The sequence below is a fragment of the Ursus arctos genome, unplaced genomic scaffold (assembly GCF_023065955.2).
Source record: "Ursus arctos isolate Adak ecotype North America unplaced genomic scaffold, UrsArc2.0 scaffold_9, whole genome shotgun sequence".
Classification (NCBI taxonomy): domain Eukaryota; kingdom Metazoa; phylum Chordata; class Mammalia; order Carnivora; family Ursidae; genus Ursus; species Ursus arctos.
The window spans coordinates 12,703,976-13,857,408 of NW_026623111.1; the positions used below are offsets into that span (position 1 = coordinate 12,703,976).

Sequence of the window (1,153,433 nt, forward strand, 5' to 3'; positions counted from 1 at the left end):
TCCTAGTTTATATGACTTTTGTGCCTTTTTCTTGCCTTATTGCACTGGCTATAATTTTCAGTCTGATATTGAATATAAGTGCCCCTTCCTCATTTTAGGGAGAAAGCATACACTCTTTTGTCACTAATAATGTTACCAGTAGTTTTTCTGTAGGTGCTTATTATCAGGAAATTATTATTATTGAGGAAGTTCTGTCTTTGTTGAAAGATTTTGCCTTGAGTGGATGCTAAATTTTGTCAAATGATTTTTCTGTATCAATTGATATAATTATGTTTTTTTCTTCTATAGAGGGTTAATCAGTAGACTACTGCATTCATCAGGGTTCTCCAGAGAAATAGAACCAAAATAATAAATACATGTATTTATTATAAGGAACTAGCTCATGTGAGAAGCTGGCAAGTCCCTAATCTCAGAGCCAATGCCCCAGTTTGAGTCTGAAGGCTGGCAGGCTGCTGTAGAACCCGGAAAAACCGATGTTCCTGATCAAAGCTGATCAGGCAGAAGAATTCTCAGTCACGGGAGGTTTAACCTTTTGTTTTTTCAGCCCTTCAAATAATTGGATGAGGCCGACTCACAACTCACAGAATGGATGGTAACCTCCTTACTTATTCTACTGATTCAAATGCTAATTTTATCCAAAAACACCTTCACAGAAATATCTAGAATAATGTTTGACCAAATATCTGGGCATCCTGTGGCTCAATCAAGTTGACACATGAAATTAACCATCATAACTACAGTAATTGATTTTTGAATATTGAAACAGCTTTACATTCTCAGGATAAACCCTATTTGGTCATGGATTCCACTGTCTAATATTTTTGTTGAAGATTTTTGTGATAGGTTCATGAGAAATACTAGTCTGTAGTTTTCTTTTCTTTTCTGGTTTTAATATGAGGGTAATGGTAGCCTTGTAAAACTAGTTGGAAATTATTCCCTCATCTTTTGTTTTCTGGAAGAGATTATGTAAAATTGGTGTTATTTATTCTATAAATGTTTGGTGGATCTTGCCAGCAAAACTATAAAATGCCTGGATATTTCATTTCAGAAGATGTTTAACTATGAATTCAATTTCTGTAATAGTTACAAGGCTATTCAGATTAGTTATTTCAATTAGGATGAATTTCAGTAGTGTGTGGTTTTCAAAGAATTGATCCATTTTATTTAAATTATCAAATGTATATGTATGGAGTTGTTTGTGGTTGTAATGTCTACAGAGTCTGTAATGGTATCCTATCTTTCATTTCTAATAATGGTAATTTATGTCTTTCTCCCCCCTCGTCCTCTCTCTTTCTGTCACGCTTGCTAGAGAGGTCTCAACTTGGTTGAGTCAGTTCTGGCGTAATTTTCTCTACGGCTTTCTGCCTTCTTTTTTCTATTTTCATCTTTGGATTTCAATGATTTCTGCTTTTATCTTTACAATTTCCTTCCTTCTGCTTGGTTTGTGTTAATTCTGCTCCTTTTTCTAGTTTCTTAAGGTGGAAACTTAGACTGTTGACCTAAGACTTTTTAACATAAGCATTGAATGCTCTAAAGTTCCCTCTCAGTACTGCTTCTCAGCAACCCAGAAATTTTGATATGTTGTGTTTTTATTTTTATTCAGTTCAATATATTTTATAACTCCTTTAAAACTTCCTCTTTGATCCATGGTGTTCAGATATTTTCCCATTACCTTTTAATTACATAAAATTCCAAGAATGTACTATGAATGATTTAAATTCTTTTACCTCTTATAATCTATTTTGAGGAATATTCCATGTACAATTGGAAAGAAGGGTGTTGTTGTTAGATGAAGTATTTTATAAATATCAGTTAGATCCAGTTGTTTTCATATGGTGTTCAGTCCTACATACTTGAAAATTTTTCTCTCTACTTACTTTATCAATGGCAGACAAAGGAGTTTTTAAGTCTCTAATTATAATTATAGAAGTATCTATTTTTCCTTTCAGCTCTGATGATTGCTGCTTTGTATATTGTAAAGCTCTACTCTTTAGTCATACGTATTTAGGGTTTTTATAACTTCTCAGAAAATTGGCACTTTTATCAATATATAGTCCTTCTTTATCCCTGGTAATTTTCTTTACTCTGAAGTCTACTTTGTCTGATATAAATATAGCCACTCCAGTTTTCTTTTGATAGTGTTTTCCATGGTATATATATTTCCATCTTTATACTCTTAGCATACCTATATAATTGTACCAAAGTGAGTTTCTTGTAGACCTCAAACAGTTAAATATTGCTTTTGAATCCATGCTGACAGTCTCTGTATTTTAGTTGGAGTGTTTAGACCATTTATAATTAATATAAGTATTTATATGTTTGGATTTAATATTTCCAATTTAATTATTTGTTTTCTGTTTGTTTCCTCAATTTTTCTTTTTCTCTATTTCCCACTTCCTACCTGCTTTTAGATTATATAAACATTTTTTAGTACTCTATCTTAATTTATCTAATGTGTTTTCAAATACCTCTTTGTATATTTTTAATGGTTTCTGTAGGGATTACAATATCCATACTTAACTTTGAACAGTTTACTTAAAATCAATATTTTATCATTTCAGGTGGAATGTAGGAACTTCATTATCATATAAATCCTTTCACCTTCTCCTTCTTAGAATGCTGTTGACTTATTTTTATATGTCCTTCCATGGAATATCCCATCAGACAGTATTATAATTTTTGCTTTAAATCAACAAACATTTCAAATAACCCAACAGGAGAAGGACAGTCTATAATATTTACCCAGTTATTTCCCATTTCTGTTCTCTTTCTTTTATTCCTAATGTTCCAAATTTCCTTTTGCTATCATTTGCTATCCTTCTGTCTATAGAAATTACCTTTAGCAATTCTTTTAGAGCAGGTCTACTGGGAATGACTTCTCTTAGGTATCCTTTATCCAAGCATGTTTTTATTTCATCTTAATTGCTGATGGATATTTTTACTGAATATAGAATTTCCTTTTTACTTCAGCATTTAAAAATATTGTGTCCTTTCCTTTTGAACTCCATGGTTTTCAGTGAGAAATCTGTTGCCATTTGAGTCATTGTTCCCTTCTAGGTAATGCATCAGTTTTCTCCAGCTGCTTTCATTTTTTTTTTTCTGTTTTTAGTTTATATCAATTTTTTCATAATGCACCCACGCATAGATTTCTTTGGGTTTATCCTGTTTTTGGTTTCCTACACTTTTTAAAAATATAGATTTGTTTCTTTTGTCAACTTTGGGGCATTTTTAGTCATATTGTTTCAAATATTTTATCAGCACTGCACTTCCTTTTCTTCTTGAACTCTAAAAACACAAATCTTAGACTTTCTGATATTGTCTACCTATACTGTTCAGATTGGATGATTTCTATTGATCTATCTTCAAGTTCATTGACTTTCTCTCTGTCATATTCATTCCACTATGAATCCTTCCAGTTAATTTTTAATTTTTATTTTTGTACTTCTCTTTTGTACTATTCTTTTTACAGTTCTAAATTTTCATTTGTTCTTCTTTTTACCTTATGCTTTTCTCTGAGACTTCTATCCTTCTATTCATTTTAACAATGTTTGCCTTCATTCTTGAAACATTTTTACAACAGCTGCATTAAAGTTTTGTTAGATAATTCCAACATCTGTATAACCACAATGTAGAGGTCTTTTGATTGTTCTGTCCTATGAAAATTATCATTATAATTTTTTTTTCTTTTTTTGGTATCCTGAGGAATTTCAGATTGGGTAGATACCTAGAAGTGAAATATGCATTAAAAACACAATTTGAAAACAAATCTTTTTCTTTCAAAATTAATATATGCTCATTATAAAAGAAATGTTTTTAAAAACTAATAAACAAAGGGGAAAAAATCTCCTATCACCTAACTAACTAGAGGTGATGATATTCCTCTGTTTATATATAACCTCTGTCTCTCTCAGAATGCTTCTGAAGTTTAATTTTCATGTAATTTGATTTTCTAAGGTCGAATTTACTCTTTACTTCCTCAAATACAGATTTTAATTCTCTGATTGCTGTAATGGCTTCCTTTTAATCATCCTTTTCCTCACTTAGATCCCTCCTCACTTCATTTTGTTGCCTTTGCATCTTATCCCTTTGACTTTTGAATTTATACTGTCACATTATGTCTTATTCTATTAGTTTTCATGTTAGTTTTTCTTCTCCCATAGAGACCATGTTCTTCTGATATTATTGAGGTTTCAAAAAAAAAATTCCTAAAACATTCTTTTGGATCCAGTGGTATTTTCAAACAACTGTGCTTCCTCTGAGTTTTGAGTGCTATTTAGTTTATAATAATTTTCATAGGCCCTGTGTTGTTTTCACTTTACACTTTTTCTTCACCCAAATCATAATGGATTTTCTGGAATTGGTGCTTTTGGATTTCCTGATGGAGCACATTGAATAGTATATAGCTCCTAAGCTATTCCCAGCATCTATTAGACCTTCATAAACATAGATATATAGATTGATTATTAGATTTGGGGGCGGTGAGGGCTATACCAGTTAAGGTGCTTTGGTTGCAAATAATACAAAGCCTAACTTAAACTAAGTTAAACAATAATTGGAAATTTCAAAGATGGGGCAGGTTTCAGATGAAGTAGGATCACAGCTCTAGACCCATTTTCTGCCTTTCTCTCCAGCACTTCCACCCCTCTGTATCCACTTTGTCTTCAGCTGGATTTTGTTTGTGGCTTTGAAAGTTTTATACATTTCACTATACCAAAAAGCTCTGAGGTTTGTTTTTTGTTTTTTTTCTCAAAACTATAAAACTTGAGTCCCAGGCTGCACTCATTTTGGATCAACTTAAGTTATATACTCATGTCCTAGGCTACTAGGGGTTGTCATGAGAATCTCCCAGATTTCATCCTTCACGTGGTGTTAAGTGGGCTCTGCAGCCCACCAAATCTACATACATAATGAGAAATATCCCTAATGTGGAAGAGAGGTTGGACATTGAATATCACCTCCCTTCTCTCCCACTATGCTCACTACAAGGAAGTTATTCACACCTCAACCTCCAGTACTCTGAGTCAATGAAATACATGTTCATAATCTCTGAGAATGCACTAGTGGATTATAATTCGTCAGGCAAGTTTCATGTCATATGTCCTGAATATGACTCTAATTGTTTTCCTTGATCCAACTCAATCAATCTTATAGCTGGTGAAAAACCCATCCCAGACTCTAACAAGAAAACATCTGTTAGGGTCCATTTCAATTTTGTTCTGAACTTTTCAGAAGCTGAGTTAAATACTAGCCATTTCAACAGTAGATGTTTAAATGTCACAAAATGTTATTTTATATCCAGCTATTTTATTTATCTGTTTAGTTAATTATTCCATAAGTAATTTGAGAAACACATTCAATAATATAATTTCAAAGTATCTACCATGAATGTGAGTTAGCTCCAAAAAGCCAAGACTGTGTAATACAAACCAAAAGAATGACCAGATCAGTTACTTTTACTGTTGTTGGTGGTAATTTAATTTTCTCTAATTTAGCCTCAAATTTTGCTCTGAGCTTCCCAGCAGCCAAAGGAAAAATGGCAACATAGTCAGTCACACCATTCTCAAATGTGACAGTATACTAGTCTTCTAAAAGAATTAAATCTCTTTGTGGCACTAAATGTTAAATGAGTATATAGGGAATTCTGAACACTGTAGTAAAACGTCTTCCTTGTACACATTTCTATAGGAAATTCAATTGTAAGATCCTTGTAACTGTTTTTTATGGTGTATTTTAAATACACTGAAATAATTGAAAAACTATGATTAAAAGAAATTCTATGGAGACTCTGCAAGGGGCCAAATAAAACGTTGCAAGTATGTGGCAGTCTTATGATTTAATTTGATCCTAAGACAAAGTTTTAAGTATCTTGATAAATGCTTAGACTGTAAATCCTTCAAATAATCTGTTTATTTCTTCACTCGTGCTTTTGATAGTGTTTCATAGGCTTTCATTCAATTCTTTCGACAACCTGAGATAATGTTCGTGTTCCCACTAAATTACATTTGAGGAAGTGGAAGCTCAGAGGAGTGAAATGCTTTGTTGAAGGTCAGCCAGTAAATGACTTGGAAGGAACTCAAACACAGGTGTTCTGATTCCAGATTAACAAAGTGCATTTGTTAAGTACCTGTTGTGTGCTAGGCAGTGCTCTTGGGGCTGGGAATAGATAGTTGAATAAAATGTAATCCCTGTTCTCAGAGAGCTGGTGGGAAAAACAGATAAAGACATAATTTCAATAACTTAGCCAATACTCTGTGCTTTCACTGTACTGGTGCAATACCAGTAGTTGTGGAGTAGGCAGTTTGGGAATATAAGATTATTGGAGAAGAATAAACATTTCTGGTCTCTTCCAGATCATGTTCTATATTATATGACACAATTTTAGATAAAAATGCTGCAAGTGTTGAGAGAAACACAGATAAAAAAGACTGGAGAAACAATCACTTCATGGAGTTGCTGAGCCTCTTTTGGAATAATAAAAAGGAAGAGAGAAAGATATTCCATTTATTCCCGGGATTATAACAATTATTCTCGGCCATACTGTGGAACAGCATTTGGTGACAAAATGTGGTTCTGATGAAGAAAATCTCAAAAGCAGGTGGGAATATCTTGGCCCAGATATTTGGAATCCATGTTGGTGCTGGTGGTGATTTTACGTAAAATGACAAAGTCGTGGGTGCCTTACCCTGGAAATGGTTCAGTGGAGACTAGATGACTGCAAGAAAATCCAGGAAGTTTGACCTAGCATCAGTTGTTTTTACTCATGGTTTGTAAATAACAAAATCATTTTTCAAATCAAATTTCACGTGAAACTGAATGTAGGTACACCTTGAAGATATTGCAGGTTTGGTTCCAGACCACCACAATAAAGCAAGACAAATGAATGTTTTGCTTTCCCAGTGCGTATAAAGGTTATGTTTACACCATACGGTAGTTTACTGGTGTGCAACAGCATTATGTCTAAGAAACCGGGGTACACACCTTAATTTAAAAATCCTTTATTGCTATAAAATGGTAGCTGTCATTTAAGCTTTCAGCGACTCTATCTTTTTGCTGGTGGAGGGTCTTGCCTTGATGTCGATGGCTACTGACTGATCAGCATGGTGGTTGCTGAAGTTTGGGGGGGGGGGTGCGGGTTGTGGCAATTTCTTAAAATAAGACAACAATGAAGTTTGCCACACCAATGGACTCTTTCTTTCATGAACAATTTTTCTGTAGCGTGGGTTGCTACTTGATAGCATTTTACCCACAGTAGAACTTCCTTCAAAATCGGAGTCAATTCTCCCAAACCCTGTCATTGCTTTACCAACTAAGTTTATGTGATAGTTCACATTCTTTGTTGTCATTTCAACAATCTCCCCAGCATCTTCGCCAGGAATAGATTCCACGTCAAGAAACACCTCCTCTGCTCAACCATAAGAAGGAACTGCTCATCCATTACAACTTTACCATGAGATGGAGCAATTCAAATATAATACTAATGTAAGAGCTTGAAATATTGAGGGAATTACAAAAATGTGATACAGAGACATGAAGTGAGCAAACGATTTTGGGAAAAAATGGCACCAGTAGACTTGCTTGATGCAGGGTTGCCCTAAAACTTTAATTTGTAAAAAAAAAAAAAAAAAAAAAAAAGGATCTGCAAAGCACAAGAAAGCAAAGCCCAATGAAATGAGGTATGCCTGCATATAAAACAGATCAAAGTGGAACAACTGTGGTTGACTAAATCCAGGGTGGGGTACAGGAGGCCCACCCACACTGTCTCTAGGACCTCCTCGCTGACTATGCCTCCAGGTGATCACTGAAGTAGATTTGAAAACTGGTCCTGTCAATTCTAAGCATCGCTGCTCCTTGAACTCTACAAAATAAGAGACAGCGGTTGGTTTATCTCGGATGGCCACGGAACAGCATGCCGTTAGCAGGACTTTCGGGAAGTACTAATAATCTACATTTTTTGTTCTTTCCTAGTTGGTCACCTCAGTGGTCCAAGTGCAGACAAGGCAGACAGACTCCGAGAGCTAGGATTAAAAAGAAAATAAAAAACAGCTCACAGTAATGACCCCTCCCAAGAAAAGACCCAGCAATCTTCCAGCTACAGTAGCAGTAATCCCAAACCCACTACAGCATCTAATTGAAATATTGATTCTTCCGTTAGGTCTCTAACTTAAAATTCCAGAGCAGAGAGCTCCCCACCACACAGACACCCCCTTCACAGAATCACATCACAGAGCACATAGAGTTTTCTTAACATTAAGCTTCCCCAGGCTTTCATTTCAATTAGTCATAAAAAAAGATCAAGAAGGAAAGTATTGTCGGAAAGATTCCAGTCAGTGTTTTATTGCCTGAAACAGTTCTCAGGATTAACCATTTCATATCAGAAAGGGAATACTGCAGAAAGGGCAGTGCTTTCTTCTTACAGAGAGGAAGCTATGGATAAAGCAAAGAATACAAAATCTACTTTCTTCTAAGTGTCTTATTCAACATGTTTTCATTAAACGATCTCAATTATGGCATTAAACTTTTTCTGAACAAGCATGCAATATATGCCAAAAAATTATCACAAATCCAACTTTTGCTGTCCTTATATTTCCATTTAGGTTCTAAGAGCAACAAAATCCCTTGACATTATTATCTCCTCCAAATACTAATTATGTCACTACAACTGTGTATCTGCTAATCTTCCAGAAATAATGTGAGAATTACAGGGATGCAACAGGAATAGAATGGAATTAGAAACATATTTTGTGAATTTGTCAAAACTACCAGCTTTCTAAGAGTGGTAAAGTGCACATCTAAAAAATTCTTCATAAAAGGACAAATTCCCACAATGAAGATAAATGAAGACCCTTAATACTACACTTGGGGCCCAGAACACTAGCTGGAGCAAGGCCGGCATGCTGTGGGTTCTTTTATTCTTACAAGAAACTTAGTTCATGGTACCTAGGATTTTCATCTCAGAGCACCAGCTTCAACTCCAGATAAAGACCCGTTTTTAGGGGCGCCTGGGTGGCTCAGCCATTAAGTGTCTGCCTTCAGCTCAGGTCATGATCCCAGGGTCCTGGGATCAGGCCCCACATCGAGCCCCACATCGAGCCGCATCGGGCTCCCTGCTTGGCAGGAAGCCTGCTTCTCCCTCTCACACTCCCCTCACTTATGTTCCCTCTCACTCTCTCTCTCTGTCAAATAAATAAATAAAATCTTAAAAAAAAAAAAAAAAAAGCCCTGTTTTTAATCCTGCTTAATGGGCCTGGTTCCCAGGAGAATAACAATGAAGGTGAAACCTCTCCAGCGAGGAGGAGAATACACTCGCTCTGGGGATGGGGATGTAATCCTTCCCTCTGAAGGAAGGAAAATGTTTACTATAGCACAGGGTCTGCTACCTCTTCAGTCTCAGACGTTCTGAAATGTATGAACGACAGTATCACACTCTGCTCATCTGGGCTAAAAACAAGAGAATCATAAGCTGTTGTGCCTAAAGTTACTTTTACCATTAACTCCTTCAGCCCTATTTTGCAGACGTACAAACCGAGGCCCAAAAAGTTCAAGAAAGGTACATTCGTGGTCACAAAGGGCATAGGTATCTGTACTTCTTTCCCAGATGACAAAATCCTACATTGTCTTCAAAATCAAGTCTTAGGGGTGTCTCAGGGCATCTCCTTCCCCCCACCCTGGGCCACCGCAGGGTGCAGACACACATCCCCTCTTTCTGGACACCAGCTGCAGGCTCTGTCTGTATCAGGGGTTGCAGTGTGGTCCATGCAGATGTCTCCACACTACTCTCAGCTTTTTCAGCCATGCTCAAAGACCTTCTCTATCCCACCTGACCTCTTTGCTGTACAGCACCACTGAACTGCCCACACGTGAGGGTGTGCTTGCATGTGCACACACACACTCACACTCAGGCAGGCACACATGTGCACACACGCCATGCTGGTTCACCCACGTGTGACCTTAGTTTTGTGGTCTGCCTTGGCTAGATTCTTCTTCCCATCCATCTGACTGGTTCCATTCCATGCCATTGTTACCTCCCCCTTCTGCTCCCCTTCCTTCCACGCTCCACACCAGGCTTGGGTTAGGAACCCCTACTCTCAGATGTCATGTTCCCAGGTATCTGTTATCTCTGCACTAAACTCAGACACATGACCTAAAACCCTTATATGGGTTTTCTAGATTCAGCTGGACCTGGTTTCTCCCAATCATTTAACCAATGAACATGGAACATACAGGCATCATGTGAAAACTATGCCTGTTAACTTATAAATGTCAACACAAATAGGTGGCACGTAGTTAGGAGTGTTCAAGACAACCTTTGTTCACTTCTAGGCATCAATTACTGTATCTCTTTTTAACTTAGTGACTTATTTTGAATACAGTACACCTGTGCTCTTTCTGATCTTCTCATAGGAAAACAGAAACTTGACATAATTCTGCTTCTATCTTTTAAAACCTAATGTTAGTTATGGACAACTATGTGTTTTTCCCTAAGGAGTTCTACCACTGGACTCACAAAATGTTGTATCTGAGAACAAACACAATTCTTAATTGTGTTTGCAATGAAATATATGAATAAATAAATGGAACACATTAATATTGTATTAATAGCTATGAGTGCCTTCTAGAATAGTGTGTGCTATGCCAAGTGCAGCTGGTTGTATTATAAGTATCTTTTTATATGTCTGTTTCCCATACTTGATTCCAGGCTAATTGTCTGATTCAGATTGTGTGGCCAGAGCCCAGCATAGTATCTGGCACATGATAAAAACTCAATACTTCTGGAATGAAACACTTATGTAGTCCTAAACTCTCTGTGAAACCTCGGCTAAGTGCATACTTCCCCATGAACTACTTTTCCTTATGTTTCTTACCAAAAGTCAGTCTACACTTAAATTCAGTACACAATATATTGCCAAAAAAGTTTGTCCCCTATAATTTTGTCTCATTACCTACATCTGCCTTCTAATACCAAAACAGAATACCCCTAACCTCTCTTCCAGATGTTTGAAGACTGTGATTACTCTGCTGTATCTGCATGTCTCTGGGCTAATATTTCCCTGTTCTTCAATGATTTTCAGACACTATCATTAGGGCTTAACTCTTGTAAGCACACTCTGCAGGTGGCCAATCTCCCACTTAAGTTGTGCCCCCCAGGACTGCACACAGCATTGCCTGGAATGTCTGGCCAGACCACAGTTCAGGGAGGTTGTCACCTCCTTTGATTTTGATGACATATCTCTCTTAATGAGGTCCAAGTGTATCAGCTTTTTTTTTTTTTAAAGATTTTATTTATCTATCCGACAGAGATAGAGACAGCCAGCGAGAGAGGGAACACAAGCAGGGGGAGTGGGAGAGGAAGAAGCAGGCTCATAGCGGAAGAGCCTGATGTGGGGCTCGATCCCACAATGCTGGGATCACGCCCTGAGCCGAAGGCAGACGCTTAACCGCTGTGCCACCCAGGCGCCCCCCAAGTGTATCAGCTTTTTAAATCGCAACCAAACGGTTATCATGATACCTCCATAGCCACCCTTTCCCAATATCCTATCTGAAGAAGAGATGCTCCTCCCACTATTAAAATCAATCCCTCCCCCTTGAACTTTTAACCCTAGCTCATTCTGCCTTTCCAAGAATTTTACACCATCACCTACAATCCCTCTTACTTTCTATGCAAACTTTTCCTGCCTAAAGTCCCTTCCCAGTAGCCCAGTAGCTTTAAACATTCTCAGTCTCTCATCTCCCTCTCTCTCTCTCTCTCTCTCACACACACATCTTCAACATTGTGTTTCCACCCTCATCACTTCTCCCAAATTTCCTTACCAAGGTCACATATGACTTTCATTTTACTAAATCCAAGAGACAATATTAGCCTTCCATTTTGAATTCTTTGCTTCATTTGACTGTTGATTATTTGACAACTGTTTCTTAAAATACTTTATTTCCTTAAACTCCATGATGTTTATCTTTCTGGCTTTCCTTCCAGTTCCCTTTGTGGCTCCTGTTTCTCAACTCATCCTTCAAATGTCTGTGTCCCCTCAGCCTTACCTTCAGCCTCTTATCACCTCTCCCTAGAAAATGGCATCATCTTCCATTATTTTAACCACCCTCTAAAATCTGATGTCTCCCAAATTCTATCTCCATTCCAGATCTTTCTCCTAAGCCACAGACTAAAAAAAAAAAGAGTATGCCCTCCACTCATGATTCGCACAGGGACATTTCTTGAGTCCCTCCAACTCAACATCAGCAAACTCAACTCAACTGTCTCTACTATTGTCTCCTCCTCTTGTCCTTCATTCTGTAAAAGCCAGGATCAGCCATCCCGTGTTCTCCAAGAGGCCTACAGGTGAGATGGGACATAGACAAATATAACTTGGTGAACAGGCCCAAGTCAGGTATAACAAGGCAATGGTTTTATTTTTGCTCTATCACTGAAATCAACCACTGCTGCTTAGGCCTCCCTTCTTTGCCCTTCCTCAGAGCACATTTTGTGCACCCTAAACACCTCCTGCACCATTTTCACTTACAAGAACAATCACACTGAGCTCTTCGGTGACTCACTTTTAAGTCTTTTTTTAAATCACAACTTCAGGGGTGGCTGGGTAGCGCAGTGGTTAAGCATCTGCCTTCGGCTCAGGGCGTGATCCCAGCATTCTGGGTTCGAGCCCCACATCAGGCTCCTCCGCTATGAGCCTGCTTCTTCCTCTCCCACTCCCCCTGCTTGTGTTCCCTCTCTCACTGGCTGTCTCTCTGTGTCAAATAAATAAATAAAATCTTTAAAAAAAAAATAAATAAATCACAACTTCAATATCTCACCCAATTTAAATCTCTTCCCCCACTCCCCACCACTTCTCCCTAACTGGCTGAAGGTCAGGCCTGACCCATGGGTATGTCAAGGTAGGGAGACAGTGTGGTCTTCTCTCTCTACTTGCCTCTGTGGCTTCTATGTTTCACCCCCTTCATCTGGGAGAAGTGCTTTTAAGCCAGAGTGTCTATGGACTGTTAACAAAGCTCACTGGGCCTCAATTTCCTCACAGAAAGTGAGACAGTTGCAGGAAATAAGCTTGAGGTGCCCTTCTATATCTAATATTGCAAGATTCTCAGATTTCCTTTCTCTGAGACAAATACCAATTCATTAGTCCATAAGGCCTTGATAATTCTGCAATTCCTAAATGTCTTATCTCCAAGCTCATAAGAAAACCATGATCTATTAGGCATGTTTTTAAGGAAGACCAAAACATGAAGAGGCCGTGGCGCCAGCCCTGGATTTCCAAATAGTAACATCAGCGAACTGCCTTGTTAACATTCTCATCTCTTACACCATTGCTGAGGCTAGTGGAGCATTTTTCATTCCATGTCACAAGTGGATCACATATATTTCTCTGAAATCATGATCATACTTCAGGAAGGTAGGTTTGCAGCTTTACAATGTTCTTGGCAGTAATTGCTTCCTTTACCCCTGAAATGGTGACCCATGGTCTCATTGAAACATGGTTTTTTATTTTTCAAATTGCTTGACTGTCATGTAATAGTTTGGCTGTTTTGAAACCACCCTTAATCTTATAATATATTTATGCTGTGGGATTTCAAATACGAGAGTGATGTCGTTGATCAAGCTTTTGTCGGTAGTGGTACGGTTTCAAGTAAGACTCTTGATAACTAAGTGTTTTCTCTAATACCTTAAATCTCAATCTCCTGTGTGAAAACATATTTCATTCAAGGTAACAGCAATCACAAATTATAAATTTGTGTCTGCATGTGTATGAGAAAGACTTATTTTAAAAGTAATTTTACTGGAAATAATGCATGTCCACAATTTAAAAGGGCAAATAGTGGTCCTTTACTACGCCACCCTTATTTATAAAATCAAAACTTTCAATGGTAACATTTTTCTAGTCTTTTAGCTATTTCTTCTGGTATCTGATTCAATGTTTCTAAATAACATCCTTATAGCACACATGCTTGGTGTTCAAATTCAGACATTATCTTTTGGTTTTTGAGTTAGGATATAGGCTTGGATACTGTGACAGAAACTAAAATGGCAGTGCCTTAAAATAGAAGCTTATTTTTCTCTTATAAATGGCAGAGCATCAAGTTAAAAAGACCCTTATTCACCTGATCCAAGATGACTTGTCACCATGACCACATTTCATCCAATGGGACCAAGGAGAAGGTGGTGGGAAGAACATGATCCTTCCCCTTAAGGGCACAACCTAGAAAATGTACATATCAATCCCATTTATATTGCGCCGTCCAGAATTTGATGCCATGGCTCTCACAAAGGAGGCTGGAAACTCTGGGCTTTAGGCAGCCAGCCTATCAGCTTAAATTTTCTTACTATGGAAGAAAAGAACATATATCGGTAGGCAACTATCAGTTTCTCCCATGATTTTCTATTTTGCAGGAAGGGTAGTTTACCCTTGTAAAATACACACATGCACATCGACACATGTGTTCCATCCTCAACGTCCCAACATAACTGTTATATCACAATTTTGGCTAAATCAGTATTTGCTGTTTATGAAATATTATTTACAACTGAATTATATAATAATTTCCTCTCTGGCACGTCAGAAAATGAGATATCTCAGCAATATCTCTACTTGTATTGGTTAACTATTTTCTCAATATGACTCGATTGCCTTGAAGATAATCATGAATTCCATGGATCTGCAGGCTCAACTCATAGCATCGCTATTCATAATAGAAAAAACTGGGAAAATACCAATCAGCAAAGGAATGGATGAACAACTGTGGTATTCTTTACTCAACTGAATAGTATAGAGCAGCGAACAGGGATGGAATGCAGCTACATACAACAACAATGTGTTTTCTTGGAAATAATAAGGTTGAATTTTTTTTCAAAAAGCAAGTCTCAGAAGAAAGTTTAACATTCTTAAATAGCTCACATTTAACAAAATGTTTTTAACAAATTTAGCTTATTTTTAAAGTTTTCTATTGTTATTGCAACTACAGATTTTAAAAAAGACAGTTACATAATAAACACAAAATTCAAAATAGTGGTTCCCTCTGAGAAGGGAATGAGGGGGATGAAATAAAGGAGAAGCACTGATTTATGGTTAACGCTTAAATCAAACGTTCGGGGGTAGGGTTGTGGTCTTCATCATATTATTCTGGTTTATAGCTTGCATATATTATATGTATCAAATATTTTAAATAGTTTACAAAAAGACAAAGGCAAGATAGAAATAAAATAAGAGAAAATAATAGCAAGTAAGGTTGGAGGCAGGTTACCAGAATTAAGGTGTTTCTAGGATCTTTGTAATGTTCAGGACAAGTTTGATTCATTTTGGGCTCTAAGCTAGATAAGCATGTTAAAATACTATGGGTAACAATTAAGAATAAAAGAAACAAGGTGAAGGACTTACAAACCAGAAATCAGGAAAGAAAAAAAAAACCATAAAAATAGCAGAAGATAAAGAATATCAAGTAAGAAGTAGAAATTCAACTAAATACATCAGCAACCACAGTGTGTATAAGTGACTATATTTGCCAATTAAAAGATAAATACCGTTAGGTAAATATAAAAACAACAACAAAAACTAGCTGAATGCTGGGTATGAGCACAGCTAAAATAGAAGAACACGGGTTCAAAGTTAAAGGATAGAAAACCATACTCCAGGGGCGCCTGGGTGGCACAGCGGTTAAGCGTCTGCCTTCGGCTCAGGGCGTGATCCCGGCGTTATGGGATCGAGCCCCACATCAGGCTCCTCTGCTATGAGCCTGCTTCTTCCTCTCCCACTCCCCCTGCTTGTGTTCCCTCTCTCGCTGGCTGTCTCTATCTCTGTCAAATAAATAAATAAAATCTTTAAAAAAAAAAAAAAAGAAAACCATACTCCAGGAATATATTAAATGAAAAAAGTTGCTTTCATGATATCGGGGGGGGGGGGGGGGAATAGACTTTAAGGCCATAAACATTACAGTTAAAGAAGAGCACTACCTCATAGCGATGCTTTAGTTTACCTCAAAAAACATAGTAACTATCAACGACTATGACCTAATAATATGGCCTCAAAGTATACCAACAGAAAATAATCTATGATACAGGTCGAATCTGCCTCCATCTAACCTCCAGAAAAACATCCTTTCAATCCTAGACCTATATACCTGAGCTCCACCTCCTGCTGCCCTCCTCTCCATTTCCCGGCTTCACGCACCACGGACCCCCTTGCTCTGCTCTTTTTCAGGCTCAGGCTACAGATGCTCACGCATCCAGCTTCCGGCTTCCGGTGGATCGGCCAATGCGAATGCATTTCTCTCTTTCTCTACCAAACGTCATTTCCATGGGAACAGCAGCCTCTGCACCCTGGTCCAGATCCCACCTGCTGATCCTGCCCACGGTTCCAGTCATCTAGCCTGCTATTGCCAGTCTCTAAATTTTTCCTGTCTCTTCTTCAGCTTTTCAGCTCTTCTACCACGAGGGTAACCAAGTACGTGCATACAATTTCTCTTGTTTCAATACTCAGAGTGGTTCACTGTTTTCATAGTTGGCCTTGTCATTAGTATTCTATTGTATTCATTGCAAATTGCCTCAGGTTAAGTGGATTAAAACAACACAGATTTATTATCTCATGGTTGTATGAATGAGAAGTCCAGTGAGCTTGGCTGGTTTCTCTGCTCTGAGACTCACAAGGCTGAAATCCAGTGTCAGTAGGGCTGCATTCTTTTCTTTTTTTTCCAGCTTTATTGAGATATAATTAACATATAACACTGTGTAAGTTAGGGTACACAACGTGATGATCTGACATATGTATATACTGTGAAAATGATTACCACAAAAGGGTTAGTTGACACATCCATCACTTCACATAATTACAGTTTTTCTGTAGTGAGAATGTACGATTTCCTCTCCCAGCAACTTTCAAGTATACAGTACAATATGTTAATTATAGACATCACAATATATATCAGATCCCCAGAACTTATTCATCTTATAACTGGAAGTTTGTGCCCTTTGACCAACATCTTCCCATTTCTCCTTCCCACCCACCTCCAATCCCAGTGCCTGGCAAACCACCACTCTACTCGCTGTTTCTATGGGTTTAGCTTTTTTTTTTTTTCTTTAAGATTCCACATATAAGTGAGATCATGGAGTAATTCTCTTTCTCTGTCTGATTTGTTTCACTTAGCACAATGCCCTCAAGGTCCATACATGTTGCTGTGCAATATTCAGATATATATATCACATTTTCTGTATCTCTTCACCTGTTGATGGGCACTTAGATTGTTTCCATGTATTGACTATCGTGAATAATGCTGAAATAATCATTGGCATACAGGTATCTCTTTGAGGTTGTGATTTCATGTCTTTCAAATATATACCCAGAAGTGGGATTGCTGGGTCCCATGGTAGCTTTATTTTTAATTTTTTGAGGAATTTCCATACTGTTTTCCACAGCGGTTATACCAATATACATTCCCACTAACAGTGCATGAGGGTTGCCTTTTCTCCACATCCTTGAGAACACTTGGTATCCCGATTTTCTATAATACCTATTCTAGCAGGTGCGAGGAGATATTTTATTGCCGTTTTGATTTGCATTTCCCTAATGATTAGTGACGTTGATCATCTTTTCATGTACCTGTTGGTCATTTGTAGATCTTCTTTGGGAAAATGTCTATCTGGGTCCTCTCCCCATAAATTGGATTGTTTGTTTTACCTCAGATTATTTGGTTTTTGCCATTGAATTGGCCTAGCTTGGATTTCCAGTATTATATTGAACAGGAATGGTGAGAATGAGCACTCACTCACTCTTGTCTTATTCCTGATTCTAAAGGAAAAGGTTTCAGCTTTCTACCATTGAGAATGATATTAGCTGTAGATTGTCCTTATAAGGGCTTTATTACGTTGAGGTATTTTACTTTTATACTCAATTTGTTGAGAGCTTTTATCATATAATGGTGCTGAGTTTTGTCAAATGCTTCATCTGCGTCTATTGAAAAGATCTTATGGTTTTTATCCTTCATCCTATTAATGTGTGTATCACGTCAATTGATTTGCATATGTTGAACCATCCCTGCCTATGATGCAAGGGATGAATCCCGCTGTTGTGGTGTATGGTCCTTTTAATGCATTCTTGAACTCAGTTTGCTGGTATTGTGCTAAGAATTTTTGCATCTGTATTCATCAAAAACATTAGCCTGTTGTTTTCTTTTCTTGTAGTGTCCTTATCTGACTTTGGGATTAGAGTGAGCTGGCCTTGTAAAATTAGTTTGGAAGTGTTCCTTCCTCTTCAATTTTTTGGAAGTGTTTGAGAAGGGTTGGCATTAATTCTTCTTTAAATTGTTGGTGGAATTCACCAGTGAAACCATCTGGTCCTGGGCTTTTCTTTGTTGGAAGGGTTTTGATTACTGCTTTAATCTCCTCTAGAAGCGCGGATCAGTTCCCCTGAGTGAATTGGACTGGTCCCTGACCATAGCAGAAGGGGCTAGAGTTAAGTTTAGGGCCTTTTCAGGGCCATCAGGGGCACAGACCAGTGCCAGAAGGCCTGCCCATGGACTGCAGCTGTAAGGGGGCTGGAGTCAAGTATAGGGCCCCCTCAGGACCTCTGGGAGTGTCTGGGAGATAGGAGTGTCTCCTGCAGGGTCCCTCCCTGTCCCAGGAAGACTATTCATGAACTATGACTGGGATGTGTGGGGCCCCAGTTATAGGGCCCTTTCAGAATTTATAGCCTGGCTGAGTTTAGCATGCTTACCTCTAGGAGTTCCTGGACTGTGACCAAGAGGGGCTGGAACTGGCTTAGGGGTCATGGCAGAGTCCACGGAGGACTGTATGTCTGTCACCCAACACATGGGTAAGCATGACTTCTCCCTTGGTAAATGGTGCTGGTGATAGAACCAAGCCAAATGGGGCTGCAGCCGAGTCCTCGGGGCACTGGAGCTATTTCTGGGTCTATAGCCCACATCACAGTCAGTGAGTTAGCCACCTGGGAGCAGGCCTACCCTCCCAAAGTGGCTCTCCTCAGGCTTGCACTGTACCAGGTTTTCACAGCCTCTTACCTGGATCCCAATGCTCCCACAAAGGCACTTTTGTCCATGGATGGAAGCCAAATTACTCTTATTATGGGACAGATGCCTGTAAGGGATGTCTCATTTGGTCCTCTTGCTGACCTGCATTCCTGTCTGGAGGCGAAGGGGGAATCCATGTCTGATGACATTCAGGTTCTTGGCAGAATTTCGTTTCATGCACTTGTACAACTGAGGTTTCCATTTCCTGGCTGGCTATCATCCAGGGGCTGCTCTCAACTTCTAGAGGCTGCTGCATTCCTTGGCTCATGGCCCCCCCTTCCATCTTTAAAGCCGACAACAGTGGGTTTGGTCCTCATCAAGTTGGCCTTTCCTATCTCTTCTTCCCCCTCATGTTTTGCCAGTTCTCTCTCACAGACTGTTTTGCCTTGCTCCTTAGATAATAAAGGCCCATGTGACTATATTTGGGCCACCTGAGTAATCCAGAACAATCTTTTGATTGTTCAGCTGATTAGCAACCTTCATTTCAACTACAAAGTTCCTTTTGCCATGTGCCACAACAGAGTCACAGGCCAATTACCAGGCAATAATGATCACGGTTTCCACCTAGGTAAGACTGGCTTGACTCCTAAGGGGTGATTCCTGACATGACCGGGTGCAAAAGGGAAAGTTACTCTGAAGGAGTGGGCTCAGGCCTTGCACTCTTCCCCCAGCCCTCTGGAGACCCCAGGGTAGTGGTTCAAGGCCTTCCAAAAATTCAGCACAATGGTTCACTTGACTGGTTAGGACTTCATGCCTCTTTCTTTCTCTCCCCTGCATTTTACGGGTAGGAAGTAAAGTCTCCGAGAAACAAGTCATTGCTCAAGGTCACAAACTCAGTTCATGGCAGTACAATGGAAAAATCTGATACTAATTAATTCATTTATCCACTCAATAACTCTTGCTAAGCCCCTATCTGGCTAAGCGAACCAGGGAAACACACATGAAATAAACCTTGTCCATCTACCTCTCAGATTTTTGTCTGTTTTCCTACAATAAAATGCAGTAAACATGTTTACATGCTTGATGCTGGTTCAGTAAAGTTTCCCACACATTTTTACATAGAAGTTTGATTTTCTCTAAGAACATCTGCTTCAGCTCAAAGGCAGCTGTCAGGGTGATAGGACCTGATTCAAACCCAAGCTGTGTGTCCTTGGGGAATTCCCTTAGTAAGAGTATTTACCTGCTAGAGCTGCTGTGAGCAGGGTTGGGTTGTACCCACAAGCCACTGGGAACTAACATATTGCAGGTGCTTAGTAAGTGATAGTTATGATCGGTATCACTATCATTCAACCTCCTTGATTAATTAACCAGAGAGTTAAGCAAATCTCAGGAACGTAATCTTCCAAAATGTACTAAGCTTGCAAATCTCTTCAAGATTCAGTTTAAAGGGTCAATCTCTTAAATTTGCTGATGTGGCTGGTCTCCCCAGGGAGATCTTGGACAAACCAAAGGATGACACAAAAAACCTGAAGCCAGGTGAGACCCCGAGAGACATCTAAACAAAGGTCAAGAAGCCAGACCTGAGATAGATTGGCAACTTCTTGTCCAGAGCCACAGCCCCAGAGGAAGCAGCAAACTCAGTCTGTTGAAAGAAGCAGTGTGAAGAGAAAACCATGACAGATGGAGAAGAAAATAGCTCTTATGAACATTGCCCATTATCCTGTGATGCAGCACCCACCACTGGAGTTTGGTGTCCCATGTTAAGACCTGGCAGGCCTCCATGTTGAAGGAGGCCATTGAGGTACCCGCCCCTTGGGAAGAAGCCAAGAGCAGCAGGAGGAGATCTGGGAAGGAAAGATTCCAACCTGACCCAGAACAACACAGAGCCAAGACCAGGCCTGAGCAGGAGTGGTAAATTGTCTGACAGTGAGAAGCCTGGACCCCCAAAAGAGGGCTGTGTCCTTACCCACCTCAGAAAGGTTCTTTTGGTTTTGCTAGAAACAGAGACCCTGTTAACCTATCTCAAAAAATAAAACATTTATTGTCAGATGTACATTCAACAAAAGAGACTAGATCACAGAAGAAGCCAGTTTGTTGTCTCAAATTCAAGGCATCGCCAATGCTAGGATTTTGCCATTTGTTCTTTCCTTCTGTTTATACCTTCTTGTTCCTCTTCTCTGACAAACTCGTTTGCTTTCTCTATTTTCTGAATGACATTCCAAAAGGAGAAAATCTGGCTAGTGTTACTAATCACCATTGCCCTCAGTTTTCAGGTCAGTCTTCATTATGTCTCAATGGCCAGCCTATGAATTGGCTGCCCTCAAGTCCAACAATTTACTACCAATATAGTAAGCAGCAACTCTTTATTCAAGGAACTATGTAGGAGTCACTTGTTGTGGATGGGACTGACACCCTTCGAAGGTGGTGGTGAATAACAAGCACCATGGTGAACATGTCTAGCGAACGTCCATGTGACAAACAATAATTGAAAGACTATAATGTGTTAGTACCTACTAAGCCCTGGACTCCCAAAAAGTTCCCATTTCTGTCCCTCAGGGTTCAATCTGTGGCAGCATCTACAAGGACAGAGATCCGCCTAGCGTATTACAGGGACTTGATATCTTGGCCTTATGCATGACGAGAAGGGAACTGAAGGAGGAAGTAAATAGCTCCATGGCTGCCTGTGGGAGTTTGAAGTTCACATGCAACTTTGCCAATAACAAGATACAACAGAGTATGCTCAGAGCAGTGGGGCTGAGTGAGCTGTGAAGGAAAGATGGTTTCTATTCAGTCTGGAAGCTGATAACTTTTCCCACCTGTGCTAGTCTTACCTTGGTACCTATCCATCACTTGTATATCTGAAGGTTCATCTTTCTCAAATCCTTTACCCAAACTTAAGATATATGTGACAATATTCATCTGCAAGAGGGAAAATCATAATGAAATTAAAGCTCAAATTCTGCTCTGCACACAGCTGTGCTATTAATTTTGGCATTTCGGCTTTATTCATGAACCACTTAACACCCCGCACAGCAGGATGTTTAGGGTGACTATAATGAAATTCATATAAAGAAAACAATTTAAATATCAGTCTAATTCATATAGATTAATTTTTTTCAAGTATAATTTAGGTTTTTTAAAATTTTCATTATGGAGTTATTATTTTTTTTTTTTTGGTAAAAGAAATTTTCCTCTCACTTTTCCCTAGCTGTACAGGAAAATAGATAAGATATGGTCATCTGGAGCTTCCATTGCCATCAATGGAAAATTCTAGAAGCTATTATTTAATGAACTAGTTCCAAGTGAATGGGTTATGGAATGTAAAGAGTTTAAATCTGAATTAGGAACATGAGTGAGGAAAACATGACCCTACCATGTTGAGCATGTTAGTGTTAGGTTGAGGTCGGCATGTCATTTGTGACCCTACTGAAGAAAGGATATGAGGAAAAAGGAACTAGCATTCATTTTTATCTATTATGTGCCAGGCACTGCACATGGTATTTAAATACATTATTTTTTAGAGGTTATGTTTATTTTTTTTTTTAAAGATTTTATTTATTTGTCAGAGAGAGAGTGCACAAGCTGGGGGAGTGGAAGGCAGAGGGAGAAGCAGGCTCCCTGCTGAGCAAGAAGCCTGATGTTGGGACTCAATCCCAGGCTCATGGGATCATGACCTGAGCTGAAGGCAGGTGCTTAACCGACTGAGCCACCCAGGCACCCCTTGAGGTTATGTTTAAAGCTAACCTCTATGTTGCCTCACTTATCCTATCAAGCATAATAATAGTATTGGCATCATAGAATGGTAAGGTAACGTGGCCAAACTGTGGTTAGATGTTCATCTTTGGTTTAATCAACTGTGGATAGGAATAGGTAGATATGGCAGAAACCCATTGGTAGAGACGCCACCATATGCATAGGGAGTGAAATGAAGCCATTTCTAGAGGAAAGAGAATTGTGGTGAACTCACAACTCTGAAAGTTGCCTTCTAGAGTGAATCTGGACATGGCTCTCTAGTCCTTTGTTACCTCCTCTGTAAAATTGGGGTAATAATAGGAACTTCTTCTTAGGATCACTGTGAGGATGAAGTGAGAAATATAAAATATTTTAGATAATGATTATGTATAACCAACTCTTTCCAGCCACACTTTAACCAGCTAATTCTTGCACTTCTTTCAGGTTCCATCTGAGCCACCACTTCTTTGAAAAATCTCTCTTAACTCCCAAACTCTAGATTACTTTCCCCAATAGGTGTGTTCCCATTTGAGCCTTGTCATTACGCAACATGGTGTTTATCACACTCTACCGTAATTGTTTGTTCAATTATCCACCTCTAGGATAAGTATCTGAGCACCTGGGCAAGGAATAAGTCTTGCACACTATTTTTTCCCCAGCTCCCAGAATAGTACTTAGTTGACACTATGAACTTAAAAAATATTTGTTTAATAAGTTGAACTCTAAGCATCATTATCTCACCAACTTGTTATTGTCATTTCATAAATGAGGAAACTGAATCTTGAAAAAGTTAGGTAACTTACTCTAGTTTACCCCTTGGGTAAATGGGAGGGAGCAGGATTTGTACCCAGGGCTCATGAGTCCAAAGACCATGCTCTTCCCACTATGTCATGATGCCTCATTAGGCCAACATCTGCTGAGCATTTCTTTCTATGTGCTGGGCTAACACTGTATATTTCCATTTTATCTCGTTTGGACTCTACAATAATCTTTTGATGCAGGTGTATCAGTTTGCCGTGTGGAAAAACTGTGCCTTGTAAAGTTACATGCCCAAGGTCATGTGGCACAACTAAGATCCAGTCTTCTCTACCCAGAGAAACCATCTGTGATCATGAGTCAGGTATCCAGCAAGCCCCAACAGCCAGACCAGCAAACCCCAACAGTCAGATCCAACATGAAAGATCACCAGGCCTAAATGGGTCAAACTTCTCCTGAAATGTTCTGACAGGCTTTGCTGAGCTCTGGATTTTGCCTTGCTTTCCTGTCTCCCAGCAGCAGCACTGTGCTGTTCTGGTGATCTATTTTTAGACCACCTGAACTATGCTTCAGTATAGTTCACATGTGTCTGCTGCAAAGTATTGTGGGAGAAATTCCTGTTTCAATGACCAGGGAAAATTCAGGGGGCAAAAGAAAACAAAATAACTGAAAAAAATATATACTGCTCAGGTTGTTTGAAATCTGTTTATAGATGCATTTTTCTCTTTCTTCTTTTTAACATTTCTATCTAGTAACCAAATATTTATTAAAACACTTGGCAAAGGGAATACCTTTTTAAAAGAATATTCTTTAGGTGATATGCTATTTTGTAAGCATTGCACAAGCTTCCTTCCAACCCTCTTCTTTTCACGGTTAAAGGAAAGGAAGATTCAGCTCCATAGTTTGAAAAACAATAAAGAGCTAGGAAGCATTTCCTCTGCAGTCGGTTCCTAGTACCCCAGCTGTCTTCTCTTCAGCTACTAAGGTGCAACTGGAAGTTGTAAAACACTTATCCCCAAACAACAATAACCATACTAATGTACATCAAAAAACATCGCTGGTTAAGAATGAAATAGTCAGACTCCTGGGTGGCTCAGTCAGTCAAGCATCCAACTCTTGCTTTTGGCTCAGGTCATGATCTTGAGGTTGTGGGATCCAGCCCTGCATCTGGCTCGGTGCTCAGGGCCTAGTCTGCTTCAGGTTCTGTCTCCCTCTCCCTCTTCCCTTCCTCCTGCTCATGCTCTCTCTCTCTCTGTCAAATTAATAAATAAAATCTTAAAAAAAAAAAAAAAAGGAATGAAATAGCGACTCCAGCTCATCAATGTTGATCTGGTATGAAAGGCAAACCTAGGAGCGCCTGGGTGGCACAGCGGTTAAGCGTCTGCCTTCGGCTCAGGGCGTGATCCTGGCGTTATGGGATCGAGCCCCACATCAGGCTCCTCCGCTATGAGCCTGCTTCTTCCTCTCCCACTCCCCCTGCTTGTGTTCCCTCTCTCGCTGGATGTCTCTATCTCTGTCAAATAAATAAATAAAATCTTTAAAAAAAAAAAAAAAAAGAAAGGCAAACCTAGAACTAAATCATCATTTCTCTGGCATCATAAAGAATAAAATAAACAAAGAACCACCAAATTCTGCCTTCAAATTGTCCCTCAAGAAGAAAAGACGACCAAGATATACACCAAACTCTTAGAATGCCATCACTCACCAACAGCAACGCAGAGGAAAGGATTCTAAAATACGGTCAAGGAGACCTGATGTCTTGGTCAGTTCAGACTGCTATGACAAATACCACAGACTGGGGGGCTTAAACAGCAGACACGGATTTCTCACAGTTCTGGAAGTTGGAAATGTGAGATCAGGGTGCCAGCATGGGCAGGTTCTGGCAAGAGTTCTCTCCCTGGTTTGCAGACAGCCATCTTTCTCACAAGGCATACAGAGTAATCGTGTCCCTCCTAGCTCTTCTTATAAGGACACTAATCTCATTCATGAGGGCTCCACCATCATGACCTAATTAACTCCCAAAGGCCCCCGCTTCCAAATACTATCCTACTGGGATATTGTGTGAACTGTGGAGGGACACAAGAATTCAGTTTATACCAGCCGGTTCTAGAACCATCTTGGATGCCAGCTTGCTCTGTCACATCCCTCTCTGTGGGCCACAATCTCCTCACCTGCAGATGACCTCTTTCTTCTCTTAGGGAATGTTGAAGCTTAAATGCCAAGGGAAGATGGCCAGCAGTAGGAACAGAAGTGTGAATCCTGAGGAAGAAAGGGCAAGGGCTTCTCAATGCATGCAGGGGGAGTCTCCAGGGCAAATGGGACTTAAAATGAGTGGAAAATCACTCCCCTGGGAAGGAGGACCAACATGTGAGTAGCACACCTACAAAGAGCAAAGTACCGGTCTGGAAGGAGAGCACCAGGAAGTGGTAAAAGTCTGGAAAGGAGGTTCAAAAAGACCAAGAGTGTCCGGAAGAGAGATCAGGGAAAATCAAAGAACCCCTTGGCTCCCTCCCATAATTCATCCTCTACAAGGCTGCACATACATTTTTTTTACCACCCAATAAGACTATATCACTTCCCTACGCAGAATCTTTCAATGACCACCTATTGGCCTCAATATTAAAATAAAACAAAACAAAACAAAAAAACCTACTACACTTCTTACACACAATTTTTTAAATTATTATGTTATGTTAGTCACCATACAGTACTTCATTAGTTTTTGATGTAGTGTTCCATGATTCATTATTTGCATATAATACCCAGTGCTCATTGCAATACGTGCTCTCCTTGATACCCATCACTGGGCTAACCCATCCTCCCACCCCCATCCCCTTTGAAACCCTCAGTTTGCTTCCCAGAGTCCATAGTCTCTCATGGTTCATTTCCCCCTCTGATTTCCCCTCTTCATTTTTCCCTTTCTTCTCCTGATGCCCTCCACGCTATTCCTTATGTTCCATATATGAGTGAAACCATATGATAATTGTCTTTCTCTGATTGATTTATTTCACTTAGCATAATCCCCTCCAGTTCCATCCATATCAAAGCAAATGGTGGATATTCATCCTTTCTGATGGCTGAGTAATATTCCATTGTATATATGAACCACATCTTCTTTATCCATTCGTCTGTTGAAGGGCATCTCAGCTCCTTCCACAGTTTGGCTATTGTGGCCATTGCTGCTATGAACATTGGAGAACATGTGCCCCTTCTTTTCACTACATCTGTATCTTTGGGGTAAATACCCAATAGTGCAATTGCTGGATTATAGGGTAGCTCTATTTTTAACTTTTTGAGGAACCTCCACACTGTTTCCCAAAGTGGCTGTACCAACTTGCATTCCCACTAACAGTGTAAGAGGGTTCCCCTTTCTCCACATCCTCTCCTATATTTGTTGTTTCCTGTCTTGTTAATTTTTGCCATTCTAACTCGTATAAGGTGGTATCTCAATGTGGTTTTGATTTGAATTTCCCTGATGGCTGATGATGTTGAACATTTTTTCATGCGTCTGTTAGCCATACATATGTCTTCTTTAGAGAAGTTTCTGTTCATGTCTTCCGCCAATTTTTTGACTTGATTACACATAATTTTTTATGCTCTATTTCAAAATTCAATAATCTCTGAAATCCAAAGTTTTTCCTACGTATTTGGCAGTGAAAGTTGATCTAAACTAACATAAGGCTCTTTACAGTCTTTCTTTCTTGGGTGTGACTCTTCAGTCTCAGAAATACTAATGGGATTGTCACAGGGTGCTGCCTCAGGCCCTGCTGGGAGATATACGATACACACACTACAATTACTGTGTTATATCCTTAAATCTGAAAAATTCTAACTCTAAAACACATCTGGCCCCAAGATTTCTGGATCACAGGTGTGAATTTGTGTTTCCTTATCAAGATAAACATAGTCCCCAGTGGCTAAGGACTTGCCATCCTCACCCTCTACAACCTCACACCCCTCTATCTCCACCACGCTGTATTCCAGACATTTTGAGTCCCCCTCATTACCCTGTGCTACAGTTTTGCACCCCACTATGGCTTTACATGAACTTTCCCCATGGCACAGAGGATCTCTAACTCACCTCTTCGTCTAAAAAATACTCTCCACTTTGCAAAGCCCATTCCAAAGGCTCCTTCTTCTGCAAAGCCATCCCCAGCCTGCCCTAGTCCCTGTCCTCTCCTGTGTTCTGGACAGACTTAGCAACTAGCTCTTCTGTGTACTTAACCATATGCATGTTGTAGCGTGGACCACGTTGATCATGACCATCAGTTTATAGGTCCAATGTTCCTCCGCTGGTCTGTAGTCTGCTAAAGGGTAGGACTGCCCTTCTAATCTCTGACTGAGCACCTGGCAGAGCTCCTGGCACTAGGAAATGCCTGGTGATTTGAGGTAAGCACTCAGTAAAGAGCAATCCACCAGTCTACCATGCCATGGAAAGATGCATCAAGGTCATTCTGATGCAGGACAAATAAGGAGATTGAGAGGCAAAGACACAGATCTCTAACTTCCTTCCCAGAGCACAGGACTCCTCATTCTCCCAGCATGTACTCTGGTCCTGCCCCATCTGCCTCTCCGTCCACACCATCTGCAGCAACTCCAGGACACACTCTCCCCAGAGCTGCAGAGGGGGCACTTTCCCTCTCCATGCCCTCCCAAGTAAGGACAAAGGCCAAGTTGTCCTTCTGCCAAGGAGGCTGTGTATGCAAATGAAACCGTTCCTCAGGAGCCAGGATAGAAAATATTCAACTACATTTGTGGCCACAGTTCTGAGATTCAAATATCGATGTGGTAAGCAATAATCACCAGAATAACAATGATACTGGCCTAGAGCATCAATGCTTGCAACGAACTTTCACTTATATTTTCTCATTTGAATAAATGCTCATAATAACCCTGTATAATAGATACTGTAATTGTGCCCAATTAATAGATGAGGAAATGAAGGCTCAGGAAGAATAAGCATTAACAGTAAATACACAAAAGTTAATTGAAAAGAAGCTGGGGTTAAAAAGCTGGGGTGAACTGTATGGTGACTAACATAATATAATTTTAAAAATTAAAAAAAAAAAGCTGGGGTAGATTTATGGGGGAAAGCATTCAAATTTGAAGGAGAGAGTATTGGCCAAAACCATAGGCAAAAAACAACAACAAAAAAAGTACTTAAATCTTAAATGTCAGAAAATACTGCCATACTGATGGCAGGAAAGGGAAGTAAATAGTTCTACGCATAGAAGGATCTAGACCTTCGATTCTAAGAAAGAGAAAATGGGGGCACCTGGCTGGCTTGTTTGCTATAGTATCCAGCTTTTGATCTCAGGGTCGTGGGTTCAAGCCCCACATTGGGTGTGGAGCCTTCTTAAAAATAAGAAGAAGCAGAAGAAAGAGAAAATGGTATAACTGCATTAGAACTGGCATTAGGAAAAAAAAAAAAAGAAAAGAAAAGCTGTTGAGGGCTCCCGGCACCACAGAGCTAATGCTGATGAGACTTATGATTTCCTTTAGATTAAAGCAATATATCACTACTACAGAAAATACAGAAAAACCAGAAAAACATTGGAAAAAAAAAGACATTCTTTAAAACCAGTCTGAATTCTCATCATACAAAATCAGCCCTCTCAGTTGTTTACAATACAAATTTTTATTTTAAGGAATTTTTTTAAACACGTGGATGTTATCTGTTAACTTTCCTCTTATCGGTGAATGCGAGTGGCTATTTTACTACACCCTAGTCAACATTAGATATTTATACTTCATTTTAAATACCAGATAATTTGATGGGGAAACTTTAAAAGGGGAAAATAAGCCCTCACTATTGTTTTCATTTGCATTTATTCGGTTAGTCATGGAAGTTAAAAAAAAAAAATCTTTGCTGTCATTTACCAATATACTTCATATTTGCGTTTTGCCTATTTCTATCCTTTCTCCATGTATTTCCTGGGGTCCCGGTATTTGTGTTATTCACTCTATATGAGTTTTATATTTATTAAAAGAAGTTATCCTTTGTCAAACTTCCTACAACATCATCTCTAGTTTTGTTGATTGCTTTTTAATCTTGGTGATTTTTTTTGATGTATAAAAGTTTTAGATTTTTATGTAGTCAGATCTATCAATCACATCCTTAGTGATTTATTCCATCAATTCTAAGCTTAGGAAACTCTCCCCCTCAGGAGGTTTGATAAATATTCACATCTATTTTCTTCCAGATTTTCTAACAGTTAAGGTTTTTAAATATTTAACTCTTTAATAATCCATCTGGAATTTATTTTGATGTTCCTAGTGAGGTACGAAATGTTCGAAATTCTTCTAAAAAATAATAAAGCACTTAATGCCTCACATGTTCAGCCGATATTAGCATAAACCTTGAAGGCCAAGTAGTACCAGCTTCAAAGGCTGCAAATTTCTTAATAGAGTTTAGGATTTCCCCCCTTAATAGCACAGCGTACAAAATACACACACTTGCCAGTCATTGCTCCAAGTGAGTTTATCAGCAAGCTGCACACCCAACATATGGTCTCTTTTTCATTATTAAGAAAAGTAAGTAATAAATAGGAACTGGGGCTCCCACCAATCATTAGCAAATCCTCCAAAGAAAATTAAGCACATATTGGAGTCTTGTCCCCAGTGGACTTGTGCAATCTCTCTGACTGAATCATTTCACCAAAGAAAACTTTCCTTCCTTCCAATCACAGCCTCTTGTTAAAAGTTCACGATGACTCATTCCAAAGAGCACATGCAGAAGAAAGCAGAATACACGCGTTTGATTTCTCTCCACGCTGGGGAAACATTCCTGCCTCTCCCTGCCTTCCAGCCCAAAGGCAGCCACGTCTGGAGCTGCACTGAAAAAGATTTGTGGCTTATTGTCCTGATGGATGTCAGAGTAATGGAATGGCTCTGTACTTTGTCCTGGAAAGGCAGGCCAACAAGGCATTGTGCTATTGACGGCTCGTATTATAATGGAGAAATATTAGGGGGATATTTCAATAGCCACCCCGAGGAGAAGCAGTGGCTATAAGCATGCCATAGACTGCTTCCAAGGAGAGTAAAAGGGACATAAAAAAAAGGGGGCGGGGCACGGGTGGAAATGTTCAGGGAGAAAAAAGTCCACTCAGAGAATACATGTTAATGCAAAGCCCATTTGCTAGCCTGATTCTCTAGAGAAGAGCAGTAAGGATTCCTGGTATGTGAACTCCACAATTACAGCATTATTAATTTATGCAGCTCTGTAGACCCCACATGAGACTTCATGGTAATTAAGTTACAGATAAAGTCAGGTTAGTTTCCCTCTGAATATAAACAGTTGTGTTCTGTTTTACACACACACACACACACACACACACACACACACGGAAAAACAAGTGGATTTTTTTTTTTTATAATTTTTTTTTAAAGATTTTATTTATTTATTTAACACAGATAGAGACAGCCAGCGAGAGAGGGAACACAAGCAGGGGGAGTGGGAGAGGAAGAAGCAGACTCACAGTGGAGGAGCCTGATGTGGGGCTCGATCCCAGAACGCTGAGATCACGCCCTGAGCCGAAGGCAGACGCTTAACCGCTGTGCCACCCAGGCGCCCCAACAAGTGGATTTTTAACCAAAGAATAGTATCTGGTAAACATATATTTGATGGTGAACCTGTCAGTAATACAAGGTCTTTAAAAAAAAAAAAAAAAAGACCACCTAGCACCAGATTTAGCAGAGCAGTAGAATGATGGAGAGTTAGCCAGTAAACGACTCCATGACAGAAGTGAGTAGGTAGGTTGGAGGCAAGTGGCTTGATGAGTCCCCCCTATGAGACCTGCATTAACAATGTGTAAAGGCTTGAGCAGACACTAGAGACAAGGATAAAATACATGATCATGGTCACCTGGAATGATCAGAAAAGGATTAAACCAAGACATAACCCTTAAAAAGTGGCATACACTGAACCTAGCAACTTTACTTCTAGGAATTCATTCTAAGTACATAATCATTGTGATGGCTAAATTTTTGGGTGTCAACTTGACTGGACCACAGGGTGCCCAGATATTTGGTGAAACATTATCTCTGGGTGTGTCTGTGAGGGTGCTTCTGGATGAGATTAACATTTGAATTAGTAGACTAAGTAAAGTAGACTGCTCTCCCCAGTGTGGGTGGGCCTTATCCAATCAGTTGAAAGCCTGGATAGAATTAAAGGCTAAGTAAGAAAGAATTCTTTCTCTTTGTCTGACTGTCTTTGAGCTGGGACATCAGTCTCCACCTGCCTTCAGACTAGAACACCTTTGGTTCTCTTGGTTCTCAGGCCTTTAGACTCAGACTGGAACTATATCATTTTCTCTCCTAGGTCTCAGCTTGCTACCTGCAGATCATGGACTTCCCAGCCTCCATAATCACATGAGAAAATTTCTTAAAAACAATACATGTATATCTCCTGTTGGTTCTGTTTCTCTAGAGAACCAAGACTAATACAATCATGGATGTGAGCAGAGATTTTGCTACAAAGATGTTCATCACAGTATTGTTTATAATAGCAAAAATTTGCAATTGACCCACCTTTTCACTAGACATTTTACTGTGAACAAGTCTCCATTCTATAGTTATATCTGTGGACTCTTATCTTATATGTCTACCAGTCTTCCATTGACTAATAATATATCATAATTAGTTCAATCAATATATGAAAGGATTTTAAAATGTTGTTACATAAGCCCTTCATTATGTTCACTAAATTGAAAAGAGTGTACTAAACAGACATCATAAATATTGTCTGTTTCAGTTTTATTTTCTGCTTACTGAATCTCTCAGGAGTATCCTCTCCAGCAGTTCCAACAAAACTCATAACCTTGTTTTATTACCAATAAAATGTCTACTCACAAGGCTTTTTTATTGTATCTAGACTGTCACTTAAAAGACCTAATTTTATGCCAGATTCTCTAATTCATGTAGCTCACATATCAGATACATGTGCAAAGTACATTTCTCAAGGTTGTAAAAAATATATATGAAAGTAAAATCATGTAGACTATATTGGTACACCTCAAGAAAATGTAAAGACACTGTCAGTTAATTACCTACTGCCTCATAACAAATTACCCTAAAATTTAGTGACTTGATGCAACAAACATTTATTATCTCATAATTTCTGTGGGTCAGGAATCAACCATGGTTCAGCAAGTTCCTCTGGCTCTGATCTTTTACAAGGCTGCAATCAAGGTGTGGACCAGGTCGGTATTTATCTCAAAACTCAAGTGAGAGATCAATCCATTTTTAACCTCATTCAAGTGGTTGTTGACAAGAGTCAGGTCCTTGTTAGTTGTTGCGCTGAGACCTCCTTTAGTCCTTGTTTGACTTCTAGAGTGCAGCTCATGGCAAGGCAGCTGGTTTTACCAGAATGAGAAAGTGGGCATGAGAGCAAGTACACATAAGACAGAAGTCACAGTTCTTCGTAGGTAGTGTTGCCATATTAGCAAATAAAAATATGTGACACCCAAAGCATTTATGGCTGTAAATGTGTACATTAGACTAGAGGAATGATCTCAGAACTAGAAGAAGAACAAACTAAATCCAAAGCTAGTAGAAGGAAAAAAATAATAAGGATTAGAGCAGAAATCAATGGAGTAGAGAATAGAAAAACAAAAGAGAAGTCAACAGAACCAATAGTTGGTTCTTTAAAAAGATTAACAAAACTGACAAAACTTTAGCTACATTAACTAAGAAAAATAGAGGGGAGACTCAAATCAGAAATGAAAGAGGGGACCTTTCAACCAATTTTATGGAAATAAAAAATTATAAGAGGATACCACGAACAATTGTGTACCAAAATTTTGATAACCCCGATGAAATGGACAAAATCATAGAAACACACAACCTACCAGACTGAATCATGAATAGAAAATCTGAACTAGTAAGGAAATTGAATTAGTAACCAAATACCTTCCAACAAAGAAAAGCCGAGGACCAGATGGCTTCACTGGTGAATTCTAGCCAAATATTTAAGAAAAATTAACACCAATCCTCCTCAATCTCTCCCAAAAAAAAAACTGAAGAAGAGGGAACGCTGCCAAACTCACTCTGTAAGGCCAACGTTACCCCAATACCAAAGCCAAAGATAATACAAGAAGAAAAAAAAAACTATAGACCCATATCCCTGATGAATATTAATGTAAAAGTGCTCAACAAAATACTAGCAAATATAATTCTATAGGCATGCAAAGGATTATACACCATGGCCAAATGGGATTTATTCCTGGAATGCAAGAATGGTTCAATGTATGAAAATCAATAAATGTAATACACCACATTAACAGTAAAAGGGAAAGGAAAAAAAAACACATCACCATCTCAACTGATGCAGAAAAAGCATTTTACAAAATTCAACACCCTTTCATGATAAAAAAGAAAAAGCACTCGATAAACTAGGCACAGAAAGAAACTACCTCAACATTATAAAAGCCACATATTAAAACCCACAGCTAACATCATACTCAGTGGTAAAAACTTGTCCTCTAAAATCAGGAACAAGATAGGGAAGACCATTTTGCCACATCTATTCGACATATTACTGGAAGTGCTAGGCAGCACTGTTAAGCAAGAAAAATGAATAAAAGTCATGCAGATTGGAAAGGAAGAAGTAAAATAGCCTCTGTTTACAGACGACATGGTCTTATACGTGGAAAATCCTAAAGATCCCACCAAAAATTGCTGGATACAAAGTCAACACACAAAAACCAGTTGTGTTTCTATCCATTAACAATGGACAATCTGGAAAGGAAATTAAGAAAACAAACCCATTTACAATAGCATCAAAAAGAATAAAATTCCTAGGAATAGAATTAACCAATAGATCATCCAGTTAAAATTTAATTTCAGATAAACAATGAATAATTTTTAGCTTAAGTGTGTCCCAAATATTGCATGGGAAATACTTAGACTAAAAAATTATTCAACATTTATCTGAAATTTCAAATTTCTTCATAAGAGGGAAATTGTATAAAACCCTATTTTCATGTATAATTAAGAATAAATTATTAGTAACTATGAGTTATTTATGGGTTACAAAAGCTTGTTTTTTATAAACTAGAAATGGCAACAGTTTTGGGTGTTATACGCAACTAATGAATTATCGAGCCTTACATCGGAAACCGGGGATGTACTGTATGGTGACTAACATAATATAATAAAAAATCATTAAAAAAAAAAAAAAGAAATGGCAACAGTTTTAACGTACTGAAAACTTGAATTTATTACTCTACCGTGCCATCTGGGCACAAAACTTACAAGCTCTTTCAGAGAACTTTCTTTCTCTGAAAGAACTTATGTAAATAATTGAAATTCCTGTAATTTGAAAGGACCAACTGTCTTCATCCATGGCATATCAGCATTGTCTTAAATTGGTTATGGCTTTCAGTTCTTACTATCACTGACAGTTAAAATGATGTATTACTGTAAGTTTAGAAATTCGAATATAGTTTGTTAAGGACTCTGGTAAACCCCAGATTGTAGAGCAATACACATATCTCAAATATATTCGAGGACAGATGGGGATAGGGGAATTGAATGAAGGTGATCAAAAGGTACAAACTTCCAGCTACAAGACAAGTAAGTATGGGGAATTAAACGCACAACATGATGACTATAGTTAACACAGCCGTATGGCGTATTTGAAGGTTGCTAAGAGAGCAAATCCTAAAAGTTCTCATCACAAGAAAAAAGACATGTTTTCCTTTTTTAAAAAATCTATATGAGGTGACGGATGTTAACTAAGCCTATCGTGGTAATCATTTCATGATATATGGAAGTCAAGTCATTATGCTGTACACCTTAAACTTATAAAATGCCATATGTCAATTACATCTCAATAAAACTGAAAGGGGGAAAAATAACACTCTAGGATTCTAGCTTCCAGGAACTAAAAGTTGGCACATAGTAAATGCTCAAATATTTGCTGATGTGTTGAATAAAGGTACTAAGTATTTTATGCATATTTTCACATTCAGTCAAATACCATTTGTAAGTAAGCATGCTGGGCTTTAGAAGGGTAGGTTCTGTGCCCACAGTGACACACTAGGACTGCAGCCCCCAAGTCTCCAATGCCAGAGACCGAGCTAGCTCTTCACCACATACTACCGGTATCATGAGAGCAAATGCTAAAGCCAATGGCTATGTAATCCCACACTCACTCTTCTGTTAGTATTTATTCCTAGAGTGTAATCTCTGTTGTCATCGATTTATTTTTTTATTAAAAAGTAGGATTAAATGGGGTGTGAGGGTTTCTTAGTCTCCCTAATAAGACTATGCTGCATAAGAACCATTCATTTAGTGGTCCAAGTGCCTTTGTGTATCTTGGAATCATTTTGCCATTCCATAAGTAGGTTTGTATTAAATATTTGTTATATGTTGGCATTGTGCTAGTAGCTGAGGAAGAGGACCAGAAATGTGATCTTCAACTGGGGTGACCATATATCTGGGTTTCTGGGGACAGTCTGTATTACACTTATTACCCCAGTATAGTTGTTTACAGCACCATTCATTTCATTATCTCAATAGAGTTCTGGTTTGGATGATAAATTATATGGTCACCTCACCTGTGGTGGAACTTCAAGAAGCTTTCAAACTCACTGGTAAGAGAAGAAATGTAAACTTGAAAAAAAAATTCACTAATCCCTTTCTCTCTACAGTAGGTAGCTTCTAGAATGGCTCCCAATGATCTCTGTCTCTTGGTACTTGGCCCTTGGTAGGTCCTTGGTAATCTCCTTCCTTAGAGTATCGCTGGACCTAGTGACTTTCTTCTCCCCAAAACGGAATTCAGCAGAAGTTATAAAAATTGAAGAAAATATGGTTTTTAGGGATCACTTAACAGCCAATTAGGCCAATCATTTCACCTCACCATAGAGACATCAATGCAAACAACAGAATCAAGAATATAAACGATTCCCAGGCTTATGTGGAAGCATGGCAAATGTGCAGTTTGTGACTGCAAATCAGCAAAAATGTATTAATTTTCTATTGCTGCTGCAACAAATTACCACAAATTTAGTGGCTTGAAAGAACACAAATTTATCACCTTATAGTTCTGGAGGTCAGAAGTCTGGCATGGTTAGTTTATAGACTCTACTACAATCAAGGTACTAGCAGGACCACACTTCCATTCTCATGATTCCAGGGGATGACCCATTTGCATGATTTCCAGCTTCTAAAGACCACCTGCATTCCTTTGGCCCATGGCCCCTTTCTCCACCTTCAAAGACAGCAATGGCCAATTGCATCCTTCCCACAATGCATCACTCTGACCTCTTTTGTCTCCCTCTTCCACTTTTAAGGATCTGATTACATTGGATCCACCCAGATAACCCAGGATAGTCTCTCTATCTTAAGGTCAGCTGATTAGCAAAATCAGTTCCAACCAACACTTTAATTCCCCTTTGTCTTATAACCTAGCATATCTTCAGATTCTGGGGATTATAACTGGAACATTTGGGAGGGGGGCATTATTCTACCTACCACAAATGTGTTTTCCAAAGTACATTTGAGGGAAAATCAGTTCAGTGAGATGGTACATGACGAAAGGGTTCAGGGGGAAATATGTTTGGGAAATGCTACATATTATAACTCAGTCTAGAAACAACACAAGGAAGTTTTACAATGAAGAAACCTGGCCAACTAACTGGAATATGCAACCCATTTTTTTCCTCATAGTAACTGATAACACCCAAGTGTGTTCCACAGGATGTTATGTCTGTGAACCAGTATGGGACTTCTGAATTCTGGCTTCTGCTTGCCACTCTCTCACTATGTGATCCTGATCCAGCCCCACCACTCCCTCGACTAAAGGAGGGGAGGGCATGGCTCAGATGTTATCTGCTCTGCTATTCTATGTTTCCTGAAATGACCAAAAAGTTTCTTTCCAAAGCTGAGATTCTAGGAACCACTTCAGCAAGTATCTATTGAGCATCACTCTGCCGGTAGGATCTGGATTCAGTTCTGGGAACAAAATAATAGAAAAATGAGGCCCTCATCTCAAGGAGGGAGACGGGCATAAAAACAAAAGTCTATATAGATCTTCTTTGATTTACAATGGGGTTACATCCTGATAAACTTAATGTAAGTTGAAAAAATCTTAAGTCAAAAATGCATTTACTACACCTGACCTACTGAACATCATAGCTTATCCAGACTTAAACGTGCTCAGAACACTTACATTAGCCTATAGTTGGGCAAAAGCATCTAACACAAAGCCTCTTTGAGAACAAAGTATCGAATATCTCATGTAATTTATTTAAAACTGTACAGAAAGTGAAAAACAGAATGGTTGTATGGATACAGAAGGGTTATCAGTGTATGAGCTGTTGACCCGCATGACTGTGCGGCTGACCGGGAGCCTGAGCTTGCTACCACTGCCCAGCATCACAAAAGAGTATGTCTTGCATGTCACCAGCCCAGGAAAAAATAAAATTCAAAATCTGAAGCATGGTTTCTACTGGGTATTGCTTTCACACCATCATAAAGTCAAAAAATTAGAAGTCAGGGGGTGCCTGGGTGGCTCATTCATTGGGCATCGGCCTTTGGCTTGGGTCATGATCTGGATCCTGGAATCAAGCCCCACATCGGGCTCCCCGCTCAGTGGGGAGACTGCTTCTCCATCTCCCTCTGCCTGCTGCTCCCCCTGCTTGTGCTCTCTCTCTCCTTCTCTGTCAAATAAATCTTAAAAAAAATTATAAGTCAGATCATGGTAAGTCGGGGAGCATCTGCAACATGCCTGACAGGTGCCCCAACAGAGGTAAATAGCATAGAAGAATCATGGAAAATGGGTGGTAAATTCCACTGGAGATGGTGGGAGGTGATGGAATTTGCATTTAAAGGACAGGGAGGGTTCACCTGGTGTGGGAAGAAGGCATGAGAGATTCTAAATGAGAGAGTTATTATCTTATTCTCTTAATTCAGAAAGTATATTTGCAATGTGTTTTCAGTTGATTCATTTGGATCATTCAAGCCAAATGACTGAACTCAGATCCATAAGAAATGATGCTTTTCCATAATTAACATTTACTGGTCAATTTCTGCCTGACCATATCACAGAGGGCACTACTTCCTGACATCATCAAGGCCCTTTGGGAAACATATGTAGAAAGAATTGTCCCATTCCAGGAACAGCCTAGCCTTTCTTTGGCACTAAGGAAATAACAGATGTGATTTATTCAGGCTAAAAAATTTACTCTAAATTACAGACCTTCCTTTGCATGTCTTAAGGGCTTTTTCATGTTTATTTTCAACAAGGGTGTATTATGTTTTCTCTGAGCCTTTTTGTCAATAGCGTGACAAAGAGAGCATGAGTGTTTCTAAATTACCTTTGCCTCTTGCACGACTAGAAGAAAAAGTCATGCAGGTTGGTATCTGTGCATTAACAAGAATATGGGAGTACATTTATCGCTTTAATTTGGACACATTCTTTTTTAACAGTTCCATTTACAGTTGTGGGATTTTAATGGCAGGCCACCCATGTTTGGTTGTTATTGCCATTGTTTCTAAGTGCAGTGGAAAGGAATCAAAAGGGCAATAAGAAAATGTGTTCTTGTATAGAAAACTCAGAAAAATAAATAAACCAATGAACATAACAATGGGAACACTTACCCAAAGAGTTAGACCTCAAAAGAAGACCTCATATATCTCCATGGAGATGGGGATAAAAATAAAACATGAGGGAGCTAACGATTCTCAAACTGCTGCTTTGCGCCAAGTGTTGTGTTAGACACTTTCTTTATTTCATCCCCAAGGCAATTCTTTGCAGTAGGGCTAACTCCAGTAAATCTATATCCCTAGCAAGATTATCACACAAGTCTGTAAATGCAAATAGGCTCAAACCAACATTAGGGCATGTAACATAAACCTTGCAGGCCCTCAGCATCCTTTCTACGGGATCTCTAGGATGCTGGAGTGCTTCGCCTAAGCTTGCAGTCACCCTTCTCAAGCTCTGGACACTCACTCTTTGAGTCCTGTTGCCCATGAAAACCCTTGAAGTTGGCACCTCACCTCAGCTCCCCTCTACTGGCTCTTTCTGGGACAAAACTAGTATTTCTAGCAAGGATCTCACCCTGTGGGGCTCCCAAAGTCATCAACTCTTAACATTGGAGAAAAAAAAAAAAAAAAAGGTTTGTTTTCTGTTTTCCTCACTATACCATGGCCATTCTAAGCTCCCTGCAGAGCACGGGGGAAGGTCCAGGGAGGCCCATGCCCTGTGTGTCTCACTTTGACTCTTGGGCACTTAGGTGAACCTTCAGAGCCACGATGCAAACATCCCCTTCAGCTCCTGACCACCGCCACCTCCACATTAGACACAGCCTTGAGGCTAAATTTAAAGACCCAACATCTGACACAGACCCCTTATAAACTTCACTTCTCCCTCTCCGCCTCAGGCATCCGTAAAACCCTTTGCTCTCGTTCGCCTTGGGCCAAAATCCCTCCTGCCAAGTGATTGCTAGCATGACAGGCCCATGAATTCCTCAGATACACAAAGATATCTCTGAGTTCCAACTTTTGCTCCCATGGGATTCCAGCTACAGACAAATGAAGCAGTGGAGCTTTAAAAAGGCTAATAAATTGACCCGGTGATAAAGGTTGGAACTGGAACCCCAGATTTGCCTAACTCCAAGCCACATCATCTCAAAGAAACCACTAAATACTGCTTATGTGACCCCCTCTAAAAGACTCTTTAGTTTCATCAAAGTTTTTTTTTTTTACTTCTGGCTGTCGGGGTACGTCTCAAGATTTAATCTAGGCTTTCCATTTAAGATTCGGAGGTCTGAAGCCCAGATAATTCAGGAATAGTTGTTCTCACTGATTTCTTGCCTGCACATCGTCAATTAAGGGGAGGCATCCGCTGAATTGATGTCCTCCATATGCCCTGTTTTAGAGAAGTTTTCATCTTCCACCCTAGTTGTTTCACGGAAGCTCTGAAAGGTTAGAATTCACATCATCATGGACCACAGACTCAAGCCTTGGTTGTTTATAAATTTTCCCATCTTTTGGAGCTTTGGGGCAGAGGGTAGCAAGATGCTTGTAACTCACAAGGAGAAGACAAAAAGACAGCCCCTGGCTAACAGCCAAGATGGCAGAAACAAGTTGATTTAGTTTGTGTCTCCTAAGAATGTTGCTAACACATCTGCAATTGATATGTCAGAAGTTAACTGTTCAACTTGGAGAAGAAAGTTGTTCTGGGGAAGACAATTCTTTATCTTCTACATGAGCCACGATGACAATGTATACTTTTGAGATATTCTAGAGGCACTGCATTGCCTGTTTCCTAGTGAGTTTCTTTGGTTTTCAAGAGAAAAATGAAAATTTTCCAATTTTATGAACTAGGATTGCCTTTATTTCCTTGGAAGTCACAGCTTTATTGAAAAGGGACTCCTGAACCCAGTAATCCTGAGAAACAGTCTTCTCAAATCCAAATTAAGGCCAATTAAGTTAAAACCTGGCATAAGACTTAATGCAAGAAGCTAAAGAGCCCAACCTGGGGGATCTAGACCATGCTTTTGTCAAGATGAGCTCTCAGAAAACTTCTTCATAGAAGGATGTCGACTAATGGTTAAAAAGGAAATACAGAATTGGAAAATCATCATTTGTCATCTGCTAATGAAATAGTTGGTAAGGGCAAGGATTATCAATGATACTAAGACACATAGATGAAAGATTGATGGGGAATTAGCTATGGACCTGATGACAAAGTTTCACTCACAGCCTATCCACTGGTCACAAAGGGAAAGTAACTTTACAGGGGTAGGACCGAGCTGGCACCACTCCACTTGTCTCCTGAGGTGATTAAGTATGCAAGACACGGCATCATCTATGATGTGTTCTTGCCAATATGTTTACCTTGGGTCTACTCAATATTTAGATCTAAGTCTCAGTTTATGCAGGAGGTAGAGCGGAACAAGAAAGCTAACACCATGAGGAAGCAATCAGACAATTCAGAAAAAGAAACTTTCAACAGGACAATTAGCCCCAGTTTCTTGAAACTCTTCCACAAGTCAATGTCAGGGGGAAAAAATAGAGGGAGACTGCACTAGATTTAAAAAGATTTAAGAAACATAAAAAACAGATATGATGTAGGGACGTCGATGGGATCCTCTTTTAAACAAAGGGAAATTAGGGAAATCTGGGCATGAACTGGCTATTTGATGATTTGAAAAAATTACTATTAATTGTAATAGGTGTGAAAATTCTATGTCTTTTATGCAGGAAAATGACCTTTACTTTTTAGAGATGTACGCTGAAGTATTTGTGGTTGAAATGATATTATATCTGTAACTTGCTTTAAATTTCAGCACAACCATATACATACAACCAGTGTTGTGGGTATATGTGGAAAATGTAAGCAATTGTTAGATCTACATAATGGGTATGTGAGCACTCATTATACTCCTCTCTACTGTTTGACATTTGTCAAAAGTTTTTTGTTTTTGTTTTTGTTTTTTAAAATAAGCTTTATGATCAAGGTGGGGTTTGAACTCAGGATCCTGCAATCAAGAGTTGCTTGCTTTATCCGCTGAGCCAGCCTGTTTTTAGAAGTAGGAGCACTCAGAAGGGCTTTGGGCTCTGGAAGAGGGGGCACTAGAGTTCTGATGAGACTCTCCACCTGTGGTTGCTTTGAAAGTTCCATGCACACATGCTCGAAGGTAGAGGAGGGACGGTAGAGTATCCTCCAAACTGAGAAGGCACTTTGAGACCGGAAAACAAAGCAGGTGACTCCATATCATTTATAGAGTTTTATTTAAGGTAACTTACAGATGGAGGGATGGGGCAGGTGACCATCCAACTGTTCTCCACCAAGTCAGGAACTTAGTCCACAGATTTTATAGAGCAAGGGGACATGCAGAAGTCATTATGGTGAGGTGAGGTCAGAGGGTTTAACATTTAACAGACCTCATGGTACCATCTGTGCAAAAGAGCCGGGGGTGGAGGGTGGGGGGGGGTGGGGGGGGTGGAGAAGAAATGATGTTATCTCTACTAGTTATCTAAACAACTTCAGGGAAGATCAGAACAAACATTCCTGCATTCCCGTCAGGGCACACACTGCTTCCCCGGGGGCCTGGACCAAGGGAGGTTATTGCTGTGGTATGAAGATGGAAGGCCAAAGATGGAGTCAGTGTTGCCAGTTCTGCTACATCAGGGAATCTTGGAATCTTGCTGCTCTGAGAGCCTCCAATACCAAGCAAGCCCATCTCCCACTCATTTTACAGAGAAGAAAATGAACTCCAGAGAGACAAAGTGACTTTCCCAAATCACACAGCTAACAGATGGGTGATCTAGGAACAAAAATCAGATTTCCTGACACCTCCTCCAGCCCCATTTCCACTGTACCCTGCACTCAACAGCCCTGCAGCCTCTGAGCTTTGGGCCAAGGCAGGGAGCCGGGCCAGACTTCTAGAAGCGCTGCTCTCAGTCTCAACTAGACTCAAGGGCTCAAGGCAGGGCTGGGGTGCAAGCCCTTGCTGAGATAGCATGTGACAGCGTGAAAGGAAGCACACAGCGTGTAGGAGCGCACACCCACCGGATGCGGAAGGACAGCTCTGAAGGCTCCCCTGGGATTTCTTTTTCCTAATGAGCGAGAGAAACGTGGCAGGCTCGGAGGTCAGACGGAGCGAAATTCAGCCCCCTCCCAGGACTCTCACTTAACTTCCCCATCGCCAGCTTCTTCATCTGTAAAATGGAAACAGTAATACAAAGAGTGACCTGGGAAAAGAAACTGCCTGCCACAGGGGATGGCACATAGTAGATGTTAAATAAATGCCGCATCTGTCTCCTTGCCTTTCCCTTAACCAAATGAAGATGAGCAGTATACACTGAAAAAACGATGGCAGAGTGTGGTGTCCTGCTGCGGAAATCTTCTCACATTTTCTTTGCCTAGAGAAACATTTGGATATCAAAATATGGACCTCATATTAGCTCAGGAAACCAAAAAAAAAAAAAAAAAAAAAGGAAAAAAGATCTTCATTCTGTGGCTGCAATAAAGGTTTCCTTCTCTAGCGATAATCAACTCTGCATAATTAAAATCGCTCAGACTGCTGAACTAATTTTCAGACGGAGGTTTCTTCCTGTAGCAACACTTACGAGCAAAGTTTCTACTGTGAATGAATTTAATCGTGAGTCTAATTACAATTTTAATGAATATCTCCAGCCCTGCATGTAAACTTGCTCTCCAAGGCTTTGCTATCTGTGAGGGTATTTTAAGGTCTTTTCATTTTTAATATAAAGGAATGTGTTGGCAAAATGAACGAGTAGTAAAGAAATATTGTTTCTGGTTTAGTTTGGTTTTGTTTTGATGATCAAGTGAGAAAATGTAAAATGTCTGCTGTTTTAAAGAGACTTTTCAGCTTGGGTATTTCACCTTTAGTCTTTGTGTGAAGTGTTCTCTTTTCTTACGGATGGAGAGAGCACTTTGCAACACTTGACTTCCGTTTGCGATTTGGCATGTATTATCTCGTTTCATGAACGTCCAGAAAATTAGAGTTCCAGCTTACCTTGGAGCTTCATCCATTCTGGAAATTCAAGGACATTTTATAAAGAAGTAGAATAGAGGAGGGAATGTAAAAAAAAAAAAAAAAATTCCTTTCTTAAAAATATATTGAAAAAGATATAAAACAGCGAAACTAAGTCACTCAAGTCATCAAAGATGCCTTTCTAAGAAAAAAATGAATAAACAAACAAAACTCCACTTGATTAAAGTCAGTAGTTTTTAAAATAGGGCAAAACTGGAAACCACGCAATGTCCAACAACAGACAATCGGTGAAATAAATCATCATGTGTTCAAAGACGATTTAGGAACATGATATTTTTCTTAACTTTTATTTTTATTACACAAACAAGACATATTCATTTAAGAAAAAATCATCGACTATAGGGAATTTAAAAGATGTTTTTAAATGGCACTGGTGATATCACGACCTAGAATTAAGTATTGGTAAGACAGATATTTATGTGATTAACAATTTATATATACACATAACGTAATACACACACACATATACACACATGCATAGGTACATACATACTACACAAAAATGGTTTCATACCACGTTTACTGCTCTGTAACTTGCTTTTATCATTTACTAGCACACCGTAAACAACTTTCCATGTCAATAATTACATTTAGGCAACATCAAAACAGACTGCAAGGGGCGCCTGGGTAGCGCAGTCATTAGGCGTCTGCCTTCGGCTCAGGGCATGAACCCGGTGTTCCGGGATCGAGCCCCACATCGGGCTCCTCTGCTATGAGCCTGCTTCTTCCTCTCCCACTCCCCCTGCTTGTGTTCCCTTTCTTGCTGTCTATCTCTGTCAAATAAATAAATTAAAAATCTTAAAAAAAAAAACAAAAAACAGACTGCAAGAGCAGAGCCACAAGCCCACCCCAGGCCCTCCAGACCACTGGATTGTATTTCCGTTCCTATCCCTTCTCAAGGCCAAGTGGTTTGGAGCCTGTCGCTTACCCTGTTGCCCCCTCTGCCTAGAAGCCCCTTCCCTTGCCCTTTTGTCTTCATCCCTTAGGCTGGTAGAATGCCCCTCCTTTTGTGTGGCCATTGAACTGGGGCCTTACCTCTGGTAGAATCTTGTCTGGTCAGCTCAGGATTCTTGAATTCATGAGACAACTAGCCCAGGACCCTGGAGGGAGGAATGGAACAGAGACAGTCAGGAAAGAAAAGAAGGAACTGACCTTCATGGTAACTAGAAAGTCCAGGTGCTGGTGTTTTCGCCTGCCTTATCTTTTCATTTTCCCACCGAGTCTATGAGTTTCTATGAACAACTCTGTTCTTATCACTGTGGAAACCAAGTGAAGGTGACACCACCAGGAATAAACCCAAATCACTCTGTAACCCCACTCCAGCTGTAAGCCCGCAGGGAGAGCACTGTCATTTGCAACACGGACCGCCAGCCCCCGACACCACCGGGAACTCCACCCCTGGAGCCCCCAGATCCCTCACAGCATGGACTCTTTGGAAGCCCACCTTTTGGGCACCACTAGCTTCTAACTGACAGGCAGTCTGCAGATAGATTTTTGCTCACATGAATATACCAAAGCTATCAGGGATTCTGGAAAAGAGACTTCCGGTTTCTACCTTAGAAGGAATGGACTCTACCGAGTGGAATTCCCCGACAGAGGAAGGGTGTTCAAAGGTGCTGTACGCACAGAAAGAGTAGCTAATGCCTACCATTGCAGGAAAATTCGTAAACAGACCATCTTCCAGAAAAGACTGCTTTGTGTATTTTCAAGGCAAGTGTTAATTCTAAGTTACAAGTGAAGACAGGTGAACCCCGAAAAGTTTAGGGTCTCTGAACTGCCTAAGCCCTTGAGATTTGGGGGAGCTTTACTCTAGAAAAGCAAGGCTTTTAACTCTAAGCTCTAACCACCTCTCCTGTGGACTTGCGTACCTAAATCCTGCCCACTAGCTTCTCTGTTTAACAGGATTGTGTGCTGCTGACAGAAATAGTCTTTTCCAATTCCTCCCACTCCTTCCTCCTTGTGTTTATCTTGACCCTGACTTTCCCTCACCACTCCCCAAGCAGCCACATGCAAGGGATCATTCTAGAACATGAGTGAAGAGTGCAGGCCACTCTAAAGTATGGAGAGGACATGGGAAGTTCCTTCCTAGAAATATCTGTCCTTCCATGACCCTAAAAAGGCACAAGAATGGAAAAGTAGCTGGGGATTCAAACCCCGGTCTAGCTGGGTTCATGCCGTAGTATGAGGGGAAAAAACCAGAACCGAAATGAGCATGCACAATGGCAAAAACACTTTCAAAAAGGAACTTCCATTTTATTAAATTAGTTTCTTAAAACCATAAATTCTAGGAAGAAGCCAGCAAGTTGTTTCTGGATGAGATTTTGATTCTTTTAAGGGTGAACGTGAGCACAATAAAATGGAGAAAAGAATAAATTAAGCTTTCCAAATCTAGGAAGCCTGGGGAAAGCAAACAACACAGCAAAAATGCAGCATGATTAGACTCCAGTCAACAATGTAGAAAATTTAGATGGGATTAAAAAATATATATCAAGAGAAAAAGTACCAAACATCCCTAATGTCACAAATTTCCAAGTGACCAAAATCCTTTTTTTTTTATGTATAATTTTAAAAAGTCCACAACTGTCACATACATGGACAATAAGAGAAGCCCAGCTGGGGGCTTCAGCTCAGCCGTGGCTAAAAAGAGGCAAGGGGCTTCATGGAGAAACTGAACGCAGACCAATCAAAAGGTCCAGATGGCACAAATTCTTAGGTCTTAAAAAAAATAGATAATAAAGTTACTGAATCGTTGCCATCTTTATAAGTCAAATTGCGGCACAGTCCCTAAACGCCTTTTATCTGAAGGGTTTTGTTTTGTTTTTCTTCTCCAGTCTTTTAATACAGGTTGAGGAAAATTCTTCCCGAATGAGATATAGTCCTTGCCAATAACAAGCATCCATCCGAGATCCAAATCCAGAAAAATTATACAACTTAACATGCAGTCAGGGTAAAGCTTCGAAAAGTGATAATGAGATTCCTCCAAGTTGGACCCGCTTCCAGGTTCTCGGGGAAGACTGCTTTACCAGGCCGTGCGTCGTTGGCTCACATGGAGAACTATACACAGGACAACATTGGCTGCAAAGAACCGGGCTTGGTGTCAGGACATCTGGGGTCAGTCCTCTCTCCCCGTCATGAGCGGGGTGACCTTGGGTGAGTAAATTAACCTCTGAGTCTTGTCACCCTGAACTATGAAACCCAGAAAATAAGGCCTATTGCGCCACTCACATGGAATTTAAGAGTTATAAAATGCCATCAAAACATAAGCTAATGTTATCATTTTTGACTGTTACTATTCTGAGAAAAATCCTAAGATTCTGGAAGCAATGAAAATGAGCTTTCACCCATGCCAGGCAATCTAAAACTTATGCTGGAGAAAATGTTTTGAAATTATAAAAGATAATACTGATTACATTGATGGTAAATTTCAGACATCATAGTGGGGAAAACTATCATTATTTGTTGCGTGCCTGACCCTACGCTTAGAGCTTTACGTAAACCTGAGGTTTCATCCAATGAAGTGGCGTGTGTCCCAGCCCCATCCTTGCAAACTCTGAGACTGAGCTGCATATCCAAGATCTCATCAGTGGGTGGGTGGAAGAGCTAGGGCCCAGCCCAGGAGGTCTGAATCCAGAAACTGCCCTTTTCAGGGACACCAGGCCCTGGCATGAAAGACAGAAAGATAAACAATGCCGACAGAAGACGGTGACAAGAGAAGCCCTTGTATCGATCATGGAAATGGAAAGTCAGTTAAAACAGAGAATCAGAAAAATGCTACATGTAAACTTTAAGTATTTTACTCTAACTTAAAATACGTAAATATGAGTTCATTTAATAAAATCAATATTTGAAAGTTGCTTAGAAAAAGAAACACAGCTTTTGAAACATATTTTTGAAGCATGGATGTTTTTTATATGTCATAACTAGTTGACTACTGATTCAATACAACAAAGTGCACATGGGGCCACTTTGGCCACTGAATGATGAGAAGATCTAGCCTCTAGATTTGATATCACATGTCCTTTTCCCTGTCTTCTTCATTTGTTTTTTGATTTGTCTGTGTCTGTCATAGCCTGAAGGTCTTCTTTCCTGATGCTAAGTTTATACTGCAATAAATAGGAATCATTAGTTCACTGTTATATATCATCTCTCTGTAAATCACTGGAACGGCCAATTTGTCTGGGATCGGTTACTAAACCATGTTCTTAATTATTCTCTTGTAGTTCAGAATTTTTCCAATATTGTCAACCTCAGGCAACATTTTTCTCTTCTCTGAGATTTAGTAAATGTTGAACTGGGAATTTCACTCTCCACTAAATGCTACATCGAAAAAAAAAAAAAGAAAAGAAAAAATCTCCTTTAATGTTAACAATTTTTAATGATTATATGTAACCTCTAGTCTTGCCTCTTATTTCTTTTAAAATGAAACTCCAATATTATTTTTTAAAACATTTTATAGGCCCTTGATCCGTAAGTTGGAACAAAGAAATGCACTCTGTTGTAACAACCTGGCATTTATTTAAATCACTTCCTTTACTATATTCATAACCAAAACATGAAGCAGCATTATTTTATACCATAAGCCTCCAAAGATTTGCCAGTAATACAAGGCAAGAGAAATTTTACCACAATTAGAAAATTCATATTACATGTACACACATCCCACACTCACACATACGCACATAAAACAGTTCCGTGAAATGCCTTTACAACATACAATGCACACGGATATTTTCTATTCTGCTTTATTCTATTTCATTTCTTTTTAAATCTTTTTCCCACTAAATTTTATGACCCCCTCCAAGGAATCAAGACCCACAATTTAGAAAACATTGATAAAGAAAGAATAAGCTTTCCAGATGTGTATTCCCTTCAAGTGTTTCCTCACAGAATGTATAAATTCATGGGGAAAAAAATCAATTTATAGAGTAATTCGGGGCCTCTCCACGCCGATTTTTGTGAAGAGTACTTATCTCAAAAAGCAAACAATTTATATCTCTTAAATCTTGGAGATTTTTACTTTTGCCAATAACAACAAGTCAGAACTTGGCATTCCAGTAGCATGGCCACAGGCAGCTGCTGAGAATCTTTGCTTGGATTTTGTGTATACTGGTAGCACTTGCTTCACTTTTTCCACCAGGGTTTCTGGAAAACACCTTAGCATTTAGAACTGTTTCAACTCTAGTGGAGAGTTATTCCCTAAGAAAATTTTCCCTATTGATGAGTGATTTGAAACCCTCCATACATTTTCAAGCAGCAGATCCGTAGGTAATTTGTGCCGTCCAGGGCCCAATGGCTGGGGAGCATGGCTTCTTCCTATGTAAACGTCATTCATCAATTGCTGTAAAGATTTTGGTGCAGTCAATCTTTTGGTGTAGGACCAAGGCCTTTCTGTAATTATTGGTCCACGAATTGGCATTCTGTGTCTTCTTTCTTGCATAAGCCACACCTATAATATATCAACTCTGAGCCTTACTTTTGTTTTTTTCAAAGTAGAACAAAAATTTAAACACACTTGGAACACCATGTGATTATAGAACTCTTCTAGATGCTACGGTGCTCCCCCAAAATTTTTTTTAAGATTTGTCTTATTTCTTAGTAATCTCCACACCCAACGTGGGGCTCGAACCCACAGCCCCTAGATCCAGAGTCGCATACTCTACTGACTGAGCCAGCCAGGCGCCACCCCCTGTCCAAACTTTTACAGTTATCTTACCACATCTCATTCGACTCTAGCTTCTTCTTAAGCAGCATCCTCTAAAATCTAAATTATTCAACTAGATTTTCATAGAAACAATCCTCTTTATTTTCACATCCATAATGCATTGGTTTATGGAACATTTAGTCACATTATATAATTATAATAACAAGTGAATATTGTGTATACACAATTGGAGAAAATATAACCGACTCTTGATAAGCATACAATTCGGATGGAAGCATTAGTGCACACAGACTACAGCAAGAGGTCTACTGGCAATGAGCATTCAGGGCATGGTTTACAGAAGAAAAGGAAAGCATTGGGCAATCCAAGAGTAGGTAAAGGGGATGTGGGTTAAGAGAGCTTCTCTGTCCCACAGTAGAGGTAGGAACAAAGCTCTATGGGAAGAGGTCAAGAAGGTCCCAAGACAAGAATTAAAGTGTTGCCACTTGACTTAGGAGATGCAAGCCCAGGGGGTAAGGGCTACGGAGGAAGGGGGAATGAAATAAAAAGATACTGAACAGCGCAATGCAATAGAAGGGCTACCACTTCACAATTTGCAAGAGACATAGCTGGCAACTCAAGAAGTATGTTTACTCACCACACAAGACTTCTCTGGAAAGTTCACAGAGAAACCACACCTCTGACCACCCCACGAAAGGGCAAAAGGAGTTGAAATTTATTGACTGTGGTCCTCTCTCTAATCGTTGGCTTCCGCTAGTGGAGCGTCTCCCTGCAGTGAGTTGATTCCTCTGTAGTTCAGGCGCACCGTCCTGTCCCTCAGCATCTAATCAAGGTCCTGGATCCCATATGCAAACAGTTGGACTTTTCAGTCTCAGCCTCAAAAGTCTAAAAGGGAGGGGCTCAGCATGTGATGCATGAAGGTAATGCAAGTTCAGAGCTTCAGTTCAGGTTCCAACCAGCTCAGGGATCTCATCAGAATGCCAGCAAAGGAGGGAATGACATTATCCAGAAAGTGTGCAGCTGCATGGGAAAGAAGGGGGTACTCGAGAGAGTCTGAGGAGGCACACAAGGTTCCTGCCCAACACAGAAAGCTTGACAGAGAAAGCTTTGCATTTTAAAAGACAGAGAATCAGGGTAAGGACATTCCAGGAAGAAGGAATGGTGCATTTTCAAAGACCCAATGGGAGGAAATAGTGTGACTTTTTTAATGGACTGCAAACAGTAACATGTGGCTGGCATATGGGGGCGTGCCAGAGTATGAGAGCAGAGAAAACTCAGCATGTTGGATGATGGCAGCCCCACCACACTACTGATTTACAAACAATGTACAATCAACGGAAACCCCCTACATCGTTATCTTTCCCCACATCCAGACCCAACGAGCACCCAGGCATCCTGAGTCCTAGTTCTCATCCACATGCCCACTAGCGAATATCCTCCCCATGAGAGCAGCACTCAGGGAAAAGATGGAATACAGATAAGGCTTAGAGAAAATAAAACTGTTCGTTTCTCCCAAATAATGCAGCCTACATATTTCACAGAATTAATGTTGACAGAATCCACAGAGTTTAGGGAAAAGCAAGAGCCAGAGCTCACATGATTTCTTCCAGCCATTTCAGAGCTCGCAATTTCTCTGCCATTGGTAACCTACCGTGGAGAATTCATTTCATGCCTGTCTACTCTAGTAAAACCTTGGAATGAATTGAATTGTTACAAAAAGGTGAAAATTAGGAATGCCAAGAGTCATTTGATGCAGCTAATTAGCAGTCATCATCTCTGCAGTTTTGCACGTGCTCCTGACTTTCTTTACCTGTAATCTTAGTTTCTGAAGTTGTGTCTGATCAAAGAATTGTGAGAAACCCCTTTGCCTATTGTCAAGGAAAAGGTCTTATTTCTTTACACTGGAGCATTAGAGAAAAATATTCACTTTTAAGTGATCTTGTGTTATTGGAATTATTTTGATCAAACTAAAAACCTGTAAGCTAGAATTTAGTTCAACTACATGCCAAGATAAGGGATGGAGAAATGAAAGAAATGGACCTGCCCTTCCAGTGGTTTCCACTGCATTTAGATTAATGTTCCTCTATTTTACTACATTAAAAAAAAAGTTGGGGGGGAAAAAGTCCAAGTTCCTTGTGTGGGTTGGCAAGGAGGGGATGACGTTATCCAGAATTCTGGATTTCCTGATTTCTGACCTTGCCTCTGTGTATGTTCCCATCACTCAACACACTGCCTTAGTGGCCAGCTCTCATTTCTTCGAACACATCATACCTGCTCCCACCTCTGGGCCTCTGCATTTGCTGTCCCCACTGCCTAGAATGCTCTCTTCCCTTCTCCCCAACCCCCCAGCTCTTTACAAAACTTGGTTCCTTCATGACAGTCATCTATCAGCTTGAAAGTCACCTTCTCAACAAGTCCTTCCCCGACCCACATGTGTCAGTTAGGATATTTTCATCAACAAGTAACAAAGAAGACCCAGGAGAAATAGTGAAAACAAAGCTTTGGTAACTCATACAACAAGTAGCACAAGGGAAGGACTGTTCTGAGGTTGGGTAAGTCAGTGGCATTGGGACTTCATCAAAGACCAAGTCCTTTCTGGCTTTCCACTCTGCACCTTCAGCAGGCCAGCTATGCTCGCATCAGGGTCACAGATTCCATATATCATGAGGACAAGATGGTGTTCAGTGAACAAGATAGACATTTCTTTTCATGCAGTTCTTTTTTTTTTTTTTTAAGATTTTATTTATTGGGGCACCTGGGTGGCTAAGTGGATGAACTGTCTGCCTTCAGCTCAGTCATGATCCCAGAGTCCTGGGATCGAGTTCTGCATCAAGCTCCCTGCTCCTCAGGGAGTCTGCTTCTCCCTCCTCCTCTGCCTTCTGCTCCCCCTGCTTGTGCACTCTCTCTCTCTCTCTCTGTCAAATAAATAAATAATAATAATAAAAAGACTTTTTTTCTGAGAGAAAGAGAGCACATGTGCAGAGGGAGAAGCAGACGCCCCACTAAGCAGGGAACCTGATGCTGGACTCGATCCCAGGACTCTGGGATCATGACCTGAGCTGAAGGCAGATGCTTAACAGACTAAGCCACCCAGGTGCCCTTTCCATGCAGTTCTTATCAGCAAGAAAACTTCTATCAGAGGTCCCCAAATAGCCAACTCTCTGACCCCACTGGCCAGGGCCTAGCTTTACTCAAACTAATCACCGGCATAAAGGGAGAGACAACTACAATTGATATTGGGAGGGGTCTGGGAAAAGATGGTATTCCTAAGATGACCAGAGGCTAAGCGCCCAGAGAAATTCAAAGTTGTGCCCTCAAGTACAAGGAGTGAGGCAGGTTGGAGCAGGAATGGCTCCAATGAAAAGACAATCAGCAGTGACTACAACATCCAATCTCACACAGCCCCAGGCACACACTCTTTAACACAACTGACCTTTCACGTCTGTATAGAGCTGAGTTTAACCTCCTTTTTCTCTTGTTCACTGACTCGTTTGTTGTCTGATGCACCCATGCGAAGGTAAGCTCCAGGAGGGCAAGGACCTTGGCCATTGTCTCACCAGGCTATTCCTGGGACCAGAAAAGTGCCTGACACTTAGTGGCACATAGAGAATATTTTTGAATGAATGTATGCATGAATGTCCACATACATGTCCGTTCTACCTTTGTACCCTTTGTGGTACTTTGATATTCAACTTCACAAGCAGGAAAATCTACCAAGACTAAAGCACTTCAATAACTATAACCTCGAGAGACAACCACTAAGCTCATAGAACCCATCTTTCCTGATTTCAATAAACCTTCACAGGAACTCAAAACAGAATGTAACGCTTTTCTCCCAAATTTTGCACCTTCTCCCATGATGATACCACTCCCCGTCCAGAAGCCCAAGGAAGAATATGGAGTGTCTTCCCCATTCTTCTTTCTCCCTTACCCACCCCCACATCCAACAGTCAAGCCCTGAAGAACTTGGAAAATCCATCCCCTCCTCTCAATTCTCACTGTCACTGTTTTAGTTGGGTCGTGTTGAATAAACTCTAATATCCTTGCCAACTCAACTTTCTATGATACTTTGACTCCCATTTCCTTATTTTCCAAGGCTCAGCATTAAAACACAACTATCAGAGAAGGATTGAGTTCATTATTATTTTGAATTACCATAATATCAGGAACATACATTTCTGCTTTTTCTGTTCTCACTAAGGTTACATTTGAGAGGACAAGGAGGAAGAAAAGACAGTTTAAGCTGTTATTTTAAATGGCCATTTCTTAGCAGTGGAAGAAAAGCTAGAATATAACTCAGGGTTTTTAGCTGGATACTCAGCCAATTGTGCAGAGTCCAATCCTGTAAAAAATCCATCAATATATAAAATAATGAAACAAAGATAGTCCAACATCTTTTATGATTTTGGGATGTTAGCCATGGAGAACTTTTTGCTTTCAAACACATATCGTAATTATTGAGATGATGTTAAAGAAAATTTATGGACAAATGTGATACCGGCTTCGGTCTCCCAATCAGAAAATTCCATCTATCCTCCAAATTCCCAGAACACTTGATATGGCACATTCATTCTCATCCTCTCTAGTACGTGTTAAATGATTTCTGACTTTATTATATCTCTTCTACTCACCTATGAGCTCATTGAAAACAAAGTCTAAGTGTATTAGGGAGTCTTAACTCGGGGTCACATACACAAAACGATCATTCTCTTTTCCAATCACTGCTTTTAGCCATACTCTCTTGAAACCCTCTCTTCCATCCCTTGATGGCACTTGGGTAGAATACATAACTTCGTGCTTACTTTTAGTAATTAAAAGTCCTTTCTATTTTAAAACTTCAATTTCATCTCAGATACAAAGTTATCCTCCTCTGTCTTGTGGGCTGGACATGTGGTTTGAGAGAATTTGAGGGTGAGGGTGTTCAGTCTAATTTTTCACTTCCTTCCTTTTTTCCCCTCAAGACAGGCTCTTAGCTCTCCAATTGTTGGAAATAGAGAAGGAATGGGGAGAACAGGGAAGGGACAAAATTTTCCTTACTCAACTAAATTGTTTGAATCGTCTCATTATATTTACTGCTTTCAACCACAGATGCCCTTTATATGGTGGGCATATATGTGTTGACTCCCTTGAGTGGCTCCCTCCAGGGCCCTGTGAAGTCTCCCCTTCTGTGAAACACAGATCTTTTCCACAGGAAACTGGGATTGCCTCACAGGTCCCCCACTCAGCTCCCACTGGTGTTGCAGTCTCCCCACCAGTAAACAGCCTGAGGTGAACAGCGCCAGCTAATTGTGCAGCATCCTCTCCACCTCCAGGAAAATCACAACTTGGGGCATGTCAAATGATGAGAACACTGATTGCCTGGCTTCCAGCCTTTCCTAAGCTCTGCCAACTCGGTCCCACTCTTTTTTCTTCTACTCAGGAGTCAGACCCACTACCTAAGAACAGGTATATTTAAGGACCAAGATGACCATCACCACTTCTTGTGGCTGACCCCAATCTTACAAGGGAGGTGTTTATCACTTGACTTTGAGGGGGAAGACGTGGGGTATCACTTCTCACTTAAACACTCTCCATCAACACAACTCATAGGTTCTCTCCCTTCTTCCTCCCCATCCTCTCCTTTATAACCTCAATGAGGAACCAAAGAGTGGTTTTGGTGAGGTCTGTCTTGCCACCTGTGAGGGATGCTAGCAGCTCTCTTAAGGTAGAGGAAACCACTGCCTCTGCGCTCTCTACTCTGGACTCTAGGTGGCTCTTCTGTAGCCGCAGGAAGAAATCCTGTGCCACATCCTCTCCCACGTGTAAGTCTTCTACTGCTACATAACAGATTGCCACAAACTCTGTAGCATAAAACAGCATCCATCCACCATCTCATAGTTTCCATGGGTCAAGAGTCCCAGCACAGTTTATCTTGGACCTCCACTCAGACTCTCAGAAGGCTACAATCATGGACAACATGTGATACCGCCTTTGGTCTCCCAATAAGAAAATTCCATCTATCCTCCAAATTCCCAGAACACTTGATATGGTACATTCATTCTCATGCTCTCTAGTAGCTCCATTTGTATCTGGAGGCTTGACTGGTGAAGAATCTCCTTGCAAACCTACTCAGGTTGTCACCAAAATTCATTTCTGTGAGAGTATATGACTCGGGTCCATGTTTTCTTGCTCTCTGTCATCCAGGCGCCAGTCTCAGCTTCTGGAGGCCACCCTCATGAGGTTCCTTGCCACACGGACTCTCTACAGACCCTCCCACAAACTGCAGATTACTTCTTCAAAACCAGCAGAATTATCTCTCACTCCAGTCTGCTCAGAGTTTTATATAACATAACACAATGATGGGAGTGACTCCCACATCACCTTTACCATATTCTGTTGTCTGAAGAAGTCACAGGTGCCACCCACACTCTGAGGGAGGGGATATACAAGGGTATGGTTCACTGGGGGCCACCTTAGGGCATGTCCACTGCACACAGGTTTCCCTCCTTCTTTCAGAATGTAGATGATATATGCAAATCACACCATGCTGAGTGAGATAAAAATGATTAAGGCAAACCCTTGTCCTCAGGAAGGTCAGATACAAGTGGAAAAGATAGTCCCATGAATGCCTAAATTGTAGCTTGTAATAAATGCCTGCATATAGTTATGTACAAAGCACCAGCCAGAGCCAGGAGCCCTAATTTTACAGAAAGAAGATGGGAAAAGTTCATGGAGGCGGTGCTGTTTGCATAGGCTTTTGAAAGAGGCGGGGGAAGAGGAGGAGGGCCCACAAGGTTTAGCACAGAGCTTTTTACCTGTATCAGGCATTCACCAAATGTGTGTTGAATAAAAAGCTAACAAATGTGAACAAAGAACTCATTTTCCAAATGAACAGAGTAAAGACTTAGGGAAACACCTGACATCACAGCAATTCCAACATAAAATTTATGTAGGATTGGTGTTGAATGTCTAACTGGCCACATACTGCAAAAGCCTTAAGAACTTGGAAGCCTTCAGAAGTCAGTTTCCTCATTTTATGCCTGTGAAGCAGCATAGGTGAACAGAGAGTACAGAGCAGAGGAATATAGTCTCAGATCAAATGACAGGTAAGTGGAAGGATGAGCTCAGGGCAAGGGGCTGGCAGAACACCTGTCAAAAAAAGGAAGAAGACAGAGCTGTCCAGGGCTGCAGCTAGACAGGTGGTTCTAGACCAGTGAAATGCAGGTGGTCATCCACTTCCAAAAGTTGTATTTTCAGACAATCTGCATGTTCATACAGCACATGCCAACACCATAACTGCCTTTGACCTACCCAAGAAAGACTTTCCTCCATGAGCTGACAAATGAACACTTCGAACTATTTAATAGTAATATTTGCCAAACTCTTTTCTGACAGTGTCACCACCTTAGGCTGTACAGTAGTGTTTAATGCATAAATATGAATACAATATTGCAAAGATCTTTAAAGAGTTTCTGGGGAGCCCACAGAGGGGTCTTTGAGATCCTGTGTTCCTCTCCCGTTTCCGGTTGGGACTGCTCCATTTCTTTGTGCTTTACAGACTGGGATCCGGGAAGACCTTATTTCAAAAGAATCCCATTGTTTGTTTGCTTGTTTTTTCCCAAAACCACTGCCTTATTATATTTTGTCCTTTTTTTTTTTTTTTTAGATTTTATTTATTTATTAGACAGAGATAGAGACAGCCAGCGAGAGAGGGAACACAAGCAGGGGGAGTGGGAGAGGAAGAAGCAGGCTCATAGCGGAGGAGCCTGATGTGGGACTCGATCCCATAACGCCGGGATCACGCCCTGAGCCGAAGGCAGACGCTTAACCGCTGTGCCACCCAGGCGCCCCTATATTTTGTCCTTTTTTAAATAAAAATAGGAAATTGGAAAAATGTCTTGACCCAAGTGATAGAAAACATAAGTCTCATAAACATATTACAATCAAAATTAAGACGGAAATCTTGAAGCATACTCAAAGCAGCAGAACTTCATTTCAATTCAATGTTTAATGAACATAGCATGGGCCAACCAGACATGTGATTAATTGTGAAGGGAAAGAAGTGAAAGATTAACGTACAAAATATCATTAATAATGTAATGTTGAAGATGGTGACTAAAACTGAAGATGTAATTAGGGATTTTATGGTATTTCAAGCTCTCTGGAATGGGACTCTCACCATGACATGAATGTCTGTATCTTTCACACATTCGAGGTTAGCACATACATGTTTTTAGCAATGTGTACGTATGTACAAACCAGAAGACTATCTGCAAAACCAGAAGTGTTTTCATTAAATAAAATCAGGAATTAATGGCTGCCTCCAAGCAATGCATCTTGAATATATTATTCTCAGCACCTACAATATACAACATATTCTTTCCTTTGGTTTTAGGTTTACTTTCAATATCCATCTCATAAATTTTAGTTTCAAACCAAATCTTCTTTCTTTTATTTCAATTCAGGTCTTTGCTTTCACTAAGAATTCTAATTGTTTTAACAAATCAAGAAAAAAAGCTTGAGAAAATCATGGCAAATACTTCTAACACTGGTCTTGCTTTCCTTTCCTGCGTGCTTCATTTCAAATTATTCAAAATTTAGAGAATTTCTGATCACCACAATAAGAAGCCAATAACAAGTCCTTGCTATGATGAAATAAATCTAATGGAGATCCACTTTGCCTTGGCAGTGACAAAAAAAAAAATATTAAGACGAGTAGAATCACGGTGCAGAGGCATGATCTGCCCCTTCAAACATTATGAGAAGGAGAAATTTAAGAAGCCTTAATGGGCAAATACTTTGATGGGCAGCAACTGAAAAACCTACTTTTCCAGATTTCCACTATCTTCCTAGCTACTGCCTTGCATTTCTTTGTTTTCTGAGTCCTTTCAACAAATAGCCTGTCTCTCTGGAAATATTCAGCTATACAACAAGCATAAAACACCTATAATGGGCATTACACCATCCTAGGTGCTACGGACGATTCAGAGTTGAGCTTACCTGAGAGTCTGTTGTGTAGCAGGGGAGCTAATTCATGTTATCTAACAAAATACAAAAATATACAAATGCTTAAAGAGAGGAAAAGATGAGGTTTTTTGGAGAAGGTAGCATTTGAGCTGGTTTTGAAATATTGGTAAGATTTAGACTTGCAAAGATGAAGGCATCCCTAGAAAGGGAACTCATGAATAAACATGCCAAAATGATAAAGTACAAAATAGTTCAGAAAATGAAATCCAGAACTTGGGTTTTGCAAACTGAAAGACTCAGTTTCAAATCCTAGCTGATTAAGCCAGTTCAAACACCTTCTTGGAAGGCACAAAGGACTCTTCTCCGGGATGTGGAAATGTGATGTTGAGATGCAGACATTACTTGGGTACGTTGAGGCACATTATCTCCCACACTGCCCCATTCTTTCCTTCCCACCTTGTGCTATGTTTATGCTTCGTTACTCAGACACATAAAGCCACCTGCCCAAGAGCAACCATGTTTCAGAGCGTGGATTCAGACTGACATCTCTTATCATTTCAAAGCCTCCACTTAGCCAAGATCAAGCTGCCCACATCTCCTTGCCTCCCCCACTAGAATCTGTCTCCTCTAGTTTTAACCATCCTGGAAGCCCAGCATACACACATCCCACCCACACCTTGCTAGGCAACCAGCAGCACTGGAAAAAAAAAAGAAGCAGCACGAGCTTATTTCCACCAATTGACCTTTGTTCTTATTACTTCTTGGCACCATTTTAAGTCACAAACAAATAAGTGGCCACCATATGCATTGCCTAGGTCTAAACTTCTTACATGTGTCAATTCATAACAATGTGGAAAATGCCAACTGAACAGAAGATTCAATATCCTGGGCCCAGTAAACTAAGAAAAGGAAAAAGATTTTAAATATCACAATGACCCACTTTACTATGATACATCAAGATATATTCAACCTCCATTTGGGCAATATCTTCCCAGCCATGGCGGGGAAGAGAAAGTTAACACCCTCTTGCCAGTGAGTAGTGAGCTACTCCATAGTGAAAGAAGTCATCCTTCTAAGAGTATGTGTGAAGCGATGAAGGCAGTTCTTCCCAGGAGTCGTTAACATGGCATCTTAGCTCAGGCTGCTGTAATAAATTACCAGACTGGCTGGCTTAAACAACAAACATTTATTTCTCACAGCTGTAGAGATCGGGAAGTCTAAGATCAGGGAGCTGGCAGATTCAGTGTCTGATGACAGCCCGCTCCCTGGTTTGCAGATGGCCATATTCTCAAGTAGCCTCACACAGCAGAAAGCAGAGAGAGGCCACACTCTCATCAATGAAGACACCACTCTCACGATCTAGTACATTCCAAAGACCCCACCTCTTAATACTATCACATTGAGAGTTAGGATTTGGACCTGTGAATTTGGAGGGGACAAACACATTCAGTCTATAACATGTGGTCTTTACAATCACTCTATAATGAAGGTTGTTTTCATCTTGCTTACATGTGAGGACTCTCAGCTCAAAGATGTTAAGTAATATGCCTAAAGTTGTATCACAAATTAGTCTCCAAACAAGAAGCAGAAATTCAAACTTGGCTCTGTTGGCTGTAACTTCTAACCTCTTGTCCCTGTACAGACATATGTCCCAGCGCCAGTCTTTCAGAATCCACCCCACCGTGACTCCCCATCTGACCTCTCCTTTCTAAACTCTGCTCTTGTTCTACCCTAAACTCTCCATTTCACCAAGATTTGAGTACTCACAACTGCTAAGTACTGTTCCGAATGATTTACAAGCACACCGCCACTTAATTTTCCCAACAGCCTGATGAAGTAGGCAGAGCCGGTCCTCATAATGGCCATTCTGATCATGAATTGCATCCGTCGTGATTGGTCAGTGCCATGCCAGCCAGTTGCTAAATACTTTTATCACTCCTGGAATACACAGGAGTGTATTCATTATGCCTGCCTATTAGATGGGAAAAGTGAAGCTGAGTAAGTAAGGTGACACAGCCAAGGTTCCATGCTTGGGAAGTGGTACCAGCAAGATTCAAACCCAGGACATTTTGGTGGGAGAGCCCATCCCCACACCTCACTCCACACTTCTCTAAGGCCTCTGCCAATTCCAAAGGGGCCTGGAATCAAATAGCTCATCTGCCTGTCATTTACCAACTCTGTGCACTCAGATGAACAGGTAGCCTCTGTGAGCTCTTATCTCCTTATCTGTAAAATGGGGCTACGACATCCAATTCAAATACTTGTCATGAGGTCTACGTCTAAACAACTATGGTCATGAGCATGGCTGACTTGTGGCAGCCACTGAATTATTATTAACATTGCTGTCCTTATTACTTGTTATTGTTGTTTTTAAAAAGTCCCCCCTTCAAAAGTCATTTAAGATTCTTTACAACTTATTTACATTATTGTTCCTCAAACTTAGTGTGTCTTCCTGGACCCCCATCAACAATCACATAAATAGGAAATGTGTTTCCATTCCCCATGCTCCTGATCATGCTAGTCTCAGTCTGCCTTTCTCATTTCTCCACCTATGGAAAAAATTTCTAATAAATGTCCAGCTCAGTGTCAATGGCACCTTTCAAAAGAAGCCTTCTCCAATCCTTCCACCAGAATTAATCATCTTAAATTACCAGTGCACATTGCCCTTACTTCTAGTGAACAATTTCTTCTTTCTTTTTTTCTCATTTACTATTCATTCATTCATTCACCCCCCTAAGGGCTAGAACCTCTTCCACTCATGTCTGCATCTCCCACAGTATCTGACTGAATACATAAAAGAGAGAAAAGGAAGAGAGGTGGTGAGCAGAGAAGAGATGGTCCAGAGATGAGTACAATGGAGGATAAGATGGGACAGACACTGGGTGGAGCCAAGGGAGGACTTCTGATTGACCAGGGCTGTGTGTCACCAATATCCTGGGTATCGTGCATCAGAATAAATTTTCTGGGCTCTAGTAGGACCCTAATTAGGTGGTTGATTTTAATCAAGTCAGTTTACCTCTCTGGGCCTCTATGTCCTTGCTCGTAAAATGAAATAAATGCACTAAGCCTCAAGGGACTCTTCCAACACTCAATTCCATGCATCCATGCCCCACCTCCAGATACACTGCCATCACCCCTAAGCTTGCAATGATTACACTGTGATGTCACTGCCTGACTCCTCCATGCAAGTCTGAGCTCCTGCAAGACATGTACCATGCAATGGATCTTGTTAGCCACTGTTTCCCGTGCATTCAGTGCCAGACCCGGCATTATTTTGCTGAATGAATGAATAAATGAATGACCCGAAGGAATAAAGAGATCCAAAAACCCCAGAGCAGAAATCCAGGCCCAGGCAGATGGTGTGGCAATGACTTATGGCTTCTGGTGACAGAATTGGGTGCAAACAGGCTGCCCCATATGTCCCAGTTTGCTGGGACAGTTCCAGTTTTTGCCTGTTGTCCCAATGAAAGTGTTACAGCATCCCCTTTCTCCTTACAAGTGTTCCCATTGGATGATAAATTCAATGGTCACCCAGGAATGAGGGAACCCAGTGTTCTTGGTACTGACCATGCACCAGTTGCCTCAATCAGCCATTCTCCATGCATGTTCTTTGTCAACCTACCTCAGAACCCCTAAAAAAAAAATTGAGGCTCAGAAAATTTATGTAAATTGCTGAAAACCTCAAAGCCACTAATAAGGAGAAACTAGACCCACATCCTGGACTGTCTGGATCCAAAGTCTGTACTTTCTTCACTGCCATGCGGTTGGATCATGGGGAAGAGCAGAAAATGGGAAAGGTAATGGTTCTCTTGACTCAGGATGACATTTCTCCTGACTTTTGCCTCTTTTGTTACATTCCCTCTATTCCTAATTTCTTTGCTGGGTCCTGTCCAGGATGGCCACAGTTTCAGTTTTGGTGGTATGGGCACATCTCACCTCTTTCCATCACTCTTTTTCTGTACCTCCCAAGATGAAGGCTGTAAAAGAGAACTGTGCTCTATAACTCAGAGAGAAGAAGCCACAAAGTTCTTGAGTGAACACATGGCAGGAGTCGATCTTCACGGTGCAAGGGAGGATGTGTGCAGAGCAAGCAGACTCAGAGGCAGCACAGCACTGGGGTTTCTCCCCAGACACAGCTGCAAAGAGAAGGATGTGGGTTTTGTGAGTCTGTCTGTCTGGGTTTGAGTCCTGATTAGCCAGTTCTGCCTTTTTGATGTTGGGCTGCTTAGGTAGCCACTCACAGGTTCGATTTCTTCATCTGTAATGACCCATTGCTGCTGGTTGTCACAAGAAGACCTGTTCTCACCAGCAACTGGTAGATAGGGACAGTGCAGTTAGAGCTTAGGGTCTTAGGGCTCTGCCCGTCTGTGAACTAGATTCCCCAGGCAAATAAATCCTCTGTCCTCTCCCTAGCCTCCAATGTGTCCTCCAACTAGAATCCGAGGACTCTTGAATCTCCCTCCCTCCAATATCTCCACCATCTCTCCCAGCAATCCTCTCACTCCGAGTTCATGGCAACGGCCTTCTGCTTTGCCCTTCTCCCTTCCCTCCACCAATTTATTCTCCACTCTGATTCCAGATGGATTTCTTTTAAAGTGCAAATCTATTCATATCACTTGCCTACTTAAAATTCTCCTGTCGTTTCCTCTTGCCCTCAGAAGCAGTTCAAACTCCTTGGAGAGAATTACACGGCCAGGGTGCCCTCACCCCATCATTTCCTGCTCTCTAGCCAGAGTGAAAGTCTCTTGGTTCCATTAAGGGGCCACACTCACTCCTGCCTCCGGTTCTTGTGATGCTTTTCTCTGTTCCTGGAATGTTCTTTTCCCCTGCCCATCCTCCACCCCACTCATTCACTCACTCCTCTGGTTAACTCTTTCAGGCCATTTAAATCTTAGTCTGGGGGTGCCTGGGTGGCGCAGTCGTTAAGCATCTGCCTTTGGCTTAGGGCGTGATCCCGGCGTTATGGGATCGAGCCCCACATCAGTTTCCTCCGCTATGAGACTGCTTCCTCCTCTCCCACTCCCCCTGTTTGTGTTCCCTCTCTCACTGGCTGTCTCTATCTCTGTCAAATAAATTTTAAAAAAATCTTTAAAAAAAAAATCTTAGCCTGAACTCCACTTTGAAGATAAGCCTGTTCTCACCTCACATGCCAACCAAGGTCACCCTATTACATATCTCAAAGCCCCTCGTAAAATTCAGGCCACTTTGAATGACTCATTCAGGGGCTCTCTTCACCTCCAGACTGAACCCCCGTGGAAGAGGGGACCATATCTGACTTGCATCCTGCTGCATCCCTGCACAATGGGGAATCAGAGGCAAGGCAGAAATCCCATTTATTCAGCCACATACTCATTCATTCATTCTTCAATTCTTTCCATTGTGGTAGAGTGGGCATTTCTCTCCTCTTTCCATCACCTTCTCTCTGCTACTGTCTATAAGAAAGGACTGTGCCCTGTAACACAGAGAGAAGAAAGGCTCACAGACTTTTTGAGAGTATCAGCCAGCAGGAGTTGACCCTCACAATGTAAGAGGTTAAATGTCTTTGAGGCCCTGAAGTCAGACCTTGGTGAGGGCCTCTCTGTCTTTTCCCTTCCTCTAAAAGCAGCATGTGAAACCCTCACTCTGCCACATGCCCCTTCCCAGCAGTGCAACCATGTGGAGCAGGGAATGGCACAAATTTAAGGCAAGATACTAGGAGAAGGCAGAAGCTTTAAGAATGGGGCAAAAGGATGAAGATGGCCAAGGGCTCATGTAGGACCAAAGAGGGGAAAAGGAAGAAGTTCTGGGTGGGCCCTAAGAGACCCCAGCTAAATCACCCGGCTAGAAGTGGACCAGAGAAACCACCAGAACCTCTACCACCCTGTGGATCCTGGATAGTTTGGAACATATGTATTGCTTAGGCCTGCGATAGAAGACAGATTAAATGTTTGCCAAAATTCCCTGTATGTGCTTGTAAATGGCCGATCACGTTGTGTGTAGTCTTCCTTGGCAAACACTAGTGGCCATCTACCACAATCCATGTATTCCTTCTTTAGTAGGAATAGAATTTAAGTTGGGGTAATGTAGACTATGCGTACACTTCCCAGGCTCCTGTACAGCTAGCTGTGCATGCTCAGTGTACAACCAGGTTTAGACCAATGGGATGTAAATGGTAATGACATGTGGAACTTCTGCACCATCACCAAGCCACTGGCTCTGAAAAGCTTCTATTTCCTTCCCCATGAACAGCATCATAGAGGGACCATGCAAATGAGTACAAAGTTATAAGGAATGCACAGCAAGAACATGAAAGAAAGGAACATGGGTCCATGAATGGCCCCATGAAGCAGAGCAGCTCACCAGCCTCAATTGCTCGCCTCAACGATGTTTTGTGAGAGTACAATAAACTCATCTTCCTTAAGTCATGGTATTTACAGTGTCTTGGTTACAGCAGGTTAGCCATCATCCTAATTAACACAGTTTGGGTTTGTTGGTTTGGCTTTTTCCCATGTTAAATATGTAGAGCTGGGTTTTCAATGATTGGAAATGTGAAACACCAAGAAACTTCCTTTGTTTGTTTTTTCTTAATACCATATAGCAATTCTAACACTGCTCCCTTGGGACTCACTTAACCAGGTGAAGCCACACATGTTTAATATCACACACATTGAATTTAAATGCATTTTGAAGCTTCCACAAAAATATATGCAAACCTTATATCTATGTATCTGTTATACCGCAGTTGATATGCAAATGACATTCAAGGTTCAGCCCAATTCTGCCTCCTCCAAGAAGTCTTCCCTGAACTCTCCCTACAGCACTAACAGTCTATCTTTGCTCAACCCTGCCATGCCATCAGTCTTCCTAAGTGTCATCTACTTGCCCAGAGTGGCATCTGTATATGACTTCTCTCCTCTGTCAGGTCGTAAACTACTGCATCTTTACTTTGCCTCTTTACTCATTGACTTATTGCGGACCTATTATGTGCCAGGTACCGTGCTAGGTGCTAAGGTCAGAACAATAAGTGACACACATGCCTATCCTCAGAGTCTGGTGGAGGGAGAAAGACACAGTTCAGAAACGACAATATAGAGGAAAGTGCTACTACAGTGACATGAACAAAGTAGTTTGAGGACAGAGAAGACAAGGAACAACTAAGCCCTAGGGAGATTCGGAAGTCTTCATGGAAAAGGGGGTTATGTAAATAGTTATATCCCATCCGCACATCCCTCACATTTTTTTGTATATCAACCAGTAAAAATCATAAAATAACATCAACACATTACTTTTATGTATATTATTCCATTTGATCCACACAGCTCTGAAAGATGGGTGTTAACACTGTTCTATTCTTATAGATGGAAAAATTGAGCCTCATAAAGGTTGGCCCTCTCAGGGTCACTAAGTGAGTGAATGGATTTAAGTGAAAGTCTTCGGATCAAAAGTATATATGAGTTTTCCACCCCTACCCCTCTTGCCTAGCTCTTGGGAATTGGCCATTCATTTCAATGGTTTCTCTGGCTTTGATTTGTCATCTCCCTGAAATGCTGCCTTCCACCTCTATCTCTAAGTTCCATACAGTATGGTTTCAGAAGAGAGATGCCTTATATCCCCCCAGTGATGGACCTAAGTACCCCACAATATCAGAGCCCTGGAGCCTAGTTATCTGAGAGAAGGAATCAGACAATGTATTTTAAAAACTAGTGACTCCACCAATTAAATTGTTATGGATTTAAATTTCCCACTACAATTGTCCCAAAGTCTATCCTATTAGAACAATGAAAACATTATTAAAAGTGGTGTTAAATATGCAAGAACCAACAATACATATAAACCAAGAATGGATTGATCCAAAGAAGGCCAAATACATTCCAAGGACAGCATATTTACCTAGTTTCAAAAAGCGAAGAGTCATCTATCATTCAGAACAAATAAGCAAGGATATAATCCTTAACCCTGTTAACAGGGCAGAGGGAGGGGGAGGGAAGCTCAAGCTAAGATGACATGGGATAGTTCACTAGTTTAAAAAAAACGGTTGAAGCATGTTGCAAAATTGAGATTAACCATTTAATTACAAATATGTTAAAAATAAAAATTTGTGCATAAAAATAAATATTTCTCAGAGTTTACCAAAGTATTGACAGTGACTATAATTTGATAATGGTCATTGTTCTCTATTCCCTGAAGCTTTAATGTGCACGTACTATTTTTACCAAGAGAGAGAGGGTGGGGGAGACCAAAAAAGAGAGGGAGGTATTTAAGTATCCTAAGCAACATTAAAGAGGAAAGGATAGAACAAGAAACATATAAGCCATATAAAGACCAGAAGAATGTGCTCAGAAAACAAGTCCTTACTCTCTCTGCTGAGATTAAGGCTGTCTGGTGAATCCTATGGAGCCCCTCTCAGAATAATGTTCTTCCATATATAGAAGAGATGCATAAGCTTATAAAAGAAGCACATTATATTGAAATACAGTTAACCAAACATTAAAAAACACAAATTTGAGATTAAGTAATACATGTGCTTCTTTACTGGTGTCTGGGATAATAAATGGTGGGCTGAATAAGAAGTAAGTGATAGTAAATAAGTATAATGAATAATAATCATAAATAAGTATAAATGATATTTCAGGATACCCACCACGATTGTAACAGAATATGAAAGTATTTCTAAAGACGATGTCACTGGTGTTGCTGATAGTACTGTGCTGTGTTATTCACATCCATCACTAAAAGACATCCTAAAAATCAGTTAGCAATAAACGAAAATAATGGTGCAGTCCTTTTCCATCCATGCTCATGAACTAAGGTTGGAACCTCTGTTTCAGAAATGCTATAGAAAGACCATATTTCAGGATAATGCCATTTTAGCTAGACAGGAGAACTAACATTCGTTAAGTGCCTACTATGTACCATAGACTATAATATAAAACATGTTCATTATAAACCCACTTTTTCCTTTACCCTCCCCAGAGGACATTGAGAGTGATAATAGGATAAGGCTGGGAAAAGAGTCTCCTCTGTTGAATTGGGGCAATATTTAATAACATTAAATAACAGCCAAACAGCCATCCTCTGTCAAGGTTAAATTTGACTAAGCGACTCACTCCTAAATGGCTATGGTTGACCACCATAAGAATCCAAAGTTGCGAAGAAGAATTCCAAGTGCCCCCACCGAACCCACGGTGGGAAGGACAGCAAGGCTGCTGTAGAGAATGGGGAGGGAGGGAGGGAGGGAGGTAGCTGGTGCCCTTAAATTCTGAGAAGTCGGTGGGGAACCCCTGACCTCTCACTGTTACATTCTCCTGGAGATGCTCTGGGTGGAAAAGAAAGATCCCAAATTCACCAGATGTTACTGAGCATTGACCTTCCACCCAGCAATGATCCACCAAGGAGTATGGGATTTCGTCTCTGTCCCCAGGGAGCTCTACTGTGCTGCAGAAAGTCATACATACAACAGGCTTTACAACGAACTTGGGCTGAGGCTCTGTGGGTAGATTCTGGATTCTGTTCTTTGGGCCTCTTCCCTAGGGCATTTTAAGATATTTACTGTATGGTGACTAACATAATATAATAAAAATCATTTAAAAATAAAAAAAATAAAAAATAGTAAAAAAAATATATTTAAATAAGAGACCATCTTGTGAAATGTCTTCAATCTAAAAGCAAATGTTTAAATTGGAGATCAGAGAAAACGAGAGGCCCAAGAAACTTAATCAAACATGCAAATTCAATTTAAATATAGTAAAGAAAGCGACTTGGTTATGGAGGGTCATGCGGACAAATGGAGTCCAGTTGTCTAGCTAATTGCTTTATTTACTTACTTATTTATACGGCCATCTTGATGCAAGACAGGCCTTACCTAAGAATCTGTGTATCTGTAGGTGAATCTAGCCCAGGAAATGGCAAAGAGTAGGGAGCTCAATAAATATTTGCTGAATCCAAATTGATTTTCCTAAGAGCCAACGCCTCTCCTCCTTACCCAGCTGTAATGTATCCTGCAAGTTTTTTAAGCTCCCTGCACAGGCAGGCTTAGCCTGAGGCTACAGAGAGAACAAGGTCAAGGTTAATTAGGAACAGCCAAAATTCCCATAATGACAGGATTCAGGACTTCTAAGGACAAGTCCTCAGAGTTCATGTACTCCAAAGCTCCTATTTCAAGGAAGAGGGAACAGGAGCCTTGGGGGACACCCAAGGACTTGTCCATTGGCTTGGAGTGGGGGTGGGGGATTTAATCAGTGAAGACGTCCAGATTTCCCTGGATGTTTGAGTTCCATTTTATTTTTTTTATTATTATTTCTACTTTTTTACAGATTTATTTATTTATTTGAGAAAGAATGTGTGCACACAGAGGGAGAGGGAGAAGCAGGCTCCCTGCTGATCAGGGAGCCCAACGTGGAGCTGGATCTCAGGACCCTGGGATCATGACCTGAGCCGAAGGCAGACACTTAACCAACTGAGCCACGCAGGCACCCTTGAGTTCCATTTTAAAGTGTGGAATAGTAACCAGAATTTTTGGATAAGAGCAAATCAGGAAACTGCCCTGCAACAGCAGCTACTTCGGGTCCACCGTGAGCTCTTCCTCCCAGTTCTGCACGCCCTTCTCCCACTGGTTTGGCCGCAAAAGAGCACACAGGCAGTGACAGTAATAATCACTTGGGCAATTGGCAGTAAGTTTCCCCCTAGAAGGGGCTGGGACACGAGCTGCAGATCCTGTCCAGCCAAGATTCCTAGTAGATCAATAGCATTGTTAGTAGGAGTCCCCTGAAGGAAGCTGCCCACCGCAATGCTGGCATTTCATGTCCCAGATGGTCCCCTGCACTTCTACAGAAGTTAGATCCGGAGGCCGAAAGGCCAGGGTAAGAGAGAGGCCCGCCCCGCCCCGCCCGGGCAGGAGGGAGGGTGAGACGAAGGCGCCAGCTCTGTCTGTGGGAGTGGCTAGCAGCCTCCAGGCCATGCACAGCCTCTCAGGGCTGTAAGCCACAGAAGAGTCAGACCCTGCCTCCAACAGGACCTCTGCAGACCTCAGCTCTGACCCTACAACAATAGCTACCACGTACAGCAGTCCCCCCTTATCCGAAGGGCATGTGTTCTAGGATCCGAGGGATGCCTGAAATCCTGGATAGTATCAGCCCCTACATATACGATGTTTTTTCCTCTGCATACACACCTATGGTAATGTTTAATTTATAATAAGGAACAGTAAGAGATTAATAATAACTAATAATAAAATAGAACAATGATAACAATATACTGTAATAAAACTTATATGAATGTGGTCTCTGTCTCAAAATACCATATTGTACCTTAGTCAGCCTTCTCCTTCTCCTTCTCCTTCTTCTTCTTCTTGTGATGACATGAGATGACAAAATTCCCACGTGAGGAGATGAAGCGAGGTGAATGACGTAGGCACCATGATGTGGCGTTAGGCAAGTTCCCAGGCCTGGCTCCAGTGAGTGGGAATGTGGGCAGGACCCAGCAGTCGGGTTTTAACCAGCGTGGGCTAGACGCTGCCCTAGCCGGTGGAGACACCCATTAGGACACTGCTACACTGGCCCCAGAGAATGCTGAAGGGACCCGAAAGTGGGCGCTGGTGCTCCCTGTGACAGAAGGCTGTGAGCAGCATTAAGAGGCCAGAGGAGTAAGTCATGGTGACACAGGGAGCGAGCGCACAGGAGGCACAAGGAAACTCCCAGGCTCCTCAGCTGGTGGGAATGAAGTGCTGCTAGCTGAGAGAGAAAACACGGGAGGGGAAGTTCGGGAGGAGAAGCAGGCTTGTGGGCGGGGCCTCCTCATTCCTTCCTTCCTTCCCTCCCCCCAGCTCCCCAGGCCCTTGTGCAGTTTCACCCCTGGGCAGTTCAACGTGACCGTGGGGAGCCCAAAGATAGGGCCAAGAGTCCAGGTCTGTAGTCATCCCAGGAGGGTGGCAGTCAGTGGACCCCAGGAGACAGATCAACATTTGGGAATCACCAGGAGTGTGATGGTTATAAGACCAAGCTCTGGGGCCGCCTGCCTGGACTCCCGGTTTCCATGCCGTGTTTCCCAGCCCTGTGACTGCGGGAAGACTGCATGGCCTCCATTGCCTCATCTGTAAAATGGGGGTGGCAAGAACACATGTTTTAGGATTGCTGTGAGGACAAAAGGAGTAAGTAAAGGCAAAGCTTTTAGAACAGTTCCCACGTGGTGGTATTAGCATCAATTATTAGCTGCTATTAACATCATTATTATCACTTTTATTAACTCCAAATGCGGAGAGATTTGAAGGGATTGGTCAGGTCCTCTGAGATGGGAGGATTAATGGACTCCTTCACTCATTCTACTTCTGCAGTGTGAACTCCGGCCCTGACTTCTGGGGCTCTGCGCTGCCCTCGTCCTTCCAGCCTACACCTCTTCCTTCCCTGCCCCCCATCACCCACCCATCACCATCTTCTCAGCTGCACCCAGCGGCAACCACATAAGAGGTCAGGACATACTCGGTGGGTGGCTGGGCTTGAAGACAAATCTCTGGGAGGAGAAAAAAGATCTTTAATCCATATACTTGTGGATCACCTGCTAGGCGTGAGAGCCTGGGAGGCACAGTCTCTGGCCTCCAGGAGCCTACTGGCTGGAGGTGAAAGGCGGTGGCCTACATGCACCCTATTAGCACGGAGTGAGAAGAGCCAGGAGTGGGGTATAGAGAACAACAAGAGGCTCAAAGGAGAAAGCTTTATCTCTGACTAGAACCCTCCCCCTCAACCCACTTAACAATTTGTGTTCTCACTCTGGAATTATCAAAGCATAAGAAATCTGCTATTGGAAAAGGAACTGCCAAGATAGCACAGACTCCTTTTTTAAAAAATGTCCCATCTTTTCTAATCTGGGTTTCTGAAGCAGGGCCCCTGGCAGGAGGGGAAAAAAGCACAATCCCAGCACTGACAGGCCGTTCTCCTAGAGCATGACGGGAAACGGAAAATAGCCCACAAACAAAGCAACATGGGGCAGAACCATAGCGGATGCCTCCAACGGCTTGGACTGATTGCACTCCTGGTTTCAACCGTGATCAGTTGGATAGATGGATGGACGAAAATGGAATCCCAGAATGGGTTCGGGGAACTAAATAGAAAGAGAAAAACCCAGAGGCACAGACAGAACTCCCCCAGCGACACAGAGGTTGTGGGGAGAGGAGGAGAAACAGCGAGAGGAAGAGAAAAAAGACCCCAAATGGGAAAACTGCCAAGGAGGAAGGGCCTAGGAGAGTGACGAATGATGGAGAGAGCTCATAACTTCCTTTTCAGCTGGTCTGAGGGAGAGAGAAATTGGATCACGAAAATTGGTAGGAGAAGCTAGGAGAAGGGCGGGGAGAAGACAGTGTGTCTGATGACCCAGCCTTAGGCTTGGAATTAGATGATGATTCTCCCCAACAGGGCGCTGAGGTGAGTGACCCTCTGATTAGGAAAGGGTGTGTTCTATCGTCCCTGCAGGGCAAAGGCTTTATTTTTTTTTTTTTTTCCTTTTTCCAACCCAGAAAAAGGATCCCCTCTCCCCACAGGACCCATTTGCTGAGACCTACCTGGGCAAATCAGAGTCTTCAATAGCATCTCATACCAGCACAGGCTCTTTGGGGGAGGAGAAATAATGAAACACCTTATTGTTGAAACAAATATCAAAGTGCAAAAGGACTGCCAGCCAGAAAAATGGAGGGAAGTCGCTTCCTTCTGCAACCAATCCACACTCAAAGTCTTTTCCAAATTGGGTGCTTTTTTGACGTTGGGTTTTTGTAGGGTTGTTTTTTTGTTGTTTGTTTTTTAGTGTGTGTTTTTTGTTTGTTTGTTTGTTTTTGTCTTTTTTGTTTCTGTTTAGAGTTTAATGTATAAGTTGGTTGTTGCATTTTAGGAGAAACATATGCTTCTATCATTAATATAGAGTGGCTAGTGATTATGTCCCCAGGACATCCAAAGGGACTCCCCTTCCTCATTCCATTCATCTTAAAAGATAAAGCTTATTTTTTTTTATTTAGAAAGTAATAAATACACACTGTAGGGGAAAAAAAAGAAAAAAAGGAACTAACCCTAGTCCCACAACTTACAGAAAAGTACTTAGATCTTATTATAATTCTTCCCAGTCCTTTTGTCCCTGTATACATACTCTTCCATTTTTAAATATCTTTCCTGAAAAATTACTCATAGTACAGCTACTTGGAATTCTTTTTAAAAGGATATAGTGGATGTATTCTTGGTTGCCCAATGTCTGTGTTGCCTTCCTTTGGTAAGTGTGCCCATACCATTTTTGGGGTATTATTTTTCCATTGACTATACCTGATGGGAATGTCACTTGGAATGTCTGCAATCCCCCAACCATGAGGGGGGGAATCTGACCCAAGTTAGGCCGAGCAGATGCTGCCTTGCTGAAATTTGAACCTTGAATAAAGTGACCAAAGGAATGCAAATGCAAATGGTTGAAACACATGCATCCCAGGGCAATTTCCAAATAAGACTGTTTTGTTATTCTTGCCATTTCTACACCCAACCCCCTCCAAAAATTCCTTCATTCCTGATCCTGCTTCTCCAAACTGCTAGTCAATTCTATAAATCCCCCATGCCCTTACAGCAAATCTCCTTGCTGCTTCAGGCAAGAAGAGTCCACTTCTGTTGTCTGCGACCAGAGTCCTCTATGAAAATGTGCCCAAAAGGAGCACAGGAACCAGGATACAACAAGGAAAAATCTGCCAACTGCTTTGCTACCACTTAACAAGCATTGTCATCCTCCCGGGATAGCACATTGCTGCTACCCAGGTTCCTTTGATTTAGTCACAGAACCAATCTCTTACGCCAGGATGCTGGTAGAGTAGACTGGTTGCCCTAAAGCCCTTGATTTTTCACACCTATGTGTAAACATGCTCCCAGCAATGTGACACTTTAGCACGTCCTTAGGACGAGGAGTTTATTTCCCCAGGCTTGAATCTAGGCTGGCCTTGAGATTTACTTTGGCCAACGAAATGCAGCAGAAATGCAGATGTGCCCATTCTGGGCCCCAAGGCCTTGGGTGCTTTTACTCACTGTCTTAAATCTCAGCCTGCTCTCCAGGAACAAGGCTAGGTTCTTGTCTTCTCTGCTCTAGAGAACTACAGGAACCAGACAAGCCATATCCTGATGCCATGCTAGACCAAACAAGCCCTGGCTAAGCTTCCTGTGACTGCAGACCCAAGAAGTGAGTCCAGCCAAGATCAACCAAGCCCAAGCCCCTCCCATAGCCACTGGCCTACCCAGGTGACCTGCAGACTTGTGAGCAAAGTAAACGCAATATAACTATGTTTTAAAAGAGAAAATAGAGAGATAGCAAGAGTTGCTGTATTATATGAACAAAATAATAAGGGAATATGCTATGAAAAATATCATTTCATTATTTGTAGAACAAAATACCCTCCATTGAAACTCTCCCAGAAATGCCATTAAAAAAAAAAAAAAAGGATCATCCTAACTAATATCTCAATTGATTTAACAGTGTTGATAAGAACATGAGTCCAGAGAGACTGATTTAAATCCTCATTCTGGGGGCACCTGGGTGGCTCAGTCACTTAAGCGTCCAACTCTTGGTTTTGGCTCAGGTCATGATCTCAGGGTCGTGAGACAAAGCCCCACATCAGGCTCATACTCAGCATGGAGTCGGCTTCAGATTCTCTCCCTCTCCCTCCCCACTCTGCCTCTGCCCTTCCCCCTGCTCTCTCTCTCTCTCTCAAATAAATATATAAAAATACTTTTTAAAAATAAAATTAAATAAATAAACCCTCGTTCTGCCACATACTAGCCAGGTGACACGGAGCAAGTGTGCACAGCTTCCTCTACTAGAAAAAGTGAAAATAATAGGACCAGCCTCGAGGGTTGGACCACATGTAAAGGGTTTGAACAGAAATCACTTAGTATAACGTTAGCCATTATAAATATTATTCTTCTGTGACAGTTTGCTGTTCAGAGTCAGGAAGCTTGAAAAAAATCAGTCTTTTATTTCTTTCACTCAGTTTGATTATCTTTGCATTCTAGTGGGAATAGTAGATTTTACTTAATGTATTACTGATACAGTTGGGCTTGACTCTACATATTCTACTTACTTCTTTTCTATTTCTTTTGAATTCTTGCCTCCTTTTTTGATATATTAATAAGTACTCAATTTCCTTCTTTATTAAATATGTTTATATATATACAATTTATAATATATCCTTTAAGTATATATAATTTGCATACTTAATTTATAATATATATCTTATGCATATAATTTATAATATATATAGCACCATTCTTTCAGTGGTTACTCTAAAAGCTATTTAAAGTCTAACTAAATGAACATTTCACCAGTGCACAATGCCAGGACGTAGACCCCTTTGACTTTGATTTCTGTCCCCCGCCCCCCCCCCCCACCTTACGTTCAGTTGCTCTGGGTAATGTTATCCTCCTCCAGTGGGGATTCATGTTGGCTTCTGTCAGGAACCTAGGCTGAAAATCCAACCAGAGATTCTCAGAGATTCAGCAGGGTTTCAGTCTTGAGGGCTGGTTTATCTCCAGTTCTTCACTCCTAGTAAGGGCTCCTTACTGGGACTTCCCAACCTCAACATTATTGCCATTTTAGACCAGATCATTCTTTGTTGTGGGAGCTGTTGTGCATTCTACCCTGTAGAAGCTAATAGCATTCTCACAGTTGTGACAACCTGAAATGTCTCCAGACATCATCTAGTGTCCCCTGAAGGAGCATAAGTGCCCCCATTGAGAACCATTGTCCTAGGATGTAGCCCTACAGGATCCCCACCAAGAGCCCCCAGCCTCTGAGACTGTCAAAGCCCACTCGCTTCTCTGCTCCTTTGTTGTCCCTTCAGGAGGAGGGAGGAAGCTGCTCTCAACAGGGAGCTCACCTCTCCTGGCCCTCCTCTCACAGCGCTTGGACCTACAGGTTCTCCCTTGCTGTGAGCTTCTCCAGGATCTTCTTACAGGTATTTGTTTGCTTTTCTAGTACTCAGCCCAAACATCAGACCGAAATGACCTAGTTCATCATTGTAGAATTGAAGAATTACAATCAATTGGAAGCAAAATCTTAAATAATTTCAGTCGACTATAGATACACAGAACTGAATGTTTTCTGCGAAGTTCTTTAGTACAGGGTACAAAGAAGGAACATAATACTAATGATAATAGACCTGTTCTTAGAGGAGTTTGGGGCTGGATAATTCTTTGCTGTGGGGCATAGTCCTGTGCATTATGGGATGGTCAGCAGCACCCCCGGCCTCTGGTACAAACAATAGCAGTACCTGTCCTTAGAAGAGTTTACTCTCTGATTAGTATAACAGCACATGCACATTTCAAAAGCTAAAATAAAAAGATTTCAGTTGAGCTACAAAGTACATACACACCTCCTTCCCCAAAAAAGCATGTAGTAGAAACCTGGGGAAGGAGATGTTTATTACAAACTCGATTCAATCCCCTCCTTTTTACCAGCCATGCGACCTTAGCCAAGTCAAAGTTCAGGGTCTTCTACAGAATGAGGCTGTGGGATTAGATGATCCATCACCACAGTCACTTCCAGCCCTGACAGATGAGAAGTCTATTAGATATCAGGTTTGTGACCATTCAGAACACCAAATACAGCCAAAGGGATGTAGCATTTTTATGAGAAATCAGTCATATCTGACTGATCAATTCCCATTTCAAATGAGGTTCCTAATTGAGAAAGTAGAGGAAACTCATCAGACCTGGACTTTCTGGTTTTCAGATACATCTGAAAAGATACATCAAATTGTCCTTCTGGAGAAATGTGGCCTGGTGAAGGCACAGCTTGGACAGTTTGTAACTAAGTGATTGCCAAGACCCGAAGAGTTCTGATTGGCATGTGGCTGGAGGTCTCCAAAAGCAGTTTCTGATGTTGTAACCCCAGGCAACAGCAGCCTCTTCAGGCCCGTTGCTGCTCTATATCAAGGATTTGGAGGACAATCAAGAAAGCATTTCGCCAAGTGTACGGGTGTTTCAAAGACGGAATTCACGGATAAGGTGAACTCAAAATCAGGTTCTTCTTACTCCTTCGACGGCTACCTTCCTCTTACAGATGAAGCATCTCTGCAGTTTTCTTCTTCCTTCTTGTCTGCCTCTGAGTCAGTTCACCCTAACGCCTGCGTCATTGCCCACACCACCTGGACCCTCTGACCTACAGATCTCCACTCTGCATTTACTCCTCAGTGTCCCTAACACAAGACAATTGTGTGGAGCAGATTTTTACTGAAGTTTTGGGAGTAGTAGAGGGTATTTGGAGCATAGAGCAGAAAACAACTTCAAATTAAAAATCAGGTACCAAACCCTGGAAATATATTTTCCTTTCCAGGCCACAGAGAATGCCTTCTGGCTTTGTGGCTCCTCCCTGTGCTTCAGCAGCCTACAGAGTCACTCAGTTTCCTCCACTGCCCCTATGTGAGGTTCCTGGGCCTCTGACAACTTCTTGTCTTGTCTGCAATTAGATATTCAAAATTCTGCTTTATTTTACCATACAAGTGTATTCTGGTGTCTACTGATCTCATCCTTACCCATCCAATCCATGCCTGGGGTGGGCAGGAAGTGGTAGGAGGGGCTTGCCTTCTTCAACTGAAGGGCCTACTAAGGCATTTTCCTTTTTACCCAAGAGATAAATTTTGCCTTTAACATATGGTAGAATTTAGAAGTTCTTCTCTGACACCGGGATTCTATGATTCCATGGTTTTACTTGATTTTTCTTCAAAGGACTAAATGCTTAGGGAACAATGAACACTAGCCACCCCCACAGTCAAGGACGGGAGGGTTAAGGTTCATAGGTTGTGTGGATCAGAGGTTCCTAGAATACAATGACAGCTGTCACGCATTTGCAAATCTCCTTTCTTTGTGCATTTGTACAAACCCGAATGTACGCTCATCCCCATTCAATAAACAGAAGCTTAAAATCCAGTAGAAGCATGAAGCAGTGACAGAGGATGAAAGGGAGTAAAAATGATTTGGAGGAAAAAAAAATACAAGCACTGATCTACAGCCCAAGGAAATGAAATGTCCACGCCAGAAAAAGGAGTGGACTAAATGAGATTCAGGATTTGTGTCCCAAAATACCACGCTCTCCTTTCCCTCCCTGTTTGGTGCTGGTGGGGAGCGGCGGGCTGCCAGCAGATATTTGCATGCTCTAAGTGTTCCGTTAGGAAAGTGGGAGATATCAAGACAGATGGCTCTAGTAAGTGTGGGCGAGTCTGACGTCAAGTTTATGAGCCAAATGGCGTTTTCCGAGTTCCCCCTCTCCAAATCCCATCCATAACAGACCCACTAACTCAAGCCATGCCCCGCCTTTGAAGCCTCCTCTGTGCCCCTCACCAGAGTCAGCTTTCTTTCCTCTAATAATAATAAATGACTCTTGGAGGTTAAGCACGGGCTGCTGGGTAAGGCACTGTGACTTCAAAAATTTAGCTCTATGAAGGCCACCAAGGGGCCTCTCTGTAGCTCACTGGCCCAGAGTTCCTCCACTTACTCAATGGGCACTTATCAATACCTACTATGTGCCAGGCACTGTGTTTGTACTAGGGAAACCAGCATCGTTCTAGAGAAGAAAGATAATAAATACATAAATAACATTGAGGAGTCTGGCTCCTGGTTTAAAAAGTAAGTGTGATTTTTGAGGACCAACCACAGGTAATTCCAAAGGCCCTGGCAGACCTCACAGAGGAAAGCTGACTTCCCCACACCTGCCTGGGGGCAGCCAGCACAGTGCAGCCTCTGAAGGGAGATGCAGTCAAGGACTCCAGCCCCTCTGGCCACACTCTTTGTATACTTGCTTTCCTAGCCAAGGGCTTTCATTCCTAGGTCTCTTTATGCAAGGTCTTCAGGAACCTCTGCCAGGAGTGGGGTAGGGGAGAAAAGCTTGAAGACCAGTTTTTCCACTCTGACTGAGTACCCAGTAGTTTACCACTCCTCAACCTCCCACTCCCCCTCCCCCCTCCCCCTCACTCTTCTCCCTCCCCCTCCTCTTCTCCCTCCACCAGCATCCATAAAACTGCAGGAACCTTTTGTTAAGGGCTCTCTCAAGGACAGACAACCCCCACCCCAGTGCCGATCCACATGACCCTCCACCAGGAGGCCATTCCATAGGGGCAAATGGGATAAGGGGAGGCAGCACTGGTTCTGGCTTAGCGTCTTGCAGACGCCATCGCTAAGGCTTCCCTGTTGCTTTCATTTTGGTTCCTTGATGCTTTAATCAGCTACTCCTATACCTGGCAGCTCAGCACTCTCTCCTTAAGCTGGGCTCCTGACAAAAATAAATAAATAAAATAATTACATAGAACATAGTAAAATATCAGGTGGAATTTAGGGTGTTTTCTCAAAGCTCCAAACTGAGAACAATAGGTGATAAAGAAAGCCCACTCCACTCTCCCAGCAAATTCTAATGAAGGTATAAAGGTATAGACCCGCCATTTGGGATTGTCTAAGAGGCAGCTAAAACCAGTCTTTGGTCCTGTGACCCACAGTCCACCTGTTTTCTCCAAACTGCCTATATGAGGGAAACCTAAAGATTAAGGAGTAGAGCTGCAGGTAGGCGGTAAGGGGGTTCCCTGGTCCCCAGTGTTGCCATGGCACCAGAGCAGAGCACGATGACAGAGTTTTACAGGCGCTCTTAAGTATCCCAGTGCACAGAAACCAGAGAAAAAGTGTCAGAGGAGAAGCTGGCTGCCTTGAGAATGGACTGGACTTCTGGAATGCCATAGGCCTAATGCTTCCGGTGGGCAGAGTGGGCCAAGTGGTCTTGAGAGGACTGTCCAGTGGAGTGCCGCCAACCTAGCAGACAGAGGTGGTGTGAGGTAAAGCACTGAGAAGAAACCAAAGGGCCAGGGATTTCCAGAAGGGGAACCAGAGAGCACCCCCCCCCCCAACAGGGTGAGAATGGCAAGAAGGAGACAACCGGTGGGGGTCTGTCCCAAGAAAGAAACAGCAGGTGCTTATCTACCTTGACAGAAGACACTTGACCATCATTGAAGAACTGCCAATAGCACCAGCTACCTATAAAGGTTTTCTTGTGCCTCTCATTCCACTCTCAGTCTGACTGAAAAGCCGGTGAGGAGTAGGTAGAAGAAGGGAAAAAATGGAAGATCAGACCACAAACCACTATTTCTTGTGGCCTCTGTGCACTGGGATACTGGTCAACAGGACCTTAAGTCAATCTTGAGCCTAAAAGCATGGAAAACATCTTAAACTGGAAAAGACACTGAAGTTTTGACGTCATATTGGACTGGACTATTTCATACCCCAAAACTAGATGATCTTAATACGTAAAATTTACCATAAAAGCCATGGGATTTGCTTGTAATATCACCCTTGGCAAATCCTTCCCAAGCAGGTTTGAAGCTGTGGTAGGTGAAATATAAAGTTATTTCTTCATCTTATCTTACCAAATATAGCGTGTTCCAAAGCCAGTTAGAGAAGCAAAAAAAAGAAACTGAGAGAGACAAACAGGGATGAAATCTGCTTTAGAAATTGCCACCTGGGAAGGCTGAGAAGGCAATGGGTGGCAAGAGTAGACATCTCTGTGAAGAGGGGGAGAGATCATCCCAGGCCAAGGGAAGGTGATGTGCAAAAGGCAAAAGAAAGCACGCTGTGGAACTAAGAGATCAGGAGCAGGGTGGAGCCTAGAGCTGATGTTGGAGTCATTCTACGTGAGATGACATGGTCCACCTGTAGAGTTTGTCTCAACTCCCAAAGCATATTCCAAGGTACATGTTAAGATCACGTTTGGTGCTATTTGAAGAATAGATCGAGAGCAGAAGTGAAAGCACAGGCCTGTTAGAAAGACGTAATGTACTTCTTAGAAAAGGCCCAATAAATTCTCAGTGGTTGATTTTCTCAAGTTCACAGACTCTGGAAAATCAGAAAAGACTGGTATCCATGGGTACTTCATGTGTGACCAAAGCAAGCTATTGGAATTTAACAGCAAAAACAAGAACAGAACAAAGAAGACAACATTCTCATAAAGAACTGGCATGCACGGTGAGGGCTATGTAACATGTTCCATCCGTACACATCCACATAGTTCCTCCCTTACCCACCAGGAATCTCAGAGCTTAATTTCATGTTCCAGTAACAATAATTCTCTTACCTCTTCTCCCTTTCTATACATACAGTTTCTGATCCCTTCTTTGAGTGTGCAAATGCACTCTCTTCTCTCTTCCAATCTCTTCTTTCAGTGTGAGAATGCACTTTTTGGTTCTTCATGAACCATCTCAAATTTAATTTAAGGATTTTTTGCACAACCTGTCAGAAAGAAAAGAATGAGATTTTTTCTTTTAACAGTTTAGAAAACAGGCCAAAAAAATATACTGCCAATTATCAAAAAGTGTTTTGATTCTTTTTTCTCACCAATAGTTACGCTGCGCAATCCACCTCGGGCCTGACCCTTTAGGACAGCCAACCTACACAGAGCGAGTGCCAGGCCATGAGGATAAGCAGCAACCAGCTGCCTCCTGGTTGAGGCCATTTCTCTGGAAGCCCCATCCACTCTCACACATTCCCCCCTAACTGAAATAGCAACTATGCATCGAGTGCTTGTTCTCCACCAGGCACCCTGCTAAGCACTTTACATCTATCGTAATAATCCATCATCCAGCAAAAACTCCTTAAGATAAGAACTATTACTATATATCCTTATTTTATAGCTAAAGAAACTGAAGCATGGAAACATTCAGTAACATATCCAAGGTCAACCAAATGTCAGCGGTGTCATCAATGTTTCCACTCTAAATCAATCAGCCTCTGGTGCTAAATTTTTAGGTTTGAGACCCTCACCTTGACTCCCTCTACACCCTCACCCCCTGCCCACCAGATGGAATGTTTGTCTTTGTCCTCTCTAGTTCATGGGCCTTGTCTGTCCGCCTCAAGCATTAGCGTGGCCCTTTGCCTCACACCCACCATTGTCTCCCATGGGAGATCTCAAGCCTGACTCAAGCCCTAAAGCACCACTGTTTCCAAGTAGGAGCTAATGGGATCATGACAGATGGTGGTGTGCTGGTGTGCTAGATCAGCTTACAAATGTTTATGGGAACAGGTCGTGTGCTGTACTTCTCTATTATGCATTTAATGACATCGTGTTGCTAGCTGGAAATAGCCACAATGGGAGTATTTACACCACAGAAATTGGCAAACACCACAAATCAGGGCTTTGCTGAAGGGACAGCCACATTTACCAGTACCCCACTTGGGATAGACAATAGGGATAATAACAAAACCATCTCTTAGTCTTTTCTTCATAGCCCTTAAAATACAAATCATTCTTAATTTCCAGGACCCCACCAAAAGAAGTTCAGCTGAAATTATACATGTAGAAGCCAGTTCTCCTTGCCCAGAATGCAAATGTCCTTCCTCAACCTGCGCTGCTTTCCTTGCTACATGAAGAGAAACAGGCTAGGAAACTTTTTCATGCTTTCCTACATTCTGTCGAGCTTGCAGTCTTGCTTAAAGGAGGGAGCCAATCTCAGGTGCCGAACATCAAATTGCTTATTGGAACAGCTGCTGCTTTCAGCTGAGTAAGCAGGACGTTCGAGGGTAGTGCTTTCTGGCTCTGATGCCTCAGCCAGTTAAAAATTAGTGTTAGGGATAGAAAATAAGAAACAAAAGAACCATCCAGTGGTTTGACAGGACCCATAGCCAGAAGCTTTCTTTACACTTTTAAACACAGTTTAGGGTGAAGGAAAGGATGTGAACACTGACTTAAGAAAGACCTGCATCTGAGCCTTGTCTCCTCCACTTGCTACATGTTCTGGCGAGACAAACAGGGTAGAAGAGAAGGAAAAGGTGTAATAAATATAAGGGAGCAATCTCAGGTCCAAAGACTCCACCAAGACAAGAACTAAGTAATGATTTTAGTACAACACTCACTCACATGTATATTCAATATTCACTGGGCACCTACTATGTGTTGTGGGATATACTAGATATAGTTGTGACCAATAGAGACACAGCGCCTGCCTTCATGGAGCTTGCAATCGAGTGGCGAATAAAAACATTAAACATGTAGTACAAAAAGGTGTGATGTTTCTTTGTTATGATAAAGAAAGTAAATGAGCCATGGGAACGTAACAGGGAGGAATTGCAGCTAACCTACCCCAGGGACCAGAAAATAAAGTCCTGCTCATAGAGTGAAAAACCAAACTAGCAAGAACCCAGAACAGATAGGTTGACAGCATGACTGGAACTCATCATTCTTGCAAGGGTCTTGTGAGTGCACTGGAGCGGGCCAGACACTATGGGTTTGGAAGTCAGAGATCTGGGTTCAAATCTGATTCTATTACTGACAACACGAGCAAGTTACTTAACCTCAGTGAGCTCGGTACCTCCATCGCGTATAGGGACAGTAATGCTTACCTTCCAGGCTTACTATTTGAATTAAATTAGTGTGGGGAATAGGACTCAGCATGGTGCATGGCCTATGGCAGGTGTTCAAGAAATGATAGCTATATATAAAGATTAATCAATGAGAATTGTATTTTAAAAAATAAGGATCTCTTAAACGGCACACACAGGCCACTTGGTGAGTAAGTGCCAAAATATCTATCAGCAAAAGGATTTAATGAGGCTTAGCAGTCCTGTCCTGTGCGGTAACTTGAGAGTGTGCACAGCAAGAGGCTTCAAAAGTGCTTGCATTAAACACACCCAGAGTAGTCAGCATCTGTTTTCAGCAGCAGCGGGAACATGTACTATCCTTTCCAACCTACCTTGTCTTGTTTTACCCAAAATGTAGTTTCCACCTGCAGTGACTCTATTCCTGGATTTTCCCAGGTGAGTTTCCATTTCACTCTTTCCAATAAATAGCAATCGGATAAATGGGATTTCATTTGTTTACCTTTGCAAACCTTTCTTTTAAGCAAATTCATGAATCAGGAAAAAAAAATCCATTGTTTAATGATGTGTGCCAACTTGATATTAGGGGAAAATATGGCCATTATAGAGACTTCAGTAAACCTGAAAATTTGAGTTACAACAGATCAAATTGATTGCTACCAATAGCTTCCTCAAAATACACTGCCTTGTTTTTCATTTCTCAGGTGATGTATGTACATTTTTAAAGCCTGCAATACTTTTATTTGCTGTATATGTGGTGGGGACGATAGGCTGCAATGTGTTGTCTCCTTTGAACCTTTGCTCACCTTTAACATAAATTATCAAAGAAGGCAACAAAATGCAAGTTGATTGGTCTCCCCACTTTAATTTAGTAAGACAGGTCATAATGGCTTTGTTCCTTGGCCACACATGCCGGGGAGCTGTTTTCACATATTAATGTGACATGACTTAGAGGGTCATAATAACTATGACAAGATAAAGGGAATTAGTTAAAACTTAATTAAAACCACGTGGATAACAAGTAGAACACTGTGTGTTTAGTGACATGAATTCTTTGTTCCTGGGTTGGCAAAAAAAGGAAGAAGATGCTTTGCAGCAGGCACAAGGGCTCCCAGTCAATAAAGAGCGCTTCACTCTGGTCTGAAATGATCAGATCAAAATCAGAATCAAAAGGAAATGAAATTGGTAATTCTGATACCTGTCATCACCCTTCCGGCCACCCAGGACAGAGTAAGAGGACAAGAGTGGAATTCCCATCAACTCAGAGATTGGAAGCACTAAGTCAGTGGTTACGACACGTAAAGGTGCTTATTAAAAAGTTGATTCTGGGATCTAATCCCAAGCATTCTGATTTGATGAGTCTGGCGTGGCAAACCTGAAATGTTCATTTTTAGCTAGCATATTTTTGTGTTAAAGTCATTTCTAATAAAAACATATTTGGTTACAATAGACAATGTGGCAAGATACTTTGAGATTACGTAAATACTTGCCCTTCGTTAAACTTTTACCTCATGGTTTTATAGCCTCCATGTGGGTGAGCCTTGCCTAAAACCATGATCATTATCATGGTTGCAAATGGTGGTTTTCTAACTTCTGCATTTTTATCAGTTGGCGTTTATTATTTCTTTCTTCTATATCTACAAGTTGGGATATATTATTTCTTCCTTGTTCCTTTCTACATTTATTCATTGGGATTTGACTATAAGGAAGAGTTTTCCCATTAATTCTCGATACTGACTTTGTTCAGGAGGTGACTAATTCATTACAGTCATTGACTTTTAATATTTTGTCCCACATTTGATGGAGGTAGCCCTCCAAGCTGGCTCCTGAAACCCTTTAAGCATGTCCTTACTTTCTGGGCAACAAGATATTCCAGGCACATCTGGACCTTCCCTGTCCAGCCTTAGAATCAGACATTTCTCTAAAGAGCCTTCATTCCTCTTAGTGAGGGACGGTACCTGGAAATAAACTGCCGCATTAAGAAAGACCCAGCATCACTGCTGTGGCATTCCTGCCAAAAATGCATATTCTAAATCGAATCATGAGGAAACGTCAGACAAACTAAAATTGATGGGAGTTCCACCAAACAAGAGGCCTGTGCTCTTCAAAAATGTCAGTGCCCAGAAAAGCAGAAAAAGGCTGAAGAAATATAGCACCTGAAAGCAGACTAAAGAGACACGGAAACCTAATGTGATGCACGAACTGTGCAGATCTTGATCAGAATCTTTAAAAATGCCACATGAAGAATTTTCGGGACAACAGGTAAAATTAGAAATAAGACTGTAGATCAATAACAAATAATATTGTACTAATACTAAGTTTTCTGATTTTGAGAAAGAGAATGATAAAATAAGTGTTGTAATACTGCATGTGGTGAAGGATATACAGAAATTTCTGTACTATTCTTGAAACTTTTTTGCCTGTTTAAATTTATTTGCAAATATAAAGTTTAAAAAAGTGGCAATGTGGCATTAAAACAAGTTTCCTAAGGTGTGCTACTGGTCCATGTATGAACGATGATTTACTCAAGCAGACGAAGTTTTAGGTAACTATGTATCTATTTTAAATATGTTTTAAAAATATATGTAATAAGCATATCTAACCTACAATTCCACAGATATTAGTACTTAGTTGAGGCTAAGTTTAAAGGAGTTGATTTAAAGAAAAATATTCAGTAACTAACATACCACGCAGCTCTGGCAAAAATTGTGAATATTGAATACAAATGTTTGAAGTTTGCGAAAAAATGAGTCTATTGAAACAAGTACCTAAATCAGGATCCCAGTGTTTGTCTAGACATGGCTTCATACTTAATGTCTCAACCAAATCTTGTTTTTGTCTATAAAATGGGGATAAGAATATTTGTTCACACTGTTGTCTGTGATGTTACAGAAGAACTATAGCACAGGGAATTTATTCCTTAAGGAAGAACACTGAATACCAACAGAGCTAACCTGAGAATGCCCTTCCCTCCTCAATCACGACACTCCCAGTACACTCACCAGCCAGCCAGCCAACATGGGAATGTCCCTCCTCCTGGCCTCCTCCTTCTTCCCATACAGGCCTTTTCATCCTCCTTATCGCTTGCCACAAGTGGAGGGGCAGAACATGAAATTCAAACCCCTAAGCATAGCCGTTTTGACAATCACAGTCATAATTAGGTCTTGTCCACCTGACTTTCTTCATCTCAGTCTCTCTTCCCAGTTTCTGGAATAATCCTGAGCCCTCTGGACCTTTGAGCACATGAGGTATGGTGTTTTGAGGCAATCATCATGATATAAATGCTTATCTTTACTTTTGGATTTCAATAAGCTCTCTGTTATGTCTAGGTGTGTACAAAATATTTTAAAAGGTAAAGATAATATTTCATTTGCTGTTCATCAATATTTGGGAACATAGAAGAATCAGTGTAGAAAGGTACAATGTGGGTCAGAAAAAACTAGAATATGAATCCTGCCTGCTCTACTTTCCAACCTTGAATGTTAAACAAGTTCCTTAACCTTTCCAAGCATCTGTTTCTTCAGCCCAAAACTGGAGTAGCAAAACCTTCTTCATCAGTTAGCTGTTCGAATTAAACATGATAATGATGTAGGGTTGTGATTTTCAAACTTAAATGTGTATGCAACTTACCTTGGGATTCTTGTTAAAGTGCAGCTTCTGATTCAGTAGGTCCAGGGCAGGGCCTGAGATGCAGCATTTCTAAAAAGCTCCCCGGTGATGCTGCTGCTGCCTGTCCATGGACCACACCCAAGAATAGCAAGGGCTTAGGACACTGAGGAGAAAGCCAACCCAAAGCACATTCCATGCAAGTTTATTTTCTCTCTCTCCTATATGCCACCACTTACTCATTTTCTAAAGAAGTTGTTAAGAAGAGCCAATCAAAAGAGGACCAAAAAATAGTCTAAGAAATTCACAGCTTTCCACTAGAGGTTGATTAGGGTCAAAAGAAGATATATTTAAACCTAATTAAGATAAAGGATTCCTCGTTAGGCTGAAAGAAACTCTAAGAGTAAAAGCTCTGAGGACTCATTGACTTCTGTCAGATTCCTGTCAGAAAATGTTCCTTCAAGGAAGCACACTGACAGCCTTCAAGAGTGATAGTCCTGACTGTAATTCTGAAGGCATTTTTAATATGATAAAACTCAGGAAATCACAGTACCTTATACTGGCACAAAAACAGACATATAGATCAATGAAACAGAATAGAGAACCCAGAAATGGACCCTCAACTCTATGGTCAACTAATCTTCAACAAAGCAAGAAAGAATATCTGATGGAGAAAGGACAGTATCTTCAACAAATGGTGTTGGGAAAATTGGACAGCCACATGTAGAAGAACGAAAATGAACCATTTTCTTACATCATACACAAAGATAAACTCAAAATGGATGAAAGACCTAAACGTGAGATAGGTAGGAATCCATCAGAATCCTAGAGGAGAACACAGGCAGCAACCTCTTTGACCTCAACCGCAGTAACTTCTTGCTAGACACATCTCCGAAGGCAAGGGAAACAAAAGCAAAAATGAATTATTGGGACTTCATCAAAATAAAAATTTCTGCACAGCAAAGGAAACAGTCAACAAAACTAAAAGGCAGTCTATGGAATGGGAGAAGACATTTGCAAATGACATTATCAGATAAAGGGCTAGTATACAAGATCTATAAAGAACTTATCAAATGCAACACCCAAAAAACAAATAATCCAGTCAAGAAATGGGCAGAAGACACAAACAGACATTTCTCCAAAGACATACAAATGCCCAACAGACACATGAAAAAATGTTCACCATCACTCAGCATCAGGGACATACAAATCAAAACCACAATGAGATACCACCACACGCCAGTCAGAATGGCTAAAATTAATAAGTCAGTAAACGACAAATTTTGGCAAGGACACAGAGAAAGGTGAACCCTCTTACACTGTTGGTGGAAATGCAAGCTGGTAGAGCCACTATGGAAAACAGTATGGAGGTTCCTGAAGAAGTTAAAAATAGAGCTACCCTACAGCCCAGAAATTGCACTACTGGGTATTTACCCCAAAGATACAAATATATTGATCCAAAGGGTCACCTGCACCCCAATGTTTATAGCAGCAATCTCCACAATAGCCAAACTGTGGAAAGAGCCAAGATGTCCATCAATGGATGAATGGATAAAGAAGATGTGATATATATATAAAATGTAATATTACTCAGCCATCAGAAAGGATGAATACTTACCATTTACATCGATTTGGGTGGAACTAGAGAGTGTTATGCTAAGCGAAATAAGTCAATCAGAGAAAGACAATTATCATATGGTTTCACTCATATTCAGAATATAAGAAACAGCACAGAGGATCATAGGGGAAGGTAGAGAAAACTGAATGGGAAGTCATCAAAGAGGGAGAAAAGCCACAAGAGATTCTTAACTATAGGAAACAAACTGAGGGTTGCTGGAGGAGAGGCGGGTGGGGGGATGGGATAATTGGGTGGTGGGCATTAAGTGATGAGCACTGGGTGTTATATGCAACTGATGAATTATTTAACTCTACATCTGAAACTAACTAACTATATGTTGACTAATTTAATTTAAATTTAAAAAAAACAAAAAATAATAATACCTTATACTGATCAATTGTTTCAAACTTCACAAACTCTTTTGGTTATATTAATACATCCCAGTCCTCACTTCTTAATAATCTTTCATTGAATTGGAGGCTATGCACTCCTTCAGCATAGGAGCCATGCCGTCTTCATATTTATTTCCCCAACATTTGGCAAAGGTCTGACATCTAGCAGGCATTTGACAAATACTTATTAGAAAAGAGCTTTACCCCTGGTCTTCAAATACATAATATTGTGTTTTATAATATTGTCACTATAAGTGCCCTTCAATTATATGATACAGTACTATTTTATGTATCCCTAAAGAAAAAAAAAAAATGCTACCATTTAAACTTTGTGTGCCACTGATAGGAAGATACCTCCCAATTTCAGAAATGTTAAAATGTGGGGGGAATGAGCACCTCAGAATCGAGAAACTGCAGTAGTTTTGCATTCCTATGGAGTAGCCCACACAGCACAGACAGAAAATTATCAATAGGAAAACATTAGGGTTGCTGAAGATAACCTGAGGGAAGAGGGGGAAGACATATAGGGACAGGGAGATATTTCTTTATAACAGAGAACGTATCACAGATTCCGTAACTTGGGGGCAGGCAGGAATCTTTCTCAGATCGTAATCAAGTTGGCAGCCATCTTTCCTCAAGAAAAGCATTGGTGGACTCCTGGCTTTACAGTAAAAAGCACAGATCAAGTGAATGGCAGAACCCATAAGACAGTGTTCAAAGGCTGCCATATTGTGATTTATAAGAAAAATATACATGTGGTCATTCAGATGACCAAAATACATTTCTCATAGATATTTAGTCTTTTCCACAGTTCCACAGACTCACAGCTCCCTTGGAATGGAAACCCTTGGAATTTCCTAAGGGTTAAGAGTGATAAATGTGTCTCTTGTTATGTTAATAGGGTAACTTTTAAACCCCACCCTGGTTTCCAGGGAAGCCAACCATGAGATTAGAGGGTTGGAACTTTCAGTCCTACCCCCCACCCCTCACCTCCTGAACTCTGCTGGAGAGGGCCCTGACGCTGAATCAATCGCCAATGGTCACTGATTGGTGAGTATGTAATGAAGCTTCCACTAAAAACCCAAGAAGACAGGTTCAAAGAGCTTCCAGGTTGGTGAACACATGGAGATGTGGGAAGAGTGTCATACTCAGAGAGGTCATAGAAGCTCCACACCCTTTCCCCATTCCCTGCCTTATGCATCCCTTCCAATTAGCTATTACTGCATTACATCCTCCTATAATAAACCAGTAATTTAGTAAGTAAAATGTTTCTCTGAGTTCTGCGAGCTGCTCTAGCAAATTAATTGAACCTGATAGAGGGTATTGGGAACTTCTGATGTAGAGCCAGTTGGCAGAAGTAGAGTTAACAACCTGGGCTTGCAACTAGTGTCTGAAGTCCAAAAAGGAGGTCATGGGAATCTTCAATCTGTAGCAGGTTGATCAGAAGCACAGGAAAGAACCTGGGCTTGCAATTGGCACCTGAAGTTGGTGGGAGCCAGGGGCAGTCTTATAGGACTGAACCCTTAACCTGTGGAATCTGATGCTATCTCTGGATAGATAGTATCAGAACTGAATTGATTTGTAGGACACCCTGTTGGCGTCCAAGAAATGCTTGGTATTGTGTGGGAAGGCCCCCTATGCACATACACATGTGGCAGTTGGGTCCAGGAACTTAATTCAGAGGTGACTGGCCCTTTAACAGAAAGCATCCTGTAGAAGGAGAAGAAAGAGGAGGAGGAAGTTGAGGAGGAGAAGAAGAAGGGCAAAACGGGAAGGGAAGGGATGTCATTATTGTCTCATCACACAAATCTGTGTAGTAGCTATCAGAGGAACCCAGAACTACAGAATTCCAAGCAAGTGAGGATGCTTGGAGCCATCGCAGGGAAGAGATGAAGAATTCTCCAGCAATGGAATAAAAACCTTGATTCAAAGCAGACTCCTTTCTGCTATGGGTCAAGGAACCATTTCTTGTGTGGTCAAAGAAGGCTCTCTCAGCAGGTGATCATGTTGAATGCCAGATTCTAGGGCCCAGGAGGACAAATGAAATTCAAATGACCCCAGAATGAGGTTCTGCCTACCTGGGGGAGTGCCATGTTGCCATAACTCAGAGTAACGGCAACACCCCACACCACTCTGCACATGCCTTTGTTTGAGTTGAAACGACATTTGTTGAGGCTCCCTCTCAAGTAATGACCTTGGGCAACTTGCACTGTGCTTCAGTTTCCTCATCTATAAAATAGCGAGAGTAACAATACTCACCTCACCTTGATGTGAGGAACAAGTTAATTCATGAGAAGATTTGGAACAGTGCCTGGCATAAGACAATCACTGGATAAATAAATGTCAGTTATTTTTACTATTATTGTCTGACATATAATTGCTCATAGACTGACACAATGACATGACTTAATGCTGGGTTAGTGACCATGCAACAGGTTTCACAGGCCGCCAGGGCTCCCGAATTCTTAACGATAACAACAGCAGCAACAAAGCTGGACTTGCACGAGCAACAGAGAAATTTAAAAAGCCACAACTGTTAGAAAGAGTCCAACTGCAGAAACCCAGGAGCATGGCCTTCCAAGAACCATGACCATGCCACTTCTCGTGAAGGAACCTTGCAGCTGTAACAGCTCAGAGAGCAAGCTGGTGGTGGCCCGACCCACGCCGCTGCAGCTCCATGTCTCCTTTTGGAATGCAGATCATGTGCTGTGTAATCTGTCTTGTGCACAGAAACATTAACCTCTGGAATCAAATGTGTCTGTTAATAAACCAACACGCCGCTCACACCCATCAGCCCCCTCGCAGCGTGCCCCCTCCTGAGCCCCACTGCAGGCTCATCTCATTTGTCAGCTGGTTCAACTGCTTAGGCATGACATAATTTGGAAATGTGAAAGATCCCAAATTATCTTATCCTGAGGTGACAAATCAAGTACAGTGCCCACAAGCCCAGACAGTTTACATGCCAAATAAACAAACGCCACAGAAGTGAGAGTTTCAATCTCCTAACAGTTTAGGAAAAACAAGTTTATTTCTTATCTGAAAGATTAATGAACCAGGCTGGAACCTCACCTCTAATAGTGGCTGAACAGAAATTAGGTGCTGTTTTTAATCTATTCTGCAGTAACATAATAATGTCATGTCACAAAAGTTCATAAAGAAAGGGTCTACACTTATCTTTGGAATTATTTAAAGTACCCACGGACTAGGCATTAATGTAAAATTTTTACGTTTTCCTCAGATACACTGCTGTTTTTTTTTTCTAAATTAGGTGTAGACAAACGAATAAAATATCCTCTTACTATAGACTTTGTTTTCCTCCTATAGACACAACTATAAAGAATATATACCTATATAGCATATTACTGGTATATTTTAAAAAGCTATTGATACTGTATTTCTTTCTGACACTTTGCTGAATGTATTTGTTTTTAGATTTATTTCTTCCACTTGATCCACCCTGCTTCTAGGTCTATGCTGGGACACAAACCCTTGAAAAGCTGGACGAGGGAGAGCAGGAGATGGCAGAAGGGGAGAGAGCACAGAGGACTTGGCTGCCTTTAGGACGGATAACCACCAGAGCAGACGGAATGCTTTTGGAGGCTCAATCACAAAGTACAGTACCTTTTCTATCTTAAAATTCTATCAAAAATAGTTGTATATTTAATGGTTAAAATAATCATACCCAGTGCACTTTTTTCCACATGGAATGTATAATGTGTTTTTCCTTATAACTGCATGTTTCATCAACAAGATTCTACATAAGTACAAGGAAGAGACCCATCCTGAGGAAAAATCAATTTTATTAGGGAAGCAAGGGACCATAATGTATACAGAAGAGGCAAAGGCAACATTTCCCACTAAATCTCCAACTGGGGGGGTAGGCTAGAAACTTGGGCCATGGGGGCGCCTGGGTGGCGCAGTTGTTAAGCATCTGCCTTCGGCTCAGGGCGTGATCCCGGCATTATGGGATCGAGCCCCACATCAGGCTTCTCCGCTAGGAGCCTGCTTCTTCCTCTCCCACTCCCCCTGCTTGTGTTCCCTCTCGCTGGCTGTCTGTCTCTGTCAAATAAATAAAATCTTTAAAAAAAAAAAAAAAAAAAAAAGAAACTTGGGCCATGAATACACTACTGATTTGGGCAATAGAATTTGGATACAAGTTCAAATTGGATCGTCCATATTATATTCATGTGTAAACTGATTTGAAAGGAAAATTATAATGAACCAATGCTGAAGGTCAGCCATTAGTGTAGGTGATGAACTGTTCTCACTTAACAGCCCAAGAAATTCTAAACTAGGCACATCTAGTGAAATAATGTGAAATAATCTTTTAGCGTGTGTGTGTCTGTGTGTGTTTCAACTGAGATATTGTTCAATGTCTAAATTATACAAGCCATGCATTGTCAATGCTTGGTAAACATGGAGATATGTTATATGTAAACTGAGCTTTTTATTAAGAGGTAGATGATCAAATAACTACAGAACACCTTCATTTAAGAGAGAAGTAAAAAACTAGGGGGGAAAGAAGAGCCCCAAACACATTATTTCCTCTTTGTGACCACCTTACTTCTTATACCAAAGAAACTTACAACAAGTGCATGGAAACTGCACACCAGAGATTTCTGACTGCCACCTAAAACCTGTCATTCTGGGTGTATAGCTAGCTGGAACACTGTAGTCAAGACTTTCTCAGTCTTGTGTTTGTTGGTGGGGGACACAAGTCCGATTCTGCTTCTGAAAGCAGAGAAAAGCCCCGAAATCTGCCCAGTGACTAGAAAAACCTAAGAGAAATCCACAGAGTGGGCATCTTTCTTTCTTGTCACCAATGAGATCAAACCAAAAGAGTATCTTAACCCCTCACCAATAAGGACAATAAGGAATTGTATTTAAGACCTACATAAAGGCATTGGGATAAGTGCCTTCCTAAAAGAATAAGACATCACGCAGCTTAATGGGGAAGAAAGATCTGGAAGCAAGTAATTAAGTATACTGGGTGTTATACTCAGATAAATGAAAAGCGGTATGTGACATGAAAAAGGGATCCAAACCCCTATATGAAAGTCAAGGAAGCCTCCATGAAGAGGTGTCATTTGACTTGGGTTATAAATGACCAGAAGGAACTGTTCAGTTGGAGAGACAGGGAAAGGTTGTTCTGGCATAAAAAAACAGCATCATGAAGGCGCTGAGATTTTCAAGTGCAGAATGTGCATTCCACGTCTTTGAACAGCAAGCTGAATGGGAACGCAAATAAAAGATGAAACTAGAGGGCATCTGGGTGGCTCAGTAGGTTAAGTGTTTGCCTTTGGCTCAGGTAATGATCCAGGGTCCTGGGGTCGAGTCCCATGTCAGGCTCCCTGCTCAGGAGGAAGTCTGCTTCTCCCTCTACCCCCCCCCCCCTGTGATCTCTGTCTCTCTCTCTCAAATAAATAAATAAAATCTTTAAAAAGAAAAAAAAGACAAAACCAGAAAAGTAGAAGAAGACAGGTTCCCAAGGTCTTATATACCACTGAGTTATGGAGTTATCCTGGGGATGAAGTGGAAAGCCAGTAGAAAATTTAAATAAGGGGAGCAATAAAATGAGATTGGCTTGCTAGGGGCTATGTAGAAGATAAGAGAAAGGGGAAAACATTTACTGAAGCTTTGTAATTTTCTAAGTAGGAGATGATGCTGGCCTGATTTAAAATATTAACAGCAGGAAGAAACAGGAGTAAATCAGAAAGACATTTCAGAATTAGAATTGTAGGACATATTGGCCAATTAAATAGGAGAAATAAAGGAGGAGAAGGAAATAGATGATGTCAAGATTTTAATCTTGAATGGTTGGGTGGAAATTGACATCATTAATCAAGAAGAATCAGGTTTGGACAGATTGAGTTTGAGATGCCAAAGGGAAGTCAAACATTGATGCCCAGTACAGAGTGAGAAATATCAACCTGGTTAGAAAATTTTATTTGTAGTGGGTTCTTATAACTTACTTAATTCCTGAAATGTTTAGAAAGCTTGACAAGTATTCAGAGAAAGTAAAAAACATAACCCATGTCCTCTTAGAGCTTCTATTTCTAGAACAAGTGCAACAAAGAGAAAACAGTGTCAAATGTGGTAAATATCAACCCATCTATATCAATATTCACTTTAAATATGAATGGTCTAAATACACCAATTAAAAGACAGAGATTACAAGAGTAGATTTTTAAAAAACACACACACAACTTTATGTTGTTTACAAGAAATCTACTTTAAATATAAAGACACAGACAGGTTGAGAGTAAAAGGGTGCAGAAAGATATACCATGCTAATGTTAATTAAAAGAAAACTATCATAGTTAATTTCAGACAAAAATGTCCCCATACATTGCCAAAAGTATCCTAAGGTAAAATCACCTTTGGCTTAAACCACCATCATCTCCTGCCAGACCACCCTCAATAACTCCTTAATGGGTTCCATTACATTTACTCTTGGCCTCTAACAGTCCATTCTATACTGCAGCCAGAATGATCTTTTAAAACCCAAATCTCATGTCACTCTGCTGCTTAAAATGTTCAATGACTTCCCCTTATTTTTAGGGTGAAATTCCAAAGTCCAAATTTGTTAGCACAACCCCTGACCCCAGCATTCATTCCAGATGCCTTTCACATCATCCTTGCTTTGCTCTCTTATCCTTCAGCCTCATTAACCCTTTCTGTTCTTCAAACTCAGCCTGTTTCTTACCACCCCAAGGACTTCTCACATGTTGTTCCCTCTGCCTGGAACTGTCCCACCACTACTTCCTGTCCACTTGCATAGGTAACAGCGCTTCAGATATGACCTCCAAAATATACTTCTTCCAAATCAGTTCCAGTTTCCCTTCTGCAATTTCCCAGCACCCAGTATAGCTACCTTATAACACTTGTCACAACTGTACCTCATTAGCAAATGTGAAAATATCTGTTTATCTGTCCTTCCTATTAGATTGTAACAGAGATTTTGTGTCCTCTGTTTACCCCACTCTATTTCCAGTGCCTACCACAGCTTCCAAGTCATAACAGGCCCTTAGTAAATACTTAGTGAATGAATAAATGATTGAATAAATGAATGAATGAATGAATGAATGAAAAATACATTTGTAAATATAATTTTTAGAACAGTGTAATAGTCAATATAGGTTATGATTATAATTTATCCAGTCATTTTCTTATTTGTGGTCATTTAGATTATTTTCAAATGTTCACTATTATGGTAAAAGTAGAGAGAGACATATAAAAATGAAATAAAATATTATTCAAACATCTGGAGTAAAATTTCTCTTAGGAGAGAAACTTTCTTTGGAGAAAATCCCTGATGAAGAATTTGGAGATCTGTAACTGTGTGGGGTGACTGATGTTAACTAGGCTTATTGTGGTGATCATTTTACAATATATACAAATATTGAATCATTATGTTGTACACCTAAAACCAAGATAATGTTATATGTCAATTATACCTCAATAAATTTTTTAAAGTTTAGGGTACATTGATATTCTAGGAAGTATATGGTAAATGGTCCCCAAAACTTCAAAGGGGAGTTAACTGCTCGTATGAAACAGGGAGATGAATTTTTTCATTGTTCTAGAAAGAGTAAAAGCGAGAGAATGGAGGAGCAATGATTTCATGGTGGGTATTGACTGTGGCCATAGACCATGAGGTGGTGTTCAAACAAACCCTAGAGAACAGAACATAGTTTGCAGTCTACCTGTCCCCATGAATCTTGGCTTTTAGGTAGTGTTTTTGTTGAGGATTTTTCCCCAGAACTAAGAAAAGGCTTGGATTTCATGTCTCAATTGACATGTAATAAAAGAAGCTGTGTGAAAAGCAGCAGGAAGCAGGAGGCAGACAGTCAGAAAATCTCCCAGTTTTACCCTGATTTCCAAGGAGCAAGGTCAAGAAGAAGCCTGCTAACATCTGGGTTGGAAAAAAAAAATACAAGAAAAAAACACAACAACCTGAAAACAAATCTTTGGCATTCTCTCTCTCTCTCTCTCTCTCTCTCTATATATATATATACACACACACACACACACACACACACAAGATTGTCTCTTTCAGAATAAATTTCCAAAACTAGAATACTAGATAAAAGGTTAAACACACATTTAAGGTGAAATTATTACTAGCCATTTATATTCCCATTTTTTCAGTAGAAAATTCTAAAGAATAAAGCAGCAGCCTCCTTAGAAATGGTCGTCTTGGGTTACAAATTCCAATTCCCTCCAGTTAAAAGTCATCTCTCTTACATTCTTTAAAACTACACGCACCATAAGTCCTTAATAAATGACTATGGAATTAAATTACTAGCACTCTGGTGCTTAAAACAAGCTATTTTTATATGGACTTTTTCCCCCTGTATTTCTAAGAAGGCTGCAATATGTCTTGATTTTTTAGATCATAAGTCCCCCATCCCCTGACTTATAAATATCTCAAGCCTTCAAAATCATGTTGTGTATTTTACAAGAATCTTGGTTGTGTGAAATTTCCAATTCTGTTAAAATCTTGTTTTTTAAAGGATCTTAACATACCTACTCTTAACTAGCATAATAAATTCACATGATTAACTAAATCTTTCTGAAATTCAAGTAAGATTTTGCTTGTGTTTAGTTTTTTAAAATGTATAATTGTTTTGAGCCTATACTTTTTTTAAATCTACTTTGATCTTCCTTTTTACTACACGTTATTAAAAATCTAGCCAATATCAAAATTAACCGTATGATTGACAAAAGCAAAAAAAGAAAAAAAGATTAGAATAATAATTTCAGAATTTGTCGAGGACCTATTTTTTTGACTCTGTTGACCTAAGTTAGAAAAAGAAATATGCACCTCTAAGACAAAAAAGAAAAAAGAAAAAAAACCTGGAATAACCCACTAAGTAGCCCTTTCATCCTTCATTTATATTTTATTAATACTTCAAAAGGTTTTTTATCAGAATTATTCTCTTTCTGCAATTGATCACTTGGCCTAATACATTTGTGGTTGGGTTAGAATCTGGCCATATAATATTTTCAAGGGCACAACAATGCCACCTTTACAAAGATATCCTACTGTTATAGCCTCACAAAGATTCATGTACAAGAAGGTTTATTGGGGTATTGTTTGTAATATCAAAAGGCAAGAAACCATGTAACATTAGGGGGATAGTTAAATAAATTGCAGCCAATAAAAAAAAAGAACGAGATATAACTATGAGTACCAATAAACAATTAATTCTAAGATACATTTTAAGTGAATAAAGCAAACTGCAAAACAGTGTATATACTGTGTGTTTGTACATTTAGTATATTTCTACTGAGCTATTCATAATAACAAGAAAGCCATAATAATTTCTGCTTCTGGAGAAGGCAGGTGGGACATGGCTTTGAGATGGAAAAAAAAACTTCTTCATTAAAATGTTTTCATTTTTTATCATGAGCATATATTAGTTTTTAGTGAAAAGTAGACAATAAAATGGCGGGGAGGAGGAACTTTGGGGCTATATTTCATGAAAACAATCAAAATCCTCTAAATTTTGATTAAAGAGAATCAATCCAAATTGCAGATTAGCTGCTAATTTATCTCTGACTCTCTCAGCAGCATTTTGACCTCTCACCAGATATTACTAAGAGTCTCAACCACATGCCAAACAGTCATTTACTCAGTCACTCGTTCACTGAATCGTTCCACCCATGCTAACTAGGCTTGCGCTCTTCCAGGCCATTCCAGGATGTAGGAGCCCAGCAGTAAGCAAGAACAAAGATGGGTTTTGACCTCATTGAACTCATGGTCTGGCAGGAAACACCAACCTTCAAAGTAACTGGAGAAATGTGGATAAGCGCTGGAGGAGCTCTTGGAGGGGCTTACATCAGTCTAGGCATTGGGGAAGACCCGTAAGGAGGGGACGTTTAAGCTGATACCTTTAAGATATGCAGTAGTTAACCAGGTGACCAGGGAGAGAATGGCTATTCGAAGAAGAAATGGGCAGATGGTCTCTAGGGAAACACAACTCAGGGACAAGCAAGACCTCTGCTTGTGGAGACTGAAAGACATCTAGAGCAACTGAAATATTAAAGGAAAGGACCAGGAGCAGTGAGGCTGCAGAGACCATGAGGGAGCAGGTTTTGGGGCCTTGGGACCTTACTCTGATGACAAAGAAAACCATAGCAATTAAGTGTGTATTCGTTTCCCAGGGCTGTCATAAACAATTACAAATCTGGTGGCTTAAGAAAACAGAAATGTATTCTCATAGTTCTGGAGACCACAAGTCTAAAACCCAGATGTCCACAAGGCCAAGCTTCCTCGGAACGCTCCAAAGGAGGATCCTTCCAGGCCTCTTCCTAACTTCCAGTGGTTGCCAGTAGCCTTTGGTGTTTCTTGGCTTGTGAACAGGTCACTTCAATCTCTGCTTCCGTCATCACATGGCATTCTCTTCTTTGTGTCTCTGTGTGTCTATGTCCCTGTGTCCAAATGTCCATGTCCCTCTTCTTGTAAGGACACTGGTCATATTGGATTTAGGGTTCACCCTGATCCAGAATGACTTTATCTTAACTTGATCACATCTGCAAAGACCCTATTTTCAAATTAGGGTCACATTCACAGATTCCACATGGACATGAATTTGGGAAGGATACAATTCAACCCAGAGCAGCAAGGAAATGATAAAACTCTGATTTACATTTTAAGAAAACTATCCTGAAGGGATTAGGGCAAAGGATAGGGAGGGAGCAAGACTGGGAAGACAGATTAATTTCATATAACTCTTCATTATTTTGAAAGGCCTACGGCATGTCAGACATTGAGCTAAGAGCTGTTTCCATGCTCTCTCATTCAGTCCTCACACAGCCCTGTAAAGAAAGTCAGAGAGGTGCCTTTACCTGTCCGTGGTCACACAGCAGAGCTTCAGCCCCAGATCTTGTAGACTCTGGAACGCATAAGCTTTCCATCACCCCAGGCTCAAAGCTGAACACAAAATGAAGGCAATGGGAAGACTTTGACATGGATTTCCAGGAGGAAGAAACTGTTGCCCACTAACACAGTTCTATTTGCAAGCACACTTCATATTCCTTATGCAAAGCCAGGGCAAAAGGTGAAGAGCTAACATGTCCTGAAGAGCACTCGCGTTGTAACGCAAAAGAATCTGACGGTTCCAATCACGCAGCGCCGTGTCCAGTGATTCAGCACTGGGTCAGAAATGCTCTTTTAAGAAAAGACCTAAGTAAAATCCGTGCTTCACAAACATGAGACCATATTAAAATAAGCCTGCTTTTTATAAGATGAAGAAACTTGAAGCCATTATCTGAAAACTCAGAGGACAGAAATGAATTCAGAGGAAAAAGAGGTTAATTGGTGGGAATTGTTCAGACTGATAGCTGATATTGATCAGAAACACTGACGGCTGGATCCTCCCCCTCTTCGTCGCTTTGCCTCCATAGTCCACAATTTTAAAGGTGGATTGAAATTTTAAGAGACCATGAAGACCAGTGTTATTCTCCCTTGAGCTCAGTATTCTTTGGGGGTGGGGGGAGGCAGAGACAGGGGAGGGGGGATGAGTATTCTGGGTTTAGGTTACAGCTTTCATCACCTATCACAATTTTGTAATCTCAAAATCTGACCAGAGCACCGAACTTTCAATTTTCTCATTTTGTTCCATGTCTTTTCCTTGCAATATTAAAAGAGAGAGGAGGGAGGGAGTGGGGAGGGGGGAAAGAAAGGAAAAAACTGAAAGAAGAAAGTAAATATGAATTCCAAAAGGGAGAAGAAAACAATGGTCCAATGGATTATTCTGAGATTTATTATTGGTTTAAAAAAATAAACATAAAAACTTTAAATCAAGCTGATTTTTAAAAAATTGGCTCCTAAAAATAAAGAATCAATGTGTTTAAAAGCAATTAATAAGCAATTTTTATCTAGGAAGTGAGCGATTTTTGAGCAGAGAGGGAAAAAAGGCTCCAGGCTTTGCCTCATCTCCTAGAAGCATCCCATATTCTTAGATGTGACGTTGCCTTGGTAACCACAACTTGGTGACCTCGTTATTTCAACCTAATCCTGCTTTGAAATTATAGTTGCTCCACCCTTTTGCCTGGCTAGCCTGATAACATAATCATTGTAAATGAGGATGGGAAAAAAACAGCAGGATACAGTCCCTCCGGTGACACAGGACCAGTCTCACCTTATCATGGAAATAGACGAACAATTAAACGGCATGAATCTAAAACCCTAAAAGTGGATTTTCTTATTTTTTATGTGGCTTGTTATGCTTATTTTCAAAACCTACTGGTCGATTCAATGGAGCAGGGTATCTTGATATTACTATATGAAAATGGAAATTTCCTATTTGTGTTAAAAGAAAAAATTAAGGAGAGCTAAACTGTCAAAGGTGAAGTTCTTAATTATGCATTTGTTTTGCCCAACAGCCAAGTAGAAATAGGAATCAGAATATAATTTTTTAACAAATAGCATGGCAGCACCCAGGTTTGTTTGCCCAGCCTAACTTCCTATGGCTAAAGCCCCACAACTCAGCTGGCCTCTTGAATTTAAATTCCTTTCATAACGAAGGGGACCTTAGGAGACTACATTGCTTAAATTCTGAATACAGCAAGTGTAAATATAGTTTAAAGGAAATGTAATTAACTCATTTGTTTCAATTTGGGCGCTTTGAGATCTCTGTTGGCTAGGAAGGGAAGGTAAATTCCATTCTCTTTCTCACTCATTTCTCCTCCTTTTTTTTCTGCATTCCAAAATGGCTTGGGTACAGGAGCCCTGGGTTCAGATCTCAATAAAAGATTTATGCTGCACCCAGTTCATATGCTGAGTCTGGGGAGCTGTGTGACCCTGTGTCTTCGGCTCCTGAGTGCCCCTAAACTTCCCCTCCAGGAGAACCTGCCTGAGTGCCCCCTACTTGACTGTTGTCTTTCCCAAGAGATCCCCATGATGGCACTTGGGGGAGTGAGGAGAATTGTGTGACGTGAATATTGCACACCCCCAAAATTCTCTTGGTGGCAATGATCCCACTTCCTCGGCCTCTCCACTTTGTGTTTCCCAAAGAATAACACTTTGATGCTGGTGGATGTGCTGTTGGTCTCACTGTTGGGTGTCAGTGATGGCTCACAGGTGAGGGGCAAGCTGCCAGTCGGGGCCATTAACCAGACAGAAGCCTGGACTGCATCTGGGGATGCCCAGGGCATAGTGCTTTCCATGTTGGTATCCCTCCTCTCTGCAAAAAGACAGCCACCGCGATCACTTATTTCTTATAACTATCAACCTTATTGTGATATTTTAACACTGCAAGGAAAGTTGTAGTTTCTTGAAGAAAGTACACCACATAAATTTAAGTTCTACTGTCAGAATGATATTATCAAATCTCTTTAGAGAAATCAGTTGGAAGGGTCTGCATTTGACTTAAAAGTATATCTTTTTTTTTTTCTGAGACATGGTCAAAAATGGCATTTTATAAAGTGTTGAGTTCAAATTATACTTCGTGGGACCCCTGGAAGCCCACTCTCTTCTTGCTCACTCTAGCCAAAAGGAGTAAAAACAATAACATCTAACATTTAGGAAGTTCTCACACTATCATTAGCCCCATTTTACAGAGGAGAGGCAGAGACACAGACAGCTCAGTGGTTGTAACCGAAAGCCAGCAGGATAAGAGGCAGAGCTGAGTGCAGGGCCCTTAGCTACTCTGCTGTCAGTCCCCATGGAACCTAACTGTGGAACCAGAACCAAGGAATGCACTCCATGGGTAGACCCACCAAAACTCCCTAAGAAGAATTTTCTAAATAGTTCAGGTTGTCCAAAGACAGAATAGATAACAACAAAAAGGAACACAACAACGAAGGAAACACAAAATATAAAATCGAGGACCAAACATCCTTGGCTTCCCAGAACAGATCTGAGTATAAATATTGCATCCTTCTGCCCTCTAAGTATTCACAGATGGGGTACTTTTGGCCTGGTTGGGTGGGTGGGAAATTCTTAAAATGATGGAGAAAGAAAGATGGAAAGTCACTGGCCAATCAAGCATCTGTGTAGGGATGAGAAAAGAGGAGGAATAAAATTATAAGAATCAAGGTCAGGTGGGGGTAAGGGTCTGATAATAGACAAGTTTTAGGTCTAGACTGAGAATTGAGAGAAATCAGCCAGTTACCATGAGGGTCTAGGATGATAGCCCCTGAAAAAGTAGATAGAAAGGGGGGAGCACTTGGGTGGCTCAGTCAGTTAAGCATCTGACTCTTGATCTCAACTCAGGTCTTGAATCTCAGGCTCATGAGTTCAAGCCCCACATTGGGCCCCACGCTGGGCATGGAGCCTACTTAAAAAATAACGCACAGATCATGAGATAAATGTAAAGAGTTATGATTGCATAATTAGCTGGGAGTGTGGCAGTCTCCCAAATAAGGGAAGCCATGCCAGTAGATGAAACAACACTACCAGACCTATCCAAGCCAGAAAGAAACAAGGATGAAAAGGATGACAGCAGTGGCTGGGGTGGAGAAGGGAATCTGAGAAAAGAAGGTACAGCATTGGCAGCACGTGGACAATAAGTGTCCTGGTTCATTTCTCACAGCTCTTCCTTCCACTCTGCACCCAGCAGACTTGTAAATAACCAAATCACCACGCCTGTCTCACATCTCCTTCCCTCTACCTGGAAATCCCTTCATCTCCCCCATCAATCCTTTCTTCCCTCCTCCTTCAGATTAGCTATCTCCCATTTGTGCTTTGGGTCTCTTCTCAATTGTTACTTCCTGCAGAAACCCTTTCTGGACTCCCCCCATCCCACACACTAAGTCTTTTTTTCCTTTTCTTCTCCAAATATCCTGTCCTTTCTCTACTTCTATACTGTCTATTCTATACTGTCATTGTCCTTGCCCTGTCTTCCCTACCACTACCATCATGCCATAAACTTATAAACCCTGTAAGGGCAAGAACCATTATATTTATACAGTGCCTGGCATACTTAATAGACACCCAATAAATTCATTCATTCATTTATTTACTCAACAAGTATTTAGTGAATATACATTCAATGGCAGACAGTGGAGTAGAACAGTCAACAAGACAGATAAGTTCCTCACCTTCATTCTTGGAGGAGGAAAGATTTTTTTTTTTAATCAAATAAACAAAAACAAACAAGATGCTTACAGACTATAAATGGTATGAAAAATTAATAGGATGATATCATAGAAGAGAAAAATCTGTTTATCCCACTTCTTTGGGGGGTTTTTTTGGTTTTTAAAATTTTTTTTTAGGTTTTTTATTTTTTTATTTGACAGAGAGAGAGAGAGAAAGCACAATCGGGGGAGACGGTGAGGGAGAAGCAGGCTCCCCATTGGGTAGGGAACCCAATGCAGGGCTCGATTCCAGAACCCTGAATCATGACCTGAGCAGAGGGCAGATGTTTGACTGAGCCATCCAGGTGCCCCACTCTCACCTCTTTGGATCCTTGGAAAATCTGTCATCTGCAACCTGAAGCCATATTCCTTCTTTTATGGGGCATTCACTGAGGGCTCACCGGTCCATGGGACATTCACTGAGGGCTCACTAGGCATCAGACACAGAGGTCCTCAGGGAGCTTTCAGGCCAGTGAGGGGCACTGACAAGTAAACCAGGGATTCCAGTCTCAGTTACCAGGGCAGTAATATTTACATGGGATCATGGTATAATGGAGGGTAAGTACACTGAAGATTGGGGAAAAGTCCTCTGGGTCTGGAAGGGCTTCTGGTGAAGGTGGTGGCATTGAGCCTGGTGATTCAGAGCACTGAGATTTCTGGGACCAAACTGTCTGTATTCGAATCCCACCCCTCCAACTCCCGCCGCTCACTAGCTGCATGACTTGAATGAGTTACTTAATTTCTCTGTGCCTCAGTTTCCTCATCTGTAAAATGAGGGTAATGACAATACCTTACAGGATCGTTGTGAGAATGAAATCAGTTAGTATACATAAACTATTAAGAACAGGGTGAGCACATGTGTTGACATCTATTACCATTTTTCAGGATGTGAGAGTTAGCTCAATGAAGAAGGAGAGGTAGAGAAAGCATTCCAGGAAGAATGAAAGGAAGAAGGGCAAAGGACTCTGAGATGCCAAGTCAGTCGATCAACAGGCTCTGCCTCTGTCCCTGAGTGATCGTGAGGGAGAATTCATTGTCCCTAACGCGGCCCGATGGGTTAAGGACAGACCCAGGAGAAATAGATGAAGTGGTCTCTATCCTCTAAGACATTATATTCAACAAGACTAAACACGTAAGCAAAAAATTAAGAAGGATCCAAGATAACATATAACTAGTACTGAACTAGGTGGCCAGACCCCAGTGATCCTAACAAGAAAAATATCAACCATAGTATCTTGGTGTTTATGATATTCCAGGTGCTGGGCTAACACTTCACAAGCTTTTCCTGCTCAAGTTCAGCTTACAAACAGACGTTACATGACAAAACCTCCAGGAGGTTTCAGAGAAGGAAGAGATGGACCAAAAGGCCTCATGAGGACAACAAAGCTTGAACTAGGCATTGAACGAAGGAAAGGGTATGAGTAGAGAGATGGGGGAATTAGGAACTAGGTCAGGACAGTCTGACTGAAATATAATAGGAGCCACAAATACAAGCCACACGCATAATTTTTAATTTTCTAACAACCACATCTTTTTTAAAAGATTTATTTATTTACTTACTTATTTGAGAGAGAGTGGGGGGGGGGGGACAGAGGGAGAGAATCTTCAGGCAGACTCCCCACTGAGCACGGAATCCAACTCAGGACTTGATCTCACCATCCTGAGATCATGACCTGAGCCAAAACCAAGAGTCTGACACTTAACCGACTGAGCCACCCAGGTACCCCCAGCCACATCTTTTACAAGTAAAAAGAAACAGGTGAAATTATATTTAAAAAGTATTTATTTAACATTTATTTAAATTATTATTGCAACATGTAATCAGTATAAGAAATTATTGAGATATTTTAAATTCTCTGTTCTTAGAAAGTCTTTGAGGGGCATGTGGGTGGCTCAGTCGGTTAAGCGTCTGCCTTCAGCTCAGGTCATGATCCCAGGGTCCTGGGATCAAGTCCTGCATCAGGCTCCCAGGACGCCTGATTCTCCCTCTCCCTCTGCTGCTCCCCTGCTTGTGCTCCCTAGCTCTCTCTGTCAAATAAATAAAATCTTTTAAAAAAGAAAAAGGTCTTTGAAATCTGATGTGTATTTTACACTCACAGTGCTTATCATTTGCAAGTAACCATATTTCACATGTTTGGGAGCCACACGTGGCTGATGGCTACCCTCGTGGACAGCACAGTCAAGAGTGGAAAAAGAACTGGCATGGACTGAAGTCTCACCAGACCTCAGTTACTCTTTATATTATATTATTTAGCTTTCACCACCACCCTCTTGGGAAACGCTATCCTTCTCCCCATTTCACAGATGAGGACACTGAGACTATAAGAGATTAAGTCAACAGCTCAATGAACAGGTTGACCTAGGATTTAAACCTAGATCCGACCAACTTCAAGCTTGGGCATATTCCTCACCCTGGAACTGGCTTTAGCAAATGCCCCTGGGGGCTTTGTGCTATGAAGCAAGATGATGCCTGAGCAAGGAGAAACTACCAGATCCTGGGATCTACTTCCTCCCCCACCCCCAAAGCCCACACAGCACTGGTGCACGTCCCGGATCTGGAAAGCAAGCAAGGAAGCAAACAAACCAACCTTTCCCTTTCCTGTTAAGGAGCACTTGACGCTCCCAAGCAGCAAAGCCACAAGAGGGTATGCGGGAGGCAAGGAAGGGCACCTGTGGTACATAAATATTTAACTTTTGTTGCAGGGAAGTGCAGGCTGAGGAAACACTTGGCTGCTTCTCAGCCAGGGGAGCAGGGCTCCCTTACACCCTTTGCGGGCTCCACTTTGTCGTCAATTACTTTTCTAAAACTATTAAGAGAGGGAAGGGGGAGAGTATAAACAGAATTAACCGTAATTTATGATCCGAAAAGAGATAGCAGGAGTTCAAAATCTGTCTCCATTAGGATACTTTCCCGGCGCTCCCCTGGACCCCCAAGCCACAGGATCCTGTAGGAAAAGGATGTTTATACAGCATTCCTGGCAGGAGACAGCGTTTCCTTGAGCCCAGAGGGCAAGGTTCAGCCAACTTTCCACAGAGGGGTCTGGCTTGTGTGGAGCCTGCTGCCAGGACCCAGTCCTGGGTGTGGGCAGACACTGAGCTTTTTAGATTTTTGTTTTATTTCATTTATTTCTTTTTCAGTGGTCCCTGCCTGATTTCTCCAAGGACCTCCAAGCCCGCTCCTCCCCCACCTCAACCATCAGCAAAGCCCACCGGGAGACTTGCCAAAGGAGACACTCATCAGTTCTTCGGTGAGAATGTTTCCCTGCTTCTGCCTTTGATAAATCTAGAATTTTCGAGACAAAGGTTTACTCCATCATCGAAGGCATGGCTTATGCCAGGCAGTTTCACTTTGTAGGACTAACTTTTCAAGTCAAGGAATTACAAAGCCTCTATATGTAGCAGCTTGAATTATTGCCCAAAAGGAGAGCCAGCAGAGCTCCAGAATTTGTTTCTTCCTTTTCTTTGTCTTTTCTTTTGGGGCGGACATCGGGATGTTGTGGCCCAGTGGGGCATACCGTCTCTGGCACGTGCTTGTGGGCCACTTGGTATTAATGATGCAATCAAGTCTTCAGGTGAATTTTGGAGCTAACGGGAGAGACAAAAAGAAAATTTCGTAAACCAGCCCCAGAATCTGTTAGTGGAAGCTCCACACAGTGTAGGCCTTAACCAGCCAGTCCCTTAGATCGCTGGCGACCCCAAGTGGCCAACTTAAAATAACAGTTTTTTTGGGTTTTGTTGGTTTGGTGTGTTTTCTGCCCCCCTGCAGAAAAGAAACATACTTCAAGGTTTTTTTCACCCCAAATCCTTGTACAGTTTTTAAAAACTTCAGGGCTGGAAGGATCATTAATGTCACCTGGCCTAACCATCTCATTTTACAGAAAGCAAAGATCCAGAGAGGTAAAGAGGGATTCCGAAAGTCCCACAGCATGCTAGGGTCAAGCGAGGAAGGGTCAATGCGAGCAGATTTTAGTTCCTTAATGGGAAAAGAAAAATTTTCCCCAAGTGACAAAAGAAATATTGTTATTACAGAAAAATCACTGTAATGAGGCTGCCTTGTTCTAACACATCCAAAGTTCCCTTATTAGGTACACTCTGCTTTTTTCCTCTTCTATGCCTAGACTGATAGGGGTGCATTCAGTTGAATCACGGCAAGTGTGAGGCCAACATGGGAGAGAAAGGGGATGCTGACATTTGGCAAATGTGGGTTAGATGCTTATTCCCAAAGCCTGGGCCTTGAGTTTGGTTCCCACCCACATACACACTGAAAGTGGACATTATCTCTCTCATTTTAGAAATGAGAAAACCAAAGCTCGGGGAAATTAACTTGCCCAACATCAGTCAGCTACTAAGTTGCAAAAGCAACTCTCTTCATCACTTTATCTAGGTGTGCCTCAATTTATCCATCTATCAAATGGGATGAAAACATCTGCCTGTAGAATCAGAAAATGTTGATATTAGAAAAGATCCATAGAGGAGGCTGCTTTCGAACAAAATGAACCTCTGCTATAGAAAACTGATAAAAATGTCTATGAGGAAGTTAACCAAAGAGAAAGTGGGTGCTGTTGTAAGGAATACCAGGAAATCGCATTCTCCTTAAAACAAAAACTAGAATTTCCAAGGTTTCGCTCTGGGTTAAATTTCTATTCTCCCATGTGACGCCTTTCCCTGGAGGTGTCTCAGTCTCCTCCTGCCATCAGGAAACTGAACCCCTGGCAGTACACTGCCCTCCTCTTGGCAACTCTGTCCCCAGGCATGGACAGAATTCCCTTTGCTATCAGCTCTGAGCACCATGGAGACGGTCTGGAATTTCCCCAGTGCTGTTCTTAAAATTACTGCCGAAGAATAGAAGGTAAAGTAACACAGAGAGTGGGAGAAGCCTAAAATCAGTCTGATTTACAGAACATGAAATTCTGATCCAAATCTTAACCACAGGGAGTTCTCTCTAGAGCTACCAAATCCTGCTCTGTTCCGGGAAGGGTCTCAGTTTTAAAACACTCCATGTAAATTGTTCCAACCCTTCACAAAAGCAATGTGGCAACATGCTTCAAGGTCTGGGAAAGATTCCTACCCTTTGGCCTAGGAATTCCCCTTCTAGCAATCCACCTGAATGAAATAATGAAACCGTGCTGGCAGTAAGGTGTACACAAAGGTGATCATCACCAACTTACATTCAATTACCAAAAAAAAAAAAAAAGGAAGCGAATTATACAACAATAGAGTTTATGATGTAACCAGAAGATGGAAGATTACGTAACCATTAAAAAATGTTTTCAAAGCATTTTTAATGACACTAAATGAAAAAGCATTTTAAAAGGCGCTAAGTGAAAAAAGCAGAGTGCAAAACAGGTGCGTCTTATGTGATCAAATATTTAAAACCAAAATAAGAGAAATGTGAGTGTATAAAGAAAAAAATAAGAAGAAATGTTCGCCCACCAGAATGTTCACAGTAATTATGACTAAGTGGTGAGATTAATGTTGATTTCTACTTATATTTTGCTTTAGTTTTACAGTGAGGCTGAATTAATGTATAATCTGAAAATAAAATACATATTCTTTTAAGATACTGATGCTGCAGCCTAAAAAGCTGATGTATTTTCTCAGACCACACCCTCCTTTCTTCTACTCTGTCCCCATCTTGCTCCTCCATCTTGGTGCCTTCTCCTCCCACCTCACCTCTGCCCTCTTTTCTTTTTTTTTTTTTTTAGTTCTTTATTTAAATTCAATTTAGTTAAAATATATTTTATTATTAGTTAGCAGGGTAGAGTTCGGTGATTCATCAGTTGCACATAACACCCAATGCTCATCACATCATGTGCCCTACTTAATGCCCATCACCCAGTTACCCCAGGCCCCTCATCCCCCTCCCCTCCAGCAACCCTCAGTTTGTTTCCTATAGTTAAGAGTCTCTTATGGTTTATCTCCCTCTCTGTTTTTGTCTTATTTTATTTTTCCTTCCCTTCCCCTATGTTCATCTGTTTTGTTTCTTAAATTCCACATATGAGTGAAATCATATGGTGTTTGTCTTTCTCCGACTTACTTTGCTTAGCATAAGACTCTCTAGTTCCATCCACATTGTTGCAAATGGCAAGATTTGGTTCTTTTTGGTGGCTGAGCGATATTCCATTGTATATACATACATAAAAATTCAAGATAGATGAAAGACCTCAATGTGAGACAGGAATCCATCAAAATCCTAAAGGAGAACACAGACAGCAACCTCTTTGACCTCAGCCACAGCGACTTCTTGCTAGACTGGTCCCTAAAGGCAAGAGAAACCTCTGCCCTCCTTTGTGCTTGTCCGTCTGAGATCCACATTCAATGACCCAGCCAATGATTAACCCTTCAAGGGGTCCCTCAGAGTCACATTTGTCAAGATGTTAGTGCCCCTTCTCAATTCCTTACCATTAAAGAGAGCAACCCAGTGAAACCCACACTCCCTGCTCATCTTAGAATGCTTTTTTCCTTCTTCCTAGTTGAAAGGCAGGGTCCGTGTAAATTTGGAATTGATTCAACTGATATTTATTGAGTGTCCGCTATATGCCAGGCCCTATTCTAATAGGATACAAGAGACAAGGTCCCAACTCTCAAGGGGCTGGACAGATAATAAATAATCATACAAACAAGAAGACTGTCAGCCCTGATAATACCATGCTAGGAGTGCGCGGGCAGCTTCCCGACATGGTTATTCTTCAGAGCTGTCAAAGACATGGGGCAATATCCAGGAGGCATTTTGATGCCAAGATGTTTGGAAAAACCCAACCTCTCCAGGGTTCGTGCATGGCTGGTGAAGGTTAGAATTGGCCAAGAACTCTCAGGAAGACAGGAGCAGGCGACAAGGAAAGGCAAATGTGTGCACACAGGGCAGTGCCAGCTGACTCCCACTTCCCAGTAATAATCCCTCCTTCCCCTGGCAAGGGATGTGGCTTAGGAGAGAGAGACCAGAAGAGGACTGCGAAGGGACTTTCAAGACTTCGATGTCCCTGCCAAAAAGAAGGCTCCTACTGGTGGGCTGTAGGTCACGTGTTGCTATGATTCTCATGGGCCTTGTTGCTGCTTACCAAAAGAATAATAAAAGCTTTAAAATCACCAGTAGCCATAATGGCTTCTCCTTCTTGAGACTCATCAGTGAATACCTCAGACTCTGAGGTCCTGGGAACACATCACATGTACGACAGACTTAGGAAACCTGAAAGAGGGTACAATGAGAATCCAAAGAGGAGACAGAACCTCAAACTCATTTCTGCTTTCCCAACACCTCCCTGCAACACACACACACACACACACACACACACTCATACTCATACCCATCCCCCTTCCCAGATCATGTATGATGTCCCATGAGCATCCATTCAGAACATTTTCCAACCTTTCTGCAACTTACATAACATTTCTTTTTCTGGACATAAATAGGGATTTCAACTGGGATGAAAGCTGCTGCTCGATCTTCGGAAAACTCATCAAGCACCAAACAAGAGTGGGAAATGGTTTGAAGTTGATTGTAACAGAGTGAGGCAGGACCTTCTGTGCTGAGGAGTCACTGTTTGAACAGGGATCAGATGAGCTGAGATTGTTGTTGGAGAAGGTGAGGGAGCAGACAGACACAAATCAAGGACACGACACACACCCCTGGCTCTCAGGCCCACAGAAAAGTTTTAGAGAAAATTCAAGAAAATGAAAATGAAACTAGCCCCAAACATATCCCAGATGTCCACTTCCAACTCCCAAGAAACAGGAAGGCAAAATAGAATAAAGCATCTTCCAGCTTTCCTAAAAATATTTAAAGTGAAAATGAGCCCCTTGCAATATGTCGCCCACTAATCTGGCCTCCAGAATTTACTTTCTCTCGTTTTTTTAAAACCAAATAGCAAATTGGCGCTTTAGCATATGCTGCCTTGTTCTCTAAATGTGTGAGCCTGCGCCTTGTTTCTCCAACCATATTAATGGGGCTCAGGGGCCAAAGCCGTAGCTGGTGCTCACACGGAGTCCATGGCTGCTAACAGGTGTTCAATACATATTGATTGATTGAAACATAAACCTTACTTATTGATTGACTGCAACATAAACCTTAAACATATGATCTACCGATACAGATCAACTGTTAATAAAACGCACACAAGCCACCCGATTATATAGAGAAAGGGTTTATAAAGCTATTGCCATCATAATAACAGTAAATAAACACCTCTTTACAGTTTACAAAGCACTTTCCTAAACTTTCTCTCTTAACTTCCATAACGGTCATGTGAATTAAGTATGGAGGTTAATCCTCCAGTCCCAACACCTTTCTGAGAATATAACCAGATGGACTAATTACTCAGTTCATAAAAGAATCTGCCCACTCTAACCCCAGGAATCCCGGATCGAGCTGTGCTAGCAGAAACAAACAGCCCTGAGCTCTCCTTGCACGGCCCCGAAAAGATACAGAGTCTGAACAATAGCAACTCTGAACAGCAAAGTGAATTCATCTGCGAAGAGAAACTACAGACTTTATTTTTCACATTCCTCCCACTATTAAATCATCTTTCGTTTGTGGGATGTTTTTGTTTTATTTTGTGTTTTTAATGTAATTTTTGAATAGCTTAACCCCCTGTCCCACAAATATCTGGCACTAAAAATGAAACAAAACAAAAACTGAAATGAGCTAGGGAAAGAAACACTAGAAAAAATAGTTCCTGCATCAACCCCTTCCAGCTCAACTTACTTTATTTTGACAACTAATCCAGTTTGTACCAAGAAACTCATTAATAAACCTGTTCTTACGATGTTTCTAGACCAATTTTTCAATTTTAAAGGCTTTGAAAAGTGAGTTCAGGATTGTACAATCCTCCAAATTTTTCGGACTTTTCATGTTATAAACTCTATAATTTAAAGTACATCAGTATAGGAAGTGTAATGGCTGTGTGTGTGTGTGTGTGTGTGTGTGTGTGTGTGTGTCTAAATTAGTTTCAATCTACCCCACAGGGTAGGTTAGTTAACATTTGAAGAACCCTTATCAGAAATATACACCCCAGGAGTGTTAATTAACATTTGAAAGATCCTAATTAGAAGTCCCAACTCCAGAAACTCCATGACAATCACTTCAAATACCAAATTCTTAATCTAAAATACAGAGGTCATTCATTTAACATTAAGGAATATTTGAGAAATAATTTCTCACTGTTGAAATAAACAGTGTTTAAACATGCAGATTGGCTCAAAATCCCACACAGGTATCTCCACTACAGCATTAACAGAGAAGAAAAATGTGAGGAACCCAACAGTACTTCAGTGGGATACCCTGGCTCGGTCCCATTATAATACTACACTGCATTACTTGACAGAGAATTCTATTCCCTGAACCAACCGAAAAGCTGGCTAATCCTACCAGCAGTTGGAATATTGCTCCATCTGCCTGCAGTAAGCCTTTCTTGCACCGTGCTTTTAAGAGTGTCAGAGTAGAGAGCTAGAGCCTCGCCAAGATTTCAAGATAAGACTATGACTGCAGTGGTCCTGCTTCTCCTAAGTGTTCACACAGGCAGCAGGATTCAGTGAAACTTCATGGCAACATATCCCCTGGTAGGTAGCAAGGTCATGGGGGAGGGGACCATGGCTCTCACCTACCTATGATTCTTGGAGGCAACCAATATCCAGCAAAACAACATGACAACCCTGACCAGCCAAACTGACTTAGGACAGTTTGCAACAGATCAGCTTGAACTAATACTATCTGGAATTATAGGGAGTAGAATAATATTATGCTTCTCTACTGCATTGTAGAACATAAGGGAAGGCATTTCATCCTCTCTTCTTTTTTGGGGAAGCTTTGGGGAGGCCATTAGCCGCCCTCTCTCTCTCTCTCTCTCTCTCACACACACACACACACACACACACCATACACCATGCAGGTCTCAAGACTCAGACTCAGGCCTAAGCTCTCTTCTCCAATCCATCTTTCACCAGGTGAAGCAAGATGGGTGCCTGGGAGCTTCCATGGGCACCCCTTAATAAAACAGTTCTATGTTCATCATTGGCTGTTGATTGCTATGTGTATATCTGCTGGTCAGAAACTCGGAGAAGAGGGGACATGTGTGGCACCCTGAACCCCTACCAGAATACTCTGCACCTATCAAAATCATTTTTTCTAACAATATTTGGTAACATGGTAAAATACTTAAAACATAATTATAAGTGAAAAAAGCTTGGTACTCAAGAAGATATGTAGTATGGTTTCAGTTTTGTTTTATATAGAGAAAGAAAACATCCCCCAAATGCGTTATCTGCTTATCTCAGAGATGACACCACTGAAGATTTCTATTTTTAATCTTTATACTTTCAAACTGCTTTACAATGAACAAAAACATTTATATCCAGTTAAAAAAATGTTGCTGTAACAAATTAAATATTTGCTTCTAACAGGGCAGGCTCAGTACCGATGATGTTCAACAGGAACAGAATGCAAGCCACATATGAAATTTTAAAATTTTCTAGCAGCCATATTTTAAAAACATAAAGGAAAAGGTGAGATTAATTTTAATAATACATTTTATTTAACCCATTGTACCAAAATATCATCATTTGAATGTGAACTCGATATAAAACAGTATTCATGAGATATTTTATAGTCTCTCTTTTGTACTAAGTCTTCAAACAAAATGTAGGCTGTATTTTACACTTACAGCACTAGCCTGATTTCAGACTGGCCACATTTTAAGGCCTCAATAGTCATACACGACTAGTGGCTCCTGAAATGGACAGCACAGCTCTGTATGCCAGCAACAGAAAAGTCAACATCAAAAACGCAATACCAGGAGAATAGAGGTCTCCCCCAGTGTGCTTTAGACCTTGACGTTCTCATGTAGTATAGTTTAAAGTTGGGATTGTAAAGGCCCCTATTTAGAAAGTGAATATTCACCCTTTATTCATCTACTGCTCGCTGAGCCATCATCCTTGGTCAGGCACTCGGCCAGAGATGATGAGGTGAAGGAAAGGGAGTCTGGCCCTCTGGCAGCCCACTGTCCCCTGGGAGACACTGACCGTAAATAGACTGTTACAATGGCACGCTGTAGGTGTAATGATTACGCATCCTCTGTGGTGACTAACTCATAGATGATGACAATGGCATTGACAGAGCACAGCTTCCTGTAGGAGGGGACAGTTGAGCTGGTCCTCAAGATGAATGGAGATACTTGGCAAAGATAGTAGAATGGGCAGCAGGCACATATGTGCAAAGGGGCAGGCCTCTCTCCCAGGACAGGGTGAGGTCAGAGGTGCCTGCCTCCCAGGCTGTATCAGAAGAAGCACAGGGAATTGAGAGTAGAAAGAGGGCAGAGGTCATGGGGTGGAGCACACACGAAAGAGATAGAAGTAGATTCATGTCTGGAAAGACCACTTTGGTTGCTCTGTGGAGGGGGGACTGAAGCCAAAGAGCAGCTGGCAGTGTGATGATCGGTTAGGAGGAGAAAGCCACACCCATGGGAGAGCTGGACCACACAGTGGCAGTAGGGAATGGATACAAGTGAACAGAGATAAAATCCACAAAACTTAGCAAGCAACGGGAGGTGGAGTGTGAGGAAGATGGAGAAGGTTCTAGTAAAGATTAGCTCCTACTGTCCAACTTTGGCTCAGTGGGTGGACAGTCATGACTGTAAACAATGGCAGCCATGCTGTTTGCATATGGAAGCCTGCATCATCACTGGAGATCAGCAACGCCAGCCTCCACACTGATCCAACCCGAGGATGAAGCTTGAGCTTGAATTTCTCTCCCTAACCATCCCAGCTGCCATGAGGGGCCATCCTCAGGCCCTTGCCTTGACGTGGAGATCTTCTGGGGCCTCACCCACCTCACCAGACCCTGCCCTGGTCCTCTGTCCTGACAAAACCACAAGGGCCCATCTGCTTCTTGAAGCTTCTCTCCTACCAGGAGAGGGGGCATCTTCTCCAGGTACTCCTCTTAAATATCTGTTTTTTCAAATTTAATGTCAGATTGATTAGAAAAAGTAACTTTAGCAATACCAAAACTTCATATTTTCCTTCTGATGCCAAAAACATATTTCCAGCAAATATAATCTCTGTACTAAGTATAAATGTCCAGCATATGCCAAAAAATATTAGTAATGTTATCCACATTTTTAGAGCACTCTGTAGTTTCCAAGGCACTTTATAGGGAAACTTATAAAGTTTCCCATTTGCTCTCAAAACAATGTCTCCAGCCCTGCTCGTGACATGCCAGGCTCTTCTGAACTGACCCTGTCCCTCCCTCATTGTCCCCTCCTACCACCCCCACCTCAGACCCTGTTTTCCACTCAGACCCGCAGCTCCTGGACTGTGTCATGTTCTGTCTCTCACCTCTATTTGCACCTCTGAACATGCTGGACCTTCTACCTGGAAAGCCTTCTCCCACCTCCTTCACCTTGCTCATCTCTTTTCTGCCTGCGCTTCCTCCAGAAACACTTTGAAGCCCATCCCAGCCCCACCCCACACTGAGATAGGTGCCCCTTTCCTTGGGCTCCCTTAGCAACTTGTACACACCTTCCCCTTGGCCCTGCCACACTCGATTCGGGGGGCCTGCCTGCATCCCTCCCTGATGTCTACCCATTAGATTGTGAGCAACATCTGGGCACCTCCTGTGTCTTATTCATCCTTTTTCAATCCTTGCCCAGAGTCTAGCACACGTACTGAATGGCTGAACAGTATCTTATTCTTACTCTTGGTAACTCAAGTGTAGTGGGTTAAATAGTGGTCCCAGAAAGATATGTCCAAGTGCTCTAACCCTTCTATCTGTGAATGTGACTTTATTTGGAAAGGGATCTTTGCAGATGTCATTAAGGATCTCTAGATATACGCATCCTGGATTTGGGTGAACCCTAAAGACAATGGTGTCTTCATGAGAAGAGGAGAGGACTCACAGAGATATGCAGACAGGAGAGGCCACGTGGGGACAAAGCAGAGATTGGAGTCTTGTGTCTAAAAGCCAAGGAACACTAAAGGTGGCTGGGAGCTCCCAAAAGGTAGGAAGAGACAAGGAGGGATCCTCCCCCAGACCCTTCAGAGGGAGCAGAGCCAATGTTTTGATTTCGTACTTAATGGCATCCAGAACTGTGAAAGAATTAACTTCTGTTGTGTTAAGCTACCACATTTGTGATAATTAGTTACAGCAGCACTAGAAAACTAATACAAGGGATTACTGTGACATGGGCTATGAACAAATGTATGATGACTATATGCTTGAGCAAAAAAAAAAAAAAAAAATTGCCTGCTTCAATTTTGGAAATTCCCGTAAATGTCTAATGGGCTTCAGTGTCTCCACACCCCCACCCCAAGCTGGGTGCGCCATCTGTGAAGCTAAAGCAATAAGCAGAAATAAGCCAGAAATAAGCAAGTTTGTTTTCTTGACTTCACTGCCCTGTTTCTCCCACGTTCCTTCTACTCTGTTACAGCCCACTCCCCGCAGTGGAGGGCAGTGGACTCTGTGACCTTGCGTAGCCCTCGCGCAGCCCTCGCGCCTGTGACAGCCCTTCCCCGCAGTCTTCAGTCACTGGCTCTGCTTCCCAACACCAGATTCTGTGGGTCCTGCTGGCCACACGCCTCTCCCAGGGCGAGCTGCTGCGAGTGCCAAACTCATGCCATCCCAGCCTGGACTTTGCCTCTCTCTCGGGAAAGTGCTCCACACAGCGAGGACTTCAGAACACAGGATCTGTGCATGTGTCATGAGCAAACACATTTCCCACATCTTCTCTGCACAATCAATACACTGATAATGGTGGTAATTCCTAATTTAGAGCAGCGTTAATTCAAGAAGGAGGATCTTTGCGTGTCTACCTACAACATCTTTTCAGGTTCAAAATCATACATGTGATCTTTTAGGGATGCTGTTGGTCTTCGAGGCATATTCTAATTTCTGAATAAATATAAAGGTGTGCTAGCCTCCACAAAGTTATCTTTTGTATATATGGTTTGAAAAAGTCAGTATCTAATCCCACTGTAATTTATTTGCTAATTGTACACAGGTAGGTAATATTCCTACTCTTTAACTCAGCCGATCCCCCAAACACCCCTCCCCAAAAGGATAGATATAAACAATGAGTGAAGTCCCAGCAAATGAAGAATTCCACATTCCTGGATCACTGCAGGAGCTCTTCATCACTAGGAATGTGTCTATGTGAAAATAAAGTGCACTCCAAGAAGCAATATTAATAGTTCTCCCCATGATGCAGGAAAGGCACTGTTGAGAACCCCAGGGTTTATTTTTACAATTTTGACACAATTCAGTAATTTTCCAGAAGGTCAGAGGGCATAAAGCAGATGGTTGGTTTCCTCTGATTCGCAACAGTAATGTCCTTCCTGGCCAGTCCCTGCGCCTGGTTCAGGGTCCTGTTATCTTCCCTCCTGCTGTTTCTGAAGTCTCCTGCCCGGCTGTCCCTCCTGCCCCTTCCCACAGCCTCCCAGTCCATCTACCCGAGATACAAGAGCATCTTCCCAAAGTTTGTATTTAAACATGTCATGACCTGTTGAAAACGTTCCTCTCACCACCGCCTCGGGGATTAAAATCTGAACTGCCTGGTAGGGTATCCAAGGGTCTCCCTGACCCCCACCCTCAGCCACCCACGCTCACCCTTCCTCTGATAGCAGATGCATCTGAGCTCAAACCACACCAAAGTCATTTGAATTTCCAGATCATCTCTCTCAATGCCAATTTACAGCATTGAATAAATTAAGGGATTTCTTTGTTGTTTGTCAGGCATGTCGTGCTCTATTTCATTTACTTTGGAACACTTCAGATTTGTTTATAATTTAAACTATTTATTTACCTTCATTTGTTTTATGCTTATTGATTTTTAAATTCTGAAAAGACCAAAAAATAATAAGCTCTCAACAGTGGGCAAAAGCGTTAATAGTAACAATGAAAACAGGTGTGCTAACGATATTGTGTTTGTGTCCTAGAGTGTCCCTGTTCTCAGGAGACCCATGCCCAAATATTAGGCTAAGTTGTCCCAGTGTCCACAACTTTTTCCCAAATGATTCAGTGAAAGAAAAAAAAAATGTGAACATAAGGGGGTGAACATTTTTTTAAATAAAAAGTTGGAGAGAGTGGGGAAGAGGGTTGAATGTTAAGGACACTCCTCACTGGACAAATGGATCCTGTAGGAGCTGGCTTCGGGAGAGGTGGCCGCTGCTTATAGGCCTTTTCAGGTCCCTGCCTTGTCCCTGCACCTAGTTTTTCCTTCCCTGTGGATCCACCACTTTCTCTGGGCGCTCCTCAGAGCAGCTCTTGCAAGCCAAGTTCACACGCGCGTGTTCCTGCAGACCCACAACAAAGAATCAGGCTTTCACAGCCAAGAATGCTGGCAGCCCTGAAATGAGAGAAGGTGTGGAAATGAAAAGCTAGAGTGAAGCCCGAGTGAGGGGATTCTACAGGCACCTCACCTCAGACCATCGGCTCTCCTGCTTTGTGTCACACCATCTTCACCTCTGTCACACCCCCAAATAACATCTTTTCTCAATTGTCGAACCTCAACACATCATAATTCAAAATGCTTTCCATCTGAAATAGGCCTTTGTAAAGCGTTTCCAAATTCTATGATGTCTTCTTATTGTATAACCTATTGATGTGTATACCACCTTCCACGCCTTCAAAACCGAGATCTGCCTTCAAACTCCCAAACTTTTTTTTCTTTTTTAACATAAGGCTTGGAAACTGGACCATAATCTGGATTCTTATTAAACTCTTCTCTTTCCCACCCTCCAACTCTGTTCATCTAGGGAAGGCAGAGAGGAATGGAAACCACAGCCTTTGCAGGCACAGTGGTCTATGTGTTGGTGGGAGAGGAAAAATAATTTCCCCTCTACCCTTCCAGGTTCTTGGCTGAGGCCCCCCTGTAATAAAAGCCAGATTAACAGGAGAAATACAAACAGAAATTTAATAACATACATACTTCCTGTATACATGGGAGAGATCCAGGAAAACTGAGTAACTGGAGCAGCCCAAGCCACCACCTTAAATACCATCTGTAGCTAAACACAAACTGGGGAGCCAGTTATGAGAGGTTACCACGAAAAGCACAGCAAACATCCTTGCCTTCTCTGCCGATAAATGTTTCTAGAGATTTGGTCATCCTTCTCTTCCTGGTACAGAGAGAAAGATACCTTTAAAGATGGAGATTTTTCCTATAAATGTAGATGTATCTCACAAAAGAATAACTTCTCAGTTTTCAGAGCTTCTCCCATATCCACTATTTCTTAAAAATAATCATCCTAAAATAATCCTTATGCCAAAAAGGGTATTTGGGGGTAACGAATCCTGATTCCTTTCATGACCTTTGTAAGTATCCATCACCTGTCAAAACTTCAGATTCCTCAGTTTCAATTAAGTAACATCAACTCTATCAATCTCAAAAGACTGTCCTGACTCTCCAGGGACTTAATAAATGCTCACTCCCCTGCCGAGAATGTATCAGTAGATACTCAAAAGATACCAGTTCCCAGGGCTCCTGGATGGCTCAGTCAGTTACGTGTCTGACTCTTATTCTCAGCTCAGGTTTTGATCTTGGGGTTGTAAGTTTGAGTCCCACATTGGGTTCCAAGCTGCACATGGAGCCTACTTAAAATAAATAAATAAATAAGAAACCAGTTTCCTTCCCAATTCTAACAATAATAAGAGTTGGTATTTACTGAGCACTTACTAAGCTTTAGATGTAGTAACTCATTAGTCCTCACAGTAACCTCATGAAATAGGTTTTATTTTACAGAGGAAACTTGGAGGGAGGCGGGGAGGAAATTGCTCAAAGTAGCAAAGCCAGACACCTAAAACCTACAGGATGGAGAAACAGCTGAGGTGACTTCATTGCAACAGAAGAACTGTCAGCAATTACACTAAAATTACGTTCGGGGGGTGGGGAGATGGGCAAAATGGGTGAAGGGGAATAGGGAGATTATGGAATGAATAAGTCATAGGGATAAAAGGCACAGCATAGGGAATATAATCAGTGGTACTGTAATAGCGTGTGTAACAGATGGTAGCTACACTTGAGGTGAGCACAGGACAGCATATAGACTTGCGGCCTCACTGTGTTGTGTACGTGAGACTAATATAACATAGGGTGCCAACTATACTTCAATTTTTTTTAAATGATGTATCTGAGGTGCCTGGGTGGCTCAGTCAGTTAAGCACCTGACTCTTGATTTTGGCTCAGGTCTTGATCTGAGAGTTGTGAGTTTAAGCCCCGCATTGGGCTCCATGCTGAGCATGGAGCCTACATAAAATTTAAATAAATAAATAAATAAATAAATAAATAAATAAACAAACAAGCAAACAAGTAAATAAATAAAATGTAGTATATATACAATGGACTATTACTCAGCCATAATAAAGAATGAAATCTGGTGGTTGCCAGAGGAAAGAGGGGTGGGAGGATGGGCTAAGTAGGGGAAGGAAATTAAAAGGTATAAACTTCCAGCTATAAAAGAAATAAGACACAAGGATACAATACACAGCACATTTAATTGCATTTAACAACTTTATATAATGACAGATGATAACTAGTGTCGACACAAAATGAACAGACCTTTTAGAATCTCTAAAAGTAAGTGAAGTTTTATTCAAACCCAAGATAGGACAGGGGCTCAGGAAACATACTCTTCACAGGAAAGAAAGTACTGAAGGAGAATGAACAGTTTTTACAGGATTACATACTTTTTTAAACCTCGTGAAAGCTCAAAAGATTATAGATTAGCATGTACGCAGAAAGCATAAGTTTAATGTCAGGGAATGCAGGGAGTAGGAGCATTGATCGATATCTTAAGGACAAGATGGTCTTCCTTTAGGTTACTCATTTACAAAGCGAATGTACAATGTATGCTTGGTGAGCCATAAATGAGGCTTTTGCTTTAAACAAAGTTAATGTACAGTCACGCTGACTTAGAACGAAATCTAAAATGCCTTCCCCTATATCTCAGGCTTTTAGAGAATTTTTTCTGTCATCATTAGATTTATTGTGGTGATCATTTTGTAATATATATAAATGTTGAATCGCTATGTTGTATACTTGAAACCAATATAATATTGTTTGTCAGGGCGCCTGGGTGGCACAGGCAGTTAAGCGGCTACCTTTGGCTCAGGTCATGATCTCAGGGGTCCTGGGATCGAGCCCTGTGTCCGGCTCCCTGCTCAGCGGCCCTCCCCTCATTTGTGCTCTGTCTCTCTGTGAAAGGTAAAATAATAAAGTTCTCAAATAAATAAATAAATATATACATTTCAAAAGGTTCAAAAGAGGTACCATGAGGTCAGAGAAGTAACAACAGAGGAGAGGTCCAAATCTCTGGGCTCCTGTCCTGACTCCATTAACTACCAGTCTTGTGACCGTGATAGAAAATCCTCCAAAGACCCACAGTGAGGTAGAAGACCACTGTGGTTTCCCTTCTCCTAGGCACGGAGGGACTTGCTAGACAGGTACTATTGATCTTGAAAGCAGGGAATGCCAAGGTCTTTGTGTCCCCTCCTAAAAGAAAGGCCACACATCTGCAGTGAGAGAGGAAAGCAAATAACATCTATGAATTTCCTGGCTAAAAAGCCCCTTTGTTTAGAAATCTGGCCTGCTTACCTATATCCTTAGAAAAGCAAAATGTAAGTTCCAATCAGATGTCAACATGGGCTCACAATTTATGATCCTAGGGAAAATTTTTAAAGGCAGCTGTGTATCCCCTACACTTGTGGAGCCAGTCCCTCCAAGGCCTTCGCTCCAGGTTTCTGATGTTCCTCTCCCCAGTCACGATCCTCCACCCCTGCACTGAGCAGCACTGGGGCTCAGAAACATTTGACATGGGAAGATTACGACCCACCCCCAGCAAGAGGTAATAACTGAATATTACAGCCTAGAATTGTATGCATAAAGCTCTTTGCCTTGCTTCTGTCTCCTGGCAATCAAAAGAATTAATCAGGCTCTAACGCAGAGAAGAGAGATTTGCACGAGGTTTGGCAGGCCCTGGAATACAGATTTTAACTGAGTTGAGTCCCTTAAGTTCATCAAAACTTGAGTTTCTTATCCAAAAACATGACAATAATAAAATCTATCTTGACTACTTCAAGGGCCTGTGTGAAGATTAAACTTAGAAAACAACTCAGCATCATGATTAAGAGTTCAGGTTCATGAGCCAGACTGGGTTCAAACCCCATCTCTGTCACCTACTAGGTATGTGACCTTATTTGAAACAAGGCAAAGCAAAGATCCTATGTCAGAAGGTTTTGGTGAAGGGGCGCCTGGGTGGTTCAGTTGTTAAGCATCTGCCTTCAGCTCAGGGCCTGATCCCAGGGTCCTGGGATTGAGCCCTGCATCAGGCTCCCTGCTCCACTGGGAAGCCTGCTTCTTCCTCTCCCACTGCCCCTGCTTGTGTTCCCTCTCTCAGTGGCTGTCTAAAATCTTAAAAAAAAAAAAAAAAAAAAGAAGAAGTTTCTGGTGAAGACTAAGTTGGTTAATATATATAGAGCATTCGGAATGGTGTTCGCCATATAGTTAGCGCTTATGGAGGTGGTAGTTATTATCATGTGAAAGCACTGGAAAAGCCAAAGCCGTCGTCCAAAGACACTGGTACGCTGTGGAATGAACCTTAACCATAAGCTTTATGTTAATTTTCTAAAAACAAGGGCCTGGAAATTTACTTTCAGCGCACTTCAAAATACCACCTGCCCAAGTTCCTACGTCAGAACCATGGCTGTTCCCTGCTTTTGTCACCCCAAAGCATCAGAAAGGGCTACCACTTCCTAAGGATGGAGGTGACTGAAACCATGGGTTATAATGGAACGGCATTTTCCCTCATATGAAGCACTGGACGAGCATTAACCCTTCAACGGTCACAACCAATTCACAGACCATCATTCTCTATCACCCCCTCTTAAGGGGGAACATAAAAAATGTCTAGCTCCTAAAAAAACACATGCCGGTGATTTAAAAAAAATTTTTTTTCGCTATTTCTGAAAAAAAAATCACTGCAAAATTCACTCCCAAGCTCTCATTGAATCAGTTCCTGGAACTCAATGTCTAATCAATCTATAAATTGTGACCTGCATCAACAAGTCAATGACTTACATTTCAAAACCCATGAAGAGACACAAGCCATATGCATGTGATAGTGTGGTAGGGGAGATACTGGTTAGCACCAGTGCCTGGTGATCAGCCGACCACATACGATGACCGCACCTGTAGGTCATTTCAATTTTACCACGTAGCACATGACCTACGGCACACGTAGTGGTGCTCCATAAACGTGTGTTAGATTTGGTGTTTCACTGTATGTGGAAGTGAGGGTCCTGTTAGTTCCAGGATGTGCCCAAAATTATAACAAGGCTCCTACATGACACATACAGAACTCACACACCTGCATCTCTAGATTCAGGGCTTGTGTTTGTAATGCTATCGCATAAGTATATAAAATGCAGAAGCAACACAGAGCTGGAATTTGTTTAGCTTAGAAGGTCACCTCCACCCCTACCTAAAAGATCTTGCCATACGTATTTGCACTCTGATCAAAGTTTGGCAATATACCAGAAAGCTGGAAATTGGCCACCAGCAGGCCAGCTGAGACCACTGTCTCAATAAGGAGATTTGTCAAGAAAGGGAGAAGGCAAGTGGGTTCCAGGGAGAATAATGCAGTAGGATGTAAGCTTGTAAGGGCTCCTCCTCCTCACCGTCTCAAAATCCTCCCTTAACCCATGGCTTCCTCTAGATGCTAACGGAGTTTCTTTTCCTTCCTTCAGCTCCAAGCAGTTATACTGACTCTTCATTCCGTCTCCTCGCACTCGATGCAACCTACTTTCCCCAGCCCCAGTCAGGAGCTTGTCCTCTCTCATACAAAAGAGTTGTGCCCTTCATTTACAAACAACATTAGTATGACAGAATATAACCATTTTCCTCCCCTTTTGTTGTTTCAATCAAATCATTAATTCGTATTCATTATAAGATGACTGGGAAAAATAGATAAGAAAAATTAAGATGATTAAGCTTCTAAATCACCCAGAATTCCACAACGAAGAGATAACTACTGTTAACATTTTCATGTTTATCCTTCCAGACACTTCCCAGCACACCAACACATCCATCCATATATATTTTTAGACAACAATACCATAAGTATTTTAAAACCTGGTTGGTTTTTTACTCAACAGGATATGCACAACTTTTCAGGCTAACAGATAAACACACATAAATATCATCATGACTTTGGCACAAACTTATTTAATCAATATTCTCCATTACTAAATGTTTACATGGTTGCTAAATTTTTGGTATCTCAGCAACACTTTATACAAACATTCTTGAAAGCATATCTTTGGGCACCTGCCTTATTATTTCTTCGGGATAAACGCTGATGAGTATCTGATGATCTCATTTATTGCTGAGCCTTTTAATAGCTTGATTTTCAGGATAAATTTTTATTTTTAGAATAAATTTCAAATGCATTAACTGAGCCTGTTCTTGGTCCTTTCTGCCTTCCCCGGCTTCCATTCCCCACATAAACCATTGGAACTTTCTGTTGCTTTTTGCCCCTCTGTGCCTTTCTTCCACTGAATTTATCTTTTCTTCTTTCTCCAGCTTCAAAATTTAGCTTCCATATCACCTTCCTCTAGAAGTCTTCCATCACCCTGATCTTTCCCCAGTACAATTAAAATTATACTACTACCACTAATGATAATAATTATTATAATCACATTCATGGAGCACTTACTTTCTGCCAGGCAATATTCTTAAACGTATTACATAGATATGTCATCTCATCCTTTCAACCAATCTATGAGGCAGCTACTAATATCTCATTTTTACAGATAAATAAATGGAGACTTAGACACTTAGATCAGTTATGATTTCTGAATCCATGAGTACTTACACAAAATACATATACTTAACTAAACTAAATAAACTTTAAATAAATATATGTGTATGCATGAAGTCTAACTAAAGGTATAACTTCTGCTATCTGTTCTGATGAATAAATTATTTTTCAAAAACACTTAAAACTGATGTCATTACCCAGAGGAAAGAACTATAAGATGCGATTAAAGAGAACCCTGCAATTTAAGGTGAAGCTATTTGGATAAAAAAAAAATTAGAAATGAAGGTGAATTCTGAGTATTCTAGATTAAAACTCAGGCCCCAGAATCTAGTAAACACTTCAATTGCCTTTACAATCAATAAGAATTGGGAAAAATCCAACCTCCGTGTGCCATTTTAGTTTAAGCATCATGCCATTTCAGCAAGTAGTTAACATCCTATAATAAAAATCAATGTTATTACTTTATTTTATCCAGTTAGTCAAAAGGAAAATTGGAATCCCTACTCATAAGAAAACAAAACCAAAACCAACACCGCATTATAGTTGTTAAGCATTTATATAAGCACATTACATTTCGAAAGCATTCGACAAGTAATTAGTCGAACCTAGAATTAGATTTGTTTTTATTGTCAGAATGTGGACGTTAACCGACTACTGAAAAAGCTATTCAACTATTAATCCTTGACCCAAAAAAAAAAAATTGTTAATTGTTTCAACTGCAATACAATTAAAAACAACTTTTTTCTTTCCAATCAGCTAACGAGGCCTGCATGATTTTCGCTACTTCACTTAGTTCCTAACAAAGGTAAAATAATAAACACTCAGAGAAGAGGTTGGCCAGGTTTGTCAGATGGAGGAGGAGTCCCGAGTGGTGGGACTCTGTGCCAGGTGCTGGGAGAAGACGAGATGGGCAGAGTCAACCTCCCCAGAACAGCTATTTTTCCAATGATGTGAGGAGAGGAACATTACAGTTATTCTAAAACAAGCACAGTTACACTAGGAATCAAACAAAATTGCATGATTCTTTGAAATAAAAAACTGTTATCTACTGAAATGCCTTCCTTTTTCCTTTATAAACTTGTATGCTTTTGAATTTCGCACCATTTTCATGTGTTACTTCTTAGAAAAATGAACACGGCAAAATGATTTAGAAAAACCAAAATAACTGTTTTGGGCACTCCTGACTTTGTGGAGAATTCCCATCTGCTACACATGTGCACAGTTACAAAGATTCTCTTTGTCCAAATATGTGTATTAATCTCTTCTCTCTATCTTCCAATAATTGTCATACTTCCAAAAAGTTTCCACAGTGGCACCTGGGTGGCTCAGTGGGTTGAGCATGTGGCCCTTGACTTCCGCTCAGGTCATGATCTCAGTCCCGGGATGAGCCCGGAATCGGGCTCTCTACTCTGTGGGGAGTCTGCTTGAGGATTCTCTCTCTCCCTCTACCTCTGCCCCTTCCCCCCACCCCTTGCTCACTCTCTCTCAAATAAATAAATGAATCTTTAAAAAAAAAAAAGTTTCCACAAAGAAACCCTAATAGCCAAAATAAGTAAAGACTTGTCTTCTCTCTCTCTCCCACTCCTCCACTCCAAACTCATGACCCAGAGGGGCCACTGGAGACATTAAAAATTTTTTAGGCCTCGTGGATTTTTTTAATTAATTTAACTTTTAAAATTTAATTAAAATTTTATTTATAAATTTTATTAAAATGAATATGTATTTAGCTTTTTTCACAATTTTAATACTATTTGAATAGATAAGAATTAAAAATTTGAAAGGAATGAAAATTTTCCCTTCCACCTCAGTCCTGAATTACGGTTTCTCTCCCTGAAGGCAACAACCAGTGTTACTGAGCTCCTGTGCATCCCGCCAGAGGCCTCCTTATCTCTGACTCTACCCCCATCACACTGGGCTGGAGAGAATTTTAATGTAGTCCTGTTAAAGGATAAATTTTTTAAAAGGTACAATCATGACTTACATACAAATATAAAATGAACATGGGTTGAAAATTTTATATGAACTATTAAATAATAAGAGAACCAAGAAGGTGTTAGAAGAGTTCAAAGAAACACACCTGTGTAGGCAGGTAAGAAATGCTAAAGTGAATTTGCAAATGGGCACAAAATGGATCTGTCCATATAGCAATAAGCAATTGCATCCCACCAGACATGACTAATTTCTATTTCTATAGAAAATAATCCTTTTCTAGCATCAGTTTCCTGCAACTTACAAAGTTGTAAAATAGGTCAGAGACAATGAAAGATGGAGATAAGCAGAAAGGATGTGTTTAGAGGCAACACTCAGTCATCTTTGCCCATTTTGGTCTTTCACAACTTTTCCTGGCAGTCACTTAGGTGGGACCCTTACCCCTTCTGCTACACTCTACTCACCCCTGAGATATGTGAAGGTGCCAAGATCTGTCTCACAACAGAAGATTCAGGAAGACTCCTCCAGTCTTTGGTCTACACTAGTCACTGCTGATCTCTTCAATGCCTTTGTCATGGTTCTATGAGGGGAAGGACCCTCCCTTGCTTCCCTGACGCTTTATTTTGGGTTTTCCAGAAGCAGGCTCTGAGATAAGGACTTGAGAGCAGGGAGTTTATTCAGGAGGTGCAGATACCACTGGTAGGGCAGGGAGGAAGTGAGGCAGGGAAGGAAAGACAGCAATTAAATGACTGGACAACTGCAGCTTAATCCTATGGGGAAATTATGGAAAACACTGCAAAATACACTCTTCAAAGTTATCCTAAGTGGTGAGGGAGCTGAGAAAGTTATACTTCAGTTCACTGGAATCATTGGAAGAGGGCTCCTCCTGGAGGTGTTAATTCCCTGGCACTTTTGGCTTACTCTGATAGAGAGAAGAGCAGACTTCCAAGACTTTAGAGGAACACCTATGGCAAAGAGATGTACATACTGGAGTTGGAAGTCCACATAAACACAACAAAGGGATGGGGTCTAGAGATGTGAGGAGAGCACCAAGAGCATCTGTTTCACATGCCAGGTTTGGAAGTGAGACTCTTGGCTGGACCTGGAAGCTCTGCAACCTATAGCCTAACATTTGTTGCCCCTCACGGCCTCCTTCCTTTGGGCTCCTGCCCCCTCCAAGGACCGTGAAGACATGGGTCCTTACTGTTAACAAAACCACCAACCCCTGACCCTTTCTAGTCCTGGTCTACTACTTTCCTCTTAGAGATTTGGCCTCTCTTCTCCCAAAGGCACTCACTTCTCTCCCTAATTCCTGGTGAGATCACAGAAAACCCAACCAAAATAACATGCTTCCTTCAATCAACTTCGAGGCACATTTCCCTGGAAGCAAGAGAAAGTGAAGTCTCAATTACCTTCTTGAAACAGAAAGAGAAAACAAGGAGAGCAAAACATAAGCTCACGTCTCAAACTATATCCTGCCATGTAAGCACTCTGCTCCAAGCTGTTCAACAAAGAAATAGTAAAAGTGGGGCATCCTCTTTCAGTCTACTGTGGTCTGATGGTTTCTGCTAAAGAGCAGTCTTCCTACTTACTTCCAGAATGCCTCAGAGAATAGCAGAATGAGAATTCAGCTAAGCTGAGGGCTACTCTAGTCTCAGTGGTAACCCACTCCCAAGTGTTTGGAGGGTAAGTCATTGCTCAGGTTATCCTTTCTTTCCCATTCTTAAGGCAGAACTCTAGGGCATATTTCTCCTTAACCCAGGTCTGGGACGTGGCAGTTATAGTTCCTATCTTCTCTGCACATTTCATCATCTCATTAGCTTCAAGTTATTTTACTCTTCTGTAGTCTACGATGAGAAAGGAAAGTAACCATTTTTTTTTAGAGCCTAGAAAACATCAGCAGCTTCCCCCACATTATCTCCCTTAAAACTCACTACAATCCTTCCTTGTGGAAGAATTTTAAGATGAGAACATTAAGGTCCAGAGAGGTTAAGAACTTTTCCTAAGTTCACAGAGCTGCAGTTGAAACTAAAGTTCAAGTCTATTCCATCTGACATTTTCCACTATACCATGATAGGTATTTCTTTATTAAATCCTAATTGGCTTTTATATCTTTCAAAGCCGAAAGTGTATGTGAGTGTGAAAACAATAGCATTTTCCCTCAAATTTTTTCAAATCCTAGAAGGAAGTGTTGGAGCTCTTTCAATTATGGTGGTGACAAATAAAAAATAAAGCTGAAGAAAATTCATTACATCACTTAGTGGATATCAAAGTCAATATCTCATGCTCCAGGTAACAAAGCTTTGCCAAGTAGTTCACATTTTAACTTAACAATCTTGGTAAGAACAGAGGCTCCAATGACTCATCAAGCAGCACAATGTTTCCTTCCTACACAATATTTCATCTTTTTCTTTTTATGCTCATGGGCAGGAATGGCTGTAGTGAAAGGGACACCTTGCTGACAGACCTACATGATGACGAGCAGTGTGACCCCAAACTAACCACTCATTCATTCAGCACATGCTTACTGAGCACCTACTAAATACTAGACTCTGTTGGGCAACTGGTTCTGACCTACAGAAACTAAGAGATAATAAACGTGTGTTGCCCTAAGCAAGTTTGCAGGTATTTGTTACACAGCAGTAGGGGACTAATACAAAGCACAAGAACAGGTGCTCCAAGAGAGCCCTGGGGGAGAGCACTTGAGACTCAGTGGTGACAGTAGGCCTCTCTGAAGAATCACATGGGAGAAGAGACCTGAAGGATAAGTGGAAACCAGACAGCAATAGTGGGGAATAGAATTACAATGGTTGACTAGGATGTTATTACCACCAGTATTTTATGAATAAAGTACTACCACCAAATGGCACATAATGGCCAAAAAAATAAAAATAGGCATTTCCTGTCCATAGATTCTACTTCTTTTAATCCTCTTTTCTCTGGCGGGTCCTCCCTTTCTCTGGCCAGGCCTCCCTAGGCCTTCCATGCAGGCAGGGGGAAGAGGCTGAGTGAGTCCTCTTACTAAACATTTTGCAGATACATTTGTTTCTCTGTTGCAAATCACTGTGGCATTACGGGCTGGCTGTCTTATCAGCAAATAGCAAATAATTGCACACTTAGCTCTGGCAGCCCTCCTTTTTGATTCAGTTCACTCCCACCTACCTAATTAAAATGCACCTCCCAGTGGCAGGGATTGTGACATAACCCTCTTTATGTTCCAATACCATGCCAAGTACTAAAATGGCTGTGTCATCCCCACCCTTCCTCCCCTCACCCCACACACACACCAATGTCTTATGGACCAATTCCTAAACACCCTCCAAATCCAGCTCTGAAGTCACAGACCCTGTGAAATTATCTTTCCCCTCCCCAATTGCCGGAATTAATAATCTTTCTTTTGTGCACCTTGAACTTATCATTGCACTGATCAGACTGTATTATGATTTATACATTGGTATTGTCTGCTTAACTAGTTGTTTATTGAGCTCTAACAGCATTATAAAAGCCTACTGTGTGCCAGAAGCTGGAAATACAGTAATGAATCCAACACAGCCCCTGCCTGGAGGGGAGGCAGGATGTAAACAAGGGGTTTGAACATAATATGGTAAATGTGCAGATCCGTATGTGTCCCTTTCAATCTGAAAAGGCAGTAGCTGAGTTCCTGGCCTCCTGGAGAATCTAGAAAGACTTCCTAGAGAAGCATCAGCGATCTGAACGGGAAAGAGTTAGTGCTATGGACTGAATTATCCCCACACACACGCGTGCAAATTCATATGTTGAAGCCCTAACCCCCCCGCCCCCGGCAAAGTGACAGTATTTTGGGATGGGGATTTGGGGTCATTAGGATTACATGAGGTAATGAGGGTGGGGCCTTACAGTGGGATTAGTACCCTTATAGAAAGAGACACCAGAAAGCTTGCTCATTCTCTCTCCCCACCATATGAGGATTCGGTGAGAAGGAGGCTGTCTGAAAACCAGGAAGAGAGTCTTTACCAGAAACCAACTATGCCAACATCCTGATCTTGGACTTTCCAGCCTCTAGAACTGTGAAAGATAAAGTTCTATAATTTAAGCCACCTGTCTATGTCATTTTGTTATGCACCCTGAGCAGACTAAGAAAGACAGACAAAGAAAGATAGGCCTTGGCATTTCTGTCAAAGGCACCAGCTTTAAGAAAGGCATGGAGTCATGAATCAATACAGAGTATGAGGGAAGCTATTAGAACTACAAGTGACACACGTACAAAATTGAAATAAGCAAAAAGTATGGCCCAGGTGGTGAGGAAGTAAATGCCCAACTGACAGGAACCCCCTTTCTGTGAGAAATGTCCACTACCCACAGGATTAAGCTCCCAGCAGCCATGCTTCTATCACATGATGCCCCTGGGCATAGTTGATTGGAGTATGGTGCCCATGTGACCAAAGCTGCACCAGTCAGATTCTCCCGGTAAATCTGGAATTGGTATAAGAATCCACCGGTAAGTCCAGACTGTTCCTTGAATAAAGATGAGAATGTAAAAGCTATGTGGCAGCCATGCACAGACAGAATCATAAAGAGCTGCCCTTGGGATGAAAAGAATAATGCAAATGGGCCTAGCAAAGAATCAGTTGGGAAAAAAGAGATGTCTGGAGTCCATGGAAGTTCTTTTCCAATTCTTGAAATACCCCAGAATCCTTCTGATAAATTCCCTCTTTTCCTTATTTGTTCAAGCTTTTTTGCCTTGGTTTCTGCCACTTGGGACCAAAAATGTTGGTGTGTCCCAGGTCTCTGTCCAAGGCCCTTCTTCTCTTATTCATCTTCTCTTTCTGCTTAAATGATCATCACCTAGTCCCCAGATAAAAATACCATTTCTGTTCTCCTAAGCCCCAAATTCGTCTTCTCTCAGATATCCAACCGTTTACTTCACATCTTCGTTTAAATTGGCTAAAGATACCTCAAACACATCATGTCCAACAGAATTCTTTGATTCTGCCTTGTCTCCTAAAACTTTTTACTCTCTAGTCTTCTCCATTTCTAAAAATGACACCAGTATCGACCATTTCTCAAAAGCCACATGCTTGGAATTATCCTTGTTTTTCTTTTCCTTCAGTTCCTTCATCCATTACATCAACAAGTCCTGTCAACTCCATTTACGAAAGATATATCAAATCTATCCGTGCCTCTCCACCTCCACCACCCTAAATCCAAGCCATCAAAATCTCTTACTGTTCTACCTAGGTTATCTCTCCCTGCTGCCATGCTTCCTGACCTCTCCCTTGCCCCTACTCCAGCCAACATATACATGCAACTATTATCCTCAGTGCTGCCAGAATAATCCTTCCAGAACACGGTGTAGGTTATGCCATTCACCCACTTAAACCTTACAATGGCTTCCCATTGCATTTAGGAAAAAAGTACCTTAGTCTGTAAGTCCTTACATGATCTGGCCCCTGCCTACCTGTCTGAATTTTCTCACATTACTCGCCTCCTTGCTTACTAAGCTTCAGAAACTGGTTTCTGTTGATTTCTTTATTTTTTTTTCCCTTTAAACATATCTAGCTATTTCCCATCTCAGGCTTGTTACTTCTAAAAGTCCAACTGCATCCACTTTCTCCTCCTCATCATTCAGTGGTTGGTTTAAATGGCACCTTCCCTGAAAGGATGTCCTGGTCACATCAGTAAAACTGGACTGATATTAACTATCTCACATACTGCTCTATTTCTTTGAAGCACTTACAGCAATATGAAAAAATCTAGTGTATTTGTTGTTTGCCTATTTATTACCTGAATTCTCCCACTAGTAAAGTAAACACTTATGTCCATCTTGTTCACTCTAGTGTAGTGTCAAGCCCAATTTCTGGCAAATAGCAAACACACAATAAATATCTGTTGAATAAACAGATAAAACCAAGGACAATGCTGAAGAGTTTTAAAGGGACATGAAACATCTTACACGTTTCATCTACATCAATAACAGTGTGGAGGATGGGTTTAAAATACGGAGAGCCAATGTTTTATTCACCTTTGAATGCCCAATGTCTAGCATGGGACAATCTGGTGTACAATTATTTAATAAGATCCCCAAGCAACCTTATTTTATCAAAAATCTCATTAAAACACACTTGTTTTGTTGTGTTCGGTTAGGAGGTGGAGAGTTAGAGATATATAGTAACAAAGGTGTTTATCCTAGATGAATCTCATTAATAAAATCATAATTTTAGTTGTACATGCATTTTATTAAGGCAAAAATAATCAATTTTTCAAAATGAACAAAAAGAAATCTAAACATTACCTGCATTCAGCAGATATTTGTAGAGATTCTGATGATAACCCTTGAATTCTAGAGTTTGAGTTGGAAGATTTAAAGATGACCTAGTTCAGTCATCTCAAAAAACAAATGTGGGAACAAGCCTAGAGAAAGGAAGTGTTCAAGATCAGAATCCGAGCTCCAACCCAAACTTCTGACCCTCCCTCCTGGGCACCATCCATTCTCCCTCCATGAGTTGGGAAGGTGATGCTAAGGGCAGAGTTGGCAACATCGTGACCCAATGCAACTCGTGTCAAAGTTGACAAAAAGTCATTGAGCTATTTGAATCTAAAAAGTGAGGCTCTCAAGGGGTGCCTGGGTGGCTTGGTCGGTTAAATGTCTGACTTCAGCTCAGGTCATGATCTCGGGGTCCTGAGATCAAGCCTCAGGTCGGGCTCCCTGCTCAGTGGAACATCTGCTTATCCCTATCCCTTTCCTTTTGTCCCTCACCCTGCCTATGCTCTCTCTCAAATAAATAAATAAAATCTAAAAAAATAAAATAAATTAATAAATAGAAAGTGAGCTCTGCCTTTTATGATTTGGTTATAAAAAGATTTCTCTTAATCTCTATAGAAGAGGGTATTTCCCAGAAAGAAAAGGGAAGCCACGTCTTGCTTCCCATTGGCAGAGCCCAGTTTGAGCTCTTTTATAGTCCATGACCAGATGTGCATTTAGAGAAACCATCTGTTCCACTTGGGACACAAAATAAACCTCATTAAAAGGAACTCTCACCCCCAAATCCTTCTCCGAATGGGAAAGGAAATAATCAAGTGAACCATAAAACAGAAGTTGAAGAGATAGATAGGTAATTAGATAGATAACGCAACAGAAATTGCAATAGACATAGGTGTTTGATAAAGTTGGCAGATGAGACAGGTGTTAAGATTGCAATTCCATGTATTTCAATTAAAAAATCCTCAGTAACTGAAGCTTTGGGGAAAGTTTTGCAGTTTGGAACCTTTTGCCCACAGTCAAATTCACTCCACAGACATATACATATATATATATATATATATATATATATATATATACACACACACACACATACACACACACATATATGTATATAGTTGTATATATTTGCCTTTTGACTTCACATTCTAGCTCCTCTTCCTATTATTGCTTAAAGTTTGTACCCTTTATTGAAATAAAAATTCACCTTGTTTTTAGCTACATTTATTCAAGGAAATAAACACCAGAGAAGCTATCTTTGCTATATCTTGGAAAACTGCCTCGGGAAAATTTTCATCATACCAGCACCCTGCTTAGAGCTTTAAAATGGATTCCCCTATTTCAATCTTGTTTTTATGCTGATTGACTGGAGTGTGGTTTGAATAACTGATTACTCACCGCATGGAAAGTTCTTTTGATACCTGATGAAATTGATCAAGCCATAAATCCAAATCCAAGAATGTCAGCCAAATTTAGCTTTCTGCTTAAAATCCTATGTCCTACAAACATATCTTAGTGTTAACAACAGCCCTGAATCAGGAAGGATTGCAATATTAAAACTATTTTACTGGAGAATTACAAGATTTCTATTCTACTGTTTTGGTTGTTTGTAAATAACCACCCATTCTTTCAATAAACATTTACTGGCACCCATTATGTGTTGGACCTTGGGCTAATGCTGAGGACATCAAAATGATCCATTGCCACTATGACAGTTCCTGTCTCCAGAACGCTTCAACTAGTGCAGGGGTTGGTGTAATAGCTAGACCCTAAGGTGATGCCTCCTGTGATTCCCACTTTCGGATATTCATGACTTTGTATAATCTCCCGCCCCAGAGCAGGCAAGACCTGTTACTTGCTTCTAATCAATACAATAGGCAAAGGTTAATAAGGGTGTCACAGTCTATGATTAGGTTACGTTGTGTAAGACTCCTTCTGGCTGGTTTGCTGAAGTACAGAGTCATGTTCAGGAAGCCCACATAGCAAGGAACTGCAGCTGATTGTCAGCAAAAAGTAGGGGACCCCAGTCCCATAGGAAATAAATCACAGCCTGGCCAACATCTTGATTGTAGCCTTTTAAGACTTTTGAGCAGAGAACCCAGCTAAGTTGTGCCTGACCTCCTGACCTACAGAAACTGAAATAATAAATGTGTGTTCTTTTCAGCAGCTACGTTTCTAGTGATTTGTTACACAGCACTAGAAAATTAGCACAGCAAACTAGAGCCTATAGGCCAAATCTGTTCTAGGCCTGGTTTTTATGCCCTACAAAAGGAGAATGATTTTTACATTTTTAAGTGGTTTTTAAAAAATCAAAAAGATATTTTGTGACATATGAATTCTATGAAATTCAAATTTCAGTGTCCAGAATTAAGTTTTATTGGAAAATATTCACACCCATTCATTTATGTATTCTCTAGGGCTTATGCACTACAATGGCACAGTTGAGTAGACCAGATAAACCAAAAGGCTATAAAATATTTTACTATCTCTCCCTTTTCAGAAAAAAAAAAAATGTGTTGGACCTTGATCTAGTGAAAGGAGTAGATATTTAAACAGATAGATTACAAGCCCACTTGGAAAAAGCTCAGAAAAGGCATGGGAGCTGGGTCCTAATGTTGAGTAAGAGTTTTCCAGATGGAAAGTGGAGGAAGGATACCACAGAGGAGGGATCAAACAAGGAAAAATCATGGAGATATGAAAGGGTTCAGTGGTTGGGAAATGATGAGAAACTCCCAAAAGCCTGGAGTCCTGCCCACCATTCTATAACTCCACAGATTTCTGAAGCCCAGGTTGAGTGCCATCAGATCCGACATCAAACTTTGGGGAAATTATTGCACATAATAAGAGCCGCCATTTAATCCATATCTCTAAACTGTTATTGTAGTTTGCCTAGGGCTCTTGGCCAAATCATGTCACACATGCTCCTGCCCAAATAAGTTTGGTGATACAACTGCATCTCTGCTTCCAAATGCCATAAAATCCACAAATTATTACTTTCCAAATTGGAAAGCATTAATATTGTACTGCCGTTGGTGTTCTTCTCTACAGTTCAGTTGTTACAAATCTCAGTCTGTTACTGAGTTACTTAAAAGATCGTTTCACCTCGTATTCTCGAGTGTTCCACTCCTATCTTCTCCGATACTCGTGTCAGTTCATTTGGACGTTCCACTGAAGTCTGAAAAAAGCCACAAAGGCAGAGCTGCCATCCGGGAAAGATCAGTTAGCTGGCTCCAAGAGACCTCACAGCATGAGCGTGTCAGGGTCTGGCCTTCAGCTTCTCAATGAGAAGCTCCTCGTTAATGCTCTATTCCTGCATGATCAATATCGTCATTATTATTGCCACCATGACACTCTCAGGTTTTTATCAAGGGGTAGAGTGTTATATGCCTCCAAACCGCTGTGTGTTCTGGGACTGTGCATTACAATTTTTCTGTCTCCTTTGTCTTCTTGGGGTGTGTGGGGAGAGGGGCACCTCTCCCTTCCAATGACTGCCTTCTAGTACCATCCACACTATCCACTTCCAAACTGCTGAGAACTTAAAGAGACAACATAGGTCTTTAAATTGTATGTAAAACAATCTATAGACAAAGAGTGAGGGCCTAAATTGTTCTCCAATCACTTAAATTACATGAATTTACTATATTTAATCTGTGTCCCCTCTTTGGCTGCTCACAAGTCTTTTGTCCTACTGCCTGGTCATCAATTGCTTTCCAAATAGCTAAGTTCAATACACATTAGAAATTACCACTCTGCTCTTGAAACACTCAGGGACAACAGACAGTACATGCCAAGGGAAAACAAAACTCTATCGTGCAAATTATTTATATTCACCCAGCACATATCTGTTCACAGATCAATCTATCTACATTACATGTTGTCAGAATTTCTAATCCATGTCCTTTAACTTAGACCTAAGTTTGAGGAATTCAGCAAACTGATGAAACCAATCAGTGGCCCCATCCTGCTAGGACTTTGTGACATTTCCAGAAACTCAACAGGTACTCAGCAAACCACAGAACAAAATCATGGCTGCCTAGATACCAGAATGTCCTCAGACAGTACTCTCCCCCTTCCCACCCCTTCTTCCCCTGGGCCCAACACTGTTAAACTGCCCTGGTTCAGGAGATAGGAACTAACAACATCTCATTAATTAGTTTAAAAATATAGATGGTAGGACAGAAAGGGGGCAGAGAATTCTGTTCACACAAATACAGAAATAGTGATCAACTGTCCTGATGAGCCTGGAACTGGCGGGGGGGGGGGGGGGTTCCCAAGGTATGGGAATTTTAATGCTAAATCAGGGACAGATTCAGGCAAACTACGATAAGTTGACTCCATATATTATATCAATTGTGGCCATAATTTTTTTAGAATGTATAACTGAACTGAAAAGAAAAAAGAACATGATCTTCTAGCAAAAGTAGAAAAGAGAAACGTGCTTTAAGAGGCTCCTGGCGATTCCACTAATTGGAAAAGATTGTCAGTGATACCAGTTACTGCTGTCAGTTTCTGCTGAACCTCATAGGTCCCCTCCCCTGAATTTCCTCCTTAAGCCCACACCTTGCTCATTCTAGAATACAGATCTCCCTTGCCAGTGGTGTCTACAATTGAAAATACTTCAGCCTGGGTGGCTCAGTCAGTTGAGTGTCCGACTCTTGACTTCCGCTCAGGTCATGATCTCAGGGTTGTGAGATCAAGCCCCACATCGGTGTCCAAGCTGGGTGTGGACCTGCTTAAGAGTCTCTCTCCCTCTCCCTCTGCCACTACCCCCACTCTCATGCACTCTCTCTCAAATAAACAAACAAACAAACAAACGAATGAATGAATAAAATCCCTCAGCATAGAAAATGTGGCTCAAGGCATGCGTTCAGCGAGGATGCACCCTAGGAGCATGCTAACAGGAAGCTCACACTCCAGAGGAGGCCCCTATATCAGCACTTCTGTTATCCCTATCTCAGTTAACACCAGATGCTTTGATAATTAACGTAATGAAGGTCAGAAATGAGCTATCACTAGGGAAATTAGTGGTTGGTTAATTAACACCATGGATATTAGAAATGGACTCTCACTGGAGAAATTTATGGTATTCAAGGCGATACATGAGTTGCCTATTTGAGAGACACTCCCAACCATATGACTCTGCTGAGGCTGCCATAACAAAGTACCACAAACTACAGCTCTAGATGCTAGACATCAGCAGTCAAGGCATTGGCAGAGTTGTGCTCCCTCTAAAGTCCACAGAGAAGAACACTTCCTTACTTCTTCCCAGCTTCTAGCAGTTCCTCACCACCCTCAGCGTTCCTTGGCTTGTCGCTGCATCACTGTAGATTCTGCTCCCACCTTTACCCATCCTTCTCTGTTGTGTCTCACTATCTTCAGGGGCCTTCTTATGAGGACACCAGTCACTGGGGGGACACCAGTCCACTCTAATCCAGTATGACCTCAGATAACTACATCTGTAAAGGCATATTTCCAAATAAGGTCATGTTCTGAAGAGACATGAGTTTGGGGGGATACCATTCAATCCAGTGCACTAACCATGCCTGACTAGGGTATAAGACCCTAATAAACCGCTACTTTTAGAAATGGTAGAGACCTAGGGGCGCCTGGGTGGCACAGCGGTTAAGCGTCTGCCTTCGGCTCAGGACATGATCCCTGCGTTATGGGATCGAGCCCCACGTCAGGCTCCTCCACGGTGAGCCTGCTTCTTCCTCTTCCACTCCCCCTGCTTGTGTTCCCTCTCTCGCTGGCTGTCTCTATCTCTTTCAAATAAATAAACAAAATCTTTAAAAAAAAAAAAAAAAAGAAAAGAAATGGTAGAGACCTGATTCCTAACAGTGTCCAGCCATTGGGTTAGAAGATTTTTGGTTACCTGATAATAACCAGAGGGCAATAGAATTTACCTCTGGAATACTGTTGGGTCATCATCACATGAACCTTTCATCAAAGTGAAGGTCATCACTGAGGGCTTCAGAAAGTTGGGAGTTCATGAGACTTTCAGAACATTTGAATGCATTGTCTTGCCTGCTAGATAATATATGATTGGCGAATAAATATTTCTAAGTGTGTCAGAATGTGGCCTAACATTTTCTTTCATTATAAGCTGGCAATGAGAATGTAAGAGAATAGTGAGCATATCCTCACACACACCAACATTTTGTTTTAACCAAAGGAACCAAGGAGTTGGGCATGACCAATACACTTTAACTTTACAACCCCTCTTCTCGTTCCCTGCACAGCCAAACTTCAAGAAAGAGTACTTTCTCTTACCTGAAGTTCTATCATTTCCATTCACTCCTCAACCCACTGAAATTTGGCTTCTGCCACCAACAAATTAGTGCCTTCCTAATGGTCTCCCATGTTTTTTTGAATTGCCAAACTCAATAGCTGCTTTTCAATCCTTCTCTTAGGAATTGTCAGCAACATTTGAGCATTCAGTTCTTCAGGCAACCCTCTCTTCCCTCAGCTTCCATGACACTCCTTCCCCTAACCCTCCCTATCCTCAGAATATTGCCCCTTGGTCTCTTTCAAGGATTCTTCTCCTTCTATCTGCCCCTTTATTGCATGTATTTCTGATATTCTAAGAAATCAGCAGCAGGTCTAGAATATTACATTCTGTTTTCATTTCTACACATTCTCCCTGGATGAGCTAATATGCTCTTCTGGCTTTCATCCACTAGTCTAAGTTGCTGACTGCAAAACCATGTTTCCTAAGATACAGATTTGCATACCCAGGCCTGATGGATGACTCTGCCTGGTAGCTCAAACCCGCTTGTTTAAATCGATGTCATTGCTTCTGGCCAATCTGTTCTTACTATTGGGTTGACCTCAGGTAATGGCTGCACCAGACAAGGCAGAAACTTGACCAATCCCTCTCCTTTCCCACTCACATCCATTCACTAAATCCTCAAACTTCTCTCTTCTCTCCCACCGCAAAGGCTCTAGTCCAGACATTCTCTAGTTTTCTCTGTGCTACTGGAAGAATCCAACCTCCTGCCTCAAGCCTTAGCCTCTTCATATCTACCCTTCACAGAGATTGTCTAACACAAAACATGCCATTCACTCACTTAAGACCCTGTGATAACCTACCTTCCTTTCTAAAAGCAGGACTCCTCAACCCCAGGACTACTGACATTCGGAATCAGAGAATTCTTTGTTGCGGCCAGCTGTCCTTACTGAAGGATGTTCAGCTACATCCCTGTGCTACCAGATGCCATTAGCACCTCCTGAATTAAAAGAATCACAATTGTCTCCAGACATTGCCAAATTTGCCAGATCTCCAGAAATCATCTCCTAGAGGGGTGCAAAATCACCTCCACTTAAGAAGCACTAACCTAGAGAACAAAGCCAAAAGTCCCTAATGCAACAAAAATGGCACTTTATCAGCTGGTCCCTGGCTACTAGCCACCCTATGTCTTCTCTCTTCCTGTGGGGTACTGATGCCCATGAAAATCTTCATAATTATACCTAAAATATAGCAACATAATTATGCTGCATATGTCTGTGTTTCTCATGAATCATGAGCTCCTTGAGAATTGGGGAACCTCAGTTACTCTACTGTATATTCGAAGTGCATAACAAGTGTAATATGGCAATCAGTAGGTATTTCGTGTTTGCTGGATAAATGAACAAATGAATTGAAGAGGACTTAGAAACAAAAACAACTTTGGCTTTTGTGTCTATTACCCCATCTCTGATGGAGTACAGCCACATACTCTCCTCTTCAAATCTTGAACACTTAATCATTATTCTTCATTTTATGATGTACACCTTATTTTCCTAGTTAGAATGGTCTTCAAAACAAAGATCTTGGAGGGGAACCTGGGTGGCTCAGTTGGTTAAGCATCCGACTCTTGATCTCAGCTCATGTCTTGATCTCAGGGTCGGGTGTGGAGCGTACACACACACACATACACACACACAGATCTTGGAATTAAGCTTGTCTTTTAAATCGCATCTCCCCTGGGGCACATGGGTAGCTCGGTCGGTTAAGCATCGGATTTTTTATTTCAGCTCAGGTCATGATCTCAGGGTCATGAGATCAAGCCTCATGTGGGCTGGGCATGGAGCCCACTTGAGATTCTCTCTCTCTTTCTCCCTCTGCCCCTCCCCACCCCCCACTCACATGTACTCTCTTTCTGTCTAAAAAAAAAAAAAAAAAGCTTTCAATCTCATATCCCCTAAGACAATGCTGGGCTTATAATGTAGCTTAGCAAAGACTTCAAGAAACACATGGACTCTCATGGGGTGCCTGGGTGGCTCAGCCATTAAGCATCTGCCTTCGGCTCAGGTCATGATCCCAGGGTCCTGGGATCAAGCCCCACATCTGGTCCTCTGCTTGGCAGGAAGCCAGCTTCTCCCTCTCCCACTCCCCTTGCTTGTGTTCCCTCTCTCGCTGTCTCTCTCTGTCAAATAAATAAAAATAAAATCTTAAAGAAAAGAAAAGAAAAAAGAAACACATGGACTCTCTATAAAAACTTCACCCATGGAACACAAGCCTGGGTAGGGTGATAATCAAACGCACCAATTCCAGAGTCCAACAATCCAAATTCCAATTCAGGTCTTTTCCACTTCTTGCTAGCTCTCTAACTCAGTACCATTCATTTAACATATCTAAGTTTGTGTTTCATCCTGGGGCTACATTAAGATAGTGCTTCCCTCAGTCATTCAAAAAAAATTAATTTTCTGTTACATGCCAGGCACTGGAGCTACAATTAAAATCAAACCAAGCCTGCTTCTCTCATTTGAGCTTATATTTTAACAGATAGAGATTGACAATAAGTATGCAACAGATTAAGAATATAATTCTGGATAATGGTAAGTGCTGCAAAAAATATATATACTAGGGCACTGGGATATCATGACAGGTAGGTGGTATAATCTTAGATTAAATTATCAATAAAAGTTTTATTGAGGGAGATTAAATTTAATCTCCTAAATTACAGAAAATTGTTGTGAAGATAAAATGAAATAAACGCATGTATATTGATGAGTAGTGAATATTCATAAATATTGCAAATAGTCTCTGAAGATTTGCTGTTGCTATTACAGGGAATGCCCACTAGAGGGAACTACCATGCGTTGCTCTCGCTGTGTGCCCGGCACAGGGCTCATCTTACATGTAATTTTCATTTATCTTCCCAACAGAAACTACCTTGAAGAATAGATATTATTGGCTCCATTTTCCAAGACTGAGGCTCAGAGAGCAACCGGCCCTGGGGTCACGCACCTGGTAAGTGCTGGAGCCATGCAGGTCTGTCTAACATCAAACCTGTGCTTTTTCAGTTAAACCACGCTGACTCTTCCTCCATGCTGACTTCCCTCAAAGACAAAGAGAGAAGAGCACAGCAGTGGAAGATCAATAAGTAGGAGGGGGAAGGAGAAAGATCCATATGAAGTTCGGGGTTCACAATTTGGAGTCAAAAGCACCGGCAAGCCACGAAATGAGCAAGCCTCTCACATCAAGGGGAAATTCTTCAGAACTGTTTTCAGAGCCGGTCCCGCTTTCCGCCCAATGCAGGGGCTTCAGGCCTCGAGATCCCATGAAATCAAAGCTCAAAGCGACACTTCATAGCTGTGGAACAGAACTGTCAGAAACACTTCCTCAAGGCCCCCTCCCGGCAGAAGTCGGTGGAAACTTCACTCTGACAACCCAACAGAAGATTTTATTTTCCGTAAACAGCACCCTGGGTTTATTCTCCCTGTCATAGAAAGGCTGTGCCCAGAGAAACAGGTAAAGGGTCCCACAATCTTCTCTGTCAGGAATTGGATTGTAGCGATGCACCTAGAAGTCAGTCAGTTGTCCTATCTTACAGCATCCATAGAACAGAGTGTGGGGCAAGAAATCCTGACTGAAAACGGGAGAAGAATAGAAGGTGAACTCTGCTCTGAAGATAAATGAACAACTTGTGTAGCAAGGACAGCCGTCCGCACCGTGGAGACAAGGAAAGCGGGGGGGGGGGGGGGGGGGGGGGGGGGACGGGACACAGACACTCCCAAAGGATTCATTCAATCCCACCAAACATTCATTAATATTGTGTCAGGCGAAGTAGGAAGACACGTGCCCGCATTACTGTTCATACCTTTCATTTTCTTAACTCTATTCGCATTTTGGCCAAGAGTAGACATCATTACACCATCTCTATTGTACAAAGGCATTCAGCATTTTTCAAATTTAAATGGACAGTGGAGGGCTGGTGAGGGTGTACCTGCTCTCCGAGGAGGAGTGGGTGGTAGGAAGCCTGATTTCCAGCATTTGCCAGGTCCCCGGGTGTAACTATTTCCAGCATGACCAGTTTCCAGCGACCACTGTGATATCACCAAAACCAGGCGCTGGGAAGAAATGCCACGAACCAGTGTGAGCCAGCTCCAAGAGTCACCGAAAAAAAGTTTCCTAGTGAAGATCTTCTTGTGAGGGAGTACAACTTAGTCCACAAATTCCAAATTAAAAAGGCAGCATGGTATAATAGAAAAAGCACAAAAGGAAATTTAGGATCCCTGCGGTCTGGGCTTGGCTCTGCTCTGATGGCCTGTGTGATTTGGGGTTGGTCGCTGTGCCACTCCGAGCCCACGTGTCTCAGGTCTGAAAGGCGGGATTCGCACCACATCACTACTTCGGCGTCATGGCTGCACACTGGATTCACTAGGGATTTTCTTTTTTTAACTACAGTTGCCTGGGCTCCACCTCCTGGAGACCATGATTCTGAGGTTTGGAGAGGGCGGGAGGGATCTTCCTTTTGTGGCGGCGGTGGCGGTGGCGGCGGCGGCGGCGGCGGTGGTGGTTGTGTGTTTTTCAACGTTGTTGTTGTTGTGTGTTTTTCAACGCCATACCTCTGCATGTTTAGCTAAGGCTGGGGAAGTCCTGGGCTGCTCGGTCTTTCAGGCCCGGCCTGGGCTACAGACCCGTATTTGCAGCCTCATCGAGTGAGGCAGACGGACAGAAGGTGACCCCCAAAGCCCCCGGTCGCCCGGTGTCCATGCCCGCATATCATCTGCTCCTGCGGACGACGGCAGGACCCGTGACTCGCTCCTCACCAGCAGCACACGGCAGAAGCGGTGGGTTTCCCTCCCACTGTGGTGTTAGGTTCTGTAAGGCTTCACCTTGCCCGTGGACTTGCTCCAGACTCTCGGGCTCGGCTGCTCCTGACGAAGTAAGCTGCCGCGTGAGCCTACGGCGGGGCCGCGCGGGGAAGAACGGCGGCAGACATCTTGGAGCCGGAAGCAGCCCCCCCCCCCCACCCACACTTCCCGCCAAAATCGGACGTTCTCAGTCCGGCGGTCGCAAAGAAATGAATTCTGCCACCAAAAGGAGCGAATCTGGAGGCAGAGTCTTCTCCACTCGAGCCTCCGGAAGAGCTGCAGCCCGGCTGACTCCGCCACTGCAGCTCCAGGAAACCCTAAAGGGGAGACGCCAGGGAAGCCGTGCCCGGGCTCCCGATCCGGAGACCCTGCGGTAAGAATCGTGTTGTTTAAACGGCCGAGTTTGTGGTGATTTATGAGCAGCCCAAAAAATGCATGTTCCGAAACACTAGAACCTCAGTCAGGCCAAGGGGCTCAGGCGTGTGAGGACACCTGAGTCACACCTGCCTTCTCCAGCTCACTCCAGAGCTGAGCAGCATGGCTCACACTCGTAAAAAAATGTATTTTCCTCTTTTTTTTTTTTTTGAGCCCTTAGTGTTAAATTCTATTAAGCTAAATGTGCAGATAATATAACCTCATTGTAAAATTATACTACACTTTGTAGTTTATAGAATTTATTTCTTAATCTTTACCATGTCCCTATGTAGCGTTTTTTTGTGGTATTAGTTTTCTTTTGCTGACTAACAAATTACCACAGATTTAGAGGCTTAAAAACACACAGATTCACAAGAGCCAAGAGGGGGAAGGACCCCAAGTGTCTATCAAGAGATGAACGAATAAATAAAATGTGATCTATATAGATATATAGATACACACACACACACACACACACACACACACACACAGGAATATTATTCAGCCTTAAAAAGGAAGGAAATTCTGTCACCTGCTACAATAAGAGTGAACTGTGAGAACATTATGCTAAGTGAAATAAGTCAGTCACAGAACAACAAATAGTGTATGATTCTATTTTTATGCAAATTCATGGGATCTGGAAGCAGAATAGTGATTGCCAGAGCTGGGGGGTAGGGTGGGGGGAGAAGATGGGAAGGTGCTGTTTAATGGGTAGTTTTGTTTTGCAAGATAAAATTGTTCTGGAGATTGGTTGCCCAACAATGTGAATATACTTAACACTACTGAACTTAAAAATGATCAAAATGGTAAGTTTATATTATGTGTTTTTTTCCACAATTAAAAATTTTTTTTAACCAATTACTTTAAAAAAAAAAAAAAAAGCCCAAAACACCACATTTATTGTCTCTCAGTTTACATGGATCTGGAGTCCAGGCACAGCTCAGCTGTCTTCCTCTGGGGATCTCACAGGGTGGCACTCGAGAGGTCACAACTGCATTTTCATCTGGAGGCCTGACTAGGGAAGAAGCCCCTTGCAAGTTTATTCAGGTTGTTGGCAGCATTCATTTCCTTGCGGCTACATGACCGAGAGCCCTGTTTTCTTGCAATCTGTCAGCTAAGGCTGCTCGCAGCTCCTAGAGCCTGCTCGAAGTTCCTTGCCACGGGGCCCTCAGTCTCAGTCTGTCCTGGCTGCTGGAACGAACTACCCTAGTCTGGGTGACTTAACCAAGAAACACTTATTGCTCAAGTTCTGCAGGCAAGGAAGTCCAAGATCAAGGCACCAGCAGATTTGGTGTCTGGTAAGAGCCCACTTCCTGGTCATAGATGGCCAACTCTTCGTGTTCTCCTTACGTCCTCACAGGTAGAAAGGACGAGGGAGCTCTCTGGGGTGTCTCGTATAAGGGCACTAATCCCATTCGTGCTCCACCCTCATGATCCTATTGACTCCCAAGGTCCCCACCTCCAAATACCATCACACTGAGGGTTAGGGTTCACTGTGTGAATGTAGCAGAAACACACACACTCACACACTCTCCATAGGATCTCTCATTACAAAGCGGTTTATCTCTTCAAAGCAGGTAAGGGTAGTCTCTCTTTTCAGCCTCCTAACAGTCTTATACAATGTAACCGAATCAGGGGGGTGACATCTTATCCCCTTTGCCATATTCTGTTGGCATGAAGCAAATCACAGGGTCCTCCCACATTCAAACTGTGGGATTGTACAAGGTTGTGACTCATTGGGAGTCACCTTGGGTGTGTCTGCCACAACTGTTGACCCCTGTTACTGAGAAAACTGAAAGCTTTGCAAGGTTATATGACCTACCCAAGGTCATCCATTCAGCAGCCGCCTGAACCGCAACCTCTAGCTACAGACTTTTGAATGCAGTTTCCAGGCTTCATTCACTCCTCCTGCTAAGGAGCTAAAAGGCATTCAGTGGGGGGCGCCTGGGTGGCACAGCGGTTAAGCGTCTGCCTTTGGCTCAGGGCGTGATCCCAGCGTTCTGGGATCGAGCCCTACATCAGGCTCTTCTGCTATGAGCCTGCTTCTTCCTCCCACTCCCCCTGCTTGTGTTCCCTCTCTCGCTGGCTGTCTCTATCTCTGTCGAATAAATAAATAAAATCTTTAAAAAAAAAAAAAAGGCATTCAGTGGAACAGGGTGGAGGCAGCCAATCTCCTCTCACTAGTGGCAGCCAAGACGCCCAAACATTAAGAAATAGCCCAAACATTAAGAAAGAGCTCTCAAGTCTCATCAGGAAATTGACCAGATTATGTGGCTTCTTTGTTTCTTTGCATTACACGCCCCCCCCCCTTCAGTGTCAACAATCAGAATTTCAGGAGCCTGTTCTGAAGTCCAATCAACAATCTTGTTTGTGAAATACTTTGAAAAACGTAAATCACCAAAGAAAAAGATTATCACTTTTAAAAGACTGCATGTTTAGCCAAACTCTGCATCCTGACTTGTTAAAAATCCTGTCTCTTAACAGTAAGATTTAGATTGTATCAGAGAATCTTAGAGCACAGCTAGAAAGAAGTGCTAACTACTGGCTCAGCCTCAGAGAAAGAAAAGCTTCCTGCAAAGTAAATGCAGGTGAAGACATCTACAAAATAAAATTACCAAGGGAAGATGAAAACAAATTAGTGAAGTCAGTTTAGAATTTATTTTTTTTATTTACACTCTACACTCGTTTTATAACCTAAACCTTATATAAATGTTTCCATCTTCCAAACCTACCCAAGATCACCTCCTAGGATTCTTCTCTGCTGGACAAGGCACAAAGTGCCTCTCCTTGTGGTCGTCATAATAGTCAGTGGTAGAAAAAGTAAATCTGTTAATCACACTGGTAAAACTAGGAACCTGCGTATATTGTTCTCCATATTTATTCCCAACTTAATAATGATTGCAGGGCATTTGAAAGTCATGAATATCTCAGCTAACTTTAAAGATGGGACATTCTTCCAAATATATGCTTCCCGATAGAACGTCTGAAAAACAGATATGCAAGAGGAAACTGAAGGCCCCTTCCTTTAGTGTTAAAAAAAGAAGGAGAAGGAGAAGAAATCAAATAACACATCCTGGGGAAAAATATCACCAAGGAGAAGCATGTGCCTTTGTTTCTAAATTAAATACAAGATCCTTACCTCTCAAGTTCATTTCCTCTTCAGAACTACTGAAACTTGCTGTTGTGGCTAGAAATTCACTCTAATGAAATCAAGATCAAGAAGCAAATGGCTCCAAGTGATGAGGTTTTGGGATATGGTGAGGTGAGGTCTGGAGCCAACGACCAAGAAGGAATTCTGGAGACTTCTTTGGTGCAAAAAGGTGGTTTATTAAAGCTCGGGGACAGGACCTGTGGGCAGAAAGAGTTGCTGCACCAGGGTTGGGAGGGGTGGCTGATTATATACTATGGGGTTGGGGGAGGTAAGGAAAAAGGGAGGTTGAGAAAGTACTTTTCATATCTTAAAGAAGACTCACAGGGTACCAGAGGCCTTGCTATTGTCAAGTTAAGGTTGTTTTTCTTCTAGCAAGGCATTAACATGAAGGTAGTTGGGAACTTCCTGGAGGAACATCACACATCCCACCCAGGATGGGGGCGTGGGGGAGGTTGCAGGGTATACACTCATGCTTTGTCTTCAGCTAGCCTTCTGCTCCCTCATCACAAGATGGATGCAATATAAACATTACAGTTTCTTCAGCTACAAAGGCCAGTGTTGGGAGTAGGTCCTAGGTTGCTGGTCCTTTCTCATGTGGGTATCTCCACAGTCATTACTGGAAAACAAGCTGCTTTCTTTACAGCTTTCATCAAGTGGCAGATTCAGTTTGCCTTCGTCTCCTGTTAGCGTCACTGCCATAGTAAGAAGGGGGAGTTCTAGTCCTTATCCTCACACCAAACTACCAAGGGGCACAGCTGTGTTGGGCGCAGGAGCTGCCACTGGTCATGAGAAGGACTTACAGAGTGGAGTTAAGTTGGGCTGATTATGGAGGCAAACTGCTTGGGTTCGAATCCCACTTGGTTGCTCTAAGATTTCAGGCACCTGAATTAACCACTCTATTCCTCAGTTTTCCTATCTGAGAGGCGGGATGACAGTAATACTCGCTTTATGGGTTGTTGGGAACACTGGGTGGCATGATTTACAAAAGGACTCAGAACAATGTTTGATGCTCTGTAAACATATATTATCATGATTCTTTTTCTACCACATGAAAGAGGCTAAATGCTTGTTGATTGACCAACTAACAATATAAGTGACAGTAAATTATTAAGTTAAAGAACTCAGATATTTGGGACACCTGGCTAGCTCAGTCAGTAGGACATGCAACTCTTGATCTCGGGGTTGTGATTTCAAACCTGACTTTGGGTGTAGAGATTACTTAAAAAAATAAAATATGAAAAAAAAAAAAAACACTAGGATCTTCAGACGTGATCCCTACTTACATGTCCAACCTACCTCATCTCCCCACCCCCTTCTCAAGTCTATGCTCCACCCTTGCTGAGTCTCTTTCAGTGTTATAAACTCTCATGTTCTCCTGACCTTTGACCTTTGCACGCACTGTGTTTCTGCTTGGAACACTGACACCCACACTCCCAACATGGCTTAGTTGCCACCTCCAGGAAGCCTTTCCTGACCCAAGTCTCAATACAGTGACCTTCTCTATGCTCCTGTGCACTCGGAGCCGATGCGTCACATCATTTCCCATTCTGTATTGTAGTGATGTATTTGTTTGCTGCTCCCACTATCAAGAAAGATTCTTTTTTTTTTTTTTAAGATTTTATTTATTTATTTGACAGAGATAGAGACAGTCAGCGAGAGAGGGAACACAAGCACGGGGAGTGGGAGAGGAAGAAGCAGGCTCATAGCAGAGGAGCCTGATGTGGGGCTCGATCCCATCACGCCGGGATCACGCCCTGAGCCGAAGGCAGGCGTTTAACCGCTGTGCCACCCAGGCGCCCCAAGAAAGATTCTTAAAAAGAAAGGCTGTGCCATATTCACTGGCTTCCCTCTACTTGGCAAAAGAACTGGTATATGGTAGGTGTTCAATATGCACATGCCTTTGTTGAATGAATGAATATATGAACAAACAAAGTGCTTACTGATACTTGCTATTTGCAAGGGTCACTACTATGGGCTAAACTGGAAAACCTGATTTTAAAAAATGTGCAGTCCAATTAGAAAGATAAATTCTAAGTAGTTCAAAAGTTAAATAATTAAAAAAAGATTCAAATACATAGGTGCATAATTACAGAAAAATTGAAACCCTCTTGCACATATCACTAACCATGATGTCAGGGTGGTAAGCTAATTCTCAAATAGCACTAGAAATATTACAGAGAACAAAACCTTCAGCATATGTCCAGAAATTGTCATATTTCATTGATGGTAAGACACACATTTCCCCAAATTTTAACATTTCAAATTTAAGACGCATCTTGTAAGTTATGGCATGTCATAGGTTAAACAGAAGCATCTTTCTTAGCAGTACATAAAACAGTGGCGCAAACCCACAGGTGTTCTGGGTTTGATGAAATGAGATAAAAGAATCAAGGAAAACTAATTATTGTGTACGCACTTCTTCCTTGGAGGAAATATTAGAAAATTTAAGAGATAGATGTTTGAGGACTTTGCTAATCATTTATGTAGCAAGTAATTAAAAATAAAAGGTTGTAGAGGTCCTAAAAGGTATCTCCTGCCTCTCAAATGCCCAAGAGTGCCCGAGGAAGTATGAGTGTAGGGACCTTATCTTGGCAGCCTATAAGGATATAACTCTCAAGATTTAGGGGTACGGTCTGCAATAGCTGCATCTAATCATTCCGTATAACTCTTCACTATCGTTTTTATGTTCTAAATGCAGATAATCTTGTACCTATTCCACCCTGTTTTATGAATTTTATGAAAAATAAAACATAATTCAGCTATCTTACAAAGCCCTTTATAACTAACTCCTTCCTCTGCCCGGCGATCATTCATTGTGTGTGGTCATATTTTGAAAGGTGATAAACAATTTATTAGTTCCATTAAAGACACCTCCTTATGAAATGAGAGTGTTCCTTAAAGTGACATGGGCCCAGCTAGAATCACACTTTCTTTTATGAGTGACATGGAAGTTGAAGATTTATAAGACTCATCAGTATATTACAATGTCTTATTGGCTATTATAATGTTAATTTAGTTGATTTCTTAACTGATTTCATGCTTACCAGGAATTTCGCATTATAGTCACACTAACTTTTTAAATGACCTCCTTGTAATACCATGTCAGATAGGGGAAAACAGATTTTTGCCAGAGATTCCTTTTTTTTAAAATTCCAAAATAGAGATTTTTTTCTGGTAACCTACCATATCTCTTTGCCTCTTTCTCTTTCTTTGTCTCTCTCTCTCACACACACACACAGAGCAAAGCTTTCCTGTCAAAATAAAACTATCTTATTTTGATATATAAACGTATCACATAATTTGTATCTTTAATCAACACATCTAATTTGGCTAATGCACATGGGGTGATTAGGTGTCTATGTGCTAATAACAGTGTCTGAGTGCTAATAGCTGGGAAAGGCTAAATGCCCCAAGAACAGTCTTGGATTAACTATGAGCATATGCGTCTTGGCTTTCCTAGAACTGTTTGGTTTCACCTTCATTTAACCTTGATATTTATAAACCAAATCTAAAGGTTTGACAAATAGGGACCCAACTTAAACACAAAGCAGAATGCCAGAAATCCTGCACATATTCCCCTGAAAGGAAATGAGAATCTGAATGAGACCCTCTTCTTTTACCACCTTGTACTTTGACCTCATCCAGTAAAAATGATTCAGGAATCAAGTAATCTATTATTAAAAAGAACAAAATAAAAATATGTATTTGAGAAGTACTTAATTACCTGTGAAACTATTTGATAGTGTCACATTTACCAAGTGTTCTGAGGAACATTATCCAGCATAACTCTGGGAGAACATGGAATTCTGTTTTAAAATAAATTGGGAATCATTGACTATAGTATGCTCCTACCCACCTGAGTTTCACATTATGGATCTCCATGTTAAAGGCTCAGAAAACTCTTACAGCAAAGAAACCTTTTAAATGTTGGTAACTCTTTGTTGCCTGAATTTATTTGACCACAGAACTTTTTTTTGAGCAACAACATTTTGGGAATATTGGTTAAATGAAAAAACAACCAGAAGAAAGATCAGGAGACATAAAGCCCAAGGTTAGCCCTCTTTTTTTTTTTTTTATATTTTACTTATTTATTTGACAGAGAGACAGGCAGCGAGAGAGGGAGCACAAGATAGGGAGTGAGAGAGGGAGAAGCAGGCTTCCCGCTGAGCTGGGAGCCAGATGCAGGGCTCGATCCCAGAACACTGAGATCATGACCTGAGCTGAAGGCAGCCACGTAATGACTGAGCCACCCAGGCGCTCCAAGGTTAGCCCTCTTTTAGGTAACCATACACAGGTTAGAATGAGTCATTTCTGTCTTGTTCATGCCTTTAGAAAATGAAAAGGTTGGGTTAGATGAGCTCTGAGGTCTCTTCAGTTCACAAGTTAAATCACCTTGAGAAAATCTAATGAAAATGAAGATGAGAGGCTGAAGAAAATACTGGACGTCACCTAAAGAACTGGGATAAACAAGGGGAGAATAATGACCAAGTATGCAAAAGGGCATGAAGACTTGGGCAATTCATCTCCAAGAAAGACTTTACCAAGAAACTTGGGAGCAAATCCAGATCCTTGTCAACAGAAGTCCAGGTGAGACCCAAGAAGACAACACCTTGCAAAAGCAAATAGACTGATGAATTGATAAAGAAGATGTGGTGTACATATACAATGGAATATTACCCAGCCATAAAAAAAGTTGAAATCTTACCATTTGTGAAACATGGATGGAGCTAAAGAGTATCATGCTAAGTGAAATAAGTCAGTCAGAAAAAGACAAATACCATATGATTTCACTCATATGTGGAATTTAAGAAACAAAACAAAGGAGCAAAGGGAAAAAAGAGAGAGAGGCAAACCAAGAAAGAGACTCTTAACTGTGAGAACAAACTGATTGTTACCAGAGGGGAGGTGTGTTGGGGGATGGATTACATATGTGAAGGAGATTAAGGAGCGCGCTTGTGATGAGCACCAGGTGTTGTATGGAAGTGTTGAATCACTATATTGTACACCTGAAACTAATATTACACTGTGTGTTAACTAACTGAAATTTAAATCAAAACTTCAAAAAAAATCAAGTAGACAAGCAAAAGACAGAAACAAAAACTGACCCGGAGGATACATGGAGAGTCAAACATATGTGGGACAAAATGAGGTCCACAAAATTGTTCAAGGTGAGGAGCTCAAGAGTGAGACTGAGAATAGAGATGTGGTAAAATACCACCCTTTATATATGGTGTGCAATGTTCTGGAAGCAGGAAGAGTCTGGACCAAAGAAACCCCTATAGACAGGACAAAAATTAAAATTATAGGTCACCTTTTTGGCAATATGCAGTTGGTTCTTTGAAGCTTTTAATAAATTTTGAATGAACTTTGTCTTGCAACTCAGTAAACAAAAGAAAATAATATGATTGAATAAGACCAAAGTTTTCCTGTCTGGAAGCCCTGTGCTGATAAGTCTTGCAAAGGTCATGAAAGGTGTTCAAGTCACCCCTCTGTTGAAAGAAAGACTGCTTTCTAGGGATGCTGGCCAAGAGGCCATTGCCTGGGGTTGAAGTCACAGGGATACAGGCAGGGCAAGGGGTTAGCGCTGATGAGGGAAAGGCAAAAATATAAATGCTCAGACCAGAAGAACAGAGGCAGAATAGAAGTTCAGGTTGCAGAGCCAAGACAAAGCAAGCGGGACCAGACAGCCCTGATGTTCTGGGATTGTGCACCAATCATTAAAAAAATTGGACACAAAGTTTATATCTGCCCTATATGCAAATTATGTATGTATAGAACTATACTAATAAGTTATATACTTTACGAAATATGCAGAAAGAGCAGAAAATATAAACCAATGAGAAAAAAGTAAATATAAAGCTTCTTATACTACAAAACTCTTAGAGTGAAAGCACTCCACTTTAGAGACCACTGATAGACCAAATGAGAGCAAAGAAACATGAAACACAAGCAAGACAAGAATCAGCCAAAGAGATGGCTGTAGACAGCGGTGAGAAGCTCATATTTGAGGGGCTGTAGTGCACAGATTCATCAGGCTGGTTTAAAGAGTTAGAAAAAAAGAAAAACAATAGAGATCTGAAAGCCCTTTTCAGAAATTCAAGACTTAAAATGTAAAATATACCTGTACCTGTGATAAGGCCACCACAACTGGAAAACCATAATCATTTTTTAAAATTTTGCCTAGAATTTTATCAGCTCAGTATAGTCCCATCTGCTTGCTAACAGATAGCATTACATTGGTTTATGCCTTGAATTAACAAGTGGGGGAAGAGGTTATCTTTTATCTAATAAGAGCCCCACAAGGCAGAACTTTAATAGGTAAATTTGCAGAAAAGTTCTTAGAAGTAAAATGGTTAGAATTACTGGACTAGAGTATCTCTGACTCCATGATTTGAGCCAACATGACAATTCTCCTTCACCAAGACTGTTCTTCAAACTGGAAAACCTAGAACAGGCCATCCAATAGGACTTTCTCCAGTAATAGAAATCGTCAGTATCTATACTGTCCTACGTGGTTGCCCCAGCCACATGTGAATACTGAGCATTCTAAAGGTGGCTAGTGCGACTGACAACTGAATTTTTTTAATTTAAATTCAATTAGCCAACATACAGTACATCATTAGTTTCAGATGTAGTGTTCAATAATTTATCAGTTGCATATAACACCCAGTGCTCATCACATCACGAGAAACTGAATTTTTAATTTTAATCTTAATAATTTAATTTTAAATAGTCACATGTGGCTAGTGGCTACTGTATCAGATAGTGCAGTTCTAGAATAAAAAACTCAAACAAATATAGAGCAATCAGCTACTAGTGGCAATCAACACAGTTTATGAAGATTGGGCAGTCTTGCTAAAATCCCATAATATAATTTGTCAAGTAGATTTTGAATTCAACAAACCACAAAATCAAAGGCTGCAATTTAATAGGCTTTAAGTATAAGATATTAAACTGTAACCAAAACAAAGAAAACCCACAGATACAAGAGGGTCGATGACCTGTGAAAAAATACAAAGAGAATAAAAGCCCACAGAGACCACAACGGACAACAAATGGAATGAATCGGAAGCATGTCTAGAATGAAGATTATAGGGGCTGAGCTGAGAGATAAGGACAGAAAAGTGCTAGGGAGCAATCCTTCCTCTAGACTTGGCTTGCATTTTTGGCCTCCACATCTAAGGAGGGATGAGAAGGAATTGGAGAAAGTCCAAGGAAGAACAAAATGATTCAGCTGTTGAATCACAGAATTACAATGGGGAAATATTGGAGGTATTGTGGCTTTTTAATCCAGAGAAATAGAATTTGAGGGTAACAATATCTGCCTTCAGGTACCAGAAGAGGCACAATAAGTAGCATTTGCCAGATGGTCCCCATGCACACGGAGGAGGAAATGGCACTTAATAGATAGTAAGGAAGATATTTCATTTAGCCGGAAGGAAGACTTGTCTAGTCAGAGGTAATAGCTTAATGCGGAAGTGGTTTCATTTAATCAAACAGAGATGTTGAGTATCAGGACCTGCAAGGACTGAGCCCAAAGTATAAGCAAGAGAAGAACCCTGAGCTCCAGGAGCTTCCCTGTCGGGAAGCTCCAGAGTCGGGAAAGGACTACACTGCCTCACACCCAGCCACTGAACACTGGGATAAGCTTGTTAAGAGGAGGGCTGTTGATTCTGCATTCACACCTCCCACCCCCCTACAAAGGGAGCTGTTCACACAAGCCACCAGAAGGAAACAAAGCACAGCATTATTAATAGAAGTGAAAGCAACCTCGCCTGATACCTAGCGTTCAGGTAGATGCTGGATTGGAATATATGGAAAGGCTCAAGGTCCAAAAAAGCCATTGATGCCTTGCCCTGAATCTACGATGGCAGCGTCTGTGGGGCAAAGCGTCCCTAATTTGTCCTCTCAGGTGCGAGGAACAAAGCATCACCAAAAGAGGAGGCAGGCCTTGTGTGGGTAAGCTTGCCACCTGGAAACAGGATGCAAGAAGTGAGCAGTGCCCACAAGGGATCCTGCAGCTAATGAGTCCAGACGGGGGGTAACCACATGGTGGCTAATGTAATTTGCCGGGACAGTCCTGGGAAAATTGGACATAGGGTCACCCTCCTGGTAAGGCACCGCACTCTTACTACTTAAACATTCATTTTGTCCAATCAAGGCTGAGGCTCTGTCCAATCAGAGAGCAGCTCCTCTGTCGGGGAGAATGAGTGAAGGTTCCTGCTGCATCTATTGCAATTATATCACAGATATAATCAAGCACTAACAAGAAATCAGAGAAAGGAGTATAATGAAGGGCAATTGCATATTATGCAACATTGAATTAATTTGAAAGTATGTGATATAAAAATATTAATAAAGTCCCAATTTATGCACAAAATCAAAATTATGCAATTTCCAAATCACTGTCTAATTCATCAGGAATTGTTTATTTTCAATGCTGTTATGCCAAGTGAATTGTAGACAGTGTTTACACTATTACCACTTGAGCTGGTAAACAGAAATACCCACCATCACAAATAGTTCTGTCAGCTCTGTGAGAAAATTAATTATGTTAATTTTGAATTATGTAAATTCATCAAAAATCTATCCCTCATATAAACTGTCACCTCTGTGGATGAGAGCAGGGGAAAGACATTTCAGGAAGAAATAAAAATTATTTTCAAATACATAGAGGCAAGAGAGAATCAAAAGATGGGAAGGAAAGCAGAAAGGAAGAGGGTTTGAAATATTCAAGAAACACTGGGAAGTGGGGAAGGGGAAAAGAATGCTAAAAAAATTAGTTGTGAGCCTATGATTCCCAAAAGCAGTCTTCATTTCAATATCAGGACATGTGGAGTTTTCACAAACCCACAGTGAAATGAGAAAAACATGGATGTTTTCTATAAAGCAAAATACATAAAGTATTAATTTGATTTTTTTCAAATTGTCCTTTTTATAAGACCATGTCCTCCTTAATTTCTTGGCATTAAAATAACCTGTTATGAAGTGATGGCAATGGGACATGACAGGTGTCAGGTAGGGTTGTTGGTTTTTTATGTCCTTATTTAACAAAATAAAATTTAACAACCCTACATAGGCCCACAATGTATTTTTCAGAGATATTCCTGCTTCATAAAATACAAGAGACCAGGAACCACAGCCCTGTGGTAAGAAGTTTAAATAATTGAACAGGGTAAGCAGATTAAGCACATTGAGAATAATTCAAGATGTTGATTTTTAAATATGTTTAAATATATATCGATAATTAAAAGAAACTACTAGAAGAATGCAAGTAGCATGCATGTATTCCAAACAACTAGTGAGAAAAAAATGTAGCAAAAAGCATTATAAATTCAACAAAGGGAAAGAAGAAAAAGGAAACTAAGAAAACAGAATATGATAGCAAGCATAAAACCAAATGTGACACATATTATAACATAAAATTGATCATCTGTACAAGCAAAACACTATAGGGAAGTTCAATGACAAATTATAAACAGAGAGAAACTGCAATATATATAACAAAGAGACAATAATTAAACAATTATTTTAATTCATTAATTAGTAAGCAAACAAATTTTTAAATGATAAATGTACCAATAGGGAAAAAAGGCAACATCTACAGACAGGTAATTCATAGAAGAAATAAATGCCAATGAATATACTGAATATGCTTTACAATCAGGAAAATAAAAAGCAAAGAGATGAGTTTACTCTACCAGTTAGGGGACTCGGTACTGAATTAGTATTAGTCTATGTGACAGATGATGATGATGATGATGTGACATAGGAAGAGTGAGGTCTGTGAATATTTGGTACGAGAGTTTTAGAGAGAGGGAAAGCAAAGATGCAAACAGGAAGGTGAAAGATTCAAGAATGGTTTAGGTATAGATGAATGAATGGAAATTCCATCATTGGCTCAGATGAGGGATAGAGGATGAATGTCAGATTTGGTTTCAGAAGGGCTAACAAGTTCTAGAGGAGGATGCCTTTCTGGAGCAGAGGCTCTAGCAGTTAGGAGGTGGGAGGTGGAAGCACTAGGTTTCAAGTACCAACTCTTTTCCCCCTACCTGTGTGACCTGGGGCACTTGAGTATCTCTGAGTCCCAGTGTCTTCATCTACAAAACAGGGTTGCCAAAACCTGCCTACCCAGGTTTTCTGTGACTTTCAAGTGAGATAATGAACAGAAAAAAATACATTATTGGCTACTAAATACATGCACACGTACACGCCCATATACACATACACACACACACAAAATAGAATTTAAGAAGCCCTCAGTGCTTTAGTAAGAGAATTCAGCCTCATGGAGACAAAGTATTTCAATAATATCAATCCTTCCTGTACTTTGTTAACATTTGGTCTTCTTTGATGAGAGTCAGCAGTTAGAGCACAATGACGAGAAATCAAAATGGCTTTATAGATTCAAGTTTTTAACAAAATCCACATTTTCATAGTTTTTTTAAAAATTGGCTTAGATTGTCCTTCTGAAATCAATATGTTGCATTTACAGAGACATTTTAGGAAAAAAGAACAGTGGCTTTTTTAGGATCAATAGTAAATGACTCAATTCCTACCAGGCAGTGAGCACATCCAGGTTAACTCTCGGGAGTTAGGGAAGTCATCCTCAAAATCCACTCTTGCCCAAGCTTCACTCAGTCCTTGAGGCCCAACTTCCTCACTGCCTTCAAGGGTAGTCTTTAAGAGAGTATACTTTTTTAAGGGTGTCAGGCAGAATTGGGTCCAGGCTCCAATTCCACAATGTTGTAGCATTGAGAGCTAGAGCAAGTCACTCAGTCTCTTTAAAGCCTTATAAACTGGGTGTAACAAAATATCACAGCATCATATTGTTTGTGCTTGGAATTTTTTTTTTAAATACATGTATCTTAGGTCAGATTTCCCATCTAAGATTCTAAGATGAAGATTGTACACAGGAAGTTTTTCAGAGAATGCTATGTAAAGTCAACACCTGTGGGGTAGTAAAGGATGCAGGATTGGACAGGGGGCTATGTTGCAGCAAGATGCAGTCACAAAAGAGGCCTCAGCCAACCCTGCAGGGAGCTCTAGAGCTGGGATTGTCCTTCATAGTTGTCTGGAATTGAGGCATAGGCTTGGTCCTTTGTACCTCTTATCTACTAGTCATTGGATGCAAACTGCCCCCAGGAAAGAAAAAAACTACACGAGGCAAAGCTGTTTAGCTGAGGACAATTCCTATGAACCAGTAGCTATCCACACTGACCAACAGCTGGAGGAATGAGTGCCTTAGTCCTGAAGAGGGATCTGCCCAGCAAAAGGCAGCATCCACTGTAACACATGAAAGAAGTCCGCTCATCTGACTATAACACCAGAAAAGTAATCACCTTCTCTACTATTTGCTGCCACTTCCCAATGTCTAGACTATTCCCAGCATATAGCCTGTGCTTAATAAATGTTGGTTGAATGTAGAGAAGATGCATAATAAGTGTTAGCTCTATTATGATGAGCTACTATTATTATGAAGCCCTCCCCCTCCTTCCTATACCCTTATTACTTTGGTCCTATTGTTCCTATTCTTCTATCTCATTCTACCTTTCTTCTCCCCCCCCCCCACTTTTTATTTAGTTATAAATATCCCAAATTATTTCACAAAACATAAGGTAATTTCTGAATTTTATCTTCTCAGGGAGTATCTATCACTCCTCAGCTTAAAGATAGAAGGGGTAAGAGTCGTAAGAGTACTATGGGCAGGAAGAAACCAGATGTACAAACTCATCCTTCAAGGGAGGAGAAGGGACAATGGCTGCATTGGTGCAAGAGGCCTTGGAGATGAAAACTTTGGCCAAAACTGAAAGCATTTTCGCAGGGAATGATTCCCTGTCCTGCCCTCACCAACACTCAGGAAGTAAGTCCCCCGTTATACGCCACAGCAGCTGACTCAGTCACTCACAGATTTACTTGTTCACCATTGGGTCTTTGGGTCTCCCACGAGAATACATGTCACATGAGGCCTGGGGCCACGTGATGCCATGTGTGGGACCAAGACTAAGCCAGTGTGCATGAATATGTGTGCAGCAGTTAATTACACAGGCATCCTTTCTAGTCAGCCAGGCTGGTCCTGCAGGCTCCCATCCATACCATAGTAGTTTGGTCAGTAATTTTGAAAATCACCTTTCTTTCACATTCAGGGCTTAGGACAGTTCCTGAGAAGTCATAGTCGCTTGTTACAGGCTGAATTATACCCCCCAAAATTCACATGTTGAAATCCTAACCCCCAGTACCTCAGAATGTGACTGTATTTGGAGATAAAGAGATGATTAAAATGAGGCTGTTAAGATGGGCTCTATCCAATCTGGCTCGTGTCCTTACAAGAAGAAGGAATTTAGACACCAGGAATGATCCTCTGCAAGCCAGGAAGAAGAAAGCAAACCTGATGACACTTTGATCTTTTAAGTCACCCAGTCTGTGGTATTCTGTTATGACAGCCTGAGCAAAGGCTGTCATAACAGAATACCACAGACTGGGTGACTTAAATTTATTTTAGCAAACTAAAATTTATTAAGCAAACTAATACAGTGCTTAACAAATATTTGTGGATTGATATATTGTTTACTTAGAAAAGGTAAAGGGAAAAATTGATTATTTCACATACAATTCAATAAATATTTACCAAGTGCTGCCACATGCCAGGCCCTGAGCTAGGTATTAGGTAACAAAAATGAATAAAATGTGGCCCCATGACCTCAGTGAATTGACAGCAATTGCCCAAAAGGAGTAAATGGGAAATGGGAAATTGCTGCGACCCAGAGTAAGAGGGAGCTGTTATCCAAGGGGAAGGCTCAGTCATGTCAAGAATCCCAGGAGCCTGGGCAGCATAGTGCTGGAAGGGGCATAATGACACAGATGACACATCATCCCTATGGCCATGGATGTGGATTGGAGACCACTAGGGGCAAATAGAACGTGGTCTGGTTCAAATCTGTCTATTTGGACCACTCCATCCTTGGGGTCCCAATGATCAATCGTCCTGGGGATGATGAGAAAATTAGACCAAAAACAGTTCATACAGCATAACTTCTGGTAGGAATGCAAACTTGTGCAGCCACTGTGGAAAACAGTATGGAGGTTCTTCAAAAAATCAAAGATAGAATTACCATTTGATCCAGTAATTCCACTATGGGGTATTTACCCAAAGGAAATGAAAACACTAACTTGAAAAGATATATACACCTCTATGTTTATTGTAGCATTATTTACAATAGTCAAGATATGAAAGCAACCCAAGTGTCCATCCATAGAAAAATGGATATAGAAGACGTAATACACACACACACACACACACACACACACACACACTGGAATATTACTCAGCCATAAAAAATAATGAGATCTTGCATTTGCAACATCACGGATGGACATAGAGGGCATTGTGGTAAGTGAAATAAGTCAGACAGGGAAAGACAAATACCATATGATATCACTCATATGTGGAATTCAAGAAACAAAACAAATGAACAAAGAAAAAAGAGATAAAAATAGACTCTTAAAAACAGAATCAACTGATGGTTAGCAGAGGAGAGGTGAGTAGGGGGATAGGTGAAATAGGTGAAGGAGATGAAAAGCATTGAGTGATGTCCAGAATTGATGAATCACTATATTGTACACCTGAGACTAATATAACACTGTATGCTAATGATAATTCAATTTAAAAAAGAAAAAGAAAAGGCCATACCGCATAGAAACACTGCTACAAAAGATTGAGCAAATTGAGCACAGCATCTGTTTGACAATGAAGAAGCATAGGCAACAAATCCAGTTGCCTTGGTAACAAGTCCTCCTCCCCAGTCTATGATGTTATTATTAAAAAAAAAAAAAAAGCCACAGGCAAAGCAGGGAAACCGAATATAAAGGCAACATTTGGCTTAATTAGCTCCACCTTATGGAAAGTGTCTTAGAAAAAATCTGGGAGTGGGTGTGCAGGGGCAAAGTGGGGATTGTGAAGAGATAAGCTTTATTATAAATAACAGGAATTATGTCTAATCCCATGAGTTTGAGAACTTCTTAGGTTCTGCAATGCCTCTTCCATTGACAAGGGTGCAGTGAGGGTAAATAATTGAAATGTCGGTGAGCTCAGCGCCCTTCATCTGCTTTACTCCAGTGTCACCACCACAAGAAGGAAAACTACGGAACCAGAGACAGGAGAACGTCTGCCCTCACTGGATGTTTGAAAGTTGGCTTGAATTACTAACTTGATTAAATTGATTAAACTCCCACCCCCTCGCACCCATCCAGAAGAGCTGAACCCATCGAAAGAATTTAGGGTATAGCTAAGAAAAAAATCCTTACTTCTCCTTGCTTAGAGAACACATTTCCCAGATTTCACTAGAACCAAGAGACTCTCACTAGCTCCCATCTCCAATCTTAAATAATTCTCTCTGCTCTGATAAAATGATTCTCATAGTTAGGATTCAACCCTTTGAGAGCATAGCATTCCCCTGCAATTTTTTAAATAAAAAGTAAAACCAGAACAAGTGACAGTTTATATGTTTCCCTCAAACATTTTTCTGATCAGATCTCCCTTTCTCTTTTCAGCCTATCACCAGAATGACTTCTTCCTTATACCTTAATCCAATGTTGCTGTTATAAAATAAATGAATGGGCACAGGCCAGGCTCTTGAACATGTCAAGAAACAATGATAGAGTTCAGCAGGAAATAGCTCACAGAAAAATTTTATAAGCCACAAATGTGATATTTTATCCTTCAATGTAGTCCGCCTCCCTTCATACCTCCCATGCTTCCAGTCCTCCCCCAGACACCTCCCTTTCCCACAGACACTCTGTTGCTCATTAATCCAGCAGAAGAGTTGAACTTTTCAAATTTTATTTTACACTTCTACCATTCCAGCTAAAAATCTCCCTACCTCTCCCTTCCCTGAAGCCAAGAAAACTTCAAAAAACAGTCATGTATGGGAATACTCCATTACAAAAAAAGGAACACTTAATGCAAACATATCATTTGAAAGGGTTTGCAGGGGGATCCGCAAAAGGCCAAATCACCACAAAACCACAGAAAGGTCAAGTTCTAAAACAGTTGTATTTCACTGACTTCAGTGAAAGCTGAATGCATGCTAATTAAATTACCAAACACTTAATACTTGTAATGAGTTTATGGAAAGAGGCCCATCGTTCCATCTTAGCATTCAGCTATAAGAAAGTTTTTTGTTTAATCCAGCTTTACCAATCCCATAGATTTGGCACATGAAAAACCCTTTTAGAAAAATGGTTAGCTACGTCTTCAAGACAAGCATTATGGTATGATACTGAGAGTATAGGCTTTGAAGTCAAACAGATCTGTGTTCAAGTTTCCTGGCTGGTCATTTACTCACTTTATGACCTAGTATAAGTTGATTAACCACTCAGACACAGATGCCTCACTGCCAAGTGGGAATAAGAATATCTAATTTGCAGTGTTGTTGTGGAGTTAAATGAGATTTAACTTCTAAAGTGCCTACCATAGCACTGGGCAGAGAAGACTTGGATAAATGTTAGGAAAGATGGTCATACTAATGACAACGAGGACCACTATGATGATGGTGGTGATGATGCTGATGATAGTGAGGATAAGGATGCTTTTAGAAGAGGACAAAGACCCAAGGAAACAAAGGCAAAAATGAACTATTGGGACTTCATCAAGATAAAAAGTTTTTGCACAGCGAAGGAAACAGTCGACAAAACCAAAAGACAACTGACATAATGGGAGAGGATATTTGCAAATAACATATGAGATAAAGGGCTAGTATCCAAAATCTATAAAGAAACTTAATCAAGCCCAACAGCCAAAGAACAAATAATCCAATCAAGAAATGGGCAGAAGACATGAACAGACATTTCTCCAAAGAAGACATACAAATGCCCCAACAGACACATGAAAAAATGCTCAACATCACTCGCACCAGGGAAGTACAAATCAAAACCACAATGAGATACCATCTCACACCAGTCAGAATGGCTAAAATGAGCAAGTCAGGAAACAACAAATGTTGGCGAGGATGTGGAGAAAAGGGAGCCCTCTTACACTGTTGGAGGGCATGGAAGCTGGTGCAGCCACTCTGGAAGACCATATGGAGTTTCCTCAGAAAGTTGAAAATAGATCTGCCTTACAACCCAACAATTGCACTACTGGGTATTTACCTCAAAGATACAAATGTAGTGATTCAAAGGGGTACCTGCACCCCAATGTTTTTAGCACAATAGCCAAACTATGAAAAGAGCCGAGATGTCCATCAACAGATGAATGGATAGGGGCGCCTGGGTGGCACAGCAGTTAAGCGTCTGCCTTCGGCTCAGGGCGTGATCCTGGCGTTCTGGGATCGAGCCCCACATCAGGCTCCTCCGCTATGAGCCTGCTTCTTCCTCTCCCACTCCCCCTGCTTGTGTTCCCTCTCTCGCTGGCTGTCTCTATCTCTGTCGAATAAATAAATAAAATCTTTAAAAAAAAAAACAGATGAATGGATAAAGAAGATGTGGTATATATATATAATGGAATATTACTCAGCCATCAAAAATGATATCTTGCCATTTGCAACGACATGGATGGAACTAGAGGGTATTATGCTAAGCCAAATAAGTCAATCAGAGGAAGACAATTATATGATCTCACTGATATGTGGAATTTAAGAAACAAAACAGAGGATCATAGGGGGAAGAGAGGAAAAAAATAAGATGAAACCAGAGAGGGAGACAAACCATAAGAGACTCTTAATCATAGGAAACAAACTGGGGGTTGCTGGAGGGGAGGGAGGTGGGGGGATGGGGTAACTGGGTGATGAGCATTAAGGAGGGTACATGATGTAATGAGCACTGAGTGTTATATAAGACCGATGAATCACTGACCTCCACCTCTGAAACCAACAATCATTATATGTTAATTAATTGAATTTAAATTTAAAAATATATAAATAGAAAAAAAGACCTGGAAGAAAAGGACCAAGATCAGCTACTATTCATTTGCAGAGTTCCACTGAATAGGTTCCTCAAATCGGAGAGTTAAAAAGGACTAAGCAAGTTCCACACAGCCACCAATTCTGAGTCAGAATCAGGACAGGACAGAAGACCAGAGGGAGAGTTTGATGCACATGGTCACATACACAGACAGGTGAGAACTTCACCTCTGACAAATCGGTCTTCTCAAGGCCATGCCCCCCAGTGCAATGCAGTCATGAATCAAAGGATGGATCATGGGATCACTCCATAGACCTGTCTACACACAAGGCAGGCTTCACAGTCCTGGAATCCCTGAAGCTTACTGGGATCTGAAACTACCAGCAATTTCTCAGCTGCTAGAGACAAGGAAATCTACCTCAATATGATATTGTAAAAATGGATCTCTGCCACCTGATTCGTATTTGTGTTAACAATTGGAAGCAGGAATAGGGGCACTTTTTAAATATAAGATTTAGTGGAAGTTGAGGGGGATGGAAAACTAAGGGTGAGCTTTGCTACAAAGAGGAGGAAGGGGTAATAAATGCCCCCAGGTGGGAATGCCCTAGCCCTATTCCCAGAAACATTGAGGCAGCAACTCAAGGCAGAAACATTGAGGCAGCAACTCAAGGCAGAAAAATGACGATAACTGTATTGCTCAGACAGTGACAGCATACATAAATCTGGTGCATTAAGCCCTGCCTGTGGATTCGCTTTCCAATCTCATTTCAGCAGCATCCTTTCTCGGAGCTAGAATCCCTTCTTTCTGCCTAGAGACTCCAGGTAAATTCTGCTGCTGCAAAAGGCAATTATTACCAGACTTTGACTTGCTTTGATTGTTTCTTGTTTAGGCAGTAGCAAGTCCCACAGTTTTTTCATTTCCCCCTGGTGAATTACCAGCCACAAGGAAGGAAAGGGGCTGACGGTGTTTGGGTCAGGGTGTTTCTGTTTCAAGTGGCTGTTGTCTGTGATTTTCTCCCTGTTCCTTCCCAGACAAGTCACACTTGAACTTGGGCTTATGTAATAAGCCTCACTGCTCAAGCAACTTCCAAGTTACTAAGCTGGCTTCCTCAGTCAAGCCGGCTTTAAGACTTCATTGGGAGATCATGCTGGTGTAGATGTGTGTCTAGAAAAAAAGCATTCAAAATTCATCATGCTGAAGGAAAAGATTGGGCTGTGTCCAGGAAAAGCTCAGTTTCATGGTGCAGATGCTGGAGAGATAGGAAGGAATTTTAAAGTCACATGCTTTTGAAATACAAAGACAACTTGTCAACATTCCTTTCAGTGGCAAATTTCACACCTCAGAGTGAATTTGAAACTTCCGAATCTAGTAGCAATCAAAGCATTAGCATATAAGATTCTATATTTGAAGGGTCTCAGTGTTCCCAAGTTAAGTCTTAGCAGTTAAAATATATGTATATAATTTAATTATCAGTTACATATAAATAACATCTATAATATAAATATATATTATATTTTGCATATATTCAGGGATAACTTCCCCACTCAGAGGAACACTCTGAACATTACCATCTTCTGAAATTCTGTGTTAAGACCCAGGACCAAAAACAACCTATTGGTAGGGAAGGTGTGCGTGTTGAGGGAGGGGGTCAAATAGAGAAGAAGCATGGGAGTAGGTCCTTTCTTCCCCACCCCACCATCTGCCCCTCTCAAAGTCCCAGTGCAACTCACTGACATCTCACAAGGGTATGATAACACTCAGAAACTTGAGAGGACATGAAATAGAATAAGTGAATCCAAAAGGATAAATTGTGTAATATGTCACAACTGCATTTATTCTGAGATGGTGTCCATATCATAATTTCTTCAAGATTAAGACCAAAATAACACATAAACCAAGAGCACCAAGTCACAGAGAGATCTACCTCCAGGAGAATGGCTCTCATCCCAAATGCCCCAAGACTTTCTCAAAAAGACACCTTTGCCAACAACCTCACAGCCTAAGAAACATGGGTAGTAGACTCTTTATTCTCCACTGCTTAAGTCTCTACAAAGGGGAGAGAATGTCCACAGTCCCCTGCTGTACTAGTTAGTGTTCGGGGTTCTCCCGAGAAACAAAACCAATAGGATATATATACTTATTCTTTAACTAAATATATTCATATGTATTTATATATATAAATACATAGAAGTATGCATATCCATCTAGTGTGTATATATATATATATATATATATTATCTAGTATATATATATTATCTAGTATATATAATCTAGAAAGAGATTTAAGGAATTGGCTCACATGATTATGGAGGTTGGTAAGTTCCACACTCTGCCTCCTGCAAGCCAGAGATCCAGAAAACCAGTTGTATAGCTTGAAGGCTTGAACCTCAAGGGTCAATGGTGTAGATTCTAGTCTGGATCTGAAGACCTGAGAACCAAGAGTGTCAAGGATAGGAAGAGATTAATGTCCCAGCCCAACCGTCAGGCAGAGAGTGAATTCAAACCTCCTCTACTTTCTTGCTCAATTCAGGCCCTCAGCAGATTGAAGGAGGCCCACTTACATGGGGAGGACCATCTCCTTCACTCAGTTCATGGATTCAAAGGCTCATCTCTTCTGAAAACATCCTCACAGACACACCCAGATATAATGTCACCAGTCAAAGCGTCCAGTCATGTTGACACATAAAAGTAACCATCACTCATGCCCAAAGTGGAAATGGGAAGAAGAGTACTTCTAGCTTCCCTCTCTTCCCTGTCAGGCCCCAGGGACAAGGAGGACAACTCATCTGAGTGGAGACTTTGGGGAGTGGGGGAAGCCCTGAGCGGATCTGCTCAGGCCTGCAAGGAGGCTGCTTGTGAGAGCCAATCTTGACACTCCCATTCTCTGCTCACCCACACTGGTGGGTTTCTAGGCTGCTCTTCCCTGCATACCAGAGGCCAGCTGCTGTGGCAGCTACGGGAGGGTCACTCAGTTCAAGGAGTGCTGGCATGTCCTCAGGACCACACATCCAGTCCAATCTGTGGTCTCCTCAAACCAGTCCAACTTTACCAGAAATATAGCAGGAGGGTTTACCATCTTTCTTTCTTTTTTTCCCTCACCCTTTTTTTCATTGATGTAAAATATACATAACATAAAATTTACTCTTTTAACCATTTTTAAGCACACGTTTCAGTAGAATTAAGTATTTTCTCATGTTTGGGCAAACATCACTACCATCCATCCCCAGAAATTTTTTACCTTCCCACACTGAAACACTATACCTATTAAACACTAACTCCTCATTCCCCAGCCCCTAGCCCCTGGCAGCCACTATTCTACTTTCTGGCCCTATGAATTTAACTGCTTTTAATTCTTTTGTGTATATACCCAGAAGTGGAATTGCTATTCCCACTTTTCTGATGTCTGCATCCATCTCTCACATGGTCTTGATCTCAGTCCTGGAGAAAATTATTATTTATGACTACAAATCTCCAACAGTCAGGGCTTCATTGTCCATTTCTGGAACCCAAATTTCTGGGGGTAGGGAGTGCTGAAACCCCAACCGTGTTCCTTCCCCAAGATATGTGCCAGGTGGGCATGCATCCACCTGGAGGAAGAGACTTTTCTTAAATTGTCTTGTGATACTGTAATCTATAATAAGAAATATACATTTGGTCTTCATCTTATTACCAAAACAGAGCTCCTAGAACCCTGGAAATTTCCTAAGTGTTGAGAGCTATAAAGGTGTCTGTCATTATGTCAGTGAGGTGACTTTTGGACCCCAGCTAATGATGACGGCTGGCTGCCAGAGGAGTCAGCCATGTGATTGGAGGGTTGGAACTTTCAGTACCCCCCCACACCAATCTCCAGGAAGGAGAGGGGGCTGGAGGTTGAATTCATTGCCAATGGCCAATGATTTAATACATCATGCCCATGTAATGATGGCTTCATAAAGACCCAAGAGGATGAAGTTCAGGAAGCTTCTGGGTTGGTTGAACAGGTGGAGATTCAGAGAGAATGGAGCACCTGGAGAGGTTCTGAAAGCTTCTTGCCTTTCCCCCATACCTTACTCTACTCATCTCTTCTACCTGGCTATTCCTGAGTTATATCCTTTAAAATAAACTGGTAATCTAATAAGTGAAATATTTCTCTGAGTTATGTGAGCCACTGTAGCAAAATAATTGAACCCAAGGATGGGGAAACTCCCATCTATAGCTGGTCTGTCGGAAGCACAGGTGACCACCTAGACTTGCAATTGATATCTGAAAGGGACTGGGGGGTGGGTCAGTCTTGTAGAATTAAGCCTTTAACTTGTGGGATCTGACACCATCTCTAAGTGGATAGCATCAGAATTGAGTTGAATTGTAGGCCACCCAGAGGGTGTCAGAGAATTGCTTGGTAGTCTGGAAAAAAAAAAAAAAACTCACCAATTGGAATTGGTATCAGAATCCCACTCCCAGAGATGCCCTGGTTGCTGCTCTTCCCATAGGACTCTTGTCCATCCATGTTTCTAATGCACATCTGGGTCCCCATCATGTTTACTCTCAATGACTCCTACCCCTTGCTCCAGGGTCTCTTTGGAATAATTCTGTTTCTTCCTGACTTTCTCAGCCCTCGTACCTTCCAAGGGCCTCCACGGTCATTTATGCACAGACAAATGAAACACACCTTCTCAGACAAGATCTTCCACTCCAACTGACATTACCCAGCAAGCCATCCAATCTGTCTTTGAGAAAAATGCTGAACTTTTGCAAACCATATGAAAATCCAGTGCTAAAATCGCAACAGTAGGGAATACAACATTCCACAGTAACTATTATCGCTTAAAACTCTTTTAAATATTGAAAGTACCATTCTCTCGTACAGCTGAAAGTCCTTTCAGGTGCCAACACATATGCCTGACATCAAAGGCAGCAAGCATCCTTATTGATCTACATTTTCCAGGAGGGAAGCCAGGAGCTTCTTCTGTGGCTCTGTTCAGCTTAGTGACTTTGCCAGTATTACGAAGCACTTCAAAAGAATTACATACAAAACATGAAGATGAAGAATAGGCAAAAATAGTTTTCCTACAGGGATATCAGCAGTGTATTCATTTTTTATTATTGCTATAACAAATTACCATAAACTTTATCACTTAAGCAATACAAATTTGTTGTCTTGCAGCTCTGGAGTTCAGAAGTCCAACAGGGGCCTCACTGGGCTAAAATCAGGGTGTAGGTAGGGCTGTGTTTCTCTCTGGAGGTTCCAGGGAAGAATGTGTGTTCTTACCTTTCCAGCTTCTAGAGGCTTCTACATGTGTTGGTTGAGGGCATCTTTCTCCACCGTCGAAGCCAGCAACATTGTGATTCTCAGACCATTCTTCCACAACCACGTTTCCTCTCCCTCATATTAGGACTCTTTGGATGACATTGGGCCCACCCAGATAATTAGGAAAATTTCCCTATTTTAAGGTCAAGTGACTAGTAACCCTAATTCCATCTATAACCTTCATTTCCCTTTACATGTAACCTCACATATTCACAGGTTCCTGGAATTAGGGCATGGACATCTTTGGGGGACCGTTATTCTGCCTTTCAAAGGCATGTTGCATAAAACAGTATAACAGTCCAGATACAAGCCAGAAATGATATGCTAATTTTTTAAAATATCTTTGTTTATTTATTTGAGAGAGCAAGAAAGGGAAAGAGCATGAACAGGGAAGGGCAAAGGGAGAAGGAGAAGCAGACCCCACGCTGAGCAGGGAGTCCAACCTGGGGCTCTGTCCCAGAACCCTGAGATCATGGTCTGAGCTGAAGGCAAATGCTTAACCATCTGAGCCACCCAGGTACCCTGAAGATGCTAATTTTTATGTGGAATCTTTTGCTTCTTAAATATTAGCAGCTAAATCACATTTAACCCAAAATAAATGTTGTTCACATCAAACTCCTTTGCAGGCCACATTCAACTGTGGGCTTTAGTTTGCAACTTCTGCTTTATTATGGGACACTGATTCCTAATTTTTTTTCACCACCAAAAGCCCTAATTTGATATCTCCTACTTAGACGTCAGGTTTTGACAGATCCAAATTAATAAATAAATGCTGTTTATTAAGTAAATATTCATTTTCCAGAGTTTTATTAAACAAAAACAAGGATTAACATCTATCCTCTGCATGAACAGCATCAAATTATTAATAATAAAAGTCAGTGTGAATTGAGCACTTAGTAACCACCATGTGCTATGCTAAGTGCTTTCTCTCCATTGACTCATAATTCTTTGAGATCAGGACTCTCATTGCTCCCATTTTATTAATGAGAAAGTCAAAGCACAAAGAGCTGTGTCCTCAAAATCACACCGTGAGTGGCAAAACCATGATTAAAACCTAGGTCGGATTGTGGGAGCCATATTTTTAACCATTATGTTATTCTGCTAATATATTCCTAACAAAAGAAAATAATGTTATGGTTTCATGTGTCCGTGCCACCTAATGGTGGACAACCATGGATATGAGTTTCTTTGAGGTTTTGGGAATAATATGATTTTGTGCCTCTTTTGCTTCCTTTGGCAACCCCAGAGGACCATGCAGGAGTAGGGTTTGAAATAATTCAAACAATAGAGAGGTGACACACAGACCCCCTTCTATCAGATGAAGAAGTTGCCAAGATAATCTGAGAAATTATCACTTCAAAGCAACAAAAAAATGTGTAATTAATTGGACATCATACACAGGAGACTCCAACCATGCAAAAAAGGCTTAAAAATGAATCATATTTCCTGAAAGGCTTTCCAAATACTTTGGATTTCAGATTTGAACAACTGCTAAAGAAGTCTGACTTTCTGGCAGCTCAGCTACCCCTTCACCAGCCTGCAGCAGTTCTGGATGTCTCCTAGACACCACTGCACCTGGAGCAGGTGCACCTCATCAATCTTAAGAGTTATGCAATACACACTATGATTGAAAATGTGGTACAATACTGTGTGTCAAACACAAACACAGTCATTAATCACCCTCAGCCTCCCCAGGCCAATGCAGCCTGGTCCAGATGTTCCACTTTCTGAATGCAGAGCTGTGGAACTAAAACAATGGTCAGTTACTCAGATGTGTCTCTGGGAGCCATGTTCAAGGCTTACAGCCTAACTGCAGAGCCAAGCCTGAAGACAAGTGGGAGGGAAGGAAACACGAAGAGAGAGGGAAGGAAGGAAGAATGAAAGGATGGAAGGAAGGAAGGAAGGAAGGAAGGAAGGGCAGAAGCAAGTATCCTACTCCAGAAATTCAGTGGAGTTCTAGTGTACCTCATATCCAGGTTTCTTCTTTCAGACATAGAATGATTATACTTCCTTACCTTCTTTGTAGGTTAGGTGGTGTCATGTGACAAGCATGCATTGAAATGTTTATTTGCTAGTGAGCCCTCTCTGTGTTCCCTTCCCCTGCTGAGATGATCATACAGAAATCAGAGGCCTAGTGATGAGATGCAGTGGCCACCATATTGATGCTTTGTCCTAGAGAATTATCCAGAAGCTCAATGGACTTGAGCAAGCAAGAAACAAACCTTGATTTCTTGAGCCACTGAGAAATAGGAGTGTTTTATAATGCAGTATCACTTATCTTAAATGACTAATATAGGAAATTAAAGGCAAAGCTTGCCAGAGCCAAACTACAAGAGAATTTTTTAATATTTATAAAGCAAATTTGTACAATGGTTACGACCTAATCAGGACTCAATAAATACTTACTGAACATTGTATGAAAGTTTTTCTCAACTACTAATTAGTAATACCTCATCTCTTATGCAAAATATGAGGACAGTGAAGCTGACATTCAGAAAGAAGTTAAACCCAAAAAAAGAAGATCCCTGGCTTCAGTGGTCCCAAGCCTTACTTCTTCCTTTTCATCTACCCAAGAAAATGAAATTTCCTTTTACCTAAACTAGTCTCAGTAGAATTTCTGTCACTTGCAATCAAGAATCCTATCTAATCCAAAAGACAACCCCCTTGAGAAAAACTCAATTCATGAATTTGACAAATTTTTTTGAGCACCCACTATGGGCAGTTATATTTTCCATTATCTCTAGTAAAATTTCAAACACAGAATAGATGAGGGAAAAATGTAATGGATGCAAAAATTGCTCATAATATTTATCACTTAGAGGGGCTACTGAGACACTCATATTTTCTTTTGGAAACTAGATCTTGAAAGTAAAACCTGCTAAGCAAGAATGCAAAGCCTAAACATAGACATGTGGCCTACAGTCTTCCCACATATCTAGTCTGCCAGTTTAAGTAACCCCCACCTCCCAATCACACCCCACATACACAGATTTCAACATCTTTTGCAACAGAATGTTCATCTCATATGTTCCCCATGAGGATAGATTTTTCACCAAGCGCACTTGGGAATGTAGGATAAACCGGGGGTGATATTCTAAATATTTAACAACTTGACCTACATGGGCATGGAGCAATCAGAACAGAGGCTATCAATCGCTCTACATTATAACATAAGCCTCAGGGCAGAGTAAGTAATAAAAAAAAAAAACCTAGTATTCTGGATTCCAGAGGAAGGTCAGGATTGGGGGACTGGGGATTAAGAGAACCCCAATAGGTTGACAATGACAGGCCAGCAAAGAGACTACTAGCTGTGTCTTAACATGTCCATCACTCATTTAGCTGTCAATTGTGAGCAGGGACAGATGATCAAAGCCCCCACAACACCTTCTTTTCATAGGTTTCTGATCATACACTTCAAGTTAATCTATTGCTTCATTAGATGTGACCTTTCCTTCCATTGGAGTATAGCCAAGGCCCTCTGCCTTCAGTGCCTTCCTATCTCCTTCAGGTCACCATCCACAAGTATTCCAAACGCAATTAAAGACCATGCATGTTGTAATTTCTGTGTTTCGAAGAATCAGAATCCAATAATCCAAAAGACTGCTCTAAACCAATTTAAATCTTTACTCAGATTCTTGAGGAAATGGCCAAGAAGAACAGTACACAGAAAATATTTTAACTGTACTTTGAGTAGAGTTTTCTCACAGTCAGTTTGTCTCCTCAGGCCATCTCTCTCCCTCCCCCAGCAGCAGGCTCCAGAAAAACTCTCCCTCTGACAGTGAATCCTAAAAACTCTCTTCTCTACCACTAAACATCACCCAACTCTCCCCACTAGGATTTAGCCCAAGGAGCTATTCTTTTCTCTGCCCAGAGTTTGTCAGTCATCACAGAGTCTCAGAAAACTTTCTTCTCTACTCTCTCTCCCCTCACATTGCTCTTTTGTTCCCACCACACCACACCATTAACCTCCAAGCAAGTGGCAGTTATGGTGGGAGGGCTGCTTCATCCCACCAGGAGAACCAGGGGTTTCCTACCACCCAACTCACTCACAGCCTACAGAAGGAAACTCATGAAGCCCCTGCCTTTTACAATAGAAATTCTAATGGAGACTCTGATGAGTGGAATGTTCCATCTGCTTGTACGTGTCTCCAGTTCAGGCCAGTTTGCATTGTTTTCCTAGTATTTCTCATCCCCAGTCCTTGGAGATGCATTGCTTTTGACCCCTGAGAAACTCTTAGTTCCCACCAGGAGGCCTCCTCCTCACAACACTGGCCAGTATTAGCTATGTGGCTTTTAGCTAAGTCATGCTCCCTGCTGAGTTGGAAGGATATCCTCAAGGTACCAGATTAATTTTCTTCTTTTTCATTCTCATCTGAGGTTCAAAAGAACAAAATACCTCAGAACAGTATGCTATGTCTTGCCTGGTTTAAGGAACCCTGACCTAGGAATTGGAAACGTAATTTCTGGCCCCATACTCACCAATCACAAGCTGGGTGACTCTGAACCCATTATTTCCTTTCTCAGGACCTCAGTTTGAGGGTGTTAAACTAGATAGAGGGTTTCTCAGTAGAAGGAGGAGAGAAGTTTAAGCATAAACTTTTTTTCATTTTTATTTACTGGGATTGATCATATGATTGATTGTACTTGTATAAAAAATCTAGCACTAAAAAAGTTTGAAAAACACTGACCTAGATAATATCTCCAAGGTCTTTCCAGCTCTAATAGTCCAATAGTCTATGATTTTCTTCTCTGACCTCCCTTTATAGAGGAAGTCTGCAATGAGCAATTTTTTATTTCTCAAATCAATCAGAAAATGGCAAGCAGTTACAATTGAACATCCTTAAGCACTCTAATTGGGTGATGTCTTAGGGAAAAATCATTACCCTAGATCATGGGTTAAATAATGGATGCCATTTCCTCTCCATCAGTGCTCATCTCCCTGCTCAACAGCTCCAGAGGTGGCTGTTATTGAGTGGCCTTGATCCTCTGAGTTCCGACAAAACCACAGGTACCACCCAGAGGACCAATGGCTTGCAATATGGCCACAAAATAATAATGGGAGAATAAAATTTTTCTCATTGGAGAGTAAAATTCTGTAGGCTGCCTGTGAATCAGGAACAGACAGTGACTAAAGGAGGAAGCAGCAGGATGGAAGGGGACATAATGTAAAGGAGATTTAGATACCTCCTTCCTCCATTCTTCCACCCATCACTGACATTCCCATTCTCCACTCCTTCTGCTTTCTTCAACTGAACCGCATTGTCTCCCACTGCCAGCTAAGACATTAGGAAACAACCAAAATTCAGAAAATATTTGTGTTTCTTTTATAATAAAATTATAAAAGTAAAAATAGATAAGCATCCTGAAGGCTGAAAAATAAAGCAATTCTTAAGATAAATTTGCTCATCTTTTAAATTATGCTTATAAAGAGTTTGAAGTAATATGGGATACTTTACACTATATACAAAAGTTGACTCAAAAATGGATCAAAGAGCTAAATGAAAGAGCTAAAACTACGAAACTCTTAGAAGAAAACAGGGCAAAACTCACAGCACTGGATTTGGCAATGATTTATTAGATATGACACCAAAAACATAGAAAACAAAAGTAAAAATAGATAAATAAGACTTTAAGAAAATTAAAAACTTTTTTGCATCGAAGAACACTATCAGCAGGATGAATAAGCAATCCATGAGTAGGAGAAAATATTTATAAATCATAAATCTGATAAGGGATTTATATTCAGAAAATAAAAAGAGCTCCTATAACTCAACAACAACAACAAAAATTTTTAATGGGCAAAGAACTTGACATTTCTCCAAAGACAATGTACAAATGTCCAATAACACATGAAAAGACGTTCAACACCACCAATCACTAGGGAAATGAAATTAATGTAAAAATGAGACATCAGGGGTGCCCGGGTGGCGCAGTCGTTAAGCGTCTGCCTTTGGCTCAGGGCGTGATCCCGGCGTTCTGGGATCGAGCCCCACATTGGGCTCCTCTGCTAGGAGCCTGCTTCTTCCTCTCCCACTCCCCCTGCTTGTGTTCCCTCTCTCGCTGGCTGTCTCTGTCAAATAAATAAATAAAATCTTTAAAAAAAAAATGAGACATCAGCATTATTCACAATAACCAAAAGGTGAAGCAATCCAAACATTTATTCATAGATGAATGGATAAAAAAAAGTGTGAGATAGATAGATAATAGATGTAAATATGAATATAGAGAGACACTATGTGTGTGTATATATATCACCTTGCTGCATCCACTGAGAGTGTATGGGAACAGCAATATCCCAATACCAATGAAAACACCTAGTGTCTAGATCCAGGTTTCTAAATATCATTTTCCAGTAAAAGGAAAGTGGCTGGTTCCAGGACTGGAGAAAGAAAAGCACAAGATGTATCTGGAACACCTCATTGTTCCAAAAAGTAAGGAAATGATCCAGTAATAATGGGAACATGTCAAAGGACACAGGAGCCAGCTTGAAGGGATGCCATTGGCCAAATCTGGGAAAATGTGAGCACCCAAAGAAAAATTATCATAATAGATTTACACTCATTAAATAAAATAGGAAACCATGAGTCCATCTGATATAAAGAGAACTAGAGAGTGTAGTTTGGTGAGGAATGAAATATTTACATAGTTCAAAATACCGCCCCATCAAATGCTTGTTAATTATAGAAGGAAAAGGAGTGATGTTATTGTGGAGAAGGTTGGCAGACAATGCATTAATCAAGTGGTCAAAATGAGCATCATCAGCTATGGGACAAATTGAAATCATGTGCCACTTGCTAGGGTGGAATGCAACATAAATAACATCACTTTTCTGATACTTCCGCCAAAAAAACTAAAACTTGAATCCAACCATAAGGAAATATCATCAAATCCCAAACTGAGGGCTATCATGTAAAACAAGTAGCCTTCAGTCTTCAAAAGTATAAAGACCATGAAAATCAAGAAAAGACTGAAGAGCTGGGCTCTCAGACTGACAACTTATAGTCAAGGCATGATTCTGAACCGCTAGATTTATTTGTATTGGCAAAACTTGAGTGGAATCTGAGGATTAATATACATTAATATTAGTATCTTGCCTCTAGCTATTGTACTGTGGCTCTATGAGAAAATGTCCTTATTTGTGGGAAATAAACAGTAAAGTATTTGGAGGTGATAGAGCCTCAGAGGCAACTTTCTCTCAAATGGTTTGGGGGAGAAATTTTATTTTGTTGTTCTCGCAGCATTTCTGTAAGTTTGGCACTTTTCAATATTAAAATTGTTTCCAAAAATAATATTGGATAATTCATGATACATTCAATGGAAAAAGCAGGACATAAAACTATGCATATTTGAAGAGTTAAGCTTTCTTCAAAAATGTATATGCACAGAAAAAAAGTCGTGAAACGAGGAAGTACACCCAAGTTATAGTAGTTGACTATAATTTAAGTAGCATAATGGTTTTCTTTATATTTTTTCAAATTTTCTATTAGAAGCATGCATTTCTTATAAGTAATGTTTTTCTTTTGTAGAATTTAATATTCTTCTTTCTCTTTGATGTTCTGGCTTTCCTATGGTAAGGCTATGAATTCATTTGTTTTGTTTAGTTTTAAGATTTTATTTATTCATTTATTTGTGACAGAGAAAGAGAGGGAGGGAGGGAGGAGCAGAGGGAGAGGGACAAATACTCTCCGTGCTGAGCCCAGAGCCTGACGTGGCTCAATCCCACACCATGAGATCAAAACCTGAGCCAAAATCAAGAGTCAGACACTTAACCAACTGAGCCACCCAGGTGCCCCTGAATTCATTTGTTTTTATTTATACATTAAAAACATTGCGGATTTCATTAATGATGCCTTATAGCTTTCTTCAAAACTGAAAAATTCTCCACCATTTCACCTTGTGGCCATTTCTTTTCTCCATTATATCCTGTTTCATTTTCTGATGCTTTCATTGGAAACTTTTTAATCCTTTAATCTGTCTTCCTTTTCTTATAATCTGTCTCACATTTGTGCTCCATTTTGGCTCGCTTACTTAGCTCTGTCATCTACTTCATCAGTTCTTTCTTTAACTATTTCTAGTCTACCATTTAATGATTTTCTTTTTTCATTTCAATGGCTGCAGTGTTTGTTCCTGGAATTCCTGTTTGGTTCTTCCTCAAAACCACCTGATGTTTTGCCATGATCCCATTTTTACCTAATGGTTTTTACCTCTTCCTGATCTCTTTGAACATTATAAATTTACTTCTTTGAAAGTCTTTCTTATATTTTTTTATTATCTACTGTTACTAGGATATAAATTTTACCATTCCTTGTATCCTTAGTTCACTTGTAATTTTTGAGTGTGAAGCCATTTGCAGCAGAAGTTGGATTTCATCGGAGCATCCTGTCCTTCCCAGGCTCAGGCTGCTTCCCCAAACAGGAGCTTCTCCCCACATATACCTGGCCTTGGGGAATCAGCCACTGCCTGGATCCCTGCTCTACACTCCTAGAGGGACCCCTCCACCATGGTTCCAACACTGAACACTGCATAGGCCACATGTAGCATTACCATGACCTGTGATCAACATATCTGAAGCCCTCAGCTGCCCCTGTCTGGATGCTGCAGCAGAACACAGGCTCACAGTCAGTGGTGGGGCTCATCCCTCTCCCTGCCACAAGAGAGCACTTTTACCTTCTCTTTGACTCTAGGGTGCTGAGTTTTGCCAACTTGCCTGGTTTAATGCCTTATACTGCCTAACAATGTGTTTTGTGTGGCAGAAGAGCTAGAGCTAGGTGTGGTCCCTTCCCACTCTGCCCAAGCCTCTGCAGCAAGCCCCTCCACCCACTCCTGCATCAGGCATGACACTCATGGCTGCTGTTGTCTGGCTGCAGTCACCCATCTGAGCAAGATTCTCCATCCCGTGCACTGGGCCTCAGTCCACCCACATTTTCTTCTCTTGGCTCCAGCTCACTTGAAGTCACAGACTTAGTGTTGCAGGCTCAACACTTGATATACTTTGTCTCATACAATGTTCACAGTTCTAGGACGTAGATTTTGTTATATGCATTTTAAAGATAGGAAACTAAGACTCAGAGAGGTAAAGTCACTCAAGATCACACAGCCCAAGAGTGTCAAAGTCAAGTAAGTCGGGCCAATGACTTTGAGTCCAGTGTTCTCTTGGCCCACATGGTCTTCTCCTTTGGACCATGAGCCAAGCACATCTCCCTCTCTAGAAATTGGGAAGTGCATCTCTAGCTTTCTTTCAAACTGCTCTGCTGAACCTTTCAATAATTATCTTCTCAAATTTCTTAGTATCAGCCACCAGGGGTACACAATCTTTATTAAATTAGCAAATGGCCAACTGAATAAAAGCTACATTAAAGTGGTTCATAATGGACTTTGTACTTTCCCTAATGAAGTTCATGTGTCCCTTCCTGAAGAAAGCTTGTATCAGGGTAAGAGGTGGTAGGACTCTTGTTTTTCCCAGGAAGGACAACTTAATACAATAAAATCTCAGGCCTGTCAGCGAGTTTATCTGAGAGCTACTTCCTGGAAGGATTTTTTAAAGTTCCATTTACATTAAGACAATGACCACCCTATTTCTCAAGACCACTTCCTATTGTAACTGACCAGGGAGCAAGAGCTATATTCCAACAGGAAGAAATCAGAATGAATTTGGCTGATGCTTGATCTTCCACCTTTACACTTTCCCTTGGGGGGAGAAAAAAAACATGAAGCTGCTTTTTCAATTCCACGATTGCCAAGTTGAATATGTGCACTGTCATCTTAGCCTCATGCATATTAACTACGAATCCAGGAAGAGACATCTCAGATCTTGGATTCCCACCACCTTCCTGGCATAAACTTAAACCCTTTTATATTGAGTATTATTATTTGGAGGCTAAAACCATCTCATACATTAAAAAAATAAAATAAAATCCCCATTATCACAGATACTTCTCACTGAAATTCCTAACTTCACTGCAGTTCTTACTCCTTAGACTTGAATAAACACAAAGATTATTTTTCCAACCCTACTTCCATCTTTGTCCTTTTAATAAGGTCAGGACTGGTCCATGTGTGGCTGGAAGTCACCCGTCAACGGTCCTGCTCACTGGAGCCACGCAGAATCACCCACAGGGCCTCAATATGTACTAGCTCTCTCTTGCCTTTAATCCCTCCCACTGCTACTCCTGCCTAAAGTAAGACTTTCCACCTCTCCCAATTTTAATTCACTAACTTGTACTCACACTATAAATTTCAACTCCAAGGAGGCTTTCCAAAGCCTCTCTCCTGCTCCCAACTGGTTAAAGTGTGTCCCATCAGCACATGTGCTATCCTCCCTGGTGGTACCAGTAGGACATAGTAGGTCCACAGCATCTAGAATGGTTCCACAAATACAAATTTCTTTCTCTCATATTCTCTTGTTGTAAAAGTGGCCTTGGGTAACTGATTCTTGAGGCGAGTCATAAGTGGAGTTAACAAGTCATGGGAAGGAGGTGAATCTTTCATGCAGTCTAAAGAACATTTATAGAGCACTTGCTGGGTGCTAATGCTTAATGTAGTATCTTATTAAATCTGCAAACAACACCAGGAGGTAGGTGTCGTCATGGCCTGTAAGCACGGGGAACCAAGGGTCACCAAGGCTAGGAACCTACCCCTCAACCTGTCAGTGGCAGAAGTGGGTTCAAGCCCAGGTCTAACTTCAGAGTTCACACACACTCCTTGCCTTTGACCTCTCCTACATTTCCATTAGTCCAGAGAGTTCCTACTTTGCAGTCACCACGAAGACATTTGCAGAGACTCCCCTACACATTCAGAATGAGTTTGTTATATTATCAAAGATACTCAGTTCTGCTAGAGAAAATCAGAAACACAAACAAGAAGGATAAATGAAACTAAGTATAGAAGCAAATAGCTTGTGAGACATGGGCAGAATTCATTAGCTGTGTTAGGTATACATAAATAAGTTGGTTATGCATGCAAACATGTGAGCATAGATGAAGTAAGTAGAGCATGTGTGTGCTGAACATAGAAAGAGATGAAAGACCAGGAGACATCAAATATTCTTGACTCTCTAAATATACATGAAGCACCTTTGGTTCCAAATAGTCACAATACATTCTTTATACATGAGGCACTCAACATTTATGAGGTCTTAAATCAGACACCCATTGGTGACTCCCATTCTGGCCCATGCAAGTCTTTTGCAAAATGAAATCTGTAGCTGCTCATCAGGGTAATTGGTGATTACAATTATGGGCCAGGCATAATTGCCGCAGCATCTCCAATAGAGCAAGTACACTGTTGGCTCCAGGCGCATTTCATTTGTCAAGGTCCTTCTTCAACCTCAGCTCTGCTCTTCATAACCTCTCCAATCAGCAGGGAGATCTGAGGGAGCAGAGATGGGACAGAGGAGCTCTGCATAAGCTGGGATCCAGGCAGTATAGTCTGTTTCCCCTGTGCATACTCTTTCCTAAGTGCATCAGCTACCCACCCCATTCCTCTTGCTTTGCACTATATGCTTGAAATTTCTACACTAAACCACGTGACTCAAGCATCTTAACTTAGTCATCAAGCCTTTCTGTTACAAGAGCTTTGTGATAGCCTCCCTTACAGTTAGCATTGTATCAAGATAATTTCCCATGGGACACCTTTGGGCAATCCTTTTCTCCACAAAGCATGCCCTTGACGCCATGGTATAAGAAAGCAAGCAATGGATTTGGAGTCAGGCTCCTGGATTTCAGCATTGCCTCAGCCACTATCCACTGCTTTAAGGTTTCATTCTCTCCAAATTTGTCAAACGAGAATGGCAATCCTTCTCACACAAGGTTGCTGTTAAGATTAAATAATGGCATTCGTAAAAATATTTTGCAAAATCCTGTAAGCTGTATGACTTTTTCTGTGACATTCAGATAAAATATGCTTCTTATTTTATATAAGCATTGATGGGAATCCTAATCCCAGTCTCCAGGTTGCAAGCTTACCCTCACTTGAACATATGAGGGTCCCAGGGCTTTAGGAGAAAAGTTGGAGAGGTGCCCCAGGTTCTCCATCCGTGGTGGAGGCCCCTGAGATGCTCACTCTTTAGGTGAACAGGTGTAACAGGAGGTGGAGCCCTCTACTGGCTATAGCATTCACTCCCTCGATCCCAGACTCAAGTCTTGGACCTTTGCCAAGCCTGCATCAAGGCTGTGTTTTAGGGTGTCCAGTACCCAGGTGTTCATGCAATCCATCTGTTAGAGGTCCTGCCACCTGTGTGCTATTTGGGGGATGGGATATAAAACTTTACCTCTCCACCCCCCAGATCCAACTCTCCCTGGAGGGAAATCCTCATTTCCCCTTGGATACCTTGAACACCACCCTCCCCCTCAGTAGCCCCAGCTCCACTATCTGGTGTTGGAAGTCAAGGTGCCACAACTCTCCTTTGGGAGAGGGCACAAAACTGAATTGGGGGAGTCACAGGGCAGCATGGTGACTGACAGCTGAGGGAGGGTTCCTGTCCTGCCTCTGCTGCTGTATGGCCTTAGGCAAGCTCTCTGTGACTCAATATCAGTAAAATGGGTGTAGTAATAGAACGCCCCTTACAAGACTGTTAGGAGAATTGGACAGATTAAAAAATGCTTGGAATCGGGCAAGGGAGGATGAACAGGCAGAGAACAGAAGATTTTTAGGTCTATAAAAAAACTGGTACCATAATGATGGATACAAATCATTACACATTTGCCTAAATCCACCCATAGAACGAACAACACCGAACATGAACCCTGCTCCAAATCATGGGCTTGGGGTGATTATGATGTGTCAATGCAGGTTCATCAGTTTTAACAGAAGTACCATTCTGGTGGAGGCTGTTGATAATGGAGGAGGCTGTGAGGGGTAGGGGAGGCTATGGGGGGAAATGGATGCAGGGAGTATATGGAAACTCTCCGTACCTTCACCTCAACTTTGCTGTAAACCTAGAACTCCCCTTAAAAAATAGTCTTAATAAAAAAAATTTTTTTAATTAAAAAAAGCCTGAAACAATGGCCAGCATAAAGTATGCATTCAGAGCTAGCCATTTATTATTATTATTATTATTAACCTTTCTATACTGAAAGAAAACAAAATAGGCTATAAAACACAATTCAGGTCTTTTTTCTTTTTTAAGGCATAATTTACGTACAATAAAATGCCCAAACCTTAATTGTACTAGGGGACCCTCAGGCCCAAGGCAGTCATGTCCATCTCCCCAGAAAGTTCCCTCATATCCTTTTTCCAGGCAATAACTCCCCCGCCCGGATAACACTATTCTGACTTTATCCGCATAGATTAGTTTTGCCTGTTCTTGAATTCAATGTGTCATTTCTAAACCACGTAATCCTGCCGTGCCCTAAGGGGCTTCCCAGAGGCTAGAGCTCCTGCAATCACACGTGGTCCCACTGGATGTGCTCAGGGCAGCGGCGGGGGAGAGCGGGGCGGGGGCTTCTCGGGCGGCCTCCTCCCCAGACCTCCGGCTCCTGGCTCAGCCCAGCATGGCACGAACAGGCGCAGAAGCCGCAGCAGAGTTGAGCGGCTGTGGCCGAGAAAGAGATGACAGCTCGAACCCCGGGCGTGATCAATAATTGACGCAGAGAACATGACTCCAAGGGCGGCGGAGCAGCGGCATGTGGACTTGGCCCCAGCGCCCAGCATCAGACCTCACAGCCTCAGGCAGCGACCCAAGCAGGGCTGTTCATCATTTCAACGCATTGCACGTGCACGTTGTTCCATCTCCCAAATAAATTAATTATGGAGACTTTAAAGGATTTTTCAGAGGGAATCTCATTACTAGCTGCACATTTTGCCTTCCCAATCAATAGCCTTTTCATTTTTACGTAGCAAGTGAGAGAGCAAAGGGGGTTTTAAAAAAGAAGAACTTCTTCTATTTTTCATTTCATCAACTCCAGGCTTGGCATTTAATGAGTGCTCTGAAACATTCTTAAACTCCCAATCCCCACTATGTGACCCTGGGCAAATTAATTAACCTCTCTGAGCCTCGCCTTTAAAATACCTTCGCTTTTCCCATCACCCTGAAAGTCTATCACCCTTGTTTTCAATAGAAACTCCTATTCATTCCACAAAGCCCTCCTGCACTCATAATGGGCAATCATCTGGCATGGTGATAAACAGACCATGCTTTAGAGTCAGATAGTCCTAGATTCAAATGCTACTCCAGCACTTACTAGCTAGGATGTCTGAGGGCAAGGGGCTTAAGCCTCAGCCTCCTCATTGGTAAAATGGCATCACTATTCATAACACCCAGGTAGTTATGTGGTATAGTGAGAGGATGCATATAAAACCACTTAGCACAGGGCTGGGCCCATAATATGTGTGCAATACCTGTTGGCTATCATTACTATGCATTTATTTATTTATTCCACAGTTACCTGTGGAAAGTCTACTCTGTGGCGACCACTGTGTTTAGACAAAACCTCCCATAAGCTACTGCCGCTCTCTGAACAACATCTCTTGAGTCTGCATTACCTCCCATGTGTGTCCCACTGTATATTCTACTTGGTGGGTCAGCGGACTATCTCCCTCTGTAAGTGCAGAGTCTTAGAAGGCAGGGACCAGTCTCATTTGGCTTTGCATCCGCAGAGCCTGGCATGGTGTGTGGAACACAGGAGGTATGCAAACATTGGTCGAACTGTTGACATTTAAAGCCCCATAATAGAGACAGGTACAAGGTCCAACGAGCACTGAGGGGAAGGTGCCATCTGAGCCAAATCTTGGAGGATGAGCTGGGTTTAGTCAAGATTAAGGAGGGGGACTGTATGGCCTCAGAGTTTCCTGGAGATGTTGCCACTGTCCCCGTGTGAGGGGCCAGCTGGAGGCTCCTGGCTTTCAATGCCTGGGAGAGCAAGGCTGCAGAACAGACCTCCGGAGCACTGGTGCTGGCGTCATGGTGCCAGGAGGTCCCCTGGCAGCAGACATTCCATGAGCCTCTGCACTAGGCCAAGGGTTGGAGGTGGAGGTGGGCACCAGATCCTGGAGGGCCATGGGATAGGCTAAGGAGCAATGCAGTTATCTTATCAGGGGAAGTGTTCCTAGAGGTTTCTAAGAAGGGAGATAGGCTCAGACTTACATGTTAAAGTGGATTGCTAAGGAAGACAGGAGAATATGGCATGTAGGGAGGTGTTGAGGCTGGGGGAAGAAGTATGAAAGTGGCCCACCTATGATTCTGCTCATTGTCGTATCCTCCAAGGTCTGGGAGATGCTGAATAAATATTTACTGAGTGAACAAAGAAGATATATTGAAGAACCTAGAGATAACTTCAGGGGTGACAATGTGGGTGAGAGACACGGTAAGAACCTAGACCAGTGCTGTCTAAGAGAACTTCCTATGATGATGAAAATGACTCATATCTGATCTGTAATGTGGTAGCCACTAGCCACTTGTGGCTGCTGAGGTCTAACAATATAACTAGTGCCATCCGAGGACCTAAATTTAATTGTAATTGATTTAAATGTAAGTGGTCACATACGTCTATCATAGTGCAGACCCTTACTAAGATTGAGAGAGCATAGAGGGAGAGGAAGTATCCTCCCGGGGGATCTCTTGTTTTGAAATATCTAAATTCCCAGGCTGTACATAAGTAAAATTCCTTTTTATATACTTTTATTCATTAGAATGTCAGTATGGGTTTCTGATCAGCATGGTGCAATTCCAAATAAAAATTGGATATTCCAGGCAATGAGTGATAATAATAATTACCACTTATTGAGTGACTGTTGTATGCCAGAAGGGCAGTAGAGGGTGGTATTTGAGGACAGAGATCTGGAGCCAGATGGCCTGGGTTTGAAAGCTGGCCCTGACAATACAAATTTTGTTTCCTTCTCTGTAAAATGACGGTATCTATTTCATGAGATTATTACAAAAATTAAATTGGTGATACTTATAAAAAGCCTGTCCCATAAGTGCCTAATACACATCAGCTATTTATGTGTGTTTTACATACATTATCTCATTAATCCCTCAATAAGTCTGCAAAGTAGGTGTTTGACAGATGTAGAAACATGGTCAATTAGAATAATTATAAATAAAATATAGAGTCACACTGATAGTGAACACTAGAGCCAGGAATCAATCCCAGGTTTATCTAAATCCAAAGCCCTGAACTAAAACAAGCATAACACATGTGAAATAACTGTTTTCTTGGACATCAAGCAGCACAGAACAGTGCTCCATGAGAAAGGGAAACAAATACCCTTTGGGGAGAGTTTCCAGGCTGCAGAGCAGGAAGGGGAAAGATAGGAGAAGCCTGGCAGTATCTCTGAGCTCATCGGATGAATTTGGGAGTCCTGAAAGGCCAAGTGAGTCAGAATTTGCAGGACAGGGGCTCCTGGGTAGCGCAGTCGTTAAGCGTCTGCCTTCGGCTCAGGGCGTGATCCCGGCGTTCCGGGATCGAGTCCCACATCGGGCTCCTCGGCTAGGAGCCTGCTTCTTCCTCTCCCACTCCCCCTGCTTGTGTTCCCTCTCTCGCTGGCTGTCTCTCTGTCACATAAATAAAATAAAATAAAATAAAATAAAATAAAATAAAATAAAATAAAATAAAATAAAATAAAATAAAATAAAATAAAAGAATTTGCAGGACAGAGTAGCGGAAAGGAGATAGCTCTATACACACAAAGGGAGAAACAGAGAGGAGAGAAAAACATAAAGACAGAGACAGAAAGAGAGCTGTGACGATCTCCCTATGAAATCTTCAGCTGAGTCCTGATGCTTTGGGAGAAACTACATGAGACAGGGCTGTGTGCAGGGAGAATGCTCTAAAGGATCAGAGGCATCATCACCAGGGCTCAGAAAAGGCCAAAAATAGCTCATTTCCACCACCTTGCAATTCATGGGGCATCGGCTAGAGTAGTCAGAAGGGTGCTGCCTCAGTAGTAAGGCCAAAAGCCTCCTCTAGTCCTGCTTAATAAAGCCAAAAGTAAACTTTGAAAGGATCAAACTACATCCCAGAGCAAATATCAAGAATGGTTATAAGAATACAGAAATACTCAGCACCTAAAAAGGTAAAATTCACAATGTCTGGCATTAAATCAAAAATTATCAGGCATTGGGGCACCTGGGTGGCACAGTAGATTAAGCATCTGACTTTTGATTTTGTCTCAGGTCACAATCTCAGGGTCATGAGATCAAGCCCTGCATCAGGCTCTACGCTGAGCATGGAGCCTACTTGAGATTCTCTCTCTCCTCTCTCTGCCCTCCCCCATGCTCTCTCTCTCTTCTCTCCCCCCCAATATATAGATATAGATAGATATAGATATAGATATAGATATAGATATAGATATAGATATAGATAGTCAGGCATGAATGGATCATAGACCTAAATGTAAAATGCAAAACTATAAAACTCCTAGAAGATAACACAGGAGAAAACCTAGATGACCTTGGGTATGAATATTTCTTTTTAGATATAACACAAAAGACACAATCCATGAAAGAAATAATTTAATAAACTGGAATTCATTAAAACTAAAAATTTCTGGTCTGTGAAAGACAATATCAACAGAATTAGAAGACAAACTGCAGACAGAGAAAATATTTACAAAATATACATCTGATAAAGGACTATTATCCCAAATATGCAAAGAACTCATAAAATTCAACAATTAGAAAACAAACAACACAATTAAAAAATGGGCCAAAGACCTTGACAGACACTTCACCAAAGAAGACATATAGATGACAAGTAAGCATATGAAAGAATGCTCCACATCATACGTCAAAAGGGAAATGCAAGTTAAAAACAACGAGATACCACTACACGCCTAAAATGGCCAATATCTGGAACACTGACAGTACCAAATAATAGCGAGGATGTGGATTAGCAGGAACTCTCATTGCTGGTGGGAATGCAAAATGGCGCAGCCACTTCGAAAGACAGCTTGGCATACTCTTACCTATGATCCAGCAGTCACACTCCATGATATTTACCCAAGCGTGTTGAAAACATGTCTACACAAAAACCTACACACAAATGTTCATAGCAGTTTTATTCATAATTGCCAAAGCTTGGAAATAACCAAGATATCCTTCAACAGGTGAATGGATAGATACACTGCAGGACATCCAGACAATGGGATATTATTCAGCACTTAAAAGAAATAAGCTATTTAGCCATGACAAGACATGGAGGATCTTAAATGCATATTATTAAGCAAAAGAAGCTGATCTGAGAGGGCTGCATCCTGTTTGGGTCCAACTATATGACATGCTGGGCAAGACTCAACTATGGAAACAATAAAAAAGATCAGTGGTTGCTGGGGCCGAAGGAGATAAACAGGCCGAGCACAGAGGATTTTCAGGGCAGTGAAAATACTCTTTACGATATTATAATCATGCATATATATCATTATACATTTGTCCAGACCCATAGAATATAGAAAATAAGGCGTGAACTCTACGGTAAACCATGGACTTCCCCATAGACTACCATACTCTATGCCATCAAATGCATTGATGATATAGCAGTTGTTTTTTAAGAGTGCTGTGCTTTTGTCTCTGGGGGTATTCTTCCAAACCACTAGCACCCATTCTGCAAGCTTTGGTGTTTAGTCTTTTACCAAAAAGTTGATGGAAGATTTTCAAATAGCAACCAGAACTTCTGTTGACTCTTTGAATGCTCCTAGAGTAACAACCAAGTCCACAGCTTTATGGGCAATGACAACTACATCTCAGCATCCGTTAGGCTGAGATCCACTGTGATATTCCATTGACTGTGGGACGTGTCCTAACTTTGGAAAAGTTAAAATATGAAAAAGTGTTCTCAGAGCCAGTAAAATATAATATGTTTCAAGCACTTTTATTCCTCAATCAATATTTATTAAACTCCTGTGAGGTAAGAGACACTAGGTTAGGTGCTGAATTACAGCAAAAATTAAATTATAGAACATCCCCAAAGTCAAGAAGCTACAGTCTCTATTAACTCCCACAACAACCCTGCAAAGTTGGCATGGATCTACTTATGTTACTGGTAAGGAAACTAGTGGTGGAGTTTCAATAACAAACGAGGTCTTTCTTACTCCTAAATCTATATGCATTCCACTAAAAAATTAAAATAACATAATCTAAAACTGACCTGAGCAGAGATTTAGGCATTTCTGCATAAAGGTTTTACCAATTCTTTTAAAAAGAGACTGAAATAAATATCAAAGCTCACTGTATCATACTTTGAAAGCATATAAATTTATGCCTACACTGGCTGTATTCAGTTCTTGTTCTAGAGCGTGGAAATAGACATTCTGAACTAAACCATTTTACAGTCACTAAAGGACATCTTAGATGCTACTAAGATGGAAAAGATATTTGTAATAGCTACAGCAAGGCATAAAAATTAAGAGTGCAGATTCTAATGCTAGCTTGCCTGGGTCCAAATTATCACTATACCACTTACCAGGTGTGTGACCTTCGGCAGGTTTTTATCTTCATACCTCAGTTTTTTCTTCCATAAAGCGGAGTGATGATGATTATCCCCCCACCAAGTTGTAGTGAAAGTTAAATGAGTTAATATGTATAAAGCATTCAGAACAATATATTGCATATAGTCAGCATTGTATAAGCATTAGCCAAAATTATTCTACTTAGGGTAGTGCATTATTATACCTAGGTTGGTATATCATACCTGGATCGGTATAATGTTACACCTAAATTGGTACTACCCAAATCCTGGTGTTCAGAAAGAGTGATTGGATAAATCAGTAAGTGAATGAAGGGATGTGGCTTTCCCCAGGGGCAGCACATCACCCCAGCCCCTGTTAGACATAGACTCCGTCCACCCCCGAGCATGCACATCAGAAGGCGAGTTCTTGAACCATCCCTGAGCTCTAAAGAGAATTCAGAAATCATCCTGTCTCACACATAAGATCCAGTTCAGACTTTAAGGTAGTGTTTATAGAAGTTCACCTCTGAGCTCACCTAACCTTGAGTGAATATTTTAAACATTATTTTCTATCGTGCTTCAGAAGATTTCTTTAAATAGTATCAGAGGAATAACTTTCAATTAATACTGAACAAGTAGAATGGAATTGCTTCAGATCAATACCCATTTTTTTCCTCCTTACTTCATAATTAATGGAGTGACGACTTTGCTTTGGCCACTATAGCTTACTATGGCAGGGGGTGGGGGGCCCCTGGGGGTGGGAGTGGGAGAAGCTGGTGAAATCTACTACTTGTATAGTAAGTACTTTAGTCTCTTCTCCTCTTTCCTGAGGGCTTGTTTGCAAGCTTCTGCCTCTGCTCCAATTTTTACTCATGCTGCTGAGAACAATGATTTAAGCATTTTGAGGTTGTTTTACAGTGAACTGACACGTGTGCTTTTTGCAGCTTTTAGAAATGTTGAAAGAAGAAACCTCTTGGCTACTGTCAGGGACCTCAAGGAAACTATGCTCGTTGGCACTGCCCTGAGCAGCTGGCAAACAGGGGGCCACGAGGATGGAATGTTATGCCTTGAAAGAGGAGAGGAGAATGGAAAATGAACTTCAGTACTGGCGCATGAGAAATACAGCCAGAAAGTCTGAGTCCTGATCTGGTACTTGGGTATAGAGTAGTCCCCACTTTATCCACGGGGTATGCCCGAAACTTCATGTAGTATCAACCCCCACATAGACTCTGTTGTTTTCCTGTACAGGCAAATGATAAAGTTGAATTTATAAATTAGGCACAGTTAGAGATTAACAATAATAATAAAATAAAAACAATTTTAACAACATAAGAAAAGTCATGTGAATGTTGCCCCTCTCTCTCAAAAACTGTATTGTACTGAACTCACCCATCTTCTCATGATGATGTGAGATGACAAAATGCCCAAGTGATGAGATGAGGTGAATGACGTAGGCATGTGACATAGCATTAGGCTACTATTGACCTTCTGACAAGATGTCAGGAGGGTCATCTACTTCTGGACTGTGGTTGACCACGCGTAACAGAAACCAGGGAAAGTAAAACCTCAGATAAGGGGAGGCTATGTACACAGTCAGACTGGTCTACTACCATTCATTCCCTGTTTATTCCCTTTGGAGAATCCCTCATCTCTGACACTCAGCTTGGAGATTTCCACTGGGGCTGACCACTCCCATCCCTAGAATGACCACATAATTTATCCTTCAAACTGTGGCACTTCTTAAAGTAAAAGGGTTTTTTTAATTGCAATTATATAATTTTGGAAATATGTATTTACTGACCTACAAGTTGGTTTTATTAGATTGGTGGACACCTATAAAATAATTCTATTCAAAAATGTTTTCAAAAGAAAATTTTTTTGCGTACTTAGGTGGCTCAGTCATTTAAGCACCTGCCTTCAGCTCTGGTTATGATCCCAGGGTCCCGGGATCAAGTCCTGCGTGGGACTGAGCAGGGAGCCTGCTTCTCCCTCCGCCTGACGCTCCCCCTGCTTGTACTCGTGCATGCACCCTCTCTCTCTGTCAAATAAATAAATAAACTCTTTAAAAAATAGTAAATTTTTTCTTTAAAAAAAATTCCTGACCATTACAGCAAAATGGAAGAAAATTTCTTTATATTGATTTCTGAACATTAAAAATAACAAGCAGAATAATTTTTCTTCATACATCAAGTACTTCAGTTTCTTAACCATACCTGTCTCTAGTACAATGTCAAAGGTATCTTCTAAAGAACTAATGGTCTTACAATTTAAATGTTCTCATAAAGTTCTGCTGTTTTTCCAAATTGCATTTTATATTCAATAAATTTGAAATTGTTGAAAGCTTCTATCAACTCTTATCTATAGATTCAAACATTTCTAATATCTGATTATTAGTATGCAGCTAAAAAAAGCAAGCAGGGTTTTTTTAAAATCCAACTTTAGCTTAATCACAAGAAATGTTTAGAAAATGTGTTTGTATAAAAATTGTATAAAATTTGACAGGAAAAGCTCTACTTGATTTTTTTAAAGATTTTTTTATTTATTTAACAGAGAGAGAGCACAAGCAGGGGGAGAGGCAGGCAGAGGGAGAGGGAGAAGCAGGTTCCCCTCGGAGCAGGGGGCCCCATGCCGGTGGAGGGGGGCTCCAGCCCAGGAGCCTGGGATCATGTCTTGAGCTGAATGCAGATGCTTAACCAACTGAGCCATCCAGGTGCCCCAAATTAATTAGTAGAATAGCACAGCTTATTTGGATGCAACCAATTCTAAGCACAATTTAGCTCCATATATTTCACAGTTCAGTAAAACTTTTGTTTTACTTTGACATTGTGTTGCACCAAAAATTGTATTTGTATTATGTTAAAAGTAATTTCATCTTCAATAGTAAACTTTTTAACTCAATTTACAGCAATATTCACAATACTATTATATTATTATTATTATTATTATTATTATTATTACAATGTTTCACCTTCAATAGAATGAATTTCCAGATTTATTTTGTTTCAATAGTTCAGTGAAGAATTCAAACCATTACAGAAATTAACTCATTTTCTTTCTTTTTTTTTTTAAAGATATATTTATTGGAGCGCCTGCCTAGCTCAGTCAGTTAAGCCACCGACTCTTGATTTCCGCTCGGGTGGTGATCTCCTGGTCGTTGGATCAAGCCTGGGTCGGGCTGGTGCTTGGTGAGGAGTCTGCTCAAGATTCTCTTTCCCTCTCCCTCTCTCTCCCCCTCTGCCCCTCCCCCTGCGTGCACTCTCTCTTTCTAAAATAAATACACAGAATCTAAGATTCTAAAATAAATGTAAGGTATAAAAAGCAGGTCTTTTCTAAAAATTTCAGCAAAATATCTGGAGTTGACTCTCATTGGTTCAGCAAAGGTCTTGGATTCAACTTTGAACCAATCACTGTTGCCAGGAGGTTGCTCTGCTCTGATAGGCAGGCTAGAAGATCTGCCCACTGCTATGGTAACCATATGTTCTGAATTGTATGAGGCAGCCCAAGTTTGTGCCTGCTGTCTTTGCTAAGTGGCTTAGCATTTACCCTTGTTTCTTCATTTTTAATAAAATATTATTGATAATGAATTAAAATAAACAGAAATGGGTTTTGTAGACCTGCACTTTGTACTCCAATTTTTACCATGGACTCCTATAATTAAGCGAGAGAATCTAAGATTCTGTGTATTTATTTTAGAAAGAATTTTGTTTGTTTGTTTTAGAGAGAAAGAGCTTGTGCATGCTCAAGTGGGGGGGAGGAGCAGAGGGCAAGGGAGAGAATCTTCAAGCAGGCCCTCCCAGCTGAACGTGGAGTCTGACATAGGGCTCAATCCCACAACCCACCAGATCATGACCTGAGCTCAAACCAAGAGTTAGTGGCTTAACCAACTGAGCCCCACCCCCCACCCCCGCATGCCCCAGAAATTAACTAATTTTTTATTTGAAGCATCTCAGTATGTGGATATAAAGTTAGCACCATTTAACTGTTTTTAAAGTTCTTAATGGAGTCAAAACATTAACAGTTATTATATTACTTTTTATATTTCACAAGAAAACTTGGTATAGAAAATGAGTAAAATTAGGGGCGCCTGGGTAGCTCAGTCGTTAAGCGTCTGCCTTTGGCTCAGGGCGTGATCCCGATGTTCCCGGATCGAGTCCCACATCGGGCTCCTCCGCTGGGAGCCTGCTTCTTCCTCTCCCACTCCCCTGCTGTGTTCCCTCTCTCGCTGGCTGTCTCTCTGTCACATAAATAAATAAAATCTTTTTAAAAAATGAGTAAAATTAATCTAAATGAACACTCAATCTGAATGGAGAGTTATGCTTCAGAGAATGACACTCAAAAGCACCTACTTTCACCATGCACATTAATTCATCATTATTAGCCATGATCTTCTTAAAACAACTGCCAACATTTGAAGTAGGTTCTGATACTCCAGTAGATTTGTGCCCCCCATAGTGGATGATAAATGTCAACAAATATCTTGTACAAGTTAATCTTCATCATCAACTCTCTTGAGAAATGGAAATCCATTCCCTAATTTTTCATTAAATTTTCCCTTTTTTAACTTATTGCTGTCAAAATAACATAAATATCATTGCAAAACAGAAAAGTATTACCTAGCAGTCAAAGAAATGGCTGCAAATTTCACCACACAGTAATAGACAAAACCACCATAGCCAGGGAATGCAGATTACTCTCTGTGCCAAACACACATTTCCTCCACATACTTCACATACATCTTACCTATAGATTCCACATTTCCTGTTGATCCCACCAGCTGGATGCCTAGCATAAGCCACAGTCACTTCTGTGACCAGTAAGGACAGCACCCCAACACCACCCATAACCTAAAGAGTTAGAAAGTCTTAGCTGCTCCTCTCTAACCATCCAGCTTGCTGTCCTTAAAGGGGAAGTGTTAGTTATTTCATGTCAGAAAAGAGTCAGGACAAGAGAGTCATCATGACTGGGTGACATTTAGGTTTAACCATAGGCTAAAATCAAGTCTGTTCACTACGTATGCTTCTCTCACTCAATTATAGGAGTCCATGGTAAAAATTGGAGTACAAAGTGCAGGTCTACAAAACCCATTTCTATTTATTTTAATTCATTATTAATAATATTTTATTAAAAATGAAGAAACCAGGGTAAATGCTAAGCCACTTAGCAAAGACAGCAGGCACAAACTTGGGCTGCCTCATACAATTCAGAACATATGGTTACCATAGCAGTGGGCAGATCTTCTAGCCTGCCTATCAGAGCAGAGCAACCTCCTGGCAACAGTGATTGGTTCAAAGTTGAATCCAAGACCTTTGCTGAACCAATGAGAGTCAACTCCAGATATTTTGCTGAAATTTTTAGAAAAGACCTGCTTCCTTTCCACTAGGGGTTGCTAAGTCAGACCTGTTAGTAGTCGTCTTGTCACCACATAGGAAGAACCTGAGAATGAAACCAACATGGAGAGAGGCAGAGCCAATTGATTCCTAGGACATCAGTTGAGCATCAGGATCTAGCTATGCCCTAAATGGATCATACTTGGACCCTGCTTTCATAAAGATCATTATATACTTAGGAAAAAAGTCAAACCAAGAAGCCATTCACAATTTGAATAAGTTGATAATTTTGAACTAAAGGTAATCAGCTATTTTATTATAAACTACTAATGCAGAGGCACCTAGGTGACTCAGTCAGTTAAGTGTCCAACTCTTGATTTTGGCTCAGGTCTTGATCGCAGTGTTGTGAGATCGAGCCCCATGTTGGGCTTCTCACTGGGAGGTGGAGCCTGCTTAAGATTCTCTTTCTTCCTCTCCCTCTGACCTCCCCCCTCTAAAAAAAAAAATACTAATGCAGATAATGTGTTTAGCAGCATAAGAGATCACCATGGATGGCAGCAATCAGAAAAGGCTGCATGGAGAAGATAAAACCTGAACCAGACTTTGAAAAGTGAGAAACCAGAGGAGGGAAGAGGAGAGAGCAGCATGAGCAAGGTTCAAGGCAAGAATGAAAACAGCATTTGGTAAGTCACCTGACAATTCACACGGTGCCTTTCATAGAGCAGTTACAACTCAAGGCCCATCTTAAAAGCTTGAACAGTTCAAAGGGCCAAAGAGATAATCAGTTGGTCAACAAATATCAAATATTTATCTAGCACCAAGTAAGCTCAGGCAACTATCCTGGATGCTGCGCAGAAAAGCAAAACAGAATGAGACAGTATCCTTAGATTTCAAGGCAGTTAAAGGATAATCAGTAGGATTTGTAGATGTGAAAAATTCATACAAGATCACATAATGCCTTTCTACATCCAAACATAAACAGGGCACTTCTGTAAGGAGTGCAGCTTACTCATTCTGCCCACTTGAAATCTTGAATACAAATGACAGGTCAACACAATTCCCATCCTTTTCTTTAAACGTCCTGGCATGGCTCTTTTTCAATATATACATTTTGAAGAACAGTGGAGTAGTTGAGCAAAATTAAACTCAACTATGAAATTTTAACTACATGTAACCTACTATATAGTTTTCTTGAGTTTATTTCATGGAGAGCCAAATGACCAAAATACAAAGATTTAACTATGGTACAATTCTGATTTTAACTACAATTCTCATTAGGGAACTACTAAATCTAAAAGAAAGAAATGTTCCTGTCCTGGTCCAACTCTTTGTGTTTCTTGTTCAACATTTTTCAAGAACCCTCCTTTAATCCCCATGTTTATTCATATGTAAGGCTACATTGGAAGGATGGCTTCCATGTACTACATTTTCACTGGCTAATTGAGAGGAGTTTTCTGCTTCCCCATCTGCCATTGCTCACAGGTTTTATCATCTATATTTCTAGGCTGGAGCTATTCTTACCCCTACTTTATACCAGGTAGATTCATACAGTAGTGAAACTAAAGGAAGTTCATATTTGTCCAATTATACTCTGCAAAATTTCCTAATGCAGCAGCCTCTTTCTCCGAGATGTGATATCAAAGAGTTGGTCAATAATGGGTTTTGGTTTAAAAAACTTGTTTTCTAAACTGTTATCAAAAGTCTTCCACCATTTTGGAGGTAAAAAAACAAATCTATTATTGCTTACCGGGTTATGCTATCAAACATTCCCCACCATCTTCAAGTGTGAGAGCTTTGCTTTCTAGCAATTTATTTTTCATTTATCAAGGTGATATTGGCACTTCCAATAATAAGCACTACTTAAATAGTACAAACAATAAATGACATGGAAGTCTACCCAAAAGAATCTTATTTCCAAGATAGCCTGCCATTTATTTACTCATTTATCCACTCAGAGAATATTTATTGCTAATCCATCACATGCCACACATCAAGTTAGGCAGGGTGATGAGCAAGATAGACACAATTTCTACCATCATAGAGCTTGTAGTTTAGGTGAAAACACATATAGGAAATACACAGAGAGGTCATTACAAAGTGCGGTAAGTTCTGTGCAGAAAAGGTACAAAGAACGACTGGCATGGGGACTAGGATTTAATGTAGATTTAGAGGGAAGGGAGGATTTGAGGGCTATAGGCAATAATCAAGATTTATCATGATCAAAGGAGTCTGAACTAAAATAATGGGTTATCTGAATATTGGGGCCTTGCAAGAGGGACACAAATAACCAAAGATAATTATGATGAATTTTGGCGCCAGCAGGTGGTGACCTTTAGCAAGTCATGAAACTATGGTGTCATGGACAGAGCCCTCCCAGAACCTAACGGCTCATCCAACTTTCTGACACAAGTTTGTTATTCACCTCCTGTTCAGATTCACTCTACCAGTGGAGTACTCCAAACTGTGGTGGTGGCAAATCTCATTTGTTGTTTCAGTAACTGCCTTTGGCTAAACAAATAGTCCCATCCAGGGTCCCTGTCAACTAGCACAGTTGTGAACGATAATAAGGGAAGTCTTATAACACAAAGAAATGGAAAGACATTCCATGATCATCTATTGGAAGAACAAATATTGTTAAATGTCTATACTACCTGAAGCAATCTACACATTTAATGCAATCCCTCCAAAAATACCAACAGCGTTTTTCACAGAGCAAAAACAAACAATCCTAAAATGTGTATGCAACCACAAAGACCCCAAATATCCAAAGCAATCTTGAAAAAGAAATACAAAACTGGAGGTATCACAAGTCTAGATTTCAAATCATATTACAAAGCTGTAGTAATCAAAACAGTATGACACTGGCCCAAAAATTGACACATAGGTCAATGGAACAGAATAGAAAGCCCAGAAATAAACCCACAATTATATGGCCAATTAACCTCCAACAAAGGAGGAAAAAATATACAGTGGGAAAAAGACAGTCTCTTCAACAAATGGTGCTGGGAAAACTGGACAGCTACATGCAAAAGAATGAAACTGGACCACTTTCTTACACTATACACAAAAATAAACTTGAAATAGATTAAGACCTCAGTGTGAGAAATGAAACCATTAAAATCCTAGAAGAGAGCACAGGCAGTAGTTTCTCTGACATTGGCCATAGCAACATTTTTCTAGATATGTCCCCTGAGGCAAGGGAAATAAAAGCAAAAATAAACTATTGGGACTACATCAAAATAAAAAGCCTCTTCACAGCAAAGGAAACAATCAACAAAACTAAAAGACAACCTATAGAACAGGAGAAGATACTTGCAGATGACATATCTGATAAAGGGTTAGTATCAAAATATATAAAAAAAAAACTTATACACCTCAATATCCAAAAAGCAAATAATCCAATTAAAAATGGGCAGAAGACATGAAAAAACATTTCTCCAAAGAAGACACACAGATGGCCAACAGACACATGAAAAGATGCTCAAGATTACTCATCATCTCAGGGTGACACAAATCAAAACTATAACCTCACATCTGTCAGAATGGCTAAAATCAAAAAACACAAGAAAAAAACAAGTGTTGGCAAGGATATGGAGAAAAAGGAACCCTCATGCACTGTTGCTGGGGATGCAAACTGGTACAGCCACTGTGGAAAACAGTATGGAGCTTCCCCAAAAAGTTAAAAATAAACCACCCTATGATCCAGTAATCTCACTACTGGGTATTTCTCCAAAAAACACAAAAACAGTAATTCAAAGGGATACATGTACCCCCTATATTTATTGAAGCATTATTTACAACAGCCACATTATGGAAGCAGCCCAAGTGTCTATCAATACATGAATGGATAAAGAAGATATATATATAATATTCCATTATAATATATAATTATAATTCCATTGTAATATAATATTCCATTATATAATATAATTATAATTCCATTGTAATATAATATTCCATTATATAATATAATTGTAATTCCATTATAATATTCCATTGTATATATATAATTTCATTATATATAATATATATTATATATTGTTTTTATTATCCATATATGCAATGGAATATTACTCAGCCATAAAAGAATGAAATCTTGCCATTTGCAACAATAGGGATGGAGCTACAGAGTATAATGCTAAGTGGAATAAGCCAGTCAGAGAAAGAGAAATACCACATGATTTCACTCATATGTGAAATTTAAGAAACAAAACAAAGGGAAAAAAGAGAGAGAGAGAGAGACAAACCAAGAAACAGACTCTTAACTACAGAGAACAGACTGATGGTGACCATAGGGGAGGTGGGTGGGTGGGGTGGGGTGAAATAGATGAAGGGGATTAACAGTACACTTTTCATGTTGAGCACTGAGTAATGTATACAATTGTTGAGTCACTATATTGTACACCTGAAACTAATGGAACACTGTATGTTAGCTATACCAGAATTAAAATTAAAAACTTAATGAAAAGAAAAAAATCAGGGAAGTCTTAGAGTGAGCCTCAGTTGGTCAGTTACTGAATAATGACCCCAGTATTCTTTCACTTGTTGAGCCTGGGGGAAAGAACTGGTCCCAGCTGGCATTTTCTCAGCCCAGGACCAGCAAAATGTGAAGCAGTGAGGGGGAAATGAGCAACCAAGCCATAATTCTAAAATATCCTCTCTGTAGCCTGACTCTCAATTACACCAAATGCAGTATTTCTTCACTGCAGAATTTCTCCATGTCTTTATTATGCCTTTATTTATTGTGAATCTCCAGGAAAGGAGCATATTATGAAATATCTTCTACTTTTCTATGACTACTGTGATAAATTGTACAACTGTTTGCCACAGAGCCAGGTCCCCTAGCTGAAGGAAGAATATACGTCTCCATGCTGATGAACTCAAGTGTGGCCATATGGCTTGCCATGGCCAATGAAATGAGGGTGGAAGTGATACGTATCACTTCCTGTAGCCACGTCTGGATGAATTCCTTAACAGCCAGCTCATGGCTCCTCCTGTGTCTTCCCTCTACCATAATAATCATCAATATTCCAGAAGCAGGCTGCTCCCATCCTGGGTCCTGGAGTGAAGATGACATAAAACAAACCTTTAATCATTCTATCTGGACATGAAATATGAGCAAGAAATAATAAGCCCTTATGGTTTATCTTCCCGAAGATCTGTAGTCATTTGTTATCACAGTATAACTATCCTAGTGGTCCTCGAAGTGTGGTCTTCCATTCCTGTAGATCCTCAGAGCCTTTCAGGGCATCCAGGAAGTCAAAATTATCTTCATAATGATACTAATTGCTTGCCTTTTCAGCATGCTGACATTTACATTAATGCTGGAAAAGTAATGGTGGGTAAAACTGCTGGTCCTTACCACAATTCGAAGCAGTAACACCAAACTGTATTAGAAGTCATTATATTCTTCAACCCATGCACTAGTCATTTTTTAAAAATGCAAGTTTCATTTCATCACCTAATAGAAGAGAAACAAAGGACTAATTTCATTAAATCTCCGCCTTGAACACATCTTTTTTTTTAAGATTCTTATTTATTTATTTGAGAGAGAGAGAGCACAAGCAGACAGAGGGTCAGAGGAAGAGGGAAAAACAGACTCACTGCTGAGCGGAGAGCCCGACATGAGGCTCCATCCCAGGACCCTGGAATCATGACCTGAGCTGAAAGCAGATGCTTAACCAACTGAGCCACCCAGGCACACCGAACACACATCTTAATATTCTTTGTAACGAAATGGAAAGTAGGCACTAATGCAGCATCCCCAAATACTGTGGTTTGTCTCTAGGAAACACACTTGTAATTGTCTGAGTTGCAAGCTGAATTCGCCCCTTTTTCATTTAAAAAAAATTTTAATTGGAAAGGATGACTGACAAACAAATTATGGTTATTTAGACTTTGTTATTTGGCAAACATCTTCTTGCTGATGATCAACTTTGGTTTTCAGTCGAATATTAGAATTGTATTAAACTTTACCTATCACTATGAGCCTGGCAGATTCTAATACTTAGAGATATTTTTCTGATGACATCACTGGTGATATTGATGAATATGGTTTTTTGATATTGTATAGACTCTTAGATCAATGGATTTTAGTCTATAGCCATACCACCCTGAACGTGCCCAATCTCATCTGATCTCGGAAGCTAAGCAGGGTCGGGCCTGGTTAGTACTTGGATGGGAGATCAATGGATTTTAATTTCAGATTCTACATTGCAACTAACCTCTTGAAAACTACCATTTGTTGGGTTCAGGTGTGGCATCAAAGAAGACCGTCCACGATCATCTATAAAGGCTGCTTAACTACTCCTCCCTTTCCAACTCTATACCTGTGAGAAGCCAGGTTTTCTTCATAAATTTCAAGCTAAACAATAAATCACAACAGATTGCAGAAGCAGATATAACAATCCAGCTGTCTTCATTAAGGCAGACATGAAAGACTTTGCAGAAATGGAAAACAACACTACTCCTCTCACCAATACTTTTCTTTTCAGAGAGAGGTTTTTTTTCAATGTGATTTAACAATTAATGGGTTTATCATTCTAAAGGAATTAATAAATAAATGTGTTTAAATTTTGTCAGATTTATTTGTAATATGGTGATATCATTAGATATAACCTACATGAACAGAAGCTCTTTTTTTTTTTCTTAAAGATTTTATTTACTTATTCGACAGAGATAGAGACAGCCAGTGAGAGAGGGAACACAAGCAGGGGGAGTGGGAGAGGAAGAAGCAGGCTCATAGCAGAGGAGCCTGATGTGGGGCTCGATCCCAGAACGCTGGGATCACGCCCTGAGCCGAAGGCAGACGCTTAACCGCTGTGCCACCCAGGCGCCCCTGAACAGAAGCTCTTTGGGGTCTTCAATAATGTTAAGAATATAAAGGGGTCCTGAAAATATGTGTTTGAGGACCAATGCTATCCTGTCACAGCCATGAACACAGAAGCCACGCGGAAACTTGAACAGGGCTAACGCTCTAACTGTAAAGAATGTGTCAGTGTAACAACAGAATAACTATAAAGATGTAATAAAGAGAATTCGAAACAACGCCCTAGAGCCAAGGAATAGTTTCCAGGGAAGGATAAAATCCTGCAAGAGAGGGCCCTACTCCGTCCCCAAGGTTGGAATTCAGAGGAAAAGTTTGGCTGCAGCCCACTGGATGGCCAAGAAGTCTGTTGAGCTAGAGGTGGTCTGCAGTCTGCAGGTAAGCAGGAAACATCTGTCCAGAACACAGAGGGCTGGGCAGCAAAGTTGACCAGGCAGCACAAAGCCTGAGGGCACAGTGTCCACATCAGGGGGGCTGCGTGAGGTGGTCACCAGGCTGGGCAGGGCCTGTGAGCTTGCTGAGGAACTGCGCACTCTGGGCATGCAGCTAGAGCTGACTGCAGTTGACAAAGATGCTTTTAGAAGCAAAAAGAGGGGCGCCTGGATGGCTCAGTTGGTTAAGCATCTGCCTTCAGCTCAGGTCATGATCCCAGGGTCCCGGGATAGAGCCCCACACTGGGCTCCCTGCAGGGAGCCTTTTCCCTCTGCCTCTGCCTCTCCCCCTGCTTGTGCTTACTCTCTCCTTCTCGCTCTCTCTATTTATTTATAAATAAATAAAATCTTAAAAAAAAAAAAAGAAGAAGCAGCAAGAAGAGAGGAACACAGGAGTCTGGAACCTGAAGAGCTCCCCCTTCTTCCTGCAGGGTCTCTCCAGTGCCCTCTACTGACAAAGTTCAATACCATGTTCTCTATAAAGAAATGCTTAGCGCTCCAGGACGGAGCTGGTAATGAAAGGTGAATTTGGGGCTGGGAGGTAATAAATTGGTAGCTAGCACACTGACTGAAAACACACCACATATGCCTTTTTAAAAAAAATATGACTTCTATTTAAATTTCAAAAATGATGTTCTGTAAACCACAGGTTAAGAAACACTGGTCTTTTTTTTTTTTAATGATTTTTTATTATATTATGTTAGTCACCATACAGTACATCCCCAGTTTCCGATGTAAGGCTCGATGATTCATTAGTTGTGTATAACACCCAGTGCACCATGCAATACGTGCCCTCCTTACTACCCATCACCGGTCTATCCCATTCCCCCACCCACCTCCCCTCTGAAGTCCTCAGTTTGAAACACTGGTCTTTTTATATGATGGAAGATTTGTTCTGAGTCTCCTACCCTCCTCTTCTGTATTCTTTGTTGTCACATTCCAAAATCTGCATGTCAACAACCACATCTGGAATACAGGCTCTGCTTAGGAAGGTTGCCAAGGGCCAAGAACTGGGTGTATGTATGTGTGGGTTAATTTCTGTAACAAGATTTTTTTAGAGCAGGAAGCAAAAAAGATTTGATGAATCATTAATAAGGGCAATTTAGCAAAATATATCAACAAGTTCTTGCATTCAGTGACAATATTATGACTATTTTCCCATTAGCCCAGATCTCTGGTTGTCTGGGCTTTGAAAATGCCCAAGTTACACATCTCCTGAACTACAGTTTCCACAGTTTTAGAAATAAAATCCTGAAGGGTAGAGATACGACCACTGGCTGTTTTTCACAAGAAACCGTTTCACAGGAAACCGTCAAGGTCTTTCTTATCCTTCAAATACAAGCTCAAACACATAGTCTTCCCAGGCTCCCCAAGTCAGAGCGAACCTCTCTGAAGCCTGCCTTTTGCTGTTCTGTTTATGCCTCTACTGAAACACTTCCCCAGGCTAACTTTTTCTGGAGTGCGTTATGTCTGCCTCTTTCTCTCCCACTAGACTGGGAGCTCCTAGAGGGGAGGGAGAATGTCTCATCATCTTTGCATCCCAGAGCCAAACACACGGTTTGATGTGTAAGCCCCCTATCCCTACATGTTGACCCAAATTTGTTCACTACAAGTGAAGGAAGAATGAGAGCTTGTAGTCTCACGATTTCCATCCCCAGCTTGCAAAGGAGCTCAACCACAGACAGGCACTTAGCTGCTCTCTGCTGCGAGCAATCTTCAAGGCATTTTGAAAACAACTAGTCTTCAGAGGGATTCTTTTGAGATAGGCAGAGAATATGGAATTTATTTGAGAATTTCAGAATGCAGAAAGTTTACAGGCTATTTCAACCCCCCCAAAAAATAATCAGGTGTTGTTTTATACAGTAATTCTGTTGCAACTTATCTTGATTCATCACTTCCCTTCCTCTCACCTCCCACCTCAAGCCTTGTTCCTCCATCATGTAAGACAGGAGTATTTGTCTGGTGGAATCTTAAGATATTTTGTTGGTAGCATGGAATGCTCCCCATTTCAAAGCTCCTTAAAGAGACTCTATTGGTCAGAATCAACTAGATTATGAGACAGTGACAAATAGTCCGTGAATTTCGGTGTCTTAATGCCATAATAGTTTATTTCCCACTTTTGCAAAGCTCACTGTGGGGCAGTGGACTCCAGGGCAACTGTGACCAGTGCAGTAACTCAGTGATGTAGGTGCGAGACGCCTCACTTGGTGCCTCTGACATCTCAAGACAAAGTGAAGAAGAGAGCATGTGGAGATCTCATATCTGCATGCCCTATGCTTTGGCTCAGAAGTGACCCATATTGCATTAGCCACAACCCTCTGGCTAAAGCCAGACATGCAGGCCCCGCAACAGGCAAGGGGGCTGGGAAGTGTAGTCTTCTGTGGACCCAGGAAGAAGAGGAAAACCAGATATCAGGGAGCTTTGGTGATGTCTACTTCCAAGGTCTTCCTAAGGACTTTGTAAGTTAAAAATAGGCAAATGTCCTTCCCATCAAGCCCATTCCCCTCATAAAGCAGTACCGAGACCCTCTGCGTGCGTCTGACAGAGGGAAGGCAGATGAGAAGAGGCAGCTCGCTTCTCCCGCCCCTGCTTCCTGTCCTAAAAAGACTCACCAAGGAAGACTAAGGCAGGAAAGGTCTTCTCGGCATCCCATGAAGCAGAACATTCACCTGCAGAGAGTGGAAGGAAGAAATACATACTCCCTACTTTCTCATCTACAATCTTATTTGCCTGAGGGCATGTTTATGTCATAGGGCTGTTCTGCCAGGGTTAACTAGGAAAGAAACAAAACAGTTAAGCAAATCATTGGCCATTCCATGGCATCCAGCCTTAAAGAGTTCCATATGAGGAAAGTAAGCATGAGTAAAGTTTGAAAGGTTTTAACCTTCTTTCCAACTTCAACAACTAATTTTATTTTAATGTTATACCCCATTTTGATTATTAATAACATACCTCAACACCTCCAACAAATATTCATTGAATACTTACAATATACCCGACTGCAGAAAATGGGGACCCAAGTATTTTTTGGACAATTATGATCCAAGTTTCAAGCTATATGCACTTTACAAATAAATTATTTTATCCTTTTCATTACCTTTCGAGGTTATCATGATGGCCCCCATTTACAGCCAAATAAACTGAAGTTCAAAGAGTTAGGTACAATGTTCAAGGTCATGGCTAGTAATAGGGAGAAAGTGGGGATCACAACCCACATCCATCTGGTTCATGATAAGAAAGTCCCACACGTTGACTCCAAACCAATTAGAACTTAGAAGTTATTGACTTACAGCCTTTCTTAGACTTTGTATTGCTTGAAAAGTATAATCAAGAGATCACTCATTCATTGAAGTAACTACAGCTCTATTTGAGTAAGTTGAAATTTGAAAGAATGCTAATCATCTCTTTTGTGTACTATTCATTATGCCATGATGATCTTTCTAATGCATCAGTTTCTCTTTCTTTCTAATAAATCATTGAGCAGAATGCAGTTCTATAACATAGTCCACAGATGCACTCCTATCCCAGGATTAAAGAAGATAATGCTCATTTATCACAGTGCCCACAGCAGTTTAGAGAGATCAGCTGTTATCTTGTCTGGTGAAGTTGGAGAACATTGGATCCTCATTTCATACAATAAGTGAAAAACTGAAAAAAACTAAAACGTTAATTTTCCGATAGAAGTGTGAATGTCATAAACCTAATAGAAATGAGGTGGAGATAAAGATCATTATATGTGTCCAAAGTACATATATAATGATCTTTAGCTTCAAACAGGTATCATGAGGCTTAACACGATCAAGTGTGTGTTTAATTATGAAAGAACAAAAACAAAAACAAATTTAGAAGCATCCTGACATGTTGGAAATGTATTGGCAAAATTGCAACTAAAAGGCAAGATGTGAATAGAGGTTTTATATTTTTAAGCTCTTTGAGAACACTCCACTTTATACTAAATGAGCCTGTTTAGACTTTCTTACGTTTGATTTTACACACATTTTCAGGAGCCATTATACCCAAAATTAGGTTAATGCCAGTGTGTATTTTTTTTTTATGTCATGTTAGTCCTCATACAGTACATCATTAGTTTTTGATGTAGTGTTCCATGATTCACTGTTTGCGTGTAACACCCAGTGCTCCATGTAATATGTGCCCTGCTTAATATCTGTCACCGGGCTAGCCCATCCCCCACCCCCCTCCCCTCTGAAACCCTCACTTTGTTTCCCGGAGTCGATAGTCTCTCACGGTTCTTCTCCCCCTCTGATTTCCCCCCTTTCATTTTTCCCTTCCTTCTCCTCCTGTCCTCTGTGCTATTCCTTATGTTCCACATATGAGTGAAATCATATGATAGTTGTCTTTCTCTGCTTGACGTATTTCATTTAGCATAATCCCCTCCAGTCCCATCCATGTCGATGCAAATGGTGGGTATTCATCCTTTCTGATGGCTGAGTAATATTCCATTGCATAGATGGACCACATCTTCTTTATCCATTCATCTGTTGAAGGGCATCTCAGCTCCTTCCACAGTTTGGCTATTGTGGACATTGCTGCTATGAGCATTGGGGTGCATGTGCCCCTACTTTTCACTACATCTGTATATTTGGGGTAAATACCGTAGTGCAATTGCTGGATCATAGGATAGCTCTGTTCAACATCATTAGCCATCAGGGAAATCCAAATCAAAACCACATTGAGATACCACCTTACACCAGTTAGAATGGCAAAAATGGACAAGACAGGAAATAACAAATGTTGGAGAGGACATGGAGAAAGGGAAACCCTCTTACACTGTTGGTGGGAATGCAAGCTGGTACAGCCACTTTGGAAAACAGTGTGGAGATTCCTCAAAAAGTTAAAAATAGAGCCAGTGTGTGTTGTTGTTGTTTTACACAATGGGTCTACTTTGTTCATTGTAGCTTCAGCATCCAAAGCAGTGCGTGGCACACAGTAGGTTCTCGGGAGGTATTTAATGAACAAAAAATGACATGATCCACATAGGAGAATATGTGGCAGTGGGGAAAAAATATTTCAAAAGCTGGAGCTGAATGAGAGCTGCCTTTTCTTGGATAAACATTGATGAGACTTTTATTTCTGGCAGGATGGCAGAGCAGGTATTTTAGACACATGTCCAGTGAAAAACCATCAAAATACTAAATGAAATTTTTTTAAAAAAAATCTTTTAAATGCATCACTAAGTAAGCCAGTACAGATGTCAGGAACATGCAGGGGCAAAAACAAACAAGACAAAAGCAGGAGCTAACTGCTTTCAGACTTTCACCCTGACGTTTTCTGCTCTACCTTGAAGGCCTTAAGCTTGCTGAGTGGTGGACAGAGGGTGAGGGAGGAAGGAATCAGAGTCAAAACCAAGAATCTGCTGAGGCCGCCAACTCTTATTTTGACCTCCTTCTAAGGTTGACTTCCAATTCTGTTGGTTCTACCTACATACACTCCAAAGGGCTATAACCCACTTATAAAAGGGAACTGGAAATTAATTTGTTGTTTAGAAGGGGAGTATGTGGAAAGGGATGGGAAAAGGTGAGTAGACGGATTTGGAATGACAAGCAGGCTCTCTGATCCATCTTTCCATTGGGCAAGGAAGCCTCCCTGCTTTCAGACGTTTCATCCAGAACACCTCCGAAGTCCCAGTTCACGTAAGGCTGTTCCCCATTCAGTCCTTTATTTAGTTCAAGGAGGAGAAAGTTCAGCAGTGCCTTCATTTTAAATCAACAGCTAAGCTTTCTTTACCATATTAACATTTCTGTTACTTAACCATAAATATGGAAAATGGCTCCCTGCTCAGGATTCTCTCTGCTTTACGGAAATCTGCTGCCCTTGATTTGGGTGTGAATGGCACACTGCTTGGAGGGGCCACTAACATGGCGGTGAGCGGTCATGAGGACACCACACGTGGGTTTGTCACATGTTCAGGGCATGTTTGACAGCTCAGCCCCAAGCCTGGCAGACAGTTAATCATAGAATTGAGGCAATTACATCTCTTTATCATCAAACTTAGTATGTCATTGATGCCTCCCAGGGACAAGGGGTGCAATTAAAGTTTCTGCCCAAATCATCAACTTGCTATAAACAACAGAGGAAGAAATTGATATGAGAATGGGTTTTAGGAAGGAAAAACAAAGGAGAGGAAATATATTTTCAAGAGGCACCAGGAAAAAGCAGAGCATTCAGTTCAATTAGATTCTACAGATGCTGAGCATCTCCTATGTGTAGGGCACAGGGTGAGGCCTGGGTAAATACATACGTACATATATACATACATACGTACATACGTACATACCGCATAACATCTGGATGCACATACTCCATTCTAGTGCTATAATCAGTGTTTCTGAAAACCTACCTCATTTTTTTCGTAACTTTTCTTATTGAACCATAGCCTACCTACAGAAAAGCTCGTAAGAGTGCCACTCAATCAATCTGCACAAGGTGAATATATCTAAGTAACCACTACCCGGATGAAGAAATAGGAGGTTACCAAAATTCATTGCCGCCTTGATTGTTCTCTGATGTCTTCAACTGGCTGTCTTTGTTATTTTTCCAACCTGTAAATTCCTGTCCTTGGAAGGGTTAGTCTGTTACCCGCTAGCTTGTCTCTCATCCTTAAGCAGAGAGTCACAGAGACTACTGAGTTCTCATAGCACCCTGTGAGGTGGCAATATTATCCTAACTGTCAAGTTTAGGATATTGAGGTTCAGAGACACATACTTTGTCCAAGAAGACCTGCTGGTACATAGCAGAGCTAAGGTTTAGACTCCAGGATTGATTCCAGAGCTCATGCACTTAATGGTGATACTACTAACATGATACTACATTGCTTTTCTAATATGACACAACCTGGCAAGTGAGGAACTTATGGTCTTTAAGACTTACTAGTATATGTAAATTTTGGTACCAGCCCATTTATATATTGAAAATGTATTTTATATAGATGAATTATATCACATATTATCTCGTTTAACCATTATAGTAGTATATTCTCATTTAAGCATTGTGACAACCCTGTGAGGTAGAAATTAGTCTCCATATGTTGCAGATGTTAAACAACTTTCCTAAGCACGTAGCTGCTAAGTAACCTGACTCCAGAGCACTGGCTCTTCCCATTCATCTGTCAAGACCACCTAACACTCACCCACACGACCCACGTCATCGGTGGATGTTTGCGGGATAAACGAGCAAATGCTGTCAACACTCACTTATGAGTTAAAGCTGAAAGTAAAAGAAGATAATACTGTTGTCCTGAGATCATTCCCAAACACGGAATGACGTTTAACCAGATGTGCTCAGAGTCAACCCCAGTGAGAAAAGAAAAAGGGACCTTGATCAAGTTGCTCTCTCACTCATTATCGTTGTCTAGGATGGGTGTGAACTATTTCTCTTTACATAACCCTCTTTATGCTAGTCCAATTGAAGTTATTCTACAATCCAAGAAGGGAGGCATTAGGAGAAAGGAAACCAGCAGGTTGCTGAGGGCTAGTTATGTGTATGCAGGGAACTATCTAGAACTAAGTAGACCTTTTCATATAGTCCATCATTTCATCCTCATATGAACGAGTGGGGTACGTGTCAATGCTCCCATTTCACAGATGAGGAAATGGAGACTCACAGGGGTGAGGTAATGTGTCCAAGTTCACATGGATAGAAACTCAAAGATCTGGCACTTGGATTCTGCCACCCACCCTACAGTCGCATTCAATTGTAAGTCTTCTCACTCTTCTAAAATCTAAGAGCCTCAGAGGCAGTAGCTGTCCTGTATTACCAGGGCACTACACACACTGCTGACAGGAGGACTGAGCCAGTAATTAGTAAGTAAATCTCTGATGTCCAATGCTGCCATTATGTCGCCTCCCTAAGATCTGTATCTACGCGAAACTCTGACTCGTGTTTCCTCCCTATCCTAAGACAACACTTAATTAGTTTGTCCTCTTGATAAGTACATGTTCTCTTAAAACTCAGAGTTCTCTTTCATATTTTATCCTTCTGCCCCTGGGGAAAGGCACTCCTATCCCTGCTCAGATAGCCAGTTTAGGGAAATTGTCAACAGGAAGAGAGAACAGCTTGTCCATTGAACTGTCAACCAGGAACACGAGTTATATTTGGAGTTTACTGCACAGGAAAACGTCCAGCCCATTTACAAAGCATCAGTAGAAGCTCAAAGAAAACCAGATACAACATAATCCTTTCCTTGTGCTAAATGACACCCTCATTTACACCCTTACTATATTCATTCTCTTTGTTTCAACCTTAACTAAAGTCAAGGAAGGCTTCTCGGGCAGTGTCATTCACATGTATTAGACAGCCCTCGAATGACAAAATGCTTTCATTCCATCTGCTGATAAAAGTCCATTTGACACCAACGCTAAGCTGTTATTTTTCAAATAACAATGGCAACATTTAATTAGAATTTAACCTATCTGCTTGCTTTCACTTAACAATGTACAGTACAAGGGTGGTACCCTGACTAAGGGAAAGATTGGCATCCAGTGTAAAGGCTGCATTTTAAAAAAAAGCTGCACACTAGTGGTGTCTAATTATGCATAACACTCTGCCATTAATTGCTAGTATTTCAAGTAGCTTAAAGGGTCAGCTGGTCTTTACTCCGTCCTATTATGATGGCAGGTTAGGTTAAGTCTTTGTCGGACTATCACAATTGCTTTGTAAAGATTACTTCTGTAGAGACAACAAAAGCCTTCCCAAATTATTGGACATACCTCTTAATCCCATTTTAACTAAAAAGATAATATAGGAAAGCATCATCATGCTAGCACATAGTAGGTATTTAGGAAATAGTAGCTATTAGCATAATAAATATTTCATAAATATTTTCCATTGGACCATAGTCCTGAGCTGTATATTGATCTGGGAAGTATTCTTTCCCTGCATAGAACTCCTGTGATGCAACACCTATGACGTTCATGCCACACACATTCGCAGAGAACCTTCTTTGTGCCAGGAGCACATTCCCTTAAATAATGATTCCCAAGGAAATGCTGTGTACTGTATCTCCTTGGAGATTCCCACCGTACACATTAGAGGCTCTGAGACTTTCGGCAAGGAATACATAAATGACAGACAAAAGGAAAATGATAGATGATAGATGGATAGATAGATAGATAGATAGATAGATAGATGATAGATAGATAGATGATAGATGATAGATAGATAGATAGATAGATAATAGATAGATAGATAGATAGATAGATAGATAGATAGATAGACAGATAGATATTCAATATTTTCCTTACTTGTGGAACCCTTTTTTTCACGGACACTTATTACCATCCTGAGACAATGGTGTTCCACTGGGAGCCTGCTTCTTCCTCTCCCACTCCCCCTGCTTGTGTTCCCTCTCTCACTGGCTGTCTCTATCTCTGTCAAAGAAATAAATAAATAAAATCTTTTTAAAAATAAATAAATACATAAAATAAAAATATGTATATCAGCATCGTGTTCTTCAGGCGTCCCTCAGCCCCATGCCTCCTCACCAAGGCCAAGCATCACCTTTCCCTCAGATTCTTCTCTTGCTCTTATGTGGAACAAATCAGCTCTGCCCAGACCCGACTCCCAGATTTCACTCCAGGTCTACCTGCTCTCTGAGGCCTTTCTGGTGACACACTTGTCCTCATTAACAGGCAATTAACATTTCCTCTACCTAGCCCTCCAACTACACAAATCCCTAAGGAAGCTGGTGTCACATCCAGAAACATCCTGTAAGGAGGCAGCTGGGGTGTAAGACAGTATTTCCCAATTTTCAATCATTTAAACAAGACCTTCATGATTTTCACCATACATTCAGACCAGGTCTACTACCTGATAGTAAACCCCTCTCCCCCCAGAGATGTTCATGTCCTAATCTGCAGAACTTATGAGTTTGTTACTTTACTTGGCAAAGCGGATTTTGCAGATGTGATTAAATTAAGGATCTTGAAATGGGGAAATTGTCCTACAGCATCCAGGCGGGCCCCGTGTAATGGTAGGAGGGAGGCAAGAGGGTCTGAGTCAGAAGAAGGAGGTGTGAAGCTAGAAGCGGAAGAAGGAGAAGGCCTTGAGCCAAGGAAGGCACCTCTAGAATCCGGAAAAGGCAAGGAAACAAATCACACTCGTCACAAAAACCAGTTTGAAATGGATCACAGACCTAAATGTAAAATGTAAAACGATAGATCTCTGGAAGATAACACAAGACCACAGAGGAGGACCTCGTGCCTGTTTAGATGCATCAGGACAGATCCTTGCAAGTAACAACTGATAACGCGGACTCCAGAGCAGGCTTTTCCCTACAGCCTCCTGCTGACACCGTGACTTTAGGACTTCTGACCTCCACAACTATAAGATAATAAATGTGGGTTATTTTAAGCCACTGTCTTTGTGGAAATGTGTTACAGCAACAACAGGAAACTAATACTTTATGTAATGCTTTCTTTATGTATTTTTTAAAGACTTTATTTTTTAGAGCAGTTTTACGTATACTATATAATTGAGAGGAAGATACAGAGATTTGCTATATGCCCCCTGCCCCCACACATGCTTAATCTTCCCCATTATTGACATCACTCACCGGAATGGTACATTTCTCACCAAGGATGAGCCTCCAGTGACACATCGTAATTCAATGACACATCATAATCACCCAAAGTTTACCTTAGGGTTCACTCTTGCTGTTCTAGATTCTATGGGTTTGGACAAATGTCTAACGACATATATCCATGATCATAATATCAGAGTATTTTCACTGCCCTAAAAATTCTCTGGCTTTGCCTGTTCATCTCTTCTCTCCCCCTCCCTCCAGCAACCACTGATCTTTTTACTGTCTCCATAGTTTTGTCATTTTTAGAATGTCACATAGTTGGAATCATACAGTGTGGAGCCCTCTCAGATTGGCTTCTTTTACTTTGTGATGTGGATTTAAGACCCTCCATGCCTTCCGATGACATGATAACTCATTACTTTTTAATGCTGAATCGTATTCCACTGTCTGGATGGACCACAGTATATCCATTCCCCTGCAGAAGGACCTCTTGGTTACTTCATGATCTGGCAACTATGAACAAAGATGCTATGAACATCCATGTGCAGGTTTTTGTGTAGGCATAAGTTTTCAAGTCTTCGGTAAATACCAAGATATATGAATGCTGGGTCATATGGTAAGAGTATATTTAGTTCTGTTGAAACTGCCAAACTGTCTTCCAAAGTGGCTGCACCATTTTGCATTTCCACCAGCAATGAATGAGCGTTCCTGTTGCTCCACAGCCTCACCAGCATTTAGTGTTGTCAGAGCTCCAGTTTGGGGCCATTCTAAGAGGTATACAGGGTATCTCATCATTGTTTTAGTTTGCAATTCCCTGATGACCTGTGATATGGAGCATCTTTTCATATGCTTATTTGCCATTTGTATATATTCTTTGATTACATGTCTGTTGAAATCTTTGGCCCATTTTTTAATTGAGTTGTTTGTTCTCTTACTGTTGAGTTTTAAGAGTTCTTTGTATATTTTGGATAACAGTTCTTTATCAATTGCATCTTTTGCCAATATTTTCTCCCATTCTGCTGCTTTTCTTCCAATTCACTTGATATTGTTATTCCCAGAGCAGAAGTTTTTTAATTTTCATGAAGTCCTAGCTTATCAATTATTTAAGGATCATGCCTTTGGTGTTATATCTAAAAAGGCATCACTGTACCCAAGGTTTTCTAGGTTTTCTCTTATGCTATATTCTAAAAATTTAAGTTTCGCATTTTACATTTTAGGTCTGTGATCCATTTTGAGTTAATTTTGTGAAGGGTGGAAGGCCTGTGTCAAAATGAGATTTTTTTTGCACGTGGATGTCTTGTTGTTCCAGCACCATTTGTTAAAAAGACTATCTTTGCTTCATTGTATTGCCTTTGCTCCTTTATCAAAGATCTGTTGACTATATTTATGTGGGTCTATTTTGGGCTCTCTACTCTGTTCCATTGGTCTATTTGTCTATTCTTTCACCAACACCACACTGTATGGATTACTTTAGCTTTATAGTAAGTCTTGAAGTCAGGTAGCATCAATCCTCCAACTTCATTGTTCTCTTTCAGTACTGTTGGCTATTCTGATATATTCTTTATGTCATGTTTAAATCTATCCATTTTTTACTTACTAATTTAGCCTCATTCTAACAATGGTGTCCATGGAATCAATGGCTTTGAAGGGCTTATTAGGGATCTTCGAATACACAGCAAAATAAATACATGATCATTAAGTGAAAAACACTTAACCTGTGTCTCATCCCACCCTCATCTCCCTTTACACCTACCCCAATGGAACAGCACATATGCAATTTGGAAAACAATATACGGAGCATATTGATAAAAAGAACAAGATAAAAAGATAAAAAGAACAGAATTCCACACTTGGCTCTCCCACTGATTGGCCTTAGACTGGTCACTTCAATACCCCTAGTCTTCAGTCTCCCCTCTGTACAAGGGGTGCAGTGGAACCTGAATGTTTTGGACGCCAGCCCTGTACGGGCCCCTAAGAGTATCAAGGACAGTCTCTGGCTGAACAAGGGATCACAGACCACTTGGATTAGTGAAAGACTCCCATTCCGCGATCCCTACCTCAGCTCCTCTTCCCTGAGCCCTCCAGCCTCTGCAGAGTCAGAAAGCTGAAGTTTAGAACAACTACCACCCCTGTTCCCCATTTCCCTTCTTTGCTTGGAGCATCTATGCACCAAGCTTAGTTGACATCAAAGAGAAAAGCTAGTTAACATCTCCCCCATCCCCACAATGGTCACTCTGAATCAGACTCACACAGAGATGGTGATAAAACAACCAGTCCAGTGTGGTTTAATGGCAGGATTGGTGGAGCGGAAGTCCAAAATCTGGTTTAGATTATGGCCCTAGGACCTGCCAGGGGTATGATCATCACCTCTCTGAGATTCAAGTGATCGTTTGTAAATACGGGAAATCCTATCTACCTCAAAGTATTCGTATGAAGATTCAACGAAATAGCATATGCTTGATCTGTCAGCACCAAGCCTGACACACACGTGCGTTCAGTAAATGTTAGGGGTGAATCGGAATCAATAGCCATTTCCTATGTAGAGGTGATGGAACCTTTACAGGGACTCCGGACAAACTTGTTGGTGTGTGTGTGTGCACGCTATTATCTGTTTGTATATGGACTGGGCTTCAAGATGTTGCAAGTGTGGTGTTGTAGGAAGACTCTACCACTTTTTCAACCTGACTCTCCACTTCAGTGAAGAGGGTAACAAAAGGAGTGCAGGGGAGAGAGTGGGAGGGAAGGAGAGAGGAAGGCCGGGAGAAAAAAGCAGAAGGAACAGCAGCAAGTCTCCGGTGCTGGAGGTTACTTATCGATTTTAGATCTACTCCAAGAGCTGAGCAGAGGCCCCACGAGGAAAAGAAAATTGAACCAGTTTCACGCGAAGGTTTTCTCGCTTTCTCATCTGTGACCAACGCCTGCCCCCTCGTGGATATTTTCCGAACTGCTTGTATTTTCTAAAAGGCAAAGAAACCTGGAAAGGCTCACAATGAGAAAATGTTTCTAAGCCTTTGGAGGTTCTCCGTTGTCCGCAAGATAAAAAAAAAAAAAACACCAGGCGAAGATCCCTAATGATCCAGACCTAACAACCAAGATAACCTCCACTCCGCGGAGTCCTCGCCGCCACTTTATGCTCCAAGAACAAGCTTCCGCAGTTCCCCAGTAATAGTGATGGTAAGAAGCCAATGTGGGAATCAGACCAGAGTTCAAATCCTAACTTCTTTTCTCCCTAGCTGTGTGTCTGCGCAAGTCACCTGACCTCTCTACACTTGTTCCTCATCTGTAAAATCAGGGTAATAATCGCACCTGCCTCCTAGAATTACTGTAGAGTTAAATGAGCTAAAGCATGGAGGGTATCTTACAAATGTAATTCACCCCAATACCCTTTAGCTGCTATTTGCAAACTTATCATATTCTTTCTACCTCTGAGCCATTCATTGAACAAGCATTTATTATGAACTAAATGGGTCACAAAATAAGGCAGTCTTTAGAGATCTTATAGTCACCTGGAAGAGAAAAATTGACAAATAATTATCTTACTTTTAATTTGGCAAAGGCAGCGGTAGACTTAAAGATAGTTTGAGTTCCCCCAAAAAGCAAACCTAAGATAAGGGATTGTAGGCATTCATTTATTTGGGGAAGTGGTCCTAGGGAACAGGGATGGAGGTCTGGGGGCTTGGGAAGAGAGAGCCAGGCAGAAAAGAAAGCCAGTATACGATGCTTTATCAAGCTGGATTGTGTGGGGCAATTGGGGCTTGATCCTACTGGGACTCTCGAAGGAGCCGCAAGGAATGTGCCTCATGTTGACAGCCTGAAGGACAGAAGAGAAGACATTTGTCCACCAGCTCCTGTGCCCTGGTGCTCAGAGTTACCCCTTAGGGTGTGAACTCCGCCCTCCTGGGGTTGTGCACATGCAAATGCCTGGCACAGTTCTGCAGGCAGCCTGAGCCTCACGGTCAGGTAAACCCCGGGGGCAGAAAGCGAAATAGCAGGATACGTGAGGGAAGCACGGTCAGCTTGAACCTGCTCAAAGCTGGCGGCCCCAGCAAGAGCTGGAATTAAATGCAGCAGACAAGTTGCAAGGCTGGGCATAAGAGGAGTCCAGCGATGGCACAGAGAACCACAGGAGGGGAAGAGGGGCACCTAACACAGCACCAAGCCCTCGTGAAGGGGATTAGTGCTCTTATAAAAGAGATTCCAGAGAGCTCCCAGCCCCTCCCGGGGCGGGGGGGGGGGGGGGTACAATGAGAAGTCTTTCATTCAGAAATGGGCTCTCCCCCAGTCCTGCTGGCTCCCTGATCTTGGACTTCCAGCCTCCAGAACAAATTTCTGTTGTTTATAAGCTGCCCAGGTTGTGGCACTTTATTAAAGCAGCCCAAGCGAAGACAGGGATGGATACTGAGCTCTGATGTGCCACGTTCAAGTCACCACGTTCAAGTGCAGAGGATCAAGACGTTCCCTGGAACCGGAGTCTGGTTGGTGAAGCTTGAACATTGGAGTGTGGAGATAGAGCAGACTGTTGAAAGGACATGGTGTGTCAGTGTTTCTGGTGATGCCCATGGGCGAAGAACAGGATAGGTACCAAGTTCCCAAGCAGAGTGTTAGATCATTCGTGCAGGGCCCATCAGGATACTGGGAAGCCGTTACCAGGGTCCTTGAACACCCACCTCCAGCCTGTGACGGAGGGAAGATGTAAAAGGAGAGACAATGTCTTGGAGGAGCTTTGGAGGGCTGTGATGTTTCTCCTTTCCTTTCACTCACAGAGAAAAGAGAGAGGAGGCGAAAGCTCATGTTTTTCTGCAAGCCAGATGTGGGCGATGTGGGAAGGAACCAATCTCAAGCCATCTTGAAAGGGTCACTGCCCACGAGAATGGCCTGGAAGGACAAAGTGACCAGTACAGAAGGGAAACCTGGAAGCCTAGGGGCCAAAGATTACACCTGCCAGAGGAGAAAACTATGATCAGGTCTGCTGGTCAGAGGTTGTAATCAGAGGACCCCAGCAGGGATGCACCCAACAAAAGAACCAGTATTGAAAACTCTGCCATTCCCACACAGCACCTGTGGCTGAATATACCTGAGCCAGTCGAGCACACCTTTCCTGTCCCGTACTCTTCCTGGAAGCAACATCCCAGCACCCTTGGAAGTGGATGCACCAGCCCGATCAAGCCTTCAGATAAATGTAGCCCCCGGTGACATCTGACAGTAATCTCATGGGACACCCTGAGCCAGAGCCCCCAGTTAGCCAGCCCCAAATTCCTGACCCACAGAAACTGTGCAAGATAATAAGTACTGTTCTTTTAAGGCACTAAGTTTGAGGGTGATTTGTTATACAATAGACAAGTAAGACATGGCCCCATCCCACAACTACTGATTCAGAACTGGGGAGGGTTTCAGGAATCCATGTTTAATAAGCTCCCTAGATGATCCTTTTGCTGACTAACTGAAGTTAGAGAAGGAAGAGAACTAAGCAGCATCTCTGGGAGCACTGACGTTCATCCACGAATTGTACAGTCCTGAAGGCCACACAGGCAAATAAACACACCAAATGGCTGTTTTTCTTTTTTGGTTCTTATTTTTACTGAGATACAATTGACAAATAACATTGTGTTACTTTAAAGCGGACATATTGACCTGATACATTTATATGTTGTAATAGGATTACCGCCATCTTTACTAACATCTCTATCACATCACATAATTAGTGTGTGTGTGTGTGTGTGTGTGGTGTGAGAACATTGATGATCGACTCTTAGCAACGTTGAAGTACATAATATAGCATTGTTGACTATAATCATTATTACTGTGCATTAGATCTTCAGAACTTATTCATCTAGTTGCAAGTTGTTCAGTCGTAACTGTGGGATCTGCGTTTGTGGAAAGTGGTCTGGGGCATCAATTTTTAACAGTCACTGAAATGTGCCAGAATAGCTTGTAGCTAAATGAGCCCACAGCACCGCCAAGTGGACATTTTTAAAACTCCTCTCATCTGTGTTTTCTTTTTCTGCACCTGCAGTCACAGATCACGGTGGGCTGAAATGCTGATTCAGATTACGTTTATTTCTCTGCTGTGTCCCAGCCATTGACTGACTACCTAAACCACATGCCCTTTCATGGGCCTCCCGAGAAGTCTGATTTGGAAGATCAGATAGAAAAATCATGAAGACAGAATAAACACTACAAAAAAGTGATGTGGCAAAAGTATTTTCAAAATGTTGGGTCTGCTGCTGCTCATGGAAATAAATTAGTTCAAAAAAAGAAAGAAAAGCATTTTCCATGAAATTTTTATTAACCAGAAACCTCTTTCTCCACAACAGTTATTTTTCATATCCATTCAAAGAAGTGTCAAACTATTAGCCCTGTTGGTGGCCCACACATCCCGGCGACATTTGTCTGAGCCTTTTGGAGGAAGAAAAGAACGGTTAGACCACTGTAGGAACAGGTGAAAGAAAGTGTGTTAGACTGGAGCACGAGCGAGGGGTAAAAAGAATCCAAGATCAAGTTTACAGATTCCGATGTCCATCCTGTTTCCCGAAAACCGGAGGCACAGAGCCCACCCCTAAGTGTTGCCTCTCATGAAACGAAAGAGACCACAGCAGAGCTGAGAGCCTGCAGCCCAGTCATCCTTCCTTGGCCCAAAGCACCTGCCTTCCTGCGTTGTTCTGGCTGCCATTTTGTACCTTGTGACAAGACTAGGGAAGAGAAGAGCCAGAGGAGCTTGGCAGGTAAGGATTCTGACACCAGTTACATGTGGGTGCTTTCCCCCCACCTGTCAACTCTCTGACACCCACTGGGTGTCCTACGATTCAACTCAATTCTGACAGTCTCTACTGCGAGATAGCATCCATCCCACAAGGTAAGGGCTCCGTTCCACAACGCTACCCACTGCCACTGCCAGTAACAAGTCCAAGTTGTCCCCTGTGCTTCTTGACCAACCAGCTATAGATTGGGAGCTCCCAAGACTTTCTTTTTAGGTTCAATTAATTTGCTAGAGGGGCTCACAGAACTCAAAGGAACATTTTACTTACTGGTTTACTCTAAAAGAATATAACTCAGGACCAGCATAAGGCAAGGTCTGGGGGAAGGGGAGCAGAGCTTGCAGGCCCTCTTGGAGGACACCACCCTCCCCCCACCTCCACATGTCCTCCGACCCAGAAGCTCTCCAAACCCCATCCTTTTGAGTTTTATGGAGGATTCAACACATAGGTACGATTGATTAAATCATTGGTCACCTGCCGTTGATTCAACCTCCAGACCCCTCCCTGCTCCGGAGTTAGGGAGGTGGGGCTAAAATTCCGACCCTCCAATCACCCCGTGGGTTCTCCTGGCAACCGCTCCCGTCAGGTGTGGTCCAAAAGTCACTTCAAACAAAACACACCTCTCTGGCTCTTATCACTTTAAAAATTCCAAGGGTTTTAGGAGCTCTGTGCCAGAAAAGGGGACCAAGACCAAATATGGATTTCTATAATAAGTCGTGATATCACAGCAGGGAATCAAAGCTCCCAAGCCATTAAGGCAGACACCCACAGGGGGTCTCAGTCTAGGGAGGGCTGTGATTGCCTCCCCTGTTCCAGGGCACTCTTCACATTCAACAAATATATGGCCCTTCCAGACACCGTGCTATGTGCTGGAGACATGAAGGTGAGTTCAAACAACAAACAAGAAGGGCGCCTGGGGGACTCAGTCGGTTAAGAGCCCAACTGTTGATTTTGGCTCAGGTCACAATCTCAGGGTCGTGAGATTGAGCGGACAGTCTGCTTGAGATTCTCTCTCTCTTCCTCTACCCCTCCCCCTGCTCACATGTGCTCTCTCTCCTCCTCCCTCTAAAATAAATAAATCAATCTTTAAAAATAAAAGAAAAAAGAAGGAAAAGAAAACCCAAGCAAACACTGCTGTTCTTGTCTCATGGAGTTTAAAGGCTGATAGGGGACAGACATTCATCACAATCACACAAACAAGGGTAAAACCGCAATTCTGGAAAGGACTATGAAAACTGGTAATGTGGAATTCGACCCAGTAGGGGTGCCAGGAAAGGCTCTCTTGGTAGGGATGCTGTGGAATGAGGAGGAAATAACAGGCCCTTGGGGCCGTGGGAAGATTCATGCAAAGACCCTAAGGAGCAGGAAGCCTGGGGCGCCTGGGTGGCTCAGTCGGTTACGAGGCTGCCTTCAGCTCTGGTCGTGATTTCAGGGTCCTGGGAATGAGTCCCTCGTTGGGCTCCCTGCTCAGTGGGGAATCAGCTTCTCCCTCTCCTTCTGCCCCTCCCCACCCCGCTCTTGCTCTCTCTCTCTCATATAAATAAAGAAAATCTAAAAAAAAAAAAAAAAAAAAAAGAGCAGGCAGCCCTCTGAAACCACGTTTCTTCTTTAGCTAAGAATTAGATGGAACTCAGTGAAGAGTTTAAGATGAGCTTTACTTTTTATATATAGAATTTAACTCTCTATCTTTTTGTAGGGCAAATAATGCTGTATAAAATCTCGTCACTGGGGCACCTGGCTGGTTCTGTCAGTAGAACATATGACTCTTGATCTGGGGGTCGTGAGTTCAAGCCCCACAATGGGTGTAGAGCTTACTTTAAAAATCTTATCACTTTTCAGGGGCGCCTGGGTGCCTCCGTCGTTAAGCGTTTGCCTTCGGCTCAGGACGTGATCCTGGCGTTCTGGTCGGCCCCACGTCAGGTTCCTCTGCTGGGAGCCTGCTTCTCCCTCTCCCACTCCCCCTGCTTCTGTTCCTTCTCTCGCTGGCTGTCTCTCTCTCTCTGTCAAATAAATAAAAATCTTTAAAAAAAAAATCTTATCACTTTTCAGGAAGTGAGGACCACAAAGACAAGGCAAAGGCGGGGGGGGGGGGGGGGGAGAAAAGGGAAGCGGGGAGAAAGCCAGGGATCCTGGGGGGGGGGGGGGAGTACATCATGCTCCATCCACTCCCAGCCTTTTTCCATCACCCGGGCTTTGGATGAGCTTCTTTGTTTACCTGGATCAGTGATTAGTGGTGACCTTTTAGGTCAGTGATTAAACCTCCTGGAGCAACCCCCCCCCCCCCCCCCCCCCCCCCGGCCCAAGTGATACCAGGAGGGCAAAACTCCCGAAAGGCTGGTGGAGAGCTCAGAGTGTGGAGCCGCCCTCCCAAGTGGGAACCCCAGCTCGACTACTCAGAGCTGTGTGTGGGGCAAGCAGCTGTTTCTCTCCGTGCCTCAGTTTTCTCATCTGTAAAATGGAAAAATGATAATGACTACTAGGGTTATTCTGAGGCTGAAACAGATGAAGTGAGGAATTGGCGTGGTGCCCGGCATGTAGTAGGCGCCCTCTGTTGTCAGCATCCCCGCAGGTGCAGGAGGAAAGAGGAGAGGCTGGCAGTCCAGGAACCAGCACTCACAGCTGCTGCTGTGTGACCCGTACTCGGCGAGCTCGCTCGCTCGCCCAACTGAACAGTGTGGGACGCAGTGTTTACCTAGTAAACAGTCTGCCTTTTGTCTGTCATCGCCCGGCAGGCAAGATGGACAGCAAACAAATGAGGACAAATTATTAACTAACTGATAACAAGAGGGAACAGCCACCCTCCCCTGGCAGAGGCAGAGTCCAGGCACCGAGATTCATCTCCTTTGTATAAACTTAAGGCACCACCCACAACCCAGAGACCCTCCCCGCTGCTCTTCTGCTGTCTTTCCTTCCAGTTTTTCCCACCTCCTTGTATACAGTATTTTACCGAATCTAAAACACTATTGGTTTGAAGTGACACCATTACTTTATGGGCACTAAGAACACCACCAATTAAGCTATGACACCTCGTCAGTTGTCAGACGCCACTGGTTTCAGCCCCAGTGAAATATACAAACATACAAAGTGTCTTCACATCAACAAAATACAGCACAATGTGTTTAACTGGGGTCACATGATACTATATAACAACAGACACCATGCATCCTGCCTTCTGCTTAGTATTATACCATAAAAAATTTCTCATATCACTAAGCATTGTCTTATTAATAAGGGCAATAATAATAAATTACATCTGTTATTAGCACAACTAACTGATGCTAATTCTCCGGCTTGTTTGTGGGCTGGTGTAGCACGGTGGCCGCGGGCACACATTGTAGTGTGAGTCCCTGTTCAAATCCTGGCTCTCACTGCTTCCTCTGTGACTGTGGGCAATGGTCCTCCCTCTGCTCACACTTCTAACTGTAAAAGGGGCATCAAAGCAGGAGTTTTTCATTGGAGTCGTAAAGATTGGTGAATGCTTGTTAAGCAGTGCCTACACAGTATAGAAAGTGCTCGATAAATGCTAGCGGGGGTGATTATTTGACAACACTCTGTTGTCGGTCTTTTGAGTTGTTTCGGAGATATCAGTAATTAATACTGCAGGAATTAACAGGTTTGTTATAATTTTTGTCTTGTTTCTGATTATTTCACAGCACTTAAAATATGAGATTACTAGGTCAAATGGTATAAAGTTTTAAGAGTAATGATAGAGATCATCAAATTATTCTCCAAAAAGTTCTCTTTGGCTCTCCTACTAGCAGGGTCCAACAAGACACATGTCACCACGTGCATTAAAAGTCATTGCATGTCTGTTAACTACTATTACTGCTATCTCATTGTTTCAGTTTGCATTTCTTAGATAACCAGTGAGGTGGAATATTTTAATTTTTCGCATATCCAGATTTCCAGTCCAAATTACTTTATCCAAAGATAAAATAATTTGCAAAAATTTAATATGAAATTTGATCTGAAAATAGAACAAACATGTATCCGGGAAACTGAGACAGAGGCCAATCCCTAGGATTGGAGTAATCCCTAGGATACAGAGAGGCTCTCTCACTGTTAAGAACATTCTATGGGGTGCCTGGGTGGCTCAGTCGTTAAGCATCTGCCTTCGGCTCAGGGAGTGATCCTGGGGTCCTGGGATCGGCCCCACATCGGGCTCCCTGCTGGGAGCCTGCTTCTTCCTCTCCCACTCTCCCTGCTTGTGTTCCCTCTCTCGCTGGCTGTATCTCTCTCTGTCAAATAAATAAATAAATAAGCTCTTTTAAAAAAAAAAAAAAGAAAAGAAAAAAGAAAGAAAGAAAGCCACGAAGGTAATTTAAAAAAAAAAAGAACATTCTAGAAGCACATCAGGTTTCTACCCACAATTCCCTGCATGCAGACTGGTCCAAAGCCCCAAGATAGCAGAAGCCTCTGGCTGATGGGATTCTCTTACTATTCATATGCTTCCTTTGGCCTCCATGGAGGTTTTCCCCCTTTCTTTCCCCCAAAATTGCCAAATGATATTTATTTTAAATCCAAGTGATACAATGTCAGGGTGAAAATTGACCTATGGGAAAAAATCTGGACTCCACTCCAATTTTCTCCCGTGGGCTGAGACCCAAAAGCAGAACCTTCTGAACCCTGTTTCCAGACCTCCTAGAGGCTCAGAGCGGCGCTTTGGATGGCAGTGCGTGCCTTCAGTTTCCCTGGTCACGTGGTTTCAACCTTTACCTGTTCTAGGGTTTTTCAACGGCCGTGGCTTCAGAATCCTTGTAGTCGCAACACCATGCTGTCCAGGTCCTGCACTGAGCAGGGACATGCCACAGAACGTGGTCGCACTGGGAGGGCCTCTCCCAGACTGGCCCAGCCCCCACATGTCCAGAAGGGTCAGGGTGACATTGCTACCACCTTCCCAGAGAAGTGGAAATTGTGAACTCGAGAACCAGTGGCTTTGGGGGCAAATTAAAGATGCTCAAGTCAAAATGTACTCTTTCCCAGGGCAGGCCCACCGTTTTCCCCTGAAGTACGATAATCCAGAAAATAATAATCATGTATTATCTCATTGACTATCCACAGCTGCTCCTTAAGGCAGATCTCATCATTCCCGTTTACAGATGAAGAAACTGCATCAATGAGAACCAGCCAGCAAACAGAAACTACTCAAACAGGGCGGACTTAATAAAGGGAATGGATACAGGAGATAGAAAAATCGAGTCCAAATAGAGGATGGTGAGGTACCCCAAGAATGAGCAACAGGGGAAAGTCACTGCCATGGGGCACCTGGTGGCTCAGTCGGTTAAGCATCTGCCTTCGGCTTAGGTCCTGATCCCAGGGTCCTGGGATCCAGCCCCCAAGTGGGGCTCTCTGCTCAGCGGGGAGTCTGCCTCTCCCTCTTCCTCTCCATCTGCCTTTCCCTGCTGCTCATGTTGTCTCTTGCTCTCTCTCACTCTCAAATAAACACATAAAATCTTCAAAGAAAAAGAGAAAGCAGAAGGAGGAGGAGGAGGAGGGAAAGCCACTGCCACCCCCAAGGCTGAGAATCAAAGAAAGAGCCCCCAGTGGGCTGGCCTGCCAGGAGCCGGCTCCACAGAGGGAAGGGCTGGGGCGATGAAGGAGACACAGCCATGGCCAAAGATGCCATTGCTCCCCCCGCCCCCCCAAAGATGCCACCTGACACAGGGAAGAGAGCAACAGGGATACTGTGGTTTCTCCCCTCCTCTGCCCTCCAGCTGCCACCAGGGCCCCCCACTCCTCCCCACTGCCAAAACCTACAGGAGACTGGCTAGCAAGGGAGTCTGGGAAATGTAGCTCTCTGCAGTACAGAGCAGGACAAAGAAAGGCAAGGACTGGATCTTAGAAAAGAGGCCAGTGGACCCCCCCTCCCTCAGTTGCTCCTGGTCCCACCACTACTACGTGGCAGGGCCACGTATGAAAACAAGGTGCACTAGAGTCCACCACCCTGCAAGCCTGAGAGAAGCAAAGGGGAGATGAGAGATGGACGGACTGACAGATGGCAGAAATAAGGTGGTTTAAGAACTTTAGCTTTTTGGCCTGGCTCAGTGGGTTGAATATCTGACTCTTGATCTCAGCTCAGGTCATGAGATCAGGGTCATGAGATCGAGCCCCGAGTTGGGCTCCTCACTCAGTGGGGAGTCTGCTTGAAGATTCTCTCCCTCTCCCTCTGCCCCTTTCCCCCACTCGTGCTCTCTCTCTCTCAAATAAATAAATAAATCTTTAAAAAGGAAAGAAAGAAAGAAAGAAAGAAAGAAAGAAAGAAAGAAAGAAAGAAAGAAAGAAAGGGAGAGAGAGAGAAAGGGAAAGAACAAACGTTGGCTTCAAGAGGGAGAAATTACAGTCTGACTTCCCCACCCAGAGTGTCATATAAGCAACTAGGTAGAGAGCTGTGGGTACAAGGCTCCATCACTTACAAGGAGCGTGCAGATGCGTGAATTTCTCCAAGCCTGTCTTTCGTTCACTCTTTCAACATTCCCTGAACAGTGAGGATGCAAAATGGAAAATGATGCTTTAAGGGTTAAGGAGAACTGAACCTTCATTCCTCCTCTCCTCTAAGTTCCTCACCAATCAAGAACAGACGAAAGGAGACCAAGGGCAGAGGGTGTTATAAATCAGTTCTCAGGGCTGAAGGAACGAGGGCAGGTCATGCCCAAAGCCCATGCAGTGGCCCAGCCACTGCTCATATGGTCCAGCGTCTTGATGCCACTCTCCCTCATCCTCCTCCTGTGACAAGGAGCAAACGAGAACCTCAAGAGAAGAACGGATGTGTTCCCACAGAAATTACTCCTGTCTTGGAGGATGAAGGTGGGGACCCTTTAAGGCTACCTGAGGAAGAGGAGCCAAGAAGGTGTGTGAAGCACCAGGCACAGAGCAGATGGTCCATGTGTGGCACTTGCTTTCAGCAGCACGGGCTGGGCGCATGACGTCCATGCGCAAACTCAATCAACAGTTAGTATGTCCCACCCCATCCATATACCGAGCAATCCCATAGGCTTTGGTGCAAATCCTGGCTCCCCTCTACATGCTTTCTCTCTATGTGGTTGGGGAAATTACTCTCTCGTGACCCTCAGATTCCTTACAAGTAAAATGGCACTCTCACCTACCTCACTGGGGGACTTAGCTGAGATTCCCAAAATGTGGTGCCCAGAAGCAGAAGCTTATGTGCTGACTGGACAGCACTACAGTTAAAAAGTGTGTGTTTCACAGGATACCCCCGATGAAGTGAAAAACCACCCACAGAATGGGAGGAAATGTTCACAGATCATGTATCTGATAAGGGACTTGTACTAGAATATGTAAAGAACTATCAGAACTCAATAATAAAAACGAAAACACAATATAAGAGCAGGCAAAGGATCTGAGCAGACATTTCACCAAAGATATGCAAATGGCTAAATGGAATCAGCCTACCCTGCTGGTGGGAATGTCAGTGGTGCAGCTGCTTTGGAAAACAAGCAATTCCTAAGACAGGTAACTATAGAGTCACCATATGATACCCAGCAATTTTATACGTAGGCATGTACCAGAGAGAAGCAAAAACATGTATTCACACAAAGAGTTGTACACAAATATTCATAGCAGCATAATTCCCAAAAGCTAAAAAGTGGAAACAACTCAAATGTCTATCAGCTGATGAATGGATAAATAAAACGTGGCGCATCCATACAACGGGAAATTATTTGGTAATAGGCAATGAAGTCCTGACGCATGCTCCAACGTGGATCAACGCTGCCAACGTGCTAGGTGAACAGAAGCCTGTCACGGAAGACCACGTACCGTACGACTTCATTTATATGAAATGTCCAGAAAAAAATAATCGATAGGGGCAGAGAGTATATTAGTGGTGATCTAAGCCCGTGGGAGATGGAGGGTTTGCGGGTGACAGCTAAGGGGTGTGGATTTTCTTTTTGGCATAATAAAAATGTTCTGGAGTTGATCGTGGTGATGTTGTGCAACTGGATGAATATACTAAAACCCATTCAGTTGTAGACTTTAAATGGGTGAATTGTATGGTATGTGAATGATATCTCAGTAAATCTGTAGATAGATAGATAGATAGATAGATAGATAGATAGATAGATAGATAGATAGATAGATAGATGATAGATAGATAAAAAATCCCATAATAATGGGAGCTCTCAAAAGAAAAAAGTTTATGTGCTAACACTTTTTTGGGGGGTCAATGCAATCTCAGGAATGAAGAGGAAAAGGAGCAAGGCAGGAAAAGAAAAAGAACAAGGGTGCCTGGGTGGCTCAGTTGGTTAAGCATCTGCCTTTGGCTCAGGTCATGATCCTGGGGTCCTGGGATCGAGTCTGCATCGGGCTCCCTGTTCAGTGAGGAATCTGTTTCTCCCTCTCCCTCTGTTCCTCCCCCCTGCTCGTGATCTCTCTCTTGCACTCTCTCACTCTCTCTCTCAAATAAATAAATAAAATATTTTTAAAAAAGAAAAAGAACAAATTCTAGGCAATGCATTCGTGGACTGATCGCAGCTTGGTAACAAGGGCTGCTGGTTGCTTGGTCCTGCAAGATGATGTCGGAGAGCCTGAATGAATTACTGCATCTCAGAAGTCCATCTGAGGGAGCAAGAGGCTCCCTCCAGGCTCCTCCCCACTCCAACGGGATGGCAAATTGTCCCCTTCAGAGTAACCACCGGGAACCCCAGCCCCTGTCAGTTAACCATACTATACAGCTTCTGGGTGTAGGTCACATTCTAGCTGAAAGTTCCCAAGAAAAAGCCACATCTATGTATTGGAACAGACTGCAATGGGCTCCTTCCCAGTGCTCCAGCTCTGACTACTACCAGAAGCTGTGTACACCTTGGGAATATACCAGCTGCCCTCCAAGCTGCTGAGAGCCCATCTGGAGACAGCAGAAGCTTTAGTCAGGAGCACGGCAGGAAATGAACACACAGGATGAGCGCTCCTCGGCAAGCTCAGGTTAAGGAAACCTGAAAATTCAGGAAGCCAGGCTGCAAATTTTATATCAGATATCAGATATATCAGCTCCCTGGGAAAGGATGTCAGCAATAGAGTGGATCTCTGAGAACAAAGCAGACCCAAATCCTGCTAGATTTTTCCAGATTCTGTTCAGGAACAAAGTTGAGAAGACTCCAACAAAATATGTACACGGAGTTACAGCTGCCTGCACCCCAATTCCTCTCCTCCCTGCTCTCTTGTCCCCGCAGCTCTCCTGAAACTGCCCAGCAACATTATCAGTGGCTGTCTGCAGTGGAGTCCTTCCTCCTACCTGACTTCTCAGTGGTGCTTGACAGCACAATTCATTCCCTCCTTCTCAATATGCTTTCTTCACTTTATTCCCAGGGATGCCACATTCATAATTTTCCTCCTACCTTGTTGGTTGTTCCTTCTCAGTGCGCCTGGTTGATTTCCTCTTCTTCCCAATCTCTCGGTTTTACAGTGCTCGGTCCTTGGTCGTCTTCTCTTCTCTGCACGCATTTAATCCATCACTAGCATCTGAGTTCAAACTAGCACAGACTGAGTGACTTATAAACAACAGCAATGTATTTCTCACAATTGTGGAGGCTGGAAGCCTGAGATCAGGCTGCCAGTGTGTTCAGGTTTTGGTGAGAGCCCACTTCTGAGTACAGAATGCTGCCTTCTCGTTGTCTCCTCACACTGCGGCAAGCAGAGCAGAGAAGCAACCTCTTTCACGATTCTCATAAGGGCACTAATGATGCAGGCTCCACTCTGATGACCTCGTCCCATCCTGTCTTCCAAAGGCCCCACCTCCTAACATCATCACATGGGGGGGGGTGAGTCTCAACATGAATTTGGGGGGGACACAAATATCCAGTCCATAACAGCCAGTTACCAGTGTATTGCCTCTCTATTCCAAAGTCACATCTCATTGCCTATTCTGCTAGAATGGAGATGCACCTTGCAAGCATTACTCCTGCACAGTTGACATGATGTTACGTTTGCCAGTAGAGAGTGCTGGAGGTACACTGCAAGAGGAAGGGGCTTCTCTTCCTGGCTCTGGTTCATTTCTGTATTGCTCCTGCCTCATGACTACCATGTGCCTGCAGGGGACCTCCAGCAACACTCCCACAGATGGCTTCTCATTGAGTTTCAGCAGCTCCCAATGGCAGAATCCCCAGTGAATCTCAAAGATGCCCCAGTGGGGGTGCTTCCCAGCCTCAGTCTCCTTATACCTTGGCAGGGCGTTTCCTGCTTCCCTACTGATCATAGGCCAGCACTGGCCCAGGACACGCACCAAACGTCTATGCCATTCAGTGAGCTGCAACCAAACCTTCTCCCAAGAGGTCCAGATGCCAGCCTTGGGGAGGGGTCTGCCTTTCAAATTCGTCCCCCCTTGAGAACTCCTCCCCTAGTCCAACGTTCAGTTTTCTTTAGCCCTTTATACTTCATCCTTTGGTCTTCAATCATCCTTTACCTTAAACTTGCCCTGTTCACATCACTATACGGTTCTTAGCTCCTAGATCGTGACCAACACATTCCCTTGGTCTCATCCATCTAATTTCACCGCTTCAAATGCCAAGTCTTTGCCCACAACCTCTGGATCTCCCTTTCTCTATCTCTTGAACTCCAGACTCAAAATGCATCTGCCACTGACTATCCACACCGGGATATTAATAGAGCAAACCTGTTTGTCCAAACTACACTTCTGATGCCCCCAGCACAGCTTCTCCTACCCATAGCCTTCTGCAGCACCTTTATAAACTACCCAATCGTCCCTTCTGCTCATGTCAAAGACCTTGGGAGTCATCAGTGACTCCTCTCTCTCTCACCCTCACATTAAATCAGCCTATTGACTCAACCTTTAAGATACATGCTCTTATGTAACTTTCTTCTCACCACACCCATCACTCCCTCCCTTGCTACTCTGTCATCTCCTGCCTGGATTCCTGCGATCAGCCTCAGGACCAGCCTCAACACAACCGTCAAGGCAATCTTCAAATGTATCTTGTCACTCCTTCACTCAAAATCCCAGCAATGGCTGCCAAAGGTCAAAGGCAAAGTCTTAAAATGGAGCACCCTACATTTGCCATTTTCAAACTGTCCACCGAGGCACCCAGGACAGCACTGTGCATTCACAGGGCCAGCACAGGAGGGCTTCCTCTCCCGAGGTTAACACGGCAGTATCTGTCAGACTGGACTACTGAGCTGTGAGGATCTAACTACTTATAAATCCACTGTTCAGTATTTCCTTTGATGTAAGGCGTCATGAAAAATTACCAAGACACTAAGGGCACCACGAACCGAGAAGGTTTGGGAACCTGTGCTCCACACGATCATGTCTCCGTCTCATCTACAGCTGCCCCTCTCTCCCCCACACTCCACTCCACCACTGAGGCCACCTCAGCCATGCCTGGCACACTCCTGCCTGGGGACCTTTGTACCGCCTACTTCCTTCACCTAAGAAGTGAGAAACACACCTAAAGGAGTGGATAACCTCTACACGTCCTTTAGGATCTGCTCAAATGTCACCTCCCAACATGAGGTCCTCACTGTCTGCCTTAGTCAGCTCTGGCAGCCACAACAGAATACCACCGAGGGGGTGGCCTAACCAACAGTTTACCTTCTAAAGGCTTGAAGTCCAAGATCAAGGTGCCAGCCGATTAGGATTCCGCTCAGGGACTCTTCCTGGCTTGCAGACGGCCACCTTCTTGCTGTATCGACTGTAGGGGCGCAGGGCAGGCTGCCCCAAGATTGGCCACTTCGGCATAAAGATTATTTTGAGTTAAAAGTAATTAAAACCCAACGGATTCAGGAAAAGCTCTCTGCCCCCCCTACAATTGCCTAAATTTACTTTGGAAAGAAGAGCCTATAACAGACATTCCCCTTCACCTAAGGAACTTAACTGCATAAAAGGGCAACCTTGTTTTCCCAAACATCTCCTCTCATCTCCTGCTGATGAGCTCCTCTTTGTATCCCCAGGCCCTACCCCTCCCCTTAGCTCATGTACACTCCCCGTTGCCTCGCTGTCTCTGGAATTTGCTGCCTGTGTGGATTCTCTGTATTTACGCCCCTTAAATTTGATTTTCTCCTGTTAAATCTGTCTCATCTCAATGTGATTATAAGTCCAGCCAGAAGGACCGTAGGACAGGGGAAGGTCGTCATCCTCAGCACTTCAAATGGCCTTTCCTCAAAGCAGATGCAGCGAGACAGAGCTCTCTGGTGTCTCTCCTCATAAGGACACTGATCATACGGGATCTGGACTCCCCCACCTTATGATCTCATTCCACCTTAATTACTTCTTTAGAGGCCATCTCCAATTACAGCCGCTTGGGGGTTTGGGCTTCACACAGGAATTTTGGGGAGGACACACATTCAGTCCATACCACCACCACCACCCCGAAACTGCAAGCCCCTCCCATCCCAACACTCCTTTACCCCCCACCCCCACCTTGCTCTTTTTTCCCACAGGCTCTACCTTTTTCACATACTCTACACCTAGTCAGTTGCTGGTACAGTTTAATGCATAGAATGAAACTCTGTGAGGGCTGAGGTCTTTGCCCTACTTCGGGCACCTGTTTGTCACAGATCAGAGCCTATGGCATAGGAGGCACTCAAAAATTACTTGTCGAATGATCGGCTAAAGCAGGAGAGAAAACATTCCCTCTTCCTCACCCCCTTGCTCCTTCTATTCTCTTTGCACATCAACAAGGAAAGAAAAAGAAACGTGCCTAAATAATCAGTCATAAGGTCTGGTTGCCAAGTGGAATGAAATCAGCTCTCTGAAAGTAATTATAGTGCTGGAGAGTCACTTCACTTATGGATGGGACTGTTTCCCCACCTGAAGAACGGAAGCTGCCCGTCTCAGGTTTCAGCAGAACGGACATACACGCCGTGTGCACCACAACCGAACACCGAAGACTGGGTGACCTGTCAACAGAAATGGACTCCTCCCAGTTCTGGAGGCTGGAAACCTGAGACCAGGGTGCTGACATGGTCGGGTAAGGGCCCTCTTCAGGGTCACAGCCTCGGATCTCAGTGCTGGAAGGGCCAGGGATCTCACAGGAGCGGCTTTTATAAGGGTGCTTATCCTATACGTAACTGGGGGGGGGGGGGGGCCAAAGGCCCACCTCCTGATACCAACACACTGGGCATGAGGAATTCAACATGAGTTTGGGAGTGAGACGGGGAGGACACAAACATTCCGACCATAGCACTGGGGGACTTCGAACACATCAGTCCCACCTTCCTGAGCCCCCACCTTCTTTCCTGTACAACTTGGGTACCATCACCTTGAAGCTGTCAGGGAACAAGAGGTCCTTCGCGATGGACTAAGAATCAAATGGACATGAGACAGATTACCAGAGTGTCAAGTTTAATAATACACGTATGGGGAACCCACACGGACATGGAAATTCCAGACAGGCCACATGAGGTGCATAAGTCACCCTGAACTAAGGAGCAGGGGTCGGGGTCTGGGCTTTTGGTGGGAAGGCGCGGAATTCACAGGCAACAGAAGACCAGGTGTTTGGTCATTAGATGTTTGCCCTGTCATACCGATGGGTCATCCAGATGAAATTTATCCTTATTCTCGAAAGACGCCCCCCCCCCCCACTTTAGATTCTTCTATGTGTTAAGGGAGGGGCAAAAGTTTTCTAGAGGATTCTCGGGGTGGCCTGCCCTTGGCCCCTACAAATACAGTGTCAAGGATCAGAGAAGTCGCCTCAAACAGTTAAATGCAGAATTGCCAAGTGGCCAAGCAACCCCGCTCTACCCAAGAGGACGGAGAACAGGTACCACGTGACTGCTCACAGCAGCACTAGTCACAGCAGCCGAAAGGCAGAAACCGTCCACGCATCTATGATCGCACGAGCGGATAAACGAACTACGGTGTACACAATGAAATACCGTTCAGCCACAAAAGGAACCAAGTCGGATCACCTGCTCCTTCGTGGGCGAGCCTGGAAAGCATGCCGAGTGAGAAGCCAGGCACGAAGGCTGCACGTTGCAGGTCCCACTCACACGAAATATCCAGGTCACGTCACAGAGATTGGAAGCAGACGCGCGGTTGCCAGGCCTGGAGCCATGGGGAACGAGGAGTAACTACTCAGTGGGGATGCGGTTTAATCTGGGGCGATGAGCGCATTTCGGAACTAGACAGCGGTGGTGGTTTAAGAATACTTAATTTTGTTATTTGAATTTTACCTCAATAATAACTGTTTTAAAGAATCAAAAAGGGGACGCCCGGGTGGCTCAGTCGGTGAAGCATCTGCCGTCAGCTCAGGCTGTAATCCCAGGGTCCTGGGATCGAGTCCCACGTTGGGCTCCCTGCTCAGTGGGGACCCTGCTTCTCCCTCTCCCTCTGCCTGCCGATCCCCCTGCTTGTGCTCTCTCTCTCTCTCTTTCTGTCAAATAAATAAATAAAAATCTTCGCCTCGGGCTTTGAGTCCGCCCCCTTCCCCTGACTGCAGTGCAATCATCTGTGAGGGTATTTAAGATGCGGCTGATTAAAGAAGACCACACAAGTGCAGTGCATTTATTAGGAAGATAAACTCCAAATGATCACAAGAAGTGCTGCTGCGCTTCTGGCAACTGCACAGGAAAAAGGTGTCTTAACAGAGTCCACGGGATTTTGCTTACACCACAAAAGGAGTTTTAAGGCAGGTCAATTCGAGGCGGCAGAAACGACGTCCGTGACATCAACATCCCATTCAATAATAACTCGGGCCCCCAACACACCCCCAGTATCAACAAATCTCTGAACGAGTCAGGTCAACAGCCACTGTCAGGGACCGAGAATCCGAGTCTCGGATACAATTCGAGATGTATCATTCGAGATGATACAAGAGGGGCCCATCCAATACCCCGTCCTAAACTTTCGTAGCTAACACAGACTGACGGTGCCATCTGCGGGCCTCTGCCCTCATACATCTCCGTTTCCCATAAAGTTTTTACACCATCCGAGGAGAACAAATGCACATGAAGAGAGAGGGAAAACAGGACTCACTATCTCGTACCACAAACAGGATTACAGAAAACACAGGGCTGGACACGGCCACACTGAGATAAAGGACTCTTCTGCCAGGTCCCGAACAGGCACTGAGATGAAGCTTAAAAATATGCCGGGGTAAGCTCCGTCTTTCCCTCCGTGGTTACTACCTGGATTAGGCTCCCTGAGCTCGGTCGGTTTTTCCCTGTGATCCAGTCATGGAAGGTTCTAGAACAAAGAAGATCAGCTTTACGTTTTTAAAGCAAAAATCTGGACACATGCTTCTATTCACATCAGTGGCTTGGAGGAAGAGGACAGCAGCAGCAGCTATGAATAAGCCACAGGGACACACACCCAGGGCCCCAGCGAGCTCAGTACTCATTTGAATTTGCGAGGGGCAGGATTCGGCGAGATTTTAACTTTAGTGTTTGTATTTTTCTTCACTGTTGGAATCCTTTATAACATAGTGTGATTTTAAGTGACTAAAAAAAGACTTTAATTAGTTAATTCTAAGAGATAAACATGTGTACAATACTTTATACTTTGCTCTATTACTTTCCTAGAAATTTTAAAAAAAAGAAACTCATTTTTTTCTTTTGTTTTTTTAAGTAAACATAAATGGAACACCCAGAGCAATGGAAAAAGATACTATAAAACAGACCTTACAATAAAATATGTCAAATGCAGCAATGGGAAGCATTAATCACACTGTGTGTGGAGGGAGGGAACCCTGCTTGGGGGACTTGGGAAGACCTCCTTTAAGAAGATAGAAATTAAAAAGGACACAGCAAATTCACGAGGTATAACAAGTGGCTGATAATTTTTCGAACAAAACATTTACATTTGAGTACATGGTCCCCCCGGACACTCCACCAGCTAGGACTCTGTGCCTTCTTTAATGGGGAAGCACGCAGGAGATCCTGGGATACTCTTCAGGGCCAATCGGGAACCTGCTAGACCAGAGCTGATGTTTAACTATCAAGTCATTTGAGGGCCTACTCTTGACAGCTGAACAAGCCGAGAGCAGTTATTACATGGGTCCAAAGACCAAAGCACTGCTGAAACCCCCTGACTACCATCCACGACCCCTCTCTGGGGCCGGGCAGGGCTTGGGGAAGGTTCTGAAGGAGACCGGTGGAGGTTGGAGCTATCGGGGCGCCTGTGTTACTTAGGCATGTTTCAAACTGTCTTACTTCATCTTCCTCAGCGGTCTGCAGATGAGAGAGAACACCAAGCTCCAGGCATTCGAAGCACATTTTATGCCAATCTGCCATGTGAGTTTTCAAATCCCACAAATGGTGTCATGATTTCTGGAACAAAGGATGGCTATCCCAGCCACCCTCTGTGATCTATGGCTTGGCCCTAATGCAGACACGTGACCCCAGATGTTCCATCTAGAACCTAGGTCATAGATGTTGTTGGGAAGTATTGGCTTTTAAAAAGGAACTTAAGGGGCACCTGGGTGACTCAGTCATTAAGCGTCTGCCTTCGGCTCAGGGCGTGATCCCAGAGTCCTGGGATCAAGGCCCACATCAGGCTCCTCTGCTGGGAGCCTGCTCCTTCCCCTCCCACTTCCCCTGCTTGTGTTCCCTCTCTCACTGGCTGTCTCTCTCTCTGTCAAATAAATAAATAAAATCTGTAAAAATATATATATAAATAAATAAATTAATAATAAAAAGGAACTTAAATGCAAAACCCAATTCAAGCCATGGGAGGCAGAAAGATCTGCGGGCCTCGTTGAGACCACGGGCTCTGCAGCCATAGTCCCTGGCTCCAATCTCGGCTCTGCTACGTGATCTCAGGCACATTCCTTAGCACCCCTGCCTTCATGCCTCCAAGTCCCCAAACCTTAAATAAAGATGACAGGACCTCCCCCACTGACTCGCTATGAACATTAATTAATAGTAAGTATTTAAAATGGTGCCTGGCACATAACGAGGGCTACCTAAAACTAGTTCCAAAGATCAAATAAAAGTCCCTAGTATCTCTCGATTTAATTAAGATGAGATGTAACCTCAGGCCAGAAGCACATCCCAAACTTGGCACACGCTGGTGCTGGGGGGAACGATCAGCCCCAGCTTGGTGAGGGCAGGAACTGCACCTTATTCATGTCCCTGTCCCAGGGCCCAGCACAGCTCCTGGCCCACAGTGGGTGCTCGGGGAGTACATGCTTACCACACAGAAAGCTCTGGGACTTGAGATCTAGCCACACGCAACAGAGTGAGAAAGCTCACTCTCTCTGGGTGATCTTCAAATGCCACCCATATTCTCAAAAAGGTGAGTGGGATTTCGGAAACAAAGGACACTTTCTGTAGGTCTGTGGCTCGGTGCTATTTCAGACACGGGGCCCAGGATGTGCCCCTAGATCAGCATTTACCCCCACACTGCTGCTCCTTCTTAGCAAAGACGACGATGTTAACAGGAGCGGAGGTTTACTGAGCACTTCCTGCGAGGGTCAGACATTGTGCCAAGCCAAGCGCGTCCACATGTAATCCCCCTAACAATGATTAAGGACCCCATTATACAGATAGGGAAACCGAGGCTTGGAGCAGTCAGACAACACGCTCAGGCTGGTCAGCTGCAGATTCAGACATCAGCACTATCAAGCCCTCCTAAGATTCACACTGATGTGCGACACCCCCTCGGGGGCCTGGTGACCTCACAGAGCCACCGTCCTGGTGAGCTGCGAGAACACGGCTTGTCCCCTGGTCTGTAAAAGGTGGACAACTGAGGCAGGCAGCTGCCAATATTATGACATCATGTCAATACTCACTCGACCAGGAACTCCAAGGGCGTCCAAGAACTGAAGTCGGCCTCGGGCATGGATTTCCTGTTCATCGGGGTATCCAGGGTCACCCTGCGGGACACAGACACAGGCTTGTCATGGGTACCTGCCTGCTCTCAGAATTACAGCCGCCCCGTCCTCCTTGGCTGGGAAAATGCACCAAGAGCCTCGGGCTCCAGGGGTGGCCACGCTAACACGGGAAGCTCCCATGAGGACAATCAGAGGGAAGCCGGGGAGCCCTCCGCACTTACAGACATCACGTCCGAGCCTAACTCAGGGAGGAGCTTCGTGACCCACCCGTCAGCAGACAGGAACAAAATGAAAGAGCCTTTTTAAAAACACAGTCCTGCCTTTACTTAAATTCAGTCTTTATCAAGTAAACTGCTTTGCTGTTTACATCTTTATTCACTCCCTGAAATGAAGCAGACTCATCTCTCAGGATTTTCTAAGGGTGATAATAATACTCCTTTAAATATGGGGGAGTCTCATCCTTCGTTTTTGCGGCTGTTTTCTATAAAACCTCATGATTTTCGGCAAGAGAATATGGAATTCAGATAGGTATGATTCTCCCAAGAACATTCAGGCCTCGGGAATCATTCAAAACAGCTCAGGGAGCAGGTCACAGGCTCATAGAAGCTCACAAACGACAGGGAACCGGAAATCCCAGGACCCTCGCAGTCCCGACGTCCACTTTATAGAGCTGCAGGCAAGAGGCAAGCCAGCTGACCTTCCTCCTGGTCACGAACAGGAACATCTCCCAGTTTCCCATAATCTCCCTCAGACCCCGTCCCCCCACCACACACAAATACACCCACATAAACACTAAATACAGTCTCTCTTCCACTGGCTTTATAATGACTTGAAAGAACTACACATATTGAAATAAAATGTGTAGGCTACATTTAATTTGGAGGGGCAGAGGGACAGACAGAGGGAAGGAAAAAAAAACAGAAAGAGGCAAGACAGACCCAGCCATCAGCCAATCAACAATTCTGGACAGCCCGGGGATACTCCCGACAGCTGAAGAAGCACCCTCAGGGCCTCGGGAGAATTCTAGAAGCCAAGATGACAGCACACACAAGTCCCTGGTGGAAAGCTACTCAAATGTTCACGGTAGGCCGTGGGGCAGACGAGGTGGGTAGGGAACGGGAAGCCCCCACCACTTACGGGAGCACGGCGATGGCTGCAGAGCCGGACGGCATGCCGCTGTTCTTCTTGGCGAGGCTCTGGCAGAGCTGATGAACGGCGCCCTTGGCCATGCCATAGCCGATCATCCCTGGGGAAGGGGGAGAGACAGTTCAGTGCCCAGTGGCCGCCACAAGTGTGCCCAGAGACCTCCACGGCAGCCTGGGAGGAAGAGAAGGACGGACACCTGGAGAAAGAGAGGGAAAGGGACCTGATATTCAGGTGCACCTGTTATTCACCCCGCAGTTCACATTTACCATGAAAACCATGAGGTCGATCTTACTTCTACCACTGAGCAAACCAAGGTGCAGATGCGTAACGTGCCCAGGCTCACACACAGACTTGCGCCAAGGTTAAAGGCCAGGCGAGAGCTGCACCTAAACCCTCAGATCAATAAATGCGTGCGGGCGAGATGGCGCAGTCATCTGGAGGGCAGGCTGCCCAAGTTCAAATCTCAGCTCTTCCGCTCACCACTAAAGAAATCCCAGCCAAGTTTTCAAAACCTTTCTAATCCTGTTACCCCAGCTGGAAAACGGGGAGGGAGTACTTAACTGTGGGTTCAGCACAGGATAGGCGCTCAATAAATGTTTCCCACTGAATTAACAGAAGTAATGTGCCCCACTTGTTGTTTATAAAGTATGGCAGCTGAACAATTTTCACGCAAGGATACACACCACCTATTAATCTTCCTTTCCTCCTGCCAGTCCGTGAATGTTTGCTGACTGAAGCAAGGCATGCTGTTTACTAGGACAGGTTTCCATTTGTCCCACGGACAGGTGGCAGGAACCCAGTCTCTCTCCTCCACAGCACCCAGCTGTGTATCCTCCCTAACCAACAACAAAGAAGCAAGGTTAGCTGCTGTAAACACCTCTCGTCTGGCAGAAAACCACCGTTTCTTCTGGAGATCAGCAGCCTCCTTAGAAAACCCCAGCACGCATGCTGTTCATGGCGTAACAGCTGAGAAGGCATCGAAGGCCCAGGGGAGGTGGGATCGCTGCCCAGCTGAGGAACCAATCACTAAACTCTCCAACAGCAACCTTGAATTGCAAAAGAGGGTCAAGGTCTCAAAGAGTTATTTAGAAGCACAAGATTTCACTATCTCTGGCTTCTCTGTCTCGTCGGGGGAAGGAAGCCAACACTGATATGAAGATCTAACAAACTCTGCGTGATTAAAATTAAGCAGCACACGAATCTTATGCACGCAGCCCCAGGCCCCAGCAGACATCCGGGGCCCCCGCCTCATTCCACTCAAACAACACGATGAAGAAAGAAACAAGCAACCAGCAACAAGCTACCAGGAACCCTAATGGCTTAATTCTACAGGATTCTACACAATGTGGGGAAGGGGATCATTTGCAAGATGCAAAAAAATGCATTCATGGAGAAGATAAATACTTTCCTCCCAATTATTAAAATGACCAGTGCAGTCCCTAAAGACTGATTTCCACGGATGCCTCAGTGGTTAACAAGTGATCACCTTCCTTCCAATATTTTATCCACCAGGAGACGGTCTACAAATACAAACGTGGACACGGGAGAGTGGGGTTTTCTGAGTACTTTTCCAAGAGAAAACTCCAGTTCTGAACAATCTCTCTTGTGCTTGAAGGACCACTAAGCCTGTTCGTCATTTACTTTGTATTATACACAGATTTCCCCGGATTACTCTGGGATCTGAACCACAGTTAAAAGACTTCATGACTCAAATAAATTTAACAACATCTAATTAAAAACTTAAAGATGAACAAGCTTATTAATATAAGAAGCCGAAATAGCTGGGCTTTTAAAGTCTATCTGGAATAAATAATAAAAGTTCACACTGACTACTGACTCTATAGTATCTTTCTAAGCCATTTACATCCATTATGATATTTCCAAGTCAAAACCACCATATGGAAAAGGTGCTGTTATTTATCCCCATTTCATAGATGACGAAACTGAGGCTCAGAGAGGTTAAGTAACTTACCAAACATCACACAGTAAGGGGCCAAACCACAACAGAAAACCAACCAGTGTAGTTCCAGAACCTGCAGTCTTGACCAGTATCCAAAACTATAAATAAAAAAGATATTTAAAAACCAAAGTAAAGAGTCTGTTTTGTCCTTCAGAAAAATCCGTTTTTCAGTCGCAGGGTTTTCTTTTTTAAATGTCAAGCTATTTACTCATTTCTCTACTCACTTTCTAGTGCTTCTGTTCTATGTCACCTTTAATAAAAATCAGATCTCAACCGAACGAACATCTAACATTTACACAGCGGTAATTACTGCAAGAGCCATGGACTTATCAGATCATATGCTCCGAGACATCTAATAAGAAAACGAGGGGCAAGAAAGTGTTAATTTGTGAGGGCCTCACACTTCAGTGACTTACATTAAAATTGAAAAAGGTGCTCGAGGTCTCTACCACTTAGTAAAAAGCCCCCACCCCCCCCAAAAAAAAACCCTCCCTTCCTTTTTTTTAAGAGAAGAGCTTACTTAGGTAGCAGAGGTAGACACTTTCTGCCTCCCTGTGCTGTCCCCCAACCCCACTTAAATTTCATCAGCCTTATCCCAAAGGGAGTGTGACGGGTTGAACTGTACCCCAAAACTCATGTGTTGGGGCCCTAACCTGCGGTACGTCAGAATGTGATGGTATTTGGAGACAAGGTCTTTAAAGGGGTCATTTAGTTAAAATGAGGTCTTTGGGCCCTAATGCAATCTGACTGGCGTCCTTACAAGAAGAGGGGATCAGGACACAGACACACAAAGGGAAGACCACGAGAGGACACAGAGCAGACGCCATCGCGAGCCAAGGAGAGAGGCCTCAGAAGACGCCAACCCTGCCTGCACCTCCGTCTCAGACCTCCCGGCCCCCAAGAACGGTGAGAAAGTAAGTGTCTGTGCTTAAGCCCCCGAGGCCACGGTCCGTTGTCATGGCAGCCCCAGGAAACAGAGAGGGAGCAAAACTGCCAAGGAAAACACGCATCTGTGCGATGCAGGAGAACAAACACGCCGTTCAGAAATGATCAGGGTTTTGGTTTAAAGTAAATTTGCAGCTCACGGATGACATCACGACCAGTTACTTCACATAAGTTCCAGTCTGCGTCCCTGTAAATGAAAAAGGTGAGAACCACCCACCGCAGGATTAAATGAGAAAATACGCAAAAGGGGAAGAGTGGCTCTAAGAGGGCTCGGCAGGCGCTGTATACACGTCCGTGAAAGAAACTACAGCAGAACTGGTCAAAGATATCAAATAATCTGTTCAAAGCCCCTCGGCTCCCGTGAAGAATCCAGAAGAATCTTTCTCGTACCCTACAGCCCCCACTGTTTCCAGAGGCTGAGCTGCTTCTCAGGGACACACGGACGCCGTGCGGTGACGGCAAAACTTGTTTATTAACTGATTAACACCTAGCTCGGCACCACTCATTCCCTGGGCGGATCCCAGATGAAGGAAGCGCGTGGGAGCGCCAGGCGACAGGACGGCCAGACGACAGGACGGCCAGGCGACAGGACGGCCAGACGACAGGACGGCCAGATTACACCACCAGCGCGAAGACAATGCACACAGAAGGGTCCAGAGTCCTGCCCCTACAAAGATCCAGGCCTCAAGGACGCGAACTCCACCCAGCTGTAAAGCATCTCGGAGGCTAAAGGGCTCCCAGGACTCCCCTGCCCCTCAGGGAGGCGCCCGGCAGCCCAGGGGGCCAGGATGAGCGCTCCCATTTTACAGACTGGGAAATGAAGGCTTACCCGGGGTCCCCTCCAGGGCGGCCTTGGCACCAGCCAAGGTCAGGAGGCCTCCGTCCTTGAGGTGCTTGGTGGCCAGGTGGCTGGAGATGGTCGATGTCCACATGCTTTGCTTCCACATCAGGTCACAGTTTTTAAAGAGAGCTGAGCGGAGAAAGAACAACGCGTGAGCTCAGCGTTCGCAGGGAAGACCCTGAAAGGCGAGCTCCACTCATGGCGTCCGGTGAGGAAGCCCTGACGGCCATTCCTGCCTTCCCAGTCTCCTGGCGACAAGGTCCAGTCCAAACAGCCCAGGACCCGTGGGCAGAGAGACTCGGGGTCGAATCCAGACCACGTGCTTACCCGAGTCTCCGCTTCCTCACCTGGGAACACATAGGCCGGACTGGCTCTGACTCAAAAATTGTTCTACTTACGAAGGGCCTGAGGCTTGGAATAAGAACCAGTATGTCTAAGTCAGGTTTTACCTGGGATAAAAATCTGAGGGACTAGTCCTGCACGGGCATAAAGAGGGATTCTAGAGAGCTCCATTTTCTATGCCGGAAAGCTTAACGTCAGCTTTAAAGACTCTTGAAAAGAAAGCTGATACAACCGCCATCTCATGCTTATTTTCACCCTCTGGCCTTGCCTGAGACGTGGTGAGGCGTAAGTGCTAACGTCTATCACATCACCGGCTGGGCAAGACGCCCACAATCCAGACAGAAAGCCTTCCTGACACAGGAGGACAGGCCTTCAGGAGGTGACAGCCGAGGTACGGTGTTTCCCGGCTACAAAGGACTAGATTCAAAAAAAAAAAAAAAGTATCAATTCTTGTTCCCAAAACACACAAAAGGCCATCGGGGTGTTTTGCCAAACTGAACACCCCACAAAATACCAATTTTACATGTAACTGATTTCACAGAAAATCAATTCCTTCTTACATACCTTTGACTGATCAACATCGAAGGAATGACAGCATTTAAAAACCATGGACTCAGGCAGAGATTATCAATGGAGGTTTAAAACCATTAGGTTTGGGGAATCTGAGACCCTCAAGGTGCTTAGAAATAGGACATTCACACACAACGCCCACGTAGCATCCCACAGATCACTTACTAACTGCGAACAGAAAAATGTTACCTTCACAATGGAAGTCTGTCACCGTCACCTGACCCGAGCACCCAGCTGGGCATCACCGTGGATGGGCACGGTGATCTGACACCGTAAGTATCCCGTGAGGTCACATGAGGCACACAACACTCAGGAAGAACACTCACCTCAAAATATTTAACCTGAATCCAAGGGAGTCTCTCGATCTGAATTCTAGCTCACAGGAAACACCACAGACAAGGGAACAAGGTACATGGCACCATAAAGAAATGGACAAATTCAGTATGTAGGACATTTTACGGGAAAAGTGCCCTGAACTCACCAAGTCCACCACAGGAAAAAAAAAAAAAATTAGAATAAGAGACTAAAAATAGCAACAAAACGCAATGCACAAACCCTGACTGGAATATTTAGGTGGAAAAAAAAGAAAAACGATGATACAAGATTTGGAATAAATTGGGGAATCTGAATACAGCCTATTATTAATCTTATAGAATTATTATTAATTTTCTTAGGAATGGTAATAGTATTATGAGAATGTGGGAGAATGAGTTTACTCCCTGAAGATACATGCCCAAGGACAGCAAAACGTCAACCTACTTTCAAAGGGTTAACAAAAAAAAAACACACGCAGAATACACACCCACCGGAAAGCAAGAGAGCACAAGTCCGGCAAATGTTAATGACTAAATCTAGACAGAGGGCACGGGGTATTCAAGGAACTGTTCTTTCAACTTCTCTGTATGCTTGAAAATTTTCATAAGAAGCTGAAAAACGTACTCAGCTTTATTTTTTTTTTAAGTCACCACTTTTTTTTTAAAAGATTTTATTTATGTATTTATTTGAGAGCGAGAGAAATCAAAAAAGAGCGTGTGTGGAAGGGGAGGGGCAGAGGGAGAGGGAGAAGCAGACTCCCTGCTGAACAGGGACCCTGAGATCATGACCAGAGCCTAAGGCAGGCAGGCACCCAACCAACTGAGCCACTGAGGTGCCCCCGTACTCAGCTTTAATACACACTCAGTGTTGAGCCCTTCTGACTTTCAGAAGGATCTCTCCATTTCTCACACATCTCCCAGTTCCCAGTAAGAGGCCCTGAAAGATCAGGTGGAAACAACGCTGATTTCATTCTGCTTCTATTCCAAACTTCAAACGCAACGTCCCTCTCCCCTAACCCCCGTCAGGGAAGTGTTTCCTTCATCTGTCACATGGGAGGTCAATCCCTACCTCACAGAGCTACTGCAAAGATTCTGGGAGAAATACAGAAACCATCTGGCCTGGGACATAGGATGGACCCAATCCGTCCCGCTGGACAAAGAGCAGAGTGCAATGAATGATTAACCCAGAAAAGGACTCACACTTGGATTTGGCATTGCCCCCAGCCCAGCCTCCAGCCACACAGAGGATCGCGTCCACCTTCTCTTCACCCAAGAGCTTTCCGACCTCAGCAGTCACCTTAAACAAAAGGGACAAAAAAGTGCATCAACAGTCAGATAAACCCAAACAGGTCAATGTCTTTACAGTCACCTCTGTTTATTTTTCACTTCGTTTTGAAGTCAGTTAACAGCACCTGGCAATTAACCCTTTGAAAAATTAGATACAGGACCAATCTACAATAAGCATTTTGGATATTGAGGCCCAACTACATTTCAATGTGATTTTTATAAAGCAATCTAGAGTCTTCTTTGGAACATCCTGAAGGGTTGGGACATAAGCATGCCTGGAATAAAACAATTAGTAAAGAAAAGCAGGAGAAGGCTTTAAAAAATTCACCGAGAGCTTCAATGCCCACAGCTAACTTCCTACTGTATTTCTTTCTAGACTTTCTTCATGCATCACGGAATCATAATCTGAGATAATCAATTATTTTCCCCCCTTAATACAAAAACCCCTTTAACTGCAACTCCAAATCAAAATGCCAGTGAGAAATTATATCTTTAAAAAGAGCAATAAAGGGGCGCCTGGGTGGCACAGCGGTTAAGCGTCTGCCTTCGGCTCAGGGCGTGATCCCGGCGTTATGGGATCGAGCCCCACATCAGGCTCCTCTGCTATGAGCCTGCTTCTTCCTCTCCCACTCCCACACTGTGTTCCCTCTCTCGCTGGCTGACTCTGTCTCTGTCAAATAAATAAATAAATAATCTTTAAAAAAATAAAAAATAAAAAAAAATAAAAAGAGCAATAAAAAAATCATCAACTATTCTTCAATTAAAAAAATATATAGTCAATGGCAAAATGTCGGTAAATACCAAGTACATGGTGTTCATTTATCTCTTCTGTTTGAAATGTTTAAAGTATTGAAAATACATACATGTCTTTTTGTTACAATTTATTAAAACAAAAATCTGACAAGAAGGCAATTCTGGCCATCAACCACTGCCCTTTCACACTTTTCCAAAGTGACCGAGATGACTTAACCCAAGACCGTCTATCTTTGACAGCAGCAACATTCCGGTCCCCCACCTCTTTCCGCAACAATTTCCGAGGCCTCTAATCACTCCTCCAAGAGAACACTTGGGCAATGGAAACCAATCTTTCCTCTCCCTATGCCCATACCTACATTTTCCTCTTTAAGAAATTCCTGAATTTCCCTTGACCTCTACTCATGAGTATCTCACCTAATCCTGCCTACGTTTGTCGACCTTCCACCTGTTACCCTGGTCGCCAGGCTGCCCCCACCCCTCATTCTTAAACCAAGTCCTGTTACCAAGAGCCCAGATCCCAGCTGCCGGAAGCTGGATATCTCCCAATGTCCATGTGTTTGCACAGCCCTGTCTGTGTTCTACTCTTCAGGGAAGCACGGAGCCCGAGGAACAACAATGCACCTGTTTGACTTGTTTTTACAACATCTGTGCATTTTTAAATTCTACCCCCTTCAATTTTGCTCTCTGCCCAATAGTTTTCTACAGACTTAATGCTTTTCAGGGCACCTGGTGGCTCAGTCGGTTAAGCCTCCGACTCTTGATTTTGGCTCAAGTCATGATCTCAGGGTCATAAGATCAAGCCCCATGTAAGATTCTCTCTCTCCCGCTCCCTTTGTCCCATCTCCCCACCGCAAACATGCTCTCTCTCCCCCCAAAAAAATAAAAATAAAAAATAAAAAAGATTTCATGTCTTTCTCACATCTTATCTCCTCACTGTCTCTAGTGAAGTTCCTGCCTTGGGGTCAATTTTACACAAATTAGGATTGAATTTTTTCTTCTGAAGCCTTAAAAACAAAAATTGGATGTCATGCTGTTTGTCCAGAAATTCTTAATTGGGTGAGTGGGTGGGTTAGGGAGGGTTAAAGGTTTTAAAGTCTGAGCTTGAAATAACTAAGGCATCTCTCCATCTTTGTCTTAAAATGCACTGTTGAGTCTCGGATGGGGACAATTTCAAAAATGCACATGATATCAGAAACCTGCAATTAACAGGAATAGACAAGACAGTGAACACAGACAGAAACACTGATTACAGAGAACCACAGCAGAAGAGCTGCCGATACCCAAGCCCACGTGCTTCCTTGCATTTAGTTTACCTACTATTACTTTGTTCACACGGAGCTAAGTTGCTGAGGCAACTTAGCACGTAGTCAAGAATGCAAAAATCAAACCCTCACTGCCCAGGTTCAAATCCCAACTACGCCACCTCCTGCTGGTTTGACCTAGAGCAAATACCAGAGCCTTTCTCTGCTTCAAATTCCCCATTTCTAAAAGAGATCAATCAGAAACTTTGTTTTGGGAGTGTTACAGAGATAAGCAAGTTAAAGAGAATAAAGCACTTAGACCAGTGCCTGACAACATAACAATACCTAGTTGGGTTTTATTATTAACCCTATTAAGGCCAATAGGTAACCATCAGGTACAGGAAATGTTAGGATCCTGTCAAGAAAAGTAAGAACCACAACAATCTATATTCTGGAATAAGTCAGCTGGCTTTTTATAGTCTAACTTCTGTCAAACTGATGCCTTAGAAAGAGCAAATAAGCAGCTCAGTTTGGGTTTGTTTTGGTGTTTTTTTTTTAAATGTTTAGACTTATTCAGGTATACATTTAGAGAAATGGACTGGAAGGAAATACTAGAAAACATTACACTGTGGGACTAAACATGATCCCCTTCTTTTTGCTTTACTTAATTTTCTTCATCATACATGTATCACTTTTTTTTTAAGATTTTATTTACTTATTTGACAGAGAGAGAGAGAATACAAGCAGAGGGGGCAGAACGCAGAGGGAGAGTGAGAAGCAGGCTCCCCGCTGAGCAGGGGCTTGAGCCCAGGACCCAAGACCTGAGCCATAGGCAGACACTTAACTGACTGAGCCACCCAGGCGCCCCCATGTTTCACTTTTTAAAATTTAAAATATTTGTTATAAAATACAGCTAAGGACCATCAAACATCAGACCCCCAACAGCATTCAGATTACCAGGGAAAGCATAACCAAACAAAGAACAGACCTTGAGCTTATTAATAAGTCTCTTCTGGTTTTTTTTTTCTTTTAAAGATTTTTTTTTTATTTTAGAGAGAAAGGGAATCCTCAAGTAGACTCCCTGCTGAACACGGAGCCTGATGTGGGCTTGATCCCAGGACCCTGAGATCATGACCTGAGCCGAAATTAAGAGTCTGACGCTCAACCAACGAAGACACCCAGGAGCCCCAGTAAGTCTCTTATTAGAAAATCCATGCTCCCTACGAGATGTCCTGCAACAGATGACTGGATTAAGAAGTTGTGGTCCATATATACAATGGAATATTACTCAGCAATCAGAAAGAATGAGTTCTCAACATTTGCTACAACATGGACGGCACTGGAGGAGATAATGCTTAGTGAAATAAGTCAAGCAGAGAAAGACAACTATCATATGATTTCTCTCATCTATGGAACATAAGAACTAGAATGATCAGTAGGGGAAGAAAGGGATAAAGAAAGGGGGGGTAATCAGAAGGGGGAATGAAACATGAGAGACTATGGACTATGAGAAACAAACTGAGGGCTACAGAGGGGAGGGGGGTGGGGGAATGGGATAGACCGGTGATGGGTAGTAAGGAGGGCACATATTGCATGGTGCACTGGGTGTTATACACAACTAATGAATCATCGAGCCTTACATTGAAAACCGGGGATGTACTGTATGGTGACTAACATAATATAATAAAAAATCATTATTAATAAAAAAAAAAAAAAAAAAAAAAAAAAAAAAAAAAAAAGAAAATCCATGCTCCCTAATCCATCACCAACTAGCCTGTCGGCCATGTCACTTAAGTGTCTTCCAAGCTACAAAATGGATCTATCCGCACCTGCCCGCCTGCCTCATTGAGCGCTTGGAAAAATATGGCACACCACACGAAGAACGGATGTGGAGATCTCCTTGGGAATGTGGCCTGCACTGCCAGCATGAGAACCACAGACAGCACAGTCCCCCAAGCAGCTTGTGGGGACGGCTCTTCCAGAAAGATCGGCCCACTTAGGAGCATCTCTGATATTTACACCAAGACGGCCATCAGCTTGCTGACAGTGCTTCCTTCCGGGCAGCAACACGATCATGGGGAGAAACAGGTATTTCACAGTTTACTTACCCATTTGTTTGACTTCTGGCTTTACATAAGCATATCATTTTATAATTACAAATAACCTGTTTTGTTAGTATTCATGCTTTGAACTGGAGAGCCCCACTTGTTAGAATGTATCCTAAATAATCAGAGATGGAGATAAAGATGGTCACCAGAGGATTCTCGATAATGGTAAAAAAGAAAAACTGCCAAACACTTACGTGGCCAGGAAGTGGAAACTAAGGAAATTAAAAATCACACGCTGACAGAGAAGAGTTTTTTTTAAGTGGTCTGAGAAGTATTTAAATGAAGTGTTAAGTTAAAAAAAAACTGACCAACATAAAATACAAAATTATCTCAACTTATAAAACTAAGAACATATCGTCTGCATAGGAAAGACAAGAAAATGGGCCAAAACGTGAACAGTGAGCTAACTACAAATGGATTACGAGTAATTTATCCTCTTTGCATTTTTTGTTTTGTTTTTACGTTTTCCAAATTTCCCTCAATGAGCACAAATGGCTTTCATAAATAGAGAATACTAGTTGAAACACATAACCTGTGGAAACCCCCCCCCCCCCACCTACCCAGGGTCTCCCTACCACAGTGCTTGGGGAGGTGGGGGGCCTTTTCTGGAATTACCTGGTCAGCCTGCTCCGTAAACGAGTTTGTCATTTTAACCACGACACTGGCACTGGCCTCTTCATTCTCCACCACATCGATGCTGGCAACCCACTGGCATGAAGAGAAAACAGCTTTGGTCAAGAGACAGTAAATTGTAATTCCATTAAAGATCCACACCCAGAAATGGGGGCAGTGGAGACAGATAAGAGGCTTAAAAAAAAAACCCGCTAGAGAAAAGATCTCACTCCTTACAGGGACATCTGGCTTCGTTCAGCCTACCCGTTATTAACGAGCCCCAGTCCAGCCCATCTGCCTCCAAACACCTCACCTTCCTCCTCCATCTCACCTCTGAAGCCAAACCCTGCACTACCAGAGACTCCTACACCAGGGGTCTGCAAAAGTCTTGATCTGTCAAAGGCCAAATATTTGGCTGGCCATGTGGTCTCTGTTGCAAGACTCAGATCTGCTATTTTGACCCCAGGGCAGCCACCGACAAAACAGATAAATGAATAGGCATGGCTATGTTCCAATAAAACTTCAGGCACTAGAACTCCAGAAATGTGAATTTCATGTAATTTTCACATGTCACAAAATAGTATTCTTCTTTTGATTTTTTTCCCAACCATTTAAAACCAGGAAACCATTCTTAGATCTTGGCCTGTACAAAAGCAGATGGCCGGCCAGATTCCGCCTTTGGAGGGCTAGAGTTTTCAGACCCCTGCCCTCGAGCACAGAGGGATGGCTCTGGGTCCTCCTGCCGCAAAATAGAGCCTTTCTCATGCGAGTTAACAATTAACAGGGTTAGTGTGAAAATTAACTGCAAAAGCTCCTAGCACGGTGACACGCAGTTCTGTTCTTTCTCATAAAGTTCCGGGGCCCCAAGGTCTGCAGGCCCCAGAGATAAATATCTCCACCACAAACTTTGAAGAACACAGCATCCATTCAAGAACGCTCACTACTTCTATGTCGGGAGCCCCGGGGGATACAGACACAAAGAAAAGGTTGTATCCCAGCCCCTCCCAGAGCTCCTAGAAATGAAGAGGTAGGGCGGGGGTGCCAAGGGCTCCGCCCCCGAGGGGAACCCACAGGGCTCACCTCTGGAACCCATGCATACCAACAGAATCCACTATATTCAAGTTTGGAAAAGCACTCCCTACATGTTCCCACTCTCAGGCCCGCAGACCCTGGACGATGACTCAAAACACAGTCTTCCCAAGTTCAGAGTAGGAAGACGGTGGTGTGTGCAGAATCCCTTATTAGTCCTATAGCAGGTTCTGAACCAGAAGGAAACCCTGCGACCCTCTCTCCCTGGTTCCCGGGCACCCTGACCCAGGCTGCTGCAGCTACTAACTAAACCCCCAGGCGAAGCTCCCCCGAGCTACGAGCCACCTCACATTATGTGCAAGTGACAGCTGCAGCTGAGAAGACACAGGGCGGAGTCTCCACCAGGAATGCGCTGAGCCCTGCCTGGTGGCTGGGATCAGGGTCTCTGGCCATAGGTCAGCTCCACTCCTACTTGTCCCCTACAGGGAGCAATACCTGATTATGCAAAGTAGTGGAAATAGTCTTTGCAAAACGAAGAACCCACCAACATTTGCGGGACTGAGTCTTCAAAATACCAGGTCCAAGGCTGGCTATAGGAACGGGGTAATTATAGTAATACTAGTAGCTAACTCTTAAACAGCTTTTACCACGAGTCAGGTACGTTACAACCACACCAATGATCTCATTCAATCCGCACAATCCCCTAAGAGGTAAATACTAATATAATCCCCATTTTACAGATGAGGAAACTGAGGTTCGAGGGTGTTAAGCAATAAGTTCACGATTATAGAACTAGTAACCCGCGCCAGGCAGTCAAATTCCGGAGCCTCCTTCTCATTGTCTCTCGCTGTACCCTCAAGCCCGCTCCTCTTCATTCCCCTCTGGAATTCTCTCCGGAGCCATACTCGACTTTCTGGGCCTGGCGGAGACCGAGCAAGGAGCCCCATCCCCCACCTCCTTGCAGAGCAAAGGCCCGACACCTAGGGCGCGGTGTGAGCACGCAGTCGTAGCCAGAACAGTAGACCTGTGAATGCACGTGCAAGCGCTCATGTCTGGGGGTGCACAGGGGGCCCGGCTTTATCGCGTCTGCCCTCCTGGGCTGCACCCGTAGGGCCCCTCTGCTCCCCAATCACCAGCGTACCCGCCCGCCCCAGCCGGCGAGACCCGGGCCAATTACCCAGTTGCGGGCCCGGAACGCCTGCACGCATCGGGAGCCCAGCGCGCCCCTGCCGCCGTACACCAGCACCCGGCGCGCCTCGCCCGCTGCCGCCGCCATCCTGCTGCTCCCGCCCGGCTCCCGAAGCCCCGAATGACCGGAGCCCGAACGCGGCGCCCCGGATCGCCCGGCCCCGCCCCGCCCCGGCCGGCCCACCCACCCGGCCAAGAGGGACCGCGCGGCCGCTGATCCCGCGCGGGGCCCGCTGCTGCCGCCTAGCGCACGGCCGCTCTGGGCGACACCGACACCCTGCACGCGCACCAGCAGAGCCCAGCGGCCCGCCGGCCTGTAGGAGCGCGGCGCCTGGGGCGTGCAGGGCGCGGGGCTAAGGGTGCGGAGGGTGGAGAGCGGGTGCGCGCTCACGACGCTGAATCCATTGCGGAGACAGCGCAAATTACGTATATATTGTACCTTTAAATACGCGTGCAGGCTCTAAAGCTCGACTGCCTGGCTTCCCTGTGTATTAGCTGTGTGGCCCTAAGCAGCTTGCTGAACTGCTCTATGTCTCAGCCTCCTCTCAGTAAAATGGGAATACTAATGGTCTGTCCTCCTAGGGTTTTGGAACGGATTTTAAAAAATAATACTAGAGTACTTAGGGCAGTGTGTGGGTAGGAGTAGGAGCTCAATAAATGCCGATTGAGCATTGCTAATATTAGTACTTTTGCCGCTACTTCTATTAGGATCATTGCACTTCTTAGAGATTATGAGTTTACAAGAAAGAAAATGCCAGGCTTTGTTAGTGGGGGCAGTTGGTACCATTTGGTGGGGCTCAACTGTGGACCTTTAACATTCTGGACAAATGGGGTCTTACGCACAGTCACTGAGGTCCAAAAACAGTGTGATAGGACTTACATCTTAAACTGTGTCTCCACCAGACCGAAGGCCTGTTGGGCCATATGTAGTCATATTTTTTAGAACTCTTGTAATAATTTTCCTGGATTTTTGTTTGTTTGTTTGTTTGTTTTAAAAGCATTAATTTGTGAAGTGTTAAACACCTAAAACATGGTATACTACAATTTTTGTGTCACTGTGTTGGCAATATTATACATGTCTGTGTCACCGTCCACCCATATGCCGTGCGTCCTACATACAGCAGACACACAGATGTTTGCTCAATACACTTGTGCCAGATAAGGCACACAAAAATAGGTTGTTAGAGAACACAATGCCACCCACAACACAATTTATTATCAGAGGCGTCATTACCAGGACCAGAACTGCTAGAAGACTAGATGAGGAAGTTAACACCATTTATTTGGGGCCCTCTCTATGTTTTAATCTGCATGTGCTATTTCATTTTACTTTGTACAACAATCCCATAACAGATTAGGAAACTGAGGCACGAGAGTCTCAAGCCCTTGCCCGGAGGAGTAGGAATTTGAACACAGGTCTTCAGTAGAGTTCTACTTAACCACACTTCCATTCAGCATTGCAAGAACTTGTTGGGAATCACTTGTTTCCCATATTTTTCTAAAATAATCGTTCTAAAAATAATTGCTTAATCCCTCAAACACCAGTATTTGACATAGGTCCATCATCTGACGTATAAATACAATGCAAAGGTATTGCACAGGTCCAAAGCATGCTTAACATTACTATAAGAATAAATAACATTACTGGTCATTTATTAACATGCCAACCCCTCTTCTTAGCCTTTTGTATGTATTCATTACCAGAAAAACATTTGCTGTTTCAGGGTCGCTGTGAAGAAGATAAGCTGTTGTCATTCAAAGACCTGAACTCCAGCCCCAGCCCTGATATCCAGTTTTCTCATGAGAGGGGTCATTAGGCTAGAACATCTTCGCCTCCCACAACGGCTTGCGGCAGCATCGGGGGGAGCAAGCATACGGTCAAAGCCTTTTGTACGAGGGAAAGCTCTACACAAGCTTCAGAAACCCTCTTGCTTATTTTCATTGTGGAGACACCACAGAAGTGACTCCCGCGGTAGGGAAGGAAACTGACAATCCCATGTCCCTCTGGCCCCTCGCTGCTCTCCAAGTGAGGTTTCTGGAACTCCTGTCATTTAACAATGCAAACTCTTGAACCCCCCTCCAGACCTCTGTGACCAAATAAACATTTTACTAGCCAAATGTGACTCCCCAAAACTATTGAGAGTGGCTGTTGCCAGTCTCACATTATGTCACGTTGGCATTCAGTAATAGACTAAAAATCAAAATTGAAAAGCCACGGTATAAGATAGAAAGTAGGGAATATTTCATTCCTAGTGTCTACAGATTAAAAGAAAAAAAAAGACAGATTTTCAGTATTCGGAGAAGTAAAGCCCCTGAGAAGCTGTATTTGCTAACACTTTAGAAAAACACTCTTCTTTCCCACTTCAGATGACACAAGGTTGGGGGTGAGGGGGAGGGTGCTGTTGGAGGACAGGAGTGTGAGTGTTGGGGTCCAGGCTGCCCCAGTCCAGCCACAAACTGACTGCCCAGGGCAGATTCACCCAGTGATAAATCCAAACATCATATAGCCTTGTTTACACATTTCAGTTAAAAGCCTTGAGAACAGAGGTCATCCCAAGGTATTAATAACAGTTCTGGAGATTCTGACAGCAGTGACATTTTACAGAAAGAAATGCCCAGGCACGCAGCCAGGAGCTCGACATTTGACGCCATGCACTGTGGACGGCATTCAAGGGCTAATCATTGCATGCTCAGTTTCCTTCTATTGCACGCATTTTTTGAGAATTGTTAGTGTCTCTTTATAGTCAGGTCTACCTAGTTTTACCTGCTAATAACTTCCTGGCCATCAAGAGGTCCAGGCCAGGGTTATTTAAATACCTGAAAGGAACAATTAAACCCTCTGCTGAAACAGTAGTCTAGGGGGAGATATAGGGTTACTCTCTTCAGTAACACACTCCTCTACACTTGAGTCAGGTGAAGCCGATCTCTGTAGAAACTTCCGGACATACTTGTAGTAAACACAGGCTGTGGAGACAGGCACTGAGGGAGGACCAGGAGATGCACTGGAAACCCTGAAATGCTGTGTTTGCAAGAGCTGACCCTGGAGCAGGGGATTGCTGAGTGTCCAGAGAATGTCAGCGACCCTCGCTGCTGCTGGGACACCTGCGGGATGACCTGCACCCACTAGAATGCCTGGATGGTTCAAAAAGGCGTGGTATGGGCTGGCGTCTTTACTCAGCTTCTCCTCCTTTATCCTGATCGTCGTTGCCGTGGCAGCGCCCCACTGGCTGAGTGGGAAAATCCTTTGTCAGACTGGAGTGGACCTGGTCAACGCCACGGATCCAGAGCTGGTCAAGTTCATTGGGGATATTTACTACGGGCTCTTCCAAGGATGTAAAGTGCGACAGTGTGGGCTCGGGGGCCGCCAGTCCCAATTCAAGAGTGAGTATATTCGGGGCATGCAAGTTGCCATAGAACACTTTTTTTTTTTTAATTTATAAAGATGCTTATGTCTAACTGGAATTTGACTTCTGCCTCAATCTAAGGCATGACGACATTCTTGTTCAGCACCAAGAACTTTTTTTTTCCTGCAGAGGCTTATAGAAACATTAAAAAACAGGGATCTGTATACTTCCGTAGTTTACCTCTATTAGAAATAACTATTAAAATATTGAGTGCTTTCAGGTATCAGATATTCTGCTAAATGCTTTACATGGCTTCTCTCTTTTAAGCCTTATAAAAAATTTATGGAGAAGGAATTCTTTTTTTTTTAAGATTTTATTCATTCATTTGATAGAGAGACAGCGAGAGAGGGAACAGAAGCAAGGGGAGTGTGAGAAGGAGAAGCAGGATTCCCGCCGAGCAGGGAGCCCCATACAGCTCGATGCTGGGCTCGATTCCAGAACCCTGGGATCATGACCTGAGCCGAAGACAGACGCTTAACAGCTGAGCCACCCAGGCGCCCCTATGGAGAAGGAATTCTTAACGTTCCCGTTTTGCAGAGGACTACACTGAGACTTGGAGAGTTCTATAACTTGCCTGAGGTTCCCCAGCCAGGAAATAGCAGAGCCAGACTTCAAACCCATGGCACGTGACTGGGACATTCCCAGCCAGCCCAGCATGCTTCCAATTCGGCTTATATAAAAGCTCCATCATCTGAGAACAGGCAAAGGGGCTGTGTGCCTGGGCTCTGGAATCAGACTACTTGGGTTGAAAGCCCAAGATGGTCTATCCCTGGAGGGGAGCCCCGGGGCAAGGCATTGGCCGCTCTCCATGAATGTGAGCAGGCATGGCTGACATCCAGTCTCACACCAGAGCTGCTCTGGGTGTAAACAGACCAGAAATCCAAGGCCAGCTTTATGAAGGGTCTTCTGGGAATTAAAAACAAAGCAAAGAAGTCAATATTCTGCAAGCCTTTAGAATCAACTAGATCACTCATGAGAACAGTGTCCTGCGCAACCATACTTCATCAACAAAATGCAATGCAAAGGGATAAGGAATTTTACTCATTTGAGTTCTATATTTCAGAGGTGCAGTTTTTAGAATCCTGCCCAGGGTTAAGTATCTTATTAAATGCATAAAGACAGAAAGCTAAACCCATTGACAAATATAATAATATGAACTGGCATCACTTATATATATAAAAGAAATACATATTTGTTACGGATATTCAGGGGGAAAAAATCTCTGGGAATATTTATATTTACCCAGCAATTAAATTAGACCAGGGATATTGGAAAAATCGCTCTATTAAGAATATTACACACACACAAACACACATAAACACACACACACACACACACACAACCAGAAAACACACATACATAAAGAACTACAGCAACTATACACACTAGGAGATTATGAATTGGGTCTGTTTGCTATAAAAGACGTCACTTGGTGAGACAATTGGTGGAACTTGAATGGGGTGTCAGGATTAACTGGCAGTCATGTACCAGCATGAACTCAATGATTTTGATACTGTGCTCTGTAAGGCAATCTCTTTTTGAATGAACCAGACCCTAAAGTACTCAAGGATGCAGGGACAATTTACCTGCAAATGGTTCAGGAGAAAAAAACAAATGCGTTTGAAGGCCCGATTTTTAAGTAGTCATCATTAATTGAAATGAAAGAACCTCGTGAAGGAAGTTCCAAAGCTTGAACAAGAGAGTGACGATTAAGAGCAGCACGGTTCCAGAGACTTTAATGAGTAAGACAGTGCTCAGGAAACACAATAAAAATAGCCCCTGGTAATTAGATAGCATGATGTGTCATGTTACTATGGTAACTGCCTTCTTCCATATAGATAATTTATCTGTTATGTTTATTATTTATTATCTGTCTCCACCCCTTTAGGATGTAGTGCCATGAGGGCAAGGATCTTGTTTTATTCATTGATGATCTCAAGCCCCCAGAAGAGTGCTTCAAAAAACTGGCACTCAGTAACAATGAAGTACTTTCGAATTCATTTGCTCTGAATGTTCCCACGCAAGACACTAAACTTGGGACCTATGCTACACTAGTCCTCCCCAACCCTGCCGGTTAGGACAAAACTAAGGTGCAGAGAGGTTAAGCAACTTGCCGAAGGTCGCAGAGCCCTGAATGCTGGAGACAGACCCCAACCCAAGTCAGCCTGACCCCAAAGTTCCTACTTTCCACCATGTTGCTCCTTCTGGAATTTGTGACTGGCAACTTTCCCAAAGCCAGGATTCCCCCTAGTGGTCCTTACTGTTCTTCTGGAGTTCAGCAAAAGGTAACGGGGAGGTGGTGGATGAACGCAGGGATTCTCAGGAGTGGGAGGACCCAGGATGGATAGATCCCACTAGAAATGAGTGGTTACCCCAACAAACAGAGGGTGTGTTAGTTCCCTGGAGCTGCCGTAACAAAATGCTACCACTTTGTGGTAAAACCGGGTGATGAAACCGAGTGATTAAATCCGGTGATTTAAACAATGGGAATGTATTCTCATAGTTCTGGAGGCTAGAACTCAGAAACCAGCTTGTTGACAGAGCCACACTCCCTCTGGAAGCTATGGGAGAAGGAGCCCTCCTAGCCTCTTCCAGTCCCCGGTAGACCTGGTAGTTCTTGGCTTGTGGCCGTGTCATCCAGTCTCCACAGAGCATCCTCCCCGTGTCTCTTCATGTGGTCTTTCCTCTGCATGTTTCTTTGTCCAGATTTCCCCTTTTATCAGGACACCAATCACATTGGATTAGGGCCCATCTTAACAACCTCATAACTTGATTAGCTCTTAAAGACCCTATTTCCAAGTACCGAATGCTGGAGATTGGGACTTCAACCCCTCTTTTCTTGTGGGGGATGGCAGAGAGGGCACATTTCAACTGATAATAGAGGGTGTAAGGTGGCAGTTGGTAGGTCTAGCGTAATTTAGGACTCCCCAAGCACAAACACTGGTTCTGGAAAGGGAGCTGAAGCAGACAGCAGCTTTGCAGTAGAAGGGCTACTGAGGAGAACAGACAAAGACTGAGCCCTTCCACAGCAGGGCCAATTAACGCCCTGCCATCCCAGCTCACAGAAATGTAAACCCGTCAGAAGCCAGAGCAAAGGAGCACTTTCTGTTTGCCCACTGGAGGAACTCTACAGATGTCCCTTTCCCTTTTCTTCTGTCCGGGAGGGATGCCCCACAGCCCCCAGGGGGCTCATCTAACCGGGGCTGCTCTCTGAAGCATCAGAACCATATGAGAATCATAAAGGGTGTTTTAACATCAGCTCTGGGTAGGGCAATGTTCAAGAGGGTTTAGTTCCCCGCTGCCCTGGGGTGTCCCAGGGGAGGGTATATAAACTTCCATATTCCAAGCTTCCACAGTGAATTGGGTGTGATTCACTCTGAAAACTTTCACTGGAGCTGAGCCAGGCTGTGTCGGCTGGTTTTGCAACCGCTGCAGGTCAGGGACAGACTTGCGTCTATCACAATGTTCTCTCACCCAGGGCTAAAAGTTTGAAAAAAAAAAAAAAAAACCTAAGGGACACTAAGAAAGGAGAGAAGCAATGGTTAAAGAGAAGCCTTGCAAAGAAAAATCCCTTGGAAGAAGCTCAGGGTAAAGTTTCTGATGCCGACCAGATAACCACATGGAGATAAATACAAATGGAAATACAGAACTGGAAAGAAAGTTAGGCTAGAACTAGGATGTAAATGTGGTGTGTCAGGAAGCTTCTCAATGGAAAGGATTTTGAAGGGAGAAGGACCAAAGTTCAAGTTCTCAAGCTTGGGGGCCACCAACCTTCTGTGACCACAGGGAGGCACATGAGCCAGCAAAGAGCCTGAGGGGAAAGGGGTTCAGGGGACCGAGGGGAACCAGGAAAGCTTTGAGTCCTGGCTCCCCAGGGGGAACAAGGAGGGGCTGATCATGACATCAAAGGATGAAGCAGGGAGTTCGAACTCACTAAGTGGACCCTGATTTGACCAGGAGGTGCTCAGTAGAAACCCTGGAGTAGCTGCAGAAGAAGGGGTACGCTTGGGCATTCTTTAGCTTCCGTCATTTTTAATTCTTCAGAGTAATTACTGAAAACAGTCATCAAAACTCCATATATCATATAGTATCTAGGACTATAATCTTATAGAGAATTCAGTCACCTTGCCCAAAGTTAAGGGACTTAATGTCCAAGCCTATGCAGAAATGGGTTTAAGAAAATTTATTGTATATTCTTGTCACAAGCATTAAACGAAATGGTGATGTAAAGGGTTTGGCTCTTGACATGACTGTGCTCAGTATACGTTGGTTACCCTCAGTTCATATGCAGCTATTGCTACCCCATTATACTGATAAAAAAACTAAGGCTCTGCGGAGTCACGTGACTTCTCCTAAGTCAGAAAGTAACAACAGAACAGCAACAGCCACCATTTTGAGAAGTCAGTCTTTCCCAGGCAATATCTGCCATACCATATCATTTACTCTTCATGGCTGCTGTGTGGTGGCCAATATAGAGAAAACAGATACAAATTAATATCTCACTAAATTATCCTGCCACATTAATATGGAAAATCAATATTCTAATAGAGTACGGTGTACATGAGAAGTAAGTGTCCATCATACATGGGAAAAAATGACTACCTTGCCAAGTCACTATGAGGGCTCCAAGGTGATGCTCCTAGCTTCCTGTCAGTGCTTATTAAGTGTTATTATTATTCCCATGCACTTCCCTTGATCCACTCAAAAATCTGGTAAGATGGGTCGGGGAGGCAGGGTGTAGAGGATCCTATTTTATACTTGTGGCAAATGAGCAAAACTGGGATTTGAACCCAGATCTTTGGATGCCAGGTCTAGGCTTCACTCTGCTACGTGCTTCTACACTCTTCACAGATGTACCTGAAACTTCTACCTCTCTGATTTAATGAAGGCAACTCTCTGACCAGATTAAAGCTTTTCAATCGGCCTCTCTGGCTGACTCTCTTGCCAACCTCCTCTGCTAAAGAGACACCGTCTGGGGCTTGTGTGCAACTAGCTCACACCAGATCCCAGGCCTTCGAAGTCGGTGCAACTGAAGTCGCAGCTGGGGCACATTCCGATTTTGCTTCCACGGCAAGAAAGAGAGGATTATTGGCCAACTGAGAAATGGCAAATCTGGGGTCCATGAATTCACCTCAAGAAGTCTCCTGCTTTTTGAAAACCTGCCTAGCCCTCTCTGCTCAATTAAAGCCTCTGGGGTAAGCAGGCCTGGACTCTATGAATTTGAGCCCAGCTCTGATACTGAAATATTGGCTGTGTCTTCTCTTCCCAGTCTTCCCACACCTGGTGAAGGAACTCAATGCAGGCCTCCACGTGACAATTCTGCTGCTCCTCTTCTTGGCCTTGGCCCTGGCTCTGGTCAGCATGGGCTTTGCCATTCTCAACATGATCCAGGTTCCATATAGGGCAGTCAACGGCCCTGGGGGCATCTGCCTATGGAATGTCCTAGCAGGTAAGGAAGGCCCCCAGGGAGAGAAATCCGTGTCCACTGCCACCACCAGACTGAGCTCCAAGTAGGTAGGTAGAAGCCGGGTGGGAATTAAAATGTCCACCTCAGCCTTCACTTCCCTAATCGATAACCTTCCTCATGGGCATGAATGTCCTCTTTACTGAAAGTTGCAGAATCTCTGTCTCCGTAAAGAGCCAAATTGGTGGCGTGCGCGAGTGGCCGAGGACTTAGAGCAAAGAGGAGAGGTGGGGGTAAGAGGAGAAGGGAGAAGAGAGCTGGGGGTAGAGGGGGGCACTGTGGGAGGAGGGGGAAGAGGTAGAACGACACCCGTGAGTGTGGGAGGGAGCCTTCCAAATGACAGGAGACGACCTGGCCTCTTTTACAGCCTCTTTTCATTTAAATCTCAACACCTCCTTATGAGGCAGTATCATTAGACCCTATTTACAGTTGAAGATCCTGAAGCTCAGAGAAGTTGAAAGCCTTACCCAAGGTCACACAGCAAAAAGGAGCAGAGGTGGAATTCCAACCAACGTACAACTGAGTCTAAGCCCTTTGTCTTTTCTTTAATCATGGTATCATGTATCATCATCGTGACCTATTTTCCAAGACAAAAACCAAAAGTGTGTGTTGACTGGGAGTATACTGATACACAAAAATTAATTCATATTTAGTTATGCACTTAAAAAGCCTTATGTAACAAAAATAGCAAAATTCCCAGAAACGAGGCTGTTTCAGAAAACCTCGGCCACATGGTCAAGGATCATGATGGCCGTAACCCACCACCACCTTTGCCTCATACAGGGTGACCATGAAATATAAAGCAGTGTTGTTTTCGCACGTACTGTGATGTAATGCCGGTAAAGCACTTACTATGCATTTGCCTGCGTTTGCAGACCGTGACCGTCCTATAGAATTACTTGTATAAATGGCTCACCCCATCGGTACTGCAGGGTCTGGTTTCCATGCACATGAATCCTCACAGTGGCTGGAATGTAAAAAGGGCTCAGTCCTACGATTAAATAAACACTCCGTCAAGTTACTACCTTAGAGAGAGGCCGCTCTGAAGCGCTACTGATAAGAATATTTTTAAAAGGGGTGCCTGGGTGGCACAGCGGTTAAGCGTCTGCCTTCGGCTCAGGGCGTGATCCCGGTGATCCGGGATCGAGCCCCACATCAGGCTCTTCTGCTATGAGCCTGCTTCTTCCTCTCCCACTCCCCCTGCTTGTGTTCCCTCTCTCGCTGGCTGTCTCTATCTCTGTTGAATAAATAAATAAAATCTTAAAAAAAAAAAAAAGAATATTTTTAAAAGGCAGGTCAACAAAACTTAAGTGTTAAAAGGCATAAAAATATGAATATTTTTTAAAGATTTATTTATTTTAGGGGCGCCTGGGTGGCGCAGTCCTTAAACGTCTGCCTTCGGCTCGGGGCATGATCCCGGCGTTAAGGGATCGAGCCCCACATCAGGCTCCTCCGCTAGGAGCCTGCTTCTTCCTCTCCCACTCCCCCTGCTTGTGTTCCCTTTCTCGCTGGCTGTCTCTCTCTCTGTCGAATAAATAAATAAAATCTTTAAAAAAAAAAGATTTATTTATTTTAGAGAGAGAGAGAGAGCGTGAGCAGTGGGAGGGGCAGAGAGAGATAGAGGGAGTGAGAGAGAGGGAGAGAAGCAGACCTCCCTCTGAGCGTGCAGTTTGAGGTGGGTCTTGATCCCATGACCTGGAGATCACCACCTGAGCCAACTGAGCCACACTTGCGCCCCCAAAATATGAATATTTTTTAATTAAACAAATCCAAATAGGGATTTATGCTAAGGAAATAACTGGAAAAGAGGACAAAGATGTATATAAAAAGCTGTTCACGGTAGCACTTTATAATAGAAATATTTAAATGCAACCTAGATATCCAGAAATAAAGTCATACTCAATTAAATTTAATTAAATTAGTTAGGTGTGTTGCTTGAAGAACATATTATGCACCAGTTTAAAGTGGTGCTATAGGGGCGCCTGGGTGGCGCAGTGGTTAAGCAACTGCCTTCGGCTCAGGGTGTGATCCCAGCGTTCTGGGTTCGAGCCCCACATCAGGCTCCTCCACTAAGAGTCTGCTTCTTCCCCTCCCACTCCCCCTGCTTGTGTTCCCTCTCTCGCTGGCTGTCTCTCTCTGTCAAATAAATAAATAAATAAAAATCTTAAAAAATAAAAAAATTAAATAAAGTGGTGCTATAACAGAATATTTAACAATGCAGAAAAATATTCAAGTAAAGGGAAAAAAAACAAGCATAAAACAGTAAGAGCTTCAGAATACAGTTTTGTTAAAAAGAAAGAAATGTAAAGAAATACATTAAAATGTTCAAAGTATTTATATCCAGCTTTTAGGATATAAGTGAATTTGTATTTTCATCTTTGTGACTTTCTCTGGTGTCCAAATTTTCTTTAACAAAGACATAATAATCTAAGCAAAAAGCATGATAAATGTGGGATTTTTTTAATATTAATTAAAACCAAGCAGTAGAAAAGTAGAAAGGAAGAGAGAGAACCCCCCAGAACGTGAGGGCTGGAAGCAACAGGTAGGGAAGTGTGTGAAGTTTGGAACCCTTCCAGGTTCCCCTGTCTACTTCCTCTCCTCCTTCTCTCACCTCCCCTTCTTACCCTTAGTGTGGAAAGGGGATAATTAAAGAAGAGAGAACAGTCCAGCCCTGGGTTGGACCCCAGTCTGCACAGCGAGTTCTTAATCTTCCCACAGAGCCTGCCGGGGCTCCATCCAAACCCTGAGATATGTAGAGACTGAACGGGGTACCCCGTGTTGGGTAAGGGAACGCAGTTGATCTGAGATGAAGCCTACTCTCTCTGCCCCACACCTCTCCCCCTTCACGGTGTGGGTTATCCGGGGGTTTTAAAAGCACATTAAAAGGTGTGTCACCCCGGGGCGCCTGGCTGGCTCCGTCGGTAGAGCGCATGACTCTTAACCTTGGAGTCTTGAGGGAGAGCCCCACCTTGGGGGTGGAGTTAACTTAAGAAAAAAAAAAATTGTGTCACCCTAAGAATTTTTCAACCCAAAGCAAGTTTGTCGCCTGTGTCACAGAAGTGCCAGCTCACAGACGGCCAGTACACCTGTACCAAGGAGCGCTGAATGAGGGTGACGTTTTGGGTTGCAGGTGGAGTCGTGGCATTGGCCATCACCAGCTTCATGGCTGCGGTCAAGTTTCACAACCTCACCGAGCGCATCGCCAACTTCCAGGAGAGGCTCTTCCGCTTCGTGGTGGTGGAGGAACGGTACGAAGAGTCCTTTTGGATCTGTGTGGCCAGTGCCTCGGCCCACGCTGCGAACTTGGTCGTCGTGGCAATCAGTCAAATTCCGCTCCCGGAGGTTAAGACCAAAATCGAGGAGGCCACGGTCACGGCTGAGGATATCCTGTATTGATGGCCCTCTGTGGCTCACACCCTCTCCTGAGTCAGTTCTGCAGTGTGAACGGAGACCTCATTTCGTCGAGGCTTTGCAGTCCAGAGCGCCTGTGTTCTGGAAGGTAAGAAGAAGGGCAGGGAGGAAGGGCAGTGCCTGGACCAGAAAAGAAAGCTTTCCTGAACTCCTGACATCTCTGCCCTTCTTCTCACTGACCTTGAAGTTAGAGACTCTGCTACTTGCCAGCTATGTGGACACTGGACAATTCACTTAATGTCTGCCTCTCACTTTCCTCATCTGTAAAATGGGGGTAATAAGAGCTCGCAAGCTTGTAATGAGGTTTAAATTGGCAATATTGTCGCCAACCTTTGAATCAATATATATATATCTGTGATTAGAACGTTCTCCAAATATAAGGTAATGAACACTCCAATGAATGCCTATTGACCCCTGCTCTGTTCCACACAATATTGGGGGGGGGGGAGTAAAGACGCATATGGTAACGCCCCTGTCCTCCAGAAACACTTAATCCTCCCACATGACAGGCATCAGATAGCAACAATAACACTAACAATGAAAATAACTGCCTTTCTTTTTTCTTTAGTGGTTACTACATACTGGACACTGTTCTAGGAGTCCTACATATATTGGGTCCTCACTATAAATTCAGATTGTGGGTACTACTTTATTTCCATTTTATAGATGAAGAAACTAACGTATCCAGAGATTGGGTAACTTGCTGAGGTCAAGAATTCAGTTGAGGAAGTCTGGAACCAAAGTTTATGCTTGTAACCCCTTTGCTAATCTGCTGTTTGATGGTCAAGCAGTTGGAATGCGATGTGATAAATGCTGTGACAGTACATGCGTGAAGGGCTGAGGGAAGGAATTAAGTCTCCTGCATGGGATGTGGTATTAAAGAAAGTATCACAGACTTGACATTTGATCAGAACTGCGAAAGTTGAGTAGACTTTTTCCAGTGGGGAAGGAAGCAGGTTTGGAAAAGGGCATTTCAGGATGAGTCAGCAATGAGGAGGAGACACAAGGTATGGAATTACAAAGAGGGTCTGGAAGCATGTGAATACCCAGGGGGATTAGAACGTTGTTCTAATTCACCAGTTAGATAAACCCAGTTGCTTTGTGTTGGGTTTCCCTTAAGCGGTACTATGATGGTTAATTACATGTGCTAACCTGGCTAGGCCACTGTACCCAGATATTTCGTCAAACGCTATTCTAGAAGTTTTTGTGAAGGTATTTTTTTAATGGGATTAACATTTCAATCAGTAGACTTTGAGTAAGAGAGATTGCCCTCCTTGGGGTGCCTGGGTGGCACAGCGGTTAAGCGTCTGCCTTCGGCTCAGGGTGTGATCCCGGCGTTATGGGATCAAGCCCCACATCAGGCTCTTCCACTGTGAGCCTGCTTCCTCCTCTCCCACTCCCCCTGCTGTGTTCCCTCTCTCGCTGGCTGTCTCTATCTCTGTCGAATAAATAAATAAAATCTTTAAAAAAAAAAAAAAGAGAGAGATTGCCCTCCAGCATGTGGGTGGGCCTCACCCAATCAGTTGAAAGACTTAGGAAAAAGACTGACCTCCCTCAAGGGATTGGGAATTCTGCCAGCAAGCTGCCACTGGACTCAAACTGCAACTCTTCCTTGGATCTCCAGCCTGCTAGCCCAGCCTGCAGATTTTGGACTTGTCAGCCTGCACAGTCATGTGAGCCAGTTAAAAAAAAAAAATTATCTTTCCTTCTGCCTGTCTCTCTCTCTCTTTGCACACACATGCACGCGCACACACACACACACACACGCACACACACACACGTCCTATTGATTCTTTGTCTGGAGAATACTTACTCATGTAGGTACAAAACTCCATAAATTCACTTACCTACAATGCCAGCTGGGGTGAACCCTTTCTTAAGTCTCCTGTCTTTGTGCCAAGTAAAAAAGTGGTCTCATCTCTTAAATTAGGTCCATCTAAAATGACACCCGATTTGGACTTACTCTACCTTTGCTTATGGCTGAGCTCCTGGAGGTTTCCATGGCATCTTTTCTGTTCTAATTACTTGTGATTCCCTGCCTGGGCCCATCTATCTCTTCCAGCCCTCTATCCCCATCCCACACATAGCCTCAGGACTGTTGAGAAGACTGATGTGACTCATCAAATATGCAGATGGCACAGGGCCGGAAGGGAGAGTTAAAGTGAAAAGAGATGGTTCCAAGAGATAGTGACAGAGTGCAGTGCTGCGTTGGACACGAGTGTAAATGTCAATGCCCTACCAAGCTTACCATCAAGTCCTGCTGAGAGTTGGAAAGTCAATCATATGGAAGACTGGCAACAGTTTACTATATGATAAATGTCCATTTATTCACTCCATGAGTATTGAAATGGATCCAGGGGCTGGGAGTAGAGCAGAGAACAGACAGACAAAAGTCCCTGCCCTCCAGGGATTTCCTTCTCTGAGCGCCTGGGGCTGATTGACACCGGACAGCGTGTGACGTGCCTGCTAACAATGTCAGCCCGGCCGCAGCCTTCAACTTGATCACTGTGTCAGGAGTGTGCAGACTGCCTCACAGGGGCCGAGCAAATTCACTTTTGCTGCTGCTAGTGGAATGACCTCATCAAGATGCCAACCTTGACCGAGATGGGTGTGTTCCGAGGAGTCCAAGCGCAGGCTTTTGTGAATTTTCCCAGCAACTGAGTCCAGAGCTTTCAAAGGTTTCAGAAGCATCTGTAGCACCTTAAAAGTTTCAAACTGTGACCCATCAGGTAGTAGCTATAATATTATCAGAGATAATCAGGTTCAGTCTGAAAAGCATCTCTCAGGGCTATTGCCAAAGAGATTCCTATATGGAATTTAGCAAGTTTGGCTGAGGGAAAGAAGGGGAAGTATATCTGGGTTACACAGTTTGCACGCATGACCACTCAAACGTATAGAGAAAATGGAGCTCCTTTATTTGGACAACAGTTCATCTGGTCATTTTATGAGTAAAGAGAAAATAATAATAAATGCCCAGTCCTGTTTAAATTTAACCCAACCTGATCATTTATGCCATCACTCCAGGTAATAATATTCCTGATGTCTCAGTCCGCTTGGGCTGTGAAAACAAATTCCCATTGACTGGCTTAAACGACAGACATGTATTTCTCACAGTTCTGGAGGCTGGAATCGGTTCCGGAGGCTGGAATCGACGATCGAGGTGCGGGCAGATTGAGTGGCTGGAGAGAACCAGCCTGGCTTGCAGACGGCCAGCTTCTCGTCGCAGCCTCACGTGGCAGAGACAGCCAGAGCGTGCTCTCCTGTCCCTTCGTACAAAGGCACTAATCTCATTCACCAGGGCTCCACCATCATGGCCTAAACCACCCAAAGTCCCCACCTCTTAATTGCATCATCTTGGGGGATAGGATTTCAACTTATGGATTTGGGGAGAACACAAACACTCAGGCCATAAAACAGGATTTTCATCAATGACAACATACCAATAAAGTATACGATTAATCAAAGACTTTTGGATGGCGAGAACGCTTCCATGTCAACTCAGAACAGGGTTATATTACAAATACTCTTCTCTCTCTTTCAAGAAAAATATAACACTCTCTGAAAATTGAATTAAACAATTCTTTACACTTCCAAAGAATGTGACGAAAATGCTTGCTCTTCCACTGAAAAAAAGAAACTTTTCTAAATCGTAAGGTTGCTGTGCAGTGTTGATGACCGGTGAGAACGAATGCATGGTTTAGGGAACGTTTCCAACGTAATCCAAAATGACAATGGTATTAGTCTCCCACTGCTGCTGAGGCAACTTGCCACGAACTTGGTGGTTGAAAACAACACGCATTTGCTATCTTAAGAGTTTCGGAGGCCAGGAGTCCACAGTGGGCCTTCCTCGGGAAAGTAAAGTTGTCTGCAAGGCAGTGTTCCTTCTGGAGGCTCTACGGGAGAGTGTGTTTTCCTGCTTTCCCACCTTCTAGATGCTGCCTGCATTCCTTGGCTCGTGGCTCTTTCCAGCAATGATGTTCCTCCAACCTCTGCTTTCATCACACAGGTGACAATTCTGATGACTGTGACCCTCATATCTCCCTCTTAGAAGGATCCTTGCAACTCCATTGGGCCCACCCAGCTAACCCAGGACATCTTTGGGGGACATTTTTCTGCCTACCAGAGCAATGTTACCCGAATCCAGAGTTTCTTGGTCTAACAATATTCCTGAAAAAATAAATAAATAAATAAGACTTAGATATAAAACAAATGAGCAAAATGTTGTGTTATTATCAGTCAACACCACTAGATTGGCATCATAATTTAGAAAATCCTTGCTGAAAGTGGAGACCTCACCTACATCACCCACATGGAGTTCAAATACTTATACAATATGTGGGGTACATCTTTGGAAATCATAGAGAGGCAGAAGGAGACTAGGTAAAGCACAGGGAATCTCAAAAGTGAACCATGATCTCAGGATATGATGCTGGAGAAGGACACAGCCCCTCAGAGAAGTTCCTGTGCCCATTTTATTTTTTTTTAAGGTTTTATTTATTTATTTGAGAGAGAGAGAGAGAGATCATAAGCAGGGGGAGGGGCAGAGGGGGAGGGAGAAGCAAATTCCCCACTGAGCAGGGAGCTTGGTCCCAGGACTCTGGGATCATGACCTGAGCTGAAGGCAGAAGCTTAACCTTAACCGACTGAGCCACCCAGGCGCCCTCCTGTGCCCATTTTAGATCAATTTCTATGTGTGAAACGTTTCTTCTCCTCCTTCCTCCCTTCTCCCTCCTCCTCCTGCTGCTCCTCCTCCTCCCGCCCCCCATCCTAAACCTCCTTCTCCTTTTCGTTTTGATTGTTAAACTAAATGGAGCTTCATAAGAAGCCCATGTAATTAGGACACATGTAAAATTCTTGCCAAATAAATTAGGTTTCATGCTCTCCTTTGCTCCTATAATCGCATTTTCTTTTCTACCACAATGTCAACAATTAGTCAGCAAATAAGAGTCCGCACTTGACATAATACCGTTTGATCCCTACTGAGCATTTGGCCCGTGCCAGGCTTTGTGCTGAGTACTGAACGTGCATTATCTCATTTTATCCTCACCAGAACCCTGAGAAGTACTCTAATTACCAGTTTTGAAAGTGGAAATCTAGTTTTCTCATTTGTAAAACAACCAGCTTGCATAAGATAATCTCTAATTTTCCTTCCCTCTCTAAAATGTGGTTTTTAAAGCGAAATAATATGTTCAAATTTATCGCAAATGGAGCACCTACTACGTATCAGGCCCTAAGCTCAGCATTTTCATTTGGGCTATTTGGTAATGTGCGAGGGAGAGGCCACATGTATACACTAAAAATTCAACATTTGCAGGATTCCAACCACCAGTTCAACTACATTTTGAATATATACGCATTTCTGTGATTTTCGTAGGTCAAGTTCTCAGCTAAATAAAACAAACATATAGAGGGCATATGATTATTTGTTTTATTGTTTTTTGTTTTGGAAAAATAATAAGCAACAATGACAAACAACTTTGCAACAACAGTGATTTTTCTTTTACCACTTGGGGAAGAATCAATAGGATGTCATGCATTTTCTTTTTCTTTTGTAGCAATTCCCTGAACCCTAAAGATGTTGAAAGGTAGGACAGAAAGTGTCCATTCTATGGAAAAGGAGATGCTGATGTGAGGCCAGTGGACGTTCTTGGTACTGCTCAAGAGAACAGTGAGCCAGTCCGCAGGGAAACCCTGTTGTCCTGCTGACGGTCACCCTGGGCGGCCCCGGCTGGAGCAGCCCACGTGAGAGGCAGCTCGCTATACACCCACTATTCAGTAGTTATGTTGCCAGGGTGATTTCTGTCTCCAGAGCGAATTATTCAAAGTTTTACCTTGGTTTTGAAAAGCATGTCCCTTGTGATGAGCGGCCAGTAGAGACATTTTAAAAGCCCAACTTTAGGAGCACCTGGTTGGCTCAGTCAGGAGAGCCTGGGACTCTTGATCGCCTGTTGTGAGTTTGAGCCCCACGTTGGGTATAGAAATTACTAAAATAAATAAAGAAATATCCAACTTTAGGGGTTCTACTGGAATAGATTCTTACAGTGGAAAAAAATCCTGGAAAATTCATGAGTTGATCACTTTTTCGTGTTTTGTAAAGGTGCCTTTTTTTCTTTAAGACTCTCATCTAGAAGGCTTTATCCCTGTCAGTCATCACTATAGCAAATATTAACAAGTTACTTAGAACTTATAAAATTATGCCCAAAACACTATTTTGTAGCTGAGAAAGCAGAGTGGGAATGCATTACTTTTTCAAGTTTTCTTTATGTATCAAGTTTCATACCAGTCAGTGTAAGTTACAATACTACCATGTTAAGTTATACATTCAGAGAATCAGTTCTTTTTTTTTATTTATTTGAGAGACAGGGAAAGAAAGAGGGAGAAAACAGAGGGAGAGTGAGAGAGAGAAGCAGACGCCCCACTGAGAAGAGAGCCCAACGTGGGGCTTGATCCCAAGACCCTGAGATCATGACCTGAGCCAAAGGCAAATACTTAACCAACTGAGCCACCCCGACACTACTCCGTTCTTTAAATTGAAGTTTGGCTTACAGATCTTATTATTCTATTTATAAGGCTAGCAAATCTTAATGGTCACTTTCAAAGGGCTTTCGATTCCTTGGTCCCATTTACAAGTGTAGTTAAACAAACATCTTGAAACAACCTGTATACATTTATCCAGTTGCTTTTCTAAGTGCTCTAATTAACTGACGAAATTTAATAATTCTCCTAATGAATTAAATTTAAAATACTGTGAACCTTAGTTCTTGCAAATGTTCTAACACTGCATATAAATGGAATATGATTCCAAATCAACTGGAATTGCCAGGCTGACCTGTTTCGTGTAGACCACCTCCCCTTGGATGATTATCACCAATACCTAAAATAGCAAATACACACAGATTTTAAACTGAAAACTACCAATACTTCGATTTTTGTTTCTTTTAGTTATTTTTACACTTAATTTGAAATCTTATCAGAGCAGGATGCTTACTCACTGAGGAAATAATTATACCATCTCTCAAATTTTCAGGAATTGCTCTCCCATATATTTCGGGAATTAACTCTCAGAAGGCTTGAGGTCACATTATGATCTTCAGTCTTGCCTCAAATACCACCTCCTAAATGATTTACCCAATTCAATACAGCAAGCTGTCTCCCACCTCCCCAGTATTGCTCATCTTCCCTACCCTGCTCTAAGTGTTTTTTTACTTAATTTTAACATCCTACATAATTGGTCTGTGTACTATGTTTGTGTTTATTGTCTGTGTTCTCCCTTGAGAATGTCATCTCCATTAGGACAGAGATCTTTCTCAATTTTTGCTTATTGGTTTATCTCAAGCACCCAGAACTGTTCCTAAATTACATAGAAAACAAAGCTTTTATATACACACAAAAAACTTAAAACACACAAATAAAAAATTTAAAGTGTCCCCTTTCCTCCCCCAACCCCACTTCCAAAGGTAACCATTTCTACATCTCTGTACCTTCTCCTATACTCTTTCATAAGTCTACGTCCACTTTTTTTCTTACACAATGGATTATTGGTAAACATATTGTTTTGTAATTTGGAACACATAGTTCTTTTTTTTTTTAAGATTTTATTTATTTATTTGACAGAGATAGAGACAGGCAGTGAGAGAAGGAACACAATCAGGGGGAGTGGGAGAGGAAGAAGCAGGCTCCTAGCGGAGAAGCCCGATGTGGGGCTCAATCCCAGAACACTGGGATCATGCCCTGAGCCGAAGGCAGACGCTTAACAACTGCGCTACCCAGGTGCCCCTGGAACACATAGTTCTAATCAAGTCACCTTCTTCTGGAAAAAAATGTTGGACAATATAACTCTTCTTTTTATAAAGAGAAAAATCATATATGACAAAAAAGGACAAAGAAGTCGCTTACTTTTTAGATCAATCATTTGGTCCGCAGGAATTCGGGAAGGGGAGAGGTACACATAAGTAGTACTCAATAAAGTTTCTTGGGAAAGTGACTGGAGCCGAGGTAAATGTGTTTCACCCTGGCTGAGAGGATGGATGCAAAGAGAGACACGAGCGAGCAGGGCATCCAGGACAGACGGACTGGGTGTGTTCTGTGGACAGTGAGCAGATGGGCCAGACAGAGCAGAAAGACTGTATATTGGCAGATACGTTTATGATATTTGCCATCTTGCAGAAAATATATCCTACATGCCAGGTACTGTGCTAAGCATTTGATGAGGTTTGTCTGTGTTATCACATTTAGTTCCCAAGACAATTTTTTAGCATTTAATTTTGACATGATTTTAGACTTACAGAAATTTGCAAGTGTAGTACAAGGAATCCCTCCATATCCTTTACCTGGATTCTCTACGTGTTAACATTTTACCCCATTTGCTTTATCATATTCTCTCTCTCTCCTCTCTTCATCTCTTTCTTGTGTGTGTGTGCACGCATGGGCAAGTGTATGCATGTGTGCACACGTGGGTGTGTGCAGATGCGTGCATACTGTGTGCGCACACGTGTGTGTGCATATGTGTGCAGGTGCATGCATGTGGGTGTGCACTGTGTGTGTGCACTGTGTGTGTGCATTCTGTGTGTGCATGTGTGCAGGTGCGTGCCTATGGGTGTGTACTATGTGTGCACATACGTGTATGCATGTGTGTGCAGGCGTGTGTATGCATAAACTTCGCTGAAGCATTTGAGAGCAAGTTGCAGACATCTTACCACTTACCTCTAAATACTTTAGTGTGTATTTCCTTTAAAAATATTTTTTAAAAGAATTGTCTTTTATAACCACAGTGCAGTGATCAAAATCAGGAAATTAACACTGACAGAGTTCTGTTATCTCACCTATAGATCTTATTACAATTTTGCTAACAGTCCCCCTTATGTCCTTTGTAGTTTGTTTTTTGCTTTTTGTGTTTTTTTTAAGATTTATTTATTTGAGAGAGAGAGAGTGCGCAGAGGGAGGGGGAGAGGGAGAGAGAGAATCCTCAAGCAGACTCCCCACTGAGCACAGAGCCTGACATGGGGCTTGATCCCAGGTCTCTGAGATCACGACCTGAGCTGAAATCAAGAGGCAGATGCTTAACCGACAGAACCACTCAGGCAGCCCCACAGTTTTGTTTTCTTTTTAAGACGATGCAGGGTTCAAGTTGCATCTAGTATCACATCTCTTTAGTCTCCTTTAAACTGGAACAATCCCTCAGTCCTTTTTGTCTTTTATGACCTTGACTTATTTTGAACACAGGACATTTGTTTCATAGATTCTCCCTCGGTTTGGGTCTCCTTAGATTTACCTGTGCATTCTCAGCAGGAATGACCTCTGACATGATGTGGGACCATTGTCACTACATCCTACAGGAGGCACTTGATATTTTTTGTCCTATTACTGGTGGCATTAACTTTGATCACTTGGAGAGTGGTATTATCAGATTTCTCCACTGTGGTTACTCTCTTTCCCATTCAAATTAGTCAGTATTTTCTTGAGAGATATTTCAAGACTATGGAAACAGCTTATTTCCCATTAAATTCTCACCCACTAGTTTCAGCATCTGTTGATGTTTCCTGCCTAAATCAATTGTTAGTATGATAGTTACCAAATGGTTCTTTTCCTAATTCCATTATTCTTTCTACATGTATTAGTTGGCATTTTACTGTAAGAAAGAATCTATATTTTCATTCATATATTTTATCGGTATGGACTCACAGATTCCTATTTTACTCTATGGTTTATTATCCATTCCTATTTCATTATTTATTTTGATGCTCAAATCGTTCCAAATGTGACCAGTGAGAGTGCCTTCTAGTAGCTCCTTTTTGACGTGTCCACACTCCTCTGAGTACTTCTTTACCTCTGGCACAGCAAGTCTCATTTGGGATTAGGGACCACTGCTCACCCATGCTGGAGGACCAACTAGTATGAGAACTGTCCTTGCCCACCTCCTCCTTGACAAAGCAACAGAGGAAAGAGAGGAGACGGTATCCACAGACCGTGCGGCATCCGCTAGAAAACCGAACACCACGTCATTGTCATTAGGTGCTTAATTGTCAAGTACTCGGTGAACAACTCATTGAACTTAACTTTGGTTTTGAAGTTTATCAGAAACATCTTCTCTGGGATTTTCTTTTAATAAAAATTATCATTGGTGAATGGGAAGCATCCTTGCCAGATTTTCACTGTGAGTGACCATAAATTGTGCAGTTTGTGGAAAAGCTAATGTAATGAATTACATCATGCTGTAATAAGACAATTTAAAAAAGAAATCTTTCATCCCAAAACCCCAACATTTTTAACACTTTCTTTGAGGATTAATTTATACATCATGAACTGGGTCATATAAAGATACAACTCAAAAAAATTAATAAATAAAGTATATGACTCAATGGTTTTCAGAATGTTTACAGAATTGTGCAAACATCACCACAACTTTAGAACATTTTTGTGGCCCCAAAAGGAGACCGTGTACCCCAGCATTCTTCTCCCTCTCTTCCAAGCCCACTGTCGGCAACCACTAAGGTACTTCCTGTCTTACAGGTTTGCTTATTCTGGATATTTCTTATAAATGGATTTACACAACATGGGGTTTTTGTGACTGGGCTTTTCCACTTAGTCTGTTTTCAAGGTTCATTCCCGTCGTCGCGTCATGTCCCAACACGAACTTTTGTACGCCATCATTGTGTCTCTCGTCCCAAATAGAGTACAGCATGTACTTATTGTCCTTCCCCTTTCTTCACAGAAAAATATCAAGCCTATTTTTTTATTTCCACATAGTTTTGTTCTTTATAAGTTTAATGGCTCTGTCAGTATCGAATCTCATGACATCCCACTGCAGTGGAAATTTCCAGGTCTGAGATTTCAGGCAATCCCATCAGATCCCATATCCCTTACTCATACCATCATTAAAGATGAATCTGTTTACGAAATTTGAGCCAAAGGATAGCATGTAACAATGACCATTCTAATACTCAATTGTTCCCTCTGCAGCTAAATGGAGGTTTTATCCTAGGGAACCTGTGACACCATCTCAAGGGCTGACTAGCCACACCAGTGACATCCTCTTCTGAGCTTCTCCCCAGCAGACGTGGAAGTCACTGCCATTGTTCCTCAACTAAGGGCCATTGTGACAAAATGCAAAAAATAAGCTTTCCGGAACATCTTCATTATAACATTAACACTTCTTTCTCATGCCTGTTTATAAACAAATGGACTTCTGGGTTTTTTTTTTTTTTTACTTTTTATTAGGGAAATTTTTGAATCTATTTTAAAGCAGAGAGACTACTATAATGCAGTCCCCTTTCCCAGCTTCAACAATGTCAACCCATGGCTAATCTTGTTTCATCTGTACCTTCACCTCCAGTCTCCCATCTCCAACGACAAAAGCTTCGCACTAAAAATATTTTCCAATATTTACTTGGAACGCCCCTGCGCTGTCCTCCCATTGATATGATTATTTTAACTTAATTTTCAATAGGTATTTTGGGATAATTGCTACGTGTCCAGCACTGGGTCCTGAGGATACAAAGATGAATGGGACATTGTTTGGGCAGTTTACAGACCAGGAAGGAAAAACACAAACATCCCATTTGATTATGACATGGGGTTGGGGGCTGGACAAAGTTGGTTCCTGACACAGCTTCCCACAGGCAGTGGTAGGATTTGGAAGTAAAATCATTGATAGTAATCACATGCTGGCACGAGGGTAAAGTTTCCAATAGAGCTGCTGGTATGGAAGATACCACATGATATTATTTTGGACAGGGTTGACCTTTGTGATGAGCTTGGGGTTGTGCAAATGTGAAAACAGGGCCACCTCTCTGACTGAACCCTTGAACAGATGTGTTGGCACAATTCACAACCTAGAAAACCCAGAGCACTGGAAGTCAGTGTGATTGCCCTTCTGTTTCTCCTTTGCCACAAATCTCCCAAAGCAAAGAGACATGGGGCCCACGATCAGCTGGAATGGGGATAGCGACAGGGTAGGTAAAAGGAAATGTAAATGAATGTCTCCATAAATTATCAGCCTCACAGGTATGAGCCGAAGTTCAAATGTATATAATACAAAAATAACTAGACAGCCAGCCATAAATGGGAAGAAAATCGTTTGTCTGCGGAAGACCATGAAGCAGCTTCCCTTCCCATGGGCTCACACTGGCCGCCTCGTCTGGGGCAGGTGACATCTTCCAAAGTGCAGGGGACAGCTTGTTTCTAATGTCAGAGCCGGATCATCATTTCCTTGACAAATTGTTCCAACAGTGAGTGATCTTGTTCTTCCCGTGTTCAGTCCCTCATAACGCCCCAAGATGCACTCCAACACACAGGTCGTTCTGGGAACCAGAGCTGTGGCTGCCCGTAGGAACTAGAAAAGGTTCCCATTTGCTTGCTATCAGTTTTGAAGAATGGGAAAAGGTAGGCTGGTGAAGAAAAAGGTCGTGGAATGAGGGTGTAGATATAAACACAGGCACCGAGGCATGAAACAGCATGGCCCTGTCACATGGCATCGGTGGGGGTCAAGTGCAGGACAAGAACCATGAAGAGAAGGATGCAGGTGCAAAAGGTGGGGCTGGTGCCCAGAGCTCTTCCTACAGCCTGTGAAAGGACATGGGCTTGATCAGAGGATTAGAAGCAGGGGAGAGGCACGATCAGACACCATCAGACTCGTGTATTAGAAAGATCCCTGTAGATAGTAAATTGGAGCAGAATATACAGGTGGAAACAGATTGCAAAGTGAAGGGCAGAAGGAGGCAGCCATCAACCAGTTCAGAAAGATAAAAGAGTGGTTATGAACTAAATTGCAGCACCCCCAAATTTCTTATATTGAAAGTCCTGATCCCCAGGACCTCAGAATATAACTGTATATGAAGATTGACCTTTAAAGCGGTAATTAAGTTAAAATGAGGTCATTAGGGTGGGCCCTAATCCAATATGCCTGGTGTATCTCCTTATAAGAAGAGGAGATTAGGACATATATTAGGATCCTGTGAAGACTCAGGGAGAAGACAGCCAAGCCAAGGGGAGAGGCCTCAGAAAGAAATCAACTCTATGACACCTTGACCTCAGAACTTCTAGAACCTTGAGAAACAAACTTCTGATGTTTGAGCCCCCCCAGGCTGTGGTACTTTGTTATGGTAGCTGTAGGGGAGTAATACTGGGGAGTAACAGGATGTGAAGGAGGGTTAGGAAAACCAACAAGACTTGTTGGTTGCAAGTGGGGACAGAGGAAGGAGGAGGATTCTGGAGGCCTCCCAGATTTCTCATTTGATGGGGTTGCTGATGGCGATAGCATTAACTGTCACAGGAATCCAGGAGAAGGGGCGGTTTGGGATGAGTTACATCTTAGGATGTCCCTGTGGGTGGGACATCCAGATAACACACAACCCAACTGAACATTGAATCTGGAGCATTTCACAAACACCAGGACAGCTATGATTCTTGTCCCATTTCTGGAACTGTTTTTGCTGTGTGTTCTTCCCTCAACCAGAAAAAAAAAAAAAAAAAAAAAAAGACAAGATAATAATACCTTCCCTGTCTACCTTGCAGAGTTTCTGAGGGATCAGATAAAAGTAATATACTATATGCAAACACCCCTTGGGAATGGTTTAAAAGCAGTTTTTTAAAGAAAAATTTATAATTACATCTACTTTCTCCAGGACACTAAAGGATGATTTTAAAACTGGACTGAGCTCATTGAGATTCTTTTTTTTTTTTTTTTTTTTTAATTTGTGAGAGAGAGCACAAGCAGGGGGAGCCACAGAGGGAGAAGCAGACTCCCTGCTGAGCAGGGAACCCTATGTGGGGCTCCATCCCAGGACCCTGAGATCGTGACCTGAGCCGAAGGCAGATGCTTAACTGACTGAGCCACCCAGGCACCCCTCGTTGAGGTCCTTTAGAGGAATCTGACTCGAAATGACAGACTGTTTTCTAGGCATGAACCCTTTACCAAATCCTGGATCTGGTAGTAAGCTGTGTCCAGATCCCTTTGGTTTGGTTTGTTTTGTTCTGTAACTGACGGCTATAACCAGAGGGTGGCACTTTGCGTTATTACATGCATTTCTGTACGATTTCTTTGCAGTGGGAGTATTGTAAATCAGAGATAAGTTGTTTCACTTGAAACAGTGAGTCAAAAGAAGTTAGAGAAGCAATGAGCTTCGCCTGCCTGTAGATATTGTTGTTTTGTTAAAATCCTGGGCTGTTTTAGCCTTGATATTATGTGATATTGTCACAAAAGCATAGGTTGTCATAATCATAGAGCAACTGACGATGTGCAAAAACGTATAAACTGTGATTCTGAAGTTAAACTAATTTTAAAAACTGAAATGGCATGACCACCTTTCACCACCAGGGGGAAGCAATCCACAGGCAATAAACATTGTGTTCTGGGGTGTGGTTGTGAGGGGGACAGGGGATGTTGACTGGGTCTTCCAACTCAGATTCATTCTATGATTCTAGTAGGCTACATTTCAATTTCAAGTTACAATCAAAGAAGGAAAGCCCTTTTTATATTTTACATATACCACTGCTGGCTAAGTAGAATGGGCATCATTTCTGAGGGGGTGGGGGTGTTGTGTGACAGAAGGGGACAGAAACTGTTAGAACTTTAGAGGTCTATCATCTTACCAGTAATCTGTAGTCGTAGCCATAAAAGTATGCTTCTTTAGTCTTCTGAGGGAACAGGGCCCTAAAAATAAAAATATTTGGTTAACTGATAACTCACCAAAGATAAAAGAGTAGATAGGGCAACCATGACAAGTCACTGGATCAATTTTTTATTCATAAAGATTTACTCTTTAAAAGTTATTATCATTGTAATAATACGTGGGAAGAAAATTTGGAAAACCCCAAATTAGGGGAAAGAAGGTAAAAATTAAACCACTATTGATATTTTTATTTATTTTCTTAAGTGGCTATTTTCCTAAGATAGTGTATTTAATCAAGTCGATATCTTAAATCTTTTCTGGAATAAAGAAAGCAGGATAAATTAGATAGATAGATGATAGATAGATAGATAGATAGATAGATGATTGATAGATAGAAACCATCTCAATAGTTTCCAAACCTGGATGATGGTCAAAATTACCTGGTGAGCTTTTAAAAACTGGTTCAGAATCTATTGTGGGAGAGGGAAGAGAGGAGGTGAGTGTGTGTGCACGTGTGTGTGTGTGTGTGTGTGTGTGTGTCCTTTGAGTTCCCCAGCTGATAGCTGAGAGTTGACATTTGAGAATTACTGATACACTCAAGTTTGTGGGTGGGGCCACAGAAAATATACAGTGTCTGAATGATTAAGGACTTAAATTTAGTTAGCCCAAATTGTGGAGACCAAATTGGAATTAAACAACTTTTTTTTAAAGATTTTATTTATTCGTTTGACACATAGAGAGAGAGATAGTGAGAGAGAGAGCACAAGCAGGGGGAGCTGCAGGCAGAGGGAGAAGCAGGCTCTCCACTGAGCAAAGTGCCCAATGCGGGGCTCGATCCCAGGACCCCAAGATCATGCCAAGAGCTGAAGGCAGATGCTTAACTGCTTAACCGACTGAGCCACCCAGGCACTCCTGGAATTAAACAACTTAAAAAAAAAATGAAACCTTTGAAATATGAAGACTATGGAAGACATATACCTGACATATTGACAACTCCAATAATACATTTTTTAAAAGTCATTGCTATTTTATTAGAGAAAGGAGTTTATTTAAAATTTCAACTACTGAGAATGGTTTGTCTCTGGAAAGTATATAGAGATGGTCCAACTGCTGGAGAAGGGCACGAGAGTTACCATCCACTAAAGACCTTCATGGTAAAAAAACAAATCAAGCACCCTACAACATTCCTCAGGACCGTTGCTCACATTATAAGGGAGATTATTCTCCAAGAAGAAAAAGTTCAGGGAATTTTTTTTAAAAGATTTTATTTTTTTAAGTAATCTCTGTACCCAACATGGGACTTGAACGTACAACCCCAAGATCAAGAGTCACATGCTCTATGGACTGAGCCAGGCAGGTGCCCCGATTCAGGGAATTATTGGAGGAAAATCCCAGACCTGACCAAGATGAGATTAAGAGATAACAATTAGTCTTCTCTACTCTTAGCTTATGGATGTAGATGGATGCAAGGAAGTTCTTTAAAAGGCACATGATTGAGGGTAGATGCTTGTAGACCCAGCTCTTAGAAACTAGCAGGACTGGACCCCTCGCTAGGCAGGCTGGATGACTGGGGAGGTGCAGGAAGGCCAGTTGCCTCAGGTGAGACTCCTACCCAAAAGGGGTGATTAGGACCAGGAACCAGAATGTGTCTGAGGAACGGAAAGCTCAATGGGTCTGAATGCTGAGGCAAAACTGGAAAATAAAGAGAACAACCACCATGGGATCCAGACACCACCGAGCCATTGAAGGCTTGGGAGATGTTCAACAGCAGTCACCATCATTGTCAACGGTTCAGGATGTGGCTGGGGGCAGGCAGGACAGAAGTTCAAATTTGTTTTTCCAGAGAAAGAACTAGCTGGTTTACAAGACCAGAATCAGGCATGAAAGGGAGGGGAGCTTCATGATGCATCAGCCACCAACACACATTCGTGTCAGGAGCTGGGGGAGCAAAGTCCGGTCTGCGTTGCTTGGGATGATGGGTCTTGACCTGCCTCCACCAGCTGTCCAGTTCCGGTGAACTGGGACCACAGAGTCTCAGCAACAGCTCTCTGCAGACCAGAAATAAGACGGTGCGTCTTAACCCAGCGAGGCTGCTACTCAATGTGGTCCGTGGACCTGCCTCAGCAGCTTCACCAGAGAATTTGTTAGAAACGCAGCATCTCAGGTCTCACCCCGGAACCACTGAATCACAAACTGCATTTTTTTACAGGACCCCAAGGCAATTCTATGTACTTGAGGTTAGGTCTTCTGGTAGTGGTCCGTGAACAGCCTCAAGAATGACCAAAGCAGGCTTGTTAGTTCGTGAGCTCAGAAGAAACTTCTGCCTGAGGGTTCACACGTAAGTGCAGAATTACCCCAATCTAGAGGCTGATCCGAACACTCCCTAGATGTAAGAAGAGTGTCCATCTCTCTCTCTGTTCTTAAGATTTTTTGTTTATTTATTTTTGAGAGAGAGAGAGAGCACACAAGCGGGGGGAGGGGCAGAGGGAGAATCAGACTCCCTGATGAGCAGACAGCCAGACGTGGGACTCAATCCCAGGACCCTGGGACCCTGACCTGAGCCGAAGGCGGTCGCTTAACCAACTGAGCCACCCAGGTGCCCAAGAGTATCCATCTCTTAAACAGAAAGCTCAAGATACAGGAAATTAGTTATACGTTTATTCATTGGTAGAATTGATAAGGATGAAATAAACCTATTTTCCTGAGTAATTCACTTCTCAGAGGCAGAGCAGAACTTCCTCTTAGCTCTAGGGAATGGTTGATTGCAACATGTGGCGTGTTCACCCTCTCCAGACGCCCGTCCACACACTTCACATAGTCATCCTGCCCGAATGTAATCTGTAGATTCAACTGGCCCCCACTTTTCACAAACTGTATTCTACCACCATTGCTGGGCATGGATTTTCTAATTCTAGAAGCAGATTCTGTGGCACTCAGAAGTATACCTTTCTGCAGTTCTTAAATTTCAGACTCACCTAGAAAGATTATTTTAAATGCAAACTTTCCAACTCACCGTCCCAGAGATTTGATTCAGAGGGTCTAGGGTGAGATCTAGAACTCTGCATTCTTAACAAGCAGCTCTGGGGAGACTTACCCACATGGGCCACCACCACACTTTGATAAACGTGGGTCTGCTTGTTAACGATCGCTTCTGGCTTACACAGGCCACTTCCCAGGGAGTGAAGAGGGATTAATGAGAACAGCCAGAGAGGTGCTGGCTTTACAAGCGTTTCTGTTACACCAGTGATGCCAGTGAAATCCTGCTGACCTATGGCAGAACTTGGAGAAAATTGCTTGGTGAATCACTGCCAAGGAAAATGCTTCCCTGGCAGGGGTGCCTTGAACTTGAGTCCCCGCCCCCGGAAAGAACAGTGGCTCACAAGACCACCTGTATTAAATAGGGAAAGGATGAGACTTCAGGTAGGGAAACAATAGGGACCCCAACTAGGTTCTGAGGTATTTCAGGTATGCCGCCACTGAGAACAAAGACGAAGATCAGGAAGGAAAATCAGAATACTCTGTCCCAACTGCCAGGGTTACAGTGTTTTTCAAATAATTACATTGTGACCACAGAAAATAAAAAATGATCACAGAAAATGACCAGGCCTCAAAGGAGAAGTTAACCATTAAAAATGTTATCATAAATCCTTGCTCAACCAAAGATGTCCTAAGAGTTGTAAGGCCACAAGTTTCTTGCTCTATTCTAAATAAAAGAACGCCAATGAAAAGCCCTCATTGGCAACCCTGGTGGGACCCTTCTCTCTCTTGAGAGCTTTTTCCGTATCCCTGCTTAATAAAAACTCTATCGCTTTACTCGCTCTCCTTTGCCCGGGAGATTCATTCTTGGATTCTGTGAGACAAAAACCTTGCTCTCCTGCTTCCATATGGAAATGATGAAGTTGAGAAAAGCATTTCCTTTCAGATAAACATCTATACAAGTGCAAACTCCTAACAAGATTAAGGGCAAGCCTAAAATGTTCTCCAGGAATTCTGTATATATCTGTAAAACTGTTGAATATAATACTAGTAAAAGAAGTGAATTGCACGATTATGCAACTGACGCTGTGACCTTGTTTAAGGGTATCATAAAGGTGTCAAAATTATAGGGTGAAGGAGAATACAGGCAAGATCATTGCAGGTATTTGGTGGTGAGGCCAGAATGCCTCTCAGTTACTATGGAAGGGGTGGGTCACCTTTGCTGGCGTCACCTCCCACGGGGTGTGCACACACGGTTGCTGTGTAAGATGAAATGTGATGTACAGCGAGTCCCTCGCATTACCAACGCGTGCTCTGATGAGGGGCGTACACGAAATACCAAATCCTCTGCGTCAAGCTTTCACCTCTTTGAAAACGTAGAGAACCCATAATTGTTAACTTTCATCGTGCTCTTTTAATGTGCAAAACTCTACTCAAAGTGCTTTATCTGTGTCAGTTAATTCTCCCGGCGAGCCCAGGAGGTGGGCATACTATTATTCACCCTTACAATAAGGAAAGGGAGACAGGGAAGCACGCTGTGAGGAGCTACAGACAGTCTGACTCCAGAGTCCAGTTTTACTGCATCGCCTGTCAGTAATTGATGGGTGGTATTTATTTATTCTGGCTACTAATCCTTTGCTGATTACATGGATCACAAATCACTTTTCCCAAGCTATGGTTTGCCTTTTCACTGTCTTAATGTCTTTTGTTGGACAGAAGTTCTTCATTTTCATGTAACTGAATTTATCAAACTTCCTTTATTGTTAGTGCTTTTTGTACCCTGTATGAGAAATCTTTGCCTACCCCAAGTTCATCTAAATAGTCTCCTATGTTATCTTACGCAGATTTTATTGTTTGACCTTTCACATTTGCTTGGAAATTATTTTTGTGTTTGTTGTGCCGTAAGGGTCAAAACTCCCTTTTTCCCCAGACACATACCCACTAGGCCATGCTTCATTCATTGAGTTCAAAGGGCTTCTTCATTTATGTAAAAGACTGTTGTTTCTCCACTGCTCTGTATTACCACTTTTAGAACAAATCCAGTGTTCATACAAGAATGCTAATTCATTTTTAAATATCAGTTTGGCATAACTCGTGCATAAGCCACATTATATTGGGATACTTTTTATTTTATTTTATTTTTTCCTTAAGTAGTCACCACACCCAACATGGAGCCCAACCAGGGCTCAAACTTATGACCCCAGTCAAGACCTGAGCTGAGATCAAGAGTCAGACACTTAACCAACTGAGCTACCCAGGCACCCGATTGGGATACTTTTTAAAATATTAGGAAATTTTACAAGAAATCTGATCATAATACTCTGATCCCACACATAACTGGACTTCTGCCCCGGGTGGTGAGGGTGAAAGCCCACGCATGTCCCGTGGCAGCTGTCTTCTATTCCAGAGCCTCCCAAAGGGGTGTGCGAAGAACACTGTTCTCTGGACAGGTGAGGGGAGGGCTTAGAAATACATGTGGAGGGCGAAACATTAAATCCTTCACCACATAAATTCATTTGTTCAAGCCACAGAGTGTGGCCAGTTTTCTTTTTCACCCTAGGATTTTTTCTAAACTTTTAAGGAGCTCATACCTGGGATGTAGCATTAAGAAGCAGCATCTCCCAACTGTATGTGACCTCAAAACCCTTTGATCTCGGAGCACTTGGCTCTCAGCGTGGCCTTCATTCTCTATTTACTAGTGAGAAGAGAAGACATTAAGCCATTAAGTTCCTGCCATCAAACCTATGAAGCCACCTATGTCTGACCTCACTCTTTCCTTCCTCCTCCAGTTACTAGCACGTTCTCTTCAGTCAAGGGATGTCCCTTTCTTCCAGTCCAGGGCTGCCCCTTTTGCTTCCTTAGGACTCTGCTCCCCACGCCCCCCTTGCATTATCCCTCTTTCTGGTGATTGGCTCCTCCCCTACAACACATAAACATGCTTGACATCACCCACCTTAAAAAAAACAAAAACAAAACAAAACCATGAGGGTGCTTGAACGGAAATAGGTGATTTAAATAGAGTGTCAGATAAGGCCTCACTGAGAAGCAATATTTGAGCAAAGACCTTAAGGAAGCAAAGGGGTGAGTTTGGCAGAAATCTGGGAGCATCACCTCTGACAGATCAAACAGCAATTGCAAAGGCCCTGTGGCAGGAGCCTCCCTGGCTTTTTCAAGAAACAGTGAGGAGGTTAAGTGTGATGGGAATAGAGGGAGTCATAGGAGACAAGGCCCAGGAGATAACTGGTTGGAGGTGGAGGAGACCAGATCGCTTGTCGGATACTGTTAAGTCTGAAAGTGAGTGATTGGGAAGACCTCACTGAGTTTTGAGCACAGGAGTGACATGAGCTAACCTACATTTTTACAGAATCTACTGAGGATAGAATATACCTTTGCAATTGCTCTTGCCAAGGTAAACTGTAACCTCCACATTACATAATCTGTTGGACTCTTCGCAGTCCTTATTCCTGCTGACTCACCTTTCCCCAGTATTTGAGCTTGTTAACCACTCTTGTCCTCTAATCAGTATCTTTACCTGCTACCTCTGGGGCCACTCCTTCTCTGTCGCTTCCTCTTCCAGTTTCCTAAATATTAGACTTCCTCGAGATTATGCATATGGACCTCATATTATCTAAGTACAAATACTCTGCTTGGGCATTCTTATCCTCTCCCCTGGTTTCAGCTATATGTCGATGTTTGCAAAATTGGTATCATTAGCCAGGATGACTCACCCGAGCTCCAGACCCGTGCATCCACTGCCTAGTGCATATTTCCACTTGGATGTCTCCAACTTCACACTCAACTTGGGTAAAATGGAACTGTTTTTCCTACTGCCTCTTTGCTTAACCCCGTCCCCCAGGACTGTTTCTCCTCCTGAGTCCTCTTTCTCAGTTGAAAGCAGGATATCCATATTGCTGCCTAAGCTAGAAATCTGAGTCACCTTTATATCTTCACAGTCCCTCACTCTTCAAATCCAGTCCCTCACCACGTCATCTTGATTCTACCTTAAGTGTGTGATAATTCTCTAGGTCTCTCCTTTGCTCCAGCCACCGTGCAGTACAAGCCACATCAGCTCTCTCCGGCGTACGATTCTTCAGCCACTGAACCCTGTTTACCTGTACAGCTCCATTTTCCCTCGCTGTCTACGCTGCAGCCACACCGACCTCTCAATTCTTTGGAAGACCACCCACACACTCATGCCTATTCACAAGCCCTTCACCCACCTCCTCTCTCTTCACCTCTATCAGTCCTACCCATTGTACAGGTTAATTTGTTAATTTTTCTGGGAGAACTTTCCTGACCTACAAATCAGGTGAGAGCCTCTTACTCTTTCCTCTTGTATTTTCCCTATCACAGCCCTCACTCATCACATACCCTTGGCATCACATACCCTTGTTTAGTGGTCTTTCTTCCTTCCTGCACGACGTGCTGAGTGAAGGCAGATTGTGTCTTTTATTTATGCTACCTCATTACCTGCCATACTGTAAGCTCTGAAAATGATTGTTAAGAGAATGAATGAAGTAAATAGGTAGATGCTGGGGTTCGTGTAACTCAGGACACTCTTGACTCTCTTATTCACTGCTATACTTCCCAGCACCTAGAACAGTGCCTCGCACAAACTAGGCATTCAATAAATATTTGCTGAATAAATGAATGAACACACACAGCAAAATTCCATTCCAGTGGTCTGAGGAGTAGTAAATTATGCAGTCTGTGTTATGGCTCTATTAAGAACTATCCTCTTGGGGCGCCTGGGTGGCAAAGCGGTTAAGCGTCTGCCTTCGGCTCAGGGCGTGATCCCAGCATTGTGGGATCGAGCCCCACATCAGGCTCCTCTGCTGTGACCCTGTTTCTTCCTCTCCCACTCCCCCTGCTTGTGTTCCCTCTCTCACTGGCTGTCTCTATCTCTGTCAAATAAATAAATAAAATCTTTAAAAAAAAAAAAAAAAGAACTATCCTCTTAATCCTTAAATGACAGAGACATCACAAGACCAAATTACACAGCCATGAAGAAAATGCACACAGAAACATGAAATGGTATCTCAATAAATCTTTATGCATTATATTCATGCTCCCCCACATAAATGCCTCTTCCCCAACTTCATAGAAGGCTAGGCTTTCTCTGTAAAGGGATTGAATCAGAGGTGCTCCAGATTTGGGGGCCCCAGATCCAGCAGGGGGATGCATGTAGTTGAAAATAGGGAAATTAAGTGAAAATCTATAGACTGAATTATGTAAGTCAAGACACGTTCCTCCTGGCATGCTCCAAAAATCTAGCCATCAGGCTATTAAAGGACAGACAGGAAATTGAAGGATCCTTTTTGAGGAAAAGGAGCAACCCAAGAGAAAAGGCTTGTCGATTTTGACATTCATGGATGTCCCAATGAAATGACTGGGTCTTACCTAATCACCCTTGAGTGACAGCAGCTAATTATCAAAGAGGTTCCACTTAGCCTTTCGGTGCCTCACTTTTATATATTATTAGACAGCCAAAGATCACCAGGCATTTGAGGAAACCTACCCACATCAAAGAGATTAAAACAAGTAAGATAGTTCTCAGAGGAAACAGACAATTCACAGTAGAAGAAACTTGAGAGAAAGCATCATTAATGGCTATAGAAAAATAGTAGTAAATATTGCGTCAGTGAGAAAAGAAAGAGCTCTTGGAAATTAAAATTTCTGATAGCAGAAATAAGAAATTTAAGAGCAAAATCCAAAGAGATGGGAAATAAGATCAATGTTAAAAAATCCATGTTAAGTTAATGTTCAGCCTCTATTTGTTCTTAATATAATTGATTCTTAATATGTAGTAGCTATCATCACTTCATTCAAAAGGTAAATTTGTCAGGGGCACCTGGGTGGCTCAGGCAGTTAAGCATCTGACTTCAGCTCAGATCATGGTCTCAGGGTCCTGGGACTGAGGCCCACGACAGGATCCCCTCTCAGTGGGAAGTCTGCTTGTCCTTCTCCCTCTTCCTCTGCCCCTCCTCCTGCTCGTGCTCTCTCTCTCTCTCTCAAATAAATAAATAAAATCTTTTTTAAGAAAAGGGGGGGTGGGGAGGGGGGTGCCTGGGTGGCTCAGTTGGTTAAGCCTCCAACTCTTGGTTTCGACTCAGGTCATGATCTCATGGGTTGTGGGATTGAGCCCCAGGTCAGGCTCCTCACTCGGTGGAGAGTCTGTGTGAAAGATTCTCCCTCTCTGCCCCTCCCCCTGCTCTCTCTCTCAAAATAAATAAATAAATCTTTTTCAAAAAAGATAAATTTGTCAGTTACCTTTGCACATGAGATTCCTTCGAACTGGAATGTGTCTTCCAGGAGTATTTCATTAAAATGTAAATTTCAAAGTCTCACATGTATTATTTTAGAACATTAATCTTAGGTGTGTACACAACAATGAAATTGCTCAGCATTTACAATATGCTTTGTTCGAGTTGCATTGATTCAAACAACATTAACAACCTAGTGTACAAGCTTGCAGCCCGAAATGCTTCTCTGGGTCTCTGTTTTTCTTGTGAAGGCTCCCATGTCAACATTAATAAATGAAATTTGTATGCTTTTCTCCTGTTAATCTGCTATGTCAGTTTAATTTTCAGTTCCAGCCGGATACCCTAAAAGGGTAAAGGAGAAATTTTACCTCTTCTACAATGTTGAAGAACATAGACAAAGAGCAGCTGATGTAACAAGGGCATCAAGAAAGATTTCCTATGGGAAACGGGCAGACACTGTTGCCTAAACAACATCCAGTTTCCCTTTCATTGTTGAGTTTTAGAGCCCAGATTTTCACCCTGGGTAGCAGCCCTTCTTACAGATAGGGATGGCCAGTGGGTTGTAAGGAGAAGTGCTTGAGCAGAGCTTTCAAAGCATTTTGGAAAGGAAATGACTCAGCTGTGGGGCAGGGGCAGGGTTGGGGGCTTTGTCTTTACCCTTCCTCCTGTCTGGAAGGCAGAGATAATGGCTGACTTTCCTGCAGCCAGATGACCTTGAGGATACAGACTCTCCATTAACGAGTGGGAGAGGACCTCTCTGGTGTAGTCTTTCACCCCCACTTGACCACGTAAGAATGGGGCTTGCACCTGGAACACTTTCTTTATCTTAGAGATAAAGAACCCACACAGCCTGGCCTGGACTCATCACCTTGTATGGGGATATCTTTCCCTGTTTCAGGCTCAGTGTATGTTCCTTTGTCCTTCTGAAGCATGTGTGTCAATCCATGGCCCATAGGCCTGCCCCCAGCTTCAGTATTCCAGACTCCACGGAGGAAGGGGAGGGGTCCTGGTCCTGAGGCAACAGAGGGGTGCTAGTAGGCCAGTTGCCCTGCATTGGCTCTCAGGGAAACCCAGGGGCCATGGGGGACGGACCCCCACTACTGCAGCTGACCTTGCTGTTTCTTCTCTATGTGAGTAAAGCTTTGCTCCCTCCAGCGCTTGACTGCATTGCATTTTTCTTTGACAACCCTGAGACCAAGATGGGGTGGGCAGAAGAAGTGCTTGGACTCCTCCGGGTATTAGGCAACACATGTCATTTGCTTAACACTAAATATGGTAGAGCAGAAAGACAGAAGAAATTTGAGCCTCTGGTAATTTTAGGCAGCCGCTGTACCAGCCTTTGTCTTCACTCACATGAGAAGGTAAGTCTCTAATATGTTTAAGCCTCTGTTTAAGAATTTCTTTAAAACTGCACACAAAGCTACGTAATAGTGAGGATTATGGGTGCCCGAAACCACAGATAGTCCTGAACTCTATAGACCTACCCCCTATGATGAAGTTTAATTTATAAAAAATCATCCACGGTAAGAGATGAACAACAGTAAGTCCTAATAAAATAGGACAGTGATAACAATATACTGTAATAAAAGTTATGTGACTGCGGTCTCTCTCTCACAGTATCTTCTCGTGCTGTACTCACCCTTCTTTTTCTGGTGATGATGTGAGGTGATAACGTGCTTGCAGGACAAGATGAAGTGCAGGGAATGACGTAGGCGTCGTGACAGAGTGTTAGGTGAGACGTTCCGTCAGAGGATCCAGTCACGATCACCTACTTCCAGGCCGTCTTTTGACAGAGGGAAACTGAAACCACAGAAAGCGAAACTGCAGAGAAGGGGGACCACTGTACAGGGCTGTGTGGGCCTCTCAGGTTTGCTGGCTTCCCAGCACCTCTGACACCCTCCTCCTCTGGTTAGGGAATGTCCCCTCTTGGGAGTCCCACCTCCTTAGGGAGCAGCCAGAAGCTTCGCTTTCCCAGCAGGTGGCCTGACTCTGCGGTGGTGCCCTCAGCAGATTTCAATTCAGAGGAGAGCAACCTGAGCTGGGAGGCCGCTGTGGGATCAGAATTGTTGGGAGGTTTGAAACAAAGGGAAGACGGATGTAGCTCGTGCCACGTCTTCCTGCTTCCTGCTACCTTGAGCCGGGAGAGGACGCCTATCCCCCCAAGCAACCGGGAAGGAAGGGTAAGCAGAGAGCAAGAACACCGAGGCACCACGAAGCAGCTGAACTAACATTGGGAAAACCTATCGCTGGACTTGCTATTATATGAGAAAAACAAACTGCTGTTTGTTTAGGCCTCTGAAGTCAAATATTCCGCTGCTTGCCAATGAAATTGTTCCTAACTTAGGGCAAAATTACAAACCAGCCGTGCTAGGTGTTGTCATGGAGATGTGAATGCAGGGCCTCTTCCTTGACAACTATGACGAAACGTTCTCTGTCCTTGTGCTCCTTAATCTCGGGAGCATTTGAAGCTCTTGAGCTCTCTGTCAGTAGGCAACCTCCCCCCTTCCTTGGCTTTGGTGCCATTGCACCATTAATGTTACAAAGCTGAGCATGGTGCCCAACGCCAGAGCCACATACAGGGGTTACAGCCAGGAGGCTCTCAGCACACAAATCTCTAATATAAGGGATTTTACCAACTTGATGGGTGTGTGATCTGTGTGGTCGCATAGGTCCCCACACTTACTAGGGCCCAACACTTGGCTTAATGACCTGCTCTCACCATCCTGTAATTCTTGATCATTTTGAAGAAGGGGCCCCACATTTTCATGCCAGGCTGGGCTCTGAAAATTATGTAGCCAGGCCTGGTAAAAGACGCTAACATACTAATGAACCAAATCAGAAATATGGTGTCAACATCCTCAAATTCCTCCCACTTTGATTCTCATACATTTAGTGCAATATAAATTGATGACTTCCTGCTTTCGTGCATAATACTTCAAATGAAAATCAAACACTCCTCACAATGCTACTCTTCTCTGTGAATTTATTTTTTGTAATACAAATGTGTAAGGTTTAAAAAATGTTTTTATTGAAGGACAATTAACATACAATGTTATATTAGTTTAGATGTGTATGGTTTTTTTTTAAAGATTTTGTTTTTGTAAAGTAATCTCTACACCCAGTGTGGGGGTAGAACCCACAACCCTGAAATCAAGAGTCACATACTCTACTTACTGAGCTGGCCAGGCACCCCTAAATGTGCATTTTAAGGAGCAGTGGCAGACCACGTCCCCCTCCTTCAGACCAGCCCATTTGATGTTTTCTCTGTCTACAGTCACCCTCAAAGGAAACCAGATAATGCTGTGGCATCATGATTTGTGTTATTATCTAAATTCTGAACTTCCAGCAAGCCCCCACAAGAATTTGTCCAGTCTGGAAAAGAAAAAAGAAAAACCAAAGTAAGCATGAGAACCAATAAGAAGTGGGAAACATTTCAGCTTACCGGGATGGCAGAACTGAAATACCTACAGCAAGGCTTTGTAATGTTATCTGTGTGTATTGGTTAGAATTCAATCACAGCTGTTGTAAGAAAGGACAAAATCACAGTAGTCTAAACAAAGTAACAGCCAGAATATTAGCAGTCCAGGAATGATTCACTGGCGTCATTGTTGGTGACCAGCTTCCTGTGTCTTGTGGTTTACGCTCCGCCCACTAAGGCTGGGTTCCAGGGACAGAGAAGGGGAGAGGAGGAGGAAGGCTCTCTTCCCTTTTACAGAAATCTTAAGGCTTTTTTCAAGGAGCTACTCTCTATTTTCCTCCTGCCCCATTGTTTGCTACATTTTATTCTCTGGGCTGGTTCTTCTTTGTTCCAACATCTTTGTGTTGAAGGCCCTTAGAGCTCAGTCCTTGACACTTTGCTTCCCGCCGCACCCACCCCCCTTTCCTGGACTGATGGCTTCAGGTACCATCTTCATGCAAATGACTCTCAAATGTATATCTCCAACCCAGAACTTTCTTCTGAACTCCAGACTCATATATCAAGCTACTTCCCCCACATCTCCATTTGGATGTCTAGTGGACGTCTTACACCCCTGACCACCTCCTGCAACCCTGCTGCACCTACAGCCTTCCTAGTTGATGGCATCCCAGTTCCCATCCTCACTGACGGCAACTTCTTCCTTACAGTTGCTCAGACCAAAAACTGGAGTCATCTTTGACTCCTTTTTCTCACACCCAACCTCTAGTTCATGAAGAAGTTCTGATGGTCCCATTTTATTTATCTATTTTTTCAAAAGATTTTATTTATTTATTTGTCAGGGAGAGAGAGAGCACAAGCAGGGGGAGCAGCAGGCAGAGGGAGAAGCAGGGAGCCCCACATGGGACTCGATTCTGGGACTCTGGGATCATGACCTGAGCTGAAGGCAGACGCTTAACAGACTGAGCCACCCAGGCGTCTCTCCACTTTAAAAATATACCCAGAACCTGACAATTTCTCAACACCTCCACTCCAGCACCCTAGCCTGAGCCACCATCAACTCTGATTTACATTTTTTAAAAGTGGCTTAAAACTAAAATATTTATTATGCTCACAGATCCCGTGAGGTAATAATGTGGACAGGGTCAAGGGGGGATGGTTCGCCTCTGCTCCTTGATGTCTTAGCAAGAAGACTCAAAGGCTGTGGCTGGAGTCGTGTGAACCCCAGTTCTCACACATCTGGAGCTTGATTCTGGCCGCTGCCTCCGGGACTGAAGTTCCTCTCCTCTTGGCTATTCCTCATGGGCTACGGGCTATGTTGGACTTCTCAGCAGGGAAGCAGTATTCGAGCAGCCAACAATCAGTTCTTTCCACTCCCTAGATGTTTAGCCTTCACAGATTATTCACTGGACATCTCTCTTCTCCGTGTTTCATCATTAATGTTTATAGTATTGAGTATTTATGGTTTATAGAACACAGTTTTCATCTTGCAAGGATTTCAGCTTTGGAGTATCCTTCACCCAAGTTTCAAATGTCTGGCTGACTTCATCCTGAGGAGGAGTGAGGAGAAGGAGCACTCTCTCCTGAGAAGTGAATCAATGGCATATGTCATCTAGAAGCTAGATTGCAGGCTTGTTATAAAAGGACAAATCTCAGGAACAGCCAGGTGAAAGAGATGCATGGGGCAAGGTATGTGGGAAGGGGTATGGAGCTCCCAGACCCTCTCATAGTAAGCACGTCACTCTCCCACGTGTTCACCAACCCAGTGCTCCGACCCTGACCTACATTATCATGTCTATAAACAGGATTTGCTTTGCTCAAGGATTTACAGAGTTGTGAAAGGAGTTCCTTGGGATCTGAATCAGATACCCTCAGGCGCCTCCTCACAGTCTCTCTGGACCATGCTTAGGTTTCTAGGGAAGCAGAACTTCCCCTACCTACGTTGCTCCATCTTTTTGTACCCTTCATGCCAATCTCTATCAATCGTACTAAAGAAGAGCTTTTACTTCTCCCAGTTCCTTCAAAGTACTTAACGAGTCCATGTGAACTCCCACATCAATTATAAACGCTTCCAGCCTTTCAAGATCCTCTTTAATCCAGCATCACTCTCTTTTATAACCACCTTTTATTCCAGGCAGGCCTGATCCCCATACGCCAAGCCAAGCCAAGCCAACACCCTACCTCACACTCCTCCATGTTTTCATGTCCTCCTCAATCATATACATCCTTCTCATTCCACTGGCTCATTTCAACCTTCCTCTTTGGGTTTTGCATTTACAATCTAAAGACCACAAGTGAGACCTATCCTGTTCTTCAATTACCAAAGCTATATCCACTAGACCTTGATCATGCTTTCATTCAAACATTATATGAACACCTTACGTATGTGCCAGCCACCATCTACACTCTGGATCTAGGCATTGAAAATCAAGAGACAAAAGCCTTGGGGGAAACATACAACGAACCTACAGGTAATTAGTCCTTCGAGACAAGCTGCTATGGGAGCAAAGGAAGTGCACCTAACCCCCACCTGGAATGTTAACGAAGTTTCCTGGATGTCATGCCATCAGACAAAGCTTTAGTCAAGCCAAGAAGGGGGCAGAAGGAACTGGAGCATAGGCACATATCACTCAATGAACTACTGTCTATTTTTATTTCTTACAATCATGATGTATCTTGCTTCTACTACATAATAAAGTCCTTGAGGCCAGGGACACTTAAAACCTGTGGTACCGCAGTTTCTAACAAAGAATTTAGTGAACACCTTGTAAACTTAAGGTTTGATTGATGGCTAAGTCTCACATCCCAAAGTGGTCAATAATACTATTTGGTAAGGACAAAAGAGTTACTTGGGTGCTATGAAATTTATTTCTCCCTTACCCCACTAAGTATATGAAAATGTAAATGTTGTGGTCCTTGAAACACACCGCAGTTGGTGTATCCCCACCACCACCCTGTGCCCTAAGCTAAAATCAAAGATTCAGCTAAAATTAGGATCAGACACTGACGAAACATTAAGGATAGCTTCCCTCACGCCTTCCTCCTTGTGCTTCTCAATGTTCTCAGAGTTACTTTCAACCATGTATTTTTTAAAAAAGATTTTATTTATTCATTTTTAGAGACAGAGAGCCTGAGAAATGGAAGGGGCAGAGAGGGAGGAAGAAGGACAGTGCAGAACCAAGGTGGTGGGGCCAACCCCTTCACCCAAAATCAAGACCAGAGCTGCAATCCAGAGTAGGATACTTAACCGACTGAGCCACCCAGGCGCCCCCAACCACGCATTTTTTTTACGATAAAAACTTTTTAACATTTTAAAAAAAGATTTTATTTATTTATTTGACAGAGATAGACAGCCAGCAAGAGAGGGAACATAAGCAGGGGGAGTGGGAGAGGAAGAAGCAGGCTCACAGCAGAGGAGCCTGATGAGGGACTCGATCCCATAACCCGGGATCACGCCCTGAGCCGAAGGCAGACGCTTAACAACTGTGCCACCCAGGCACCCTTAAACATTTTTTTAAAAAGCAAAATTGTGTTAAAATATTGAGCACTATTCACAAAGCTCCTATTTTTCCAAAACAATAATTGGGCTGTCTTACTTTATTACACCCCTGGACCAGATGAAAGTTCAAAAAAGTTCCAAAAAAGGATATGAATAAAAATAACTCGATAGGAGAGTCTTTACTACTTGGTTAGGCCTTTACAGGAAAACCCCACGTGCCCTACTTCCCCTGGGGTCCCCGAGTCCCACCTCCATCTCCGCCCCTCGTAGTAGACGTAACCGAGACTCCGCCCCTCCTAGCGCGCCTTTCTGAGAGCCCGCCTCTTCGCTCCAGCACGCACAGGCACACGCACGCTGGCACGCCTCTGCACCTCCTCCATGTCCTCACGACCATCCCAGCACCGCCCAGTGTGCGGGCTCGTGCCTTCCCGCTCCGCCCCTGACTTCTGCCCCGCCCCCTGGCGTGCGCACGCTCGGTCCCGCCCAAGCTTGTCCGCGGGCAAGCAGGTCCGCACCCAAAAGCCACGCCCCTGTTGACCTCCCGCCACGCCCCTGGCAGCCTCCCGCCACGCCCCCGATGCCCGCTCGGCGCTCTCCCTGGACCTTTGCCCCGCCCCCTGAGCGCGCGCACGCTGCCCCCGAAAGCCCCACCCCGGGGCAGGCGCCCGTCCCCCCGAAACGCCACGTGCTCTCTGGAGGGCGGCGCTGGGGCCGAGCCGGGAAGATGTTCTTGCTGCCCCTTCCGGCTGCCGGGCGAGTCGTCGTCCGACGTCTGGGCGTGAAGCGTTTCTGGGCACGGGGTCTCGCCGCCGCAGACATGACGAAGGTGAGATGCCGTCACGGGAGTCCCGCTCTGGGCGACCAGAGCTTCGGGGCGGGTCGAGACCGTGGTGTCCCAGCTTCTGCACCAAGTTGCAAAACCCGGCTCAAAAGTTCCCTGGCTTTGCCGAGCTGGGCTTTGGCAGGGGCAGGTGGCGTTGGGCTCCCCATCCCCCGAGCTGTTTGCCGAAGGTGTCCATTCTTCCATCTTTTGCTTGGCGAGTGCTAGGTTCCGAACTCCGGCAGAGAGGGTGATAGCTGTGGCCTGAGCTCGCACTCTGTGCCGTGTCCCGAGCCCTTGTTTTGTTAGTCCGCGCTGTGCCCCAGGAAAGGACAGTGCCGATGGTGTTGCCATCGTAGCTAGGACGGAGCCCGCGTTTGGTGAGGTGCAGCGTCCTCTAATGTCCCAGAGGCGGCGGATCTCGGGCTCCACTCCCCCACCCATCCCCCCCTGAAGTGGAAGGCCAGGACAACAGGTCCTCCGGGACTAAATTAATTGCCTGAAAGAGTTTCTAGAGGAAAAATAGCGTCTCTCTGGGGAAAAGGGCTTTGCATGGGGACCCATATCGTCGTGAAATTAAAAGGAGAGCGTCTTGCAGGAGAAAAGCCTTTTCCATCTAATTGAGCTCAAAAAAATTACGAAGGTCACTATTGGGATGTGGAGGATCTGGAAAGGGCACTGGTTCGGTGGAAGGAGCACAAGCTTGGGAATCATACTTAAGGACCAGAAAAAAATGGCCCTGGCAAGGAATATTCTAGATAGGGCTTGAGTTCAGGCCTCCAGTTGTAACACGGGTGGCAGAGGAACCAGATGCCTTGTCCTGTGTTCTTTCCAGTACTGTACAACATCCTTCCCAGGTGACAGCTGGTCCTGTGTCCTCAGTTCCCCACTTGGTTCCACTGAATTCTGGGCAGTGGGCAGTCTCAGGAAAATTAGAATCTGGAAAAATTACAAGGAAGCGTATTTTTTAAAATTTTTTTGATGAAGAAGATAAAGGACGCTCCAAGTACCAGTATGATTTTGTGGGAAAGATGTAGGATTGTCAGAGGTAGTAATTGGCATTCTTGCTCAGTTCTGTTGCACATGGGCTGGTAGGTCAGACCAGGTTTCTGTCTCTTGGTCTGTGGGAATGAGAGTACATGTTCTTTCCAACTCACAGAGTTGCTGTAAGGCAGAAATCATTTTAAAGTCAAAAATTGCCATGCAAAGACAAATAGTGGTTCCCAGGTTTACTTCCTTCCTTCAGTTGTTTGAGGCGTGACAGGGTAAGCTGCTAGGTGCTGGGCACAGGGCTCGGCTCCTGCCCCTGCTGCCTCTCTGTGAGGATGCATCCTTCTTCTTTCAGCCTATGTCTTGCCAGAGTGTGTCTTTATATTGCCAAGTGCAGCCATTGGCTTTACTGTGGTAGCGTCCCACATTACCTGAAGATTGTGGGTAAGGTAAAACTTCCCTCTACTCTGCTGGATTCTGTGGCTGGACCTGGGAATTAAACGGATATATGACAGGTTAACAGGGAAAAGTGTACAAAATTTATTTGGTATTTTTACATGTACATGAGAATCTTCGAAAGGAGAATGAAGACCCGTAAACCTTGAGGCCTAACAGCTCATGTACCTTTTTAAACAGAGAACGAGCAATTGTGGGGATGTGAACAAGACAGAGGGGGTTGGGCTGGGGCAGGAAATTGTGTGACAGTGACTGGGAAGTATATGGGGGGGGAATCAGTGGAAGATAAGGGTTATTTTACTAGGTTTGTTTGTGTGGGTCCATTTTGGTGCTGACTCCCAGTCTCTGGGGATAAGAATGTTCTCTTCTTAGTACGGGGAGAACACCTTTCTTACAGGAAATTTTTTGCCCTGCTTTTAGGTAGAAAGTGGGATGTCAGCCCTTCTGCACTTGCTGTTTCTCATGTGCCTTTAGCTCAAAATAATCAATGTGTCCGAGTGGCATATTTTGGGGTGGCATGTTCCGAATCCCTTTGAGGTCTAATTTGGTTAAAAACGGATTTGTTTTCTTAAAACATCTTTCTGCCCTTCTTTATTTGGAAGTAAAGGAAACCCTTTATGTTATGAAAGCCCTTTCTTGGGAGGGACCGTGAAGACACAGGGCAGGTCGTACCTGCAGTCTTGCTTTGGCAGGAATTTGAAACATTTAGGCAGGATGTGAGTGTAGGTGACTGCCCAGCACCTGCTTTTTTTTTTTTTTTTTTTTTTTTTTTTTGGTTTTGTCCTTGAGGGGAACACAGTTTGGGTGGAATTGTTTGCTTCTTCTGGAACGTGGGGAACTCTGAGTTCCCCAGGGGATCTATTCTAATTATTCACATTTTTCTTTTCACTTGTTCTTTCTCAGGGTCTTGTTTTAGGAATCTATACCAAAGACAAAGAAGATGATGTGCCACAGTTCACGAGTGCAGGAGAGAATTTCGATAAATTGGTATCTGGAAAATTGAGAGAAATTTTGAACATGTAAGTATTCACCTATGGGTTCCAGTTTTTAAAATGCCCTGAAACTGAAAGAGAATTTCTTTTTATGCTTTACTGTTAGTAGATAAAAATGAATGGAAGTAAGTTGGCCAGTGTCTTCTCAGTGGAAGTGAAAGTATTTGCCCCTGGAATGCACTTTGGCACTTTTCCTTTCGGTAGGGGTGAGTCTACAATTCTGGGAAGTCAGGCCACTTCAAATCAGAAACATATTGTGAGAGACTGACCCAGAAAGATCTGGAAAGTACCAGATTTCCTCAGCCTACCCTCATCCTGCCCGCCTGCCTTCCCACCAGCCTGTCTGCCTCCTCTAATGTCCCTTCATTTATGGGGGACAGCCTGTCCCTGGACTAGTTCAAAACAGCTTATGGGTGCAGCTCCTTTCTTGGTGTGCCTTGAGTTTCAAAGTCTCAAAATCACCTGAGGGTATAGTTAGACTGCAGATTCTAATTCAGCGGATCTGGGTGGGGCCTGCGCTTGGGAGCCCTCAGATTAGCTATGATTTAGAGGTGGTGCAGAAACATGGGAGTTTCCATCTCCTTCTGAGCTGCAGGCCACGTTTGGCAGAAAGAGATGTGTCAGCATAAAGCCACTGCAAGTACATATTATTTGAATTATAGATAACCTGTTGGAACGTAGTATAATAATTATGTAATTGTCTAATCCCAGGGTAATAGAATTTGCATCCCTTCTCAATTCCCAGTCCTTCACCTAGACTGCCTTCTCAAGTGCTGTGATTAATTCATTAATCCGAAATCCACTGTTAGAGTACAGGACAGCCTGGCCTTCCTGACAGATAACTATCAGCTGCGGCACCAGGCCATCCAGTCCTCTGGCTATAATTATTCTTTGCCACCTGCTTTGTTTGGAACTTGCCCAATATCCCATCTGTACAGAACCCCCCCTCCCCACGCACCCCCAACAGCCTCCGGGCTGAACGCTGCAGTCAGGTCGGCCCTTACGGAAGATGGGAGAGTCGAGGCAGCCTTCATCCAGTGCTCAGCACCCTGTCTGTAGCCACACATCACCCAGCCAAGGCGTTGCTCTCTGTAGTTGTTTTCAAATAAATATGTACTAAATCCAGTGTGGGAGTTTGCTAAATGATTTTTGAGTTAGACTTAGAAGTGCTGCATCTGAAAAATCGGGCGTGAGAGAATTCTGTATCTTGATAAACGCAGCAAATTCACAGAAGCAGCAAAGTATTGTAATAATGCGAAAGGTGTGTATATGTCACTTGCCAAAGGAGCAGAGACAACTAATTTAGTTTTTAAAACAAATACTTCCTCTCGTTTTAGATCTGGACCTCCTCTGAAGGCAGGCAAAACCCGAACCTTTTATGGTCTACATGAGGTATGAGATGAAGCTGAGCTTTATTTGCAGAGCCTCAGTGAGCCCCCCTCCTGAGTGCCAAGTACTATGGCCGCACAGTGGGGCAGAAAATTTTGTATCTGATTGTATGTATGCTTCTATCCCTGTGTTAAGCCATACGTACTACTTATGGTTGTAAAGAGGTAATTCACTGGTAAGAAGCACTGTATCGCAGGCTGTAGGCTTTCTTTGTTCAGTTTCCAGAGTTGTGGCACAGGCTTCCATAGAATTATTTACAAGATTATCTTCACTCTACCTTTTAAACACACAAGTGATACAATTTTACTAAGATACAGGGTAAAACAAAACAACCAAATTTCACGGTGAGGTTCCTGTGCGGAGGTGAAGGTAATTGTGTGGGAACTCACGAACCCTTCCCCTCTGCAAATGGATGTTTCAAAGACCTGAAGTGGTCGATTTTGTGCATGTGCTGAACAGGACTTCCCCAGCGTGGTGGTGGTTGGCCTCGGCAGAAAGGCAGCTGGAGTCGATGACCAGGAGAACTGGCACGAAGGCAAAGAAAACATCAGAGCCGCTATTGCAGGTGATTGGACTTTTGAAATTTAAGGTTGATGGGGAGTCTTGAGGATGTCCTGTTTAAGACTGTCTCTTTCCGATCGCTTGGTCCTCGTAACCATCACCACGCCCCACCACGTTCACAGAGAAAAGACTCATCTGAGCAAATGCTCAGTTTCCCTTACACGGTATGCCTGGCCATACGTGGGTACAGAAGGCTAGCTTCTGGAATTTTAGTTTTGATATTGCCATAGCTTGTGTTTGGGGGTTTCACGACCATTTACTTGTTCCCTCATGCAGTGTTGACCTTAGAGCTTTATTTTACCAGAAAGTTATGGTGGGTTTTTTCCTTTTTGTAAGACAAACCGGGTGTGGCCTGGCTTTTAAATGATGTGGGATCCTCTTACTTACAATTAGAGAAAATGGATGCAAAGTGTGGGGTGCTTGTTTCATAATAGTTACCGAAGGTAGGAGTCTGTCCCCTTTTGTCACGTGCGTGGTTTACAAGTTGAGGTAGGTGCTACTGAGTCCCTGCTGAGCGGCAGAGTGAGGCCTTTACCACAGAGACTGCGGTCAAAGATGCTCTGAGAGACCTTGCTGAGGCGGTGATAATTAGCTTGCTTGATCTTCGGCCCTGTGGATATCGTCTCTGCTTGTTAAATCCACTTTCAAAGGTCATGTTGAGTGTTTCGTTCGTAACTTTTATTTGGGACTTTTTGCTGACCTGATCTTCATAAAACGCTGTGTTACCAATGGACTTTACTCAGTTCTTTGGATGTAATTTCAGTGTCATCATTCCTCTGCCATTTTTAATCTTGCAAGCTCTTGGTGACTGGAAAGCTTCGTCAGGAAATTCTCGTGTTTCAGAAGTCATAGAGTAAAGCCGTGACTTCTGAGGGCTCACTCCACCAGGAGCTGGGCCAGCCCTTTTATCTGTGAGTCTGTCCTCCCACTACCTGTCGGGCGTGGACACATCCTCACTTTGCAGAAGGAGGCTCAGAAAGGTCAAGTGTCAGCTGGGATTTGGACCCCAGACCTCTTGTTTTCTCAGTCCACAGCCATGCCTCTGCCTTCCACTACTGGGTTGCCTCTGACTGACTCCATTTTTTTGGTTTTTCTCTGTCCTTTTGAAGCGGGGTGCAGGCAGGTTCAAGACCTGGAAATCTCTTCCGTGGAGGTGGACCCCTGTGGAGATGCGCAGGCGGCTGCGGAAGGAGCGGTGCTCGGTCTCTATGAGTATGATGACCTAAAGCAGAAGAAGAAGGTCATCGTATCGGCGAAGCTCCATGGAAGGTGATGGAACAAAACCAAGATCGGAGTTGCGTTTCCTGACGTTCAGATAGTGGGGCCTCTGGATATGAGCTGCCCGCTTCTCAGTGTGGGCATGCCACACTGTCTGGGACCTCCCCCATCACCTCAGCCGTTTTACAAGTGTGGTAACTGTCCCCACGTCTTGCTCCTGGCTTTCACCAGGTGCATGTTTCAGCCCATGGCTTCCTAGGCCCCTTCGTGCTTGCTGGTTTCTAGGAAGCCAAACCACGTTGGATCTCTGAAGAAGAGGGAATGAGGTGACAGACAGGTCCCAGCAAGTGTTGATACAAATAATATCCATTTAGCCAGTATGTGCTGGCAGTGTTAAATGCCGGGATACACAGATAAAGGGCTGCGGTCCTTGCCCTCGGTCTAGTGGGGACAGTCATTTTTCAGCCAGCTTACTGAGTACCTACTGCATGGCACCCTATCTCTCCTGGGTTCTAGGAGATGAAGCCGCTGCCGTCAGGGGTAGACCAAGGTGAGACCTTCAGGAGATGGTGCTGTGAGGACAGCCCCGGGCTTGGCAGCTATGAGGGAGTGGTTTGGAATGAGAGCTCAGTGACCAGTCAGCCTGGCTTTGAGTCCTGGCTGCCTCACTTGCTGGCTGAGTACCCTCAGCGAAGTGACCAGAATCTCTGTTTCACTTCCTTCATTTGTTCAGTAGAGCTGTCATGCCAATGTCCTAGGGCTTTTATGGTGATCAACAGACACCGTCAAGTGCGTGGCACATGGCACATCCCCCATCTCTGTGCCACGTGTATTAGTTCCTGTTGTGCATAAGAAGAGCCGAGATCATGACACACATGACAGTATCTTTTCTTTTAAAGCTGCTCCTTGCCCTTTGGTGCACTTGGCGTTCAGAGCCCTGACCCGGGCAAAAAGAAGGCAGAAAGGCCTTCACTTTCATATCAGGACTGTTGCAGTGTGCCCGCTCCACAGCGAGCACCTGGGGCTGCATCATTCCTGCTGCACACGGGCCTTTGGAAAGATGGAAACCTCTTCCATCGGTTTGTGTGTGAGAGTTAGGGCTTCAGAGACCCATCAGCCCACCTCTTTTTCATGCACGTGAAATGTGAAGTGCTTCCCTCCTCTAACTCGGCTCAGCCAGGGCCTTGTTTTCTAGCTCTTTGTGCCTGCTGCCCTGGGTCAGGGCAGAGAATGATCCAGGTCCCATGTGTCCATTTTGCACTTGGGGTCTTCCCCCTTTTTATAGGGTAAGAGCCCTTCTAGCTGCAACACAGTATCTTGAGAGGTTGTCTGACAGTGACCTTGTGTTTTCTTTCACCAGTGGGGACCAGGAGGCCTGGCAGAAGGGCGTCCTCTTTGCTTCTGGGCAGAACTTGGCACGCCACTTGATGGAGACTCCAGCCAATGAGATGACGCCAACCAAATTTGCCAGAATTATTGAGAAGAATCTCCGAAGTGCTAGTGGTAAAACAGAAGTCCACATCAGGTAATGCAGGCTCGTGTCACAGACTCAGGGTTTTACGGGCAGGAGCCTTGGAGATCCTAAACGTCCAGCGCCCTCAGGAGACAAGATGACGCACTGGCAGCCGCAGACAAGCTGGGACAAGGGCTCAATTTGAGGTTCTTGTCATGCCTTTGAGCAGCACCCTGACTTTACGCTACATAACTGTGTGTTCGTAACAGTTTTCTTGAAATACAATTCACATAGCATACAATGTAAATACCATGTAAAGTGGGTCGTTTTTAGATTTTTACTATATTCCAGAGTTGTGCTACCATTACCTTAATAAATTTTAGAATAGTTTCATTACCCCAAAGAGAACCTTGTCCCCATTAGCAGGCACTCTTCATTTCTGTCTCGTCACCTCCGCCCCCCCCCCCCCCCGCCATCAGTTGGTGGACATTGGGTTGTTTCTCCCTTTTGGATACCATGAGTAATGAGGCTGTGAGTGTTAGTGTGTATGTTTTGGGTCTGTACCTAGGAGTCGAATTGTTGGATCAAATGGTAACTTTGTTTTATTTGTTGAAGAATTTGTATATTATGTTTCCTTTGGGTGAGCTCTGTCTTTTCTTTTTTTGACAAAAGTAAAGAGCACAGTATCCCTAAGTTGGTATGAAATGAGAATCTGTGCCTTGTGGATTCCCAGATTCGGTACCAGAGCTGGTGTTCCCGGGCAGGCCTGAGTGCTCGTCAGCAGCTGGGCTGCGAGACGTAAATGCCCGCCCCTCGAGTTCCTTTATCTTCCTACAATCTCCCCATAACCCTTTAAGCAAACCAGGTCTGAGCATTGGGGGATTTAGGACTAAAATGAATCAACAGGTATTTGCTTTACTTAAATAATTCTTTACTTCCAATGTTGTATCTCAAGGGAGCTTGCACTTAAAAGACTTCTTCAGTGCTTAATTGTGACTACAGTTCACATTTCTCAGGAAAATCCCTGTGGTCTAGACAGAGTGAATAAAAAGGTGTAACCTATAGAAAACATAGGGCTTAGAGCTTGATGACATTTTTGGAATGGCTGGCATGTATTTAATCTGTGGTAAGCTTTAGTATCTATAAAGGTATCTTGGCAAAGACTATTTCTTGTTTTATTTGAGGAGACACCAGAGCTACGTTGTGTCAACAAAGAGTGGCTGTGGGGTCACACACCCATGAGGGTGCCTCCTGTGCGTGCCTGGGAATTTGGCATACAAAGGTCCAGGGTGGTGGTCTTTGCCCTCAAAGAAGCGAGGAGCTTATAGGCAGGAATAGGCAGGGAGAAGGCGTACGCAGAGGAGCCTAGTCGAGGAGGGTTCTGGAAGAGCCAGAAAGGCTTGCCAATGAAAATGGTGCCTAAGCAGAGTCTAGAAGATGGCATAGAAGTTAGCAGATGGAGAGAGAGTGGGCAGGGCATTTCAGGTGCAGAAGCGCATGTGCGGTGGCTCCTTGGGAAACTTCCAGGGCTTGTGAGCCAGCCACGGGAAGGTTCAGCCAGAGATGAGGCGGGTCAGGCAGGCAGGGTTTAACCCATTAAACTGAGACAGCCGCACCAAACCTGCTGTAGTGTAGATGGCTAGAAGTCAGAGAACTACAGACGGGACTTCGAGAAGGTCAGGGTTTTCATAAAGCATCAAGTACTGAGTTTGTGGTTAAAAATATCCACATTATACAGTCTTGCTGCTTTTGAAGTGGTGTTTTCATTGTCATCCCTTCTGTTTTTATGTTCTTTTTCCTCTGAAGTCTGGTGGCCATCTCCCCATGGCAAAACCTGAGTTTAATAGTTACAACGAACGGATAGACAAGTGTAGGAGGAGCACTCCTTGGATGAGGTTTTTTCTGCTTTCCCTCTTGGAATGTAGGATTTCTCTCCTGGCCTAGTTGCTGTGGCCAGAATTCAAGACAAAGACCTTTGTAACCCTCACCTGCCAGGAATAGCGATATGGCGTCTGTTTTCTGGTTGGCATTACAGACTGTTCCCATTGGATCACCCCCTGGCGATGCCGTGTTTGTTAAGTAATTACTGGTTTTCCCGCTTCAGGCAGACATCTCAGACTGCAGCTGAAACTGTGAGAAATTGTGTGACAACATTGAAAAGGTCAAATTCCAGCAATTCTAAAAAAGCAAAGAATTGTGATACTTTAGTCCAGTCATTGGAGAGTAGCTTTGTCGGGGTTTTTGTTTTCTTTGTTTTTTGTTTTTATTGGTTGGTTTTTGGGTCATTTTTAGAAATACAAAACATAAAGCACTGCACCCCATAACTGCTTTTAAGCATTCTTTATGGTCTCTTTATCTTACGTGAAAACTTCAGGTAGAGATCAGTAGATTAGGGGGAACAAGTCAAGTAATAAGTACTTCCTGACTCTGTCCTGTTCCCTGATGTTGTGTTGTGCACTGTGGGTGAATTCTCTTAGTAATTCTGGAGCTCGTCTTTTCACAGACGTATCATCATTGACCTTTTTTTTTTTTTTTTTAAGATTTTATTTATTTATTAGAGGGATTTAGCAAGAGAGAGCTCGAGCAGGGGGGAACAGGAGAAGCAGGCTCCCCACTGAGCTGGGAGCAAGATGCGGGGTTGATCCCAGGACCCTGGGATCATGACCTGAGCTGAAGGCAGACGCTTAACCGACTGAGCCACCCAGGCACCCTGACCTCGTTTTATAGATGAGGAAACAGGCTCAGAATCAAGTGGCCTAAGAATATACAGAGAGCAAGTAGGATGTGATAATTGAAGCATTAACACATGTACACGTTTTAAGAGTTTGACACACGGGTAAGTATTTTCTAAGTTATTTTGAAATAGAGATAACCAGCCATATTGACTTTTCTCCTTTTCTGCTCTGTAGACCCAAATCTTGGATTGAGGAACAGGAAATGGGATCATTCCTAAGTGTGGCCAAAGGATCTGAGGAGCCTCCAGTCTTCTTGGAAATTCACTACAGAGGCAGCCCCAATGCAAGCGAGGCACCCCTGGTGTTCGTTGGGAAGGGAATTACCTTTGACAGGTACCTCTTCACACCTGTGCTTTGTAGTTTGGTGAATGCTTTGTGTGTACTCGTATCGTTTCTGTAAAGTTTGCTTCAGAAGCGTGGTGTTTGGTCCAATCTTATATGATAACTTTAAATGTATTAAGCTGCCATTATAAGCTGCTCATTGTGTGTCAGAGACTCCGCTAGGCATCTGACATGTGTTGTCCTTGATCTTACTCCTAGGAGTTAGGCAGACCTTCTACAGGTCAGGAAAGCATGGCTTGGAGAGGTGAAGTAATTTGCTTAGAGCCCCGTAACTCACACGCAGGGTTGGAAGTCAAACTCAGGTTCTGTCTTTAAAATGACCTGAGATCTTCCCACTGTACACTTTGATTTTCCTGGGTGGGTATTAAGGCTCCCTCGTGAGGATAACGGGGATGCAGCTGTTTGGATCATGCCATCGCCCCTTTGCTTGCTTCCAATTACTTTCTTTAGCTGACCAGCCCAGCTCGCGTTAATCTTATTAAACCGTAAGTATTCCTTAGACTTGGGAACTGTCTGGCTATTTCACGCAAGGAGAAGCTGAGGTGGAGGAGATGGTGTAGGTTCATATTTCCCGTGGGAGGCATTGGCTGCTAATTAAGCATGTGGGTTAAGAAGGATTACTTGGCCAAAAACTAGGGTAGATAAAACACATGAGATTTTTGTTCTGTTTTTTTTTTTTTTTTTTAACTACAGGACTTCTCAGGGCATGGAACATAGCATTTTCTAGGCTTCCTTTTGGAGGGAATTTATTTCTCATGGGACTCATGGAAACTACTTCAGAAAATGGTCCTATAGAGCCTTAAAATCTGGGTGTCTCCAGTACCTGTGCGCACCCATTCAGATGCTGTCTGAAATGTGAATGAGTGCAGCCCCCACAGGAATGCTTCCAGGTGCCGTGAGACCCAGCCCGGGCAGAGCTGGCCGCCAGTGGGGTCCTCCTTATGTTAGCCTCCTCTCTCTTCCGCCCAGAGGTCCACCTTCTCTCCTTTGAAGCCTCGGTCTCCAAACAGTCATTCTGTAGCCCATCACTAAAAGGTTCAGACTCACATTATCCACAATATGCATATTGATTTTTAAGTTACATCCGTATGCTATCATAGACATAAGACTTTAGTGTCTATCGTAAAGCACGACAGCAAATAAAAATTAGAGAGTGAAAGTTATGCTGTTTTTAAATGTCTTGCTAATTGTGATGATTTTATACCGTCTTGGGCTAAAATCTCAATGCAGCATTAATGCTCAGTGTGAAGTTTATGGTTAATTTAAATCCGTACTTGAATTTGTGCTATGAGAATATTTTATCAAGGAAGCCTGACTTTGTTTTTGGGTTTAGAGAAAGCTTCCTCAAAGGAGTGACAGGTTCAGCTAAAAATGGGAATGGTATGGTATGCAGAGCAGGGCGTAGGGCAGGGAAGAGCTTGGTAGAGGCTGCAAGGTGGGAAGGACGAGGGAACTCCTGGCGCTGACAGACGGGAGAGGCTGCCGCAGAGCGTGGCAGGGAAGGAAGCCCTTAGCGGCTGGGGAGGTGGGTGGTTCTGGGCCCAGTTGCATTTTGGACTTTACTCTAAGAATAATTTGAAGTAGCTGAAGGGTGTCTAGCCAAGGAAAGTCTCTGTTTTCTTCTCTGAGTATTACAGTTTTAGCATTTAAGGCTGTGATCCATTTTGAATTTTGGTGCTTGCTGTGGAAAGCATTTTTTTTTCTTTCCATATAGATGTGTATTTGTTGCAAAACTGTTTGTTTAAAAGACTATCCTTTCTCCACTGAACTACCTTGCACCATTGTTAATCAGTTGGCCACATTATTGTGGGTCTAAGTCTGGCCTCTTTGTCTTTCCCCCAGGGCCTTGCGACCAAGTGTCTAACGAGTACAGCCTTGTCTTGACGTGTAGTGATGAGTCCTCCCGCTTTGCTCTTCTTTTTCACAATTACTTTAACTGTGTTCTTTGCATTTACGTATCAATTTTAGAATCCACTTACGATTTTTTACACACACACACAAAGCCTACCATCATGTTTGTTGAGGTAGATATTTTTTATTTTGGTAAAAACAGTAGTTGTGTGAGGACTGAAATGAAGGGGGTAAGACTGATACAGGGGGACCTGAGTTTGTAGGAGCCATGGCAGGCACCCCATGACTTGGTGGTGGCCTCACCAGGATGGATGCAGTAGAAAAGAAATGGGTGGATTTGAGAAAGATCTAAAAGGTGAGCAGTGCTTGTCGGTTACTTTGAACTGTAGTCCTCACTGGAGAGTGAGGAAGATGTGAGCAAACAGAACGACCTCATGTACTGGTGTCTTCCCCGCCCCCCACCCCTCCATGGGGTTCTCTCTGGACTTCTTGAACCTGGAGTGTGTTTCTTTTCTTATTCTGAGCCAGTAGATCGTCTTTAATTCTGGGTGTAATTGACAGCCATCTAATTATCAGGTGCTTCCGAGGCGAGTGCAAATTAGGACTTAATCTCTAAGGACAGCAGACCTCTGCAGGGAATAGTCTCCGGAGTCGCTGGGGCAGGTCAGCAGCGGGTCTCAAGAGAGAACTCACAGTCAGAGCCCCGCAGCCCAGCCGGTGAAGCAAGTGGCTGCTGGACTGTTGCAGACGGGAAGCAGAAAAGTCACTAGGTAGTTACAGAAGTCTGTTCAGGAGAAGTAGTTTGGGTTTTTGCTAACTGAAACCCTTCTTAGCACTCATGTTTGAGTGCTGTCTTTAAGGCTTTGGGTGATCGTCTTTTGTTCTTTCATTTTTTTAAAGAGGTTATTTGAGAGTGTTAGAGCACAAGCTGGGGGCGGGGTGGGGCGGGGTGTGGGAGAGAGAGAAGCAGGCTCCCCGTCCAGCAGGGAGTCCGAAGTGGGGCTCGATCCCAGGACCCTGAGATCATGACCGAGCCAAAGGCAGATGCTAAACCAACTGAGCCACCCAGGCGCCCCTGCGCGAGCATCTTTCTTGTGCCTCTCTGCCTGATTCAGGTTGTATTTTGCCATCAGCAGGATGAATCACACCTTAGGGATGTCGGAGGGAATTGTTGTCTGTCCGTCCCTTCACTTGAGAGGCATCCTCCTAGTCTTCTGAGCTTGTTGGCTTTCCTTCCTCAACAGTTTGTGACTCTCAGGTTTAATAAGTTGATCGATTCATAAAATTTGCTGAAAAGACAAATCTATGTGGGTGTCAGGAGTTAATGAGCAAATACAGAGATGGGATTTGAGCAGCACAGATTGCATGATGTAATAACGTTTCCACTGACACCGCTTACGTTTAATTCGAAAAGAAATAAAATGAGCTAAGACACCCATTTGTATTTTTATAAAGTTTGCAGTATCATCTTAAAATGTTGAAATCACTCAGATTCTCAATTCAGAAATCTGAATTTAATTTGCCAGGTACACAGTGCCTCCGTGTGTATGTTCTTTCTTAAGAAAGTGATGTGGGCCCTCTTTGCTGCCGCTGATGTTGCACGCTGTCCTTTTCTCCCACAGCGGTGGCATCTCCATCAAGCCCTCTGCAAATATGGACCTCATGAGGGCTGACATGGGAGGAGCAGCCACGATCTGTTCGGCCATCGTGTCTGCTGCCAAGCTGAACCTGCCCATTAACATCATAGGTGAGGGGGCAGAGGGGGGTGTCCCGGAGAGTGCTGGAATCCAGTCAGGCGGCAGAACAGACAGCAGACATGGTTTCCTCTAACCTGAAAAGGTCAAGAAATGGTTTTCATCAGGTAGAAGCTCTTTAGCTAAGTGTTGTCTTGTCTGAACTGATTGAGTTCAATGTGTTTTGCAGTCACGGGCTGTAGCTAGAATTGATTTTTTGTACTTCTGCAAAAAGCATTTAGCAGTCAGGGGCACATAATGCCAAGTTTGTGATTTACTCCAGTGACAAATGCTCAGTAAAAAGGGCCCTGCCGGCACAGTTAGTGATTGTCTCACAGGGGTCGTGGCTGATTACGTGGCAGGATATACAGAAAATGCGTGAGACAGAGAAAGGGTTCAGTCCACAGCAGCTCTCTGTGGAGTTCCAGATGCCAGACACACTGCTGGGAGTTTGCCATGTTTCAGAGGCGTGTGGGGATGGGGGGAGGCTTCGGTTAATGACTTCCCCAGTGTCACGTCCGTTGTGGTCTACCAAGGGAAGGCGTACTTGGACTCCAGGTCTGTCTCACATGCACCCTCCCCCGTCCCCGCCAATATCCTAGTCCTGTTTTGCGGAACTTTAAAAAGTAAGTTGCAGACATGACGTGTCACTCCCTAATGCTTCAGCATGTGTCTGTCTCCTAAGAACAAGGACATACTGTGTAATGACCATACCAGTATCACTCCCAGGGATGATACAGTCACCTAATTCAGATTTCCCAGTTGTCTACAAAAATGTTCATTTTTTATATGCACACACACACACACACACACTTACTTGTTTTTATTTTTGAGACCTAAGAGCCAGTTAAGGATCACACATTGCATGTGGTTGCCACGTCTCTAATTTTTTTTAATCCAGAACCTTTTTCCTGCCCTTTTTTTTTTTCCTTTCATGATATTGGCTGTTTTGAAGAGTTCAGGCTTGTCTTGTGATGGTCCACAGTTTGGATTTATTTGGTTGTTTCTTCATGATAGAATCAGGTTAGACTCCTTGGTTAGAACACTGCCTGAGTGATTGCACTTCCTGTGGCTGGTGCACACGATGTCAGCTGGGTCCTTGGTGATGCTAAATTTGGTCACTTGGTTAAGATGGTGTCTGGGGTATACTTCCGATGGCCCACCAGTGGCCTTGGTTGTGGGTGGTGAATGTGGACTCAGCACATTCCACTTTCCTTCATATATGCTTTTCCAATAGGTTTGGCCCCTCTTTGTGAAAATATGCCCAGCGGTAGGGCCAACAAGCCTGGGGATGTCGTCAAAGCCAAGAACGGGAAGACCATACAGGTGTGTGAATGCCACACATAGCCCTGCCCATTCTGGTGATTCTAGAGGAACCCCCAGTGGCCACAGAAGCATGCCTTGAATGGAAGCAGAGCCTGGGCTCCATTCAGGGGAGGGCGGTGTCTTCATTGCAAGTAGTTTTCCATATAAAATCGGAAGTATTTCTTTATGGGAATTGTAGAAGTATTTCCCCTATCTTACTGTTCCTCCTGTAAGCCATACACACACAGGTGACCACAGATCTGCCACAGGCCCTGCAGAGCACGGCGAAACAGGAAGAGCGTGTGCTGTTTTCTAGAGATAGACCCTGGGCCGTGATTAACGTCTTCCGTTTCGTGCTGAGGTGGAGCACACCGTCCTGAGTCGTGGGCTCTGCCCTCCCGGGGATGTGGCTGCAGGTCCCCCGCTGGGGCACCCGCACATGTGCACACACTGCATGTTATGCCTGGCCGCTGTTTAAAAGAAGGGACTCTTGATCTCAGCCCAGGTCTTGATCTCAGGGTCGTGAGTTTAAGCCCCACAGTGGGCTCCATGCTGGGTGTAGAGCCTACTTTAAAAAACCTTATAAAGTTGTTGAAGTTGCAAGAGTTCTCCTGTCTGGAGAGCCAGCCTGCCACTTCACTGCAGCCTTCCGAAGCTCTTCAGCTTCTTTGTTCTCAGAAATCTTGAAATTTTCCTTTTTCCTGTTAGATACTTGGTACAGTGGGCCAGACAATTTCTATTTGTTTCTGCTTCCAAAGTCATGAGCATGTGGTCATCAGCTCTGGTACAGGGATTATTAAATTATATTTGCTCTTCCGATTAAATACGTTCCTAATTGAAGTATAAGTCTGTTTGTGGTGCTCTGACAAATGTCGCACTAGCTTTTCTCACTTTTACGTTGAACAGTGCTGTAGCTCGTTTTGATAATCTTGACTTGTGTTCTTACCGCAGCTTTTTGGACCCTTCTCTTTGCAGGTTGATAACACCGATGCCGAGGGGAGGCTTATACTGGCTGATGCACTTTGTTACGCCCACACCTTTAACCCAAAGGTCATCATCAACGCGGCCACCCTCACAGGTCACACAGCCCGCTTTTCCTGTCTTTGTTTGAAGGAAGCCGTATTTGTTGGCGTAGGGTGCACATTAACTCCAGGCATGATTGTGCTGAAAGTTGGCTCCCTGCACTGCATTCAGATATCTTTCACCAGGGGAATTTTTCTTCAGCTGTATACTGTTTTAAACATTAGGTTTGTTGTTTTAAAACATTCCAGGCTGTAACTCTAAAAAAAGAAATAACAAGCAATTACATCAGCCCCTCCAGAGTCACCCCTGCAAATGACACTAAGAGGTGTTTTGTGGTATGATTGCTGTTTGAATCAGATCTGAAAATCTTAGTGATAGATCCCCAAATCAGGAGCTGTTTGTATTAATCACAACGTATCTGATGCTAGCTGAGTTTTCTGAACTCTTTGTACTTAATGTTATAAAGAAACAAAAACATTGTGAGGGGTGGGAAGGTCCTCATTTAAGAGGCGGTGCGGCGCAGGGTCCAGGCTGACTCACTGTCTCCCACTGAGCCACTTACAGCCCTTCAGCCTTGGGCAAGTTATCTGACCCCCCCGGGGCATCAGACCTGGGACATGTGTGTTACCCTGGCAGAGTGGTGGAGTTTGGGAGGAGTTTTTAGGAGGCCTCTTTAACTCAGCCCCTGCGTATGGCAGTCATTGGCTGAAGGAAGGCTAGAAGCCCACTGGTTTGTAGAGTCATGGACTCATTCCCAGAGGGATGACAACAGGCATTGCTTTGCTGCAAAAGGCAAACATAGTCTTTTGTCCCAATAGTTCTCTTCCAGGGATTCATTCTGTTTCTGTCTCTGCCTCTTTTAAGATTAAAATTTGGGTTTTTTTTTTTATCCTTTGGTTTTAATTCCTCCTCTGTTCCTGTGAGCCTTTATTTTGGCAGAAATCAGTTCATGTTTTCCTTTTTATGTGGCCCTGACAAGAGTGCGTAGATTTGCTGGGAGTCCTTTTTTAAGCCAGCGTTACAGTACTTTTGTGCTCGTCTACCTCCCTGTTGGATTTAGCAAACGTGAGTGGAGGCTGGGGGTGCTGAGGCCAGTGTTCGGGGGGCAGTGGTGAGGTGGGTGGTAAATGAGGAATCCTAGCCCTGGCCCTCCTCTGTTTTTGTTTCTGTTTTTTCCCTCCTGTCTGAGGGTGGGAGAGTTGGCCCCCGGAAACGAAGAGCAAGCTGCTGGGTGAGCCTTTACACTGCCCAGCTGTTGGCCTGGCTGAAGTTCCCCACACACTCACTGAGTCCCTTCTGAGCTCTAATCGCTGTGATCAGAAGGGAGGATAAGAAACCCTTTCCAGCCCCGGGTTCATGGTGGGAGGAAGTCCACAGATAGAGGACCTGATTCTAAAACTTGTCTTGCATCTTGGTAGCATGTGACTTTGGAGAAGGCCAAAGGGTCTCGTCTGTAAAAAGGGTATGGTAGCGTCTCACTTACAGGAGGGGTTTCTGTGCAGATGAAATGAGATGATAAAGGTTGATGTCCCGGGCCTGGCAGACAGTAAACCAGTGTTACTATCCTTGAAAAGGCAGGCCTGTAACAGACTGTAGGAGCCGTGGTGTGTTCAGGGGATGGCCATTCAGTCGTGCTGCCTGTTTTCATTTTCTTCGTGCGTGGTTGTGATTTAGGATGGAACAAGAGTGGTGACGTCAGCACCTTCCTTGGAGCTTTGGTGTTTCCGTGAGACTATGACAATCAGGTAACTTGATCAGTTAGGACCTTTGGCTCCCAATGGGCCTTGGAAAAGAATGCGGAAAGTAGGCCTCTGCTATTGGTAATTCTGAAATTGGTGATGGTAGCAGTTCTGTCACTGTATGTAGAAAGTAGAGCATTTTCTCAAGAATGTAATGAAATCAGCTGTAGAGCCTTGATCTCCATTGGGATCTTACAAAATAGTTACATCTGTCATTTCTTATTGCTTTAGTAGAGGAGATCACATTCTTACTTGAGGATCGGGCATCTCGCTGAGAACTGCTGCTTGAGCTGGGATCTGAAGGAGGAAGCAGCACTGGGTGGAGGAGGGAAGGAAGAGCATCCCAGCGGAGGGCACCCTTCACTTTGGGGCATGTGGGGGTAACGGTGAATGGGACTGGGAAGAGCACGGTGCGGCTGGGGTGGGCGCACAAGGCCAACATTCTAGGAGGCACCAGACCCCCAGCTTGGCCTTGATGTGTTACTGGGGTTTGTCCCGATCCAAGTGCAGCAGGAAGCTATGGGGACGATAAGATCATGTTTGTGCCTTGAAAGGGCCCATGCTGGCAGTGTGCGGAATGCCTTGGAGAAGGGCCCGAGGTGACTGGCAGGCCAGCGAGGCCAGTGAGCAGTGTGCTTGTTGACTCTTGGAGATGCGTAAGTGTGTGTGTTACGGATGAATGTTACAGTGTCTGCAGGTGGCTTCAAAATGCTCTGTTGGGCAGGGGGTGTGGATGAAACAGGTTTGCCCAGGAGTGGGTAATTGTTGATTCGGTTAACAGGTATCTATGCATTTATCTTGCTGTTCTCTTTGTGTATATTTGGAAATTCCCAGAAGTTTATGTTGTTGCTGTTGTTGTTGTTGTTTTTAAAGATTTTATTTATTTATTCGACAGAGAGACAGCCAGCGAGAGAGGGAACACAAGCAGGGGGAGTGGGAGAGGAAGAAGCAGGCTCATAGTGGAGGAGCCTGATGTGGGGCTCGATCCTATAACGCTGGGATCACGTCCTGAGCCGAAGCCAGACGCATAACTGCTGTGCCACCCAGGCGCCCCTGTTGTTGTTTTTTAAGACAACATTACTGCAGTCCAGTTTGAGGGGATGATGGTAGTGGTGGGGAGACGTGGGTAGGCTCGAGAGAGAATTGGGAGGTAGAGAGTAACAAAACTTGAGGAACAAATGAGCAAACGGACCCGAGGTGTCCCGATGTCACGCAGAATCCCAGGGTTTTACAGATGGGTCACTACTTGTTATTTTAAATTGTCAACTGTTCGAAATCCTTTATGATTAACTATTATTGTAATTTCCTCGTGATGTTTTGGGGAAAATGTACAGTCCGGTGCCCTCATGACACAGAGGAATGGGTTTCTGAAGTGCTACTCCCTTCCCTGGAGAGTCCACGTAATTGTGGCATGTGCGTGGCCTCTGGGTTAACCAAGATAAACAAAATGAAACGACAGCTCTAAGCTGTATTTCTTAAATCAGAGATGTGTGCAAATATTTACCCACAAACATAACAAGTCTAGGGGTCACTCATTGGGTGTCCTACAACCAGTAATCCCAACTGCGAAGAAATGGAAGGACGTGGGAAGTTTTGTTTATTATAAAAAAAAAGAAGTCTGCGAAACAGTGTATATAATTGTATTTTCAAGGATTCATTTTCTTGGGGAAGATGCTAACAAGCAGTCCATGCAAAGCCACCACGCAAAGGCACAGGTAGGGATTAAGGAGCAACCTGGACATGCCTTGTATCATAGGGAGCACGTCCCACCTTGTGAAAACTATCAAATTTCCCTCATCTCCTGTGGCGTCTCCTCTGATGTTCCAGGAGTGTCCCAGTACTGGATGCTAGCGGGGTTTGCGTTTCCCTTTGGCTGAATACTGAGCTCCTGTGTGCCAGGCAGTGTGCTAGGCCCTAAGCACATACTTAGGAATCAGACATGATCCCTGCCCGAGCTTGCAGCCAGGGCCAGGTGAGTAACACATGAAACTGCTGGGAGCTGGTATTAGAACCAGAGAAGGTGGCACTGAGCTGTAGCACCTAATTGTGGTTGGTGCTCAGGAACGTGTGCCCACAAAGAACCTGGAAATCTGGATTTTTAACTTGATTTTTAAAAATATATTAGTGTAGGGGCACCTGGGTGACTCAGTTGGTTAGGTATCTACCTTTGGCTCAGGGTCCTGAGATCGAGCCCCGCCTCGGGCTCCCTGCTCAGCGGAGAGTCTGCTTCTCCCTCTCCCCCTCCCCCCTGCTTGTGCTCTCTCTCATGTGCACGCAAACGTGCTCTCTCTCTCTCTCAAATAAATAAATAAAATATTTAAAAAATATGTATTACTATAAAAAGAGAAGTCAACCAATGGATGCACCTTTGTTGGAGAAGGAAATGCAGATGAAACAAATATGTATGATAAAATAATAATACTTTTTTCCAAAAAAAAGAAAAAGGGGCAGAGAATCTTAATAGCAGATACTTAGAGATGTGATTAAAAATATTGAGGAATTAGAGGGGCGCCTGGGTAGCGCAGTCGTTAAGCGTCTGCCTTCGGCTCAGGCATGATCCCAGAGTCCTGGGATCGAGCCCCACATCAGGCTCCTCTGCTGGGAGCCTGCTCCTTCCTCTCCCACTCCCCCTGCTTGTGTTCCCTCTCTCACTGGCTGTCTCTCTGTCAAATAAATAAATAAAATCTGTAAAAAAAAAAATATTGAGGAATTAGAGATGCCTAATGTCCCACAGAAAGTAAATTATGATCTATTGTACCCAGTGGACTTTTAAAATCATTAAAACTACTTTCTGATGTTTGTTTCTAAAAGAGGAATAAATGTTTAAAGCATAAGAGGAAGAACACATACTTGGACATGAACAGTATGGTCTTAATTATGTTTTTTAAAAGTTTAGAAAAAATTTCAAAGGTGATATATTAAAAACATGTAATGGTTATGCTGATGATGAGATCGTTCATGATATTTGGTATTGTTTCCTTTTTTACATTTTCCTTAATAATTGAAGTTGAATTCTAGTTGAGAAACTAGGAAGATACTAAATATATACAGTAAGGATTTCCGAAGCTTCTCTAGTTTTGTAAATGAAGCAGATATTAAACTCAAATTACAGGCTGAAGTTTTGGTTTGAGCAGCAGAGAAACCCATAGTGCCTGGATAGACTGAACGCTGACCTGAGGGCTTGTGTCTTACAGGTGCCATGGACATAGCCTTGGGGTCCGGTGCCACTGGAGTCTTCACCAATTCATCCTGGCTGTGGAACAAACTATTTGAGGTAGGAATAACAGGTAGAGAGTAAAATGACATGATTAAATTTTTCTAGCTAGAATAGCATTTTTTACTGTTTTATTATCCCTGTGTTAAAGTGATTTTTATGTTGTAGATTTGCCTTTGGTTTGAAAATACAGTACACTCTATTCCATGTGCTTTGGGTTCTCTGTAAATGTTCCAAAATGGTAGCTATGATACCATATTTCTCCTCTCTTCCTGTGGCCTCAGAATGATGTGAAAGTGCCTCACAAAACCATGGCCATCGTGCAGACTCCCTGAGGTAGAAAACGTTATGAGAACAGCTTTGACAAGGAAGGGATGACCTTTAGTGAATGCTTGTTGTGAGTAAGTAGGGCTTGTCCTGAGCCATTCGTGGGCGGTGATAAGGACGTCCTCCGACTGCTGTGCTCTGTGCCTCCTGCACACCCGTGTTCGTAGCCAGCCTGCTTCTTGCAAACAGCAGTCTCTCATCACTCCCTCCCCCATGCCTTCGCCCACTGCCTGCGCTCTCCTTAGCCCACCCCACTCAGCCTTACCTAGCCTGGCTGGAGGCAGCCTGCAACCCCAGCCTCTTGGAGACACCCCACTCTTGGTAGCTGTGATCATCTCTCTAGTTCCCTTCTTCACTGACTTCTGTTTTGGCCTCCTTCGCCAGTTTATTCCTTCGTCTGCCCCTTTGGTGGGTGTTCAGTCCTAGACCACATTCTCTTCTTTTCCCCTGTCTTCACGGGGAAGCCCAGTGGCTTCAGCTAGCACCTCTCTGCCATGTGCTCCTGTCTCTCTCCTGAGCTCCGGACCCCGTGTATCTGCTTGGTAATGAGACAGCTCCCTCTGGTACCTCCCTCTTTCAACAAGTAGTGAATAGGAACCTACTATGTGCCAGTGGGAGACAAATCCAAAATGTCCTTGAATACATCCTTGATGTTGGTTTACGGTCCTAAATTTACCCTTGCTGCCCAGCCCTTGTAGGAGTCAGCTCAGTCATCACTGTGCAGGCTGGGCAGGGGGGACTCTGGCCTGTCATGAACTCAGTATCCCTCTTTACTAAGCACCCACAGTGCTGTTGTTTTGATTGTTTTAAATTTAAGCTTTTTTTAAAAAAAAAATCAAAGTTCTGTGTGCATAAACATTTAAATACCAGTCAGCAGTCTACAACAGTCTACAGTCTTGTTTTCCTAGAGGCAACTGCTTTCAACCCTGGAGCTGATTCAGCTGCTGTTTACCCATGTCTCCAAATAACAGCTTCTGTTGCTGCTTCCTGACTTTTCACTTTGGGGTCTTCTCTCTGACCACAGTGGTGGTGTTTTTTTTTTTTTTTAAGATTTTATTTATTTGACAGAGAGAGACACAGCGAGAGAGGGAACACAAGCAGGGGGAGTGGGAGAGGGATAAGCAGTCTATCCGCTGAGCGAGGAGCCCGATGCGGGGCTCAATCCCAGGACCGTGGGATCATGACCTGAGCCAAAGGCAGACGCTTAACGACTGAGCCACCCAGGCGCCCCTGACCACAGCGTATTCAAACAGTCTGTGTATCTGTTTCTCCTACCAGCCTCTGGGCCTTCTGATGGCTCGGATAATAAATTTCTTTATAGCCCCAACACCTGGTGGTGCTCTGTCGAGATTCAGGAAATGATGAATGTGAATGAGTGTGTATATGATTATGTGAGTGAATAAGGTCACCTTGTGTTGGGCTCTGGTCTTCGGTGGTGCAGTTTCAGACATGTATGCCTTAGTACACCGAGGTGACAAGCATCACAAAGGCTGTTTCCCCATAATCAGTCCCATAAAGTCGATGTACTGCCAGATACCAGCTTATTGTAAATTGAGATCTGTAAGAATTGATGATTTTGGCAAATGCCCTACACATTTGTAGGATATTTTATAACATTCCTCGTTTCTTTTATCATTCTTAAGTAAATCTTTTCATTAACTGAAATGATTCTGGACCTGGTTGAATAGTTTTCTGTTTTAGAGGAGCAGGTCAAAACAGTCTTTCTTTCCAGTATTGAATACATCAGTGCTCTGAATTTAACCAGACCTACTTCATGCAGTCTTCCAACTATTGTACCTGTTTCTTCTTTAGGCCAGCATTGAAACCGGGGACCGTGTCTGGAGGATGCCTCTCTTTGAACATTATACAAGACAAGTTGTAGATTGCCAACTTGCTGATGTTAATAACATTGGAAAATATAGGTATGTAAAAGGAGCTATAAAAGTACATTTTTACGGGGCGCCTGGGTGGCACAGCGGTTAAGCGTCTGCCTTCGGCTCAGGGCGTGATCCCGGCGTGATGGGATCGAGCCCCACATCAGCCTCCTCCACTATGCGCCTGCTTCTTCCTCTCCCACTCCCCCTGCTTGTGTTCCCTCTCTCACTGGCTGTCTCTATCTCTGTTGAATAAATAAATAAAATCTTAAAAAAAAAAAAAAAGTACATTTTTACAATCACTGGTTACCAAAATGACCACTTTAAATCTTATGCCCTTTCACAGGAAGTGTAGCCAATTTCCTTTTGATACTGTGCTCATAGGCACTAATTTTGAACGTCTTTAATTTTCAAGGTATTTTACATCTCGTGCTCAAAATTTTGCATGTTTTCACAGCTAAAAGTCATATTAAACAAATTGTAGGGGAAAGAGATGAAAAAATAGGTGAATTCATTACCATGGGGAAGAAGAATCTAGAATTTATCCTTTATTGCTTAAAGCTATGTCTGAAAATAAATATTCTGAAAGTGGTTTTTGGGTTACATTCTTAATCTCATAAACTTGACTTTTGCTCTCTGGTCACGGAAGCTGCTTAGCGAGAAGAGGGTCTTAATGAAATGTTGAGTGCACGTTTACATGGGGTTAAAAAGTGATTTTTGTCGTCCTCTTCAGGTCTGCAGGAGCATGCACAGCTGCAGCGTTCCTGAAAGAATTTGTGACTCATCCTAAGTGGGCACATCTAGATATAGCAGGTGTGATGACCAACAAAGATGAGATTCCCTATCTGCGGAAGGGCATGACTGGGAGGCCCACAAGGACCCTGATAGAGTTCTTGCTTCAGTTCAGTCAAAACAATGCTTAGTTCAGATCCTCTAAAAATCTCACATTCTATCTTAAATGGGCAGTTGAGCCTCAAAATATTTTTGAATGAATGGATGAAAATCTTTCAAAGGAAACAAAGAGTGGTGTTTAAAAATGTAGAACAAAAGAAAATTTGGTTGCCTTGATTGGGTCATTTTATGTAGAGATTTGTAAAGGTAAAGCTAATCTCTTGCTTGGCAAAGATTTTTAAGATATTCTATAAATGAGTAAATGTTTAAAAACTACCTAATTAATTTTCAGAGTATATGTTTTTAATTGAGGAACAAAGTTGTCTTTTAGATTTGTGATGCGAGGAATAAATTAAAGGCTACTATGCAATTGTCAGAAATAATAAATCAACTTTTTGTGCTTCCTGGAGTGGCTCTGGTGTTCTGTATTACTGCATACTCAGTGACCGTTACAGCAGCTTGTCTCTTCTGGCTGTGTTACGTGAACTAAGTAAGATGGTACAGTATTTTCTCAGTGTTAATCATTTTAGGGCACTCAGTGATGAGTTTATCAGTTGGTGAGGTAGGTGCTATTATCCCCATGTTACAGATGAAGAAAATAGGTACCAGAGAGAGGATTCAGAACATGTTAACAATGTCACCAAGCTTCTAAATGGAAGAGCAGAGATTTAAACAGGAGGGGGCCTGCCTGCAGAGCCGGCTTCTTAATTTTTTTTTTTTTTTAAAGATTTTATTTATTTATTCGACAGAGAATGAGACAGCCAGCGAGAGAGGGAACACAGTCAGGGGGAGTGGGAGAGGAAGAAGCAGGCTTATAGCGGAGGAGCCTGATGTGGGGCTCGATCCCATAACGCCGGGATCACGCCCTGAGCCGAAGGCAGACGCCCAACCGCTGTGCCACCTGGGCGCGTCTGGCTTCTTAATTGTTAACACTGTAATGCTATCTGTCCGTTCAGTGACTTGAATGGATGTGGAATATATTGAGTTAAGAAACAAGACCAATAAGAGACTGTTCATGGGTCAAGTATTTGCTTACCACCTGGGACTACAACCAATCAACAAAATTCTACTTATGCAGATTTAGGACAAAGCTCCCCTCTTTTTTTCTTTTGTATCTAGGTGAACAAATTACCCATGAATTGGATCTATACTTTTTTTCTTTTTTTAGGACTGAACATTTGACAAGAAACCTGCTTATTGGAGTTATTTTTAATATTTTATTAAAATGTTTATTTTAGTGAGTGTGCAGGGGGGAGGGGCAGAGAGATGGAGAGAGAATCTCAATCTCAAGCAGACGCCTTTGCTGAGCACGGACCGACACAGGGCTCGATCTCCCAACCCTGAGATCACGACCTGAGATGAAATCAAGAGTTGCACATGTAACTGACGAAGCCACCCAGGCGCCCCTATTTTTAATATTTTAAAAATTTGACATGTAAGAGGATGTTATGTGTCTCAAGTGGTTTATAGAGAGGGAATGGGTATGGGCATGCACATTTGTGTTATTTGTTGGAATTAAAGAAAATTAGGCAGGAATAGTGAGTAAACAGCTTCTTCTGGGTATCCATGTCCAGAAGCTCCTTTGTCAGGGAAAATGAAGAGGTGGAACCACTGGCCTGTGAAGGGAAACTAGAATTAGATTTCTTCCCAGTGACTCAGAAGGCAAAGCAGGGATTTGACAGAAAGCTTTCTATCAAAGGCTTTTTATAAATAGAGGAACAACAGAACTCTGTGTTTACCAGAGTGTGGGATCCAAAAGGCATAACCTAGCCCTGGATTCATGTGCTTATCTAATCTGAGATGAAATTTAGTTGTCATTGCAGGTACATTTGGCTGCCAGGTATTACACAAACCTTTGACTCATCCCAACCATGCTCAGAGGCAGGGAACATTACCATATCTACCCGTGAGGATGGTCCTGGCATGGCTATGGTCCAAAGCACCATATCCAAAACAGTAGTGGTTTAGAATACGATAGTGTTAAGAGGTAGCTGAAGTAGAGAATCCAAAACTGAAGCAGCCCCATGGTCATCGGAAATCCAGGCCAGGAATTGTGTACCACCACCGCCTCAAGGTTCTCTTGCAATTCAGATGGCCATTGGGGTTGAAGACTACAGGAGGGTGAGAAGCGTTAGTCTTCTACTTTCAGAAACAAGTAAAATGATTCCAACTCTTCTTTTTTTTTTTAATAAAATATATTAAAATATTGATGCTAACATTAACTGGCTTATTTTTAAATATATTTTTTAAATTCTCAGTTTTAATATGTAGATATTTTACCTATTCCAAGTTTTAATTGAATAAATACCGACACAACCCATACATGTTTGTAGTACAAAAATGTTTGTAGTACTCAATAATATTTTAGGAGTGTAAAGCGGTCCTAAGACCCAAAACAGTTTGAGAACTTGAGTCCACTAGTTCCCTTATGCCGTTATATTTCTGTTCAACAATTATGCCTGGCAGTTTTGGGTGTTAAGAATACAGGTGAACAGGGGCGCCTGGGTGGCACAGCGGTTGGGCGTCTGCCTTCAGCTCAGGGCGTGATCCCGGCGTTGTGGGATCGAGCCCCACATCAGGCTCCTCCCCTATGACCCTGTTCCTTCCTCTCCCACTCCCCCTGCTTGTGTTCCCTCTCTCACTGGCTGTCTCTATCTCTGTCGAATAAATAAATAAAACCTTTAAAAAAAAAAAAAAGAATACAGGTGAACAAGGCAGGCCCTGATCTCATGGAGCTTGCATTTCTGTTGGTGCATGTGTGTCAGGTGACTTTGTCAAAGACAAATGAACAAGGTAATTTCAGGTAATACTTAGGTGCTGTAAAGAAAATTAAACAAGGTGAGGTGGCTGGGAGTGTGGGGCTAATTTAATTTACATTCATGCGGCAAAGATGAGTTTTGATCTGAGACCTGATGAGCAAAGGGGAGCCTCTGCTTTTTCTGGCTACTTCTGCCTTGCCTCCCTCACTCCAGCCCTACTGGCCTTTCTGTGGTTCCTTAAATATGCCAGGCGGGTTCCTTCTTCAAAGGCCCCCTTGTCTCGAAAACTTCGTAATGGTTACGTTTTCATTCCAGTCACTTTAGTGCAGATCTCTTTGAGAGGACTTCAACTACCCATCTCAAATCCATCACTAGCCATCTCCTTATTGGCTTTCATTTTTCTTCTTAGCACTTATCTCTACATGATATTGCTATATATATTTGGGTTTGTCTCTCTCCCACAAAAACAACACGGAAGGCTCAGTAAATGTGCTGGATAACTGCAAAATTAAATATAATGGGAAAAGAAACCCTAGCTTCTGAAAAGATAAATAAATGCTAAAAGGAAGTTACTGAAAGGCAGTATAGCGGCTTTAATGCAACCATAAATATCTAAGGTGAACAGTTCCAGGCACACAGACACGGAGCTTTAACATTAGTGTTTTTGTTACCCGCCTCTCCGCACAGAGAACTTAGCGGTTACTCTGCCAGTTTGTTCCTGTTACATCCACAGTGACTAGATTAGTCACTGGTGCACAATAAGTGCTCAGTAACAGTGGAATGAATGGGTGCCTCCCTCCTTCTACCAACGGCCAACCGGAGCCTGAAGAGAGAAAGGTTTGGCTACCAGTAACTCCAAACCTCAAGGGCAAAGGCGGGAGTAACACAGGAGTATCCCGACTCCCGGGGAAGGGCTAGCGCTACCATAGTGACTGATTCTCCACTCCCCACAACAGCGTCAAATCCTGTCAAAGCCTTTAATTCTTTTTTTTTTTTTTTAAGATTTTATTTATTGGACAGAGAGAGACACAGCGAGAGAGAGAAAACCAGCAGGAGGAGTGGGAGAGGGATAAGGAGGCTTCCCGCTGAGCAGGGAGCCCGAGGGGGGGCGATCCCAGGACCCTGGGATCATAACCTGAGCCGAAGGCAGACGCTTAACGACTGAGCCACCCAGGCGCCCCAAGCCTTTATTTCTTAAGTTAGGAAAATAAAAAGAAAAGCCTGGCCGCGGGGCAGAAAAGGAAAAAGCAAGGATATCAAATCCCCAGTTTCCCCAAAGCCTAATGGACGCCTGCAGCGGCAGGCAATATCACATGACTAGGCGTGTCACGTGAGCCTCGTGCGCCAGCTTCTGCGCAGGCGCCAACGGAACCTTGCGCGCTAATCCAGAAATGGCGGCTCCGCTGGGAGGTATGTTCTCCGGGCAGCCTCCTGGACACCCTGGGGACTCCAGGGGCCAAGCTTCGCTTCTTCAGGCCGCGCCAGGCCCTCCGAGAACTTCTAACAGTACATTGGTGGACGAATTGGAGTCATCTTTTGAGGTAAGATGAGATTGGGGCGCCTGTGTTCCCAGCCTCCCTTCTTTCTTGAAAGGTAAATTGCGCCTGGGCGGTTGTCTCTTTCAGCGATGCCCGCATCAGGCTTACAAATAGGGGAAGAGGCTCAGAGAGCGTAAGTCACCTGCTTTAATCTCCACGTGGTCGCGGGAATTCTGCTCAGGTCTGATGGCGGAGACGTGAACCTTATGTTTCCGGAAGCTGGTGGACTTGAAGTTTGCCCATCTCCAGCTTCGGAACCCTTCTAGGTTCCTAGTCGGTTGTTCCCGTCCCACCTTTTTTTTGGGCGCATCGCTGAGCTCTCTTCCCCGCATTCCTGCGTGTTTAATACTGGTTCATCTACGACGGGTAACGTCACACTGCTAAGTCCTGTATCCTTTCTGCTGGGCTCCACCCTTAGATGGCCCCAAACAAATGGACTCTTGGAGATGAGATGAAATGAACTTATGTGAAATTTGCTGTGTGAAACTTAGTACTAGGAGAGGGGGAAGAAGGAAAACTGGGAGTTAGGGAGGGAGCGAGGGAGGCGGGAATGACCCCAGACTCTTGAGTTCTACCCAAGAAGTTAACCCCTCTCTCAAGGAAAATGGGGAGTGGTGGTAGACAAAGGAGAGGTGAAAATAGGTGCTTAAAAATTAAAAAAAAAAAAAAAGTGCTTTCAGTGGTCTCTAGAGTGGAAGATGAGCCATTATTGTGTGGAAATAAAATAGCTTTTAATTGCAGCCACCTTTTCCACATTTTAAGTCCTAGTCGTGTGAGTTTTATACTGTGTGTAATAGCAGAGTAGAGCATGAATATAATTTGTAAATGAATGTGTTATTGGGGCTGCATGGGAAAAATGCTTTTACTGGGGGATGTACATTCAAAAACTTGGAGATAACTGATTTAAAGGACATCGAAATTTATCTGGGAGGAGGATGAGACGCCTTTGCAGTGGTGCAAAGCCATAAAGGAGAAGGTTTGGTAAGCTTTAGAGCAGCATTTAGCATTGAGGTGAGGTAGCTGTCAGTCATGAGTGCTTGCTGAAACTGGCTCTGTAGAAGTCTTGGCCAGAGCCAACACCAGCACCCTAATGGTTAAAACCCGTTAGTGGCTACCTGTCACTCTTGAGATAAAGCCAAAAGGTTTACTGTGGTGTTCCTGGCTCTGTATATTCAACTCTCTGCTCCATTGCAATTTCCTCTTAATCTGCCTACAGAAGACTTTTTCCTGCATGTGCTGTTTGTTTTCTCTCTGGGTTTCCAGGTCCCCCTCCCCCAACTTGTGCATCCCTTCCTCAGTGGATCCGCCCCTGGTGCCTTTTGTAGGACTTATCACTAAACCAGGCAGGCCCGTGAAGTCAGAGGCCATCTCTCCCTCATTCCCCCATCAGTGCTAATACAGTGGTAGCAGACAGCAAGTGCTTGATGAGTATTTGTCAAATAGTGAAGGAGCCTGTTGTGTGTCAGTCCCTGTCTTCAGTGCTAAGAGTACAGAGAAAACAGTCCTTGCCCTGAAGGAATTCATGACAGTGGGGGTAGAAGAAACAGATAAATAGCAGTCATTTGCTGTGTTTGTGGGATCACTGCTCTGGTAGAAAAAAACCCAGGGAACTCTGGCAGCACACATGGGCCTGGCTGCCAAAGGCACTTCCCAGAGAATGTGAAACCTGAAAGGGTGTTTGGATAAAATCAGGTGAAAAGGAGAGAGAGTTGCTACCTGGCCCTCCCTCTGCTGCTTCATGATCACCCATCTAGTCTTCTCAGGACTCAGCTCAAAGGCCACATTTTAATTTCCCTGTAGTCTGTGTGGGCCTCTATTCCAGAGCCTCCAGTGGCCCGTGGCACCTGCTTGCCCACTTTTCATTTCATATTCTGTTTCAAGGGTGCTGTCCCTTGAGGTCTCCAGCTTTCTCATTCTAGTTGTTCAGTAAATGCTCTTTAATGGAATGAGTTTATTGAGATCATGCCCTCTTTTTGTGGGAGGGAACCTTGGGGACCATCCTTTCTTTTTATGGATGGAGAAACTGGGGCTCAGAGGAGAAATTACCTGCCCAAAGCCAAACCCTTAGTTTGTGCAAATGAGAACTAGGACTTTTGGGCCTCCCTACTGCCCAGTCAAAGGTTCCATCCTGTGCATACTTCTAAAAAAGCATATTCTTTTTATAGGCCACCACACATTCTATTCTCCATACAACTGCCCAACTATCTATAAAGACCTGTGTGTATAATTTCCTTTTTTTTTTTTTTAAGGGGTAAGAGGGAACTGAAATTCCTGAGCTCAGATTTCCTTTCACCAGGTCTGGTGGCCCTGCTGGCTGTGAGGGAGCAGCTCCACGGTTTGCCTGGTTGGTCTGGGTGGGATGTTTTCCAGTACCCACAAATTCCATAGAGCAGGTATGCCCTACTCGTATCCTAGATCCAGCAGGAGTCATTTTTCCAAGTAATACACAGAATGGGCAATTTGTTTTTCTGATTTTCTGATTTCTTGAGTTGTTACAAGGATTCCCCAGGAGGCGTCCTGTGATTTTTCGTTATAAATCAGATGGGGGGAAACTGCTGGCAGCAGGATTTGTTGCTTCCCAAAGGGCCCTCACATCTGGTTGATGGCCTAAATTTGGACCCGCATATGCCTACCTCACACCAAGTGTAGTTTGTTTATTGCTGGTGGGGCTCTGCTTTCCTGAGGTTTGAGGCTTTCTTTCTGACCACTGCTCCCCTCTCCAGCTCCCATCCTATTCTCTTGCTGACCCCACTGCCCTCTGATAGGCCTTCTTTGTGTGTTTCCTGGCAGTTTCCTGTGCGCAGAACTCCATGGCTGAATCACATATTCATCTAGATCGTGTCCCTTTAGAGAAATTGTCTCTTTGGGATTTGTTTATCCATGTGACAGCAAGCTCGTTCTCTTAGGTTGTCCTGTCAGTCATTAACGCATAGTGAGCACCCAGTCAGTGCCAAGCAGTCTTCCTGCACTAGGAGTGTAGTGAACAAGACATGTAAAATTCCCGCCTGGTGGTAGGAAGCAACTAATAATGGACTAAAAGGATGGGACGATGTCAGGTAACTGTGTGAAAAACAGTAAAGCTGGGCTTGAGGATAGTGAGCAGGAGAGGCGCGTTTCAAGATTAGTGACAGATGGCCTCTCTGAGGAGGTGATGATTTACCTGAGTCCGGATACGGTGATAATATAGTTCATGTAAGCATCGGAGGGGATGTAAGTGGGGCTGGAACAGGGCCGCAGGCTCTGGTGTGGAATGGGACCTTGGGGTAAGGGGTGAGTGGCAGGAGTGGGGACCAGGTGGCTGTGCTCGCAGATACCAGCAGCCTCATTTGCAGACTCTCCCTCCGAGGGTCTGATGGACTCAGTGTACCAAGTTTCTTCATTAGCAGGGGGATAACTTGTCAGCTGATGTGCAAACCCAGACTCTATCAACTCCTTGAATGACTTCACGAGAAGTTATTTCTTATTCTTTTGATTTTTGACATGTGAATGACATTTTTTTTCTTACATGTTTGGATCACACAGGCTTGCTTTGCTTCTCTTGTGAGTCAGGACTATGTCAATGGTACGGATCAGGAAGAGATTAGAACTGGTAAGAATTTACTCTTTGTAGACTATGTTCTTGCTTTCAGCAAGATTCCTAATTGCTGATTTTACACTCCATGTGTTTCAGTTCTATTTGTATCCTAAGAGAACTTTTCCTGGGAGTAAGATTTATGCAGTCATTTCTATATACTGCTGGTTCATTGTTCAGTTTATTAATTAACATGTCACTCGTAATGAGCCACTTAAAATGAGCTTTCCATTTTGGTATAGGACAGTGATAACCAACAATGCTGCTTTTTGCAAAAAAATAAGTTTTGATTATTTTTGAAGGTGTTACAGAGAAAAGTCTCTTGTACTTCCCCAGCTTCACCCAGGTTCTTTCTGCAGAGGCAACCAGTGTTTCTGATTTTTTTTTGTACTGTGTTTTACATGTTACATTTTAACTGGAAGTCATGATGCTAATTGCTAGATCTCTGGATTGTCTCTCTTCAGAAGAACTTGTGTGTTGAACTGAGGTATCATTCACCTCATAAAAGCACAAATTACATGGTATTTAATGTTGGTTAATACATGGGGGTTGGGAGTCACTATCATTGCTGTGACCAAAATTAAAATTCCAGATTACATCTATGGGGAGGTGCTGTTTTGATATTTCGACTGTTCATTTATGAGGGAGGTAATATGTGTCTAGTGTTCTTCTTAATATTTTGGTCTTTTTTTTTTATAAGGTGTTGATCAGTGTATCCAGAAATTTCTGGATATTGCGAGACAGACGGAATGTTTTTTCCTACAAAAAAGATTGCAGTTATCTGTCCAGAAACCAGAGCAAGTTATCAAAGAGGTATGAACTCATATTTCTCCTCAACTTTTAAGAAGAGCACATGTTGTCATGATTCCATCTGTGCTATAAATGAGATACATCCTTTTCCCATGAGTTACAGTAGGGCTTTATAGATTGAATACAAATGTTGCTAGTTGTCAGTGTTGATGACAAGCTTGGCAGGTAGTGGAGCCAGAGGGTGGAGGGGGGAAAGATGGGCTTCAAACAGAGCAGTTTCATTTGCTGGCTTTCATGGAAGACTTCTTACAGGAAACGTTCTGTTGCTTGAAAAAGGTGGAGAAGCCATTAATGTAGATGACAAACTCATTTTGGACAGAAAATGTGAGCTGTGTGTATCCCCGGCTGCTTTAGACACAGGAAGGGCTCAAGTTTTGTTCAAGGAATCAAAAATTAAATGTTCTGTCCAGGTTGCTTGAGACTCGGGATTTCATTTATCTCAGTTCTTTAAAAACGGGGGCATTTGGAAATGTGTTGAGGTTGCCACGATGACTGGGAAGCTTTACTGGTATTTCGTGTGTTGGGCCAAAGCCTGCCGCGTGCATTGTGGAAGGGAGAAGAATCCTCTTGCCCAAGAGGCCTGTGATGCCCCTAATGAGAAACACTAAATTGAAATGATTGTTTTTGGTACTTTTTTGAAGTAACTAGTCCCCATTAATTGAAAACATTCTTTTTATTCATTTATATCCGCTGTTGAGGACGTGAAGGGTAAGATGATAGCTTTACAGTTTATCCTGTCATCATTTCCTGATTTGAACACTTGAATAAGAACATAGGTGTGTTCAAGGCTGGGCCTTAATAAAGAATTATAATGCTGGTATTCATTTAAAAAGCACTTGAATATGAGATTGTAACACTTCATCCTGAACTGATAGAGCAGTGGTTTTGGACTCTTTTTAAAACAGTTATTAGCATATGTTTCAGATTCTCAGTGTTTTAGATTCTCAGCAGTAGACTTTGGACGGAGGTACTGGGTGCCTGGGCACCAGGATGGGAAAGAGACTGATTTTCTTCGGCTGCCCTTTGGTACTTGGGAATATTGGAACATCTGTATTACTTATTAAAAGAAAATGAAAAATAAAAACTCCCAGTGTTAGGCATCTTCCATTGGAGGAGCTGCTGTGGGTCGTTCGGATGGTGGAGCCAAGCCGGGTAATGGGCGTACGATGGTTTAATTGATTCTCCTGTTTTGAATTTACTTCTTAGAGTCTTACCAAGTCAGGAGCTCTTTCCCCTTTTCTTGAGCTTGCTCTTCGTTGTCTTTGTTTGTAGGATGTCTCAGAGCTGAGGAATGAATTACAGCGGAAAGACGCTCTGGTCCAGAAGCACTTGACAAAACTGAGGCATTGGCAGCAGGTGCTGGAAGACATCAACGTGCAGCACAAAAAGCCAGCGGAAATACCTCAGGGCTCCTTGGCCTACCTCGAGCAGGCCTCTGCTAACATCCCTGCACCAATGAAGCAGACCTGAGTCAGAGCTTGTCTGGAGGTGATCTGGTGTGTGCATCTGCCTAAACGCGGATTTGACAGATATCACTTCTTGTGGACGTGACATTTTGGAAGAACTCTTTGCCAAAGAATGAGATGATTTTTGTTGATGATCTCACCTAAATTTTTCCCCTTATTTTTTATGTGTTATTTCTTGAGTACTTTATAAAATGCCTATATATTTTGGTAAATCAAGTAAGTTTTCCTGTCTTTAACAAAGTTTAGACTGGTGGTCTGATGCCACCTACAGATTTCCTTTTGAAAATCTGTTTCTTTTTTCTGTTTGTATTTTTTTGTTTATGACTTAATCTCTGTGTGTTTCCAGTTTTAGATTAGCTTGCATGATTTGATCTGAGAGGATGAGGATTTTGGTTGTAGGCTTTTTATGACAGTTATCCCTCAGTGGTAATGCAGAAAAATAGGTAAATTTGCATGTTTCAAGACTTTAAATTACCTCAAGAAGAGGAATCTAATACAGTGATGTTTGTGATGCATCCAGAGCTCTTAGAATGAGGATATTTTGTAAATAGGTTGAAAGGATTATAATATCCTAAGTTAGTGTGGTAATAGTATAGTGGTACGTTGATGTTGACTTTTATTTGGGCTAAGTTTATATTTCGTGTGGTGCTTTTTCACTTTTTGGAGTGGAGGTGTGTAGGAGGAGCAGTGATAGGCTCAATTTTGTTATGTTCTGCAGTGATGAATCTGTGAGGAAGGGCACAGACCTTGTTTTCCGCATGACACTTGAGGTGTGTGTGCAGGGTGAGGAGTTAAAGCTTGCTGTGATCGTCGCTTTTCATTTTGAGTTTTGTCTGCTTGTGTCGTTTTTGTTTCTGGTTTTTTGTAGCAGAATTTTCCACTAAGGATGGTTCTTGCTTATGAGTGACGTTGATTCCAAGGGACTGGTGCCTCTGGGTGGGGAGTGGGCTGCAGGATGACCCTCAGCGAACTCCTCGTCCTCAACAGGCACGGGAGCCTCAGCATTTGGGAAGGCATTTGACTCTTGTTGGTTACACGGGCCAACAAGATTCTCTGTTGAGCTGCCCTTGAGAAGTTCAGAAGGGCATTGCATGTGGTGCTCCCTAGGTGAGATTTTCCTTTCTCTGTTGTTTACAGTCTCTTACCAGATTACATCTCCTGACCCCAAACAAATGCTCGATTGTTTCCTGAACAGGCAGTACTTCTGCAACCAGTGTCCTGACGTATTGTCTCCTTCAGCCTTGAAGGCTCCTCCCTCCATAACACTGACACCCATCATTCATGGTTGTTTGACCTGGATGCCACCTGGCCCCCTGAAGCCTCTATACCCCCTCTCCATTGCACCCCAAGGACACAGGACTTCTTCTGTCTTTGCCAGCCTTGCTTCATTCTCCCTGGGGGGGTTAGTGATTTGTTTGTTTGTTTTGTTTTGTTTTAGAAGATTTTATTTATTTGAGAGTGAAAGCAGGAGAGATCACAGAGCTCTGGAGAGGGAGAAGCAGACTCGCCACTGAGCGGAGAGCCCGATGTGGGGCTTAATCCCATGACCCTGGGATCATGACTTGAGCCGAAAGCAGTCGCTTAACTGGCTGAGCCACCCAGGTGCCCCGGAGTTAGTGATTTGTATCTGTCTCTGTGCCCCTCGTGAGAAATAGACATTGTTCCCCTCTGAATGTACAGTGACCATTTACTATTTATCTTTTATGTATAATACTTATTACTCATTCTTGTTTGTGTGTATGTGTGTGGGGTACTCAGCCTGGGGCCAAGCCCTCAGTGTAGATTAAACAGAGCTTTTAAAAGTTGTTTTTACTTACATTATACGACTTCAAGGTTGTTAACTTGGCCACCTCATACCAAGTAGAAGCTCTGGTTGGCAGCTTTAGATTTCTTGATTAAAAACCTAGATAAACGAGTTACATTTTAGGCAGTCTTTCAGTAATAGAGGTTCTTACTGAAAAAATTGGGAACTATTCTACTTGGTGCTCAGTGAAAAGATTTTGAATTCATGTAAGTACCAATTATTGCCATTTCTTTATTCAAGAACTTCCTGTCAAATAAATAGCAGTTTTTCAATCTTACCTGTTTGTAATTATCTTTTTGCTTTTAATGACCTCTTAATTGTTGATGAACATAGAAAACCCTGTGAGCTGCTGTCTTCTTCAGTGAGAAAATAAGAAACCAATCAGTAAGGGATTTCCCTTACTTTTCCACTCCCAGAATGACACACCTACCCACCTCTTCAGGATATCCTTTTTTTCCTTGCTGTTCCATCTCCTGAAGTGCCTACCCTGTATAAGACCAGCTTTTCCACCACTGTCCGGGGTCCCAGGCTAGCAGTTGCCTTCTTTAGGGCTTAATGCCTGGGTGTTGTCCGTCCCCCGCATTGCCTGTCTGCTGGATCATTCTCCAGCTCACAGAGTTCTTCGTCTCCCATCTTCAGCATTTCCCTCGGCGCTTGAGCTGCTGCCCCATCTTCCTGTCCCTCGATCACAGTCTCCAGTGTGTCTCCTCCAGGCTGCCCCCCTACACTACCATCGCTGTGCCGTGATGCTTACTAGCCACTTTGCTGTTGCTAGATTGAATGGGTACTTCATCTTCTTTACTTGAATTCATTCTCTTTGATTCATCTTTCCTTTCCTTTTCTACCCCGCTTCTCCATGTTGACATTTCTGAGTGTTTGGTCCTGGGCCCCTGGAGGCCACGGTGGAGTGCTGCTCGGTTCTCCCTTCAAGAGGGTCGCTGTGAGGGGAGTACAGTTACCAGAGCCCCGCCTTCGGGGCTCTGCTGCAGGGCTCCCAGAGATCCCCAGTTAATATCTTGTAATTCTGATTGTGTCGTGGGATATAGCTCCTGGAGGACCTGACAAGTGTGTTAGTGGACATGGTCTGAGAGAGCAGGCAGTAGGATGGGGTCGGGAGCCAGCTCATGTGCTGTCCAACTGACAAGAGAGACCCGTCGTGGTACAGTCACCAATGGCCAAGTTCCTGAAGATTCCACCGGTGGTGCCTCAAGGAAACCTCCCACATGGCCAGCGCAAGGATCAAACACTGGAGGGTAAGAGGGAACACTGTGGACAAGAGCAGTGGGGTTGGCTGGTTATCGCCTCGCTGTCTTACTCCCCCTGGAGGAATAAGGACAAACTACCGTACTTAGCGAACCGTCAGCAGCCACCCTGAGTTCCTGGGGCATCTTTGACGCAGACAGTCAAGCTAGTAGGAGGTAGCAGATCAAAAATAACATCGCCCGGGCGGCTCGGTCAGTTCAGAGGCTGACTCTTGATTTTGGCTCAGGTCATGATTTCAGGGTCTTGAGGTTGAGCCCCGTGTCAGGCTCCACACTCCGCGGGGAGCCTGCTGGAGATTGTCTCTCTCCCCTTCCCCCTGCTCACGTGTGCGTGCTCTCAATATTCAAAAGAAGAAGAAGAATATTGCACCCTCTGGGTGATGGTGATTAGTGCTACCCTAAGAAATGCAAAGGATGCAGGGAGAGTGGTCCCTAACACAGCTCCATTTAATTTCCCAGCCTCACCCTTGCAGAATCCAGATGGATCCTGGAGAGTGAGTATAGAGACCACGTAACCGCGAGCGCAACTGCTGTGTTGGGTGTTACGTCGTCGATGCTAGAGCAACTAATGAGGGCTCGGACACGCTAGCAGCCGTTGCTCGGGCGAGTTCGTTCTTTTCCACACTAATTAGGAAACACTTGACAGCAATCTGCCTTTCCAGTTTCGCTCCAGCAGTGTTAGCCCTTCCTCCTGTCATAATAGGGCCTTCCAAGATTTATCACCACATCTTGCTGTTTCTCCCTCCTGACTCAATCCTGGACCAGTTCATTTCTCTTCATCTCCACCAGTCTCCCCAAACCATCACCGTCACATCTGGACCTCTTGCTCTTGAGAGATTGATGGAATCGGATTATGTACACAAAAACCGGAAGAATGTTTTATCTTTCAAATTGAGTTTCTTTGTCAGTATTATCTAGGGTATGGAGAGGTAGGATTTTAGTCCCTGTTGGTGAATGTGTAAACTTGATAGAAACTTTCTGGATGATAATCTCATTAGTCAGAAAGCTTAAGCATGTATCCTTTGATGCTTTACTTCGCTCTACTCAAGGAATATGTCAAGAAATGGTAGAAGCATGCACGGATTTAGTTAAGAAAGATGTAATCATTGCAGGGTAGAATCTAGAAATTTAACCATCTTTCACTTACCTGCACCAAGAAAGAAATCAAACAGACGTAGAGTCTCTAAAATTCTGTCCCTGCAGCTGGTGTCCTGCTGAGTTAAAGGACAGTCGTACAAAGTGCAGCCTACTTTGCTAGTCATCAGGAGTTGCAGTGTTGGAAAAAGGTTTCGATAAACAGAACTATCTGGACATAGTTTTTAAAACACAAAATGCAAGCATAATCCTATAATGCTCACCTTATCTTGCAGGAAACAAGATAACTATTAAAAAATGTGATACTGGGGCCCCTGGGTGGCTCAGTCGGTTAAGCATCTGCCTTCACTCAGGTCATGAACTGGGTCCTGGGATCAAATCCTGAATTGGACTCCTTGCTCTGCAGGGAGACTGCTTCTTCCTTTCCCTCTGCGCCCCCCCCCCCCCCCGCCACTTGTGGTCTCTCAAGCTCTCTCAAATAAATAAATCTTTTTTAAAAAATGTAATGCTGAAAATAACATGGCATGTTACATCTCTGGAACAAGTATTGTCATTTAAGAAATTATAGGGCCATGTGTTTTGATTAGATAGTGATTTTACCTTTAAATTGTGAGTTGTAATTGCATTTCTCTCAAAATGACATATGGAAGCAGCTGCTTTTTATTTGAAGATGATCTAATTGAGGTTAATGTGAACTTCCTATTTCCAAGCTCCGTCTTCATCTAATTTCACCTTTGTTTGGGAAAACAATACAAGTCACAGCCATTTTTATTGCCCAGTTGTTTAAAGTTTTATTCAAAGAGCAAAGGTTTGACAGTGCATAGAATAAACAACTGTTTATGGCCACCTGTGGGGCCAGCACCAAAGGACTGAGAACATATTTTGCCCAGATCGTATTGAGTCTTGTCAAATTGCACTGCTCTGTCAGAAGGTCAGACAATTCCGTGCGGACTGACAGGTCAGCACCATGAATGGCCAGTCCCGATTCCCTTTAATGTACTGAGCATCCATGCGGGGGAGGGGGGGGCAATGCACCATGAGGCAAAGGGCCCAAGCCCAAAGACCACGGGTTCAGTAGATCTTTGACTTCATAGAATACTCTAGAAACCTTGACAAGTGACCAAATTGAAACTACAGTCATTGAAACTGAGATGTATGATGGGGCAAGGCTCAGTTATTCACGGAAGAATTCTGGCAGTGGTTAGTTCCAATTCATGATTGGTGTCATTACCCATAATATTTTGCTTAATTCTTGCAAAGCCCCTTTTGAGGTAGGTGTTATCCCCTCTATAGTCTACTTCAGGTCCTGGAGCTATGAAGTCAAAGCATGCAATCCAGGTATGCCAGGGTCTCCTGTAGTCCACTCCTAGTTTTGCCTCATTTTGTTTTTTTAATTGGCTTTCATGAATATTTTGAACTTTGTTTTATTCTTCTTCCTACTGAGGTTGAATGTGCATTTTGGAATTACGTCATTTACATAGAAATATTTTTCAAGTGGAGATGACTAGCATTCTAAGGAAAAATGAAACCACTTTTAGAGTAGACCATGGAAATCACAAAGCCTGATGTTCCATAAAGTGGAATGAAATCTTCTGGGTACTAGAAATACAGTGTGAAGGTTATCAGCAACATTAATAACATTTTCCTATGGGTGCTTTTGATAACACTGGTTTTTTTGTTTGTTTGTTTTGAGGAGGGGGTTTGTGGTTTTGTTTCGGTTCTTTGGGTTTTTTTTTACCTTAATGGCAAAAAAAAATTTTTTTTTTAGGACTGGTGTCACAATGAAATAGTATGAAATGTTAATGCCAAAATTTGTTTTGGCTATTATATATAAATCATATCACAAGCAAGTTTATTTGGTTGATTGGCTGGTTACTTCATTCCTTCAGTCAGATGCTTTAAAAGAAATGTTTTTCAAATGTCCTCTTTGTAATGGATCCCAAGAATCAGTTTAGAAAGAAAAATACTTGGTAAACCATTCCTGGTGGGCAGAGCCCTGTTTCTGCTGGACTTCTTTGGGTTGGGCTGTTTCACCATCTTGTGTCCTAAAAACAAGCCAACAAACAAAAAGTTTTCTTAGATGGTTTTGAAAATTATTCAGCAAACAACTTAATACCCCACTATCTTTCAGGGAAAGAAAGCTGCTTCTTTACTCTTGGAAAGACAGTACCATGTAACTGGCCAACATTCATAGCTGGAAACAAGTTGTGAAAGATGGGGGATGGGGCGAGAACATCGAATTCCCATTTGGAAAACGAGGTCTCCGGTTTTACTTAAGACTAATGAGGCATACCATGTAACTTTATTTCAGGCACAAATAAACAATAAACCTCATAAAGTTAAGGAATGAAATAGTTACTTATCACAGCCTTACAATGTCTGGTTTCTTTAAAAGCAATCTAATGTGTTCTAGCATCTCAATAAGATGGTGGAATTAGCCTAATAAATTGAGAAGAGGAAACAGTAAGCAGGAAAGTACGACGTACACCTGCCTGAATCGTCTCTGTCTGCAGGTGGGAAACTTGACACACAGGTGTGTGCTTCTGAGATGAAGCCAGAGTCAGGAGCTGGCTCTGGCCGTGAGAGAGGGCTGTGCTCAGGGCTCCCGGCCTCAGTTTCCACAGCTGTGAAACAAAAGGCTGGTTTGGTGACCGCCAGGGATCCGTCCAGCTCAACATTCATAAAGGACTGTGCCTCCCCGTTTGTCCCAATTGCCACAGGGATGCGGGCCTTTGGAAAAGGAACATTTTAGAAGGAGCCCTTTCTGAAATGTAAAATTCATAGCCCACAATATAAAATTTTGCCTCTGAGTGGAAGACTGCATAGGAGGGGGAACTAAGAAAAGGAAAACTCACATTCCTGAAAGAGAAACATGTTGCAAGGGTTCCTGGGAAAGGAAGATGGTATCTGAGATCATGCATGAGCTACCAAACCCACAAATTAAGAGGTCTTACAGCTTCAAGATGACCCAATAAGTCTTGAGAAATAATCGTAATAATCATAGTGGAAATCTACGGAATGCTTCTGGACCAGGTCCTGTGCTAAGCATGTCCCACGGATTCATTCCTTTAGTTCTGCGTCAGTCTGATGAGGGAGATGCTATACTGTATTCATTTTAGAGGTGAGGAAATGGGGACCCAGAGAGGTCAAGTACTCTGCCCAAGGCCACCTAGCTGAGAACAAGAAGGACCAGAATTTGAATCCAGACCTCAGGGACGGATGATGAGAGTTACCCACAGTGACAAGGCCGGCTAAGTGACTGCGTGTTCCTTATCTAATCATCCACGGAAAAAGTCTTTTTGGACTTTAGTACCAAGAATAGTACCGCTTCTAAAGAATGACATACTTCCTTCCTCTTACACGACCTTCCCATTTGGCTGGATTGTAATTTGTGCAAGGCAGGGTTTTGCTATTCTTTTTATCTGCCCATATGCTGGGTATCTAAGGTGCCAGAAAGAAATCCAAATTCCCCTCCCATCGATGGAAAATGGAAATCACAGCTTCCTCCCCCACCTTGTGGCAGTTTTCACATCTAGAGACTGCGTGGGTTTGTAAGGCTGGCCACAGCTGGGGCTTGGGTCCAAGCTGGGTGATTTAGTTATTGGAGGGGCGTTGATCCTGGAGCTCAGGTCGCCACTCAGAAAGTTCTTTGCGTAAGAGGCGAGGTTTGGCACACTGACCACTCGGCTGGGCACTTCCTCCATCTTCTTTTTCTGTTTGTATTAAAAGGAAGGCTGTTAGCGCCACCCCAAAGACGCCCACCCAGCCAAAACTATATGGGAGAGGAGGCGATAATTTTATTTATATGCTTACATGCTATTTTTTAAAGCATTTTTTTTCCTCCAGTCTACTTTATGTTTTAAAAAGCACATAGGTTTACAATTTTTTATCTAAAACTTCTGGGGATAGATGTGTTTTGTAATTCAAAAAAATTTTTTTAGACTTAGAAAGGCCATCCAGAACCCCCAGCACAAGCTGGGCCCATTGTCCTCACATGCGTTAGTATTTCTGAAGTGAAACGGACCTTGTTGCACTGAGAGGCATACATAAAAATTATAAATGAGCTCACATCAGTTCAGGTTAGGTTAGGTGTACTGTCCTTCGAACTATTAAAATTTTTTTAGCGCTTTTAGGATTTTGTGACAGCAGATGAGAGATTTGGATGTGAATATTTTCATTATAACAAATTCCAAAAATACATACAGGGATAAAAAGTTAGGAAGTGGAAGGTTCCTGCTCTTTACTCTCCTTCCTGTCACCCAGATATAACCATTATTAATAGTGACATGTTTGCTTATAGGAAATTTGAAGAATATAAAAACCCACAAAAATTGTAAGTACACATAATCTGCCTAGCCAGATATAAATACTGTTTGTTACTAATTTGAGCGATTTCCTGTGAGTCTTGTTTTCAGGGGATATCCCTCTGAATGTATGCCAGCCCACTGACAATGAAGCTGCAGTTGCCTCTAGGAAAACGAAACCAGCAGAACTGTGTAATGCTTGACACCAGGAAACCACTTTACCTTCATGGAAGGGGTCAAATATCCTGGGTGAGGATTGAAAGAGAAGGACCGGTTCCGATGGGACATGGCGCTGGGGAAGGCTGCATAGTGAAATCTTCTCTCCTCCTGGAAAAACAATGCAACTGAGTCTACATGGGTCTAACCGTACAGCGTTGAGTTTGACCTGAAGGAAGATGGCTGTGTGAGGGCAGATCACAGCGCGAAGGAAAGCCCGGGGGGGGGGGTATCAGTGGGGGTCAAGCTGCCGTCCACTGAAGCTTTGAGGAAGCGCCTTTACTCCTGTGGTCTTGGAGTCCCCAGCTTCTCTTGTGTAGGAAATTGCAAGCTTACTTGAAGCCCCTCAGGGAAGTTAGAGATCCAGGTACTCTGATATCTGAAAAGTCTACCGCAGAACATCAATAATTAAGACAAAGAAAGAAAACCCCAGGTACCATCACTATATGGCCAACCTTGTTTATGTGTGCCCTTGTCTACTTTTCTCTTACCTGCTGTATTATTTTTAAAGCAAATCCCAGTCATTGTATAATTTCATCTGTAAAAACATCAATATGTATCTCTAAGAGATAAGGGCTCTTAAAAAAAAAAAACCCTAATCACAATACTTCTGTCACATTTAGCAAACAAGCTATTCCTTAGTGTCTAACGTTCAGTTGGTGGTGAAATTTTCCTGATTGTCTCATCAGTGTACTGACATGAAACTGGCTGGGGCAGGGATGAGAATAGGAGTGAGAGCTGAGAGGCATGGCTGTATTTGTGGGAGGACCTGAGGCCACCGTAAAACTGGATTTTACTTGGAAAGATGGGAGGCCATGGGAGGTGCCGAACAGAGCTGTGCTGTCATCTGACATATTTTTCTAAGATGGCTCTGGTTCATGTGAGGTTGGCAAGTGGGCAAGGTTCAAGTGAGCGGGGAGACCAGTGGTTCTCCACTGTGTGTGAGAGGGGCTTGGACTAAAGTGGTGGAGGCAGAGACGTGGTGGGGGCAGGTGGCTGGACTGCCCATGTGGCTAACTAGCCCTCCCATGGTGGGCTACACTGCCAGGAGTGAGTCGAGACCCACTGTCTCCAGGGCTGAATGTAAGCCAGGAGAAGCAGTCCCGGCCAGTTCAGCTGGGGGATACAGACAGCTTTCAACCAGACCAGTGAGCGCGGGGAGGCTGGGTTAATGCCCAAAGCAATGGATGAAGGATCGGGAGACACGGATGTGAGGTGGGTGGACTGCGAGAACGGGCAGGAGTGGATGAAGGGAGGGGCGTTGCAAAGAAACGGCCTCAGGCTTTGGTGGCTGTCGGATACAGAACCAGAGGGAGAAAACTACTCTAAGGAGTCCGGGGGTGGCTTGCTAACTGCAGAGCAGGTCGTCATCTTTGCAAAAGGAAGATCAATAAACAATAATTGGCTTGACTGATTTACTAAAATTCGAACAGAAGGCAAGCCATGCTAGATTTCCCCAATTCTGTAGGTTAAAAAAAAAATAGTAACTAATCAACATCGGGTAGATGCTGTGGGACTTGAGTGCTTTTTTTGCCTCTATGTTCCTGTATTAATTTTTTTAGTGAGTATGTGTTTTTGTGTTTTGTTTCGTTTTTAGATAATAGACAAAAGGAATCAAAGATCTTTTGGAGGTGGTTTTAGGGTTATCAGGATTAAAATTGTAGGTACCCAGAGCAGTGCCAGGTGCAAAGTCAATGGCCCTCGGGAAGGAACTCTAGGGCCCCCTGGTGGCCCTGACAGCCTCACCATGAGCTGCTTGATGATCTCCTCTCTCTCCTTCAGGCGGGTCTGCAGACGGCCGATGAGCTGAACGTCCTCTGGCCGGGACACCCCCTTCCCGGGCTTCTCTCCGGAATCTTTCAGTCTGTTTGGAGCAGGCATGCAGTTAATCTCCTTACCGTCATTACCCAACAACAAGCAGGTGGATGTGGTGGGAACGCTGCTATGAGCTTAGCCTGGCTAGCTAAACTCTGTTCACGAAAGGGGAAACCGAGGCCCTGGGACCTTACCAGGGGCCACCCACTGAGTTGGCTGCAGAGCTCCTGGTGGAGTCCAGGACCCCAACTCCCAGTCTGACCTTTGCCACTTTCCCCGAGGCTGCGGGGCCAAGGAACCAAAGGCCTGTGTGTGATACACACGCTCTCCTCAGTGAAGCGTCAAGAACCAGGGTTGTCACTGGCAAAGGCCTTGGCAGAAAAATGTCCCCCCCCCCCACCTCTGCCGCCGCAACCACCGCCGCCGCCACCGCGGTTAGGCTAATGCCGACGTGGCTCTGGCGCCATCTGCTGGCCGATACGGAGCGCAGCATGCGCGGTTCTCAGGCCGAGCAGCGGGGCAGCTGGTATTCCCAGCCCTGTCAACATGAAGCTGGAGAAAAATAACTCTCCGCATGGTGGGGGGAGGGTTAGGGCTGCACGTGACCTATGGACCGTAGCTGATAAGAGGCCAGGACTTTGGGATGAGATGACTTGCTATCTAATCCCTACTGTCCCTTTTTCTAGTTATGTGACTTTGGCCATAGTCTTTCCCTGTGACCTTCGGTTCCCTCTTCTTTAAAATGGGCCTGAAACCGGGTGGTTGTGAGGATTCAGTGAGATAATGGGAGCCTGGCATGTGGTAAGTGTCCATTAGATGGTGGCCCATAAAACCTTCCACTCTGGATTTTGGATGATTTGCTTTGTATTGGAGACAGTGGAGAACATTTTTTAAAGAGTCAGACAGGTGACACTTAGATTCACTCAGTGCTGCTTGACCTTAGGCAAGTGGCTTCACCTGTCGCCTTCTAAATGGTCTCCCTGCTGCTAATTCTGAACCACCCCCACCCCCGTCTCTTCTCTCAGCAGCCAGACTGACCCCGTTAAAAGATAAATCAGACTATGTCACTCCTGCTCAAAGCCTTTCAGTGGCTTCCCAGTGCGCGGTGAACACATCCAAACTCCTTCCTGTTTAGTGCAGGGTCTCTTTCATCCCTCCCAGCTACCCCACCAACCTCAGTTCCTACCACTCCCCCTCTCACTTATTCCTGGCTGTTCAGTCATGTGACGCAGGCCCCAGGGCCATTGCACTTGCTGCTGTCTCTGCTGGGAATGCTCTTCCTCCAGATGGCTCTCTCATTCCTCCACCAGCTTGTGCTTAAGTGTTACCTCCCTAGCGAGGCCTTCCTGGCCCACCCTTGCCACTCCCTAGACACAGATCCTGTTTTTCTTCTAGCACTTTCACGACCTGCTATGAAGTCAAACATTTATTTGCTTCTCTCTTGTCTGAATCCCCATCTAGAATTTGTGAGCTCTGAGAGCATAGTTTTTGTTTAGTTCCCATCTGTAACTCCAGAGCCTAAAACAGGGCAGGGCATACAGTAGGCTGTTAATAAACATCTGTTGAACAAATCAGTGAATGCATGCAAACATGCATGAGGCCCCTCGGTTCCTTTATCTGTCCGGGGGAGGAACAGTTTCCACCCTGAAGGACTGCTGTGAAGATTCAGTGACATGAGGCATGTGAGAAGGGGGCCAATGTTCATTTAAAAAGTAGCCTTAATCCTTCTGATTTCTTCCCAGTGTGAAGGTCAAACCAAGCTCACATTGTGCTCATTCCTCACAGATTCCCAGTGCCCGGCACACAGAGAATGCAGGCTCACACAGGGATGGGTGACCAACTCTCCCCATGTGCCCAGGACTGAGGTGCTTCTTGGAACTTGGGACGTGTAGTTTCAGAACTGGGAGAGTCCCAGGTACACTGGGATGAGCCAGTTACCCTAATTAAATGCACATCGACTAGCCCCTCCTAACCTGGGGCCCCAGGCCTCACTTACTCAGTTTCCAGGGCAGCCAGTCGGGCCTGGAGCCGGGCTTGAGCACTGCTGAAATCTGCCACCATGGCCTGCATCTCCTTCCGGTGTTCCTGGCGTAGCTTCTCCACCTCCCGGGCCTGGGGGCCTTGCTGATCCTCCTCCAGCAGCCTGCGGGTGGGTGGAAGCTCAGCTGGGCTTGCCCGGGGCCCTGGGACTGAACCTCGTGGGCCCTGGGGATTCTCTACCCTCTGCTGGGCGGCTGGGGGAATGGTTATACGATTGTGAGGTCAGGACACTGGGAAGAAGACCTGAGCTCTCTGAGTTGTGGGGTCCAGGATAAACCCTGCTTGTGGGACCCCTTCTCAGCACCTCCTACCCCAGCACTCCATTTGTAGTTATAAGCTTTCCAGCAAAGGGGTAAAAGAGCTGTGAATTGAGGGCTAATAATGAGCTATCCAGCTTGGATTAGGTAATAACAGTAACCACCTCTGTTTACCAAGGGCTTCCTCCAGGCGAGGGCTGGTGCAAAATCTTGCTAACATTTCCTGCATTCCACGACGGCCCTGAGAGCTCGTGGTCTTACCTCTACTCGCAGACGCAGACGATGGCGCGTGTTGGAGGAGTTCGCTGACTCCAGGAGCGCCCACAGCTAGTTAAAGAGCACCCAGCACTGTTGGAACAATTCCATCGCCCTGTCTCCCCAAGGCTGGTTTTGAAGATGCTTTTGGTATGGTTAGGCCTGATTCCATATATTCCTTGATTTGTAGGGAAACAGGGTTCCCTCTTCTATTCCGGGGGAAATCCCCTGCAGTGTGGAGACTAGAGCACTAGTACTTTTCATGCATCTGCAGTAACACCAGCGAAGTGCTAGCATTACGGAGTCTTTCCTTTGGGGAGATGGCGGGGGGATGGGGGGCTGTTAGATCTCAGAGGCTCACTGAGCAGCCGTGGAGGGAGTGAGGGCGGGCGGGGCGCTCGGCGGCCCGGAGACCCACCTGCGCTGATCGCGGAGCTGCAGCGCCTCCTGCTGGTGCTGTTCCACCTCGGCCCGCAGCCGCTGCACAGCGTCCTTGAGCTGAGAGTTCTCCTCCCGGAGGCCGCACGCCTCGCTCGGACCCGGCTCCGCGGCGCCCTTCGGGGAGCCGGCCTGGCCCGGGCCGCCCCCATCCTGGGGAGGAAGGACCCAGGAGAGGTGTTTTCAGGGGGCGCCAAGGCGGAAGAGGCGCAGAGGGCCCCAGACGTGCCGCGCAAAGCCGGGGACCGGTGCTCCGGCCAGCCTCCTGCTCCGGATTCAGGAGTCACGGCCGGGCTCCAGGTTTTCCCGCTTTGAGAGCGGCCACATCCGGCCCTCGCGAAGCTGGACAACGTCGGCGAGCCAAGAACATGGCTTAAATCATAACCGGCCAAACACTCCGCCCGTTTTTCAGGCTTCCTTGCCTTCTCTCTAACCGGAGTGCCCTCCCCACCTGAACAGCACTGCTTCGGGGAAGAAGCGATCCGCTTTCTCTTCTCTGCCATCACCGAATCCGAATCCGAATCCCGGCCGCGCTCCTCTGTGTAATGCTGGTTTCCCCCACTAGCCTGGGAGCTGTTCCGCGAAGGCACCAATTCCCCTCCAGTTTTCCAGTCCTGTGGCACCTGGCGCAGTGGCTGGCATCCAGTAGGTGCCAAATAAATGCTTGCTACATGAAATGACGCATGAACGCCAGTGGTTCAGCTAGAAATTCCATCTATGTCCAAATTAAATGGGGTGTTAACCCCTGCTTGGTGAATGCCGCGGTTTTCAAGGCCACTCAAACATGCCTGAAGGTTTCTGCATTTGCTCATTCCACACGAGGACTGAGCAGCTTGGCACATCTGCGGCCCACGCCTTACACCTCGTGCTTCCTGCCCTGGGGCTGGCATGTGCGTGACACCCATGGGCACATGGGCGCCTGGCACTCAGATACGTATAGCCTGGGAGAGCTTGGGTAAGGTCCTGCAGGGCCACCCTTGACTAATGGGAGAGCCTGATGAATTAATGCATCCCCGTCTTTCTTGAGAGGACAAAGAGAATTATTTCACAGCCCTCCTTGGAAGATCCCAACAGGTGGGATACCACTTACCTGCAGTGGGGGCCAAGGTAAAGATGCATCCTTATATTGAGGACCCTTCCCTCCCCTCTTCTGTCCTGCTGCCTGGGGCGGTTCCTCCTTGCTAATACCCCCACATTTCCTCTCTGTGTGGGTTTTCCTCTGAGATCTTGCTGTTCCTCCCAGAGTTCGGGGCTTCCCTCCAATGAGGTGAAGGTGAGGGCAGGCACCTGGTGGCCAGAGGGAGGAAGGCATCCCAAGCAGGGAGTGGACATACGCGAAGGCCCAGGAGCAGGACGCAGGGCCCACGTTTAGAGCAGAGGGGGGTATGGTTGAAGGTACAAAGTGCAGCCTCCCCTTTCATGGCCGGGCACCTGGAGGTCGTTCTGATAGCAGGAGGGGGTCACTGAAGCCTTTATACAGATGCACACCTGACACCATATGGTACAAGGTGGGCTGTGGGGGAGAGAGTCTGGGCTGGTAGGAGGTCACTGCACTCCTGGCCAGGTGGCAATGTGGCTGTACAAGGAAGGGGCTGAGGGGCCGAGTCTGACTAGGAAGTCCAAGGAGAGCTGTTATTGAACCTCGGTGACAAAAAGGCAGCTCCCACTGATGGGAACAGGGAGGTCTAGGCAGGGAGCCTGTCTGGGGAGGCGTTCTGAGGCACTCTCTGCAGAGAAAACCCTGACTGGCTGATTCTAGGGCCCATCTGGCAATGATGCTCTGACATGCTGTTGTATTTAAATTTAAAATAACACGCAGCACTTAAAACTTGTTTTTTGCTTTTCAAAATGGGAGCCTACAGGCCCATCCAATATCCCCAGGACTGTGGAAGAAGGGTCTTCCCCGTTTCAGAAGGGAATCATGGGCACCTGGGGCCCCTCTTTTATGACTTTCTCCCTGCAGCCTTGAGGCTGCTCCAAGAGGCATGTGGTGTGGGCAGAATGGGGGCGCTGACCTCCGCGGTGACAGCGTGGTCCTCACTGTCCCCTGGACACTGGGCAACCGCCTGCCGCCTGCCCAAGCTGCTCAGAGTCCTTAGCTCCGTCCGCAGTGCTTCCAGGTCCTTCTGGTGCTCCGAGCAGGCCGCTCGCTGCTCCGACAGCTCCTGCCTGAGGGACTCTGGAGAGGGAAGAGCTATTTTCAAAGACAAGATCATTTTCAAGTGCTAGTAAATTTGATACTTTACTTTTCTGTTAGAGACTTTTTGAGACTCCATTTTAATTATTGCAAATTATTTTTTAAACATTGTTCCAATAATTCCGTAAGCCATGAGATACCCCGTAGAGGCCTTAGTACAGAGCAAGTGCTCAACATATATTTGTAAAATAAGCAAGTGATGTTTAGAGTGGAAATTAATGATATTGTAGAAGTGTATCCTTTGCAAGAGATTTCCCATAAACTTACTAAGCTTCTCTGAAAGTTACAGTATATTAAACACAGCAAAGCTTAATTATTCTGATGATATGTTGAAAAATTTACTTGGTTATCTTTCCTCCCCACTAGGGTTTTAATTAGTGATTTCTATAGCCTATTTTCTTTAAAAAGTCCAAACCCAACTCAATGTTTTGAAATCTTTTATCACAAAAATATGTGCAATAAAACCCTTTAGCAAAGCATAATTAGAGTGGGTTCATTTATTACCCTTCTCTCTTCTGTCATACATTCCCTTCCCTCCTCTTCTCCCTCCCTCCCTCCCTCCCTCCCTCCCTCCCTCCCCCCATCCGTCTGTCCATCCACTCCACCTCTCTACACACTCACCTGCCCATCCATCCATCCATCCACCCATCCATCTCATCCATCCATCCATCCATCCACCCATCCATCCATCCATCCATCCACACATCCATACCTGCCCCTCCACCCTTCTACCCACCCACCTATCCATCCAGCATGGCCCCCACTCCAGTGGATCAGGTAATCTCATGGACACTCCCTGCCTGTCACACACTAACCTACACTGCAGGTCAAGCGTGTCTCACACGGACAGTGGAATCACAGTAATTGGGACCGGGAATGTCTAATTGAATTGCTCCCCCCCCAATACAACCCACAGAGCCAACAACTTGCTATCATCATTACAGAGTTCACAGAGCCCCTTCTTCCTGGGACTGTGTTGAGAATCCCAGCATGTACCCAGGCTCTCTCCTGCATCTTTTGTCCAGGAGAGGACCAGGCTTCTGTGGGATCAGAGGAGCCAGGGAAGTGGCAGTAGGGACAGCTGCTCTTGGGTGCTGGAGTCACCAAGGCTGTTCAGTGTGACCTGAATCTTGTCTTGTATGAGACATAGCACAGCCTGGGTTTTATGTTGTGTAATCCGTCTTCTTTAGATGATGCCAACTTTAGCATTTCCCACCTGGAAACTGGGGAATCCATGGGACTCCTTCAGTCTCTCCTGCCTGCTCCCCATGTCACTTCCTCCAGAAATGGGCAGAGCCGATGTGCTGACTAGCTGACGTGCTGACGTACAGTCTGCAGGACATGCTGTCTAATGAAAGCACAACCAAGCAGCAGGTCGATCGTACTCACTCACAGAGGTAAAGAAAATGCTCTTTCCCAAAATTCTCTTAAGAAGAACCCCATCTGGGTTTGGGAAAAAATATTTAATAAGGCCAACATGGTCTTTAATGCCAGGCATGAAATAAGGAGAGGCATTTTTCTTGCTCTTAAGAGTGAGACGGAAGAGGAGAATAAAGGAGAAAATGAGGGAAAGGATGATCTACAAAAACAGGAAGAGGCTTCTAGGGTCAACCAAGCAATGCGGGACTAGTCAGTAATGGTAAGAGTGAACATCTACATAGCATTTGCTGCACCGCGTGGATGCTGTTAGTGTTCCCATTTTACAGATGAGCAAGTGAGGCACAGAGCAATTAATAACTTGCCCAAAATCAGGCAACTTGTGAATGTTGGAGCTGGACTTCAAGCCCAAACAATTTGGCTCTGGAGATCTTTGCTGCTTCTGGTAGCTTCCAGAATGCTCTGTATGACTGGTTTTGGATATCTGAAGAGGGGGTGAGTCTCTGCTGAGAATGACGTGGGAGCAGGCAAAGGAAGCCGAGGAAAGTGCAGGAGCCTGGAGGCGTAAGTCCCCCAGATTTGCCGAAATCTTCAGAATGGAAACGAGAGGTTGAGGCAATGCCATGAACATCTCCCGAAGCCTCAGAGATCTGGCTTATATTTAATAATGATGATAACATAGATGTCTCCGCTTTTTGGAAGTTCGCCTTACACCGCTTTGCTCTTAAAAAAGACCTACATTAGAACCTATTTTCCCTAACCTAGGGAAATCCGAAGACTTTCATTTCTACGTAAAAAGGCGAAAAGGGGAAACAGCGTTCTTGGCTGCCTTTGCAGCGAGCGGTCCAGAGGCAGCGCGCACCCCGGCCGCGAGAGTGCGCCCCCTAGCGCCTTCCCGGGGAATCACACCCAGCCTCTCCGGGCGCCGCGCCAGAGCCCTGCGCTGGGTCCCTGAGCATCTGGGCTTCATCTCCAGCTGCTGTGTGCATCCGCTCGCCAGATGTGGCCTGTGGCATCAGGAAAGCCTGAGAGACGTGACTTTTGGGTCTGGGGACAATCAAAAGTGCTTCATTTAAGTTAATGGTAGTCGCTTCTTCGCTTTTCGCCATTTTGCCTTAGGAAATGTTTCATAGGACCCCCTGCTTTCGGATAGCTGAAGCCCTGTGCTACAGTCTACAGTCACCAGGCCTGTCACATGCTAGGCACTTTCCGTTTACTACCTCTTCACATCCACACACCGCCCCGAGGAGGTAGGGACAATGGTGACTCCATTTTCTAGGAAAGGAAACTGAGACTGACAGTGACCCCCCATCGCCACCCCAGGTCTCCCAGCTAGTCCGTGGCAGAGCCAGGATAGTCACCCCGGCCTGTGTGCCTCCAGACCCGTGGGCCGCATCTCGCCCCTGCTCTCCACGTGTGGGCCCTGCCGGGTAGCTAGGCCCTCCCAGGGGCGGCTGGCTGTATACCTAACAGGAGAGCCTGCCGAGCCTGCAGCCTCTCGAGCTCCCCCTGGAGCTCCTGCCGGGCCTTTTCTTCCAAGGCCTGGAGCTCCAGCCGGTGTGCCTGGTGCTGGATCTGGAGGCTGTGGCTGGATTCCTTCTTCAAGCGCTCTTCTGTGGCCTGTGGGTGAAAGTGGGAGAAAGTGGGCACAGAGGGGAGACCTGTCACCTCTGCCAAGTTCCTCCTTTGCACCAGGGCCCACTGAACACTCACCACTCCTCGGTGGAGGGCTTATCAGGCTACTAAGAATGACCTGATTCAAAAAAAAAAAAAAAAAAATGACCTGAGATGATGGTGATGGCTTGGCCACAGCAGCCATTTTGTACCATGTGAACCTAACCCCAATCCATAGCTGATTGGACACGTGTTCCAAGCTGAGCCAGTCATTGGGAATTTGGTGTTAGGAGGCCAGGGAGAAAGAGAGCAAGAAAGAGACAGACAGACAGACACTAACTGGTCGGCTCCAGTTTTAACACACTCAGGAGGAGTGAGGTGACCATCTTACGCCTGCCCCAGGGCCGGAGAGGTGGAGAAAGCTGTCGGTGAGGAGCAGAGCAGGAACAACAGAAGGAGGGGTCCTTTCAGCTTTTTTCAGTCTCTGGTCTAGTCTGGTCCTCAAAACTGGCTGTGTCTCTGCCCTTAGGTTCATTTATTATACTTTTCTTACTTCATTTATGATTATTTCATTTAGTCATTCTTTTATGCAACACTCATTTATTGAAGGTCTCTTATATATCAAACACCCAAAGTGGGTTCTATGAGCAGCTGTGTAAACTTTAATAGAAATCTCTTCACTGCCTAAGCCAGCTCAAGTTGGTTTCTGGGGGTCGAAACAATAATGGTCCCCAAGATGTCCGTGTGGGAATCCGTGGGACCTGTGACTATGTTACTTTCCATGGTAAAAGGAGTTTTGCAGGTATGAATAAGTTAAGGATCCTGAAATGGGGAGATTATCCCAAATTATCTGAGCAGGCTCACTGTAGTCACAGAAGTCCTTATAAGAGGGAGGCAGGGCAGCCAGTGGGAGGAGAGGTGCGGTGGAGGGGGGGAGGAAAGGGAGGGTGCTAGGGGAGAGGGTGAGGAAGAGAGAGGGATATCCGAAGCTGTTCCATGCTACACTGTTGGCTACGATGACGCAGGAAAGGGCCAGGAGCCAAGGAACGCAGGCAGCCTCTAGCAGCCGGAAAAGGCAAGAAAACAGATCCATTCCTTGCTCTTTTAGAAGGAGCACAGTCCTGCCAACACCGTGACTTCAGGACTTCTGACTTCCGGAACCGTCGGGTAATAAATCTGTGATGCGTCCAGCCACTGAGTTTGTGATATGTTGTTGCGGCAGCATTAGGAAACTAATACAGTTTCTGGGGGGCTTTGCAACAGAGAGTTCCAGTTAAGACCCAGCCCCTCTTGGGCGCCTGGGTGGCTCAGTGGGTTAAGTGTCTGACTCTTGATTTCTGCTCAGGTCATGATCTCAGGGTTGTGAGATCAAACCCCACATCAGGCTCAGTGCTCAGTGTGTAGGATTCTGCTTAGGATTCTCTCTCTCCCTCTCCCCCTCTCTCTCTGGACCTCCCCCCCCCCCCAGTGTGCATGCACACTCTCTCTCTCAATGAAATAAAATAAAGAAGTAATAAAAATAAATTAAAGAGACACAAGCCCATCTTTTAGATGAGGAAATTGAGGCTGGGGGAGATGAACTCATTTTCCCAAGGTCACGCGGGAAAGAGGCAGGAAGCATCATCTCTCTCCCTCTTTTTACCAGCCAGCTGCAGGGATGTGAGCTGACTGAAGACAGGCCCAACCAAGCCCTCTCCACTCCCTGTGCAGCCTCCAGGAACAATGAGAAATAGGGTTTCCCCAAAGGCAAGAGGCTGCAGTTGGAGAGCACTGAGCCCCCCCCTCCCGAGCCCCAGGGAGCTAGCTGAGTGCAGTGGCACCTTTAGATGCTTCCTTGCACCTTTGGCTCTGCTGCTCCCTAAAACGGGAACCCGTTTTACTCCTCCCATGGGAAACCCAGTCAAACGGCGCCGGGTTTATTTAATAAGAGAAGTCTCCTACTTTTCAGACTCTCCAATATTTCCTCCTCTCGTATTTGCTGCAAGGCTCGGAGAGCTCCAGCTGGTGACATTTTATCCCAAGGGAAATGGGAATGCAGAGGTCCGAGTTAAGGTTTTGCAGAAGAGGATGCCAAACTCGCTCACTCCGTGACCCCGCCCTTCTGTCCCCGGGAACAGCGCGGGGTTCAGATCAGCACTGGCTGCTTTCTCGCTCAGCAGCCCCTAGCAGTGAGGACTATGCAAAGTTGAGCACCCAGGGTTTACATCAGACCAGACACGCATCCCTGGTGAATCGCTCCAGTAAACCTATGGAGGTTTACTCTGCTTTTGTTGTGGTTGTTTTAAAGCCCCCTAAAAAGCCCGTGTTCACCCTGTCTCTCTTCAAAGGTAATGACACCAATTACAACGGAGGCGTGTGTGTGTGTGGGGAGGGTTCCTGACACCAACAAGCACTGCTTGGACACCAGTGGAGTGTCCTGCAATTCAACTCAATCCTGAGCTGTTGTGAATTACAAGCCAAATTGGAAAAAGATTGAAGAGAATAAAAGAAGAAAGAGAACTCACATTTTTTGAATATCTGCTAAACACCAAATAGTCCACATGCATTATTTAATTTATTTTTTCACTTTTTTAAAGCTTATTGTATATTTTGATCAGGGCACTGCATGCATATGGTATAAAGGGCTGAATAGTATTAAAAGAAAGGAAAACCAGCACTTCGGAGCCCCACTTTTTCCTCTCTCTGCACTCTGTTTTCTGGAGGCAGCCACTGACAACGCTTCTGGTTGTTTCTTCTGGTGTTTGCCACCATTAAGAGGCTAGAATTTCTGTTCTGCTCTGTCTCGGTTATTTTCGAGATTAAGAATTGTCTTCTCATCTGGGTAGATGAGGATTTTAGGTCTCATACACTCTCTCCCTTCCATTCCTCATATATAGTACATATAGTTCACTCCTGAGCAAAAGTGATTAACGCTTACCCGCACAACTTTTTGTTTTTCCTTGCATTAATAACTTGCTGCATTTAAAAAAAATTTTGCTTAGCTTTCTTTGACTATTTGGCCAAGTCTTCCTACAACATCTAAAAGCTTTGTAAAACATCTGTGTGTGTGTGTGTGTGTGTGTGTGTGTGTGTTAAACACTTTCAGCGCAACTTTCCACATGGACAAATGGATCAGAGACTGCAGCAGCTCTCTTTCCCCTTGAGCTGCTCTTCCGAGACCTCAGTCCTCCCGCTCCAGCCCGGACTGAGCTGTTGTCTCGGCCAGCGGCATAGCTGGGCTCCCTCCTTTCCCTTCTTTTCCTACCCTGGGTTCCTCTATCCTAGATCCCTTCTATTTCCGCATCCTTGGCTTGCTCCCTTGTTCAGGTGGCGCACTCTTCAAGGAACTTCCTAAGGAACAGGGCATGGAGGACGTACCAGTCTGGTCCAATAGGAGGCAGAGCCACACAGTAATTTAAGTAGGAGCTCAATACAAAAAATCACTGAGCTATGACAGGAGAGTAACTCTAGAGATGCAAAGAGAACTCCAGGGTGTCCTGAGGCTGGGAGAGAGTACCCAAGACGAGGACAACTTGGAAGGGGTGAGCCCTTCCCCAGCTTGGGATCCAGACCTTGTCGGAGAAGGTATGGTGGTAGCTCCCTGATGGAGATGATCACTGGGCTGGCCAGACCAGCGTTGGCCCACAGTTACTGGTCGAGCAGGAACAACCCTCCACAGTACAGATGAGCCACAGGTGGGAGATGCTCAGGGGGGATGGGGGCGCCCAGGTGGGTGTAGGGGCCAGAGCAGACGACAGACGACGGTATTTGTCTCAGGAGTCTTGCAGAAAACAAATCCCTGGGTTGCAGGCAACAGTGGCCAATGGGCAGGACGCCGGGGAGAGTCAGGGTGAGCCCTGCGGGTCACAGGAAGGCAGTCACTGGGCCTGGGCCTGGGTTGTGGGGTCACTGTGAGGTTACTGGGGCAGAGGAACACCAGATGTCTTCACACAGCCATGTCACTGTTCAACCGCGCAACTGAAGCCAGAGACAAAGCAAAAACACAACCACCTGAACGAGAAGCCTCTTTCCTCCTACAAGGTGCCTCCAGCGCCCTCTACTGACGAAGCTTAACATTGTGCTCCCCGCGAAGGAGAAATGCTTCAGGAAATGGGGGGCATTACTGCGGGGCAGGCACCGAAGAATGAACTAGGAGGTGAAAAGCAGTAAATTGATAACAGAGGCAAATTTCCTAATATTTCCTATGCCGGTCTATATGTGTATTCAATTCTTACACCGGTGAATAGTTTTAATGGAATTTCTCAGAATTGTGCACTGGGTTCTGGCACCCTGTGTTGCTGCCCCTGAGATGTCACATGACATTCTGATTCAAGTACTTTGTGTCTGGAACCACTTTTCCTCATTGGGAGCTTTTGGAATTCCTTCTGTTTCCCTGGTGTCCTGAAATTTCAAGATGAGCCTTGGTAGGGGTCTTTCAAAAACACCCCCCCTCCATTATCTCTTTCCGGAACTCCCAGTTGTTAGATACGAGCCCCCCAGGTGTGTCTCTACACTTCTTGTTCCTTCTTTCCCACCACCCATTTCACTGTCTTCCTATTTTTGTTTTCTGGAAGGTTTCTTCATTTTTTATATTTCAACACATTTCCTAATTTTTAGAATTTCTACAATCGTATTTTTTATCTAAAGAGCTCTTCCTTACTCTAATTGCCCTTCCTTTACAAATAGCATGCTGTTCTTTCACAGATGCAAATATCATCTTTTAATTCTGAGGTCATCAATCCTCATTGAAGCTTTTTTCTTTTTCTGCTGACTGCATTAGCCATTTCTTCTGACTCTGTTCTTTCTCCCTCGGTTATCTTGGATGCCAACTTCCATGTTAGAGGTTTCCCTAAGAAGTTTAGTAATCTTTTGCTGTGCTTTCATATTGAAGATGGAGCACTGAGGGGTACTTGGAAGAGGGCCCATTGGGTGGTGGGCGCCTCTGGAGGGTGACCAGATGGCCAACCAGCAATCTTACTGGAAACCCAAAAATGTGAGAATCTATAGGTCTTTTCTCTAGGATGGTTTTTTTCCCCAGACAAAGTTCTCTAGTCTCCTACGTAGGGGGTCTAAGTCTGGCCGCTTGCCTTCTGGAACTGAGCAGGAGAATGCACTTCTGGGGACGGCATGGAGGTGGCAGTGGTTCATCGAATAGCTCAGTACACGGATTTTCACCTGAACCTGTTCTCAGACCCAAGCTTCATCCCAGCCTCTGTGAATCATGTTTCCTAATTCAGAGTCTCTCTGGCTCAGTTTACCCATCAATCTCCCCCCACCATCTCTTGTCTTTAAATAAGGGAGAGCTAATTGCTTGCCTGTGCTGGCTGAGCTGAGAATCTGAAATTCTAGGTCAGTCATATTTCTCATCTCACTCTTGCCTCCGTGACAACAGCTACCTCTAATTCCTGAGCCTTTCTGAGCTCTGGGGTGGAATCAGCTTGCTTCTCATCCTTCTCTCTCTGCAGGCACTTTGGTTCGAGCTTCTCTGCTCTGCAAGGCCACATACTATTTCCCCATTTCTGTCCTGTCCTCATGCATTGTGGCTCAAGGGCACAGACGCCTCCTGCTTTCTCTGGAGTAGAAGTATGCTTCTGCTTTGTGTTTTCCTTATTGTTTCCTGGCTGTTTTCTAATAGGAAAGGATTCAAAAGCCTTTATTCCACCACCTTAAAGCCAGAAATCCATTTTCCCCCCATTTATTCGTGGACATCTCAAAGAGGCGGGTATCAATATCCCCAGTATACAGAAGGGGAAATTAAACTTGAGGCTGTAATTCAGTGAGACCCTTTTCTAAGCAGCTATCCTGAGCTAGGAGAAGATTAGGGTCTGAGCAAACACAGATGGTTCTTGGCCCCAAGCAGGTTCACGGGTAGATCTGATCTATAAGGAAGTCATTAGTTACAGTGTGAAGACGGCCATGACCGAGCAAGACAGTGTGTTGTCTGTGACAGTCGTACTGGGAGCCCCAGCTCCTGAGAGAGCAGGAGTGAAGGCCTTCTGGGAAAGTAGAAGGTAGGAGTTGGATGAAATGTGTTCCTGGTGGATTGCACATTGTCATGCACCTGACCACCTCATCCCAGCTTTCCCAGCTGCCCTGTTTTTATCTCCCAGCCGAGTCTGACGCCCCAGCATGCACCACGCACAACATTGCCCAACTCACAAAGAGCGTTGTTCTTACGTTATCAAGGTCACATGCAAATAGGGAGAAGCAGTACTAGAAGCCCAACAGAGCTAAGCACGAATCCTTCCATGGCCACTTACGAGCTGTGTGACCCTGAGCAAGTTACTGAATCTCTCTGAGCCTTTTCCTCCTTGGACAAAGGGAATGTGATAATAATGACCCCGTACAATTCACGCGGGGATTAGAGATCATGTACCAGAGGCACCCCGTCTAGCGCAGGACAGGCACTTGCATGACAAGGGCTCAGTAAACAGTGGGCTTCATAATTCTCCCCCTTACCTTGAGCTCTTGATTTTTGGCCTTCTCTAGCGCGCGCAGGGCTCGCTGATGGGAGGCCTCGAGCTGGGCTTTCATGGCCTGGTTCTGCTGAATGGTCTCCTGCAGCTCGTGCCGCAGCTTCTCCCTTTCATGGTCTGAGAGTTGCTTGAGCTCCTGCAGGTCCTCCCGGTAGCTGCTGGCGCAGTGCTCCAGAGCCTGCTGCATCTGCGAGACCTGGCCCACCGCATCCTGCCCTCAGGCTGCGCCCTCTCCCCTCCCCCTTCCCTTCCTGGGGGGTTTGCAAAGAAGTGCTCCGAACATCTCCTCCACCCAGCCTCCTCTATCTGTGGGAACTCTGAGGGGGAGGGCTGTAACCTTGAGAAACCTGGGGATGGCCCGTCTTCTGGGGGCTTCTCAGCTAGAGCCACAAACGCCCGGTGAGAGGGGCAGGTGGGCTGGGATGCAAGCCATCCAAGACACAGTGAAGAGGGGACCACTAAAGCCTTCCCTGACAACCCCATTGAGCATTACACCCACTCCCCATCACCCGGTCTCTCTATCCTTTTGACCTTGTTCTGTTTTTTCTTTTTCCTGAAATCCGATCATCCTCTAATATACTATGGGCTTTACTTATTTCTTACATCTAGTATTTCGGATCTGTTCCCACTTCCTCTGCTATAATATAATATAAGCACTGCAATGCAGGGCTTTGGTTTGGTTTGTTCATTGATGTATCCCAAGCGTCTAGAAGGTTCCTGGCTCATAGGAGGTGCTCATGGGCCACAGGAGGTACTGAGTAAATGAATGAATACATAGAACTAAGAATCCCACCTTGCGCTGACCTGGAATGCCTTCCCCAGCCTGGACACGAATCAGGCTCTGTATGTATTTCCAACGTTGTCTGGAAGGAGGAGGAGGAGGAGGAGGCAGGTCCCACCCAGCACAAGGGCACCTCCCCACCACGCTGTCTTACCTGGGCTTGCAGTCTGGCCTTCTGGCTTTGCCACTCCTCCTGGAGACGCTGGATTTCGGGCGTCTTCTCCTCCAGCAGAGAGTTCAGTGGAGGCTGCAGGCCGCCTCCCTCCTTGAGGGGCACTTCCATCCTTTGAAGATAAAGAGGCCAAAATCACAAAAGATCCGGGGCCGGCAGTGACAGCACCGTCTCAGGCTGAGAGAAGGGAGCTCCCATGGCAGGGAGTAGTGGGGTGAGGAGTATCTTCCTTGGATTTAAGAAAGTGACCTGACATACAGCTCTAAGTATTGCTTTACTTGGGATACAAGCAGGATTCAGCTGGAGCCCAGCAGTTTTAGTGGGTGCATAATAAAAGATGATTGGCTGTTAGAATGACTGAGAGCTTGGAGTTACTTATGGGGGACTCTGAAAACGAGGCCTCCCTGGTCTAATTTCACAACTCTTCCTGCAGATGAAAAAAATGAAATAATAATGCTTTACTTGAATACAGTACTTGACACTTTTCAAAGCAGGCTCGTGCCTTTGACTCCTGTCCCAGGTATACACAGGAGGACGCACACAGGCTTTTACGTACAGGGCACGAACGAGAAGATGCTGGTTTAAAGCTGCAGTAGTTTCTTGTTCCAGGACAGATGCTCATGGATGGCTTTGGAGGAGACCTTCCCTTACCTAATGCTGAACTTTCGAACCAGCTGAGAAACTCAAATAGAACTGGCTGAGATGGGGATTTTAAGTATTTCTCCTGTGTAGCGATGTAAAAGGACACCGCGCAGTAGGCATCTCTGCAGAGACTGCTGGAATGTCAGTGGTGTTTTCTTCCCCCAGCAAGGACATCAGGCCAAGGACCAGAGGTTAGGGTGTGAGGGCCCTGATCATTGCCCTGCAATGAGAAGGGGGACTCTGGCCTGGCAGAGGTGGGGAGGCCCAACAACACGGGCACAGGCTGGGAGGTTAAGGAAGAGACAGAAAGCGGGAACCCCTGAAAGGGAGGACAGGAGGCCAGGAGCAGCACAGCAGCGTGGCTCAGAGCACGAGCTAGAACCAGATTCCTCCAGGTCAAATCCAGCCCCACTGCTTACTAGTTATGTGACCTTGGGTGAGGGATTTAAACTGTCTTGGCCTGGGTCTCCTCATCTGTAACATGGGATTAATAATGGTAGCTTTGACATGGATTGTTGTGAGGATTAATAGAGTAAATATCTGAAAAATGCTTTAAGCCGTGTCTGGCACATAGTAAGAATTCTATAAGAACTAATCGAACACTTAGCAAAGAGAGAAGGTTGCTTTCTCTGCATTCTGTTTCTTTTAGGTAATCCTCAAGCTTTCAAGGACGTGCTAAACATCTTTAAGGAGAAACAAACAGATCCCTCCTGGGTCTGAGACAAACCAAGCATTAGGAGACTGTCAGGGGTGATGGACAGAGATGCGGCCTCCAGCAAGGGTGAGAAGCCACACTGGTGGGTCGGTGTGTGGATCAGGTAAGCTCGCCCTGATGACCCCTGGGGAGGAGGCTGGACTTCCTCCTGGGGCTCAGCTATTATATTTGCAAGGATCTATTGATATAAAATTTATATATAGTGAAATGCACAGATCTTAAGCCTACAATTCAATGAGTTTTGACAAATACATACAACTAGAACATCAACACCCCATTCAAAATATAGAACATTTTTGGGGCACCTGGGTGGCTCAGTTCCTTAAGGGTCTGCTTTTGGCTCAGGTCAGGGTCTCAGGGTCCTGGGATCGAGCCCCACATGGGGCTCCATGCTCAGTGGGGAGTCTGCTTCTCCCTCTCCCTCTGCCTGCCACTCCCCCAGCTCCTGCACACATGCACTTTCTCTCTTAAATAAATAAAATCTTTTAAAAATAATTGAACATTTTCGTTTCCCCAGAACTCCCCCTGCACCCTCTTGCCAATGCCCACCCACAGGCAGCCAGTGTCTGGATTTCCATACCCACAAATTACTTTTGCCTGATCCTCAGCTTTACACACACACAGAATCATACAGTACGCAGTCTTCTGTGTCTGGTTCCTTCGCTCCATGCAATGTCTTCAGGATGGATCCACGTGGTTGGGTATGTCAGTGGGTCCTACTTAGTGAGGCTGAGTAGTATTTCATGACATGAACACACCACAATTTGTTTACCCATTTTCCTACTAAGAGACACATTGAGTTGTTTACATTTCTGGGCTATTATGACTCAAGCTGCTAGAAATATCCCCGTACAAGGGTTTTTGTGGATCTATGTTTCCATTTCTTTTGCTTAAATACCTAGGACGGGAATTGTTGGTAGGTGTGTATGCTTAACTTTTTTTTTTTAAGATTTTATTTATTTATTTATTTATTTATTTATTTATTTAAAAGATTTTATTTATTTATTTGACAGAGAGAGAGACAGCCACAAGAGAGGGAACAAAAGCAGGGGGAGTGCGAGAGGAAGAAGCAGGCTCCCAGCAGAGCAGGGGGCCCAATGAGGGGCTGGATCCCAGGACTCCAGGATCACGCCCTGAGCTGAAGGCAGACGTTTAACGACTGAGCCACCCAGGCGCTCCAAGATTTATTTATTTATTAGAAAGAGAGAGAGAGGCAGATTAAGAGCACATGGACTGGGGGGGAGGGGCAGAGAGAGAAGGAGAGAGAAACTCAAGCTGACTCCACACTGAGCGAGGAGCCCAGCACAGGGCTCAATCTTGTGACGATGAGATCACATCCTGAGCCAGAACCAAGAGTCAGACACACAGCTGACTGTGCCACCCAGGTGCCCCAATGTATGCTTAACTTCTTACAAAGCCATCAAATGGTTTTCTGAGGTGGTCGCACCATGTTACGCCCCCAGCAGCGGTGTACAAGAGTTTCAGTTGCTCCACATCATTGCCAACATTTTGTGTCGTTAGGACTTTTAATACAGCCATTCTGGGGGGCGCGAAGTGGTATCTCACTGTAATGTTAAGTTGCATTTCCCTGTTGACTCTGCTGGGAAGTGCATATTCATGTCCTTATGTGCCATTCATTCTTTTTTTGTGAGTGTGTTTAAGCATTCAGCCCATTTAAAACTATATTTGTCTTTTCTATTATTGGTTTATAGCAATTCTTTATATACCCTGGATACAGACTGGATAACTTCTCCCAGGCTGTGACTTGTCTATTCATTTTAATAGTATTTTTTTAATGAGCAGAAGTTTTAATTTTGATGAAGACCAATTTATCAACTTTTTTCTTGGATAATTAGTGCTTTCATGTCCTAAAAAATTACTGCTTACCTCCAAACTGAAAAGAAGTCCTCCTATGCTTTATAGTTTTACATTATATATTTAGAGTTAATGGTTGTACATGGGGTGAAGTAAGGGTCAAAGTTAATTTTTTTTCCGTATGTTTATCCAGTTCCAACACCATTTGTTGAAAAACTTTTCCTATCCCCATGGATTTGCCTTGGCACTCTTAACAAAAATGAATCTAACATCCCTGCATAGGTCTATTTCTGGACACTCCATTATTTTTCATTGGTCGATTTCTCTATTTGTACAACGATACCACACAGTCTGTATTATTCCAGCTTCATAATGTCTTGAAATCAGGTAGCCTGGGTCCTCCAACTTTGCTCTTCAAGGTTCTTTTTTTCTTTTTCTAGGTCCTTTGCTTTTCCACATCTATATTCAAAACAGCTTATTTCTTTCTACAAATAAGGCTGTTAGGATTGTGTTTTGGATTCAACTGAATCCATAGTTCAATTTAGAGTAGATTGACATCTTAACAACATTGAGTATTTCAATCATGATCATTCTGTCTGTAAGTGAAGACATTTGTACTCTTCTTTTCTCTTTGTAGCTCTTTTTCTTGCTTTATAGGACAGGTCAGGACAGTGTTAAGTAGTGAGAGCAGAATGTTTGCCTTGTTCCCAGTCTTAGGAGGCAAGTGTTCAACATTTCACCAGTAAGTATGTTTGCTGTAGTTTATTATAAATTATCTTTTTCAGGTTGAAGAACTTCCCTTCTATTCATGGACTGCAGACTTTTTATCATGAAAGGGTGTTAACTTTTGTCAAATGCTTTTCTGCATCTACTGATGTGATTATTTACTTTTTCCCTTTATTTTTTAATGTGGTGAATTCACATGAATGCTACTCACATGTTAAACCGACCACACATTCCTGGAGAAATCCTACTTGATCATGATGTATTATCCTTTTTATATATCCTTTGATTTGATTTTCAAATATTTTGTGCAGGATTTTGCATCCATGAAGAATGTTCGTTTGTAATTTTCTTTTCTTTTAAATGTCTTCATTAGATTTTAGTATGAGTTATGCTGATCTCATAAAACAAATTGAGGGGGATTCTACACTCTTTTTTCTGAAAGAGCATGTGTAAGATTACTATTATTTCTCCTTTAAAATAGTTGATAAGGGGCGCCTGGGTGACTCAGTCGGTTAAGCATCCAACTCCTGATTTCAGCTCAGGTCATGATCTTAAGGTCCTGGGATGGAGCCCCACATCAGGCTCTGCACTCAGCAGGGAGTCTGCTCGGGATTCTCTCTCTCTTCCTTTGCTTCTACCCCTGCTATGCTTTCTCTCTCTCTCTCTCAAATAAATAAATCTTCGAAATAAAATATAATAAAATAGTTGATAAAATTCACTGATGACATCAACTGGGACTGGAGTTCTCCTTTAGAGAATTTTTTTTTTAAAGATTTTATTTATTTTTTTAACAGAGACAGCCAGTGAGAGAGGGAACACAAGCAGGGGAAGTGGGAGAGGAAGAAGCAGGCTCCCAGCGGAGGAGCCCGATGTGGGGCTCAATCCCAGGACCCCAGGATCACGCCCTGAGCCGAAGGCAGATGCCTAACGACTGCGCCACCCAGGCGCCCCTAGAGAATGTTTTAATTAAACATTCAATTTGTCGTAGTTATAGAGTTATTTATGTTTTCCGTTTCTTCTAGTGCCATATTTGGTAAGTTGTGTTTTTCAAGGAATTTTCTTTCTGGCGAAGTCATTGATAAAAAGTTTGTTCACAGAATTGACTTATTATCCCTTTAATATCTATAGAATCTATAGGGATGTCCCTCTTTCATTCCTCTTTCTTGTTTTCCCTAATCATTCCTACTGTGAGTACATAACTTTCTAGAACTAATTTTTTATTTTCTTTATTTTTTTCTTTTAGCCTATTTTCTATGTCATGGAGTTCTGTTCTTACCTTTCCTTCCAATTTCTTCAGATTTAATTTCCTTATCCTTTTCTAATTTCTTAAGATGAAAACTTAGATAATTGATGTTAGAGCTTTCTTTTTAAAATAGAACTATTTAAAGCTCTGAATTGCCTTCATTAGTTAGCTCCCCCAAATTCTGACATGTCCTATTATCATTGACTTTGAAATAGTTTCTTATTTCCACTGTGATTTTATTTTTTGTCCCACAGATTATTTAGGAATATTCTTTAAAGTTCCAAATGTCTGAGGATTTTCTCAATGGCTTATTATTCTGGATATCATTCCTTTTTTTTTTTTAATTTTATTTATTTGAGAGAGAGAGATAGCACAAGCAGGGAGGAGGGGCAGAGGGGGAGGCAGAAGCAGGCTCCCAGCTGAGCAGGAAGCCTGACATGGGGCTGGATCCCAGGCCCCTGAGATCATGACCTGAGCCGAAGGCAGACACTTACATGACTAAGCCACCCAGGAGCCACTTATCCTGGATTTCTAACTTAATTCTTTTGTGGTAGACAGAGTACATTTCAGAGAATATTCCAATCCTTGAAATTTATCAAGATTTATTTTGTGGCTCTGCATTGGTGAATGCTCTATGTGCCTTGAAAGATCTGTTCTGCATGTCCCACACATTGTCTACAAATGTCAGCGAGATTAAGTTAGCTGATAGGGTAACTCAACTCTTCTGTATCCTCACTGCTATTAGGTTAGTTGTCCAAATCTCAGAGAAAGGTGTCACGATCTCCAGCTGTGACTGTGGATTTCTCCCTTTCGTTCTTTGTTTGCTTCACTATTTTTAAAGCTCTGTCATGAGGTCAGACACATTTAAGGATTGTTGTCTTCCAGATGAACTGACCCCTTTGCCATTAGGACATATCCCCTTTCATCCCTCCTAATTTTCCTTGCTCTGAAGCCTACTCGGACATAAATTCAGCCCCATTAGCTTCCTTCCGCTCACTGTTTGCTTGCCATAGTTCACCCTTTTCTCTTCAGACCTGTCTCTGCCTGTATCCGTTTACAAGGGCTGCTGTAACGAAACAGCACAGGATGGGTGGCTTAAAAAACAGAAATTTATTTTCTCACAATTCTGGAGGCTAGAAGTCCAAGATCAAGGTGTCAGATTTGTTTATTTTCTGACGCTTCTCTTCTTCTGAGGCTTACAGATGGACACCGTCATGTTGTGTCCTTACGCGGTCATTCCTCTGTCTCTGTTGTCTGTGTGCTGGTCTCTTCGTATAAGGACATCAGTGACATCAGTCATGTTGCATTAAGGCTGCCCTAATCACCCCCATTTTAATTTAATTACCTCTTTAAAGGCACTATCTCGGAATATGTCACATTCTGAGCTCCTGGGGCTTAGGGCCTCCACATATGAGTTTGGGGGAGGGGATACAATTTTGCTCATAATAATGTCTTTATATTTAAATGTCTCTCTTGTGGACAGCATATAGCAATGCCTTCCCTTTTTATCCTCTCTGACAATCTCTTTCTTTTAGATGGTATGTTTGGTTCATGAACATTGTAATTATTACAATGGTTGGACTTAAATCTAAGTCTTGCCATTTGCTTTCTACGTGCCCAATCCTTTTCCTTACTGTTTGCCTTTTCTTCCTCCTTTCTGCCTTCCTACCTGGCAAATACTTTTCAGCATTCCATTTTAGTTCCTTTACTGAATTTTTTTTTAGTTCTTTGTATTAACATTCAATGTTGCTCTATGGATTATAATTTGTATCCTTAACTTATCACAACATATTAGAGTTAATAAGGTAACTCTTGATGTAAAATGTAAGTCCCTTACAACAATATGATTCTATTAATCTTATCACTGTCCTAGCAGCCTGAATGTCCATCCACAGATGAATGGATAAAGAAAATGTGGTGTATATATATATGATGTGAAAATCTTGCCGTTTGTGACAACATGGAAAGAACTGAGAGTATTATGCTAAGTGGAATAAGTCAGACAGAGAAAGACAAATACCATATGATTTCATGTATATGTGGAATCTAAAAAACAAAGCAAATGAACAAACAAACAATTGTTTTAAAAAACAGAAACAGACCCATAAATAAAGAGGACAAACTGATGGTGCCAGAGGGGAGGGGGTAGAGAGATGGGTAAAACAGGAGCAGGGGAGGGGGAGGTACGGGCTTCCAGTTATGGAATGAATAAGTCACGGGGTTGAAAGGTACAGCACAGGGAATATAATCAATGGTATTGTAATAGTGTTGAGAGCAAACAAAAAAAAAAAAGAAGAAAGAAAAAAATCCTATCCCTGTCCTTTGTGCTAAGTCATATATTATCAATAACATGCAATTTTAATCTCATAATAAAATGTTAATGATATCATTATAATTATTCTTCTTAAGCAGTTGGATGTGTTTTAAAGAAATTAAAAGAAGGTAAAACAATGGTCTTCTATATTGACGTATACGTTTACCATTTCTGATGCTCTCCGTTTTCTCCTATAGAGCCAAGTTTAAATCTGATATAACTTCCTTTTAGCTTAAATAAATTCCATTAGCACTTATCATAGTGTAGGTTGGTTGGTGAAAAATTCCCTTAGCTTTTATGTACTGGAAAATGTTTTTATTTCACTCTTGTTTTTGAAAGATATTTTCACTGGATTTAGAATTTGGAGTTGACAGGGTATTTTTTTGCCTTTTAGGACTTTAATGATATTGTTTGGGTGCTTTTTGGAAAACAGAAAGTCAATGAGGCTGGAAAGTCAAGAAGAAGTTAATTATCATTAGTACTCATGAGAATTCAAGTGTTCCTTGTATTTGTAATTTGTCTTTTTTAAAAGCTGGCTGCTTTTAAGACTTTGGGTGTATCTTTTATTTTCAGCAGTTTTTCTTTGATGTATCTAGGGATTTCTAGGATGTGTCTATGATGCTGTCTTTGGATTTATGTTGTTGGGAGTTCACTGAGCTCCCTGAATGTGTAAGTTGATGTTCCTCGTCAAGTTGGGAGAATATTCAGCCATTATTTCTTCAAATATTTTTTCCTGTTCCATTTTCTTGTTCTTCTTCCTCCTGGGCTCCAACTATATGCACGTTAGACCATTTGATTTTGTCCCATAGGTCACTAAGGATCTTCCATTAAATTTTTTTCCCTTCATTCTCTGGATAAGACAGTTTCTGATAATCTGTCTTCAAGTGATTAATTTTTCTTCCATGGTCTCCAGTTTGCTATTATACACACCAGTGAGATTTTCATTTTGAATATTGTACTTTACAGTTTCAGAATTTCCCTTTGTTTCAAGGTTTTCATTTCTCTGCTGAGTTCCCTATATGTTCACCAATTATAACTGTCTCTCCTTCATGTTTTGAACATAGCTCTTATCATTGTTCCAAAGTCCTTGTCTGCTAATTCCAACATCGAGGTCATTTCAGGGTTTGTTTCTATTGGCTGATATTCTTTCTTGATTACAGGTCATATTTTTTCTGCTTCTTTGCATTCTCATAATGTTTTTATTGTATGATGGATATTGTGATAATATAACAGAGGTGGATAATAGAGAGTCTAGATTATGTTTTCCTTTCAAAAGTGTTGATTTTTGTTCTGCCAGGCAGTTAAACTACTGAAGGCCTTTTCAGATCCTTTTGGGTTTGAATTCGTCTTTTGTTAGAGGAGGTGAATTTCAATATTGTTTTCTGTTCTAGGGTATGGCCCTTGGCCTACAGGTTGTGTTTCTTACCCCTGAAGTATGACCTCCATGAGGTCTCCACTGAAGGCCTGTATTGTCTGGAGAGATTTTTCTATCCTGGGTGAGCTGGGACTGACCATCTCCCAGCACGGCACACCCTCTGGGATTTTCCATTCACTCAGCACCACAGCAGCCACACACATCAAGCCCCATGGAGCATTACCTTGTATGCTCTCTCAAGCCCTTGGCCAAGGACCTATGGCAAATCCTCTTACAGATTTCTGTCCTTCCTCCCCTCACAGAGGACCAGCCACCTTAGCAGCCCCGAGGTCTGGTGTCTGCTTTCTCAGCTCAGCTTGACTTTACCTGCTTTGCTGTGGCTGGCAACTCCCCCCAGGCAGAAAAGTGTGGGTGATCGTGGGATTTGAGTCATGCTTCCCTTTGCAAGAACACTGTCTTTCTCTGCATATTGTCCCATTACTCAAGAGTGCATTCCTAGGTTCTGTCCAGTTTTATAGCTATTTACAGAAAGAGGAACTCAAGCCAGACTGGAAACTCATGGCTGGAAGGGTAAGTTTCAGTTCTTATTACTATTAAAGGATCAGGTGACCCTGGAAAGGTACAAGACCTGTGGCTCTCCATTTTGCACAGAACAGCTGCCCTAACTTGAGATGTAGCTAAAACTGTGATTCTGGCATCAGAGACACTCATCCAATCCTACCATCTACTAGCAGTGTAACCTTGGGTAAATTACTTGACCTCCCTGTTCTGTTTTCCTCATCTTTAAAGCAAGGCACTTCAATAATAGTATCTGCATAATGAAGATTAAATGGGCTAATCATTTTAATGTGCTTATCACGCTTCAGCATTCAATGAATACTTGTTATTATATTCGTACCGTCGTTACTCCCTGGAACACCACTAATGGGATTTCCCTCTCTGACCCCGTTCTACTGTCTCAAATTTCCTCAGCTCCTCCTAAGGAGCCAGTTTCATCTTGCCACCCATCACTAAGTAAGCTGATGTCCTAATGTCCTCCATCCCTGCCCATTAAAGCTGATCCTAACCTGCTCTTTTGAAGTTGACCTTAAGCCCATGGAAAAGCCATCTCCCTTTTTAGAGCCACCGTGCCAAGAAGTCCAGTGTCCTGACCAGCGTTCCCCATGAGGCTAACTACTAAATATGCAACCCTGCACCCAAAGAGCCACTGCATTCGTTCTGTTCCGCAACTCCTGACCTGAGAGCTCAGGCAACATTTCTATTCCTTCCTTGTCACTGCTTAGCTCTTCTGTTCACCAAAACTCCTGTGGAAGTGACCTCCAGAACCCCTCCTTTTTTGCTTCTATAGTTGAGGACAACCCCTTACCAATATAGCCACCATGGAAGAAAAAAACAAGGCTGTTGTGATCACCACCTACCACTGGTCTGCCCAGCATCCTCTCCCTGGGAAAGCCTTTCCTCTTTCCATGTGATTCTTTTTAGTCCACAGAGTTCAGGGGCAGCCCATTCTGCCCTCATCGTCAGATGGGCCCAGGGGAGGATGTGTCACAAATGCTGGCCAGTCGGAGCACTCCATCTTTGTGGCAGGAGTGATTAGCTCAGGGATTGACATGTGACCCAAGCTGAGTGCCTTAAAGACCTCTGAAATTTCTGTCATAATTTCAGGAAAAAGATTCTCTCTTTCCCTCTAGAATTGTGAGTTATAAGCAAGACAAGGTTTGTAGCTGTCAGTGGTAAGGATTTAACCTATAGACCTGACTCCAGAGTCTGTCCTCCTTCACTGCTGTTCTTATGTGCCTCATAGATCCCAAGGCAAAATCTGGAGGATTTGGCGGAAGTATTAGTAGCTGAGAATTCACTGGGCTGTAGGCTGTGGTCTGGTTTAGGGGTTTACACTCTGCTTCCCCAAGGTTATGATCTGAATGTTTATGACCCCTCCCCCAACTCATATGTTGAAACCTGTTGTTCAATGGATTGGTATTAGGAGACAGGGCTTTGGGGAGGTGATTAGGTCATGAGGGTGGAGCCTTCATGGTGAGATTAGTGCCCTTATAAGGAGAGACGTGAAAGAGACCTCTCCTCTACCACCCTCTCTCTTCCCCACCCCTAACCCCTATTGTCATGTGAGGACACAGGAAGAACATGGTCATCTGTAAGCGAGGAGCAGAGTTCTCACTGGGAACTGAGTGGACCAGCACCTTGACCTTGGACTTCCCAGTCTCCAGAACTAAGAGAAACAAATTTCTGTTGTTTAGGCCACACAATCTGTGGTGTTTTGTTACAGCAGCCCAAGCTGACCATAAGACATGTGGACAGCGTATTCTTCTCTGTCCATTGATAATTTCAGTCATGTGACTTGCTTTGGCCAGTGGAATATGACTAGAAATGAGAAGATGCAGTTCTGAGCGTAGGCTTTAAGAGGCACTGCATAGCTTCATCAGCTCTTTTGAGATTCTTCTCTTTACCATGGCAACGACATGCTCTAGATAGGGACTAATACTTCAGTCTTGGTCCCAGAGTGAGCAAGCATGTGGACGAGACTTGAACTTTACCCCAGTCTGGGGCAAAAATTAACACCCAACCCTCAGGCAGGAGCCAAGAATACAGGTAGCTGACCTAGGAATTAAAAATCACTGATTTTGGGGAATGTTTGTTATAGCAGCAAAAGCTGACTGACATAGGTGACAGAGACGGGGGATCCCCCATCAGTGACAAAGCCCCCCCATCTCCCCTAGTTAAAGAAAACTTGGAAGAACAAGAAGAGATTTGGGGCCAGTCCAGGTCTGAGTTTTGGGCAGGATTACTAACCTCTTAGAGTTTCAGGTTCTTAATCTATAAAATGGCCTCTCTAGGATGGTGTAGCAATGGAATAAGATAACTTGTGTTAAGCCCATAGCTGTACTGAGAATATACAAGACACAACTGTTCTCTTCCTAAGTGTGATGCAAGGGGCAGTGATAAACACTTGAGGAATGCATGAATGAATGAGTCCTTCCAGATCTGAGTCCTCATTCACTGGAGCACTTGCAAGCCTGCATGTCCTCCTGTACCTTTCTTCTTCGTCACTGCTGGTTCCTTCTTCGGTTGCTAACTTATCCTGATACTCGTCTCCTCTGGGCAGGTTCTCAGGTTTATTCAGCTTCAAGCATGGATCCTAAGGCAAAAACAGTTGCAAAGTGAGACTGAGTACACTTCCCTGATTCAACCCAGGCTTATCAAACCAGAGAGCAGAGGAGAAAGAGCCCCCATCGATCCCCAACTGGTGCACAGTCCACAGGCCTGGCGTGATGAGGCCCCAGGATGATTCAGGGCCTAGTACAGTGCCTGGCTTAGCAGCAGCAGCCCTTATCCCCATATCCTGCCTTCCAGTTGTCCAACCACTTCACACAGCTGGTGAAACTCAAGCACGGAGAGAGTAAGTAACCTGTCCAGGGTCTCACCATCAGTGAGTGGTGGAAATGGGACATGCAATCAGGTGGTCTGACCCTGGGGCTGCTATGGGGATCAGAGAACACCACCAGCAACAGCTACTGGTCCATGTGAACAATCGCTATTATTACGATGCCCATTTTAAGGTGGCAGCCTGTGACATCTCATGACATAGGATCAGAGAACATGGAACTTTTTGAATGACCATACGTGTTGAGAAAGGGGGTGTGGTGGGAGAATATGGAAACCATAAGTGAACACTGAGGCCTAGGAATTTTCTATGAATTGAATTTGTTCATGTTATCATTCTCCCCTTCCCACAGAGGTAAAAGGTGAAAAAGATGTTCTTCTTTTGATTTGTCTACTTGTTACATAACCACTGTCTGTGGAACACACTATAATAAGACAAGCTAGGAACAGATGTCTTTATTGGCAAATCTCATTAAATAATGATAAATGGCAGCCTGGAGTTTCCACTAACTAGTCACATGGCCTTGACCCAGTCTCTTCCCTTTCCTGGCCCAGAACTTCTTCAACTGTAAAACGGAGGGGTTGGTTACATCTGTGGTTTTCAACTTGTGCTCCAGAGACCTTGGGACATGTCCCTGGGGCCCGCAGAGTTCAGAAGGGGCAGAGCTGAGGCTGGAGGCTGGGGCGTGGGTCTCCCATTCCCTCTCAACCTGGCATGAAATTGCTTTGGTTGCCCTTCCTGGTACTATAGTGTCTATTAAAGGTCGCCAATGTCTATTAAAGGACCAGTGATCATCTCCGTATTGCCAAATTCAATGGTCACTCCTTGGGCTTCAGCTAACTGAGCCTCCCCACAGGACTGGAAATATCTGGCCACTCCCTCCTGCATACAATCCTCTCTCTTGGGTTTCCTGCTCCCTTGCCAGCTGCTCCTTCTTAGTCTCTTGTGCTCAAGCCACCTGCTCCTTTGCACCTTAGTCTTTGGACTTCTCTCACTCACTCCCCGTTTTTCTCTCACTAGCATCTCATCTAGTTCCATGAATACTGACCACAAACAAATCAGATCTGCTTCCAAGCCTTACCCTAACATCTGGACTTGAACATCCAATTGTCCTCCAAAATATCACTTGGATGCTTAATAAGCTTCTCAAACTGCAACATGTCCAGATCTGAATTCCTGGTCTCACCCTCTCAAACAGCAAGCACGCACCTGGCCCAGGGCCTTTGCACTGGCTGTTCCACTGCCTGCAACGCTCTTCACTGTAATATTTGCATGCCTTGCTTCACTCACCACAACCAAGAGACGTTCCCTGACTTAAATCCTGAGCTCTGGTGCCAGACACCTAAGTTTAAATTCCAATTCTTCTTATCAAGGATGTAACTTTGGGAAAGTTATGTTGTCATGGATTAAATAAACCAATAAATATAAAGTCTTTGAACTACTATTAGCTCCACACTGAATACTCAAATTACTATTGCCCAGAATTACTATTCTCTGATCACTCTCCCTAAAATACCACCCCCTCTCACTTTCTCCCACCTTGCTCTATGTCTTCCTCAAAATACAGATCATGGCCTAATGTCAATTACTTGTCTATTTTTTTACTCTGTTTCCCTCACTGGAAGGTAAGCTGCATGCGGCAGGGATTCTGCTCTGTTCCCCGCTGTTTCCCTGGCTCCTAGAAGCAGGGTGTGATACATGGAGAACACTCAGGAAACAACACATGAACAAACCCAAACAAGTCTCTCAGAGAGCAGGAGGGCCCTTTGCTCCCACACTCGCCCCACGTTCCCACTATATCCCATGGCCCAGAGTTTGGGTGTTTCCCAGCTCTGCTCGAGAGCCCTTTGTGCCTTGATGATTCTTAAGCTGCAAGTTCTGTTTGAATCATTTGTGTTGCCTCTAAACATGGCAGATACCATGTGATGCTGGAGCCCTTGCTTCCAGAGACTCAGGGTGGAGACCACACTCAGAAAGTCACTGCCCATCTCTGCCTAGGAGGGCCCGTGGAAGGGCACCTGGAGGAGATGGCCCATCAGAGAGTAAGGGTTCCCTCTGCCTCCCATACCCCTCCTACAAGAGCCCTTGTCTTTCCTTCTAGTGTGATGTGCCCTGGGTCAACGAGCTAAGCCAGAACTGCCTTTTCCAGGCTTCCCTGCCCTGCATAGTTCTGGACCACGTGACTTTGTGTAAGATCTGGAAGATGGGTGTGCCTTTTCCGTTCATGCCTGGATGCTTGCTGCAGGACAGCACGTGCTGTGGCAGCCCATGCACATCGTCGCCCATCTGCTGGCTCACCTGGTTGGCCTGGTCTGCCTGGGGCTCTGGGCTCCCGCATCTCCCGCCAGACCCTCCATAGGCTTCTCCATTTCCCGGGCCCAGGGGATGTTTAGCTCTATGATGAAGGATGCTGGATTCTCCTACAGGTCACCAAAGTCCTCCCAGCTGGAGGCTCATCGACTTCAGAAACCAATACCATTCAGCCTCATGGGCTACATTGGTCCTTGGTCTTCCCCATTCTGCATCCGTCCTTCTTTCCTTCTGACTGCCCGCCCAGCTGTAGGCCCACTTTAAGCCTGACACTGGACGTGGATGCAATAGTTGAATATAGAGTGTTTATCTGGCTCCCACAATGATGCCATGTTTTCCAAAAATGAATCCCGTATTCTCTATCATTTCTGGTAGTCTGTTTCTCTGATCCAGTGCTATCTCCTGCACCCTTTAATCTCGAGAACCTACTTATCCTTCAAAGCCCTACCCAACTGCCACTTCCTCCAGGAAGCCTTCGCAAGCTCTTCTGTTGCAATTATACTCTCTGCTCTTGAAGGTCCCATAACAATTGTTTTTTCGTTTTTTTGTTTTGCTACTGTAATTTGCTCACAAATATTTTTGGGCATACACTATATACCGGGTGCTGTTCCAGAGACCCAGCAATCAATAAAACAGATGAAAGTGTTTTCTGCCTTGTATTAGTTATAGGAGTAATCTCTTTCTCCCTTCCTGGAAGGTAAAAATAATCCCAGATATAGTTTTTAAAATGTTATAAATCCTCCAGCCAGTAACTGAGAACACGCTGCATGGTCATTTTCCTTTGCCCGAATCCTTCTTCTTTAGTGTGTGTAGCTGGGTACTAAAATCCAGCCGGCTGACATGCTATTCATTGCAGGGCCCAGTGAGTTCAGTTCATTGCTGTGCACTTTCAAAAACGATGTCATTGACCAGCTTGCAATCTCCGCGTGGACCGTAAGCTAAAAAGCCCACCTTTGCCTCCCACATTCAGGTATTTGGGGCATTCCAAGTATCTTGGATAACTCCCGATTCCTATAAAGGCCAGAAGCAAACATCGCAGTCTAAGCACCACAGCTTTGTGAGACACCTGGTATGAATACGTGTTCTGGATAATCCAGGGAAAATTGCACAGAGAAGGAGGAACAACAGCAATGACTCAGAATAGCATAATACTACAGCATAAATACATACAGAATTATTAACATTAATCCATCCAGGTTTCTAAAGGAAAATCAGAGGTTATAAAGAAGTACTGTTAAATAGAAAGCACAAAATATATTGGCAAAAGCAATCCTGAGGGTATCAGTAATCATGATAAACATGAACTGGCTAAGTTCACCATGTTATCTATCCTGATAAAAGGAATCATTCACTGAAACTCTCTAATAATGAATCTGTAGGCATCTAACAATAAAGCCTGAAAACTAGGCAAAGTGTTCGGTACTGTAACGAGAAATGGGCAAATTTACAACTAGAACGGGAGAATTTAATAACCACCTCTCAGAACTGATATATTAAGTAAACAAAATGAGTTGGGATGTAGAAGATTTGAACAACAAGATTAATAAGCTAAACCTAATAACTAAAAAAAGAAATACTAATCAGTGCTAACATTTATATGGTGCTAAGTGTTGCCAGGCCCTCAATTCTATGAGATGGGCAGTATCATCCCATTTTAAAGATGACAAAACTGAGGCAGGAGAGGACACACAAGTTCCCCAAGATCACACAATGAATATATCACAAAGCTAGAATTCAAACATACAGTCGACCCCTGCACAGCACAAATTTGAACTGTGAGGGTCCACTTATCTGTGGATTTTTTTTCTCAGTAAATACAGTACAGTATTATAAATGTATTTTCTCTTCCTCATGATTTTCTTAATAACGTTTTCTTTTCTCTAGCTTACTTTAAAATATGCATTAATTGACTGTTTATGTTATTGGTAAAGCTTCTTGGTCAGAGTATGGGTCATTAGTAGTTAAGTTTTTGGAGAGTCAAAAGTTACATGTGGATTTTTAATTATGCAGGGAGTTGGTGCCCCTAACGCTAGCATTGTCCAAGGGTCAATTATATACTTAAATGACAAACTGAGAATATAGGTTTTTTTCTATCACATAGGGAACATTTAAAAATGATCCCACTGGGTGGCTCAGTCACTTAAGCGTTTGTTTTCGGCTGAGGTCATGATCTCGGGGTCCTGGGATCGAGCCCCGCATCGGGCTCCCCACTCAGCAGGGAGTCTGCTTGTCCCTCTCCCTCTGCTCCTCCCCACTCCCTGCTTGTGCTCACACGCTCTCTCAAATAAAAAAAAAAAATCTAAAAAAAAAATGACCCCACAGAAATCTACAAGCATCTTACCACAGTTCCAAGTGTTGACATTCTGCAGACCATGTGATCTGATGACAATGCAATAAAATTAGGAAAGCAACAAGAATGTAGTTTCAAAAAAGTCAACTCTGGGATAAAGCTAACGACATACACTTAGAAGGAAACTTATAGCCTTCACTGTATTTATTAGAAAACATTTCAGAAGTTAGAAAAAGTATAACAGAATAAACCCCAAGTAAGCAGAAGAAATAGGTACAAAAGACAAAATTAATGACATAGAAAAGAAGAGATCCGAGCAATGCATCGGAAAGCTGGCTTTTTGAAAAGACACATGAAGCCTGATCAAGGAAAAGAGGAGAAGAAACTTAAAGCAATATGAATAATGGACAAATAGCTCACAAAAGTTATTACAGAGATGAAAAAGAATTTCCAATGTACTCTGAGCCACTCTGAGGACCGTGAAGGGAAATGCGCAGGATCTAATTTCTGGGCCACCTTATCAACAACTCATATATTTAAAGGCATCCTGGGCAGGAGTCCAGAAACAGGAGAGGAGGGAAGATGCTATAAAAAGCTGATGATGCACCGGGATGACTACACTGGCTCCCAGCTGCATCCATTTTTCTATTTCCATATATTGACTGATGGATGCCTAGGACTCTGTAAGGTCGGCAGGAAAGACACTGCCATCCTTGTGTTACAGATGATGATGTGAGATCAGAGAGTAGTCCAGTGACTTGCCTCAGGTCACATGGCCACTGGAGGGTGGCATGAGGACTGGACCCCTGGATTGTCCCGCTGCCTGCCCCGTGATTCCATGTGACCCCAATGGTACTCGCTACCGCCATGTTGGCAAGATCGCCAGCTGCCAGCATCAGGACTTAACTGGGTGTGAGTTCAAACCATGTTGTACAAATGTGCTGTGAGAAATATCTGTGAAACAGACATTTAAGATCAACCTGATAGATAAAGGTTGTTTTCCTAATCAACAGGGAGGTGAACTCAGCAATCCTTTCTGTCTATTTACTTTTTTTCCATCTTCCAGGACCAGAGACAGGGGCATTCTTTCTAAAAAGAGGGTGAATCCTCCTCTCCCTCCACAAGTAATTGGAGAAGGAGCCCAGTGTTCTTCTAAATCGTCCTCCAGCCAAGACTAATCTTTGAAGGTGTTCCTAATCTGACCTTTGACTACTAGGACTCAAAATGGTACCCTTAATGAATTCCACTCATTCAATTGTCGTGTCATGGTTCAGTTGTGCACAAGATGGTGCTAAACATCTGCCACATACAGGTATGTCAGGTGCTGGAAGGGCAGAGATAAAGAACACATAGTTCTTGATTTCAGCACACTTATGGTTCAGCGGGGGGACAAACATATAAGTGTCAAAAATATTTCCCTCCTCTCTCCCTCTACCTGTGTCCCTGGCATTTGAGGTCAAAGTACATCATTCAAGAGGCCCTAGGGTGCCATCAGAATGTTTCACTAATGGACATGACCATGGAGATCAACAGTTGGCTGAACGAGTTCTTTCAAGCTCACTGATACTCATGTCAATGGCGCGCTCTCCCCTGACCTTCAAATGGAACACACTGACCAGCTGCCCTTTCCTGGTTATCTGCTTGGGATCTCAGTGAGCTCCTCCCAGGAATGACCCTGAGCCACTTCTGGTGTATTCAGAGTTATCCGCCCCTGATTTACACTCTTGGTTTCCCCATCAGGCATTTTGCTCTGGTTTCGGCCAGCACTCTCAGTCCAGGGCCAAAGTGGCCTGGGCATAAAGTGTGCACAGAAAAATAAAGAGTTCTGCTTCCTCCTCCAACCGTCTACCACCAAAGCCTCCTCCCAGCTCCTCCCAAGCAAAGAGTTGGCTGGTTATTTTAAACCTGCGATCACATTAGGTCTTCATCTTTCATCTCCCAGGCAGTTAACTTCTTCTGGATCGTTTCTATTTTAAAGGAACACCTACACCCAGGAAATCTCCTGGAAGGGAATATTCAAAGTCATGCTCAAGTTCAGTTGACAATCTTTCAAAGGTAGCATTATGTATGTCTTAAAATAGAACACCTAATGCAATGGGGTTTTGCTGAAATGATTACAGGGGATTGTAATAGATACTATAAAGTCACCTTACATTTATAGACTCTTGAACAGTTTTGAAAAGTTCCTTCATTTGAGTTCTTCCGTTCATTACCACAAGTCTCTGGGTGTAGAGCCAAGTAGGGATTATTGCCCTCATTTTACTAAAGAGAAGCAGTATTGGGTCATGGTTTGGAGTGGGGGCCTCAGTTTCCCTACCTATAAAGTGAGGATGATAATGACACTTGTCTATCAGGGTTGTCGTGGGGCTGCATAAAGTACTATGTTCTTTTTTTTCCTTCTTTTTTTAAATATTTTTTTTATTATATTATGTTAGTCACCATACAGTACATCCCTAGTTTTTGATGTAAAGTTCCATGATTCATTACTTGCGTATAACACTCAGTGCACCAGGCAATATGTGCCCTCCTTAATACCCATCACCAGCCTATCCCATTCCCCCAACCCCCTCCCCTCTGAAGCCCTCAGTTTGTTTCCCAGAGTCCATAGTCTCTCGTGGTTCATTCCCCCTTCTGCTTCCCCCCCCCTTTCTTCTTCCCTTTCTTCTCCTACCGATCTTCCTACTATTAGTTCTTGGCACACAGTCAAGGCCTGGTCTGTGTCTGCTACTCACAGTAATGAGGAAACCGATCTCAGGTTTTTGGACTTGCCTAAGGTCCCCCAAACAGGTCTGGGAGAAATCTGGGGTGGAATCCATGTCCTAACCCTCAGACCGGAGCTGTTGCCTGCCCTATGCTGTCTTCCCAGGTTCAGCAAATCTCAGCTCGATTCTCAGCCAAGAATCTCTCCACAGAGTAAATCTTCAGGGCAGCCTGCCTTGCTCCAGGTCAGAGAGAACCAGACCCCTCTACTCACACCACACAGAGGGTTCCCTGCAGTCGTTCGAGGGCTTAGTGGTTGTTTGTCTGCCCACCCCCAGGACAGCTGACACCCTGGGATTCCTATGATCCACTGGGTAGGCCACATGGTGACAGCTGCCCAGTGAACCGCGCAGGGCCCCCTGTGAGCAGGGGACAATTCCCAGGCCTGGGAGAGCTTCAGTGTGCCCCTCATCCCCCTTCCTACAGGCCTTGGGTATTTCACCTTGAGACCTTTCCCTTGCTCCTTCCCCCTGCCCAGTCCCTTTCTGGGGAAGTCATCTTCAACTTTCAGTGTCCAGACAGATGGCAGCAGAAGTCACTCCTCTGTGGAACCTTCCTGGACTCCCCTGGGCAGAAACCTGCCTCTCTCATTTTGGCTGCAAAGAATCTTCCTGCCATTATTACAGTATTTATCATACTAGGTTATTATTTAAGTTAATACTTATTTCCCCCTCCTAGAAATGGAACTCTCCAAGGGCCAAGACTGGTCCTTACTGACCCCAGCATCCAGCCCCCATGCCCTGCATAGACGCCACGCATAAATATTTGGTGAGGCAAAAAGACTTGAATAATTATGATCACCAATGATTCTTCTTTTTCTTCTGGAAGGGTACAGGCATGAGAATCTGTGGAGGGGCGCCTGGGTGGCACAGCGGTTAAGCGTCTGCCTTCGGCTCAGGGCGTGATCCCGGCGTTATGGGATCGGGCCCCACATCAGGCTCCTCCGCTATGAGCCTGCTTCTTCCTCTCCCACCCCTCCTGCTTGTGTTCCCTCTCTCGCTGGCTGTCTCTATCTCTGTCAAATAAATAAATAAAATCTTTAAAAAAAAAAAAAGAATCTGTGGAAACTTCACTCCTTTTCTGCCTCAGCTCACTGTGACCCAGGCACCAGAGGAGTCTTTCAGAAAAAAAGTTTTCCTTCAGAATTACCAAGACTGACGTGGCTTTCTGAAAACTAATGAATAAAACTATGTATCTAAGAGAATCAAAGAGACTTGACATGAGAGATCAAGACAAAAGGTTCGGCAAAGTCCCAGCTGTGCCGGGGACAGAGCCACACCCAGGCTTGGCAACCCTCTGTCTGTATGTTCTGGGAGTGGAGTGAAGACAGCTCGGCTCTCACTTGACGTTATTATTTATATCTCTCTTGACTCACTGCAGTGCTTTGGCAGAAGAACCAATGGCCTAAACCAAAACTCCCGAGTCTTGAACACACTTGAATTTTATGGCCCCTTGTAGGCCGGTCCCTGTGGAGTGCCTGCTCTGGCCGCACTGCAGGGGGCGGCTCACACAGCCTCTCCACCAGCCTGAGAAATTCTCTAGGACTTTGTATCTCTGGCCTGGGCCAAGCTTTGACTTGCTTGGCTCGTGTATAGTCGGCCTGCCAAAAATATTTGAACTAAATTCCAAATTTTCTCTGGTGGGTTACATTCCGCAAGTTTTATAATGCACTGCGTTGGCCAGGTTGTGGCAGACAGACACTCACACGTGCGGCCGTTGGGAGTGTGCGCTGGGACATCATCGGAGGAAGGCAATGTGGCGTAACTATCAAAGTTAGAGACACACATGCCACTGGACCCAGAAAATTCTACGATCACAAGTTAGCACCCACCGAGCATTCGTCCGTGCTGGGTACTTTCCGACACTGTACGTATATTAGGCTTCACATTTAGGCCTCACAAAAGCCCCTGAGGTAGATGGTATCATTGCCCCAATTTTACAGATGAGGAAGCTCAAGCGAAGAGACTAAATCATTTGTCCAAGATTGTCGGGCCAGTGAGAGCTCAGGCGTCTGGTGCAGGGGGAGCTTGCCTCACCACCGTCTACACTATCTCCCTCTACAGAGCTATCCACCGAAGCAGTATCCGTAATGGAGAAAACCAACCCAAGTATCTCTCATAAGGGCAAGTTTACATATATTACAGTTTTTCTTTACAAGGGGACACTGGGCAGTTGTTCTTGAAAACAAATGAGGTGTAAGTAAGTGTTCTGATGTGTTGCAATCTCCAAGCTATGAAAATTTAAGATAGAAAAAGTAGATTAGAGCACAGGCCAGTATGCTACCATTTGGAGAAAAAAAATATATTCATAATTATGCCTGCATATGCACGGTCTATAGCTCTGAGCAGATACACAAGAAGAGAGAAAATAAAACGAAACCACACAGGGAACTAGGGATCGGGGATGCTTTTCACTGTATGCCTTTATATACCTTCTAAATTCTGTGCCACGTATATGGATTAAGTATTTGAAAAGAAAACAGTTGAAGAGAACAAACCATACCTGCAAAGCACATAATAGTTGCCTGATAGAAAACACAGCCCCAGATATTTAATCCTATTACTAAATGTCCACATAGTTTTCAAGCCGTTGGTTTACGAATGCTTCTCTCCTCCAGCGTCTAGCTCAGAGCTGGCCCAACATAGGTATTCCACAAATGACCGCGGAATGAATAAATAACGGGCATGTAGAGTTGAATCAAATGGAACTAATGTTCCCTGAGGTTCCATGTGCAATTCACGCACACCCTAGGAGGGGTGTGTACCGCTCTCTAGAAACCGGGCTCATGAGGGACAATGTTCTAGACCAAGGAGCGTGGGAGGAGAGCCAAGTTTCATGGTGAAAGGATGCGTGGCCCCAGATCAGGAAGGACCAGTCCCATCAAGGAAGGTGCATCTGCTCTGTTAGCCTTCTCCTGCAGGCTTATGTGGGTGCAAAGAGGGCTGCTCAAGGATTCTCCCCCAGTCTGTGTGTCAGAGGGAGAAACAAGGGCATCCTGGCTACCCTCCTCCACCCAAGACAGAGCTGAGGTCTGTTTTATCTGGGAGGCATCCTGGGCATGTGCTAATACTCTCACAAGGAGAGTGGGGGCTCAGAGCCACAGACCCAGCAGTTCTGTCCTGTCCTGGCTGCTTAAATGCCTGTGACCGTGGGCAAGTCACCCAACCTCTCTGTGCCTCAGTTTCCTCCTTTGTAAAATGAGTGCATTTCACGGTTGTTGGAAGACTCCAAAGAAGTTGGGACCTTGCTCTAGAGCTGACTGGGTCCCATACAAATGTTCATTGTCATTCACATCGATATCCACCAGATTTTTAGCTCATTTTTACCCTGGTGAATATGTGGTTAAGTAGGGGCCATCCCAGTGGGGGGGGGGACTATGGGGGTGGCTGGCAGGACCAGGGCTCAAGCTCTGGAAGTCTGGGGTTGAGGGAGAGAAACTGCAGTTCCTGTCGACACTCGGGCACATGGACATGGTGAATAAGAGACGGGTGAGGATGAAGCAATGAGATTCAGACTCACTTGTGTTTTCCCACCTGGAGTATGAAGTGGACTGAAAACCTGGGACAGGAGCAAAGTAAAATCTTACAGTGGTGGGCTTTTGCTGGTTCCAACTGTGAAGATTAATAGGGAAGCTGAACCAAGAGGGTCACTGAAGCCAGGACACTCAAACGCCAACTTCACGGGAATTATTTATGTGTTTGATATCATGCAGCAAATATTAAATGTGTGCTCATGTTCTGCATTAAATTGTGGCCCTGGGAAGAGATACCGACGTCCTAGCCCCAGTACCTATTCATGTCACCTGATTTGTATAGAAGATTTGTGGATGTAATTAGTTAAGATGAGGTCATACTGGATGACGGTGGACCCTAACCAAGAATCCTGGTGTCCTTACAAGAAAGCCATGTGAAGACCCAGAGGCACAGACACACAGGGAAGAGGGCCCCGGGAGGACAGAGCCAGAGCTTGAAGTGATGCACCCACAAGCCACAGAATGCCACAGATTGTCAGCAGCCTTCAGAAGCTGGTAGACAGACCCGCAGGAGAGTCTCCCTCACAGCCACCGGAAGGAACCAACCCTGCTCACACCCTGATTTGGGATGTCTAGCCTCCAAAACTGTGAGGCCACACGTTTCTGTGGTTTAAGCCGCCAAGGGTGTGGTGATTCATTATGGCGGCCCTAGGAAAATAAAAGGGCTGATCGTGAGTGGACAGAGGACATGCAGGAACCAGCGTCTGCCCTGGAGCAGGGTCCCTAAAAGGGCAGCCCCCCGGGGAAGGGCTAGCAGGAGAGTAACTGATGTCTCGGCTGCAGAGGGAGGTGGCCAGGGGGCGTTATTACTGTGCTTCCTGCTGGGCAGAACCGAAGGCCGACTCGAGGCCAGCACCCTCTTATCTGCCAGGCAAGCTGCTCTCGGAGACGAGAGAAGATTTCATCTGACAAGCCTTGTTCTTTTTCAAACCACGCAGATAATTACTCAGAACTCTATTTTCTTCATGGTTTTTGCAAATGGATTTTGCGGTGATTTTTTTTCAGATATTTTGGCAGCTCTGAGGGGGGAGATAAAAGAGCCCATTAACGCCAGCGTGTGTCATCAGGGACGATGAGGTGCTGCGAGAAGGGAAATATCTTTAATTAAATCAGAAAAAACCCAAGGTTACCTGGGTCTCTAAAATGCTGCGGTGCTGGCCGTCCAATTCCTGGGGACTTTCTTTGCCTCTTCCGGTAGGTACCTTATTCTGTTGGATAAATTCTTCCAGTCTTAAAACCTAAAATAGAAGAAAAGAAACACTTGGTAATGAAATGGAGTCCCATCTCCTGATGGGGTCATTAATCTGGGAAACCATTCCCCCGGGTCAGTTGGTTCTGGGGACAGTGCCCCATTAAACGGCTTCTAAATGTGTTTCTGGAAAGGCCATTTCTAATTGCCTGGTTGCTTCATCTTCCTGGAAAAGATGAGCCTGGCAGGTGTGTAGTACTCTATACTTCCCTTTAGAGGAAGTGGGGGCTGTGGGGTGGTTTTCCTTGGCTTTCATACCATTCCTACAAGATCACCCTATTTCTTTTTTTTTAATAATAATTTTTTATTATGTTATGTTAGTCACCATACAGTACATCCCTAGTTTTTGATGTACTGTTCCATGATTCATGTTTGCGTATAAAACACCCAGTTCTCCGTGCAATATGTGCCCTCCTTAATTCCCATCACCAGCCTAACCCAACCCCCAACCCCCTCCCCTCTGAAGCCCTCAGTTTGTTTCCCAGAGTCCATAGTCTCTCGTGGTTCATTCCCCCCTCTGTTTACCCCCCACCCCTTTATTCTTCCCTTCCTTCTCCTACCGATCTCCCTGCTATTTCTTATGTTCCATAAATGAGTGAAACCATATGATAATTGTCCTTCTCTGCTTGACTTATTTCACTTAGCATAATCTCTTCCAGTCCCGTCCATGTTGCTGCAAATGTTGTGTAATCGTTCTTTCTGATGGCTGAGTAATATTCCGTTGTATATATGGACCACATCTTCTTAATCCATTCGTTTGTTGAAGGGCATCTTGGCTCCTTCCACAATTTAGCTATTGTGGACAATGCTGCTATGAACATTGGGGTGTATATGGCCCTTCTCTTCACTACGTCTGTATCTTTGGGGTAAATACCCAGTAGTGCAATAGATGAAAGACCTCGATGTGAGACAGGAATCCAACAAAATCATAGAGGAGAACATAGGCTGTAACTTCTTTGACATCGGCCACAGCAACTTTTTTCATGACACATCTCCAAATGCGAGAGAAACAAAAGAAAAAATGAACTTATGGGACTTCATCAAGATAAAAATGCTTCTGCACAGCCAAGGAAACAGTCAAAAAAACTAAGAGGCAGCCCATGGAATGGGAGAAGATATTTGCAAATGACACTACAGATAAAAGACTAGTATCCAAGATCTACAAAGAACTTCTCAAACTCAATACACGAGAAACAAATAATCAAATAAAAAAATGGGCAGAAGATATGAACAGACACTTTTCCAATGAAGACATACAAATGGCTAACAGACACATGGAAAAATGTTCAAAATCATTAGCCATCAGGGAAATTCAAATCAAAACCACAGTGAGATACCACCTTACGCCAGTTGGAATGGACAAGGCAAGAGACAACAAATGTTGGAGAGGATGTAGAGAAAGGGGATCCCTCCTACACTGTTGGTGGGAATGCAAGTTGGTACAGCCACTTTAGAAAACAGTGTGGAGGTCCCTTAAAAAGTTAAAAATAGAGCTACCCTATGATCCAGCAATTGCACCCTATTTCTTTTTTTTTTAAAGTTAGTCGATAAAGAAAAGGAACAATATTTAAGAGTTATACCAAAGAAAGAGTGGCTAGAAGGTCTATGAAAGTGTATAGCCCTCATTATGACGACGATGATTAGCCAACTAATTGTAGAGTATCCATTAAACAGACTGGCTTCTCTGCTCTAGACTTTGAGAAGAACAAGGCAAATAACCATAAAGAAAATGCAGAAGTTGCTAACAAATCTTTGTAGGAAACCTAACCCTCCTCAGGCTCCACGCCAGGTATGAGGAGATAAGGAAGAGGGACAGAGAGAGAGCAAGATGGTAAGAGAAGAAAATACAGCCCGTGCTTTTCAGAGGCTGTCATCTTACAGAGGAGGCAGCAGGGAGATGGTTATAATCACAGCAACATTCAGAAGACAAAATAATAATAATATCATTAATGATGTGTTTGCTCTGTGCCAGGCACAGACCTAAGCATTTGGCAGTATAAACTTTTTTAATCCTCATAACAACTACTACAAGACACATACTACTGCAGAGAATTTACAGCAAAAAACTCTGCCCAGGGGAGTCCAGGGCACCTTTAGGGGCACTGAAGGATGAATAGGAGTCCATCAGTGGTGAGGGTGAGAAAGGACATTCCAGGCGGCAGGAATAGCAGGTGCAATGACAGAGGGAAGGTAGGATGTGTGTGAGGACCGGAGGAAAGTTCCATGTTGGGGACCCGGCAGGAGTGGCTGAGAGTTCCATGTAGGAGTGGCTGAGAGGAAAGAGAGTCCTGAGGAGTAGTGGTGGTAGGTTGGGCAAAGCCCCAATTATGAAACACACGGAAATTAAAGATTTGGGGGAAGAAGGAGGGGGACCTTGAGCAGATTTGGGTTTTAGAAGGCTAGTCTGGAATTCGCTGGCCCAGGGAGAATGTGGAGGCAGGGAGATACAGGCCAAGGCTCTTGCCAGTCTCTAGGCAACATCCCAGAAGATGAAGATTATGAAACTCTTTATACTACATCTTGCTAAGACTTACGAACTATTCAAATGGAGCCCTACACAGTTGTTTATGTAACATCTGCAAGAGGCAAAGAAAAAGACAGTCTAGACAAGCCATCCTGGGGGTCTGATAAGGGGAGAGGACGGGACTGAGAGCCTTTGCGTGTTAGAACCTACAGGACTTGACAACTGATTGGTTGTGCTGATGGGGCAGGGCGGGGACTCCAGGTCAGGATGGAGGAGGTCAGGGCTGACTTTTCCATTTCTAGCTTTGGTAAGCGGGTGAACAGATGGTGTGGAAGAAATGGAGGGTGAGGGGCGCCTGGGTGGCACAGGGGTTAAGCGCCTGCCTTCGGCTCAGGGCGTGATCCCAGCGTTATGGGATCGAGCCCCACATCAGGCTCCTCTGCTGGGAGCCTGCTCTTCCTCTCCCACTCCCCCTGCTTGTGTTCCCTCTCTCTCTGGCTGTCCCTATCTCTGTCAAATAAATAAATAAAATCTTAAAAAAAAAAAAAGAAATGGAGGGTGAAGAGCAGGCCTGGGGTGCTTTGTCAGATCCAGATCAGCCTCTGGGTCAGGCCAGCCGTCTGCAGATACTCCGGTCCTGAATGATCCTCAGTCATCAAAGATGCGACATACCATGGTAGACGGAGTATTAGCATAGTGGTTAAGAGTGGGGTTTTCAGAGCCATATTACCTGGGTTTGAATCCCAGACCCACTAGTCACTACCTGTGTGACTTTGAGGAAGTGATTTACCTTTTCCGTGCCTCAGTTTACTCATCTGTAAACCGAGGATCACCATAGTACCCACCTTGTACGATGGTAGGGAGGACTAAAAGTTACTCTATGTAAACTGCTTAGATAGCACCTTAACTAAAGTAAGCACGCAGCAAAATTCACCCCTGTTGTTTTTAGAGAGGGGGTTCTCAGGGGCATTTAGAGAAATAGTCAGCGGGGAGCCCCCAGGCTCCCATGTCAGAAGCATGACTGGGCTGGTCCCACGCACATATGTGAAGCGTCCCTAAGCTCTGCAGAACAACTACTCCAGGTCCAATGTGAAACCTGGCAGTACAACTCAACAGGGAGGGAGAGAGGAAGGAGAAAGCAATGGGCATCCTCACTGTGCTTCCACCTTGGGCTGAGGTGGAATAGAAGCTTCTGGAACAGAGACTTTCCACCAGGACTGCTCTTCCAGAGCCCCTGATATAGCAAGTGCAAGGCATGGCATGCTCACCTTGTAGAAAAATGATAACTTGTGACATAGAAAAAAAGGTTGGAGAAAACCATAACGTGTACAACCATCACTCAGCCAAGAGATAACATATCACAAATACAGCTGCAGCCCCTGACCTTCTCCCTGATCCATCGCCCTCTCTCCTTTCTAGAAATAACCCCCGGCTCAGATTTCCTGTCATTCTCAGGCGTGTCTCCAGACTGAACTCCACTATGTATTTCTAAACAATCAATACTGTTTTGCACACGGCTTCTAGATTCTTTAAAGCTCCCTCAGGAGGTTGCTGTGCTCAGCCAGGGCTGAGGAACGAATTTCATGAACTCCTGAGGGAAGGGAGGACTCAGGGCTCATTTGGAAGGTGTGAGAGATGGCAGGGGAAGCAAGGAAACCCCTTTACATTTTGGGGGTTCTAATTAGGCTCAAGAATGAAGCCTGTTTCCAGTCCCTCCCACAAGTTCCCCCCATAAGATGGCCAACAGGTCTTTGACCTTGGTCTCTGGGTGGTCAGGACAGGTGGACCCACAGAGCAAACTGTGATGCTCAGCTGGTCTACAGGCATTCTCCACTCCCTTCTCCCTTGCCTGCCTCCTCCGTGCCTCCCCAGGCTGGCCTCGTGACACAGATATTACCGATGGGAGGAGGAGTCAGTGGGAGCCCTCTCTGAAGGCTTGTGGTTTTCTGATGAAATGGGCAGGCCTGGTCCTCACCTCCCCCCGCTCCCCCTCTGCTGTTTCGTGGTGTAAATTTGGACCTAACAACACAGTGGTGACAGTCATTTTCCAAGCCTGAGGGAATCTGAGCTGACTTCTCCCTTAGATGCTGCAGGCACAGGGCCTAGGGCCCACGATATTTTCAGGGACCATGACAATGTTTGAATTTCTTTTAAAGCCAGAAGGTAAAAATACAGCTTGGCTCTATGAATCTTTATACCAATGTAGTCATAAAATATAATTTTTGATATATTTTTTTCAATAGAGGAAGGAGCCCATGAACGCAAAAGCGCCTAATACCCAGGAAAGTGAGGACACAGCCCAGGAGGAGGAGAGACTGTGGGAATCTCAGATACACCAGGCCTGATGTCATTTAGCCACAGGATCGACCCCAGCAGCCTACTGCCTCCTTTTATGTGAGACATTAAGAGCCTCTTTGTAAAGCCTCCATAAATCAGGCTCTCTGTTACTCGCACCTAAATTTATGTCCCACAAGACGGATTTCTTGCCAGGCAAAGTCCTTTCTTTTCTTCCAAGGATGCTGAGCATATGGAAGTCAGGCCTGTTTTCTGTGATTCCTGACATCTTACTTAACCAAGACTCCCACCCAGACCCATCACTCCCAAGCACTGCATTAATTCGGGATTTACCTCAAGCAGAGAATTCTGGAGCTTCACATTTAGGGCTGCTTTCTCTTCTTCCAGCTGCTTGATTTCATTTTCTGACTTCTTCTTCACTTCCTCCAACTGTGTTTCTACTTCCTAAATGATGATTAGAAGAGTTATTCACAAAAGGCATGAATGCATGGACAGGACATGTATAGCTTCACACCTTGCCTTATCCCAAAGGGGTTCAAAGAAACTTACAATAAAAATAAAAAAAATAAGCCAAATAATTAAATACAAAATTAATCTACAGAAATCCATTGCATTTCTATATATTAATAATGAACCAGCAGTAAGAGATATTAAGAAAACAATCCCATTTACAATTGCACCAAAAAGAATAAAATATCTAGGAACAAACTTTACCAAGGAGATGAAAGACCTGCGCTCTGAAAACTATAAAACATTGAGGAAAGAAATTGAAGAAAACACAAACAAACGGAAAGATAGTCCATGCTCATGGATTGGGAGAACAAATATCTTTAAAATGTCCATACTACCCAAAGCAATCTACACATTTAATGCAACCCCTATCAAAATACCAACAGCATTTTTCACAGAACTAAAAATCCTAAAATTTGTATAGAACCATGAAAGACCCCAAAATAGGCGAAGTAATCTTGATAAGGAAGAATAAAACTGGAAGTATCACAATCTCACATTTCGAGATTTACTAAAAAGCTGTAGTACTCAAAACAGTATGGTACTGCCACAAAAATAGACACATAGGTCAATGGAACAGAATAGAAAGCCCAGAAATAAGAAATGTTTATTTGCCTCCTTGATGGAGGCAAGAACATGAGATGGGAAAAATACAGTCTTTTTAGCAATGGTGTCGGGAAAACAGGACAGCTACATGCAAAAGATGAGACTGGACCACTTTCTTACGCCATACACAAAAATAAACTCAAAATGGATTAAAGAACTAAATGTGACACCTGAAACCATAAACATCGTAGAAAAGAACACAGGCAGTAATTTCTCTGACATCAACCATAGCAATGTTTTTCTAGATATGTCTCCTGAAGCGAGGGAAACAAAAGCAAAAATAAACTACTGGGAATACATCAAAATCAAAAGCTTCTACACAGCAAAGGAAAAAATCAACAAAACTAAAAGATAACCTACTGAATGGGAGAAGATACTTGCAAATGACATATCTGATAAAGGATTAGTCTTCAAAATATATAAAGAATATAGAACTCGGGGTGCCTGGCTGGTTCAGTCAGCAGAGCAACTCTTAATCTTAGGGTTGTAGGTTCGAGCCCCACATTGAGTGTACAGATTACTTAAAAATAAAATCTTAAAAAAAACGTACAACATCCAGAAAACAAATAATCCGTTTTAAAATGAGAAGAAGACTTGAACAGACATTTCTCCAAAGAAGACATCCGGATGACCAATAGACACATGAAAAGATGCTCAACATCACTCAGCATCAGGGAAATGCAAATCAAAACCCAATGAGATGTCACCTCACACCTGTTAAAAGGGCTAAAATTAAAAACACAAGAAACAAGTGTTGGCAAGGATGTGGAGAAAAATGAACCCTTTGCACTGTTGGTGAGAATGCGAACTGGTGCAGCCACGGTGGAAAACAGTATGGAGATCCTTAAAAAATTAAAAGTAGAATTACATATGATCTAGTAATTCAACTATTAGGTATTTACCCAAAGAATACAAAAACACCAATTTAAAGAGATACTTGCACCCCTATGTTTATTGCAACATTATTTAAAATAGCCAAATTAAGGGAAGCAGCCCATGTGTCCATTGACCGATAAATGGATAAAGAAGATGTGGTGTATATATGGACACACACACACTGGAATATTACTCAACCATAAAAAAGAATGAAATCTTGTCATTTGCAGCAATATGGATGGGTCTAGAGAATATAATGTCAAGTGAAATAAGTCAGAGATAGAAAGACAAATACCATATGATTTCACTCATATGTGGAATTTAAGAAACAGAACAAACATACAGAGAAAAAGAGGAGACAAACCAAAAAAACAGACTCTTAACTATAGAGAACAAACAGATGGTTACCAGAGGGGAGGTGGGCGGGGGATGGGTGAAATAAGTGATGGGTATTAAAGAGTACCCTTATGTGAGCACTGAGTAATGTAGAGAATTGCTGCATCACTATATTGTACACCTGAAACTAATAAAACACTGTATGTTAATTATACTGGAATTGAAAAAAATTTTTAATGATTGATTAATTAATTTTAAAAAATCCCTGGAATGAATAAATCCAGAGTCAGCAGCATTTTATATAAACCATTACTTCATTCCTGGCACTGGTTTACTTCTAAATCTCAGCTTTCAATGTTACTTAAGGAAATAACTGCACAGTTATTAAATTCTACTTCAAGTTAACAAAAAAGGAAGCCTACAACACTCATAAAATATTAGAAGAAAACACAAATTAGCAATAAACAATGGGATGCCTGGGTGACTTGATCGGTTGGGCAGCTGACTCGGCTTTGGCTCAGGTTATGATCTCAGGGTCATGAGATGGAGCCCCATTTGGGGCTCCACGCTCCGTGCGGATGTGCGGAGTCTGCTTGGGATTCTCTCCCTCTCCCTCTGCCCCTCCCCCCATGTGTACGTGCGCGCTCTCTCTCTCTCTTTAAAATACATAAATAAAATCTTTGAGGAAAAAAAGAAATACACAAGAAGTTCAAAAATAAACAAATCTTAAAATTATACCCCAAATCTGATATATATTGGAGGAGGGACATGGTAGACATCTGGGTTTAAGTTTTATAGTGTCAAGTGAGAAAAGAGAATGCTCGTTACTGACCCAATCCTCAGTGTTCCATAAGTCAAAAAGCCAAGTACATTCTCAGATGCAGGGAAATACTAAATTCAGAGCAAAATTTTCCTCTGGTCTTCTCAACGGCTTCCATACTTTAGTCAAAATGATGGGGCCCACGGGACTGCTTCCTCCACGGTTCCCCACCACAGCCTCACCACAGAAGATCCAGAGAGAGGAAATATTCTGGGGACCATGTGAATGGAGCAGCCTTTTAGCTGTGTGATGTTGAGCACGTTTTCTACCCTCTCTGTGACTCATGTGTTCCTTCCAAGCCTAGCGCAGTTCTGGCTGGGGGAGGGATGGATAAATAAGTAAGTACTACTATTATTTGATAGATGCCTACCATTGCCAATCTCGCTTATCTCGGGGAAAATCTTGTAAGTATCTAGAGGAGTGGATGAAATATCCTATTCCTCTTAGCTGGCCTTTATATGTAGATAACAGCTTATTCATTCGACAAATACTTACTGAGACCTACCGCGTGCCAAGCACTGTTCTCAGAGCTGGGGATAAGAACAGACCAAATAGGGGCGCCTGGGTGGCACAGCGGTTAAGCGTCTGCCTCCGGCTCAGGGCGTGATCCCAGCGTTACGGGATCGAGCCCCACGTCAGGCTCCTCCGCTATGAGCCTGCTTCTTCCTCTCCCACTCCCCCTGCTTGTGTTCCCTCTCTCGCTGGCTGTCTCTATCTCTGTCAAATAAATAAATAAAATCTTTAAAAACAAACAAACAAACAAACAAACAAACAAAAAGAACAGACCAAATATCTATCTGCTCGCTAGGAGCTCACACTGGCATAAAAGAGGCAGCCAAGTCAATAGGCACAACTCAGTAGATGCTATGTTGAATGGTAACAAGTGCCGAGGACAAATAACAGAACAGGGAAGGGGGCTATGGAGGGTCGACGGGGTTGGGTTCAGTTCACATAGTTCGGCCAGAGAAATCCTTGGAAGAAAGCGACTCAGGAGTAAAGGCCTGTGTGAAGTAAGGAGGCTATCCAGTGAGATGTCTCGGTGTGAGTACTCCTGGACCTGCACAGGCCCTGGCATGTTCTAAGGACAGAGAGGAGGCCTCTGTGGCTGAAGTGGAGTGACTGAGGGAGAAGGATGTGGGAGATGGGGTTAGAGGACATGGGGGAGACCACAGGAAGCCTCAGACATGGTGGTAAAGACGGTTAAGATGAAGGCCAATTAACAGCTGGAAAGTGGAGTGACATGATTCAGCTATAACGAGGTCACTCAGCTTCTGTCTTAAGGATAGACTGAAGGGGGGATGCGGCAGGCCAGTGAGGAGCCTGCGGCAGTAACCTAGGTGGGAGCCAAAGGGGGCTGGACCAAGACAGCAGCATGGCTGGCGACAGGTGCAGAACCACAAATGTTTTCTCAGTGTACACTGCGAGGGCCTGCTGTCAAGGACAACACCAAGGTTTCTAACCTGAGCAGGGGAGAATGGTACTGCCATTAACACAGATGAGGAAGATAGAAGAAGCAGGTTGTGGCATGTAGGAGGAGCTCACTGGGGAAATGTTGAGTTTGAGACCGCTGTTAGATGTCCCGTGTGCAGGTGGACACATGGGTCTGGAAATCAGGGGAGAGTTCTGGATTGCCGGTATGCATTTGGGAGTCATCGGCATACAGAAGTATTAAGCTATGTGCTTGGATGAAAAAAGCTAGAGAATATAAAGGAAAATGGGAGAGATTCAAGAACAGAGAACCCTGGGACACGCCCGCAGTTGCTGTGAAGTTGAGGTTATAGTGTCTGAGCGTTATCTGGAGCTCGGTTCTCCTGTGCTGCCAATTGATCACGGACCTTTATGCTCTCATTGCGAGCAGATGGACATAGTAATAGCAGCTGACGCTTACCGTTTACTGAGTCCTTTCCACAAACACTCACTTGATCCTTAAGAAAACCCAATCACTTTGGTACTATTGTTGAAGTTCCTTATATAATAAAGAAATGAAGCTTAAAGAGGTTAAATGACTTGCCCCAGGTCATGCAGCCAGGAGGTGGGGAATCAAGATTTGAACTCAGGAAGGCTGCCTGCTTGGCTGCACTTCTTCCCTGCCATCCTAAGGGAAATGTGGCATCCAGTACAAGCCCCTGACTGAAAGGTCTTCCCACCTCTGAGACAGCAAAGCTGAGGGATGTCCTGTGGGCAGGCCCCCGATGCTCCCCAAAGCGGGGTGAAGGAGCTGGAAGTCCAGTCTTCAGGAACTGGAGGCTTGCTCTGTTTCTAAGGAATGACATGCTCTTGAGATGATATATGGGAATGTGGGGGGCATGGCTTGTGTGATGGGGTTAAATGGAAACCTGTTATTTATTCATTCAACCAACCAATATTAACTGAATATCTATTATATGCCAAGTATTGAAGGGGCTAAGGATACAGTCACTGTGTGCTGGTAAATGTTAAGCAACTGGCTTCCAATCAGTCAATCAATCAATCAATCAAATTGATTTGTAGCATTTGTTGATTTCCATAATATAAGTACTCCTACTGTGGCCGATTTCAAGTTACTACCATGATGTCACTGAACAGAGCGCTGGGAAAAGATGTGACAACTGCTTCTCAGGAGTCAGCACAAGTTGGCTCTGACACACCACTGGATGTAATAGTGCACGGGGCTCCCCAGTGGGGAGAACAAGTAGGAACTAGGTGATTACAGTGAAATGTAGTGAGAGCTATGCTAAGGTAGCATCAGTAAAAACTAGGCAAAGTGAGACAGGTGAATTTGGGCGTTGGGTGGGAGTGATCCCCCTCAAGGGAGAGCTAGGCATTAAGGCCAAGAAGGGAAAGGATATGGAACGAATGATGACCTAAAAGGCTGGAGGTTAGAACTGAACAGGGAAGTGGTGCAAGGTGAGGCAAGAGAGGCAAACAGAAGTCCCACCATGCAGGGTCTTAAAAACCACACGAAGGAATTTGAATTGCACCGAGAAGATGATAGGGGGCCTTTAGAGAATTTGAAACCTAGGTTGAGTTTTCAGAAGATCCCCCTGGGATGGAGACTGTATTCAAGGAAGTGGGGAGAGGGGACACAGGGAGACCAGTAAGGAGATCATCGCAAGGTCCAGTGAAATGCTGGGTGACTGGACCAGTATCCTGCCACCGAGGACAGAGGGAACTGGACATATTCCAGGGCCATCAAAGAAGTGGACAAATGGGTTTGATGACTGATGGAACATGATGTGCGAAGAAGTCATGTCTGACTGCCGGGTTTCTGACTTGAGCATCTAAAGAGATATTGCTACTGATCACCTGGAGGACACCTGTACACTTTCTGTGGGGCCAAGTTCAGGTCAGGCCAGTGGCCCTGGGGTCAGTCACTAAGAAAAAGGCGGGATGCAATTAGACTGTCAAGTCACATGAGGTGGACACTTAGCATGGGTATCGTCTCTTCAGTAAATCGGTGATCCCTTCTGCAAGCCTTGGTGTTTGGGGAGTTCATTTGCTAAAAACGATATATAAATTATCCATTTGCCCCAAGAACCATCAGAAACAAAGCAAAATTCTGATCTTTTATCTCATTGATTAGCTTCTTCGTCACTGAAGCTTTTGTTGAATAAAAGTTTTGTTAAACATTCATCCCGGTAAAGAGACTCACTAACTCTGCCAAAGCGTGCTCACTGTCACGACAGTGTAGACGCCTGGGAGAAAGATTCCTAGCAGAAAGCAATGGCTACTCCTAATTTTACACAGTCTAGCTTCCCAGGGTCCTTGTAATCAATCACAGCTTCAGCTGTTGCCTTGACAAATGGACCTAAAGTGAAAAAAAAAGTCCCCACAGATGGAAATAGCTGACTTCATTAGTAATTTTTGGCATCAGGAAGCTTCATTTTAGGTGCAGAATAATGTAGTTTTCTGTCAGAAGACGAACAGCTCTGGGTCGCCTCGAGAGCACAGATTGGGAGGAAAGCATGCCTATATCCAGCTCAGTCCGAAGTGACCCCGAGGATTTCAACAGGAAACTTTAGCATTCTTTGAGCTAGGCAAAGAGAAAAAAACACAACTACAAGGATATGAACATGAGGGAAAAGGAGACTAGTGCTTTCAAATCTAAAAACTGGGTATTTACCCCAAAGATACAGACATAGTGAAGAGAAGGACCATATGCACCCCAATGTTCACAGCTGCATTGTCCACAATAGCTAAATCGTGGAAGGAGCCGAGATGCCCTTCAACAGATGACTGGATTAAGAAGATGTGGTCCATATATACAATGGAATATTACTCAGCTATCAGAAAGAACGAGTTCTCAACATTTGCTGCAACATGGACGGCACTGGAGGAGATAATGCTAAGTGAAATATGTCAAGCAGAGAAAGACAATTATCATGTGGTTTCTCTCATCTATGGAACATAAGAACTAGGAAGATCGGTAGGAGAAGAAAGGGATAAAGAAGGGGGGTAATCAGAAGGGGGAATGAAGCATGAGAGACTATAGACTCTGAGAAACAAACTGAGGGCTTCAGAGGGGAGGGGGGTGGGGGAATGGGATAGGCTGGTGATGGATAGTAAGGAGGGCACGTATTGTATGGTGCACTGGGTGTTATACGCAAGTAATGAATCATGGAACTTTACATCAAAAACCAGGGATGTACTGTATGGTGACTAACATAATATAATAAAAAAATATTATTATAAAAAAATAAATAAAATAAAATAAAATAAAAATTGCAGCATCCCATTCCATACCTGGCATGGGATTCCATGGGGCATTAATTACAGAAGTCACAGAGCACATCCAGAAACTGTTCTTCTGAACTCTCATGGGACTCAGGGGAAAGGCTTTATTGCATCCACTTCACATGGAAGAGATCTCACGAGGTAAAAGTAGACTCACACCCACCTTCTGCTACCTTGTCTAGATTGCCCACAATTACAGGTAATTTTTAAAAAAGACACGTGGAGTTTGAGGCCCATGTTGGGTAGAGACATTACTTAAATAAATAAACTGAAAAAAAGAAGAAAAAAAAAGACACCTGAAGGAGCCACAGTGATGGGAACACCAAATGAGCAACTACAGAAAATTACCACAGATTTCAACTGATGCTTTGAAGGAAAACACATTGTTGTGCCTTGGTGGCTCAGTGGGCTAAGCACTGGGACTTTTGTTTTCAGTTCAGGTCATGATCTCATGATCCTGAGATCGAGCCCCCAGTTGGGTTCCACGCTCAGTGAGGAGTCTCTCAAGATTCTCTCTCTTCCTCTCCCTCTGCCCCTCCCCCACTTGCACACTCACGCTCTCTTCCTAAAGTAAATAAATACAATCAATCTTTAAAAAAATAAAGGAGGGACACCTGGGTGGTGCAGTCGTTAAGCGTCTGCCTTTGGCTCAGGGTGTGATCCCGGCGTTCTGGGATCGAGCCCCACATCAGGCTTCTGCGCTAGGAGCCTGCTTCTTCCTCTCCCACTCCCCTGCCTGTGTTCCCTCTCTTGCTGGCTGTCTCTGTCAAATAAATACATAAAAAATCTTTAAAAAAAATAAAGGTAAACAAGATATGTTAACTTTTTTTCAAGAAGAAAAATTACCATTTGAAGTGCATTTATAGTAAAGTTCACAGTGCAGCTGAAAGAGCCAACCAGTACAAAACCTAAACCATCCCTCAGAGCCACCGTGAGCAATCACGGAAACACCAGTATTAATCAACACACGGGGCATTTGGCCCCAGGAAGGGTCACATTGCAGTAGTAGGGCTGGAGTGGTGCTAGAGTAAACACGACTCTAAACCCATCCTGACAGAGCTTAAAACTAAGTCAGGAAAAATGGTAAATTTTATGTAATGCACACTTTACCACAATGAAAAAAAAAACAAGTCTGGAAATGAGGCAGCTGATTCAGAAGTAGTTTAACTGCTTGGCTTGCCAAAACAAAATTCAGCACTTGTAAAAAGACGATTTAAAAAAATCCACACTTTCAACAAGTTAACATTCTTCATGTCCAGCGTCCAATCAAAAATTACTAATGGAGGCTGCAGGGGTCCGAAATGCAAATGCTGGGAGGTGGGGGAGTCGCACACAGAATCAGCAAGAGGGTCATGAGGGCATCAAAAGGCCACCTCACCCCACCAGCCCTGCTGCCCTTTGTTGTTGTTGTTGTTGTTGTTTTAAGATTTTATTTATTTATTTGACAGAGATAGAGACAGCCAGCGAGAGAGGGAACACAAGCAGGGGGAGTGGGAGGGGAAGAAGCAGGCTCATAGTGGAGGAGCCTGACGTGGGACTCGATCCCGAAACTCCGGGATTACGCCCTGAGCCGAAGGCAGACGCTTAATGACTGCGCCACCCAGGCGCCCCCCTGCTGCCCTTTGATTTAAGTTTGGAGCAAGTCCAACATCAATGCTAACCATCCTGGTAACATCCATGCCAACCATCCCAGTAAGCCCATCCCTACTGATTTCCACCAGCATACACCAAATTTCTCAAATGTGCTCAACACACAGAAGCAGACATTTCCTGAGGACTCCCCACTCCCACCCAGAGTTTTGGTCACTACAAAGTTCTCATCCATCCTTAGGAATAAATAGAGCAAACAACATGTTTTTAGTTGTCATGTGCCCTCATCGCTTTCTGCAGGGAAGAATGCCGTGATGATGTGACTTTCCACACAGTTTGTCCTCTAATTTCCCAGTCGTGTCCGGCCAGGCTGAGCAGCTGTGGTTCCGGCCAGGCTTTGGTTTGCTCCTTTTGGTGTGGGCACATAGCTGGGGCTGCACTTGCTAGCCACACTTCTGTAGACCCACCACCCGCTGACACACCAGGTTTAAGAAGATCCGGAGTCCCTTAACATAACACCCCAAATAGCCAAGATATAATGAGTATAGTCGTCATACCGAGGACCAGGAAAATGTCATCTTGAATAAGTTTGACAATCTAAAGACCCCCCAATACCGAGATGACACAGGTTTGGGGATTTCCTGATGAATCTTAAAGCAGCCGTCATACAAATGCTTCAACAAGCAATCATAAACATGCTTAAAACAAAAGAAAAATAGTCTCAGCAAAAAAACAGAAGATACATTGAAATTGAAAATTAAGGAAAAAATACAATAACTGAAATTTTTAAAACACGGTAAATAAGCCCAATCCAGCAGAATGGAGCGGGATCTAGAGGAGAGTCATAAACTTGAAGACACAACAACAGAAATTACCTCATCTGAATAATAGAGATAAAATGACTGAAAAAAAAAGGAAAGGAAAAAAGAACAGAACCTGTGAAAATGGTGCAAAAGCTCTAACATTTGTGTGATTGGAATCCAAGGATGAGAAAAGAAAAAAAGTGGGAGTTAAAAAGTATTTCAAGAAAAAATGGATGATAATCTCCAAAATTTGGCAAAAGATGTAAACCTGAAGATTCAAGAAACTGAGCAAAAACCCGACAGGATAAACCTAAAGAAATCCACACACATACTACAGATTAAATTGTGTCCTCCCCAAATTCACATGTGGCCGTCCTAAACCCCCATGAATTTGGAGGTGGGGCCTCTGCAGGTAATTAAGTTGAGAGTAGGTTGTGAGGGTGGGACCTTCATGATGGGGTTAAGATCCTTATAAAAGACACCAGAGAACTCTTACCCTCCCTCCATGCACATGCACAAAGGAGAGGTCATGTGAGCACACCGTGAGAAGCTATCTGGAAGCTAGGAAGAGGGCCCTCCATGGAACCTGACCACACCGGCAGCCTGATGGTGGACCTCCAGCCACCAGAACTGTGAGAAAATTCATTTCTGTTGTTTAAACCCACAGGGCTTGGTGAGTTCTTAGACATGGCACTAAAAGCATGATCCATAAAACACCTGACAAACTGGATTTTATCAAATGTAAAAACTTTGGGGTGCCTGGTGGCACAGTCGGTTAAGTGTCCGACTCTTGGTTTCTGCTCAGGTCATAATCTCAGGGTTGTGGGATCGGGCTCTGTGCTCAGCATGGAGTCTATTTGAGATTCTCTCTCTTCCTCTCCCTTTGCCCTCTCCCCCCATAATAAATACATAACACTTTTTTAAAAAAAGTAAAAACTTTTGCCCTACTAAAAATCCTGCTAGGAGAATGAAAAGAGAAGCTACAGAAGAGGAGACCATATTTGCAAACCACACATCTGACAAAAGTGTGTATCTAGAATATATAAAGATCTCTCAAAACTCAACAGGAAATGGGTAGTGAGGAGGGCACGTGCTGCATGGTGCACTGGGTGTTATACGCAACTAATGAAGCATCGAGCTTTACATCGGAAACCAGGGATGTACTGTATGGTGACTAACATAATATAATAAAAAAACATTAAAAAAAAACTCAACAGGAAAAAAACGAACTAAGTAGAAAAGGGGCAAAAGACATGAACAGACATTTCACCAAAAAGAGTATACAGATGGCAAATAAGTACATGAAAAAATATTCAACATCACTAGCCATTAGGGAAATGCAAATGAAAACCTTTATATCACTACCTACTGGCTGGTTAAAATGAATGGTGAAAACATCAAATGCTGGAAAGAATGTGGATCTCTCATACATTATGGGAATGTAAATGGTACAGTTGCCCTAGTAAGACAGCTTGATAGGTTCTTCAAAAGCTAAACATAAACCCTACAACCCAGCAGTCATGCTCCTGGATGTTTATTCCAGAGAATGAAGAATTTAGTTCACACAAAACACTGTGCACAAATGTTCACTGCAGGTTTATATATCTAATAGCCTTAAGACAGGAAACGACCAAAATGTCCCCCAAAGGCGAAAGGGTGAACAAACTATAATATGTCCATAATATGGAATCCAACTCAGCAATAAAGAAAGGACTATTGATACACAAAACTTGGATGGATCTCAGGGGCATTATGCTGAGCGAAAACAAAAAAACCAACCACTCTCAAAACGTCACAGCTGTAGGATTTCACTCATGTAACATCCTCAAAAGAACAAAACTCTCAAGATGTGGAACAGATCGGCAGTGGCCACAGGCAGGAATTATGGAGGCAAAGGTGGGTGCATGAGGGAGATATTTGTGCTGACAGAGCAGTTCTGCACCTGGCCTGTGCTACTGCTCACGTGAATGGACACAATACAACGATAGAACCAGACACGCACATCATGCCCATGTCAGTTTCCTGGTGTTAACATTGTTCTGCAGTGATGTAAGATGTTACCTCTGGGGTAAAATGGGCGACAGGTGCCTTTATGAAGGGACCTTTCTGTACTACCTGCAGCTTCCCGTGGATCTATAAATCTATCTATCTATCTATCTATCTATCTATCTATCTATCTATCTATCCTAATGCCATACCTGTCAACATGTCCCAAAATAGCTCCCTAAAGCTAGCTTTCCCACCCGGGGTTCTCTGGAGCTCAAGGCTCCCCTGTGGGCCCAGTGGCGCCACCCTGTGGGTGCCAGGCAGTGGTGGAGGAGGAAGGAGGGGTCTAGTGCTGGGCTGTGGCTGGGCAGGTGCTGGGCAGAGAAGGACAGGGGTGGGGCAGAGGCAGCACCCACAGCGCCCTCCTCTCAGAGCTGATGCCCTGCTTTCAGGAAGGAAAAGGCCAGGATAGTGAATCCTCCCATCCTCCTGCCCTCCCATCGTCCTCAGGACTCCATCTGTCCCCTTGATCCTGCAGATCTCCTCCCCAACCTGCCATCTCCTGTCTCCCACCTGAGTTGTCTGCATTTTACAGAGGAAGGAACTAGGGACTCAGAAGGGGTGAGCAGCGGCAGATCACACCCCAAAGTCATGTCCTAGCCCCTTCATCTCCAGGAAGCTGCTATGTCTGGGAACCTGGCGGGGGGCAGGCAGGTGAGCTGGGTCTGAGCAGCTGAGCAGTGGACGTTCTCAGTGCTGGATCATGGAAGCAATCCACTTGCCTCTCAGGTCCCAGTTACCTGAACTCTACCACCCTCCCCACTGGCTCCTACAACCAGCAACTCTCAAAATGGCTCAGACACCACCCATCTTAGAAGCACAAGCTTGCCTCTCTCTCATCCAAATCCCCGTCAAATTCACCACCAACCACCCCCCCCCCCCGCCCCGGCCGCTGCAGCTTCTTCACGACTCTGCTTAGTTTACCCCTGGTTGCTAGGAACACATTTACTTGAACACCCCCCGGGGGCCACAACTTCAGGCTCTCCACCTCCACCTTGGCTGGAGCTGCAGGTGGGTCCCAGCTCACTGGGATCCATACCTCCCTTGAGCTCCCACCCCACTGCCTCTGGAACTGGAGGGGCCCAGCCTGGAACCTGGGTTTCCTCCTCCCTCCCCACACCCCAGCATCCAATTTGTACCAATTCTCAGCTCTGCCTCTCGGAAGGGGCCACTTCCCTCTGGGTCCACAGACACCCTCCAGTTTCCCAGGTGCGTGTGCTTCCACCTGTCTCCGGTTTTGCCTTCTTACCTCCATCCAGCCCCAAAGCTAGAGCAGCCAGAGCGAATCCCACGTCTCTCCCCGCAATCCTGCAGCGCTTCCTTGGCTCAGAGCACACGGCCCACCATCCGGTCCCCTCTCTAGCCTCTACCTACCGCCCTCACCCCACACCACCTCCCCCAGAGACAGGGAATGGTCCCCCCCCCCCCGGCCTTCTCCACCCTGGTCTTCCCCTCCCATGTGCTCTTTGAAGCCTGCTTCCAGTGGGAGCCTAAGCTGAGAAGCACCTGCTGCTGTGGCTGGAGTTTGCAGCCGTGACATCAGGGTCCAAATCCAAGTTTTGCCACAAACTGGCTGTGAGACCTTGGACCAGAGATGGTCTCTGCAGAATTACCTGTGCGAGGACTTCTCTTTGACTATCTGAATGGCACCCACCTCAGCGGCTGGCTTTGAGATCTAGGGGAGTCAACGTGTGTGAAAGTGTTTGCCAGGGACGGGCGGGCTGCGCTCGGGGTCAGCTGTCCATGGAGAGCTGTGGCGACCCCCACCCACCATCTGCAGAATACAGCGACTCACGAGGCATGGTGGTGCCGGCAATTCCAGCATGTGCACTGCAATCACCTAGGGTTATTTGTTTTAAATTCACTATTTTTAAATGATTACTTTAAATTATCTAAAGTTCCTAGAAATCCTGAAATTCATGTTACCTCCCACTCCAGGACGTGCCCCCCAATTCACCCCAGCTTCTTTTCTATGCCCTCCTGGGTGGGCATGGGTGGAGGCAGCACCGTTTCCACGGGCCAACGCTTCCAGGAAGCCAAGTGTGTTGCTGACAAAGCTCTCCAGTTCAAAGATGTCGGCCTGCCTCCCACCCCACTGCTTAGCGTGTTCTCGTAAGGTCTCCACTCCCTCTGCAGGCGGGAGGACCTGTCGTGAGCCTGGAGAAGCCTGGAGGAGCTCCGCCAATGACTCCTCCACGCTGGCCTGGGTCCCCTCTGGAACTTGCTCTCAGCCTCCTTTGCATGTCAGGCCGTGTCCAGGGAGGCCTGGCTCTCAGGCAACACGTTCTTTAATTCTTGTGACACCCAGTGACAAAGCAGATTTCTCAATCTTTGGTTTTCTTCTTCACACGTTAAGAGCAAATCTTTTAGCTCAGACACCTTCTGAAAGAAAGAGTTATTCCTTTCCCTCCTTGTAGTAAAAGCTTCTTTCAGAAATTCTGACCTTCTGTCGAACGCTGCCAGAGATGTATCGATGCGTTTCATTTCCAGGGCCAGCTCTCCCAGCTTCTATCTCATTTAAGGCATGGTGGCTTTTGCTCCCTCCAAAGAGACCTCTCCAAAAGATGAAGGCTCCCCAGATGGTGTGCCACCAGGATATCAGGCTGGAGTTGGTTCCAGGCCAGAGGGCTGAGGACCATGGCCCACCAGCATGACCACAGAGTGACCTAATGTGGGAACTGCAGGTTTTTTTTTTTTAAATAATAATTTATTATGTTATGTTAGTCACCATACAGTATATCCTTGGTTTCTGATGTAGTGTTCCATGATTCATTATGCAGTTCTGAGTGGTTCCAAGCACTGGTCAGGGCGTGGCATTCACCCACAACTTTGTGACACATGGGATCCAGCCTCCAACAGGGCAAGGAACCTCTACCTTCAGAGATAGCCTCCGTCCTGGCTCCTCCCCTGGAAGACAGATGTCCCAGGGACTCATTTTCCCTGCACTAAGCTCTTGGTCAGCCAGGCATCCAAGGGAATCTGGCCCTATGTGGAGCTGGGTGGAATTCCTGGCCTGTCAAGTGTCTGGTAGACTCTTTCACCTTTTGCTGAGCCAGGGTGGCAGGGCTCCCAGTTGGCCAGGTGTCCAGGGGACTCTTTTGCCCTGTGGTGAGCTGGGTCAGAGGCCTCCTGCTTGGAGGGTTTGTGTTCAGTTGGCCATCCAGGAGACTTGCTTATCTAGTGCTGAGTGGGGTTGGAGAATTCCCTGGGTGTCTCTCGGCCTCATTTGCCCTTCAGAAGATGACCTTGTTGAGCCAAGTCAAAGGTCTCCCAGTCACTTGGGCATACAGGGACTCATTGCCCTGAACTAAGCCTGGTTATAGGGCTCACAGTAGGAAGGCTCCCAAACGACGGTGTCTGGGAGACTCACTTTGCCCTATGCTGAACTGTGTCAGTGGGCTCGCAGTTGTCTGGGTGGCCAGGGGACTCATTTGCGCTTTGCTGACTAGTAGGAGAGCTTCCGGTGTATCCGGGGAACTTGTCCGCCCTGTGCTGAGCTGGGTGGGACGGCTTCCAGCTGGAGGGCTCCTGGTCGGTCAGATGTCTGGGGAATTCATTTGCCCCATTCTAAATGGGATCAGAGTATTCCTGGTCCAAGAGCCGTCTGGGGACTCTTCGCCCTGTGCTGAGTTGGTTCAGAGAATTCCCCATTGGCCAGGGTGGAAGGGACTCAATCGCCTTGTGCTGATCCGGGTCGGAAGGCTTATGGTTGGCTGAATGAATGTCTGGGGGATTAGTTCCCCCTGTGCTGATTAGGGTCAGAGGGCTCCTGATTGGCCCAGCTAGAAGGCATGATTGCCTTATGCTCTGCTGAGTTGGAGGGCTCCTGGCTGGCTCAGTGTTCAGGCAACTCGTTTTCACCATGCTGAGCTGGGTCAGAGGGCCCGTGGTATAAGGGTCACCATGTGATTAGCTGGGTCACAGCACTCCTGGTTGGCCTAGTAGCTAGTGGACTCAATTGTCTAGTTGCCCTGTGCTCTGCTGGGTTGAAGGTTCCCAGTTGGAGGGTACCTAGTTGGCCTAGTGTCCAGGCAACTTGTTTATCCTATGCTGAGCTGGATCAGAGAACTTGTGGTACAAGGGCGCCCAGTGTGCCCACTGTCTTGGGGACTCCTTGGCCTTATGCTGATTGCTTCAGAGAACGCCCCATCAGCCAGGGGTCCAAGGGACTTGGTTGCCTAGTGCTGATCTGGGTCAGTAGAATCCTGGTCAGAGAGCTCTTAGTTGTTCCACCTGGAAGATTCGATTGCCCTGTGCTCTGCTGAGGTGGAGGGCTCCCAGTTGGCCCAGTGTCCAGGCAACTTGTTTGCCCCATGCAGAGCAGGGTCAGAGGGCTTGTGGTATGTGGGTGCCCAGTGGGCCCATTGTCCTGGGGACTGGTTAGCCCTCTGCTGAGTTGGTCTGGAGAATTTCCCAATGGTTGGGGGTCCAGGGGACTTGGTGGCCTTGTGCTGATCTGGGTCAGAAAGCTTGTGGTTGGCTGGAGGTTGGGGGGATTAGTTCATCTTGTGATGAGCTGGGTCAGAGGGCTCCTGGTTGGTCTGGTGTCTGGTGGACTCAACGGCCTTGTGCTCTGCTGAGCTGGAGGGATCCTAGTTGGCCCAGTGTTCAGGCAACTCATTTGCCCCATGCTGAGCTGGGTCAGAGGACCTGTGTTATAAGGACACCTAGCTGGTTCACTATCCTGAGGATTTATTGTCCTATGCTGAGATGGTTTGGAGAATTCCCCATCATCTGGAGGTCAAGGGCACTTGTTTGCCTAGTGATGATCTGGGTCAGTAGGCTTCTGGTTGAAGGTCTCTTGGTTGGCCCAGCTGGAAGACTTGATTGCCTTGTGCTCTGTTGAAGTGGAGGGCTCCCAGTTGGTCCAGTGTCCAGGCAACTTTTTTGCACCATGCTGAGCTGGGTCAGAAGGCTTTTTGTATGAGGACACCCAGTGGGCTCACTGTCCTGGGAACTCATTAGTCCTATGCTGAGTTGGTTCAGAGAATTCCCCATTGGCCAGGGGTCCAGAGAACTGGCTTGCCTTGAGCTGACGTAGGTCAAAGGGCTTGCCATCAGCCAGGTGTTGAGGGAATTAGTTTGCTCTGTGCTGAACTGGGTTGGTGGGCTCCTGGTGGGCCCAGTGTCTGGAGGAGTCCATTGCCCTATGCTAAGTTGGTTCAGAGAATTCCCCATTGGCCAAGGGTCTGGAGTACTGGTTTGCCTTGTGCTGATCTGGGTCAGAAAACTGTGACTGGGGACTTGCCTTGTGGCTGATCAGGGTCAGTTAGCTCCTGGTCAAAGGGCTCCTGGTTGGCCCAGCTGGAAGACTTGATTGCCCTGTACTCTGCTGAGGTGGAGAGCTCCCAGTTGGCCCAGTGTCCAGGCAACATTTTTGCTCCTGGTGAGCTGGGTCAGAAGGCTTTTGGTATGAGGGTGCCCAATGAGCACACTGTCCTGAGGACTGGGTAGCCCTATGCTGAGTTGGTTTAGAGAATTCCCCACCGGCCAGGTGTTCAGGGGACTTGGTGGCCTTGGACTCATCATCATCAAAGGGCTTGGCATCAGCCAGGAGTCCAGGGAATTAGTTTGCCTTGTGCTGAACTGGTTTGGTGAGCTCCTGGTGGGCGCAGGGTCTGGGGGACTCCACAGCCCTGTGCTAAGTTGGTTCAGAGAATTCCCTATTGGCCCGTGGTCTGGGGGAGTGACTGGTGCAGCTTGTACTGATGTGGCTCAGAAAGCCTGTAGTCAAATGGATGTCCAGGGGATTAGTTCATCCTGTGATGAGTTAGGTCACCAGGCTCCTGGTTGGCCTGGTGTCTGGTGGACTCAATTGCCCTGGGTTCTCCTGGGTTGAGGGCTCCAATGTTGGAAGACTCCTGGTGGGCCCAGCGTCTAGGCAACTTGTTTACCCCATTGTGAGCTGGGGCAGAGGGCTTGTGGCAGAAGGCAGCCTAGTGGGTCCACTGTCTTGGGGACTTGTTAGCCCTCTGCTGAGTTGGTTTGGAGAACTCCCCATCGCCTGGAGGTCCAGGGGACTTGGTTGCCTGTGATGATCTGGATCAGTGGGCTCCTGGTCGAAGGGCTCTTGGTTAGCCCAGCTGGAAGACTCAATTGTCCTGTGCTCTGTTGATTTGGAGGGCTCCTGGTCAGCCTAGCATCCTGGAGACTTATTGGCCCCATGCTGAGTTGGGTCAGAGATGTCCCCATCAGCTATATTTCTGGGACAGTCTCTCACCCTTCACTGTGGGGTTGATGTGCTCCCACTTCGTCATGTGTCTAGAGGGTTAGTTTCTCCTATGCCGATCCTGGACACAAGGCTCCAGCTCAGCGGGATGTCCAGGGGTCCTGTGCTGAGCCAGGTTATGACCCCAGAGGACTAGAGGGCCTCTGCCTGCCTGGGTAGGGGTCCGTTGAACTGTGATTCTCAGATCCCCCCCACCTTTCTGCCAAATGAAACCAAGTAACTGGGTGGTCTGGCCAGCCCTGCAGCGAGGCCTGTGTCCAGGTGGTGCTGAGTGCTGGCAGACGGACTCATGGGACCCCAGAGGGGCGGAAAGGTAGAAGCGAACATGAAGTGAAGAGTGTGGGCAAGAAGCTGGGGCAGGACCAGTCAGGGAGAAGTTGCCAGTAGCAGGAACCGAGAACCCTGAAGAGTACCCCAGTCGTAGCTGCCACGATGGAGGAGACCTTGCTCCCTCCAGCGGTGCCTTAGGCGGGTGCTGGGCTTTTCTAAAAGCCAAGGTTCATCCCAAGGCCTCCTGAGGGCACCACTGCGCCTCAGCCAACCACCAGGGGGCGCTCAGCTTGGTCTTGCTCATGTGGCCAATCACCAGGCAACTCAGCGGGCCAATCACCAGGTGCTTCTCCCTGTGCCCCCCTGACGTCATCACCTGGACTCCATGTTTTTAAAGGAAACTACGTTAACTTGTTTTGAGAAGAAACGTTACTATTTGAAACGTATTCATAATAAAGTTTGTGGTGCAGCAGCAAGAGTCAATGAGTACAAAGTCAAAAGTGTCACTCAGAGTCACCATTAGCAATCATAATAACACCAATATTAATCAATACGTGGGGCATTAGACCCCATGAAGGCTCACACTTCCGTAGTAAAGCTAAAGTGGCACCAGAGCAAACGCTACCCTAAACTCGGCCTAACAAAGTTTTTAAAAGTCTAGAAAATAGTACCTTTTAACAATAAAAGACGGTGATTCACAAGTAATTTAACTGCTTGCCAAAACAAAATTCAGCACTCAAAAAAGGGTGATAACAAAATGCAGTCATTAAACAAGTTAACACTCTTAATGTCCAACATCCAATAAAACATTACTAAATGCCCAAAGAAGCAGGGAAATGGGACTCATAACCAGGAGAAGATGCAACCATAGGGAAAAAACCCAAATGACAGATGAGAATGCTAAAAGAGCAATTATAAACATGCCCAAGAATTTAAAGGAAAACAAATATGATGAGGAGAAAAAGGGAGACTGTAAAGGAGGAACAAATGGAATTTCAGAAAGGAAAAAATAAACCAAATAGGTTTTAAAAAATTGTATGATGCCCAAGAAGAAAAAAGATGAATGAACTTGAAGATATAGCAACAGAAACTTTCCAAACTGAAGCACAGAGAGACAAGGGGACCAAATATAAATGACCAGGGTTTCAGTGACTTGTAGGACAATATCAGAAGGAAGGAGGTCGGAAAAGAAAATGGCCTTAAAATTTCCAAACTGGAAAAAACTATAAACCCACAGATCCAGTACATTCAATGAACCCCAAGCAGAAGAACATGCACACAAAACAATCATACTTGGCATACCACATCAAGGTGCGGAAACCAGCGACAAAGAGAAACTCTCAAAAGCAGTCAGAAAACAAAAGACTTGTTATATACAGGAGGAATAAAAGGGGCTGCCAAGTTTTCATTAGAAGAAAATGCAAACCAAAAAATGTTGAATGAGATCTTTAATGTTTTGAAAGAAAAAAAAAAACCCTGTAAACTTTGTATTCTATATCTAGCAAAAATAAAGGCAAAATAAAAACATTTTCTGATATATAAAAACAGAATTTGCTGCGAGGGGACTTACACCACAAGAAATGTGAAACGGAGTTCTTCAGGCCAAAGCAACAAAGATTGTAGAAATGGTAGAAATGGGAAATGGGAAAGGACAACTAAAAGATTATAATTTAAAAATATAAATTATATAAGAAATGTTTTTTCCCTAAAAAATAATTGGCTTTTTAAGGAAATATAAGAGCCATACACTTCTGAGTTTGTAACGTGTAAAGTAAAACGTATGACAACTACACAAAGGTCAGGAAGGGATAAATGGAAATGTATTGTTGCAAGGTTTGTACGGTGAAGTAATACATACATGTGAAGTAAAGTAGTATTTGGTGGCGGTGATAAATTAAAGACACATGTTCTAAATCCTAGAGCAACCACAAGAGCACCCCTCCAGGAAAAAAAAAAAAACCTAGTAAGTCATTAGTAAAGATAAAAAAGGAATACAAGAAATAAATTCAATGAATCAAAAATAAAACAGAACAGATGTGACAAAGAGAAAAACAGCAAGATAGGAGACTTAGTGATAATTACACTCAACGTAAATGGTCTAAAGGGCCCTCAAAAGAAAAGGGGGGGAAGTATAACCCCCCCAAAGCAGGAGGGAAACACAATTTATTTCTCTGTGATTCATTTCCCAAATGGACTCATGCCCCCTGATTAAAGAGAAATGGGGTTTCTATAGTCAGAGTCAGGCTTGGCTAACAGGTTACCAGGGCAACCTGTCGCTCTGGGAGAGCTGCTGTTCCTCCCGCTGACTGTGGCTCTGGATAGAAAGAGCGTTCAGCTGTTTGTCTGAGGATTGGGTTGTGTGACCCCTCGCAGCTCCTCGGAGGAAAATGCTTTCCACATAGCTGCTTCCTGCCCCGCGCAGGGGTGGGAACCATGGGCTCTGGACTCAGGCTATCAGGTTTCAATACTGCCTCAAGCACTCACGGTCTGTGTGGGTTGATACATAGCATCTTTGAGCCTCCATTTTCTTATCTCTAAAATATGAACACCCCTTGGGGCACCTGGGTGGCTCAGTCGGTTGAATGTCTACCTTTGGCTCCAGTCAGCATCTCAGGGTCCTGGGATTGAGCCCCTCATAGGGCTCCCTGCTCAGCAGGGAGTCTGCTTCTCCCTCTCCTTCTGCCCCTCCCCCTGCCTTGGGTGCTAGCTCTCTTTCAAATAAATAAATAAAATATTTAACAAATTTTTAAAAATAAAATAATATAGGAATACCCGTTTTATAATCTTGTTGGGAAGATGCATTGTGTTCCTAAGAATAAAGTGATTTACAAAGTATAGTGAGCACACAAAAAAATGAAAAATTAAAAAAAATATACAGTAGGCACTCACCAATATTAACACACATGCTGTCACCCAGGGCACACGGTAACTAATCATAGCCACTGTTTACTAAACTTTTACTACATGCTGTGCACTGAACTAAGAGTTTTTATATAACACCATAAGGAATCCACACAACAAGCCCTCAAAGTATTTATCCTTATTTTAGGAATCATGTTTCAGAGAGGTTAAGTGACCTATCCACGGTCATACAGCTAGGGACGTGTCACGACTTCGGAGACCACGACCAGTGTGGGTCTTTCGTGGGTTCGTTCATTTACCCAACACAGACATTTATCGAGTCCCTACTCCTCCACACCACCGCACGGCACGGCATTGCTCAGCGCTAACGTATGGTCTTTCCGCAAAGAGCCAAAGCTGATGAGGCGGGCTCTCGCGTGTGAAAGAGGCTATGTGCACAACATTATTGAGTTACACTTCATTCTCTCCCTAAAACATCACAAAAGTGATTTGCTTTTCCCAGCAGACATGAAGAGATGAGGCTTTGCATTCCTTCTTTGGTGGGAAGTCGGAACAGTACCCAGGGGCCGGGAATCTTCGCCCCCATCGGCAAGCTACTGATGACTGACCTGCGTCTACCTTCTAGGCTCCAGGCACGTACTACGCTTTGTTTTTCCACGCAGATGGCCTCATTTAATCCTCGCAGCTACTCTGGGAGGTGCTATTACCATCATCTGCTTTATAACTGAGGAACCTAAAGTGCAAGATTTCCCTCTGAGGGGCCGCGCTCCGGAACTCAGCGGGCTCACAAAGCTGCCCGGTGGCCGCGCTGGGGTTTGGGTCCAGGCGGTCGGCTGGGCCTGAGCGCTTGCTTCGCGTTCTCTCTCTCTGTTTTTGCTGAGGAGACTTGGATGTCCTCAATTAAATGCTCAGAGAATACAGTTCTACCTGATGTCAACGGCTCTAGGCCCTGCCTGCTCACAGCCTTAGGGGTGTCCCTGTCTCCTTCACAAGACCCTCGACTCCCTGGGTCAGACAGAGAACCGGGATGCGTACACAGCAGGAGCTCAGTAAGTGTCTGAGGGAGGGAAGAAGAAATACAAGAGAAAAGGACGGAGGCAGAGGAGAGGAGAAAGACTCTGAACCGAGTCTGTGGAAGCGGACCCCACCTTCTGCAGCTTCCTCCTCTCGGTCTCCACCGACGAGCGCACGGACTTGATTTCTAGGGTGTGCTTCTTCACTAAGTCTTCCAGTCGCTTCACTAGCTGGTCCTTGAGATGCTTCTTCTCCTCTTCGGTCTGGTGTTTGATTTTACGAATGTCTTCTTCATATTGTTGCTTCATATATTCCGTCTCAATACTGCCCTCTTTCTTGGTCTATAAACAAGAGAAAGGGCCTTGTAAACCTGCCCGCGTGGGGTGAGGAGCACGGAATCACCGTTTCTCTTTCGTACAACGTTTACAACATTTACACACTGATTTTACCGCACGGAGCGCAAGGGGCCATAAAGTTCATAAGACTGTAGATCTGATATTCGTAAGAGCCTTCACTTGATCTACCATCTGCAAAAGGCTCTTTGGAATCGTGGACCTACGGTCACGGGATCGGGTATTCCAGCCCACTCTAGCGGTGTCTAAAGAATTCTGTTTGTTGTGATTGGTGGAACAGATAGTGGGACTCCTATGCAAGTTTCCAGTTTCCCAGGAGCCAACGATAGACATTGGGAGAATTCTGCTATATTCGTAGTCTCCTAATTTCAAATGGCAGGAAGTTAGAGGAACTTCACACCCGTACAACCACCCCTAAAACCATGGGTGGTTTCAAGTGGCTCTGTCGTAGTTGGGGATTGGCCTCTACCCGATGCTCATTCCAGCAAAGCCTCCTGTGACTTCTCCATTCCCAGGGCTGGGTCAGACAGTACCTGTCCCTCTGGGCCTCCTTTGGTGCACAGACACTCCTTGGGAACGTTTGGGTCCTGCTGAGGATGGAGACTGCGGCCTTCCAGGTCATTCGCCTTCCCCAGGTCTTCATTCTCTGAAACTAGCTCCGTCTTCCTGTCATCTGCAAGCATAAGTTTCAACATCATTTAAAATGCCCTTGACCTTGGCCTTGTGTTCAAGGTCTTCTGCAGTCAGGTACCCATTTTGTTATTTGACTATTCTGCCCCCCACTCCCATGTGGACTTCCTGCTCTGTGGCCTTTTGGGCCTCAAACACGGTCAAAATGGTGACTATCGTCTTTGCTCAAGCAGCGTCTTGAGTTCAAACGGTTGTTCTGTTCTAGCTTCTTAAACTAGTCATCGTCAAAGTTTTTTAATTGTGATTTCCATACGTTGAAAAAAACATTGAGCACATTCCTGGATACGTATATATATGTGTGTGTGTGTGTGTGTGTGTGTGTGTGTGTGTGTGTATGTGTATGTATATATATATATTTGAAAGATATAAATGTAAAAGACAAAAAAATAAATATAACTAGAAATGCTCATTGTTTTCTTCCCATATTCTCAGGAGGTATCCCTGCCCCACTTTTGAAAACACTGCACTAAAGTCTCCACGCACTTCTGGTTCCAACTCAAACCTGTCCCCTTCACACCTTTCCGGCCCATGGTGACTTCTTTCCAGGACACTTCATTCCCCTGATGCCTGGGCCACCGCATGATACCAAAGCATGCTCCGGGCTGTAAAGTCACTGTCCCATAAGCTCCCTGGGGGCAGAGCCCATGTTTTCTGTCTTTGTTATATCTCCTAGTGTCAAACTGACCACACTGTAGGTATTCACAGACTTCCTGATGAAGGAATCTCCTCCTTCAGAGGAAGGCCCTCTGGGGTCAGATATTAGGAGATATACACCTGTTCTATCACTGACCCATGGCCTTGAGCTGGCCACTTACCCTTCCTCAACCTCGTTTCTTCATCTGGACCATCGGAGACACTGACCACGCCCACTCACAGAACTATTGGGACGACCCAGTGACATCGCCGTGTGACATGATGGGAAAAACGTGAAGTGTTGCTTCGGCGCGGAGGAGAAGCCGGTCCTGAGCAGTTCAGGCATGCGGTGGGCCTGGTGAGGAAGTTTCTGGGGGCCAAGGGGTCCCTCTGCATCATGCCTTTTGGCTCTAGGCACTGTGACAGCTCCAGGTGGCAACTCACCCGGGCCCTGCCTGGGTGGAGCTCGCCCACCAGGGGTCAGATGAAACAGCCCGCCCCTCGCTCTGCTCGCTCAACAGTCTCATGGCTGCAAGCAGCACCAGCCAACCTGACAGCTGCCCTTCTTTCCGGAAAAACACCCAAACTGTCGCAGCGCCTCTCACCGCTTTTTGGCGTCACGTGACGCTCCTGCAGCATCAGCCTGTCTTTGGCAACAGCCAGCTTCTCCCCAAGTTTTTTTGCAGTGCTCTTCAGCTCTGAGTTCTCCTGCCGAGCCTCCTTGAGCTGCACGTCCAGGTCCTAAACAGACAGAAAGGGTCTCATTGCTCTGGGGACTGCTCGCTGTCTCAGAGACACACAATGTGCACAGAACAGGAGTCAGATCTGGAAGGTGGGTCAGTGCACAGCAGTCGCTCTTGTCTCTGGAATTCAGGGGCTCACATTCATCCAATCCCTACTCATCCTGATGGGCCGCGTGCCTTTACGCACGTTATTTAACCTTTCTGTCGTGAGGATTCAATGAGATAAAGTGTCTGGGACAGAAAAAAGTGTTCAAGGATTACTAAGAATAGTGGCTGCTGCAGCTTTTAGAGATGGGGCTCTGTGAGTGTGTGGGGTTTGTCAGTGGTCTAGCTCGCCATGAAAGCCAAGTCCCTAGGATTTCAGGACAGGCACGTTGCTAGGAAAGAGCAGTGCTTTAGAATGAGGCTGGCCTGACTTAAGAAACTTATAAGCTGTGTGGCTAGTGAGGTAAGTCTTTAAGCCTCTCAATTTCTAGAGAGAAATTATCTGTGACCTATAAGTGTCTAAGCTCTCTGAGGTCAGGGACCCAGTCCAGCTCACCATGTGTCTCCTACCCGTAGCTCCAGGTCTGGCACATAGGAGGAATTCCATAAACATTTGCTGATGGAATGTAATTGAACTCAAGGGAAAGAAGAGGAGTCACTTAGGTAGAAGTCAAGGGCTTTGCACAGTGCCCGACACATAGTAGGTGTTAAAATTAGGGACCGTGTTTACGATCCCCTTGGAAAGCTATCAAGAGACCCTGTTTTACCTGCGTCCTTTCCTTCAGCTTCTGGGCATACTTCTTCAGGTCACTTATCTTGCGGCCTCTGTGCTCCAGATCCCCTTCCAGCTTCCTGACCTGGGCCTGCAGGGCCGACTCCTGGACCTGGAAGTTCTTGCGGAGGTCCGTCTCCTTCTCCTGCCACTGCCACAGGGCCTCGCTCACCGACTGCTGCATGGCCTGCCGGATGGCCTCGGTGTCCCGCTCATAGGTGGCCTGCAGCTCCTCGGCCTTGCGGGCGTAGTCCTTGCTCAGCTGCTGGTTTTCCACGCGCAGCCGCTCCACCTCCAGCAGGACCTCCCGCATCTCGTGGCCGTGGCCTGGCTCTCCCTTGGGGTCTGGGCCCTCCTGGGAAAGCCGGCCCCACTGGGGCGCCTCGTGGCTCGTCAGGTGCCGGAGCCTCTTCTCATAGTCCGCCTTGAGCTCCAGCATCTCCTTGGAGAGGCTGAGGACGCGCTCGGCGTGCTCGGCCTCCACCCTCAGCTCCCTCTCCTTGGTTTCCAGCCTGCACGTGGCCAACTGCGCCAGGGCCTCCTGTGTCAGCCTCTTCTGCAGCTCCAGCGCGCTCTCCAGGGCCCGAATGCGCTGGAGCAGGGCCTCCTCCTCTGCGTGGCCCTCTTCCTGCAGGAGTCTGGCCTTGGCCTCTGCCACGGCATTCTGGAGCTCCTCCTGGTGGGCCTCGCGCAGCGCCTCCATGCTGGCCTCCGCTTCATCCTGGCGGGTGTTGAGGGCGTAGATCACCTGCAGAAGAACCCACAGAACCCGGTTAGTGGGAGGAGTGTGAGCGTCTGCGGGGAACGTGACCGGAGATGCTTCTTCTCCGTGGCAGTGACTGAGGCAGATCCCCACCGGCAGCCCCTGAGAAGGGGATGGGTGTGGAAGGAATTTATTAGGAACGGTCCCCAGGAGAAACCTTCGAGGAAGCAGGGAAGTGGCGTGGTGGAAGCAAAGTGAGGGAGTGAGGACACATAAAGGCCACAGAGGGGCTCCGTGGTGGAGCTCCCTAGGGGGCTTGGGAGTGCCATGGGAAGCCAACAAAGGGCTTACAACTCCAATTTGTGGAAAAAGAGGAAAAAGAACACTTCAGGACACAAAAACACACAACCCCCTCAAAAAAAAAAAAACCCAACAAAACATCAGAAAATAGAATTCAGCAACATATGAAAAAGATTATATGCCATGACCAAGTGGGATTTATCCCAGGAATGTAAAGTTGATTTAACATCTAAAAATCAGTTCATGGAATATACCATATGAACAGAATAAAAGACAAAGAGCACACGATTGTGTCAACAGACACAGGAAAAACATCTGATAAAATACAACTTCTTTGTGATAACAATACTCAGCAACCCAGAAATGTATCCATGGTGTAAGACTGTTTCTCCGTAACTTCAGGAACAAGATAGGGGACACTTTGTTACTGCAGAGAAGAGAATGCAGGAAGGCGGGAGTGTGGTGGGGCCCAGGACCCCCCTGAACAACAGGTAGATGTTTACTGAAAGGGAAAAACTGTAGGTAGGACAGGCGTGGGGAAGAGTCTGCTCTGTCTTGTGAAAACTCTCCCCACATACACACCCTTGAATTAACACAAAGATCAGAGGTAGCGGAGACGGTATCACGCTGTGGGTGGGCACACAATGTCTGAGGGCACTTTTGCATATGCATATTTACTCATGGTGTCTCACAATTAAAAGTCCCCAAATAATCCCCAGCAAGGGTTGCTGCAATTGCTCTGCTTGGCTGAGATCCGGTGACAAGGTTCCTGGCTTTTCACGAGTGCCAGACTCACCTCCCTTTCCCCCGACACCCTTGCCCAGAAGGTTATTCCAAGGATAGTGTGTGCACAAACAAGAAAGTATATTGTGTTCTGTTATATTTCATATCATATTATATTCCTCACCCTCTTTTAATACGCATATACATTCATCTAGACCGTGACTTTTTTTTACTTAGCAGATCTTAGAGGTTATGTAATTCTGTACATAAAGAGATGCCTCATTTTTATTTTTGGCTGCTTCCTATGCCATTGGATAGATGTGCTATAATTTATTTTTCTGCTCCTTACTGATAGACATTGAGTTGTTTCTCCATGGAAGATTATTGATATTTTTTTAATTTCACTGCTATGAAGCAAACATTTTTTTCTTTTTCCATTCCTGCCAGTGAACTTGAGGTCTGCTCTTTGCTTATGAATGAAATTCCAGAGCTTGGCCTTAAAAAAACTCAAGTCTTCATGGTTAATACAGAATCCTAATGAAGAGATGGAAGAGAGTGTCCTCTCCCTGTGGAAGGAGAAAGAGATGCCGTTTTGTGTCATAAAACTAACTCAAAGAATTTTGAGAACGTTCAAAAGCACTACACTTGTCTTCCAGTGCAACATGGAGATGTATGTGAGTGATCACGGCTGTGAACTCCTGGAGCGACTCCACTGGACATCCCGCCTACTTTCAAGAGATCTCTTCTTTTTCTACCCTCTCTACTTCTGCACTCTTGCAAGTTTGCTCTCTGAGCTTGACCTCTCTTTCTTCTCCTGGTCCAATAGTCTGTTTTCACATTAACTCCACCCATCCCCCTGCCCTTTTTAACCTGGACCCTATGGCCAATCATCTCAACTACCTTCTTACTGACATCCTCAAACCCACTGCCCATCTCATCTTTAGCCTCACATCTTTGGTACTCAAAACAGCAGATCAACCCAACCACCTCAACTCTTGTCAAATACTCCCAGCTGGTCCTTTAGATTCCCAACCTCTGAATCACTATATTATATACCTGAAACTAATACAACACTGTATGTAACTAACTGGAATTAAAATAAAAACTTAAAAAAGAGAAAGAAAGAAACTTGATCAGTTGGATTTGAGGCCATTTGGAACATTAAAGAAGAACTTGTTAGACTGAAAAAAAGATGCCTAACTTCATACGTGCTCTCCACGCTGATACTTTAATCAACATGTCTCATAGTCATTCCCTATTCCTTTTCCCCATAGGGACTATTTCAATTCTCTACCACATTTCATAGTTCACATCTCCAGTTCTTGGCCCATTCCCCCCACCCCCCACCCCCACAGTGTTGTCTCTTGCTTTTTGGAGGAGGAACAGTTAAGAGCTTGGGCTCCAGGGCTAGCCAACCTGGGTTGGAGTTCCAGCTTCACTGCCTCCTAGCTGCTGACCTTGGGCAGGTATTCAACCTCTCCAGAGCTCAGTTCCCTAACAGCAAAATGGCATTAACAGCAGCATCAACCTCCTAGGGTTATCCTGAGAGCTACATGAGACAACGCGCAGAAACACCAGATACCCACTAACTGCATAATTAATGTACCTGCCACCCAGAGAAAAAAGGCTTGGATTATTAATCACGAGCTGGGAAAAAGCCAGAGTATTTGGCAGGATTTAGTGCAGCGTTGGGGCCGGCACAGACTAGTGCAGTTAAGGAGAGCGTGGAGGGCAGGGAAGGGGAGGTGATGGACGGGTGCCATTCTTCCCCAAAGCTACTGGTGAAGGGAGGAGGAACAGAGCAGGCAGATGGGCAAATAGGATCAAAGCAAGTGGGCAGGGGCGCTAGAGAAAGGCAGATGAGAAGAATTTAAAAGAAAGGAAAAGATGCAACGTAAATGTTTTATTTGGAACCCCTGGAAAAAAGTAGAAGGAATTTCTCCTCCTGTATAAAGTGTCCTTCAGCTCCCTACAGACAATAGAAACATAGCCCATTCATCTTTCTCCCAGTGTGCTTTGTACCATTGATTGTTATGGTCCTTTCGTGTCCCATTATAGACACTCAGGGGCTGGATATTGAAGTCACATGTGAGCTTCATCAGAGTAGGGACCTCAGGGCCCCCCTGCAGGGCCCTCTCTATATTATGTAGTCCAAGCACCTAGTACAATGCCTGGCCAGATTCAAATTCTCAGGGAGTTCACTGGTAAATAGAAGGAGGACTTTGTAAGGGGAGGTGAGAGATTGAAAGAATAGGATTTGGGAAGAGAGTCGTGCCGGAGGAGAGGCCCTGAAGTGGGAACAGGCAGGAAGTAGACAAAGATAACAATGAAAAGACGAGGCTTGGAGTCTCCACTGTTGAGTGCAGACCCTGTTTGTCGTTCGATGTATGGATCCAGATGTTATTTCCTAGCTGTCTGGGCTTGCACGTGCTGTCTTGCTGGGGCTCAGTTCCCTCATTTGTACAAGGGGGAGAAAAAGTTCCTGCCTTATAGGTGACTGAAGGATTAAATGAGATATCGCTGGAAGGCGTGCTGCGTAGTGCCTGGTTCACAGTAAGTGATGTAGGAAAGATGTTGGGGTTTGTGGCTGACGGCCAAGAAAGAATTCTTGAGACGTCTTTGGTGCAAAAAAAGGGGTTTTATTAAAGCACGGGGACAGGACCCGTGGGCAGAAAGAGCTGCACTGGGGTCATGAGGCATGGCCAATTACACATTTTCAAGTTGGGAGGGGGTTAGGGATGGTAAAGGTCTCTAAGGAATTTTGGAAGCAAGGTTTCCAGAATCTTGAGGGGGCTAGCTATTGCTAGGAAGAGGTCATTTATTACTATCTAAGAAAACCCTAGTCATGAGACCCTTCAGATTTATATCAGTGGGTCATATGCTTGGGGGATGATTGCCAACATGTATCTTGGGGGGGGGAGTAGAGATAAAGGAAGTTTCCGAAGGAATATTTATATGTTAAAGTAGCCTTACAGGATCCTGGGGGTTGGGCTGAGATTGTCTTTTGCCCTTAGCAAAGTATTCACATTGAGGCAGCTGAATCCCTAGAGGAAGGTCACTCTGTCTCAGGGACTTGTCAATGGACTGTAGATAGCATGGAAATTTCATTTTTCTTTTGCCTTTGTTTCCCACATCAGTGAGCACCTGACGAGACCCAGCTGTTCCTATCGTGGTTGTCCAGAGGGCACTTAAAGCCAGACAGAGGTCTCGATGGCAATGGCATTTCTCTTAAGGAAGGCAACATGGTAGGAGCAATGGAGCTGGCTGGGTCCTCTGGACTGAGAGGGATCTAGACTTACCCTCCTCGCAGCAGAGATTGCTGGTGTGCCCAGTATCTGGTTCTCTCCTTCATCCTTAAAAACAGAAGCCCCAATTTTTCTCATGGGCACTCTGCCACATTTCTCAGCCTCCCTTCCAGCTCTGAGCAGCCATGGGACCAAGTCCTGCCCTGCTGGATAGAAGTAGACTTGTTGCTCCTTTCTTCCAGGATGAGTCCCCTCTATGCCTGAGCAGTCCTCTTGGACCACACAGTGGACACCGGGGGCTAAGGCTGGCAGTACCGTGAGCTAAGAGCAGCCGGGGTCTCTGATGCCAAGCAAGGCCATGCCAGCCCTGGACTGATTCCAACTGGACTGCCTTTGGGTTTTCTGTCACTCTCAGACAAACCTGATTTGGTTCGAGGTATATACATGAGATATATATATGTGTATATATATATATACTTTCTGACTCTGATCTTTTAGAATTGCTCAAGTTCTTTAACTTCTCGGAGCCTCAGTCTCTTGCCTGTAAAATAGACCCCCCTTTTTTTTTCTCTAATAGGATTACACATCTGAGGCATCTAGCACATAGCAGGTACTCATTCAGTGCTCCTTCCTCCTTTCTTCCCATGCTCTGCCCTCAGAAAGAAACACCCCGCCCCCCTTTTTTGGACGCACAGTCCTCTCCTCCTGCCCTCTAGGTCTACGACTGTTGAGGAGAACCGGTGCAGACCCACCCTTCCCCAGGGTCTGGCGCCTTGCTTTCTTTCACTCACCACTTACTCTACTGAAACATCGGAAGGACTGGCCTGAGCCTCCTTGTAAATCCACGTCCTCGGTAGGAGGCTGATTTCAGAATCCATCAAGGGACATGAATAATTCAGCAGCCAAGAGAAATACTGAGCCAGTCTGTAAGTCTCCCAGGGGTTTTAGAAACCCACTGCTCGTGGTTTCAGCAGAGGGCCTGGAGGGTCTTAGAGGTCTCAGAGGTTGAGAACGGTAGGTTTAACAAAGTTATAATGGATGTGTTGCGTGCATGAGATCTTGAGGAAAGTTTCCCATCGAGTCTGACAGTGGAAGTCAGAAGTGAAATAGAAAAGGAAGAAAAGAAAGAATATTTATTGAGTACCCAGAGTGTAAGCTTCACTGGGCCAGGTAATTGATATAGGACTTTTCAATTAATCTTCTAACGATTCTACAAAGTGAACACTCTCATGCTTAGCCCTATTTTGCAGATGAGGAAACTGACACTGGCTGGCCTAACTCCACATGTAGGGGTGACATAGCATGGTGCTGGCAAGGAGGCTTTACTGGGCCTACCGGGCTGAGTTCTTACCTAGCTCCGCCTCTTTCTAGCTGTGTGACCTCAGGTATGTGACTGATTCTCAGCCATCATCTATGACACGGAGAAAGCAGTGCCTCCCTTGTAGACTTGCTTGGATGTTCAAATGACACAATGAACCCAAAATCCTAGAAGCCTTCTTAGCACACAGGAAACACTCAAGAAATGCTGTCTGTTATTATTTTTACTATTATTGATATTGTGGCCAAAAGTCATTGAGCTAAAACGTGAGGGTGCTGAGATTTAAACCCAAATCCTTCTGGATCCCAAGTTAAAAGAAATAGAACCATAACCATGGTTAGAAAAGAGCTGGAACAGTCTCCTTTTGAGATTTTTTGCAGCATTTCGTACATTTGCAGAATTTACCAGGCATGGTGCTGAGCACTGGAAAAACAGAAGAAATAAAATCATTCTGCTTAGGAGCTTATATCAGATATGGTCGATTGTATTATTTGTCCATTTTTTCCCCCCGTCCCTCTCCTTCCTGGTCCTGGCCCTCCCAGTCTGTGGACCTCGTTTACTTTTTCTTCCCTGTTGGGCTTGGTTTATAACTTGCTTTGGTGAATGGGATTTGAGTGGACTTGTTGCAAACAGAGGCTTGAAATGTGTTTGTGTTCCGGCTTCCCCTCTTGTGCCTCCACCCTCTGCCACTAGAAAAGTAGATGCGGGGTAGCCACAGTTCCCAGAATGAGAGACACGTGGAGCAGTCCGGACCTCAACTCAAAGCCTGGTGCTCTCCTGGCTCAGCCAAGCTCAGCACAGAGCCCTTGAACAGCAGCCAAACTGAGCATGAAATATATCACTGTTGTTGTAGGCCACGGAGATTTTAGGGTCGTTTATAACACGGCGTTATTGCCAGAAAACACAAAGAGAGAGAGACAAGTGAGCCAACTAGTACATTTAGGTGTATCTGAGGTGCTTTGCTAGCAGTCTGCAGGGGTGCAGGGAAAAGCACCACGGGCAAGGGTCACACTGTTCCAGTAACTCTCGCCCTTCCTTCTGGCACCATCCTTAATGGGTCACCCCTATCAACGCATAAACGTGCTATGATTTTTTATCGTTAACAAAAATACTTCTTAATCTCAGTCCCCCATTTTTCTGTACCCTTTTATAAAGATTTCTTAGGTGCTTTGTTTATACCTCTTGTCACTAATTCCCCACATCCTCTTCTCTCTTGAACCCTCTCCTGACCAACCCACCAAAACAACTCAGCACCATTTTGCTAATGATCTCCATGTTGCTAAAACAATAGCCAACTCTTAGTCTCCAACTGTTCCATTTTTCAGCAGCTTTTGACATAAGAAATCACATCCTCCTCCTCAGAACAGTCTTCATTTGGATTCCAGAATACATCACCCTCCTCCTGACCACTGGCCACTCCTCACCAGGCTAGTTCCTCCTTATCTCTCATCCTTCAAGTAGAAGTTCCCCAGAACTTAAGCCTCAGACTGTTTCTGTTTCTCTTCTCTACAAACATTCCCTGGGGATCTTATCCAACCTCATGACTTTATACACGCTTATTTGCTAATGATTCCCACATTTGTATGTCCAGGCTGGACCCATCAGCTGAACCGTAGACTCATGTGTCCCATTGCCTACCAATATCTCCACCTGGATATCTAACATACATCTCAAATTTAATTCTGGATTTTCTCCTCAAAACCTGTCTTCCCACAATATTCTCCATCTCACTTCATGCAATATTCTCCAACTCCCTTCTTCCAGTTGCTTAGGTCAAATTTTGGAGTTGACCAAAAAGCGCATGAAAAGGCATTCAACACAGCATCACTAATCATTAGGGAAATGCAAATCAAAACTACAATAAGATAGTGGTTATTCTTAAAAAAAAAAAACCAAACAGAAAACAAGTGTTGATGAGATGTAAGGGATTGGAACCATTGCGCATGGCTGGTGGGAACATAAATTGGTGCAGCCATCGTGGAAAACAGTAGGATGGTTCCTCAAAAAATTAAACATAGAATTGCCAGTTGATCCAGCAATTACACTTTTGGAATTTCAATTCCAAAAGAATTGAAAGCCGGCACTTGAACAGGTATTTGTAACCATAATCATAGCATTAGTCACAATAGCCAAAAGATGGAGACACCCAAGTGCTCATCAATGGATGAATGGATAAACAAAATGTCGTATATACATACAAAGAAATATTATTCAGACTTAAAAAGAAACAAATTCTGACACACGCCACAACTTGGATGAACCTTGAAGGCATTATGCTAAGTGAAATAAGCCAGTCACGAATGGACAAATATTATGTGATTCCTTATATGAAGAACTTAGAGTAGTCAAATTCCCAGAGACAAAAAGTAGCATGGTGGTTGTAGGGGCTGAGGGGAGGTGTAGGAATGGGGAGTTATTGTTTAAAAGGAATAGCGTTTTAAGTGGCAACCCATGTAATGGGAGAAGATATTGCAAATAACATTACAGATAATGGGCTGGTATCCAAGATTTATAAGGAACTTATCAAATTCAACACCCAAAAAACAAATAATCCAGTCAAGAAATAAGCAGAAGATGTGAACAGACACTTCTCCAAAGAAGACATACAAATGGCCAACAGACACATGAAAAAATGTTCAACATCACTACCCATCAGGGAAATACAAATCAAAACCACAATGAGATACCACCTTACACCAGTTAGAATGTAAAAAATTACCAAGACAGTAAACAACAGATGTTGGTGAGGATGTGGAGAAAGGGGATCTCTCTTACACTGTTGGTGGGAATGCAAGCTGGTGCAGCCACTTTGGAAAACAGTGTGGAGGTTCCTCAAAAAGTTAAAAATAGAGCTAACCTACAACCCAGCAATTGCACTACTGGGTATTTACCCCAAAGGTAGAGATGTAGTGAAAAGAAGGGGAACCTGCACCCCAATGTTCATAGCAGCAATGTCCACAATAGCTAAACTGTGGAAAGAGCCCAGATGTCCTTCAACAGATGAATGGATAAAGAAGACACGGTCCATATATACAATGGAATATTACTCAGCCATCAGAAATGGTGAATACCCAACATTCACATCAACATGGATGGAACTGGAGGGGATTATGCTAAGTGAAGTAAGTCAAGCAGAGAAACACAATTATCATATGGTTTCACTCATATGCGGAACATAAAGAATAGCATGGAGGACCACTGGGGAAGGGAGGGAAACCTGAATGAGAAGAAATCAGAGAGGGAGACAAACCATGAGAGACTCTGGACTCTGGGAAATAAACTGAGGGTTACAGAAGGGAGGGGGGTGGAAGGTTGGGGTAACCGGGTAATGGGTATTAAGAAGGGCACATGTTGTGATGAGCCCTGGGTGTTATACACAACTAATGAATCGCTGAACACTACATCAAAAATAAAAATAAAAATAAAGGGTATAGAATTTCAGTTTAGGAAGACGAAACAGTGCTAGAGATAGATAGTGGTGACGGTTGCACAATTGTGAATGTACTTAAATGCCACTGAACTGTACATTTAAAAATGATAAGTTTTATGTTACTTATAATTTGCTGCAATAAAAAAATTGTTAAAAAATTTTTGGAGTCATTTCCTGGTTCAAATATGTCTCTCACAACCCACATTCACTCCCTCAGCTAATCCTAAATGTGTTGTTCACTTCTCACCACCTCATCCTCCTCTTGGCCTGAGTCATCAGCACCTCCCACATGGAGCACGACAATGGCCTCCCAACCCTGGCTTCCACCTTCCCTGTACAGTCTGCTAAAAGTCAGCCAAATCATGTCCCTCCACTGCTCAAAACCTTCCCTTGGCTTTCCAACAAACACTCAGGAAAGGTCAGGGCCTTACAATGGCCCAAAGGGGATTACAAAACCTTGCTCCCCATGACCATTCTGAGCTCACCTCATCCTCTTTCTGGATCAGCCCACTTCCCCTGCGCTGAAATCTTTGTCATGCCTCAGTCATCCCAAGCACACTCTCTCCATATCTCTGCATATATTGTTGCCTTTCTGGGGTTAGCATTCTCCCATTTGACATCTAGATGGCTTTGGGTTTCTGCTCCTATGCCACCTTATCAGAGATACCTGCCCTGATTATTCCAAATTCATGCCTGTATCTTTCCCTGCTTTATTTTTCTCTATGTCATCTTCATCTGATATATTATATGTGTAACATGTTATTTTTTTATTTGCTTATTTGTCTCCCTCTCTAGAAAATGAACTGTATGCAGGGATTTTTGTCTGTCAAGTCCACTACTAGATTCCAGAACAGTGCCAGACATGTGCAAAGGACTTTGTAAATACTAGTTGAATGAATGACATCTCTCTTCATCCTAGCAGAAAGGCATCAGAGTGCAGAGGATACTTGAGTTGGGTTTAAAGAGATGAGTGGTTGTCAGGTGGTCAGAAAGGGAGGAAAACACAGGTAGGGCGAGTGCCAGGAACAGGAGGTAGCAAGAAGGCGTGACACAGAGTGGACTGGGAAGGGACAGGCAAGGGGAGCCCTCCTGGGGAGGGGCATTAGCAGAAAGGGGCAGACAGTGTGACAGGCTGCCAGACACGCAGGCAGGGCTTGGACCCTCAGGGGTCCAGCATCCATGTTAAGGACTTGAGATTGTCCTGTTTGCATAGTGCGTGGTGATCACACAGATTCCCATGGGGCTTGTCCCAGAAAGCCTGGTGTGTAGGTAGTGGGGTGGGGGATCGGGGGGTACCAGGATCTGCATTTTCCACATTCATTTGCTGAGTCCTGAGACTCTGAAAGCAGGTGTGTGCACACTTCGGAGAACCACAGTGTCTGTGTCCCCTGCAGGAAGGTTTTCGCACAGGATTCTGCCTTTGGAGTACCGGGAATAAAACTCTCTGTAACGGTTAATTTGATGTGTCAACTTGATCAGGCCGTGGAGCGCCAGATATTTGATTAAACATGATTCTCCATGTGTCCGTGAGAGTGTTTCCAAATGAGATTCATATTTGAACCTGCAGACTGAGTAAAGCAGATCGCCCTCCCCAGCGTGGGTGGGCCTAGCCAATCCACTAGAGGACCAAATAGAGCACAAGGGTGGGGGGGGGTATTTACTCGGGCTGCTTGAGGTGCAATCAGGCTTCTGCCCTTGGACTGGGCTTCACACCATTGCTTCTCCTGCTTCTCAGGCCTGCGAACTTAGGACTGAAATTTACAGCACCAGCTCTCATGGGTCTCCAGCTTGCAGATGGGAGATCAGGGGACTTCTCAGCTTCCATAATCACGGAAGCCAATTCCTTCTAGGAAATCATTCATATATATGTTGGTTCTGTTTCTCTGGAGAACCCTGACTAATATACTCTCCATTTCATAAGTTTGGGGACCACGGCCCTGGATGGAGAGGGGAGTCCTCTTGAGAGCAGGGAGAGGACTGCAGGAGGCCAGAGACCAAGCTGGGGGTGGGGGTGGGGAGGTCACAAAAGCTGGAATTAGAGCTGGGGAGGGAAAGAAGTACTGGGAATAATGGCAGGCCCAGTGACTCTCTACGTGTGGAGTGGGGAAGGGGGAAAAGAGTCCAGAGATTTCTCCAGCTTGCATGACTAAGGGAGTGTCCACACCACCCCACCTCAGAAGCACAGCATCCTGGGAGGCCAGAACACGGAAAGTCTATGGTAGCTGTTCTTGACTCAAATGTCTGCACAGACAGAGGAGCTCCAACTTCCCAGCACCAAGTCAGAATAGAGAACTAGCTAGATCTTTAGAAGGAAGACCTGAATTTGGGTGCGGAAATGTCCAGGAAGAGCAGAGGTCATGTAGCTGCTGCCCCTTCCTTTGTAGAAACAGGATGGTGTAGGTCCCAAATAAGGTTGGGCTCCTGCAGACACATGGGCTTGGGATGGATTTCTAGAAGGAGCCCTTGCTGCTAATTAAAATTTCACTATTACCCATCAGAGAGCCATTGCTAGGAGCCTAGCTGCCCATGGCTGGGCTGTGAGGCTTAGGCTTCTGAATAATTGAAGTCCACTGTCTCCCAAACCAATTTAGACCAGACTTAACTGAAAGGTGAGGGCTTCCCTCTGAAGGCTCTTATTTAGAGTCCCCCCTCTTCCTGACTCAGGCCGGCCCTCACACAGACATGGGCCTGCCTGCCTTCCAGGGAGCTACACTGGCTGCAGAAGATGTGGAACCTGGAAAGGGACCACCTTGTCTTGCAAATCTCGAATGACTTACTTGCAGCTTTTTGGAAAGCAAAGACTAGGGATAGCTCCTTTAGTTAGCCAAGCTGGTCGGTGGATACCCATCCGTGTTAGTGATACTTCTTTGGGGGATAAAACCAATACAAAGAAATCTTAGTATTGCCCACAGGAAATATTGTAACAGACAAATAAGCCAAATTGGGGCATCAACATCTATAACAATGGATACAAATATAATTGTGTGAACCCAACTCAAAAGCAGAAATAGCAGCTCTTCAAGGTTACTTGTTTTGATTACGATTTTATAAATTTAAATTCTGAAAGCAGGCTTTGTGTGTAGGTCTAATAGACATGCATATCCATTTGCTCCATACAAACGATGTAACAACGAATGCTAGTGTTATTTTTACATAGCACTTTCCAGTTCACAAAGCAACTTTCAAAGGTAAACCCCACAGCATGGAAAATAAATACACTGAATGCCCATTCTACATGAATTTTTATTTTCTCCACTGTTCTCTGGGGGGAAAAATTTCTTTAAGCATTTTCCAATCCATTTATTGTACCTTCTGCATAATCCTCAGCAAATGGCATGTTTCAAGCTAAATGTTCTTGTCCAAATAACACCTTAACAAAACCCAAAGATTCATTTATGATACTCGGGTCACCTTTGCAAATTGTCTTCCCAGCCACGGCTGAGATTCTGCACTCTGACCACATGTGGCCTCGAGTGCCGAAGCGGGGAGTTCTGCCAGATACTCTGTTTGACTCTCAGTTGGGGTGATAGATAGACATTGCTCAGTTACTCTGCACACAAGAAATGGAGAAGCCACACCGGCTCCAGCTCACAGGCCAGACCATCTTTTGTCTCTGGTTTGTGCTATCAGAGAAAATGCCCACCATGGCAGGAGCCTCAAAAAGTACAAGTAGATTAAATTGAAATTAAAAATACAATATTGAAGATGCAAGATGGTGTTTTATTTTTTTAAGATTTATTTATTTATTTTAGAGAGAGAGAGAGAGAGGAAATGAGTGAGGTGGGGGCAGAGGGAGAAGGAGAGAAAGAATCCTCAAGCAGACTCCATACTGAGCAGAGAGCCCAATGCAGGGCTTGATCCCAGGACCCTGAGATCATGACCTGAGCTGAAGGCAGATGCTTAACTGGCTGAGCCACCCAGGCACCCTGCGAGATGGTGTTTTAAAATCACACACACACATCAACAAAGAAAAGGGTCAAGAATATACCAAAACATGACCAGGGTTATTTCTGGATGATAAAAAATGCAGGGTGATCCATTTTTCTCCTTTTTTGTTTTTCGTTTGTTTTTTTGCATTCCCCAATTTTTTCTATGATAAGTGTGTACTTCAAATATAATCAGAAAAGAAATCTAGTTGTTTTTCTTTTATTTTAAGGTAGGCTAGACCATCAAACTGTTCCGCATCAGTTATCCACAAGTGTCTGGGCCTGAGACACAAGGCCTGGAAGGAGAAACCGACCTGACAAGGAAGAAACCAAGTCCTGAGGCCTCCTCCCAAGGGATCTGGCTTTAACCATGCTGTCTCCAGTGGCTGGTCTATTTTGGTCTGAATGGCCCAATGATTAATGTGTTGTCTTTTCAATTTAGGTTGCTGGTTCCACAGAGGAGACGAGTTTAAGAGAGCTTGTTGCTGCTGTGGGTGTAATGAGGTGTGAAAAGCTTTTCGATCCAGGAGACAGGGAGCCACAGGTCATAGACAAATAATGGATGCCATGTTCGGTGTAGCCCCTCTCTGCTTTCAGAGCTGAGCTCTTGAGGTCAACCTCGCATAAATCTTTCCTGGAAACGAATGTAACAACAGCAAGAGCATTTGGCTTTTATAAACTTGAGGGCAAACGTGCTCTCTGTACTGCCTCTACATTTCTGGAATAATCTCCCCCAAACCACTCTCCCCTTTAACCCTTGCTCACCAGAATGTTCTCTCTAAATCGAAGGGCTGACCACATGACAATTCTACTTAATAATCTTCAGGGGTCCTTTATCACTCACAGTAGTGGCTCTCAACCTTTTCCTGTCCCAGTGTCCCTTGGGGTTTGGACATGGTCTATGGGGATTCATCACTGTAGAGCCTGCTGGCTTTGTAAGGACAGCCATGACTTCTTCACCTTTGTGTCAGATGCCCAGCCCTGGTCCAAGCAACTGCAGGCACACGGTAGGTCCTCAGTGAGAGGCTGCTGAAGTGAGCTAGCAGGGACTGTCACACAGCACTGTGTCCTTACCACCTAGCAGAACCCCTTGCCCAGAATTCGACAGAAGGTAAATGAATGAATGAGTGAGTGATGGAAAAGTGAATGGAGAACTCCATGTGACAGAGAGGGAACACCATTCAGATGTGATATATGCCAAGTGAAATTATGCACAGCTGCCTGGGAAGAGAGGCATGCAATTATTATCTTCATGTCACTGGTGAAAAAAATGCAATTTTATTTATCCAGGTAACAAAGTCAGAAAATAGTAGAGGGGCGCCTGGGTGGCTCAGCCAGTTAAGCATTGGATTCTCGGTTTCGGCTTAGGTCATGATCCCGGGGTCTTGAGATGGAGCCTGTGATGGGCTCTGTGCTCAGTTGGGAGTCTGCTGGAGGTTCTTTCCCCTTCCCTCCCTCTTCCCCTCTACTCCTCTCCCTGCTCACTCTCTCTCTCAAATAAAAAAAAATAGTACAAATGATTCTTCAGTAAACATTTAGTGAGAACCTAATTATGTGTCACACTCTGAATCCAGCACTCTTCTCACTCAGTTCAAATCTCACAGCTGTCTGTGGGGTTACAAATACTCTTAATAGAACATTCTGTAGGCGAGCATCTGGGAGGTTGCCGGGGTGGGTTCTGATAATAAAATTAAGTATAAAATCGTCTCTATTTTCACTGATGGTGACAGTCTTCCTTCTCTTGGCCAAGTTCCCCAATCCAATCTTAAAAAGTCTGTCAGCATTAGAGGGCAGAAAATGTACTTATTACATGGTCCTGAAAGTCCAGTCTTTGTTTTTAAAAGAGAAAGAAATGTCCAGGGGTTATGGAATAATGCATACCCAGCATGTTTTGGTCTGATCCTTCTTGTCCAGTAAAAATATGTGAAACTCCCACTTAAAATCTTTGTTTTATGGGGTGTCTGGGTGGCTTAGACGGTTGAGTGTCTGACTCTTGATTTCTGCTCAAGTCATGATCTCAAGGTTGTGAGATCAAGCCCCGTGTTGGCCTTCCCCACTGAGCATGTAGCGTGATTGAGATTTTCTCTCTCCCTCACCCTCTGCACCCCTCCCAGCACCCACATGCACTCTCTTTTTCCCTCTAAAATAAATAAATAAAATATTTTAAAAACAATAAAATAAAATATTTATGTTTTAGCAACCAAATCCTAGAAATGTGCAGATATAACAATCAGGGCTCTTCTGGATACAAAAACAGAAACCCAAATACACTAGGTTGGGAAAAAGACAATTTATTGGGTCATGTACCTGAAAAGCCCAGAGCCAGGCTGGCTTCAGGTACAGATAGACCGAGGCTTTCAAATGTCATATTGACTCTACCTCTTTCCATCTCATAGTTTTGCTTTTCTTTGAGTTGGCTTTATCCTTCGGGAGGTTCTTAGCAAAGCACCATATAGGTAGCTTCAAGATTACATTTTACCAACTTAGCATGCCCCTAGAAAGACAGCACCTCTTGGTCAACCATTTCAACAAAAGTCTCAAGGTGGACTCTATTCACCTGAGCAGAGTCATGGTTTCTAACACTAATTCCTATGGCCCATGGGATAGACTACACCGATCAGCTAAGCTCAGGTCATGTGGGATCCAGGAAAATGGGGTTGACCTGCCTCAACCACATGGACTAGAGCCTGCAGTGGGGTGTGCCGTGCCAGAGAGAACAGACATCCACTACAGCTGATATTCCTCACCCTTCCAAGAAAACCTGATGCAGTTCACGGAGCAACAACTTCAGAGCTGGAGGAGACAGAAAAGATTAGGACTTGGTCTCTACTCTCAGAGAGGAAACCAGAAACACACGTGCACACACGCAGAAGAGGATGCAAACATCCAAGCAGAAGGAAGGCACAGGCCCAAGACCGTGTGAGGTGATGAAGGAAGCACAGGGCCAGCTGACAAGAGACCCGAGCTCCAAGGACTCATTCTGCCCCTTTCAAGAACTGTGACCTAAGGCAAGTTCTTCCATTTCTCTAAGAAAACTATTTCCTCTCCTAGGAAAATGGTCAAACTGAACTGATATTTCCCAAAGGGATGGAAATGATCTCGGGGTCATGGGATTGAGCCCTGAGTCAGGCACCGAGCTCAGCGTGTAGTCTACTTGGGATTCTCTCTCTCCCTCTGCCTCTGCCCCTCCCCAGCTCTCTCTCTCTCTCTCTCAAAATAGATAAAATCTTTAAATAAAATAAAATAAAATAAAATACAAAAACTGTCTGAACCAATTAACCGTGTAGCTTTTCTATAACCAATATTGTGTTTGATAAAATGGGAAAGTTTTAAGTTAAAAGTTGGTAACTTCCTTAATCTCTGCCATGGGCATTTCTTTTTCCATCATCAAAAAGCAAATGTAAGGATGACAACTATGAAAAAAGGGGGCACCTGGGTGGCTCAGTTGGTTAAGCGTCTGACTCTTGATTTTGGCTCAGGTCATGATCTCAGGGTCATGAGATCAAGCACACAGCAGGCTCCACGCTCAGTGGGGAGTCTGCTTGAGATTCTCTCTCTCTCCCTCTTCCCTTCTCCTCCCTAAAATCAATAAATAAAGCTTAAAATAAAAAAATAAAACTAAATAAATGGAAAAATAGCAGAGAGGCTGTTTCCCCCATGCCAGTGCCTTAGAAAGTTAAAAGTGAGGTCTTGCCTTTTACTGAGTCTCCACCGGCTATCTTATGTACAGATTAGGAAGCAAGGCTCAGAGAGTTTAAGCAATTTTGCCAGTAACCTCCATCTCATTAGGGCAGAAATGAATCTAGAGCTTGTCCCCTGATTTTCAGTCCAATGTTACTTTTTTTTCTAAATTGAGTCTTCAGATAAAATTGAAAAGGTTACCGTCAAATTTCTATGTTGTGCCAGATAAACACAGGCCCTTGAAATGATACCTGGGTGTGACATTGCTCACATGCTGAATAGAGGTTCAAAAGGAGTGAACAAATGCCAAAAAGAAAGGCGACTATATTCACAGAATTTTAAGATCGTAAGCAAGATATCACCCACCGGGTCTATCTTCCTTACTTCATAAGTAAGGCAAGCACGGCCCCCCGAGTCTACTGATCTCTACACAGTCACACAGCTTATGTAGAAGAGTCACGACTGGCTTTATCTCTTGATCTTCAGTGTTCCTTCCACTGAACCTTAAAGTCCCTCATGAGAAGGATAAAAGGCCTCAGAACACCCTAAAGTTGGAGCCCATGGGACTCTCTGGAGACCCAATTTCTATCTCTTGGCCATCCCCTATGCAACCTGTTACTCTCTGATCTAGCCAGCTGCAATTCAGTAATCTGCATATATAGAACGGCTTCCCTTCATCAAGCACCGTGCTAGGGGTGAAGGGATGCAAAGATACAGAAGCCAGGGTCCTTGCCATGGGAGCCTACAATTGAGCAACCAATACGTAAACAATTTGCCATGAAATGGTACGAAATGACATAGTGGCTGCATACAGAGTGGTGGCCACTTTCTCTGTTTTCCCAGGAAACATAATATCCCATGCACCATCTGTTGAGACTCTCTGGCAGAGGGGTGAGTGGGTACCCTCAGCTGGGCTGATGTTAGAACCCCATCCCTCTGACCAAAGTGTGGCACAGGATGGCCATATGATCCAAGCAAGGGCAAGCAGGGTCATTCCTGGGATTTTATCCATTGAGGTGGTTGGGTCTGAGGGTTGGAAGGATGTGAATCACGAGTGACCTGTGCCCTTGTTCTCCATCCCATGGAAAAAGCCAATCAGTAAAAAAGAATGACTGCCACCCAGACCAGTATGGAGATGTGAGTGGGAGAAAAGTTAAGGACATGTGTCTAACAGCAACTAATTCCTAGGTCCTTGGATGTCCGTCTTCCTCCTCTTTCTCATCACCAGAATTGACATTTTTGGTGCTTAATTTTATGTCAGAAATGGTGTCTTATAAGTACCTATAGGTACTTGACATCATCTCATTTAATAATGATGACAGTAGTTTTAATAAAATCATGAAGGTAATACATATTCTTTTACAGAAGAGTACTAAGGAACAAAGAGGACAAATAATTTGCCATGGGTCACACAGCTAGTGAGAGAAGTGGGCCATTGTCTGGCTTCAAGATCTTAGTTCTTTCTGCTGCTACAGAAAAGCCTGAGGCCACAAGGTACTGTTCTCTGAATTAAGGCAGGCAGCCTGCATTTCTTGCATAGAACTAGGATTCAAGTATCCACACTATGTGACACCACCAAGCCCGCCCCAGGCTGGATGGACTCTGAGGTTGGTTTCTTCTCTGTGCTGATTTTTGGTAAGTCTCTTCCCTAATTTGATTTCCCTCCCTCCCTCTACCACCATGGGTGGAAGTCCTCCCACCAGGCAGAGAAGTCTCCAGACCTGTGCCCCAGGGCAGCTGCCTCAGGGTCCACATCAGATTCTCCCTCTCCAGTTCCCACCCCTGTCCAGAGCAGACCACCATTTCCAACACCCACACAACATCTCCACGGGTATTCAATAGGCTGTCTTTAATAGAGCATTTATTATGTACCAGGCACTGTTCTAGGTTCTTGGGACACATCCGTGGGCACAATATACAGAGATTACTACCCTCATGGAGTTGAATTCTAGTGGCGGGATGGCAGGGGTGGGGTGGGGTGGTGGTGGCAAGGAGGCAGACGATAAACAATAGATAAAGTAGGGGCACCTGGTTGGCTCAGTGAGGGGAGCGTGAGACTCTTGCTCTCAGAGTTGTGGGTTTGGTCCCCATGTTGGGTGCAGAGATTACTTAAAAATACAATCTTTTTAAAGAAAACCCAATAGATTGAATTTAAATAAAGAATTTTAAAAAACTAAAATAAAGTAAAATAGTTAAAAAACCCAATAAGTATACCAAATGAGTTCATTATGGCACATTGGAAGGTGGTAAACGCAGAACACGGAAAGGGAGATCAAGGGGAGATCAGGAGTATGGAGAGAGAGGGTGAGACAAGACGGCTCAGTCGGCCTCACTGAGAGATTCAGGCAAAGATGAGAAGCCAGGCAGGCATCTGCATGAAGATCTCTAGGCCAGGGCAAGGGGCCTGAGGCCAGTGGAGCTGGAATGGAGTGAGCCAGGGGACAGTAACAGGAATAAAGTCAGGGAGGTCAGGGGGAACCTGAGTGGTACAGTCAAGGACGCCCGCTTTCACCCAGAGATGACAACTACTGGTGGGTTTGAGCAGAAGGGTGGCCATGATCTGATTTGGGCGGGGGGGGCTCATTCTGGCTACTGGGTTGAGCATAAACCACAGGGGAGCAGGGTGGAAGCCGGGAGACAATTGGGAGGAGACAGTCTAGGGGAGAGTAATGCAGGCCTCGCTACATAACGCGTCCCTTAGTGAAATCACCCTCTTCTCCCAGCTACCCCCCACCTGCTCCTTGATACCATGATGCAGTCACCCAAGGAGGAATTCAGACGTCCTCTTTGGCTCTTTGCTTCTCTGCCCAGGACACATCCACTCTATTACTGAAGACTGAAGAGGCTGATGCAAGGAAGCCCTCAATTCCATCCTTCCTCTTTCTATTCCTCCTCCTTGCCCTGCCCTCAGGCGCCCCTCGTCCCTGCCAAGCCTCCCCATGTGCAGCTCCATCCCTCCCTTCCAGCTGTCCTCCACACCACACAGCGAGTCACCGGCCCCCGGCACTGCCCCTGGGGCCCCCCACTGCCCACCGGATCAAATGATGTTCCTCAGCACAGCAGTCAAGGCTCCACACAACCCACTATCAAACCCTGCCACCTCCCCCTCAGACCCCAGCTGCTGGGGCACTGCGTTACACACTGCTCCCTAAACATGCCACACACCTTCAGACCTCCCGCTTTTGCTCACACCTCTCCCACTGTCTGGAAGGCCTTTCTTGCCATTCTCTCCCTGGTGAGACCCTCCTCAACACGAAGTTCCGGATGTGATGTCACCTGCCTTCCAAAAGCTCCTCCAGTGCCATTGCGAGGAATTCATTCATTCATTCATCCGAGAAATATCTCCTGAGTCCCTAGGCAATCAGCTGGCCACCCTGAGTTACTCTCTCCTAAACCAAGGACAGTTCTCTTCTGGTATGAAGACAGGAAAAAAGATGTGGGTCCTTTTATTTACATTGCTTTCTTTTCTTACAGAGGTCAGAGGCGAATGGATTACTCCCTTCTGTGCACCCCCGCGGGATCTGTCCATGCCCCTTGGGAGCCCCTATCGCAGCACATCACGTTCTGCGGCTGAGGCTCCTTGTGTTGGAAGAGGGAGTCTCATGCATGTAGTCTTTGCACCCCTGCTCGGCCACATACCAACGGGCCTTGGCCTGGAACACTTCCTTACCTAGAGATGAAGAGCCCACGCAGCCTGTGCCAGGCTTATCGGTTTGTGTGGAAACTTCTTTCCCTGTTTCAGGCTCAATATGTGCTCCTTTGCTCTGCTTAAGTGTGTGCATCACTGGCCCTAGGCACACTCGCAGATTTCAGAGTTTTAGACACCACAAGGGAAGAGGGACCCTTCCATAGCTGTACAATTTCCCTGTGTCAGCTGCTGGGCATTCACTAGCCACGAGGGACCCGTGCACATGACTGCATATCTCCCTCTCCATGTGAGTGAAGCATCATTCCATCCAGTGTGTTTTCCTTGGCAACTCTGATACCAAGATGCAGTGGACACTGTGTTTGGACTTCTATTCGAGGTGGCTAGCTTCATGGCGATCTTTGCTACCCTCACGTAGTTGGAGTCTTTCTTTGGCACTGGTAACCAGGGCACAGTGTTCTGCCCGACAATTTGCCTGTCTCAAGAATCTTATTTTTTAGCTGGTATCCTGCTAATAACTCCATTTTCCAGACCCTTCTATAGATGGCTGTGACCATGTGGCTAAGTTTTACTTAGCTGAATGAATGAATTGTTAGCAAGAGTATTATGAGGACTTCCAGAGAGCCTCCTTAAATGGGAGGGGATGCACCCATGGTCACCCCTCTCCTTCCAGCAGTGTGGAGAGGGGCTGCCCCAGATGGAGCTCTAACAGTCACCTTGAACCATGAGGTGATGTTGAGGATGGCATGGCAGAGCAGAAAGATATACAAGGCTGGCTCCCTACAGCGTGACTCTTCCATCCCAACCTGTGACTGTACCTCTGGTCCTCATTTATATAAGAGAGGAATAAACTTCTCATTTGTTTGGGTTTTTCTGTTATATGTAGCTGAACGAAGTAATACAAAGTCCATCTGTCTTGCTCACATTTGTATTTCCTGCACCTTGCACAGTGTCTGGCCCAAAAGAGGAGCTCATGAGAAATATCTGATGAATCATAAACAAATGGGCATGTATTAAATGGCCCACACCGCAAAGATAATATAAAAGGAATACTGTGCATACATATGTAAAACCTGCAAAGATATTTATAGTTCAGGGAATATATTGGGGATAGCCAGGGATTTTTCACTGTAGCTGTTAAGACCCAATTGAGTGCTGTTTGCATTCTTCACTTCTTGAAATAACACATAATCTTGCTTTTGGAAGAGTCCACTGACAGGCTGGCCTCATTGTTTGGGTCATGATAGGCAGACAAGGAAGAGTGGCAGCTGCCCAGCTGGAAGCTGGCTGGGAGAGATGAGTGTTTTCATGATTATACTTATTTAATATTTATAAAAGATAACTGTCCTCTGGATCCAACCTCCAGGCTACCAGGTAATTTGTATCATAAAGCCTCATGGGGGGTTATGTTTTATATCACGTATTTCTTTTTCCATCAAAGTAGTCTTCACTTTTGGCTCCACGTGTAAAGCAAACTACAAAACCATATGGTCCCCTGTTCTAGATTTTTGTAGCTGGAGGGAATAAAAAGCCAACTCATGATTTTTCTTTAAAAAAAAACAACCTACTACCAATTTCTTTGAAGGAAAAAGATATTACCATTAGAAAGTGAAGTATATCTCTCTTTATGCATATATTCCCCCTTTGTTCAATTGTTTAGCAAATGTTTTATTGAGGGCTCACTATATGCCAGGGCGTGGTTGTCAGTATTGGGTGTACAGCACACATGAAACATACCCAAACACTTGTGTGCACAAAGCCAACATTTTAGTGAGAGAGTCAGACAATAAATGTTAAATAAGTAAAATAAACAGATTATTAGTAATAACTGCTAAAGAAAAGCATAAAGCAAGGAAGGTACATGTGGGGATTGTAGTTAAAATTCTACAGAGGGTGGTAAAAGAAGTCTCCCCTGAGAAAGTAGCATTTGAGGGAAGATGTGATGAAAGGAAAGAACAATGCAGTGTCTAAGGGAAGAGCATTCCTGCAAGAGGTGCAAGGTTGTGTGTGGCAGACGATCAGCAGGAGGCTGGTGTGGCTGGAGCAGAGCGAGCTACAGAGAATGCACAGCAGGTTAGAGGTGCTGGGACCAGGTCATGGAGGTCTCAGGGGTCATCAAAGAAGCTGGGATTTTACCCCCTGTGAGATGAGGGTTTTGAGCACGGTGACATGATCTGATGTACATTTTATGATGATTACCTTGGCTCCTGTGTGGAGAACAGTGGAAGCAGGATTAGCCAGGATTTGTTTCTCTTCGGGGTCTCCAGAAACTGTCTCTCACCAGCCGTTCTACCCTCTTCATTCCTTCAGTGATCTTCTTCCCTGGGCCACTTTAGAATCACGAGCAATTCTGGGCTCCCTCTGTCCCCATCGAAATGTATTTTTGGATTCTTTAATCGTGCTAGATAGTCAACAACATATGCCATTGTGGCAAATTCAAACTCAAGAAGAGCAGAGTGAAGAACAAAATTTGGTAGAGTCTTCACAGGATAGTTAAAGTGAGCCTATAATCTCCCCAATGTTTAGTCCAGACTTTTTCAGGTCTAAGTAAAACTAATTCAATTGTACTCATTTTCTATTTTTTATACATTACCACAAATTTAACCACTTAATATAAGGTTTATTTGTCAGAAGTCCAGGTATGGAGTGGCTGGGTTCTTGCTTAGGGTCTCAAGGGCTGAATCAAGGTGTTGGCCAGCTGAGTTCCTATCTGGAGGCACTGGAGAGAAATTTGTTTCCAGGCTAATTCAGGTTGTTGGCATAATTCAGCTCCTACGGTTGTAGGACTGTCATCAGGGACTGCTCTCAGATCCCAGAAGCCACCTGCAGTCCTGAATACATGGCCCCTCCATCTCCCTCACTGAATTCTTCTTACACTTCCGATCTCTCTGATTTCTCTCTAATCTCAGACTTAGCGCTAAGGGCTCATGTGATTAGGTCAGGTCCACCTGGATAATCTCCCTACTTTAAGGTCAGTTTCTTTGGGACATTAATTATAATCCCTTCACAGCAAAACCTAGATTAGTGATTGACTACATAACTGGGAGACGGTGTGTATACCAGGGGCTGGGAATTTGGGGCCATCTTAGAATTCTGCTTACTAAACCAAGTAAAAGGGGACACACTGATCCATGTGTCTGGGAAAGATTTCCCAGAGAGGGAGATCCACTGCTGTGGGAGCCAGGCAGGGCCTCAGGGACTGACACTAGGACCCAGTGCACCCTGACTCATTCATACTCTCTCTCCATTCATCTCTTAACTCTGCTGGCTTCTGCTTATCTTTCTTCTGCAGAGTTGCTTTCCCCATATAACAAAAAAGACAGCCATCAACTGCTCTAGTTCCTGCTCTCACAATTCTGCTATTCAAACAGAAAGGGAATTTCTTTCTCTTAACGTTTGATTACCAATTCAGAGAAGGATCCTTCTGCCTAGGTCATGTGCTATGGCTGGAATGGGAAATGGAGCTCCAAGACTGGGATGCTTTCAGAGCCATTTGGAAAGGAAGAGGAGTTCTCCAAAGGGGGGAAATGGATGGTACTCTGGATAGACAAACAGACCCACTGTGACCCTAGTCAGCTGTCAGCCTCACTCTTTCCCCCAAAGACTTTAAATCTCCTCTGTATCTCTCCCTTGCCTTCTCTTTACGGACTAGACTTACCTTCACTACCTCTCAGGGGATTGAGATCTAGTTCCAGTATCCACAAGATCAAGTTCAAACCTACACCAGTTGAGGGTGTGGGATGGGGTTAGACAGTGAAGGAATAATGCCATATAGAATAATCTAGAAAGAATTCTGGACTAAAATATCCCACCAGAAAGGAGAATTACACACCAATATCCCTGATGAACATGGATGCAAAAATTATCACCAAAATGCTAGCCAATAGGATCCAACAGAACATGAAGAGGATTATTCACCATGACCAAGTGGGACTTATTTCTGGGCTGCAAGGGTAGCTCAACATGCACAAATCAATCAACATGATACACTACATTAATAAAAGAAATGCCAAGAGCCATATGATCCTCTCCATAGATGCAGAAAAAGCATTTGACAAAGTACAGCATCTTTTCTTGATTAAAACTCTCCACAGTGTAGGGACAGAGAGAACATACTTCAATATCATAAAAGCCATATATGAAAAGCCCACAGTGAATATCATTCTCAATGGGGAAAAACTGAGAGCTTTTCCCCTAAGATCAGAAACACAACTGGCAAGCCGACTCTCACCACTGTCGTTCAGTGTAGTGCTAGAAGTCCTAGCCTCAGCAACCAGACAACAAAAATAAAAGGCAACCAAATTGGCAAAGAAGTAGTCAAACTCTCACTCTTCGCAGATGACGTGACACTCTATGTGGGAAACCCAAAATACTGCACCCCAAAATTACTAGAACTCATACAGGAATTCAGCAAAGTGGCAGGATATAAAATCAATGCACAGAAATCAGTTGCATTTCTGTACACTAACAATGAGACAGAAGAAAGAGAAATTAAGGAGTCAATCCCATTTACAATTGCACCAAAACCCATAAGATATGTAGGAATAAACCTAACCAAAGAGGCAAAGGATCTGTACTCTGAAAACTGTAGAACGCTCATGAAAGAAATTGAGGAAGACACAAAGAAATGGAAAAATGTTCCATGCTCATGGATTGGAAGAACAAATATTGTTAAAATGTCTATGCTACCTAGAGCAATCTATACATTCAATGCAATCCCTATCAAAATACCATCAACATTTTCCACAGAGCTGGAACAAATAATCCTAAAATTTGTATGGAACCAGAAAAGACTCCAAATAGCCAAAGAAATGTTGAAAAAGAAACCAAACCTTGTGGAATCACAATCCCAGACTTCAAGCTCTACTACAAACTGTGGTCATCAAGACAGCATGGTATGGCACAAAAACAGACACAGAGATCAATGGAACAGAATAGAGAGCCCAGAATTAGACCTTCAACTCTATGGTCAACTAATCTTCAACAAAGCAGGAAAGAATATCCAATGGAAAAAAAGATAGTCTCTTCAACAAATGGTGTTGAGATAACTGGAAAGTCACACGCAGAAGAGTGAAACTGGACCGTTTTCTTACTCCATACACAGAAATAGACTCAAAATAGATGAAAGACCTAAACGTGAGACAGGAATCCATCAAAATCTTAAGAGGAGAACACAGGCAGCAACCTCTTTGACCTTGGCCACAGCAACTTCTTGCAAGACATGTCTCCAAAGGCAAGGGAAACAAAGGCAAAAATGAACTATTAGGCCAGTACCATGCTGTCTTTGTGACCACAGCTTTGTAGTATAGCTTGAAATTCAGCAACGTGATGCCCCCAGCTTTGTTTTTCCTTTTCAACAGTTCCTTGGTGATTCGGGGCCTTTTCTGGTTCCCCACAAATTTAAGGGCTATTTGTTCCAGTTCTTTGAAAAATGTCATTGGTATTTTGATTGGGATGGCATTGAAAGTGTAGATTGTTCTGGGTAGCATAGACATTTTAACTGTGTTTATTCTTCCGATCCATAAGCATGGAATATTTTTCCATCTTTTAGTCTTCTTCAATGTCTTTCAAGAGTGATTTATAGTTTCTAGAATATAGATCCTTTATGTCTCTGGTTATGTTAATTCCAGGATAACAGATTTTTGGTGCTATTGTAAATGGAATGGATTCCCTAATATCTCTTTCTTCAGTCTCATTGTTCGTGTATAGAAATGCAACTGATTTCTGAGCATTGATTTTGTATCCCGCCACATTACTGAATTGCTCTGTAAGTTCTAGTAATTTGGGGGTGGAGTCTTTTGGGTTTTCCATATAGAGTATCATGTCATCTGTGAAGAGAGACAGTTTGACTTCTTTGCCGATTTGGATACCTTTTATCATGGTACTGGCACAAAAACAGACACACAGACCAATGGAACAGAATAAAGAATCCAGAAATGGACCCTCGGCTCCTTGGGCAACTAATCTTTGACAAAGCAGGAAAAAACGTCCAGTGGGGAAAAAGACAGTCTCTTCAATAAATGGTGCTGGGAAAATTGGACAGCTACATGCAAAAGAATGAAACTTGACCAATCTCTCACACCATACACAAAGATAAACTCCAAATGGATGAAAGACCTCGATGTGAGACAGGAATCCATCAACATCACAGAGGAGAACATAGGCAGCAACCTCTTTGACAACGGCCACAGCAACTTTTTTCATGACACATCTCCAAAGGCAAGAGAAACAAAGAAAAAAATGAACTTGTGGGACTTCATCAAGATAAAAAGCTTCTGCACAGCCAAGGAAACAGTCAAAAAAAAAACTGAGAGGCAGCCCACGGAATGGGAGAATATATTTGCAAAAGACACTACAGATAAAAGACTGGTATCCAAGATCTACAAAGAAATTCTCAAACTCAATACACGAGAAACAAATAATCAAATTAAAAAATGGGCAGAAGATATGAACAGACACTTTTCCAACGAAGACATACAAATGGCTAACAGACACATGAAAAAACGTTCAAAATCATTAGCCATCAGGGAAATTCAAATCAAAACCACATCAAGATACCACCTTACGCCAGTTAGAATGGCAAAAATTGACAAGGCAGGAAACAACAAATGTTGGAGAGGATGTGGAGAAAGGGGATCCCTCTTACACTGTTGGTGGGAATACAAGTTGGTACAGCCACTTTGGAAAACAGTGTGGAGGTCCCTTAAAAAGTTAAAAATTGAACTACCCTATGATCCAGCAATTGCACTACTGGGTATTTACAACAAAGATACAGACGTAGTGAAGAGAAGGGCCACATGCACCCCAATGTTCACAGTAGCATTGTCCACAATAGCTAAATCGTGGAAGGAGCCGAGATGCCCTTCAACAGATGACTGGATTAAGAAGATGTGGTCCATATATACAATGGAATATTACTCAGCCATCAGAAAGAACAATTACCCAACGTTTGCAGCAACATGGACAGGACTGGAGGAGATTATGCTAAGTGAAATAAGTCAAGCAGAGAAAGACAATTATCATATGGTTTCTCTCATCTATGGAACATAAGAAATAGTGGGAAGATCTGTAGGAGAAGGAAGGGAAAAGTGAAGGGGGGGTTAAACAGAAGGGGGAATGAACCATGAGAGACTATGGACTCTGGGAAACAAACTGAGGGCTTCAGAGGGGAGGGGGGTGGGGGATTGGGATAGACCGGTGATAGGTATTAAGGAGGGCACATATTGCATGGTGCACTGGGTGTTATATGCAAGTAATGAATCATGGAACACTACATCAAAAACTAAGGATATACTGTATGGTGACTAACATAACATAATAAAAAAATTATTTTAAAAAAATGAACTATTAGGATTCATCAAGATAAAAAGCTTTTGCACACCAAACGAAATAGTCAATCAAACAAAAAGACAACTGACAGAATGGGAGAAGATATTTGCAAATGTCTTGTCAGATAAAGGGCTAGTATCCAAAATCTATAAAAAAACGTATCAAACTCAACACTCAAAGAACAAATAATCCAATCAAGAAATGGGCAGAAGACATGAACAGACTTTTCTCCAAAAAAGACATACAAATGGCCAACAAACACAGGAAGAAATGCTCAACATCATTCGGCATCAGGGAAATACAAATCAAAACCACAGTGAGATACCACCACACACTGGTCAGAATGGCTAAAATTAACTCGGGAAACAAGAGATGTTGGCAGGGATGTGGAGAAAGGGGAACCTTCTTACACTGTTAGTGGGAATGGAAACTGGTAGAGCTACTCTGGAAAACAGCATGGAAGTTCCTCAAAAAGTTGAAAATTGAGCTACCCTATGACCCAGCAATTGCACTACTAGGTATTTACCTCAAAGATACAAATGTAGTGATACGAAGTGGCACCTGCACCCCAATGCTTATAGCAGCAATGTCCACAATAGCATTGTGCAATTATGATCATGGTGTGTATTCAATTTCATTTCCTCACTTTTTTATTTACCATAAGTGTTTTTTTCTTCATAAACATAAGTGTATTTTTCCTTCATAAACATCATGCTTACTGTGGGCATAAAATTCCATCATAAATACCTCAATCCTATTTCATTGCTATATACACCTATATTTGTAAGTTTAAGTTATTTCCAACATTTGCTTATAAATAATGGTGCTTAGAATAAAGATTTGCAATAAAGCTTCTTTCATAGTTTGGATATTTCCCTTAGGAGAATTTTTAGAAGGGGAATCCAAGGATGAGAGAGCAAGATTTTAAGAGTAATCGTATGTATCATCAAACTGCTTTTGAGAACAGTGGGACCATTTAGCACGGCCACTGGTCTCCTTCACCACACCCCCACCATTGTTAGGTGTTTCCTCTTCTTTAATCTTAATAAGGTTGTTGGCAAAAATTGTTGATATGCTTCCCATGGTCCTGTTTCAATCCCGTGACCCTTGATTCCCAGAAATGCCTGTCAGACATTACAAACCAGTATCAGAGATATGTAAAAAAGGAGCTGCAACATTTTACAAATGTTCATTAAAGAAGTTTTATACTTTCAATTCATCATGCTTCGGATTTTCCTACAGATGGGTTTCTCATTCTTGGCACTATTGGCATTTTGGGCTGGATAAGTCTTTGTCGTGGGGATTGCCCTGGGCACTGTAGGATGTTAAGCGGCATCTCTGGCCTTGCCCCACAAGACGCCAGTCATTCCCCCTTTCCCCCAACACCACTGTGACAACCAAAAATGACTCCGGGCATTACTGCATGTCCCCTGGTGGGAAATAGCCCCTAACTGAGAAGCCAATGTCTCCCAGGTAGAAAATGGCCTCTAATGGAAAAATACATGGCTCTGTTAGCTCAGGTTTCCATTCCAATATTAGACTTTTATTCTTTAGTATCTTAGACCTGATAGTATCTCAGACCTGCCTGACTAACACCCTTTCTTGGCCTGTCCCTTGCCAACAGAACTCCAATTTCATTCAGCTGTTCCCCTCGCATGGACTCAGGGGGTGGATTAGGACTAATTATACCTTGTCTCAGCCATGTCTTGCAGTCCTGTATCTCTTATCAGTGATTGGTTCTGGTTTGGGTCAGAGGTTCCTCACGCCCTGCCTGGTCCCAGGAATGTATGTTCTGCCCACTGTTCCAACACTTGGAGCCATTTTCAAGGCCGCAGACTTGAGAGAGTAACGTGTTGTTGGGACTGTCTGAACTGAACAGGTGACTGAAACCGTTTAGGGCCTCTACATAAACTTTTTAAGATTCTGGCAGTAGGTACGAAGACTTCCTCATCTGACAGCCACCCACGACAAGCCTCATAGGTAAGCTTCCTTGCTTAGTACACCTGTCACCAACCAACAGAGGGGAGGTCCGCCTCTTTCTTCAGTCCTACCTGTCCTCCACACACAGGGCAGCTTTGATTGTCACCCCAGGAACTCCGAGGTTCCAAACCCACATTAAGGGAGGAAATGTTCTATATATAGCAACAGCAAACACACACACACACACACACACACACACACAATGCACACAGAGGAACACATTTAAGAACTATGTAGAATTTAGATCTGAAAATTTTAAAGCTGTGAGACATAAAAGAGTAAATGAGAAGACCTCTGGATTTGAATAGGAACACTTAATATCATAATATGTAAATTCTAATGTGCAAGCACAATGCAATCCCTGTGCAAACATCAACAGGATTTTTTTTCTATTCACGTAGAAAAATAAATACGTGAGTAATGCAGGGACTATTTTAGAAATCAAGTGCAAGAAGAGTTGACTATCATATCAGATATCAAAACTTATTATAAAGTTATAATAATTAAATTAAATAACATGGTTCTAGACATGAAATAGATGATTAGAACAGAAGAGAGAGTCCTGATTGCTAAATTCATGGTAAAGAGGGCATTTCAAATCCGTGGGGGAATGGCTGAATCATTCAATAGATGGTACAGGGCAATTGGTTAAGCATTTGAAGAAGAATAAAGTTGGATCCCCACTTCACCCTTGGTATCAAAATTAATTCCAGATAGAGTAAAAACTCAGGCGTGAAGAATAAGACCATATGAATATTAGAAGAAACTGTGGATTAATTTATATTTACTTTATATATTACATAATATTAATTTACAACGTCAGAGAAAAGTAAAGGCCTTTCTAAGCTCCTACTTACCTACTGTATTTTCCTTCTGCGGCTGTAACAAATTACCACAAACTTCGTGGCCTACGATGACACAAATTTATTATCTCACAATTTGGGCGGTCAGAAGACCTACAATCAAGGCATCAGCAGGGCTGCACTCCTTCGGGAGGCTCTCTCCAGTTTCTAGAGTCCACCTGCGTTCCTTGGCTCCTGGCCCCTTCCTGCATCACTCCCATCTCTGCTTCTGTCACCTCAGCTCCTGCTCTGCCTCTTACTCTTCTGCCTCCCTCGTGGGACCCCTATGATTACACTGGGTTGTTTGAGGAAAACAACTCCTCTCAAGCTCTTTAACAATCACATCTGCAAAGTCCCTTTTGCCACGCAAAGGAATATCTACTCAGGTCTTGAGGATTAGGACATTGACATGTTGGTCAGTAGGGGGAATTATTCTGTCTATCCCAACTACCCAACAGCTGTTCCTTCCTTCTTCCTTAACAGGACCCCAATTATATTCACATGGCCACTGCTCCCCAGTGCAGTCTGGGTGACTCAGGGAAAGCAGACCACACACCCAGCTCCACTGCAGCAATGGGTCTTGACTGGTCCTCTAGTGATGGTTATTGATCCAGAATGGTCATGGGATCTAATCCATTGGTCCAATTAAGAAAGTGGGAAACTAATATTCCACAGTAGATAAAGAGGTTTCACTCTCTCACTGAATAAGAACAAGGCAAGTCACTGCTAGCAGCTGTCTTAGGATAAGAAGGGAGGCCAACCTCAGGATGGAGTCCACACTACAGATGTCAGAGCAGGGACAGAAAGGACCCCAGGTCCTGATGATATTATTGAGCATTGCGATCAACCTACCCCAAATTCTTCCCTACTTTTGGATTTTCTGTTAAAGAAGAAAATACATTTTCTACTTCTTTAAACCATATTTGGGTAGCTTTTCTGTTAATTGCCCTAATAGTGTTCTAACTGATACACAATCAGAACACAAAAACCCAGAAGCCGTTAAGAAGAATACAGATAGGGGTATCTGGGTGGCTCAGTCAGTTAAGCATCTGCCTTCAGCTCAGGTCCTGATCTCAGGGTCCTGGGAGGGAGCCTGTGTTGGGCTCTGTGCTCAGCAGGGAGTCTGCTTCTCCCTCTCCATCTGCTCCTCCCCCTGCCCATGCTCTCTCTCTCAAACAAATGAAATCTTAAGAATAAATAATAAATAAATAAACAAACAAAATAAAATACAAGGATATGGATATATTCCACTACATTTTAAATTCCGTAAAGTTTAAACTTCTATGTGGGAAAATTACAAAAATGTCAAAAGACAATAATAAATAGAAAAATGTTTTCAACAAATATGACCAAAAAACAATTACCCGATTTAACAAAAGCTTGTATAAATCTTAAGGATGTGGAACCCGACAGAAGCATGGACAAGGGACTCACATAGTTTAAAGAAAAATAAATGCAAATCAATGAATGCTCAAACTCGCCCAGAATCTTTAAAAGGATAATCTAAACCAGTAGATTACTTCTTAAATTTGATGTCATCTGAGCAGAGGAAAAAGTTTCGGGAGGCTGTTGGTACAGGCGGGGGAAAGAGGCCTCTCCTACCTGTGGATGACAGTCTACATATCAACACAACCTTTGGGGGGGGGCGCCCTGGCAACATCTCCCACAGTTTTCAATGAATCTGCCCTTTGATTCAGCATTTCAGGTGGCTACATCTTGACCCACGATGTAGGTCAAGAATGGTTACTACAGTATCATCTGGAAGGAAAGAAAAAAACACCAACAACAAAGAAAACAACAAGGATGCCCAGGGAGAACCAGATGATAAATTATGGACATTCTGCAGCTGTTAAGTAGGCTGAGCTGGAACTCTACGTGCGGAATGGAAGAGTCTCCAAAATGCGTTAGTATGTCTGGTATAATGGAATAATATTAATGTAATTTTTAAACAGTAATAGCAGTTTACATAGTATGAGCCTTTGTATAAGACTTTAGAAAAACTAGATATGCATAAAAAATATGTATACATTTATAGACACTTACATACATAGCTAAATAATATGGTAGTATAGGTATAAATTTTGTTTTCACAGAAGAAAACACAAGAAACTCCTAATAGATTCATGAGCAGAACTCGTTTTTCATTTTCTACCTCTGTGCATTGTATAAATTGCCTTCCCTTGCATATTTTTTAAAATGGCTCACATTAGTTATCTGAATTGTGGAATAATTTGACATTTTTATTTTTTTATGTATCTGTGCATTCAAGAAAACAAATAAAAGTTATTTTGACAGTTAATTGGCTGGAGAGCCATCTGGATGGTTGGCCTGAAAGCAGACTATGCAGCAGGGTATTCAAGGCCCATTACAATCTGGCCACAGCTTCCCTCTGAGTTTATTCATCTGTTCATTAATTCAGCAAATATTTGCTGAAGACTCACTAGATTTCTTGTTCTGCACGAGAGGCTCATCTCTTCAATGATCACAAGCCACGGACCCTGCCCGCTAGTTGCTCATGGGCTCTTGCACCAATAAGTAGCTACAGTGGGATGTACCGTGCATGACACTGTCATGGGGGAGAGGGCTGTGTGTGGAAGTTCCCAAGGTGGGAGGGGCCTGCTCCGGGAAGGGGGGATTCACAAAGGCTTCACAAAGCCACTTGCGCGTGACCTTGCGAAGTTTTAAGGTAGAAAGGACATTCCAAGCTGAGGGAACATGAGGAGAGGTGGAAGAGAATGGTGTATTTGCAAATCTTTAAGTCATCTGGCATGTCCTGTGCATGGGGCGGGGCCAGGAAGTACTCAGAAGATGAGGCTGGAAAGGCAAAAAAAGGCAGATGACCGATGACCTTATTTATTCTAATGGAAATGGGGAGCCAATGAGGGATATGATGCAGCAGCATCTATGACCCCTGTGTGTTTCAGAGAGGTCAGCAATGACGATAGATTCTAGTCCCATGGTGGCTACAGGAGAGTTTGTAGAAACTGTAATTAATAGTATGGACTGGGTTTGAACTCTCGTTCTCCTACTTCCTAGCTGTGTACTTTGGGGAAAATTATTTAGCATCTCTGTGCCTCAGTTTTCTCAGAGTGAATGTCTAATAATTCCCAAAGGTCTAGGTATCCAACTTCCTCCAGGACACAGACGCCCTGGTACACTACCTCACGGTTCCCCTTGGGGAGAGTTGGAAGACTCAGTACCTAGGGTGTCAGTACCATGAGTTCTTTCTTAAGGGGACCTGATCTCCCTACATTCAAGGGGCTCTGGGCCTAGGGACTGACTCAGGTCTGTAACAGGACAAGGAGCCACGACTCTCAAACAGCTTGATGTAACTTGGGCCTCTGTTCATGAGACCTACAGATAATAAAATCATCAAGGTTGAATTAAAAACCCTTTACACCTCAATTTGAACTAAAAGTACCAATATGAACTCATGATACAATTATATTTAGAAAAATGCGTATTTTATATATCTGCATAGGAAGACCTAGATTCGGTGAAAGACCTAGCTGCAATGAGCACCCTCAGGGTATCGACTGCAGTCTCTAAATGCCATGTCCTACTAAGAAGAAACAAGGGTTGAAATATGTGTGAAATACGTGTAAGTTGTTCAACAATGTCCATCCTCAAATCTGTAACTCAAACCCTGACCTCTCTCTTAAAGGACCAGTAAAAATATCCAGCTGCCTCCCTGTCATCTTGACTTGGATGTTTCATGGGACCTCCAAACTCAACATGACATAAACAAAACTAAAGACCCCCCACCCCAACTAAATCTGCCTTGCTACTAATTAGCTGTGTGAGCTCAGAGAAGCCTCTTAGCCTGTCTAGTCTCCAGTGTGTGAACTGAGCCAGTGACTAAATTATGTCTAGGTCATTTCCAGCTGAAGGAATGTGCAGGACTAAAACTTGTCTCCAGGGATGCCTGGGTGGCTCAGTGGGTTAAGTGTCGGCCTTTGGCTCAGGTCAAGATCTCAGGGTCCTGGGATGGAGCCCTGCGCATGGGGCTCCCTGCTCAGTGGGGAGTTTGCTTCTGCTTCTCCCTCCGCCTCTGCCCCTTCCCTTCTGCTTGTGCTCTCTCTCTCTCTCAAATAAATAAGTAACATCAATCCTACAACCCTGAGATCATGACCTGAGCCGAAATCAAGAGTCAGGCGCTTAACCAACTGAACCACCCAGGAGCTCCAAAATAAGCCACTTTAAAAAGAACTTAGCCTATGTATTAGCCTGTGTAGCCTGCAGTATATTTGGCTGAAATTTCAAATAACCCATAATTACTTTCACTGATGGCTCATGCATCCTGGACCCAACCAGCCCAGTAGCTAACTGCCTGCCTCCCTGTAGCGATAGCCAAGGACCTGTCTTTGTTGTGAAGATAATTTAGATGACTGGTTTTTCTCAGGCCAGGCTTTTGTATCTGTTTCAGAAATGTGACAGGTGCAATTTTTTCCAAGGTAAGAGGAAGAGATGGTTTTGACCTCTAGTGACGCATCTGTGGAAGGGTGACTTGTCATTTTTATTGCATAAGTGAGGGTGCTCCCATAGGAAAGCGAAAGGGGCGATAAATAAGATTCTTGGAGGCTGTTAAATGGCACTTGGCAGGAGGGAGGCCTGAGCGACAACCGCATGCTGCTCAGGGACCACCACACGCCTCCCCTTTCTATGGCACTCGGCACCAGCACGTGGATCGTGGTGTTTGACCTCCCTGTCTCTCTGTTCGGATTGTTCACCTGATTTAAGGCGTTAAAAAGCAGAGTAAGGTTAAGAACAATTGGACTAAAAGATAATTGGGAAAAGGTGGAGAAAAGGTGGGTCCGCCTCTTGAGGCCAACTCAGAACTTCCCCCAGGCAGAAAAGATAGCACATCCGAAACTCGGTTTGTCTTTTCTCAGAGGCAGTTATAAGTCTGACATCAGCTGGAGCCTCCTAGCCTGTCCCTGAGAGTCAAAGGACATGTGACTTGAACCCCCATTCAACGTACAGTGGGAATCTCAGCCCCAGCCACCTTTGGGGCTTTTGGGGCACTGGCTTCTGTTTCTCCTGGTCCCTTCTAGCTCCCATCCCTGCTGCCACTGGACTCATTCCCTCTAGGGATTAACTAGTGGCCCTGGTGTGCTGTCCTGTTTCTGCAGACATTGCCAAGTGGCGGACACCGCCCAGACACTTTTGCTCTCCCAAGAACGACCTCTACGGGGGTCGGGGTGGCAGACTTGCCTGCAACGTTGGGAGAGGTGTTACGTTGGAGAGCATCAGAGCTCAGCAAGCAGCTACAAGCTGGTATCAGGCATCTAGGTTCTTAAAGTTAACTCGAGAAAATCTTCAGCCACTTGCTGTTGTGTTTTTAATCTACTTGCTATGTCATTTAGTTGCCATCCGTATACATCAAGGTAGGTACTGCTTCTAATATTTGTCAGCTGAAGAATCGAAGGAATCTGTTAGGTAACTTTCTAAAGCTCCGGACGGTTCATGACATACAAGTGATGTGAATCCCGGCGTGGCTGACTAGGGGTCTTTCCCTCCATCCCATTGCGGCCTCCCAAACAGCTCAGGATTTCATAACATGCCTGTTTGTAAAGAATGCATATATACATTCTCACCTGAGTCTAGCAACAGTTCAATGAAGGAAAATGCCCATTTTAGATGAGGAACTGAAGCTCTAGAGAGGTGAAAATCCAAGGTCAACCAGATATTCAAATCAACAAAACCATTCCAGCCTGCCCCTGCTCTCCACAAATAAATACATGAACAAGACACAGGGAATGCATTTCACGTTGTCAGGTAGTGCTAGTTGTGTGTGAATTGTCCTTTTATTGTCCAGAGCACTTAGAGTCTGAAAAGACCTCTGGGAAAATGGGAAACCTAATCCCTAGGTCCCCCTTGGAAACTCTGGTTTACCAGCAAGAACCACCACCACACTGCCGCATATCTGCACAGAAGTCTGCTGGACTTCCTGGAAGAAATGTCTTTTCTCCAGGGGACTCTGTGACTTCCTATTGAGTCCTAAGATAGTGAACTGAAGGCTCTTCAAAGTCCAAAGTTTGCTTGAGCCCTGAGTGAACAAAGACCTCCCACTAAGTCATTGATTTCCAACAGAGGTTGATTGGAACCACCCTCCCACCCCCCCCCCCCAAGGATACAGGGCAACTTCTGGAGACATCTTTAGTTGTCTGGGGGAGGGCTACTTGTATCTAGTAAGTAGAGGCCAGTGATGGTGCTAAACATTTTACAATGCACACAACGGCTTCTCAAAACAAAGCATTATTTGGCTTTGACTGTCAGTAGGGCCCAGGAGGAGCCACCCTGCTCTAAGCCTAATGCCTGGGCTCCAGCCTGGGCCCTGGTTGACTGATAGCACAAAGCAAGCTCACGGCGGCAGCCCTCATAGTTCTTTGACCTAAAAACCTCAGAAACATGTACTTGCTCCCTCATAGAAGGGACCGTAAGGAAGCTGAAAACATGAAAAAGCCTTCTGGGCCCTGTCTAGGGTGGCTGAACGCCAGAGGGGAGGGATGTCTCCCCACCTTCAGGAGAGCGAGCTGGGCAAGTGTCAGGAACATTGGTGGGGTGGACTGAGGCAGCTGAGGAGCTCCTCTTCCCACGGAAAGCAGATGGAAAAGGCAACCAGAAGAAGCAGCGAAGAGGCACAGGGTTCTCCCTGCAGCAACCCTGAGGCGCACAGGGGCAGTGGGTGCTGTGCCTATTAGATCCTTGAGACAAGGAGTCCTTCGGGAAATTCACAGGGGTGATCCAGGCAGTGGCAAAGCTGGAGCCAGACCCAAGTCTTCCGATGATGTTAGGGACTGAATTGTGTCCCCTCCCAGATCCATATGTTGAAACCTAACCCAGAGTATGACTGTATTTGGAGAGAGGGCCTGTAGGGAGGTAATTAAAGTTAAATGAGGTCATAAGGGCAGGGGCCCTAATCCAATAGGACTAGAGTCCTTATGAGAAAAGGAAGAGACACCACAGATCTCTCTCTCCACATGGGCACAGAGGAAAGCAATGTAGACAGCAAGACGAGGTTGTCTACAAGCCAGGAAGAGACCTCTCACCAGAAACCAACCTTGCTGGCACCTTGAACTTGAACTTCCAGCCTCCAGAACCATGAGCTAATACATTTCTGTTTTCTGTTTAAAACCATTCTGTGAAAGCCATACAGTCTGTGGTATTTTGCTATGGCAGCCTGAGCTGACTAACGCAGATGCCAATGCCTGGCTCCCTGCATCAGGCTCTCCCCCCCGTGGCCCATCATTCCAATGACAGCCAGGTCACCAATGGCCATTTACAATGGCTTCTTTTTCAGGACTCGACCATCTTCCATCTTTGCACCACTTGCCACCAGTCAACACTCCCTCTTGAAGGCCTCATCTCCCAGATGAAACACCAGCTTCACCTGTGTCTCCCAATACCTCTCTCAAAGATTTCTCAGGCTCCCTTTCATAGGGTAGCAATTGCGAAGGTTCTGTTTTTGACAGCCCTTTGTTCTAACTGTACAAATTCTCCCTGGGAAAGCTGCCAAAAGACCTATTTCCACAAGGACTTTTAACAATCTCCATCCCAATGAACGGAAGGACCCAGCACAGAACCAGCTTATGCTAAATATTTACTGAGTGAAAGAGTAAACGAACAAATAAACAAACTATCCCCTATAAGTGGTAATTCCTAGTTTAGCCCTTTTTTCTGAGCTCCAGCCCTGCTGTCTGAAGGGCTGCCCACAGCTGCATGACAAACTCCCCCAAACTCAATGACTTACAACAAGAAGCATTTTTCCATATGTAGGCTGACCATGGTTGAGCTGACCTAGGCTGGGCTTGGCTAGAATGGATCTGTTCTACGTTTCAGATTTTGAATCATCTGGGTTTGGCTCCACGTGATGAGAGCTGGATTCAGGTCTGGGAGCAGACTATAGGGACAGTGGCCACTCAGCACACGGTTTTCTCATATCAGCTCTTCTCTGAAGATAGCATCTCATGGATGTGACTATGAACCACTTTTCATGGAACTGATACTAGGACCCACCAAAGGGGACAGAGGTCAGTAAATGAGTTACTGATCAGCTTTTGTTTTCCTGAGGCCTGGTTTGGATTGCATTCGCTCATACACGCATACACACACACACATAACCCTATACCCAGTTCTAATCTCCCCACTCATATTTATTTAGGCTGTCGCCAGATAATTTGATAGGCTTCCTTAGGACAAATGGGCCCTGCTCCAGGAGGCTGAGGACAGGAATAGCAAGTCTGGACAGGCATACTTTGGCAGCACAAAGAGGAAAAGCTTTGCTAGATGAATGTCAGCCGTATTGCTGGCTCTTGCCTGCTGTATTAATTTCTCCTTTAAAAGAAAGCTGACCCATTTTTTCCAGCCCACAGCCCTAATGGACTCGTATTCAGAGGCCATCCTTCTCCCACATAAAGAGCTGTATTGTGTTTAATGATAAGCCTTTTAATGGAATTTGCTATTTCTGGGTCTCTGGGAAAATGCCATTAATGAGCTTGCGAGTGCAAGGAAAAGCAGATGCTCTGGGGGCAGACTTCTCAAGGGCGGACTACCCTGGCAAGACAACAAACAAAAACCCAGAACATAGGTTCTTTCTCACTGTCTTGGCACTGGTTTGGCCTCACTAAAACAGCGATCTAGACCAACTCTGTCTTCAAAATGTCAAGGTATCACCCTTAGCCACCTCCACGCTACCCACCCACCAACATCCTATCTGTAGGCCCCTGAGTCTGATGTCACCCACAAATTCTTCTGTCGTCCTCATCATAACAACATCGTCAGCAGAGTGCAAAATTAGACCAAGACCCATGGGTCAACCAGGGGGACTAATATCTGTCACTCCTTCAAAACCTGTAATTGGTCAAAGCCCGTTTAAGAGACTGAGCACAACATGAGGACGACAGACGTAAGAAAGAGGCAGTCCACTCTAGCCTGGAAGGTGGCAGTTTTAATAATAGCAAAGGGAACTTTCATTTGAGGCTGGTCTTGGGTGACTGCAAGACAAACGGACCCCCACACCCACCCTCCAAATTGTAAAGGTTTACAGAGGCCCTAACTGGGTTCAGTCATGGACATGATGTCAGTTTTTTCAACACGACATCGCCATCTCAAGGCTGTGTCCTTGGGGCAGCCTCTGGGAGTGGTAAAGGCAAACAGAACCCACATTTTGAGGATAGGAGAGGGGGTGAGGAGTCTCCAAGAGCTTGAGTCCAGTTCACAAGTCTGCTGGTGGTCATGTCTTTTTGATGATGGTCCCCAACAGTGCAAAACTTCTCTTGGGGGGGGGATCTTCCATCTTGGCATCCCTTGGTACTTCCTGGGATGTGCTGGCACCTCTTACACTTAGGGAGCTTTGCTGGCACACACACCCTTTAATACGTCTCCTGCTGGCACTCCCTGCGTCCCGGCACTCATGGAGGGGCTAAAGATATATTAAAAGGGTATAAGAGGAGGTCCTGGTCCTCAAGAGTTTAACACTTCAAAGTAATCCAACTCATATTACTGACTATTTTTTTTAAAGAATTTGTTTATTTATTTGACACACACAGAGAGAGAGCACAAGTAGGGGGAGCAGCAGACGGAGGGAGAGGAAAAAGCAGGCTCCCCACCAAGTGGGGAGTCCAACATGGGGCTCGATCCCAGGACCCTGGGATCATGACCTGAGTTGAAGGTAGAGGCTTAACAACTGAGCCATCCAGTCGCCCCATTCCTGAGTACTACTGAGAGCAGGGCACTTTGCTAGAAGCAGTTGAAATTTCAAAAATGAGGAAGACAGAATAGAGAGAATCCAGGTTACCTTTAAGTCTTGCTCAACCTGAGGTCTGCAGTATCACCTGAGCTGGTTTACTTTTAATTTTTTTTAAGTTTGTATGTATTTATTTGAGAGAGAGAAGTGGAAGAGCACAAGCAGGGGGAGTGGCAGAGGGAGGGGAAAAGCAGACTCCCCGCTGAGCAGGGAGCCTGAGGCAGGGTTCAATCCCAGGATCATGACCTGAGCGGAAGGCAGAGGTTCACAGACTGACCCACACAGGCGTCCCACCTGAGCTGGTTTAAGATGAGATACCACCTCACACGGTCAGAAAGGCTAAAATTAACAATTCAGGAAATGACAGATGTTGGCGAGGATGCAGAGATAGGGGAACCATCTTACACAGCTGGGGGGAATACAAACTGGCGCAACCACGCTGGAAAACAGTATGGAGGTTCCTAAAAAGTTAACTATAGAGCTGCCCTAGGACGCAGCAATTGCACTGTTAGGTATTTATCCAAAGGGGACAAACATGATTTGAAGGCACACCTGCACCCCAGTGTTTATAGCAGCAATGCCACAATAGCCAAAATATAGAAACAGCCCAGATGTCCATCGACAGATGAATGGATAAAGAAGATGCAGTATATATATACAATGGAATATTACTCAGCCACCAAAAAAATGAAGACTTGCCATTTGCAACAACGTGGATGGAACTAGAGGTACTATGCTAAGTGCAATAAGTAGCCAGAGAAAGACAAACATCATGAGTTCACTCATATGCAGAATTTAAGAAACAAAACAGAGGAGCACAGGGGAAGGGAAGGAAAAATAAAATAAGATAAAAACAGAGAGGGAGACACACCATAAGAGACTCTTAACTACAGGAAACAACCAGGGTTGCTGGAGGGGAGGGGGGTGGAGGGATGGGGTAAGTGGGTGATGGGCATTAAGGAGGGCACTTGAAATAATGAGCACTGGGTGTTGTATGCAACTGATGAATTACTAAATTCTACTTCTGAAACTAATAATACACTATATGTTAGTTAAATTGAATTTAAATAAAAAATTAAAAATAAAATGCATATTCTCAGGCTTCACTGTGGACTGGCTGAATGCGAAATGCTGCCAGTGGACCTTGTCATTCATGTTTAATACTAACATTTGAGGAGCGTAGGCCTAAAGAGCTTCTAGAGAAGTGCAGGAAATGAGACAAACACACCATGTCTCTGCTACCAGACAGGGCAAGCCCAGGGCCTGGCCATGGACCAGGACCAATCACCTGGACCAGACGCCATATGGTTTCAGCATCAGGCTGAAGTCAGACACCTGTGGAGTTTTAAAAATGCACCGTTGCCTGAGCTTCACCCAAAAGCTTTCATTTGCTGGTTTGAATTTTTGTTAAAAGACACTGACAGTTATCAGAGGAGAGAAGCTCAGCAGGTGTCGAAGCAGCCGTCAGTAATGGTGAAGAGGGGTTGGTAAAAAGCCAGTGTATTTGCTTCCCGTGGCTGCCATACCAAGTCACCATAGACTCGTGTAGAACAACAGAACTTTATGGGGTGCCTGGGTGGCTCAGTCAGCTAAGCCTCCAACTCTTGGTTTCGGCTCAGGTCGTGATCTCATGGGTTATGGGATCGAGTCCCAGCTTTGGGGCTCCCCACTCAGTGGGGGGAGTCTGCTTGCGATTCTCTCCTCTGTCCCTCCCCCTACTCTTTCTCAAATGAATGAATAAATCTTTTAAAAAACAGGAAGAGGGAGGGAGTTAAGATGGCGGAGGAGTAGGGGACCCCTTTTTCAGCCGGTCCCCTGAGTCGAGCTGGATAGGTACCAGACCAGCCTAAATAACCACGGAATCAGCCTGAGACGCAGGAAGATGCATCTGGATCTCTACAAATGAACATCTCCAGCGCTGAGTATTGAGATAAATAAATAAATAAAATCTTTAAAGAAGAAGCCCATATCCCTAAGGTCCCTATAAAACAAGGGGCACGGCCTGGGACCCAGTCAATAATTTGGGCTCTGGACAACCCCGCAACCTCTCCTCATCAGAATGACAAGAAGGAGAAGCCCCCCCCCCCAACAAAGAAAAGACAGTGAGTCTGTGGCCTCTGCCACAGAAATAATGGATATGGATGTAACCAAATTATCAGAAATGGAATTCAGAGTAACGATGGTCAAAATGATGAGCAGAATTGAAAAAAGTATTAACGAAAAGGTTACCGAGAATATAGAATCCCTAAGGACAGAAATGAGAGCAAATTTGACAGAAATTAAAAATTCTATGAGCCAAATGCAGGCAAAACTAGAGGCTCTGATGGCCAGGGTCACCGAAGCAGAGGAAAGGGTTAGTGAATTGGAGGATGGGTTAATAGAGGAAAAAATGAAAATAGAAGATGGTCTTAAAAAAATCCAAGCCCACGAATGTAGGTTACGGGAGATTACTGACTCAATGAAACAATCCAATGTTAGAATCATCGGCATCCCCGAGGGGGTGGAGAAAAACAGAGGTCTAGAAGAGATATTTGAACAAATTGTAGCTGAAAACTTCCCTAATCGAGCGAGGGAAACAAACATTCGTGTCCAAGAGGCAACCCTCCCAAGCTCAACCACGACAAACCTACGCCACGTCACGTCATAGTGCATTTCGCAAATATTAGATCCAAGGATACAGTACTGAAAGCGGCCAGGGCAAAGAAATTTCTCACGTACCAAGGCAAAGGCATCAGAATTACGTCAGACCTGTCTACACAGACCTGGAATGAGAGAAAGGGTTGGGGGAGCATATTTAAAGCTCTTTCAGAGAAAAACATGCAGCCAAGGATCCTTTATCCAGCAAGGCTGTCATTCAGAATTGATGGAGAAATAAAGACATTCCAGAATCGCCAGTCACTAACCAATTTCGTAACCATGAAACCAGCCCTACAGGAGATATTACAGGGGGTTCTATAAAAGTAAAAAAGCCCCAAGAGTGATACAGAACAGAAAGTCACAGCCAATACAAACAAAGACTTTACTGGCAACATGGTATCATTAAAAGCATATCTCTCAGTACTCAGTCTTAATATTAATGGCTTAAATTCTCCCATAAACGCCACAGGGTTGCAGATTGGATAAAAAGAAATGACCCATCCATTTGCTGTCTACAAGAGACTCATTTCGAACCCAAAGATGCATTCAGACTGAGAGTAAGGGGATGGAGTACCATCTTTCACGCAAATGGACCTCAAAAGAAAGCTGGGGTAGCAATTCTCATATCAGATACATTGGATTTTAAACTACAGACTATAGTTAGAGACGCAGAAGGGCACTATATTATTCTTAAAGGAAGTATTCAACGAGTGGATATGACAATTATAAACATATATGCCCCCAACAGGGGAGCAGCAAGATACACAAGCCAACTCTTAACCAGAATAAAGAGACATATAAATAAAAATACATTAATAGTAGGGGACCTCAACACTCCACCATCAGAAATAGACAGAACACCCTGGCAAAAACTAAGCAAAGAATCAAAGGCTTTGAATGCCATACTTGACGAGTTGGACCTCATAGATATATATAGAACACTACACCCCAGAACCAAAGAATACTCATTCTATTCTAATGCCCATGGAACATTTTCAAGAATAGACCATGTTCTGGGACACAAAACAGGTCTCAACCGATACCAAAAGATTGAAATTATCCCCTGCATATTCTCAGACCACAACGCTCTGAAATTGGAACTCAACCACAAGGAAAAATTTGGAAGAAACTCAAACACTTGGAGACTAAGAACCATCCTGCTCAGGAATGACTCAATAAACCAGGAAATCAAAAATCAAATTAAACAATTTATGGAGACCAATGAAAATGAAAATACAACAGTCCAAAACCTATGGGATACTGCAAAGGCAGTCCTAAGGGGGAAATACATAACCATCCAAGCCTTACTCAAAAGAATAGAAAAATCTAAAATGCAGTTTTTATATTCTCACCTCAAGAAGCTGGAACAGCAACAGAGGGACAGGCCTAATCCACACACGAGGAAGCAGTTGACCAAAATTAGAGCTGAAATCAATCAAGCAGAAACCAGAAGTACAGTAGAGCAGATCAACAGGACTAGAAGCTGGTTCTTTGAGAGAATCAATAAAATTGACAGACCACTGGCAAGACTTATCCAAAAGAAAAGAGAAAGGACCCAGATTATTAAAATTATGAATGAAAAAGGAGAGGTCATGACGAACACCATTGAAATTGGAAGGATTATTAGAAGTTTTTATCAACAGCTATATGCCAATAAACTAAGCAATCTGGAAGAGATGGAATCCTTCCTGGAAACCTATAAACTACCAAGATTGAAACAGGAAGAAATTGATTTCTTAAACAGGCCAATTAATTATGAAGAAATTGAGTCAGTGATAAACAACCTTCCAAATAACAAAACTCCAGGCCCGGACGGTTTTCCTGGGGAATTCTACCAAACATTCAAAGAAGAAATAATACCTATTCTCCTAAAGCTATTTCAAAAAATAGAAACAGAAGGAAAGCTACCAAGCTCATTCTATGAGGCCAAGATTACCTTGATCCCCAAACCAGGCAAAGACTCCCTCAAAAAGGAGAATTACAGACCGATTTCCCTAATGAATATGGACGCCAAAATCCTCAACAAGATACTTGCTAATAGAATCCAACAGTTCATTAAAAGGATTATCCATCACGATCAAGTGGGATTCATACCTGGGATGCAAGCGTGGTTCAATATTCGCAAATCAATCAGCGTGATACATCATATCAACAAGAAAAGACTCAGGAACCATATGATCCTCTCAATCGATGCCGAAAAAGCATTTGACAAAATACAGCATCCTTTCCTGATTAAAACCCTTCAGAGTGTAGGAATAGAAGGTACATTTCTCAATCTCATAAAAGCCGTCTATGAAAAGCCTACTGCAAATATTATTCTCAATGGGGAAAAGCTGGAAGCCTTTCCCTTAAGATCAGGAACACGACAAGGATGCCCACTCTCGCCACTATTATTCAACATAGTACTAGAAGTCCTTGCAACAGCAATCAGACGACAAAAAGGGATCAAAGGTATTCAAATTGGCAAAGAAGAAGTCAAAATGTCTCTCTTTGCAGATGACATGATACTCTATATGGAAAACCCAAAAGAAGCCACTCCCAAACTATTAGAAGTTATAGAGCAATTCAGTAACGTGGCGGGATACAAAATCAATGCTCAGAAATCAGTTGCATTTCTGTACACGAATAACGAGACTGAAGAAAGAGAAATTAGGGAATCCATCCCATTCACAATAGCACCAAAAACCATACGTTACCTTGGAATTAACTTAACCAGAGATGTAAAGGACCTATATTCTAGAAACTATAAATCACTCTTGAAAGACACTGAGGAAGACATAAAAAGATGGAAAGATATTCTATGCTCATGGATCGGAAGAATTAACATAGTTAAAATGTCCATGCTACCCAGAGCAATCTACACTTTCAATGCTATCCCGATCAAAATACCGAGGACATTTTTCAAAGAACTGGAACAAATAGTCCTTAAATTTGTATGGAACCAGAAAAGGCCCCGAATCTCCAAGGAACTGTTGAAAAGGAAAAACAAAGATGGGGGCATCACAATGCCGGATTTCGAGCTGTACTACAAAGCTGTGATCACAAAGACAGCATGGTACTGGCACAAAAACAGACACATAGACCAATGGAACAGAATAGAGAGCCCAGAAATGGACCCTCGGCTCTTTGGGCAACTAATATTTGATAAAGCAGGAAAAAACATCCGGTGGGAAAAAGACAGTCTCTTCAATAAATGGTGCTGGGAAAATTGGACAGCTACATGCAAAAGAATGAAACTTGACCACTATCTCACACCATACACAAAAATAAACTTCAAATGGATGAAAGACCTCGATGTGAGACAGGAATCCATCAAAATTCTAGAGGAGAACATAGGCAGCAACCTCTACGACATCGGCCAAAGCAACCTTTTTCATGATACATCCCCAAAGGCAAGAGAAACAAAAGATAAAATGAATTTATGGGACTTCATCAAGATTAAAAGTTTCTGCACAGCCAAGGAAATAGTCAGAAAAACTAAGAGGCAGCCCACGGAATGGGAGAATATATTTGCAAATGACACTACAGATAAAGGACTGGTATCCAAGATCTACAAAGAACTTCTCAAACTCAATACACGAGAAACAAATAAACAAATAAAAAAATGGGCAGAAGATATGAACAGACACTTTTCCAATGAAGACATACAAATGGCTAACAGACACATGAAAAAAATGTTCAAAATCATTAGCCATCAAGGAAATTCAAATCAAAACCACACTGAGATACCACCTTACGCCAGTTAGAATGGCAAAAATAGACAAGGCAAGAAACAACAATTGTTGGAGAGGACGTGGAGAAAGGGGATCCCTCCTACATTGTTGGTGGGAATGCAAGTTGGTACAGCCACTCTGGAAAACAGTGTGGAGGTCCTTAAAAAGTTAAAAATTGAGCTACCCTATGATCCAGCCATTGCACTACTGGGTGTTTACCCCAAAGAGACAGACGTAGTAAAGAGAAGGGCCATATGCACCCCAATGTTCATAGCAGCAATGTCCACAATAGCTAAATCGTGGAAGGAGCCAAGATGCCCTTCAACAGATGACTGGATTAAGAAGTTGTGGTCCATATATACAATGGAATATTACTCAGCTATCAGAAAGAACGAGTTCTCAACATTTGCTACAACATGGACGGCACTGGAGGAGATAATGCTAAGTGAAATAAGTCAAGCAGAGAAAGACAACTATCATATGATTTCTCTCATCTATGGAACATAAGAACTAGGATGATCAGTAGGGGAAGAAAGGGATAAAGAAAGGGGGGGTAATCAGAAGGGGGAATGAAACATGAGAGACTATGGAGTATGAGAAACAACCTGAGGGCCTCAGAGGGGAGGGGGGTGGGGGAATGGGATAGGCCGGTGATGGGTAGTAAGGAGGGCACGTATTGCATGGTGCACTGGGTGTTATACACAACTAATGAATCATCGAGCCTTATATCGGAAACCGGGGATGTACTGTATGGTGACTAACATAATAAAATAAAAAATCATTATAAAAAAAACTAATAATAATAAAACCATTCTGCCAAAATAAAAATAAAAATAAAAATAAAATAAAAAACAGCAAGAGAACTTTATTCTCTCACAGGCTGGAGGTCAGAAGTTCAAAGTCAAGGTGCCTGCAGGCCTCACTCCCTCCTGAAGCTCATGGGGCGAATCATCTATCCTTGGCCTCTTCCAGCTTCTGGTGGCTCCACTGGTCCAAGCTCTGCCTCCGTCTTCACATGGCCTTCACCTCTTCACCTCTCATCTTGAGATGCTTAACTCAACCTGCAAAGACCCCTTTTCCTAATGAGGTACAATTCACAGGTTCCAGAGATTTGATATCTATCAGGGGACCATTTTTGTGTGTGTCTATCACAGCTACAAACTAGAGAAGACAGCGTCTGCCAGGTACACAATTAGCACGAAGCAGTCAAACACTGAGTGGCAGTCTCTTGGGCCTGCTTTTTAACCAAATGAGAGCCTGGAGTTCAAGGGGCAAAGTTATTATGGTAGCTGTTCAGGGTTCAGCAGGCAGGGGCATTGCTTTTCAGGAAGATTTTACCACCATTCTGCTTCAAAGGACTGAGGAAAAATCTATTGAGGATGATGACATCAATGATTTGCAAGTAGGTGTCTGCTCCCTGTTCTGAAGGTTCTGCAGCTAAGAAAAAGGTGCTCTCAGGAGACCAGGGACAAGACAGGCAGAACCACTGGTGTGCCACTGGTTCTACTGGATCCCTGAGCTCTGAGAAAGTTGCTTCTTTCTCTGATGCCTTCAGCAACCTATGAGCGTTTTCTAGTTGCGTCCCCTTACTCTGAAGGATCAGAATAGGTCCATTCAAACAGGTCCATTAAGCAGTCAGAATGTGAACTAACCACCTGGGCCTCTGATTATGTCACTGTAGTTTAAAAGTAATTGCAGCTGCTCCCCTCCCCACTCTTATCTGCAGGGGATACATCCCGAGACCCCCAGATAGTACCGAACCCACATGTATGTACTGTATGTTTTTTCTCTACATACATACCTATGATAATGCTTAATTTATAAATTAGGCATAGTAAGAGATTAACAGCAAGAACTACTAATAAAATAGAACAATTTTAGTGCTATAGTGTAATGAAAGTTATGTGAATGTGGTCTCTCTCTCTCAGAATATCTTACTGTACTCACCCTTCTTCTTGTGATGATGTGAGCTGATCAAGTCTGTGTGAGGAAATGAAGTGAGGGAATGAGGTAGGCATTGTGACGTACATATCTCAATACATCAGGAGATCGTACGCATTGTGACGTACATATCCCAATACATCAGGAGATCGTACGCATTGTGACGTACATATCCCAATACATCAGGAGATCGTCTGCTTCTGGACCATAGTGGACCCCAGGTAACTGAAACCGTGGAGAAAGGGGGACTACTGTACACCATTGTCTCTGCAGCTATGAGTGTTGTTCCCATGGAAATGTTCCAGTATTCGGAATATAGTGGGAAGAGAGTTGTAATAAACACCTTTAAAAATGGCAAGCTCTGGGAGGTGCCTGGGTAGTTCAGTCAGTCAAGCTTCTGATGATTTTGGCTCAAGTCGTGATCTCAAGTTCGTGAGGTACAGGAGAGAACAAAGTGGACGGAAATCCTTGCCCTCAAGGAACTTCCTCTGGGGAGAAGAGAAAGCAATAAACAGCGAGAAGGAAAAATGATGATAGCAGATGGAGCTGAGGGGACCTCGGAGACGGGCCAGGCACTAGCATCGACCAGGTGGACAGGGTGGCCCGGTCTGAAGAGATATCTTAGCAGATGGTCAGCCAAGCCAGGATCAGGCAGAAGAAACCACAGAACCACGACGCTGAGCGCACAAGCTGGGCACATCTGAAGGCCCCAAAGAAGGCTGGTGTGGGCTAGGAGGTGATGCTGAGACATGGACACGGCCAGCTCAGGTGACCACGACAGAGAAACCACTGGTGGGTTTTAAACAGAAGAACGACACGTTCTGGTTTATCTTTTCAAAGCTCATTCTTGCCCCCTTGTGAGGCGGCAAGGGTGCCACTAGGCCCCTCAGGAGGTCCCCCAGCAGGGGCTGGGGCTGAGGGAGAGATGGAAATGGGGAACAGAGCTGGGCTGATTCGTTATTTGTTTACAGGGTGAAGTCACCAGGACTTGCTTCAGAACTGCATTCAAGCAGGAGGAAGACAGGGTTCAGTTTGTTTGGTTTGGTTTGATTTTGTCTGTTTGTTTTAATTTAGCGGCTTTATCAAGATACGACTTTTACACCATACAATTTGCCCAGTTAAAGTATAAGTCAGCGGCTTTAAGTACGTTCACAGTCATGTAACCATCACTGCAACTGACTTTAGAATATTTTCTTTACCCTAAAGAAGAAATCCTGCATCCCTTAGCCACTACCTGCCCTTCACCTTGTACTCTGTACCATATTGCATTTATCCATTGTGCAGTTGATGACATTTAGCTAATTTCCATTTGGGGGTCATTATGAATAATGCTGCTCTGAAAACCGTATACGAGTTTTTTTTTTGTTTTTTGTTTTTTTGGTTTTTTTTAAAGATTTTATTTTATTTATTTGACAGAGATAGAGACAGCCAGCGAGAGAGGGAACACAAGCAGGGGGAGTGGGAGAGGAAGAAGCAGGCTCCCAGCGGAGGAGCCTGACATGGGGCTCGATCCCAGAACGCCGGGATCACGCCCTGAGCGGAAGGCAGACGCTTAACGACTGCGCCACCCAGGCACCCCTGAAAACCGTATATGAGTTTTTGTGTGGGTGTATGTTTTAATCTCTCTTGAGGACTCTGGAATTGCTGGTTCATATGATAACTCCGTTTAGCGGAGGAACTGCCAGACTGTTTTCCAGAGCGGCTGCCATGTTGTGTGTTCCCACCAACAGTGTGTGAGGGTGTGATTCAGTGTTAAGGCCACTCGGGCTGCTGTGTGGAAGAAGGGGTGATGCAGACATCAGAATGCTCATGCCAAAGTGAAAGTAGGGTTCAAAGACATCCAACTGAAGGTGTACCTCATACTGTTTTATGGCAAAAAGATTTTTGTGAGGCAGCCATCTCTACACCACAAATCACATCATTAAATGGAAAGATTCCAACGGAGAGAACTTGTTGAAACATATCTGCAGTTTTCCAATCTCGAATCCTAAAGCAAACTGGTATGGAACGGCTTGAACATCTGTCCCCAAACAAGCTCCGACAAGCAGGAGGGTATTTTCAGAGAAGCTGCAGGAGTCAGTGGGTGCAATAAAACTTCCACACCTTGAAGCCATGAAAACACAGGGCTCAAGTGGCAGCCTGTTCCCAAGGGCTCCTGTGCTAACAGGCATCACTCCTACTGCCCTGGGACACTGCCTCTCCAACCCGGAGAAGGGCTGGCTTTGTTCCCACTGCTGGTTTTGACAACTGGGCAAGAGTCCTGTCCTTCTGCTGTTCTTCCAGTTCAGAAAGGGAAGGGAATCCGGTATCTACCAAGCTCACGATATGACCAGCCCTGGGTGAGACGCTCCGTGTTAAGTTAGTGAAACCTCTTCTGTCAAATCACCAAGGAAGAAAGACCTATTTTTTTGTGATCAGAGATGAGGAAAGTTGTCCCCTTTGAATTGGAAGGTCAGAAAAGGCCTCTCTAAAGAGATGGTCTTTTAGCTGATACCAGCCATGTAAGGATCGGGAGGAAGAACATTCCAAGGTAAACTCTAAAATCATTCATTAGCTCTCCAGGTGTCTTCATGTTTATTCTCATTTAATTTTCATTTATATTTACCAGTATAAATAAGAGTAAAAAGTATCCCTCTAGAAATAATTCAAGTTTAAATTGATTGAAAAGATAACTTTGAGTTGAAATTAGAATTGTTTTGGGGCACCTGGTTGACTCAGTCAGTTCAGCTCAGGTCCTGATACCGGGGTCCTGAGATGGAGCCCCATGTCTGGCACCTTGCTCAGCAGGGAGTTTGCTTCTCCCTCTCCCTCTAACCCTCCTCCCCGCTCACACTCTCTCTCTCCAATGAATAAATAAAAAATATTTTTTAAAAAAGAAATTATAATTGTTTTTCCTTAATCTTTCTGATTATACTCAGGACTTATTCCCACAATATCACCCACTCTATCCCTACCGATATCCACTATTTCCCCCACACATCACTATCACTGTCTCTGCTAACATGTCTTAGTAGACGTTGGACCAGAGGGAGGTCATGTAAAAATTGATGGCATGGCAGACAGAGTAGAATGTGTGCTTCTATGCGCAGATCACTCCATGAGGAAAAGGGGAGGATGAGGAAAAGAGCTCTGCCCAATCCCCCTGCTCTCAGCCTCACAAATTGGACAAACCTTTCTCCTTCCATGGGAAAAAGTAGTAAATATGATTGGGAGAGGTTATGGAAACATAAGGATGACCAGGCAAGAAATATCACCCCCCCACACACACACCCAACACTGGGTTCTGGATGTCCTGGTTCTGTCAATACGTACTAATGTAACATTGGGCAAGAATGCTGGCCCTCTCCTGGGTCTTGGATTTTTCCTCTTTCCATTAGAGATGGTGCTTCCCTCCTTGCTATGCAGAACTGCTGTGCACACAAAGGATGAGTAAGCATGTCAAAGCCTTTGCAAAGAACACAAACACTATAAAGAAGAATGAAATCTTGCCATTTGCAACAACACAGATGGATCTAGAGGGTACAATGCTAAGTGAAATAAGACAGAGAAAGACAAATACCCTATGATTTCACTCATATGCAGAATCTAAGAAACAAAACAAATGAACAAACAAACAATACAGAAAGACTCATAAATACAGAGAACAAACTGGTAGTTGCTAGAGAGGAAGAGAGTTGGGGAGATGGGTGAAAGAGGTGAAGGAGATTAAGAGGTACGAACTTCCAGTTATAAAATAGACAAGTCAACGGGAGCCTGGGTGGTGCAGTCGGTTAAGAGCCTGACTCTTGGTTCCGGCTCAGGTTGTGATCTCAGGGTCGTGACATCGAGCCCCACGTCAGGCTCCTCGTTCAGTGGGGACTCTGTTTGAGATTCTCTCCCTCTGATCCTCTTCCCTCCACCATTCTCTCTCTCTCTGTCTCTCTGTCTCTCTCTCAAATAAATTAAATCTTAAAATAGATAAATCAAGGGGATGAAAGTATAGCATAGGGAATGTAGTCTTCTAATAATGTATCATGCAGTGATTACTGTTTTGAGCTTTGTGCCATGTATGGAACTGCTGAATCACTATGTTGTACACCTGATACTAATACAATACTGTGTCTCAACTATACTTAATAAAATCAATCAATCAATAAATAAATAATAAAAAGGGAGTGAGGAACTAATATAAAGCTTTAAAGATCAAAAAGAAAAGATTACAAATCCAAAAAAATCATAAAGTATTACTAATATGTGGGAGTTGCCTTGATTGCAAGGTCTTCCAAGAGATTGGCCCAGATCCTTTCTGAAGGGTGACTGAGAGGGCCCTGTCAGATTATTCTACTCCTTACACTTTTAGCTTGGCAGCTTCTGGCACCTGACAGGACAGCTCTTTGGATCCTGGGCACTTTTCCTCTGATCAGGAGATGAGATGGAGTGCCACGTGGACGCGGTTACCACGCTTGTGGTCCCAGTTCCTGAGAGTCAGCCTTCAGTTCGAGAGATGCCTCATGGAGAGGGAAAGCACACGTTCCCATTCACTTTCTTGTTCTAACATAAAGCTTGTATTTGGGACAAGACATTCTATCTCTCCTTGAAAGTTGGAACTGGGGAATCCCTGGGTGAGAGGGATGCTAAGCCTTCTGGGTATGAGGATGCGGAGAGCTCTGCCAAAAAAAGAATCAGCTGGAGATTCCTGGGACAGGGCAAACAGCAGAGGCTGGCCTGACAGGCCCAGGGTTAGGGCTGCGTGAACCTGCCTGATGCTTTCAAGACCAAAAGCTTCCCGAAGGCTTTAGTGGGGAAGGATTTGGAATCTCTGATGGCCCAAATGACTCCTCTGTGCCCACTTTACTGTGTAAATCTTCAAGTGCTCTGAAAAAGTCTTTTTCTTTCTTTCTTTCTTTCTTTCTTTCTTTCTTTCTTTCTTTCTTTCTTTCTTTCTTTCCTTTCTTCCTTCCTTCCTTCCTTCCTTCCTTCCTTCCTTCCTTCCTTCCTTCCTTTTATAGATTTTATTTATTTATTTGACAGACAGAGACAGCCAGCGAGAGAGGGAACACAAGCAGGGGGAGTGGGAGAGGGAGAAGCAGGCTCCCTGCAGAGCAGGGAGCCTGATGCGGGGCTCGATCCCAGGACTCTGGGATCACGCCCTGAGCGGAAGGCAGACGCTTAACAACTGAGCCATCCAGGCACCCCTGAAAAAGTGTTTCTTGACCCTGAGCAGACATCAAGAGTTCTTGGGGGGCTCTGAGGAAACAGCAATGCCTGTCACCTCTCTCTCCTCTCCTTCACAGATGGGGCCTGGGTCCTTGTATGCTTTGTGTTTATTTTTAATTTTTTATTTGGAAACGATTTCAAGCTTAGGAAAACACTTCCAGGAAAAGAACAGGACAAAGAACATCCCCATGCCCTTCACTGAGACTCGTCTGTGCCTCACATTTGTCTTATTTGTTCCATCATTTGCTCTCTTTCTGAATTTTATTTATTTTTAAATTATTTATAAAAATAAAGTGCTTTGAGAGTAAGACATCATACTTATGTCCTTAAAAGAAGACTTATTTTGGGGTGCCTGGATAGTGCAGCTAAGTGCCCAACTCTTGATTTCGGCTCAGGTCACGATCTCAGGGTTGTGGGCTCTGTGCTCAGGGAGGTGTCTGCTTGAGATTCTCTCCCTCTCCCTCTGCCCAACCCACACCACCACCACCCCCCCTCCGCACATGCATGTGCACGCACTCTCTCTCTCAAATGATAAATAAATCTTTTTTTTAAAAAAACTAAGACCTATTTCAATGTTCATTACTTCAGAATAAGGACATGTTGCATAGCCACATAGTATATTTTCAATTCCAGCAAACTTAACATTGACATACACGCTTTTAATTTCTCTACCATCGTATTCCAGTTTGTCAATAGACTTGACTGTCTCCTTGCAGCATTTTTCGCTCCAGTAGAGATTCCAGTCTAGGACCCTTCTTGTTACTGTCTCACTGGTGTATTTTTAACAGCTCCCCAGGTGATGTTAATGTGCACCCTGGACTCTGAACCATCGTGTGAATGCATATTTACTACCCTAACACATACTGAGTGTCTACCAGGTGCAAAGTATTGTGAATAAATTAGAGTTTATGATTTTTAAGGGACACACTATATACAAATCAACTATGATATCAGATGGATAAATATCATGAAATAAATGTTAACCAAATCTGTGGGAGGAAACTTGAAATTTAACAAGCTTACTGAGAGTTTACCATGTGCCAGGCATTGTACAAATTTCTGGAAAAACAGATGTAAGAAAAAAATAATGAATGCATAATTAATAATTAATTAATACATGGTTAATTTCAAAAGTGAGGTTTTCCAAAGGCTTTTCTTGGGGGAAGTGAGACTTAATAGATAAGTAGGACTCAACTTTTAGAGACGGAGACATTTCAGGTGAGTAAACATCCAGAGAAAAATGAAGGGAAGTGAGTGAACCATGGAGTGAGCAAAGAAATGTATTCCACTGTAACTCGAGAACTGGGAGCATGGGGTTGGATTGGGTTTTCCTGGAAAAGTAGGCTGAACAATGTAAGATGATACAGTCACTTTGGAAAACAGTTTGGCAGTTTCTTCAGAAGTTAAAGATAAATATATCATACAATCCAGGGGTGCCTGGGTGGCTCAGTGGGTTAAGCACCTGCCTTCGGCTCAGGTCATGATCCCAGGGTCTGGGATGGAGCTCTGTGTCAGGCTCTCTGCTCAGCGGGGAGTCTGCTTCTCCCTCTGCCCCCAAGAGGGCACGTTTTCTCTCTCTCAAATAAATAAAATCTTTTAAAAAAATAACATTCAATCCAACAATTCAATTCTGTGATGAAAATGTATGTCCACACAAAGACTTGCATAGGAATGTAATGTTTGTAGCAACATTATTTATGATAGCTCCAAAGTGGAAATGACCCAAATGTCTGCCACAGGAGGGCATCTCCATCAATGGGATACTACTGAGCAATGAGAAGGAATGAATGACTGACATATGCTACAACATGTATGAACCTCAGAAACATTCTGCTAAGATTTAGCAACTAAATGAAAAGCACCAGATGGAAATACCATATATCGTATCATTTCATTGAGTTGAAGGGTCTGGAAAAGATAGATTTATAGAGACAGAAACTAGATTAATTGTCGCCTGGTGTTGAGGTGGGAATGCAGACTGGTGACAAATGGGTACTTAGGAAAGGTTTCTTTGGGGTGATGGAAATGTCCTAAAACTGGATTATGGTTATAGTGTAATAACTCTGAACATTTACTAAAAAATGCTGAATCATACACTAAAATAGATGAATTTTATAATATGTAAATTGTACTTCAATAAAATTATAAAAATTAAGTTATTAAAATCAGAAAGGAGATAAATCTTAGAAATGAAAAATATAATTAGTGAAATTCTAAAACTTAATTGACTTAAGACTTAAGGCGGAGAAAAGCTCTGGACTGGACAACTTATGCAGAGGACTGGCAAACAGAAGGATTGGATTAAGGAATTCACCAGGATGCAATACAGAGGCAAAAAAAAATTTTTTTTTAATCACATTTCAGGATATAGAGATGAAGAGCCTTCCTCACTGACCTAATGGCAGTTCCAGAAAAGAGAATCAGTCCTCAACAAAAGTACCCTAACATCTAGAGAGTTCTGGAGAAACTGCTGAACACCAAAATAAAACAAACACAAATCTTAAATTCTATCAAGAGAAAGGCAGACTGACCAGAAAGGAATGAAACTTAGTCTGGCAGGGGAATTTTTACCAACAACAACCAGTGCCAGAAAACAATGGAGTACCTTCATCACTGTGCTTTGGGAAAATAACTGTTCGCTAGAATTTTATATCAAAATAAATTATCACCCAACACTGAGGGCAAAATAACAACAGTTTCACATATACAAAGAATTCCCTCCCCCACCGAGATCCCAACAGAAAAGATTACTAAGAAATGAACTTCAGCTAGAAGAAAAGTGAACCCAAAGAGGAGGCTTTGCATTCAAGAAAAAAGAGTGAGAGGTGGTGAAATGTCAGTGAATTTAATTAATGCTTGATTATAAAAATGATTTTTAAATTTAAAAAAGTCAAATACTCTAGACAACAATGGCAAGATGGGAAAGGAGAGGGCTGTTAAATGGGTAAAGTATAAAAAAATCTTTTGCAGGAATGGGGTGCCTGGGTGGCTCAGAGGATTGAGTGTCCAACCCTTGATCTTGTATCAGGTCATGATCTCAGGGTCTTGATCTCAGAGTCCCGAGATCAAGCCCCAGGTGGAGCCCCAGGCTCAGTGGGGAGTCTGCTTGAGTCTCTCCCTCCACCCCTCCACCCTCCCCTGCTTGCTCTCTCTCTCTCTCTACAATAAGTAAATAAATCTTAAAAGAAAATCTTTTGCAGGAAGAAAGAACTACACGATGACTTTGTTAGAAAAAAATATAGTCAAGTCCATATGTTGAAAAATAAAAGACAATTCCGAGAAGAATAGAAATAAAGCCTAACACCCTCAAACCAGCAGTGGAAAATGAGGGAATATAGATCATTTTACTAATCCAACAGAAGGTAGGGATGGAGAAAAAGGAAGAATGAAAAAGGATGGCGTGTGAAAAACATAAAACATGATGGAGGAATAAGCCTAAATATATTAGTAATCACAATCAACGCACAGCGATTAAATTCACCTGTCAGAAATACAACTAAAATAAAACTTATAGAAAGATACACTCTAAAGAGATGGAAAATATGTGACACATAAACATTAGCCAAAAGAAAGGTAGCATATCGATATCAATATTAAAATGTCTAATTGAAGCAATTAGCATAAAACTGTAAAGAGAGACACTACATAATAAGAATCCATTATGATTTCTAATGCAGAATATCCTTTGAGAAACACTGCCTACTGTGCACTAGGGATCATGCTGCTGTCTCCACTGCTGTTATCTTCAGTGCTTGGCACGTAATAGGTGTGCCATAAATACTACCCAGCGGAATGCTTACCACATTGTATTGAAATGATCTGTTCATGTGTTTGTTATACACAGGGGTAGGGACTGTGTCTTAGTCAGTTTTATGCCATCAATATTCAGCACAGCACCTGGTACACAGTAGGCCCTCCATAAATTCAAACTGAATTCAAGGTTCATCTCTTCCATAAAATCTCCCCTAACTGTTCCTGCCCATAATCTTACCCTTAGTTTCCACTTCTATAGAACTCATAGTTTGAAATACCCAACTTAGCAATTGATTATATAGTAGTGTCTTTGAGTTTTCTTTCCATATTTCAAACCTTATGTCTCCAAAAACATTTTAGGTTCCTTAAAGATAGAGATGTCTTATACTGTGCCTAGCACCTTGAATCAATATTTTTTAGAGGTTGATGTCACATTTAGATAAATGTAGACTAGATCAGTGGTGCCAGCCACACATGCCAAGGCCTCAAGGGGTATCTCCATTCCCTTTTTTTCTATCCTTGACTAAACAGATCACTGTTTGGAGACAGGCTCATATGCAAAGAATGTGGGGAAGTTGATGGGAGGGGCAGGAGAAGGCAGCTAGCGTCCAATTCCAAGTCTCTGTGCTCTCTCTTCCTTCTGGCAAAATAGAGAGGAAAATGCCTGTGAACCTACAAAGAAATGGGTGTGGGGAGGTGGGAGGAAGATAGGGAAGAGAGCATGTCCCTATACTACTGGACAGAATCTAGACCTGACCCTTCCACTAGCAGGCATGATATCAGGAGTTTCTTAGGAGATCAAAAGGAAACCCCAAGGCAAACAGCTATATTCTCCCACTGGGACCTTGTAGGAGAGGGATTTTGTTTCCATCTACACACAAGGCACAGGGGGGAACCTACAACAAGAACTCCTAATAAGGAAGCTGCAGAGGGCTAACCAAGGGCAGGGTGGCATCTTCTTGGTGGTCTTCATGGGGTCCTGGAGAGGTTCAATCCCATCCCTGGGAGGAAGTAGGGAGATGGTCTGGCTGACCTCCCAAGGTCTTTTGTAATCCAATAATTAATGTGGGAATCGTGCTCGTCCCCATTTATGCTCTTACGCACATCTGCACCCAGTTTGATAGTAAGTCCCCTGGGCTGCCTTCCAGGTTTAGTCCGGTGCCAGGCAAGCTGCTGGCACTCAACAAATGGCTCAAATATTTGTTGAAGGAAGGAATAAATTAATCAAGTGTTTAAATAGAGCCCACATGACCTCCCCAGCTGTAAAGTACAGCGATGAATAAAATCACAACATTCCAGACACGATCATTTGAGCAGAGCTGGCAAAGGAAAACGCGCGCGCGCACTCCCCCACACACTCACACCAGCACTAATTCAACTAGGTTTCCCACCTTGGGAGCACAGACCACCTGCTCAGCACGCAGTCGGTAGGAGTTTCCCTGGCAAGGATCCTCTCTCTCCAGAGAGGTGTTTCCAGAAGGTCAAGTTACCAAGATTTAGGACCGCTTCTCTTACCGGTTGGCCTCCCACACAAAGTTTCTGCCCGGATTTAGCCTGGGCCTCCCCTGGGCGGGTCTGCCCTCCCCCAACCTGGGGCCCCCAGGGCGCGCAGCTCGCCGGCCCGCAGCGCCTCACCTTACCTTGGTGAGCTGGGCGATCTTCTTGCACATTTTCACGTGCATCTCGGGATCCCAGTCCATTCTCCAGTCGGCGCCACCGCGGTCATCAGCTTTGGAGCCCTGGCAAGTCCCGGACGCGTGAATTTTGCTGTTGAGGACAGAAGCCATGGCTATAACGCGTCCAACACTCAAGGGTTCTCGCTGCCCGCGGTGTGCACGTGCGTGCGCGCGCGGGCGTGTGAGCTTTCTCCGGAGCGGTGGCACTGCAGTCCCGCCGCCCGCACCGCCGCGCGGCGCCTGCCGCCCCGAGGTGTTGGCCTTTCGGCCGTCCGCAAGCCCACCCTCCCTGCTCCGGCCCTCGCTCGCTGGCTCGTCCGCTTTGCGGGCACCCGCGCCCTGCCGCGAGACGCCGAGGAGCCGCACGTGCCGCTCGCGACCCGCGCGCCGCTCTCCCGCCGGTGCGGGTTTCGCCTGCAACAGTGGCGCTTCCGCGACTAGGAGCCGCCGGCCTTGGAGAGGTTTGCGCTGGCCCCGCGCCGCGCTCTTGGACACGTGGGTGGCTCCCGGCTCCGGACTCAGCAGCGACTGCCCCCGCCCGTGGTGGGCATCCCAAGCCAAGGAAGAATTAGAGCCGGCCTCAGCCTCGGGCCGCCGGGGCGCACGGTCTGGGAAGGGGACCTTGGCAATGTTCTCCGGGGCGAACGGGTAGCGAGGGACAGGGCACCTTGACCAGCACACTCAGCCGGAGGCTCAGGAGCCTCGGAGCTCGGCGCTGAAGGCAGAGATGGGGGGCGGGAGGTCTTGAGAGGGAAAGGGAGGTAAGAGCAAATCGCGGGGACGCGACGAGGTACCGGGACCCAGGCTCACAATGTGGGCCCCAGTCGGGGCTGCGGGTAGCAGCCCCCCTTCCCCCATCTTGGGGAGGAGCCCGGACGTTGCGGGAGGATTGCCAGAGATCACCGAACAAAGGGAAGGAGCCAAAGGGGCGGCCGAGGAGCTGGTGACAGATATCTGGGACGCGAAAGAGCGGAACGCGTAGTACCAGAAGCAGTAGGAGCGCAGAGGAAAAGTCATCAGAGGGGTAGAAAGGATGGTAGCAGGTGTGGGAAGGAGGAGGCAAAGAGAAATGGAGTAGTTGACTAACAGATGGAGCTGAGAGTCTCAGTAAACCGAGCTCAACGAAAGGGAAGTGACTCATCCATAGCTACACTCTTGGCCACTGGCCAAACAGAGCCAGAATCCTGTCATCAGGGTGACGAGCTTGTGCCTTTTTAGTTTGCTGGTTGAGTGGAGGAGTTAGCGACCAAATTTCTTTGTGGCTTGCTTTCTCTGGGTTCAAACAGTGGGCTTTGGGGAAAGTGACAAGACCCTGATCAGATTGTCCTAAGGCGTGAACCATAGAATCGACATAACAAGCAATTTTCATGCTTAAGATACTTCATTTTACGGACTGCTTTATATCAAGAGTTTTAGTCACCTTGATAAAGCAGGCAAGCTCCGAAGGGTTTCAGAAACCACAATCCCATCCCTCTACGCTGCAGGTAACAATACCCTTTTTTATAGATAAGAAAATAGACCCAGAACATTTGTACCAAGCCAGGCAATTGCAAGTAGCCCAGTTGTGTCTGAAACCAAGATATTCCCATTCCAAATTTCTTATTCTAGCCCCATTATACTACTCTGGGTAGGAACAGCCAAGCTGGGTTTTTGGTTCGTAGTACATCATCTTAGGTTCCCTCTCCTAGACAACATCACAGTTTCCTGCCCTCAGGATCTCTGCCAGGAGGTTGATATCGATTCTTGGCCCTATGCTAGACTCCCTGGTTCAAAATACTTGGGAGTTGAGAGTCCAAGAACCCACATTTTAAACAAGCTCCCTTTCGAGTAGTTTCTGCAGGGTCTTATTACACATTAAATTTTATAGGAATTCACTGTGTAAACTAGAGGGAAATTAGCCTTTTTAGTCCAAAACTTTACCAAAAGTTGTTCACCATTTTGAGAAAATCACATCATCAATGGCCACGTGGCTTATGCTATTTGGTTGCCAATACAACACACTTGTATTGTATTTGACACATTCGTGGTGAGTCTACCCAGATGTGTAAGCCTCTGAATACTACATTATGTCATAAGGTTAATCATATCAGATCATTTATATATTGAAATACACATTTAATTATAATTACTTTTCTTTATCTTACTTTCAAGATATATACTGATTCTTAAAAATGTGTGTACTCATATAAAAAATTATCTCTGTATTTCAGTATAGTAACATGAACATTATTTTTAAAAAGGTGACATCGGGTCTGAATAGGATTGAGAATCACTTCTGTAGATGATGATATACACACTAAAGTTTGGTAAGACTGCGATCTAATCCCAAGTTTTACTTATTTAAATATGATCTTATTAGGTCTAAGGGCCAAAATATTTTCCAGCGGGATATCTTATACTTTCAACTTTTTAATGGAAGCCTCGGAAAACCCCAGATTCCCTTATCAGGCTTTGTCGGACCACAACTGCTAAGTCAGGAAGATATTATAAGCTGACCTGTCTTGGAAAGAGTTCTCTGCAGCTGCTGAGATTTCCTAGCACTATGATTAGCAGGTCTTTTCACACTATCAGGAATGAAATAGAGGGCAGAAGGGAATTAAGCACTGTATCAAATATGGGGTGTGTGTGGGGGGAGCATTTATTACACCACTAATATGGTCTTAGCATTGTGCTATGCTCTTTGCACACGTTCTTACTTCCTCTAAGGTACTTATTATCATTGTCGTTCTATAGACTAGGAAATTGAAGCTAAGGGAGGCTAAGCACCTGATTTTATACAGCTAGTAATGGATCTGACTTTGAAGGCTATTCTTCCCAGAGCACGATGCGGGTAACCTGAAATTCTTAAAAGCCATAATTGATGTGTTCTTTCTGTAGATTATAAAAATGTAAGCCTCTTACAGCATTCCTCTCCTAAAAAACTCACCTGTAACAAGACAAAATACAAGAAGCAAGCAAAAAATTACCCCCAATCCTACATGTAGAGAAAACTACCATTAATATTTTAGAGAAGATTCTTTTAGACATCCTATTTGTACAGATCTAGAAGTTGTTATGTACATAAATGCATTTTTAAAACTGTAAATGGAATGTTGTACGTCGTGTTTTTGAACCCTAGTCACTCAATATAAAATAGACATCTTTTCCCTCTTTGGTCAATAAAGATATACATTCCCATTTTAAACAACCAGTATCCCATTATATACAAAATAACATATTTATCCTATCCCCTGTTAAAATTTTTTTTTTATATTTTAAGCAAAATGTTTCATATGTTTGCTATGCGTATTTTCTGTCTTTTGGGGGGGGCAGTGAGAAAGAGAGAGAATCTTAAGCAGACTCCATACTCAGCGCGAAGCCCAACGCCAGGGCCTGAGCTGAAACCAAGAGTCAGACCCTCAACCAACTGAGCCACCCAGGTGCCAGAGAATATTCTTTTCTGTTCTAAAGGACAGAAAAAACACAAGGGACATATGAAACTCATGTGTTAAGTGTAATGGGAAAACAAATAGCTTATGAGATAGAATTGTTAAGATGTGTTAAGTACAGAAAACATACTGTAAGACATGATAAAGCTAGAATGGAATATATGTAGAAAGGATGGAACAGACAAGAGTATTACTAACGGAAAATAATGGAAAGGTCACATTGTAAGTTAAGATGATACCACCTTCGGGCCAATAGCTACATTATCCCCCCAAATGCTGTTCGTTGTTGACACGTATCCTGGCTCCATGTATGTTCAGCCCCAGAAAAACATAAAAAGCATGGCTCTCAGCAGACCTCTAACCAGGCATACTTGCCCTGCATATTCCTGATAGAAGCATGTATTGGCTTTAGGCACCCCTCTATCTCTGAGCCCCCTTTCCAATTTCAGCTGTGGTCCTCATAACCGCACTGTCAGAAATGAAGGTCGATGCAGCAGACAGGATATACACACTGCGTAACACAGGATTCGGGTAATATGATCCTCCCAGCTCCCTGGCACCTTATCTTAAATGTCTTAAGCGTCACTATTTATTGAAAAGTGATTCATTAAACCATGTGCTTTTGAGCGTCTTAATTTGGGCTGTGGAGTTTCCTGACCATGACATAGGGGATAGCCTGTCTGATAGTATATTTGGATGTTACCACTGCACGGAGATAACTTCCTACATGACATCATACGTGAATCTTTGCACACATGTGCAAGTATTTCCATAGGAATAAATCCTAATAAACCAGTTTCAGTAAGTCAGCAAATTTTTAAATGTTAATGATATATTTTGTTATACCATTCTCTTGAAGTTATTCCAATTTACACGCTCATTAATAGGACACAAAAATGCATGTTTTCCCATACCCTTGCCAAAACCAGCAGCTACTGATCTTCAAATACCTTCCATTTTAATAGGTGAAGAGTGTCTCCCCTTACGCACCATTTGTGTGAATATTAGTAGGGCTGTTGGAACACCTTTCCAGAAACTGATCAGTTGTTGGAATTAAACCTTTTTTTTTTTTCATTGTTTTCTCCAGGCTGTCTTCCTAGTGTTGAAATAACTTTCTAGGCCCAAGACAGAGTGCTTACAGTGCCACATCAGCAACCTGAAACTTCAGATTTCTTTGGTGTCCTTGTTAATGCTTTGCCTGACCAGAAACATAGCATATCCAGTCAGCCAATCCTCAAATGCCAAGCCAATTCTGGGCTCTGTACTTATTCCCTCTTCCTCCTCACTCCAAACAAGGTTGACCATGTGGCCCCAGCCAATCAGATATTTTCTATTTTTCTTTTCCTTGTTTAAAAAAAAAAAAAAAGATTTATTTATTTATTTGAGAGAGAGGGTGCATGGGGGAAGGGGCAGAGGGAGAGAGAGAGAGAATCTTAGGCAGACTCAGCACTGAGCTCACGCCAGGCTCCATCCCTGAGATCACAACCTAAGCCAAAACCAAGAATCAGTCACTTAACTGACTGTGCCACCCAGGTGCCCCCCTTCTTGTTCTTTATTCTTTATCCTTATAAAAGCTTCTTGCCTTCTACCCCTTTTGTAGTCTCTGAACAGAGACACTGTCCACTTCATGAAGTATTGAAGTTTTGTATTATCTAATTGTCTTTAATAATTTTCAACACATATTACAAGATCTTTCCTTGTAGGGGCTTTTAGCACTGGGCCTATGAGATATATTGCAAATATTTCACCCAGTTAATGATTTATTTTAGCTTTCTTATGCTTGTAAAAGGAGATTTCCAAGGTAAAGCAAGCAAGCTTAGCTACGAGAGTCTCTTTTTAAAATAGGGTTGGGAGGGGGCACCTGGGTGGCTCAGTCTGTTACACAACCTACTTTTTTTTTTTTTTTTTTTTTAGATTTTATTTATTTGACAGAGAGAGAGAGCATGCGCGCACAAGCCAGGGGAGCAGCAGGCAGAGGGAGAGGGAGAAGTAGGCTCCCCGCTGAGCAGGGGGATCATGACCTGAGCCAAAGACATATGCTTAACCGACTGAATCACCCTGGCGCCCCACATCTGACTCTTGATTTTGGCTCAGGTCATGATCTCAGGGTCATGAGACCGAGCCCCAAGTTGGGCTCCACGCTGCGCGTGGAACCTGTTGAAGATTCTCTCTCTCCCTCTCCCTTTGCCCCTCCCCCCTGCTAAAGCGTGCACTCTATCTCAAAATAAAAATAAAAATAAAAATAGGGTTGGGAAGCCACAGGGTAGGAGGAATTTATGCATGTCCTTGACTTAGAAACTGTGACCTTTTCAGCTAGCTGCAAGCCCTCAGCCTGGACTTGACTTCCTCCTCACCATGACACCTGATTCATCTGCACTCTTCACTTCCAAAGGAGTCAGTGTGTTTAGCAAATTTCAATCCCTCCTTTTCATATTAACCCAACCAATCCCAGTTACCCTAATTCCAATCCCTCTTCTGCATAGAGGACCTTAATGGGAACTACACACACAGCTTTTTGCCTATATAACTCTGCTCTCTGTCTTCCTTGGAACACAATTCAGGTTTCTATCTGAATCTGTGTCTCCCAAATTGCAATTCTAATTGCCCAGATAACCATCTGTTTGTTTAAATCTTCAGTGAATTCTTTTCTTGGTTGACATGCTCTATAAATATTTTCAACTTTTATGTAGGCAAATCTATCGATCTTTTCTATCGTATGTTCTGAGTTTTGCATCATGCTTAGAAAGGCTTTTCCCATCTATTAGTTTCTCCTAGCACTTCTGGGTTTTATTTCTTTCTCTCTTTCTTTCTGGTTACAAATTTGATCTAGCTGGGAGTTATGTTGATATATGGAGTGCGGTTGGAATACAAACCTGTTTTTCCAGATGGCTAGGCATTTGTCTCAACAGCTATTGAATAATTTATCTTTACCACACTGATAACCTAAGAGCTGCCTTAGGTGATCTCTTTAGTAGAAATTTACTAATCTTTTAGCCTTTGCTTAGTCAGAGGTTTTTTTTTTTCCTCATCAGGTAAGTAGCATGGGTAACTTGATTGTCATTACTACTAATATACTTCTACTCATCAAAAACCAAGATCACATTCTTGACTGTTTATTTCACTTAACCTCTTTACATAGAAGGCAATTTTCCCTACTCTGCCTTATTCCTACTGTTACAAAGAAAACCACAGCCTCAAAATGCCATCACTTAGGTCAAGTCACCAAACCAGGGTTAAATGTCTAATGTTAATTGCGGCTTCAAGCTTCCCCACAAATGTCTTAACTGGTCAGTCAGGATTTTCCGGTAAGAACTAATAAGGTAATCTGTCACAGAGGAAGATGAGGTAATCTGCATGAAGACACCCCCTGCCAATGCCCCCAAAGGGAAAGTGACCTTGCCTGGAAGAACCCTTTCTTTCTTTTGCTGATAACTTCCTTGCCTCACCCTCCTTCCTGTAAAAACCTTCCACGTTGTACTACAACTCCTTGGACCTCCCCTCTACTTACTTGGCAGGATACTGCCCGACTCACGAATTGCTTAATAAAGCCAATCAGACCTTCAAATTACTTGGTTCATTTTTTTTTTAACACTACTCATCTTTCAGACTAGTCTGCAAATTCCTAAAATATGTGCTCAAGGCTCTGCATTTCTGGGTAGCACCTGTATCATATTTTTAAAAGCTGAAGTTCTCCGTCAAAGATCCCCCCCTTTTTGAGGGAAGAACGCAAGACATGAGCACAGAGCTTAAATTGGCATTATGCTTTTATTGTAACCCTCACACACATGAACTAGTACCAGCGTTTCATTAAAGGTAGTTAAGAGGCTGTTTTCAGGCAACAAGCTTGAGCAATGGACATCTGAGTCAGGCAAAAGGACCCACAGCGACCACCAAGCTGAATGCAGACAGGCTCCTTCAAGGACCCACCTTGAAATAGCCATAGGCCCTAACTGACCAATTACAACCGGGCACAGTTACCAAAAAAGGGAAATTTCCCTACGTTCCCATGCTGCCTCACTCTGCCCTTACAACTGTAGCCCCTCACCACCGCCTTGTGGCACACAGCCTATGATTTGCTGTCCTGCCTGCTGCCCCCTTGCAGTGCATTCAATAAGCTTTTATCTCTTTTGTTCTGCCTCAGGTGTATTCTTTCAAAGGCCCCCCCCTCTATCCGATTGGGAGGTCCCACAGGTAGCCGGGATCAGGTCTTCCATCTCCTCTCCACAGGAGGATGATAAAGACAAAACCCCTTGTCACAAAATGACAACACTTGCACTGAGATTACAGTATCTCAACATAACACCATGGGACATGACATGTTGGACTAAAATGGCTTGTGACAATATTAGAGACGGATCATATTGTTGCAGGGTTATGGAGCACAAGGGTCAAGAAAGAATTCTTGAGACATTGTAATGTGCAATTTAGTAAGTTTATTTAAGTAAGTAGCATGGGGACTGGACCCCTGGGCAAAAGAGCTACACTTATGCTGTATGAAGCTGGTGGTTATAGGCCTAGTGCTCAAGGGGGGATGTGCAGGGACTGTTAGATTTTAAATGACTTCTTCAAATTTCTACTCGTAAAACTACTTTTGAAAGATTTCTCTGGTGCTTACCATTCAGCTCAATAGCAACTATTGGTGAGATATACAGGCGGTCATGAGACCCTTTAAGAATGTAGCGACCAGCACCTGTTTGATCCTGATCAGATTATACAGGCTATAGGTCAGCCTTCTGGGCTCAAAGTGGACATTTTTCTGCGTCTATTTCTCACCAATATTAATATTAATATGAACACCAGGAGTTCTACATGGTTCTGGAAACAGCTTGTGGGAAATGAGTCTAGGAACTCTAGCATTGGTAGTCTTTTTTTTCATCTTCCTACCTTAAAATTGTGTTACTGGTAACAAAGGTGTGAAACACAGGGATAAAAGAAGACTTGAGTACAGGAGCTAAGAGCTGTTCTGGCAAAGTAGTCTTTTCAATACCCGAAACAGTTAACAACCAAGTTGTAAAGTGCATCTAACTTTGCCTTAGGGAAAACAGGTTGGAAGTGACTCTGACAGTGCAACACTGTTACCTTTATGGTCTTTTCCTGGAGTTCAGAGAGGATTAAACAATAGAACTCTCCCAAAAAAAGAATGGAACTGATGCTTTCTTTTTATTCTCTTGATTACACAGCAGTAGAATGCAAGTGTTTTTTACTGAGTTAAGTATTGGTAATATGGCTGACCTACTATGGTTGAATATTTCAATGTAGCCATTTTTCAATTCCCTGTTTGGAACTGATCACTTTGCCTCTGCAATATAAACCCAAGTACTGTCCAGAGTATTTACATGGATTTAGAACTTACTTTTTCTTTTTTTTTCAAGTAAGCTCTACGCCCCATTGGGGCTTGAACTCAGGATCCTGATGTCAACAGTTGCATGGTCTATTGACTGAGTCAGCCAGGCCCCCCTAGAGGAAGAACTTCTTAAATTCTGGTTAACATAGAAATTATCATGAACTTGATGAAAATGAGCATTTCAGACTCCCCATATCAGAAATCTTGAATTAGGAGGTATGAATAAGGCATTTAAACCACCATTTCAGGGATGCTGTTCTGAATGCTACCAGGACCCACTCTGAAAATTGCTTTAATGGCTCTAACAAACCTTGTCAGTTCCCTCTTGCTTTATGTCCTTCTTGTCCTCTCTCCTATTTCAGTCCTGTCAGCTGTCAGGTTTTAGCTCAGATCACACTTCTGAGGCAGTCCTGACCTGACTATTCCAGCCAGAGATGCTCTCTCTGAGCTCCCATGGCAATCAGTATACAAGGGACATCTCCAAACTCTGACCAAGCAATCCGTCAGCAGGAACTTTTTGAGCATGCGTTCCCAATAATGTACTTCTTAACCTACGAATCAGTATTGTACTGTACTGATATTTTACATACACTATAAAATATACACAGAAGTTAACAGATGAATTAAAGAAAACAGGGGTGCCTGGGTGGCTCAGTCGGTTAAGCATCTGCCTTCGGATCAGGTCATATGGGATTGAGTCCCACCCACATCTGGATCCTTGCTAAGCAGGGAGCCTGCTTCTCCCTCTGCCTGATGCTTCCCCTGCTTGTGCTCTCTTTCTCTCTGATAGATAAATAAATAAGTAAATAAATAAATAAAATCTTCAAAAAAAAACCCCCAAGTGTATGCACGTGAAAAATCATAAAGTACGCTCAAGATTATTTTTTGTATTTTACTGTAGGTAGGTTATCCCTTACTTAAAAAAAAAAAAAGGCAGATAGACAAATTGACCGGGCATGGTTTACTCAATAGATTTGATTAAAGAGAAAACACATATCACCACACATAATCATTTGCAATTAAATAAAATTTTATTTGATTATATAATAATAATATAAACAAATTATGGGGAAAATCCTCAATCAAAACTCAGAAAAAAAACCCTAAAGCATTATATGGGAATATATTATGGAGCTGTCACTGGATTTAACTATCTCTTGATAGCAAAAACAGTCTGGAAGATGGGAAACTGTATGAAATTTCAAAATGTTATTTTTAAACTGGGTAATTCCTTATGCTTTTGAATCAACAGAGGCTAAAATTTAAATGAAAATGCTGTTGACAATACTGCCATAGACTATGCATCATTTCTGCAAATAAGAAAATTTTGAGATGTGCCTGAGCAAGGGACAAAGCTCCTTTTACAAAAAGAGTTATAATTTTTTTCCCTGACAAAGCCTTCTGCGCACACGTCCTACTGGAGCATCCAACGCAACTGTAGAGAATGGCACCTGAAGAAGCGATCTAATCACTGACATGACTATAATCTTACTATATTTTTAATGTCAAACTTCTAAAATCTGACTACTAAAATTATAATAAACTAACTAATGAAATGGAATAAAATTGAAATAAAATGTGAGATTTATAGTCCATCATCCAAAAATGTGTATTTCGTGTACTTCTAAATTGCCTCATTTTAACATTAACCTAGTATCGCATGTACTTATCCTTTTGGTTTTCCCTAATGTTTCAACATGTCTCACTCCTTTCCGCATTTTCCATGTACTCACTTTGTTCCCAGTTTCCTAGAGACCTACTTCCTGAGACCCCCATCCTACTTACTTGACATGGTAGCCATCCCAGCACTTTCCTTCATTGCATTTCTTCGTGAGGTCTTCTGTTTTCAGGATCCCAAGCCTTCTTATTTAGATTTACTCCTTTGTTTTGATGAAGCACTTACTCCAGGAGCCTCCTAAGAAAGGGTACATGGTAAGATGAAATTTTGAGACTATGCAAGTCTAAACTTAATTTTAGCCCCATACTTGGATTGTTGGGGTACAGAATTCTATATTGGAAATAATTTTTCCTCTTATATTTGAAGGCCTTGCTTTCATAGTCTTTCTTCAACCCGTGTTGCTACCAAGAAATCTAAATACCAGGGGCACCTGGGTGGCTCAGTCAATTAATCACCTTCGGCTGCCTTCCGCTCAGGTCATGATCCCAGGGTTCTGGGATTGGGCCCTGCATGGTGCTCCCTGCTCAGTGGGGGAGTCTGCTTCTCCCTCTGCCTCTCCCCCTGCTTGTGCCCTCTCTCAAATAAATAAATAAAATCTTAAAAAAAAAAAGAAATCTAAATACCATTGTGAAAACATTTTTTTAAAAAAGATTTGAGAGACAGTGAGTGAGCAGGGGGAGGAGCAGAGGAAGAGGGAGAGAGAGAATCCTTAAGCAGACTCCCCACTGAGCCCAGAGCCCAGAGTGGGGCTTGATCCCAGGACCTTGAGATCATGACCTGAGCTAAAATCCAGAGTTGGATGCTTATCCAATCGAGCCACCCAGGCACCTGGTGAAGGTATCTTTTATGTAACTCTCGTTTCATCCCCTTTGGAAATTTTTAGGATCTTCTGTAATCCTGGAACCCTGGAATATCATGATATGCTTTTCTGTGTTTAATTCATTGTGCTGGGCACTCAGTGGATCCTTTTCACTCATGTGACTCATGTCCTACGTTTGGGGGAAATGTTCTTTAATTTTGTTATGTCTTTTCACTTCCTTTCTCTGTTCTCATTTTGGAGCTCTTACTAATCAGATGTATCCCATTCTGATCTCCTAATTTTCTTTTTTGTTCTTTCCTATTTTCCATCTCTTTTTGTCCTACTTACTGGAATTTCTTCAGCTTCTCTTCCAACACAACTACTGAATGTTTAATTCAAGCTCCATTTTTCCAATATTTTTATTTTCTGATGGTTCACTTTTTCTAGCATCCCGTTCTTACTCTGTGGATGCAGTATACGCTCCTGTTTCTGACAGTATGATAGCTTCTTTGCGGAGTTTTATGTTCCTTGCATTATTTCCAGGTTTTTGTTCATTTTGGTTCTTTTGTTTTGGTCTTCATGTTTCACTGAAGTTATCCTCAAATGTCTATTGATCCTTGGCTATCAGTTTATCATGATTATAAGAGATTGGAAGCCATGTACAAGTGGGCAGGCCTGTGGACTCTGGGTTTCATTGTAAAAAATAATCCAGTGGCAAGTTGTTTTTATATTTGTTCATCTCTCTGGGTGGGGTGGGGTGGGGTGGGGTGGGCAGGGCTGGGTAGATTCTATAGCTGGGTGGGGAAGGGGACTGAAGGCTCATGTTCAGAATACTGACATTCTCTCTATCTCCTGTTTTCAGTTTAACACCTCACTACCACCACTACTCTCCCCCAAGTCCCAGTTCTAATCTGTTTGGTTCAATTCACCCAGAGAATAAGCCTCCCGTCTTTGGCTAGAAAGAGAGATAAGTAATCTGCTTCAAATCTTTGCTGGGGGGGAGGGGTTCTGGAGGGAAAAGATAAGCATTCCAAATGTATGGATCTTTTCTGTAATGCAGAATGGTTGCCAGAACTGTGCTACCTATCAAGGTGTTTTTTTTTTTTTTTTTTTTTTTTTTTTTAAAGTAATACTTAATCTTTCCCTTCGTGGTAAAGCAAAGTGAGAAATTAACTGCTACCGCTTAAGATTTAGCAGTTAACCCAAACGGAACACAGACAACCACAAACCTGAACTACCTGTTATTGTGACAGCATTTTTAAAAATGTGTCTGTAAACGTTTTAATGGTTATGTGATTATTTTAGCCAAATAAAATGTGTCTTCTATAAAATTCTCATACCAGCAATTGGCCTTCCCTTCCACCTCACACCTCTAATCTTGGGTCAGCTATGTGTTGGCCTCCCCCTCCCTCCACCCGCATCAAGTACTTGGAAGTAAGTAAGCAACACATAATGGGAAGAACCAGACTGCGCTCCATGAACAACTCCATGACTACAACCCAATTGATCAATGCTACTAACACATTTATAGGACAGACAGATTTAAAAAAATTGATTAAATGTGAATTTCACATAAATAATAATTTTTTTTTCTGGTACATTTCCTTGTTTATCAGAAATCCAAATTTATTTGGGCATCCTCTATTTTTATTTGCTAAATCAGTAACCCGACACATTTAAAGAAACAGTGTGTAGAAAACATAAGACCAACATAAACAAGCTGAGTTGCAAGAGAGAAAGTGGCATCTGGACCAAAGCATTCAAGTCACTGGGAGTCTACATTACTACGAGGCAGGTAGCTAGGGATCGACACCATATAACTCACTTTGTGATAAATTCCCATGGAATGCATTGGTTGGGGCCAATATTAATGCTTGCAATTATATAGAATTTAGTTCTCTACGTGTTGGCCCCTTGTGTCACCAGAGCTGTGCCCCTGTACAGAATCAAGTCTTTCTGGTTGTTCAGGGTGCAATCAGAAGCCAATCATTGGGACTTCTTTCATGAAAACTGGCCATACCCTTGGGCCGTTCCAAATGTTTGGGTGCCTCCCAAAGGAAGTTGTCCCTTCCAGACTATTGCCTAGTTAAAACATTGTAAAACACCAGCTGATACATTGAAGTGTCAGGTCCCACACTTGACACTATGGATGATGGAATGTCAGTGCCAAATAAGCGTAAGTTTGGCAGTTAACCCAAAGGTAAACTTCCCTAAAGTAAGAATGAGCGCCTGAATTTACAACCTGCAACACTGATTCTGACACTGTTTCATCTGGTTTCTGCTGAAATCTAATTTGATACCACACCAACTTGGTTTCTGTGTATACTAGGAACTTAATTTTAATCTTGTCAGGCTGACCAGGACTCCGAGTCTCCTAAATGATTACAAATCATGTCCTACTCCAGGGAATAGGGCACCAATTCCCAAATGATCCCAGGAATTTTCATATGTGTCCAGGTCATCTATGTCTTCCCAAATAAACTGCCCAAACTCCAGTCAATTTATGATCCAACCCTAAACTGTCACTAGCATTTTGAACTGATTCCATGCTTTTTGGAAGCAGCATCTCTGGGATTCTCTGCCTGCTGTATTAAATTATTTTTAAAATCAGGCTTTCCTTTCCCTCATCTCACTGAAAAGAGCTGGTCACAGTTCTCAGAGCAAACAGGAGCTGGGTAGCCAGCAATTGTCAGGTCATTATGGTACCTTCATCCTTTCCATTTTCTTGGTCTCATGTCCAAAACTGTCATATAATCCCACTGTTGCCACCAATTGAAAGGAAGCATTTAGAGGATTGTATACAGTGATCAGACTCAACCATGTAACTGGTAACTAAACTTTGTTTGAAATTGGCAAAGATACGCCAGAGATTTTCTTTTTGATAACAGCAAGTTGACATAGGAGAAATACCTGGTGGTTGGTGTCAGCTAGGACAGCTCCCTCAATTTCCTGCAGTCCAGTGGATATTGCTCATTGGTGGACTCATATGCCAGGAGATTGCACAGACTTGTATCACGAAATCTGATAAGTTATCCAAACTTTCTTGGCTTTTCTATGTACCCCAGTCATATGAGCAAAACACTCCTGGCCCTGATCTTTACGTGCCATTGCCCCGTGAACTTACCAAGTACAACTTATATCTGTGTATAAAAAACCTCTTTATCTGTTCCCTTAGCTGACTACCCCTTTTGGGGTTTCATTGTTGGAGTATGCCCTCCATGTGACTTTCCACTACACTTGGGATGGTTGCACATTTACAAATATTTAAGGGTCTGTATAAGAATTAGGCTTATTTAATGTGACCCTAGAGGCAAAAATAGCATCAATGGCCAAAAGCTTTGGGGTAATTTATATTGGTTCAATATATTTTATTTTATTATTTTAAAAAAGATTTTATTTATTTGAGAGAGAGACAGAGAGAGCACAAGCAGGGGGAGGTGCAGAGGGAGAGGGACAAGCAGACACCCAGCTGAGCATGGAGCCGAATGGCTTGATCGCAGGACTCTGAGATCATGACCCGAGGCGAAGTCAGATGCTTAACCAACTCAGCAACCCAGGCACCCCAGTTCAAAAGATTTTAAAAACTGATTTCTTACGTACAGTATCTTATTTAATTTTGTACTCCCAGTGTCTAGATTATAGTAGGCACTCCATACTGTTATTAGACAAATGACTAAATTTCTAATGAGACATTTAAAAGTAATGAGCTGCTCCAAAAGCATTAAATTCTCTAATACTGAAGCCAAGAGTAGAAACTAATTTATTAAGAGACAGAAGAGAGAATTTATGTATCAGTAAGAAAATAACCCAAGTGATTTCTAAATTCCCTAACAGCTTTAATAATCTACTCTAATATCAGAACATTATTTTCATCATAGAGAAATTTTTTTAAATGGATACTTGTGATAGGAGCCCCAGCAGGATAATCCCCAAAAGGCGACTTTAATCTGTCCTGCATCAGACATGTATCAATTTTTTCCTTCTCTTAGGAAAGCTGATGGGTTTAAAAGACATGATTATAGTCTTCTGTGCTCAAAGTATCTGGACTGCTTCAACAAAAGTCATAAATATTTCTAGGAAAACATAATAAATTGGTCATTTCTCCTAATTCCTTGTAGGTAGAGTGTGAAAGTGGTAAATCCACCCCTAACCCCACAACCATGGACAAAAAGAAGTGAAGGCTTAAGGCTTTTTCAGATATCTATCATTTGTGTAACCTGTAATTACTTAACATATACAAACAAATGGGTTCAAATCCGGGTCTTGACTGATTATCTGACATTTTCTTTTACAGTATGTTTCATTTTCTAGAGCTGCCAAGTCACCTCCCTTCAGAGACCCTATATTGTATGCATGTATGTATGTATCTATCTATCCATCTATATCTGTTGACTCTATTCAGCACTTAGCGAATGTTGACTATGCCTTAAGCAAAGCAAGATCTATTTCATTTGTTGAGAACAAATGACCATACTCTGTTCAGCATGTACAAAGCTGTTGGTTTATTCAGCTGCAGAGCTGGGGAAAGGCTTCCTTTCAGAGTGAATAGCAAAAATGCTTCAGCAGCAAGGCACTTTTATATACACACACAGAAAAAGGAACATATTATGGTTACATAATCATCAATATATTGTAATTTTCAGACCTCCCTACCTCTTCCCACCTCCCCCCTTAAAAAAAAAAAAAGGAAACAAGTTCTTATAACATTTTAAAAACCCAATTTCACAGAACATCTACATAGGAACAGTTTCTGATACATTCAGTTACACTAACAGTATGATATGGTTTCAGTTCAGTAATTTTCCATTAACAAGTATCTTTTCTACCTACTACAGGTCCCTCTTGTTTCCTTAAGACATGACAACTGAGGCTCAGCAGAAATACTCATTGGATTATAAACATTTTCCTCTCTCCTTAAAGTTGCTACGCATGTATAGAATTTGTGATTCCAATAATGCTTCCATTTTTTTGATGCCACATCATACACGGAGAATAGGAAAAAGTAAAAGTAAAACGAAAGGATATAGGATCTAACTTTAACAATCTATTTTCTGATTCCTTTTAGATGCCCAGTCAACCAGGATCACACACACAGGTTTCACTCTATTGTAGGTGTGTGAAAAGACTTACTGGTCCCATGCATCTTCTTTTATGTATGATTTCTATGTTGTGACTCATTTAAACAAATGCAGCAAGATTATTTACAAGGATACATACTCTTCCTTGTTGAGTTAGAAGAAAATCAGAAGCTAATCTGTGTAGAAAAACAATGATCCTAAAAACTCCAGCTTCTGATTGTATTAGGCTGAAATTTTCTGTAGTGGAAAGTCCTTTAAAGTTAGAAGTGTTCCTGAAAAGTTTGCAATGGATGTAAACAGTGCATAACGTACTGCTGAGAACATTATACAGATGAAATATTTTAATTCACTAGCAGTTAATATTGAAAGCATAAATGCTCTAAATCCTTTCCCATTGGTCTTTTAAAATGTGATCTGCTCTTGACTAAAGTCTGAATGCCAAGATGCAGGAAATCTATTAACCCCGCAGAACAGGTGTCTGTTTAACCCCTAGTTACAATTTTTAGGCCAATGTAACTAGAGACAGCCCGGTGGGAGCCTATGATATAAAGGCTTATACTGTAATTGGAGGTATTGTAATAGTCTTGACGTAGTGCAGCCTAGGTTTGAAACTGCACTCCCTCCCCCCAAAATAGGAACCCTAAAGGGTGCCAAATACAGGCCTATCTGTATAAAAGCTGGGAAATAAATCCATAGCCCCACCATTTTCTTTTGCCTAGGGAATTCAAATTAATGCAACTATCTCATAGAAATTAATGTTAGAAAAGAGTATGCTCAGAGAGGTGTTATTGGGAGTAGCTAAGTTCCCACTTTCTCCACTGGCTTTTCTGAAGGTTAGGTAACAAAAGGGGTAGGGGCCTACTACTTCTTCCTTCCCATTAACAATGAGATACCTGGTTAAGAGTCCATTCAGAAAGGCAGAATAAATTGGGGGGAAGAACTGAGTGTGGACAATAGTCAACTTAACTTTTGTAATATGATCCCTTTTGTCTAAGTTTCTACTGAAGTTTTCATTTTATCCACAGGGTCTGTCAAAGGGCATGCTCACCATGCATTTTCTGTAGCTGAGTTATGGGACTACTATACTTGGTAGTACTTAATGGCTTGTTAGGACAGGGCATGGTTTGGTTGAGAAGGCACTAGTTTCTCAACTGTGGTGTGTGTGACTTTGTACTTCCTTCTCAATCAGCAATACGAGATATCAGAACAAGTGGTGGGTCTTTAGAGTGATGCAGTTAGAAGTTTGTTCACTGCCTTTTGGAAGTCAGTGTAGGAGTAAGTAGTGTTGATGGGTTCAGTGCGGGTTGTTTCCTTAACCGTTTTAGTTAACCAGCCACAGCAACAACCAGAAACACATGAATTAGGGATCTGTTTTAGGTATTCAGGTATGGGAGTGGCTCTACTCAATGTTCGGCTTAGCTGTCTGGTGGCAAACTGCAGTGCTCCGTTTAGAGTGGCATGATCTCTAGAAAGCCGACTGGCATTTGTAAGGGGCTTTTGAAAAGGTGGGACTCCACAAGAAGCCAGAGGAGGCCATTCAGGAATTGGTTCCAGTTTGGGTACACAATGGGAGCAATGGGAGAGTCTTAGACCTATCTCTCGAAGTATGTGGACTGGTGTGCTTGGATCCAAGAGTTTAGCGTGATATAACCAGGAATTAGGATGTAAAGGTTTCCAAGTTGTCGAATATTTTAAAAGGCACTTAACCTGCCAGGCCAGACTCTCAAGAGGTGTGAGGTTGGGCACCACAAGGTCTTCTCCTTCAGAGGAATCCCACTCTTGCCCAGAACTCTCATTTAGGTAGTTAGCGTTTTCTTCTTCCTCACTTTCTGATTCTGATAAGGGGTCAGGAGAGGGATTTCTGGGACCCATTAGATTAGGACAGAAGAAGAAGGTAACAATCTAAGCCAGCAAAACACTGACTAAAACTAGCAAATAGAAACAAAAGACAAAAAATCCTTCAACAAGATTAATTTGTCAGTCCATTACACACACACAGTATGATTCTGGCTCATATCACTGCACAGTTCTTCAAGATTAGGTTGTATATTCTTCACTTACAAAGAAGACATCTCAGTTCTCAGGACCAGTTCAGTGTGTAAAAGTGTTAAGTCACTTACCGGTGGTACAGGTCAGAGTCTCTCCTTCAAATCCTGGCTACCCAAGAAGAGAAGGGGTCCTCATCTAGGCAAGCTGATTTTCTTAGCGTGTTCTCAACTGGTCGTGATATTCTGAAGAGATACTTTGTGTATTCTCTTTTGTTGGCAGGGATATTATATCTACTTGGTAATGAAAAGAAACAATGATTGCCTTTTTTGTCCACTGGTGGTACAAATTTTGTGCAGGGAGATGGTGGGATGAGTTGTCAGGGTCATCTGGTGTACACGGATCCGAAGTTTTCCATAGGTGGTGCAAATGCCCTTGGAAACTGGTGACTTAGTTGTTGAACTATCTGGAAAGGTAGCTTTAACCTGTGAATGAGAAGACTAGAGAAATGATATTAAAGCCTGAAAGCAATGGGTAACATTATTGTCCATCTAACTTTCTAGAGTATCTAAGAACACAGATGGCGAACATGAACACTTACTGGGCTTTTCAAACATCTCTATCTCATAGTCTTAGGCAGATTTTTCTATTAGGAATGACTCCTGGGATCATTCTAATCATTTATTGGTACATATCTGGGTTAGTTTATTTTTTAGTATACTGTTCTAGCCCAGAAAATTACCTCTGCAAGAGCAGTTCCCTTATGCCCCAAACTCCAGATAGAGAGCTGTAAAAGGTTTTTTTTTTTTTTCCCTTTAGATGTGCTTGCTGGGATTTAGTTTTAGAGCTACTTAGGACTCTTGTTTAAGGCTGTGGTCATATAACCATACTCCATAGATATAAGAGAAAATGGCAGGTGTAAATCTTCTTTTTTTTCCCCCAGGTGTAATTCTTAATATAGTAGAAATAACAATGAGTGTAAACAGGTTAACTCACAGTTAAAAGACAGACACTCTGATTGGATTAAAAAAAACCAAAACAAGATTCAATAATATGCAACTAACAGAAGATACTTCAAAGCAAAAAGACACAGAAAGGCAAAAAATAAAAGAATGACAAGAGAGGTATCAGGCAACTGTGGACCAAAATAAAGCTGAGATACAATCTTAATACCCAACAAAAAAGATTTCAAGTCAAAACATATAAGGGACAAAGATGGACAATAATACCAGTAAAGGGAACAGAATAAAATTATATAGTACTCATTATAAACATTTAAGATTCTGAAAGCACATCCTCAAAATTTCTCAAGTAACAATGGACAGAATTATATAAGCAGGAGATACAAGAAGCCTGAAAAGAGTTAAAATATTAATACACTTTAGGTATTATATCAGTAATCAGAACTCTATTTGAGATATTTGAGAGTGCACATACACACACACGAAAATAGATCATGTATTAGGTTATAAAGTATAACTAGATTCTAAAGGGTCTATTTCATTCAGACTAAATTCTCTGACCAAAATGCAATAAAAGTAAATATTATAGGTTAGTTAAAAGTAATCCTATGTTGGGAAGCTAAGTAACTCATGGGTTAAAATGGAAATTATAAAGGATATGAAATACTAAAACTGAATAATATAAACCATACAGGACAAAATTTGTGGGACATGGGTAACACGTATCTAAAAGAAAATTATAGCTTTAAATACACTGATGAGGAAAAGAAGAAGTTTAAATATCTTCAAGTTAAGCATTCAATTCAAAATGATGGAAAAGAGCAACAGCAAAATAAGCAGGAAGGAAATAAAGGCAGAAATGAAATAGCATATGAGAATAATAGAGAAGACTGATAAAACTAAAAGATGGTTTTTTGAAAATACGAAAAAGAAAAAAACAAACTAGTGAAACTTATCAAGAGATTTAAAAACACAAAAAGAGATTAAAAATAAAAAACAACAGGACGCCTGGGTGGCTAAATTGATTAAGCCTCTGTCTTTGGCTTAGGTCATGATTCCAGGGTTCTGGGATCAAGTCCCGCATTGGGCTCCTTGCTCAGTGGGGAGCCTGCTTCTCCCTCTGCCTGCTGGTCCCCTCTGCTTGTACTCTCTCTCTCTGACAAATAAATAAATAAATAAATCTTAAAACAAAAAACAAAACAAAACAAAAAACCATGACGAATATACACTAATATGAAAATCTAGATGAAATGGCTGAATTCTGGAAGAAAATACTAAAACTCATATAGGAAGAAGTAGATAACCTGAATAGAACAAACCAGTAAGTGTTAAAGAAAATGCAAAGGCACCAACCTCCTTATAAAAGCACCAGGCCCATATGGTTTTGTAAGTGAGTTCCACTAAACTTCCAAGGAAATTAACACCTATTTAAGTTGTTTCAGAAAAAAGAAAAAAAGCATATAAACTGACAAACTCCTTTTATGAGAATAATAAAATACGAATTCCAAACCTAAAGATGAACCAAATAAAAAAAGTACAGGCTCATTTCACCTGCAAAAATTCCAAATATTACTTAACAAAATCTAATAATAGATTAAAGAAAAAAAAGAATATGCTATCACATAGCGCTTATCGCAGGGAAAGGACGAAGACCTCAACTTCAAAAAATTTATAAATATGTCACCATAAGAAAATAAAGCCAAAAAAAAAGATTATTTAATCAACTGTGTATATTTAACCTTTCTTAGTTCCTTCAAAAACAAAACAAAATACCCTTACCAAACTAGGAAGAAAAGTTACCCTCTCAACCTGGTAAAGATTATCGCCAAAAGTTTTCAGCAAATATAACCTAAATGAGAAATTTTAGATAAATTCCCTCTAAAAATAAAGTCATGTAAGGATAACCATGATGCCTGATATTGTCTGATACGGTACCAAAAATCCTAATCAATGTTATAAAAATAAGAATAATATAAAAAAAGAATAAATGACAGGTGTAAGAACTGGAAGAAAAGAGATGCAACAATTTAAATGATATGGTCATCTAATTAAAAAAAAAACTAACATATAAACAATTAGAGCTAATAAAAGAGCTCAACAAAGTTTCTGGATTTGAGATTAATCTACGGATATTCATTAATTATTATATAGTATATACCACTCTCTATTCTAGGAATTGCAAATGTTAACTCATTTAAAATTCTCCTAACAACCCTATAAGACAAGTACTTTTATTCCCTCATTTTAAACATGAGGTTTAAGCTACCTGCCCAAGGCCATACCTCTACTAAGTGACAGGATGTGGATTTGAACTGAGGAACTTTTAACTTCTACTCAAGTAATACTAACTAAAAGAATATATTACATATATGTCCTTCACAGTGAGAAAAAAAAAAAAAACCAACATCAAACTATTCAAGGACCTAGGAACTACTTAATAATATATAAGACTTCTATGAAAAATGTAAAATTCTAATAATGGACATAGAAGATGATTTAAAAAACTTGGATGGAACAAATAAATATTATAAAAATTTTCTCCAAATTGATTTATACAATCCCAATATGAAAAGAATACAATTCCACATGCAGCCAAACCAATTATTTAAACAGAAGAGTGAAAGGGGTTCTTGGCCTACAAGATATTAACACATATTACAAAGTCACAGAAATTAAAGTAGGGTAGAGTTAGTGTATTGGAACAGAGTCCAATTGAAAAGAACAAAACTTAGAAACACAGCCATACGAAGTTCTGGAATGTAGTACAGAATGAAGTTAGCACATAGATCAAGGGGGAATGAAAGTATTTAGTACATAATATTGGTAAAGCCCGCTCATTACATGAAGAAAAACCAAACTGTATGTATACCTATACAATGCTACATACAAAGGAGGACTCATGTTGGATGAAAGACCTAAGTGAGAATGGTAAACTATGAAATTAAAAGAATATAATACACGAATATAGAGTATCACTGTGACTCGGGGCCAGGGAGACTTTTATTTTTATTATTATCTGAATATTTTACTTGTTTATTTTAGAGATAGGGAGAGAGAGAAAGAGAGAGCGTGAGTGTGGGGGGAGGGGAGCAGAGGGCGAGGGACAAGTAGACTCCACACTGAGGAGTTCAATGTGAGGCTTGATTCCATGACCCTGGGATCATGACCTGAGCTGAAATCAAGAGTTGGATGCCCAAGTGACTGAGCCACCCAGACACCCTGCAGGGAGACTTTGAAATGAAAAAAACATAAAGCACAAGACCAAAAAATCAATCACATCAAAATTAATTATTTCTGGATTAAACTAAAGATATCAAGAACTAAGTTAACTACAAATCCACAACAAAAAGAGAGCAACCTCAATAAAGAAAGGGCAAAGGGCAAAATATCCAATTTACAGAAGAGAAAATCAAGAGGCCATTAGCCATATGATGAGTAAAGAGTTATCACACTATTCTATTTGGTAAAAATTAGAAAGCTGGAGACAATGTCAAGTGCTAGTGAGGAGACAAAGGAACAAGACCTGTAGGAAACAGTACCACTGATGATATTACAGTCTGGGGTAATTTCTCTGAAGAGAAATCTGGCTGCACCATTTAGCCAAGCTATTTGCACATCTCATGATCCAGCAATTCTACTCTTGTGTATATATACAGTAAAGAAATTCTCCGTAAGACCAACATGTACTCTGAAGCTTCATCTTTGATGGTAAGGAATTAGAAGCATTCTAGGTTTCCATCACTGGAGGAGTGGATAAGCAAAATGTGGTAAAAGCACACTAGAAGTACACATAGCAACACGGATGTACTGAAGGCAGAACTCTAAATGAAAAAAGCAAAAACCAAAATATCAACATCCCACGTATGCCATTCTATAGGAGTGATTTTCAAAATGAGTTAGTAAACATCTCTAGTTTCAAATACACACTGAGTTGTGCTAATAACATCATATGGTATGGCTTCAGGTCGATATTCCTCTGAAGAACATTTCTCTGGCTTCTACACATTCTTTTTACTTAATTCTGTTCCCCAAAATGTCTGGCATATATTATGGCTGAGTAAGTCTTTTGAAAGAAAATGAGAGAATGACAAAGTTCTGCTGTAAGCGATACAAGCATGTTCTATCTTTATCCTATGAAGACAAAAATGCCCAAATTATGTTCAGGTGATTGGATAATATGTTGCACAAAGAGAAATTAAAATTTTTTAAAGGCAGGATCAATATTGCTACACTTTTTACTAGATTCCATCTGCAAGATTATTATTGGGCTATTCTTGTTATTGTGTTACTCAAAGCATTCTTTAGAAGGCCCACTCTCCTTTTTTAGCAGAAATAAGATAAAGTCTCTTTGGGGGCATATGTAAATTCTAGAGTGAACCCATCGCTGTTACTTTTACATTACATTCCATGTGTATAATTTTCCCACATCAAAATGGAATTAACCACATCTATTCCATTTACTCCTATGTATAATTTATCTTTAAAGAATGATTTTACCATAATTTCAGAACTACACAGCCTAACCTTACAAAATCTTCAGTTTTGTTATTTCTTCAACTAAACTAAGTTTACCAAGGACAGGAAGAAATTTATTCCCATAGTTGGTATCACCTGTTCTTTTTTCCCCATAAAACTCAGTAAAACTCAAGAAACAGGTAAACTTTAAAGCAGTGAGACTATGATGTTAAAGCTTAATATAGCATCTTTTTTTTTCTTACCAGCTTTATTGAGGTATGATTGACAAGTTGTATATATTTAACATGTACAATGTGATGTTTTGAGATATGTATATACTGTGAAAGGACTACTGCAAACAAGCCATTAATACATCCATCAGCCCAGCTATCATTTTCTTGTGTGTGGTGAGAACACTTGAGATCTACTCTCAGCAAATTTCAGGTATACATACATTATTACTAACTATAGTCACCAGGCTGTACATTAGGTCTCCAGAATTTATAACTCCAAGTTTGCACTTTGTCCAACATCTCCCTATTTCCTCCATCCCCCAAGCCACTGAAAACTTCCATTCTACTCTTTGTTACTATGAGTTTGACTTTTTCAGATTCCACATAGAGGTAGGATTATACAGTATTTGCCTTTCTGTGTCTGGCTTATTTCACTTAGAATATCCTCTAGGCTGACCCATGTTGTAGCAAATAGCAGGATTTCCTTCCTTTTTAAGACTAAAGAGTATTCCATTATATATAAGTCACATCTTCTTTATCCGTTCATCCATTGATGCGCACTTATGTTGATTCCATATCTTGGCTACTGTGACTAATACTGCAATAAACACGGGCGTGCAGATACATCTTTTGAGTTCGTGACTTCATTTCCTTTGGATATATACTTAGAAATAGGATTGCTGGATGACATTGGTATTTCTCTTCTTAATTTTTTGAGGAAACACCAGACTGTTTTCTATATAATGGCTATATCAATTTACATTCCCACCAACAAGTATAAGGGTTCTCTTTCTTCCACATTCTAACACTCGTCATCTTTTCATTTTTTGATAATAGTCATCCTAACAGGTGTGAGGTAGTATCTCATTGAGGTTTTGATCTGCATTTCTCTGATGATTAGTGATGTTGAGCACTTCTTCATATACTTGTTGGCTGTATGTCTTCTGAGCAAAAATGTCTATTCAGGTCTTTTGCTCATTTTTTAATTGGATTTTTGCTTTTTTGCTATTGATTTGTAGGAGTTTCTTATATATTTTGGATATTAACCCCTTATGGGAAATACAGTTTGCAAATCTTTTCTCCCATTCCAAAGGTTGCCTTTTCATTTTGTAATCCATCTTTTATTTTTCAGACTATAATGTTCAAAAAATACTAAACAAAAACATGTTATTAAATCCTAAAAAAAGCTAATCAAAATAGTTAGGCTGACCTCTGGTGGCCAGATGCCTCATCCTTCAGTAACTGATAAAATGATACAAAGTCATCTTTCCTTTGTGGAAAGATCACCAAATAAAGTACAGTAAAGGAAATAATATTGTTAGAAACTTCACAGTCAGAGGATCAAAGGTAGCAGGGACCCAAGGCATAAAAAGAGCTGAGCAATTAAAGGCCACAAAATAAGAAAAATGTCTCCAAATGTTAGTTTGTTCTAATTTTTAGTTTGCCAATTTTACATGAAAAACAAATGGCATATACAGTGGTTCTCAAGGTAAGAACAGTTTCACACTATCCAATAAAGTAGTCACTGGCCCCACATGTCTATGGAGCACCCAAAATGTGACTAGTGTAAAATAACAACGAATTCGAAAGACTTAGTAGGGAAAAAAGAGAATGTAAATCATTTCATTAATAATTTGTTGATTACATGTTGAAATAATAATATTTTGGATATACTTGGTTAATAAATTAATGACCTTTCTAGCTTTCTTTCTCCACAGCTTTCCAGGCATTCTACATTTAGCTATAGTGAGATTATGTTAGCTGTATATTCCATGAATTCTTGGGCCTGTGCTTTTGCTCCACCTGATTAACCTAAAATACTCATCCTTTGCCTTTTCAGAATTAGACCTCCTGATAATTTTGAAATTATAGGCAACCCAAATGCTACCATATTCATTACTTTAACTAGCATTTGAATACTAAGCATTGTACGTATAATATGAAGAGAATGGATGAATAAATTATCAAATATTCATAGAACAGAATGTTCCGTCTGTGCCTCAGTTTCCTCATCTTAAAAGGAGCTAGAAGTTACTTTATCGGGGTTGTCTGTAAGAAGTAAAGTGCTTAGAACAGTGTCTGGTAAATAAGGGTCAATAAAGTGTAAGTTGTTATTACGAAAGTATCCATATGAATAAACCTCAAAAAAAATACTAACTGAAAAAAAAGCAAGTTGCAAAGGATTATTTTGTTTGCAAATGATGATTAATATAACGTTAGAACATGAAAACAATACAGTATATTTATTCAGAGACTTATTCATATGTCATTAATACATAAAACAGTGGAGTTCGGAAAAGCTATTAATGCTAGAGACAAGGTAATTAAATAAAGGTATACATGCGGCTTTGTAATCCCCTATTTCTTTAGCTGGCTGTGAGTACAGAGATGTTCGTTTTTGTCTGAGATAATTCCATTTTTTTTTAAGTTTAAAGACCTAGTTCCTGCTCGACGGCCCTCCAAATTTCTTAATCTTTACCACTACCCTGAACACCATCCCTTTTCTCCTTTGTTGAATACATTGTCGTTATGTATCTCTGTAAACTAGGCCTCGAAAGCTGGTGCATCTAGAATAGGTTGGGTCTAAATTAAATCATGCCTCTCTTCGCAGCTCTTCCCAGACTGCCTCCCTCTCGCAGACCCTCCACCAACCGAAGTCCTAAGGTTTAAAAGGACGGAAGCCCACTTCCATCAGGAGACCTAGTAACGCCCCCCTCGTCAGCTCGGGAGCTTCTGCTTTCTCGGTGGAAGCAGGGCCGCTGCCCAGCCCCCAGCACGTCCTCTTTCCCTTCTCGACGGATCTCCAAACGAATCCCTACGCCTGGCCCCTGCTCCCCTATTTAGCCGGAGCAGGAATTGTTCCCCTCAGCAGATTCCCTGTTCTCACCCATGGAGGATCCTTTCTTCTTTCTCGCCCCACGTCCAGGGGCACGACCCGGCTAGGCCTAGCACCACCAGCTGTAACCGGACAGTAGCATCGACGTCCTGCAAGCGACCAATAACCACTTCCGGGCGAGTCAACGCCCCCCCCCCCTTACAAACGCCGCTTCCCACTCAGAAAATCGCGGCTTAGCTCCTAAGCGCATGCGCCCAAGCTACCGTAATTGAGGTAGGTGGACCCATCTCTTCCCGCTCTCGCGGCAGTCTCGCGGTATTTCCTTCTCCCGCGGGAGTTATTTGAATGCTCTGGCGGTAACTCCACCCTGGATGCTCAGCTGTCGGCTGACCGGAACCTGAGGTGACTTTGTACACGACCTGTGGTCCGTGGGCCCCCTGCAGCCCGGAGCGGACCAGGCTCGTCCCGGCCGGGTCCCGGCACCATGGGGGCGGAGAAGAAGTTGCTGCCGATCAAGGAGGCCTTTCAGCTGGCGCAGCAGCCGCACCAGAACCAGGCGAAGCTGGTGGTGGCGCTGAGCCGCACCTATCGCACGGTAAGCCCGGCCCCGGGCCTCGGCCGCCGCCCCTCGCCCTTCCCGGACCAGCGACCCCCAGGGGCCTCGCGTGGCCCTCCGGACTCCAACGTTCTGAACCTTCCCGGCCCAGTTCGGAGAGGTCTGGAGACCTGAGCGAGGTCGCACGGGCACCCCCTCTCCCCAGCGGCTTCCGGCTCGGACCGTTAATTCTTTGTGAATTTGGAAAGCAACGTTTACGAGCACCCGGGCGACCTGGCGCCAAGTGTTGGGCGGCTAAGTGGATCCTGAACGGGGTGGTTCAGCGGTTGTTGTCCCTCAGGTCACCGTCCACAACAGGAACGCCAAATTAGTTGCAGTTAAACTGAATCGAATCAGCAAGTAACAAAATAACCATTAGGACCCGGCTTTTCCTATTTATGTAAATACTGTTTTGAATGGTGCCGTGAGAAGAATAGGACAATGAGTTTCAGGAAAATAAATTATCTTGAGGTCCAAGAAAAACTGTAAGTCAATATAATCGTGCTTAAGGATATGAGGTAGGATGTGAACGTTATATCAAAAGGAAATTGCTGTGTAAGGGTAGGGGTAAATGTCGTAAAATATGAAAGCCATTGTTGATTTTGGGTTGTTTACGAAGAAGCATATTTTTACTAAACTGGCACCAAGGCATATTGAGAATTCAAGGGTATTAAAGTCAAAGGAATCCTTTCACTGTCAATATTCACATTTGTTTTCTTCCTTGGAGAAGTACCTTTTTCTGGAGAGAAATTTGTGCAATTTTTTTTCCTTTGATAGTTTGAAAACTCACCTGAGAGTTTACTAAATAATGATTTTAGTTTGAGTTATGACTAGGGCTTTCAGTAGTCTTAGGGTACTGTTGGGAAAAAGGGATTATATCAGTGCAGTTTGTGAAGGGTTTCTCTTTTTCAGATGGATGTTAAAACAGTTTTTCATGAGGAGTTTGTTCATTACCTTAAATATGCTATGGTGGTCTATAAACGTGAACCAGCCCTGGAGAGAGTAATAGACTTTGCAGCCAAGTTTGTTACTTCATTTCACCAATCGGATGTAGAAGACGATGAGGAAGAGGAAGATGGTGGCATTTTAAATTATTTGTTTACCTTTCTTTTAAAGGTATGAAAACTGGAACTTTGGGGGGGAGTATTGCAGAAAATTTTGCTATCTTAAAAGGGCCATGGGAGTTTGTATGTTTTAGAGAATGCAATGTGTAGTGGCTGAGAAAATGTCTGTGAATGAGTCTGCCTTTTGTAGGAAATATTAGAACTGTCATTAAGATTTAAAAATGGACTTAAAATAACTGCAGCATTAAGTTTTTAATGACCTCTCAGCCAGTTCTCACATCATTTTAGGTGAGTTGTCTATTTTAGAAGTAAAGTAAGAATTCCTACAAAGAGAAGTATATGCTCTTGTAATTTAGCTTATACTTTGGACTGTGTGTAATTGTGAGACTTTTAGTATGCATATGGATCAAGGTAGCATTGTAGTTTCTCTGCGAGTAATGAATTACTTTTGTAACTTCCTGAATTCTAAACAGAATTCAAATGGTATGTGATTGTAAATAAATTTTGATTTGTTCCCGTTTCAGTCTCATGAAGCAAACAGCAATGCAGTTAGATTTAGAGTGTGCCAGCTTATAAACAAGCTCTTGGGAAGTATGCCAGAAAATGCCCAGATTGATGATGACTTGTTTGATAAAATTAATGAAGCCATGCTTATTAGACTGAAAGATAAAATTCCAAATGTGAGAATACAGGCAGTTCTGGCTCTTTCACGACTTCAGGATCCCAAAGATGATGAATGTCCAGTGGTTAATGGTATGTGTAGCTTCCTAAATTCTTTTTCGGTTTCCTTGACTTCGTTAAATTCTCAGTAGAGAGGTTTTTTGTTTTCCACCCCCCAATGTAGAATAGTGTGTGTGTGTGTGTGTGTGTGTGTGTGTGTATATATATATGTATATGATTTTTAAAAATACCCAAGTAGCCACCACCCAACTTAAAAAAAATAGAGCATCATCAGTGTCTTTGAAGCCTGCCTTACATCCCAGCACACTCTCCCTCAGAGTTAATGATTATCCTGAATTTTGGGTTAATTAGTCTCTTGTCTTTCTGCTTAAACAATAGCCACATGTGTGTATCTCTAAAAAGTTTTGCCTATCATTTTGTATGCTTTATGAGTCATATTTTTCTGTACTTCCTAATACTAATTGTAATATTCTTCCATGTTGATATATTTACTGTCTTACAGCATTCTTTTGATGAATTGTAATACAGTTAGTTATTTCTAATAATGACAGACCTTCTGGTTTCCAGTTATTTTGCTCTGAAAAGATAGTGTTGTTGCTGTGAACTTCCTTATGGCTTCTGGTGCACAGGTTAAAGAGTTTTTCTGGGGTATATACCTAGGATGGACTTGCTAGGATATGTGCACATTCAGCTTTATTAAATAAGGTACAAGTATTCTACAAAACAGTTTACCAACTGATACTCCCAGTAACAGTACATAAAAACATTCATTGATCCATATTCTCTCCAGTGTTAGATATTGTCAGATTTTAAAATTTTTGTTTATCTGCTTGTGTGTAGGATATATATTCATTTTATGCATCTTTTCATATATTTAACAGTCAATTGTATTTCTTCTATATAATGCCTATTAATGTGCTCTCATTTTTCTGTTGGTTTGTCTTATTGATTTACTGGAGTTCTATATTCTGGAAAGAAATTTTGGAGTTATGTGAATTGTAGATCTTTTTCAACTTTAGATGGCTCTTTGTTTCGCCCTCTTTGGGATGTCTTCTGATAGACAGAAATTAATCAATCTCTGCCTTTATGACTTGCACTTTTTTTCTTTTCTTTTCTTTTCTTTCTTTTTTTCTTTTTCTTTTTTTTTTGATTTGCACTTTCTTTTACTTAAAAACTTTTTCTCTACCTCTCGTCTCGTGAAGATAGTCATATTCCACTTTTCCATATATGCCTAGCTACATTTTGGGCACATTTTCATTTTTCTCTTTGTCCCGGTTACTAGCTTTATAATCAGTTTTGAAAACTGACGATAGTTAATATTTTCTGGTATTAAATGACACACATAATAATATTGTATAAAATAAATGTTTAATAGTCAACACGTACTTAATTATAAAGCTGGGGGAAATTTGAGAAGTAAAGGTGAATAAATATTTAAATACAGGAAATGGATTTTGTTTCAGGGAGTAAAACAAGAAGTTATTTCCTTTTTTAGGACTCATTAAAAATAAAAATAATGAGCCCTTTATAAAACCTTATTACTTTAAACTACCTGCTAGACTTTCTTTTAGATCTTGATGAGTCGCAAAGACATAATCTTAATGTTGGGTTTTCCATGATCTCTAGGGCTCTTTGTTTTTAGCTTTAGCCTTTGTGCCTAGTCTATTAACAAATTTCTTATTCTATTTTTTAAGGGAAGTTGGCAGAAAAAGATCTTCCGCTTAAATTAAATGTATAAGGCTAAAAAATGATTATCTTTATCATTTTAAAGATATTGTTAAATATAAAAATGTGGGCTATCTTATGACTGTGGTTAAATAAATAATATTTCTTTAGTGTACTAAAATATATTGCTCTATTTTTAGCTTATGCTACTTTGATTGAAAATGATTCAAATTCAGAAGTTAGGCGGGCAGTGTTATCATGTATTGCACCATCAGCAAAGACTTTGCCACAAATTGTAGGGCGCACCAAGGATGTGAAAGAGGCTGTAAGAAAGCTGGCTTATCAGGTAAATAAGCCTAATAACTTGTGTAGACATATTCTTAAAATACTTTTGAAAAATATTTGGTATATAATAATGATTTCTTCAACTTCTGTGGATTTTAATGAGATTTTTATGGATGGAGACTATAGATGATTTAGGCAGACTCTTATCACGTTAAATGTGTTACCAGATATTAATTTGTTTTGGAAATTCTGGGTTATTTTCTTAGACGAAGGAGATATTACTAGTTATGAAATATATAGACTATGTTGAGTTTAATGTCCAACTTATTACTATCTCTTTAAGGTTTTAGCTGAAAAGGTTCATATGAGAGCTATGTCCATTGCTCAGAGAGTAATGCTCCTTCAACAAGGTCTTAATGACAGATCAGGTAAGATAGACTCCTGTATATACAAAACATCAGTAGGTTTTGGTTTAGTAGACTTAGAAGATTTAGAAAACATGTGTCCTTAATTATGTCAAGTAAGCCTGTCATTGACACAACCTGTCAAAATTTAGCTTGGTACATCATGTAGAAAACATTTCAAAGGGTTAAAGATCCTGGTAGTTAAAGGAGCAGTGTTTGTTTTACTTTTCCAAGAATAAAGTTTGTTCAGTGATACACGCTTGTATGAGTCACTACTGCAAATAGCAATCGTGTATTAGATGAAGTCAGGCATCAGGTGAAATAATCGCTATCATAGTGTCAGGACTAACACTGAAGCCCAGTGAACCCCAGGGAGAAGGAATGCAGATATTTTTTGTAGGCTGTGATAGTGGTTGTGTATTTGGTTTGGGCCTTTTCCATTTTTATTAGAAGTAAGCAGCATAGTGATTTTTGCATTATATTGTACCTTTATTTTTTCTTCAGTATTTTTCTTTGTTCTTCATCTCTTCTCATTTATTATAAATACTGATTTTATGTTAACACTGATCTGGTAAAAGGTAATTAATACAGACAAAATATAGGAAATGGAAGCTAGAGGGAGCCTCTGTTCACTTATATTTCAAATGACTTAACAGATGCTGTTAAACAAGCAGTGCAGAAGCATCTTCTCCAAGGCTGGTTACGTTTCACTGAAGGAAATATATTAGAGTTGCTTCATCGGTTAGATGTGGAAAATTCTTCTGAAGTGGCAGTCTCTGTTCTCCATGCCTTATTTTCAGTGACTCCTCTTAATGAACTGGCAGAAATCTGTAAAAATAATGATGGCAGGTATATATTCATTACTTGAAATGTGATACTCATGAACTTCTGCAATTAAAATTAGTCCTTTTCTAGTCCTTTTCTGATTGTTTCAGATTGTTTCAATAGCTTTTATCTACCTCACCTGTGTTTTCTTTACTCTGGTGAATGTCTTTTCTCTTTATCCCCCTTGTGTAAGAACTCACTACCTTATCATAGATTACTTTAGCTGCATTCTTTTTTCCCATTTTGTTACTTTGATTTTTGTATTACTCACCATGGGAAGTCCAACAGCATGCTTCCCTGTTGTATGCTTGCTTATTTGATTCTTTTTTTTTTTCTTTTGCACTAAATATTTTCATTTGTGTGTGGGTGGATAAGTTACTGACTTTGCAATTAAAAGGATGCTGGCTATAAATCAGGTCTGCTTTTTATTCCCATTTTTATACTCCATTCAAATTTTTAACTTTAAGATTATTCTTTCTCTTATTCTCTCCCTTTTAAATGAAGGAAACTGATTCCGATGGAAACGTTAACTCCTGAAAATGCTTTGTATTGGCGTGTCCTTTGTGAATATGTGAAATCCAAAGGAGATGAAGGTGAAGAAATTTTGGAGCAGATTTTGCCAGAGCCCATAGTATATGCAGAGTATTTACTAAGGTAAAATTTTTTCTTTTTGTTTGGATTGTACTTTTGTTCCTGTATGTGTCAAGCCTCTAGCCCCCTCCCTCAAAGTCATGCTTGATTAGGGGTCAGTTAAAAACTTTTTTTTTTGGCTAGGCAGGGATAAATAGGAATTGAGTCTGAAGAATATTCTGTGCTGGACAGTACACTGAAAGAGTAAAAAATATATTTAGGGACATTCCTTAAAACAGTTAGGATTTGATTATGAACATTTCTCCATAAAGTTGGTAATGATGATGTGTTACTCTTTGAAATAGGTTGGCAAATGTTTTCTGAGGGTCAGAAAGTAATTGCTTTAGTCTGTAGATCTGTGTTGTAATGACACTTCTGCTGTGCGGGTCCAAAAGCAGCCACAGAATATGTGATGAATGATTGTAACTGTTTTCCAAAAAAACTTCTTTCAACTTTTATGGACACTAAAATTTTAATTTCATATAATTTTCATCTGTATATATTTTCAAATGTATTTGTGTATACATCCATGTATAAACAAGCTTCCATTTAAAAATGTAAAACTCTTAGCTTGCAAGCTGTATGAAAACAAGCAGCAGGCTGTATCTGGTGCATGGGCCATACTTTTCCAACTAACAATGTGAACCTTTGTGGTTAGTTTAATATTAATTAAAACTATCACTATTTGGCTTTTTGTTTTTTAAAAAGTTTTTTCAAAATATACCTTTTTCTTCATTTATTTCTTCTCATTTCACTTTAAAATTACCAAGTAAAACATGAATGCAATTCTTGTCAAAATTCAAATAAGGAAATATGTAGAAGAAAAATGTAGAAAATTTCTTTCATCTCCTAATTCCTCAATCACATTTATCTTAGTTAACAATGCATACAATTAGTTAACAATTTGGGATATACACTTTCGGATCTCTTTCTCTGCATTTACATACACATATATTAAAATACATAATTTTTTTTAAACATAGCACATTATACATATTTTTGGTTTTTTTCCCCAACTACTTCTGTGATCATTATATGTTGGTGCATATAAATTTATCACACTCTTAACAACATGTCATCCCATAGTATGATGGCAATACTTAATTTACTTCTCTGTTAACGGATGTTTCTCGTGATTTCAGTTTTCACTGATAAAGTTGTGTTAAACCATACATTTTATGTACGTTTGGGACTTTGTGGGTTGATTCCCAGGAGTGGAATTGTGGGCCAAAGGTTATATATATTTTGATAGATTTTGGTGTGTAGATTTTTAACTTTATGCTTTTGTTGCATTTTTTAAAAAGCTTCTTCCATATAACATGAATTATAGGCCTGAATTCTCTTTGTATGGAATGTAGTATTCTGCTTTTGCTTATAATAATTCCATGTAAGTTAGGAGGCAAAACTATAAATGCATTTCAATTTGTATGCAAAATATTGAATCAAGGATAAATATCTTAAATGTGAGCCAAAGTGGAAACTTACAGCCGGAGTTCATAGTAACATCATAAAAAATATGTGTGAATCTCAATAGTAATTATTTCAGACTTCAGTATTTAATTAGAGTATTCGTCTAATGCTGTTTGGGCCGTGTTGCAGTATGTCCAAAACGAATAAGTTTGATGCAATGTTTAATCATATGAATTAATATAAAAGTAATAAATGCTTACAGAAAATAAAGAAAATATGAGGAAATAAATATTTAAATAACAGAAGGAGAGCCTTTCCTCAAGGATTGCTTCACAGATTAACTCTTAGTTACTGAAATCAACAGATAAGGAGCTTGATTGCTCTGGCTCTGAGAAGTCAGGGATTCTTACATTTCCTCTGTCACTTAATCTGTGAGTTTTGAAATAGGTAACTTCTTTTCACTTACAAAGAAGAAAACTTTTAAAATTGTATTTTAATTATTATTGAAAGAATACTTTAGAAGTAGAGTGGTTTTCTTTTTGGAGCAACATCACTAGATAGGATTAGCTTATTCAGGTACAGAAACAAAATTAAATGGAAAAATTACTTCCTGATAATCTCAGAGATATATTTTCAGACATTTTGTAGCAAAAAGAGGTAGTAACTCAGAATTCTGATATGAAACAATTTCCTGTTAACTGAGGTATTCACATAAAGAAAGAAATCAAGGATATTAAATTAAGCTTGTCAAATTTGAGAAAGAAAAAGAGACACCAACACAATTTTTAGAAAGTGACCTTAAGTATAAATTCTTGGAGAGAGCTTTAGAAAAAAGCTTTCTTATTCTTGAGTGGTCTCTTCCTTGTAATGAATGTGTTTAAAAATGGTTAAAAAGATGATTTCATGGTAATTAAAATTGGTGGGTCCATTTTAAGTTGTATTTATGCAGTTTAAGATTTGTAATCTATTAATGAAACAACTACTCTTTGAATTTATTTTAAAAAATACCCTCAGTCTTGATGCTATGCATTGTGCTAAAGCTGGAGTGGAAAAGTACTCAAAGGGGAGGGAAGGATTCAAAGATCAGTGAAGGTTTTTTAGCCTGTCAGAAACCAGTAACTCTACTAAGCTAATGATTTTGATAATTATTAGTTTCTTTCCTTTAGTTTTCTACTAGAACCCAAAGAGTGCTGATACCATGGAAAGTCCTAATCTCATGGCCAGATTTGTGAGCTTTTATTTACTCTTGATTATCATTTTAAAGATGAGTCAGTTTACTCATCATACATAATTCTGCAGTTTTTATAACTTGAGTTTTGTTGACATTTAAAAAATGACATTTTTCATCAGGATTGTTGTTTTCATATTACTTTCAGCCTAAAGCCACCTAGTTGTCTAAGCTTAAACTCCTAATTATGCCTTTAAGTAGCTTTTTTTTGTTCACACAAAAAGGGAGACCTTTTGGTAGGCTGTTGAATTTTATCTAGGTGAAGTTGAAAAAGTCTTTAATTTGGGCAGTGACAGAATAAAAGGGTAGTTGATGGTGCTTGTTTAGGAATACTTACACTAAAATAAGAACAATACAGATAATAGTAGGGCCCTAAGCAAGCACAATACAAATTCATGAAGCTCTATTTTTCTGGTTTTTTAAAAGGTCATTGTATTCATGGATTACTTGCATAATTAGTATTAATTATTACTATTCTTTTAAGCAAAAGAATAATGGTCAGTTAGGGATGATGAGTGAAGACTAGCTCTTTACGAAAAATTGAGTTTTTGTTAAAGGGATCCAGGACTCTAATCGAGAATACTGGTGACATTGAAGTAATGTTATCAGTTTGAGAGACATAAATATGTGCCTTTTTGAAAATTTCCCATAAGAAATTTGAATCTTTAATGAGTATATTTTCCAAGTTCTTTTTGATTCAAGCCCGTAAGTTTGTTTGCAAAAGTTCATAACAATAACATAGAATTTATTCTTTAGGCCAAGTTAGTATTAATGTGGTATAAACATCAAGTATTTGAAGTTACATGAACTGAAAAGACCCTTTTCTGACCTCATTGGGAGCTGTTTAATGTTTTGTTTTTTTTTAACAGATTTTACATTTTATTTATTCTGCTTGTTTTAGTTATATTCAGAGTATCCCAGTTGTTATAGATGAAAAGAAAAATGATTTTTCCTATATTGAAAATTTGATGTCAAAAGAGTTTATAGGTCAACAGTTAATTCTAATTATCAAGTCTTTGGATACAAGTGAAGAAGGAGGAAGGTATGTCTAAATATTAACACTTGTCCTAATTTGCTCTTCTAATTAGCTGTATTGAAATATAGTCTTGTTACAGTATGATTAAATATATTTAACCTAGTTCTCTGAAGTGCAATAAAGAGTTTTCTTTTTCCTCTTATACGTGTAATATCTAACAGGAAATACACCTTTTCTCTCTCTCTCTGTATATACATACATTATGTGTATGTGTATATATGTATGTGTGTATATATACACACACACACACACACACACACACACACACATATATTTAACTCTTGAGCAACATAGGGGGAGGGGGTAAGTGTACTGATCTCCTATACCCCCTCTGTGGAGTCAGAAATCCACATATAACTTTTGACCTCTCAAAAACCTAGTTATTAATAATAGCGTATTGACTAAAAGACTTGCCAGTAAGCATAAACATAAAAATTGACATAAACAGTTAATTAACATGTATTTTCTATATTGTATGTATTATATACCATGTTCTTAAAATAAAGTAAGCTAGAGAAAAAATGTTATTAAAATCATAAGGAGAGAAAGTACTATATTGTACTTCTGGAATTGTACTGTACTATATTTACGGGCAAAAATATTCATATACGTGGACCTGTGCAGTTTGTATCCATTTTGTTCATGTATGTGGAAATACATTCAATTTTTTCAGAATAAATCAATAAAATTGCAGGTTTTGCTTAAAAATCTCTGTTACAGAGAGGGCTAGTAATGCTATGTAAAGATTCGATTCACTTCTGGTGTTTTGTCATTTCCTCATGTTGATTTATGACAGATTGTAGGGTCATTTATAAAAATTATCTTTTTGCAGAACATGAATTTTGGCCTACTCTGTATGTATTTTTTTGTACCTGTAGTGATAAAAAAAGAACTGAGACAAATTAAGTCTGCAAAATAAATGAAATGTTAGTGATAAAATGTATTTCTACTGTCATGTTCAAATGAAAATAGTTCTTTTTAAATGCAGGAAAGGACTACTGGCTATTTTACAGGAGATTCTTACTCTACCCACAACCCCGGTACCCCTGCTTTCTTTTCTTGTTGAGAGATTGCTCTGCATCATTATAGATGATAACAAGAGAACACAAATTGTAAGTAATTTTCTTAACTGTTGATAAAGGTTAAAAGGTTTTGGTCAATGATATTGAGGATTGTCTTGTTTTCTTTTCAGTTTTTTTTTGCTTTATTTATCTTTAATTGCTTTTTGTTTTAGTCTTGTCTATTAGGTTTTTAGACTTCTTAAAACTAAATCTCTCTCCCACACACACATTTGAAAAATCACCTTCTCTTCCTATCATTCTGTTGAGTCAGTTTGAAATTGGACAAGTTAGGGACGAGGGGACACCTGTTTCTTGGTGACTAGAGTGTTTGAGAGCTGGCTCAAGTTAGATATACTTAAGTTCATATCCCTTCTGCTACTTTCTGGCTTTGTGACTTTGAGCAAGTTATTTAATTTAGCTTTTTTACTTGTCTGCAAAATGAGAATAACAATAAGACCTACCTTGTTCAATGAAATATTGTTCATCAAGTGCTTGTACAGAAATGAATGTGTTATCTATTATAATACTATTTCCAATTATTATTTGTTCTGGGGTAGCCAAAAAGACAGACCTGTATCAGTGTTTTTCATAGATTCATACAATCTCTGAGTTGCAAGTTAATTCAGGGGTTGTCTTTTCCAACCCCTCCTTATACATAAATACACATAAATCCTTTCTACAACATACAACATTCCCAGTCAGTGGTTATCCATCATTTGCTTAAGTACCAACTCTTGTGTCCCAGTGGCTCTGAAAGGAAAGTCTTTAGTTATGCTGTCATTATTTATGTATTGTATACGCAAAGGAAAAATAAAAGAGTATTCTGTTTTTCTATATTTCACTCCCATGGAGCTAAACAAGGGAGGGAGTTGAGGATTGTAGTCAGAGAATTTTAGTTTTTGATGTCTAAGATGAGATACTATATTCATTTTTCTTTGTTTTTCAAGCATTATATGAGAGAATTTATCTTCAACATCTATGTGCCTGTTTACCTTCTCATAACCTTAGAGTTTTTAGTCAGATATATTGTTTGGTCATTTTTTTCCCCAAAATTGTCTACCAAGTAGAATGTGTGCTGTTTTTACTTGTGTATTTTGCTCTATTTTTAAAGAGACTGTGGATACTATTTGAAGTTCTGTCTAGCAGTTCGATTTCATTTTATGATACAGAACATATTTAGAGCTTGTACTCTGAATTATAACTTATCAGGTTACAGAAATTATCTCAGAGATTCGGGCGCCCATTGTTACTGTTGGTGCTGATGATCCAGCTGATAGAAGAAAAAAAGAACTCAAGGTAAATTTCTTCTAAATTAAATAAGTGCTTGAGTATAATGTAGCTGTGCAAGTCTTTTATTTCTTCTTGCTGTACCTTTTCAAAATTGTCTTCACAGAGGCAAATTATTGGTTAACTGTTAAACTATAAGAGTATCTAAAATGTTACCAGATTATGCAGTCTGAAAGATTTGTCCTTATTTGGATCAGGAAGACTGACTTTTTTTGTATATGCCTGACTCTGCTTAACTTCTGGGTTGTCGTGATGTTAAATATTATTCTTTAGTTTGCTATGGATGTTCATAATAATAGTTTTTGTTAAAGCAATTTGTATCTTTCCTTAGATGGCAGAAATAAAAGTTAAACTTATTGAGGCAAAAGAAGCTTTGGAAAATTGCATTAACTTACAGGATTTTAATAAAGCATCAGAACTAAAAGAAGAAATAAAAGCATTAGAAGATGCCAAAATAAACCTATTGAAAGAGACAGAGCAACTTGAAATCAAAGAAGTCCATATAGAGAAGGTATAGATAACTTAATCATATTAAATTTCAGCTGTTATTAATCATCTCAGCTATACTTTATTTTCTTTCTTAACTCAGAGAGCTGCCAGAATATATTTACTTTGGAGGGCTTTTTAGCAGTATCATGAATTAACATGAAAATATTTTTTTTCTTTTGTTCCTTTTTATTTTAGACTTTGAAAGAGTTCAATTAGCTTTAATTATTATAACTAGGACTTTATTTGCTCCCAGGTCATGCGAATCTCTGTAGTCTATAGTCTTTCTTCCTTGCTAAGGAAACTTACCTTCTAGTGTTTTCTTTCTCTGTGTGTGTGTGTGTGTGTGTGTGTGTGAGAGAGAGAGAGAGAGAGAGGGAGAGAGAGGGAGAGAGTGTTTTGAATGCTTTAGAAGAGGAAAATGCATCCATTTATCTATCTTTTTCTTTGTGGAAGACTCCTGACCTTTCTGAGCTAGGAAAAGAATTTCTATGGTAACTATACCATTATACATGTAATTTTTAAAGCTTAACTACACTTTTGTTTTTAGAAAAAGCTAAGTAGGTTTTGTTATTTTAAATGAAATACTAAGTATTTTATCTAGTAACACTTAAAGCTGTGTTTCAGCAGTGATTTTTTTTAAAACTTCACTGTGTTTGATAAACTTGTCATATTTTAACATGAGATAGAATGATCAGTTACTATAATATTTGATGTTAACTTTCAGGAGGTCTTTAGAATTTTGCCTTTTGTAGTAAACATTATTTTACTTCAAGTTTAGCAAGTACTGATTGGGGTACGCTCATAAGGAGAATACTGAATAGGGAAGAGTTGACTATACAGGAGCATTTTGTAAGTTGTGCTATGTCCTTGCACTCTTTAGCCGTAGTAGACATCCCTGCTCCAACACTCCATTTTGAGTATGCCTAAATTTTATTTTCATGGCTAGTATCTTATTTTGTTTGACAAAGTCTGTGGACCATTATAGGTTCTTAAATTTGAGGAGCAGATTTGAAGTGAAAAATGAAAATATAAACTAAAAAACAATATAAACTGCAGGTCTGAATTGGGAAAATATGAACAGATATGATCTATCGTGATTCATATCATCTGTTTAACTTGACTTCCTTTGATCTTTTGTGTGTTCATTTGTCCTATTTAAGGGTTATAAATGTATTATAGTATAATTATAGCATGGCATAATAAATGGTATAGGCAGGGAAGTTATAGGGGTTTTATGGAGAGGCATCTAATTCAGGTAAGGTGTTGTTGGCTTCCCCAGGGGAAGAAATGTTTTCACTTGACATTTGAGTAAAAATAATAATGTAAGCCAACATTTACAGGATGCTTTTTCTGTGGTAGTCACTGCTTCATGCACTTCACAAGTGTTTGATTCTCACTATAACCTTATGGGGTAGTGCTATTTTCCTTTTATAGAGGAAAAGTTACTTGGCCAAAGTCACACAGATAGTTAACTGTAGAGGCAGGATTCAAATCCATGCAAGTCAGTGGCTGGTGGCTTTAGATTTGTGTGTTTAATGCACTCTGTTGTCTCTCCCTGATGAATTGTTAAAGGAATACAGGCAGATGGAAAGGCATGTGTGAAGGCCCAGAAGTTAAAGAGTACTTGCTGTGTTTGAAAACTTCAGGTCCACATGACTAGAGAACTGAGGGGGGAGAGGTAAAAGATAAATCTAGTGAGAAAAATTAAGGGCCAAGTCTTGTAAGGCCTTGTATAAGCAAAATTGAAAACTTTCTGCCTTGGCCAAGGGTCATGGTGAACCACTAAAGATTTTAAATGGTAGGATGAGATTTATATCTTCATCAGAAAAGCGGTTGCATCATGATAAGAGCCTTGGCAGGCATAGTAGTTGAAGACCGTTATATTAATGTAGGCTTGATATGATTTCAGCCTGAATAAGGTAATGATGGTGGATGTGGAAAGAATTGATGGATTTGAGAAATATTTAGGAATTAGTAACAGGGAGAAGAGTGAATCAAGAATGTATCATAGGTCTTTTGGTTTGGACATTTGGGTAGATGGCAGTGTTATTTATGGAGATAGCACAAGAAGAGGAGGGATTGGGGTAATGATGAATTGGTTCTCTTTGGACATTTGAGTTTGAGAAGCCTGTGGAACATACAAGAGGAAAGGTAGCAATTGTGTATATGAATCTGAAATTTAGGAAATAGCTGGGTCAACTCATGGATGCTAAATGGAGTTGGATGATTGGATAAGATTGTTCAGGGAGTGTGTATAGAGACAATATGCCTTAGACAAAATCCTGAAAATCTAACATTTAAGGGATGGTCAGAAGATACTCTTACTAATGCAGAATATTTTGTGTTTCATTTTAGAATGATGTTGAAACTCTACAGAAGTGTCTTATTTTGTGCTATGAACTGTTGAAGCAGATGTCTACTTCAGCCGGTATAGGTGCAACCATGAATGGCATCATTGAATCTTTGGTATGTTTGTGGCCTTTGGGACTTTATATTTTAGCCCACTCCTTCCTCATTTCATAAATAATATGTTCCTTGGCCTTCCAAAGAAGAAAAAGATGACCATCTTAAACATCTGATAAATATAAGTGGTAAAAAAAATTATATAGTGGCTACTTCATACTGTGAAGATTAAATTAAGATAATGTTTATAAAAGACCTGGTATATAAGTTATAATTACTCCTTTAAGAAGTATGAAAAAATTATGCTAGAAAGAGATGTAGAATATCTTCATTCTTTGAATAGTAAGAGGATATACTGAAACACATCAGGAATATTTAAATACTGGAATCTTGCTATATAGAAAGACTATGAGACTGTTACATTGTGAGCCCCGTGAAAGGAATTTTTTTTCCTATATATTTAAAGGACTTTATACTTAAGTTGCTCGCTCTTCGAAGGTAATTTCCATATTATTGAGCATAATAATACTGCAAGACTGTAGTAAAACAACATTGTCTGATAGCAGTATAATGCAAACCACATGTAACTTTACATTTTCTGTAGCCACATTTAAAAATTAAAAAGAAACAGGTGAAATTAATTTTAATATATTTAACCCAATATCCCCAAAATGTTTTAATGGCATCATTTACTCAATATTAAACTATTGAGATATTTTACATTTAGTTCTTCATACTAAGTCTTTTGCTTTTTTTTTAAAGTGGGGATTGCTTGAATTCATGACCCTGAGATCAAGACCTGAGCTGAAATCAAGATTCGGACACTTAAGCAACTGAGCCACCCAGGCACCCCCATACTAAGTCTTAATAGCACATCTCAGTCTGGTGTAGTTACATTTCAAGTGTTCAGTAGCCACATATGCTCAGTGGCTACAGTATCACTTAGCGCATCTCTAGGGCATTGTTTTTACCAGTGCTACTTATCCAAAGCAAATTTTGAATGTATCCAGGCTCTTCGAGGATTTTCCCCCAATTGTTTTTACTTGGGATTAATGAAAAACAGCCAATGAATATAATCTAAAATTAAGTTCCTTGGGTTGCCTTGAGTTTCTAAAGTCAGTAAAGAAGATCAATTATTGTTTACGACAATGTAGATCTTCTGATTAAAAGAAGATTTTACTAAACCATTAGAATTTAGCTTAATATTATTAGTGAAGCAAATGTCTTCAGTGAAAAGTAGTACTTTTAAAGTTCTTTTTGCATACTTTATGTCTGGTCCTATTGCAAGAGAATGGTAAACTATCATATAAGTACACCATTGAAGTAGTAAATATGAAGACTGTATACATGTTGGAAAAGATATACAATTTCAAGTGAAGAAAGAACACAAAATTGAATGGTCATAATGATTTTAAGTATACAAAAACAATTTATGTCTAAAGATTGAAAGAAACTAGAAGGATGTAAATGAGTAGTCTATTTAGATAGAGGAGTTATAATATTTTAATGAAGTTACCATTTTTAAATAAAAATCATAAGTTACTAATTGAGCAAGATTTATTGAACATTTACTATATACTAAATGCCGGTGATAGAGTATACATGGTATACAAAACATATATAGACTGCCTTTGTGGATCTTCTGGTCAAGTGAGAGGGACATCAATCAAATAAACAAGTATAAGGTTATGCCATTGATAATTTTTTTTTTTTTAAGATTTTATTTGTTTATTTGACAGAAAAACAGCCAGCGAGAGAGGGAACACGGAGTGGGAGAGGAAGAAGCAGGCTCCCAGCAGAGCAGGGAGCCCAATGCGGGGCTCAATCCCAGGACTCTGGGATCACGCCCTGAGCCGAAGGCAGACGCTTAATGACTGAGCCACCCAGGTGCCCCTATGCCATTGATAATTGCTATGAAGAAGAGCTATGTGGTCATATGTGAACTTATAATAGTAGGATTTGCTCTGTTCAGGGAAGATGACCTTGATCTGATTTTTGAATAGATACGAACTATGTGAAAAAGGAAAGGAAGACTATTCTAGGTTTGCTTTCTCCAGTACAGTTGCAATCAGCCACATGTGACTACTAAAAACCTGTGTCTAGGGGCACCTGGGTGGCTCAGTCGGTTAAGGCTCTGCCTTCCGTTCAGGTTATGATCTCAGGGTCCTGGGATCGAGTCCCACATTGGGCTCTCTGCTCAGCAGGGAGTCTGCTTCTCAGTCTCCCTCTGTGCTCTCTCTCTCTGTCTCTCAAATAAATAAATCTTTAAAAAAAAAAACCAAAACAAAAACCTGTAGCTATTAACAGTTAGTCCAAACTGAGAAGTGCCATTAAGGGTCAAAATACATTGGGTTTTGAAGACTTAGTACAAACAACACAATGTAGATTATCTCGATTTTCTTAATATTGATTACATATTGTAATGTTAATATTTTGGTTGTATTGGTGTAATAAAATGTATTAAAATTAGCTTCACATGTTTCTTTTTAATGTGCATATTAGAAAATTTTAAATGACTTCTGACTCACATTTTATTTCTCTTGAATAGCACTGAATGGAAGGCATCAAAATCAGACCATTGTATAAGCAAAGAGCAAGGGGTAGCATAGTATGAGATGATACTAAGAAGGACTACACAATGAGATCTAGGTCATGTAAGGGAGTTTTATCTTTGTTCTGTGAGCAATGGGAAGCCATTGAGTCGCTTTTAACAGGTAGAAGGGGAGGTGTCTCATGATCAGACTATTTCACTCTGGCTACTTTCTTCTGTTTTAGCAATTTAATATTTACTTTTTTTTTTTTAACTGAAAAGTGAGTTAGACGATATGGATAAGAAGTAGATTGATGATATCATACAGAAATTATCTTTTTGACCATGTTTTTAATATACTATTATATAATATACTGTTGTCCTGGTCAAAATGATTTTAATTAAATTTATTGAATTTAGATTCTTCCTGGAATAGTAAGTGTTCATCCTGTAATAAGAAATCTGGCTGTTTTATGCTTGGGATGCTGTGGACTACAGAATCAGGATTTTGCAAGTAAACACTTCATATTACTCTTGCAGGTAGGATTTCTCCCATGACAAAATCTTGGTTGTATTTCCTGAAATAAGTACTCAGAATCTGTGGTGATAATGTGAGTGCTCTAAATTTAATTTATTCCAGGGTTTATTAAGGATGATGACTATTATGGATGACTTTTAGGGACTGGATGATTTTTATCTTTTGATTTCTTATTAAAGTAGAAAAAAAGATGAAATGCCAATTATTTAAGGTATTTTAAAAAATTAAACATATAACATATTTTATGCCCACATTTTTCCAGGCTTAAAAAATAATAAGATAGGTAATGAAAGAAACCAAGATAAAAGTTACTGTCCTAATGGAGCTTACATTTTAGAAGGGGAAACACACAATGAAAAATAAACAGTATGTAGCATGTCAGATTGAAAAGAGCAAAGAAGGGGAGTAAGGAGTGGAAATAGGGAGAAGGATCTGTTTCGCAGAGAAAGGCCTCACTAATAAGTTGAAATCTGGACCAATACCAGAGGAAGGTAGGAAAATGAACTATGTAGATATCTGGGTAAGATGTTTCTGAGGAGAGGGAAGACAGGGGAAGGGGCTCTGAAGTAGGACTTTGTTTCACATGTTCAAAGAACAGGGTAACTATGGCTAGGCAGATTGAGCGAAGAGGAGAATAGTAGGAGAAAGGATTTGCAGGCAACAGGATGTCCGTATCTTCTAGGGACTTAACAGACTTTACAGTGAATGAAATGGGAAAAAACTGGAAGATTTTGAGTAGAGGATTATTATGATCTGACTGAGGTATAGGTATAGTGATGTAGACCAGGGGTTGGCAAACCTTCTCTGTAAAAGGTTAGAGAGTAAATATTTTTGACTTTGCAGGCTGTATGGTGTGTCTTGAGTACTATTCTGTGGTGCAAGTGTGAAAACAGCCGTGACAATATATAAATGAATTAGTGTGGCTGTAGTTTAGTAAAAATTTATTTATGGACACTAAAATTTGAATTTCCTACAATTTTCACATGTAATGAATTTATTTTTTTTAACCATTTAAGGATGTGTAACTCTTCTTAACTTGAAGGCTGTGCAAAAACAGGCAGCAGACTGGATTTGCCCCTTTGCCATAGTTTGCAGGTCCCTAATATTAACTGTAGGGGTACAAGTATGGAAGCAGAGATACTTATAAGGAAGGTATGCAATAATCCAGGAAAGAGATGATGATGGCTTGGACCAATATTCAAGTGGTTTTTGGGGTTGTGAGAAGGGGTGGTAATCTAAGTTTGGAAGATGGCATCTTTAGAATTTGATGATGAATCTGATGTGAAATGTGAGAGAAAGAAATTGAAGATAGCTAAGAATTGTAGCAGAAATAATTAGAAAGACAGACTTGCCCTTTCCTGTGATGAGGAAAACAGAGGAATAGGTTGTATGGCAGGTGGATAAGATAAAGAGTTCAATTTTGGGCATGGTAAGTTTGAAGTCTGAGTTCCAAGTGGATATATCAATTAGGCATTTGTATGTGAGTTTCGAGATAGGAGGGAGGCGCAAGCTGGAGAGATGAATCTAAGTCTTTATTTATTTATTTTTTTTAAAGATTTTATTTATTTATTCGACAGAGAGAGACAGCCAGCGAGAGAGGGAACACAAGCAGGGGGAGTGGGAGAGGAAGAAGCAGGCTCATAGCGGAAGAGCCTGATGTGGGACTCGATCCCGTAATGCCGGGATCACGCCCTGAGCCGAAGGCAGACGATTAACCGCTGTGCCACCCAGGCGCCCCGAATCTAAGTCTTTATAATAGTACCCAGTGCTTAGAGACTGGATGTTACATGAAGGGTGAGTGTAGATTGAGTAGAGATCTTGACTTGTAGTTTTCCTAGGGCTTAGGCCACATTTAAAGGAAGGGGAGATAAAGAAGAACCAGTAAAGACTCAGTTGAAGTAGACAATAAGGGGAGAGTGTGATGTCATTCCTAGAAGGCAAGTGAAGATGAAATTTTACAGGGGCTAGCATCACCCAACTGTGAAATGCTGGTGACAAGTTGATAAGGATTTATAATTGACCATTTGGGGCAAAAAAGAAGTGTTTGGTGACTTTCATGAGAATAGCTTATGTGGAGGGCAAAGCTTTATTGGAGTGAGCTGAAGAGAGAATTATGAGAGAGGAATTGGGAGATAGCCAGTGTTGACTACTCTTTCAAGATTTTATTTTTGTTAGGAGAAATAGAAATGGGGAGGTAGCAAGAGAAGGGTTTGGAATAAAAAGAAGAGCTTTTTGGTTTTGTTTTAATTTTTTTTTTAAGATGGAGAAGATTACACCATGTTTATAATAAATACTAAGGGCAATGGCCCTGTTGAAAGGGAACAATTGATAATATAGGAAGAGAAGTCACTTGCTAGAGTGCTATTGAATAGACAAGAAGGATGGTATCTAGTGCACCAGTGGAATGTATTTGACCTTTTAACTCCTTTGGACATCTGTCTTTAACATTTAGGCCTGGCTTAACTTCAAAAATATACCTCCCTCCACTTCCCCATATGAAAAGACAATGTTGACTCATGTAGCATCTGCTGTTGCCAAATGTAATGATATAAAAAAGCTGCAAGGAATTTTAGTGCAGATTGCTTGCCAGCAGGTAAATGGGTGTGCTTTGTGTGCTCAATTTGAAAATAACATGTGACAACACTCGTTATCATTTTCATGAAAAGATTATTTTAAAAGACTGAACTCTGGGGTGCCTGGGTGGCTCAGTTGGTTAAGCATCCGACTCTTTATTTCAGCTCAGGTCATGATCTCTCAGGGTCCTGAGCTCTGCCAGTGCTGGGCTCTGCGGGAGTCTGCTAGAGATTCTCTCTCTCCTGCTGCCCTGTGCCCTGCTCTTGCATGCTCACCATCTCTCTCTGTCTCAAATAAATAAATCTTAAAAAAAAAAAAAAAAAAGAAGATGACTGAACTCAGTCAATAGTAGAATATTCCCTCAGCATGAAACCCTTATCTTGGAGCATCTTTTAATGTTGCAATCACATTACCAAGAAAAAGAAAGCATACAATTAGAACTTGGAGAAGTCCTATGTTCTGGAAATGGTCAAACTGCTCGTGGCTTGTATCAGAGGAAGAAAATTAAAATCATACTTATGTCAAAAGATAGTCATAAGGAATTTCAGGGTTTTGTTTAATTTCCTTTTTTGGAGCATTTGGCATCTCATCAATTTATTTACTGTGAAATGATGAAATTCCTGTTGATGCTTTGTTTATATTTATCATGCTATGCTGCTGTTGTCACAGAAAAATTTCTGTTATTGTTTGATCCTTTTGGTAACTTGAAAGGTCAGCATTATCTCTAAAATAATGTGAAAGTTCCTTTCTCAAAGAAACTGAAAGAAAAATTTTGGTACTTTGTCCAGAATCATTTATAGTACTTGGCCCTACATCTGGTTTTGCTCCAAGATGTAGAGTGAATCTGCATGTGTTAATAGCGTCATCCTTTTTCAGTCCGTTGGCATCAGTGATTCTGTTAGGAAGTCTTGTTTACTATTGTGAAATTTTTTGGCTTAATAAAATCCTATATTTTCAAAGAGGTTTTGCTAAGAAATTAGTGTATAGTAAGCTCTCTACTTCCGTTTCCTGGCTCCCTAGAAGATGCGTCTTGAAGTGATAGATTGATCTCTGGTCATTACTTTTAAGTGGAAGAAAAATCTTATTAGAACATTAGATAGTGAAGAATTCATTTATGTCTAGCTTAAGTAGCATTTTTTTGGCTCTAAAAATGGGATAAAACATTCATTAGGATGTTCTATGTACCATTAAGAATGCTGCTGAAAAATTTTGAGTTGTAGTCAGGTTGGAACTCAAATAGAGGAGATTAAAGGTAGGGAGTTACATAAAATTTCTAGTATTGCAGCAATGGAAATACCACAGAACTTTTCTAAAAGAAAATTAAGTTCACTTAACCTCTAAAGATGAAAGGTGGATTTTGATCCTTTTAATTTTTGCTGGCCATAACATCAGTGATAAATGCTGTGGTCATTTCAGCCAGAAGAAATGCAGTGTGATTGTAATGCTTGAGGGTGTCCTGGAGCATTCTTAAGTGTTTAACACTAACTCATGCTCCACTCGACAGAGCTTATAAGAGCCTTGATACTGTTTGTTTTTGTATTTGTATCCTCTGTCGTGGAAAGGAAATGTCAAAATCAAGCAGGTGTGAAAGATAAATGATGTGTCTTGTCAAGACCATTCCACAATTTTACCCTGTTCCAAATCAAACCAGTCAATAGAAAAGCAGCCTTGTCATGGAATTAAAGTGTTAAAGTATTGAAGTTTGCCCCCCGCCTTTTTTGTAATATAAACAACTGAGATCTCTAAACTTTTTTAAGGACTAGCTATTAATATTTGCCTGAAAAAAATAGCTAGATATAATTTTTTTTTTTTTTTAAGTAAGCTCCATGCCCAATGTGAGCCCAGTGGTGCGGAGCTCAAACTCATGACCATGAGATCAAGAGTTGGATACTGACTGAGCCACCTAGGTGCCCCTAGATATTTTTTTGTAAGTTAAAAATGTTGTTTGTGAATATCAGGTTCAAATGCAGTAAAATAGTTGTATGTAAAATTTTGCCTTTTTTTTTTTTTTTTGGTATGTTACTCTGTAGTGGGGTTTTAAGCTCTTCTCATAGCCTTAAAAGGATTCACGATCAAAAGAAGTTAACCACTGAATAAATTCAGTTGTTCATAAAGTTACCTTGAGGGCTATCATTAGAAGATTTTAGATTAAGGGAAAACAACTATCTTTTGGGAGAGTAAGAAATCAGTTCTTTTTGAAATCAAATTTTAGTAATAAAAATTGATTTAAGACGTATACACACTTGTTAGAAAGGTGGGAGAGAGAAAGCCTTCCTTCCTTCTTGGCACCATGCCCAACATGGGGCTCAAACTCACAACCTCAAGATCAGGAGTTACATGCTCTACTGACTGAGCCGGTCGGGCACCCCAGAAATTATTTCATTTTAAAGTCTTGTTTAGATAAATACAGTATTGAGAGCCATTGCTAACCAGTAAGGGACTGAGAAGGACAAGGAAAACCAAGTTGCTGAAAGAGTGGCATGTTTAGAAGTCTTAGAGAACTGTCTTGACATTGCATTTGGCTTTGGCAAATTTGCAGGTCTTACCATAATAGATATGTTTTGAAATTTCTTTCAAAGGTTTGAGCTATTTTTCTCAATTCACTAACTTGACCAACTTGTGATTTTTATTCATTCTGAAGGCTAAGCCATATAGGCAAATAATGGATCAATGTCCAAAATGTAAGTGCATTAAAGAATATAATAAAGCCCTTCATAATAAAAATATTCAGCTCTATTTTTTTTATGGCTTTGAAATTTGGTATATAGGAATTCAGTGTTCTTAACCTAGGACAGACTCATACAAACTGCTGGTTTCATGATTTACCTCCTTTTATGAAGGAGTCCAGTTCATTGAGAACTGAATTTACTTTTAATGAAATTTGAATTTATTGAACTAATAAAGTTTTATCTTTAGTGAAGCTTGCTAACCTGCAAGAGTACTGATATTCTAATGAATGCTTTTTATTGGTTAGAATGTAATGTTTTTGTCTTAATAGATGGCTGAAACAATTACAGTGTAATTGAACATTTTTTCTAGATCTTAAAACAAATCATATCTCTTATATTCGTTCTTTTTCAAATAAAAGGAACAAATAATATAATTCAGCCTGATTCTAGTTCTAGGAATTTTTTTGTACTGAAGGTGAACTTTTTCTGAATGAAAAAGAAGTCTAAATGTTATGGTACAAATAAATAAAAATAATAATGTTAAAACAGAAATTTTGATTTTTGGAAAATAAAGTTTCATGTGGACTTGACTGTTGGAATTAGACTAAGAAAATAAGGTACATGTTAATTTTATGCAGCATAGACAAAAGTTTACTGAATTTACTTGTTTTGGCGGGGGATGTTTCAATTTAGGTTTTGCAAATTGATGATGTGACAATAAAAATTAGTGCTTTAAAGGCAATCTTTGACCAACTGATGACGTTTGGGATTGAGCCATTTAAAACTAAAAAAATCAAAGCCCTTCAAAGTGAAGATGCAGAGATAAATACTGATGGAGACCAAGAGTTCAAAGAAGCTGAAGAAGAGACTGCTACAGCCAAGAATGTCCTGAAACTCCTTTCTGATTTCTTAGATAGTGAGGTAAGAAATAATCACAGTCTTGTTATTATGAAATTTCTTTTTATTGTGTATGTTTATGCTCTTTATTTTTTTTAGGCTGAAGCTTAAATTTGACCAACAAGTTCCACTTTCATTCCTAATATACCTTGTTTCTCACTGTCAGATTGTATGTGCAGAGAAATGAAGTATAAAAATGACTATTAGAGAGGGTTCTTTTGTTTTTGTTTTTATCTTTTCCCATGTCTTTTTGATTTATGACTTAAAGTTTTTCCCCAGGAGTCTTAAGAAATAATTTAAAATAATTTTACATTGGGTTGGTGAAAGGTCTGAGATAGGGTATGGTATTAGATGTTTTTTCCTTAAGGTACTCTTGAACTACATTTGTATAGCGTATATAAACAATTAAGCAAAAAATTGTTATATTTTTTTTATTGAGGTGAAATTGATATGAACAGTTTTAAAGCAAACGGTTGATTGGCATTTAGTACCTTTACAATGTAATGCAATTGCCACCTCTGTCTAATTTTTAGAACATTTTCATTATCCCAAAAGGAAGAACTGTATCCTTTGAGCAGTTGCTCCTTATTTCCTCTCCTGCCTGGTCCTTAAAGTCACCAATATGCCTTTTGTCTCTATGAATTTAACTATTCTGGATGTTTCATATAAATGGAATCATGTACTATGTGACTTCGTGTCTGCTTTCTTTCACTTAGCTTCTTTTCTTTCTTTCTTTTTTTTGATATATTTGTTTATTTATTTGCTTTATCTGTAAGTCCCATGGGGGAAGGGACTATGCTTGCATGTTTTTGGGTTTTTTTTCGTGGTGTTGTTTTTTTTTTTTAAATAGTCGAGGTATAGTACATCATCAGTTTTTGATATAATGTACAGTGCTTCATTAGTTGAATATAACACCCAGCCCTCATTATATCACACGCCTCCTTTAATTCCCATCACCCTGTTATCCCATCCCCCCATCCACCTCCCTTTCTGCAACCCTCACTTTGTTTCCTAGAGTCAAGAGTCTCATATGGTTTGTCTCCCTCAATGATTTCTTCCCATTCAGTTTTCCCTCACTTCCCCTATTGTCCTCTGCATTATTCCTTATGTCCCACATATAAGTGAAACCATATCATAATTGTGTTTCTCTGATTGACTTATTTCACTTAGCATAATACCCTCCAGTTCCATCCATGCTGATGTAAATATAGATATTCATCCTTTCTGATGGCTGTGAGTAATATTTCATTGTATATATGAACCACATCTTCTTTACCCATTCATCTGTTGAAGGACATCTCAGCTCCTTCCACAGTTTGGCTATTGTGGACATATCTGCTATAAACACTGGGGTGCAGGTGCCCCTTCTTTTCACTACATCTTTATCTTTGGGGTAAATACCCAATAGTGCAGGTGCTGGGTTGTAGGGTAGCTCTATTTTTAACGTCCTGAGGAATCACCATACTGTTTTCAGGAGCGACTATACCAGCTTGCATTCCCACCAGTCGTGTAAGAGGGTTCCTCTTTCTCTGCATCCTCACCAACATTTGTTGTTTCTAGTCTTGTTAATTTTTGCCATTCTGACTGGTGTAAGGTGGTATCTCATTGTGGTGTTGTTTTTTATTTCCCTGATGGCAAGTGATGTGGAGCATTTTTTCATGTGTCTGTTGTCCATTTGTATGTCTTCTTTGGAGGAGAAGTGTCTGTTCATGTCTTCCGCTTATTTCTTGACTGGATTATTTGTTTTTTGGGTGTTGAGTTTGATAAGTTCTTTGTAGATCTTGGATACCAGCCCTTAATCTATAATGTCATTTGCAAATATCTTCTCCCATTCCGCCTTTTAGTTTTATTGATTGTTTCCTTTGCTGTGCAGAAGCTTTTTAGCCCAACAGTTCATTTTTACTTTTGTTTCCCTTGCCTTTAGAGCTGTGTCTTGGAAAAAGTTGGCTTTGTCCAAGGTCGAACAGGTTGCTGCCTGTGTTCTCCTCTAGGATTTTGAGGGATTCCTGGCTCACATTTAGATCTTTCATCCATTTTGAGTTTATCTTTGTGTATGGTGTAAGAGAACGGTCCAGTCTCATTCTGTTGCATTTGACCAGTTTTCCCAGCACCATTTATTGAAGAGACTGTCTTTTTTCCATTGGATACTTTTCCCTGATTTGTCAAAGATTAGTTGACCATAGCGTTGAGGGTCCGTTTCTGGGCTCTCTATTCTGTTGCATTGATCTATGTGTCTGTTTTTGTGCCATACCATGCTGTCTTGATGATCACAGCTTTGTAATAGAGCTTGAAGTCAGGCAGTGTGATGCCCCTAGCTTTGGTTTTCTTTTTCAACATTCCCCTGACGATTCGGGGTCTTTTCTGATTCCATAGAAATTTTAGGATATTTTTCCAGCTCTGTGGAAAATATTGGTGGTGTTTTGATAGGGATTGCATTGAATGTATAGATTGCTCTGGGCAGCATAGACATTTTAACAGTGTTTATTCTTCCAATCCATGAACATGGAATGTTTTTCCATCTCTTTGTGTCTTCCTCAATATCTTTCATAAATGTTCTGTAGTTTCTAGACTACAGATCCTTTGCCTCTTTGGTTAGGTTTATTCCTAGATATCTAGTGGCTTTCGGTGCAGTTGTGAACAGGATCGATTCCTTAATTTCTCTTTCTTCTGTCCCATTGTTAGTGTATAGAAATGCATCTGATTTCTGTGCATTGATTTTGTATCCTGCCATGTTGCTGAATTGCTGTATGAGTTCTAACAATTTTGGGGTGGAGTCTTGGATTTTCCACATAAAGTATCATGTCATCTGCGAAGAGAGTTTGACTACTTCTTTGCTGATTCGGATGCCTTTTATTTCTTTTTGTTGTCTGATTGCTGAGGCTAGGACTTCTAGCACTGTGTTGAGCAATAGTGGTGAGAGTGGGCATCCTTCTTGTGTTCCCGACCTTAAGGGAAAAGCTCTCAGTTTTTCTCCATTGAGAATGATATTCGCTGTGGCACTTAGCTTGTTTCCAAGGCTCATTCATGTTGTAGCTTGTATCAGTACTACATTCCTTCTTTTGGCAGAATGCTCTCTCATTTTATGTATATATCACAATTTGCTTAGCCATTCGTCCATTGAAAAATATTTGGGCTGTTTTCATCTTTTAGCTGTTTGGGTATAGTCCTGTTATGAACATGCATGGACATTATTTGTTTTCTATTCTTTGGGGTATATACCTAGGAGGGGCTTACTGGGACATACAGTAATCTTTTTTTTTTCCTAATGATTCACCGCCAATCTAGTTAATTAACACATCCCAACAATTCACATATTTATTTACTTATTTTAGTGAGAACATTTAAATTCTACTCTCCTAGCAAAGTTAATTATACAATATCAACTATAGTCACTGTGTTTTACATTAAGTCTCCAGAATTTATTTTTATTTTATTTTTTAAGAACTCGTAACTGAAATTTTGTACCTTTTACCAATGTCTCTGTATTTCTCCCCATCCCCCAGTCCTGGCAGCTACTTTTCTACTCCCATTTCTATGAGTTTGACCTTTTTTTTTTTTTTTTTTTTAATTTAAGATTCTACGTTTAAAGTGATACATACAGTATTTGTCTTTGTCTGGCTCTTTCACTTAGCAAAATGTCCTGAAGGCCTATCCATGTTGTAGATGGTAGGATTTCCTTTTCTTATCTCCAAGTATATTCTGTTGTATATATTTGTATATGTACCATATCTTCTTCTCCATTCCCCCACTGATGGGCATTTAGGTTGTTTCCATGTCTTGGCTATTATAAATAATGCTGCAGTGAACATGGGAGTGCGGATATCTCTTCGAGATTCTGTTTTCATTTCGTTTGGGTGTATATCCTGAAGTGAGATTGTTCTGTCATATGGTAATTCTATTTTTAACTTTTTTTTTTTTTTTTTAAGATTTATCCATTCATTTTAGAGAGAGAGTATGTGAGAGCAGGGGAAGGGGCAGAGGGAATGGGAAAGAACCTTAAGCAGACTCCAAGCCGAGCGTGGAGCTGGATGTGGGGTTTGATCCCAGGACCCCGAGATCATGACCTGAGCGGAAGTCGGATGCTCAACCATCTGGGCCACTCAGGCACTCCTGTTTTTAATTTTTTGAGGAACCTCCATATTGTTTTCCACAGTAGCTGCACCAGTTTACATTCCCACCAGCAGTGCACAAGGCTTCCCTTTTCTCCACATCCTCACCAATACTTAGCTCTTGTTTTGTTGTTGAAAGTCATTCAAACAATGTGAGGTGATAATGCATTGTGGTTTTGATTTGCATTTCCATGATGATTAGTGATGCTGAGCACTTTTTCATGTGCCTGTTGTCCGTTTCTGTTTTTGGAAAAATATCATTTTAATTCTTCTGCCCATTTTTTTTAAAGTTGTAATATTAGTTTCAGGTGTACAATATGGTGATTCAACACTCCCATACAACACCTGGTGCTCATCACAGCAAGTGCACTCCTTAATCCCCATCACCTTTTTAACCCATCCTCCACTCATCCCCCTTCTGGTAACCATCAGTTTGTTCTGTATAGTTAAGAATCTATTTCTTGGTTTGCCTCTCTTGCTTTTTTCCCTTTGCTCATTTGTTTTGTTTCTTAAATTCCACGTATGAGTGAAATCATATAACGTTTGTCTTTCTCTGACTTATTTCACTTAGCATAATACTCTAGATTTATCCATGTCTTTGCAAATGGCAAGATTTCATTCTTTTGATGGCTGAGTAGTATTCCAGTGTGTGTGTGTGTGTGTACACACACCACCTCGTCTTTATTCATTCATCAGTTGATGGACACTTGGACTGTTTCTGTAATTTGGCTATTGTAGATAATGCTGCTATAAACATTGGGGTGCATGTATCCCTTTGAATTAGTATTTTTGTATTGTTTGGAATTTTATTATTCTTTGGATAAATACCTAGTAGTGCAATTGCTGGACTGTAAGGTAGTTCTATTTTTAACTTTTTGAGGAACTCCATACTGTTTTCTAGCGTGGCTGTACCAGTTTGCATTCCCACCCATAGGGCAAGATGGTTCCCCTTTCTCCATATCCTTGCCAACACCTATTGTTTCTTGTGTTATTGATCTTTTAAATTTATTTTATTTATTTATTTGACAGAGATAGAGACAGCCAGCGAGAGAGGGAACACAAGCAGGGGGAGTGGGAGAGGAAGAAGCAGGCTTATAGCGGAGGAGCCTGATGTGGGGTCTCGATCCGATAATGCCAGAATCACGCCCTGAGCCGAAGGCAGACGCTTAACCGCTGTGCCACCCAGGCGCCCCTCTTGTGTTATTGATTTTAACCATTCTGACAGTTGTGAGGTGCTTTCTCATTGCAGTTTTGATTTGTATTTTAATTGGATTGTTTGGGTTTTTTTGCTATTGAGTTATATGAGTTCCTTATATATTTGGAATATTAACCTGTTATTAAATATATAATTTGCAAATTTTTTTTGCAATATGTAGGCTGCCTTTTCATTTTGTTGATGGTTTCCCTGGCTGTGCAGAGCTGTTCCGTTTGATGTAGTCCCACTTATTTTTCTGATGTTGACATTGTTTTTGGTAGCAAATCCAAAAAATCACCAAGGCCTGTTTTCTTCTAGGAGTTTTATGGTTTCATATGATAATTTCTTTAACTTCTTTGAGGACCTGTCAAACTGTTTTCCACAGCAGTCAAACCATTTTACATTTTTACCAACATTATACAAGGGTTTCAGTTTTCCAAGTTTCATATCAATGCTTGTTATTTTCCATTAAAATTTTTTTTTAGGGGTGCCTGGGTGGCTCAGGTGGTTAAGCGTCTGCCTTTGGCTCTGGTCATGATCCCAGGGTGCTGAGATTGAGCCCTCCCAAGCAGGGAGCCCGCTTCTCCCTCTCCCTCTGCTGTTCCCCCTGCTTGTGCTCTCTCACTCTCTCTGTCAAATAAATAAATAAAATCTTTAAAAAAAAATTTTTTTTAACCATTTTAGTAGATTGAAAAGATACCTCCAGTGGTTTTGAATTATATTTCCCTAATGACTAATGATGAGTATCTTTATGTGCTTGTTGCCTATTTGTATGTCTTATTTGGAGAAATGTCTTTTCAAATCCTTTTTCCATTTTAAAATTGGGTTGTCCTTTTGGAGTTCTTCATATATTTTGAGTAATAGAGCCTTATCAAGTATATGATATGCAAATATTTTGTCCTATAGGTTGTCTTTTCTTAAGAATGTCCTTCGATATCTAAAACATTTGTAATTTTGATAAAGACTAAGTTGTGTTTTTTACCCTTTTATTGCTTGTGCGTCTTTTGGTGTCCTATCTAAGAATATATTGCCCATCCAAGTCATGGAGATTTGTCTCTGTGTTTTCTTCTAAGAGTTTGACTTTTAGCTTTTTATATTTAAGCCTTTGATGAATTTTCAGATAATATTTCCACATGGTGTGAGGTAGAGGTCTAACTTCATTGTTTTGCTTGTGGACATCCAGTTTGTCTTAGCACCATTAATTGAAGATACGATTCTTTTCCCACTGAATTGTTTTGGCACTTTTGTTGAGAATCAGCTGACCCTACTTGTGTGAGTTTATTTCTGGACTCTCAATTATATTACATTATCTGTGTCAGTCCTTATGGCAGTACCAGACTGTTTTAAGTGGTGTAACTTCATAATAGTTTTTAAAGTGGGGAGTTTTAAAAAGTTTTTAATTTGGGAAGTTGAGTTCTCCAACTTTGTTCTTTATTTTCAATATTGTTTGGCTACTTGGGGTCTTTTGCAATTCTTCATGAATTGGAGGATTGGTTTTTCCATTTCTGCAAAAAAGTCCATTAGAATTTTGATAGGGGTTGCATTTGAATGTGTAGATCACACTGAGTAATAGTTGGCATCTTAATAATGTTAAATCTTCCAATCCATAAACTTGGATGCCTTTCCATTTATTTAGGTCATCTTTAATTTCTTTCAAAAGTGTTTTGTTTTCAGGGTATAAATCTTTGATTTTCTTGGTTAAATTTATTCTTATGTATTTGGATGCTATTATAAATAGAATTGTTTTCTTAATTTCCTTTTTGGGTGGTTGGTTCACTGATTTTGTATAGAAACTCAGTTGGGTTTTCTGTGTGTGTATTTGATTTGATATTCAACCTTGCTACATTCACTTATTAATTCTTGTAATTTATGTGTGTGAAGTTTTGGTATTTTCTCTACATAGAATCATGTCATCTGTGAAGAGACATTGTTTCAATTCTTCCTTTCCAATTTGTGTGTCTTTTATTTCTTTTTCTGTTTTATTTTCTTTTTCCTACATAATTGCTCTAACTGGAACTTCCAGTACACTGTTGAGGAGCAATGGTTAAAACAAGCATCGTTGTTTTGTCTCTAATCTTAAGGGGAAATTTTTCAGTCTTTAACTATAGAGTATGATGTAGGTTCTTTATAAATGACTTTCTCATTTTGAGAAAGTTTCCTTCTATTCTTCTCTAGGTTTTTTTTCTTTGTTTTGGCTTTGTTTTGCTTTTGTCATGAAATCACGTTTAATTTGTCAAATGCTTTTTCTACATCAATGAGATGCTCATATGGGTTTTTGTTCCTTTGTTTTATTGATGTACGTTACTTTGATTTTCTTCTGTTGAATCACTCTTGCAATCTTGGGATAAGTTCTACTTGGTTATGGTGTAGATGGTGTATAACCTTTTTATGTGTTGTTGGATTTGATTTGCTACCATTTTCTTGAAGATTTTTATGTCTGTATTCATAAGGGAAATTGGGCTGTTGTTGTCTTGCACGTCTTTGTCTGCCTTTGCTATCAGGATAATACTGACTTCATACACTGAGTTAGGAATTGTTTGTTCCTCTTCCGTTTATTGGAAGACTTTGAGAAGATTGCTCTGAATTCTTTTACTGCTTGGTGGGGATTTACCAGTAAAGACATCTGGGGTTGGACTTTTCACTTGGGGAGGTTTCTGATTACTTATTCAATTGGAGTATAATTAGAGGTCTATTTGGATTTTTTATTTTTTACTGAGTCAGTTTTGGTAATTTGTCTTTCTAGGAAATTGTCCATTTTATCTAAGTTATTTAATTTTTTGGTGGTCAGTTCATAGTATTTTCTTACAATTCTTTCTATTACTGTAAGGTCAGTTGTAACGTTCCTGCTTTCAGTTCTGATTTCAGTTGTTTGCATCTTCTTTCTTTTATCTTTGTCATTCTAGCTGAAAGTTTGTCAGTTGTGTTCATATTTTCAAAGAACCAACTTTTGGCTTCATTGATTTTTTTCTCTTTTTCTATCTCTGTTTTGTTTCTCTTCTCTAATCTTTAGTATTTTTTTTCTCCTTCCTTCTTTAGGTTTAGTTTGTTCTTTTTTTAGTTCCTTAAAGTATAAAGTTAGGTTATTGAGGTTTTTAAAAAAATTCCAGCGTAATTAAATGTACACTGTTATATTCGTTTCAGTTGTACAATATAGTGATTCAGCAGTTCTGCGCATTATTCAGTGCTTATTATGATAAGTGTACTTGTAATTCCTTTCACCTATTTTACCCAACCCTTCCTCTCCCCTCTTTTTCTCTGGTAACCATGAGTTTGTTCTCTATATTTAAGAGTCTCTTTTTTGGTTTGTGTCTTTTTTCATTGTTCATTTGTTTTGTTTTTTAAATTTCACATATGAATAAAATCATATGGTGTTTGTCTTTCTCTGATTGACTTATTTCTTTTTTCCTTTTTTTTGAATGTGGGGCTTGAACTCACGACCATGAGATCAAGACCTGAGCCAAGTTCAAGAGTCGGACACTTAACTGACTGAGCCACCCAGGCACCCCACTGATTGACTTATTTCATTTAGCATTGTACCCTCTTGATCCATCCATGTTGTTTAAATGGCAAGATTTCATTCTCTCTCTCTCTTTTTTGTTTTTGGCTGAGTAATATTCCATTGTATATAGATACATATACATCTTCTTTATGCATTCATCTGTTGATGGACATTAGCGTTTCTGTATTTTGGCTATTGTAAATAATACTGCAGTAAACATGTGTATATATCTTTTTGGAATTGATGTTTTTATATTCTTTGGGTAAATACCCAGTAGTGGAATTACTGGATCATATGATAATTCTATTTTTAATTTTTTGAGGGACCTGCATACCATTTTCCGAAGTGGCTGTACCAGTTTGCATTCCCACCAACAGCGCATGAATGTTCCTTTTCTCCACATCCTTGCCAAACTTGTTGTCTCTTGGGTTTTTGATTTTAGCCATTCTTACAGGTGTGAGATGATACCATTGAGGTTTTGATTTGCATTTTCCTGTTGATAAGTGATGTCGAGCATCTTTTCATGTGTCTGTTGGCCATCTGTATGTCTTCCTTGGAGAAATGTCTGTTCATATCTTCTGACCATATTTTAATTGGATTATTTTTTGGTGTTGAGTTGTATGAGTTCTTTATATATTTTGAATACTAATTCTTTATCAAATATGTCATTTGCAAATATCTTCTCCCATTCAGTAGGTTATCTTTTAGTTTTGTTGATTATTTCCTTTGCTGTGCAGTAGCTTTTTGTTTTAATGTAATACCAGTAGTTTGTTTATTTTTGCTTTTGTTTCCCTAGCCTCAGGAGGCATATCTAGGAAAGTGTTGCTACTGCTGATATCAAAGAAATTATTGCCTGTGTTCTCTTCTAGGATGTTTATGGTTTCAGGTCTCACATTTAAGTTTTCATTTAGCATTAGCATTTTGAGTTTATTTTTGTGAATGGTATAAGAAAATGGTCCAGTTTCATTGTTTTGCATGTAGCTGTTTAGTTTTCCCAAAGCCACTTGTTGAAGAGACTTGTCTTTTTCACATTTGTATATTTTTGCCTCCTTTCTTGAAGATTAGTTCGCCATATAATTGTGTGTTTATTTCTGGGCTCTCTATTCTGTTCTTTTGATGTTTGTATCTATTTTTTGTGCCAGTGCCTTACTGTTTAAATTACTACAGCTTTGTAGTATATCTGGAAATCTGGGATTGTGAAGCCTCCAGTCTTTTTCAAGATTACTTTGGCTATTTGGGGTCTTTTGTGGCTCCATACAAATTTTAGGGTTATTCTAGTTTTGTGAAAAATGCTATTGATATTTTGATAGGGATTGCATTAAATGTGTAGATTGCTTTGGGTAGTATGGACATTTTAACAATATTATTCTCCCAATCCATGAACATGGAATATCTTTCTATTTGTTTCATCTTCGGTTTCTTTTATCAATGTTTTATAGTTTTCAGAGTACAGGTCTTTCACCTTCTGGTTAGTTTATTCCTAGGTATTTTATGCTTTTTGGTGCAGTTGTAAATGGGATTGTTTTCTTAATTTCTCTTTCTGTTACTTCATTATTTGTGTACGTAGAAATGCAAAGTATTTCTATATATTGATTTTGTATCTGACCTTCGTGAATTCATTTATCAGTTCTAGTAATGTGTTGGTGGAGTCTTTAGGGTTTTCTCTATAGGATATCGTGTCATCTGTAAATAGTAAATTTTACTTCTCCCTTACTGATTCAGATGCCTTTTATTTCTTTTTGTTGTTTGGTTGCTGTGGCTAGGACTTCCAGAACTATGTTGAGTAAAAGTAGTCAAAGTGGATATCTTTGTCTTGTTCCTGATCTTATGGGAAGAGCTCTCAGTTTTTTATTGACTATGATGTTAGCTGTGGGTTTTTCATGTATGGCCTTTAGTATGTTGAGGTATATTCCCTCTAAACCTACTTTGTTGAGGGTTTTTATTATAAATGGATGTTGTACTTGTCATATGCTTTTTCTACATCTATTGAAATGATCATATGGTTTTTATCCTTTGTCTTATTGATGTGATGTATCACATTGATTTGCAAATATTGAACCACCCTTGCAACCCAGGAATAAATAAATCCCACTATAGAGAAAACTCTAAAGACTCCACCAAAACATTACTAGAACTGATAAATAAATAAAATCATGGTGAATGATTTTTTTTTAATTTTTAGAAATAAAAAAATTTTTTAATGTACTGTTTCTGTTTGCTAATATTTTGTTGAGGAATTTTGCATCTACATTCATTAGATATATTGGGGTGTAGTTCTCTTATTTTGTAATGTCTTTTTGTGGTTTTGGTATCAGGTGATGCTGGCCTTAGAATGAATTTGGAAGCTTTTCTTCCTCTTCTATTTTTTGGAATAGTTTGAGAAAAATAAGTAATAACTTTTCTTTAAATGTTTGGGAAAATTCACCTGTGAGGCCTAGTGGCAAGTGGCCCTGAACTTCTGTTTGTTGGGGAATTTTTTTTTGTTATTGACGCAATTTCATTGCTGGTAATTGGACCATTCACATTTTCTATTTATTCCTGATTCAGTTTTGGGAGGTTACATATATCTAGGAATGTATCCATTTCTTCTTGGTTGTCCAATTTGTTGGCATATAATGTTTCATAACATTTGCTTATAATCTTTTGTATTTCTGTGATGTTGGTTGTTATTTTTCTTCTCTCATTTCCGATTTTGAGTCCTCCTTTTATTCTTTTCTTTTTCTTTCTTTCTTTTTTTTTTCCTGATGAATCTTGCTAAAGTTTGTCAATTTTGTTGGTCTTTTCAAAGAACAAGTTCCTGGCTTCATTTATCTGTTCTGTTAGTTTTTTTGGTTTTTATTTCATTTATTTTTGCTCTGATTTTTGTTATTTTCTTCCTTCTACTGGTCTTGGGTTTTGTGTATTCTTCTTTTTCTAGCACCTTTATGTGTAAGTTCAGGTTGTTTGAGATTTTTCTTCCTTCCTGAGGTAGGCCTGTATTGTGATAAACTTCCCTCTTAGAAGAGCTTTTGGTGCATGCCAAAGATTTTTTTTCCTTTTTATGTCTCTCCATTTTACTTTTTGATATGTTTGATTTCTTGGTTGCCTCCTTAATTGTTCAGTAGTATATTATTTAACCTCGATGTATTTGTGTTCTTTCCAGATTTTTTCTTGTGGTTGATTTCTAGTTTCATAGCATTGTGGTTGGAAAAGATGCATGGTATGATTTCAGTCCTTTTATTGAGATTTGTTTTGTTAGCTAACATGTGATCTATTCTTGAGAATGTTCCATATGCCCTTGAAAACAATGTATATTCTGCTGTCTTGGGATGGAATGTTCTGAATATATCTATTAGATCCATCTCATTTAATGCATCATTGAAAGTCATTGTTTCCTTGCTTATTTTCTATTTGGATGATGTATCGATTTCTATAAGTGGGGTGTTGAAAGTCCCCTACTATAATTTGGGGGGAATAAATCTTTACAGTTGTTATATCTTCTTGTTGGATTGTTCCCTTTTGATTATGTATTGTCCTTTGTCTCTAGTTACAGACTTTGTTTTAAAGTCTGTTTTGTCTGATATGTTTCTATCCCAGCTTTCTTTTCACTTCCATTTGCAGATAAGTGTTTTTCTATCCCTCACTTTCAATTTGCATGTGTCCTTAGGTCTGAAAAGAGTCTGTTGTAGGCAGCATTTTTTTTTAAATCCGTTCTGTCACTATATGTCTTTTGACTGGAGCATTTAGTCCATTTACATTCAAAGTAATTATTGATAGGTAGGTACTTCTGTATGCTCTTCTGTTACTAGTTTTGTGATTGTTTTTGTAGTTCTTCTCTGTTCCTTTCTTGGTCTCTTCGTTCATGGTTTGCTGGCTTTCTTTAGTGATATACATGGATTCCTTTCTCTACTCTTTGCTTGTCTATTACTGATATTTGATTTGTGGTTACCATCAGGTTTACATATAACCTGCTATATATGGATATAGCAGTTTATATTGTTGATGGTTGCTTAAGCTTGAACCATTTTAAAAGAACTAAATTTCTGCTCCTCTCTCCCCACATTTTAGATATTTGGTGTTATACTTTTCTTTTCCTTTTGTGAATTCCTTGACTGATTTTTATAGGTATACTTAATTTTACTCCTTTTGTGCTTCCTAGTTTTCTTACTCCTGCTTATGATGTTTCTTTTCCACTAAAAGAATCCCCTGTAACATTTCTCATAAGGCTGGTTTATGATGATGAATTCCTTTAATTTCTGTTTTTCTGAAAAACTTTTTGTCTCTCCTATTGTGAGTGATAGTCTTGCTGGATAGAATATTCTTGGTTGCAGGTTTTTTCTTTCAGCACTTTGAGTATATCATGCCACTCCTTTCTGAGCTGCAAAATTTCTGCTGAAAATCAGCTGATATTCTTATGGGGTTTCTCTTGTATGTAACCGTCTTCTTTTTCTGCTTTTAAAATTATCTCTTTATCACTACTTTTTGCCAATTTTTAAAAGATTTTATTTATTTATTTATTTATTTATTTTAGAGAGCATGTGAGTGGGGGAGGGGCAGAGGGAGAGGCAGAGAATCTCAAGCAGACTCCACGCTGAGTGCGGAGCTCAATGCAGGGCTTGATTCCATGACCCTGAGATCATGATTTGAGCTAAAAGCCAAGAGCTGGGCACTCAGCCAACTGAGCCACCCAGGCGCCCCACTACTTTTTTGCCAATTTAGTTACTGTGTTTTGGTGTGGACCTCCTTGGGTTGATTTTGCTGGGGGCTCTCTGTGCCTCCTGGGTCTGGATTTCTGTTTCCTTCTCCATTTCTGGACAGTTTTCAGCTGTTATTTCTTCAAATGAATTTTCTTTCCTCTTTTCTCTCTCTTCTCCTTCTGGGATCCCTATAATGCAAATGTTATTATGCTTGATGGTGTCACTGAGTTCCCTTAATCTATTCTCATTTTTTATTATTTTTTCTTTTGTTTGGCTTGATTGCTTTCCATTACTCTGTCCTCCAGTTGACCGATCTGTTCTGCTTCCTCCAATCTACTGTTTATTCCCTCTAGTGTATTTTTAATTTCAGTTACTGAGTTCTTCATTTCTGATTGGTTCTTTATTTTTCTGTCCCTTTGTTGTGGGTCTCACTGAGATCCTCCACTCTTTTCTCAAGTCCAGTGAGTATCTTAGTGACCATTACTTTAAATTATCTATCAGGCATATTACTTATTTCCTTTTCATTTAGCTCTCTTGCTTGTGATTTTGTCTTGTTCTTTAATTTGGGACATATTCCTCTGTCTCATTTTGTCTAACACTGTGTCTGTTTCTCTGTTTTAGGAATCTCAGCTTTGTCTTCTGCTCTTGAAAGTAGTGGCCATATGAAGAAGAGTTCCTATAGTGTCCTGCAGTACAGTGTCCCCTGTTCACCAGAACCTGGTGCTTCAGGGCTATCTCCTATGTGTGTTACACACCCTTCTGTTGTGGCTGAGCCACATTTGCCTTCAATCCAGTCATCTGCAATGGTTCCCTTTGCTTGTTGGCAAGTGTTAGTCCCTGTATTTTTAGTGGGCCGGTCTGGGGCCACTTTAGGTTTGATTAGGTCAGACAGGGTGTTTGTCAGAGATGTAGTCACAATGAACTGAAAGGTATTGTCCCCTGGGAAGCTTTCATTGGTAGGCAGGGCAGGCAGTCAGATTAGATGTCTGCCTTTACTCCACTGCTTTAGCTGCTTTGGAGAATTCCTGCTGTGGGTGGGTTGGAGGGAGCAGGTCTGGAGAATTCAGAAGTGGGGTGTGCTGTTAGCAAGGTAGGTGGGAAGTGTTCGTTTCCTGGTTCCTTCAAGTGTTGGGTTTCTTTTTTTTTTTTTTACGATTTTATTTATTTATTTGACAGAGAGAGACAGCCAGCGCGAGAGGGAACACAAGCAGGGGGAGTGGGAGAGGAAGAAGCAGGCTCTTAGTGGAGGAGCCTGATGTGGGGCTCGAACCCAGAACGCTGGGATCACGCCCTGAGCCGAAGGCAGATGCTTAACCGCTGCGCTACCCAGGCGCCCCAAGTGTTGGGTTTCTGAGCTGGGGGCCAGAGGAGGGAAATGGCACCTGTCAGTTCTTTTGTTCTTGGAGAAGTCTCCTTAAGATCCCTGTCCCTCTAGTACACATTTTGAGATTAGCAAATAAATCTCCAGGACTTTTTCAAACTACTGCTTCTCTGCTTACTTCTATGCTTAGTATCTTAGTGGGGTTGTTCGTTATGCTGTCTCCTTAAGGGCGTGGGGGACTGAGTTTCCTATCTCCATTTGTCTCTCCCAGAGCCCAGTTGGCTGATTTTTTAAAAGTTCTAGGTGTTAAGCCCTACTGATTATAAGAACTCACAGTGTTAAGCCTCTCTGGTTTTCAAAGCCATATGTTGTGGGGGTTCGTCTTTCCAGTGCAGATCTCTGGTGCCTGGGGCCCCTGGGGTGGGGTCTGCTTCTCTCCTCTGTCCAGTGGCTGCTGTGTCCCTCCTGTGGACAGTCCCATGGGTCAGTTTGGTTCCTGACTATGTCTCCACCTTTCCTGCTCTTTTCGATGTGGCCTTTTCTCTACATTTAGCTGTGGAGAGTCTGTTCTTCCAGTCTTTGGGTCGTTTTTTGGGTTATTTACACTGCTGTGGGTGTTATCTAGGTATATCCTTGGGAGGAAGTGAGCTTAGTATACTCCTACTCCACCACCTTCCTGGAAGTCCAAGATTTTTTTTTTTTTTTTAATGTAGGCATTTACTGCTATAAATTGCCCTGTGAACACTGCTTATGTTGCACTTCATAAGTTTTGTTTTTTTGTATTTTTCATTTTAGTTCATTTCTAAGTGTTTTCTAAATTTCCTTTTTATGTCTTCTTTGACTCATTGATGTGTAAAAAGTATATTGTTTACACATATTTGTGAATTTTACAGTCTTCTTCCGGTATTGCTTTCTAGGTATGTTTTCTTGTGGTTTGAGAAGATATTTTGAAGTTTTCATTCTTTTAAAATTTATTTTGAGTTGTTTTTGGCTTAACATAGTGTCTATCCAGATGTGAGGATATTCCATGTGCTCTTGAGAAGAAAGTGTATTCTTTGGTGAGGAAGAGTGGACTACATGTTTGGTGGGTCTGGATGGTCTATAATATTATTCAAGTCCTTATTGTTGTTTCCTTATTGATCTGCCTGGGTGTTCTGTCCATTACAGAAAGCTCTTCAATTATTACTGTTGAGCTCTTTCTTTCTGTGTTTCTGCCAGTGCTTATTTATGTATTTTGAGGCTCTGTTTTATCTATACTTTTAATTATATTTTGATGAATTAACCTTTTTAATATCAGTATTTATTGTTCTATGTCTCTTTTAACAGGTTTTGACTTATCACATTTTGGTTGCAAAATTGTGGTAATCAGTCCTTCCTTATCAGTGATTTAAGTGTAAATAAACTCACCAGTCAAAAGGCAGATGTTGGTTTTTTGAGTTAATATTCAAGTGATATACTCATTTCCTGTTGGGAATTACCCAGTGCTGTGGGCTTGCTGACATTGCATTGGTAGACAATGTACAGTAAAACTGTCTGACAAGCGCTTTTTTTTTTTTTTTAATAGTACTCATACCTTAATTGCTTTCTGGCTATACTAGATTCTGTGATTTTGACTTTATTTTTGTCATCACCACTAAACAAAATCTGACTTACTTCACTGCCCTCTGGGTCTTAATAAGAATTTTTTTCACATGCTTTAAGATTTGCAATTCTGTTTCATTTCAAATTCCTGACATTCAGCTTCAGAAGGAGCACTATTGCTCTCAGGAAAGTATGTCACAGTTAAACATCTTAAAAAGATGGGGAGCATGCGGCCTTTGGAGTTGTCGACTTGTACATTTGTGTTCTGGTTGCATTTGTATGAATCTTCAATAAGGTGTTTACTGTCTCTGGCTTCTTTCCTCCTCTGTAAAATGGGGATAACGATGCCTATTCACTGGATGGTTCTTTAATTAAGTCAACAAATATTTGAAGGCAAATTATGTGCCAGTCAGTATATGTTCTTGAGAGGACAGTGCTGAGTGGAACGGAGTTGCTGCCCTCGTGGCTGTGGTGAGCCCTAAATGAGTTAGTGTGTGGGAAGCACACACTAGTGCCCTAGCACTTACTCATCTTATTGGCCTCTAGATCTTTATTTTTGGGTTTTGGAAAATTTTTTGAAATAGTTTTTGTATTTGTTCATTCCATTGTTTTTACTTATGTCTCTCTATTTTAGACTTGTTTTACATTTGTAGATTATAACCTGCAAAGGTAATTTCCCTAAAATCTCATTTTTTTCTTTTCTTCTCCACCATTTCAAAAACCTTAAGTGTTTCCATATCCTGCCTCACTACAGTTGAATTTTTTTGCCTGATTTTCAGGATCTCTGTAATGTGATCACTGAGCAAATTTACTGTTCATCAGTAATTATAAATAATAACTGATATTTGTTGAGGATTTACTATGTGGATAGCACTCTTAAAAAAAGATTTTATTTATTTATTTGAGAGAGAGCAAAAGAGTGGGGGAGGAGCAGAGGAAGAGGGACATGCAGACTCCCTGCTGAGCTCGGATCCTGAGATCATAACTTGAGCTGAAATCAAGAGTCAGACGCTTAACCGACTGAGCCACCCAGGCACCCCTATATGGATAGCATTGTAAGAGTTTTATTTGTAGTATTTCTTTATCTTTGTAACTGTAATTTTTATTATCCTTTTAATTTTAATATGAAAAAAGTGGGGTACATGGGGCGTCTGGGTGGCTCAGTCAGTTGAGCGTCCAACCTTGATTTTGGCTTAGGTCATGATCTCAGGGTCATGGGATCAAGCCCTTATGTGGGGGTGCTGCTCTTAGCAGGGAGTCTGCTTGAGATTCTCTCCCAGTGCCCCTTTCCCCACTCAAATGTGCTCCCTCTCTAAAATAAAAATGTAAATCTTTAAAAAAATTGGGGTACCAAGCTCATATGCACAGGATCATGCAGCTAGGAAGTGTCAGAGGCTTGACTTTAATAATTCAGTCTCAATAACTAGTATTTTTATACCTGTCTTTTATGCCTATACCTCCATATGAATATCACCATACCTTCTTTTCCATTTTCTTCTCTAAGGTTTGCTTTTGGTTACTCTTTCTAGGAATTCCTTTTTCCACTTGTACACCTTCTATTCCCATTTCCCCTTTATTCGTACACATTGTCACTCCCACCTCGGGAGCTTCTGTTTATAGGTCATCTTTCTCTGATGGCGGGGATCATTACTGGGTGTTTTCTATATCTTATCTCATGAGAAGCACGTAATACATTACCGTTTTGACTTTTGGTTTCACAATATTTAAAAGGCCTTTTGGCTCTTCTAAAAGTTTTTAAGGGAATTGAAGTTTTCTTAGCTAGACTAATAATTTGTCATATAACCTTAACCTAAAATCTTTTTATGTGTCTTTAACAAAGTCATAGTATGAGTGATTTTTTTTTGATAGTTCATAGAAAAAAATTGTAGGACAGCCTACATTGTAAGGCTTAAAAAGGAAATACAAATTTTAAAAAATTTAATGAAAGTCATTTTTATTAGGTGTCTGAACTCAGGACAGGAGCTGCAGAAGGACTAGCCAAGCTGATGTTCTCAGGGCTCTTGGTCAGCAGCAGGATTCTTTCTCGTCTTATCTTGTTGTGGTACAACCCTGTGACTGAAGAGGATGTTCGACTTCGACATTGCCTAGGCGTGTTCTTCCCCATGTTTGCTTATGCGAGCAGGTATTTAGTTATACTGACAAATCAGAATCTGACTTGAAGTTAAATTCAGGCTCCCCATGAGTCATATCTATAAATATAATTTTGTTATTGTTCTTTTTTTTCAGTGGTTAGTAATGCAAACTTACCTAGATTTTATTTACCTGAATTATTTGTCTCTTTCCTAGATGAAAGTATACTGCATCTTGATGGGGTAAATTTTATACATGTTTTTTTGAGAATCATATGCCTTTTCTTTGCTCACATACTTTTCAAATTGTTTTTCAATAGGACTAATCAGGAATGTTTTGAAGAAGCCTTTCTTCCAACTCTGCAAACGCTGGCCAGTGCTCCTGCATCTTCTCCTTTAGCTGAAGTAGATATCACTAATGTTGCTGAGTTACTTGTAGATTTGACAAGACCAAGTGGATTAAATCCTAAGGCCAAGAACTCACAAGATTATCAGGTGGGTGAGTATGTTAGCTTATGGATGGTGAGGATGACGACTGGCATATAGATCACTGTTGTTTTTGATAGAAAAATCCTTTCCATAGGGTCTTAGAAGTAGAGACAGACCACGGTTTATCTTGAGATTTCTGGTCTATATGGTGGCACATAACACAAAGGAAGAAAAAGATCTTTTGGGAAATGTGGTGATAATCATATAAAGATAGAAGTAATTTGCTACTGAAATTCAGAACTTGCCAAAAATTCATCACTCTCACTACCCCCTCCCGACCTAGTGCTGGCTATTAAATATTCTGAAAAATGTCCTATGTTTATTCAGGACTCATTGAGTCTTCAAATGTTGGCTTATCTGCTATGTTTCTGATACAAGGAAGGAGAATTCGAAGAATGAAGGTCACCTCAAGTTCATTTTTGTTTTTAATTCAAAGAAGATAAGTTAATCGCAAACTGTCCCATAAATTAAACTTAAGCTAGGTTTTGAATTCTTTAATATCATTTAATCAAACTTGTTACCATATTGAAAATTAATGTGTTATTAATGATTTCAGATGCCAGCTAATTAAGTTGAAAGTATAGCTTTTTAATATTAATTGATATTTAATGACTGCATACTCCATTCAAGTCGTTATGTTACACGTTATTGGAAAGAAGATTACAAAGGATATTAAGACAAAGTATAGTAAGGGTAGGTGATAGAGCTACTAAGTGCTTTAGGACTTAAGAAGAGGCAGGGTTCATGCGGTAGGGGTGATGAGTACAGAATTACTAGTAAAATTCAGTTCGGTCTTATTGGGATTTGGACAGTGGTTTGGGTAGAGAAAAAAACTTTAGGTAAGAGTGATTAAATGTAGCTGGTTGTCCAAGTCATGCAGGGGGACTGTGGAAGAATTATTCTGGCTAAGGAGCCAGAATGGCCCTGTTGAGGGCAGAACATTGAGATAGGGAATTTGGAGTTGGCAGTATTTGCCGTAACGATGTAGGATGTATATTGAAAGGCTTAATGGGATTAGGAAGATCAATTTGGTGGTCAGTATGGTTATATGAGGTGAACCGGTGAGAGGAGTAGAGAGAGAATATTAAGAGAGCAGTTGGAAATCTATATAACTAAGAGAGAAAAACTTGTAGAAGAAGGATAACAGCAATAGAAAGTAGAAAGAAAATAGTAGACGGTGACATGAAAAAAAATACGGGTGTTAAGGACATGAAGAAAGAACTTAGAGAGGCCAGGAAGATGGAGTCCAATCAAGATCACTCTTGATCTTTTTTGGGTTTGGGTTACAGAAGACTTCAGAGAAGCTCTTGACATCTTTTAATTGCAGAGTTTTCTCATGATCGACATCCTGGAGGAGTGAGGGAAGTAGGTTGGGGCGGAGGAGGAGCTTGAGCTGTCGTGCCTTCTTAAAGCCCCAGCTCATCCCACAGGAAGTTCCAGAACTGGGATAGTCCTTTGAGTTGTCCAGACGGAGGCAAGGTTGGGCTGTTGTATCTGCATATCTTTCAGCCTTTGAATGTGGACTAAGAATGTGGCAGGTCCCCCTGTCTTCAGCCCGGATCAGTTCTGCACCTGAGAACTTTTAGCCACCAGAACTCAAGAGTGGCTGGAGGATGGACGCTTCATTCGTGAAGGGGGCGGGTCTGCACCCTGTACCACAGGATCCTCTATAGGAAAGGGAGTTCAGTTTGGAAGGAATATGTTAAATTTAGTTTTAGACATTTTGCATTTGAGATTATGGCAAGATAATTAGTTGGAAATGTGTTAGATGTGTAGGAACTATATTATGAGACCATTTCCAGTTTACAAAGCTTTTTTCTCTTGATTTTTCTAGGCCTTATCAGTTCATGACAATTTGGCTATAAAAATTTGCAATGAGATCTTAACATGTCCGTGTTCACCAGAAATTCGGGTCTATACAAAAGCCCTGGGGTCTTTAGAACTCAGTAGCAATCTTGCTCAAGATCTTCTGGTTCTGTTGGATGAAATTCTGGAGGTAAAGTACTTTCTAATTACTCTGTGGATAAATTACTGTGTACAAATTTTTTATTAAAGTAGAATTTACGTGCTTGTATTAAATTATACATATGTTGGCAAATTGTGTCTGCTCATTTGAAGTACATATTTCCTTCATAAATTTAATGGAATTTTTTAAAATGTTTTTAAACAACTTGATATCTATATATAGCTTTTTTGAAAGGAGATTATGAAAATGCTGCATTAAAAATCGTCAATGGTGTTTTCTGTTACAGCAAGTAAAAGACAGGACATGTCTGAGAGGTCTGGAGAAAATCAAGATTCAGTTAGAAAAAGGAAATGAAGAGTATGATGACCAGGCGGTAGCGGCACAGCACGCCGACAGCACTGTGACGGCTTCTCAGACTCAAGATGGTAATAACACGCTAACCGGAGTGTTTGTAAGATTCTGTCCTTTTCATCTTAAAGCGGCACATTTTTTCCTCCTCTAACATGTGGTTGGATTTCAGAAATGAAAGAAAAATGTTTCTAACTAATTCTCTTGGAAAGTGTATTACTGATAAGTGTTTATTCTACTTTCATAGTTTCTTTTATGTGTACATTTTTCACTACATGACCATATATACTGTCTGAGGTTTCTTCTGCTTTCCAGTATTCACATTTTTTGGAACACTGATTTATGATAATTTTCAATAGCTGCTAATGGTACTGGTTGTCATTTCTGTTTTATGAAAAGTTGACTTGGAAAGACCATTTAAAATATTTAATGAAGCTTTTTAAAATTTACATTGTTGTATTATTTCCTTTAACAGAAAAAGGTAAAGAAGCTTATAAAACTCCTCTCAGGGATGTAAAAGCAACTCGAGCACCAAAATCCACTCAGCAAAAGACTAACAGAGGTAGTGTATGGATCTTTATAATAAACCTTTCCAATTTTGTTTTCCAATGAAATACTCACTTTGCAAGTTTGTCGATAAAGATTTTTAAATGTCTCAGGTATCCTTTATTTTCAGTTCTTTCAGCTGATACTAGGCTTTGCTTTGTGTCTGAAAGATTCTAATACCAGTGTTGCTCTAAGTGCTTTTGATTAAAAGAGATATGATGCAATGTATCATATTGCAAAGGACTATTTGGGTTAAATTAAGATTTTTCTCAGATGATCAATGATGATTTTATATTATCAATTGGTTGTATTCTGTCCTTTATATGATTAAGCACTTTTGAAAACATTTTATCCCTGTAGTACTTGTCTGAGCTTCTGTTTTCCTTTTTCCCATTTTATTTCATAATTTCTCAACATCATTTATTTCCCAAGGGGTATCCAACAATAGGGGATTTGTTGGAATAAAGTAAATGTTGACTATTAGGGGATCACTTGGAAAAAAATCTGAAATTCAACATCTTTTTAATGTTTTATTATTATTACAAAAGCAGTTCATGCTTATTACAGAAGAATCAGAAAATACATGCAAGCAAACTAATATAAAGAACGCTAATCATCCCACCCACAAGCCAACCATTATTTTAATTCTTAAAAAACAATTTTGAGGCCCTTTTCCTATGCAGATTTAAGTTTTTTCTAAATGGAATCTGGCCATAATATTTTTGTAGCCAATCACTTATTTGCATGCTTATTGTTGGGTATTGTTCCAAATTAGTCCCATATTGTTGGATGTTTTCTTGGGGCTAGCTGCATTATAAGCAAATATGTAAGGTTTTGGAGAAAAACAGTACGTCTTACATGAATAAAAAATAGGGTATATAAGTTTTAACCAAATGTTCATACTGACCAGTTGGGTCAGATTCTTATCATAAATGAGGAGCATCACGGGCTAAACTTTGTCTTCTTAACCTTGGAAGTTTCTAACAAGTAGAATTTTTGCAACCTTCAGCATATTGTTAGAAGGTCTAGTTTTTATACTGAAAAATGTTTTATAACATATTTGAATTGGCCATGTATACGTTTGAATGTTTTATAAGAAGCCATTACCTTACTGATTAAAGTTCTCTCTCTCCCAGGCCTGCTGATGGGCTTACCCCACTTTTCTCCCCTTAATTTTCATTAGTTTCTCCGTAGGTCATGTGCTATAGCCATAATAGAAGTACTTCTCTTTGCATAGCAGGTTTTTCACATTCTTTCTCCCAAATATATTTAACTAAAATATCCCTCCTTATAATTTGATTTCCATATTTTCCTTCGCCTTTTATCCAAGCTTACAAAAGAAATGGATAAATGGCTGGAAACTAGGAGGAAATGTGTTGCAGAGGGAAAATGAAGGATTTGGGTAGCCCAGAAAATAGAAACGCTAAGCAATTGAGAATAAATTTTGATAATGAATTATATACCGTCTTGAAGGACAGAGAAAAGCGACAGCTTCAGCTAGGATCAACAGGAGACGTCAGACTGCGGAGGTTGACTCTGAAAGGTATGCCATGCACATCTAGAAATGGATGTCTTTTTTTTTTTTTTTTTTTTTTTTTTTCAGTCTAGGAGTAGAAAAGAAATGGTAGTTTGCTTCCACTGTGAAAGAGAGAAACTCAATATGTAATCAGATACTCAGTGAAAACTGTAAATGGCAAGGTCTTGGATATATATAGTCTAGAATTCCATTATCAAGAGCATTTGACCTCCCATGGCTTGTGTGCTTTTCCTACTGGGACGGCCCTGGGATGGTCATCTTTAATATGTTCTTTCAGCTTATATTTCATGTATGCTTCTAACTACATGATTGTGTGTACGACTCCTCCAATCTTGAATTAGCAAACTCTTAGGATTTAGAATTGGGTTCTTGACATTTATAAGGAGGATTAACCTATCGTTGTAAATTGTATACACTTGTGGCATAGTGTTTATTTTTAGATTCTACCAATTAAGCCACTGTTGAAAGCTGAAAGTTTGTAGTTGCCTTGCGTTCATCTATTGGTAAAATTGTATTGTGTGTATTTTCAGTATATAACTAGGTTAAGTTTTGACTAAATTTAAAATATTTTTGGGAAACTTCCTGTTTACAGAGTGTTTTAAGAATTTATTGCTTAAATTAAGAGAACTTAAAATGTTTTTTCACTTTGTGTTATCCTCCAAAATTCTTTTGGGCAATTGTTCCTATTCAATCACTTCATTACAAAATTTTGTTGTTTTTCCTTATCATACCAGGTTCCATATAGAAATAAAAAGCAATTAGCTAGGTTTCCATGATTTACTTGGCAGGATAACCAGTTAGCTTTTTTGGTTTTAGTTTTAAACTTAGTAAAATCAGGATATCAATTACACACTGATAAAATGACAGAAACAAAAAGTTTTATTGATAAACTTGTTTTAAAGCTTGTATTTAAATTGGTGTATTTTCAACATCTATTTAGTGATCCTGAAATTCCAGAGCCAGAATCAGAAATGAAGATGAGATTGCCAAGACGAGCCAAAACAGCAGCACTAGAAAAAAGCAAACTTGACTTTGCACAGTTTCTCAATGAAGATACAAGTTAGAAGAGATGATGGAGGTGAAGTTCTTTTAACCATGTTCTTTAAAATTATGTTCAGTTCTCCGCTTTAATAAAGTTACCCTTGTATCAAAATTAGAAAATGCCTGATGTCTTGTAGGATTTTGTGCTGTGTGACTCCACATTACTTTGGCCTGTACTGAGACATTAGGACAGCGCCTGTCCGTGAGCCCCACAGAAGCCTGTGGCGGTCCCGTGGGTGTAACCAGCATCTAAGGTGGGCCTAGGAACCTGCTTCGTAAATCAGCTTCTCAGGTGATGCGTATGAACTTTCACATTTAGTATCACATCATTCTGGACAGCTTCTCAGTGTAACTAACAGCTTGCATTTGAGAAGCTTATGATTTAGATGGGGCACATCCAACATAGATGAAAACACTTTGGAACACATTTAAAAAGGGACATCTCAGGGCAAATGAAGTACCACAAACTGGCTAGAAAGGAGCTTACCTCCAGGGAAGAGGACTGCTACAATGAATCCAAAGTTCCCAGCATCTAAGTTGAACAGTTATTTTGATAATTTTGTGATTTCTATACTAAAAACATTTTGGTAATGCTACCTGAATGGATCATTTCTCTTCTTACAATATTTGCATATAAGAGGCCTAGTTTGCTTATGTTTCTGATGGTGTTTCTTGGGTTAGGAGATGTTCACATATACATATATTTATTTTTTAATTTTTTTAAGTAATCTCTACACCCAACATGGGGCTCGAACTCATGCCCCAAGATCTCTCTACTGACTGAGCAGGCCAGGCACCCCCCACTTATACATATTAATTATGGAGTTGCTTCCTACATTTTTTGGCATAACAAAATAAGTATTGTGGATAATAAAAGACAATTCTAGTGGGAAAAGCGTAACAGGAAGTCCTTTATATACTAGTTTATGAGCACTGTTTCTTCACTGTCGATTTCATTTTTCTTCCCAAATTGGCACTTGGCTCACTTGTGGAACAGAGTATGAACTCTGTCCTCTTTATTATCCAGAATAGAAGTGTCCTAACGTTGGATCTGTTTTAGTAATTGTGCTTTTTAAGGTTTATTTAAGCCATTTATTTAAGGTGATGTTCTAAGATAGAGCTAAATTAAGATCATTGTGCTTTTTAGAACCAAATTGCTATATTACATACATATATGTGCTTTATAAAACTCAGAAATATAAAAGGAGTCTGAAAGTTACAAAGTAAGGATGCTTACTAAGCCAAAGGAAAAGGCAGATGTGGTGGTATAAAACAATAACAAATAGATGATTGTTTTTCATTCTGTTGGCTCGGTGTCTTCCTGTGCTTCAAATTCCTTATGTAAGTCTTATTTTGTTAAATCCCTGTCACTTTAAAAATAATTTTTTGGGGTGAGGGAGAGGGAGAAATAGGACTTAAAGTGTACACAGAATGTGCTCTAAGGAAAAGTGTTTAGAAACACCATAGACTAAATCCCATTTACCCCACAGCCAGGCTATCCAAAGGGAAGGAGCCGTGCTCTTATGTACTTCCCATGGACCACCATACCAAAGCTTTTTTTTCTCTGGCATGGGAGAAATAAACTTAAGCACCAAACCTTTAGTATTCTTACTATTCAAGTTTTAGACACAATCACGTAGCCATTGCTGAAGCTATGCTTTTGCACTATTAAAGGTAAGGAATATTATCCTGATTTTAAAAGACATTTTACACTTAAATGGCTAAAATACAATAAAATCAATAGATATAAATCCATTTACCATTTTTCATTCAAAACTGGTAACTTACACCAAACAGTATTCTTGTCTGCTGGAGGCACAGCTTTGCTGAAGAGTAAACATGCAATTGTGCCATTGATCTTAGAGCCCACAGATTTTATAGGTTTAAAAGTACAGAGAAAGAACTGATCAGCTCAAATTCTATGAATGAAAACATGCTACTTGGTGATAAACTATGAATCAATTTTTCTATACATATATAACTTTGAAAGAGATATACTTCTAAGAGATACCTTTGCCTTTTACCAGTTTGCTTCGAGGTAGTTGGTATCCACCTATTATACAGCTGTTCATGGGTCAGGTCATCACAAATCTTTACAATACTAGCCTTCTAAATCACATAATGCAGTATATATTAAAATTTTATGCACAGAAATAAAACCGGGGACAATTACGTATTTAAACTTAGGGCATAAAAAATTCACAAAATACCATTAAAAAGAGAAACATCAAAATCGATTTGTACTGCAAAATTCCACAACCGTCCGGTGTAAAACGTAAAAAAACATACAAAGAATATAATCAAAATGATTAATGCTAATGATTTAATATAAAGACATCACAGGACTAGAAATATTTCAAGATCAATTGATAAATGCAGAAAGAATACTGATGTACAAAATAAGGATAGTGCAAGAAGAACTGCAATCTATTTCTCTTCACTTTTGAGATTTTGGTTATGAACTGTACAGCTCGCTAGAGATGCTGCTGTCAAATTCAGATTCCATTCAATGGGACGATTAAGGCACATCTTAATGGGGCTCAAAGGGCAACTCGCTGTATTCCCATCGGACAAATTCAATTTCTCATCAGTTTTCATTTGTAGCATGCTGGAAAAAAAAAAGTGTAAAGCATTTTAGTTTTACTTTCACTTCAAGGAAATTATCAACATTGTAAAAGAAAATTGAGTCATTTTTGTTTCGACCTCAACGGAGTATATAGGGCATTTTCTTACCCTGCAAGTACACGAGTTTTGTTCTGTTTCTTAGCCCCAGCCCCCTTCCTGAATACATCACATATAGCCAAGTACTTAAGACGTCACCCAGATAGCACTGGACAAGACCGCTGTGTATGTATATGGATTCCATCTGTATACTCATGACATTTAACCTACTGAACTTGGCAGGATTCAACCCCTCTCATTTGTCCTTTAACTTACCAGGATCAGAGCCGCTTTGAGACAAGAAGGAATTAACCTTTGTTTGAAAGTCTACCATGTCCTAGGCACATTCGCATGTATTATCTCATTTAAATTTCATAACAAGCAAGGCTGGTATACTTACCCTCATGATAAACAATAAAAGTGAGTCTCAGACTCAAATACAAATATGTCTGAAGTTATACAGTCACCCAACAAATTGGAATATGGTCCTCCCTCTCTCCCTTATGCTTGTCTACTGGCTCTTTGATGAGAATCTTTAGAAACATGGAAACGAGAGTCCAAAGGGTAGCTAGTCCACATGTAATGGACATGTAGTCCCGAATCTTAAATAATATTCATGATAGTCCATGTTTTCAGATGTAAATCCTTATGTTTATAAACTAATAGCTTGCTATACAGTAGCTCATTTGATGCTTAACTGATTAGTTTGGTTGGACTATATCATTCCTAAACTTTCTCCAACCACACATCTAGGATTCTTTCTATTAGTGAAGAGGAAACAGCTGAGTATTTAAGTGACTTGTTACAAGTGGCAGCCTCCTCCAGACCTCAGTAGCATTTTCCTGATCTTTCCTTGCAACCTCAAAAAGGGATTCATTTTCCATTCAATAAACCAGAGAGATTTAACCTGTTACAGCATATTTCAATGGCTATCATGTTGCCACTGAATTCTCCCCAGGCAAATGGGCCCAGTTCCATTGAATGACATAGTTTCAGCTTCACAGATATGAAACAAAAATGACAAACTACAAGTAGCTTAAAAGGTTACTCATCAAAACTAGAAAATCATTTAAAAAGACAAAAAACAGAGGTGAATAAATAAGAATATGCTTAAAGTAAATCATGGCCTGATAAATGACAAAGAGGTCCAAAATACAATATTCTCATTCATATCAGAAATCTTAACTGATTTTTGAAAACATTTTCATTGGTTACTATTAGACTGATGGCCTCATGCGCCTCCAGATTTTTTGTTTTTCAAGTTAGCAAAGCTCAGATAAAGCAGTAATGTTTTTCCTTCCAAGGACTGCTAGCCTTTGTATTTGTGTTATTTGTATGTATACCCCTTTGAGAAACTAAGGCAAGCTATAAAAACACAAATGTATTTATTAAGATGGCTTGGTAGAGAAGTATATCAAGTGTCAATGCCAAAAGAAGATGATGGCATGAAACAACGAATAGTGATAAAAACAATTTTTGCTAAAAAACCTAAAAGACCCCAATTTTTGCTGTTTGATTGACAAAGGTATATTCATCAGAGAAGAATACTTTATTCTTTTTAAGACCTTTAAAGACATTAAAGTTACTTGTCTAGAGAGTGTACTCCAAATTAGAGTACATAAACTCCAGGAGTGCACAAAACTATACACACGCATGGGAAGAAAATTTCAGTTTTAACAGAACTGTATGTTAGTACTAATACACAGACTGAATTAATTCATAAATATACACTTAAAACTCAGTGTGCAAAGTGTGGGCCTGCGGATCTATAGAATACTAAGAGGAGAAGAATACAGCTATCTTCAAGTGCTAGAAACAGGCATTAGAGCTAGAAGGGACCTTTCTAGACACTACCCAACCACCCTTTAAGATGGGGAAACTAAGGTATAGGAAAATAGAAAAATTACTCTTTTTCAGAGTGTTCTAACCAGAGGTACGTGGACTAATATAAGAACCTGCATCTCTAAGTAATAGATTAATCTAGTAATAATCAAAGCACTTTTCCATTTTCTGTACCACATTATTTAACACTGAATCCCCACTATTCTAGCACCAGTGAGGGACGAAGACGTGTACACAGTGCATGCTTTCAAAGAATTTGCAATCTAGAAGAATTTTTTTTTAACAAATAATCCTTTATATTTGGAAGTTCAAAATTTGACTAGTTAGGTTTAATGTCAGGAATTAGTGGTACAGTCCATACACATTTGTGCCAAGTGAAATATTAATAAATATTCCTCAACTTCTTTTTTAAAGTAACCTCTACACCCATTTTGGGGCTTGAACTCATGATCACAAGATGAAGAGTCCCATGCTTTACTCACAGAGCCAGCCAGCTGCCCCCTCACATTTTCTTGATGTACTTTTTAAACGTTTTGTTTTGTTATGCTTAAAAAATTAAAGTTGAATACTCTTGTGTCTATATATCCAACTGTATCTATAGGGTTGATGTCTAGGAGTAGGATAAACTGAGTCACACAGCACTTTTAAAACTTTGATAGATAGGGGCGCCTGGGTAGCGCAGTCGTTAAGTGTCTGCCTTCGGCTCAGGGCGTGATCCCGGCGTTGTGGGATCGAGCCCTACATCGGGCTCCTCCGCTGGAAGCCTGCTTCTTCCTCTCCCACTCCCCCTGCTTGTGTTCCCTCTCTCGCTGGCTGTCTCTGTCAAATAAATAAATAAAATCTTAAAAAAAAAAAAGACTTTGATAGATATTACCAAAATATCCTTTGTAGACTATGTAGTATTTCACGCTCTTGCCAACAATGTATGAAAATGTCTTTCTTTCCTCATTTTCTTACCAAAATTGTATAATAAAACTTATGGATCTTTGAAAAAAAATGATAGGTTAAAAAATGGTATGTCATTGTTTAATTTAATTGTTTAATTTGATCATTTGCTCTGCTATAGACTGAACCGTGTACCTTCCTGTTTTATATGTTGAAGCCCTAACCCCCTATATCAAGAGATATAGGGCCTTCAGGAGGTAACTAAGGTAAAATAAGGTTACAGCGTGGAGTCCTAATCTGATGGGCTTGTTGTCCTCATAAGAGGACAAGAAGACACCAGAGAATGGGAAGGTAGCCATTTGCAAACCAGCAATAGAGACCCCACCAGAAACTGAACCCTCCAGCCCTTGATCTTGGACTTTTCAGCCTCTAGAACTGTGAGAAAACAAATCTCTGTCATTAAGTCATGCAGTCTACAGTATTTTGTGATGGCAGCCTGAGAAGAGTAAACCTCTTTCTTGAAACTCACTTTTTTTGGCTTTTGAGACAAAAGACAATACTGGCTTTCTTCTTCCTCTTCCCTTTACTCCAAATCCTCCTCCTCCTGGATGGCTTGGAATTTCTCAAGGCTAAGTCCGGCTTCCTTTTCTCTTCTTCTATAATCTTTCTTTAGGGGTTCTCATCCATACTCTGTTTCAGTTATCAATGATATCTCAGACATCTCAAATCCTCCCACTGCTCACACATTACTTCTTCAGAAAGGATTTCCCTGAGTACTCAACCTAAAGTAACTACCACTAAAAACTCTTTAGATCATCTAATTTCATTAACACAGAATTTACAATTGCTATGTTTTTCCTCCCTCCCATTAAAATACAAACTTGATAGAGAGTACAACATATTGGTCTTTTCAACATATTATTTCCAACACCCTGCATATAGAAACTGGATAAATATCTGCCAAAGGAATAAATCTAGGACTTCTTCTGGCCATGATGAAGTAACAGGAACCAGATTTACCCTCTCACTTTAAACAACTTAAAAAATAGACAAAAATATATGAACTATATATAGTAGGCTCCACATCCAGCATGGAGCCCAATGTGGGGCTTGAACTCATGACCCTGAGATCAAGACCTGAACTGAAATTGACAGTCAGATCCTCAACCGACTGAGGCACCCACACACCCCTGAAATATTTTTAAGACAATGTATGAAAGAAAGTATAGGATGACAGTGATCCCTGAAAGAAGGGAACAAAGGAAGGAAGTCATAAAAATTGCCCTGGTTTACTGGCTGAAGAGTTTCCAGGGTGCAGTATAGTGACAGGGACCCAAAGGAGCTTGGAAATCTTCCTGAGATAGGAGGACAGTTTGTTGGTGAGGGAGACCAAAGCAACCAGAATCTGGGGCAGGGCACAGGAGACAGAGCTGCACAGACACAGAGAGCTCTAGAGATCTGCATTGGTTTCCCTCGAATCTGTACATAAATACTAATCAGTGCATGCATGTTTCCCAAGGCTGTGAAAAAGACCACTGAAAAGGACCAGGCAGAAAATTGCTAGAGGCCATATAGGACTGGATATAATTTGTGTTCCCACCAGCAAGAATGGAAAGACCCTTTAACACATATGACATTAAATAATTATTGGTAGTGCCTCACTGGTGGGGTAAAATTAGCCCTACGGTAAGATTTCTCATCCTCAGCACTACTGACATTTGGGGCTAAGTGATTCTTTATTGTGGGGAGCTTATCATGCACCGTAGACTGTTTAACAGCATCCCTGGCCTCTACCCACTAAGTGTGACAATCCAAAATGTCTCTATACATCATCAAATATCCTCTGCAGGACATCCCCAATTGAGAACCACTGTCCTAGACTAAAGGCTGTTCAAACTCTGCCTATCAATGCCCAAAAGCAAGATTTGAAACAATAAAAAGTTTTCTTAATACGTTAATAGTGTCTCAGAACAGAGCCACAAAACATTGAAGGCATCACAAAAACAAGCAAAACAAAAAAACCCCAGCATACAAGGTAAAATTGACAATGTCTAGCATCCAATCCAAAATTACCAGGCATGCAAAAAACAGGAAAATATGATCCAAAATGAGGAGAAAAATCAATCGATAGGAACTGATAAATAACACAAATTGTAAAATTAGCACACAAGGATGTTAATGCAGGTACATTCAGGAAGCTGAGGAAAGCATGAGAAGAGCATGAGGAAGAGAAATATAGTAGATACAAAAACACAAAATTTATTTATTTTTAAAAAGGTTTTATGTATTTATTTGAGAGAGAGAGAGAGAGCATGAGCAGAGGGGAGAGGGAGAAGCAGACTCCCTGCTGAGCAGGGAGACCAACGTGGGGCTTGATCCCAGGACCCTGGGATCATGTCCTGAGCCAAAGGCAGACGCTTAACTGACTGAGCCACCCAAGCGCCTCAGAAGACTAAATTTAAATCTGTGGAGATGAAAATATAATTTCTGAAGTGAAAATATCCTGGCTGTTACTAACAGCAGATTAGACAATCCAAAGAAAAGGTTATCAAACTTAAAAACATAGAAATAGCATAATCCAAAATGAAACAGAGAAAACTTCTATAACATTTATAGAAGCAAAATGACAATAATACCACAAAGGCTTGGAGGGAGGAAATGCAAATGTACTGTAAAGTTCTTAGACTATACATGAAGTGGTGCAACATTATCTGAAGGTAGTTTCTGGTAAGTTAATGATATATAGGGTAAACCTGACAGCAAGTACTTCTTAAAAAAACAATTAGGAGATTAAATAGAAAAATAAAATACACTTAGCTTATCCAAAAGGCAGGAAAAGAGAAAAAAGGATGCAAATGATAGATGGGACAAATAGAAAATAGAAAGTTGGATGGCTATTATCAAAAAGATAAGAAATAACAAGTGTTGGTGAAGATGTGGAGAAAAGGCGAAACTTGTGTACTATTGGAATATAAATTGGCACACCCACTATAGAAAATAGTATGGCTGTTCCTCAAAAAATTAAAAACAGAACTACCATATGATCCAGCAATCCCACTTCTGGATATTTATCCAAAAAATGAAAACAGTAACTTGAAAAGATATATGCACCCTCCACCATGTTCACTGCAGCATTACTTACAATAACCAAGATATGGAAGCAACTTAAGTGGCTATCAATAGATGAATGGATAAAGAGAATCTCTCTCTCTGTCACACACACACACACACACACACACACACACACACACACACACACACACAGCTATAAAAAGGAAATCTTGCCATTTGCAATAACATGAATGGACCTTGAGGGCATTATGCTAAGTGAAATAAATCAGAGAAAGACAAATACCAGATGATCTCACTTACACGTGGAATCTAAAAATAACAAAAACCAACCAAGCTCACCGATACGGAAAGCAGATTGGTGGATGGCAGAGGTGGGGACAAGATGGGTGAAGTGGATCAACAGGTACAAACTTCTAGTTATAAAATAAAGAAGTCATGAGAATGTAATGTACAGCACAGTGGCTGACTATAATTAGTAACACTGTATTACACATTTGAAGGTTGCTAAAAGAATAGATATTAAAAGTTTTCAACACAAGAAAAAAGAATCTATGGTGACAAATGTTAACTAGACTTACTGTGGTGATCACGTCACAATACATACAAACACCAAATCATTATGTCATACATCTGAAACTAAGATGTTATATGTCAATTATACCTCAATTAAAAAAAAAAAAACCAACAAAGATGGTTGACTGAAACTCAACCACATCAAGTCACATGAAATGAAAATGGTCTTATATTAAAAGGCAGAGACTGTCAGATTGGGTGAGAAAGCAAGCCTCAACTGTATGCTGCCTAAAAGAAACTCACTTCAAATACAGAAACATATAGGTTAAGAATGAAAATGTGGGAAAAGATATACCATGCTAAAACTAGTGAAAAGTAGGCTGGAATGACTACAGTACTATCAGACAAAAAAAGATTTCAGACCAAAGAATATTTCCAGAGTTTATAAAGAGGTTCATTTCATATGATAAAGGAGTCGATTCATCAAAAGTACATAAAAATTCTAAAAGTATATGCACCTAATCAAAGAGCTTCAAAATACATGAAACAAAACCTGATACAACTGAAAGGATAAATAGGAAAATCTAGAATCAAAGTTGCAGATTTCAAAACCTCTCTCTCAAGGATAAATAGAATAAGCAGACTGAAACTCAAGAAGGATGTAAAAGAGTTGAATAGCACTATCTATCAACTTGCTTAACTGACAACACTCCACCCGACAGCAGCAGACCACACATTATTTTCAAGAACACGGAGAACATTCATTAAAGTAGATCTGGATAGACTCTGGACCATAAAAAAAAATCTCAATAAATTCTAAAGAACTAAAATCACATAAAGTATATTCTATAACCATAACAGAATTAAATTAGAAGTCAGTAACGGGTATCTGGAAAATCCTCAAAATTTGGAAACTGACCAATATATCTCTAAGTAATCCATGGGTTAAACAAGAAATCACAAAGAAAATATGAAAATATTTCCAATTTAATGAGAATGAAAACACAGTTGAGCAAAATTTGTGGGACGTGGCTAAAGTAGTGTTCAGAGGGAAGTTTATAACATAATGATCATTTTAGTAAGGAATTAATCTTCTTTCCACTACAACCCTCTACACTCCATACCAACAGTTCTCAAAGTGTGGTCCTTGGGTGAGCAACATAAGCATCACTTAGGCCCCACTCTATAACCTATTGAAACAGAAAGTGCTTGGAGCCCAACCATCTCTTTTTAAATAAGCCCTCCTGGTGATTCTGTAAAACATTGTTTTAAAGCAGTACGGTTCTCATTTGGACCATCATAATGGTCTACACCTTCACTTTTGCACTCTACCATTCATTTTCCACAAGGCAGTCAGAAAGATCCTTTAGGAAGGAGAATCTGATGACGTCACATATCTTTCCCATCCAATCTCTAAGAGCAATAGGAAGCCACTGAAAGTACATAAACATGGCTTGTGGGAACCTACATGGTCTATCCTTCATTTACTTCTCAATCCTCACACCTGATACCACGCTCCTCCTTTCTCTTTTGACTCAAGACACACCAGTAGTCATTGTCTTACCTGCAAAGAATACCATGCTGCAGTTTTCCCCATGCAAGTCTTTCTTTCTGGTCAGTCCTCCCCTCCCAATTCTTTACTTGGCCTAGTTAATTCTTACTCTTCACAGCTCAGTTCAATGGCCATTTCCTTAGAGAAGTCTTCCCCATTTCTCCGACTTGATAAAATCTCCCTAGAAGGAATTCTTATAATACCACCTACTAATTAAGAACTTGTAAGATATGCGTAATTATTTACCCAGTGTCTGCCTCTCTTCATAAACTTGAACCACGAGGTCAGAACAATACCTGGTTTTGTCCCCCATCATATCCTGTATGTCTAGCATATTGCCTGGCACATAGGAGACTTTTTTTTTTTTAAGAACACATTAATGCGGGTCTATCTAGCTTTCTGTTTCTATGTACAGAAACAAAGTAGCAAACAAATGAGTTGTCTAGGTTGCCTGGAATTGGAATGGGAGTGGGGTAGGAAAAACAAGCCAAGGTCTTATTAAAATTAAACAAAAACAACCTAGAAAAAACCTGGCAGGATGAAGTCATTCAGACACCTACTCTGTCCTTTTTTTTGCCCCCTGGTAATTAAACAATAGGTGAATTCAATAGACTTAACAGAATGCTCAGCTCCAGTGCAAACTGTTTTACTGCCCAGGAAAAATGCGGGGAGAGGGGAAGGGTAGCCAGGAGAGCTGAACAAGAATTGTGAATCTCTAAGTGAAGAAATTGAGAAGAACAAAAGAGTAAGAAAAGGGGAAAAGAGAACACTTGAGGAAGGCACTTAAGATGTAAGGCGCTGAAATCAATCTTTCTAACAGGTGGTAGCTACTGGTGAAGGAAGAGAAGAAGGGGGTGACCTTTGGACTTACCTCAGATAGACAAAGCGGGTCTGGAGGCTGTGGGGAGAGAATAAAGATTTACAAAACAGAATAAAACTGCCACTCATGGCTCCCCCAGCACCACTCTGCTGGATAAAGATAGAGATAAGACAAAAAAACTACAAGTCAAAAATATATTGTATTGTGTGGGAAGAAGGAGAGGATGGGGTGTTGGGAATAAACTGGATATAACAACTTTAATCTATTGAAAAAAAAACCTCTATGACTTTCTAGCCACATACCAAAATTCTACTGATATAAACAGGTCAGCAAACTTTTTTCCACAAAGGGCCAGGTAGTAAGTATTTTAAGCTTTGTGGGCTTTATGCAATTACTCAATTCAGCTTCCTTGGCACAAACAGCAATAGCCAATACATAAGTGAATGAATGTAGAGTGTTACAGTAAAACTTTACTTACAAACATGCCATGGGCCAGGTGCCCCAATTTAGAGAGTTAATTTTATGTTTGAAAACAGTTCTGTACTCCATATCCACTAGTATGGAGAATCAACCAAATTATCTTTCTTCGAATTATATTGTGCTGCTGAAATAAAAACAATTTGACATTTTTTTAATAAGTTCCCTGAGTTCCTCAGTGACCCTAATGTCTAACACAAAGCCTAGTAGATCAAAAGAAAAAGTATCCAATTTGCTGAATAAATTGGATGGTTTTCCATGAAAGATGTGGGGCAATTAGTGAAGTAGAGTACTGTGAAAAACTCAGTAATGGTTGACAAAGAAATAGGATATAAAATATCCAAGAAAAATTCTAAGAAAAAAACATCCGGATGGGAGATTATCAAAGTAGCTCTTCTATATTTTAATAAAGCATTAGAGCAAGAGTTAGAAATGCTTCAAAACCTAAAACTCTTCTCCTCACTCAGTTCCTGCGAAAGTTATATGCTGATAGGGAAGAAACTCAATTATAAATAGAACAGATTTTTATTCAAAATTCCTGATTTCATTAGAATACTTCAAATAACCAAAAGTTCTAACAGTTTCACTTGTGGCACTGTCAATTAGCAAAGTGGTAATATGAAGTCCAAACAAAAAAGAATATGCCAATGAGTTTTTTCATTTTGACATTAAAATATCTATCTTCACTTCATCCAATTCTGACCAAACTAAGATGGTGGGTTAATTAAGACTTGAAGAGATACTGATGTCATATGAAATTAAGACTCGACAAGACAGTGATCTCATATGTTTTCCTAAATTCATAAGATATTTTCTCATGGTTTGTAATATCTATAGTAAAGCTACCTGAATTGACTGCTACCACCACACCTCCTTTCTTAACATGAAATGAAAATCTAGTATACAAAAATGAAATTTTCAAAACAGACTCATCAGAATGTGATCATCTTTAGCTTATAGGTATTTACCACAGTGTTCTTTTAATGGTGAATGTTAATAAAGCACTTAAAACTTAATTTTGATTACTCTAATTTATATTCAAGAACAAATCTAGTATATAAATCAACACATGTTTTTACAGTCATTGCATTCTTTCTGGGAATATCACAGTAAATACAAAGAAACCCTAGCAGGAAACTATACAGAGCAGTATTTTCCAATTATGTTCCCCAAACTGTGGGACATAAAAAGCTGTGATATAAAGTTTGAAGAAGGCTGTTTAACATGTTAATGGGGCTCTGTGATTCAACAGGCACAGGACTGAGCATTTCCCAAAGTTATTAGACCACAGAACCCTTTGCACACAGAACATCTTGAAGGACTAGTGCTTCTTGGACTGTATGTCTGGAATGCTTATATAGCGAAGTAGATTAAGGTGACAATGAGTCATATAGAAATGTTTTTCCATCAAAATGAAATTTAGAAAATCATCTACTCTATGCTTAATAGTTCTTCCATTAAATGATAATTATGCAGCTGAATAATAGCACATGAAGAAATGCTAACTCTAAATTTTATTTAAAAATGTTTAAGCATATTCTGTGCCAAGGTCTGCCTCAACCATACAAATTTAAAAGGACATTTTGAGTTAGGATGCAAAAAATGTGGTAAACCATTCATGAGCAGGACCAGAGGAGGATGCATGGTTGCTTTCAGTTTCAGGTAGTTAAAGGAGTATACTACCAATTAAAAATCACCTATCAGTTACATACCTGTGTGAAAACCAGAATTCAGAATGGAAAAATTGTATTCAGTCATTTTTGAGGATAGATGACAAAACAGGAGAAGCTGACAAACTGAACTTTTTTCAGTCATCTCAGAATCTAATTCAAAGTAAGGAAGGGAAGAATGAAGGAGGGGTAATCAGAAGGGGGAATGAACCATGAGAGACTATGGACTCTGGGAAACAAACTGAGGGCTTCAGAGGGGAGGGGGGTGCGGGCCTGGGATAGGCCGGTGATGGGTATTAAGGAGGGCACGTATCGCACAGTTCACTGGGTGTTATACGCAAATAATGAATCATGGAACATTACATCAAAAACTGGGGATGTACTGTATGGTGACTAATATAACAAAATAAAAATTATTAAAAAAATAAAATGAAAAGAAGAAAGAAAGAAAAAAGTATCAATTTGAATTCTGAATTTTTATGGCAAAATTTAATGTTTTAGGATGAGTACAATGAGTATACCAACCTCAAGTCCACATTAGTTATTCTAGTTTTAAAACTTCCTTAGATGTGTCCAAAGTAAGCTTATTTACGTCCAGATATTTATCAGTTAAGAAAGGCACACATTCACTTCGGTAACTCAAAAGACACTGATAGTCAAAAGTTCTATATCATCATTTTCAATAGTCACTCCATTTTAGGCCATTATCACCTCAAAAATCATCTCTTGCAGCTAACCTTTCACACACATCATTTTGTCCTTCCCATCAAAAATCTATACTGTGTGCTATTATTAGAAAAGATTCTCTAAAATTACACTTTATTTAGTTTCTCACCATTTATGGAATGAATCCTTGGCCTGATCTCTTTGTCCTTCCGTGATTCCCATTTGGTGAACCCAATTAATTCAATTAAAGCTAAAGGCCCACCTTTACCAAGCTTACATTCTGGCGGCTGAGATAAAAATCACAAAACTGTTCAACCCTGTTATTTCTTGAGATGGTATTTCAAACGTTATCTACATTGCAAAATACCCACCATATTACTCTTAAATTACCTCTGGATTCATAGAAAATATATCTAATACCCTCAATATTCTGCCTGTGAATTTGTAAAATGACGTGCATTCCCATATATTGTTCCCACTATTCTCGTGTTTTAAGAAAGAAGTGATTCTTTCTGGCTGAAACCATCCAATGATGGCCCATAACGTCCAATACTCAACTCTGGGGCTTCACTCAATTTCCACTGCTTGCCATCTTGTTTGTACCTTCAACCTTTCATTCTCTACTGGCTTCTTCTCACTGACATCTAAATTTTTTTTTAAAAACCTGTCTTCATTAGGGCTCCCTCTCACTATCTCCCTATCTCCTCTCCAGTCAGAACCATTTAGTCTTCCGTGCTAATTTTCTTCATTTCCTCTTCCTGCATTAACTCAATCATAAGATTCCTGGCTGCGTTGCCCTACTCAAACTACTCTCTCCAAAATCATTACAATAACCTTTTGTGCTATCTTCAGCGGGAACATTGCAAGGCTTAATTAACTTCTTTTCAACAGTTTACACCATTGTTTTATCCCTTCTTAAAACACATTTCCTTTCTACCACACTCTCCTGGCTTCCTCTTACTTCCTGACTACTCTATCAGTCTCCTTATGTGCACTTTTTTTTTTTTTTTAAGATTTTATTTATTTATTTGAGAGAGAGAGAGCACACTCAAGTTGGGAGGGCAGAGGCAGAGGGAGAGAATCTCAAGCAGACTCCCTGTTGAGCATGGAGACTGATGCAGGGCTCCATCTCGCGACCCTGAGATCATGAACTGAGTCAAAATCAAGAGTTGGACACCTAACCACCTATGCCACCTGTGCGCCCCTGCACACATCTTCCCCCCCCCAATATCTTTGGGGTTCTGAGATCCTAGGCTCTTCCCATTTTACACTGAGCAATCCATTCCACTCTCATGGTTTCAATTATTATGGACTCCAAAATCTTTATCTCTAGCTCAGACCTCTTTTCCAAGCAACAAACCCATATGAAGCAAAGCTGACCTCTTAACAAGACAGGTTTAAACTGCATGGATCCACTTACATGCAGATTTTTCCCCATAAATATACATACAGTACTGTAAATGTATTTTCTCTTCCTTATGATTTTCTTAATAAAATTTTCTTTAGCTTACTTTATTTTAAGCATACTGTACATAATACATAGAACAGAAAATATGTGTTAATTGACTATTCACGTTATCGGTAAGGCTTCCGGTCAACAGGTTATTGGTAGTTAAGTTTTTGCGGAGTCAAAAGTTATATGTAGATTTTTTAATGCACAGGAGGTTAGCACCCCTAACCTCTGCATTGTCCAAGGGTCAACTGTGACTTCTTTGTAAACATCTTTTCTTGGATATCCCATTCAAACTCCTTATGTCTAAAACTACACACTCTGAATGTTCTCTTATATCTCAGTGAATGTTACTACCATCTATCACTTAGATATTCAAGCTCAAACCTGGACATTACCCTTTATTCCTCTACTCTCTAAGATATACCTGATTCTATCTCATAGACCTCAGTCAGATATATCTGTTCTTCTCCATTACCTCCACTATTAGGGATCCAAACATATTTTTCATTAACTGATGCTGGCCTCACAATTTGGGCTATGCTTCCCTCAGTACCTTTATCTTTTGCCATTTTTCTCTCCACCCCCTGCCTCTTTCTTAATTCTTCTTTTATGCCTCAGCTATATGAATTAAATAATTCAGTGTTCTATAAGCCTGTTCTGTCACCCAAATTTTCCACATGCTGTTTGCTCCGCCTGAAATATTTCTCCCCTGACTTCTAAAACTTTGGCAGCCTTCAAATCTCAGCTTAGATGTGAGTATGTAAGAATCCTTGCCTAATTTTCCAAACCTGGGTTCAATTTTCCTCCTAGGTGGTTCTACAAGCTACCTCTCTCCCCAATCATAGCACTCTCCTTTCTATTGGAATTGCCTATTCACTGTCTCCTATAAAATGATAAGCTCCGTAAGAACACAAACCATGACTTTAGCCATTCTATCCCCTTAATTAATATAATAATATCTCACTTAAAACATAAAATATACTCTATTAAATATATACATGACGCAGGTCTTGTTTTCTTGGATAGAAAGGGAACTTTCCGAACTTTCTACAGTATCTAAGAGCATATTGTAGGCATTCATTAAATATATACTGAATTAAGAATAGAATTGCATTTCTTTTTCCCTTTCCATGTCTACAGTTGATACCCAGCAGTACAAATGTAGTGAAGTTTAACTTTTAAAACTATGTATTAAACTATATCTAGACAGTTAATCTTGAAATGTACAAAAACAAGATGTTTATGGCAGAGGAAAAACTCTTCATCAATAGAAATATTCCCTAATTCTTTACATACATTGCCCTATGAATTTTTCTAGAAAAGTCCTTGTTAAAATCTCTCTCAAATCTCCAGTCACTAATTATTCTATGACGAAGAAAAACACATATAAAACTAATAATGAATTTTAGTGTCATTTTCAAAAAGGCATTAAGAAGTATGGAATACCAAGAATAATGAGAAAAAAAAATAACACCTTAAGAAACATTTTAAAATCAGATAAATATAACAAATGCTGCTATAAATACAACTTTGTAAAAATAATGTCTTTGATTAAAAAAAAGAATGTTAAATAAAGAAGGAAAGTTATCAGTAAAAGATAAATAAAACTTTAAGCAGAACAGGAAATAGTACTAGTAATTTTAAAAACGAGAAAAGGTGAAAAACAACTCTGATACTAAATTTTTAAAAAATATCACAAAAGGATTTTGAGATTAATTTGAAAAAGTAATAATGAGGCAACTTCCATCTTATTTTTCCAAGGTGATCTCCTATTTAGTGAGTAAAGAATCATATTAATATAAATTTTCTATTCATACCTTAGGAAGATACAATGGTTAAGAAGCTAGAAGGACAAAATACGGTTCTGTTGTAAACTACCTTTGGTAAACTCTAACAGCATGAAATGAGAATGGTATAAAGAATTAAAAATGAAACACTGTACTTTATACACCATTCATGACAGTCTTTTAAAAATATGTGTTTATATGTTTAGGTGAATTATAATTTTTTTTTTTAAATCACTCAGGCTTCTTCCCTCTTTTTTCCTGACATGCTATTTGTTATGTTATTTTTAGTTTTCCTAAGGACAAGAAACAAAGGACATTATTTTTAGATTTGATTCATCTTTCATAATGGAGGCTCTAATTTGACCAATATTAAAGCTTTAATCATCATGTTACAAAGTTAACATTTTTAATTAATGCATGTTAAATATTACTGAAATAGGTATCTTAAAGTTACTTAATTGAATGTTGGGGGCCATTATAATCATTTATCCTATTAAAACTTGAGTTTAATTATTGATATTAATATTTTAATAGAAGACTTAATAGTTGTTTTTTAGCTTTTAAAAAAGTTTTAAAAAGGTAACAAAAATAAAGCCAAGCCATCAAGACCTCCATAAGCCCCTAAAATATACAAGGTAACAATGCAACCATACAATAAAATATCCTTAAATTTACAAATGTAACCTGGCACTCTCTCATGTCTGGGAAGTAAACAAATAAGTACCACCATACTTCTACAAATCCTCAATTGTCTAGCACCTGTCAATAAGCTGAGATGGAACTGGCTACTTTGGCAACTACAGTGTTCAAATCCTATTTTGATAGGGTCTAAGGGTAACAGTCTCCCTAAGGCACCAAGGTCAGGCCAGCATAACTGAGTAAAGCACATAATTACTTATTAAGTAATTTCAGTTTACATTCTACATTTAGCATTACCTTAACATTACCTATGTATGACTTTCTCCCTTGCTACACTACAGATTAGTTCTGGAAAGAAACCCTCATTTTTGTATCTGTGGAATCTAGTCAACGTCTTGCCTGAAAAAAAACCTATTCAACAAGTTCGCTTATTTACTGAAGAAAATACCTTGTTCCTTAACACTATTTAAATAAGCAGAGTCTTAAAATGGTTCCCAAAGCAGTACCAGAGGGCATAACAATTTGACGGTGAATGTGAAGACTGATATACGAGAATTATATATGTTACAGCCTTCATCAATTTAGCAATGAGACAGTCTTTACTTCTTTCCACATGGTCTCAAGCTATTAATTCATCAAGACAATGAATACATATTATCCTGTAGTGTAGCAGTTAATTTTTAGATAGCTCCTTGGGCATATTTACCATTCAAACTGTTTTCAATATTTTATATTTGATCAAATACAAAAACAGATACTATAACTTGGACATTAACGATATATGTTTAGGAGCTTTCTATGTCTCTACTAAATATATTTTAATTTGCTTAAAATCCTGGACACATTAAGATGTAGGGAAGTGAATGGGTACATTTAGTAGAACCTAATTTCATGAGTTTCATACTAGGTGCCAAGAAATTAGGTTGTCCAAATATTTTGGAAATAAATCGAAACTAAATGAGCTGTTCCTTTTCTACCCATTATCTCATACTTTACTCAAGGCACCTACAATGAAACTTTAAAATTAAGTAGAGAAAAACTTACCTAGTTGGGATTTTGAATAATAGTTTGCCATTTGTCCACTGTTGCAAGACTGTCGTTTATGTCTTTTTGTTGACATTTCTGTGGTCTTCCATGGTGGTCTTTTTCTTTTGTTCAATTTGCTAAGAACGTCAGAACTATCAGGATTCTTGTCATAGTTAACACATTTATTTAATTTACTATTGTCAAGTTGGCTGGGAAATTTATCGGTTGAAGGACTATTTGTTTTAGCATTTTCTATTTCTTTAGATTGCTTTTTAAAAGAATTTTGCCTAGCAGAATGGGATCTTAAGGTAAAGCGCTTTGATTCTTCTCTATGAGCCTGATGATTACTTCCACTGTCAACAGATTCAGGAGAGTAAATGATTGTATTTAGCTTAAAAGTACTTCTGTGTTCAAGATAGTTGATCTTCCTCAAAAATATTCTACAATCTTTTAAGGTTTTTGACCTCCAATTATTTGGACATACATTTCCTAGTCTTGGTCCCTTTTCAAAATCTTTTTGGCTGTAATTTGTTCCATTCTCCTTTGCTTGTGACTTAAAATTGTTCTCTAAACTAGCATGTGTTTTCAAGTCAGACATTGCCACCTTCTGTTGCAAAGAGTCATCCCTGATTTCAGGTGGCAAAATAAACTGATTATTTATTGTGTTTTTTCCTTGGAGTGGGATGTCAGCATTTGTTCCCCCCTCAGTCTTATTTAAAAATTGGTTTTGGCAGAAAAATCTCAAGTTCCTCCTTTTAGAGATCCAATCAATTGTTCCATGGTTGTGCAGCTTTCCCTCTCTTTTCCACCTTTCATGTTGCAACCTCTTAAACTCAGTTCTTTTTAATCTAGCTAATGTTAAATTACTTTTCACATTTAACAGTGGAGAGCTAACCATTTTATGCAGTATGTGCAACTTCCCTGCTGATTTTGAAGGAGAAGATAGTGCAAATTTTTTAAAGTGCTTTCTGAAGGGGCTGGTATTAAAATTAGAATATTTGGTCCCTAATTTAATTCCTCTGGTATTTATTACTTCCAAAGGGTTTCGAGCATTTGCTTTTCTAACTAGTGAAAGAGACTGTGTTTCTGTTGTTTGCATAAACCAGATACAGAGTTCATTCAAATCATACTTTTTCCGAAAAAGCATTTTTACGGGTGAAACTTCAAGTTCTAAAAGACAGGTTTCCAAAGGGTTTGCTATTTTGAAATTATCATTTTCAATGCGTTCTCTTTTTTTATGAACACAATTTCCAGCTTCATCTCCACTCACTTGCACCCAAGCATTTGTTATTTGCTCAAATCTATTGTTTAATTCCTCTAATAAGGAATCGTTTGAAGTAGAAGCAGCCCACCACCTAAGCAAAGGGTTTGATGAAATTATAGGGTCCAAGGATACTTCAGAAATGGGTATTAATTTATCTTCCAAACACATTTTTGCATTTCTTGAATTTCTAGTTGCTGGGGTACCTTTCGAAGCTATTTTTATCCTTGACTGCCTATGTTTTTCCTTCTGACTTTTACCTTTCTGCAAATGGAGTTTATATGATTTACGGAGCAGAGCATTTCTATAAATAAGTGAGCTAGAAGATGCTAATGGATGTAAGAAATGGAGAGATGGTTTTCTATCCCTAATAGAATGTCTCAAAGGTATAGTAGCAACCATACTTTTTGATCCATTCTTAAATATGTCAGCTTCAGGGTGCTTTGTAGTCATCTTATTGCATTGGTGATCATACTTTTCTTCAGCCAGATTTTTTTCTATTATATGTTCTTGTTCTAAAGGAGGTAAGCAGCTGCTAATACTTACTTCTCTCTCCTGAGGTGAAACTCTATTAATAGTCACAGATATGCCAGAGATTTTCACTTTTGCAGGTCTACCAGGCTTCCTAATTATTGCAAAAGGCTTCTGATTTGGTCGAATAATGTTCTTGGAAGGTTGAGGTATCACAGACTTGTTCTTGATAGGCCTAACATATTCAAAGCCAGACCCCAAGATCTCACTTTCAGTAGTCAAACTTGAAACAGCACTTCTTTCACCTGAGTCAATTTTGTATTGTCTAATATTTCTGAGACTGTTACATTCAGTTGGAAAATCAGCAACATCATTGCTGAAAGACATAACATTGCTTATGTTTACAGTTCCTTCAGAAACATGCCTTCTAGTTCTTCTTGACCTTCCATAAATAACAGTTACAGTAATACTCTTTTTACAAATACCTTCTTTTACTTCTGATATGAAAGATTCTGGACTTTTCTTTCCAGCGCTAGAAGACTCATTTTGGCAAATGGTGATGTCTCTTTGATCAGTTTTAGATTTTGGTGGTCTTCCAATTGGCCGTTTAATTTGTTTCACAACCTGGGGACCTATTTTTTTAGGTCTACCTGGTTTTCGTTTAAAAGATGAATCAATACCATTGCTTGGATTTTCCTTAGGTTCGCCTTGTGGCTTATCACTATTCATATCATCTATAAACATTGCAGGGGATTCTTTAGTTTCTTTTGCACAATTAAATTTGTTTAGTTCTCCCTGTAGAATGTCACTATCATTAAGATTAGAACTATAATTTTCAAAGTTAGCATTTGGGACATCCTTATTTGTTTCTGTTTTTTTTTCAATTACATGATGAGTTGGACACTTTTCAGAAGGAAGATCAATATTTGACTTGGAAGTACCAACTGAAGTTAAAGTATATTTGACTCCTTCACTGCTTTTAACCTCAGATAAAAACATGAGTTTGATAGGACTAGAATAGCTGGAAAAAGAAGAGCTTTCAATGGCTTCAAATTTTGTTGGCACACTTTGAATACTGGAAATCAAGCTACTCGTATCTAAGATAGATGACTTTTCCAGATTATCAAGTCTTTTGCTATTCAAATCTATTGCAGGAATATGATTGCTTTTGATATTGCTGGCTGCTACCACAGATTTTGATAAACTCTGCTCTTTGCATGTCATTCTGCTTACAGTAAGAGTCATATTTCTACCTGAAGTTTGATCTTTACCATTAATTTCTATCAATTTCTTGGATGCCTTGCATCCTTCAGCTAATGAGTGATTATTCCAAGACTTTTTGGCCATATTTATCGTGTCTTCCAAACGCTCCACAACCACTTGTAAATTAGAATTCATTGCAATTTTGTTTAGATCTATATTGTGTGAGCTTTCAATTTGAATATTTTTCACTGGATCTTTTTTTTTTGTAGATTCAGAAACTTTTTTGGCCTTAGGGGATTTTTTGAAGACATAATTATTTGTTACATATACAGAATACCACCCTGGGGGCACAATATTTCGTTTAGTTCTGCTCAAAAGTCCAGGAACACCACTTTTCAAAGGAGTTTGAGTATTCTCTAGCTTTGGATTCTCCTTGCAATTTTGCAAAAGTTTTTTTCCAGCTGCAGATTTCTCCTGTGATTTTCTCATGCTCATTTTCCCAGGGGAAGTTGTTTTAAAGCTGTCTGAAAATGCATCAAAAGCCAAGTTAGTTTCCAAACTATGAAGAGGTAGTTGCACTGACTGAAATGCACAATCTGGCGAAAATGATGTTTCTGCATGATTATTATCTTGCAAGCTTTCAGAATTTTGTAAAGACCCTTGGCAATGATAGAATTCTTCTTTGTCCGTGGAAAGTTTTATCTCATCATTGCGTGTCAACTTCCTTGAATTTTTTTCAGTGTATTTTTTTCTTACAAAATTTTCATCAAGACTAGCAAGTTCTCTTTTTATTTGTAAAGACTGCCTTCTAAACATGGGTGAATCAGGAGAGTTGTGCATTGAAAATAAGGTTTCTTGACGCTTTCGAAATCTTGTCTGAATAATTTTATTTTCTACCTTTTTATCATGTTGACTCAGCAATTCCATGAAACTGTAATCACTGGCCTTGGCATTATGCAAGAGTGAGGATATTAAATCTCTCAATTTTAAATCACTATCTGTATTACAATCACTGCTAGATAATTTTATAAGGTTTGTCACATCTGTAGTTTCTATTGATTTTAATTTTTCATTAATACGATCCATTAAATCTTGAAAAATTACAGTAGTTTCACCTTTTTCATGATTTGTGGTACAATTATTGTTGTCTTCCAGGAGCAAATAATCAGAGTTACTGGATTTTTTAGTTTTATGTATTTTACCTTCAGGATCACCCTTGTCACTGTTTATTTCTGCTGGTATGAGAGATGGAGGCTGATTAATGTTTATTTCAAGTCTGTTATTTTCTAAGGCTGAAAGCTCTGAGATGACATCTTTCAATTTTTCAAATCCTTCAGTCTGTACAGGTGATAATGGTGGAGGTGACGGACTTCGAGATCTACAAACATCCTTAAGACTGACTGAAACATCACATACTTCCCTTGATGAAAGAGGAGCATGAGAGGTTGATTTTGTAGAGTGAATGTTTGGTAACAGTCCAGAACAGCACCTGTGAGAATTATAACTGTTTGCAATTCCTCTATTCACTACTGTCTTAATGTGTTCAATAGTTACAGTTTGGCAAGATAAACAATGTAAATCTTTAATACAGGCTGGCAGAGGCACAAAACCAGGGCTTTGTCTTTCATTTTGTAAACACCCTCTTTCTGCCAGCCTATATTCACAACTACAGCATAGACCATGTAAATCATCTTCAATTAGGGGCTTTTGAGATTCTGAAGACACAGTATATGATGTGTTACAATAGCAAAGAGAAGCAGCATTCTGCTCTTGGACTAGAAATTTCAACATGGCCAAAACTTGTTGCTGGTGATGTATGCACAAAGATTCCAAAACTTTGCTTAATGCTGATTTTCCTTTTTCCATTTTAGTAGCTTCCTCTGATTTTGCATCAACAGTTGAACTAAAAATAAAAATCAAACAAAAAATGAATTACAGCAAAAATACCAGTATTATAAGGAGTTATAATTTTAACAGAGTTTGAACAAAAGAAATTTTGGTATTGCTGGACTCCTAACTCCTATAGAGCTGCAATAATGACATCTTGATTATTGTTCAGCAAAAATATAATGAAGCACTGATAATCAATTTCCTATGGCAAGTATAATAGTCAAAGGAAAGCCCTAGTTTTGTGATATGAAACCTGATTATAGATATGATTATATTTATAGATTGCTAATGTTTAGTGCTTTGGATGTATTAAGAATATTTAATGGAAAGTGCTTCAGAAGGAGTTACATTTTTGAAAATAGACATTTTATAAGTTATTTTGATAATTATCCATATTAGTGCAAATAAGAAAAGTAAGATGTAGGAGATCTTATCTTTATTTAAAATATTTTTTCAAGGTAGTGAAAATAAAAATTATTAATAAAAGAAAGCTTTGCATATTCACAAGGAAAATTAAGGAATTTAGATTTCATATAAATAACAGAATATCTTTTCTAAGATTAAGCTGTAGGCATTTTAACCTAATAATAAAAAATTTAAGCTATTTAAAAATAAAATCTATTTTTAATTGATTTTAAATACTAATGTAATTACATGAAGACTAAAGGCATTACTTACCTAATTATTTAATTTCAAATGCTGGAAAATGTCCCACTGAAGAAACTAATATACATCTAATTTTAACTAACACCCAGGATTACTTAGCAACCAAGGCAGAAGTCTACAAAAAAATTTTTTTAATCCAATACCAGCAGCAAGAAGAATAAAATATATTAAAAGAATTCTGTTTCAGAAAAGTATCTATTTAAATTAAACAGATCACCAAACTCTGTACATGAAAATAGCCTCCCATTCATGATTTCTTATATTTGCTATTATTGTTAGTAGTTTCTGGTTTGTAGAAATTTTATTTAGGGTTGGAATTGGGATATAATTATGAATTGCTATAGAAGATTGCATTTTGTTTAAAGGATTATTATATTCATGTATATTAAAAAGTAAAGGATTTTTATTTTAAATTGAAAAGTGAAATTAATTTTTATTTTGCTCCCTAAAACTGGCTTAACCTGTTTCACAGATAAGTATGCAATATTTCATCTACATTTTTAAAATATGTTATTTGAGTATCAAAAACACTAATGCAAATTCTGAACATTAGATCAAAAATTTTCTAGAAAAATGATAACTTTACTACATTCAACCAATATTTCACCAAAACTAATATGTGATTTGCCAAAAAGCAGTTATCAAAGTGAGAAAAGATATGAAATTCACAGTAAAATGTTTTAAATCCACAGACATGACCCCAATATCTTTTCCATTCTGAAAAAAAAAATTTTTTTTTTGGTAAATTTTATCATAATTGGGAAGTAAATGATGGAACTGATTTCCAAGATTCACTCTTAGATAATTCAAAAAATATATGGAGAACAGAGACATGAGGAAATGTTAATCATCAAACATGAAGATATACGTGATATTATACTCTTTTCCAGCAAAGTAAAAATTATAATTTTCACATAAGCAAAAGAAAACCCAGAGTTCTGATAGATGCACTTCAAAGTTTCTTTAAAGTTATGTTATGGCCTAGTAAACATATCTGTGATTAAATAAAGAGAGCTTTTGTTTCTTAGAAAAACTCATTGCACCGTATTTTAAAGATTAATTTGCATTCTAAGTTTCTAAAATGCTTAAATGCTTTTTTTCTGTTAGCAAAGTCAAAAAGAAAACAGAAATAATTAAAACTAATGATTAATGTTAACTATTCTGAAAACCACCGCAAGATTTTTACATTTGTCTTCTGAGATTTCAAGGAGGTCTTTACTTTAACAAAGTTTCTTTTCAGTTAATTACTTTTTTCCCCCATTTTATTACTTTTAATAATGGAACTTCCAAAATACCACAGTGGTCAATAATTTCCATGTAATGGTATATGAAGCATAGCTTCATAAAGTTACTAATTGGATATTCAGTATTAGATCATATCTAATACACACATATCAGATATTAGCTAACTAAATTCTCAAATTATAAAATTCCGTAATGTTTATTTGGCTCCAAATTTTTTTTTTCATATTTCTTGCACGTTAGAGTCTCAAGGAAAAACCTAATATCAGTAAGTAATAGTTGAATACACGCAAGTCTCCAATCTAGATTTTATTCTCAAGTGATTATGTAAAGGTTCTATAATTATATCTTTAATAGCTCCCTTGTTTTAATGTTAAATTTCTTTCTAACCTTTTCCAGTTCGATTTATAAACCAAACATCCTGCCTATTTTTTATATGTTACTATTGGTTGCTCATTACAAGTTTGAAATAGTTCTCTGGAGAAGTCAATTTTTCATATTAGTATAAATAAAACTCATTCCTACAGTGAATCAAAAGTCAGTGTAGTCAGTTTTTTCTTTTCTTTTCTTTTCTTTTCATTTACTGAATGAGTAAATCAATCACACACCAACAGTGTTGTAAATTTAAGTGCAAAAGCATTGAAGTGCTTTACTACAAATTACAACCTAGAAACACGTTAACTGAACAATTAAAATTCATACAATCAGATTTAGATATATAACAACACAAAGTAGGAACAGAATTACAGTACATTTACAACACAAGACAGATACATGAATTCATTAGAAAATATTGTAATAAATAATTCATGAATTATAGTGCAATTGATTTATGCATAAATATAACTAATTGCCTAACAATCAGTTTATATTAACAAAATCTGTCAAAATCAAGGCAGCCACAGAGTTTTACTAAATTACTGCGACAATGGAAATACTGCAATTAAAAAACAAATACAAGTATTTGTACTGTAAACAACTAAAAAAATCAGTCTCACTAAAGTTAGTATACAATTTAATATAAAATTGTCATTAGCTACCAGAAATGGTTTAAACAACTTTACTGAGCAGTAGTTTTCTAAAAACAGAGGCACTGTTTTTCCTTTTCCTTTTTTTTTTTTTTAAATATAAAATACTTGAGGAACATTCAAATAAGTAGAAAGCATATAAGGGTTGCTTTCACCTTCATTAAAAGTCTGCTGAAACTGGATTTTTCAGAAAACTGTCAATTAATAAGTAGTAACTGGTAACTAAATTTATAAAGTACTTTGAAAGTTTAACATAAAGAACATCTTAACAGAATCACTGGGGAGAAGGGGAACCCATAAATTTCCCTGCCTTTCCTAGTTTGTATAATCAAAAGTTAACTCAATAATTAGAAACATTTTGTTTCTTTTAAAAGTTACGGGTTGATCATTACCTATAAACTATCAAAAAATATTTAATTTACTATTTCTGACCAAAAATAAATAATACAAATACTAAATGCTGCAAATTAACTATAATATTACCTATAAAACTACTGATCACTGTGAAGTCAATAGCAAAATGATCCCTGATTTTATGAATCCTGTAAAGTTTTTGGTCAGGTCATCTTTTAAATGATATAAAAGTGTTCTGTAAGTATCCCTTTACTATAAACTTCTCAATCAATTTATTAATGTAAATATAGTGTGAGGAATAAAAAAGCTCAATATAAATATTATGTAATGCATTCAGGCCCCCAAATTTTTGCAAGTAAAATTCTGTATAAAGAGGTCAATAAAATTGCGTTGAAACATTTACTTTATTTTTTAAATTTGTTTTTCAATGGGGGAGGAGGGGAAATATATTAAATAATCCAAGTTCTGGCCCTCACAAAATATGGCTTAATTCTTTAAAAAGAAAGATGACCCTGACATCTGCTGTTTTGCAATCTATTATGTATACTTACTGGGGGAAAAAAAAAGAGCAAGAGGATTCATACCCTAGTATGCAGGTAACGTTAAGCTGAAGAGGGTTCAGTATCGATCTAAGAGACCAAATAACTACCTGATTGTGTAGCTTCCCACTCTTCAGTTTTTTTAAACATATGTAAGCAGTTTTTAAATGTAATAGCTGAAAATCTCATTAGTATTACATGTATATGTGATTATTAGATACACACAAACACAAGTGTAAAAACACAAGTATTTGACAAGGTGCACTTATTTTTTAAATTCAGCTTTAAGTATTCCTTTTGGACTCATGAAAATTGGCTTAGAAAAATGATCAGAACCTGAATTTTAACAGAGAAAAGGGGCACTCGGAGAATTCTGAATATACGAAGCAAATCCCCATTCTTTATATGGAGGCACATGCTTTATAACATTTTACCACTAAAACTGCATACTCCATAAATCCAACATGGATACTCTGAACCACATTTTAAAACTGCTATATAAAAATTACTGGTCTCTCTTATGAGTCTAGTAAAAGTTAAAATGCACTGCCCAGCTTCTAACTACCCAATTAGTAGAGAGTTTACATTACTGAAAGTTCAAAACAGCTTCAGTGTTAAATATCTGTAAATCTATTCAAGACCCTGAACAAACTGCAAATTTGGTTATTAGCAAAATGATAATGTATCGCCCACCAAAATGAAATCTGTAATTCATTTTGATAAACTGAAAATGTTTTGAAATGTCACAGCAGCAAATATATTAAAGTTACACTGAGGTTTTTCAATAGTAGGAGTGTGTCACAATCCTTAAAATTTAAAGTAGTCATAACATCAACTAACCAGCACATTTAAACCAAAATTATCATTCTCAAGCTTTTTCTGTGCACATTATAAACATGCTCTAAGTTGCATTCCAACTTTCTTTTCTAACCTTACACATTAGCTTATTTTTCAAATGAAAAACAAAATTAAATTATTTTAATAATTAAATTTAAATTACTTTTTGTTCTTAGTATTCCATCTTATATTAAAGGATTCTATAGCTGCTGGGGTTAACTATGTGTCAGTTTTTTTAAAAAGTATATACCTTATAAACCCCAACTTCCTGTAAATCAACTATTAAATGATAAATATTAAATTTCATTATACATATCATTTAAGGTTTTCTTTTCTATTCCTGGTGGATGCACTTGAGTGCATTTCATATTTCATAGAATACACTGTAGTGTACTAATACTGTATATATTAATTTTTCTTAGTATGGAGATAGCCGTCTATTTAAACTTTGATTGGTTGTTTGACATACTTACAATAGCTGTAAGTGTAGTATGTAAAAATGTTTACAAACTATTAATATCATATTTCCATTATAAGATGGTTCAACTGAATGGCTGGAGTGGTCTTTCACCGATAAAAATGTTTCACTTGACAATTACTTGTTTTCCCACAACGCTTTATGCTATTGACTACTAAAGAAAACCTGAATCTTTCACCTATTTATACAAGGATTAAATACAAACTATCAGAATTAAGTAAGCAACTATATAATTCTGTCCACAGTGAAAACCCTGAATAAAACTTTTTTTTCAAAAGGCATGTAAGTGGTTTTTGAACTGTAAAATTTCATGTCTCCTGTCAGAGTGAGCATCTGTAATTCCCACATGTGTGTATATAGACACACAAATACACACCTGTGCACATACACACACACACACGCAAACACACACACACACACGCACATACACACATACAAACATTTTCCTAACAAGTAATCTACACAGGCTTGCTGTTTTTGCAGCTGCCAGTCCCTGAATCTGTCATATTATATAACCCAGTGTCTGGTAATCGGAGTTTCTTCTTCGGAGGAGTCTTCAGTGTTCCAGATCTTTCTTTTACCTTGTATTCTAAAGTGCTGTGAGGTACCCCATAAATTCCTTGTGCTTTGGAAACACTCATTTTTCCGCTCATTACCATTGCAATAGCCTCTTCCATTATTTCATGATCATACTGGCGATAACGGCCACGTTTTTTCCTGGGCTGCTTGTTATCTTTTCGATCCAATCCATCTTCAGTATTTTCAGAGGTTCCATCAACTGTTCCATTTTTAGAATTAAGACACAAAGGAGAGAGGTCCCCATGTAGAAAATAAGAGTCAACACTTGAGTGAGTTACAGGCCCAGAACATTCTATTTTGTTCTGTTTAGGGAGTATATTTTTCAGTTTTTGGAGAGCTGATCCTTCTAGGACTGGAGAGGTTTTGGAAACTTGATACATAACATCCAGCAGACCAGGACCATCAGGTTGTGGTTTTGAAACAGAACTTACTCGAAGCTGAGGAATTTTTAACTGTACAGTAGGATGTGAAGTTTCATATTGTAGGCTTTCATTTTTTTCTTTAAATTGAGTAACCATTTTCTGTAGAGTTAACTGATGGAGGTAACTGGAAGCTGTTGGGAATTTTAATTCTGAGGTTTCAAGTAGATTGAGTTTACTTTTTTCTGTGCGCTCTGCTTGAGCTCTTGCCCACAAGGCTACTTTTTGCAGGACTGCACAAGTTTCTTTACTGTCTTTATATGAGTAACTATCATTGAAATCTCGAGTTTTGTTTTTAAAAGATGCAGGCTTCCCTGCTGGTAAGGCTTCTAAGTGGAGAAGTAAAGTTTTTTGAGGTATGCCATAAAGTATGCCTGCTTTATTTATGTCCAGTGCTCCAGACTGAATGTCTTTCAAAGCTTTTGAGAGCAAACCATCTGCAAACTCAGCACTTCTTTCCACATAGTCCTCTCTGTTTCTGTGTAGTCTCCTGGATGGATGGAATGAAACGATGGTAAACTGATGCATGAGAGACTCTCACACAGCTATGGAAGGGGAGGGTCCACTCCTTTATTATACTCCTTGCTTAGGTAACATCACTGCTTATGACTCTTTTTAAGTCTGTGAGATGTAGTAGTTACTCCTTATCAAAGCAAACGCTACAGTCCTGGTAGGACAATGTGTCAATCATACGGTGGCCTCAACGGGCAGACCTTCCAAGAACATAAAATCCTAACTCAGTATTTGTAAAAATATTCTCATGATGTTGCTATTCCTCTGACAGATGCTTGCAGAGCAACACTTATAATTTTTATTTGTACAATCAGAGTTCCATTATAAAAAATACCCAAATCCTAAAGGAGTTTTTGTTAGTAGAAACGTGACGTTACCGCTAAACAAGTAATAAAAGAGTCAACCCCTTTAAAGGAAATTTGTAGCAGCAAGAATATTTCCAAACACAAACATCCCATATTTCCACAAGACTAATTTTTCTCTAGACAAAAACTTAAAATTTGAAACAAGTAGATAAGTTATATTGGGTAAAATAATTTGATACTATAAATGTTATTTCTATTTCAAATATATCATTGTAATTTTCAGTTTCTCAAACAGAAGCTAACTATAACTTATGACTCAAAAGCTATTACAGTCTTGGTTGAAACAAATTACACTCTATATCTAAGATTTAAATTTGACAAAAAAGCTTCCTATACAGTTTGTTAATGGGAAGATGCAAAAGTTACTAAATAAAAATCCAAAAATCCAACAGAACAGCATTTCACTGCTAATTATTTAATTAATTTAATGAGAACTTTCAAAGCATGAAAAGACTTTCTGTGGTGCTTACTAGATATATATTATTATATATACTATATAAAGTTTGCCACCACACCTAAAGCACAGTGAAAAAATGTAAACACTATAAGCTAGCTGTAAGAATTAGTAAGTATGGTACTTTTAAAATTTGTTGATTGTTTAAAAAAAATAGTGAAATCACATATTTTCCTTAAAATTGCCTCCTGAATATTGAATTTTAAATTTTCTTTACTCGTCCTGCTTCTTAGTTTGTAGCCTATGATTAAGTTGGTAGTTCATTTTAGTAACATGAACTAAAGTTTGGTGATTGTTCTGATAACTTTTCTTTAACAGAAAGAATAAAAAAGAAAGAAAGGACAAATGAAAGGTATGAGAGACACACACTTATGAGTGACAAAAATTCTGGAGGAAAGCTATATGTCAATCTACTCAAAGTAGTATTAAGAGTTCTCTGTAGAGATAATTTTATATTAATATTAAATTATATTTCCTAGATATTGCTTACCCAGCCATTGAATTTTCAGAAGAAGGATCACATATGGATGACTCTTCAGATTTTATGCTGGTTTTCTTTGTAGAGAGATCTAACACTCCATCCCCTATAATTTTTGCAAGAGAAAAAACTTTATATTTGTGACAGATAGGTAATCCTTACATTTTAACATTTCATATTTTGCTGATCTACTAATTCATGACCTAAAAATTAACACTTATATTTGATATGTGGCCATTACCAACTCATCTTGTGGTTTTAGGAACAGGACATGACTGGGAAGGCACTACATAGGAAAAAAGAACAGAGAAGGAGCTGGCGTTGCCAAATGATATGAAGAAACAAACAGGCTATGATATAAAATCTGTTTAAAAATCAACCTTTGGTCACTTTTCCCATTGTTCTGCTGTAAACAGCCTTTTTTCTAATCAAGGCGGCCCAGATGATGCTTCAAGAAAGTAGGAATGATGTAAGTTGTACAAAACAGAGACCACAGAAAAAAATGATGATGAATAGAGAACAATAATTAGCATTTACTAGGACTAGCAATATGTGGAATATATGCCTTAGGTAAACTGTGACTCTATATATAATCAATGTATTTTTTAGAAATCAGTGTAAAATTTTACTATTTTAGATAACTGAAATGTATAACAGTTGAATCACTGCTTACGTAATATATTGAGTTTAGATCTGTGATTGGATGAAGACATAACCTATAACAATATAACATTTTAGGAAAAATAGCCTGTTAGAAAGCAACTGCCTAAGTACTTATTAAAATGTAGTTGTTTTTATTATTATTATAACATTGAATTTACATAAATAAAACCAACAATTCAGACATGTTAATCTGACAAACGTAAGGATCGAAAGAGTAAAAATAAACTATGAATTTAAAACACAGCACTAAATAATACTGAGACTATTTCTTCACTTATAGCTTAAAAATTAAAAATTTAAGTTATAAAGAATCATTATAAGAAAATACATATTTAAAAATATACTTAAAAATTCAAGTCGGTTTAAAAAAATTCAACTGGGTTTTATTGTTACCATATAAATTTACCTAACACTTAGGTGGTCTGGCAAGATACAAAGACAGAAAAATAAAACATGTCACTCATAACCTGCTATGTAAGTCAGTAATTTTATTGAGTGCCTACTATGCGCAAAGCACTATTTTAGGAATTTGGAAGCAGCAATAACAAAGGCATAAATAGTACCTATTGTCACGGTGCCAACCGTGACCAACCAAATACATTATCGGGGGAAAGCTTCCATAAGGAACAGTTTGTGCAAAGGCTGTGATACAGAATCATTTCCGAAATGTCTGAGGAATAGCAAAGAGGCCAGGGTGACTGGAAGCCAGGCTGAGTGAAATGAGATCAGATATGTACAAAGGCAGATCACATTAGGCCTTGTTGGTCATGGTAAGAAATTTGAATTTTATTTTGAGAGAGAGAGGAAACCACTGGAGGATTCTGAGCATAAGACTGACACAATTTTAATTTGTGCTTTTAAAGGATCAATGTGCTGTAGGGAGAATGGACTGCAAGGGCTAGTGGCGGAGTAGAGAAACCTGTTGGGAAAACGCTATGGTATTTCTCAACTTGGGGCTTTCACACTTCTTTAGTTTCCCCTGTTAGAGGACTCCTAATCTTTTCCTTCTATCCCCACACTCATCCTAATTCTCACCAAATCCTATCATCATCCAATCATTCAGGCCACAACTTGAATTTGGTTGATTGTCACTATTCTAGGTTCCTATACCTGCAACACTTACCCATATTACCTAGCTTTTAGCATGCTATATTCTAGTTGCTTACATACTTACCAGCATTAGCCATGCAGACCATAAACTATGTGAAGACAAAGCCCATGTCTATTTTATTCACCCACGTATCCCCACTGCCTAGAATAGTGCCCAGCATACAATAAGCGTTCTGTAAATATTTGAATAGAATTTTGAAGAAAGAGAAGACTGGATAGGTAAACAAAGCATGTGGTACACAGTGTCTTGAAAAATTGTTAAATGAAGCATCTTGCCCCAGGTTATCTGTCCTGCTCAATTTTTTATGCTTTGTCTCCAGCTCAACTCAATCTTTATACTTCCCATGTATCTAACCACCTCAACCTTCATACTTCCCATGTATCTAACCACTTGCAGTTCCTCAAGCATGCTATATGGTATCAGGTCTCTCAAATTGCAGTACATGGTTCCCTCTGCCTAGAACGCTCTACCTTTTCAACTTGTCAAACTCCTACTCATCTTTAAAGATCAATATGCCCCAGGTAGAAGCTGATTACTGTTTCCCTTGTGTCGACACTTATAACACTTATGACATTGTCTTGCAATTATATATAATATATATAATATATACATGTATATATAATTGATTACATAATATATATGATTACATATCAATATATAATTGATTATATAACACATAAAATGATTACATATATATACATGTATATATATCTATATATGCATATATATGTATATATTTATATATTTATCCCACAAGACTGAATTCCTCAGGTCAGGGATCTTACTTATTTGTATTTCATAAATACTAGAGCTCTGTAACCTACTAAAAGAAGAAAGAATTGAATGTTGTCTTCTCTTTTACTATCTCATTTCTCTCCCTCAGCAATTAAAATTTTATTATTTTATTATTTCAAGATCACCTTCTTCAAAAAATCATTACTATCTAATCCATATTCAGATTTACCACTGAATTCACCAGTTTTGATTCTGCTCATGTTTTATGTAGTATGTAGCACATAAAACACACTCCATAAATCTGTTATTCCCAGCCAATGTTACAAAATGAATTAATGAAATTTCTCCAATTCTAAACTTTTAGACTTCTGATATAGTCAATTTAAAGTTAATTACTTCATAGACCAGAAATAAGAAAAGGAGGTACTGGGAACTCTTCTCTCTCCTTTACATTAACTATGCAAATTAGGCTATAGCTCCCTAGCTAGGGCAATACAGGCATTCTTGTCTTTTTTGGGCCATATCTAGACACATGGCCCTGGTTAGGGATAATCTGAATCTGAAGGATGAACTAGACCTAAGTCCTGTTCCATCTTTAAGAGAGCTACCCAAATCAGGCTTATACTCCTGATTCCTCTTCTTTTGGAACTCAACACAGTGACCAAGGTGAGAGATGCTTTAATTTTTTTTCCCCATAGCCTTGTCTCCATACTTAGGCTACCTATGTTAAAAGTTTTACTCTGCAAGTAACACATTATAGTCTGTTATCTAGTGAAAACAAAATATACTCCTTCAACATATCTCTGCCACACAGTAAAATTATGTAATCAATGAGCATTTATGTACTGAATACAAGATACATAAATATGTAACTAAAGAACTTTTAGAGAAATTTCAGTTATTGTAGAAAATTCACTTTTTGTTAGCAGTGCTTTGACTTATACTAAAGTATTTTGCTGCTATCATTACTCCTTTATACATCATAAAAGCTATAGCTCAAGAGCTAGAAAAATCACAGAGTTATCTCTAGGATTGTCCAAATTAGAAAAGCAAAAAGAGTAACAGAAGGGGAGAGGTAGCTTGGGAAGAAGGACTGAGAAAAAGAAAGATCAGGAATGGGGATAAAGGGCATTTTCTTGTTCCTGCTGCTGATTTAGATCTAGCTGAAGTGATTAAATCTATAAGTATCACTCCTTCACAATGGAGACAGCACATGATAACTAGACTGTTTTGTGTGTATATATTTCCAAAGTACTAATGATTAACTTGAAACTAAGAAACTAAGCACTTTTTCAAAAAGATTTTATTTATTCACCTGAGAGAGAAAGAGAGAGAGAGTACAAGCTGGGGGGTGTGGGATTGGCAGAGGGAGAGAGAGAAGCAAGCTCCCCGCTGCAGGGAGGCTGACATGGGGCTCGATCCCACCAGGATCCAGGGATCATGACCTGAGCTGAAGGCAGATGCTTAACCGAGATACTTAGGCACCTCTTTTTTAAAGATTTTATTCATTTACTTGATGGGGGGGGGGGGGCAGAAGGAGAGGGAGACGCAGTCTCCCACTGAATATGGAGCCCAACATGGGGCTTGATCCCCAGACCCTGAGATCATGACCTAAGCCAAAGGCAGACACTTAACGAACTGAGCCACCCAGGCACCCCAAAAACTAAGCACTTATTATGCTCTAGGGCAATATAAAGTAAGTAGAAGACAAGGACTGAAATTTATTTACCATTCAACTATTGGTAGGTACCAAGGTTATTTTTGTTTTACACTTTTTTTTTTTTAAGATTTTAAAAATTTATTTGACAGAGATAGAGACAGCCAGCGAGAGAGGGAACACAAGCAAGGGGAGTGGGAGAGGAAGAAGCAGGCTCCCAGCAGAGGAGCCTGAGGTGGGTCTCGATCCCAGAACGCCAGGATCATGCCCTGAGCCGAAGGCAGATGCTTAACGACTGAGCCACCCAGGCACCCCCTGTTTTACACTATTACAAGCAATACTGAAATGAAAATCCTTCTAAATGCTTTCTTGTGTTCATGTATAAGAATTTTTCTAAGATATACACCTAGAAGTGTAAGTGCTGGACTTTACATTTTGGAATTTAGTAGATACCACCAAATTTCTTTCCCACATCCTCGATGACATTTGGTGTTGTTAGATATTTTTAATTTTTGCTAATCTGTTAAGAAAAGCAAGTTGTAGGAATAAATTAACAAGAGTGCATTTAATATGTATTAATGTGAATTTTTAAAGCACACAAAACTATTTGACTTATAAATGCATAAATTGGCATTATCAGAGGTTGCTTCCAAGACTAAACAAAGGGATGTGTTAGTTCCTTAAGAAGCACATCAGAAGCAAACATGATCAAATAACACATTTATTAGTTCTGGGCGACAGGAACATGATTATTAAGCAGTATATTTCTATATATTTGAAAATTACCTAATAATAAATACAAATTATTACCATTTACTGATTCTAGTCTGGGTCTTAACACTACAATTACTTATTTTTCATCAAACACTAATAATGCAAAATGTATAGAATTAAAGAGAGGCAAGTGGAATCTTTCAGCAAGGTCAGGTAATTGTATATATTACACTACCAGATATAACTTTTAAAATGGACTGCTCCTTGAAAAACTGAAACCATGAACAAACTGGGCAATTTCTTGATATCAATACTGTACTGGGTCAATTTTTTTTAGAATTCACCTTCTGTTGAAAAATCAAGATTTGAATTTTCATTTATAAATTGTTTCCAGTTCCATATTTTCATGCAAATTCCCGATCAAGGATCTATTCAAAGCAGACAAGTACGACTGTCATAATACAGGATTGTTTTTCTCCCCTCCGAGCGTACCATTCTTTCTTAACTCTCATCTTATTGCCTTTGTCCATTCTTCAAAGTTATGTTCTGTGTTCTCTTGGCCTGGCAAGTTAATTTCTACACATCCTTCAGGATCATTCATCCCCTCAAATGTTTTCCGAATTTCCCTCCCACACCCTTTATATTCTTTTATACTGTATTTATGATGTGTTATTATAATTTACTTAGTTTAGCACCTCAAGTTTAGTAGGGGAGTTAGTAACTATTTTTAGAATCTATTTAAGGTTTATATGTAATTAAACATAATTACAGGGCTGATTTTCTCACAAGACTCCCTCCCTAAGCCAGGGCCTGAAAGGAACAGTACCTCAGTAAAAACTTATTCACTGACTCATCAGTGACTTGCTCAATTTTGTCACAACAGTCAGCATTGCATACAATAGACTCTGACTAACAAAATAGTCATGCAATCAATTAACTTTGTTCAGCTAGTCAGAAAACGATAACACAGTCGAAAGGTTGATATCTATACGGGAGAGAGGGTTAGCTTCACATAGAGAAACTCCACTTAAGTTTAAAGAGCCTAAGAATGGTTTTAATCAATTTCTATATTTTTTAGGTTCTAATAATCATACAGATTTTTCTTCAGAAATTGTTGTCAAGATTGATGATCATTAATCACTTAATTATGAACATTAACTATATTAAAAACATATTTATTAACTTCTCACAATACTATTGGTCTTCAACTGCTGCACGAGACAAATCATGAAGCTCAGTCCATATAGGACTATGAATATGAGATAAAAGGTCTTTGAAACCACCTTATCTCTCAACAGTATTAAATCTGTAAATATTAATAAGATTCAGTACATGAAGGCAAGTAAATTTTAATGAGAGGAGAAAATATCACATAAATTTTGTGTTATCTAGAAGGGGGAGAATATTCCAAATTAAATTTCACAGAAATGGCAATTACTAGCAATAAAACTTTCATCAAAATCACTATTTAACATTTAATAATGTTTGATACAAACTGCAAACTAATGTGACAGTTTTAATAAATACCTTAATGCTATTTCTACCTTACATCTCTGATCACTTCTTATCTCCTTATATGGGTTTTGTACTTTTTTAAAAAAAAGCTTTATTTATGAGAGAGAGTGAGCAAGAGTACGGGCGCGGGTGGGGGGGGGCAGAGGAAGAGGGAGAGTGAGAATCCCAAGCAGACTCTGTGCTGAGTGTGAAGCCCCATGTGGGGCTTTATCCCACAACCCAAGACCATGACCTGAAGCCAAAACTAAAGGTCGGATGTTCAACTGACTGCACTACCCAGGCACCCCGGGTCTTGTCTTTCCTTTAGCCCCTCCATGTATCGTCCTAGTCGGCCTCTAGCTCTTTCTAGTCTTTTCTTAATCTCCAGAAGATTCCTATGATTTAAATTATTAATTCATTTATATTCAACTGGTATCTAGAATATATTAGTAACTCACAAAAACTTAAATATCTAAAACTAATATTTTTCTATAGTGCACACGTGTGCGAAACACTACACTAAGAGCATTACATGTCTTAATCCATTTAGTGCTTACACAACCCAATACAGAAATAGGTTTCACTAATGCAAATTTTAATGACAAAACTGAAAGTGAAAGAGAGGTTAATTATCCTGCCCATGGTCACACAGTTGTTAAGTAGTGAAAATGCAATTCAAACTCAGGCAACCATGTTCCAGAGTCTGCATTTAACTACAATTCTAATCGGTGATGTTCTGAAAGACAAATTACAATGATGGTAATGGATTAATAAACTTGGCATGGTCAAACATTACTAGTTCAGGAACACAACCCTTTTGGAAACATTACAGCAATATGTCATCAAAAATCTTAAAAATGTTCACACTTTTCTAGGTATCTATTTTAAGAAAATACTTAACATGGAAACATTTTCATGTACAAAGATATACCAAAGATTTCAATATTACTGATCAATACAATTTTTTACAACCCTAAATATTTAAAAATTTAAAAAATGGTTATATAAATTGCGGTAGTTTCATTTGCTTGAGAATTAGGTCTAATATATCCATTAATTAATGAAACAGTGAACACTGCAACTGCTATTACAGTGTTTTTAAAAGGCAGAATATAAACTTGAATAGAGATATAGACAACTAACCACATAGAAAGCCAAAAAAATAAATATAGAATAAAACCTGAAAGTAAATATACCACATGACAACAATGCTGATCTTTGATGAGGATCCCAGTAGTTAAAATATGTGTGTGGGCACATACCTGCATACATATACTAAAACTTATTAACACAAACTTGTTAACAAAACTTATTAACACAATAATACCAAAGCATAAAAGCATCCCCCTGGGTTTACCCAAATTTTATTTTTAAATTGTTTTTATTGTTACTGGTTTAACAAACGAGTTGAAGTTTCAGAGTCATGGGGGAATAACCAATAAAATATCAGAGTAGTACATCAATTAAGGTTTGTTTTTTTTTTTTTAAGATTTTACTTATTCGACAGAGAGAGACCGTGAGAGAGAGTACACAAGCAGGAGGACTGTGAGAGGGAGGAGCAGGCTTCCTGCTGAGCAGGGAGCCTGAGCTTGGGGCTCAATCCCAGAATGCTGGGATCATGACCCGAGGCAAAGGCAGAGGCTTACAGACTGAGCAACCCAGGCGCCCTCACCAATTAAGTTTTAACATTGGTTTTTCCTTGCCTTATTTGCCTCCCTTGACAAGCAAGCATGTTTTTAAAAAGTAAAGTTACAGCCTTCCTGATGTTTTTTTTAGTGTGTGTGTGTGTGTGTGTGTGTGTGTGTGTGTATAAAAATAGCTGAAACCCACAGAATTCATTCATCTACTATTTATTAATAAAAGACAATAGAGTGCTTAGTGAATTTACGATGTAAAAAAATAACTAAGCACTTCCACCAAATACCATTTCAGAATTTCATTGCAGTTTTTTCTTTCTTCAGTTATTCCTACAAGTACTGACTTGAAACAAAATTTCAAAAGGCTTCAAGTCCATACTTAAAAAATTTATGTTTTAAAAAACGTTTTGTTGAAATATGACATTCATAATAAAAATGCACACAAGTATAGTTTAATGAGTTTTCACAAACTAAACAGTCCTATGTAAACAAGCACTTAGATTACCACCATCAACCAAGAGATACCCCCCATCTTATCTCCCTCTGATCATTCACTCACTCCCACCCCCACTATCTTGACTTCTAACAGCTTTATGCATGTGCATCCTGACGCAGCAATTTTACTTCTAGGAATACATCCTAAAGCAAAAATTAAGATTAAGCGTAAGTCTTAGCTCAAGCATGTTTACTTACATATCTAAAGACAGAATTAAATATGTGATACTTCCACAAAATACTATTCAACTAAGTGAATGATTCTGTAGAAAAATATTTAGTAACATAAGGATGTTCAAAAATATTATTTTAATAAACACAAGTTGCAGAGGCTTAAATAACGTATGATTTGTGGGAGTGAGCTCTGGGAAGACAGAGAGTATGTGTGTATATGTATTTTTTCCCAGAAAATGATTCAGAAGGATTGAAAACTTAACAGGAGCAGTTACCACTAAGTAGGTAAGTAAGGATAATTTTTATTTTCTTCATTTTCTAGTTTTTCTATAATACACAGCTTTTATAGTTCATTTATTCAATTAATACTTATTGAATGGATACAATATGCCAGTCATTTTTTTAGGCACACAGGAAACAGTAAGGGAACAAGACAGAAAATGTTCCTGCTTTCATGGAACTTACATTCAAGAGGGGAGGACAAAGAAAAGATGAACAAATCAATAAAAAAACTTCCCAAGGTGATAAGACTTACAATGAAAAAAACCCCACAGTAACAGGACACAGTGGCAGGTGGAAAGTGGTTAATATGTTGGAATAAATTATCAGGCAAAGCCTCTGAGAAGGTGATCTGCTTTTTAAAGAAATAAATTTTAAGATAAAATTCAAACATACAAAAATGTAGAATGATTCTCCCTTATATCCTCTCTTCAGCTACAACAATTACCTAGATTTTTGCTATACTTGTTCCATTTATCCCTATTTACTTAAGTATTTTAAAGCTAATTCCAGATGTTACATTATTTCTGTGTCATGAATCTTTAAAACATATAAACATTTTCATACATAATTATACCAATTCCTTGCTATCATCTAACACCTGGTACTGAAATTTCCTCTAGTGAGTCTTCATGACACTGACCTTTTTTTCCTTTTTTTTTAAGTTGATTTAAGTAATCTCTACAGCCAACAATGGGGCTCAAACTCACAACCCTGAGATCAAAAGTCACATGCTCTCCCAACTGAGCCAGCCAGGTGCCCCAACACTGACTTTCTGAAGAAGCTAGGTCATCGGTACTACTAGAGAACATTTTACATTATGGTTTGTTCTGTCTCCTGTGGTGTCATTTCCTTTGTTCTATTTCCCAATAATTCTGATAAACTTGTAATTAACTCTAAAGCAAATGGTTCTCAAACTTTTGGATCTCATAATTTCTTTTCACTCAAAATACACTGTGAGGGGCACCTGAGTGCCTCAGTCTGTTAAGTCGCTGCCTTTCAGCCCAGGTCATGATCCCACGGTCCTGGGATTGAGCCCTGCATTGGGTTCCTTGCTCAGTGGGAGCCTGCTACTCCCTCTCCCTCTGCTTGCCACTCCCCCTGCTTGTTCTCTGTCAAATAAATAAATAAATAAAATCTTAAAAAAAAAAATACTGTGAACTTCAAAGAGCTTTTGTTTAGGTGAGTTTCATCCAGTTATATTTACCATATTATATATAAATTAAACTAATAAGTTTAAAAATATTCCTAATTGATAATAATAACTGTATAAATGTTAATGTTTTTAAAATACATTTTAATGAAAAATAACATTTTCAAAGTAAAACAGTGAGATTTTTAAATAATTTTGCAAATGTATGGTGACTAACATAATAAAAAATATTATAATAAACTCAAAAAATAATTTTGCAAATCTCTAATGCTTAGCTTAATAGAAGATAGGCAGAGTGTCATATGTGCTTCTGTATTCAATATATTTAGGTGTACTAGCAGTCTCTGGCAGACTTAATTACACACTTATGAGAGAATGAGAATGAAAAGGACAAATAACATGTTATTATTAGTTTTGACCTGGGGTATCCCCTGAAAAAGTTTCAGGGGCTCCAAGAACTTCCTGAACCATATTTGAGAACCACTGGCCTGAAGAACTGCTTAGATTCATATTCAATGTTTTTTGGCAAGAATACTTCAAAAGTGATGCAACATATCACAAGGCACATAAAGTCTAATCTCAATGATGCTCAAGTGATCAGTGTGTTCCAATGGTGATAATTTGCACCCTCCATTGTACAGTTTCCCAAACAACCTTTCCTCTACTAGTTTTATCTTCTGATGATGATGTTTGATTCAATTATCTTATTAGGAGTTGCAAAATAGTACTATTTTTAGTCTACTAGTTTTTAGTCTATTAGTTTTTAATCTATTATGTTTTCTATATTTGCTAGCTGAAATCTTTAAGAAACTTTTTTTAAAGATTTTATTTATTTATTTGTTTTATTTATTTATTTTATTTATTTGAGAGAGAGAGGGGGAACAGCAGGGGGAACAGCAGAGGCAGAGGAAGAAGCAGACTCCTCACTGAGCAGGTAGCCCAAGGCCTGGCTCAATCCCAGGACCCTGGGATCATGACATGAGCCAAAGTCAGATGCTTAGCTTAATCCACTGAGCCACCCAGGTGCCCCTTTAACACTCTTTCTTAAATGATGGCTATTTGGTCCTGAATACAATTTAAGGGGGGGCGGGGGGAGAAAGAGAGAGAGAGAGAAAGAAAGAAAGAAAGAGAAAGAGAAGGAAAAAAGAAAAAAGAAAAGAAAAGAAAAGATGAATGCTTAACTTTTCCCTTTAATTGCTCATTTGCACACTATGGTACACTATGTATCCCCAGTGTGGACTAAAGACTGTAAGGGGCACTTCTGTTTTTTCATTATTATAAAGGAATGGATTTTAAAACATTCAGCATGCTTCAGTTGCAACTGCTCGTTTTGATGCTCAAATGTTCTCATATTGTCCAATGGGGAACTCTTAACATTGGCTTCTGTATTCTGTTGACAAATTAGTCTTTGGAGTTTCCTTGCTTGCTGGCACAAGATGTTCTAGGCTCATTTTGTATACTTTCAGATTCACACCAGGATTGCAAGGAGGCCAGCTTTCTTTTAAAGGAAAATAATGTTTAGAGATCATAATCTGGGTGTAGGTTCAATTGAGCTGTCAATGCTTTTAGGGTACTTCAGTAGTCAGACTAGGAAATGCATATTTTTGAAAATAAAAGAAAATCATGAATTTGCACTGACATTTCCAATCCACACATAATATTACAGGGTTTTTACTTCTTTGATTTTACTCCTCTGTTTCTTCTCTTACTCTGGAAATCTTGGTTCCCTAACAATGTTACATAATTACATATTTATCATCTAGATTCAAAAGAACAAACAATGGCAATATTATTACTAATATTACCAAAAGATTTCTTTGAAGCACTCTCTGTCTTTAAAATATATTCTACTAAGAATGTACAGTCAAAATACTGGCTAAAGTTACCTGACATAATTCTTTCCTCAGTGTCACTATGTTACTAAAATAATGCAGCCAGGTTTGTTTGTTACATTCTTTCTCAAATTTTAGGGATTGCTTTATTTAAAAAATGTACATTCTTTGGAATATATAGAATATTTACATAAAACTATATAACAAAGTCCATTCACAGCACTTTCATCCTGTGTCCTCTGCCTCATCTACTTCATCCCCTTATAGGTAACCATGCTTTTAGTTTTTATCCTTCCTGCTTTTTTGCAAATGAGAATATATTTCCAACCCTTTGCTATTATAAATAGTGTCCTCAATGAATAACATATATATGTTCTATATATAAAACAGAGAAGTGGGCAGGGACAAGATCTTAGCAAAGCCATACAAGTCACAGAAATAAATTTAAATTTTATTCTTCATGTAACAGAAAACTAAGAGGAGGGGCGCCTGGGTGGCACAGCGGTTAAGCGTCTGCCTTCGGCTCAGGGCATGATCCCGGCGTTACGGGATCGAGCCCCACATCAGGCTCTCCGCTAGGAGTCTGCTTCTTCCTCTCCCACTCCCCCTGCTTGTGTTCCCTCTCTCGCTGGCTGTCTCTATCTCTGTTGAATAAATAAATAAAATCTTAAAAAAAAAAAAAAGAAAGAAAACTAAGAGGAAGATTTTAAATACAGAAGTAATGTAAGCTTTACTTTTATTCAATCTGATCACAGGAACACAATTTTGGCAAACTGATAACTTCAAAGTTATATTAAGATACATATTTTGAAACTTATCTCTTTAGAGGGAAAACAGATGAAAAAATTACAAAGGAAACTAAAATCTGAAGTATTGCCACTTAAAAAACCATGTGGCGCTACAGGGGCCAATTTTCTATCAAACTATAACAAAATTTCAGGAAAAACATGGGTATAAAGGAAGTTAATCTTTTCTTTCTGCTTCTTTTCTTTGTCTCCCTCTCCCCCCTTCTCTTCCTCTCCTTCTTTCTTTCTTTTTATGCTTCATATAGCTAGTTAGGTTAGTCAAGTGTTGGTTTGTTTTCATGGCAACATTTAAGGAATATCTGACTGTAAAGTGCATGGCTATTTGTTTGTGATATTCTTTACAAGACAGAAAAATGAAAAATCCAGTTCATACATTCTGTGACAATACTTCTTGACACTTTATAATCTGACTTTATAGAAAAAACTTTGAATAATCTTCTGATTTTTAAGTAACTGAGGCGATTTTCACATAGTTCCTCAAACATAACTGATCTGTTCCTGCCTTTTTTGCTTTCTGATATTTTTGATTTTGTATTTGATATTTCTTCTGCCTGGAATGCCTTGCCCTCAGATCTTCATGTGGAGGACTTCTCATTATTCAAGCCTCTGCTCAAACTCATTTCCTCAGGGAGACTTTCCTGACCACCTTACCCAAAATAATCCTCCCAGCCACTCTTGATATCTTGCTTATTGATTCTTTTATAAAATTAGGGGCATGCAGACAGGTATATTTCAAAAATGTTACAAATAATTCTGGAAATGAAAAGTGTAGTAACAAATTCGAAATTCAAGATACAGGTTAAAGAGTAATCAGAACAGCTCAGGAGAGAATTAGTGAATTTGGAGATCATTCTAAATACAGTAATCAAGATGCAACAAAAGGAGACAAAGAGGTAGAAGATATAAAAGAGAAGATAAGTAATCTAGAGGATAGAATGAGAGGATCCAAAATATGTCTCAGTAGATTCCGACAGGCAATAAAGTGAGAGTTACATTTGAAAAGATAATGGCTAAAAAAATTCACTTGATGAACATTTGTCCTAAGTTATAGAAACCATATGTTTACCAATCAGAATAAATAAAATAAATCTATACCCAAACATATCCAAGACAACCTACAGAACCCATAAACAAAACACACATAGAGAAAGAGAAAGAGAGTTGCTGAAAGTACAGAGTATGGAGATAACCTATAAAGGAAAGCCTATTAGTTGCAGTTATAGCAACAATGAAAGCCAGGACACTCTCAGAGTAGCAGTATTGACAAAAAAATAATTGTCATCTTAAACTTGTGTACCCAGAAAAATTATGTTTTAAGAACATACATTAAAAAAAAAAAAAAAGAACACGAAACTGAAAAAAACCTGGGAATCTGCTTAATAGAATTAAGAGAATTCCGTTTATTAAAAGAATTTCTGTTTTCAGAGGAAAATGTGAGATACAGGAAGGAATGGTCATATATGTAAATCTAAGCAAAAACTGATGATATGAAACAGTTACAATGCATTTTTAATTGTAGTGTCATAAAAAGAGAACTAAAACACTGATAAAATAGCTCTATGTGTCAGGATAGGTGGCAACTTAAAACTCTCTAAGTTCTTTATATTAACCGTTCTGCTAATTACATACTTAAAAATTTCTAGTGTAACCACTAACAGAACAGCAATGAAGTATATAACTTAAAAATCAGCAAAGGAAAAAAAAAGTGAAATAAAGGGAAAAACACAACCTAAAAGAAAATAAAGGACGGGAAAAAGCTTAACAGAAAGCACAAAATAAGATAATGGAAACAAATAATTAGAACGGTGGTAAGTGCTACAAAAGAACACATAATGCTATGAGAAAATATAAGAGACCCAAACTAAATTTTGGTGGGAAATTAATAGAATGTGCACACACACACACACACACACACACACACGTGTGTGTGTGTACATGCAATTTAGGAGGTGTGAGGGAGGTTTTCTTAGAGAAGTGATGTTTAAAAGACCTGAAAAAAAGTAGAATATGTTTTATTTAGAATAAACTGGTAGCTTCTACAGAGAGGCACTAGCATGTGTGAATGTTCCGAGGCCAGAGTGTATGACATATTAAAGAAAATGAGAGAAAGCCAGAATGAGGACCAAAATGAAAGAGAGACACAAGATGAGACTGTAGACAGGAGCTGGATTTTGGGAAGTTCAGGATTTTAGATTTTATCCTAAGGACAATGAGAAGCCCTTAAAAGGTTTTAAAGCAGCTGAGTGGTATGCCTCAATTTGGAAATTTTAAAGTACCACCTGTTTCTTCTATGCCTAGAGTCAAGAGAATATTAGATTGAAAGCGACATGGATAACCTAAGATATATTATGTTTTATTCTTCAGGTTTAATAAAATATGGTATCATCTTAAACACAGAACATAACATTTTCTTCCATGTCTTTAGCCTTGGAAAACAAAAGCTTAGGACTGAAAAACAAGATGGATAATTTTATTGCCTTCATTAGCGGACACAGAAATACCTTTTGGACTGAACTATAAAAACTGTTCAGTATTTTCCTAATAGAATAACACCAGACTCCATTTATAAACAGCATAAACATAACATCATAAAACCATAATGACTCTCTTAATTAGTTTCACATCTCAGCTGACAACTTCACCTACCTTAATCTTAGCCAAGAAACTAGACTAGTAGTGACAGTAGTAGCAGCAAAGGATACTTAATAAACATATCACTGAAAGTCATGTAAGTTATTCAATGCGGTCTCCCAAATGCTCACTTGAAGCCTAGTTGATATTATCAATTATGTATTATCACATACATAATTTTTTTTTAAAGTCTTACCCAAACTAGGAGCTGTGATTTCCAAATGTTAGACTACTGGTAGCAGTGTGTAGTAGTAATTTCTGAAAAAAATTTTTTTTACTTATCTGTTGTCAATTAGCTTGAGGGAAAATAATTCTAAAATGTCAAGATATTACAAGGCAGTGCAATAACTAATGTTCATCATGACACTTAATGTTCCATATGTTGTTTAAGAAAGTATTAAGGTATTTTCCAATTAAAATGATTAAAATAAAAAATTTCATTGCTAAAAAGTCATAAACCCAATGATCAAGTCTCAATTCTCATTTTAGTTGTCAGTAGCATTTGAAAACAATGAAGATTTTTAATCCAATAAATCCAACATGTTACATATCATACATGTACTGGGAATACAAAAATGAAGAGACAGGTTGCTGCTTCCAAAGGTATATTATAGTGGAAAGACCAACATGGAAACAATTGCAATGCAGTAAGAAATTTACTATAAAGAAAGCTTCTACGAGAATACCACTGGACCTCATGGCAGAAATCTACACCAATAAGGCCAATGACATGCTTTTTCATCTCTGCCCACATTTGATCTTATTTTGTATAGGACTGGTAAGTTCTTCAAGACTATCACAATAATGATAAAATCTGTAAAGTTGCAAATTTCTTCCTGTACTTTAGAATATAGGAGAAGTTTTTAGTTTGGTCCCAGATTAAGACTGAAATTTAAAAAAGATGATATGCAAATGTTATTTCTACCTGTTTTTTAACTTAGTGTGCCAGGGCAAAAAAAGAATCACTGGTACAAGCAATGCATGACTTACTTCCTCCCAGTTTCTGAGGTTCAGAATATTTATACAAATCTGTAGAAATGAAAGTGCACAAAGAAATATCTCTAATATTTCAAACACCTGGTTAGAAAGTACAATGGAGAAGTAAATGGCAATGTTCCCCTCTGGGTAACCACATCTTAAGCCAGTCTAGAGTTTGTAGAAGAGAGGGAAAGGAAAATGAGGAATATGGAAACTGACTTATGAGGAACAATTTGAAAAGGTGAAAGATTTGCATGGAAAACAGAAGTTTAGAGAGACGTAATAGTTTCAATAAATATTTACAGCACTAGTAGGAGTAAATTTTCTCATATTGTTGCAGACGGGAAAAATCCCCTTAGAGATTAGCATGGAAAAGAAAAGTCTTAGAGTTAGAATAATTTCTAGAAATATTTACAGTATTCTTAAGCAAAATACTGTTGCAGATAGAAAAAAATATAAAACAAAGGGTGGATATTTCAGAGATATGAACTGAATTATCAGAGCTATCAAAAATTTTTTGCAAGTACTTATTATCAATCAGCGGTTGAATTACCATCTCTTATATGAGAGAATAAAAGAACCTTATATTGGGGCAGAGGCTGGGTAAGATATTCTTTTGAGTATCTTTTTCTTTGCTTATATGGCTAGTTCTGTTCTGACAAGTGTTTTTGCCTATTTTCCTACATACTGGTGTTTTTCTCATTCACTGTAGTTTTGTTCTGTTAGTTGAATGGGTTGCCAGTTACATCAGTTATAAATACTGTCTCCATTTGAGGCTTGAATTTTCACTCTGTTCATAATAAATTTTATAATAGTTAAGTTTATTTAATACAGCCAAATTTACAAAATTGATGGATTGTTATTCTTCCATCTTAAGAAAGTCTTCCTTATTTTGAGTTCATTAGGATTTAATCCTGTATCTTCTTTTAGCTTTTCTTTTCACATTTAGCCCTTTAACCCACTGGAATTACTTTTGTGAGTAGTGTGAGGTAGGAATCATCCTTTTTTTTTTTTTGGTCCTACACGGGTAACCAGTTGCCCTGGAACCATTTATTCAATAGGCCATCCTCCCCAGTGATTTATAATGACATCTCTGTCTTGTACCAGATTCCACTAATGTCTGGAGAGTTTCCAGATTGCTAATCTGTTCTACTGATTTGCATATGCCAATAGCACCATGTTTTAACTGTATTGCATTAAGTAACTCTTGATATGTTTTAGAGGGACTACCTCAATCACCTTTACTTAGTTATGCATAGCTCTTTAAGTATTGCCCATAAATTTTAGGATTGGCAAGTCATTTTTCACAATAAACCCAATGAGAATTTAACTGGAATGACACAATCTATAAGCATATTAAGGATGAAATGCCATCTTTTAGAGTCCGTCCATCCTTTTAAAATATAATCATTTATTTTGGGAGTCTTATTTTGCATCTTCCAATAGTATTATGTTATCCATAATACATAAACAGTTTATTAGTTTCATTCTTCGGTGTTTGGTGCTTTTCCTGCTTTTGCTGCTTTAGTAAGCGAGATTTTTTAAAAACTGGATTGTCTAACTGGGTGGTTGCTGATTTGCAGTAATACATACTGATCGTGTGAGCAGTACCTTTTCTGAACATTTTATCAGTTCTAAAAGTTTACCCTTTCTTTCATGCTTTCTATATACACAACCATATTGTTTGTAAGCAACCACAATTTTGTTCATTCCTTCCTTATATTTATTATTGTTTATTTTCATACTTCTATTTTTTTTCTTACCATGTTGCTTAAGTCAGGACCTCTTATGGTCTGAAAAATGTTGAAAATTGGTGATCGTGTGCATTGTTGTCTTGTCCATTACTTTACATCATTAGGATATGATATTTTTGGTAGTGGCAGTGCACATTTACTCTTAATTTGATAAACATTTTTTATTATAAATGTGTCAGCTTTTGTATAATTTTTCTGTGTCTATTAGGATGATATGTTTCTTTTCTTTTCTTTTCTTCTTTTTCTTTCTTTTTTTTTTTTTTTTTGGTAATGTGGAAAACCATAGAGGTTTTTCAAATGTGGAATCATCTGTGCCTCGCTGTCATTATTTATTATGTTTTTATACTTCACTGTATTCAATTTGCTAATATTTATTTAGGATTTTTGTACCTATGTCTGTAAGTAAGACTGGTTTGCAACTTATCCTTCTTTTGCTACTTTTGTCTGTGTTTGGTATAAAGCTTATACCAATATTTCTCTTTTTCTATTCTTTAAAATAGTCTGTAAAAGACAGAAAGTATCTGTTGCTTTAAGGTTATATGAAGTTTACCTACAAAACCATCTGATTGATAATTTAAAGATTTATAAGTTAGACAACCCATAAATTATTCACATTATTTATGGTTAGATTAGCCATTAGATTTATGGATTACATTATCTAATTTGAAAAAAGTAACTCACAGAATGAACAATAGGCTTAAATGAGTACTGTTAAGACATTATAAAGTGAGAATACTATGAAAAATGTAAGACTAGCAAATAAAGGCAGAACACCACTACTGCTGGTATAAGCACTTTATTGATTGTATGTAAGAACAGTTAAATCAGGCCAAAAATTTTAATTTTTTTTAAAAGATTTTATTTTTTTGAGAGAGAGAGTGTGAGCACCAGTGGGGGGAGGGGCAGAGGAGGAAGGACAAACGGACTTCCTGCTGAGCAGTGAGCCCTACTCTGGGGCTTGATCCCAGGATCCTGAGATCATGACCTGAGCTGAAGTCAGATGCTTAACTGACTAAGCCACCCAGGCGCCCCCCCCCCCCGCCAAATTTTAATTCTTAAGAAACCCATCTGAAATATGGATTTAAATCTTCTATCATTACTGATAAAATTCTCTCAAAGTCTATACTGTGTAATAACATACTGGCAGTGAAGTAATGATTAGCAAGACATTTAAAAATTGTTTATAACATCTCTATTTCAACCTTAAAATTTTTAATTTATGAAAAGATTAGTACAGATATTGGTGTGTATACATGCACACACAAATGCATCAAAGGATATGCTCCATTTTTTTTTTAAGATTTCATATGCAAGTATGCAAACTTAGAGCCTACCAATCTATACCACAACAGAATGGCTTTATTAAAAAAAATCTAATCTTATTACTCTCTGCTTGAGGCAATCTAGTAGCTTTCTGTGGCCCTAAGAAAGTCAAAATCTGTAATATTTCCTGTGTAACTTTCTCATAATCTGGTCTCTATTTCTTTGGCTTAATCTTTAACATTCTCTCCTTTGCTCTCTACACTCCAAGCCACACTAGACAAATTGATTCCTATAATCATATAAGATATGAAGTATTCCACCAAAATCATTAAGAAGACTATTTAAGGCATAGATTTATATCCGCTAACATTACTCTTTTCAAACTTCGGATGAAAAGGATGTTCACATACATATCTGTGTACTTTGCCAAGAATGTCACAGTAATTTAAATAATTTACATTACTTGTTGTCTATATATACTTGGATTTGTCTTATCACTTAAGTTTATAAAATCGCAGAATATAAGGATTGGAAATTTACTTTTAAAATGTCATTTATTCCAACCAATCATCTGATGCTTTTGAATACCTCTAATGATAAGACAACCACTTACCACTTAGAGAAATGTCTGACCCTTAGAAATATTCTTTTGCATATGGACCTGAAATCTGTTTCCATCTAATTTCTAGATCCTAATTCTACTTACCGGGCTATTCAAAGAAAGTTCTGCTCTACTTTAATGTAATGGCCACACAAATATTTACAGATCACTATAAGGTTACTGCTAGGACTTCTGTGGTAGTAAGGAAAAGGAAGTACAGAGTGTGGAGACTAGTATTTGACTATCATTTATGAGCTCGTTACTTCACATTTAATTTTCACGTTGCTCTAATGAGTTTGCTATTATTATTAATGCCAAATAACAAGAGGAAACTTAAAGCTCCGATAGGTAAAATTACTTGTTCAAGTTATTAAGTAGCAGAGTGGTCAACCATATGTCTGTCAGATACCAAAACCTATATTTTAGTCTCATTAGAACACTGAACTGCCTTTGAGAAAGAGCTCTAAGAGGTTATGAATCATGGAAAAGCAAAAAAAAAAAAAAAGCCAAAAAAAAGCAAAATTCTAAAAATCCTATGCTTTCTACTTTCCAAAATTCTATGCGTTGATATATTTTTTCCTCAAACCTTATATCATAGTCATCTTTGACATTTCTGTCTTATAAACTGTCTAGTTATTATCTTAATATTTCTCAGATCTTTCTACATAAGTAAACTCCCACGACCTAAAATTAGAGAAGCAAAGAGAAAATCATTTCCATATTTCATCCCCTCTCATTTTAATCTGTTTTATACAATGAAAAGACTATCTTCTTTAAACATTGACTAGATACTCTTCTTTAGAGCCCAAACACACACTGCCTTCTGTGGTCAAATCCAAATGATATTTTCCTGGCTTTAAGGACTGACAACACTACCCCTAACCTGTGTTAACAAAAGATATCTGTTCTCTCTTCTCCAGGCAAACACTTATTTGGCATCCTCCACAAGCACTTAAAAGGCCCTTCCTTCCTTTCCTCTGTGAATCATGGTTCTTCTTCAGTTAACTATTAGATAAGTCCAACATAGCCTTCATCATTCAGATGTCTTATGAAAAATGTATTTCTATATACTTAATTTCAAGATTATATTTATCACACATATTAACTTTTCTTTTTCCTTAGTTACATCATAAATAACTGAAGAAAAATCATCTATTTTTTAATTTTTCACCTAAGTGTAAAAACTGAATAGCAAGTGCTTAGTGTTCTCAGCTATACATTTTAAAAATAATTTATACATCTCTTTATTTGTATTCTTTGCTTTTAAGCTGCTTGTTAAGATTCTCTCACCATACATTTTATTGTGAAAAGAGACCAAGAGCAACTCTAATTTCCTCTTTCATAAACAAAGTCAAATACAAAATTTAGCACTTCTTTCTAGTTCATATCACATAGGTTAATTGCAAGTAATATTACTTCTAAAATAAATTTCTTTATAAATGTAAGGTTTTATGTATATAATACTAAAACATAAAATTACGAATTACACACACACACACGCACACACACATACACACACACACACACACACACAAAATCTTACCTTGCTGAGTATTTTGTTCTTGCATTCGATTCACAGTGAGGTCTAAGGGGCCTTCCTGTTCTTCCTGAAGGGAGTTTTCTGCTTGATTCATTTGGATACTTTTACATATTAGACTTGGTCCAATTGAACCATTTCTATTTTCTTGAATTTTACCACTTTTTGAAATATACTCAATTGCAAACTGACGTATCATCTTTTTCATTAATTCCTGAGCAACTAAGGGAATGTTAGGATCACAGTTCTGAGGAAGATCTAGGGAAGAAATAAATACGATAGGCATTAAAAAAGAGAAATGGAAAATACCAATACTTACACTTATTTTTATTAAAAATTAATGGTTTCAGAAGTCTTCAGCTCAGTCCACAATTGCTAATGGTTTCTAGGACTTAGCAATAGAAATCTTGCGATTTAATTAGTATTGTATCAACCCAAATTTGGCATATTTAATCATTTCTTAAAAACAGACATTTTCCAGGGCACCTGGATTTCTCAGTCAGTTGAGCATCCCACTCTTGACTTTGGCTCAGGTCATGATCTCAGGGTCGTGAGATGAATCCCCAAGAAGGACTCCCTGCTAAACATGGAGTCCGCTTGAGATTCTCCCTTTCCCTCCCCTTCTGACCCTCCAACTACACGTGCCTGTGTTCTCACAAACAAACAAACAAATAAATAAATAAATAAATAAGATCCTCCTCCAACAACAAAGCCAAACATTTTCAGTCCCAAACTAAAATACAGATGAAGAATTAGAAGTGGAACAGCTTATTTTTAGGGTTTTAATCCAAATGTATTCTACTAGATATTAAAACACTTAGAATGTGAATATAAATTGTAACTAAGCAATTTGTAACTTAATATACAAAGCAAGTGCATGCATTAACTGTTAAAACATCTAGACTCTTATAACTATTTGTTACCATTAAATTGTTCAATTCTGTTAAATGTGTATTCCATATGTAACCCAAATGTCATCATCAAAGATTTTCTTTCCTCAACTTATATTGAGAAATTTCAATCATGAAGAAAAAATAAAGAACTATACAGTGATACAGGCAGCCTCTACCAAAATTCAAAATTGTTAGTATTCTTCCCCCTTCACTTTTAAAGCATTTTATTTGCAGAACCACTGAAAACATAGTGTAGAATTATGACATTTCACTCCTAAATATTTCAGCATGCATCTACTAAGACTCTCCTTTAGAAACAAAAATACCATTGTTGAGGGTCTTAATCAATCCTTGACCCCAAAACATGCTGATCAGCTACAACTATAATGAAGGTCAGTGGTGATACATACTTTTGCTTGAAATTTGTACAAGAGATAAAACAACTGAATGATTTTATATAAGAGGTGTAGAATAAGGACAACTTGTAAACATAGTATACAATAGTGATAAAGAGATTTGATATTGAGGAAGGTGGGTGGTGGTGGCTTTTTTACACACACTCCTGGCCTCACTCCAATCCTTTTATTTACTCTGCTCCTTCAGAGGCAGAACTATTGGTATATAGGGAAGGATAAATATGCAGATGTGATTAGGCTTCATACCTCTTCCTCTCAGAAGTGAACTTAGAGATACTAATTCTTTGCTCCTTAAATACCTCAATTCTTACCCAGGCAGATCCGTCTTATGTAAATATGTCTACTCTGATCCAGGGCTGTCTGAGACTGAAGGAGTAAGTCTCCTTAGTTTTGTGGTTCAACATAAGCTGGAGCACATGTCTAAGAAATCTGAAGGCAAGTTCCCCAACTAACATCTACAGTAACAGATACATGACTCTAAAATGCAAGATGGTTTGAAAACATAATATTTGGAAGTGAGGAGAGGCAACAAACTACTTCTACCATGACCACCACCAAATTTGGTAGCAAAACGTGATCTGGGCTGAAATGAATCTATTTATGGTCTTGCAGAAATATCAATACGTTTGGATCACAGGGTGTTGTTTTGGAGATGTTACAAAATAAACATCCTCATATTACGTCTTTCAAAACAAAAAAAAATTGAATTCTGAAAAAACATCTGAGAGAAGAAACTGTAGGCCAGAAAAATGTAACATTTTAGCCTTCACATTTATTATTCCTTTAGAACCCAGTAGGGAAGAAAGGCACTATTGTTTTTATGTATTGGAAAAAAAAGGACTGAGCTATAAGTTGTAATCTTAGCCATTCTTATGAATTTAGGGTAGTTACATATCCCTTCTAGGTTTTAGTTTCTCTGTTCACAAAAATGCAAATAACAGAACCTTCGAAATCATAATAGGGCCTGTTCACAGGATATTTTAAGGTTATGTAGATTGTAGATAAAATACTGAGTTCCTGTACTTGGCATTTTAACAGTCTAGTAAGCATTAGCAATTAAGATATAGACTGAGCAGTTATATTTTATTTAAGTCACAAAATGTCAAATAAGTAAAAATATTAACTAGGTTAATATAAAATTATTAGCTAACTGGGAAAATACAAAGGACCTAACTTCTAAGTACATTTGATACTTTTTGGTCCAGAATCGATAGTATTAGCACATGTACCCTAAATGACGTGGCTTACAAAAACAAGAAATTCCCATGTTGTACATAAAAACTCCCAATTTATATCATTTCTTGATTATTACCTCCAGGCATCTTTGAAGGCTTCTGTGAACATTCTTCTCCATCTTTTTCCAAGCCTAATTTTGCTTTGTGTTATGTGTTAAAAGGAGATACTGGATTTACTTCTAGGTATTTTGTTTAACTGTGTTAAAATTTATTCAGTAATGTCACCTTATAAATTCAAAATAACTGAATTTACCAAAAAATAACAGAAACATGTTTGGATTCATATCATCTGACTGGGGCTATAACTTTAGGGTTGGGCTTAGAGCTAAGTTTAAAGCAGAATACACTGTGCTACTCTATTTTTTTTTTTTTTTCATGTACTCAGTTTTTGGCCCTTTATATTGGGGACTAAGTATATATGTTTAATTAATTACAAAAAAGAGAGAGAGACAAAGAAAATGCTGATTAGCTAGTGAGCCTTCTAGATTATGTGTACAAGCTGTCATAGCTATAAAAAAGCAAATAAGTTAACGGGGATCCAGACCAGGAATTGTAATTTTTCTAAAGGTCAGGCAAGTAATAAATATTTGGCTAGAAGAGAGAATGTTGCCCCATGGAAATAGTATCTACTGCCCCCAAGAAGATAGAAATAACTTGTTTTTTGCCCTATCTCTTAAATTTTTCAAACCTAACCAATTCAAAAGTTTAACAAGCTTTTTGTAATAGCCTGTTTCAAGAGAGTCCTCAATGATTCCAACCTTCTGGCTTCATTCTGTTGTGTAGTCCCTTCCATGATACACTGGTGGTGGCATAGGTGATTAATAGCATACTAAATAAGTCTGTCACTTCCAAGATCAAGTTACAGAAAAATGTGGTTTCTATCTTGGATACTCTTGAATGTTAGTGTTTGCTGTCACCTCCCTCCTCCAACTCCTATTCTGTCCTTCAATCTCACTCTCTTATCACTCACTCTGGAGGAGGCCATACTGTTAGAAGCTCTACGGGGAGGCTCACCTGGAGAGGAACTGAAGTCTCCTACACAACCAGTGCATGAACTTGAAAGAAGATATTCCAGGTCAATGAAATCTCAGATGACTGTAATCCTAGCTGACCCCCTGATGGCAGCCAAACATCCAGCTATGCTACTCTGAGATTCCCAGCTCAGAGAAAATATGAGATAATAAATGTTTGTTTTAAACTGCTAAATTTTGGGGATAATTTGCCAAATAGTAATAATAAATAATAAAGATTTTGATAAATGTTAGTGGGATGTTGCTGTAATAAAAATTTAAAACGTAAGTTTGGCTTTAGAACCAGGCAATGGGCTTCTGACAGAATTAACATTGTAAGCCAAAAAGTACCTTGAAGAAGTTGTTAATAGGAGTTTCATGGTTTTTGATAAGGTGTGTAGGGTAAGGATTTGTAGGACAATGAGGTAAATGTTACTGGAAAGTAGAGGAAAGAATTATTTTGTAGTGGCAGAAAGTTTTTTTATTTTAAAGATTTTATTATTTATTTGACAGAGAGAGAGACAGCCAGCGAGAGAAGGAACACAAGCAGGGGGAGTGGGAGAGGAAAAAGCAGGCTCCCAGTGGAGGAGCCTGATGTGGGGCTCGATCCCAGAACACCAGGATCATGCCCTGAGCTCAAGGCAGATGCTTAACAACTGAGCCACCCAGGCACCCCTGTAGTGGCAGAAAGTTTCATAACACTATTGTTTGCAGTAACTTGGAAAGTATAAAATGTGCCTAAATAAATGTGATCTATCTAGGGAAATTTTTTTTAAAGATTTTGACAGAGAGAGAGACATCGAGAGAGGGAACACAAGCAAGGGGAGTGTGAGAGGGAGAAGCAGGATTCCTGCTGAGCAGGGAGCCCAATGGGGGGCTCGATCCCAGGACTTTGGGATCATGACCTGAGCCGAAGGCAGATGCTTAACAGCTGAGCCACCCAGGCACCCCATCTAGGGAAATTTCTAAGCAAAGCAAAGTGCCCTCTGGTTTCTTCTTGCTAATTACAGTAACATACAAGAAGGGAGATAGACTAAAGGAAGAATTGTTAAACAAAAACCAGGTCTTGATTATTTTGAAAATTTTCAACTACACAGATAACAAATGAGGCTAAAATTAAGAAAGCTTGCGCTAAGACCAAATCAGGGGAACAGCCAGGAAAACAGCTTCCAAAAAATGATGTTTTTTCTCCAGATTTGACTCTCTTAATAATGTTGTGGGACTCATATGGATTTTCAATTTTAATTTTTTTTGTGTGGGGGGTGTCATTCCTTTAAACAAAAGAACTCTGGAGTTAGCCAAATCTTTCCAGGAAGTGTCTATTCAAGAATATTGGCTAAATCTCAGTAAGAATAGTAAGCTGTATACTGTTTTAAATTGCTTTATTCCCATCCTCTCTCCCTACTTTTGAGGAAGCCTGTCCCAAGGCAAAGGCTAACAATGTTATGGTTCTAGATATCCCTGTCCAATCATTAGCTGACCACTAAGTTAACAAAGAAGAGATGTTAATAGCCACATAACATAAAGAATACTGACTTTACAGAATTAGATCAGAAAAGTCATTAAACAAACAACACATAGCAACAACAAAACCTGAGGTGGGGGATAATCTGATTTCTACCAGTGTCACACTGTATTATTTAAAATATCCAGGTTTTAAACAAAACATTATAAGAAATGCAACAACAAACAAACAAACCAAACCAAACCAAAACAAAACAAAACAAAAAAACAAGAAAGAATGGCCCATACACAGGAAGGAAAAGTCAACAGAAAATGTCTCTGAGGAAACCCAGAGATTAAACTTACTAGATAAAAACTTTTAATCAGACATTTTAAATATGTTCAAAGACCTAAAGGAAATCATGTATAAAGGACTAAAAGGAAGTATCAGGAGAATATCTCAGCAAATAAAAAATAAAGTTTTTTAAAAGAACCAGCTAGAAATTCTAGAGTGGAAAGTACACTAATTAAAATGCAAAATTCACTAGGATGGATACAACAACAGATTTGAACTGGCAGAAAAAAGAATCCGTGAATTTGAAGATAGGCCCATTGATATTACCCATTCTGAGGAAAGAGAGAAAAGAAGGAAGGGACAGCAAGTAGGGAAGGACGGAGGGAGGGAGGGAGGGAAGGAAGGAAGGGAGGGAGGGAGGGAGGGAGGGAGGGAGGGAGGAAGGAAGGAAGGAAGGAAGGAAGGAAGGAAGGAAGGAAGGTGAGAAGGAAGGTAGGTAGATGAGAGGAGGGCACAGGAGAGGAGTAAGAAAGGACAAAAGAAAGAAAAAGAGTCTCAGAAACCTATGGAATACCATCAAGTGTACCAACATTCACAATGGTAGTCCCAGGAGAGGAGAGAAAGGCACAAAAGATAGCTGAAGAAATGGCAATGTCTCAAATTTGATTAAAAAACACACACACACACACACACACAAAAAACCCTTTACCTACATATCCAAGAAGCTCAACAAACTCTAAGTAGGATAAACTCAAACAGAGCCACATTTAGATGTGTCCTAATGAAATGGTCAGAAACCAAAGACAAAGAGCAAGTCCTGAAAACAGCAAGGAAAAAAACTCAATTCATCATACACAAGATCCTCAATGAGATTAACAGCCAATATTACACCAGAACCCATGAAGGACAGAAGGCAGTGAGATGACATATTCAAGGAACTGAAAGAAGAAAGACTGTCAACCAAGAATTTTATATTCAGCAAAAGTATCCTTTGAAAACACAGGAGAAATTTAGATATTCTCAAATAAACAAAAACAGAAAACTTGCTTTAAGCAGACCTGACTGAATAAAAGGACACTGGAGAGTAACTCAAATCCTCACATAGAAATAATAAGCATCAGCACAGTAACTATATAGGTAAAATACAGTACAAATGTATTTTTTGGTAAATTATAAATGTATTTTTTGTTTGTAACTTTTTTCCTATCTAATTTAGAAGATAAGTGATAAAGCAATAATTACAGATCTCTCTCAGTGGACAATGTATAAAGATGTAACACGGAGGACAAAGGCACAGAGGGGGAAAATGAAATGGAGACATACAGAATCAAAGTTTTTCCATACTACTGAAATTAAATTGGTATTAATCTGAACTAGACTATTGTCTATTAGGATGTTAATCGTAATCCCCAGGACAACCACTAAGAATATACTTGAAAAAATGTAGTAAAGACACAACAAAGGACTTAAAATGATACACCAGAAAATACCTATTTAACAAAAAGAAAGTAATAATGGAAACAGAGAGAAAATTAAAAAAAAATATTGAAGGGGCGCCTGGGTGGCACAGCGGTTAAGCGTCTGCCTTCAGCTCAGGGCGTGATCCCAGCGTTCTGGGATCGAGTCCCACATCAGGCTCCTCCGTTATGAGCCTGCTTCTTCCTCTCCCACTCCCCCTGCTTGTGTTCCCTCTCTCACTGGCTGTCTCTATCTCTGTCAAATAAATAAATAAAATCTTTAAAAAAAAAAAAATTGAAAACAGATAGCAAAATGACAGATGTAAATCCTACCTTATCAGTAATTACATTAAATGTAAATGGAAAGGCAGAGATTGGCAAAATGTATTAAAAAGAATAACCCAACTATATGCTGTCAAAAGAGACACTTGAGTATGTTTTTGTAAAGATCTTATTTTATTTATCTGAGAGAGAGAGAGTGCAAGTATGAGTGGAGAGAGGGGCAGAGGGAGAGGGAAAATCAGACTCCCCACTGAGCAGGGAACCCGACACAGGGCTTGATCCCAGGACCCTGAGATCATGACCTGAGCTAAAGTCAGATGCTTAACTGACAGAGACACCCAGGCACCCCAAAAGGGACACTTTATTTTTTTGTGTTTTTTTTTTAATTTAAATTCAACTAACATAATGTAATTAGTTTCAAAGGTAGAAGTCAGTGATATATCAGTCTTATATAATACCCAGTGCTCATTACATCACATGCTCTCCTTAATGCCCAACACCCAGTTACCCCACCCCCCAACCCCCTTCCCTCCAGCAACCCTCAGTTTGTTTCCTATGATTAAGAATCTCTTATGGTTTGTCTCCCTCTCTGATTTTGTCTTTATTTTTCCCTCCTTCCCCTATGCTCTTCTGTTTTGTTTCCTTCCCCCCCCCCATGCTTATCTTTTATTGGAGCATAATGTGCCTACATAGTAAGTACCTGATAAATGCTGAATGACCAAATGATTCCCAGGATGAGTTAGGCAGCTCAAAGTCCAAACATGGTGCGGGGGGCGGGGGGGGGGGGGATGACAAGCTCCTGGTGGTAAGCCACCGAGGCTTTGATCAAAGACATACATCTGAAAGTTTTATGTTAGAATAATAATCCCACACATCTGATTTCTGTGGAATGAGTAAGTCCCATCTCTAGCTCCTCTCCCCACCACAGTCACAGCAGTCAGATAAAGTTGAGGAGTTTATTAGGGAAATATGAGAGGCAAAGATATCCCAAGTGACGGAAAGAAAATTTTGAAAATGTCCCTTCAAGCCAAGTGGGGGTCTGGCTTTGACCTCCCCAAAAGGACAAGAAACTGGTGGGCTGGCAACAACATTCTCTGGTGGCTACCCTGCCAGGGCATAAGTGTCTCAGCCAGGACTGCCTCCCACCCCCCACCCACCCACCAAAGGAGGAAAGAGACAAAGACTGTTATAGAATCAATGCAGAGGCAATGAGAGCTGTAAGGAAAGTCTGAGAAAGAGAAAGAGAGGTGGAGAGGACCTTAACAAAGAGTCCCAGGCGTTTGACTCTGAGTGCCTCAAATACATCGACGAACAATTTCTACAAAATGTTATTTAAAAGATAAAGTGCCAAATGTTTGTTCCAAGAGCTCCCCTGGACGTCTTCCCACATGCCACATCACACACCAATGTACATGGCAAAACCCAGAGGCCACGTTTTTGGAAAAGAGAAAAACAAGAATAAGCCCTGTTGCTATTTAAGGAGAGAGGAAGGAGCTGAGGCTGCTGGGCCTGTGTTCCATAAATCAACTTCCCAGCAGAAGCATGGTATAGTTCTAGGTGAGGGTCTCACCTTTTGTCACCCATGCTTCAGTGTTACTCTATTCTATGTTGGAGGGCTGTCAATTTCTTGTTTAGTGTTGCAAGTCTTCCACGACAAGACATATCAAACGAGTTGAGGAAATCCGAGATTTTCTTGTTGCTGCTGGTGACGACCTCAATGTATTCCCTGTTCGCCCAGTCCTGGTGAATCTCCCGCTGCACTGGACCCACCTGACCTGCCACAGCTGCTGCCTGAAGAGGACTTGTTTTGTTTCTTAAATTCCACATATGAGTGAAATCATATGATAACTGTCTTTCTCTGATTGACTTATTTCACTTAGCATAATACACTCTAGTTCCATCCACATCATTGCAAGTGGCAAGATTTCATTTTTTGATGGCTGAGTAATATTCCATTGTATATATATAACACATCTTTATCCATTCATCTGTCAATGGACATACGGGCTCTTTCCATAGTTTGGCTATTGTGGACACTGCTGCTCTAAGCATTGGGGTACAGGTGCCCCTTCAGATCACTACGTTTGTATCTTTGGGGTAAATACCTAGTAATGCAATTGCTGGGTCATAGGGTAGCTCTATTTTCAATTTTTTGAGGAACCTCCGTACTGTGTTCCAGAGTGGCTGCACCAGCTTGCATTTATACCAACAGTGTAAGAGGGTTCCCCTTTCTCCACATCCTCCCCAACATCTGTCATTTCCTGTGTGGCTACTTTTAGTTATTCTGACTGGTGTGAGGTGGTATCTCATTGTGGTTTTGATTTGTATTTCCTTGATGCCGAGTGATGTTGAGCACTTCTTCATGTGTCTGTTGGTCATTTGTATGTCTTCTTTGGAGAAATGTCTGTTCATGTCTTCTGCCCATTTCTTGACTCAATTATTTGTTCTTTGGGTGTTGAGTTTGATACATTCTATAGATTTTGGATACTAATCCTTTATCTAATAAGACATTTTCAAGTACCTTCTCTCATCCTGTCAGCTGTATTTTGGTTTGGTCGACTGTTTCCTTTGCTGTGCAAAAGCTTTTTACCTTGATGAAGTCCCAGTAGTTCATTTTTGCCTTTGTTTCCCTTGACTTTGGAGATGTCTCTAGCAGGAAGTTGCTGTGGCCAAGGTTGAAGAGGTTGCTGCCTGTGTTCTCCTCTAGGATTTTGATGGATTCCTGGCTCACATTTAGGTCTTTCATCCATTTTGAGTGTATTTTTGTGCATGGTATAAGAAAGTGGTCCAGTTTCATTCTTCTGTATGTGGCTGTCCAATTTTCCCAAAACCATTTGTTGAAGAGATTGTCTTTTTTATTGGATATTCTTTCCTGCTTTGTTGAAGATTAGTTGACCATAGAGTTTGAAGGTCCATTTCTGGGTTCTCAGTTCTGTTCCACTGATCTATGTGCCTGTTTTTGTGCCAGTACCATACTGTTTTGATGATTAAATCTTTGTTGTTGTTGTTGTTTTTAAGATTTACTTGAAAGAGAGAGAGAGCGAGCACAAGCAGGGAGAGCAGCAGGCAGAGGGAGAGGGAGAAGCAGGCTTCTTGCCACGCAAGGAGCCCGATGTGGGGCTCAATCCCAGGACCCTGGGATCATGACCTGAGCCGAAGACAGATGCTTAACCAACTGAGCCACCTCGGAGCCCCAATGATTAAAGCGTTGTAACAGAGCTTGAAATCTGGCATTGTGATGCCACCAGCTTTGGTTTTCTTTTTCAACATTCCTTTGGCTATTCAGGGACTCTTCTGGTTCCATACAAATTTTAGGCCTATTTGTTCAGCTCTGTGAAAAATGTTGATGGTATTTTGATAGGGATTGCATTGAATGTATAGATTGCTCTAGGTAGCATAGACATTTTAACAATATTTGTTCTTCCAATCCATGAGCATGGAACGTTTTTCCATTTCTTTTGTGTCTTCCTCAATTTCTTTCATGAGTGTTCTACAGTTTTCAGAGTACGATCCTTTGCCTCTTCGGTTAGGTTTATTCGTGGGTATCTTATGGTTTTGGGTGCATCTGTAAATGGGATTGACTCCTTGGTTTCTCTTCCTTTTGTCTCATTGTTAGAAATGTCTGTCTCACTGTATAGAAAGGAAACTGATTTCTGTGCATTGATTTTATATCCTGCCACTTTGCTGAATTCCTGTATAAGTTCTAGCAATTTTGGGATGAAGTCTTTTCCACATACAGTACCATGTCATCTGCGAAAAGTGGGAGTTTGACTTCTTTGCTGATTCGGATGCCTTTTATTTCTTTTTGTTGTCTGATTACTGAGGCTAGGACTTCTAGTACTATGAACAACAGTGGTGAGAGTGGGCATCCATGTTGTGTTCCTGTCCACAGGGAAAAGCTCTCATTTTTTTCTCCATTCAGAATATTTGCTGCAGGCTTTTTGTATATGGCTTTTATGATAATTGAGTTATGTTCCTTCTATCCCTACACTGTGCAGAGTTTTAGACAAGAAAGGATGCTGTACTTTGTCAATTTTTTTTTTTTTTTTTGCATCGAGAGGATCATATGGTTCTCTTGTCCTTTCTTTTAGTCATGTGATATATCACATTGATTGATATGTGAGTGCTGAACCACCCTTGTATCCCAGGAATAAATCCCACTTGGACGTGGTGAATAATCCTTTTAACGTACCATTGGATCCTACTGGCTAGTATCTTGGTGAGAATTTTTGCATCCATGATCATCAGGGATATTGGTCTGTAAATCTCCTTTTTGGTGGGGTCTTTGTCTAGTTTTGGGATCAAGGTAATCCTGGCCTCACAGAAAGAGTCTGGAAGTTTTCCTTCCATTTCGATTTTTTGAAACAGCTTCAGAAGAATAAGCATTAATTCTTCTTTAAATGTTTGGCAGAATGCCCCTGGGAAGCCATCCAGCCCTGGGCTCTTGTTTGTTGGGAGATTTTTGATTACTGTTTCTATTTCCTTGCTGGTTATGGGTTTGTTCAGGCTTTCCATTTCTTCCTGTTTCAGTTTTGGTAGTTTATACTTCTCTAGGAATGCATCCATTTCTTCCAAATTGCCTAACTTATTGGGATATAGTTGCTCATAATATGTTCTTATAACTGCTTGTATTTCTTAGGTGTTGGCCATGATCTCCCCTCTTTCATTCATGATTTTATTTATTTGGGTTCTTTCTCTCTTTTTTTTTTTATAAGTCTGGCCAGGAGGTTATCAATCTTATTAATTCTTTTAAAGAACCAGCTCCTAGTTTCATTGATCTGGTCTACTGTTCTTTTGGTTTCTATTTCACTGATTTCTGCTCTAATCTTTATTAATTCTCTTCTCCTGCTGGGTTTAGGCTTTATTTGCTGTTCTTTCTCCAGCTCCTTTAGGTGTAAGGTTAAGTTGTGTATTTGAGACCTTTCTTGTTTCTTGAGAAAGGCTTGTATTGCTATATACTTCCCTCAAAAGAGACACTTTAAATTTAAAGATCAAATATGTTGAAACAAACAGGATGGGGGGGGGAAAAAGACATTACAAAAACATAACCAAAAGGAAGCTGGGGTGATTCTACTAATATCAGGCAAAATCTATTCTAAGACAAAAACTGTCAGTAAAAACAGAGAAGGTCACTTTATAACAATAAAGGTTCAACCTCTTAAGAAGATCTAATAAATATGTACCTAGGAACAGAGCCAAAAATACATGAAGATATAACAGAATTAAAGGAGAAATAAAACATTCAATATTAACTGGTGGAAACTATTTAATAAACCACTTAAAAAAAAGATTTTATTTATTTGTTTGTTTGTTTAGAGAGCGTGCATGAGCAAGGGGGGAGAGGGAGAGAGAAAATCCCAAGTCGACTCTACACTGAGCACAGAGCCCTATGCAGGGCTCAATCTCACGAGTCCAAGATCATGACCTGAGCCAAAACCAAGAGTTGGACACTTAACTGACTGCACCACTCAGGCATCCCTAAACCACTTTCAAAAATGAATAGAAATTCCAGAAAGAAGATCAACAAATAGAAGACTTCAACAACACTAAATTAACTCTATCTAACAAACATGCAGCACTCCATCCCAAAACAGCAGAATACATATTTCTGTCAAATGCATGTAGAGCTCTATGACCCAGGAACTACATTACTGGGTATTTATCCCAAAGATACAAATGTTGCAATCCAAAGGAACACCTGCACCCCAGTGTTTATAGCAGCAATGACCACAATAGCCAAACTATAGAAAGAGCCCAGATGTCCATCGACAGATGAATGGATAAAGAAGATGTGGTGTATACACACACACACACACACACACACACACACACACGGGAATATTATGTAGACATCAAAAAATGAAATCTTGCCATTTGCAACAATGTGGATGGAACTAGAGGGTATTATGCTAAGTGAAATGAGTCAATTAGAGAAAGACAATTATCATATTTCTCACTGATATGTGGAATTTGAGAAACAAGGCAGAGGATCATAGGGGAAGAGAGGAAAAAATGAAACAAGATGAAACCAGAGAGGGAGACAAACTATAAGAGAGTCAATCTCAGGAAACAAACTGAGGGTTGCTGGAGTGAGGGGGAGGGCGAAGAATGGGGTGGCTGAATGATGAACACTGGGGAGGCTATGTGTTATGGGGAGCACTGTGTATTGTGTAAGACTGATGAATCAGTACCCCTGAAACAAATAATACATTATATGTTAATAATAAAAAAAATGCATGTAGAAATTCTCTAAGACAAACCTCATGTCAGGCCACAAAACAAAAAGATTAAAAACATAAAAGATATGTCCTCCAAAATCCAAGGAATAAAACAAATAACAAAAGGAAATATGGGAAATACACATATGTAAAAATAGAAAAAAAAATCCTAAACATCTAATGAGTAAAAGACTGGGTCACAAAGAACATTAGAATATACTAAAAGTTTAATGAAAAGGAAAAGACAACATACCAAATGGGATGAGATGCAGCTAAAGCAGTGCTTAGAGGGCAATTTGTAACTGTAGACACACATATATTTTTTAAAGAAATGCAAACCAACAACCCATTTGGCTACATGCCTTGAGAGAAAATGAATTGAAAACCAAGCCCAAAACAAGCAAGAAGGAGGGAATAAATAAAAGGCCAGAGCAGAAAAAAATAAAGAATAGAAAAACAACAGAGAAGATCAATGAAACTAAAAGCTGGTTCTTTGAGAAGGTCAACAAATTCACAAACCTTTAGCTAGACTGACCAAGGAAAAAACTAGAGAAGATTTAAGTTGCTAAAATCAGGAATGAAGGAAGAGACATCACCACTAACCTTAAAGAAACACCAAACAGAATCAGAAAATACTATAAAAAATTATACAATAACAAATTAGATATCCTAACTCATATAACACTGTATGTTAACTATGCTGGAATTAAAAATAAAAATAATAATAAAAGTTTAAAAAAGAAATAAAACAAATTACATATCCTAAATGAAATGACTAAATTCTAGAAAGACATAAACTACCAAACTGACTCAAAGATGTAATAGAAAATGTAAACAGACCTGTAATAAAGAAAAACACCAAAACAATAACTAAAAAACTTGCTACAGAGAAAAGCCCCGGGACAGATTTACCAGTGAATTCTATTAGACATTAAAAAAACTAACACCAAATCCTTCACAAACTCTAAAAAAGAGATGAGGAAAGAACACTTCCCAATTCTTTCTATGACAGCAACATTAGCCTATATCAAACTCGACAAGGAAATCACATGAAAAGAAAAGTCCCATGCCAAACGAAAACCATCCATTATGAAGAGACACAAAAATGCTAAATAAAATACTATCAAACAGAATCCAGCAACACATAAAAAGAACTATACACCAAGAATTTATCCCAAGAATGCAAGGTCAGTTCAACATATAAAAACTAATCAGTCACTTTAATAAAACATTAATAAGAGACAAAAGACAAATCTCCATAGATGTAGAAAAGCACTTGAAAAATCCAGTAAGCTTTCAGGCTAAAAACACTGAACAAGCTAGGAATAGAAGAAAACTACCTCAACTTAAGAAAGGATGCCAATGAAATATTCAGAAGTAACATCACATTTAATGGTGAAAGACAGAAAGCTTTCTACCTAAGATCAGGAATAAGACAAGAATATATGCTCTCAGTGCTTCTATACAACATATATTAGAGGTTCAAGGCAGGGCGGTTAAGCAAGAAAAAGAAATAAAAGGCATTTAGATTGGAATAAAGCTCTGTTTGTACATAACATAATCTCTTTAAAATTTTTTTTACTTTAATTCCACTATAGTTAACATACAGTGTTATATTAGTTTCACGTACAATATAGCGATTCATAACATAATCTTACATATAGAAATTTCTAAGGAATCCAAACACACAAAATTTTAGAGCTAATGATTAAGTTTAGCAAGGCTACAGAAAATCGTATCAATAAACAAATATCAATTTTACTTCTACACAACGGCACTAAACAATTCCAAAAGGACATAAAAAAATAATACCATTTACAACAGGATCACAAAGAATAAAACACTTACAGAAGTAAGTTAACAAACGAAGTGGAAGTTTTGTATGCTAAAAATGATGAAACTTAAAAACCTAAATAAATAGAAAAACATCCTGTGTTCAAGAACTGGAAGATGTAATATGGTTAAGATGGTTAATACTCCCCAAAGAAATTCAACACAATCCCCATCAAAATCCCAGCTGGCATTTTTGTAGAAATTGGTGGGTTGATCTAAAATTCATATGGAAATGCAAGGAATCCAGAATAGCCAAAAAAACAAACAAAAACAAACAACGCCCCCCACCCAAAACCCAAAACCAAACCAAAACAAAAAACCCTTGAAAAAGAAGAACTAAATTGAAGGGTTAGCATGTCCTGACTTTGAAAATTACTATAAAGTGCGATAATCAAGACAGGGTGTTACTGGCATAAAGTTAGACATATAGATGAATGTATAGATGAGCCCCAAAATAAACCCTTATAGTCTATTTTTGATATGAGCACCTAGACCATTCAATGGGGGAAAGAATAGTCTTTTCAACAACAATGCTGGGACAACTGGATATTTACATACAAAATGAAGCTGGATCTCTACCTTATACAATATATAATAATTAACTGAAAATGGATCAAAGACCTAAATAGAGGAGCTAAAACCTTAAAAATCTTAGAAGAAAACATATATGTAAATCTTCATAACCTTGGATTAAGGCAACAATTTCTTACGTATGGCACGAAAAGCACAAGCAAAAGAAAAAAATAGATATATTGGATTTGATCAAAATTAAAAACCTTTGTACTTCAAAGGACACTACCAAGAAGTAAAAAGACAATCCACACAATGAGTGTTAATATTTATAAATCATGTCTGATAAAAGTCCAGTGTCCACAGTATATAAAGAACTCTTCTTACAAATCAACAAAAAAACACAAATGCCCAAATAAAAAATGGCAAATGATTTGAGTAGATATTTCTCCAAAGAATATATTAATAGCCAATAAACACATGAAAAAGATGCTTAACATCATTGCTCACGAGGGAAATGCAAAGCAAAACCACAATGAGATATCATTTCATACCTAAAAGGAGCATTATAATAAAAAATGCAGATAAAGTGCTCCTGAGGATGTGAAGAAATCTGAACCCGGAAACACTGCTGGTGAGAATGCAAAATGGTGTAGCCACTTTGGAAAACACATTGGCAGTTTTTCAAAAATGTAAACATATGGCTCCAGTAAATTCCACTCCAAGGTATATACCCAAGAAAACTGAAAACATATGTCCAAGCAAAAATGAGTGCATGAATGTTCATGGTAGCATTATTCACAACAGCCAAAAAGTAGAAATAACCCAAATGAATATCAACTGGTGAATGTATAGATAAAATGTCATATATCCATAAAACAGAGTATTATTCAATCATAAGAAGGAATGAAGAACTGACACACACTACAAGGATGAACCTTGAAAACATTATGCTAAATGAAGTCTGCACATTGTATGATTCCATTTATATGAAATGTCTAAAACGGGCAAATCTATAGAGACAGAGAGTAGACTTAGTGGTTGCCAGGTCCTGGGCGAGGACAGGAAAAGGATAAGGAGTGAATGCTAATCTGCTAATGGGTTTCTTTTTTAGGATGATGAAAATGTTCTGGAATCAGATAGCAGTGATGGTTGTAAAATTTGGTGAATGAGTATACTAAAACCCACTAAATTCTGTACTTTAAAAAATGTCATAGTATGTGAATTATATCTCAATTAAAAAAAAACAGAAAGGAGGGATAACTCAGCGGAACATGACAGATCCAAGAGCCATAAAGAATTATTCTTAGACCTTAAGATCTAATCAAAGAATTCTCAACTTTTACCCAGCTGGTGTTCAGATTTGCTATGAATAGTGACTTCTGTGTGCACCCCTTTTCCGCAATTCTGAGTAGGAGTGTTTACAGTGGTTATCCTATGCCTGTTCCAGCACTCTATGTCGGGTGTATGTGGACAGGAAGCTTGTCTTTTTACTTTTAAAGGTCTACGGATCAAGATGAACTGTACTTGAAGTGCTGTACTTAAAAAGCTGCACCCAAAAGACCTTATTTGCACCTGGAACTAAATTAGTATTGTGAGATAATACTGTAATAACAGTAAGACTTTTGAAGGTCTTGGGCAAAGATGAGTATATTCTGCATACGAAGAGGGATGTGAGTCACTGGGGACAGACTGATTCCAACTTTCCTGTATTCACACCTTTGTTTAGTATTCTCCCACACTGATAGCATATAATGCCATTGTTTACCTAAGAGGAATAGTTGCTCTTGGAATCATTCTAAGAATACTGATTAGGTTGTCTCAATTATGAGATCATCAATGTGGAATATATAAGTTACTAATCCAGTAAAATGTTTTAAAGGTCAGGATGGTGGCATTTTTGTAATCTTTTCCCATCCCCATTTCCTTTCTCTCCATGTTTGATAGCTAAATTAACAACAATTAACACTGGTTTAGCACTTTATAGAACAAGAAGAACTCTGATGTATGCTGGTATCATTTAATGTCAAGAATCATATTAGTACAGATAATGATATAATGAAAGATAAAAAGGAAAGCAAAGCCCTATAGAACCATTTATAGTACATTTTTTGACATTGCCTTTTATTTTTTCCCAAGTATTTTACTTCTAAACATTTCAATCTATAGAAAAATTTGAAGAGTACAATGTACTTTCACTAAATTTTACCTCTATAGATTCAACAACTGTTGATTTTTTTATCAGTTGCTTTACATATACACAAGTTATTTACAGGTGAAGCACTTGCAGATGTCATGAATCCTTAACCTGAAATACTTGGGTAATAAAGAACATTACCATACATGACTATAACGACATTATCCCTTTCAAGAAACACAAACAATAATGCCCTCAACTTTCCCAATTATGCCCTTTACAGCCTTTTTTCTCCCCAATCTCAGGATGCAATCAAGAAAAACATGTTGTATTTGACTGTCATGTGTCTCCAGTCCTCTGCTTTTTTTTTTCTTTCATGCCATTTAGTTCTAGCATGTTCCACAATTTGGGTTACATTCCTCATCATTTAGGCTCAGATTTAATCATTTTTATGGGAATAGTACCATAGGTGATATGCCTCCTTGGAGTATCAGTTGGTCCCAGTATCAGTTGATGGGGTTTTGGAATATAGGTGAGGTTTGGTGGGGTGAGGTCTGGAGCCAATGACTAAGAAAGAATTCTTGAAGCGTCTTTGGTGCAAAATGGTTGTTTTATTAAAGCATGGGGACTGGACCCGTGGGCAGAAAGAGCTGCTGCACCAGGGTTGAGAGGGGTGGCTGATTATATACTTGAGAGTTGGAGGAGGTAAGGAAAAGGGAGGTTTTCAAAATGATTTTCATACGTTAAAGAAGACTCCCAGGATGCCATAGTCAAGTTAAGGTGGTTTTTCCTTCTAGCAAGGCATTAACATGAAGAGAGCTGGGAGCTTCCTGGATGAATGTCACAGGCATCCCACCCAGAAGAAGCACGGGGGTGGGGGGGGGGGGTGGTTTGCAGTATGTCAGCTTATACTTTGTCTTCAGCTAGCTGCCTGCTCCTTCATCATCAGTGATGCCATCCATCACTTGCTTTAAGGTGATACCCAACAAATCTCTCCATTGTGAAGTTACCTTTTCTCCTTTGTAATTAGTAATCCATGGAGTAATACTTTAATGGGATTACCCTGTTGGCCAACATTCAACATTCCTCAATCCTTTTAGCATGATTGATGACTCCTGCAGAATCAATTGTTACACTAGTGATTGCAAAATGGTAATTTTGTAATTCCATTATTCATTCTCTATTTTTACGTAGCATTCTTTTAAAAAGTGCCTTCTCTTCTGTGAAGACCCTTATCTTTTGTTTTTATCACTATGGACTCATGGGTTGTTTCTTGTTATCTAAGGTCCATGCCATTGTTGTTCATTTTAATGTACATACTGTCCTAAATTTAGCCAGTCTAAACCCCTTCAAGTTGGTCCTTGTATCCTTTTGATATGTCTCCTGTTCGTGGGGACTTATTTTTTAGCATATAAGAAGACACTCCACGTCCACTTTCTACTTTTCCTGTCCCTGACTTAGAATCAACCAATACTGCAAATATCCTATTTTTCCTTTTTGTGGTAGGGAGTGCTATTGAGACATCAAGGTTTGGATGCTAACTGTGGTCATTGCCCCTGTGGTGTCACTGCTTCTAGAATCTTACAACAGGCAAAGCTAATAAATACCATTTATGTAAGCAGTTTATAAATATATATATACACACATATATAAGTATGTATATATTTAAATCAGGAATTCATAGATACCTCTAATAACATAGCACTGTTCTTTTTCCTCCTCCATTCCATATTTTTATTCCTTTCTCCAACAGAAAAAACTCTCAGAATTACTAGACCAATACCGCTGCCAAAAAATGTTAATCCTTAAAATATGTCCAACTGAGAGTACAGAGTAGTAGGTTAATTATTTAATTTTCTCCTGTGTTCTGTAGTATCAATATGATATACAGTTAGGTTTATTTGGTTTTTTGTTGTTTGTACTCACAGGGTTCATTCTCCCATCCTTGCCGATTTAATTTTATTTTTTTAAAAATGCTTTAGATTCTTGCTCTCCCCGCCCCCCGCACACCCCTTCCAAAAAAAAGTAAAAAATAAACATGTTCAAAAGTCAAAACTATGTAAGACTCAAATAAGTTTCACCTATTTTCCTTTATTTTCCACTGCTCCCGAAGTAACCAATCTCATTAGTTTCTAGTTTATCCTTCTGTGTATTTGTGTAAAAATAAACAGATTCATATATTCTTCCTTCTTCTTTCTTAAAAGTGAACATACTATATACAATATGCAGTATATCTTTGCCTCTTGCTTGTTCCACTTAAAAATATATACCCAGGGGGCGCTGGGTGGCTCACTTGGTTAAGTGTCCAACTCTTGATTTCAGCTCAGGTCATGATCTCAGGGTCTTGAGATCAAGTCCCACATCCAGCTCCTCTCAGTGGGGTGTTTGCTTGAGATACTCTCGCCCTTTCCCTCTACCCTTCCCCCTGCTCTCTCAAAAAATAAATCTTAAAAAAATATATATATATATACACACACACACCCAGGGAATTAATCATTCTTATCAGTTCACAGAGATGTTCTTCATTCTTCATTCTCTAGTTCCATGTCTGTCTGTCCACTATATGTTTCTACCACAAAACAGTCAACATATTTCTTATGGATGGGCATGTAAGTGACTTCTATATTTTGCTATTATAAGTAACGCTGAAATGAATAATTTTGTGCATGTACTTTCAGGTAAATTCCAAAAAGTGAGATTACTGGATCAAAGGGTAAATATATATGTAGTTTTAATAGATATTGCCTTATACTCCTTGTAGGAAGTGTATCATTTTGTACTTTCCACAACAGTGGATGAAAGTGATTGTTTCATAGGTACCCTAACAGAGTGATGTAAGGCTTCTGAATCTTGGCCAATCTAATATAAGAGAAATGGTTAACTCACTATTGTTTTAATTTACAGTTCAAGGACCATTTGAATGTCTTATTTTTCTGTGTGTAATACTCTGTTCTGCCTTTTGTCAATTATTTTATTGGATGTCTGATCTTTTCTCCCCCTCTTAGTTTAAAAAACTTACATAATAGAGATTAACTCTTTGTGATACACCTTGCAAATAATTTCCTCCAGTTTGTCTTTGTCTCCTAACTTTTACTATGGAGTTTCCTTCCTAGGCAAATTATTTTTTCTTTTTTGATATAAATGACTCTCAAATGTAGTCAATATTTTATTTCATCTGGACTTCAAACGACAGAGAAAGCCTTTGCCCTATATCTGGATTACAACAGAATTCACTGATACTTTCCTCCAGTATGTACATGGTTACATTATTTTGTATTTAAATCTCTTATCCAATTTGAAATTTATTCAAGTACACATAAGGTATAGATTTAATTTTGTCTTTTTCCAATTGATTTTCCAGGTGTCCTAAAACCATTTATTAAACAGTCCATCTTTTCCCCCATTATTGGTAATGCCACCTGCCTGTGTCATATGAGAATTTCCCTGGGTATCTGGGTCAATATCTCAATGAGATTGCTTGTCCATTTGGGTGACAGTATTACAATTTTAATTACAGAGGTTTTAATATTTGGAAGACCCAGTGCCAGCACTTTAAAAAAATCTGTTCTTCATATTTGTTTTCCATATATTAGCTCCAAGGAAAAGTGGGGGATGGGGGAAGGAGAACTTTAAGGGATCATATGAAATTAATATATTAATTTAGGGAAAACTGAAATTATTTGTATGTTTATTCCAAAATATTGTGGGGTTTTTGCTACTGTAAATGGTATTATATCATCTGATTAAGTGTATATGAAAGTCACTAATTATTCATTTTATGTATCTTGACACTGCTGAATTCTTTTACTGTTTGAGTTAGTATTATTATCAATGCTCTTGGTTTTCTATTATCATTTGCAAAGAGAACTAGCTATATTTCTTCTTTTCCAATTTGTATGAACCTAAAGCAGTTCTCTCGTCTGATTGTCCAAACCTCTAACACGATGTTAAATAGTGGGGACTGAGAACAATCCTGTCTTGTTCCGATTTTAATGGGAATGCTGCCAGTATTTCCACATTAAATGTTATGCTGTATTTAAAAATAGGGTATATGTGTTTTATTAAAGAAATATGCATCAATTCCTTTTTTATTGATTATTTTTATCATGAACACATGTTGAATTTTGCCAGAGGTCTTTTCAGCATCAGTGGAGATGAACCTTATTTTTTGTTCCTCCTTAGATTAACAGGTGAATTATATTAATGGATATCCTAAAACTGAACCATTCTTGCATTACTGGAACAAATCTCATTTGACCATGATGTATTATTTTTTTATTGTAGCACTGAATTCTGTTTGACATTTTCTTTTCTTACTGTAACACAGAACTCTGTTTGACATTTTTGTATTGATAGGAGACTGTTCTGTAGTTGTATATGTGTTAACTATCTTTATGACTTCTTTTTTTTTAAAGATTTTATTTATGTATTCAACAGAGATAGAGACAGCCAGAGAGAGAGGGAACACAAGCAGGGGGAGTGGGAGAGGAAGAAGCAGGCTTCCAGTGGAGGAGCCTGATGTGGGGCTCGATCCCATAACGCCGGGATCACACCCTGAGCCGAAGGCAGACGCTTAACCGCTGTGCCACCCAGGCTCCCCCTTTATGACATTTTTATCTAGATCAGTTTCATACTCATGTTAAAATAATTAGGATACTTTTTTATGTTCTGGAAATGGCTAATCTTAGGTTTGGTAAAATACAACTTTTAAATTTTCTGGGCTGATGTTTTGTTGAGTTTTTTGATACTTTTTCCTACTTAAAAAAAAGGCTTGTTTAAGCTTTCTATCTCCTCTTATAGACAGAAGTCTATCTCTTCTGAGATAAGATTCTGGTAAGCAGGATCTTCCTATGTAATTATCCATTTCATCTAAGTTGTAGAAAATACAATCAGCAATTTTGTTTTCTTCCCTTTCTTCCCATTTCCAAGAATGTTTACATTGCAAGGGGACAGGACTTTTGAGTTTTTTGTTATTCACATTTCCACCTTTATTGTATTATGGTTGAAAAAATGTTTTTATGTGTTGTTTGTACTTTATGGAACTTTTTTAGGATTCTTTTTGACTTAGTTTGTCAATTTTTTGGTGAATGTTCCCCATACACTTGAAAAGAAAGTATATTTAAGTTACCTGATGACAGAGTTCAATATATACCCATAAACTATCCCCTACTATTAAGTTCTCTATATCTTTACTTATTTTAAATTCATTTCACCTATCTTGGACTCAAAGTGACATGTTAATACTCCTATGTATTTGTTCCTTCCTCTGAATTTTCTGTAAGTTTTTGCTTTATGAAGGTGGCTGCTATCTTATTTGGTACACTGATATTAATAAATGTCCTATCTACTTTATGAGTTATGACCTTTAACAAAGTCTTTTGTCTTCAAGACAAAGTCCTCAAGACAACCAATATAATTTGGTACATAACAGAAATATTTTGAATATTCATATTTAATTGTACAGAATATTTTTTAAAATGTTTAACCCAATGGTTAAAATTTCACAAATTAAAAAAAATTTATTCCTTCATCAAGGGTATTCTTATATAATGGTCTTTTTTTACTACAATGTGTGTGGGGCTGAAGAACACTATTAGGTATAATTTATCATCACTGACTTGATTCATGCTAAGGTGCCAGCAATTTTAACCAGCATTGCTTCTGTACCATCGGTTCAAATGTCAACATGGTGAAAGTGACAAATAACATCTTAGAATTATTTTTTTTTAAAGATTTTATTTATTTATTTGACAGAGATAGAGACAGCCAGCGAGAGAGGGAACACAAGCAGGGGGAGTGGGAGAGGAAGAAGCAGGCTTCCAGTGGAGGAGCCTGATGTGGGGCTCGATCCCAGAACGCTGGGATCACGCCCTGAGCCGAAGGCAGACGCTTAACAACTGAGCCACCCAGGCGCCCCTAGAATTATTATTTTTTTAAATAGTTTGGACCTTGCAGATTCCTTGAATGAGTCTCAGCAACCCCAGGGTTCCACGTATCACATTTGGAGACCTACCATCCTATGAAAACCTAATATATTTTTATCCCATAATAAATAGTACACTGGAAGGCAATATAGAAAAATGGTTGGAAGTACATCCTTGTGTCAGATATACCTGGAATCAGGTTTCAGCTGCTTTGATTACAGGCTTTGTAACTTCGGGCAAGTAACTTCATAAGCCATAATTTGTTTATCTGTAAAGTGATTCTACTAATAGCATCTAAAGGAGTTGCTTCAAGGATTAAATGAACTAATACACATAGGGCGTGTATCCAGTATCTCTTACATAGTCCTCAGAAAGCACTAGCCTAATTATTTAATTTTTATATAATACAGCTATTTTTTTTTTTAAGATTTTATTTATTTGACAGAGAGACAGCCAGCGAGAGAGGGAACACAAGCAGGGGTGTGGGAGAGGAAGAAGCAGGCTCTCAGCAGAGGAGCCTGATGCGGGGCTTGATCCCAGAACGCCAGGATTAAGCCCTGAGCCGAAGGCAGACGCTTAACAACTGAGCCACCCAAGCACCCCACAATACAGCTATTTTCTAACAATCCCTATCAGGAGAAGAAAAATCAAAGACACTAATTTGGGTACTTTCTCTAAAACAAAAGCTTAAAAAATGAGCAAAACCTTTGAAGTATTAAATTCCTGAAGTTTTAGAATACAAATTTTCAGATATTGGTATATTGTGACATTTTAAAGCCTTTCTAAAAAATTGACCTTTTAATCTTGTCTATCTTCTCCATTTTATTTAAAAAAAATTATTTTAGAGAGAGAGAAAGCATGAGTGGGAGGGGCAGAGGGAGAAGGAGAGAGAATCTGAAGCAGGGTGCGCAGAGCACAGAGCCCAACATGGGGCTCAGTCTCTCGACCCTGACATCAGGACCTGAGTGGAAACCAAGAGTCAGATGCTCAAGCAAATGTGCCACCAGGGACCCCCTATCTTTATTTTACCTTTGCATTCCATTTCACTGATTTCATTCATATCTTCATTTGTCTTTCTCCAACTTATTTAGTGTTAGCTTTTTTTTAACTCCTTCAGTTAGATGTATGGTTCACACATTAAATTTCTTTCTCTTAACTTAAGAATTTAAGTTTATAAATTTCCTTTTACCAGATCAGCTCGTCCAATAAGTTTTTAAAAATTTCTTTTTAATATCATCCAGTGTTAAGTATATTCTAATAACTATTAGTTCTTCATCCCCCGAATTACTTAGAAATGTCTTTAAATTTCCATACATTTATTTATTTAAAGTTATCTTTTTGTTATTGATCACCATCTTAATTGAACTGTATCAAGGAATATGGTATGTATAATATCAGTTTTTACTTGTTGATAATTCAATGCACAGAATACAATTTTTATAAAATTTCAAGTATACTTGAAAAAATGTTTACAATGTTTAATCTACCAACTTGATGATGGCTGGGTTCAGAGTTCTACAGATGTCCAATTAGCTCAAACTTACTATGTCATTCAAATATTCTTTCTTCTCATTAAGTCTATTTGACATAACCAAGACAAACCCTCCCTCTACGATGTTCTGCTTATACATTTAATAACTTCCGCTTCATATTTTCAAGCTACGATACTCTGGTATACATATTCATAATTGTCATGGTTTCCTGGTTAACAGTACTTTTTATCATGATATTAAAATCCTATTAATTTTTAATATTTCCCTTTGACTTTATGAAGTCATTATATTTGATGTTAATATGTTGTTACATGTATCTGGTCAGGCTTTTACTGGCGTATATTTCTTCCCAGGCTTTTACCTTTTCAAGGAGTCTTTTATGAAAAACATAGAGTGGATCTGAATTTTTATTGTATCTAATCATGTTTTAATTGGAGACCTCATACTCTATTTAGATAACTGATATTTCCATTTACTCTTATTTTTTGCTTTTATAGGTCCCAGTTTTTCTTTTGAAATTATTTTTTTCCATACAATTTCCCCTTTTCTACTGGTTTGAAACTACCTCTAGATCTATTATTACTTAGTCCAGAAATTTTCACATGCATTATTTTTCCTTGTCAAAGCCTGAAGTCAATAAATATATATGTCCTATTAAAAGCACTGTACAATGCTTAACTTCTAGTCACACCACTCTAGGCTTATATGTTCTTATTGTCAGGTATTACAGGATCTTTAATCCCACAAGTAGATATTATTTTATGCAATCAGTTTTTCTTTAGATTTACCCCAACAATTATCAATTTTTTTTTTCACTCCTCCTTGCATCTCAGACTTTCTTTCCAGGATAGTTTTGTTTCTTCCTCAGGTATAAACTCGATTTTTGTTTCGTTTTGTTTTGTTTTTAAAGAGAAGTCTATTGGAGGTAAAGCCTCTGTTTTCTTTTTAACCTGCAAATAAATCTGTTCCTTGAAAGACCATTAACCAGAATATAAAATCCTAAATTGATAGCCATTTTTCTTTTGTAGGGTTCACTTTTCAGAAGCCAACTGTCAGTCTATTGTTTGACTGTAGGTAATCAGTCCTTTAGTTCTGGCTGTTTTCAAGATTTTCTCTTTTTCTTGGTCTTTTTGTTTTTTCTGGTCTTCTTTAACTAAGTCTGATGTGAATTTATTTTCTTTCATCTTGTTAGGTAACACTAGTATCCCTGAATATGATTTCTATCTTTCATAAATTCTAAAAAAATCTCAGGCAGTAAGTACCTCTTTGAATATTGACCCTGTTAAAGCCTATTTATAATCTCCACTTAAAACTCTGATTAGATATACAATAGCTCATTTCACTGTATCCTCCATGTCTCTTAGCATCTTTCACATTTTACATGTCTTTGCTGCACTTTTTTGTGGCTTCTTCAGATCTTCTCAATTATCAATTATCCTCACTATTTATAATTGGCTATTTAAACTTTAAGTTTTTAATTTCCATTATTTTCTTTTTCATTTTTAGGCAGTATTTGGTTATTTTTTATACATGTTAGATAGTTTTTGACAGTCTCTAGCTTTTACTCATGCTTTTAATTTTTAACTCTGTATTTCTATTTAAAAGATTAAAATATACTTTTTATATTCTTATCTTTTAATTACAAAATCCACAGTCTTTGAAGGCAGGGTCCTATTTTTATTATTTTTGCCAATTATTCCAAACAGTGCCTTGTTTGCATATGCATTTTATGATTTTTTATTTTGGAGAAAATGTGTTCATTTTTAAAAGAACTTCATATTTGAGACTGTTTTGAGATTTTAAGTTTTGGATATGTTGTTAGAGAGTCTGTGCCTTTGGTTCTTCTAAGTGCCTGGAGGAGCTACCAAACCAAAATGATCTAAAATAAGTTTTTTTCTCATGGTAAAATATACATTATATAAAATTTACCATCTTAACCATGTTAAGTGTACAGTTCAGTGGTTTTATATACATTCATAATGTTGTGTAACTATCATCACCATCCACCTCCATAGTTCTTTTCATCTTTAAAACTGAAACTCCATACCCATTAAATAACCTCTCCTTAGTCCCCTTCACCCCTGACAACCACAATTCTACTGTCTCTACGATTCTGACTACTCCAACTACCTCATATAAGCACAAGTATATAGTATATGTCTTTTTGTGACTGGCTTATTTTACTTAGTGTAATGTCCTCAAGGTTCCTCCATGTTGTACCATATGTCAGAATTTCCTTCCTTTTTAGGCTGAAAAAAATTCCATTATATGTATACACCACATTTTACTTATCCATTCATCTGTCCAAGGACACTTGAGTTGTTTCCAACCCAAGATGATTTTAAATTAAATTCTAGGATTATGAATTAATATGAATTTAGATTCCTAAAGCCTCTGTCAAACAGTCACTGGCTAAAAATTACTAGAGAAGATTTTCTCCTTTTGGATATAGGAGGTTCTTATTTTCTATTTATTTTAAATTTTGTTTTTCAATCTAGCACTTTTCATTGTTTCTTTAATGAGAGTTTCATATTCTAGTCTTCTCTTATTTCTCGAAACAAGAAATCAGATCTCCCTTGCCTACAGATTTCCATTCATATCAAAGGTAATTTGTAACTAATCATACAGTTTCAAAATAAATACTTTCTTTCAAAATAAATATTTTTAAACTAACAATTCATTTTAAAACCAAATTATTCATATGCCTTATTTTTTGAGGACATTAACTCATTTAAAGATTCAGAATTATCTTTTCAGACAATATAAATATACTAAAGTGACTTATGAAATCTACCTTTAATAACTGAAGTTTAAGGATATAGTGAGACATTTTAACTACCTATGGGACCACTATGAGCAGCCCTAACCCTATGGGAAAATTTTAAAAGTCTAAATGTAGAAAAAGAAGCAAAAGAGCTAATGATTTTTCAATGTTGTCATGATCTCATGACAATTCCTAGAGATTCAGTGTTGAATCTCATAGGAATGGGTAAAGATGGCTAAAATTTTTTTTTTAAGTTTTTTAAAAAGTTTTTTTTTAAGAAAAACTCTCCTTGGGGCAGTTACTCGCCCTGAAAAAAAGCAACTCTGCTACGTTTCTGGTATGTCTCTATGTTCCAATGTTAAACAAGGTCTAAAAATTTATGGCAACAATTACACTAAAAATTAGATTAAGGAAAAGCATCCATGATATGCTTTCAGAATTTTCCTTCCTTAAAAAAGCCATTCAGTAGATGATATCGGAGAAATTTCAGAATAAAAGTTCAGCTTATAGTCTATGCCTTTTTAAAAGTTAAAATCAACTGGTTCTTTGAAAAAAAATCAATAAAACTGATAACCCCTAGAAAGGATACCAAGATAGAGAGGGACAACACAAATTAAAAATACCAAAATAAAAAACAGCCATCATTATTTATGTCATAGACATTAAAAGGGTAATAAAGGAATATTATGAACAACTTTGTACCCAGAAATATAACTTACATGAAACTGACCAATTTCCTAAAAAAGACATAATCTACCAAAACATTCACAACAAATGCTGGTAAGGATATGGTACAACAGGAATTCTCATTCATTGCTGCTGGTAATGCATAATGGTACAGCCACATTGGTAGACAGTCTGGCACTTTCTTACAAAGCTAAACAGTTTTACCATAAGCTCTAGGATTACAGTCTTGGGTATTTATACAAATGAGTTGAAAACTTATATCCATATATAAACCTGTGAATTTTAATAACACCTTAATTTATAATTGCTAAAAAACTGGAACCAAGATGTCCTTCAAAAGGTGAGGGGGAAACAAACTAGTACATTAATAGCATGGAATATTAATCAACAATAAAATGAAATGAGCTATCAAACTACGAAAAGACACAGAGGAACCTTATATGCATATTGCTAAGTGAAAGAAGTGAATCCAGAAAGTGTATCTAAAAAAAAGACTACATATTATGATTCTAACTATATGGCATTCTGGAAAAGGCAAAACTATGGAGACAGTAAAAAGATCAGTGTTTGACACAGACTGCGGGCATGGGGTGGAGGGATGAATAATAGGTGGAGTACAGGGGATTTGGGGGGCTGTGAAACTATTGTGTATGACACTATAATGGTGGATACATAAAATTGTACATTTAGCAAGACCCACACAACTTTACAACACAGTGAACCTAATGTAAACTATGAGCTTTATTTAATAAAATGTATCAATATTAATTATCACAATTATAATAAATGTACCACAATAAAAGATGATAACAGGGGAAACTGAGTGGAGGGGAATATGGGAATACCGCATTTCTGCTTAATTTTTCTGTAAACCTAAAACTGCTCTAAAAAATAAAGTTTATTAATTAAAAAACAAAAACAAAAATTCAGATTAACTGAAACATCTACTTGATGTCACATACTTTTCTTCCACTAACAAACTATGCAGTAGATGGCACCAGAGATCCTTTAAAATAAGGAATTACAAGATACATTGTACTATTCATAATGCTTAGTTTTGATGTTGTTGATACATGCTTTGAGACTTATTTATTCACTGAATAATGTAATTGACTTTTTAAAAAAAAAAAGGTGTGTAAGAGAGAGCTAAATTTAGATGTAAATTATATCATCCCACAAGTAAGTAAATAATCATGGAAATCTAGAAATGCAGATCTGAAAAATCATGGAGCAACAGTAATTCTACATTATGGGTAAATAAAAAGGTGCTACATTAAGCTATTTAAAAACCAAATTCCAACTCACGTTTGACAACTATATAGCACATCCATTTGACACTTCTTGACTACTAGTGAACAAGTATCTCATTAGTAAATTGTCTTTCTCCACAGACTAAAAGCATTCACTAAATGTGGCATCAAGGCATTTTAAAATTCATTTTCCCCTCAAACTGGGACAGAAAACAAGTATTATGTCTTTCTAAAAAGCAGAGGGTGAAAACATGTTAATTACCCACCAAGCAACTATCATCTATCCACCCCCTGGCATTCAAGCTGACATAATATGCAGTTCCGTAGAGAACAAATGAAGTAGCCCTGATTTATAAAAAACAATCTCTTCTCCTATCTTAATTTGTATCACCTTAAAGTGGTATTACACAGGTACCTGGCTATTATGTACTTTACCCATTAATGGAGCCAAATATTATATACTGCTACTTTGGTGGGGATAGGAGAGAAGAGACAGAAGGTAAGAAGGAATCAAAGAATCATCTGGAGAGAAGAGTAATATGTATTCTTATTTTTCCAAATTTAGAATTCAATTTTCAGAAAACAAATTCTCAACAATGGCAGCATGTGGCTTAAAAATAGTAATACAAATTATACTTTAATTACCATTATGGTCTTTATATTTTATTTTATACTTTAATTACCATTATGGTCTTCTCTATACTTGAGAATTACTATTTAACATTTAATTCCAAGAAAAAATATTACTCAGAGTTCCAATCAAATTAATTAATACATTTTTAGAACACAGTGTAACTGCAGTTGTGGAATAACAGAAATAGAATGAGAGTAAGTCCAAGTACACAGTACCTGAAAACCAATCTTGAAGTAAATCCCCTGAAAGTCTACTACACATTACTAGCTAATACAAAATCATGGACACTGAAGGATCTCTGATTTGTCCAGAACAAATGTATTAATCTTAATTTGTAAGAGAAAACTATGGTCCCCTTACACCTTAGAAAATAAACGGATGATATATGGCATAGTGATTTCCAATCTTTCATAACTTAATTCCTTATTTAGTTTAATTCAAAGCCATGCTAATAAGTTGTTTTGTCTGGCAAATTTTATGAAGAAACAGTAGTATGAATCTGAACCAAATATAAATGAAACTTTTCTTTGGCTTATAGTCATTACCAGTAAATACATGACTTTTTACCATCTTTTAGGACTATTAGACTTCAGGCTCCACCAGGCTGAGAGACAAAATCTAATTCAACCTCACAATTCTACAAAGAAGAAAACAAAAATCCAGGGGCGCCTGGGTGGCACAGTGGTTAAGCGTCTGCCTTCGGCTCAGGGTGTGATCCCGGCGTTCTGGGATCGAGCCCCACATCAGGCTCCTCTGCTATGAGCCTGCTTCTTCCTCTCCCACTCCCCCTGCTTGTGTTCCCGCTCTCGCTGGCTGTCTCTATCCTGTCGAATAAATAAATAAAATCTCTAAAAAAATTTAAAAAAAAAATTAAATTAAATTAAAAAAAAGAAGAAGAAAACAAAAATCCAGAAAGATCAAGTGGCAGGGTTTAGAACATCAGTTTTCTTTTCTTTTCCTTTTTTTTTTTTTTTAAGATTTTATTTATTATTTATTTATTTGACAGAGAGAGACACAGCCAGCGAGAGAGGCAACACAAGCAGGGGTAGTGGGAGAGGAAGAAGCAGGCTCCCAGCAGAAGGGCCTGATGTGGGGCTCGATGCCAGAATGCTGGAATCACGCCCTGAGCCAAAGGCAGATGCTTAATGACTGAGCCACCCAGGCGCCCCAAGAACATCAGTTTTCTAATCTCCCAAATGGTACTCTTACCTGACCACATGGTCTTATTACAAAAATAGTAACACAAGTATCACTCCTTATTTAAATTTATTTGGTTCTTGAATCCACACAGTTTAAAGAGCAAGTTCAGGTAGCAAGGGATGTTTACAATTATTAGAACCTATTTGATTCTGAATTTTTAATAGAGAGAAATTTATTTGAAAATTCATCTGAATTTATTCCATTTCTGAGTTCAGATAATAAGAGTTCAAATAAAGAAGACCTATTTTGTAAGAAGATGGGGAAGAAAAACTTGATCCATCCCTTTTCTTTTTGCACATGTGTTTTTAATTCTACCCCATGTTTCAGGAGTCATAGTCACTAAAATGTCTCTATTTTTCGTAGGGTAATATTTAGTTTAATTAGAGAAGAAGACTGTAGTTTCCCCTCAACTCTGAACCTTCCTTCACATATGATATTATAGAAGGTTCCCAATTACCACCAGCAGAAGTATGGACAGCAGATTAAGTAAATTGAACAAATATGTTACATATCCACATGCACATGCTCGGTATGCATGGTTTGGTTTACATTATTTTGTAATAATCTCATAATTCATCATATAAGTTTTATAATTATATATAATTTACATATAGGGTTAAAGAATTTCTAAATATGTGATGCCTTTTTAATCCCCTTAAGCAAATCAGAGGTATTCATCCCCATTTTAGGTTGGGTCTCTATTCCTCCCACATATTCCTTAATGCCAAATTAACTTTGCTCTGGGATAATATTCTAATCATTTTAAAGTTTTTCAGGCAAATTTTCCCAACACTCTGTTGCAATTGTTTTCCTAGCATATTGTAACACACTTCTACTGCTATATAGATTTCAAAAAGCTCTAGAATACATTCTGTACCAAACAACTAGAAAAAAATATTTAAAAAGCATTTATTAATAAAGAAATGTTATCATCTGGAATCACTGTACTATATTATCAAGAAAGATAATTCCTCAATATAAAGAGTAGTATTAATATATCTAACTTTTTTAAGCATTTGTAAGAGAATTTAAGAAGAACATGGCTAACTGAATCTGAGATTAAAAAAAAACAACCTGATTTTCCTTAATGATTTCATCCTTACTTTACCAAAAGTCTCTTGTAATAGAAGCAATAAATGGGAAAACCTTATAGACTTAGATTTCCTCTCCCTTTCCTAATCATTCTCCAAGAAAAGATGTTCACAGGTATGACGGTCAGAACACCAGAAGACAAAAGAGCAGCACACACTCTTGCCCACACAATTAAAAGGCACAGCTAAGACATATAAAAAGGAAATTTCTCAGTCATTATATTAATTATCAATTTATCCACTGATAAGCCTAGCTACATATTTCTCAAATACGAAAAAGAACTAGAGTGATAAAGTGAAAAAAAGTCTGATCTAGTCTTATATAAAGCACAGAAGTAACCTGGAGAGTCATCTGACCTGGGCCTTACATTTACAAATTTGCTACACATGTAGAATTTTAATATCATCTTCAAATGAGGTTATGTATTTATATATGACAGGACTTAAAATAAGGTTTTAACCTTACAACTTCAAATTTCCATTCCTGGAAATTACAAATTAATACTGGATATTACAAATGAATGCATTTTATAAACCTAATAATGACCTTGTAAATACAATTTTATTTCATTTTGTAAATGTGTTTATGGCTTAATCTGTTACACAAAACATACATGATAATTTGCCCACTTCAAACAAGTAAACAAGTAAAGTTGCCAAACCTCTCTCAACTTTTCAGAGATCCTCTTTTTATTTTCTTAGGTTTCTTAGTCTTATCTTAGTTTCATCTGTCTAGTTTCTTTAGCTCCCACATGGAGGATAATAAAACTATGTCTTCTATGTCACAAGGCTGAATTAGAAGATAAAAAGACACTTCAGCAAGGTTAAAGCATATTCAAACATTATGAATGATAACTATCATTCTGATAAATGACTTGTATCCAGAATTTATAAAGAATATGTACAAATCAATAACAGAAAGCAAACATTCCTATGAAAAAGGGGCAAATGACTTGAACAGATCCTTTAAAAGAGAAGATATACAAACCGCCTATAAGAATTTAAAAAGGCACCCAACATTATTAGGTATCAGGAAAATGCAACTTAAAGCAAAATAAGATAACATTTCATACCTACTACATTGAATAGTAACAAAGATCAATAATAGTAGTTGTGTTCTAACAGGGATCCAGAGTCACTCGAATGCTCATGCATTTCTAATGAGTCTGCAAAATGATTAATTTTGGAGAATGGTATAATAGTTTCTAATATATTTAGAAATATTCATTGACATTATGACCCAGCAATTCTACTCCTATGGATTTTCCCAAGAGAAATAAAACAGATGTCCAAAAATTAAAAGAATGTTCATAGCAGTCTTATTAATAATCCCTAGCTACTTATTAATAACCCCTTTCAGAGGAGATAGTAAGAAAGAACAAAGAATCAAAAATGATTCTTGCACTTTAATCCTGAGCGAGTGGGAAGGTGTCAATGGCACTAATTAATGGGGAACATAGGAGGAAAAAGAGAAGGTTTAAAAAGGAAAAAAAGTTTAGTTTAGATTCACTGAACTTAAAATTCCTCCCACAATATATATGTGAAGAAATCTAGAAAATAGCATGGAATTTGCAGAGGTGCTATGGTTCATCTAAACAGAGGTTAAATGTTGAAGGTGGAAAAGGGGATGAGATCTGGAAGGGGAAAAAAACAGGAATATGTATATATTCTTAAATACACACACACACACACACACACACACACACACACACACACACACATACATGTGTATATATAAATTATAAGGACGTGGTCCTTAAGGTATAACATTCTGGGGACAGCATGAAGATCAAATAGTAAGGGAGGTAGACAGAATTCTTAAACCTTTTTGTATGAGGACTCCCTCAGCAGTGTGGTCAAAACTATGGGATCCTACTCAAGAGCCAGGTTTTAAAAGCACAAATATATAGGATTACAAAAGAAACTAACTATACTGAAATACAAAATTTTTAAATTTTTTAAGTGAGATACTGCTTTACACATGCTTTTTTATTAATGCGTTAAAATATAAGATTTAGTAGTAAGTCTAACATCTACCATAATTTCAAAGTGGTGAAAATTATAAACAATAATTTATGACAAGAACACAGCTATGATTTTTATTGCTGGAACAGGTATTATTACTACTACTGTTGTTTACTGTCAATATTTATATTTGAAGGAAATACTAAATTTCAGGTAGGGGTTAATGAAAATAAAGATGTCATTTTTTTTTTTTTTAACATGAAATCCTAACCATGAACTTTTGGAGGAGTATCCCAGGTTAAGAATCTCTGAGTTAGGAAGTAAAATTAAACAGACATAAAACCTCAATGAAACATATCATGGAAATTGTAGCAGCAAAATAGCAAATGCTATTTTTAAACTGCCATGATAAAATCCTGTACCCACTGTTTCTGCTTCATTTCTTACAACTGTGAAGCAGAGTAAGAAAGATCAGAGAATAGTATGTTAAGCAAAGTAAGACAGAAAAGATTCAGAGGCTTCTGAGTTATTTCCAGTAAAATAAATCACAACTGTATTTAAACTGATTTTAAAATATGTATCCCCATTAGGAATCACTTGATAAACCACCATAACCACAGACTGCTAATACAATGATCATTCTACATAACAGACACTCCACTCCCATCCTGCTTTATCCAGCTTCCACTTCTTACCAAAATCTACTGATACATTCGGCTATGCAAGCCAGCGTCAGAACAGATGAATAGTAATGGCATAAGCCTTTTCAGCTTGCCTAAACTGCTACCCTAGAGATACAAAACAATTTATTATGATACTGAGAACAGGAGGAGTAAACCATTTTCTTCTTATAGTGATGCAGTCAGACATGTTACTACTGCTCATATTTCTCCACATAACAGTCCGTATTATAGTAAAAATCTGACTAGAAATTATTTGAAATGCTGAGCCATTTCTCATGATAGGCTGTTTTGTTCTGCCTCTCAGCAGCTATCGCACTTGCAATTAAGTGGTATCAATCTCTGACCCAACAAAGTAGTTGTTTAGATAATAACTTATTCCTCCCACAGCCACCTTCAACAGAGTTTAGAAGTTACCGTCCAGAGTCTACTGTGGGGGAATTATGGCACAAGTGTTTGTAGAATATACCCACTGTAGAATTCTCTGCTGTGGCACCCAGAGAGATACCAACATCTCCAGACAAACTTATACTTAACATATTTATTTACATTTTTTTAAAGTAATCTCTATGCCTAACATGGGGCTCGAACTCACAACCCCAAGATTAAGAGTCACATGTTAATGAAGAGCACACAAACTACTCTGTCTTATCTTCTCTTATCCTAAATATAACATGCCAGTGTCTTCCTTGAGACTAAGCACTGTATCTTACTTCCTTACCTATTCAGTCATCTACTATGGTACCACACACAAGGTAATTCAGTAAATTTCATAAATAAATGACTCCTCACTCTTTAAAAGGAGTAAGAACTGCATACAATTCAGCAATAAACTAATCTTTTTTTTTTTTAATTTACAGAACATAGAAAAATAAAAACGTGGAATTTAAGAAACAAAACAGATGAACATAGGGTAAGGGAAGGAAAAATAAGATGAAATCAGAGAGGGAAACAAACCTTAAGAGCCTCTTACCTATAGGAAACAAACTGAGGGTTACTGGAGGGGAGGGGAGTGGGGGGATGGGGTATAACTAGGTGATGGGCATTAGGAGGGCATGTGATGTAATGAGCACTTGGTGTTTTATGCAACTGATGAATCACTAAATCCTACCGATGAAACTAACAATATAGTATATGTTAATTAAATTGAATTTAAATTTTAAAAATTTAAAGGAAAAATAAGAATGAGAAAATATTCCTTTACTCTCTCACACTTTACACAAAAGTTTACTGAACAGCCATTGAAAGAAATTATTAGAGAAAAATGATTTTTTTTTCTAGAAGTCTCACAAGCTAGTTGGCTCAAAGGCAGGAAAGAATGAAGTCTTAAACATTGCTTTCAGTTTGTTTACTGTGTCCCTACTAAACACACACTACAAAGGATTAATACAAAATCAAAGATCAAATGAATGGACATGGACTTCCTGAAGCTTCTTTTTATTCCACAGATTTAATGGTCTCAATTGCCCATGTAGAATGGGGAATCTGCCAAGTCAAAGGAACTTAGAGAACATATTTCCACAGGATCTCTCTCTCTCATAATACTTTAGGATTTTGGGGGGATGGGTGTGGGGAGAAAGGAGCTAGAATCACGTGACCGTAAGAATTCACATCATTACCATAAAAGGAAACTCTTGCAGTTATACTTCCAAGTTTGCTAAAACCTCAAGCACACTTGAGGTTTTAGTTTTAGTAAAAGCCATGGCCCACCACAGCTTAACGTATCTACTTATCTATACATTTTTCCTTAAAAAAAGGATATGGACATGTTATCATCTTTTAGTCCCAAATCATTTTGCCCCTTCTTATCCATCCTGCTCCCTGTGTTTTTGCCTCTTTAAAGCCATGAAGTGATCACTGTACTTATGAATCTCCTTGTTAAAGCAAAAGTCCAACATCCCTGTGACTACAAGTTTCCTATTAAACCTTTTAGCAGTTAAGTCAGGTCACCAATTCTGGACTTAGAAATAAACTCTAAAATATATCTTCACAGCAAAGTTTTCAAATTTTGTTGAATATTTAACCTCACCAATTAATAAAATTGAGAATGTGCCTTTAAACTATGTGTATTATTTATAAATTACATAATCACATTCTTATTATGAGCCAAACATCTCAAAGCACAGCATATACCTGGAAGAAGGTTCATCAATGATAGAATCTTTTAAGGCCAACTTACCTATATTTTACTTAATTCAGATAAAACTACATAGCAGAATCTGCGTATCCACTTAACTAGGCCGTATAAACTGCAATATATCACAATACTCAGAACACAAACCAAAGAACGAGGACTCCATTATCAATTCCTTCTTGTGTGAGGAAATGAACTCTAATTCATCTCCCAGGACACTAGGTCTCCCTTATATGACAAGTGCCTTCTGAGATAAACCCCAAGTAAGGGTGCTATTGTCAGTCCATATATCAAAGACAGTAAATATTAACTTATTTTTATTATGTTTTAAAAAATACTTTAAATTTTGAAGTAATTTTAGACTACAAAAAAGTTTCCAAAAGCAGTAGAGTTCCTATATATTTTTCTCTGGGCTTTTTCCTAATGTTAATTAACATTCTATAAAACCAATTATCAATATCCAGAAGGTAACACTGGTTTAGTACTATTAACTAAACCATAAACTTTATTTGAATTCATTAGTTTTCCCACTAACACTCTTTTTCTGTTCCAGAATCCAATCCAGGATCCCACAACGTACTCAGTTGTCATATTTCCTTAGACTCCTCTAATTAGTGAGAGTTCTCCCAGTCTTTCCTTGTCTTTCATGATCCTGACATTTTGAAGGAGTTCTGTTCAATTATTTGGAGAATGTTCCTTAATATATGTGAAACTTTTTCATGATTAATTTCAAGTTATGCATTTTTGGCAATCTACTATGAAGTAATGTACCTTTTTCAGTGCATCATATCAGTGCACCAGTAAGACTTAATATGTTTTATTACTGGTGATACTAACCCTCGATCACTTGGTCAGGTTGTCTGTTGAATTTCTATGAATTACACTGTTATTTATTTTGTTGTTCAAATAGTTCCAGTTTGGGCTATTAGGAGCTCTTTCACATTGGCTCCTATGTCTTACCCAACATATTCCTGTCCTTTTCTGAGCACTTCCTTACTTTCTGGCACCACAAAAATGCCTCAAACTCATTTTATATTTTCCCAATCCCAGCAACGGAAGTAACCACTTCTCCTTCACTGCAGAAGTCTTATTTTATTGAGAATGTATAACGATGTAAATAGAATTCCTGTACTTCAGTGAATCATCTTATTTAACCACTGTCTTCATGCACAAACGGTTTTGGAAAGCTCTGCTCTATAGCATTGTTCCATGATGATAAGTATTTTTTTGCTCTAACAAAATATTCAGCAATAATGAAGGAACACTCCTCTATCAATAGTCTAAAAGATTTCCAGGGTTAGTAAGAATTAAGTCAAAAAAATGGATATAACAGGAAGAACCACAGACTTGTCAATATGATCCACAGTTTTATCTCTATACCTTGTACACATGTGAGGCCTACAACTCTGAACTCCAAAACTACAAGAAATGATGATGTCAGAGGTACATAAACATACTTTAGTCTGGGTACGCACTGACCATTACTCCACCAAAGACAGAGTACTTCTTTTATAAACAACCTCAATCAGTATTGTCAGAACAGTAAGTGCGCTTTCTAGAAAAACAAATATGGGTAAAGTCTCACACGAAAAAAAAGCTAGCATTTAATATGGGCTCACAGATGGTTTTGTAGAACTCTAGAGTATTTTAAATTGAAAGAATGAGGTATATGTAAAATAAATCAACAGCCAGTATGGCATACCACACCCAAAAGGCTTTGGAATTCAAACAATACCAGATAATCACAATATATGATCAGACTCACTAGCATATTTGGCTAGCACCAATGGTTCCAGTTGCTCATCAGAAACATTGGCAGCCTGATTTTGTGTGTTCACGACAGAAGTAACTCTAAAGCAAACCACTTTAACACCTTGCTGGCTTAAATTAAAAATAAATTTTCTTAAATACACATAAAAGCATTTTGACATCTATTTTTTTTTTTTTATTATTTCTTTGAGAGAGTGAGAGAGCAAGCGCACAAGCAGGGGGGAGAAGCTGAGGAAAAGAGAGCCTTATGTGGGGCTCAACCCCAGGACCCTAGGATCATGACCTGAGCCAAAGGCAGACACTTAATTGACTGAGCCACCCAGATGCCCTTCATTTTAACATTTCTAGTTAAAGTACACTCTCCAATATCCATACTTAAAGTAAAAAACAACCTAACATAATAGTCCCCAAATAATTCATATTTTGCTTTAGAAAATCTGTTCTTTCATTACACAAATATATTCATACAAGATTTTCACTGTGTTATTAAGTTAATATTTTGGCCAACTTTGCAAGTTTTTTTATGCTGAAATTTTCCCTCAAAGTGTCACATGATTATTGAAGGTTGGTTGTATATGTCTATAAAATAATTTTTTCAAAAATTTTTAAAAGATTTTATTTATTTATTTGACAGAGAGAGCACAAGCAGAGGGAGTGGCAGTCAGAGGGAGAGGGAGAAGTAGGTCCCTGCTGAGCAGAGAGCTGGCAGTGGGGCTGGATCCCAGGACTCTGGGATCTCCTGGGATCATGACCTGAGCTGAAGGCAGACGCTTAACCGACTGAGGCCATCAGGAGCCCCCAAATATTTCTTTATACTGTTTCACTTCCTGAATGCTACATAGGCTAACTATATCAACACACTTTAGCAAAAAGTTTTCCATTTTATCAACTAAGAAATCGAAGCACAAAAGTGACTTTTTATTTGTACAAAACAAACACCAAGAACATTGTAATTTGTATCCTATTTAACTGATAATTCTACTCCCTCAGAGCATCCAAAGAGTACTTCATTTACTGCTGACAGTTTTGAAGCATTACTACTCCCTTTTGAAACTGTATGATACCCCATATCTTGATGTTAGTTATTAATTCATAGAATCCTAAGGACAACACTCTAAACAATTAGAAGATTTAATGCGGCAACTAAACTCTCAATGATCTCCCTTAGTTGATTTAGTGTCATTCCAAGTAACTGATGATAATGATAATAAATAACAGTAACAACAGTTTTAGATTATTGAGTCTTTACATACATTATCTCTGCCTCCCCAACTTATTGAGGTATAACTAGTATACAAAACCGCACATAATTAACGTATACAATTTGGTGAGTTTGGATCATTAGCTCTTTTAAGCATTGCAATAATCATCTCGAAAAGGCCAGAATTACACCTATTCTATAGAAATGGAAACAAGTTTTAAGAAGGTTAAAAAGTTTGCCCAAGGTCACACAAGGCTGAATAAGTAGTTCAGCCGGGATTAGACCTTTGGTCTAATCCAAAATCTGACCTTTTAATTAAAGTACTATGCCTTAGTGTGATTAGAGCAGGTCATTTAGATGCTAGTGCCTAGTTTTTTCATACAACAAAAGCAACAAAAATTAGTGCAATCCACCATGGAGTTACTTTTCACTGGATGCCCATTATAAATATGGCACTAAGCTGAATGTTTCATTTACATTATATTAATCTTCACAATGATATAGTATTACTAGGTTAAATAACTTGTCCAACATCACAGCTAATTTAATGGAAAAAAACTGCAAGCAACACATCCAGGTTTGACTCCACAGCCCATAGTCTTCTTTCCATCAGAAGCTACTAGTGAACACATAGTATATGTATCAATGACTAAAGCATTAAAATCTAAACTAGTATCTTCTATTTTAACAAAACTATGTTTTTGGTAGGTGAGGATAGACAACAGAGTATAAATAATCTATAATTACTGTGCCTCTCCTGCAGATGAGAAAAATAAGTCACAAAAAGGGTATACATAGTTTGTAGAATCACATGATATATGGTGGGGTAGATTTGAATCCGTGTCTGTTCAATTGTAAAGCTTATGCTTTGCTCCTTCTATTGAGGATAGAAACATTTTAGAAGACCTCACTCAAAACATTTTAAGGAGGAAGACTCACAAAAGCCCATAAAAATATAAATCCATACGGGAAAAGGCAGGGGGAAACTGCTAATTATTACTAACAAATCAATATTACTAATTAATAAACCTCATAAAACAGTCTTGAGCATGTTGTGGATATAATGCACAACTAGCCAAGAGCAAATAGCAAACTGTAACTGACAGTTCAAATTATATGCAAGCTAAAAATGGCAAGATGGCAATTTATAAACTAATTTATCACATTTCACAAGTACAATATTTGAAAAAACCCTTTGCTAGAATCCTAGACTCCTTGTATGTTGGTGAGTTAGAGAAATTCAGAAAAAATGAGGTTCCAAAGTACCATAGGGAACAGGTAATTCTTTAAAACAGAATTACATATTAAATGAGATAAGAGAGGAAAGTTCATGTGTTAGAGCATGTTTAATAAAGTGATATTTCTACAAAAATTACTTTTAAAAAAATGATCTTTATGTGAGAATAAGAAACTGAAAATATTAGACTCAAAATCTATAAACTACCAAGACTAAAACAGGAAGAGACTGACAACCTAAATAGACCAATATCCAGTAACAAGACTGAAGCAGTGATCAAAAACCTCCCAAAAAAACAAGAGTCCAGGGCCTGATGGATTCCCTGGGAAATTCTACCAAACATTCAATGAAGAAATAATACCTATTCTCCTGAAGTTGTTTCAAAAAACAGAAACAGAAGGAAAACTTCCAAACTCATTCTATGAGGCCAGCAAAGACCCCATCAAAAAGGAGAATTACAGACCGATATCGTGATGAATATGGATGCCAAAAATCTCAACAAGATCCTAGCTAATAGGATCCAACAGTACATTAAAAGGATTACCTAGGTGGGATTCATCCTTGGGATGCAAGGGTGGTTAAACATTCGCAAATCAATCAGTGTGATAGAACACATTAATAAGAGACAAGAATCATATGGTCCTCTCAACTGATGCAGAAAAAGCATCTGACAAAATACAACATTCGTTCCTGATTAAAACCCTTCAGAGTGTAGGGATAGATGGTACATTCCTCAATTTCATAAAAGCCATCTATGAAAAGCCCACAGCGAATATCATTCTCAACAGGGAAAAGCTGAGAGCCTTTCCCTTACGATCAGGAACACGACAAGGATGCCCACTCTTGCCATTATTGTTCAACACAGTACTAGAAGTCCTAGCAACAGCAATCAGACAAGAAAAAGAAATAAAAGATACTCAGACTGGCAAAGAAGAAATCAAACTCTCTCTCTTCACAGATGACACGATACTTTATATGGAAAACCCAAATACTCCACCCCCAAAATACTAGAATTCATACAGCAATTCAGTAATGTGGCAGGATACAAAATCAATGCACAGAAGTCAGTTGCATTTCTTTTTTTTTTTTTTTTAATAATGATTTTTTATTATATTATGTTAGTCACCATACAGTACATCCCCGGTTTCCGATGTAAGGCTCGATGACTCATTAGTTGTGTATAACACCCAGTGCACCATGCAATACGTGCCCTCCTTACTACCCATCACCGGCCTATCCCATTCCCCCACCCCCTCCCCTCTGTAGCCCTCAGTTTGTTTCTCATAGCCCATAGTCTCTCATGTTTCATTCCCCCTTGTCAGTTGCATTTCTATACACTGAGACTGAAGAAAAAGAATTTAGGGTATCGATTCCATTTACAATAGTACCAAAAACCATAAGATATCTTGGAATAAACCTAACCAAAGAGCTAATACCACACAATTTAGTATGTTGGGCTATCTTCAATTTGCAGGAAGACTGCAATCAGATTTAACCTCCTAAAGCTACAATATCAAGAGAAAATCTATTTTTTTAAGTAGTCTAGATGAGAGTTTTAGACATGTTACTTACAAAGGTAATGACAATTTTCTATATTAATCCTTTAAAATGACATCTTTTTTAAAAAATGGGGCGCCTGGGTGGCTCGGTTGGTTGAACAACTGCCTTCGGCTTGGGTCATGATCCTAGAGTCCTGGGCTCCCTGCTCAGTGGGGGGTCTGCTTCTTTCTCTGACCCTCCCTCATCTTGCTCTCTCTCTCTCTCCTCTCCCATTTTCTCTCAAATAAATAAAATCTTAAAAAAATAAATAAAAAATAAAAATAGAAAAATGGACAAAAAATTGTCATAGTAGTTTTTACTCTAAACTCATCCAATAACCTGCTGTCATTAGGTACATAACAACAGAGATAATCACTGTTTTAAAATTATATAAACTAGAGGTGCCTGGGTGGCTCAGTCAGTTAAGCGTCTGCCTTCAGCTCAGGTCATGATCCTAGGGTCCTAAGACTGAGCCCCACATCAGGCTCCCTGCTCAGTGAGGAGTTTGCTTCTCCTTCTGCTCCTCCCCCTGCTTGTGCTCTCTCACTCTCTCTCAAATAAATAAAATCTTCTTAAAAAAATAAAAATAAAATTATACAAACTAATAAATGTTATGGCTTACTTTTAAAAAGTTAAAATACCATGAAGAACTTGAAAACTTAGAGACAAAATTTAAAAAGAAAAAATTCAGAGAAAAGCAGACCTCCAAGACATGTAGATTTTTCCAAAAAGTTTAAAAATACCAAACCTTTATTTTCACAGTATCTAACACATGCACACAAAATTTGTGGCAGAAGAACTGAATGAATTTACACACATCAGTTCTTATTTAAAAAAATCTTAGAGACATATTATTTCATAGAGCAAAATCTTATTAAGACACCTGAAATATAGCAACTGAGAAGGTGAAAACTGACCAGCAAACTACTTTTGCTTCATCTTTTGAGGAGGCTCCTCTTGCATTTGCCTAGACATGTGGCAATACTCCTGAACCATTTTGCTGTATGGTATCTTAAAAACTCGTTAGGCAACTGGGCCATACTACTCCATCATACACATGAATGCAGTATGCATGAAAATGCATTTTTTTAAAAGATAGTGTTTTTTCAACATTTTATACCTAAATGCATAATCTAGTTGTTGAAAATTAAGTAGTAAATGTATTTATCACATGTTAAAGAGTGTCTTCTGTATTTTTTATGTCTTTGACCAAAACTATTAAAAAAGCAATTAAGTATTTATAAGGAACTGAAAAGGTAAAAAAAAAATTAAGATACTCTTTGCCTCCAGAATTCAAAATAGTCTAAAATCAATACTTTTAGGGAATATGATAGAATGTTTAAAATTGACAAAGATAAAAATCATTTTGCAGAACCAAAATTATCCCTTAAAATCTCTTAAATAGCCAACAGGCACAGTATATACATCAATTAAGGTCTATAATCTCATACATTATGTATTATGAATCACATCTTTTTGAATAGAAGAATCATACTCTATTTGCAGAGATGCTCTGAAGTACAAGAAGTGTGTAGAAACTAGAAGCTATTAAAAAAATAGTAAATTCATTTATCTCCCATCTCATGGTCCCTTATGGGGGGCTATATTCTGACCAAGTAGAACAGTGGATAGATGCCCACATGATATACATTTTTATTTTTCACACCTGGTATGAATATATCTGATGTGGGGTGCTGATGCATTTGACATTTCTGGATGTAGGATTTATGAAAGAGATTTGATAAAAAGATAGTCTAAGTAAATCACGCTTCAGAAGAAGTTCACAACAAACAATGAATGAAGTATGAAAGAAACTAGCATATTTTTTGTTAACTTCCAGAAGTTAAGGGAAATGGTGAATATAAAGCAAAAAATTTTACATTTTTGCTAAGGAAGCTAGATTTAATGAAGTAGACAAAATGTTAAAGAACTGCTAACAACACATGGTGAAGAATTTATGATTGAGAATTTCAACTTGACGCTTGTCATTAGGCAAAGATGAGTTGAAAAATTACAAGTGAAGGGAACTTAAATAGTTCATCCATTTATAGTAGTTTTTATTTCCTGTTTTTTAAAAAAATACCATTACTTTTTCTGTGGATTCAGAGAGGTATGTGTGTATGTGTGCATGTGTGCACACACATGCACATTCAACCACAAATATAATTTACTTATTTATTGTTTGCTTCCCCTCACTAGAATATAAAAGTCCACGAGGACTGGGATGTTTTTGGTCTTCTGATAATTGGTATGGTACTGGCATGTAGAAAGCAGCTTAGTGGATCTTTGCTAAATAAATGAACTTCTCTAATCATGGACCAGAAATATGTTTTATAAACCCCAACATGCTGGTCTTGCTTTGGGGAAGTCATACTCAGCGGAAAAAAAGAACTAAATTAGTAGTATTCTATAAAAGAACATACAGGTGATGACACAGTTGGTGAGTTTATGAGTTACTAGAGGAAACCAGAAAAATATTATAAAAAGATTTAAAAAATAATGAATTAATCCTCAATAGTTATACAGCGCATATTGGTTCTTCTGTTACTTCCACATAAGTGTTTTTTCTTATTCAGTACTCTAGTTATAAAGTGTTTTGAATAGCACACAGGAGATTACTACATAAAATATATTTGTATACAGGCTAGTTTAATTATCTGACATATTAGAGACAGAGCATAGGGAAGAAATATTATCCAAGGACAGATGGTAATTCAAAAAATAGGACCCTAAGTAGAATTATACCTCTTCTGAGAATTAGGTCTTCCTTCTCACCTAGTAGACTATATTTTCTCAACTGAAGGAGAATATACAAAGAAATAATTTAGACAAACTTCTAAAGAATTAAAGATAAAAGGAAGAACCACTGCTTCTCCAAAATTTAAATCATGTTCTCACATTATTAGGATTGTACAAAACCAATGAAAGAATAATTCAATGACTAAACATTCTGAGAGGAATTTAGAATCACTTATTTTTTAAGTATTTTTGGCTGATTCCTAGAACATCTTAGAATATTGGCACTTTCTTGTTACCTACAAGGACTCACTAAAAATTTTGTAAAGGTCTACATACTATGGCTGTGAATCACATTTTAAAACACTGTGGATAGACGATCATGATTTTAAAGCATTGTTTTTGATCTTTAAAACGTTCCTTTTCTAAATGATTTACATGCACCCCATTACGTTATTGAGCATTAACTGTACCAGCTACTACTCTAGGTGAGGGGGCTATACCAAAACAGACAAAATCCCTGCTTTTATTGGTTCCTATATTCTAGAAGCAGCAGATAACAGATTTTAAAAGAAAGTCTGGAGAAACAAACAAACAGAAAAGCAGAATAATTGAAAAGAGAATGACTGAGATGAGTTATCATAAATAAGATGGTTGCGGCATGGATGGTCAGAGCCAGGAGTTTGATGATACGAAGGAGTGAGCAATGTTCATGCGGAAGCGGGATTCTAGATGGAGGTAATAGCAAGTATGAAGACCCTGAGATAGGAACAAGGTTAGTACATTTGAGGAAAAGCAAAAAGCCATGAGTGTGCAAAAGAATGAGCAACAAGAAATGTGATCAAAAAGGAAGCACAACTAGAGTCCTTGATATATTTTATTCTAAGTGACATTCAAAGTCACTGGAAGCTTTTGGGCAGAGAAATTAATAATCTGGTTTAGGCTTTCTTTGTTCTTTTTAAGATTGATTTATTTATTTGAGAGAGAGAGAGAGAGAGACAGCATGGAGCAGGGCAAGGGGCAGAGGAAGTCTCCAGAGAAGGAAGGAGAGAAAGAGAGAGAAAGTCTTCAGCAGACCCACACTGAGCACAGAGCCGAATGCAGGGCTCAGTCTCACAATTCTGAGATCATGACCTGAGACGAAATCAAGAGTCGGACGCTTAATCAACTGAGCCACCCAGGCGTCCCATGTTTTAGGCTTTTAGATACATCAATTTGCCTTTTCTGTATAAAAATCAATTGGTAGGGAAAGGAAAAGTAGAAGCAGAGACACCAGTTAGAAGGCTCTTTAGTAGTATACGCCAGAGATGATACATCTTGGATTAGGGTGGTAGAAATGGAAATGACAAAACATGGCCAGACTTAGAGTAGATTTCGAAGGCAGAGCCAGTGAATTTAATGATAGGTTAGATGTGGGTATGAAGGACACTGAGGAATCAAGAAAGGCTCCTAGCTTTTGAAGCTGACCAAGGGTCAAGAATGATATATTTTACTAAGATGGGAAAGTCTGGGGCAGGGGAAAATTTCAGGGGAATAAAATCAAGTGTTTTGTTTTAGATAGGTCATTCTGAAATACCTACTAGATATTCTTACAAAGAGTATATCAAGTAGGCAGATATAGGAGGGTAAAACTAGAGGAAAGGTTAGGATTAGATATAATATTTAGGCGTCATCAGCACACACGTGATAATTAATGCCATAGGATAAAATGAGGCCATCAAGTAAGTTAAGGTATATATCCATAACAGAAGACAGCTGAGGACTAACCCCTGGGGCTATTCAACATTTAGAAGTCAAGATAAGAACAAGCAAGGAGCATGTGAAAGCAGCAATATGTGAGAAAAGAGGAAAAAATTAAAAGAATATAATTTCCTAGAATCCAAATAAGGAAGTGATCAACTCTATCAAATGATGCTAAAAAGATTAAGTAAGATGAGAACTGGTAACTTCCCTTTGAATAGTAAAAGATGGAATTACCAATGAAATTGATAAAACAGTGAAGTGGTAGGAAAGAAAGTCTAACTGGGACAGGTTGAAAAGAAAAGGAGAATTGAGAAGTGAAAACAGTAAAAGTATAGATGATAAATATTTACTAAACGTTTATCTACAGTGTGTCAGGTGCTTGAGATATGTTAGTGAACAAAAATACAAAATCTAACTCCTCGTGGTGCTTATATTCTAACAGAACAAAGACAATGAACAATAAACAAGAGAAATAAGTAAATAATATATTTAGAAGGTTAATTGTGCTACAAAAAGAAAGGGTGATTTTTAGTTGTTGGAGAGATAAAAAAGATAGAAAGTAACTACCTGAAAGAGAGGAAATTGACTAAATGAGACTCAGAAGGTCAGCATAATTGGGTGTTTTACCCTAGTCAAGTTCAGCTGGTCCAGGGCAAGTGTGTAATAAACAAGGACCTGGACAAAGATAAGGTTCTAACAAGCAAATATGACAAAGGAAGAGAAAGGCAATAGAGTTAAGATTTTATATGAAAAATGATCACAGTGATTAAGCACAGTATTTTGAGCTGAGAAAGGAGAGAAGTGAAGTAAGTCATAAGTCATGTCCAAGAGACAATGAAGAGTGAAAATTGGTGTAATCAATAGACTGGAAATTGCAATGAGGTTAAAAAAGGGGGAAAATGTAAAAGTACTGGAATAAAATTATAGTCAGAGAAAGAGATGGTTGAAATTAGATTTGAGAGGTGGCAAAAGTCTAGGAATAATCATGGAAAGATGGCTGGAGGGGAATGGAGGGAAAGATCATTGGAAATAAAGAGATCATATTATTGAGAGGCCAGAGTGTTGAATGGACCAGCTACATAGAATTTGAAGTCGCTAAGAATTGTAATGGGAATAATATTTGGGAGGAAGACAGTGAAAAGGCTGGTAGAGGTCCACAGCATGATAATGTAGTTGGAATAGTTTGATGTCATGTGCTCCAAAGCAGCTCAGGGTTTTGAGAAGGACGAATAAATGATGGGAAAGCAGCTATAAAGATATTAAAGATTGTCTGCCAATGGTATCACCCTATATTACATAAAGCAAGGAATTAAAAACAGAAAGGGATAGGGCTACAAAAACATCTTTTATGAATATGTAGATCTGAGTTACAGAAATAAAGGGAACATGAAGAAAAAAGACTGAGGACATAGGAGATTTTGCTGATGAAAGACCACAAGTTCCAGAAGACAAAGGAGAAATATGGGTGCTTGTAAAAGGACAGCTGACTCAAATTCAAGAATAAAAAAGATAAAAGGAGATAAAAATCTAGATGATAGTAAGTGACCTGATAGTTGGCCTCTAATTCCTGTTATGGAATGGTACGCAAGTTGAAAGGTGGTTTTACCAGAAATGCAAAAATCTTTTAAATCCAGTCATAATTTTAAGTGTATTTTCTTAGAATTTCATTCAAATCTTCCAGGTATATGACAAAACAAGAAAAATCTTTTCATAAACACCTTTGAATGTGGTCCATAACAGTATGTGAATTAATTTATGGCACTAATGTACAGTTTCCTGAGAGTTCCAAAAGGCACCCATATAAGAGAAATTCAATGAGTGACCCACAATGGTCTCATAAAGGCACATTTGTATAAGAAACACTCAGGGCCTGAATGAATCAGGTCAAATCTACATAGGCACTCAAGGATGCTTGCATTTAGAGCAAAGCAATCTAAAAAATCAACACTCCTGCTTCTAAGAAATCAAATGCTTTATTATCTATTGGTCATAACCAATTGGTTAGTGAACCATATTAATATTTATTTCTTGATATAGTATAAAGCTTAAAATTAAGAATTTAAAAGGAAAAGGATCTGTGTTCAGGGAAGGTTGAAAGACTATATAAAACCTGGCTACCAATTAATTTAAGGGGAAAGGGCTGGTTAATAGCAGCTTTCAACTAACTGCATCAAATATATCAGGAAAGCTTTTTTTTTTTTATTTTAAAGATTTTATTTATTTTTTTGACTGAGAGACAGACAGCCAGTGAGAGAGGGAACAAAGCAGAGGGAGTGGGAGAGGAAGAATCAGGCTCCAAGCGGAGGAGCCTGATGCGGGGCTCGATCCCGAAACGCCGGGATCACGCCCTGAGCCGAAGGCAGATGCTTAAGGACTGAGCCACTCAGGCGCCCCAGGAAAGCTCTTTGAAACCAAAAAACCAGAATGTGAGTTATATGAATGCTAAATATGTGTGGGGATAAAAGATAAAGCAGGAGGGGCGCCTGGGTGGCACAGCAGTTAAGCGTCTGCCTTCGGCTCAGGGCGTGATCCTGGCGTTGTGGGATCGAGCCCCATATCAGGCTCCTCCGCTGTGAGCCTGCTTCTTCCTCTCCCACTCCCCCTGCTTGTGTTCCCTCTCTCACTGGCTGTCTCTATCTCTGTCGAATAAATAATAAAATCTTTAAAAAAAAAAAAAAGATAAAGCAGGAAAAATGTATTTTATTTTGATGAAGATTACATTTTATCATATATTTAGCAGTACGATTCATTCAACTACTATGTGTATACAATCTTTCCAATTTAGTCAAGTAGCCTTCTCTAATTTAAAAATAAAAGATGAGACATCTTCCTGAATCATAAACCAGTAACTTACACTGCTTCAGGTAATCAGAGAATGTGAAGCTAAAAATTAAAATAATTTAGTTACATATGATGGGGATACTTTGGAAAAGGCATTTTATATCTATAAGCCTATGTTTCTACACACTTCAAAACAAACTGACTGATACTCAAAGTATACACAGTAATAAACAAGTACAAAGCAGGGAAAGGCAAACTATATGTACATGCTAATTTAATTTCTTTCTCCAAATAAAACAAGTAAGTACTAATACCAGAGTATGCAGAGAAACTGGAAGATACCTGGACAGTTTATTAGTAATCATTCATATGTTCAAGAAATATTTACCGAAGACAGTTATGACAACTACTTCTAAATACTGAGGATGCTGCAATTAACAAAATAAAGTGCCTATTATCATGGAGCTTTCATTCTACTCAATACTCAAGAGAATTTTAGGTTAACCTCTAGAAGGAATTCAATTCTGAAAAATTTCTCAGGAATATTCAAAACTAGTTAAAAGTTCAGCTCTATACTAAAATACCACCCTCTCCCATTCTATTTTTTCAACCCTCGAAAAGTATTTTTGACTAGCTTCTAATTACAAGGGATTGGCCAAACTGTGTTTAGTATTTAAGTTTCCTCCAATCTATTATTAAACTCTATAAGGAAACTAATCACTAAAACTGTTTCTAGCTCATTTAAAGGAAGAATGGAAATGTATGAGAAATACAGCATTTCTCATAGGTCCTCTCTGGTCTGCCTAATTCAATTAAAATAATTCTAATCCTAGGTGGCTAAGTGGTAGAGAATAGGAAGATCTTCCTACTTAGTACATAAAAGAATCTAGGTGCTTCTCACACAGAACACTTTTCAACTTTTTTTTAAAACTTCTTGAGGACTCAAATGTTCGTAACAGAACTAAAAGACACATTACTTAACTGCTCTGTGTTTCATTGTCTCTACCTGTTAAAGTGATAACAACAGTACCTATCTCTTAACACTGTTTTCGGATTAAAAGCGATTAAGGCATAAAAAAGTCTTAATGCTCAATCAGAACTGATGACATCAATCATCATCATCATCCTGTGTAGTGGGTTCTTAATAGCAGCTTACATTTATCATGATCATTGTCCCAAAACCATAGTTAGGAGAAATATTAAACAAGCTACAATAAAGCTATTAAGAGATTTCTTTTATGTTTTGGCAAGATGATTAACATACACATGTTACTAAAACTGAGCAAAAGATCAGTATCTGTAAATATCAGTAACAATAATGTTACTAATATCCAGAATTCCTGAAAATGGTGAATTTGGGAACTTTTCAGGAATCAAATAAAAGCTTCACCAACAATGTGCTTTATCAACATTTTGTTTGTTACTCCAAAGACTCAGAAGTGTTTATTTTTAAAAACATGTTTATGCCTTTTATTTCCATGTAAAATTAACAGTAGAATTAGTTAAACAAACGAAGGGGTTATCATCACTTAAAGATACTGTTATTACCTTCTGGCCTTATCCTAGTGGAATCATACTGGAAATCTCTAAAATGACTTTATTCAAAGAAAATTTAAAAATAAGGAACGAAAACAAAACCAAATAAATGAATAGAAAAGTCCTTTTGTTTAATTAAATCTGGAAAATCATGTTGGACTACAAATAAAGGAATTAACAAAGGTAAGACCCGAAGTAGAGCAAAAAACACTAGTAAGAATCTTTCATTTAAAAATTCTGCAATCCTTCAAAGATCTTGAAGAAAACCAAGATTATCCCCAAATGGAGAGGTCACTAAATATCCATGAACACTCACCCAACCTTTGGTAGGAGACCTCTTGAAGACCCAGATGCTTGAATCAGCTGAAATAGTACCAAGTGTTTTCTGATTACTCTTAATAGGGCAATGGAGCACAGGTTACTCCATACTATCAAAAATTATAGGTCATTATTATTGATAACTCTAGCTACTACTACCATTATAAATCACTCAAGGAAAAGGCGACTGAGTAATGAATTCTAAGGTGAGTGAAACTTATTGTGTGCATGTATAAATGTGTATGTTTCTTCCAGTTCTCTTAGTGATAGAAGTCTGTTAACATAATTCCTCTTGTAAGTGTAAACACACTGGCAGAATAAAATTTTCTAAATTAATGTTATAAAATTTTAAAGAAAGCATGTAAAATATTTTTAATATTGGTTCAGATAAAAAATTTCCAGGGGTGCCTGGTTGGTTCAGTTGGTTAAGCATCGGACTCTTGATCTCGGCTCAGGTCATGATCTCAGGGTGGTGAGACTGAGCCCCCCAACAGGCTGTGTGCTAAACGTGGAGTCCACTTAAGATTCTCCCTTTTCCTCTCCCTCTGCCCTTTTCCCCCACTTGCACTCTCTCCCTCTCTCTCAAATAAATTAGTATTTTTTAAAAATTCTAAAAAAAGAACTTGTTTTTTCAAGACAAATGCCAATTTCTCAACACTAAGCACTTTAGTAATACACAGGAAAAGATTTTCAGTCTCCTGCACTTAAAAAATATATATATATAGTTCTTCAGTTTAGGGGTTTTTTATTTTTTATTTTTAAGATTTATTTGAGAGAGAGAACACACACATGTGTGGGGGGCGGGGCAGAGAGAGAGAAAATCTCAAGCTGACTCCCCACTGAGCCTGACAAAGGGCTCTGTCTCATAACCTTAGATCATAACCTGAGCTGAACTCAAGAGTCGGACACTTAACTGACTGAGCAACCCAAGCACCCCTTAACTTTATGTTTTTTAATGTAATGATTTTTCTAATCAGAGGATTATTATATTTCAACATATAAAAGAACTCAGAACACTGAGGACTAAACAAAAGCCTCCTTGCTCAAAGGTGAAGATGATTTTCAACATTATTGATTAAAATCTGAAAGTTATCAATTTAATAGAAAAATATCTAATACTAACTTAATTTCAAAGAGGAGTAAAGCAGGGTCAATACCTAGATGAACTACAGTAATGTTTTTCTCAATCTCTGGAAAGTGGGAGGCAGAATGAGAACTCCTCCCAACCTGCATTCCCCCTACACCACGACTCACTCCAAGGATCTATGTGGTAAAAGTTAACACACTCTACTACTGCAGAAATTGCCAAGAACAAAAAATGGAAGGTTGCAAATTTCTAAATTTTTCTCAAGTAACTAAGATGTAAAAACTACTTCTCTCTGATTACATGCGTATCAAGTAAGGAAACAAGTGAAACAAGCCTTGTTTGATTTAAATAGTTTCAACAGACAGGAAGCAAAAAAGAGCATTTGACATTTAATGTTAAGTAAGCATACTCAAGCTACCAAAGAACTACTGAAACCCCAAGCCAGCAAATATACTCCAACCTGGCTGATAAATGATTTAACTATTACATTTCTTTTTTTTTTTTAAAAGATTTTATTTATTTATTCGACAGAGATAGAGACAGCCAGCGAGAGAGGGAACACAAGCAGGGGGAGTGGGAGAGGAAGAAGCAGGCTCATAGCAGAGGAGCCTGATGTGGGGCTCGATCCCACAACGCCAGGATCACGCCCTGAGCCGAAGGCAGCTGCTTAACCGCTGTGCCACCCAGGCGCCCCTTAACTATTACATTTCTAAAGACAGCTTTGTAGTATATCTATCACTTACTGAACATGAAAGAACTTTTGAAGTCTTGAGAACAGCAACAAAATAAGGAAGACCAGAAGCATAAAAAAAATTTCCTGTCTGCCTACAGTAGATGAGGAAAATGTGTGATAAAGTCAGGGAGACATCTGAGAAAAGAGTGGTGAAAGGAATGGCTAATAGAAGACTAGTACTACAGTAACTGAGAATCCTAATGTTCCTAAAAATATGAAGAAAAACTAAAGGTAAAAAATTTATAAAAAATGGAATAAAGACTGGCATATAAAAAAACTTGTGTGTGAGAAAAATACAAACATTCTAGATCTCTACTGCTAATTTTAAGTGACAAGTTATGCCAATATTACCTTTCTTTCGAAAGAGTGCATTTAGGTAATTTTCTGCTTGGCATTCAATCTTTTCAGTGTTGGACTGGCCCTGAGATGATAGTTCCTCCGATGGTGTTGACTGTGAAGAATCAAGAGATGGTATACAATCCTAAAATTATAAGAAAGCAACATAAAAAAATCAGTTTTAATTATACATGTGATTCCATTAAAAATAGCAAAAAAAATATTCTCTAAATGCTCATTTGTTCTATTTAACAAATTATATAGAGAGAACATAAAATTTGGAACAGGAGTCAGGAGAAAAGAAATTTGGCTCTGATACCACATTAGCTTTATTTCTTAGCAAACTATAGCCAAAAAAGGGGGGGAGGGTATAGAGAAAATACACTGCTGAATAAATTCATTATATAGCATGCCAGTAATGAGAGTTTTAACAACAAAGTAGGAATGTTTACCCACTAATCTGACCAAAATGGGTACGGATTCTGAAGTTCCCATTTCTTCTCAGCCTTTTTCACAATAGTAAAGAATTAGGACTTCCCGCCATACAAGAAGATGCTGCTTGTCTAGTTTATGCCCTGTTTATAGTAGACACTATTTAATCATTTACACAGGAAATAATTCTGATATCCAAAAGACTTCACGAAATTAAAAGGCTAAAAAGTAGTACCACATTATCCTCCAACTATAGATTCCTAAGAAATCAAGACTATAGGGTGGTGTTCAAACCAAGGTAGGCCTCCAAGCTCACCACTGTCTAACTAAATACAAAACAGATCTAAACTGAACCTGATGAGTCAGGGAGCTATAAGGAAGAAATGTGAAATAAGCAAAAAAGATGAGTGTTTTGTGATTTCACCTGCAAGTTAAGCTAAATGTTAAGACTTCTAACATAAGACTTTAAAATATTCTTCTCATTACCAAAATCAAGTATTTAAATTTCCACTGTAAGTCACCAATTTTCAGAACAAATTAAGTTAAAAAAATTGTGTTACAATTGTGCGATTAGTTTAGAAATAATTTCATAGCACTAAAACTTACACTGACTGCTTCTCTCTGTAGGTTACAAAATGAACATTTTTCATCCATAGACCAGTCAGTCAGCTCTTCTGGTTCACAGTCTTTAAAAGAGGGAAAAATATTCATTAAATACACTAACTTTATTAAAACAAATAAAATTACCACTCTCCACAGCAACGGCTCATTTAAAAAAACTAACTACTAATAGTAAGGGGAGAAGGCCTAACTTTAAAATTAAAGTGATGACATCTAGAAAGAAACAGAGAAGGCTGTAAGGAGAGTAATTTTGCACTATTGTGGGACAAAGTAGCAAGAACAATGAGCTGGTTAGAAATTGATTTTCTAACAATAGGGTTTTAAGTATCATCTAACCTTCTAAAAGATTGAATTTATCATTACCTACTGATTTTTAATTTTCACTATGAAAGAAATCCAAACAGGGAGGTATGGGGAAAAATAAATTTTACACATCATGAAAGCAACATAAAGCAGAGAAATGGAGTAGAGCACCAGAGAAGCCCACAGATTTGAGAAAATGAAATGCTGTTAAAAAAAAAAAAAGTGGAAATCCATAGCTTAGAAGTCAGATCAGATTTTTATTACATTGTTTAAAGGTGTTGTTGCAAGAGTTCGAGTAAAAGGCAGGTAAACAAGCTACATTATTCAATACAAAACATGAATTTTTTTTCAAAAGATGTTTCATATAATTCAACTATTGTTATATATTAGAAAGTTTGTGCAAAACAAACATTTTATGATGAAGAAATTTTATGATGCTATAACAACACTGCCACCCTAACTATACTTGGTACAGATAGTGATTTTTCAAACTCCCCTCAATTTCCTTTCCCAAATAAATTCCTATATAGAACCTCCAATATATGAAGCATTTATCACCTGAGGCAGTTACACGGGTATTAATTTGAAAAGCACTGGTACAGCACAGTAATTTTCTCTCATACTTTTGAAATAAATAAATTGAATACGTGTTTCTGTTAAACTACACAGAAAATAAGCTTACCTTTTTTGGAATGGTAATAAATAAATACCAGTTAGGATCAGCCCCCAAGAAATTCTTGCATCAACTGAGATATAAAAATAAGAATAGAAGATAATGTAACCTGTTCGAGTATAAAGACAAAATCCTTTGGTTTTGGTAGTGGTCTAGAAATATTCCTAATATTTATCCAAACTTAGAAATGGTAGGAAATGGGAGCATGAGATCCAGTATAGGGTAACGAAAAGATAATTGGATTTAAAGTCTCCATCTGGAATAGAACTTACTAGTTGTAACCTTATCAAGTTATAAAGTTTTTGTTTTAATTTCCATATCTGTAAAATAAAGATCCCATCACCTAACTTATTTGTGGATCAAATGAAAAAATGTGAAAATATTTTAGAAACTATAAAACACCATGCAAAGGCTAGTTACTAACAAAGCAGGATCATCAGTCATTATTTTTTAAATCCTGCACAATCACAAGTGTATTTAATATGGTTATTTTGCAGAAGATAGATAACTTTAATATACCAGTTTAAGAAAATTGATCACTTTTTGCAAATGACCTGATAAATCAAAAAGTTTAAGCAATCTATACAATTAAAAACCCAGAATTGTACTTGTGTAGGTTTATAATTTTCTTCAGCCCTTTGGCCTATCATTATAATAGAATAACACATTTGCGCTCTTGAATGTGGAATTGTGCAATGCCTCTTACTAGGAAGGTAGAGCTTTTTATCAGTAGAATGAATGTGGGAAAAGTGACAGTATATATTCCATCCAAGCTGAGGCTTTAAAAGGTATGGCAAGTTGCCCCAGTTCTCTTGAGTTTTGACCATCCAACATGAAAAGAACTTGCCCCACATAGCCATTATTCCTTCAGACTGGGACCTGCAGTCATCAGAAGTGATCTCTGAAGTTCAGTACTCAGGTCACCCATAAGGATGCAACAGATTTCAGAGCTATTTGTTAGGCAGTATTACTGCACAAAACCTTGACTCATATGCTAAGCATAATGATTTTGATAGATCAAGGAAATCTTACTGCTTTTTTATTATGGCTTCATGAATAAAAGATATGAAAGGAATCTAGCATTAGAATTTTTTAAAAATAGCTGGTAGTCCTGAAGAAGAGGTATTTTTGAAAAATCACTGTAAGGTTTCATGAAGTTTTATTGATAAATATGTTGAACAGAGGAACAACAACTTTGCAATAATTAAAACAATTACCAGTTGTAAGATAAAATTGGGCATGCTGAGATTACCTCATTTATTTTAGTTATTTTAGAAGTTCTTCAACAAAACGTTAATTAAAACAAATGCCTATGTGGTTAAATAAATGGCACTGAATAATCAACAATTATAAAATGCCATTAAATTATGCTGGGTAAAAAAATCTACAACTTTACTTACCAATGTTTAATAACTACTCTTTCTACAGAACTTTTGATTTTGAGTCCAATAAATGATGGTGAGATACATTATTTTATTTATTGGAAAACAAATTTTGAAAAATCAATTCTAGGCCAGATTTCTCTGTCCAGGTTATCTTTTCATGTCATAAAAGTTAAGTAAATACTATAACAGAACAGATTTATTTTATTTCTCAAACAAAATATGACAATAAATCAGATATCCCTGAAATAAGTTGTCTTTCATTTTGCAATTTTAACCATGAAGTTGTATAGGCTCAAAAGGGTCAAATTATGTACCTTATTAATAAAAGGCAATGTCATAATGCAAACTAATAGTAGGGTGCCTGGCTGGCTCAGTCGGTTAAGCATCGGCCTTCAGCTCAGATCATGATCCCAGGGCCCAGGGATCGAGCCCCCCATCAGGCTCCCTGGCCAGCAGGGAGCGTGCTTCTCCCTCTCCCTCTGCCTGCCACTCCCCTTGCTTGTGCTCTCTCTCTGTCAAATGAATAAATAAAATCTTTAAAAAATAAAAAAGAAAAGAAAAGAAAAGAAAAGAAAAGAAAGGAAAAAACTAACAGTAAATGACTAACAAAAGATCAACCTTTTCACCACGGATATATATTCAGGTCAAAGTCTGGTTCCAATCATTTTACCTAATATGTCTTGGAAAGATAACAGACTTTGAAATTAGAGAGCCTTGGTACTGTGATATCTTTCCAAATACTAGATGTGGCCTTTGGCAAGTTACTTTCTCTGGGCTTCAACTTCCTCATCTGTTAAAATGAGGATAATAATTACATCTTAAGGCGTAGTAAAAATTAAATAAGAACATACGCAGAAGACCTAACAAGTTCAATAGGTGTTACTTTCATTTTCTTTTAGATAATCATACTTCCTTTGAGCATTTTTATTCTCTTTAGTACCCTTTAACCGTAAGAAATAAATTTAAAGTTCCCAAAGACAAAGCCCAATGAAAAGTGAAAAAAGAGAATACTGAACTAGATTTCTCATGAAGGTCATGAAAAAGTGGTTATAACTATGTTGATTTTGAAGTAAGATACTGAAAGTGGGCAATGTTACTGAAAAATAATTTTTCATTATAAAACTACATATTAACCATACTGAAAACTACAAAGCAGAAAAAAACCTATTTATAATCCCATCATCCAGAGATAATGATTAACATTTTACAATATATTCTTTTAGTTTATATTCTATGCCTTTTTAAAAATTAGCATTAGCTGATTCTTTGAAAATATCAATAAAATTGATAAATCTTTATCCAGCCTAACCAAGTAAAAAAAGAGAAAATATCAGAAATTAAAGATGGGCCATCACTGTTGGGTATATAAATAATAAAAAGATAATAAAAAATATTATGAATAATATTAGTTGCCCACAATTTGGTAACCTCAGATGAAATGGACAAACTCCTTGAAAGACACTATCTACCAAATCTCACAAAAGGAATAATAGATAATCTCAACAGGACTATATCTATTAAAGAAATTCAATCAGGGACACGTGGGTGGCTCAGTTGGTTAAGCGTCTGCCTTTGGCTCAGGTCATGATCCCAGGGTCCTGGGATTGAGTCCTGCACTGGGCTCCTTGCTCAGCAGGAGCCTGCTTCTCCCTCTCCCTGCGGCTCCCCCTACTTGTGTGCTCTTTTTCTCTTTCTCTGACAAATAAATAAAATCTTTTAAAAAATTAAATCAACAATTAATAACCTTCTAAAACAGAAAGCTCCAAACCAGATGGTTTCTCTACAATGGTTTCTTGTTCCAGAAAATAAAAACAGAAGTATTTCCTCATTCTGTCATTATCTATCATCATTATCCAAGTACCAAAAATGGTCTGAACACCCCACCCAAGAAAATATGCAGATAGCAAAAAGTTTAGGACAAGATGCTCAATAGCATATCCCATTAGAAAACTGAAAATTAAGATGAGCTACCACCACACACCTACTAGAATGGTTTAAGTCTGAAACACAGAAAACATCATATGCTGGTGTGGATGCAGAACAAAAAGAACTTCAATTCATTGCTGGTGAGAACACAAAATGGTATGGCCGCTTTTGAAGATAGTCTTACAGTTTCTTCAAAGCTTAACATAATCTTTCCCTACTATCTAGCAATGGTGCTCCATTTAGGCAAATGCATTGAAAAGTTATGTCTATACAAAACCTTGCACACAAATGTTTATAGCAGCTTTATTAATAGTTACTAAAACTTGGAAGCAACCCAGATGTCTTTCAAGTAGATAAATGGATAAGCAAACTATGCTACATCCACCCAAGGCAGTATTAGTAATAAAAAGAAAGGAGCTATGATGCCATGAAAAGACATAGAGGACCTTACATGCATATTATTCAGTGAAAGAAGTGAGTCTGAAAAAACTAAATACTATACGATTTCAATGATATGACATTATGAAGAAGAAAAAACAAGACAGACAGGAAAAAGAGCAGTGTTTGACATGGGTTGGGGACAGGAGAAGAGAACTAAAAAGGCGGAATACAGGTGATTTTTAGGGCAGTGAAACTATTACATAGGATACTGTAATGTGGATACAGGACTACGAATTTGCCAAAATGCAGATTACTGTACAACACACACAGACTTAGCTAATGTAAACTATGGGGGCTTTAAGTCATAAAATACATCAATATTGGCTCAACAATTCTAACAAATGTACAACACCAATGAAAGATATTAACATAGAGAAACCTTGGAGGGGGGAGGGTATATGGGAAATCTTTGCACTTTCTACTTGATTTTTTCTCTAAGTTTAAACTGCTTTAAAAAATGCTATTTATTTTAAAAATTAGGATATTATACACATGCTTATTTGTCACAAATATTTCCTATGCTCAAATATACTTCTAAATTGTTTTTAATAAATAAGCATGTCCATCAAACAGATGTATCATAACTTATTTAATCAATACCCTATTGTTGGATATTCAGTCTGTTTCTCTAATCTTGGTATTATAGACAGCATGATGAATACACTCAGATAAGTTTTCGTGAGCACATGGATAAGAGCTAATATAATTTATATAACTACAAAATAGAGCAGTATTAGATTCCCTGGCTTTAAAATAAATAATCAATCCATACTGGAAAACTACTGACTTAATACTAGGCCATGAATTCCTAGAAGAGATCCTCCTTACTCATTTTTTTTTCCTTACCGCTCATCACAGTTCCTGACACAAAATAACCATTCCAAATATTTCATCTAACAAAAGAGGCAAGAATACACAATAGGGAAAAGACAGTCTCTTCAATAAATGTTGGGAAAACTGGGCAGCTACATGTAAAAGATGAAACTGGACCACCTTCCCAGATTATATACACGAATAAACTTAAAATGGATTAAAGACCTAAATGTGAGACCTGAAACCATAAAAATCCTAAAAGAGAACATAGGCAGCAATTTCTCTGACATTAGTGGTAGCAATATTTTTCTAGATATATCTGCTAGGGCAAAGGACACAAAAGCAAAAATAAACTATTGGGACTACATCAAAATAAAAAGCTTCTGCAGAGCAAAGGAAACCATCAACAAAGCAGAAAGACAACCTACTGAATGGGAAAAGATATTTGTAAATAACATGTCTGATAAGAGGTTAACATCCCAAATATATAAGGAACTTATTCAATACCAAAAGAAAAAAACAAACCTAAAAAATGAGCAGAGGACCGAAATAGACATTTTTCCAAAGAAGATATACAGATAGCCAACAGGCACATGAAAAGATCCTCAACATCACTCATCATCAGGGAGATACAAATCAAAACCACAATCAGATATCAGCTTCTATCTGTCAGAATGGCTAAAATCAAAAAGGCAAATAAGTGATGGGTATTAAGGAGGGCACTTGTGATGAGCACTGGTTGTTGTATGTAAGTGATAAATCACTAAATTCTATACCTGAAACTAATATTACACTGTATGTTAACTAACTAGAATTTAAATAAAAACCTGGAAATAAAGGGCAAGAAATAACAAGAGTTGGAGAGGATGTGGAGAAAAACACCTGAACGCTGTTAGTGGGAAGACAAATTGGTACACCAGTGTGGAAAACAGTATGGAGGTTCCTCAAAAAATTAAAAATAGAAATACCATATGATCCAATAATTCCACTATTGGGTATTTACCCGAAGAAAACAAAAACACTAATTCAAAAAGATATACGCACCCCTATGTTTATTGCAGCGTTATTTATAATAACCAAGATATAGGAAGCAACCCAGTGTCCATCGATAGATGAATGGAGAAGGAAGATGCAAGACTACACACACACACACACACACACACACACACACACACACACACAGGAATATTACACAGCCTTAAAAAAGGATGCGATTGTGACATTTGCGAGAGCATGGATGGAGTCAGAGAGTATTATGTAAGTGAAATAAGTCAAACAGAGAAAGACAAATACCATATGATTTCACTCATGTGGAATCTAAATCAAACGAGTAAACTAAAAACAAACTGGACCTATAAATACACAGAATAAACTGATGCTTGCCAGAGAGAAAGGGGGCGGGTGGGTGAGAGGATGGGCAAAATGGACTAAGTGGAGGAGATAATAGCCTTCCAGTTATGAAATGAATAAGTCACAGGAATAAAGGCACAGCACAGGGAATATGGTTAATGATGTTGTAATAGCACTGTATGGTGACAGATGACAGCCACACTCTTGGTGAGCACAGCATTACACGTAGAGAAGTTGAATCACTATGTTGCAACACCTGAAACCAATGTTATATTGTGGGTCAACTATACTCATATAAAAATTTTTTAATGTTTTACCTAATAAATCTAATTAAAAAGTTGTTTTGTTGTCTCTATTATCATAATGTTTACAGTTGAAAAAAAATATGAAGTCAAAAATATTAAATTTCAGTCAGTGGTGCACTCAGGGGTCAGCGAACCTTTTCTATTAACAGCCAAATAGTATTTTAGGTTTTGCAGGCCATACCACCTGTCACACCATTCAACTCTACTGGTGTACTACAAATGCAGCCATTGACAATGTTTGACCAAATGAGAGGGGCTGTTTTCAATAAAACCTTATTAACTGAACAATTAAATTTGAATTTCACATAATTTTCATATGACATGAAATATTAATCTTTTTTTTCCAACTATTTAAAAATGTAAAAATTATTTTTAGCCCACAGGCCATTCAAAAATAGTAAATAAGCTGGATTTGGCCCATATGCTATAGCTTGTAGACCTCTAACATAATCTCCCTTTGGATCTATCAGTCTAGTTTACACAGGTTGACCACACGCTTTTCAAATTTTTGTAAATATCCATAGCCATGGCAAGGAAATCAGATGATCCCACAGGTGAAAGAAACCAGCTCACAAAAAAGACATGAAAAAGGACCGACTAAAGCAGGAAAAAAAGAGAGAATTTTTGCTTAAAAGTTCTGTGGCAGCAGGAAAAATAAGTTTTGGAGAGATGGAGAAGCAACAGAGGCACAGAATATAAGGAACTTTTCTGGGCATACATAAAAGTTTGAAGTTTATGGCATTCAAACCCTCTTTGGAGACTCCCCCCGCAAAAAAATAAGAGTTGTATTTTCCCCAAAAGGAGAGAAATTCATAAAACATACCAAAGAAGATAGAAAACCAGGGCCTCTGTTTCTTTAACAACCAAATAAAAATTAGCACCACTCAAAAGCTTCCTTCAAACCATTCAATCTGGAGGTGGTTCCAAATCAAATTCCAGAATAAAAATACAAACCTCTCAAAACACTAATGTATACAATACAAAAGTCTTAAACTTAAAAATATGCTCTGTGTCACAGTTGATTTTTTAAGGTAGCAGTATGAAATTCAGAATATATTTTCCACAGAAATAGCAGTAGGTATGCAATGTAGTCTATCTAAATTTATATATTATAAAATTAAAATACTATGCATTTAATTTTATAACAAAAAATAATTTAGAATAATATACAAGAATCCTTAGCTAGCCAATAGATTTGGCTTCTGAGTTTTAGAAAGTGAGTTAACAAAGGTTCAGATTTCCAATGATTTATTTAAAAATATACACTAATCTTTGATTCCTGCATACAGATTTGCCTAGTGATAAATACCTATACTTATAGTCCCAGCATCTAAATATTAAACCATTTTTAACAATGGCAACAACAAAGAAAGCACACTTATTTATAAGAGGATAAGAAAGAAGCTGGAGAGGTGTATAACGCATAGTTTCTACATGCCTTTTCAAGAGGCTCTACACTTTTGATAGTACTGATTTAATTTCCCTCAAAACATTTGTATGGCTGTCTTCATCCTTGTACAGATACAGATTTATTGCAATAATTAATATCACATTCTTAAGGTTACCATTTAATTAGATGCTTTTTTTAATTCAAAAAAGGAAATAAAAGGAGGAAGAATTTACCTAAGTAACCTGGAGAAAGAATATTTGGGGTGAAAAAAGGCAACAAATATGTGTCTATATGCAAGTTCCAAAGCTGAGCTAATTTTGTTAACTTCCCCCACCAAAAAAAGCACTAAAAGGACATAAAGTACAAGATCTATCTGAATTTAAATAAACTGAATGAGATATACAGCAATGGGTTATTAAATTACATAAGTAAATTAATTATAAATAGAACTACAATGAAATACTGTGCAGCCATTAAGAAAGATGGTCTAGACTTTATATACCCAAATGATATACCAGTGAACACAGCTGACACAGAAATTATACGTACTGTGCATATAGTATATACTACTATAATTAAAGAACAAACACATACAAACATATATCTTACATTCATATAAAAATGTATAAAAGTTATCTATGGATCATGGGAGTAGGGGTAATTTTTCCTTTCTGGCTTATCTGTATTTTTTAATTTCCTAAAATAAACATGTACAATTTATATACTAAAGAAATACTAGTCTAAAAACAAAATACAAAGCATTTATTCCTTAGAACATTCTGCCCTTTGTATAATAAACAATTTCTGAAGGAACACAAATATATACATATATATACAACTTTATAAATAAACAAGTGATAGTGGGGGAAGCAACAGGGTGAGTCACAAGCTATAATTTGGGTTGTCAGAAGGCAATTAAGTATAATGCTGACTTCTGACATGAATGAGGACAGCAGGGTAAGAAAGGAAGGCTGAAGAAATGTCTGGCTTAGGTTAAATTCTTGTTTTTTAAGATTTTTCCTTTGTTCATTTGTAAGCTCAGAAAAAAGGTGAAAATACAATTAGTATTGCTAAAAAATGTATCAGGTAAAAATACTTAATTCAGTGTTGAATTATGATAAGATGAGAAACGATTAAAGTTAAGAGAAATTAAAAAATGATCTTAGCTAGAAGAATGATAAAACACTAGAACAAGCACATTTTGCAGTCACCATTCTTAAAGTCACATTTTACATGGATATCAGTTCATCTCAGCAAAGACAGGTGGTTGGGACAAATGATCTTTCATAGATACTTTCAGGTCTATGATTCCTAACTTAATTATCTTGCTCAACATTAATAAAGAATGGGCAGAAAACGTTTGACTACTCCACCATCATTCCCTCACCTCAAAAGACTTATTTATACAGAAGAGAAAAGGACCTTATAGATGTCTTGGGTCTTGGTAGAATGGAAGGTACCATAGTAGAATAGAAGGTAAAAGGGTTAGGGCATAAAACAGACCAGATAACAGATTCAGAAATAATTCAATCAAAATCGAAATAGAAAATCTATACTAGCATTACCTATTTCGTGAATAAACTGTACTATAAAATTTCAGAGGTCTACAAAAGCGTTCTCCTACTGCTCTACATTTCCAAACAAGCAATAAAACAACTAAACTATGGTATCACAGCAACTATATCACAAATCAAAATCTTCCACTAGGATTTATGCTACAGCATTTGAAAGAAGTGGCTAATAAATGACAAACAGTATTATTATACATAAATATAAAACTCTGAACACACATGGTGGGATTTCTCAGAGCGACAATCTGATTTCCAGGCTGCCTGTGTCATGAGCAACAGGAAATATTTACTTAATTGAACCCTTTGAAATCTTCTTTAAGAATAAGTGAGGGTATGTAATATATAATAAAAATTAAATTTCAACATTAAGCCAAAAACAAGCTTCACTTTCCATTTTGATCAGCGTACTAAATTTTTTTAAAAGATTATGACAACGTTGTGTAATAACAAAAACAATATTTGGATCACTTTATTTAAAATACTAATTAAGCAAGACCACAAATTCTTGTTTAATGTAAAGTTAGCACAGAACAACCATTTTTCATTTGTTAAATGGGACAGAAAGTCACAATTTTAAAATAAAATTTAAAAAGCATTACCTTCAAATAAACTGAGGTCTCTTCGTAGCCGTGGTCCATAAAGCCCTTCTAAAATACTCTCAAAACCTGTATTGTAAAAGAGAGAAAAGTATATAACCTACTGGAAAAGTTAAATTTTATAATAATCAAAAAACATAAACCCAAATGAATTAGAAAATTATAAATTTAACTATGAGGTGCCATTTTTCCTTTAAGCTGAACTAGGCACTACACAAACTGTAAACAGTCACACAAAGACTGTCAGGAATTATGTGACTGTGAAGAATTTAAAATATCCAAATGTAAGTATTCACTACTAAAACAACGAAACATCTTTGTTATTTAGAAATATTCCAAGGTTGAAAAATTATAGCAGATATTTTTGGTAATAATTTTGTAGAGGAGAAGAATGAAAAAAGACATGTATTATGTTCCAGTTTATATCTGTAACAAAAAATGTTAATGTAAGGTTACAAGAATGAGTTTCAATAGGGAGAAAATCTTGCTGTGAAAAGTATGATGTACAAAATTTAAACCAATGAGCTTATAAAAATTAAAACACAATTTGTTCATGGCTATGGACTACCTTGTTTTAAGGAAAATAATCCTGAAAATCTTGTCAAGTTAACAAGAATCATGAATTTGCAAGAGTATTCTACCTTCTGGACATACTGATTTTAATATTTTAGAACTTTCTTTTTGAAGCCTGTATCTTATTCAATTTTAATCAGTTTACTGATGAAGTAACAGGCATCCCAAGAAAAATGACCAGGATGGCAGAAAAGGAAACCAAAAAAAGGAATGAATTTAAGAGTGCTTAAGTTAGGGAAGAAAAAAAAAAGGTAGTATGTTAGGTACGAAAAATGAAAGGTGAAGTAGATTTTTTTTTCAGTGGTATTCCTAAATTGTAAAACAATGGAAATACTTCTATAGAAATGTTTCATAAATCATAAAATGCTTTAATAAACATTTTAACATCTTTGAAATCAAGATGCATATCAATGGTGTTATAGCCAAAGAGTGGCAACATTTTTTCATTTAGTAGAATGTGAAGAAATGATGCAACTTAAAATCAATGATGTCTTAGATTTGACAAAATAACGTAGTTATCATTAGTAAATATGTAGTTGTTAAAATCTTCGTGAAATGATTCAGTACTAGTTCCTATGAGTGGAAATTACAGGCAGAAAAGTGAATGAATCATCAGAGAGAGCTTTCAAGAAAACTACATAAAAGACTTTCATATTAGGTAAAGACTCAGACCGAAAGAGCCCCAAATCTCTATTACTAAGATATTCTATTTATCAATGTGCTCCAAAAATATTGTAAACAACTATTTTAAGATGTTATTCTGTGTTATATTGGACAATATATCATACCCTCCCATATAAGCCTAATGAATTTAAATGCTGCACATTTTCTAGATTTAAGTCTGAAAAGAAGGCAAATAAGGACTTACACTTCTGTTCTACTGGGCCTCTCAGCTCCTCCCCAAATAAGAGCAAGGACTTACATATATCCTGTTCAGATTTATTCACAGTACATAGTGTTAGTGCTACTGTAAATGGTATCTTTTTAATTAAAAGTTTTGTTTCTTGTAGGTTAATAGAAACATAATTGGTGTTTGTATACTGACTCTGTATCTAGCAACATTGCTAAATTCTCTATAATAATTTATCTGGATATTCTTTGTGTACACAAAAATATCATCTATTGATAATGGTAGTTTTGTTTTTTTCCTTTCCAATCCTTGCTGCTTTCTTTTTTCCTGTTCTTGCCTTACTGCCTTGGCTAGGACCTCCATTATTATGCTGCTGAAAATTAGTGATGAGAGCAGACATCCTTGACTTTGTGAAAATTAATAAAAGGAAATCTCATTTTTGGAGTCGGGAGGCCAGCAGGGGGAGCTCTTACATCCTACCACTAGTCGTCAATTGCAGACCCAAAGGAAGAGAGGGACTTAGCATGTGGAGACTACTTGACTATCCCAGAAGGAGGAAAAGAGGCTTTCCTCCTCTCCTGGCAGCAGTTCAGCCAATGAGAGACTGTCACAACTCCACCAATGAAAGGCCACTATACTCTGAATGCCCAGTTTGTTCCAGTGGACTTTTGTTTATAAGAGCCCACCACCCATCTTCCCTCCTTTTCTCTAGAAAGTCCCCCCAGGGGACTTGCCCATGGTTTTGTCATAGCTTGCTTGTCCAGGATGGCAATTCTCTGCTATTCCTGAATAAATCCATCTTTTGCTGGTAAAATAACTGGCAGTTTTATTTTTAAGCTTAACTACTTACGCCCAATCTAAATGGGAAAGCATTCAAAGTTTCGTCATTAAATATAATGCTTGCTATATCCTGTTAAACATCACTTGGGACATCTGGGTGGCTCAGTTGGTTGGTTAAATATCCGACTCTTGATTTCGGCTCAGGGCATAATGTCATGATTGTGGGATCAAGCCCCATGCTGAGCTCCGTGCTTAGCGGGGATCTGCTGGAGATTCTCTCTCCCTCTGCCCCTCCCCCACTTGCATGTGCACGTGTGTGTGTCTGTGTGTGTGTGTCTCTCTCCCTCTCTCTAAAATAAATAAATCTTAAAAAAATAAAATAAAATAAACACCACTTATCACATTAAGGAAGTTCCTTCTACATCTAGCTTGCAAGGGGGTTTTTACTACAGTCAACAGATGATGAATTTTATCAAAGTTATTTTTCATCTGAGATAACTGTGTCATTTTTCTTTATCTCTTAATATATGTTAAACCAACCTTTTTCCATTCCTAGGAAAAGCCAACATTATCATGAGGTATTTTTGCTGGGTTTCCTGTCCTCACAGTTCCTCTAAAATTTCTGCATCAATGGTCACCAACGAAACTGGTCTGTAAATTTCTTTTGCACTTAGCAAGTTCTGATATTAATGCTGTGCTGCCCTCAAAAAATGAATGGTAATGTTCTTTTCCTTTACCACCTGGGAAAAATGAAAAAATGTAGGGTGTCTTGCTTTAATATTTGGTAGAATATGCCAGGGATGCCACCTGGAAATCAAGTCTTTCTAAACAGGCTTATTACCAAATTTATTTAACTGTCATAGGACTACTCAGGTATTCTATTTCTTATGTTAGCTGTCAATTTCAACTATATTTCTCTATTTGCATAAAATGTTTCATTTAATTCTTTTATCTATCTAACGTCAACAGCATCAGCAGTCGTGTCCTTTTCACTTTTCATTCCTTATTTTGGTTATTTATACTTTCTCTTTTTTCTTAATAAAGTTCATTAAAAGTTTTCAATTTTTTTAATTTAAAAAGAATGTTTTTTTTGATTCCTTGATCTTCTTTTTTGCATGTATGTTTTTTTACCCATTAATTTCTGCTCCTGCCTTTATTTCTTCATGCTCTCTATTTTGAGTTTATTTAGCTCTTATTTTTCCTTTTTGAAATGGATGTTTATCTCATTAACTATCAGCTGTTCTTCTTTCCTAACTTATATATTTAAAGCTATGAATTTCCATCTAAATACTCCATTAAGCTATATTCTACAACTTTTGATACAGAATATTTTCTCATCATTTGGTTAAATTATTTCCCAATTTCCATTACGACTCCTTTTGGGATTCATGGTTTTTGGAAGCCTATTTTTTTAACTGATCTGAAGAAAATGCCCAATATAACTTCAAGCCATCGAAATTTCCTGAGATTGTTTTTATGGTTGATATAGACAACTTTTTTTTTTTTTTTAAGATTTTATTTATTTATTTGACAGAGAGAGAAACAGCCAGTGAGAGAGGGAACACAAGCAGGGGGAGTGGGAAAGGAAGAAGCAGGCTCATAGCGGAGGAGCCTGATGTGGGGCTCGATCCCATAACGCCGGGATCATGCCCTGAGCCGAAGGCAGACGCTTAGCCACTGTGCCACTCAGGCGCCCCGATATAGACAACTTCTGAAAATTCTCTGCATATACTTGAAAAGAACATGGACTCTAAAACTATTGGATACAGCAGTCTTTATTTGTTCATTAGGTTAACATGTTACCTGTGCTCTTTAAATTATCCTTATTCATTTTTGTTATTTAACATCTCTTCTACCAATTGTTGAGAAAAGTATCTAAAATCTTCCATAAAACCGTGACTTTCTCTATTTCTTTGAACTTCTGCTTTATGTATTTTTCTCTATTTCTTTGAACTTCTGCTTTATGTATTTTTGAAGCTATATTATTGTTTATAATTTTGTAATTGTTATAGGTTCCTCGTGAGCAGAACTTTATCCAATTATGAAGTGACTTATTTTATTTCTAGCAATGATTTTTCATTACACTATATGGTCTAATATTATACAGCTATAAAACATTTTTGTTATTGTTTCTATGATATGTCTTCTTTAATTATTTCTTTATAATTTTTCTGCATTGTTAATGTGGGATATCTTTTAAAAACACTCTGACAAATAAAATAACACTGATATTTTGTCAGAATTTAGTAACTTAAATTTAAGAGTTACCAATATATTTGTTTTTTTTTTAAGATTTGTATTTATTAATTTGTCAGAAAGAGAGAGCAAGCGCACACAAGCAAGGAGGGGGAGTGGCAGGCAGAGGGAGAAGCAGGCTCCCCGCTGAGCAGGGAGACCGATGTGTGACTCAGTCCCAGGATCATGACCTGGGTTAAGAGTTACCAATATATATTTTTTTTTAAGGTTTGTATTTATTAATTTGTCAGAAAGAGAGAGCAAGCGCACACACGCAAGGAGGGGGAGCGGCAGGCAGAGGGAGAAGCAGGCTCCCCGCTGAGCAGGGAGACCGATGTGTGACTCAGTCTGGGATCATGACCTGAGCCGAAGGCAGCTACTTAACTGACTGAGCCACCCAGGCGTCTCTGTTTGGGTTTACATTTTTTATCTACTTTTATCCTATTTGTGTCTGTTCCGTGGTTCTGTTTCTCTCCTTTCTTGCAAATTTTGGAATTGACTATTTTTCATTCCATTTGCTCTTCCCTCTCAGTATGAAAATTATGTCCTTTATTTCTATGCTTTCTGAGGTTAGCCCTAAAATTAAGATATAAGTCTAAAGTTAATCAAAATCTTTACCCACCATTGCAGGACTCAGACCTCCTCCTATTTATGCTACTGTTCTGTGTACTTTACTAAGCATTATGTTCTATTATGTTTAGACACATATTTACCACTGTCTTTGCTCTTCATTACTTAGCATACCTCAGAGCACCCACCTTGGAATACTTTCCTTCTGCGTAAAGTAATGCCTTTACTGAGCATCTGTTGCTGGTAACACCCTTCATAAAACTCTGAATAAAAGTGTCTAAGTCGTCCTCACTATATACTCTATGTTACTCTCTTCTGTATTCTACATCTCTTTCTCTTTTAACTGCATTCTGGTTAATTTCTTCTACTCTCTATATATTCCATTTCACAAATTCCCTTTATTGTACAATCAGCTGACAAATACATCCTCTGATTTTTTTTTTAAAGATTTTATTTATTCATTTGTCAGAAAGAGAGAGAGTGAGCAAGCACAAGCAGGAGGGAACAGTAGGCAGAGGGAGAAGCAGGCTCCCAGCTGAGCAGGGAGCCCAATGCGGAACTTGATCCCAGGACCCTTGGCTCATTACGTTAGCCAAAGGCAGACACTTAACCAACTGAGCCACCCAGGCGTCCTGTCATCCTCTGATTTTTTAAAGTCAACTTTAAAGACATAATTTTCATACAAAATCATGTACGCATTTTAAAAATAAAGTTTCAATAAGTTTTGACAAATGCATACTTTCATTTACTCAAGAACACAATCAAGACAGAATTACTTCCATCAGCTCAAATGGTACCCTTGTGCCATTTTGAGTAAACTGCATGACAACTCAAAGCCCTAAGAAAAACTCTATTTTCTGTCATTATAAACTAGATTTGTCTTTTCTAGAGCTGCATCTAAATGGAATCACAAAACATACACTCTTTTGTGTCTCGCTTCTTTAATCAGCAAACTGTGAGATGCATCATGTTGTTACGCTTATCAGTAGTACTTTCCTTTTAATTGTGGAGATGTATTCCCTTATATGGATATATGACAAATTGTTTACCAATTCTCATGTTGATGGATATTTGGGCTGTTTAGAATGTGTGGATATTATAAATAAAGCTGATAAGTACATGCATGTATAAGTCTTTATAAATATGTTATCACTTCTCTTTAATAAATATCTAAGAGTGCTATTGCTGGGTTTAGTGGTAGAGTTGTTTTGGTTTGTTGTTAAAATTTTTTTTTTTTAAGATTTTATTCATTTACTTGACAGAGACAGCCAGCGAGAGAGGGAACACAAGCAGGGGGAATGGGAGAGGGAGAAGCAGGCTCCCAGCGGAGGAGCCTGATGTGGGGCTCAATCCCAGAACGCTGGGATCACGCCCTGAGCCGAAGGCAGACGCTTAACGACTGTGCCACCCAGGCAAAATGGCTGTAGTCTTTTACATTCCCACCAGTAATATGCAAGAGATCGGTTGCACCAGAGCTTATCAACATATTAATACTGTCAATCTTTTTAACTTCAGCACTCTAATGAATGTGTATGGGTATCTCAAAGCGGTTGTAATTTCCAATTCCTTGATGACTAACGACTGTTAGCATCCTTTCCATTGAAATGTCTCTATTTTGTTATTGTAACAGGGTAAAGCTGGCCTCATAAAGCAAATTGAGAAGTGAGCTATTCTTCTCTATTTTCTGAGTTTGTGTATTTTAGTATTTATTCATTAACTATAAACCAGACCTGGAGTTTTATGTTAAGGTTTTAAGTTATGCATTGGGGTTTTTTTTAAGATTTTATTTATTTATTGGACAGAGAGAGACACAGCGAGAGAGGGAACACCAGCAGGGGAAGTGAGAGGGAGAAGCAGGCTTTCCGCTGAGCAGGGTGCCCAATGATGTGGGGCTCAATTTCAGGACCTGGGATCACGACCTGAGCCAAAGGCAGACACTTAAAGACTGAGCCACCCAGGCGCCCCTGAATTGGGTTTTTAAAATCAATATAAAATATTCAGGTTACTAATTTTTAACTGAGTCACTTTTGGCCACTCATATCTTATAGTATTTATTTGCATAAAGTTGTTCGAAAGATTTTATTACCCTTTAATGTCTGTAGAATCTGTAGTGATAGCCCCCTTTCATTCCTATTACTGGTTTAAGTATCTCCTCTCCTTTTTCAATGATCAGTCCAGACAAAATTTTAGCAATTTTATTGATCTTTGCAAAATACCACTTATGGTTTCAATGATTTTCTTAACTGTCCATCCATTTCTTTGATTTTGATTTCTACCCTACCTTCATTACATTCTTCCTTCTAATTATTTTTTGTTTCATTTGCACATATTTTTCTAAGTTTTCCAGGTAGAAACTTAGATCATTGATTTTATCCATCGTCCTTTTCTAATAAAAGCATTAAACTATAAGTTTCTCTGTATTCACTTTAGCTCCATCTCATAAATTCTGATAAACTGTCTTTCTACTTTCATTCAGTTCAAAATGTTTGCAATTTCCCTTATGTCTTCTCTTACACATAGGCTATAAATGTGTTAATTTCCAAATATTTGGTCATTTTCCAGAAATCTTTGTTACTAAATCTGATTGAATCCCTGTGATCACAAAATATATTTTGTAAGATTACAATCATTTTAAATTTACTGAGGTTTTATTTACAAGTAGCATATGATGTATGTTGGTGAATATTCCATGTACACTTGAAAAGAATGTGTATCTGCAGCTACTGGGTAGATTGTACCATAAATGCCAGTTAAGCCTAGCTGACTGATAGTGTTCTTTACGTCTTCTGTAATCCTTTGCTTTTTTAAGTATTCTACATTTTCGATTTTTCTCCTTTAGGTTCTGTCAGCTTTTGCTTCATTTATTTGGAAGCTCTGATATTAGGTGCATATATTTTTTATTAGGTTTCCTTTGTGACTTGATCTCATCATCATTAAAAAATTTTCCTCTTGGGGGTGCCTGGGTGGCGCAGTCGTTAAGCGTCTGCCTTCGGCTCAGGGCGTGATCCCAGCATTCTGGGATCGAGCCCCACGTCAGGCTCCTCTGCTGGGAGCCTGCTTCTTCCTCTCCTACTCCCCCTGCTTGTGTTCCCTCTCTCACTGGCTGTCTCTCTCTCTGTCAAATAAATAAATAAAATCTTTAAAAAAATTTTTTTTCCCTCTTTACTCTGTTTTAAAGCCCTATTCCTTAAAGTCCACTGTGTCTGATGTATCAGCCACACCAACTTTTTTATGATTGGCATTTTTGTTACCTCTTTTCCATCCTCTAACTTTTAACCCATGTCTTTATACTTACATTGAGTTTCTTGTGGCCAAGACACAGCTGAATCTTCCATTTTTATCCAGTTTGTAAATCTCTACTTTTTAATTGAAATGTTTGGACCATTAATATTTAATTATCAATATAGCTGGGTTTATATCTCCCATCTTGTTACCTGTTTTTGATTTGTCACATCTATTATATGTTCCTTCCTCCCATTCTCACCTCCCACAATATTCTTTTAGGTTAAATAAGAATTTTTAATTTTCTATTTTATTGCCACCATTAGTTTATTATCTATTCCTCTTTAGATTTTTAGCGCTGCTACAGGGCTACAAAGGTTTTCTCTTAAAAGTTTTAGATATTGAAGTTTTACATTTAGGTCTACAGTCCATTTTGATTATTCTTTGTGAATGATGTGATAGGGTTGATATTTTTTTGTTCTATATTGACATTTACTTGATCCAGCACTATTTGTTGAACCATTTCTTTCCTTTTTACATTCTCCATTTCCTTCTTCATTATGTTTATGTTATCCCTTGGTCCTTGAGTACACTGAACAAATTTTAATAGCAGTTTTAAACATCCTTATCTGCCAATTTCATTATCTATTATTTCTAGTTTAATTCTATTAACTGATATTTCTCCTGATGATGAGATACATTTTCCTGTTTTTGCACATTTAGTAATTTTATGTGGATGCCAAACATTATGAATTTTACATTGTGAGTGCTGGATTTTTTTTTTTTCTTTTAAAGAGTGTCATACTTTGTTTATTCAAAAAGTTAAAAATACTTGAAGATAATTTTGGGGCTTTTAGAAAAAGGTATCTAGAACAAAAGCACAAAAATCTTCCCACTACTATGTTTAGCTTTCATGGATCTCCACTGAATAACTCTTGTAATTCCATGATTGCTCTTACTCTAGTTGGTGGGAACCTGAATGACTCCCAGCCCTGTGAGAGTTCTAGCAACTGTTCAGATTACAACTCACTGGTATCATTCTTTCCTAAAAGTGTTATTTATCAGCTCTTGTGGATGTCTGTCCTACATATGCATTAACTGGTTTCCAAAGATTCGAGGGTAACATGTGCTGGTTCCTTGAGATCTTTTTCTATGAACTCCCACTTTTCTGGCACTATGCCCCCACAAATTCTAGCCACTTAAAATACTCTGAATGCTGATCTCTGTCGTCTCAAGTCAGTGAGACTACTGGGCTCTTTCTGGGATCATCTTGCCTCCAAGCAAAATGGTGGAGTGATCATAGAGCCTCTATCATTAATTTCATTTTTCTCAGGGACCACAGTCTTATGCTACCTGTTTTCCAATGCTGAAACAAATTTCTTTTAAATATACACTCCAGTTTCTGAGCTGTCTACACCAGACGATAAATCCAAACCCTCTTATTTCTTCATGGTTAGAGTTAGAAGTTCATCTGCTGACTTGTTAGTTTAATAATTTACATAAATTTTATTTTGTTCTTTTTCAAATATTTAACATCTTTTTTTATAGCTCCCCATTCCTAGAAAATATTTAGGTCTGTCATTTTTTCAAATATGGGAAGCATGACCATTTTAAAAATCAGTATCTGCTCATCACAATATCTTATTGCGTATAAGGGTGTTCTGATGTCTCACGGTTCTTGCTCATCTTGCCTGTTTCTTTGTGCACTTAATTCAGTACTTACTGGGTTCTGTCCTCAAAAGATTAAAAATTCCAAGGCCTAGAATGGATGTACCCTCCTCCAAAGATGCTCACTGTTTGCTTCCTGAAGGCACCTAAAGGCACCATCAGTTAGAAACCATCTTGTGGTAGGTAGAATGAATGGCCTCACAGAAATGTTCATGTTCCAATAGCCACTACCCATGAATAAATTATGTTACATGGCAAGAAGGCATTAAAGATACAGGTGAGTTTAAGGTTGCTAATTAGTTGATCTTATAATAAGATCATACTGGTGGACCCACTATAATCACAAAAATCTTTAAAACGGGAAGAGAAAGGCAGAAGAGTCAGAATGAGATGGCATCATTAGAAAGACTCAACTGGTCAATGCTGGCTTTGAAGACAGAAAGGAGCCACAAGCCACAGAGTGCTGGCAACCTCTAAAAGTTGGAAAACAGAAGAAAATGTATGCTGCCCTGAACCTTTCATAAAGGAGTACAGCACTGCCAACTTGATTTTAGCCCAGTGAGGCCCACTTCAGACTTCTGACCCTCAGAATTGTAAGATAAGAAGTTAGTGTTACCTTAAGCCACTAAATCTGGGTTAATCTGTTACAACAACAGTAGGAAACTAATACATGCTTCTTAGTCCATTCAGGTGGTTATAACAAAATAACAGAAACTGAGTAGCTTATAAACAGCAAACATTTATTTCTCACAGTTCTGGAGGCTATAAATCCAAGATCAGAGTGCCAGCATGGTCAGATTCTGGTGAAGGCTCTCATCTGGGTTACAGAATGCCAAATTCTCTATGTGTCCTCACATAGTGGAAAAGGGTGAGCTAGCTCTCTGGGGTCACCTTTAAAAGGGTACTAATCCTACTAATCCCGATCCCATGAAAGTTGCACCCTCATGATCTAATCACATCTAGAAGGTCCCACCTCCTAATATCATTGCTTTGAGCATTAAATTTTCAACACAGGAATTTTAGGGGAACACAAAAATTCAGACCATAGTAACACTTCAAACCAATATTACAGCCTGAGGTTCCTTGATTGTCAGGATATAGATGTGCTAGAAGGCCAGTCTGTGACAAATTCAATCTCAGGTATTTTTCTCCTTTTACTTCTTCCTTTTCCTGCTCTGCTCATCAGGCAACGTTTTGGAACTGCAGAGAGGAAGGATGATTTTAGATCTGGTTGCTTTTACCCTGAAGGCATGGCCTTTTGAAGTCTGGCTTAGTTTGCAGAGGATCTCCTATAAGAATGTCTCCCTTGGACAAGCCCTAAGGCTTGAATTTTGATCCTTTTGCCTAGTTAGCCAGGAAAACACAAATAAACAATATTAACAAAGGACTTCAAGTTTAAGCAGCTTTTGCCTCTTACTTTCTACTTACCTCTAACATTAGCCTAGGTATTCCCAACTGTCTTTCCAGCTCTAATTTTTTTTAAATCTAACATTTTTTTCACTGCTTTCAGCAGAAAGATTTATCTACATAACTGAGATCAACCTTACCAAAAGACCAAAATTCCTTGTGCATTCAGTTTGACTATAATATAGAGTTCATTTATATAAATACATGCAGTTTATCCATTTCTCTATTGAGAGCTGTGTGACTTTTCACTTTTTTGTTATTATGAACAATGGTGTATTAAAATTCTTGATAAATGTGTCATCCTGTCCAAGTGTTAGTTTCTTCTGTACAGAAATCTATAAGCGGAATTACATGGTCCTAAGGTATGCACATTTTCAACTTTACCAGATATTGCATTATATGATTATTTTATAAGTCTATCAGCAATGTCTAAGAGTTCCTATTTTCCCCCAAATAACCCAAACTTGGTATTATCAGAATTTATATTTGTCAAACACATTAAAATGAAATCATCTATCATTTTAATTTGCAGTTTCTTAGTTATTACTGAGGTTTAGCATATTTTGAAATGTTCTATGTTCCAATTGCCCTTTTGCCACTTTTCAAATGATTGTTGGCCTTTTAAAAATTCAGTCACAGTTTTATGCATTCTGATGATAATTGTCAATTTCATGAACTGTATCCATCCCCCAACTATGGCTTGACTTTTCATTTCATTCTCTCATACCGAAGTTTGTTTTATTTTAATATAGCATACTTTTTTGTGTGTATCTTGTTTTATGGCCTGCAAATTGTTTCTTGGATAAAAAAATTTTTGGGGGGCGCCTGGGTGGCACAGCCGTTAAGCGTCTGCCTTCGGCTCAGGGCGTGATCCCGGCGTTATGGGATCGAGCCCCACATCAGGCTCCTCCGCTACGAGCCTGCTTCTTCCTCTCCCACTCCCCCTGCTTGTGTTCCCTCTCTCGCTGGCCGTCTCTATCTGTGTTAAATAAATAAATAAAATCTTTAAAAAAAAAATTTTTTTTTTGACAAAGATAATTATTTTACATGTGTATTATAAAATTCTGAAGTTTTGCTTTATATATGTAGTTCTTAAATCCATCAGAATTCATTTTCTAGCAAGAGTCTAATATAGAACCCCAACTGTATCCCAAACATTACACTATCTCAAATGAGGGGCACCTGGGTGGCTCAGTCCGTTAAGCATCCAACTCTTGATTTCAGCTCAGATCATGATCTCAGGGTCCTAGGATCAAGTCCCACATCAGGCTCCATGCTCAGCATGGGGTCTGCTTAAGATTCTTTCTCTCCCTCTCCCTCTGCCCCTCCTTCCACTCAGGCTCTCTAAAAATTTTTTTAAAAATAAAATTTAAAAACAAATAAATAAAAATATCTCAAATGATTAGTAAGGCTTCCTTTATGTCCCTGAAGTCCCAAAACATAAGTCTATATTTTTTTAATTAATAGCTTTATTGAGATATAATTTACCACCATAAAATTTATTCATTGTAAATATACAATTTCGTGATTTTAATATAGAGCTGTATAATCATCACCACAATCTAATTTTAGAACATTCCATCACCTCCAAAAGAAATATTGTACCCACTTAAGAGTCACCTCCTTCCTACTCCAGCCCTAAGTACCTATTAATCCACTTTTTGTCTCTACAGATTTGCCTTTTCTGGATATTTCATATAAACAAAGTCATGTAATATGTGCTTTTTTGTGTGTCTGGCTTCTTTCATTGAGTATAATGTCTTTCAGATTCATCAATGTTGTAGCATATATTAGTATTTCACTACAACTGTATATCCATTTATCAGCTTATAGAACTTTGGGTTGTTTCCACTTTCTGGCCACTGTCAATAACGCTGCTATGAACATTTGTGTCCAAAGTGTAGACACATATTTTCATTTCTACTGGGTTGGTACACAGAAATAGAACTGGAATTGCTAGGTCATATGATAATTTTATGTTTAACATTTTAAGAAATTACTAAAATGAAAAAAAAAGAAAGAAATTACCAAGCTGTCTTCCAAAGTAGCGGGACCATTTTATACTCCCACCAGTGATTTCTCTACATTCTTACCAACACTTGTCTTTTTTATTATAGCCACTCTAGTAAGTATGAAGTGGTATCTCATTTTCCTCATGACTAATAACGTTTAACTGTTTATGTGCTTATTGGTAATTTGTATATGTTCTTCAGTAAAAAAAGTCTACTCAAAGCCTTTCCTTACATTATAACTGGGTTATCTGTCTTTTCATTATTGAGTTGTTGAAGTTCTTATGGAAATAGGTCATTTATCAGACACATAATTTATCTGCAAATATTTTCTCCACTCTGTGGGCTCTTTCCACTTTTTTGATGATGTCTTTTGAAGCACAAAGGTTTGTAACTTTGATTAAATCCAGTTTATCAACTTTTATTTGTGGATCTGTTTTTAGGCTCACCATTAATCTTTCTGTCTACTAATAAGCAAATACCACAATGGTTGTTAAGCATTACAAGGGTTTTAAAAAATATTCTTAATAACATTTATTTTCTTAAAAAACTGTAACATATAATTTGTTGACATTATTCTTGCTTACCTTATGGTTTTTATGGAGACCAAAAATTTTAATTAAAAAAAAAATTTCTTTTTGGTATACCCAATGGATATGGCAACATAAAACCAGTAAACTTGCTAAACTCCTCTACCCGTTTTAATAATATATCTATTGTCTCTCTTACATTTTTCCATACAAATACATGTGGAAAGCCACAAATATAATTCCTTTTTCAAATCATTGTGCTTTTCTTCACCCCTAATTCTATTGCTTTGGTTAAGGCCTCCAGTTAATGTTCAACAGGATTGGTAATACTCTGAATTACATATACAAGAACAAGGATAAGAATTATAGCACATTTCCCATCCAAAACTGTGCAAGCCAGAAGACAATGGAGTGACATTTTTAAGTACTAAAAGAAACTATCAACCCAGAATTCTATACTCAGTAAAGATATCTTTCAAAAATGAAGGTGAAATAAAGACATTTCAGACTCGCCCATCAAAAAAAAAAAAACAAAAAAAAAACACTGAGAAAATTACTTATCAGAAGACCCGCAATACAAGAAATATTAAATGAAATTATTCAAGCAGAAGAAATACAGACCATTGGTGCTATATCAAAAAAAAAATGAAGATTCCTCAAAAATTGTTAAGTTAAAGGTAATATAAAAGATAATTTTCCCATTTCCAATAATTCTAAAAGATGATCAACTACCTAAAGTAAAAATAGTAGTGATGCTGGTTAAAAGCACAAATAAAATTTTTGCAAATCACCCAACTGATAGTAGTTATGCTGGTTAATAGCATAAATAAAATTTTTGCAAATCACTAACTGATAACAGACTAGTATCTAGACTAAATAAAGAACTCTCAAAACACAATAAGAAAACACTCAATTTTTTTTTAAACAGGATAGAAGATTTAAACAGGATCGCCAAAGACATACGGATGGCAAATAAGCACATGAAGAAGTACCCAACATCATTTATCATTGACATGCAAATCAAAATGCCAATAAAAGATCACTACACACCAATTAGAATGGCTAAAAAGAAACTGCTAATACCACATGCTGGTAAGGATGTACAGCAACTAGATTTCTCATAAATTGCTGGCAGGAATGTAAAATGGCACAATTTTAGAAAACAGTTTGACAATTTCTAGTAAGTTAAACATATACTACCACATGATCCACAATCCCACTCCTAGACATTTACCCAAGAGAAACAAAAACTACATTTACATAAAAACCTGTACACAAGTGTTCATGGGGCTTCATTCACAATTACCAACCCTGGAAACAACCCAATGTTCTTCAACTGTTGAATGGATAAACCATGGTACAATGAAATACTACTCAGCAAAAGGAACAAACTACTGACACATGCAACAATATGGCTATATCTCAAACGCATATTGTTAAGTGAAGGAAGCCAGACTCAAAAGTACATACTGTGAGTCCATTTATATAACACTCTGGAAAAAAAGCAAAACGGTAGGGTCAAAAAGCAGATCAATGGTTGCCAGTGCCAGAGTATAGGTAAGGAGATGACTACCAAGGAGCACAAAAAAACTTCTGGGGATGGGGTGCATGGGTGGCATAGTCAGGGTCGTAAGATCAAGCCCCACATCGGCCTCCCCACTCAGCGCAGGGTAGAGTCTGCTTGAGATTTTCTCTCCTCCTTTCTCTGCCCTTCCTGCTTGTGCTCTTTCTCTAAAATAAATAAATAAATAAATAAATAAATAAATAAATAAATAATCTTTAAAAAAAAAGAACTTCTGGGTTGACAGAACTGCTCTATATCTTGATTGTTGAAGAGTTGGTTACCGAACTGCTTGTGTATCAAAATTCATAAAACTGTTCTCTGTAAATTATATTTTAATAAACCTAGCTAAATTTTTAAAAAATAGCATAAGAGATTTAAAGCAGAGAAAGGTGAAGGTCGTTACTGAGAATTAAATGAACTGTGAGGTTACACGGTTTAATGGGGTATCCTTAAGAACAATAAAGTCAACCACAAATGATGTTAGGGTTTAAAGTAAAGATGAAAGACTAAGAATTAGATGTCAAAGTCATCAGTGATGTGAAAGGTAACTTAGCTTCCCACATGTTCATGATATACCAAAAATCCCATGATCCTCAAAGATAAAGAGCCTTCTCTATGGGATAGAATAATGATTTGAAAGCAAAAGCACGATACAGAGTATACACAGAGAAACTACCTTAAAAAAAAAAAAAACAAAAACCCTAAGATTACGAAGTGAAATACACCAAGAGATCGTGAGATACAGGAAGTAGTGGGTAACAAATAGAACAGAGGTAAAACTTGCTGATAAGTAACCATATTATAAACTTGAGGGTAGGTACTACGCTGATGATTTCTTCATTCCCCACTCTGCTTATCATAATGCTATTATTAAAGTTAACCTCAGGGCTACAAACCTAATACTATATTTTTGTAATGAAAACACACCTGATTATAATGCTTTCTATCTGTAATTACCTTTAGACAGATTGTAGAGTTGCAAGATTCTATTCTATGTTTTAAATCTTATTAAATGTAGCAAGTCTAGTAACTTCAACCTATATAACATACAAACTGTCTTTTCCTAAGGTCACAATTATTTAATGAAATGCTTCTTTGGTCAGTACTCAGATGATAAATCCATTTAAGTGTATCTGTACTTCCATGGTGGTAAATCCATGCACTACACTCAACATAAAGCTATCCTGAGTAAAACTATAGTTTACCCAAAATTTCAGTACTTGCTATCGGCTAGAATCTTACAACTAAACTCTGATTCATGGATTTAAATACAATAGACATTAAGGCAAAAGGCAAGAATTCAGACTTTGGCATTGGAGGAGATAGAAAAAGATGGTGTCAGGTAAGGTTTTCCAGAAATGGGTGACACCCAAACTGAGTCTTAACGGAAAAAGAGAGTTAGTTGGCAAAACAAGGAAGGGCACATTACACATATAGAAAAGGAGATTAGCGTACATAAAGATATGGGGAATAGAGAGCTTAATATACTCAAGAACAGCACTCCAATAGAACTGTTACATAATGATAGAGATGTTCTATATCTGTGCTGTCCAATACAGGAGTTGAGGAACAGATTTAAAATTTTTATTTAGTTTTAATTAATTTAAATTTAAACAGCTATGCCTAGAAATTGAAAAACTATGGCAAAAATAAAGAATGATGTGAAGAAAAGGCAAATATAAAAGGCTGGAGAGATGAACATAACGTGGATCCTGAAAGGCCTAGTGCATTTTGCCAAGTAGTTAATTTTTACCTTGAAAGTCAGAATAAGCCATGCTAGGTCTTTAAGTAGTCAAGAGACAGGATTAGCTTTACATTCAGAAAAGATCACTCAAGAGGCAGGTGGCATATAGACTAAATGGGAAAAGAATAAAGATAGATGGCTAGAAAACTTGCAGAAATACAGCAGAGAAAAAAACAAAAACCTAAGTTTAGGCAGAAGTTTACCTAAGAGAAAGATGACAGTTCTGAGTGACATAATACAATTAAGTGAAAATAATAATTAAATGGTGACATAGCTTCATTATTTTAAGGTGAGGCTGAGTGGAATTAAGAATTCTGGCTTGAGAAATTGAGTGAATAAACATTCACTGAGACAGGAAATCCATGAAGCGGTTTTGTTTTGGTTTTGTTTTGCATAATTGGTAGATATGAAAAAAGTCCATTTTTGGATATGCTTACTTGGATATGTGAGCATAAATCAAACAAAAACATCCAGAGGCAGAAACATAGACTTAGAGGTCATCAGTACATAGATGGAAGATGGGAGTCCCATTTTCTAATTAATTAAAACAGACTTTCCTCAAGTATCAGAATAAAAATTTTTTAAATTACCACTTAAAAGCTTTTTTCTATTTAATTGCTAATACTGTAATGTTATTATTTTTTTACTACAAATGTTCAGTATTTCAGTACACATAAACGAAGTCAATATACCATCCAGTACCATGCTACCCCCCATCTCCCCCTACCTCTGCCAACTCTCAAGCCCTAAAAAATCCTACATTATATCCCACCTCCCGCATTCACACAAAGCTGTTTCTTCAACCTACAATACATTCCAACCCCCCAGTCTTACCCCCAAAACATGTCTGAATAACTCCTACTAATTCTTAAAATCTTGGTATTAAGAATCACTAAAACCATAAAACTCCTAGAAGAAAACAGGGAAAGTACTCCCTGACATTAGTCTTGGCAATGATTTTTTTTTATATGATACCAAAAGCACTGGCAACAAAAGTAAAAGTAAACATGATCAAACTAAAACTAAAACTAGATCAAACTAAAAAGCTTCTGCACAGCAAAGGAAATGACCAACAAAATGAAAAGACAACCAATAGAAAGTATTTACAAACCAAGGAATCCAGTTTCATAAGATAAGGGGTTAATATCTAAAATATATAAAGAACTCACACAATTGAACAGCAAAAAACAATCCAATTAAAAATGGGGAGAGGAACTGAGTAGACATTCTTCCAGAGAAGACATACAAATGGCCAATAGGTACATGAAAAGGTACTCAACATCACTAATCAGGGAAATGCGTATCAAAGCACAATGACCTATCACCTCACACTGGTTAGGACTGCTGTAATCAAAAAGATAAGAGATACCAAGCCCCGGTGAGGAAGTGCAGTAAAGGAAACCCTTGTGCACTATTGTTGGAAATGTAAATTGGTGCAGCCACTACAGAAACCAGTATAAAGGTTTCCTGAAACATTAAAAATGGAATTACCATATGATCCAGCAATTTCACTTCTGGCTATATATCTGAAGGAAACAAAATCACTATGTTGAAGAGATATCTGCCCCCCCCCACTTCATATTATTTACAATAGCTAAGACACAGAAACAACCTAAGTGTCCTTCAATGAATGAATGGATAAAGAAGATGTGGTACATACAGACAACGGAGGAAGAAACCTTGCCCTTAGCAACAACATGGATAAATCTAAAGGACATTATGCTAAATGAAATTAGCCAGACAGAGAAAGACAAACCTGTACAATCTGATCTCACTTTTATGTGGAAACTTACCAAAAAAAAAAAAAAAGTTAAACTCCTAAAAACAGTAGAATGGTGGTTACCAGGGGCTGGGAGGTGGGGGAAGATGGAGAGATGCTGGTCAAGGAGAACAAGCCTTCAGTTAAAAGATGAATAAACTCTGAGATCTAATCAAGAACATAGTAATACTGTGTTGTGTACTGGAAATTTGCTAAGAGTAGATTTTAAGCTTTTTCATCATATACACACAAAAAAGGGAACTATGTGAGGTAATGATGTGTTAACTCTATTATGGTAATCATTGCACAAAGTATATATTCCTCAAATCATCACAATGTATACTTTAAAATATACAATTTTATTTGCCAATTATATCTCAGTAATGCTGGAGAAAAATACTCACTGACTCAATTTAAAGCTTTGTCTAAACTAATCTAGCTTTAGACTACACTAGATCTATTGTTTCATGCTTCGTATTACATGATATCTGTATTATTCCCTTTGGAGCACTTATCACAATTCTAATTAATCATGTGTAATTTTTAAAATGTCTCTTCCCAAGTAACCAATTATTCATTTACCAAATATTTACACATGAACCAGGTGTTCTAGAAGTTGGCAATACACTGGTAAGTAAGAAGAGACAAGTATTCTGCCTTCAACTCCAACTGGGAGAAGGCGAGTAACAGGGAAAAAATTCACATAAATAAATCTTTGATATTTTTATTTGATAAATCCATGAAATTTTAAAAGCTCCAAGAAGTAAAGTACCATGTCATCTTGCTTGCTATGCTAGCCCCAGTGTCTGGCCCACATAAGGCACTCAAATATTTGTTGAATAAATGTTTGAGGAAAAAATTTAACCCTGAGACCAAAGACATTTATTCTCAAAAGAACTTTTAGAACACAGACCAATTACAAGGTAAAAACTACCAGTTCTTAGTAATTATCTTTCTTTACATTAAGATTCTTTCTGAAATTCACAGCCATTTATTTATTTATATCCTATCTTGTTCTAAGAAGAAATACTGATATTTGTCTTGCTTAGTTTAGTGCTTTTTCTACTTCTTAGAACCTAAGACACTAGTTTCAATGTAACCCACTGCCTCTTTTTTTTTTTTTTTAAGATTTTATTTATTTATTCGACAGAGATAGAGACAGCCAGCGAGAGAGGGAACACAAGCAGGGGAAGTGGGAGAGGAAGAAGCAGGCTCATAGCAGAGGAGCCTGATGTGGGGCTCGATCCCAGAACGCCGAGATCACACCCTGAACCTAAGGCAGTTGCTTAACCGCTGTGCCACCCAGGCACCCCCATCCACTGCCTCTTTCTTAAGCTGCGTCTTACTATTTTTCTTTCTGTAAGCATATGTCAAATATATTTTCTACTATAACTTAAGGATTGTGGTGCCTCTATTAATAAACATGTCTCTATTACAAGGTCTTGTAACCTCCAAACATGAGCATGTAATTGGAACTACTGGTTTCTACTAAAATCAAGGATGCTGCTAAATATTCTACAACACACAGGACAAAACTCCACAACAGGAACTGTCCAGCCCAAAATGTCAATAGTGCCAAGGCTGGTTCAAAACTGGGTTTTGAAAAGGGTTAGGAAAACTGGGTCAGTATGTCTGAATATAAACTAAAAGACAAAAACCCAAAGACTATCTTAATTATCCACCTCTTTCTCTGATTTACATTTATGCAACAAGTGTAAATCAAAGTAGTCATAAAGAATTACTGAGGGATAAGTACATGTACAAAACAGTTACACTGTACGAGGTTTAAACACAGTTGATTTGATGCTACAATAATTATTTCACAGAATTTAAATGCTTGTTAGTCACTGCTGGGGAAACTGATCTCATCCTCTCATTAAAACCATTAGCATTCCCTGATTTTTATATCTGAGTCAGTTTTGCCCTCTCATAAATACAGGATGATCACGGATATGGAGGTAAGATCCAGGCTGGAGTCCCAGATTTCCCATCGTATCAGCTTTATGATCTTGGACAAATGACCTAACTTACCTAAATCACTAATCTTTCTTCTGTAAGACTTGGAATATTATCAACACTTCGTATGTTGAAGATTTACTTATAATCAAACAATTAATAAAACTCACACCCCAGGTACAGAGTCAATTTGTATAGAATTTTTAGTGAAATGTAAAGCAATAAACGAAAGCTAAACACTATTCACAAACTAGAAATACACACAAGTATCTGAGATAGACTTTACTCCTACTTGAGTATATATGGACAAACTCAGGAAATACATTCTGACCACTCTGTGTCCATATTATTTGCCTTTATCTTTTACTAAGTTTGTAAATTATTTTTATAGAGTTATAATGCTAGAACATTCATAATTTATAGCACCAATGTCTGATTTTAAACAAGACTAATAGGTGAAACAACTAGATTTACATACAAATGAAAAGACAAAATAGGGGGTAATAACATGCTCTAGGAAGAAACTTATAATAATTTAAATAAGGTTTGTGGAGCATTTAAAATAATCCAGCACAGAAAAATTCAATGTGCAACTTTTACAAAAGACACCTTATTACATAAAGTATATCTGACTCTCACTTTGAAATCATTTGTAGAAAGTAGACTATGAATGCTTTAAAGAAGCAAGAGAAAAATATATACGTCCAGGATGAAGGAAAGGGAATGGGACAGGCCAACGATAGATGAGAATTTCAATTTCATCTGTCATGTTTTATTTCTTTAAGATGGAAGGTACTTGGATATATATAATATTACACTCTAAATTTTTGGAGGCCTGATACAGTTCACAAATCGAAAAAAATTTTATAATTCCAGTGAAACTCTGTTACCTTAAAGATTCACCTCTATCGAACATTATTCTCAGCAATACAGAAAATGTGAAGTTTACTGGAGTAACTCTCTGATTACTCTTAATAATAGATATCAGGATCATTATTCTAATCAACTTTCATCATTTAAAACAGCGTAAGACTTTATTAATTCTACTTAAAGGGGCGCCTGGGTGGCACAGCGGTTAAGCGTCTGCCTTCGGCTCAGGGCGTGATCCCCTTGATCTGGGATCGAGCCCCACATCAGGCTCCTCTGCTATGAGCCTGCTGCTTCCTCTTCCACTCCCCCTGCTTGTTTCCCTCTCTCGCTGGCTGTCTCTATCTCTGTCGAATAAATAAAATCAAATCTTTAAAAAAAAAAAAAATTCCACTTAAAATTCTTTGGTCCCTATTCCTTACAGGATGACTCATACATGTTCTAAAATAGCATACATGGCCTTCTCTGATCTAATCTCTACCTATTCTCCCACCTCATTTTACATAACTTCATCATAATTAAATTACATGTCACTTATACGGAACAACTTACTATGTTTACACACCTGAGCTTTTTGTACATGTTGTCTATCTGAAATCCTTTTCCCCCATAATCTTTGTTCATCTTTTAAGTATCCTGTCTTCCAAACTAACCTAAAACATTTTCTTTCAGCTTTACAACTAGCTGAGTAACCAATATTAAGCAGCAGTTTGTTCATGTATAAAATACATAGAGTTGGTATATAAGTACTGTCTAAATGGTATCAAAGTCTTTTCAATCTTATTTGTCAGAATTTTATCAGCACCAGTCTTCAAGTATGTTCACAACCCAATTTGAGACATTTCTTTCTTTTTCTTTTTGTTGTTGTTGAGGAAGGGAGCTAGAATGTTTAGCTCCTTGACAACAGGAACAACATTACTGCCTCTGTTGTATTATCCCCAGGATCTGTCATCGTGATTCGTCTAATAAAATGTAGTTGAGGGGCGCCTAGGTGGCTCAGTCGCTTAAGCATCTGCCTTTGGCTCAGGTCATGATCCCAGGGTCCTGGAATGGAGTCCCACATCGGGCTCCCTGCTCAGCAGGGAGTCTTGCTTCTCCCTCTCTCTCTCCCTCTGCTGCTTCCCGTCTTGTGCTCACACTGTCAAATAAACAAATAAAATCTTTAAAAATAATAGTAAAATGTAGTTGGGGGCACCTGGATGGCTCAAATGGTTAAGCATCTGGCTTTTTTTTTTTTTTTTTAAGATTTTATGTATGTATTTGACAGAGATAGAGACAGCCAGCGAGAGAGAGAACATAAGCAGGGGGAGTGGGAGAGGAAGAGGCAGGCTCATAGCAGAGGAGCCTGATATGGGGCCCAATCCCACAACGCTGGGATCACGCCCTGAGCTGAAGGCAGACGCTTAACCGCTGTGCCACCCAGGCGCCCCAAGCATCTGGCTTTTGATCTCAGCTCAGGTCTTGATCTCAGGATCATGAGTTCAAGCCCCATTTAAAAAAACAGTAATAATGTAGTTGAATTTCATGGCTGATAGAGGAGAGCAGTCAAGGGAGAGAGGGACCATGTATACTCAACACTATCTCAAATAAAGAGATAGAAGAAGTTTAAAACAATAAGGTGACTAATATAAAAACAAACATTTGAGGCAAATGACAGTATTTTAGAGAAGACTAAAACAAGTGACAAAGTCTTCATTTTTTAAAAAACACTTCTGTTAAACTCCTAATAAACACTTGCCTTAAAGTCACAGTTTAGTAGGGAAGAAAGGCAAAGCAACAACCAAGATCAATAAATATTACATAAAATGTGTGAGATAAGCAAGACTAGAAAGCTGAAGTCTAAGAGAAAGTGGGAGAAATAAAATAGTAAAAGATACACTATCATTATTATTTATTTAGGGGAGGGGAGAAAGAAGTGTTAGTAATGAGCATGGTGGTTAAAGCAAAGATGTTAATTTTAATATCAGAGAAGATAAATTCAAGATGAAAAGCAAACACTCTTACAAATAAAAGAAATGATACTCAAGTATAATATAAGTAACTTGCAAAAAGAAACCAGTTTTTAAGGGACAAGAAACTCAAAAGCAAGATACTATAAACTCTGGCTTATCTCAGTAGCTTAACTCTACTTGAATTTAGTGACTTAATTCTGTAAAAAGAAATAGGTTTTTAAGCCTATAAGGGGAAGGGGACAGGAGAACAGAGTCTATATTCCTTGAAATCTTAACTCACTTTTGATACAGTTTATCATTCATAAAAGTCTTGTCTCAGCTCCAAACGTCTTCTGGCTATTTACAAAACTCAAGACCACCCTCAAAGGACAAATAATATTAGTTGCCACAAACAGGGTTATTAAATATGCCATGAGTGATAAAATATTTTTTAAAAATACTTTACACAAGTAGCTGTATGGTAGAACAAAAGTACAAAAGGGACAACACAGATGCCTGAAGAATTACAAATTTTAACGTAACTTTATTATTTTAAAGTAACTGCATATCTAAATAGAATAAAACAAAGGCAGACAGTATTAATTGTATCATTCAATTTCCATTAGATTTATATTTATTTTTTTTAGCAAGGAAGGGTGAATGTACTGAAAAAACTCACTCACTCAACAATTAGTTAAGTACTCAGTGAGTGCCAAAAAGGGAAAGAGAAAACATGATTTTTTCTTTGCATGCAACACACACATACTTTGAGTGTACACACACACATACTTTGAAACGTGGTGGAATATATATATATAAATGTTTTATTTATTTATTTATAAATATATAAATGTTATATTTATATATAAATGTTTATGACAGAGGACGGTGAGAGTGATATCAGTGCACAGAAAAGGGTACCAAATTCAAACTTGGAGAGGCTAAGAAAGGCTTCTTGGGAAAACTGAAATCTAGTCAGCTAAGATGAGGTAGAAAAATAAACCAGGAGCTGAACCAAAATTAAAAATGTGCAATATGGGGCACGTGGGTGGCTCAGTTGGTTAAGCGTCTGCCTTTGGCTCAGGTCATGATCCCGCGATCCTAGGATTAAGTCTGGCATCGGGCTCCCTGCTCAGCAGAGAGTCTGCTTCTCCCTCTCCCTCTGCCCCTCCACCCTACTCATGCTCTATTGCTCTCTCTCAAATAAATAAATAAAATCTTTTTTAAAAAATGTATAATGTATAAGAATGTTAACTGTACTGTTTGCAATAATGTAAACTGGAAACAACCCAATTATCCTTCAAAATGAGAATAGATGAATGTTATACATATTTATATATCAGGATATTATAGAGCGATGAAAAGGAATAAACTGTATCTGAAGGCAAATACATGAATGAATCTTACAGATATAATGTTGAGTTTAAGAAGCTAGACACGGGGCGCCTGGGTGGCGCAGTCGTTAAGCGTCTGCCTTTGGCTCAGGGCGTGATCCCGGCGTTCCGGGATCAAGCCCCACATCAGGCTCCTCCACTAGGAGCCTGCTTCTTCCTCTCCCACTCCCCCTGCTTGTGTTCCCTCTCTCGCTGGCTGTCTCTCTCTATCAAATAAATAAATAAAATCTTAAAAAAAAAAAAAAAAGAAGCTAGACACAAAAAAATAAATGCTACATAATTCCATTTAAACAGTTACCCAGTAACAGGCAAAAATAATCCTACATTTCAGGAGGGAGGTGAGATTAGTGATTGGGAGGGGATATGAGGGGATATGAGGGGATATCTTGGGGAGGGGTTCTATTTCTTGATCTGGTGGTGGTGGTTACATGAGTATGTTCATTTTGTTCACTGAAGTTTATACTCTATATACTTTTTTCTATGTAGCTATACTTCTAAAAAAGTTTGTAAAAAGAAGCAGTGAATTGCAGCTATTGGTAATCCAAAAGGAGAAAACAAATATGCAAAAGCCCAGAGGTACAGTGTCTCAGAACCCCAAAACAGTTCAGTGTAACTCCTCTGTAAAATGCTAACTATAATACCTATACTTAAAGTTATTATGAGGATTAAGGAATAGAATATATATAAAGCACATACCTGGCACAAGTATTAATAGGTGTTCAAAAAATGTTAGCTGTCATTATTTCTATACTACTATTACTGAGCTACTTATGCAGCTGATTGATGGTACTGCCCAAGGTAGAATGAAAACAGGGTAAGGCAGTATAGAGGCAGCAGGTTATGCTGGGCTTTCCAAGTCATGTTATGAATTTAGACCTTATCCTAAGGTTGGTAGGAAACCAATGAAGCTTTTTACACAGAAAATCATATGATCACCTTTGAGTTTAGAAAAATTATCCATAGAAAGAAGATGTGAAGCTTAAAAAAAAAAAAAAGATATCAAGAAGAGAGACTCAAATATTGCAGAGAGGTCCACTACAGAGAAAGGAAGAAAGAAAAAGAAAATCACTGATTTGAAAACCAATACATAACAATTTGTACAACACAGTTAACTGACACCTAGAATAAAAGGTACTCTAAATTTACAATTTACTACAAAAATCTCAATTTAAAATTTTTTATATAATTGTAACTTTAAGTACACAAATGGCAACAGGACATCCTGTTCATTAAAATTAAACTAAAAACACATATTTTAATGGAATCATCACAATTACTAACACTAAAGACAAGTTATACACATAGATGAATATCTATATATATCTCCATCTATATCTCATAAAGTTCAGATTTTCTAAGCCATAAATTAATTTGCTATGGTTCTTTTAATAAACACTCAAGACATAAGTACCAAATTATCACAAGTGCTGACATATAACACTAATGTGAAAACATTTTAGTAAGTTATTGTTATTTCAACAACAACCAAATAAGATGAGTGCTCTGAGGGATTTTGACACATTAGCTACATCACTGTTAATTCAGTGGCTCTACAAGATTAAAAAACAATGAACTGCTCTTCAGCATATGCAATAAGTCTATTAATAAGGAGTACCTTCTTTGGTTTGCTTGATGAATAGAAAATATCAGACAGATCCAAGACAGAAACAGCAATAATTTCTTACTTGTTGTAGAGCTATTCAAAACATACAGGAAAAAGATGGGAGGAAGAGAGGAAGAAAGAGGGTGAGAAAGAAAGAGTATGAGAGAGAGAAAGAAAAATAGAGAAAAAGAGAAAGAGTAAGCTTCTGGGTTCTAAACTTAATTTTTTTTTTTGGCTCATAACCAAAGCATATACAACCAAAAATAGTTTTAATATTAAGCCTAAAAGCAAGCAATAAGATGTCATATATATCATATTTTCCACGACTCTTACATAAATCCACAATTACTTGCAACAAAATGTGTAATCTGGGTTTCTTCATATTAGAACAAGAAATGGGAGAGCCTGGGTGGCTCAACCAGTTAAGCATATGCCTTCAGCTCAGGTCATGATCCCACAGTCCTGGGATCGAACCCCGATCAGGCTCCCTGCTCAAGTGGGGAGTTTGCTTCTCCCTCTCTCTCTGCCCCTCCCCCCCAGTCATTCTCTCTCTCAGATAAACAAAATCTTTTTTAAAAAAGAAATGGATTCTACCATTTAGACAACCAATATATAAAATACTTTGTTCTGATTAAAAATTTTAATATTTGGGGCACCTGGGTAGTGCTGTTGGTTAAGCAACTGACTCTCGGTTTCATCTTGGGTTGTGATCTCATGGCCATGGGATCGAGCCCCACGTAGGGCTCTGCACCCATCACGAAGGGCTCTGCATCCAGCATGGAGTCTGTTTGGGATTCTCTCTCCTTCTCCCTCTGCCCCTCCTGCTCGTTTGTTCTTTCTCTTCCTCCTTCTCTCTCTCACGCACAGGTGGATAAATAAATTTTTTAAAAGAAATTTTTCTTTAATATTAAAAATTAGGCCAGAGTTTGTAATACTGTTTACAGCTAGATGACAGGAATATGGAAATTCATAATGATTTCTTCTACTTTTGTACATACTTAAAACTTCCCATAATGATTTTTATAAATTATGTTCAAGTTTTCAAATAGTCTCCTGGGAAGGCTACTTCTGATTTCCCCAAAGAAAGAGTAACCATGGTTTGCATAGGTTTGGCCTAAAACAGACCTGCAACAGTAAATTCACTGAATGGCATGTGGAAAGTAGCATTCCTATGACCCTTCAAACTTAAAAGCAAGCTAACAATAATGTCAGTTGAATCTCAATTAAATATCAGAATAAGGGCTAGAATTCCTTAAGGAAAACAAACAAACAAAAACTATTCACAATCTGGCCCTCAAGCCAATTTTTGTACTCCCATGGTTTTTGCCACGTTGCAACTCTCAGGGATGCTATAATTTTTGGAAAAAACAAAACGAAACAAAAACAGAGGGAGATCAAGAGTTCAGTTTTAGGGGCACCTGGGTGGCTTAGCCTGTTAAGCATCTGACTCTTGATTTTGGTTCAGGTCATGATCTCACGGTTGTGGAATCCAGCCCCCCATTAGACAGGGTGCTACGCAGGGAGTCTGCGTAAGATTCTCTCTCTCCCTCTCCCTCTGCCCCTCCCTCTGCTTGTGCATGCTTGCTCGAGATCTTTCTCTCCCTCTCTCTCTCATAAATGAATCTTTAAAAAGAAAGAGTTCAGTTTTAGATATGCTATAGTTAGGATATCTGAAAGACATACAAGTAAGTGAAGAAAGATCAAGCAAATCAAATATTGAGATAGGTTAGTAACTGGGAGAACATAGAGAAAATGAAGGTAAAGGAGGTGTTTGGGATTTTAAAGATGGCATCATTGTATGTCAAAAGCTATGGGGGTCTAAAACCTATACAAACATGTTACACTCTAGCAAACTTCGACACAATTAGGGAAAACTGATTTGAGGCAGTCTTTCAAATTATTTATGTTTATTATAAAATTATTAACAAACAACATACAATTATAACATAAAATTACTCAGTCTATCTAGGCTAAATTTCCCTGACAGATAATGAGGAATCAAATTTGGGAGGGAATAAACAAAATACCACACACATAATAATAATCAAGGTCTAAAGCCACCCTTGGGCCTTCAAATGTTAAGAAAACATGAATGCACAGGCACCACATCATTCCTACAACAGAAGTAGGAGCCTTTGAACTGTGAAATATGAAAAATATGCTGCTCTATATCCTATCCTGGATAACTGTGTCACAATCCAACTAGGTCTCCTAAAAGAAGCCTGAAAATAATCTTCTCTATTCTCCCTCCTTTTTCTGTATGCCCACAGTTTATCAGTATCTAAAAATCTATTGATTGTAATGCATCATATCTTTTGAGTTTTTCCTTCTCCTCCATTAGTACTACTACTCTTATTTCAGATTCTCATAATTTCTTGGTTGGGCTATCTTGACGTTCCCCTGGTCGATTTGCCTGTCCTATTCCCCTATTACTCTACTGGCAGAATAATCTTAAAAAACCACAAACGAAACTATGTCACTCCCATGCTTAAAACCCATGAATGGTTTTCCATTACCTATGAGTTATTTAATGGGGATGATAAAAAGAGTTCCTACTTACATAACTGTTGTGAAAATCAAAGCATTAATGCCTAATGCAAAGTAAAATAATTAAAAATAACAATAATTACTATTATATTCTGCTCAGAAGTTTCTTCATGACTCATCTCTTTCTCTTTTCTCATATCTCACAATCATCATACAACCATTCTTGGACCCATACAAGGAAACCTGATCACTCTCCTCCTTTGTATCACAACGTTAATATTGTATATGCTTCTATTATAGCATTTATTATAGTAAGAAAACCTTGTGTAATCTACAAGACTGTGCTTCATGAAAACAATCTAATGCATCAGAGTCCCCTAGCACAAAGCCTAACACTGTAAATACTTAACTGAAAAAAAATCATGAGGAAGAGATGCACAATAGGATCATAGCAGATGACCATGCTTCCTTCAACACTGAAAATCCTATTATTCCTGATATAAAATAAAGGGGCAATTTTAGAATGGGTCTAAAGAATGAGAGGGTCAGCAAAAACTCTATAACAGAGAATGAAAGGATCTGTGGGTTCACACTGATGAGAAGAGTGAAGATAAAGAAGATAACTTAGTAAGATAAGTAAGCTAATGTACACTCATAGGAATATTCTATCCCATTTATAAGTTATACTGATGCCAGAATGGAAATATTAAAAGGTCAAGTAATAAGGCAAAGGAGAAAAAATAGGTACTGATTAGGCTGATGCCATAATGTTGGTATGTTTTTTAAAAAAACATTTACCAGGCACTATTTTCCTACACTATAAATGGGTATAGGGGATCAGAAGCAAAGGGGAATTAAAATGAAACAATAAATTGTCATTAGCAATCTTCTATTTGATCATTTACTATTCTTTGGAAAAGTTCAAAAGAGATGGAAAGGAGATGGTCATCATTCTTGGAACTGGGATGGAGAATAACTTTATACCCAGACTAAAAACACTGATAGTCTGGGCTGAGAAAAATCCTTGCCCCACTAACTCCATGGTCTTACCACCCACTATTCCCAACAGATGACCAAGAAAGAAATTTGGGTATATTATTTCTCATTAATCTACCTTAATAGAATCCTTAACTCAGATATGTGTATTTAAATAACAGAAGGCCTTATTATCTCTTATTTCTCACCAAGAACCAAGTGCTGAGGTGGTCTAAGTCCAGAACACTTTTCCCTACCCTTGCACCTCAGGGTTCTGAAATGAAACAGAGAACAACACTATTTTACTAAATCTTTAGACACAACCACCTGATTAGGAAGGATCAGACTTGTTATTTTTTTAACCAGGTTTGACCAAGAGAGTAATAAAGACCTGGATGTGAATTCTACCTTCACATTTCCTACATGGAAAGTCTTGGGCAGCTTCTCTAAGCCTCGGTTTTCTAATCTGTAAAATGAAAAATAAAATTGTACTATTTCACATGTGAAAATTAAATGTGATTAATACACATACATAAAGTGTATGACACATGGTAAGCACTCATAGATATTAGCTATCATTATTTAAAGGGCAATTCTTAGTGTTGAAAAACCTGTAAGACAATTTATATATTACTGTGTGGTTTTAAGGGCTGAAAGTGATTAATTCAAGAGAATGTAAATAACATTGCTTTTAAATACTTACTTTTCCTTTGTAACAACTGTATTTATTTTAAAGATTTTATTTATTTATTTGAGAGAGAGAGAGAAACAGAGAACAGAAGGAAAGGCAAAGGGATAAGCAGACTCCCCACTGAGCAGGGAGCATGATGCAGGGCTTGATCCCAGAACCCTGAGATCATGACCCGAGCCGAAGTCAGACACTTCACTGACTGAGCCACCCAGGCACTCCTGTAACAATTTTAAATTTATAGAAAATGTTTTAAGTATGATACAAACTTTTATTTTTCCAACTATTTGAGAGTAAATGGCCTACATCATGTCCCACCACCCTTGAATTCTTTAACAAGTAATTCCTACAAAAGCATTCTGTTAGGAATACAACCATTAAAATCAGGAAATTAACAATGATACATTATGTACAATGTTATTGGACTGTCACTGCTCCTAGGCCCCTTCTCAGTGAACAGTATAGGGCCTAAGTGCGTATACATACACACACACACACATTTACTTCTATATTTCTAATCTATATATAATGAAAACCATGGGTTCACACCAATATCTCATTTCTAGTCCAATACTACAGAGAGCATTGTACTTTTCTCCAATTCCATATTTGAAACTCCCCTCTCAGACAGTGAGAGGCCTGGCTCCCATTATCTTTATTTTTTTGATCAGTCTCCCTGTGTGTAACCAATTTCCCACTATCTCCCCTTCCCTCCAGGGATACCTTCCTCACCCTTCTCTGCCTCAATACCCCCATGCCTCCTCCATGTATATAACTTCCTCACTTTGTTCAGGTTCCTATTCCTCATGCCTACCACCCCTCCTACAAGAATATCCTCCTCCTGCTGCTCAGGCTCTAACATCCTACCTATACTGAGCTGACCCTCCTATGGGATGCCTTCCTCTCCCCACCCTCAGGCTCTGACATCTTACACTGGGATGTTTCCATGCATCAACTTCCTCTTCATCCAACTGAGCCTCAATATACCCACACGATGCTACCCTCCTACACGGATGCCTTTCTTTCCCAACCCACCTCCAAGTAGATGCCCTCTTTATCCTCTTACCCTGTTCAGGTCTGGACAGCCCTTACTAGGAACAACCAACCCTCCCTCATAACAGGTCTACTATCCTTCACAGATACCCTACTGGGACTCTGACAACTTGCACCAGCATGCCCTTCTAGTCAGATTACTCCTCACCTCTTGAAACTCCATCAACCCACATGGGGAACCTCCTCACCCCTGTCAGGCTCCGACATTGCACTCCTCCAAGAAGACATGGCTGTCTCTCCCACATACACCATCCAGGGTAGACACTTACCCATGCTTGGTCCCACCTGATGCTTTTAGTACTGAATTGTTCAGAAAGGGAAGAGGATAAGAAAGAATTTATAACATTTTAAAGAAACAGATACCAGTGAATAAACTGCATAAGCACCCATAATCAGAGCTGTTTAAAAGCATAATCTATTTATCAAAGTATCTGCTTTTTTCACTTAAAAAAATAGAGCTATATTCTTTCTAAATTTAAAAAGTCACTTGGTATAGAAGTTAGTATTGTCTTTCTTTTCTCACCAAACATGGATTTTATTTAAGTCTTACACAGGTCTGTAGAAAATCTAGTTCATTAAAAAAGAGTTTAAGAAATATGGTTGTTTCAAACAGAATTAAATATTTTTTTAAATATCAGAATATGTAAGTTTGACTTTTCAGTATAATAACAGTTGAACTTCTCTACAGATATAACTCTGCAAAAAAAGTAGCCTGGGTTGTTGGAGGAATAAAACCTTTTTCTTGCTCCTTGTTTCTATGAGGAAAGATGCTTCTTCACAAGCATAATACGCGCCTCTCCTCACCCCTAGGGAAGTGAACTAACTGCCTGATCTGGTTGGTGATTTTGTAAAGAATAATTGAGTAGACAGAGTTCAGTTCTGCTTCCTTTCCCCTTGGGAGTGAGCTATCGGGAAAACATACCTGCGGTGAGCTCATATTTTGCTCTGCTTCCCTAGTATGCCTAGGACTGGGTGGATAAGTTGGCCTATGCCAGCCCATGGAACTCTCCCACCAAGCTGTTCATCTAACCTGGTCTCATCAACAGAAGTGATATTTTGGCTGCCATCTTTTTCCTTGTTTTTCAAGTTGTTCAGAGCCCAGGCAGAAAAGAAGGGTGCCATATGCAAGTACTTCTGCAATGCAACATCTTTTTTTTTTTTAAAGATTTTATTTATTTATTCGATAGAGATAGAGACAGCCAGCGAGAGAGGGAACACAAGCAGGGGGAGTGGGAGAGGAAGAAGCAGGCTCCCAGCGGAGGAGCCTGATGTGGGGCTCGATCCCAGAACACTGGGATCACGCCCTGAGCTGAAGGCAGACGCTTAACCACTGTGCCACCCAGGCGCCCCTGCAATGCAACATCTTAATTAATATATTGAAGTGGAGATTGCTTATTTTCCCAGTTTTGACTTAAAAGGGCTGCTTCAATTTGAGCTTCTTAAAACTATTACAAACAAAAAGCCCCTCAAACCTGAACCAACAGCAGATGTTCAATATGAACATAAGCCAACTTATCCGATCATGGTTATTACCCGTTTAAAAAAAAAAAAAAAACTTCAAGACTCATAATTTCTTCCTTATAGAGAGGCCATAATTTATACTTCTAGTCCTACTCCCTACTCCCACCTTATACTTCAATGACACTAGAGTGTTGACAATTTTCAGCATATATCATTATTTAGACTTCTATACTTTTGCTTATACAAAGCCTCTGCCTATTCCCTCCACCCTACTCTCCCGCTGGATCATTTAACTTAGGGATAAGCGAACTATGATCTGTAGGCCACATATGGCTATTTTTGTAAATAACTTTTTACTGGAATACAGCCATGCTCATTCATTTATATATTGCTTTTGCGCTTTAACGGTAAAATTGAGTAGTTGCAACAGGGACCAAATTTATTATCCAGAACTTTATAAAAAAGCTTTCGTACAAGCACGGGAAACCTCATCAACAAAACAAAAAGCCAACCTACTGAATGGGAGAAGATATTTGCAAATGATATATCTGATAAGGGGTTAAAATCCGAAATATATAAAGAACACATACAACTCAACACACACACACACACACACACACACACACACAATCCAATTTAAAAATGGGCAGATCACCTGAATAAACATTTTTCCAAAGAAGCCATAGAGATGGCCAACAGACACAAGAAAAGATAATTAACGTCACTGGTTTTTAGGGGAATGCAAATCAAACCACATTGAGGATATTACCTTGCACCAGTCATAATGGCTAGTGTCAAAAAGACAAGAAACAACAACTGTTAGAGAGGATGTGGAATAAGGGAATGCTTATGCACTACTGGCGGAAACGTAACATGGTGCAGCTACTGTGGAAAACAGTATGGAGGTTCCTCAAAAAACTAAAAATAGAAACACCATATGATCCAGTAATTCCACTACTGGGTATTTACCCAAAGAAACAAAAACACTAATTCAAAAAGATATATGCACCCCTGTGTTTCTGCAGCATTATTTACAACAGCCAATCCAAGTGCTCATTGATGGATGGATAAAGATGTGATACACACATACACACGCACGCACACACACACTAGAATATTACTCTGTTGTAAAACAAAAATGAGATCTTGCCATTTGCGACAACACTGATGGACCTAGAGGGTATTATGCTAAGTGAAGTAAGTCAGACAGAGAAGGACAAGTACCACATGATTTCACTTATATGAGGAATCTAAAAAACAAAACAAACAAACATAAACAAAAAACCCCAGACCTTTAAATACAGAGAACAAACTGGTTATTGCCAGAGGGAAGGTAGGTGCAAGGATGGGCAAAATAGGTAAAGAGGATTAAGAAGTATAAACTTCTAGTTATAAAATAAATAAGTCAGGAGATGAAAAGTACAGCATAAGGAATATTAAAAAAAAAAAAGTTTGCCAACTCCTGCTTTCACTCAATCTTTAGAAGCCTTGTCATTTCAAATCAAAATTAATTGCTCCCTCTTCTGTCTTTCCATTATATTAAACAAACTCTAATACTTAACAACCCTGATAACTGTGGGTGCTTTAATAAAAGCAAAGTCTAAGCCCTATTCCTAGTGTATACAATAAGCTTTTTACTCACCCACAGTCCCTACCTCTCCCAATTTTCACATTCTTAGGGAAAGTATTTTGAAAGAAGCTTCTGCCCTTTTCTCTACCCTTATTCAGTCCTCCCAAAGGAAAGAGGAATGACTAATATTGGCAACATCCTTGATAGCTGTTCCTAGTGGGATGAATTAATGTTTTAAAGGTCATTTTTCATGCATGGCCAAGCCTCCATCTCACTCTGCCTAGATGGTCATACCTACCAATAAGCAAATCACATGGTAAACTCACCAAGATCTACCAGGCACAGAGCTTCCCAGTATTTTAGAAGAGGTCTGCAGTGCCGGCTGCTCTATCTTTGATAGGTTGGTAAATTCAGTTCAGGGGTACAGGGAGTAAAGGAGTCTGATTTGGCCTCAATTTCAAGGCAAATTCTTCCATACAACCTACAGATTAAAAAGTTAATATTTTAATCTCTGATTCCTAAGTCTATTTCCAGTTCAGAACCCAATAAGAAACAGAATTACACCCCATCAACTGGCACACAGTAGGACTCAAGATGTCTGATGATTAACTGACAACAGTAAATTAATTGGAAAAAAATCATTCCTTTAAATTGTGTAACACACTAATTCCACATATATCTTAGTGATGCACTTAATTAGGAAAGTATTTTTTGAAGAAAAAAGTTATTTTTATTTTTTGAAAGATTTTACTTATTTATTTGACAGAGAGTACACACAAGCAGGGGGAGTGGCAGGCAGAGGGAAGGGGAGAAGCAGGCTCCCTGCTGAGCAAGGCGCTCCATGCGGGACTCAATCCCAGGACCCTGGGATTATGACCTGAGCCAAAGGCAGACAGCTGCTTAACCGACGGAGCCACCCAGGCACCCCAAGAGATACTTTTATAGTTCACATTCAGTGAGTCAAACCCAGGCCGTTCTATTTCCCTGTTTCAATATCTTGTTACATTCAAGTCTCAAGTTAAATAACATCAAAGTAATCATTGATTATTATTGATTCAAAAAAAGCATTCCCCATCATAATTGTTATCTCCCACCTAAGCAACAAACATCCCTAGACCCCAGGTTCTTCCAATTACTGCTTCATTTATCTGTTTTTCCTCAAAACGTAGCTTTTCAAACGAGTAGTCTACTACAAACGTTATCTCCTCTTATATACATCTTAACTGTTTTCCAGCCTATTACAATATGGCTTCCTTCTCCACCACAGCTGAAATTACCAGTTAATGTCACCTAGAATCTACATGCTGCCAAAAACAATGTATACTTTCCTGTTTGAAGGAACATTTCAAACATTCCTGTTTGATGTTAACATCTCAAACAACATGTAACAATCCTTTCTTATTGTAACACTCCTCTCCTTAGATTTGGTGATACTACTAGCTCTTGATTTTCCTACTTAGAGGTAACTGCCTTACTTTTTAGTGTAAAAGTTCAGTGGACTTATTCTGAAGCTCCCCTTCTTCTGCCCAAAGAATGCTAAGATTTCTTAAGGCACGGTATAGAGTACTCCTTTCTACTTATATTATCCCTTATACCTAGATGATCTCATCTATTTCCATGGGTTTAAATGATCATCTTTATGCTGCTAATTATACCTAATACCTTAATTTATATCTTCAGCCAGAAACCACTACTACATAAGTATTATAGACCTTTCCCCAAAACAAAAAAGTGAACATATGAGGATAGATACTATCCTAGTTTACAGATAAATGACTTGTGCCAAAGGCTATAATGATTAAAGCTAAGAAAGAAACCATATTCTCTCAATTCTTAGTCCTTTCTACCATTTGTGAAGACCCAGTCCCTTGTCCCTAAATGGCTGACTACTTAAATATGAAGACTACTGGACAAGTTACTACCTAAAATACACACCCTGCACATACCCATCAGAAAAGAACTGGCCAATCTGAAAAAAGGTCTCAAACTTGTTTTTCAATAAATACTTTAGAAAAGACTCTAGGTTGCAATTGATTTTTAAAAGTGACTGAGGATGGAGGGTAGAAGATGTAACTAAAAAGTCGGGAATTTGGGGCAATGTGTACAAAAGAGAAGTAAAAGCAGATGAAAATGTATGGGCTGTAAAGAAGCAGCTAGACAATCAAATGGGGAAAAAGCAATCTGGTAAACTATGAACAACTAATCGAATATGATTATGAGTTTTTACTTGATGAAGAAAGACAAATGGGAGATGCTACTGCTTTGTAAACTACAAAACCAAAGCAGGTATTCCAAAAAATGACTTAATATATATTATACGCTAGGCTGAAAGACAATGAAACCAGCAATACAGATACTGTTATAAACTAAAATCTTATCTGAATCTGCCCAACATGCTTACTTCACCATAAAAACTGAATCCGTGAGATAGCATAAAGAAAGTAATAATAACGTGGCAACAAATAAAAATAAAGAAAAAAGAAAAACAAGAAGTGAATGAAATAAGCAGGATAGGTTTCTTGTCAACCATTAGAAAACTGTACAAAATGAGATGAGATGAGATATAGAGATGAGATGAGATATAGAGATGAGATATAGAATGAGATATAGAAAAGTGATTCTTCATTAAATTTCACATTCTTTTACTTTCTGTGGTGAATAAAAACTTTTGAAAGAATTTCTTAATGATAGATTCAGCCCAAAGTATGGACTCTAATAAAGTTAAATGGGTCCCCCAAATTTTGAATGTATGAATTTGGTGCTCTAACCAACTGTTATCTATTATCCATGAATGCTGGTTATATATATTTATATTTATATATATAAACTTATATTTACCAATATATATATTTATATATATTTATATATATTTATATATATTTATATATATTTATATATATTTATATATATTTATATATTTATATATATTTTTATATATTTATATATTTATATATATTTATATATATTTATATATATTTTTTATATATACTTATATATACTTATATATATACTTATATATACCAAATATATATATATTTATATTTTTATATATATAAGTATATATACCAAAAAGAAGGAACACTATCGAAAAAGAAAAAGACAGGAAATCACACACAAAAAATATAGAATATTATAACTGAAAGGCTGAATTTACTAATAAGGGGAAAAAACTGCATATCCAAAAATCTACATGCCTTTGTTGTTCCACCAGGACTGCACTGTGGTAGAATTAAAGACCAGGGTTGAAAGTCAGACAAGTCTGGGAAACATGGAGGACACATAACAATGTATCAGGGTGCACAGCCAAGCTGAGAAGGCTGCATATATATAGCCAGCCAAAGGAAACAGCATGGACATGAAGAGACAGCACCATGCAGAAAGGAGACTATGATATGCTCAGACCAGCTTGTAGCCTGTATCTAACATCTGCAAAAATACAAATTTCACACACTGCTTGGTTCTAAGGATGGCAGAATTTTACTCTTCCAAGTATAAAATAATCCAGGAGAACATAGAATTTCAAATTTTATTTTTTTTATTTTTTTTTAAGATTTTACTTATTTATGTGAGAGAGAGAGAGACAGCCAGGGAGAGAGGGAACACAAGCAGGGGGAGTGGAAGAGGAAGAAGCAGGCTCCCAGCAGAGGAGCCTGATGCGGAGCTTGATCCCAGAACGCCGGTATCACGTCCTGAGCCAAAGGCAGACGCTTAACGACTGAGCCACCCAGGCGCCCCACAGAATTTCAAATTTTATACATGAAATCCACTGATATGCCTATGGTAAAGACAAAGTTGGATACACGTCTTAAACACCCAACTACTCATTATCACCATAGATCCCATATGCCTTGTCCATGTTAACAGTTCCATAATTTACACCTTTTTAAATTGGTAAAAAAAAAAAAAAAAAAACCTGCTAGTGCTTGAAAAAAATAGTTGTACAGCCAAGTGCCAAGGTTTTTGGGTGACTGACCCATCCATACCAGTCCTCATCAAATTCAGATTTCTGAAATTTTCATGGCAATAATGACAAGATGAAGCAGAACTTAGTGGAAAGACAAAAGAGCAGAAGGCAAGAAGCAGCAAGAAAGAAATGTCAAGTTGATTATCTAGAATTTTATTTATCTGGACTGTCCTGTCTTTAAGAGTCACAGCTCTATCAAGGGCTCCCATAACTTCTTCACAGGTTAAAAATAGAGGAAGAGACTAGCCTCTGATGCCGACACTGCTATTATAAAGGGCACAGGTAGTTTGGAAGAAAGTCCACTCTACAAACACTTGCAGAGTGTGAAGCACTAAGGCAGTGATGTGTTTAACAGGAAGAGTAAAACAGAGTAGGTACTGACAAATAGTAGCTTCAAGATGACCCGGTATGATACAGATTTTTAAAATGAATTTAAACTAATTTCTCGTATTCAGGATTTCCAAAGCAAAAGATTCCTTATAATGTAGGAAGGCATCATTCTTTTGATCTCCCCATATATGAAAAGACAGGATTATGCTAAGTGATATACTGTGATTCTAAAACTCTGACTCTGTGGCTCTAAAATAACCCTGGAATACAGATCATGCAAGCCCTCACTATCCTTTCCTCTAATATGCCTCATGATCCTTTTATTGTTTATCAGCATTCCCACCAGAAAGAATCTACTGGCAAAAACGTAAAGCTCAAAGCTGCTAATAACCTGTCTAAATCACGAATAATACCTAATATTTATGGAATGCTTTTTATAGGGTAGACACTAACATATAGCAACATAATTAATTCTCAAACCACTTCATTATCTCCAATTTACAGATAAGAAACTGAAGTACAGAGAGGGTAAGTAACTAGTCCACGTTGGTAAGTGGTAACAGTAGGCTTTAAACACAGGTAGTCTAGCTCCAGAGCCTATTTATTTGCTGTATTTTCTATACAAATAAAAGGTCTGGAGAAAGACAAATTAAGTTGTGGGTTTGGTTATTATCAACACATTTGAAATAAGTGGTACCATGGTATCAAGAGCTGACTGGAGCTACTATACTATAGAACCGTGTTGTCCAATGAGGTAGCCATTTGGCTATGTGTGGCTATTAAGCACCTGAAATGTGGCGAGTTCAAATTAAGATGTGCTAGATGTATAAAATGCCTAACTTCAAAAATTTAATATTAAAAAAGGAATGTAAACTAACTCATTAACAATTTTAGTATGGATTAATGTTAAAATATTTTGAGGATATTGGCCTTTAAAAATGTGCTTTTCAAATGTGGTTGCTAGAAAATTTTAAATTAAATATTTGGATCCCACTATATTTCTACTGGACAACACTGGTATGTAGAAAAGAAACTGGAGTTTACAGAATGATTCTAATCAAATCTTTGCATTTTGTTTTGTTGTTGCCACCTTAGGCAAATCAGTTACACTGAGTATTAGCTTCTGTGTCAGAAAAAAATAGGGTTTAAAAACAGTCCTGAAACCTAGTGTTCAGATTTTGGTATCTAAATCTATTCTCCACTAAAAAGAATGCAGGGTTATTTGGAGAAATGGCTTACGTTGGGGCTGGATGATGAACCTGGAATATCTTGTTTTGGCAGGAAGGAAGTGCTGTCATTTGAGAGATGAGGGTGAGGGGTTGTGGAGAGGTGTGACTTGTCAAAAACTGATGAGGCTCCCAAAGACAAAACCTGAGACAATCTGGGAATCAAAGTAATGACAGCAATGGATTTAACCATTAAATAAAGAATCCATAAGTTCATGCTGATAAAAATAACTGAATAAATAAATAAATAATGGAGGAGATAAGAAAGATTGCTTTATGACAGAATACCAAGTACTAATTATAGGAGGAATGATGAAGTTAGAAAATCATGAATGGATGTTAAAACTTGTGGGTGAAATATTGGTGAGACTATGTTAATATTCTGTTCCTCAAAATATTTTCCCACAAATTACATTCTTAATTACAAAAGGATGAATAATAACTTTCAGGGAGAAATAATGGAGAATACCACCTTAACCAAATTTTCAAAGCTAACATCACCAACATTGGGACAAACCAACATCATGAACCTCAAGATATGATGTACTGATAAAAAGAGAACATCTCTTTAGAGGTATTCCTACCAAATATGTATAAGCAGTGTAGTCATGAGAAAACAACAGACAAATTCAAATTAGGGACATTCTACAAAATAACCATCCTGTACTTTTAAAAAATGTCAAGGTCAAGCATACAAGAAAGGCTGAGGAAATGTTCCAGATTAAGAGAGACTAAAGAGGTAGTACTACCAAATGCAATACATGATCCAGGACTGCGAGGTAGGGGGGAGCTTATAGATAAAAAAGATAAAAATTGAGCATGGATTATGAAATAGGTAATAGTATTATGTCATTTTTAAATCCCCTGGTTTTAATAATTTACACTGTGGTTGGGTAAGATAATGTCCTTGGTTTTAGGAAATATACACTGAAGAATTTTAAGGGTCGAGAGGTATGATGTCACTAAATTATCCTCAAATGGTTCAGAAAAAAAATAGATATAAGGCAAGAATGATAAATGCAGCATAACGTAATACAATTGGTGAATGTGGGTAAGAGTACCTAGGAGTTCCTCGTACTATTCTTCCAACTTTTCTTGTAAATTTGAAATTTTATCAAAATTAAAAGTTAGCAAAAAGTAGAAAAACAAAAAACTCGGCCTATCTCCCAGACTGAATATCCTAATAGACTATACAAGACCTGGTAATATTTAAAAATATGCTAATGCATTTCTTTTATGCTTGACTTTACTTTGTTTTAAATTTAATGACTTATCAGATACTAATTGTATTATATATTCCATAAGACCCACGACTATCTGTTATCACTCAATGTCATACTGAGTACTAGGATACTATTAACTATATTCAATAAGCACTCAAACATTTGTTAGCTGAGCATACTGAAAATTATAGCATTGTATAGGATGATTACAGAAAAATAATCAAATTATAAAAAGCACCACATTAAATAGGGCTATTAATCAGGACATAAAGTTTGTAGAACAACTTTTCAATTAAATTGTAAAAAAGAAAAACGAGGAATAAATCACAAAGTAGTCACAAATCTAACCTAAAGACATGAGTTCCACAAATAGAGAAAAGCAAACATCACAACTAACTACCAGCAGTCATGACAACTAAAATGAACTTTTTCCCTTATGAAATTAGAATATTATCTGAGTTATTAAAAAAAATCAGATTACTTTAAAAACTTAGGCTAAGAATTGAGATTTAAAACTTCACTACTGGCTCAATACTAATTTGCTGAATAACCCTAGGGCACTGCTTACAATTTCTGTCTCATATAAAAATAAGACTTTTGGATCATTTTCTTTTCCAAATTATAGAAAGTATAATTTATGAAAAGGATTTCAAGCAATAAGAGCACTGAATATATTCAATACAAAAATATATATACATAAAAATATTCACACACATGCAAAACGAAAAAGAATTGGGCTTTTTTTGCAAATATGTTTACAAAGTTAAGTACTGAATATAAGCACGTTAATAGCAAAAAGTAATTTAAAATAATCACACAAACTACACTTAATCCTAATTCACACTATGAATAAATAAGTGCTTCACATATATGATACTGAAAAAACCAAATCAACAAGTGTAAATCTGTTTAAAAGAGTTTTATTATGTAAAAATAACAATGACTAAAACAAAAGTATGAGATGGGTTTTACTATGTCTCCCGACTGGGACTATGGGAAACAATTCTGAAATACAGTTAGAGTCCAGGAAAAAATTTCCTTTCAAATACAGTACAGTTATACATTACATTAAAAATATAGAGATTGCATGTTAGACATACCACATCAACTCAATTTTCAATGTCTTCTAATCATACTTGCGTGTCTGAGCAGGTAAGGCAGAAAGATATTCTAAATCAGTTTTTCCATCAAATCCAAAGTCATTTAAAATTTGACTGTTTTTCAAAACTACACATATTTTTGTGTTACAGAGCCATACTTAATGTATCTAAACAAAAAGAAATTTTTCCCTTCCTCAAAGTATTCCAAAACATGAAAACTGACCGAGGACATCTACAAATCACTGCGTGCCTTGATAAAACTTAACACAATTACATCGTGAGCCAGTGTTTGAATGCTATCATCCTGTGAACCAACTCAACAATTTCTAAACAGGTTGTCAGTGGAAGAGATCCTTACATAAGCAATTATAAAAATGGGTCCATTTTGGGGCGCCTGGATGGCTCAGTCGGTTAAGCAGCTGCCTTCAGCACAGGTCAGGATCCCAGGGTTTTGGGATCGAGCCCTGGGTCGGGCTCCCTTCTCCGCGGACAGCCGGCTTCTCCCACTCCCTCTGCCTGCGGCTCTCACTACTTGTGCTCCCTATCTCTCTGTCAAATAAATAAATAAAAGCTTAAAAAAAAAGATGGGTCCATTTTGTATTCAGGAAGCACTAGCAACACTTGGCTTAACATTTTTGTAAAAGAATACCGTGAGGGTTTTTTTTTACTTTTTCTAAGAACTAAAATCACTTATAAATACTTGACTAAAGCTATTTCCCAGAATGTTTCCTTAAATAAGACCAAAATATATTTTATAAGGGTAAAACAGTTTATTGCTTAAAGTGAACTTAAATGCTCCTAGTCGGAGCAAGCTTCCTTCTTGTACATTTTCCTATATCCACCGTACTCTGCAATGCACATTTCTAAGCTGAAGCTGTACTAGTTTATTCCACCGCGGTCTCCTTTTCACTAGGGAAAAACAAGAAGGATCTTCAGGCGCTAACCAAACAAATCTGAGGGGGTGGGGGAAAAGGGGCGCGAGGTGGCGCAAGAACAGATGGAAACAAGGTAAAAGAGTTGTTTTCTTAAGGCACTCAGGTTACTCCTCAACTCCAAATGCCAAGATTTAATCGCCAGCGAGCAAGCTGCTACCGCTACCCATCCACTCCTTAAGACAATGCAACCTTCCTTTCTACCTCTTCCCCTGCTCTCCAACCCACAACCCCCAAAACAAACAAGGACAACACACCCCATCCCATAACCCTCGTAGTCCCTTCTGTGCCCACTAAACCAACCTGCTGGGTAACAGCTCCTCGCACACGTCTCACTCAGACAAAAAAGCGACCGCGGCACAGTGGGTAGTTCCCACAATGTGCCACCCCGAGCAACCCGCAGAATGACAGCCCCAAGCCAGAAGTTTGTAGCAAAACGATTCCGACCCCACCAAAAGGAAGACGGAATTGCAAGAGAACGGGGATGGTAGGTGGGAAGGATGATGTGCGTGTGTGTGCAGGGAAGGGTCCATCACATGACAGTACAAGAGGACCAGAGTCGTCCGGGCGTCCGCGAGGGGAAAAGGAGGGGGTAAGGTGGGGGGGGCGGAGAAGGGTGCCGTCGCCATGGCAACACCCCCCATCCGTCCAGACTTCCAAAGAGGGAGGAAGAACTTCAAATCCCAACCGTCAGCGCTCGAGCAGCTCCTTCTTAAAGGGGTACACACAGCGCCGCCGCCGCCGAGCGCGAGAGGGCAGAGTTGGGTGCCCCCGCCCCTCGGGCGACGCCCCCGCCGCCCCTCGCCCCCAGCCGGCTCACCCGCGACCCCCGCCCCGCGAGCGCCCGGGGGTCGCCCCGGTCCCAGTCCCCGGGAACTCGGCCGCGTTGGCCGGCCCGGCCCCCGGCTGCGAGAAGGGGGTGTGTGTACGCCCGGCGGGGGCGCGGACCAGCCCGCCTTCCTCCCGCCGGCCCTGCCCGCCGGCTCCCCTCCACCCGGAGGCCGACCCACCGGGCCGCTGCTTGCCCCCCGACAGGGTGGACGGCGGGCTGCGAGGGGCGCCGCGGAGTTTCGGGGAGAGCGCGAGCGAGCGGTTTCCTAGGGGGCTCGACGAGCGGGTCCGAACTAACAGTTCCTGAGGAGCCCAAGAGCTGAGAAGGGAAGGAGCGCGAACCGCGCCGGGCGAGAAGCCCCCAGACAAAAGGCGAGCGCCGGAGCCGCCGCGCCGCCGCCGCTCCCATCGCGCTCCCCCATTGAACTGACCCGAACGGGAGATTCAACTAACCCCCTCAGCCACAAACTCCTCGGGCTGCGGCAGCCGTCGCCGCGCGGAGCCGGGGCCCCGGCCCGTGTCTCTCTTACCTACACAGTGCATGAGGCGGTGGCGCCAAGAGTCGAGTTCCCGCCGGAATCCTCTCCTCTCCGCCGCGCACCGAGGGCTCCGGCACTGAGCGGCGGCGGCGGCGGCAGCAGCGGCGGCGGCAGCGGCCATTCTCTCTCTTCCCTTGTCCATCTGCGTCCCGCGTCACGCGCCCTCATTTACATACGAGCGGCGCAGGCACGAGGCAGGGGCGCGAGCCCTCGGCGCGAGCCCCGGAGCGCGCGCCCCCCGGAGGGGGGGTTGATTGACACGTGTCACTACCTTCCCTCTGCCCTTCCCTCCCCCTCCCACCGCTCCCTCCAGGAGAGGCGGGGAGGGAGCGTGAGGAGAAGGAAGCAACCTGCCGCTTCCGCTGACCCCGCCTCCCCATCCACTCCCATCTCCCTCCTCCCCCCGGAGTTTACTCAAGCAAGCCATACTGCTCCCGCCGCCGCCCGCGAAAATCCTGAGCGGGAGCGAGAGGCTCGGAGCCCGGCCAGAAACCGGCGTGCTAATGGAGCAGACTAGCAACGCCTCCCTTCTGACTTCGCGACGCGACTCGGGCCGCCCGGAGACTTCACTTCCCAGGCTCCGTTGCGCCGGGGTCCCGGAGCGGAGCTTGCCGCCGCTACGCGATGCATGCCGGTCCTTGTAGTCCAGCAGGGATGGGCACTCACCAGTTCTCTCACAGTGGGGTCGCAGACTGGCCTTGACTTCTCTGCGGGGTGCAGCTTGTGGGTTTGGCTTCCACCTCCCTGAGCACAGTACCGTACTGCCCGCGTCGCCGAATTTGACCCAGTCGCCTTAGCTTCCCTGGGCTCCTCGATAGAAGAGCGGTGGAAACAGCCAGTGTTATTTTCCCCTTTAGGGTTCAAGCTGCGCTTTATGCTTTAAGTGCTGGAAACTTTGGGGGGTCACTGTCATCCCGCCACCGCAGGGAAGACCAAGCCGGCCATTCGGCTGCATCAGAAATAACTGCCATATATCTAGAGAGAGATCCCACAGTGACTTCAGTTTCCTGGTCGAAGAGATCTCGGAAAGCGAGAATATTTGTAAAAATTAAGGGAATGATGAGGGACTTTTCATTGAAAATTGTTTACGGGAGGATTGGGTGTGGCTGGGTGAAAACGCCAAAAAGAGAAACTGTTATGCTCCGCAAAATGTAAACTCCTGTAGGACAGCGACCCATTAAGACGTTTGTACCTTGGCATCTCTCAATTTCATGACCTTCGTACAGTGGGTGGCACGGCATTTAGCACTTTACAAATGTTATGGAATAAATTCTACGCTGTGCTAGAGAAAATATTTCTTCTTCAGAGAGAGGAAAAACTTTTTTACCCTATCTTTCTTTTCTCTTTCTCTTTTCTCTTTTTTCTTTTTTTCTTTTTTCTTTTTTTTTTTTTTTTTTTGAAAACTTTTGATTGGATATAAACGCCAATGACATTTTTTACTTTCGCACCAGAGTGCATGGGTTTCTGTATATGTGCAGGGGTGGAACCAAAGCTAAGACACCCAAAGTTTGCTGGGAAGTACTGTGTATTACTGGAAAATTATGCACAAGGCTTTGGGAAATATGCTTTACTTTTCTTGGAAACTCCTATGCATTCAGTTCCACCCTCCCTGTTTTGTGGCTTATCCTTACTGGCCTGCTTGCTTGCTTACTTTTTTCTATGAGAAAGTATTACATTGTTCATTATTACCTCTCAATAGTGAAGATGTAGTTTGACATTTTCCCAAAGAAAAAAGAATGAAATTTGAATTTCACAGTCACCTTTTCCAGAATGGTCACAATTGTAGGAGCAAGTGAAATCACTAGTGAAAGTGCTTTTGGAATTATCAGTGGATGATTTCAGTTACAGATTCCACTCAATTGCCAAGATGACCAGCCTTTGTAATTTTCATGATCACTTTTATAGTGATCTGTATTAGTTAGGATGGGTTAGGTTATAGTGCAGTAACAAAAAATTTAAAAATTGTAGGGGCTTTAAACAACAACAAAATGGTATTTCCTGCTTATCTGCCTGTTCATGGGGAGCTGCAGGGGGTGTGTGTGTTGGCAGGGGGAGGCAGAGGAGTTCGTTTCAGGACAGATGATTCTCACCAAATAACCAGAGGCTTGAGAAGGTTCCAATCTCTAGAACTTCCCCACTTGCATGATATGCAAAAGGAACATAAATAGCAAACTGGTTCTTCCTGAAAGTTAAACAAGTCAATTCCACTCACATTTCCTTGACAAAAGCAAATCATATGGACATGCTAACTTCAAAGGGTCAGGGAAGTATAATTCTATTTGCCCAGAAGGAAGAAAATCCAAATTTACTGGTGAACTGCACCAATGCTTACTGCAATTCATTCTTCTGGTCATCAATTTACAGTTCATTCAGCTTACACTACAAAATACTTTCACTCCTTTCACAAATGAGACAATCTAAAAATTTGATTCAGTAATGGCATTAATTTCAAAGTTCAGCGTCTCTGGGTGATATTTTGTAGTCCCTATATTAGAACAGGATAAAGCTTCTCTTGTTAAAGAGAAAGTATCTGTCCTCCCCTGTTTATACACACGTACATATAGTGTATCCTCCCTGTTTATACACACTCAACATATAGTGCTGCAATAGGGACAGAACAACCATGGTAAACATTCCTATTTAGAAAGGGGAAGAATGGGAGACACACATGAATAGTGTTAGCAAATATTTTACCACAGCTAGCATGGATTGCCAACTTTCCAGACTCTAACAATAGTTTCCTTGCTACCACCTACTGAGTTTCTAAGTCACAGCTACATATTTTAGGTTTTCTGTCATAACTATACCTCCTGGGTATCAATTTCTGCATTAGTCAGAATGGACTAAGTTAGGCTTTAGTAACAGTAACCCCAAATCTCAAAGATTTAATACAAAGATTTTTTTTATTTCAAGTTTTTATTTAAATTCTAGTTAGTGAACATAAATGGTAAAATTGGTTTCAAGTGTAGAATTTAGTGATTCATCACATACATATAACACCCAGTGCTCCTCATAACAAAGATTTATTTCTTACTTAAACTGTATGTTCTCCAAAAGTCAGTATCAGGGAGGATGGGGAGGACTGCCCCATGTCTATTGAGGGACCCAGGTTTATGAAGACCCACCATCTGAAAGCACCCTAGTCACCATGACAAGAAAAATAAGATGCTGAATCACAGTCAGCTCTTAAAGGCTTCTGCCAGAAGTGACATAGTTCAGGGGGTGAAGCAAATCATGTGGCCATGCCTAACTTCAAAGGAGTGATATATCAGATAGCTTTAAGGGCATAACAAACCACTCCAAAACTTAATAGCTTAAAACATCAACTATTCATTTAGCTCATGATTCTATGGAATGGCAATTTGTATTAGGCTCAGCCAGACACTTCTGCTGGCCTGGGCTGTGCTTACTTAGGTATCTGTGATTAGCTGCCTGTCAGCAAGGCAGCTCTGTTTCTGAGAGTGAGCTGACTATCAGCTGGGACAACAGAGCAATCAGGCCAGGTGTCCCTCATCATCAAGAGGCTAGCCCTGGCTTGTTCACAGGGTTGCATTCATAGTGTTCTAAGAGCAGCAAGAGAGCAAGTCCCAGTACACAAGCACTTTATAAGTTTCAGCTTAAGTCACACTTGCTACAGTTCCAATGGCTAAAGCAAACCAAACAGCCAAGCCCAACATCAGGATGGTAAAATAGATTCTACCTCTTAACAAAAAGAGCTGGAAGGCAAATTGCAAATGGATACAGATAGGGGAAGAGAAATAATTTGTGGCCATTTTTGCAGTCTACTGCATATGGGAAAGTGCAATGCTACCATGCTCTCCTGAAGAATGAGAAATAGAAATATCAATGAACAGAGCTAATGAATATCATTGCTGAAGAATTTCTGGGAGAAGGGAAAGATCATGGCCATACATGATGAAATACATAAATGGAGCCAACTTTGGAACTCAGCTTGACTTAGAAGAGTGAAGAATTTTCCATAGCAAGTAGCACAAAGTATAATATAATAATCCAATAACTTGACTTTAGTGCAAGCTCAATAAATGTAGAGATGGGAGTCCGGCTGATTCACTCTTGTAGTCTCAGCATCTGGTGCTGTTTCAGGCATTTAATTGGTGCCTATTATTTTTTTTTTATTGATTTGACAAATGTTTAACATATCTATAAAGCCAAGGATAGAAAAAGGGTCATAACCAAGATGATCCCTACACTGAAAATCCAGTTACTCACAAAGGAATTTCCCTGTAACAACAGATATATGATATGAAAATGTTAATGTTGTTTAGAAAGATGATTTTGTTCTGCTATTTCCTACATTTATTATATCAACTATTTATTGCTGTGTAGAAACCAATCCATAACTTAGTGGTGTAAAAGAGCAACTGCGTGTTATTGTTCAAAAGTCTACAAGTCCGATTGCCAGTTCTGCTGATCGGAGAGGCTCTGCTGCTCTTGGCTGGGATTGCTAATCCCGGAAGCTGCATGATCCAAGATGGCCTCACGCTAGTCTGAAATTTGGCTCCCTGTTTGCTGGGGTAATGGGAATGACTGAGCCATGTGTCCGATCATCCAGAGGCTGGCTACGGCTTATTCACATAGTGGCAGCATGTGAAGCACAACAAGAGAGTAATATACGAGTGCTTTTCAAAGACTTTGCTTGCATTGTTTGCTTGCCATTGTTCCATTGGCAAAGGCAAATCACATGCCCAAATCCCAAATCTGAATAAGAGGACACAAACAAATGGCATGGATATAGAAAGGTGTGAGGAGGGGCGCCTGGGTGGCACAGCGGTTAAGCGTCTGCCTTTGGCTCAGGGTGTGATCCTGGTGTTATGGGATCGAGCCCCACATCAGGCTCCTCTGCTATGAGCCTGCTTCTTTCTCTCCCACTCCCCCTGCTTGTGTTCCCTCTCTCGCTGGCTGTCTCTACCTCTGTCCAATAAATAAATAAAATCTTTAAAAAAAAAAGAAAAAGAAAGGTGTGAAGAAATTGGGATCATTACTATTAGTAATCAAACCACCATGAATATCCATCCAAGTTCACTATTATCTACCTAAAACTGATATAGTTTGTTATTTGTTTGTTGTTGTTGTTTTTAGATAGAGAGGTGCATGTAGGGAAGGGGCAGAGGGAGAGAAAGAGAGAGAATCTTAAGCAGTGTCCACACTCAGCAGTGCTGAGCCAGACATAGGGCTCAATCTCACAACTCCAAGATTGTGACCTGAACCAAAATCAAGAGTTGGGCGCTTAACTAACTGAGCCACCCAGGCATCCCAGCACATCAATAATAGTTTTTAAATAGTACCAAGTATAGATATAAACTGCAGGCAAAATTAATAGTTTCTTGATTTATGTGATAATTGGGCAGTTAATTCTTTTTTTTTTTTTTAATTTATTTGACAGAGATAGAGACAGCCAGCGAGAGAGGGAACACAAGCAGGGGGAGTGGGAGAGGAAGAAGCAGGCTCATACCAGAGGAGCCTGATGTGGGGCTCGATCCCATAACGCCGGGATCACGCCCTGAGCCGAAGGCAGGCGCTTAACCACTGTGCCACCCAGGCGCCCCCACTGGGCAGTTAATTCTTAATCTGGGGTACATTTTCATAGAATATGATGTAAACATACAAATAAATTGGAGTAATTTGAAATATTCATGTTTGCATAGTAGAGAAATATAAAATTTACAGAGGGGTATGACTAGAATCATGTTTTTTTAGATACTAACCAAAAATGAAAGCTATTCTTTTACTCAGGAAAAAAAAAAACCCAATATACTAGTAGGATTGTAAAATACCTATTCAACTATGAATTATCAACATGTAACATACAAACATAATATACATTTCTAATTTAATAAAATCTAAACACTTTTGTATGAATTTGATATTTGTAATTATAGGGCATAACTATTCAATGCCTTGATTAACTATAAAATGATTCATAATTCTGAGAAGTCATTTTTTCAGTATGTTTTATTAGCTGCTTTAAAAAATATCACAATTTACTGTATTTCCTTTAGTTCTGAACTCTAATGCACTGCACCGATCAGAGATCTAAAAATCAAAGACAAATTTGATCAACCAATTATTTAAGGCATGGAACATAGCCCCCTTCCAGAAAATTTCTAATCAGCCACATAATCATATTATGCTAAATTTTATGCAAACTTCTTAGATTCATCTGGGTTTATGAGCCAAAGATTTCTCAGCATTCTTTTTCTTTTGAGAGAATGGACTCCAAGGACATCATCATCTCAGATATACATGCTGTGCATTTAATTTCAATACTTCAGTTAAATAATTAGAGATATCTAAAATAGATGAATGATTTTGTCTTCTTGATGCATTTCCAGATATCATCAACATCTCTTTTGCACATTTTATAGGGAACAAAGATAAAATTTCACAGCAGGGAATAAAAATTAAGAAAGCAGAAATAGTGATGCACCTCATTTTTTATGTTACAATGTCTACCTATTTTCTATTCCACGACTATTCTTAGTGTACATAAAAATGGACATGATAGTTGATCCAATATTGTCAGATATCTCAGGGTGGTATCTCAGATTTTTTTCTTGGCGTTCTTTGTTTAGTTATGCCATTAGGTATTTTTTAAGCATTACTATTTTACCCTGTTACCATCTTCATATTAATTATCTTTTTGTTGGACAGAATTTTCACTGTATTAAGAAGATTTAGGACCTAAACTGTCTGGATAACCAATATGAAATTACAGTAAGCATGTTTTCTAATTTTTTTAACAAAATCATGCACCTTTGAGCTTGGCATCTGAATTTAATACATTTATCATCTATTTTCTCTTGTATCCAAGCAGATGGTAATAGGAGCTGATCTATCACTACTCTTTTTGTGTCCACTTGAAACCACTCCCCCAGCCTAACTCATTATTATCACTTTCATTTTCAGCCTTTTAATAATTTCAATGTATTATATGCTTAATGATGGCAATTTGATCCAATTTAATCCAATTGCATAGTTGAGTATCAAAATAAAATTAAAATGTCATCCATATCACCTAGACTATTATAGTTTAGAGAGAGTACAGATCTTATAGGTCAATTCCCTATTTTTGCAGTTAGGGAAATTGAGGCTCGGAGAGGATATACAAAGCAATTTGTGTAGGTCACACAGTTTTGAAGTAGCAATATCAAACTGGAGATCAGATTTCCTACTTCCTAATCTTGACTCTTTTTACTATAATGATACCCATCATTTTTTGAGCACGATTTGCATTATTAATTCATTTAACCTTTACCATAACCCTATGCAATAAGTACTGTTATTATTTTCCCATATCTCAGAGAAGGAATTATAAATTGGCTCAGTGAAGTTAACTGTCCAAAGTCACTGAGCTAGGTAGTGGTGTAACTGGAATTACTATCTCTGTCTTTCCAAATTGAACCACTGCTTTACATTGGCAAACAGAAAAGGTGATAAATCTGCCTTGTAAGGAATCAGAAATTGAGAAACATGGACTTTATCAGATTTTCATGAGGGACTATGTTGATTTGGAGGAAGATAGTAACAAAAACACAGAAGTATGGTCCCTCAGTATTTAAAATATCATTCAGCCGAACTAGGCTTTCTGCTGCCCCCCATCTGACACCTCCATGCTGTTCTACTCTCATGGAGCTTGTTCAATACCTCCAAACAAAATCATAATAACTCCTTTCTATGTTCTTGAAATATTTCATTTATACATTTTTGCCATGGGTGTTATCACATTCTTCCATGTATTATAATTATTTGTGGATGTATCCTATTGTTCCACTCCAAACCTTGCAGATTGTGAAGTCAAGGGTTTTCATCATTTCTGTATTCCTGCAGTCTACACGGAGTTGGTACCAAAGAAACTTTTGTTGAATTGAAATGAAATGGTAACAAATTGGGACTTTTAGAAGAAAATATGAAAGATATAAGACTTCTTTCACCCTCACCTCACCACCATTCTCAAGCCCTATTTGTAAATCCAAATTTATTTTTCATCCTTAATGTCAAGACAGTAACAAAAGGAGATGGCATGGTTGCATTTTACAGGGGTTATATTTGAAACCAAGAAATTAACATCATTTGACATTTCTGCCTGTTGAAAGTCCTGGTACAGAATAAACCATAATGTCTTATATGAATAAATCTCATTGCTTTACTTACTAAAATGGCATAACGAACAGAGATATGAACAATTTGCGAATTTGGAATTGTTTTTCCATGCTGTCGAGAATAGCTAAGATTTGATTCTCAGTTTCAACATATAGAATATATTTAGATAAGAAAAGAGTACAAAATACCAATATTTCATGAAGAAGCCCAGCAGTAAAACTCCAAAGTGAAATCCAGTGGATTATAAGAAGCTTATCACAAAAGTTTATTTAAACAGTGAATATGATAGTGGCCCATATTAATATCCACCTAGAGAAAAGAGATGAAATAAGAGTAGAAAAGAAAGAAGCAGTTAAATTATACTATGATTTACCTTCATAAAGAAGAGATGGGAATAAAAATGTGACGTTGGTATAGCTTTAGCACCTTTTAACTTAGTAGTAAGTATGTCACAATCATATCATATTTGAAGATTTAAATTATAATATAAGATTCAAATTGTAATTAATAATTACTTATGCAACTATTGAAGGTAAAGAACGGTCTAATATTATCCTGTTATAGGCTTTCGAATTTAATAGGTAAAATCGCCTGATCTTATTCTTATGCACTAAAGTCATTAAGCTCTAAATCAGAAACTTGAAAGGAAAAGAAATCTAAATATAAGACTCAGCAACTATTTTGAATATCATTGGTCTCTGTGAGTTCCTTCTCCATTGTTTCCAGGAAATACAGACTAACAAGGCAGAAGTTTGAGATGGGAAATAGGGCTAAAAGCCTGGGATTCGTTGAAAGATAGTGTAAAGACCTGTGAGAACTACCTCCTCCTCTAGACCCCCTCCCCACCAGGTACAGCTAACCTTATCCCAACTCCCGTAAGAGATAGGCAATTTGTTCTGTGTAGAAATTGGACTGGAGAGATTATGGATTTGAGGACACCAAGTGGGGCTAAAGTTACAAACTGAACAGATTATTAAGTAAAAATTTGCTCAATTCCCCCCAGCTTGCTCCTACAATACCCATAACCAGATTTGTACTTTTTAGTGAGACACTGGAGATCCTACTCAAGAGAAATTCAAAAGTATCACAGAAAAGTCTTATAGATGCTGACATTTGAAAATCTCCCCAATGAAAAATCGGCCTTCTGCCTGACCACGTTTTACTCAGAGTAAAATCCACCAGGCATACGGCCCACCCGTACACATAGAGCCTCCAATAATTTGGCTGCTAAGAGCCCTTAGATGTTTGAGGAAAATATCCAGCTTGAAACAGACCAAAACAAGCAGATAAAAGCAATACAGAGAAAAACAGAAAATTCAGAGGGTAGAAGAAAACTTCTAATTAATTATAATTAACATCCTCACAGAGATAAGAGAAGATATTGCATCATTAAAACAAGAATTACTTTGAAATAAGATGCCATGGAAACCAAGCACAATGAGAAATCAAGAAAGAGCTCTTGGAAATTAAAAATATGTCAGAGGAAACTAGACAAAATTCAATGGAAGTGTTGAGATAGAATATTTCTTCAAAACAGCATTTTAAAAAGATATGGAGATGGACAATAGGAGATAAGAAAATTTCAAGATCAGTCCAGGAAGTCCAATATTTGACCAACCTGAGTTCCAGGAAGAGAGAATAGCACAAACCGAGGGATGGGTATTATCAAAGAAATAATAAAAGTTGAGCCTCTAGATTAAGAGGTGTCACTCCAAGACACATAATCATGAAATTTTAGGATCCCAGGAATAATGAGAAAATTTTAAAAACTTCTAGAGGGTAAAAGTAGACCATGTACAATGGATAAAGAACAGAGTACTAAAAAAAAAAAAAAAAAGAACAGAGTACTATTGGACTTCTCAATAGGTGACAATGGAGCAGCATCTTCAAAATTAAAATTAAAAATGACCTCCAACTTGGAATTCTAAAGTCATCAAACCTATCAGTCAATTATAGGAATAAATTAGATATTTTTTAGGCTTGCAAAGTCTCAAAACATTTACCTCCCATATACTCCTTTTCAGGATGCTACTGGGGTATGCTTCTTCATAATAAAGAAACAGGGAATCCAACATAAGAGAGGAGTCAAAGGAATTCCTAAGATGAGGAAGGGCAGTTACAGGAAGGGCAGCTGACAGCAGACTTGCTGCAAGCAAGTCCAAAGGTGAATAGGATGATGGAAGGATCCAAGGAAGAATTTTCTGGGACAAAATGGAACAGAAATTATATAACAGGTTTGATTTATGAAAAATTGGAAATTGGAGTGCTATTGGAGAGAGCAAAAAGAACTGGTAATAGGCCCATAGATAACTTACAAAATAGAAAGATACATAATGTCTGTCACTTCGTATTTTTGTTTCTGTTTCTCCACTGTCTAAAACAGTGCTTGGCATGGAAGAGGATCTCAATGAGTGCTTACTTGGTAGATGGACGGACAGATGGATGGATGAATGGGTGCTAATAATAAACAACTCTGTGCCTTCCTCCATCAGCACTCAACACAGTTGCTTGAACATAGACAAACCTCTATGAGTGTTCATTGAATTGTATGAATGCAGATTGTTTACTTATTCCATAATCCCTTTACGTTAGTCAGATTTCTTTGTTTTGAAGAACAGAAATTAAATTTATTTATTTATTCAAAGATTTTATTTATTTATTTGACAGAGAGAGGGAGACAGCTAGTGAGAGAAGGAGCACAAGCAGGGGGAGTGGGAGAGGAAGAAGCAGGCTTCCCAGCGGAGCAGGGAGCCCGATGCAGGGCTTGATCCCAGGACTCTGGGATCATGCCCTGAGCCCAAGGGAGATGCTTAACGACTGAGCCACCCGGCGCCCCAGAAATCAAATTTAAATTTGTTTGATCAAGGAAGGGAATTCATGAAAATTCTGAAAAATTCCTGATGGTAGCTTTAGTCATAGAATGGATCCAGGTACTCAAAAATAATCTGCTGCTGTCTCTTACCACTGCTTTCCTCTTGGTTGTTTTCATTTTTAGATCAGCTCTCCCCTGACTATGAGTAGTTATAGACTTAATCCTCCAGATTACCAGACACCTCTTTTTTAGTAGTCACCCTGAAATCTAGAGTTGATTCACAGTTGACCAACTTTTATCGGTTTCCTGAGCCAACTATTACGACCAAGGTAATGAAATATTCTGATTGGTTAGGACTGGGTTAAATGATGAATTCTAGCATCATGAATCAACTTCATCCAAACCACAAGGACTCAAAATGAGGGAGAGATCGTTCCTCAAGGGAATACCAGGGCACTATTACCAGAAGAAGGGAATATAGATATCCAGACAGGCAAAAACAAATAGCTCCTTTCTTGAAAAAAATTTACCTGCTTTACTCTGACCTCTTAGAAGAGAGACAAATATTCCTCCAAATATGCCTTTTGGAACAGAAATAACATTTGAGAATGCTTGTTAAATGTGACTTTATTTTTCCTTGTATCTCATCTGACCATTCTCATTTCTTGGCGTGTAAATTGTGGATCAGCTCGGTTCAATAGAAATTTGATGTGAGACACAATGCAAGCTACACACACAATTTTAAATTTTTCTAGTAGCCACATTTAAAAAGTAAAAGTGAAATTAATTTTAAGAGTATATTTTATTTAGTCCAATAAGTCTAAAACTTCATTGTTTCAACATATAATGAACATGAAAGTTATTAATGAGGTATTTTATGTTCTTTTTCCATCCTCAATTTTTGAAATTCTATATGTATTTCATGCTTGCAGCATGTTTCAATTCAGATTAGCCACATTTCATAGTTACATGTGGATAGAAGATACTGGGCAGGACATTTCTGGTCTGTGAAAGCTTTTATATTCTATTAAGTAGAATCTTTATTCTCTCCTTCCCCCAGCAAATTTCCTCCCTTAAAAACCTCCTCTTTCCATTCTAGCCATCTTTTTTTCTCTAATCAAATAGTACAATGCCTCAAATAGGACAACGTTAATTTATTCACAGTCTTATGATTTGGAAAAGGGCATAAAAAAAAGTGTTCACATGTTTTCTACTTTTCAAGAATAAGAGCTGAAATGACATGGCAAATCACACTGGTGCTTTCATTCAGCATGAGTTAAAGCAATATGAAACAGATGATCACATCTTGATGACAATTATGGTTCTATTTGGCAGGAAGAAGTGAAGAAAGAATTTGGCCTGGTAGCATTAAATAGCTGCCCAGATAGGTTCTACAAGGAATAGGGAGAGAGAAGAATCAAGTTGCCCACACGCTGCTAATGAAACAGTTCCATCACGCTGTTGGGGGGAGTTCGATTGCTAAGAGAGAATGCCTGTTAGCATACCTCTATTCCTCAAAGGAGTCTGGTTTGCACATACTCACTTTTGAGAATAAAACTTCAGATGTGCATTTAAAAAACCAGACTCTTTTTTTCTGTTATGAAGCCCTTGATCTGTCTGAGAGTTTATTTTGGCACTTTAAAGATTATGTAAAACTTAATGCTGAAGCAGCATTTTCTTTTAAAGCATTGGTTGTAAAGTACTCTAAGTTTAGATAGATTTTAAAAATGAAATAAAATAAAAAGCCCTCCAAAATGTCAACTACATTGGGCTGGATTTCTCATGACTTTCTCAGTTCAAACAAAATTGCAATACAGTTGACTCTTGAACAATGCAGGTGTCAGGGGTGTCGACCCCCCTGCACAGTTGAAAATCCAAGTGTAAAATTGGCTACCCAAAACTTAACTAATAGCCTACTATTGACTGGAAGCTTTACATATAACATAAATAGTTGATGAACATGTATTTTGTATATGTATCATATATTGTATTTTTACAATAAAGAAAGCTGAAGAACATGTTAAGAAAACCACAAGGAAGAGAAACTGTATCTATAGTACTCTACTGTATTTATTTTAAAAATCCCTGTTTAAGTAGACCCATGCGGTTCAGACCCATGTTGCTCAAGGTTCAACTGTATATACAAAAGTGTGACAGGGGCACCTGGGCGGCTCACTTAGTTAAGCATCCTACTCTTGATTTTGGCTCAGGTTATGGTGTCAGGGTTATGGGATCCGCCTGGTGTTGGGCTCCGAGCTGGGAGTGGAGCCTGCTTGGGATTCTCTCTCTCCCTCTCCCTCTGCCCCTTCCCCTTGGCCCTCCCCTCAAAAAAAAGTGATAGAATCCACTTTGCTTATTTCATGTGATAGGAATTTATATACAGCTACAAACATACTGTTCATTTTTTATAGAACTATCTTAAACAAGTTGCATTTATATAAACAGGGCGATTTGATTTTAAAACGACGGTATTGGGGCGCCTGGGTGGCACAGCCGTTGGGCGTCTGCCTTCGGCTCAGGGCATGATCCCGGCGTTCTGGGATCCAGCCCCACATCAGGCTCTTCCGCTGTGAGCCTGCTTCTTCCTCTCCCACTCCCCTGCTTGTGTTCCCTCTCTCGCTGGCTGTCTCTCTCTCTGTCGAATAAGTAAATAAAATCTTTTTAAAAAAAAAGTCAGTATTTGATACACACATAATCGTAAAATATATCTTGTAGTCAGAAAGCAATACCCCACACATAAAAATTCCATAAACATTTTGGGCACCTAACATTTGTCCAGTGCTACTACACTATGTGCTGGGTCTTCAGTGATAAGTCACAGAATCTGCTCTTGGGATTATGGCGTAAATGTACAGTTTTTGCGTGCACTATTTGCACACTTCCCTTTTAGAAGTTACATCTCGATTTCCCTTTAAGAGCATTCCCTCTCCAATTCTCAATTTATCTGCTTCCTATGGTGTTGACTTCGTCTCCTGGGAGCAGGTGACCCAGAACTGGCCAATCAGAACATGGTGTTCCCCTGGCATAATGATTGCCTCAAGTATAGGCACATTATCTGCCCAGGGCCAATGAGACACAGTGAGGTTTGGGAAGGCCCTTGCTCTTTCCCACTAAATGTGCTGCAAGCACCTCGCAATGAACTATTTTGGGTTCAAGAGTGAAGCCAACACCAAAGAACAGAGCTCACAAAAGGAGAGAGGGAAGCCAAGACCTGTAATGAGCTCTGTCTAAAGCCAATCACCTGGGGCAATAGGAGAAGAACAAGAGAGTAAACCAAGTGGAGACAGTGAGTTGGGGAGAGGTGAAGGCATGTTGGAATTTAGAAAAGGAAACAGCATTTCAGCCAGATAATGTAAGACTAGAGCATGATGAATGGGAAAAACCTCAATTAGTCTGGGGGAAGGAAACGATAAAGTGACAATAAGTTATCAGAAGAGACACTGGAGAGAGTCATCTTAGCTCCCATGTTAAGGAACATCGCACAGGGGGTGCAAGGATCATTGACACGGTCATATTTTTATTTGAGACAGAACACTCCAGCGGCATTGCTGGATGTATTGGAGGGTACTAGAGGCAAGGAAAACATTTAGAAGACTTCACCACAATCTATTCAGGAGCTAATAAGGTTTAGAAATAGACAACGTTGGGGAGAAGGCAAAAAGGAAATTAAGTTCTTATTTATTTATTTATTTTATTCAATTGGAGTTTAATTTTTTTTTTCCAAGTAATATATACACATGATCTCAGGGTAAACTAGTACTGTTATTTTTTTAATGAAAAAGAAAAAAAAAAGAACAATAGTCTCCCTTGCCCTTCCTCAACCCCAGTCCTGTGCCCCAGAGCAAACTACTTTTAATTTTTAACTGTTAATATCAGGATTTATTCTTGTGGTCAGTTAGGGCTCCAATATTCAGTGGTACCGTGTAGAATTTGTAAGACTCTATATGGCAGCCCCCAATTACCTCTGCATCGCTAAGTACTATGTATCCGCCACTATTTCTTGATTTCAATTTTAGATACTATCAAACTACCCATTTCCCCCTCGTCCTACCTTTCATTACAGTTATATCACTATTTTAATACATGTTTTTAAATACATTTGTGATTATTATGGGTAGAAATGTGTTCTCCCAAAACTCCTATATTGAAGTCCTAACCCCCCGTGTATGCAACGTGACTATTTGGAGACAGGGTCCTTCGAGAGGTGATTAAGTCAAAATGACAGGCCCTAGTGTGCTTGGAAGAAGAGCAGATTTGGATACAAAGAGACACTGGCAATGTGTGCAAAGAGAAAAGACCACGTGAGCATGCAGCGAGAAGGTGGCTGTCTGCAAACCAAGGAGATATGACTCAGAACGAAATCAATTCTGCCCTCCTCTTGATCTCAGACTTCCAGCTCTGGAGCTATGAGAAAAATCAGTATCTGTTGTTTAAGCTACTCAGTCTGTGGTATTTTGCTATGGTAGCCCTAGCAAATTCATAGTGATTAAACTTGAAAATATATAATACGCTTTTATTGCTTGTTTCATCATTACAGACAGTATGTTGGATTCTCCATTTCTCACGATGAAGGCTTTTAGCAGCCTTACCTTTGTGTTTGCTCTTTCTGTCCCTTTCAGTTTCCACTTTCCATCATCTGTATTTTTACATCAAGTTTGACAACATTTACAATGCATGTTGTGACCATATTGAAATCTTCTGGTGCTTTACAGGTTGATCTTAAAAATCAATAATCAAAGTTGCTTATATGTTATGGCTATGTTCACTTACTAGCCTAGAAGTTTATTTTTTATTTTCCTAAGTTTACATCTCTCTTCCTCTCCCTCCCTCCCTGCTTCCCTCTCTCTGTCTCTTTCAGCTTGACAGGCCTATGGGTTTTCAGATGAGGTAGGGCTTGGCTAGAGTTGCAGGCCAGGTTCATGTGCACTCAGCATGTCTCATTCTGGGATCTGTGGCTGCTTTGGGGAGGGTCTTATCATGAAGATGGCAGAAGTGCAAGAAAACAATACTTAAATTCTCTCCTTACATCACATTGGCTAACATTTCATTGGTCAAATCAAGTCACGCAGTCAAGTCCAAAGTCAATGGGATGGGATGTATATTCTGCCCACAATGACCCTTGGCAAGATTGTGGGAGGGAAGGAAGAATTTTGAGCCATCATATATGCCTGTGTTCAACTGCCATAGTATCCGCTGATTTATTTGCTTAATCCCTTTAGAGAGGAACACAACTGTTTTTGTTTTTCCAGGTAAATACCTGCTTTTGTTAAAGATCATATACATTAAAAAAAAGTTCACATATGTAAATTATAAAGCAATAGCATGTGATAGTGCCTTACATAAAGCAAGCCCTCCGTAAATATTTGAATGAGTAAATCAACGAATGGGTGAATAAAAAGAAACTAGTTTTTTTTTTTTTTTAAAGGAGCACTTGGAAATATAAGGACGTTAAAAAAATATTTATCTTTTTCTCTCCCAGATAATTGAGACAGTTTCAGAGTCATCCATGAAAATGTACCTTAAATATATTCACTCTTGTAATAACTGGAGCTGTTCAGTGAATATGTCTCATTTTCATCTTTAAAATACATGGAAGACTAGTTTAAAATTGTTTGCTTTACTAAAAAAAATACTACCATGCAGGATAATTTGTTTGAAAAATTTAGGATTTCATGGCATAGCTGCATTCGAATTCAAATGGGAAATATTTCATATTGTCAAAGTCCCTAAAAATAAATTTTTATCAGCCATCTCATTTTAATAGAAAAAGGACTAGCCTGAAATATATGAATAAAACTCAGTCACAAAGGTGACTTTTCCTAATCTTTTTTTTTTAAAAGATTTATTTATTTGAGAGAGAGAGTGATGGAGAGACACCATCCGTGCACCTAAGCAGAGGGAGAGAATCTCTAGTAGACCCCCTGCTGAGCATGGAGCCCCACTCCATCTCACAACCCTCAGATCATGACCTGAGCCGGAAACCAAGAGTTGAACACTTAACCAAATGAGCCACCCAGGCTCCCCTCCTAATCTTTGTAGGACTACATCTACAAACTTCAATTTAAGCCTGGATTTGCAAACATTCTAGAATTAGAGCATACTTGCATAATGATTTTCTTCTCTGAAAAGTTCAAAAACAATAACTAGTAAATTTTATTAAAAATAACTTAATTAAACTTTTAGCAAAGATGAAAAACAAAAAAGTCATTTGGGCCAGCACCATGGATTCCATTCACGTAATGAGGCCAGCTGAATGGTAGCTTTAATAACCTTGGTTTGATTTCTTTCTGAAAGGGTTCTTATGGTAAAATGATGAAATTGGTATTTCAGTAATCTCTGTAATGTTAATGAAATGCAAGCTTATACTGCAGTGGTAGAGTACCCACTCTAAAACGTATAGTTTGGGTTTACCATCTTGCTTACTTTACTTAAATACTCTGCTCTGTTTGAAGATAGAGACTACTGTTAAAGAACCAGTAAGTTCTATATTCATATCTTGTTCTGAATATACCTCGTTGTCCCTTTGGCCATTAACATCTTCATATTTCAACCAGTTATTTTTTTTCTCCCAGAATGCCTATGATAGAGAGAGATGTGAAAGATCATACAGTTGGGTAAAGACAATTTTAATTTTTTAGTTTTCAGAATTTTGGGGGGGGTGAAGACAATTTTTGTTGTCACGGAGTGTTTTAGGTTAGGGAATCTGCTCTTGAGAGTTTAGATGGCAGGATCAAGCTTGCCAATCATTGTCTGGCAAAATGCAATTGTGACAGTCGTTAGTATCTAATCACCGTATTTATTTTGCAAAGGTAGTTCTATGTAGGAGGCAGCAAGGAAACTTTGCATAAAGTCAAATTTCTAAGCATAAAGAAATGATTTCACAATAAGCTTTTTGTGCAAACTCGGGTGCCAAATCAGCTATATCACTGGCTGTATAAAGAGGACTTCCTTGAATTCATTACAGCTTCTGCCTTGGAGTAACAGACTTCTATCCCACAGAGGTGGGGGCGGTGGGGAGAAGATGAAGCAGGGGAAAAGGTATCTGCTAAGTTGACAGTAGACAGGGTTTTTGTCTGTTGTTCATTTGTTTTTTTTTGGTCTCTGTTTACCGGCCTCACCTGACAAAGTAAGAAGCTATTAGGCAAGTGTCAAAATGGTTGGCTTAAAGCAAAGTAAAGATATTATCTTATAGGCCTGGAGGTCAGAAGCCAGAAATCAAGCAGGGTCTTTCTGAAATCTGTAGGAGGATTCTTCCTTGCCTCTTCTAGCTTCCGGTGGCTTGCTGGCAATCTTTGGAGACCCTTGCTTGCAGCTGTATTACTCCAATCTTAGCCTATATCATCACCTGACATTGTCCCTGTGTGTCCCTGTCTTCATGTGGTTGCCTTCTTATAAAGACACCATCGTTTCGGATTAGGAGCTCACACTGCTCTAATATGATCTCTTCTTAACTATTTACATCCGCAATGACCCTATTTGAAAATAAGGTCACATTCTGAAGTGCTGGCAGTTAGGGCTTCAGTATGTCCTTTTTGTGGCAGAAGGAGGAGGGGGCTTGAGCCCAGAAGTGAGACTTGTCAGGAAAGGGCCTTCATTAGCCTGTATGGAGACTGAGAATTGGGAAAGGTCCTCCCTCTGGGGTGGGCACAGTACGAGCCAGAACTCGCAGCTGGAGACAGACCAGGAGCTGGATTTCAGCTCCTCTTATTCCGTTGGCAGAGCATCTTTCTGCAGTGCACGATGAGACTGAACTAACAGCCTGGAAGTAGATGCTGATGGTGAGGCGTGGGCAATGAGAACATTGACAAGGGCGAATTGATGGGAACGGAGAGTCTGTTTGAGATGGAACGGAGTACGAGAGGATGGTACTCCTTGACTCATTCCACCCATATTTGTTGGGTATCTGCTGCATACCAGGTGCTCTGATGGTGCTTGATATACAACCCAGAAAATAATGGAATGACATCTTCTTGCTCTTAGGAACTCACGGTCTAGTGTAGGGAGCAGACAGCAAGCACATTACTGCAAATTATGGAAAGTGTTTTGAAGAAACAAAGGGGATGTAATGACAGCTGAAAATAGGGGGATAGAGTAGACAATGTTTTTTGGAGGGAGTGATCAGGATAATACCTCAAAGTGACATTTAAATGGAGGCCCAAAGGATAAGACTCAGAGGTGATATTGGTTAAAGTTGAATGAGATGGGGTGGGATACAAAAGATACCTAGCCTAAAAAATTCCTGTGCTCATTGATTTTATATTTCTTCGTATCTTTTTCGGTTTAGTCTTTTTATATTACTTCTGTTTCTTATAAGTCATAGAATTGTTTATTTTGCTAAGAGTTTTTAGTAGACTCATTGGAAATAAGTTGATAAATACAGCTTAATTTAGCATTATCAATTGTTCAAAATCTGCAACAATTGTGAAACATACACATTATCATGTAAGGATTTTATTTCCTCAGAAACCTGGAGAATTGGGGCTCCTGGGTGGCTCAGTAGGTTAAGTGTCTGCCTTTAGCTGGGATCATGATCTCAGGGTCCTGGGATCGAGTCTCACATGGGGCTTCCTGCTCAGCTTCTCCCTCTCCCTCTGCCCCTCTGCCGGCTTATTATGCTCTCTTGGGACAACATGGATGGGCCTTGGGGGCATAATGCAAAGTGAGACACATCAGATGGAGAAAGACAAATACTATACCATCTCATATGTGGATTTTAAAAACAAGCAAACACAAGCCCCATGCACGAAGATACAGAATACTGACCAGGGGTTGCCGGAGGTGAGGGGGTGAAGGGTGGGTGAAATGGGCGAAGGAAGTCTAACGTACTAACTTCCAGTTATAAAATAAGCCATCAGGCTGTAAGGTACAGCATGGTGACTACAGTTAATAATACTAGATTGTATATTTAAAAGTTGCTAAGAAAGTGGATTTTAAAAGTTCTCATCATAAGAAAAAAATTCAAAACTATGTATGGCAATGGATATTAACTAGACTTATTGTGGTGATCATTTCACAATGTATAAAAATGTAGAATCATTATGCTGTGCACCTGAAACTAATATAATATGTCAATTATACTTCGATTTAAAAAAAAAATGAGGATGGATTTGTGCTTCATATGTTCACACAAAGTTCCCCATGTCTCAGACTCCAGAACTGGTCTCAGTCATTCCTGGGCAGGATATTGGGTACTAAAGGAGTTAAAATGAAATTTGTGTTTACTGAACCTCCTCCTAGTTTCGTTACATTACGTTCAATCTAAGATGCAGCAAGGACAACAGACTTCTTAAAAAATAGTATGAACAGCCTACAAGCTTTACATTCAGATGTTTTTTTCTGTGTACAATTACTACTAGCAAAAAAAATGGATTTGAAGTATCAGCATTTAAAAAACAAGGAATTAAACATCAACTTTGGCCAAGTTTTGGCTGCAAGGGATTTTATGGCTGAGAGACACATACAGCACCCTAAGCTGGTCCTTATCACCATTTAGATCTCACTCAGTGTCACTTCCCCAGAGATCTGGGACTCACTGAGTAATGTGCCATCTCCATCACTCTCCTGTCGCTCTGTTTGCTTTTCTTCGTAGCACTTATCAGTGTTCAAAACTATTACATTATTTGTTTGTTTATTGCCTGATTCCATGCGGTAAAACTCAAGCTACATGCAGATGGGACCTTGCTTGTCTTCATAGCTGTATCCACAGCACTTAGAACATGACATATAGTAATTGCTCAATAAATACTAGAGAATAAATGGAATTCAGGAATAAAACACTCTAAAAGGGTATTTACCCAAAGGTGGTCAATTGTTTTCTACATTAAATGGTTCTTCTGAGAAAATTATTGTGTTATGTAAGCCACTTACATTTAATTCATTTAAAATATTACTGTGTATAATTTCACATAATTATATCATCAAGGAGACCATGATTTTCCATTCAAGTCCAAATGATCATTTGTAGACTGTGCATCCATGAAGGCAGAAACTCTTTCTAATATTCAGTAGGTGTTCCCTTGTAGTGTATCACATTGCTTTGTGCATTGCATACAGCAAGAGTAATAATAGTGTTATTAGTAGTAATATTGATAATAGCTAATATTATCACTTACTACACAAAAGACAAAGTTTTCAGTGTTTTTATAAATTATTTTATGTATATCTCACAACAACCCTATAACTTGCTCACAGTTACTCTGTTAATAAGTGACAGAGTTGGAATTGGAACCTAGAAATTCTAATTCCTGAACTTATCTTCATAACCTCATTTATACACTAACTCCAGGAATATATGCTCAAGGAACAAATTGTTACTATAAAACAATTAAGCCAATTATTTGCCACACAATGAATATTTAGTGAGTGTTCTTCAAATCTCATGTTGTATAAGTTATGCATCTTTGAAAGACTTTGGTTGTTAAAATTTTTTTAAGGATTAAGATATGCCATTACATGTAAAATCATGACTAAATCTTGGAAGACAATTCTAGAGTAATTATCTCAAAAATGTCTTGCACAATGAATGATTAGAATGGAATATAGTTTCTTTTCTTAGAGTTTCTTTATTTGCAAGTAGGAGAAACCCACACAAAAATAGCTTCACATAAGGGGCAATTTATTTGAAATAAACAAGAATATCTTGAAGAAATCCAAATACACAAAGTAGAACTGTGTTTTGTAAATCCAAAAGTGGGATTTGACAAATGATCAAAATTCACTCTCTCTCTTTCTTCCTCTGTAGCCACAAAGTCAATTATAATTTGCATACCTACATCATTAATTCTCATTATCACTCCCTTTTCAGTTTTTCTACTCTTCTGTGCACATGGGGAGGAGGGGAAAAGATAGCTGATAGAAAACCAGAGTCCTGCCTTCAGTATACCAGCTCAGTACCTGCAGATAACTAATGTGTGTTCCTTATCTCAGGTTGTTGATCACAAATTCTGAAGGGGGAGAGCTCAGTAATCCACCTTGTCTCAGTGTCAACCCTGATCTAATTGACTGTGGTTGGATAACAGAGTTGACCCAGTGCAAAGGCTCAACACTTTAGATGAAGTCGTATGGGCTTGGGAGAAGTCCTCAGAGAACGGGGTCAGGAACTGAGCATATGCTTTAGAATTATACAACTTTCAAGATGACAACTCTGGGGGAGAGGGCCACTATGTAAAAGTTTAAGTTCTTTAATGCAGATTCGTTATTTTGTAATATTAAAAACAGGAGGATTTTTATGATGGCATTCCAAATAAGAAAGTTCAGCAATGTAACCAATTTAAAAAGATACAAATTAATTAATGCATTTCCCATATTACCAGGAATAATTACTGAGAAAAAGAGAAAAAAATGCAATTCACAAAGCCATAGAAAATAGACATAACAGTAATATTAACAAGAAAGTTTAAAGGGCACCTGGGTGGCTTGGTCAGTTAAGTGTCTGCCTTTGGCTCAGGTCATGATGTCAGGATCCTGGGATCGAGCCCATCATCAGGTTCTTTGCTCAGGGGCCAGTCTGCTCCTCCCTCTCCATTTCCCTCTGTGATTTCTCTCACTCTCATTCTTTCTCAAGTAAATAAATAAAATCTTTTTAAAAAAGTATTATATCTAGAAAACTACAAAACACTGTTGAGAGATAATAAAAGGAAGACATAGAGAAATATACTATATTCATAGATGAGATGGCTGCAGTAGACACAATTTTGTGAGGCATGCAGAGGTGAGTGATTAATCAACCTTGGGCTGAATATAGTACTTCATTTCCCTTGTTAGGCTAGCTGGTCCAAAAGTTGAGTGCTCAAACCAAAGTGGGATGATCAGAAACCATCTCACGATTAAAACGGTTGAAACTAGGAGGATTATTCCACTGGCTTTCAAGTCTTGAAGCTGAGAGAATAAATCTGGGACTGCTGACAGCCATGTCTCCTACCACTTGGAGAAAACTCATGTGTGGTAGCAGAAAATGAAGTCCTGAGAGATAAGGTCAGCAATGTCCTGAAGGTGTCAAGTCCCCAGTTCCAGTTGCTGAGCTCTATAGAGCTATTTTACTCCTTGTTTTATTACAGGTTTTTTTCATTCTGTGCCTAGTTCAGTATCTTTCCAGTAAATCCACATGTCTTTGTTTTTATTTTTTTGCAACATTTATTGACTATCTAGCACATACAGAACAAGTCTCCTTATGCTCATAGAACTTACATTCATTCTAATGGGTGGTGACAAGACCATAAACAAGCAAACAAACAAACAAGGAAATACTAGGTAGAGATAAGGGCTGTGATTAATATGAAAAGAGATGACAGAACGGAAAGAGTGGAATGCCAGCAGAGGCCTCTTTGATGAGAAAATATTTAAGCCATGTTCAAAAATGTTTATTTATTTATGTATTAGACACTTTGACCATATGTCAGATACTATTTCATAAGATTTACAAATATTAACAATAACTTTGCACTGGCTTTCTTTCACCGGCAATGGAGAAAGTTCAGATTAATACAAATGTCAATTGTTCCCAGGTTCAGTTCCAATCAAATTTCCAGTTTTGTCACATTTAATTTCCAAAGTCTGAAAAAATATGTAATTGTAATAAAAATTCCAAGGGGATTAATTAATTTTTTTAATTTTGTGGGAACATAAAATATAAAAATAGTCAAAAATATGGAAAAAGATAGTCTTGGGGAAACCTGTCAATCAGATACTAAATATATTATAAATATTAAAAATTATTGCATGGAAACACTACAAGAATAGATAAGCTGATCAGTATTAAAGTATAAGTAGCCTAGAAACTGGATCTTGGTGTATATACAAATATATGCAATATGATGAAGGGATAAAAAACTAAGTGGCAATGAGAGGAATTATTAAATAAATTAAGCTTGATAATTAGGCATGATGGTAAGTAGAATTCAAAGATGACTCTCAAGATTCATGGCTCCTGGTGTGAATACATATTCCCCCAGTTATTCAATAAGCATGAATCTAGGTGCTGATGTGAAGAGATTTGGCAGATGTCATTAAGTTCCCAAATCAGTTGGCTTTAAAAATATGGAAATGATCCAGGTGGGCCTGATCTAATCAGATGAGCCCTATTTTATTTTATTTTATTTTATTTTATTTTATTTTATTTTATTTTATTTTATTTTATTTTATTTTATTTTTTAAAAAGTTTTTATTATGTTATGTTAGTCACCATACAGTACATCATTAGTTTTTGATGTTGTGTTCCATGATTCATTGTTTGCATATAACACCCAGTGCAGATGAGCCCTTTAAATGAATAAGCTCTTTCTGGAAGGAGATTTGAAGTGTGAGAGAGGTTCCATGTGAGGTAGGCTCTCCTTTGCTGACTACATATATGGGAAGCCTCCTAAAGCTAAGAGTGGTCCCCAACTGACTAATTTTGGACCTCAGTCCTACAACCACAAAGACCAGAATTTGGCCAACAATCTGAAAAAATTTGGAAGCAGATTCTTCCCCAGAACCACCAGAAAGAAAGTTAGTTTAGCCAACACCACGATTTTAGTTCCTTGAGATCCTGAACAAAGAACTTCATTATGTCGTAATGAGACTTCAGACCTACAGAACTATGAGCTAATAAATGCATGTTGCTTCAAGTCCCTACATTTGTGATAATGTGTTATGTAGTAATAGCAAATGAATGTATTAACTTCTTGGGAAAATAATAAACATAGAAAATCACCTCTTTGTCATACATCAAGGTAAGCGTCGTAAGCATTAGTGCTTTCAATACAAAGAATTTAGCCATTAAAACTAACTTATCTCATCAGAATGTGGACACATTTTCCTAAATTTTTTAAAAAAGATTTTATTTATTTATTTGACAGAGATAGAGACAGCCAGCGAGAGAGGGAACACAAGCAGGGGGAGTGGGAGAGGAAGAAGCAGGCTCCCAGCAGAAGAGCCTGACGTGGGGCTCGATCCCAGAACTCCGGGATCACGCTCTGAGCCGAAGGCAGACGCTTAATGACTGAGCCACCCAGGCGCCCCTCCTAAATTTTTTTTATACTGTAATATTAGGTACAAAAAAAAGATTCATGCATTATCTGTGTTAAGAGTTGATGCATAACCATAGAATGAACACTATTGTACCCACCACTATAATTTAAGAAATAGAATATCACCAACGCTGTTGAAACGATCTGTGTTCTTTTAAGACACCTTCCTTCTTATTTTGGGCTTCCCCTTCTCTATCCCAACCAGATAAATTCTATTCTGAAGTTTATGTTTATCCTTTCTTTGCTTGTGTTGTATTAGCAATAAATTCCATGTGTGTATGTTTCCTTAGACAACATATTGTTCAATTTTGCTTGCTTATGAGCTTTATAAAATATCATACTCAGTGTAGCCTTCTGTGGTCTGTCTTTTTCCCATTCAAGGTTGTTTTTAACATTTTATTCCTATTGTTGTATGTAGCTGTGGTTCATTCCATTTTATTGCTACATAATAACCCAATGTGTCAACATACTATAATTTATCCAACCTTCTGTTATCGGACATATTTGTTAGATCCACTATTTTTGCTCTGGGAAACAACACTTCCATGAATATTTTTTAAACCTGTTTCCTGGTTTCTCTACGATATATGCCTAGGAGTTAAATTGCTGGATTGTAGGGCTGTGAATGATCAACTTTATAAGATAATGCCAAATTCTTTTCTAAAGTAATCGCACCAAATTGTAATCTCACAAAGCAGCATTTTTGTCAATATTTATTTTTGTTATCTTTCCTAATTTCTGTTAATCTAGTGGGTGTATCATATGCTTCATCGTGGTCTTAATTTATATTTCTCTGTTATTAATGGAGTTGAGGGCATTTTCATGTTTATTGGACTGTTAGCTTTCCTTTGTAGAGCAATGTGTGTCCCATATATTTTGGAAAATCTTCTATTGAGTCGTTTTGACTTTTTTCCATTGATTCAGAGACGTTCTTGATGTATCCTGGTAACTAATCCTTTGTCAGCTATTTGTGTTGCATTACCTTCAAAAGTTTGTGATTTTTCTTGTCTCTCTTTTTACAGTGTCTTTTGAAGAAAAGAAGTTCTTAATCTTATTGTAGTAGAATTTATAAGTCTTTTCCTTAATAGCTTGCGTTCCACTTAAGAAGTCATTTGCTATCCCAAGGTCATGAGATATTTTCCTATATTTTCCTTTAAAAGTTTTTAAAGTTTTACCATCACATACATGTTTTTAATCCATTAGAATTTGATATTATATATGGTATAAAGTAGGAATTTGATTTTACTTTTATTTTTTTCATGTGGACTACCAGCTGTCCCAGCATCATTTTTTGAAGATTGATTCTTTGATTGATTTATGAGAGGGAGAGAAAGAGAGAGAGTGAGCAGGGGTAGGAGCAGAGGGGAGGTAGAGGATCTCAAGTAGACGCCTCACTGAGCACGAAGCCTGACTCGGGCTCCATCTCTGGAAGCTGGGATCATGACCTGAGCCAAAACCAAGAGTTAGAGGCTTAACCAACTGAACCACCCAGGCACTCCAGCATCAGTTTTTGAAAAGTTGTTCTTTCAGTTACCTGTAGAATTGTCTCTGCCAGATATTGAGATTCCACACATGATTGGTTCTGGTTTTTGGCACTTTAATTCTGTTCCGTTGATCAGTTTGTTGATCTTTGTGTTCATAAGACACTGTCTTAATTAAAATAACCTCATAATAAATCTTGATATTTGATAGGGCAACTTCCCATACTTTGTTCTTCTTCTCCAGATTGTTTGTGCCTTTGGCCATACAGAATTTAGAATCCGCTTTTTAAGTTCCTAGAAAAAATCTGTTGGGATTGAGAAAAATTTCTTACTACAAAAAATTCCAAGTGTGTATAAAAATAAAGATAATGGTATAATTATTCATTTCGATTGGAGAAAATTGTTTTGTAAGGGATATGGAGGCTAAATCCAGAAAAACAGTTTGCTAGGGCTACAGAAACAAAGTACCACAAACTTGGGTGGCTTAAACTATTGCCCACTTTGGAGTCTAGAGGTCTAAGACCAAGGTGTTGGCAAGGTTGGTTTCTTCTGAAGGCTGTTCCATGCTTCTCTTCGAGTTTCTGGTGGTTTGCTGGCTATCTTTGGCATTCCTCATAGATGGTGTTCTCTGTGTGTCTTCACATGGTCTGCCTTCTGTATGCGTCTCTCTTTATGTGATGTTCTTTTTTATAAGGACAATAGTCATATTAGATCAAGGTCTGACCCTCCTCCAGTATTACCTCATCTTAACTAATTACATCACAATGACCCTATTTCCAAGTAAGGTCACATTATGAGTGATAAGGATTTTTAACATATGATTTTGGGGTGACATGATCCAACCCATAACAGATAATTTGAGACCATGATGTGGAAGGCTTTGGAGAACATTTGAAAAGATTTCACATTGTTCTGTGGGAAGCTTTTGAAAGTTTTTTTTTAACAGAGCAGTTATATAATTAAAGAGGTATTTCAGAAAAAATGGATTTTTATAGCAGTGTTTTATCAGAGTGTTATGATTGAAAGCTAACTTAAACTCAAAAGTCATTTTTTTGGGAGGGGAACCCACAGGTGGGAAGTCTAGAGAATGAGACTTGGAAAACACAGGACCGAGCTCACTCCAGGAGTCTAGGTAGAAGGAATTACCATATAGAACTGTTATAGCATCTTACCTTAAATAAATTAAATATGAACATATTAGTCTTTGTATTATATCTGGTCACTATCTATATTCCAAGAGGAAGCATGTGGTGGTCTATCTTGGGTCATGGAATTGCTATTGGGTTGGAGGTCAAGTCACCTTAACAGTCTCAGATGGGACAAAGGAGAGGTAATTATCTAAAGAAAATCAGAGCACTGTTACTGAAAGAGCAAATGGCCAACACAAATGTGTAAGAAAAGAACCTAGAGGCAGGGGGCCAGCCAGAAGATCATTCAAAAGTACCATATGAGGTGATGCGATATTGGACTAGGGTAGAGACACTATGAAGAGAGTTTTGTAGTACCCCAAAACAGATTGATGATGGGGAGGGGTACACATATCCCCACATCATGGATGATAACAAAAGCAATGTGGTCAGATAGGAAAGCTAATTTTATAGGAAGGTGTAGAAACATGTTATTTTTGGCTGTCCAGTGCCCAAATGCTCCTTCTATTTTGAAAGGATCCTAAAATAGGAAGGCAGGGTCCTGGAGCCAAAAGTGTGTGTATGGGAACAGATCATCTCTTTCTAAGTTTCTACGTTGAGTAGCTGAAGTGTAACTTTGTGATCTAGGCTGGGCACATGCAATGCTCCCATCTGGAACTTTGGTTCTTGAGGAAGGGGTGGAAGGGGCCGATGGGTGGTTCGAGATAATTTGGGGGGAGGCAGAGTTGTGAGCTTAGTAGCATGGGAGTGAGTGTTTGGTGGTCATGACATAAGGGCAGCATCTTCAGCAGCCTCGGTCTGTGGTGGGGTTGTGGCTGTGTTTTTTTGCTCCCTTTGGTTTCTGCCTATTTTCTGAGGCTGATTCTCCAAACTTCCTACGGATCCTGTGAGCTAGCCCACACAGCCTTGTAGTCAATTCATTTTCTACTTAAGTTGAGAGTTTGTTCCTTTTGTTTGGAAAGATGGATGATGATATACAGAGGCCAGAGCAGGGTCGGCAGTGAGTGGCGTTTTAGTCATGACGAGTGAAAGCAAATAGCATGACAGTTGCACAGAAATGTCTCCAGTCAGCTGGATACGTGCAAGGAGTGCATGCAAGGAGTCAGTATGGAGGCAGAGCTGGTTGTTTTCTCCCTGGATGTGGTTAAGGCAATTATGAGAGTGGATGAGTTTGCTTGCGGGGAGAGGGTATGAAGAGAGAAAAGAATGCCAAGGGCTAATCTGAGAGAGTGCGAGAAGAAAGAAATGAATAACTGCAACACAGAGATGGGCAGGAAGATAATATAGTGCATAATACAGGAGTTAAGGAAGGAGGGGAAAGGTCAAGGAGAAGTCAAAGGGTCAAATGGATCATGAAGTGTTCAAAGCGAATGAGAACTAAATATAATTTATTCAGTTTGTCACTCGTAGCATTTAAAAAGTTATAAATATGAAAGCAAAATATAATCTATGTAGGGCGAAAATTAATTTGAATGTCTACTGTGTGGCACTCCCTGTGACAAGCACTCTATGTGTATTATTGCATGTGAAATAGATATTATCTCTGCCCTATACATATAAAGAAAATGAGACTTAGCGAAATGGAGAAATACATCTGTGCTCACATGGCCAGTGAATTACAGATCTGGGATAGAAACAAGTTTGTGGGATCCCACAGGCTGTGTTCTTAACTGCTCCACTCTAGTTAATGGACATGGCAAGATGACTGTATTTTAATACACCCTAAAGCTGAATTTGCCAGTTTTGTTAAGCCTTGTGATATAATGTACCAATCTCTTGGTCCTTTTGCTGATGATTCATTTACACCTTGCACCGTTTTATGGTTTCATGCTAATGGATCTTTACCACTTACAAATACCACCCTCGGATAGGGCTGAGTTTTCAAAATCACTTTTTTTTAATAATAATTTTTTATTATGTTATGTTAGTCACCGTACAGTACATCCTTAGTTTTTGATGTAGTGTTCCATGATTATTACTTGCGTATAACACCCAGTGCTCCATGCAATATGTGCTCACTTTTGATTACGGTTGAAATCTTTGGATTCACATGATTCCTTGTACCAGAGAGTTTACTGAACTTCTGTAAAGCATGAAAACCTCTCTTCTCATAATTTGGTTGTTTTGACTTGAAAGTAGTGTGCAAGTTTGTTTTTTTTTAAGTTTCCCTAAAATATACCAGAAAATTGATGAAAATCATGTATGCAATTATTTATACAGATGTACATATATTTACATGTTTGCAAAATATATCCCTCTCTTTAATACATTTTTAATTTTGAGCCTCCAAGGGAAAGAAAAAAAAACATTTAGAAGTCATCATTTTCCTTGCTTTTTTCCTCTCCCTCCTTTCCATTCTACGTAATAATTGGTTTGGGGCCTAATATTAGACTGCTAGGGTTTATGTCTTGGCTACAACACTTATAAATATTTGGCTGTAGGCAAGATATTCAACCTCCATTTCTTCACCTGGAAGTGAAAATCATACTAGTAACTACTTTCTTTGGTTCCTGTGTTTGGGTAGAGGTAAGAATAGTGCCTGACACATAGTGAGTCCTCATTAAGTGTTGGTCATCATTGCTCCAAGTTGCCTTAGTCTCAATGTAGAGGACAAGAAAACTTGTCGCTGGTCTTGGCATGTAGTTTGTTTACAGCCTCCAATTGTCTGCTACCGTCTCTTCTTTCCACCAGCTGCTCTATATTTCCACATTTCTACTTACTTTTTTAAAAGATTTATTTGTTTATTTTAGAGAGAGAGAGAGAGAGAAAACACACAAGCAGGGGGAGGGGCAGAAGAGGGAGAGAATCTCAAGCAGACTCCAGCTCCCCACTGAGTGCAGAGGCTGCTGCAGGACTCCATCTCACCACCCTGACATCATGCCCGGAGCCGAATTCAGGAACTGGATACTTAACCGACTGAGCCACCCAGGCGTCCCCCTCATGTTTCCCACTTTTCATCAAAGTATGATTTATTTTTAAAAAATTTTTTAAAGATTTTATTTATTTATTTGACAGAGAGATTGAGAGCACAAGCAGGGGCAGCAGCAGGCAGAGGGAGAGGGAGAGGCAGGCTAGCTCCCAGGACCCTGAAATCATGACCAGAGCGGAAGGCAGATGCTTAACAGACTGAGCCACCCAGGCGCCCCTCATCAAAATATGATTTAGAAGTATTCCTGTGTGGCCATCCTGACCAATCTTATAACATGACCATTTCATTCACTCAAGTGTTTCCTCAACTCTTAAATCAATTGTTTCTCACAGTTGTATCGATTTACGGTTCCTTTGTACATCAAGTTTTATGTGTTTGCAAGTTATTTTTCCCACTGCTGTCTTTTGTTGTTACGATGTGGTGGAGAGATAACTGGATCAGTGTTGGGAAATTTTAGTTACAATTCCTGCCCTGATACTAACGAGCTATGTTGCTTTGGACACATCCTTTATCCTGTTTGGATCTTATTTTCTGTAAAGTAGGGGCTTCGGCTAAGAATAAAAGCTAACATCGAGTGATTTTTGTATGCTAGACATTTTTCCATCAGTTTTACAATAACGTGTGAAGTAAGCTCTATAATTATGCCTGCTTCACAAAGGGACAACTCAGGCTCAGACTGCTAACTAATTTGCTTCAGCTGAGTCAGGTCTATTCAACCTTTGCATTTATACTTTTTTTTTTTGAGCAGGAAATCAAAAACTACCTTTATCCTACACACAACATCATTTAGCAATTAACTATATGCATAATTATAAAGTAGTATTTTCCATTGTTTCATGGAAATTCGTCCTTTCTCCCTTATTAAACTATAAATTTTGAGAAGAGAAGATCTATATTTTATATTTCAATAATGTAGAGTACTCAGTCATGCATTTAATAAGTATGTATTGGCCCACCACCTTTGGGGCTGTTGACAAAATAATATTGTTTCTAAGAAAAACAATCAAAGCCCACGTAGCAAAGTCAAAGACAGCTTTCCTTTCTTTCTACCGCTTAATACTCTCCACTTTGCCCAATCTTCATGAAAAAGTCCTCTTCCAATTAAGCTAGCTAAGAATAATGCCCCACCAATAGTAGACACCAAACTAACAATTTGGACACGTCTTTCTAATAACAAATGGGTGAGGAGTTATGTGAAGATTTATTCATGCTTTCCCTAGCTCTTTTTAAGATATAAATAAAAATAACTTTTTATTTTGCTGAACAGTTATTATGTATATACGTTATGACGAATCTTCACAAAACTCATTGTGAAAGGTAGGCACCCATCACCTCATTTCAGAGGTAGGGGCCAGAGTTGAAAGGGACTCGGTTGCTTGTCGACAGGGTTCAGCTCTAAATGGCAGAATGGATATTCTTTTTTTTTATAATAATATTTTTTTATTATATTATGTTAGTCACCATACAGTACATCCCTAGTTTTTGATGCAAAGTTCCATGATTCATTGCTTGCGTATAACACCCAGGGCACCGTGCAATACGTGCATTTATACTTTCTATAAGGATTCTAGAAGGTAATGAAATTCTTGGAATCTAGACTGCTACTCTTTTTTTTGGTTTTTTGTTTATTTGTATAGTTTAAAAAATATAATTCTTGTCCAAAGCAGGGCCAATAGTCTTGATGATACATCTACTTGAAAACTAAAAGCATTTAGGTCTCCTTTGAGGAACTGGAGATAACCAAACTTTGGGTAAATTAAAAAAAAAACAACAACAAAAAACAAGCCTGATAATATGCATAAGATCACTATCAACATTTTTGAAAGAATGCAATCCTTTTCTGGTTTCAAAAAGCTTTTAAAAATAGAAAACTCAGATTTTTTAATTCTAAAATTCTTCGGGGATTCTTAGTTCTTTCTATGCTTGTAGACCTAGGTCACTGAGTAATGTTCAAGATTTTTGTTGTTGTTGTTGTTCTTAACCTTTAAGAAATCATGTTGACATTGGGATAAAGAGTTGTATTTTTATCTAAAAAATCTGATAAAGATGGCAAATTGGTATTTACATAGTCTGAGGAAACTAGACCGTTAGAGAACTCAGAGCTAGATTATCTCCTACAATTAAGCTGGTTAATTTTCCCATAATGTCAGGAAACTGAGCAAAATTTAAAAGATTTTAAGGTTTCTACTTCCTTCTTGATCATCCCTCTTTAATAGGAATTATTCAGACCACTGGATAGAAGTATGAGTGCCTTCAGAGATTCTCTTCAGAGAATTCAAACAAAATATTTCCAACCTTTAGAGCAAAATAGATTTTCGTTTGACTTACTGTGCCTATCAACATTTCTCAGAATGTGATCCACAAAACACTATTTCTTAAAAAAAAGGATTCTGTGTTCAGATACATTGGGTAACTCTCAAGTGAAGCAAAACTGAAAAAAAATTTTCAAACTGTAGTTCTCTTCTGAGTATTTAGTGTGACAATGCATTTAATTTTTTTTTTTTTTTTTTTGATCAACAAATCTTTGTTAAGCACTTTCCATGGGCCAGACACTGTTCTAGCCCTTGGGGCATCACAGAGGCCTCATTTCTGCCCTTAGGGAAGTAAGGGCTGTGAAAATCTTGTCAATCTGAAAGCAAATGTAAAGTATGCAGTTTTGCTTACTTTTTTTGACTCCAAGAATCTATTGTTTTTCTTCCTTTTTTCTTCCCTCCCTCCCCCCTCCCTCCCCTCTTCTTTCTTTCCTTCTTCCCCTCCTTCCTTTCTTCTTTGTCTCCTTCCTTCTCTCTCTCTCCCTTTTTTTTTTTGGTGGAGCATCTCTGGGGACCATTTTTCTTTTCTTTTCTTTCTTTTTTTTTTTTTTTAAGATTTTATTTATTTATTTGACAGAGATAGAGACAGCCAGTGAGAGAGGGAACAAGCAGGGGGAGTGGGAGAGGAAGAAGCAGGCTCATAGTGGAGGAGCCTGATGTGGGGCTCGATCCCATAACGCCGGGATCACACCCTGAGCTGAAGGCAGACGCTCAACTGCTGTGCCACCCAGGCGCCCCTTTTCTTTTCTTTTCTTTTCTTTTCTTTTCTTTTCTTTTCTTTTCTTTTCTTTTCTTTTCTTTTTTAAAGGTTTTATTTATTTATTTGACAGAGAGAGAGAGACAGCCAGTGAGAGAGGAAACACAAGCAGGGGGAGTGGGAGAGGAAGAAGCAGGCTCCCAGTGGAGGAGCCTGATGTGGGGCTCAATCCCAGAAGGCTGGGATCATGCCCTGAGCCAAAGGCAGACGCGTAAGGGCTGAGACACCCAGGCGCCCCGGGGGGGGGGGGGGGACCATTTTTCTGAGGAACATGCTTTGGGAAAACACAGGACAACATTTATTAATAGATTCTTTGGATATTACTCTTTTCGGTGTTTACCCTAAGAGGTCCAGATGCTGGAGAACAAGGCCAGGATGACGCAATAGATGACTTTACATACCAGTGTTGTCTGAACGCACCTGGCCCTGGGTGGTCAGCACTAGGAAGACAGGGACAAGATGTTGTATAAGTACTTTGAAGTAATATCAACGGGGATGCTGATGGAAAGCATTTATATTTTGAAGTTTTCAAAATATTGATTATCAATTTGAATTCTAATCAGAGGGATTCTGTGGGTGCAGTATCTTTTTTCCTTCTTGGAGGTGGGGAGATACCATGAGGAGACTACTCTGAACTCATATGATTAAAGGGCTCTGGGTACTTTTTCTTTGTGGAGAAGAACCAAGAAGGCAAAGGTTTGAGATGGTGAGAGTAATGGGATGGGGTGGGAGAGAAACACAAGTCAAGAACACAACTTGGGGAGCTGAAATTATTTCCAACCTAAAGCCAAGTATACAGGTTAACTTAAATCTTACCTATATAAGATCTGTGGCCCATAGAACCCTCAATACTATTATACAAAATGAGTGACTCATTTACGAAACTGTGACTTATCAGAAAAGGACAAAACTTTTGATGTTATCTGTCTAGACTTGGATTTGAAACTAAGCTGCTTTATTTTCTACTGGGTGCCCGTGATTTACTATATTCTCAACTATGGGCAAAGGCTCTGTGAAAGTTATGAAGGTGAATCAAACAGGAACTCTCTCCTCAAAGAGCTTATGATTTGAATGGAATATAAGGTATGTACTTTTACCTATGATATAAAGTAGAAAATGGGGGCTCCTGGCTGGCTTAGGCAGAAAAGCATGCGACTCTTGATTGTAGGGTCATGCGTTCAAGCCCCACATGGGGTGTAGCAGGTATTTAAATAAATAAAACTTTTAAAAAAATGGAGTAGAAAATGGATAAGGATCATGAGAGTGTTATGACGTGCTATTTAACCCTATATATTCAGTTTATAATTTCATTCATTTGAAATAATGAGGGCCTCTCATGAGCATCTGAAGACCATATTACAGCATATCTAATTTCTTAAGAAAAAATATTTTGTTGCCAAACACTCCAAAAGCATATATATCTCCACTTTGGCTGTATTTCTAGCAAGTTTTATGTTTATTTGTTAAAATTAGGCATTAGTTAAACAGTTATTGCTATTTTTACTAATAAAGAATTTGAATAATTTGCATAGTACTTTCTAACTTTCAACCTGATTTTACATCTGTTTTCGCATTTTTCCTTGTAACGGTTAGATGTGGTAAGAAAGGTAATAGCATTTCTATTTGACAGATGAGAAAACTAAGGCTCAAAGTCATTGGGTAATTTACCCAAGTTCAGCCAATGAGGTAGATCTGAAAATAAAACCACAGCTTATTGGTTCCAGTTTCTGTGCTCTTTCTTACAGACTGTGGCTTCCCAGCTTTCAGGCTTCACAGTCTTAGAAAGGCTACCCATTTATTACAAGAGATTAGTGAATCCAAATACAACCCAAATATTAGCTGTACACTGAAGAAATATATTCTCACACATATATTCAGTATTATTTCTCCACTCCGTTAAATATTATGGTGATTAATATAATGTAATCTCACTTAAGAATGTAATTCGTATCTTTCTGTTGTTATGAATTTTCTTCATCTACATGGAGTATCCATTATTATTATTAATAATATTAATATTATTATTTACATGGAAAAGGAAAACTTGCTGCCTACTTCTCTAGAAGGAAAATTACCAACTATTTTAAATAAAATGCAAGTTGATTGAAAACAACATTGCAGAAAACCCCTTTTTTTTAAACAAACAAACAAACAAACAAACAAACAAACAAACTTCCTGTGGGTCAATGCTTTGGAAGCCCATGGTTTCTTTGTAGCCTAAAGTGCTATTTTTTTTTAAAAAAGATCTTATTTATTTATTTGACAGAGAGACAGCCAGCGAGAGAGGGAACACAGCAGGGGAGAGGGAGAGGAAGAAGCAGGCTCCAAGCGGAGGAGCCCCATGTGGGACTCGATCCCTGAACGCCGTGATCACGCCCTGAGCCGAAGGCAGACGCTTAATGGCTGCGCCATCCAGGCACCCCTTAAAGTGCTATTTTTAGTCTGCGCCCAAATGCTTGGAATTCTCATATTGACACAGATGACCAAATTTTCCTTTTGACCGAGCTGTTGATGAGATAGGATACAGAGGCCTGTTTCTACCTTTATTTTTGCAATTGCTCTTATGAGGTATTACAGTATTTATGATTCGGTGATCCAACAAACAAAAAATGTATCTTGTATCAGATTAAACAAGATGTTTCTGTTACTGTTACATTAAATGATAAAAATCTTTCCATTAACTCCTCAATAAAAAGAAGCAGCTTTTGAATTGTGTTTTTAAAAATCTGTGTTATCTTGGGCCAGAGCAAAACAACAGTAGACCACGGGAATACCGCACAAGAGAATGGTGAAATAAAAAAGAGAATCATAGGGGCCCCTGGGTGGCTCAGTCAACTGAGCATCTGACTCTTGATTTCGGCTCAGGTCGTGATCTCAGGGTTGTGAAATTGAGCCCTGAGACAGGCTCTGAGCTCAGCAGAGAGTCTGCTTCAGATTCTCTCTCTCCCTCTCCTGCTGCCCCCCACCAAAGAGAGAGAATCATATTCACCCCCTTCTTTCCATCCTCCCCTCCACATGCCCCTCATTGTCAGGACATTTTTGCCAGTGAAAGGAAGTGCTATTAAGAACTATGCTGGTATATACTGGACAGTCGTCCCCTAGCAAACTGGGAATCACAGTCCACTTATTTCTCACAACAATTAGGTACATTTAAAAACAGTTAAGTATTCTAGAATTCCTTTTCCACTCTCTCACACTTGACCCTTGACTCCCTATATTAACATAATGGTACGCAAGCTTTGTAGTTTTATTGTTCAAAGACTGCAAGAATAGGGATGTCTTCAAAATACATTAGAATGATATTCTCATTAATCATGGTGTTTTAGCTCCCTCATAAACTTTAGTACTACAGATAAGTGATTGACAGAAGCAAGTCTTGTCAAATATGCAGATGAGGGAAAATAATTACAAGAAAAGGTTATTTCTTGATGAATATGCTCTATTTCTTAAGGGAGTAAAAACCAAATTTAATTAAAATATTTTTTTGTAAAAATTAATATGAAGATAAATTTTCCCAGTTCGTCTTCATTAAATCCACATTTCTCGTACTCCACTTTTCTATTAATTTTATTTGGTTGTGTGTTGCCACCTTTTACTAGTTAATTATTTACTAATTTATTTAAAAAGTTGAAAATGGTTGACTATATTAAAGATTAAAAAAATAGAGATTTCCTCCTCATAAAATGGATTTCCTACAGAAAGTCTAAAAACATCCAAAACAATAAATTATAATGATATTTATTTATTTAATGATTTTTAAATAAGAAATATGATGGGCTTTAAAAGATGGCTAATGCAATCACATACATTATAAAGCTTAGCATTTTTTTTAGGAATTTAAAAAGGCCAGAACTGGTAGATTATGTTTAGAACTAGAACATTTTTGATATTGAAAGAGGAAAAAAAGCAGCTGGGATAGTTTCAAGAATATAGTTGGAATTTTTTCAAGCTTTTAGATGATTTACGTTATTTTTTTATGCAAAATTATGTATTTTTTTAAGTTTATGCTGTACTTGAGGGCAAACAATATTTAGTCTACTCTCATAATTTATGGTGGTTATTTCTATAAGGTCATGTGAACACTGAATTAGTGAATACCAAAGCTTTGCTCCCAGGGAAAATACAGGATCAGGTTCCTGTGAGCCTCTGGTCACAATATTTTCAGCAACTGATTAATACATAACCTTGTTTTTGCTGTGTGTTTCTGTTTGAATAGATTTCTTTAATATATATTGATGATTTATTAACATTGAGCTCATATCAACAGCACTACAAGCTTATCTAACACCTGCATTTTCTCCATAAGGGCACATCACAGCCTTCTTGTGCTCAGAAACACTAGTTAGCACTACGGCATTATGCTTGGAGACCATTTTAAACACTACCCCCTAATAAAAGGGCACAAAAATGAGAAAAATATGGTACTAAATAAACCATGAAACAGACTCTTGTTTACAGTTTGGAAGATGAAATAAGAAGGCAGTGTCTTGGGGCGCCTGGGTGGCTCAGTCAGTTGAGCATCTGACTTTGGCTCAGGTCATGGTCCTGGGGTCCTGAGATCGCACCCTACTTTGGGCACCCTGCACAGCGGGAAGTCTGCTTCTCCCTCTCCCTTTGACCCTCCCCACACTTGTGCTCTCGTTCGGTCTCTGTCTCTCTCAAATGAATAAATAAAAAATCTTAAAAAAAAAATAAGGTAGTGTCTTCTTATTTGCCCTCATTGGAAATGTGCATATCAGACATCTCAAATTTTTCCAATCTGTGCATGCCTGCAAATGACCATGAGTATCGATTTTGGGTTACAAATAAATTTTAGCAAGGAGTCAAATTTGCAAATACAGAACCCAAGAATAATGAGAATGGACTGTATCGTGCTCACCTTTACGTTGCTGGTAACTACAATGTTGCCTGCCATAGAGTAGGAAGTCAACTTATATATGTTGAATACATGGAATAGTGTTCCTTAATTTTTCAATGAATCCCAATTGTATTGTTTTATACTGTTTTATGCCCTTAAGAAGTTTGAGTTATACCAAGTTTATAAAAGTGAGCATTTTAGAATAAGAGTACTTGTTTGTTTAATCATTTCCCCTTAGAACTTTGAAGATACCCTTACGTCTAGAATCTAAAATTGATGACAATTCTGACGCAAACCTAATTCTCAGTCCTTTGTAGTGGATCTTTTAATCCTCCTCTCTTCCCACACCACTCTCCTTTGGAAGCTTTTAGGATTTTTTTCTTTTCCTTGGAATTCTGAAAATTCATATTTATTGAGAGTCTTTGGATTAGAAAGTTTATATCATTCTTTAGTTCTGACAAATTTTCTTCTTTTATTTCATTGGTTATTTCTTCTCCTACATTCTCTCTGATATTACTTACAAAAATCCCGTTAAGTGAGTTCTAAACTTCTGAATCCAGTTGACATATTTCTTGAAGTTTCTTTTATACATTTAACACACTGTCCGTTTATACTGTGTTCTAGGAACATCACTTGTCTCATATTTATCTTCAGTTATGTTCATTATGCTACTCAGTCTATGTGTTGAGTTTTAAAAGGATTACACATATATATTCATTTAAAGTTAATTTTTATAGATGATATGAGGGATAAGGTACAACCTCATTCTTTCATATACATCCAATTGTTCCAACACTATTTGTTAAACTGATTATTCTTTCTCCACTGAATTTTCTTGGCACCCTTGTTGAAAATCAGTTGACCATAATTGCAAGGGTTTCTTTCTGGATTCTCAATTCTATTCCATTGATCTATATGTCTGTATGTCAGTATCACACCTTTTTCATTACTGAAGCTTTGTATTAAGTTTTGAAATCAGCAAGGTTTCCAATTTTGTGTTTTGTCAAGATTGATTAGGCTTTTCTGGGTCCCTTGTGTTCCTCTTGAATTTTAGAAATAACTTGTCAGTTTCTGCAAAAATGGTTGCTGAGATTTCTATAGGGATTGCATTAAATGTGTGGATCAATGTGAGGAGTATTACAATGTTAATAATACCAAGACTTCCAAATCTGTAAACAGACTTCTTTCCATTTAGTTAGATTTTCTTTATTTGCTATGAACAATGTTTCACAGTTTTCAGTGTATAAATCTTGAACTTTTTTTGTTAAATTTTTTTCTAAGTATTTTGTTTGTTTAGGTGCTATTATAAGTGGAATTATTTTCTTAACTTTATATTTGTATCGTTCATTCCTAGTATGTAGAAATATAAATGATTTTCATAAACTGATCTTGTATCCTGTAACCTTGCTGAATGCATTTATTAGATCTAATAATTTGTATGTGTGTATTACTTAGGACTTTCTGTATATATGGCCATGTCATCTGTGAATAAGATAATTTTACTTCTTTCTTTCCAATCTGATACCTTTTGTTTGTTTTTCTTGCCTAATGTCCCTGGCTAGAACCTCCAGTACAATGTTGAATAAAACAGTGAGAGGGGATATTTTTGCCTTATTCTTGATCATAAGGGGAAAAACGTTCAGTCTTTTACTATTAAGTGTGATGTTAGTTCCGTTTCAGAGTTCCATGATCAGATTGAGAAGTTCCTCTCTATTCCTAGTTTGTTGAGTGTTTTGTCTTAACTGGAGATCCAATTTTGTCAAATGCCTTTTCTACATTTATTCAGATGACATGAATGATTCCCAGAAAAAGCCTTGGACTCTAAAACTTGGGCGAGCTCACTGATGGGCAATACACAGTATGTGTTGCCAAAGTCATTGTTGGGACAGTTAAGCATTGTCCATGTGATCCCACCGGGGGAAGACAACTGGAAACTTGTCTCTCCTGGATGCTGACCTATGTGTTTTTTCCATTCCTGATTTTAATCTCTATCGTTTTTCTGTAATAAGAAGTGATCATGAGTGTAACAGCTTTTCTGAGTTCTCTGAGTCCCTCTAGTGAATCATGAGCCAGAGAGTGGTCTTGGGGACACTCAACACAGCTGCTTTAAAATTTTTGTCTGGCAAATCTAATGTTTAGACTTCCTCAGAAATAGTTTCTACTAACTGTGTGTGTGTGTGTGTGTGTGTGTGTGTGTGTGTGTGTATGGCCATACTTTCCTGTTTCTTTTGATGTCTCACAATTTTCTATTGAAAATTGGACATTTAAAATAATTAACGTGGCAATTCTGGAAACCAGATTTTCCCCTTCCTCATGGCTTGTGTTGTTTATCTTTGTTATTGTTGGAGTTTGTTGTTGTAGCAATTTTTCTGAACTAATTCTGTAAAGTCACTGTTTTTTGTCATGTGTGGCCACTGAAGTCTCTGCTCAGTTAGCTTAGTGGCCAGCTGAAGATTAGACAGGCATTTCCTTGAACGCTTTGAACCAATAATTCTCCCTGCCTTTGCCAAAGGGTTCTGTGTGCACGTTTGGCACAGTTTCCACATTCTGGTGGTTACAGCTCTGCCTCAACCTTCACTTCCTACTTCATAGAGTCTCAAGCTCAGTCAAAGGTCAGAGATAAGGGCCTTCTCAGGTCTTTTCCTGGGCATGCACACTGTACCGTGCACACACTTTGCCTTCTAGATTCCCAGAAATATGTGAAAGTTTTCAAAGCCTTCTATGGACATCTCATTACTTAGCTTTAAAAAAAAAAAAAAATATATATATATATATATATATATATATATATATATATATATTGAAGTTTTTAAAATTTAGTTTCTTATTTGCCACAGCTGTTAATCCTAACTCAGGCAGCTGTAATATTAAATAATTACCACTGATTTTTTTTTTTTTCAGTAAGTGCCCTGTAGAAAAGGCTGTTCACATTGATTGAGCTCCTGAGTCAGGTCAAGTAAAGATAAGTCCTATGAGTGGGGATTTCTAGGTGTTTTAAAATTATACCTGGGATTTAATTCATAGCGATATGACTGAATGATGGCACGCAGAGGCCAATGCCACTGAAAGAAGAAATTCTTACTTACATTTCTTGGTAGAAGGGGACCCACCACACCAGGTAGAGCCACAGGGGAAATACCAGGGTTGGTTAGGTAGAAGCAGGAATGCGGGAAAGGCCTCAGCTGGAACATTCATTAAGGTTTCTTTCTTTCTTTTTTTTTAAATAATTTTTTATTATGTTATGTTAGTCATATACAGTACATCCTTAGTTTTTGATGTAGTGTTCCATGATTCATTATTTGCTTATAACACCCAGTGCTCCATGCAATACGTGCCCTCCTTACTACCCATCACCAGCCTATCCCATTCCCCCACCCCCCTCCCTTCTGAAGCCCTCAGTTTGTTTCCCAGAGTCCACAGTCTCTCATGGTTCATTCCCCCTCTGTTTACCCCCCCTTCATTCTTCCCTTTCTTCTCCTACCGATCTCCCTGCTATTTCTTATGTTCCATAGATGAGTGAAACCATATGATAATTGTCTTTCTCTGCTTGACTTATTTCACTTAGCATAATCTCTTACAGTCCCGTCCATGTTGCTGCAAATGTTGGGTAATCATTCTTTCTGATGGCTGAGTGATATTTCATTGTATATATGGACCACATCTTCTTAATCCAGTCATCTGTTGAAGGGCATCTTGGCTCCTTCCACAGTTTAGCTATTGTGGACAGTGCTGCTATGAACATTGGGGTGCATATGGCCCTTCTCTGCACTACGTCTGTATCTTTGGGGTAAATCCCAGTAGTGCAATGGCTGGATCATAGGGTAGCTCAATTTTTAACTTTTTAAGGGACCTCCACACTGTTTTCCAAAGTGGCTGTACCAACTTGCATTCCCACCAACAATGTAGGAGGCATCCCCTTTCTCCACATCCTCTCCAACATTTGTTGTTTGCTGCCTTGTCAATTTTTGCCATTCTAACTGGCATAAGGTGGTATCTCAATGTGGTTTTGATTTGAATTTCCCTGATGGCTCATGATTTTGAACATTTTTTCATGTGTCTGTTAGCCATTTGTATGTCTTCATTGGAAAAGTGTCTGAAGGCAAGGCAAGGCAAAATAAACAGTTTAGAATTGGCCAGTTTGAATAATTCTGGCATACTTCGGGCTATAGGTGTGATCTCTAGTTGCCTGGTAACTGGCCCTAAGATGATTTAGGGCAGGGGAAATGTTGGCTTGGTGAGTGAGAATCAGATAAGAAGGTGGGTAGGGACACAGGCTCGGATCTGCACATGAAAGGTACATTTCAAGGAAGCCGACATGCAGGAGAGAGATAAACATGTGGCTGATAGTTGGCCCTATGATTAGTGTGTGCCAAACAGATATGCAGAATTGAAGAGTACACTGTTAGAACGCCAGGGAGCTGCCAGACGGCTCAAATAATGATAATTCTCTTGTAATGGAGATTTTGGGGGGATTTCAAGTATATTCCACCCCTTCCGTTAGCTGTGAGATGCTGTTTTTCGTAAGTATTATAGTTGCAGGGCTGTTGGTTTTCAAGCCCACTCTGGAGCTCGGGAGCGAGGATGGGAATAGGGTTAAGTTAAAGCACCATAACACTTATTGTTCTTACTGAAAACCAGTCATTTTTCTTTAATAAACACTCCTTGGGTTGTTTCAAGCCTTTTGGTAATTTTCAGAGTTCTGAAAATGTTAATTTAGATAATATTTGCCAGTGTGCTGACTGCGTTCATGGAGGAGCAGATTTTCAGAGATTCTGCTGTTCCAGAACTGTTTTCCCCTCTCTTTTGTTGAGTTAGTGATGTTTAGAGACCCTTGCTGGCTGTTCATCTTTGTGTTTGAGAAATCCTCAGTGCTTCAGTGTGAATGATAATTTCGGGTACAGAATTTGGTGATTATGGGTGAAAGGCAAGATGCGTATACAGGCAGGGTACGCTGGACTTGTGGATATGGGGGCTTGGGTGGAGCTAGCTGCCTGGGCACTGTCTTAACTCTCCATCACAAGCATGTCTGTAGACCAGAGCAGTGAGTCTACTGTTCATTTCTCATTATGAAGAAGCACAGAGAAGGGCTGACTTGCATAGCAGCTCTGATTACAGTTGCCCAACTAACACCCTGATGGGAGCTAAAGGGCTTCTCCTGATCCTTGTACTAATTATCTGGCCTAGAACACTGGTAGGACTTTCACAACATTCTTCTGAGTATATTTTGTGTTGTGATTTCGTACGTTCATCGGATCCCTTTGTTTTTTATCTTTTAGTGATTCCTCCAAATTTCTGGTCCACCGATGACGTGCTTACTTCTGGTCCACAGATAACAAAATTATTTCTTTTTAAAAATTTTGTTTGTTTGTTTGTTTATTTATTTGACAGAGAGAGAGAGACACAGTGATCGAGGGAACACAAGCAGGGGGAGAGGAAGAGGGAGACACAGACTCACCACTGAGCAGGGAGCCTGATGCAGGGCTTGATCCCAGGACTCTGGGATCATGACCTGAGCTGAAGGCAGACACTTAATGACTGAGCCACCCAGGCACCCCACAAAATTATTTCTTCATCCTTTTCTTTTTCTTCTCCATTTTCATCCCCACTGCTCTTCTTCATCCCCACTTTCTCCTCTTCCTTTTCCCCTCTTCTTCCCATATATTTCATCTGTCATTTCTAGAGATTTGGGGCAGGGTGGGGGGGAAAGCTAACCTGATCCGCCATCTTAAACCAAGTCTGAGCATTATGTACAATAGTGAAATATAAAAAACACCTTCAGTGAAGAATGATTAATTAAATTGCAGTACACAAACATAGTGATGCATCATACAACCATGAAATATATATGTTGGACGAATGCTTAAGTCTGTGCTAAATTTGTGATACATTAAGTATAAAAAGAAGCTTCAAGTCTGTATTTATAGTAGGATTACAATAATAAACAAAAGAAAGCATTACTAAATTCCTAGAAAAAGAAAACTGGGTGGGATATGCCAAAATATTATCCAAGCACCAGCCACAAAATTGTAAAATATATCCCACCACTTAAAGGTTAATGGCTAGTGGTTAAGCCCGTGCCTGTAACTCCTTACATGCTCTGGTCCCTAGGTAATCTGTCACATCGTTCTGACTATTCTCCCCCTTGCTTGCACAGCTATGGCCACAATGACTTCTTTTTTGTTTCTTGAACATAGCAAACTTGCTTCTACCTCAGGCCTTTTCTCTTTACGGTTTCCTATGCGTGGTACATTCTTTCCCCAGGTATGCCTATAGTTTGGTCCCTTATTTCATTCAGCTTCTGATCGAACTTCACCTGCTCAGACCATCCCATAAAAATAGCATCGTTGTCTTCAGTATCACTCTCTGCCCCTTTTACTGTTTTTCCTTTGTAACACATTACTATTTAAATATATTTGTTCATTTCTTCCCCCACTAGAGGATGCATGCTATGAAATCAGAGACTTTGCCTTGTTCACTGATCTGTTTTCTGGTCCTAGAACAGTGTTTGCACATAGTGGGTACTTAATAAATGTTTGTAAAATACATGTTTTTGTGAATGAATATCTGACATAAAACAGGCAACCTGTTACTTTATCTTATTATTCTAATTAACAAAATATATCTGGAACCTAACTTCCTATTGGTTTGAGGAGTTAATATGTAGTATGGAAACAAATGTATACATTATACAATGTAGATTTTACAAATCATACTTTTTAAAGAACTGCTAGCAGTGGATGAAGCTCTATTCTATTACAGGGTTGGCTTTTTGATTTGTCAGAAAAATTAAATAAGGTAAGTGAGAATATAATCATTTGTTGAGTACCCACTATATTGTTTTTATGCATAATCTTAATTAGTATTTGCTACATACATGTGAAACAGATTATCACCCCCGATTTGCAGATGAGGAACTTGAGGCCAAGAGGATAAGTCATTTGATGAAAGTAGAAAAAATAAGTCATAGAGTCTAGATTCAAACCTACATCTTCAAGCTCTAAATCCATTGCTTTCTCCCTAGATTAATTCATTGATTTTGAAAATATTTATTGACTTCCTTTGTGCCAGGCTCTGTTTTATACAGTAGGGATATGGCAGTGAACAAAACAGAAAAAATCCTTTCGTGTTGTTACAGTCTAGTGCTGGGAGAACAAGAGACAGAAAAACAACAGTAAATTAATAAGTAAAAAGTATGTGAGACGCCCGATTAGATGTTGACTAGTTCCATGGAGAAAGTGAAGCAGAGGAGATAGGGGGTGCTGGAAGGGGTATTGATGGTGGTGAAGTTATCATTTTATTTTATTTATTTATGTTTTTTTAGAGCGGGAGAGAGAGCGAAAGAGAGGGAGTGAGAGAATCCCAAGGAGGCCCCACACCCAGCACTGAGTCTGACACAGGGCTCGATCTCACAATCCTGAGATCATGACCTGATCTGAAATCAAGAGTTGGGTGCTTAACTGACTGATCCACCCAGGTGTCCTGAGTTAGCACTTTAAATAATGTGGTTGGGAAAGACTTTACTGAGAAAATGACATCTGAACGTCGATCATCTGGGTAAAGAGCATCCTGGGCAGAGGGGGCAGCAAGTGTAAAGGCTCTGAGGCTACCGTGTATTTGATGTATTTGAGAAAAAGCAAGGAAGCCAGTGTGGCTGGAGTAGAAGAATTAAAGTGGAGAGTAACAGGAGATCAATGTCAGGCGGGTAAAGGAGAGGGAATTCGATAGTTAAAGACTTTGTAGGAGAACTTAAGGACTTTGGCATTTACTCTGTGAGTAAACAGAGGAGCTTTTGGACAGGTTTGAGCAGAAGAATGAGGTGATAAGATTTATACGTTAAAAGGATTCATGTGATTTATGTTGACTGAACAGATGTGGCTTGGAAGACCAAAAGTTTAGTTTTTATCCATCTTAAGTTTGAGATGCCTGACATCTCAAGTAGAAATATTGAGCAGGCAACCAAACACAGAGTCTGGAATCCAAGTGAGAGGTCTGAGCTGGAGATATAAATTTGGAAATTGTCAGCATATTGATGGTATTTAAAGTAATATGTTTGCATGAGAGCACCTAGGGAATGAGTGAAGATGGGAAAGAGGTCCAAAGATTGAAACCTGGGGCTCCAACATGAAGAACTAGCAAAAGAGACTGAGAAGGAGCATCCCAGGAGGCAGGAAGACAACCAGGAGAATGAGGTGTCCTAGAAGCCAAGAGAAGCAAGTGCTGAAAGGAGGAGCAAGTAGTCAACTGGGTAAAATGGTCCAGAACTGTGGAAGGAAGAGGAAAGAGAGAAATATTTAGAGATCTGTCCCTTTGTTTCAGCTAAGAGAATTTTCTTCCTCCCCAGATCCTCTGTAAGTTCAGCCATGTGGTGATGTAAGGTGATGGGCTGGGTTGGGTGCCATGGTTGACTTGTTTTTGGTATGTGTAATCCCCCTGTCCCTTCTCTGCCCTGATTACTGAAGATCCTGGCAAGGAATATATCCATGGGGATCTGTGCATTTGCTATGTCTGGCTTGTAGACGAGTAAATACAAATGCTGCTTTATCAATTTACAGTACAATTGCTCTGTGGCCAAAAGCAGAGTTGGAAGTCTGCCTCCAACTGCCTCCAGGATAGAGGCCAAACTCTTCAGCACACCATATCGGTCTTCATCAGATGGCTTCATTTGTTGCCATCCTCCCACTTTTCGACCTCCTCTAATTCACCTCCTTCTCCTCCCCCTACCACACATCTCCTATGCTCCATTTACACTGGACTTCTTGCTCTTTTCTAGGCACACTGTGCTTTTCTACTGTTCTGCCCTTCACACATGCTATTCCTTATGCTTGCAATGTCCTTCCCTGCTTTTCTGTTCACGAAGGCATTACCGGTCCTTGGAAGGCCAGCTCATTTGGAATTTTTGCTGTGAAGTCTTTCTAATCCCCAGGCTGGAATATTTCTTTCTTTCTCTGCTTACTCATCTATGGAATTTTCAGTGTATTGAATTGCTTATATGTCTGACATTTCTCATCAGATTTTATGGTCCCCATAGTCAAGGATCTTACTAATCTCAGTATTCCCTACTCTATCTGGCACGTAGTAGGTACTTAATGATAATAATAGCTAACTTAAAAAAAACCTTTATAATATGCTTGCTTTTTCTTAGTGCTTTTGCATGTATTTTTTCTCATTTTATCCTCATAACAACTCTCTGAGGTAAGATCAATTATTTTCCTATGCTATAGGTGAAGAAACTGAGATTCACAGTAGTTACGAAATGGCCAAAGGTTACATAATCTAGACTTCAAATCTCTTGACTGCGGGGACTGAGCACTTAATTTCTGTTCTACACATTTTGATAAAAGAGAAAGGAAAGAAGGGTTAGGAATGGAAGTTCTTTTTGGGTTTTGGGGTGTCCAAAGCTCCCATATTTTCAACTTTCTTTAATTTCTAAAGTAATGTGCCTGGCATTTACCAGCTTTCTAAATGATTATGTGGCATCCTTTCCCCTTTCACATGTATTATAATAGTCCTGTTTGTTTACCCAGGAAATGTTCAGTGAGGATCTGTGCCTTAGGTGTGCCTAGCCAGGAAACTATGTGCAGACCAGTGTCCAGGCAAAGTCTCCATGTAGTCAGGAGTGGTGGGGCAGGAGAGCTGCGGAACCATTGAAGAGGCAGGTCTACCACATTGTGGAGGTCCTGGAGGAATCCATCTCATTGTGTTCTCCTGTGAATGGTGACTTCAGGGCAGATGGTAGAAAGAGAGAGGTGAGTAGATGGTCAGTTATATGTATGTCAACTTGGCTAGGCTGTGATCCCCACTTAGTCAATCAAATACTCTTCTGGGTGTTGCCGGGAAGGTATTTGGTAGATGGTTAACATCTATAATCAGTTGACGCTAAGTAAGAGATTATCCTGAAAAATCTGGGTGGGCCTGATCCAACTCGTTGAAAGTCCCCATGAACAGAATTGAGGTTTCCTGGAGGAAGAAGAAATTCTACTGGTGGGCCTGCAAGTGTCAGCTCCTATAGGAGAGTATCCAGCATGCCCTTGGTCACAGCCTGTCTGGAGGATTTTGGACTTGCCTAGCCAGCCCTACAACTGTGTAAGCCAATTCCTTGCAAGAAATCTCTCTTTTTATCTTTTTCTCTCTATAGCTCTACATATCCCGTTGTCTTTATATATCCTATTGGTTCTGTTTTTCTGGTGGAAGCCTGATTGATATAGTGAGCAAGTCAAAAGAATGTCTATAACAAAAGTTAAAAAGGAAAAATAACTGAGTAAAAGAAAGAGAAGAATATGATAATATTATAATAGATAATATGAGGAAAGGTCAAGGAGTATAATTGGAGGATTAATTGTCATCCCTTAAGATTCTGCTTGGGTTCTTCCTTATCCACACTGCCTTCCTTTGCCTCCTAGCCTGGGCAATTATTCTTATTTTGTCTTGTCTGTTGTCATCTATCATGACAAAGGTATTGTAATTACAACCTGATATGTTGTGATCCCCACCCTGCTTTCCCATGCCCTGGTATGTAAGTTTTGAGATCTTAGAGTATAATTCATTGCCTTATCCCTAGTACCCAGTGCAGTGCTTGACTCATATTAGAAGCTGAGCAAATATTTGTTGATAAGTGGATGAGAGTTCACAGCCTTAGGAGTTCAGAGATGCCCAGCCCAGGCCAGCCCATGGACCAAGGAGAGCTTCTGGAAGAAGCAGCCTCTGCGAACCATCAGAAGGGAAACTCCAGCCATGTGTCTTGGATCTCTTTCCCTCCTTCCATTTATTGATGCCTTCAGGAGCACACAATTTGCTGGGTCCCCTTCTCCGCAAGATGGCCCCTCCAACATACTTCTAGTGCCTTCAGGAAATGGCAGTCAGGGTTTCCTACTGGATACTCCTACATTGAAAGACCCACTAGCCATTTTGCAACACACTGGCAACTCTCACAAGAGTACCCAGATATCTTGAGGGTCTTGTGGGTGTTTCCATCTTCACCACATATTTTCCCTGGTCTCCTTTCATCCTTCTCTTTTTTGACACCAGAGTTTGGACCATCTCAGAAGGACACAGATGTTCTGCATTGGTGTTCTATCTTTGCAAAGTGAGAGGCAAAGGTGTTTCCCTGCAGGAAACAGAGCAGAGGCTCTTCTAGAAGGAAAACATCCACTCTAGGGATGCTCTGAGAGGGTCCAGGCATTGACTTCCTCCTGAAGACTTTCCTCTTTGGCAGTCTGAAATTAGGACTCACTTCCTGGGAACTACATGGAAAGGAAGATGTGAAACAGCTTCTTCCTTCTATTCCTTAGGGATCTGCATCCTTTGAACTTATTTTGTTGTCTGCTTCTCATCTCTTTGGTGGAAGCTAAAGGAAACAGGCACCTCATGCCTCTTCATTGAACAAAAATCCCCCATGCGCTACCCTTTGGCCCAGGACATGTTCAGCTCTTTTAATCATATTAAAAGATGCCACCACATATCCCATTTCTGATGAGCCAGTGCATTTATATGTCACTCAAATATTCACTCCTATTATAAATACTCAATGGCAGCCAGCAGGCTAGGAGCTGGTGATACCACCTGAGCCAGGTTCTGGCTATATGGGAGCCCCCTTGACAGGTCAGTTTCTCTGCCAGGCTGCTTTTGTGGGCTGGAGGCTATTTCTTCACAGCTAGTCCTCTGGAATAGCTGCCCAGGGCTCCACTCTATGACAAGGGATGAGGATGGGGACAGGATTGCTTCTCATCGTTCCTTCCACTGCCCACGCTGCTTTGGGGTTGCCTGCCAGAGCTAATTGCTGATAAGAAACTATTTCTCTCAGTTGTTGCAGGAACTAGAATTGATAGTAAAAATGAAAATACAACAGGGGAAATCTTTGATTCTAGGACTGGGGCAGGAAATAAAGAAGATGAGCCTGGTGCATCTTATAGTACCCAAAAGTAAGGAAGAGCCAACCCACCCCCAAAAAAAACCCCCCACATTGAAAGATATATGTCACTGGGGCACAGGAGGCAATGGAAAGAAATGTCAATAGCCAAAGCTGGAACAATTTAAATCAAATAAATTTAATTTTAATAATTTTAAATAATTTAATTTTAAATAATTTAATTAAAGAATAAAAGTAATATTGGATTATAACCCAAGGTATACAATAAATATCCATGAATGTACACTGACATAGATGAATGATCAAATAAAGAAATAAATAAATAAGGAAGAAGAGACAAATCCCCAATGCAGAAAACATCCAAACAGTTGTGTAGATGCTCCACCCTAAAGAAGGGAAGCATGACTTCTCACTCTTTAAGTGTCGGCTGCACCCACTGGCTTCTTTACAAAATATAGACAGTATAGAATGGTGGAAAAAGTAACTTTGTAGAGAACAAACCTGACAAACACTACTTCAGCCAGCTGATCAAGCTTGACATCAACAATAATTACATTGATGGTATATACCCTTGATATGATGTGGTGAAAAGGGCCCTTAACCTCTGTAATCTTCCTCCCTCAAATCCATAACTCCAGCCTAAACATGCGAACAATATCAGACAAATGTTTGGGGCATCCTGCAAGACACCTGATCAGTACTACTCAAAACTGTGTAGGTCATAAAAACAAAGAAAGTCTGAGAAACTGTTACAGCCAAGAAGAGGTTACAGGGACGTGATAAATAAATGTATTGAGTGCAGTATCCTAGATAGGATCCTGTAACGGCAAAAGGACATTAGGTAAAAACTAAGGAAATCTTAATAAACTATGGATTTTGTTTAATAATGATGTATAGATATTGGCTCATTAATTGTAACAAAGGTACCACATTAATGTAAGATGTTAATAATAGGGTATACTGTGTGTTAGGGAGGGTCTGTGGGAACATGGGAATGTTGTACCATTTGCTCAATTTCTCTGTAAATCTAAAATTGTTCTTAAAAAATTCTGTTAAAAAAACAGAGGAGAAAAAAGGGAAAAAAGACATAAGGGCCTGCTGTGGTGGTATAGGTGTGTAGAATTAAGTGTGTGTACACACACATACACATACATGCACACAGAGATCAACACCTTACAACAATCTGGTAAAATGAAAGCTAAGATACTGCAAAGAAATTATGATGTCTCAACTGTCTTTTACCTCACTCATCTTCCTAGTAAGTCTTTGGCACTATTGATTCTCATGACCATGATCTCTTGGAGAGAAAGGGAGAGAAACAAGAAAGGATCTGCTGGGTGCTGTGCCTACTTGGAATACTTCCCATCTTCTTGAAACCTACCTATTGTGTAAGGTTTTGTTTATTATGGTTAAGGTACTATGAAGAAAGGTGAGGGAGAGATAAGTAGCTCATAGGCTAAACTCGTAGGATCTCTTAACCCTCACTCTTCAAATTCAGAATTGCCTTAAATGGAAAGGAGAGCATATACTCTTTTGAAGGAAAATATCATTCTGTATGATATGTGTAATATGCCCTCTTGATGTATCAGTATGGTCCAGCAATGGTCACAAATCCTCAAGAGTGTTAAATTGAATTACTGAAAAGGACAGACGTTTGGCAAAATGGTAAACAAAAACAAAAGCAAAAAAGAGAGAAAGAAAGAGAAGAAAGAAAGAAAGACTTCTGGGGACTTTAGGTTCAGTGTCAGCTGTGCCTAAATTGAGAGATAAGAGAAACTGAAGGGTTGTTAAAGAATGTAACAACATTACTCTGCTTCAGGGAAATACAAGTCAAAACCACAATGAGATACCACCTCACACTAGTCAGAATGGCTAAAATTGACAACTCAGGAAACAACAGATATTAGCAAGGATGTGGAGAAAGGGCAACCCTCTTACACTGTTGGTGGGAATGCAAACTGGTGCAACCACTCTGGAAAACAATATGGAGGTTCCTCAAAAAGTTAAAAATAGAGCTACCCTATGACCCAGCACTTGCACAATTAGGTATTTATCCAAAGGATACAAACATAGTGATTTGAAAGGGCACATGCACCCCAATGTTTATAGCAGCAATGTCTACAATAGCCAAAATATGGAAAAAGCCCACATGTCCATCGACAGATGAATGGATAAAGAAGATGAGGTATGCATATATAGAGATAGATAGATAGATAGATAGATAGATAGATAGATAGATAATGGGATATTACTAAGCCATCAAAAAGAATGAAATCTTGCCATTTGCAATGACATGGATGGAGCTAGAGGGTATTATGCTAAGTGAAATAAGTCAGTCAGAGAAAGACAAATACCATATAATTTCACTCATACGTAGAATTTAAGAAACAAAACAGATGAACATAGAGGAAGGGAAGGAAAAATAAGATGAAAATAGAGAGGGAGGCAAATCATAAGAGACTCAACTCTAGGAAACAAACTGAGGGTTGCTGGAGGGGAGGTGGGTGTGGGGATGGGGTAAGTGGGCGATGGGCATTAAAGAGGGCGCTTGATGTTATGAGCACAACAGGGTGTAATATGGGACTGATGAATCACTAAATCCTACCCCTGAGACTAATAATATGCTATATGTTAACTAGGTTGAATTTAAATTAAAAAAAAAGAAAAAAAGAAAAAAATACTATGACAGAAAGAAGTAAGTTGTTTGTATTGACACATTTTCCAAACCAAAGTCAGGACATAAGGCTGGCAAGCACGAGGGAATTTATATGGACAAAGGGATGAACACTTGCAACCAAGGCTGCTTTGTGAAATCTGGGTCACAGAATCAATGAAAAGTGAAGATGTTGGGAAAAAGAAGAGATAGGTAAGTAGGTTAAGGAGAGATAAGCTGTTGATCCTACCAATCCTATTTACCTTTTGTGATTCATGTGCATAATGGCCAAACCAATATCCAGCCTTTCTTTCTTTTCTTTTTTTTTTTTCCAAACTCAACGAACCTCTATTTTATTGTGTGGAAATATGCCTAGCTACAAAAGGCATTTCCCAACCTCCCTTTCAGCTGTAAGTAGCCATGGCACATGGTTCTGGACAATGAAATGTAAGCAGAAGTTCTTGGGAGGAGCATCTGCGAAAATTCTTGTAAAGGAACAGAATTAGTTGCCCTTTGTCTCTACCCTCTTTTTAACTCGGACACAGACTCAACATTAGATATGAAGGAACAGTTTTGTCACAGTGATGCAGCAGAATGGAGGACACCTACAAAGGAAGAATGATGGAGTAGGATATTAGAAAGAACCCAGATCCTTGAAGACATCACAGTGTTACTATATCATTCCTGGACTGCCAGACTCTGGACTCATTTTACATAAGAAAAATGAAACGCCTGAATTGTTTAGATCACTATTGTTATGGTTTCTGTTATTTCCAGGGGACCTTCAGCTTTAATAGATAGACCTCTTAATTGGAGTATTTGTTGCATACCACAACAATTCTTCCAAGCAGTGACTGAGAAAAAGCACTGTTAGGACTAATGCGATCTCTGCTCTACCCCATTAAGAATATAAATCTTTGAATATAAATCTTCCTGAATATACCTTAAATGAAGTCGGTGCTGACATTTTGGTTTCTTTCCTAACTGAAAATGATACCCTGTGGCTGAGAGATGGCATGATGAAATGAAGGCCGAGGACTTTTGTTTGAGAACCACTTAATTGCCATCAACCTGTGTAATGTGTGGGAACTCTCTTAATCTTTTTATACTCCTGTTTCTTTGTACACAAAATGGGGTTAACGGTATCTTATAAGATTATTGTGAAAATGGAATGAGATATGTTGTGCATAGAATTTAGCATGACTCCTGGCAGGTTGTAAATACTCACTAGTAAATGGTGGTTATTATTTCAAATACATTTTTAAAAAGCTTTTCAAATTGTAGAGAGTTATACAAGGATAAAGCATCATTCTTCCGGTTATGACTGTGTCTCAGCTCCAAACCCTCCTTTCTAGATTTAGCTCCGCAAGGTTGGGGAAGTCCTCTTGAGAGCAGCTCTCTGTTGTTCCTCCATGAGGGGGCGCTAGTGGGAGACTGCGGGTCTGGAGGCGGAAGGGGCGTGCTCCTTCCTCCCTGCTTCCTGTTCCTGTGAGCTGCGCTCTGGCGAGGCTTTTGTGTGTCTGGTCGCGCTTCCTTCCCGGAGTCAGAATTGAGCCCAGTTTGTGTTTTTTCCAACGCTTCCAAATACTGCGCTCCACTTGGGAGTTAGCAGCGTCAGACACACCTCCTTTTGTTAATGTATTTATTTTTTTTGGAAAGAGGCTTTGAGAAGAAAAAAACCACGGGCCAGAGAGATACGGACTAGAAAATAAACACACATGTAAGCTGTTTTGCTAATTTTTAAAAATTTTTAAATCATTTTTTAAAGATTTATTTATTTTAGAGAGCGAGCGCACGCCTGTGGCGGGGCGGGGGGGCGCAGAGGGAGAGGGAGAGGATCTCCAGCGGACTCCCTCCTGAGCACAAGAGCTGACCCTGAGATCATGACCTGAGTGGAAATCAGGAGTTCTACGCGCAACCACCTGAGCTGCGCCGGCACCCCTGTTTTGCTATTTTCAAATAACCACCATAAGTTAGTACGAGAATGCCCTGCACTAAAGCCGCACAATAAGGATTCAGAGATGGAGGCGTTCCCTTCGGCAAGGCTGAAGATCTCCGTCTTTGGTATTTGGAACTTTGGCCGCAGTCCCTGTTTTTCGTGGAGCCCTGGGTGTGTGGGATAGTCCGTGCTTATAGGCAGATTTGAATGGAAGAACGGCCTCTTGGCCCAAGTAGGAGTAGATGTGTTTAGTTTCATGGGTCAGGGAACTCCCGAAGTTCCCTACAATGCAGAGTCCTGCGGGATTGTACCTTTTGTCGAACTTCTTAATGGGTCCTTCTCTGTTATATTTCTTCAATGTCTGAGTAGCACACTCCACAGAGTCCTGTTTGCATCTCCTTCGACATATCCCTATTTTTGATTGTGGCCTTTTGGTTGCACGTAGTTACCGTGGTTACCGTGGAGCAGGAGCTGGCACATGGAAACGGTCTCCTGGTGGATGGCGAGGCTCAGGCAGGCTGCCCCACACCTTTTTAGAAGCCTCTCCGTTTTAGGCTCTCAGGCCCGTGGGCTTCCTAGCAGCTCTTTTACCAGCACCCGCTGTGCACCACTCCCTCCTCAGATCTCTGTTTCAGCTCTGCAGGACCCCTCCAAACTTCTACATTTTAATAATTCCAGCCTCTTTTTGTTTCTCATCCCTAAGCCTGTTAGCTGTTTTCCTGCAATTGCTACCTCTGTGCTGGAATCAGCCTATATTGGCTTGTGAAAGCCTATTGTTAAATTTTCAGGAATTTTGCAAGTCAGTTGTTAAACTGTTGGTAGCTGGAAATCTGCCAATCTACCACAGTGGGAGTATTTACACCAAGGAAATTGGCAAATGCTGCAAACCAGGTTTCCCCAAAGAGAGAGCTAGTTGTAAACACTTAAAAGCCCACTATTACTTAGAGTTCTTTTTCTCCTTCAGCTACCTAGTTAATAACTCTATAGTTAGTTAAGAATACTTACAATGTTCAATTAGTTGAATATTTTCTTTATTCAATTAGTGTGGTTTCTGTATCCTGAATGGATCGTGAATGATACGTAACCTGTAGAGTCGTGCCTCTATCAACCCTAGTTGTACTCCGTGGAGACTGGTAAGTGTGTAGTTTTGTATTGTTTTGTCTTGTTTTTTGACAAATTTCTTCTGTAGAAAGTGCCTGACACTTTTTATGTCAATAGCATGAGTTGATGCTGGTTCAAAGTCTTCAGCTGTAATGTGGAAAGCTATCTTGCCTGTTTTAGGATGTAGTTTGTAATTCTTTCCTCTGTATAGAAGGGATTGAGATATGACCACTAACTGAATTTTTGCTGAGCAAGGAGGATGGTATGTTTATTGGAAAAAAAACAAAAACCGAAATAAAACAAATAAATCAAATCCCGTTTTAAACACGTTAGGGTTCTCTGGCTCACAGGGAATCCTATTATAAATCTTTTGTAAAAGAAACCACCATTCCCTGTTCTGGCAGTGGTATAGATTTGGTTTCACATGTCAGGTTTCTAAAAAGCTAGGTATACTTGATATCTCTGATTCCTTAATATATACACTCTGGCTCTTGATAACTATATGCTTCTCTTGAAGCTTTTGATCTCCATTTTAACTGCATAATTTTGCTTATTAGACTTGGAGAAACCTTTCATTGGCTCTCCAAAGCTTTGATCTTGCTCAACATGTCTAGGAGGCTCCACAAGGTTATATTCTAAAAAGAGATGCCAATATTCTAACATAATCATCAAAATAACTTGTAAGAAAAAGCAAACTTTTCACACAAATCCTATATTTAAAGATGCTTTCCTTCCAATAACATTCATTAAGCGACCATCTGTTTGCCTTTGATTATCATCTGGACCACTAATAAGCGAGTTTAATCTGAGCAGTGTTATTTGCACGCTACTTCTAAATTTAGTGCTTTTCAAAGAAGTCAGCAAGGCTGGCCTCCAGGAAATATTGGCTTTGATGTAACATCTGGTTTTCAGGGAGTTTCTATGTAGTGCCCAACTGGGGGGTGGACCAAAGGGCAAAGGGAAATAAAGTGACTTGCCCAGAGTCATGTAATTGGTTGATGACTTAACCTGAATTACCTGCGGTTTCTATCTGTGGCTAAAAGTTCTAGCCTGTGTATTTCTATTCTGTGTATTGTATAGATACCGTAGCCACCCCCCATCCCCAGATAGTCACAAAGAGATATGTGTGGATCCGTAAGACTAATTATTAACTTATTTATTTGCATTTGTCTTTTTTGGTGTTTCCTCTCTATATTTTGAGAAATTTCTCTGCATTATCTTCTTCTTTTTTTTTTTTTTTTTTTTTAAAGATTTTATTTATTCATTCGACAGAGATAGAGACAGCCAGCGAGAGAGGGAACACAAGCAGGGGGAGTGGGAGAGGAAGAAGCAGGCTCATACCAGAGGAGCCTGATGTGGGGCTCGATCCCATAACGCCGGGATCACGCCCTGAGCCGAAGGCAGACGCTTAACCGCTGTGCCACCCAGGCGCCCCTGCATTATCTTCTTCTTAATTAAAAAAATGATTTGAAATAACAGTAAACTGTTATTGCCTGCAAAAACTTCTCTACAGGGGCGCCTGGGTGGCACAGCGGTTAAGCGTCTGCCTTTGGCTCAGGGCGTGATCCCGGCGCTCTGGGATTGAGCCCCACATCAGGCTCCTCCGCTGGGAGCCTGCTTCTTCCTCTCCCACTCCCCCTGCTTGTGTTCCCTCTCTCGCTGGCTGTCTCTATCTCTGTTGAATAAATAAATAAAATCTTAAAAAAAAAAAAAAAAAAAAAAAACTTCTCTACAAGTAAACCGATTTTTTTCCTTTCAAGGGAAATGGAAGGTCAAATTGAGTGGCTAACTCACTTGATTTGAGGGTGACTGAAAGGCATCATCAAGAGCCAAGCTTTTTCCCTTCTCAATTGTTTTCTCCTTTTCCCCTCCTTTCCCCTTCCCTGGGCTGGAGCTAACAGAGCTGTCAACACCTAATATGCCTGATTATATGGAAAGTTCAAGGTTATAATGCTTTTATTATAAAATAAATTCTTTTTTGTTACTTTACTGGGTCAATAATCAATATGTGATTTTAATATCCTAATACTAGTTATAACATAATATATTCAGTCTAATTAGTGCTTTTAGCTTTAAAGCTATTTTCACATTTATGGTTTAATTTAATCTTCTCAGGCTTTTATTATAAAATAATTTGCATATTATGTATGCTCAGGATTGTTTTCCCATCACCTAAAAGGCCACTTGAATTTTTGTACAGCCAACCATATCTTAATATCTTATAAATTAAGAAAATTAAAATTCTAATCTGACAAATTGGGGTTTAAGTCTCAGTTCTACTGGCTGTGTGACCTTGGGCAAATCATTAGATCTTTCTAACCTTCAGTGTCCTCATGTGAAATACCTGTCTCATAACACCAAGAGAGTGAAATGAGATTATATGTAAAGCTGTTAGCTCAGTAGTCTGATACACATTGAAAGGTCAGAAAATAGTCCTCAATTTTCTTTCTTATTCTTTTTCTTTTCTTTTTTTTTTCTATAAAGTACATTAGTGTCCTGTGCTGGTTTGTCCTGTGCCCATTTCTGCCTGACTCTTAAGAGATTTTGTGAAAATCAGTCACCCCACCTAGTGGGGTGAGAGGGATCTTGGAAATCTTAGAAACCTGAATTACAATTTTAAATGGAATGGTGTGCAAGAGACTTTTGTATTTGGCTGGACAAGATCCATTCCTTTAGCTTTAGGTGGTGTCACCTCAAATTCCCTTTAAGAGAGTTCCTCTTGCTCTTTTCTATGCCATCTCAGGAGTAGATCATAAAACTGATGTGTCCTTCCTTAGCCAAGGTCTGGGTATGAGACCTAAACCATTTAAGTTGTGCTGGTTCTCCTGGGCTTTTGAATCCTGGTGAAATAACACAAGGGCATGACTGTAGCTGCTCCTACTGGTAGTGCTATCACTCTGTTCTTGCCTTGAGATACCAAGTCCTGCCTTAGTTGTGGTCCTTCCCTGATCTGGTTCTCCTGCCTTCCTTTTGATTCTGAGAGCTACCCAATATCCCTTTTCTAATGTTCTTTACTGCCTAAGGTAACCAGAGTTGGTTTCTGTTTCTTGCAACCATAGACTCTCAAGCAGTAACAAGTGGTCTGGGGACATTGCATTCCCTCTTTTACAGATTTTTTATATAGATTAGAAAACTGGGTGAAATCCCTTGGCTGAGATCACTTAGCATGTAAGTAGCAGTATTTGGATTAGTGCCTGATTATCCTGACCACGACTCATGGACCTTCTTTACTAAATCAGGATTATGCTTAATTTGTCCTTATTTTCTTTCTTGGAAACAACTCTACTTCTAGCTCCTTGTAACTGAGCCTCTTCTATTTCCTTTAGCACGTTATTTTTTGCATTCAGTCTTCACTTCTATCATTTGTTTTTCCTCCCACTTGACAGACCAAGGCAGTTATAACTTAGGTCTCATTGCTGTTCAGGGATTCAGTTAGGACAGATGTTTGTCCCATACTCCTTTCCACTAGTCATACTTCTGTATTTTTTATTTTGAGAAATACTAGTAATTGATTCATTAGTTGCTTCATTCATTTGTATACTCATTGAATCATTACTTAATGAGCATCTGTGATGTTCTAGGAAATTTTCTAGATGCTGGGGAGATGGCAGTGAACAGTGCAATGTCCTTTGCTGTGAGGAGCTTACATCCCCAGAGAATTTATGAGATAAATAAAATGTTAGTAGAATGTTACTCAGTGTTAAAACCACTGGGGTAAGGATTTGGAGAAGGAGGGGTCCTAATGCATTTAGTCTGTTGAGGAGGCAACATTTCAGCAGACTTGAACCAAGTGAGGATGGTAGCACTGCGAATATCTGTGAGAGGAACATTCACTGAGATGGGCATATGCTTGGAATGTTTGAGAAATAACAAAGAGGCCAGTATGGCTGGAGGACAGTGAACAAGAACAGTGAGATCTGAGGGCTAGCAGGGGCAGACCATGTAGGGCTTTGAAGTCATAGTATGGATTCTGGACTTTTGGTGGTGGGCGGTGGGACCATGAAGTCTTGGAGCCCATTTATACTACTCAGGATCAGGCTGTTAACATCTCTTCCCAACTCGGTGCTCAGTGATTTCACACAGGCTATTAAACATTGACCAGCTTACCACTGGTGGGAAGCTCTTAGAGGGTTAAGAGGAGGAAGGTGGCACAATCCCATTTATCTTTTAGAAGGGTCACTCTGGCTCTTCTGTGGAGAGCAGTTTGTAGGAGATCAAGAGTGGAAGCAGGGACACCAGTTAGGAGTCCATTGCTTTAGTCCTGGGAGTGTTGATGCTCAGAGTTTGGGAGTAGTGGTAGGCTATGCTTGAAATAGTGGGATGTGGAATGTATTTTGGAGATAGAGTGACAGTGTATGCTTAAGAATTAAATGAAGGATGTGAGCAAAAGAGAGGAATCAAACAGTGTCTCCAGATTTCGGTTCTGAGCAACTGGCTTAATGAAATACTGATTTACTATCATGGGGAAGACTGGGAAGTGGCAGATTGAGGGAGGAACTTATATTCGAATGTTGTAGTTTGGATCTCTGTTCCCAGAGTAGAAAAACAGAAACAAAGAGGAATTAATGATTGGGAAGAGTAACCATTGTTCAGAGGTCCTGCAAAGAGGAGGGTGGAACTAAGAATTCTGTTGTCAGTTGGCCCACTTTTGCTGGCAGTGAAGAATTGAAATCGAAACCGTTGAGGGCAGGTGTTAGCCTATTAGACGAAGAGTCCTTCTTTCTTGAAGTAAAAGCAGGTTTCTACCTAACATTAAAATATACTCCTTAATATAAAGATCTCAAACAAATATACATACAAAAAATAAAAACATTTAATCATTACCTTTCTAAGCCTCAGCCAGATTCTCACCAATGTTTAAAGAAATTGCTGATCATAAAGTTTTTACTGAACAATTCATCCTCTTTTAGGCGACACTGTTACATGGTGAAAGTGTAAAATAATGGTTCAGAGAACAGGTGCTGGAGCTCAGTTGCCTGAGTTCAAATCACAGTTCTGTCCTTCTCCAGCTGTGTGACTTTGGGTGCATTGATGGCACCGTCTGTCTCTGCAACTTGCAGATCTCACAGCAGAGGGGAAATGCACATGGCTGACTATGTGTTAACCTGGAAAGCTTCTTTTCAAAAGTGACAAATGTGACTTCGCCTACATTTAATTGGCCAAAAGCAGATATGTGGTCAAGCCTGATATCAACACAGTAATGTTATTTCATCTTCTCACAGAGTGGGCCAACACAAGTCCCAAGACCAAGCTTGATTACAGTATTCTTCAGAGAGTGACAGCAAATATTTTGAACACTAATACAGGTACAGGGTAATATAGGCACAGGGTAATACACGGACGTCATCTTTAGCATCTAACGACATATGACCTTAAAGCTCTGGTTCCATATTTATTATTACTGACAGTATCAGGATTCTCTTCAAAAATGAAAAATTCTCATTAACACCTAGAAGGAACAGATCAGGGAATTATAGTCCTAGCAGCTAATTAGAAGAGAATAGCTTTCCAATTGTAGTACTTTAGATTGTGCTCTCATAGTCCATTTCTTTGGAGGGGGGCAAGTTTCTGTGTGTTTTGCGTCTGGATTTTAGAATTGCTGGAATTTCTTAAATTTCTTCCCTGGCTGCCCCACAGGCATGGTGCAGAAACTCTGCCACTCATTCCATCCCCTGAGTCTCTTTTTTCTGTGAAACAAGATAGACCAGTTGTCGACCACTTGACTCACAGTGATGTTGTGAGGATTAATGAGTTAAAGTTTATAAAATGTCTCCCGCTACTGAAAGGTGATAAATAGAAGGCATAATTATTGGTATTTTCCCATCTTTATTTAGACTTGAAAGGCCTTTCTAGTCACCTTTGAGATTTTGACATAAGCCAGCTACTGTGGTGAATTTCATTTGTTTTACCTCCCTTCTGTTTGACATTTCTCTACCCTCATCCTATCACAGTGACTTTAAAGAGGGAATGTCAGCCTTAACCTTTCATGTCTCCATCTGTTGAGATTTTTGGCTTGTCTCATTGTTATTTTGTACTTCTTATTCTATCATTTACAAAAATGTGCTCTCAGACCTATGCTATTAGCTAAGTAACACGGGAGCATACAGGACAAACTGTAGTCATGTGTTTATTTTATATAGTGCCCGGTGCGTTCACAGGGTGGTTCAATGATTAACCAACGTTATTCAGAAATGCAGGCTTCCAGTGAGCTCTCTGTCTGAAAGTCTCATTACTAATTTAAAGTAGAATTCAAAACAGATGTTTATTATTAATCTATTCAATGCATTAACATATAGGTACTCTCCACACCTGGCTTTGACTAAGAGCATATAGAGAGAAGAAGCTTGAGAGACGAATGTTCTCTAGAGAGGTTGTCATTTCAGGGATGTCTTTTAAGTTAGCGCTGTTGTGTCCACTGTGATTTTGCCTTTGGGGTACAGAAATAAACTGTAATGCTTCTCCAGCCAGGCAAATTTGGTTTCTCTCAGGGCCATGCAAATAGATGGCTTCCATTTTTACATTTTCACTTATGGCCACGTAAGGCAGATCTTTCTGCAGATTCATGTTTCTCTCTTAAAACTTGCCTCTGCAAAAGTGACTCACATTAGACCCTGCCTGACTCTAATCATGAGTTATTTGGCTTTCCTTTAGCACTCGTGGAGGCAGGGTGGTGGTAGGAAATACCATTAAAGAGCTAGTTTATGTAAAACTCTCTCTATAGTGAGGCTCAATCAGAAATGTAAAATATGAATCAGAAAATCAGGGTTTCAAGTTTTGGCTCATTCCTATATCTAGTCAACAAACATTTACAGTGTTTATTAGGATGCTTGGTGCTAGGTGCATCATACTCCTCGACCAGGGTTCTTTGAGCAAATCACTTGAGCTTTCAAGCCTCCATTTCCTATCTGTAAAATAGGAATAATACACTTTATCTTGTTATGAGGACCAGTCCAAGTTTTCTTTTGGTTGCAAGTTTCAGTGTCCCCTTATTCCTGTGCCTTTAATCCAGCCATTCACTAATCTTAGTACTAATGGGAATAGAGTCTCAAAATTAAATCCTTGAAATCTTTTGCTTCTTACCCACTTTGATTCTTGACTCAAACTGTTTTCCTTAATTTACTGTGTTCCTGATCTTACTGTATCATCTACTGTTTTTTGTTATAAGTAAAAGCCTCAGCCTAGGTTTAAGATGTGGCTTCTATGAGTTGACACTTGGCTTTTCTCTCTGTTGCTTCTGATGACGTTGGTGTCAACAGAGCCTTGGTCAAGCCTTGTTTGGCCCTGACATCAACTCCTGCAGTTGACCTGCTGGCCTGGTGACTTGATTGGACCTGCTCTGGTCTGCTAAAAGGGGAAATTTCACAGATAGGGTCTCAGTCTCATTGACGACGGACCAGCAAGTGTTAGTGTGATCATCAAGGCTTTATTTAGATGGGGTTCAGGGTGAGACTTCAGGTCTAGTGAAAGAAGTCCTATTCAGGACTTGTGGAAGAACAAGTCCAATAGATTACTTCCAAGAGTGTTAGGAGAATGTCATAGTTTGGTGGGCTTATGAGAGACCAGAGCTTAGTTTAGCATACTGGTTCCTAAACTCATAGGACTAATCTGTCTCTGTGTCAGTTGTTGGGTCTTAGAGGGATTGGATCAGAAACTAAGTGGCTATTAGACCACAGGTTGTCATGTTAGAGCTCACTGCTGAGAGGGACCAGGAAAGGTAGGTAATAAGATTTTGTAAACACATTTGTAAACACATTACACAGATGTGGCATCATTATTATTGACAGTATGTGGCACAAAGCAGGTACTCAATGGATATTTGTTGAATAATATCCATTGCTTTTATTGCTTAGATTTTACTGGCTTATTTGTCAGTTTTATTAGAAAAGGTTCTTTTGTCTCATACATTCATTCAAAGTGTTGTCTTTTCTCTCCAGAGAGTTCTGACAGTGTTAAGGTGCCGGGTACTGGTGGTGGTATATCATTTAAAAGCCAGTTCACTTAAGCGCCAGATACAGGGGGGCTCAAGAAATTATGTGTAAGTTGTTGTTGTTGTTTAAATTGAGGTATAAGTTACACATAAAAATTGAATTAGAAAGTTGGGGATTCAAGTTTTGGTTCACTCCTATATCCGGTCAACAAACATTTATAAAGTGCTTAATGGGTGTGGTACTGTCTACCATACTACCCAGTACTATCTAGCATCCAGTGAGTCCTTGATTCGTAGCAATTTATTCAGTATGTGGTGATTGAGTATAGAAATGGGAGAAGCTGTGAATTCCTTTTATCAGTAATCTTTATGTGGTGTGTACAAATAATAGCCTGGCCATGAGTTAGGCCTTCCTGGGAGGGAGTGATTTAATATATGTTAATTTTTAACTTGCAAGCATTTTTTGAGAGTTAGAAATTAGAAACATAGTTGTAACTCTGTTTCCTAAGGCTGACTAACTCCTTTTGTTCCATGGCTGGGACATTTGTTTAAAAGCTGAACAATGTTAATGAAAATGAGTATCATTAATCATTACTCAGTTTTGATTAAGCAAGTATTCTAAATTGCTCAACACATTATTCTGTTTATGTTTCTAAAATCCTTTGTGATTGATCTTGGGTGAGTTACCTACCTTCTCTGAACCCTAGTTTCTTTTCCAATGCAGTGCGAATGTTCTTTGTTACCTTTCAGGATTTCATTGAGGACTAACTGAAACCATGCAGTCTTTGGATAAGTATTTACTGAGTGCGTCCTATGTGTCAGGCACTGAGCCAGCTCCTCAGTATATAGCCATGAAACAAATCTGACATTGTCCCTGCCTTTATGGAGATTACAGTCTAGGGAGGGAACCAGACATGAAATAATACCAGTTACTATTTAATTACAGTAGTGATGAGTGCTACAAAGTGAAAAATAGGGGGATGCTATAACTGGAGATTGTAGTTTAGGGAACTTGACCAGGAATGTAGAGTTAGGGAAAGAAGTTTTTCTTGAGAAGGAGACATGTAAGCTAAGACCTGAGGATGAGTAAGACTGAGGTAGAGAGACTCAGGGAAGAACATTTCAGGGAGAGGAAATAACCTCCATGAGGAGAGTTTGGTACCTTAATGCCGTGGTGGAATTTTAGTGAGCAAGAATGAGAGGGATGCATGTGAGCTTGGGGAATCATTAGAGATCTGATGACTCAGGGCTTTGTAGGCTGTGGCAAAGAATTTTTACTTATTTCGTTTAGCGTAATGCCCTCAAGGTTCATCTATGCTATGGCAAATGGCAAGATTTCCTTCCTTTTTTATTGCTGAAAAATATTCCATTGTATTATATACCAGATTTTCTTTATCCATTCATCCATCAGTGGACACTTAGGTTGTATTTCAATAAAACTGGAAAACCAAAAGAACTTTGGATCTACTTTAAGGGTTATAGAGACCATTGAAACATTTTAAATAGATTTGCAGTATAGGAAATATTTATCTGACTGTGAAAGCACTGTGGGGGAAATGTATAGAAAGTGTGCAGAGCCAATGCAGGGAAATCATTAGGAGGCTATGATAGTTGTCCAGGTAAGAAATGTTGGTGCTTTGGGGCTGGGGAGGTGTGGAGATGGAAAGCAGAGATGCACTGGATATGGTAGGTTAGAGAGAGGGAGGGGTTAAGGATAATGCCCAGATTTTCTATTATGAGCTACTAAGTGAAAGGTGTTAGTGGTGTCTTTATTGAGAGATGAGACACTGGGGGAGGAAGAGGGGTAGACTGAGAATACTAAATTAATTTTCATGGATTTCAGTTGTAGGTGCCTGTGAGACACCCATGTGAAACAGCAGGTGCACAGGTGAACACCCAAAGGTTCAGAGCTCAGGAAAGAGGTCTGGATGGAGAAGTGATTTTGGTATAGAAGGGATTGGCAACTAAAGTCATAAAAAGGATGGATAGTTTGGGGAAATGGTGCAGGGTAAGAAGAGGAGAGAACCTAAGACCAAGGTATAAGGAATATCAGTATTTAAAGGTTAAATAGAGAGACATCTGGGTGGCTCAGTCGGTTAAGTGTCTGCCTTTGGCTCAGGTCATGATCCCACGGTCCTGGGATCAAGTCCCGCATTGGGCTCCTTGCTCAGGGGGAGCCTACTTCTCCCTCTCCTGGTCCCCCTGCTTGTATGAGTGCGCTCTCTCTCTCTGACAAAAAAATAAAATCTTAAAAAAAAAAAAAAAGGTTAAATAGAGTAGGAGGGATAGGCCAAGGGGGGTAGGAAAGAATGGGTAGGGGAAAAAAAAAACAACCAAAAGGGAAATTAAGAATGTGCTGTCATGGGACCAAGCAGAGGGATTTTTTTAAAGAAAAAAAGGCATGAATGGGCATAAGGGATATTTTTGGAGTGATTGAAATGTTCTAAAATTAGACTACGGTAATGTTTGCCTGATTCTGTAAAGTTACTAAAAAGAATTGAATTTTACACTTAAAATGGATGAATTTTATGGTAAGAAGGTTATACCTCAGCTGTGAATGAAAAAAAAGAGAAGGCATAGTAACCATCTTGACAGTTGAAGAGGGATTGAGACAGAGGAAGGCTAAGAGGTTTGTTTGTTTGTTTTTTTCCATCAAAAGAAAGCCTTCGTTAAAAGGTGAAAGGGTATTAAGGAGGGCATGTATTGCATGGTGCACTGGGTGTTATATGCAAATAATGAATCATGGAACATTACATCAAAAACTAGGGATGTACTGTATGGTGACTAACATAACAATAAAAAATTATTAAAAAAAAAAGAAAGGTGAAAGGTGTTTGGAAGGCGTCACACACTGGATGGTGAGGAGTGGACATAGTATTGACAGCTCTTCGTAGACACTAATGTGCTTTGGAAACTATAGATCACATTGTATTGTATTGTAATTTTATTTTCCTAAAGCATAGCACGCTCTTAGAACAATGATTTCCAAAGTGGGTTACTGAAAGGAATAGTAGCGCTTGCAGATGCTGATTTCATCTAATAATATGAAAAATTAGCTTTACCAGTTTTTAATATGTGGAGCTGTCCCTTGGTCCACGTGGGCTTTTTCATAAGCAGTATGTGTGTGTCAGGAGAAAACGTGGAAGTTTCACAAAGCAGAGGGTCGACAGTCATGTTGACCTCACTAGCTTGCTTACTTTCAGTGGGATGTAGTATATTCCAGTTTATGTCTGGGTAAGAAGTTGCACAGCTTATCTTATCAGGCTTTAATGAAATGGACTTCTGAAGAACAGACACATTTCTTTAAAATGTTCCTGTAAGAGGCACCTGGGTGGCTCATTTGGTTCAGCGTCTGTCTTCAGCTCAGGCCATGATCCCAGGGTCCTGCGATTGAATCCCGCATCAGGCTCCCTGCTCAGTGGGGAGTCTGCTTCTCCCTCTGCCTCTGCCCCTCTCCCTGCTCATGCTCACTGTTTCTCAAATGAATGAATAAAATCATTAAAAAAATAAAATAAAATGTTCCTGTAATTAAATTGCATTATCAAAGATAATTTTAATGATTTAACTACAAAGAAGAAGAAAATGCCCCCTTCCCTTCTAGTGCAAGTTCTCTGTCAGTCACATTACAATATCAAACGGTAATTTAATCTGACCAGAAGTTGGCCAAAGCATTTGAAACAATTACAATGATTTGAAATATGAATCTCATCCAGTATTGTTACCAAACCTTGTCCCATTTGTTTTCTACTGTGAATATTGTACCTTTTGGAAGCTATATTTTCCAGTTATAAAATAGCTATAAATCCGTTAAAACCTTATATTGAAATAAACTGAACTCAGATGCAACCTTTAAATTTCTGTGTCAAGGTTTTTTAGAAAAACCAAGCATAATCAATACATTGTTTGCATCAAAACTCATATTAATTATTTTTTGAGGGCACAATAATGTAATGAGAAATACCATTTGTTTATGCTGTGTCTGAAATACTACTGTTTACCGCCTTGGTCAGTTCAGGGCAAAGACTGTGAAGGAGGTCAAGTCTGCTTTCAATATTCCTGTCTCTAGTTCCTATCAACACTCCTTCCCTCTATTCTGACCTCCTATGCTTATGCTCCTCCTAATCCATCCCACATGAGCCTAATCCTGAGGTCAGTTTCGCTTATTACACTGAGCAACTGTGGTAGCTAAAGGTGATAATTCTTAGGCACCCTAATTCATCCATTCTTCTGCCCTGCCTGGAAGAGTTTAAATTCACAGTACGTACGGAGATCTTTAAAATTCTGCATAGTCACCAACCCCAAAATTCCACTTTTAGGAATTAAACATAAAGACATTTTCAGAACAGCCCACAAGATTTATTTATTTTTTAATAAACATTTTTTTAACTTAAATTCAATTAATTAACATATAATGCATTGTTGGTTTCAGAGGTACAGGCCTGTGATAGCCCACAAGACTTACATTTAAAGATGCCACGTTGGTGGGGCGCATGAGTGGCACAGTTGGTTAAGGGTCCAACTCTTTGTTTGGGCTCAAGTCCTGATCTCAGGGTTGTGAGATCAAGCCCTGGTCAGGTTCCACACTCAGTGCAGGGTCTGCTTAAGACCCTCTCTCCCTTACCGTCTGCTCCTTTCCCACCACCCAAAATAAATAAATCTTAAAAAGATGCCACATTGCTAATAATACAGAAAAATGGGGAACTATTTAAATGCCTAGTACATAGGGTTAAATTATGGTACTTCACACACTGGATATTATCCAGCCATTGGGAATGATGTTGTCAGAGAACATTTCATAACCAAGCTGTTTTTGATATATAACATTTAAGGAAAAGACAAGATAAAACATATGTATTTGATTCCATTATTAGGAAAAATGAATATGAATAGAAAAAAAGACTGGAAGGATATGCATGAAAGCATTAAGAATCATTACCTTTTGATTAGCACATTATGGATTTTTAATTTCTTTTTTGTGTTCACCTAGATTCCCTACATTTTCTAGAAGGAACATAATACATACTACTTTTATAATGAGGAAGAATAAGTTATTGAAAAAAAATTTGTCCTGCCCCCTTTTCTTCCCCATCACTCCCGTAGAAAGAGCAGTTGAGCTGATGAGGAAGATCTGAGTTTCTAGTGAGACCATTACTGACTGCAAATGGCCAGTTTCCCTGATGTTCAGGACCCTTTGGATATAACCCATAACCTCTTTTCGGAGCAGAGGGAAGGGCAATGAGCCCAGAAACATCAGCCACAGTTACTGAGCACCTATCTGTGCTGAATATCCATCTAGGCTCTTTGTTGGAACACAGCGATAAACAATATGATGTCCCTGGCCTTGGGAATTTTACATTCTAGTGATTGAAGACAGGCAATTAACAAACCAAGAAATAGATGATGTGTCAGGTGTTAGAAGGTCTGTGAAAAAAATATAGCAAGGTAAGTAGACAGAGAATGATAGCAGTATGTGCGCATGTGTGTGTGTGTGTGTACTTGTGGGCTACATTTGATGAGGAGACAAAGAAGGCAGCTCTGGTAAGGTTATATCTGAGCAGGGACCTTGAAGAAATGGGGGATGGACCCATACAGGTATCTGGTTATCCAGGCTGAGGAAACAATTAGTGGAAAGGTCCTGAGGAGGAAGTGTGCATGTCAGGTTTGAGGCATAGAAGGGAGGTTGGTGGACTGGAGGGTGAGCAAAGGTGAAGAGTAACGGGACTAGATAGAGCGGCATGCAGAGGTCAGGTCACTGAGAGTCTTGCAGGTCATAAGAAGGGCTTTGGATTTCTTATGACAATGAGATACCATGGAGCACTTTGCGCAGGACAGTGATATGATGTGATTTATGTTGTCAAAGGGTCACCCTAACTGCTGTGGGGATAATGGACTACCAGGGTGGATAGAGAGAGCCCACTTAGAATAATAGTGTTCAATGAAAAGATGATAGTGAATACCATATGATTCAGCAATTCCACTTCTAGGTATTTGCACAAAAGAATCAAAAGCAGATCCCAGATACTTGGTTCATAGCATTATTATTCACAAAAGCCAAAAGGTTGAAGCAACCAAACATCCATCAACAGAGGAATGGATAAACCAAATGTGGTATAGACATAGAATGGTTAGATTAAAAAGAAAATGAAATTCTGATACCTGCTACAGTATGGATGAAGTTTTAAAACATTATGCCAAGTGAAATAAGCCAGACATGGAAGGACAAATATTGTATGATTTTATTGATATGAAGTACCTAGGAAAATCAGATTCATAGGGAAGTGGAATAGAGGTTACCAGGGGTTGGGATGGGGATGGGGGTTGGGAAGTTATTGTTTAATGGGTGTAGAATTTCTGTTGGGGACGATGAAAAAGTTTTGGAAATAGATAGTAGTGATAGTTGCCCAACATTGTTACTGTACTTAATTCCACTGAAATACCCACCTAAAAATATTTAACATGGCAAATTTTATGTGTATTTTACCTCAATTGAAAAAAAAAGATGCTAGTGGCTTGGGCTAAGAGGCAGAAGAGGAGATGGTGGGAAGAGTTGGATTTTGCATACATTATGAATGTTAGTCAATGGGATTTTCTGATGGTTTGGATTTTTACACACGACAGCGAGAAAGTAATGGGTGACATTGCCAAGTTTGTGGGCTGAGCTGCTGGAGGCATAGGGTTGCCATTTCCTGAGATAGGGGAGTCTGTGGGAGGAGAAGGTGAGGGACTCAAGGAGAAGGTTTCAGATGGGCCAAATTTGAGATGCTTATAAGACATCCAGGTGACGATGGTGAGTTATTCCTGTGCTAATCGGTGGTCCATCCAGCGGGTCTTCCCTTTGGAAATCCATTAGGATTTTGCCATAGAATTACAGTATGGAGTATGTTATTTAAAATATACATCAGTAACCTAAATTATCTTTCACATTTTATTTGAACATATCATATTAAATAGGTGGGTAGGTAGATAGATGGATAAATACATGAATAAAATAAAGCAAGCCAGCTTTCCAGGACAATAGAGCAAGAGATGTGGTGTTCTGGTGATGATCCTTAGTGTAGAATTTGTGGCTGTGTAATCCAGGTCTAATTGCACTTTGAAATCAGTACATTTTGTTCATTTTCTTTTATCATGAAGTGGCCCTAATTCATTTGGTGCTTTAGATAAAGTTTAATGGAAGAATCTCAGAGTCACCCTGATCTTCTTTACCTGACAAATTAGGGTAATATAGATCTCAGATCTAACCCAAGCTCAAAGTTGTTAAATACTTTAATTTTCATCTGCGTTTTGTGTTGGAAAATAATTTTAATATTAAAGGACAGCTGTAGACTGCTAATGACTTGAATACAGTTTGACTGTTTTCATGAAGTGCTCTGTGGGATGTCAGAATATTTAATTCAGGATGTTAAAAACATCCCAAAATGTCACAATAATTATATCACAGCAGGCAATTAAAACACTGGAAAATGCCAACTGACTAAGAGTGTTCCTTGTTATTTAGGAAACTATTAAGAACCTGACATATAAAGTAAAAAATGCTGGTTATAACTTTCTATTTAAATAGATAATTTCGTCACCAGATATGAAATTGACACTTGATAGAGTCGGGGGTCATGTTAAATATGCAGTTCAAGGAGGAACTAAGGAAGAGATCTCCATTGATCTTTAACTTTATAATATCTATATTCACACATTATAAAAAACATTGTTTGGTTTTTCATATCCTACCATATGTGCTGCAATATCCTCCATACAATGGTTGTGTTAATTATATCATATGTTGGCAGCCTTAATTGATCTGATTTTGCCATCCTAAATTATGGGCAGTGGAATTATTTCCTCATTTTTTCAAACTGTACTTTTGTTAATCCTAATGGATTAACAATGTAATGCTGAAGACCAGGGGCAATGTTTGCTTAATCCCTGAGGATTAGAGTGTCATTCTCAGTGGGGATGTTAAGAACTGACTAGGATTAGCTAGAAGGGAATATATTCAGGCAGAGTAAGATACAGAAAACTGGGCTGGTGATGGGTGTTGAGGAGGGCACGTATTGCATGGTGCACTGGGTGTTGTACGCAAGTAATGAATCATGGAACTTTGCATCAAAAACTAGGGATGTGCTGTATGGTGACTAACATAATATAATAAAAAAATTATAAAATTGAAAAAAAAAAGATACAGAAAACAGAGTGTACCAAAGTCCCAAGACTTTAAGTGCAATTACAGACATGTGGTTATCTTGGTTTATAAGGGAGCAGTTTGCCCACGTAACTAACATTTGGAAGGACTGTGTGTATGGACAAAGATCCCACGGTTCACCTGAAGTTGCATTTTGGGAAGCTATGTCCAAGTTTGAAATGGGTCACATGAAGGTTTAATGTTATCTGTAATCAACATACTTATGAAGGACCGGTTAAGATATATAATTAATGTAATAACATTCATAAAGGGCAGGAATTGTTACTACTAGCACTTATTTTTTATTTTGGGAAATATGAGAAACAATTACCTTGCCTTCGAGAAATATCTGTGATTAAGTAAGGTAATGTCATAAAGTACTTAACATGATTTGTCCGGAAGAGTAGTTGCTCAAAACATTTTAATTTCTTCTTTCCTTTGTGAAAATAGGCATTGACACAAAGAATTATGGTATAGAGATGGCATTTGAGCTGAGCATTAAAGGGTAAATAGACAAGACAGAAGAGGGAAAAAAATGCCTTGGAATAATGTCCAAACTCAGTGGTGGAGTTTAGTGTTTATACAATTTTGGGGGCCCTCTTTAAGAAAAACAACACAACATTATCAATACAAATATTAAGAACAAAAGTAAACATTTAATTTAGAATGAGAAAAGAGGGGCGCCTGGGTAGCTCATTTGTTTAGGCAGCTGCCTTCAGCTCAGGTCATGATCCCTGAGTTCCAGATTGAGCCCCACATCAGCCTCCCTGCTCAGTGGGGAGTCTGCTTCTCCCTCTGCCCCTCCCCCTGCTCATGCTTTCTCTCTTACTCTCTCCCTCAAATAAATAAATAAAATCTTAAAAAAGAATGAAAAAAGAAAACAAACTACACATTAAAAAAAATCTGAGAAATACTGCAAATATCCTAACATTGAGAAAGATAAAATTTAATTTTTATTAACTATCTACCTGCCATACTGCTAGAATATCTTTTCTTCATTTGTTGGTTGCATAATTTTTGATCATTTTTTCATACGACAATGATTTTGTAATATCTTTTATAGAGAGAATAGGTTAATAATTGTTTCTTTTGCATGGTAATCAAAATTTTTTAACATAATTTTTAAGAAAAGTTTTCTTTTTAGAAAAGCTTCATGGTTCATTATTTACATGCTGTGTAACTATTTAAGGCTGTTGCCAAATTCAGGGAAACTTCTGTTAAATTCCCTCCAAGGAGTTGTAAGATTTCAGGGCACTTCAGATTTTCTTGTTCAGAACTAATCTTTAGTACCAGTAGAGTTGATGACACAGGTTAAACGGTTTGCCATTAATGTCTTCTCTGCGTTGGAGTATTAAGAGTTAATGAGTATCTTTGTTGATTTAGTATTTCATGTCGAATTAGCAAGAAATTTAAGTCTTTTCCCAGTTTGTTCATGACTCAATCCTCTTTACAAATTGGATTATCAAAATATCCAAAAGCCTATTCATTACTTCTTTTCAACATTTATTTCTTCCTCCTGCTTAATCATTTCATTTGGTATGATCTGAAAGCTTTTTGTTACAGTTTGCTCTTCAAGTTCAGAATAATTTCCATTGATTTCATTCCTTATCTTTATTGCTTCTGTTTCATATTTCATTATTTTAATCTGAAATTTATCAGTTATTTAAAAAATAATTTAAAATTGATTAAACAAGATACCTGTTATATGCACTTGAGTTAGGAGTCTGTGATTTCTTACTTGTTTTTTTGGAAATGTCCTTCCAAATGGCAATAAAAATTGTGCATTTAAACTTTATCAAATGTGCAGTCTCATCGAAAAAAAGAAAAAAGCGTTTCTTATGCTGAGATGGCTTGCAGTAAGTTCACCATATTTGGAAATGGACATGAACACCAAACCCAAATGTATAGTCAGCTTGACTTCCTTTACTAGATCCCCAAAATGCCCTAGTCATTCCAGTGCCAACTGACCCAATAGGAGGTTTGACGGAAGGTAAGTCAGAGTAGACTAGACAGCTGTTTTAGAGATAGTGCAAGTGTCTCTCTTCTGCAAAATTTTTGAAAATCTGTGGTTGTGTGAACCCCTTGCTAGTGCCCCTCCCAGGGCCTTGGAAGGATTTTGTGGAAGTGGGGGCCTTGGAGCTTAAGCTTTATTAGCTTTAAGGTTATTCTGCTTTTACCCAAACTTCTTAATTTAGCTGTTTATGATTTGGCTTCTGCTAACTTCTCCAGCTCAGCCACTCATCACTTTCTCTCCTTTGCTGTCTCTGCCTGAGCCTTATTCAGTTTCTTTCAGTTCCTTGACTCTGCCATCCTGTCTCTTCCTGCAGGGCATTCACTGGTACAACTCCTTGTCTGGCTGAATATTCATCCTCCACATGTCACTTGGGAAGTTTCTTAGATTTCTGATTACCCACGTCTAAGATACATGTCTTCCATATTTGCTGTCATGGTATAATACATTGATAATAATAACAAAACCCCAGTTGCTAATAATTCCATGGTACAGTGTAGTAATAACTATGATTACAAATCTGTGTCATATCCAATTGATTTAATATGTGCTTTCTCACCTCTGTCTGCCACCGGAGAGGTAAGCCCTGTGAGGGAAGAGACCCTTGTCCTTCTTCTCCACTGTAATTCTATTTCTAGGCACAGCTCCTGGGATATTCAGTAAATATTGATTTAAATGTTGAAATGCGGGAGGTATAGTATTCCAGGTTGAGGGAATAGTATCAACAAAATGGGAGCTTAAAAGTCAGTATAAAATTGTAGTTGGTAATGTAAGCTCTGGACCCAGATGTCTGGATTTAATCCCAGTCCCACAGCTGCTTGACCACGGACAAGTTACCTCACATATTTGTGCCTCAGTTTCCTTACCTGTGAAATGAGGATAAAAGTAGTACCTACCTCATATGGCCTCTGAAAATTAAATAGATGAAGACATGTAAATCATTTAGAAAAATGCCTAATATATAGGAGGCACCTGATAAATGTTATTTTTTATGAAAATTCAAAGCTTAATCCAAGTCAGAAAGTTTATTTATTTTAAACTAATCACCATTCAGTGTTCACATCACCCTGACATTTACGAGACACAAGGTCACTTTTGAGCTGGTAGACCTTAGAGATCATCAGTTCATCCCCTCGTTTTACAGAGGAGGTACTTTAGTGCACAGAAGCCAGGACTAGAATTCAGAATCTTCCAGATCAAGTTGATGACAGTTTTGAGTTGAAACCCAGAGGCTTAGTGAAATGTGGCTTAAAGCAATGTGGGAAGTAAAGGCGGTTGAGTTGCTCCCCTAAAGGTGGTAGTGGTGGTTTGCTGGTGCAGGAATGGTTGCCAAGTTCAAGGATTCTATTCTGCCCAGTACATTTACCAATCTGCGTATCAAGGCTCTGTAAGAGTAACAAAAAGGGTAACAGTAGATTTCTGAAATCCAGTCCACATTGACTTTATTTGAACGTCACAGTGGCTGTTACAATGACTGGAAAGCCAGCAACATGATTCTGAATTCTGGCTCTTCTCCTCCAAGTCAAAAAGCTGCATTAATGTACCCTCCTGAAGTGTATCTTCTCTTCTGCATGCTGAGACCCACCAAACAGGAGGAGGAAGTCTCTCTGGAGTTTGGCACAGAGGCATATGGAATTCTAGGAGACTGACATCTCAGATTTTCAAGCTCACGTGCTTAGAGGGTTACCACACATGCATAGTAAGAAGCAAGTTTTTCTAAAATATTTGACTTCGGTGTCTGGCTTTAAAATTTATCCTAATATATTGTAACTGTTTTGCATCAGGTTTGTCCAGTTAGATGTTAGTCAGCCAAAGAACAAGAGTCCCTTTTCATACATAATTCTGTTAGGAAGACTACTTACCACTTCTGCTCAAAGTAAAAGGACCTAATTTAAAGATATGGATTTGGTCCACTGGGTTCTGCTGTCTCTAACAATAATCGTGAAGGGCCCCATTTAACTCAGTACTTTGAAAGATAAACGACTGGTTGAGAAACACAGAATGGACAGTAAAGAATGAACTATGCTGTTTTGCTAAGCTCATGTTAATATACCTAGAACACTGCAAATAGTATAAAGATAAAAGATTGGACCAGGACGGATCTGGGTCTGGTTTTAACCTATCAGAGTGCTTATTGGCAGGCAATACTTTTGTCAGAAGATAGTATGTTACATACTATCTCTTATTTCATTTCAGCTCTGTTAGTTTAAGTAAAAAATATTTATTGGGGCGCCTGGGTAGCTCAGTCAGTTAAGTGTCTGACTCTTGATTTTGGCTTAGGTCATGATATCAGAGTCATGAGATTGAGCCCCAAGTCCGGCTCCGTGCTCAGCGGGGAAGTCGGCTGGAGATTCTCTCTCTCTCCCCTGCTTCTCCTCTGGCTCATGTGCGTGAGCTCTTTCTCTCTCAAATAAATGCATCTTTAAAAAAATATTTATTGAACACCTACTATGTGATGGAAGCTGTGCTGTGCTCATTAATGTGGATGTAAGGATAACTAAGGTGTGGTTCTTAGCTTTTAAGCAGCTTACTTGTGAAGGGGCCTGGTGGAGGTCCTATGATCTCAGCCAGATAGGGTTATTTCTGTTGAGTTTTGTTTTTGTTTTGTAATTGTCCTTTTATTTCCACATTGATTCGTCCATGGATGTCCTCCACTGGACTAATTGTTTCATGATATTAGAATGTTTTTCCTCAGCATAGAGCACCTTTAGTTGGTTAGATTTCAGTCTTTCACCATCAGATAGAATTAAGCTACTATATATTTAGTACATTAGCTATTTCCATTCTGAAATAGCTTTTGCTCTTGCACAAATCTAAGCAATGCAGGAAATGACAAAGTGAAAAGACGCTTTGACTAATGCTTTTTTTTTTTTTTTTTGGCCTGTGATTGCTGAAGTGGGAAGAGGTTTATAGTCCACTCTGATTTGGAGCAGTAAAGGAGAAAAAAATACACACACGCGCACACTCTCAAGGCTAGATATCACCTAGAAGACTGTTCTCTGTCATTCTAAAGTCCTTTCCTTTGGGAGTGTATCCTGTCTCCCATAAGCAGTTAAACTCCCTCTGAAATAGATAACATGTAAAATTAAGATCTGTTGTCTGTGAAAAAGTACAGTGCAGTTAGGCTTCTCCCGTTTAAAGTCTCAAGTATTCCCTATGTGAATTACACCTAAATAAAGGTGTGTAAAGGTTGATTCATGACTTAATGAAGACTAGGTTATTAATATGGTTTGCTTACAATATCAAGTAGTTTTGTACCTTTCCACATTTATACCATAGGGCTATGTGTATGTACACATGTGGATATTTTAATCTTGTGTTTTTCTTTTATGTAAATATTTTTTTTTTTTTTTACCATGTAGACAGAGCTTTTATATCATTCTCTTCTGGTCTGTATGAAGTGAGTAGCAGAAATAGGACTAATGAGGTGTTTGTCTCCTTAGAATCTCTTCCCCTTTCTTTTAGCAGTAACTTCTAAGTTTCATATGGGGCACCATGCTTTTCTCATCTTCTATCTGTGTGGATTGGATGGGATTCCACCCATCATTTCATGGCTGTGTCTTGTCTCAAAAGCCTAAGACAATCACATCTCTATTGTTTGGCTCCATTGATGAGTTCAGAGTAGGCAAGTGACTGACGCGGGCTCATTGGAAGGAATCTTAGATTTTAGGGGAGACATGGGAAATAGCTCCTCTTTTCTTCTAGACTGGGTGTTCAGAGGAGGTGGGGCTGGAGCTGCTTATCACCTCTTGGAGTCTAAAATGAAAGCCAGGAGAGCAGAAGACAATGCCAGATAAGGATTAAAAAAAGAAACTATGTGCTGGTAACACCACTGATGTAGGTAAGCACTACATGAAGCCACACCTCGAAGTCAGCCTTACCTTTGGACCTGTTAGTCAAGCAAAAGCCTTTTTCTGCTCAAGCCTGTTTGGGTTGGGTTTTCAGTCCTAACTGGTTAAACTCTGTAGATGAATAAGCTACGGTTTCAGTTTTCAAGGCCCACAGTTTCCCAATCTGGAAAATGAAGGTGCTTTTGAAGTCTGTTATGCCTCTAAAGTCATGATTTCTTCTTGAAATTCTTACGGGTCCTCTCAAAATCTGTCGAGAGGTGATGCCTATTCTTTGGTGTCTGACAATTTGAGTTTACTCTTGGGTGTGGTGTTTCTTTCCGTTTGGCAAATGGTTGATATTCCCAAGGCTAATAAAGTCTAGGAAAGATTTATTGAAACCCAAGATTTTGATTCAGAAAGAGCTAGGATGTCCTCCTTTGAAATATTGATAAAAACATTGAAGAACTCAGTCAAAAATCCACACCAGCTAGGGTATATCCAGTCGACAGGAATCTGCACTAAATCCATGTGTTATTTTGTACTAAATAATTTGTATTTTAATATGCAGACATAGTTCCCTCCATGGTGATCAACATGGCTCCAAAAATTGAGTCAGGAACATTATGGTGCTTTGTTGTTGCAGTGTTAAGCAAAAATAATATATATATTTGAAAGTATTATTCCTGTCTCTGTTCAGAGAAAAACATGTTTTTCACTTGTTAGAAGGAAATAAACCAGTTGTTACAATCCAAGTGTAACATTATATGCTGAACTGAAAAAGGGCTGAATGATGGGCCAAGAGCCACTTTAACACCATACCTCTCCTCACAGAAGAGAACTAACTCTTCAAAATTGCTAGGTGGGGATGCTGAATGGTAGGAGCAAATTGCCAGTTGCTTTATGGCCATACTTGGTGATTGTGAGATTTTATTGTATTTGACAAAATGTCATGAATATCCTATTTAAACTCTCATGACAAATTAAATGTTTGGGAGTGGTTTCTAGGAAGTGATTTTTTTACAGTGCCCTGAACACACCAGGGTGTTCCCTGTTTCCACACTTCTGCGTATGTGGTTCCCCCAGTCTGAAATGTCATTCCTTGCTTTCTGTGCTGAATGAATCCTTCATACCTTTCAAAAAGTAGTGCATGCATCTTGTTTTTACTGGCTCCTTCCCGAGGCATTCGATTGCTCTGTCCATGGTCCCACCACTGTTACCTTACCTTGTCTATGGTTTTTATTGTAGAATCAGTCAAAATTCATTTGCGCTATTTCTTTACCCCCATGTCTCTGCCTCTGGACTTTGAGGAGCTTGGATTCAAAGACTTGTCTGACTCTGCAAGTGCCGAACCATATGTTTGCTGGATGAATAAATACTCTTCGTGGTCCTCATGTGAGTGAACCTTTTAACTGCACTGATGATGGCTACCCGGTTTGAACACCTAATAATGGCCAGGCAGTGTATAGAATTCTAATTTAATCTTTAACTCTGCTAGTGTGTATGATCTAGAATCTCCATTGTGTAGATGAGAAAACCAAGGCCCAGAGATGTTTACAGGGTTGCCCAGGATGTCACTATTAAGTGACAGGGGATTCGGTCTGTGCTCTTTCTTCTACATAATATCTCCAACTTTGCTTGAAAGAGTTATTTAACATTTTTTTCTAAAATGCTTCCTTTTAAACATTCCCTGAATATTCCCTGGAGGGCTCTGTTTCCTGCTAGATTTGTGCTACCTGCTTCCGTCTGCAAAATCAAATAAGCCACTTTGTGCAGCTCCTTCCTCAGGAAATCTGGAAAACGGAGCTGTTCTTTCTAGGAACACTAACAATTCATCTCCATGTACAGGCGCGGCTTATGATTTTCAGTTTAACCCATGCGGCCCCTATTCTTTGGGCTGGGGTTGTTAGCACGATGAGTCTGAAAAACTTCTTATTCCCGGCAAACAGAATCAGGAAGCAGAAGTAGGTTTTTGGGAAGGCTGGTTAAGGAAGAAGTTATTTCAGTAATTGAAGCCAAGCATTTTGATTAAAATGATCTAATTCTTTGCTTTGCTCTGCCAGTATAGATCTGGTCCACACCTGTTATATTCTGCAGTGTACTTTACCCCAGTGGTTGCCAAATGCTGGTTTGTGAATTCAGCCTGTTCAAGAAGGTTTTCATCAGTCAGAAACAGAGAGTAGTAAGAAAAAATAGAGGAATGTGCACCTGAATATATGTGTACCTATGCACACTATACACATACCCTCACAATCATTGGTTCCCTTTTTGGTGAGAATTGTGTTTTTTTGGGGGGGAGGGGCATAGGGAGAGGGGGAGAAGGAATCTTAAGTAGTCTCTCTGCTGAATGTAGATCCCAACACAGGGCTGGATTTCATGACCCTGAGATCATGATCTGAGCAAAATCAAGAGTCAGATACTTAACTGACTGAGCCACACAGGCGCCTGAGAATTGTTTTTTATTCTGAGATTATTTCTTACTATCTACTTTTGCCATTAAAATATATTTCTTTAAAGAAATTATAGCATGAATAGAAGGTAGATAATTTTCTTAATGCCTCAACCTGTCTGACAAAATGAAAATATCTTAGAAATCCCTATTTTATTCACCTTGATTTTTAAACAAATTTTATGAGGCCATGAAATTCTAGGGTTCTGGAACCATGTCTCACTTCCTTTTTCCCTTGGTTCTTTGACTATAAATAACAAATCTGCCACCAAAGAGGGAAGACTAATGCGTTCAAATTGGTTTCCTCCTCTGGACTCTCATCTCACCCGTTGTCTTTACCTTTCATTGGCAGTTAGAATATGATGCTTTGCATCATTAGTGTAGATTTATGTCCTAGCTAATAAAATAGATTGTAACTGTGCCTACCAAAGGTAGGAAGCATTTTCTTTTGATGTACTGCTAGCATGTACACATGATAGGTGCTCAGCTGTTTTAAAATAGATTGAATGTCTGGAACTTGGGGGGAGGTGCTGGAAATTGATAAGATAACAATGACAGTAGGTTAAAATTAATATTAATTAAGTGCTTCCCATATACTAGGCACTATTTTAAATATTCTATATGTGTGACTCATTTAATCCTTCCAACACCCAAAAGGGCTAAGTTTCATTGTCACCACCTTCATTTTTCAGGGGAGGAAACTGGGATAGCAGAGTGTTAAGTAACCTGCCTCTAGTCACAGAGCTTTTGCTTGGCAGTGGTGGGATTTGAACCCAGATGGGTTTAGCTTGAGAACTCAACATTCCTAACCACCACACCATGCTGCCTCCTGCAAGAACAGTTCTGACAGCCACATCTGGAGAAGAATAAGGGTAACAGTTGTAACAGTTGCAGCTGGCGGTCTAACAGTTGTAACTAGCGTTAGGGTGATCCTGGGGCTGCCTGAGTGCTAAGGGCTTTAGGTGCATTATTTCATGCTCACAACAACCCTATGCAATTGAGGCTCCTATTATCTCATTTTGCAGATAAGGAAGCTGAGGCACAGAGGTCTTGCTCAAGTGACTTGCTCAAGACTGGAAAATGGCAAAACCTGAAACTCGAGCCTAGGTCTGTCTCACTCCAAACGCCATGAGCTATGATGTGACACTTGGGTGAGCCTAGAGTTTGGGACTGGAAAATTCCATCTCGAGGCTCTCTAGTAGCAGAGCGGCCATGGCCATGTCACTGGGCTCTCTGAGATTGTTCCTTCATCTGTTAAGTGGAGGAGATGTGTGTAAGATACTTAATAAGCTGTAATGTGCTGCTTAAATGTCGTGTATTTATGTGGCAGAGGCCTGTTCCACTTCCTGGTCCTCTGAGCATCTCCGGAGATTCAGAAAGCTCCCTGCGCTTCCTCTTGACTTCCTTTGCTAGCGTCCCGTAACAGCAGCAGGTACCTCAGAAAGATTTGGGCTCCTGTTGCTGAGTAGCTCTAGGAAATGTATTTCGAGTTGCCGATCACCTATAGCCACAGGAAGAAAATCAAAGCTGACAAGTACTATGCTCATTAGGCAGACACTCAGTTTTATCCAACCACAAAGATATTAGGAAAAGATATTTATAGCTGACCTTTCAAGATTAATAATTCTCGTGAAAGAGAAACTGTGGTAGTCAACGCCATTAAAAAAAAAAATCCTGAGCATTGAAGGAAATAATTATTTTACTCTTTGTAGTACAGTTTGTTACATTTATTAAAAATTTAATAAAATGCATATGCATCTCTATCACACTTAAAAGACTGTCAATAATGTAAAATCAGTTCACTTCCCTTCTTTAAAATTGAATGGTAACATTCTTATGACTCCTGGTTATTTTGTTATTTTCTTAAAAATATGTGCCTTTATCCTATAATTTCAGAAAGTAAAATTCTATAACAATCAGTTAATTAGAGACTCAAAAATGGATCTTTCAGGCACATTAAAATGAACTTCTAAAGCGTTCATGATTTTAAATGTTAGGAAATAAAAATAGGAAAACATAAGAAATTAACATGTTCCTTTTTAACTTTGATATTTCCTGTTCTTCCTTTTGACTTCATATTCAATTGACAATTAATCTCATGTTTAGATATCACGTGTCTAGCGAACATCTTCCTGGCTTATCTTTTTGTCCGAAAAAGGCAAGGATTAGGAGAATCCATTTTGTCTTCAAATAAATGCATTCTCATTGAGACAACTTCAGTTCAAAATCCTTATACTGTAAGTAATTGAATGTTCTGTGCTTTGAACATAAAATATGCCGTACAGTGAGTGAAAAAAGCTCACAACTTTTCTAAATAGGAGTAACTTGGGTTTTGGAGATGGTTGAGGGTAAGGATGGAGGCACAGAGGACACTGTAAGTTAACATTGTGGGAGTATTTACTCACGTACGTGATGTGTCTGATTTGTTGTTTTTGGTGGAAATAAAAAGGTCATTATAAATTAAGCTGAAAAACAATTTAAAATAATTTTGTAAATATAAGAGCATTTCCTGAATAGAAATACCTCATCCTTTCTTTTTAAAACTGTAAATTATTATAAAAGGATTTCAAAAAGATTTTTATAAAATAATCACCATTAACACACCAAATAGCCATTTTATGTATGCATATTCCTTTCAAGTCTTTGTTCACATATTATAATAAGAATTTGCAATTTTATATTATTTTAAAAATTCGACATGACATTACATTTACTCCATTATTATCATTACTAAAGTCTGCATAGTTCCTTAATTTGGTTAGTCACTATTTATTTAACCATTTCCTTATTCTTTTGATAATTAGGTTTTTGTTCATTTGTTTTGTTTTTCTAGAAATGGCAACTACACATTCTAGGTTTTCTAACTATTTTGTTCAATTGTCCTTATAGTTTTCTTTGTATTTGTGTATCCTACTTTTTACTTGAACAAGTACGGTCTTGATAATCATAATTAGTAATACAGGTCTAATATGCCTTCAGAAGTTTTTGCTGTGGCGAGGTTGTTGTTTTTTGTTTTGTTTTTTGTTCTTTGTTGTTTTTTTTGGACAAATTTTCTTTCCTCTGAGTTCCCTCTTTTGCCGTATTCTCATGTTGCAGTCCTATTAATTATTAATGCCCAGCTTAAATACCTTTTTGCTGAGGTTTACATTGATATTTTCTAGCCTGGGTTGTTACTCTGTCATTTCTACATTATTTCTTTGTAGCAGAGAATACATTATAGTGCAGTTATGTTTAATTTAAAAAATGTACTGCCCTTACAGCACTGTGCATGGGTTGAGGACAAGCCCCGAGTGTATTTTGTACATATATCCTAACTTTGTAGAACAGTTTTGGACAAATTCAGCGTTGATTAAATAATCGAACGAATTAAATAGAAGAGCTTACCAGGGTTTAGATGGGTGGAGGAAGAAATAGAGCATAGTATTAGAGGACTTTAGGGCAAGGAGAGACCATTAGGGGCTGGAGGAGAAGGAGAAGGGGAAGGGCAGGAAACCTGTTTCTATGGAGCTTTGTTATGTACCAGGCACTGTGCCAGGTACTTTACATACCTGATATCATTTAACCCTGAGAACAACTCTTGAAATAGGTTGTCACTCTTATATTGCATACTGCAGATAAAAAAAAATGTTTATAGAGAATGAGTAATACAAAAGTTCACTCCATCAGTAAGTGTCGGAGCTGGAGGAGAGAGTGGAAAAGGGGCGTTTCACCAGAATTGAAAAGAAGGGATGGGTGGGTGATACTACAGAGGCACACGCACAAACACAGACAGGACTCATCAGCTAGTGTTAAAGGTTATGGAGGCCAACCTGGCCAACCTGGAGAGTTTGAAAGCGGGTGGGAGATTGATAATCTGTGTTCGTAGTGTCATATACTTTGAGAATCATTAAGTCATTAAGGCCTCTGACAGAGAGAAGGGATTAAGGTTCTACTGAGGGGTGTGCCTTTGTAAATAATGGTTACAGCTAGGTTGTCCTGGGCAACTCCTGATACCCAAGGCAGGTCATATTTTCACTACTGTTCTGTTACCAGATGATTATGCTTGAGCCTATAGGAATTAATTTACATTGCCAAGAGCCTTTGGGAATGCCCAGTTGAGAGTCTCAGTGAAACAAAAGTGGTAGTTGAACTAAGGAAAATAGTTCAAGATAAAAAGAAGGCTCTGACACTTGAAGGATTACATTAAAAATCAAAAGTCATTATTTAAAAGGGAAAAGAGAATTAATAAAAGTTGTTAATACATTTCCGATTTTCTTCTCTGTAGGAACATTTGTAAAATGCAATATAGCTTTTAGGGATGGGAGGTATCTTCATCCGTTCAGGCTGCTATAACAAAAATACCCTAGATCAAGTGGCTAAAAAACAACAGAAGTTTATTTCTTACAGTTCTGGAGGCCGGAAGTCCAAGATCATTATGCTGGCAGATTTGATGTCTGGTGAGGGCCTGCTCCCTGATTCACAGACATCTGTCTTCTGCCTGTGTCCTCACATGACAGAAGGGGCAGGGGAATTCTGAGGGGCCTCTTTTATAAAGGCACTAATCATGTTAATGAGGGCTCTGTCCTCATGACCTAACCACCTCCCAAAGGTCTTAACCTTGTTATTCCATCACAACAGGGATTTGGTTTCAACATAGGAATTCTCAGGGGAACACAAACATTCAATCTGTAGTAGGTGGTTATGGGTACCCTTTATCTTTGAGATTTTGGGTCCTCACCACCACTATCATCACCAGGTCATCATCACTATCAACAAACATGGCTCTGCTGACATAAAACACTGGTCACCAGTGGTTACATAAGAAGCATAAGGCCCACTTTCTGTTCTTGAAGAGGAAATAGGAATATATAGGGAGAACAATAAGGAAACTAACATTTATTTAGCGCTTTCTATGTGCCATCCATTTATAGCAAATATATCACATGAGTAGAGACTTAAAAATACTGCTGTGTTGACCCCTGGAATGGCACAGGAATTGTTGTAGGAAGAGGAGAATCTTTGTTTAGAAAACATTGTTGGTCTACTTTGGTGGTAGAAAGTGGAGCTTGGAGGACTGGTTTTAGGCTGTGTTATAGAGAGATGGCAAAAGTGAAAGTTAAACATGTGGGTATCTGAGAGTCAGATGCAGGGCCTCTCATTGATCACTTCTGAAATGAAATGTATAGGTGAACTTTGGTTTATTCCAGATCCCATGCTTATATATGCTTATGCACAAATAGTCTAAGCAAGTAGGGCTAGGCAAAGGAGTTTTCAATTCCAACTTGGAGAGGTGAAAGTCATAATTTAGGGCAGTCGTCAAACATATAAAAGCTGTTCAGAAGGTGCTGGGGGAGCCAGAATATCATAAGCCTGCTACAAATAGAAATCCTTTTTTTTTTTTTTTTTTAAAGATTTTATTTATTTATTTGACAGAGATAGAGACAGCCAGCGAGAGAGGGAACACAAGCAGGGGGAGTGGGAGAGGAAGAAGCAGGCTCAAAGCAGAGGAGCCTGACGTGGGGCTCGATCCCACAACGCCGGGATCACGCCCTGAGCCGAAGGCAGACGCTTAACCACTGTGCCACCCAGGCGCCCCAGAAATCCTTTTTGAATATATTTCTGTCTCTCTCTCTTTTTTTAAAAAAGATTTTATTTATTTATTTGACAGAGAGAGACAGCCCGCGAGAGAGGGAACACAAGCAGGGGGAGTGGGAGAGGAAGAAGCAGGCTCCTAGCGGAGAAGCCTGATTGGGGCTTGATCCCAGAACGCTGGGATCATGCCCTGAGCCGAAGGCAGACGCTTAACGACTGCGCCACCCAGGTGCCCCTCTTTTTTTTCTTGATTATAGAGACCCATGAAAAATAGTGCCCGGGGGCCACTTTGTACAGAAGTACTGGCTGTGCACTGCACAACTTGTCAGAGTATGCCATTCATATAGACTCTGAGATGAATGAAGTACTGGCTGTGCACTGCACAACTTGTCAGAGTATGCCATTCATATAGACTCTGAGATGAATGGCTCCCCTGGAGTTGTGCATCTTGGAAGTCCTTGGGGGTGCTCTGTGCATTTACAATTTTAATTAATAAGAAAAAGCATTATTGAGTGCCTGGCATGATTCATATACTGTCCTACTGCAGGACTGTGGGAACAGTCCAGAGCTTGGACTTTGAGATCTTATAGTCCTGGGTTTGAATTTCATGTCTGCTATGCATTAGTCGTGTGGCATAAACAAGTTATTTGAACTCTTAGAATCTTACTTTTTCTGTCTGTAAAATGGAGGTGCCTGTATTTAACTCATTACATTGTTATATATGCCTAGCCCAGGGTGAGCATGTGGAAAATGGTAGCTGTAATTATGATTTACCAGCATTATCTTATTTAATCCCCATTATAATCTGATAATTTACCTCCTACGCATGGGGAAGCTGAGGTTCAGAGAACATAGTACTTACCCAGGACAGCTGTGGGGTGGCAGAGCATGCATTTACACTCATGTTTGGGAGCATGTGCTCATTCTACACAGACATGTTGATTTTTTACCTCTTTCTAAGGGTGAATCTTCAATCTAAAGTCCTTTTCCTCTGAGCCTCTCTTGCCACCTCCAACATAAATATTAATGCAGTAACCATCTGCCACTCTGTAAAAACACTTGGTCAAATCTATTTTAGCAAATGAAGCAAAATTGTCTTTTGTTTGGTTTAGTGTATGTGTGTGTATTGCTTTCTTTTGATTATCCAGTCCGTTTTTGAAGTGGAGTCTTGGTTACCTAGGGAACTGGCATACAGCACTGGTAATTTTTTTTTTTTTTTTTTTTTTTTTAATGAGAGTTCAAAGTTGTTAGAATTGTTGGCTGAATTTCAACTGGTGAACTCTTTATTGACCAGAAAGTAACATAATTTTACTTTTTTATATAAAAAATAAGATTAAAGGTAGGAGAAAATTAAAGGAGTTGATGAGGGTTGGTGAACAATAAGAATTTTTAAGTTGCAGACATTCTGCTTGTAGTAGGAAGCTAGCTAATAAATAGCTCTATTCCAGGTTGAATGATTTACACATAATTCTTATTGCTTTGGGACATGTTTTATATATTTTTAAATGGGAGTACATTTCACATGCCATGTTTTAGGAGAGATGTAGCCATTAATGGCTTTAAGTTCCTTTCTGGAGTGGCAGTATAATGAAGTCTGTGAGACTCTCCCTAGACTTATCTTTTTTTCTTTTTTCTTTTCTTTCTTTCTTTTTTTTTTTTTTTAGAGAGGGAAAGAGAATGGATGGGGTGGGGAGGGGCAGGGAGAGAGAGAATCTTAAGCAGGCCCCACACGTAGTGTGGAGCCCAGTGTGGGGCTCAGTCTCACAACCCTGAGATCATGACCTGAGCCGAAATCAAGAGTCAGATATTTAACCCACTGCACCACCCAGATGCCCCTCATCTTTCTTTTTAAAGAAACCTGGGCTTAGTTCAGTGATTCAAAATTCTTACAGTGCTCCAACTATAGTTATAAAAATAATTGAAATTAAAAATGAAATGATTACCTTGAGTCCCTTTCTCCACCCCCTAGGCCTACAACTTGTAAAGACAAGGCCAGAGCAGAGATACCCAGCCTGAAGTGACGTAGGATTTGAGGCACTAAAGGCATGAGTGAAAGCAATGTTTGTCTGTGGAATCTGAGGCTCTTGGACCAAAGAGTGTTCTATGAGTGCCAGTCTGAAGGACTATAGGGCTGGAAATGTAAGGATTCAGAATGAGAAGTTTGGAGCCAGGCAAAGATTCAAAGTTTATGAACCTGAATTGCAAATGAATGAGGGAAAGTTGGATACTATTTGTGTTTTACTTTAATGGTGGCAGGTGATAGTAACTTGGGTTGGTAACTTTACATTGAGAGGCCACTGTTGGGGCAAACATGTCCCCACAGAGCAGGTGTTTTGGGTTTTCTTTGTTTTCTTATCAATTATATAAACCAGAATTAAGTTTGGCCATGAGGGAATGTTAGTCTGGTTTCCTAACAGAAGAGCCTGAAAACATGGGGTCATCACCAGGTATGTTAAATAGTCTAGGGTTGAGGTTGGACTTGAGAGCCAAGCATGTAGTTACCAGAGTGTTGGTTTAATGGGTCTGGGCAGATAATCAGTTACGTGTAGGGAATTAGAGACCCTGAAACAGAGTAAGTGAATGGGACTAAAAGGCCGGAGGTGCCCTGAGGTGTTCCATGTAGCCACAGAGGCATTTCCTAAAGTGACTGTGGCTTGGTCTGGTAGAGCTAGGTAGGAAGTCCTTATGGACACTGAACCAGTTCAGACTAATTTGGATCTTGAAGAATGGATGGGATCTAAAGGAGTAACTAAGGGGGCAGGATTTCACTGTAAATGTGCCCAGGATGAGCCAATGTGGGAAGAGTGGTTAAAATGTTTCATAGGTCTTTTGAACGTATTCCCCTCAGCTGTGTGACACCAACATTATGCCACTTAAGATTCACTTTTGGAGTTCATTTGGCCCATTACCTTAGCAAATATCGTGATAATAAAGCTAGCTGTTGGTTAGGTCGTGAGTTAGGAGGGTAGCTTTCAACATTGTTCTGAAGAGTCTCCTCACACTCATAATTATGTTATACTCTGATTGGTGGTAAAATATCAGAGCAACGTGGCCTGGACCTGTCCTGTATAGACAATCAGACTGAAAAGATGAAGGGCTTTCCAGCAACTTCTCTGGAAGGCAAAATATTTTCAACCTGAAAAGGGCAGTGGCAGTCAAGTATAATGTCTAGACTGAGCAATGCAGAAGAGAGAAAAAAGTGTGCAAGGACCAGTAAGTAGAAGAGAAGGGGAAGATGAACTTCTAAGAACTAGTTATCAGAACAGAAAAGCCTGTGTAATACAGTAAGGAAGTGCAGAATAAACGTATTGGGAGTGTGTGAGCGTGCTGCAGCCTGCACAAGAAGACTGAAGAAGAGAACGCAGTCTCAGAGGTAGCAGGCAGACACTGACCAGTCATGCCCAGAGCAGGTGTAGGGACCAGCTTTTGGTGGGAGGGGAACTGATGGTCAAAACTAAAGGTACAGGTGGTTCATGTTTATATAATACTTACCTTGTTTCATAGTTGAGCAAAATCACTTAGTACGTATGATGTGTTATTCTCAGGCATGTTCCTTTTAAAAATTACTGGCTCCTATTGAGAACACCAGTAAGTTAGTGAAATACTTCAATTTGGTTGGATTTTACCAGTCTCCCTGATTGAGTCTACCTGTATCCTTGTTTTTCTGATAGCAATGAAGAGGCTTTGGGTGCTTAACTTGTATATATGAAATGAAGGATCTTTGATGTATTGGAGTTGTGTGTAAGTGTAGACAAGCTGCCTACTCTTAAGAACACTTCACTTTCCAAGTAGAGAAAGGTATAAATTTAACGGCAAATTTATACAAATAAGTCACTCCATATACACTTGCTGGTATGTGAATATGCAATTCTTTTAGAAACAAATAGAAGTGGACTAAAATGTTTATATGGACATGTGAATTCTTCACACTTGAAAAACATGACCAAGGACATTCAAAAGAATTGACTTCAGACTTTTTTTTTTTTTTTGCCTTCAACAGACTGTAATTCATTGTTATGAAGAAGACTAGGAAAATCTACATCTTTGTCCCCCACATCAGGTGTGAAGGCTAATGGTCTGTTGGAGGACACAGTTTTAAAGCTGTTCAGAGTGAGTTGTTGGTGCATTATAAAACTGGAAGCATTGAATTATTAGACTTGAAAGAGCAGGCATGCGTAGTCGTCAAGTAAATGGTTTATAATCTAGTTATAATTACATATGGTACTATTTGATAATCTAAAAAGGATGGCATGGAGGCATAAAAATGCATCTTTTAATAAGATGCCAAGGAGACCTTGGCATTATTGGCTTTAATTTTTGTGTTTTTTTACTCTTTCTGAGTGATCCTGGAAATCCATGAAATGTAATCCTTTGCCATTTTGTTGAGGCATATAAGGTGTAGTTTATTTTAGTCATATGTTAATAACTTTTTAAATAATTTTGTTAATGTCCCTATAGAATCTTTATAAATTGGAAGGGAGTCAGTTGAAATTTTTCAGTTATACTTCATTTTTATGGGAGAAATTATATGTTGTGGTCACATTTTTTTTTTAAGATTTTATTTATTTATTTGGCAGAGAGGGAGACAGCCAGTGAGAGAGGGAACACAAGCAGGGGGAGTGGGAGAGGAAGAAGCAGGCTCCCAGTGGAGCAGGGAGCCCAATGTGGAGCTCGAACCCAGGACCCTGGGATCACACCCTGAGCCAAAGGCAGAAGCTTTAACGACTGAGCCACCCAGGCGCCCCTGTTGTGGTCACATTTTAAAACATTTCTCATGGCTGTTAAGGGTCTATCATATAAATAAAGGTATTAGAAACATGTTTCCCTGTGTAATAGGAATTCCAAGAGGGAGCAGAACCTGATAACTATGAATTGTTAGAGTACATATGTGAGTGGCCAGTGAGTGGGGACAAAGAAGTTATATGACTTGTTGTCTATAGCTGTTCTCTGCTGTAGCTTTTGTGTTTAATTCCTAAAGAACAAAAATTATTCCAAGGAGATAGGCCAAAACTGTAAGTCAGGTTCAAAGAACAAGACATGGATTGAAGGCAGTTGGCAGCCAAGAGAGTAAGAGCGTGTAGGACAGGGATCAGAGAACGGGCAGAGGTTCACAGTAGCAAATGCAAGCAATGTAAAAAAGGAAGAAGACTGCATGCTAGCCATATTGCATGGAACTAGGATTTCCAGCTTTCGTAATAGTTGATTGAATAATCTGTTTCTGGATATTGCCTTAGAGATGAGACATTCTATTTTGGGGTAGTTCTCATTTTCAAAAAGTTTTCTTATATATTGAACACAAATCTGTATTTTAATTTTATCTGTTGGTATTAGATACTTTCTAGATACCTCACAATTCTTCCGTTTAATAAATATTTAGTGAGGATCTGCCACATTGCAGGCACTGCTATTGTTGCTGGGCATACAGTGTTAATAAGACAGACAAGATCTAAAGATGTGGAACTTATATTTGGTCAGGACAGCAAAAAATATGCAAGTACATAGCGAACACAAACAAAAATATCAGAGAGTGACAAGTAGAATGCAGAGAATGAAAAAAGGTGACATGATATGGAGTGACTAGGAGGTCAAGGGAAGATTTCCCTGAGATGGTAATTTGCAAACTATGCAGATTGGAAGGGGTGGGAAGGGGGGGGGTCATCTAACTCTGGGGAACAACTGTGCAAAAACTGAAGTTGCTCCAGAATGGCTCTGTGTTAGAGGTGCTTAAGCAAGGCTATTGTGGCTAGAATATAGTATATGAGGAAGAGAGTAGCCCAAGATGAGGATGGAAAGAAAAGCAAAGGACAGATTACCTAGGGCTTTGTGAGTTAGGAAAGAAGTTGGTTTTTATTTTAATTTTGGTGTGAAGTCATTAGAAGTTTTTTATTTTTTTATTTTTTTAAAGATTTTATTTATTTATGTGACAGAGAGACAGCCAGCGAGAGAGGGAACACAGCAGGGGAGTGGGAGAGGAAGAAGCAAGGCTCCTAGCGCAGGAGCCCGATGTGGGACTCAATCCCAGAACGCCGGGATCATACCCTGCGCCGAAGGCAGACGCTTAACGACTGCGCTACCCAGGCGTCCCAAAGTCATTAGAAGTTTTAAACAGGGTCAAGAGGCCGTGCTGTGTATATTATAAAGGAACACTCTGGTTGCTGGATAGAAAATGGATGATGGGGAGGCAAGAGTGGAAGGGAGTTGACATCTGGGGGGGCTATACCAATAGTTTTGGTGGAAGATGACAGTAGGTTGGATGGTGGTGATGAAGAGGAAGAGAAAGAAACATATTAAAGATATGTTTTGGAGGACTTGATGGATAAATTGGGTATTAAATATAAGGAAAGGGACGCCTTGGTGGCTTAGTCAGTTAAGTGTCTGATTTTTGATCTCAGCTCAGGTCTTGATCCTCAGGGTCATGAGTTCAAGCCTGGAGATGGGCTCCATGCTGGGCATGGAACCTACTTAAAAATATATATATAAGGAAAGAGAGGAGTCAAGTATAGTGCTTTGATCTTTGCCTTGCACAATAGATGCATGGTGCTTTTGTTCCTGAGAAGGGAATACATATTGTTATTTTTTCTCTGTGTTAAAATGTTAAAAGTAATATGGTTTACAAATGTATTTGATGAATGAAATAAAGGACAATTAGAAAGCAAGATGTTTACCATTACAGAGTTTATTCTTTTTTTGTTAGAGTACAAATACATACACCTATCCTCAATGTATTTATCTAAAATTTTAAATTCATTTTAGAATTCTGAAGTAATTGTTAGAGACAAGATGTTTATAGAATGCATTAGTATTTTTTTTGATATGTTAAGACATTATAGACAGTATTTACAAGGAAAGAAATTACATATTTTAGAAAGTTTATTTGTTTTTTAAGAAAGTTTTTTTTCTCTGCTGTTTTTTATTTTTATCTCTTCTAAATTGTCCTATTGAATTTCACTTTTAAGACATTGATTTGTTTTTCATTATTAACATTGTCAGTGGCCTCTAAATGATTTTTTTAATAATAATTTTTTATTATGTTAGTCTAAAATAAAGTAAAAAATTATGAAAAAAGGTAACAAAAATATCCTGGGCAAATATTTCAATAGATAATACTGATAAAGCGTTAATGTCCTTAATTTCTAAGGATTCTTATAAATAAAAAAATTTTAAAAACCCTGACAAACACCGTATTAGGAAAATGAGCACAGAACACAAAAAGGCAATTCAGAAAAGAAGAGGTTAGTAGCATTAGAGAAAGCTCAACCACACCAACAATCAAATCGTATAATATTTACAGTAACAATGAGAAATAGTATCAGTGGATAAGAGCACCAACTCTGGAATTAGAATTCCTGAGCTTGAAGACCTAACTCTAAAACTTACTGAGTAATTCTCCTGAGTTTTTTTCTTGGGCAAGTAACTTAATCTTTCTTTGCTTCAGTTCCCCGCAACCCCCCCAATCAAATGGGGGTCATAATAGTACCTATCTCAAGGTTGTTTTGCGTATTCAATGGGTGATAATACAGGTAAATTGCTTAGAACAGTTCCTGGGATATAATAATTGCTCTGTGAGTTTTAGAAATTCTTCTTCTTGTTTAGTGTCTAATTATTAAATGTAAAATAATGATACCTAATATTGGCTAGGTGAAGGAAATGGATATTTTCATACATCATCGATGAGAGTATAAATTGGTCCATTGTTTATGGAAAGAAGTTTTACAATATGTCTCATAAGTTTTAAAATAAATTTATTAAGGCAATTCTACTTTTGAGACTTCAGCCAATGATTTATGTTCACAGCAGGGTTACTTACAATGGTCAAAAAATTTAGCAACAACTTGACTTCCAGGTAAAGAGGTGGCTTGAAATATACATTTAACTTCACTCACTCTCTGAACTTCATTGAAACTGCAGTAAAAATATTTTTTATTGAGGAAAAATTTCTATACATAGAAATATACAAATGTTAAGTGTACAATTTGGTGAGTTTTAAGACCGGTATATAACCGTGTTACCAAGCTCCCAATCAAGAACATTGCCATCCCCCTAGAAAGCTCTCATATTCTATTATAGTCAGTCCCCACCTCCATAGGTTATTTCAGACTTTTCTATCACCATAGATTAGTTTTGCTTGTTCTTGAACTTCATGTAAATAGAATCATACAGTATGGATTCTTTTGTGTCTAGCTTCTTTTATTCATTATAATTCTACAAACCCATTCATATTGTTGTTATATTAACATTTATTCCTCTTTATTCCTATATTTTCTGTCCCTTTATTGCTGAGTAGTGTTTCATTTTTTGAATGTACTAGAACTTATTTTCCTTATGATGATATTTTGGTTGTTTTTGACTACCATGGATAAAGTTGTTACGAACACTTTTGTGCAAGACTTGTGGTCATATGTTTTCATTTCTCTTGGGTAAATATATAGTGAAATTGCTGGGTCATAGGATAAGTGTATGTTTAATGTTATAATACACTGCTAAATAGTTTTTATAAAGTGATGGCACCATTTTATACTTTCACCAGCCTGTATGTTGTTTAATGTATTTAATATATGTTGCTCTATTTCTTCTCTACCATTTGGTTGTCAGAATTTAAAATTTAAGCTGTTCTGCTAGGTGTGAAGTGATATCTAACTGTAGTTTTTTTTTTTTTTAAGATTTTATTTATTTATTTGACAGAGATAGAGACAGCCAGCGAGAGAGGGAACACAAGCAGGGGGAGTGGGAGAGGAAGAAGCAGGCTCATAGCGGAGGAGCCTGATGTGGGGCTCGATCCCATAACGCCAGGATCACGCCCTGAGCCGAAGGCAGACGCTTAACCGCTGTGCCACCCAGGCGCCCCCTAACTGTAGTTTTAATTTATATTTCTCTGCTGCCTAGTGATGTTGAACACCTTTTCATGTGCTTATTGGCCATTCACACATCTTCATTAGTGAAACATGTATTTAGGACTTGTGCCCAAGGTTGTAAAGATTTTGGAGTTTTCTTCTGGATGCCTTATGGTTTAGTGTGTACCTTTAGGTCTGTGATCCATCTCAAATTAATTTTTGTGTATGATGCGAGGTACAGGTTGAGGTTCATATTTTCCAAAGTTTTTTCTCATTGTTCCAGCTCAACTTACTGAAAAGACTTTTCTTCCCCATTGATATCTTGGTATGTTTGTTGAAAATCAATCAACTGTACATGTGCAGGGTTTTTTTTTAATGAATTCTATATTATGTTACAATGATCTATTTACCCATTCTTATACTAGAAAGAACTACGCTATTTCAACTACTATAACTTTACAATAAGTCTTGAAATCAGGTAATTTGAATGGTCCACTCTTGGTTTTTAAAATTATTTTGACTATTCTACATCCTTTGAATTTCCATATAAATTTTAGAATCAGCTTTTCATTTGCTCCCTAAAAACCTAGAGATATGTTTGCACCCAGCAGAAAGACATACATCTAAGGGCATTCATTGTTGTTTAGTTTGATGTAGAAATTGTAAATAATCTACATGTTGAGTAACAAGAAACTGGCATAATATAGCATGTTACATCCGCACAATGAAATTTTATGCAGCCATTAAGGAATAATAATACAACCCTGTAAGTGCAACATGGGCATTCTACAAAATGAATTGTTAAGTGAAAAATCAATATGCAGAACAGGGAATAGAGCATGTTCCTATTTATTTTAAAAATAAGGATATAGATACAATATATGCTTTCTGTATATGTGTGAAATTTATTGGTTCATTTAACTGAAAAGTTTAGAGTTGAGTTGATCTCAAACAATACTAGGTCCAAGGGCTCACAGGATGTACAAGATGTTGCCCCCCTCTCTGTAGCTGGGCTCCACTTTTTTTTTTTTTTTTTTTTGGCTTCATTGTCAGACAGCTTCTGTGCTATTGGAGCTCCAAGCTTCCATGGTTATCATTGTGCATAGGAGACATTATCTATCTCAGTGTTCCTTTATCAAGTCTAACAGATTTGGTCTGATTTGAGGTACATTTCCATCCTGTGGATCCATCACTGCGAATGGAGGGATGAAGAGCCTTAACTGGCCAAGTGGGTCATGCGCTCATCCCTGTAACTAAAGGAGGGAAGGGCACCAGGGGAAGGAGCAGTTCAGTGAAAGAGATGATATCGCAAATTAAATCTCCTGTGCCCATGTAGTGACCTTAATAGCACCTTTTCTGTTTGTGCACAAGAATGGTGATTTTTCTATAAAAAGTAGCTAAAATTGTGTCCCTGCATCTCAAGAAATTCTTTTATATTCTCCCTCTCATATTCTAGTTGGACACTGTCAGCCTTTTTTGGTTTCCTTGGTTTCCAGCTTTGAGCTCTTTTCTGTTTCTCCCATTTAGCCTAGTCCGTTTGCACTGACAACCAACCTACTTATGCTGTCTGCCAGGGATTGCTTTTGGTGTCCATCTTTGACCTTGACCATCAGATCATACAATTTGGTTTAATGCACTACAGGCTTTGGGAAAATATGCTTTGTTCCCCCATGATTAATCTTAGTTGAGTTCAGTCTCTGGGCTTTCCTATGCCCAAAGGGGGATCAGACAAAATTATCTGAACTTTCCTCTGGTCATTTTTATTAGTCCTTAATGGATTGGCGTTAAGGATTGCTTTCATGCCTGTATTTTCCTGCCGGGTACTATTGATTCATAAACAATTGCAAGAGTGACCATTAAACTGGATACAGCACCTGATTTCCTGCTTGTTTCCAATCAAGAACCACATGATATTGCTGTGTGATCACAGATTATAAAGAGTTAAATTATTCTGTAAGCTCTGACTGTTTTATATTCAAAATAAATATGGTTGTTAGCACTCTGTTTCTGAATGGAACAGTTTCTTTGTTGTTGAATAATATATTAATTTGGAATAGGTTTGGATTAAAATTGTGCTAATGTGATTATCACTAACTGTCTGGAGGGGAGGGCAAGATAGGGAGATAAGCATGTATTAAGATGAAAATAAGTTGAGAGATGATATAATAGTGAAATAAAAAGGATAAAATTGCATACTTGAATGAATTTTAAAAACGTGTTAAATAAGATGAGCCATTATCCAGATTAAGAGAGCCATATAGGTATAAGAAGCTCAGAGAGCAAAAGCTTCTAATTACAGAAGTATATCTACTCAAGTAATGCATTGCTAATTTTGAAATAAATTAGGGTGCAGAAAAAGAGACTGCCTTGGTTTTAGCTTCGCAGAGAAATTAACAGATATAGTATCTGAATTGTTTGTCACTTATTCTTTCACTCATTCTTAATCAGGGCAATATATTCTTAGGTTATATTTATGTTTAACTTTTAAATGAAAACAATCTATTCATCATATAACTAAGACCAGCCCCTGCAAGTATCCCCCAATACCATCTTTAGGACTTAGGCAAGCCACACTCAAATATGAAAGCCTGGCCCTTTAATATTTGGACCAATGCACTCAGGCCATCCTTTTTTGATTTGTGATTTAGACTTCTTAGCACACTGGGCTGTCCCATTGGCCCATTTAAAATTTATATTATTTGTCTAATTTTGTTTATTGCAAAAAAGGAAAGTAGGTAGAAATGTAAAGGATAATACAAAGACTGATTTAATCATAGCTATGTAAAATAATTACCAATGTCAAATAATTACTAACATTTTATTGTATTTTATCAAATCTAAGACAGCATTGACTCTAAACTATTTTTTATCACTTATTTAATCACTAAGAAAGAAGAAATGCTGTCATTTAAATGATGACATAAAATAGTCCCCCGTTATCTGGGGGATACATTTCAAGGCTCCCAATGGGTGCCTGAAACCATGACTAATACCAAACCCTATATATACTATGTTTTTTCCTATACGTACGAACCTATGCTAAAGTTTACACATGAGGCACAGTAAGAGATTAACAACAATAACTGCTAATAAAATAGAACAATTATAAAAAATACACTGTAATAAAACTTTTGTGAGTGTGGTCTTTCTCTCTCTCTCAAAATATGTTTTTGTCCTGAACTCACTCTTCTTCTTGTGATGATGTGAGATACTAAAATGCCAGTGATGAGATTAGGTAAGGGGAATGATTTAGACACTGTGATGTAGTATCAGGCTACTCTTGACTTTCTGATGTATCATGGGATAGTGAGCTAGCTTTAATCATATAGAAGGTGATACTCCAGGAATGGTGGAACAACTGGATAGTAAGATCTGGATCTTTCTATTACTTTGTAGAGCTGAAGAGCAGCTCTTGCAAAAGGAAAAATAATCCTATCTGGTTTAAACCACTGTTATTGTCAAAGCAGCCAAATTCATGTCCATATTGTATATACTGTTTTTGAAATCGCTTTTTAAATTTAATAGCTTATTGAAAAATAGTTTTATTTACCATTAAATATTTTATTTACCATTAAATGCTTTAATGGTTACGTAACATTCAAGGTAGATGTATCATTATTTATTTAACTAAGCTATCATTGGGCATTAGGTTGTTCCAGTTTTTCTAAGTTATAAATAGTACTGGAATCGAAAATCTAATGCTATATATATATATATATATGTATATATATATACACACACACACACACACATACATACACATGCGTATATACATATTTAAAAAATTTAAATGTATTTACTTATATATATATACATATATATATATATATATATATACACACTGTAAACACACATATATGTATGTGTACGTGTATAAGTCTTTGTTTCCCTAAAATAAATTCCTATAAGTAGAATTATTTGGTCCAAGGCCTTTCACATTTTTAGGGCTTTTAAGATTAATTATCAAGTTGACTGCCAGTACTTCTGTACTTATTTACCATACCACTAGGAATATATGTGGATTGCTGTGCAACATTGAATCTGTAAAAATGTTTTTGACGTATAATTTGCATATAATAAATCCACAGGTCTTAAGTATTCAGTTCTATAAGTTTTACCAATTGTGTACATCTATGAAACAGCCACACACACAAAAAGGTATAGACTATTTCCTTTACCCAGAAAGGTATATTTGATCCCTTCCCTTAATCTCTGCCTTACAGAAGCAACTATTGTTTTGGATTTCTAATTTTGCCTATTGTTGGACTTCAGATAGATGGAATCATACAATAGGTCTTCTTTTGTTTCTAGCTTCTTTGCATTCATTTTTGAGATTCATCCATGTTGCAAATATCAGTAGTGGTCAGTTGTGTTAATTCATTTAAAAAATGAAGTTACTTCATTTAAAAAAATGTTCTTCTGTAGATAAATATTTGTGTTATTTCAAGTTTGGGGCTCCTATGAATATGACTTTGTGGACATATGTTTTTCATTTGGTTTCTCTTGGGTAAATACCTAAGAGGGGGATTGCTGGGTAATAGGGTAGAGGCATATTTAACTTTTAAAGAAACTGACATGTAACTCTCAAAAATGGCTGTACAACATTGTGTTCCCGCCAGCAATGCATGAGAGTTCTGGGTGCTTCTCACTGTGGCAAATATTTGATATTGTCAGTCTTGCAGATTTTAGCCATTCTAGTAGCTAGGTGGAAATGTTAATTTGTGTTTTCCGTTTGACTAATGATGTTGAGCTCCTTTGTATATGTTTATTGGCCACTTATACATCTTCTATAAAGGATTTGTTTAAGTCTTTTGTCCATTTTTAAAAAATGGAGTTTTCTTTTTATTATTGATTTGTAGGAAATCTTTATATATTCTGTATGTGAGTTCTTTATCAGATATGTGTGTTGTCGATTTTTCTTCCAGAGTTTGGCTTTATAAGCTGAAATTTTCATTAAGATGAAGTACAATATATCAATTTTTTCTTTTATGCTTAGTTGTTTTTTGTTGTATTCTAAGAAATTTTCCCTCCCACAAGGTTACAAAGACATTCTCCTGTGTTTACTTTTAGAAGCTTTATGGTTCTAGTTTTTCTAATACAGTTTATGATTTGTCTCAAAATAACTCCATTACTGGGGTGAGATACGGTTCAAATTAATTTATTTTCCATTTTTTATATCAAGTTTTCCAATACATTGGTTAAAATAATTCTCTTTTAGTTTTTGCCAATATGATTAGAATAAATGGTATTTTATATTGTTTTATGCCCTGATGATATCTTTGAATTTTTTCCTGAGTTTCCATATTTCCTACAATTTGAGTCGGAGCTTTGCTAATAGCCAACCCCAAAGGGCTAACTTTTTGAATTCAGAAAAGAATCTTATTTTCTTTCTTTCTTGTTGAGAGATGTGAAACTACCTTAGCAGGACTGATCTAGTGACATCCATGTCAATCAAGATTAGAAAATATCCAGGAGAATTATTGGTAACTATCAATGTGTTTTAAATGAGTGAGGATGTAGACTGACTTATGAAGCGTTAAGATGGCCATATTCGTATGACATCCCTCAACTGGAAGAGGTTGAATTGTCCAACATAGGTTGACACATAGGAAAAAACTCATTATACCAAATCCTTAGGATAGTATAATAACTGTTAGATGAGCTGTGCCTCCCAGGGAAATAAACGATACCTGTTTTCAGTATATTTAATATAAAGAACAGAGGATACATTTCAAGGAAGAAGCTTATGCTGACAAGTTAAAATCAAGTTACTTTGGTGATTTTGCCCTAGATTTCTGTGACCTGCAAAAAATAGGAGTTATCCACCTGATGTCAAAATCTGAGTTTCTGAGAAAAGGGTAAATCTTATCTCCACTGACTTTTTCAGGGATTATACTGTACATAGATGGACTAGAGCTCAAGCCCATTCATGTTCACATTCATTTTGGAGGGTTAATGTCTGAGAAAAGTGTCTAGCTAAGCAGCTATAATAATTCCAATAGAGAGTACATTTACATTTTTCTAATAATACAATTCATGTAATTCTTTATGCCACATAAATCTTTTCCACACACTTCCAGATATATGGTTTCCGTATGCTCTATAAAAGCTATAAAATGAGCTCAAATATTCTTTTCTTTGGTATTTTTCTATCAGTTGACTTCTTCCCATGACCTCTGGTACTGATGTTGCATTGTTTGGAGTTAGAACTCTTGATAATTTTTCCTCTATTCTCCTCTTCTTCTTTTCTGACACGATAAGGATTGTTACTTAATTGTCTAAAAATATTTCTCACTTATACTTGATTATAAATTTACATTTTGCAACTCACCACATCTTAATTTCTCATTTTCTGTTTGGTGACTAAAAAATAAGGCAAGACTTCAATACAAAGGCAAGTAATTGATGCAAGAAGAGCGTTGTCATAATTTCCCCCAAGGAGCTCCATTTTGTTAACTCTTTAAAATTGCGGAGCACGTTTTTCCTCAGGGATTTAGCATTTATTTTTTTTCAATACTTTTATGCTGCTAAAAACTGTCTTATGTATTGAATAGAGTTCTAGTAATATCTGTGACAGCCGTCCTGTCAAAACACTTAAAAAGTATGCTCACTCATTATGGAAAATATGAAAGCCTCTGTCCCTTCAAAAATATATGTTTTGCTTTGGAAGCTAAGCAAAACAGCTTAAATTTTGGAATACTACTGGGAGCAATCCGCGAAGAAACCATGTTAGTTTTGTAATTAGAGAATCCAGGGCAGTGTTACAGGAGCCAGTCTAGACAACATCACTTTATCTAAGACAGTTCTAATAACACCTTCTAAAAGGTTCTTTGTAACAGTGAAGTTTTTATTTTTCATCATTGCCCTAACCTTTTATCGGCACCCTAAAGAATTGCAGTGCCTTAAATGCAAGCATTGAAGATACAAATGCTCTGAGTTGATCCTTTCTGACAGAATAGAAAGGCCAATAAGCCAACCCCAAATGGTGTAATCAGGAGCAGTGCATAATTAAAAGCCATCTGCATGTCTTGTGTGCCCCTCTCTGTATATGAAATAGGGCCAGCACTATGTGAGTACTTAAAAGCTCCTTTGAAAAATTTCAAATCCTTATTGAGACATTTACCCTACAGTGCGGAGAATAAGACAAACCAAAGTATTCATGACCAGTCCCCTCCCACTTATTTTCTCATGTGTGAGTGATTTATAACCAAGTTAACATAATGCCATACCACCACACTAGAAATGTTTATTGTAGGTTTAAAAATATTCTATAGCTCATGAAGAGACGTTAAGTGGTAAGACTAAGAAAATAACGTTGTTGTGTGCCTCCATCAAGATTATAGCCCAGAATTCTTTCTGAATTCTAATGGAGGTTGTGCTCTACTCCCACAGACAAATGCTTGTTACTAAGCCCTCAGGCTCAGAAGTTTTATTTTTTCTTTTTTAGGATGAACTTGACTTCTAAGCAGATATTTAATATGTTTTCTTTAGTAGGAAGTAACTGGTAGAGGAGCCTGTTCATTAGTTCTTGCAGTAGGTTTGAGTCATAACTAAGTGATGCTCCATTTAGCCCCATAGTGATATCCTGGTTTAAGAGAACAAATGTGTTTAGCCAGTAATTTTAGAAGACTGGTTCATCTGACACAGATCATCAGTACCATCCAAGAACATATTTTCTTGTTTCGTTCCTGTGGTTTGGGATGTTGTAGAGGGGAATCTGGATTGTTAGAGGGAAAATTGGTCCTGATGCCTGCAGAAGTCACTTCCAACTCTTGGATTCTAGGATTTTATGGGTTTTAGTTTTAAAATGCTGTATTTCAATGGTCAGTGAAAGTATATAGGGTTATTATATAAATTGATATGAGTATTCAAAGATCTAGAATTTAAAAAAATGTTTAATTTAAATTTTAAGAATAAGTAATGATTTTGTTTCCTACATGTCATATCTGTAGAATATCACTATTCTGTACTCTTTATTTCCCATGACACAAAATCCTTTGTTTTGAGATTTTAAGCCTAACTTCTCAGAGATTGAATTTAGTGCTTCTTTCCAAGTGTAATTAGTATGTTCAGGTTGGGATACAATGATTGATACGCCCAAATACAACAATTCCAAATTCCTGCAAGTCCATATATTAGCCAAGCGTCTGTTCGGATCTTTCCTTAGAGCCTCTCTATTGATATGCCCCATAATCCCAAGGGATTAATTGGTGTCTAACTCAGTTCAGTTCTGGTTGTTTTTGTTACTTACAAATGCAGCCAGAACTCACTCCTTCCAACTCTTTTGAGGTCAGAGGACTTGGTGACCCCAGAAGATCATTCCTTATCTGTGTGCCTCTTGCTGTTATTGCCATAAAACCCCAAGACTTCACAGAGCCATCTGGTCTCAGTGTGGTTTTATGTGGTCAAGACACTCGGTACTCAAAGTGTTTGAGCCTCTCTGGACCTCAGAGTCTTTGTCCAGTTGCTTTTAACTCTAGAGAAAGGAAGAAATCTTTCTGTCATCATGTCTTTAGACTCTGTTTTCTGGCTCAGGATTAATCTTGTTGGAGATTGGGAGGCAAGATGCATCCTTTGCAAGGAATTCCTCATCTCCCACCTTCAGAGTGTGGTCTAGCTTCAACAGACTTGACAAAACAATTAGTACCTAGCCTGACATGAATATCAGGATTATGTGGTTATTTTTACTGTCAACTTCTTAAGCGTGGACAGTTAATGATGGTACTTACTGAGTTGATATTTACATGGAACTTATGGGGAAGGAAATGCAAATGTGTTAATTTCTCTTTTTTTCTTTTTATTCAGGATTATATTTTCTAATTTTTTAAAATCCCAATTCCCCCTATTTTTATAATGCCCAATAATAACTCCCAATTCTGGAACACTATCTATTTAACATTGATTATCTTAAATTGCACTCAGGAGAGAACAAGCACAGGCTTGGAGCTTATTCAGCAATAGTTTTGTGGTTCTGTAAACTGAAATGATACATATGTGGTATCACATTTCATTAATTCCATAAATATTTATTTCATGTCTACAATGTGTCATCACAGTTTTAGAGTCTCTGGAGACCAGGAAGAGCATGAGACAAATCTGAGTAAAATTGTTTACATTTGAAAACCTAGGAATAAAGTGGTCATAAAATTTAATCACAATCAAGAATCACGAAGTATAATATATAACAATATGAAATAAATGGTTTATTAAAGAAATTATTCTCAAGTATAATAAAATTCTGTGGAAACATGAATGAAATTCACAAGTATTTCAAAAGCTGTGAAAATTAGTATGACAAAGAATTTGAACACTTACTGCTTTTCAAAAGAAGAAAAAGTAAATTTTTCAGAGAATTTCTGCTTTTTGCTTTCCTCTTTGCTATGGTAAATGTTGCCACCTTGCCTTATGTATTTATTTAATTTGCACCTAGCTGTAGTATGAAAACAAGCCTTTTAGCAAAAGAACTAAAAAAGTTTATTTGCAGTAGTTCAAACTGAGGAAGGAAGGTTGATGGATGTATTGTTTAAGTGGTATCGTACGTACTTGGAAGGTATGGGTTCAAGGATGTTGGTGTTGAAATAAAATTTAATTGCTGATTTCACTTACATCTGTAACTACCAACACTGAGGGATTAGCTTTTATTTCAAAAGTGGATGTTTGTTGCTTTTCAAATCATGTTTTGAAATGTGTGTTAGAGACTTTGATTTGCCATTACCACCAGAAATGACAGAGAACTAACTTATTATTTTTTTAGGTCATATGGTGCTTTGTGCTAGACAGCTGCCATGCATTCCTTCATTTGGTTTTCAAACTCTAGGGGGAAGCTGCTCTCCATTCTTCTACCCATGCAGCCGCATACACAACAATTATTTATGAGATGCCTCCTATGTTACTAAACATAATGACGGTAATAATAACAGTAAGGCATGCCTTGTGAGTAAAGACAGAAATCTGTGCTCATGATTCAAATGATTAAAGAGGGAGGGATGGTTCTGGATTTAACGTAACACTGATGCTAAAATCCTTCTTGATCCCGACCTGCAGGGAACTGTTGGAAAAGGCAGCAGTAGAGGCAATTATTGGGAGTTTGGTTGGAGTTTCCCAGGATGCTTGAGTTGAGTGTCTATACCAGGTGGGTAATCAGCGTCAGGGAAGAGGTTCCTTTGCATGGGCTGATGATATTCTTTGGCAGTGGTAAATGGGTTTCTTGCTGTGGACAGAGAAAGCAGCCCTTGTCACCAAGGAAATATTTAGAAGGACTATGCACTGAGATTCACAGGGTGGGACTTGAAATGTACTAACTTGGAAATTAAAAGATTGACATCACTGTGTACCTCAGGATAATAAGGTTGGACAAATGGTTTACTTAAATATGAAGAAAGTGAAGCTTTGAAAAATCATACAGGTGGTAAGCAAAGACACTTTTGGAATTCAAACCCAGATTTGTCACACCTCCTTGCAAAACTTTTAATCATTTGTAGACATCTGAAATGCTTTCCTTGGAATTTGCCTTTGCTACTGCATGAAAAAAAATTTATATAAAGTAGATCATTTTTTCTAACAGCAAAATGCTTTGGTAAATAATGAGAAAGCCATTCCAAGTTGTACTCTGACTCTCTGTCCTTTGTTCAAATTGTACTATTCACATATTCAGAGACAGAGTGTCTCTATGACTTAATTATGATGAGTATAATAATTGTAAGTAGGTGGTTATATTATGCCAGAGGAGATAATTAAATGGGGAATTGCACTATTAGCTGGGCTTTTAGTACATGCATTATCCTTATGAAAGATGATATTATGATTTCACTATACATTGCTCAGATAAAAAATATTTACAGAGTCAACACTTCATATCAGAGGGCATTAGAAATACATTAGATGTAGATGGTATCCCTGAGATACCATTAAAATACTTTGGAAATTTTACAAGCATAAATACAGGGCATTGACTTCCTTTTTGACCAGTAGTTTTATTGTCAGTAGGATTGGCAATTCTTCCTGTACCTACAATTTCAGCAGAAATAAATTAATCATTGGAGTGGAGATGATGGAAGCCTGGTGGCAGCTTAGTTGTAAATTTTTGCACTTTTCTAGGAAATCGTATATAAGGAGAGTAGAAAAAAAACAAAAAAGCCCTCAAATTAGATTCTCAGCAAAGCTAGAAAACCGAGTACTCACAAACTCTAAGTTACATGTAGCTGTGGCCCAAGCAAATGAAGTCAGGATTAACTTCATGAGAAAGATGGGGCTTTGGGGGCTGAAGATGGGATGAAGAATGAGAGAGCGTGGAAAGGGCCCAGTAGTCACACGTCTTAGAAATAAGAAGCAAATGTTCACTCCCAGAAAGAGCAGACCCCTTTCCGAATGAGAAGTGCTGTACACCGGACTGAGGTAGAACAGGTGTAATTGCTAACGAAGGTGCATAAAGAAGTTGCAGAAAGCATCTGGGGAAATCAAGAGATGACTGAACTGTCTCAGAAAACTCCATGTCCCTATGCACCCCAATGTTCATAGCAGCAATGTCCACAATAGCTAAATCGTGGAAGGAGCCGAGATGCCCTTCAACAGATGACTGGATTAAGAAGTTGTGGTCCATATATACAATGGAATATTACTCAGCTATCAGAAAGAATGAGTTCTCAACATTTGCTACAACATGGATGGCTCTGGAGGAGATAATGCTAAGTGAAATAAGTCAAGCAGAGAAAGACAACTATCATATGATTTCTCTCATCTATGGAACATAAGAACTAGGATGATCGGTAGGGGAAGAAAGGGATAAAGAAAGGGGGGGTAATCAGAAGGGGGAATGAAACATGAGAGACTATGGACTATGAGAAACAAACTGAGGACCTCAGAGGGGAGGGGGGTGGGGGAATGGGATAGACCGGTGATGGGTAGTAAGGAGGGCACGTATTGCATGGTGCACTGGGTGTTATACACAACTAATGAATCATCGAGCCTTACATCGGAAACCGGGGATGTACTGTATGGTGACTAACATAATATAATAAAAAATCATTAAAAAAAAAAAAAAGAAAAAGAAAACTCCATGTCTCAAAAGGGAGCGAACAATTGGGAAGGCAGGAGGAATACCCTCTTGGTGTCAGAGGCAAGAAAAGGAACCGAGGGAAATTGGGGTTAGGAGTAGATGCTCTTCTGAACCAGGTTAGGACTAAGAGACAAAGCTTGGGTGGGTTATACTGTAAATAGTCTGTTACTTTAGCAATACCTCGAGTGAGTGTTTTTTTTTTTTTAAAGATTTTATTTATTTATTTGACAGAGAGAGAGGCAGCCAGTGAAAGAGGGAACACAAGTGGGAGTGGGAGAGGAAGAAGCAGGCTCCCAGTGGAGGAGGCCGATGCAGGGCTTGATCCCAGGACTCTCGAATCACGCCCTGAGCCAAAGGCAGACGCTTAATAACTGAGCCACCCAGGCGCCTCGAGGGAGCTTTTGAAAAAAGAAATGTAGAAAACTGCCCACTGACTCTCTTGCTAATAGCTGGTCTAGGAAAATCCAACTTATTTAAATATGAATGACAAAAATGGATTGGAGACAGACAAAAATATTATAAGAAAAACATGCAACAGAACAACCAAACTCCCCTGTATAGAAAGAGAATTCATGGGGCGCCTGGGTTAAGCACCTGCCTTCAGTTCAGGTCATGATCCCAAGATCCTGGGATTGAGCCCAGCTTTGGGCTCCCTGCTTAGTGGGGAGCCTACTTCTCCTTCTCCCTCTGCCCCCTGGCCCGTCTCATGTTCTCTCTTTCTCTCACTCTCTCTTTCAAATAAATGAATATTTTAAAAAAAGAGAATTCATAAGAAAATGTTGCATGAAGCAAATGAAAATTATAATTCAACATTGCAATCTGAATAAAAAAACATGACTGTAGCAATTGCAGCTTTGAATTAATACCATGAAACAGAAATATAAGAAATCAGGAAAGAACTGAGCAGTCAACAGAAGGTGTCAGCAAGACTGTTGGAGGATTTGAAGCAGGAATTGGTAGATATTGGGAAAGAGAAGAAAAAAACAATAATTTGGAAGTGAAGACTAAATTACAAGGAGTACAACAGGAAGCAGACATCTTAGGAAGGGACAGAGAATAAAGAAATGAGAAAAACAAGCAGATGAAACATAAAGAGATCAATGATGAATGAGAAAATATGGAGATAAAATAAAGACAAAGAAAATGCAATGTATGCATAATTGGAGCTTACAAAGGGAAAACCCCAAAACAATATAATCTAACAATTATATAAAAATACATTTTATGAAAAAAAGTTTGAAAAGCCATCTTAGTTTGGGCTGCTGTAAGAAATTATCCCAGGCTGAGTGGCTTAAACAACAAACATTTATTTCTCACAGTTCTGGGGGCTGGGAAGTCCAAGTCAAGGTGCTGGCAAATCTGGTGTCGGGTGAGGGCTCTCTTCCTCATTCACAGATGCTGTCTTCTCATTGTATCCTTACATGGTGGAGAGCAGAGACACCTCTGTGGGGTCACTTTTACAAAGGCACTAATCCCATTCATGAGGGCTCTACTCTCTTGACCTAATTACTTCCCCAAGGCCCTGCCTCCTTACATTACCACGCTGAAGCCTAAGAATTCAACGTATGAATTTTGTGGAGACACAAACATTGAGTCCATAAAAGGGTGCATCATGTTCCATGAAAAAATGACCCAGAGTGGCCAATGGCAAGATAGCAGAGTAGGCTTAAATATAAGGAAAGAATTGATTGTACGGACAGTTTTAAAAAATTATGTCATTTATAAGAGAAGAAAACCAGGCAATCATCAGACTTCTCCAGTGCAGCATTGAATTTCAGATGACAATAGAGCAACACCTACGAGTTACTCAGGGAAAAAAGTCCAATCAAGACTGCCTTTCAAGTATATAGTTTTGAATGTGCAAAAGTTGAGGGTGTACGTTCATACAGCTCTTAAGAGAACTTATTATAGAACAAACTCTAGTCTACCAAGAGGTGATAGAGCAAGCTTCAGCAAAATAAATAGTGAACATTGAATATATTTAATTATAGTTCTAAGACAAAATCATAGGTAAGGTAAGGGTGTCAATGTAGTGTGTTAATATTATATGCTCTGGCAATGTAAAAATATAGTTACAGAAGTGTTTGAGAAGAGACCTGAGACTACTATCTTTTTTTTTTAAGAGAGAGAAAGAGAGAGAGAGAGACAAGGCGGAGTGGTAGAGGGGGAGAGAGAATCTTAAGCAGACTCCATGCCCAGTGCAGAGTCTGATGGGGTTTGATCTCAGGATCTCATGACCCTGGGTCATGACCTGAGCCAAAAATCAAGAGTTGGACCCTTAACTAACTATACCATCCAGGTGACCCTTGAGACTACTATCTTTTAAAAGGCCCACTTGAAAGTTGGTTGGTGGCTGGCATCTGGGAACTTGAATTTCACGAGGGTTCCCATCATTCAGAACTGATAAAAAGTGGCTTTTCTGTGTCTAAATTATTCATGCAAACATGGTTTATGCTAAACATCTGCTTTACTTCTGAGAGGCTGGGATTTTGGTAGGTGCTGGCCAGGGGGTGCCTGTATGACTAGCTCCCAGTAAAAATCTTGGGCACTGAGTCTTTAGTGAGCTTTCCTGGTAGACAGTATTTCACATGTGACATCACAACTTGTGGCTGGAGAAATTATGCATATCTTGTGTGACTCTACTCGGAGAAGACTCTTGTAAGCTTGTGCCTGGTGTTCTCCAGACTTCACCCCCTGTGCCTTTTCCCTTTGCTGATTTTGTCTGCATCCTTTACTGTAATAAATCACAGCTTAAGAACAACTATGTCCTGTGTCCTGTGAGTTTGCCTAGCGAATCATTGAACCTGGGGGTGGTATTGGAGACTCCCAACACTGACTAAGGGTAACTGTTGGAACAAAATACAAGCCTTCCAAAATATCAGAAGTGTAAAAAGAAAATAAAAGAGACCATTTAGTGAGAACTTCTTTCTGTCCATCCGTCTACTTTTAACATGACATAAAACCAAAATTGTTGTAAATCAGTAATTGTAAATGAGCTTAACTTATCTATTAAAAGAAAAAATATCTTCGGATTGGATCATTAAACAAAACCCTATTTTGTGCTAAATCCGAAAGACACAAAGTAATTCAGAACTGTTAAAAATAAAGGTATGAACAAACACACAGACAAATGAAAACAAAAAAAGAGAGAAGCAAGTGTGGTTTGCAGTCTAAAATGTAGGACATAAAAATGTTTAGTCCAGGAGTCATTAAATGAGATAAAAAATTCAGTTAGCAATGAAAGTAAAACAGTGGTATAATGTTGAAGGATAAAATTCACAATGAAAATGCAGTTGTCATTATCTTTGCAAGAAATTATGCAACAACTTTATGAAGGAGAAAAATAGAAGCAGTTAATGAAAAGTAGACAAAAACATTAATAGTAGAAAGCTTTCATTCATCTCTCTAGTGTAAGATCAAGAGGACAGAAAAAAGTTTGCAGATAACCTGTACAATATGATCAGTAAAGTAGTTCTGGTGTGATATGTATCAAACTCTGGTACAGTGATAACAGAGAACATATTCTTTCGAAATGTTTTTGAAACGGCCATAAATTGTCTATATATTAAGCCATAATTCCAAAATGAAGGAAAAAATGAGACAACATTATTACAATGTAATAAAACTAGAAATTAATGGCAAAAGCACAAATGGAAAAGCTTTTTCACCTTGAAAAGATGTTTTTTAAAGCTGTATTAAAGGACTTGAAGAAAAAGGAAAGGTGAGCAGAATACGCAGAATATCTTGACAAAGGTTAGTGAAAATACTGCATATGTGAGTCCTAGGGATAAACCATGCTCGAAAGAAGATATATAGTAGTAAAAATATTTATAGTAGTAAAAATAAACAATAAAAATACGACACAAGAGATAGAAGAAGAACAACAAAGTAAACCAAAGGAAAGTCCGAGGAAAGGGTTAATGAAGATAAAAGCAGAATGGAAGGAGTTAGAAATATAATTAAAAAATAAAAATTTGGTGATTTAAAAAAAAATTGATTAGGTAAAGGAAGAAAAAATAAAAATTTGGTGATTTCAAAAAAGTTCATTAAATAGATAAGAAAAAAGGGAAGAAAGCACATATTTACAAGAGAAATGACAAGAAATTAAAGCAAAAAGGGAAACTAAAACATATTTTGTGCAACATAGTCTATGAAAATAAATTTTAAAACTAGAAAGAAATAATTTGCTAAGAAAGTATGCTGTAGACACATAACATATGTCAAATATGACAAGACTGAGCCAGAAGAGAAAGAAAATCCCAACAGACCAATTTCCATAGGAAAAAAGTAGAGAAATAGAGAAGTCCTGGCTCCCCCATTCAATGCCTCTGATCCTTCTAAATGTTGTTCTCTGATACCAGGGGCTTGGCGCAGTGTTCCACGGGTTCCTTTGCCTACTGCCTTCTGCTGGCGGAAGCACCAAGGAAGGGAAGTTAGGGGAGTAGAGACTGGGCTTTCTTCTAGTTTGTTGCTGTTTCTCTTTGTCACCCAGCAGGGGTGGGTAGTTCCACCCTTCTGCTTCTAATGGCATCTCCAGAATGGGATCTTTTATTGGGCTCTTGACTGTTCCCTTGAGGTCTGAGCTTCCATTGGCTGAGACCCTCCGCCTAGTTCCTAGGTTCTTGTAACTCCTCTGTCCTCCCCTTTATTGCTCTGTCCCTAAGAGGAGTACCAGCCTTCTCCACTTACCTCTTGCTGTGCCTCTGTGTTCCCTTCTAGCTACTTCAACCTTTTAAAACCTGTGTAATCCATTCCTTACATTAAATTCCATCTGTTGAAATATACAGTGTGTTTTCTGCCTCCTGACTTAAACTCTCTGTGCCTCAGTTTCCTTAGATGTAAAATGGAGATGAGTGTGAGAATCATGATAATGATAATAAAAACACTCACCTCATTAGGTGTTCTGAAGATTAAGTGAGTTTGATATATGTAATAACAGGTCTGGTGAAGAGGAAACCCTGTGTAAATTATCGCTGCTCTCAAAAAGGTTTACTCACCCTCCCTCCGCAAAAACAAAGCACTTGGCTTAGACAGACTTTTTGGAAACTTTTATGAAAACTGTAAAGGTTTTTCATTGTTAGTTATCTATTCTAGAGCACAGAGAAGAAAGCTTCCAATCAATTCTTGTGATACAGGTATAACATTGGTAATAAAGAAACATTTAAGAAAAATTTTATAAAAAAGAATATAATAAAACTGTCTCACTTTACAAAGAAAGATGAAAAAAATTCTGCATAAGGCATTAGCAAAGAAAACTTGGTGGTACATTGAAGAATGATCCATAATAAATATTTGTATTTATCAGAAATAAAAAAAGGGTTAGTAGGAAATCTAGTAACATAATTCATCATATTAATAGCTTAAATAGGTGTGGTTTAATGTTGGAGGCTCCAGGGCTCAGTCCATGGTCTTTTCCTCTCTATCTGCATTCACTCCCTTGGTGATCCCAAGTTCTCTTGACTTAATGTGCTATCCATCCCCTCTTTTTATGTGGCCCTCAAGTTAAGAATGATTTTGCATTTTTAAAGTGTTGTACAAAACCAACCAGCCATACAAACAGAAGATCCCCAAAAGATAAAGGTAGTGACTCATAAAGCCTAAACTGTGTACTTACCAGGTTTTTTCCAAGAAAAGACTGTACTGTCCTTCAGATACAGTATAATGGCATTTGTTATAGTCTGACTTTTAAAATCATTTTCACTTAACTACAATACACATCCAGAAAAGAACACATCTCCTAAGTGTACTACTCCATGAATTTCATAAACTAACCATACCTGTTTAACCAGCACCCAGATTAGGATACAGAATATTACTTGGTTCCTGGAAAGCAGCTTGGAATGGAATGGCCTGGCTTTTGTTCTTGCAAATGCATACCCTCATTTTCACTCCATTGCAATCTTGAGAGTACGGTTTTTAAATTTGCCTCTCATAATCTTTATTACTTCTTACACTTTTATTAATTTCCAGTCCACCAGATAAGAAAATATCTTAACTTTATCATTATCTTGTCCTATTTCTTTTTAACAACTTGAAAATTTTAACAGAGGAGAGTATTGAAAACTCTTATCAAGCCGAGCAACATGAAACTAATACAACAGCATTGTGTGGGATGCAGTATGTATATTTCTCCCTAAACGCGCAGAGCATAATGCTAAGAAATAACATAGTACTTCACTTTAAATAGATTAGAGAGAATGATGCTTTGTGTCTTCAAGGTAGCATATACACTGTCTAATGCCAGAGTTGCTATGGAAACTATTGAATGATAGAAAAAAACAGTTGCATAAAATTTGTATAATTCATGGATTTCTGAGAATTTTCAGCTCTAAGTTTATAATACATGTAACTTCTTACCCAATGGGCATTTATCTATTTGGTAAACATCTTTTTTGTCTGTATGTGCTGAAATTCTTCTGTTGATTGAATTAGTCTGAAAAACCTGCCAGAATTATCAAAACTCTGTTTCCAAGGCCTAAAATTGTTGACTGTACTTGTTTTTTTGATAGAGAAAAGTGTACTTACGTACACACGTTTTTATTTAAAGAATCAATAAAGTCCCACGAATAATTTAATTATATAAAGGCATTGTTCAGCCCTTGAGAAATTTAACAGGAATAAATGACCTCTGGCAAACAAGAAGACTAATAATTTAGAAATTGATACATTATTACGAATATTAAGTTTGGATTCCAAGGTGGATCTGAGCCCTGTTTAGAAGAGATAGTGGGAATCTTCGTTGTAGGTCACAGATATTTTCATTGTCCTTTTCTTTTGTTCTTTTTTTTTTTTTTTAAGATTTTATTTATCAGAGAGAGCACTAGCATGTGCACACAAGCAGGGGGAGCAGCAGGGAGAGGGAGAAGCAGGCTCTGCTGAGCAAGGAGCTTGATGGGGACTCAATCCAGGACCCTGGGATCATGACCTGAGCCGAAGGCAGATACTTAACTGACTAAGCACCTAGGCGCTCCTCACCGTCCTTTTCAAAAGAAAAAGAAACGTGAATTCATTAATTAAGCAATCATTCATTAAAAGCCTTCTTTGGTTTCAGCATTCTTTCAGGCACTGGGGATTCAGCAGAAAACAAGACCATAGGCGTTCTCATGAGGCTTACATTCTAGTGGTGGTAGACAGATGATAAACAAAAATATTAGCTAGTGTGATAAGTATTACAATCAGAATCAAATAGGGGGGCTATTTATTTTACTGGTAGGTGGTCAGGGAACTTCTCATCAGGAGATTACCTTTGATCTAAATCCTAAATGGCAAGAAGGAGGCAGGTGGGTGAGGAATTGGGGAAACAACACCAAGCAAAGGAAAAGCTGAAGCAAAGGGTCTAGAACATAGATGAGTTTATTTCTCTGTCCTAAGAACCGGAAGCTGCTTTTAGTACATAGTGCCCACATCCAAGTGAAATTCAGAGATTACTGTGTTGTTTGGCATTTGGAGTGTGACATTAAAAGGAAAGAAGAGGTTTGCCCTTTTGTTGACTGCCTTCTCTGCAGCCCCGGCCTTGATGTGTCAAAGTGACCTCCCCCTGCTATCAGGCAGAAATAGGAGATTGAGTATCCTAGCTCAGCAGGTGCTCTTTTCCTTACACATGGTTTCTTTTCTTTTCCCTCCTCCTCCTTGCCTGCTTGTCTTCCCTTCTTTCTGTCCTCCCTTCCTCCCCAGCCCTCTCCCTGCCATCCTTCCTTCACCCCACAAACATCTGTGACATGCCCAGCGTGTACGTACACGACAAAGGCACAATAAAAGAAGTTTCATGAGAACAGATTCATCAGTTGGAGTTCACCAAGAACAGGTGGTCCCCATCCAAGAAATTCAAACGCACAGCTTGCTTTAGCCTTGGCTGATTTTCTGAGGCAGAATTTAAAAGTTCCAGATTCCCAAATTTCAAAACACAATAACCTCTTCTGTTTGTTTCACTTATTATAGCAAATGTCTCTCATTTGTGAGATCAAGATTTTTGGCATGTGTGTTTTGAGGTGGGAGTGTGGGGGAAAGTGTTATGCCAACAGTCAGGGGGAAAGGAAACTTTGTTCTCTATGCATGAAAATAATGACTAATTCCTTTACATCAGGGTTGGCCTTTGAGATATTGATTTTGAAAACTTAACTCATTTGTGGGGGGGGGGGGAAGCAGACAGACATGCAAATGAAGCCATAAAAAAGTGCAAAGTAGACGATGTGCTAAGGATGAACATTAAGACCTATAATAGCATGTAACTCGTCCAGAGAGAAATATATTTTAGAGCATTTGTATAAGTGGGTTGGGAAGAATTACTTTTCTATTTTACCTACTCTGTACTTCAGAATTGTCAATGGAGTCAACATCATTTGGATATTGTTATTCCTGTTGTTTTAATTAACACGATCTGAGGAGGTCCTGTAACTAGAAACTTTATGAAGCTAATTAGAAAGTTACTAGTGAATCCACACTAGCAGATGAGAACTATGCACAGCTTATTTTATGTATATAAAACTTAACCATAGTTACGTTTTAGTTCATTATAAATGATAGCTAGATATGAACTTCCTAACTCTTCTAAGAACTGGTGCAACACTTAGCCCTCTTGCGCTGTCAGAGGAAAGGTCCCTGTTCTGGGCTGACTAGGATTTTCTCTTCCTTTGGTCTCTGTTGATCAGCATCCCTCACCAGTTGGTCATAGAAAAGCTGCTTCCTTGTATGGGATGGGTAATGTTATGTGTCAATTTGACTGGGTTAGGTGATGCTTAGATAGCTGGTAAAACAGTATTTCTGAGTGTGTCTGTGAGTGATTAGCATTTGATTCAGAAGACAGCGAAGAATATTCACTGTCTTTCACAAATGTTGATGGACGTTATCCAACCTGTTGGGGGCCCAAATAGAACACAGAGGTGGAGGGAGGGTGAACGTGAGCTGGGTTGTCCATATTCTGCCTTCAGACATCAGAACTCCTGGTTCTTGGTCCTTGGGGACCGCAGGATTTACACCAGATTCTCTTCGGACTTGGACTGAATTATACCACTGGCTTTCCTAGTTCTCTAACTTGTAGACAGCAGATTGTGTTAACCACGGAAGCCAATTCCTGTAATAAATCTTTATATACACACACACCCTATTGGTTCTGTTTCTCTGAAGGACCCTGACTAAATATAGTATATTGGGTTAAGACCAATTTGGAGACTTCTCAGTCTTTACTTCCTCAGTCATTTGATGTGAAAGTCAACTATGGTCTGAATGTTTGTGTCCTCTCCAAAATCTGTATTTTGAAATTCTAATGTCCAAGGTGATTGTATTAGAAGGTGGGGCCTTTGGGTAGTGATGAGGTCATGAGGGTATAGCCCTCATGTGTGGGATTAATGGCTTACTACAAGGGACCTCAGAAAGCTCTCCATCCTTCTGCCATGTGAGGATATAATGAGAAGTCTGCAAACCAGGGAGAGGGCTCTCACCACAACCTGACCATGTTGGCACCTTGATTTTGGACTTCCACCCTCCATAATTATGAGGAATAAATCTCTGTTGTACGTAAGCCATCCAGTCTATGGCACTTTGTTATAGGAGCCTGAATGGAATAAGACAGCCTAACTCCCCCTGAGTTGTATATCCAGTTAATATCTCCACCTAGATATCTAATAGTCTTGCAAGGTATCAAATCCAAAATGGAATTGTTAATTCTACCCCTTGCCTTCTGTATCTTAGGAGTCTGGTCTTCCAGCTATGTAGGGCAAAAGCACTTGGAGTCATTCTTGACTCCTTCCTTTTCTCATAATTCTTGTTTAGTCCCTTAGCACATCCTGGATGCTTGTTGTTGGCTGTCTAATGACCACAGTTAACAATGTTCGTTTATTCACATCCTTTGCAGTGTGGCCTTAGTGCACTTGTAAAAGAGGCCCAGAGAGATCCATTGCCTTTTCACCATGTGAGGTTACAGTGGGAAGATGGCCATCTATGAGGGAGTGGGTCCTTACCAGACACAGAATCTGCCAGCGCCATGTTTATGGACTTCCCAAACTCCAGAACTATGAGAAATGAATCTGTTACTTATAAGGCACTCAATGTCTGGGTATTTTGTTATAGCAGGCTGAGTGGACCAAGATAATTTCAAAACACAGTTTTGTTGCTTTTCTTCAATGTTCTTTCAAAACACTGGCTGCTAAGGGCTGCTGTTGTGTGGCTCTGTGTTCTGTCCCCCAGCTCCCTCCAGACTTGAGCACTGGGGGAGGTTTAATCATTCCTGACTTCTTTTTGTGTGTGTGAATGGATCAGAACCAATAAACAATTGGCCTTTTGATGACTGTCTCTGGACCCTGTTGTCCTTCCTGATGCTACTGAGAAACACCTCTGTAGCTGTCACAACCTATAAGCTCTGACCTCTACCTACCTGCCCACCTACCTACCTGCCTACCTCTGTCTGTTCTCCTGTTCTTCATGCTCTAGATACACTGGACTTTTCTTAGTTCCCAGATCTACCATATTCTTTCCTGTATCAGGGCTGTCTTACATGCTGTTCCTGAAAAGCTTTTCTGCTGTGATCAGCCCTTTTTCCTGTCGGAGCAACCTCTCCTTGCTTGTGCTAGCTGATTTCGCACTCCTCAGATCTCTTTAAGTGCCTCTGCCACAGATCGATGTCCCTTGGCCCTGTAGTCCACAGTGGACTTGCTTACAGTATATGCTCTGCATTTGTTAGGATGATGTTAACTAGTTCAACTTCCAAATTTCAGTGGTTCTACTCAGAGTTTATTTTTTACTCACTATATAGTTTCCTAGCAAAGGACCAAAAGCTGGGCGGCATGAAACAACAGACAGTTATTGTCTCAAAGTTCCAGAGGCTAGAAACCTGAATCAAGGTGTCAGTTATTCTCTCTGATGGCTGTATGGAAGAATCCTTCTTTGTGCTTTTCAGCCTCTGGTATTTGCCAGTAATCCTTGGTAGTCCTTGACTTGTGGATTCATTGCTTCAGTTACATGTGTTTTCCTCCCATGTGTGTCTTCACATTGTCTTCTCTGTGTCTGTCTGTCTTTTTTAGGACACCAGTCATATTGGATTAGGGCTCAGTCTAATGACCTCATTTTAAATTGATTACCTTTGTAAAGACCCATTTCCAGATAAGGCCACATTCTGAGGTGCTGGGATTTATGACCTCAACATAATTCAACCCATAATACTTATATAATGCAGATGTTCTTGGCCAGTGGGCAGCCTTCCTACCCCTGATGATTTAGGAACTAGACTCCTCCCACTTTATGGCTTTGCTGTCCCTCAGACTTTGGTATCATCTGCATCCAGCTGATGGTGAAAGAAGGAAGAGGGACTGGAGAAGGCATAGTACCTCATCCCATGTTGGCCCAGAGGTGGCACATGCCCCTTTTCCTCACACACTAATGGGGAGGACTTGTTTGAAGGGTCCACCTAAATGCAAGGGGAGAATGGAAAATGTAGTCTGCTGGGTGTAGCTTCTGAAGCCATCTGTAATGAAGAGCTGCTATTTCTATTTACAATCCATCACAGACCAATAATTTTATAAACTATAATGAAAATGTATTATATTTAAAAATGGATTTGGAAACATACAAAACATAAGATCTAGTCTTTTATTCTTAAAATTTAGCAGACATAAAATTACTTTACCAAAATTTATAAGTTTATAGTTTATAAGTGGCCACTAACACAGTTTGGAGATGGGCACTAGTCCATGGCGACAGTTTGAGTAGCTCTGTCTTACACGGTGGAAGGGAGTTGTTTTAGTCAGCTGGGGTGGCCGTTACAAAAAGGCCCCTGACCGGGTGACTTAAACAACATATATTTATTTCTCATAGTTCTGGCTAAAAAGTCCAAGATCAAGATGCCGGCAGGTTTGGCTTGGTGAGGGTCCTCTTCCTGGCTTGCAGACAGCTGCCTTCTCACTGTATCCTCATATATGGAAGAGAAAGTGAGCTCTGGTCTCTGCCTTTTCTTATGAGGATGCTAATCAAGGGGGCTCTGCTTTCATGACCTCATCTAAACATAATCACTTCCCAAAGGCCCAAATTCCTAATACCATCACATTGGGGGTTAGGGCCTCAATGTGATTTTTTGGGGGGGTGGTGGACACAGGAGCATAATATTTATTGCATAGGTGACTATCTCTGGCCTCACTCGGATAACCTCACCTTTGTCTTCACACTTTGTTTGTTTAGCATTTGTCTTTCCTGCTTGTCCCCTGGAGTCTATGCTATGTGAGGGCAGAGAACACCTTTGTCTTGTTTACGGCTATGTCCTCAGCAGTCAGTTGAGTGCTTGGCATAAAGTTGGAGATTAATAAATACTTGTCAAAATTCTATTTCTGGTCCGCACCTGGAATAATCTCTAAGAAAATATGTTTACCTAAAATTTGTGACATTAATTCATTTAACAGAAGCTCTGTTATTTTCTTCTGCCTTTTAATATTTTCCTTATGCCCTGTTTATCAAACACTTAGGGTCTAAATCTGTAGAGTGCAGAAACGAATGATTCCCTTGGAACAATGGACAGAATGAAATGACAAGCAGGTGATCAGGCTGGGTAGTTTGCTTGGGTTAGGGCAAGAAGAGTGGCGACAGTCATCAAAACTAAGCATATAGGAAGAATAATTTTATAAGCAAAATAAGAATATTTTGCTAAAGAAGTAAATGTTGAGAAATAAAGAGAAGGCCCAGCTAGTGGCCATAACCAATGAAAACTCTTGTAGGAAGACAGAGAAAGAAAAATTATAGGTAATAGATGCTGAAAACATGTAGCCATGGAGAATGGAATGTCGCTGAGTTCTGTAAAGGATAAATTTAGTGAGTATTCTAAATGCCAAATTCAGAAGTGGCCCCATTAGTCAAGCAAGAATCTAATAAAAGACTTGAGCAGGATTATTTGCAACATATTTCTCCAGTGGCTGGAAATATTATTATTCTTTGGAAGGGAACTTGGGAGGACTTTTTCGTAATTTTGTATCTCAGAGTCTTTCTTAAGAGTCAGGTTGCTAGAGACAGAAAGGAATGTATGCTTAACACGCATACGTTACATGAAAATGGCTAACATTTATTGAGAGGTTACTTCTGTCAGATACTGAACTACGTACTTTATATGTATTGTTCATTTTACTACTACAATAGCTCTACGAAGCAGGTTCTATTGTTTTCTCCATTCCATAGTTAAGAGAACTGAATTGGTAAAACGTTAAGTTATTTGCCAGAGCCCCAGAGCTTGTTAAGTGGAGGAATATATACCCAGTTGTTAATAACTTCTTATTTTAATACCAGATTTAATCATCCAAAAGTCAATCTTTTCCCCAAGGACAAATCACCATAAATCTCTCTTAGTTTCAGAGAAAATGACATTTTCTGTGAGCATATTTTTTTCTTACTGAAATTCTATATTATGCTATGTGATGTTATGTTATGTTGTATCACACCATATTGTGTTATTCATTTTGGGTGACAAAGATTTTAGTAACTGATAACTGTATGAATATGGTATCACACCGATTCTTCAAAGCTGATATAATTCAGAGTCAGAGGAACAAGAGAATGTAGGGGGATTTAGATTAACATTACCCAGGATTTTGCAGGCAACCCACTGCTTTCATATATTTCCCTCAGGAGAAGCTCTTGAGCTACAGAGAAAAATGTTAAACGCCAGTGACAATAAGCCAGCAAAATAATGTGTTAAAAGAATGTTTATTGAGGGTGCCATTCTGATGAAACAAAAGTTATTGCTGCAAGAAAGGAGATGATGGCAACTCTCAGCGACTCAGTTTCTTTCCAGCAGTTAATGTGTTTTAAACTTGTGTGTTTCTGTTGTGTATTATTTGAGTTTCCTGTTTAGCAGTCTCAATGATTTAGTATGGTATGGCCTTCCTTTGCTCCTTTAAAGTGACAATCAACTGAGGTGGTGTGTTCCTTCCCTTCCTTTCTTCTGTATCCTCTGATTTGTGACAGATGCGTGCCCCATTAGCTTGGCAGGCGTCCTAGGAAGGGAGCCTGGAAGGTACCTTGCATGGCCTATTGTCTGGGATCCAGTAAACCATGATACAATGCCGTGTACTCTCGAAGCACTAAGTATAACATGCTCTGGGCTCACAGATGAAGGAATTAGCTTTATTTACGTGGATGAGGAGGAGGAAAAATTTACACCGGGTTTTTGAATGCACCATGCTAGTAGCTCCATGAGCTTATGACCATTATTGAAATATAACAAGCACCAAATAATATGTTTGTGGAACGAATGAATAAAAGAATGAATGATTGAGAAACCATTGTGGCAGAGTGGAAAAACGTAAGGCCTTTGGAGTTGAAAATTCTAGGTTTGTTTCCTTCCTGACTCTGTTCTTCACCAGCTGTGTAGTCTTGATGAAGTCACTTAACATGAGTGTTAGGTTTTCTCACTGTGAAAATGGAGAAAGTAAAGCAAATGCTCAGATACTGTTTTGAATATTAAATGAAGTAAAATATGTCCAAATACACAAAAATTAGGCCATTAGTACATTTCTTTTGATATGAAATTTATAAGGGTTTATTTAATAATATACCTTTAAACATCCTCCATTTTTACAATGGCTTTTTCAGATTTGTCTTAGGGTTAATTTCCAATTACCATTAGAAGAAATCTTCAAAGCAGAAATAAACCTAGTCACCACCCCTTGTTTTAGTAAGTAGTGATATAAAAATATGAAAATATTTCCTCTCATAAGGACAAGATAGTCTTCCTTTTTTGTTCTACATAGGCAATTGTGTAGTTTTTTTCTTTTCTTTTCTTTTCTTTTCTTTTCTTTTCTTTTCTTTTCTTTTCTTTTCTTTTCTTTCCTTTTTTTTTTTTTTAAGTAGGCTCCACACCCAGCATGGAGCCCAATGTGGGGCACGAACTCACGACCCTGAGGTTGTGACCTGAGCCAGCATCAGGAGTTGGATGCTCAACCAACGGAGCCACCCAGGTGCCCCTACAATGTGTAGTTATTTTCAAAACACAGATACTAGTATCCTTCTCTGTAGTTTACTGTATTTATTTGAAAGCATATGTTCAGTGAATCTGATACTAGACTTTCAGGGACCCAAAGAGCCATCACAAGGTATTTGTTTTTTCCCTGGTTCAAGACCTAGTGTTCCTCAACTCTCTCTCTCTCTCTCTCTCTCTCTCTCTTTTATAAACCCCAAGACCAAGAATTGGGTTTTCTGGCAGTTAACAAAACACAATTTGACAAGCAAATTTAAGGGAAAGGAATTCATTTCTTTACTGTCATTCCTAAAACATATTAAAACATTTCAAACATACAGTACAGTAGGCATTATTTTAAGATAGCCCCCAAGATTTCCGCTCTTGTTTTATGTAATCTCTTTTCCCCTTGAGTGTGAAGGAGACCTGTGCATATGATGGGCTGTCATTCCCATGATTAGGATACTAATCAGTTGCGTTTGAGTTAATCAAAGAGGAATTGTCCTGGCTGGGCCTGGCCTAATCAGGTGAACTTTTAGAAAAAGTAGAAGTGGTGGCCTGGACGAAAGCAAATTTATTCATGTTGTGAACTGACTGTGAGATGTGAAGCAAGGAACTGTGGGCAACTTCTAGACACTGAGAGTGATGCCCAGCCACTGACAGCAAGAAAGGGAGGACTTTTTCATCCCTACAATCACAAAGAATTGAATTCAGTCAACTGAATGAGTGAGGGAGCTTGGAAAAGTTTTAAACCCATGCTCCAAATGAGAACTGTAGCACAGGTTACATCTTTTTTTTTTTTTGTAGCTTTATGAGATACTGAACCACAGTGTCCAGTTTAGTCGTGCCCAGACTCTTGATCCAAGAAAACTGTGAGGTAATAAATTTGTGTTAAGTCTCCAAGTTTGTGGTAGTTTTTATGCATTAATAGAAAAGCTAATAAGGGGCACCTGGGTGGCTCAGTCATTAGGCATCTGCCTTCGGCTCAGGGCATGATCCCAGAGTCCTGGGATCGAACCCCACCTCAGGCTCCTCTGCTGGGAGCCTGCTGCTTCTTCTCCCACTCCCCCTGCCTGTGTTCCCTCGCTCGCTGGCTGTCTCTCTCTCTGTCAAATAAATAAATAATCTTAAAAAAAAAAAGAAAAGCTAATAATACACTTTTTTTTTTAACACTCATTAGAATTCCCTTTCCTCTTCTATGCTCTTCTCTCATCTCCATAAGCTCACTCAATTCATTCTTCAGTTCTCTAAAAATTTCTTCCTGTTAATCACATCCAGCCAAATAAAGAAAGTTTATTATGCTTTCTTCCCTTCCAGCACCCATTCAGCATTTTGTCAGGAGGATCCGCTTAGCTTTCCTTTCAGGAGGAAAGACCCTTTCCTGTCTAGAAGTGAGAAGGAGGGCTAGGCAGGCAATTTCAAGAAACTCTTACACCTGAAGAGAGAGTGGGGTAGTCTGTGAACATGCCTTTGTTACAGCTTTTGTGCCTATATGCACACACTTAATCAGACATACACATGCATGATGAGGCTTAACTACTTTAGACTCTTTTTAAAAGATTTTATTTATGTGACACAGAGAGAGCGGTGAGAGAGGGAACACAAGCAGGGGAAGTGGGAGAGAGAGAAGCAGGGTCCCTGCTCAGCAGGGAGCCCTAGGCAGGGCTTGATCTCAGAAGCCTGGGATCATGACCTGAGCCGAAGGCAGACATTTAACAACTGAGCCACCCCTACTTTAGACTCTTGAGAGAAAACAGAACTTGTTTAGCCCATCGGGTTTGTCCTCCCATACTTAAGAATGGCTTGAGTGGGTAGAGACAGAGAGAGTGGACCTGGGGTTCTGCCTTTATTGGGGTTGAGGGTAGAGGACTTATGGTTTCATGGGTTTGCTCCTTTTGGTGAATTTAAAATGTAAGAGCAGGGCATTAAAGCGCCAGAAGGGAAACACAGGGTCATTTAAGCAGACAGTTGTCTAAGTCACTCAGGGCTTTCTAAAAGCAGAACTTCATGGGGGGGGGGGTGGCCTTGCTCTTTATGTAGTTAGGTAGCTGGCAACTTTTTTTTTATTAGAGATGGAGGCCTTTGAAAAGGATGGCTTGACAGTGAAAAACTTCATGTCAGACACTTGCATTACAATAAAAAAAGCTAATTGTCGGCACTTACACTAAACTTGTCATTGCATTGTTGCTTTAGTTGTCTGTTTTAGCTACTGGATTGTGGTTCCTGGAAGGTGAAGATTTGGCTAAGTATTTCTCTGAATTCCCAGTTTCTGGGAAGGGCTTAATACACAAAAGGCACCCAGTTGATGTTTGCTGAAGAAATGATCAAAGGTAATGTCTGATGGTTGTGGGAAGTTGGAAGGGAATGGTGGGAAGGTAAACTAAACAGGACTGAGAATTAGGATTTAGAAAGTAATTTGAGATTATTTCCACAGCTCTCATTGGTTACATAGTTGGTTAGTGACATTTCCAGAATATGAATATGTTGGCTGACTCAGTCTCTGCTCTTACTGTACGAATGTAGCTACAACTATATTTGAATCAGGAGATATTTAGGAAGGACATCTCAAGGAGCGGTGACAAGTAGGAGCAGGAGACAAAGCAGAATATAAGTGTGTATATATGTATGAGGCTGTATGTGTGTGCCTGTGATACTGTGATTAATAATAAGAATATACATTTGGTTTTCCTCTTGGTTCCTGGCACAGAGCTTCTAAAACCCTTGGGATTTCCTAAGTGATAAGAACAAGGAAGGTATCTTTTTTTATGCAAAACAAACCCCTTTCAGCTATACCTGAGTTTATATTAATGAGGTGATTTTTGGAAAGCCCTTAGGGATGGGGGCTCATTAGGGGACAAGCCATATGATATTAGGGGGTTGGAACTTTCAGTCCTTGACCTCTGGGGAGTGGAGTGGGGCTGGAGGTTGAATTAATGACCAGTAGCCAATGATTTAATCAGTCATGACTACAAAATGAAGCCTCCTTAAAAATCCCTGAAGAATGGGATTCAGAGAGCTTTTATGTTGGTGCTGGGAGGTTGGTGTTCCTGGACAGGTTCTGGAAACTCTGTGTCCTGTCCCCCATATTTTGTCCTATGCATCTTTTCTCTCCGGCTGTTCCTGAGTTATATCCTTTTATAAGAAATTGGTAATCTAGTAAGTAAGCTGTTTTCCTGAATTCTGTGAGCTGCTTTAGCAAATTATTGAACCTGAGGTTCATGAGAACCTCCGATTTATAGCCTGTGGGTGGTAAGCCCAGGTGACAACCTGGACTTTCAGCTGATCTGAAGAGGGGGCAGTCTTGTGGGAATGAGTCTTTACCCTGTGGGGTCTGACACTATTTCCAGGTTGTGTCAGAATTGAAATGAATTGTAGGACACCCAGCTGGTATTAGAGAATTGCTTGGGATGGAATCCCGCCACTGCCCCCGTCTGATGTTGGAAGTATTGGGAGTAGGGAAAAAGAGTTTTCCCTTTCAGTACCCATACAGTGGGTTTTGGTAGTATACTTTAATGGCCCTAATTCTTCACTTGTCCATATACCCATGCCCATTGTCATGTGGCTTCACAGTTTATCCCATTCAAGAAACAGAGTGTATTTCCCTACTCCTTATTTTGGGTTCAAACACATTTATGCCAGGGGAATAGCAGGCATGGTGTGACCAAAAAGTCTGCATGATTGAGCTTGCTCCTTAGTACCAGGAATGGGATGATAGGTAAGTGGAGTAGAGCCTAGTTGCTAGAGTTGAGCCCAGTCTCAGATCCGCTGACCCCTTGACAACCTTCAGATGTGTGAGTGAGCCCAGGTCAGAGCCGTAAAATGGCTCAGCTGAGCCCAGTGTGAATCACTCTAAATCCTTATTATTGTACATTGCTGATAGGGATTAGTGCTAGAGATAGGTAATATAGATGATGGGGTGTGATGTCAGCAATATTTTCTTGAAAAGGAGTTGTGGGAGTTCAGGGTTGCATTTCAGTGGTAGAGCAGAGCCAGTGAAATGCCACATTTGCATGTTAGACTTGAGTGGTGTCCGCATGACACACATTTTAGTTTTAGGTGGCAATATTTTATTCTAAAAGTGATTAAATTATTTTTATTTTAAAAAGACCAAGGAGTCCTGAAACGGCACATTTCCTTAACTATGTTATGAAGACTAGATTGGGGTAAATGGGAAATAAGGTAAATAGGTTATCTGATTCTTAATTACTGCTGTATAGTTGAAAAGTTAGAGGAAGATCCACTGTCTGAAAAGATGAACTCAGTGTTATTTTTAATATTTGTACAGTATAGGGCATTTGCTTTTTGGGGAGAGATACCACTTTACTTCATTAACACATTTGGCTATATAATTAGAGAACTCACCACTGCCAACAATACATTGACTTTAAATCATGGCAGGGAAGTGAAGTGCTCTTGGCTGAGAGTTTCTCAAATTCCTTTGGATTTAAATCCAGAGACTAGTGGTAGGCAGACTCTCCTTTCACTCTTCTCTCCTTCAGCCAGGCCCTCTGCTTCTATCATCTTTAGATCTCTTCTTTTTCTGTAATTTCTTCGCTTCTGGCTAGGAATTTCCATCCTTCACCTTCAGCATTATCATCTTTTTTTTTGGTGGGGGGGAAAGGCAGAGGGAGGGGGAGAGAGAGAATCTTTTTTTTTTGATTATAATAATATTTTTTTATTATATTATGTTAGCCACCATACAGTACATCCCTGGTTTCCGATGTAAAGTTCGATGATTCATTAGTTGCGTATAACACCCAGTGCACCATGTAATACGTGCCCTCCTTACTACCCATCACCAGCCTATCCCATTCCCCCACCCCCTACCCTCTGAAGCCCTCAGTTTGTTTCTCAGAGTCCATAGCCTCTCATGCTTCATTCCCCCTTCTATTACCCCCCCTTTCTTTATCCCTTTCTTCTCCTACCGATCTTCCTAGTTCTTATATTCCATAGATGAGAGAAACCATATGATAATTGTCTTTCTCTGCTTGACTTATTTCACTTAGCATTATCTCCTCCAGTGCCGTCCATGTTGCAGCAAATGTTGAGAAATCGTTCTTTTTGATGGCTGAGTAATATTCCATTGTATATATGGACCACATCTTCTTAATCCAGTCATCTGTTGAAGGGCATCTCGGCTCCTTCCACGATTTAGCTATTGTGGACAATGCTGCTATGAACATTGGGGTGCATATGGCACTTCTCTTCACTACGTCCTTATCTTTGGGGTAAATACCCGGTAGTGCAATGGCTGGATCATAGGGTAGCTCAATTTTTAACTTTTTAAGGGACCTCAACACTGTTTTCCAGAGTGGCTATACCAACTTACATTCCCACCAACAATGTAGGAGACATCCCCTTTCTCCACATCCTCTCCAACATTTGTTGTTTCCTGCCTTGTCCATTTTTGCCATTCTAACTGGCATAAGGTGGTATCTCAATGTGGTTTTGATTTGAATTTCCCTGATGGCTCATGATTTTGAACATTTTTTCATGCGTCTGTTAGCCATTTGCATGTCTTCATTGGAAAAGTGTCTGTTCATATCTTCTGCCCATTTTATGATTTGTTTATTTGTTTCTTATGTACTGAGTTTGAGAAGTTCTTTGTAGATCTTGGATACCAGTCTTTTATCTATAGTGTCATTTGCAAATATATTCTCCCATTCCGTGGGCTGCGGGAGAGAGAATCTTGAGCAGGCTCCATGCCTAGTGCAGAGCCCGATGTGGGGCTCAATCTCATGAGCCTGAGATCATGACCTGAGCCAAAATCAAGAGTTGTACACTTAACCACCTGAACCACCCAGGCGCCCCAGTATTATCACGTTCTTATACCTCTTACTTATAACTCTTCCCACATCTTTTTTGTTCCATGAAATATACCAAGTTTGGTCAGTAAGAGAAGGCTCCCCAACCATAGGAGAAGGTATCATGCTGCTTTAGCAAGGAGACCTCCAACTACAGAGGCCCAAACAAGAGATAAGTTTTTTCTCTGTCACTTAATGTTCCAGAGAGAGGGAGGAGTCCAAGACAGGAAGATGACTCTGCCTCACAAGGTCAGCCAGGAATCCAGTTACTTTAGTCACATTGCCCCACTATTGACAAGAGTGTTGTCCACATCTGTGTTTTTGATCCTGGTGTTCTATGACTACATTTATGTTCCAGTCTTTGGGAAGAGGAAAAGAGAGAAGTGAAGGGCAGATGATTCCCACTGAAGGAAGTTATGTAAGGGCTGCACACATTACTCCTGTTTATATTCCATTGGTAGGAACGTTGCCATTTTTAGCTGCAGAGGAGTCTGGAAAATGTATTAGCTGATTGGTTGGCTCTACGCCATGCTAAACCTTGTTGTGGGGATGGGGTATTAAAAGGAAGAAAGAGAAGCTGGACATTAGGGTCAACTAGCAGACTCTGTCTCAGGAGCTACTCTTAGTTTCCCTAGAAGTATACACATGTTTATTGCATGAGTGTTTTTCTGTAATAGTTAAACTTCTTGGTGGATCTGAAGAATAACCCTTATACAACTGCTACTTGCATCCTGTGAGGGATAAGAAATGCTGTAGAGATATTCCAGTGCGGGTCTTACGACCTGGTGCTGGACCCATGAACTAGGTAGTGAACTGCCCTGCCTCCTTCTTCAACTGAACCTGCCAAATAATTACTTAAAATGAAAAAATGAAAACATTGTCAAACTTATATATAGGAAAAAATGATGGAATGTGTTTTTCTTCCTTCAGAAATACTGCTTTGACAAAGAAGTTTAAGTAAGGGTTGATCAAAGCATATTAATATATATTCTTATCTCTAATCCTGTGCCACTAAATACTAAAGCATCCTTACGATGTTTTCTCCTTAAACAATTGCAGTGATAAGGTCCCAAATAGTTGTCTAGTTTATACAGAAAGGCTTTTTTTTTTTTTTAAGATTTGAAAGGGGTGGACTCTTCCCATTTCATCCCATTTCATGTGTTTCTTCCCTTTTCCATTCCATTTAATTATATACTATAGTTTCTTCCTCCCTCCCTCCTCCTCCCTTCCTTCCCTTCCTCCCCTTCCCCTTCCCCTTCCCCTCCCTTTGCCCTTCTTCCTCCCATCCTCCCTTCCTTCCTATTGTAACAGTCAAGGTTTAGTCAGGAAGCAGAAAACATTCAGTTATTTATTATTAAAACAGATTTATTGAAGTATAATTGATTTACAGTAAACTGTGCATATTTAATGTGTAAAATGTGATGTTTTGACATATGCATACACCTGCAAAACCATCACTATAATCAAGATAATGAACATCTTCATCACCTCCAACAGTTTCTTTGTGCACCTTTCTAATCCCTCTCTCTCCTCAGGCAGCTGCTGATCTGCTTTTTGTCACTGTGGATCAGTTTGCATATCCTAAAATTTTGTATAAATGGAATAGTACAGTGTGAGTTACTTTTTTTATTTGCTTTTTAAAATAGATTTATTTAATTATTTATTTGAGAGAGAGAGAGTGCCCACGAGGTAGGGAAGGGGCAGAGGGAGAGGAAGAGGAGGAGAATCTCAAGCAGACTTCCCTCTGAGTGGCAAGCCCAACATTGGGCTCCATCTCATAACTCTGAGGTATTATGACCTGAGCCAAAACCAAGAGTCAGATGCTCAACCGACTGAGCCACCCAGGCACCCCTTTTCTGTCTTCTTTCATATGTCATAATTATTTTGAGAGTCATCTTTGTTGTAACATGTATCAACAGTTCCTTCCTTTCTATTGCTGAATACTATTTCGTGTGTAGACAAACCACAGTTTATTCAATCACTTGTTGATGGACACTTGAGTTTTTCCTGTTTTGGGCTATTATAAAGAAAGCTTCTGTGAGCCTTCATGTATAGGTCTTTGAATGGATATATGCTTTCATATTTTTTGAGTAAATACCTGCACCGGATTATATGGTAGGCATCCGTTTAGATTTTTAAGAAACGGCCAAACTGGTTTCCGAAGCGATTGTGCCATTTTACATTTCCAGCAGCTGTGAATGAACGTTCTGGCCTCTTTACCTTCTCACCAGTGGTTGCCACTGTCAGCCTTTCTTAATTTATGCTTTCCTGATAGCACCTAATGCTATCTCATTGTGGATACAATGACTAATGTTGGTACACTTCCACTGGCTTGTTTGTCACCTGTATATATTCTTTGGTAAAGTATCCTTTTTTGGTCCATTCTTTTTTTTTTTTTTTTAGTTCGGTTTTTGTTTACTTATTATTGGGCGTTTAGATTTCTTTAAATATTCTAGGTAACTTCCTTTATCAGTTATATGACTTGCAAATATTTTCTCTCATTTTGTTGTTTGTCTTATCATTCTTTTAATGGGGTCTTTCAAAAAGCAGAAATTCTTAAGTTCTGTTGCGGTCCAATTTAACAGTTTTTTTCTTTTATCAGCTGTGATTCTGATATTATATTTGCCTAACCAAAGGTTCAAAGATTTTCTCCTGGAAGTTCTATAGTTTTAGGTTTATATATAGGTCTGTGTTCATTTTGAATTAATGTTTACATATGGATATTTAATTGTTCCAGCACCATTTGTTGAAAAGAATATCCTTTCTCAGCTGACTTGAATTTGTATCTGTGTTGAAATGAGTTTTCCACATGTGTATGGGTCTATTTCTTTATTCTTTCCATTGTTCTGTTTGTCTATCTTTATGTCAATACCCCTCTCTCTTGATTACTGTAGCTTTATAATATGTTATGAAATCAAACAGTGTTGGCTTTCCAACTTTGTGCTTTTTTTTCAAAGTTGTTTTGAGTCATTTGCATTTTTACCCGCCTTTCAGAATCAGCTTGTCAAATTTCTACAAAAACAAGTCTCTTTGAATATTGATTGTGATTGCATTGAATCTATAGATTAGTTTAGGGAGAATTAACATGTTAACAAAATTTGATCCATTCCTATTTTTTCTTATTTCATTGGTTTCTACTCTGATCTTTGCTGTTTTTTCTTCAGCTTACTTTGGATTGTATTGGTTCTTATTTTTTTTAGTTTCTTAATGTGCAAAGTTTATTTATTTGAGACCTCCTTTTTTTTTCTTTAAGTAGGCATTTAGCACTATATCTCCCTAATTTCTATGTTAGTGTCATCCCCTAAACTTTGATATGTTTTCATTTTCATTCACTTCAGTACAGAACACTTTCTAATTTACCTTTTGAGGTTTTCTTTGATCCACGGATTATTAGAAATACTCTATTTACATTTTAAATATTTAGGCATTTTTGGGAAATGTTTTTGTTCTTTAGTTTTAATGAAATTCCACTGTGGTCAGAGAATATATTTTTAAATTTGTCAAAAAAATTTTGATGACCCAAAATATGACCACCTGTATACAATTGAAAAAAAAAGTTTGTTCTGATGTTGTGTGGAGTGTTCTACAAATGTCAATTAATGTCAGGTTGGTTGAAGTCTTCCCAAACCAAAATCATTACTGATTTTCTATTTAGTCATTGTATCCATTATTGCTATGGACTGAATTTTGTTCCCCCAAAATTCATATATTAAAGCCCTAACCCTCTGTGTGATGGTGTTTGGAAATTGGGCCTTTGGAGGTAATTGGGTTTAGATGACATCATGAGACTGATGAGATTAGTGTCTATGATGAGCTTAGTGTCCTTGTAATAAGAGACAATAGAGAGCTCTCTGTCTCTCTGTCTCTGTCTCTCTCTACCTCTACCATGTGAGGACACAGCTAGAAGGTAGCCATCTGCAAACAGGAAGAGAGCTCTCACCAGGATCCAACCACACTGATGCTTGATCTTGGACTTCCAGCTTCCAGAACTGTGAAAAAATAATTTCTGTTGTGTAAGCCATCCAGTGTGTGGTATTTTGTTATGGCAGCCCAAGCTGACAAAGACTGTTATTGAGAGAGGGATATTGAAATGTCTGATCAAAGTTTTTCTTTTCCTTCCTTCCTTCCTTCCTTCCTTCCTTCCTTCCTTCCTCCTTTCCTTTCTTTCCTTCCTTCTTTCCTTCCTTCTTTCCTTCCTTCCTTCCTTCCTTCCTTCCTTCCTGTGTCAATTTTGCTTCTTATGTTTTGACGTTCTATCATTGGGTGAATATATCTAAATGTAAAAGCTAACATTTTAAAACTTTTAGAACAAAACATAGAAGCAATTCTTTGTGACCTTGGGCAGGCAAAGTAATAATTACTTAGGGCTCAATAATCATGGGTCAGAAAAGAAAAAAAAAGTTGATAATTTGGAATTTATAAAAATTAAAATCTGTTCTTTGAAAGACACTTATATAAAATGAAAGGGGAAGCCATGGACTGGGAGAAAATATTCCCATACATAAATCTGATAAGGAACTTGCATCCAGAATATATAAAGAACTCTTATAACTCAATAGTAGAGGACAAATTACCCAAGTAATGGGGGGACAAAACAGGTACTTTACAAAAGAAGATATGTGATTGGCCAATTAACATAACACAAGGTGCTAAAAATTATTAGTCATTAGGAAGTACAAGTTGAATGACAATGCAGTACCCCTACACACCCAGCAGAATAACTAAAATTAAAAGACTGATCATATCAAGTGCTGGCAAGGATGTGGAAGGACTAGAACTTGTAACATTGCTAATGGGCATATAAAATAGTACAGGCCTTTTCAAAAACAGTTTGACAGTTTTTTTTTTTATAAAGCTAAACATTACAGTTACTTTATGACTCACCAAGCCCACTATGAGGTAATTACCCATGAGAAAGGAAAACATATGTCCCTTCAATTACTTGCACTTGAGTGTCATAGCAGTTTCATTCATAATATCCCCAAACTGGAAGCAACTCTGTATCTAGTAATGGGTGAATAGATATTAACTATGTTACATCTGTTAAAAAAAATAAAACAACAGCACACAGTTATCAGCAATAAAAAGGAAAAAAATTACCGATTCTTGTAATCACATGGATGAATCTCGAAGATATGTTGAACAAATGAAGCCAGACACAAAAAAAATACATGCCACATGCTTTCAACTAAATGAAACTCTAGTAAAGGCAAAACTAGAAAACAGATTATTTCTTTTCTGGGACCTTGTGTGTGGAGAGATATTGATGGCAGAGGAGCACTATGGTATTTTTTGGGATGATGAAAATTATTTGTATTTTAATTGGAATGATAATTACGTTACATTAGTATATGTCAAAACCGTACAATTAAAGTAGTAACATTTTATTTTGTGTAAATTAAAGCTCCATAAAGGTGATTAGAAAGAAAAATTAGAGTCGACTTTTGAAATTAATTTGAAACTCTGGCCTCAGTGCAGGGAGACCAGTTGCCTGGTAGTGGTGTCACTGGGGCAGCAAGATGAGGGTGCTTCTCCCAGTGTGTGGAAAACCCCACTGCTGTTCCAGGAAGGCCCTGCCAGAGGTGAAGAAGCATTGCTAAGGTGCTGTTCCCCTAGGAATGGGGAACAGACAGGATGTCTACAGGAAACAATCAAGAATGAACAGTTGCTCTCTTCCTCCTCTAGCCTTGCACTCTCCCTCTTGTGGACTCCAAAGCAGAAGTTTGGTCGCTTAGTTCCAGCATCACACAGTAAGTGAGCAGAGTGGGTTGGGAGCTGAGAAATAATGGCTTAATAATTGGCACACTGGTCAGTGAAATAATTTTTATTGTCTTAAAAAATTGACTATATATGGAACCTACCATATTTAAAACATTAAACTTTTATTCTTCATTAGCTGCTACCCAGTTAATGAATATTTATTGAATAACTAGCAAAAACTATCAGTACAACACAGATTTACATCAGTTATAAGTTACTTCATTGAGTATAAATAAGGATTCTCTTTCATTAAGGTTTATGATTTGCAGTATGTTATCGAAAGGCATTGTAAAATCGGTATCAGTGAATATCATTATAAATAGTGTTCTTGAGAGATACAGTTTATATGTGATGTTCTATGGGAGAAGGGGACATCCATGTTATTTTCCAAGTTCATATCTTCTATGAATGGCAGACACATTTGTAATATACTATGACTCTAAAAATGCTGCATCAAGGTTTTAGCAGGTCATGATTTCATCCAAAGACAATTGCTGCTGTCTAAAGATTTGCAACTATAGCAGAGACATTGACATTTGTTAAAAACAAAGCAAAACAGAATTATAGAGAACAAACTATGGTTGCCAGAGGGGAGGGGGGTGGGTTAAATAGTTGATGGGGATTAAGGAGTGCGCTTGTCATGATGAGCACTGGGTGATGTGTGGAATTGTTGAAGTACTGTATTGTACACCTGAAACTAATATAACACTGCATTTTAACTAACTGGAATTAAAATAAAAACTTAACAAACAAAGCCAAACCTGGTACACCTACTTATATGCCAAGCAGTGTGGTAAACTTTCCAGGGTGGATAAGGGTAGAGAGGATAGCATTTGTCTTCAAGGAGCTTACAGTTTTGTAGGGAAGATAGGAGTATGTGTATCCATAGCTGTAACAAAAACTAAGATGAGATTTTGCTGTTCTAGGAGTATAAAAACAAAATGCTGAGGGTGGTCAGGGGAGGATGAATCATTTTCAGATGGGGTTTGGAGAAACTTCTTTGGGGAAGTGGTATTTCAACTGGTGACCTCTTACTCTTATTTCAAGAGTCCTCTGACAGGCCTCCTCTTTTTGGGAAGTCTTCCCTCCTCCCCAAAGCAAATGGATGTTTTTTCCTTTGTATTTGTATAAAAGACCTACCTAACATGTATTGAACGCTTAGTATGGGCCAGATGGGCCCTGGCCTAAGCTCCAGTGTAGGTATTATTGGAATCCTGTGAAGTTGATCGGATTATTTCCCATTGTACCAAGGAGGAAGAGGAGGATAAGTAACTTGCTTTATTGATAGTAAAAGTGTCCTGGATTCCAGTCTAGGTGATCTGACTCCAGAACTTGTGCACCGACCTAGCACGTCTGACTGCATTTCCAATAAAGTCTGTTTATATCTTCATTAAAGAACTTCACTATATGGTTACTCTTTGTACGCAGACCTGTCTCCTTTGGGTTAATTTTGTAAGGTATTATTAAACTTTGTAGCTGTAGTCTCGAACTCAGGGTTTAGGCCTAGTAGTTCCTCAATAAATGTTTTCAGAGTGGATGAATATGGTTCTTCCATTGTGCTTAGTATTGTCGAAGGCAATACAAAGTTATTTCACCTGGGACACTCAAAAGACCAGGGGCGCGTATGCAGTGCTCTGTTCAACCAAGATGAGAGAAATCACGAAATATTTAGAACGGAGGAAATTTAATGCAGAGAATTGGTTACACAGGTTTTGGAGGGGCTGGGAAATCAAAGGACGATGTGAAACCTTGAGATTTGCAATGGCAGGAACCCATGCCTGCCCCTAGGCAGGAGAGACACATAGAGGAGGTGGAGACTGAAATCCTGCCAGACCTCTACAGAGGGGACTGTGCTGCTAGAGATGCAGCCTGAGGCAGAGACGGAGGGTGAGGTCTACCCTGCTTCTCTTTCCTCCTGTCTTCATATCTCTTTCCATGACTTTGCCCTGGCTTTCATAGGTGCCTGGAAACAGCCTACAAGAGTCAGTGCCCAGGGCGCCTGGGTGGCTCAGTTGTTAAGCATCTGCCTTTGGCTCAGGGCGTGATCCCGGGGTCCTGGGATCGAGTCCCATATCGGGCTCCTCTGCTGGGAGCCTGCTTCTTCCTCTCCCACTCTCCCTGCTTGTGTTCTCCCTCTTGCTGTCTGTCTGTCTGTCAGATAAATAAATAAAATCTTTAAAAAAAAAAAAGAGTGTCCATGTGATGCGGAGCAGAGCAGGTGGGGGTGGGCGGGGTAGGACATAGATCTGAGGCCAAACAAATTCAGGAGTGGCACAGGGTAGTGGATTTTGGCATCACCAACATGTGTGTTGAAACTTGTGGTATGCTGCAAAAATGGTCTCTCAAGAGGTGGAGTGCCTCTCTACTCTGGACTTGAATCTGGGCTGATTTGGGCATGGGTTTGGCCAATGGGAGAGTAGAAAATACAATGCAAGCAGAGGAACAAAAAGTGTATACACGTTGGGAATTGCCCCCCTCTCTGTGCATGAAACCCTGAGGCTACCATGTGAAGGAGCCTAAGCTATCTTCTGGATAATGGGAAGCCACCATAGATGAGAGCCCTGGGGTCCCAGCCTTCCCCCAGCTGAACCAGTAGCAGACACATTAGTGAGGCCCAACTGAGATCAGTTGAGCTCAGACCAAATCTCTGTTCTGCAGTTTTATCAGCTAAATAAATGGTTGTTGTTTTATTTTATTTATTTATAAATACTAATTTTTTATTATGTTATGTTAGTCACCATACAGTATATCCTTAGTTCTTGATGCAGTGTTCCATGATTCATTATTTGCGTATAACACCCAATGTACCATGCAATATGTGCCCTTCTTAATACCCATCACTGGCCTATCCCAGTCCCCCCCCACCCACCCTGAAGCCCTCAAGTTTGTTTCCCAGACTATGGACTCTGGTTGTTGTTTTAAGCCATCAAGTTTTGGGGTAATTTGTTATGTAGCAATGCTAACTGTTAGCCCACCTCTGATACTTATTAGCTATGCGACTTTGAGCAAAGCTTTTAATCTCTAAGCCTCAGTTTCTTTCTTTGTGACATGGGGATGATAATAATACATCATAGGACAGTTGAGAAGATTTAATGAAATAATGCGTGTAAACACAGCCACAGTGCTGGGCCCACGTGAAAACTCAATAAACTGTAGCTGTTATGATGACATTTTCAGGTCTTTTTTGCTTGTCTGCTTTGTCCAATTGTTGACTCTCTCTGTGTGGAAAAATGGTGAGGAGGTTATTGCTTAACAGGGCAGATTGACACAAATGTTTTATTAAGAAGCTGCCTTAATTTTCCTGCTGGCATGAGGCAAATGAAGAGGGCAGATAATTTGTTAATTAGAATTTAAAAGGTACCTAATTTTCTCTTTGGAATAAGTCTGTATGTAACTGCAAAGCTGAACCTCTGAAATAGAGGATATTCACAAAGGTGTGGCTCAAATAACAGCTGTTATGCAGAATGTACATTTGTAGGAGAGACATTGTGGATAAGATTATGTCAAAAAGTGCGGGATAATAAATTGCTGAAACTCATCAGTTCACATAGAATCGACGTGCGCTGCCATATTCCAGATGCTTGATTGCAGTTCTTTAATATAACGAGTTGCCAATTTCTTTCTCTAGAGAAGGATTGACAGATTGTAATGCAATCTGTTGATGTTCTTTGATGGTGATTCTCAGTCATTGCCACCACTGCTAAGGAGCTACAAACCTAACGAGGGAGACTTTGCTGGGGGACCTGTGTGTCAGTGTTGGGTGTTGTGGCCATTCCCATTGGTATTAGGGAATATAAACTATCAGCTAAAGAGTGAGATTCGAGGAGCTTCAAAAAAGAAGCAGAAACTGGCTAAGAATATTACAGAGAGGAGCCAACAATTAAATTACAGTGTGTGTTTTACAGAACAAGATGTCTTCACCGGAGACAAAGGAAAGATGATAAAAATGAATTATAGGGAGATTAAAAGACCATAAAACCTCGAGTTTGTTGAAGCTTGTATCTTTAAATCTTTGGGCACAGATGAGGCTGGGGAGAAGAGCTTTGGAGGGGCTAGGAAGGTAAGAATGCCTTTGAAATATGTGAGAGAGATCGCGGGAGGAATAAGCTCACAGGTCATAGTGCTGTTGATTTCTGTCTAGTAAATATAGTGGCTTTCAGTTGATATTTAGGGCTTATTTACTCAAATTATAAAAATAGTTCATAGGCACTAGTGTGGTGCAGTGGTTAAGATCTGATCAGCCTGCCTTGCTTAAATCCTTAATAGCTGTGGGATTTGAGAAAAGTTATTTCACCTCTCTCAGCCGTGTGTGTATAACAGGGATAATGGTAGTATTTCATTTGCTTGTTTTGGGGGTAAAATGAGATAAAGCATGGAAAGTGCTTAGAACAGTGCCTGGAAAACAGTAAGGACTCCACACATATTAACTATTGGAGAAAATTTGGAAAAGACAGCAAAAATAATAAATAAGAAAAAATGTCGCTTGTCATTTGGAAAGTGATTACCATTAATATTTTCATGTATTTTCTTTTGTAGTGCATGACTTTTATGTATTTATTTTTTTAAGTTTTTTAAATTAAGTTGAAAATTTTAATTCCAGTATAACTAACATACAGTGTTATGTTCGTTTCAGGTGTACAATGTGCTAATTAAACAATTCACTGCATTACTCAGTGCTCATCATGATAAGTGTACTCTTAATCCCCGTCACCTATTTCACCCAACCCCCCGACCCACCTCCCCTCTGGTAACCATTGGTTTGTTCTCTATAGTTAAGAGTCTGTTTCTTGGTGCATCTCTCTCTCTCTTTTTCTCCTTTGTTTTGTTTCTTAAATTCCACATATGAGTGAAATCATATGGTATTTGTCTTTCTCTGACTTATTTCGCTTAGCATTATACTCTGTAGCTCCATTCATGTCGCAAATGGCAATATTTCATTCTTTTTTATGGCCGAATAATATTCCATTGTGAGTATATACCACATCTTCTTTATCCATTCATCTGTCAGTGGACACTTGGACTGCTTCCATAGATTGGCTATTGTAAATGATGCTGCAGTAGATACAGGGGTGCATTGTCCCTTTGAATTGGTATTTTTGTATATTTTTGGTAAATACCCAGCAGTGTGATTACTGGATCTTAGGGTAGTTCTATTTTTATGGAATTCACATATTTTAAAAAGGACACTGGTGAACTCAGATAAATGGGATTTTTTTTTTTTAAAAAAAGGTATTAGGGAACTCAGACAAACTCAGAGAAGACTGGTATCTCTGTTGCTTAGGAAATTTCTTAGGGAGAAAATGGAAAATAAGATCAGTTAATTAAAATGAGATATGTATGGGGGGAGAGGGCGAGTGAGTGATCAGGTAAGGTTTTAAAAGAAGAGTAAAAATTCAAAAGATGCATTGGGTTTGAAGAATACTTTTTATAAGCTCCTAGAAAAGCTGGTTTTGAACATCTAACATATTGCAAAATTTGGAGAGTTTGATAATATCCAGCGTGGGTGAGAGTGTGGGGAAAGGATGTATCTGAACACTTTTGAGAGTGCAAATTGGTATAGCCTTTTGGGAGGGCTGTTGGCAATGTCTGTTACATGTTGTAATGTACATATTCTTAGACCCAGCAATATCATGCTTGAATCTTTTCAAAACAGGGCATGCCTAAGAATGTTCATAGCAGCATCGTTAGTAATAGTAAAAGATTAGCAACAATTTAATGTCTGTTAAAAAGGGGGTAGTAATGATAAATAATGGTATTTCCATACTCTGGAATACTCTACGGAAATTAGAAATAATGAGGTATGTCTGTATATAAATACTTCATAAAAATACCATAACGTATTAAGGGACAAAGGCCAATTGCAGGAAAATATACATTTTATGATAATATTTATGTTAGAAATAAAAACCAAATGAGACATTTCTATCAGTAGACAGTGTGAAAGAAATTGTGTAGAAAAACAATAACTGAAAAAAATACACACCAAACTGATCCTGCTTCGTTTCAAGTCAGGGAGGGGCAGAGGTGGAGGATGGCTTCTCAGGGAGGGCTTCACTTTGTCTGTATTGTTTGAATTATTTATAAGGAGAAGGCAGTCATGTATTTTTTGTATCATTATTAATAAATTGAAAAGATAAATTACACAAACTTTGGTGTAAATTTATAGGATTTTTAAAGAGGGAAATGGGACTTTTGATTGTTAGGACATGTTTTCAGGCAAGTGTCTAATTATAAAAGCATTGTAAAACGTACTCAGTACAATTTGGCAAGTTCGTTTATGAATGAACAGAATAGCACCCAAACTAAGTTAGATTTTTCAGTTCTGATTCAGACATTCTATTCTATTTTCATTAAGAAGTTTTTTTTAAAATAAATTTTGTTTTAAAGGATCAGAATTCCTAGCTTGCTTAAATTTTTGCAGGGCGAGTGTTTTTAAGACTTTAATAACAAGTTATTTAGAGGTGAGTTCTTCCTTGAGAAGTTATTAGTCCTAAGGGCATGGGTCCTTTCTAGTTGGCCTCTTGCCTTGCTCATCTGGTTGTCAGTTTCTTTCAGGAATTTCTAGGAATCCATTAGACCAGTCATTCTTTCCCCCCCATCTTTATTGAGATATGATTGACATATGACATTGTATAAGTATAAGGTGTACAACATGTTGATTTGATACACTTATCTATTGCAAAATGATTACTACCATAGCATTAACTAGCACCTGTACACATAATTACCATTTCTTTTTTGTGGTGAGGAATTTAAGATCTACTTTTAGCAAATTTTAACTATATAATATGGTATTATTAACTATAATCCCCATGGTATACACTAGATTCTCTTAACTTATTCATCTTATAATTTGTACTTTTTGACCAACATCTCCCCTTTTCCCCCACCCAACAGCCCTTAGTAACCACCATTCTAGTCTCTCTTTCTATGACTGACTTCTTTTAGATTCCACATATAATTGAGATCACACAATATTTGTTTTTCTCTCCATGGCTTGCTTCACTTAGCAAAATGCCCTCAAGTTCTATCAATGTTGTGGCAAATGACAGGATATCCTTCTTTGCTCGTGGCTGAATAATATTCCATTATACACATACACCCCCCCCACACACACATTTTTATCCATTCATCATCCATCAGTGGACCCTTAGGTGGTTTCCATATCTTGGCTGTTGTGAATAATGCTACAAAGAACATGGGAGTGTAGATATCTCTTTGAGATTCTATTTTTCATTTCCTTTGGATATGTACCCAGAAGTAGGATTGCTGGATCATATAGTAGTTCTATCTTTTAAGAACCGGTAGTTCTTAAAAGTGTGGTCCCAAAGTAGAGCATCTGCTTCACCTGGACCTGTATGAGAAATGCAAATTTTCAGTGTCCCCCTCAGAAGTGATGTAGATGCACAGTGAAATGTTACAGCCACTGTCTTACATAGTAAGTCCTTTGAAAGCAGGAGCCATTGCATTGCCAGGACCCTTGCTCAGGAGTTAGGATATGAGAGGCGCTATGCTTATTCAGTGAATGAGCAAGTTTGGGAGGTGTGGATATAGCAAGAGAGGTATTTGTAAGTTACAGAGGTCACTATGATGAATAATCAACCACAGGGTACCGATGAGCACCTACTATATTGGGAGATAACTAATGATGTGTACTGTATGTTGGCTAATTGAATTTAAATTTAAAAAAATTAAAGCAGTAAGATCTCTGTTTTCATGAAATGTACAATCTACCTGGAAGAGAAAAATGAGTATGTGTGGAATATTTTGAGGCCAGGGAAAGTAACTGATTTTCTTGTTTCTGATGTTAAGTTTAGAAAAATAGGATTTTTTGATGGGCTGAATCCAAGTGGTTCATTCTTTGGCCTAGTTAGTAAATTATAGATTTTTGGAGTGTTACATACTGTTTCTGGGAAGCCAATAAAGGTTAAATAAAAGAATCATCGAACTTTACATCAGAAACCAGGGATGTACTGTATGGTGACTAACATAATATAATAAAAAAAACATTAAAAAAAAAGCAACACATTTTTAACACCAGTTGAACCATGTCATTGTCCTGCTTCAAGCTTTTTGGAGCCATATACCTACTTCATTGAGATTTTGAGCATTAGAATTTAAAGATACAAACTTTCCCTCAATTATCTCAATTATTCATGTGTATGTGTGTGTGTGTGTGTGTATGTACATATATGTGTGTGTATATATATATGCGTGTGTATATATATATGTGTGTGTGTGTATATATATATATACACACACACACATGAGAGAAAGAGAGAATTTACCTTATATGAGGCAAATAATAATTTGCCAAATGTGCATAATAGTCCTCAAAGTGCTGAATTTAAAAAATGTAAATGATATGTAATAAAATCCTTCTTTGCCTCAAGTGAAATTGCTTGCTCATATAATCAGCCCCATTATGTAGTGAAGATTTGGTGGTTAATTAATAGATTTCAATCATAAGGTCAGATGGATAGCTGATGCTGCAGAGTTGGTTTCCTGGATCAAAGGATCTAGTTTTGCTATCCACAGAGATCAAATAAGTGGAAAATTGCCAAATACCTACTTCATTTGGTGTTGGGTGGACAGGGCTAGAGACGGGCAAAAAAGCTCAGTTTTAAAAGGCAGGATGATTTCAAAGACAGAAATAACATGGGGGAATGAACTCAGTGTCGTGTGGGAGAGCAGTGATTAATCAAGGCCAGATGGAGCTGGGGTGGCAGACAAGGGGGACCAGCTCTCTGCGGCCCTGGGATGGCCCAGGGGCCTGCAGGGAGGTGGCATAGAGGACACTTACCAAATGGTTAGACTTCGGGAAACAGTTCTTCATCAGAAAACCTCTTTAGTGTGCTGCTGAAACATGCAGATCCAGTGTAAGAATGGGGTGAGTGGATCAAAGTGCATCTTCTTCATCTCAGATTCGGCACTTTTAACTGTCACTTACTGTTAGTGTCTGGGAAACCTAGCTCTGGATTTTATTAGAGATGGAGAATCCAGGACTATTTTTAGGTGGAGCGATGGGTCAGAAATCCCAGATTGTTCAGGATTCCAGGCTGTGATCTCCTTTAGTGCAGGGTCTGTGTCCAGCTTACCTTTGCATCATGGGTCTACCCTGCACCCAACTCAGTGAGGGTCCCTTAAAGCTGTTGGGTGCCTGCATCTCTTGTTTCTCTGTTGCTCTTCAGATGAAGGCACCTCCTGAGTGAACTCTCCCAGTAGCTAGAAAGAGCAACAAGACAATCTCAGAAAAAGCAATTGTTTCTGCAGAGACATTTTCATCCTGGAATCACATCTTTAAAATTTAATAACAAACACCTGACCATTGAGGCAACAGGTTGTAAAGACCTTTAAAGAATTTTTTTACTTTTTGTTCTTTACAAATATGGCGTCTTGTGAGGTACACAGTGATTTATTTAATATCTATCAAAGTCATTAGAAACTATTTGTAAAAATTTTAAGAAAAATTGGGGAAAAAAATCCTGACCAGATCATATAAGTTCTACCCCCCACCCCCCAAATAGCCAGATGCTAACTTGGAGTGTGGGATTGGGGGAGAAAGACTTATCCAAGAAGACACTAAGATATTCAAAGAAAAAAATGTCAAACACAAATTAGTCTCTGTCTCTCTCACTCTCACTCTCACTCTCACTCTCACTCACTCACACACATCACCTTTGAATGATAGGGTGGGGGGAATCTGACCTAAGATTCTTGGACAGGGTCAAATCAGGTAAGTAGGACATTTGCCTTTGCCTTTTCCAGCACTAGCTCCTCATTTCTTTCTCTGCCCTTCTCTCCATCAGAAGAACCAGACTAATGAGGCATGAGGCTATAGAAAAGGCTTAAACTTCCTGTTATAGACTGTATTTCTTGTGCCATCTCAGTATAGGTCAGCTTAAAGAACTACCTGTTGCTTCTCCTGTCCCTCCTCTGCGTGTCCTTCAAGACCCAGCTCATATGTCACCTCCCCTGGAAGCCTTCACTCTCCTTGGTAGGGTCTCCCTTCTGGGCACATTGTATTGAAATGACATGTGTTCATGTTTATGTCCATGATTAGACTGTGAGTCTATAAAGACAGCACTCTCTGATTTATTATTCCCCCTCCAGTGACAAGTAAGGATCTGACTTATAGAAAGTGTTAAATAAACGGAATGATTAAATTACTCACACCTTGAAGTATCTGTATTGGGAACCATGACTTTTCAAACTTTGACTTTGAAAGGGGCATTCGAAGGACAGAATGAAAAATCCATGAAATGTTAAGATCTTGCCATTATTTCTGAGATATGTTTTGAGCCTAACAACTGAGTGGAGGTCAGACTAGTTTAAAGAGCTCTGTGAAAGGTTTGAACAACTATTCCAAAAGAATACTAATAAAGTGATTGTAACATACTGTATGCAGAGGAGACATCATTATTGGCCAGTGCCCCATTATCTTGGGTTAGTTCAGTAAGAAATTGAATGATTTAGATTTATACAGTCCTTTATAGTTTATGAGTCCTTTCTCCAGGTGATTTCACTTGATACTCATAAAACGCTGTGAAGTAGGTATGGATTTTTATTCCCATTTTAGAGTAAAAAATGAGGGTCAGAGATGATAAATTACTTCCCTAGGTCACATAGTCAGTCTGGTGCTTTCTTCATTCTACTTTGGCTCTGAAGAGATGCCATCTTGTTATCTGTCTGAGCAGAGCCACCAAATAGCTTCTATGTTGGATAATAAGAATTAACATTTATCAAGTTGCCATTTTTGTGCCAGATGCTGGGTTAAGCACTGTGCATTGATTCATTTAATGTTCATGAAATGCATTATTGTATCTATTTCATAGATATGGAAACCAAGGGATAGAGAAGTTAATTAACTCCACGATCACATAGCTGCTAAATAATAGTGCTTGATTTAGGATTCAGGTAGTCTGACTTCAGAGAACACATTCTTAACCACTCTTATACATTGCTCTGCAAGAATACAGATTCTGAAATTAGACCACCAAGGGTAGAATACTGGCTGCTACTCTTTGTAACTGGGTAAACTTGGCCAAGAAATGTAATCTCTCAAAGCCTCAATTTTCTGATTTATAAAATGAGATTAAAAATAAAAGCTAGGAATAAAAGAATGAAATGTGCCACAGTGCCTGGCACATAGTAAATGTTCCACAAATGTTAGCTGTTATTTTGGCAGTAGATAGTCTGTTATCCATCCCTAGATGACTTGATTGTAGGCAGTGATAGGAAGTCGTTCCTGGAACTTTGAGAGTTTGATTAATGAAGTCAGAATGTAACAGATGAGAACAGAGCCATGTAATTCACTCTAAAGAAACAGTGACTCCCAGCCCATCAAAACCTGATCATAGCTTAATTGGTAGGATGCTAATGAGGATGGAAGAGCAAAGATCAGCATGGAAAGACAAAAAAAAAAGTTTAGAGGAACAACATTTGTGTGTAGGCAACCAGTGTTGTCCAGGGGAGAAGGTGACTTAACCTGGCTGTGCTCCTATCTGAGTACTTGAGGTATATCAATTCAAGATTACGTATGACTGCATAAAACAGGAATCTGACTCCCATGATTAACCTGATGGAGGATTTGTTTTCCTCTTGGATTAAGTCTGGTGATAGATCATCTGGCCTGCTACCACCAGATACCCTGTCTCCCATGTTTCTGCTCTGCCATACTTGGCTATAATTCTCATGCCTGACTCATGGTAGTAAGATGGCTGCTCATCTTCTTTCCTCTTGTCTACATTCAGGTATGAAGAAGGCAGAAGGCATTAGAAAGAAGGAATGGCATCTTTATTTAGAAAGGAAAAATTTCCCAAAACTTCTAAGCAGACTTTGGCTCATACGTCATTGACCAAAATGGTGCCATGGGGAGCTATTAAAAAGGAAGTGGGAAGTGGATATTGAGTATGCAATTGTGCAGCAGTATTCTCCCCTAGATCCACTCTTCAACCTTCTCCATCCCTTCTGCCCTGGACACTGACTTGTATGGATTGCATCCTTGAGTTCCTGGGGTTTTGGCTTTCAGTTTGGTTTAGCCAGTGGGAGCCAGGCAGGAGGCTGGAGGAAATGAAGAAGGGTGGTCAGGGTATATTTCCTCAGCTCTCTCCTTGAAGGAAAACCTGACCTGTGCTCTTGACCAAAGATCATAACTTTTCTAAAATGGTCCTCTATATAAACTTTTTTTCCAGATCCCGGTGGCCATTCTCTTCCCCATCTCTTAGGCTTATGGAATTTTAACAGCCTCAGGATCACACGCTTTGCCTATGCCACGCCCACACTTTTGTAAATAGTTCTTTTATTAAACCCTCTTTAAGTCATCCTAATTTGCATGGGTGCCATCAATTTCCTGATAGAAACTGGAGATAATCATCAGTATCTGCCACCCAGGGCATGTTTCTATGGTAGAAATGAGTGCATTAAAGTATTATGGTGAATCCCATCATTTATTTAGCCGATAGTTATTGAGCATCAATCTGCCAGAATACAATGCTAGATAAAAACTCAGTTCCTTCCCCTCAAGTAGCTCACAGTTATTTAACCATTTACAATACCCAACTCACTTCCCTTGCTCAGTTTTCAAGCTTGTCAAATCAATTCTAAGTTACAGTTTGGCTTTCTGTGTAGCTTTCCCCCAGAGATCAAATTCACTTTTCTTGATATCCCAAGATCCAGTTGATTGCTAATTATATTCTTATTGAAAATGAAGACACACAGAATGAAGACATATAGCATAGTGCCCAAGAGCATGGATTTCAGTGTTGGATAGATGAGCATTGAAAACTCACCAGATGTATAACCTTGGGCGAGTTATCTTGTGTAAATTTGGGCAAGGTCTCTGTTTACCTGAGTAACCTTACCTGTAGATGGGGCTAAATTGTGTTTACTTTCTCTGCTATGAAGACCAGAGGAGTTCATGTCCATGAAGCTCTTAGCTCACTGACTGGTTCAAATAAATAAATGGCAGATATTCTAGTTTATATTATCACTTTCTTCTGATATGGTACAAGCTGGGCAGCCTGCAAGTTAGTCTCAATCCCCTGCTTTGCTTGAGGATGCAATCCACATTAACAGGAAAGTCCCAGTCATTGGGAGTTAGAGCCTGGAAACTAGATCAGGCACTCTAGTTCTAGCAGGTAAGAAGAAGTAGGATATTCAGGGTGAGGACAGGTTGGCAGGCCCAGGCAGAAGCTCTCAGGCCAGGCAGGGGCTATTTGAGTCCAAGTGAGTCAGGAAATGAGGGAAGCATTGATCAGGGTAGATGAGCTCTATCTAAGATACAAGAACCCAAAAACTTAGGGAAAATGCTAGCAGGCAAGAGGCACCACAGTAGAATCTGGACTGCTTACTCTCTGCCATCTTTTATCTTTTCTTCTCTGGCATACACAAGCATGTTTAAAGACGTGTGATTTTAGCCAGAGGAACCGAATTGAGAATGTATAGTGAGACTCTGGTCAAAACAGGGAGAGAGGGTTTAGGAATTCCAGAATCTCTCCAGCTAAGACTTGATTAGGTATGACTGTTTTGAAAGCATCTAGAAAGAGTTTCTATCTGGCTGTTGAATTCACATAATTAAAAAGCAGGAAATAATTCCAAAAATCTATTATTCGATAAAGGGTTTGTATCCAGAATACATAAAGAACTTATAAAACTCAACACCCAAAAAGCAATCCAATTAAAAAATGGGCAGAAGACATGAATAGACATCTCTCCAAAGAAGACATACAGATGGCCAACAGACACATGAAAAGGTGCTCAACATCATTGATCATCAGAGAAATACAGATCTAAACTACAATGAGATATCACCTGGCAACTGTCAGAATGGGTAAAGTCAACAACACAAGAAACAACAGGTGTTGGTGAGAATGTGGAGAAAGGGGAACCCTGATGCACTGCATTGGTGCCACCACTCTGGAGAACAATATGGAAGTTCCTCAAAAAATTAAAAATAGAACTACTCTTCGATCCAGCAATTACCCTACTAGGTATTCATTCAAAGAATACAAAAATACGAATTCAAAGGGATACACATACCCTGATGTTTATTAGCAGCATTATCTATAATAGCCAAATTATGGAACTAGCCTAAGTGTCCATCAACTGATGAATGGGTAAAGAAGAGGTAGTGTGTGTATACATACAATGGAATATTAGCCATCAAAAAGAATGAAATCTTGCCATTTGCAATGACATGGATGGAGCTAGAGGCTAGCATGCTAAGCAAAATAAGTCAGAGAAAGACAAATACTGTATGATTTCACTCATATGTGGAATTTAGGAAACAAAACAAATGAGCAAAGGGAAAAAGAGAGAGAGAGGCAAACCAAGAAACAGACTCTTAACTATAGAGAACAAACTGATGGTTACCAGAAGGGAGGTGGATAGAGAAGATGGAGGAAATAGGTGATGGGGATTAAAGAGTGCACTCATAATGAGCACTGGTTGTTGCATGGAAGTGTTGAATCACTATGTTATACACCTGAAACTGATATTACACTGTATATTAACTAACTGGAATTTAAATAAAAATTTTTAAAAATCCCTAGAATAAACAACATTATGCTACTACTCTTACATGGTTTTGATTATATATTGTTTTTTACTTAATAAGATGTTTTTTTTTTAAAGATTTTTATTTATTTATTCGACAGGATAGAGACAGCCAGCGAGAGAGGGAACACAAGCAGGGGGAGTGGGAGAGGAAGAAGCAGGCTCATAGCAGAGGAGCCTGATGTGGGGCTCGATCCCATAACGCCGGGATCACGCCCTGAGCCGAAGGCAGACGCTTAACCGCTGTGCCACCCAGGCGCCCGTTTTACTTAATAAGATCTTAAGATTCCAGAGCCCATTACAGTTTTCAGAATGTTTTTTACTTGATCTAATTTATTCCTTATAGTAACATTGTGAGGTAGTTATGATTATCTATTATTATTGCTCTGTTACAGATTCAGCTCAGCTCAATGCCACAGAACATGTATTGAGTACCTACTGTGTGTCCAGCATTCTGCTAGGTTCTGGGGTTTAACTTCCTTTACATGTAAATGAAGAGCATCCAAATGAGAACAGCCGAAGTTTTATTTTTTATTTATTTTTTATTTTTTTATCCTATAGCAAAGGAGTCAGCACCATCACTTGTGTTTGCTAGAAGTCAGTGGCAGGCAGAGGAGTGGGAAAGCTCTACAGTAAAGAGAGCGGGTTTTAGCTATACCCTGATTAGAAACTGTTGTCTTAGGGAAGCTGGAGGTGGGCCATCCAGATGTAGCACAAACTATGTTATTGGTTGGTAGAGCATAATTGGCTTTTTCTGGTTGGTCCCACCTTGGAAATGGGGCAAAAATTAAGGAAGCTGTCAGTTGTTGATCAAGTTTTGGCTGTTGTAGGCAGATTGCTACAGAGGTTGTGGTTTGGTTTCTTGGGCTGGTTGCTACAGAAATTGTGGGTCAGAGTTCTGTTTCTATCGATGGTCTGGCTATTGTCTGTATAACCACATCTCAGTAGAGTGGTTGACAAAATCATAACAACACGGAGCATGGATTTTATAGTCACACAGATGAGTGTTCAAATGAACTCACCAGATATCTAACCTCAGGCTAGTTATATAATCTCTGTGGACCTAAGTAGCCTTACCTAAGGCTACTTATTATCCCCTTGAGGGGATGAAGAAACTTCTTTAACCAACTTTCCTGGAGTCATGAAGCAGGTGGAGTGAAGAGCTGGAGTTTAATCTGCGTTTTCTAACTTTGTCCAATGCTCTTCCTGTCCATGGTTTTGGGAGTTTATAACTCACTTTGGGGAAGAGGTGAGCACAGATCTTTCTTTTAGTAAAATAACAGTGCACTTCTGAGCATGAGTAATTTCCTCTTGTATCTTCTATTTGTGTTGTTATAGATGGTGATCATTGAAACACCTTCCTCCTTTGCTCTAAGAATTTGACAAGACAAACCTGGTCCAATAACAAAGATGTTGTAGAGCCCAGCCTCATGTCCCCAGCCTAATAGCCTTAGGCCTCCTTTTAGGGGCTATGTGACTATTTTTGTGTTCCCTGGAATTGTCACCATTATTTGCTAACCCCCCAGACAGACTCTCATTTCCTTTTTGGTTTTAATGTGTGCTTCACGTTTTACTCTACACCTGCGCTCCCTCAGCCATCTTTGGAATGTTTGACTACTGTGCTGACCACTCTTCCAATATTATGGCTTCACACATTCTCTCTTCAATTTTTTTTTCACTAAACAAATTAACTAGGCAATAACTAGGTGTCAGAGAGTGTTCTAGGTGTGGAGATACAGAGGGGAAAAGATTGTAAATGTTAAAGTGTATACAGCTCACCAGGGAACCGTGTGAAAATGTGGATTCTGACTTAGTAGGTCAGGCTTTATCTACAGAGGCTGCATTTCCAGTAAGTTCCCAGGGGATGCTACAGGTTTGAAGAACACAATTTGAGAAAGATGCAACTAGACAGCATATGCAAAGCATCTAGCACACAGGGCTGGTGGTCACTAGTGTCAGCTGTTAAATACATACATACTGAGCTGAGTGAAACCTTTCAGATTCACATCAGATTATTGAGGTTGGATAATTAAACGATTCTGTCAATTGGGAGAACAGTTTAAGACAAGGAATTTTGAGGTTTACTCACCAGTAAACATACTGCTACTTTTTTTAAGATTTGAAAATATAAGACATTAAAAAAAATCCTTTGACAAACTGAGACCAGTCTTAGAGAGATTGGATGGTATGGTAGAAAAAAAGGACCATTGCTGGAGCCACACCACTTGGGGCTAGAAACACACTCTGTTCCTTTCCAGCCGTGTGTACCAAGAAAATCCTAGTTCTTTCATCTGTATGTAGTAGATAATTTTATCGTCAAATGTGCAAATATGAAACTTTCTTTGTTCCTCTAATAACTGTTAAGCTTATCTTTTAAGCTTCTCTGTTTCCTTAACAGCAGAAAATTCAATCATACCAAAACTTGGTAGACTCAAGCGCATTTCCCTTTGTCCCTTTTGGATAACATTTGCTCAATTCAAGATTGAGTTGAATCACCCTTCCTTTTTGATTTTCTTCAGAGATGTCTCCGTTCTGGAGAGTTCATGTGTGGCCCACTTGTTGATGGGAGGCAGCCTTCACTTCTCATTTTTGGTCTTTGTCATTTCTGTGTTGGTGTTTGATGCTCTTGTACCTTGTACATTTGTTCCTTGTCAATCTCTTTCTAGGCTTTATCTGCTGCTAAATTATCTACAACAGTAGTGTTTCTGTCTCCAGGTCCTTGGAGATTGTTTTACATTCTTTTCTACTGATTGACCTCCTTTGGCCAACTGACCAATTCTCAGGTACTTCGGAATTTTTTTTGGGGGGGGGGCATGGAAAATGTTTAGGAACTATCGTGATACTCAAGGATGTATCTTACCTATATTTTATGTAATTATTCAATTAATACCAAGTGTCTTCTATATAACAAGCATGATGCTAGACACTGGCACCAAATTTTTAACCCTAACACAGTGCTTAGCTTACAATAGTTGGTTAATAAAAGTTTACTGAACAAATGGATATTTCTTAACATGAAGAACTTGCTAAGAAGAAATGGAAATATTTTGATAGATAAGTGTTTCCCCAAATAACAGGCGGTCATTCATGAAAATAAGTAGAAGTGTTTCGGAATACTTTATTTAATACAATCTAATTTCTCCAAGATGAATGAAAATGACCCTTAATGTAACAGGGCACTGAAGATGCACTTTTAGAATGTATTTGATGTTGTGGGACACCTGGGTGGTTCAGTTGCTTAAGTGGCTGCCTTCGGCTCAGGTCATGATCCCAGAGTCCTAGGATGGAGTCCTGCATCAGGCTCCTTGCTAGGTGAGGAGTCTGCTTCTCCCTCTGCCTGCACCTCCCCCTGCTTGTGCTCTCTGTCTCTCTCTCTGACAAATAAATAAATAAAATCTTAAAAAAAAAAAAAGAATGTATTTGATGTTGTAAAGATATCAGACTACTGGCAGAATGTTCCATAGTGCTCAACTGTGGTATCATTGATTTACTTAGATTCTTGATTTACTTAAACCTTAACTTGTGTCATTAATTCCAATACCTGATGATTCAGTACTATGGCAGTCCCTTAGTACAGTTCATTTCCTCTCGTATCTCCCCTACATGGGCCACAGCAGTTCGTGTGTGTTTTTTGTGATTTAGTAGCATTACTGTTAGTATGCCGGGGGACATCAGACACATTTATAAATATGAAACGTGTACTTGTGTTGTTCTGACATCTCTGCCCTATGTTATTCTTGAGTCTTGGAGGCTTTTGTGGGGGGTGGTGGTTTCAAGCTACTTTAGTTTTCTTTGCCTAAACATGGCCTTTCAGCTCTACTATGGCTTGATAGTAGAGACTTGATATTGGAGTATGTGATGGTTTAGGAAGAGAGCTTCATTTGAGTGGGATTTACAGATTGCCTCTGCTCAGGAAACACCTAAACCTACATGGAGTTTTATCAGCTTTCTCTGGCCCTTTTCTCTGGAGGTAGACAGAAGGATCCCTCAGGTAGCAATCAAGTCTCATTCGTTCTTATTTTTATTATTATATTTTTTTAGAGAGACTGTGTGCACGCATGAGTGCGGGATGAGGGGGAAAGGGGGAGAGGGAGAAAGAGGGAGAGAGATACTCTCAAGCAGGTTCCAGACATGGGGCTTGATCTCATGACCCTAAGATCATGACCTGAGTCAAAATCAAGAGTCGGATGCTTAACCACCTGAGCCATACAGGCGCCCCAAGTCTTATTCCTTCTAATTTTCTTCCCCTGACTAGCTTTTTGAAATTTGATGTCTTTCTGTTGAGGAAAAGAAAGGACTTGCACAATAGGATTTGTTTGTTTCTATTCTGTAGCTGATGTTATAAACTTTCTTCTCTAAGTCTTCTAAGCCATTAGGTTTTTAGAGTTCAAATCCCATTTTCTTTCTCTAAAATCTAGCCTTAACAGGCAACTTAAGCTTTCAAAACTCTTTTCTCAGCTCTGAATTAAAACAAAACAAAGCAAAACCAACAATCCATTCAGAGACTCATTTGCCTTCCTGGCTCTCCTCTGTATTTGCTTTCCCGCAAAGTGATGAAATGCTCCATGCCAAAGCTGATGGATCACAGGACAATAGGAAGACTGAGGCAAAGAGAAACCTCATTCACTATCCCAGAATTTTATCACTTGATGTGTGAAAGGGGAAACAATCATGAGATAGCTGGACATGGAACAGAGATGATCTCCAACGGGAACATTGACTCCTCTTGGGCCCCAAGAAATGTACCAAAAGAATGGAGACAAAAAAGATAAAGGCAGCAGATAGAGATGTAAGTGGGCCATCTATTTTACTAACTGGTAACTGACTCAAAGCATTATATTTTTATGTTAAAATGAGTATTTCATATGAATATATGTACACAGAACGTGAATTTTCTTCGAATTTCATTGTAGCACCCATAATTAAAGGATCCAGCTTGTAGAGGACAACTTAAGCCTTTCCCGATGGCCCTTGAGGGTACCTGTTGGTGCTTTTCTGTCGTTAGGTGTATGTGGCGTCTGGCTTCCAGAAGCACTTGCTTAAGGGAAGTATTCTAAGCTGCTTGGCTGTGTATTAAGACTTAATTCTCCCCTTCCTCTCGAATGAAATCTTCAATCTTTATCAAATGGCTAAAGCCCAATCTTTCTAAGAGAGGGAGTTGGCTGTGCTACAAGAATTCATGTTTCCATCCTCCCAAGTCCCATCTGTGCCCCTGATGTCACCTGGAGAGATAGCTTTTATAAGAGCAAAGCAGGGACAGGCCAAGGACAAAACATGGATGAGTCAGTCAGAAGCCATCAGTAGGGGGCCCGGCCTCTTCCTTGCCTTCTCACATTGTTCCCGTTAATGAGGGTTGTTTATTTTAACGTTCCTTGCCTCTGCTTTTAAAGGCTGCTTTCTGAAATGGCAAAAGCTTCCCGGGACCTTTAGAAATTCTGCATGGCTACCTATCTCTGAGCGCTTTTTGAGGTCGAACCCTGAGACATTTGCTTCTCTCCCCAGGATTATATTTATAATTTTAGGGTTATTTCTAAAGGACCATGGCTGAGGAGAAACAGAAAAAAAAATTTGTCATGGAGTTCCCTTCCCCCCTGCTCAACATACACACACACATGCATACATGCTGCAAACGGGAAACATGTTCGAAATAGAGGCAGACTAATTATCCAGGTTGGAAGAGGGCCAAGTTATTGGTCATTGGATTCTCTTTCTTCCCTCCCCAGTTTCTTTTCCTCTCCCTTCTGTCATCTTTCCCCAGCCATCAGGTGGGTGGGTGGGTTGCTGGCTGGCTGCTGGTTGGCAAACAGAAATAGTTTAGGAGCAAGTGTTCTTGGGGTATGTTCACTGAAGGATGAACCAGAGCAACAAAGAATGATTTTGCTCTCGATGTTCAGCCAATTTACATCCAAGGAGAGCAGGTGGGGAGATGTAATTTGTAAAGGACGGCAGAAATTTCAATCTGAGTAGGTGATAGTAAGATTTTCCAAAGTGAAACGATGGAATGTGGAAATTAAATAATCTTGAAGATATATGAGTGGGATGGGAAGTGTTTTACTCAAAGAGCAATATATAAGGGATGTACATATCCATCACAGCAGACAATAAATGACTTGATGCTGAGGGCTGTAAGAATGAACGTGGATGCCTTGAAAGAGAATGGATTCGGTTGTGAAGTAGGCAAGAGGGTAATTAAAACCCATAAAGTTGAAGACATCGGAAGTTGAGCAACTCAAATGAGCCAGGTGTGTTTAATGAACAAGCCTTTTCCTGGTGAGGTGTGCTTACGTTAGCCACATCACCATTGTTGGTACAAGGAAACTGCTCACCGATTAATTCAGTCATCAAAGATACACCCAATGAGTGCTACAATTTGTAATCTGGATTTCAGAGCTGCAGTCTGTTGATGTTCAGACAGTTTAAGAGGATTTGTTCAATAAGCAGAGATTTGTCTTGCAACAAAACTGTCTGGGCCACCTACAGAAGAAAGCAAGCTAAACTCTGGCAGACTCGCCTCTGAAGCACTGTAGCAACGGGCTGCCCCAGACTTAGCATTTCACACACAGTGCTGGCTTCCTTTGAACGACGTGGTCCCTTTGCTCTAACCACACTGGTCTCCTCACCTCCAAAAGCACCTGTCTGCCTGATTTCAGGCAGTGTGTCTTGGCTGATGCTTTTTCTTTCATCCAGAAGGGCTTTTTCTTCTCCTTGGCTAGTCTGGGTACATAATTATTCTTTTGGATTCCTCCTCTGGGTGCACATCATGTAAAACTCCTTCATCCTGTGATGACAAACTCCTGGTTGGGAGGGAGAATCTTAAAGATTATCTGCTGGAATTGGTATTCATTGCAGTGTGGTGGGAAGGACACATCCTTTGGAGCATGAGCTCTGCTTGGTAACAGTTGCTATATATTTTAGGCCCTGCATTAAGTAATTATAGTCGCTATTTCATTTCTTCCTCATAGCAATCCGATAGGGGAAAAGTGAAGCAGAAAGATTAAATAATTTACCAGGGCTGTACATTGAGTAAGTAGTTGATTTGGAATTATATCCCAGATCTCTCTGTCTCCCATGCCCAGTGCATGTTGTTAATATGATTGCTCTGGCTTAGGCAGGTTTTTTGTATTTCCAGTGCCTTCTAGGCCATACCTATTAGTGGTGGATAGGGATTAGAGGTGATGCACATTAAACCCCCAGTACATTGCCTGACAGTATTGCTTCCTCAGTGGTAACTAGGTTGTTATTAGTCATCATGTGGTGGTTTCATTCCTTGCTATTCAGAGTTTGGTCTGTGGACCAGGACATCACCTGGGAGCTTGTTAGAAATGTGGAACCGACCTCAGACCTCCTGGATAAGAGTCTTCGTTTTAACAAGATTCCCAAGTGAGCTGTATCCACTTTAAAGTTTGAGAAACATTGGCCTTACCTTATGCTTGCATAGCCACTGAGAATGAAACTTTCTTACCTTTTTTATTTTTATTTTTGTTTACTCTTTATAAATATTTTCACACTTATAGAAATATGACAAAAATAGTACAGAGAACTCTGGTTCCTTTTAGTGGAGAATGGTATTTAGAAATTAAGATCCACGTGCCAGGTATGCTCAAAACCACAGGATTCCTTCCAACTTTTTCCCTTTGCATATTTGTAACTCACTTCTCTGACGGTGAAAAACCTGGCTCCATTATTCTCAATATGTTTATGTGTTTGCTTGTTTCCTTTGTATGTAATCTTCCCATTTGACTGTCTTCCTGGTATGAGTCCCAACCCCCACCTGCTCACCACTCAACCTGGTGGCCTATCTTTTATTTCTGTAGGCAGCTCCTTCTAGCTTAGAACAGCTCTTATTGAGGGAAGGCTTTTTTCTTATGTTGAACTAAAGCCATACCCTTGTAGCTTCCTCTCCTCTTTCTTCCTTTGTGGGGGTATGAAGTCTGAGTGTGCTTAGGTGTAGTGTAGTGTGGTTGGAAAGAGCATGGCCTGGAGACATTGTTCTCTACTTGCTTCCTGTGAGAACTGTCCTCTTGCCTCAATTTTTACATTTGCAAAGTTAGGGACAGCATATGTATTTGCAGGTAATGGGGGACCAAATGAAACAAGAATATAATGGCTTAGTAGAGTGCCTGGTCCTTATTAAAGGCAAAATAAAATGAATTCCTCTCATCCCTTCTTGCCTCCCTTCCTTCCTTTCCTTCCTTTCCTTCCTTCCTACTTTTATTTAATAAAACATTGGCCAAGTGCCTAATCTGTGTTGCATAGCAATACACAAAATAGACATGTCTCCTTCTCTTACAGAGCATATAGGATAGAGGATAAATAGGTATATTTTAAAAATTACCTAAATATGCAAGTAGAAATTGTGACAAGTATATGCTCTAGGTGCTGGGATACAGGAGTGAGCTAGATAAAGAAGGGCCCCACTCTCATGGAGCTTATATTTTAGGGGGATAAGAGAAACAGTAAGCAAGAAACAAATAAATACATAAGGTAATATCAGATAATGATGAGGATTGTGAAGAAGCATACGCAGAAGGATGTAATTATGATAGGGCCAGGGGACCCTCTTTGGACCAAGTGGCTGTGGGAGGTCTCTCTGATGAGGTGGCCCTTGGATTGAGCCCCGACAGTCTGGGAGTCTACTATGTGAAGAGATGATGAATGTCCTGGGGAGAGGGAATGGCTGGACAGAATGAATTCATGTGTTTGAGCAGCGGAAGGAAGGCCCATCTGACCTGACCTCAGTGAGTGAGGGGTAGATGGTGTGAGATGGGGCTGGAAAGGGAGGTCCAGGCAGGTCACATAGAGCCTTGGAGGTCACTGTGGGCTATTGTGTGCCATGTCACTATAGAGAAGGTTAGTCTTTTGAGGGCTCAGTTTCTGTGTGTGTAAAGGGGGAATGTTAATATTCTCCAAGCTGACTTCATGAGGTTTGTTGTGAATATAAATCAAGATGAAATATAAGAATTTTCGGGACGCCTGGGTGGCTCAGTCAGTTAAGCGGCTGCCTTAGGTTCAGGTCATGATCCCAGAACCAACATCTGGAGCCAGAGGCCCACATCTGGCTCCTTGCTCAGCAGGGAGCCTGCTTCTCCCTCTGCCTGCTGCTCCCCCTGCTTGTTCTCTCTCTCTCTTTGACAAATAAATAAATAAAACCTTTTTTAAAAAAATTTTTGTAAAGCACAATATGATTGTTTTTGTCATGTCTACTAGATGTTTGCTAAAACTGCTGGTGAGTGAAGAGACAAAAGAAAAAGATGACAAAGGTACAAAAGTTGGCCAACTATGCCGGCTGTTTTTCTCATCCTGGAAAGGAAAGAACAAGAGGCACTTAGAAAAGGACAACAAATTTGAGATCACAGAAGAAAAAGCTTTTTTAGCAGAGACCTGATAAATTTTGAGAACACATTTTCAGGGAAGCAGGTAGATAGCATTTAAATGGCTTGACAAAAACACTTTTCTTTAAAATGTACAAGTAAAAAGGTTAACAATTTGAATCTATCTTGACATTTTCGAGTGTCAGCCCAGGGCTATTTTCTTCCTCGCTTGGGAGCATCATCTTTCACATACGCTTGAGATTGCTATTTCCTGGGCTGGACCACCCACCACGGAGCGGAGGCTGAGCGTGAATGTCTATGGCAGCAGTTATTGGGCAACATCTCACCCTGTGTTATTGTGACCTGGTCATCCTGGGATCACGGTGGTTTTGAACTGGAACGTATCTGTACACCTGCTACAAAAACACTTGCTAAATTGAGTAGATTCTGCGTTTCATAGGCAACTACATTGGTGTCCAAGAAGCTTGGAAACCAGCATATCCAGTGATCTTGATGGTCAGTTGTTTTAGGGAAAACTAGGAAGAAGGCAAGGCATGTCTTTCTTAATTTTATTTCTTTTATTATTATTTTTTTAAACAGTGCAATGCTTGGTGTCTTCAATTTATTCCTCCATCTCCTCTTCATTCTCCTTTTCCCTGTTCTCTGCCCTGGGAGGCTGACTTACATGGGCTCTCTCAACAAGGTTACTTTTGGCTTCTAGTTGGGCTGACTGATGGCCCCCGGAACAAGATGTGAGAAGGGAAAGGTGAGGTTGGGATATATTTACCTTTACTGTAAGATCTCTTTAGACTGAGAATGTCCTGGACTGAAGGTCATTGCCTCTCATGAGAGGGTTAACACTTGGGGCTAACTTTATATGATCTCCTCCTTTGGAATATTCTGGTGATCATACCCTCCCCTCCTCTCTTTGGGCTTAGGGGTACTAGTAGCTTAGTTGCCACAGTTAACTCTAGGTAATTATGCTATTCTTTATGATTCTCATAAAGCCACACTCTGTAAACAGCTGCTTTCTTGAATGAACTCTTTTCAAATCGTCCTGTTGTGAGTGTCCTATCTGTGTGGGACCGTGAATAATACAGGTGCTATAGTTGCTGACTGACAGAGCCTGTAAGCATGATCTGTACTTGGAGGCTACACAATGTAGCAAAAAGAGCTCTGAGTTCATCTGGACAGTGTTTGAATTCAGGTTTGTTACTTCCAAGTTTGTGACTGTGGGCAAATTTTATAATATCGCTGGTCCTCAATTATAAAAAGAGGATAATAGTATCTCTTTACAGAGTTATTTTTATGCTTCTATAAAATGTCTACACATGGTAGAGCCTTAATAAATGCTGGTTTTTCCCTGTTCTCACAGTGTTCTTTCATATAAGATAAAAGGCCGAATGGGATTAGGAGAGGGACGAGCCTGCTGGTGAAAAGTTGAGTTAGACCAATCTCTGAAAATCTCTTTACCCAGTGCCAGCATTTGTTTTCCCAGCTGGCATTCCCAGTCGGCCCTTCTGTGGAAAGGGTGACTCCTCTGCAGATCAGTGACTCTAGAAGTCCTTCTCAAATAGCCAAGTAGAGCAGGACCCAGCCAGTCTAGTTGATGTCACCCAGGTAGGGAGACCTTGAGGCTTCCAGTACTCAGCAAATGGTGGCCATGACGAGAGGGTGACTGGCTCAGAATATGGTAGCTATGGCACGTGCAAAAATGTCTCCTAGACTTGGAATTGTGTTGAATTTTCATCTGGCTTCCCCTCAGATGCTACTCTCACTGTTTTTTTTTTTTTGTTTGTTTGTTTTGTTTTTTTGTTTTTGTTTTTTTTGGTCCTGTAGAAGATTAACTCTCCATGGTAGTCAAGAATCTGCTTTTTAAGAGCAGAGCCAAGGGATGCTTGGAGTAGCAAAGAGCAGCTATGGGTCCCTTCTACATTAATATCTGTCTGCAAACCCATTTCAAATCAACGCACAATTTAAGAAAAAAACTGAAGTCTTATGCAAATTGAAGGCATATTTTCTGACATCACCTAAGTATGCTACCCCTCAGTGTTTCCCACAGGGAAATTCTGGAGCCTCCCCCTCCCGCCTCTACTCTGTTCTTCACTGTTCTTCAGCCCTACCCTGATGCCCCTCATCTGACACCAGTGCCCACCCTGGCTGTCCTCTGGGCTCCCTAAATTCAATGCAACCACTATCCCAAATAGCTTAGTACTGAGTGTCTGATACAGAGCAGATATTTCATTTCGGTCTTTCCTGCAAGCTTCAAGAAATCTTACACACACAACCTGATTCATGCTGGAAGCTTAGGGGTCATCTACCCATCTTCTCTCTTTTTCTGGCTAAGACTATTTCTCCTAACTCAGAACAATTTGCAGACCCTCCAGAAATAGCTATTCTCAACTTTTCCACCTCCCCAACAAATACCCATTTTTGTCTTACATGATGACTAGTAGTCATAAGTGTCATACACTCCTCTGGGCACACATTGATTCATCATTTACATTTAACAAATGCATTTTGAGTACCTACTATGTGTCACGTTCTGTTTTGGGCATTGGGGGAATATAGCAGTCAGTAAAGCAGTGAGTGCCTTGCTCTTTAGAGCGTCTATCCTCTTTACTCCCAGGCAGCAACAAAACAAAAACACAGAGATATTAGTCTTTTTTTGATGAGAAGGGAAGGGAACCTAGTAACTACAAGTGGTAAATAAAGTATAGAGATTAAATGCCCAGATCCTGGACTCTCGACTGCCTGGGTTCATATCCAGGATCTATTGCTTACTAGCCATGTGACCTTGGGCAAATTACCTAACCCTTCTGTGCTTCTGTTTCTTTAGCTGCAAAATGGAGATATCATAGCACCAGTAGGGAATTGTGAGGATTGATGGTGCCTGCCATTTGGAAGCCATCCATAAAACTTGTGTTTTAAGCTCATGAACAATGATTACATGGCTGATGGCCAATACTACCTTCTAAGCATAATTGTAAACCCTCATATGTATTTAAGCCCTCCCAACAACATTATAGATAAGGGACCATTATTACCATGCTTATTTTAGTGATGAAGAGATGAAGACATAGAAAGATTAGGTAACTTGCCCAAGCTCACATAGTTTACACGTGTCCAGGTTGGGCTTTGAACCAGGACCATGTCGGTTCAGAGTGTGGTCTTGTCATTACTCTGTGCACTCAAGATGCTGGGCCTTATCTCAATACAGTTTTTGTATTATTTGTACCTTTCCCTTTGTGAATCAGGAAATGTCAGAAAGCTTAAAAAAATTAGTGAGCATGACCTTAGTATTTTCAGTGGTGACCTCCCTATGACATTTCACCTTTCTTCCCAGAGCAAACATGATGGAACCCCCGCTAAGGGTTCGAAGGATCTGGGATCCATGTTCAGTAAAGAAGGGATTTTGGACTGACTCAAGCAAAAATGCACAGCACATGTATCTTGTTGGTTTTTCTACCTCATGTTACCCCTGGGATGATTTCATGTCTGTGATGGTGTCTTCTCATCATTTAGTGTGAATTCGTGAATTCTGTCCCTCTCACCTCCTTGGATGAAGTGGGCAAAGTAATTTTCATCTTATATTGTGCAGACATTCTCCTTACTCCTGCCACATGCACAGGCCTTTAGTGATCTTATTGCCCTTCACTGGACCTTTGGATTTCCTATTACCTCCAAAGGTCTTTGTCTTTGGAGGTAAAGTGACATGAGCTGAATGCATTATACATAAAAGTGAAGAAGCCCCACTGGTTTATGTTACAGCTTTATGGCATTTTTCATATTATTTATTCGTTAATATAGTCTAATTTATACACTTTTTGACCGCTGCCATGCATTCAGCAAATATCTTTATTGGCCTGTCTATAACAATGCTTAGATCTGTTTCTTGTGAGGTGGCAATTAATTTAGATTTATCCATATATGAGCGCATTCTACAGTCTCCTCTCCAAAGTTATTCTATCAAAGTAGTAATGTGAAAGATTAACACATTTAATTAATAGACAAGCTATTCATTTGTTCCTAAGGCTGTCTATTCAAAAGGGAGATAAGCTTTTTGCAAGATATAATTCTAATTATGGGATGAGAATTTTAGGAGTATTTCTTTATAATGTATATAATAAGCATGGTATTGCAATTACCATAAAGCAATTCCATAATGATACATTACAAATGGATCAAATAGTCTTTCTCTTTATCTCTCCGTCATTCACATGTAGTGGATTACATAAGGTCAGACATACCCTAAAGTACAGTACACAAGAATGCTCATACCCCCACACATACACTTATTCAGTGCTGCTGATCTAAACTCAGGAGGATGGGTGACTTTTTTTTTTTTTTAAACTCCTGCTTATAGGTTTTTACTGATTTATCCATGCCATTGTTTCTCAGTAGCTGTGATCATCTTTCTTTGGACTGTCCTTTCTCTCTCCTTATAGACATCTTTCCTCCTGGAGCTCACATCAAATTCTGCCCCGTCCACAAAGCTTTCCCTGATTAGTCCACTCTGTTCTCTCCCTTGTTTCTATTCATATAGGATTCATGGTCAGTAACATACAATTTGAGATTGCAGGTATTGTCTAATTGCTTTAGGTGAATTTCGTTGCCCAGTTAAGATTAGGGATCTCTGAGGAACTCTGATGAGATGCATCTAGAAGTGCCTGGAGGAGTGTAGGTTTTCAAAAGTTTTAGTTGCTTCCTATGTGAAATACCAGAATCTTTTGTTTTCTTCATAGACATCTAATAAAATACTGATGCCATACTTGATTTCAATAAATATTTCTTTGATGCATAGATAAGTAAAGACAATAGCTTGTGGTAAAAGAGCAGGTTTAAAAGAAATCAGAACATGTTTAGCACGAGATAATTGGTTTTTCCTAGAAAAGGAACTTTTTCATCAGTGTAGTTTCCACGAAGCAACATGTGCACGAGTAGCCTTTGGGGGTGTTTAGAAAACATTTGGCTCTGAGGAGCTCTCTGAAAGTTGGCTTGCACTCGACATTGCTTCTGGGTTATCCTCAGCAGGGAGAAACCGATGAATGCAAAGGGCTGGCCAACTGTAGGGCTGGGAAGCCGAATGTAAAGGAGAGCATGTGGATTTCTGCCCTGCTGTAAAGACTGTCTTCCTCAGTGGCTGGAGTCGCACCTGGCCCTAGAAGGGATTCAATAAGTTATTTATTGGGTTCACGTACATCTACTTCACAGATACTGATGCCAAGCAAGTTTTGTGATTTCTTAGTCTGTTGATCACAAATCTTCATGCCAGACAATATTTCTGGAAGGAATTACATCAGCATAATGCAAAGCCCAAGACAGTCTTTGGATAACCAGCTGGCCGCATTTTTGGTGTTAAGCACTGACATGCCCTACAGATTACTTGAGGTGGCCAAATAATTCCCTTTCCCAGTTTCAATACCAGTTAGAAACTTGATTAAAATGTGTCAGAATCAAGACCTATCTCTCCCTATCAGCTGGTGATTGCTGTTTATTGCTCACATAATTTACCATTTTGCTTAGAGAGAAGGCTTAGAATGTGGGGAAGCTTGTAACAGGTGTAGTGTATGTTCTTGTTTTTCCTAGTAGCAGATGGTGCTGAAAGAAGATCATCTCTGTGGGGCCATTACAGGATAATGCACAGGAATAAATAAGCACAATGATAGGTCTCAGCAAAGACAGCCGGGTTTCGGGGTCGGTCCCACATTTGGAAATGATACATGTACAACGAACTGATTTATATATAAGCTTAGAAAGACCTATTTAAAACTGTAGTTCTTTCTTTTTTATTTTCCTCCATATAAAAATTTTCCTCACAAATCAGACCAACTGGCTTCTCACTTGAATTATAGGTAGTGTATTAAAAAGCATCTAAATAAAGTGAAGTTCTTTGCAATAATGCTTTGTACTAAAAGGATAAAAGGAAAGGGGTAATTTTCCCGGGAGTCCTTTCCCAGCCCCCAACAATTTCTGTTTTTAGTTTAATGGGTTTGATGGGACCTGGTCTTTGATCTTGGCCTCTTAAAAACCAAAGGAGCAAAGGAAGGTTAATTCCAACAATTCTACCCTAATGCACCTCTGCTATTCTGCATGATGGATGCTGCATGAGTATAATTTAACCTGGTCTTGGACTGAGGATATGATTATATTTTCTTTTGTGCAAAGGTACTTTTCACCTTTCCTGGAAAAAGTGAACCCCCACAGGTATCAGTTATAAATGTGTATATATTCATATATATATGTCTATTCAGATATATATTTTTTCAGCAGACATACTCTTATATTTCGCATATCTAAATATGCATTTAAATTTGACAATGCCAGGCCATTATTTCAGCAGGACCCAGGCTCCTCTTTTTCCCTCTCTTTGTTTAAATTTTATTTCTTAATATCCCAGCCAGCAGTATTTGAAGAATATTCTTCCCTTGGCCTAATGCAATTTTTTCCACATGATGTATTCTTAGTCTGTCCCTTATCTTCCCTTCACTTGCTGACACCACTGTTTAGTCCATTTGGGGCTAAAATGCACTGAAAGCAAATACGTACTATTTTAACATTCTGCCTGATTCTTGTTCATTAGCAAGAGATTCCGTCTAGCAGGTTGGTTAAATGGCCTTCACCCCTTTTAAGGGAAAAGGGCAAAGACTTCTGTTCTGTCTTTGACAAAAGGAGGTGGTGCACAGACACAGGCTTATAAAATATTTCCCAAAGCATCCGAGTGTGTGTGCGCGTGTAGGATTATGCACGTAATTGTGTATCCACAACTAGATTCAGTTTTCTTGTTTCTCAGTACTGTAATTATTGATGCTTTCTGAATTCTCATTATATATCTAGACCTAAGACCTAAAACGTGTTTCCTTGACTATATTAAAAAAGTCATATTTAATGTAAATATTTAAAATGTGGCTTTTGTCTGGCTAAACTCTACATGAATAAAGGCATTTGAACTATGGTTAACCTCTGCAGTGCAATGTCTGTGGGCCCCAGTGGGTTAATTTTTGATTGCCTGCTCTACCTGCATCCTTGGAACGGAAAGAAGCATGTGCCTGAGAAAGAAGAAAAACAGACCATCTTTGTGATGTCACATGCATCTGCTTCTGAATTTCAGCATGTAACATAAATGGCAACAAGAATTGAAAGAGCAAATAGAAGAGCGATCGCTCTTGAGCTGGAATCGTTCGATCTATCTAAGTAATCTCTTTAGGTTTTGCGTGAGGTGTATGTATGGATGGTGCAGGGCAAGAGAGGACTCAAAAATTGGCTAAATCTGAAGAAATCTTGTCATCTCTCTCTAGTGTGTCTAAATAATCTTAACAGCAATCATGGGGTATAAACAAAGTTAAAACAAGTATTATTTTTTTTTTGTCAGGCCGTTGTGTCTAATAGCAATGAACTTAGGGAGAATTATTGTAATGCTGATCATATAGATTAAACTTATTAAATGAAAATATTACTTCTATGACTGAGAATCACATAAAGAAAACGCTTTAGTTGGAAAACTCAATATGAATTCCTTTTATTGTTTACTGTGTCTAATTAGCCTTAGCTTCATTTCATAGGCAATATTTAATTATTGGTATTTTTAATTTATCTTTTTTTAATATTGTCATCTTACCTCGAGTGCAATTATCCATTCCAGTCTAGTAGGAATAAATTTGCTGAGAAGTTACTGCAAGATAAACATTGCTTAGAAACCATAATTTTTCTATTGTATTTGTCTAGTTAATAAAGGGAGGCATTTTATTTTCCCCTGGTGACCACTTGTACTTTGTTCAGTAATTAAGGAAGTAAGTTGGTGCTCCTACATTTTAGCCTTTCTGTAACCTCTGCAGGTTTGTCAGGGATGACAGAGCCAGTTATGTGACGGTGCTGGGTAGTTATGGAAAAGCCTGCGATGAAACCAGAGAGGGTTCTAATAGTGACACCTTAAATTAGTATCAATAATTTGACCACTGTCAAATGTATCGAATATATTTTGTGTGAGAATAATCTGTGGGTTTTATCAGCATGTATGTTTCAGAGTTTTCAAAAACAGCTCTTCAGCTACAATGGAATAAATTAAAAAATGCATGTCATCTGTATGTGTGTGTGTATAAAGATTTTATTTATTTGAGAGAGAAGGAGAGAGAGAGAGCATGAGTGAGGGGGAGGGGCAGAGGGAGAGGGAGAAGCAGGCTCCCCGCTGAGCAGGGACCCTGACATGGGGCTTGATCCCAGGACCCTGAGATCATGACCTGAGCTAAAGGCAGACACTTAACCATCTGAGCCACCCAGGTGCCACTCTGTATTTTTATGTATACATTTGCTCATAGGAGGAGCTGCGTCTTGATGTCAGATGAGGGTTTGAATCCTCTCCCATTAATTAGCTGCATGATCTTAAGCAGGTTACTTAACCTCCTGAAACCTTTGTTTTCTCACTTATAGAATGACAGTGAGGTAGTGCTTACTTAATAGTATCACTTTGATGGTAAAACGAGGCACTGCATCTAAGGTGCTTTATCTGGTGCTAAACACATAACAGAGTTCAACAAATATTTAAATTATTACCTTTGCTAAAGTATTTTATATATAGACTATGTTAGACTATGAAGTTACAAGGCTGAGTTTTGGACAAAATTAATGAAGTCATTCTACTTACTTTCTTTTCACTTTATCAAATACAAAGAGCAGCTACAAGCAATCCTTGTAAAGTACACTTTCTTGCCTTGTTCTATTCATTCTTCGTGTCTCCACCCAGATGTTTTCTCTTTCTGGAAGCTTCTCCTCACACCGCTTTCTCTAGCTGAGACTTTTTATTCTGTGTGACACACACACTCTGAACCCATCTCCATGAAGGCTCTGTTGTTATTTGTGTATTATAATCATTGGTTTCCTCTTCCTCTCCAGAAGGTCAGCTTCGTGTCTTGTTTATCTTGTCATCCTCACTATTTTATGCATATGTGGTCATGGCAAAAGATCAATAAATGTTTCTTAAATAAATAAGTGAAATGTGAAATACTATTATTTATGAATGCAAATATTGATCTTCTTTCAGTGGTGTTGTCCTTCCTTATATTGTTTTTACCCTTATCTTTAACCATGTTTTTTGCTCTTTATTCAAGTAGCCTTCAGAACTTGTGACACATTCTTTTAAAATGTTGTTATCTTGTGGCATTTAGGAGAATTACATGTCATTTCATGTACTGCCCAAGATCCCATGAGGTAGGCATTTAACTGGGTGGGGTAGCAAACTTTTCTGAAACCATTACATTTTTAACGGTTTTAGTAAGTATGTTGATGTGCCAATTGTTAAGCCTTTCTAAAGTGAAAGAGACTAGAGGAAATGACGTGAAAGTGAGGTTGTCATCCAGCGACAGCATTGTTTATGGAAGTTGATTTGCTATTTACCCATAGCAGAGGTGCCAAAACTCCTAAATGGACCTTTGAACACATTTGCCACCTCAAGGTGAAACCCAGCTACGTCCCTTCCTTGGGCCAAGTTTAGTTAGGTCGCACAGGAACATCGGAGGCTCAGAGGGATCGTGTACTTGCTCAGGTTTGCACAAACAGCACAGAATGCCTGGTGATTCAAGCGAGGGTCTTTCCGACTCCAAACAGAACCCAGGTTTTTTCTGTACACTGGCTTCGAGGTGAAGTCACCACTTTGCTTGCGCATTGGGTCAGTGTGGTCCCTCCCCCCAGCATGTCTGACTGGTCGTTGTTCAAAGAACACGTACAGTGCTGAAGCGTCACCAAGCCTGAGTCCCGAGGACACAGCCTTAAGGAGCCCCGACTCTCTTGGGTGGGAAGGACAGCAGGGGACACAGACGGGGCTGGGTAAAAGGGCAGCAGGTAGGGAGCTGCCAGGGGTGATTTGAAAAGAACAAACATGGGGCGCCTGGGTGGCTCAGTTGTTTGGGTGGCTGCCTTCTGCTCAAGTTGTGATCCCAGCGTCCTGGGATCGAGCCCTGCATTGAGCTTCTTGCTCTGATAGGAGCCTGCTTCTCCCTCTCCTCGCTCTCCCTCTGCCCCCCCATCTCGTGCTATCTCTCAAATAAATGAATAAAAAAATATACATATATATGTATGTATATTTTTAAAAAGGACAAACATGTCTGGAATAAATCAGCAAAACGGAATATTTCCTCTCTTGCCAAAGTGGACAATAAAGCTGGTGTGTATATGTGTCTGCATATGTGCATGTATGTGCATATGTGTTTGTGTCTACGTCTCTGTGTGTGTGTTTATCATAATCTGTCTTCTCGAATGTGTGTACAATAGCAGGAACTTGAAGTCTAGAGACTCAGCAAAGATTCTGAAGCTAAAAATGCATAGTTTATGCCGTTTACCAGGAATCAGTGTTCTGTGTTATTACCTAAATTGCAAACTCTTAAATGTAAGCCCTTAGAAGTTTTCTAATTTTCACCATTCAAGCAAATTAAAAAAAGAAAACTGGAGAGAGAAATCAAGTATTACACAAAAGTGTGAAATGTTTTATCTCTGTCACCCCCCCTCCTTTTTTTCCTGGTTGTTGGCTGCTTTGCCTGTGGTAGTAAATAAGTAGATAAATCTTTTTTTAAAAAAATAATTTTATGTTATTATATACATTTCTTTATATAATTGTATTAATAAAAATAAGTTTCTGCTGCTTCCACTAAATAGCTGTTGGATGAAAATTTAAAGAATATTGGTTTGAAGGGGTGCCGAATCATTAGCCAGGTTATGGAGCCTAATTGTGTGACTCTTTGGTGTACCAAAGCGATCAGGAAGGGACTTTGGCCCCTGTTGTACTGGGCGTTTGGACCTCTCAGAAGTTTCTTCTGCATAAAGAACCTCTCTGCCCACACACAGTGGCCCAAGTCCTAAACTTGAATATAAATTTTGATTGCTTCCATTATGCTCACTACTTGTAACAGGCGATCAATTAACAAATCCTTCCAAATCTACTTCTTAAATATGTCTGAATTCCATCCATGTTCCCCCTTTCCCTTTATTATTTACTATCTTAGCTCAAGACCTCCTTGCTTCACCTGAATTACTCTGTAAATATCCTACCTTGTCTCTCTGTGTCTAATTTTGTTTCCAGTTCATTCTCTGTAATGAGTCAGCCTATGGTCTACTAATTCTACTCCAAAGTATTTAACCAAAAAGAAATAAAACATATATACATGAAAAACAGTTGTGCAAGAATGTTTCTAGAATCTTTATTCATAATAGTCCTAAACTTGAAGAAAGACAAGTGTATACCAACAGGTGAATAGATAAACACATTAGCATATTAATATAATGGAGTACTTTACAGCAATTATTGAGACGTACAACCACATAAATTAATCTCAAAAATGTTATGCTGACTGAATGATATCAACCATAAGAGAGTATCTTCTATACGATTCAATTTATACAAAGTTCTGGAGCAGGTGAAAATCTAACAACTATGGTGTCAGAAATGATCTGGGGGGAGTTGTTAGCTAGAAGGGGGCATGAGGGAGGTTTTCCGGAGTGATAGGAGTGTTTTAAATCTTGATTAGAGCGGTGATTAATTATATGGATGCATACATTGATCAAAACTCATAGAAGTGTACATATAAAATCTAAGCTTTTTATTTTATTGAAATTATATGTAGACACACTCACGAGCTGTTAATGAGCTAAGCATACCTTTTCTGGGACACAAGAGCTGTCACCAGTTCTCACCCTTTTATGTTTAAGTTAGCTCCAAATAAAAGTGTGGCCAGAGAAGATGATATTTCAGTTAATATTTATAATACATTGGTATATGTTAACTAACCAGAATTTAAGTAAAAATTTGGAGAAAAAAATGAACACATTGGTATAATATTTGTGAAATGTAATCTGATCCCATGACTACCACTTCCTCTTTCTACCTGTCCTGCCTTCTGACCCTCTTATTTTTCTTATAGTGTCCTTTTTTTTCCTATGCAAAGTTCCTCTCAGCATTACAACTTCATCTTATTCACTGTGGTGTTCCCACAGCCAGGAACAGAGCCTTGCACTTGTTAAAGACATAATGTCAGAACACATCAGTGTGTGAATGAACCACATACACGAGCATCAGGGTGGGGAAAGACTGAGGGTCCACGACATTGCCATGGGAAGTACCTGGCTGCCTGGCACTTTATCCCCGTCACATGTTTGCTGTGGATGGTATTGATCAGGGATGAATTGGGTGGAGTTAAAGTCTTTGGGACCAGGTTGATAGCTTTTCATAGTCAATACTACTGGCATGTTATTTTTTCTGCTCACACTATCACCCCTGCACTGCCCAGCCCCCCACCCCCACCACCCATGCTCTATCATCTGCTACCCCCTTTCCTGATTCTTCCCCCCCCTTTCCTGATTCTTAATTTCTTATGAACAACTCTCCACTTGTCTGATTTGGAGGGCTCCATGTGGACACAGTAGTTTCTCACTTCAAAGACATTGGAACACCCTGTGTCAGTATAATGTCTCCATATGAACTTGGACTTCTTTTGTATCGTGTTTTACCAAATTCTACATGTACCTGTAAACTTAATATTACTATAGGTAAGCATTTTTCTGTCCTGAATTTGCAAGCTAATTCTTTAGTTAAAAAAAAAATCTTACATGGTGCTTCCATGTTATTAAACATAGAATGTTTTACCTTCACACAGGGCCTGCAAAGTCTTTTTTTCTAGTATGTATGTTAGCATGCTATGGAAAAGCCTAGAGTCTTACTTACAGAATGTGGTCCTAACTAGGCAGTTACTAGGCCTCTGTGTTCCTACTAATATATGAAACTAAGACAAGAGAATTAATTTTTTAACCATAGGTGAGCCTTTAATGAATATGCACATCAAGATTTGAAAGATTAACCTATCTGAAAGTTCAAAAGAAAAACTAATGCTAACTGATTAGATATCTCAACTGCAGGGGGAAAAATACATGGTAAGGGTAGGTTTTATGTAATTTATATAACTTTGATTATTTGTACTTTGGATTTCCTTAAGTAACCCCCCAAGAACAGTTAAAAACACCCTATCTTTCCCAGAGAAAATGTATTTCTTAGTTTGTGGAAGGACTTGCTAGATTTCTAACACATTGTAGGTGATAGCTGTGTGACAGCCAAAATCTGTGAAATGCTTATTGGGTGCCTTATATTTTGGAAATTACCTGCAGATAAAAATGATGATTCCTCAGATGCTATTTTACTTTTATAGAGGTTATATCAGTGACTATCATATTAAGAGCTAAAAATGGAATACTCTGTGCTTAGCGATTAGGTTACTTTTTGTGCTTTTATTTTGCATATCCTCCCTTAATATTCATTCACCCCTGTCCTGAATGAGGCACATGGACCACAAAGCTGACTGGGGCATGGCCCATCTGCTCACAGACCTTATGACACAGGTACAGGAAAGAAGAAAAATATCCAAAAATTACAATATGAGGGAGAACATGAAAGCATGCTAGGAAAGCTCCTGAGTTGTAGGCAAGTTCAGAACCCTGAGCAATCCTGTGTGTTTGGGAGGACTGGGGAGACTTCTGGCAGATGGCAGCCTTAGAACCAGGTTGCAACATTGAGAATTTGTTCTGAGGATGTCATCGCCGGAAGTACCTACACAAAGTAGTGACAGGATCCGTCGTGCTTCAGGAAGTTTCCTCTGGTAGTGTACGCAGGTCTCCTACTGATGTTGGGGTAAAGTCCCAAATCCTTAATGTGGCCTATGAGCTTTGGTGTGATGCAGGCCTGACTGGCTCTCCAGTGTCTGCTCTTGCCATAGCCCCCCTTTGTTTTCAGGTCCACTTGGGTTCACTTAGCCTGGGCGAGGGTGTCAACCTGCTTGCTGCTCCTCCCACAACCCTCTTCCCACACCTCTCCATTCCTACTGCTTTTTCCCTGGCTCGGCTAAATGTCACATCCTTAGGGAAGACATCCCTGACCGCCAAACCTCTTTGCCTTTGTATTTATCATTTCTCCCAATGGTGGGATTATTTGTGAGAAAACTGAGGCTCAGAGAAGTATTTACCCCAGAATAAATAAAGAGAAACATTTCCTGTGTTTAGTTGATTTTATGCAATGATTTCTTGTGTGTGGCCCTCGGATAGGAAAATATCAGTATGTCTCTTCTATAATAACTAACCATTATTTGGAGATTTGTGATTTTCATGGTTATATGGATGTGATCTTCATATCTCACTTGACCTTATAACACTCCTGGGAAATGCGTAGAGCAGGTGCTACCCAGTTTTACAGACAGTGCAATTGAGGGCAGAGAGGTGACTGACTGAAGGGCGTGGCTACTAAGTGATAAACTGGGATGTTAGTTTATAGCTTCTGATTTTGAATCCTGTTCTTTTTGACCGAGTTGTTTTTCCTCTCAAATAGTATATCATGAAGAGAAATTAATACAAGTGCAAAAAATGCTGTGTAATGTGTAGTATAAACATCCAATATTCAATTAACGTATGGAGAAATGGCAGGAGAACAGAGAACCTGAGTAAAGAACAGAATGGAGTCAGATTAGGGCATTGAAGTACTTCCAACTTGTTAGAGAGCGACATTTCTTTAAGTCAGTTTGAAAAATTGGCTAGGAAAAAGTATTTAAATCCTGCCTAAATGACCTCAATTTCTATTCCAATAAATTACTGGTCTTCTTTGCAATTAGTCATCCAGCTTGTCAACCATATGAGCAGAGGATTTATTTTCTGTTTCAGGCAGTTCTGTTGAGCAGATGGGCAGGCTGCCATGTTAGAACCTGGCTATGCGTCCAGGTAATATGTGTGTGTGTGTGTGTGTGTGTGTGTGTGTGTGTGTGTGTGGAGGGGGGTGGGTGTGGGTGGAGGGAAGGAAGGCAGAAGCTGGGATTATCACTTTGAGAAATTTTCTTATTGTTCAGTCAGCTATGGGTTGATTTTCAGTCTTTGTTCTAAAATTTAGTTTTAGGTGAATTGTTTAGAAGCTGGGAGGCTTTGTTCTATTGTTATATGTGGCTCAGGGCCAGCTGGGCAGAGGGGAAGCCAGAGTGTGTGCAGTGTTAGTCCTAGAAAGCATTGAGGGAGTGATGCTTAGTTCATCAGCCACGAGGTGGGATCTTGAGTGGCAGCCAGATCTAATTACTTGGAGGTCACTGGAAGGTGCTGTGATCTGAAGCAGGAGAGGAGTTGCAGATCGGAGTCTGGGGAAACAGAGAAAACACGAGACCCAAAATATAGGAAGAAGTAGACACTGAGCGATGACTGATCCTGCCAGAGGATGTTGCCCTTGCCCAGGGTTATGTTCACTGGATTGTTGCAGGGATGTGCCTTCTTGCCCATTGGGTCTTCATGGAGCTTGCAGCCCCAGATATTTCTGAGTTGCCATGAACATCTCAGGTCAAGCTCCTCAAGCTCCTCCTAAGGCATTGTTCTGATGGTACCATCAAACCTAGACATCATGTGCAGCTAAGTTTCTGTGGGCAACACAAAAGATTAAGTTCCATTAGAACAGAGAACCTGATGGTTTTGTTTTTCATTGTATACCAAGCATCTAGACCAAAGGCTGGAGCATTTTTTAAAAAAAAGATTTTATTTATTAGAGAGAGAGAGAGAGAATGAGCAGGAAGGAGGGGCAGAAGGAGAGGGAAAAGCGGACACCCCACTGAGCAGGGAGCCCAACACAGGGCTCCATCCTAGGACCCTGAGATCGTGACCTGAGCCAAAGACAGATGCTTAACCAACTGAGCCATCCAGGTACCCTAAGCCTTGAGCATGTTTGATGCTTAATAAATATTTGTTGGTTATATTATTAGGATTATGTTTCCTGGAGTTAAATTATCTATATTGAAACCCTGGCTTCACCATTGACTGTTCTTGTGTCTTGGGGGACAGTTTTTGACTTTTCTGTGCCTGTTTCTTATCTATATATGAGTACCATGATAGTGAATCTTTCATGTGGTTGTCGTGGGGATTAGTGGTGATAATAATAAAGATAGCTACCAGTATTGAGTAGTTATTTTATATCAAAGCACTGTTTTAAATTTTACTTCTATTTAATTATTTAATATTCATTGAAACCCTGTGAAATGGACACTATTTTAATTGCCATATTACAGATGACTCAATTTTTGAAAAGACAAATAACATGTGGTTACTAAGAGGTGGAAAAGGGATTGAAGCCCAGGCAATTTGCTCCAGAACCTGTGCTTTTACATGTGCTCAGGATATAGTAATTACTCAATAAATGTCAGCCATTATTATTATTAACTATGTAACATTACAAATGAATGTACACTATAAATCCTATTATTTTCCCAAAGACGTCAATTATGAAACAGGCAGCTTTGTATTAGATTCCAGAAAAAGTGAGAGAAAATTCAGACTCATGTTAGAATATACAGTCGACCCTTGAACAACACAGGGATTAGGGGCACTGAGCCTGTGTCCACCCCCAGCCCAAATTGGCATATAACTTTCAACTCTCCAAAAACTTAATTACTAATAGCCTATTGTTGACCAGAAGCCTTACTGATAACAAACAATTAACACATATTTTGTATGTTATCTGTATTATATACTGCATTCTTATAAAGAAAAAAGAAAATGTTACTAAGAAAATCATAAGGAAGAGAAAATACGTTTACTGTACTATATTATTGAAAAAAAGCACATATTAGTGAACCCACGCAGTTCAAACCTGTGTTGTTCAAGGGTCAATTGTAATTTGAAAATACAGTCCTTTTGTTACATAGGGAGCAATTAAAATATATACAAATAAATATATTTAATTTGATCATTAAATTTTATTGAAGATATAGCATGTGCTATATTATACTGGCAACTGACATCTGTTGAAACAAGCTTCCAGAATGCCAGTTTGGCTTAGGTAATTCTGTGAAAGAGGTCTAATATCTGTGTTCTGGATAATTCCCCAATAAAAATATCTTGGCACATCACAACATACAGGCTTTCAAATTTGCTTTTGAATAGTTAAACCGAAGTGCAGATTTTCAAATGTCAAGAGAATAGTGTGTTTTTTGTTCTGTACTTTGCAATTTTCATTATGCACATGTATATACTTGTCAATATTTACTAAGCTGCAATATTTTTGAGAACAGGTAATATATTTTCTTAATTTTTTTCTCACTACCCTTCTGCCGAAGCCTTGCATTTTGTAGGGAGTAAAAAATTTATACCACTCCTAGATAACCCTGGTTATCTTGTGCATATTTGGGTTTTATATTTCACATTCAGGGAAATTGTTTTTCCTGGAATTAGATCATGACATTGAGTGATTAAGTGTATATACACGTCAACTATGGTTTATAGGAGAATACAGCCATGTTCAAATGGAAGATTTGTGTTCAGACTTTCTGTAAGGGCAGTGGTGTACCCAGTGAAGGCATTTAGAGAATAATAGGATTTTAGAGCTAGAAAGAACACGAGGACCCCTATAATCCAGTTTCTTCCTTTTATTGTTGAAGAAACTGAAAACCAGGGAGTGTAAGCAGCTTGTCCAAACTCATACCACTGATTTGAAAATCATTCTTCTTCTTCATGTGTCTGTTAGCCATTTGTATTTCTTCATTAGAAAAGTGTCTGTTCATATCTTCTGCCCATTTTGTGATTTGTTTATTTGTTTTTCTTGTATTGAGTTTGAGAAGTTCTTTGTAGATCTTGGATACCAGTCTTTTATCTGTAGTATCATTTGCAAATATATTCTCCCATTCTGCGGGCTGCCTCTTAGTTTTTTTGACTGTTTCCTTGGCTGTGCAGAAGCTTTTTATCTTGATGAAGTCCCACAAGTTCATTTTATCTTTTGTTTCTCTTGCCTTTAGAGATGTGTCATGAAAAAGGTTGCTGTGGCCGATGTCTTAGAGGTTGCTGCCTATGCTCTCCTCTAGGATTTTGATGGATTCCTGTCTCACATCGAGGTCTTTAATCCATTTAGAGTTTATCCTTGTGTATGGTGTGAGAGAGTGGTCAAGTTTCATTCTTTTGCATGTAGCTGACCAATTTTCAGAGCACCATTTATTGAAGAGACTGTCTTTTTTCCACTGGATGTTTTTTCCTGCTTTATCAAAGATTAGTTGCCCAAAGAGCCGAGGGTCCATTTCTGGGTTCTCTATTCTGTTCCATTGGTCTATATGTCTGTTTTTGTGCCAGTACCATGCTGTCTTTGTGATCACAGCTTTGTAGTACAGCTCGAAATCCGGCATTGTGATGCCCCCAGCTTTGTTTTTCCTTTTCAACAGTTCCTTAGCGATTCGGGGCCTTTTCTGGTTCCACACAAATTTAAGGGCTGTTTGTTCCAGTTCTTTGAAAAATGTCATCGGTATTTTGATCGGGATAGCATTGAAAGTGTAGATTGCTCTGGGTAGCATGGACATTTTAACTATGTTAATTCTTCTGATCCATGAGCATGGAATATTTTTCCATCTTTTTGTGTCTTCCTCAATGTCTTTCAAGAGTGATTTGTAGTTTCTAGAATATAGATCCTTTACGTCTCTGGGTAAGTTAATTCCAAGATAACATATGATTTTTGGTGCTATTGTAAATGGGATGGATTCCCTAATTTCAATGTTCAAAATCATTAGCCATCAGGGAAATTCAAATCAAAACCACATTGAGATACCACCTTACGCCAGTTAGAATGGCAAAAATTGATAAGGCAAGAAACAACAATTGTTGGAGAGGATGTGGAGAAAGGCGATGCCTCCTACATTTTTGGTGGGAATGCAAGTTGGTACAGCCACTTTGGAAAACAGTGTGGAGGTTCCTTAAAAAGTTAAAAATTGAGCTATCCTGTGATCCAGCCATTGCACTACCGGGTATTTACCCCAAAGCTGCAGACGTAGTGAAGAGAAGGGCCATATGCACCCCAATGTTCATAGCAGCATTGTCCACAATAGCTAAATCGTGGAAGGAGCCAAGATGCCCTTCAACAGACGACTGGATTAAGAAGATGTGGTCCATATATACAATGGAATATTACTCAGCTATCAAAAAGAACGAGTTCTCAACATTTGCTGCAACATGGACGGCACTGGAGGAGATAATGCTAAGTGAAATAAGTCAAGCAGAAAAAGGCAATTATCATATGGTTTCTCTCATCTATGGAATATAAGAACTAGGAAGATTGGTAGGAGAAGAAAGGGATAAAGAAAGGGGGGGAATCAGAAGGGGGAATGAAGCATGAGAGGCTATGGACTCTGAGAAACAAACTGAGGGCTTCAGAGGGGAGGGGTGGGGGAATGGGATAGGCTGGTGATGGGTAGTAAGGAGGGCATGTATTGCATGGTGCACTGGGTGTTATACGCAACTACTGAATCGTCGAACTTTACATCAAAAACCAGGGATGTACTGTATGGTGACTAACATAATATAATAAAAAAATATTATTATAAGAAAAAAATCAGTCTTTTTTTTTTTAAAGATTTGTTTATTTGAGAGAGAGAGGGAGGGAGAGAGGGAGAGCATGCACGTGCAGGGGGAGAGGCAGAGAGAGTGAATCTTAAGGAGACTGTCTGCTGAGCGTAGAGCCGCACGTGGGGCTCGCTCTCAGGACCATGTGATCATGACCTGAGCCAAAATCAGAGTCAGACACTCAATCATCTGAGCCACCCGGGTGCCCCCAAATCATTCTTCTTTTAATGATTTGTCAGAGGGAAGAGATAATATGCTCTAGGAGTTTTGCTTTCCTGTCATAGAAGGTAGAACTTAGAAAATCTAAATGAATGGGTAGTTCATGTGTCCATTAGATCTGTCTCAAAAACAAATGAACTTAGCAAAATTTTCACGAGTCTTTTAACTGAATCTGTTAATAAGAGTCTGTGGTGAGTAGAGATATATATTTTTTAGTTTTACTAAAAATAATAAATTTTCCTGATTAAAATAGTGCACAATCATTATAGAAATTAGTAACATACAAAAGCCATGAAAATAAAGTAAAAGTTACTCACTATTTTGCCACTCTTAGATAATCATTGTTAACTTATGGATGTTTGATTTCTATATTTTATGTAGTATGTGTATATATGAGAATATGTATGTGTATAAAATGTATAGTTATATACAGTATAGGTTATATATAAACATATATATTACATATTAATATATATTGAAACAAACCTATATTGTGTATTTTCATGTACATATAGTTAACGTTTGCTTAATTTGGATCATATGAAACATTATTTCAAAGTTTAAAAATGTGTTGGGGAGTGTTCTGTCTTTTCTTATTCCTTGTCTGAGTTTAACTTCAGAATTATTTCACCATTTGGTAAAACTTATTTTGGGCATAATGATTTTTGTGGGATGGATTTTTTTTTTTTTAAAGATTTTATTTATTTATTTGACAGAGAGAGAGACGGCCAGCAAGAGAGGGAACACAAGCAGGGGGAGTGGGAGAGGAAGAAGCAGGCTCTTAGCGGAGGAGCCTGATGTGGGGCTCGATCCCAGAACACTGGGATCACGCCCTGAGCCGAAGGCAGACGCTTAACTACCGAGCCACCCAGGCACCCCTGTGGGATGGATTTTTAACTACTAACTCACTTTCCTAAAAATAGAGATTTATTCAGTATTTCTGTTTTTTCTTGAGTCATTTTTGATATGTGATAGTTTTCAAATGTATTGGCATAAATTTGTTCATAGTACTCTATTTTTGTCCCATTTTCATTCCTAATATCCTTAATTTTTTTGGATCTCATTTACCTTATTTACCTTTGGGTGATGTTTGTCAGATGAAGGTCAGTTTTATTAGATGTTTTGAAGAACCAGCTCGGTGGACATGGACACATGCCACGTAGAGCCTTCTTTAAGGAGGTCCTTTTTGCTCCAGCTTCCTGGAGTGCTATCCGTGGACAGCCTCCAGCTGTTATTGTTTTCCAGAGGACCTCAGCTACAGAGAACCACTGGGTCCCTTATCCCCAGGTAGCTCACTTATAGTGAGCTGGGCTATAAAGTCCAGTTATTTTGGTTCAGTGTGAGGCAATTTTAATGTCTCAGGTCAGATTCAGAGCATCCCACAGGTTGAGCTGAATTTCCTGGGCTTGCATTGCACATGAACTTTCCCCCCTCTGCTCCCTCTCCCTCTCTTCCACAGGTGTTAATCCCAAGAACACTTCCTTTTCCCCCCCAAGGAGTTATCTTTATTTTATTATTTTTTATTTATTTTTATTTAAAGTCAATTATTAACATGTAATCTATTATTAGTTTCAGAAGTAGAGGTCAGTGATTCATCAGTCTTATATAACATCCAGTGCTCATCACGTCACGTGCCCTCCTTAATGTCCATCACCCAGTTACCCCACCCCACCCCCTCCCCACCAGCAACCCTGTTTTTTCCCTATGATTAAGAGTCTCTTTTGGTTTGTCTCCCTCTCTGATTTTGTCTTGTTTTATCTTTTCCTCTCTTCCCCTATGATCCTCTGTTTGGTTCCAAGAACACTTCCTAATAAATATTCTGAACACTAACCTCAGTTTCAGGATCAGCTTTTTGAAGAACCCAAACTTCAGCAGGTCGTACCAGGAATAGGCCAAGAAAGCTGGCAATAAGACGGGGTTTTGGAGTTGTATTGTTTACTGCTCAGTGGGCAGTGAGGATCCCATCACTTGGTGGCAGGAATAACACAGATAGTCTCTGGCGAAAGGTGGTGGTCCAGCTGTGAAAATTTTGGTGGTGATTTGGGGTATTTTGCCATAAGTCAGTGTACTAGCTAGTGTGAAGTATTAGGTATTTGTAAAACATGGTAGAAATGATAAGTAAAAACACAGTGGGATTACATAGCTATTACTATGCTCTACTGAAGCTCTAGGAAAAGATAATAAAAGACTGCAGATGAATAACAGGCAGTTGAAAGCCAAATGTAAAAGCCTGAGGGCCTCTTTGGGAGCCAGTAAAGAGGATTGCATCTATTGTGATGGGAGGTGAGAGAAAGCTGAGGACCAGGTTTATGACTTAATTAAAGAGTATTTGAGCTCCAAAAAGTAGTTAAAGTTCCAATGAAGGCATGAGTGCTACACCAAGGTCAGGATCCCAGTTAGGACAGAATGGGACCCTGATACTTGGAATGGGGATCTTTGGGTTGATACCCCTCCCCTGAATTCCCTGAAGCGTCTGAGTGTGCAAAAGGAGGATATCCTTCTAAAGAGATCTGCCCCAGCTTTCCTCCTGGCCATTAGGGTTATAACTGGGCTTGTGCTTCCAGCCTCTGGAACTGGGAGACAATATATTTCTGTTGTTCTAAGTCACATAGTTTGTGATACTTCATTTATGGCAGCCTAGGAAACTAATATAGGCAGTATCAACAAAAGGTTATATAAAAAAGCTTCTGGAGTAAGAATACCTGTGTTTGAATCCTGGCCCTATAACTTAGTAGTTTTGTAGTCTTCATATCTTTACATATATAATCTGTACATCCTCTCTCTAGGTCTTGGTTTCCTCTTCTATAGTATCTGCATTATAAGGTAGTACTTGTAATAAATGAGTTAGTACTTATAAAGCACTTAAAACAATGCCTCACACATAGTAAACACTATATAAAGACTATTTAAAAAAAAAAAGATTTTACCTGTTTATTTGACAGAGAGAGAGAGTACATAAGCAGGGGGAACAACAGAGGCAGAGGGAGAAGCAGGCTCCCTGCCAAGCAGGGAGCCTGATGTGGTACTCAAACCCAGGACCTGGGATCATGACCTGAGCTGAAGACAGATGCTTAACTGACTGAGCCACCCAAGTACCCCTAAAGATTAATTTTTAATATTATTTTTATATATTACTCTAAAATTCAATGGAATTTCAATCAAAATCTCCAGCAGTTTTTTTTTTCAGTAAATTGACAAGCTTATTTTTTCTTTTTCTTTCTTTTTTTTATTTTATTTTTTTTTATTTTAGAGAGAGAGTGTACATGAGTGGTTATGGGGGGAGGGCAGGGGGAGAGAGAGAGAATCTTAAGCAGGCTCCATGCCCAGCGTGGTTGTGGGGTTCGATCACATGACCCTGAGATCGTGACCTGAACCGAAATCAAGAGTTGGATGCTTGACTCACTGAGCCACCCAGGCACTCCTACAAGCTTGTTTTAATAAATTTAGAGATAGCTAAGACAATCCTAAAGGAAAGAATGGTTTTGGAAATGCAGACGGGTGCTTGCCCTACCTAATATCAATAATTATTGCAAAGCTTTAGTGTACAAGATAGCATTACATTGGTATTTAGAGCAATAGCACAATGAAAGATAAGAACAAATTTTGATATAGACTCACATATTTGGGGAACTTAATATATTGATAGCATATTAGTCTATTCTGGGGCAAGGATAGACTGCTCCATAAATGCTTCTGGGACAAATGATCCTCCTATGGAAAAACAATTGATGACTTCTTTACATCACAAAAAGTTCCAAATGGGTTAGGACTTAAATTTGTAGGCAAACATTTTTAGAACTTCTTTGTAAGAAACTATAGCATAATATCTTTATAGCTTCAGCATCTTGCATAATATTCCAAACACAAAAAAATTAAGTAAAAGATTGATAAATTCAGACATAAAATTAAAATAAAAGTATTATGAAACCCTGAAAAGGTGGAACTAGAAGCCACAAATTGGGAAAGGATATTTTAACACGTAAAATAGACAAGGTATTAGACTCCATATTAAGAAACAATAAAAGAACTTCTCATAAGCAATGAGTTAAATAAGACAATAGAAAAAAGAGCAAGAGACTGAAAGTGTAATTTCACAGAACAGGAAACAAGAACGACTCTTAAATCTGTGAAAAGATGTTAAGCCTCATTAGTAATCAGAGAAATGAAAGTTAAAACCATAACTAGATGACATATTTTATATCTAACAGTTGGCAATAAGAAATGTGTGACAATAACAATTATTGATGAGGATGTAAAACACCAAGCATTTTTAGTTATTGTAGGTGGGAGTATAAATTGCTATAGTTATCACTTTGGAAAACAATTTGGGATTATGTTGTGTGGTTTAAGACAAATGTGGTAGACGAGACTCTATGATGGCTCCCAAAGATCCCTTCCTCTTGGTATTGCCATTTTTGTGTAACTTCTCTCCCCTTGAGTGTGGGCAGGACCTGTGACATGTTTCAATAGAATATGGCAAAAGTGATGAGATGTCACTCTTGTGAATAGGTTACATGAAATTCTGACTTCCATCTTGCTAGCAGATGCTCTCTCTTGCTGGATTTGATGATGCAGGCAGGCTGCCACATTGTGAGTCGCCCTGTGCTGAAGCCCACATTACAAGCAGCTGAGGGTGAACAGCTAGCAAGGAAGTGAGGCCATTGGTCCAATAGTCTACAAGAAATTGAATCTCATAAAAAAGCACATGAACTTGGAAACATATTCTTCCACATTTGAACAGTCCAAGGAGACCTTAACCCTAGCTGATCTCTTGACTGCAGCCTTGTGAAAGACTCTTGAAGCCAAGGATCTAGCTAAGCTCTATTGGGGTTCCGGATGCAAGAAACTCTGTGAAATGATAAATGTGTGTCTTTTTATTTTGCTAAGTTTGTGGTGACGTTGTTATATAGCAATAGATAACTTACAAATTTCCCATGACTCCCTAAGTCTGCTCTTAATTATAAACCCTCAGGAAACTCTTGCACTTCTCTAGTAGACAGGTACAAAGGTATATGTAGCGGTATTATTTGTAAAAAATAAAACTATAAACATTTATATAGGAGTCCATAAATAGGATAATGGATAAATACCTTTTAATCTACTTATGCAGTGGAATACTGAAAAGCTGCAAAGTAAATGAACTACAACTGCATACATGAAGCTGATAAAATTCACAGAGTCTAGCAAGACAGGCAAGAAGATGCTGAAGAATACAAACAGAATGGTTCCATTTACAGTTACTGTGTGTGTATTGTTTTGTAATGTGCATGTTTGTGAAAGGGAATTATAAGCATAAAATTGAGGTGCTTATTTTTGGTAGAGGTGTTATAGGAATTTGTATTTCTGTAGGAATTGGATTGGGGTGGCACCCATAGTTGGCTAAAAAGCTGTTGGTAGTGTTCTGTTTCTTAAACAGGATTGTAGTTAACCTGATGGCTTTTATATTTATACTTTATACATTAATGTATATTTTATATGCGCTTTTTGTCTGTATGAAATATTGCACAATAAAAATTGATCCAAGACTATTTCTATCCTAAAAATTTTATAGAGAACTATACCATGGTGGGCCCTTCATTTGATTTAACTGAAAGGCCTAAATACTTAAAAAATTGATAAATTTTTGGCTGTCCCTTCAAGTATTTCATTGGTATTAGATACCTCTATCTTTTAGTCTAGAGATTGGTCTTGGGAACATATCTCCAAGACTTCTGTGGGTTTTTTTTTGGATTATCCATAGTTCTCTTTTCTGAAACCACTATCAAAAAGGACAAAATGAGAGAATACAGTATATGTCTAATAGGATTTCAAGGTAGAGAGAATTGGAAAGAGGTCATACTGAAGAGATAAAGGTTCCAGACTTGGAAGACATGAATCGTCAGATTCAGAAAATACAAAAAATCTCAGTCAGGTTAAATAAGACTCAGTCTTTCATAATGCAATTGTAGAATGCCAGAGAAAAAAAATTATCTGAAAGGTAACCAGAGAGAAAAATCAGAGTCCTCATAAAGGAAACATTAGAATGAGAGCCGTTTCTTAGTAGCAATAATAGAAATTGGACGGCAGCAGAATATCTTCTCCCAGGAGAGCCTTCAAGATTCCTGGAGAAGAGGACATTACATATTATTAGTTCAATAATGAATGTAAGTCCATGTTTCTACCATGACATGAAACTTCGGGCAGAAAACTCTGGAGTGAGTTAAGACTCAGAGAGTACTTGTGGACATTTATGACCAATTATTTAAGATTATTAGAGCAGTATATTAGTTTCTTATTGCTGTTTTAACAAGTTACCACACATTTAGTGGCTTTAAACAACATGGATTTATTACCTCACAGTTCTGGGGGGGATAGAGGTCTGAAATAAGTTTTGCCGGGTTAAATTCAAGGTGTTGACAGGCCTACAGTCCTTCTGGAGACTCTGAGGCAATCTGTTTCCTGCTGTTTCCAGCTTCTGGAGGCTGCCTGCATTTCTTGGGCCCTGGCCTCTTCCTCTGTTTTCAATGCTAGCAAAGGCTGGTTCACATTTTCTCATTCCATATCACTTTGACACAAATCTTAGTCTGTCTCCCTTTTATAAGGACACTTTTTTTTTTCTATTACTGAATCTACCTGGATAATCTAGGATAATGTCTCATCTTAAAATCCTTAACTTAATCACATCTCCAAAGACTCTTTACCATTTAAAGTAACATGTTCACACGTCTTATGATTCAGACATTGACATCTTTGGGGGACCATTATTCAGCCTACTATAAGCAGAAAGGAACATTCAAGATCATTCTGTCTAACATGGTTATATTATAATGTGACGAATGCTAGGTTGACAGGGAATCTGGGGGCATTTGTTTTGCCTTGTCACTAACAACCAGAGTGACCTAAAGCAGGTTCCTTTATCTCTCTGGGCCTCCCATTCTTCTTTCTTTCCTTCATACATTAATTCAAGAAACATTTCTTGAGTTTACTTCCTATATACCAGGTGCTACTGTAGGTTCGGTAAAATGGCACGTTTTCTTATTCTGAAAGAATAAATAATATGCTTAAAGCATCTAGTAAGATTCCTGGTGTATAGTGAGAATTTATAAATGAAAACCATTATTATGAATAACATTGTAGGTTGGAATAGAAAACCAAGATATTTAATTGCAATGGTGTCTTCAGAAGTTGAGTTCAGGAGAGTATTTGTGAAAGTCAGTCACCAAGTATTTGTGTAATGGCTACCGTGTGTATTATGCTACGTGTTGGCAATACAAAGATGAGTAAGCCCTGCTCCTGAACATGATGTCTGAACATGAGTAACTCTGTACAAGGTAGAGTGCCATCAACTCTGTGGTAGAAGCACAGAAGAAGGGTCCTGGGAGAGTGCAGAGATGGAACCATAGAAACAGCATCCTAGACTGACCCCCAAAGGTAGAATTCTTGTCCTGACAAAATGAATAGTCTCAAAAAAGGCCAGTCAAGTGTGTGTGTGGGGGGGGGGGGGGGGGAGCTCCACATTCTCCTTGTCTTTTATGCTCTTCCTACTCATCTTCTTTGGCTCTCTCATTTCCACCATGTTCCTGTGTTGTGGAATTACTCTTCTTTTGTGCTCTTCCTCTCCCTGCAGGGAGGTCATTCTGCCCTTTGAGATTTAGATCCAAGTGACTGCTGCCCTGTTTTTGTGTTCCCTAGGAAGTCCCCTTCTCTCCCATGGGGTCTTTATAGTGCCTTTGGCTCTGACCTCTTTCCTCAGCTGAACTCTGTATTACTTTTGTCTCACATTCCATGGTGGTCTTTCTCTTCTCTTTTGTGACACATTGTGTATGAATTTATTTTTGTTCTCTTTCAATGGATTTTCTCTAAATTTTAAGACATTTGTGCTTGAAATTGATGGCAATTTGGAGAAGAGAAGAGACTTTAGTCTGTAGTAATACAAAAAAATCAAAATGGGCTATATTCAGTACTTTGGCAAGTTTAGCTATAGGGATTTCTCATTGGTTCCTTCACAAAGTCCAGTTGCTATTCATGTTGTTCTGCTCTCTGTTCTCTGATTTTCTCTACCAGTTAAATTTCTGTCTGTTTCTAAGGCAGAGAAGACTAGCATTCCCTTAGTGTCTCTTTCCAACTCTTTCTCTCAAGGTCTATTCTTCTGGAGGCAAGCTTTATCAGAACATGTTCCTAATCAGATAGTTCTCTCCCTGTGAGAAACCTGGTATCAGCCATTCATTCATTAACATTAATTCTAACATCACCTCTTTAGGTAAATCTTCTCTTTCTAGACAGTTTACACCCCCTTCCTTTGTGTGCCCGTAGCTTATAGCACTTGTAACACCATGATTATTTGCTTTTGTTTCTGTCTTTCTTACTTAACTTTTGAGCAACACTAGGGAGAGACCAAATCTTATTTTTTGTAAAACCAAGGTTCTTTATGCCTAGTCCAGAGTGGGATTCAGCTGATGATTATTGATTGAATGCATGCCTACAGGATCAAGAGGGCCCACAGAATTGTCCTGATTCTTTTTCTCAAAACTCAGAGTTCTGCAAATTTATGGCTGACCCAGGTAGGAAGTCTTGCCTATTCTTTTTGTCCTTTAGGCCCATTTGTATTTATTTAATAAACGTATGTGTCAGGCACATTATATGTGTTACCTCCCACCATCCTTAAAACAACCCAGTTATGGGGATATTTGTATCCCTGTTTTAAAGATGTCAGAGCTGAGGCTAAGTAACTTGCTTGAGATGATATAATTACAGAATGGTATTTCAGGATGCAAACCCAGGCTTGTGTCTAAAGCTGGGGTTCATTCCACTGCATCACATTTTCTACCCACCTGAGTTCTGCAGCTTCAGTGTGATAACCTGACTTCCTTTGGGGAGTAGTCTGGGAAACAAAGAGTCAGTTACAGTACCACCAGAGGGTTAACGCCATGATGTTCAAGAGTTCCTTATGACTGCTGCTGTCAGGATGATTGGTGGCTACTTTGAACAAAGGCCAGACTGCTAGCCACTTCTTGAGTTAGTGGGACAATGCTTTTTCCTAGAATAACACGGCAAGCCTAGTTGTTTGAAGTGGTGCTCTGGTCTCTCTTTGTAGCCTTCCTTCTGTCTGCCTTACCTATGACTTCCTACTCTCACTTCTCATTCAATTATATTTTAGATATCCCATAGTGGCTGGTGCAGTACTGGGTCTTACACCTGGAGGGTATTGGCAGCCTTTTTCACCGGCAAATTCTCCTGTGGTATTGACTGTACTGGAGGAGATCTTAACTAGTGTTTCATGATGTTAATGAAACTGTTTGATTGAATAATTAGAGATGGACTATCGGAAGATTAACCTGGAAGCCTTGGAAGGATGGATGGGAAAGGGGAGAGATAGTAGGTAGACATACCAATTGGAAAATTAAAGCTGTGGGGAGAGAAGGAACCAGACCCTGAACTAGAGTGGTAGTGGAGATATAAAGTACAAGGCAAATGCAAGAGGCACTAGGGCCATAACTGAAGTGATAGTTGAGGCAGTTCCAAATCTCCCTAAGCATATACAAGTCAGGGCTTTGCTCCTTCCTTATAACTCTTTACTTTGGTCTTGAATTTGATGGAGCGTAGATCTAATTTAATTCAACAAGTATTTGTTGAGTGCGTGCTATATGCCAGGCTTGCTGTTACAAGTTATGAGAGCTGCCCTCAAACATCTTACAGTGTAGTAAATGATATAGGTAAAATGGTGAAATATGGTTCACTTGAGCTGTGGGAATTGGGTGAAAGCTTTATGTAATTCTTGGCAGTTGAGATGGATTTGAAAGATGGATGTGGTTTTTAACAAGTGGTGATATGGGAGGAGAAAGAAGGTATTCCAGATGGAAAGAGATTATACTGGGGCAAAGGAGATGTCAAATTTGGAGTAAAGGTGTCTGTAGGAGATAAAACTGGAATGTAGGCTTCAGCCATATTTGTGGGGTGAGGAATTTTATTCCACTTAACAGTAGAGAGCCATTGAAGAGTTTCATGCTATGTGACATAGTATGAACTGTATTTTGGGAAGATTGAACTCTGACAACCATCAAGTAATGTGCTATTAGTAAAAGAATATTAAACTTGGGAGACAGTGTACTTGAGTGCTGGGTCTAACTATTGCATTCACTACTTGAACAACCTTACGTCATTTAGTCTTTATGAATTTAGATTTCTTCATCTGGTGCCTGGGTGGCTCAGTCGGTTAGGTCTCCAACTCTTGATTTCGGCTCAGGTCATGATCTCAGGGTCGTGAAATTGAGCCCCACATCAGGCTCCCCACTGCACGTGGAGCCTGCTTAAGATTCTCTCTCTCCCTCCCCCTCTGCTCCTCCTCACCCCCCCAAAAAGATTTCTTCATCAACAAGAGCAGATAATAATCTCTGAGGTCCTCAAAGATTGTTGTGAGCACCTAATGAGAAGTGGGTGAAAAGATTTAATAATCAAGTAAGAATAAATCAAGTTATTGTTAAAGATGGTAACGGACTCAAAAAGAACAAGTATGAGTTTTAGAGAATATAATCACTAAAGTGATAAATAAGGAGAACTGAAGTGGCAGTGGAGGAAATGGAAAGAAACAGTTCAAAAATAATCATTAACATCTCCAGGCTACTTACTAAAAGGTGTTCTTCCAAGTACTTTGTATACATTAATCCAACAACCCTATGAGGTAGGAGCTGTTACTATAAAGAAAGGTTAAAAATCTTGCCCAAGTTCATTTTATTGGAGAGGCTGGGATGTAAACCTGGACAGGTTGACTTGAACCTGGGTGGGTTGACTGTAGAGCTTCTATTTTCACTGCTATGATACTAACTTTCAGTGTTGTAGAGGGAGGTTTTGTTAGCATGGAATTTCTGTATTAGTTTTGTAGATAACACTCTTAGAGGTAAGGAGGTATCGTTCAGTGTATGCAAACTTTCTGTAAGCAGAGAGTTTGGATTTACATTCCAGTTCAGCTAGTTTGCTTAGCAATTTGACTCTTGGTTTTTCCACCTGCAAAATGGGGATTCATTTAGTACTTAACTCCTAGAGTTGTGAAAGTGATTAGAGATAATCTGGTGAAGCCCTTGGTATAAAATTGCCTAGTCGATTTTAGGCATGGTAATTTTTGTATTCTGAACCTGTTTTTTAAGGTGTCACTCCATTCACAGTTATGCTTCTTTGATTGATCTTTGTGTTGTCTTTATGTGTACCAGTTCCACAGTATCCTTAGGAGCTGAGTTTCACTGAGCTGCATTTTTCAGCACAAGCCCCACACTGCTTTTAAAGTGCTGTTGTCTTTGATTTATTGTGTGACTTCCTGTCATGCACTTAACCTTTGTGGGTTTTAGGTAGCTCCTCTAGGAAATGTTGCTTACTCTTCTGCAGAAAACTCAGTTTGCTGGAATGGAGTCAATGTGGCTTAATCCTAGATGAGAACAGTGTCAAAAGGGTTATGGAAGTGGTTGGAGATTTTGATTCCAACCAAGAGGGAATGATAGATGGATTGGTCTCCCTCATTCAGGGCTTCAGGCCTGCAGGAAAAATGATACTGGTTACAAGGGTAAAGGCAGAATCAGATAGTGAAAAGAGGCTTTAGAATTGTGCTAGCTTAGCACTTACCTTAGGAGCCTCTGACTTGATCTCTCTGAGCCTCCGTTTCCCCTTTTTAAAATCATAAGAGTAATGATAACCTCATGAAGTTACTGTGAGTAATAAATGAGATATAGGGTAATGGGTACAAAACAGTGTAGATACTTAGTAAATTCTATAATGGAGTTCCTATTTAGGCTCTTAAGGGAAGAAGGAAAGTGCCTGGTGATTATCATTGTTTTCTCACAGTTTCTGAATGACTCCAAATGCCACAACTTTGTCCACTGAAATGGGAGACACGTGTGAAAGACAAGTTGGAGAACCATTGCTGTCCAAAGGTATCTAGAACCAGTGAGGCCATTCATCTTAATTTTGATGAAGAAAAAGTAATTTTGCAGAGACCGAGTAATTACCTCATTAACCAAGTGACCAAACTTGGTACCACTAAGTGGGGGCACCCTGACATCACGGGTCTTCTGATGTGATACAATAAGCATTTATAGCATCACCTAGGAAGTATTCTTACTGAAAAGGTTTATTAAATTGAACGTAATCAAATTTCTATGTCTAACTTCCAGTGTACAAGAAATGTAGAAGATAGAGGATCAAGATAAATGACACTGTAAGGAAACAATCCAGAATGTGGGACATTCTATAAGATTATTGGTCTGGTCTCTTTAAAAAGTCAATATCATGAGAAAAGGCAGAGAGAATGTTCTAGATTAAGAGAGATCACAGAGGCATAATGATTAAATACAAGGTGTAGATCTAAACAAGGTCTTCAACTGGAAAATAAAAGAAAATAAGTATAAAATACATTTTGGGACAATTGGTGGGTGAAATTTGAATATTTACAAATTATATGTTGGAAAAAAATGCTTGGCATCCTACCTTCTTACTCCCCTACCAACCCTCACTTCTCCTACCTCCCCACCTCCGCCCCTATGTTTTGAATCAGTTATTTAGTTGGTCTGTGATGGGGCCAGGGTATCAGTGTCTAGTGAAAATTCCTTAGGTGATTTTAATGAGAACCACAGCCCTAAAATAACCTGTGCACCAGGGGATACATATAAGATAGTTTATAGCAGCACTCCTTATAATACAACAAAATGGAAACCACCCACATGCCCATCAACAGTAGCATGGATAAATTGTCCTGTTTATAACAAAGGAAAATGATTGCTTTAATGTCTGTGAATACCTGATAGTTAACTTTTTGGTCTCCTTAAGTTGAATTCCCAGTTTCCATTAACTTTATGCTCTTCTAACCCCAGCATTAGTTGTATATTATAATAAGGACATTCCTAGACATTGCCATAGAGAGGACCTTTACCCTTAATTTCTGTAGATTTCATTCACTGATTATCAACTTCTCTAGAGTGAATTTTGCCATTCTGCTCATGTATATAATTCCCAGCTTTCAGTTTGTGGTTCCTGGAGAATGGGAACTAGCTTGCTTCTTTAAAAGCCATTTGCAGTAGTCTGCCTGGAATTTAAAATTTTATGGCTTATTCTATCAGTCCATGTGATATTACCCCATCTGAATTTAGCTAACTGAGCTAATGCATAATTAGCATTTCTTCCACTCATACCTTTGCTTCCCTAATGAGTTGAGAATTATGTTTTCATGGTGTGTACTGGAAAGGAAGACATGTCTGGGATGACTTTCTGAGCTGATATTTCTTCTCTCTTCCCTGTAAACTCCCCCTTTGCAATTTTTGTTATCATTTTAAAAATTTTCCTGTGGCCAGTGGAAATATAATTATTTAATAAACTTATCAGGTTTGTGGTTCCTCATAAACCCAAGTTCCAGCATTCTGACCTTCGCTATCAACTTAATTAACTGGGCCTCTCCTCGTGAAAGTAACAGTGTTGTTTTATTTCTTACTGTTGAGATGTGTTAATGACTCATCAGCAGGGTATTAATGTTCATTTTCATCCAACAAGGACTGAAGGTACACCTTTCACAGTTTATTAATTTTAAGGTTCCCTGGATCAAAATAATCTTTGAGGGCTAGAAGCCTCTTAAAAATTGTAATGCGCTTACTTGGTTTATGATAATTGGAGCCCATGTTTGTTTTGACAAAGGGAGGTATATTAGTTCATGAAGGGATGATGCTGTGTGATCGAGGTAAATACCTTTCTGAGCTTCCAAGGTAATTCCTGAATATGTCACTAATTAAACATTTAAGATTCAGGTGCATTTACCTCTATTTGAAAGGGATCTGTGATTAAGAACCTTTGGATTTCTTTTTTAAAATGGGTTTTAAAACAAAAATCTCATTATTACAGGTGATAATATTGTGGCCTAAAAGAGAAGTAAATATAGAAACCAAGAGGTCTTCATTTTCCAGAGCTTTTCCATTTTCCAGGTTTTTTTTTTTTAGAGCACAGTGCAACACTGTTCAGTTAGTGGGTATATCAGTTAGCTCTTGCTTTATAATAAACCATCTCAATATTTAGTGTTTTAAAATGGCAACCATTTCTTTAACTCACAATTGTGTCACTTGGCAATTTGGACTGCGCTCAGCTGGGTGATGCAAATTGGAGGTCACGCATGTGTCATTGGTTGGTTAAAAGGTTAGTTGGGAGCTGGTTGGTCCAGGAGAGACCTAAGGTATAATGGGTGGTCTCTGCTCTATGTGCTTTCCACATATTCTAGGAGTCATCTTCACATGATGGTGCAGTGTGCCCGAGGGCATCAGAGAGGGCAGGTTCCAGGACATAAGCAGTTTTCAGGTCTCTTCCTTAATCATGTATTTGATTGTCCTAATGGGCAGAGCAAGTCCCATGGTCAAGCTCGGAATGAGTGTGTGTGTGTGTGTGTGTGTGTGTGTGTGTGTGTGTAGAGGGAGCTACCAAGGACAGAGATATAGTGAGGTGTGAACAGATCAGGGCTGCTACTGTAAATAAGCTACCAGAGTGATACAGGAGAAAGATTATTTGTCTAACTTCTTGTAGACCAACATTTTACCCAGTGGATTCTAAGAAATAGTGGTTCGGGGAATATGTCTACATGGTTTTGAAAGAGGAGTTCTGGGGTTAGATACATTGGGGCAATGTTGGATTAAGCAAAGTGAAAGATTTCTTTATTGCAGGACTTATAGTTATTAATATGCTAAGTGTAACTGTGACTCTTCAAGAGTACATGCAGAATTTCTAAAACTTATCTGACTTTCTGTTTCCCCTCATCTGCCATGGATGTTCTTTAGAGATATATGCCATTTTAAAACACATTAAAAATGCTGCTATAGACAAATTATGAGCTCCTTGACTAGCCTTTTGTTTTTTGATTCTTGCTTTTGACAAAGGCCTGAAACTGTATAACCTTAGGTATTCACTACATTTTCTTTCTTTCTTTTTTTTTTTTTTAAGGTTTTATTTAAATTCCAGTTAGTTACCATACAGATTTGGGTGTACAATATAGCGATTCAGCACTTCCATACAACACCTGGTGCTCATCACAACAAGTGCACTCCTTGATTCCCATCACCTACTTAACCCATTCCTCTACCCACCTCCCCTCTGGTAACCATCAGCTTGTTCTTGATAGTTAAGAGTCTGTTTCTTGGTTTGCCTCACTTGCTTTTTTCCCTTTGCTCACTTGTTTTGTTTCTTAAATTCCACGTATGACCGAAATCATATGGTATTTCTCTTCTCTAACTTATTTTGCTTAGCATGATACCCTCTAGCTCCATCCATGTTGTTGCAAATGGCAGGATTTCATTCTTTTTGATGGCTCAGTAGTATTCCATTGTATATATACACGGCCTCTTCTTTATCCATTCATCAGTTGATGGACACTTGGGCTGGTTCCGTAATTTGGCTATTGTAGATAATGCTGCTGTAAACATCAGGGTGCATATATCCCTTTGAATTAGTATTTTTATATTCTTTGGGTGAATGCCTGATAGTGCAAGCTGGATTATAGGGTAGTTCTATATTTAACTGTTTGAGGAACCTCTGTAGTGTTTTCCAGAGTGGCTGCACCAGTTTGCATTCCCATCAACAGTGTAAGAGGGTTCCCCTTTCTCCACATTCTTGCCAACACCTGTTGTTTCTTATGTTGTTGATTTTAGCCATTCTGACAGGTGTGAGGTGAAATCTCTTCGAAGTTTCAATTTGTATTTCCCTAATGATCATTGATGTTGAGCATCTTTCCATGTGTCTGTTGGCCATCTGGTATGTCTTTTTTGGAGAAATGTTTATTCATGCCCATTTTTAAATTGGATTATTAATTTTTTGGGTGTTGAGTTTTATAAGTTCTTTATATATTTTGGATACTAACTTTTTATCAGATAGGTCATTTGAAATATCTTCTCTCATTCCATAGGTTGCCTTTTAGTTTTGTTGATTGTTTCCTTCACTGTACAGAAGCTTTTTATTTTGATGAAGTTCCAATAATTTAACTTTGTTTTTGTTTCCCCTTGCTTCTGGAGATATATCTAGAAAGAAGTTGCTGTGGCCAATGTCAAAGAGGTTGCTGCCTGTGTTTCCTCTAGGATTTTTATGGTTTCAGGTTTCACATTTAGGTCTTTAATCCATTTTGAATTTATTTTTGTTTGGTATAAGAAAGTGGTCCAGTTTCATTCTTTTGCCTGATGCTGTCTGGTTTTCCCAACACCATTTGTTGAGGAGACTTTCTTTTCCCCTTTGGATATTCTTTCTTGCTTTGTTGAAGATTAATTGATCATGTAGTTATGTGTTCATTTCTGTGTTTTCTGTTCTGATCCATTGATCTATGTGTCTGTTTTTGTTCCGTATCAGACTGTCTTGATTACCGCAGCTTTGTAATAGAGCTTGAAGTCCGGAAATGTGATGCCTCCAGCTTTGCTTTTCTTTTTCAGGGTTGCTTTGGCTATTTGGGGTCTTTTGTAGTTCCATACAATTTTAGGATTGTTTGTTCTGGTTCTGTGCAAAATGCTGGTAGTATTTTGGTGGGGTTTGCATTAAATAGGTAGATTGCTTTGGGTAGTATAGATATTTTAACAATATTTGTTCTTCTAGTCCATGAGCACGGAATGTTTTTCCATTTCTGTGTGTCATCTTCAGTTTCTTTCATCAGTGTTTTACAGTTTTCAGAGTGTAGGTCTTTTACCTTTTTAGTTAGGTTTATTTTTTGGTGCAATTGTAAATGGGATTGATTCCTTAATTTCTGTTTCTGCTGCTTCATTATTGGTGTATAGAAATGCAACAGATTTCTGTATGTTGATTTTGTAACTAGCAGTTTTTTGGTGGAGGCTTTCAGGTTTTCTTTCTTTCTTTTTTTTTTTTTTAAAGATTTTATTTATTTATTTGACAGGATAGAGACAGCCAGCGAGAGAGGGAACACAAGCAGGGGGAGTGGGAGAGGAAGAAGCAGGCTCATAGCAGAGGAGCCTGATGTGGGGCTCGATCCCAGAACACTGGGATCACGCCCTGAGCCGAAGGCAGACGCTTGACTGCTGTGCCACCCAGGCGCCCCGCTTTCAGGTTTTCTATATAGAACATCATGTTATCTGGAAACAGTGGAAGTTTTACTTCTTTGTTGCTGATTTGGATGCCTTTTATTTCCTTTTGTTGTATAATTACTGTGTCTAGGACTTCCAGTACAATGTTGAATAACAGTGGTGAGAGTGGACATCCCTGTCTTCTTCCTGACCATAGAGGAAAAGCTCTCAGTTTTTCCCCATTGAGGATGATAATAGCTGTGTGTTTTTCAAATGTAGTCTTCATGATGTTGAGGTATGTTCCCTCTAAACCTACTTTGTTGAGGGCTTTTATCATGAATGGATCTTGTGCTTGGTCAAACGCTTTTTCTCCATCTATTGCAATGATCATATGGTTCTTATCCTTTCTTTTATTAATGTGATGTGTCACGTATATTCTAATACTTTTCTCCTGTTTTCAACTAGAAGGAGTCAAGATTTGGGAGTAAATGATCTCCACATTTAACTTTTGGGAAGAATTAGCAGTATGTTTTCCATCACTTAATTCAACATAGAGATAGTTTATTCCAGCAGAGATGAAGCAGGGAGAAAGCTCTGGATTCTGAGACCTCCGTTTCAATCTTGAGCTAGTCGCCTCTCCACTGTGTGACTCTGAGTAGGTTTTTAGACAGCTCTGAGATTCAATTGACTATGATGGTATTTAACTTGCAGGATTCTGAGGATTTGGTGAATAATGTGAGTAAATTTTTCTGTCAAGGTCCTTGCAATATAGTAGGTGCTTAATATATGATCGAGTTTGCTATTGAGGAAGGATTTGTGCTTTTGAGGAAGGGACGGCAAAAGCTTGGGGGCCTTAGTAAGGATTGGGGTTCAGCCTTGAGCTCTGATGTTGCAGGATTATTATAGAGAGATTCTCTTTCTAGCCCTCAGACAGACCAAAGCTTGCTTTCACCCCAGAACCTTTGAACTTGGTGTTCCTTCTTCTGCCTGAGATGATGCTCTTCCCAAGGTTTGTGCGTGGCCTCATGCCATTAAGTCATTGCAAAAGTTGGCTCCTCAGCCCATCCCTGACCACACTAACTAAAGAAGCCCCTTCCTTCATTTAAGTGCTCCCTCCCTAGTTCACATTCTATTACTCAACTGCTGTATTTTCCTTATAACACTTAGCACTTTCTGATATGACTGTATGCATTTATTTGTTTATGTTGTTTATCATCTGCCCCTGTTCAGCTAAAATTAACCTGTGTGAGAGAAGGGACCTTCTAAGCCCGTGGCCTAGCACATGGTCTGGCCCATAGCAGCAGCTCAACAAATTGGGATTGGACATGGAATAAGCAGAGGCCAGGCAGGAAGTTCATCTTGTGGACTTGGCAGTGAAGGTGTCACAAAGGGCAGCCCCGGAGTTTAGCCCTCCTTTCCGTGGCTCTGGATTTTATTGCTGGAGCCTGACCACACTCAGCCTCCCTGGCTGTTGGAGAGGAGACCTTTGAATACACATCATATTACTCTGAGTGTCAGCTCAGGACCTGGAGCAGGCAGACACCTCTGGGCAGAGGTGGACATACCTGTGACGACCCAGGGACAGCTCAGAAGGGGAGGGGAGAAAGTGGAGGAATTCCCTACCTTTTCCCAAGCAGCCCTGCCTGTTTTCACGGCTCTGTGCTTTTGCTCAGGAAAGCCACTTCCTTTACTTTTCAAGGTGGAGCGAGCACCTGGTTACCTTTTAATACTCAGTTCAGGCCTAACGAATAGTTCCTGATTTCCCCTCCCAGAGATAGAAGTAGCTCTTCTCCTCATCCATGTCCTCCCATGTTCTACACACACGTCCCTCACCTGTAATCGCTATTGCATGTTGGTGCATAAATAGCTGTAGAGGCCATCTGTAGTGTTTATCTGGCCAGCATCGATTTCTCTTTTGTTTAGTAAGAGCCTTGAGTTTTTGGTTCATGTTCTCTATTCATGTGGTTCAAGGGGTGCCGACCACCCTCCCTGCTCAGCAAGGAGTGGGGATAACTGGCCTGTTGGCAGTGCTGTCTCCTTGACCACAGTGACTGCTTCAGAAGAAGATGCAGTCTGACGAGTCAGGCCCAGTACTTTTGCTGGCATTATTGGAAAAGACACTCTCCCTTTCCACTGGTTTTTCCAAACCAGTAGACTCTAAGCCTGGAGTGCCTAGAGGTGATTTTGTCACCAAAAGTGTAGAAACTGAGTTAACAAAAACTAACATGGGAGAAAGCAGAATTTTTAATGAAGAGAGACAGAACTCTGTTGGATATTTGAAAATCTGAATCCAGAAGTGCCTGAAACAACTGGGTTTTCCAAAGACATAACCATTTCTTTTGTTTTTTTAGGTCATTGTGGGTAGAAATTAGCCTGTTTTATAATCAGTGCCCTGGCTAATGCGGTGCTTTTTCCCCACCACTAGAGTGGGAGCTCCTCAACACCTGGGACTGTCTCCTGACTCAGCTTGAGGGATTTAATGAATTAGTGAATGTGATAGGTAGGAAACTGGTTACATCTTTAATGGGAGACTCAGGATTTGGGATTTTTGTCTTTCCTGGTTTTCTCACCCAATTCACTGTGTCCTGGCCTCATGCCAGCAACTGGAAGTGTTTATTTAAAATGTTTCTTTAAAATGTCCATTAACTTGTTTTACTGTCATCTGATTCTTTCTCTTTGTGCTGAGGTGCAGGGGAAACAAATTCTCTTTAATTGAGGGTTTCTGTTATGAGGATTTGCATTATTGCTTGGTTTTAACAAACAGGATATTACAGAAACTGGTGATTAATGTGATGGGAAGGAGTGAACATGCTACATGAGTCATTACATTAGACCCAACATGTTTAATGGTCTGTTATGCTGAGCGGAGAGCAACAAGGAGCCTGCTGGGGGAAAGACAAGGCAAAAAGCTCAGAGACTAATTGTTTTCCAAACTGTCTGACTTATAAGCAGAGAGCTGTCACCATTTTCCAAACTGTAAATGAAACACCAGCTCTGAGGAATTTCTTTTCTCCCTTCAATCAATGAGTATGGGATGTAAGTTGACCCATGTTGTTGAGGAATGTCCTAAAGTGATATGGTGAAGGTAGTGATGGTCAACTCTTATCACCAGATCAGGTTAGTAATGCACTATTACCTGCTTTCATGGCTAGAAAATAGACAAGTAAGAGAGACCCAGTTTATAAAGTCATAATGAAAACATATTGGACTTGTTAAAATGTTTGTTTTTAGGGGGGAAAGATGCTAATCGAGGTACAGAGGCATTGGACTGGGAGTCAGGAGTCTTGGGTCCAGTATTGGCTTGGCTTCTGTTTGGATGAACCACTTGGGCAAGACAGTTAACATTTTGGGCCTTAGTCTTCTTATTTACCTAAAGGCTTAGTAATTTCTATGGCAGAGTGCTCGTGAATATTGAAAAAGGATTTGTTCAAGGCAAGCAATGGTAAATGTCAGGAAATTTTGTTATCAAATAGTGGTATTATTGATAATAATATTGCAGGTCACATGAGTTGCTGAGAATCATGAGAATACGTTCTAATATGTTTTCCAGGAATGTAATAAAATTTCTTTCCACTTCCATCCTTGGTACCTCCAATCTATTCTTCACAATGAAGCCAGAGTGACCTCCTAAAAACATGTAAATCTGATGATATCACTCTGAATGCTTGATGGCCTCCAGTGGGTTCCCACTGCTGTTAGAACTGGAGTCAGTATTCTCAGCGTGACTAACATGTCTCTGTAGACTAACATGCATCTGTACCACCTGCCTGTTTTTACATCTCCCTTCTTATCTTACATCTCTCTTTTCCTGTCTGAGTTCTACGCACGTTGCCTTCTTTCAGGAGCTCAGTGCACTGTGCTCCTTCTCATATCAGAGCCTTTGCACATGCTGTTCCATTAGCCTAGAATTCTCTTCCCCCTCTGCTTCTTAACTCTCACCTTATGTGGTAGGCCGAATAATGACCTGTTCCCCCACTCCCAAAGATGTCCGTGTCCTAAACTCCAGAAGCTGTGAATATGTTATCTTACATGGTAAAAAGGACTTTACAGATGAGACTAAAGATTGTGAGATGGAGAGATTATTCTGAATTATCCAGGTGCGCCCATTGTAATCACAAGGGTCCTTATAAGAGTGAAGAAGGTGAAACATAGTCATAGGAGATGTGACTGTGGAGACAAGAAGTTGGAGGGATTATAAACAGCATAGCATGAGGCAGATCTGCCAGTGGAGCATGTGAGGAGATCATTTGTACCTTTCTTGAGAGTGCAGCCAATGGAAGCTTCTTACAGAAAAAGACTCAAGGGGAGCGCTGATGTTTGTCTGAAGAGGTCGGGGCAGAGAATTTTCAAAGCAGCAGAGACAGCACAGGCATATATTCCTGAGGTAAAAGCTGGGAAGAGCACAGAATTCTGAGGTGTACAAATAGTGATGGTTGAGGTTGGAGAAGAAATCAAGGGCCTGATGAACACTGTAGTGATTTAGGTCAGTAAGGGGCCATGAGAGGATTTTACACAGGGGAGAGAAATGGTGAGATTTGAACTGTAGTGGGCACATAGAAGAAAGGGAGAAAGTGGCTGATTCAGTATTTGGCAATGGGAAGACTTCTGTCTGCAAAGGGGAGTGGCAATGAGAATGAGGCCAAATTGATAGATCTTACTGATCTCTAGGAGGTGGCTTCAATAAGACTTGGACTAACAGGATGTAGGGAGAGAGGGAGCCAAAGATTTCTCTTAGATTATTAACTTAGAAAACTGAAGAGATAGTGGTGATGCCATTCACTGAGACAAGGAAGAGGGGAAGAGGAATGCACTGAAAAGAAAGGTCATCTATTCAAAATGTCTGCAGCAACAGGTACTTTGTTAAGAGGCTGTGAATTCAGCTTTAAGATTGACTAGCTGATCTGGATGGTAGTTTGTGGAAGGGGTTCTTGGTTGTGAATATGATCTGGAGGGGTTAGATTCAGAGGAATCTAAGACAGGCCACATCTAGGAAGATTAAATAGAACCGAGATAAATATAGGGTCATGCATGTAAGTTCCCCAATTTATCTGCACAGTGTAGGATCAAGGAGCTATAATTTCCTGGTACCTATAAAACACAAACCCTGCAGTGTGACATAGTTTTTACAAAGCTAAAGTGACCTTTGTTAGCACTATTGGAGACATAACATTGAATATGAACAAGATGTTTCTCTCTACCCTGAGCTGCTCAGTCCACTTCCGTAGTAGTGCACTCAGTTTTGGATGCCCCAGCTGAACAGTAACATGGATGATCTTGAGAATATTCATGAGAGAGTCTCAAGGATGATGAAGCAATTTAAAGCCATTGATAAAGAGGACTTTTCAGGGAACTGAGATGTTTGCTGAGAGGAGACACTTGGTGTGTGTTTGTGGGTACTGGGGAAGATACATAAAATTATACAGTGCTGTCCTGTGGAAGAAGGATTAGTCTGACTTGCTATTACCCCAAGGGGTAGAAGTGGAATTAATGGAAGTAGTTGAGGAGGTCTCAAAGATTGAGAAGCTTGGTGTTGAATGGATTTGTGTGAAAGTTTTGCAATAAGTATTGAACAGAGTGGCAGAGTTCCACTGCACATAAAGGAAGACCACTGAGACAATTAGTTTTGCTAAAGGTGAAACAGGCTACCTCAACTCACTACCCCTGGGAAGTTCATAAGTGTATGTTTTATGTTTAGTATCCAAAGGCTCACTGGACTAAATGAAGTTGACCTCTCTTTTGTCCCTGAAGGCCACTAGTTACATTAAGGATGAGGGTCTGGATGTACCAGTCTGCTTAGCCAGGGGTTCTCTGGATGAGGGGCAGGGGTGAGGGAATAGTAGAGGCTGCCAACTCCATGCATTCACACCTGTTACCTGTCTTGTCTTTTACTGGAAGCTAAGGGCGAGTGAGGGATTCGAGTGGCCATAAGTTTATCTGCTTGCCGTCTGTAGTTGGGCTGAATGAGCTATGACCACGTGCTGAATGGTTGTGTGGGAGAAAGGAAGATAGAGCTGTATAGCCTGGAGTAAGCTGGTCCCAGGATGATCTTGATTGATCCCTGTCATCATTTTAAAAAATGTAATATCCTTGAATCTCAGTGATTGAATGGACCTTAGAGGTCAGCTTCCCAGGCAACTTCTGATGCAGGCTCTCCTGGGAGCAACAGTGATTTCTCAGAGTTAGAAGTTCCTGAAATGACTCGGTATGATTGAATAGACTCACATTTTAAAAATTATATTGCATTTTAGATAAAATTTAAATATGTACAGGACTCTTTATAGTTAGTCAGAAATTGTCCTACCACTGCTGTTATGTGAAATACATGACAGCCTATGCAGACACAGTCCCTTTATGCCTAGTAATGCCAAACATGTGCATCTTTAAATGTATTTTTTGATTTGTGTGAACTTCCCTTAGTTTCTGACAACTCCTTCAAATAGTATTTTGCTAGGAGGAACTGGGGAGGGGATATAGAGATTTTTCTCCTCCCTGGACCCTGGAAACCACACATTGTTCTACGAAAGACAGAATTGAGTTCATTGTCTGCTGCTAAAGGATCAGCCATTTCTTTCTAAGAGCTGTCATGGTGACATATTTCCCCTCATTTATACTGGAGAGTGGGGCATTTGCTTGTAAGACAGGTTGAAAACAATCTCTCTGGCATTTCAAAAAAGGTGGAAAATGAACCAACCTCCCTCCCTCCCTCGCTCCCCTCTCTCACCCTCCCTTCTTCCTGCTTTTTGACAGTTTGCATGTAGGTAAAGAATATTGCAGCGGTAGGGAGGCTAATTAAAACCAATTATAGCCTGACTGACCTGTCACCACAATCAAATTACCGAAAGAACAGTGTAGCATATTTAGAAAACAGTTTCTTCTAGAGTATACATGCTGATTTGGTCACATTTTGTTTTAGGGATCTCAGTACAATAATCACTTAGCTGTGACACCAGTTGTCCCTCATCTCTTATGTGTTTATTTTTCTACGGTAGGATCCTGTTCTTAGGGAAATCTAGAAAAGAAGTGAAGATGACAAAAAGAACGAGTTGGAAGGTAGAGAGGGAAGTCAGAGTTGCCTTATATTAATTAGGAAATAAATCTTTTTTGAAGATTTTATTTATTTATTCGACAGGATAGAGACAGCCAGCAAGAGAGGGAACACAAGCAGGGGGAGTGGGAGAGGAAGAAGCAGGCTCACAGCGGAGGAGCCTGACGTGGGGCTCGATCCCACAATGCCGGGATCACGCCCTGAGCCGAAGGCAGACACTTAACCGCTGTGCCACCCAGGCGCCCCAGGATAGCATAGGTTTTTGTAAAGCTTACCTTTGATTGTCTTTTTATATGGTTCGTAGAGTCTCCTAACTCATTTAGCATGGCATGGGGAAGCCTTGTTTTCCCATTGGAACCTGTTTCTCCAGCCTTGTTTCTCTAGCCACATAATTCACTCCAGGCACACCAGTATCACCTCTATACTGGTTTATAAAAATTCTCCAAATCAGTTAGGATAGTTTGCTTTCTTTCTTCTTGATTGCTGCGTACTATTCCATCAGATAAATACATCATAGCTTGCTTATTCAGTTACTCCCTTACTAATGGTGTTCAATTTCTATTTTTGTCACTACAAACAAAACTGCAGAAAACATCTTCCTACACATATTGTTATGCATTTGTGGTACTAAGACCATTCCAGGAGTGGTATTTCTGGGCATAGGATATATGAATTTCTAATCTTACCAAATGTTATCAACTTGCTTTCCAAAAAATGGTAACATTTCCTATAACAGCAGTGATATAACAAAGTTTGAGTTCTCTCTCATATTGTCACCAAAAATAAGTATTGTAGCAGTTTTTAATTTTTGTTAGATGAGGGTATAAAATGTACTTAATCTACATTTTCCTGGATATTAGAAAATTTAAGAACTTTTATAATTTATTTTTGCCATTTGGATTTACTTTTCAGTGAAATATCTATTCAGGCCCTTTGCCTATTTTTGTACTGGAATTTTCTTTTTCTTGTCAGTTTATGCGTTATTTGTATATGATAAATATTACCTCTGCATTAGAAAATTTCCCAATCATTTGTCAATTGTTTGTTTATCTTGTCTTTTGCCATACACAGATTTTTAAAAACATCTTTATATAGACAAATACCCTTGTCTTTTTTTTCCTTTAAAAATATCTTGTGGCTGTCCAATTTGGAATGAAAGGCTTCTCTTGTTTTTAACTTGATTGTATAGTTTCCTAGATATTCTTGAAATATTTTTGTATATCATTTTAGCCAGTTTTTCCAGTTTAATTTGTTAGACAAGCTACCTTATCTCCATTGAATTAAACAACTATATTCGTCATATATTAAATTTTTGCATATCCTGGGATTATTCTCTATTCCTATGCCACTGTCATCCTGATGTGATTAAAATGGCTTTATGATATGTTCTGATAGCTGGTTGGGTCAATCTTCCTTCAATGTTAATTGCATTACATTTATATATTAATTTTAAGGTACTTACTGATTTATATTAACTCTTCTCATCCAAAAGTGATAGTATTTAAAATATATTCAGATCTTGTTTTAAGTACTTTAGTAGTATTTTATTCTTTCCTTATACAGATTCTCTTTCTTATTAAGTATATTCCTATGAATTTTAGAGTGAACAGAATATTTTTGTTTCTATTTTCACTTATTGGCACTCATTACTTTAGTAAGACTATTTAAAAAATATATATCTTATATCCACCCATACAATTAAAAAAGTTAATTGTATGGGCTTTTTCTTCAACTGAAATATCTTATTTTTAGCCCTTATCCTTTATTGATAGTTTGACCTGTCTTAGAATTCTAGGTTGAAATTACTTTTCTTCATAACTTTGAAAGAGTTCTTTTGTGTTGTTGATCAACCTGGTTCCAGTTGGATTTTCATTCTTCATAGGTGATTTTTTTCTTTGAGATAACTTTTAGCATATTTCTCTCCATCTGCAGTGTTCTGGAGTTTTATAGGTTTTTGATCTGAAGGAAGTGATTTTGGCCAGGTGACTGGTCATTTATTCTGCTGGCTATCTATAGTGGACCATTTCAACTTAGAAATTTCTGTCTTTCTTCAGCTCTACAAAATTTCTTTTTTAAAACAGGTTTCGTTTCCTCCATCTTTTTTTCCTGTCCTTATTTTCTTGAAGTCTTCTTAGTCTGACATTAAGTCTCCTGAATTGATTTCTTATGGCTCTGATTTTTTCTCTCCCATTTTCTAGAAACTTGAATCTAGGAAAAGCTTTCCTGATCCAAACACTTTCATAGCCACCCTGCATCCCTCATCTAACATAAGCAAGAAATACATGTTTGCTGTAAACTACTGGGACTTAGGGTTGCTCATTGCATGGAAAAAAATGGCCAAGGTAATCTATATATATCTTTGTCATTTTGCAATATATACTGGTAGATTAATTGTCTTTTAGATTATTCAATATATCTTTCTATTTTTCAAGTTGCCCCTTTTTTCATAGTTATATATATGTATATATATATGTATATATATATGTATATATATATGTATATATATATATATATTAGATTTCTGTAATTTCTCTGAGGACACTAATTAGATTTTTAATTTCATCTCTTTTTTGGGATTACAGCCATTTGTCTTGTGGTCATCACTTCTGTCAGTTTATAAATACACAAACAAAATTAAATGTTAGAGGATTAAAAAAAGTAGAGCACAACAAGCATAAGAAAGTGAGTGTGGCCATATAAATACCAGACAAAGTAGATTTCAACCCCAGAGTATTGCCAGGGATAAAAGGGACATTTCATCATAATAAAAAGGTCCACCTGAAGCTACAATAGAGAGAGACAGAGTTTTTCCCCCTCTCTCTTTGGCAGGAGATGGATATTTTATTTTCCTAATTTGACCTTTCATTGGGGATGGAGCCCCTGCACAGCCAACATAGGGCTTTCCTTTTGCAAGAGTCTTAGGTTCATTTATGGGGCCAAGGTCCCTTGTATAATCATCAGTCCTGATTTTTCTAGGTTCCCACCGTTATCATTTGCCAGCAGGAAGTCCCAACTTTTGCATTTATTGACCCATTTTACAGTATAGGGGAAAGTTTTTGGTCTTTGGGGAGAATTCCCTGGCTTTCTTTTGAGATCAGAAATGGCCATTTATTTATTTATAGATTTTATTTATTTGGCAGAGAGACAGCCAGTGAGAGAGGGAACACAAGCAGGGGGAGTGGGAGAGGAAGAAGCAGGCTCCCAGTGGAGGAGCCTGATGCGGGGCTCGATCCCAGAACGCCGGGATCACGCCCTGAGCCGAAGGCAGACGCTTAACGACTGAGCCACCCAGGTGCCCCCAGAAATGACCTTTTAAACCTTATTTGTTGTAATTCATCTAGCAGTGATAGTTTTCAGTGGGAAGGATTTTCCCACAATACCTAGTCTAGTGTACTGCCCAAAGGGGAAGTTCTGTCTTGCCTTTTAAACTCTAGTTTGACCATTTACCAGTAACCTTGGACAAATTAATCTCTGTTGTCTTCAACTTCTTCACTGACAAAAGGATATTATAGTATCTACCTCATAATCTTGTGTCAAGTGAGGTATAATAGTATATATAGTTAAAATGTTTAGCAGAGTGTCTGACACATAATAAGCACCTCTAAGTGGTAGCTGTTCTTTTTTTCCTGTGGTTTACATTATTAGTAAAAATGAGGTGTTCAATAAATCTATATTGAATAAAATGGCATCATAAAACATTCTGTAGCAGGGGTTGGCAAATGACTGCTTTTTAGGTTGGACACCTGTGTATTTATTCATTTATTTAAATTTTTATTTATTTGGGAGAGAGTGAGAGAGTGTGAGAGGGAGCACAAGCAGGGGGAGGGGGAAGGGGAGAGGGAGAAGCAGACTCCCCACTGAGCAGGGAGCTGGATGGATGCGGGGCTGCATCCTGGGACTCCGGGATCATGACCTGAGCAGAAGACAGATGCTTAACCAACTGAGCCACCCACGTGTCCCTGAAGACTTGGATATATCTACATTAGATCTTCTATTATACTGTCTGGCACTTGGTTTTTAAAGTAATATTCTTACTTCCCCTTCATTCCCTCATTAGCCTTTAAGCTTTCCACTGTCCTAAACCCTGTATGTCCCACTGACTCCTCAAATAGAACACTTTTCAACTGTCCTTTTTATGTCTTCTAAGATTAACCCCTCTTTTTGCTATATCCCTTCTTTTTGATCATCTCATTATTTTCATATCTTTTATTTCTTCTGTATTTCACCTCTTTGGCTTCAAACAAAAACAAAAGCCCCCAAGTATAAACTACACGTATCCAATCAGTTTTTCATTGTAACAGGTCTTTTCTTCTAAGTTGGCTATCTTTCTTGAATCTGTTGACCTCCTTTTCATTTTAATTGCTACTGCCCTGTCTTACACTTTTGTTTCTTCATGTCTGATGTTTTCCCTGATCTGGGTTCATCTTTCCATTCCACCATCCTCACCTCCCAGTGTAATCTTCATATATCCTAAGCTCTACATTCTCGAAGCTATTCAGACACCTTCTGGTCTTCCACACCTTCCTGCCTTTGTTTGCGTGTTTGGATGTGGAGGTCTGTCAGCTTCTTCATTTCTCCACCCATCGGTGTTTTCCTGCTCGTCATTCAAGCCTTAACTCAAACTCTCCTCCTAGATTTATCTCACTGTCTTTGCCAGCAGAATTTCCTTTCTGCTTTGAGTAACCATTTCTCCTCCAGTACATTGAAGTGCTGAACTGTTTCTTCATAAATTTTATTATTATTCTTTCTCAAACACATGTCTCTGCTACTAGATTGTAATCCACTTGAGGGTATGTGTGGTGTCTCATTTATCATTGTGCTCAATGATTTGTTGTATTGGTACCTGGCACAGAAGCATGTCCCATCAAGGTTTTAAATAAAGGAGCAAATTTAAATAAGTTCTAAATAATTTTAATCAAATTATGAATAATTAATTGCTCAGGCATACTTTTTTGGGGTTTGATGACAGAAAAACAGCTGCAGCCACCCCCACAAACACTCAGGACTCTTGGACAGAGCTGTTACCGACCTTGGATGGCAAATTTTTACATCTATAAATAATCCTGAGCAAGCTGCTCTGTGAAAATTTCTTTTTCCTTTATGGTGTAAGACAAAAATGTTAATTATGAAAATGTAGAGAAAAGTAATGATCTGTGTGATGATGGTTTAGAAATCTTGAACTTTGGCTAAAAAATACGTTGTTTTTTCAGACAGTTCTCTACTCAACTTGAACAGTATAGAAGTTGCATGATCAAAGATTCAGCTAGTCATTATCCCCTGAAGAGTATCTGGTATTTGGATACGTATCACATATCATCTTTACAAGGTAAGTATCTACAAACACCATTTCATGGATGGGTCGATCTGATCCTTATAAACATTGAAAAAAAAGTCTAGATTTTGTAAGAAGTCTAAGAATGAAGGTTACACAAAATTCATTTGCTTTGTCAGCTACTCTGGCTGTAAAAATAACTTCGTGGGTTCCTACTAGAGTGTTGGATAACAAATTGGTGGAAGCTATGGAAATGGAGTGCATGGGAAAACAATAAGAGAGCATTTGTGCTCTTGGCCACCTGACTCCTTGGAGCCCCCACCATGACTCGATGCCCAGAGGAGGTTGGGCCTTTGGGCAGCCTTCCTGGGGAAGGTGAGTCAAGTCTAGGGTGAGCTGGTAAAGCCTGCCGTGAAGCCTAGGTGTTTTAGAATGCATGGATGACCTTTTCACTGGTATTTTGTTTGACCCCACTGGAACTGGTCTGACCTCAGAGTGGACTGCACCAATAACTACAATAAAGTCTGATTAAGTATAAAAGTAGAATTATTTATAAGATGCAGTGAGAATGCTAACCTTATTTTTCAGTTGAGGAAATCAAAGCTGAGTATCTTTCCAAGGTCATTGAGCTAATAAATGACAGCTGTAGGCTTTGAACGTATTCTATTTTGCTGATGTGTATGTTTTTAATCAGTATGTGATTCAAAAATCTTGATGTTTATATAATGTAAATATTTATATATAATATAAAATTTTCTATTATATAAATAAAATTAAATATATAGACATATACATCTATAAATAATATAAATAATTTGATTTTAATTTATTGTTATTTAATAATTCAATTAATTTAAATTAAATAAATATAAATATTTATATTATGTAAATATACATACGTGTTTGTATATACACACGTTTATAATATAAATATTTGTATTTGTATATTAATATAAATATGTAACTATATATATACATATGTATATGTGTGTATATATATATATATATACACACACACACACACACACAAACACACACATACGTGTTATTTTTAATATGTGGTGAAATTTAAGTGGCTCAACACACATGGGGAACTCAGGGATGTTTGACTTTTTTTTTTTTTTTAAAGATTTTATTTATTTATTTGATAGAGATAGAGACAGCCAGCGAGAGAGGGAACACAAGCAGGGGGAGTGGGAGAGGAAGAAGCAGGCTCATAGCAGAGGAGCCTGACGTGGGGCTCGATCCCATAACGCCGGGATCACGCCCTGAGCCGAAGGCAGACGCTTATCTGCTGTGCCACCCAGGTGCCCCGGGATGTTTGACTTTTATTTATGGTTAATGAGTCTGATTTTTGATTATTGCTGTGAAGCAAATTACCCTAAAACTTAATGTCTTAAAACAGCAGCTACTTATTTCATAGTGTCTGTGTGTCAGAAATATGGGAAGGGATTATTTGGATGCTTCTGTTTCAATATTTCTCATGAGGTTGCAGTCAAGCTATTGAGTGGGGTTGTGTTCTCATCTGGAGTGTAGACTATGAGGGTGTTCTGCGTCCAGCTCACTTGTGTGGTTGTTGGCAAGCCCCAGTCTTTCGCTGCATAGCTCTCTTCACAGGATTGTTTCACAGCATGACAGTTGATGTTTCACACAGCAAGCCATCTAAGAGCAAGCGAGTGAGAGCCCTAAGACAGAAGTTGTTGTATTTCATAACCTCATCTTTGGAAGTGACATACTATTACTTCTGCCATAGTCTGTTCATTAGAAATGATTCATTAAGTCCAACCCTCACTCAAGGGGAGGAGAATTACTTAAGGGCATAATACCAAGAGATGTGGATCACTGGGCCATCTTGGGTGCTTACCTACCACAGGCGATGTTTTTTAGTCTTTTTATCATCCGCCTTTTTCTAAGACCTTATTCAGCTTCCTGGGCTTAGCACTCCTTGTTTAGAGCGTTGCGGAATCACCGCTGCAGGCATCAGACAGAAATCAATGCAATATGGCATCACATCTTATCATTCCGGCAATCCTCACAGCTAGTATTTCCTTCTGATGACAGATCTGTAGGTGGTAAAGCATTCCATTAGGATCAGTAAATAGTCATCATTATTAACAATTGTCTTTGGCAAGAGCAGAGGCACAATAATATTTACCTATTTATTACACTCAATGAGGTGTTAAATAGTATGATTCCATATGTCCAATAGATCTTGTTAAGGGCGAAAGAAAACTATGGTGTGGGTTAGCAGATTGGGACCCAGACTGGGACCTTTTCCTTGTGTGGACTTGTTATTTAATCTCTCCTGTTCTCAGTTTGCTTATCTGTAAAATGAGGTAGCTGAACAAGGGGGGGAGGGTGACAATTCCAAAGCCTCTAGGGATTAGGCAAGTAATAAGAGAGAGTGACAATTGGAGGTTTAAGTCAGAAATGAGGCAGGGCCGCATGACATGTCACTGTCCGTGACAACAGGAGAGTGTGCAGACCTTCTCCAGGAGGGACATTTACCACCAAGGGGAGGTAAGGGCACAGTGTTGCCATATCTTTTGACTTTTCAAAAGAAGTTAGGAATCAAGGATTTTTGTGACATTTTCCTATTTTTAAAACCCTGGAGAGGCCAAACATTATTTATCCTATGGATGGTCAGTTTGAAATCCTTGAATGAGCATATTTTTAAGACCTCTTCAGTTTAAAAAATTAAGTTTCTAATTTTTCATCTTAAACTATAAACTTAGGAATACTGTAATACAGAATGTATTTATTCTGTACATTGGAAAAACACCTTTTATAGTATAATTGTGATAGGTACACATAAAAATATTCTTTTTCCTCCTTTATGTGGTTTGTTTTTCCAACACTCCAATTGCTTTAGAAATATCTACATTTCTGCTCCAAGGAATCAATAAAGAACAGTTAATGTGAAAGATACTTCTCATTTCATTTATATTTGACCCTTAGTGCTGCTGGGAAAATAGAAAAGGAATCACAAAATGAGAAATTTAAATGAATCTTGATGCTATATGATAGGAATCTTCACTACCTCAGGTCATGGACTCAGTGATAACATCTATCTAATACTTGTTAAAATTAAGTCATAAATTATATTCATAAAGATTTTTATAAATAACCTCACACAGGGTCAGTGTCAACAGAAAAAATTAAAAAAGCAATTGAAGAGTCCTGATGAATGAGCTCGTGGGCTCTAGAATTGACTGCATGATTGTCAGGACCCAATTTTTACCTAATAAACACGCAAATGCCACCGTTAATATTGATACAGGGAAGTTAAATGGAGATACTCTCTATGATAAAATGTCATTGTGGAAGAATTAATATGAAGATCATGAGTTTAAATACACAGAACAGACATGAAATGGAAAATCCTGGGCCCTGTGAGTTATGAAAGTGATAATTGGGAGGGGGCTATTTCTAGAAGGTTCTGTGCAATTTTTTTAAATTGGCTAGGTGAAAGGGACTGCTATTGTACTAATTTCAGGGAAACTATTGTCTTCACTGATTTTAGGCTTCAGAGAAAGCACACTTAACTCCAGGGAAATGTGTCACCATCTCTGCCTTTACATCAGCAGCAGGCCTGTGGCTGCTGGCCCTTCAGGGAGGATAGTACTCAACATAGACCTAGGGACTTGTGCTCCAGGATCAGAGTTTGCTTGTCATCCTCCTGGACTCTGGCTTCTCCCAAACTGATTAGACAACACTGATCAGATGGTTATCAAGGCCATCTAGCAAAGAGATTCTCAGTATGAACTTTGCACTGAGACTGCCTGGGTTTTCCTTCTGTTTAGATCACCTGGTTGTTATCTCTGTGACCTTGGGCAAGTTGCTTAACATCTCTCTGCACTGGCTTCCTTACTGATGCAATCAGGGTAATTCTGTTATGTGGGATTGAGGATTAGTTGATGCATCTAAAATATAAAAGGTACTGATAACACACAGTAAGCTTTTAATTAGCTTCAGCTAAATATTGTTATTGTTTTTCCCTAATGCCTTTGCCAGCCTCAAGGACTTCTCCCCTTCTTTGCCACATCTATTGCCAATTTCTGGTGCCAGACTTACTTCAAGTTTCCTATTTGTGATTAGGAGAGGTTCTATCTAGTCATCTTCTTCAAAAATCATCAGTGGGTTACAATTTCACACCTAATAGATAAAAGGGCTCCTGGATGTGTGTTTTCAGGGAACTGAGCTACTACAGAGCTCTGTATGGGGGCCCCAAATTTTGGTACTAGGCTACCCCTGATGTGCATTTTATTGTTAAAAAATCTGCAGTAAGAGACACCTGGGTGTCTCAGTTGGTTAAGCGTCTGCCTTGTCTCACATCATGACCTCAGGGTTCTGGGATGGAGCCCTGCGTGGGCTCCCTGCTCAGCAGGGAGTCTGCTTCTCCTTTTCCCTCTGCCCCTTCCCCCCCTCATGTTCTCTCTCTCACATGCACTCTCTCTCAAATAAATAAATAAAATGTTTAAAAAAATCTGCAGTAAGATTCAGTCTTTCTCCCCCTCCCCCTCTCTCTTCCTCTCCCTCAGTGTCTCTCTTATAATGAGAGAATGGCACTGTCTTCTCTTTCTAGATTTATTTCACGTTCCCATCTTTCAAAATATTTTGAGAGCCATTGTCCCCCATGTAGAATCAACCTCTTTCTCCTTGGTGTTGCCACTGTGTCCTGCACCAACTTTTATCCTTGGAGCCACACCATGTTAGTGCAACTTCTGTGTCCATGTCTCATCTCTACTTGTGGATCCCTTGGAGGTTTTTCCAGTACTCAACACAGGCCTGGGTAGAATAGATTCTTAGAAAAATGCTTCTTGAGTCAGGATGAGGGGCAGTTTGGCTTCTAGGAAAATGGCTGTGCTGGTGAGGACCTTTTATGGATTAACATTTGTTCATTCAAACTGGATCAGGCTCTCTTCATAGGTCATTTTCTAAGGAAGACAGGGGACTTGAGCCATATGTATGAACACAGAGTGATTCTCAGGAAGGTAACGGTCACCTGGATTTGGTACAACTACCTTTAACTATTTGAATAGGGTTATCTAACTTAAGACTTTGTAAAGGCAATTAAAGGATTTTCTTTTTGAGAATGGAGCCCAAATTGTGAAATAAACTTGTATTGCTGTTAATATTCAGTTTAAACATAAAATCACACACACACACACACACACACACACACACACACACACACACACACACGTGCATGCGCCATTGCACAGATACATCTTATGTGGAAACTTTAGGGTATGGTGTTAAATTACCAAACTCTTTCTATAGAACTCCTTAACCAGGAAGATAGTAGTAGAGTCTTGGCAGGGTCTTCTTTGGAGCCCTTGATTTTGGGTTTCCAGCTCATTTGGTTTCCTTCTGTGTCTCTTTTGGGCCCTTTGGCCTAGGATCTTTCTTGTGTCTGAGCTAATATTTTCAGTGTGGACAGGTCTCAGCCACTTGATCAAGAATGCTTGGATGTGCATTCTTCTAGGTTTTCTGATTTGATTATATTGAGTATAGCATCCAGATTTCAATGGTCATTGCTATTTCTTTTTTTAATTTAGATTTAGTTAGTCAACATATAGTATGTCATTAGTCTATTTCTATATCCAATTGTTATTATACAATGAAGTTAAGACAGTTAAGAAATGCCGACTCTTTCTAAAGCCTGTAAATGATCTAAAATGGCCTCAGCCTAAAATACACCTTCCAAAGTGGTTGTGATTTCAGTTGAGAATAAAAAATATTTTCTAGGTTGGCTGATGACCGGAAGATTATTTCCGTTATTCAGACACCCTCCTCTCCATTCTGTTTTCTGCCTATCACCACAAATGCCTCCTGATGACAGTTGCTGAGGTCAAAGCCGTCTGCTAAGGTGTCTATTACAATATCTTGACTGAAGATGACATGGTTGGACCTTTATGAATTAACAGTTTTGTACCAGCCACACGAGGTAACATAGGTTATGTCTAGACTTGGCATCTAACCAGGCCCCTGTCCAATGAAAGCTTTTGCTATTTGGGTGAAGTAAGGAGATTAAGAGAAGAAAGTGGAAAGGTCACATGGTGCTGTAAGGAGAGTGGATTTGGAGTCAGGGAGATCTGGCTTTGAATTCCAGGCCCATTGTTTACAAGCCATGTTCTATTGGGCAGGTAATTTAACTTCTGTAAGTATTGGGGTTCTCATCAAAGATGAGTAATTAATAAGTAGTACATATCTCATAGGGTTGTTGTGAATATTAAATAAGATTATATGAAATCTCAGTGAACGTCAGCTTAAGAAAGAAAACCCAGTCAATTACTGAGGTCTCTGTCTGAATTAGATGGTCAGATCCTTTCTTTTCTGAGAGCAAACTTGAGGTGGATTTAAAGAAGGAGAAAGTGGGAAAAAGGTCTGGAGACTGCAGTAAGATTGAAGGGCAGAGGAGACTTTAGGACAAGGAGTACCGTGAAAGAAAGAAAACAGAACAGACATTGGTACTCTGTCACAGACCCGGAGCTAGGCTGTTTACCCACATTATCTCACTCCATTTTACAGCCTTTTGCGTTATACATTTGGGCCATTGTAAAAATAAGAAAATCAGAGAGAGACTTGGGGGTTATGTAGCAGGGAAGTAACAAAACTTGAATGACTGAATAGATCTGAAGTTCATGGGCTGGGCCATAGAAATGAGGGAGGGAGAGAAATGAGGGGAAGGCTGTGGTGGAAATAGGGGATTGGTCCATACCTGCTTACTTCTGATCATTTCAGAGATAGCAGTCCACGTGTAATGATGTGATAGTATTTGTCCCCAGAGAGTCCAGAGAAAACTTCCCACAATCTTAACAAGTGTTTTAAAAACACGTGATTTCTTAGATGATTTAAGAGACAGTGTTCCATTGGTTGTTAGTTTTTTTTTTTTTTTAATACGGAATGGGAGAAGGTATGTACAAGTGACATATCAGATAAAGGCCTAGTATCTAAGATCTATAAAGAACTTATGAAACTCAACACCTAAAAAACAAAGAATCAGTCAAGAAATGGGCAGAAGACATGAACAGACATGTCTCCAAAGAAGACATACAAATGGTCAACGGACACATGAAAAAATGCTCCACATCACTTGGCATCAGGGAAATACAAATCAAAACCACAATGAGATATCATCTTAAACCAGTCAGAATGGCTAAAATTAATAAGACAGGAAACAACAAATGTTGAAGAGGATGTGAAGAAAGGGGAACCCTCTTATACTGCTGTGGGAATGCAAGCTGGTGCAGCCACTCTGGAAAATAGTGTGGAGGCTTCTCAGGAAGTTAAAAATAGAGCTGCCCTACAACCCAGCAGTTGCACTACTATGTATTTACTCCAAAGATACAAATGTATTAATCTGAAGGGGCACTGGCATCTCCATGTTCATAGCAGCAATGTCCACAATAGCCAAACTGTGGAAAGAGCCAAGCTGTCATTGACAGATGGATGGATAAAGAAGATGTGATTGATAGATATATACATAGTATATATGTGTATGTGTATGTACATACACATACATATATACACAATGGAATATTACTCAGCCATCAGAAAGGGTGAATACTTAACCATTTACATCGACATGGATAGAACTGGAGGGTATTATGCTGAGTGAAATAAGTCAATCAGAGAAAGACAATTATATGGTTTCACTCATATGTGGAATATAAGAAATAGTACAGAGGATCATAGGGGAAGGGAGGAAAAACTGAATGGGAAGTCGTCAGAGAGGGAGAAAAGCCACGAGAGACTCCTAACTATAGGAAACAAACTGAGGGTTGCTGGAGGGGAGGTGGGTGGGGGGATGGGGTAATTGGGTGATGGGCATTAAATAGGGCATGTGATGTGATGAGCATTGGGTATTATATGCAACTGATAAATTACTAAACACTACATCTGAAAGTAATGATGTACTATATGTTGGCTAATTGAATTTAAATAAAAAATTTTTTTTAAAAAATTGGCTAAAAGGGAGATGTCATGCTAAGATGTACTCAGGCACTTAGTCCTTTTATTTATTTATTTTTATTTATTTATTTATTTATTTATTTATTTATTTATTTATTTATTTTAATGTTTTTTTTTATTGTATTATGCTAGTCTGGTGATGGGTAGTAAGAAGGGCACGTATTGCATGGTGCACTGGGTGTTATACGCAACTAATGAATCATCGAACTTTACATCAGAAACCAGGGATGTACTGTATGGTGGCACTTGGCCCTTTTAAAATAGCTTGATGCCAGCCCTACCACTCACCAGAATGTCATTGGTATTAAGAGTCCCTCCTATGTGTCAAGCACTGTGCTAGGCCCTGGAAATATACAAGTGAGTAAGATAGCATGGTCTTTGCCCCCATAGAACTTCACTCTAGGTGGGGTGGACCCTAAATAATTACACAGATAGCTGTGTAATTACAATAATGAGAAGAACTATGGCAGATGAGTAAAGGTTATTAAGGTCTTCATAAGAGGAGGAATAACTACATCGAGGTGAGTAGGTAGTTGTCATTAGAATCTGTCCCAAAGCTGTGATATTTTAGCTCAGCCCTGCAAGATGCTTAGAATTTATCCAGCTGAAGAGGAAGGAGCTCCAGGTAGAGCACATACTTATCTGTCACCTAGCATGTCAATTCCTGATTTTTTTTAAACACCCGCTTGTGCTTTGATTTTGGTACCAATCTCAATCCACTCTGGGCATATTCCATTTTAGATAGGAGGTAATTGGTTTGGGCTTCAACCAGTCACTATCCTTTGCCTCTCTCGCTGGCTTTGGAACCTGTTCACAGCTTCTTCTATATGTCCTTCTCTGTGCCTCTTGGTTTTTGCTTTCTTCTGCCTGCTTTTGCTTGCACATTAAAATGGAAAAGGAAGAGATTTTAGAAAAATACATTTTTTTTTATTTTAGAAAATGCTAGTTGTACTGAAGAGTGGTTACCTGAAATGCAGAGCAAATTTAAATTGCATCTCTTATTTGATACGACTGTTCGTGAACACGAGCAAATAGCATCCATTTATTAAGGAAGCCATGTGCAAATGCAGGGCATGTTTGCAAAGGCTTATTATAGTACAAGAGGCAATTGCTGCTTTGTTTATTTGGTTTGTGGCTAAGTCATTACAATGCTCCTCTTCTAGAAAAGAAAATGTACGTAGACTGAGATGTCTCTGGCAGCATAATTGATCCCATTTTATTTAAAGATAACCCAAATTTTAAAAACCATTATTTCAGTGGATGTTGCTTATTTGGGGCTGTCCAACATCTATTTGCTCTACTCTTGGAAATGCCACTCCAGTATTTTTTGTAGTATTACATTAGCTTAAGTATGATGACTGTTGCAATAAATAAATGGTAAATTTTCAATGCTTAAGCATTATAAAAATGTATTTCTTGCTTATGTCATAGTCTAATGTGGGTGTTCCTGGTAAAGTGGCTTCTACTTATTCCTTCAGAGATCTCTGCTCCTTCCATCTTCTTGGTTCTGCCCTCCTCTAAATTTTTAGAGTCCTCTCTTTATCTGACAGGTGGGAAAAGATAGAGGATCACATGTGAAAGTTTGTTGTGACAAAGCTTTTGTGCTATTGGCCACAGCTCAGTAACATGACCACACCTAGCTGCAAGAGAAGCAGGGAAATGCATTCTAGTTGCCTGTGGAAGAAAAGGAACTTGCAGTCTATGCTGTAGATATCTGTCTCTTCCCATGTTTCAGAGGATGCTGACTTCACTCCCCCACCCACCACCTCCAAAATGAAGCATGTAGCTTACCCTCACCTCTGCTGCTCAGGGCTGGACATATGACCTAAGCTAGTTTAGTCAAACTGAAACTCCAGACTTTTGTTACATTTGTTGAGTGGTTGGGTGGATACTCTGTCTTGATGGAGATAAACAAAGGAACATGTAGTTCTATGGCAGCCATCCTGAGAGGGGAGGTGCAATGGGGGGAGGTACCTTAGAGATTGAAGCCAACACCTGAAAGTGGACTGAAGAATGGGAGACAGAGAAACCACTTTCTGGTCATTGTTTTAGCTGTTGAATCAAGCTTTACCTGAAGCCTTATCTAGTTTTTCCATCAGAAGAACCAGTCAGTTCCTTTTGTTTAATTCAGTTTGATTTATACTTTCTGTTCTTGAATTTGCAGGCTTACAGATGGTATCACAAATGATACAATTACACAAAGACTTGGGAAAATATACTATTTATGTACTTTATTTGGGGAATGATTTAGTTGGAGAAATGGGCCATTTCTTAATTTAAGGCATTGTAATTACATCTGATTACACACTCACTAGTTCAACAAAGACTTTACGTCAGGTACCTCTGTGCTTTTTACCCTCACCAGCTCTTCAACTTTCCTCTTATTGGCAATATTGATTATTTCAATGGTTGCACTGTTTAAACATATATCTTTAAATATATTGGATTTTTAAACAAAAGCCAGGGTAGGGTAGGGATCAGACTTCTCCCCATGGCTACACAGATATGGATGAGCATTTGGCATTTTTATTTAACACTTCCTTAGAGCTAACAATTAGTGCAGCAGTGTGTCCAAATCTGTTTATCAGTGCCGTGGTCAAACACAAAACCTCACAACAGTAACAATGGGGCTTTCAGGATTTTCTTGAGACTGAAGGGGAAGGCATGGCCTTCTTTATTAGCCAGGATATGGATTCAGTTATAACAAAGTAAAACATTTTAAACAAAATGGAAGTTTATTTCTCTTTCACAGAGAAATTCGGGTTGGTATTAAGTTTCTGCTGTGAGAATTCTGCAGAGACCTAGTTTCGTTCCATTTTGTTGTTCTTGTGTCACTAGGATATTGTTCACATGATCCAAGCATGCTCACTAGCATGTCTGAGTTTCAGCTGGAGAGAAGATGGAAAGGGGAAGGGGAGGGGGATTAGTTGGAATAGCTTGGATTGTGCCCTGGTAATAATAATTTCAAAATATTAGTGGTTTATTTTTTGCTCATGTGATTTGTCTGTCATGGGTCACTAGAGGTTCTACCTTAGGTTCCTTTCACTCATGGCCACCAGGGGATGGACCTGCATCATCAGGAGCATTGCGAAGGCCTGTGGCGGGAGAAGGGCAAGCTGGATAGTCTTGCCTCAGCAGTTAAATGACTTTGTCCTTCTCCTGCTGGCCAGAACCAATCACATGGCCGCACCTAACATCGAAGAGTCAGGAATTACAACCCTACAGTGGACTGTAAGTGAACAATCCTAATGACTCCTACAGAGGAGATGCCCCTTCATAGCATGACCAGAAAGATGCACATATCAGTTCTTTTCACATCCTATTAGTCAGAATCCAGGCAAATAGTTACACCTGGCCGAGAAGGAAGCTGGTAGTCTTCAGTTGTGTTACAGTGGCTATGTTTCTAGCATTTCCTTTTGATTCTTTCAGAGATTCCCCCCATAGCTTACGTTGTATCTGTTCTTCCATGTTGTCCACTTTTTCCGTTAGAGCCTTGGGATATAAAGCATAGTTATTTTTGACTGGTCTGACAGTTCTAAAATATCTGTCATATCTGAGTCTGGTTCTGTTGCTTGCTCTGTATCTTAAGATTGTGTTTTTTTTTCTTCCTTGCCTTTTAGCATGTGTTGTTATTTTTTGTTGAAAGTCAGGCATGGTGTATTGGGTAATAGGAACTGAAGTAAATAGGCATTCAGTATAAGGTTTCTTGTTGATCTCACTAGCAGTTATGCCCTGTTTACTATTTGTACTAGCTGTCGGTGTCCAAGGCTTCAGTTTCTTCCAATGTCCTTGTTTTTGTCTTCTGGGTTGTCTTTGGGTTCCCCTAGGAACTCCTTAAATACAGTCCTAGCCTTGCAGTTCTTTCAGATATAATCTTCTGTTATTATCCAGGAGCCTTGTTGTGTCTTGGTAAGGTGTAGGAGGAGGAGGGGAAGCATTTTGTACTCTTACGATTCACTCAGTCTTTTAGTGTGTGTCATAGGCGGTGACCTTCACAAGTGCTTCTCAGCTTTTTATTTTAATTTTTTTTACTTTTATTTATTTTTTATTTTTAGGTGATACAGGGAGGTTAAGGGGGGATTGGAGTTTGATATTTCCTTTTTTTTTTTTTTTTTCACATGAATTAGGGCTCTAATAAAGTAGTTTCCCTTAAGGTCAGATGAAGAAGAGAATGCTCTGATTGTATTTCAAGCTGGTTACTTTTTCCCTCTTTCTCTGCTGGAAGCACAAAAGGAACCTCTTCATCTTCACCGTCAGAACTTGGGTTCCTGGAGGTGACATGACAGTTACACGTGAAAGTATGGGGATCCTCCCTTAGGCTGGGCCCCAGGCATTTTTAACTCTCACAGTAGTCCACACTCAGTCTCCAACAATTCATCAATTATGATTTGAGTTTTCCTACCCATTCCTGGCTCCAGCAATTTCCTCTCCTGGTAAGTTGTGATTCTCTGTGTTTGCCTGTCTGTCTCTCTAGTTTTCAGGGCATTGGTATGCCCTGTGATCTCAATTCTCCGATAGATTTAAGTAGAGTTGTTGACTTTCAGTTCAGTTTTTTTCTTGTTTTGAGGACGGGAGTGATAATTTCCAAGTGCTTAACATGTCTGAGCAGAAAGCCAGTTGTTGATAGTGGTTTCATCGTTCAAGTAATGTCAGTTGGTAAATGTTGTGTTTAGAGCTAGAGGCCGTGTGTTCAGTTAAGAATTGGGGTTCTGTATTGGGGGAATGGCAGTCTCTAACATACCCTCATTAATGAAACTGTAGGTGAGAACAGTATAGGGCGTGGATATCTCTGAAGAACCCACAAAAGCACCCGTAAGAGTACAACTCAGCATTTGGATTCTGCTAAGCACAGAGAATCCCAATCCTAGATTATAACTGTGCTAGTAAAGTTGGGACTTTCCGTCCTCCATCTCTCTTCCTTCTCCAGCTGCAACACTGGAAAGCCGTTGGAGTCCAATTAGTGGGCAAGAGGATAAAGCCATTGGCGTCCAATCAATGGGCAATGAATGGGTAGGGGAGGCTTTAGTTGGATGAGGGTTTGGAGTTTTATAATAATGGACAAAGCCCTTTATTAATCTGATTGTGACCAGAGGACAACTGAATTACTGGAAAAGCTGTGGAAGCTGTGGTGGAGACTGCCAGTTTGCCCGTCCATTTTCTCCTTCCTACTTTGTAACAAACCCAGATTGTTAACTAAGCACATAGCCCCCTACCTAAAAACCTACTTTACACAGCCTTCTGAACAATAAACTGCAAACGAAAGTGTTGTATAATAGTTATAGTGAGTCTCCTTAAGCATTCTTTCTTTTCTTTTTCTTTTATTCTATTCCTTGGAATAGGTATATGGTAGCCAGATCTCCAGCAGCCATTTTGGATTATGAAGATGGGGGTGGGGTGACACATATTAGGTTTGGGGGAGCAGTGAGCTAGAAAGAACCCAAGTGTCTGAGGAACATGAAACCGTAAAACCAGTCCTGGACATTTCAACCCCAAGGCTTATTTTATATGCAAAATAAATAAGCTTTTATCTTATTCAAGCCACTCATTTTCAGGGTTTTTATTTCTCCTAATAAAACCTAATTCTAACTATCTAAAAACCTACCCAAGATTATATGCAGGAGGGAGAAAAATGGGCCTACAGGGCAGCTTTGCAGATCTGTAGTGGTGAGAAAGAATAAACTTGATTTCTCTAGAGTCTAGCTCATTTAACAAACCAGTTACAGAATAAGCAACTCAGAGCTGAGCAAGGTGTCCTACCCAAACCAAGAAAGAGGAGGGGAGGTATGTAAATTCAGGTTCTTCAAGAAGCAGACATCCATATGCATTTCAAGATACAAGGATTTTATTATGAAAACACCTGAATGAGAGGATAGTAAGGGACCCAGGTCAGCCTGGGAGAGCCACAGACTGCTGTATGGGTAATGACCCCACATGAGGAGAAGAGGTCAGAGTGTTGCATGGAAGCATGGCTGTCTATCATGCATGGCCATCTGTCATGTAGTTGAGGGAAGGTTGGGCAGAGCCATCAGGGAGTCCCAGAGCCCACACTGACCCTTAGAGAAATCCTGTCTTTCAGGGATGTGTCTGTCTTAATGTCTCTGCCACGCTCAGTCCCTGGCTGAGTCATGGCCTCACACAAACTCTGCTGAGAATTTCAGTGCTCAGCCGCTCGAGCCCTTGTCGGTTACATTCCCTACACTGGGCACTCTGTGAAGTGCATTCTCATGGTCACACAGAAGCGAAGGGCAGGCAGCTCCAGACAGTGGGTCCCTAGATATGCAGGGTATACCCCTGTGCAAAGGGACTGGACTCCTGGTAGAGTGGCAGCATCATCCTGCATCCATCAGGGTCAGGTGCCACAAGCTATGTTCCCTGTGGGAGGTGAGGAAGCATGCCCCCCCCCACCCGGGATGCCACCTACAAGATGCAAAAGAACCTCGATGTTGATAGAAACATGGACTTCCAGGCTTTCGGCAGAGATCAGATCACACTCAAGATCAGTGGCAATACAACCAGGTTTACTGCAGGCTCACTCCTCCCTAAGACATTCAAACCAGCACTGCGTTTGCTAAGGTTTTAAATGTACAAGGGGATTGTCTTGCAATCATAAAGGCGAGATGACTTAAGTCATCTGAGAGGTTCTTAAAGTGTTACATGTGCAACAGTGGTAATACATGATGTTGTATTAGGACATATGTAGATAAAATTATTTTAATAGTTATAACTTTACTTTTAGAGTTCATGGATAGTGATACATTTCCAATGACATGTTGATTCGAAGTTTTGAATTTAAATTTTAGTTTGTTAAAATTTTATTTCATTTACATTTAAAGAAAAATATGAAATGCAGGCAGATGGTTTATGGATATGGCAAAAAAATTAGAAAGTGATTTCATTACCGACTAGGCTCACACAACTGGCAAATGACGGGGTCGTGGTAAGAACCAAGACCTTCTAACTCTTTCTAAGACATTTTGTTGGCTCTCCAAGAATGACTGGCTTCCAGAAAGGGAAAGCTGGCTATAGCACAATAGGCTGACATGTCTTTTGGAGAAACAGGCTTACTGTGGACTAATATTGAAGGTTAAACCACCATTTCTGCATGCATAGTCAGGTAAATCAAATGTGAGGAGGGAGAATGTGATCTGAACAATGCCCAGAAGAAAGCGAGGCAGAAGTTTACATAGGCTATGAAAAGAGGTGGAAAGCACTTTCTAACGAGTAAAGTGGAGTCTGGGGATGCAGGACAGAGCTGAGGACCTGGAGAAGACAGAGAACATTGAATTGGAATCCTGTCACGAAGACTTTCTCTAGTGCATCTTTAATGTGTCAGTGGCTGGGAGAGAGCTCTCTGGGTACAGGCTACTTCTGATCAGGGCAGTCATATGGATGGAAGGTTTTTTTTTTGTTTTTTTTTTTGTTTAAGATTTTGTTTATTTATTTGAGAGAGAGTGAGAGTGAGAGGGGGATCACAGAGGGAGAGGAAGAAGCCGACCTACTGCTGAGCAGAGAACCCAATGCAGGGCTCGATCCTAGACCCTGAGATCATGATCTGAGCTGAAAGCAGACGCTTAACTGACTGAGCCACTCGGGCGCCCCTTGGATGGAAGGTTTTAAAGGTTTATTTTGTATTTCTACTTTAAACTTTGAGAAGGTATACAGAAAAATTTAAACTGTATTTTAAGCATGACCCTGCTAGTAGGTAGGAGTTGTGTCTTTTTGCACTCGTTAAGCACACAGCAGATGTGTAAGAACTATTTAGAGGAGAAATGATTGGCTGTTTGACGTTACTACTCATCAGCAAGAAGAAATAAACCCTTAGGGAACCTGCACATCCTTTCTTCCCTCCTTTTCCTGCTTAAGCTCTGCTACAATGGGTCCATGAGCTGGAATTACCTAATTGCCTTAAGAGATGCCTGGATCGAATGTCGTAGGAATCAGCAGAGAGTACAATTCAGAGGAGAATGAGAGGATAGTGACCAGAAACTAAACAAATCCAACACTGTCGGATATGCTCCTTATTTAGGATTGTCTAGTTGTTTCGTACCTTGTGCTATTAGTGAGGGCTTGCTGCCTGATGGTTCTTGCCCTGTAAAGGAATCTAGGCAATGGCATGTGTATGACCTGCATGATGTCTTTATGTTTTGGTTCTGCTGGGAGAGGACGTTTGATAGACTTGCTTTCAGGCAGCTTCTTGGGTAAGTGGTGTACAGATAACACCAATTCTCAGATCCTCCCACATCCCCCTCAATCAGGATATGCTGTGTATCTCCTCTGAGATGTCCGTCAGCCATGTTGTATAACAAGTCTGTAACTAAAATAATGGGAAATTCTACCACAAAACACTGATTTATCTCTATGATATATTCTCAAAGGTATTTGGCTCATTGTAAATTTTTAAAAAGATTTTATTTATTTATTTGAGAGAGAGAGAGAGCACAAGTGGGGTGAGGGGCGGAGGGAGAAGCAGACTCCCTGCTGAGCAGGGAGCCCGATGTGGGGCTCAATCCCCGGACTCTGGGATCATGACCTGAGCCGAAGGCAGACCCTTCACTGACTGAGCCACCCAGGCGCCCTTCCTTGTAAATACTTAATAATTGTCTGTTAATTAAATAACAATGAAAAAGAGACTGTTTTCTTATCCAGTTATTATAAATTGATCTTTATATGTATTTTCAATTTTAATAGTCATTCAGTATCCTTGTATGATTTGTTAATTTCTTTGAAGGCACGGGCTGGTACAGTTGGTACAATAAATTCAAAGAAGTAATATACTCCAAGGGTTAAAGAATGGTGGATGAGACATCATAAATCCTGACTTCCTGTCTTGGCTCTGTCAAGAATAGTTATTGTAATTGACGTTTATTGCATTCTTATAATATGCTAGGCACTTTACACATGCTATCTTACTTAATTCTCAGAATAAAACCGTGTGAAAGCCATGGCAGGGGTGTCTAGTTTTCTACCAGGCTTCAGTGTAGTGTTTTCTTCTTCCTTGGCCCACAGCGAGACCATATTTCCCACCCTCTTGCTTGTGGGAGCGGATGTACAATTAGTTCTCAACAGTGAAGCAGGAATGCAAGGGAGGTGAGTCACTTCTGGGTCAAGATCAGTTAAGACCTCATGTATGGTCTCCACACACTGTCTTCTCTATTCACTACCTGAAGCAGAAATAGGACCCTAAAAAGAGCAGAACCATATGATAGTTATTATTATTATTAGCTCCACTTCACACAAGAGGAGACTGAGGCTGGAGAGATCACGTAACTGAGGCAAGGTACGCAAGCGGCAAGGTAGGGATTTGATAAGTAGTTTAACTCAGCACGTCTTCATTATCACTTAGTGCACTGCCAGCCGTGTAGACTCAGGTCACTACTGCTGTGTAAGTCTCAATTCCCTCAGCCCTAAAAGGGGATATTAAGACAGTTTTATAGGCATGTTGTGGGGATTAATGAGTTAACACATTGAAAGGCTCATAAGAACCTAGCACAAAATAACCTAAAAAAAAAAGGGACTGTCTGTGTGTGTGTGTGCACACACGCACAGACACACGCATATATTTGGACTTTGTCACATCAAGGCTGCTTTTTAATAAATAGTCCATGGTTGAGGCCTGAGAATCTCTTTATCACTCGAGGATTTTTGTTTGGTGACATTTTTTAGATAGGATTTGACCTGTTGTATGAATTATGCCTTCTATCTAAGGAGACTGTTTGGATACTAATTTGCTCTCTTGCTTCTAAGCAACCAGGAGTGGGGAGAGGGTCAGGCAGCTTCTCAAGCTGTTCCAGGGCAGCATCTGTTACTGGGTCCTAAAGGAAGCTGTGTTCATCCCTCCCAGGAGGGAGAGGCAGCCAGGCTGATAGCAGGTGGCTGGTAGGCAAATGCGCAGCACTGCGTGACTCTCCTGAGCTTCAGGAAATTGAAGTCACAATCATAATTCAGAGATAAAATTGCTTCAATTTTTATGTTGAATAAGAATATTTTGAGGTAGCATGTTGTAGAAGACCAAAAGTCATAATAGTAGGAATCAAGCCTTTAATTAATCTTTGGGGGGCGCCTGGGTGGCTCTGTCGGTTAAGTGTCTGCCTTTGGCTCCGGTCATGAGTGCGGGGTCCTGGGATCAAGCCCCGAATCGGGCTCCTTGCTCATTGGGAAATCTGCTTTTCCCTCTAGCTCTGACTCTTCCCTTGCTTCTTCTTTTTCTCTCTAAGTAAATAAATAAAATCTTTAAAAAAGTTAACCTTTGGACTTCAATATGTTTAATAATTTCTCTAAATTTCAGTTTCCTTACCCGAAAAATGGGGATTACACTGACTCTGCTTAGAATTGATCCAAGGTTGGAATGCAGTTATACCCAGGAAGGGGATCTGCAAACGCTAAACAGTTGTGCAGAAATGTTAAGTCTTTGTTGTTGCTGTGACATTTTTGTGGTTCAGTTGCATTTGTAGCTCTCAGCATTGAAAGGGAAAAAAAAAGACGCCTCATTTTCACGATGGAAGAGATGATGTGTCTGTTCACCAGCCTGGCCTGATTGTTTGATCACTGCAGAACTGTTCTAGCTCCTCACTGTGAATGGTTCTGCACCCAGGATAGGCCCATGGATGGTGTGGATGGTACCCTGTGGACTTAACTTACAAAGGGCAGGAAAGATGGGAAGCTTGCTTGCTTGTTAATTCAATATTTATTAAGAGTCTGCTAAGTGTGTTGGGTACTAGGCATACAAAAGTGGAATAAGACAGAATCTTGATCTTGCTGCCAAATTACTCACAGCATAGTGGGGAAAACAGATACTTCAATGGATATTATATGATGATATAATCAGTAAGGGCAGGGAGAGGATAAAGTATAGGGTGATCTGGAAGAACAGAGGAGGGGTACTTAATATATCCTGTAGTTTGGATGTGAAGGTCCTACAGTGGGTGACTTCTTTAGTTTTGGAGCATGAACAGAGATACTCAGGTATAATGGTCTGGTGAAGCCAGGAAAGAAGGGCATTCTGTGTCGAGAGACTTCTGTGATCAAAGTTACAGAGATAAGAAATAGCACAGTGTGATGGAAGCAGAGTGTGACAGTGTGTGTGCTGGGGACACGGAGAGGGGGGTAAGAATGAGAAGAACAGGTTAAGAAAATTTTATCCTGAATGGAAACATCAAAGAGTTTTAAGCAGGTGGTGGTCGAGGATGGGTTGGAGTGGTTGACAGCTATGTAAGGAGAAATACCATTGTAATAACTTCTGTGAGAGATGATGGGAAGCTGAACCATGGCTGTGATCACTGAGATTGAAATACAAAGACAATGGTTGGGGTGCCTGGGTGGCTCAGTCGTTAAGCGTCTGCCTTCAGCTCAGGTCATGATCCCAGGGTCCTGGGATCGAGCCCCACATCGGGCTCCCTGTTCTGCGGGAAGCCTGCTTCTCCCTCTCCCTCTCCCACTCCCCCTGCTGGTGTTCCCTCTCTCGCTGTGTCTCCCTCTGTCAAATAAATAAATTAAAAAAAAAATCTTTAAAAAAGAAAAACAAAAACCAAAAAAACAGTGGCATCAAGAGATATCCTGGCTGGAAAAGTCAGCAGCCCCAGGAGAGAAGAGAATTACAGTTGAATTTTAGGTTTCTAGCTTGGGTAATGGGTGATGGTTTTGTCACCCACTGAGATAGAGACTGCACAAAGCAGTTCAGATTTAGAAGACAGTAAACCCTTATTGAGGATAAGAGGACTGGGGATCACCCAGGTGGGATGGTAGCGGGCATTTGGAAACCATTTCTTACCCTGTTTGTGGGGGCTGTGGCTGTGTCCCTGTGCCCTGCTGGAACTTCCTGGGTTCCTTGGGTCAGGTTAGACATGTCTGGGGAGAGGTTAGTGGTAACTGAGGGGGAGACTTTTCATTCTTTGGAGCAGACACTCCCCCTTGCTCTTCATGGCAGCTGTAATCTACGTGTCTTCTCTTGAATGCTATACCCTTAATTCCAGGTACGGTCCCTTGGGCTCTGCTGACCAAAAAGTGAAAAATCAAATGTGAGATTCTGCATTCCATAGTGACGGAGAGCTGGGGGGGGGGGGCTTTGAGAGTCTCAAGTTCTAGTCCCTCCTCTGCCTTTATTTAGTCAGTAGGGTTACCTCTTGGGCTGCTTTTTCTTTGTCTTTTAAAGGACAAAATGGGAGTTATTGACTTCTAAATTTCATTGAAGTCTTGAGGTCCTGTGAACCGTCTCTGCGATTTTTCTGTTTTATGATGCAGACTTAATTCTGAAATTAGTAAAACATGAAGCAATAGACTATCTTTTAAAAAAGTAAAGGTACAAAATTTTCCAAATTACTGAGTTCCTGGAAACTGGTCATAAATCTACACACAGCACTCTCCCCTGCTACCTGGATTTTCATTAACCCAGAGCTCTATTAACCAGCCCTCCACATGCAGTGTAATCGCAGAGTGGGGCTCTAAGTTTATGCCCTCATATGCTGATGATTGATAGTCATTGTGGTTGCCTTGAGGCAATGTGAGAATCCAAAGTCATCAGACACAGAGGAAATTATGTCCAGCCTAGTTTCAAAGGTGAACTGTATTGCTTTCGCATGATTTGAAAGTCATTAATCTATGTGTGGTGTATATCAGGGCTCCCTGACCTTTTTGTGGAGAGAATTTTTTAATTTCCGCGAGACAGATTCTTTGATTAACCAGAATTTCCTTTTTCTCTGAATATATTAGATAAGAGGGTTTCATATTTACTTATGAGATCCTTAGCTATATTCAACTTAATTTTATGCTCATTTGATGTTAAACACAAGTAAAGATGAATCTGATCTTTGGGTTTAGTGGGACGAACTCTCTATTAAAAGTTAGGAGACCCAAGGTGAAGTCCTAGCTCTGTCACTGATGAGCTGTATGACTGGGGACCAACTACTTCATTCTCTGAGCTTCAGTTTTACCTCCTGTAAAATTAGAAGGTTGTAGTAGTAATCTTTAAGGTCCTTGAGATTTTGAATTAGCATATGAATCTGTCTTCCAAATGCTTCAGTTAAATGCAACATGAATTAACTCTACTGTAGTCTTTTGCATACACGATCTTATCTTGTCAACATAACGCTAGCCCTATTTTATAAGTAAGGAATCTGAGACCTCGAGAGAATAAACACCTTGTGAATGGCACAGCCAGAGTCTGAATTCTAGTGTTGGGTTTTCAAGCCCAGTGCTCTTTCCTGTACATGCTTTACTGTGGCTTTCATGAGAGCACCGCAGGGCGGTGGTGGTGAGAGCAACCTGGGGACTTGGAGGACGAGAGCCTTTGCCTGTCATTGTCTCTTGAGAGGATGATGTATATTTCACTGTCTTTCTCAGTTTAAGAAATGCTCGGCACTGCTTTTTTTGTGGCTTCTGATTGTTGCTTTCAATCTTTCTTGGATCAGATCATGTCTCTTGGCAGTTGCAATACTGTAATATGAGGATCAGATCAGCCTGCCTGTCTCAATAGCTGTCAATTTATCTCTGGGTATTTTTAGGTGCCTCAGATAAAGGTAATATAAATATAATGAAAAAATGAATTTCTTTCTGACACTTTGTGTCATTTGTATAAAAGAGTGAAATCTCCTTTAAGAATACATTTTTAAAATATGTGTTCTCTGGATGTAACTCAGTGTTATAAAACTATAAAAATATTTTAGAGGCCAAATGAATTTAGGAAACCTTTTTTTAATATAGTGGGAATTCTCAGGGCCTTTAAAACAATCATGCTCATTGTAAATTTAAGGGAGGGAGAAAGCATATACTCTTTTCTCAACCACAGTTAACTATAAAATCTCCAATCTGTCTCCCCACTCCACCACCTGAATGCTACTGGGCTAGTTTTTCTGAAAAACAGGTTTCCTTCACTGTCCAAAAGTAGAGCATTCTTATGAAACCGTTCATCAGCTGAAATGGCATAAAGCAAAAAATATTCCCCAGCTTTCTGCAAGTTCGCATTGCAAACCACAAGAAATCTGAAGAGGGCTTTTGCTTTTGCAAAAAGCCTTAGTTGTCCCAATGTAGGTGTTTAGTAAAAGTGAGGTGGTGTCATGCAGACTTTCAGAAAGTGGGGAATACCTAAACCAGCTTTGTAAATAATGTTCTAAAGTGCACTGTGCCAAAAGGGAGGGTAACTGTCATTTATTTGAAATACCTACTATGTGCTAAGTACTTTCATAAATGTTATTTTATTTACTTTTTTCAAGTCTATGGGGTAGTCTTTTCATCCCTATTTGTATGATAAAGAGCTGAGGCTTATGGTAAGAAACATAGTTCATAGGAGTATAGCCTAGATTCACATGTACATCTAACTGTCGTCTCGGTTGGTCACTCTGCTTCACTGTGTGCGTTAAGGTGGTGTAGTGACAGTTCGGTCACAGGCACTGAGGGAGCAATGTTCTCTACTGCCAGATCACTCTGATCCCACTGAGACCTGTACAGAGTCAGCCAGAGGCAACATGGTGGATTATCGCCAGGGCTAGCTTTCCCATCCATTGTTCTTTTCCCTCCCTCACTTTGGATTTCTGCAGTGGTTTCTACAACCTTCTGGGAAAAGGGTTATTTCTGGGTCTGTGAATGAGGGGGAACTTGTGGTGCACCTGATTTTTGGGAAGTCTGATTGAGAACACTGTCTCTTCCAGTATTTGGTTCCACCTTTGGAATGGGACAATTCCCAGCAGAGAGGAGAAAGCCAAACTGTATGGCAAGTTTAATAGGAAGTTGCTATTCATGTCCACATCTCGGATACATTTCCATGACATCCTATTTATGTGGAGTGTTTTGGTTTATGCTGTTCATTTTGTGACAGAGTCAGTGGGGTCATCTGGAAAAGAATGAGGGCATTGGAGTCTGGCAGTCCTCAGGGTGAGTTCCGGCTCCAGCACCTCCTTGCTGTGAGGCCTTGGACCTGTCACTTTATGTTCCTGACCTTCATCTACCTTGCGAGGTATTTGTAGGATTAAATTAGGCAATGCATACATGATTACTGGCAAAAGGAGGGAGTTCAGTGCATCATAACAATTATTGCTACTATTAGTGGTGTAATCTACATACCTGGGCCTTTTCTTCATATCTCAGAGTAGCTTTTCTTCACTGTCCCTGGTGGAATGGAGATCAAAGAATCTTTCTCATGATTTTTTATGGTGAGAAGAGTCCTCTGGTGGTCTCTCATCTTCTCTGGCTCACTACTGTCCACAAGGGGAGGGCAAGTTCTTAACCAGGGGAAATCAAGCAGGAGGCATGCCTGACACCATTCTTCCATGGACTGAGCAGAACTGAAATATGGTGGAAGTTTTAACTCTTCTACTAAAGGATGCAAATGAGTAACCTACAATCAATTTCAAGGGCTAGGGATATGGCTTTACCTAGCTAGCCTGTTTTCTGTACCTTAGATAGTAGAGGAGAGGAATATAGTGGGGGTGCGGTATCAAGAAAAGATCTCATGGTCTAGAATATACCATCGGGACCATATCTGATCCTTTCAACCTTTCATCTTCCCACCGGCCCCTTCCAAATCCTCAGTGTCATCTTTTCCCCACCTCGGTGGCTCGAATATTGTCCTTCGATTCTTCCACCTTTCTGTATAAACAGATGCTCAGCTCCATCTGTCTTTTTGTGTTTTGCAAATGCAGCTTGCATAGCTTTCAGCTGATTATTATTAAAGGCATTTTCCTTTGTTCAGTCCTTTATTGCCTCCAAAGTGGCAATGGGATAACTTAGTCCTCTTGTGGGAGGCAGGGAAGAATGGTGTGTTTTATCTCCAGCTTCACCATTTTCAGCAAAGGTGGCTATGTCTAGATTTGTCTGAATTACCTCAAGAGGCAAATTCAATGAACTTCTCTATAGAGGAGCATTCTAGGAACCCAGAAGTCAGATCTGCAAACAGAACAGGTGCCTGACAAGGTCTGGATGACATTATGAATACAAAATAATAAGGCACTGGATGAGATTCAGCTGCGGCACACACACATGCTTTGTCATGGAACGCCACCATCACCACCACCACCACCACCAAAAACATTCAGTGCTAAAACAACAATTAAATTCCCATGATTTCCTGTGTAAATAGTTCTGTAAAAGAATTGAAGGAGGGATTGTCACTGTTGATTTCTAATTTGCTAGTGCAAGGATTATTTCAAAGTACAAAAATTTTTTTTAAGGATTTATTTATTTGAGAGAGAGAGTGGGGAGGGCAGCGACAGAGAGAGAGAGGATCTCAAGCAGACTCCCCACCGAGCACAGAGGCTGATGCAGGGCTCGATTCCAAGACCCCAAGATCATGACCTGAGCCAGAATCCAGAGTCGGATGCTCAACTGACTGAGCCACATAGGCACCCCTCAAAGTAAAATTTTAAAAAAGCAGGATAAGAGGGGAAAGGGGAAACAGTAAGAGACTTAAGGATAGGTGTTTAAGACTTGGATAGACATTTCAGAAAAGGAACGATGAAACCAATAAATACCTGAAAGGGGTCACTGGGTTCTAGGATGAATTGATGAGAAAATAACCAATACTTTCAGGTGGAGGAGGATGGGGAGACAACAAGGGTGCAGGACCCATCTCAATTTCTCTTTCTCTCCAAAAATTAGGTCAAGGATGGTAACAACAGATTGGGAACATGTAATAGAGGTGCTAAACAAGGGGTCTTAGAAGGTACATGCTGATATACTGTAAGGAAAAATCAAATAGTTATCTAGCACTAAAACCAATTCTCCACTTTAGCAAAACTAGGCTCTTATTGGGATAGAGCAAGGGGCAGGAATAAACTGTCTTGAGGGAGGAAATAGTTGGTATCTTGTTTTCTCATAAAAGTAGAGGATTTTATGATTATGAGAGCAGGGAAAAGAAGGTGGTCCCCATGAAATTCAAAATAATAGAACTTCCTAATTGAGGGAGAAAATGGAAGAGCAATTTGTGATCATATCAGCAAATGAAGGAAAATGAAGAAATAATAATGTAAAATAATCAAACTAAAGTATCATGAAAGGATGGAATCAATTCATACAGAATATGAACAGACTGAATTTTCTCCTTTATTTTTTTAAACAATTTTATTTATTTGAGAATGAGAGAGAGAGAGAGAGAGAGAGAGACAAAGATAGCAAGAGAGCGCAAGCAGGGAGGAGAGGGAGAAGCAGGATGCCCACTGAGCAGGGATCCTGAGAGAGAGTTTTCTCCTTTTTTTTTTTTAAATATATATTATGTTATGTTAGTCACTATACAGTACTTCATTAGTTTTTGATGTAGTGTTCCATGATTCATTATTTGCGTGTAATACCCAGTACTCATTGCAATATGTGCCCTCCTTAATACCCATCGTTGGGCTAACCTATCCTGCCATCCTCTGAAACCTTCAGTTTGTTTCCCAGAGTCCATAGTCTCTCATGGTTTGTCTCCCCCTTTGATTTCCCCTCCTTCAGTTTTCCCTTCCTTCTCCTAATGTCCTCTGTGCTATTCCTTATGTTCCACATATGAGTGTAACCATATGATAATTGTCTTCCTCTGTTTTACTTATTTCACTTAGTATAATCCCCTCCATCTCCATCCATGTCGAAGCAAATGGTGAGTATTCATTCGTTCTGATGGCTGAATAATATTCTATTGTATATATGAACCACATCTTCTTTATCCATTCATCTGTTGAAGGGCATCTCGGCTCCTTCTACAGTTTGGCTATTGTGGACATTGCTGCTATGTACATTGGGGTGCATGTGTCCCTTCTTTTCATTATGTCTATATCTTTGGAGTAAATACCGAGTAGTGCAATTGCTGGGTCATAGGGTAGCTCTGTTTTTAGGTTCCTTTTGAGGAATCTCCACACTGTTTTCCAAAGTGGCTGTACCAACTTACATTCCCACCAACAGCGTAAGAGGGTTCCCCTTTCTCCATATCCTCTCCAACATTTGTTGTTTCCTGCCTTGTTAATTTTTGCCATTCTAACTGGTGTAAGGTGGTATCTCAATGTGGTTTTGATTTGAATTTCCCTGATGGCTAATGATTTTTTCATGTGTCCTTCAGTCATTTGTATGTCTTCTTTGGAGAAGTGTCTGTTCATGTCTTCTGCCCATTTTTTGACTGGATTATTTGCTTTTTGGGTGTTGAGTTTGATAAGTTTTTTATGGATCTTAGATACCAGACCTTTATCTATAGTGTCATTTGCAAATATCTTCTCCCATTACAAGGGTTGCCTCTTAGTTTTGTTGGCTATTTCCTTTGCTATGCCGAAGCTTTTTATTTTGAAGAAGTCCCGAAAGTTCATTTTTGCTTTACAAACATTTTCAGTTGGGTTAAAACACAAAACTGAGCTATGTGCCTTAAAAAATCTGTACGTCTGTACCTATATCTATACTTGTACCTCTGTCTATCTATATATCTATCTACATCTTTGTATATGCTTAGACAAGTGATAAAGAGACAGAAAATTAAGGGAGGTCAAAGAGATATAAAAGCAAAAGGGTAAATGCAAACAAAAAACAGGCATGGCAGTGCTACTCTCTGATATGGGGGAATTCAAGGCTAAATGCATTGAATAAAATAACAAAGGACATTATGTAAATGCAACAGTTTATGAGGGCAATATATTTATATTCATTTGTCCATCAGATAGTTACAAAAATCAGTTATTTACTTGACCATAAATTAAACCTTCAAAATTAAAAAAATAGAAATTTTATAAGGTATATTCTCTGATCATAATTCAATAAAAGTTTAATAATAAAAAGGTGACAAAAATCTTATCTTTTTGGAATATATGAAAAACTCTGTTAGATAAACTTGGCACTAAAAGGAATTTAAAAGAGAAATTATAAACTACAAAAAAAAATACTTAGTACCAAAACCTATGGGACATAGATAGAAGTATACACAGAGAAAATTTTAGCCTTAAATACTTCTATCATGTTTTCATCATTAAAGAGGAAAGAAAAAAGTGCTTATTTTATTTTATTTTATTTTATTTTTATGAATCCTTATTTTTTTTTTCAAAGATTTTATTTGGGAGAGAGAGCTAGCGCGCGCGCGCACGCACACACACGCACACCCACACAGAGGCACAAGCTGGGGGAGGGGGTAGAAGGAGAAGCAGACTTCCTGGGAGCCTGCTGCCAGGGCCCTGGGATCATGACTGAGCCACCCAGGCACGCTATGAATCCTTATTTTAAAAAAATCAGTAAAATAACAAAATACAAAGAAACTAGGAAGAAGGAATTAATCAAGATAAAACATGAAATAAAATGAAAAAAATTACCATCATAGAAATAATGAATCAACTAAAGAGCTGATTGCTAAGTCCACTGAAAACAGATAAACCCACTGTAAATCTGACTGAGGAAAAAGAGAGATCAAATATTAAAGAGAAAGTAGACATAAGCAAAGATGTAAAGAGATGAAAAGAACCATCAGAGAATGCGACACACATCTCTGGTGGACATTGTGGTGTGCTGCCCAGGTGCCCCCTTCAGGACTGCAGTACGTATTCTCGCATTGTGGGGAGATTGGTGGCTGATGGCTCACAGCTGTGTCTCTCTCCAGGCATTGGTTTTGGCCAAGTGGACTATCTTGCTGTTACCATCCAGCGTATGTGGCCCAATGTGTACTGGGGACAGCTTACATCTCAAAACTGGTTGTTAAAGAAACATAAAATCCCTGCCTTCCTGACTCATTTTGGGGCAGTTCCGAAGGGGTAGCCACAGTTCAGTTGCTCCTCCACTGCTCAATCACACCTCCCAAATTTTCCTACAGGTGCTTTTCTTGCTTGCACAGCCCAATAAATCTCACTTATACAAATCTCCATTTCAGAGTCTATTTCAAGGGAACCTCATTTATGATAGAGCCCTGTGAAAAGAAAATGAAAATCTAGAGAAGATGGAGAGTTTCCCATGAAAAAATAAGTTACTGGAAAGGGATGCTGATTTTCACCATTCTTATGTTTCCAAATAAGCTTTACTGAGCTGTAATTTACATGAATAAATTACTTTAAGTGCACAGATTGGTGAGGTTTTTTTTTAATTTATTTATTTGAGGGGGGGGGGAGAGAATCTTCAAAGAGACTCCCTGCTGAGCATGGAGCCCTGTGAGGGGCCAACATGGGCCAGTCCCAGGACCCTGAGATCATGACCTGATCCAAATCAAGAGTCGGCTGCTCAAGGAACTGAGCCACCCAGGCATCCCCATAGTGGTGAGTTTTGACAAATGTGTACATCTAGGTAACTATCACCACAGTCGAGATACAGAATATTTCCATCACCCCAAAAGGTTCCCTTCTATTCCTTTCTAGCCAACTCTCACCTTCCTACCTCCAGCCAGTGAGCTGCTCCTTATTATCATATTATCATAGATTGGGTTTGTAGCACACATATGATGTGTACTCTTCACTGGCACACCTTGGTCACTAGCACAATGTGTTTGAGATTTGTCTCTATTTGTCATTCCTCTTCTTTCCCTTCTCTCAAGATCCCTAGTCCTGCACTGCTTATTGTCTATTTACTGAAAGTGATGGTTTTATTTTGCCTAGTTTTGAGGTTCTTTAAACATGATGTTGAATCTGGTGTTGGTACTATTCGTGGCTGGAAGTGGAAGCTCTTGTCATTCTTATTTAATATTTTCTTAAATGTTGGGAATGCACTATGAAAATGAAAAGGAATTAAGTGGTCTAATTAAAATAGGTAAAAAAGAGATAAGGCTATATTTTTAGTTGCTGATTTTTAATTTATTTATCTAAAAAATTCTAGGGACCTACTAACAATTTTATATAGTAAGAGAATTTGGTAATTTGCCTGAATATAAGATAAAAACAGCATTAATTGGTTTTCATTGGACTATTAATAAGCAACTAAACAGAGGAATGGGGAAAATATACTATTTTTAGTAGCAACAAAGTCTATAAAAATGTTTAAGAGTAAATCTTGTAAGCAAGGCCAGGATTTATATAAAAACAACAACAACAACAACAACAACAACAACAACAAACCCAAAATTCTTATTGGTAGATTTTTCAGAAGTAGCTAAGCTCTTTATTTTTATCACTATTCTAAGTGCTTTACATGTATTAGCTCATTTAACCTTCCCAGAAACTCCAGAAGGTTATTATTATTATTCTTATTTCATGGATGAGGTAACTGAGATGCAGAGAACTTAAGTAACTTGCCCAAGTTTATCCAGCCTGCAAGTGATAGAACCAATATTTAAAATCAAGGCCGAACAAATGGAAAGACATACTCTGTTCTTCCATGAGGTTACTGAATATAAAAATAGCTTTCTAAATGTAAAGCTCTTTATTCACTGTCTGCTGCTCTTAGGATGGTCCCCTAAACATGTCTAAACCTCCAGAATACTTCTCCAGTATACCCCTGCTATCCGTCACTATGATTTGCATTAGTATTTGCAATGGGAGCTCCTTTTATTCCTTAATTTGATATTCAGTAATTACTCTTACTGTCCTGGTTCAGATCCTCCTCATCCATCCATCCATCCATCCATCCATCCATCCATCCATCCAACGAACAGATGATCTTGGTGGCCTCGTAGAGAGTAGATGTGAGGGGGGTAGGGGAGACAGGAGACATTATCATAGAACAAGCAGAAAATGAGCAGGGGGCTAATAGTAGATAGGAGGCATATTTGAAATATATTTAAAAAGAAAAATACTGGCAACACTTAAATGTACCCATTTTAAGTGCACACATTGATGAGTTTTGACAAACGTGTACATCCTTGTAATCATACAGAATATTTCCATCACCTCAAAATGTTCTCTTATGTTTCTTTCCAACCAACTCCCACCTTTCCACCTCCAGCTTTAAATATTATTGATCTTGTCCCTATCATCAAAGGCTAGGTTTCTAGGTTATGTACAGTATGTCCCCTTTAGTGTCATACTAGGTGGGTGTGAATATTGAGGGTGTTATTCCACTCCACTACAGCTCCCAGAATTCTAACGTAGATGATTGGTAGAGAGTTTCAAAGCCTCTGCCATGTTAGGGAGGATAAGTTCAACAATTGAGCTCTATTCTGGAATCGTTTAGCCAAACTGATATTAATCTACCAGTAAATATTCTTTGGTTTAACATCAAAACTAGCTTTTACTTTATCAAAAGTATAGGAGTTCTTTATCAGCTTCAGATCTTATACTTTTAAAGTCTAAGCAGTGGAATGTAACAGTTGAGAAATTTACAGGTGTGATGGTTAGAATCTGGAATGGAATTGCCTGGGCCTCTGTCAAATCTCAATTTACGACTTCCTAGTTCTACTTAACCTCTCCGAAACTCAGCTTCCGTGTCAGCAAAGGCAATAATAAAGTATGGATTTTGTTGTTGTTGTTTTTAGAGATTTGATGAAATAATGTATATAAAGCTCTTAACAAAATACCTGGCCCATAGGTTAAAATTCCACAAAGTTAGCTATTATTATTTACCATGTTTAAAAGTCTTTTTTTTGTACATTTACTAAAATAAAGCAATAAATCCAGACCACCTTATAAAGAGACTGTCAGTGTAATTTCTGTGTATGTTAAGTTGACAAACATGGATATGGTGCAGTTGATTCTTGTGTTATTTCTTATTTGTCAGAGAATTTTGTCATGGCAGTGAAATATACATAACATGAAATTTACCATATTAACCATTTTTAAGTGTACAATTAAGTAGCCTTAAGTACATTCACAACATTATGCAGTCATCACCACTATCTGTTTCCAGCTGTCAGAGAATTTTAACCATCGCTTTCTCCGGATTTTCAAGGAGATACTTGTAATTACATTTTGGCTTTTTAGAGATACTGCAAGTATTAAAGGATAATGTGTTCTAAGTTTGGTCTGCCTTCCCAATGTTTGATGCCTTTCTTATTTTATGATTCAAAGGTATTGACTTTGACTTCCCAGTCCTAGAGACATGGAGTAACCTGGAGATTTGATATGTTTTGGATAACTCATTTGATTTTCATATGTCATAGCTGAGGAAGTATTTCTCACACCTCTTCTCCAATATGTAGGGTCATCGCCCTAGCTCTGCCTGTGGACACATCTTCCCAAAGCAAATGCAGTCAGCCCCTCTTATTCTTTACCAGAAAAGGGGGCAGCTCCCAGTCCCAGGACTGTTTTCCCTTAGCTCTTTTGGAACGAGGTATTGTAAATTTTTCTATGCTATTCTATCATTTGCTTTAGTCTACTCTGCATTCCATACGTCAGTTCCTCATTGTCTAATTATCCCCACGATGATACTATGTCCAGAATAGGACCCATGTTCTTCCAACAAATCTATTTCCCCCTCAGTGTTCTTTATCCGCATAAATGGAAAAATCATTTATCTACCCTACTGCTCATGCCAGATACCAGAATTTAATGATCAAAGGATAACTCCACCCCTTTGGCACTGATTGGTCCAGAAATTGGCATATGACCAAATTTGGATAACATGAAGTAAAGAGAGATCTACTAAGGGCCTTCTAGGAAAGTTGTTTTTATTTCTGGGAATCCTTTTGGAAGTAATCTCTCCCTTCCCCTGAGTATTGTTGCATGTAAAAGTCCAGAACTTCTGTTGCATCTGACCTCCGGTGTGAGGATAAGGCTGACATATGGATTTAGGTTCCTTAAGTAACTTTCAGTTGAGCCAGTGAATTTTTTGAATGTTTTAAGTTAGTCTGAGTTGGATTCTCCTTTATTTGCTATACGAATCATCTTAACTAATATACCACTCTAGGGGTTAGATTTTGAAAAGGTATGTTTTCTCTCTTTCACTAGGTAGCCTTTTGGTTTTGTTGATGGTTTCCTTCACTGTGCAAAAGCATTTTATTTTGATGGAGTCCCAATAGTTAATTTTTGCTTTTGTTTCCCTTGCTTTAGGAGATATATTTAGAAAAATGTTGCTATGGCCCATGTCAAAGAAATTATTTTCTCTTAAAAGAGTTTTATGGTTTTAGGTCTCACATTTAGTTAGGTCTTTAATCCATTTTGAATTTATTTTTGTATATGGTATAAGAAAGTGGTCCAGTTTTATTTGGTAGGGGGCTAATATTTCAAAAATATGTAAAGAACTTATACGACATGGGGCACCTAAGTAGCGCAGTCGGTTGGGTGATCAACTCTTGGTTTCAGTTCAGGTCATGATCTCAGGGTTGTGAGATCAAGCCCTGCTTCAGGCTTTGTGCTCAGCGTGGAGTCCGCTGTAGATTCCCTCTCCCTGTGCTCCTCCCACTCATGCTCCCCCCTGCAGAATAAATAAATAAATTTAAAAAAAAGAACTTATACAACTCAACACCCAAACACCATAATCTGATGAAAATTGGGCAGAGGATCTGAATAGACATTTTTCCAAAGAAGACCTACAGGTAGCCAACAGACACATGAGAAGATGCTCAACATCACTAATCATCAGAGAAATGCAAATGAAAACCGCAATGAGATACCACCTGTCAAAATGGCTAGTATCAAAAAGAAAAGAAATAACCAGTGTTGGCAAGGATGTGAATAAAAGGGTCCCCTTGTATACTGTGGTGGAATGTAAATTGGTGCAGCCACTGTGGAAAACAGTATGGAGATTTCTTAAAAAATTAAAAATAGAAATACTATATGATCTAGTAATTCCACTACTGGGTATTTAACCAAAGAAAAGAAAAACATTAATTTGAAAAGATAAATGCACCTGTATGTTTATTGCAGCATTATTTATAATAGCTAAAATATGGAAGCAATCCAAGTGTCCATTGATGGTTGGATAAAGAAGATGTGGTACACACACGCACACATACACACACACACACACACTGAAGTCTTACTCAGCCGTATAAAAGGATGAGATCTTGGCATTTGGGACAAAATGGAAGGTCCTAGAGGGTATTATGCTAAGTGAAATGTCAGAAAGACAGACAAATAATATATGATTTCACTTACATGTGTAATCTAAAGAACAAAACAATTGAATCAACCAACAAAAAGCAGAATCAGACCTATAAATATAGAGAACAAACTGATGGTTTTTAGAAGGGCGGGGGTGGGGGATGGGAAAAAAGGGGAATGAGAATGGAATATATAGGCTTCCAGTTATGGAATGAATAAGTCATGGAATAAAAAGTACAGCATAGAGAATATAGTCCGTGGTATTGTAATAGCAGTGTATGGTGATGATGGTAGCTACACTTGTGGTGAGCATAACATAACATATAGAGAAGTCGAATCACTATGTTGTACGTGTGAAATTAATACAACAGTTTGTGTTAACTGTACTCAAGTAAAATAAATAAATAAAAAAGTTATATCACTGAATGGGGTGAATTTTTGGTGTGTGAAAAGTTCACCATGCCAATCTACGTGCTATTTTCTGGGATTTTTTTCTCCTTAGGGCTTTTGAATTACCCTAAATCGAGACTGATCATATAGTGACATTCTTGTTTACATTAATTTTAGGAAACCATCTCTTTCCCTCCTTTGTAAAGTTCTTAGATTGAGAGTAAGAGAATGAGTTATTTAATCTCATATCTAGAGCATTCTTATATAAATTATGGCTTGTCTTCCTCCCAAACATGGGAGGATAGATTTTTCTGGTATTTTTTTTTTTAAAGATTTTTTGAAAAAATTTATTTGAGAGAGAGAGAGAGAGAACACAAGCTGGGGGAGTGGGAGAGGGAGAAGCAGGCTTCCCGCTGAGCAGGGAGCCTGATGTGGGGCTTGATCCCAGGACCCTGGGATCATGACCTGAGCTGAAGGCAGACTCTTAATGACTGAGCCACCCAGGCGCCCCTTTTCTGGGGTTTTGATGCCTGCTTGTCAGGGGAATTTAATTGTGCTGCATATGACTCCTCTTGGCTTAATTTTGTGAACCTTGTACCCATTTTTCTTTCCCTGATAGTGGTGTATCTGCCCCTCTTACCTCACAACTGCCCTTTGTCCTGGGGGAAATGAGCTACGGGGACTATATTGTCTAATCTAGATTATTCCTTAATAGAGAAAGTGGACTTGGACCATTGGGACCAATTCAGAAAAATTCTCAGCCACTGTCTTTTCAAAAATCTTTTTCTTTCCCATTCTCTTCTTGTTCTGTCCTGAATTTCGGTCACTCCTTCTGATATTCCAGTTTAGTCTTTCTGTCTTCTGTTGTACTGAAACTATTTGCCATGTCCACTGAATTCTATTTTAAATGACCATAGTTTTCATTTCTAACAGTTCTGTTTTTCTTTTTCAGATCAGCCTGATATCTTTAAATAATCTTTTGATGCTTTTTCCTACTTTTGATACTCTATTGTTTTATTACTTTAAATATTTATTTTATATTCTGGTTTTAGAATTCCAGTATCTTTGCTTTTGCAGGTCTGATTCTGCCATCTGTTGCTTCTGCTGGTTATTCACACTCACAATGGCTCATTTCCTCATGGTTTGCCACTTCAAATGTGAATTCGCATTCCTTGGAACTCTGTCAGTAGGAATTATTTGAATCTTAGGTTTAGAGTATTTTCGTCAGAGAAGATTTGGGTCTGTTTCTGCCTGACTCCTGGTAAGGCAAAAAACCAGGTAGTATATTTTGGTTTGGGATATATATATTATATATATTTACATATTTATATATTTATATACTTATATATCCTATCGGTTCTCTTTCTCTGGGGAACCCTGACTAGTACAGTATTTAGAAATAGAATATTTAATTTATGTCCGAAAGTGTTGGCATTTTAGTTACTCCTCTGTTTAAGATTCCAGACTCCTCTCTCTTGGGTTTCTACCACACTAGTTATCTTTTTTCATTCACCTATGCCAGTTTTATTTTTTTTACCTGCCCTGTTGTTGTTGGGTCATTTTTAAGGACACTGCCCTGGTTGGTCTCTTGGTCTCCTGGTCTCCCTCTACTCTCTGTGCCAGGAGATCTCATTTAACCCATGGCTATATGTTGAGGATGCTCTAGTCTGTATCTCCAACTTTAATCTTTTCTCTGAGTTCCAGATATACATATCCAGTTCCTTACTAGACAATTCACCTGGACATCTCACAGACTTCTCCCACTTAACTTTGCCAAAACAGAATTGTTTTCCCCTCCTAGATCAATTAAATGGTGCTTTAGTTATAATCCCTGGGAAAATTATATAGTCTTTCTCATTTTACGGACCAAGACCTCAGGACCAAGGTCCATAAAATGAGGATAATGATAGTATCAGTATTAAAATAGCCAGTATATGTAAAAACAGTTAACGAAGTGCTTAGCATGTATCATGTATTAGCTATTGCTCCTTCTTGCTTTGTTTTATTTTTTCTTCAGTATTCTGCAATAAGGCTATAAACTCCAGGAGGTCAGAGATATTCTCTGCAGATCCCAGAACAATGCCTTTCACATGATAGGTCCACATGAAAATGTATTTGATAAATTGAATGTAAGAGGAAATATACTTACTGAAACCTAGAATTTATTTCTGACTTTGCTCTTTCTTTCACTGTGCCGCCAAGTCAGTCCATCAGTGAGAACTGTTAATTCTACTTTTAAACACATCTGAAATCTATTTTCACTAGTGCCCTCTAGTCCAGAAAACCATCACCTCTTTTCTGGACCACTATAACAGTCCAGCTTTGTTGTGCTTTGTTGTTTCCTGTTTATTAAACAGGCTGTAGTTTGGGACATATTAGGGAAAGGAGGAAGTGCAGGAGGAAGCTCAGAAATGAAGGGCCCTTCTGATCTAGAAGGAGAACATAGTGCCTGGAGGAGTCCATAATGACTGGGCATTTCTCACTCTTGGCTGTAGCTGGTTCCCTGCTGGCCAGAACCTCCATGTCACTTTTAGAGCTAAGGCCACGCTTGGCAGACTTCAGAGAAGATCTGCCTGGGGAGCTGTTCAGCTGCTCAAAGTGCTGTGTCGTGGTTGCCTCTTATCCCTACCATATCCTGGTTCCATAAATACTGCCCAGGTGGGCTCTGGTTGTCAGCCATGTGGACCCAGAGCTGAAAGCCACACCTCTTGTTCTGATGATGGGGGCTATGGTGATGTGCTGCCGATGCAGAGCAGTCTGAGGCAGTGGATAAAGTCATGGGCACCAGAGCATGTCCTGGAGGAATCAAGAGCTGGGTTCTTGTTATGGGGTGGGGTTCTGTGGTTTTGTGTCTTCTTTTCTGGACCTTTCTGTTTCATGTTCAGAGTTAAAAGCACCTCTCAAACAGATGGTGCTGCAAGCCCCCAAGAGCATGTTTCTGTAATTCATCTATTTGAATGCAGCTTCCAGGTGGGGAAAAGGAAGAGGACAAGAAAAAGAAGGGGATCTCTTAAATATTGTCTCTTCTACCTTCTGGAATTTTTATCCCCTTATCCTGGAATACCTGGTGAGGGAAGAAGCAAAGGAAAGATATCTTCCATTTGGTGCTAAATAACTTCTTGGACTGAATTAGAATGAGGATAGTATTGTCTGGTCCTACCTTCTTGGGACATCATGACTTTGAACATTCTGCCTCTATGTCTGATATCATGAGATTGCTATTAGAATAAGGATAGTATTGTCTGGTCCTACCTTCTTGGGACATCATGACTTTGAACATTCTGCCTCTATGTCTGATATCATGAGATTGCTTAAGCAGCTTGCAAACACTTTACCCAAGAGTATGTGTGAGCAATAGTGAGTCTCAAGGGAGATGGCTTGCATCTGACAATTGGGTGTGTTTGCCTCTGTGGAAGGTCACTGAATCAGTGGTAGCTGAATCTAATAAAGTTAGTATTTGCTTTAAACTTATTACATGCTAGCTGTGGTAACAAATATCAAGAGGATGTAAGGATGCATTTTCCGCTATTGCTGGAGAGAGAAGCAGTATAGACTGGAAAAAATCTGGACGATACAAAATAATATGGTTGTGTAATTTATTAAGATACTAAACTGTGTCTTTCTTTCGTAAACCCTACATTCACCAAATATCTATATCTGTGTCTATATCTATATCTATATCTATATCTATATCTATATGTACTTTAATGGTTTTTTCCTTCCAAGAGTCACTTACTGAGGAACAAATGTTGAAATAACTCTACAATTAGGTGGCAATATTAGGCGACTGAGTGTTATAGAATTCCAGTGTGTTTGATGAGCCAGCTTTTCCTTTTTGACAGCTAGATTAATTATGCTGTAGGGTGGAAAGAGAATATGATATAAGGGACCCTATGGGCTTGAAAGCCATGAGAGAGAAGGTGCCAGAGCCACTTCCATCCTTTGCCAACACCTGGGGCTGAATGGAAGCTAAGCCAGGGAAAAGTTGTTCTCTGGCTGCTGCCTGGTTAGGACCAGCTATCAACCATTAAGGCTCAGACTGCAGTGAGTCCTCTATACCCTGAGATTCTGAGATTCTGCCTTAGCCTGTCTGACCCATGACGTGGGAATGCCCTCACTTCCATCCAGGACCTTGGAAACCTCTTCTAGATTAGCAGGTAGGGTATTTGGACACTTTATAAGGTGTTAGTAGACAGATCTTTGCTCTTGGCCCAAAGGAAGACTATTCATAACACATTTGAAATCTCCCCCCTGAGCTGGGAGAAATGCTTCTTATGGGGTGAATATGAGATGGGTTAGAAACTTACAAACCGTACTTGAGCTTCTAATGGTGATGTTGACCATGCCTCGTACAGATGTTGCCTGCCTCTCCATAGGGTAAGCAAAACAGATCTGAACAACCATCTGAGTGTCAGAAAAGAGAGGTTTGAATGGATATGACACGTATGAGGCATGAGACCTTTGGCAAGTCTTTCAACTTTCTGGGATTAATTTTCTTCTCTATTAAATAGTTTTTAAAATTAAATTGTATTTGTGAAATGATTTCAGAAACTTGGAAAGTTTCCATATAAATATGAGCTTTTAATAATTCATTCTTCTATAAAATGAGGATAAGAACAATATGCATCAGGGTTGTTGTAAAGGTTGAATAAGTAAGGCTACAAGAAGTATTTTTGAAAACTCTTTGTATCTAGAAGAGCTTTATTATTTTTTAGGGTGTTTGTAGATTTAATTGTTTTGTTGCTTTCAGACATCAAGGTAGTTTTTGGCTTATCTTCCTCTTTCCTACATTTACCTTCCACTACTCCATCATTCCAAGTACTAGGATTTAATAATATTTGCCTGCTCCATATGGATAACAATAGAGAATCTGTTTTGCTCATGTAAATATAGTTACAGGAGATAAATCCTTTCTCTTGGTGACTGAGTCTTACCTAAGTAGATTAATATATCTTCATGGATCTTTTCCTGCTGACATTATTACATTCATCAATAAAAGCTATCATCACCATACTATTTCACTGAAATGTACAGTGAATATTCCTAATGCAACTCCTTACTTAAATTTTGGTAAAATTGTATCAAGCACTTCTTTAGGCCAAAATAATCCTACTACTTCATTTGTATTTTAAATGGCAGAGACTCCTGGAATTTGCCTTCATCCTTCTGATGCAGGTGCTCCCTGGAGAAAAGGGTCACACCCCCACTATTCAATGATGAATAAATAATGATCACATCATTAAGGGACTTAATCGTTCACCATACTGATAGTATTTAGTAGCTTATAAGCATTTTGATAAAAACCTGCATATGCATAGCATAACACAAGTATTACACTTCATTTAAAAATATTTTATAGTTAAAATCTTAATTGTAGACTTTATAGCTTTGTAGGCCTTATATTCTCCTTGGATCTATATCAAGGCATTTTATTTTTTACTTAGTTGTTGTTATTACATAGAGTTTCAAAGGCTCTTTTTTCACTCTTGTAAATTTCCATGAAGCAAGGTCTACATACCTTTTCTTTTTGTTGTCTGATACTGTTTTTTTAAATAAGTTATTAGCTTTATCATTTTATTTTAGGTCAGTTGAATTTACATCATCCAGATATAAAACTTAGCTTCTCTTTATTTGTTGCTAATCTCTCCATTTTCAAGTTGTGTAAATAAATGGTTCTCCCCATTTGATGGACACCTAAATCACTTCTGGAAATGTTTAAAATAAAGAGGTTATTTTGTTCTATGATGGGTTTACTGAATAAACTCTGTGGGGATGCCAGCTTGTGAATTTCGGAAAGCTCTTTAGCTGAATTTGATGGAGGAAGAAGTGTATAGCTAATAGCCAAAATCAGCTCCAGAACAACCATTATCTTCTTTAGCTAATGTTTACAGGCATGCATGTGCGCGTGCACACACACACACACACATTTAACTTAATTTTTGTGTAATTCTAACTGCAGTGGACATGGTCCATATCACAGACTGTTTTACATGGTTCTCTGTCAGCCGCATGGGTTTATGCGCCTCATATCTCCTCATCTAGAGAATAAACTACACAATTGAAAACAAGGTTTCTGTTTTGTCTCCATCCCCAGAGTATTCAGTATAGGGCTGACTGTACCGTGGGGTCTGAAATGTACTACCATATGGTAATATGGCCTTTTCCATTCCTGGCCCTTTGAATGGGACCAAGTCACACACTCATATTGTGAAGCAGGTGGTGAACAACAGCTCCAGTCTCATGTATTCACCGGGCACACCCTGACTCGTCCATTCAACATTTTCTGTAGTCAACTGAGCTCAGTTCCCTTGGTTTCAAGGTTTCTAAAGATTCATTCATTCATTCAAACATTTATTGATTCCCCATGTACCTATGCTGGATACTTACGACATAAAGGCTAATATCCTATCCTGTCTGCCAGCCCGGATCCTGTCATCTGGTGGTAGGTCTGGGTAAGAGTTCCTTCCTCAGGGGGGACTGGGTGGCTCAGTTGGTTAACTCTTGATTTCGGCTCAGGTCATGATCTCAAGATCATGATCTCGGGGTTGTGAGGTTGAGCCCCACATTGAGTTCCATGCATTGGGCTCCATGCTTAGTGGGAAGTCTGCTGGAGATTCTTTTTCTCTCTCTCCCTACCCCACCCCCACTGTATCTCTAAGATAAATAAGTAAATCTGAAAAAAAAAAGAAAAGGAGTTCCTCCCTCAGTGGAAGAAGTCAGGCAGCCAGTGCTGGCTCCATGTCAGGATAGGAGGATAGGGTACCCTAGCTACTATGCTCTAGGTCACATTATATTTCTAAAATACTTGAAATTTTTGAAATATAGCTATGTTTTTTGTGTGTGTGACATGCATTGATTTATGCATTAATCTTGTTTCCCCAGCTAGGCTGTAAGCTCCTTGAGGGGGGAAAAATGTGTTATTTGTGTTCTCTGAAACACACTTGAGAAACATATACCATGTTGATTTATTGATTTCTGTAAATTAGAGGTGGATTGGCTTTGAGACTTGGCTCAAATTCTAAATGATTTGACTTGTCCTTTATTGCTGTGCACATCTCACTTCCCTCTCCACTTACCCTACATTCCAGGACCCATCAATTTGACCACTCTCTTTCAGCACCTTCTGCGCTTTTGGCTCCTTGACTTGCAAGGCATACATTCAATCTTGGATGTAGTCAACTACCAGCTTTTTCAGCTCTTACACCCTGGTGTCTGAGCACTTTGGAGAAAAATCAAAGAATGGTAAAGACGAGGGCCCTAATGAACTCCTGACCTCTATCTAGCTGGGACCTAACTCTGCTTGGCATACATTTCTCTTATGAGAATTCATCTGTGCTTCTTCCTATTCATGGGGAAGCTCTTCCAACTCTATCGTTCTTTCCTGAGGGCCTCTTCCTTACCCTTTCATCCCTTTCTCTCTGGTATTAAACTGCCCAGAGAGAATAGAGGACTTAGAACACATTCCTCACCTCCCTGCCTCTTTTGTCTCTAGCAGCTCTCATCCTAAATGTCTCTTTTTTCTTTGAAAGGAAGCGACTCCTTGCCTCTTCCCTCTCTTCCCTTTGAAGCCCAGTCCCTTTACCTATGCCCTTGATCCTCTCCCTTCTTGATTTTTAAGGCCCTTGCTCCATCAGTTATTCAGTTTCTTTCCTAACTCATTAACTCCTCCCTCTCTATTGGCTGTTTCCCTTCTGCCATAAAATAAGATACGGATATCTTCTACCCTGAAAAACCAGTTCTGTTTCTCTTGCCACAGGATGATGGAAACAACACAAGACATGTGGAATGCTAGAGTGGGCTGTGAGATAGACCTAGATCTGATTAGGTGACTGACTTTCAACCAAGGTATGAAAGTGGTACCAGCCAAAATGGGGAGAGCTTCCATGGAGCTCATAGGAGTGCAGAAGCCAAGCCAACTGAGCCAACAGTGTGGAGAAGACCTGACTCCAACCCTCAGACTGGAGCCTGCATCCCACGAGTTTAGTTTGGCCCAGCCAGTTTGCAGCTGGCCTGAGGCCTGTGAACAAGAAATCAGGCACAATAATTTTGGGGTGGTTGTCGTACAGCATTATTGCAGCAATAGCTGACTAATACTAGCTGGTACTTCAAAAGTGTCACGAAAGAGATACAAGAGACAAAGGCAGAGAAGACATTAGCTCGTCTTCCTTCCATGCCTAGAACGCCTCTGGTTGCCAAGGGAAGGAATTAATCTACCACAATAATGATGATTTTAATCCACTGACGTTCTTTCTTTCTAGTTTGCTTTGTCTTTATCTTCCTTCCTTTTTTCGTTCATTCTTGTCTTCTAGTGTCTTTCACTATTGAGCCCTTACATTCTGCTGGGCACAAGGAATACAAAACAAAATCCATCTTTTCGTTTAAATGGGGAAATGAACTGTAAACAAGTAATTGATCCACATGCAAGATGCCCTGTAATAAAGTCGTATATAGAAGGAAGAAAAAACAGGAGAGGTTAGCTCTCTGTATTGCTGCAGACGGCCACGGAACACTTGCGAGAGGCCCTGTGCCAGGAGCCAAGTTGAACAAGGACACAGTCCCTGCCCTTGTCCCTTCTTTCCAGCTTTTTGGAATTTAGTACTTCACATCTATGATCACACCCCAGTCTGTGCTCTGCGTTCTTCACACACTTTATTTCCTCTGCTGAAAATGTTCACTTCCTCTTTACCAAGCCACCAACCTTGGGTCCTTTCCCAAGGAGGCCTTCTCTGCATCCAAGAGTAGGCTGGATTCCCTTCCTAGATGCATTTATAGCACTTGATATGTCTCTTACAGTAATAGGTGTCATACTTGAATTACTAGTTAAGTGTTTTCTCTGCTAGCCAACTAGTCCAAACCAAATCTGTCTGGTTTACTGCCTTATCTCCAGTAACTGGCTTAGTTTAGTGAATGGGATGGAATTGAATCGCTAAAGATCTGTTATGTGTAGGGACAGTAGGCATGGAGGCAGGAAGAGGGTTTGCAGAAAGTGCATCAGTTCACTTCCTAGGTCCTCGAATAAAATACCCAAGTTGCTACCCCAAGTTGATTCCTGAAGTTGGAAAAAAAGTAAACAAGAGAAATCCAATTAGGGTCTCCAAGGAGCTTAGCAGTACTTTGCATTGTCGAGAACTCTCTGATAGCTAGAAAATTCCACTCATGAGCAGCTGGCCTTGCTCATAGCTCATGACGCAGGCAGTGTTTGGCGATAACATTTCCTGGCATTGATGTGTATCTGCTGCGTGTACGGCTCAGGGACCTTGTCTTATTCACAAGAATACAACCCCCAGCAGTGCAGCATGGCCTGTGAATCCCACTAATCCTGGCAGGCAAGGCGGTGGGTGGCTATGCAGAAGGCTGTGTGCTCCTCCGGCGCTGTGCCTTGCCTGGGGCCCTGCCTCCTCTGCCACTGTCCTTTTGTCTTATTGTTGAGAGGTGGCTGCTATGCTCTGTTCTTGGTGAATGCAATCATTCAGTTCCTTCTCCTCTTTGTTAGCTGCAAACAAAAATATGAAAATTTCTACCTGCTAGAACCAGACGTCCTGCAATAGCTATTCAACAATTTGAAGAGACTGCTCAGAATAAAAAGGAGTATTTTGTACACTCAAATTCATCTCCATATCCTCAATGAGTTTTCAGTCATCATAGCTATGGGGTCATGTGGACTCATGCATAATGAGTCACATGATGGTAGGGTTTTCTTAAAACCAACTTACCGTCATGTGATGAGAAGCAGTAGCTCTACTAGTACAAAAGGGTGGGCAAATGCTGCCTGCTTTTGGATAAGCCCTCAAGTTAAGAATAGTTTTTACATTTTTAAATGGTTACAAAAAAAGTCAAAGAAGAATGGTATTTTTAGAAAGGGAAAATTAGATGAAATTGAAATTACAGTGTCCATTAATTAAGTTTTATTGGAACACAGCCATGCTCATGTGTAGAGGGCTTGGTGAGGGCCACTTTCCTGCTGTAAGAGTAGAGTTGAATCGTTGTGACAAACACTAGGCATGGTTGGCAAAGCCGCAGATATTTACTATCTTGCCTTTGGCTGACCCCTGTATTGGAGGGATATGGATTTTTTAAATTGACTGTTCCTGAATCTATGACTTACTCAATGGCCCATGTTGTGTTTCCAGTGGACTGAACTTCTCTTCACCCTCTAAGGAAAGATGTGCCACCGTGGGTGGCTCTGTTTTGATACCCTTTTCTGCCTGCCTTCATGTTATGGGGGTGGGTGTGATAACCGCAGCCCAGGGAACAGACCTGAGTGAGCAGGAACTACATCAAGATTCAGCCGAGAAGATAGAACTCAGGTGCAGATCTGCTGCCTCCACGTCTAGTGAGGCCGTCTAGGGTCTTGGTTACTCAAGAAAAACCAAAACTCTTTTTCTTTCTCTAAAGGGATTCACTCCTGTGGGAGAAATTATTAAGCAAAGACACTTGTCTAGATTATCTCAATGTCCCGTAGTAGGTCTTGTTGCCTGCCTCTGGTCGCCTGCCCCTGTTCTTCCCTCTGCGGTAGTGTATACCCATGCACAGAATTGTGATCGTTTGCCTTTGCATCGTCTAGACTGTGAGTTCCTGGAGGGCAGGGTTTTTTAATATCCCTGTGTTGTGAGCATCTGGAAAGGGCTGGGCACATGGTAGATGCACGCAAAATAGCCAAGGAATCAACAAAGTCTGTCATGCTTCTCACACAGAGTTACAAGTCTGGAGAGCTCATGGCGGTGTGACAGCAAGTACCGGCATCCACAGATTAGCATGGCCTAACTTTCTGGGTATTGGTGGTACTTAAAGATCTATGGTAGAAGTCACGATTTTTATATTTAAGCAAGCATGGCTAGATTATAGAGTAAAAGCTCAGAACATTTAAAGATGGAGCACAAACTTCAAAGAACTTGATCTGCTCTGGTGGTCATTGGGAGTCTGCCTCAGGTCTCTGGGGCGGGGAGAGGGGTGTCGGGGATAAATTCATTCTCTCCTGCAGTTAGAAATCTTTGGGGTGAAATTGTCAGAGAAGGACTAAGGTACTATTTCCCACAAGTCCTCAATGTGGCATCATTATTAGTTTTTAAAAAAATTTTATTTTTAAGTAATCTCTACACTCACATGGGGCTGAAATCACAGCCCCAAGATCAAGAGTCACACACTCCACTGACTGAACCAGCCAGGTGCCCCTGAATGTGGCATTCCTAACAATGGAGGCAGGAAGGTGGAAGAGAGAGAGAGCCTTGAAAGGACACGACCAGTTCTGCCAGTACTTACAAACGCATCGTATCTTTTGTCAGAGATCTTCAGAGAGCAGTGTGGACCTTTAGTCTAAGAGATCCTTTGAGAATCTGGTAAAACCTATAGACTGAATGAACTTTCACCGTCTACCAACTTGACTATAGTAGATTGTAACTTTAGCTTAATGTTTATTGTATCCTTATTGCTGCTGGGAGAGGGGTGAATTTTACCAGTCTAGGATTATTCCCTGGGAATGTGACTAAGGCCTTGATAATATGGGAAAGGGTGGAAAGCGAGTTATTGTTTAGTGGGGCATATAGTCTGAATTGGTATCCTAGATGACATTTTCCTCGATTCCGTCTGGTCTTCAGTGGTTTTTCCAGTGGGTCACTCCTGACCTGTAGACAGGCCTCTCCCTCCTGAGAGACAGGCAGTCTCTCACTCCTGTCTTTTCCTCTCTGTGTCTATGCCAATCTTTTTGTTCCTTTTAGATTCTTTTTGCTTTTCCCCAGATGCACTGGGCCACCAGAATCTAGATGGAGCTACAGTCCATCCCCACTTCCCTATTAGCTGGGGGGGGGAGGGGATATTGGGGACCGTGTAACATACACCAAGCTTTTTCATACAATTCCACTGTGCCCATGGATCTCAGATTAATAACCCCTGCCCAAGTCTGAGTCTAAAACAGGAGGTCTGTTATTTTCAGGATGAACAGAGGTAAGGAAGAGGGAATGAGGTGAATGAACCAGGAGGTTCTTCCTGTTGTGTGAATTGCTGGGGAAGGGGAAGGCGGGAGGGAGGTGAGTGGGCCCCAGCGCATAGAGCATCACTGGCAGCCGTCGGCAGCTAGCATCCAATCGTAGCCACATGCCTACTGTACTGTGTAATTCTATAGCTGTTTTGGCAGCGCCTACAGGCATGCTCTCTCTGAGTGCTATTGATTTCTTGGGGAAAGGAGATCAAAAACAAGTGTTATACTTGGTGTCGTGTGTTTTCTGGGGGAAGTAAATAGATTAGCCAAATTGGACAGACAAGATCAGGGCAAAGAGAGAAGAGGCTCCTTGGAACTGCCTTCCCTGAAATGGAATCTCTTAAAATGATCCACAGAGGAAATAAACTGATTAGGCAGGGCAGGGATTTATCCTGTACTCAGATCGAATGTTGCGTTTTGTTTCCGTCTCAGCTTCTTGTCCTGGGACTCAAACCACTCTGCTTTCCATTGGATTGCTCTTTGGTACCAGCAGCTCTGCTTGCCTGTGTCTTGACCATGCTCGTCCCCCAAGATGCCAGGGCTAACTGTCACTATGTTTCTGGATACTGCTCTAGAACAGCAACGTCTGGTAAAACTTTTTTTGATGATATAAATGTTTAAACAGTTCTCTGCCATTAAGTTCAGTAGCCCACTGGCCTCATGGAGCTTTTGAGCACTTGAAAGGTAGCTGGTATGACTGTGAAACTGAATATTTAATTTTAGTTGACTTAAATTGAAGTAGCCATTTGTAGCTTTTTTTCTTTCTTTCTTTTTTTTTTGTTGAGAAACTGTTTATTTTCCATCAACCTTATTTCCATTTGTTTGCCTTTGTGGATGAGCAGCTTAAGATCACTCAGTGGTTGTTCCTACCTATTCAGTGGCCTGAGCCATGGGAGCTGCGGACCAGTCTTTAGTGGCCGGCTGAGCGCCCCAGTCTTCAGCAGGAAACTGCTAACTCAGCACAGAAAGTACGAGGAGGCCTTCAGACCAGTCTGCAACTTCAGGAGCTGGAGCAGTCCCTTCACCCTGAAATTCCTCCTTGGTCACGGCCTTTTCAGCAGAGGCCTGCTCTTTCTTTTCAGTCTCTTCAGGATCTCTGTGGAAGTAGAGATGAGGCCTGACCTCCCAGGGGTCTTCATGGGAAGTGGTGCCGCGCAAGCGCAGAACTTCCCCGGCCAGCATCCACCACATCAGACCCACTGAGTGAGCTCCCTTGTTGTCACAAGGGATGGCAATGTCCACAGAGCACAGAGGAGAGTCTGTGTTACACAGAGCAGTGGTAGGCAGGTTAACATGTCTCCGTGAGAGGCTGGTGGTCAGCCCTGGGATCAGTAATCACCAGAAGTCTTGGCTCTCGGAAGGCTGCCAGGATCTGGTTAGTAAGGTTCCAGGAGTGAAGCATCCAGCGATAGGAGTGGCTCCAGTAGCAGCAGCAAACGTCAGTACAGCTCACTGGCCAGTATTCCCGGACGGTATGACACTGACATCGGCTGGGTTTTTAATGGGAACAATGGCATGAGCTGCCGGCAGAAGCTTCTCCAAGGTTCTTTTCAGATTTATGATGTAGATACCATCACTTTTCCTTCTGCAGATGTACTGTTCCATTTGCAAGTCAAGGTTGCTGCCACCTAAGTGGGTTCCTGCTGCAAGGAATTTTGAGGACATCCTCTTCCTTCATTTGCAGGACATCAAGCGTTCCGGACATGGTGAAAGTTTCCCTTTAAGTTACAATGGGAATGCAAAACAACACCATATGGACTCCTCCCTGGGTAGTGCGGTAACGCCATATATAGCTATTTGCTGTCCTCTCGTGCAGTGAAGTTTTAGATTCTTGCAGTCCCGGAAGTGTGAACCAGCGGCATCCACATCACCTGGGATTGGGAGATTGTTAGAAATATAGTGTCTTGGGCCTCACTCCAGATCTGCTGAACCAGGATCTACATTTTAATGGTATCTCCAGTTATTAGAGTGTCCATTAAAGTTTGAGAAGCAGTGCTGGAAATGAGTAAGTCTCAGGAAGAGATGTGGTATCTATCAGAGTGAGCTGGGTTATGCTGCAGTAACAAACAAGCCCCAAATCCAGTGGCTTAAAATAAACAGATTTTACTTCTCACTAATGCTTCTTGTCCATGGTGGGCCAGAGGGGGCTCTGTTCTACACCATTCTTACTCCAGGTTCCAGGCTCATGGGCCAGTGCTCCTTGGATCACTTGTCATTGCTGTGACATAAGGGAAAACCAACAGTGTGGTGAAACCTGTAATTTCTATTCACGTTTCGTTGGCCAAAGCATGTCACGTGACTACACCTAAGTCTAAGGGGCCAAGGAAGTGCAAGTTTATCAAATGCCCAGAAGGGGGAGAAACAGAATATTTGGTGAACATATATGTTGAACAGCACTAATGACTGTCACTCATAAGCATAATTACACCTTTTTTTGTTTGTTTTTTAAACAGCCAGTTCTGAAGATCATCATTTCAAGCCTGGACTTGCCATAGCTTTCTAATTGGTCTCTCTGTTGTCCTTTCTTTTTTTACATCACTACCATATTAATCCTTATAAGGCATTGCTCTGAATATTTCATTTCTCTGCTCAAAACCCTTCAATGACACCTCATTGTCCACCAAGTTAAGTAAACTCCTTTTAGCATGATGTAGTGGAAAGAATGCTACTAATTTATGTGTGACCTTGGACAGCGTTGCTTAAATTCTCTGAATCACAGTTTTCTCATCATTTAATTTGGAGATAAAAATACCCACCTTCAAGGGCTGCTATGAATCTTAAGTAAAATAATGTGTATAAAGTGCATAGTGTATTTGACATTTAGTAAATAAGAGCATAATCTCTGTCCTGAGCTCCTAGAGCATACTACACATATCTGTATCATAATATTTATCCAAAACATATTGAGATGACCTATTGCATGTCTGTTGCTCCTAGTAGACTTGAATTCTGTAAGGAATTTGACTTTACAATTATTGAGCCGAGCACAAGGCTCTGCATGTAGAAGATTCTTATTAAATGTTGTTTTAACTGCACATCATTTGTTAAGGGTTTTGAGCTCTCCCTAGTAAGGTTGCCTTATGTGTGTACCCAGTGTTAGAACCAAGCCATACCACTTGCTGTTCCTTAAACTAACAGCGTGTTTCTCACCTCTGGACCTTTGCTCATGATGTTCCTGCTTCTGAGATACACTTTTTCCTTCTGTACCTTAGCCTTTCAAAAGTTTGCTCATCACTTAAGTCCCACCTAAAATGGCACCTCTACAACTATTGTTTTTCTAATTCCTGAACCTGAAAGCAACATGTCCATTCTTTGAACATTCATAGTATTCAGAGAAGACTTCACTCAGAAGGCTGTGATGTTGTAATTCTTCTGGGAAAGTAATGACCAGGGGATTTATACTGGGAAGGCAAAGTGGAGAGCAGGAGACAGGGAGGACATTCCAGATTGATCAGGGTGGGCCCGCTCAAGTGCAGGGAGGGTGGAAAAAGAGGGCAGAGACAAGACTGGAGAGATAGGTGGGTATGAGAGGTTACCGGCCTTGCAGGCCATGGTTAAGAAGTTTGAATTTTATCCTGAGCCAGTGGAGATGACTTTGAGCAGGGAAGTGACATGATTGTTTTTTGCAACCTAGAAAAACCAGTTTAGGATGAGGATGAGAGTATGGTATTTAATAATTGAATGTAATAGAGATATTAGATATTTAATAATTGAGCTCCAGTTTTCTGTGTTAAGTCAGTTAGCATTGTCTGTTTTCTGATCATGATTTGGTCTTTCCAATGCCTTTCCTTTTCTTATGTCATTTATTTATTCCAGTTGCCTACCTAGCCCCTGAAGATGTTTGCGTTTTCAGCCCCTGTCTTAGGTCTGCACTCCAAGCAAGTATCCTCTGATAGCTTCAGTCATCTATCACTTAGGAATTGCATTTGGCCATTTATAACAACGACCCTTCTCTCAACAGTGTCTTCAATACGATAGAGGCTTATTTCTCTCTCATATAATAAAAGAAGTCTGCAGGTAGCTTGTACAGTTTTTTCTACTTGTTTCCTCTGCCATCCTTGACCCTATGGCTTCCATTCCCAAGATTACCTGATGCACAATGGCTGTTGGAGCTCCTACCATCACATCCCCATTTCAGGTAGTAGGAAGGAAGAAGTGGGAAAGAATGCATTATTTCTTAGAGTTCTATGTAATGAGTCTGCTTATAATCATTGGCAAATATTTAGTCACAGGGCTACCAAGGGGTGGGAAATGTAAACTTTTATTCTAAGAGGCTATGTGCCTGGCTAAAAAAAACTTGTGTGTGGATTTTTTGTTTTGTTTTAAGAAGAGACTTGTGAGGGGCACCTGGGTGGCTCAGTCGGTTAAGTGTCTGCCTTTGGCTCAGGTCATGATCCCAGGGTCCTGGGATTGAGTCCCACATCGGGCTCCCTGCTCAGTAGGGAGTCTGCTTCTCCCTCTACCTTTCCTCCCTGCTTGTTATCTCTCTCTATCTCTCTCTCTCTCACTCTCTCTCAAATAAATAAAATCTTTAAAAAACAAAAAAAGAGGTTTGTGAGATTAGGAAAACAGCAGCCTCTGCTATGGTATGTGGCTCCAACCTTCATTACATACATCTGTTTTTTTGAAGACTTTGTGCTTCCATTAGTACATACTTGCCAAAAGTTCCATCGTACCAAGTCCTACTAGTATCTATCTGTCTTCTGGTATTTAAATTGCCATTTCATTTATGTATTACCTACACTCTGTGCCTTGATGAATATATACTTGTCCTGAATTTGACAATTTCTTGGTCAGATTTCATCCTTAACCTTCAGTCCTCCATCTCAGCAAGGGAGAGATGAACCAGGAGGTACTGCACAGACTTAGGGCAGAAGCCCCAGATGTGTTTGAACAGACATGCCTCAGTTGATACCTATCTAGATGAGGAATATATGATTTCCGTTGCCCACATTTACTTGTTCCCACAGTGCCCCTGTTTGGATTGTTTGTTGTCAACTTCGCATCCCTATGGCCCCTCTCTAAGGTTTTCTCCACATTACAGAAGAGAAATCAGGAACTACACTTATCCCTGTTCCCATCTCTATATTGCTCCAGTCTTGAATTTGCTAATAAGAAGAATTTACATAAGATTTGCAAGGCAGAAGAGTGGGAGAAGCCAGTGTTTTCTGGAGGCCATTGCAAACTCAAACTTGCTTCCTAGGGAGTTTTGTGCCCTAAACTCTCTGATGTTTCAAGCTGAGCTCAAGCTGCGGACCAAGCTGCCTCTGATTTCACAGGCAGCGCCCCTTACCTCAGTTCCCTTAGCTCTTCCAGTGGCCGTAGACGATCCTAATTCCTATACTAACTGTTTCATAATGAAATAATAGGGTGGCTTCTCTTTTCCTGAATGAACCCTGACTGATAAATCCCCTCTCACCTGAGTTAACTTGGTTACAAAAATTTTGGAGGTGCTTTTCCTAGAATACTATTTATATGGCCAAGCAGGTATGTTATTTTACATTGCAAACATCCTTTGAGATTACATATATGAATATTAAAATATACAGTACAATTACATCTTAATTCTATATTAGAATTTATATTATGTTTTATAGTATATTATAAATGTATGTCTCTCATCTCTCTGAAGGATTGATTTCCCAGAGTACTAGAGACTACTTATACCTCTTGCTTTAATTACATTTTGGCAAGAAGGTCTCTCACTGTGCTCAGTAGAAATGCCTTAGGAGCCAGTGCAGGGTGCAGTGGGAGTAGGGATGGTGATAGAGTCAAAAAGTGAAGTGGAGGAGCTCCCAGCTCGGTGGGACTCCAATCTGAGTTCCCAGCCCTGCACTCTTACTTTATCTGTAGAGCTCCGCTTCCGTTAATTGACATATGAGTGATCCACTCAAGATTTCATTTGATAGGAAGTGTTTCAGTGATTAAAAAGAAGGTTGAAAGCTGCTCCTTTAAAACCCTAAATTTGAGATGTGCCTTTTAAGTCTCAGCTCCTCCACTTACTAGCCGTGTGACCTTGGGCATGTCATGAAAACTCTGAATTCGGCTTCCTCAGGGGTATGATAATACCAATGGCAAAGCACTGCTGAGAAGATGGAAAGAAATAATGTCCATAAATTTGAAGGGCTGTACCAGTCAGGGCTCTACTCTCAAGTGCCTGCAGGGCCAGGCGAGTGACAGAAATGAATGAAATAGGCCATTGTGAATGGGAAAGGGCATCTCCCAATGAAAAGGAGCATCCTCAACTTACTGTACTTGTTAACATTTGGGGGAGGGGCATCTGGGTGGCTCAGTCCGTTAAATCGCTGCCTTCAGCTCAGGTCACAATCCCAGGGTACTGGGTTCAAGTCCTGCATCTGGCTCCTTGCTCAGCGGGGAGCCTGCTTCTCCCTCTGCCTGCCCTGCCTGCTGCTTCCCCTGCTTTTGCTCTCTCTCTCTCTGACAAATAAATAAATAAAATCTTAAAAAAACAAAACAAAACATTTGGGGGATGTGATCAGATCTTTTGATTTTTCAAGAAAACCTGGAAATAAGGATTTTTGGAGAGGAATCTCAGGATTTTAAAAAGGTTGATACTAATTTCACTTTTAAAAGCTAATCAAAACACATACGCTCATTTGTGGGCCTCCTTGTATGACCTTTAATTACCAAGATACCAATTATTATTATTTTTAATGGGCTTTGGAAGCTATCGATTTTAGCCTTTCCTGTGAGCTTGCCTACCTCCTTACTTTCTGTAATGTAGCTTCCCCCTTGACCCAGGTCTGACTGATCATAGTTTTCCATCTAAGGGGTTGGTATTGGGCAGAATGCTAGGGAAATCAGTCTGTCCTTCCTTACAAGTCTTGCTCAACTGCTCTGGGTAGGCATAGAGATGCCAATGACCATATTCCTTTTTTTTTTTTTTTTTTTTTGAAGATTTTATTTATTCGACAGAGATAGAGACAGCCAGCGAGAGAGGGAACACAAGCAGGGGGAGTGGGAGAGGAAGAAGCAGGCTCATAGCGGAAGAGCCTGATGTGGGGCTCTATCCCATAACGCCAAGATCACGCCCTGAGCCGAAGGCAGGCGCTTAACCGCTGTGCCACCCAGGCGCCCCAAATGACCATATTCCTTAGTCACTCGGTAGAAATCCAGTTGTGGGAGAGAATGAGGCCAAAAAGGCGAGATAGTGGAGAGAAAAGAGACCAAGAGAGTCCTGGCAGCACTGAGTTAGCGAGGCCTTCATTTTTATAGCTCTTTCCTTAATCCTGTGAGTTACTAAAAAATATTCCTCTTAGCCATAGAAGCCAGTAAATTCTCTTTCGATTTGCTTAGGATAACTTGAACTGAGTTTGTTTCAGTGACATCTAATGAAAAGGACTACTACTATTAGTAGTAATAGTAGTATTAATAGAGATAAAATTCATTAGCCATCAATTACTTTAGAAATAAGGCAGAAGTAAATTTTTGGATTTTGAAGAACTGTCCTTGAACTAAAAGAATTTTTTAAGAGTTTACGAATTATAGTAAGAGACTTGGTATTTGGAATAGTGAAAGAGATAAGCACAAAATGAGGCTTTTTATTCTTATACGTTGTGGTGTGTAATGGTCCCTCATAGATCCTGTGCCATCCATCATTTGTTCATAGAATTTTCTTAGAGAAGTTTCCTGGTACCACTGTGTGAATAGTTCAGTAGATTTTTATTCTCCCAGAGCACAAACCAAGAGTGCAGATCTAGAAGAAAAGATCCAGCAGACGCTGACGTTATCTGTCTGGAATAAGTACTGAATTGATGGGAAAATGAAAAATAATGCCTGAGAACACTTTCTTAGATGTTATGTGTGATGTGCGTAACTAAATAGGTATGTTTGTCGTTTGCTAAATATAACTTAATAGCACTTAAAACCAATTTATGAGGGGAAGAAATAGAAGATGTAGAATGATCTGTAGGATTCATACGTAGATAATACAAAAGCAAAACATAATAAAAAATTGAAATGCCTCTCGTTTTACTGTAATAGGAATCTGTCTAGGCCTGGGAGGTTGAAGAGGTGATACTGGTGGCAGGAAAAATTATATATTACCTTTATGACACCCCATAAGGATGTAGTCATTTCTGAATGTGTGCGGTTAGTTTTACTTTAGATGCTATCAGAGTGATCAGAGATTTTACAGAGAAAACATCTTCCTCAGAGATAGGTAAGCATTCCACTGGGAGCGTAGTTACAAATGTTCCTCAGAGTTGGCAGAAAGCTTGGCAATGTGCTCCTTACGCATCCTTTAAAGTACCTCAGGCTCCTTCTTCATTCAAGCCCATGATTTTTTGAAATCTTGAGCCTTTACTGGAGAGGAAACCTTAGAAATCGAAACAGAGTTGAAACAGTAAATTCTGTGGGTGCTTGGGTTAAGAAAAACCTCTCAAGATATAGCTTCCTAATTGGGATTGTTTTGTGAATTTAGTCACATTAATCCATGTCTCAGTTAATTATGTAATAACATTTACATGCCTGGAGGCAAATTTACAGTTTTTGCTCAGATTTTTTTCTGAAAATGTGACATTATGCTCTGAAATCAGTGCCAAGATATTAACTGTAAATTGAGTTTGGTGGGGTGGGGGGTGCGTGGTGGTGATTAGAATTCCTACTCTGGCTCTCGGACATGTTAGTATATGAGGAAGTGTTCCTAACCATTCTACCCTTCCATGATACTAGACCAAATTTTCTACTAAAGTTTTAAATTTTATATGCTGACTTCACCTCTGAAAAAGTTCCTTTACTGTTGCCTGTAGGATAAAAATGTAAACATTTCAGCCTAGCATTAAATATTCTAGTCTCACCTCCAAAGAGTATGCCTCATACTGGGCCAGAGTGACCCTCCCAATGCTGTTATAGAAAGAGTTTGATAAATGCTTGTTAGAAGTGTGAAGTCTGAGCTGTGGATGCCAAGTGAAATCTTCACTTCACTGAGCTATAGTGTGGCCAAATGCAGAGTTAAGTTGAGGTATTTTCAGTTTCAAGTCTTTCTTTCAGAGTCTTGAGATTATGGAAGACTACTGGTCACATAGGGTTAGATATAAACTATGCCTAAATATTCCCAGCAGGTTGCTGGTTGTGCTGTTAATTTTGTCTGCTATTAATTAAAATTCCACAAGTTTCTGTGGTAATATATTTTGACTTGTCTTAACTTTGAGAATCAGAGGATTATTGATAACTCATTCAGTCTCCAACTCAAGGCACAAATCTCTTCTGCCATGTCTTTAATGCATTCACTCAGCAGAGAAACCCTTCTTAAATGCCTACACTGAGCCGGTGATTGTGCCAGGTTTGGTGAAAGACTCAGAGATTGTAAAATATGCTCCGTCCTCTGGGGATTATAGTCTCACAGCAATTATGCTACATGTTTATACGTATACTAGTTGATGGGCAGAGATAGGTGGCTTAATAGAAGTGGAGATAGAATGCTAGAAGAGTTTCAGGGTAGGGGAGACTAATTTTGGGTGATGGAATAAAAAGTATTGGAGGAAGTGGCTTTTCAGCTGAGGCATAAAGAAGGGTAAAGGTTTAAACTCACAGGGATGGGAAAGAAAGAAATTCCAGTGAGAAGGATAATGTGAGACAATGAAGGAGTTTTATAAAGGGGACGTGGAGAAGTTAGGTGTGCCTGTATCATAGAACATGCTTAGCAGGATAACTGGTTAGAAGCATAGTTAGAGAGGGATACATAAGGAGAAACAGGTTTCTGCAGGTCACTGAGTACCTTTTCCTTTTTTTTTTTAAGGTTGATTTATTTTAGAGAGAGAGAGAGCGCGCGCGCATGAGCTCAGGGGGAGGGGCAGAGGGAGGAGAGAGAATCCCAAGCAGACTCCCTGCTGAACGGGAAGCCACGTATGGGGTTCAGTCTCAGCACCCTGAGATCATGACCTGAGTCGAAACCAAGAGTCGGAAGCTCCACCTACTGAGCCACCCAGATGCCTCCCAGGTCACTGAGTCTTTAGAAGGGCAGCCAAAATATGTTGTATGCTATGCTGCAGGACCTGTGGAAGCACTGGCCGTTTTGAAGCACGGAGGTGACACGATCAAACTGTACTATTAGAAGATGACTCTCAGGGCTGAATGTCAGGTACACTGGGGAACCAAGAGACTAGAGTCAATGAAATGAGTTGGGGACTAGTACATGATTCAGGTAAGAGGTAATTAGAGCTCTAACTAGAGAAGTAGCCAGAATAATCATGAGAAGGCGATAGGGGTTTAACCCATGGGATTTCAGGACTAATTGTGGAAAGCAAGAGAAGGAAAGACATAGAAGTTACCTTAGCAGTTTTTATCCAAGTACCTGGGGAAATGGTGATGCTGAGGAGGAAGAGCAGATCTGGTGGGAAGGTAACAGTGGGAGTTAGGATGAGTATGCATCACAAGCCAGCAGTTTATCAAGCTGGAGATGTCCAGAAAACAACGGGACATGTGGGAGTGGAACTAGGAAGAACCACCAGTAGTATAAGCAGAGACTTGGAAGTAGAAATGATATTTGATGCCATAAAAGTACAGGTCACCCAAGGAAAAAGTGTAGAGGGGAGGGAGAGAGGGACAAAGCCAGAGATTTATTTGGGGAAATTCATACATTAAGAGACTGGGAGTTCAAAGAGTGAGTATGAGCTAGAGAAGAAACAGTTACAGAGGAAGATGACCAGGAAGATACAAGGTCGTGGACAGGAAAGGAGGTGAGAGCTTCTTAGCCCAGGAATGTGCTCAGTGTGCAATGTGCCAAGAAGGTGAACAAGGGTAAGGGTTGAGGGAAAGCCAGTATCTCTTAGGTGAAGTAGTTAGATGATCTTTTAAGAGAACCCTTTTTGTAGAGCCTTTTTGCCATAATTTAGGTGGTAAGGGCTTCAGAAAAGAGTTGAGACATGTGCTCAAGATGGGGTAATGTGTTCATGCTGTGTTAAGATCTTATTTGTCCCAAGCATGCAATAATACATTTTAACAAGTAAAAAAGGTAATAAAAGACTTAGTGGAAGGTTCTAAACTCAAGGCCAATAAAAACACAGTGTTGGTGACAGCTGCAGTATAGACCTTCTGGGCTTTCTATTTTGAAGCAGGGAGCTTGGTTTCTGCAGACATGATCCTCATGAGGTGGGGGAGAATAGCCATGTCATTGATTAAAGCTGCACAGTTTCTACCACTTGTGAAAAGAGACTGCTATAAAAAAAAATGCCTCATGATGTGTACTTGGTGACTGGCTCTAACAAGCTGTGAGCTGTGGAGTGAGGAAGAGTTTAGGAGTCGAGGTGGGAACAGGGATTCAGGAGGGACGAAAGCACAGCCTCCTGAGTAGGAACTGGGTTCCAGAGCCCCCTGGCTTTGTCCCTGGATCTGTGACAGACCCGCTGTGAGGGCGCAGGCCTGGATTTGGACTTGGGATACCAGGCTGATGGGTGGAGACAATTACAAAATGTCTACACAAGAAGGGTATGACTGTGAAATACTAAAACAAATCACACAAAAAGATAGCATGAAAACAAATGAATTTTTAAAAAGTATCTACTTTGAACAAGCTTGTAAACAGAATTTAAAACACATGAAAAAATTAATGCTTTTGAAAAGGACAATGAACAGAATAAAAAAAAATCAGAACATGAATTCACTCTGGATGAAATTATTTTAGGAACCGGTCTGGCAAAGACTTTTGTGTGTGTTTAAGACTCAAAAACAAAACAAAACAAAACAAAACCCAGAGATATGTTCTATTAAAAATGGAAGTATTACAGACAAGTATTAGAGTCAAACAACACAACACATGCAAAATGCTATACCATATGATTTCCATCTCCTAAAGTTTAAAAACTGGAAAAACTTATGTGGTTTTAGAAGTTAGGATAAGGATAGTGTTATTTTGTAGTATAAAGAAGAAGAGAAAGGGTACAAGGGAGCATGAGAGACTTTTGGGATAACAATATTTTGTTTATTAGGTATATATACTTAAGTTATATATACTTATTAGGTTATATATACTTTAAGTTATACATACTTATTATTTATACTTTTTCTGTATCCATGTTATAATACAAAGAGTTTATTTGAAAATGGGAAAATAGGGCGCCTGAGTGGCTCCGTTGGTTGAGCGTCTCACTCTTGATTTTGGCTCAGGTCACGATCTCAGGGCTTTGAGATGGAGTCCTCTGTCAGACTCCATGCTCAGCAGAGAGCCTGCTTGAGACTCTTTCCCTCTGCCCCTCCCCATCATGCTCTTTTGCTCTCTCTCAAATCAATCAGTCAATCTTTTTTAAAAATGGGAAAATAAACTATGCAGAAAAAAGAACAAATGGCTTTATAAGTAAATCTTGGGAATTAGAAGTATAGTTATTGAAACAAAGTAGTCAACAATTATGTGGGGTTTTCTGGGTTCCATAAATAACACCTCTCTCTGTACTACTATATTTGAAGTCAGTCGAGGGATAGATTCCAAAGGCAGAGAGAAAGTACAAATGAGCCTCGTTAAGTGAAAGAATCCAGACCAGAAAGCCATATATTGTATGATTCCATTTATATGAAATGACCAGAATAGACAAATCTACAGAGACAGAAAGTAGATTAGTGGTTTCCAGGGGCTGGGAGTGGGGTAGTGTGGGGTGTGACTGCTAATGGATACAAGGTTTGTTTTTGGCATGCTGAACATGTTCTGGAATTAGTACGGTTGTACAACTTTGTGACTCTACAGAAAAATGAATGAATAGTAGAATTTAAAGGGGTGAATGTGACAGTATGTGAATTATATGTCAATTTAAAAAAAAAGTAAAAAGCAAAAAGCCAGTCTTGCCACTGATACCACAGCTGTGTTGGAGGACAAGGCCAAACTATGCAACCAAGTGCCCAATAACTTTGCTGATGTTTCCTGCTTATTCTGTTTCTAGCTTATCCCCATCTCCAGTTGGGTCACACCCATGGTTATTTTTGGGGTGGCACACACGCACCCAGAATTGCTGTCTCATATCAGTTCAGAATGCAGAAAGAGGAAAAGACCAAGCTTCCAGGGCGTATAGCCTTTATGATGGGTTAGTTTTACCCAATCAAGGAATGTGAAGTAATACCTGCCACCCAGCAATCAGGTGCAAGGAATGTGTAAGGGGTGGAGCAAGAATCAGGACTGTCACTTTCTAGGGAACATCCCTTCATAAAGATACCTGAGGAGTGAGGGATAAGTCTGTTTTTTTTTTTTTTAAGTTTTAATTATTTACATAACCTCTACACCCAGCGTAAGGCTTGAACTCAAGACACCGAGATCGAGAGCTGCATGTTTTTCTGACTGAGCCAGCCAGGAACCCCATAAGTCTTACTTTCTAACAAAATCAGCTCTAGGTTGACTGGACACAAAGTGAGAATTTGCACATTAAAGATAGTAGTGACAAATTCACTCTGTGTTTAACACTGTCTTCTCATTGTAGGGAAGCTGCAAAATATCAGAGAGAAAGGGAAACTTTAAAGCCATGACAGAGGAAAGGCTGACAACTTACAAAGAAAACAGCTGTTAGACTTATAATTGACTTTTCAATCAGCAAAACAGTTGCCAGAAGACTCTTAATTACCATTGTAAAATGTCAACCAAGAATAATAACCAAGGGGAATTATTATTCAAGATTGACGACAAATAAATATGTTTTCAGATTTATAAAAGTATAAGCGTTTACTAGGCAAATATTATCAATGTAAGAATCGTTAAAGATATAGAGTGTGGAAAAGTGAATGCAGAGGTAAGCCCTGGGATACAAGATGTAATAGAGAGCACATCGTGTTAGAAAATGTCTCTAAGAGTTGATGTAAAAGAAACAAAATAAAAAACCCCAATGTCATGTTTTTCTTTAAGATAAAACTAAAGAGGGGACATTTGATGATAAAGAGTGCTAAAATCCTTGCTGTGTCTAAGAGGGAGATAAAATACTGTAATATTAGAATAATGTGTAGCTAATTATATATGCTAAAAAGTTAACTAAAGCCATGGTAAGAAAATCTACAGGTGGATAAAAAAAAGCATGTAAAAAACATTACCTAATGTAGACAAGAAAAGAAAAAAGATAAGCAAAGAAAATATTGGTAACCTCCAAACACAAAATAAGATGTAGAAATAATTTAAAATAAATCAGGTATTATGAATTGTATAAGTAGATTAAGTTTTCATAAGACAGAGATTTTTAGATGGATAGAAAAACAAAATCCAGCCATATGCTGCCGCTGAAGCTCACCCCAAAAACAAAATTACATGGAGAGGTTAAAAACAAAGAGATGGGAAAATAAACTAATTAGTGTAGCAATATTAGTAGCATTCAACATAGATTTAAAGAAAATTTATTTCTTTATATCTTTCTTATTAAAGAAAATATTAATAGAAAAAGAGGACAGTTGTGTAAAGAACAATCTTCTGAGAAGATCTGTGATTAACAATCACAATCTATTTGCACCTAAAGGCATATCCTTGGAAAACATGAAGTAAAAACTGAACAAAATGTAAAGAAAGATGGGAATTGTAGTGGGAGATTTAACCCCTGTCAGATACTTAGAACAAGCTGTGGGAATATTAGTAAGAGTAGAGAATATTTAAGCAACACAAATAAGAAGCTTACTCTAATAGACAAGATAGAGCTCTGAGTTGAACAAAGAGGGAATATGACATGTCTTTCAAGTACATATGAAGTATTCATACAATGATCACTTTCGGGACACAGAAGTCTCAATAAATTTCAAAGACTCAGTACATTCCATGTTCTCTAACCAAAAGGCAATTCAATTAGAAATCAATAAGAAAATATTTAAAGAGCCCCAATATATTTCAAAAATGAAATTATACTTAAAATGATTAATGAATTAAAGTGTAAAACCCAGTGAAATTACAAAATGTTAGAAGAATGCATCAACAATAAATGCATTTCTTAATAAGTAAATGATTAAGCATAAATTACGCATTTGGTTCAAAAAGCTAACAACAACAACAAAAAAAAACCTTGAAGATTGTAGGAAAAAGTAATAAAAAGCCCAAAAATATTAAACAGAAAATAAAGGAACTATACAAAGAACCAATAAAATCTATATTGTTTTTTGATAAAAAACTAATAATAGATTAACCCTTAGCAAAACTGGTAAGAACAAAAAGGTGCATAGGAGTAAAAAGGAGTATGTAACTTGTATCCAATAGGGTTGTGAAAACATCAGAAAGAATACTGCAAACATATTTATACTACAAAAAAATTGATTTCAATACTTACATAAAGTTTTTTAGAAAAATATGTTTGAGTCAGGAAGATGTAGAGAATGTAAATCAAAGAATAATCATCAAAGAAGTTGTGATAATAATTAAAATTCTCTCTCTCTCTACCTATTAACCCCAGCCCACATAAGCATTAAAGGCATCTTACAGCCCAGATAATTTTAACAAGTAAGTTTTACCAGTCCTTTGAGAAACAGATCTTCATCTTATGAAACTGTTTCAAAGAACTGAAATAGAGGGAAAGCTACTCAGCTTGTTTTGTGACGATATCATAATTTTGATATTCAAACTAGATCGAGAAAGGAAAATAAAATTACAGATCAGTTTCACTTAGGAATACAGATTCAGAAACTCTAAATAAAATATAAAGAAATTGAAGTCAGCTATGTGTGGGCTACATATATATTCTCAGGTATATAAATGTCAAGTAGGAGTTATTTCAGCAATGTACAGATAGCTCTATATGAGAAAATCTAATCATGTAATTCATCATATTAACAGATTAAAAGGGCGTACCATACGACCATATGGTCAACTCAACAGATTGAGGAAAAAGCTAATAAAATTCAGTACTTAGCCACAGTTTATATTAAATAATATTATATATTATTTACATGTATAAATATGTATTTTAAAAAGTCTTAGTGAATTGGAAATGAAGGAAAACTTTCTTAAATTGGTTATTTTTATTTAAACTTCATAGTGAACATAGTACTTAATGGTAATACTTTACAAGCATTCTTATTAATGCCAGGAAGAACTAAAGAAGGAAAATTGAATCATTTATATTGTCATTACATTAGAAACCATATCTAGTGCAATAAATTAAAGATAGAGAGAGATTGGGGTTTGAAAGGAGTAGAACAAATATTTTTGACTGCAATGTGATTTCTTCCATAGAATTTTTTAATAGAATCTATAAACTACTAGAAATACTAGGGTTCAGTAAATTTATTAGATGTGAGATCAATGTAAAAACATTAATAGCCATCTTAAACACCAGAAATAGAAGAGTGGAATATATAACTTAGCACTTTATAAGGTACCAAGGGGTAATTTTAACAAAAAATAATATCATGGAGAAAATTACAAAATGTTTTTGAAAGTCACAAAATGGATGTGAGGAAGTTGATATACTATATTCATAGATAAAAAGATTATCTAAGGAAGATATTAATCTTCCAAAGTTATTTTAAACATTCAATGAAATTTTAATTAAAATTTTTCATGGAATTTGACAAGCTCATCCTAGAAATAATATGGAAGAAGAAAGAGACAGAATAATTAAAATTTTAGAAAAAAAGATAGTAGTGGTGCCTGAGTAGTACAGTTGGTTATGCATCTGATTCTTGATTTCTGCTCAGGTCACGATGTCAGGGTCATGAGATCAAGCCTGGTGTTAGACCCCATGCTCAGTGGGGAGTCTGCTTGAGGGTCTCTCTCCTTCTTCCTCTGCCCCTCCCACTCTTGCTCTCTGGAATGAATGGATAAATCTAAAAGAAAAAAAAAGAAAGAAAAAAGATGGTAAATTACCTTATAGATAGTAAGAATTTCTTAATTTTCAAAACCATAGTAATTAAGACATGTGGCATTGGTTAAAGGATAAATAAGTGGACCAAGACCATAAAAAGGTCCGTGCATATATGGACCAAGACCATAAAAAGGTCCGTGGAAACTTGGTATATGACACAGTGGCATTAAAAACTAGTGCGAAAAAGTTATTTGGCAAAAAACTATTTGGAAAAAAAGTAATTAAAATCACATCCCTGCCACACACCATACACAAAATGGCTAGAGACAGGACATGATAGGCAAATGTTCAAATACTTAGAAGAAAATACAGGAGAAAAACTTTTTGACTTTGGGTTAGAAAAAAATTTTATAAAAAAAGAAACAAAACCACAAACTATAAAAGAAAAAAATAAATTTGAGTATATTAAAATGAAAATGTTTTAATGTAAGATAACAAATTTAAAAGAAGTCATAGACTTATTAAATAAGTCATAGGCTAGATGACGATATTCACAACTCATGTAAATTACAGATGTTTAGCTTCTAGAATTTAAGAACTCCTGCATATCAGTTTTGATAGGATAGTGGATAAAGGCAATGAATGGGCAATTTGCAGGAGAGGAAATGTGAATGGCTAACCCGCTTACGAAAATGAGGTTAACCTCACTAATAATCAGAGAAATATAAAATAAAACAGTGAGATATATCTCCTTTTCACAGTTATCAAATTGGACAAAAAAAAATTGAAGTTGGCTAACTTCGAGGTAATGGAGACTTAGAAACTCACCCCTGCCAGTGAGAGTATCCACCAGTTCAACCAATTTGGAGAATAATTTGGCAATATTTGGTCAATTTGAATTATGCCTTAGTTTTGGGGTGGGGAAGTGAATGCTTGATGGTTCAGGGTCAGTTTCAGGTGCCTGGTGTTAGATTTCACTTCTAGCATCTGGGGTGAGGAGGGAGTACAAAAAGTAGGGGGGAAATACTTGGGTTGAACATCAACAGTGTAATACATGCCTGCCCCACAGTCCAGCAAATCTACTCTCTTCTTGCTCATTGTGCACCAGGAGACACATACAGGAACATTCATAGCAGTGTTGTTGATAATAGCAAAACACCAGAAGTAATTAGGATAAATAGGATAATACTTAAATAATTTGTGATTTGCAAGTACTAGAGATCCTTTATAGCACTTAGATGAATGAGAACGTATGCTTCTTTGTGGATATAACTCAAAAACACAAAGTGGTGTAGTTTAAGAAGGCAACCTGCAAAATGAAAAAATACCATATGTCAGACATCATTTATATGATGTTTGAAAACCTGCAAAATTCTGTTTTTAATGGATGCATGCACATTTAACAATAGTGTAAGACATGCAAAGGAAAGATACATGCAAAGTCAAGATGGTGATTACCATGGGAGAGGGCAGGAGGTAATGTGGCTGGACAAGTGTATAAAGGGAGCATTAACTTCATCTGTAATGTTTTATTCTCTAAAAAAATACCAAGCAAGTATGGCATAATTTGATTAAGCTTAGGTGATGAGTAGTACATGGTAATTATTAAGTGATATAGGTGAGGAGGAGATATATTGCTTTTCAGAAGGCTGGTGCAATGATAGGTCAAGAGAGTGATTGGATTGAATAAAGGTTATTCTTATTTTAGAATAGGGAAACAATCTCTTGAAAAATGAGACATTAAAGATGCACTAGAAAAGGGATAAATGAGGAGTTTGTTTTAAATTCTTCCATATCCTTTATGTCTTTACTTGGATACTTTCTATGCATTTTTTAAGATTTGGGTGAGTTGTTGACTTCTCCAGAAAGACCCCAGAATGAGGTATTCCCTCATATGTGCTCCTATAAGAATTTGTGGACATACTACTTCATTGTTGCCTTATTTTATAATTGTATGCTACATTCACGACTTTCACTTGAGGATATTGACTATGTTGTATTTACTTTTGTATTTCCAAGCATGGTGCCTGGGCATATATAGGCATTGAATAAACATTTAATTTAATAAATTAGTCTTATTTTAGTATCTGCCGTTCATGAAGTTGGAACTCAATAAATACTGATTGACTTTTAGATAAGTAGATATGTAGGACATACAACATCTAAAAAGAAATCTTTATCAGGCTTTTTGAAATGTTCAGTTTGGGAAGTGCATGAGAGGGCGAAGGGATAGAAGACTTGGAGGGCAAGAAGGCATGAACCAGAATTTCAATAGGAGGAGAAATAATAAATAATTATGTTTAAAAAATTCACTCATGGTCACACAGCTAGGAACTGAGGGGGCCTAAATGTAAATTCAGAGCTTTTCACGCCCACACCACATCTGTTCTACCAACCACAATATTGTTTTTCGAGTAAATGACCATGAATGTTTTTATCTCTGTTCTTTAATAAAGGTTAGTTACTCACTTTGGCATATAAGATTAAAGAGTCAGTACTACATACTGTGTGAACTGTATTGTGTGGAAGGAAGGAAGGAAGGGAGGGAGGGAGGAAAGGAAGGAAGGAAGGAAGGAAGGAAGGAAGGAAGGAAGGAAGGAAGGAAGGAAGGAAGCTCTTCCCATTAGCGTTGCCCCTAAAAGGCACTTTGGCTCTAGTGCTTTTTTCAGCAGTCCCAGAAGCAGCCTCAGTCATATCTCCCAGAGCTCCCGGTGCCAGTGGGCACCCCCCTCCCTCTGTCAGAGACTGAGCCCAACTGTCTGTGTCCCTCTGAGTTCCTAGCAGGCAGTGTCTCCTTTGAGGTCTGTGTCCCACCCTGGCAGGGCTCTTCCTCAGAGCTGCGAAGTTCTGAACATTGAAACTTCTTTCCTTTTATCCTCAGCCCTGTGGTTATCACCTCTGTGCTCTACCTTAGTGTTTCCCTCTTGTATCTTCAGTCCCCCAACCTGTTTAACCAATGCCTTATATTGAATTCTCTTTGTTGAAATAGCTAGGGTGCTATTTATTTTCCTGTCTGTGCCCTTGCCAATACAAAGCACCTGGGTTTTCTCTCTCTAGGATGCTGAATAGAGTATAAACCTCATTGCTTCAGTAATTGATCAGAAACCCAAGTTTTACATTTGGAGAAACTGAGGCTCAGGGAAATTAAGCAAACCACCCAAAGTAGAATTCCAGAGAAATACATTTAATCCAGATACATATCATTCCAGATTCCGTCTTCTCTTTATTGTCTCGTGCTGTCTTTCTTAAACATAATATATACTGCTCCTCCTTTCCAATCTTGTTTTCCTTTTCACTGCGAAACTCCAGTGTTCTAGATATTAATTTGATTCTGAATGCCTTTTCTTAAACTCTAAAGAATTGTCATGCAAGTCTATGTGAGTTTTCAGTCTTTCAGTAGAGCTGGAATAAAGATGTTGTAATAATGAAGTTCTGGGAGGAACCCAAGGTGAAAACAAACCCAGGTCTTGAAATTACATTTGTCACTTTTGGTGGGGAGAAAGTGGAGCTAAGTGTGAGTGGCTGAGAGAGCCATGACTTCGTCGTCAACACCAGCCGCCATTCTTGAAGAGCTACAAAGTACCAGGTGTGGGAATACCTGCTTTACATACTTGGTCATGTTTAATAACACGATGCAAGGTAGGTGTAGCAGAATTGCAGCATACAGCCCGACATGCATTTAACTTAGGTGCACTTCAACTTGCATGGGAGAAGGAGAGGAAGATGGAGAAGTAGCAAAAGAGGAAAAGAAAGAGGAGGAGGAAAATGGGGGTTAGGTAAGGAGAAAGGAAGGAGTTTGTACAGGATATATTTCAATAGTGCATTCAGGTTTGGTTAGCTTTCTACTGATTAGTGTTTGGCTTAGAGTAACCCGAGAAGGGCACATGAAACCATTATTCTCTGAAATGGCATCTGTGTCGAATGCTTCTCGTTTTGGGAGGATCAGCTGTGGCGAGTGCAATTCTCATGTTTAAACAGTTCCGGTTCAACACAGCCCTCACATGCAAGCCAAGGGCTTCATCTGGTCTTCAAATGAAGAAGCAACCATCTCTCCCAACACTGGAAAAGAAACTGGCTCTGCTGGTCTAAATGAAATATACAGTGACACATGGACTGCAAAGTAGCAGCCTTCCTAGAGATTAAAAAAAAAAAAATCGACATGACTCTTGCCTTACAGTCTGACTAGAGTCAAACGGCTGAGTGTACCCATTAGTATCGTTTTCGGTAATCCTAAAATGCTGGAACTGATGCCTGGAAAGGGAACACATCCACTTCCCCGAAGTCGCCTGGGGAGTAGGGGCTGAGTCGGGCCGAGTTGGGATTTGAGCCTGGTTTCCCTTCCTCCGAAGCTCTGCTCTGGTCTTATGTGCTGCCTCATGCAGATTATAGAACAAAGGTTGACCGGTGTACTTTGGCTGCCAGAGAAGGGGAGTAACAATGCCCAGGTTTTCCCCGGATCTGATTGCAGTAAGGTGCTGGAATGACCTCACAAAGCTGGATTCAAAACCAACATCGTTCATGTAAAAACTGAGTTTTAATCTCTGTAAAACCAATCAGTTTCCTTAGATAATGCCATTCCCTTGATGGACTTGCTTCTAAGGGCATGTTTCTCTTCCCTTTAGGGAGGATGGTGAATCCCCTAGAAATAAAATGGGCATATCTGTCACTTGAAATGACCTGGCGACTCAGAATAGCACTGCTTATTTCTGCAATTTGTCTTTCCTTGCCTTCACCATGGTCATCAGGGTTTAATATCCTGGGTTGTGGGAAATGAGAGGCAGTGTGTATTTTCCTGGTATTTTCAAATTTGAATTTCCTGCTGTGAGTGCTCTTGCTGCTCAGTTGAAATTAGAGCAGGATGAACTTCTTGAACTGTCACCAACTTGGCCACAGGCTGACTCCAGGACCTCCTGCGGGGAAAGTTCCCTGAAGGGACAGCGTGAAATGTCTCTGCAGGAGAGATTAAATGGTTTAATAATGTCCTATTAAACCCACAGCTTTGAACAAAACTGAGCCTTTCAATACCACTTGTCACTCCGAAGCTCCCATTTAAGTGATTTTAATCTCAGATAAGGTTTTTACTATTAGAAAAGAAGGCGCTGGCAACATTATCACTTTTCAGCCTTTTTTTGGGATATGGGATGGTGAGCTTTTGTCACATTCTTATAAAGCGTGTTACAATGGTTGCTTATGTGGGTAGCAGGAGATTAAGAGTGGTTTTGTGAATAAACAGGTGTAAATAATAATAAGGGGTGAATCAACCACCAATGACAATAATATGCTAGGAACCGAGAAGTTGAATTGCTTCAACTCTGTTCATAAATGAAAGAAACAGGAAGAACAAAAGAAAACAAAACAAGAAAACAAACCTGATCCCACCAGAATAGAGCATATCTGTGTTGTTTCTATTCTCGATGGACCAATGAAGTGTCAAAATTAAGTGTGTAATTCTGTCAAGGGAATCAGCAGAGAGGCTCCAAGTAGATCTTCGATGCTCCTTATTCCTACTCTCCTAGAGTGACTAGGATATCACAGTTTTCTTTAAACTACCATTTTTGGGGTGCCTGGGTGGCTCAGTTGGTTAAGTGTCTGCCTTTGGCTCAGGTCATGATCCCAGGGTCTGGCTCCCTGCTCAGCTGGGAGCCTACTTCTCTCTCTCCCTCTGCTTGCCACTCCCCCTGCTTGTTCTCTCTCTGTCAAATAAACAAATAAAATCTTTAAGAAAAAAAAAAAAACCCTACCATTTTTGTTCTTACTGTAGCCAGGTGATTTTTTAAAATAAGCTTAATTTTAGAGCAGTTTTAGATTTATAGAAGAGTTTCAGAGATAGTATAGAGACTTCTCATATACCCTGTACCCTGGCTCTCCTACAATGAACAGCTTAGGTTGGTATGGCATGTTTATTACACTTGATGAACCAATATTGAGACCTTTTATTAACTGAAATCCATACTTGATTTGTATTTCTGTAGGTTTTACTTCATATCTTCTTCTGTTCCAGTATCTCATCCAGGATCCCACATTATGTTTAGTTGTCTTGTCTCCTTAGACTCCTCTTAGCTGTGACAGTTTCTCAACCTTTTTTTGTTTTTGATGACCTTGACAGTTTTGAAGGTACTGGTTGGGTATTTAGTATAGTGTCCCTCAGTTGGAATTTGTGGAACATGTTTTTCTCATGATTAGGTCGGGTTTTTTTGTCACTTTTGAAGTAAGATCACAGAAGTAAAGGGCCATCTCTATATATTGACCTCTATCAATATATGTGTGTATGTGTGTATGTGTATAGGCGTACCTTGTTTTACTGCACTTTGCTTCATTGTGCGTTATGAATGTTGTGTTTTTTTTTTTTACAAGTTAAGGCTGTGGCAACTCTGTTGAGCAAGTCTGTTGGCACCATTTTTCCAAAAGCATTTACTCACTTTGGTTTCTATGTCGTACTTGGGTAATTCTTGCAATATTTCAAACTTTTTCATTATTATTACATCTGTTTTTGTGATCTGTGATCAATGATTACTATTCACTAAAAGCTGAAATGATGGTTAGAATTTTTTTTAGCAATAAAGTATACTTTAATTAAGGTATATAAATATTTTTAGACACAGTGCTATTGCATACATAATAGACTACAATATAGTGTAAACAGAACTTTTATATGCATTGGGAAACCAAAAAAATGTATTTGACTGACTTTACTGAGATTATTGAGGTACTTGCTTTATTGAAGTGGTCTGAAACCAAACCTGCAATATTTTTGAGGTACGCTTATGTATATGGTTATATCTCTATCTATCTATCTATCTATCTATCTATCTATCTATCTATGTGTTATCGAAGAGACAGATTAAGGAATTGGCTCATACTATTGTGGAGGTCTGTGTCCAAAATCTGCACGGCAGGCTGGCAGGCTGGAGAACCACGGTAGAGTTGTAGTCTGAGTCCAAAGGCAGTCCGCTGACAGAATTCCTTCTTGCTCAAGGGAAGTCAGTCTTTGTTCTATTAAGGCATTCCACTGATTGGATGAGGCCCACCACAGTATGGAGGATAATCTACTTTATGCAGAGTCCACTGATTTAAATGTTAATGTCATCCTAAACAACCTTCACAGAAATGTCCAGAATCATATTGACTAAACATCTGGGCACTGTGGCCCTGCCAAGTTGAAATAGAGAATTAACTATCAGAAGCAGACTCATGAAAAGATGATAATAATTTCCTTTTGTACCCCTCCTCCATCCTCAGACTTGTATTCTAAGGGCCCAAGGAAGCATTCATAGGATGCTTTCATTAAGAAATGGAGATTGATTTTTTGATGAGGAGCAGAGGGGGTCTAAAGATGGAGAGTTCCTTTTGTACCCCTCCTCCATCCTCAGACTTGTATTCTAAGGGCCCAAGGAAGCATTCATAGGATGTTTTCATTAAGAAATGGAGATTGATTTTTTGATGAGGAGCAGAGGGGGTCTAAAGATGGAGAGTTGAAAGTTATCTGAGTTCAGAAGCAGAGCATCGGGTTCCCCAAGAGTGAGGATTTGAAGACAAAGGATGTTTCTCAATGTGGCAAGAGTCTATGCCTCACTCCCATGAAGCTCCTGGAGGTGGTCAGATGGGGTGAGGGAGCAGAAGGTTGTGTGGGCTAGAAACAAGGTGTCAAGGCTTAGACGCCCCTGGTAAACACTGAGAGGATAAACCATCACCCTTCTAATGGAGTGCAAGAACATGGACACTGAACATCTGAATTGCAGTCAGGATGAGTTGAAAACCAGAAGCTTGTTTTCATTTTCTAGATGCCATTTATATCATATGATTTTTGTTGAATCTCAGGAGGGAAGAAAGTAGTGAAATAGGAAAAATGATTGGGATTGCTTTTCTTGTTACCCTGGTGAATGGGCCTCACGTTAAGCAAGATAGCTATAATTCAGAATAAGTAATGGTCTGTGCTTTGTATCTCAGAGTATGGAGCAAACCATTCCATTATATATAACTAGGTGATGGGCATGAAGGAGGGCACATGTTGTGATGAGCACTGGGTGCCATTGAACGCTGCATTAAAACTAATGATGTACTATATGTTGGCTAAGTGAATTTAAAGAAATAAAAAAATAACTTTAATCTTTATAATTTTTCTAATGGCTTTTGGCAACCGATTTCTTTTGAAATAATTATAATTTTAAAACATAAGGATTTTGAGAAGTTCTCATATGCAAAGACATTTCTTCAGGGATGAAAAACCTAACTTGCTCAAGGTCACATAGTGAAGGGCAAAGGCAAGACTACAACTCAGGCCTCCCAGTCCCCTGTTGATGCTTTCCCTCTATCCCACTCTCATAGAAATCTGGTACTTTACACTCTATGGCTCAATTATTTCATTATTTAATATAAACTACTTTTTCACTTTTAGAAACTGTTATGGACTGAATTGTGCTTTTTCAGAATGCATATATTGAAGCCCTAACCTCCAATGTGACTGTATTTGAAGACAGGGCTTTTAAAGAAGTAATTAAGGTCAAATGCAGTCATAATGGTGGGGCCCTAATCCAATAAGACTTATGTTCTTATAAAAGAGAAAAAGACACCAGGGACATGCATACCCAAAAAGGCCAAGTGAGGACTCAGCAAGAAGGCAAGAAGTTTGCAAGCCAAGAGGAGAGCCCTCAGGAGAAATCAAACCTGCCAACACCCTGATCGTGGACTTCCAGCCTCCAGAACTGTTGAGAAATAAATTTCTGTTGATTAAACCACACATTCTGTGGGGCTTTTTATGACAGATCTAGCAAACTAATACAGAAAACATTTTCTTAAAAAAAAGAAAACATTTTTTATCACATTTATTTTAGTAAAAATTTTATTAAAGAGAAGAAACTCACCTGTAAACCCATTATCATGGCACAGTGTTTCCTCTTTTGCACATTCCCTTCTAGTGATGTGAAATGTTGAGGTCCAGGAGCAAATGGTCAAGAAAGAATTCTTGAGATGTCTTCGGTACAAAAAAAGGTGGTTTTATTAATGCATGGGGATGGGACCCATGAGCAGAAAGGGCTGCACTGAGATTGTATGGATTGACTGATCATATACTTCCAAGCTGGGAGAGGGGATTAGGGGTAGTATAAGTCTCTAAGGAATTTGGAAGGTAGGTTTCCAGGACCTTGAAGGGTCATTTACTTCTGTTTAGTTTAACCTTATTCATGAGACCCTTCAGTGGACTATATGTTTAAAGGATGATTGCTAACATATATCTTGGTGGGGGTGGGGTAGAGATAAAGGAAGTTTCCAAAGGGAAGTCTTATGTTACAGAAGACTTACTGGTTCCTGGAGGTCAGGCTAATGTTACTCTAAGGTTGCCTTTTGCCTCTAGGAAGATAGTTGAGTTCCTGGAGGAAGGTCACCCTTTCTGTCCTAAGTACTTGTCAATGGGCTGTAAAGGAAATTTAATTTTTTTTTCTATATTTCTTTTGCATTTATTCTTCACATCACTAGTACTCTCCGTGAATACATATTTTACAGATAGTTTACTCCTAAAACTTGAGATTGGAGGGTATAGGTTCTCAAACTTGGAAGCTTACCTGGGTGAAATATGAAATTGGCCCCTGTAATTGGAGGGCAGAAAGAGACTGAAGGGCCACTGCAGAGTGGTAGGTGGCAGGTGTAATAAGCAAGAGAACTTACATAGGAGGCTTGTCTTGAGTGGCGCTAAGATGAGTAGATCTCTACACCTGTCTACCAGAATCTTAAAAGTTTATAAAGAGGCCTTAACTGGATTCAGCCACTTGTAACACGTAGGTGTTCTCAACCTCACATCACTATCTCAGTGCAATGTCCTTGAAAGCAGTGAGGGAATGGGAGGCTGCACATACATTCCAAGGACAGAGGAGGGGGTGAGGAGCTTCTAATTGCCCAGGTCCAGGTCTCAGGCGAACTGGCAGTCACGTCCTCTCAATGATCTCTAACAGAGGAGGGTTGGCACTTTCATTCCCACCCCCTGACCTCCAGGGAAGGAAGAAGGGATGGAGGTTGAATCAATGGTCAGTGGCCAATGATTTAACCATTCATAACTATGTAATGAAGCCTCCATAAAAACCCAAAAGGACAGAGTTCAGAGCTTCCAGGTTGGTGAACACGTGGAGGCGCTAAGGTGCTGGGAGAGTGGTGCCCTCCAAGGGGGCATGAAAGCTCTGTGTCTCTTCCCACCTACCTTCCTATACACATCTCTTCAGTTTGGCTGTTCCTGAGTTATATCCCTTTACAGAAAACCTGGTCATCTAGTAAGGAAAATGTTTCTCTGAGTTCTGTGAGCCATTCTAGCAGATTAATCACACCCAAGGAGGGCATCTGGGAACCTCTGGTTTATAGCCAGTCGGTAACATCCTGGACTTGGGACTGGCGTCTGTGTCCAAGCAAGGGGCTGTTGGAATCTCCACTTTATAGCTGGTTTGTAAGAAGCACAGATGACAACCTGGGCTTGGGACTGGCATCTGAGGTTGTGGGGGCGGGGGCGGGACTGGGGGAGATCTTGTAGGACTGAGCCCTTAAACTGTGTGATCTGATGCCACCTCTGGATAGACAGTGTCGGAATTGAGTTGAATTGTAAGACACCCAGCTAGCGTCCAGAGAGTTGCTCATTGGTGTGGGGGAACCCCCTTCCCACATTAGAATTGGGTACAGAACCTATAGAGTGGTAAGGACATTTCAGGCTGGAAAAAGTACATGAGCAAAGGTAGAGAAAATCAAAGATGTCCTGGGAATACAGAATAAATTAATCTGGCTATAACCAAGGCCCCTATACTCATAAAATCACAGCCCGTCTCTTCTATAGAATACATCATGAGGAACAGCTACTTTGAAAAATCCTTATATATTACCTAATTATAAATCTATAAATACACATAAATTATGTAAATATACATAAATACACCTGAATTTATATTCTATATGAAAGTGTCCATAAAATTGTTATGCAGTTTGAATTTGTAATAAATCTGCTTCCACATAGGATGTGAGCAATCTGCAAAATGTGGCAGAGGTTTATTCAGATTTAAAATATCGAACATTAACATTCAACAAGTCCACCGTCATACTGGATACCTTTGGATGTAGCCAGTATTATATGTAGGGTTTATTACCTAGAAAATGGAATAAAGGTATTAAAACAAATTAGGAGTTTATTTCAGTCTTTTTTTGCAATTTTGCAAATTGCTTTATATGTAGCACAGACATGATTTATTTACTATTTGAACTGAACCAGGACTTTATGTACACCTTGTAGTTCTACCACAACACACACACACACACACACACACACACACACACACACACACACATCTCATTAGTTCTCAAACTTCAGTGTGCACCAAAATTACCTTAACGGCTTGTTAGGACACAGATTCCTGGGTCCCCTCCAAGAGATTCTGATTTAGCTGACCTGGGGTATGACCCAAGAATTTGTCTCTCTAACAAGCTTCTGGTGATGCTTATGCTGCTAGGAGGGAACCACGCGGAGAGAACCACTGGTTTATCAGATCCATTGAGCAAAAGACACTGGGGATGATGGAAAAAATAAAGGATTCTTCCTCCCTGCCTCTGTCCCTCCTTTCATTCTCTTTCTTTCCTTCCTTACCTCCTCCCTTTCTTCCCTCACTCCTTCACCTACTTTTGCACTCTCTCTCTCCTATGTATGTATGTATGTATGTATGTATGTATGTTTGTATGTATTTCAACCTTCCTCTGGTAGGATTAATTTGGCAGGGCGATTGTTGCCAATTGTTGGTGATCCTAGATAGTGGGAATGACGTGATCACTTACCACCTTTGGTCTTGTCAGTTGCCATGGTCTCTTTACCTGTTTCCTTGCCTCCCATGTGTGTTTGTCTGGTTCCTTCCCTACACAGTTAGTTTCCAATTGATGTCTGAAAACAGGTCACTCCTCAAAACTTTTAGGGACTTCATTGGTACCCATGGTGGAGTGGGAATTCAGACTCAGCTCTAGCTAACTTAGAAGCAAGTAGCACTTTTAACTACTGTATCTTGTCTTCCTCACCTGTGTGAAAGGAATGGATAATTAAAGCATAAGCCTTCCCATTTTAGGAAATGATTTTGACTTTATTCCTCAGTAAGCTCTTAAATTCTGACCGCTAAAGATAGAGTTTGGTTGAAGGCCACAAACATTCAATAAACCCTTATGATGGACTCAGCATTGTGTGGATAGAGATATCTTTCCTATTCTCTGAACATGCCTTTGGGTTTGAATCATGTTATGGCCAAAGAAACAAAAAATCCAAAGTTGGGGAAAGTGTAAAAAAAAACCTCTCTGGAACACAAAAGTCAACACACAAGAGGGAGATGGAGTCATCATTTCCTGAGATTGCAAAGAGTAAATTGCTTTAAAAATATTCATGAATTCTGTCTCTTAAAAATTCAGGCACACCTATCCAAAAAGAAACTCAGGAAAACTAGAAATTGCATTATTACAGAAATAACTTGTATCTAGAACTGGCTCTTCTTAAAACTGTGTATCTTTGATTAATTCACTTTATTTCTCTGTCCCTTCATCTGTGAAATGGAGGGGGGGGCAGGTGATGTTGGGAGTTCTTTGTAGCACCAATATTCTAGGTTTGCAGCATTCAGTAGACAAACACACAAAGCAGTCTTTAATTATAAGTTTGCAAAGGCATCTAGGGGGCCAGCTCCATCTGCTCCTGAAGTCTTAAACCTTTATTAATTACTTGTTTCTCAAGGCCACCTCTGTTGGTGGGAGGGGCAGAGAAGCAGAGAAACCCCTTGGACCACAAGCCTCCCACTTCTGGTTTTTCACTACAAAATATTCCCCAGGACTCGAGGGCCAGATGGCAACATTTTTGAAGATGCACTAAGGATTTGAGTTCTGGTTCATATTAAATATCACATGTAAATTATTAATCTGTAGCAGATGTAAATGTATATTATTACACTACATTAAACATTAATGTTGCAAAGACCAGCCTGTGGACCACGTGGAGCTACTGGAGGACCACCATTGGTCCTCTGACTAAAATCCAGATTTAGAATCCAGGTAAATTAGGCACATGTTTTTAGAAGGAATATTTATTACCAACGTGATAATAAAGAGAACATGAAATTGTTCCCAAATAAATCACAACAGCTAGCATTTATTGAGGTCCTTCCTATTATGTGCCAAATAATCATCTAAATGCTTGACACATACTGATAAATTTAATCTTACTAACAGCTCTCTAAGGTAAGCATCATTACTTACTACTGTTAGGGAACAACCTTTATCAGGCACCGGCTATGTACCAGGAACTGTTCTAGATGGTGGGCATACAGAGGAGGGATAAGACATGTTATGTAATTTACTTTCTGGTGAGATGAGACAGACAATTCAACTCCAAACTAATAAAGTGAATAAAATAATTTCAGAGAAGGGTAAGTGTCGTGAATTCAATGCAACAGTTATGTGATTGCAAGGGATTGGCTGGTCGGAGGAGGAGATGTTTGGGCTAATAGTTCTGGTTAGTTGGCTTAATAGCAATTTCCTAAAAACAATTGGACACATACCAGTTTTTTAAATGACCAATGTGTTGAAACATCAGTTTGCCAAAGACTTGTTTTCATCAATTACGTATCAATTTGGTATCATTTCATGTTTCTCCGAGGTCACTTAATGTACAGTGTGTTTTTAGGATGACAATTTCCTGAGTACTGTGTATTTTAGCTGTTGTGTGTGCCACTGATGTCGAGAATGTTATAAACAGTGTGGGTTTCTGTTTTCAAAAGCATTTTCTATCCAGGATACAGCTTTTTGCTTCTCTCAGTTTCATCTCTGCTTGGATTATTCCATTTTCCTATTATGCCTCAGCTTGTCTATGAATGGCTTGAAGTAGTTTGTGGAGAGACAAGCTGGGCAGCTCCAGTGTAAAAATGAACATAAATTAATTGGAATTGATACACTATTCTAGAAATAGCTGCTGTCACTTTAGCCTCTCTTCAAGTCGGTTTATCTCCTCTCCCAGGCTGCCACCACCAGGAGAATGACCTTGTTATCATCCCTTGAATATTTACCATCTTTGGAGCCCTCTCTCCTATTTTTGGGGACCCCTTTCCCTGCCTTGGAAGACAGTCAAGCCCCTACCCCCCATCTCCTCAATTTTTATCTGTTTACTTGGTAACTGCTAAAGATCAAAAGCTGTTTGTTGCCTCAAAACTCATTCCAACCCACTTGGAAATTGGTTTCTTGTAGTATAGAGCCCAGAGAGCCAAAACCAACATTGCTCTAACTGCTTTGTAGCTAGGGTGAGGCACCTGACCTAGGATCTGCCAATCAAAAGACCCCCAGATTTGGAGGTGAAAGTATCAAAGGGAAGGGGCAATATGCCATAAAGAGACCAGCATTTCTGAAAGTTTGGTGGGGAGGTGTCTAGGGCAGCCGGTGTGATATTTCTAGCAGCCAATCCAGGGTATTTTACATGCATTTGGAGCAATGATGGTCCCTCTAGGATAGTCTTATGGTGGGCTAGAATGGTTTTTCTAGATGCATCTTACCTAGCTGCATCTGTGTTGGATTATGTAGCATACGTGTGGTAATTTGGATTTTGTAGAGATTCTATGAACCACATAGTATCTTTTACTAAATTACTTTATGCTTAAACCAACTGGAGTGGATTCTGTTCTTTGAGTAAGAATTCTGATCAATTATCTGATCAACAAGTATTTTATTGAATACTTGATGATGGTGCCTGAGTCTGTTTGGGCTGCAGTGGCACAATACCACAGACTGGGTGGCTTATAAACAACAATTGAGTTCTCACGGTTCTGGAGGTTGTCCAACATCATGACACTGGCAGATTCCATGTCCGGTGAGGACACTCGTCTAGACTGCTGCCTTCTTGCTGTGTCCTCATGTGGTGGAGGTGGCAAGGGAGTTTTCTTGATCCTTTTTTATGGGCATTAATCTCATGAGGGCTCTGTCCTTATTACCTAATTACCTCCCAAAGGCCCCACTTCACAATATCATGACCTTGGGGATTAGAATTCAACATGTGAATTTGGGGGATACAAACATTCAGACTACAGCAGATGGAGAAGCATCAGAATGGTGGAGAGACTAGTACTGAAGTCACTTGGGGGATCTAATTCATAAATCATGTAGGGGTCACTTATACTTTCTCCCTATACATTTAGTTGCCTTTTCCTTCTTTCTTACAGTTCCCTTCTTAAACGTATCCCAGTTTCCTCATTTATAAATTGAGAGTCCTAACCATAACTCACAGGCGTGTTGGTTTGAGTTAAATGCCTAGAATAGTGCTTGATCCATAGATGTGTTTAATAGTAAACAGTGGTAGCATTTTTGTTAGTATTAGGAGGGACTGATTAGTTCTGTCTAGGATAGCACTAGAGCTGATATCTTCAAACAAGAAATAGCAGGTCTGGGAGGAAGGAAGAGGGAGGAGGAGCGACATCCCCAGAATCAGATGCATAAAAGAGCATAGCATGTTCAGAGAGCCAGAGGGGACTTCTGTATCACTAAATGCCCTAGGATAGGGTGGGGACTGTTGGACGGATATTGCTAGAGTAAGTAGTGGGACTGGGAGAGTCATGTAGGGGCTGGATCGTGCAACAAATTATAGGCCCTTTTCATGATGAGGCAGCCCTGATCTCAGCCCCTTCATCCCAGTTCAGTTGGAAGGACTTCCTCCTTTCATAGTATGAACTCACTTAGTCACCTCCAATTTCATGCCATGTGCATAATCCCCAGTTAGCTACCTAGGAGGGCAGGATCCTAATCTAATGATCAAATTTGTATCTCTGAAACATTGAGGAGATGGGGCTAAATGTGTGCCAAGGCTATAGCAGGGATAGGAAGAATTATTTTTAACACTCTTGGATAAATAACATGCTTGAAAAACTCTGATAACTGAGAGGTGGGATCACTTGGGTTCTGGTAAATGCCCTCATGCATTTATTCCTTAGGGGAAAAAAACCCCACAAAAATAAACCCAACAACAAAACAAGAAAAAAAAAACGCATTTTGGCAAAAACTGCAAATTCAGTAACAAAACAGAATTTTTCTGAGGCCAGAGTCCAGAGAGCCAATTTTGGACTCATTAATTCATTGATTTGGTGTAATAGTTCTAGAATTTCTTCTTTTCTTTTCTACCTTCCTCTTCCTTTTCCTCCTCCCCCTCTTCCTCCTCCTTCTCCTTCTTAACCCCAGATTCTCTGTTGAGATTTAGAATCGACATCTTGTTGCTCATCTGGAATTACCTTTGTCAGTTTCTGGAAATACTCTTTATTCCAGATGATTTATAAGGAACTGTTTATTTTATCTGAGGCTTGCCTTGCCTTGTAAAATCAGCCCATTTCCTGTAACTGTTCAAGTACAATTAGCACAAAGAATGATTATTTCATATAAAATAATAGGAAAAACTTTTATAGTCATCAGTGACAGGAAAAATGGTCATTATTATGGACCAGGGCAAATCCAGCCATGATTTTTGTTTTATTTTGTTTTTTTGTTTTTGTTTTTGTTTTTTCAGTGTGTTAAAACTGAAAACATATTTTGCCAGCCACCTCCTCCCTTGTCTATTTGAAAGTCCATATGTTCTTCAAGAGAAAATTGAATTCAGCTTTGAGTCTTTGCAAAATTTTAAAAGAGCCATTTGATGTACAAGATTTCTAGGTCTTTGGAAATCAGATCTAAAGTCAATTGCTTGGAAAAAATTCAAATTGCGTTTTTTTCCAACACTCTGAAAAAATATTTGGGTCAGATTCAAAGGCCCAATCTTCTGCTACTTAGAAGTAGATACACACACTGGCAGGGCACATTTATACATTGCTTATTTTCCAGTAGGCTTTAGGAGGTCATAAATTTTGTTCACATTCGGTATTCAGTTGTCCACATTCACATTCAATAAACATATTTTTCTTTGAACTAGCATCTGGGTGTAGTAGTTTTGGGATTCCCCTCTCTTATTGGTGGAGAGGGTTCTTTTCCTTAGTAGAAGAATGCATTGTTCTGTGTGGGTCAGGCAACTTTGAGAGTAAATAACCAAATGAGGATTGTCAAAGGGATCTGAGTCTCCCCAAATCTATTTACATTTGCTTTGGATTGGGCAGGAATCTGATTCTCACAGTGTTTGAGTCCAGGTAACCATTCCATTCAGCAGGGTGAGGCTAGCGTGCTGAACTGGAGGTTAGGAGGAAGTTGGGTTCTAATCCTTGGCTTTCTCACCACCTGGCCATGTAACCCCATGAAAGCATTTTTCCCCCCTTGGGAATTTCCTTACTGTAAATCAGAAGGGGATAGACCACAGCAGTACTTTCAGATTGGGCTCTTAAAGCCCTGTGGTTCCAAAAAGCTGTCTCCAGAGCTCCCTGCCTTTTGCAGGTTTTATATATGAAGATTTTGCAGAAAAGCGCTTTAGATTAAAAAGAATTCTGCTGCTGTAAAACAATGAGCTAACAAATCTCGACTCTGGTGTTTTAAATTGTTAAGTTTATTTGTTTTATTTTCAGTTATTGAATTTAGTGAGCAATTATCATGTGTTGTTATGGCTCTTAAATGACCTAGAGGAAATGATACCTGGATCTGGGCTGAGGAAATGGAAATTTGGTCTTACTTTTGACACTGATCTCTTACCTCTGAGGGAACATGAGCCTAGAGTTGCTTCTCCGGTGTTCAAAACAGACTGCTGAGTTTTAAAAGTGACCTACATTACAAGCACCTTGGCAGATATGGGTGGCAGTATCTCTTATGGCTAAGAATATATATATATATATATATATATATATACCCTCTGACCAGAAAAATCATTCCTAGATAAACACCCTTAGAAATGTATATGTATGTTCCCTGACAGACATGCACAAGAATGTACATAGCAGCACTATTTGTAATACCTCTAAATTGGAGACTCAAATGTTCATCAACAATGGAAAAGAAAATAAATTCGTGTTGCACTGTCGTCATGGAAAATGACTCAGTAGTGAGAATGATGGATCTATAACTATACACAACATAGATGTCCCACAAGCACAAGAGAATACCTAATCATGAGTTTCATGTATAAGACACAAAAACAGGCAAAACTAATCTGTTTTGTTAGAAGTCAGTATTAGGGCTTTCATTGCAGGGGGAGGAAGTGGGAAGGGATCATGAGTGGAGACCTCTGGGATGCTGAGAGTGGACTTTCTTTTTTTTTTTTTTTTTAAAGATTTTATTTATTTATTTGACAGAGATAGAGACAGCCAGCGAGAGAGGGAACACAAGCAGGGGAAGTGGGAGAGGAAGAGGCAGGCTCATAGCGGAAGAGCCTTATGTGGGGCTCGATCCCATAACGCCGGGATCACGCCCTGAGCCAAAGGCAGACGCCCAACCACTGTGCCACCCAGGCGCCCCGAGAGTGGACTTTCTTAACCTGGGTGCTGGTAACATATGTGTTCAGTTTGTGAAAATGTACTAAGCTGTATATAGTTAGGACATGTACTTTTTTGTATGTACGTTATAGTTGTTAAAATTTTTAAGAATTCCTCTAGATTATCTTCTTAAATCCACTTCCTAAGATTAGTTAGTGCAAAAGAAAATAATACATCAGTTCTGCTAGTACTTTATATCATGGGCAAAAGGGCATGTTTTACACTTCAGGGTATTAAGTTGAAATAATACGGGGCTAAAGGGATTTATCTAATCATGCAAATGATTACCTGCCACCTTTGTACCTATGGATATTGGTCATAGTGCTTCTGCCAGTTGTAAGGTTGGAAGGTGCTGGTTTAAACTCTTTTATGTCATGCAACAAGCCTTTCTTTTTCTTATTGACTGTTTAAGGCCCAATTCCGAGAGTCTTCTGTTTCCTCTCCTGAAAGATGAACTGCAACAGGAATTTCTCTCCTGCCATAAACAACTATAATTGGGAAATTATATGAACTAATGATTTCCAGACATTGGACAACAGGCAGTGCAGGACTATGATGCCTAAAAGAAGGGAAATAGACATGGGAGGCCCGATGATTGTACCAGTTCCCTCTTTGAAAGGGGAATGGAAACAGGATTAGTGGCCTCACTGAGTTGAAGAGACAGAGATTGAAGTTCAGGATAGTTGGGGCAGCTAAAATTTGAGGAACAGCGTTGAAGGAGCAAGCAAGTGAGAGAGACAGAGATAATGAGAGAGGGCCTGAGATCTACAGGGGGGTACCTCTAATTTTTTACTAAATACTAACAGGTACATGTGTGAGAGGAAAGTACTTGGGCCTTAGAAAGAACCACTGGAAAGCAATAGGCTGAAAAATTTCTGATTCTCACACAGCACTGAAAATAGTTCACATTCCCACAAGCCTTAGCTTGTTAGTCTAGGGCATTTGGTAGAGTCCTTAGAAGGGTTGTACCTTAGTGGGTTCAATTAGCCCCAAGTGACTCTGGACCTGCCATAATAAAATTTAAAGGCAAACATTGTAAGGATTAAATTTGCTCTTTAGGTACTTAAATGGGCACTGTGGTAGCCTGAAAAATGGCTCCCAAAGATATATAGGCCTTGATCCTTGGAAACTGTAAATGTTACCTTAGATGAAAAAAGGGACTTTGAAGATATAATTATATTAAGGCTCTTGACATGGGAACATTATCCTGGATTATCTGGATGATGCCTAAGTGGGAGATTTCACTTTAGAAGAGGAGAAGGCAAGGTACTGATGGAAGCAGATATTGGAGTGATACAGCCACAAGTCAAGGAATTCAGGCAGCTACCAAAAGCTAGAAGAGGCAAGAAATGGATTCTCTAGGAGGAGCTAGATAGACTTGCCAACACCTTGATGTTAGCCTCATAAGTCTTCCAGAAGTCTGCAAGAATGAAGTTTTGTTGTTTTAGCCACTAAGTTGGTGATGGTTTGTTATAGAATCAGTAGGAAACTAATACAGGGGCCAAAACAAAATTCAACAGTCTTTAAGGAATACAGCACAATCAAGCTCCCAATAATATAAAATGTACAAAGTCTGCCATCCAAAAAACAATTACTAGACCTGTGAAGGAACACAGGTATATGACCCATAACCAGGAAAAAAAAATCAATCAATAGAAACAATTTCTAAAATGAGAGAGTTAGTGGAATTAGACAAAGACCTTATAATAGCTATTATAAATCTTCTAAATATGTTCAAGCATATACAAACTTTAAAAGCCTGAATAACATGAGAAGAGAAATGAAAGGAATAGAAGAGACACAAATGGAGTGTTTAGAGATGAAAATGCAGCATCTAAAATAAAATATTCACTAGATGGAATAAACGGATTAGATTAGATATTACAGAAGAGAAAGTGTCAGTGAATTTGAAGACCTAGCAAAAAATGATCTAATCTGAAGCATAATGAAAAAAATGACTAGGGAAAAAAGTCTCAGTGAGTAGACCAATTTCAGATTAATTAACATACCTGTCATTGAAGTCTCAGAAGGATTGGAGATCAGAAAAACTATTCTTGGAAAGGATGGCAAAATATTTTCCAAATTTAATGAAAACTAGAAACCTACAGATCCAAGGAGCTCAAAAAATCCCAAGTAGAAGAAACACTGAGAACTACACCAAGCTACATCATAACCAAATTGAAGAAAACCAGTGAAAAAGAGAAGAATTTCTAAAGCAGACAAAGAAAAGGACATATTATGTACAGAGGTACAAAGATAAGAATGACAGAAGACTTCTTGTCAAAACCATGCAGTGCTGAAAGGAGAAACTGTCAACTAGAATTCTATACCCAGTGATAGCATCTTTAAAGAATAAAGGCAAATAAATGACTGTCAGACTATCAAAATCTGAGAAAATTTATTACCAGCAAGTCTGTCCTACAAAGAAATGTTGAAGTTGTTCAGGCAGAAGCAAAATGAAGACAAACGGAAATTTGGATCTACAGAAAGGAATGAAGTGCTAGAAATGGCAAATATATGAGTAAATATTAAAGATCTTTTAAAATCATTTAATCTTTTAGAAAGATAATTGATTTTAGGACAGTGAAACTATTGTATATGATACTACAGTGGTAGATACACATCATTATGAATTTGTCCAGATTCACAGAATGTACAATACTGGGATTGTACAGAGTGAATCCTAAAGTAAACCATGGACTTTGGATCATCGTGATGTGTTAATGTAGGTTCATCAGTTTATCAAATACACCACTCTGGTAGGAGACGCTGATAATGAGGGCGACTGTACATGTGTGGGGACAGGGGATATTCGGGAAATATCTGTACCTTTTGCCCAACTTCTTGTAAACCTGAAACTACTCAAAGTCTGTTAAAAGTAGATAGATGAAAAGTTCTGGAAAAAGATAGTGGTGATAGTTGCACATCATGGTGAATGTACCTGATGGCAGTGTATTTGTATACTTATGGAGATTAAAAGAGTAACTTTATGTATATTTTACCAACGTTTAAAACTTTTTTAAAAAAGATTTTATTTATTTGAGAGAGAGCACAAGCAGGGGGAGGGGCTGAGGGAGAGGGAGCAGGGTGCCCCATGAGGGGTCAATCCCAGGATGCTGGGATCATGACCTGAGATGAAGGCAGACGCTTAACCAACTGAGTCACCCAGGCATCCCTAAAATTTTTTTAAATATAAAAATGAAAAATAATTGTTAAGGCAAAATCATAAAAACAAGACAAACCAGAAACAAAACTCCAGCCAACCACAAACTCAAACCACTTAAGACTGTGTTGCTAATACATATCAGCAGGGGAAGGTGGTCCAGCTAGCTCCCTTGGTTGAGATGGTTCAAGCTCAGTAAGTATAAAATTGCTCTCTGAGTTGCGTGTGAGGAAAATTAGATCCTGTGTTTCCTAGAATTTTGGTTATTGGCATCACCACAAAACAGCCATCAGGTCCATATCTTGATTGGGCTTCTCATCAAAAATCTGGCGTCTAGTACTTTCCAGCCCCACTTTCTGGACAAGTGGTGGCTGGGAGGAATGATGGCACCCTGTCTCTTCAGCAGGCACAGAGGTGGTCATCAGGATGAGAGAGCACAGTGAGAAGTGGTGAGTTGCTGAAGCCCAGATCTGGGTAGCTTGACTGACATGAAGTCGCTAAAAATCTCACATGACTAAGGTAAAGGGCAGCTGATAAAAATATGGATTCAAAATGGACTTCAAATATGAAACTTGGCAGGACTCCTGTTTGGAAGAGTAGGTAACTATGGTGACATTCTTTTTGGTTCCTGTGGTTCAGCTCAGTGGCAGAAGAATTGAGAAGTTCACCTTCAATTCTAGAAAATGCAAACTGAAATATGGTGATAGAAAGGAAATCAGTGGTTGCCTGGGACTAATGGTGGGTGGCAGGGAAAGATCGGAGGGAGGGACTTCAGAGGGGCATGAAGAAACTTTTAGGGGAGATCAATATATTCATTATCTTGATGGTGATGATGGTTTCACAGATGTATGCATATATCAGAGCTCATCTAGTTGTACACTGTTAACACATACGGTTTACTGTATGTTAATTATACCTCAGTGAAGCTGTTTGCTTTCTTATCCTCGTTGCTTAATCAATTGATACTGCAGATGTGGCTCTTCCTGCTTTCATTCCATCTTAACTCTTCTGGAGTTAGACTTGGTATCATATTGAAAGTTGCAGGCAGTGAGATGGTTTACGTGACACAAGTGGCAAATCAGTAATTCAATTTACGAAGGCCGGAAGTTCCAAAAGGCGCAGGAAAGTTTGATGTTAGATGCTCACACGGGGGGTGGGGGGCAGCTTTTCTTGTCCAATTTTCTGCTCACATCTCTATCCAGGACTCTGGGTCCTCACGTTCATGTTTCTGGCACCTGGCTGGCTGGGTCTCACCTCCCAGTCTCTACCCTTGGTTGACCTAGAATGAACACATGCAAATCACATGCAAATGAAGAATATTCACACATTTGATTATTTTCCAGTGAAATGTGGAGTTGTTTAATTTTTGATAAGACTATTTATTATAGGGACAGAAATTCTCAGACTGAAATTTGAAATTTCTTATTTGCCAGAATAATATCTTATTATTGAAGTATTCATTGAAACAAGGATGGAACTTCTTTTTTTAATTAATATTCCTTGGTCCCTTCAGTATGTGAAATGTTGGAAAAGGCAGAGACTTTTAAATCAGACTGAAGTTCAAATCTTTTGTAGATGAAATTTGTAACAGTGGGTAAGTTGTTTAAATTTTCTAGACTGCAGCTTCCTTCAGTGGAAAATGGAAGTAATAATGGCTTTCTTGGGGATTTTGTGTGTGTGTGTGTGTGTGCATGAGGATTAGAGATAATGTTTGTAAAGCGCCTAGACTAAATGCCTGAATGAACACTCAGTAAACAATAAACAGTAGTGGACCATTAGTCTGTAAACACAACCAGGTTTCATGAGTGTTATAAAGTCATTTTTTATTGATACAGTCCAGGTCAGGTATTTTGATCCTGTTTTTCGCCCTCTCCACTCGCATCTATACGCGTACCTATTACAGTGTCCCCAGCTTTTTTTCACTTGACAAGTGGAACATCAATTTTAGCTTTCCTGAAGTTTGTGGTAAATTCTTCCCCCTGTCCTCCTCCCCTGCCCAGGTCTCCTTTTCCTTTGTTTCCAAGCCAAGACAAAAATGTTGGCTATGGGAAATATGTATTGGGTGCCATTTTAGACAAATATAAGAATCTGATTGAATACTCTCGACAATTGTCGGTTGAAACTAAACACGGAGTTGCCATGGATACTGGTTGCTTGGCCTCTGCTCTAACACATTAGAGCCTTTTTAGTTCAACAATGTGCAAACCACAGATGTTGCCATGCATTGTATTCATAATCAGCTTGGATCTCTTAGCAGAGGAATATCTTGGGTTTGCTTTAGCAGAGAAGGATCTAAATACTGAGCAGGAAAACAGAATGCCCTGTGCCCTCCACTATGCTTTCGGTATAGGTAGTAACCTCTGCGCACACCATTTTTACCTTTCTCTCTGCTTCATTAAATCTAAATAGACTGCTCCTCTCTTGATATTTATTTGGAAATAAGAATCTCTACCGCATATATTGTGAAACACCACAAGAGCATCTGCCAGAAAAATTTCACACAGCTTGGTGTATAGGAATAAAAACAAGGAATAATCGAAGGAGACAATACAATGAAATCCCAGGTTCTATTTGAGAGCTGGAGTGGAGTCACAGAAGAGAGGTCCCAGGTTGATTCAAAAAGTTCTGGCTTTTCCCCTTGCTAGCTATGTGTCCTTGGGCAAATTAAACCACGTAAACCTTCGTTTCTTCATTTCATGGGTCTTCCCCTTGTAAGAACTGTTGTGATTACACTGGGCCCATCTGGATAATCTAGGGTAGTCTTTATATTTTAAGGACAGTTGGTTATCAACCATAATACCATCCCTACCCTTAATTTCTCTTTGCTATGTAATATATTCTCATGTTCCGGGGATCCAAAGATCCATGGAGACATCTTTGAGAGGGGGATATTATTCAGTAATGCTGTGGTACAAAAGAACTTTTCCTTTTTTCTATTCCATGATTGTATGTATCTTGTTCCTGGATACCCTTTCCACTATTAGCAAAAGGAGGCAACTCTAGCTATCTGTTTTAGGTTTTCTCAGCCTCTTTTGATAAATATTCATTTTAATTCATATTCAGGGCCATTTTTCTCCCTTCAAAGATTCACTCCTTTCTCGTCTCCCTAGCAAGTTGGTATCTGGGCATTTAAAAGATAGGTGACTTCATGATGCCGGTGTGGGCACTTGAGAGACAGCGCCAAAGGAGGCTGGGGAACACTCTCTTCCACCCTATCTGTGGACAAATAGTCAACACTACTATCTTTACTCTGCTGGGGCTGCCTCGACTTGTTACAGCGGAGAAGCATTTTCTCTTCTAAGGCGTATGGGATGTAAGAACTACTTCATGTTCTTGAGCATCAGCGTCTAAACAAATCCTTCCAAAAATAATGTGCTCTTAGCAGCAAGGCATTAAACCCAGAAATATTCTGTGCAAGAAATATTTCCCTTGCCCACTCCCATCCAGATGGAGTTTGAGGTCTACAGTCCACAATTTCGGTCTTGTACTAAGCCTGCTCTAAATCACTGGATATGTCATGGCTAAAACAAATGATATGATTTTCCACCTTGTTGCTGCAGTAGACAATTAGGCAAATAGAATTCCAAACTGAACAGTCTTTACAGGAAAAACTGATTGTTCTCCTAAAGAAATATTTGTGGTTATTATAAAGAGAAGGGACAGCCAATTCCCTTCACTGAAGTCAAGTGGTCACAAGCATACTGGAAACAACATAATCCAAACATCTTCTCTTTCCACAAATTTCTGGTTGTCAAGAATAATTATAAGTAAGAGAGTTGCCTCAATAGCACTGTGAGCCACTTTCATTTGATTTTTCTTCCCCATCAAGCTGCCTTCCTGTGAATAGTTCATCATTTATTGTTAGCCATAGGCAGAGCTCATTGTTGAGGAGAGGTAAACAGAAATCGAATTTGTAAGCCAGCCCTGGGTAAAATATGTGGTGAGCCAAGTTTTGTGATTAGTGACTCAGGCTCTCCTACTCTGGTCCCCCACAAGGATGAGACAATGGTATAATTTGAAGAAAATGTAATTGTTGATTTCAGCCCTAGGACAGTGTGGCAGCGATGATGGGAAAGGTAGAGGAGATAGGAAAACGGGAGCTAACTTTGAACCCTGAGAGGTTGATGTGTTCAAGATTCTTTCACAGAAAAGCTTTATGTTCCCCTACAATTCTGTGAGCTGGTGGTACTCTTATGGACACAGAGATAGTAACTGACTCTCTTTTTCATAGTCCCCACACTCATCCGTTGCAAGTTTTAATGATTTCTGTACATTTCTACGTTCACAATTATAGCCCAAGCCACCATTAACTCTTATCTGGACATCTGTAACTACTCTTCCGATAGTTTTCTCTCCCTCTGCTCTTTCAAAACATTTACACCTTTTTGAAAAACATATGTTATATCACGTCATGCCCCAGATTAAATCTCCACAACGTCTTTTCAAATAACTTAGAATAAAATATTTCATCAGTCAATAGGGATTAATTTCTTGTGTGGTAACAAAAATAATATTTATTTTTCTTGCATGTTGTGTATCCATTGTAAGTCTGTACTATGGACTGAGCTGTGTCCCCCCAAATTCATATGTTGAGGCCCTAAAGATGGGGCGAGATAATTAGGTTTAGTTGAAGGTCATGAAAATGAGACCCCATGATAAAATTAGTAGCATTATAAGAAGAGATACCAGAGGGCTTGCTTCCTCTCTCTCTCTCTTCCCCCACCGTGTGAAATACAGTGAGAAAGTGACCATCTACAAGCCAGGAAGACGGAAGGCTCTCATTAGGAACCAAATCAGTGGAAACTTTGATCTTAGACTTCACAGCCTTCAGAGTGATGAGAAATAAATATCTGTTGTGTAAGTCACTCAGTGTATTCACGCAGTGTGTGGTATTTTGTTATGGCAGTCCAGGCAGATTAGTATAGTCTGCTTAGGGGCTCTGGTCATCAGAGGCTCTCAGGGACCGAGGCCGACGGAGATTCTGTTTTATCCTAGGCTTCCATAATCACTGAGGCAAGGCAAGCAGATACGTTGAATCCTAGGCTGGTTCTCTAAGTTTCGGTGGGGAAGTGACCCATTTCTTTGGCCTCTCAACTTTCATTGGTCAGAGCAAGTAATATTAGCCTAACGTGCATTCAACTGGGTAGAGAACAGCTATTGGATCATATTTCAGTAAATGAGAGAACCAAACACTGTGAGCAGTCCCAAGGACCACCACCGATCTAAACCTTTATCAGTATTGCTAAGGTTCTGTTTGACTTGATGCTCTTCACTTCTTGGCCATCATCTCCGTTCATCATCTATGTTCTCACTACGTGTTGAGGCATTTGCACAGCTGTTTCCTCTGCTTGGATGCCCTTTTCCTCAGTTGTGTGCTTGGCTCTCTCTTACTGCTCATTAAAATATCAGTCAATATGTTCATCTTTATATGATCTAATCTTAACAGAGCTTTCTTTCCTTTGTCTTAATTTTTGCCACTGTGTTACCTATTTTTGTTTTCTTTCCATATCTTTCTTTCTTTTTTTTTCTAATTAATTAACAAATTAACTTATTTATGTATTTAAGTATGTGTTTATTTATTTTAGCAAGGTCACCTTTTGGAATTCCTCAAGTCTTACGTGCTTTTGTTAGCTTGTTCACTCATTTATTCATTTCAGTTTCTAGGGGTGCAAAGACAAATGACACTGTACGTATGCCTAAGGAACTCATAATCTGGGGGGAGAGGCGTATAAACACAAATCTTTTGACAACCTGGCAAAAGAAGTAGTGAGCATAAACACATCCCAAATGCTCGACGTCATTAGTCATTAGGAAAATGGCACAGAATCACAGAGAGATACTACTTCGTACCACTAGCATGGCTATAATAAAAACAATGGACAGTAGCAAGTGTTGGCAAGAATATGGAGAAATTGGAACTCTTATTACTGCTTGTAGAGATGTAAAATGGTACAGCTAATTTAGCAAATAGCTTGGCAGTTCCTCAAAATGGTAAACATAGAGTTACCATATGATCCAGCAATTCCACTCTTAGGTATATATCCAATATTCACACACAGACTTGTACATGGATGTTCATAGCAGCATTATTCGTTGTCGCCAAAAAGTGGAAACAGGCCAAGTGTCTACCAGCTGATGAACGGAAAAGCAAAATGTGGCATATCCATGCAATGGAATGTTATTCAGCCATAAAAAGAGGTGAAGTACTGATACATTCTACAGTGTGGGTGAACCTTGAAAACTGAATGCTAAGTGTAAGAAATCAGATACAAAAAGCTGCATATTGTATGATCCCACTAGTATGAAATGTCCAGAAAAGGCAAATCCTTAGACACGGAAGATAGATCAGTGATTGACAGGACTAGGGTTAGGTAGGAATAGGGAGTGATTGCTAATGGGTGCAAGGTTCTTTCTGGGGGAATGAAAAAGGTTTTGGAATTAGATCGTGGTGGTGGTTGCTGTTCGAGGAGGTTATTCAGAGGACACGACCACTCTGGACCCGGGTAAATCAGAGGCCCCTCACCACCATTCCTGTGCTTAGAATATATCTCTGTGCAGCATTCCCACAGTGGGAGTTGTTTTCAAGGATGCGGTCTTGAGAAAGTAAGGTGTTGTTGAGACCATCTGGATGATGTACCTAACTGTATCTCATTAAGGCCTCTCTGTAACTTTCAAGACTCTGGCAGGTAAAGAATCTTAACTTGTTTTAAGGCTGCCCAAGACAAGCCTAGAAGGTTAGTTACCGGGCTTATTAAAACTGCCACCTACCAACCTGGAGTGGCCTCTCTTTTTCTTTCATCTTTCTTTGCTCTTCATGTACAGAGACCAGTTTGCAAGCAGTTGCAGAATTTGTGAAAATACTAAAAACCACTAAGTCGCACACTTTAAAAATGTGAGTTTTTATATGTGAATTATACCTCAGGAAGAAAGAAAAGAAAGAAGTAAAGGAAGGAAGGAAGAATAAGAAAGAAGAAAGAAGGGAGGGGGGAAAGGAAGGGAAGGAAGGAAAGGAAGGAAGGAAGGGAGGATGGGCTCGAGGGTGGAGGGGAGGGAGGGAGGAAGAGGCAGGAGTAGAATTGCTCATACCCTGCGGGCTGTAGTTTACTAAGCATCGTGCACCTTGGGAAACTATTTGTGTTTACGTGTTGGCACAGTATTTGCCTCTCCTGACAATCTATCCCAAAGCAATGCTTTGTCATGTGGGAAAAGAGTACTCTGCAACAAATGTTAGCTTCATTTTAACTTAAAGCAGTATTTTCGTAAGAATGGTAGGAGGCTTCTGTTTATATATTTTTTTTATTTTTTCAATATTTTGTCAGGGGGTTATAAAAGTTTTATAATAAAAATGTACAGATTTGAAATAAAAAGAAATCTCCAAAATGCATAATGGAGCAACTGGGCCTTGGAGTATCAGGGGCAGAGGTGATGCTGGTCAGAATCTTAGGTGATTAGGACTTGCCCAACAGGTCAATGAGAGGTAGGAGGTAGAGTGGGTGTTCCAGGTGGAGTGAACAGCAGGTGCAAAGAAAGGCCTAGAGGTGAGAAGGGCCACCATGTATCTGAGAAGTGCACGTCATCATGTATGGTTGAGGCAGAGTGTGAGAGAGAGGTGCCAGCCAGGTGAGGTGGAAAATTAAAGTGACCTGGTCCTTGGTTGGCTCACTCAGCTAGTAAGTGGTGCAGTCAGTAAGGGGAAGGACAGTACAGTCAGGTGGTTATTATAAAAACATGAACAAATTCTGCTTAAGATCCTCCAGTGACTTCTCATTACCCTTAGAATAAAATCCAAACTCCTTACTCTGCCTACAAGGGTTGGCTGCACTATTTTGTGAAAATACTCAAATCCACTGAATGGTACACTTTGAAGGGTGAATGTTTTTTAAGGGCCAGTGAATGCTTTTATTGTGTGCTTGGAAATTACAGACATCAAAACAAGGTAAAATTGTGCCTTTCTTTTGTGAACTTTAATCAAAAGGACTTGAAAAAATGATGCATCAGCATTTATGTTGAATAAATATCAAAAAGTCCATTCTGGGGCTCCTGGGTAGCTCAGTTGGTTAAGCGTCCACATCTTGGTTTCGGCTCAGGTCATGTCGTCAGGGTTGTGAGATCAAGCCCCTCGTGGGGCTCTGCGCTCAGCAGGGAGTCTGCTTGAGATTCTCTCTCTGCTCTGCTCCCCCCCCCCAAAAGTCCATTCTGTGAATTTGTAATTAAAGCAAGATGATTGGAGGTGTTAGCTGACGTATGATGGTAATCATATTGCACTGTGTAAGTGTATCAGATCAACATGTACATCTAAAGTTATATAAGGTCACATGCCAATTTTATCTCAGTAAAGTTGGGGGAAAGCAAGCAGAGGCGTACTTTAAGTTTTTAATAGTCCCCGCATGGCTAATAGCTCAAGCCCAAACTGACTTACAGTGCTAAAAATGAAATTTTTTTCCAATCTAAATGTAAGAAAATAATGATCATAGTATACTGATATGCAGGCTAAATCTTTCTCTTATAAGGTGTTTGACATAAATATCTTTTAATATGTAACTCTTGTCAGTGTTGGCATTAGGGTAGTGGGTTCTTCATGTCCATAGGTTTTACTTTTTACATGACAGTGTGTTGTCATGGGATTGGGTTCTGCCTGTCTCCAACTTCATCTCTTCCATACTCCCCTTCCCATGGAAAGCTCCAGCTTCCCTGGCTTTGTTTCCATTCCTCCCACCTCCCAGCAGGTCTCCTGGGCAAGACTTTTCAGAAGACTTTGCCTCCAGGCCCCTCTTGCCAGGTGACTTCCTGTTCAGGACCTGGTTTCAATGGCACCTCCCCAGTGCGGCTTTTAAGAGCTATGAGTGGGAATTGTCAGCTGCCTTTAGCTCTTACTCCTTGGCTCCTCTCCTGTTCTTGATGGCACTTATCACTGTCTGCAGCGATCTTGTTCATTAGTTCATGTGTTGATTTTCCATCTGCTCCCAAAAGAATATGTTTGAGGAGGGCATAGGTTTTGCCTTTTCTTGCTTAGTCCTGTATCACCAGAATCTTGAACTCAACCCAGCACTTCAGAGATCTTAATAAATACTTGTGGATGAAATTATTGAATAAATACAGTTAGGAGTATGTAGTTTTATTTATTTCTTTAAGATTTTATTTATTTGAGAGAGAGGGAGAGAGAGAGTGGGAAAGAGAGAGAGAAAGCACAAGCGGGAGGGACAGAGGGAGAGGGAGAGAGAGTCTTAAGCAGACTCACGCTGAGTGCAGAGCCCGATGCAGGCCCAATTCCAGGACCTGGAGATCATGACCTGAGCTGAAATCAAGAGTCAGACGCTTAACTGACTGCGCCACCCAGGTGCCCCATGGAGTATGTAGTTTTAAAAACAGTCATGGAGAAAATGGGTTCAAGTCCTCTATTCTACCCCTTTCTTAAGGTGAAATTCTCACACTTAGCCAATAATTTTATTTCTCTGGCACTCAGGTTCCTATATTCAAAATGGGCACAAGAATAATGCAGTTGTGCTTTTAAAAAGGAACAGTGTACTATAAAGTGCTTAGTCCTGTAACTGGCAAATAATAAACCTTTAGTAAGTGTTATCTCTGTAGTAAGTAGTATTAGGTTATTTCATCTCCCTATAACTTTTAGCCTTGCCCAATAGGACATCTTGTTCAACTTTGGAAATAGTTCGTGTATAATATATAATTTTGCCAAATGTCCACCTGGGGGCTTAGAAACATGACTAGAAAATTACCTTAAGCCATAATACAATTTTACCTTTTTAATATTACCTTAAACCATAAAAAAATTTAGTTTGAGTATGGTTATTTAATTTGATTTCTATTTTGATTAAATCAAAAGCATATTAAAGATGCTAGATAGATGTGTTTACTAATTGGCTTCATCAAAGTTTTTTTTTTTTAACACCTAAAATTTTTCAGCTTGAAATAAATCTCTGAGATCAGACCCATGCCAAGATAATGATAAATACCTTTTAACATATGGTTGTCTAGTTGTGCATGCATATATATATATATATTTAATACTAGAGACAGTCCTTGGAAGGGATCATGAGATGGGGGATATTTTGAAGGGAAGTAGAAATTTATATTAGCACTTGTATTAATCATTTCTAAATAAATTATGGAGAGGAAGTAATATATGTACAAAGAAGAATCAAGTCGTGAATGAATAAAAGAAAATGGAAGAGAAAACCATGGAACCCGAGTACCTAAGAGGTGGAAACTATTCAGGCGCAATGTCAGGAAGCCGTGTAGGATGCTGAGAGGAGAATAGACAGGATATCAAAGGACCAGAATCTGGCTCCACTTTGTCACCAGCTGGCTTGTGCCCTCGGGCGACTCTAAATAACCTCTCTGCCTAGTTTTCCCATGTTAAATAGGCTTAATTTTATCTATCGACTTCATGGGGTTGTGATGATAAAGTAAAATAATAATAATGAAAGGGTTTGGGAAAAGGTAATGCACTTCATCGATACAAAATACATCTGTGAGTTCTCATATTTGGAATAAAACTACCATTTATTGATTTCAGAGTTGATTTATGCTAATTCAATCTCGATACAATCCTGTGAGATAAGTATAATTATCTCCCATTTACCCGTGGCAAAACTGGAGGCTCAGGCGGAAACAGCAACCCACTGCAGCTACGCAAGGGCTGAGTCAGGATTTAAGTGTGGGTCTGTCTGACCTCAAGGCCCATTCATTCAGGCTCATGGAATGAAACAGCGGCTGGGTGGAGTTGTCACCTCTGTATCAGAGTCCCAGTCCTGTGTGTGTGGGTGGGCATCATTGCTACTCTGCAGGGGATGCACGTTCACCTCATTATATGTTCATCTCCCACATTTATATATATATTTAAAAAAAACATTAGAATTAATACTTTCTGACAGTTTTAATAAAGTCACCTTCTAGTTTTCTCATGGCTGGATTCTGGTGTGGTATAAAAAGGGAGGATATTTTATTCTCCTTTATTTCAAAACCCTAATGCTGCCTGGATTTTGCCCATCTTCTGGGCTTTTGCAGTAATTGGATTTTTTTCCCACATGGAAACATAAGCGGCCTCCATTTCTCATGTGTTGCATTTGTGTGTCTTGGCTGAGCTTCTTTCCTGAAGTTACTTTCATGAATCTGTGGGACATGGGTATGTTCTGTACTTGGATAAAGAATCCCATGTTGAGTGAAAGTTCCCCTCAGGCAAAGAAGTCCTACCTCACCCCATAAGGAATTAATGTGAAGAATTCATGAACAAGGTCACAGAAAAAGAGAAGTTTGAGAAGTTCTTGAATACAGACGTGGGAAACACGTCCCTAGCAGAACACTAAGGAAAAGGAAGATGCTGGAGATGTGTCCAGCTAAAGGTGGCTCTCGATGGAAGATAAACACCTACTACCTATGTTCTGATTACAAAGCTGTTGGGCCCAGAGCAGAATCTCTTACCTTCCTCACTGATCATCGTGGATTCAAGAATCAATATGAAATAGCAAGGGAGCGTGTGTGTAAGAGCCAGCAGGAAGTTGGGTAGGAAATACAAGGTGCAGAGATATAATGGAATCAAAAGATTGGGTTTAAACCTTTGTTGCTGCCCATGATCTTGGCAGTTACTTAATCTCTCCAGATTGTCCTTTGAAAAATGAAGATAATGATGATTCTCCTTTATTTAATGTCTACTACATGGCAGGTACTATGCTGAGTTTCCATAATAGCCTATGAGGTCAATCCCATTATTATCCCCATTTTACAGATGGAGAAAATGAGGCTTAGAGACATTAAGTAACTTTCTCCAAGATCCTCTCTTAATAGGTAGCCAAGCAAAGATTCTAGCCTGGCTTTTATTTTTAATCTATATACTTTACTATTCTACCCTGCCTGGAGGATTGGTGAAGAAAATCCTTATAATTGTGTATGAAAGGTTTTTATTTTAAAATTTTTAAAATTTTTCATTTTTAAAAGATTTTATTTATTTGAGAGAGAAAATGAGTGGGGGGAGGGGCAGAGGGAGAGGGACAAGCAGACCCACTGCCGAGCAGGGAGCCCAACACTTCATGGGGCTCGATCCTACCTGGGATCATGACCTGAGCCGAAGTCAGACACTTAAATGACTGAGCCACCCAGGCGCCCCATGAAAGGTTTTTGGATGTGAAATTCAAATTATTATTATTCACTCCATTGTCCAGCCCCATATGAATAAAAATGGTTGAAATACTAAGAAATAAATCACACAATGAGTAATTTCTGTTATTGTTTTGAATGTCATTGGCTTTCAGGGAAGAAAACTCTGCAGGGAGGGCACAAAGCCTTTTGTGATCAGCATCTTCCTCAGGTCAAGCTGGTCTCCATTGGTGCTTGGCTGATGGGAATCATAAATATTCGTGGCACAGGGAGCCTCAGCGTCTTGGGGCAGTGAGGTTCCCACAGCCCAGAGACAAGAATGCACCGCCTCCTCCTTCCAGGGTGGGGTACAGCTTCTGCAGCAGGGGCAGTGAGCATGCGTGCCCGTGTGAGACAGCGCTGTTTCCCTCCTCCTTGCCCGCTGTGTGAGGCACAGACAAGCAGAGGAGACACCTTGCTTTGTATTTACAGAGGAAAAAGGAGACCTGATTTTATTTCTCATCGGTCTCTTCCTCTAGTGTTGATTTACAGTTTCTTTTCTCCTTTGTTATTCCCTCAGCCCTGGGCCTGAAGGTGAAGCCAGTTTACATGAGAGGCAGCTGAATGGTGTGGAAAGATCAAGCCAGAAAGACTTGGGTCTTACTACTTAGGAGATGCATAATCGTTGAAAAAGGCACTGAATTTATCTGAGTCCCAGTCTCCTTATCTGTAACTTGGGCATAATAACTCTTCATCTTCCCAGGTGGTTGTGAGGATTAAGTGAAACAAGATATAAAAAGTCTCTGGCATATGGGCCACACCCAGGGGCTGGAATAAAATAGAATAGAATGGAATTAACGTTTCTGGCTGCTCAGCATCAAATCCTTTCTATTTGGAGAAACACCTGCTTCATCTCTGTCCACAGAGTCTAGAGAGAATAGCGTCTCTCTTTCTCCCACCTGGTAGCCAGGGCTTGGGTGGGGAACCTAGTCTGAGCCAATCTGATGCTTCCATATAGGACTTTGCATTAGAAGCAAGTGCTGCTAGGGCCAGGAGCCCTTGGGAGACATCCGGGGTGTCGTGGGGGGGAGAGCTTACGTGGGGAGAGCAGACCGTTCCTGCTCACCGTTGTTTGTGTTCTTGATCCTGCGCTGCCTCCTTCTTTCATGTGGTAAAGTTGTTCTCTGACACTTGTTAAAAAGGATAAGGAAGACTCTATTTAAGATCATTGCACTAGGGGTCATGGCTGTTGGCATGGAAGAGAGAGACAGGGCTGAACTCTGAATACAGCAAAGACAGCTAGGGGTTTGTGGCCAAGGAGCAGGATCAGATGGGGTCGGTGGATGGAAAGTTACAAAGAGGAGACATCAAAGGTAGGGAGCTTCTTACTAAACTAACTCAACAGGATTCTTGCTAAAGGCCAAGGACTTGTGAATCAAAGGTGAGAGGTGAGGAACTTGACCAGATATCAAGGCTGGGGGCCTCTCACAAACTGACTTGGCAGGACTCTTGCTTTATGGACGAGTCAGGCCAAAGACAGGACAGGGACCAAGGTTGAGGCCTAGTTGAGAACAGGACCAGGAGGAGCCTTATTAAAGTTTGTTCAAGGAGTCTGTCACTTGTCACATCGGAAGTCTGATTTTTACGCCTCTTTTAAATTTTGTGTTTCCTTACAAACTTCTAGTACATCTTTTTGTTTTGAGGATGGCCAGTTTCTTTCTGCCAAGAATACAGATAGATACACTCTGTTCTCTAATAGTATTATATAGAGTAAACTGGAGACCTAATAATGGGGATATTTAATGAATCAAAATGTATTTTCTTCACTCTGTAGTCCGATTCATTTTGAAGACAAATATTGATACAAATATTCCATGATTTTACTTAATCATCATTCTTATTTTTTTTAACGAGCTACTATCAGGGTAATCTTGGTTTGAGCAAGCGCTCAGTCAAATATCGGTTTGCTTGATGTTTTCTCGTGTGTTTGAAATACACTGCTTAGGCTGAAGCCTGTTCTACTCCTGTGAGGTCGGTCCTCCCCCGATTATCTCTATGTTTGGAGATGAGGTTCCAGAGCTTGGGTGACTGGCTCAGAGTCATGCAGTTTGTGGTGGAGCTGAGATTCAAACTCAGGTTTCCTGAGCTCAAGCCCCAGCTCATCTAGGAATATTTTTAATGACAAATCTAGGACTCCACCAAATTGAAACGATAAACCTGAAATTTGATTTAATCAGGACTGTCTATTCCCCTCAGCGAGTGGGTTCATGGAGAGCCCTGTTTTTTTTTGTAATACCATCTACTGAGGAGCGTGTCTAGTGCATCACAGAGATGGGGCCCAGGCCTAGATGCGGGAGCGTCTAAGATTGCAGTTTGCAAGTGGTTCTTGTCCTTCACTGTATGACTCTGTCAGTTTAGACAAAATGAATCAGACTGGTGAAATGCTTGCTAAAGCTAATAGTTGACTGATGACTTTCCACCCTCCTCCCCCAACCATTAACCCTGCCTCGGGGAATTTGCTCCTGGAGCTACAAGTAAGTGACTGGCAGGCTGGGGAATAGAATGGAGACATCCACAGAGCCCGGCACCACGGGGTAATTTTTCTCATCACGACATGACTCTGACAGGTGCAGGGTGGATGTGTTTTTATCTCAATAATTTCCCAGTGACATTCTGCTCTGCAGAGAGAAAATGCCAGACGTACACACTCCTCCCATGGCATGCACGCAGCGAGGCAAAACCAGGTTAACTGTTTCCTAAGATTTCTGTGTCAGGGTAACTCTGTTGTTTGAATTGATCCCAGAAGAAATCCCTAGTGTCACTCTTGTTAATTCCAGCTAATCACCCTCTCTAGCAGGAGAACTGAAGGCAGGCTTGTTCCCTTCGGGTCTTAGATCTTTAAATGCTTGTGACTCCAAGTACTAACGAGCTAAAGGAAATCTTCCCCACACAGTTTAACCTACCGCTTCTTAAATGACAATCCTCAGGGTCTTTCCTTCACATTCAATCTCTGATAAGCTATTTTATAATTTCCTGATGACAGTTAAATTGAGTCTCGTTAGTGTAGTTACCCAATTTGCTTTCAATAATTCTGCCTTAAGAAACTTCTGACGAGGTTGCAGACGTGCCAGCCACCTCCAGCAATCCCTGTGGGGAGGGTAGGGGTGGGGACGGGGGCGTGCAAATGAAATAGTTGGTTTTTAAAACAAAACAGAAGTAGAGGAAATCTTTTTATTTTTTTTAAGCATATCTCTAAGTGCAGGGACCGTTTCCCAGGATTTTATATGGTTAATGAAAAGTCAGACAGCAGATGACATTTACCCTGCTAAATGTTGATGATTAAGAAGGAAAAGGTTATACCCTGCTTTTTTCCTTCTGGAGCGACTATACGAGGGGGTCAACACAAATGTCTGCACAAAAGGAATTGCCTGTTTGTGAACAACTGGAGCCCAACTCCAGTATTGTTGCAATTGTTCTTGATGATGGTAATTACTTTGTGTCCCTCCCTGGGTATTCCCTTTTCTGAGTCTGGCCGGTTGAAAGCCTTGCTCCAGCCTCCCAGCCTCTGATAAGCCAGCTCCCTCCTGGACACATGCCAGCAGCCCATAATTAAAGTGTTTTCTGGAGGGAGCGTCTCCTTGTACTACCCATTGTGAATGATGTCCTTGGAGTCTGGCTATAGTAATTGAAAAGAAATGAGACCTTTCCAATTTGTCCCTCTTTCTGCAGCCCCTGCCCCACCCCTTTCCCAGGACAAAAACATTGTGAAATACCACACAAGCGAGGAAGGATCCATTTCTGTGAATTTGAAAGCTGAAGCATAATACATCCCCTTCCCCCACCCCCAGGAGTGGATGTTTCAAGTGTAACCTTCCTATTACAATTATTCTTGCATGATTAAATAGAAACTGTCCTCCTATTATGCTCTTTGTTGATAGATTAAATGTTCCAATGAGACATTAGACTGTATTATAATGAAGCATTTCTGGAGCGTCAAATTAAAAATTAGGTATGTCTTTGAAGATTACCTTCAATGAAATTTGATTATGTGACTGTTAATTCTAAATAATAAACACTGTCAGCATTTTCATATATATATTATCTCGTTTGATATTGATGATAATTTTTTGAGGTAGTTAGCACTGGTATTATAAAATTGTTTTTTTGTCAGTCAGAAAAATCTCAACTCAGAGAAGTTAAATAGCTTCCCCTAGGTCCTCCAGCTTGTAAGTGGAACTGAGACATGAATCCAGGTTTTTTATTTTCAAAGTGAGGTTCTTTTCACCATACCATAAGTTTACTTACAAAGTCAACGTACAGAAAGCATATTTCGATTTTCTCAGAATTCTGCAAATGTATCTCCAAATGCTGAGGAAAGAAGATTGGAAAATTCTGATCATTTTCAGAAGATAGAATTTTGATTGAGTTGTGCGCTCTCCTACCAAGTGGCCCAAACACACAGAGGGAGAGCAATTATATTACCAAACCCTGTTCTCAACAATGCAACTCATATACAAAACTTGGAAAGGAATTAAAGAGGCTTGTTGGCTTCTGTTCCACAATAAACATGGGAAAAGAGATCAGTGTTTGCTTAATGGAAACCTTAATTCAAATTTCTAATTGAGTATAATGAACAAAGGAGAATGTCCCCAATGCTTGAGAACTGTAAACAGTACAGTGTTCTTTTAATGATCACACACTGATTATCTTAGTGAATCTAAATTACATGGGTCCAAATGCTGCTGTGGGAGGCATAGCTCCTTCTTTGTGTTTCCAATAAGCTCCGGGCTGTCCTGGCAAGGGAATGTGGGCAGGGTTCTTGCTAGCTGTCATCGTGACAGAGTTGCAGACGAGAGGACAGTCACTTTTCAAAGAATTATAATAAAGGAAAACCTGAGCTGTGACCTTGATTTAAGGATATTGGCTTTTGAAACTCGTATATTAGAAATCATTGTAGCTCATGTTTAAATGAATAGTCTCCAGAGACTCAGCCACCAATTCTAAAGATGCTCACAGTGATTTTTGGAAACTATACTGTGGGTCGTCCTTAGAATTTACATCAACTCCCTTTAATTTCCTCAGCAGTTGCAAATCTTTGTCCGCAAGAGACAATTTGATTTTGGAAAAAAAAAAAAAGTAATAATGTTTGGAATCAGAGCAGGTCTGGAGAATTAAATGAAGGGATGAGTCGGGGCAAGGCCATTTTGGGTGAAAATGTGTGACAAAGTATGAAGAATCATTTTCTTGTGTGCCTTGCTCACTGTCTCTGAGGGCAATTCCAGAGGAGATGTTCTTAAAATATTTTTGGTGGTAGAAGCATCATTGAAATAATTCCACTCCTTAGATTTTTTAAAAATAGAAATTTTCTCATAAAATTTATATATATATATACACACACACACACACAGCTATACATATAGATACATGTATATATAGACATAGGTAAAATATATATGTATTTTTGGTAGAAAATTTAGAAAGTGTAGCTAGCTCTCAGAAGGAGGAACTCAAACATTGGGATTATCAAGTAGCCACTACCCACCTACAGCTCTCTGCTGTCTGCTCTGATTCTCTTCACAGGTACATAGTAGAACGTAGTGGTTACACGTTTAGGTGGGAGAGTCAGAGACTTAGGTTCAAATACCAGCTAGCTCTGTGATTTTGGCCAAGTTGCTTGAGCTCTCTCAGCCTCTGTTTTTTCATCTATAAAATAGAGTTGAATTGTACTAACTTTATTGGGTTATTGTTCATTTACTTTTTATGTATTCATTCATTCAGTCAACAAATGTTTACTGAGCACCTATTATGTACCTGACTCTGTTTTAAGTCCTGGGAACAAAAGAGGAGTGAACACAACAGGAATTCTGGAACTCAAGGGATGTACTTGGAAGGAGATGTAGACAAAAACCTTAAAAATAACCTAAAATATGTTAAATATAAAGTGCTTGTATCAGTCCCTGAGCCTTAATTCTCACAGGGCAATGTCAGGAAGGCCAGACAATGCCTGCACACAAAGTGCCTGACATTACAGAAGAAGAGTCATGAGCTTAAGGAATCCTGAGCTTTTATAATGGACATTAAATCTGCCTGAACTTTGCCCTGGAGAGCAACATTGTTATCTTTATTAAACAGAATATAAATAAACCTGCCTTTTACTGTCTCTGTGTTCTAAGGCTGTTCATTATACAAAATCCTTGAAAAGTAGTCCAGAAAAAAAGGAAGCCAGTGACTCTGCTTGCAAGATGTGAGGAAATGCTAGATTCGTGGAGAATTATCTCACAACAAGCGATAGAAATGTAAAATCTTGCATACTTGTAGACTCACTGAATCTGAAACTCGGGGGGGTTGAGCTGAAAAGTTTGTGTTTTAATAGGTATCTGGATGATTTTGATGCAACTGAAATTGGAGATCACTGTCTAGGGAATGGACTGAGGACTGACTAGGGAAAGTGGATGGCGAACCAGTGGGGCTGTCTCCTATGGCAGTTCCTGTAGAGACAGACCCGGATGTTCCTGGGGCTCCTCGTCATGGTAATGCACAAGGTGGGAAAGGATGGGGATAGGACCTAAAGAGACAATATTAGTAAATGTGAATTGATCTAGAAATCAGGATACTGGGTTTCCACCATTACCTTTGCCATGTAAACCTGAACAAATAATCTAGTTTTAAGGACTTTTTTTAAACTGAAAAAGACTTTGAAGATCACCTCGTCTTAGGATTCCAAATAGGGATTTTCTCAGTGACAACCCTAATCCCCTGATCCACAGGCTTTAGAGGGATTTGTAGGTGTCTGCCGTGGTGACAAATGTGATGTGGGGATACTTCTACAGCTGACATCTCTGATCTGTCCAAATTTCTTATTTTTCTTTAGGACAAGAGAAGGCAGCTTATCTGTCTTTTGATATTTACTAGTTCTCTGTTTTGTCTGTTTTTCAGGGACCACCCCAGTGCTAGCTTTCTTTTACAAGTGTAATTTCTGTTACAGTTTCGCATGGCTTTGGTGAATCATCACTGAGGTGGCCAGAGAAGTGTGGGGCATTTGGGTTCTTGGGCTCTGACTTTGTACTAAAATTCAGCCCAGATTAACAATTTCTGGGGCAAAAATCTTTGTCAAGTTACTTTCGTTGAAGTGTTACTTGTTCTGAAACCAAATGGATATCTTTTTTAGTGCACCTGCAATCAGTAACAACAAGAGATGGAGAGAGGAAAAATGCATTTTGAAGTAGTTTCTTGGAAATCAGTTCAAAGGTTTTAACAGGTTGGATGTATTATTAACCACCATGTAAGTTCTCAAAAACAGCTTTGGAACTCTTAGAATCTTACCTATTTTGACATTAAAAAAAAAAAACCACAAGATTTTATTTATTTATTTATTTATTTATTTATTTATTTATTTATTTATTTGATTGGGGGAGGAGCAGAGGGAGAGGCAGAGAATCTCAAGCAGACGCTGTGCAGAGCACGGAGCCCGACATGGGTCTTGACCCCACAACCCTGACATCATGACCCAGTCTGAAACCAAGGGTCGAACGCTTAATTGAGCCACCCAGGCATCCCTATTTTGACATTTTTTAATTAAATATTTTTAGTCAGCCAAGCACATTGGAAAAAATACAATTTTCATTTGAATTGTAGCCATTTCTTTAAGGTGAGTCTTTCATTTTTAGTGCAACTAATATTTCAAAATGGAATTAAACAACATTAGTGGGTAATGATTTTGATCTGTTTCCAAGAAAAAAGAATACTTCCTAGCTGCAGATTTGTTACAGCACTAACTAGTTACTGCACCAACAAGGACAGTATTCAGAAAGATGAGGAAAAAATGCAGAATGGTAATATCAGTAGTGCAAGGGAGAACAAGAGAGAAGAGAGATAGGAGACAGGAAAGAGGAGGAACAAAGGAGGAAGGAGAGGGAAAAGGAGAGAGAGGAAGAGAGAGAAGAAAGGAGAATGAGTAAGAATATATGAAAGGCAGTTGTCAGGCTCTGTTCCCTCGACCCCACCCTTGTTAAAATTGTGTCATTTCCAAGGGATGAGCAGCTACTCTTCAGTTTTAAACTAATGCTTTCCCAGAAAATGTTTTCTTTGTTCCCTAAATTATTGATTGGGCTATTAAGGGTCTAAAATGAAATTTTAATTCATTATAAGAGTCTTCCCAAAGTGTGACCTCCTTGAATATACTGATTGACTTGCTACCCTGCCATCTGAGTAATTGAAGAGAGAGGATGAAAGTGCATGAGAGCAGAAAGTGAATGTCCATGGACGGCAGCAGGGTCCCTGCTGCAGGCCTGGCTCCTGGCGGGGGGGTTGGGTGGGGGTGGTTTGAAGAGTCCAATAGAAGGTTGGGAATTGTTCTACACTGTCCTTTCTGAGAAAAAGTCTAGGGTCTTCCTGCCAGTCCCTGTTAGCAGGGTGGAAATTGTCACTGGATTCTCTGTGAAGGGGTCAAGAGCACCTCCCCCACCCATAAACACTGAGAAATTGTTGACCCAAAAGCAGAGGGTACCCGTCGAATCTGTCAAGGTATGGACAAGTTCTGAGAGTCTGGGAGGTGCCGTGATACAGTTGTGGAAGGGGCAGTATTTGGCATTCTAAAACCCTGAATTTAAATCCTTTCACTGCCTCTTAATGGAAAGAATCTTGGAAGAGGTAATGAGTATTTCTGCTTCTCAGTGTTCTCATCTGTAAAATGGAGATGATGAGAAACAGTGGGGCCAATACAGGGAGAAAAGAATGTAGTGGAAATAAAGTGCTTAGCATCATTCTGAGTATTTCCATAGATTTTAACTCATTCATTTAACAATTACATTTATGTTATTGTCCTTTCTATTGTCATCAGAGGCAGGATGATAAGGGGCAGGTTGGGGTATTGGTTCACCACATAAGGAGCAAGTCAAAGGATCTGGGAACCAGGGATTTGTACAAGGAGAGAAAGCAGAGTTTGGAGACTAGGAACTTAAGCTAACACTTAACAGTATCTTACCAATAGTAGTATGCATCATTTACTGCTTCTCTGCCAAATGCTACTCTTTTATTATACTATTGTTTCTAATTCTCATATCTACTCTATGAAAAAGAGAGCACCATTTTCTTGTTCTAACAAGGGGAGAAAAAAGAGCGCAGAACACTTACAGAGCAATTGAGAACCCACATTCTCATTCCACAGTCTGTAGTCCTTCCATTGTCCCCACACTTCAAGTGAATGCTCTCTGGGCCATTGGAAATATCTGTGGGTTCTGGTCTCCTTTCTACTTTTTTTCCCTTCTGTATTGTAATGGCTAGCATTTTTGGCCCCAGAGAAAGATTCAGAAGTCTGTTCTCCCCAACTCCCCCATCTTTTTCTTCTCATCTCTCTTCAATTTCATGGCTCCTGTTTTATTTTCTGTTGTTGTTGGGTCATTTTGTACCTCTGATTTTATAATGAACAAAATATTTTGAAGTAGAGACTCTTATCAGTTGGATATTGTGTGTAACAACTCAACCTCAAATGGCACCCATTTATTATTTCTGACAGTCTATGAGTTGGCTGGGGGTTGATTGATCATGGCTGGGCTTGGCTGCAGGTGGCTGTGCTCCATCTTCCTGCTAGGATCATCAGGTCAACCCCCATATGTTCTTGGCAATGATAATGACATAGGTTCAAAAAAACAAGTGGAAACACATAAAATCTCCTTTTTAAAAATTAATTAATTAATTGAGAGAGAGAGAGAGAGCTGAGTGGGTGGAAGAAAAAAAGAGGGAGTGATTCCCAAGTAGACTCCCTACTGGGCACAGTGCCTGACATGGGCTCGATCTCATGACCTTGAGGTTATGACCTGAGGCGAAATCATGATTCGGATGCTTAACTGACTGAGCCACTCAGGCAACCCAGCACACAAAGAAAGACTTCTTAAAGCCATCTTGTTTTGTTGGTCAAAGAAAACCACATGGTTGAACCCAAAGTCAGGAAGTAGGGGTGTTTTCACCTACAGTGGAGGACACTACAAAAGTATATGGCAAAGGATATGGAATTAGGAAGGGGCAGGGAATTGGGACCAGTGGTGTAATTTATCATAGAGATGCGTCAACCAAGCAATCATTTTGCAGCTTACTGGAGTTAGTTCTCTTCCGAGTGTACATTCACACTATAATCTGGTGTTCTTGTATTTTAGCTGATATTATACCTCTGTAACACTTTTCCTGGTATTATTGTATTGTATTTTACTGAAGCTTTGCAAGACGCAATACCTTTTGTTTGATAATGGTAGAATTTTAAGCAGGAAATAATGCTGATTGGATAATAGAGGGGCTATGAAATTGAAATCAACTCCTGTACTTGAGCGTGAATCCTGATTATTGCACAGAATGGGTTTTCACACATGACCCTGGTGGACTGTATGAATAAAACTCTTATTTTTGCTCTGCAGAATTCTACCCTTCCAAGGTAGAAATGTGAAACTTTTTGACCTCCTTCTTGGGAGCGGTTATAACATGCCATTTAAATCAATATTAACCTGGCCTCCAAAGCCATCTTCACTCTTTGCATCTTGTCCCTATCTGATAACATTCTTACCAACAAACCTGTTTTCCTTCCTTAAATACCAAGCTACTTCATGCCTCAGATCTTTGTACCACCCATTCCGTCTGCCTGTAATGTTCTTTCCCCAGCCATCTGTCTATCACCTACCTAAATTCCTGCATGTCCTTTGGGACTCAGTTAAATCCTAATTTATTGGAGAGGCTGTCCTGACCTTACAGTTGTGATTACCCGATCTGTCGCCTGTGCTAGAATTCTCCATCTTCCTTCCTAGAACTTCTCACATTTCTAGTGACTAAATGAATCATTGCATAGTTTTTTTGTTTCATGTGTGTTTTCCTTTCCAGTCTCTTAGTTCCTTGAGGGTTGGTATACCTTGTTTCCCCAGCCTTGGCCTATAGTGTTTGGCACAGAATAGGTTATCATTTGCCATTTGTTGAATGAACGAATGAATGAATGAATGAATGAGTGAATGAAACTTTGCAGAGACATAGATGCTCAGAACTGGAATAGATTGTAAAACCAGTTCCCATCGTATGGTTTCTACAAGAGCCCTCCTAGTCTCCAGGTAGCTGATTGCTTCTACTTGAACACTTCCCCCAACTAGAAACTTACTCTTCTTGATGCTGTCAGTTTCATCTTTCTAACAGTTATAAAATTTTCATGTTTCCATTTCCATTAAACTAAAATATGTCATCCCATAACTCTTTTTTTTATTTTTATTTTAATGTTTTTTTATTATATTATGTTAGTCACCATACAGTACATCCCTGGTTTCTGATGTAAAGTTCGATGATTCATTAGTTGCATATAACACCCAGTGCACGATGCAATACGTGCCCTCCTTACTACCCATCACCAGCCTATCCCATTCCCCCACCCCCCTCCCCTCTGAAGCCCTCAGTTTTTTTTTTCATAGGCCATAGTCTCTCATGCTTCATTCCCCCTTCTGATTAACCCCCCTTTCTTTATCCCTTTCTTCCCCTACCGATCTTCCTAGTTCTTATGTTCCATAGATGAGAGAAATCATATGATAATTGTCTTTCTCTGCTTGACTTATTTCACTTAGCATTATCTCCTCCAATGCCGTCCATGTTGCAGCAAATGTTGAGAACTCGTTCTTTCTGATAGCTGAGTAATATTCCATTGTATATATGGACCACATCTTCTTAATCCAGTCATCTGTTGAAGGGCATCTCGGCTCCTTCCACGATTTAGCTATTGTGGACATTGCTGCTATGAACATTGGGGTGCATATGGCCCTTCTCTTCACTACGTCTGTATCTTTGGGGTAAATACCCAGTAGTACAATGGCTGGGTCATAGGGTAGCTCAATTTTTAACTTTTTAAGGGACCTTCACACTGTTTTCCAGAGTGGTTGTACCAACTTGCATCCCCACCAACAATGTAGGAGGGATCCCCTTTCTCCACATCCTCTCCAGCAATTGTTGTTTCTTGCCTTGTCCATTTTTGCCATTCTAACTGGCGTAAGATGGTATCTTAGTGTGGTTTTGATTTGAATTTCCCTGATGGCTCGTGATTTTGAACATTTTTTCATGTGTCTGTTAGCCATTTGTATGTCTTCATTGGAAAAGTGTCTGTTCATATCTTCTGCCCATTTTTTGATTTGTTTATTTGTTTCTCGTGTATTGAGTTTGAGAAGTTCTTTGTAGATCTTGGATACCAGTCTTTTATCTATAGTGTCATTTGCAAATATCTTCTCCCATTCTGTGGGCTGCCTCTTAGTTTTTTTGACTGTTTCCTTGGCTGTGCAGAAGCTTCTTATCTTGATGAAGTCCCACAAGTTCATTTTATCTTTTGTTTCTCTTGCCTTTGGAGATGTGTCATGAAAAAGGTTGCTTTGGCCGATGTTGTAGAGGTTGCTGCCTATGTTCTCCTCTAGGATTTTGATGGATTCCTGTCTCACATCGAAATCTTTCATCCATTTGGAGTTTATCTTTGTGTATGGTATGAGAGAGTGGTCAAGTTTCATTCTTTTGCATGTAGCTGTCCAATTTTCCCAGCACCATTTATTGAAGAGACTGTCTTTTTTCCACTGGATGTTTTTTCCTGCTTTATCAAAGATTAGTTGACCAAAGAGCCGAGGGTCCATTTCTGGGTTCTCTATTCTTTTCCATTGGTCTATGTGTCTGTTTTTGTGCCAGTACCATGCTGTCTTTGTGATCACAGCTTTGTAGTACAGCTCGAAATCCGGCGTTGTGATGCCCCCAGCTTTGTTTTTCCTTTTCAACAATTCCTTGGCGATTCGGGGCCTTTTCTGGTTCCATATAAATTTAAGGACTATTTGTTCCAGTTCTTTGAAAAATGTCATTGGTATTTTGATCGGGATAGCATTGAAAGTGTAGATTGCTCTGGGTAGCATGGACATTTTAACTATGTTAATTCTTTTGATCCATGAGCATGGAATATTTTTCCATCTTTTTGTGTCTTCCTCAATGTCTTTCAAGAGTTATTTATAGTTTCTAGAATATAGATCCTTTATGTCTCTGGTTAAGTTAATTCCAAGGTAACGTATGGTTTTTGGTGCTATTGTAAATGGGATGGATTCCCTAATTTCTCTTTCTTCAGTCTCATTATTCGTGTATAGAAATGCAACTGATTTCTGAGCATTGATTTTGTATCCTGCCACATTACAGAACTGCTCTAATAGTTTGGGCGTGAATTCTTTTGGGTTTTCCATATAGAGTATCATGTCATCTGCAAAGAGAGACATTTTGACTTCTTCTTTGCCGATTTGGATACCTTTTATCCCTTTTTGTTGTCTGATTGCTTTTGTAAGGACTTCTAGTACTATGTTGAATAATAGTGGCAAGAGTGGGCATCCTTGTCGTGTTCCTGATCTTAAGGGAAAGGCTTCCAGCTTTTCCCCATTGAGAATGATATTTGCTGTAGGCTTTTCATAGATGGTTTTTATGAGATTGAGGAATGTACCCTCTATCCCTACACTCTGAAGGGTTTTAATCAGGAAAGGATGCTGTATTTTGTCAAATGCTTTTTCTGCATCAATTGAGAGGATCATATCGTTCCTGAGTCTTTTCTTGTTGATATGATATATCATGCTGATCGATTTGCGAATGTTGAACCACCCTTGCATCCCAGGGATGAATCCCACTTGGTCATGATGGATAATCCTTTTAATGTTGGATTCTATTAGCCAGGATCTTGTTGAGGACTTTGGCGTCCATATTCATTAGGGAAATTGGCTGTAATTCTCCTTTTTGATGGGGTCTTTGCCTGGTTTGGGGATCAAGGTAATATTGGCCTCATAAAATGAGTTTGGTAGCTTTCCTTCTGTTTCTATTTTTTTTTAATGATTTTTTATTATATTATGTTAGTCACCATACAGTACATCCCCGGTTTCCGATGTAAGGCTCGATGATTTATTGGTTGTGTTGTTTCTATTTTTTGAAATAGCTTTAGGAGAATAGGTATTATTTCTTCTTTGAATCTTTGGTAGAATTCCCCAGGAAAACCATCCGGGCCTGGAGTTTTGTTATTTGGAAGGTTGTTTATCACTGACTCAATCTCTTCATAATTAATTGGCCTGTTTAAAAAAAATCAATTTCTTCCTGTTTCAGTCTTGGTAGTTTATAGGTTTCCAGGAAGGCCGCCATCTCTTCCAGATTGCTTAATTTATTGGCATATAGCTGTTGATAAAAGTTTCTAATAATCCTTCCAATTTCACTGGTGTTGGTTGTGACCTCTCCTTTTTCATTGATAATTTTATTAATTTGGGTCCTTTCTCTATTCTTTTGGATAAGTCTTGCCAGTGGTCTGTCAATTTTATTGATTCTCTCAAGAACCAGCTTCTAGTTCTGTTGATCTGCTCTACTGTACTCCTAGTTTCTAATTCATTGATTTCTGCTCTAATCTTGGTCAACTGCTTCCTCGTGCGTGGATTAGGCCTGTCCCTCTGTTGCTGTTCCAGCTTCTTGAGGTGAGAATATAAAAACTGCATTTTAGATTTTTCTATTCTTTTGAGTGAGGCTTGGTTGGCTATGTATTTCCCCCCTTAGGACTGCTTTTGCAGTATCCCATAGGTTTTGGACCGTTGTGTTTTCATTCTCGTTGGTCTCCATAAATTGTTTAAATTGATTTTTGATTTCCTGGTTCATCGAGTCATTCCTGAGCAGGATGGTTCTTAGTCTCCAAGTGTTTGAGTTTCTTCCAAATTTTTCCTTGTGGTTGAGTTCCAGTTTCAGAGTGTTGTGGTCTGAGAATATGCGGGGAATAATTTCAGGCTTTGGTATCGGTTGAGACCTGTTTTGTAACCCAGAACATGGTCTATTCTTGAGATGTTCCATGGGCATTAGAATAGAATGAGTATTCTTTGGTTCTGAGGTGTAGTGTTCTATATATATATCTATGAGGTCCAACTTGTCGAGTATGGCATTCAAAGCTCTTGCTTCTTTGCTGATTTCTTGCTTAGGTGATCTGTCTATCGCTAATAGTGGAGTGTTGAGGTCCCCTACTATTAGTGTATTTTTTTCTATATGTCTCTTTATTGTGGTTAAGAGTTGGCTTGTGTATCTTGCTGCTCCCCTGTTGGGGGCATATATATTTATAATTGTCATATCCACTTGTTGGATACATCCTTTAAGAATAATATAGTGCCCTTCTGTGTCTCTAACTGTAGTCTTTAGTTTAAAATCCAATCTGCCTGATATGAGAATTGCTACCCCAGCCTTCTTTTGAGGTCCATTGGTGTGAAAGATGGTATTCCATCCCTTTACTTTCAGTCTGAATGTATCTTTAGGTTCAAAATGAGTCTCTTGTAGACAGCAAATGGATGGGTCATTTCTTTTTATCCAATCTGCAACCCTGTGGCTTTATGGGAGCATTTAGGCCATTTACATTGAGACTGATTATTGAGAGATATGATTTTAATGATGCCATGTTGCCAGTAAAGTCTTTGTTTCTATAGATTGTGACTTTCTGTTCTATATCACTCTTGGGGCCTTTTTACTTTTATAGAACCCCCCTTAATATCTCCTGTAGGGCTGGTTTCGTGGTTACGAAATTGGTCAATGACTGGTGATTCTGGAAAGTCTTTATTTCTCCATCAATTCTGAATGACAGCCTTGCTGGATAAAAGATCCTTGGCTGCATGTTTTTCTCTGAAAGAGCTTTAAAAATGGCCCCCCAACCCTTTCTCTCATTCCAGGTCTGTGTAGACAGTTCTGACTTAATTCTGATAACTTTGCCTTGGTACGTGAGAAATTTCTTTGTCTTGGCCACTTTTAATACTGTTTCCTTGGATCTAATATTTGCGAAATGCACCATGACGTGACGTGGCGTAGGTTTTCGTGGTTGAGCTTGGGAGGGGTCCTCTCTGCCTCTTGGACATGAATGTTTGTTTCCCTTGCTAGATTAGGGAAGTTTTCAGCTACAATTTCTTCAAATATCTCTTCTAGACCTCTGTTTTTCTCAACCCCCTCGGGGATGCCGATGATTCTGACATTGGAACGTTTCATTGAGTCAGTAATCTCCCATAACCTACATTCCTGAGCATGGATTTTTTTGAGTCCGGATTCTATTTTAGTTCTTTCTTCTACTAACCCATCCTCCAATTCGCTGATACATTCTTCTGCCTCATTCACCCTGGCCATCAGAGCCTCTAGTTTTGGCTGCATTTGGCTCATAGAATTTTTAATTTCTCCCAGGTTTGCTCATTTCCGCCCTTAGAGATTCTATATTCTCATTAACATTTTCGTTAATACTTTTTTCAAGTCTACACATCATCTTGACCATTGTTACTCTGAATTCCATTTCTGATAATTTGGTTATATCCATATCCATTAGTTCTGTGACAGAGGCCACAGACTCATTGTCTTTTCTTTGCTGGGGGGGATTTCTCTTTCTCGTCTTTCTGATGAGGAGAGGTTGCAGGGTTGCCCAGAGCCCAAATTATTGACCGGGACCCAGGCCATGTGCCCTTGTTTTATAGGGATCTTAGGGATGTGGGCTTCTTGATTTTTCAGCCTGCCTTCTGGGGGAGGGGCCTGCCGCTCCGATACTCAGGCAACCCTGTTTGGGTAGAGTCTCCGTGTCCCCTGCGAGGGGGGATGGGGATGAGCACTCTCTGAGCAGGTATTTCCAGGCTTTTGTTCTCTGGCAGCTTTCCCTGGCGGGTTGCTGTGCCTCTTCTGAGAGTCAGAGCAGTAGTGGCCGAATCTCAGCCTCTGCCTCAGAACAGAGGGATCGCGGACTGTTCTCCACTGATGTTCTGGCCACTTTAACTCTGTTACTGTAGGTGCTGCTCAACCCTGCAGCGTCCCAGGATGTGCACCCCACAGCCGGTGTCCCAGCCCTCACTTCCAGGGCCGGCGTCTCTGTCCTTTGTGTTTCTAACACCGCCAGCCGCCAGCTGCCCCCACGCGCTCCCGGAGCTCCTCGTTTCAGTCTGGTTCCAGTGAGCACAACCGGAGCTCTGTTTCAGTCTGGTGGTGCGAGCTCCCCGCTCACCGGTCTCAGTCCGCTCTCTCGCGGGTGCCGGTCTGCGAGTCAGCCCGCTCCCCCGTGCAGGTGGCTACCGCTTCCCGGCGCCCGAACGCGGCGGCTCCCTCCCCCTTCTGTTTATCTTCTGATATCTGTGCGCAGCTTCACGGCTCCCCGCTTCCTACCTCAATACTCAGCGCTGGAGATGTTCATTTGTAGAGATCCAGATGTATCTTCCTGTGTCTCAGGCTGATTCCATGGATGTTCAGGCTGGTCTGGTACCTATCCAACTCGACTCAGGGGACCGGCTGAAAAAGGGGTCCCCTACTCCTCCGCCATCTTAACTCTCCCTCTCTCATCCCATAACTCTTATCTGTTGATTTTATGTCCAGCCCCTTGGGATTTTACAAAACCACCCAAATTTACTATTCATTTGGCAGTATTTTGTATATCTGAAAATAATGATTGTAACTCCCAAGCATTTTTTAATTGAAATACCTACTGTTTGATGTGCACACTATATCAACATTATCTTGTTTAATTGTCAACATGATTCTATGGGTTGTATTATTATCCCCATTTTACAGATGAGAATACTGAGGCTAAGAGAGTTTAAACAATTACTTCAAAGCATGAAGTCAGTAAGTGGCAGAACCTAGATTTAAAACCAGGAGCCATAATTTGTGTAATCAAGACTTTTTATGTCCAGGGAACTAATATAGATGAAATATTTAACAAATGTGAAGGACTCCATAGAAATTAACACATTGGGTGGCTGTTACTTTTTGACCTTTATACTCTTTTGAATGGTGCTACCAAATGCTTATGTCCATACTTCCTTAGTCTTGGTGATCTTGATCCCTTTCTGCATTCACCTAATAGATAGCCTGCTGCATGTATATAACTAGATATCCATCCCTTTATGGTGCATCCAGCACCCTGAATCTTGATGATGGCAATGACAAGTGTTTTTAACCCTAAGACTTTTTTTTTATTCCATTTCAGCATCTATTCTTATGTTTTTCTCAGTACTTGATCTCTGGCTTCATCCAAATGTCCTCAGCCCTGTACTTCCTTTCTCCCATATATAGTCCCTAACACTGCTCTTGTGGTGACATTGATTCTCCTTGATGCTGTTTCATTCATATCTGCAGCATCTACCTCATGTACCCCTGGGGAGCATCCTAGAATAATCTCTGTGCCAGATTACTTGCATTATGCTGCTGTAACAAACAACACCTAAATATTAGTGGCTTATACAGCAAAGGTTTATTTTTAATTCATGCTAAGTGTCTTTAGTAGGTTAATAAGCAGGCTATTGGTCACAGTGCCTCAGAGACCCAAGCTAATAGAGCAACCACCACGTTGAACATGACCTGTTGTAACAGGAAAAAAAAAAAAAAGGGAAGGAAGAGCTCTGATGTCTCTCACCAACAATTGAATGCTTAGCCTGGAAGTGACACTAGTCATCTGGCTTACCCAGTCATAAGGGGGCCAGAGAGGACAATTCTGCCATATGTGCAGATATTGGGGAACTAAGAAACATTTGATTTATATTTGATAACTTAGTCCATAAGACTAAGATTTGTCTTTAATATAATTTGATTATATTAAATAGAAACCTACTCAGTGTGGCTCATTGGGAATTTAAAATAGAAATTTATTATAAGGAATCAAAGGATTTTAATGGAATCCAAGAGTTGAAGTACAGTAAGCCTGTACTTCATAAAGTATGAAGTACATAAACTGTGGGTCTTCATAGCTCTTATAAACCATGGATATCGAGAACTGGAAGGCTTCCAAAGACTAGGCAGCAATTCCATTGCTCTCTTTGTCTTTAGAAACAAATGGCCTCTCATCTCTGTTTCCTTGACATTTGATCCATTCTCTTTTCTCCTGCAATCTAGCCTTCCCTGTTTATTTCTTAGTACATGTGACCCTAAAATTGACCATCTCAAAATGGGAGGCTTAATTCTTGAGTCTATTTGACTTTATAATTTCAGGACCTACAGTTTGCTAATCCAGACTCTTTCTTATCCTTCGGTTGGTATCCTTCCATAGTCCAATTAGTAACTATTATTGGCAAGGCAAAGATGGTGTCAGGTGGTAGTAAGTCGTCCTGCCTCTAGGGAGCACAGAAGAGGAATTGATAGGAATCTTTACCACATTAGCCTTTGCTAGTTCTAGCTTAAATAACCAATAAATACAGTTCCTGAGAAAAGGAGTTAGACATCATCTTTCCAGATAGTGTGGAACATTAGGAAAACCCCAGTGTTCTTTCATCTTGTCTTTACCAGCTGACTTCTGAAATCTTACCTTATCATTTTACCTCTTAAATATTAAGATTTAAATATCAGTTACATGTAATGTTCTATCCGCTAACCACTCCCACATATTCTTGCCAACTAGTTAACTAATTAATTAGTTAAATGATTATTGAGTGCCTGTTAGGTAGAAGGTGTGCTTTGTGTTGGTTGTAACCAAAAGGAACTGCCCTCAAATTGCATACAATCAAGTACTGACAGGTTCATGTGAATTGGGTTTTTAAGGTCGGGTTTCCAAGACTAACAGATCACAAGCACCTGTGGACAGAGGGACATGAACTGACTTCTACAGAATATCCACTATATGCCAGGCACTATGTGCTGGGCCCTCTATGAATAATTTCTCATAAATCCTCGCATTACACCAGCAGAGATTGACATCATCATTCTAATTTAAAGAGAAGCAAGATTTAAACTTAAGTCTTTTAGACTCCAAAGGCTGTTTTTCTTTCTAGGTCAAGCTGCCTGTAGGAATGCGGTGGTGATACCAGCCAGAGTTGACTAAATTGGGTTGGTCTTTGGCTCTGTTCATTCTCTTTCTGGCTCATAGCACTACCTAAATCTCTCTTCTAAATCACTTCATGAGGAAACTTGCTTCTCATAGTCCATAAATAACTGGGTGGCTTTGATTTAGGTTCTTTGTCAATTATTATATTTATATTCAAATCCAAGCGAAGCTTCATGATAAGATGAAGAGGTTGAACAAGTATGAGTTGATCATTAAAGCTGGAAAAGAGATGATTTCTGACACTGTTGTGGTGGGAAATAAATTCTTATGAGCAACTAAGTTAACAATTGATCAGGTTGTCCCTGGATGAATGCCTCTCTTCGTGAAGACGCTGACCCTCTGGGAGGATGTAAGACCTGTTCACTTTGTTTTCATCTCAAAGTTGATAATCGTCTTTTTCCATTTTGAGGACTCATCCAGCAGTTTATTAAATGAGCCCCCATGGCCTCAAAGAGCTCTGTCTTCTTCTATGAGTTCCTGTCTCATTCTGGGGAAATTGCTTAAGTCCTGGTGGAATACTGCAAACTGTAATAAAAGCTTCTCAAATTCTTCTGCTCTGAAAGGTATTCGCTAACAATCAATAAATTAAGAGGAGGCACAGTAGAATCATGGAAAAAGCATGGAGCCAGGCAGACCCGGGTTTGAATCTTGTCTCCTCTGCTTAGTAACCGTGTAGATATGGCTAAGTTATTTAATCTCACTGTTAGTCAGCTTCCACGTCTGGATAGAAGAGGGCAACAAAATCTACCTCAGAGTCTTGTTGCTGGAATTAAATGACATAGAACCTGTGGAAAATATTCAGGGCCACAATGCAGTTATGATATATTTATACAGGGCTGCCAAGAATGTGTAGACTGGGCACTGAATGACCTTAGGGAGCACCATTCACATGTGGCCAGTACTGTGCCATGAACAACCATAGTCACCCTACTGGAGGACTTAGCATACTGCCTGGTACAAAGAAGGTATTTCTAAAAAGGCAGTCATCATTCTTATTACTCCTCCCATGGAATTTTTATACCTGGTGCTCACTCTTGATGTCTTCTTTTTGGATTATTGGTTCAGTTTCTTTTCACTCCAGCTGGACATTGATTCTTCAGTAACTCACTTCCATCTTGGAAACCGCAGACTGTAAGTAAATTATGCCCTGAAATTCCTTTCCTCATCCTGGAGCTAGAGCTTAGCTTTTCTGTTTGTGTGGGAGGTGGAATCAAAGACTGTGGAGCTGAGTTTATGAGACAGAACACCTGCTTTTGTAGGGGAGGGTGGTAGCTCCAGACTGCTGGAATGTGAATTTGAAAATTGTGGTGATCTTCTTGAACATCTGTTTCACCGCCAGAGAAGCACAAAAAGGCTTCTGAAAGTGGTGACAAAAAGAGTTCAAGGATCTGGAGAACTGTGTGAATAGAAAACTTGGCACTTCTTCAGAGAGTATCTGTGGGAGGCACAATTTATAATTGAATTGTCAAGCATTAATACAAATGTATGAATACTGAACCATAGGTGCAACCAAATTCCGCTGTTACCTGAAGGGGAAGCATTTTGTAGACCTTAAACTGTGTTGGTTTCGAATAGCTTGGTGCTACACCTACATTTTTAACATGCTGATTTGCCCTCATTCGAAGGCAATGTCTTACCCAGACTGGTTGATGTTCCGTTTGCTCCATTTCCTTGGAAGTGATTCAGGAGAAAGAAAAGGGAGAAAAAAAATGAGACATCACAGCCATTTGAGAACCATAAGAAGCCTTGGTTTTTATCCTTTCCAGGCCAGTGAATTTATTTGAAATAAATTTTTCGTAGATTGAAATTGTACTGCTCAAGAGAAGGGGAATGGGTTGTATACAGTGAGTGAGGGATGAAGGATGGAAACATTCATATTTGTGAGGTCTACTCTGTTCCGAATTTTTTGCACATGTGTTTAATCCTCGTAATATCTCCAGGAGGCTGTGGCTATTGTTTCCAGGTAACAGTGAGAAAAGCCAGGTTCAGAAAAGATGATCTGTTCGTCCTGGTAGAATTTGGGTTCTAACCCGTGTTTGCTGACCTCAAGGCAATTCCCTTTCCTTTAGACCAGGGTCGGCAAGCATTTTTGGAAAAGAACTTAAGTAAATAGGGTTTGTGGTCCAGCAGGTCTCTGTTGCTGTTACTCCGTGTGCTCAAGTGGTGCAAAACCAGCCATCAAGGCTATGAAAACATATACGAGCCCTGCTGTGTTACAGCCAAGTTTAATTTACAAAAATGGGCAGGGTGGGTTTTGATCTGCAAGCCTAGTGTGCCAAACCTTGAAAGACCCAGAATAAAAACCGAAGCAACGACCCCCAAAATGAAAAGAACAGAAAGTAGTTAAATGAAAGTAGGGTTTGGAGGATGACACTGTTTTGTAAATGGCATCATAAAATTTACATATAGTTTTCCTCATTGAGTGAGAGGAAAGGCCATTTCATATACATTTTACAGGTTTACGCTTTACATGATTGTGTCAGTCCCTGGAAAGCAACGAAACTCTTCTTTAAAAATATACATGACTAGGGGTGCCTAGGTGGTTCAGTCAGTTGAATGTCTGCCTTTGGCTCAGGTCGTGATCCTGGGGTCCTGGGATTGGGCTCCCTTTGGGCTCCCTGTTCAGCGGGAAGTCTGTTTCTCCCTCTCCCTCCGCTCCTGCCCCCTGCTCGTGCTCTTTCTCTCTCTCAAATAAATAAAATAAAATCTTTAAAAAATATATATAGACATGACTAGTGTTTCAAGTATTACATCTCAGTTAACCACAACAGACTCGCTCAGAGCATTTCCCAGTACACACAGTTTCAATCCCTCTTTCTCAGCTGGGTGGCTGGTTCCTTCTTATGTCATTGACTAAATATTCTTGCAGTTCTTAGATTCCCATGTACAAAGAGATCATGATGTTACTGGGACAATTCTAATGTCATAAAGCCAGACAGGTAAAATTTACTTTTCAGGTAAAACTATAATGTTATTTTCTCTACTGAAGATAGCATGAATGGCACATTTCTTAAGAAAATCTTCTTTGTCATTTGTTTATTTTTACATGCTAAACAGACACTGGGAGGCCCAAAACAGGATTCTAAGTAAAAAATGGTAAAAATGTATTTCTGTACAAATACCAACGTAAGTATTTGAAAAAGGTGAAAAGAACAGCCTCTCAACTCTCACTAAATTCCATTGACAATCACCAGCTTGTTCTACTGCTAAAAGTTGCGGGACACTTAATAGTTGAAAATCACCTAACCCAATAAGTAAACCAAATCATGTAACTCAGAAATACTGAAGACTCAAAACCATTTGCCATGGGATTCAGGTCTAGTGGTTCAATACCCTGGTTGAGAAATCCTATCACAGTGGTTCAGGCTGGAAAGGATGAAAGTCTGAGTTGAAGCAATACTCCAACCGTACAAGGAAGGGATGAATATAGAAATGTTTGTATGTAGAATTGACAAAATGTGATGTATTATTTAAAAGTCATTATAGATGATGATGATGATGATGATGATGATGACGATGATGATGATGGTGATTTTTCAGCCAGAAACTGGCTGGCGAACTTAAGCTGAAATAATGATTTATTGGCAGGATTGTGGGGTAGCTTACATAATTGAAGAAAGGTAGCCCACATAATCGATCACATCTTGGGAAGGCATAAATCAGGGAATCTCTGGGCACATCAGCATTGAGCCTCTGTATATCTTCTTTCTGGTGTTTTACCGTAGTGTTATTGACTTCCAACCTGTGGTTGATTAGTGGCATTAATAGTCCTAATTAAAGACCCCATTGCATCCCTGCCCTTTGTTCTGTAACTCCATAGGCTGCTGTCATTCTGATTCTGCAATTGGCCCTGGAAGAGTAGCAAATGTGATGTAATCAGAAACTTGAATAAGCACTTGTAGATTTCTTCTTCCTTGCCTGTTCCTTGTCTTTGCCTTGAGGATGTGTCTAAGCTAGCCTGCTAGATAATATGGCGGATGGAGAAGAGCTGAGTGATCCCGGCTGTCTGTGCTGAGCCCCCAGCTATGAGGAGGGTCATTTGAGAACTGCCTGTCTTACTTGCAGCTGACTGAGACACATGCGTAAACCTAGCACAGATCAGTAGAACTGTCCACCTGACAAAACAAAGGAGAAAGGATAAATTGTTGCTTTAGGTAAATTTTGTGTGTATTTATTAACGGCAACAGCTAATTGATACACCACCAATGTGTCTCTCGATTCAAGTTTTAATTTCTTGAATATGAGGATCTGTTGGATTCAGCTTGGTTCTTGTGTTGTATCCTAAATCACTTAGCTGTGACCAGGGGGCAGGTGGTATGGCTGAGAGGAGAAACATTGTTAGCTGTAAAAACAGCCCAGTTGGTAATATAAATTATGTATGTATGACATGGGTGAGGGGTTGGATAAAGATGGAGAGTCAAAAACTCCTGGAATGTTTGTAAATATTCTCAGAGTTTCATCAAACTCCTGAGAGGAAGGGCTTTTGGACTCCCACTGATATTAGCTGTGAATCAGCATTGGGGAAATGACTTGTTCATAAAGAGTCAAAGAGTGATTGATCAAACCCATGAAGAACTTGATTGAGTGGGCAGGACCTGTTTTTCATATCTGTGCCCTTAGTGCCTAACAAGGCACATAGAAAGGCATGTATTTTTTTTTTTTTTTTTAGAGAGAGACTGGGCATCAAAGAATTGTCCAGAATAAAATACCAGCTGTTGATATTGAAAAGACAGTGGCCAAATTTTTAGGTTTTAGGTGTATCAATACCTGATAATGTGGTGCCTACATAATATTAATTATAAGAAAGTAATAATTTATGCCAGAAACAAAATCGTTAATGTTATCATGGAATAAATGTGTTTTTCAGGCAACCAGCTCATTAACTGGCTGATTGTGGTGTTTATGATTGTGCTTTTCTTCCTCTCCATAATCGTTGAATTCTAGAACTGTAGGGGACCTGAGATCCTTTGGTCTAGAGAGCCTATTGCACAGTATGGATACCTCTTGCCTTGGCCCCACATGTTCTTGGCACAGCCCCCACATGTTCTTCCTTTGTAGGTCCTCACTAGCTTGTCTGAACCTCTATTCACTAAATCACTCATTCATCCTCTGCTCAATCAGCACATAGTTACTGAGCTCTAGCCAGATTCCTGTGCACACAGGAAGGTGCGAGCAACCAGGAGCCAGATGCTTCCAACTCTGGTCAGTCTGTGATTAACATGGTCCTATTCGCAAGGAACACATTCATTTCCCCATTCGTACTTCTCATACTTCATAACCTTCTGCACGCACATCTAGGCTGAGTCTGTATCCTAGCAGCTGATCTAAGAGGAATGTGTTGGGAGGAATGGCACGTGGGAGCACTTTTCCTTACATGACTTCTAAAAGTTAGCTGCATTCTAAAAGTTGCATTCTAAAAGTTAGTTGCATTTTTGTCATTCTCCTTCTCTCCCTCCCTACCCCCCCTCCTTTCCTTTCCTCTCCTCTCCCCTCCCCTCCCCTTCTTCTTTTCCTTCTTTTCTGTTTTTGCCCTTTGAACAAATACCGATTAAGTCCTGGTGTTCAAAAAGTGGCATGCAGAGCTAAACACTTTGCTAACCTCAAGTTGCCCACAATCTAACATCTCTTGTGAAAAAAAAAAAAAAAAGTAGAGGTTTTACTTAGATCTAAGAAGGAAATTAACAATTGTAGACAATTATGGTTCCTATATTGTTCTAGATGTTGACATGAAAGATCACATTTAATCTATACAGCTATTCTATAAACTAGGTATTCTTATTCCTATTAGTAGATAAAGAAAATAAAGCTCAGACTGTCAGATAATTTTCTCAAAGTCATGCTAAGGCATGACAGAGGTAGGATTTGAATCCTAGTTCTTCAAGTTGTGACTGCAAAACCTGGGCTCATATCTCTGCACATTGTGACAGTTCTATCACCCTTCGGCCACATTCCCTCTCAGCAAATCAGACACAGTCCCTGTACTGTTTAGCTCTTGTTGGAATATTGCTGCATAACAAATAACCCCAAAACTCATTGGCTTATAGCAACAAGCATTTCGTTTTTTTCATGCATGGATCTGCAAGCTGGCTGGCCTTTGGCTGATCTCAGCTGGATCTGGACGGATTCATCTGTATTTGGCTTCCCAGGAGAGGTTGGATGCAGGTCTACTCCAAATGTCTTCGCAAACTCCTCCTAACAGAGCCCTGGGCATCTTCTCATGGTAAATGATAGAAGTGCGAGAGAACCATTCAAGCCATGCAAACACTCTAAAGCGATTGCTCACATTATGTTCATTAACATTCATTGGCCAAAGTATGTTGTATGGTCAGCCAACTGTCAAGGAGGCAGGGAATTATAGCCCTCTCATAGTGGGAGGGACTATAAAGTTATATGGCAAAGTGTTCAGATGTGTAATTCTGTAATGGAGGGCAGGTGAAAAATTTGGAACAAAAATGAAGTCTACCATATCCCCAAACCAGCAAGATGGCCAAGCAGGTGTGTGTCAGTGGTCTATCTTTTAGTGGTATTTAGAGTTTGAAGTCCTGGCTTTGGTACTCCCTGCCCATGAAGCATTTGGCCTGTCACTCAACCCTTCTGAGCCCTTACCTGTGCTGGAATGGTGATTATATTCCCTGTCCCATATTCTTTTTAGACTTACTTAGATCTCAGGGAACAAATGTGAACTTCTTAATAAACTTTACTGCAGTATTCAAAGTTAATTGTTAATATTTTTATTTATTATTTTTGTCAATGTGATTACCACCTTAATTAGAGTATTCTTGAAGTCTTTTTGGGGACCACCTGGCAGTCCACAGTTGGAGAACCAGGTGGTCTGTGGGCTGTGGCATTAGGGCTTATTTATTTTATTATTGTATTCATGGCTTGGTTTCTGGTATTATTAAGTCATTTGTTTATGATATTTAATAAAAGCAAGCATTGTCTCGTCTGCAGCCCATCAGAGGCAGTACAGCCTTTCATTTCCTGGGGTGTGGTTTTCATTTGGGGCAGCCCCAAGTGGGAATGAGGATGGTTGGTGGTTCGTGGGCATCCTCTGTTTCGCCAAAGTGGTCTGTAGTCTGCAGGGGCTTGAGAGCCTTACTTCCCATAAGTGCACTGATTCTTGAGCTGAAAGCATTCACACAATTTCTATTGCTTCATAATGGGCTGAATTCTCTCTCCATCAGACAAACACAAATAGTGCTTGAGGTAAGTAAGAAAGGGCAGGAGGTAACCTCTGCCAGAACCAAGTAGCTGTAAGTGTGGATGCAAAATAACATTTCCCTGAAGAAGGAAACCATAGCAATGAAGGGAGGAGGGGGAGGCAGAAGTTGCTATTATAAACCAAATATAAAATTCCTAAGATAAATCTAAACATATTTTTTATAAGGTTTACATGTTTGCTCAGTTCAGCTCAAATTTATGAAATTCGATTCTCTGCAACTCAATCCAATCAATATTTCTAGACACTATAGTACCAGCAATCCAGGGATAAGCTCTAACTCAGAGACGAATAAAATATAGATTCTGCCCTTAAAAAAATTCCAGCTAGTGGTGAACACACACACACACACATGCACACACACAACATTAGAGGGTAGCAGTTAGGGTTTGGGAGTCAGGGGAAGCTGGGTTAGAGTCTTAACAAGGTCTTGATCTTGCTGAGTCTTAGTTTCCTCATCCACAAAAAGGGGACAATAATGTATATTTCATAGAGTTCAATTGATATCCATTTATTTATTTAAAAAACATTAATTAAGCCTTCTTTTGGAGTTAGGGGATTTGGCAGCCTTTGAGGAGCCAACAGATGTACAAGGGAGGTAGCTATTAAATAGTGCAATAATTTTGAAAACTGTTGCCAAAATCAAATTCAGGATATGTGAGATATGGGGTAATGGAGGAAGAGGGTCTAGGGTGTGGGGTGTTTGGGGGACTTAAGTCAGGCTAGACCGTCATGGACTGTTTCCCTTTTAAGCAGAAGGAGGAAGGATGCTTGTGACATAGCAAGGAACAGGCATGTGTGCATGCACACACACAGCTCATGTGTTGCGTTTTAGGAAGCAGAATGTTGCAGGGAGAAGGATTACATACGAAAAGACTTTTTAGTGGGATAGAGAGTAGCACCTCAGGAAGTAAGAGAAGGCCAGCATGTGGGAGTGGAGTGGGAGGGTTGAAGAGACAGAGCCCATGTGTGTAGAGATCATATTAAGGGTTTAGACTTTGTTTGAGAGCAATGTGAAGATATTATCGGGATTTAAATGGGATGGTGATGATGGTGGTTGGGATTAGAGATGCCTTACTGTGGGCAATGTGTGTGAGGAGGTCAGTCTACTGCAATCTCCCAGGAGAGAAGTGGTGTCAGCCTCCTAGTGGTGGGAGTAGAAATGAAGAAAAAACAGTCTAGAAACAATCTTAGGAGGTCACCAATGTTAAGGTCACTAATGATCTCCATGTTGTCAAATTCAGTGCTCAATTCTCTGTCCTCATTTTGCTCTACATTTTTTTTAAAGATTTTATTTATTTATTAGACAGAGATAGAGACAGCCAGCGAGAGAGGGAACACAAGCAGGGGGAGTGGGAGAGGAAGAAGCAGGCTCATAGCGGAGGAGCCTGACGTGGGACTCGATCCCATAACGCCGGGATCACGCCCTGAGCCGAAGGCAGACGCTTAACCGCTGTGCCACCCAGGCGCCCCCTCATTTTGCTCTACATTTGACACAAATCGATCAGACTGGTCATGCCCTTCTTAAATCACCTCTTCTCTGTTTTGGGGAGGCCATCCTCTCTTGGATCTCCCTAACATACTGTTGACTTCTTAATCTGTTTTGTTGTATCTTTCTAATCTTCAAAGCTTATAAATTATTTTCTCTTCTGCAGTGGACTTAATATTTATGTCCCTCCCTCCAAATTCATGTTTTGAAATCCTAACTCCCAATGCGATAGTCTTAGGATGTGGGGCCTTTGGGAGGTGATTAGGTCATGAGGGTAGAGCCTTCTTGAATGGGATTAATCATTTTATAAAGGTACCCCAGAGCACTCTCTCATCTTTTTTCAGCCATTTGAGGATATATTGAGAAGTCTACAAGCCAGGAAAAGGACTCTCTGCAGAACCTAACTAACCATTTTGGCACCATGGTCTCCAGTTTCCAGGACTGTGAGAGAGAAATTTCTGTTTATAAGTCACCCAGTCTTTGGCACTTTGTTATAGCAGCCTGAAGTGACGATGACATCTCCTTTTAGCGGCTTACTTTCAAATTACTATTTCCAACCTACCCCCCCCCCCCCGACTTGTACATCCAGTTGATATCTCAACTTGAATATCTAATAGTCTTGCAAGGTATCAAATCCAAAATGGAATTGTTAATTCTCCCCCTTGTCTTCTATATTTTATGATGCTGGTCTTACAGTTACTTAGAGGAAAAGCACTTATTATCATTCTTGACTCTTTTCTCATAATTCACATCTAGTCCCTTAGCACATTCTGGAAGCTTGCTGGAGGTTGACTGCCTTAATAAACTCAGTGAATGATGTTCCTGTATCCACATCCTTTGCAATGTAGGCCTGCAGCTTCTCCCATAAAAATATAGTCTATTTCCCCACCCTTGAATACGGGCTAATTTTGTGACTTTCAACAGAAATGAGGGACTGAATATACAAATGGACAATGGCCAGACTGTATAAAAACAGAACTCTGACCCACAACTGGCAGCAACCAGCCCAAGAGGCCAACCAGAAATTCAAACCACTCTCTGGAATAGAGTCCTGGAAGCCCAAACAATAACCTCTGTAACAATTGGCCCAAAATGACAAGACTTGATTAATAACCGACAGATTTCCTAACTTTTGCTCCCATTTCCAAATTAGGACCAACGAGAGAAATTTAAATAGTACCCCTAACCAATCCCATCAGATGTCCCCCTTCTAGATATCTCACCTATAGCTTTCCAATGCCAACAGCCTCCAATCAGGGCATACCTAACCTTCTATGTTTTCCCACTCTAATGCTTTCTTCCTCTTCTGCCTGTCTTTGAATCTGCCAAATGCAAGTGACGGTGGCTGATTCTCTTTCTATATCAATCTCTAAATAAGTCTTTCTTGCTGTCATTTGGGGGTCTTCATTTATTCTCACAACAATATGATAGAAGCAACAATGTGGCCATTCTATATCTGTGTCTCAAGAGGCCTTTGACAATTCTGCTCTCTCTTGCCTTTCTGCTATCACCATGAGAACAAGCCTGGGATAACCTTCTGGGAATTCAAGGGCCTGCTATAGTTTGAAAGACTTTCTGGAGCAGAGCTCAGGTGTTCTTTTGAAATTGAGTATACTTCTCAGTGGAGCTGTTTGCAACTAAGAAGCCCAAGTAAGGAAGCAGAGGAACTTAGTGATTTGGGGATTATTTAGATGATGGGGGAAAGGCAAAGGATATAGCTTTCTAGTCAAGTAACAAACAAGTTGGCTGGGAACAGTGCTAACTTGGATTGTTCTTTGGTGGGTACAGAGACTTAACTGGAGGAGGCAGACTCACTCCAGGAGGCTGAGCTATGACATTATTCCTGGTCATCAGTTAGGCAGGCAGGAGCTGATGCTGAAGCTCTGAGCCCATCAGCTTCTACTTCATGCTGACCTTTTGAGGGTGGAACCCTTTCAAGAGTAGCATAAGCAAAGCTACTGTATTTCCTGGAGCATTTAAAAACAGTTTAAATAAGAACTGTTTCTCATAGATCTGTGAGGACTTGGTGTGTTTATTATGCTTAAGAAGTATTATGAAAAAGAGAAACAGATACACATTTAGTCTGGGAAGTATGCTAGGTGTGATGAGCTTAAAAACCTCCCTAGGTCGGGTCTCTGTTGTGGGCAGGTAATGCAAATGAACCCTCATGAGCACTTTCAAAGGTTTACAACTAGGGCCACAATTTGCACTAACCAGACCACAGCTTACACCTTACCCCGAGAACACAATAACCAAAGAAATACTAATGAAATGGAACTTGTGTTCAGCTGGCCTTGTTTTTGTTCCTTTTTGTTCTTCCCTTTGTGCAAAGAATACTTTGATTTCTTCTATGACATTTCTTTTTCTTTGCAGTTGGCATCAAACACAGGTGCCATGTACATGTTTTCTGTTTGGCGTCCCAGGGTTTCTATCTCCTTACAAGTCAGACCATGAGGACAGCACAGTCCTCACTGAGTGCCAGAGCCTCTTCTTTCTAAGCAGCTCATGAAGAAGTACCCAAGGGACCATCTGTACTTCATTATTACCCAATAGGGTCTGGTGACCTTTTGCCTCTGGCCTGTGGGTCCAACTCCAGTTTTGTTTCTAGGGAGTTCTGAACAACTTGGGGATCTTCAGAACTTTGGTTTTAGTTTCTCTCTAGCAATTGAACACGCAAGAGATAATGTTGATGTCATGTGAAAGACTTTGTGCTGGCTTTTATTGTTTTATTATTAAATAACTATGTCTAAGATTCTGTGGGCTAATATACAAAATAACTAGGGGTACCCAAAAATACGGGTTCAAATCCTAGTTGGGTGACTCAAGCAAGTCATCCACTCGGCTACATTTCCTTTAGCTTAATGAGACAGGGTCTCCAAAATCTTTCTACCACTACCATTGGAAAACTTCAACTATATGCAACTTCTAAATTCTGAATTGTGAATAAATCCTAAATCTTACTTCTTGTGTACTTATTACATTGTCAGGTGGTTTCAAGATATTCACTTAACAAGCGCTAATGGCCCCTTCCTATGTACCAGGCATCATCCTTCCAGGTGCTGGGATGGAGTGATAAGCAAGACAGAAACAGTTCCTGTGATCCTGGAACAAATGTCCTAGTGGTAAAACTGACCTAATGTCCCCCTGTGATGGAATAATGAAGTCAGGGTCGAACCCAGGTCTATGTGACTTCAGTATGCTAGTTTTTATTCCCTAGGCTTTCTTGTCTCCAGGTAATAGAAAGACCCAGACTTTAGGCTCCTGGCTTTGTCTTGTAGGGACACACGAGTGGTGGTGATGGTGAAGAGGGTTTTTACCATTCTAGAAGTTTATCTTAGCAAAATCCAATATAATCATTGAGAGAATAATTCTGGGAACGTGGCTGATGGTGGCATGACACTTTATATTTCTCTTCATACCTGCTCATAGAGGCACAGAGTTAATACTGAGCCCTATTCTCCCAAATTGTAAGGTATTTCTTCTGCACTTTGCCTCTGTAATGGGTGTGCTGTGAGGATAAGAAAGAATATGAAGAATTCCCCTGAAAGAATAGACTACATAAAATTAAATATTTCTTCAACCTAGTATCAGATCAGCCTGGACTTCGGCAAAGACTTTAAACTCAGAGTAAAAGCAAACAACAAAAACATCAAATAAATAGAACTCAGCACTGTAATTTACTGGCTATGTGACTTTGACTTATTTAACTTCTCTGGTCCCCATGAGAAGATTTTATCTGTATCTACCTCAAATGAGAGTAATCCGTTAAGTGCTTAGCATAGTGTCTGAACCCATTATAGGTATTCAGTAAATATTAGTTCCTTTCTCCCCCTGGAAGTGAATACATGTCTGTACATGTTATTATCACCAGTACGGAGGCTTAGCAGTCAGAGGGCTGAGCTGAGTGGAGCCTGTAGCCTTAGGGAATAGCTAGGTAAAGCTAAAAGTAGTTTAACTTCAGGTTGGTGATCATCTATCCATTTATTCACTTTATGTCATACCCATTTTATAGGCGGGGAACACTAAGGAACAGAGGAACTTGATTTATCCAGCATCATCCTGAAGTGGGAATTATTATTAAGAATTATTAAGCCCTAGAGTAATGAATAGGATGAAAGGTTTGTGGCCATCACTGATGCTTTCGTTATTGTAGACAGATACACTCAAAAAGGAAATGTGTTTATCCTGAGCTTTCTATCCCTTTCTCTGATGTTGTTGGAAAGGGTATCCAGAAAGGCTATGGACAGTTTCTCAGAATCAGATACTAACAGAGCAGAGCCAACTGTATCTTTCCTTGGTCAAAAGGTCACAGGGCAGGTGTGCTTTTGTGATTAGAACACCAAGGAGAGGATCGAGGTAAATGTACTAAGCAGAAGCCAGGAGACCTTTGATGCCCCTTCACACTATTGGTAAGTATGTTTTATTTATTATTATTTTTTCGTAAACAGCTTTATTGAGGTATAATTGATATTCAAAACACTACACATTTAAAGTATGCAGTTTGAACATATGCAGACACCCATGAAACTATCATCACAATTAAGACAATAAACATAGCAAGAGTGGTTTAAATTGTGGAAAAAGGACATTTGCTGAAATTGACACTATCCCTCAACAGATGTCATTTATGTTTATGCATCCCTCCATTCATTCGAGCATGTAAACACAGTTGGATCACTAGCTTTGGTCCAGGCACTATGCTAGACACCAAGTGGGACACAGGGATAAATTGGATCCGTGCCTCATTCTCACAGAGCTGAGAGGTTAGCAGAGAAGTAAGCTGTATGCTCACATAGCTCTCAGGTAAAGTCAGAGATGCTAAGTGGGGAGGCAATGGACATACTTTCCCAGCATTGCCAGGGGAGGAGAGTCATCATGACCTGTGAGAATCGTGGACTAAAAGGACAGGGTAGGCTTGAGAAATGTCAAACTTTTCAGCTTTGCTGGGGCATAAGGTGTTTTGATAATATTGCTAACTATCAGTTATTGAACAGTTAATATGCACTTGGACAACGTGCTATATTTTATATACTGTATTCCATTCTGTCAGAACAACTGCATAGTAGATAGTATTAATATCTTCTGCAAATGGGCTAACTCTAATGACAAGAGGTCACTTAGTAGTTCTGACCTAGAAGCCTGTGCTATTAATCACTGCTTCATGCTCACTCTCCCATGCTGGGGGTGTGAAAGGAGCCAGGTTGTGAAGGATCTCTTATGTCCCTCAGTTAGGCGATAGGGAGCCACAGAAGGTAGAGAGGGAGTGCAACCCTCTGGTCAGCATTAAGCTTCAAAAAGGATGGAGTTTATGAGGGATTTCAAGGGGCCAAGATTTTAAGAGGGAAGCATGCATTTTACCAAATGAAAGGTGAATCAAGAGGAGGTAGATGCTTAAAAATAAGAGATCAGTTAAAATTCCCTATAAACAAAGTATTTCTGTAGCTGACAGGCTGTGGCCGTGGTGGCTGCCTTAGCCAAGGTCATACTGTACCTTATAATAAGCATGGTTTGGGAAAGACAGATTTCCAAAACCACAGAAAAAGTAATCCTGCCTGAGGGTCACAACATGTGTCTTAACTCCAGCTGCTGTTACAAAATACAATAGACAGATACACAGTTCTTGGGGCTGGGAAGTCCAAGGTTATGGTTCAGGCAGATTCAGTTCTTGGTGATGGCCTGTTTCCTTGTTTGCGTATGGCTTCCTTCTCACTATGTCATCACAAGGCAGGGAGAGGAAGCCCTGGTGTCTTTTCCTCTTCCTGTAAGGGCAGGATCCCATCATGGAGTCCCTACCCTCACACCCTCATCTAACCCTAATTGCTTCCCAAAGCTTCACCTTCGCATAGCATCACATTGGGGGTTAAAGTTTCAACGTATGAATTTTGGGGGGGACACAAACATCTAGTTCACAACAGTGGCTTATTCAGTGTTTCAGGTTTGTTGGAATACCACACAGATGTATCTGGTTTATGCTTTGTCAGATGTTGGTTTATTATTAATTTGGATTTGAAGAGCCTCAGGAAGGTTGGGTTGCGGTGATTGAAATTACAACTTGGGCCAGATGGCAATAGGTAATTTATATTTATGTACTTCCTTACGCTTAGTAAAGCACTTTGTTTTTGGTGGGATATTTAAGATCCACTTTACAGAAGAGAAAGCCGAAGCTCTGAGAAGTTATGTAAATTTCCCAAGGTCACATGTCTACTAAGAAGCTGGAAAGGAAATTGAATTCAGATCTTTTTTTTTTTTTTTTAAAGATTTTATTTATCTATTTGAGAGAGAGAGCAAGAGAGAAAGAGAGCACAAGCAGGGAGTGGCAGAGGGAGAGTGAGGGAGAAACAGGCTCCTGGCTAAGCAGGGAGCCTAACGTGGGGCTTGATCCTAGGACCATGGGATCATGACCTGAGCCGAAAGCAGATGCTTAACTGACTGAACCATCCAGGTGCCTCTGTATTCAGATCTTATAACTGAATCCTATATTCTTCCTAGGTGGTCAGGAACTTCTCTAGTGACCCCAAACTCCAAGTGGACTAACCAGTATCCTTTGGAGCATAAAAGATTTGAGCTACAAGGGAATGCAAAATCATCTAGTCTCAACTCTGTTTTGAGGTCCAGAGAAATAAAGTGATAGATCCCAAATTTAGGACATAGGGAAGATGAGAGCTTTTATATTTTGATTACTGATCCAAGTTCCCCTTGACCCCCAAATTTGGTGAACAATTTTCAATCTATCAAGTACTTTACATTAAATTACTATCTTTATTCTTCAAAACAGTCTTATAAAATAAGGTAGGTGTCAGCCCATTTTTCTGATGAAAAAAACAGGTGATTTGAAAGATTAGGTACCTTGCCTCAAATCGTCCCGTTGGTAAGATGTGAGCTAGGTATTAGGAGCCTCCCTTTAATTATGAGTTAACTAAATTCAGATGAGTTAAGTGATGTGTCTGCAAAGTCACATATGAACCCAGGCCTTATGATTGCAAATCCAGTGCAATCACATCCTTCTTGCTCTGTGCCCCATTCTCCCTAAGTCAGAGAGAGGGTGTTCCCTCCTGTTTTTCCTGTCATTGTCTGAATCTGATTGCTTCCCTGAAGTTGCCATGACAGCTGTGGCTTTAAGCCTGCTCTCCTCAACCTCGGACACCTGTTTACCCTCTGACTTTCCACACACATTTGTACCATGTGTCCTACTATTCGGACAATCTGTTTATAGAGGAGAGCATCTCCTTATTGTTTGTATCATGAGCTGCCAGCTATGTCCCATCTTCCCTAACTTCTCATCTGTCAAGCAGGCTCGTGTCAGAAGCAGGGTCAATTAACTTCCTACAGAGATGTTAACTTGGCAGACACAACTTGATTGATTTGTTTTAATTTGACCCATTTTTGCAACGAACATCCCAGGTAGGAGGGATAGCCAAGCCCAGGAAGTGGGATGAATGTGAAGATTGATTGCTCTTTTATTTTAGAAGAAACACAAAGTAAATAGTAGATGTGGGCAGATGGCAGATTTGTCTGATAGATTGGTGTCATCAAAAGCCTGAATGGATTGTTCCTCGCTATAGTTTTCCTGCTTTACAACATCAGCTTCCACTTCTCCATGTCAGCATCGTTCTCTTGCAAACAACCCCTGCTCTGTCTTGGTTATGTCCTCACTATGCATCTAATGGCTCAATCCAGAAACTAAAAATCATCCTTATCAACCTCGTTGCCCTTCCTACTTTAGTTGGTCATTACATCAGGTTGGTTCTGCCTCTGAAGTAGTCTCGAGCCTGCCCCTCTTGCTACCTCTTAACCCAGTTAATTCTGTCAGGCTGGCATCTTTTCATTGCCATTACTTCTTAACAGGTCCTCCAATCTTAACTTCTCCAATCTGTTGTCCAATCTAGTTTTGATGGGATAGCAAATTTGTTCCTGTTAATCTCTACTTATAAGACTGAGTGGTCCCCACTGCCTACAGAATGAAGGCACAATGTTTGTGCATTTCACAAAGAACTCTCCACTGTGTGACCCCTGCGTTGCTCTCCAAGGTCACATTCATCATTCCCTTCTTTGAAGCAATGCTAAACTCCTGCTTTTCCGTAAATCTGCTATAATGTTTCATATAGTTACATCTTTCCACATGCTCCCTTTGTCTGAAAGAAACTTTCCTTTTTTTCGCTTGTCCTTATTCATCTTCAAGACCCAGTTCTAATACCACACTTTTAGACCAGTCTTCCCTAATCTCTAGGCAGAATTGAATGGTGCCACCTGTACCTTTCTCTAGACCTCTATTATAGTAAGTGTTCTGCTGACTGGCAGCTATTTAGTCCTATGTTTGTTTCTCCTACCAGCTTTGAACTCCTCTGGAAAAGAAACCATGTCTTATAGATCATTGTATCCCAATTACTTTGCGAGGTAGTGATGCCTAATAAATTCTCAGTAAGTTGTTTTGGAATTACATACATTGATTGGCCCCTAAATTCTACTGCAAGCAAAGACTTAATCAGAGCTCTTTAGATGCAGAGCACAGTTACTCCTTCCTGATATGATATTTTATATCTCTGATCTTTTGCACGTGCTTCCTCTGCTTTAAGTGACCTTGCCACACTGCCACCTAAAAAAAACATATGTACTCCTTAAATCTCAGCCCAAACACCACTGCCTCACTGAAGCTTTTCCTTACTTCCCCAGGTAAGATTAATCATCTCTTCTTTAGAATGATCTCAGTTGGACCTGCATATTATTTCATTCTTTCTTTTATTGTGGTTAGTGTATGTTTTCTTAAAAATCCTTTGAAAAATTATTGAAAAGCAAACAGATGCCCATTCCCTCCACTCTACTAGAATTAGTTGTGGCTTCTTTTGTATTTGCATAGCATTTGTTTCTAATTCTGGCCAGCATTTGTCTTAGCATATAATAGTCATTTGTTTACATGTAAGAGTTTAAGCTCCTGGAGAGAGAGATTGTGCTTTATTTATCTTGCTTGTAGGTTTACTCCTGACCCATTTCTGTTGTTTTCCCATGATCCAACTGTGTTATTTCTGGTCATTGATTCCAGATAATTTATAAATATTCAATTTCTACACAACTTTTTCATTTACCAAAAAGTTAAAAATCACATTCTTGTTCAGCTGTTAAGGCTGGGATCCATATTTAGTTTGATAAGCTCTTCCCTGTTTTTAGTTTAGTTTAGTTTTTTTTTTTTTGTGTGTGTGTGTGTTGATAAGAAATGTAAGAGTGGAGTGTTAATTAATTTCAGTTTAGTTGTGTAATGTCAAGAATTTAAAAATTAAAAAACGTATTTGTTAAAAAAGTTGCCTGGCGGAGAAGCTGGTACATAGATACTAAACAATTATATGTCAAATTGAATCGAAATGAACCGAAATGTAAGTTTTTTGAGGAGAGTGATTTTTATCTTACTCCTTTCTGATTTTATCAAAGTTGTCACTGGGGGAAAATGAAACAAAACACTTTGGTTGTGCCTACATGACAACCCAAAGCATTTTGGAAAAAAAAAAAAAAAAGCAAAAGCCTGTATTACTGTTTATCTCTAGAATGTCCCCAACTTTTTAATAAATACATTTCCTTGTTTTGTGGTTCCTGTGCTAGAGCTACATATTCCTTGTGGTGGGAACTTACACACAGACCTTGCTTATACATTTCTTGTAAAGTGGGTGGATCGTTATGAAAACACAGTGTTCAAATATGCCAAGCTGCTTCCCCGGGCTGCGAATACCCAAGAGGTGATCCTAGTGTGTCATATCAAAATTAACCTGCATCTCTTTTTACCTTAGGATAGTCCAAACACCTCACTAGCCCATCAAGAACCAAAATGATTGAAGGTAAAGCATAATTCATAAAACACAATCATAGCAGATGATTGCCCCAAAGAGACAGCATAGCATGGTGGTTAAGGACATGGACCCTGGAAGCAGAGGCTCTTTGTTTGGATCTCTGTGCTGCTTTTTTATCAGAGTAAGCTTTTAGATCATTTAGCCACTTCTCCTCATCTACCAAAATGGGGTGACTTTAATCGGTTGGTATAAAGCTTAAGTGAGTTAACCTTTGAAAAGTCCCTTGGACAGGGCCTTGCTCCTACTAAGTGCTATGTAAATACATATTAAATTATTTCCTGCCTGTTTGTTTGTTTTGGATTTTTTTGGCCTAGTTCTTCTGCCTGAAATGCTCTTCTTCATCCTGTTTCTCCTTTTAAGGGATGACTTTTAGTTCCATTTCTTTTTTACCCTTGAAGATTTTGATGACCAAGGCTGCCCAGAGTCACATCCCCCACATTTGAGCTGTACTTTAAATCATGGTAACTCCTTGAGACTCTTCATCTCATAATGGTCTACTGAGTGCCGAACAATGAGTGAAAGCATACCATTGGGTATTTAGCCAGGTGTCAAGTCAAACACATGACATTTTCTAACTGAAAATCTTGTGTGCAAAGGTGTTCTATAGGCGGTTGGCTCCAACACAAGACGGAACTTCAAAAATGCCTCAAGAAAGGTTCAACTGAAATACTATGAATATAAGTGTGTGCTTAATTCTCCCCCATCCACAAAGTTTCTGGCAGGCTGTGGGAGTTCATTAATACTATAGGTAAACCCAGTAAGTTTACTTTGTATTAAAAAAGGTGCTTTGTTTAATAGTCTCTTGTGGACTTTGTCTAAGGCAGTGAAGAACTGAAATAAGCATGAATCTCAAAGGATTGCCAAAGGCCCTGGTGACCTAGTGTGGAGAGTAGAACCATTGTCTGAATGTAGTGGTGGGACTCAGTTGAGATTGACAGCATGTGTTGTCTACTCAGACTGAGTTGACTTCCACAGAACAGAGAAGCTGGTATCCCCTTTAGTTTATGTTCATAGTCTATATTTCTTCAACCTGCACCATCCAATACAGTAGCTACTAACCACAGTGGCTAGTGACACTTGAAATGTGACCATTTTGTATTAAGATGTCTTGTAAGTGTAAAGGATAGGCTGGATTTTGAGGACTTAGTCTGAAAAAAAGGTAACAGAACATCTCATTAACATTTTTTGTATTGATGACATGTTAAAATGATAACATTGCAGATACATTGGGTAAATAGAACACTAAAATTGAATTTGCCTGTTTCTTTTTATCTTTCTTTAGATGGCTAGTAGAAAATTTAAAATTGTCCATGTGGCTCACACTATATTTCTGTTTAAAAGCATTCCCTCAGAGTATGGTTTTGAAAGGTCACACACACTTACTGAGCACATGCAGTGGGCTGGGCCTTCTGCAAATTGCTGTGATTAAAAAAGAAATGAGGTGAAAAAACAAGAATGTGATGAAGATGATAGTGTAGAGAGAGACAGCTGCGTAAGCATCTATCTTTAATGCAGAGTGTAAGTCTTGCAATTGGGTAGTATATTGTGTGGAAAAAAGATAATAAGTTTGGGTCATATCAGGCTGAAATTGAAGTCTAATTCTTCTACCTGCTGGTTGAGTAAATTCATTTACATCTTTGATTCTCAGTCTCCTTATCTGTATAATGGAAATCATTATAGCTAGCTAATTTATCTGTGGTTAGTATTTGCATAGCTCATATTAGGCATTTAATAAAACCAGAGATTTTGTCATTCACTTGTATGATCAAAGTTCTATAGTGCTGTGGGAGAAGAGAAAATGAAAGGTCTGTAATGCCTTAAAGATGATGAAGTGAGAGAGCTGAGGCTTAAAGAAAAATGCCATTTGACTAGAGTCACTAATTAGCACCACGAAAAATTTGCCAAGTGGAGAAGGGGTGGCAAAAGTTATTAGGAGAATACAAGAGTACTGCACCAGTCCAAGCAAAACATGTTTCTGGCTTGAGCCAGGGCAGTGGCATTAGGGATGGACTCAAGAGGTAGAGTCCATGGACTTGGTGGTAGGAATCATATTGTGTAGGTCATTATGATTTTTACTGTTTCCTTTCCCCCAATTGTCCATGCTTTTTTAAAGCTGGCATATGCTTCTTAGTTGGTCCAGATTGAGGTGTGTTTTTTTTCCCCCTTTTTCTCCCTCTTTCAAATGGTCTTTACACTGTTATTTATATTCTGGAGATTATAGCACATGATAATTATTATGCTTCAGGTTACAGCGCCTTGTAAAATACAGTGTGATTATTGTTCATCTGTATTTTTTTCCTTAATGCTTAATAGTATATTTTTACTGGGCACCAATAATCATCTAATTGCTATGTAGTTATTGAAATCAGATACAATGCTCTGTTAAAGATTACCCTAATTATGAGGCAAGGTTATTAGATCCTCTCTTTGCCTAGTTTTAGGCCTGTAGAATTTTCAAAAAGCAAAAGGTTGAATAGGCATTGAAATCTCAATACTCTCCCATTCAGTCCCCCTCTCATTTGGCTGTTAGGGCAACCTTTGTACACAAACTGGCCAACCCTGGTCACACTCAGTGCTTTGATGAGACCAGGCAGCATGAGAACCTGTAATAATGCCCTGAGGCACGCTGGGAAAACCATTGTTGCCTAAAATGAGGACTATCTGATAGGACGTAAGACACTTGTGCTTTTGTTTCTAGTTAGATTTTCAGTCATAAAAATATTTCTTGTTAAAATGTACATCCATGGATTTCTTATTTCTTTTAAACAAATGTATTTAATTAGGTTTTTGCCAATGTTTCTGGCACTAGAAATGATAGCAGCAGTTTAACCTTCCATTTTTTAAGCAGAAATAGGAAGGTACTTCATCAGTGAAAAATGTAACTGTCCAGAAGAACGAGTTTGAAAACAGGCAAAGAATTACAATACCATTTCTGTGGATGAGATAAAATCAGTGTAAACTGTACCCTTTACCCATTCCCGTTCACTCTTGAGGCCATGATCACATGGAAGGCGTGCAATGTCAAGTCACAGATCACTCGCAGCTGGAAGGAAAAGGAAACATGTGGGCTGTCGGGTTAAGGATCCCAAGAGATCTTGATCAGCTGAGGCAATAAGTTCACACTAAGGTATCATTTTAAGATGAGTTTACTTGGTTCCCAAAAACCAGTCTCACAAGTACACATTTGGGGAGAAGATTCTTGGAGGCTATGTGCAAGAGAAAGATACAAATCCAAACCATACATTTAGAGTAGAGATGGTGACTCTACTATTTTAAGGAATTGGTCAGTAAGAGAGGAGAAAAAGAGGGGCTGGCTGTTCAAGAGAAAGGTATTCTTCTGCCTTCCCCAGCTTCCTCGGAAGCACAGAGCTGTAGCTACAGGCTGAGGGAGAGAGCTGTTGCATAGTGTGAGATCTAAGATTCTGGAACAAGAAGAGGATCTGATTACCCTGTTCTACTGGGTGGAATGTGTGGCCACTCGGGGATGAGAGAGAGGATGGGATTGAGACTATAGTTGGAAGGATTAGCCTGGGAAGACATGAAGGATACACCTTGTTCTAAGGCAGGAGGGGAGGAGGTAAGTCTGAGTAAACACAGAGCCATATTAAAGTTATGAGGATTGTGTGGGGGTAGGAGCAGAGGAGATGAAGGAATAATGAAACTGGGAAGCTTCGGCTTTCTTAGAAACAGTAGGTGAGGTCATCTACAAAGGGGAGGAAGGTAGCATTTGGAGCTGGAGCACTATGAAAAACGGAATTGCAGATCTGGTAAACATCAGTACAGGATGAGGGGTAACTTGAAGTTTAAAGACATGAGGGCCTGGTGTGACCTTGTAAAATAAAAATCAGATCTTGTCACTCTCCTGACTTAGATGGTACAGTGGGCTCCCATTGCTCTGGGGGATGAAGATTAAAACTCAACATTGGTGCTGAGTTCCTTCATCATCCTGCCTGCCTTCTGCTGCAGTCTCACCTTCTTCCGGTCTCCACTGTGTTAAATGCCCTTTGTTTATGCCCATGAGGCCACCCCTTGCTTCACTCTCAGAGCTCTGCCTGGGATGTGCTTCTTCCAGCTCATAGACCTCATTAGTATCCACTCATCCTTCAGAACCCAGAGGGAATCTGACCTTCTTAAGAAGGCTTCCCTAACTCCTCTGACTACACATGCCCACAGCTCTCCTCTTTTTTTCCCTTATCGTATTCCCCCCCAATTGTGATTAAATAAATCATTTTACAAATAAATCAAGAGAAGGCTGGTTTGAAATTGGAATGAATTTATGTGACCTCAGGACTGGCAGTATAATTTGTAGGGCCCAGTGCAAAATGAAAACGCAGGCACCTTGTTCAAAAATTATTAAGAATGTCAACACAATGACAGCAGAGCATTAAACCAAACTTGGGGCCCTTCAGGCATGGGCTCCTGTACAACTGCCTAAGTCACCTACCCACGAAGCCCACCCGTGTGTTTCTCCTGCAGTGAACGGGGACTACGAATTCTGAATTTATTAATCCAGTGGAAGTTTGGGGGGTGAGGGCGGTGTTGAAATGATGAACCACTATGTTTAGAATGGAATGGGCTCTGCAAAGAAGTCAGAATAAGGCTGAAGGTCTGGCTTAGAAGGGAGCAGGAAAATGTCAGTGCAGTGGAATTTTGGAGTGATAGAAAATATAATGTCCGTGCACTATTTATTAATGCATCAAGTGAGCATTTAATTTGTTAGCTCCTACTTTCTGTTAATGGGCGGAATTATTGAATTTCTCAGTCTCCCCAAAAGGAAGACCTTGAGAAATTTTAGAGAGGAGAAGGTATGGAGTCGGAGTGATTTAAAGAACAGGTTCTAGAGCCAGATAACCTATGTTTGTTTCAAGCTCCAGTTTACCAGTTATAAGCTCTGTGACCTTGACAGTTACTAACTTCTCTGTGCTTTAGTTTTTGGGGAGGGTGTAAAATTAGGATTATGTTAATACCTCCTGTGATTGTTTAAGGGACAAATGAATGAATGAACAGTGCCTGATTCATAGTAAGTTCTTCTTAATGATTTCACACTAGTGCAGTCTTCGTTTCCTCTTCAGTGCTATTTCGGTAAGATAGTTGAACTCACTCACAGTGCTGCCATATACCATAAACAGCTAAAGCTCACTGTTGGACTTGGGTGGATGCAAAGAATGTATTAGCATGCTTTGTGAAACTTGTACTGGGGTGTGTTTAAGCAACAGGAGCATAATACACCAATTAACTCATCTCCGTTATGGTGTAGTAGATGCCAAACACCTATCTAGAACACAGTAGATATTAGTATACAATACATTTCAGTGAATGCCAGCATTTTATATTTGTATCTCTAGAGTCAAAGAGACTTCTTTTAGGCACCTTAAGATGAGACCAAGTGTTAGAAATTCTGGACAATGAGCAGGATTTAATGAACTATGGTTCTGTCTTCTGTTTTTATAGTTCATATGAAATTAAGTCAGTGTCTGTTGTTTCCTGATCATATACTATTTTTCTTAACTGTTAGGATGCTGTTTATTTTAGATTGCTCTGTTCTGGAGAATGTTCTGATCAATTCCCGAATCATTATCCTTGCTGTAGGACCATTAACAAAGTCATCTTTGGGTGAACCAGTGGCTTCCCAATCTGCATCTTTAGCCTACCTCTCTTTCGTGAGTTTCAGGTCTGAGTCTACAATTTTCCACTTAACATTTTTACCTGGATATCTCCCAATACCTCAAACTCAATTTATCCCAAGCCAAAATTATTATCTTTTCTGCAAACCCATATTCATCTCTTAAACAACTGATTATCTTGCTACCCCTCAAAAAGGTTGCCTGGTGTTATAGAGCCCACCTCATTTATAATTCCTGAATCCATACTTATCTTTTTACTCCTTTTGCCATTGAGCTAGTTCAGATCCTCATCATGTTTGTCTTTGACCACTGTGATTGCCTGTCAACCACCTCTTACACTCCAGTTCTCCTTTCCTTGAAAAGAAACTGGTCACAGATTAATCAGAGCAATTTCTCTAAACTACAAATCTGATCATGCATTTAGTTATTTCCCTGTTGTTCATTAGACACATTCCAAATGTTTTGGCATGAGATGTAAACACTTGCACAATTTATGCCTAACACCTCCTTCTACCCACGTCCTGCATGATGGTGAAGGGTGGATGGAAGACAGAGATGGAGTGGGGAAGTGTTGGTGGAATAATCTTCAGTTTTAGAAGCTCCCTCTGGCTGCTGCATTCAAAACCGATGATTGGAAGGCAAGCATGGTAACAGGGAGGTCAGTTAGAAAGTTCTTGTAATCGTTGGCTGGAGTTGACAGTGCACTAGACTATTCAGGCATTAATAAAACACTCAGCTCCTACTTTGTCCAGGCCTTTTACTAGAGATTGAAATACGCTAAGGTACTATCACTGTACCTAAAAAGCAAATCCTTTCGTAGAGGAAAAGTTCCAAAACATTTCTTCTAGGATTGACATATGCTCTGTTAACAGCAAGGAAAAATGAGCTGAGGCAGCTCAGGGAAGGGAAAGATCATTCTGCTATTGCTATAACCCACAGGCTTCACAGTGGTGACAGTAATAGCGGGGTCATGGTCTACAGAAGTTGATAAAAGTTCACAGGTGGCAGTTGGGTAAGAAGACCATCCTCTGGGGGCGCCTGGGTGGCACAGTGGTTAAGCGTCTGCCTTTGGCTCAGGGCATGATCCCGGCGTTATGGGATCGAGCCCCACATCAGGCTCCTCCGCTATGAGCCTGCTTCTTCCTCTCCCACTCCCCCTGCTTGTGTTCCCTCTCTCGCTGGCTGTCTCTATCTCTGTCAAATAAATAAACAAAATCTTTAAAAAAAAAAAAAAAAGAAGACCATCCTCTGCTGTCCTCCTCTGTGGCAGATGGCTGCAGGTGAGGGTAAGTCCTCAGGCCTTGGTTCTGGACAGAAGAACTGAAAACAGGGAGCAAAAGGAGGTAACTGCAGCTGGTTGTACTTCTTCCACAGTCGAGTTCTTATCAGCTTTGAGTAACATTTTTTGCCTGCCTTCTGATCTTTTCTGTTTTCCTTACTTGACATAGGCATTGGCAAGAAGATGATTGCTAATGAAGTCGAGCTGACTTCATAACCCCTGATGATTTGGCATGCTATTTTATGGCTGAGGTTTCCACTTTGATTGGATAAGACCCAAAACAAAGAGTTGACTGCTTCTGATGATTAAAAGCTCCCTTGACGATTTTTTAAAGGGATTGTTCAAAGCTTTTAGTGCCACTGAGTAGGGAATTACACTTTGCTTCCCTAAAACTCCTCCCACAATTGCACATGGACACAGCCGACTTCTTTCCTGCTGTACAACACTACCGAGAATTTTCTTTTCAGTCTCAGCCTTTTAGTAGGAGGTTTAAGTGATCCCTGTATATATAATTTATAAGACACTTGGAGCTTTTTGTATGGAAGCACATTGGAAAAGTAAAATCATTATTCCTTATATTGTTATTAGCTTTTTTTATTCCTATTCTCATATGAGACATTAGTTTCTGAGCTAAGTATTTAGAGCAGAACTGTTGATCATAAAAATAAGAAGGAATAGATTAGACAACCATGAAAATCAGGGGTGAGCAGTGAAACCAGATAAGGATGAGTATTGTATGATGTTTGTTGTTCCTTGAATGGTATTCTTTGAAAAATATTGTGTAAACATTTTTTCTAGGTTCCTATATGGAGAGAATCCTGAGAATGGTGCCAGTTTATTGGCGTGCGTGCACACTCACACACACACACACACACCCCAATACCTAAATCTGCAAATTATTTGAAACATCTGTTTTACTTCTGCCTCTATACATCTCACAAATAAATAGCCAAATTGCACAACTGGAATTGTGATGCTTTTAAATAAATATACAGAAAATAAAATGATGAACTTTTGCCTCTCAGCTTCCCATCAAAGAGCTTGTCCTAGATATTGGTACCTTGTCGGACTTTAGACATTTAATATGCCCAGGAGGTAGGAATGGGAATGGAAGCGTAATATAAAGTTTGATTAATGTTTTAATCCCGTTAGGATAAAAAAAAAATCACAGGTTAAATCAATCTTTTTCCATTATTAACTCATATTAATTAAAATATTCTAAGGTCTTTTAGATATATACTTTGTATATTCCTGCCAGTTAGGATTAGACTTTGCTGCATACAACAGAAAGACACTAAATAACAGGGGCTTAGGTAAGAAAGAAGTTTCTTTCTCAATTAAAATATGATTAAATGTCTGTAGGCCTACGTCTCTAGCTGGTTACTAGGGCTCCCTGGTTACTAGGGACCCAAGGTTCCTTCTCTCTTGTTGCTCTGCTAGTCACAGCAGGTTGTGTCTTTGTCCAAAATGGCCATCAGGGTTTTAGCCAATATATTAGCATTCCTGGCAACAGGAAGGAGGAAAGGAAGATGTAAGGTGTACATCCTTCCTTTTAAGAAGACTTTCTAGAACCCCTCCTCTTGATATTCCATTGGCCAGAGATAGGCCACATAATGGACAGGCAGCCGAAAGGGAGCCTGGGAAATATAGATTTTGTGACACTGTACCCAGCCGAAAACTTATTTTTCTGTTACTAATGAAGATAGGAAGAATGGATATCGGAAGGTGGTTTGTCGTTTCTGCCACAGCACTTTCTTCAGCTTGATTTGAATAATTTTTTTCCTAAAGATGGAGAATTTGATTTGGTTTAAGTTTGGTTGATTTTATTGTGTGTGAGAGGTGTGGTGTGCCGCAGTGGAATGAATACTGGAGTACTAGATTCTAATTCCAGCTTCCTATGATGTTTGGCTTCAGTATCTCACTCAAAATAAGGAGTTTGTATTTTAGCCCCTTTATTCCCTTATCTGGTTTCCAAGTTTCCAAGGTTTTACAACAAATGTAGGTAATGTATGTTTATATACACACATACATAATTACATGATGCATAAGTTTAAAATCAGTTTCTATAGAAATAAAAGGTGTACACATATGACCATATTAACAGAGAGTGGCTTGATCAATATTTTTCAATGTTTGTGTTCCTTGCTCTTAATAGAACTGAACCTTGTGTGTGAGTTAAAATGATGACAGATTGAAGGAAATCATCATTCTTCTTTTTCAAATTAGAAGTCAACTTTTCATCCCAAAGAACAGGCCCTTCTTTTTGGTGTGTTTTGTTTGTTTCCATTGCTGTTGCATTTTGTAGAAGCCCATGACCTGGCAGAAGTGGAATTTGTGTCCTTAAATATATGATGTCACCAAGTCCATGGCATGTTGAGAAGCTTGGGTATATTAACGCTGGTCTTTCTGGGGAATAATAATGTGGGTAATTGTGTTCTTTTTGTCTTCTTCTGTCTTCTACTCAGTTTCAGTTGACTGTGGTTCTTTGTCTTGGGGCAACTGTCATGCAGCACCAACTATGTTTTTACTGGACAGAATGATTCTGAAGGCCATTGTGATTCTAAAGAGAACTGATGTAAAGAAAAGCCAACCAAAGCAACAGTTGCAAAGGAAGATTGCTTGCATTTTCTTCCTAATTCCATTGGGTGTGGAGCCCAATGTGGGGCTTGCACTCAACGACCCTGAGATTAAGACCTGAGCTGAGAATAAGAGTTGGACGCCTAACTGACTGAGCCATCCAGGTCCCCAACTCCTGTAATTTGTAATCCTCAGGAGGGAACAACATTATATAATGCCATTACCCCTCTCAAATCCTGAGTGGAATAAAATAAAGGTACAAACAAATAAGCAAAATGAATAAAACTACCTTTCTGTGTTGTTGAAGCAAAAAAATTATTGACCAGTTAGATGGTTTAGGTTGAACCCATGAAATTTTTGTAGGTCAGAGTGCTTGAATACTGGCAGTGCCTAATGATTCAACCTAATAGTAGTTTCTGTTCTGGCTACACAATAGAAATCGTTAACCTTACAACTAACACCATCTTAGCTAAATGTTTCCATTATAAAAGCATTTGGCTATTAGGTGATATTTTTAAATTCAAGGAAATAGAAATTTATTATTGGTATTAAAGCAATGTAATTAAAAAAATCCATTCATAATCCCGCTGTTCTTACATAATTATTTTATTCTCTATTTTTTCTTTCCCAACTCTATTCATTTATTATAACTGGTATTTTCCAGGATGAAAATCAAAAAGTTTAAATCTTACTCCCTAAAAGATTGCATAGATTAAAAAAAAAAACAAAAACAACAAACAGTCCAAATCAAAAAAAGATTTTCTGGTCTTTGAATTTCTGAATCCATAAATGAATACACAATACAATGGAGCAGAAACAAAGCCTTTGCATAATGAAATCTGTGAGGAACTTTAGTGTGGAAAATGACACCCTCTGATAGCCTCCAGTACTCTCCAAAGGCAAAAATATACTTTTACAAATTATCTTAACGAGCTGAGGGACATACATTTCCATCAGGAATGATTTAGCACCCACACAGTCAAGCCTGAGCAATTTAGGAGGAAACAAGATTCCTTCCCCCCTTTGCTTGGCGATGACCCCCTCCAGTGCCCTTGTCCATGGTCTAGAAGTCCCTGAGCAATTCTTCACCAGGGCCAACTCCCTCCAGGCCCCAGGAAGATAAGGGATGCAGTACAAGAGGTGACAGGCAGGGCCAGGATAGAGTAATTTTGGGGCTCATTGTGACTTGTTATTTCTTGACACTCCAGGGAACATGGCTGTGTCTGCTTTGGATGGTCCTGATTTCTTTTGGCTGTTTATAGGTACTAAAACCACCGGCTTGCTACTTGCTGGCTATAGAGGGCTGAAACCTAATAAGGTAAATGCTGTGTGCCCTAGGTAGCCAACACCTGACTTGTCGGGTTACTAAGGAACCATTTGCCTAGCTGGTTACTAAGACAGGGAGGAGGAAAGAGAGGAAGAAAACCCAGCACAGGATGTAGGCCCCTCCCCCTTCACTCTGGCTTCATTATGTTTTCAAATTTTAGACTCTGACCTGAGAAAAAAAAACAATTCCCTAAAATCTAGGAATCCTCCGGATGTAAATAAAACGTCCTGAATGGCATTTTAGTTTTTTTCCTGAATTGATATGCAAATTCCTAATTTACTTAAAACACACTGTTATGCATTATAATAAAGTCTAATACATGCTTCCATGTAATTATGCGTAATAACCAGTGATCAGTGGGAGGAGGGAAGGAGAGAAGGGAATTGTGTTTCCAGCTGGCCCTCCACACCTGCAAATAACAGACAACTCCTTTCAGTGTAGAGGAAACAAGATAATGACAGTATGATATTAAATACAAACATTAATTCTTGGGAACAAAACATAAGGAAGAGGTCTCTCAATTAATATGTGTGAAAGTGAGCAACTTAAATTACATTTCTCACCATCCTAAAGAAAAATAAGGACCAAGCGGAATGAAAGCCTTAATTTGCTATTTACTGTAATACCCCTGAGGCTATTAGTTTTATTTTCTTTTTTAAAGAAAGATTTATCTAGGCCACTAGAATCCTACATTGGGACCCACTCTTCATGCTCATTTGGTTTAAGAATCAAGTTGTAATAGGGGTGCTTGGGTGGCTCAGTTGGCTAGGTGACCGACTCTTGATTTTGCCTCAGGTCGTGATCTCAGGGTCATGAGATCAAGTCCTGTGTTGGGGCTCCATGCTCAGCAGAGGAGTCTGCTGGAGATTCTCTCCCCTCTTTCCACCATCATTCAGTTAAATAGGTCTTAAAAAAAATAATCAAGTTGTAATATTCTATCTCTCTCTCTGAAAGGACAAGTCAGATCTTAGAAAATTTCAGGAGCCCAGTGGGGCCTCAAGTTGTGAGGAAGCAAAACACTATTAGAAAATGCTTTGTGAACAGGAAAGTGTAATCCTGTTACACATGCAGGGGACCATTACTGTCCTGGTTGCTGTCAATGTGAGTTTTGTTATATGAGAGGGATGTTCCTGTAAAGTCATCTGCAGAAAGATTTTCTTGACATTTAAACATACGTTTCCATGTGTGAGGCAGTTTAACATAGTGATCAGGATCTTTGCAGTCTTTCTGATCTGTTTTTGCTTCCTAGATCTATTAATTATGAGCTGTGTGATCTTTGGCATGTTACTTAATCTTCTCTAAGCCTCAGTTTCCTCATATGTAAAATGGGAATAAAAACAACTGTAATCACTTGATAGCATTTTGATGCAAATCCAGTGAAATAACATACCTGTTGTATGCCAGGCTTAATTCCCAGGGTCTGTAGATGGTGCTTGTCTAGAAATAATCTATTTGTAAATAAAGAAATTATTTTATAAGAACAACCATTTATTTCAGAATATAAGTCCTCCAAATTGATTCATATGCATCAAAAAATGGTGGCTTATAAAACAACAGAATCTGTGAACTTCAAAAGTTTGTGGTGGATGTTTTTACATGAATTGTGGTATAGAGTAACCAAGAATGGATGCCTACATAGGACTGGAGAGGAGTCCGGTAGTCAGGGGTTCAAGTCCAACTTTTCCATGTACTAATTCTATGCTCTAGGGCAAGTTGGTTAACTACTCTGGGTTACTCAGAGAAGACTGTCCCTTTGGAATATGTATCTGATATATTCTAGATGTATCAGATCCATAAACCACCTTTTACTTTTGTTGACTTATGTGGAAAGGAAAACACTTCCACCTTCTAGTTCCTGGGACAATAAATGGACATTTCCCCAGGTTTCATTCCTTCTTAGTCCTACAGAGAGAAAGGAGGACCTTTTGTGTCTCTATCTGTGAAGCCATCAAACTTCATTTGGGAAGAAATGTGAGCCTTTTGGTATTGCAGAGTCTGTAAGAGAGGAGGTAGAACCACGAATGGGCAACAGGAGGGTGTGAAGGTAGAGGGAAGAATGGAGATTTAGAACCTTGAACTCGGTAGAGCCAAGTCTCCCAAAATGCTGAAGCTAGTAAACCAGGGAGAGGGTGACTAGGGAGTGTGTTGTGAGAAGTTTCAGAAGCAGCTGGATTTTTGAGTGCATTCCAGCATCATAACTCAGGAAACAGGCCACTTTGGGTTACCTCAGGAGTAGGATCCTTGTTTTGGTTTAAGGACTTTATTATCAATGCCTTGTCCTCTGTGTAAATTTAATCTGTTCTGTGGTTGTGCTTCAAGTTCTATCCCACAAGCCTTTTATGACTGAATGAGGAAACATCTCAGCACCCAGAATACTGGACAGCTCCTGGACATAAGGATGCTGAAAGGGATGGGGAAGATTAGCTGTGGCAAAATCAGCCCTATATTAAAGGCTTCTCTAGTGTTGCTAAATATGATTTAAAACAAGGCTTGAAAGCATCACAGAATTTCAGTGTAACTTGACTGTGTCTCAAAAGAATTCTCAAGAATTAAAAAAAAAAAAAAAAAGATAATAGCGTGTCTGTCACCCAAAGTCTGACATCCAGTAAAAAATTACATGGCTTGTAAAGGAGTAAGAAATACAAACCATAATGAATAAAATAATTAATAAACCAAAACTGACCCTTAAATTATATGAGTGATGATATTAGTGAATAAGGACATTAAAACAGTTATAACTATGTCCTTACGTTCAAGAAGGTAGAAAAAATCCTGGACACATTAAGGAGCAACGTTGAAGATATTAAAAAGACACAAGCAAAACTTCTAGACACGACAAGTGATTTCTGCGGTGAAAAATACACCAGATGGAATTAACAGAAGATTAGAAACTACAGAATAAATGTTTAGTGATCTTAAAGCCATAGAAACTATTTACAATGAAACACTGAGAGAAAAAAGACTGAAAAAATTAACAGGGGATTGGTGAGCTGAGGGAAAATTTCAAGTAGCCTAATATATATAAACTTGAGTCCCCAAAGGAGAAGAAAGAGAAAAAAAGGAGAAGCAAAAAGAACATTTTTTAAAGCCTAAAATATTTCTAAATATGATGAAAAGTATAAACTCATAGGTCTAAGAATCTTAATGAACGTCAGGTGATACCATACCAATGCACATTATAATCAGATTGCTGAAAATCAGTGATAAAGAGAAAATCTTAAAGCATCCATGGGGGAAGAAAAGACACATTATATGCAGAAGATAGCAGATTTTGCATCAGAAACAGTATAGGTATGAAGGCAGTGGAATAAATCTTTGGGTACTGGAAGAAAGAATTATTAACCTAGAATTCTTACTCCCTGAAAGTATCTCTTAAAAAAGAAGGGGGGGTGCCTGGTTAGCTCAGTCAGTTAAGCACCCACTCTTGGTTTCAGCTCAGGTCATGATCTCACAGGTCCTGTGAGATAGAGCCCCATGTTAGCTCCTTGCTCAGGGGAGTCCACTTGAAGATTCTCTCCCTCTGACCCCTCCCCCATTCTCATGCATGTGTTCTCTCTCAAATAGAGATAGAGCCCCATGTCAGGCTCCTTGCTCAGGGGAGTCCACTTGAAGATTCTCTCCCTCTGACCCCTCCCCCATTCTCATGCATGTGTTCTCTCTCAAATAAATAAATAAATCTTAAAAAAAGAAGAAAAAAAAAGACATTTTAAGACATACAAAAAATAAAAGAATTCACCACCAGCTGTCCTTTATTATAAGAAATAGGGTTTTTTAAACAGATTTTATTTATTGATTTGAGAGAGAGAGAGTGCAAGTGAGCACGAGTGGGGGGCAGAAGCAGAGGGAGAGGGAGAAGCAGACTCCCTGCTGAGCAGGGATCCCGATATGGGGCTCGAGCCCAGGACCCCGAGATCATGACCTGAGCCGAAGGCAGATGCTTAACTGACTGAGGCACCCAGGCGCCCCTATTATAAGAAATAGTTAAGAAAATCTTTTAAGCAGAAGGAAAGTAATATCAGTGGAAATCTGGATCAATAAAATGTAATGAAGAACAATAGAAATGGTAAATATGTGAACACATATAAAATATTTTCTGCTTATATTTTAAATTACTGTGAAAGATAATTGACAATTTGAAGGAAAGTCATTACAATGTGTCATGGGGTTTATAACATATGTAAATGTAACATGTATGATACATTGATAAAATTAGAAAAAACGGAAGGAGAAATGGAAGTATAGTATTGTAGGGTTCTAATACTGTATATGAAGTAACATAATATTATTTGAAGGCATATTGTGATAAGTTAAATTTATATAATAAAAATATCAAAGTACTACTAAAAAACTCTACTCATATGCCAAAAAGAAGAAAAATGGAATCACAAAAATATGCAATCAATAGGATGCAGAAAAAGAGAAAATAACAAAGAATAGATGGGACCAATAAAAAACAAATATCAAGATTGTAGATTTAAATACAATCATATCAATAATCACATTAAATTTAACTAGACACCACAAATAAAAGAGAAAGATTTGAGTTTGGACAAAACGTGAGAGCCAACTATGTCCTGCTTATGACACACACACCGTAAATGTAGACACAAATAGGTTAAATGAATAAAGATAGAAACATGTATATCATGCTAAACTAATCAAAAGAAAGCTGGAGTGCTTATATTAATATTTGATTAAGTAGATTTCAAAGCAAATAGAATGACCAGAGATAAAATTTTAGTTTAATAAACATAAAAAAGTTCATCAGGAGGACGTAACTGTGCTAGACATACTGCACCTGTTGACAGATCTTCCAGATACGTGAAGCAACAACTGATAGAACTGTAAATAATAATCACGTTCACAAATATAGTGAATATTTTAAATACCCTTCTCTCGATAATTGATAGGAAACATGTAGAAGACTTTATCAGTGCTGTCAACAACTTGATCACATTGGCAGTTATAAAATATTACATCCAGCAAAAACAGAATACGTATTCTTTTCACATATACATGGAACATTTACCAAACTAGAATAATGTTATGGATGGTAAACCAAATCTGAATACATTTTAAAATGTCCAAAGTCATATAAGGTATGTTCTTTGACCACATGAAATGTAGAAATCAGTAACACAAAAATATGGCAAATCCTCAAATATTTTAAAACCAAATAACACACTTTTAAATAACTCATAAGCAGAATTAAAAGTATTTTATACTGAATGGAAATAAGCACTAACATTTCAAAATTTAGATGAAATGCAGATAAAGCAATGCTTACAGGGTAATTTATGGCACCAAACATCTTTATGAGAAAAGAAGTTCTCAAATCAATGACCCATCCTTCCACATTATGATAGTATAATATAAAGAGTGAATTAAATTCAAAATAAAAATATAAAATGTAAATTATTTAACTTTTAGAAGAAAATACAGGAGAAAATTTTTGAGCCTTGGGTTGAGCAAAAATTGCTTAGATAAGACACCAAAAATGTGATCAAATAAAATATTTATATGTCAGCTTTTATAAAAATTAAGAACTTTTGCTTTCATAATGAAAAAAGTTTTAAGAGAATGACTTAATCTGTAGACTTGGGAAAATATTTGCAAATATCATATTTGATAAAGGTACTTCTTTTCAGAATTTCTTTATAGAACACTAAAACAATAATACATTTAATAAAAAATATGTCAATAGTAAGGAAACAAACCAAAAAAGAAATGACAAAAGATTTGAACAGATACTTCACCACAAAAGATAGAAAATAACCATATGAAAAGCTTCTTAACACCATTAGTCATTAGGGAAATGCAAATTAAAACCACAATAAGATACCACTATACACCTATTAGAATGGATAAAATTTTAAAAAAGAAAACTGAAAATGCCAAGTCTAATGAGGATTCACTGATGGTGGGATTGCAAAGTAATACAGCTACTGTGGAAAATAGCTCAGCCATTTCTTATAAAGTTAAACTTACATGTATCATACAGTCTGGCGATCCCATTCTTAGGGGTTTACCCAAGTGATGTGAAAAACTATGTTCACACGAAAACCTGTACACAAAAGTTTATAGCCTCTCTATTTGTAATTGTCTTAAAACTAGAAATAACCCAAATATCTCTTAGCTGGCGAATGGCTAAACAAATTGTGGCATATCCATCAAATGAAACTATACTGAGCAATAAATAGGAATGCATTATTGACATATGCAACATGAATGTATCCTAAATGTGTTAAGCTCAGCAACAGAATTCAAAAGTCTATATATTTTATGATTCCTGTTGTATGACATTTTTTAAGAAAGCAAAACCATAGAGAGACGGAAAACAGATCCGTGGTTACTAAAGGTGATGGGTGGGTGCAGAGTTTGACAGCACAAGGTCATGGGGAAATATTTTGGCAGGACAGAACTGTTTCATATTTTGCTTGTGGTGGTGGTTACATGACTATATGTTCGTCAAAATGTACAGAACTATCCTATAAAAGGGTAAATTTTACCTTATATAAATTGTACCTTAATTTTAAAAATATTTTTAAAAATGACTTTTAATTTTGAAATGGGGGTTGTATAAATGATGAGACAGTTCCCTCTTTATTAAAAGGGGCAAACAAATACTATAATTGAAGTAGTTGTGTTTGACAAATAGGGGCATAACGGGGCACAGAAAATGGGTCCCACCCCTCCGGAGAAGAGTACGGGTGGATATCCTGAAAGGCTCTCTGGAGGAAAAGACAATAACTAACATGACTTATATTTATTAGAAATCCTCCCATATCTCCAGTTCTTTAAAATGCCTTGGCTTACTCTTCACCATCAGCCTGAAAGGAAACAGACCTGACACTGTCATTTTCATGAACAAAGAAAATGGGCTTCCTTTTTGTCTTCTCATGAAGGTTTCTGTTTCTGTTCCACTCAGTCTGTTTTAGTATTTTCATAAGGGAAGCTGCCAGATACAGCGGAAGATTCCTGCAGCAGGGTGTTGACATTGGTAAAGACTGATTTTGACATATTCTTCTGACAACTTTTGATTAATTTTCTGCTTCATTAAAAACCCTTAATTAAATTAACATGGTGTGTAGCAATATCCTTGACAGATTTTGTGTATTAGCAAACAAGGCCTCCAATTTCAAAGACAGTAGCAGTAGGGGTCCTAAGGTGAGGTCAGAAGTTTCTGGGAGTCTGTGGTCATGAAGGGGACTGAACTTGCAGCTTGTCCGAAAGTCCAGTTGAATTTGGGCAACGAAGCTGGTGAGAACATGGGGGAAGTCTTGTGTGGACTGGCTTCAATAATGCTCAGACCCAGCCGTCCACTGGTATCTGTCCTCCATCTACCCCTCCCTTGCCCTAATATGTTCTCCTTCAGACAAGACATTACAATTGAAAATACTTAAACTCCTGAGCAGATAATTGACCCTACCATGCTTAATCCTTCATGTATCATCCCCTTAGCACGTACAGATATAGCTTTGTAGACACGGTTTTTATGCAAGGGTTGAAAAATGAGGTGCCAGGACTCGTATCTTCAAAAATTCTAAAAATGATAAATTGATCATTTTTAAAGTTCCTCTTTCACCTCTTCCCATATGTTGGATTTAGCAGCACATATGCTACTGTTGGCATGATATCTGTCCCTGTATTGTGTAGAACTTCAAACATGAGGGTGGGGGAAGGTAATAAAAATCAAGGGTCCATAAGAGTATAAAAATTATTAACACTTATAAATCCACAAATTTATTGCTTCAAATCTAATTATTTTTAATGAAATATATCGATATTCAAATTTCATAGAAAAAATTAATTTTCCACCTGGTTCTTTTCTGCTACAACAGTCTGACAGAGACAGGGTTGCTTGTAGTTTCCTATATTGGTGTACAAATGGGACTAGCATCCTTTCTACCACTGCAGTCATTGAGATGTGCCAGAGGCAAGCTTACAGATGTTTTGATAAGCAAGAAAAGTTTACCATTTTGCTTAGTAGCATAAAAACACAATGCTATGCTTCCTACCTTTTGGAGGAGTGTGATGTGGGTTTCTTCATGAATTCCCATGTGAACTTACCTGTTTCAAGCAAGTTTCGTTCATTTGTGTGTTTATTCAGCATAGGAGAATTTAGTGGCTCCTATCTGCCAAGCATGACCTGGAAACAGAGATGAAAAACACAGCTTCTGTCCTCAAATATGTCACAGGTTAATGCACCAAGTATAGTAATTGAGGTTATCACACGGGAATATGGGCATGTTTAAGAAACCAAATTCAATAGGGTTGGGGAGGTGATCAATAAAGTCATCCTAGGGTCCCCAGGGGTGATGCTGAGTCTTGATGGATAAGTAGGACTTGAGTTTAAGGGTCATGGTGAAGAGTATCAGGGAAGAGCATCATGTGAACTTGGAGCTCTGTGTACAAAGCACAGAGATGCGAAGCAGCGAGTAAGGGCAGGGTGTGTGTGTGTGTGAAGGATGCATAATGTAGTATGGTCAAAGCTTTGGAGATAAGGAGAGCGGTACAAGGTGAGGCTAGAGTGGAAAGCAAAACATAGTTCATGAAGGATTTTGTGTGGCAGACTCAGAAATGTGAACTTACTCTGGGAACTGTGAGGAGTTACTAGAATAGTTTAAGGAAGGATCTGATCTGGTTGGATTTTGCTTGTCATAAATATATCCCTGGTAGTAGTGTAGAAGGCTGAGGTGGATTTTGCAATGGCTGTTTGTGATAGGAGGCCAGGGAACAAGGGAGGAAGAGGCTGAAAAAAAATCCAAGTTAGAAACAGTGAGAGCTTGAGCTGGGAGGAAAGGCAGGAGGGTGATACTCAATAAAAGTGTTGAATTTAATTGAATGAACAAAGGGAGAGCTGCCGTCAGCACTAGTCAAGGATATAGACCTCATGGAAAGGCTTCTAGAAAACTATATCTCCTAAAGATAAAATGCAAAACCATCTCCATGGTTACGGCACATAGCCTTGTATTGGGTGATCCATATCGCTGAACATATTGTTTTACCTTGAACACTTTATTTTTATACTCACTAGAGTTGTGTGGTCAGAGACAGCAGCATCTACAGAAGGGATCTAAAGAATGTCTGGTTTCTGTGTGGGCGATGTCAGGAGCCATGCTCAGTGTGGGGCACAGGACGTTAACTCTTTCAATTCTAACAACTGTAGAAATCCTCTGTAATAGTACCCCTCTCAATGCCTTGTCATATTTAAGGAGACTCGGGCACAGAGATATCAAGTAATCTGATTGAGATCACACACAGCCAGTGAGGGAAGAACCAGAATTCCATCTCAAATGCTTCTCTTCCTTATCACCTTCTCTCATGATGCTTTGCAATATTTCTCTTCCATTCTTCCACTGGCCTCCTCATTTCGTGGTTTTGTATTTACAATCTGAGTGATAAAAGACATATAAAATCTTCAAGATCTTTCAAGAATCAGTCACATCATGGTGAGTAAGGAGCAAGGGCCTGGGAACCCAAATGCCTGAGTTCATATTCTGTCTCCAGCATTTCCTAGCTGTGTAATTTTGGACTCTATGTCTCAGTGAACTCATCTGTAAAATGAAGGTAACAATATCTTCATTTTAGGGCTTGGGGGAGGATTAAATGGGTTTATAGATGTAAAGCATGTGCAGCAGTGCCTGATGCATTGAATGGCACTCATTCAGCCATTGTTTATTGAATCTAATTAAATAAAGGTTCTCTGGGTTAATACCAAAGAGGACAACTATTTCTTTCTAAGAAAGATGCCTTCGGTGCCAATGGGATAAACTTAGGTGCTGTTACTTGCCATCAGAAGCTTAGCTTCATGCAGTAGAAGATTGGGAACATGGATTCAGCAACCATGGCTCCTCCCTTTAGGCACTGGGCAAGGCACAAAGACTCTTTAAGCCTAGGTCTCCTTACCCTTCAAATGATGTGTGAATATATCTTCAATAGCAATTATAAGGCTTCAAAAATAGAAAGTAAGCCTTTGTCATAGAAGTTCCAGAGTTTCAAGGGATTCCAGATGTCCTCATGTGCAGTGATTTGTCATTAGGGGTCATGGGAAGGAAAAGTTAAAATAACTTGGGGAGTATTCAGAAGCTCAGAGAATTTCCCTTCTTCTCTTTGTGTCTCTTCTACCCATCACCAGGATTGCTCTCCTAATGATCCATTGTTTCTGGTAAGAGTGGTGTAGATATCAGGTGTGTAGCATTGGAAAAAAGGTTGAAAAGCACTGTTTTAGCTCAACACCTTCAGCTTGCAGATGAGACAATAGCCCCCGGAGAACTTTAGGCAACTGTACAAGGTCACAGAGCAAGTGAGTAAGAAGGAGAATTGGAGCTGGTAACTAGGTTTTCTTTAAACCTGTTTAATGTTTCTTCCACAACATTATGTTTCCTCTCTCCTTACTGTCAATCTTTCTAAAATTTCTAAATTTGATTGCCCAAGTTTGAAAAAGTCAGTTAATGTAGGTAAATCATTTTTTGAGGCATTTAACTGAGAATGAAAGATCACGACCAAGTTAAAACCATTAGAAGATTTGAGCTTGAAACTGATTATGCTGCCACCTCCTCCCTATAGAGAATTCAAAAAGAAAGTCGATATCAAACCATAATATAAATGTACAAAAATCCAAAAAATTTCAATTTCCAATGATAAATGATTTTCATACCTTTTTTTCAAACATTGATACAAAATTTAAAAAAACAACAAGTCAAGATGCCTTAGATATGCTGAGCTCTAAGTATGTTCATACCTGCAGACCAAATCTACTGTCTGTGTCAAAGGAAGGAAACACAGTGCCACCTGAGCCCAGAACATAGCCTGGAGGTCCTATATGTATTCCTCCTGCCTATATTAACTTGTTTCTGGAACTTGTCTTTCCCTAAAAATACAGCACACCGAAAAGGTTTAGTCACAGAGATGCCAACCAATAAATTACACTGCATATTACCTTAAAAGACTTCTTCAGCCAGTTTTCTGGGTAACTCATCAAGGGCCACAATCCTATCATTCCTTCTCAGAGTGGCAGTGGGATCCAAGAAGCATGATTCAGCGCCTAAGGAAGATAGTTCAAAGAAACTCTGACTCTTAATTGCATTTTTCAATTTCCATAAAGAGACTAGGAGGTATTCTCAAAATCATTTCATCTTTCTTTTATCTATTTCTCCTTACACATACCTGGCTGTCATTGCCCCTCTTTTCCCCCAAGCTTCCCTGAGGAATTCCTATCCAGCTTTAGCTTACATACTCATACCCTTGCCCTACACACTCCCATCCCTGAATGATCATTGCAGCTCAAAATCCAATAGAAGCCTCCTGGCAAAAATGATTATGCTTGGAAGGTGAAGAGGGTAAGAACCTTAGCGGAGAAGGAGATGCCCATTTAGTTAAGTTGGAGATGAACTGGGAACGCGCACTCATTCATGATCTTTGCTCCATCCCACTGTTGCCTTCTTTCCATTTAGATTCACAGTGAGATGTTTGATGATAGGGGTTGCTTTTCATGTTAATTTTATTTGTGTTCCCCCTTCAGTGCCTAACACCACATTCAGTTTCTAGGCAGCTCTCAGTAATTGTTCTTAACCACTTAAGGAGAAGAGGGTCTTGAAGAAATCATAAATTTTACACACATTTGTCCCTGATTTTGACATTGTGTTTTATTGTCAAACAGCATTTTCTAATTTGGCAAACTTGTTTCCCATATCCCGAGGGGAAGTCAGCAGGAACAAAGCTTAGACCCTGGTAAACTACACCCTTGACTTGCGAAGAGTGTGAATACAAGCTTTCTTAAGATGTATGTTTTGCCACTGTGGATGATTTTGCTGCAGTCTTTCATAAAGCTTTTAATACTAAGAAACTCCTTATAATTGGCAATCAGTTTCCTAGACTAAAAATAACTTAGTAGAAATTATTCTCATAGACAGTCAGGTTGTATTGCTCAGGGTCAGGAATACAAATAGCTGAACAGAGGAGCAGGAGGTTCAGGGAGACTTGTACTTCAACTTCTGCATTTGGGAAATTTATTCATTATTGTAAGAAAGAGCTATACTCTCATGTTTTCAACTTTGGGAAACATGTAAAAAATCATTTTGTCCTGAATTTATGGCCTGATCTCTCTCTAAATTGACCTTTGTAAAATAGATTTATTTTTGCAAGTTTTCATATAATTAATTTTATTATCATTATTTATTATAATCATTATTAAATGATCATTATTGTGTTCTTAAAATGGAAACATGCGGATTGTTATAAAAGAGATCTTTTGTGGGGATTGAAAGAATTCACCCCTTTTAAAGGAATTGATAATGTGACAAAACTTCACTATTAAAAATATTTACTCTGTATGTAAGCAGAGAGAACTTAATGCTGAATCAGAAGACTCCAGGCCCCAAGTAGCCAGGTCATCTTGGGCAAATTATGATCATTCAGTCTGATAAAATTTGCAGCATCATAAAATTACAATAAACTATCCCTAATATCCTTCCAAAACTCTGATCAGAATACAGTATAAGGAATATTGTCCAATAAAATCATTGAAAGAAGGGTCAGTGAGGGGTGGGACACTGTCAGAATCTATGCCTTGTAGTAGCTATATGGAATCAGACTTGGTTAATTTATTTAATCTCCAAACTTCAGCGCAGGGTTCTCTCCCTTAAAACAATAACAAATGAGCAAATCCAATAGCCATTCTTTGAGTGTCTACTATTTAGATACACTGCACATATATTATTTCAGAAAAATTCTGTCAAATTTTTATTATTTAAATGCATATCTTATTTTATTTTATTTTGAAGATTTTATTTATTTGAGAGGGGGAGGAGAGAGAGAATGAGCAGGGTGGGGGAAGGGCAGAAGCAGAGGGAGAGGGAGAAGCAGACTCCCCACTGAGCAGGGAGCCCCATGCAGGGCTCGATCTCAGGACCCTGAGATCATGACCTGAGCCAAAGGCAGATGCTTAACTGACTGAGCCACACAGGCACCCCTATATACATATTTTAAAACTTGAATCTCAGGGAGGTTAAATAATTTGCCCCAGGTGACGTAGTAAGTAGCAGGTTGGGGGTTCAAATTCAGAGCTGCTTGATTCTCCCTCTTGAACATCCTATTTCCCCTTTTTGTAAGGAATGAAAGCAACTCACATTTGTAAACATTTTCAGAATGGACGAGAAAGTCAAACACATAAATAAGATCATCTCACAAAGGACAAGAAAGTGGTAACACAGACCACTGAGTCAGCTTGTTGGAGCTCAGGGAAGTCATGAACTGCACAGAACACTAAGTGACCTCACACCTGTGTGAACCACTAAGGGTTATAAATGCAGAGATTCTGTCCTGGTAAAGGTGTTTTGTCTGTTGTTTTGAAGGAGTTGCTGACCTTTTAAGAATAGGTCAGAGATGAGCAACCGAACATCTCTGTCAAACAGACTCCAATATCTTTAGTAACAATTCTTCTCATTTGTTCCAGGACCCAGCTCTTTTGGTCCTGTTGTGTCTAAACAGATTCTGAAACTTGTAATCACATTTTTATCAATCACAGAGCATGGTATCCTAGAACCTTGGACTGAGAAGGGCATTTAGAAATCATCTGATTCAGTGTTCTCATTTTGTTGATTAGGACATTGAGGGTCAAAAAGATTAAGGGATTCACCTTGACTTATACACACAGTTAATTATATGTATTTTGGCTCAGGTGGCCTAGTTAGTGATATCACCCAATACCTCCTCTTCCTGATGAGCTGACAACATACTTGAAGACAGAGACTACACGTAGACTTTGTTTCAATTTCATACTCTTGGGTGCAAAACTGGACTCATGGTCACTAGATAAGTAATATGGAGTAATGGACTCAAATAGAAAATACGTGAATGCTTCAGGTCCTCTTTTTTTATGACTATTCAGGCAAGAAAAATATATGGCTAAACAAGGAAGGTTTCTGGTTGTGTCAAAGCCTGTCAGATATGGTTTCATTTTGGTTTAGTGATTAAATGGGGCATATCAGGGTACCACCCTAAGAAATCAACAACCATGACCAAGAGAAGCTATTTTGACCAGATTATGTTCTTATCCTGATAAATGTCCTGTACCTTTCCTTTCATTCCTTTCTTCTTTTGACATCAGAATGGTTCCATAGAGTCCATCACTTATACTGTTTATCCAATCACAATGTTGTTGTCTATCATCTGATATCCAAAAATACTTTACTCTTTGTTCCTAGCCCACATTCACGTAAACTGCTGAAGCTTCATTCTGTCCTATGGCATCTGACTGTTGCTTTGTTTGTGATTTAGCTTTGATAACTTACTCCAGCCTTGCTTCAAAGACTAGCCAAGGGGAAGGGGGCAGCCATTGTCCCAGGCTGAGCAGTTAAGAAAGCTGTCATTAGAAGGGAGTTATCTCTTCTATTAAACAAATTCTCCAAGATTTTGGTAAGGAACAGCCCAAAAGGTAAATTCACCAGAAAGGCAGGAATATGGATAGGGGTGTTTTTTTTTTTTTTCATTAATTTATTGAACTAATATTTATTGGCATGCACAATTATTATTGATGATATGTTGGTGGGATTGATAAACTTCTGTCCAAATTATTCAGAATAAAGTGAGCAAAACAGTCACTGTGGCAGAGACTGGCTAGATGTTCAGCAATTCCAATTCTGTTTCCTGGGAACTCAGGAAAACTACTCAACTCAGCTTCTTTTCTACTGTTGAGTTGGGATCATATGACCAGTTCTTGCCCATGGAATATTGAGAGAAGTGACTCTAGCCCTAGTCTTAAAACATCACTCACTTTCTAGTTCCTGTGTCTGATGTGATGATGAGCTCACAGGATAGGAGGTACCTGAATCTCTGAGTCACTGCCTAGAAATGAGCTTCCCAAGAGATTCACCCAACTTTTATTGGATTGTGACTTGAGTGAGAAAGGAGCCTTTGTTGTGTTGAACCACTGGAATTAGGATTTATTTTGTTACTGCAGCATAATCTATATTATGCATGATTATAAAACAATGGAATTGCTTACCATTGAAATTTTTCTCAAATAGTATTCTGTCACCAAGTAGAGCACCTCTTTTATCCTGGGGAATTATGGAATATTTCCTATAAAAGAAATGTGTAAGATGAGTCTTAAAAGACTCCATTCCCTTCCATTTTCACCGTTCTCTTTTGGATTTTTCTTTTGTATATCCAAGTTTCTCTAATTGAAATAGAAAGAGGATTCTAGGGAAATATTGCATGTGAATTAACGTCTTTGGCCTTGTTTCAGGAATGAGTTCAGGAAGTCTGAAAGTCTGCTTTCATGTGGGAGGAAATTAGGTGATAATTATTACATGGAGACAAGTTGCTGAGAAGGAAGGGCATCAGATAGAGCATCTTTGAAATTTATGTCTCGTCTTTGGAACTGGAGTAATGTTAGTGTAGGGTCACAAACTTGTGTTTTGGAAAACAAATTTGCTCTAGGTCTTATGTGTTTTCCTTAAGAATGTTTACACACAAGGGGCAGTCTTAAGTGCACTGGCAACTGGAGCCATTTGTTCAGAGCAGACCTCCTATGGCAGCAGTTGGATGAGTCTAGTTTGGATTACTCATTTATTTTTTAAATATAATAAGCCCTAATATTTCAGGCACTGTTCTAAGTACTTTATAAATATTAACTTACTTATATGAGGTACTTGCTAGTATTATTATCATTTTAAAGATGAGGAACTGAGGCATAGGGAGTTCAAGATTACATACTTCCCACTAGCAAGTGGTGGAACCAGGGTTTGAACCCAGGTTGTATGGTTCTAGATCCCAAATATGTCACTGCTTTGCTATACTCTGTTGCTAATCAGTAATAGCACAAGCAACAATTACTGTTTGTTGAGCTTACAATATGCCAGGCACTGTTCTATATTCACTACACACGTTGTCTCATCAATGCGCAAAGCCATAGTATGAGTAGATATGACTATTACTCCCGTTGTATAGATGAGGAAAGAGGAAACAGGAGAGAAAGAACCAGAAAGTGTTTAATAACAGGAGTGGCAGAAACTATGCTAGACTTCAGGCAGGCTTGGGTCCATAGTCTGAGTACTTTGCCACTACAACTCATATCCTCTCAATAGTTGGGGTGCAGGATTTTCTGGCCATGAACGCCAGAAAACTCCCTTGAAACCAAGATCCAGGGGTCTTATGCCTTTGCCTTGTCCTTCTTCTAGGTCGGTTAGGATAAGTGTTGGCTAGTTTCTTGGTCTAGATTACTTTTCTCTCCTTTACTCACCAAAAATTTGACAATTACTGGACTAGCAATCGAAGTCCAACTGAAAAGCCATCTTTTTCAGTGAAAACATCTTCCTTTCCCTAAGTTATAATGAATTTCCTTTTACTCTGATATTTCATTAGAAATATAACATTGAAAAAATATCAACAGTCTATTCTTACTGAGGCTTTACTGGAACAGACTTTTAATGGCAACGTGATATCTTCTTTGGTTTTTGCTTTGTTGTCTTGTTTCCTAGGTTTTAGCTTTAGCCACAGGAGACAACTTTAAACAGCTTGCATTTTGTAGTAAACATCTGATAATATGTGCAAAACAGAAGAGTCTGGTACTCTGGTAATGACTTTTAACCTAGAGATAGGAAGAAAATGTTAGAAATATTATGCATTTAAAATTGGTTAATATTAGGTTATTGCAGATAGCACATTCATTATGTTGCACTGCAGTAAATACTTTTTTTTCTCAGAAATTAGCTAATTGTATATATCAATTTTTATAATTTTAACATGTTTTCTTTCTTGGAATTTAATAACGATTTTTGAAACATGCACAACCTCATCATATATGATAATTACCTAAAATAACCTAAAGCCAATAACAGAACAGCACACACAGTGAAAACAATTCAAAACACAGCTTATTTTTGAAGAAAACTTGTGGAAACATCTGTGGAACTACTAATCTCATTATACCTCTGGATAATTCGTTCAACCTGTCCTAGCCTCTCCACCTAATCTTCCAAAGATTAGATGGAATTATTTATATGAAAATATTAAGCAAGTGGATGAAAAAGTAGCTTTATTCAACTTCCCTCCCTTCCTCCTTCCTTTCCTTTCATGGTCCCTCTTTCCCCCTTTTCTCTTTTATTCCTCTCTGTGACTCCAAGATGTCTTCAGGGCATATTTAGAGAAAGGAGAAAAGCAGAGGAGGAGAAGGTGAAATGAGGCTGCTTTTGATAAGACTGGAATTACACTAGGAAATGGATTTCTTAAATGGTGATGCCCCCTAGCTATTTCAGCACCCAGAGGAAGACTGACAAATCTTACTGAGGAAGCATCATAATGCTTGGGGTTCTGTGCACTGGTTTATTTATTCTCAGCGTTGACTCCCAATAGAAGTAACTCTCCTTGGCAAGGGAGAATAAAGCCTCCTTCCTCTAACCATAGCACGTATACTGACTGATGTTCTTAATGCCAAAAAGAAAAAAAAAGATTGAAACAATGTAGGTGGCTGAGATTAATGAGGCAAAGTCCTGGTTCCTAAAACCGTTTTTGTTAACAAGTAAAGCAGGTAATCAGCCTTAAGTAGTACATACTGGAAGAAGGCAGATCCTTCCACAGAAATAATTCAGTGTAGACTCAGACCCCAAAGACTACTTTGAGCAAGTGCATAATCAAAATCATGGACTTTCTGCAACCAGTCATTACTAAAGGAAAGCGTGGGCATCACAGCAAATGACAGAGTGGACGAGATCAGTCCTAGGCCAGAATCATTCCCTGAGCCACCATATGAGTTTACTTTTGCTGTGTAACAAATTAATGCAGATTAGTTGCTTAAAACAACATACACTTATTATCTCGGAGTTTCTGTGGGGTCAGAAGTCTGGGCACAGCCTAGCTGGGTCTTCTGCTCAGTTTCACAAGGCTCCAGTCAAGGTATCAGGCTGCATTGTCGTGTGGAGGCTTGATGGGGGGAAGATCTGTTTCTCATGTCGTTTAGGTTGTTGACAGAATTCACTGCCTTGTGGCTTATAACTGAAGGCTCCATTTTTGCTGTGTATAATCTGGAGGCTGTCCTCAAGTCTTGGAGGATGCTTCTAGGTCCCAGCTGTGTGGAATTCCTCAACGTGGCTGCTGACTGCCTCAAGCCAGCTAGAAGAACCTCTCACCTGAGGAAGGACCCAGCCTCTCTTGTAAGGACTCTCACATGATTAAGTCAGACCCATCCAGATAATTTCCCTTTTGAAGAACTCAAAACCAGCCTACTTGGGATTTTAATTACATCCACACATCCTTTCATTTTTGCCATATTAGGTAACCTAATTGAAGGAGTGATATCCCATCACTTTTGCCATAGTCCCTTGGTTAGAAGCAAGTCACAGGTCCCACCTACTCTCAAGGAGAAGGGATTATACAAAGCATGAATTCCAGGGGGCAGGAAACATAGAATCTGTCATAGGCTCTGTCCACAACAGTCAAATTGGTTGAGGTTTATTGCTGGTTAAGAATAATTAGAGATAGGCATAAGAATTCCTGTATGCTCTTCACATCTGTATAATTACATTCAATCAACTATTTACCTTACATCACTTCACAAGCTGTCTGGTAAACAACATATAGGACAGGCTTGATCATTACCAACTAACCCTTTCTCATGTTTATAGAGACTTAAGTTAATATAGCTTATCTGTATGTGTTTGTTTGTTCATTCATTCAACAAATATTTAATGATCTTGACTATGATCCAGGCATTATTTAAGTGCTGGGAGTTTTATAACAAACAAAAAGATTTAAAATAATCCATGTACTTATGAACCTTATATGTTAGAGGAGCAGATAGACAACAAACAAGATGAATTAGTAAAATGTATGCTGTGTTTGGTAATGGTAAATGCTAAGGAGAGGGGGTAGGTGGGTTGATGTTTTAGAGACTTTGGATAGGGAAGGTATCTGTAAGAAGGTAACATGTGAGTAAAGGCCTGAGGAAATAAGGGAATAAATCATGTGGGCATTTGAAAGATGAGCATTCTAGGCAGGAAAAAAAGCAGGTGCAAGGCCGTGATATTGAAAATGTGCCTGGTGGGTTTTGGATCACAGTAAGGAGTTTGGAGTGGCTGCAGCAGAGTAATCCAAGGAGACATGAAGGAGATACAGTGACAGAGGAAATGGGACACTGGGTCAGTCCAGGTTCTCTAGGTCTTTGTAAGGAATTTGTCGTTTTCCCTGAAATGGGAGCCATTGGAACATTGTGAGCAGAAGACAGAAGTGGTCTGATTCATATTTTACCAGGGTCACTGGCTGCTGTGTTGAGAATAAACTGAGGGGGTCAAGAGTGAAACAGGGAGATCACTAAGTAGACTGTAATGTTGACTCAGGTGAGTGATGATGGTGGCTTGAACCAGCCATGAGGCAGTAAAAATGGAAGGTAAAACTGAAAGAATTTGCCGACACTTTGGGTTGTAAGGGAAGGAGAGAAGTCAGGATGACTGTCTATATCCACGTCTGTCTATATATTTATAGCTTTTCACTTCACCACCTAACTACTATACATTCTATGTGAAAGAATGTATATACACATGTATATATGGTGGGGCAGCATTGGACTTACTCTAATTCACTTGTGTTTGGTAAAATAAAGAAATCCCATAGACTGATTATTTTGTAACATATTCCTTTTTATTTCGTTGAGTTAAATACACACAACAATGTATACTGTGCTTTATTGGCAATTAATGAAATAAAAAAATATTTTATTTATTTATTAGAGAGAGAGAGAGAGAGAGCATGACCTGGGGGAGGGGCAGAGGGAGAGGGACATGCAGACTCCCTGCTGAGCAGGGAGCTGACCTGGGGCTCCATATCAGGATGCTGAGATTATGACCTGAGCCGAAGTCAGACGTCCAACCAACTGAACCACCAGGCACCATTAAGAGATTTTACAGGCATAGTTTTTATTATATGCAGTTTTTACCTTTTAGAAAGTTCATTTTAGAATCCTGCTACTGAGAGAGAAGTGCCTTTGCTTTAAGGCCCTGCCCTGATCTTAGCGTCCATAATTATGCTGCTCAGGACATACCACATAGGTGAGCAGCAGTTCTTTGAGACTTCTGTCTTCCTGGGGCTTGCTTAGCTCCCCCGTATGTGCTGCAGAGCAGAGTTGACATGAAGGGAGGGCTGCTTCCCAGGTCTGTCCTCTCTGACCACCATATTCTGTGCTGCTAATGTCAATGGGATCCACTCTATTCTGGTGACCAGTACAGCAAAGGAGTTTTCAAATCAAAATTTTACAAAGACAATAAAATACCCCCGTTCAAAGTAACTGGTCATACTCTTGATCGGGCTATATAGAAATTGATAAATAATCACATGGACACTATGCAAATTTATATGTATTCAATTCTAAGTAACACTTCCGGTACCAGCTATATGGTCTTGTTGCTGATGCCAGTCTCTCCTCACTGGGCAGTCTTTAGATCCTCTGTCATCTCTCCAGGAAGTATGGCCTTTTAGGTGCACTAGAGTATAGTAGTCTATCAGACAGAAATATTTCATTTGGAAATGAGAGAACATTTGTCCTAATGGCTTAAATAAGAAAGGGAAATTTACTGGCTCATGTAACTGAGCAGAGCAGAGTTAGGACTGACCACAGACACATTTATGGATCTCATTTTTCACTAGGTCTCCAGCTCTGCCTCTTCGCATGCTCCTGGGCTCTGACCTCTAGCTTGTGTGGGTTTGTCCTCATATGGCTCTGTCCATAATAGAAGGAAGGGCTGCCATTGTTGTACACTGTGCCCTCTACCACCACAACCATAGGAAGAAAAGTCCAGATCCCAGTACTTACAGAACAAACCTTGGGGCATTCTCATTGGATCAGCGTACATCCCATGATCTGGACTAGCTCTATTGCCAGAAGAATGCAATGCACTGATGAACTTAGTCCTCAATTTCTTGCCCATCACTGAAAGGACTGTGGCTAAGGAGTTGGGATAAGTTATTGAAATTTAGCCAATTCAGGCCCTGTCTGGAACTGCTGGAGATGGGGACAGTCCCCTGCATTCTACAGGGTAGAATAAGAATGGGTGATCTGGTACCTGAATGCAAATAAGGTGGACGCTGTTCAATAGATGCCTAGGACATGTGATACAGAAATTCAAATATTTTACATCCGGCTTGGCTTGGCCAAAATACAAGGCTGTGCAATGAGTGGTACGCAGGCTTATGTTCCTAACAGCCCTTCTTTTCAAAGTGTCTTTCTTCTTCAGTTCCATCCTCTGTCCATGACACCATCTATACCCTAGAACATATGTTTACAGCTAATTGCTTCTCTCCATGAAGAATTGTCTGATAATATTCATGAAGGGAAAGGTCCTGCCTGCCTTGTGGGGCATGTGTTCTGAGATTTTTGCTCAGGATCCTAGCACAGAGCTTTGTGTCATTTTTACCAATAAGCTTTTTGCAATAAAATTTGAGAGTTTCACTGTTTGGGCAGTTAGTTGTCTCTTAAAAATCTGTCTCGGGGCGCCTGGGTGGCTCAGTCGGTTAAGCGTCTGCCTTTAGCTCAGGTCCTGATCCCAGGGTCCTGGGATTGGTCCCTCATTGGGCTCCCTGCTTAGTGGGGAGCCTGCTTCTTCCTCTCCCTCTGCCTGCCGCTCGCCCTGCTTGTGCTCTCTCTCTCTGTTGAATGAATAAATAAAATCTTTAAAAAAAAATCTCTGTCTGTAGTATTGGTTTTCTACTTCTGCCATAACAACTTAATACATATTTATTAGCTTAAAACAACACAAATTTATTATCTTACAGTTTTGTTGGTCAGAATTCCATCCCTGATCTCACAGGGCTACAATCAAGGTAGCATTTCTAGTTGGAGGCTTAATAAAGGGGACAATCCTGTTTCCTCGCTCATTCAGGTTGTGGGAAGAATCCCATTCTTAGCAGTGGTGTGACTGAGGTCCTGTTTTCTTGCTGGCTGTAAACTGACGGAGGTTTCCAACTTTTAGAGGCTACCACATTACTTGGTTGGTGGCCTTCTTCCTCCATTTTCAAAGGTAACAGTGGTAGGTTGAGTCCTTGTCACAACGTGTCTCTCTGACCCACTGTGGAAAGGTTCTCCACTCTTAAGGGCTCATGAGATTAGTTAGGACCTACCCAAGTAATCCAGGAAAATCTTACCTTTTTAATGGTCAGCTGATTAGCAATAGAAAAGATATCTGTGATTAAACAGATAAAATTATATAATTTTGCCATGTAACATAACATATTCACAAGTTTGAGGATTAGGATGTAGACAGCTTAGGGGCTATTATTCTTCCTAACACACACACACACATACACACACACACACACACACACACACAGGCGTGCACACACATGCATGCACGCATGCATACACAGTTGTCACACATTCATTTTTTACCTCTTTCCGACTTAACTGTTAAAATTATTAATTTCATAAACGAATTCTTAATTTAAAATATGGAGGAAACTCTTATCCAGGAGTTTTTAAGGTGAATTCCTACTTTTTGTCCGGTGTCAGTTTCCTTTGATTATTATTCTGCATTGATACCACTGTGATACCACTGGCCACTGATTATATCAGAGATCACATTCTATCGTAAAAAAATCTGGATTACTTTTTCTGTGTAGTGTCATAGTTTTGAACGTATAAAAATAAATTCTAGGTTAGGTGCTAAGTCAAATTGTATTAAAAAGTAAACATTCCAGAGGTGCTTCCTGGGTCATGCTGTCAACTCTTCCAAGTTTATAGTGGTTGAGATTTTGCTTTTCAAACTATTTCATGCCTGTTTGCGTGTGTTCACTTTGACCACATTACTTTCCTGCTTAGGGCTCTAAATCGGCTTTGAATTGCATTCTATCTACTGACTCGGAGTTAAAATGCTTACTCAATTGCTTAAAGGAAAGCAATGTCCTCTGAGCTGCCTGAACCCTAATAATCTTTGGCCAGTAGCAACTATTTTTAAAAAGTCTGTACATCCCACTTGATGTTCATGTTCACTCAAGATAATAATCAGTAATGTTTTGGGGGTGGTACCGTATGTCATGTATTATTTTACATACACTCGCTGCTTGAATTCCTCCAACATCCCTATAGGGATATGTGCTGTTGTCAATTCTGTTTTACAGATAAAGAAATAAAAACAAAGGGAGTGAAGTCACCTTGCCAAGGCCATATAGCTGTGAAGAATCAGCATTGAAACTTCAGCTCACCGACAAGAATGCCTCTGCCCTTAACCGTGAAGCGTTAAATGGCCCATGAAATTTATTCCCTTTCCAAGTGGCTATTTTACTGTTAATATGGGGGTATAGGTGGATCAAATATTACTATTGTTTTACTGACAGGAAATTGAGTTGTATAGTTGCCCTAGTCAGATGTCTAATATTGATCACTGAATAACTGTCCTTCTATTTCTTGCTTCTATGAAAGCTGTATCATGGGAGGTAACCAAGTTTTATAGATTATCGTAGTCTATACTTCTTGTTTTGGCTAATGGGTTTTCCCCCCACCTGTTAGACCATGCTTTAGAATGTCTCCTATTGTTTTTTGTTTTTTTAAGATTTTATTTATTTATTGGACAGAGAGAGACACAGAGAGAGAGGGTACACCAGCAGGGGGAGTGGGAGAGGGAGAAGCAGGCTTCCCGCTGAGCAGGGAGCCTGATGATGCAGAGCTGGATCCCAGGACCCTGGGATCACACCCTGTGCTGAAGGCAGACGCTTAATGACTGAGCCACCCAGGTGCCCCTAAGTTCAAAGCAATTCTAACCAAAATTCTAGCAAAATTTTTTGGGAAAGATGACTTAGAGAATTACTTTAAAATTGTATACAGAAGAAACTCTCCGAATGGATAAGATTCTGAAAAATAAGGATAAAATAGATAGGGGGAAACCAGTTACACATATTAAGACAAAATACAAAATCTGTAGTAACAAAACCATGTAGTACTATGACAGACAAATAGACACAAGCAAAATTAGAATAGACAGCTCAGAATCAAACCCAAATTTAAATAAATTGGTAACTAATTGAAATGGATATACAAATTTGTAGAGAAATGATGAGATAATTGGCTATGCTGTAAGAAAAAAATTAAGTTGATTTCCTATTCTCTATCATATAACATAGTATTTCCAAGTGCAACAATGAGGATTGTTAGTGCTCCACAGACTCAACTGTCCAGGCACAAAAACCCCCTCGTATGGACAGTACCCCTCTCATAGTTAAGGTGGAATGAACTAAAGTAACTAGTTTGTGGTTATTCAGTTTATGCCAGTTACCAAAGCACTGGAATAGCAACAACAACAACAACAACAACAACAACAACAACAACAAAAAAAAAACTGAGTTAAAAATTAGATAGTGGTAGGGGCGCCTGGGTGGCATAGCGGTTAAGCATCTGCCTTCGGGTCAGGGCGTGATCCCGGCGTTCTGGGATCAAGCCCCACATCAGGCTCCTCTGCTATGAGCCTGCTTCTTCCTCTCCCACTCCCCCTGCTTGTGTTCCCTCTCTCGCTGGCTGTCTCTATCTCTGTCGAATAAATAAATAAAATCTTAAAAAAAAAAAATTAGATAGTGGGGCACCTGGGTGGCTCAGTTGGTTAAGTGTCTGCCTTCGGCTCAGGTCATGATCCCCGGGTCCTGGGATCGCGTCCCACATCAGGCTCCCTGCTCAGCGGGGAGTCTGCTTCTCCCTCTCCTTCTCCCTCTGTGCTCTCCCTATTTCTCTCTCTCTCAAATAAATAAATAAATAAATAAAATCTTTTAAAAAATTCTTTAAAAAAATTAGCTAGTGGACATATATATTGAAATGGTGAAAATCCAGAAAACTGGAAATATCAATTGCTAATGAGAATATAGAGCTACAGGAACTCTATTAATTGCTGGTGAGATTGCAAAATGGTATGGTCCCTTTAGAATATTGGCAGTTTTTTATAAAGCAACACACAGTCTCATTGTATGATTGAGGACTAGCAGTCATGTGCCTAGATATTTGGCCAAGTGATCTGAAAACTTATGTCTGCATGAAAACCTGGATGTGAATGTTTATATCTGCTTTATTCATAATCATCAGAAACTGGAAACAACTAAGCTGCCTTTCATATGTAAATGGATAAAAAGATTGTGATACATTCATACAATAGAATAGTATTCCAAGATAAGAAATGAGTGAACAAGCAACAATAAGATATGAGTGAATCTTAAGCACATATTGCTAAATGAAAGAAAATAGTCTGAAAAGGCTACACCCTGTATGATTTTAATTACATGATAGTCTGGAGAGGGCAAAACTATAATGGCGGTACAAAAGAACAGTGATTGCCAGGAGTTTGGGGAGAATATAAGGAATGGATGAAACACAGGAGATTTTTTTTTTTTTTTAAGGTGGTGAAACTATTCTGTATGATGTTGTAGTGGATACATGACACCATGCATTTGTCAAAACCCATAGAACTTTACTGGGCATTAGTGAAACCTTAGTGTATGCAATTTTGAAATCATTTAGGATGTTGGGAGATCTCATAGTAGATGCAAAATGTGGCAAAATGGTATAACTGTATTCCAGATTATGAAACAATCTCACTGAAGTAGTAAGGAAGAAAGGTGCTGACCTAAGTAACTTTAGAATTGAGTACAGTGTATAATATGAAAAAAACCCAGAGGTACAGCAATACATTTATACTGGAGTAGAAAAATTAAGGAAATGGTGCATGGCTGTAGCCGGGTTTCTCACTATGGGAATGCGAATTTACATAGAAGCATGGGTAAGAGCCTCAAATGATACCTGTGATAATGGATTAGAATTGGAGATATTAGTGTTAACTCATGTTTGGCTTAGTATTGATACTGGTGGCTACATAGAGAAACACTTATAGATAATGTATATATACCAGTTAGTATACATACATGTATTTCTTTGCTTTGTGCACTAAGCAAGTCTAGAGGTAACAACAACCCAGGAGAAATGGCACACCTAGCACCCAGATTTTGGTTTCTAATACCATTTTCCAACAAGAGGAATCAGGATTCATTATAGAGGTGGCTGATTTTAGTACTGAGGAAGGATATATACAAGATGGACCTGGAACATCTTCTAGTATCAGAAACTTAGGAATTCCTGAGCTCAAAACAAAATCAAAACTAAGAACAAGCCATAATCATTAGGGTTTGTCAAAAGGATCAAGAACCAACTGAAAGACTTCCTGATGTCCAAAGCTGAAAACAATTTGAGCAACAAGAAATAAAAAACACTGGATTATAGTATAGGTATAAAATAGCTATGTGTCCATAGCAATATAAATAAGTGATCAAATAAATAAACAAATGAGGGAGGAGAGACAAATCTATGGATTCCAAATAATTTATGAAAATACTTTACCCTCATAGTGGTGAAGTCTAACTCTATTTCTTAAGTGTGGTTTGCATAGTCACTTCCTTCCAAGAGTGTGAGGGAAGAAAACGAGTAATTTTGAGTGGAGAAACCTAAGAAATACTAACTTAACGAGGTGATGAAGTTTAACATCAGTGAGGTGATGAAGTAGTAAATCTTGTTGTTAGTATATATACCCTTGATGTGATGAAAATGGCACCTTACTCCTGGGATTTTAATCCCTCAGACACATAACCCCAATGTAATTAAACATCAGATAATTTCCAGTTGAGGAACATCTACAATGTAGCTGATCAGTACTCCTCAGAACTGTCAAGTTTATCAAAAACAAGGAAAGACTGAGAAACTGTCACAGCCAAGAGGATCCTAAGGAGACATGACAATTAAATTTAATGTGGTATCGTGGATGAGATCCTGGAACAGAAAAAGAACATTAAGTAAAAAGTTAAGGCAATCTAAAAAAAAGTATGAACTTTAGTTAGTTATAATGTATAAATATTGGTTTGTTAATTGTAACAAGTATACCATAGTAATAGCTATTAATAATGGGAAACTGGGGAGGGGGAGTAGGGAACTCTCTGTACTATTTTACAATTTTTCTGTAAATCTAAAACTGTTCTAAAATAAGACATTTAATTAATATATAGTTAGTTTTCTCACCACCATTCTGAGACCTTTTCCTTGCCAGCTTTTGTTAACTGAGTGTGAATCCCAATGTCTTTATTCAGAAGCTTCTTTTAAAAGCTTTTCCATTTTCAGTGGGCTATTGGGAGGGTTTTTGTTTTTAAGGTTTTATTTAAATTCCAGTTAGTTAACATACAGTGTAATATTAATTTCAGGTGTACAATTTAGGAATTCAGCACTTCCATACAACACCCAGTGCTTATCACAAGTGCACACCTTAATACCCATCACCTATTTCATCCGTCCCCCCAACCACTTCCTGTCTGGTAACCATCAATTCATTCTCTATAGTTAAGAGTCTGTTTCTTGGATTGCCTCTCTTTTTTCCCCCTATGATTGTTTGTATTGTTTCTTAAAATACACATATGAGTGAAATCATATGATATTTGTTCTTCTCTGACTGACTGATTTCATTTAGCATAATACTCTTTAGCTTCCATCCACATCATTGCAAATGGCAAGATTTCATTCTTTTTTATGGCTAAGTAATATTCCATTACACACACATACACACACACACACACACATACACACACACACACACACACACACACCACTTCTTCTTTATCTGTTCATCAGTTGATGGACATTTGGGCTCTTTCCATATTTTGGCAATTGTTGATAATGCTGCTATAAACACCAGGGTGCATGTGCCCCTTTGAATTAGTATTTTAGTATCCTTTGGATAAGTACCTACTAGTGCAATTGCTAGATTGTCAGGTAGTTCTATTTTTTTAAAAGATATTATTGATTTATTTGAGAGAGAGGGAGAGAGAGCAGGAGCAGGGGGGCATGCAGCAGGAGAAGGAGAAACAGACTCCCCACTGTGCAGGGACGCCCCCCCTCCCTGATGCAGGACTTGATCCCAGGACCTTGGGACCCATGACCTGAGCTGACGACATTCGCTTAACCAACTGAGCCACCCAGGTGCCCCAGGTCATTCTATTTTTACCATTTTGAGGAACCGCCATATTGTTTTTCAGAGGGGCTGCCCCAGTTGCATTCCCACCAACTGTAAGAGCATTCCTCTTTCTCTGCATCCTTGCCAACACCTATTGTTTCTTGTGTTGTTAATTTTAGCCATTCTGACAGGTGTGAGTTGATATCTCATTGTAGTTTTGATTTGTATTTCCCTGATGATAAGTGATGTTGAGCATCTTTTTATGTGTCTGTTGGCCATCTGTATGTCTTCTTTGGAAAAATGTCTATTCAGGTCTTCTGCCCATTTTTTAACTGGGAGTTTATATTAATTTCAGAATATCAGGGGTGTGGTAAATCTCTTGAATGTTTTGGTAGGCTGTTCTTAGATGAAAAATAAGAACTAGGGACTATGGATGGATGTTAAAGGAGGGTAGACTTTAGTTCTTTGGAAGAAAATACATACTAGTGATTAGAATGGGATACCAGGGAAATGGCCTGTCTGGAGTTGGCTTCTCACATCTGTAAATTTTTAAACAGAGACCTCTTTTCGGATCTATTATACATGGGAGAGTAGATGAAATGCTGAATAAGAGGGTTAGAATAGTCTGAATAAGAAGGTTGGAATTGTCTCATCTTAGTACGATATTCTAGGTCTCTACTGAGTTCAAACTATGCTCTTGCAACCCAGGTTTGCTTTTCATTCTCTCATTTAGTCATCCAGCAAATATTTATCAGTTACCTACCAAATGGCTAATACTTCCTCAAGCCCAAGGTATATGGCACTGAGCAAATAGAATGATGCCTTTTCTAGTCCATGGAGAGCAGTTTCCTTCTGTGGAATAGGTCAGGGATGGTCCACGAAAGCCTTTTTTAAATTCTGAGGCCACTATTTTTTCTTTAGAACAGAATCATCTAGGAGGAATGAAATCCTCGGAGTTTTTAAGGCTATGAAGATTCTTCAAGGACAAACTTTTTTTTTTTTGGGGGGGGGACCAGGAGGAATCTGGTTTTGTTGGGCAGTATCTGCCTTTGCCTAACCTCGGTTATCACTCTCTCCAAGATATATATAAGAAACTAAGAACTGCTGTGTTGAAGACAAAAATGTGTATAATTTAAAGAGAAGTGGGTCATTTAAAATTCTTATCTTCCATATTCCTATAAAGTATCATGTAATTTAGGGAAAGTCATTCTTTTTAAGTTCTGTTTTGGGGCTAATAATTCTCCTTTGCAAATAACCACAGATGTTCTCAAGTGAAACTGTTATGTAAAGTTCAAATGAATGCAGGAATTTAAAGAATTTTGCTTAGATATTCATTAATTTAGGGGTCAAAAAGAGGTCAGCTCCTCTCAAGAAAGGAGGCAATATTTTATCCAATGCCTACTATGTAAATTTTAAGTTTATGATTTGATTCACTATCAACAACAACCCCTGGGGGCTGAGAGAGTTTAAATAATTTACTCATTTAGTCTAGCTAACTGAACTGTTAAGTGGAGGAGCAAGGCACTAAGCCCATTTGAAAACCTCAGAGTTCTTTCCCCACAATCAGATTTCTGGATCTGATGGAAGACATCAAGAGCCCTATTTTACAAGGTTCCCTTGGCCTTCTAAGGCAGAGTCATTTTCTGTACAGATACTTCTTGGAACATCTACCATATTTCTGATATCATGCTAGATTAGGGCACATTCCTGAATGAAATAGACATGTGGGGCTTAGAGCTTGATGGGAGACTCAAACAGTAAACAAATAAATAAATTTAATAAAACTATGTAATAATAAATTAAGAGATAAGGACTCTAAGTAAAATGAACATAGTGTCATGACAGAGATCACTGAGGATGGGGGGAAGGTTTCACTTAAATAAGTTGGTGAAAGTCCCTCTGGGCAATGGTATTTAAGCTGGTATTTAAGGATAAGCAAGTGTCAGTTGTGAAAGGTCAGGGAGTAGAGAATTGTGGGAATGTCTGAAGGTCCAAATGTATTTAACATTTAATTCTGTAATTCATTTTGAGTTAAATTTTGTATTAGGCGTGAGACGGGTTGAGGCTTATCCCCCCCACCCGCGTGGATGAAAATTTGCTCAGGCACCATTTGCTGAAAAGGCAAGGCTATCTGTCCTCCATTAAATTGCCTTCATCAAGTCAGTGGAGCTGATTTCTGGGATCTGTATTCTGTTTTATTGATCTGTGGGTCTGCACCCCCACCAATACCACACAGTCTTGATTAGTATAGCTATATAATAAGTCTTGATATTGGGTAGACCGATTCCTTCCACTTTTTTTTTTTTTTCAAAATTGTTTTAGCTGATTTACTTCCTTTGCCCTTCCATATACATTTTTCAATAATCTTGTCTATGTCTACAAAAAAAAAATCTTCCTGGGATTTTAATACAAATTGTATTAAACATGTATGTCAGTTTGGGAGAGAATTGATTATTATACCGAGTCTCAATTATATATTCTATTTATTTTCATGTACAGAGATGTGTTCATTATATTTCTTTATTATCTTTTATATTTTTTATATTAAATCTCTTATTATATGGAATCTATAAACATGGTATATCTCTCCATTTATTTAGATGTTCTTTGATTTCTTTCATCAGCACTTTGTAATTTTCAGCAAACATGTCCTGTATATATTTTGTTAGATTTACATGTAAGTATTTCATTTTTTTGGAGTGATTGTAAATGGTATTATATTTTTAATTTTGGTCTCCAAATGTTTATTGCTAGAAGTACAGTTTTGATTTTTATAGGTTTATCTTTTATCCTGTAAACTTGCTGAACTAATTTGTGAGTTCCAGGAGTACTTTTGTAGACTCCTTGGATTTTTTATATAGGCAATCAGGTCATCTGCAAATAGGGACTATTTTATTCTTTCTTTTTTATCTGTATGAATTTTATTTTCTTGCCTATTGCACTAGCTAGATCTTTTAACACTGTGTTGAATAAGGGTGGTGAGAGCAGACTTCCTTGCCTTGTTCCCCATTTGAAGAGAAAAGCATTCATTTACCATAAAATATATTACTAGCTATAGGTTTTCTGTAGATATTCTTTATCAAGTCGAAGATGTTTCCTTCTATTCCTCTTTTTCTGAGAGCTTTTAAAATGTAGGGGTGTTGAATTTGGCAGATGATTTTTCTGCATTTATTGATGATTAAATTGATTTTTCAGTACTACACCAGCCTTGTGTCCCTTGAATAAATCCCACACGATCATGGTTTATAATTATCTTTCTATATTGCTGAATTCTGTTTGTTAATATTTTGTTAAAGATTTTTGCATCTGTATTCCTGAAGGAAATACTCTGTTTTTGGTATCAAGGTAATACTAGCTTCATAAAAATAAGTGTGTTCTTTTTTGTTTTCTGTTAGAAATTGTGCAGAATTGGTAATCATTCTTCTTTAAAGATTTATTTATTTATTAGATTGAGAGAGAGAGAACATGAGTGAGGTGAGGGGCAGAGAGAGAGAGAGAGAGAGAGAGAATCCCAAGTAGACTCCCCACTGAGAACAGAGCCCGAGGAGAGGCTCTGATCCTATGACCCTGAGATCATGACCTGAGCTGAAATCAAGAGTTGGTTGCTTAATCGACTGAGCCACCCAGGTGCCCCCATTCTTCTTTAAATGCTTGCTAAATTTTTCCAGTGAAATCATTTGAGACTGGAGATTTCTTTTATGTATATAGATGTGTATAGATTTATTTTCATGTACAGAGATGTGTTCATTATATTTCTTTATTATCTTTTTGTTTTCTGAAGGTTCTATATATAGTATCCCTCTGTTTCATTCTTGATATTGGTAATTTGTGTGGTCTTTTTTGACAGTATTGCAAGAAATTTGTCACTTTCATTAATCTTATAAATTTCCACTTCTTTTTATCGTTGATTTTCTCTACTTTTTTGTTTTTAATGTCCTTGATTTATGCCGTTATCTTATTTGTTCCCTTCCTTCTTCTTGCTCGAGGTTCTTGAGGTGCAAGTTTATACCATTGATTTAAGACTTTTCCTCTTTTTTGGTTTATTAATTTAATGCCAAAATTTTCCTTCTTGCCACTAGTTTTATGTTCCACAAATGCTGATATATTTTAGTTTTCATTCTATTCAATGTATTTTTAATTTCCTTTGGATAATTTAGAATTGTTTTTTTCAGTTTTCAAATGCTTGGAGGTTTTCATTTTTTTTCCCTTTTTCTGATTTCTAATTTAATTCCACTTTGGTTAACAAACGCTTATTATTTTAAGTATGATTTCAATTATTTTAAATTTGTTGAGGTTTAATTTATGGCCCAAGATATGGCCTATTTTGATATATGTTCTGTGGTCACTTGAAAATAATTTGTATTCTTTTGTTCTTGAGTGGAGTGTTTTATAAATGCTGATTAGACCTTGTTAAGTTGGTGTTATTGAGTCTTATAGGTTTGCTGATTTTCTGTCCAGTTTTATCAATTGTTGAAAGGAGTGTTGAAGATTCTGACTATAATCAGAGATTTGTTTAATATTTTAATTTATCAGTTACTTCTTCACATAATTTGCAGCTCTGTTGTTTGGTGCATACAGTGTTCAGGATTGCTATGTCTTCTTGGTGTATTGGCTCTTCTGTCATTATATAATGTCCCTTTCTGTCTCTGGTAATTTTCCTTGTTCTGAAATCTATTTTACATGATATTAAATAGTAATAGTAAATCCTGCTTTTCTTTGATTAATGCTTGCATGATGTATCTTTTTTGATTGTTTTACTTTTGACTTTTCTATATCTTTATATTTGAAATGAATTTCTTGTGCATAGCATATAGTTTGGTCATGTTTTAAAATCTATCCTGTTAATATCTGTCATTTAATTTTAGTATTTAGACCATTTTAATTTATTGCAATTATTGATATCTTAGAGAGTAAACCTATTTGTTTTTATTTTCTATTTGTTCTTTCTGTTTTTTGTTTGTTTTTTTTCGTGGTTTCTTGTGGGTTACTTGGAACAATTTTTAGAATTCCCTTTGATATATCTTCGGTGTATTTAAATGTATCTCTTTATATAGATTTTTTTTAAAATTTTATTTTTAAGTAATCTCTGTACACCCAACATGGGGCTTGAACTCACAACCCTGAGATCAAGAGTCACATGCTCCGCTGACTGAACCAGAGGCGGCCCCTCTTTGTATTAATATTTTTGGTGGTTGCTCTAGGTATTATGTACACATAACTTATCAGTCTGTTGATGTTATCATTTAACCAGTTTGAGTGGAGTATAGAACTCTTACCTCCCTTTGTGTCTTTTTACCCTCTCCTTTATATGATAATTGTTTTCAGTAGTTCCTCTACATACATTTGGAACTACATCAGTGTTACAATTTTTGCTTCAAACAACAAACATAATTTAGAAAAGCAAAAAGATGAAGGAAAGTTTATTGTATTTATCCATGTTTTTGCTTATCATTTCCTTCCTTCCTACCTTTTTTCCTCCCTTCCTTCCTTCTTTCCGTCCTTCCTTCCTTCCTTCCTTCCTTCCTTCCTTCCTTCCTTCCTGATGTTCCAAGGTTCATTTTTTAATCCTTTCCTTTCAGTTTAGAGAACTTTTTAAAATCATTCTATTAGAGTAGGTCTGCTGACAACAAATTCTCTTAATTTTTCTTCATTTAAGAAAGTTCTGATTTCTCCTTAATTTCTAAAGAATACTTTTGCTGGATATAGGATTCTGATTTGACAGTTCTTATGTTTCAGCACTTGAAAAATGTTGTGCCATTTTGTTTTGACCTCCATGGCTTCTGATGGAAAATCTCCTGTCATTTTATTTTATATTTTTTCCTTATAGGTAAAATGATATTTTTTGCTTGCTGCTTTTAGGACTTTTTTCTTTGTGTCCAGCTTTTGGAATTTTGACTTTCATGTGTCCTGATGTGATTTATTTGAGTTTATCCTGTTTGGAAATTTCTTAGCTTCTTGAATCTGTAGGTTTTGTCTTTTTCCAAATTTCAGAAATTTCAGCCATTACTTTTTCAAGTATTTTTTAGTCCTGTCTCTTTCTTCTCTCCTTCTGGGACTCTGGTGACATAAATGTTAGATCTTTTGTCATAGCCCCAAAAGTTTCTGAGACCATTTCTTTTTTTCCTCTATGTTGTTTAGATTGGGTCGTTTCTATTGTTCTGTCTTCAAATTCAAAGATTTCTTCCTCTGCCATTCCATTCTGCTATTTAGCCCACCCACTCATTTTTTTTATATTGGTTATTATATTTTTTAGTTTTAAAATTCTGATTTGATTCTTATTTATATCTTCTATTTCTTTGCTGAGATTATTTTTCATTTGTTTAAAGAATATTTATAATGGCTAATTGAAGCATTTTTTACCATGGCTGCTTTAAAATGTTTGTTAGATAATTCTCAGCAAAATGGTCCTTAGTGTTGGCATGTGTTGATTTTTTTTTTTTTTCTTTTCTTCATTCAGTTAGAGGTCTCGTTGGTTCTTGGTATAATTGATTTTAGATTGAAACCTAGACATTTTGGGTATTATGTTATGAGACTCTGGATCTTATTTAAGGGCTTATTTTACCTGGCTTCATTGTATACTGCTTTGGCAAGGATAGGGTTGAGGGAGCTGCCTCATCACTGTCTGGTGATGGTAGAATTCCTGGTTCCTGTCAACACACCTGAAAATGAGGGCTCCTTATTACTGCTGGATGAAGTGGGAGTTCTGACTCCCAAGTAGGCCTCCCCTGATGCTTCCTTGGCTTGAAGGGTTTGGAGTACCCTGTTACTACTCCCCACGTGGCCTCTGCTGACACCATGGTGGTGGTAATTTTATGGCTGGGTTGTGATGAAAATCTTGACTGTTCACTAGGTTTTTTCAGATACCACCTGTAGTATCCTATGGAGAGGGAGAGGGGACTTCATTACCGTGGGGTGGGGATGGAAGTCCAATCTTCCTCCTGATACTATAGTGGGGCATTTGCTAACCACCCAGCAGGGTTCAAAATCCTGGCTCCTTACTTGGCCTTCTCTGATACCACCCCTGTGCAGTGGTTGGGATGCTTTATAGATTAGGTGGGAGTCTAGGCTTTCCACTTGGCCTTCGCTCCTGTGGGTGGGAGTGGGGCCACAATTATTCTGTGGTATTTGGCTGAAATACAGAATTTATTTTCTTGACTTGCCTTTCCATCCAGTTGTTTTATCTTTCCTGATCCTTTGGCTAGATAGAGAAGGCTTTTATTAGGGCTTTTTAAATTTGTACTTGTTGGTGTGTTCCTGGTTTCTTATTTTCCAAGTCTGGGACGTATGAGACAAAAAGAAAACTGAGGGAACTCATGGTGGTTCACTGAGTTTCAAGGTTGCTACCTCATCAGCCTTCTCTCCACTTTTCAGTCTTTTAATTTGTTTAATATTTAGCCCTCTTCCATGCTATGATATACTACTATAGTACCCTAGCTCTCTCATGCTCTTGCTTTACATTAAAAAGGTTTATGTGTAATGGGGCACCTGGGTGGCTCAGTCAGTTAAGTGTCTGACTCTTGATTTTAGCCCAGGTCATGATCTCAGGGTTGTGAGATTGAGCCCCAAGTCCAGCTTGTGCTGAGTATGGGACCTGTTTAAGATTCTCTCTCTCCCTCTCCTCTGCCCCTTCCCCTACTGCTTGTGTGCACGTATATGTGCTCTCTCTCTCTCAAAATAAAATAAAAAGAAAGTAAAAATAAAATAAAATAAAATGTTTATGTAATTTCTCCACTAGTCTCTGTGCACAATCTTGATAACATGGGCAGTGTCTTTTCTATACATGCATCTGTCTTTTTTTTCCCTGTTGATAATCGAAATAATTAGCCTTTTTGTGCCTTTTGATTTGAATTCCATTACCTAAGGATAATATTGCTATTTAGGCTTGGCCTGAAACATTTTTTGGCTTTCATTTATCTTTTTGTAATATAGTCACATGTAAGTAGTATTTTCCCTAGTATTTCACACAAACTTGTTTATCTAATATAATCAGGTTTCTTCTGTTATATTTTTATATTCTATATTTTTTCTTCTATCTTTTAAGTAGAGTCCAAAAATTGACCCTCTATACATATAGAAAACAAACTTGTGATATATTTCCAAAGGCAGTTTAGTGCAGAAGGATAGTCTTTTCAACAAGTGATGGATATCCAACGATTGGATATCCATATGCAAAAAAGAAATGAGATCCATATCTACCTCACAATGTATACTCAAACTAACTAAAAATGGATCAAATACTTAAATGTAAAAATGGAAACTAAAAAATTTCTAGAAGAAAACCCATTTAGTTTGTTTATAGCACTTATCACTATCTTAAATTGCCCTATTATCTACTTGTATGCTTACTTACCTATTAGTTTTTTACTTATTATTGACTCTCTCCCTAGTAAAATGTACATTCTGCATCTACAGATACAATAAGATGTATTAAGCAGGGAGCCTTCAATAAATATTTCTCAGTTGAATGAACTGACCACAGACCAAAATGAGCTATCTCCTAAGAAGCCATGGTGTATGCAGATGTAGCAAACAGGAAGGGAACTGATGGGGGGAAAAAGGCATTCTAAATCAACAGTTGCATTTAAAATTATTTGATCAAAATTTGGTGGCTTTAAAAAAAGAAAGACTTTAATAACATGTGTAAAAAATGCACAAGCAGCAAACTCAAATGCTCTCATGTTGGTAGCTCTCCAATCACCCAATGTTCAGTTTTAAAAATACTTTACAAAGTCTGAAGATTTAGTACCAAATGAATTTGTCTGCTTCTTGGTTTTCTATGGCTTTTGCTCTCAAACTGGCTCTGTTCTTATTAAAGTGTGTCTGTTCCGAGGCATTATCGGTTTGACCAGACATCTGCATATATTGGTGTTTGTAAGTGCGTCCTGTGTATATCTCTGTGTCTACTTTTATCAGAAGAATTTCTCCTAGGTAGCTGAGGTAGGGTTTCTAAATGGACGAAGCCACATTATTTGGAGTGCCAATGGGGTAAATGATTTTTGCACATTAATGTTAATTGTATAGTAATGTTGTTCTACTCTAATGGGGTCATGAATAGTATTTCCTCTCTTTGAACTACTGTATTTAATTAACAGTAATTGCTTCTTTTTTTCTGGTCTCTTGCTTCCCCCCTCCACAACCTATATTTAGTTTAAGCTGGAAGATAGCACAATAAAATCATTTTCTCTCATATCTGCATTCTTCTTACTGAGGCCAGAAAATGGCTAAATATACAAGGACTCAATGATGCCTTTCTTGTGTTCTTGATGATTAAGGGAACATCCTTTTGACGAAAACATAGACTTAAAATACGTTAGAGCCCGAAAAAAATAACTTTTAAATTATATTATTATTATTACTACTCTACTACCAAAAAACTATGCTTTGTGCTACATATTGGACATACTTATTGCATTTAATTCTCACAACAATTTCTATTGGTATTATCATCTCCATTTTACAGGTGAGGATATTGAAGCTCAGAGATGTTAAGTAATTTGTCCAAGGTCATACAGCAGATGTAGCATTTCAACTTTGTGTCCCTGGTCCCAAATTCCACACTCTTAATCATCGTACTATATACCACCTCTCCAATCCCTACATCTTTATTTAAATAACCGGGGAAAATTATGACACAGAGACAGAGGCTGGTTATCCAGAGTCGCAGCAAAATTTCATTCATTTACTCATTTAATAAACATTTAATACAAACACTATTTGCAAATAGTGCTAATCACTGAAATGTATGTAGGCAAAAAGAAGTAAAATAGAGTCTTGTTTTCCCTGTCTAAACACTAATTTATAATTTTATTGGGGGAGGTAAATACATACAAAATTAGGGAAAGGAAATGAATGAAGTGGGAGGAGTGGAGAAATTCCGGGTGTGGGTTGAATACAGCAGTAACCCAACTTTCAAAATGAGAAAAATGGGGCTTTGTGTATTTCATGACTTAATCCTGTCACAGTGCTGTCACTGTGACAGTCTTAGAAGTCATCTCAAGTTGGGGTCAGCAAAGCCTGCAGAGGGGTTTATTCTTCTATCTGTTCTTAGTAGTCCAGTTCGCTGTTAGTACAGGGGCAGGTGATTTCAAGACAAGCTGTCAAACCCAGGCCTCTGACAATCAGTCCTGCACATTTACCAATATGTTTTCATGTTGCAATAAACAGGACCCAAGAAATTAGTTAGCAGGTGACTCTAACCTGAGTTGGAGCTTGAGAAAACCTTATAAATATTGTCTAAATCATGCCAAAGAAAATCTGCAAAATTGTTGATCATTTGAAGTCATGGGAAACTACCTTTGTGGGTAGCAGGATAATAAAAAGACATTTCCTCTGGAGAGATATGGGTGACCAAACTCATCACTACTAACAGCTGCTGAGTGAAACAGTTATCTTGGATTACAAATTATTTTATCCTGGTTGAAAGGATGAAAAATGTAGGCACCATACCAAAAACAGGATAGTTTTGGCGGGAGTTTTTTCATTTTGAGTTGTTCTATCCGTCAAATCCATTTTCCAGCCTTCAGATGCTTTGCTGTATGGGTGTTCTGTATAACTTTACTTGATTCTGCACCAGTACTAAAACAACTCAATTTTTAATTATAAGAGCTAATTCTTCTGACTCCAGATCTCCTGCTCTGCCCACGTGCCACATTGTCTCATCTCATAGCTCAGTAGGAGTTCTGCCCACTTTTTGCATTCCAGTCTTATGGGTTCACTGAAGGCAAAAAGAGTTTTGTCAGAGCACAACATCCTCCCAGGCCAGCTGATCTGTGGTACTATTTGCTGTGGCTGAAAGGCTGTTTTCCAACAAAAATCGATGAAAAGGTGTTTGAAAAGTCAACCTTATGAATAATTCCATTTTGTTTGTGTGTGCGTATGTGTGCTGATGGGGCTCGTGGCATTTCTGTGCAAAGTGTCAGTTGGTGACCTTACTTCCATTTCCTGCAAATTTATCTTGTCTACAGTATTTTGATCTTTTTAGCCTGAATAGAAAAAAAATCTTCATAGCAAAACACCCTCTCACAGTACAGACTGATTTGATTTCAGGTTCCTGTGAAGGTTTTTTACCTCTGTATTGATGGAGGCCTCTGTGAACTTCTATTTCTGGTTGGCATTTACAGGCTATTTTGCGATACATGGTTAGCATGAAAAGTAGGTGATTTCTAGAAAAACAGATTTTTTTGTTTTAACTTTTTTTTGTTTTTTTGAAGTTAATGCTTTCATAGCTCTATAAGGTTTATAACAGAAAACAGTAATTTACAGAGACTTAATCAAGAGGTAACACTGGAAGGCTTAAGGCAACTGGCAGACAAATAACATATATACTGGTTTCCAGACAGAGTCATTTGAAAGTCAGCTTGGATAACATCAGCGAGACTGTGTTCCAGCTCTGCCATGTACCAGCCTGTGTGACTTTGGGCAAGTCACTTCACTTCTCTGAGCCTAGGGAAAAACTGAGATAGAAGTATTTGCCAGACTGATCTCAGGAGGTTGCTGAGAGATTCACATGAATAATAAATGTGAGAATGCCTAGTTGACTCAAAATTGCTTTGAAAAGAAAAAGGGTAAGATTAAAGAAATTTAAATATAAATATATCAGATATATGAATATGGGACCTAAGTAGAATAGGTTAGGCTTACTAATCATGATGATAACTTCATCAAATTGAGAATATTGAGGTTGAATGTTACAAGTCAGTAATAAAATTTCTTCCTTTTCCTTGTCAAATAAATCTTTTAAAAAGTGCTGTTTCTGTTTGTCTGTGGAGGTCTTCATTCATCTCTGGACTCAAACTTTTTATTGTTCCTAAAGGTGTGGCTGGGTGAAGACAAGCATAATTTGAGACCGGAGCAAAGGCAGGAAAAGAGGAAGAGTCAGGAGCAGGTGGTAGGGAGAAGGGATAATGGACCCAGGCTTCAGTGTTTTCATTATAACCAAACAAACATAAGTGACATCTCTCAAGTGAATTTAAACATTAACAGAAAAGACAGGTGTTTCAATTTGATAAGCAACAGAACAACTAAGTTAATTATTAGCCTGGGAAGGGCTTTTAATATTTTTAGCCATACCAACCTCCAACAGTTGATTTATAGGCAACTTAACTGCTCTCCCCCAAAATTACAATAATAATTAAAAAAATATATGTGACCTTTAAAGTGCTTTCATGTACTTAACCTTACTTGTTTTTCACAACATCCCTGTAAGGTGGGCAAGGGGAGCGGAAACTGAGCAGAGACTTGCCTAAAGTGACACAGAAGACAGATATCCTATAATCACAAAGAATATGTATTGGATTCTTGACCCTAGAAAGGTATAGCTACAAATTTTTACTTTGTTTTCAAACAAATAGAAGTTCTAAGTTATAAAAATCACAACAGAAACAACAAAGAATTTCCACAGAAAACATAACTCAGGATGAAAGTTTTATTACCAAATCCATTGACATGGATTCTCAATTATAAATTAATTTACTAAAATTTCAGTGGCAGATGTTTTCTTCCTACAAATACACCCCCCTACCTATCTTTCCTACTTTTCTAAATCCAGCTTAATTCAGTTCTACCATACAGCATCTACTGTATGCAACGGGCTCTGGTAGGTGTTTATAGAATCACAATTTGACTAGATTTTGTGAGAAGACTCTACATTAAGTCCAACAGAACTTTTTACAATGATGGCAATCTACCTATCTATCTGCGCTGCCCATTATGGCGGCCACTAGACATCTGTAGTTATTGAGCACTTGAAAGCTATAATAGTTTGAGTGAGAAACTGAATTTTAAATTTTTAAAAATTTTAATTAATTTAAATTTAAATTAAATGGCCACATGTGGCTAATGGTACCATACTGGGCATTGTGGCTCCAGATCAAATTCATAAAGACTTCCCTTGTGATGTTTTTGGTGGCAGGCCTTTGAAACATTTGTTTTTAGATGTATTTTATATGGAAGCAAGGGCACTGAGAAACACTTTTTTCCATCTCTTTCTCTAACACACATATATCCCTATTTTTATTGTTATTGAAGTGCTTCCTTTCCCTCCTCTTCCTCCTCCTGTTGTTGTTGTTGTTCTTGTTCCCCTCCTCCTCCTCCTCCTGCTCCTCCTTCTTCTTCAAATCAGCTTTGCATGTCTGCTGATCTGGTTTGGCATTGCAATCACAGTTGTCTGTTCTGCTCTTTCCTCATTAATTACCTGGGTTCAGAGCTTCTTGTGAGTGGATTCTTTTCACTTCTTGGGACCTCAGTGAAGACATATTCTATGTAAGATTCGATTGAAATCTGTCTTTCAATACAATTTTGTTCTTTACTTGATGTATCTTTCTCTTTTGGACATGTATTAACAACTGATCTCATCAGTCTTTTTTCAGACTCCTCTGTGAGCATTCTATTCTTTTCCAATATGTGGACACAATGGCTGTTGTAATAATACAATCCATAACCTTATCTTGGCCCCTATGCTTTTGTATAGTCTGGTATGTGACTGGAGGAATCTTACTCTTAGCCCTTGTTTTCTATTTCTTATTTAGGTGACCATGGGCCAATTGCATAATCTCAGTGGACCTCAATTTCCTTACCTGTGAAATGGGACAGGCATACAAGGCCATTATCACAGGATTGTTGTGAGGAATTGAGGGCCATACCTGACCATAGGGCCCTCAGTGAATGTTTCCTTCTATCTTCTTTTCCTCTGTTTGGAATATGCCTTCAACGAGGAAGGAAATAATTTTTTAGGTAACTTAATCAGACTCTCAAATATTCACAATTCTACGTGAAATGTGTTTTTGTCAGACTAAATTGAAGGCTCACACTGTTTCACATAGAGGCATTTGTCTTTGAGATGGAAGATTATATTTTTGCTGGCACATCTCAACTGCTAGGAAATAGGAATCAGGGATATGGGGATTCCCAGAGCTTAGTGATGCTTTAATCTTGGGAAATGTCAACATTTAGTGAGGTCAAGACAGCAAGAGGTGGGTATCTCTGTCTTACTCCTTAGCTTCCAGTGAATTGAACTAAATACTGAAGTTGCCTTTTGAGTTCTTGGACAGTTGTTTCAAGCCAAAGAAGTTGTTATTAATTTGAATACACTATTTTCCTCCTTACAGATATGGGCTTATAATGCCCAAATATCCATCAAAGAAGGAGAATGAGTTTTACATAATAAATGCAGAGAGACTGTAATAATTGAATTTCATGGAAAGAGCTGGATCAAAAGTCAGGAGTCATGTAGGACTGGGTCTCTGCCATGAAACTAGCTGTGCAGTTTGGGACATGTAGGTCATTGAATCACTCTGGGCTTCACGTTTATGTATTGACTGACATGTAGGTTTAGATGATACTTCTGTTCAATTTCTGTATTCCTGTAGCACCTTTTAATTTTAGCGCTTTCAGGTATATATTTCATCTGCCTGGAATGTTCTTTCCCTAGATATTCACAATAGTAACCTCCCCACCTCCTTCAAGACTTTGTTAATATCACCTTAGTGAGTTCTCTCCTGGATTCTCTTTGACAATTCCAACTCCATCTCTGTCTTCTCTCACCACTCCCCTTCCCCTCCTTTAATTTTCCACAACACTTACTACCTTATAATGTACTTTGCAATGTACTTATTATGTTTGTGGTCTGTCTCCCAGCCTGGAGTATTAATATCAAGATGGCGGACATTTTTGATACTTCGGTTTATACCTACAATATACCAGATACATAGCAGGGACTTAATATTCGTTGAGTGAATGAATGAAAGGATACATTCTCTCCTTGTGTTGTCAGATACTCGTGTGATATAGTTTGAGTATTTCTTTGCAAGGCATAATAAGAAACCCACAAGGGAACATGTTCTATTCCTGTTTTTGCTCTATTCCACTGTAGAGATTTGCCAGAAATTATTCTATCAATTCCTCAATTCAGAATATTTTGATTGTTTCCAAATTTCAAAGTTACTTTAGTTCTTAAAGGTGTGGCTTAACCGTGGAACCTTGAGGGCAATGCTCTTTTCCTGTTTTTCATTTTACCCAGTGCTGTAGCTATTGAAATGCCTGCCCACTTGACAGATGAGAAAACTGAGGCTCAGAGGAGTTAAGGAATTTGACAAAAGCCATATGGCTGGCTAATAGGTGAACTGATCTCTTAATCCAAGTGTGCCTGAAAATTCTGTTGTTTCAGTCACAACTACATTGTCAGAGGGGTGAACAGAAAATGATTTTCCCTCTACCTCACTCTGGAAATTCCTTTTCAATATAATTTTAAATACTATTTCAACACCAAAGCTACCTGGGCTGGGCCTACCTTCTGAGGCCAGGCTGATTTTCCGTTTTGAGCCTCATCAAAGATAGGAGTGTGAAAAAAGGTTGGGTCAGGGGTCAGTGAGCTACTCATTGTGTCCTGGGTAGGGCAGAGAGCAGTGGGAGCTCAACCTGTCGTAGCTATTTGGGACACGAAGAAGTCTCTGAAAGATTATGCTTACAGTGTTTGTAAACTGACCTTCTGGATGAGGGACGTGTATGGTCCATTAATTTACATGTGGAGTTCTAATGGGGAATCCAATTAGGCAGGGTGCCTAATTGCTGTGCTTTCAGATACTCAAATCACCAGAGTATTGAAGGTGTTATTTCTCTCACACACACGTACACAAACTCTGAGGCCTTGGACACGAATGCCTTTGTTACATACTGATTAAGTAAATAGCCCTCCTTACATTTCAAGGTCACCGTTTATATATGTTGGGTTTGATTGGCTTTTAATTAACTTTTATTTTACTGACCATAAATTTAAAAAATAAATTTGCTTATTCTTATAAGTAGTGTCCTAATGGAAGACTTTTTTTTTTAGTTAATTAGACCTGGTCAAGTTACTTAGTGCCTTTTGAGTCCCAGATTGCTCCTATAGAAAATGGAGAGAGTATGTCTAACATTGGCTGTGATGAGTAAATGAGAAAATGAATATACAGAAATGCCTGACTAATAAAAGGCACTCAATAGATAGTATCACTATTAGTATTACTATAGTAGAATCCCTCTTGTGCTATGAGATCATGACAAGAAAGGGATGGTTTATTGGTTTATTGACATAGTCATTCATTATTCATCCATTCAACATATATTAATTAAATATTTCCTGTGTGCCAGACACTGTTATAAGGTTTAGTGGTAAAACAGAAAATATAACAATGTTCTTGTCTTTACTGGGCTGTGCTCTGCAAAGGGACATGTATGAACTTTCAATCATTGCTGTAACAAATTACCACAATTAGTGGCCTAAAATAATGCAAGTTTATTAGCTCACCATCTGTAAGTCAGAAGTCTAACATGGGTATCACTCGGCTAAAATAAGATGCCAGCGGGGCTATGTTACTTTCTAGTGGCTCTAGGGAAGAATCCAGTTCCATGTCTTTTTTATCTTTTAGAGGCTGTTCCCATTCCTTGGCTCTTGGCCCACTTATGTCTTCAAAGCCAGCAATGTTACAGCTTTCTGACCATTCTTCCATCTTCTTGGCACATCTCTTTCTGATACTTACCTCCATTCTTTTAAGGACTCATGTGATTAAGTTAGGCCCCCTCTGGGTACTCTAGGATATTCTCTCCTTCTCAGGGTTTTTAACCTTGATCACATCTGCGAAGTCCCCCTTTTTATGTAAGGCAGTGTAGTCACAGTTTCCAGAGATGAGGATGTGGACCTTTTTGGTGGAGTACTACTCTACCGGGCGACAAAATACACGCTGTAAACAAAACAAGTAGAAGTGAATATGTGGTGCGAGTTCTTGATAAAGGTTAGGGACTAAAGTAAAGAAGGCTGAAAGCAATAGGGAGTGCGAGGGAAGGGAAGAGGTTCCCATTTGGTTTGTGGTAGTCAGGAAAAATCCTTACTGATAAAGCGACATTGAATTTGCTTAAAGCGGAATTTTTTAAACACATAAACTTAACATTTTAAACGCTTTTTTCTTAAGTGTATAATGCATAAACTATATCTGTTTACTAAACATTTGATAAAGAACCAAGCCCTTTTGGACTACGTGTGCCTTCAGATGGGATCATGCATCATCTAAGAGTTTCCATTTAATTTTATTTCAAGTGGACCAAGAACCTAAAAATACTGATCAACGCAATTTGAAATCATAATCTTCTGCATTTCGTCCATTTCTCCCAATCTTTTTAGTTGTTTCAGTGGCAAACTTTTTAGTAATTCATATCTTTTCACATCCATATTTTATCAATTTACATAAATATTTGAGTAAATTATGTAATTACAGTAACAGATACAACTGTAAATTGGGACAAATGTAAATGACTTCTGATAAGCATGCCATTCAGATGTTGGGAGCACTATCTGCTAGTGTATGGGTGTGTGAGAGAGGGTGCCACAGGCAAGGGCTCACACAGTTTATGGAGGAAATGAGGAGTATCACTATTTTATCTGATGTGTCAATTAAACGGTAGCTTTTAAGAAAGCTGTACAGTATCACTAACTTTAATTCAGTCAGACCTCATCCTGATATCCAGGTTCTATAATGTCATCATTTTAAAATTATGGTAAGAATGTGGGGTTCCTGGGTGACTCAGTCAGTTGGGCATCTGACTCTAGATTTCCGCTGGGGTCATGATCTCAGGATCCTGGGATCGAGCTCTGTGTTGGGCTCTGCACTCTGCGCGGAGTCTGCTTGTCCCTCTCCCTCTGCTCCTCCCACTGCTCGTGTCTCTCTCTCTCTCTAGAATAAATAAATCTTAAATAAAATTATGAAAAAAAATAAAATTATGGTAAGAATGTTTAGTATTAGAGGTAGAGAGAAGAGTTTTTATATCTAGTGTATCTAGTATAAAGCTAGATAAAGCTACAGAATTAGATTCATTCAGTATTTATTCCAGGAGCCAGTCTACTGAAGTCGTTCCAGTGATGCCCGATGTGGCTCAATATCCTAGATTCGTGTCCATCTCCTCACACTGAATAGCTGAGCTTTGTGCAAGTTACTTACTCTTTCTGTTCCTCAGTTTTCTTATCTAGAAATTGAGAATAATAGTGGAACTTATCTCATAGGGTTGTTATGAATCTCAAGTTAATTCCTATGAAGAGCTTAGAAGTGCCTGGCACATAGTAATCCAGCAGTAAGTGTAGCTATTGTTAATTAGACAGACATTAAAAATATTTATTGAGCATCTAGAACTGTGAAAAATACTGTGAACATAGAGACCAAACAAAAAGTCTGTCCCTGAGTTCAGTTAGTCGAGTACTATGTTTGTGATTGAAATCTTGTGGCTATTGTAGAGCATGAGAATCACCTGACAAGTTCCAGAAAAATACAGATGTTATCCTCTTGGAAATACAGATTTAACGGGAGTGGAGGGAGGCAAAGGAAAAACCATTTTTAACAAACATTCCATGCGGTCAGAGGGCTACTCTTGAGAGACACTGACCTAAGCATCCATAGATTAAAGTTGAACCCTTTAACACTGGGCTCATTTTGCATGGGGTTATATTTCCATTCCTCTGTAGGATGTGGGTACTACAGCTTAACATCCCCAGTACAACTGGAAAAAAACTGCCAAATTTTAATTAAAAAACCTTTAAAGACATCAGAGATTAGAGGAAAAATTGAGAAATAAATGAACCAAAATTCCAGGAAGGGTTTAATTATTCCAAGGTGAAAAGACCCATTTTTCCCTTGGAGCATTTGCCAGTTCTCTTTATAAGGAGGAGCAGACTGACCAGACAGAGCTTTTGTGGGGGAAGGAGAAGCTTCTAGGGCTATGCAGGGCAGGAGTGATGAACTGGGGCTTGGCTCATCTACTGAGTTGTGGGGCCATGTGGATGCTAGGGGAATGGACCATGAAGGCAAGACCAAAAGCTAGTAAAGGCAGAATGAAATTTTCTGCAATATTGTGGTATTTACTAGCGATCCCAGCCCCAAAACATAACTAGTCTCCCCCTTAGGAGCTGCTTGGTGGGGGAAGTTGAAACCTCAGGAGAGCAGAATTATTTCTAATGCAGTGTTTCAGATCTAGAGAGCTGGAGCTGGAGTAGGACTGAGAGAGAAAGAGGGAGAGTGGGGGAGGGAGAGAGGGAGTGGGGAAAGAGAGAGAGAAAGAAGGAATTCTAAGAAAGGTTAAAAAATAAGTTTATTTATGTAGATACAGAAAGATTGAAAATAAAATGATTTAAAAAGAACAGCAAGGAAAAGCTGATCTAAATATAAAAATATTAAACTATAGGTAAGAAGCACTTAGAATAGTAGAAATATAAAAGAATGTTTCATAATGAAAAGGGAATATATCCCAACAGTATGATATCTGTATCATAAATCTATATATATCTATTTTATAATTTTAAAATATGTGAAGCAAAAATTAGTACAACTAAAAAAAATAGAGACGTTTATAGTAATAATCGGGATTTTAACACACATTTCTCAATAATTGATTTAAAGATACAAAAAATAATTCACATTCTACTTTGTTTAAATCCAGTTTTCAGCAGAGAATTATTTGTTATGTGGTCATTCAGCTTCTTGTCAAATCCCTTATTATACCAGGGCACTCACTACTTTTTGTGTTAGCCTAGTCTATTTCCAGAGAGCTCTAGTTTGACTAGTGACTCAGATTTATTTAGGTAGTAGGTTTTGGAAACTAAAGTACAACAATAATATATGTCTTGCCTACAAATATCCAGCCAGTTAGTGTCAGATCTGGGTCATGAATCCTGGTCTCAAGACTCATAATTCAATTATATTTTTTTTCTAGATGAATTACAAATCTTATCTGACCAAAAACTCCTTAAGAGTAGGGACTTGCTCTTGCCCTCTTCACAGTACGCATCTTTAGAGAACTCAGCACATCACTGAACACCTGGGTGGGGGTGGGTGTGGGGAGTGGTCTTGGTGGGGAAGGGGTAATAGGACAGAAACCGCTGCCTTTGTACCCGGATGCAGTTCATAGCAATGGTTACTGATTGTGTGGCTCCAAGACACCCATCCAACTTCTCTGAGCTCATTTTTCTCAACTTAAATATGGATAATCCCTGTTGAATTTTGTTTTGAGGCTGAGAGCTGTGTTATATTTAAAGAGCCAGTATAGTACAGGAATATAATAATTGGTAAATACACAGTGCTCGATGAATACTTACTGTTTAATTAAAGAGGCATATGAAGGGTTACTGATTCAATTATTAAATGAAAAAGGCTTTGATATCCTTCAGTGAGAACGATTGTACAAGCATACAGGCCACACTAGACTAATGATAAATTCAACACGTTATTTGTTAGAAAACAGCATCCAGTTTCATAGCATTAGCCCATTATAAATGCAACACTTCTTATCTAAGTGGTTTTTAGCTGACATTTACTCTCTTTTTTAATGTTGCAAAATTATCCTCTTACTTATTTGAAGTTTGAATGGCTCATGACGAGACCATTAATAAATATTTCCCTCTGTTAGAGTGAGTTTTCAGCTCTTCCTGTCCAGAAAGCAGAGACCAATATAATAATAAGTGGGAACACAAACATATTCTCTTTTTACAATATCTCTGGTCATAGGACAGGCTCATTAATGTTGTCATGGCAACCATCCCCTCACAGGTTACATGCTTGTAAGCTTCTACTAAGATGCAAATCTAGCTTAAACAAAGCAAGCTTACTCTAAAATGGCATGTCACCTTTCAAGGGGGGGGGGTGGTGTGTCTGAGAATTTTATTTTTTCTGTACTCAGTGTACTATTTGAAGAGCTTAATTCCTTGTTTGGTCCTATATGCTAATTTTTATTTTGTCCAAGAGAAAAAAGGTAAGTTAAAATGGAATCTAAATAAACGCTCTTCTTTCACATTTATTTGCTTCCTTATATCAGCTGTCTTATCATCCCTTAATGAGTCCATGCAGATCGAAACATCCAAAAGTCAGTCTAAAAACAATTCACCATGAACTTGCTCTTGAAGCCTTCTTCTCATCTTGGATGCATCTATCTTTTCTTGCCCATACTGTCTACACTTACTAGCATCATATTTTGGAAAGTGAGGAAGTTGGGATGAGAAAGCATCGTCTGAGTCAGTTCCTTGGTGTTGGAGGTGGATTCTCTCCTCCCCAATCTGTATATCTGGTCCTTGGCACATAGAGGATGGTGCGTCGGCTCCCTCTCCTCATAGAGGAGTATTGACGGGAACACCTCTGCTGTAATTTTTTTTCTCCCAAGAGAAGAGGAACAGCTAATTCCTTCAGTCACAGCTTGACCCTCATCGGGACTGTCTCCCTTAGTGGGTGCCGTTGATGTGACTCTAAAGCCAGAGCCAAGCCTTGCACTTCCCCTTTGGCTTCCCCCACTGACTTGCAGAAAGCATACTGTCCTTCTCACCTACTCTTTCACTTCCTCTCTCCAAGACCGGCAGATTCCTCTCCGTCAGATTCCTGTCCTGTTTAGTCCAGTCTGTTGCCTGGTAAATTCCTGTAGCTGGCCTTCTAAACCAGCTCTTTCTGTCCTAAATGTGGCAGAGTGCGTCAGGCAGGCCTGTGTTCTTCATCTATAAAGCTGATTGGGCATGGAGCCCGCTCTGAAAGCTTGAGATTTGGGTTAGAAAGACAGAAGGCTCACTTTTAATTTTTATTATTTTTATTTTTTTAAAGATTTATTTATTTATTTTAGAGAGAGTGCATGGGGGGGGTGTGGAATGGAAGGGACAGAAGGAGAGAGAGAATCTCAGGCAGACTCCCTGCTGAGCTCAGAGCCTGATGTGGGGCTTGATCTCATGACCTTGAGATCATGACCTGAGCCTAAATCAAGAGTTGGACACTTAACCGAGTGAGCCACCCAGGTGCCCCACACCCCACACTTTCTTTTTAGGTGTAACAATCCTATATGTGAAACGAATGACACATATACTAAAGGCAATGGGAAAATGAATGCTAAAGTCCAGAAGGCTTGTTAATTTGTTGAAGATTGAGCTAATTCTTAAAGAACAAGCATGATTCAGCATATTAGTAAGCAGAAGAAGAGAGCCGAAGCAGAAAAATTTAAAGGCTAGGGAATATATATATTTTCTTGCTGTGCTAGTCAGTGTATTTAACATTAGCTGATATGATGGCTTCACTATGTTTTTCACTCATACTAAGTCTGGCGTAAGTTACGTAGACCCCCTCCATCTGGCAGCTAGCCATCTGGAACACGTGGCCTCCAAAGTTGCACGTGCAGTGAAGAGAGTATCGGAGGATATGAGGGGATGTGTAAATAGGCAGGTCTACTTATGTCATCTGCCACACCCCACTGGCCAGAACTCATATCACCTCAGTCTAACCCAATGGGATGAAAACGTAGACATTCTATGTGATCAGAAAGAGAAAATGGTGTTTAAATCATAACATTATCTCTGCCATAATAATCTCTAGGGACATCTGGGGTGCATGAGTGGCTCAGTTGGTTAAGTGTCCAACTCTGGGTTTCAGCTCAGGTCATGATCTCAGGGTCCTGGGATCGAGCCCCATGTCAGGCTCTGCACTCTGCATGGAGTCTGCTCAAGATTCTCTTTCTCCCTCTCCCTCTGTCCCTCCCCCTGCTCACACTCTTTCTCTCTTTCTAAAATAAATAAATAAATAAAATCTTAAAAAACAAATCTAGACACATCTATATGGGAAGCCTGATTATCAGCAAGGATTGATTGAGGAACAAGTTATTGTGAGAAAGAAAATGAGTTGGGGAGTCTTGATGTCATATCCATAAATATACAGCCTAATGTAATCATCACCTAAAAGATGAGGATCCATATGTTGGTTGGAGCAATGACCAAGATACTTGACAGTCTTGATTGGTTCCCACTACTGGTTCTTGCCTGCTGGTCAGCTATGGCTCATCTAAGCGCCACTGTATTTATGCCTTTAGTAACCATGGGGGTTGGTATAGAAATAGGGAGCCTGTGCTTCCTCAAAGGAATATCAGGTGTGCTTGGCGAGCCTTCATGGAGAATTCCTTTGTAAGAGCTGAAGGAGAGAAGGCTGAAAGAGTTGCTGATATCTTGATTGTGAAGGGATAGACTTTACATGACAGGCTAAAGGGTATCATCTTCATTCTTAGATTGTGGGGAGTCACTGAAAAATTTTGAGCAGAGTTGTGGTCTTGTTTATCAAACTACGCATGAGGGAGATTAATCTGGCTTTTCTGATACCCGGTGTTAGCTAGGTTAGGATAATCCCTTTTCTGTGATTCCATTTCCCTCTGCACTTCTGGCTACAGTTGAGCTTCAAACATTCCTCTGCTAATGTCTATTTTGTGTTTCCCTCATCCCCACTCTAATGAGCTCATCCTGGACTCAGACTAGCTTGATTTGTTTTCCTATCTGTGTTTCACATATTGCCTGATAGAGGAGACAGCAACCCATTTATGGAGCACCAATTCTCCGAAGCTATTTATAAGGTCACCTCCCCCATCCTCCTCATCAAACTAATCTAGTTAATTGGCACTTCAACTCTTCTGTGAAATGGATATTCCCGAACCTTAGCCCTGAAAGAAACTAAGTAACCTCTGAATCATCAAAGAGATTCAATTATACTCAACCTATATTTTAGTGATTGATATGTTGGTTGTATAAAATTATTTGGAAAGTTGTTCCTCTGTACACAGGATATTTTATCAAGTAGGGCATCCCGTTTCCCAACTATCATTATCTCTTTATGTGGATTTAAATCATCTGAGTAGGTGAGCAGGCCACAGAGAAATCAAATGATTTCAATAGTTTCACGAATATTGAGTGGAGATTTACAAACAAAAATGGAGTATAGAGACTGTATATCCTTTTCTGGAGTAAGCTAAGTCTTACAGGATTCCAGGGAGATATGGAAAGCAACTAAAATCTTTTGAACTCCTACAATACTCTGGGAAATATGCTAGGCATTTTACATATATTTTTCCTTTTAAATTTCCTCATAACCTCCAGAGCTGGCATTAGTTATCCCCATTTTATGGGCGAGGAAATTAAAGCTTGGAGAGATTAGATCTATTATTCAAGGCAAACATCCAATAAAATGATCTGTAGGACCCCAGGATTTGCAAACCAGCGTTCATGCAGTGAAAACAGTAGAATCTGAGTCTTTTCAACATGTTTTGTAAATATCTGACACTAACTTTTCCATAATGCGATAGCCATTTTTCTGCCCTCCCCCATCCCTATTCTTATGATTCTTCCACACTGTTCTAATTAATTGGCATTGCTAGAGTCTGTCCCTTGGGGATTTGCCTCACCTTAGATGGCCTGTATGCAAAGCACCTCTAGGATAGAAAGATCAACTTATAAATGTTTCTATGGCAACCATGGACTCCCAAAGACAGCGTAGCTCCTCCTTTGACCATGCATCTGAAAGCCAGCAAAATAGATGCTTTTTAAAGTTGTATTTTAAAGCAAAGTCCACTTACCAATGATCAGCCACAATTTTTTTTTAAAGTGTAATTAGTTATGCAACCCCTGCTGATTGTTGCCAATCTAAATCAAGCAGCTTTGAGCTGTACTGTTCCCTCAGCACCTACCTCCCCTGCCAATAGATTTTTTTTTTACTCAATTTTCTCCTGGAGTGGCCCTCCTGGCCTGGGTTTGGTACACAATTGAAGAAATAAAATACAATGATGTATTTCAAATAAAATAATATTCTCACTAAGGCTTGCTGTATCTTTGTCCCAACAGTCAGAATATTTTGTGTAGTATCAATGCTGCATAACACAATTGAGTGTATTTTTGCTTTCAAAATTTTTTTTTTGGAAAAGGAAATGGGAAAATATTTTTAAACTGCCTTTTCTCTCTTTTTACTTGACAAATAAGAAAATGGTTGTTTAGTGGGAGAATCCTGGAGTAGTTGCATTCAATGCTATAAGTTGAAAAAGAGGTCTAACAACTTGAAAGTTTCTTGTTCTCATCATGATTTAAAACACAATGATTATATTTTTCTAAACAAAATATTGGGACAAATTGTCCCATACACTGTGTGGCAATGGGAGAAAATGTTGGCAATAAGTATGGTCTAGGTAAATATCACAAGTTGTTCTCGTGTACCTAGACAAGAAAGAAGAGATGATCATAAGCTCTGAAACGACTTCATGGAAGAATTACAAAGAGACACAGGCAGGCGATTTACGGGTAAACCTCCATGTACCCATTAAACATCTCCTCCCATGGTCACAGCCCTGTGCTCCATGTGGCGGGATATTAAAAAGAATATAAAAAAGATATTGTCTTTGAGAAACTTCTAGTGTACTTGCGGATGCAAGGTGAGCACACCTAAAGCATTCAGTGAACAATGGATAACAGAGGAGAGTGCGTAATTCTTAGCCATGCTGCACTGTCATCCTTAATGAAGCTGCTGGTGGGGGGCGGGGAGTAATTTCCTGTTTCTACAATTGAACCTAATTTCTTTTATCCAATGGCAGAAACTGATACTTTCCATCTAGCCTACATTTTCTCAGTCAGTTGGGCCCTATCTCTGTCATTTTAGGTTTTTCCCTCTTCCTCCTTATCTCCTCCTTAGTTGGTGCAAGTAAGAAGGACCTTTTGTAAAATCATGACACTGTAAGAGTGTAGGAAAAGGAGACTGATCTGTATTGGCTTCAGTGCAGAGCTGGCGTCTGCTAGGGCGTATGGTCATGTTTGTTCTTGGCTCTTATGGCGCCTCGTGCTTGCATTTGCTCAGATGACCAAAGTGTGCTTGGCTTCTGGTCATGTGATTTCTGGTGCTTTAACGACAAACTGCTTTCAGAGGGAATTCTGTCTTCTCTCTTTCTCCAGCCATGAGAGTAATGGTCCAAACTTGGACTAGAAAAACTGATTAAAAACCTAGCATAACTGTTTTTAGACATTGGACAACAGGCAGCGTAGGACCGGGATCTCCAGGAGAAGAAACACATACAAGATGAACTTTGCTGTGCCCCAACTTGCTGCCTAGAGGGAATTTTTAATATGTAGTGCAGGCAGGGAGAAAACCAAACAGAGCACAGTGGTTTTGTTGAGTTGAGGAGACAGATGTCTGGAGTTTGGGGAGATCTAGGTGAATAGTTTTCAGGGTGGAATTTTAGAGAGAAGTAAACTTAGCAAAGAAAGAGTTTCAAAAATCTGCATTGGAGTCCTCTTGAGTCTTTGATTGGATGAAATTCCACAAGTAGGGACATAAAACAACTTCTGGGGGAAGAAAAATTTCCTGAGAGCTGTAAATTGAACAATTTCCAGACTCCCACAGGACTGGAAATCATCTGACTTTCACACCCAGAATGGAGAGAACTTGTTAAATATATGGGACAATTGTTACAAACCCTAGAAGAGTCCAGTCTTAGTAGTGGTACTACATTTTACCAGTAGGTAAGTCCACTATTGATTACCCCTAAGATAGCTTGAAAATAATGCTCAGAAGGAGCAAACTGTTGAGCAAATAAAGCAATTGCTTGCTGTGCAAGTCTAAAACTCTCCCATAGACTATAGCACAATTTAGCACTCAGCCATGTAAAATTCACAGTATCTGGCATATAATCAGAAAGCATGAGACATGTGAAGAAGCAAGAAATTGTGACCCATACCCAGGAGAAAAAATAAGACAATAGAAATAGGTCCATAAATAATGGGGATGAAACAACTAGCAGACAGAGATTGTAAAAGAGCTTTTATAAATATGCTCAAGCTTTTAAAGAAACACAAACCTAAAGAGGAAAGACATGGGGAAAATGTGTCAAAAACTAATAGGGACTCTAGACTGGAAAATAAGATATCTGAAATAAATTTTCACTGAATGTTCTTAAAATGTGTTAGAGCCTTCAGAAGGAAAGATCAGTGAACTTGAAACATCACAACAAAAGCTGTCCAGAATGAAGAACAGAGGGAGGGAAAAATAAACAAAAACAGAAGTGAAGCTTAAGTAATTTGTGAATAAAATCAAGCTAACACACATATTCTGTGACTGAAGTCCCAGAATCTAAATTTTTCTGTAAATATAAAACTATTCTAAAAAATAAAGTCTATTTAAAAAATGGTTAAAGGATAGAATAAGATATTCTGTGATACCACTAATCACAGGAAAGTTAGGATGGGCTATATTAAGATCAGACACAGTAAATTTCTGGGCACTGACTATTGCCAGAGATAAAGAGTGACATTTTATAATGGTAAAAAGTTGGATTTGTTATAAAGACATAGCCAATATAAATGGGTATAAGTCTTATAGCAGATATTCAAAAGACATGAAGCAAAAATTAGCAGAACTAAAAGGAGAAATAGAGAAATTCAGAAATGTAGTTGGAAATTTCAACACTCCTCTCTCACTAACTGATATAATAGTACTCAGAAAAATCAATGGGGATATAGAAGCAACTCTCAACCAAGTCGACCTAATTAACATTTCTAGAACTCTCTGCCCATCAGCTGAAGAAGACACATTCTCTTATTTATCAATATAGACTGTATCTTGTACTAAAAAACAAGTGTCTCAGTTCTCTGACCCATGGTGGACTTGACTTAGAAATCAGTAATAGAAAAGTATCTGGAAAATTCCCACACATCTGGAAATTAAACACAATGTTTCTAAATAACCCATGGGTCAAAGAATTCACAAGAGAAATTAAAAAGATTTAACTGAAATAAAATAAAAACATAAAAATTATAGGTTGGAGTGTTTTGGTCTGCTCAGCTGCTGTAACAAAGTAACATAGAGTGGGTGACTTACCCAACAGAGATTTATTTCTCACAGTTCTGGGAGCTGGGAAGTCCCAAGATCAGGATCAGCCACCTGGTTTGGTTCCTGGTGAGAACTTTCTTCCTGGCTTCTACAAGGCCACTTCTTGCTGTGCCCTCACATGGCCTTTCTGCAGTACCTGCATGAAAGAAAAAGTAAGAGATCTTTTTTTTTCTCTTCCTCTTGTTACAAAGCCACTAATCTTATCATGAGGGCCCTACTCTCATGACCTCACCCAACCCTAATCATCTTCCAAAAGTCTTATCTCCAGGTATTATCTTGTTAAGGGTTAGGTCTTCAATATATGAATTTGGGGGGACACATTCAGTCCATAACATGCAGCCAAAATATTGTTCAGTTTTCAAAAAACAAAAACAAAAAACCACCACAAAAACAAAAATGAAAAAAATGAAAAACTCTTGAGAGAACTTTTTCATCCTCCCATACTAGAACTATGTGGTCATTAAATAACAACTCTCCATCTCTCCTCTCCCTAAACCCTGGTAAGCACTGTTTTACTTTGTCTCTAATAATTTATTCTAGGTACCTCATATAAATGGAATTATATGATATTTGTTCTACTGTGTTTGGCTTATTTCACTTAGCATAATGTCTTTAGGGTTCATCCATAATATGGCAGAATTTCATTCTTTTTTAAGGCTAAATAATATTCCATTGCATGTACATACCACATTTTGTTTATCTGTTGATTTATTGGTAGGCATTTGGGTTATGTCCACTTTTTGGCTATTGTGACTAATACTGTTATGAACACTTATGTACAAATATGTGTTTGAGTCTCTGATTTCAATACATACCCAGAAGTGGAATTTTTTTTAAGAAACTACCATACTGTTTTCCATAGTGACTGCACCATTTTACATTCGCACCAGCAATGCACAAAGGTCCCATTTTCTCCACATCCCTGTTAACATCCTTGTTGTCTTATCTCTTTGATAATAGCCACCCTAATGGGTATGAAGTGGTATCTCACTGGGGTTTTGATTTGCATTCTGTAATTAGTCGTGACCTTGAGCATCATTTCATGTGTATATTGGCCCGTTGCATGTCTTCTTTAGAGAAATGTCTATTCAACTGTTTTGCTCAATTTTGAGTTTTTAAATTCTCAGATTAGAAATAAGAAAGGTTTATAATCAGTTATGTTAAGTAAAAAACAGCAAAGTAAACTCAAAATCAGCATATGGAGGGAAATAAAAACAAATATGGAAATCAGTAAAATAAAAACCAGAAAAATAGAGAAAATTGATTAAAGCTCCAGTCAATTAGCAAGTCTTATTAATCCTTACTTCCTGAATATTTCTTTAGTCTGTTAGCCTTCTAGAGTCTAGGTTCTTAGAAACCATACTACAATGTAATAGGAACTTGTCTACCTGTTACCCACAAGTGACGACAAGAACTGTATTATTTTCACCTGGGTATCTCCAGTGTCTGGCATAGTACCTTGTTAATAAAATCTGTTCAGTTATTCCTTGACCAATTAATTCACAATGTTAACTCACAAATTCAAGATGATAAGAGAGGACAAGGCAAACATATGTGAACCACATAGAACAGTGCAGGGAGGTATCGTGAAAAGAATCAGAAAATCACCTCTGAATTGTGTTACTCTACACAAATCCTTGTTGCTCTGTGGATCCTCATCTGTAAAATGGGTACAACTTTAATAAATAAAAAAAATTTGTGCCTCTTAATCCCCTTGGAGTCTCCATTTACTAAAAATAATTTCATTGATTCAGATTTGAGGGTTAATCTTGGTTCGTTCCAGTCGAATCCTGCTCTATTTTCATACTGGAATTGTGCAGTGACTCTATATGTGCCTCTTCATGCGCTGAGAATTCACCTTTTGTGTCATCTGCTTTGAGTTGTCATTCCAGCCTAAATCACTACACACAAGAACCTTGAAGTCAGGCACAGTGACTTGTCATCTTTGTCTTCCTTGAACCTCGCAAGTTCCTGGCATAGAGGAGAGCATAATAAATCATCATTGAATAGTAGAGTAGAACAGGAGGAATGATATCAGAGCCCAGAGAAAAGAAAAACTGCTTAATACTTTATTTCTGAAAGAAGCTAACGTAGGTCCACTGCCCAACAGTTCCAGTTTCTTCATGTAACACTCGTCACTTGGAATGCCAAGGTTGAGGTTCAGTATTTGGTTCTTGGCAGACTTTTGCCAGGACCTCATTGATACCAGACTCCAAATTGTTTTCAGACTATTTGGCAAATCTCTGTTCTTTTCTATAAGCATTGAAGAGCTTTTCTCTCTGGCACACATTTTCCAATACCGTGCTTTCTTCCTCAGCTGAGACTTGTGGAATTTGTCCATGCTTTCAAAGCAAAATAGAAACAGTGAACAGTAAAAGGAAAACTGTAAACCTGCCTGCAAGCTAGCACAAGGTAGAAAACTAGGAAGCTGGAATTTCCCGAAAGTCAGTCCACAGTCAAATCTCAAGACTTCATCTGTCACAACAAACTTATCTCTCCTCTCTGAGTCCAAACCACATCCATCCTTTCAGTCCCCATTCCAGTCCCACCCCATTTATCACCAGACCATTATCCACGGCCCTCTGTTTTATCTGAATTTCTGTAGCGTTTATAAATGGTGCCACAAAATCTTGCACCTGTTTAAAACCTGTTCTGTAAAAATAATTATGTCTGTACCACACTTTATTTTTGAAGTGCTATTACATTTACCTCCTTTGGTCTTTGCCATTCTTTGGAGAAGGTATTGCTGTTCATGCACCCATTTTACAGGTCCAAGTCAGAGGGTCCCAGGGACTTACATGAGGTTATGTACCTAAGTGGTAAGGTTTCTGACTTCAAACATGTTCGCTGGCCTTACTGAATGTTTCATGTGGTTTATGGATACTTGCCTTATTTCACCCATCTCCAGTGTAAGCACCGTATGTCTTCCCGCGAGAGCCTAGTGGAGTGCTAGGCACCAGGCAACGTGCTTAGTGATTGCGTTGTCTACCTCAACGCATCTGTTCTTGCAAAGTTCGCATTTGTCCTAAAACATCGTATTTCTGCTCTTTGTCATGTTAAATGATCCTTGCTTCAGATTTTAACTAGCTTCTCAGGTACTGATTTCTAATGAGGCCTAAAATAATAGAAAATAGAAAAAAAAAAAACAAGCTGTGAAGAACCTTGCGATCATATAAACTACGGCCCTTCTTTGCCAGCCCCAGATGGATTCTTCCTTCAGGTAAAGGACCTGCCAATTTTGCCAGAGACCCAATTCTACGTGTCTCTGTTGGTGGTGGGCCCTTCCACCCTCTTTAACACCCATAGCATTGAGCACATGACTCCGGTCCAGATAACCACCCGATGCCCTAGTTAAGGTTATTGGTTCAGCAATACGCACATGATTTAAGAACAGCCAATCAGAATTCTCTCTGAGATCTTTCTCTTTTCTCCAGTGCTTTGGGGAAATGGACTTTTTCAGTGAGTCCTGGACTGTGAGCCTCCATCATGAACTCATACAGGGGGAGAGTGTACCTGGAAAAAATGGAGCCCTAGTTAACATCATTTGAGTCCTTTATCCTTGCCACACCTAAAGTAACACTAAACCTGGTCTTTTGTGTTCAATTAATAATTCTCTTTAATGCTTAAACTAGTTCAAGTTGTTTTGAACTTCAAATTGAAAAGTGTTTAGACTAATTCATCTGTCACTCTACAGAAGAGAAAACTCATGTCTAGAAATGACTTAGTGAAAAAACACAAGTCTAGTTAATGATAACATCTGGAAAGATATAACCCAGATCACTATAATTTTAGTATAAGAATTTTTTTAGTTTATCAAATTTTAGTATATGACTTTTTAGTTTTTGGGCTTATCATCTACAGTATCACTGCCTTCATACCCCAGGAGTGTATACACATATACTCACGATTACATTTTTGAATTTCAATATATTTTACCACCCAGGATTAAGCCCCTTATTGTTCTGAGGTTCTGGGATTCACTGGTATCTGCCATTCATGGCTTATGGCATGGTGTAGGTTTGATACATGTATGGTGTATGTTTGGAGTACATTTTAGAGCTGTACTGGTAACAGAAGGTCAGAGAAGCTATATAAAATTGCTCAATGTCACATAGCGAGTAAGGGACAAAGTTAACATTCAAATTCAGTTTGGTTTGACTCCAACCTATGATCTTTTTCTGTACCAGAGACCTTCACATTTCCCTGCTTTTATCTGAGCTTTTCATTTTCCTGATGAGAAATACAAAGCTCAGAAAGTTTCACCACTTGCTCATATCATTTAGTGGCAGAGCTGGAACCTCTTCACCAAACACCAAGCACCTAGATAATGCTGCGAGTGCTGAACGTAAGCACTCACAGATACTACTTGGCTGACAAGGGGATTATGTGCTTCTCATTATAGTTGAACTGGTATCGCCACTTATGGTATCCAAATTCTTAGGCTTCTGGACTTCAGAGCTTTAAGAAATGCCCTTTAAGCATGGAGATGTTCCATCCTCTGCTAAGGGGTGTATTTGTCAGGGTTTTCCAGAGAAACAGAACAAATTGGATATAGATACAGATGCGGATGTAGATATGGACATATAGAAAGAGACTTCTTACGGGGAGTTGACTCACCTGATTATGTGACTCAAGCTCCACAACCTGCCGTCTGCAAGCTGGAGGCCCAGGAAAGCCCATGATGCAGTTCTCGTCCAAACTGGAAGGCCTGCAAATCAGGGGAGCTGATGGTGTAAGTCCCAGTCTGAGTCCAAAAGCCTGAGAACCAAGAATGCTGTTAGGGGCAAGAGAAGACAGATGTCCCAGCTCAAGCAGAGAGAAGATTCTCCCTTTTTCTGCCTTTTTGTTCCATTCACGCCCTCAGCGATTGGATGATCCCTCCCACCTTGGGGAGGATGGATCTTCTTTACTTAGTCTACTGAACCAAATTCTAATTTGTTGTAGAAACACCCTCACAGACACACTCAGAAATGATATTTTACCAGCTATCCTGGGCATCCCTTAGCCCAGCCAACTTAATAAAATTAACCAACACAAGAGGGGTTGGGCCATCTAGCAAGCATACTTTCCTTACAAACCTATGGCAGGCTGATGAGTCAGCCCAAGTGGCCACCAAGGGCAAAAGCAAGGAAAGGCTTCAGAAGGCAGGGATAGAACCATGTCAAGAGGTTCTGATGGTTACAGTTAAAGAAGCCAAATCTGTTGCTAAGTCTCGAGGAAAAATGTGGATCTGAGGAGGAAAAAGAAAACCAGTGGGTGAAGATAGTGGGATGCAGTGGGTGCTAAGGAACAAGGTAAACATGAGGTGTGGGGATCTAGAATTTTCATGTTATGTGGTGCGGGGATGCTGCTGTTACTGGTCTGCACTGCATTGTGCGTTGATAGATGCAGCCTGAATTATAGGAGAATGTTGGTGTGGGCAATTTTTAGGGAGAATTTAGGAATTCCATTTCAAAATATATGCGGTATGCCAATTTAGCCTTCCTTATAATTATGGGCACCTGTAATGCATCTTTGCCAACATTATTGGATAATCCAGGGATTATCTTTGAAAAAACTCTTTGCTGCTTTAATACTTAAAAAATATTAGCCATTAAATTCACATTTGTTTCATTATTAGGGAGGTTAATCATTTTTTTCATATGTCCATATTTGTTATTTTGCTTATGTGAATTATTTGCTAATTTCCTTTTCCTACTTTTGTTTTGGGATTTGAGTGATTTTTCTTAAATTGATTTGTAAACATTCTTTATAGAATAAGAATGTTATCTTATCAGCATGTTTCTTATAATTAGTTTTCTTGGTAAGTAATTTTCATTTAAAGTTTTACAGGATTGTGTTTGATGTCGAGATGTCTTTTTCATTCATTCCCTTTAAGTTTAGGAAGTTTTTTTCTATCACAAGATCTTTAAGATCTTTGAAGTTTTACCCACTAGATTTATTTATTTATTTAGCATTTGGCAGGTAAATTAATCTGGACTTTATTCTATCTTATGGTATGTAGTTAAACACCAAAAAAAATTTTTCCTTATCATGAAAAATTCTTTAATAGTATTTGTTGAGTATCCATTTACCTGTTGAATGTGATACTTGTTTTATCATATATTAATACTACGTTTACTAGCAATTGTTTTAGGCTTATTCTATTTAAATACCTTAATGATTGTAGCTTTGCAGTATTTCTTAATATGTGACTAGCAAGGTTAGTTCCCTTTTTATTTCATCTTACTTATAAATTATCGTTGCCACTATTATCTGTTTATTATTTTCTATAAATCTGAGAATTACTTAGTCAGTGTTCCCCAGAAATGTTATGGGAACTGCATGAAAACAGTTATTGTCCCTGCCCTAATGAAGTATAATTTACAAAAGAAGAGAGGCAGTAACCATATAAACAAACAAGTGAATGTATAATTTCAGAGAATACAAGCACTGCAAACAATGAATAGGGTTTGGTGACTGAAAATTAGAGTGTGTGGGTTTTAGAAGACTGGTAGGGAAGCTACGAACATAGTGTGTTCAGGGAAGATCTTTTTAAGATCTTTTAAGCCAGGGTCTGAAGAATCAGAAGGATCCAGGTACCCAAAGAGCAAGAACTAAGGATAGACAAGGTAACCAGAACAGAATATGCAAAGGCCTTGTGGTGAGACCACCTGAGCATGTTTCAGAAGCTTAAACAACGTGAAGGGGCCTGAAGCATCACAGGCGAGGGGGGAGAGGCAGATGATGAGGCTGAACAGGATGACAAGGGCAGAGCTCTGAGTGTGGAGTGTGTTGAAGGGGTTTCTTCATTGCATGGTTCAAATGCCACCTTGGCCCTTACTAGTTGTATAGCTCTTGGCAGGGTACTGAAACCTAAGGGACAAGAATATCAATTTTAGGGGCTCCTGGGTGGCTCAGTCGTTAAGCGTCTGCCTTTGGCTCAGGGAGTGATCCCAGGGTCCTGGGATTGAGCCCCGCATCAGGCTCCCTGCTCTGCTGGGAGCCTGCTTCTTCCTCTCCCACTCCCCCTGCTTTTGTTCCCTCTCTCGCTGGCTATCTCTCTCTCTGTCAAAGAAATAAATAAATAAAATCTTTAAAAAAAAAAGAATATCAATTTTACAGGAGGGCTGTGTGGTTTGGATGATAAACTTTAAGTAAAGGATTGAACCCAGTGGCTGGCATCAGGGAAATCTTATATAGAGATTTTAAGATGAGCGTAGCCATGGTGTTAAAAAACTGTTTTGTGCTAAAGTGTTAACTCATTCAATTTTCCCAACAACCCTATGAAGAGGGCATTACCATCACTGTCCCAGTTTTACAAAGTAGGGGGTGGGAGGGTGGGAGTGAGACACCAGAAGTCTAAGTGATTAGCCTGAGGTCTTACTGCAGCACTGGGATGGGAACTCGGCAAGTAGCGCCAGGGTCCCTGCTCTTGACCACTACTCAAGACATGACCTCTTGATGTTAGTAGAGTGCATGTCTCTTTCTGTATTCACTAAGCCTGCAATCCCTGAGAAACCATGCAGTACAAGTACTCTAACTGAAGAAAGTGAGGCCCAGGGCAGTGACTTACCCAGGTCAGAAAACAAATGCATACCAAAACTAGGACTCAAATCCTGGTCTCCTCATTCCATTTTGCATCTTTTGCAAGTAAAAGGGACTTGCAGTACCTCTACTTTGGAAAGGTTCAGGCTTGCCCTCAGGCTCTGGGGTGGACTGCAAGTGTTGTAAAGTGACAAGAAGCATTTATCTGCATTGCATAATTGCTTTCAACCAATTTTTAAAAACTTTTCCTTTAGGTCGGTGATAATTATTTCAAGGGCTTTAATTATAAGCTTTTGTGGATCTTCAGGATGTCACTACAAGTGATTATATTTAGTATATTTTAAATGCAGAGGACAATGAGCAAAAAGCAAAAACTGAACAAAAAATTAAAAGAAAATATATGCATATAAGTTTTATAAGTTTACTTAAGGCTTAATTCACCTGATCTAACTTGGATTTCCAGCACAACTCCAATAAATACAAACAGTGCCATGTTTTAGGATGCCAAAACAGATTCATTCCTAATGTGGATAAAGCAATACCTATAACACTGGTCCTGGTTTTCTAATTGTCCAATGAGATAGTATCAGAGATTTGTTCCTATGGAGGAAACCTTCCCCAGGGGCATACCTGCTAATATTTGATAAGGAATGAGTGAAGACATTGGGAACTTAGATTCTAGGGATGTTATCGACTAGCAGTTCCTTGTTGGAAGTCTTCACAGTCATTTCTCTCTTTGTTCCCTGAAGTTTCCACATTGTCCTATGGAGCTCCAGCAATTTTTTTTCTGGCTGCTCTTTCAACTGTTGTTGCACTGAACCTGAGTAAGTATCATCACATATCAGGTTCATGGGATGACATCACAAAAATTCTCCTGCATGGCTTTGGCCGTATCTTGGAATGAATCTCAAATCCAAGAGTTGGAAAGCACAACTCCATGTCTCTTGAAATGGCCCATTTGTGTCGTGAGACAGAGAACTCATCACATCTTCACCATCATTATGATCACGTGACCATAATGTTTATTGAGAACTCACCATAGGCTGAGTGCTCTCCACATTGGCCTCTTTAATCCTTTCAACAATTTTATGAGGTAGTTATTATCACTCACATTTTACAGAAGAGAAAACGAAGGCCCAAATTAAAAACCAGAAAAAAACTAGCCTATAGTTTCACAATACTGGAGGTAAAATTGAACCCAATCCTTTATTGGTCTGCCTCTCCCCCCCTCTATGGTCAACCTCTGGATCCTATTTGAGAAGCCACAGTTAGAAGGTTGCCTCATTTCCACCAAGAGAATCAAGAGGAAGAAGTTTTATTTCTTCCTTCATATCTCAACATTCTAGCTGCTGATTTAACCCAATTCCTTTATCATACTATGCTGGAAGCACAATGACTTTTCTGGAGGCAGTGGAGTATACTAAGAACACAGACTGTGGTATCATGCTGCTTGAGTTTGAAGCTAAGTTCCCCAACCAATTACCTGTATGACACTGGGCAAATTACTTAACTTCTCTGTTTCCTCATTTCCAAAATGGGGATGTTGTGCAGATTTAAAGAAGTCATAGGTGTGAAATGCTTAGAGTACTACCTGACGCTTGGTAAAAGCCAAATGAATCGGTTTTTTATTAGTATCATTGTTATGTATCGGTCCAGCCTGATTTCCAGCCTCCCTCTCTATTCTTGCTTCTCAGAGAGCTGGGGCTGGCTTGGGCTGTCTGTCCTGAGACTGGATGTGTTTTAGTACTTCATTTACGTGTTGGGGCTCACTCCAGTTTCACCCAGAACCTGTCTCTGTTTCCCATCATTTGATCCATTTCCACACTGTTCCTCGATTTTATGGTGTCACTTCCGTGTTATAACCCAGGATGGCTCCCTGGAGTTTCTCTTGTGGGGTTCACACTTTATAGGAGCACGCAGAAGTGAACCTAATTCCACCTGCCTATCCTTGACACCTGCCACTTAGTGTGCCCAGCGTTCCAGCCCCTGGAATAGCTTGCTTCCCCGAACACCGCCTCCAGGGGTCTTTATCATTTCATTCCTTCTGTCTAGAAAGCTCCCATCTTAAGGGCAAAATCCCACTCATCATTTCAGATGCAACTAAAAATGTTGTCTCTTTTGAGAAACATCCATAGACCTCAGTTGGCCTTTCTCTTCTGGATTACCAAAACTTTTTATGTTTGCTCTCTGATAGCCTGTGTGATGTTGGTGTGCTGTGTTTACCTTTTACAAGTATGTCTTCTCTGTCATCTCTGTTCTGGGAGCTCAGTGAGGGCAGAGGTGGAGACTGGTAATTGTTTAATAGGTGTGCGGTACAGTGCGTTGGAACATGAGTTTTGCAGCCCGATTTTCTTTCTTTTTCTTTCTTTTTTTTTTTTTTAAAGATTTTATTTATTTATTTGACAGAGATAGAGACAGCCAGCGAGAGAGGGAACACAAGCAGGGGGAGTGGGAGAGGAGGAAGCAGGCTTCTAGCAGAGGAGCCAGCAGAGGAGCCTTCCAGCAGAGGGAGAGGTATGCCGGGATCACGCCCTGACCCGAAGGCAGAAGCCTAACTACTGAGCCACCCCGGCGCCCCATGCAGCCCGATTTTCTGGATTGAAATTCTAATTTGCTAATTCCAAACCATATGTAACCACAAGCAAGTCATAGTATGCCTCTCCTGGCCTCAGTTTCTTCATAGGTAAATTAGGGGTAATGATAGAAATTGCCTCATAGGATTGCTGTGAGAATAAACTGAATTCATATATGCAAAGAACATGGAAGATAACTAGGCACATTGTAGGCTTTCAAAAATATTGGCTGTTATTAGTAGATGATGATAATAATGATTATATCCCTGTAATCTGTTGCTGGACACGGCCTGACACATAGATACACTCAACCACTATTTGGTAATTGACTAGATGAATTTCAATTAAAATATCTTTGATTCCATACAAATTCCTGTTTTATATCATACCTATAAAAATTACAAGCAAAAACACTTTGGTTTTTGTCTAAAACTTTTTCCATGTGGATAGGAACCCAGGACCCTTTAAACCTGAAATCTCCTTTTTGCTGTTTGATCCTTTCCAGGAACTGGAATGTGCTCCTCACACTCAGGTTTAGACCTGGGCCTCCATCAGCTGACAGTCCCAGCTCTTTGCTTTGGACCCTGAGCAGCCCCTGCCTGGATTCCCTGCCTGGTTTTGCCCCCCTCCCTTTCTTGCATGCCTGTCCTTCTGCTCATTGACTACTTGTCTGGACTGTGTCCCACTATAGCCCATCTGGTCTGCAACCCATTTCTCTTCCTGGCCTGATTGGGCTCGTCCCATCTACGTTTGCCACAGCCCTTTTAACTCATAGTAGTTCTAGTTCCCCACCTGGCCACAGGCCTTGTCCAGAGGATTCACTGGGTTTCATCTAAACACACCTCAAAACCAAATAGTGAAACATGGGAAGGGCCAATTCGGTTTGTAATTTGGGTATCATCAGCTTTTCTGCGTTATTAAAGGGTCTAATGCTAAGTATACCTGTTTTCCTTTGGGGATGTCCCTGTGGTGAACTAGATGATGTTTGCAAAGGGTAAACAGTGAATGATACTCAAAATGTTTAACAGTTGTAGTATGAGCACCCCCTAAATCAAAGCGGGTGCAGGATGTAAGCAGTCAGTTTAGTTGTACCTGGGCATTCTCACTGAATAAGCACTCAATAATAGAAGTTACTATTACAACATCCCTTTGGGACTTAACAGTAAAAACTTATAATACTTACAGTAAAACTTATATAGAATACTTATAATAAAAACAACACATGGTTTATCTGAAATTCAAAGTTAGCTGGGCATCCTGAGCTTTTGTTTGCTAAATTTGCAAACTCTCTTTACTGTGCCTCATCCCCAGCTATACTGTACTAACCCAAACGTTGTGTCCACTTTAATCACCACTTGAAATTCTCTGTGTTTCTAGCACAGTGCTTGGCACACAGTAGGTGCTCAAGAAATGTTTGCTAACCTTACTTTTATTTGAAGGAGATTGACAGAAATCACAAAATGCAGGTCAAATACAGGGAAAGCAATAAAATAACAAAAATTTAAGGACTCCATTTTCCATAGACGACAATGCTGGCCTCCCGATGGAGCAGAGACTTGTGTGCATAAATTGCTCCCTAGGGAATGACCATGTGAATTTGATTTATGTCACATTCAGAAAAGGAACAAATTGCTTATCTAGAGACATTGAAGTGCAGCATCACGAACAGCCTCTGGAAAGGCTGGCTAATGGCAGGTGCCGCTCTGCGGTTTGTTTGATGGGACTTGTGCCATTCTTTAATAAGCTTTTCCAGTAGCCGCAGTCCCAAGCTTTCACTTTTCCACAGTGTTCAATTCTCTCTAATCCTGGAGAAACATCCGAACAAGGCCGTCAGTGCCAATCAGAGGGACATGGTGTGGGTTAGCGAACTGCATTGAACCACTTGAGGTCTGTCTCTGCCTGGTGGGTGGAGTCCCAAGTCCTTGGCATGGCATTTCCGGTGATTGATAAACCTGCTGCATCTTCTGCGCCCCAGCGCCCTCCTGACTCCTTACATCCCAGTCACACTAGAGGCACTGCTCCTGAATATGCCTCCTTCTCTCAGAACTTCCATGCTTTGCTTCTGCCATTATTCTGCCTGAGATGTTTTTTCTCAGATGCCATCTGTGCTTTTAGGCATATCTTAAGCCTCCTTATACATTCCCCTGCAAAGTCTCCAGTGCTCTGTGTGGTGTTCCCCAACTTCTTATCAGCCTTTCACCTGAGCCGCTTTCTACCTCTGCTTCTGCCCAGATGGGGGAAAAAAAACTCCCTTTTTTGGGCTCCACATGAGTCAGATATCTTTCTGTGTTGAGAATTACATCCAGCAGTGAATAACAGGAACTTTCCAGAAAATGACTCAAGCCAATTAGGAGTTTTATTTTCCTACTTAAATGTGTTTTCTGGGGGTTGGCATTCCAGGGCTGATATGGTGGCTCTGCCAGAGAGGAGGCTCCTTCTATTTTTCAGACGTGTTATCCTTGATACTGCATCCTGACCCAGGGAATGTTTATGTCTGGGAGATCTTCAAGGGTGGAGGCCATATCATTCATTCTTTTGGTATTTTTTTCATTGTTCTTATCCTCATGGCACAGAGAATAGTGACTATGCAATAAAAGCTTATTAAATGAACGATAAAGAAGTGAATAACTAATGGAGAATTTCTCACTTGGAGAAAAGGAGAAAATGCATATATTATCATCATAAATAAACCTCAGAGTAAAGACCTATAGAATTAAGAAGAATATTTGGTGCTTTTCTGTATTTGCTTTAGATATCATACTTTGGTTTATTTGAGAAAATATCCATTTTTTTAGGCTCTTACTGTGTTGATTTGAAAAATGAACTTAAAACATAGCCTCCAAGTTAGAGTATAATGTATTCCTAAAACACATGTTATAAAGTGGAATGTGCTTCTTATGGAAACAATATTATAATTGACACTTATATTTTCAACCAAGGATTTGTCAACAAATAAATCACAGAAATGGTGATTAGTATGTCATAAAAACACAAAGCTACAACAATAATTTAAAAGTGTAAAATTATGCCTTATGTCCTAGAAAATGAATATACACTAACAGTAAATATTTATGAAACAAAGGGTCCACACGTACTATAAATTATATATATTATACACAAAATGCAACTCTATTATGCCATAAATATGGCTTAAAACTAACATGCTAGTGATAATGATAACTTTAAAGTTTTGGAGTAGACCCCATTGATCTTATAACCTCAGGGCTCACCACAATGCCTATCCCATAGAAAGTTCTCAACAAATGTTTGTGCATTGAATTACATTGAGTCTATGTAGAGTACATAAAGCATTTTCACATCCATTGTCTTTTTACTTTTTCAATAATGCTTCTGTGTGGCTAGTTGTGTAGAGAGTATCCCAATTTACAGATAATGAGGCTCATGACAATGAAGTGACTGGTTTTTTCAAGGTCAGAAAGTTAAGCTGTGATGCCAAATTTCTTACCTAGTTTTTCCAACTAAGTTCAAAATGTTTCCATGTGGCCTCGCACAAACATCAATGATTCACATGACCCGGGTCTGCAGACAGAGGCTTGAATAGCCACGCTTTTTTTCTCTTAATAAGTTTTCTTGGAATAGAGACATTCCAAACCATTTTATTTATCTTAGTTCTGTCTTAATGTAGAGTAATTGCCATTGATGAGTGTGATGGCAATGGCTGTTTTTCTCACCAAATGATAGTTTTGACAGGAAAGTCCAGCCTAAAATTTATCCCTGGTTCTTCTCCTACACCAGTTATTTTTATTAAAAACTGTAGTTTGCTATCAGGACAAAGAAAGGTCACCACATAACATTAAGCAATAACTTTACTCCACTTGGCCTTTGTGTATGGGACTCAAAACACTTCCCATTTCATGAGAAACTGGACACAATAATTATCACCAAAAGATATACTTTTGTATAGCCCCCCAATGCATCTTTCAAGGATTGCTAAAATAGGAAGACAGTGGTATGCCAAGAGAGCATCCTCCACTAGAGAGTCGGTTCCTTGCCGTGTTCAAAACCATGACTTCTGACTCTGGGCTGTGTATTCCAGTCCCTTCTCTGCTTCTTACCAGAAGATCTTAGCAAGTTCCTGAATCCTCTCTGGGTCATAGTTTTCTCATCTAAAAATGGGGATAAAAACGGTACCTACCTATGATTGTGAAGCTTAAATGTATTAAAATAAGTCAAGCATTGCTTGGCAGGAAGGAAGTATTTAATGAATGGTAGCAGGTACTGTCATTGGTTTTATATTTTTGAACAGTGGTGGGAATTTCTCATTGTCTGCCTAAAATGTACTGAGAGTTAAGAAGCAAGATAATTGCTTTTATTATGGATGTTAGTAAAATACAAATTAATGGTATCTGTATGCAGATTGAATTGCTATCATACACAAGAAAGTGCTAGTTCTTCTGTTTATAAGAATTGTGAAATTCACAATTTCACAGTCAAACCTATGCTTACTGCTAGATTCTAAACTATAAGAAGGAGGAGATCCTCTTTGTGTTAATCACATCTGTTTCTCACACAATTAGCACATTGTACGTGCTCAATAAATAGTTCTGTAATTAATGACTAAATAAATGAATAAAATAATTACTAGCATTTCCACAAGTCTGACTTTTGGTTAAGTTACCCCATAGCTACTCAGTGTGTTAAGTAAATGTCTGTAGAAGGTGACCATATTGATTTTACTACTAAAGGTATAAACTTGATATGTAAATGTACTGTTGTGAAATACAGTTCTTTGGGAGTTTATAAAGATATGATGCACTATAAATTTTATCAGTGCTAATTGTTAGTCTCTCAATTACTGCAATCCCAATATTTCCACATTACCTCTGCTCTGGTTAATTACATAAACTGTAATAGAAAAAAAGAGGCAATAGTTTATTGCATGTGTATTTGCCGTGATGGAAAGGGTATTCATGACTGTTAAGGAGGAGCTAAATGTTAAAAAAAAATGTATTTAAATATGATCTTTGCAAAGTGTAATGACTTTTCTTAGTAGAGAGCCTTTGTATTTCATGTTCTGTCTTTGTCTTGAAGATTTTGTTGCTGGCTAACCGTTAATAATTCACAAGTAATTTGTTAAGGAGTCGTGTGTGGGGTTCATTTTGTGTGGTGCCCGTCTGTCTGCTTTACTAACTTTAGGAAAGATTAAAGAAGTGTTTATTTCCTTCCTGAGGGCTTGGTAAGGCTTGGGAACTACTTTCATGACCTAGAGATTTTGAAACTTCTATTATAATATGGATACAAAGAAATGACCACTGTATTATATTGAATAGCATGTTGAAATGTATAATCCGGTTTGTGTTGACGTATTCTGTGAACATAGGATGCTCTCAGGTCTTCAAGTCTTATTTGCTTATTGGCTGTCGGGAACTTGATACTTTGCCACATAAACAGTGTTAGCAAGTGAGATGGAGAAACCACAACCTCCCTGCTTCCCTCCCCAATCCATGTACTACAACCTGTGTTTCTGTGGAAAATCTCCTTCCAAGTTCCAGCTCTTCTCTGTGCCCAATTCTGTGCTTAGTAGGACACTGGTACTCATTAAATGTTACATGGACCAGGTGATGTCAAAAAGATTTCTCTGGAGCAGCCCTAGAATTGGGGCTGCCATCTGTATCTGATCCTCTCTCTAGGGCCTTGAATGCCAAGGAAAATTTGTGTATGCGTCAGCATTTGCAGGAGGAAAAGAATAGGCAGGAAGAAGCTCCTAAATCCTAAGAATCTGTGGGTTGAAGGTAGGAATAAAATAACATTCTTAGTAACAGGAGATACTCAGTATGGAATACTCATTATGTGCCAGGAACTGTGCCAAATACCCTATACACGTCACCTCATTTAATTCTCAGAGCACTCGTTTTATGAGTGAGGCGCCCAAGGCTGAGAGTAAACAGCTTATCTAAGGTCATAGACCTACAGTGCCCAGACCAGAGTGTCTCGGCTCCTGTTTTCCTTTCTTTCTCTTTCCCTGCCCAGCCCTCACCCTCACCCCCTAAATTGTTCTGCTTTGGTGACTGAGCTGTCCCTGCAGAGAGGCCAGACACAGCCCTGTTGCTCTGTTGGGTCCAATAGGGGAAGAGGAATCAGGCAACCCACTGTCTCTGAGTTCAAGCCATGCTAATCTCCCCTCTTCTGCAAAAGCAAATACTTTGTTCTCTGCCTGTGACTCCTAGATCTATTTCTTTTTTTTTTTTTTTTTTTTTTTTTTTTAAAGATTTTATTTATTTATTTGACAGAGATAGAGACAGCCAGCGAGAGAGGGAACACAAGCAGGGGGAGTGGGAGAGGAAGAAGCAGGCTCATAGCAGAAGAGCCTGATGTGGGGCTCGATCCCATAACGCCGGGATCACGCCCTGAGCCGAAGGCAGACGCTTAACCGCTGTGCCACCCAGGCGCCCCCAATTTCTAATTGTTTCTAAACATGAGGGGGGAAGAAAATATGATTAATTACCAAACTTCAAACTCCAGTTTGGGGAATATGATTAATTATTAACCTTCAAAGCTAGTGTAGGCATAGTGTTGTGATACTAGTTTATATTTGTTGGTTTGTTTGTTCTGGTTTTGTTGGTGTTTTAGAGATCCTCTTTTTTATGACTATAGCTCCTTCTGCAAACAGTGCTAAATGAACAGGAAGAGCAATTAAAATACAGGGGGAAAAAAACCCCGAACCAATCCTTGCCCTTGGGAACAGAGCCTCTGATAGCTGCATATAAGCCCTCCTTAAGCCAACTGTGCAGTGTGCTGGCTGGAGAAAGTGACATTTACACAGAAATGCCCTGCAGGCGAAAGAAACAGAGTTGAAACGGAGCCACCATAAACATTGCAGCTCATAAACCTGAAAACAGGAAGGGTGACCTTTCCAAAGGCTGGAAATGCACTTTTCAGCCTCTAAAATTCAAACAATTTTTGGTGTCAAAATCTCCTCAAGCTCCAAGTTGCTGTTTTTATAAACATGGTTGAAAACCATTGTAGCTGAAACTTCAGGTCTTCAACGTGGGTCTGGTTGTTTCCCTGGAGGGGACATGGACTGGCTGGTGGGCCTCTCAGAAAATCCTTTGCCACCATCGTTTCTTTTGGCAGTTGACAAATGGAGAATAACAGAAATTAATATCCAGCCCTTTTAACCTTTGAGGTTAAAACCTTTGAGGCTCTCTCCTCAGTGTCTTTCCCCAGCCAGGTAAACCTTCCTAGAGTTCCACTTTCTCCAAGAAACGATAGACCAGTAACAACTCAGGATTACTCAGTTCTCACAAGGCTTGGGTACAAACTTGCGGTTAAAAGAGCTAGGGAGGTTTAGTGGAAAGACAAGGAGGCTTGGAGGGCTGCCTACAGTGGCATGAAGGGTCTCACAAGGAAGAAGGGTGTCATGGACTCTTGGTCTCCATTGTGATGTGCTCAGATCCCTTCACCATTTCTGTGATCCCTGCTCCTGGCTTCTATGTTCTTTGTTTTTCAAAGGCTCTCACCTGAAATCTTCCTTCAGAGGACTATTACCAGGGTGCTGAGCTGCTTTGCCCACAGACACAGGAGGACAGAAGTGCAGAATGTGTAGGTCCTCAGAGGCAATGTCATTAGTCAATGACTAATTCATGTTGGTGTAAGAAAGCGCAGCTTCCTTGCCCCAAGTAGGGACAGAATTGGAAGTGTAGTTTATACTCTAGGGATCTCCTTTGCCGAGTGGGGCTGAAGCTACCCTCCACGGGACTTTGTCACTGCAACTTTACTGGCATCTTCCCTTTTTCTGTCCTCCGTCCCCCACTCCCTGACAGGTTCTTCTGGGAGCACCTCCATAGTAAATCACTGGCACAAAAATCCTTACTCGACATCTTCTTCTGAGTAAGATTTATTCTGTAATTCTGAAAAATAAGATTAGGACCAGCGGATAACACTTAGCAGACTTTAAATCAACACAAGAAAAAAAAAAAACTTTTTACAAATTGGGTATCTCAAATGTGATTTCTGAGAAACTACCCAGAAATATTTAACTCGAGGCTGGATGAGTGATTACTACAAAGTACCGTGCTTTGGAGGAGTTCACGTCCCAAGCATGAGGTTGCTTTTTAGATCCCACACCGGTGCCTTACCACTGGAATGTCACGGTGTGCAAATGGACCTCAAACCTTCACAGGTGAGCTGCCAACTTTGGACGTACTTAACAGGTTTTCAAGGTGCTTGTTTATTTTTCAGTTTATTATAGGGCTCTCTCTGTGTGTCAAGTAGGGAATGTAGCTGATTGGGCTGCACAGTGGGGCAGCTGCTACAGCTGAGAGGCATAAGATTAAATTGGCTCCGGGTTAACATTTGTGGGAGAACCTCACCTTACAAGAGTATGAAACACTGGGGGCGCCTGGGTGGCTCAGTCGTTAAGCGTCTGCCGTGGGCTCAGGGCGTGATCCCGGAGTCCTGGGATCGAGCCCCACGTCAGGCTCCTTCGCTGGGAGCCTGCTTCTTCCTCTCTCACTCCCCCTGCCTGTGTTGTCTCTCTCTCTGTCAAATAAATAAATAAAATCTTTAAAAAAAAGAATATGAAACACTGATGAATGTAGAAAACATTTTTTTTTTTTTTTTTTTAAAGGCAGAGAGCTGACTGGTGACTGAGTGAATGGTACACACAGAGAATGATACACAGTGACTGTATAGGCATCACAGTGACTGAGCTAAATTTTTATTGACCTGGTTCGTGTGATGTTTGCAACCCTTTAACTTTTCTAGGATGGCCACCAGATTCTGGTGTCTGAAATCCCACTGACACGAAAAGATCGACAACTGTTTTCTGACATAATTTCCCCCTCCTCCTCCATAGTCTTCAATGGCTTCCTTCTACTTGGAGGTTAAAACCTCCATTTTGTGGCTGGGCAGGCACAGACTCTCACACAGGCCTGGGAACAGGTTTGATGGTATCAGAGATAGAGTTTTTGTCTTGTCTGCACCTACAGAGAGAGGAAGAGGTCTCATACTGGGCGTAGTTCAAGTGTTACAAGGAAGTGTTATGTTAGGAGAGGTTAGGCAGGTCAGAGACTAACAGGAAAGAGAAAAGCAAAAAAAAAAAAAAAATCATGAGAAGCCAAGTTTGAGGGAAAAAAAAAAGAAAACTCAATAAATCCTCAAGTTAAAAAGTTGAAAAAGAATACTACAATTGCCCTAAGGGGAACTAATAGAGGTGGGCGTGAAATATTTCACAAAGCAGCGTTGAGGAAATTTCTGCCAAATGGCACCTTCCCAGAAGTACTGGGTGGTTGGGAACTTTGATATTTCCACTTTCTGGACTCAATCTAACTACATAAAATCTGGATTTATTTGTAATCACTTTGTACTACTCCAGTTTCTCTGGGTTACTCCAAGTCCTTTATTCATTGATTTTACTCATGGAACTCTTCTCATCTCAGCCAAACCAAATTCTACCCATCCCTAATGGCCAAGCATTGGACTCCTCACTACAGAATTTTTCACAGCCCTTCCAGACTCTTTAATATCTGTTGAAACCAAAGTACATTTCTCATACCATTTATTTGACCCGTAACAGGAAATGCTTTCAGAGATTTTCTCTTTCTTTTGTGTATGGATCTTGCATATTGGGTATGCATATATTTATCTCTTGTATGATATATTAAATTGCTTATGCCTTGACTTCCCAAGTCAATCTCAGGCCAGAGAGTCATCTACTATATATGCAGATTACATCCATTTGGGTTATAAGATTTGCACATAAGAAAATAAACACTCTGTGTTGAGGGTTTAGGAAAGATTCCTGGCAACTGGTGTGGGTTCGGAAGCCTTGATGGCGGTTGGGGAGAAGAACCCAGCAGTTGAAGGCTGAAACAGACTCAGAACCTTCAGGATTAGCATGTAGTCTCTGGAGAAGAAAAGCCCATAGTAAAGGCAATAATTGGTAATAGTCATTAGCCCAGTGCTAAATGCCTTACTTACATGATTTCGTTTAGTCCTTCAACAATAATTTAATTTTTTTGGTAGGTATTATAATTCTCAGTTTAAAGACGAGGAAATGGAGGCTTAAAAATGATAACGAATGGACCCAACGTTATGTATGCTATTGAGTAGAAGTAACCAGATTCCAAAATTGTTTTAACTCTGTTATACTTTGTTCTAATAACAGTGGGATCATATGTGACATTTACAGTGTCAAAGGAATGTGAAAATTTGTCTCTGGAGCTTTAGCAGCTCTGTCAAAGATTTGGGAACTGTAGACCCTAGTGGAACAGAGACTACAATTTATTGTATAAATGCTCAATTTTGTATGTTTTCACTTCTTGTTCAGGCCCTTCACATTCCCTCTGAACATCCACACGTGAGATGTTTCTTGCAGTGTCATTTACCACCTGTCCAGGGGCTTTTCTGATTACAAGTAGTTGAAGGGAACCGGGACACAGGCCACTGAGATGGGAGGTCAGGGGGACTCTGGCTTTATCTGAGGTGCTTACTTATGTAAAAACACAGAACTCTACCAAATGATACCCCATTGATCATTAATTAAAGGTTTGAGGAAGCTTAAGAATTTATTGCTTTATTCCCCATACTTTTCTCCGTTGTTATTTCATAAAATGATATATGTTTTTAATTATATTTGTTAGAAAGTTGCTATTTTCTTTTTAATTTTGCCAGGTTAAAAAAAAAAGAAAAACAAAAAGAAAAACAAAACTGTAATATTCTTGCCCCTGCCCCCTTAATGCTATAAAGGAGAGGATATTTTAACACTAGTAAAATACAGAGGACATAATTTCAGAATTAAGATGAGTCATTTAGTTTCTGAAAACCTCACTCTGTCCTCTTTTTTTGGCTATTTCTTTTCCTTAGCGTGTTATAGCCTTTACCCATCTAATTACTGGCGTTTGGAACCCATTGAAGTGGATAATGTTAAGCTCATTTGCACCCTTCTGTTGGGTCTATGAAACATTCGGGCTCTTTGTATACAGACAAAGCGGAGGAGGATTTAAGGCACTTGACTGCTTCAAGGCAAGTTTCACTATACATTTGACCTGGATTCTGTTTTGTATTCACATGAAATTATTTGTCCGTTTACCCACATCAAGATTTCTGCCTCCGTCCTCCCCCTCCTCTCAAGTTTGGTGCATCAATCACATGCGAAAAAGTCTATGTACAAGTATAAATGACACCACCAGATCATGGAGAAATACATAGTGAATCCACATACTCAATGCCTGGAGATTTGTCGAAGGAAGAGTAATGTTAGGGTCAGCAGCTCTCACACCATGACATCTCCCAGCATCTCTCACACCATGAAATGTTTAGCTCATTAACTTTCTGCAAGATTGTGTCTCCCAACTACAACCTGATCTCTCTGATTGTTCTCAGAAGCAAACTGTGCAGGGTAGCAGATTTTGCCCAGCTGGGGATTCTCTGCTGTGAGCTTTCCCCCTTGCTGTCCATCACAGCTTGGGTTTGGCAATTATTAGGAGTCATGGCATGAAGCGGTGACTCCCTGTAGTTCATGGAGAGAGTGGGGCTTTGTGATGGGACGACAAAGCAGGGGATCTGATGGTGGCTCTGAAATCTATGGAGATTGATTGTTGTGAGTTAGTGGTGTTAAGTTTGGTTCTGTTGCCATGGTGTTTGGCTACTTGGACTGTTTGTTTTAGCTTTTGTAAATGTGCCCAGATATGGGATGTGCATTCAGTCCACTGAAAGGAGGCTGAGGAAGCTTGGTGAAAGAGGAAATAATTACATTCTGGTTTGGGAATGAGTCAGAATCCCAAGGTATTATTTATTACTTGGGTTCATATAAATGCACTCCTCAGCTTCCTTTTCAGAAATGAATTTCTGCTTTCATTTCATGGTAATCAATATTTGCAGCCCTGATCCCTGCAATCAAACATGGAGCTCAGATTAACATTCAAACTAACAATATTTAAACAGGAAATTTGAACTTGATATGTGGATTACAGTCTTTACCCTTCAAACAAGACAAGGTTTACATAATCAGCCTTCATAATATTTTTTGCCAGTGTCTGACATTTTCCCCTGGTTTTGGCCTTTCCACTTTCAATGTGATATTCTGAACAAAAATTATTACCATGTAAACAATTTTTCCCCATTTCTTCATCTAAAACTTGTACAAGATGACTTGCCACTCAGTTTTCTAATCAGAAATTCAATGGTTGTCTCGATCTGGATCCAGTGAGTTAGGGGGAGCTTCCCCACCCCAAATGTGAGCCCCGATTATTCCTAATTGCCTAAAATCCCATATGAAATACTTCAGAATCCTGACTGCTCAGTGTTCCCAAAGAGCAAATTTCAACAAACCAGGTGAACCAACTTAAATGTCCTCGTATAGCTAGATGGCCGGTGTTAAGTCTTTATTTATTTATGTATGCCTGCATTGTTCTTTCATTCTTGCCTTCAGATAGTTGGTAATGCATTTATTTACCTGTTTGTTCACAAAATAATCATTATGCATTCAACAAAAATTGAATGGCACTTTACGAGGTACCAGGCAAAAAATACATAAAGTGGGGGAATTAGAGATAAATAAGATTTACCTTCTAGGGGGACCCAGTGTAACTGGAGGAAAGACAGGAGCCCATCTAGTAATAGTGTGGTGTATTACATTCTCTAACAGAGATAGTTTTGAAGCATTACAGCTCTGGAAAAGAGTAGTTTATTTTAACTTGAGTGCTGGTGAAGACAGCTGGAAAAGGCTTTATGGAGGGCATGGACCTTCATCTGGAATTAAAGATTATTTATTTTTTTAGAGAGAGAGTGAGGGAGGGCAGAGGGAAGGTAGAGGGAAAGAGAATCTTAAGCAGGCTCCTTGCCCAGTGTGGAGCCCTAGGCAGGGCTCGATCTAATGACCCTGAGATCATGACCTGAGCTGAAATCAAGAGTCAGACACTTAACCAACTGAGCCACCCCGGCGCCCCTGGAACTTAAAAAGAATCTAGTTTTGTCTGGGAGACAAACAAGTTGTGGGGAATTTCATGTGGAGGGAACTGGGCCAAGGTAATGATTTCTAATAAAAAAATGATTGGGTTTAGAAATTTTACAAGTTGAGATTCATTCACGGCCCTTTTAGTTTTTATTTAAATGTTGCCTAATAACTGGCTAGACTGAATATTTTCGATGATCAGCTGGTTGCCTTGGCACATTGTAGACAAAGCCACAGGGGAGCTAAGTCATCTACCACGTTCTACTTTGTAAATCATTGATTCTCAGGGCAACTGAAATCCAAGTTTTCTGACTTGTTGTCCGCGTTTGCTACTTAGCATTCTCATTCTTTTACAAGTTAATAACAGCCTGCAAGTTTTGTGTTGCAGTAGATTGGAATCCATACTAAAAAATATCTTTAATGTAACATGTTGCTTTAAAAAGTTTAACATTTGCATTGCTTCACAAATCAATTAAATATTGATGACTACTAACACCATATCCCAGATGCTCTTCTGAGTCCTTCCTGAACATCCTGAACTGCTTCCTAGACATCTCCCCAGAAATGTGCCACAGAAACCACAAATTTCCAAAGCTAAACAATGCATCTTCTCTCTTAACTGGCTCCTTCTATTTTCTATCTTAAAGTCATCACCAGTAATGCATGGTGGAAGGATCAGAGTTACTACTGTTTTTCCCTTTTCCTTTTTGACCACTCTAGGTGGCCATCTAACCCTTACCTTATCAATTCTAATCACACCTAGTGCTGTGGTCTCTCTGCCTCTAGTCTCACCTTACTCCAATCCACTAGTGTTTAAGAAAAGTTTCTCTACTTATTCCTTTTTTAAAAAAAATTTAAATTCAATTAGCCAACACATAGTTCATCATACTCTGTGTTGGCTCTACTCATTCCTTATCAAGGTATTCAGAACACCTCTTTCTTATTTTGCCACAATCTCTGAATCCTTAAATATTGACATTTTGAACCACCAGTCAACTTGCTGTTCTCCCAAAACACCATCTCTTTTTTTTTCTAGTCTCTTCAATTCTCTTTCCTTTCTCCTGGGAAGCAGACTTGAGGTGCATCCTCTGTGATTGCTGCTAAAACACTCTCAGAAAGATTTTTCTCAGCTACTTCTTTGTTTGACCCATATGTTGTCTGCACTACTGTGAGAAAACATGATATAGCAAATGACATTTTGTTTATGAACAATCATTTTGTGTTCATCTTGTGTCGCCTTCTCAAATAACTAATGCAATATTTGGTATATTTTAGTGTGAACAGTGCCAAATCTATGGTAATCTTTCTGAATATTGCACGTTGACTTGAATGCAATAAGATGCCACTGAATTTCTCAGGAACAAGAACTTTATATTTGAGGAATTCTTAATCTCTAGCATCTTCTAAATCCAGTGTTATTCTGCCATGTGCATTTGGAGTCAGTGTAGAGGTTCCTTTCGGACAGGGAGGGGAAACTACCTAATATTCACTAAGTCTCGTTCCAGAAAAGGTTAAGTTTTTAAACGGTTCAAACATTTGTGACTTCTAGATTATTATTTTGTAATACCTACTCCAAAAATCAGAGCCAAACATATTTTAATCTCTGTTGTTGAGGTGTCCTAGAGATGGTTGATATTGAAGATATTTTTTAAATTCAATATCAGAAGCATTAAATTGTATTGTTATTATTGACTCTGAAAGTTACCCTATCCTAAGTCTTTATCTCAAAGTTAAAAAACAATACGAAACTTAGGCTTATGTCATTAAAAAAATTTAAAAGCAATCTTCTGAATCAACTCGTGCTACTTAATTATTTAATTCTGACTTTTTGAGGGCCTAATGACAGACCAAAGTCTTGCTGACTTTAATGAAGTCCAATTTCAAATGTCATTTTAAAAAGAATCAAGGGAAATTTTGCTCCAGTCTTATTTGGCAAGCCTTCTCTGCCTCCATTTTCTCTTTTGTTGAATGAGCATTATCAATTAGCTGTGAAGAAGGTCCTAGAAAAAAATTGTTATTAATTTAATGTACATTTATTAGTCACTTAGATAATGGGAAAGTTTGGATGCAGATTCAATTATCAAGTCCCCTTACATTTTCAACAGTCTCTGAATCAAGAAGAATGGTCCATTAATTACCTGTATTGTCAGGGGAGTCACTCGGGAGACTTTGGAACAAAAGGAGTATTCATTAGTAGAAACAGAAAATGGATGGAGCTTGAGTTCTTCATTTCTCAGTTTCATGCCAACTTTGAAAATGGCCTCGCTGCAACTCTTAACAGTAGATTCCTGTAATTGCAGAGGACCTAATAATGTGTTTAGAACACCAGGATATGCTTGCATTGTCACTCACAAATGCAGCTTCTGGTTGGATTTCTACTGCAGGGTGCCCTTTCTTGTGCTTGGAAAACCTGTACAGCTTGAAGTTACCTTCTGATCCAATTTCTTTGTAACTGGGCTCAGACTCAAGGTTAACAGGGAAAGAGAAAAAGTTGTCTCCCTTTGGCCTGCAGTACACAGCTGTCTCCTTTGGGTATCGAGAGCCTTCCATGCGGCCACAGGTGCTTACCTTGGCTCACGGAGAGTTTCCTGTATTGATGAAGGATGATCTTTCCAGTATGTGGTGGTTTTTGGAATGGTTTCTGGAATGCTGAAGTTCTTGAAATGATGCAGCTCATGCCATATGCTTTGATTCATGAAAATTATTCCACAAGGTCAAAGTCCGATATTATAACCATCTTTAACTCATTCATCAATATTTACTGAGAAAGTCCAGTGTGTCAGGCAGCGGGACACAGTGAGTACTGAGTCATGCTTCTCACTCCAAGACACTTAAAATATAGGAGGCGGAGGCAAATGAAAACACTGGTACAACAACCTCAGTTCTCTTTGGCGCTGGCTAGTTGTGTCATCCCATTTGCAGACGAAGAACTGAAGAAGAGGCAACACAGCTGGTTAAATACTAGGAAGAGCTAGAATTTAAAATATGGTGGTCTGACGATAGAGCACGGGATCTTACCAACTCATAATCTTATTCCAGTTATTGCACTCATAGGATTGTTTTGAGGAATAAATGAAATAACCCATATAAAGGTGGATAGCACTTGTCATGTGCTAACTGCCCAACTAAATGTTAAATGCTAAATGTTTATCAACATTAGTGCTGTTTTAATTATTATCACCCTATCACTCATGTTGGAAGAGCACAGTGGTTAAGCATGCTCTGTGCTTTACAGACTACAGTCAAATTCTGACTTGAATACTAAAAATGCATGTGACCTTTGACAGGGTATTTAACTCCCTCAGACCTCAGTCCTAGAAAATGGAGATGATAGTGGTAGCTCTCAGGGGAAAGTAACCTTCAAGGGAGTAGTGATGCTTTCTGTCTTGCTCTTTGCTCTAACCTCAGCTAATAGACCTCTGCCTACCATAGAGTAGGGGCTCAATAAATATTTGGCTAATGAATGAATATCTTCTAGAATTGTTCTAAGGTATAAATGAGTTAATACCTATAGAGTGCTAAGGAAAATGCCTGGTATGAGATAAGTGTTCAATTAATGTTAACTTGATTTTATTTATATTATTACCATTACTGTTGTTATTATCAAATGCCACTTCCCTCATGAGGCCCTCACTGATGATCTCAACAGGACATGGTCTCTTTCTTCTCTGCACATGTAAAAGAATTTGATAGAACTTATGACACAGCTTCTTTTTTTAGGTATAATTTTTCATTTCACCTTCTCTAGGAGACTGAAACTTTTGTGACCATAGGCATTACTAAAACATCTTCATGGCTAGCACAACGTGTTAGCAAATTTCTACTCTGACAACTCAGTCTTTCTCTTGCTGAATTAGGCTCCTATATTTTTGCACTAAGATTTTGTTTGTTTGTTTCTTAAGTCAGATATACCAGGTCGGTAGAAACAAAAAGCAAGATCTGCAGTGTCATGGCTTTTCAGGGAAGACACTAGATACTGTCCCAGCCAGGTTCTTCCCTTCGCAGGTGGTGTCTTCCTCCTCTAGGTGCTACTTAGAGTGTCTGATGAAGGAGTGTAGGGATAAATGGAAGATGAAATCAGCTTTCTTTCCATGACTCTTAATGACATAGGATGGACATTGAAGTCTCCTCTGAAAGCAGATACTGTTTAAAGGGAGGAGAGAAAAAAACAGCTCTCTCAAGTAACAGCTGCGTGTGTATAGAGCTTTAGAGCTACAAACAGCATGTTCAGGTGGTCTGTGGGTGGGTGGAGGATGTGAAAGAACATGAGAGAGATAAAGTCTAGGTGAGAGATGTTCAGATACAGGAGAGAGCTCATTCCCTTAGGATAGGGTTGAGGTGAGGCATCAAGAGTGTCCTGATTAATGCATGTCATTTGGAAATTAGTATCTTAGGAAGGTAATTCCCAAAGGAATGGTTCCACCAAGTGGTAGGATGCTGTGGTGGAAAGCAAAACAGAACAAAGCATGTGTTTTGGAGCCAGACAGACAGCAATTCTAATCCAGGTTTTGTTGGCTAGTCTCGGAAGCCTACACCTTCTGAAACCTCGCAGCGTCATTTGCAGAGAGATAATGTGGATGTGGTAGCAGATGTCATTAGAGCTTACCATATTCTTCTGGGCCACAGAAGACCACACCTCTCAGCCCTTTTGGCATTTGGTCAAGTCATGTGAATAATTTTGGACAATGGGTTGTAAGCCTAAGTGACACAGATCACTTCCAGCCTAAGGCAGTGAAATGCCATGGCACAATTCTTCAATCTCTTTTTCCTATAAGCAGCCTGAAAGAGGCCTTGTGTTAAGATGGGGCTACAAGACGAAAGCATTTTGGACACTCACCACTACGTGGAAGACAGTTGCCCCAGAAAGTTAACCCATAGTTTATCTATATTTTATTATTCCTTAGCTCACCAAAGATGAGCTGCATAGCATAGCACTATGGCACATTGTAGGCACTGAGTTAGCTCTCCTCCTTTGGGGGTTTCAGGGAGATAGTTTGGAGTAAGAGAAATGTAGGAACATTTGAGTCCATGTAGGTGTCTAATTATGTGCTACCTGTGTGAAAGGCTAATCCATATCTGACACTATTTTATTTGGTATCATGACTTCATATGCCAGAAAGTACCTGATTCAAAAATGGTGCTCAATAAAATTTTGCTGAATAAAAGGGGTATGGAGTCTGAGGTCATTTATTGGGTGTCTCAAATGAAGTGCTGCTATTGGGTGGGATATGTTGGTTGGATTCATGAGACTAGATATTTCCTTGCATTTGCTTTGTGCTTTAAAGCTAGCAACTCAGTTTCTGAGATGTTACTTGCAGTATCTCATTTAATGTATGATATTACATTGACTGTATTCTTTTCCAAAAGCTTCATGCTTCTCAAACAGGATAGGTTAGTCGTCACTTCCAAGGTAGCATTATTTGACATGGAATTGACTTGGACAGAAATTAGGCAATAGTGTACACAGACTTGCTACTTTCAGTTTTTTAGTCTGTGCCCTGCTTAAAGATGGTCTCTGTAGGCCAAGCCATGTACTCTGGCTCAAGGATGCATTCTCTAAGGGAGGGGTGCTTTCTTTCTTGACATGGGTGCAGCTGGGTTGCATCTGACCTATGTGAAGGGGATTACTTTCTCTCCTTTGTTTGCCCAGAGTGAATTAGTATCAGCTTAGGGTACAAATATATAGACACATTGTTGGGGTAGTCAGCCTTCCAAAATGAATCCAGGTAATATCCATCTCCTGGTCATCATGCCCTTGTATAATCCCCTCCCCTTGAGCGTGGGCTGGACCTAGTGACTTGCTTTCAATGAATTGAGTATGTCAAAGATAATGGGCTATTACTTCCTAGATTCAGTTACAAAAGGCTATGACTTTTGCCTTGCTGGCACTCTCTTTCTTGTTGGTACAATCTTTCTTGACTTCTTACTTGCTCACTCTGGGGAAGCCAGCTTCCATATGAAGAGGTCAAAGTGGCAAGAAGCTGAAGGTGGTCTCTTACCAACAGCCAGTGTGCAATTGAGTTTCTATTCCAAAGTCTCTGAGAACTAAACCCTGCCAACAACCAATGAGAGAGCTCGGAGCATGTATGGAGACTTGAGGTGAGCAAGTCCCTGGCTGACATTTGATTCCAGTCTTTTAAGAGACCCTGAGCTGGGTGACCCAACTAAGGCATGCCCAAATCTCTGACATACAGCAGCTCTAAGATGTGTGTTGTTTATGCTGCTAAGTTTTGGAGTAATGTGTTAGGCTGCCATGGAAAAGTAATGTACGTTGTGAAATGCCTTCCTACTGCTCACCTATTCTTTCCTCGTCCAGGGCTGCTTACGTTGCAGGTTCATCATTATATATCAGCCCTTATGTCCAGCCCTTCCGACAAGCGCTATGTGTTACGTGTCCACCTTTGTGCACATGAAGGTGGGGCAGCATGATTTATGGAATCACATAGAATTAGACAAAGGTATTTCTCAAGCAGAGAAGCAGCCACACAATAACAGATGACCAGTACAAGGGGTCAGGTGGACAAGTAGTGTACTCTTAAGGTTTCATATAACCAGTCATTCTTGGCCTGGCCACCCACAGAATCCCTGAGCAACTACCTGGATGATCTGTCGACACCGGCTCTCTTTCAGGGCTGAAACAATTTAGATGTCTCCCTACTCAAAGCAAGTAAATGATAATAGAAGACCCATCGTTAACCCAAAGGCACATGTAGACTTGGTGCAACCACAAATCTGCAGGGAGTTTAAATGTTTGTGTATATGCTTCAATGTCTAGATACCTTTCATAACAGCTGTAAGAAGAAGATACTAGTCAGACTGTCCTTTTGAGAAGCAGCATTTAGGAGAACAACCAGTTTTTCCATTTTTCTTGACAAGTCCTTGAGTGCCACTGTTGGTAGATGGACCCTGGGATCTACAGATTGACTCAGTTCTCACACTGTAGATACCAAATGATTTTACTGTCAGGACTACACATGTAGAAACTAGACTGATTGAAATCTGGACTTAAATCCATATAAACCTGTTCAGATGGCAGTCCTCGGTGGTACTTGGGTGAGCTCAGTTGGGAAATAGTTCAAGTCAGTAAAAACATTGACTTAAACTGATATGAACATCTAATTGATTGAGAGCTTACCACATGGAGAGGAAAGACCACAGGATTTGGGTCAGCAGTTTAGGCTTTATGAGCATGAAGTAATTAAATGGTTGGGGGGTAGGCAGTACAATATGATGTGGTTGGGCATTCACTCAGTAAAATGATACTTTGCAGCACTTTAAAAAATCAGCTCTGAAGCAAACCTTGTGATTTTTTTATAACAATAAAGAAGAGATTTATTATTTCTATTTAGAGGTGATTTCATGCAATAGAATTCTTAGAATAATATACATTGTACTTAGGAGCAATGTTTTAGGGACAAAATGTCTCAATCAAACCTGGCTCTATCTCTCACTGTGTGACATTGGGAAAGTTAGTCTAACTTTTCCTCAGTTTCCTCATCTGTCAGATAAACATATTTATGAATAGTACCTAATTCATGAGATTGCTGTATGGATTAGAATAGGTCCAGGGATATTGAATGGAGAGGGATGAGTTTAGTGGTTGTACACATGGACCCTCAAGCCAGACTACCAGGATCTGAAGGTCAGCCCCACTACTTCAGATGTTTGCTAGCAAAATAACTTTGCACATGGTTAAATTTCTCTGCGCCTCAGTTTCTCTCCTGTAAAAGGAGGTGATAATAATTGTACCTATTAAGTTAGGTGGTAGTGAGAATTGACTTGTTCATTTAAAAAAATATATTGACTGAGCTTCTGTTATAATCCAGCCACCATTGTAGGTGTTATCAGTATGCCAAAAATAATCACTTCTGGGTGGTTATGTTCTAGTGGAGTGAGAGAGAAAACATCACACACACACACACACACACACACACACACACACACACACACACACATTAGGAGGGGGAAGAAGATTAGGAGTGCCAGCCAGGGAGAAGACTAGGAGTTGGGGACGCCAGAAAAGAAATAAGAGTTGGGGGTTCCAGGAAGAGGATGGGCATGTTGTAGCAGCAATCAATAGAGTGTTCAGAGTTGGCCTCATTAACATGACAGTATATGAGCAAAGACTTGAAAAAGATTAGGGGGCTCTCCATGCAGGTATCTGGGAGGAGTCTCACAGGCAAAAGGCCCAGATAGACCAAAGTCCCTAGCTGGGAGTATACCTGGCATATCTGAGGAACAATATGAATGCAGCGTGGCTGGATTAGAGGGGATCCACAAAGAGAAGTAGAAAGTGGGATGAGAGAGCTAATGGGGGGTTTCTGGAACTGCAGATCCTTGGGCAACTGTTAGGATCTCTGGCTTTAAGTCTGAGTAAAATGGACTATTCTGTAAGATTATAAATGGAGAAGTGACATGATCTAGTTTATGTTCAAGGGGATTGTTCTGCTGTGTTGAGAATAGATGTAGAGAGACAAGCATGCCAGTGGGAAGGCCTTTATGGCAGACATTCTGTACTGTGTGTTCTTCGGCATTTCCCAGGATCCCTTTCAGCTACCTTGACCAGGTACTGGGCTCTGTCCAATGCTATGTAACCACAGGTGATTATGTCACTTCCTGTTGGGCCCCGAAGCCCTAGAAATTGCAGAGCCATCAGATGGAAGAGGTCTGGGGTTTCTATAGTACAGCTGGGAGGAGAGTATCCCAGGAGAACCACCAGACCACGGGCATTGGCTTTGAACTTTGCATGAAATAAACATCAATTTTGAAATGATTCATCCATCTTAAGTGTTCAATTTGAGAAATTTTGTTAGTTGTACAAACCTGTGTATATCCCAGACAAGATATAGATCACTTTCACTACCCTAGACAGTTTTTTTTTTTTTTTAATGACCTTTAGTATAGAATGTTCACTTACCACCAAAATAAGTACTTTCGGACTTCTGTCATGCGTTTTGCCTGTTTTTAGACTCCGTGTAAATTGGGTTATTCAGTCTGTACTCTTTTGTGTCCAATTCATATTCCACATGACGTGTTGGGGCTTCTTTCATGTCGTTGCATGAGCAGCATTTCATTTGATCGTAGGGTGTGTAATAGCCTATGGTGATAGTACAGTGCATTTAGAGACGTTTGGGTTGTTTCCAGTTTTTGCCTATTGTGAACAAATCTCTTAAGAATTCCTAAGATAATTGTGTGGTTCTCTCTGTGGGGGGGGATGCCTTTCTTTCTCTGGGGTAAATACCTGGGATGGAATTGCTAAGTCATAGGTAGATGTATAACTTTGTAAGAAATTGCCTCCAGTTCTCCAAAGCGAAGGAACGATTTTATACTCCCACACCCTTACAGTTTTTCTTCCTTTGTATATACTTGTCTTTTTAAAAACTTACATCTTGTTTCTTGCTGGTATATTAGAAATAAAAGTGATTTTTAATGTTGTTCTTTGTCAGGGAAGAATTCTGAACTCTTTTATTAATAATGAGCTTGCATGTCAATCTTCTTGGATTTTTCTGTGTCTTTTGGTTAATTCCTACCAGGTACAAATATGCTATCATGCTAAAACATTCTCACATAACCAGTCTCTCTCCTCAAAGAGTTTACAATTTAATTTTGCATATAGGGGCAGAGTGTGATATTTCTCACTAAATATCCATATGTTCCTCCACATTTCCCATCCTCAATTTGGATGGTGTCAATATCACTAATTCTAGCCAATTCTTAACTCTTTTGAGGCAGTTATAAACGGGTGTGGCATCTCTCTGGTCCTGATCCCCCCACCCCAACGTTCCCCCTCTGCATCTCCTATGGATTTAGCTGGAAGCAAAGGATTCTGAATAAAAGAGTTGAGGATAGAAGCTTCCTGCGTTCTTAGATAAGAGCATTGCTATAGGGCCACCCAGTGCACACTGGATGGTGATTTAAGTGAGAAATAGGGCTTTGTTAAGCTACAGAAATTTGGGAGTTTATCTGCACCTGAAGCTTAATTCAGCTTATTGTGACTGTTACAAAAAGAAATTAATTGCAAAATAATTGGTGCTTCCTCAAGATTAAACTCGGGGTACCAGGGAAACACAGAGGATACCTGACCCAGTCGTAGAAGGTAGAGACTGTTTTCTAGAGGAATTAAAGTCAAAACTGAGAATGCAAAGATTAATAGGCACTATTGTGTACCAGCACAGTTCCTAGCACATGGTCATTCAAAAATGCTTTCTGAATGAATCAATGCTATCAACAATCAGAACAGAAGTATGTTCCTGAGGACGTCTGCAAAGGGTTTCTGATTAATCTGACCCTTGAAAATGTGTAATTTTGTTTGGACAACTCCTAGAGGCTAGGCCTTTGGGGGAAAAAAAAAATCTCTGTGTATTCCCATTGTGGATCGATGACCAGAAAATGAAAACCTGTCTTCTCACCTGCCTCACACCACAACATTGATGCAGCGCTATCCCACCAGCGGGTTCTCCTTGGGGTTTATGTTCCTGGGGTGTGACAGTATTTACATTTCACAGGCAATTCTGTGAGGCTTCTCAAAAACAGAGGAAGCCAGAGCTCTGAGAAGGTAATTAAAAGCAAAACCAAGAGAGAGAACGGAGGTGTTTGCTTGTCTCTGGAAGACCACAAGGCCACAGGCTTGGGGGAAGGCCACAGGCTTGCGGGCAGGGAGAGAGAGAGGCTGAAAAGGGACTGGCTGGGTGACATCAGTGACCTAACTAATCAGAAGTAAATCCATGGTGAGCTGGGGGTAAACATCTAAAAGAAATAACAGCTGAGGAAGGAACCTTTTCATTTTGGATGAAAAGCACTGGAAAGAAATCTTAAACCTACTCATGATCTTCAGTCTTAATACAATGTTAGAACTTGGTCATCACATGAAGATACTCTAGGTCAATTACACAAACTTGTCAATTCTTCCACAAAGAGATGAAAATTTTAGTAAAAAGAAAGAGAAACCTCAGAGCTTTGTTTCGACATTTGAAGGGGACAAAATGAGTGCTCTTTTAATTGCTTTGTATGTTTTCCCTGATGGATGTTAAATACTGATATAATCAAGCCAAACGCATTTTTTTTTTCCTGGTGAGACCTCCTCTCTATCTAACCATTGACAGATAGTATTAGGTGTAATATGTTCTGCAAGGGTTGCCATGGTAAGAGTTCATCTGCTTCCCCCCACCATCTTTCCATAAATAACAGAGTGGGAATGCACAGGAAGCCTGTATAGAAAAGATGTCTGGGGTTAGAGCACACACTTAGCGGTTGGAGACTCACCAGGTTTTATGTTATGTGTATTTTGTACTAAAAGCTCTCTCGGTCTCTCCATCTTTCTGTCTTTCTTTCTTTCCTTCTTTCCTTCTGTTTTGGGTAGATGGCCTGATTTTCAACATTAGACAATTCTGAGCATCACCACCGAACACTGGCAGATTTAACTGTGTTAGTGAAGCAACAGTGTGCGTGTCTGCGTGTGTGTGTGGTATGTGCGTGTGTGTGTGTATGATTGTGTGTGTGTGTGTGTGTGTAGATGCAGTTGAATTTTAGTAGCAGCCCACTCCTTGAAATGCCAACTCTGTCTTAATTATATTAGACTTAGGAGTCATCTACTTTTTACTGTGAGGTTTCAAACACAGCTTTATATTTCCTTTCTAGGAAAGAAAACTCGGTTATCACTTGTTTGCCTACTGAAAATTTCTCATCTATTTTCATGGAATTCTTAAGTAATTCTCTGTTTTGGAGTGAATCACTATGAGGTGACATGGAAACTTTCTTTTTCCCTCTGAGCAGACCAATCTTTGGTGTTCACTTTAGCAAATGCTCATTTAGTGCTTACTCTAAAAATGCTCTGCGATTTTCTGGGGAATCAGAGATAATGAGGATATGGTCCTTGTCCTCCAGGAGTTCTTATTCTGTTTTCAGAAGAAGTAGTTTTCAGAACAATAGTCTTGGGCATAGAAGGTTTTCTTTGCAGGCTGGAGAGATGGGGTTCTGGGGCAGATGCCTGAATGTGCTGGTCGAATGCCATGCAGGTCGAGTCCTTAGGTAACCTAGGATGGAGTGAGCATAGCTGACTTGGTTGTCCGAAGGCAGAGCAGGTAGGAGAGGGCACTGTTCTTGCATATCCAGTCCTCAGTAGTTCCCTGGGGACCACAGCAACCATAGGGCTGAGGTCAGAGCAATCAGGAGAGGCCTGTGGCCACAGTTATTTGGTCTTTCCCCAAGAGGCTTCTCCTACCTTTGAAGCCACAGCAGCTCTGGAATTTCTGCTCAATTCCGTCCTTTCTAGCTGGACCCTCAGGACTTAAAGGGCAATTGTTGAATTGGGGTGACCCAGGGCCTCCATGTGCATACCCTGACATGAACATTCACTTTTTTTTTTTTTTTTAAGAGAGAGAAAGTACGAGCATGTGTGCACAGCGGTGGGGGGAAGGACCGAGAGAGGCAAAGAAAGAATCTTAAGCAGGCTCTACACCCAGCGTGGAGCCTGACTCGGGGCTCAATCTTACGATCCTGAAATCATGACCTGAGCCGAAAAAGCAAGAGTTGGATGCTCAACTGACTGAGCCACCCAGGCACCCCAAACATTCACTTGGGATATTCAAGGTCTTGGCTGAAGAAGGGGCCAACTGCCTGTTCAAGAACAGGGAAGTGATTAGAATAGCACTCTATCTCAATATGTGGCACACAAGATTTTTATACAGCAAATGTGGACAAATAGTTTTGATTTTATTTTCATGTAATAGAAAATAATTAGCCAGTACATCAAATCTACAGTAGAGTAAATAATGTAAAGTAAAATATTGTAAAATAAAGCAAATAATGCCACGATAAATAATCTTAAGAGAAAAAGTAGACACACTTAAATAAAAATATTAAGTGTAAATAATACATATAAATAAATAAATATTAAGTATTAGTATAAATGGTTTATCATGTATCAGTCAGGCAAGACTAGCAGCTGTAAAAAATGACCCATGAGTCTCACAGACTTAATTTAATAAAGGTTTTCTATTCATGTCACAATCCAGTGTGCATTGACGTCCTAGCTCTGCTCCATGGAGTCATGGAAGCCCCAGGCTTTTTCCAACGAGTTGCCCCAATACCCACCGAGCCCTGGAGTCCT

General features: G+C 40.1%; 8 protein-coding genes, 2 long non-coding RNA genes and 3 pseudogenes across 23 annotated transcripts; 4 read left to right on the forward strand and 9 right to left on the reverse strand.

The window, feature by feature from the left end:
• Window positions 1–42,166: 42,166 nt before the first annotated feature.
• LOC130543252 (uncharacterized) lies at window positions 42,167–70,438 on the reverse strand. Its single transcript, XR_008958462.1, has 3 exons — window positions 69,867–70,438; window positions 45,009–45,073; window positions 42,167–43,113 (listed from the first exon to the last, which is right to left on the reverse strand). It is a non-coding gene; the product is annotated as an uncharacterized LOC130543252 (long non-coding RNA).
• A 163,673-nt stretch (window positions 70,439–234,111) lies between these two features.
• QDPR (quinoid dihydropteridine reductase) lies at window positions 234,112–251,899 on the reverse strand. The gene is made up of 7 exons (XM_026514488.4): window positions 251,737–251,899; window positions 249,534–249,626; window positions 244,727–244,823; window positions 242,289–242,429; window positions 238,546–238,654; window positions 237,367–237,450; window positions 234,112–234,821 (listed from the first exon to the last, which is right to left on the reverse strand). The coding sequence occupies exons 1-7, from the start codon at window positions 251,833–251,835 to the stop codon at window positions 234,716–234,718; spliced, it is 729 nt and encodes a 242-aa protein (XP_026370273.1). The 5' UTR covers window positions 251,836–251,899; the 3' UTR covers window positions 234,112–234,715.
• Window positions 251,900–254,875: 2,976 nt separating this feature from the next.
• On the forward strand, window positions 254,876–264,136 carry CLRN2 (clarin 2). Its single transcript, XM_026514559.3, has 3 exons — window positions 254,876–255,128; window positions 260,421–260,600; window positions 263,746–264,136. The coding sequence occupies exons 1-3, from the start codon at window positions 254,876–254,878 to the stop codon at window positions 264,009–264,011; spliced, it is 699 nt and encodes a 232-aa protein (XP_026370344.2). The 3' UTR covers window positions 264,012–264,136.
• Window positions 264,137–275,395: 11,259 nt separating this feature from the next.
• Window positions 275,396–295,185, reverse strand: LOC130543232 (uncharacterized). The gene is made up of 3 exons (XR_008958406.1): window positions 289,514–295,185; window positions 278,616–278,676; window positions 275,396–276,587 (listed from the first exon to the last, which is right to left on the reverse strand). It is a non-coding gene; the product is annotated as an uncharacterized LOC130543232 (long non-coding RNA).
• A 185-nt stretch (window positions 295,186–295,370) lies between these two features.
• On the forward strand, window positions 295,371–320,110 carry LAP3 (leucine aminopeptidase 3). The gene is made up of 13 exons (XM_026514489.4): window positions 295,371–295,614; window positions 297,958–298,073; window positions 299,384–299,438; window positions 299,895–300,000; window positions 301,106–301,265; window positions 302,575–302,739; window positions 305,577–305,735; window positions 309,218–309,342; window positions 310,566–310,654; window positions 311,609–311,711; window positions 316,590–316,669; window positions 318,749–318,858; window positions 319,544–320,110. The coding sequence occupies exons 1-13, from the start codon at window positions 295,513–295,515 to the stop codon at window positions 319,731–319,733; spliced, it is 1,560 nt and encodes a 519-aa protein (XP_026370274.1). The 5' UTR covers window positions 295,371–295,512; the 3' UTR covers window positions 319,734–320,110.
• Window positions 320,111–323,814: 3,704 nt separating this feature from the next.
• MED28 (mediator complex subunit 28) lies at window positions 323,815–331,926 on the forward strand. Its single transcript, XM_026514490.4, has 4 exons — window positions 323,815–324,001; window positions 327,521–327,587; window positions 328,270–328,382; window positions 329,652–331,926. Exons 1-4 carry the CDS (start codon window positions 323,852–323,854, stop codon window positions 329,847–329,849), a joined length of 528 nt encoding a protein of 175 aa, XP_026370275.1. The 5' UTR covers window positions 323,815–323,851; the 3' UTR covers window positions 329,850–331,926.
• Window positions 331,927–334,760: 2,834 nt separating this feature from the next.
• On the reverse strand, window positions 334,761–471,500 carry FAM184B (family with sequence similarity 184 member B). Its single transcript, XM_026514504.4, has 18 exons — window positions 470,660–471,500; window positions 410,904–411,656; window positions 410,014–410,149; window positions 408,619–408,758; window positions 407,867–408,073; window positions 385,391–385,501; window positions 380,180–380,287; window positions 367,808–367,911; window positions 355,910–356,039; window positions 354,958–355,170; window positions 348,372–348,525; window positions 345,347–345,510; window positions 343,312–343,484; window positions 342,338–342,484; window positions 340,273–340,390; window positions 338,533–338,637; window positions 337,520–337,719; window positions 334,761–336,051 (listed from the first exon to the last, which is right to left on the reverse strand). The coding sequence occupies exons 1-18, from the start codon at window positions 470,804–470,806 to the stop codon at window positions 335,958–335,960; spliced, it is 3,204 nt and encodes a 1,067-aa protein (XP_026370289.2). The 5' UTR covers window positions 470,807–471,500; the 3' UTR covers window positions 334,761–335,957.
• A 14,922-nt stretch (window positions 471,501–486,422) lies between these two features.
• On the reverse strand, window positions 486,423–488,995 carry DCAF16 (DDB1 and CUL4 associated factor 16). Its single transcript, XM_057309920.1, has one exon. The coding sequence runs from the start codon at window positions 488,892–488,894 to the stop codon at window positions 488,244–488,246; it is 651 nt and encodes a 216-aa protein (XP_057165903.1). The 5' UTR covers window positions 488,895–488,995; the 3' UTR covers window positions 486,423–488,243.
• An 8,847-nt stretch (window positions 488,996–497,842) lies between these two features.
• NCAPG (non-SMC condensin I complex subunit G) lies at window positions 497,843–546,283 on the forward strand. Its single transcript, XM_026514505.4, has 21 exons — window positions 497,843–498,089; window positions 499,002–499,205; window positions 499,678–499,906; window positions 501,700–501,845; window positions 502,128–502,212; window positions 502,845–503,037; window positions 503,518–503,667; window positions 507,183–507,323; window positions 508,306–508,429; window positions 509,588–509,674; window positions 509,997–510,176; window positions 512,510–512,620; window positions 515,508–515,627; window positions 521,562–521,789; window positions 540,108–540,289; window positions 540,557–540,731; window positions 542,560–542,721; window positions 542,978–543,116; window positions 543,515–543,601; window positions 545,059–545,128; window positions 546,063–546,283. Exons 1-21 carry the CDS (start codon window positions 497,979–497,981, stop codon window positions 546,184–546,186), a joined length of 3,048 nt encoding a protein of 1,015 aa, XP_026370290.2. The 5' UTR covers window positions 497,843–497,978; the 3' UTR covers window positions 546,187–546,283.
• LCORL (ligand dependent nuclear receptor corepressor like) lies at window positions 544,105–711,438 on the reverse strand. Of its 14 annotated transcripts, none has more exons than XM_026514491.4 (8): window positions 710,924–711,437; window positions 665,895–665,960; window positions 655,124–655,203; window positions 654,101–654,230; window positions 599,524–599,775; window positions 578,016–578,109; window positions 565,245–570,064; window positions 544,105–548,771 (listed from the first exon to the last, which is right to left on the reverse strand). In XM_026514491.4, the coding sequence occupies exons 1-8, from the start codon at window positions 711,072–711,074 to the stop codon at window positions 548,758–548,760; spliced, it is 5,607 nt and encodes a 1,868-aa protein (XP_026370276.2). In that variant the 5' UTR covers window positions 711,075–711,437; the 3' UTR covers window positions 544,105–548,757. The 14 variants fall into 14 exon arrangements, with proteins under 14 accessions (XP_026370276.2, XP_048067746.2, XP_026370285.1 ...); XM_026514497.4 differs by having other exon boundaries at window positions 548,649–548,771; window positions 567,034–570,064; window positions 710,924–711,433; XM_044389743.3 differs by lacking the exons at window positions 544,105–548,771; window positions 710,924–711,437 and adding exons at window positions 656,124–656,187; window positions 676,860–681,942 and having other exon boundaries at window positions 561,818–570,064.
• On the reverse strand, window positions 607,230–614,358 carry LOC130543207 (protein BRICK1-like; annotated as a pseudogene).
• A 54,452-nt stretch (window positions 711,439–765,890) lies between the features above and the next one.
• Window positions 765,891–768,015, reverse strand: LOC113266723 (dynein light chain 1, cytoplasmic-like; annotated as a pseudogene).
• A 195,010-nt stretch (window positions 768,016–963,025) lies between these two features.
• Window positions 963,026–963,881, reverse strand: LOC113266780 (40S ribosomal protein SA-like; annotated as a pseudogene).
• Between the last annotated feature and the right edge of the window lie 189,552 nt (window positions 963,882–1,153,433).

What these genes read in the sequence shown, in the direction of transcription:
- QDPR (XM_026514488.4), bottom strand. Translation starts at nt 251,835, where the DNA reads ATGGCGGCGGCAGCGGGCGAGGCGCGCCGGGTGCTGGTGTACGGCGGC. An exon ending in CGTTCCGGGCCCGCAACTGG is followed by an intron (nt 249,627 to 251,736) that starts GTAATTGGCCCG and finishes TCTTCATGCCAG; the next exon opens with TGGGTTGCCAGCATCGATGT. An exon ending in GCAGCCATCGCCGTGCTCCC is followed by an intron (nt 237,451 to 238,545) that starts GTAAGTGGTGGG and finishes TGTGTCCCGCAG; the next exon opens with GGTGACCCTGGATACCCCGA.
- CLRN2 (XM_026514559.3), top strand. Translation starts at nt 254,876, where the DNA reads ATGCCTGGATGGTTCAAAAAGGCGTGGTATGGGCTGGCGTCTTTACTC. An exon ending in CCGCCAGTCCCAATTCAAGA is followed by an intron (nt 255,129 to 260,420) that starts GTGAGTATATTC and finishes TTCTCTTCCCAG; the next exon opens with TCTTCCCACACCTGGTGAAG. An exon ending in CCTATGGAATGTCCTAGCAG is followed by an intron (nt 260,601 to 263,745) that starts GTAAGGAAGGCC and finishes TTTGGGTTGCAG; the next exon opens with GTGGAGTCGTGGCATTGGCC.
- LAP3 (XM_026514489.4), top strand. Translation starts at nt 295,513, where the DNA reads ATGTTCTTGCTGCCCCTTCCGGCTGCCGGGCGAGTCGTCGTCCGACGT. An exon ending in AAAACAGAAGTCCACATCAG is followed by an intron (nt 302,740 to 305,576) that starts GTAATGCAGGCT and finishes TCTGCTCTGTAG; the next exon opens with ACCCAAATCTTGGATTGAGG. An exon ending in AAGGGAATTACCTTTGACAG is followed by an intron (nt 305,736 to 309,217) that starts GTACCTCTTCAC and finishes TTTCTCCCACAG; the next exon opens with CGGTGGCATCTCCATCAAGC.
- MED28 (XM_026514490.4), top strand. Translation starts at nt 323,852, where the DNA reads ATGGCGGCTCCGCTGGGAGGTATGTTCTCCGGGCAGCCTCCTGGACAC. An exon ending in TCAGGAAGAGATTAGAACTG is followed by an intron (nt 327,588 to 328,269) that starts GTAAGAATTTAC and finishes TTTTTTTATAAG; the next exon opens with GTGTTGATCAGTGTATCCAG. An exon ending in CAGAGCAAGTTATCAAAGAG is followed by an intron (nt 328,383 to 329,651) that starts GTATGAACTCAT and finishes CTTTGTTTGTAG; the next exon opens with GATGTCTCAGAGCTGAGGAA.
- FAM184B (XM_026514504.4), bottom strand. Translation starts at nt 470,806, where the DNA reads ATGGCTTCTGTCCTCAACAGCAAAATTCACGCGTCCGGGACTTGCCAG. An exon ending in TCCAGAATTCTCTGCTTGAG is followed by an intron (nt 380,288 to 385,390) that starts GTAAATCCCGAA and finishes CTTCTATTTTAG; the next exon opens with GTTTTAAGACTGGAAGAATT. An exon ending in ACCACGCTGTCACCGCGGAG is followed by an intron (nt 343,485 to 345,346) that starts GTCAGCGCCCCC and finishes CTTCCTCCCCAG; the next exon opens with GATGGGGGCGGCCCGGGCCA.
- DCAF16 (XM_057309920.1), bottom strand. Translation starts at nt 488,894, where the DNA reads ATGGGTCCCAGAAATCCCTCTCCTGACCCCTTATCAGAATCAGAAAGT.
- NCAPG (XM_026514505.4), top strand. Translation starts at nt 497,979, where the DNA reads ATGGGGGCGGAGAAGAAGTTGCTGCCGATCAAGGAGGCCTTTCAGCTG. An exon ending in AGAACTCACAAGATTATCAG is followed by an intron (nt 540,732 to 542,559) that starts GTGGGTGAGTAT and finishes TGATTTTTCTAG; the next exon opens with GCCTTATCAGTTCATGACAA. An exon ending in GCGGAGGTTGACTCTGAAAG is followed by an intron (nt 545,129 to 546,062) that starts GTATGCCATGCA and finishes ACATCTATTTAG; the next exon opens with TGATCCTGAAATTCCAGAGC.
- LCORL (XM_044389739.3), bottom strand. Translation starts at nt 711,074, where the DNA reads ATGGACAAGGGAAGAGAGAGAATGGCCGCTGCCGCCGCCGCTGCTGCC. An exon ending in AGACCTCAGTTTATTTGAAG is followed by an intron (nt 655,204 to 665,894) that starts GTAATGCTTTTT and finishes CCTCTTTTAAAG; the next exon opens with ACTGTGAACCAGAAGAGCTG. An exon ending in TCTGAAAATTCAATGGCTGG is followed by an intron (nt 570,065 to 578,015) that starts GTAAGCAATATC and finishes TTTTATTTTTAG; the next exon opens with TTCAACTGTTGATGCAAAAT.